The sequence below is a fragment of the Sitophilus oryzae genome, unplaced genomic scaffold (assembly GCF_002938485.1).
Source record: "Sitophilus oryzae breed Bouriz unplaced genomic scaffold, Soryzae_2.0 scaffold_494_pilon_pilon, whole genome shotgun sequence".
NCBI classification, from domain to species: domain Eukaryota; kingdom Metazoa; phylum Arthropoda; class Insecta; order Coleoptera; family Curculionidae; genus Sitophilus; species Sitophilus oryzae.
In genome coordinates this window covers 2,415,080-3,567,118 of record NW_022147078.1, presented here as the reverse complement: position 1 = coordinate 3,567,118, position 1,152,039 = coordinate 2,415,080, and the positions used below count along the sequence as shown (strand labels likewise).

General features: G+C 33.1%; 62 protein-coding genes, 5 long non-coding RNA genes, 2 other non-coding genes and 2 pseudogenes across 123 annotated transcripts in view; 39 read left to right on the top strand and 32 right to left on the bottom strand.

Annotated features, from left to right (window-relative positions):
* The first annotated feature begins 2,572 nt into the window (after positions 1-2,572).
* LOC115886715 (keratin-associated protein 10-7-like) lies at positions 2,573-6,608 on the top strand. The gene is made up of 4 exons (XM_030905986.1): positions 2,573-2,796; positions 4,580-4,750; positions 4,840-5,010; positions 5,088-6,608. The coding sequence occupies exons 1-4, from the start codon at positions 2,784-2,786 to the stop codon at positions 6,443-6,445; spliced, it is 1,713 nt and encodes a 570-aa protein (XP_030761846.1). The 5' UTR covers positions 2,573-2,783; the 3' UTR covers positions 6,446-6,608.
* A 485-nt stretch (positions 6,609-7,093) lies between these two features.
* On the bottom strand, positions 7,094-89,270 carry LOC115886713 (laminin subunit gamma-1-like). 2 transcript variants are annotated; one of them, XM_030905984.1, is made up of 18 exons: positions 88,971-89,270; positions 84,130-84,470; positions 74,961-75,225; positions 66,682-66,799; positions 65,738-65,921; positions 61,078-61,387; positions 35,323-35,688; positions 30,129-30,604; positions 28,624-28,852; positions 27,872-28,081; positions 24,965-25,267; positions 23,060-23,348; positions 21,468-21,664; positions 18,479-18,690; positions 17,582-17,796; positions 16,798-17,080; positions 12,091-12,804; positions 7,094-8,802 (listed from the first exon to the last, which is right to left on the bottom strand). In XM_030905984.1, the coding sequence occupies exons 2-18, from the start codon at positions 84,271-84,273 to the stop codon at positions 8,461-8,463; spliced, it is 4,857 nt and encodes a 1,618-aa protein (XP_030761844.1). In that variant the 5' UTR covers positions 84,274-84,470; positions 88,971-89,270; the 3' UTR covers positions 7,094-8,460. The 2 variants fall into 2 exon arrangements, with proteins under 2 accessions (XP_030761844.1, XP_030761845.1); XM_030905985.1 differs by lacking the exons at positions 61,078-61,387; positions 65,738-65,921; positions 66,682-66,799; ... (1 more) ...; positions 84,130-84,470; positions 88,971-89,270 and adding exons at positions 51,995-52,243; positions 58,622-58,771.
* A 10,716-nt stretch (positions 89,271-99,986) lies between these two features.
* LOC115886675 (transmembrane channel-like protein 2) lies at positions 99,987-128,886 on the top strand. Its single transcript, XM_030905929.1, has 17 exons — positions 99,987-100,082; positions 102,267-102,390; positions 107,326-107,500; positions 107,562-107,811; positions 107,869-108,057; positions 117,990-118,273; positions 118,401-118,592; positions 120,778-121,026; positions 121,086-121,155; positions 121,649-122,631; positions 122,693-122,796; positions 123,699-123,849; positions 123,948-124,127; positions 124,185-124,305; positions 124,358-124,595; positions 126,532-126,738; positions 128,665-128,886. Exons 1-17 carry the CDS (start codon positions 99,987-99,989, stop codon positions 128,883-128,885), a joined length of 3,834 nt encoding a protein of 1,277 aa, XP_030761789.1. The 3' UTR covers position 128,886.
* On the bottom strand, positions 108,145-113,509 carry LOC115886654 (pancreatic lipase-related protein 2-like). Its single transcript, XM_030905901.1, has 5 exons — positions 113,212-113,509; positions 109,898-110,046; positions 109,294-109,429; positions 109,008-109,121; positions 108,145-108,614 (listed from the first exon to the last, which is right to left on the bottom strand). Exons 1-5 carry the CDS (start codon positions 113,343-113,345, stop codon positions 108,170-108,172), a joined length of 978 nt encoding a protein of 325 aa, XP_030761761.1. The 5' UTR covers positions 113,346-113,509; the 3' UTR covers positions 108,145-108,169.
* A 9,600-nt stretch (positions 128,887-138,486) lies between the features above and the next one.
* On the bottom strand, positions 138,487-322,335 carry LOC115886539 (carboxyl-terminal PDZ ligand of neuronal nitric oxide synthase protein). 5 transcript variants are annotated; one of them, XM_030905759.1, is made up of 10 exons: positions 322,133-322,335; positions 253,418-253,894; positions 220,394-220,465; positions 220,126-220,218; positions 219,380-219,541; positions 192,234-192,402; positions 154,265-154,434; positions 150,515-150,729; positions 145,480-145,629; positions 138,487-139,104 (listed from the first exon to the last, which is right to left on the bottom strand). In XM_030905759.1, exons 2-9 carry the CDS (start codon positions 253,523-253,525, stop codon positions 145,557-145,559), a joined length of 1,062 nt encoding a protein of 353 aa, XP_030761619.1. In that variant the 5' UTR covers positions 253,526-253,894; positions 322,133-322,335; the 3' UTR covers positions 138,487-139,104; positions 145,480-145,556. The 5 variants fall into 5 exon arrangements, with proteins under 5 accessions (XP_030761619.1, XP_030761615.1, XP_030761617.1 ...); XM_030905755.1 differs by lacking the exons at positions 219,380-219,541; positions 220,126-220,218; positions 220,394-220,465; positions 253,418-253,894; positions 322,133-322,335 and adding exons at positions 197,935-198,530; positions 202,830-203,444; XM_030905757.1 differs by lacking the exons at positions 219,380-219,541; positions 220,126-220,218; positions 220,394-220,465; positions 253,418-253,894; positions 322,133-322,335 and adding exons at positions 197,935-198,491; positions 202,830-203,444.
* Positions 230,813-230,894, bottom strand: Trnas-gcu. Its single transcript has one exon. It is a non-coding gene; the product is annotated as a tRNA-Ser (tRNA).
* Positions 306,539-307,576, top strand: LOC115886674 (zinc finger MYM-type protein 1-like). The gene has a single exon (XM_030905927.1). The coding sequence runs from the start codon at positions 306,539-306,541 to the stop codon at positions 307,574-307,576; it is 1,038 nt and encodes a 345-aa protein (XP_030761787.1).
* A 35,756-nt stretch (positions 322,336-358,091) lies between the features above and the next one.
* LOC115886681 (UNC93-like protein) lies at positions 358,092-590,036 on the top strand. 6 transcript variants are annotated; one of them, XM_030905934.1, is made up of 11 exons: positions 455,522-455,811; positions 499,301-499,438; positions 552,925-553,071; positions 553,413-553,577; positions 564,481-564,677; positions 564,751-564,959; positions 565,132-565,339; positions 573,600-573,784; positions 575,881-576,126; positions 581,201-581,563; positions 589,643-590,036. In XM_030905934.1, exons 2-10 carry the CDS (start codon positions 499,301-499,303, stop codon positions 581,545-581,547), a joined length of 1,842 nt encoding a protein of 613 aa, XP_030761794.1. In that variant the 5' UTR covers positions 455,522-455,811; the 3' UTR covers positions 581,548-581,563; positions 589,643-590,036. The 6 variants fall into 6 exon arrangements, with proteins under 6 accessions (XP_030761796.1, XP_030761798.1, XP_030761794.1 ...); XM_030905936.1 differs by lacking the exons at positions 455,522-455,811; positions 499,301-499,438 and adding an exon at positions 358,092-358,231; XM_030905938.1 differs by lacking the exons at positions 455,522-455,811; positions 499,301-499,438 and adding an exon at positions 365,670-366,074.
* A 3,795-nt stretch (positions 590,037-593,831) lies between these two features.
* On the top strand, positions 593,832-598,394 carry LOC115886600 (NADH dehydrogenase [ubiquinone] 1 alpha subcomplex subunit 6-like). The gene is made up of 3 exons (XM_030905835.1): positions 593,832-593,999; positions 595,014-595,129; positions 598,221-598,394. The coding sequence occupies exons 1-3, from the start codon at positions 593,870-593,872 to the stop codon at positions 598,347-598,349; spliced, it is 375 nt and encodes a 124-aa protein (XP_030761695.1). The 5' UTR covers positions 593,832-593,869; the 3' UTR covers positions 598,350-598,394.
* A 3,842-nt stretch (positions 598,395-602,236) lies between these two features.
* LOC115886673 (peptidoglycan-recognition protein LE-like) lies at positions 602,237-607,300 on the top strand (the record flags this gene model as incomplete). The annotated part of the gene is made up of 3 exons (XM_030905926.1): positions 602,237-602,252; positions 602,734-602,760; positions 606,996-607,300. Coding segments are annotated over 3 exons (348 nt in total), but the record flags the coding sequence as incomplete, so codon positions are not given.
* Positions 607,301-609,687: 2,387 nt separating this feature from the next.
* On the top strand, positions 609,688-638,408 carry LOC115886716 (tyrosine-protein phosphatase non-receptor type 2). Of its 2 annotated transcripts, XM_030905989.1 has the most exons (9): positions 609,688-609,961; positions 610,476-610,654; positions 611,557-611,796; positions 616,163-616,388; positions 619,056-619,232; positions 621,256-621,471; positions 622,924-623,096; positions 623,849-623,962; positions 638,078-638,408. In XM_030905989.1, the coding sequence occupies exons 1-9, from the start codon at positions 609,878-609,880 to the stop codon at positions 638,100-638,102; spliced, it is 1,434 nt and encodes a 477-aa protein (XP_030761849.1). In that variant the 5' UTR covers positions 609,688-609,877; the 3' UTR covers positions 638,103-638,408. The 2 variants fall into 2 exon arrangements, with proteins under 2 accessions (XP_030761849.1, XP_030761847.1); XM_030905987.1 differs by lacking the exon at positions 638,078-638,408 and having other exon boundaries at positions 623,849-624,490.
* Positions 638,409-642,898: 4,490 nt separating this feature from the next.
* On the top strand, positions 642,899-651,955 carry LOC115886629. 3 transcript variants are annotated; one of them, XM_030905871.1, is made up of 2 exons: positions 642,899-643,249; positions 651,686-651,955. In XM_030905871.1, exons 1-2 carry the CDS (start codon positions 642,943-642,945, stop codon positions 651,901-651,903), a joined length of 525 nt encoding a protein of 174 aa, XP_030761731.1. In that variant the 5' UTR covers positions 642,899-642,942; the 3' UTR covers positions 651,904-651,955. The 3 variants fall into 3 exon arrangements, with proteins under 3 accessions (XP_030761731.1, XP_030761730.1, XP_030761732.1); XM_030905870.1 differs by having other exon boundaries at positions 651,683-651,955; XM_030905872.1 differs by having other exon boundaries at positions 651,804-651,924.
* A 49-nt stretch (positions 651,956-652,004) lies between these two features.
* Trnai-uau lies at positions 652,005-652,096 on the bottom strand. Its single transcript is given in 2 exon segments — positions 652,005-652,040; positions 652,059-652,096. It is a non-coding gene; the product is annotated as a tRNA-Ile (tRNA).
* A 231-nt stretch (positions 652,097-652,327) lies between these two features.
* LOC115886718 (TATA element modulatory factor) lies at positions 652,328-689,621 on the top strand. The gene is given in 18 exon segments (XM_030905991.1): positions 652,328-652,782; positions 652,841-653,218; positions 657,457-657,787; positions 659,982-660,102; positions 660,162-660,288; positions 660,506-660,672; positions 660,727-660,919; positions 661,903-662,113; positions 665,601-665,705; positions 665,798-665,945; positions 669,112-669,344; positions 669,518-669,862; positions 675,521-675,756; positions 677,785-677,977; positions 678,277-678,424; positions 684,478-684,579; positions 684,581-684,793; positions 688,889-689,621. Coding segments are annotated over 18 exon segments (3,726 nt in total). The 5' UTR covers positions 652,328-652,511; the 3' UTR covers positions 689,093-689,621.
* On the bottom strand, positions 689,420-690,676 carry LOC115886719 (uncharacterized Golgi apparatus membrane protein-like protein CG5021). Of its 2 annotated transcripts, none has more exons than XM_030905992.1 (4): positions 690,452-690,676; positions 690,155-690,389; positions 689,980-690,105; positions 689,420-689,920 (listed from the first exon to the last, which is right to left on the bottom strand). In XM_030905992.1, the coding sequence occupies exons 1-4, from the start codon at positions 690,529-690,531 to the stop codon at positions 689,717-689,719; spliced, it is 645 nt and encodes a 214-aa protein (XP_030761852.1). In that variant the 5' UTR covers positions 690,532-690,676; the 3' UTR covers positions 689,420-689,716. The 2 variants fall into 2 exon arrangements, with proteins under 2 accessions (XP_030761852.1, XP_030761853.1); XM_030905993.1 differs by having other exon boundaries at positions 689,980-690,093.
* Positions 690,677-691,220: 544 nt separating this feature from the next.
* LOC115886717 (transcription regulator complex subunit bur6) lies at positions 691,221-695,572 on the top strand. Its single transcript, XM_030905990.1, has 5 exons — positions 691,221-691,391; positions 691,452-691,524; positions 693,609-693,746; positions 694,931-695,071; positions 695,148-695,572. Exons 1-5 carry the CDS (start codon positions 691,350-691,352, stop codon positions 695,441-695,443), a joined length of 690 nt encoding a protein of 229 aa, XP_030761850.1. The 5' UTR covers positions 691,221-691,349; the 3' UTR covers positions 695,444-695,572.
* Positions 695,573-698,247: 2,675 nt separating this feature from the next.
* Positions 698,248-700,070, bottom strand: LOC115886655 (zinc finger protein OZF-like). The gene is made up of 7 exons (XM_030905902.1): positions 700,001-700,070; positions 699,774-699,897; positions 699,572-699,719; positions 699,435-699,512; positions 698,842-699,377; positions 698,594-698,785; positions 698,248-698,535 (listed from the first exon to the last, which is right to left on the bottom strand). Coding segments are annotated over exons 1-7 (1,248 nt in total). The 5' UTR covers positions 700,003-700,070; the 3' UTR covers positions 698,248-698,367.
* Positions 700,071-700,412: 342 nt separating this feature from the next.
* Positions 700,413-704,623, top strand: LOC115886604 (protein MMS22-like). The gene is made up of 2 exons (XM_030905840.1): positions 700,413-701,874; positions 702,904-704,623. Exons 1-2 carry the CDS (start codon positions 700,504-700,506, stop codon positions 704,536-704,538), a joined length of 3,006 nt encoding a protein of 1,001 aa, XP_030761700.1. The 5' UTR covers positions 700,413-700,503; the 3' UTR covers positions 704,539-704,623.
* A 1,033-nt stretch (positions 704,624-705,656) lies between these two features.
* Positions 705,657-721,980, bottom strand: LOC115886711. Of its 2 annotated transcripts, none has more exons than XM_030905980.1 (13): positions 721,738-721,980; positions 719,106-719,857; positions 717,821-719,043; positions 716,796-717,669; positions 715,867-716,290; positions 714,862-715,789; positions 713,591-713,838; positions 713,420-713,535; positions 711,068-711,406; positions 710,758-710,971; positions 708,974-709,087; positions 708,344-708,865; positions 705,657-707,991 (listed from the first exon to the last, which is right to left on the bottom strand). In XM_030905980.1, exons 2-13 carry the CDS (start codon positions 719,715-719,717, stop codon positions 707,909-707,911), a joined length of 5,697 nt encoding a protein of 1,898 aa, XP_030761840.1. In that variant the 5' UTR covers positions 719,718-719,857; positions 721,738-721,980; the 3' UTR covers positions 705,657-707,908. The 2 variants fall into 2 exon arrangements, with proteins under 2 accessions (XP_030761840.1, XP_030761841.1); XM_030905981.1 differs by having other exon boundaries at positions 711,074-711,406.
* A 295-nt stretch (positions 721,981-722,275) lies between these two features.
* On the top strand, positions 722,276-722,827 carry LOC115886571 (NADH dehydrogenase [ubiquinone] 1 alpha subcomplex subunit 5). Its single transcript, XM_030905803.1, has one exon. It carries the CDS (start codon positions 722,375-722,377, stop codon positions 722,744-722,746), a length of 372 nt encoding a protein of 123 aa, XP_030761663.1. The 5' UTR covers positions 722,276-722,374; the 3' UTR covers positions 722,747-722,827.
* A 793-nt stretch (positions 722,828-723,620) lies between these two features.
* LOC115886496 (GATOR complex protein Iml1) lies at positions 723,621-736,969 on the bottom strand. Of its 7 annotated transcripts, XM_030905671.1 has the most exons (24): positions 736,839-736,966; positions 736,629-736,775; positions 736,226-736,572; positions 735,761-736,170; positions 735,516-735,703; positions 735,163-735,359; positions 734,810-735,102; positions 734,549-734,754; positions 734,130-734,453; positions 733,754-733,882; positions 732,281-732,298; positions 730,930-731,344; positions 730,645-730,839; positions 728,294-728,483; positions 728,005-728,076; positions 726,800-726,870; positions 726,100-726,189; positions 725,843-726,041; positions 725,678-725,783; positions 725,364-725,567; positions 725,124-725,284; positions 724,901-725,066; positions 724,510-724,841; positions 723,621-724,441 (listed from the first exon to the last, which is right to left on the bottom strand). In XM_030905671.1, the coding sequence occupies exons 2-24, from the start codon at positions 736,669-736,671 to the stop codon at positions 724,250-724,252; spliced, it is 4,548 nt and encodes a 1,515-aa protein (XP_030761531.1). In that variant the 5' UTR covers positions 736,672-736,775; positions 736,839-736,966; the 3' UTR covers positions 723,621-724,249. The 7 variants fall into 7 exon arrangements, with proteins under 7 accessions (XP_030761531.1, XP_030761533.1, XP_030761530.1 ...); XM_030905673.1 differs by having other exon boundaries at positions 734,549-734,751; positions 736,629-736,969; XM_030905670.1 differs by having other exon boundaries at positions 736,629-736,968.
* Positions 736,970-737,127: 158 nt separating this feature from the next.
* Positions 737,128-742,175, top strand: LOC115886559 (importin-13). The gene is made up of 16 exons (XM_030905782.1): positions 737,128-737,412; positions 737,472-737,639; positions 737,698-737,850; positions 737,912-738,030; positions 738,083-738,220; positions 738,277-738,472; positions 738,525-738,737; positions 738,799-739,249; positions 739,306-739,487; positions 739,550-739,714; positions 740,573-740,752; positions 740,816-740,953; positions 741,286-741,517; positions 741,570-741,722; positions 741,785-741,959; positions 742,020-742,175. The coding sequence occupies exons 1-16, from the start codon at positions 737,260-737,262 to the stop codon at positions 742,111-742,113; spliced, it is 2,910 nt and encodes a 969-aa protein (XP_030761642.1). The 5' UTR covers positions 737,128-737,259; the 3' UTR covers positions 742,114-742,175.
* LOC115886561 (pre-mRNA-splicing factor ISY1 homolog) lies at positions 742,114-743,358 on the bottom strand. The gene is made up of 5 exons (XM_030905783.1): positions 743,222-743,358; positions 743,143-743,165; positions 742,567-743,084; positions 742,404-742,510; positions 742,114-742,349 (listed from the first exon to the last, which is right to left on the bottom strand). The coding sequence occupies exons 1-5, from the start codon at positions 743,222-743,224 to the stop codon at positions 742,194-742,196; spliced, it is 807 nt and encodes a 268-aa protein (XP_030761643.1). The 5' UTR covers positions 743,225-743,358; the 3' UTR covers positions 742,114-742,193.
* Positions 743,359-743,741: 383 nt separating this feature from the next.
* On the top strand, positions 743,742-746,446 carry LOC115886621 (nitric oxide-associated protein 1). The gene is made up of 5 exons (XM_030905863.1): positions 743,742-744,707; positions 744,763-745,240; positions 745,296-745,911; positions 745,971-746,191; positions 746,248-746,446. The coding sequence occupies exons 1-5, from the start codon at positions 744,063-744,065 to the stop codon at positions 746,424-746,426; spliced, it is 2,139 nt and encodes a 712-aa protein (XP_030761723.1). The 5' UTR covers positions 743,742-744,062; the 3' UTR covers positions 746,427-746,446.
* A 197-nt stretch (positions 746,447-746,643) lies between these two features.
* On the top strand, positions 746,644-750,505 carry LOC115886616 (calcium homeostasis endoplasmic reticulum protein). Of its 3 annotated transcripts, none has more exons than XM_030905857.1 (9): positions 746,644-746,781; positions 746,831-747,001; positions 747,055-747,466; positions 747,523-747,594; positions 747,654-748,491; positions 748,939-749,072; positions 749,134-749,511; positions 750,019-750,289; positions 750,360-750,505. In XM_030905857.1, the coding sequence occupies exons 1-9, from the start codon at positions 746,757-746,759 to the stop codon at positions 750,390-750,392; spliced, it is 2,334 nt and encodes a 777-aa protein (XP_030761717.1). In that variant the 5' UTR covers positions 746,644-746,756; the 3' UTR covers positions 750,393-750,505. The 3 variants fall into 3 exon arrangements, with proteins under 3 accessions (XP_030761717.1, XP_030761718.1, XP_030761716.1); XM_030905858.1 differs by having other exon boundaries at positions 750,019-750,293; XM_030905856.1 differs by having other exon boundaries at positions 750,019-750,298.
* Positions 750,506-751,336: 831 nt separating this feature from the next.
* Positions 751,337-758,260, bottom strand: LOC115886538 (transcription factor cwo). 8 transcript variants are annotated; one of them, XM_030905750.1, is made up of 7 exons: positions 757,872-758,257; positions 756,607-756,675; positions 756,066-756,513; positions 755,337-755,415; positions 753,852-754,057; positions 752,418-752,825; positions 751,337-752,152 (listed from the first exon to the last, which is right to left on the bottom strand). In XM_030905750.1, exons 5-7 carry the CDS (start codon positions 754,046-754,048, stop codon positions 751,762-751,764), a joined length of 996 nt encoding a protein of 331 aa, XP_030761610.1. In that variant the 5' UTR covers positions 754,049-754,057; positions 755,337-755,415; positions 756,066-756,513; positions 756,607-756,675; positions 757,872-758,257; the 3' UTR covers positions 751,337-751,761. The 8 variants fall into 8 exon arrangements, with proteins under 8 accessions (XP_030761610.1, XP_030761614.1, XP_030761606.1 ...); XM_030905754.1 differs by having other exon boundaries at positions 756,066-756,534; positions 757,872-757,944; XM_030905746.1 differs by lacking the exon at positions 755,337-755,415 and having other exon boundaries at positions 756,438-756,534; positions 757,872-758,260.
* Positions 758,261-764,498: 6,238 nt separating this feature from the next.
* On the bottom strand, positions 764,499-770,994 carry LOC115886527 (annotated as a pseudogene).
* A 22-nt stretch (positions 770,995-771,016) lies between these two features.
* On the top strand, positions 771,017-771,905 carry LOC115886528. The gene is made up of 3 exons (XR_004050906.1): positions 771,017-771,511; positions 771,577-771,693; positions 771,772-771,905. It is a non-coding gene; the product is annotated as an uncharacterized LOC115886528 (long non-coding RNA).
* Positions 771,906-772,170: 265 nt separating this feature from the next.
* LOC115886526 (U4/U6.U5 tri-snRNP-associated protein 1) lies at positions 772,171-774,983 on the bottom strand. The gene is made up of 5 exons (XM_030905730.1): positions 774,794-774,983; positions 773,648-774,724; positions 773,380-773,586; positions 773,140-773,324; positions 772,171-772,764 (listed from the first exon to the last, which is right to left on the bottom strand). The coding sequence occupies exons 1-5, from the start codon at positions 774,981-774,983 to the stop codon at positions 772,207-772,209; spliced, it is 2,217 nt and encodes a 738-aa protein (XP_030761590.1). The 3' UTR covers positions 772,171-772,206.
* A 389-nt stretch (positions 774,984-775,372) lies between these two features.
* Positions 775,373-777,584, top strand: LOC115886513 (anaphase-promoting complex subunit 7). The gene is made up of 7 exons (XM_030905703.1): positions 775,373-775,464; positions 775,518-776,216; positions 776,266-776,419; positions 776,468-776,651; positions 776,707-776,824; positions 776,884-777,199; positions 777,259-777,584. Exons 1-7 carry the CDS (start codon positions 775,396-775,398, stop codon positions 777,384-777,386), a joined length of 1,668 nt encoding a protein of 555 aa, XP_030761563.1. The 5' UTR covers positions 775,373-775,395; the 3' UTR covers positions 777,387-777,584.
* LOC115886512 (dynactin subunit 1) lies at positions 777,544-783,607 on the bottom strand. 3 transcript variants are annotated; one of them, XM_030905700.1, is made up of 16 exons: positions 783,354-783,598; positions 783,171-783,298; positions 783,071-783,097; positions 782,912-782,962; positions 782,601-782,781; positions 782,311-782,541; positions 781,709-782,254; positions 781,074-781,280; positions 780,155-780,652; positions 779,767-780,093; positions 779,427-779,667; positions 779,175-779,368; positions 778,703-779,111; positions 778,197-778,447; positions 777,903-778,136; positions 777,544-777,837 (listed from the first exon to the last, which is right to left on the bottom strand). In XM_030905700.1, the coding sequence occupies exons 1-16, from the start codon at positions 783,525-783,527 to the stop codon at positions 777,697-777,699; spliced, it is 3,840 nt and encodes a 1,279-aa protein (XP_030761560.1). In that variant the 5' UTR covers positions 783,528-783,598; the 3' UTR covers positions 777,544-777,696. The 3 variants fall into 3 exon arrangements, with proteins under 3 accessions (XP_030761560.1, XP_030761561.1, XP_030761562.1); XM_030905701.1 differs by lacking the exon at positions 782,912-782,962 and having other exon boundaries at positions 777,545-777,837; positions 783,354-783,607; XM_030905702.1 differs by lacking the exons at positions 782,912-782,962; positions 783,071-783,097 and having other exon boundaries at positions 777,546-777,837; positions 783,354-783,605.
* A 692-nt stretch (positions 783,608-784,299) lies between these two features.
* On the top strand, positions 784,300-804,555 carry LOC115886712 (dedicator of cytokinesis protein 1). 4 transcript variants are annotated; one of them, XM_030905982.1, is made up of 22 exons: positions 784,301-784,504; positions 784,842-785,110; positions 785,168-785,437; positions 785,493-785,723; positions 785,779-786,020; positions 786,077-786,194; positions 786,259-786,465; positions 788,620-789,064; positions 789,209-789,500; positions 790,733-791,053; positions 791,149-791,323; positions 794,123-794,236; positions 796,704-796,859; positions 796,976-797,848; positions 797,908-798,156; positions 798,319-798,655; positions 798,714-799,106; positions 799,162-799,424; positions 800,325-800,419; positions 801,640-801,871; positions 802,789-802,942; positions 803,028-804,555. In XM_030905982.1, exons 1-22 carry the CDS (start codon positions 784,459-784,461, stop codon positions 803,273-803,275), a joined length of 5,730 nt encoding a protein of 1,909 aa, XP_030761842.1. In that variant the 5' UTR covers positions 784,301-784,458; the 3' UTR covers positions 803,276-804,555. The 4 variants fall into 4 exon arrangements, 2 of the variants coding, with proteins under 2 accessions (XP_030761842.1, XP_030761843.1); XR_004050935.1 differs by lacking the exons at positions 802,789-802,942; positions 803,028-804,555 and adding an exon at positions 800,547-800,713 and having other exon boundaries at positions 784,300-784,504; positions 801,640-801,774; XR_004050934.1 differs by lacking the exon at positions 803,028-804,555 and having other exon boundaries at positions 801,640-801,955.
* An 865-nt stretch (positions 804,556-805,420) lies between these two features.
* Positions 805,421-813,460, bottom strand: LOC115886700 (C-terminal-binding protein). Of its 3 annotated transcripts, none has more exons than XM_030905964.1 (4): positions 813,175-813,460; positions 808,213-809,540; positions 806,903-807,072; positions 805,421-806,836 (listed from the first exon to the last, which is right to left on the bottom strand). In XM_030905964.1, exons 2-4 carry the CDS (start codon positions 809,309-809,311, stop codon positions 806,768-806,770), a joined length of 1,338 nt encoding a protein of 445 aa, XP_030761824.1. In that variant the 5' UTR covers positions 809,312-809,540; positions 813,175-813,460; the 3' UTR covers positions 805,421-806,767. The 3 variants fall into 3 exon arrangements, with proteins under 3 accessions (XP_030761824.1, XP_030761826.1, XP_030761825.1); XM_030905966.1 differs by having other exon boundaries at positions 808,219-809,540; XM_030905965.1 differs by lacking the exon at positions 813,175-813,460 and adding an exon at positions 811,424-811,555.
* A 313-nt stretch (positions 813,461-813,773) lies between these two features.
* LOC115886698 (WD repeat and HMG-box DNA-binding protein 1) lies at positions 813,774-827,627 on the top strand. 3 transcript variants are annotated; one of them, XM_030905959.1, is made up of 13 exons: positions 813,774-813,953; positions 814,009-814,252; positions 814,301-814,547; positions 814,599-814,880; positions 814,934-815,179; positions 815,236-815,524; positions 815,987-816,449; positions 816,501-816,758; positions 816,818-817,117; positions 817,182-817,244; positions 819,502-819,735; positions 819,791-819,886; positions 827,492-827,627. In XM_030905959.1, the coding sequence occupies exons 1-12, from the start codon at positions 813,877-813,879 to the stop codon at positions 819,884-819,886; spliced, it is 2,799 nt and encodes a 932-aa protein (XP_030761819.1). In that variant the 5' UTR covers positions 813,774-813,876; the 3' UTR covers positions 827,492-827,627. The 3 variants fall into 3 exon arrangements, with proteins under 3 accessions (XP_030761819.1, XP_030761822.1, XP_030761821.1); XM_030905962.1 differs by lacking the exon at positions 813,774-813,953 and having other exon boundaries at positions 814,098-814,238; XM_030905961.1 differs by lacking the exon at positions 813,774-813,953 and having other exon boundaries at positions 814,109-814,238; positions 814,291-814,547.
* LOC115886699 (mitochondrial enolase superfamily member 1-like) lies at positions 819,901-832,636 on the bottom strand. Its single transcript, XM_030905963.1, has 7 exons — positions 832,394-832,636; positions 827,516-827,734; positions 825,298-825,571; positions 824,969-825,126; positions 820,748-821,054; positions 820,484-820,665; positions 819,901-820,174 (listed from the first exon to the last, which is right to left on the bottom strand). The coding sequence occupies exons 1-7, from the start codon at positions 832,505-832,507 to the stop codon at positions 820,058-820,060; spliced, it is 1,371 nt and encodes a 456-aa protein (XP_030761823.1). The 5' UTR covers positions 832,508-832,636; the 3' UTR covers positions 819,901-820,057.
* A 1,741-nt stretch (positions 832,637-834,377) lies between these two features.
* LOC115886635 lies at positions 834,378-838,149 on the top strand. Its single transcript, XR_004050917.1, has 4 exons — positions 834,378-834,514; positions 835,294-835,425; positions 835,531-837,563; positions 837,986-838,149. It is a non-coding gene; the product is annotated as an uncharacterized LOC115886635 (long non-coding RNA).
* Positions 838,150-839,937: 1,788 nt separating this feature from the next.
* LOC115886630 (pre-mRNA-splicing factor CWC22 homolog) lies at positions 839,938-846,396 on the bottom strand. Of its 4 annotated transcripts, none has more exons than XM_030905875.1 (8): positions 845,098-846,396; positions 844,846-845,047; positions 843,623-843,831; positions 841,949-842,088; positions 841,729-841,897; positions 841,413-841,664; positions 840,139-840,297; positions 839,938-840,081 (listed from the first exon to the last, which is right to left on the bottom strand). In XM_030905875.1, the coding sequence occupies exons 1-8, from the start codon at positions 845,162-845,164 to the stop codon at positions 840,065-840,067; spliced, it is 1,215 nt and encodes a 404-aa protein (XP_030761735.1). In that variant the 5' UTR covers positions 845,165-846,396; the 3' UTR covers positions 839,938-840,064. The 4 variants fall into 4 exon arrangements, with proteins under 4 accessions (XP_030761735.1, XP_030761734.1, XP_030761737.1 ...); XM_030905874.1 differs by having other exon boundaries at positions 839,940-840,084; positions 845,098-846,395; XM_030905877.1 differs by lacking the exon at positions 841,949-842,088 and having other exon boundaries at positions 839,940-840,084; positions 841,729-841,797; positions 845,098-845,990.
* A 1,033-nt stretch (positions 846,397-847,429) lies between these two features.
* LOC115886592 lies at positions 847,430-849,098 on the bottom strand. Its single transcript, XM_030905829.1, has 4 exons — positions 848,773-849,098; positions 848,453-848,714; positions 848,186-848,300; positions 847,430-848,134 (listed from the first exon to the last, which is right to left on the bottom strand). The coding sequence occupies exons 1-4, from the start codon at positions 848,897-848,899 to the stop codon at positions 847,922-847,924; spliced, it is 717 nt and encodes a 238-aa protein (XP_030761689.1). The 5' UTR covers positions 848,900-849,098; the 3' UTR covers positions 847,430-847,921.
* Positions 849,099-849,198: 100 nt separating this feature from the next.
* Positions 849,199-853,771, top strand: LOC115886590 (histone H2A deubiquitinase MYSM1-like). Its single transcript, XM_030905827.1, has 11 exons — positions 849,199-849,502; positions 849,559-850,000; positions 850,055-850,429; positions 850,490-850,831; positions 850,888-851,044; positions 851,102-851,250; positions 851,300-851,452; positions 851,534-851,777; positions 851,835-852,048; positions 853,205-853,361; positions 853,416-853,771. The coding sequence occupies exons 1-11, from the start codon at positions 849,426-849,428 to the stop codon at positions 853,518-853,520; spliced, it is 2,415 nt and encodes an 804-aa protein (XP_030761687.1). The 5' UTR covers positions 849,199-849,425; the 3' UTR covers positions 853,521-853,771.
* Positions 853,772-854,051: 280 nt separating this feature from the next.
* LOC115886591 (putative cystathionine gamma-lyase 2) lies at positions 854,052-865,794 on the bottom strand. Its single transcript, XM_030905828.1, is given in 7 exon segments — positions 854,052-854,497; positions 854,649-854,823; positions 854,889-855,041; positions 859,565-859,709; positions 859,711-859,827; positions 862,256-862,546; positions 865,381-865,794. Coding segments are annotated over 7 exon segments (1,179 nt in total). The 5' UTR covers positions 865,537-865,794; the 3' UTR covers positions 854,052-854,355.
* Positions 865,795-869,531: 3,737 nt separating this feature from the next.
* On the top strand, positions 869,532-890,397 carry LOC115886589 (constitutive coactivator of PPAR-gamma-like protein 1 homolog). Of its 4 annotated transcripts, none has more exons than XM_030905825.1 (15): positions 869,532-869,877; positions 870,043-870,304; positions 870,358-870,644; positions 870,706-870,852; positions 870,915-871,088; positions 874,304-874,490; positions 874,583-874,686; positions 874,846-874,936; positions 877,506-877,676; positions 879,188-879,445; positions 879,554-879,830; positions 879,895-880,006; positions 882,240-882,875; positions 885,537-885,619; positions 886,947-890,397. In XM_030905825.1, the coding sequence occupies exons 2-15, from the start codon at positions 870,091-870,093 to the stop codon at positions 887,077-887,079; spliced, it is 2,874 nt and encodes a 957-aa protein (XP_030761685.1). In that variant the 5' UTR covers positions 869,532-869,877; positions 870,043-870,090; the 3' UTR covers positions 887,080-890,397. The 4 variants fall into 4 exon arrangements, with proteins under 4 accessions (XP_030761685.1, XP_030761684.1, XP_030761683.1 ...); XM_030905824.1 differs by having other exon boundaries at positions 877,482-877,676; XM_030905823.1 differs by having other exon boundaries at positions 877,479-877,676.
* A 14,493-nt stretch (positions 890,398-904,890) lies between these two features.
* LOC115886608 (protein glass-like) lies at positions 904,891-917,148 on the top strand. Of its 2 annotated transcripts, none has more exons than XM_030905847.1 (7): positions 904,891-905,040; positions 911,093-911,282; positions 913,605-913,744; positions 913,802-914,147; positions 914,204-914,438; positions 916,273-916,510; positions 916,603-917,148. In XM_030905847.1, exons 2-7 carry the CDS (start codon positions 911,199-911,201, stop codon positions 916,775-916,777), a joined length of 1,218 nt encoding a protein of 405 aa, XP_030761707.1. In that variant the 5' UTR covers positions 904,891-905,040; positions 911,093-911,198; the 3' UTR covers positions 916,778-917,148. The 2 variants fall into 2 exon arrangements, with proteins under 2 accessions (XP_030761707.1, XP_030761706.1); XM_030905846.1 differs by having other exon boundaries at positions 904,894-905,040; positions 914,198-914,438.
* On the bottom strand, positions 906,314-907,646 carry LOC115886609 (dynein regulatory complex protein 9-like). Its single transcript, XM_030905848.1, has one exon. It carries the CDS (start codon positions 907,599-907,601, stop codon positions 906,402-906,404), a length of 1,200 nt encoding a protein of 399 aa, XP_030761708.1. The 5' UTR covers positions 907,602-907,646; the 3' UTR covers positions 906,314-906,401.
* A 656-nt stretch (positions 917,149-917,804) lies between the features above and the next one.
* Positions 917,805-920,393, top strand: LOC115886607 (facilitated trehalose transporter Tret1-like). Its single transcript, XM_030905845.1, has 2 exons — positions 917,805-917,941; positions 919,065-920,393. The coding sequence occupies exons 1-2, from the start codon at positions 917,905-917,907 to the stop codon at positions 920,369-920,371; spliced, it is 1,344 nt and encodes a 447-aa protein (XP_030761705.1). The 5' UTR covers positions 917,805-917,904; the 3' UTR covers positions 920,372-920,393.
* A 2,331-nt stretch (positions 920,394-922,724) lies between these two features.
* On the top strand, positions 922,725-924,503 carry LOC115886615 (facilitated trehalose transporter Tret1-like). The gene is made up of 2 exons (XM_030905855.1): positions 922,725-922,866; positions 922,935-924,503. The coding sequence occupies exons 1-2, from the start codon at positions 922,767-922,769 to the stop codon at positions 924,263-924,265; spliced, it is 1,431 nt and encodes a 476-aa protein (XP_030761715.1). The 5' UTR covers positions 922,725-922,766; the 3' UTR covers positions 924,266-924,503.
* Positions 924,504-925,640: 1,137 nt separating this feature from the next.
* LOC115886583 (facilitated trehalose transporter Tret1-like) lies at positions 925,641-937,986 on the top strand. The gene is made up of 2 exons (XM_030905816.1): positions 925,641-925,959; positions 936,538-937,986. The coding sequence occupies exons 1-2, from the start codon at positions 925,797-925,799 to the stop codon at positions 937,899-937,901; spliced, it is 1,527 nt and encodes a 508-aa protein (XP_030761676.1). The 5' UTR covers positions 925,641-925,796; the 3' UTR covers positions 937,902-937,986.
* Positions 937,987-944,919: 6,933 nt separating this feature from the next.
* Positions 944,920-950,733, top strand: LOC115886578 (facilitated trehalose transporter Tret1-like). Of its 2 annotated transcripts, none has more exons than XM_030905809.1 (2): positions 944,920-945,148; positions 949,359-950,733. In XM_030905809.1, exons 1-2 carry the CDS (start codon positions 945,115-945,117, stop codon positions 950,678-950,680), a joined length of 1,356 nt encoding a protein of 451 aa, XP_030761669.1. In that variant the 5' UTR covers positions 944,920-945,114; the 3' UTR covers positions 950,681-950,733. The 2 variants fall into 2 exon arrangements, with proteins under 2 accessions (XP_030761669.1, XP_030761668.1); XM_030905808.1 differs by lacking the exon at positions 944,920-945,148 and adding an exon at positions 948,299-948,461.
* Positions 950,734-963,161: 12,428 nt separating this feature from the next.
* Positions 963,162-969,490, bottom strand: LOC115886492. Its single transcript, XM_030905666.1, has 4 exons — positions 969,179-969,490; positions 968,843-969,124; positions 964,678-965,215; positions 963,162-963,429 (listed from the first exon to the last, which is right to left on the bottom strand). Exons 1-4 carry the CDS (start codon positions 969,413-969,415, stop codon positions 963,194-963,196), a joined length of 1,293 nt encoding a protein of 430 aa, XP_030761526.1. The 5' UTR covers positions 969,416-969,490; the 3' UTR covers positions 963,162-963,193.
* Positions 969,491-969,782: 292 nt separating this feature from the next.
* On the bottom strand, positions 969,783-972,836 carry LOC115886672 (histone-lysine N-methyltransferase SMYD3-like). Its single transcript, XM_030905925.1, has 4 exons — positions 972,691-972,836; positions 971,590-971,980; positions 969,838-971,100; positions 969,783-969,788 (listed from the first exon to the last, which is right to left on the bottom strand). Exons 2-4 carry the CDS (start codon positions 971,938-971,940, stop codon positions 969,783-969,785), a joined length of 1,620 nt encoding a protein of 539 aa, XP_030761785.1. The 5' UTR covers positions 971,941-971,980; positions 972,691-972,836.
* An 809-nt stretch (positions 972,837-973,645) lies between these two features.
* On the top strand, positions 973,646-989,264 carry LOC115886491. The gene is made up of 9 exons (XM_030905665.1): positions 973,646-974,089; positions 975,887-976,292; positions 978,603-979,171; positions 980,510-980,765; positions 983,665-983,836; positions 985,941-986,115; positions 987,443-987,826; positions 988,797-989,003; positions 989,062-989,264. The coding sequence occupies exons 1-9, from the start codon at positions 973,780-973,782 to the stop codon at positions 989,238-989,240; spliced, it is 2,658 nt and encodes an 885-aa protein (XP_030761525.1). The 5' UTR covers positions 973,646-973,779; the 3' UTR covers positions 989,241-989,264.
* Positions 989,207-990,012, bottom strand: LOC115886494. Its single transcript, XM_030905668.1, has 3 exons — positions 989,918-990,012; positions 989,541-989,866; positions 989,207-989,482 (listed from the first exon to the last, which is right to left on the bottom strand). Exons 1-3 carry the CDS (start codon positions 989,955-989,957, stop codon positions 989,276-989,278), a joined length of 573 nt encoding a protein of 190 aa, XP_030761528.1. The 5' UTR covers positions 989,958-990,012; the 3' UTR covers positions 989,207-989,275.
* Positions 990,013-990,079: 67 nt separating this feature from the next.
* LOC115886495 (ER membrane protein complex subunit 6) lies at positions 990,080-990,586 on the top strand. Its single transcript, XM_030905669.1, has 2 exons — positions 990,080-990,298; positions 990,351-990,586. Exons 1-2 carry the CDS (start codon positions 990,181-990,183, stop codon positions 990,560-990,562), a joined length of 330 nt encoding a protein of 109 aa, XP_030761529.1. The 5' UTR covers positions 990,080-990,180; the 3' UTR covers positions 990,563-990,586.
* Positions 990,587-990,637: 51 nt separating this feature from the next.
* On the bottom strand, positions 990,638-991,740 carry LOC115886493 (TBC1 domain family member 7). Its single transcript, XM_030905667.1, has 3 exons — positions 991,013-991,740; positions 990,826-990,955; positions 990,638-990,772 (listed from the first exon to the last, which is right to left on the bottom strand). Exons 1-3 carry the CDS (start codon positions 991,669-991,671, stop codon positions 990,671-990,673), a joined length of 891 nt encoding a protein of 296 aa, XP_030761527.1. The 5' UTR covers positions 991,672-991,740; the 3' UTR covers positions 990,638-990,670.
* A 116-nt stretch (positions 991,741-991,856) lies between these two features.
* On the top strand, positions 991,857-1,009,857 carry LOC115886708 (PR domain zinc finger protein 10-like). Its single transcript, XM_030905976.1, has 14 exons — positions 991,857-992,139; positions 992,197-992,629; positions 992,679-992,984; positions 993,042-993,137; positions 993,201-993,365; positions 993,430-993,560; positions 995,881-996,227; positions 996,700-996,955; positions 997,620-998,205; positions 998,554-998,749; positions 1,002,121-1,002,362; positions 1,005,063-1,005,371; positions 1,008,263-1,008,416; positions 1,009,697-1,009,857. The coding sequence occupies exons 1-13, from the start codon at positions 992,017-992,019 to the stop codon at positions 1,008,280-1,008,282; spliced, it is 3,210 nt and encodes a 1,069-aa protein (XP_030761836.1). The 5' UTR covers positions 991,857-992,016; the 3' UTR covers positions 1,008,283-1,008,416; positions 1,009,697-1,009,857.
* LOC115886710 (probable rRNA-processing protein EBP2 homolog) lies at positions 1,008,447-1,009,679 on the bottom strand. The gene is made up of 4 exons (XM_030905979.1): positions 1,009,548-1,009,679; positions 1,009,404-1,009,487; positions 1,009,056-1,009,348; positions 1,008,447-1,008,995 (listed from the first exon to the last, which is right to left on the bottom strand). Exons 1-4 carry the CDS (start codon positions 1,009,590-1,009,592, stop codon positions 1,008,497-1,008,499), a joined length of 921 nt encoding a protein of 306 aa, XP_030761839.1. The 5' UTR covers positions 1,009,593-1,009,679; the 3' UTR covers positions 1,008,447-1,008,496.
* Positions 1,009,858-1,009,882: 25 nt separating the features above from the next.
* Positions 1,009,883-1,011,103, top strand: LOC115886671 (ribosome biogenesis protein BRX1 homolog). Its single transcript, XM_030905924.1, has 4 exons — positions 1,009,883-1,010,002; positions 1,010,057-1,010,333; positions 1,010,396-1,010,679; positions 1,010,756-1,011,103. Exons 1-4 carry the CDS (start codon positions 1,009,883-1,009,885, stop codon positions 1,011,101-1,011,103), a joined length of 1,029 nt encoding a protein of 342 aa, XP_030761784.1.
* Positions 1,011,104-1,011,143: 40 nt separating this feature from the next.
* LOC115886709 (CTL-like protein 1) lies at positions 1,011,144-1,017,958 on the bottom strand. The gene is made up of 10 exons (XM_030905978.1): positions 1,017,785-1,017,958; positions 1,017,348-1,017,724; positions 1,017,131-1,017,297; positions 1,016,841-1,017,079; positions 1,016,619-1,016,786; positions 1,016,412-1,016,550; positions 1,016,073-1,016,358; positions 1,015,683-1,015,845; positions 1,014,855-1,015,076; positions 1,011,144-1,012,709 (listed from the first exon to the last, which is right to left on the bottom strand). The coding sequence occupies exons 1-10, from the start codon at positions 1,017,890-1,017,892 to the stop codon at positions 1,012,575-1,012,577; spliced, it is 2,004 nt and encodes a 667-aa protein (XP_030761838.1). The 5' UTR covers positions 1,017,893-1,017,958; the 3' UTR covers positions 1,011,144-1,012,574.
* A 436-nt stretch (positions 1,017,959-1,018,394) lies between these two features.
* LOC115886669 lies at positions 1,018,395-1,019,437 on the top strand. Its single transcript, XR_004050925.1, has 3 exons — positions 1,018,395-1,018,478; positions 1,018,559-1,018,691; positions 1,019,255-1,019,437. It is a non-coding gene; the product is annotated as an uncharacterized LOC115886669 (long non-coding RNA).
* A 1,725-nt stretch (positions 1,019,438-1,021,162) lies between these two features.
* LOC115886582 lies at positions 1,021,163-1,021,680 on the bottom strand. The gene is made up of 2 exons (XR_004050911.1): positions 1,021,545-1,021,680; positions 1,021,163-1,021,386 (listed from the first exon to the last, which is right to left on the bottom strand). It is a non-coding gene; the product is annotated as an uncharacterized LOC115886582 (long non-coding RNA).
* Positions 1,021,681-1,021,876: 196 nt separating this feature from the next.
* LOC115886529 (peroxisomal targeting signal 1 receptor) lies at positions 1,021,877-1,031,334 on the top strand. 2 transcript variants are annotated; one of them, XM_030905732.1, is made up of 9 exons: positions 1,021,877-1,022,168; positions 1,022,221-1,022,354; positions 1,022,411-1,022,596; positions 1,022,650-1,022,940; positions 1,022,996-1,023,181; positions 1,027,776-1,027,966; positions 1,028,651-1,028,816; positions 1,028,876-1,029,033; positions 1,031,063-1,031,334. In XM_030905732.1, exons 1-9 carry the CDS (start codon positions 1,021,979-1,021,981, stop codon positions 1,031,265-1,031,267), a joined length of 1,707 nt encoding a protein of 568 aa, XP_030761592.1. In that variant the 5' UTR covers positions 1,021,877-1,021,978; the 3' UTR covers positions 1,031,268-1,031,334. The 2 variants fall into 2 exon arrangements, with proteins under 2 accessions (XP_030761592.1, XP_030761591.1); XM_030905731.1 differs by having other exon boundaries at positions 1,027,776-1,027,990.
* On the top strand, positions 1,025,206-1,027,463 carry LOC115886532. The gene is made up of 2 exons (XR_004050907.1): positions 1,025,206-1,025,299; positions 1,025,381-1,027,463. It is a non-coding gene; the product is annotated as an uncharacterized LOC115886532 (long non-coding RNA).
* A 46-nt stretch (positions 1,031,335-1,031,380) lies between the features above and the next one.
* LOC115886530 (ran-binding protein 3) lies at positions 1,031,381-1,035,667 on the bottom strand. The gene is made up of 5 exons (XM_030905733.1): positions 1,035,565-1,035,667; positions 1,035,392-1,035,463; positions 1,034,513-1,035,330; positions 1,031,863-1,031,958; positions 1,031,381-1,031,799 (listed from the first exon to the last, which is right to left on the bottom strand). Exons 1-5 carry the CDS (start codon positions 1,035,581-1,035,583, stop codon positions 1,031,689-1,031,691), a joined length of 1,116 nt encoding a protein of 371 aa, XP_030761593.1. The 5' UTR covers positions 1,035,584-1,035,667; the 3' UTR covers positions 1,031,381-1,031,688.
* A 110-nt stretch (positions 1,035,668-1,035,777) lies between these two features.
* LOC115886626 (A-kinase anchor protein 10, mitochondrial) lies at positions 1,035,778-1,037,978 on the top strand. The gene is made up of 2 exons (XM_030905868.1): positions 1,035,778-1,035,960; positions 1,036,053-1,037,978. The coding sequence occupies exons 1-2, from the start codon at positions 1,035,936-1,035,938 to the stop codon at positions 1,037,621-1,037,623; spliced, it is 1,596 nt and encodes a 531-aa protein (XP_030761728.1). The 5' UTR covers positions 1,035,778-1,035,935; the 3' UTR covers positions 1,037,624-1,037,978.
* A 2,949-nt stretch (positions 1,037,979-1,040,927) lies between these two features.
* Positions 1,040,928-1,049,003, top strand: LOC115886542. 4 transcript variants are annotated; one of them, XM_030905762.1, is made up of 8 exons: positions 1,040,928-1,041,331; positions 1,044,533-1,044,751; positions 1,045,279-1,045,523; positions 1,046,703-1,047,179; positions 1,047,265-1,047,534; positions 1,047,597-1,047,761; positions 1,047,814-1,047,976; positions 1,048,029-1,049,003. In XM_030905762.1, the coding sequence occupies exons 1-8, from the start codon at positions 1,041,292-1,041,294 to the stop codon at positions 1,048,064-1,048,066; spliced, it is 1,617 nt and encodes a 538-aa protein (XP_030761622.1). In that variant the 5' UTR covers positions 1,040,928-1,041,291; the 3' UTR covers positions 1,048,067-1,049,003. The 4 variants fall into 4 exon arrangements, with proteins under 4 accessions (XP_030761622.1, XP_030761621.1, XP_030761623.1 ...); XM_030905761.1 differs by having other exon boundaries at positions 1,040,929-1,041,331; positions 1,047,814-1,049,003; XM_030905763.1 differs by having other exon boundaries at positions 1,040,930-1,041,331; positions 1,044,533-1,044,637; positions 1,047,814-1,049,003.
* A 7-nt stretch (positions 1,049,004-1,049,010) lies between these two features.
* On the bottom strand, positions 1,049,011-1,058,065 carry LOC115886540 (integrator complex subunit 5). Its single transcript, XM_030905760.1, has 13 exons — positions 1,057,716-1,058,065; positions 1,057,466-1,057,658; positions 1,057,288-1,057,413; positions 1,057,002-1,057,237; positions 1,056,809-1,056,944; positions 1,056,666-1,056,745; positions 1,056,458-1,056,605; positions 1,054,937-1,055,092; positions 1,053,191-1,053,697; positions 1,050,709-1,050,914; positions 1,050,366-1,050,653; positions 1,049,846-1,050,157; positions 1,049,011-1,049,538 (listed from the first exon to the last, which is right to left on the bottom strand). The coding sequence occupies exons 1-13, from the start codon at positions 1,057,941-1,057,943 to the stop codon at positions 1,049,314-1,049,316; spliced, it is 2,841 nt and encodes a 946-aa protein (XP_030761620.1). The 5' UTR covers positions 1,057,944-1,058,065; the 3' UTR covers positions 1,049,011-1,049,313.
* Positions 1,058,066-1,058,157: 92 nt separating this feature from the next.
* On the bottom strand, positions 1,058,158-1,077,279 carry LOC115886631 (WD repeat-containing protein 78-like). 2 transcript variants are annotated; one of them, XM_030905878.1, is made up of 8 exons: positions 1,076,865-1,077,276; positions 1,074,780-1,074,998; positions 1,066,998-1,067,238; positions 1,064,462-1,064,736; positions 1,061,225-1,061,412; positions 1,059,754-1,059,981; positions 1,058,693-1,059,014; positions 1,058,158-1,058,632 (listed from the first exon to the last, which is right to left on the bottom strand). In XM_030905878.1, the coding sequence occupies exons 1-8, from the start codon at positions 1,077,175-1,077,177 to the stop codon at positions 1,058,220-1,058,222; spliced, it is 2,199 nt and encodes a 732-aa protein (XP_030761738.1). In that variant the 5' UTR covers positions 1,077,178-1,077,276; the 3' UTR covers positions 1,058,158-1,058,219. The 2 variants fall into 2 exon arrangements, with proteins under 2 accessions (XP_030761738.1, XP_030761739.1); XM_030905879.1 differs by lacking the exon at positions 1,059,754-1,059,981 and having other exon boundaries at positions 1,076,865-1,077,279.
* Positions 1,077,280-1,081,197: 3,918 nt separating this feature from the next.
* LOC115886511 (G-protein coupled receptor 143-like) lies at positions 1,081,198-1,103,091 on the top strand. Its single transcript, XM_030905699.1, has 6 exons — positions 1,081,198-1,081,525; positions 1,086,336-1,086,447; positions 1,086,779-1,086,873; positions 1,092,908-1,093,086; positions 1,100,822-1,101,149; positions 1,102,765-1,103,091. The coding sequence occupies exons 1-6, from the start codon at positions 1,081,376-1,081,378 to the stop codon at positions 1,102,990-1,102,992; spliced, it is 1,092 nt and encodes a 363-aa protein (XP_030761559.1). The 5' UTR covers positions 1,081,198-1,081,375; the 3' UTR covers positions 1,102,993-1,103,091.
* Positions 1,103,053-1,108,843, bottom strand: LOC115886510 (annotated as a pseudogene).
* A 10,145-nt stretch (positions 1,108,844-1,118,988) lies between these two features.
* LOC115886509 (somatostatin receptor type 2-like) lies at positions 1,118,989-1,131,336 on the bottom strand. Of its 2 annotated transcripts, none has more exons than XM_030905696.1 (4): positions 1,131,173-1,131,336; positions 1,123,184-1,124,108; positions 1,122,385-1,122,612; positions 1,118,989-1,119,512 (listed from the first exon to the last, which is right to left on the bottom strand). In XM_030905696.1, the coding sequence occupies exons 2-4, from the start codon at positions 1,124,059-1,124,061 to the stop codon at positions 1,119,317-1,119,319; spliced, it is 1,302 nt and encodes a 433-aa protein (XP_030761556.1). In that variant the 5' UTR covers positions 1,124,062-1,124,108; positions 1,131,173-1,131,336; the 3' UTR covers positions 1,118,989-1,119,316. The 2 variants fall into 2 exon arrangements, with proteins under 2 accessions (XP_030761556.1, XP_030761557.1); XM_030905697.1 differs by having other exon boundaries at positions 1,122,409-1,122,612; positions 1,131,173-1,131,335.
* A 9,720-nt stretch (positions 1,131,337-1,141,056) lies between these two features.
* Positions 1,141,057-1,146,910, top strand: LOC115886648. The gene is made up of 3 exons (XM_030905894.1): positions 1,141,057-1,141,394; positions 1,145,690-1,145,756; positions 1,145,891-1,146,910. The coding sequence occupies exons 2-3, from the start codon at positions 1,145,708-1,145,710 to the stop codon at positions 1,146,856-1,146,858; spliced, it is 1,017 nt and encodes a 338-aa protein (XP_030761754.1). The 5' UTR covers positions 1,141,057-1,141,394; positions 1,145,690-1,145,707; the 3' UTR covers positions 1,146,859-1,146,910.
* A 2,293-nt stretch (positions 1,146,911-1,149,203) lies between these two features.
* LOC115886693 overlaps positions 1,149,204-1,152,039 on the top strand; it is a 15,978-nt gene continuing 13,142 nt past the window's right edge. For both annotated transcript variants that reach the window (XM_030905955.1, XM_030905953.1), the window contains exon 1: positions 1,149,204-1,149,342. Coding sequence is in view for 1 of the 2 variants with exons in the window: in XM_030905953.1 (XP_030761813.1) it covers positions 1,149,286-1,149,342 (57 nt within the window). In the remaining variant the exon portion in view is untranslated. The remainder of the gene's footprint in view (positions 1,149,343-1,152,039) is intronic.

Below are 1,152,039 nucleotides of genomic sequence, written 5' to 3'. Positions count from 1 at the left end.
AACATATTTATTAATCCGTAGTATCTAACTAGCGTGACGTCATAAATCTCGCTCCGTGGCTGTTCTATTAGAGACGGAATTGCGTCAGCATGGCCGCAAGTTGCTAACCTAATAAAATTAACACTAGAAAAGCCCGCGGGAACTGTCAAATTCAAAGTTATTCGTTTCACAGACTATATATTACTACTCCCTGTACAATATCAGGAAATTGAATTTATATTAATTCTTTTTCTAAAAAGTTTTACTGTATAGTCCCTATACAGAGTGACTCTTAAATAAGTGCAAATATTTTCAGGGGTGGTATATTATTCGACCCCAGGAACACGTCTATGAGGTTTTTTCGCCAAAAAAAAAATGTTGAAAATCGTGCATTTTCTTTTAAATTTCCCTGTATACTTTTCGAATATATATTTCGATATTTCGAATATTTTTCAAACTTTTTAGAACTGCCTGTTCACCGCAAATTTTCCTATTATACAAGGACTATAGTTACAGCTTTATTCTATGGTTACGGTACTAAAAAAGATGCAAATACAGAAAAAAGCTGGTGACTCAAAATTTTTCCAAAAAAAATATATTTTTTTTAATTTTCAAACTTAAATAACTCGGTTATTTTGGACTTATTTGAAAAATGGTACGGAGAAAATATATGTTTCTTTTATCGAGATATACTAGTCCTGAAAATATTTGCACTTATTTAATACTCACCCTGTATATCTCTTTGCAATATTGCTTTTGTAATATACAAAGTCAGATATATCTATTTCATATCAGGTACTTGGTATGAGATAAAAGCTGATAAAGATTTTGCACACGATTCTACTGCAGGATAACAAAACAATTTGCACTCGTTGTTGTTATTCGCACCTTATTTCGACATGTACAGGGTGGCCAAAAAATATTTCAAAATTCTGAAACAGCTATTAAATTGAAGGATTTAAAGGACACGTCTGAAAAAGTGTAGTTTGAAATGTTGAAAAAGAAGTAAATATAAAAATTAAAGTTATTTACGTGCAACAAATCGTTTTTTACGTATAACTAATGGGGGTTTACAAGTAAAAATAGTTTTTTGGGTGTAACAAATCGTTTTTTACGTGTAATAAATAGGTCTTTACAATCAAAAAATAGTTTTTTACGTGTAACAAATCGTTTTTACGCATAATAAAATAATTTAATAAATAATTTTTTACAAGTAAAAAATAGTTTTTTGCGTGTAACAAATAGTTTATTATGTGTAGCAAATAGTTTATTAGACGTAAAAAAGCATTTTATTCGTAAAAATAGTTTTTTCCGTGTAACAAACAGTTTTATACACGTAAAATAAAAAAAATAATTAATAATTTGATTCCTTTTCACAAATTAATAAATTAATACACATCACGCGTCACTACGTATTTCTAACTCCCCCCCCCCCCCTTAAAAGTCCCTTAAAACTCACCCAGTATATCTGATAGCATCTTTTTAATTGAAAAAAAAAAATAAATTTCATTGTTTTGTTCTCTGTAAGAAAACAGTCTAGTTTTGGGAATTGCCCTGTATTTTAAATGCCGTATAGCATATTTTAGTAATTATTAAATTATTACAATAATTAAAACCCATCAATAACTTGTAACTTTATAATTGTGAGAGAGCTTCGGAATTTAAAATCTAAAAATTATCATATTTTCAAAATCTACTCAGATTTTAATCACTCATTTCTTGGATTTTTAATTAAATTTAAAATTTTTCTAGATGAATTTTATGACAGACCCTTGTGACAGACCTATTAAGAAAAATATACAGGGTGAGTCGTAAGTGCAAATATTTTCAGGGGTGGTAGATCTCGATAAAAGAAAAATTTTCTCTCAACTGTTTTTTAAATAAATCCAAAATAACCGACTTATTTTATTTTGAAAATTAAAAAAAATTATTTTTTGCCAAAATTTTGAGAACCGCTGGATCTTTTCTGGATTTTTCTTCTTGTAAATTTAATCTACTACCTATGTTGCCATATATTATGACAAATTATATTTTTTAACTAAAAACAAAAAAAAATCCCAAAAATTTCAAATTTCTTTTTACAAAAAAAATCTCTTAATCTGTTTCTGGGGTCGAAATATAGGTACCTACTACCCCTAAAAATATTTGCACTTATTTAAGACTCACCCTGTATACAGCGTTCCATTAAAAAACCTACAATTCCTGTATAAAAATATATTTGAACCAACCAGTATATTTATGACATTTATGAAAATATTTTTTTCGTTGCCCGCATATTTTGTAAAAAAATTATGCGAACATTTTGAATCTAATAAAACAAATTTCAGTAGGAATAATTACTTTGCAAAATAAACTAAACAAATCACACAATAATTTCACAAAAATTAACAATTTTCGAAAGAAAAATACGATTTCACTATTAAAACTTATTTTTTTATTAAAAATATTAGTATTAATTGGTACTAATCACGCAAAGTTACGTACTGTGGTTACGTACCAAATTGTACAATATTATATCTGTCGTATATCACTGCGTGACAATTTTATTCTATCGAAAATTCACGAACAATCTAGAAGGCCTATAGGTACTTCGTTTCACGTCACATTTTTTGCAAGCAGCGCTTGTTCTGGAACCTACTGCAGCGCTAGTAGTGCCGAGTGCAGTTCCGTACGCTCCAACTGCACACGGTACCACACCAACCGCCTTTCAGCTATTTAACTTTGAATTTCCTGCCGTTTGGAACAGAATACTGCGATTAGTGATCAATTGAACGAAGTGAACCGAAAATTAACGAAAAACTGCGATGTCTGATCAAGGTGAGTGTTTTCTTTGGTTGCATAAATGTTTATTTAAAATGATTTAAACGATTTGAATGGTATTCTTTGTAGATTGAGTTGCCTAAATACGTTTAATTAACAATAATAATTTATTTTTAAACTCTATATTATTAAATAAAATATTTTTTTCTGCTTTTCATATTCATTGTTTAAATTAAAACTTTTTTTCACGTGTAGGTACTCTCATGTGAGATTCTGACATTTCATGATATTGTTTAACATTATCTTATTTTGGTAAAATAACTTTTAAATATACATGTTTTTCCAAAAGTATGAAGAAAAATTACTTGTATGGCACTATATTTTTATGAATTTTTACAATTTTTTATTCATTTTTTCTATTTATGTTTTTGTACTTTTTATTTTTATTGCAAATTAATATAAAATATAAATTCAAAAATGATCATGTTAATTAAGTTACATTTTTTATAATTTACAAATTTTAAGTTTTACTTTTTATATGCAATATTTTTTACATTATACAGGGTGTCCCCGAAATAAGTGCAAGTATTTTAAGGGGTGTTAGATCTTGATAAAAGAAACATACCTATTTTCTCTTTATCGTTTTTCAAATAAGTCCAAAATAACGAAGTCATTTTACTTGGAAATTAAAAAAAAATTCTAAAATTTTGAGAACCACTTGAACTTTTCTGGATTTTCTTTCTTGTAAATTTAATCTAATACCTAAATTGCCATGTTATCAAGAAATTACGTTTTTAACTAAAAACTAAAAAAATATCCAAAAAATTTTGAAAAAATTTCGAATTTTAAATTTTTTTTTTTGCAAAAAAAACCTCAATGCGTGTTTCTGGGGTTGAACTATATACAGTTAAAATACTTGCACTTATTTATGGGACACCCTGTATATTTTTTATTTACAAAGAAAAAATATGCTTTCATTTATTTTATTGTGTTATTTTTTCTTTTATTTTTATCCTTCGTCAAATTTTAAACCAAATTTAATAATTAAAATATTGAATTTAAACAATAATATGTATAAATAAATAAGAATCTTAAATTTTAAAAATCAAAAATGTTTTCTCTCAAAGCGCAGAATTTTTATTTATTATCATTTTCTTGAAGATGGCTGAATTATGAGATTTTATTAACAGTTTTCTTAACTTTCGATAGGTATATATTTTCTAAATTTTATTTATTTTTCGGGGAACAATAAAAAATGATAAATCATTTCAAATCTTGATTTAAAACTAAAAATATATATTGGATCAATACCGATTTACATTGGAAAATCATTCAGAAAATTAAATATTAGAATAAAAAATAAATAAAGATCGTATCACTGACAATCCTGATAAATTTAATAAAATAAGTTAAAAGTTGCTCTATTTAGAAAATATTTTATCTGATATACTGCCATATTATAAAAAAACGGCATCATAGTAGCCTTTGAAATGACAGTCCATGATAATTTCTGTTGGATAGATCTGTGTTTGAAAACTTTAAATTTTTTCTAAGTAAAATAGTAATTTTAATACATTTTTGTGTCAATTATTATATATTGTGTAGGGTTGTGATATAAAAGGTCAGTCTGTGCCGATTTTTTCCCACTATACTACATTTTTATAATATATTTAAAAGAAATCAACAAAAAAAAAGAAAAAAAATATTTCTTAACTTAATTCCTAGTTTTTAAAATTTTCTTGCAACATATTTTTGCACCACAATTCAGAATTATATCTAAATACAAAATAAGTCTAGGTACAATAAAAAATAGATGTTATTTATCTCTTTGTCTTTTTAGAAGAAACTGTAGTTGCTTGCTGCGCAAAACCAGCACAAAAATGTTCTTGCTCTGACTGTAACTGCGCAGCTATTTCCGAATGCCAAACTACAGGAGAATGCTGTTGCAAAGAAGGCACTTGCTGCCCTGAGGGAGACTGCTGTAACGCTGAGGAAACTGACTCAGAAACAGGTACATATTATTTTAATCTTTATTCTGAATATAGAAACTCTTATAACATGTTCTTTAATAATAACTCTCTTTTTATTTATTCTTTTTAGATGAAAACTCTGCTGATTGTTGTTCAAAAACAATCAAGAAATGTTCTTGCTCAGATTGCAAATGTACACCTTCGTCTACATGCCAAGCAGATGGTGCATGTTGCTGTAAAGGAGGTGAATGTTGCCCCGAAGGTGACTGTTGTGCAACCAAAAAACCTTCCCCTAAGTCAGGTGAGTGTTATTCCTCTCATCCCTTTTTTTTACTATAAGATACAATCATATTTACTAATAGAATACATTTTTTACAGTAAAAGCAAGCTGTTGCAAGAAAACAAACAGTTGTTCTGCTAAGAAATGCTGTATTGTAGTAAACTGCTGTGCAAAGAAAGATTGCGTTCCCTCTAACAACTGTTGCAGTAAAAAGAACTGTTTCAGTACTGGAACATGCTGTGCCCCTACAGGATGCTCTGGAAACACCAATTGCTGCTCCAAAGGACAATGTTGTGATACTAGAAGCTGTTGTCAAAAAAGTAGATGCTGTAATACAAGTAACACTCCATGCTGCGGCAGAAGAAACAAAAACTGTTGTTCTACAAGAAGCTGTTGCAACAGAGGAGCTGTTGCTAGTATAATTTCCTGCAAGAACAGTTTCAATAATGCCGGAGGAAATTGCTGTGGATACCCATACCTTCCTACAGGTGGTAATTGCGGTTCTGGAAGAAACTATGTTAATCAAAATTGTTGCAACAATTTAAGAACATTCTCAAACAGAAATTGTTGCTCAGGAATTCAATCAAGTAATGTAAATCGATACAACTGTTGCAATATTGCTGCAAATTGTTGCACCGATAAAAATACGATTGGTGGTGGTTGTTGTAGTAACAAATCTGATATTGGAAGTAGCAACAAATGTTGCAATATTGTTACGAATTGTTGCAACAGTCAAGGAAAAGCTACTGAAACAGCTGGACCCAAGCCCAATTGTTGTATTGTTGTTAATTGTTGTACAGACAGTAACAAGGTTGATGAGGACTGTTGTAGTAACAAACCTGGCATTGCAAACACCAGAAAGTGTTGCAATATTGTTACAAACTGTTGCAATAGCCTAGAAAAAGAAACTGAAACAACTGGGACACAACCTAAATGTTGTATTATTGTGAATTGTTGTACTGGCGATAAGAAGATTGGTGCTAATTGTTGTAACAAATCAGACAATGAAGCAAGCAACACATGTTGCAATATTATTAAGAACTGTTGTAATAATGAAGAAAAAAATGCTGAAACACCTGGGGCAAAACCCAGTTGTTGTATTATTGTAAACTGTTGTACAGACAAAAACAAGCTTGGTGCTGACTGTTGCAATGACAAATCAGACACTGAAGAAATCAACAAATGTTGCAATATTGTTAAAAACTGTTGCAATAGTGATACAGAAACGCCTGAAGCGAAACCAAATTGCTGTATTATCATCAATTGTTGTAATGACAATAAAAACGTTGATGCTGAAGATGAAGGAAACTGCTGTGTTGATATAAATGGTTCCAAAACATGTTCTGGAAACAAAAAATGTTGCATTGTAGTAAACTGTTGCAAAAATAACCAGAATGACAGTGCTGAAGAAGAGAAATGTTGCGAAACTGAAGACGAATTCGAAATTCCTGATTAATAATTTTTATGTAATAATAGATATATTTAAATTTATATAATAATTTTAACTCATATTATTTCTTGTATTCTGGTATTATTATTATAATGTAATATTTTAAGTGCTATTATGGTGTTGGTAATATGTTTTATACAGTATAACAAATAAATAAGTAAAAAATGAAGTCTTTTTTTAGTATATTCAAATTTATTTTTTTCCTCTAAACATTATCAGCCTTTCTAATAATACAAAAAAAATCAATAGTAAAAATCCTTATTTCTAAATATATTTCTGACTATAAAAAATATGTTTAGGGATGATAGAAAAAAATGTGTTTAATGAAATTTTTGTAATTGCAACTTCAGAATAAACAGTTTTGTCAAAAATGTAATTTGGTTGCTATAAACAATAATAATAGAAAAAAAATTATCTCTTATTTTCATATTTGATATCTCAAAATAGAGCCAGAATTTTGATTCCATTTGCAGTGCTTCTGTAAATTCTGGAGTTTGAATATTGGAGTTTGCAATTATAAAAATAATTTTTTTGTTTAGTATCTCAAATTGAAGTTTTTGAAGCGTTCTTAAAATAAGAGAGACTTAAAATTAATAACATCATTAGTATGATGGCACATTTATGCTAAGTCACTTTTTGTCCACAGGGTGTTATTTCAATACATAGCCAATCTTCAAGGGGTGATTTTTTGAGTGATTTTAAAACGAAAAGTTTATATTTATAACATGTATACAGTGCCCCAGACAAATACATTTCTAGTTTTCCGTAAATATCTATTTTTTAATTTTATATCTTAGTCAACCTTGTTGTACGTGTAAAATGTGTTTTTTTTATACAAAAGATCTTTCTTACACGTCATTTTTTTTATACGTAAAACATAGTTCTTTTCGCGTAAAATATAGATTTTTACATGTATAAAATAATTTATTACGCCTAAAAAATAGTTCTCTACACGTAAAATATTGTTTTTAAACAAAAAAAAAATGTTTTTTACATGTAAAATAGTTCTTCACGTATAATATTGTTTTATAAACGTAAACACTTGTTTTTTACACGTCAGGTATACATTTTTACACGTAAAAAATAGTTCTTTACGCTTAACAAAAATTTCTACGCGTAAAAAACACAAATACGTCTAATAATCTCTTAGTCAATTTTGTGAATAGTATTGAAAGCGGATAATAAAACCTTGATTAGATTAAAGTTAAAATGGATTCCTGTAGAGCACTTTCTATATTAAACTAATGTACGTAATGTAATATTAAAATGACAAAAGGATTGTGCGCTACTGACTATTTTAACATTTAAGCAACTTAAAATTCAGCCTTTGCTCTTGATTTTTTATATATTGCTTCGTTGCCCAAAAAAAAAATAAAACCATTCTATTCCATATCCCAGGAACAACATAATAAAATATTAAAATTAACAAACTATTAAAAACTGTGCTGTTAATTTTTTCAATTTTAATAGTCTATTTTTGTCTTAGAAATGATTGTAAATTCAATTATTATTATTCTCTCAGGTCCCAAGAACAAGCAATGAAGAGGTTTTTATTTTTTATCTCATAAACGAAACAAGATAGAGAAAAATATTAAATTTAATAAAAATAAAAAAATAATTAAAAATATTAATAATTAAAAAAGGCAAAAAAGGTGCAAAATTTCTTCGTTAAAAACGTTGTTTAAATGCCTTCTAGCACGCCACTGGACTCATTTTTTATCTGATTAGGCTCCTTATTAACGTAAATAACTTAAATAACACCCTGTATATCAAAAATATCAATGTTTGGAGAATTTATTGATTAATCGATTTTTTTATTGAACTCATAATTATACAATATCGATATCATTGGAACCATCATACATCCCTAATATACAATAGAAAAACAAACAGTCTAATCTAAAACAATAAAAAAGTATAAAAAAGAAGTCTTTGGTAAAGCTAAAAATCAGACCTTAGTAAATTTAGAAGTATTTTTTCAAAAATTTTACAAAAAACTTATCACTTGTTGAATGTTTTTTTCACGGCTCCAACTCGACTCTCTTATAACACCCGTCGGGTAAAGAACTGACAATATGCTCTATATTGCTGACCTCGTGCCTCAGCGTTCTGATCTGATCCTTGTAGCTCTCGATGAGGTCGTTTTGGGACTTGTGCTCTTTTTGCAGCTCGGCCAGGCGTTCGTCCAGTTTGGCTTGGATCAGGTGGTACTCTGTGAGGTTGATTTCTTCTTCGAGTCGGTTCAGTTCCTCGTCGTCGATTTCCGGAGTGTTCTGGAGCTCGGAAATGATGCCTTCCACGTCGCTGAGCAGCTCGGAGACTCGGATTTGGGCTGAGTTTGCGTATTTTCCTGCGCGACCAACCTACAACGATAATGACAGTGACAGATTTTTTTTTGAAAATTTGGATTTTTACATAAAGACACCTGCTTCATAATTCTAGAATATTTTCAGCATTACAGTGTTGCCGCATCATTCAAAAAATGGTAGAGTCTTTCTTATTTTAAATGGAACACCCAGTATATTATTCCATTTTTGGAAACTACTTTCATATCTCATAATTTTTCTCTTATACTAACTTATACCTATCTCTAATAGTTTAAGAAAAAAGCATGTGTAAAATTGACAAATACACGATCGTGAATAAGCATTGATAAAATCATGAATTAAACATTTTTAAAGTTGAAATTTGGGTTATAAGTTACCAAAGTCGATATATTCGATCTGTCAGTGGCGGATACAGAGGGGGGGCCCATGGGGCCCGGGTAACATAAAACAATGGACAACGTCGCAACGCCAGCTGATGCCGAAAACGTACGCATTTTACTATCTTCACTCCTAAATTTAGGCAGCCAACAAAACATCCAGTTCGAATTCGTTCGTAAAAATTGCTCTACGGCGTTGCCAATGTGTTGTAGTTTTTCGAAATGTTTTACGAGGTGATTTCCAGATATTTTAGTGTTTTGTGGTATTGTTTTTAGTGATTTTATTGATAAACAATAAGACAATGGTGCCAACTTGCTTAATTTGCAAAAATAGGGACGATTTAAACCTAGAAGTTTCATTTCGAAGGTGAGTAATGCTATGTTACATCAGTGCGGTGCCGAAAGGTAAAATAGAGAAAAATCTTTGGAAATATGTATTAGTAAATCACACAGTTTTGGAATGTACCGTAATAAGTAATGAATTACATTAAGTTAGTTTCGTCACGTTTAGTTTTATTGAATATTTTGCTCATAATTTTTAATTATTAAAACCAAGTATACAAATACTAAGTATACAAATGCGATTAATTTGTTGAAAAGATATATAAAAAAATTAAAGATGCCACAATTACGAAAAATGTTCATAAGCGAAATACCATATGATCGAGAAAAAAAAACGGCGTCAGCGATGGCTATGAAATGAAGATCGCTGTCATTTTATATGTAAAATTATATGGGGAATGTCATCGATGTTCATTTCTAAGCCAACTGGAGGCCTTTTTTTCTATCATACTGATTGTTATTAGGATTTTTAGTTGTTAAAGATGATTTTTTAGTGTAAAATCAAAAATAGATTTATATAATGATTGAAAAAAGTTAAGAGAAAAGTACGTTGGATATTACATACTAAATACCGAATGATCGAAAAAAAAACGGTATCGAAGACTGCTGGGAATAACAATCGAATATAATTTTGGCGAGGTCTATTTCTAGATGTCATTTATTAAAAATTGGCATAAAGCTTGTGAAAAACTAATACTAATTATAGAAAAATTATAAAAGGATAGAACGTTTCCAGAAACACAAACCGATATCCAAAAAAAAAATTTCGAATTTATACTACACCATTTAAAAATCAAATACAACCTTAAGGCCTACTACTGCCAGTAAGTGCCATTAAAAAATAAACAAGACTAGGGGTCATGACATATCACCTCGCCAAAATGATCACTGATTGTCATTTTTTACGCCGTTTCTTTTTTCGATGGTATAATGTTTGTGGTAATAGAGCAATGTATTTTTTGTTTTGTTTATTAATGCTATAAAAAATTATATAGTTTAAAAGATGAATGCATCTTTGTTTGATATGTTTTATAAAGCATTACTTATTTTTTGTTTGGTAATTTCTAATGAAAAGTTAATTATTTATTCAGTACAAGGTCCCGATTATCCGCGAAGAAACTGTTCCAGAAATAAGTAGATATTTTAGAAATTTTCTTTTGTTTAACAAAGATCTTTATTATTGTTGCTATAGTCTATAAAATGAATAACTTTGAATTTTGACCGTTATTTTTTACCAAAATGGCAAATATATAATCCCTCTGTCCAAAAAGTTACTGATATTCTTTAAAATGAGTGCCTGAACGATTCAGATAGGTAACTCTTTTTATTTTCGTGAAATAGAAAAGGAAAATAATAAAACAAGTGATAGTTCTTCCTATTCTTGCAAAAATCAACGCGAAATGTCATAATTGACAAAAGTAAAATGTCATCAGCCTTTGACATTTCTAAATATCAGACCAATGCCGTCTCTAATAGAACAGCCTCGAGGCGAGATTTATGACGTCACGCTAGTTAGATACCACGGATTAATAAATATGTTAAACTACGCCCATGACACACTTTCTCAAGATCTCTGAACAGCGTTGCCATTCTCACGGGAATCCTGCATGACTGCGATCAGCCCGTCTTGTTCCCACTCGCATAGAGCAAGAAACGAATGTCTGATTCTGATCTTTTCCTTTTTATGAATGAAATGCCGGGTCTACTTTATTTAGATGTCATTGGATTTAACCAATGCTTATTCAAGATCATGTTTTTGTTAATTTTACACATGTTTTATTTTTTATCTCGAAAAATAAGGATAGGTATAGGTTAGTATAATATAAAAATTAGAGAGATCATTTTCAAAAATTTAATAATAACATACCGGGTGTTCCATTTAAAATCACAAAGATGTTACCACTTTTAGTATGAAGCGGCAACACTGTAATGCTGAAAATAATTTAGACGGATGGAGCAGGTGCCTTTATGCAAAAATCCAAATTTTCAAAAAAATCCTATCAGCGGTTCTCCATAAACGTCTAGCGTGTCATGGCCGTGAATCACCCTGTATATTAGCCCTGGTCACTTCATCTGCGTGATCTGTATTATTTTAATGCATGCGACAAAGATAAATATAAATGACCGGTTAACAGACAGAGACACAAAATAAACTGTGGCATACAATGTTGCCGGTTTTTACGTGTATAGAAAAAAATAACCTATTTTAAAAACTTTCATGTATACTACTGAAATGAATAAGATAATATATCTAAGCTAAATATAACCTATTACAGCTGTAGAAAAATGAGTAACTAATTGTGCAAAATAATGCTCCGACCCTAGATGCAATAACCTTTTTCATGAACGCCTACTTGTGCGGTTTGAAATTTTGATGCAAAATCCGGCAATACCGCATAGAAGAAATGTATCAAACCAACTTTTATCTCTTTTTAATACATTTGATTATCCATTAAGCTGTCTACATCACTGTCTTACACGTTAAAATTCAGACCAAGTAATTATTCAATAAGAAACAGACCTACTAAGCCTGATATTCTTGTAAATCATAGAGACATATTATTTTTTCTTAAGCCTAAATAAGATTTACAGTTATTTTGCTTACTTTTTCCTTGGCCTCGTTAAGCAAACTATCATTACTCCTAGCCTTATCCAGCAAATTCTTCAATTCACCCTCGCTATGCAACACCCTGTCATACATCAACCCAGCCTCCTCGCTAAGCCTGCTGGTATTCTTAAACAGATCCTCAGCCTCAGTCTTGATATTCTCAGCTTTTATAGAAGCATTTTCAGCCAATTCATCCGCTTGGTTCGCTTTCTCCAGAGCACGATCAGCATTGGACTGAGCATCCAACAAAGCATTTTGAGCATCGAAAGTTTTTCCTTCAGTTTCAAAAATAATTTCCTCGATGTCCGATATGGTTTTCAATGCTTCTTCCGCGCTTTCCTTTGATCTGTTGGTTTCACTGTCAAAGTCGCGTAACAGCTTGAAATTGCTTTCGGCTCTTTCAAGGATATCGTTCCACAGATCGATAGCTTTATCAGCTTGGCTTTGCGAAAGCTCTAAATCGTTGCGTAGGTCTTCTATTTCCTCCTGTTGTTCCACTGCGTTTTCGATGAGTTCGGCACTCCATTCGTTTTTGTCCGCAATAGACGATCTGAGGCGTTGAGTTCCGTCAAACAGTTCTCTGGTCTTGTTCTCCAATCTGTGGGCTTCGTTCTTCAGCTCGCTGGAACGATGTTTGAGCTGTTCGGTATCGATTTCCGGTACGATCAAGTTGTTGACGTCGTTGAGGAGAGCTAGAGCGGCATTTTTGACCTAAAAATCAGTAAAAAATTATAAAAAAATAATATACAGGGTGTTTCAAAACAAATGCGAAAAACTTCAGGGGGTGATTCCTTGTTCAAAATAAAGGGTAGTTTGCTTTATAAACGTTGAGTCAAAAGTCAACCATTAGGGAGATATCGCGGTACAAAGATGGCGGAAAAATAATGTTTTTATTTTTTATCTTGAAAACGAAAAGAGATAGACTAATGAAATTTTATGGAAGCATTACTGTTATGAAAACACACTTTCTGGTAATTTTTTCACTTTTTTAAAATGAGTGGAAGGGGTTGAAATAAACTACCCCTATCATTCTTGTTAATGAAATTTAAAGAAAAATCTTATCAAACACATGCAAAAAAAAAATAATTTTGATAGTTTAGTTTATTTAGAAACTTTTTTATCTCTTGTGTTTTTTTGATAAAACTCACCGATTTGAAATTAAAAAATAAAATGTAAAGCATTACATGTCAGGACAAAAAACATTTTTAGATAAAGAATCTAGTGGGCAGCTGTAATTTTTTTAGGAAAAAATCTAGTCGGCCGCTGTCACTTTTTAGGATGTTTCTATTATTGTTTTATTTGACATTACCCTACTACAATACGTTATTATCTAGATTATTATTATTATCATTATTATCACTAGATTCTTAATCTAAAAATATTTTTAGTCCTGACATGTAATGCTTTACATTTTATTTTTAATTTCAAATCGGTGAGTTTTATAAAAAAAATACAAGAGATAAAAAAGTTTGTAAACAAACTAAACTATCCAAATTAATTTTTTTGCATGTGTTTGATAAGATTTTTCTTTAAATTTCGTTAACAAGAATGATAGGGGTAGTTTATTTCAACCCCTTCCATTCATTTTAAAAAGGTGAACAAATTACCAGAAAGTGTGTTTTCATAACAGTAATGCTTCCATAAAATTTCATTAGTCTATCTCTTTTCGTTTTCAAGATAAAAAATAAGAACATTTTTTTTCCGCCATCTTTGTACCGCGATATCTCCCTAATGGTTGACTTTTGACCCAACGTTTATGAAGCAAACTACCCTTTATTTTGAACAAGGAATCACCCCCTGAAGTTTTTCGCATTTGTTTTGAAACACCCTGTATATGAAATGGAGCTAATAATATATATCAAAATGAAACGATACAAGCGATACCGATTAAACTTTTAGTTACGTCATCAAAGGCGCGATTTTTAAATTCATTGTTGCCAACCATGAACATATTCGGCGCGGGGCGAAATTGACTGGAATTTAAATTTTCCGCTGAGAATTCAGGTTATCCAATAAATAATTAATATCCAAATAACAACATTATTTTCTCTATTTTATATTTATGCGTCTCAAAAGTGGATCACCCCTCTAACTTTTTTATTTTTTCAGATAAAAAAAACGAGAATTGATATGTTAGTATATGACATAAATTAGGATCGATTGACGTATTCAATTGTTTCTGGTCACTTTCTGTCTCACCGGAAATGACCACAGCTTTCGATTTTATTATATATTATTTTACTTTATTCGATAGAAAATTACATTCTGAATAGAATGACATATCCTATGTCAACTTTTGACATTCTCGCGTAATAAAAAATCTTATTTTAAATCAAATTTTCGTTACGAACCATGGTTATAATTAAAAATAAACCTTATTCGAAAATGTCAAAAGATAACGTATGATTTGATCATTAATGTTTTAGAGTCTTATTTTCTATCAAATAAAGTAAAAAAATACCTAGGGTGCCATTTAAAAAATCAAAAGTTGTTGTCGTTTCCGGTAAAACAGGAAGTAACCGAAAACACCTCGTGCCAACCCTAGTCTGCACAGTTTGGAGAATAATTTTTGGGTCGAAACAACGTTGGATACCGACGTTGGCTAGAAGCCTAATTTAGTACAAACTGCAACGTTGTTTAAAATCCTAATTCACAGAAATACAAAACTAATATGGCGTCTAAGTCGCGTTTTATCCTAAATTGGGATAATTATAGTAAAAATATTATATTTATAATTTAGTTAGAGACATATGTCAGATGGCAGTGAAGGAAAACAAAACAAAAGTATTTAAGTGTGGAGGATGTTTGAAGATCATAATTATTGAAACACTTTAACCGACTCTGTAACTCGTTACCCAAGGTAAAAAGTTAAACGCAAACAACTTTATTGATAAATGTATTGTTTCTACTTTAAAAAATACTAATGGGCCTTGAAATTAAAGAAGTTTTAAAAATTTTCTTGAATTTTTTTTTTAGTAAAATGAGAATAATTTATTCGCATTCGAAAAAATTGTTTCCGCGTATTTTTTAGGGTCAAATATTTCAAGTTAATGTATTCAAAAAGCAGGAATTGCTATTTTAAGAACGAAACATTTTCTTATTTAACAACATGGCGGCTTTAACTTTGTTGTTTTGGAGATTAAGATGGAGTAGTTCGAGTAGTCGCATACTGGACTAATAAAGTCGCAGTTCGGCCTTAACAGGTAGTATACTAGTCGCAAGATTGCCTAATTTAGTCATTCTAGAGTCTAGCTTGTGCCGCCCTCTATAATCTAAATAAACGAGGAAGTGTCGGTAATATATGTCGATGTATATTTAAATTTAGTTTTATATGTACCTTTCTTATGTCCCATTTTAATTAAGTTTTTTTTTTATAAAAACAAAAACAGCACTGAACTGTCTGACTGAACAGAACAATGAATTGAAAATTTAAGATTTAAGGTTATGGTTCAATACAGTTGCAAAAAGGTAGTGACTCTACGTCCTACCAACGTAAGAATAAGGAAATCTAAACAACGTTGGAATTAGTAAAACAGACGACGTTTGCATAACGTTGGAATAGGTCCTGAAACTGACGTCGGAAAACTCTATATTATCCAACGTTGTAACTACGTTGTCCAAATCACCTAAAGATCACTTAAGCAAAAAAGGTTACAAGACAACGTTTATTCGACGTCGCAGAAGCTTCTACTTTGCTGTAGTACTAGTCCAACGTCGGTACAACGTTATAAAAACGTTTAAATTTATTTTAATACCCAAGGTAGGGAGCTAACTATTTTTTGTAACTAATCCAACGTTGTGTTTAGTAAATATGTGGTCGCAAGTCGTGAAAATGCTACTTGGGTTAGAAAATCCTCAAATCGTATTTTTAATCATATTTCAGTTTTTTTAAATGGAACGAGTGTGGCTCATTAGCATATAATTTGATACCACACACTTGGTATTTCGAATCAAATTTTCGTTACGAACCGCAAGTTATAATTTCAAATAAACCTTATGCGAAAATGTCAAAAGTTAACGTATGATTTGTCATTAAATTCAGAGTGTTATTTTCTATCAATTAAAGTAAAAAAATACCGAGGGTGCCATTTAAAAATCAAAAGTTGTTGTCCTTTCCGGTAAAACAGGAAGTAACCGAAAACAATTGAATACGTCAATCAATCCTAATTTATGTCATATACAAACATACCAAATCTCGTTTTTTTAACTGAAAAAATAAAACAGTTATAGGGGTGAGCCACTTTTGAGACGCACCCGGTATATTATTTCTATATTTTCTATTATATATATTACCCGGACTAAAATTATAATTTATTTCGTAAAGAACGACATATGCACAAACAGACGATCGGTCAGTCAATGTCAAAGACAAATATAATCAGATAGTCGAATGTCGCCGACGTGTCCTCAACAAAAATGAAGCGAATAATTTACTTATCCGCGAAGCTTATAAGATCTAAAGATAATTCCGAGGATAATTCCAATCGCAAGTTGCAAGTGCACGGATTACATGTGCACACGAACCACCTTAACACATCCAACGTCGCTAGAGTGTCGCGGGGAACAAAGGGTGCGGGCGGTAAAGGTTTGACCAATTAGATCTAATATTCCGATGAGCAGTGAACAAAGCCATCGGGCAACGCGGTAGAATAAATCTTTAAAAAAAATATTTGGTATATCACATAATCTATAAAAAAAACTTACCTCATATGATTCTTCGTTGACGTTTTCAGTCCAATCTTTGGTCCTGTTAAGCTTGGTTTCAGCACTCTGGACATCCGCTTGGAGTTTCCTGGTTTCCGTACTGACATTTTGTTGGATGGCGTGAACGTGCTTTACTTTTTCGTAGGCCTCGATTGATTTATTTTTCGCATCTTTGGCCTTCGCTGTTATACTTTCCGCTTCTTCGTCGAGAAGATCTGCCAAACTTCTGGCTTCTTGGGCTACGTTGGTCATTTTTTCCGAATGCTGACCAACAACTTTGGATCTAAACAGAGAAAAAAAAAAAATTACCAACACTCAACGATGAATGATCCTCCACCAAGACAATGCAAGTTCCCGCACGGCTCGAAAAACAATTGAGTTTTTAAAGCAAGAAAACATCGAATTGTTGAACTATCCTCCACATAGTCCCGACCTAAGTCCTAACGACTTATTACTTTTCTAAAAATTAAGAAAGAAGTGCGTGGTCGAAGGTTCCAGTCCCCAGAAGATGCAGTTATTAGAAGTTTGAAGGTACCAAAAAGCGAGTGGAATAACTGCTTTCAGAATTGGTTCCAACGGATGCAAAAATGCATTTATCTTCGCGGAGAATACATATCTACTGTTTTTTTTTTCTACCGTCTCAAAGACAAACAAATTTATTTATATTGTGTACCTACATTTATTTTCTACACTAAGCTTTGTCAATATTCTTTGGCTGACATGATAATGATAATAATTATTTTGAACACTCTGAATTATAAATAATTTAAATATGATTTGTTACCTCTCCCATGCTTCTTGGAGAGATTTTCTAGCTTGGGCTTCGAAAGTTTCTTCAACTTCATTTAGTCGATCTTCAACTTCAAGAAGGAAATCCTCAGCGTGATCCAGATTCATTTGAGTCTTCTTAGTTTTTTCGCTGGTCGTAAAAACATTTTCGTAAATTTCTTCCAGAGTTCTGGCGACGTCTTTTTCCCGTTCTCTCATATTCATAATTTCCTATAGGAAAAAAATCTTGTTAGAATAAATACATAACTACTGCAAATTTCTAAGAATATTATGACGCCATGAAAAATGTCACTAATTATTTTTATCATTCTACGTTGTAACAGCACTTTTGAGGATATTGCCCTGCATAAACCTTTCCAGAAATTTCTCGATTCACCAAGAATTCAAAAAATACCGCAATGACATCAACCGCTTCTTCGATCTTCTGTCAAAATTGTTGATCTAATACATCAAAAGTCACCTTTTTCAAAAACCTACTAGGTATGAGTTCAATGAGTCGCAATTTCTCGTTCACTGTGATTTTCATCTTAATTATTTGATATTAATACATCTGGCATTATGGTATTCTGTTATATTATCGACATTAGTACAAATTAATTGTTACTTTCTTATATTTTATTATAATATTATTTTATTATTTACTTTTCATATTTATTTCCATTTCTGCCAATATCTTCGGTTTGAAAAGATATATCGAGATTCGATTTTCGCTGACTTTTTAAGCCTAGTGTTACAGCAAAGTCTTTAGCCTTGGGAGCAAAAGAAAAACGTTAACACAACATTTGCTTTACTTTACTTAACATAATATAGTCTACCAACGACTAAGAGAAGAAATGACAGACACAACTGCCACTGTTACCCTCGTTGGACAGGCTATAGTTAGGCCTATTACCTGAAAGACACTGTTAGTTCCTGTGCCGTTTTTGACATTGTCATGAAACTCGTCGATCTCGTTTTCCATCTTTTCCAGTTCGTCGGGAAATTCCTCGTCAGATATCACAGTGGGTTGATGCTCAATTTCGTACAGAATCTCTTGCAGTCGTTGAAGCTTGTTGGTGTGATTTCTGTGAGCAGTTTGCACAAGATTGTAACAATCCGGACAATCTGTACAAAAGAAATCGTCATTTTAACCTAAATTCTTGTTATTAACAAACCATTAAGTTGAAAGAATCAATTACTATTTTTTCCATAGCAACTCTTAAAATTGCCTTATATCTATCAAAAATAGTAGATAAAATAGTACTTTACATATCCAAACTACTTCCATAAACTACATCCATTACTTTCAAGGGTAGATTAAATGATACTTTAACAGCGAGAATAGGTTAAAAAGTTTATTTCTTATCGCATGTTTTTTAATTGCTTCTATTTCTGAAAATGTTTGTATTCCTTTTCATAAGTTATTCGGGATTTAAATGGTAGTAGTTTGAATATGGCGTTTGTCGCCTCAGCCTGAATATCTGTTGGTAATTTACTTATTTCGTTTTGAGCCATTTCTAGATCCAATTCAATCAGCAATTGACACGAAAGAGAATCACAAAACATCCCTCTTTAGAACTTCGTCTGTCATGTTAAGAAGTGAAAGTAAATAATAAAGCGCCTCTCGTGTTTTAATTGAAATTTTTTGAGTGCGAACTCAAAAAATTTCAATTAATGCCTGTATACAGGGTGTTTCAAAACAAATGCGAAAAACTTCAGGGGGTGATCCATTGTTCAAAATAAAGGGTAGTTTGCTTCATAAACGTTGGGTCAAAAGTCAACCATTAGGGAGATATCGCGGTACAAAGATGGCGGAAAAATAATGTTTTTATTTTTTATCTTGAAAACGGAAAGAGATAGACTAATGAAATTTTATGGAAGCATTACTGTTATGAAAACACACTTTCTGGTAAGTTTTTCACTTTTTTAAATGAGTGGAAGGGGTTGAAATAAACTACCCCTATCATTCTTGTTAACGAAATTTAAAGAAAAATCTTATCAAACACATGCAAAAAAATAATTTGTATAGTTCAGTTTGTTTAGAAACTTTTTTATCTCTTTGTATTTTTTTGATAAAACTCACCGATTTGAAATTAAAAATAAAATGTAAAGCATTACATGTCAGGACAAAAAATATTTTCTGATCAAGAATCTAGTGGGCTGCTGTAATTTTTTAGGAAAAAATCTTGTCGGCCGCTGTTACTTTTTAGGATGTTCCTAATATTATTTTATTTGACATTACTCTACTGCAATACGTTATTATCTAGATGATTATTATTATCGTTATTATCACTAGATTCTTAATCTAAAAATGTTTTTTGTCCTGACATGTAATGCTTTACATTTTATTTTTTAATTTCAAATCGGTGAGTTTTATCAAAAAAATACACGAGATAAAAAAGTTCCTAAACAAACTAAACTATCCAAATTAATTTTTTTTGCATGTGTTTGATAATATTTTTCTTTAAATTTCGTTAACAAGAATGATAGGGGCAGTTTATTTCAACCCCTTCCACTCATTTTAAAAAAATGAAAAAAAATACCAGAAAGTGTGTTTTCATAACAGTAATGCTTCCATAAAATTTCATTAGTCTATCTCTTTTCGTTTTCAAGATAAAAAATAAAAACATTATTTTTCCGCCATTTTTGTACCGCGATATCTCCCTAATGGTTGACTTTTGACCCAACGTTTATAAAGCAAACTACCCTTTATTTTGAACAAGGAATCACCCCCTGAAGTTTTTCGCATTTGTTTTGAAACACCCTGTATATTTTTAATATATTTTTTAAATTTACATTTTTTTAATTGTAAAGTAATATATTACATTTAAATGGAATATATTACATAACAATTATATCAATTACAGGATTACAAGCTTGTTTTCTAACATTTTTTAAATAAAACGAATTATAAAATTTCAATATATTATGTATATTTGTCGTAGGTAGGTATGAAAAAAGTAAAATATAAAATGGACAAACGCTTACTTACATTGCAATAAAACTTCCACTTTTAGTTTTGCAATCCAAATGCAATATTTCTATTTCACAAATAAAAATATCCGACAACACTAAAATCACTGAAACTTCCGCGACAACGTTTTGGACCTGCATATAAACATTACGCTGTACTATTATGTGTTTGTTGTTGAAAAAATATAAAATATTTAATTATAACTTGTAAATTTTAATATTTTAACGTGAATTTAACTACTTTTGACAATAACTAACTTTTTGTTATCAAGAGGCATTTTAGACGGCAACTGACATATATGTCATAATATTTGAATCTTAAATATGTATGTAATATAATTTAAATTACTATAATGCAACTTTATACTAAGAAAACATTTATACATTCACAAAATACAACAAAGTCTAATAATATAGTTTGAAAACAATGAATATTGAATTAAAATTGAAAAAGTTAAGCGCGACCCCTTGTGCCAAAATTAGATGATTAAATTTTCGCAATTTTTACACCATTTGATGACCGGTGATGGCTCTAGTGTTTGTTCGGGCGGTTGGGCTTTTACTCCCGCTTATGGCCATTAAAGAAAAAGTTCTAAAGGGGGATGTTTTGTGAAGAGAATTAAAAAATATTGACGCAAAACTGACAACTAAAGAGACAGCTTTATTTATTTGTCAAATTACATAGAAACCAACGCCAATCCAGCACAATATTTTTTCTACTCGTAATAAATTCCTTGAAATAATAATTTCTGAATATTTTTTAAAACGTAACTCGCTATAGAAAAAAAATATTGTTTTATACACGACGATAAAATTGCATTATCGTCTCCCGAAAGTAATCCTTTCGGTAGACGATAAAATACCATTTTATCGTTTTGTATAAAAAATAACTATATGTTCAATTATTAAAAATCTTCTTTAATACATACCGATACAGCCCATTTTTCTGTTGTACTTATTCTCTTTGCATCTGTCACATTTTCTACCCTCGACGTTGTCCAAGCATGGACACTGTCCAGAAGCATCACACTGTAAGTCTTTGGACCCGATAATATCACATTCGCAATGCTTGCAACCTTCCAAAGAAAATCCGTACATCCTGGCCTCACAATGATCGCATCTAAGCCTAAAACATTTTAGTCAGTTGACTAATAAAATTTAAAATACACAACACAGTAGCTCTCCATACACGGAAGACCCGGTCTTCCGATGAAATCTTTGGGCACTTTGGGTTTGTGGGCAAGCCAAGGCTTTGGCAGGCGAAGCCTTTGGCGGACTAAGCCTGTCAGAGACCATGTCCTTTGAGACTTGGCATTTGAAATTAGATTTGTTAAAAAAAAAACAACGAAAGTTTCTCAGTGTAAATACGGCAGTTTTTATTACGATAATCATTTAGCTATACAGGGTGGTCCAAACTCTATTCCGGAAACTTCGGCAGTATATTCTGCAGATATAAATAAGTAAAAAAGTTCGTATAAATGTATGCCCTAAAATGCTTAGTTTCGGAGATACCGGGTGTAGAAGTTTCATTTTTATTTCGATTTTTTCCAAATAATTTCTGAAGTAACGTCAATATTTGGATGAAAATTGGTGTCTGGGAGTTTTTTGACATGAGAAATTTGATTTTAATGCCAATATGACTCCTACTGGTAGAGGGCGCCACCTACATATTTTTAACTGGTTTCAAGAGTAATAACTTTTCGTCCGTACCTGTATAGAACTACTGAGTAAAAAAATATACTTTTCGGACGTTTTTTATGTGAAAAAGGTCTCTTGGTAAAAATCGCTACGAGTAATGGTTTTCGAGATATTTGGAATAATAACTATCAATACATGTCATCATTGACATAAATAATTATACATGTTGACTAAATAGTTATTGGACTGAAATCATAAATTTGAAATGTTTCTGTGTCAAAAGTTCAACAGAAACTGTTTTATCATCATTTTTTGCAGAAAAATTTATGATTAATTTAAAAAAAATTAAAATTTTATTCTACAACATATCTATTAATCCGTAGTATCTAACTAGCGTGACGTCATAAATCTCGCTCCGTGGCTGTTCTATTAGAGACGGCATTGGTCTAATATTTAGAAATGTCAAAAGCTGATGACATTTTACTTTTGTCAATTATGATATTTCGTGTTGATTTTTGCAAGAAGAGGAAGAACTGTCACTTGTTTTATTATTTTCCTTTTCTATTTCACGAAAGTAAAAAGAGTTACCTACCTGATTCGTTCAGGCACACAATTTAAAGAATATCAGTAACTTTTTTGACAGAGGGATTTTATATTTGCCATGTTGGTAAAAAATAACGGACAAAATTCAAAGTTATTCATTTTATAGACTATAACATGACAACTTCCAAAAAATTTCGCGAAAAAACTCATAGACGTGTTTAAAAAAATTTGGCACTTATTTAAGACTCACCCTGTAAACTGCGAGCGAAAATTTAAATTTATTTATATTAAACACAAACAATTTTTAACATTTTAGTAAAAAATGGTTTAGTTCCCTTACCCTGTAACTCCAGGTCTACAAAAACACTGGCCAGTATGCAAGTTACAGGACTGATTGTAGGCTCCTACAGGGTCACAGTTACAATTCTGACAACCGTCAAAGCTGAGAATATTGAAGTAACCGTTTTCGCACTGATCACAGTTAACGCCAACTACGTGAGCTTTGCACTGGCAAGAACCCGTGCTCTGATCACATATCGGTTCACCAAGAAGATCGTGGGTGCCGGGAGGAAAGCACTGGCATTTCTTGCAATCGCCTTTGGGCAGTACCAGAGCATTACCATAGTAACCTGTCAAAGGAATAATATATAGATACCTCAGTTAATAGCATATTAGTTTATTAGGAGTAGAAATGAGGCACAAAAATTACATTTTTACTTCGAATAGAACATGCTATTTTTTTCAAACGTCACAAATGATTTTTTAAACAATTTCAAACATCGCAAACAACATAAAAAAATAGAAGTATTAGATTGTAAGTAATTATACCATTCTGGACACTCTATCTTCTTGGTCTGTTTTTTAATGCAGGCGAGAGAGATAAATATAAATGACCGGTTGACAGACAAGAAGACAAAATAAAAAGCGGCATACAATGTTGTAGGTTTTTACGTGTGTAGGAAAATGCGTGTGTAGAAAAAAATAAACTACATATTCTAAAAAATTTTATATATATTACTAAAATAAAGATAGTATATACTCGGTTTTTTTTTCTCAGGAAGACAGAAAAAAAGCATTTTTTTAAGTAAAAAAAAATTATAATATTCTTTAAGTTAACTATCTGTAGTAAAATGAGTAACTAATTATGAAAAATAAAGTCCCAATCTAAGGTGCAACATTTTTCGTAAACGCCTACTTGTGCGGTTTGAAATTTTGATGGAAAATCCGGCAATACGGCATTGAAGAAATGTATCAACCCAACTTTTATCTCTTTTTAATATATTTTATTTTCCATTAAGCTGTCGACATCACTGTCTTACACGTTAAAATCCAGACTACGCAGTTTACCAGATCGGTATAATAATAGAGATACAAACCAGAAAAAGCAGCCTTTTGCGCTGGTTAATTTGGTGATAATAATGACAGGTGTTTTTCAGGAATATTGTTCCGTATTAATAAAATTTTCATGCAGAACATAGAGAGAGAACAGAAAACCATAGCTAGATAACAAATGGAATACAGCCTAAGTAAAACACTTTTTTTTAGTAACTTATAGTCTAAGAGATAGCAACGTTTTCGAGAAAGTATTTTAAGACGTCTGGCTCTTTGATATATCTTTTACTATGCTCTCTGGAACAGCATGCGGCCCGTCTGGCTGCCGATACCCGTCGCGTTCACTACTGCGCATCGGAAGAAGATCCTATATTTTTTATTAATTTAGTCCTATAAATTCTAGTATTGAATATAAATCGAACATGTCTCCATAGCGCAGTGCGTAGAGTTTCCGACCACTAACCGAAGATTGAGAGTTCGAATCCGGGTCAGGCCAAAGACATTTTCATTTTATTTTCGTTTATATTCTGATAGTAAAGTATTAAATAATTCTGGTAATTAAAAAAAAACAAATATTTAATACTTTACTATCAGAATATAAACAAAAAAAATAAAAAATAAAAAAGTCTTTGCCTTGACCCGGATTCGAACTCTGAATCATCGGTTTGTTGTCGGAAACTCTACGCACTGCGCTATGGAGACATGTTCGATTTATATTCAATACTAGAATTTAAAGGGCTAATAAAAATATAGGATCTTGTTTCAATGCGCAGTAGGGAACGCAACGTTTACCGGCAGCCAGACGGGCCGCATGCTGTTCTAGAGAGCATAGTAAAAGATATATCACAGAGCCAGACGTCTTAAAATACTTGTTTTTCCGACGTTGCTAGCTCTCGTACTATTAGTACCTCACCTGGAAGACAAATTTCACATCTGGATCCTCCAGTATTATGGATACACCTTAAGCATTCTCCTGTGGTGGTATTACAGTTCCCTATAGCGTTCAAGTCGATGTTTTCACTACACTCGCACAACTGGCATGGGGTGGGGGGTCCAAAACGTCCTGTGGGATCGCCGAAGAATCCATCGGAGCAAATGTCACATCTGGGACCTGAGTATCCAGTGGGGCATTCCACGCACATGATCTCGTCGTCTCCTAGTTGGATACAAGCTCCTCCTTCTGGACAACCGCATGGAAGACAATCTTCCGATGTTCCTGGATAAATATATATGTATTGGTTTATATCAAATTTTCAAAAACTGTTGTGTCAAAACAAGTCAATGTATAGTATTTTCCCGGAATGTCTTTACAAAAGAAAAAACTTATTTATTATTGACCTTTTGAGAAAAATGCATTCTTTATATAAAATTTTCCCTGGTTCTAAAAAGGTTAATCCCGTTTATACTTTTCCAAGTTTCCATACCATAGTTGAATTTTTTCTAAATCCTAAAAATTAAAACGCGTTCCTATGATAATACCATATGTTCGAAAAAAAATGGCGTCCAGTTGGCTGGGAAATGACAATCGCTGACATTTCCTATATAATTTTACATATAAAATGACAGCGATCTTCATTTCATAGCCATCGCTGACGCCGTTTTTATTCGATCATACGGTACAATTTGGTTTTCAATCTTTGATAGATTGTTATTGATAGAATTTTAATTTAACGTTATATTTTTTACTGTTTCAAAATGTTAAAGAAGCACAAAATTTATTTAGTTTATTGCTTCGGAAAGGGTGATAATGATTATCGAAAAATGTGATAGTTTAACAACAGCAAAAATATGACGTTATAATCAAAATTAATAATATAATAACTGATAATAACCATCTATCTTTGAATAAGAAGACTAAGGAAGGAGCATAATGCTATCTATGTATTCATGCATGGTGGGCGGAAAAAGCTCTCTAGGGTGGGGATCCTTGACAGTTCTGTTTGACGATTCATTTGACACATTTGAATTTGATTTGAAATTTTGTGGATTTGTCAGTCTTTACGGAGCTTATTTTATGTTATTTATTATTTATTCTACTACTGATAGTTGTATAAAGGTAGTAAATCTAGATGGAAATTGTAGCAGAACTTAAATTAACAGTGACACTATCGCGATTGATCGAAAAAGATAGTTGGTTGTGTAGCGTGCCGTAGATCTCGGTAAAAATTGAGTGAAATAATGTAACAACTTTTCGCTAGTAAGTGACTATATAATATACATACGTGTAGTAAACCGATCATTTATGAAATTCACTTAAATTAACTAAATTATATATTTTCTTGCATTTTAGCATTTATTTACTACTTGTCAAAGATCAGATGTCAAAGAATTTTGATACGTTAATTTGACTTACCTGCTTCAGTAGCGTATCGGATGTTTGTGTTAATAAATACTTATTATAACTTATCTATTTTTATTAGAATTATATATTTTTATAACAATTTTAATAACTACCAACATTTATTCACAAAGTAAAATAAAATAACACATTATTGAGTCTACCCCACGTCTACCCTACATCATAGTTTTAAATTTTTTAAATAAAATTAGAACGGCACTGATAAACCGGAATTTAAGTCGGCCATATTTGAGGCCCATCGCGGTGTACCTAAGATTTTTGATATGCTCCTTCCTTAGTTTTCTTATTCAAAGCCATCTATCAAAGAATGAAATAGAAATTATATTACCATAGAAACGCCTTTTGATTTTTAGCACTTTTTTTAGGAACCATATTTTTTTTAATTCTGTCGAAAACCGTATGGAAATTTTTAAAATTACAAACAGGATTAACCATTTTAGAACAAGCAAAAATTTTGTTTTTGCAAAGCACTTTTCTCAAAACGTTGGTAATAAAAAAGTTGTTTTCCTCTTGTAAGGACAATGAGGGGACATACTGTAAATTAGTGAAAGAGTCCTTTGGTCTTGCAGTCTAATAAGTAATTTTGGTCTTGTCATGCAAGATCTTAACTTGGTTTGATCTGGATGTTTGGATCCTCGATCGGTATTGGTCTTGGTCTTACGTAAGTCTTGCATTGCTCTGTCTTGATCTTGCAGACCTACAGCTAATCATCTTAGTCTTGGTCTTGCCCTTCAATGCAAGACAAAGACCAAGACCGTAAGACAAGACTCAAGACTAATTTCGCTCATCACTATTGTATAGAATGTTCACCATTGTTCGACGTCACGTCATATATTGTCGAACAATTGTTCTCAATCACTTGCCAACCAGATGAAAAAGATTGGTGACGTCATTTCGTAAATTACCGCATATTCTTTTTAGTAATTGTCATTGTCATTTGGGGTTATAATTTTATTAACGGACATCGATCAATATCAAAATAAAATTTGATTGCTCTTGTAAAACAAAATTCAAATTTTTTTATTGCAAAAATGCCTCAAAGATTTAACCAAAATGAACAAAAACTCATTGCTAAGCTTATAATAAATAAATTATTTTTTTCGAGAAAGAAACGCTGGTAGAACACTCTTGCAAGTCCAAAAAAAGTCCAAAAGTCCAAAAGATTGGAATTAAAGGGATGAAGAGTTCAAGATGTTCGTTCTGATGAAGAGTTCAAGAAAAAATGAATAAATGCCGAAAAACAAAACTCGCTCAATCAATAATATAGGAACGTACTTAAAATTTTCTAAGCAATATGAACTGATCTCAGACGCACCCTAAATATTTGACAAATAATGATGACGTAAGGGTGCACGATGGCTGAACAGTCCCTATATTTGGATAGCTCATAATTACACATATTACACATGCCTATGGGTGAAAATAATAAATAATAATAAATAGCGAATAAAATATTCTTACCAGCTAAGGCGTTTCCGTAATATCCCCTTCTACAAAACTCGCAGTTTTCGCCGGTTGTGTTGTGCTGGCAGATACACCTTCCTGTCTCGGAATCACAGATGCTGGCATGGTTGTTACAATCACAGGGAATGCAGTTTGTGAACGGACCACCGTGAGCCGGTGAATGCCGATATCCCGGAGCACAAGACTCGCAAAACTGTCCAACATACCCTGAAAATCAGTCAAAGTCAACTCATATATCAAATTGTCAATATTTCAAATCCAATTTTTAATTTAGAAGAATGTAAAAAGTTACTGACACAACCACAATTTTTAATTCAAAGACTATTGTGACGCCGCTTTATAAATTAGTATAATACAGGGTTGTCCGAATTATATTCGGAAAACTTAGGCAGCTTATTCTATCGATTAAAATGGGTAAAAAAAGTTAATGTCCTAAAATGCTTCGTTTCGAAGATACAGGGTGTAGAAGTTTCATTTTAATTTCGATTTTTCCACATAATTGCTGAACTACTGTCTATATTTAAATGAAAATTGGTGGGTGTTTTTTTACGTGAGAAAATTGATTTTGTTGTCAATATGACTCCTATTTGGTGGCGCCACCTACATATTTTTTAACTAGTTTGAGGAGTAATAACTTTTTATCTGTACTTTTAGAGGAATGCTAAGTGAAAAAATATACATTTTTTCAGAAATACTCATAAATCCTATTTTTTCATAAATACTCATAAAAAATGCTACATAGACCTCACCGGTTGGACAGTCGCATAGTTCGATCCACAATGCTTGCTTTCCAGCAATTCCTCTCGATGCTGTTTCTAATTTAACATCGTCCAAGAAGCCCACGCCTCTCGGAGCGAAAGTTCCTTTAATTTTGATAGCAGTGAGGTTTGTAAGGAGGGAAATGAACGATCTAGAGGACATTCTAGGCTGCCAGCCGTAGTCTGGATGCTCGTGCAGCCTGAACTTGTAATTTTGGGTCTGCAAATGATTTAATAGTGTTATTTTTAATAATAATTAGTAGTAGTACTTTTAGTATCACCGTTGATTGAAAGAATTGGGAAAATACGCAATTTAATGGATGAATTCTTGACAAGGCTGATTTGATTTATCCTTACGTCTCAAGTGCTCTACGGTGGAGACACCAATCGTTCTGCGGTCAACGCATAAAACACTTATTTTCTCCAATTCGGCCAGCGAAGGCATATCGAAGACGGTGTGTATTTGAAAGCGACAGTGTTGCCATATTAAAATGCGCAATATCTGTAATACGTTTGACGAAAATATCTTTGGATGAAAAATCCGCGTTTATGTATTGAAAATTTGTTTGTGTTAAACATAAAACAAACAACATAAATAAAAATTCTTTTATATCTACTGAATATGTCGTGTGATCGAAAAAAGTGGTTTAGTTGGCTTAGAAATGACGATTATTGACATTTACCATAATATTTTCCATATGAAATAACAGCGATCTTCATTTCCAAGCCAACTCTGACGCCATTCTTTATTTAATCATATAATATTACATTAAATTGTTTAACGATAGAAAATCAGTATTATTAACGTACTGTACAAAAAATCCGTAAATCTACGGATTAATCTGGCAATCCTGTCTCCGGCAAACACTGACTCTGTCGACTGAAAGCAGAACTACTAAACTGGAAATAAAGTTGCGCATTTTTTTATTTCTTTAATCAACGGTATCACACTTTGAGCAAATTTTGGTTGAAATAAAAATTAGAGGATGTCTACTTTCTACTGTTTTATTATTTTGGGGATGGTTCCTCCAAGATGTCCATTTAAAGTTGATTTTCACTATACCTTCCGTATCAGCTACCTTCCTTTTACGTAAAATATTATATCAAGTAAACGAATATAGGACAACGCACACTATCCGTTCCGTTTCCCTTCCCTTTCATATCCTTTCCTTTCATACATTTTTTTGGCGAAAGGACTGAAGCGTATCGGAAACAGCGTTGTCAAATTCTTACATTTGTACCAGCTCTGTTAACATTTTGCAGATATTTATTTATTCTTTCACCTCTTAATTAAATCTATTACCTTTTTCAAAAGATACAAATTTTTAAAATAACACTTTCGTAATGATATAAATTCTCCAATAAAACGTATGGAACTGATACGGAACGGAAGCATATGTATATAGCGTGAATACAACCAAAAATACGGAACGGATATGGAATGGAAACGGAAGGTATAGTGAGAATCAACCTTTAAAGTGACAAATGCTACTTACCTCCATTGAAGGTATTCGATTATCCTGAGCAAAAATCGTGTTGGTTATTGAAGAATTCCCACCCTCCAATATAATATCCGTTGCAGTAGGAATAGGCCTACTATCGCCAACTCTCAAAGAAAAATCCAACAGCTGATTGTAGGAAGCTCTTTGGTCACCCAAGAACCTCTGTGGAGCCACGAAATAAATAGCCTCTTCCTCCTTAGCCTGGACACCAATACTTTGACTGATCCCTTCGTACTTCAACGGCACGTTTCTACCGTAAGGGTCCTCGGCTTTCCACTTTTCAGAACTTTTTGCGAAGGTACTTTCTAGGAGGTACTCGAAGTACCCCGGTGCTGATTTACATTGGGAAGAATGGCCGTAGCAAAAGCAAGGAGTGCATCCGAATTCGTTGTCGTAGTGAAGATTGAAGAAGCCAGGTTTGCAGTCTTGGCATTGTTTGCCTTCTACGTTGTCTTTACAAAAACAATAACCTGAAAAATGTATAAAGTTGTTATGAGTTTTCTTTGAATGTGGTTGATAATAATACAGCCAAAGAGTAGAAATTTGCTCCAACTACACATATGCTTTTTTCTCATTATTCTAATTGATGAACATTACTAATTGGATTATGATACTTGATTTTTGATCATTTCCTTATTACTTCTTATATATAAATAAAAAATAGTGCTGCTAAGAATCTCAATTTGGTCGCAAATGGCAGTGTCTCTGAAATAAGCAACTCTTTTGATTTTGTGGAACAAATTTATTTGAATTTTGCTCAGAGTAAGAGTACATGGAAGATACTTGAAAATCTAGTTCAAAACCTAGATCTAGATAAAGAACATTAAAAAGATTAAACCATACGTAATTTACGTATTTACGTATATACGTAATCAATGGTAATTTAGACAGTGTGCTCTGTTAACTGCTAGATCTAGGTACGTCGATGTACTGAAAGCGTTGAACATCATACTAATATCCAATTATACTACCTTATACAGAGTGTCCAAAAATTTATATTATACAGGGTTGTTCACCACATACGACACGGAGTATTGTAGCTAAACGATGAGATTTTTACAAATTGTAAGTTTTGGGTTCGATGAAGGACTATTAGAGGTACAATTTAAAAATAATTTTACAAGATACAGAGTGTCCCAAATAAGTAAAAAATATCAAAGTTGTATTTTTTTAAATGGAACACCCTGTATATTATTACATTTTTAGTTTCTACGATTAAAATAAAGGTAAATTTGATTAAGATTTATTATACTTACCGTTTTTGAAATATTTTCAATTTTGTGAAATTGCAGTAAAAATTTTAAGGCTTCATTTCTCCAAGGGTATCAAAATTTTTGATACTAAATATTTACTGAAGTTTATTTAGTGATCAGTTATTGTGTAGTAATAATAAAAATAATACTACCTTATACAGAGTGTCTAAAAATTTATTTTAAATAATTATTAGCTTCAAACGGCAATAACTTGTTTAATTTAAATGGAACACCCTGTATATTTTACTAGAATCAGATGCACAATTTAATTGTCTATCAAATTATATTAAACCATTTTTTACCTATCTCTTTAAGTTTCCGTAGAAAATGCATTTTCTTGTAATTTAGAACTTATTTATCAATATACCCATGGACTATTGACATTTTAGGTCATTTTTAAAGATGTACCAAATTTTTAAAGAGTACAGATACTAATATTGTCGATATAATTCGTTTATTTCATTAAAAAATAAAAAAAAAACTGTTTAAATATTTGTTAAAGAGGACCAATTAATATGATGCCGTATTCAAACTACATTAACTGACTGTTTGCGTTGATTAATAATAATTGCTCCAAATACTAAAAAACTGAATTTTGTATGGGCATTAGATAGTGTGATAAAAAGTAACACCTTAAAAATGATATTTCATTTTTTAATAAATGCTTATTTATAACAACAAAGACTTTAATTTGATAACTTATTATTATATTGATTTCTGACTCAAATCCACATTTATTTATAATAATTTATTAACGAACACAATTAAGTATGTAATTAGTTAGTATATGGGCGGAAATAATGGTGTTATATTTAATTAATGGTATACTCTTTTATAAAGATTTAAATAGTTTTCTTTTTGCATACAAATGGGTAGTGATGGGTTGTTATTTAACTATCTGTTATTTTATAACAATTATTTAGAAATAACATAACGCAACCGTTACTGCTTTTAAAAAATAACAGATATAAAATAACAACACGCAGAGATCGAGTGTTCGTGAAACGAAGTCAGCGCTCTGCACCGCCACGAAATTCGATGCTGCTCGAAGCAATTCCAAAAAACAACTAGTATGGATGGAAAACCTATTATTTCGACAACCATCGATACAGGCGGCGAGATACAACGGACAACGGAGTGGGGTATGCGCTACGGCGCGGCGCGTCGTGTTGGGCTGACAACAGCTTAAAAATAATAGGATATAAAAGAAGCAGCTTTTTTGAAACAGTTGCGGGCATAACGCCTGGCTGTCGAGATAACAGGAGTGGGAAAGGAGCGCTGCTGCATCGGTCGATTGTCGATGGAGGCTCGCAACGGGTTGGAGAATAACGCATCAGTTGTTTTAGCTATGTTGTTTTTTTACCTGTTACGAGCATAACAGAACGGCGTTCGAGATAATCGGAGGTTTGAAACAGGTTGGAGAATAACGCATCAGTTGTTTTAGATACATATTGTTTTTCAACCTGTTACGAGCATAACGGGCGGAGGTCGAGATATTATGGCGCTGTATGTTTCAATACTTTGTTATTAAGTTTCAATATTTAAGTATTTATTTATTCTGAAAAATTTTCAGAATAATATTTTAAGATTTTTTAAAAATGTATACAGGGTGTTTTGAAAAATCTGGTCATTGATTAATCACGATCCTGCTTAAAGCCCTTGACGTAAAAAGCTGATTTTTGGAAAACGGATTGACTTTAGGGTGTAGAGGTGCGATAAGAAGGGATTTTTCGAAACTCAAATTCTAAGGGGGTGAAACCACCCTCAAATATTAGAATATTTTTTATTTAAAAACTGGTGAGTTTTTCGAAAAAACTCTTAAACACGTATATTTTATTTTGTTGTTTTACATATTTTGAGATTTTTACAAAATATATACAGGGTGTTTCATAAAATATGACCACTGAGTAATCACTATTCTGCTTAAACTGCTTGACGTTTAAAGCTGATTTTTGGTAAACGGATTGACTGTGGGGTGTAGAGGTGCGATAAGGAGGGGTTTCTCGAATCTCAAATTCCAAGAGGGTGAAAACGCCCCTCAAATATTACAATATTTATTATTTAAAAAACGGTTAGTCTTTCGGGAAAACGATTGGACACGCATAATTTATTTTGTTTTTTTACATATTTTGAAATTTTTTAAAAAATAATACAGGGTGTTCCAAAAAGTTGAGTAATTGATTAACCACGATTCTGCTTAAACTGCTCGACGTTTAAAGCATATTTTTGGCAAATGTGAGAAAATTTTATCCAGTTTGTATGTTAATGGAAATTCTTGCTTTGCTTTATCATCACCATTACAAATTAATAATTCGATGCGAACGAAGTCGCGGGTACAACTTAACAAGTATAGCTAGAGACGTGAGAAATATAAAATAAGAGACGCCCCCCGATGCGCAGTGGACATCCCACAAATTTGCTTCAATCAGATTTTTCGTAGCGTAACTGCATCTCTCTTCCGCCGAATGCGTTCTCTCTCTATCGTGTGCGCGACCGGTGCTATCCCCAAGTCTCTTCCTATATTTGTCAAACTGTACATGCTAGTTTAAGTGTAAAATTAATTCGAACTCTAGTGTGTAGTTGGTTTACTTATGAAGAATATACTACACATTTTCTTATATTGCTATTTTTTGACCGCAAATGGTAAAATCATAACGAAGAGCTTCTCGCCCGTCGAGTGAGATGCACCCTGTACACTGCTACGCAATTCAGAATCTACGCGGATCGAGGGGTAGGGCGTAGGTAGATCGGAATTTATAGATATAGACGAGTGGCGGCATTTTGGCTTTTTTATATCGCAATTTGTAAACAGCGCTTATTTGTAAACAACCCCCGTTTTTAGAGAGGTATTTTAGATAACAATCGATATTTAGAAATGTTATGACACCCTGGAAATACTACCACCGAGCACGTCATTGTTGCAACTGCGTTAATACGCCTGGCGGTGACCGCCTCATATTCTTTCAGATATTTAGCAATAAAATAAAGAAACCTGTTATTTTTAAGCTGTTATTTTAAGCTGTTTTTTATAAATAACTATAACAGTTTCAACTGTTATCTAAAAATAACAGTTTTGCCCATCACTACTATTATCGTTTTGCTAAAAACGATAATATTACTAGTCTGTACTGTTCTTGTACATTTGTTGCTTTAAAAAAAATCTAAAATGTCAATATTCCATGGGTATAGTGATAAATGAGGTCTAAATTATTAGAAAATGCATTTTCTACGAAAACTTGAGGAGATGGGTAAAAAATTATATAATACAATTTGATAGACAATTACATTGTGCATCTGATTCACGTAAAATATATAGGGTGTTCCATTTAAAATAAACAAGTTATTGCCGTTTAAAGCTAGTAATTATTTAAAATAAATTTTTAGATACTCTGTATAAGATAGTATTTTGTTTATTATTGCAACACAATATCTGATCAATAAATAAACTTCAGTAAATATTTAGTATTAAAATCTTTGATACCCTTGGAGAAATGAAGCCTTAAAATTTTTACTGCAATTTCATAAAATTGAAAATATTTCAAAAACGGTAAGGTTTAAGTGTGATAAACCTTAATCAAATTTACCTTTATTTCAATCGTAGAACCTAAAAATAGAGTAACATATAGGGTGTTCCATTTAAAAAAATACAACTATAATATTTTTTACTTATTTGGGATACTCTGTGTCTTGTAAAAATATTTTTAAATTGTAGCTCTAATAGCCCTTCAACGAATCTAAAATTTACAATTTGTAAAAATTTAATGGTTTCGCTACAATACTCCGTGTCGTATGTGGTGAACAACTCTGTATATTATAATAATATAAAATGTTTCTTTTTTTATTAAAATGTTAAAAAAATATATTTAGAACGGAAGCGCGTCACTCTTTAAGAGTACTAGATACATTTTGAAATATAAAAGACAAACTGTGATTACCTGTAGATGGATCACATCGAGGAGTATTGTACGCTGATCCGGAAGGGTTACAATCACAAGACTTGCAACCTGATTTAGAGAAATCGTAGTGGTTGTCCGCGCATCTATCACATTTATCCCCAGTTACCCCAGGTTTGCACTGGCATTTCCCTTGAGAATTACACTGCTGGAACAACGAGCCAATCTTGTGACAATCGCATGCAGTGCAATATCCGTCTTCTCTCATGTAGTAGTTCGGACGGCATCGTTCACAGTTTGGTCCGTCTCTGTTGTCGGCGCAGTCCAGGCAGTGTCCACCGTGTCCAGATTCGTCGTAGAGTTTTTGGTCGAACATGCATCGGTTTGAGTAGCCGTTACAGTTGCATTCTGTAATAAAATAAAATAAAAATTATTTTTTTTCCTTTATTGTTTTTTAATTATTTTATATTTATTTTTTACATCTTTGTTTCTATACAGGGCGGTCCAAACTGGATTCCGTAACTTCGGTAGTCTATTCTGCAGATAAATATAAGCAAAACAGTTCTAATAAATGTGTGTCCTAAAATGCTTGTTTTCGGATATACAGGGTGTAGAATTTTCATTTTAATTTTGATTTTTTCCAAATAATTTCTGAAGTAACGTCAATATATGGGTGAAAATTGGTGTCTGGTAGTTTTTTTACATGAGAAATATTGATTTTGATGTCAATATGACTCCTATTTGCAGAGAGCGCCACCTACACATGTTTTAATTGTTTTAACGAGTACCTAATAACGTTTCGTCCGTACCTGTATAAAACTACTGAGTGAAAAATTATACATGTTTTACGCAAAATATATCACTTGGTTACTCAAGATATTTAGAATGGCAATATGGAGATGATTTCTGAAAATTCGACTTTTCAAGTGGAGAAAGATACGTCTAAATATTTTTCGATACCGTTTGATAGAGAGTTATCCCGTGGTCTAAAAGGAATTTTTAAGAATGTCAATTATAAACTTGTGTATAGTGCTAATAATAAATTACAACAATTATTAGATAATCCAAAAGATAAAACACCTCCACTGGAAAGGTCAGGTATTTATGAAATTTCTTGTAAAGATTGTAATCAGAAATATGTTGGGCAAACTAGAAGATCAATATTAACTAGATTTAAAGAACATTTAGCTCAGATAAGATATGGTAGACCGGATAAATCTTGCGTTGCGAACATATTGTTGATAAAGAACATTGTATAGATCTTAATAATTTAAAATTAATTAAACAAGTCTCAAATTACAGGCAATTAGATGCATATGAAAGCATCAGAATTAATAAATGTAAAGACAGTATGAACAGAGACAACGGTCCAATTCCTTTAAGTTCTTTGTTCCTGCTACTCTAGTGGCGGAAATCTAACTTTTACACTCAGTGGGCTCTGACTCGGTTGGCTAGATTTTGCCACGCCCACTCGGTGCCCACTGAGCGAGTATATAAACGCTCAACTTGTAGATTGTACTTTAGTCTATAATCATCTGCTGATGATGCTAACATGGTTAGCGAAACGCGCGTCCAGTGTAAAAGTAAAAGTGTTTTGGTGTATTGTGGTGATTTAGTGTTTTTATTTTGCAATGGAAATAGTCAATACATGTCATTATTGACAAAAAATAAACATGGTGTTGACTAGATAGTAGATATAATTATTTGACTGAAATGATTATTCATAAAATTTTCTTAGAAAAAATGATGATAAAACAGTTTCTGTTGAACTTTTGGTACAAAAACATTTCAAATTGATGATTTCACTTTAATAACTATTTAGTCAACGCATGTTTAATTTATGTTTTAGTTTTTTTTAGTTTTCAGGATAATTTCGATTCCAAATATCTCGAGAACCATTACTCGTAGCGATTTTTACCAAGAGACCTTTTTTGCGTAAAAGACGTCGTAAATGTATATTTTTTAACTCACTAGTTTTATACAAGTACGGACAAAAAGTTATTACTCTTCAAAGCAGTTAAAAAATATGTAGGTGGCGCCCTCTACAAGTAGAAGTCATATTGACATCAAAATCAAATTTCTCATGTCAAAAAACGACACCAATTTTCATCCAAATATTGACGTTATTTCAGAAATTGTTTGGAATAAATCCAAATAAAATTGAAACTTCTACACCCTGTATCTCCGAAACTAATCATTTTAGAACATCCATTTATACGAACTTTTTACTTATTTTTATCTGCAGGATATGCTGTCGAAGTTTCCGGAATACAGTTCGGACCACCCTGTATAATTATCAATATCATTATAAATGTTTATATTCATCAATAGCATAGATCATTATAACTAAAAAATAAAAAAAGAACAATAAAAATAACTGGCTTAGTTTTACATGAGATATCTCAAATTTTTGTACTGCGTTGCCAGACTTGACTTTTTTACATTTTGTGCAATTAATTTGGTCTAATACGTCGGGCAATAACGTAATATGTTGGGCAAACTAGAAGATCAATATCAACTAGATTTAAAGAACATTTAGCTCAGATAAGATATGGTAGACCGGATAAATCTTGTGTTGCCGAACATATTGTTGATAAAGAACATTGTATACCCAAGTAGCATTTTCACGACTTGCGACCACATGTTTACTAAACACAACGTTGGATTAGTTACAAAAAATAGTTAGCTCCCTACCTTAGGTATTAAAATAAATTTAAACGTTTTTATAACGTTGTGCCGACGTTGGACTAGTACTACAGCAAAGTAGAAGCTTCTGCGACGTCGAATAAACATTGTCTTGTAACCATTTATGCTTAAGTGATCTTTAGGTGATTCGGACAACGTAGTTACAACGTTGGACAATATAGAGTTTTCCGACGTCAGTTTCAGGACCTATTCCAACGTTATGCAAACGTCGCCTGTTTTACTACTTCCAACGTTGTTTAGATTTCCTTATTCTTACGTTGGCAGGACGTCGAGTCACTACCTTTTTGCAAGTGTATTGAACCATAACCTTAAATCTTAAATTTTCACTTCATTGTTCCGTTCAGTCAGACAGTTCAGTGCTGTTTTTGTTTTTATAAAAAAAACTTAATTAAAATGGGACATAAGAAAGGTACATATAAAACTAAATTTAAAAATACATCGACATATATTACCGATAGTTTATCCACTCCCTCGTTTATTTAGATTTTAGAGAGCGGCACAAGCTAGACTCTAGGATGACTAAATTAGGCAATCTTGCGACTAGTATACTACCTGTTACGGCCGAACTGCGACTTTATTAGTCCAGTATGCGACTACTCGAACTACTCCATCTTAATCTCCAAAACAACAAAATGAAAGCTGCCATGTTGTTAAATAAGAAAATGTTTCGTTCCTAAAATAGCAATTCCTGCTTTTTGAATACATTAACTTGAAATATTTGACCCGAAAAAACACGCGGAAACAATTTTTTCGACTGCGGATAAATTATTCTCATTTTACTAAAAAAAAAATTCAAGAAAATTTTTAAAACTTCTTTAATTTTAAAGCCCATTAGTATTTTTCAAAGTAGAAACAATACATTTATCAATAAAGTTGTTTGCGTTTAACTTTTTTGCCTTGGGTAACGAGTTACAGAGTCGGTTAAAGTGTTTCAATAATTATGATCTTCAAACATCCTCCACACTTAAATACTTTTGTTTTGTTTTCCTTCACTGCCATCTGACATATGTCTCTAACTAAATCATAAAAATAATATTTTTACTATAATTATCCCAATTTAGGATAAAACGCGACTTAGACGCCATATTAGTTTTATATTTCTGTGAATTAGGATTTTAAACAACGTTGCAGTTTGTACTAAATTAGGCTTCTAGCCAACGTCGGTATCCAACGTCGTTTCGACCCAAAAATGATTCTCCAAACTAGTGCAGACTAGGGTTGGCACGAGGTTGTGCCGACGTTGCGCCCCGACGTTTGGTCGCGTGACACAACGTTGTCCCGACGTCCAAATGCTGCTTGGGATAGATCTTAATAATTTAAAATTAATTAAACAAATCTCAAATTACAGGCAATTAGATGCATATGAAAGCATCAGAATTAATAAATGTAAAGATAGTATGAACAGAGACAACGGTCCAATTCCTTCAAGTTCTTTGTTCATACTACTCTAGTGGCGGAAATCTAACTGTTACGCTCAGTTGGCTCTGACTCGGTTGGCTAGATTTTGCCACGCCCACTCGGTGCCCACTGGGCAAGTATATAAACGCTCAACTTGTAGATTGTACTTTAGCTTATAATGATCTGCTGATGATGCTAACATGGTTAGCGAAACGCGCGTCCAGTGTAAAAGTAAAAGTGTTTTGGTGTATTGTGGTGATTTAGTGTTTTTATTTTGCTAATACGTCGTTACTCAATCTCTCTAATTTTTATCTATTTCCAAACGAAGATTCTCAAAACGGTCATCATTTATTACGTCATCATCCTCATAAAATCCGTAATTATTTCTTTATGTCGATAAATTCCCGCCCAGTTCGGCGCCATGCCATTTGCTTAACGACTAACTTCATTTCGATACCAGTTTGCCAATTAACTGTAAAGAGAAAATCGCCCGCTTGATTGTACTTTTTCCATATCTGTATTCTCTCGCCTTAATGGATTTTCTTAGATAGCCAAGCGCTCGTTATAACTCAATAGATTGACCCTATATGGACTTATTAATTTGTGTGTATTTTTTTGTTTAGCCAATAAGGGCGTACGATGATGTTAAAACCAAGAAGAAGAAAAAAGAAAGATAACATCGAAATAAAGTTTATAAATCGAGTTCAGTCTTTTGCTTTTGTCAAAAAAAAAACGCCTTTGAATTCGGCACATATACTGTTCTGAAGTATATTGTACTAAAGTGTATAAAAGATCTATGTATACAGGGTGTCCCAGAAATAAGTGCAAGTATTTTAACTGGTAGTATAGTTCAACCCCAGAAACACGCCTATGAGGTATTTTTCCCGAAATTTTTTGGAATTTTTTTTAGTTACAAAACATAATTTCTTGATAATATGACAACATAGGTATTAGATTAAATTTACAAGAAAGAAAATCCAGAAATCCAGAGATCCAGTTGTTCTCAAAATTTTAGCAAAAAATCTTTTTTTTGAGATTTTCAAAGTAAAATAACTCCGTTATTTTGAACTTATTTGAAAAACGATAAAGAGAATATTTCTGGGACACCCCGTATAATGTTACTCAAAATCTTTATTGTATTTCATGGTTGGTACCTATAATAGTAGAGGGAATTATGGTTTCACTCATTCACTTCTTCAACTTCATTCCCGTTAATAATGTTCCAAGGAAGTTATAGCTCTATTTATAGTTAGAGTAACCAAGACGATATAATCCTATATTAATTCATTAAGGAATAAAAATAATGATTTATCTCTCCAAAACAATTCTTTATGGATATTTCGCCACTGCACTGCAAGAAAATCTACAAAATAAAATAGTTATTTTTTGTAAACACTCCTGCGTTATGGTGCGTCCAAACCTGAGGAGTCGAGTGCGAGACAAGAGCGATGCAAGAGCAAGACGAGTGCGAGACGAGAGCAAGACATTTTCTATCCATTTTTTGACGCAAGCCTGTCACGAGACAAGCGAGTTGGATCGTAGTGAAAGGTGACCGGTTTGTGTTAACATGTCCGACTTTGATCGGCCGTCGAAAAACCGACAGGGAAGTCCGCAAAAAACGACAGGGAAGTCCGTCGAAAAACCGACAGGGGTCTCTTGCGAGACCCGTCCGCACTTAGCGAATTTCGAATGTCTCGCGCTCGTCTCGCACTCGACTCCTCAGGTCTGGACGCATAATTAAACCTAAACGGACACTGCTTGTCAGAAGTTATGTTTACAGTTATACAAATTTGCCTAACAAAGAAAAAAAATGCTTAACGTTTCGGAAAGTTTATCTCTTTCCGTCGTCGAAAGCAAAAAAAATACAAAGAATAAAGAAAAAAACTATTTAAAATATTTAAATTCAACTATTCTAGAACACTTTACTTTTTTAAAACAGATACGTCTACAAGAAACCGTTGACTTTCTGTTAAAATGACATTATATCATAAAAAAAATAAAAAAATACCCATAAAATAATAGATATAAAAAATATTAAATTAAATATTATAATATTAAATACCCATAAAGATTTTTTTTGGAGAGATGAATCCGAGACATACTGTTTGACCAGCGGATCTGTAGCTACGGAAGGAATGCGAGAAAAAAAAATCGATATTGCCACGTTTATCTATAAAATTGCAAAATTGCCAGACATGAACTATAAATTTAATATATTTTTATTATATATAATGTGTTTAGCATATATTCTGACGTATATTACTAAGGAATTTTAACGTAGTTCATATTGTTCGATATGTTTTATTTAATAACTTATTTCTTTCATTCTGTATAATCTGCCTATTATGAAAGTTGAAGATTTTCAACGATATCATTGGCAAACCGGCATCGCCGCGCATGGCCGCCTATTCATCGAACATGATTGGCGAGTACGTCACAGGATTTGTTACCACGCGGTTGCCATGGCTTTTACGCCTTTCCTATTCGCTTGCTTTATCCCCAACTTCACGGTCTCTTCTGAAAAGAGTAGGAATATTGAATACTATTGAAATATCCAGTGGCGGTGTCATTTTTTTGATCATTATTACTTTATTTCATTATTTTATACCGGTTATCCTAAACTTTATTCCTATATTTTTAGTATATTTGATAGTTAAGTTGTGTTTTATTGTTTTGTTATCTTGTTATAATGTTTTTCGTTCGTAGTTTTTAATTATTAATATCAAGTTTGATCGTATATTTGTGTTTTAAAACGAATAAATTTGTTAAGGGTAAGACGCTACATAGTCAGACAAGAGAAATAATAGCTAATTTATATAGGTAAGTTAATAATAACGTGGATGAAATCTCATTTGGTGTATTTCCTTGTGTTCATAATAGGGTTTGCGATGAAGAAGCTACAGAGAGTTCGCTTGAGTTGCCGCTTAAACGTAAACTTGAGCGGATATTTCTTTATACCGGAGTTAGCGTATCGGCTATAAAAAAATTCACACAGAAGATAAAAAAAAGGCTGAAAACTAACCCCGATAAAATGATATCCTCTCTGGAAAGAAACGACCACGTGAGACTGCTGTCGAAAAGCTCAACGACTTTTTCGAAGTGGTCAGGAATTTGATAAATAGATTTTATCTCGAATTCAAACTCGTCCCCACAATTAGAAAGCTTTTGCAAAAATTGCAGGAAGAATCGAATTTTCCTTTTGCAGGGAAACGCTTAGGGGGTTATTAAAATCAAATGAATTTTTTTGGCGTAAATGTTAAAATAACAGATAAATATTAATGGAGCGGCCCATTATATTGCAGAGAGAGATATAAATATATATACGCGAAATTCGAAAATATAGCCAAGTATTATCTATTTGGATGTAACATATGGGTAGACAATGACCTAACCTTTAAAAACTGCTGGCGGAGCGATACCATATCTGGTGTAATAGGCAATATCAGATCTACTGATGAGTAAAATTATGTTTTGTTTGCGCTTCCAAAGTTAACTATTTTCAAGATTTTTTTTTGCTGGAAATAGTTATATCTAAAATTATGTATTATAGAAAAAAATATAGTTAGTACAGATATATAAATAAATATACCTCAAGACTCAGTCTTGATCATCTGCTGATGGCAGACATGGTTAGCGAAACGTGGTCCAGTGTAAAATTAAAAGTGTTTTGGTGTATTGTACTGATTTAGTGTTTTATTTTGCTGTGTAACACCAAAGGTTCCAACCCCCAGCTGTAATTATTTCTTCTATTATATTAACAACACAATAATAAAATGATTCAAAATATTTAAGGGTGCTTTTAGCATAATATAAAAGCTTTTAGTGTTTATCTGCTAACTCAACAGTAACGATTCAAACAGCATAAAGTTTTTTGAAAAAAATTATTAATCTGAGTATTATATTTATGATACACATTATTTTCATATAACACCGTACGCCCATGCCTATTTTATGAATGAAATTGGGCGTGTTTTGTTTACAACTGCGTTCCCCTGCCGATACCCCGTAGCTACAGATCCGTTGGTCACACTATAGGTATAGACATTTTTTAATAATTATTAGTTTTTTTATATAATTATTATTATACAGCTTCTGGACTGACATAATAAGATTAATATTAATCAAGTTTGAGCATCGGATCATAAGCTATTAGCGTACGTTTTTTTTCTTAAACCACTTAAATCTATTGCAATAAGTTAAAATTTTTTACATTGCATCTATTATGAATTCCGTTCTTCTACCGGCTCTTAGATCTCTCGATATTCACTCGATATACCTGCATCTAATTGGGACAAATGTCACGTGTGGGCGCCCCCTCATTAAAAACCATAAATCGTGTCGTGAAATTGCGAAATAAATCACAACCGTTCGCAGGGGAATATAAAATAAGAAATTTACGGTCTTTGTCTCTAACTTTGGTTGTTAAATTCCCGTTTTGTTGTGTCTTGGTGTATAAAAGGTTCCCCAAGTCATTAACTTAAAAGTAAATAACTTTCTAATAATAATTTTAAAGTTTTATTGTAGTTTGATGGTTTTATGGCTCAGTATGGTTGGGAATTTTATCAATTAGATATAAATGCAAAATTATAAGCATTTATATTTTTGAGGATCGGACGTTTGAGGTCTAATATACAGGGTGTTTTAAGAAACATGTGCAATCTTTCGTGGGGAGATTCCCCATGTAAAATTAGTATTTATGTCAACATAGGTTCGATTCTGCTTTGTTTCGTAGTTACAGGAGGTTATTCTTATTTTTTTTCGATTTATTATTATTTTCTTCCAAGTGCTTTTAACAAGCTTTTAACGATTTGATTTGGTTAGAAATGCAACAGAAATTTTTTCGTCAAGTTTAAAGTGCTATATTTTTTCTTACTTTTAGCCCTATTTTCATGAATTTTTTTTGCAAACTGTATATAAATCTATCCATCAACTATCAATTTTAATTCATTAACTCACTTTTATATTAACTTCAGTATTTGGCTCTTTAAACAGGAAACAGCTTTTTATCTTAACTTTAAAACACCCTGTGCAGTAATTTCGTTAGTAACTTTTCCTAAAACTTCATTTTTCGATCAGAACCATGTCTCCTGAGCATTTTCTTTTTTGACTCATGTCAACACATGCCTTGGTTAATTTTTAAGAGCCAAATGAATGTGCCACCAACAGTGTGCTTTATTGATTTATTGATTTATCGATTTATCGATTTATTGATTTATGAATTTATGAATTTATGGATTTATGGATTTATCGATTTATTGATTTATTGATTTATCGATTTATCGATTTATGGATTTATTGAATAATGGATCTATTGATTTATTGATTTATTGATTAATCGACTTATCAATTTATTGATTTATTGATTTATTGATTTATCGATTTATTGAATTATGGATTTATTGATTAATCGATTTATTGATTTATCGATTTATCGATTTATCGATTTATCGATTTATCGATTTATCGATTTATCGATTTATCGATTTATTGATTTATTGATTTATTGAATTATTGAATTATTGATTTATTGATATATGGATCTATTGATTTATGGATCTATTATATACTATATTGAATAATGGATCTATTGATTTATTGATTTATTGATTTATTGATTTATTGATTTATTGATTTATCGATTTATTGAATTATGGATTTATTGATTAATCGATTTATGGATTTATTGATTTATCGATTTATCGATTTATCGATTTATTGATTTATTGATTTATTGATTTATTGATTTATTGATTTATTGATTTATTGATTTATTGATTTATTGATTTATTGATTTATTGATTTATTGAATTATTGAATTATTGATTTATTGATATATAGATCTATTGATTTATGGATCTATTATATACTATATTGAATAATGGATCTATTGATTTATTGATTTATTGATTTATCGATTTATGATTTATGGATTTATTGAATAATGGATCTATTGATTTATTGATATATTGATTTATTGATTTATCGATTTATTGAATTATGGATTTATTGAATTATGGATTTATTGATTAATCGATTTATCGATTTATGGATTTATGGATTTATTGATATATTGATTTATTGATTTATTGATTTATTGATTTATGGATTTATAATTTATGGATTTATTGAATAATGGATCTATTGATTTATTGATTTATTGATTAATCGACTTATCAATTTATTGATTTATTGATTTATTGATTTACTGATTTACTGATTTATTGATTTATCGATTTATTGAATTATGGATTTATTGAATTATGAATTTATTGATTAATCGATTTATTGATTTATTGATTTATTGATTTATTGATATATTGATATATTGATATATTGATATATTGATTTATTGATTTATCGATTTATCGATTTATCGATTTATGGATTTATTGAATAATGGATCTATTGATTTATTAATTTATTGATTAATCGACTTATCAATTTATTGATTTATTGATATATTGATATATTGATTTATTGATTTATTGATTTATTGATTTATTGATTTATTGATTTATTGATTTATTGATTTATTGATTTATTGATTTATTGATTTATTGATTTATTGATTTATCGATTTATTGAATTATGGATTTATTGAATTATGGATTTATGGATTTATTGATTTATCGATTTATTGAATTATGGATTTATTGATTAATCGATTTATTGATTTATTGATTTATTGATTTATTGATTTATCGATTTATTGATTTATCGATTTATGATTTATGGATTTATGGATTTATTGAATAATGGATCTATTGATTTATTAATTTATTGATTAATCGACTTATCAATTTATTGATTTATTGATTAACTGATTTATTGATTTATCGATTTATTGAATTATGGATTTATTGAATTATGGATTTATTGATTAATCGATTTATCGATTTATCGATTTATTGATTTATCGATTTATCGATTTATCGATATATGGATTTATTGAATAATGGATCTATTGATTTATTGATATATTGATTTATTGATTTATTGATTTATTGATTTATTGATTTATTGATTTATTGATTTATTGATTTATTGATTTATTGATTTATTGATTTATTGATTTATTGATTTATTGATTTATTGATTTATTGAGTTATTGAGTTATTGAGTTATTGATTTATTGATTTATTGATTTATTGATTTATTAATTTATTGATTTATTGATTTATTGATTTATTGATTTATTGATTTATTGATTTATTGATTTATTGATTTATTGATTTATTGATTTATTGATTTATTGATTTATTGATTTATCGATTTATCGAATTATTGAATTATGGATTTATGGATTTATTGATTTATTGATTAATCGATTTATCGATTTATCGATTTATCGATTTATCGATTTATGGATTTATGGATTTATTGATTTATTGATTTATTGATTTATGGATTTATCGATTTATTGTATTATTAATTTATTGATTCGTCTATACCTAGGTGTAATGATTTATTGATTGTGTTGTAGGCTGTAAATATATTGTGTTGTTTTCCCATTCTTCTTCAAAGACCAAGCGAATATTCGTAATTTCGGCCATCTTCAACAAGATCAATGATTTTTGCACAACCTTGGACACTAAGAACCATATTCAATCGTACACAACAATAATCACCAAGGTCAATAATAATCACCACCTCGTCATTATGAAGAATAGCATCAAAAAGTAACGATAATTGAAAAAATTGCAAAATGTTTGTGGTAAGACCATTTTGCTCTTAAAAATTACCCAAGGGATGGGTTGACATGAGACAAAAAACAAAATATTCAGGAGACATGGTTCCAACCGAAAAATAATGTTTTAGGAAAATTTGCTGGCGAAATTATTGCACAGGGTGTTTTAAAAATAGAAAAAAAATAATAATTATTCGATTAACTTATTATAATAAGTCAAATACTAAAATTAATAATAAACTGAGTTTACGAATTAAAGTTAATATATGTATATACAGTTTGCTAAAAAAAATCAAAGAAATAGGACTAAAAATAAAAAAATATAACATTTTAAACGTGACTTTGAAATTTTTCAGTTGCGTGTTTTTGCATCGAGTGTACAATTATTTTTTTTTTGAATTTGCTGTAGGTAGGAAGTAGGAACTGAACATCAGTGTTATAAATTTTATTAATATTTAATTATAAATTAGATTAAATAAATAATCATTTAATAATCTTAGCTTCATTTTAATTTTATTAATTGTATAGTCAATAAAATTGCGTTTATCTCATCGAGGAGATCAAAACCGAAAAAATCTTAAGAGACAACTTTTAATCGACATTAAACGGTCTACACAATTTTCCTAATAAAAGTCAGTGACGCACATGGTTTTTTTTTAGAAAAATAGTCCAGTGATAACCCATATGCGCGTCCCTGATGAATCTTTCGACACTTTTTTAATATTAAAATATGTAATGCTTATGGTAACTTTAACCCTCAAAATTTCATTCGAATTACTAAGGGCACTTTGAAGAAAATTATAATAAATCGAAAAAAAAATAAGATTTTAACAACCTGTAGCTACGAAACAAAGTAGAATCGGACCTCTATGTTGATATAAATCTTAAAATAAATAAATCTTATTATTACGTGAGGAATCTCCCCACGAAATAACGATTTTAAAGATTGTTTTAAAAAATTGCAGTCTGTAGAGAATACACGGTATAGTTTTTACCAAAGGCCGAAAATGGTAAAAATTACCTACCGGTTTTCAATTAAAATACTTCTCCAAGATTGATGCCGAGAAAAAAACTACCAGTTACCAAATATCGGCATCATTAGCGAAGATGGGCTTCAAAATTGGATAAGAAAATCTGAGGACAATGCTTTGCGCTACAATAATGGTACATAAAAACCTATAGCGTTAAGAATATGCGAAGACGTATTTATTTTCAAAAATCAACCTTTAGTTTGGTTTGGTTTGCACATCATCTCAACTACTCCATAATATTTTAATTTTAACTTTATTTATTAATAATGCCAATAAAAAGTAAAACAGATGGGATTATGTGTACAATCAATGATGCTTCTTGCGTATGTTCCATCTGAATAACGCCTAAATTATCTGCTATTTATGACATAATTTTGTCGAATATTATGTCATCATCGACGACATCTGAAGACATGGTTGCTTCTTGTACAACCCCTGGTATTTTAACAATACATAGTAAAAAAGAAGCAGTACAAAATGTCTATACCTCGGTAACGCATTCATCTCTTACAATTATTGTTCTCCTAATAAATGTATTGCCCATGCATCTGTATAAAGGTTAGTAATGTATAGCAATCGCTTTTTTGATTTTAAAGACATAATAACATACGAAAAAATTAAAAACAAATTAAAAAAAATCATACAGAATATTTAAAGTTTTTTGGTTTTACCTTATTAAGTAATTGTTATCAGGTAGTAATTATTATACTTGCCGAAACGTTAAGTATTTTTTTTGTCCGTTAGGCAAATTTGTTTATTAGTAAACCACTGCTGACAATATTAGTCTTCGTTGGATTAACGCCCACCAGTGTTTTACAAAAAAATAACTATTTTATTTTGTAGATTTTCTTAAAGTGGTCAAATACCCTGTAACGTTTTAAGTTCGTTACATGTCTTTCTTATATATAATATATGATGTCTGGCCTATCATCACCGGATTCCCTCTCGTTCAGGCCGGATAGTTTATTTGACGCGTAATTTTTACGTTCCCTAGTCGCCAACCCTGTTATCGTTCGACACAACCCTGTTATCGCTCTGAGGAGGCGCTGTCAACATCGCTTCTGTCAACTCTCTCCGTGCTTAACCTCACTTTGTTTTGACGCTCTGTTGTATCCCACCTTTTAGAAATGGTGATTATTTAAATCTTGCTGTATAATTTGAATCAGCTGCTATTTCGAGGCTACAGGTAAAGATGAGGTATTATCTTTTATAGATCCGATATTATTATTGAATATTTTTAGGGTAGAGTTACGGATGTCCCAACTTGTATTTGTATTTTGCTGGCACGGTGGCGTCCCTTTTCTTTTGTCCTCCAGAATGTCACATGGAAGAAAGGACAGGTTGTTTATTATTTATTGAGCCCTCGGAAGTATTTCGAGGTAGGTTTATTTTGTTTATTAGATCTTGTTTGGTTTTAAACAAGAGTTTCATATTTTTAGGGTCCAAGGTACGGACTGTGTCCAAGGTACGGGTAGTGTCTTATGTACGGACATTATCTTATGTACGGATGTCCTGTGGACGAGTGTCCCCAGTAAGAACGATTTTTTCTTACATATAAGTGCCACAGCGTGGATGTAGCTTGAGTCCCATGCTGCTTCGTTCCCAGCTGTAAGCTAGTTAGTTACGGCTGTACCAATTCATGGTGCCCTCATTCTGGCCCCTTTGGTTGTGTTGGATAGCTGAGTACAGAGATGCGAGACCACCTCACGCTGTTACTGTTTAAAGCAAGATTACATAAAGAACAGCTAAGTGTAGATTTAAGTTATAGTTTTGCATTTAACATTCAAAACATTTACAGTCTTAAACAATAACGTACATCTTAAATAATATCGTACAGACTATGATTAGTGGTTAGTTGTTAAGAACGTTCATGTCGATTTAATATTTAATATAAAAATTAATATTAAATATAATTTAGATCTTAGGTTTCATTGCATTGTGTCTTGTAATAGTATTACTTTTTTTATAGATATTATTATTGCACTCTAACATCATATAAAATATATCAAATTAATTAAAGTAATGCTACATTTCATACATTCTCTTAAACTTTACATGTCTTGTATTTTATCATAGTCGTTTTCATAGATATTTAGTACAACTCTTACCACCACTTTCTTTGACATATAACCACTATATATATTTACTAGAACTCTACAATGTCATGTACCAGCAAAGAACATCATGAGTAAATATAGTCATTAGTGTTAGGTAACATACAACTGTGTTTTCTTTCTCTGTACATGCCTGGCGCCCAATATCTATTTTTTTGTTTATTGTTCTTAATTAGTTTTCTTTCCAGTGAAATACCTTATCCACGACTGCTCTTCGATGAAAAGCTGCCGTTCGCAGTGGTAATGTTTTATAAAAACGCTACAACCCATAGAATTTTTTTGAAGAGAAGAAGCAGTACCTTTTATGACGAACCGCTACTGACATTCGGTTTGATTCAAATCTGAATTGAGGGCGTTCCGAATCTAATAGTACCGTAAATAGTACCAGTCTACATCAAAATGATATTCATATTTTAATATTCCATTAGGCACATCATGCCTTATACGTATGTATGAGATGAGTTTGCTTTCTGTATAGCTGTATTCTAATGAATACCGTGTTTGGTATTGATGGTTTTTATCGATAGATTCGGTACAAGACTTTGTTTATCGAAACTCCATCACTTCATCTTCGAATCAAAAATATGTTTATACAGGGTGAGTTTCCTACGATGTTCTCTATGGGTATCTCGGAAACTACTGGAGATAAAGAGTCGGTTAAATGGAGAAAGAATTGCAGTTTTGTGGGGTCATAAATATGCGTCTTTCAGATTTTTGAAAAACTTCATGGCTTACTAAATATTTCGAAAAAAAAAACAAATTTTGGCTATTTTAAAAATTGTCCCTAATTCCATTATAATCTATTTTAGACAAAAAGTTTTCAGATAAAAGTTGTAGATAATCACATCCTTAATGAGAATGTGTCTTCCGTTTTTTTTTTCTAAAGCATTTTTGACATATAACCATATTTTTTTTAAAGAAATCATAGTTGGCCATATATATAATAGCCCCTAACTATAATTTCACTTAGTTAGCCATGGAAACAAGTTCAATCGCCGTTGCTCTCAGAAATGTGAAACTGTCACATCCAAACTTTGTAAATTAAAATAAACAAAAATTGTAAATATGAATTTTTCAAATGAAAAAAAGCGTGTAGGATTATTGGTCCAACTTTTCTTGGCCATACAGTTTCGAAGATACGTTGACCGGTTAACGTTATTTAAGTTTTTAGAACCCCCCCCCCTAAAAGAAATGTTAAAAATTATTTATATCATAATTATGTAGATTCAGGGATAGAAAGAGGTGGACCAATTGCATGGGCCTCCTCGATCACCTGACCTATCCATTTTAGATTTTTTTATGCGGTATGGTTAACAACAAGATTTACAAAAGAACTTCGGAATTAAGAGAGGCACTCGAAGGGGCGGTACGGGAGAAGTTTAATTAAGTCGACCGGTCGTTCTGTGAGAATAGCTAGAAATTCAGTTTTAAAAAGATGCATTTATGCACTCTAAGCAATGGCGGATTTTTTGAACATTTTCTAAAATAACTTAAAGTGTATGTAGTGATATTTTTTTAAGTTTTAGTTTGTGTAATGTAAATTGTAAAGAGCCGTTTAATAATATATTTTATCTTTTTATAAGTTATAAATCATAACAAAATAAGAACACCATGTCAACAACAGTGAAATTAGTCAAAAAAAAAGAATTTGCTATAACTTAGTAATTAAAAAAAAACATGTAATAGCTTATATCGCTCCAATTTAATAGATAATAGATGGTAGTAAGAAGTTTCACTTCACATAGTGCACACACTATTTTTTTCATAAAAATACTTACGAGATCCAGAAAACCATGGAGTGATACCATCCCATTCCCTACCATTGCACTTTTTCACGCAGAAAAAATAAAACACCAGTACATAGTTCCATAAAATCACTTTCATGATTAAGCGAAAATAGTTCACAAACTCATTTTTCTTTGTTCTTCAAAGGTGCGCGGGTCTACGGCCTGTCATAAAAACTCTTTGATATGAGGCCTAGATTAAATAGGTTATTGCACAACGGCCTGCATATCCGCCGAAGAAGTCTAATGAAACTCAGAGCGTTAATTAATATGGATTGAAGTAATTTTCAAAAATTAATCTTTGTGTTTTGTATAGGTTATGTTTGTTAAAATACGAGGCATGATTTTTAAGTAAGTACCGTTTTGCGATTCCGCCACCGCAGCGCTACGGTCGGCGTTCCGCGCATGCGCGCTGGTTACCTACATCTCTTGTCTATGCACAGACGCCAGTTTAGTCTGATTCTTCATTGTATACGTTGTTTATTGAGTGTGTATGATGAATCGTGAGCCCCGCCGATTGTGAAGTACGGGCTGTCATACGATTTCTTAGTGCTAAAGGCGTAAAACCGATCGATATTCATCGTGAGATCTGTGAAGTTTACGGACAAAACATTATGAGTGATGGAATGGTAAGGAAATGGGTGAGAGCATTTAAAGAAGGCCGCACAAATGTGCATGATGAAGAACGGAATGGGCGTCCTTCGGTCGTTAATGAAGATTTGGTGCAGAAAGTGGACGAAAAGGTAAAAGAAAACAGACGCTTTACAATTTTATCATTGTGCGACTACTTTCCTCAATGTTCTCGTAGTGTTTTGTATCGTATTGTGACCGAGAACTTGAATTACCGGAAATTGTGTTCACGTTGGGTTCCGAAAATGTTGACGGATTTGCACAAAACCCAACGTTTAGACAGTGCATTGACTTTCCTTGAGCAGTACCACAATGAAGGTGAAGATTTTTTAGACAAAATTGTTACTGGTGACGAAACATGGGTGGCCTACGTCACACCAGAATCGAAACAACAGTCCATGGAATGGCGACATTCATCATCACCCAAAACAGTGAAGTTTAAGCAAACAATTTCTGCCCGGAAAATCATGTGCACAGTTTTTTGGGACAGAAAAGCAGTATTGCTAGTGGAATTTCTGCCTCGTAATGAGACAATCAATGCAGCATCTTATTGTGAAACATTGAACAATCTGCGCCGTGCAATCCAAAACAAAAGACTTGGCAAGTTGAGTAAGGGTATTGTTTTGCTGCATAAAATGCCCGTCCACATGTGGCTAATCGGACCAAAGATCTCATCAAATCTTTTAAATGGGAAACTCTAGATCATCCTCCATACAGCCCTGATCTGGCGCCCAGTGACTACCATTTATTCCTGCACTTGAAGAAACACCTGGGCGGTCAGCGTCTTCAAGACGATAACGAGGTCAAAACAGTTGTGATACAGTGGTTAACCAGTCAGGCGGCAGAATTTTATGAGGAGGGTATTGAAAAACTGGTGCCACGTGATGACAAGTGCCTCAATATTCACGGAAATTACGTAGAAAAGTAGATTAAGGTACAGGCTTTCATGTAAAAATAAAATGATTGCGATATCTTTGCACGTTTTTTTTTAATTCCAAAACGGTACTTACTTAAAAAACATGCCTCGTACATACGGTCAAAATTATGCAAAATTTAGGCAAAATGCGTAAAAATATTTTATGTTTTCTTATTATCGTATTAGATACGATTACTGGATTAACCATTGACATTGACTTTTTTTAACCAAACGTATACAAGCAAAAAATCAGTAAACAATTTCTTTATTTACAGTTTGATTTAACCACGGACTATAATTCCTTTGGCAGCATTTGAAGTTATTGAAGTAATTTCCAGGATCTTCATAATTTCATAACAACAGAAAATGAGTATTGAATAAATCAATTCTTCTATTTGTGCCTCTATTTATTCAATCCTTTTAGAAATTAAATAAATCGAAGTTGAATAACATAATAGTTATTAATGATACAAGTTTGATACGAACATCATATACACAAGTTTCATTAAAAAGTTCGTATCGAACGTGTATCATTCAAAATTTGATCTACAACGCGACACGAGGGACGATCCAAAGAGATTTGATTTAATTTAAAATATCAGAGATATCCTCATAAAAATTAAAATTCATAATTATCAGGTGTCCATATTAGTCGACGCCGTGGTAACCGTGCTTGTCGATTGTTTCCATTTTGACTTTGACAACTCAATTATTGATGTTCGATTTTGTGTTAAACGTTCAGTTTTAGCAAAAAGCAAAAAATAATATTAATATGGGTGATTCTGATTCTGAAAGAGTCCCTTCGGATACGAAGGCATTGCGCAAAACGTTGTCGATTCCCTACTTCCCGAAAAATCAAGACAAACGTACGAGCAAGCCTATGTAAAACTTGAAGATTGGTGTAAAAGGAAAGAAATCAAGAATAGTAGTAACGAAAAGGTTCTCCTGGCATATTTTGAACATCTTTCAAAACATAGGAAGGCTTGGGATATATTATTCCATGCTACGTTCAGTTATATCAGTGAAGAAAAATACAGATATTAGTAAGTACGTCCATTTAATTGCATTTCTAAAAAGAAAATCGGAAGGATTTCAGTCAAAAAAATCGAGAATTTTAAGAAAAGAAGACATAACTCGTTTTTTGTTGGAAGCCGATGATAGAACTTATTTCCTGACAAAAATTTCATTGATAGTGGGACTTGCGGGAGCCTGCCGGCGTATCTATTTGACAAATCTGCAGCTGCAAAATGTTAAAGATGAAGGACAATGCATTCATGTCATTATTCCATTTACGAAAACAAAGAAAACACGAGATTTTTTTTATAACGAAAGGGAATGTTGAAGGAATAAATATGGTGGAAATGGTTCGAAGATATATAGCTATGCGGCCAAGCAACGCAGAGCATACTCGATTTTTTGTGGCGTACAGAAATGGAAAATGTATTAAGCAACCCGTTGGCATTAATACTTCAGGGAAAATGCCGTATAAAATAGCATTCCTAAGTCTTCCAAATCCACAACAATACACCGGACATTGTTTCCGTAGATCGTCTGCGTCGTTGCTTGCAGATTCGGGAGTGGATTTATTAACTGTTAAAAGACATGGTGGTTGGCGCTCTAACACAGTGGCAGAGAGCTATACAGAAAATTCCAAAGAAAATAAGAAAAAAGTGTCATGGAATATTTTGGGTAACATTTCTGGCAAAGATGGGTCTTCAAAAAGTTCAAGCACTCAGGAAATAAATTTACTTTCTAAAAATTCAACTCACCTGTCATCGTCTGGAATTAATTTAACCAATTGTACTGATATTATAGTTAATGTTTACAATAAATAAACGTATTTAGGTACCTTTTTTGGCTTGTTTCTTATTTTAAAATTTGCGTGTTATTTGTCCATTATGGTTTTCATAATAGCACTAGTGCTATTATGAAAACCATAATGGACATCCAAATGACAATGTTAAATGTGCCATAATGAGACAGTGTCGTAGATTAAATTAATTAATAATTAGAGTATTTCTAGACTTTTTATCGCTCTGAACTATAAAATGTCTCTTGTCTCTCTCTCTCTAGTTCTTCTAGTCAATTTCACGCTCTCTTCATTGCAATCGCCTAGATTAGAATTTCTTATTTAATGACTTAACTGTACCTCCGGCCGTTAATGGCGAATGATAACAAGCGTAGTACCAGCTCTATGGGCAGTTCTGGTACCCACTTTCATATCATTAATCAGAATTACTGTCGAAAAAATTCACAGATGGTCTTTGTTCGTCTTTTTACTTTTAGTACTGTTAGTTTTTTACTTTTATTTTACCTGTCATATAATTAAAATCTCAGAAGATCTTCACAAGTGAGTATTTTGGACAGTCGATATTATGTTTTATGATATAGTGCCATTTAACTTATATTTATGAAATTTCTAAATGGTTTTGGGGTAAATTACCGCTGTTTGATTACTCTCTATTTTTATGTATATTCTAAAACTACGCCAATGATGTCAAATCTTGAAAAAATATTATACAGGGTGGTCAGAACTGTATTCCGGAAACTTCGGCAGCAGATTCTGCAGATAAAAATGTGTAAAAATTTTTGTATAAATGTATGTCCTAAAAAGCTTAGTTTCGGAGATACAGGGTGTAGAAGTTTCATTTTTATTTCGAATTTCTTCAAATAATTTCTGAAGTAACGTCAATATTTCGATGAAAATTTCACACCTCTACTTTTCAACCAATAACATGCTTTAATGTTGACTAGTTACCATGGCAACTGAAAAAATTTCCGGAAATTTTTTCGAGGCGCCACGAAACTTTAGTGGAAATTTTTTGACAGTTGAAAAGGTAAACATAAGATCTACAATCATAATGTGAATGAACTACAATGTCTATATATTGAAATATTACCCATTTGAGTTTTAGCAATATCTTGGCCAACTTAACAAATTGAAATTATTTTAAAATGTCATGTTGGATTAATATTTTTTTTTCAAATTTAGGTGTGAAATTTTCTTACCGAATACCACGCAAGCTTAAATTATTCCTGGAAATTTTCTTTTGGGGCACGAATATTTTGGGAAAATTATCCCTCGTCTTCGACTCGGGATAATTTTCAAAATATTCGTGCCCTCAAAAAAATTTCCGAAAATAATTTAAGCTCTTGTGATATTATAAGTGAAAATTATTAGTGTCTGGGAGTTTTTTGACATGAGAAATTTGATTTTTATGTCAATATTACTCCTGTTTGTAGGGGGCACCATCTACATATGTTTTAACTGTTTTGAAGAGTACGTAATAACTTTTCATCCGTAACTGTATAAAACTATAGAGTGAAAAAATATACATTTCCGTGACTTTTTACGTAAAAAATGTATCTTGGTAAAAATCGCTACGAGCAACACATTGAGTACATAGTTACTTGACTGAAATTAAGTAAATTTGGAAAAATTTTATTCTTTTTAAATTAATCATAAATTTTTTTGCAAAAAAAATGATGAGAAAATAGTTTCTGTTGAACTTTTGGCAGAAAAATATTTCAAATTTATGATTTCTGTCTAATAACTATTTAGACTAACCTATATTAGTTTGTGTTTATGTCAATGATGACAGGTATTGATAATTTCGATTCCAAATATCTCGAGAACCATTACTCGTAGCGATTTTTACCAAGAGGCCTTTTTTACGTAAAAAACGTCGTAAATCTATATTTTTTTACTCAGTAGTTTTATACAGGTGCGGACGAAAAGTTATTACTCTTCAAACCAGTTAAAAAATAAATAAGTGGCGCCCTCTACAAGTAGAAGTCATATTGACATCAAAATTGAATTTCTCATGTCAAAAAACTCCCTGACACCAATTTTCATCCAAATATTGACGTTACTACAGAAATTATTTGGAAAAAATCGAAATAAAAATGAACCTTCTACATCACCCTGTATTTTCGATACTAAGTATTTTAGGACATTTATACGAACTTTTTTACTTATTTTTATCTGTAGAATATGCTGCCGAAGTTTCCGAACCACCCTGTATTGCTTGGTAATTAAATCAGACTGTGACAATTTGTTTCCAATTTGCTTGTATGTCTTCGGTCAAAACCAATCTATGAATATGGTGAGTATACATATGTGTATGTTATATATTAACTTATTTCACTGAGCTAGATTTAGATACAGTGAATTTGAATAGAGGAAGTGCTGCAAATCTTTAAAAAATAATCTGCAAACGATCAAGGTGTGTTAAAACAAATTTACACTATACTTAGTACTACACTAGCACAGATAAAAAAATATGAGCTGATTTTTGAATGTTTATTTTTCATATTTATCCAAAATAAGCATAGATTTTATAAATTACCAGCATTTTGGTTGTTGCAAAACAAAACCTATACAAAAAAAAACAATTTTTCATTTTTAAATATCAATTCATCAATCCCAACTTATTAAAAATAAAAAATATTTACGGGGTGCGTTTCAAAAGTGGCTCACCCCCTATAACTTTTTTATTTTTTCAAATTAAAAAAAACGAGATTTGGAATGTTAGTATATGACATAAATTAGGATTGATTGACGAATTCAATTGTTTTTGACCACTTTCTGTGTCACCAAAAAATAATTACAACTTTTGATTTTTAAAAGACACCATTATCCCATTTGAAAAAATTGAGATATGATTAAAAATACGATTTGGGCATCTTTTAACCGGCCAGAACAAGACACGAGAAAACATTAAACGATTAAATCTATTTTTCCATGGCTCCTTAATTAAAAATATTACTGTTTTTAACACAGCCATCTAGGTTGAAATTTAAAATACGATTTTTATAAAGCGAAAATGTCGCAGAGTGTCATTTTCTATCGAATAAATTAAAAAAATACCGAGGGTGTCATTTCAAAATCAAAAGCTCTAGTCATTTCCGGTGAAACAGAAAGGGACGAAAAACAAATGAATACGTCAATCAATCCTAATGTAGGTCATATACTAACATAGCAAATCTCGTTTTTTTATCTGAAAAAATTAAAAAGTTATAGGGGTGACACTTTTGAGACGCACCCTATATAAAAACAAATAAATAAAAATCACTGATTCCATTCCGTTAGTTCCGGTACTTTAGTTCCAAACCAAACACAAATCACTCGTAACAAAAAAAATAGTACTTTTCGCGCGAAGTACTTTTTCAAATCGATCAGTACGGTACCTCAGGCGAATAAACGGACCAGTTGCGCTCGCGGGAAATCATATAGACTGACTCACTCACCTGGGAGTAGCGCGAGACGGTACCACAACCACCGCGGGTACCACTGAACGGCGGTTCCACACGGCGGGGATTTCGTCGTGGATTTAATAAGGTAATGGACCGCTATTAGGAAACACCCAGTAGAAATAAAGCTTACAGTATTTGTCTTGGGCGTGAGAAGTATACTGCGGTTACCTGTTGAATTAAGGGTTGTAAAAATAGTTCTGATATGAGTTTTATGATGGAGGGACCACTTGGTACAGATATAGAAGAGAAAGATAAGTACATTTTTTTAAATTCTTCTTTTAAATAAGTGTATGTAATTTAAGCGGTGTTAAATCAAAAGCAAATGAACCATTTATTATGAAATTATATTTATTTATGAAACTTCGGCAGCATATTCTGCACATAAGAACGAGTAAAAAAGTTCGTATAAATGTATGTCCTAAAATGCTTAGTTTCGGAGATACAGGGTGTTGAAGTATCATTTTTATTTCGAAATTGTTGTCGGAAAGTTTTTTGACATGAGAAATTTGATTTATATGTCAATATGACTCCTACTTGTAGAAAGCGCCACCTACATATTTTTATCTGTTTTGAGGAGTAATAACTTTTTGTCCGTACCCGTACAAAACTACTGACTAAAAAAATATATATTTATGACGTTTTTTACGTAAAATAGCTTTGTGGTAAAAATCGCTACGAGTAATGGTTCTCGAGATATTTGGAACCGAAATTATCAATACCTGTCATCATTGACATAAACACAAACTAATATAGGTTAGTCTGTGACATAAATTAAACATGTTTGACAAGTTATTAGACTGAAATCATAAATTTGAAATGTTTTAGTGGCAAAAATTCAATAGAAACTGTTTTATAATAATTTTTTCGAAGAAAAATTTATGATTAAAAAAATAAAAAGTTCCCAAAATTATTATTTCAATCAAATAATCTATAATGATATATAAAATCCTTAAGTGACTGACTCACTGATTAATCACGATCCTGCTCAAACCACTCAACGTAAGAAGCTCAATTTTGGCATACAGGTTGATTCTAGGGTGTAGAGGTTTGATAAGAAGGGATTTTTCGAAATTCCAGTTCCAAGGGGGTGAAACCACCCCTCAAGTTTTACAATATTTTTTATTTAAAAAGCGGTGAAGTTTCCGAAAATACGCTTGAACACGTATATTTTATTTTGTTTTTTACATATTTTAAGATTTTTTAAAAATGTATACAGGGTGTTTCGAAAAATCTGGTCATTGATTAATCACGATCCTGCTTAAAGCGCTTGACGTAAAAAGCTGATTTTTGGAAAACGGATTGACTTTAGGGTGTAGATGTTCGATAAGGAGGAGTTTCTCGAATCTCAAATTCCAAGAGGGTGAAAACGCCCCTCAAATATTACAATATTTGTTATTCAAAAAACGGTTAGTCTTTCGGGAAAACGCTTGGACACGCATAATTTATTTTGTTTTTTTACATATTTTGAAATTTTTTAAAAAATCATACAGGGTGTTCCAAAAAGTTGGGTAGGTAATTGAATAAGCACGATTCTGCTTAAACTGCTTGATGTAAAAAGCTTCTTTTTGGCAAACGGATTTTTCGAAAGTCAAATTCCAACGAACCTCTCAAATATTACCAAGTTATATAATAATATCGCCATATTGTTTTTTTCTCGTGCTGACATAAATGTGAGAAAATTTTATCCAGTTTGTATGTTAATGGAAATGCTTGCTTTGCTTTATCATCACCATTAAAAATGATTAATTCGACGCGAACAAAGTCGCGAGCACACGCTAGTAATATTTAATAAAATAATAATCGAATATCTTCCCCAGCTGTCTTTGACGTCGCTTTTTTTCCAGTCTACGGTACTTAATTTATTAAACAATTAAACGAATTTAAGAGGTTGCACAAGATATTTTTCCAAAATCAAAAAATGAGAAAGTAAGTATGGAGCGGAGCGCGAGTATTTTTTCAAAACAATAACCAATATGGTTTTTGAATAAATTAACCATTCGGGTACCATCTACGGTACGAAACAAAGGCACACGTCAATTAGGGCCGAGCCGCGGCCTGATTTACGATCGGTTTGGATACAGCGAGCAATTAGCCGCGGTACTGCCTCTCCTTTTACGGAAACCGCGCCGTCCCTGCACAATTTAAGGGCCTGGTACTACCAATACCCTTTTTGTATCGCTGTCTGATTTAGAAATACACACACCAAAAAAATCGAAAATAACAATGAATTTAGGTTTCTCTAAAATTTTAGAATTAATCTGAGCTTAAAACTTACGTTTACATTCGTGTGCGTTGTTAGCTGTTGCCCTGGCCCATGGAGCATCGTTATAAAATGGCAGACACTCCCCGCAGTCGGGTCCTGCAGTGTTGTGCTCGCACCGGCACACCCTAGATCTGGTACCGTTGGTGCCGGTACTGGCCACGCATTCCGTAGCGTGGCCGTTGCACTTGCACCGTGCACCAACTGAAACATCCGCTATGGCGTAGAAGTAGGATCTTAAGACTTGCTGGTCGCCGAACACTTCGTCACCGAAGGTGTTGATCCGGTCAAGGGTGATCATAATTTCCGTGGCTGTCACCCATTCCTGAAGAAAGAAACATATTTTTTGAATACTTTATTAAAGGTACCACCCATGATATAACAAGGGCGTAGATACTTTATTTTTCTGGGGGAGGTAGAGTAAGGGTTGTCCATAGACTTAAAATAAAATATAGACTACGCTATTTACATCTCAACGCGGTCAAACAATATTTTTTGTACACATGTTTACTTCTGGGTACAGTCGACCGAGCCTTTGTCATCCAGCCTATGTTGTCACGTCTTTAATATTATCAATATTTTTTTTTCTTGTTATACACATATATTGAGATATTAATACTACAGTTTAATAAAGTAGGTTTTAATATTCCAGAGATGTATTAAATAGTCCTTATACTACTAAATTATAAGTCGGATACTGTTTAAAAAGGATAAGTTCTTTACAATATGACAACACCGATTAGAGGCGAGGGAGCCTATTCATTCATTTATTACCTTGTAGTACGTGTCGCACGTGTGCGGTAAAGCTTTGTTGCCGCTATCTCCCCGGCTGTATTAACGCATTTTCTTAGCTTGTAGTGCTTAAGTGTTTATTTTATTGACTTTTTCTGTTCAAGAACTATAAAATATGGTTCGCCAGTGCCAAATTTGCAAGAAATTTGACTTAAATAATCCATTTAAGTCTTGAAACGACTTTTGACCGGTAGGCAACTCTCAATTTACCCATTGGGAGTCAGTGGCGTTGTTGTAGAAAGGCGCTTATTTAGATAATATTTTAGTAAAATGTAAAATCTGAATTTTTTCTCTTACATTACATTATTTACTTACTTACATTGTAACAAAATCATAATTATAACCCTGTTAATAATTAATAATGTTTTTATTAAAAATATATTCCGCTTTATTCTAAAATTATTTTACGGAGAGTTCAGGTGTACTTGAGAAACGAAAGACAGTGTTGTGTTTCTCAGCAGAGTCGTCAGGGAACGACCGTTACGACAGAGACAACCTATCTATCGCTCGTGTCGCACTCGTTATAACCTAAAACAATAACACAACAATAACAAGATATTGTCTGACCGCATGTTCCAGCTATTTATGAATGAGATGCTCAGTCTATATTTTATTTTAAGTCTATGGAGTTGTCAGACTTTAATTTAAAAAAAAATAGGACACAGGGGCGTCGCCGTCGGTGTTTGATTGAGATTTTGTAAAGGAGTGACCAGTAGGCAACATTTTTTTTTGGTAAAACTCGAAGCAATTCGAACTAGCCTGATTTTTTTGTAGATATAAACCACTACAAATCCAGAGTAGCTAAAATTTTGGTAAATCATTTATAGCAAATAGACAACATGGTGATTATTTAACAAAATTTAAATTGCAAAATAAAAACACTAAATCACCGCAATACACCAAAACACTTTTACTTTTACACTGGACGCGCGTTTCGCTAACCATGTTAGTATCATCAGCAGATGATTATAAACTAAAGTACAATCTACAAGTTGAGCGTTTATATACTCGCTCAGTGGGCACCGAGTGGGCGTGGCAAAATCTAGCCAACCGAGTCAGAGCCCACTGAGCGTAACAGTTAGATTTCCGCCACTAGAGTAGTAGGAACAAAGAACTTGAAGGAATTGGACCGTTGTCTCTGTTCATACTATCTTTACATTTATTAATTCTGACGCTTTCATATGTATCTAATTGCCTGTAATTTGAGACTTGTTTAATTAATTTTAAATTAGTAAGATCTATACAATGTTCTTTATCAACATTGTATAGATGTTATAAACTTATATAGAGTATGAAGAGAGACAACGGTCCAATTCCTTCAAGTTCTTTGTTCCTACTACTCTAGTGGCGGAAATCTAACTGTTACGCTCAGTGGGCTCTGACTCGGTTGGCTAGATTTTGCCACGCCCACTCGGTGCCCACTGAGCGAGTATATAAACGCTCAACTTGTAGATTGTACTTTAGTTTATAATCATCTGCTGATGATGCTAACATGGTTAGCAAAACGCGCGTCCAGTGTAAAAGTAAAAGTGTTTTGGTGCATTGTGGTGATTTAGTGTTTTTATTTTGCTGTGTAACACCAAAGGTTCCAACCCTCAACTGTAATCTTAAAATTTAAATTGTTTATACCAATATAAACATTATTAAAAAAAAACACAGAAAGGACAAATATATTTTTTAGTTTACCTAATAAAATAGAAATTTATTAATTTTTTATGTCGCTCTGGGGCGGGGGGGTTAATTACCCCCTCTATCCCTCCCCCATATCTACGCCCTTGTGATATAAGATGTAAAGGCTCTTTGTAGTACGAGTAGTATGTCATTTGTTTTACGATTTAAATATACAATAAATCATAAAAGTCTAGTTGACACGGTCAAAGTGTACCTGACAAGGTGGTAGACAAGTATCGTCCATAAAATATCGTTAGCCCTCGATAACGAAGCTTGCGACCCCAAAACTCAAGTTTTGGGGAAGATCGAACATTCCAGACGCTCTTTTGCTTCCATGAAAACCCTTTTCACCAGCCGAGATCTAAGCCTCGAACTGCGCATACGTATGCTGCGTTGCTACATCTTTCCAGTATTTCTCTACGGCTCTGAGAGTTGGACACTCAATCATACATTGGTAAACCGCATAAACGCTTTTGAGATGTACTTTTATCGTCTAAAGAGCTCCTATCAACGGCGAAGGAAAGGAAGTTACAGTACGTCGGTCACGTGATGAGGGGTGAACGATATGAGGTGATCAGACTGGTCATTGAAGGCAGGAGATCAGTGGGAAGAAGGAAAAACGCCTATCTGAAGGGTCGATTGAAAGGTTCAGAGGTGCGGTTTCACGCACCTTCATAGCGAGTTGGATCGCCAACCTCTGAAGTGAGACGGCGATCTAAAAAGACGAGGAAGCAGCAGAAGCCAACATAAGCGACATCAGGAACTTTGCAAAGAGCTGGAAGTGCTTTAAGAAAGAAAAAATTGCAAATGCAAAATTTGAAAAAAAAAGAGAAAAAGAATAAATGGCTTTTGCAAAGAAATAGTGAGAGGTATACAATACTCTAGGAGTATCGCAATGGGCTCAAGCCCTCCGAGTGAGGGATCAAACCAGGCCCTGCGCACTCTCCGTGAAACGTCAAACCACAAAATTAGTACGACTTCAAGACACCGTGCGCTAGTGTCGCCTGGTGGGGGACAGCGACAGCCAATAAGAATTTTTCTGTTTTATATGATTGGTAGTTGCTCAAAAGACGGGCGACCGTCTGAATTTTAAAATTTTTCAATCTATTCCAGGGCCATGTAAGTGAAATATTCAAAATGGTTCCAGCAAAAGTTTCCCAATTATGACGGGTGATGGCGCTGATCGTCAAGATTTTTGGACTGGGATTTTGCTTACCGACAATACAACGTGAGCTACGACCGGACCAGGACCAATCAGAATGATCAGTCTTTCTTGGACATTTGCCGCGGAAGTGTGTGTTAATTTCTGTTGTGATAAGTGTGGTTGTGTTTGCAGTTTGATTTTTCGGTTTTCCTTTATAAAGTTTAATGTTTTTATTGCTTTTGTTGATAAATATTGTTTATATTATAATGTAAAATGTCTGTATAATGTGTATGTATATTACTTAAGGTACTAATCTATATAACGAATTATTTTTTATTAAAATGTTGAATGGATAATATTATAGTATTATTTGATGATTTTTAATAAAATTTTTGTTTCATATTGGTTTTTGTATTATTGTTCTGTATCAGTCTTATTAGAAATATTATATACATATTGCTTTTTTCTAAACGTCAAAGAATTAATACTGTTTTTTTAGTTTTCTGTAAAATAAAAGTTATATTTTACAGAAAACTAAAAAAACAGTATTAATTCTTTCACGTTTGGTAAAAAAGCAATAATGCAATTCAATTTCAAATTTTAAATTCCCAGCACCTGGCGGGAAAAATGAAGATTTAGTACGTCTTCAAGTCACCGAGCGCTGTAAAACGCGTTCTCGATAAATGACGAGAGTTGCCAATCTAAATGTTGTTGGTCTGTGGATCAAACAGGATCGACAGGATCCCAAACTCCAGCAACCTAACCTAACCAAACTTAACAGAGATCCCGTCCACAGATCCCGTCTGGTTGGGATATTTGCGCTGTTCGCACTTTTCTTGAATATGAAAATGGATTCGGAAAAGTTAATTGATTTAGTACGCGAGCAGAAATATTTATGGGATCAGCAAAAAACGAAGGTTCTTATGGAAAGACGTACCTATCTTCTCAAAGATGTTAAAATTCACCAAATTAATTTCTTCTTTTTAAGTATCTTATTCACCTAAATTCAATAGGAGTGCTTTCGATGCTCAGACGGCAGATATATATATTGTAAAAATGTAGACTTACTTGTAATTCCGGACTGGTATCGAAATTGTAGGCCGACGGTCTGCCTTCCAGCGTTCCAAAAGCGACATTACCGCCGTGTAGCGGCGAAATGTCGGAGTATTCTGATGTGCAGAGTGCGCGGGTTTCTTCACCGCGTTTCGTGTGGGTCGAGTCTGGTAGTCCGTAAGTATCTCGACAGGTGGCGCTAGAAGAAAAACGCAGTACAGTAAACATAGGAAAAAGGCGGGAGATATTAAGATTTTTTTTTTAAAAAAAGACGTATCAATTTATATACAGGGTGGCGCCTCTGATACGACGCGGGGCTCCAAGTAGAACGACAGTTTTTGTATTGAAAGGAAATTTTGTGAGGATATATGTATAGGTTAATTATTTAGAGCATTTTTTAAAAATATACAGAGTTCTAGAGGGTGTCCCCCCTGAAAGGTCAGTTTCATGGGGAGAAGTATATGACTAAAATGTAAGATTTTTGACATATTTAGTATTTTCAAAACATGAAGAACAAATTTTAAATTTCAGAAAAAACTACCTAAACTGGTATTTACCCGGTGTAACCTAATATGTAGTTAAAAGAATCATTGTACTTTAAATCAGATTAAAACTTGACGCCAAAAGTTATACAGGGTGAGAGAAAATTAATATTGAACATTGACCACTTTTAAAAGCAAATTACTCTTTTATTTTAAATGGAACTCCCAGTATATTATTCCCTCTGATATTCATTGGAGAATTCAAGTCTGTTCAAATTAATATTAAGGTTGTCTACCCCTACATTCACCAAATTAACAGAACGCTTCAGAGCTGGATCCTGACTATAGTTTGATCTTTTTTATTGGGATATGTTCAAGACAGGTTTTGTTAGGTTCAGTTAGGTTTTGTTAATCTATAAAAATATATACAAGTAAATAATTTCCCATCTCCTGGTCTCATAGCATTGTGCGTCTTACCTGTAGTACTGATATGGTACCCATGGACCACCTTCGTAGGATTTCTTCGATAAATAAAAGCTTTCTGGTCGTGGAGACATAAACCATAACCTAACGTAGGTTATATCAAAAGCCTTTCCTGCAAAAAAAATCTTATAAGATATAATATATTCTTAAAATTAATTGAAAAATAATAACAAAATTCTCTGCCAAAGAAAGATAATATAAAATTTAAAAACTGGCAAATTCATTAAATAATTCTGTTTTACCTAGCAAAAGTTAAAATGAAGATATTAAAAAACTTTGTACGAAAAAAGTTACAGATTTAATTAGTTGGCTTTCGATGTAATAATCGATATTACAAAGTAATAAAACAACACCCTGTAAAATTGTATCGCCGTATAGAGAATTAACAAAATCGGAAATTTTCGAGCAATCGGAGTTTTTGAGCAATAAGGGTGGTTTTTTAAAATTGTACTACAACAAAATAATTAGACGCAAATTGTACTTATAAGAACATTCTCTATAAGTTCGCCTAATGATTTTTTTTATAAGTTTATTATTTCCGGACTTAGCGGCCGTTTCGCGAGCCCTTTGGGGTAGTTTTCAAAAAGTTTGTTTTACTTTTCCTCATTAATTTTTTTTGTAGCTTGATTATTTCTGGTGATAGCGTCCAGTTCATGAACAAATTGGGGTAGTTTTCAATGTTACTCTTTTTTCAGCAAATTCACCCTAGGAAACTCGTTCAAAATAAGAGTACACATACCTTTGCCTTATGAACTTTTTTTGTAACTTGACTATTTTTGGAGATACCGCCCATATCATGAACAAGTGGTGGTAGCTTTACAAATAAAAAAAAATCTTAATATTTATTCACTTGATGAATTCCATGTTTCGTTTTGAGGAAATAAATACATATCATAGGGAAGTTTGCATGTAATTTTAATATGAACACCTTTAAGTTGGTAAATTTGTAGAACTAAACAAAAATTATTATGAAACTACTCCAATTTGTTCATGAATGAAGCTACAAAAAAAATGAAGCTACAAAAAAAAAATCATGAGGAAAAGTTGCTTGTCCAATTACGCTAAAGGTTAAGGTTAGTTAGGTTAAGTTACGCTTAACTATAGAGAATGTTCTTATGTACAATTTGCGTCTAATTATTTTGTTGTAGTACAGTTTAAAAAAAACCATTCCTATTGCTCAAAGACCGCAATGGGAAAATTTACGATTTTGTTTATTTTACACTCAGAAGAAGTCGCTGACAAACTCTGAAAAATCAGCTTGCCCGTAATTTTTTTTAAATGAGAATTTTATTGGATTATAATATCATGGTCCTAGAGGTGTGTAGTTCGTGAACGAACTAGTTCCAATGAACTATTCCGACCCCGGAATGAAAGGAACTAGTTCCTGGTTTCTCAAAGAACTAGTTCCTCAGGACCTATTCCGGGATCGACACTGTGACCGATATAGAATAATATGCGACGGCGACGGATCGGCTAGCGCGCGTAGCCCAATGGTAGGCAGGAGTGGGGAGTGCCAGCCGTACGTTATCGGATCCGGACCTAGAGGAACTAAACTAAATAAAAGACTAGTTTACGTATTGTACGAATGGAGCGGGCCAGCGCGATCGATGCTAGGCAGGAGTGGGGAGTGCTAGCCGTATGCCGTATGTTATCGGATCCCGACCTAAAGGAACTAAATAAAAGACTAGTTTACGTATGGATCAGCCAGCGCGATTGGTGCTAGGCAGGCGTGGAAGTGCCAGCCGTATGTTATCGGATCCGGACATAGAGGAACTATTAAAAGACTAGTTCACGGGAATCTATTCAGTTGGCAGATCCGAGATATAATACAAGGCGACGACGATGGATTCGGCCTTGTCTATTGCCACAGCCGGCGCGGCGTAATTACCACAGAAATTTGTCGTGGATACTGTTTTTGATTTTTAGTTTGTTTTTTAAATATTTTATGGGAATGTTTCACTTTAGATCCCTAAAATTAAGAAATACCTTATAAAACGAAGTAGATATTCTGAACTTTTAAACAAAAACAAAAGCTTGAAGTGAGGAAAAATACAATTTTTCGTAAAATTTTTGTAATATTTGCTCCAATTGATTTGTGATATAGCTTTTTAAATTCTGATTTGAGTTTTGTTTTATTTTTTTTTATCTGCAATAAAACTTACCTATATGTTTTTAACATACACAATTACACGTCTCGTTATATCTCCGTACATTATAAAAATTATACAGATCATACTGTGCATTAGCAAACGAAACGCATTAGCAAACAAGGGGGATGTCAATGTTAGTCGGAAACTATTGTGAACTAAAGACTTAGTTCAAGGAACTATTCCTCTGGAGGAACTAGAATTAAGGAACTATACTCTGTTTTTTTTCTCAGGTAAGATTTCGACAGACGATGACAGAAGAAAAGCAGATGACGTCCCATACCAATCTATTTATTTTACTAAAAAAAGTTTCTAATAATTCTTAAGTTATCTATGGATGGGTTTAAATATAAATCCGTCGTGCGTCGTGTCTTGATGTTTTTAACCAGTTTTATTGGTTTATTTAAAAAATGACAGATCCTATTTCAATTTTATTGGTTTGACAGAACGATGAACGACAAACGGACGCCGATGCGTATGAACTCGCCTTTAGATTCTTGTCATTTTTGACGTTTGTCAAAGTCTTGCCAAATTATTAGGTTATAATTTTGTGTCAACTTTTGTTAAATACCCTGCGTTTTGGAAGATGATGCATTTTGATTCGTATTATTTCGCGTGTTTTGTGTCTTTTGAAGTCAAGTGGAGGAAAAATCGAGTGAAAATTAACTGTATACCCAGAGCACAGTTTATGGTTAATACTCGCCACGCAGAAAGTCTTATACACCAATGAAGTTGCCATCGATAAAGTTTTTATACCATTTCGTCGTAGATAAGTGCATCTCGTATAAGGTAGAAGGATCAAACTAAACACATACTAAAAACTGGAGTAGCTGTAAAATATCGACATCACACGATAGGCAAATAATGGATTTTAGTACTGCCGAAAAATAATGTCAAAAGGTACTGGTTTAAAAAAATTAAGATTAAAGTTAATTAATCAACCTTTAAGGTATAAAATTTGGTAGAAGTTATTATTAATAAAATAGTTTGTTTTATTTACCTATGCTGTTTTATTTATTCCTGTGGAATATTACAAATTTGTATTTGTACATAAGTTATATTGATAAATATAATCATAAATGCGGGTAGTTTCATAAAGCTTGAAAGTAAATAATAGTTCTTTTTTATATTTTTTTGGTATGTAGTGTCTTGTTCTTGTTTGATTTGTTTGTTTGAACACATACCGTTTTTATTAAATAAAATAACTCGATTACATTTTTCCAGGTTTATACAGTTTTTTTTCACAATATTTTGAATTGAAGTAATCACTTGTCATCTTGTCAATCAAATTTTAAATATTTCCTGCTATGCGTTCCAGTTGTACCAACTTATTTCTTTGTAAAATAAAATAAACTACTTTGAAATTAAAATGACAGACACATCTATCACTGTCAAGGATCTTCTCGTTAGACAGACTATAGTTCCTCCCAAGGAACTAGAATTCCCACCTCTACATGGTCCCATCTCAGACTTGGTGTTCTTCTAGGTCTCTTAATTCCTTGTGGGTACCACGCTGTCATTTTTGTTGTCTATCTGTCGTCCGTCCTTCTTGCCAGGTGACTTGCCCATTGCCACTTCTATTCTGTGGTCTGTTGTATCCACTCTATTCTTTTACGGTTTTTCTTGGTTATTCCCAGCATATTTCGTTCCATTGAGCGTTGTGCGACCTGCAGTTTCCCTATAATGTCCGTTTTAAGTGTCCAGGTTTCGCATGCATAGGTCATGACTGGTAGTACACATCGGTCCATTTAGCAAGTACTCCAAGCTAACTTAATTCTTTTGTTGATTTCTGTCGTGTTACGGCTTTGAATTTTTACTCCCAGCGCGCGTAAAGAAGTTTCACTTCTGAAAAACTCAAAAACTACCTTACAAATTTCCACTATTGTCAACAATTCTCAAACATGCTTACATCAAATTTCAATCGATTATAATTAGAAAACAACCATTATTATTAATCATAATCTGCAACTGAGACAACAATAATTCTCCCACGCATTCTCCGATGTCACTAACCAAAGACAACAAAAAAAGAGGAATATCTGGCCAGTCTGGTTCATCACGAGCGATAAATAGCCGTTGAACTTGTAACTTTATCTGTCGTCTGTTTGTTATCGAAACATTCTCGTCCCAAAGCCTGATAATTTCGGTAGCCGGTCGCCTACGCCTTGTCTGCGACCGATTTGTCGTCTTGTCTACATTAGAAAGCATCTAATAGACCTCCACTTTGCCTTTTTGCCTTAACCGAGTTATTTATAGCTTCCGGCAGGCTAAATCTGGCCACGGTTTTGCCAAAATCGTCGTTTAAACTAGTCAACCGCCAGGAAATGTGATTAGAGCTAACACTCTATACAGTTCGTCTGCTGGATCTGTGTCTATGAAAGGAATGCGGACAAAAAACATTTAAATAAACAGCAATATATTTTATACGTCGACTTGACGAGTACGTCTCCGCAAATCGCTCCGCCCACTCATTTTATTGGCTACTTGTAAATTTGTCGAATTTTTATTGATGGGACGCGTCCTCTAATTTTTTACGATAAACATCGAGAGAATATCGTTTCCCCTCTCACGGATACCCCGTAGCCGCAGAACGGATAGACGTACTGTACATGGTGGTCAAATAATATCAGCTCTAGCTCAAAAACCGTCAATAATAAAATTCAAAAATCAATAAATATCTTCTTCTTCAGGTGCCTGTTCTCAGCGAAGATTTGCGATAACTACAGCCAATTCTTCTCGTCTTTCTGCTGTTCTGATGAGTGTTTGAACATGCACTCCTGTCGATTTTACCTTTGATAATTAGGTGTAATGCCTTTGCCACACTATGATCCTCGCGCTGCTCATCGCCCTACTCCTCGTGCTACCGCAATGTTGTCCTCTCCGTCCACATTCTGCTCCGCTGGCGTAATTACTCGCAACGCTTATATGCCGCTCCTTTGACTCGCGCCCAAAAAACAGACAAAACAAGGAATGGTTTGCAGGACGAGGAGCATGATATGCAGCATGACGAGTAATGTCGCCACACTACGTTTCTGCCTCCTTTCCTTGTTACTTCCTATGCCACTCGACGAGTGTGTGGCAGGGCCATAATAACTGGTATTTGTCGCTCCTAAGAATAGGGCCAATCTACAGTGTGGTCAGAACTATACGAGCCCTAACAACTATATGTTGGGACAAGGTCTTTTTTGCAATAAAAAATAGTAATTTATTAAAACGACTCAATTTATTTTGTTTATTGTTCTAAATTCAAACATTACAATATGATCTAGACAATGTTACTATATTTTTATAACTTTGCAAACAAATCACTTTTGATAATAGCTTATTTTGCCAAAGTCAAGCCAAATTTGCTGACAACTATATATTGGGACAGCACAACAAGAAATTTGTTTAATACGGAGTTACATCACCTTTCGCCTTAACAACTGCCTGAACTCTTAATGGCATTGTATTTACCAAAGATTGGCACATTTGAGGAGAAAAATTATCCCAAATTTCCTGCAGTTTTGCCCGCAAATCAAAAATTGTTCGTTGAGGGTGGTTTCTTAAATATTGCTTCATTTTATGCCACACAGTTTCTATAACATTGAGGTCCGGACTACTTGCAGGATGGGATAGAACTTTTATATTATTATTTCCGAACCATTTTTTAGTTGATTTTGCTGAATAGCACGATGCTCCATCTTGTTGGAAAATATAGTCTTCGTTTGGAAACAATTCTTGAGCACTAGGCAAGAGTGAGGTCTCAAGTATATGTTGATATCTTTGGGCGTTAACAGTGCCATCTATAAATTTAATTTGCCCAAACCTCTTGCTGACATGCAACCCCAAACCATAATCCCCTTAGGAAATTTAACAACCCTCTTTAAGCAATCTTTATGAAAGGCTTCTGCTTTATTTCGTATTATTCGTTTTCGATGATCTCCAACGCAAACATCAAATTTAGACTCATCGCTAAATATGACCTTATTCCAATCATTTTGTGTCCACGATAATTTAGATTTTGCCCAATTGTAGCGATTTTTCTTCTGAATTTCTGTCAGTAGCGGTTTTTCTTTGGCCTAAATAAGAATTTGTATCAATAATCTTCAGGTAATTGATTATCCACACAAAATAAAGTTTACCTTGTAAAACCCCAGACCGCATTTATGAATATATTTTCGGCAACATTCTCTTGATACATTTAAACCAGTTACAGTATTCCATTTAACTGTTACTTCGCGAAGAGTACTTCTTCTCGCAGACTTGCAAATTTTTACTAAATTTCGTAAACCTCTTTGAGATACAACTTTTGGCCTTCCCGAACTTTTACCTCTAACGTCTACATTGTCATATTCGCCGTATTTTTTTATTATATTAAAGACCGTGGTTTTTCGAATACTTAAATCATCAGAAATTTTTCGAATTGTTTTTCCCGTACTGTATTGACGAATGATAATTTCGCGTAGTTTTTGATTTGTAGCTTTTCCACAGACCATTACTTTGAATTAAATAATTAACAAAATTGAAAATTAAAAAAATTAAAATTACTTACAGCAAATCTCACTACTCAAAGTATCGAGTCACTTACAAGCTGTCAATGCTGAAGTAAACAGTTTGCGACATTTGTGACGTTTATAGCAAAGCCGCCTATGATTATATTAATTATTTAAAAATACTTGTCCCAACATTTAGTTGTCAGCAAATTTGTCCTTTTATGAACAAAATCCGCTACTGTAAACATGGATTGATTTACAAATTCATAAAAATATTGTCAAGTTGTTTAGGCTATATGGCTATGTTTATATTTAAAAAATTAAACATATATTTTTCAGTCATTTTGAAAAACCAGGGCAATAATTCCAAAATATTACCTTATCCCAACATATAGTTGTTAGGGCTCGTAGTCCGGAAACTTCGGCAGCATATTCTGCGGATAAAAATAAGTAAAAAAGTTCGTATAAATGTCCTAAAATAAGTAGTCCTAATGTAAGTAGGAGTTTATAGCAATTAGTTAGCGATTTTTACCAAGGGACCTTTTTTACGTAAAAAAAACGGAAATGTATATTTTTTCACTCAGTAGTTTTATACAGGTACGGACGAAAAGTTATTACTCTTACAAAACAGTTAAAATACATGTAGGTGGCGCTCCCTACAAATAGGAGTCATAATGACATCAAAATTAAATTTCTCATGTCAAAAAACTCCCAGACATCAATTTTCATCCAAATATTGAGGTTGCCTCAGAAATTATTTGGAAAAAATCGTAATAAAAACGAAATTTCTACACTCTGTATCTCCAAAACTAATCATTTTAGGACATACATTTATACGAACATTTTTACTTATTTTAACTGCTGTATATGCTGCCGAAGTTTCCGGAATACAGTTCGGACCACCCTGTATATTGATTTCCTTTTCTTTATGCCTAGAAGCTTTCTTTCGTGGTCCATGCGATTACGGAGTCGTTTGACATAAGCTACGTCCAAGGTATCTTCAGTATCCGAGGAAATAACCACATTCCAAAGGCTTCGATCTTCCTCGTTGTAGTCACTTTCAGGGCCCAGGATTCCATTTCATATAATAGTACAAAATAAATGTAACACTTGATCATACGATATTAAATATATCTACATTATCTAAAGAAGAAAACATTCGACCAATGTGTACTGCCAGTCATGACTTCTGGACATTTAAAACGGACATTATAAGGAATCTGCAGGTCGCACAATGCTCAATGGAACGAAATATGCTGGGAATAACCAAGAGAGACCGTAAATGAATAGAGTGGATACGACAAAAGACCCAGGCAATAGATGTCATCCACAGAATCAAATCCCCCTAGTGGCAATGGGCAGGACACCTGGCAAAAAGGACGGACAATAGATAGACCACAAAAAATACAGTATAGTACACACGAAAAAATAGGCTACACCATAATCGGAAATGGTTGAATAAGCTGAAAATAATGATGTCCATGAACGGAAAAAATGTGCACTGGAAAAATAATACATATCTACTTTTATAGTCAAGTATTTTTAAAATGCAATATTTGTTTAGCGGTTTCAAAAATTTTCTTTCTGGCATTAATGTTCAAAAATTGATTACTTCTATCCATTACGTATTCATTAGAAAACAGGTATTTACCAAAGTTTAACGTCAAATTGACCTGGTTAGGCCACTGTATCTGCTCCAACATGGTCTCCGACTGCCACCACGTGGGACTGTCCACGTTGTGGAAGTCCGTAAGAAAACGGGCGTGATGTTGGCCAGGTCTGCACACTTCGCAGGACTTCCTGATACCGGTCACTCCGGTCTGGACGCAGTATTCCAGGTCGCCGGCCGCTCCGCAGGTGTTGGTAGCGTCCATTTCCACGTTGAAGGCGGCATTTTCGAATTCAGGAATGCATCTCTGGAAGAAAAAAAATTTAGAGAGATTATATTAAACCGAAAAAAAAAAGAAATCAAAATAAAAAGAAACTCCGATAAAATATATAAAAGGTATCACGCATGAATTACAGTAAATAAATAGTACTCTAAAAACAAACAGTAGTTTTAAATTTTGGTAAGTTTTAAAAGAATTTTTTATTTATTATGGATAACAGCAATAACGCTACTTCTAAGATCGTAATTAAACCTCCTGTTTCCTGTTCCTCCTCCACTTTAGTTTACCATTTTGTAAAAAAGGTAAACAAAGATAAATTTTAACTTTCGATGTGTCTGTTTCTAAATAAGAAGTATGTTTATCGAAAACTATCGAGTTTGTTTCATAATTTTTAGTGCGGTTTATTAAGGATGTACGATTTGCCACCGTTGTGTTTTTTTTTTTGGATTTTTGTTCTGTGCGAAATAAAATTGACCATCACCATGCCCTCACTTTGTGGTATTTCGAAGTAATTAAACAACGGACCGAAAGATCATTGCTTTCCGAATCCAAAAAATAGTTTGCCCGAGTTTGTTATTTCGGCGATACGCAGCTGAAACAAATTTATAAAAGACAATATACCACCAGAGAAAATTTTTAAAGCTTATTGACATTTTACAACTGGAGATTATACTTTTAATGGGCAATTAAAATATAAAACACTTCCGGCAGTAAGCCAAGTACTAGTAGATTTAATTATGAAAGCACATATAGATTATATACATTTTAGAAGTAAGTGAGGGGTTGCTGGATCTACGATGGAAAAATTTATATCAGTTTCAGGTCCTCAGAGTTCCATCTTGAGGCCCCTGTTATTTTTAATACATGCAGCTAATTTATCACTCTAACATAGTTATGTATGCTGATGATACGAATATTTCACATTTTTGATTCTTTTGATTTGAATTCAACTTGGCAAAAGGTAAATAAAGCTTTAGACCTAAAATATGCAACATTTTATTCACTAGATATTAATCCGGATAAAACTAAAACTTCTAAGCCTAATCATTATTAAATAAATGTTTTTTATTGTAAATATTGTGTTGTTTTACTAATTATTCTCAATAGAAATTAATTTAAGCTACTAGCTCTAGTTAGTCCTAAGTTTTGTTTTTTAATTTAAAACCAACACTTAGGTTTAACTAGAACTTGTAACTTAATAGTTGAAAGCTGATTATTACTTACTTACTTAAGTAAGTAATAATTCTAGTTAAACCTAATCTGATTATAAAAATGGAAAGAACTGCGATTGAAATAAAGGCGGTAATGATGTAGGTAATATAGGTTGTTCCTATTTTGTAAAAAATGTTCCTTATTCTATATTCTAAATATTATTAAACAAATCGCCATCAACAATGGATATAAGTGTTCCCTTATTGATAATATGCTAAAGAAAAAACAAAAGAAAATATTAATGAAAAATTTTATTCCGCTAATTCTAAAGACAATAACAATTATCGACTTTTAAACTACATTCCTAATTTAACTAACAAAATATCAAATAATCTCAATAAAATAGGATGTAAAAACTATTAACGTAAATAAAAGAAATTTAGATCAAATTTTATTAAATAATAAAGACAAAACTAATGTCAAAAAATAAGTCGGGTGTATATAGGGTGGATTGCAATGATTGTGATGCCGTGTACATAGGCCAAACAGGTAGAAATTTAGATATAAGGATTAAAGAACATGTAAAGTCTATTAATAATCTCCAGCATAGTTCTGGTCTTGCAACTCATTGTATAGTAAATAATCACAAAATTAATGAAAACTCAATTAAGTTACTACACAGAGAAACAAAAGGTAGACGCTTAAATTACATTGAACAGTTAGAAATACTAAAATCTGTTAAAAACGAAAATAATGTTAACGACCAACAAAAACACATTTTTTATTACCCCTATTGTAAACTCTCTGAACCCACCCCCCATAGCAAATATATATATATAGTTACAGTGTAGTTAGACGATTAGTTCTTAAAAAACTCTTGAAAAAGGCCTAACAAGCCGAAACATATATGTAGAGTTAAAGTTACTCTTATTAAAAGTTTTTTGAAACATCTAAAAGCGTGCTTTATTAAAATACTAATAATGTTCCTTATTCTAGTAGATGCAGCTAAAATACGGCCCCACAATAACATGGGAGTGAGCAATCTAAAATTTGTCTTTGGGTAACAGTAAAGCCCCAAGAAAATTTCAATAGACGACATCCAAAAAATGCCGAAAAATAGAATTTTTCTATGAACTACAGACACTGAAATGACAAACACTGCTGTCACTGTCAAATGGATCCTGTCGTTAACGATTATACTTGAGGCAATTAATATACACAAGTCTGGATTCTAGGTGTGGGTCGTTCCGACAATTATTATAAAAGACTGAAGTTGATATGGATTCGATAGGCTTTAATAAACGAAGTAGTTAAGAGGAAAAAATGCAAGACCAAGACGACGACTGCGTGCGTCTTGGTCTTGCAAATCTAACATGGACTAAAACATGGACACAAATGAGAGAACAAATATACAAGATAATTATTGTCGTGATCAAAAGCAGATAATGATGACACTAATACCACCGTCTAATAGACGGTGCTAATACTAGCCATTTGACATTTGTATCATATGCTACGCCTCTGGACGACGTGAGTAGAAATTCGCCTCAAACCAAATACCGTTTCCACTTTTATGTTACGTACTGCTGTATTGCCGATGGTGGTACTACCGCTGGCTGTCGGTACTTCTTAGGTTCAACATTCCCGCGCCATGCGGTCTGCCCCTTTAGGAGACATGGAAAAAAGTGCAACGAATGCAAACCCGTCTTGGCCAAATATGGAACTTCCACTTAGATCGCTAAAATTACGTAAATACCATATTTTTCATTCGATTTTTCATAAAGCAGCGATTGAATTGGTTTACGATATATTAGAATATGTCTGGCCTAAATATATCTAGGTATTTAGGTGTCGAAGTTTTTGTAAAAAATTAAACCAATAAATTCATAATCATGTCATCCAATGTCATAATCTTATTTCCATTGTGTAACAACGCTTGTTTTTTGCGTTTTTTTATTTTAAAAATTGTATTAATTAGTTTCATCGCCCGATTTTATATAGCCAAGGATGCAAGTGTGTTTAGTGAGAAGTTAATTTTAAGTTTGTGGCAATTATATTTCTATTTTTTTTTTCGTTGGACTTTCTATATATACAAATCAGTTTATAACGTTCTTCGACGTCTTCTGATTTCCAGTCTCCATTGGTCTCTGTCTGTCCAGAGGTTTTCGTCTATTCCTCTTGTTCTGATGTCCCCGTCTATTCCTTCTCTCCAACTCCGTCTAGGTCTCCCTCTCTTGCGTTTGCCCTGTGGTGTCCAATTGAGTACTTTTTTCGGGATTCTGATTCCATTCTTTGTACGTGCCCGTACCACCTGAGTTGGTTAATTTTGATGTCTTCTGATATTCGTTGTTTAACGCCCATGATGTTCTGAATTCTTTCATTTCTAACTCTATCCAGTTTCGATTTTCCGGCCGCGCGCCTCCAAAAGTCCATTTCTGTAGCTTCGAGTAACTTAATGTTTCTTTCTTTCAAACGCCATACTTCACTACCATAACTAATGATACTTTTAACTATGCTGTTATAAATTTTGTGTTAGTTTTCTTTTGATACGGCCTTATCCCATAAAATACTGTTGAGTTGTCTAATTGCTTGTCTTCCCTGGTTGTTTCTGCACTTAATTTCTTCATCAAGGCTACCATCGTTGGTAATGTGCATGCCAAGATATTTATATTTTTGGCAGTGTTTTATTTCTTGCTGTTGCTGTTCTAGGATTATGTTCTGTTGTTCGCCGCCGATACACATACATACCTCCAGCCCCCACTTGTTATACTCTTCAATTAGTTTGCGGATCATATATTCCAGGTCCTCGTAGTCTTGAGTCAGTATTATTTGATCATCAGCGAAACAAAGAGTGTAAAGTATCGAGTCGTTTAATGGTATCCCCATCTGTTCACACTTCCTTGTTCCAAATAGATTTTAAACAGTGTGGGCGATAGACAGCAGCCCTGTTTAAGACCTTTGTTTATGCTGAATCCCTTTGATACTGTTTGTCCTTTCTTTACTTGGCTAGTGTTGTTCTTATAAAGTTCTTGGACAGCCTTAATTAATGTTATGCTGATATTCGTTTTCTCGAGGGCTTCCCACAATTTAGACTGGGGTACACTATCATATGCTTTCTTGAGGTCTACGTAGAGGAGATATATTTCTTGCCATCTTTTTCTCAATTATCTGTGTTAGCGAAAATAAATGGTCGACCGTGGATCTACCAGCTCTAAATCCCGCTTGTTCTTCAGCCTCCATATCCCGGTAATCCTCCTCAATTCTCTTTTTGACCAATTTTCCATAGACCCTTGAAACAGAGCTCAGCACGGAGATCGTTGGACTTTCTAAATCTCGTAAAAATGGTCAGAAAGTGTTTGGTGTGTGGAAGTTCTAATATAAAGGTCCCCGAATTATCTTTTCTTAAGCAAGTAAAGTATTTAGTTGTTCTTTTATTTATATTCAACTACATGCATACTTTCTGGTTAGATTTACTAAGAATATTGATACTTATTGATACTTCGTACGGAGTGGCAAAATGTATTTTTTATATAATTTAGTTTTTGTGACAGTAAATATTCAATTTACTGTTCAAATATCTACATTTTATAAATTAATTTTTAAAATGTATGTTTTGCTTAAATTTGGCACGTGGGCGATAGGTCCTCGACAAGGATAGATAGAGTAGAAGCAACGCGTGTGCAACAAAAAAAGAAGATAAAGGGAAGTCGTTGATATGTTTGCGACAGTTTCCGTAGTGATTTACTTATCCACGTAAGTATGAGAGTATGAGAGAAACTCGAGTATGAGAGTTTTTTTGCGATTTTTTTTTAATTTGGAATTTTTTGAAAAAAAAATTTGGAAATGTTTTTAATTTTTAGTAAAAAAAAGACATAATTTCTTGATAATATGGCAACATAGGTAGTAGATTAAATTTACAAAAAAGAAAATCCAGAAAAGATCGAATCTCAAAATTTTAGGAAAAAATCATTTTTTTTGGAAATATTCAAAGTAAAATAACTCCGTTATTTTGGACTTATCTGAAAAACGGCAAAGAGAAAATATGTTTCTTTTATCGAAATCTATCAGCCCTGAAAATATTTGCACTTACGACCGATTATAGACTCACCCTGTATAGTTGTGTTGATCAATAACTATACAAGTCATGATAATCAAAATATACGTATATAAAAACATGATATACAATCAAAATATAGTTAATAATACCCTAGAAGCATGTAACATTCCACTTTGTTTGTACCATAAGTACTACTTGATAAGTACCGTATCGATCGAAAAACAAACGGCGTCAGAGTTGGCTTTAAATTGAAAATTTATATGGATATAAAAAAATGATGAATGAAACAAAATATAATTCATAGTCAATCGTCAAAGTGTCTTCAAATATTTACTTTTAACTTTCATTTCTCAGTTAATGAGCTTTGCTCTTGCGTTTCACACTTGAAGCGAGCATCCTCAACTATAAATACATCAGTTCTTTTTATTTTGAACAATTGCCACGCCCACAGGATGCATTTGAGACGGTAACCAAACAGTAGATTCGAGAAACTGGTTATTAAAGGGATTAAAATAAATCTGTACTAATATAGAAAATCCTTAAGTGACTGACATACTGATTAATCACGATCCTGCTCAAACCACTCAACGTAAGAAGCTCAATTTTGGCATACAGGTTGATTCTAGGGTGTAGAGGTTCGATAAGAAGGGATTTTTCGAAATTCCGGTTCCAGGAGGGTGAAACCACCCCTCAAATATTACAATATTTATTATTTAAAAAACGGTCAAGTTTTCGAAAAAACGCTTAAACACGTATATTTTATTTTGTTTTTTCTACATGGTTTAAGATTTTTAAAAAATGTATACAGGGTGTTTGGAAAAATCTGGTCATTGATTAATCACGATCCTGCTTAAACCGCTTGAAGTAAAAAGCTGATTTTTGGAAAACGGATTGACTTTAGGGTGTAGAGGTTTGATAAGAAGGGATTTTTCGAAACTCGAATTCTAAGGGGGTGAAACTATCCCTCAAATATTAAAATATATTTTTTTTAAAAACCGGTGAGTTTTTCGGAATAAACTCTTAAACATATAGTTTATTTTGTTGTTTTACATATTTTAAGATTTTTTATAAATTTATACCGGGTGTTTCAAAAAATATGACCATTGAGTAATCACGATTCTGCTTAAACTGGACTGTGGGGTGTAGAGGTTCGATAAGAAGGGGTTTCTCGAATCTCAAATTCCAAGAGGGTGAAAACGCCAAATATTACAATATTTATTATTTAAAAAACGGTTAGTCTTTCGGGAAAACGCTTGGACAAACATAATTTATTTGGTTTTTTACATATTTTGAATTTTTTTAAAAAATCATACAGGGTGTTCCAAAAAGTTATGTAATTTTTTAACCACGATTCTGCTTAAACTGCTTGACGTAAAAAACTTATTTTTGGCCAACGGATTTTTCGAAAGTCAAATTCCAACGAGATGAAACTATCCCTCAAATATTACCGAGTTATATAATAATATCGCCATATTGTTTTTTCTCATGCTGACATAAATGTGAGAAAATTTTATCCAGTTTGTATGTTAATGGAAATTCTTGTTTTGCTTTATCATCACCATTACAAATGATTAATTCGACGCGAACGAAGTCGCTGGTACACGCTAGTTTATTTATATTATATATTTTAAGAATTTTTAATTTGTATATTATATTTTTTTAGAATGAAGTCACAATTTTCTCAACATATTTATGTTATAAACGTATTACTGATTTATTTTATTCGTGTACACTCAAACGTGACATTTTGTTGGCTTCTGCTTAACATTTATTTTATAAATTAAATTAATATTTACACAAGATATTGTTAATGTTTATGAGAAGATATTTCTGTAATCGTTTGTTGTTACTCCATGCATTTTCGTAAATATTAAATAAAAACTTTTAAATAAGAAGCATTTTTCAGAGAATACGTTCAACAATTATTTGGATAATTATCATTTTCATTTTTTTACATTTATTCCAAAGATTGTAGATAAATATACGAGTATCGAAAAAAAAAACGATGTCAACGTGGCTGGGTATTGACTATCGATGATAATTTTGGCGCGGTCAATCTCTGTAGACGCCATTTACTAAAAATTGACATAAACTTGTGAAAATTTAACGCTGATTATAGAAAGATTAAAAAAGGATAGAACGTTTCCAGACAGACAAATCTACAGGGTGGTCCGAACTGTATTCCGGAAACTTCGTCAGCATATTCTGCAGATAAAAATAAGTAAAATAGTTCGTAAAGTCTGTTCAACGAAATCAGGGAAGATTCCAAAAACATCATCCAAAAAATTACAGAAAATACAATTTGCCTGTGAATTAAACTGACAGACACAACTGTCACTGTCAGGGATCTTCTTGTTGGACAGACATACATTTAATGTCCGAAAATGCTTAGTTTCAGAGATACAGAGTGCGAAAGTGTCATATTTATTTCGATTTTTTTCCAATCATTTCTGAAGTAACGTCAATGTTTGGATAAAAATTGTTGTCTGAGGGTTTTTTGACATGAGAAATTTGATTTTGATGGCAATATGACCCCTATTTGTAGGGGGCGCCACTTATATGTGTTTTAACTGTTATGAAGAGTAATAACTTTTCTCGTTCGTACCTGTATAAAACTACTGAGTGAAAAAATATACATCTCCGTGATTTTTAACGTAAAAAATGTCTCTTGGTAAAAATCGCTACGAACAACTGTTCTCAACATAATTATAATGGAAATAGTCCAATCAGGTCATTATTGACAAAAAAATAAACAAGCTGAGTAGACAGATATTTGACTGAACTGATAAATTAACTTATTATTATTTTTTAAATTAATCCTAAATTTTTCTTCGAAAAAATTATGATAAAACAGTTTCTGTTGAACTTTTGCCACAAAAACGATTTTTACCAAGAGATCTTTTTTTTACGTAAAAAACGTCTTAAATATATATTTTTTTACTCAGTAGTTTTATACAGGCACGCACGAAAAGTTATTACTCTTCAAACGCATTAAAAAACATGTAGGTAGCGTCCTCTACAAGTAGGAGTCATATTGACATCAAAATCAAATTTATCTTGTCAAAAAACTCCCAAACACCAATTTTCATCCAAATATTGATTTGGTTTTTTTTATTATTTGGAAAAATCGAAATAAAGATTAAACTTCTACACCCTGTATCTCCGACACTAATGCCCACTTGCACCGTTTGTATAAACTTTGTTTAAAGGCTAAACATTGATTAACTATACATATTTTATTGTAGTTAATCACTGTTTAGCCTTTAAACAAAGTTTATACAAACGGTGCAAGTGGGCATAAGCATTTTAGGACATACATTTATAAGAACCCTTTTACTTATTTGTATCTGCAAAATATGCTGCCGAAGTTTCCGGAATACAGTTCGGACCACCCTGTATTCATTTTTACTCAATATAAAAATAAATTACAATCTTCTTAAGGCCAACTGACTGCACTTGTACGGGCTAAGTAAATGACGTCTAGCCAAAATTATCATTGAATGTCATTCCCCAGACGTCTTTGACGCCGTTTTTCGATCGTATGATATTAGAATCGTTTTAACACTATGTTGATATTAAATTTTCTTTTTAAAATAAGTTATTCTATCGTAAATTTAATATTATCTTGTATTACCACGGTAAAATAACATTTCAGACAAGTTTAACAACTTATAGAACTTAATCTAATCAAAGTTTACAGAATTAAACATAATTAAACTTACCTGAGGCCTGTTAAAATCATCATAACATCGACTTTCCTTCTTCACACCAACCACAGGAGTGTGGTCGTATTCGTGTTGACACAGTACCAACGTCAATGTTATCGAAAACACTATAAACTCACTAACACACTTTAAACACTTCATTTTCAAGTCCTTCTTGGTCCTTAAATTCGATGACAGTCTTCTAATATTTTAATATTCTAGTAGTTTCTTAAAGTGCATGATGATTTGGAAAGTAACTCATAACTGGGAGTATCATTTATGTAACATTTCGCTTGTTTATATTTAGTTGTATTTTATGTAATCGTCCTCAAAAGAATCCAAATCACTTGATAAATGCTCTGAAAAGAAAAAAATAGTATAATAAATTGTACTGAAGCTGTGGTTGGTTCCTTGTGAAACATCGTTGAAATATTAGTATTTTAATAAAGCACGCTTTTAGATGTTTCAAAAAACTTTTAATAAGAGTAACTTTAACTCAACATATATGTTTCGGCTTGTTAGGCCTTTTTCAAGAGTTTTTTAAGAACTAATCGTCTAACTACACTGTAACTATATATATATTTACTATGGGGGTGGGTTCAGAGAGTTTACAATAGGGGTAATAAAATAGACCAGTCGTCTCGTACATAAATGCTCCCTCTTATAAATTATGTCAAATACTAGCTAAAACACTTCCTTCCATGATCAATTTTCAATCAAAATTTGCCATAAAAGAATTCTTTTGAGTTGCTAGATAATTTGAAAAATATTGAAGTTCCACATAATGCAACACTCGTTTCTTTCGATGTCAAAAGCCTGTTCACTTCTATCCCAACCCATGAATTGTCCTCTATTATTTATGAACTAATTGATAAATCTAATCTTAATATAATAGTAAAATCAGATTTAATAACAATAATTGAAACTTGTTAGAACAAAACTATATATATATATATAAAACCGATGGGTTCCCAATTTCACCGTTATTCGCAGAAATATTTATGGCAGATTTTGAAAAGAAGCTATTTAAAAACAAGAGTAGTTTAATATCAAAAATAAATTATTGGGCAAGATATGTAGATGACATTTTTTGTATTTGGTCAGGCACCGAGAGAAATTTAAACAGTTTTTTAACATTATTAAATTCAATTAACCCGAGAATACAATTTACAATTGAAAAAGGTATTAATACCATCAATTTTCTTGATGTTACAATTATAAAACAGTCTAATAGATTACAATTTGATAAGCATAGAAAACCCACTACCACAGACACTGTAATACATAGTCAATCACACCAATCCTAGCAAATCAAAATGTCACCCTTTCATAGTTTAATTCATAGATTAGTAATGTTTCCACTGACCCCAGAGAAATTTAAAAAAGAGTTAAATATTATTAAACAAATCGCCATCAACAATGGATATAAGTGTTATTGATAATATGCTAAAGAAAAAACAAAAGAAAATATTAATGAAAAATTTTTATTCCGCTAATTCTAAAGACAATAACAATTATCGACTCTTTTAAACTACATTCCTAATTTAACTAACAAAATATCAAATAATCTCAATAAAATAGGATGTAATTAACGTAAATAAAAGAAATTTAGGTCAAATTTTATTAAATAATAAAGACAAAACTAATGTCAAAAATAAGTCGGGTGTATATAGGGTGGATTGCAATGATTGTGATGCCGTGTACATAGGCCAAACAGGTAGAAATTTAGATATAAGGATTAAAGAACATGTAAAGTCTATTAATAATCTCCAGCATAGTTCTGGTCTTGCAACTCATTGTATAGTAAATAATCACAAAATTAATGAAAACTCAATTAAGTTACTACACAGAGAAACAAAAGGTAGACGCTTAAATTACATTGAACAGTTAGAAATACTAAAATCTGTTAAAAACGAAAATAATGTTAACGACCAACAAGGATTTCTAAACACATTTTTTATTACCCCTATTGTAAACTCTCTGAACCCACCCCCATAGTAAATATATATATAGTTACAGTGTAGTTAGACGATTAGTTCTTAAAAAACTCTTGAAAAAGGCCTAACAAGCCGAAACATATATGTTGAGTTAAAGTTACTCTTATTAAAAGTTTTTTGAAACATCTAAAAGCGTGCTTTATTAAAATACTAAAAAATAGTATATTAGAATTTTATGGCAAAGAGAAAAAGACTGTTTGTTGATACGACTGTGTTTGAAATTTTCGATTAGTGACATTTAATTAATGCTGATGGTTACGCTCTTTGAATTTGACACTTTATCTCAGTTTAATAATATTTTTTCGTACTTTTGTGCTTAGGCGTAAAAGTGCTTTACTCTTATGCTTTGGCCTTAAAATTACTTTTTCATATTGTCAATCACGGCGCAGAAATTAATGACGTTTGAAAAACAATGAAAATTGAGGGTTTTTTATATTAACCTTTGAATAAGAAGACTAAGGAAGGAGCATAATGCTATCCATGTATTCATGCATGGTGGGCGGAAAAAGCGCCATAAAAGCACTCTAGGGTGGGGATCCTTGACAGTTCTGTTTGACGATTCATTTGACACATTTGAATTTGATTTGAAATTTTGTGGATTTGTCAGTCTTTACGGAGCTTATTTTATGTTATTTATTATTTATTCTACTACTGATAGTTGTATAAAGGTAGTAAATCTAGATGGAAATTGTGGCAGAACTTAAATTAACGGTGACACTATCGCCATTTATCGAAAAAGATTCTAAAATAGTTGGTTGTATAGCGTGCGGTAGATCTCGGCAAAAATTGAGTGAAATAATGGAACAACTTTTCGCAGTAAGTGACTATATAATATACATACGTGTAGTAAACCGATCATTTATGAAATTCACTTAAAATTAACTAAATTATATATTTTTTTCTTGCATTTTAGCTTTTATTTATTACTTGTCAAAGATTAGATGTCAAAAGAATTTAGATACGTTAATTTGACTTACCTGCTTCAGTAGCGTATCGGATGTTTGTGTTAATAAATACTTATTATAATTTATCTATTTTTATTAGAATTATATATTTTTATAACAATTTTAATAACTACCAACATTTATTCACAAAGTAAAATAAAATAACACATTATTGAGTCTACCCCACGTCTACTCTACATCATAGTTTTACATTTTTTAAATAAAATTAGAACGGCACTGATAAACCGGAGTTTAAGTCGGGGATATTTGAGGCCCATCGCGATGCACCTAAGATTTTTGATATGCTCCTTCCTTAGTCTTCTTATTCAAAGATATTAACATTTTCAGTTTGACGTTTACTTAAATTATTTAGTTATACAGAGTAAACCAAAATTAAAGGCTAATATTAAAAAATTGAAGTGTGCTATCATTAATCAAATCGCGTTTTTAGATGAATAATATTATTATTGAGATATGTCATATACGGGATGTTTAAATAGCTACTTACAGCCCACTTGACATATTTCACTTTATTTTTTTTATCTTTTTACTAACTAAAAATTTAAAAAAATTAGGATATTTTTTAGCGTATAACCAACGATTTAGAAACTTTCTTATAATATAAAAATGTAGATTCTTATAGAGTCTTACAAAGTGGTATTTCTATATCGGAAGTTGGTATAAAAATATACAGGGTGACTCCAAAATAAGTGCAAATATTTTTAAGATTAAGGATACGATATTTTGCAAATATGGAAGCGCAGAAAAAATACACTGGTTCTCAAAATTTTAGAAATAAATCTGTTTATTTCTAATAAAAAAAATCGATTATTTTGCCTTTAAAAACGGCAAAGAGAAAATGTACCTTCACTAACCGGTACGAAAACCCGAGTTCAAAATACAAGAAAACATTTTCGTGTGTTTTAAACTTCGATATACCGTGTGCGTCTCAAAAGTGACCTATAACTTTTTAAATCTATTTTTCAGATAAAAAACGAGATTTGCTATGTTAATATATGACATAAATTAGGATTGATTGACGTATTACGTATTCCATTGTTTTTGGTCACTTCCTGTTTCACCGGAAATGACTACAACTTTTTATTTTTAAATAACGGCCTTGGTATTTTTTTACTTTATTCGATAGAAAATGACACTCTGAAGAGAATGACATGTCATATGCCAAATTTTAACATTTTCGCTTAAAAATTGTATTTTAAATTTCTGGCTGTGTTAAAAAAACTAATTTTTAATCAAGGAACCTTGAAAATATAGATTTGATCGTCTTATGTTTTTAGTGTCTTGTCCTGGCCGGTTAAAAGATACCAAAATCGTATTTTTAATCATATCCCAATTTTTTCAAATGGAAGGAGGGCAGTTCATTAGCATATTTGAAAAAAAAATACGAATAATTTGGTACCACGCACTTGGTATTTCGTGTTAAATTGTCGTTATGAACTGCACGTTACAATTTCAAATAAACTATATGCGAAAATATGTGTTAAAACAAAAGTTGACATATGTACGATATGTCATTATATTCAGAGTGTCATTTTCTATCGAATAAAGTAAAAAAATACTGAGGGTAGTTTAAAAATCAAAAACTGTAGTGATTTCCGGTGAAACAGGAAGTGACCAAAAACAATTGACTACGTCAATCAATTCTAATTTATGTCATATACTAACATACCAGATCACGTTTTTTTTATCTGAAAAAATAAAAAAGTTATAGGGGGTGAGCCACTTTTGAAACGCGCCCGGTATATTTTTTGTAAGTACCTTTTACCATTTACAAATTTTTACAAATTTACAACACCCAAAGAAAATTATTTAATTTTATCAAATTATTTAGATAATATCATTAATTATTAAAAATGATTTTTCAATTTTCACAACTTCACCACTTCACAACACTGACCTTTGCCACCCGGCTTCTCTTATCCACGACGCTTCCTTTTTTTGTTTCCCGTCTGGCTCTATTTTTGGCAAAGTACGTCCAAATCCAAGTTACCAACAACCACAAATGCCGCAACGAAAACAGTCCTAACACCGGCAACCGTTTCGAGTCTAGAGATCATACATCTAGAGATGCTCTTCGATGCCGCTGCATCGAAAAGACGGACGACAACGCGACGTTTCGACGACTCCACAGTGCACCATCATCGGGACGCCGCGGCGTGCACAACGTGAGATCCAGATGCAGCAACGCGATCTGAGACCGGAGACGATAATATCGCCGAGTTCTGGGGTACCACCGGAGAGTACGGCCGGCCACGAGATATCGATGCAGTGGTGGCGTTTCTAGTTATCGATATCTTTTATTTTTATTTTAACCAACTACAGCGTCAACGTTGAGTGACACACAAGAATCCGCCAAGTGTCATTAAATTAAGTGGTTTACTGATAACACTGGCCTGCACAAAAATATTTCAGCACTCGTGCCATTCCTACTGAAAAATGACGTCTTGACTCCAAATATAGCTCCGGCTTTCCTCTACCAAACGCCATTTTCGGGGGACATTTATTTACTTATTTTTGTCATCAATTTAGTGGCATTCGCAGTACGTAAAGTATCATGGACTTCAATCGTATCGTTTCACACCATCTAGTGGTTTTCACTATAGTACCCAAGCAGCATTTGGACGTCGGGACAACGTTGTGTCACGCGACCAAAGGTCGGGGCGCAACGTCGGCACAACCTCGTGCCAACCCTAGTTTGCACTAGTTTGGAGAATAATTTTTGGGTCGACGTTGGATACCGACGTTGGCTAGAAGCCTAATTTAGTACAAACTGCAACGTTGTTTAAAATCCTAATTCACAGAAATACAAAACTAATATGGCGTCTAAGTCGCGTTTTATCCTAAATTGGGATAATTATAGTAAAAATATTATTTTTATGATTTAGTTAGAGACATATGTCAGATGGCAGTGAAGGAAAACAAAACAAAAGTATTTAAGTGTGGAGGATGTTTGAAGATCATAATTATTGAAACACTTTAACCGACTCTGTAACTCGTTACCCAAGGTAAAAAGTTAAACGCAAACAACTTTATTGATAAATGTATTGTTTCTACTTTAAAAAATACTAATGGGCCTTGAAATTAAAGAAGTTTTAAAAATTTTCTTGAATTTTTTTTTTAGTAAAATGAGAATAATTTATTCGCATTCGAAAAAATTGTTTCCGCGTATTTTTTAGGGTCAAATATTTCAAGTTAATGTATTCAAAAAGCAGGAATTGCTATTTTAAGAACGAAACATTTTCTTATTTAACAACATGGCGGCTTTAACTTTGTTGTTTTGGAGATTAAGATGGAGTAGTTCGAGTAGTCGCATACTGGACTAATAAAGTCGCAGTTCGGCCTTAACAGGTAGTATACTAGTCGCAAGATTGCCTAATTTAGTCATTCTAGAGTCTAGCTTGTGCCGCCCTCTATAATCTAAATAAACGAGGAAGTGTCGGTAATATATGTCGATGTATATTTAAATTTAGTTTTATATGTACCTTTCTTATGTCCCATTTTAATTAAGTTTTTTTTTTATAAAAACAAAAACAGCACTGAACTGTCTGACTGAACAGAACAATGAATTGAAAATTTAAGATTTAAGGTTATGGTTCAATACAGTTGCAAAAAGGTAGTGACTCTACGTCCTACCAACGTAAGAATAAGGAAATCTAAACAACGTTGGAATTAGTAAAACAGACGACGTTTGCATAACGTTGGAATAGGTCCTGAAACTGACGTCGGAAAACTCTATATTATCCAACGTTGTAACTACGTTGTCCAAATCACCTAAAGATCACTTAAGCAAAAAAGGTTACAAGACAACGTTTATTCGACGTCGCAGAAGCTTCTACTTTGCTGTAGTACTAGTCCAACGTCGGCCCAACGTTATAAAAACGTTTAAATTTATTTTAATACCCAAGGTAGAGAGCTAACTATTTTTTGTAACTAATCCAACGTTGTGTTTAGTAAACATGTGGTCGCAAGTCGTGAAAATGCTACTTGGTATATAAATGATATTGTCGCGACCTAGCTTGGGGGTTGTTTGCTAGGATCGCTTATACCAGGTTCTCTTTTAATCAAAACAACCATTAGAAAAGAAATACATTTATTAAATAAAAGTGTACAGTGTGGATAAAAATATCAGAACAATTTCAGGAAATGCCAAAACTTAAGGATATGCTCAAAGGAGTACTTACAGGAACATCTTCAACGTCTTCGCTGTCTTCTTACTAACCATTTGAATAACTACCGATTAACTAGCTACTGATTAACTGACTGTCAACTGTAATGCAACTGACTAACCATTGGACTGACTAACTGCAACTAACTAACTGACCTCTGCTCTCTTCAGCATACTCTTTTTATATTTCCTATCCCTCGTGGTCATCGCTGGTTACGTCGATCAATAGTTTTCTATTTAATTCCATTCACCTGGCTATGATCATGAGGAAATCGAACTTATGTAACCTGCGTTTGATTATCGACCCGAGATTGTTTTATTTTAATTGTTCAATTTAATTCAATGTTATTTAGAAACATATCTGGGTCGATGTCATGCAGGAACCGATCTCTTGGGCCTACATCAAATTGGTTTACTAGAATTATATTTTACGAGAAAGAAGAAAACATTCGACCAATGTGTACTACTAGTCATGACCTATGCATGCGAAACCTAGACGCTTGAAAGGGACATTATAAGGTCGCACAACGCTCCTTGGAACGAAATATGCTAAAGACCATAAAAGAATAGAGTGGATACGACAAAGAGCCAGGTAATAAATGTGACCCATAGAATCAAATTCCTCAAGTAGCAATGAGCAGGACATCTGGCAAGAAGGACATACAACAGATGGACCACAAAAATTACAGCATGGTACCCACGAAGAATTAAGAGACCTAGAAAGAGACCAAATCTGAGATGGGAGCATGATATTAGGAAATTAGCAGGGATAACTTGCGTAGCCAACAATAGATAATAATCGGCCCAACTACAAAGAGAGTATCTAAATATGTGATGGACGCTACACCATAATTGGAAATGGTTGAATAAGCTGAAAATGATGATGATTAATGACGATAAAAGAAATGTCTTGTCGAAGCTTTATTATTTGAAGGTGACTTAAAAATATTTCATTCTGTCAACAGTGTTCAAGATTGTCTTTTAATCCAACGATTTTTGGATAAAATATCTTATTGGGGCAAACGAAATAGCTTACCTTTGAACACCAGAAAGTGTAATAAGATCACTGTCAATCTAAAAAGCAAGGTAATAATTATAGTTATTAATGATACAAGTTCGTTACGAACATCATAATGAAATGCGTGTAACGTTTGGTTTGGTTTTCTTTTTTGGTATCGTTTACATCGATAAATCGTTTAAATTTTTATAGGCCTTCGGGACAGACACTTTACTCTCGGTAATTAACCCCTTATAATTCTCTTCATACATAAATAACTATTTTTAGGGTTCCGTACCCAAAGGGTAAAAACGGGAACCCTATTACTAAGATTTCGCTGTCCGTCCGTCCGTCTGTCACAAAGGTCTATCTTATGAACTGTTATAGCTAGACAGTTGAAATTTTCACAGATAATGTATCTATGTTGCCGCTATAAGAACAAATACTAAAAACAGAATTAAATAAATGTTTATAAATAAAATAGTACTTTCACTAAACATTATCTTTTAAGTAAGAATTTTAGATAGAATCTTTCAAGTCCTCGGTGGCCGCGTGGTTAAAGCGTTAGGACTTTACGCTGCTATGACGTTGGACCCGTAGTAAGGCAGGTTCGAATCCTAGTCAAGGCGACTTTTTTTTAATCGTTTTTTTTTAATTTTTACATATTTTTACATATTTATTATTGATTAATACAATTTTTAGTAATGTGTTTCTTCATTTTTTTTTAATTACTTATACGCGCATTCAAAATTTCACCTAAATCGGAAAAAAGTTTATAATAATATAGTGTCTAATGTTGTATAGATAACGAAGGTACGGAACCCTTCGTGCGCGAGTCCGACTCGCACTTGACCAATTTTTAAAGATATGTTTTTGATTTATAATTTGGTCTATTAAATCTAAAAAATTTTGTTGATAAAAACATGTGATTTCGTCTAAAACAATGATGGCAAAATCGTATCGAATCTAGCGGCATTGTGGCATGTCTGAAATCGAGGCGTTCGGTATTGTACCGTTCGGTATTTTATAGTTGTCAAGCTTCCTGATTAGAGGAAGATAAGATCTACCACTACGTCTATGACTTTTATATCTGTCAACATCTGGATATCATCTTCCTCCCAGACTCGCCGAAATCTGACGGACCTTTTCGGGCCCTCGTTCCCCTAAAATACCAAGAAACGATTTGCCACTGGCGGTGGTCGTTTCATCGACATGGCATTTACGGGCCATAAACGATCGCCGGACCGTTGCAGGACCCGAGATAGCCATCGGCCTGCCATCTACACATCTAAATTAATCATTTTTAATTCGGTAATGGTGAGAGGAAATCAGGTTTTGGTTGGCTGTTGGTGCACCTGTTAAATTAATTTAGCCATGTTGCCAGAGTTTGGTTAATTCTGTACTACAAACATATTTTCTATCTATATTTACATAATTCTGTTAACTTTAGGAAATATTTTATATTTTTTTCCATAGCAACTGTTAAAATTGTCTCCCGAAATTAATTCATCTGATGATCCGGAACAATTAAGACCAACCGATTTGACAGCTAGTTTCAAATTGATAGTTTTCTTTAAAGTGTTTGTTCAATTTCCAGTTTTTCCTTTCAGGAGTAGTGATGAACGAAACTGATCTTGATCTTGCGGCTTGGTCTTGGTCTTGCACAGAAAACAAGACTAAAATTTAATTTGTGTAAAAAACTGGAGCTTTCTGGTTATTGCAGCCACTACTTCAATTGCGCCGATGTGTTTAGTTTGTCAAGCAAATTGGGTATTTTTTTGGAACAAAATATACAAAGAATATTCTGCCAAAACTATTCGTCATTTCGATACAACTAAATGATATCTTAAGACTACAATATAATTCTAGAATAGCCCGTAATAATATTTTCCTCTTAAACCTCTGTATTATGGGCAACAAAAAAATGACTTACGGTCATCGTAAACCCCTCTCTCGGACATACCATTAATAAAACACAACGTATTATACCTAGCAGGTAATATAGAATATATATCCGTACAAAGAGGTGCGGTTCATTATTTCAATCCCGCTAACGACATGCATGCCCCCCGTTTCCCATCCTTCCTTCTTTTTATTTTCATTTTCTATACGTTCTTCCTGTCCGGCGCTAAATAATTACCGCTAATTACTTTGCGACATGTCAGGATAATAGTTCTTAGCCGGGATTGCGACCAGTGTGCGGCTAGACTGGCCGAACAGGTGAGTGATTTTACTACTGTTTTTTTCTAAAACATAATTTATTGGAAACTTTATGTTCAAAAATACAGAATATAATAATAATTATTCTTTATTTTCAATTAGTTGTATGGGAGGGGTGAAATTAATCGCCTTCTAGATCTAGTGTGGCCCCCTTTTTAGGGTTCCGTACCCAAAGGGTAAATACGGGAACCTTATTACTAAGATTTCGCTGTCCGTCCGTCCGTCTGTCACAGAGGTCTATCTTCTGAACCGTTATAGCACAGATTATACAGATTATAATCTTTGTTTTTTCTTTATTGTTTTTCGTGGTTCCAATTTTCGGAATCGGCCACTTATGGCCTCTAAAATTGTGCACAGCGCCTGACCGGCACAGTTATTAGAGAGATATCGGAAAACCGAATAGCGTCATCCAGTATTTACGCGTACCTTATCATGGTTACGATATACCGCCTGACGTAATTTGCGGATCAATTACACCAAGCGCTCTTTCTAAACTTAGTTTTTAAATAACCTCTGATAACGTTTAAAAATTGCTTAAATGGGCATGTGCGGGTATTTGACAACCGGAGCCGGCCTGCGAGATCTTTTATTTTAGGTTATGTTTGAATTGTTTTGAATTATTGCTTTAGTTTTATTAGGTAATTTGATATTTAAGTAGCTGGGATTAGTTTTAATTAAATAAATATGGCCCAAAATATGGATTCCACCTCTTCCAATACTAAAGAACCTATAAAGAGTCTTAGGTTTACAGCAGATGACGACTTAGCCCTTCTAAGAGAATTCGTTGCTTGTTGCCCTAAACCCACCTGGCAGACTGGTTGAACAATAAAGCACTGGAAATAAGCACTTTAGCCCTTTAGTTTTAAAATACCTAGTAAACAAAACAATTTCAAAGCTTTAAATTCAAAGTTAGGTTAAGTTTAAATAGCGGACGCGACGCGATCAGGATTCTTTCCGATCCGATAACTATAAAATAAATGAAAATAGTTAATACCACCTCACGTAAAGGAAATAACACCTGGCCTTATTAACGTCCATGCACGCTATTCGGTTTAGCGATATCTCTCTATTACGCTGTTTATTGTTGTTTTACGCGAGTTTATTTTTGCGCACAGGAAATTTGACTCGTTTGCACATCGTCATAAAAAACAATTTTCGTACCACGAATTAGGGACAAGATTTTTATTTGTATACTTATAGGCTACCTAATCTGTGGTTATAGCTAGACAGTTGATATTTTTACAGATAATGTATCTATGTTGTCGCTATAAGAACAAATACTAAAAACAAAATTAAATAAATGTATATAAATAAAAAAGTACTTTCACTAAACATTTGTAGCGTTTTTTAAACAACTACCACTGCGAACGGCAGCTTTTCATCGGAGAGCAGTCGTGGATAAGGTATTTCACTGGAAAGAAAACTAATTAAGAACAATAAACAAAAAAATAGATATTGGGCGCCAGGCATGTACAGAGAAAGAAAACACAGTTGTATATTACTTAAAACTAATGACTATATTTATTCATGATGAATTCTGATGATAAATAGCATTGTACAATTTTAATAATTATTATAGTGGTTATTTGTTGAGTAAAACTATGTATGTAAATAATATTAAATATGTTCTATGAAAAGACTATGAAAAAATACAATGCGTGTAACGTTATAGAAAATATAAGAAAAGTAGCATTACTTTATTTAAATTGTTAAATTTTATGCGGTGTTAAATCTGATATGTTGCAACCTGTAGATTCTAGAATCTATGTCTCGTTATTCATCTGTTAATATAGCGCAATAATAATATCTATAGAAAGTAATACTATTACAAGGCGTAATATAATGAAACCTAAAATCTAAATCACATTGTAACTACTGAATCGACATAAATGTTCTTAATAATGTAACCACTAAATATAGTCTGTACGATATTATTTAAAATGTACGTTACTGTTTAAGACTGAAAATATAGAAAATCTAAAACATAAAAACTAGAACGTAAATCTACACTTAGCTGTTCTTTATGTAATCTTGCTTCAAACAGTAGCAGCGTGAGGTGGTTTCGCATCTCTGTACTCAGCCATCCAACATAACCAAAGGGGCCAGAATGAGACACCATAAATTGGTACAGCCGTAACTAACTAGCTTACAGCTGGGAACGAAGCAGCATGGGACTCAAGCTACATCCACGCTGTGGCACTTATATGTTAGAAAAAATCGTTCTTACTGGGGACACTCGTCCACAGGACATCCGTACATAAGATAATGTCCGTACATAAGACACTACCCGTACCTTGGACACAGTCCGTACCTTGGACACAGTCCGTACCTTGGACACAGTCCGTACCTTGGATACAGTCCGTACCTTGGACCCTCGAAATACTTCCGAGGGCTCAATAAACAATAAACAACCTGTCCTTTCTTCCATGTGACATTCTGGAGGACAAAAGAAAAGGGACGCCAACGTGCCAGCAAAATACAAATACAAGTTGGGACATCCGTAACTCTACCCTGTTGCTTTGAAATAGCAGCTGATTCAGATTATACAGCAAGATTTAAATAATCACCATTTCTAAAAGCTGGGATACAACAGAGCGTCAAAACAAAGTGAGGTTAAGCACGGAGACAGTTGACAGAAGCGATGTTGACAGCGCCTCCTCAGAGCAATAACAGGGTTGTGTCGAACGATAACAGGGTTGGCGACTAGGGAACGTAAAAATTACGCGTCAAATAAACTATCCGGCCTGAACGAGAGGGAATCCGGTGATGATAGGCCAGACATCATATATTATATATAAAAAAAACATGCAACGAACTAAAAACGTTACACATTATCTTTTAAGTAAGAATTTTACATAGAATCTTTCAAGTCCTCGGTGGCCGCGTGGTTAAAGCGTTAGGACTATACGCTGCTATGACGTTGGACCCGTAGTAAGGCAGGTTCGAACCCTAGTCAAGGCGACATTTTTTTCAATCGTCTTTTTTTAATTTTTACATATTTTTACATATTTATTTTAACTTTTTACATATTTATTATTGATTAATACAATTTTTCGTAACGTGTTTCTTCATTTTTTTTAAATTACTTATACGCGCATTCAAAATTTCAGCTAAATTGGAAAAAAAAGTTTATAATAATATAGTGACTAATGTTGTATAGATAATGAATGGTACGGAACCCTTCGTGCGCTAGTCCGACCCGCACTTGACTATTTTTTTGTGATATAACTCATCATACAGCCTCAAGATTTTGACAAAAGCCAGTATCTGAGACGGTTATGTGCGCATATTTGAAGTGAAACTTCTTCTTATTTCCATCTGTCTGTCTGTATGTCTGTCCGTCTGAGTATTCCATTTGGGTATCTCTATCCACGTGCCTAGTTTGGTTCCAATCGACCCAATCGCTCAACCGTAAATTGATAATTCTGTCATCCGGCCGGATAGCCCTGGCAGCTATGGTCATTAAACCAATATACTACTACTACTACTATGTAGTCTGCGGTTTGTTTTTGTTTTATTTTGTTTATTATTCATTATTTATAGTGATTTACAGTAATTTTATTAAATTATACTAATATTCTCGTTGATTATTGGTTTGAAATAAATATATATAAATGAGCTACATGCTTTACCTATGTAGACCGTTATTCAGAATCTATAAACCTATCGATGAAAATATGCATGAAATTTTACTTCTCCAACAAAATTAACACATTAACAGATTTTAACAGAAAGTCAACGGTTTCTTGTACACGTATCTGTTTTAAAAAAGTAAAGTGTTCTCGAATAGTTGAATTTAAATATTTTAAATAGTTTTTTTTTCTTTATTCTTTGTATTTTTATTGCTTCCGACGACGGAAAGAAATAAACTTTCCGAAACGTTAAGCATTTTTTTCTTTGTTAGGCAAATTTGTATAACTGTAAACATAACTTCTGACAAGCAGTATTTTCTTGCAGTGCAGTGGCGAAATACCCATAAAGGATTTTTTTGGAGAGATGAATCCGCCACATAGGTATAGACATTTTTTATCAAGTTTATTATAGTAATTGTCTTAGCAGCGGATGGCACATATTGTTACCCAGAGCGAGTTAAACTGATTTATAAAGTGGTAGATCTACCCCCAATGGGGTAGCTGTGGCAACACTGTCATCGTAACACTTTTCCTGACGCTAGCTCGTGTGTCATGGCCTTCAATTTTTACTCCTAACGCGCGTAAAGAAATTTCACTTCAATAAACATATTTCTTTAAATTTAAAAAATTAGTTTTAAGACATTCTGTATACTCAATCATTATTGATTTTTAAAATATTTGTTCACAAACTAGGGAGAGGTAAATCTGACAATGAGCAGAGATGATAGGTGTTAGGTAATAGCTTTTTGACTACCGTTCGAGACGCATTGATGCTATTTTGGAGTGTAAGTTTTGGTTATTGAGACAAAGAATGTTTTTTAAGGTAAATTAAAATAACTTTGTTGTTTGTTTCCTGATATATGTATATTTAACTTATAGTGTTAACTAAAGCATATATATTTTATTTTTCTGTTGTTCTGTGTTAAAGGTTTCCCGGATTTATTTCATCTGACTATACAATATTATATAACATGTGTTGTTGTATTTAATGGGTTCTATTTATGCTGTGAATAATTTCTAGTTTAAAATTAAATCTAAAGACAATCGTTTACTGTCCATTCGTGCCGATGTTTTTGGTTCAGTTTCGGCTTAGTATGGCAATAAAGGGTCTTGTTGACTGTTGAGTGTACTAATATTGTCCAACCGTGACTGCGCGAATATCTTAGCACACAAGTGAGCTGTCAAAACCAAATAGTAATTTAACATATCAACTATAGCTGAGTAGTTTCCCTAATCCAGGGGGACCTCAGTACCTGCAGGTGGGGACCTGCTAACTAACAAAACTTCCTCAATTATTTATGTTTTAAGTGTGTTAAACCTCAAACACTTGATATAAAGACAGTATTTGTGTTATTGTTATTAAAGTTCAGGTTGGATTCTTTGGAATAGTGATCAAGGTTTTCTCTGCCGTGCTCTTTTACTTGTGAATTCCAGGCAGAGTACGGTACTCCTTTCATTTTATTCAATAAAATAAGTAGAGCTATTTACAAATTTAGCGTTTGATTTACATAATCTATTCTCCTCAAATTTCTCAAATATTGCTTCTATCGAGCGTATCCAAGGTAAGCCACAATAAAAAATATTTTTAACACAACGGCAACGTACATGTAAATAGGTTCTTTTATTTTATTTAAACTGTTTGTTATACAGTTGGCCAAAATATTATCTCCTCAACATTGTTAAACTACCGTGGGTATGTTATACTACATTAGCTTTAATCTATCGAGTACATATAGGCTGAGATTTAGCTCACATACGAGTGGAACTTTGTATAAAAAGTTTTACCATATTAATCAAATTACATCCAATTTAGGAATTTCCCCGTATAAATATTTTTTTCTCTTTCTGTATATAGGTGACCGAATTTTAGCGGATTCTAAATATTCTCCTCGAAATAATATGGAGAAAAGTCCGGAATTATATTTGCCCACGAGTATTTTGAGGCTGGATTCTGGAAGATCCAGGAAGCTGTCAAGTGAATTTAAGAGGACACAGGTAAAATAACTTCTGACGTTCTTAAAGCGGCCCATACATTATCAAACAAATTGCGCAACGCAGGCTGTTGCCCAACGAGTTGCCAATGTATGATAGTGTTTGATGCGTTGCGCAATTGTTTGATGAGTTTCAAGAATATTTGAATTCTTTTGTGCAACAGGACTGTTTGCGCAACGCGTTGTGTAGTGTATGTGTATGTTGCGCAATATTTTAGTTCTTTCATTCAAATTCTTTGTTTTCTATTTCGTTTTTTGGTATCATCGACATCATCTAGGGTATACAGGGTGTTTCAAAACATATGCGAAAGGCTTCAGGGGGTGATTCCTTGTTCAAAATAAAGGGTAGTTTGCTTCATAAACGTTGGGTAAAAAGTCAACCATTAGGGAGATATCGCGGTACAAAAATGGCGGAAAAATATTGTTTTTATTTTTTATCTTGAAAACGAAAAGAAATAGACTAATGAAATTTTATGGAAGCATTTCTGTTATGAAAACACACTTTCAGGTAATTTTTTTATTTTTTTAAAATGAGTGGAAGGGGTTGAAATAAACTACCCCTATCATTGTTGTTAACGAAATTTAAAGAAAAATCTTAATTTGGATAGTTTAGTTTGTTTAGAAACTTTTTTACCTCTTGTTTTTTTTTGATAAAACTCACCGATTGGAAATTAAAAAATAAAATGTAAAGCATTACATGTCAGGACGAAAAACATTTTTAGATAAGAATCTAGTGATAATAACGATAATAATAATCATCTAGATAATAACGTATTGCAGTAGAGTAATGTCAAATAAAATAATATTAGGAACATCCTAAAAAGTAACAGCGGCCGACTATGTTTTATTTGACATTACCCTACTGCAATACGTTATTATCTAGATTATTATTATTATCATTATTATCACTAGATTCTTTATCAGAAAATGTTTTTTGTCCTGGCATGTAATGCTTTACATTTTATTTTTTAATTTCAAATCGGTGAGTTTTATCAAAAAAATACAAGAGATAAAAAAGTTCCTAAACAAACTAAACTATCCAAATTAATTTTTTTGCATGTGTTTGATAAGATTTTTCTTTAAATTTCGTTAACAAGAATGATAGGGGTAGTTTATTTCAACCCCTTCCACTCATTTTAAAAAAGTGAAAAAATCCATCTTTGTACCGCGATATCTCCCTAATCGGTTGACTTTTGACCCAACGTTTATAAAAGCAAACTACCCTTTATTTTGAACAAGGAATCACCCCCTGAAGTTTTTATTTGTTTTTAAACACCCTAGTATTTGCATAGTTGCATTATATATATATATATATATATATATATATATATATATATATATATATATATATATATATATATAGCATATATATATAGCATATATATATGAGTATATATATATATATATATATATATAAAAAATTTTGAAAATTTGGAATTTTTTGAAAAAAATTTTGGATTTTTTTTTAATATTAAGTTAAAAAACATAATTTCTTGATAATATGGCAACATAGGTAGTAGCTTAAATTTACATGAAAGAAAATCCAGCAAAGATCCAGTGGTTCTCAAAATTTTAGCAAAAAATGATTTTTTTTGGAAATTTTCAAAGTAAAATAACTCGGTTATTTTGGACTTATTTAAAAAACGGTAAAGAGAAAAAATGTTTCTTTTGACCAGATCTACCACCCCTTAAAATATTTGCACTCATTTCTGGGACACCCTGTATAATTAATTTATTTTTGTTTCCTAAGAAACGACGGTTAATCACGTGACTAAGAGTTTATTTGATATGAACTGTAGGTAATTAATAACAACCCCGCCAGCAGAACCTTTTAATAAAATCGCCATAAATTCCGGATCCAACATGGTTTTTCCGCGTGTTTAGTCTCGCGACGGAACAAAGAAAACTTGGAGGAATACACGGAGGGCGCGGCTCTAAGATGCGTGCCTAGAGTCGCTCTAGGGCCCTCTGATTAAATTATAACCCTTCATTAGCGCCCTGCCGTGATAAAACTAATATGTGTACAAGGTTAGTTTAGCTCTGACTCGTATCTTTTTCTCCGAATGTCTTCTCCAGTCGCATTCAACCCCTTTGACTGAGTAGTTTTCTATATTTTTCCGTTTTTAACTTGTTAAAACAGAATTTTATTTTTTAAGTAAGTATTTTTGTATTTGCTGAAAAAAAATAGAAAGAAGAAGTATCGCCACAACCTTCGGTTGATCGGCTGTCAGTGACGTTTGCCGAGAGTTTCCTCAAGACAGAAGTAGCCAAGATGCAACAGGAACAGATACAGCCCCCTGAAGCTGCTCCAGGTGAGTAAGATATACCGCCAAGTTGAACACAGCCGTACCATGTTTTTCTCCGCGCAATTCTCGGCACTTTTGACCACCCTGTAACTTCGTTGTGATTAAAGGAAGAATTTTAAGATTTACTAATCAAGAGGACATGCTATACGGGGTCCGGCAATAGTGCAAACGTAAGGCATGCGTAAAATATTTTAACATCTACAGGGTGATTCAAAAAAGTGTGAGTGGGTGTGGATGATTTCTTTAACACCCTGTATACATTTTTAAAAAATCTTAATAAACGTAAAAAACAAAATAAAATATACGTGTTTAAGCGTTTTTTCGGAAACTTGACCGTTTTTTAAATAAAAAATATTGTAATATTTGAGGGGTGGTTTCACCCTCTTGGAACTGGAATTTCGAAAAATCCCTTCTTATCGAACCTCTACACCCTAGAATCAACCTTTATGCCAAAATTGAGCATCTTACGTTGAGTGGTTTGAGCAGGATTAATCAGTATGTCAGTCATATGCCAAAAAAAATCCCATAGAGTGTAGTATAGATTTTTCCTCGTTATATACCGGGTGCGTCTCAAAATTGGCTCGCCCCTATAACGTTTTTATTTTTTCAGTATATGTAATATAATATGTAATATATGATATGCCAACATTTTCAAAATGTTGTAATTTCCAAAAAAATGGTATTTTAAATTTTATTCTAGAGTGCCATGGCTGTGTTAAACACACTAATTTTTAATCAAGGAGCCTTGGGAAAATAGATTTGATTGTCTAATGTTTTTCATGTCTTGTCCTGGCCGGTTAAAAGATGCCCAAATCGTATTTTTAATTATATCTTAATTTTTTCAAATGGAACAAAGGTGGTTCATTAGCATATTTAATTTGGAAAAATCATTTTTTTACGAATAATTTGGTACCACACACTTGGTATTTCGAGTCAAATTGATGTTATGAACTGCACGTTACAATAAACCATATGCGAAAATGTCAAAAGTTTGACATTTATGATATTCTGTTCAGAGTGTTATTTTCTATCAAATAAAGTAAAAAAATACCAAGGGTGTCGTTTAAAAATCAGAAGTTGTAGTCATTTCTGGTAAAACAGGAAGTGACCATAAACAATTGAATACGTCAATCAATCCGAATTTATGTCATATTTCGTTTTTTTATCTGGAAAAAATAAAAAAGTTATAACGCTGAGCCACTTTTAAGAAGCACCCTGTATGCTATTGTCTGTATGCAAGGCTAGAGGCAATTCAAAATAAGATCGCAGCGCCATAGCGGCGACAACTCGTACTAATCTATGAGTCATTCCGCATCATTCCGCCATTTATTTAATTGTTTTCTTGTGGTTTGCGTTGTGTGTTTGGTGTCTGTTTTCGAGTTTTTATAGTTGGTTTTGGACAATTTTGTGATTTGTGAACATTTTTTATTTGATAAATACTTCGGTTTTCATCATGCGATTAAGCATTTTGGAATATATGCGGTATTTGAACGGATCCACACATTCCAAATGCGTGAAGGGGAAAATGTCCTTAATGCAGGGCATTTAATTTTGGTTGGAAAAACCGAACTCACAAGCGACTGGATTAATGTTTATGGCTTGTGTTTACAATCCAGTGCCATTAATTCGGATCCACATGAAATTAAGGGAACTTTAACCACTGAGAATGCATTGTTCTTGTAAAGCCGGTAACAGTGGTAAATGCAAACAAGTTTCGGCCGTTCTTGTAAAATGTGTCAGGTAAAATCAACATTTTTAGTGTTATTTTTGAGTTTGATTGCTATTTATTTGTAATTTGTTTAGAGAGGATATTGAGAGTTTAGGAGATATATCTCCAACTGACATAAAATGTGTTTGGTCAACACAAAACGTAGATACCAAAGAGCGATATAAGCCTATTCCTGTAGATGAAATGCCCTGTTTTATAGGCAAGGTAAAACATTCCAATATTGAAACGGATGACGATGGAATTAGGACCTTTTTTTGCCAAAATCTGTCAAACTCTGCTATGTACATGTACATGCACAGAGTAGGAACTAGTTAATTAAATAAAAGATGTGTCTCTATATAATGGTAGTATTTATTTTTATGTAAATTGGTATAAAGTAAAAATATATTGTATGACTAAAAATAACATGCAAAAAAAATATATGTATATTATTTAAAAAAATATGCCGATTTTCTACATTAAAATTTTTTACAACGTCAATTTTGACAGATACGACGCCATCTTGATTTTTTTTAAATGGAAACCCCCACATATTTTAGCATGGTCCGGTAGACATATTTTAGCTAATTTCAAAAATATATAGTCGTATCTGTCAAAATTGACGTTGTAAAAATTTTAATGTAGAAATTCGGCATCCTCGCGAAAATTTACATTGAAATATCTTTTTACTATCTTAAAATAGAGAAGAGGAAAATTTTAAATTGGGTGAGACACTTAAAATGATTCTGGAACAATTCATTCTTAAATCCACTGTATATCCAAAACGGTAAGTGCAAAGTATACTAAACTATATATTTTTGAAATTAGCTAAAATATGTCTACCGGACCATTCTAAAATATGATGGGCTTTCCATTTAAAAAAAATCAAGATGGCGTCGTATCTGTCAAAATTGACGTTGTAAAAAATTTTAATGTAGAAAATCGGCATCCTCGTGAAAAATTACGTTAAAATATCTTTTTACTATCTTAAAATAGAAAAGAGGAAAATTTTAAATTGGGTGAGACACTTAAAATGATTCTGGAACAATTCATTTTTAAATCCACTGCATATCCAAAACGGTAAGAGCAAGGTATACTAAACTTTATATTTTTGAAATTAGCTAAAATATGTCTACCGGATCATGCTAAAATATGTGGGGGTTTCCATTTAAAAAAATCAAGATGGCGTCGTATCTGTCAAAATTGACGTTGTAAAAATTTTAATGTAGAAAATCGGCATCCTCGCGAAAAAATGACATTAAAATATCTTTTACTATCTTAAAATAGAAAAAGAGGAAAAATTTTAAATTGGGTGAGACACTTAAAATGATTCTGGAACAATTCATTTTTAAATCCACTGTATATCGAAAACGGTAAGAGCAAAGTATACTAAACTATATATTTTTGAAATTAGCTAAAATATGTCTACCGGATCATGCTAAAATATGTGGAGGTTTCCATTTAAAAAAATCAAGATGGCGTCGTATCTGTCAAAATTGACGTTGTAAAAAATTTTAATGTAGAAAATCGGCATCCTCGCGAAAAATGATGACATTAAAATATCTTTTTACTATCTTAAAATAGAAAAGAGGGAAAATTTTAAATTGGGTGAGACACTTAAAATGATTCTGAACAATTCATTTTTTAATCCACTGTATATCGAAAACGGTAAGAGCAAGGTATACTAAACTTTATATTTTGAAATTAGCTAAAATATGTCTACCGGATCATGCTAAAATATGTGGGGTTTCCATTTAAAAAATCAAGATGGCTCGTATCTGTCAAAATTGACGTTTTAAAAAATTTTGGTGTAGACAATCGGTATCCTCGCGAAAAATTACATTACAATATCTTTTTACTATCTTAAAATAGGAAAGCGGAAAATTTTAAATTGGGTGAGACACTTAAAATGATTCTGGAACAATTCATTTTTAAATCCACTGTATATCGAAAACGGTAAGTGCAAAGTATACTAAACTATATATTTTTGAAATTAGCTAAAATATGTCTACCGGACCATGCTAAAATATGTGGGGGTTTCCATTTAAAAAAAATCAAGATGGCGTCGTATCTGTCAAAATTGACGTTGTAAAAAATTTTGGTGTAGAGAATCGGCATCCTCGCGAAAAATTACATTAGAAAATCTTTCTACTATCTTTAAATACCAAACAGGAAAATTATAAATCGAGTGAGACACTTAAAATGATGTCCCTGTACATGCACAGAGTAGGAACTAGTTAATTAAATAAAAGATGTGCGTCTATATAATGGTAGTATTTATTTTTATGTAAATTGGTATAAAGTAAAAATATATTGTATGACTAAAAATAACATGCAAAAAAATATATGTATATTATTTAAAAAAATAAGTACCAAAACAGGTCAAAATATCACTGCCCAATAAATCGTTAATAATAATATAATAAGTTGTTAAAGCTCACATAATGTGTGAATTTTTGGGGTATTCACTTGCACTTCTGCATCCCTAAACTTTGGTTCCGTAGGTAGTGAAGAGCGTTTTCGAGCTGTTATCATATTTTCTCCAGCAACAGTATCTTCCTCGTCTTCTACATCTTGTTCACATTCCATACTGACTTCGGGTTCGGATTGGTTTTCTCTTTCTTCTACCAGCTGTGCGGATATCCCTGGATGATGGACCTGCCTCTGAGTCAAGCACAAGTGGCAGATTTTTTGTGGGGACAGCGGTTTTCTTTAAAATTCTGCGATTTTTTCTATCTAAAATAAACCTAACAAAACCCACCTTTATGAAAATAATCTTGGTCTGAAAAATGTAATGAGCACACTCGCATATGATCTGAAACTTCCTTTCCAATTTTCAATGCCTTAATCCAATTTTTTCTTCGATCCACCAGCTCTTTATTCCCAAGTTCGGTTTCCACAATACTTTCGACAATCCTTCCTTTGGAAACGATTCTCGGGGTTTTTCTTTGCCCAATAATTACACTTTGGCACACAGCAATAATGATTCATATTTATTTAATTTCAAACGAAAAGCACAACATAAAACACAAAGAATAAATGGGAAATAAGAGTCGTCAGCTTCGATTTCCAAACCTAAACAATGCAAATCAATAAAAGAAATGGCCCATATGATAGTTCGAAAATCCGGGCATAGAGGGCGTATCGCTTAGCATGAATAGCGTTTAGGACGATTGAATGCAAGAAGTAAAATGATCCCTAAATATTAAACCTAAAAAACGAGAGATTTTTAGAACCAACCGGATCAGACGACGAAGACTACTCAATCAGCGTCAACGCGATCATTCAACGCAGAGCTTCAACTAGAAGATCCAAAAAAAGAAACCGAAGAGCCAGCTCACCGTTTTCACCAGAAACGCCTGTACCAGAACGAAGAAGGTCTTCAGTCTTCACTACAAGCTCCGGAGAGTAAAAACATCAATCTCAGTGATCTTAACCATCATTGCTAAATATAATAATATCATTCCAGCACCGCAATCACTGTCGATGGCGACCAAATCAACGAAGTCACTCAAGACGAGATCTTCGAAAACATAAAGCTGCACAAGGAGGTTCTGAGTAACGTTAAGATGCAGCCTTGGAACATGCGCAAGAAATTGAAGCTGGTGCTACAAGCGAAGGCATACATTAAGAAACACGAGGGTCAGCTTCAAGAGAGACTAGCCCAGAGTCATTCGACCAGGGATATGCTGGCCAGATACAATATTGTCTTAATCAAAGTAGGGATTAACTAGAATATACAAAGATTATAATGCTGAGTTTTTTTTGTGTTTTAGAAGTGGCAAATTTGGAAAAGAGAGCTTACCAACATGTCCATGTGGTTTATACCATGGGAACTGAAGATAAAAGAGATAGAATCTCACTTTGGATCTGTGGTAGCATCGTATTTTATTTTTCTACGTTGGTTGTTTTGGGTCAACATTGTTATAGCAGTCGTGATCATCTCATTCGTTACTATACCCGAGGTAAGTCTATTGTGATTCATTGAATCTTTATTTTTATTTTAATCTTATAATAATAGAAAAAAACATTTATGTGTCTTATTTCTTTATTAATATGTAAGTAACACAACTAATTTTATGTCCAACTATCGTCGATGCTATTTACAGATGTCAGATACTGTCTGAATTCATTCCCAACCTCCAAATAATATATTCCTTCAGGAATACTTCTACTCGCTGCAATTCCCATTGGATAACTCTTCAATTTCTTCACGTTTTCTGAGAGATATTCATCCCAAGAATCGTAGGGATATGCATGAAATAGTTCCGGATTTTTCACCGAAGACGTCCAGTAATCCACTGCTCTTTGATGACTGCATATCCAGAAGGCGCATCCAGGTTGGTTTTCCCCTCCGTTCGGATAGTAGTCAACGTGTCCTGAGGGACTGACCATTCCAAGATGTCTGGCGTTGGTATGGATGACGTCTACAAATGTGGCGTCACTGGGGTCTATAACTTCGTCCAGGGATTCTGTGTGAGGCCATTCGTATAGAGGTGCCGCTGGATCCAAGCCTGTAATGCTGTATAAGTTTTATATGAGTGATTCCGCTCTGTTACTTTTTCTTTTTTTTTTGTTGTGATTTTTTTTAAATAATAAAAAATATTGTAATATTTGAGGGGTGGTTTCACCCTCTTGGAACTGGAATTTTAAAAAATCCCTTCTTATCGAACCTCTACACCCTAGAATCAACCTGTATACAAAATTGAGCTTCTTACGTTGAGTGGTTTGAGCAGGATCGTGATTAATCAGTATGTCAGTCACTTAAGGATTTTATATATTAGTATAAGATAATTAATTTATTTTTGTTTGCTAAAATGTTTTCGATAAAAGAAAGTATGTAAAGGTGGACAATGCTGTGCCGGTCAAGCTTAATCACGTGACTCAAAGTTTACTTGATTTTAACTATACTTACCGTCCTACAGTATCATTAGAATGTTCCCTAATTTTAAAGGCTGCGTAGGCTGATATTTGGGCTCCCATGCTGTGGCCTATGATATGTACATCTGACATGTTCGTACCTTTAAACCTGAAACCATATTATAATAAAGTTACGCACACAATCCATACCTCTAATTTTCTAAAATTATATTAATATTTCGTAATTTTAAAAACGTATCATTTTTCAACAGAAAAATATTGATTTTTTGTGTCAAAATTCTAATGCACAGCTACTAATAGACTTAAAAAGTTATACTCACTTTTTTAATGTCAAAATCATATTAGCTACCTGTTTAGCTACTACTGGGGTGTGTAGTCTAGCTTCAAAGTATATAACATGGGAGAGTGGTGCCCAATGGACTACAATCACGTTCCATAGTCTTGTATTAGCCATAGCTTAAAAACAAAATATTCTAAAAAATGTCTATACCTATGTGGAGGATTCATCTTTCCAAAAAAATCCTTTATGGGTATTTTGCCACGGCACTGCAAGAAAATCTACAAAATAAAATAATTATTTTTTGTAAACACTTTTGCGTTAAACCAAAACGGACGCTGCTTGTCAGAAGTTATGTTGACAGTAATACAAATTTGCCTAACAAAGAAAAAAAATGCTTAACGTTTCGGAAAGTTATCTCTTTCCGTCTTCTTTGCAGTGCAGTGGCGAAATACCCATAAAGGATTTTTTTGGAAAATATTCTACTTTCTAACTAACCCATCTAAAAGATATTAACAATTACAAAAACGAAAATATATAAAATATTACTTTATTATCATGGATTTGGGCATTAGATTGTTTTAACTTATCGGTTTCCATGACATTCATTTTTCTAACTCCTCTAGCGTTTCTAGATTATCACTTACCTTCTCTCATTTCCCTAACCCATAGAATATCCTTACCATGAGTCCATCCATGGATAAGTACCTTTGTTGGTAGTTCTGAATCAAATCTAGAACTCTCAATGGAAGTTTCATTGTTAATAATTATCTCATCGTCCACAGAAAGATCAGTACTAAAATTTACATTTTTATAAATAATATCCTTGTATATGAATTTTTAAAGTAGCTCAACCTAAGACGTTTATGTATGTAAAGCACCAGATGGCGGGGCGTATTTCACAGTCTTTTACTACAGAAAAATATTTTTTGTTACTCTGAATTTAGAAGCGGCCGATAAAAACAGAGAAAATAAAAATCGATAATTTTCGGACTGTGCCAATTGGTTACTAATCGACCAGATATTTTTTGTCTATTAGATATGCTATGAAAGCTGGTAATTATACAATTGGACCATTGTAAATACCCGACAAATTCCGCAAGGCCGACGAGGTCGATGTTTTTCACTGATAAGAAAAAAAATGTTTGTTTAGATAATTTTCGAGACATTTTTTCTTTCTGAATGCACATTTTAAAGTATTTTATATTCTTTGTCCGTTTGATTTATTACACTCGTCGCACGTGTCGAAGTTTTGTTTCTTGTAGTTTTAAAACATTTTCTTGTTTCTTTGTAGTTGTAATGTAAAATTAGATTAATTTATTAAGTTTGATTATAATGTTTAGTGTAGACTACCAGAAGTAATTTAGTAGTGTTTATATATTTTATTTTGAAGTTATGTAGTAGGTGAAGGGGTAATTTGCTTAATTTTTCTTTATGTTTGATTAATTAATAAGTTTGATAATTTGTTTAGTGTAGAATACAAGAAGTAGTTTGTGTAGTGTTCTTGTAAGAGATTATATTCATTTATTTTGTAGTTGAGTAGAAGGTGAAGGTATTTGGGTATTTTTTTCTTTTTGTTTTTCTTCTAATAATTGTAGTAGTGCTTTTAAATAGTGTGATAGATACATTATAATCTTCCTTCAACTTCGTTTAAAAGTTCGTTATCATATAATTTTGGTTTTCTGGTAGTTGAATATACGAAAAAAAATCTGATCAAATTTATTTTAAATTAAATTAATCTAGTCTTATTAATCAAATTAAACTAGTCAAATAATATTAATTGCAATCAATTATTAAAAAATATTAATTATTTTGGAAAATAACTTTTGAACTGGAGTATTATTGATAAAATTTAGCCAATTTTTTTTACCCAGTAGCCGTGTTTCAATATGATCTTATCATTTATCACTGTATAATAACTTTGTTGTGGCAGAAAAATATACCAGTTACTTTCAAAATATTATTTCTTTTCAAATGTCACAAAAGTATTAATTTTTGCTACGTGATTGACAATATAAAAGTCATTTTAACGCCTAGGCATAAAAGTAAAGCACTTTTACGCCGAAGCATAAAAGTATGAAAATATATTATTAAAATGACATAAGTCTCAAATTCAACGAGCCGTAACCATAGTTTCTCGATATATAATTACTCATGATACAAAGAAAACTTGAAAACAAGGTATGATCGATAGCGACTCCAATTTAGTTCAGTTTGCGCATATCGCCTGTGACGTCATATGCCATACAAAAAAATATCCTTATTGTTCAATTGCCACTAATAAAAAAAGACTTAAAATAGGGAAGAATTCGGACATAATCCCTAAAGTTATGTAAAATCATCGAGATTGACATTTGAAAAGTTATGACACATTATACACATTTATTATGTATCATCTGTTTGAAAATTTGAAATTGGCGTGTGGAGCTTGCCGACCAATAGTGCCGTTTATCACCTGTGACGTGGTGACCAACCTGCGCAATATCATACCTTGTTTTCTTTGTATCATGATAATTACTTACAAGGTATGAGTTTTAAATCTTTTATATTATTTGGAACGTTTGAAATTGTTTAAAAAATTATTTGTGGCGTTTGAAAAAATAGCATGTTTATTCGAGTAAAATGACTTTTTGTGCTTCGGCTGTATGTCAAACGTACAGTCTCGCCACGAAAAGTGCCATTTTTACTCCTAATAAAACAATATACTAGAAAGTTTTATGGTTTAACGGGCTTTGTGAGTTAAAACATAATGATATTTTCAGTTTCTATAATTCTTGATCGAAAATAAACGGCGTCAGTGATGGCTATGAAATGAAGACCGCTGTCATTTTATATGTAAATTTATATGGGAAATGTCGTCGATCGTCATTTCCCAGCCAACTGGACGCCGTTTTTTTTCATATGGTACAAAGTTAAAACAAATTTGACTCTGATCATGTTTTACGCTAAGAAATATTTATTTCGTGTAATAAAGATTTAAATGGTGTATTAAGTACATAATATTTATTTAAATGTCAAATAATATTATTGAAGCAAGTGCCAAGTTTTATTTTTAATTAAGAAAAAATTTAATCAAGAATGTATAAAAGTTTTGTTTAAAAAAAAAAATTATCGTAAATTCGTAAAACCTCAATTTAGAATAAAATGATCTAAGAATGAAATAAAATTTTATACCTCTGTGTCAAATCGAAATAAAGTAAGTGTATGTAACTTTTTTTAAATATTAATAATTACCAGTAATTAGCATTAATGTACCAACATATTGAAATAATAATTTCCTTGTTAATACGGTTTAGAATCCTTAAAATAACAGCAAAAATAATCGAAAATCAACAATGAAATAATAGTTTTGTTTAAATTTCTTAATCAGTTGAGCCCTATTATAGTTCGCAAAAATCCGAGGCTATATTATTACATTACTCTGAGGGAAATACCGCAAATAATCGATATTTTTGACTCCGCCCCTAATCACATGCTTCATTCCTTTAAAGCTTCACGATTTGTTCACCAGAGGCAGCACATTTTGTCGAGAGGTTGATCAACTTTAAGAATATATAAACAAGGATAATATATTAATGCGTATACAGGGTGAGTCTTAAATAAGTACAAATATTTTTAGGGGTAGTATATTTTGACCCCAGAAACACGTCTATGAAGTTTTTTTCCCGAAAAAAAATGTTTGGATTTTCTTTAAATTTTTAGTTAAAAACCATAATTTCTTGATACCTAATATGGCAACATAGGTAGTAGACTAAATTTACAAGAAAATAACCTCAGAAAATATCTAGTGGTTCTCAAAATTTAGACAAAAATTCATAGCAAAATAATTCGGTTATTTTGGAGTTATTTGAAAAACGGTAAAGAGAAAATATGTTTTTTTATCGAGATCTATCAGGCCTGGTAATATTTGCACTTATTTAAGACTCACCCAGCATAATGATTTTATTTTCCTGGAACTTACTAATGATACAGATGAAACGATATTTGATCTTCAGGAGGACTGACGTTGATCATTTCATTCAAATCTTTTATTGGGTAAAACACAGCATCACAATTCAATATAACACTTAAAATTATTAATCCATATAACAACATGTTTATAGTTTTTTTATTAATCCAATAATTATTATTTAATAGTTTGTTGCTACTGCAATAGTCAAATAATAATGAAGAAATGCTGACTTCATCAAAGCCAAATAAATCAATAGGTTATATTATTTATTATATTATGAGAACAATTGTATATTATTTGAAAACATATCTTATAACATCACTTACATAGAGTGTATCTAATATATTCTATTTAAATATTAATTTGTAGAAAAATATATTTAAAACCCAAGTATTTATTTTTTTATTTTAGTTTCTCAAGTGACTTGACAATGTTATAAAACCCGAGTGCCATACAAAATGTTATCCAACAGCTGAACTGTTTTATGTCCAATCTCTAAAGAATAATTGATTTAAAAGGATCTACCAGTTCTACTTTCATTGTTGCGAATTAATAAATTATCAGGGTGCGTTTATGTCACTATGCGACGTCATGTAGATAATGCCCACTTGCACCGTCTGTATAATCCTTGTTTAAAGGCTAAACAATGATTAACTATAATAAAATATTATATAGTAAACGCCACGAATGTTTGGGAGTGATTCATCGGTCGCTACCATGTGAACTACTCTTTTCAAGGTCACATAAAACTTAATTCCAGTGCCGTGGTGTTTCAAGTCATATAATAATCAATATATAATCTGTTGTAATTTGTTGTTTTAACTGTCAAAGTCTTGTCAAAACATATACTGTTTGACCAGCGGATCTGAAGCTACGGAAGGAATGCGAGAAAAAAAAATCGATATTGCCACGTTTATCTATAAAATAGCAAATTTGCCAGACATGAACTATAAATTTAATATATTTTTATTATATATAATGTGTTTAGCATATATTCTGACGTATATTACTAAGGAATTTTAACGTAGTTCATATTGTTCGATATGTTTTATTTAATATAACTTATTTCTTTCATTCTGTATAATCTGCTTATTATGACAGTTGAAGATTTTTCAACGATATCATTGGCAAACCGACATCGCCGCGCATGGCCGCCTATTCATCGAACATGATTGGCGAGAGTACGTCACAGGATTTGTTACCACGCGGTTGCCATGGCTTTTACGCCTTTCCTATTCGCTTGCTTTATCCCCAACTTCACGGTCTCTTCTGAAAAGAGTAGGAATATTGAATACTATTGAAATATCCAGTGGCGGTGTCATTTTTTTGATCATTATTACTTTATTCATTATTTTATACCGGTTATCCTAAACTTTATTCCTATATTTTTCGTATGACAGTTAAGTTGTGTTTGATTGTTTTGTTATCTTGTTATAATGTTTTTCGTTCGTAGTTTTTAATTATTAATATCAAGTTTGATCGTATATTTGTGTTTTAAAATGAATAAATTTGTTAAGAGTAAGACGCTACATAGTCAGACAAGAGAAATAATAGCTAATTTATATAGGTAAGTTAATAATAACGTGGATGAAATCTCATTTGGTTTGTTTCCTTGTGTTCATAATAGGGTTTGCGATGAAGAAGCTACAGAGAGTTCGCTTAAGTTGCCGCTTAAACGTAACTTGAGCGGATATTTCTTTATTCCGGAGTTAGCGTATCGGCTATAAAAAAATTCACACAGAAGATAAAAAAAAAGGTTGAAAACTAACCCCGATAAAATGATATCCAGCTCTGGAAAGAAACGACCACGTGAGATTGCTGTCGAAAAGCTCGACGACTTTTTCGAAGTGGTCAGGAATTTGATAAATAGATTTTATCTCGAATTCAAACTCGTCCCCACAATTAGCTTTTGCAAAAATTGCAGGAAGAATCGAATTTTCCTTTTGCAGGAAAACGCTTAGGGGGTTATTAAAATCAAATGAATTTTTTTGGCGTAAATGTCAAAATAACAGATAAATATTAATGGAGCGGCCCATTATATTACAGAGAGAGATATAAATATATACGCGAAATTTGAAAATATAGCCAAGTATTATCTATTTGGATGAAACATATGGGTAGACAATAACCTAACCTTTAAAAACTGCTGGCGGAGCGATACCATATCTGGTGTAATAGGCAATATTGGATCTACTGGTGAGGAAAATTATGTTTTGTTTGCGCTTCCAAAGTTAACTATTTTCACGATTTTTTTTTGCTGGAAATAGTTATGTCTAAAATTCTAAAATTATGTATTATAGAAAAAAATATAGTTAGTACAGATATATAAATAAATATACCTCAAGACTCAGTCTTGATCATCTGCTGATGGCAGACATGGTTAGCGAAACGTGCGTCCAGCGTAAAATTAAAAGTGTTTTGGCGTATTGTACTGATCTAGTGTTTTATTTTGCTGTGTAACACCAAAGGTTCCAACCCCCAGCTGTAATTATTTCTTCTATTATATTAACAACACAATAATAAAATGATTCAAAATATTTAAGGGAGCTTTAATAAAAGCTTTTAGTCTTTATCTGCTAACCCAACAGTAACGATTCAAACAGCCTAAAGTTTTTTGAAAAAAAATATTAATCTGAGCATTATATTTATGATACACATTATTTTCATATAACACCGTACGGCCATGCCTATTTTATGAATGAAATTGGGCGTGTTTTGTTTACGACTGCGTTCCCCTGCCGATACCCCATAGCTACAGATCCGTTGGTCACACTATATTTGGTTATAAATATAAAATGGAATGCCCCATTGGTCGCGCTGCAAGCACACCAATGGACTGACGCACAAAAACGAATCAATCAAAGAAACGCGATATAGTATCGTCTTTGTCAATCACCCTAACACATGTTAGAATAAGTAGGAGGAGCACAGGCAGGTGATTAGACCGGGCCTTTAAAAACCTACGTCTGCGGTAAAAATTTACGTTTTTAATGTAAAAATGATAGCGCGCGTGTCGATTATAACTTCATCAAGCGATGAATCACTCCCAAACATTTGTGGCGTTTACAATATACAGTTAATCATTGTTTAGCCTTTAAACGAAGTTCATACAAACGGTGCAAGTGGGCATAAATCGCGATTTTTTAACGATAAAATAGTGAATTATCAACCAGCAAGTCAGATTTTAAAGAAAAATGATTCAGGAAGACCATCCGCAAGTACTTGAGCCTACAACATCCTGGGCAATACACTGGCGCATTGTATGAGAAGATCATCCGCTACATTACTGGCAAATGCAGGAGTGAACATATGACAACGTTAAAAAGACACAGAGGATGGCGATCTGCAACGGTTGCGGAAGAATATATCCAAGAGTCCATCAACAATTAAATAGAGATTGCGAAAAAGATTCAAGGTGCTGTAAGTGTTCCAGAACGAGCCGTTGTAATGACAGCCTATTTCAAGCAGTGGAGGAACAGACGCGTGTGTTATTTATTTTATATGCATGTATACAGGGTGTTTCAAAACAAATGCGAAAAACTTCAGTGGGCGATTCCTTATTCAAAATAAAGGGTAGTTTGCTTCATAAACGTTGGGTCAAAAGTCAACCATTAATAAATGAATGAAAAATAATGTTTTTATTTTTTATCTTGAAAACGAAAAGAGATAGACTAATGAAATTTTATGGAAGCATTACTGTTATGAAAACACACTTTCAGGTATTTTTTTTACTTTTTTAAAATGAGTGGAAGGGGTTGAAATAAACTACCCCTATCATTCTTGTTAACGAAATTTAAAGAAAAATCTTATCAAACACATGCAAATGCTTTAATTTGGATAGTTTAGTTTGTTTAGAAACTTTTTTATCTCTTGTGTTTTTGATTGGAAATTAAAAAATAAAATTAAAGGATTAATTAAAAAAATTTTAGATTAAGAATCTAGTGATAATAACGATAATAAACATTTCTAGATAATAACGAATTGCATTATTTAGAGTAATTTCAACTCAAATAATATTAGGAACATCCTAAAAGTAACAGCGGGCCGACTATATTTTTTTCTTAAAAAATTACAGCAGCCCACTAGGATTCTTTATCAGAAAATGTTTTTTTGTCCTGGACATGTAACGTTTTACATTTTATTTTTAATTTTAAATCGGTGAGTTTTATCAAAAAATACAAGATATAAAAAGTTTCTAAACAAAACTAAACTATCCAAATTAATTTTTTTGCATGTATTTGATAAGATTTTTCTTTACCCCTCGTTAACAAGAATGATAGGGTAGTTTATTTCCAACCCCTTCCACCCATTTCCAGAAAAAGTGAAAAATTACCAGAAAGTGTGTTTTCATAACAGTAATGCTTCCATAAAATTTTATTAGCCTATCTCTTTTCGATTTCAAAATAAAAAATAAAAACCTTATTTTTCCGCCATCTTTGTACCGCAATATCTCCCTAATGATTGACTTTTGACCCAACGTTTATGAAGCAAACTACCCTTTATTTTGAATAAGGAATCACCCCCTGAAGTTTTTCGCATTTGTTTTGAAACACCCTGTATATGTGAGTAATGTCTGTATTAGCAGTGGCTGTCGGATAAAAGTACATACTTTTTTGTAATAAAATTATTTACAAAATACGTATTTTATATCTAGTATTTCAAATACCTTTTTAAAAGTATTTTTTTAATCTGGTTTGTATATCATGATTTTCGTTGTTTTGTAATGTCAATTTTTTCTATTTACATTATTTGCTTGAGTTAATTACAATTTTCTTTTCGCGACCTAGATAATAACAGCAGACCCAGAAGCTGTAAAAGAAAGAAAATATGTCCTTCCCGAAGAAAAGTACAACTCTACCAACTTCCTAACTCTGTGGGATTTTGAGGGAGTCTTCAAGTACTCTCCCTTATTCTACGGTTGGTACACGAACAGAGATTATAATGAATCTGCAGTCTCGAACAGCATTGATAAGAAAAGTTTCAGAGAACAGAGTGGTTACAGACTTCCTTTTGCTTATTTCGTCACTGGATTGGTCGTTTATGCTTACAGCTTCTTTGCCACATTAAGAAAGTAGGTGAATATGACAACTGACAACATAGAGCTTTAAAGCTTTAAGTTTTACCTGTAACTGTTTCTACTGCTTAAGCGCTTTTCGTAAGAGTTAAAACCATGAAGACCTACTAATGTGATATTTTAGGATGGCTGAGAATTCTAGGATGTCAAAACTATCCGAAAAAGATGACGAATGCATTTTTTCGTGGAAGCTGTTCACTGCATGGGATTACATGATTGGAAATGCTGAAACGGCTCATAACAGAGTAGCTTCAATAGTTACAGGCTTCAAAGAAGCTCTCCTCGAGGAAACTGAAAAGAAAAGAGAATCCAGAAAGTAAATTGATGACTTTTGACATATTATACCCAAAACATACATTTTTCTACGATCGTGCAAAAAGCAGCTATCTTTTTTTCACTATCTACTGTACAGGGTGGCGCTTCTCATATACGCAGCCGAAGCTCCAAGAAGAACAGTAGTTTATATCGAATTGAAATTTTACCAGCATATGTAGGTTTAGTTTATACATCAAAGTTGTGTTTTTTCTAATGGAACACCCTATATATTAATTGATTTTTAGATTCTAGGAAAAAAATAAAGGTGAGTTTTATTAAAGAAGCATATACCTAAAATCTAAGGATTTTGACATATTTCACATTTAGTAAAAATGAAGAGTAAATTTTAAATTTCGATAACAGCTACCTAAATTTTAGCAAAATAAAAACACTAAATCACCACAATACACCAAAACACTTTTACTTTTACACTGGACGCGCGTTTCGCTAACCATGTTAGCATCATCAGCAGATGATTATAAACTAAAGTACAATCTACAAGTTGAGCGTTTATATACTCGCCCAGTGGGCACCGAGTGGGCGTGGCAAAAACTAACCAACCGAGTCAGAGCCAACTGAGCGTAACAGTTAGATTTCCGCCACTAGAGTAGTAGGAACAAAGAACTTGAAGGAATTGGACCGTTGTCTCTGTTCATACTATCTTTACATTTATTAATTCTGATGCTTTCATATGCATCTAATTGCCTGTAATTTGAGACTTGTTTAATTAATTTTAAATTATTAAGACCTATAAAATGTTCTTTATCAACAATATGTTCGGCAACGCAAGATTTATCCGGTCTACCATATCTTATCTGAGCTAAATGTTCTTTAAATCTAGTTAATATTGATCTTCTTTTTTGCCCAACATATTTCTGATTACAATTTTTACAAGAAATTTCATAAATACCCGACCTTTCCAGTGGAGGTGTTTTGTCCTTTGAATTACCCAATAATTGTTGTAATTTATTACTAGCACTATACACAAGTTTATAATTGACATTCTTAAAAATTCTTTTTAGACCCCGGGATAACTCTCTATCAAACGGTATCGAAAAATATTTAGACGTATCTTTCTCCACTTGTAAAGTCGAATTTCGAAGATTGAAGAAAAATAGTTTTGTAATCGAGTTTTGTAATCACTGTCTAATATATCCTCATAAAAAAACAGACTTGATAAAATCAGGAGCATTAAAGTATTCTATTAATTGGTGAATACACACTGCATTCACCAACTAATAAAATCATATCAATAATTCTCTCTGGTGTAGGATAAGTTTGCATTTTCGGCAAATTTCTGAGAATTTTTTTTTGTTTTAACTGACACATAATGATAACTAGTTGTTAAAGGTGGACTAACTAGACAGCTATGTTGAAGTATCGTCGGACATATCCCAGCCACCTAGATTTTATCAAATAATAAAGATCTACTCAGATCATATTATGTAAATGAAAATATCTAGGAAAATGTTTGTTAGAGGGGTAGATAACTTTAATAGTATTTTGAAGAGACATAAATTCTCCATTAAATATCGGAATAATATACTGGGTGTTCCATTTAAAATAAAAGAATAACATGCTTTTAATGGTGACCAATGTTCAATATTAATTTTGTCTCACCCTGTATAATTTTTTGGATCAAGTTTTAATTTGATTTAAAGTAGGTACAATAGTTAATTTAACTACATATTAGGCTATACCGGGTAAATTCCAATTTAGGTAGCTTTTATTGTAATTTAAAAATTGTTCTTTATTTCTAGAAAATGTTAAATTTGTCTTTTATAAAACTCACCTTTATTTTTCTCCTAGAATCCGAAAATCAATTAATATATAGGGTGTTCTATTACAAAAAACCCAACTTTGATACCTACCTTTTTTTGTGGACAGCTCTCACTCCTCATCTACAACTTCCTCGCAACATTGTATTAAAAGTAACATTTTTTACACTAGTGCAAAAAACACTTTTTTAATAAAGAAACACTTTTTAATAAAGATTTAAATAAGACTTTCAAGTCGATCGTAGAAAAAATGCTGTGCGCAACATGTGCAAAAAGCATATTTGTTGCACTCAGCATGATTGCCAGACCAAAAGATCTCATGCGTCCGTCGTGCAACAAATATGTCCTTTTTGAACTAGTTACTCAAATAACTATTTTTATTAATCACAATCAGTTTTTTGATTTTAGTTGGAAAGTTATATGTTTTCGGATACTAGTCAACAGCCTAGTTGTCGGACTGTTATCATTTTCCGCCTTTGCTGTAGTTGTTGTGGTAAAAAGATCGACAGAAAAAGAAGCCAACAGTACTGTGTGGAGAAGAAACGAGATAACTGTAGTTATGTCATTGATAACTGTCTTTTTCCCGATGCTTTTCGAGATTCTGGGTTTTCTCGAGCAATATCACCCGAGAAAGCAACTAATGCTTCAACTAGCTAGGTATAGTATCTATGTTTCCATTAATTATACTATTAAAACATTAATGAAGTAATTTTCAGAATTATGGTATTGAACTTGCTTAATTTGTACTCCTTAATATTTGCATTGTTTTACAAAATAAGTGATATGGTAAGTTGAAAAAATTCTTAGTCTTCATTTCTTTGATATTACTGAGATATTTATTCATCCTTTGTTGAAGCAAATAACCCTTAATTTTAACAAGCAATCACTCAGAGTGTTCAGCGTTACGTCATTATTATTTGTCAAATATGTGTTTTATGGTGCGTCTGAGAACGGTTCATATTGTTCTAAAATTACTAAGCGAGTGAGTTCTATTTTTGTTAAATTCATGTAGGTATGTTAGGGTACAAACCCTAGATATATACTTACGTAGATACGTAAATCACTATAGAAACTGTAGCAAATATATCAATGACTTACATTTCGTTCATTTCTTTCTAATCGTATGGCGTTTATGCATTCACCTAAGTATATATGATCTAGGATTTCATTTGGTTGTCAATTGAAAGAGAGAGTTCGACAATATAATAATATGGCGTGACGTTGAATCGATCGCTAAACAAACAATACACGCTCTATAATTATTAGTAATTTATTTCAGAAGGAAGAATACCATGAAAATTTTAAAACCAACCCTGCCAAACCCACAACCACTGATGTAGCTCTGTATACATCATCATCACCATCATCTCTAACATCAACTGTGTCGTCTTTGACTGATAACAAAACCCTTGAAACATGTCTATGCACCGAACCCTTTTTTGCTGACATAACCTCAACAGTGATACCATCAAACCTCACAGATATAGCAGAAAACCTCATGCAAAGAGTTCTAACAACAGTCAGTCAATTTGCTCTAGAACATTTTAACTCCACACCTACAGAAACAGCTTCAACAGAATATTTCAACATTACTGAATTGAATATGTCAATATCAAATTCTACAATAATTGATAATGAAAAATATTTCAATTATTCAACTTACAGTTTGGATGATTTGAAAGAAAGTTTCGTAGATTACTTAACTTATATTTTGTCGCAGTTTAATTATTTTAATGTTACAGACCTAAATGGTTCAAATGTCACTTTATACAACTCTTTAAACATTAGTAATGAAACTTCATTTAATCAGAATTCAACTGAAAATTATGAATATTTCAAATCAACTGTTTTGCCTGTGTTTAACAACACCTGGCCCGAAGAAGAGGAACGATTTGAGACCGATCTTACTACAGTGTTCCAAGAAGTCAGTACGACGCTTGCTACATTCTATACTACAGAATCTGTCAGTACTACCTCAGCTGAAGAATACAACATTAACTTGGAAGAATCAGAGTACTGTATAAATTATTGCAATAAGTTGATGGAGTCTAAAAACGCGATTTTTAATAGTACCGAAACCAGTACTGCGGTTTCAGTTACTTTAGTTGATATGATAGAAGAAAAAGAGACTTTAAACTATACAACTAGAGCAAGGTTGCGTAGCCTGTGCTGGGAAACGATGTTCGGTCAGGAACTTATTAAATTGACTGTCATGGATTTGATAATGACGGTACTGTCAACGTTGGCGATGGATTTTTTTAGGTAAGCGTTATAGATTTGGAATATTGAAATTGTTGAAAATAATCGATAAAGGTATTTTTAGGGGTATATTTGTCAGAGTTATGAATAGATGTTGGTGTTGGGATCTCGAGAAAAAGTTTCCTCAGTATGGTGATTTTAAGGTTGCTGAAAATATTCTTCATCTAGGTATTAAACTAGTATATAAGCGATAATTAAACTTTTAGTTAGGTTAGGTTGGTTGCAGTTTAATTTTATAAAAAAAAATATGTAAAACTGGGCAAGGCTGTGCTGATTAATCTTAATCAGGTGACTAAAAGTTTATTTCGTATGATCTATATATGTTAAGTAATGTCTATACTTGTGTGGTGAATTTCGATTAATCGTTTTTTTCCTCTTCCTCTTCCTCTTCCTCTTCCTCTTCCTCTTCCTCTTCCTCTTCCTCTTCCTCTTCCTCTTCCTCTTCCTCTTCCTCTTCCTCTTCCTCTTCCTCTTCCTCTTCCTCTTCCTCTTCCTCTTCCTCTTCCTCTTCCTCTTCCTCTTCCTCTTCCTCTTCCTCTTCCTCTTCCTCTTCCTCCTCTTCCTCTTCCTCTTCCTCTTCCTCTTCCTCTTCCTCTTCCTCTTCCTCTTCCTCTTCCTCTTCCTCTTCCTCTTCCTCTTCCTCTTCCTCTTCCTCTTCCTCTTCCTCTTCCTCTTCCTCTTCCTCTTCCTCTTCCTCTTCCTCTTCCTCTTCCTCTTCCTCTTCCTCTTCCTCTTCCTCTTCCTCTTCCTCTTCCTCTTCCTCTTCCTCTTCCTCTTCCTCTTCCTCTTCCTCTTCCTCTTCCTCTTCCTCTTCCTCTTCCTCTTCCTCTTCCTCTTCCTCTTCCTCTTCCTCTTCCTCTTCCTCTTCCTCTTCCTCTTCCTCTTCCTCTTCCTCTTCCTCTTCCTCTTCCTCTTTCTCTTTCTCTTCCCTGCATAATATTATTAAGGGACTACATTATTAAAAGACTTCTCCAAAATACTTCTCTTCTATACTTATTAAAGTTGTTTTAATATTAAAGCATTCTAATAATTATTCTAAAACTTCAACAGATAGTTTTTTTTTATTTTAGTGAACAACCAGGGTATGGTTTGGTTAGGAATGTTTTTCTCTCCAGGATTAGTGGTACTTAATGTTGTTAAACTGTATATTATGATGTACCTTAGAGCCTGGGCAGTACTCACCTGTAATGTACCACACGAAGTAATTTTTAGGGCATCAAAGTAAGTCCCAAATTAATAATATTTTTTAAGGACCTTGAAAGACATTATAGTTGCTATTTTTGTAGTATTATTACCAAATTTTGTTTCTTATATTTTAGGTCAAATAATTTTTACTATGCTCTGCTCCTGCTGATGCTGTTCCTAAGCGTTCTTGCTGTGGGCTATGCTGTTGTCAAGGTGGAACCTTCATGGCATTGTGGCCCGTTTTCAGGTTACCACTTTATATTCCACATCTTTACCAAAACTATAAAAGATAACGTACCGCAGCAAGTATTCAAGTATAACTATTTTAAGTCCCTTTTAATTTCCAAAATTAATATAATTATTGTTTTTAGTGTCTTAGATTATTTTTCCTCGCCTGGAATTGTGATTCCTTTGCTTGTATTCTTGATAATGTTTATATATTATTTAATATCTCTTACTGGAGCTTTAAGAGAGGCAAATAACGACTTAAAGGTGATTTTTTGGACATTTTAGGCATTTTTTATGTAAATAATTTTAAATTTAGATTCAACTGAGAAGAGAGAGGACTGAAGAAAGACGAAAAATGTTCGAAATGGTGGATCGAAGGAGACGTTGTGGATCTGGAGAATCGAACGACCAGACTCCATTTTCCAAATGGAAGAAGTTAATAGGCAACTTGCCGAGTACTCGGAGTTGTGATGAAACGCCTAGGCAAGAGTCCGACGAGATTGTAGTCAGTCAAAAGGAAGAAGAGGTTGAGAAAGTTGAAAGCAAAAGTAGAGGTAAAGACCATATAGCGGAGTCAAAAAGATACGACTGGAGAATATGTACTCTAGAGAAAAAAGAAACACACTAGAACTGAAAAAAATGTTTCTATTGTTAATCTCTGACTATTTTTAATCATTTTCAGATTATTCAACTATTTCCAATTACGGTGTAGCCTCCCTCACATATTTAGATACTCCCTTTGTAGCCATTGTTGTCTATTGTTGGCTATGCGGGTCCAAGTTATCCCTGCTAATTAGCAGACCTAGCAGACCTGAGATGGGACCATGATATTAGGAAATTTCCTAATATCATGGTCCCATCTCAAGTTTGGTCTTCTTCTAGGTCTCTTAATTTCTGGTGGGTAACATGCTTAATTTTTGTGGTCCATGTTGTCCGTTCTTCTTGCCGAGTGTCCTGCCTATTGCCGCTTGAAGTATTTGATTCTGTGGATGACATCTATTACCTGTGTCTTTTGTCGTATCCACTCTATTCATTTACGGTCTCTCTTGGTTATTCCCAGCATATTTCCTTTCATTGAGCGTTGTACGATCTGCAGTTTCCTTATGATGTCCGTTTTAAGTATCCAGGTTTTGCATGCATATCACTGGTACCACATTGGTCGAATGTTTTCTTCTTTAGATAAAGTGGCATTCTGGATTTGAATATGATTGAGTTTCTTCCATATCCATGCCAACTTAATTCTTCTGTTGATTTCTGGTAGTAGAAATTCCAACCTGTGTATTAGTTATCCGAAATATCTGTATTCTTCTATTATTTCCCCGACTATATCTAATAAGGGATTATAATTATATACAGGGTGTTTCAAAACAGATGCGAAAAACTTTAGGGGGTGATTCCTTGTTCAAAATAAAGGGTAGTTTGCTTCATAAACGTTGGGTCAAAAGTCAACCATTAGGGAGATATCGCGGTACAAAGATGGCGGAAAAATAATGTTTTTATTTTTTATCTTGAAAACGAAAAGAGATAGACTAATGAAATTTTATGGAATCATTACTGTTATGAAAACACACTTTCAGGTAATTTTTTTTCTTTTTTAAAATGAGTGGATGGGGTTGAAATAAACTACCCCTATCATTCTTGTTAACGAAATTTATAGAAAAATCTTATCAAACACATGCAAATGCTTTAATTTGGATAGTTTAGTTTGTTTAGAAACTTTTACCTCTTGTGTTTTTTTTGATAAACCCACCAATTAAAATTAAAATAAAATGTAAAGCATTACATGTCAGGACAAAAACATTTTTAGATTAAGGATCTAGTGATAATAACGATAATAATAATCATCTAGAGAATAACGTATTGCAGTAGAGTAATGTCAAATAAAATAATATTAGAACATCCTAAAGTAACAGCGGCCGACAGATTTTTTCCTAAAAAAAAATTACAGCAGCCCACTAGACTTTTTTTATCAGAAAAATGTTTTTGTCCTGACATGTAATGCTTTTACATTTTATTTTTTAATTTCAAATCGGGTGAATTTTATCAAAAAAATACGAGAGATAAAAGTTTCTAAACAAAACTAAACTATCCAAATTAATTTTTTTGCATGTGTTTGATAAGATTTCTTAAATTCGTTAACAAGAATGATAGGGGTAGTTTATTTCAACCCCATCCACTCATTTTAAAAAAGTGAAAAATTACCAGAAAGCGTGTTTTCATAACAGTAATGCTTCCATAAAATTTTACTAGTTCATCTCTCTTTTCGTTTTCGATAAAAATAAAACATTATTTTTCCGCCATCTTTGTACCGCAATATCTCCCTAATGGTTGACTTTTGACCCAACGTTTATGAAGCAAACTACCCTTTATTTTGAACAAGGAATCACCCCCTGAAGTTTTTCGCATTTGTTTTGAAACACCTTGTATATTTTTCTTCTCTGATTTATAATAAAAATGATGAAGCTAAACCTAATACACAAATATTTTTAGTTTTCTTTACAAAGCTGATCAAGAAAGCACTGAGGAAATCTTCTACATCTGACGAAGAACAAGATGGTACTGATGTGGACCAACACGATTCTTTGCCATACGACACTAACAAAGATGAATCTACCAAAGAACAGAAATCGGGCATTGAGCGGCACACCTTAAAAAATATTGTTAGTAAAGCCTGGTTACGAAAAAATGACCATAAAGGTAGGAAGTATAATTTTATCCACAGTATATTTTATCCACAATAATTTAATAATGGGATTTTTATCCACTCATATGAAACGTTCAAAGTGATATTTATAGTGGGATAAAATTAAAAAAATGCGCAAAAATTGCTACAGAAATACCATCATCATAAATATTATCTTCTTGCAATTTCTGTGATTTCGTTTGGACCTTTGAATAAGAAGACTAAGGAAGGAGCATAATGCTATCCATGTATTCATGCATGGTGGGCGGAAAAGCCACCATAAAAGCTCTCTAGGGTGGGGATCCTTGACAGTTCTGTTTGACGATTCATTTGACACATTTGAATTTGATTTGGAAATTTTGTGGATTTGTCGTCTTACGAGCTTATTTTATGTTATTTTATTATTTATTCTACTACTGATAGTTGTATAAAGCAGTAAATCTAGATGGAAATTGTGGCAGAACTTAAATTAACACACTATCGATTTATCGAAAAGACTCTAAAATAGTCGGTTGTGTAGCGTGCGGTAGATCTCGGCAAAAAATTGAGTGAAATAATGGAATAACTTTTCGCTAGTAAGTGACTATATAATATACATACGTGTAGTAAACCGATCATTTATGAAATTCACTTTAAATTAACTAAATTATATTTTTCTTGCATTTTAGCTTTAATTTATTACTTGTCAAAAATTAGATGTCAAAGAATTTAGATATGTTAATTTGACTTACCTGCTTCAGTAGCGCGTATCGGATGTTTGTGTTAATAAATACTTATTATAACTTATCTATTTTTATTAGAATTATATATTTTTATAACAATTTTAATAACTACCAACATTTATTCACAACAAAATAAAACAACAAATGATTGAGTCTACCCCAATGTCTACCCTACATCATAATTTTACATTTTTTAAATAAAATTAGAACGACACTGATAAACCGGAATTTAAGTCGGCCATATTTGAGGCCCATCGCGGTGTACCTAAGATTTTTGATATGCTCCTTCCTTAGTCTTCTTATTCAAAGGTTTGGACCTTTGCAAATTCTTATTACACTAGCTCAGAATTTTACTTTTGTCAAGCGGTTTTTTGTATTAATAGTAAACAACTATTAATAGTAATAGCAAACAACAACATAGTTACCATAACAACAAACAACAAACGTAAACCGGGGTAACTTTGGTACGATACAAACAACACAAAAATTAGCCAAAATATGAAATCAAAATTCTAAACAGTACTTTAGTTATAGCAGTAACCCCGTCTACATTGTTCTTTTTATTTTACACGTAAATAACCGAAAAGAAGCATTTTGTACTAAAGAACACACAGCTATACAGGGTGTTAAAAAAATAGTTTATCTAACTTTGGTAGGTGATTATACAGATAAAAATAAAACAAAAAGTTCCTATGAGTATATGCCCTAAAATGCTTTCTGAAAAAGTTACAGCTCTCGAAAAGTTAAATAAAAACAATATATTTTGTTTATTTTTAAGAACATTGGTAAACAGTTTTTATTGAAATTTTGTACTCTTACGCACATTTTAATGCCAAAGCTAATGGCGATTGTGAAAAATTCCGTAACACACCTGAAAGGGAACTTTCCATTAGGGTAGATGATACTACTGATGGTACTTCTTTTAAGATACTGTAATTTCAATAAATCATATAAAAAGCTAGAACTTTTGCTAGCTCTTTGTTTAGTTCAAAATGGTGAACGGTTTGCAAGATATTTGCGTTTAAAGATTACTATGCATCGGTTTTAGCATTAATGAAATGATAAAATCGAAAGTAATTTTAAACAAATTAATCTCCTGATTTCGCTAATGCTAAAATCGATGCATTGAAATCTTTAAACGCAAATATCTTAAAAATCACCGCCAAAAATTCACATTGGGTTACCAAGGTTTTAACAATTTTTTTGTTGTTTTAATAGAAGAGAAGAAGCACCATGACGTCGAATTGAAGAACATACGAAGTAGCCAACAAGAGGATTTGGAAAATAAAAAATCGAAAATTACTACTCCTTCATCGTCATCTCCTAAAGAACCACCATCGGAAAAAAACGATTTTTTGAAGAGAATACTACAAGCAAAAAAGTCCGGAGTTTTTGATGATAAAATAACAAATCTACAGAAAACGATAAACCATCTTTGAAACAAAAAACTGTAAACCCCTCCAAGACCTCCATAGAAGAACATACATCCGCAAAGATAATAAAGATCGTCGAAGATATCGGTGAACAGAAAACAGACCGGAGAGACTCAGAGTCCTCAGTTTGGTCTGACAACATTCCTGTCATTACCATAAGCAAGACTCACAGTGACGAAAACATTTTAGAGAAAGAAGACACTTCTGTTAAGTCTAATAACAAACGTAAACCGTTAATTAAGAGAAAATTTGTATTTAAAGAAGAAAGGTTGCGAGAAACTGAAGACGATCCTGAAGAAAACAAGGAAATTGAAAGAAAAATTCTCTCGGTAGCACCCAAAATTAGGTGCGCCCTAAAAAAATCTTTAGCCATAGATGAAGATGTAATAATTCATTTTAGCGAAGACCTGAAAATTGCCGAAGAACAGAAGAATTTAATTTCCAATCTGGCCGAAGAGAAAGTATTAGAAGAAGACGTTGAATATCTCAAACAGGAAGAGATTGCTTCTCCTGATAAATCCACCTCTGAAGAGACTGAGATAAAGGATGATACGAGTGTGGATACTATTTTGAATTATCCGTTTAAAGCGGCAGATGCAAGTAACGATGACAGTGAAGCATACCAAGAAGAAACGGTTGAAGTTCAAGGCAGCGTTGAGAATGAGACAGACGCAAATTTTGGAGATAATGAAGAAAGCTTGGAAGAAGACAGTGAAAGGAGGTTAATTATTGCTTTGGCCAGTGGTAGTAGAAGTCAGTCAGAATCTAGTAGTTACTATAAAGAATAACTTAATTGTTAACAAAATTGTGTGCCCAAGTAGCATTTTCACGACTTGCGACCACATGTTTACTAAACACAACGTTGGATTAGTTACAAAAAATAGTTAGCTCCCTACCTTGGCTATTAAAATAAATTTAAACGTTTTTATAATGTTGTGCCGACGTTGACTAGTTCACAGCAAAGTAGAAGCTTCTGCGACGTCGAATAAACGTTGTCTTGTAACCTTTTAAGCTGATGACCTTAGGTGATTCGACAACGTAGTTACAACGTTGGACAATATAGAGTTTTCCGACGTCAGTTTCAGGACCTAACGTTATGCAAACGTCGTCTGTTTTACTAATTCCAACGTTGTTTAGATTTCCTTATTCTTACGTTGGTAGGACGCCGAGTCACTACCTTTTGCAACTGCATGAACCATAACCTTAAATCCCAAATTTTCACTTCATTGTTCTGTTCAGTCAGACAGTCTAGTGCTGTTTTTGTTTTATAAAAAAAAACTTAATTAAAATGGGACATAAGAAAGGTACATATAAAACTAAATTTAAATATACATCGACATATATTACCGATAGTTTATCCACTCCCTCGTTTATTTATATTATAGAGGGCGGCACAAGCTAGACTCTAGGATACTAAATTAGGTACCCAGACTAGTATACTACCTGTTACGAACTGCGACTTTATTATCCAGTATGCGACTACTCGAACTACTCCATCTTAATCTCCAAAACAACAAAGTGAAAGCCGCCATGTTGTTAAATAAGAAAATGTTTCGTTCCTAAAATAGCAATCTCGTTTTTTGAATACATTGAAATATTTGACCCCTAAAACACGCGCGGAAACAATTTTTTCGACTGCGAATAAATTATTCTCATTTTACTAAAAAATTCAAGAAAATTTTTAAATTTAATTTTAAGGCCCATTAGTATTTTTCAAAGTAGAAACAATACATTTATCAATAAAGTTGTTTGGTGTTTAACTTTTTGCCTTGGGTAACGAGTTACAGAGTCGGTTAAAGTGTTTCAATAATTATGATTTTCAAACATCCTCCACACTTAAATACTTTGTTTTGTTTTCCTTCACTGCCATCTGACATATGTCTCTAACTAAATCATAAAAATAATATTTTTAATTATCCCAATTTAGGATAAACGCGACTTAGACGCCATATTAGTTTTGTATTTCTGTGAATTAGGATTTTAAAACACGTTGCAGTTTGTACTAAATTAGGCTTCTAGCCAACGTCGGTATCCAACGTCGTTTCGACCCAAAAATTATTCTCCAAACTAGTGCAGACTAGGGTTGGCACGAGGTTGTGCCGACGTTGCGCCCCGACGTTTGGTCGCGTGACACAACGTTGTCCCGACGTCCAAATGCTGCTTGGGTGTGCACTATGTGCGCATATTTGGAGTGCAACTTCTTACTAACAGCTAGGAGTAAGAAAAGTAAGTAGTAGTAGAAAATAGAGAATTTGAAAGTAGCAGAAAAAGTAATATATTAAAAATATATAGGGTGGTCCAAATTGTATTCCGGAAACTTGGGGAGCAAATTCTGCAGATAAAAATAAGTAAAAGTAGAAGTTTAATTTATTATACGATTTATTTCCAATTAATTTCTGAAGTACCTAACGTCAATATTTGGATGAAAATTATTGGTGTCTGGGAGTTTTTTGACACGAGAAATTTGGGGATTTTGATGACAATGTGACTCCTATTTGTAAGATCTGTTTTACTTATTTTGAAAAGTAACAACTTTTCGTCCGTACCTGTATAAAACTACTGAGTGAAAAAATACACATTTCCTCGATTTTTCACGTAAAACATGTCTCTTAGTAAAAATGGCTACGAGCAACCGTTCTCAAGATATTTAGAATGGAAATAGTCAATACATGTCATTATTGACATTAAATAAACTTGTTGAGTAGATAGTTATTTGAATGAAATGATAAATTTGTGAACTTTTATTTTTTTACATTAATCATAATTTTTTTTCCCCCAAAAAAATTGACGAAAACAGTTTCTGTTGAATTTTTACCACAAAACACTTCAAATGTATGATTTCAGTCTAATAAGCATTGATAAATGAAACAAGTTTAGATTGGAAAGTGCCCATAAGGACAATGTAAACACTATTTGGCTCTATTCTTGCAACGGTCGCGACCCAAAACTTTTGAAAATTTCGGAGCGGTTCGAGACAAAAATATCGAAAACATAGATTTGGAAATTGCACTTCATATTATTGATTACTATCCCGATGACGTACACTAGCATTTAGTGAATGAGTGCATTCAATTAAAATCGTACTTACTCCTGTATAGTATATACGTATAGAGTTTATTATAAAAAGTTCTATAGTAATTCCTTGATATTTAATATATACAACTTTAAGAAATGCCAAACATTTTTTATAACAGTTACCTCCAAATGTTGTTCATCTTTCCATCCCTATCTACCATTGAAAAAAGGTTTGAGTTAATCTCCTCTAATGGAATAGTAGCGTAATGAACTCAACAATAATAATTATAGGCTGGCGTCCTTAGTGGGCGTGGGTGTTGGCCTTAATTGTCAGTCATTGTATTCAAGTCAGCAATTAGCTTTTAATAGAGTTATTGTGATGGGGATGCTAGATTGTTTCAATAAATTAGTGGGGACAGTTTTTGAAGCGACCAATAAAAACAGAGAAAATAAAAATCGATAATTTTCGGACTGTGCCAATTGGTTACTAATCGACCAGATACTTTTTGTCTATTAGATATGCTATAAAAGCTGGTAATTATTCAATTCGACCATCGTAAATACCCGACAAATTCCGCAAGGCCGACGAGGCCCATGCCACCGATAAGAAAAAACTTGTTTGTTTAGATAATTTTCGAGATATTTTTTTCTTTCTGAATGCACATTTTTAAAGTATTTATATTCTTTGTCATTGATCTATTATACTGGTCGCACGTATCGAAGTTCTGTTTCTTCTTAGTTTTAAAAAATGTTCTTATTTCATTGTAGTTGTTAGGTTGTAGTGTAAAATTAGATTAATTTTATTAAGTTTAATTATAATGTTTAGTGTAGAATACCTAGAATTAGTTTAGTAGTGTTTTTATAGTTTATTATTTTCTAGTTAAGTAGTAAGATGAATTGGAAGACAATTTAGTTATTTTTTCTTTTGTTGGTTAATTAGTAAGTTTGATCATTTTTTCAGTGTAAAGTACAAGAAGTAGTTGTGTAGTGTTTTTATATAAGAGATTATATTCGTTTATTTTGTAGATGAGTGGTGAAGGTATTTGGGTATTTTTCTTTTGTTTTTCTTTCTAATTAAAATTTATTACATGTGATAGATATAATTATATCTTCTTTTCAACTTGCTAAAGTGCTGACACTTTGGTTTTCTGGCAGTAGCATATACGAAAAAAAAATCTGATCAAATTTATTTTAAAATAAATTAATCGAGTCTTATTAATCAAAATAAATCTACTCAAATAATAATAATAGTTAGTTTCTAAATACTATACAGGGTGAGTTTCCTACGATGTTCGCTATGGGTATCGGAACTACTGGAGACAGAGAGTCTGTTAAATGGGGAAAGAACTGCAGTTTGTGGGTCTTAAATATGCACCTTTCGGATTTTCGGTGAAGTTCAAGGGCTTTCATTGATATTACGAAAAAAACAAATTTTGGCTATTTTAAAACTTGTCTCGAATTTAATATAATCTACCGTATGATCGAATAAAACGGCGTCAACGATGGCGAAATGAAGATCGTTGTCATTTTATATGTAAAATTATATGGAAAATATTATCGATCGTCATTTCATAGCCATCGCTGACGCCGTTTTTATTCGATCATACGGTATTTTAGACAAAATGTTTTCAGATAAAAGTTGTAGATAATCACATACCTAATGAGTTTGTGTTTTCTGTTTTTTTTTCTAAAGCCTGTCATTTTGGACATATATGACACAAACATCATGTTTTTTTTAAAATGGAAACCTAGTTAATATGACTTCATAAAGAACCCCGCCCTTGCTTTTCATAGGTATAATATGTTTTTTTCGAAAAATTACAAGTTATAGCCAATTCTTTTCTTTCTTGGCTAATTCCCACACCAATAATACCATGCCAATTGTCATCAAAATCTAAAAGTTTTATGTTTTCAAAAAATATCGTAAAATTGGTAAAGCACTTTAGAATAAAAATAATCTAAGAATGAAGTGATTCTTTTATAAACCTGCATTAAATCAAATTAAGATAGGTATATAACTTTTTTAAAATATTAATTAACAGCAATTAGCATTATCATAAATTATGTCAATGTACCAACATATCGAAATAATAATTTCTTTGTTAATACGGTTTAGAATTTTAAAATAACAGGCAAAAATAATCCACAATTTACAATAAAATAAAAGTTTCGTTTAAATTTCTTAATCAGCTGATCACTATTAAAGTTCGCAGAAACCCGGGGCTATATTATTACATTACTCTGAGGAAAATAACGAAAATAATCGATATTTTTTTAAATATACAAGGTACCGCAAAAAGTTAAATACCAAAGTTATACGGTTTTTAAATGTCTATTCTTCTTGTTCGTACCTTAGGACCAAGTCCTGTGTTTTCTTCAATGGTTCCCTAAGAACAGTTGAGATGATGAAGACCAGCTAAATGTCTATTAGGAGAGTAGTAATTTATATTTATATAGGTCAGTCATAGTTGTGGCACATCGTACTTATTTGTTTTTAACGTAATTCCCCTTGTAGAAGATTGTATCATTTCACCTCTTCCTTCAATTTTAAGCGATATAATGCTAATATTGTACCTAAATTCAACAATTTCCGAATTATGGTTAAGTTTTGATTTGACATGTTAAAATGAAAAATTTTGAAATTTCCATTCTCATTTTATACATCTATAAATCCTAATTTGAAAACATTTATGCCATTTGCGGAAAAAGTATCTACAGAATGGCATCGTTAAATGAAATCGAACATCGAAATTAATTAAACCGAATTGTTTAAGTGATATTTTCAAAAGCCAATAACTCGGAAACGGTTGGTTTGAAGTACATTGTGTGTATTTCTGATTTTGCTTAGGAATTGAAGAAAGAATTGAAATATGCAATAATATACAGGAGGTTCCGTTTAAAAAAAAATAAACTTTGATGTGCTACGTCTTTAAGGACCGACCCTGCATAGTTAAATTTATTGCTTGCTAATAGACATATAAAAAACCCTAAAAGTTTTTTATTTAACTTTTCCTGTACCTCATAGATTTATTCTAATAATCGACTGTTCCCATACATATCAGCGATTCTGTATAATAGATATAGATATAAAGAAAATAAAAAAATCTTTTTTAATTCATTTTATTCATTTTATGACACTTATTCGACATTTTTAGTCAGTCAGTCACTTATATTCATCTAATATTAAATAAACTTAAAAACGTAAAAAACAACATAAATATAAATATATTAGTATAATTGTTCTATAAAAAATAACTTAATCTAATTTTTCCGAACTTATATAATTGGCTTTAACTTAATTATTTTATCCAATCAATACTGACTTTGAATGATATAATTTATTTATCATACATATAACATTTTGAGAGTGTTTATTATATTGGTTCATATGTATATATTTTCTAATACTGATGTAATTTTTTATATTTTTTATATAATTAATAATATTTCTCTTGTTAAACTAGATCTAAATTTTATATGTCACTATAAACAACAGTTTCAACAATTAAAAATGTTATTAGATCTCTTAACACTGACATATTATTAACACAATATGGTAGAATACAGAATACAACAACAGTATTTAAAAAAATAGAATAGCCTTTTTCTGCTTGTGGAAGGTTTGTACTTGTAAAAAACTATTTTAAATAAATATACTGCGTGACATAAAATTGCAACACTCAGTATATGCTTAGCTTAAAACTAAAAAACAACATTTTTCGAATTTAAAGTATTTCAAGCAAAATTTTTCACGGTGTCGCAAATACGCGTTTTTATTACATACGAGGTGTTTCAAAAACATGTGCCATCTCGTGGGCAGATTCCTCACGTAAAATAAGATTTATTTTTCATATCAACATAGGTCCGATTCTGCTTTGTTTCGTAGCTACAGGGTGTTAAGTCTTAATATGTTTTCGATTTATTATAATTTCTATAAGTACTTTAGCGTTTCGAGTAAAATTTTGAGGAAAAAGTTACTATAAATTGACATATTTTAAAGATAAAAGTCTCGACATATTCACCAAGGACGTGCATATGGGTTTTCAATGGAATATATTTCTAAAAAAGCATGTACGCCACTGAGTCCTTTTTCTTGTTAGCAAAGAGAGTAAGAAGTAACGTCGATTAAAGCAGTCTGGTAAATACCAAGAGATTTTAATCATGTACAAAATTAACAAAATTGTCGATTTCGGCTTCCTTGATAAGATCAACGCATTTTATTAATTTGCCTTGATCCACGTCTAATAGCAACTTTTAAAAATTTAATATCATTAACTTGCAAAAAGTTTTAAATAATACTATTGATCCCTCATCAAAAATTTGAAAAAGTCTTTATAAACATGGGTATGGAAATGCATAATTTTAGAGCAGGATGTTAACTTTAAAATTAGTTTTTTTGTAATTATCTTTATTCTCAAAATTTCATTTGATCCACTAAAAGTCCTTGGAAGGAAATTATAATAAATCGAAAGATTAGTAAAATTTTACTACCCTGTAGCTACGAACAAAGAAGAATCGGACTTGTGTTGATATAAAAAATTATACGATCAGACGAACTTACCTGAAGTGAAGTTCGATCGTAATTATTAGCGAGGCGTCCAGTCCACCGTATTATCTTGATTTTTCATACGTAGTAACGTCCCTGCGTGCACAATTTTAAAGCTATAAGTTAAATTCCCTCCCGTTGCTAGTCTAGGCGGCGGCGCCGGGCCCCGGCATGGGGCAAGACGGAAGGGTGGGATATTACATTGACTGGACGCTCATACGATCGAACTTACCAGGTAAGTTCGTTTGACGTATAATTATATTCGCGTCCAGTCCGAATGTATTATCTTGATTTTTCATACGTAGATGTTTAAAGAACTGATGGTTGCAAATTAATGAATGCGGTGTAGAAAGCATTTTTTTCTGAGACATAAATAGCGAAAGTAAATATGTTTATTGAATGCAACCAAATGAAACCAATTTAACGGCAATCAATACATGATTGTCAAATTGTGACAATTTAAAGATATACATATATGCATACCAAGCAGAGTCCCATAAGATGACACTTCCATAAAGGATTCTGCCAAAATTGTTCAATTATACTTTATAAACTAGTTAACTCATCGTGTCGATAGAAATTCCTGTCTCAATGTAGAACTGCGTGGATAACTCACTCGACTATAGTGAGGTTTAACCGATATATATTTTTTAAGGGGTTTCTAACCCATTGCTTAATATTTAAAAATGCCTTACTTTTTTAAGCCACAATATTAGACAACATTTGGTTAGACTTTGGTAGTAGTAAGAAATTAAGAGTCTCAATAATTTATTTCCAAATGCGAATTACGTCGATGAATTAAATCAAAGTCATCATATAGATTAGATTTTTATCCATACATTGGTATGGAGATTGTGGGCATTGATATGCAGACTAACGACAGTCAGTGCCAGGGGCTTTGCCGCCGCCGCCTGTGACTAGCAACGGAGGGGAATTTAGCTTAGCTTTAAAAATTGTGCACGCAGGGACGTTACTACGTATGAAAAATCAAGATAATACATTCGACTGGACGCGAATATAATAAATCTTATTTTTACGTGAAGAATCTCCCACAAGAGATAGCACACGTTTTTTGAAGTACCTTTGCATGTACAAATTAGGTTTTGATTAAAAATACAATGAGCGTAATAATCCTGCAGCCAGATCCAGTGCTATTAATAAAATATATTATTTACATTTACTGGGTATTACAATTTCTATGTCATACAGTATACATCAAAAAGTAAGGATTTAAAATTATTATTATTAAACTAAACAGATGTAAAGTAATACAGGGTGTCCCAGAAATAAGTGCAAGTATTTTAACTGGTAGTATAGTTCAACCCCAGAAACACGCCTATGAAGATTTTTTCGCGAAAAAAAAATTGAAAAAGGTTTTTTTTTATTTTTTAGTTACAGAACATAATTTCTTGATAATATAACAACATAGGTAGTAGATTAAATTTACAAGAAAGAAAATCCAGAAAATATTCAGTGGTTCTCAAAATTTTAGCAAAAAATATTTTTTTTTGGAAATTTTCACTAGTAATACCAATTAGAGTCAAATTATTCATGAGCGAGAAAATGTCCGATTTAATTTGACCTCGTGTCGTATTCGGTAAGAAAAATTCCCCAACGTCTATTTTTGAAAATCAATAATTAAAATGTATTTTTTCGATTTTTGGTAGAATTCATTATTTGACAAATGACAACTAAGTGACACCCAAAAACCCCTAAAAACTATTTCAGTTTTGAAGCTGTCAAGCTGCACGTATTTTAAAAAAATGTTTCGCTTGGTTATGAAAGCAAAGAAAATATTCGCCAGAGATTAAGCAGTTGACACCCGCGAATACTAGGAAATCGAAGTCAAGCGTATGGAAGCAGTTTACAAGCTTTTATCTCAGCTTTGTAATTGAAATGTATCAAAATTATCACAAACAAATAAAACCAGACTCTCAAAAAGATATTCTGTCATTATAAACGTCAAAAAATTTCCAGCATAATTCGCTGTTGGGTGCCCACAAGGAAAAAATTTTCACTAAAATTTATCCGTTGCCATGATGATTTGTCAAAAAAACACGTTTTAATTAGTTAAAAATTACAGGTGTGGAAATTTCAAAGTAAAATAACTCTGTTATTTTAGACTTATTTAAAAAACGATAAAGAGTAAATATGTTTCTTTTGTCGAAATCTACTACCCCTTAAAGAACTTGCACTTATTTCTAGGACACCCTGTATAGATATGGACACATTGTACACCAATTTTTAAACATTATATACTTAAGTACTGATATGGCAGAAAATACATATTTATCTACAACGATTTCTCTATAACCTATGTACAACCAATAGAAAAACAATTGACATAATTATAATTGACGCGAATTCAATTATAAAATGTCACCAGTTTCTGTCATTTGCGACGACGAAGTCTGCCGAACAGCCTGCCCAGGGTGTTGCCTATTCGTCAGAAGGTCGTGACCTTGCCCAACTTGAGCCCTAGCAGTTTCCTTTGTTTTCTAGCGCTGAGTTTGGACAGCAGGTTCCTGGTACCTTCCAGAATTTTTCGTCGTCGTAGTCGCATGGATCGTTGTCCTGGCAGGATACGAATCCACTCTCGGGTCTGGATATGGATAGGGGTTCCAGAAGCTCGAACCAACGTTCCACTTTGGCAGCTGAGGATAACTGGAATACGGAAAAGTGTTTAGAAATATATAATCTTTCAGTAGTAAAGAAGAATTTCTGTGTACAGGGTGGCTCGAATTCGACGCTCATCATTGGGATTTCGGAAACCGTAAGAGATACATTAGGATCGGTTAAATGGAGGTAAAGTTGCGCAATTTGATGCTCAATGAAATGCCGTATTGCATTTTGAAAAAATCCGAATACTTCCGAATATATTCAAAAAAAAACCGGAATTTTTAATTTTATTTTCTATTGTTTCCTGGCTTTATTTGTTAAGATAACATAAAATAAAAAACACATTTTCATGGCCACTTTTTCTGCTCTGTAACTCTGTGTGATTAAATATCGACTCTGACGTTTCGGCTTCTGGCGACCATCATCAACTTATTTTTTTTAAATACGAATCTGATTTTTTTTCAATTTAATTAAATCCTTTCATCACTCTGAAAACACTATTTAATTTATATGAGACACACTATATATTTTTAACTCATTAAAAAGAATTTTAAATTACCTTTACAAAAATATAGCAAACTTGATATTTTGCTCGATTCCTCTTCGAGATATAGAGTTTATTAAAATTCGCCCACTTACAGCGCCGGCTGTAATGCAAAAAAATTCTAGCTGTGAGCAGCAATTAAAACAAAAATAATATTTGCAATGGGAGATGCAGAATTTTATAACAATTTAAACTATATTTAACGACATCAACACATTAAAACTAAATCTAATAACAATAACAATAAAAATTAATGGCAAACCAAGACATGAGATTTTGCTACAGGTGTTCAACATATCGACCATCTTCTGTTATGGATATGGACAGACGGGGCCGTTTTTGAACATTTCTTGCGGAATTTATTAATTCAGTGGGGGTCAAAGATAATCTCTCATAACCGCTAAGTACGTCTAATTTGTGTCTAGATTATACGGGCAATTTAAAAATAAGAACCTTTATTCTTCCGCAAAGATAAAAGTCCACTAAGGATAACAGGCACTAAGTCCGGCGGCCTCGGCGGCCAACGGCTGGGATCTTGGTTAGCTATTCAATTATTCTCAAAATTGGCTGCAAAAAGCTTGCTGATAATCAGCATTCTGAGGCATTGTGCATTCTTTTGCTGGAAAAATATATTTTCGAGTTTCATTAGGGGCATATATATCATCAATAAGGGATCCAAAGCCTATACTAGTTGAAAGCAACGAACCTTTAAAAATTCTGTATTTCGAAGGGGATTGTAACAAAATATCAAGTGTATGATATTTTTAGAAAGGTTATTTTAAGTTTTTTTCGCTTGATTAAAAATATAGAGGGTGTCCCAAATAAAAAATCAATTTTTTTGTTGATAAATCTTAAATTATTAATTTTAGAAAAAATATACTTAAACCATTAAATTCTACGTAAAAAGGTTCTTTAAAAATATTTTCACAAAAATACAAAATTTTCCATAGCAAAAAAATTACAACAATTTGTTAAAAATGCACAATTTTGAAAAACACCCTGTAACTCATTAACGGTAACAGATATCGATGTGCTGTTTTCATCATCATGTTTTTGATAAAAATTGAGCTCCAGAGACCAATATTAATTTTCGTCTATCTTCTACAGAGAAGGGTGTTTCCCTTTGAAAGGGGTCGAATTTGACCCACCTTGTACAGGGTGTCCTTTTTTGTAATTTGGTAATAAAATACAACCCACTTTTATGAAATAAAATCTATTCTAGAAAAATTACAGGCTAATTTACATATATTAATTACACTCAGTTCTGTTTTCTGATTTTATTTTAAATTTAATACAACATAAAAACTTGAGATAAAACTTTACAATAAACAAAAATACTGTACTAATATTGAATATAATTTAACTAAATATAACAATAAAATTAACAAAAAATACTAAATATAGGTACACAAATTGGAAACATAATTTTAGAGGTAAACTACAATTTTGTTTATCAATAAATATATACCCGGTGTTTCTCAAAAGTGGCTCAACACTATGAGTTTTATATTTTTTCTGATAAAGAAAATAAGATTTGGTACGAGTATATGACATAAATTTGGATTGATTGACGTATTCAATTGTTTACTTCCTGTTTCACCGGAAATGCCTACAATTTTTGATTTTTTAAATGGTACTCTCGGAATTTTTTTACGTTATTCGATAGAGAATGACACTCTGAATAGAATGACATATCATAACTTTTGACATTTTCGCTTGAAAAAATCGTATTTTAAATTTCAATCTAGCTGTGTTAAAAACAGTAATTTTTAATCAAGGAGCCTTGGAAAAATAGATTAGATAGTTCAGTGTTTTACGTGTATTGTCTTGGCCTGTTAAAAGATGCCCAAATCGTATTTTTAATCATATCTCAATATTTTCAAATGGAACGAGGGTGGCTCATTAGCATATTTGGAAAAAGAAGTTTGTTATGAATAATTTGGTACTACATACTTGGTATTTCGAGTCAAATTCTCGTTATGAACCGCATGTTACAATTTCAAATAAACCATATGCGAAAATGTCACAAGTTGACATATGATATGTCATTCTATTCAGAGTGTCATTTTCTATCGAATAAAGTAGAAATATACCGAGGGTTCTATTTAAAAATCAAAAGTTGTAGATAGTCATTTCCGGTGAAACAGGAAGGGACCAAAATAGTTGAATACGTCAATCAATCCTAATTTATGTGATATACTAACATACCAAATCTCGTTTTTTATCTGGAAAAATAAAAAAGTTATAGCGGTAGGCCACTTTTGAGTCGCACCCGGTATACACAAAGGGCAATTGTATATATGACATTAAAATACAGAGGATTGGTAGTAATAAAAAACGAATTTAAATAAACAGGCACAAGTACCACCCTGTATATATTTTAAGGTTATCAATAGTTATAATTTTAGACCACTGTGCTTTATATAAAAATATTTATCTTTAAACCGTTTTTACATTCAAAGAGATTTAATCTTATCAATATTACTACTCAATAAGAACTAATTTTTGTAAAACTAGATAAAGTTTGTAGTAATTATATACAAGTTTTCCCATCCGTTTCAAGCATTTTTCAGTCCACTCTATCTAATCACACTGTCACTTGGTAGTATGCCTGGCCCACATGGTCCTTTGAACTTGAGACATCAGTTCACTCCTGTTGGGCACTCGCTCACTAGCTGACCTCGAGATCCCTGGCCCATTGATCAATCTCAAATCCTCACTAATCCTTAAATTAGTTAGCAAATCCCTCTCTTCCTCACTGGTGTTCGACGGTACCGGCACAATCACTCTAACCCTTCCTTCTGAATCTGTCGTGGTTAAAGTACCTAGTTGCGATAAGGGTTTGATGAGATAGTCATCTTTTGATTGGGAATTATCTGACGTTTTGTTATTTTGATCCATTGGGCTTGAGTTAAACTGATATTGCGAGGAACTGGGAATAGATTGAAAGTTCTGACTGGTTTTTGTATTTTGATCTATAGGGTTTGAGTTAAATTGGTACTGTGAAGTACTAGGCATAGATTGAAGGTTTTGGTTTCCTTCTTGGGCTAAATTAATCGAAGAATGTCTTCGTTGGATTTGTGGAACAGTCAATCCAGAATAGTTTGACTTTTTTTCGAAACCTTGCTGAGTCTGGTTCAAATTCTGGTTCAAATCGAGTCCAGAGTAGTTCTGTGGAATCTGACGCGGTTCACTGTTTCTAGACGGACTGATCCTTTCAATATTCGGAGCGTATCTTGGTAGAGTCGCGTAAGAACTAGGAGAAAAGTTATTGCTCATCAAACCCTGGGGTCCATAATACCCTTGAGACATCAACGGCATAGTTTGTGGTAGATTCAGGTGGTACGGAGGCGATATCGGAGGGAATGCACCATAAGCTTGCAGCCTTTGAAGAATCTGGTTCTCGTAGGACGTATCTAAAGGTACAGGAGCTTGAGGATATGGAAAATTGAAAATATTCCCCGCCCCAGATGATCCTCCAGGGTTAAAAGTTGTTCTTAAAGGTGACTGGCAGGAAGTTGCTGTTCTGTTCTCCAGAATGCTTGGGTTTAAGCCCAGAGCCTGAAGCATCAAGTTGACGTCCATCTGGGATGTTTCTTGTGAATGGAGATCGTTCAGATGTTGAAGCTGGGAAGTTTATACAAAAAGGCATTAATTGTTTATTGAAAAATAGTGTATTAACAAGATTTTAGTCAGTATATTATTTCTGTTATCTGTTTTAAGGTTCGAAAGACACGAAAGAACAGATATTTTTTTTATTTTAGTAGTAGAAGATTAGAGAAACAATATACTGAAACATTGTTCAAAACTAAACAAAATTCAAGCAACAAGCTAAAGAGTGTTTTTTGGTAAAATTAATGTAAAAAAGAATCATGTTGAACTGCTCCATATACAGAGTGTCCCAATATTCCGTGGATATAGAACTTCAATTAACTTATTTTGATTAAAAAAAATACGTAATTGTTCTACCGGGTATTGCATCGTCGAGCGGGACATAGGAAATCCCATGTAAATTTTAATAGGGTCAATTATTGGCTTCCCTAATTATTTTAGAGAATAATTCGATTTAGGTTTATTGAAGAGCACCTAAAACCCACATTCAAAAGAATAACTTTAGATATTTTTGATTAGCCCGTTTACGAGTTATCGCCAATTTCTTAAAGTAAATGTTTGAGCAGGGATATTCGGACACAATATTATCGGGCCATTATTTCTTACGCGAAATTTAAATGCAGAATATTATTTGGAACTACTTGAAAATCATATTTTACCTGCTTTACATGAAGCCGCTAGGAAAAATCAGGAAGTTTGGTACCAAATGGATGGCTGCCCGGCACATAGTACCATGGCTGTTCGGGAATATTTAGACAATAGTTTTAGCGGAAACGTTATTGGCCTAAATCATACAGTAAATTGGCCAGCAAGGTCTCCTGATATTTCGCCAAAGGATTTCTTTCTCTGGGGCCATTTAAAAAACAGGACATACAAGGATAAAAAATACCCAAATCTAGACGAGTTAAAAAATGCTATTTCTGCCGAATGCAATAGAATTTCAGTTTACCAACTAGCGAATGTAAGAAGAGAATTTTATGATCGTCTGGGTTATTGTCTAGCAGTCGATGGAGGAATATTCGAACATCTTAAATCCTAAAGTTCTAACAATTCAATAGTACCTAAATTAATAAGTTATTGAATATTGTACTAATACTATAATTAACCTTGTAATTAATTGATTACTTTATTTTACTTTAATTCATATTAATTTATATTTATAAATACATCTTTAAGATTTCCGATGTAGGAATGAGTTTTCAATAATAATAAAGCACTAAATAGGTAAATTTCTGAAATGACAACTTCATTTGACAGTTATCTTTTACCTTGACTGGTGCTCATAAGTAAATACCGGGCCATAAGAAAGGAGAAATATTTAAAAAGAAATCGGCGATAACTCGTAAACGAGATGATAATCAAAAAGATCTAAAGTTATTCTTTTGAATGTGGGTTTTAGTGCTCTTCAATAAACCTAAATAGAATTATTCTCTAAAATAATTAGGGAAGCCAATAATTGACCCCCTTAAAATTTACATGGGATTTCCTATGTCCCGTCCGACGATGCAACACCCGGTATGTCCACGGAATATTGAAACTCCCTGTATATTTCGTAGGCCGGCCTAGGAAAAAAATTCCTAAAATTCTTTTCTCAAAAATCATGCGATGTGACGTTTTTTTTACAAGAGACAAAAAATGTAGAATATACTAGGAGGACTATTTTACGAAATATACAGATTCATTAATTTTACCAACAAAACATTAATAGTTTCTTTCAAAAGAGAAATAAAAATTAACATTAAATTGTTGACAGAATATACAATATATTTTTCACTCATTCAAGAACTAACTAACTACTTTTTTAATTAGAAATCATGTAAATTATTTACCTAGAGTATATTTTCGAAGAACAAAAATGCAACACCAACACACATCATCACTGTTAACAAAGCGCCAATGAGCAAGCGCACACTGTTTTAGACGCCCGGCAACGTTGGAAGCGCGGCGGCGCGTTAAACACGGCAACACTGTATTTATTTGCACATAAAAGAAGTAATTATTAGCGAATCTCAGAAATAAGTAAACAAAGAGGAGTATATTCGAAGAAAAAATAAACAGAATGGTATATAATATCAAATGAGACAAAATATAACAATAAAACTGCAAGCTACTGTCCGTAATACAAATTTGTTTGTCTATTTGTATGATTTTTCTGAGGTTGGTTCATTTAGGTTTACTTATTTCTTTGAGATCGATAAGCAACGAACAACAACAATAAGGTTATGTATTTATTTTGTTTATGTATTAGTTAAAAAGATGCTTACTTGAGGCATTGTCATTTGTGGTTGGCTGGACTGTTGGCCTGTTTTTTCGCCACCCTGTAGGTGAGCTACGAGGGCGGCTATGTGGTCCAAAAGTTCACGGTTGTGCACCAAAAGTTGGTGAGTTCTAGCTTGAGCCTCCATTCTAGCAGTCTGTAAATCAATTTATATTTTAATTTATGAATGTCTTTAATGCTAATATCCATATTTTTTTTTCCTTTTCTGGGGTAGGTATGAGGTTTTTTAATAGAATTGAAAGATGGAAACTTTTTTTATGCGACGTTTCGCTCCAACCATAGATAAAAGACTTATACTATTAAATAGATAGGCAACTTATAATACATTTCAATTTTATTATACAAGGGCGCCTCTGGTAGATGGAGGAAGAAATACTAATGGAAGAGAGGAGTGCGGGGAAGGGGGTTGTTTTAGTTAATTTAAAATAAATTTAGATTATAGATAAGAACACTTTGTGTGCTTTTAATTAGGTCGATCATATTATAAACGATAAATCAACTGAATTAAAAGCATACAAAGTGTTCTTATATGTCGGATATTAATTAAAAAATATATTAAAAATACTAGAAATAGTATATATTAAGTTGTTACAGTTATAATTTAATCTTTGGCGGTTTTCAGCAAATAGCAGGCAGTTTTACATAATTTTCCTCCCTTTGAAGTGAATTGGAAACGGCTAGGTATATAATTTTGGTGTAGGCAAGATTCCCAGTTTGTTTCCGTTTGGGACCTGAAATAATAAAAACAAATTAAATCAGATGTAATCATCTGCTGATCATGCTAATATAAAACGCGCGTCCTTAATTCCTTACATGCACCGTAAAAAAATTTAAATAACTGCTCTGCAAGTAGCATTTATTAGCAGTACTAATTTAAAAAATCTATAACTGTAAGTAGATATGTTTAATTTACTTACCATTGTATCCTTCGGAAACCAGGTGTACAACAATTAAACTCCATGATAAAAAATAATTAAAAGTTATTACAAAACACAAATTGTCCCACCATTTTTAAAAAACATTGTCTAAAACAGAATACTGGCAAAAAATCTGAAGGAATTTAATTTTACAATAATTCGACAAATCAAAACGAAATCAAACCGTAAAATCACAACAAAAGCTTCTGAGTGACAGTTAAAAATCAAATTTTATTATTGTCAGATATTGACATTTGCATTATTAATATTGACAGTTTTAATATTTTGCGCCTCTGCATCTTGGAGGAAAAACTATTTTTAATGAACTGTCATTTCCATTTAAGTTTCCCAGCCATGGCTCCAACATAGTAGGCTTTTCAGGCACTTTATTCTAAAAACTTGAAGTCGCCTTGCTAGCACCAGCCTGTCATACAGTCTGTCTTACAGACTGGTGACTTTGTTTTTATGCCACACGTTTCGCTCCAACATAGTGGGCTTTTTCAGGCACTTTATTCTAAAATCTTCAAGTCGCCTTGCTAGCACCAGGCTGTATGACAGACTGTATGACAGACTGTATGACAGACTGTATGACAGACTCTATGACAGACTGTATGACAGACTCTATGACAGACTATTTGACAGACTATATGACAGACTGTTTTTTTAGATTTAAGAGGTGAAGGGGGAAACCTGCAACAGGTACTCGCCTGGGAAAACCTAATATATGCCTGACGAGTTATGTGGGATTTTTACCTCACTAAAACCTAACCTACACCTCTGTCCTCTCTCCAGGAACGTTCTTTCCCCGGCGGCACTCTTTGTAAATACTACTATATGACAGACTGTATGACAGACTGTATGGCAGACTGTATGAAAGACTGTATGACAGACTGTATGACAGACTGTATGACAGACTGTATGACAGACTGTATGACAGACTATATGCAGACTGTATGACAGACTGTATGACAGACTGTATGACATACTATATGGCAGACTGTATGACAGACTGTATGACAGACTGTATGACAGACTCTATGACAGACTCTATGACAGGCTCTATGACACACTGACAACCGGGTGCTAGCAAGGCAACTTCAAGTTTTTAGAATAAAGTGCCTGAACAAGCCCACTATGCTGGAGCGAAACGTCCCATAAAAAAAGTTTCCATCTTTTAATTTATTAAAAAAAACCTCATGCACAAGAAAAGGAAAAATTATATATGGATATAATCTAAAGGTTTAAGAAAAAAGAAACAATTAAACTATTTAATGCTAATGTAATACTATATTTCATATCAATTAAACTTTTAGTTACTTAATCGATGACGCGATTTTTAAATTCATTGTTGCCAACCATGCACATATTCGGAGCCGGGCTGACTCACTGGAATTTAAATTTCGTGCTGGGGATTCAGGTGGTAGCTCTGCTGTGAAAAATGCCAAGTTGCCGCATTTATTTGTTTATTTCCTAACACTGACATTCGTTTTGACACTTTAGTTTTGTGTTACGAATGTTTGGCTTGGGTTGGTTAAATAAATAGTGTTGTGCTAGTTTAAGCTTGAAAATGTTTAATAGCAGACCTTGCAGTCGAACGTTGTTCTTTTTAGAACCTCTTTTAGTGCAAAGTGTATAACCAAAAACATCTAAATAAAGGGAGACAAAACAATTTAAATTTTATCGCGATCACGAACCGTGTTCCGCAAAAATCGATGATGACAGATTTACGCGGTATGTGATACAATACGGTTCGAGTTCCAAATGTTATTACTGTTATTAATGTTTTTTGGGTACCTAAAGAAACGTTAAACTAAATATTTGTATATATATATATATATAACTTTAATTAATATACATAAATTATGCCAGGATTAAACCTTTGAAATTATTTTTAGTTTTCTAATTAAATTATATTAGGGAAATTATAATGACAACTATAACGACATCGCTGCGGATTCATCTTTACTACGAAATTGTCGAAATATGTAGGCATTACGCTGACATTGATTGATTTGTTTTCATTCAACTTATATTTGACAGTGTGCGGTTGTGAGTTTTCTGCGGTAGTTGAAAGTTTTTGTAGCTTTTGAACAACTTTCTAATAATTATTAGTGTTTATTGCAAAGAAAACTATTTAAAGTAGTCTACGATGGTTCGCCAGTGCATAGTTTGTAAAAAGGTGGACTATTCTGACCCGGAATTGATATTTCGATGGTGTCATTACGTTTTTTTACCTTTAGCCATGCTTACAGTAGCGTATCTAGATACTTTTAGTTATAAGTAGATTATTACAAAAATACGTATATTTTCTTATTTGTTGGCGCTTTCGATTGTGAAATTAGAGTTACCCTCAGTTAGACCTCAGGCAAAACCAGTTATAATGGATAATTGAAAAAAAACATCACGTCACCGTCACACCACTGATAGAGTCAAATGACAGAAACATAGACGAAACTCAACCGTGTTGTCATATTTATGTACCCATAATAAATTGTCGAAACTACAACGACAAGCATGCTTAGCGGTGACTGGTGCCTTCCATTCCACGCCGTCAAAAGCTATGGAAACCCTACTCGACCTACCTCCTCTTCAAATTATTTTGGAAAGAGAGGTAAGATGGGCAACATATAGGTTTCTAAATATAGCACGAGGAAGCCAAGGAACAATCATGTTCATACAAAACCGGAGTAGACGAACTACAGTCGGATGAGATTCTGGGAATGGTTTCGGATCTCGCACCACCAGTCCAACTCTTGACGCGCACCTACAACGTCCTGTTTCCGAATAGGGACGAATGGGATAAGCCGGGAAACGGTTTATTACATGCGGAAATGCGGATCCAAAAACGAAAAAGGATCTGGCCCAGGAATTTACTGCAGCAGTCCAAAGACTGAGATCTACCACAGCCTTGGAAAACACACCACAATTTTCCAAGCTGAGCTATATGCTATTGAAACCTGTGTGCAACTGCTGGTAGAACAACAAAACATCGGGAAAACAATAGGCATATTTTCGGATAGTCAAGCCGCGCTGAAAACACTTGAGGCAACGAAAAGCACGTCTATGACGATTCTTCATTTTAAGAAACTACTCAATATATATGGATACCGGGACCTGTCGGCCTAGAGGGAAATGAACGTGCTGATTCCCTCGCCAAAATTGGTGCAGGCTCGCCATTCGTGGGCCCAGAACCAACACTTAGCGTTCCAAAAAATCTCGCAAGAAACAGGCTCTATGAATGGGTTAGGGGTGGGACGTTCCGGGACTGAAATGACAGTCCCGGAATGGAACATGCCAAGAAAATCCTAGCAGGACCATCCAAACATAGAACAGGAGAACTCCTAAAGGCCGGTAGGAATGGAGCGCGTACACTCACTGTAGTGTACACGGGCCACTGCCGGCTGAGATCTCACCTACAGAGGATGGGACTGGTGGAAGACGCCGAATGCCGACTCGTATGGAAGATGATGAAACAATGAAGCACGTTATGTGTACCTGCCCCGCTGGGGGCAGAACCAGATTTGAGATGTTTGGCAAACCCATGCTACACTTATCAGACCTAGGAGACATATCATCCTCGGACATAACGGCCTATGTTAAAAGGCTGGATCTTGAAAGTGAACTTTAACGCTCTTTGTATATTAGAGCTTGTAGAAACTGAGCCACAATAGGCCCTCGCGGCCGCACTCTTAGTCAATACAAATATGTACCCATCTCTTTTTAACTCTCATAAAAGTGTCAAACCATGTATGATTCTAAAAAATTGAGTTTTATGAATGGAGTGTTCTGTCTACTCATTTAGATATGTTTGTGTACAACATAGCCGTAAAAACTCATTGCAACTTTATTAGAATATTTTGAACACGAAAGCGATAGTAATGGCCGTTTATGTCCCTTAATTGTTGTTAAGGTGGTGAGTTTTGTGGATATAAATAATAACTGTTTATATACTTATAATTAATTTATTTTTGTTACCTAAAATATTTTGATTTAAAGAAAATATATAAAAGTCGGCAACGCTGTGCCGGTCAAGCTTAATGACGTAACTAAAAGTTTATTTGGTATGAACTATACTTTTGTTTTAGTGGTAGACGACATACTGACCTGTTCAGCTTGTAGCTGCTCCCTAGCCAGCTGCAACTGAGCCATGGCCGCCTGAGTCTGCTGTTTCTGCTGATCCAGTTGCTCTCTGAGCAACTGAAGTTCGTGGTGTGAAGACAGGGAGCACTTCCGGGAGGTGGCATAGTCGTACCGGTACTGCCCGTGTTCGAGTTATTGCCCAAGCCGTCGCTGTGAGGCGCCGCGTACGTTTCCGCCTGCTGGAAAATGGGAAAAATCGTGAAAAATTCGGAAAAACTCAAGCGTGTAATGTTTTGTTGGCGTGGGGCCAAATTAAAGAAATAAAGCTATACGAAATGAATCATATATAATTGGAAAATAAACAGGCGGCGGTAATTGGTTGATTGGTTCTATTCGAACTGTCGATAAAGGGTTTAATTGGAATTCTGGCAAGAATCGGGCAAAATAGAGATGTGCCAGTATATCGATATTTCGAAATATCGATACACGTCGTTTGAAGCTACTGACTGACTCTCTCCGACCTTATAGATAAATTATTGTGTCCCTCTTTCTTAGTTATAGCCTATCATTCAGTCTCAGAGCTTTGACATACATACATACTGCCATTACTTGCTGACGAGTATTTGACACGCATGTATACGCAAGGCGTTTTCTTTCATGAGCTTTTCTGTGATTGAAAAGCCCGATACGTGATGTTATCTCTCTTCCGCACTCCGGACATTCAAAAATCTCATTGCTTCGTTGCCTCTTTATTTTTTGGTTGTCGCTGTTAACTGAGTTTACGATTCTTCTCCATTGGGTTCTATTGTGAGCTGCTTCTTCACACTCATTCTGCAGTTAATCCCCTTTAAGTTTTCGTGGAAAATATCTTTGTACCTTTTGAGTTGTCCATCCGGCCTACCCTTATCGTCTATAAGCTCACCGTTAAGCAGAGATTTTGGTATGCGGTTTTCTTGGATTCTGCATACGTGACCAGCCCATCTTTGTCTCTGTTGCAACTTGTTTAACTTGTTTCTCCTGTCTTTTAATTTCCAGAATGCTCTTGAGGCGTTGCTAATTCTATGCTGAATAATTGCCGAGGTAATTGAATTCCGCCACATATTCCAATAGTTCTTCTCCGATTTTTATAGCGTTGTTGTGATCTTCCGGGGGAGTGCACCTGATTTTGGTTTTGTCGATGTTTAGCTTAAGGCCCAAACCCTCGTATGCCCAGGTACCTATATGTGTTCAACGTGTTTGCAACTAGAGCGCAGTCATCGGCGTATTGAAGTTCTGTGAATAGAGTATAGTAGGGTGAGATGGCCAACCGGTAGAGATGACCATCGGCTAAAACTCAAAAAACGCGTTTTCCGATGAAGCTGCTTGACATCAACTACAAAGAACATTATTGTATAAGCACAGTCAGTGTATTATAGCTTATACAGGGTGAGTTTCCTACGATGTTCTCTATGGGTATCTCGGAAACTACTGGAGATAGAGAGTCGGTTAAATAGGGAAAGAATTGCTAATTCTGAGTTTTGTGGGGTCACAAATATGCGCCTTTCAGATTTTTGAAAAAGTTCATGGCTTACTAGATATTCCGAAAAAAACAAATTTCGGCTATTTTAAAAATTGTCCCTAACTCCATTATAAGCTGTTTTAGACAAAAAGTTTTCAGATAAAAGTTATAGATAATCACATCCTTAATAAGATTGTGCCCTCCGTTTTCTTCTAAAGCCTGTCATTTTTGACATATGACACAAACATAGGTTTTTTTTAAATAGAAACCATAGTTGGCCATGACTTCATAAAAAGCGCCATTTTTTAAGCTTTTCAGCGATATAAGCTAAATTATGTTTTCTTCGAAAAATTATAGCCAATTCTTATAATTTTTAAACAACTTCACTTGGTTAGCCACGGAAACAAGTTTAATCGTCTTTGCTCTCGGAAATGTGAAGCTGTCACATCCTTCTTCTTTCTTCTTTCTCAGCCTGGTTCCATCCAGTGTTGGATATAGGCCTCTTCTAGGTTTTTCCATGCTTCGCGATCTCTAGCCAATCTTATCCATTGTCTTCCCGCCACTGCCCTGACGTCATCGACCCATCTCTTTTTTGGTCGGCCCACACTTCTTGTTGTTCCCCTAGGTCTCCATAGGATTATTTTTGGGGCCATCGATCTGGATCCTGTCTTGCCACATGTCCTATCCATTGCCACTTTAGACTTGCCACTCTTTTAACGACATCTATTAATTTTGTTTTTTGACGTATGTGGGTATTCCGTATTTTTTCCCTAATGGTGACTCCCAACATGATTCTTTCCATGGCTCTTTGTGCTACTCGTAGTTGTTCTGCTGTTTTCGAGTAATTGCCATAGTCTCTAAACCATACGTAAGCACAGGTAGAATGCAGCTGTGGTAAGCCTTTTTCTTTAGGTTCATGGGCACCTTTTTTATCCTTGAAAATATCGCCCCTACATCCTCTAGTACATCCTCGGTACATCCCCTACATCCTCGGTACATCCCCTACATCCTCTAGTACATCCTCGGTACATCCACTACATCCTCGGTACATCCACTACATCCTCGGTACATCCCCTGGAAATCCTCTCATGTGTACACCATAAATCCCCTAAGTGTTCACCCCTCGGGATGTGATTATCTACAACTTTTATCTGAAAACTTTTTGTCTAAAACAGCTTATAATGGAGTTAGGTACAATTTTTAAAATAGCCGAAATTTGTTTTTTTCGAAATATCTAGTAAGCCATGAACTTTTTCAAAAATCTGAAAGGCGCATATTTATGACCCCACAAAACTGCAATTCTTTCCCCATTTAACCGACTCTCTATCCCCAGTAGTTTCCGAGATACCCATAGAGAACATCGTAGGAAACTCACCCTGTATAATCGTGATATAAAAACACCCGAAAAATAAAAACATTTTATCTTCTTTATAAAATTATACAATGGATTTGACTTACCTTCGACTGTGAACGTATTGTTAGTGAATTTACCATATTTTTCAACTTATTAGGTGAATACAATGTTTACTAGATAATCTTAACCATCAGAAACAGTTAAAAATATGCGGTTAGTTCTGTTTTTCCCGTTTGCCATCTCTTCCTAGCATTTTGGGAGAGATGACCACGAAATAGCAGGGAGTGATAGCCATATATTGTTTACTTGATGATGAGGAGGATATGGAAGTCCAAAACGAGGAAGATAGTGATAGATACCTTTTCTGAAGTGGATGAACCAAACGTGTAGGTTGTGGAGAAAGCTACAACACCCGAAAAAGAAAGATTGGTTGCAGTGTATAAAATTGCTCTTTCTTTCTAAAGACTTGTCAAAATTGTGGTAAAAATGCTTTTAAAAAGAATCAAAATAAGTATTAAGAATTTTTTTTATTTCGTTTTCATAAAAAATTTATCTTTTCCAAGTTTTGCCATTTTACTTTGATTTATATTACATGGCGAACTCTCCCCTATTACATTGGACAACTAACTCCGTTGTGCGGGGACAGATGGCCACATGCAGCTTATTTTTATATCAACAATAATAATAAATAAATTATAAGTATTTGGATTGTAATCAGTTTCCAATAAGTTCGGATGATAATAATTAAGCTATGTTAAACAGATAAGTTATAAAGAACAATCTTCACAAAAAAAATAACAAGAGCCTTCTATTCAAAACAGTGGCCATCTCACCCGACTTTACCCTATCGATTTTAGAAGTATTGATATAAAAGCTGATTGGTCAAGTACTAACAATAAACCAATATTAAAACTAAACTTACCAATGGTAAATTTTTCCTGGAACTGGGTTGATTGTTGACAGGTGGCGGTGGTAGTACTCCCAAACGTGGAGAATTCGTCTTGTTCGTCTTAACGCTAGTGTCTAAATACGAGTCTTTTAAACTGGCTTCGTCCAAATTTAAGGAATTCCTATCGCTGTTAGTGTCTAGGTCTAGAAAGAAAAAACACATAAAATTAATAACAAATTGTCAACAAATTCAGAGAGTATCGGTAAATGTAGATTGCCGATTTTGATGATTTTTAAGCAATTTCTAGCTAAATTATTTGACTTTTCTAAATGACTTTCTAAATTAAAGTTTCCATCTGTCAATTATACGAGGTGAAACAAAATGTTGATATTGTGGTGAAAGTTTGAGACACCCTGTGGAATATGTTAACAAAGCAAGGAATTTAAAAATTATTTGATCATAATCTAAGTGTATCTTTTCGTGATAACGTACTCCACAGGGAGTTTCAAACTTTGACTAAAATATCAACATTTTGTTTTCCCTCGTATAATTTCCAGATGACAACTTCATTTTTAATTAAGAAAGAGATACTAAAAAGTCAAATAATTTAGCTACAAAATGTTTAAAAAATCATCAAAATCGGTCCACTAGAACACAATAAAAATACAAAACTTTAAAACGGATGAAAATTTTAAAGTGCCCGTTTTTCGTTCTGGTGAGTGTAGTATTAATATAATTAAATACAAATTAGCTCTAAAAAAGGACGAAAGGAAGAAAATTAAGAAAAAAAAGAGGAAAAATTCGCTAGACTATCAATCAGGGAAGTTACTGCAGTATAGTTATATGATTAGTTTTCCGCAAGTTCTCGAGCGGAAGTAACATAATTTTCCCGGCTAACTTCCGGAATCGGTGTAGGTGGAACATGATAAAATGCTTTCCGTGCGAATTTGTCGAATTTGTAAAAGAAAGTTGGAACAGGCACGTCTTTTTCAGTTTAAAATTAGATTAAACCCATTGTGAATTCACGCTAAACGTCTAAAATTTACATGAATTCAGAATGAGTTCAGATAGTAAGTTAGGAATGGGATGGAATTATTTGGTACATGTACTAGAATAAAATTACTCAATATTAAAGCGTGAAATATTTTAAAATATGAATTTTAATGTATGTAATTTAGGTTTGGTGCATACAGTTTTAAAAATTGCTAACGCCTGATTTACCAAACGATCTGGAATGACCGAGAGCAATCGATTTCGCAGTTACCCAAGCAACATTTGGACGTCGGGACAACGTTGTGTCACGCGACCAAACGTCGGGGCGCAACGTCGGCACAACCTCGTGCCAACCCTAGTCTGCACTAGTTTGGAGAATAATTTTTGGGTCGAAACGACGTTGGATACCGACGTTGGCTAGAAGCCTAATTTAGTACAAACTGCAACGTTGTTTAAAATCCTAATTCATAGAAATACAAAACTAATATGGCGTCTAAGTCGCGTTTTATCCTAAATTGGGATAATTATAGTAAAAATATTATTTTTATGATTTAGTTAGAGACATATGTCAGATGGCAGTGAAGGAAAACAAAACAAAAGTATTTAAGTGTGGAGGATGTTTGAAGATCATAATTATTGAAACACTTTAACCGACTCTGTAACTCGTTATCCAAGGCAAAAAAGTTAAACGCAAACAACTTTATTGATAAATGTATTGTTTCTACTTTGAAAAATACTAATGGGCCTTAAAATTAAAGAAGTTTTAAAAATTTTCTTGAATTTTTTTTAGTAAAATGAGAATAATTTATTCGCAGTCGAAAAAATTGTTTCCGCGTGTTTTTTAGGGTCAAATATTTCAAGTTAATGTATTCAAAAAGCAGGAATTGCTATTTTAGGAACGAAACATTTTCTTATTTAACAACATGGCGGCTTTCACTTTGTTGTTTTGGAGATTAAGATGGAGTAGTTCGAGTAGTCACATACTGGACTAATAAAGTCGCAGTTCGGCCTTAACAGGTAGTATACTAGTCGCAAGATTGCCTAATTTAGTCATCCTAGAGTCTAGCTTGTGCCGCCCTCTATAATCTAAATAAACGAGGGAGTGGATAAACTATCGGTAATATATGTCGATGTATATTTAAATTTAGTTTTATATGTACCTTTCTTATGTTCCATTTTAATTAAGTTTTTTTTATAAAAACAAAAACAGTTGCAAAAAGGTAGTGACTCGACGTCCTACCAACGTAAGAATAAGGAAATCTAAACAACGTTGGAATTAGTAAAACAGACGACGTTTGCATAACCTTGGAATAGGTCCTGAGACTGACGTCGGAAAACTCTATATTGTCCAACGTTGTAACTACGTTGTCCGAATCACCTAAAGATCACTTACGCAAAAATGGTTACAAGACAACGTTTATTCGACGTCGCAGAAGCTTCTACTTTGCTGTAGTACTAGTCCAACGTCGGCACAACGTTATAAAAACGTTTAAATTTATTTTAATACCTAAGGTAGGGAGCTAACTATTTTTTGTAACTAATCCAACGTTGTGTTCAGTAAACATGTGGTCGCAAGTCGTGAAAATGCTACTTGGGAGCTCTCCTATAGTCTTCAGACCGGTCCACTGTCTGATGTTTCCCGCCCATGACAGCTGTTTTCTACCTATTCCCCTCTTGCCTTCTGTTTTTCCTTCAAGTATGAGCTGCAGAATGTTGTATTTTTCATTTCGAACTATGTGTCCTAAGTAGGAGGTCTTCCGTTTTTTCCGTTTCCTCAGTAGCACAGCAATATTGATAAAATATTTTATTTACAGGTTAAACATTATTTTCAAAATCTTCATTTTTTTCTAAACAATTCTACAATACAGAAATTACAAGAAATGTTAAACACATATACCTGGGCACATATACCTGGCTCAAAGCCTCGTTTGAGCGTTAAGCTAAACATCGACAAAACTAAAATCTCGTGTACTCCCCCGGAAGAATCACAACAATGCTATATAAATCGAAGAAGAACTACTGGAATATGTAGCGGAATTCAAAAATTCAATAATTTTTATGCGTAGAAGACGTGCATCAAATTTCATAGAGACATCTATAACAACATCAGAGTTATAATAAAAAAAGTTTTTTTAGATAAATTTACCATACGCATAAAAATCTGTTTTTTTTTGTCATGAATGCAAATAAATTTTCTAAAATATCACCATGTCTCTTTGTCCTCATATAGCCGTCCCACTGTGCGCCGCTTGTCAGCTTTTCAAATTTATAATGAATTGCACCTAAGGAACTGTAAGAAGAAGATTAAACGAAGCAAATCTTATATAAAAAAGGCCTGCTTTGGGACCACAACTTAGTAGGTCTGTTGACTAGGTCCAAAAGCAAAGGCATGGTTTTAATGTTAATGTAAAAATTACGAAAAAATGTTAGCGTCAACAAAAATAAAGCTATTGAGATGAACCAAAAAACAGATTATCGAGAAAGGATGTACCTAGACGATGAAATGACTTTTAAATTCCTTGCTGTCTTAACATATTCCACAGGGTGTTTCAAATATAATTAATAATAATATATTCCACAGGGTGTCACCAAAATATCAACACTTTCTTTTCCCTCGTATAATTGACAGATAAAAACTTTCATTTTTAATTTAGAAAGAAATACCAGGGGCGGGAAAGTGAAATAGCAAAAGCGGTTCCACCGTTTCCACGGAAATTTCAAATAAAATAGTTCCTGTCTCAGGCGCTAGGTGGTAGTGCAATTAATTTTTAGGTTAAGAAGTTGCTACTAATTACTGCCAGATGGCGTTAAATCAATTTTTTTTTGTAGTTTCCATAGTTTCCAACGGCCATTGTCATACTATTGTCAAATTCTCAAAAAATATTGTCGTTGTCATAGCGCCAATCATAATATTATCATGCCCTAGACACTCAATGGTAATTTTATAGAACTACAAATTTAGTTTCTTCCGCATCGCCAGACGGCGCAAAAGACATTAAAGTACAGATTTCTGATTTATATATGAAGATGACATGTTAACTACTGTCTGTGGTCTAGATTTGTCTAGTTGACAAAATGTTGGTGATCCGTCAAGTTATTTTTAAATCATTATTTAAATAATTATTAATTCAAATATTCCTGATTTGTCGGAAAGTTCAGTGATTTCAGTGATTTGTGATTTTATTAGTTTGTGCATTCTTATATTTACAGTCGATCATCATTTTCATGTTAGCTGCTAAACTTTTTTTTATTAAAGTCATTTTGACATTTTAGAAATGATAAATTTATGAACCAAATAAAAAAAAGAGTTTAATCATAAATAAGTAAGTACATAGATGGTAATACATAGTATTTTTAGTAACAGTTAATTAGTAGTCTATAATATTTTACTATATTATAATTTAGTTGCTAAATCAAAAAAAAATAGGCGCTATGTGATCTATAGTTGGTGTTTAAAATGTATGTATTCATAATTTTAATTTTGTTATTAATGTTATACTTTGTCATATAATTAATGTCATATAATTAATGTTACACTTCAATGATCTAATAAAACATAAAATGGCAGTAAAAAAGTCTATATTTATTATTTTATATTTTACAAGGAATAATTTTGCGCTTGAATAACGTTACCGTTTTAATTAACGTCAAGAAGTAACGGAACGCTAAAATTATGTTATGCCAAAACTCTCCATTAGTTTCTTCCGGATCACCAGGTGGCTCTAAATGACGGACCCATTTGTTTTATATCAGTGTCCAATCTATCTCTAGTACGTGACATTAGTCTATGAATATTATCAAATAAATGATTATCAAAATGTTTTTCAAACTATACTACAATTTGTTATATGTGTTTTAATTAGACAATTCCTTTTGTTTGTGGCCCTAAAAATATAATGTAAGTCTTTTATTTTTGCCATCATTTAAGTACCTATTTATATTTACTCATTTACAAAACTTTGGGGCGTATTACGTTGGTCTTGTTTTATTATAATAAACGATGTTTAAATATTTGACTTATAAATAAAAACTTTATAATAAATAATATTTCACATGTTTGGCTTTAATTTTATTTAATAATTGTATAAATTATACTGTTAAATCTTATTTTTTACACGTCACAACGATACTTGTTATTAGTATTGTTGAATTTGTGTAAAAAATAAGATTTAATAATCAAATTTAATTATTTTAGAATAGAATTCAATAAATACGCTCATTTAAAAAGCCCGCGCATTTAAAACAAGCCCTACTCAATAGATGGCGCCACTTCTGTAGGACCATTTTTCAGTATGGCAGAGTCCATTCTTTTTCTAGCTAGGTATATTCTTTGAGAAATACTAAAAAGTCAAATAACTTAGGTACACATATTGCCTAAAAGATTATCAAAATCGGCCCACTAGAACAACATATATTAAACTTTAAAATATAATTTTTTTTTAATTTTTTTTTTTAATAATTAAAATATCGTTGCTCCTTATTTAATATAATCTTTAATCCTCCCTATAATAACTACACTTTTTATATTATCTTAATTTTAACTACTTCCATTTTATCTATGTAATGCAAAAAAGCTCGAACTATTTATATTTCATGACATTTAATCAGATGAGAATTTCAAAATTTGGCCATGACACCAGGGCTTTTAACGTGTCTTTATCGATAACATTTCCCAAATTGATTTGATCGTTTTTTTCGTAATAGTAAAGCTGTAAAAATCAATTCTCATCGCCGTTTTGCACTGCCCACAAAGACAAAATCTTGTGCCAACTACCATGATGCTTTTTAATAATAGATTTGGACCACATGGCATCCAGTACTCGTTCTCTGTCCACACGGTTAAATCAAAATAACAATACAAACATTTCTTATCTCTGAAATCACTTTTAAATTCATATTTTTTCTCTAATTTTTTTTAAATTTTATACCGGATGCGTCTCAAAAGCGGCTCACCCCCTAACTTTTTTATTTTTTCAGATAAAAAACGATATGTTCTATGTTCCACGAGCCAGATCAGCAAATCCAATTAAATTTATACTAAAAATTTAAACAATGTAAATAACAGAGCTATTGTGTTGTGGTCAGAAATCTAAGGCATTTTGTACAAATCAAATTGAATTGTAATGAAAACGATTATCAGCATATCAGCCTAGTTGTCAAAAATGGGGTTTTATTCAATCAAATAGAGAAGTAAACTTTATAATACCAATCCTTGACATAAATATTTTAAAACTTTATTTGTAAACATTGGAATACAAAGTAACATTAAAGGATAATATTAATTATATTATATTATATTAGATTCAGAAAATTGTAAAACCTTGTATGCCTACAGATGCTGTCTCTCCACTGCTTGAAATAGGCTCTGTCATTACAACGGCTCCTTCTGGAACACTTACAGCACCTTGAATCTTTTTCGCAATCTGTATTTTATTGTTGATGGACTCTTCGATATATCCTTCCGCAACCGTTGCAGAGCGCCATCCTCCGTGCCTTTTTAACGTTGTCATGTTCACTCCTGCATTTGGCAGTAATATAGCGGATGATCTTCTCATTCTTCAGGATGTTGTAGGCCCAAGTACTTGCGGAAGATCTTCCTGAATCTTTTTTCTTTAAAATCTGACTTGCTGGTTGATAATTCACTGTTTTATCCTTAAAAAGTTGCGATTTATCTAAATGACGTCTTAATGTCAGTGCTATTTATGATTTACAAAAAACAAAACGCAGATCTATATTGCAGAGTAACATAAACGCACCCTGATAACTCTATACCATAAATCTATACTACCATAAATCTATACTAATATATAAAATCCTTGAGTGACTGACATACTGATTAATCACGATCCTGCTCAAACCACTCAACGTAAGAAGCTCAATTTTGGCATACAGGTTGATTCTAGGGTGTAGAGGTTGGATAAGAAGGGATTTTTCGAAATTCCAGGTCCAAGAGGGTGAAAACACCCCTCAAATATTACAATATTTTTTATTTAAAAAACGGTCAAGTTTCCGAAAAAAACGCTTAAACACGTATATTTTATTTTGTTTTTTTACATATTTTAATAGGATTATATCAAATGACTTAATCACCATTAAATCTTGGTGCGATTCGAACCTCCTGAGTCTCAACATTTCTAAAACTAAGGCTTTGTCGTATAAAAACTCGTTGCAGCCTTTTGTACTTGACAACACCACCATTGACGTCGTAAAATCCGTAAAATTCTTAGGGCTTGTTGTGGACAATTCTCTGAAATGGAACATACATATCGAAGCTTTGTCGAAAAAATTGAGCTCTGCCTGTTTTGCATTAAGGTCTGTTTCTAAGGAGCTTAACTTGTCAGTGGCTAGAACTGTTTATTATGCACTTTTTGAGTCGCACCTCAGGTATGCCCTTCCATTCTGGGGTACGTGTTGTGCGGCTCAATTTGACTGCATTTTCAAGCTCCAGAAGAGAGCTGTTCGATATTCACTGGGACTAAACAGCAGAACTCATTGCCGGGGCTTTTTTAGAGAATTAAAAATATTGACTCTTCCTTCCTTATTTATATTTGAATCCGTTTGCCTAATACGTAAACATGTATCAGCTTTTCAAGAAAGGCCATCTCACACTTATCCACTCAGGAACGCGGAGCAAGATCTTTATCTACCTACCCCACGCTCAGAGTTAGTTAAAAGTTCAATATTATACAACTCGAAAAAAATGCACAATCACCTGCCATTTGAAATCAAATCCATAACATCATTTTTTCATTTCGCAAAGCATTGAACTCTTATTTACTAGACAAGGCTTTCTACGCCGTAAATGAATTATATTTGAATTGAAAATCGAATTTGATCTTGAAAACACTGGTCTAATGTTTGCTATTGCTATATTTACTAATGACATCGAAATTAATTTATTTAAAGGTCATTAATATTTTGCTATAAACTGGCTAAATATTTTTGAATATTATTTTAATTTTTTTTGTTCTTTGACATTGTAAACATTTATATATGTTTATTTTAACAATAAGACTGACAATATTATTTGTATAATGATTTGTATTATCTTTTGTTTGTTTGTTTGTGTACCTTGTTTTTTTTTACTTTGTTTGTTAGTGTACCTTTGTCCACAAATTGAAAAATTTTTTGACAATAAAGGCATTTATTTATTTATTTATATTTATTTATTTATAAGGTTTTTTAAAAATGTATACAGGGTGTTTCGAAAAATCTGGTCACTGATTAATCACGATCCTGCTTAAAGCGCTTGACGTAAAAAGCTGATTTTTGGAAAACAGATTGACTTCAGGGTGTAGAGGTTCGATAAGAGGGGATTTTTCGAAATTCGAATTCTAAGGGGGTGAAACTATCCCTCAAATATTAAAATATTTTTTATTTAAAAACCGGTGAGTTTTTCAGAAAAACTCTTAAACACGTATATTTTATTTTGTGGTTTTACATATTTTAAGGTTTTTTATAAATTTATACAGGGTGTTTCATAAAATATGACCATTGAGTAATCACGATTCTGCTTAAACTGCTTGACGTTTAAAGCTGATTTTGGCAAACGGATTGACTGTGGGGTGTAGAGGTTCGATGAGGAGGGGTTTCTCTAATCTCAAATTCCAAGAAGAAAACGCCCCTCAAATAGTACAATATTTGTTATTTAAAAAACGGTTAGTCTTTCAGGAAAACGCTTGGACACGTATAATATATTTTGTTTTTAACATATTTTTAAATTTTTTAAAAAATCATACAGGGTGTTCCAAAAAGTTGATTAATTGATTAACCACGATTCTGCTCCAGTTTGTATGTTAATGGAAATTATTGTTTTGCTTTATCATATCACCATTACAAATGATTAATTCGACGCGAACGAAGTCGCGGGTACATGCTAGTAACATATAAGTCACTTGAGAAAACTCTACTTATATGTAAGATAACATAACTATTATAAATCAGCACTCTCTCAAACAAACGTTATATTTTTTGTTTTATTTACCCCAAACCTTTCATATTGCTCTTTACTAGGTATGTATTTATTGAAAACTCCAGAGAAAACTGAAAATCTAAAAATATCCCTTTGTGGAAAATTCAATCCGAAAATATCCATTCAATAGGTCAAATCTTTACGTCTGCAATTTTCAAACGTATTTGAGGCACTATTTACATGAATTTTTCATGCGCTGACGAGGACGAAGTGCAAATACTCGTTGGCACGTCGATATCGTTGAATATTTGCACTTTGATACGAAATATTTTTAGAGAAAATCTTTATTCGGCATTCTTATGCCGATGAAAACGTTTGAGATTTCGGAAAACCGTTCGATTTTCGGAGAAAATTTTAATCTAAAAATAGAAGAAATATTTTCTATTGTATTCCATGAAGAAATACCAGGTTTATTTTTAAATATAAAAATGTAAGGGAGTAAAAATTGGTCAAGTGCGAGTAGGACCCGCGCACGAAGGGTTCCGTACCATTCATTATCTATACATCATTAGATACTATATTATTATAAACTTTTTTTCCGATTTAGCTGAAATTTTGAATGCGCGTATAAGTAATTTAAAAAAAAATGAAGAAACACATTACTAAAAATTGTATTAATCAATAATAAATATGTAAAAAGTAAAAATAAATATGTAAAAATATGTAAAAATTAAAAAAAAAACGATTAAAAAAAAGTCGCCTTGACTAGGATTCGTATCTGCCTTACTACGGCTCCAACCTCATAGCAGCGTACTACAGAGGACTTGAAAGATTCTATGTAAAATTCTTACTTAAAAGATAATGTTTAGTGAAAATACTTTTTTATTTATAAACATTTAATTAATTCTGTTTTTAGTATTTGTTCTTATAGCGGCAACATAGATACATTATCCGTAAAAATTTCAACTGTCTAGCTTAGAGGTGTTTAGTTCGTGAACGAACTAGTTCCAATGAACTATTCCGACCCCGGAATGAAAGGAACTAGTTCCTGGTTTTTCAAAAGACTAGTTCCTCAGGACCTATTCCGGGATCGAGACTGTGTCCGATATAGAATAATATGCGACGACGATGGATCGGCTAGCGCGCGTAGCCCGATTGTAGGCAGGAGTGGGGAGTGCCAGACGTACGTTATCGGATCCGGACCTAGAGGAACTAACACAAAACACATACACAAGAAGAAGTGCGAGCGCCTTGCTAAATATTGGAAAGTGAAATTGACGTTTAAATTTGACACTGTTGACAAGTCTACTGCTACTAGCGCCCCCAATTTCGCTTGTAGGAACTACGGACTAAATTGTAACGCATGGCGGGAAATTTAAAAAAATAAAAAAAATTATTTCTTCATTTATTTTTAATTATGACATACACAAAAACACAAAAAATACACCATTTTTTAAAAATATGTTTAATATCAATATCAAATATACAACAGAAATTAATTTCACCACAATAAATTAATAAAATTAAAAGAATAATGTTACAAGTAGATCAAGAGACAAAATTAATTATAACAAAACTGAAAAAAATGGCGTCATAGATGGCTTAGAAATAAAAGATATATCATAATTTTGAAAGTAAAATTATATGGGAAATGTCTTCGATCATCATTTTTAAGCCAACTGGACGATTATTTCAAACATACAAGCTGAGTTCGTTCATAGTGCTCTGAGAAATCTAGATAAACAAAGAATAATAAATTAAAAGTATTCCAGGGGAAAAGAGAGGAAAAACCTGTATCGTCTCTGATATCTGTCAGGGTATTGTTGAAAGTGTCATCTTTTTGCTCGAAGTTTTCAGGTCGATCAAAAAGATGACATTTACAACAATACTTTGCTGTAACTTTCACAAATATCAGAGAGAGTACATACAGGTATTGCCTCTCTTTTCCTCTGGGATGCTTTATATCTGTTGTTCTTTGTTTATCTATATTTCTCAGAGCATAATGCCGAACACGACTACAGTATATAATAATTTCAATATCCGAAGTGGAAAGAAAAAAGATCACCTTTCTGTTTTGTACTATGGTCCCTTTCTTCCGATGGCTCATCTCGTTGATATTTAGGAAGGATAAATAGGAAGGAAAATATAAAATTCAATTTGATTTGATGATCCTTTTCTGTCACCTAAAATCAGGAGAACGACAATGAGCATGTTAAGATGAAAAAAAAATTATCAACACTTACCTACACGTTAGTCCGAGGAGTTTTATTAAAAACCTATATATTTGCCTAAATAATTTATGTATTAAATTTGCAAAGCAAAATGCAGCGTGTAAACAAAAGAAATAAAATGGCGACAAGTCAACGTCAACGACCCGACAAGGAGAAAAGTGGTGTTCGAATAACAAATTATGGGTCACCAAAAATTGTTTTTGTCTCCTTTCAACGCACACTTTAGAAAGAAAAAGAGATGAACTGGAATACTGAAAGAACGTCAAGGCTTTATATGTCACTCTTGTCAATAATTTATCGGTAAGGAAGATTCCTAGAAAATCGCTTGTAGTCAAGTTTTCAACCATTGCCAGTTCTCCCATAAGAAGTGTCATCCACCTGGGAACTAAACTAAATAAAAGACTAGTTTACGTACCAACGGATCGGGCCAGCGCGATCGATGCTAGGCAGGAGTGGGGAGTGCCAGCCGTATGCCGTATGTTATCGGATCCGGACCTAAAGGAACTAAATAAAAGACTAGTTTACGTATGGATCAGCCAGCGCGATTGATGCTAGGCAGGCGTGGGGAGTGCGAGCCGTATGTTATCGGATCCGGACATAGAGGAACTATTAAAAGACTAGTTCACGGGAATCTATTCAGTCGGCAGATCCGAGATATAATACAAGGCGACGACGATGGATTCGGCCTTGTCTATTGCCGCAGCCGGCGCGGCGTAATTACCACAGAAAAATTGTCGTGGATACTGTTTTTGATTTTTAGTTTGTTTTTTAAGTATTTTATGGGAGTGTTTCACTTTAGGTCCCTAAAATTAAGAAATATCTTATAAAACGAAGTAGATATTCTGAATTTTTAGACAAAAACAAAAATCTTGAAGTGAGGAAAAATGCAATTTTTCGTAAAATTTTTGTAATATTTGCTCCAATTCATTAGTGATATAGTTTTTTAAATTTTGGTTTGAGTTTTTTTATCTCCGTACATTATAAAAATTATACAGATCATACTGTGAATAGTTCTGACTGACAACGAAACGCATTAGCAAGCAAGGGGGATGTCAATGTTAGGAATGGAACTATTGTGAACTAAAGACCTAGTTCAAGGAACTATTCCTCTGGAGGAACTAGAACAAAGGAACTAGTTCCTTCCAAGGAACTAGAATTCCCACCTCTAGTCTAGCTATAACGGTTCATAAGATAGACCTTTGTGACAGACGGACGGACGGACGGACAGTGAAGTCTTTAAGGATGATTCACGCTACACCGTAACGGGTCCGAGCCGTGCGTCGGTGAAAACACGGCCACAAATTGTCAAGTGGTCTTTACACATATACATTCATGCCAGGCCGAGCACGATCCGAGCTTCGCCGGAACTCGTCCGTGCCCCGTTCCAGAAATGTCGGCGTACCAAGCTTGACCAATCAGGTTGGTTAGCGTAGTTATTTGGAGGGTGTTAATTCATTGGTTTTTGTCAAAAACTCTAACGTGATTGGTCGGGCTTAATAGTTGCCTGCTGGGGCTCGACACAAATGGGAAGTCAGGCGACGAACAGAGATAATAGTTGTTAAATAATAGCTTAGAGACTACGATTCGAGACGCATTGATGTTATTTTTGGTTGTAGTATTTGAGTTTTGTAACAATGTTATTAAAGGTAAAGTAAATGTTTTCTCATTATTTAACTAATGTTAACTAAAGCATATATTTCATTTTTTCTGTTGCAATTATTATTTTATTCTGTCTTTAAGCTTTTCCTGATTTATTTCATCTGAGAATATATAAATAAAACATGTGTATGCATTTAATGGACTCTATTTATGCTGTAAATAAGACTCTATTTATGCTGTAAATAATTTCAGTTTAAAAGTAATCTATATAAAATCATTTACTGTCCAGTCGTGCCGATGTTTTTGGTTTAGTGTGACAATAAGGGCCTTGTTGAATGTACTAATATTTTTCGACCGTGACTGGGCGAATATCTTAGCTCGCAGAGGGCAACTAAAACAATACATGTAATATAAAGATATGTGCACCAAACATCTAACTTTAGCTTCGAGATCTGAAACCAGGGCCTGAGTACCAAAACGAAAACTCTTCAGTTTTGAATGATATAAATGTGGCATGTTTTGAATGTTTGAAACTACAAACCTTATTATGAGGACAGTTTTCCAGGACAGACAATTCCAGGCAGAGTACGGCACTCCATTCATTTCATTTAATAAAATAAGTCAGGCTATTTACAAATTTAGCGTTTAATTTACATGACCTATTCTCCTCCAATTTCCCAAAATATTGCTTCTGTCGAAACGCATCCGAGGTAATCACAATAGAAAAAAAATATTTAACACAACGTAGGTTCTTTTCTTTCATTTAAATTTCTTGTTATACAGTTGGTCAAAATATTACCTCTTCAACTTGATTGACAAACTTGGGTTGTTAGGTGTTCTTCAAATCGTAAAAGATAAGAGTGGGTACGACAAAAGACCTAGGTAATCGATGTCATCCACAGAATCAAATCCCACAAGTGGCAATTTCTCGGATCCGGTCCGTTCCCTCCACGTTGCGGAAAGCATGAATGTACTTTTCCTGGGGCCCCGACTGCAATTTGCAGTCATGATATAAACAAAGTACACTTTTTATCGTGTCTGTAGTAAGTATTATTTAATCTTACAGCAGTATTTGACGACAGGGTATGCGTAAAACTGGACAATGAAAGGATCTAATGAAGAAGATAGGTCCTTCATCTTTTCCTTTGAGCAGGTGTTGTTCTTTATTCATCAACTACAATTGGTACCAATTCCAATTGCGAGAACTTTGGCATTGTTCGTATTAAATTTTCGTGTGTCTATGGGGCTGTATTTTCTAATATAGTCGGGGGACTAATACGAACCCCGTTATCCACTCGGTGTTGCATAGACAGAAGGATCGGACGTGGCTCGGTGTCTACTTCACGGAACGTGCCCGGCTCGTGCACGGTCCGGTGTACTGTGAATCATTCTTTAGTAATAGGGTTCCCGTTTTTACCCTTTGGGTACGGAACCCTAAAAAAAGAATACAAAAAAAAATAAAAAATTGTGTGTCCACTATGTACGTATATTTGAAGTAAAACTTCATACTAACAGCTTTAATTGAAGGATTTGAAAGACATGTATGAAAAAAAACAAATTAAATTGATTCACTTTTACAAAATTTGTATTAAAATGTCCCTCTATATGTCTGAGGACTCCATTCGGGTACCCCTATCCACGTGCCGAGTTTGGTTCCAATCAATCCATAATTAAGAAAAATCCTGACGATTTCGTCTATTTAGAGGCATCGGTTCGAAACGTCGAGGGCGTCATCCTGTAGCCCGTCCCCAATTATGCCGAAATCGGCCCACATTTTCCTTCAATATCAAATCCATAGTCCCACCCTGATAAAGATGGAAACGAAACCGTGTGCACCGTCGCACAGTGCTTCGTCCCATGGACAAAAATCAAAAAATAAGTTAAAATTTACTAATATCTGAATATATAATTTTATACTTATAGCAATGTTCAACCATCCTGTATATTATTTTTCATAAACAGCGTTTTTGTTAGCAAATATTTTCACTAAAAATAAATTTTGCGATCATTATCTCATCAGTGAAAAGAATAACATTCATAGTAGTTCTGTATATTACGGAGTTAAACGGGTACGTACTTAATTGAAAGCTACTATGGATATTGTTAAACAAGGTATGTACTTTAAATTTATTTCTAAACAAGTTCGTGATTGTTTAGTTTTTATTTATTTTTTAAGATGATTCTTAAATGGGTATAAAAATTTTACGTTTTCAAACTTCAAAAAAGGCATTTAAAAAACATATCAAAACATATCGTATTTATTGAATATTTTTGTTGCCATATTCATACACTTTTAATTTTTGTATAGATCATCTGCGTCAGCTTGCGACGAACTTTATTTTATAATACTTTTCAGATGGAGTAAAATTGATAAGCAATGCCGATCTGGCTAATACTTGGCTTGATCATAAGGACAAAAACTCAAAATTATTTGTATTTCAAAAAATATGTTCTTATTAGATATTGATGAACCTTCCAGTCAAATGAGACACCACTTGTGCCTGAAAAAGTCCACTATGTTGGAGCGAAACGTCGCATAAAAAAAGTGTCCATCTTTCAATTTACTATAAAATCTCATACCCAAGAAAAGGAAAAAATAATATATGGATATGATCTATTAAAGAGGTAACTATTAACATCCGAACCCCTCATACCGACAAAATGAACAGTAACAACGCGAAAAAGTAACATAATATTAGAAAATGATGTACAGAAATATCTTATATGTGAGGATACTTCATCTACCTGTGATTTGGATACTATAAATTTGGAAGATTCTGTCAGCAGTGATTCTCCTGAATCAGAGTAGTTACGATCTATGCATTTTGTTGTCCTAATGTAAATTTATAGTATCTTAAGTTTTTTTTTAATTAAATATAACATTAATGTTTCTTTTTCATTAAAGAAAAATATTTTTATCTTATATTAGGCTTATATTGTAGGAATCATGTTCTAATGTTATTTCAATTCTTTTTTATCGCAGGAATTTATTTAATACTTACACCGTTTTCATACTATAACTTATTATTTGCTTAGAGGGAACACAGCTCCAACATTATTATTATTTATAAGATTTTTTTTCATAAACGTGGGACTAAGAACATCATCATTTAGTACAATGAGAGTACTCATCATTTGTGTCAAATAAACCTAGTTTGAATAAATTGCTTACAATAAAAGAGAAGTTTTGGATTTTTGTCCTCTAGAGCCATATGTTCGAAGCACTGTGCGTCGCTCACATAGCCTATACCCACCAAATTTGGTCGCGATCGGACGACATCACTTTTTGACGTTTCTTACACGTCAAAACTAACTGTCACAATGACACGTGTCGTACACGGTTAAAATGGTCTAGGTCCAATCTATCGACATAGCAAATTTTATTTAAATCGGACGATTTTTTCTTAGCAAGTTACTCCTTTATTTTTAATAGAACACCCAGTATATTATTCCAGTATTTCAATGAAGAATTCATACGTCTTCAAATTACTATAAAGGTTGCCTAACCCTTAGACAAAGATTTTCCCAGATATTTTCATTTTTATGATTTTGCGTCGGTAGATATCTTTATTATGTGATAAAATCTATGTGTCTGTGATACACCTTTTTTTATTTCAACAAAAATTAAAGGATTAATATACGCTTAAAACATGTTTTAATTATTACAGAATCGACACTAGATATAAATGTATAATTACGTAAAACGGGGTAACTTCGACAGCGGGGGTAACTTCGACATGTATATAATGCTTTTTTTCAGGTTTTTGTGCTCTGTATGCAAATGTTCTTACGCAGATTACACTGACAACAATGACTGGATTTGTTGCGTCTCTTGTTTAAAGTAGGTGTGCGGTATTTGCAACTGTGGGTCCAAGAACCCTCAATATGAATGCCCTTCGTGCAATTTATGTTCCATTTGTTTAATGCAGTACTCCGAGTACACAAATAGAAAGGCGTGGATCAACTTTGTCACCTGTGGTTTGTGGATATTGCAACGGTGGTTCCAAACAAGTGAGATACGGATGTCCTCCATGTTTCTACGATGATTAGAATTTCGTTCCTAGTGTTTGCTTTGTTTTTATGTTTTAAACTTGTTTTAAATGTTGTGTATTTATGTTTTTTACTTTGTTCAATGAGTTTTAGTTAAGTTTTTTAAGTACTGTTACTTCAGATTCAAAATGTGCTAGGTAGGTATAACAAAGCTTTTTTGTATTAATTATATGAAAGCAATTTATAGATGTAAGCTAAAAATTAACTACTTTGTTTATATGTACCGATACGTTTTAAGTGTCAATGACTTTATTAATTACTACGAACGTTAAACAGAAATAATATTTATTAATTCCCATCAATCGGACGCAGAGCTGGGCTCGTATTAGCGCACAGCCAAACTATTTATTTTGATTGCAAGTTTATTTCTATAAATCGATCGTCAATCATTATTAAATCAGTTGGAGCGGAGTTGGGTAGAAGCAGCCCGATCTATTTTTAGGCCAATCGACGGCTATCGACGTCATTACTTGTTATGGCCCGCAGAATTGAAAATATACGCCAAATAATGATGATATACAGTGGTTTTCAGCATTACTGTAACGACAATAATAAGTTTAAGAAATTTAGAGTGGTCAGTTTCGTTAGATAAAGGTAATATGCTTGTAAATTGTAGATTTTATGGGAGGGGAAAAAGTTAATAACTGCGATCTTATAGATCTATTGTGTCCCCCTTTCTTGAATTATAACACATCGTAGCAATTACAAGAAATGTTGAACACATATACCTAGGCATACGAGGCTTTGGGCCTTAATCTGATCATCGATAAAACTAAAATTATGTGCACTTCCCCGGAAGATCACAACAATGTTATATGGAAGCGAAACCTGGGTGCCGCACACCCTGTATACACCACACTCGCTAATATTAACGATAGTCTTTTATTGAACCTAACTGACCCCATTTATATTAAATATATTATATTTTTCTGCGACTCGTGACACAAATAAATGCGCGTCATCAAATCAAAAATTATGCCAAATTCCGAAATTCCTACGTTTCAAAGTTTCCGAGAAAAAATTTGGGGACAGACAACTTATTTTCTAAATGCGAAAAATAGATGGAATAACAAAATAAAATTGTCAAATTTATTATGTTATCACAGTTAAACTTTCTACTGAAAAAAAATATTAATATGTAATAGCATATAAAATGTTTTTTATATTATTTAAAAAGAGAGATTTACAAGAAACCCCCCTTTATTTTATTTCTGATTTATATCTGATTTGATTGGGCCTGTATTTGATTTGATTGTTACTGAAGTTAAAAACCACAATTTCTTGATAATATGGTAACATAGGTAGTAGATTAAATTTACAAGAAAGAAAACCCAAAAAAAGATCATGTGGTTCTCAAAATTTAAGCAAAAATTCTTTTTTTTTAAATTTTTAAAGTAAAATAACTCAGTTATTTTGGAGTTATGTGAAAAACGACATAAAGAAAATAGGTATATGTTTCTTTTATCGAGATCTACCAGCTCTGAAAATATTTGCATTTATTTAAGACTCACCCTTTATAAATAGTTATTTCCTATAGGAACCAGAGTATGATTTTTTATTTTATTTGAACTACTCTATATAGAGGAATGTCTTATAATACCAAACGCGTCAATCCGATAAATTAATTAGATTTATTTTTTCTGTAGAATCCCCAGTTGGGTCGACGGAAACTATAAATGAATCACTTCGGCCAAGATAAACACCATGATGAAGCTCTTAAATCGTGAGAAAATATCATAAGGAAGTTTCCGTCAAAAATAGGATTTTAATAATACACAAATTGAGCACAAATAAATCGAACAGACCTCTTATAGTTAGTTGTATATGTGTCAAGGGATTTATAAGTTAATACCAGAGAAATAGAAGGGATAGAGAATGAGCGTCAACATGCGCAGAAGGTCTAATCAAGTTGGGCGCCACATTCCAGGTCTTCGTGTCATTTTGTATATAGGTGGATATATATATATATATATATATATATATATATATATATATATATAAATCATAAATAGCACTGATATTAAGAAATAGTCCTAACCAGCAAGTCAGGTTTTAAAGAAAAATGATTCAGGAAAATCTTTATTAATAAAAAAATTACACGATTGCTGAAAATTGCTATGCTCTAAAAGTAAATGGATGGATTGTTTACAATTTTTGAATGGAAAAACAACCTTATCGAATTTTTCTTATGTGTTTTTGTATTTCTCGTTATGTGTTAAAAAGTTGAGTTTTAAAATTATCGCGATTATTGACGTTTTCTCGTTATAAAAAAATGACACCCTAACGATATCCTTATAATTCCATTTCAGATGCTCAGAAACATGTCTAATGATTTTATCTAGTTATCCCTTGAAAAAAAAGTCTTTTAAAAATATGCGGTTTGCGATCGCGATTTTACTTTACTTGATAGGGAAAGGCGTATCGGCAACGCCGCAACAGCACACCGTCGCGCGTCGCGTCGGTCGGTCGCATTTCTCTCACTCCCACTTAATAAGATCCCCATGCGATTTACTTCCACACATGTAAATGCCGACCCAAAAGTAACAGTTGCCAGCACGGTATATTCTTCTACTATTTCCAGTGTTTATTTATTAGAATGCCATTTCTGTCTACTAGTTCTTTGTACATTACTTTAGTTTTTGCTAAATTCATTTTGGGACCTACTTTATTGCTGGCTGTATTTAGTTCGTTAATTTATGCTTGTAGTTCTTCAGGACTATTGGCAATTAGGACTATGTCGTCAGCGAATCTTAGGTGGTTAAGATATTCCCCATCTATTTTTAATCCTTTGTTGGTCCAGTCCAGTTGACGGAAGATTTCTTCTAGTGTTGCTGTAAACAGCTTTGGGGATATCGCGTCTCCCTGTAGTACTCCTTTCTCAGTGGGGAACTCTGGGATTATTAACACATTACTGAATTTAGTATATTTATTTTAAAACTATACAAATGTTGTCATTCATTTATTAATCTTCTGATGTATTTGTAGTAATGCCACTGGTAGAAATTTTAAATCTTGCCTGGTAGCTATTGTATTAAGTGACCAGATTTTTGTCAAAAAAAAGTTCCAGTACGTTTCCATTAAAATCGAGGAAATATTAAAAAAAGCTGAGTGAGACCTAGGTGAACAACAAGAAGGGTGGGCCGACCAAAAAAGAGATGGATCGATAACGTCAGAACAGTGACAGGAAGACAATGGATAAGATTGGCTAGAAACCGCGACGCATAGAAAAACATAGAAGAGGCCTATCCAACACTGGATGGAACCAGGCTGAGAAAGAAGTCTAAAATTTATATTAAAAGTATTTTCATTTAATGCGAATATACATTTTTTCCCTCTACAGGCTGTAGTTTTTTTATAGTTTTTTTATTATGCTCTATGGACCAACTCGCTGTCACGTTCAAGATCAACGCAAAATTCCATCTAAATATAAAACGCAGCTTGTCGTTTTGGTGTGTATAACGGTACGGTGCACTTTTGAAGCCAGATTTAAATTAAGCGCGGGATTAATGATAGATGTCGCTTTGATAAACCGATGCACGCCATTTGAAAAACTCCATTTATCCCAAGCGGAAGATTTTTCCGCATATTATGCACATCGGTGCCAATGAAAATAAATAATTTTGGAGACGGATTTGTGAGTCTTTTGCTAGGTAAAATCTTTTCAATAATGTCACACTAAATAAGTTGATAAAGTATCTGCTTGGAACTTTCATTTTATTCAAATTTTGATCAGATGTATCACCAAATGTTTAGAGAATGTATCACCAAATGTTTAGTTAACCTAACCTAACTTAACTAAAACTAGTGATCAAAAAGACTGGTCTTGGTATTTTATCAGTCATAGATTATTTCTATCTTTAAAGTTTCATTTGTATTAAATTAAGTTAGTTTGCTGGGGGTTTGGGATCCTGTTTGATCCCTCACTCGGAAGTCTTGGGCTCATTGTGATACCCCTGTATTATTGTGCCAATCGTTCTTCTTTCTTCTCATTCTTTCTTTGCGTTAAAGCACTTCCAGCTCTTTGCAAAGTTCTCGATCCAAAAAACCGTTCCCTAAAGTTTTAAAGCGTCAGTTTTCCAGTCGCGGACAGAGTAGGCACAGCAAGTGCTCTATGGTTTCTTCTTCCTCTCCGCATTCTCTGCAGTAGTCGTCGTTGGAAATCTTCCATCTCACGAGGTTTACCTCCGTAGGACAGTTTCGAGTGATGACTCCTACAATCATGGGTATATATACTAGGTTCTTTTTGTGCTCTAGTAGTTGTTTTGTCCTTTTGCTATCTACCACTAATCACAGTCTTCGAGCTGTAGCGCAGTCCTCTCGGTGTTGCCACGTCTCTTGCTGCTTGGCCTTGATGGTAGTTCCTATGGCTTCCTGCATTGTGTTGATCATCACAAGAGGCGGGTCATCTGCCACGACCTCTCCCCGGGCCCCCTCTTTGGCGAGTCTGTCCGCTTCTTGGTTGCCCACCACATTGCTGTGGCCTGACACCTAGCACAGTGGTGGCCAGGTGGATGACACTTCTTATGGGAGAACTGGCAATGGTTGAAAACTTGACTACACGCGATTTTCTAGGAATCTTCCTTACCGATAAATTATTGACAAGAGTGACAGATAAAGCCTTGACGTTCTTTCAGTATTCCAGTTCATCTCTTTTTCTTTCTAAAGTGTGCGTTGAAAGGAGACAAAAACAATTTTTGATGACCCATAATTTGTTATTCGAACGCCACTTTTCTCCTTGTCGGGTCATTGACGTTGACTTGTCGACTTGTCGCCATTTTATTTCTTTTGTTTATACGCTGCATTTTGCTTTGCAAATTTAATACATAAATTATTTAGGCAAATATAGGTTTTTAATAAAACTCCTCGGACTAACGTGTAGGTAAGTGTTGATAATTTTTTTTCATCTTAACATGCTCATTGTCGTTCTCCTGATTTTAGGTGACAGAAAAGGATCATCAAATCAACTTGAATTTTATATTTTCCTTCCTATTTATCCTTCCTAAATATCAACGAGATGAGCCATCGGAAGAAAGGGACCATAGTACAAAACAGAAAGGTGATCTTTTTTCTTTCCACTTCGGATATTGAAATTATTATATAGTCGTGTTCGGCATTATGCTCTGAGAAATATAGGTAAACAAAGAACAACAGATATAAAACATCCCAGAGAAAAAGAGAGGCAATACCTGTATGTACTCTCTCTGATATTTGTGAAAGTTACAGCAAAGTATTGTTGTAAATGTCATCTTTTGATCGACCTGAAAACTTCAAGCAAAAGATGACACTTTCAACAATACCCTGACAGATATCAGAGACGATACAGGTTTTTCCTCTCTTTTCCCCTGGAATACTTTTAATTTATTATTCTTTGTTTATCTAGATTTCTCAGAGCACTATGAACGAACTCAGCTTGTATGTTTGAAATAATCGTCCAGTTGGCTTAAAAATGATGATCGAAGACATTTCCCATATAATTTTACTTTCAAAATTATGATAAATCTTTTATTTCTAAGCCATCTATGACGCCATTTTTTTCAGTTTTGTTATAATTAATTATGTCTCTTGATCTACTTGTAACATTATTTTTTTAATTTTATTAATTTATTGTGGTGAAATTAATTTCTGTTGTATATTTGATATTGATATTAAACATATTTTTAAAAAATGGTGTATTTTTGTGTTTTTGTGTATGTCATAATTAAAAATAAATGAAGAAATATTTTTTATTTTTAAACTTCCCGCCATGCGTGACAATTTAGTCCGTAGTTCCTACAAGCGAAATTGGGGGCGCTAGTAGCAGTAGACTTGTCAACAGTGTCAAATTTAAACGTCAATTTCACTTTCCAATATTTAGCAAGGCGCTCGCACTTCTTCTTGTGTATGTGTTTTGTGGTGGTGGCCCTGCCTTGACTCAGCCAGGACAGTGATCTCACTGATTGCATGGTGATGCTTTTTAAAGCGCCCAAGCTGTCAGAGTTGTTCAGAGTATATCACTATATCTCCTATTGGTTTATCAGCGATTTTTCCTCGTATACAACTGGCCGCTTCCTGTGTAACGTAAACCACACCTTGTAGAACATTACGGCCAACCGATAGCCTTAAAGATGCTTATACCTGTGCCTTCTGAAGCCACGGAAGCATCTGTGTAGACTGCTATCTCTTGACTAGGTTGCTTTCCCATTCTTCTCTTTTCGGGCTGCGAATCCTTATTTTTTTTTTGTATTAAATTATTATTTCTCTAAATAGTTTCTATATACAAAGTGCCTCTAATAAAAATCTATTAAAAAAGCGAAAGACTTGAAAGACCCTCCATGACCAAGACTACTTAATAAACTGCAAGACCGAGACCGAGACCAAGGGAGTCTTGGTCTTGCATTTGCTCAGTATTACCCTAAATCTACTGAGGTTATATACTAGAGCAAAACATTCACCTACGATGCAGTTGAGTGCAGTCAAGCATGATATTGTCCACCGAGGACGCCCGCAATGGTATATTTCATTATCGGTTTTGCCATATTGTGGAAATTTTCCTATTTGGATTGGTAAAGATGTGATTATTGTTTGATATAAAAAAAACTTCTCTAAATATGTACTTTGGTCTGCGATACCAGACTTCATTTTTTCACCTCTTTTGCATATGTTTCATATGATTATGTTCCTTAAGTCGTACATAGAGGACCACATTTTGTCTTCCAATATACGACTCACCGTACCTACACAACTTACATAGTAGATGCATCTCTTGTTTTGATGTTTTCGATTTTGTTTTTGTCCTTAGAGTAGTACAATTTTAATATTATATTGTTTGGCTATTCGCCTGATGTTTTCTGATGTTCCCTTTATACAGGGTGTCCCAGAAATGAGTGCAGATATTTTAAAGGGTGGTAGATCTGGTCAAAATAAACATATTTTCTCTTTACCATTTTTAAAATAAATTGAAAATAACCGAGTTATTTAACTTTGAAAATTTAAAAAAATAATCGCAACATTTTGAGAACCGCCGGCAGATATTGCCAACTACATCCAATTACCCGGATCAAGCCCGGATTTCAATTAATTCGACGCACTGTGTTGCCATATGGACAAGAAAGTATATGTTTACAAGTAAGTCATAAAATCACAACACCTGAGGAGTTTGCAGAGATGCATTACATTTTTAAGATTGTGATATTATTACATAAAATAAATTAAAAGTTAAATGTTTAAAAGTTAAATTAAAAAACTTACTCAACATTAAAAAAGATACTTATGACAGATCGATGTAACTGCGACAGTTCTCTTTTTCGATACACACTTAACTAAAATACACTTCATTGTGCTGCTTTACTTGTACGTGCTATTATAAAAACTGCTAAAATAACAGTCCCCATTTTTAACTTAACACATTATTTTCATATAGGCTTCATCATATTTGAACCACTGATTTACAAAACACCTTGAAAAGCACACATTACACATTACTTTGAATATCTTTCTGAATGAATAAATGTTGAGAATTATTGTCTCTTACCGCCACTTTACGAACTACTTTCAATCTAAGAAAATACATGTTTCACTCAACAATTTTAAATACGTATTTTGCTTTTTCGCTATTTTTTCGATGCATTTCGACAATTCCGTCAACGGCCCAACCATCGGCCAAGACAGCTACGCATCACTGGTTGATAACTGCTCACTGCTTCTTTGTGGCGCCGGTGTGTCGAGCTTGCGTCATGCGAGGTTGCCGTAGTTTCAACAATTTCAAATTCAAGACACTCGAAGCAATCAAATTCTTATTAAATTTTAAAAATAAAACAGAAAAACATGAAAGGAAACAAACAAAACACAAATGAATTGATTATTGATAAGGTCACAAAAAAGGAATTTCTAAAATGTTTATCGTAATTCAGAATTCAATATATCGAAAACAGCCCGACGTATAATCAATTCATTTTCGTTTTGTTTGTTTCCTTTCATGTTTATCTGTTTTATTTTTAAAATTTAATTCAAATTTGATTGCTTCGAATGTCTTGAATTTGAAATTGTTGTAACTACGGCAACGTTGCTTAACATCGTCGTCTGACGCAAGCCTGCCACGACGGCGCGGCTCAAAGGACCAGTTCACACGTGGCACTCTTGGCCGACGCGCGACGGTTGGGCTGTCAAAATACATCGAAAAAATAGCGAAAAAACAAAATACGTATTTAAAACTGTTGAGTGAAACATGTCTTAGATCGAAAGTAGTTCGTAAAGTGGCGATAAGAGACGGTATTCAAAGTAATGTGCGCTTTTCAAGGTGTTTTGTAAATCAGTGGTTCAAATAAAACAGAGAAACATGAAAGAAAACAAATATTGAATTCTAAATTACGATAAACATTTTAGGAATTTCTTTTTTGTGACCTGGTTGTGAATAATATGATGAATCATTTTCGTAAACGTCATAAACGTAATGTTTTAGTTAATTTTCGGTGGTTTTTGTTAAGTTTTCATTCAAAGGGTAAGTACTAAAATTAATTAATATGTTTTTTTTTCTATAATAATTATTAATAATGAGCACTGATAAAAATTTAACATTCCTAATTTCTGAGTAGAAATTTTTCTATGAATTTATAAATGTAGAACTATGTAGAATGTGGATAACATAGGAGGTTGCAACACTGCAAGGTTTAGATACACCGTAGAGAAATCTCAGGTGAATAAACAAGTGGCACTAAAAAGTTTTTTCAAATTTCCCGGAAAATGTCAAGAACATTTTTAAATTTTCAACATTTTTTTTCGCAAAAAAAACCTCATAGGCGTGTTTCTGGGGTTGAACTATACTACCAGTTAAAATATTTGCACTTATTTCTGGGACACCCTGTATATAGAATTGTGAAGAAAGAGAGAACATTAATATGTCTAACAACTTGCAATTACTTTAACTGCCTCATTTCATTCTCTTTATATCAATATTATAATAAAATATCAAACAATCTTTACATCATTTCACGTATAAAATAAAATAAATCACGAAAGTTGAAAAAAATATCAGAAGCAATAAATTTTCTTCAAAAATTCGTTTTAATATTAAATCAATTTATCAAAAAAATTGAGTCCACTTATCCCCTAATAAAACATAGATTAAACGGACGTAAAATATTGAATTTCCTGCGGTTTTTGAATATTTACACGAGCATAAAACCAATTAATCTGAGGCAGAACGTCCTAAATATAAACAGCGGCGTTAATAACTGGTCTCGCGATTAATATATTTATCCAGAAAAATTCGAATAACGATATTCGACATGTAAATTTACTCGAGAAAACCTATTTATGAAAAAAACTTAAGTTTTTTTAAATATTTGGAACTATTTTAGTGAAATACATTTATTTGTTTGATGAAAAAACTCTATATTGATTTAATTTTAGAATCTCCGAGTATATTTAGACGAGGTTTTAAAATATTTACACAAGAAATCATTTACATAAAAGACTTTTACTTAAATTTAACAGAGTTAAACATTATTTGTAAAATAAAATAATTGTATAGGGTGGTCAATTAATAGAAGATATTAGCTGGACCTTATATAAACTGACCGTCAAATTAAATACCACAGCGATTTTTTTACTCATTTTCAACGAGTTGTAACTTTGAAAAAAATGGACCAATTTTGTTGATTTTTTTATCATATTAAAAATCGTTTTTCGTAGATTGACCTGATTTTTCTAAATTTTGTATGAGATTTAGTTTTCTATGATATACAGGGTGTGAAAAAAAGGAATGTAATTTTTGTGTTGGTGCCATTTTGCTAAAAAACAAAATTTAACTAGAATTATAAGTTCTGGGTATAGCTAAGATTAATATCTCGGGACGTATTTGGAATTTTTACGATAACTTATCGGGAATAAAAGATAATCAATTTTTAACTTGTATTTTTTCTACCTTTTTTAAGAGATATAATAATAATAATAATAAATAATGATTTTTATTGTATAAAGAGTAATATTACAAATATACAATATTACACAATAATTGGTAGGAGTTTGGCGTTAGCCACTCTTCCACTCCACCATAAAATAAAAGTAAATGATTCTGCACTTAGAATTCGAATTATAAAAAAAATGCAAAAGAATAATTACAATAAAGAATATATTTTTTTTTAAACAGCTGATCATTAAAACGATTTTAAATTAATTTAATTAGTAGACAATAATGTATTATTTTTAATTAGCAAACAAACGATTTTTTATCTCAAATTTAAATCTTGAAAATGGTGAATCTTGTATATCTAGTATTGGGTTTAACAATAAAGATGCCTTTTAAAGTCACATAAATGAGGGTAAAGTAGAACAAACATTCATCCCTTATTATCAAAACTCTATTTGACAGAGTGGTACCAGTTGTGTACCCTAGGGATATATCAAAATAAACAACGCAGAAAAACCACGTAGGCATGCTTAACGAAATAAGTAAAATTAAATCATCCCCTCGCTAGAGGTTTTAAATTGAAAATTAAAAGTATTAAATATATGTTTTAAAATCAGAATCCAAATGTTCACGAGATGAATGTCTGAAAATGATAGAAATAGGATTATCTTTTTTTCAGTTCCTAGAGTTAAATAGAAATAGACAAATGAATGAAGAAATAAAGATTTCATTTCTAGGCGGTTTTTTTAAGGTAATCCTGTTACGATATCATTTGTATTAGTTAAGGTAGATTATGAATGTTTTTCAGCAAATTGGTAAAAGAGTAAGATTTACACGGAAGGGTTTAAAAATTACATTTGATTAATAAATAGGACATGCTGATGCCCTCTCGGGATAAGGACCAGAAACAAGGGTGAAAGAAGTCTAGGGATCTTTCGGGGAAGGAGCCCTTCGGCCAATTAAAAAGGTGCGAAATATGCATTTGGATGGGTATTCGAAGGTTCCTCAAACAGGGGCGTGCCGAAGATGTAGTAACGCCTTTCCGAGATAGTACCAGCATCAGTATTTTCATCTTCAAAATTAGTTCGGTACTGACTTTTAAATTAGACGGTCGAATTTACTCCGTGTAGATCTTATATTATCCAGTGGTCTTTTTAATTGTTTTTAGTAAGTTCTCTATCTAAAGATTTTCTCAAATAAATTCTCAAGTTAGGAAATTCTAAGCTATTCATGCTTACAGTATTTTAATTGTTGTTTTAAGACTTTCTGTTTGTTTTAAAGGCTTTAGTGAAATTTAGATGTCATTGCGTAAGTGATTATTTTGCAATTGTTCTTTTTATTAAATTCTAATTTAAACTAAATTGTTCAGTGAATATTTTTTTAACATATTAATTTTCTGCCAACGATAATTCCAAGAGAGATTTGAAAGTGTATGCTAATTGTAGATAATTTAAATTGGACTAGTAAGAAGAATATTTTGTATTTTTTTTAACTTTATTATCTCTGAGTTTTAATTTCAATTCTCTAATTGTCATTAATTATTTTTGATTCAATTTCTTTCTTTTTCATTAATTATAAATGTTTTGTTGTTAAATCTTTTTCTTTATTTTTTTATTTATTTATTTCTTTATATTAAATATAGTTAGGTGTTGTGAAAAATCGGCATTTTATTTCTTTATTTCACCTAATCGCTAAAATATTAAGTTATTTAAAAGAACACTGTGATAACCTATGAGTCCAAGACCGAAGAGGTTGATCTACCAGGGGATCAATGAAATCTTCGACAGGTTCTTGTTGTTGATGTATTGCTGATGGATGTTGACGTAATAAGGTAAGTGGCAATAGAGTTTATAGTAACTGAATTTAGAAAGAGCCCTTACCATAAAAGTGCGATGCCTTAATTTCGATCGTTAGCTGGTTATATTTTGTTTTTATATGTAAACGATAAACTATATTTACGCTCTGAAAAGTCGGTGTTCTCATTATCCAAGTTCTGCCTACCGCTCAATAAATTATTTTAATTATAATTAAATAAAGGCCACACTACCATGTTAACGGACAAATCTGGAAAGTTTTGTCACAAATTAAAAAGCTAGTGGCCTCTATGTAACTCATTCTGCATTAAGTAAACTTGTGTTTTATTGAATTTCAAATAAGAGAAAGGGCGTGGCACTGTACTGCTATTAAAAATGAGTTAGCTCGCCTTGAAGGAGTAAATGTTTCAAGAAAGACCATAGCAAGAAGACTCCATGAGAGAGGATTACATTTAAGGAGGCCTCTACGTGTCCCGAAGCTTAATTTACAGCACAAAATTACGCGACTACAATGGGCTGAGGAGATGAGAGCAAATGGACCTAATTGGAATTTCGTCATGTTTAGTAATGAAACAAGAATAGGCCTAGTGTCAGACTCGCGACGAACTTTGGTCTGGAAGACGAGCACGCTTGAATGCAGCTCAACCCCGTGTCCCGTTTCAAGGGGGAAGCATTATGGTATGGACAGGTATAATGCACGGAGCTCGAACTCCTCTTGTTTTTATTGATGACACAATGACAGGTGCCTCATATCTTAGAGACGTTTTAGAGCCTATTGTGCGTCCATTTCGATGGGCAGTGGGGGATGAATTTGTTTACATGGACGATAATGCTCCTCTCCATCGCACTTTAGCGGTTCGCGAATTTTTTGAGAAAGAGGGTATAAGAAAACTGTGGTGGCCAACGATGTCTCCAGATATGAATGTGATCGAGCATGCTTGGGACATGGTAAAACGCCATATTGCCAAAAGGAATGATCCCCCCGTACCTTAAATAAATTGAAAATTGCTGTGCGCGAAACATGGGAAGCCATTCCTCAACATCTTCTGAAGAATTTAATTTAGAGCATGCCACTCGTCTCACAGCTTGCATTGAGGCTCGAGGAGGCAATACATACTATTAGTTGTGAGAAATAATTAAAATTGTACTCAATATTTTCTGTTTAAAATGAAATTTGTTTTTCTTGATTTTCACTCATTAGGAAATAAAATTATAACAAAATAACAGCCTAGTTGTGCACTTAGATTTTTAATTTTATATTAGTTAGTCGTGTAGTAAGCCAATATGTCCAAAAATATAAAAAGAATCATATTGGGTTCAAAATAAAATAAAAATATCGTTATATGCAATCATTTTCGGCATGTGTATATGTACGCATCTTTCGATGCTGCGTAGATTTCTGCCTGAACAATGTTGGGGTAGGTGCCCATTTGTTTTGACTATTTAGTTTTAGCCTAAATACTCCTATCCCTCTTTCTGCTTTGATTTTGGAAGCCATTTATATGCGACGTTGCCAAGTATCTCAAAAAATCCCTAAATCATATTTTATTTTCGTTAAATGGTCGTAAATTCGCGTTAACGTAAACTTACTAAAAGATGGAAAACAATTTAAGAGACGATTGTAAGTGACGGCATCAGGCGGATCCGCGAGCAGTTTTATAGACGTTTTTCCTCGCAAACAAATCGTTAAATAGGATTTAATTGCCTTGTCGAAGTGGTGTAATCGCCGTTTTAACGAGTTTATATAAGAACATCTCGAAAAAGAATCATTTGAGACGAAATTACTCTAAATTTACGGCGTTTGTCAGAAAAAAATACATTATCAATTATAATACTTTTAAATAGAAAAAAATATTTTTTGTAACACTACATTAAAATAAACAGAAAAACAATATAAATTGACAAACTTTATTGTACAAAATTTTAAAGGTACCTTCTAAAGGTACCCAAGCCAGAGTCAGAAATTTCGTTAAGTTTGCGCATACCACCTGTGACGTCATACGCCATACAAAAAAATATCCATATTGTCCAATTGCCATTAATAAAAAAAGACCTAAAATAGGGAAGAATTAGGACATAACCCCAAAAGTTATGTTTTGACATCGAGCTTGACATTTGAAAAATTATTTTCACATTTTGACACAATCAAATTTCACAGATGACACAATCTGTTTGACAATTTGAAATTGGCGCGCAGAGCTTGCCGACCTATGGTGCCGTTTATCACCTGTGACGTAGTGACCAACCTGCGCAATATCATACCTTGTATTCTTTGTATCATGCCTGGCCAGAAGGACGGACAACAGATGGACCACAAAAATTACAGCATGGTACCCCACGAGGAATCAAATGACCTAGAAGAAGACCGAACTGGAAATGGGACCATGTAGAATGTAGAATGTTTAGGAGAGGAGTTAATCACCGCGACCTTAAGGTGCGTATTCATTATCCGCACGAACGAACGAACGAACGAACGAATGTTCGCTAGTGGTATGGACGGGGACCGCACGATAGAACCGCACGAGAAGACCGCACGCATTTCTTCATTCGCGCGCCAGTTCAAATCGTCAAGATATTGTTATAAACCTGTTTTTTTTGTTTATATACCGTCATTGAATTATCGCTAAGCAAGTTACTATGGAGCAGTGCATAAGGAGTCGGGCTAGGAAGCGAGAGACCGGAGTTCGAATCTCGGCCGGAACATCACTTTTATTTTTTTTTAAATACTGTTGTATTCTATAGTTTATTTTTGTAGTATAAGAAAAAGAACTATTTATTCTGTTATTTTTAATCTCCGTTATTAATATAAATTGATTGTTAGTACAATACCTCATTTAATATAAAATAATATTCTACTTTTTGAAATGTATCGGGCCCTAATTGTACCTAAAAGTAATATATTTTTAGTGATATACCATATTGTAAACTATTTAATATTTCAGTCGCTTAAAAGTTAATTTGCATTGAATAATTGCCTACCATTAAAGGAAATTTGAGCTATATAACCCTTGATGGGCATATTCTGGGTATGCAAATACTTCCTTTAAATTTTGGGTGTCGTTCAACCGATTTATTCTCAAAACCAGAAACATCTACATATAAAAAAAAAGCACCAGGTCACTAATTATAATAAACTTCACCCTTGGTATTACTTCCACTAATTATAATAAACTTCACCCTTGGAATTACTTCTATCACAATTACAATACGTTCATCTGCATTGGCATTTTCTACTTTTCGATGGGAAACAATAAACTTCCCAACATTTTTTAAATGATGTAACAATTCCTCTTGTGGTTACTTTTCCATAGATATCCTCATCTCTGTCCTCGTGAATTCAGAGGCAATAAAAATAAAAATTATTTACCATAAACATCGCAAACTAAAAACCTAATAAACAATTTTATACCGAATATAGAAATAAATTTAGTATTTTTACCTATTATCGTTCAAATCCATGTTAATATATAATTATTATTTTTAAATATATTTTTGGAACTGCTGGTTTTAGTAATTATTAAATTAAACGAACTAAAAAGTCTTAAAAATAAACAATTCTTAACCATAACCTCAAAAATGCAGATCTCCTGTCAACTTTCTTTATTTTTTATTTATTCTTCATTTTCCTAGTGACGTCACAGGTGGTATGCGCGAACTGAACGAAATTGGAGCCGCTATCGATCATACCGTGTATTCTTTGTACCATGACGTCTAAACGCCTTTGATGTACCGACTCGAAGCGGATGGTCGAGCGCACGAACGAACGAACGGCCGCATGCGTTCGGTCCCCGTCTAAATATACCGCACTTTCATTCGTTCGTTCGTTCGTTCGTTCGGATAATGAATACGCACCTTAAATCTGAAAGCGCACGCAGGCGAACGCCTTTGATGTACGGACTCGAAGCGGATGGTCGAGCGCACGACCGAACGAACGGCCGCATGCGTTCGGTCCCCGTCTAAATATACCGCACTTTCATTCGTTCGTTCGTTCGTTCGTTCGTTCGTGCGGATAATGAATACGCACCTTTAGAGATCTATTGTGTGTCCCCCTTTCTTGAGTTATAACAAGTTATACCTCATCCTACAGTCTCAGGGATTTAACAGAGGCCAGTATCTGAGACGGCTCCACAGAAGCCAGCTCTCCATCCTAGACATCAGCCGTACCAAAGTTCATGGCACGAATGGTCGTCGCACAGTGCTTCGAACATATGGCTCTAGAGGACAAAAATCCAAAACTTCTCTTTTATTGTAAGCAATTTATTCAAACTAGGTTTATTTGACACAAATGATGAGTACTCTCATTGTACTAAATGATGATGTTCTTAGTCCCACGTTTATGAAAAAAAAAATATTATAAATAATAATAATATTGGAGCTGTGTTCCATCTAAGCAAATAAAAGTTATAGTATGAAAACGGTGTAAGTATTAAATAAATTCCTGTGATAAAAAAGAATTGAAATAACATTAGAACATGATTCCTACAATATAAGCCTAATATAAGATAAAAATGTTTTTCTTTAATGAAAAAGAAACATTAATGTTATATTTAATTAAAAAAAAAATTAAGATACTATAAATTTACTTTAGGACAACAAAATGCATAGATCGTAACTACTCTGATTCAGGAGAATCACTGCTGACAGAATCTTCTAAATTTATAGTATCTAAATCACAGGTAGATGAAGTATCCTCACATATAAGATATTTCTGTACATCATTTTCTAATATGTTACTTTTTCGCGTTGTTACTGTTCATTTTGTCGGTATGAGGGGTTCGGATGTTAATAGTTACCTCTTTAATAGACCATATGCATATATTATTTTTTCCTTTTCTTGGGTATGAGATTTTATAATAAACTGAAAGATGGACACTTTTTTTATTCGACGTTTCGCTCCAACATAGTGGACTTTTTCAGGCACAAGTGGTGTCTCATTTGACTGGAAGGTTCATCAATATCTAATAAGAACATATTTTTTGAAATACTAATAATTTTGAGTTCTTGTCCTTATGATCAAGCCAAGTATAGCCAGATCGGCATTGCTTATCAATTTTACTCCATCTGAAAAGTATTATAAAATAAAGTTCGTCGCAAGCAGACGCAGGTGAACTATACAAAAATTAAAAGTGTATGAATATGGGAACAAAAATATTCAATAAATACGATATGTTTTGATATGTTTTTTTTAAATGCCTTTTTGAAGTTTGAAAACGTAAAATTTTTATACCCATTTAAGAATCATCTTAAAAAATAAATAAGAACTAAACAATCACGAACTTGTTTAGAAATAAATTTAAAGTACATACCTTGTTTAACAATATCCATAGTGGCTTTCAATTAAGTACATACCCGTTTAACTTCATAATATACAGAACTACTATGAATGTTATTCTTTTCACTGATGAGATAATGATCGCAAAATTTATTTTTAGTGAAAATATTTGCTAACAAAAACGCTGTTTATGAAAAATAATATACAGGATGGTTGAACATTGCTATAAGTATAAAATTATATATTCAGATATTAGTAAATTTTAACTTATTTTTTGATTTTTGTCCATGGGACGAAGCACTGTGCGTCGTCTCGGCGCACTCAGTGATAAGGTGTTCTGGTGTTTCCCCATTTTCCCCACAGAATCTGCATTCGCCGTTGCTTCTCAGCCTACTGAGGTGTTCGTTGAGGAGACAGTGTCCTGTTAGAAACCCCGTGACAATCCGAAGATTGTTTTTATTTAAATCAAGGAAAACCTTTGATTTTTGTCGCTCGTAAGTTCTGAGGAACTTTTTCGAGTGTCTTAGACCGTTGGAGGACACCCATTCCAAGTAATGGATGGAGTCTTCTTCCCGATTCTTCAGTTCCGTTTTCAGCTGGTTCCCGTTTGGAAAACAGAAAGATTTTGGTCTAGTTAGTTGAGTATTCGCTCCTTTTCTAGCTAGATCATTTGCTTTTTCATTACCTTCTATCCTTCTATCCCTCTGGGACCATGATATTAGGAAATTAGCGGGGATAACTTGTGCCCGCATAGCCAACAATAGACAACAATGGGCCCAACTACAAAGAAAGTATCTAATATGTGAGGAGACTAGAGGCTACACCATTGGAAATGGACGAATAAGTTGAAAATAATGATGATGAATGGTTAGTATATCTTTTATATATTTCCTGTAGGAAAAATATAATCTGGAGAAAAAATATACCTTGAATCTGAATAAAGTTTGAAATAACATAGGTAACATAGGTCTATACAAATCTCTTTCTTTTAATAGACTTTATCTGGAGGTATAACAAATTGCTTTTTGTTTTATGTTCACTATTTACTACTTTCAAGCAATAAACTTGTGCTGTTTATTTCGACGACAACCTAAGCTGAATCGCGACGCATTTTAAAAGAACACGCGTCGGCGTCGCAACCAATTTACCGTTTCACATGCCTTCGCGATTAACATGCCCGGCATAAATCGGCAAATTATTGCCGAGTTGTGTGCACTTGCAATGTTAAATGGATTATATAAACGCGTTGGCGAGCTCTTTTAATGGGAATGTATGTAAGGAGTTCGCGTAGAGACGTTAAAATGAGTTATGCATGCAGTTATTTTGTTGTGGAAGCAATAATATCACCAAAAATGCAGTTAGAAGCTTTGTTGCCACGAAACAACAAAAAGTTTAAATGAATGTGGATGGTTCAAACTTGCATTCTCTAAAGTTTTACTTATTTTTCTTCAGAGATGTAGAAGATATCTCATAAAAAGCATAATACAAGTTACAAGGTACATCTAAGCAAAGTATTTAAGATATCAGTTACAACATTCTTTTGAAAAAGGTATTTGAAATATTAGATATAAAATGCGTATTTTCTAAAAAAAAGTATTTTATTTTTATTGTTGCGGACCCGTGTGGACTCGACCTAACCTAACTATATGTCCCGCCCAATCCCGCCCCAGATGACCTTAACATCGCATTAAAGAATAGACACCGTAATGATTCATTTGAACGTTCGAGAAGAATCGAGTTCTACTGGAATGGAGTAGTACATACGAGAACATTCGAAACCTTCTCTATGCACCTAATGATTTATGGATTATTCGAGAAACTCTTTAGCTGTGGGTAATAAAATCCGACGGCCGGGGCCTGAGGAGGACAGAAATAAATACACGAGTACAGTTGACGCGCTAAATTCAAAATAAATTCTTTCTAGATAAATAGTTATAAATCGTTTGTAAATAGTTCTTTAAGTATTTTATCGTTATTGTTTTTATTAATTAGTGTTAAATAAATTGTGTTTAAATAAATTGTGACTTTCTATCCACACGGAACCCACGAAAAACGTAACATTATTAAAGTAAAATATTTTATAAAAGAAAATATTTATTTAGCTTGCAACAGAGGAATCAGAGTTTTCTAAAAACATCTAATAAGATTGGCTTTTTGTCTTTCTATTTACGTATTCCTCATTGTTGTTTAAGGTGTCCATTTTTTTTCTTTCATAACGATGAATTATTATAGGTTTTTCAGTCAGGACAAGATTTTTGACATGTTCTTTAAATGATTTTGGCAACCATTTCATTTTAAAGAAAGAAATGTGTGCTCTTGTTTAATCCCATTCATTAATACTAGGTAGATACAGAAGAATAAAAATTATGTTATTTTTTAAATCTTTATTTTGTTCTGTTTTAGGTTTAATGTGAATGTTAATAAAAAATGTTAAAGAATAAATACGGATTTTTTATTCATTTATGGATATTTCATCAAAGCTAATACGGATAATATATTTGGTCCATATTATGATTGAAAGGAAAAAATATGCAAAGGTAATAATTACTAAAAGTATTTTAGCAAACTAAGTACTTATAAAATATTAAGATACTAAAAAAATGTTAAAAGGCATTTCTATAGTAATATAATTTCGAATTCATTCTTTCATAGATGGTTATAATTAATCTTGATTAACGTCATATTTTTTCATTTTGTTAAGGTATCACATTTTTCGATAACTATTACCACCTTTTCCGTAGCATTGAACGAAATAAATTTTGTTCTTCATTGACATTTTAAAACAGCAACAAATATAATGTTTTTTCCATAACTGTTAAAATTGGCTTATATCTATCAAAAATAGTAGATAAAATAGTACTTCAACTGCAAGGGTAGATTAAATAATACTTTGACAGCGAGGATAGGTTAAAAACTTTATTTCTTCTCGCACGTTTTTAATTGCTTCCATTTTTGAAAATTTTTGTATTCCTTTTCATAAGTTATTCGGAATTTAAATGGAAGTAGTCTGGATATAGCGTTGTCGCCTCAGCCTGAATATCTGTTGGTAATTTACTCATTTCGTTTTGAGCCATTTCTGGCTCCAATTCAATCAGCAATCCACACGAAAGAGAATTAAAAAATATTGACTCAAAACTGCCAACTAAAGAGACAGCTTTATTAATTTGTCAAATTACATAGAAACCAACGCCAACTCGCTATGGAAAATTTTGAAAAGTATAAACGGCATTAACCATTTAAAACAAGCAAATTTTTTTATGAAAAATGCATTTTTTCATAACGTCTTTAATAAAAAAGTGTTTCCTCTTGTAAAGACAATCCGGGGACATACTGTACAATAATAAAATTCGCTAATAAACTATTTACAATATTTAATAAATGGCAACCAAGAATTTTTCTGTTTCTAACTGGTCAGTATATCTTGGGTATCTTAGTTTTGAACAGTAAAATTATATTGTCTAATTAAATTATTGTCTCAATGCAAATATAACAAAGTGCTATAGTATATTTCCAATAACATCTAGTGCCAAGCAAGGGACCTCGACTTAATTACAAATTATACGAATTTCTAAAATAACAGGATTACATAAGAATTCATAGGAAAACTTGAAATTTTGAATGAAAGTGTTTTATTAAAAGTCCATTTCACTAGTTGGAAAAACTAGCAAAATAAGCGTTCGGCATTTAACGTTTTATGTCAAACTGGCTAGGTATTTTTACACAAATGAAAAAGGAAATTAAAGATAAAGGATTACAGTATATCCGTATTGTAGCACATTTTTAGACAACTTCTTTATTTTTAAGATTTTGATGGTCAAACATCAACAAAATATTCCTTATGTTTGGACTAAATTTTCTCGAAAATAAAAAAATAATTTAAAGTTGCGTTACAATACGGAAATAGATTGAACTTTTGTGATTACAGTGATATATAATTTATATGGTTTTGTAACAAATTGCTCGCTATTTTATGGCAAATGGTGATGCTCTGCAAATCTTAATCAAAGCACGCGTGTTTGGAACTTTGGGTGTGGCTTCACATGACAAGATCGGGCTAAGTAGGCAGATTTCTGAAATAATATATATTTCTTTCGGCCACACACCCGTTTTCCCCGACCCCTGAGAGCGACCCTAACAATACAGCGTAATAGACTCTTAAGACTAAGAGTAATAGCTAGAGTAACACTAGAGTAATAGCTACCTACTTAGATAAAGAAATATAATATAAATAATTATTTCAGTTACCTTTTTTGGGCTTGTCACTGGCAACGTCGCTCAGCCGATCGCTGAGCAGGTCCTGCGTCACAGTGGTCTCCTGCTCGTCGTCCAGGTTATCCTCTGGAGCTCCGATGGATAGTTTATGGCACACTTCGAAGGCCTGGCCCACTGTCCTGACCACCCTTAAAGCTTGACTCTGCAATTAAGGAAAGTTTATTGAGTAACATTACTCAAATGAATTTTGAGATCGAAAAAGTCTGTGTATATCTCAAAAGTTGCTCAACTTCTTTATTTTTTGAGATAAAAAAACGAGGTTTGGTATGAGATGAAGTTAGTGCTGTATGTTCATTGGCGGTGGACAAACAAACAGAAGTATGTTCTAGTGTGCTGTGGACATACTGCTGTTTGTTTGTCATAGCTAGATGAAGAGTTTTTTTGTACTAAAACTTCTCTATTTTTTGAATAATACTACTTAAAATAATGAATGGAACTACGACTGGGGGCTATGTAGTTGGGGCTATGAGTTGGGGATACAGACCGTAGTAGCAGAAAATAAAGAGAAATTTCACGTCTAAAGGACAGTCAACAGTTTTTTTTTCAATTTTTTCAGATATCATCAAAACTAGATTTTTTACATGTACGTGTATCTACTATTTTTATGATTTTTTATCCATTTTTCAAGTATACTAGTTTTTCGGTAAGTTTCTTACAAAACGCGTGGCAGTTTTTCTTTGCCAAACTTCGAAAAAATGGATAAAATGCATCTAGAAAGTCAGCAGTCGTATTCAATTGTGTTTGGTCACTTGTATATGTCACTCTTTCAACGTAAATGACTACAACTTTCGATTTCTAAATGACACCCCCGGTATTTTTTAATTTTATTCGATAGAAAATACGACATACTGAATAGAAAATTTGACTCGAAATACCGAATTATTCGTAAAAAAATGCTTTGCCAAGTATGGTAATGCGCCATTTGAAAAAATTGAGATATGATTAAAAATACAATTCGGGTATTTTTTATCCGGCCAGAATTGGACACGAAAAACATTAGACGATCAAATCTATTTTTCCAAGGCTCCTTGATTAAACATAATTGTTTTTAACACAGCCACATTTAAATTTAAAATACAATTTTTTAAAGCGAAAATGTCAAAAGTTCACATATGATATGTCAATCTATTCAGAGTGTCATTTTCTGTAGAATATAGTAAGAAATACCGACGGTGCCATTTAAAAATCAAAAGTTGTAGTAATTTCTGATGAAATAGGAAGTGGCCGAAAAGAACTGAATACGTCAATCAATCCTAATTTATGTCATATACTAACATACCAAATTTCATTTTTTATCTAAAATGGGTGATCTAGAATCTTTATCTAAAATCTAGGGTGAGCCACTTTTGAGACGCACCCGGTATACTCTACAATGATAACTTTGTCACTTACATCCTAATATAATGCTGTATATGTGAAAATATATGCTTTTAATTCACATAAGTATAAAAAAGAGTTAATATAATTAACATAATACTTGCTAAATTAGTTCCAGAGCTCCGAAATAGTGAATATGAGCTTCAAAATATTTCTAGCCTGGATATAGAGATAAACCCTGGATGTATATTGAAACTATCATGATTCATTCGCTTTTGAACTCCAGCTTTGCGGAAATAGCGCAAACAATGCCGAAAATACGAAAACCGGATGCCGAGTTTAACAGCTTCAAGCTATCAGCAATTCTCGTATTGAATATCTGGAATGGGAAAATTATGCCTAACGCATATTTCCTTTTATTTCTAGAAACTATACCCGTTTCATTATAAATGTATGTAACTGACTTTCAATGAAATTTAGAATAACTTTATATGTGTTTGTAAGACCTGTGTACTCTGAAAAAAATATAAGTAATTTTACAAAAAAAAAATATTATAGTATTTTTAATAATAAACTTGTAAAAATAAGATATTTTTACATAATTTCACAAAAAATGTTACAATTTTTTTTATTACAACAGTTTATTAATAAATAATATTAAAATATATAATAATATTAAATTATTATACAAAACAATATTATTTTCATAATGAGTTTTGTGAGTTTAAAAATTAAATTTAAATCAGAAATACAATCTTATAGTAAAATTGCATCTGTCTAGACATATTCTAGACATATTCACATACTTGTGTAAATTTACAATAATATATTTAGTAAAAAATGATGCCACGTCACGTGACTTCTTGTAAAGCTGATGCGCATTCAGTACCGGGTAAACCGGGGCTACTTCGGACAGCACGGGTAAAATTCAGACAACGGGTCCTTGAAAGAGAAAAAAATTGAGGGGGGTAGCGAAATCATCAAATAAATCAATAGTTTGCGCACATAGCACGCCCACTTATGGCCTCTAAAATTGTGCACAGCGCCTGACCGGCACAGTTATTAGAGAGATATCGGAAAACCGAATAGCTTAATGCAGTATTCAGGGCCATGTAAGTGAAATATTAAAAATGGTTCCAGCAAAAGTTTCCCAATTATGACGGATGATGGCGCTGATCGTCAAAATTTTTGGACAGGGATTTTGCTTACCGACAATACGACGTGAGCTACGACCGGACAGGACCAATCAGAATGAATGATCAGTCTTTCTTGGACATTTGCCGCGGGAGTGTGTGTTAATTTCTGTTGTAATAAGTGTGGTTGTGTTTGCAGTTTGATTTTTGGGTTTTGATATTGTGTTAAAATTAATTTTGAAGTATTGTATCACCTGTTTTTATGTAATAGTACTTTTTTTAGTTCTATGATCTGATATGTTATGATTTGTTAATGTTTGTTTAACAATGTTATACCAAAGAGGTTATACTTAATATACTTATCAATTTGCATAGCCTAACTTTTTTATCAATATACTTTGTAGATTTTCAGATTATTTAATTCCTTTTTGTTTCCGTTTGTAATTTTATTTTTAAGACATATTATGTGATTGTTTCACATAATATGTTTTAAAAATAAAATTGCAAATAGCGAATAAAAATAATTAAAATAAAAAAGTGTATTTTACAATTCCCCCCGGCCCCGCACCCCTTTGGCTAACCTATAATGTCAGCTATGTCGAGAGATGGCGTTACGAAAATGGAACCGATTTATTACAAGGAACTTGGGCTTCTTTTTCGTTAGTATATTCTGTGGCAGTATTTACGCGTACCTTATCATGGTTACGATATGCGCGAGTCAATTTTTAACGCAACACCCGCTAATAACGTTACCGCCTGACGTAAATTGCGGATCAATTACAGCAAGCGCTCTTTCTAAATAACCTCTGATAACGTTTAAAAATTGTTTAAATGGGCACGTGCGGGTATTTAACAACTATATTATTATTTAATTATTACCGAAATTACCCCACCTATAGGGATAACTTCGGACACTTTTTTAAAAAATATATATATACGCTAGAAAAAGAAAAGTTTAACATTTTTTTTAGTTATACATAGGGGAAGGATGTAGTAACCCACACAAAAAATATTGGTTAAATTTGAACACACTTAGGTCAAGAAACTTACAAAAAACCCTCAAAAACTGTCCGAAGTTGCCCCGTTTTACGGTATTCATTGAAAAAGCAGTTAGGACGAAAGACGAAGAACAGTCCAGGAGAAAGTCTCTAAGCGTGGGTGATTAGTGTCTTTATATCTTAATTATGTTTATATGTAGTTTCTGTCTGTAAATATAAAGCCAGTCCTCCTAGAGAAAACAATCTCAATTTATTATAATTATTTTTATTTTAATTTTAGTAATTTTTTTAGGTAAAGAGATATGTTGATATATCAACATATCCCAAGTATTATTTATTCTTTCAGACTGTGTTTCGGAGGACAAATTTAATAGAGTACCGGAGTAGAGGACTCTATACATCCATAGTCTCTAAGTTGATAAGTTGACTGTTTTGATTAAATACCTTTTTCTTGCATGTTTTTTTTTATTCTGTATCTAATGTCAATTTTGTTTCTATTTTGATTAGGCTCAGAATTCCAGTAAGGTTTTTTTAAACAAGAAGAGATGGCAATGAGTATCTTACATACAAAGGTAAGTTCTGTTTTGTGACTTTTTATTAATCTTTTTACGTATTTCACCCCTTCTCGGTGGTGAATGTAAAAAAAATAAAATTGGTAGGTGGGTGGAATAAACACTGTTATTTTTTGTTATTATATTATAAAAAGTTTATTTATTTTTATGTATAAATAAATATGTTTATAAAACATTAAAATTTTTGCTTTTTTTTATAATTTCCTTTATAATAGTAGTATTCTTTCGTTCTGAAAGAAACTGCAAATTTTCACTTAAACTGATTTATTCCCTACACCACGTTCCCTTTACGTGGTATAGGGAATATAAATCAGTTTAAGTGAAAATTTTCAGTTTCAGAATGAAAGAATACTAGTAATAATGGCTAATTTAAATTTCCCGCCAGCCAGAATGTGCGATAATTAATGTCTTACGATACGTTTTATACCTATCTCTTTCTTTTTCATATAAAGCACACATAATAAAGAAAGATAGCAATAAAGACGTATGTCGTGTCATGGTCCTGCTAATTGGTTTCAAAATTGTTATTCTGAGTTGCGCTACGGGAACGCGATCCCACTCTTTACCATGAGATTTGTCAGTCTCTTTTTATTTGTTTGCCTATGGTAGACGTATCTGTTTTAAAAAACTAAAGTGTTTTCGAATAATTGAATTTAAATATTTTAAATAGTTTTTTTCTTTATTCTTTGTACTTTTTTGCTTCCGACGACGGAAAGAGATAAACTTAAGAAACGTTAAGCATTTTTTTGTTCGTTAGGCAAATTTGTATATCTGTAAACCTAATTTCTGAAAAGTAGTTTCCGTTTGGGATTAACGCAGAAGTGTTTACAAAAAACACCTGTTTTATTTTGTAGATTTTCTTGGAAAAAAGGCCTATTTTCTTGGACTATAAGTGCACTGTTTAGATTTACTTAGTAATCCAAAAAGTATATTATTATTTTATTATTATGAAGCCTTTTTTCAGATAACCTTAGTTTATTCAACCTGCATAACACTCTATTATTTTTTCAATCAACTTCTAAACAAAAATAAAATGTTTCAATATGTTTCGAATATTCCACATGATTAATGAGCATCGGCACGGGTCAAATTCCGAAAAATACGCCAGAAAAAAAACGGGAACAATGGTATAAAGTTGACGTTTTCGTATAAATCAATTGGCGTCTGTGTCCAGTGGCGTCACGCGGCTAACGGTACCGCAAGATTAATTAGACTTAATAGCGGGAAAAACATTGTAATGTGTCCGTTTCGCTCGATTTAAATATAATGCAGAGTATTAGAATTGACCGGAGTTCGTTCACATACAGAAAAGGTTCTATTTGTTAGTTAGACCTAACTGTTTAATCCATATCTGTACCCCAGAAAGAAAACTATACAGGGTGCTACAAATTCGGGGTACGAGCACTGGTTTTCCGGAAACCGTAATAGATACACAATTTGCCTTAACCATGTTCATATCTATTACGGTTACCGAAATAGCAATGCTCGTACCTCGAATGTGTAGCACCCTGTATATTTACTAATTTTTCTAAGAAAAAGACATTGAACTAATTAATTATTGCTATGCAATATTAATTTAATAATTAACTTTCAACCTTATTTTAAAACAGAGAATAAATATGTATAGTAAAAAAATCATCGTTTTCTTACCTACCTCCAAATCACGGTCCTCAAAACTAGGAGTCCTATTGACCCCATTCGTTACCACACTCAACCCCAACCCCGCCATACTCTTGATCCCTTTCCCCAACGTAAACTCCCCCTCCCCTTCAGAACTCTTCTTCCCCCCACCACTAATCATAGTTTTTAACCCCCACTTATTGAAACCATGCCCGTTTTTGGTCTTGGTCGCCTGACTCTCATCCTGCCTGTGATTGGTCACCGGCTTCTTCGCCTGAGTCTCTGACTCTGGTTTCTGATTGGTTGTTACATGTTGCGATATTTTCCTATGAATTGTTTCGTCTGGTTTATGATTAATGGTTGATTTCTTTGGTGTTTTCTTGAGGGTGACTGCTTCGGGTTCTTTGAAACTCAGTTTCTTTCTGGGCCTTTCAAGGGCCAGAGCGTCTGCGTCGCTGCGCCTGTTGACGCTCGGGCTGTCAACGCAGACTGTCGCTGGCCTGAGGCGACTGATTGGGATGAAAATTCCTTCTGGGTCTTCATCCAGGTCGTTTTCGTAGGAAGACACCCGGATTTCGATGGGGTACGAGCCTACGGAGGTTTGTCTTTGAAGAGGTGCGTTTTCGGAGCCTAGCAAGACAACGAGAAGGTTTCTTTACGTGTAATTGTTTGGATGGTACAAGAAAACACTGCAATACTGAATGTACAATAACATTAAAATGCATCTTAAAAGATTACATACCATTTATTTTTAATACATTAATGGTGGAAGTGTGTTTTGAATATGCAATCTATATACAATCTGGACATAGGAAATCCGATGTAAATTTTAAAAATGATGAATAAATTCCTTAAAACGAAGCAAATTGTTCATTTTGAATGATTTATACGAATTCGTTTTTGTATTATGTAGTATAACATTCGTCTCCTCATAAAAATAATACGATCCTGATTAAAATAACAAACATGCCACCTTCAAATTCAATGTTTTAATGTCAAATTGACTCTATTGTTGGCAAAAATATTTTTAAAAGAAATCATTTAAAAAAAAAATTAGTGGCATTATGGAGAAAACAGTCTACAAGCTGTAAAGAATTTATTTTCTGTGCATTTTCCAAATATGCCAGATCGAGATCAGTTATTGAATACTGTAAAAGGAAGATTAATATTGATGAGGATCATGGAGAAATAATAAATGAAAATGAATTAAATATTCTGTTACAAGTGGAATATGAAAACAAAGTAAGTACTAGAATACTTGTAGAAATAGTCGAAAAATTGAGTCAATTTGACATTAAAACATTGAATTTGAAGCATAATTCTAAGTCATTTAAATAATTATTCCGAACACCAAGAATTATTGGACGACGAATATTTAGTGTTTAATAAATACATTTTCTTACATTTTAATAATTTAATCTTTTGAAGCAGTTGGTTGCACTTATTTATTTGCAGTTGTTTACTTATCTACGAACTATATTTGATTTTTAAAAGGTTCTCGTATGTCTACAGTTTTGTAACTTTTCATAGAGAATATAACTGAGAATATTTTTGATGATCTCTGTAAAAGAAAACCATAATAGAGATTTGTCATATTGTTAGGAGTCATATTAGTAGATATACTATATAGTATAGAGTAGATTTGTCATATTGTTGTTGAGGTCTTTGATGGCGTCCACCTCAACTTTTACAGATTTCTCTGTAGATTTGTACTTTATTGCAGAATTTTCTGGACCACTGTATATTTTTGTACGCTAATATTATTAATTGCACTCTAATGTAACTCAAACTTGTTATATTTATTGTCATAACAAATATTTAGGTGCAGAAAAACGTCAAGTTAGTCCAGTCGATCAGAGAAAATTCAAGACTATACAGGGTGTTCCAAAGATGCATGAGGAACTTGATAGGGGAATCTATAGCTTTTATTATTGACATTTTGAAAAAAAAATCATGCTTCACAAAAAATTTTGCTTATTCTAAAATGGTTAATCCCGTTTATACTTTCCCCAAATTTCCATACCGTTTTGGAGAAAATTAAAAAAAATATAGGTAGTTGAATTTTTTCTAAACCCTAAAAATCAAAAGAGGTTTTTATGGTAATATAATTTCGTTTTCACTATTCGATAGATTTTTATTTGGTAGAATTTTAATTAACGTCATATTTTTTGCTGTTTTAAAATTTTAAAGAAGCACAAAATTTATTTAGTTCAATGCTACGGAAAGGGTTATCGGAAGAGGGTTATACGTTAAATAGTTATCGGAAAATGCGATACTTAACAGCAGCAAAATATATGACGTTAACCATCTATCAAAGATTAAAATATCAAATTAGATATCAAGATATCAAATTAATTCTCATAGACAAGCCCAAAAAAATGAAGGTAGAAGAAACTAAATACCGTCCAATCTGCCTGATTAACGCAACCGCCAAAGTATACGAAAATTTAATAAAGAATAGATTAATGGAAGAAATACAAAATAAAGGTGGGTTTAACCCTAACCAGTTTGGATTCATAAAAAAAGTCACAACAATAAGTGTAGTTGATCTTGTAACAACGACCGTCAAGGACAAACCCGAAAAATGGCATGCGCTGATACTAGTAGATGTGAGGAATGCATTTAATATGGCAGCATAGCCTATAATATTGTCAAAGTTAGCAAGAAGAAACATCAGCCCATATCTTATAAATATTATAATATATTTTACACAGCGTACTGTAAACTTGGATAAAGACCACCAAGAAGAGGTTGGGGGAGGCGTACCCCAGGGATCGGTTTTGGGTCCTACCCTTTGGAACATCCTTTACGATGGCGTAATAGAAATAAGGGTGCCTCAAGGAGTAAAAATAATCTGGCTGTATTAACCACAGCTGAAACCTCCGAAGGAATGATACGCAAAACCGAAGAGGCTTTACACTATATATACTTGTGGATGAATCAAAACCAGTTGGAAGTTGCGCCAGAGAAAACAACTGCTATTCTTCTAAACCGAAAGACAAAGATAGGTGGTATACAATTTAAAGTCGGTGGGAAGTATGCTAAACCAACTAATAATACAGTAAAATACCTCGGAATAACACTAGATAGAGGGCTAACTTACAGTCAACATGTAAAGGATGCTTGCGGAAAAGCCAACAGAACTGTCAAAGCTATATGTGGACTACTTTAAAAAAAGAAAAGTTCTTGCGGTATCAATGCAAAATTGAGGCACTAAAATTCCAACGGACGAAAAATATATTGCTTTCCACACAGAGAAAAATGGCCCTAAGGATCTGTTCAGCGTATCGTACGATATCAACAAATGCCGTATTGGTTATAGCTGGGCTGATCCCGCTGCATTTAGCAGCTGAGGAAAAGAGAGAGTTATATCTCAAAGCAGAGATTAACGATGAGATGAAAAACCATCAACGACGAGGTACCTATCAAAAATGGCAAGAGGAGTGGGATACATCCGAAAAGGGAAGGTGGACTAGAAAGTTAATACACAACAACGTGGAGGACTGGACAAGTAGGAAACACGGAGACGTGGACTATTCCATTACGCATGGAGTCTTCATGAACTTCTTGCACAGAATAAAGAAAATACCAAATGGCAACTGCATGTACTGCGACGAAATCGACGATGCCGAGCACACCTTGTTCTGTTGTCCGAGATGGGAAAACGGAAGGTCTGCCCTATTGTCGGATGTAGGAATGTTATCTTCGGACCTTCCCCTAGGAGATGCAAGACCTTGTCGTTGGTGGGGAAGCTCCTGGTCAGGTGCTGGGGGGAATCCCCCCTAGCATTTGGCTTGGTCTAAGAAGCATCTCACTCATCGTCTTGTCCCTGACTGTAGTGTCGTGGCCAGGGAATTGCACCAAGACATATAACGATGCCGGGCGGGGCTACGGACAGCCTCAACCTTGAGGCACCGGGGGCACCCCATTGTATTTTACCCCTTACTTCTACATGCGGGGCTCTGTAGAAGTGGACCGACTGTCCCTAGCGACTCATAGGAACACTATGAGATCTGGTAATAATAGTAATAAAAACATCACCGGTGAAGCTGTGGGGAAACCCCTAGCGACACTGGGAACAGTAACAATGAAAGTTCCAAGGGGCCAAACCCAAAGAGAACTACAGGAGAGGTGGCTGACACTTGCGTGAGACCATCCTCCGCAAGTGGCATACAAGCTACCACCTCCTCCAAGGGTCGGGAGCCTACCTCCTACCTCGAAACCCAACAGGCGACACAAGCTACCGTTTCGTCTACCCGGCCTGGGTCGTAGCTCCTCGACTGTGAGGGACACGGGTCTCCGTAGGAAGTCCTGGGACTTATTACTGTATGATGAGTTATAACTCAAGAAAGGGGGACACAATAGATCTCTAAGGTCGCAGAGATTAACCCCCCTCCCACTTATTCTAAATTCTAACTTCGGACACCTTGATTATGAAAATGACCAAAACTAGCGAAAAGTTGAAAAGGCAAGAAATGTGGAAGTATCCTAAAAATAAATAGAATAGAATAGATAAAAAAATAACATAGATAAGATATAAACCCCGAGATCACGTACGAACCCGAGGGGAGAGGAGGAGCTGACTCCTCGGAGGTGGACTTTTTTAGTGGGTAACAATTCGACTCCCACACTGTTTAGAGTTCGTCTCTATGATCGTCTCTCTCGAGATGGTGATGGGAACGAACACCACTCGATTATAAAAGGTTTTTTTACCACCCCCTCGTAATTAACCATTCAAGAACAAGCAAAAACTTTTATGAAGAATGCACTTTACTTAAATGTCAATATTAAAAAAGTTTTTCCTCTTCTAAAAACATACAGTATAAGAAAGAAGTGTTTTTTAAACTGGTGATTTTTGGATGAGTTTGTGTTGTGATAAGTGAGATTAAAGCAAAGAAACTCTCATTTTCCCACAAAGGCGTTTCTTACCGTCAGCATGATAACCATGATGGTTCTTATCCTTCTCCTGCGAATGCTTAAACAAATAATCCAAGGTACACTGAGTCATGCTCTTCGGCAAAGGCCTGTTATTCTGATTCTCGTCGGCTTTCCTGTTCTTCAAAGCATCACTCAACATCAAAAACTTGTTCCTGGCCCTGGTCAGCACGTCCTGATGTTGCTTTTTCTTCATTTCGACTTCAGCCAAGTCCAAACTGGAATGCCTTAGTTTGGACATTTTTAGCTGATTCCTTTTATTATTATTCATTGTTTAATTTAAAAAAAAAATCAGTCACATAACAACGTTATAATCACATGAAAACTATTTTTCCTAGAATTTTTTAGATTGTGATCGTGATAAATTGGAGATTTTTGCCAAAATTTTAATGAGACGCGTAGTGCGATTTATCACTCTACTGTCAGGCTTAAGTAACATTTTTCCCGATGGAGAATGAGCGTAAAAAAACACTAAATAACCGCGGTAAATCGTGTGGCTAATGAGGAAAATGGAAAAAAAGTCGAGAACCTCGGAAAATTCAGGTGGAGAGCGCTCGGGAAAGTCGGAGATCGCGAAAACGCGACGATTGAGACATTGAAACGATCGGAGTCGAGTTGGGAAACAAACGGGATCGGTGTGGATCGTCCGAATCGCGATTTGGTAGGGGAACGTCGATGAAAATAGAACAATTACGTCTTGCAGAGACTGTTTTCAGTCTTCGTTCACCGTTACGTCATCATTATTTGTCAAATATGAATTTTAGCGTGTGTCTGAGATCAGTTCATATTGTTTAGAACAATATTTTTTTTCGGAGAAAAATTTATGATTAATTTAAAAAGATAAAAAGTTCACAAATTAATCATTTCAGTCAAATAACTGTATCTACTCAACGTGATTATTTTTTGTCAATAATGACATGTACTGACTACTTCCGTTCTAAATATCTTAAAAACGGTTGCTCGTAGCAACTTTTACCAAGAGACATTTTTTACGTAAAAAATCACGGAAATGTATATTTTTTCTATCAGTAGTTTTATACAGGTACGGACGAAAAGTTATTACTCTTCAAAACAGTTAAAACACATGTAGGTGGCGCCCCCTACAAATAGGAGTTATATTGACATAAAAATCAAATTTCCCATGTCAAAAAACTTCCAGACACCAATTTTCATCCAAATATCGACGTTGCTTCAGAAATTATTTGGAAAACATCGAAATAAAAATGAAACTTCTAGACACTGTATCTCTGAAACTATGCATTTTAGGACATACATTTATACGAACTTTTTTACTTATTTTTATCTGCAAAATATGCTGCTGAAGTTTCCGGAATACAGTTCGGACCATCCTGTATACTTACGTGGATAAATCAATGCCATAAGTTTAGCATTAAAAAATATGTCTCCAACATCACGACATGCCATTTTCAAACCTTCTTTATTGCACTTACGAAACGTTCAATAGGTTTGTCTCCTCCGACGACCTTACTTTACGCATGCGCATTAAAAGTTGCGCGTATTTCCAAAATAATCACAATTTTATACGGTTTAGAAACTACAAATTATACATTGTTATATGGAAACCAACTTTTCATTGTCATCATATTGTCATAATCTTGTAATAATCATGTCATAATCTTATTTTCATTGTGTAACGACGCTTGTTCTTTGCGTTTTTTTCTCTAAAACACGCTTTTAGATGTATCAAATTCAATGAGATTAATATTATCTCTACATATATGTTTTGGCTTTTTAGGCCTTTTTCAAGAGTGTCTTAAAAGTTTTCTTCTGCAATTTTAAGAAACTAGACTTATATTAGACTAACATAAGCATGGACTGCATCTTGACAGAAATTGAAAAACATAAAACATGCACATGTATTATAAAGGGTATTGAGTAGCAAAATGAAAAGTCCAGCTCCATTTTTAAATTAAGCAAGTCGCAGATAGGTCCTCAAATCCGAAACGTCGCATTGAAAAATTAACCTTACTGTTTTGTAAAGTAGGAAAACAACCACCATTGTCTCTCATTTCCATTTATCTCTCATTACATTTATTCCAAAAAAAATTAGAACCTTAAACCCTTATTTCTTTTCCTTATAGAAAAAAATCAGTGTACCAATTACAAATGGGGTTCTAAAAATACCGTTTCAATTACCTAAACGCTCCGGTTTCCCCTATTGTTGAGTCTAATTATAGTTTATGCGGAGTGCGCCCGTGCAAAGATCTAACGTTTGTTTACGAAATTAATCTTTATCAAAATATTTTGGCGAAATTAAGAGATTTTAAACTTTTTTATTATTTCGGTACTAAAAATCGGTGATTTCTATCTTAGACCTTGAAGGGATTTTTGGTATTAATTATTATAAAAAAATAAAACTAACATCACCATCATTTGCAGCATATTCAACCATTTCCAATTATGGTGTAGCCTCCTGTCCCAAAATGTACCGTTTGTGTCCGGAAAGGGTCCATAGTTTCATAGTTGTCGATTTCCGAAAGAAATCAGCACATGTATTCTATTTCCTATGTTTTTCATTTTATTGATTTTATGGAAAGCACTGTTCATTAAAATGTTGTATCCTATGTTATAGGGCTTGTTTCTCTCTACAATTTCCTGTCTCATAATGTACCGTTTGTGTCCGGGAAGGGTTCATGGTTTCATAACTGTCGATTTTCGAAAGAAATCAGTAAATGTATATTATTTCGTATATTTTTCATTTTATTCATTTTATGGAAAGAACTGTTCATTAAAATGTTGTATCCTATGTTATAGGGCTTGTTTCTCTCTACAATTTCCTGTCTCACAATGTACCGTTTTGGGAAGGGTTCATGGTTTCATAGTTGGCGATTTTCGAAAGAAATCAATACAGTTATATTATTTCGTATATTTTTCATTTTATTCATTTTATGGAAAGCACTGTTCATTAAAATGTTGTAATCTATGTTATAGGGCTTGTTTCTCTCTACAATTTCCTGTCTCACAATGTACCGTTTGTGTCCGGGAAGGGTTCATGGTTTCATAACTGTCGATTTTCGAAAGAAATCAGTAAATGTATATTATTTCGTATATTTTTCATTTTATTCATTTTATGGAAAGAACTGTTCATTAAAATGTTGTATCCTATGTTATAGGGCTTGTTTCTCTCTACAATTTCCTGTCTCACAATGTACCGTTTTGGGAAGGGTTCATGGTTTCATAGTTGGCGATTTTCGAAAGAAATCAATACAGTTATATTATTTCGTATATTTTTCATTTTATTCATTTTATGGAAAGCACTGTTCATTAAAATGTTGTAATCTATGTTATAGGGCTTGTTTCTCTCTACAATTTCCTGTCTCACAATGTACCGTTTGTGTCCGGGAAGGGTTCATGGTTTCATAGTTGTCGATTTTCGAAAGAAATCAGTACATGCATATTATTTCGTATATTTTTCATTTTATGGAAAGCACTGTTCATTAAAATGTTGTAATCTATGTTATAGGGCTTGTTTCTCTCTACAATTTCCTGTCTCACAATGTACCGTTTGTGTCCGGGAAGGGTTCATGGTTTCACAGTTGTCGATTTTCGAAAGAAATCAGTACATTTATATTATTTCGTATATTTTTCATTTTATTCATTTTATGGAAAGCACTGTTCATTAAAATGTTGTAATCTATGTTATAGGGCTTGTTTCTCTCTACAATTTCCTGTCTCACAATGTACCGTTTGTGTCTGGAAAAGGTTCATAGTTTCATAGTTGTCGATTATCGCAAGAAATCAATACATTTATATTATTTTTCTGGTAGTAGAGATCCCGAGCTGTGTATTAATTGTCCCAAATATACATATATTATATTCTTCTACTATTTCCAGTGTTTATTAGAATATTTACTAATTCGTGGTACATTACTATTGTTTTTGCTAAATTCATTTCGAGATCTAATTTATTGCTGGTTGGGTAATAAAGCGCCTTTCGCGCGAATTCGTCATACATTCGAGTCCGTGTCCATTAAAATGGAAGAAATATTAAAAAACTTCTTCTAATTCCATCTAAAAATGAATCCATTTAGGATTCCAAAAGGAATATAAAAATACCTTCAGTGGTTGGGACAGAAAAATACTGCAGCAGTAGCAGTGAACGTCGATGAAATTGATCTCTTGTAAACTTATTATATGTGACATTAATGGTGTAAATAAATTACTAGACTAGTTAAATGGGAGTCATTTTTATTTTATATTATTTATACACTATAATATTACAAAGAATTCATTATACTGGTGAACTGAGACTAATAATTCTAAAACGAACTAACGCATTTCTAGGAATTGCATTAAAACAATTAGACTTAATTTCATCCGTGTACCATTAAATGAGTCCGCGAAATAAACGAATAAATAATTAGCAGTAATTATAAACATAATCTCTGAGAAAATATCTGTTCATTGAAAGGCTTAGGAGTTAATCACCTGTTGAAAATTCCGTTTGATCTGCCGTAATTGAAGTTGTAGCTAACTCTTTACGAACTAATACTAATAACATCTAATTCTAGATCAATATCAAGCGGTATTAAGACATAATTGTATGGTAGTGTAAGTGGAATAGCAAATAGCAAGCGAATACATGGAATAATATACATATAGTACCTCTAACATTTGAATTGGAACTAGTGGAACTAGTATTTCAGAGAATGTTGTTTTTAGAGCTTAGTAGATATATTTTCATTGCAGAATAGGTATATGCATATATAAGCAAAAAACTTGGATATAGTAGAAGAAATATAAAGAAATAGCAAAAAAGATATCAGAAAATAAATAAGCCTACTTAATATATAAACTCAGTCTATAATCATCTGCTGGTGATGCTAACTAGTAGTAGGAACTATCGAATGAATACTATCGAAACATTCAATAGTTGCAATTCATTCGAATAATTCGATAGCTAGTAAGAAAACATTCGTCGAAAACTATTCGAATAAAAATTATCGAATAGATGCGTCATCTGCCTTGAAATATTGTATTCTAGTAATTCGGCAGCAAAAACCATTCATTTATAAAATTCATTCATTTATTAAATTCATTTATTCGTCAGGATCGATTTTAATAAAATATAAACTGGATTTTAGTTGTCGTCCGGCGACGTAGGTTTCTTTCCGAGAAACCCGTCAGCGGTCGGTGGCAATGCTATAAAAGGAGCCGGCATCTTTGATTTTTTGCGGAGTCAAATAAAGATAAGGACACATTATTTTTTTTATTGAGGTGCTACTATTTACACAAAAAATATATTATGAAGGGCGCTGTTGCCATATATTCTTATTAGTTGGTATTAGCAAAGAATATTATTCTTTAGCATTAGTTAGTTAGAGATAGTATGTCTATATGTTTTGCATTTTTTTATTAATATTCTGTTGTTACACTGCAATAATACTTTTTATTTTGGATGTAGGAAAATGATTTTTAATCTTTTTAAGCAAAGACTAGTTTAATAAATAATAATAACAGTAATAATTTGTTATACCTATTAACAACAAAATTTACAATCATTTAATAATATAAACATTTTTTTAAGTAGTAGCAAAATATAAACAACAAATAGAAGTCAAAAGTATTTATATTAGATCCTATTTAAAAATAATATAGTCTCTAAATGGCAACGTTGATTTATTAAATAATAATAATTACAGAACTAATTTGTTATATTAACAACAAATTTTAAAATCATGAAATATAAACATTTATTAATTTTCTAAGCATGCAGTGTAATGGAAGGAAAATATAAATAAAAAATTTGAAATCAAAATTATTTATATTACTTTTTATTACTTTATATCTAAGCTTTATATTACTATTTAAAAATAATATTTACTTTTGCTGGCATTTACTTTAAAAAATAAATGAAATATTTCTTCGCAAAAAACTACATGTAAGAGAATTAGCATAAACAAAATACAAACATTGTTAACTTTTTTTTAAACTGGCACGTGTAAAACTTTCAATTTAATTTTCTCACCCCAAAATTTGAGTTCGATAACCATTTACTTAATCACATTACTTAGATATGATTATTAAGTTCAACTAATTCATATTATTAAAACATCTAAAATACAAATATGTATTTTTAAAATTAATTGTAAGTTCATTTCATCTCTCTTAAAAATTGCTACTTCTCAAAATTTCCCATTAAAAAAATGCAATCTAACCTAACCATAATATACCATATAAAATTAAATAATTGAAAGATCGGGCTACAGAAAATCACAGCAATTTTCGGAAAAATTTTGACCACTTCGCACACAATCGTCAATTAAAAAAAACTACTATTTTAGTATTTTAAATATTTTAATAAACGCAAAAATAGCACAGTATTTATACGGCGAAGTTATAAAAATTTGGAAGAACTACTAATGCACTGACGCATACAAAAATCAATCGAATACTAAATTTCATTTATCAAAAGCATTCGATAGTCGTGGCTCAACGATAACCATTTAGTCGCACGGCGAGGTTGTCACATATGCTTTAGTATACAAATGAATGAATGATTTTATTCGAATAAAACCATTCGATAGTTGAAATCATTCATTCAGTAACCATTCGATAGTCTAATTCATTCGATAGTTTCCATCGCTAATGCTAACATGGTTAGCGAAATGCGCGTCCAGTGTAAAAGTAGAAGTGTTTTGGTATATTGTGGTGATTTAGTGTTTTATTTTGCAATATCTTAACCATCTAGGATTCGCTGATGACATGGTCCTAATTGCCAACAGTCGCCGGTTTTTTACGTGTGTGGGAAAATGTGGTAGAAAAAAGGAAAATATTTTAAAAATTTTCATGTATACTTAACTGAAATGAAGATAAATATATTCTATTAGTGCTGTAGTAAAATGAGTAACTATTTGCGAAAAAATAAACATCCAACTCTAGATGCAACGTTTTTCATTAACGCCCTTTATCTCTATTAAACTTTTATCTCTTTTTAATATATATGATTTGTCATTAAGCTGTGTACATGTTAAAATCCAGACCACGTAGTTTCGAGGGCCAGATCGGTATATGTTTTACACAACAACAAAATAAAATTTCTTGTCTTTCATCACTGTGTAATTATTAATATTTAAATTGAAATTAACTTGATAATACCGGCACGTTGTATTTTAGAGATAAAATATTTGTTGGTAATTGTTAGCCAAGATAGGTATTTCAAATAAATTTCAGCGACATTCAAAACAGAAATTAATCTCTGCAAAATAATATATTCTATAGAAACTTTGGTGGAATTGATTATTGAAGACTTGAAGCTGGCTAAAATATTGAAGCATGTTATATTACTTATAAAAGTGTCATTTGCAGCATACGCTGGACAAAATTCCACACAAATGCATCAATTATTAGATTATTTCTATAAAATATTCGAATGTACATACATGAAAACGAAAAATTAAACATTTTCATTTCCTTTTAGCGTTTATAGCTGTTTTGGCATAGAATTATGAAAGCTAATAATATAATCATATGTGTCTAATGGGTATCTATTTGCTTTTGATGTTTGGTTATTTAGATTGGAGTATTTTAAATGTCTAGAAACTAAAATATACAGAATACAGAAATGTCTCTGTCATAACTAAAGTCATACAATTTGCTTGGTAAAGAAAATAAGGAAAAAATATTAATATAATACTCAATAATTAAAATATACAGGGTGTTCCACTATTCCGTAGACATAGAGCTCCTACATATTTTTGAAATCAAAATAAGTTCGTTAGACATTTACCTCTATATTAAGGTGCTTCGTTTGTCCGGCTAGAGGGTATCAAGCTCTAAAAAAATAAACTCATTTTTTCAGATATATTAAGAACCGTTATTCCGATATGAATGAGATTTTGGGTTTTGCTAAGCGCTTTAACATTTTACTTTCACAAAAATCACTAAAAAGTAGGGGAAGGCTAAAAACTAGTATTTTCCAAAGCAAGTAATTTCCAACCCAATCTACGACAGATTTTTTTATTCGTAAAACGGTTCTTCTGGTATTTACTACTTTTTTGCCTTTTGTAAAAAACGCCACCTTGCGTAGTTTTTTCAAAACTAACTTTCAAAAAATATAGTTTGTCACATCAAGCAGTGGAGGCGTATAAAATCTATTATGCTTTAATAATCTAGTTGGTGAAAGTATGGACCTTTATGTTAGTATCACAAATTATATACCGTGCTGGCAACTGTTACTTTTGGGTCGGCATTTACATGTGTGGAAGTAAATCGCACAGGGATCTTATTAAGTCGGAGCGAGAGAAATGCGACCGAACGACGCGACGCGTGCTATTGCGGCGTTGCCGATACGTCTTTCCCTATCAAGTAAAGTAAAATCACGATCGCAAACCGCTTATTTTTAAAAGACTTTTTTTTCAAGAGATAACTAGCATACCAATTTTCAGCAATCGTGTAATTTTTTTATTGATAAAGATTTTCACATACTGTCTACAAAGAAAATACAGCAAAAATATCAACAAACTTCTTGAAAAAACTACAATCATTAGCTTTGTTCGGGTTCTTGTTATTACCGATTCTGAACCGTCCTAGTACTATAATTCGTATGCGCAGAAGGAAATATGAAGACATTATTTCAATTGCGCATGCGCTGCAGAGTTCTAGGACAGTTCAGAATCGGCAATAACAAGAACCCGAAAAAAGCTTATTATTTCTAATAGATTTCCAGATATCGATTTTTGAATTCAGAGTTCTAATAGCGCGACCAGTATCGAACACCCACTCAATTCCACTTATTTTTACCCAAAATGCAAGTGTTTCTAGCTTGCACTTAAAAAAATTCAAGCTATAGGGAAAATTACAACGACTCGTTAATAAATAAACAAATTAAGTATCACGAGACGTAATTAAATCGTGAAGCTGAACGCATGACGTACACCCATAGATTTAGGAAGAACAGATATCACATTGTGCATTTTAACCCGATCAAACAATCGGAGGTTGACTACGTACTGTAAAAACCAACTGAGATAGAGAAGGCAACATTGCCACATCTTAAATTTGCGCCTATCTACTTAGTTTGATTTGCAGAAAAGGTGACTTTAAAACCTTCACCGGATATCAATAAATCTCAATTTCTTAATTAAATTAATAGTTTATTTTTAAAGAAGCATGCGTAATAATATGGTTATTAACCAGAGGATATATGCGTTACTATTAAAGGACATGTTTACTGTTTAATATGCTGAAGCGTCTAGAACTATTGGCAACGTCGCTGCTAGTCTTCCAGAATGAAAATGAGCCGTTCGTCCCACCACCCCTCGCGACGGCCTTTGCTCCGTTATAGCGTACTACGTTTAGCTTACGGTGTGTTTGAAGTCGGAATCAAGTCCGAAGTGAACTTTTCAGTATTTTTCAGTAGTTTTTGTTTTTGTTTAACGTACTTTTGAATCTGCGAATTTTCAATATGGTGTGACAGTGTCAAGTGTGTGGAAAAATAAGCTCAAATTACCCGAATTTGTCTTTTCACAGGTTGTGACGACTTTTTCTGTCATCACTCAAACAGAAAGAAAAAGGTATCCGTTGCTCAGGGTTAGAGGAGAGCTGGGTTCGTAGGTAAGGCTTGTGACCTGTGGTGACTTAATAATGTTGTTAAATAATAAAATAAAAGTAATAATGTATAGGCTGCAAAGATTCTAAAGTTGATGTTAAGTATTCAAATAGTAATGGTCAAAGACAGTAAAAAGGGCGCCACTTACTTTGAGTATGAAAAGGTAAAGTAAGAAACCAGTAAGAAAATTTGATCATGAAATAGCTAAAATAAAATAATCAACAGCAATAAGGGTCTATTATGTTCATCAAGAATAAAAGTCAGATATAACTATCCTACGTTGAACATTTATTTAAAGACGAACACAATTATCAATCAGTTTAAACCCAGTTTTAATTATCCCAATGAAATCGTTAGTTACTTTAAGTAAACTCAAATTTAGTTAAAGTTCTCTCCAGTATACTATACTACGTAATATATAAACAGGTGAAATTTATGTAAGTACCAATACGATGATGTTTCGAAACAAGTCGTGTACAATACCCTTCAAAAATGAATCCGTGTTAGCGATTCTCACATAAAAGATCATACTGAAGTAAAACGTACCGTTAAGGACAAAGCATGACTTATAATGTTAACTAAAAGGTAAATTTTGACTATAATATATGGAATAAATGACAACAATTCACAGAGATATTCAAAATATTATCTCAAAGTAAAAAAAATTTAGGGAATACCTTGTGTGTTGAACTTAGAACTTATCTGTATTTTTTTTTTAATTTATGACGTAGTGAACAGATAGGCAGGCAGTCTCCAGACTAACGGAAGTGGATGTAGACTCTTCGATAGTAGCAGGAGTCTTCGATATCAGTAGAATAAATGTAGAGTCATAAATACTGTCTCAAAAGTGGTTACTCATATGCCAATTACTTATACGTCAATTTCTTATACGCCAGTTACTCTATAAAAACTCTCAGAACAGTCACCGAATACCAAAAAAACCAACTTACGGTCTGAAAATCAGCTGTACACATTCCAAAAATATAGCCAAACTATATGCTGATCCAAACCGGTAATGCACAATCAAACATTATCAAAATAAATAAAAAGAAGCGGGAATAACTGAAATAAAATTTAGTTAGACACATGGCGATACAAAAATGGTAGATACACTTACTGTGATCTTATTCCAGGGAAAAGGCCAAAAAAAACACGAACTAGGCTCTGAACAGTATATTCTACAGGATTTCAAATATCCAATCTTTGGATACCCGTGCCTTTACTGTTAGGAAAAGTGTTTCAGAAAGCCCTTTTTCTCTGAAGATTCGTCGGACGCTGAACCACGCGTTTTACCGTTTAATGTGCTGAAACGTCTAAACGTATTCCAGAATGAAAATGAGCCGTCCGTCCCACCACCCCTCGCGACGGCCCTTGGTCCGTTATAGCGTACTACGTTTAGCTTACGGCGTGTTTGAAGTCGGAATCAAGTCCGAAGTGAACTTTTCAATGTTTTTCAGTAGTTTTTGTTTTTGTTTAACGTACTTTTGAATCTGCGAATTTTCAATATGGTGTGACAGTGTCAATGTGTGGAAAATAAGCTTAAAAAACCCGAATTTGTCTTTTCACAGGTAGGTACAAATTTCCGCCGTAATTGTACATAGGCGTCCCACAAGGGAGCCCTTTACAATTAAAATAATTCTAATTATATTTGTTGAATTTTGATCTATTAAAACAAGAACGTAGTAGCCGGTAATTGAATTATAATTCGTCTCAATTACTATCTAACTGTTGTAGATCATAACAAATTTGAATATAAACGTTGCATTTGAAACTTTATTATAAGCCAGAAAGTGACTTTTTTTTCCTTAAAATTGCGTCATATTTTGGTCATTATATACGATATTCTAAAGGAATTTTGCTCAACAAATAAACAAAGGTGTTTACCCGACCTTTTTTACATTTTACTGCTTTATTATATCTGCCCCTTCGGCGTTGTTTAGACAATTTTTTACCACCGTACAAATACCTCTTCCTAGAGTTATTTGTACGGTGTGTTTACCTTTTTTTTAGAATGGGACGAACTGTAAATAATTTTTAGGCTACTAGTTTTATACATACTTATATACAGAGTAACCCAGGCCTCCAAAAAAGCTTTTTACCTATTACGTTTTTGGTTTGTGATTTTTATTTCAATTTTTTACATAAGATGGAGGTCATTGTAACGCACATTTTCAAAATATTTTTGTCAACATACAGGGTGATTCAAACCGCAATACATATGCTTAATACAGTTCATGAAGATTGAGACATTTAACTAAAATTTGATTGTCTGATAAAACTACCTTTAAAAGTAATGGGTTTGTAAATAAACGTAAAATTCATTATTATGCGACAGAAATCCCATACTGTAGCACACAGATTTGATACTTTCAATGATAAATGCCTTCTATTGAGAGACTAAAAGGTAATTGCTTCGTATCAAAGCCATCATAATACAAGAAGAAGATCGAAAGTCAAATCTTGTCTTATATTTTCAAAAAAACACAATTTTCTCATTAAATATTGATTTTAGGTATAGGAAGTTATTAATAATACAAGATTAAACAACTATTACACAGTACTTCACAGGAAGCTATCGATTGCGAACTAACTAAATCGTTACTAATTACTAATTTTGGAAAGTTCTTTTTAAGATCAAAAAAGGTAAAACTAAAACCTAAACTATCATTTGAGATTAAACGGGAAGTTAAAATAAATAATGTTGCCTATTCTAAACAAGAAAAAATTATTTATAAGTTTTATAACATCTCTAATTAAATTTGGACGAAAAGAATATTTCTGTTTGCTGTAGGTAATTTTCTCAGGGAAAATACGTAAATAAAAATGACTTTTTAAGTCAAAAAAAGTCAAAAGACTGTCTTTTCGAAAAGGGACAGGTGGCAACCCTAGGTATTTCTGGAATGGAAATTTAATGGCAAATCTACAACTTTAGTTTAAAAATATGTTCCGGCCACCTATGTTTACAAAAATGTCTAAAATGTGCTTTACCATTGCCTCCATATTATGAAAAAAAAATTGAAAGTCACCAACCACAAACCTAATATAGAACTGTTTCAGAAACTTGAGTCACCCTGTAAATATTCAAAAGTAACTGAATGTTTATATAGAAGTAACTGAAAGTTTAAATTGAAAAACGACGTTGAAGCGATTTTCGAAAACTGTCTACTAACGTTTCAACATAAGTATATATGGGATATCAATTATATTATTATATTAGACCTTATAACAAAACTCATCTGACGAAAAAGTGTTAATGTAGTATATTAATATGGAGTAAAAATTTTACTAATGACTTTACTTTTACTTTACTAATTAAATTCCTTCCAAAAAACGATACGCCACTGGCCACTAGAACAATCCAAATGCGCCTAGTTGCCGGGTCGGAAATTTTAGACTTCTCTGTCTCTTCTATCCCCGTTTGACACATTGGAATGTTTGATACACTTCCAACGAGTATTTATGAATGAGATGTTCGGTCTATCTTTATAATGTGTTTGCGTACACCTTTCCCTAGAACTTTAAATACTGACAGAGGTATTGATTGGGTCGACCGGTCAACTGCGACAAATCTGCTATATCTCCTTCCACGTCTCTTAGCGATGTTTATAGCTTGTTCGGATTCTTGTTATTATCGATTCTGGACCGTCCTAGAACTGTGATGCCTATGCGCAGAAGGAAATATGAAGACATTATTTCATTTGCGCATGTGCTGCAGAGCTCTAGGACGGTTCAGAATCGGTAATAACAAGAACCCGAAAAAAGCTATTATTAGCGATCTTTCTATCTCCAATTTCTCGGTTTATTTCATACGTTTGGCAACGTGTTTACTGTCCTCTCTTTGTTCAGTACATTATAAACGTATTGTACTCTTCTTACTAACGGAAATCTCGACCCAAGACTAACCTTTGCCAGCCCTTAGTATTTGACAATAAGCTTCATAAAAAGCTTAAACAAATTAATAAATTTTAAATTAATTAACGTTCAAGTTTATTTTTGATTGGTGTCCTTTAACGGACAAACGAGGGACTTTTGTGTACAGGTAAATTATGTGCAATAAACTTATGTTGATTCAAAAAATACGTAGTTGTTCTATGGCCACGGAATATCGGAACTGCCTGTATGTTTTGTAGGCTTCCTTTGGAAAAATAAGTTCTCCACCTTTTTTTTCTCAAAACCTATGCGATGTGGCGTTTTTTACAATAGACCAAAAATCTAGCAAATACTAAAGGGATCGTTTCACGAAAAGAAAATCTGTCGTCTGTGGAGGTGAAAAATATTTATAGTAAAATTTATGTAAGGGTGAGGGTAGTTTTCACCCTTCCCGTACATTTTCTTGATTTTTGTAAAACCCAAATGTTAAAGCACTTAGCAAAACACAGGCAGCCAAAATCTCATTGAAATCAATATAACGGTTCTTAGAATATCTGAAAAAATGTGTTTATTTTTTTATTAATTTGAGACCCTCTAGCGGCCAAAAGAAGCACTTTCGTATAGAGGTAAATTGTGTCCAATAAACTTATTTCGATTCCAAAAATACGTACTAGTTCTATGTCCACGGAATATTGGGACACCCTGTGTACAAAAAATAATACAAACATTTATACGAATATTTGTTGTTATGAAAAACAAAGAAATGGTAATAGATTTATGGAAATGCATATGATCCGAATTCTTCGAAATTCTCAAATTCCGATACTTTCTGGCGTCAACTTAACCGGTATATAATCCCCCACTTTGACAGAAACAAATGCGTCTCCAAAATTACTCAAAATTATCGACCTTGCTATCGACCAGAGGAGAATGCGTGTTGTTGTGATGCCAACGCGGTTTCAGTAAATTGAATAATTCTCCTTATGTTTTCGCAGCGGTAAAAAGGTGTTGACAAATTCATCTTTTTACATAGTAAATTTGTCCGAAAATTTATCGACACGCTAATACATTCTTATAAAATGTTTTAACGTAGCTTGTGATAATGAGTAAATATGATTAAACGCCTTCGAAAAATGATAGCTAAATAATAACTTTTGGCAAGCAAATTTACGGGAATATTCAGAATTTCTAATATGATAAATGTCCTGGGGAATGTTTAGCTGGGAATCGATTTATAATACTCACATTTTGAAAATATATGTTTTTGTAATTTTTAATAATCACTCAAATACGACCTCTTAAAATAGCTTTCATCTTGACAGGCTTTATATAGAAACCCTCATCAATATGCACAAAGAAGCCAAAGCAAGGGTAATGATATATAAAACAACCCCAGAGTTCCCAACTGGCAAAGTAGTACAACAGGGAGACGCAATATCCCCAAAGTTGTTTACAGCAACACTAGAAGAAATCTTCCGTCAACTGTATTAGACTAACAAAGGATTAAAAATAGATGGAGAATATCTTAACCATCTTAGATTCGCTGATGACATAGCCCTAATTACCAATAGTCCTGAAGAACTACAAACATAAATTAATGAAAGTGGGTCTTAAAATGAATTTAGCATAAACTAAAGTAATGTAGAAGAATATATAAGAATATCTTACAAGAATATGGCAGAGCAGAGTGATAACAACACACACACAAAAAGAATTTGCTGCATACAATTTTCTTCTCGATATTTCTTTATGGAGTGGAATCCTGGACCATCAAAAAGCATCGGACAGGCGCATGATAGACAGCTTTGAATACCCTTGGACAGCTAGAAGAACTAATCTGTCAATAATTAATGAGCTCAAATAATAACATAAGCACCCGACTGTCGGCTATCTGTCTGAAACGTATCCTCGAGTACTTTGGACATGTTTCTCGAAGACCTGCCGACAACATGGAAAAAAATATTAAAGCTGGCGATGTCCAAGGAGAAAGGTGTAGAGGTCGGTCCCCAACAAGATGGATCGATCAACTAAGACAAACAACGGCCCCCTACACTCAGCTATCCATCGAGCTGAGGACAGATTAGCCTGGAAAGTCTTTTAAAACAAAAAGTATTAACAAACAAAACAAACACAACGCTTTATTGTACAAAAAGCCAAAACAGCTTCATCGACAAAGCAAAACAAAAAAGGACAAAAACAAATATACAAGTAAATAAGTAAAAATGTCATACAATACAAATCAACTAAAAAAAAATTACGTCATAAAATTACAAATAAAACATATATGGACATTGCAGAACACAGGCGTATCTAGAAAATTTTACAAAAGGAAAACTGTAAATGGATAAAATAATGTTATATATTATAAAATCAAGAGGTATAAAATATTAAATACTAGACCTTTAACCAGTGTGTGAGATGATCAAAATTTTAAAATTCAAAATTGTTCATGATTAAACATCAACAAAAAAGTCGTTTACCGCATATAGGGCTCTCTCCAGTAAGTATAATTTCAGAGCTTTGCGAAATGCGGGAAAGAATGAAAGTGACTTGATATTCGAAGGCAAATGATTGTACATTTTCTTGGCATTGTACAGTATTGAGCCCTTAACTAGTTCTGAGCTCGGGGTTGCAGATAAATATCGTGCTCCGCATTCCTAAGTGGATAGTTGTGAGAAGGCCTTTCCGGGCGACAACTAAAATCCAGTTAATATTTTATTATAATCGATCCTAACGAATAAATGAATTTCATAAATGAATGAATTTTATAAATGAATGATTTTTGCTGCCGAATTCCTAGAATACAATATTTCAAGGCAGATGACGCATCTATTCGATCATTTTTATTCGAATAGTTTTCAACGAATGTTTTTTTACTAGCTATCGAATTATTCGAATGAATGGCAACTATCGAATGTTTCGATAGTATTCATTCGATAGTTCCCACTACTAATCATAAATTATATACTTTTTCTTGCATTTTTGCTTTTATTTACTACCTACTTGTCAAAGATAATTATTAGGATACGTCAATTTGACTGGGATGTTTAAGTAGCGTACTTAGTATTTTTGTTGTTAAAAACGCTCAAATATCGTAACCTACCTTTTTGTTCGCTTTGAATACTGCACATTTGAACACATTCGACGCGCCATCTCGCGCTATGTAACTGAAAATCTTCAAGTCCTGGGAATCGTGAGATACGTAGAATATCCTATAAACCGGATGGTGAAGTAAGAGAGATTTTTCGTCATTCCAGTGCCGTCTCTGAAAAAAAAAAGAAATAAACATCAATAACACTAATTAAAAAGTATGATGTTTCTCTAAAGGTTGTAGACAAAGGGTGTATTCCGTTGCTTACCTTATGGTTATGGATTTATGTTCCGTTTCTATAACGGAACACGGTTCGTGAAAAATTCGGTTATAACTGTCACCAAACTAACCAGCGCGAGAAGGCTTGTTTCTCTGGTTTTGTTTATCAATCAATGTCATTTATGTGACAGAAATCAAGCAAATATTGGAGGTTCGAGTGAAATTCTCATTTAATTTCTAAAATTTGTAATAATATTTTGTATTTACATCCAAAAGCAATGGAGGTAGGCAGTAAAAGTATATAAATTTCATTAACTAAATAGAATGACTTTTAGGATCATTTAAACTTATCATGCAGCCATTGAGTGGTATTAATAAAAATTAGCACATACTTATATAGTAGATACTACTAGCACTAACATTTACTTTTCAGTAGATGCTGATGCTTAAAGCAAGTACTGAAATCTATATTAATAATCATGATGATAATGATGATAATGCAATGAAATAAGTTCAAAGAGTATTATTTCTTTCCTTACCTTTTTCTTTTTCCTTAACATTACTTTGACACCGTCTATAGAGACCTCTATCGTCACCTTTTTTTTCTTGATTCCTTTCGCTTTGAACTCGTACTGAAAGGAAAATAACAAACATAGTTATTTTGATACTGCTTTGAATCAAAAAACTTGAAAAAATAGCAGTAAAATAGGTTAAATAAACTTGGGTCTGTACTCCTAGACAGAATACTTTAAAATTAATTAATTTTTTATGCGGAAATTACAATTAGGATGGTTTTTATGTACTTACCCGTATTCTCCGCATGGCTGCGACAATTTCCACACGACTAGTCGGTCTGGGAACGTCCAGTGAACCGATAAACTGCAACAAAAGCAAAAATCTTCCTTTAATTTTCTTGTTCATACACAATAGATATAAAAAAAGCCAAAAAAAATATTAAATAACATTTCTTAATTTTCGTTTATAATTGTTCTAACAACTTAACATTATAAAAACATCTCTAGACCCTTAAATGTTCGAACTAAGGAACATAAAGATAAAAAAAAAAATAAATAAATAAAAAAAAATAAAAAAAACATAAAAAAAAACATAAAAACATAAACATATTATATATTTACAAATCTAAGATTTGTCAGCATTCATGAGACACAGGGCACAAAGTAGATTTTAACTACGCAAAAATTATAATGAAAGAAGCAATAGCCTCTAAAAAATGAAAGAGGCTTTTTTAAAACAATCTTATAAAAATAAATGCATTTGTAGATGTTAGTAATGTATGGCAATCGCTTCTTTGATTTTAAAGAACAAAAATAAACATATCATACGTAAACATTAAACACAAATTAAAAAATAATCATACAGAAAGTTTGAAGCTTTTTGGTTTTACCTTATTAGTAATTGTTATCAGGTAGTAATTGTTAATTTTGAAGTTTAACTTGATATAATGTCATTTTAACATTGATCATCTGGTCAGGTGCTGGGGGGAATCCCCCCTAGCACTTGGCTTGGTCTAAGAAGCATCTCACTCATCGCCTTGTCCCTGACTGTAGTGTCGTGGCCAGGGAATTGCACAAAGACATATAACGATACCGGGCGGGGCTACGGACAGCCTCAACCTTGGGGCATCGGGGGGCACCCCATTGTATTTTACCCTTTACTTCTACATGCGGGGCTCTGTAGAAGTGGACCGACTGTCCCTAGCGACTCATGGGAACACTATGAGATCTGGTAATAATAGTAATAAAAACATCACCGGTGAGCTGTGGGGAAACCCCTAGCGACACTGGGAACAGGAACAATGAAAGTTCCAAGGGGCCAAACCCAAAGAGAACTACAGGAGAGGTGGCTGACACTTGCGTGAGACCATCCTCCGCAAGTGGCATACAAGTTACCACCTCCTCCAAGGGTCGGGAGCCTACCTCCTACCTCTAAACCCAACAGGCGACACAAGCTACCGTTTCGTCTACCCGGCCTGGGTCGTAGCCCCTCGACTGTGAGGGACACGGGTCTCCGTAGGAAGTCCTGGGACTGTACGATGAGTTATAACTCAAGAAAGGGGGATACAATAGATCTCTAAGGTCGCAGAGATTAACCCCCCTCCCACTTATTCTAAATTCTAAGTTTAGTATAGAGCCTGTTTATTTTCTGGCAATTCAATTTATTGTTTCGGTATTCTTCTAAGCAGTTTCAGAGAAAAGATACACATTCAGTTTTTATTTTTAATCTTTTTTAATTTTTGAAAGAAATAGTTTGAAAGCCGAAAACTGACGTATATAATTTTTTGAAATTAAATTAATTTGCAAATTCATAACATAACAATGTCCGATTCTCATTTTCTAATAAAATTTCACATTTTCAAAATCACTCACATATTTTTCTCTTTATTTTTATCAAATCTTTAGGTTAGATTTTCATTTCTAGTTTTCATGTTTTTTTTCTGATTAGTTTTAACTGTAGATTATTATGGGAGGGAGAAATTTAATCACCGCGACATTATAGATTTAATGTGTCTCCCTTTCTTGAATTATAACTCATTATAGAGTCTCAGGACTGTGACAAAAGCCAGTATCTGAAACGATTTTACAGAAGAAAGTTCTCCATATCTGATATAAATAATAAAATTTCTTCGAATATGTTAGACCTTGGAGGATCGAGTTAGCGTTTTCGAGGACGGATACGTTTTAGTCATGATAGAACCATCGGATTCTTAAGAGTTGTCTAAGATGTCTCTGTTGCAATTTGTTTAATGCGTTAAGGTTTAGCGGTACTGCACGCATGTTTCGCTCCCATACAACATGGTGGGGATTATTATTGCTCAGTAACCTGCAAATTTCGTTTTTGTGTTCAAGTCATGGTTGTAGAAAACCCTGTCTTTTAATTTCCAGAACGCTCTTGAGGCGCTGCTAATCCTGTGTTAAATTTCAGAGTCGATATTGGCCTTTTCCGAAATCAAACTTCCGAGGTAATTAAATTCCGCCTACATATTCCAGTAGTTCGTCTCCGATTTTTATAGCATTGTTGTGATCTTCTAGGGAAACAATAGTATACATGAAACAATAGTGTCTATCTTGCAGACATTTTAAACCATTTATACTATACATTTTTTCTCTTTTTATTCCTATATCTGTAACAGACATCGCAGGCCTATAATAATTGTTGTAACCGTCTGTGACTATCTTTAACAAAGCTTCCAATAAAACAAAAAAAAACGCGAAAACCACAGGCGAATTCGAGCTGTCTTGATCCGATGCCGCCGGCATGGCACTTTGTTCGCTTTGTCTATTTCTAGGTAGCGTCTCGACGCTCACCGATGGCGTCACATCTATTTCGGCGGTGGCATCATGTGTTGGTGACGTCACTTGCGGCCTGGCACCGGTACAGCTCTTGTACAGGTGAAGCGTACCGAGCTCATAGACGTTATAGGTAATAGAACAATAGATCATACAACAAAATTCAGACTATTAGTGATGAGTATATAAGGCAAGGAAAAAATGCAGACAACGAAGACAATAATTTGAGCATTTAAATACATCATATTATACGAAAAAATACAAAAAATATGCGATTGAAGAGCAGACTTTCTAGATGCATTTCGTCCATTTTATCGGCTTTTGGCAAACAAAGAAAAACTGCCACGCTTTTTGCAAGAAACTTACCGAAAAATTAGTAGGTATACTTGAAAAATGGATAAAATATCATAAACATAGTACACCTACTAAAAAAATGTGAAAAATTTAGTTTTAATGATATCTGAAGAATTGAAAAAGAAACAGTTGGCTGTCCTTTAGATGTGAAATTTCTCTTTATTTTTCTGATACCACGACGGTCCGTATCGCTCACTACATAGTCCCCAGTTGTAGGTCCATTTTTAAAAACCAAACCAGTCCAAAACCTTTAGCTGGCAATGACAAAAAGTCCAAAACCTTTAGCTGGCAATGACATACAGCTGAAGCCATTCTTTGTTTAATCGTATACTTAGTATTAAATTAAATTGTTTAATGATATAAAATCGTAAAAAAATCCGTATTATTAACGCACTGTATCCAAAATCTGTAAATCTACGGATTAGTCAGTAATTCTGGCAACACTGTCTCCGGCAACCACTCACTCACTTAACTGAAATCGGAACTACGATACGGTATCAGCGCGCAGCGGCGCAGATCTAAACTAAATCTCGGAATTCTCGGACAGGGTGACGGTAACGCCATCTACATCTCGGACAGGTTTTGTGTCACGAAATTTCCCATCAGGTTTTTAGAATTAGAATTTAGAATGAGTGGGAGGGGGGTTAACCACTTCGACCTTACATTGTGTCCCCCTTTCTTGAATCATAACTCATCATACAGTCCCAGGGCTTTGACAAAAGCCAGTATCTGGGACGGTTCTATAGAGGGTAGTTCTCCATCTCCAATATCAGTCGTACCAAAATTCATGGCACGAATGGTTGTCGTCTCGGCGCACTCAGTGATGAGGTGTACTGGTGTTTCCCCATCTTCCCCACAGAATCTGCATTCGCCGTTTCCTCTTAGTTTCAATCTACTGAGGTGTCCATTGAGGAGACAGTGTCCTGTTAAAAACCCCGTGACAATCCGAAGATTGTTCTTACTCAGACCCAGGAAGGTCTGTGATTTTTCTTGATCATAAGCCCTCAGAAACTTCTTCGAGTGTCTTAGACCATTACAAGATTTCCATTCCAGGTTGCGGATGGAATCTTCCAAGTTCTTGAGTTCCGCCTTGAGTTGGTTCCCACTTGGAAAGCAGAACGGTTCTGGTCCAGTTAGTGGAGTGTTCGCTCCTTTCCTAGCTAGATTATTTGCTTTTTCATTGCCTTCTATCCCTTGGTGAGCAGGCACCCAGTGTAGGAGGACTTTGTTTTCTTTCCTAATTTATTCAGCTTCTCTATGCATTCTTTGACCAATTTCAAATCGATTGATACTGAGTTGATCGCCTTTAACGCTGCTTGACTATCAGATAAGATGGCTATTTCTTGTTTCCGATAGTTCCTATCTAAGATAAGTTGTACGCATCTCTCGATAGCGTAGATTTCTGCCTGTAGGATACTAGGGTAAGTGCCCATTGGTTCGGAGTAATTAGCTCTCGGCGCAAACACTCCGATCCCTGTTCCCGTATTGGTTTTGGAAGCATCAGTATACCAAGTTATGGTATGGTCTTTTAACTGCTGGGCAAGCGTTTCGCTCTTCCAATCCTTCTTATTGCTCAATACTACATTGACATGTTTGTCAAAGTTGTAGTTCTTGGCATATCGTCCACTGGGAGTTGCATGAGTTGTATTTCCTTTTTGAGGGTGTTCCAAGCCCCTGATCTGACAATTCTCCCAGTACTAATTCCGTTAGTGACCATTCTAATCATTGTCGCATTGGCATATCTACCAATGACAATGTGCAGTGGTGTTAGATCTAGAATGACCTCCATTGCTGCTGTTGGACAGGTTCTCATGGCTCCTGTGATGCAAACACATGCTAGTCTCTGGACTTTGCATAGGTTTCCATCAGGTTGCGCATCTTCTTATTTCTTCAATTAACTGTTCTACTTTTTTAGATTCTTACTCTATGTATTATAATCTCTATGGTTAACTAATTCTATTTTTAAAATGGCGTCGGAATATCGAAAACATATTTAGGCCAATCGTTTTTTTTTATTCGCTTTAATCCTTTTGGCAATTTTTCTGCATTAGCCGTATCAATAAATTAGCAAAATACAACCCACGCCACGTAGCGGTCGAAAAAATTACTAATCAAAATAACGTACTCACGTTAAAAACACATGGTTTTATTGTGATTGTTTGGAAGTCGAAAATAAATGTTTTCAAGGGGAATGGATTTATCCGAAATAAATGAAATCTAAATATAACGTTTATGTGTGAAATGCCCAAATATTACAGTTTTTGCAGGATTATAATTTAGTCTTCAATCTTGCAAGTCTTTATTTTTCTTCTTCTCTTTCTTATCTATTCCTCTTTCTCACTCTCTTTCGCATATTATTTCTCATGTTTTCTTTCCTTCGTCCCACGTTTACTTCTCTTTTATTCTCTTTCAGCATCTCTCCTTTTCTTAATTTTATTTTTAATTCTCTTCTTGTTTGTTATTATCTTTCACCATTTACTTTTTTGTCTCTCTAAGCTTCGCACATTTTTTTTTATGGTCTCTCTAAGCTTCAAACTTTACCTACTTCACATTCATAGTTATTTTATTGTTTTACATATTTTAAGATTTTTTAAAAATTTATACAGGGTGTTTCATAAAATATGACCATTGATTAATCACGCGATCCTGCTCAAACCACTCAACGTAAGAAGCTTAATTTTGGCATACAGGTTGATTCTGGACTGTAGAGGTTCGATAAGAAGGGATTTTTCAAAATTCCAGTTCCAAGAGGGTGAAACCACCCCTCAAATATTACAATATTTTTTTTTATTTAAAAAACGGTCAAGTTTCCGAAAAAACGCTTAAACACGTATATTTTATTTTGTTTTTTACATATTTTAAGATTTTTTAAAAATGTATACAGTGTTTCGAAAAATCTGGTCATTGATTAATCACGATCCTGCTTAAAGCGCTTGACGTAAAAAGTTGATTTTTGGAAAACGGATTGACTTTAGGGTGTACAGGGTGGGTCAAATTCGACGCTTTTAAATGGAAACATCCTTTTCTGTAGGAGATAGACGAAAACTAATATCGGTGTCTGGAGCTCAATTTTCATCGAAAACACGATGGTGAAAACCGCACATCAATATCTGTTACCGTTTCGGAGTTACTGGGTGTTTTTAAAAAATGTGCATTTTTAACAAATCACTGTAACTTTTTTACTATGAAAAATTTTGTATTTCTATGAAAACATTTCCAAAGCACCTTTTTACGTAGAATTTAATGGTTTAAGTATATATTTTTTTAAATTAATAATTTAAGAGTTATCAACAGACAAATTGATTTTTTATTTGGGACACCCTCTATATTTTAAATTAACTGAAAAGAATTTAAAATTACCTTTCCAAAAATATAGCACACTTAATATTTTGTTATAATCCCCTTCGAAATATAGAATTTTTAAAAGTTCCGCACTTTTAACTATAGTAGGCTTTGGACCTCTTATTGATGATATGCCCTTAATGGAACTCGAAAACATATTTTTCCAGCAAGACGACGCACCGCCTCTGAACGCTGAAGTTATCAGCAAATTTTTGCAGCCAATTTAAAGAATAATTGAATAGCCAACCAAGATCCCAGCCATTGGCCGTCGAGGCCGCCTGACTTAGTGCCCATGGATCTAATCTTATGGATATATTTGCTGAAGAATAAAGGTTCCTTATTCTTCCGTATAATCTAAACAAGAATTAGAAATACTTAGCAGTTATGAGAGGGTATCTTTCACCCCCACTGAGTTAATGAATTCCGCGAGAAATGTTCAAAAACTGCCCCGTCTGTCCATAACAGAAGACGGTTGATATGTCGAACAGCTGTAGCAAAATTTCATGTCTTGGTTTGCTATTTATTTTTGTTGTTATTAGATATAGTTTGAATGTGTTGATGTTGGTTAAATATATTTTAAATTGTTATAAAATTCTGCATCTCTCATAGCAAATATTATTTTCGTTTTAATTGATGCTCACATCTAGAATTTTTTTGCATTACAGCCGGTGCTGTTCAAAGCCTACTTATTAAAGCGGGCGAATTTTTATATACTCTATATCTCGAAGAGGAATCGAGCAAAATATCAAGTGTGTTATATTTTTGGAAAGGTTATTTTAAATTCTTTTCAATAAATTAAAAATATACAGGGTGTCCCATATAAAAAAGCAAATTTTCTGTTGATAATTCTTAAATTATTAATTAAAAAAAAAATATACTAAAACCATTAAATTCTACGTAAAAAGGTGCTTTAGAAATGTTTTCATAAAAATACAAAATTTTCCATAGCAAAAAAGTTACAGCGATTTGTTAAAAATGTATATTTTTGAAAAACACCCCGTAACTCCGAAACGGTAACAGATATCGATATGCGGTTTTCACCATCATGTTTTTGACAAAAATTGAGCTCCAGACACCGATATTAGTTTTTGTCTATCTCCTATAGAAAAGGGTGTTTCCATTTAAAAGCGTCGAATTTGACCCACCCTGTACAGGTTCGATAAGAAAGGATTTTTCGAAACTCGAATTCTAAGAGGGTGTAACCACCCCTCAAATATTAGAATATTTTTTATTTAAAAACCGTTTTTTGGAAAAACTTTTAAACACGTATATTTTATTTTGTTGTTTTACATATTTTAAGATTTTCTAAAAATGTATACAGGGTGTTTCATAAAATATGACCATTGAGTACCTAATCGCGATTCTGCTTGAACTGCTTGACGTTTAAAGCTGATTTTTGGCAAACGGATTGACTGTGGGGTGTAGAAATTCGATAAGGAGGGGTTTTTCGAATCTCAAATTCCAAGAGGGTGAAAACGGCTCTTTCGGCCTCAAATATTACAATATTTGTTATTTAAAAAACGATTAGTCTTTCGGGAAAACGCTTGGACACGCATAATTTATTTTATTTGTTACATTATTTGAAATTTTTTAAAAAATCATACAGGGTGTTCCGAAAAGTTGGGTAATTGATTAAGCACGATTCTGCTTGACGTAAAAAGCTTATTTTTGGCCAACGGATTTTTCGAAAGTCAAATTCCAACGAGATGAAACTACCCCTCAAATATTACCAAGTTATACAGGGTTGTTCACCACATACGACACGGAGTATTGTACCTAACCGATTAGATTTCTGCAAATTGTAAGTTTTGGGTTCGTTGAAGGACTATTAGAGGTACAATTTAAAAATATTTTTACAAGATACAGAGTGTTCCAAATAAATAAAAAATATCAAAGTTGTATTTTTTTAAATGGAACACACTGTATATTATTACATTTTTAGTTTCTACGATTAAAATAAAGGTAAATTTGATTAAGGTTTGTTACACTTAAACCTTACGGTTTTTGAAATATTTTCAATTTTGTGAAGGTTCAGTAAAAATTTTAAGGCTTCATTTCTCCAAGAGTATCAAAGTTTTTAATATTAAATATTTACTGAAGTTTATTTATTGGTCATTTATTGTGTTGCAATAATACAAATAATACTACCTCATACAGAGTGTCTAAAAATTTATTTTAAATAATTTCTAGCTTTAAACGGCAATAACTTGTTTAATTTAAATAGAACACCTTGTATATTTTATGAGAATCCGATGCACAATTTAATGGTCTATCAAATTGTATTATACCACTTTTTACCCATCTCTTCAAGTTTTCGTATAAAATGCATTTACTTATAACTTAGACCTCATTTATCAATATACCCATGGAATATTGACATTTTAGATTATTTTGAAAGAGTACAGATACTAATATTGTCAATATAGTTAAAAAATAGTTTAAATATTTGTTAAAGAGAATCTAATTAATATGATTCCAGTATTCAAACTAGATTAATTGACTGTTTTTGCGTTGATTAATAACACTACTTAATAATACTTGCTCCAAATACTAAAAAACTGAATTTTGAATGGATATTAGACAGTGTGGTAAAAACTAACTAATTTTATTTTATTTTTTCACGAATGCTTATTTATAACAACAGAGACGTTCATTTTCATAACTTATTATCATATTGATTTGTGATTCAAATCCACATTTATTTATAATAATTTATTAACGAACACAATTAAGTATGTAATTAATTAATATTTGGGCGGAAATAATGGTGGTATAATTAATTAATATATCAATTGTGATTTTCTTGGTTATAGGTTTCTTTATTCAAAATTAAATGATTTCTGGAAGTTTTTAAATCATTTATTTGCTGAAGTTTCGATTTTTTATGCAAATCTTTCTCAAGGCATCTAAAATATTTTATGATCTAAAATCATTTATCAATATTCCATGGGTATATTGATAAATGAGGTCTAAATTATAAGAAAATGCATTTTTTTACGAAAACTTGAAAGGATAGATAAAAATGGTATAATACAATTTAATAGACAATTAAATTGTGCATCTAATTCTCCTAAAATATACAGGGGGTTCCATTTAAATTAAACAAAAAGTTATTGCCGTTTAAAATTAGAAATTATTTAAAATAAATTTTTAGACACTCTGTATGAGGTAGTATTATTTTTATTATTGCAACACAATAACTGATTAATAAATAAACTTCAGCAAATATTTAGTATTAAAAACTTTGATACCCTTGGAGAAATGAAGCCTTAAAAATTTTACTGCAATTTCACAAAATTGAAAATATTTCGAAAACGGTAAAATTTAAGTGTGATAAACCTTAATCAAATTTACCTTTATTTTAATCGTAGTAACTAAAAATGTAATAATATACAGGGTGTTCCATTTAAAAAAAGACAACTTTGGTATGTTTTATTTATTTGGGACACTCTGTATCTTGTAAAATTATTTTTAAATTGTACCTCTAATAGTCCTGCAACGAACCCAAAACTTACAATTTGCAAAAATCGAATCGTTTAGCTACAATACTCCGTGTCGTATGTGGTAAACAACCCTGTATAATAATATCGCCATATTGTTTTTTCTCATGCTGACATAAATATGAGAAAATTTTATCTAGTTTGTATGTTAATAGAAATTATTCTTGCTTTGCGTTATCATCACCATTACAAATGATCAATTCGACGCGAACGAAGTCGCGGATACACCCTATTTAAAACCATATATTCGGGTCTACAGTTCCTTAAAGCTGTGAAAAAATCAAACTTCTAAGTTAACGTAAAAAAAGATACCACAGGCTATGCCGCAAAGAAACGTATATTTTCACACTCTCAAGGGAATCAAAAATTCTCGCAAAAATTATAGGTAATTTTCCATTGACCTAGATCTATGATATTTGGCAAGTAACACCATCTTATACTACAAGTATAGGAAAAAATCTGAAAACTATACATTTGTAATTAAATTATAGAAATATATGATTTATTTAAAGTACAAATTAATCATTGAGGTTAAGCAAAACTAATGTATGCATGGTCATAATTGTATGGGTGACCAAATGTTTTTGTAGATTTTTTTAAACTTTTACTTATTTTTATAGCAGACAAAAATCTGAAAGCCGTATATTCTTAAAATGGATTTGTGGGATATAATAGTCAACTTTTGTAATTAATTATAAGTAAAAAATAAAATAAAAAAGTGACGACGAGGATGGGATTCGAACCCACGCGGGCAGAGCCCATTGGATTAGCAGTCCAACGCCTTAACCACTCGGCCACCTCGTCCTTGAAATACGTTGCCGCATAAGGTATATTCTTTATTCAACGGGTCCCCGATTTAAAAAATTCTCCTGTGATAAGTAATGAGTAATTAAGATAAGAAATAGATATGTTAACTTTCAAAACGTTGTGTCATTAATAACTTGTAACTGATTATATTTTATTTTTAGTTTTAATGTAGGTAACCTTCATTAAAAATGAACTAAAAATTACATGTAGGGGAAGACTGAGTAAAATAATACATCCAACTAATAAAGTAAGTTAAATAGATGTTTTTTTGGTAATTATTGGGAAAACTGGAAATCGTCCGATTTTTACCAAAATTGGTATACACCCTATTTTGAGGTCGTAGATTACGAATCTTTTTTTCTTACCGTTTTTCAGAAAAACGAAAAAATATTTCAACATCGAATTTTTTTTATTTCGGCCCTATAAAGTAATAATTTCACTATATTTCCATTATATTATAGTTTATCTAAAAGCCACACTTGATTGAGGATAGAAAAATGTCCAAAATTTTACTGAAAAACACTTTTCTGAACAAAATAACAAAGAAAATTGAGACCAGATAGAAGTTTGACATTTCATATATATCCTTCTTTCTCTCTCCTATGTAATGGGAGAAACAAATATATTCTATAGACCTAATCTAGAAATTTAAAAATTTACAACGTTGCCATATCTTCTATTTTTTTCGGGTGATTAGGGATTTTAAATAAATTACCTATTATGAGATCTGGCAATAGTTAAATATACAACTGGACAAGTATAGCTAGAGACCAGAGAAATATAAAATAACACGCGACCGGTGCTATGCCCAAGTCTCCTATATTCAACTGTACCTACCTATATCCACAAAGTTACGCGGCAGAGTTTTGATTGCATTGGTTACAACTTCCATGCGGAGGGTGTTAATCTTTTGTTGTTATATTATATTATATTAAAAAAAGATTAACCCCCTCCGCAAAGAAGTTATATAAAAACTATTTATAACCACGAAATTGCACGAAAGAGTTTTGATAGCATTAGTTTCAACTTCCTTGTGGACGGGGTTAATCTTTTTTTGATATAATATAACAACAAAAGATTAACACCCTCCTCATGGAAGTTGTAATCAATACAATCAAAACTCTTTCGTGCAACTTCGTGGTTATAAATAGTAAGATCTCGTTGGTAAAATAACAGTTATGGGAAGGAGCCGTTCTTCTGGCGACTGCTTTTCGTGATCCCAGAATGAGCGAAAAAAACACGCTAAATTTAGGTTTAGCATTGGCAACGTTGCTTTAAATGCCAGAAACACATAACCCAACATTTTTAGATTGTTTACAAATTTATTTTAGCAAATTTTCCTCTATTATGCATAGAATTGGTTAAAAAAGTAACAGAAAATAGCAAAAACATCATTATTTATTGAATACCTAACAAAATGTGTGCTAGAAAACCTTAAAAATATGAGAAATTAAGAAAAATTCGATGTTGAAATAAAATTTCGTTTTTCGATTTTAAGAGATCGCTAGAAAAAAAGATTCAGATTCGTAATCTACGATCTCCAAATAGGGTGTATACCAATTTTGGTGAGAATCGGACGATTTCCAGTTTTCCCAATAATTACCTTTTTTTTGAGCGGGTGCCAGATATCACTAGCAATGTCATACACAATTTTATCAGTCATGTTCCACAGCCCGTAGACCATCAAGTGACGTAGAACAATACACTCTGAAAAAGTTGCAAGATATTGCAGATAATTTTGAACTTTTGTCATTGTAGACTCCTCCATTGATGTTTGTTACTTATAAAGTTATTATACAATTTTCTTTTGTTTACTACACTTTCCGGAAATCCCAAAAAAGGATCAAGAAAAAGCCACTCATGAATAATTGTTTTTTATTAAAATGTGATTAAACAAATACCTCAAACTTTCTTAGTTGCTTAAGACTCTAAGAAGAACTGTTACTCTAAGAATAAATCACAATAAGCTATTAATTAAGCTAATTAGTGAAAATATGAATAAGTTTGTAAAAATCTGAAAAAATTTGTGCAAAGGAATATTTGCCCGGTTTTTTTATTATCACAAAATATGACAAAATTCAAACAAGTTGCAAAATGTGATAGCTGTTGATTCTACGTTTTAAATGAACTTTGAATCATCAAAAAATATTGAATTTTAGGCAAGTTATTAAACAATTTGTCTTATCAATCAATGATACTCTTATGAAGCCTATCTCCGGAGCGTTAAGACTAGAAAAAATTCAGGGATCTTCGAGACGGAATATCTCAAAAACTACTAATTATACGTAAAAAATGATAAGAACCATTTTTGTAGGTAATTACCTAAGCTTCATTTTTTATTCCAAGAAAATTTTTGTAAATTGCATATTTTGGCAGATATTTCCGAAAAACTGATTTTTCCGCCATTTAGTGCCATTTTTTCGGCCGAGCACGGTGTTTTGGTTAGGTTGTAGTCATTTTCCCCTAAAACTACTCCCCAAAAGGTACGCAATCCGCCTCAAAAGTCAACGGCGACGAATTCGCCGAGACATTAACAATTATTTTTATTTTGTTTGTTTTAGAGAAGGTACCGTATGATCGAATAAAAACGGTGTCAGCGATGGCTATGAAATGAAGATCGCTGTCATTTTATATGTAAAATTATATTGGAAATGTCATCGATCGTCAATTCCAAGCCAGCTGGACGCCATTTTTTTTCGATCATACGGTATAATCTTACAATATATTATAAAATCTTATTATTAGAACGAGTATATTATTAGAACAATAGAAATAAACAACTGTATTTTATTATAGAACTTTCGGTGTTCTGTTACCTTAAAAGAAAACAAGAATGAATCACAACAAATAATTTTATTAAGATTCCATAAGATACTATAAAATTTTATGACATTCCAGCGGGCTTGGCACTTTGCCCTGCATTCCCCTATATTCTAATTACTTCGAGACAGATTATTTTACAGTTTCCTACATCACTTCGCTAAAGGTGCTTTGAAGCGTTAACACTTGGCATCTCATTAACTATGCATTGTGTTTCCTTCCACAGAACAATTAGACCAAGAATGGCGCCACCCAGGTAAAGAGAATTTTTATATAGTATAAGTCCTCTAGCTCTACATGTATCTCTACAGGGTGTTTCAAAAAACACGTGCCATCTCTCGTAAGGAGATTCCTCTCGTAAAAATAAGATTTATTTTTTATATTAACATAGGTCTGATTGTACTTTGTTTCCTAGCTACAGGGTGTTAAAATCTTAATATTTTTTCGATTTATTATGATATTCTTTCAAGTACTAAAGTTAGCGTTTCGAATGAAATTTTCAGGGTAAAGATTACTTAAAGAGCTACATAAGTATATGCTAAAAGTGTTGACATATTCACCAGTGACACGCATATGGGTTATCACTGGAATATTTTTCTAAAAAAAAAGTATGTACACCACTGATTTTTTTTATAGTGTTGGCAGTTTAATGCCGATTAAAATTTGTCTTGATATTTTGTCAATTTCGGCCTCCTTGATGAGATAAACGCAATTTTACTAATTGGTTTTGATCCAATAAGTCTAATAGCAACCTTTAAAAAAATAATATAATTAACTTGCAAAAGTTTTAGATAAGTACTCGTTAATTCGTCATCAAAAAATATAAAAAAAAGTTCCTATAAACATGGGTATGGACATGCATAATTTTAGAGTTACAGGAGGTTAAAACATTTTAAAATTAGGTTTTTTGTAATTATCTTAAATACCATTATTTTTTTTATTTGAAATTGCTGGGGGTTGGACTAATAGTAATAATAACTAATAGTAATAATATTTAATAATAAATTAGGAAAAATATATAATTTATTAATTTTATTTTACTTTTATTAATTGCGATTAATAAAATTGCGTTTATCTCATCAACGAGGCCGAATTCGACAAAATATCAAGAGATAGCTTTTAGTTGGCATTAAATGGCCTACACAATTTTGATACCAAAAGAAAAAAGTCAGTGGCGTACATGTTTTTATTTGACAAATAGTGCAGTGATACAAATAGTGAAATAATAACTGGGCGGCCCAGAACATGAAAATAAAAATGTCTGATTCGATTATCTCCGTAGAAAGGGAATCAAAATATTTAGGACTTATATTTGACTCGCAGTTGAGGTTTAGATCTCAAGTGAGTAAAGTGGTCAGGGCATCGTTCATCTCCTTAAGAAACCTATACAAAAACAAAGATTTTCTAAACTATAAATTAAAAAGCAATTATGTGAGGCTCTTGTATTATCACAGTCCAATTATTGTAATTTTGTTTACGGGCCTTGTCTCGATCAAAAATCTAAGAGACAGTTACAGAAAGTACAGAATTCATGTATTCGCTTAATATACGGATTAAGATCGAGATACCATGTTACATATAAACTAGATATGTTGAATTGGCTAAATATTGAAGACAGACAAAAGTTACATTTTGCATGTTTTTTACACAAAATTTTGTGGAATGGTTTTCCTGAGTATTTAACTAATAAACTTAAATTTCGATACTCTAACTATGCTATAAGGCAGTGTAATAATATGGAAATTCCCAAACATCGCACGGCGCTATATCAGCGTTCTTTCTCCTACCTAGCAACCAAGATGTACAATTCCAACTTGAATCTATACTCCCTTGATTTAAAGACGTTCACTTTCAAAACAAAATTAAAAACTTATATGTTGAGCGGATATAGAATTACACAATAATTTGATTTATTAATTTTTGTATCCTTTACGGAACAATTTTCATTTTTTGCTGTTTTTGCTTTAGCTTATTAAGTTGTTGATTTTTCTTTATCTAAAGTATATTGTTAATTTTCATTTTTCTTACTAATTCTTTTTTCTTTGAATGTTATTTTTTAAGAATGTATTATATTATTTACTTTTTTTATATGCTCGGTTAACTTAACAGCTCTGCTGAATTTCGCCGAGTAAAAAATAAAGACGTTATTTATTTATTTATTTATTTATAACCCATCTGCACGTCCCTGATGATATGTAGCACTTATAGTAACTTTTACCTTCAAAATTTTATTCGAATCACTAAAAGTACTTGGAAGAAAATTATAACAAATCGAAAGTTTATTAAGATTTTAACACCCTGTATCTATGAAACAAAGCAGAATTGGACCTATGATGATATGGAAAATAAATCTTATTTTTACGTGAAGAATCTCCCCACGGGAGATGGCACATGTTTTTTAAAGCACCCTGTGTAGATTTTTAACATTTTTAGGCCACCCGGTACAAAATTCACTTATATAGTCCCAATAAGTGGCTTTAGAATACCCACTGGCAATTTATGATTATGAAGAAATTTCATCACCGTTACTACACCACCACGTGAGTTCGCTCAATCTACGATATATCTTAAATATCGCGTAATATACATAAATTTTGCAAAATACCTCGAAGCGGCATAGAAAAACGAAAGGAAAATGCAATTCCGATGTTTTCCACTTGGTTTTCGCCTTTACTGCGTCCTTGGCGTTCTCAGCTTAATGAATCGTTTCTTGTTTTTATCAGGATCATAGATATTACGATATTTGAACAGCTGTAAAGAACAAACGAGGACACTACCACGTAATCAATTTCATTCTCCGTTTAGATTTTTTTGTCTGTAAAGTCACTTCTTTAAGAGTGCAAAGAGACAAAGGGCAAGAGAGAGAGGGAGAGAGTAAGAACCTCTCACCTTGTGGTGAGAAAAAGGAGAGAAAAAAGCTACGATGGAAAGCCGTCCAACACCGAGAGGCAAGCTGGGACGTATCACCAAACTTTGCCGCTATTGCTAGACAAGTGAAAATGGCAGTGCTGCCAAAGGAGTACCCAGGGGTTAAACCACAAAACACATACACAAGAAGAAGTGCGAGCTAAATATTGGAAAGTGAAATTGACGTTTAAATTTGACACTGTTGAAAGTCTACTGCTACTAGCGCCCCCAATATCGCTTGTAGGAACTACAGACTAGATTGTCACGCATCGCGGGAAGTTTAAAAAAAATAAAAAATTTTAATTCTTCATTTATTTTTAATTATGACATACATAAAAATACAAAAAATACACCATTTTTTAAAAATATGTTTAATATCAATATCAAATATACAACAGAAATTAATTTCACCACAATAAATTAATAAAATTAAAAGAATAATGTTACAAGTAGATCAAGAGACAAAATTAATTATAACAAAACTGAAAAAAATGGCGTAATAGATGGTTTAAAAATGAAGATATATATCATAATTTTGAAAGTAAAATTATATGGAATATGTCATCGATCATCATTTTTAAGCCAACTGGACGATTATTTCAAACACACAAGCTGGGTTCGTTCATAGTACTCTGAGAAATCTAGATAAACAAAGAATAATAAATTAAAAGTATTCCAGGGGAAAAGAGAGGAAAAACCTGTATCGTCTCTGATATCTGTCAGGGTATTGTTGAAAGTGTCATGATAAATAAAATACTAGTATTTTAATAAAGCACGCTTTTAGATGTTTCAAAAAACTTTTAATAAGAGTAACTTTAACTTAACATATATGTTTCGGCTTGTTAGGCCTTTTTCAAGAGTTTTTTAAGAACTAATCGTCTAACTACACTGTAACTATATATATTTACTATGGGGGTGGGTTCAGAGAGTTTACAATAGGGGTAATAAAAAATGTGTTTAGAAATCCTTGTTGGTCGTTAACATTATTTTCGTTTTTAACAGATTTTAGTATTTCTAACTGTTCAATGTAATTTAAGCGTCTACCTTTTGTTTCTCTGTGTAGTAACTTAATTGAGTTTTCATTAATTTTGTGATTATTTACTATACAATGAGTTGCAAGACCAAGTTTTTCTTTAAAGAAAAAACAAAAGAAAATATTAATGAAAAATTTTTATTCCGCTAATTCTAAAGACAATAACAATTATCGACTTTTAAACTACATTCCTAATTTAACTAACAAAATATCAAATAATCTCAATAAAATAGGATGTAAAACTATTAACATAAATAAAAGAAATTTAGGTCAAATTTTATTAAATAATAAAGACAAAACTAATGTCAAAAATAAGTCAGGTGTATATAGGATTGGATTGCAATGATTGTGATGCCGTGTACATAGGCCAAACAGGTAGAAATTTAGATATAAGGATTAAAGAACATGTAAAGTCTATTAATAATCTCAGCATAGTTCTGGTCTTGCAACTCATTGTATAGTAAATAATCACAAAATTAATGAAAACTCAATTAAGTTACTACACAGAGAAACAAAAGGTAGACAACTTAAATTACATTGAACAGTTAGAAATACTAAAATCTGTTAAAAACGAAAATAATGTTAACGACCAACAAGGATTTCTAAACACATTTTTTATTACCCCTATTGTAAACTCTCTGAACCCACCCCCATAGTAAATATATATAGTTACAGTGTAGTTAGACGATTAGTTCTTAAAAAACTCTTGAAAAAGGCCTAACAAGCCGAAACATATATGTTGAGTTAAAGTTACTCTTATTAAAAGTTTTTTGAAACATCTAAAAGCGTGCTTTATTAAAATACTAATATTTCAACGATGTTTCACAAGGAACCAACCACAGCTTCAGTACAATTTATAAATAAAATACGACAAACCAAATACCATGTTAAAGATACACAAATTTATTACTGTATGCATTATTATTTGGCCATCGTTTGTTATATTCAATTACAATTTAATATGTTTTGGCTTCCTGTCACTATGATACAACTCAGGCTTGTCTCGTAGCAGGCTTGCGTCAAAAAATGGATAGAAACTGTCTCGCTCTTGTCTTGCTTTTATCTTGTGCTCGGCTCGTCAGGTCTGGACGCACCATAATATATTTATAGGTCCATAAAACATAAAAAAATTTCTCCACACAAGCTATATCCTCAATTCTGGACCAAATAAAATGGTTAAATTCGTTTTGAAGGAATTTGTTTATAAATCTATTGTTGTCAACTATTTCAATCACTGCCAATGTAATAATTCTCATCGTAAAATATGAATATAATTTTATTAAAATAGTATTTTCATTTTTGTTTTGCTTTGCAACGGAAAAAGTTTCTGAGCCATCTGAGGTACTGTCATGCAAGGAAAAAGCAGACAATGATAAATCTGATGAGCTTGAATATATTTTAGATTGTTCAGTCTTCTTATGCTCTTTCTTTTCATACTCTTTTTTTGGTACATACATGTATCGTGTAGTTTTATCTGATGTTAACAATGATTACGTTCTATTGGCCCATTGCAGAGTCTCCCCCCCCCAACGACAGAACACGCGCACAACGAAATTTACCGATTGCGCATGCGTGTCAGCGTTCTACACGACCGGAATGGCCAATAATTCCCGCAATTCTAAATAATTCCTTCATAATTCCCACAATTCCTCTATAATACCCACAATTTCTTAGTAATTCCTAATATTTCCAATAATTCCTAGATTTCCTACAGATTTCTCAGTAATTCCTAACAATTCCCGAATGTGTACACCAGAATTCCTAGCGGTTTACCCCTCGGTCAAAACGAATGACAATGTCAGGAAATAAATAAATAAATGAGGCAATTTGACTGGCAGATAAAACGTTACGTGTAGACGGCGCTTTATAATATTATTCCCCATTATTTAATGGTCGGTTTTCTTACAGGCCGATAATTATTTGCAAGCCTGTGCAGATGTGAGTGTTTTTACGCCGAGCTTTGTTGCACAACGTCCGTTTAAGAGTAAATGAAACATTCTTTTTCTTCATCATTCATTTTATGACTAAGTTTCTGAACTATGTCGTACATATTTCCCATAAATACGTATAAGTATAAAAATAAATAAGGATAGTTTGTTGTTTAAAGATAATGTTACGATGATTGTGCCGTTTTCCGCTTAGATGAAATCAAATCGAGGTTAAAAATATTCAATTGCGAAATAGTATCGTAAAAACGGGTGTGTTTGATGAAAACAACAGCACGATAGTAGAGGAAAATAAAAAAAATCGTGAATTATATACCTCTTGAGTTACCCAAGATTTTTTTCAAGAAAAACACCGGCCACAAAGATATAAACATTAATTAAAATAGGACAGACTATACAGGGTGTCCCAGAAATAAGTGCAAGTATTTTGCACTTAGCATAGTTGCACCCCAGCACTGGTAGCATAGTTCAACCCCAGAAACACCCTTATGAGGTTATTTCGCGAAAAATTTTTTTTGAAAATTCGAAATTTTTTGAAAGACTTTTTTAGTTAAAAAACATAATTTCTTGATAATATGGCAACATAGGTATTAGATTAAATTTACAAGAAAGAAAATCCAAAAAAAAAACCAGTGGTTCTCAAAATTTTAGCAAATTTTTTTTTTGGAAATTTTTAAAGTAAAATAACTCCGTTATTTTGGACTTATTTGAAAAACGATAAAGAGAAAATATGTTTCTTTTAGCGAGCTTTCTACCACCCCTTAAAATACTTGCACTTATTTCTGGGACACCCTGTATAGGGTTCAGTCTCCAAGTTGAAAAAGATAGGACTGGAGAATGTAATGTTATCGACGCCTATGATCCTTATGATAGGCAGTCATTTTTCACGCCGTGCCTGCACCCCGTGTCCGCTGATGTTTTAGGAGTAGTAGGCTTTGGAAACAGTTGAATGTCAGAGGTTGTTGATTTCGGCCGAGAGAAGACATTGTTTGTCAAGCTAGTTATAATTATATTTTAAAATATCAATTTCTGTTAAATATATTAATCTCCCGATTACAGTAACGTAGATATCAGAAGAGGAAGAGGACCACAATAGATCTGAAAAGATCGCAGTGGTACAGGACATTAACTACCTCAAAAATCTAATCTACATACATTATTTACATTAAACTTACTAATTTGTTCAAATAGTTCATAAATAAAATCGAAAAAAAAAACGTTTTTCTGTGTAGAGTGTAGACCATCGTTAATCATTCTCTGTATAGGTTAGAATGAAAATTTTATTAACATAAAACTTATTTATAGACGTTTAGAGGCAAAACAAACGCACTGTATGCGTGTCTATTTTGTGTTTTAAGTCAAATTATCGACATAAATACTTCAACATATTATCCACCTTTTCAGCTGGTTGTTTACTATAGCTATAACTATAGATATACTTAGTAATTACAATATCGTAGATATATACAAGGCGATAAACGAAAAAATAAAATAATGTTATTTCGGCGAAAGTTTCAAACCACCTGTGGAATTGGTTTAAATTCGGGTTTAACAATGTAAGAAATCTAAAAACCGCTCATCAAGTTACTTTTAATTTCAATTCTCTCGGTAGTTGGTTTTTTTATTCATCTCAATAGTTTTTGTTAAAGATATTCGCTTTTAAAGGCGCACTCTCACGACTCGTCTACTTGGCGAGTACGCCAATTTTTGCGTACTTGGCAAGTATCCCCACCTGTCCTCACTTTGTAAACAACATTGGGTCATTTCAACAATTACGCCACCACAAACATTGTTTAAATTCTTGGCAAGTACACAGTGTAGTCGCATCCATGGATATCGGTCGTCCCGAAATTGTCGTTGCTAGTGATTCTTTTTTCTTTATAAGTTCTTTTACTGTACACTGCAATACTATTTCTATGTTCTTTATGTTTGGCCATCCATATGAAGGGCTCATTTTCGTATAAATCCAAAAATTCTAAATCAGCATCATTTGAAGACTACACGGGAAAAACCAGCTTTGTCCATTTTAATTGAAGCCGAGAAAAATGCAATTTAGTGCTTTTAAAGAAATATGTTATTTTCGGTTGAATAATTAGAAAAATATATATTATTACGAATTCCGAATTATTAATATTGTTAATTATCGCCATATTCTGAAATACCGAAATAAAAATGTCAAAATTCAAAACAAAACAGTGGAAAACCAGGGATGTCCAGTTAAAGGTTGTATACTTAAAACCTAAATCTAAACTATTATTTTTTGCTGTAGGAAGAAAATTAATATTTATGTAGGTTTTTATTAGAATACATAAATTTACTACATGTAATACTAATTGCAAGATACATGCTGGTTGCCCATGCGTAAGGGCATCTCTGGTTTATGTCATTTACGCGTGGACTACTCTGGTTTTTCCCTTGTACAGAAAAATACCCAGCTGTAATATGTTTGGGAATAAGCGTATTATTGCTTTCCTTTTTTTGAATGACGTTAACATTTGTCTATAAAATTGTATATCTCTATCTTAATTTCTATGAAAATGTGATATATCTGGTTTTTCACGTGTAGTCTTCATTTGTCCACTCCATTTATTGCTGTGGGAACAATTTAGGTATGTCGCCAATATTGAAGTTATTAATATAAATTTGATATTATATAATCTATTATTGTTTTAAAGTTTTAAATTATCCGCAATTAACTCGAAAAACGGTACGATTCGGAAATAAACGGGACATATACCAAACTATAACAGTACAATTATTTGCGCAGTCGTTCTTTTTGCGCCTCGGCAAGTATAGCCAAGGCTACACTTGGCAAGTGTACGAATAATTGTGATTCTTTGACTCGGGCTATGTTTACCGACAGAGAGTGGGAACGCGACGAGTGACCAATAAAACGGTTCTCACGACATGGCGAGTATATTCCAATAACAAATGTTTGTCAAGTACACGAATCGTGAGAATGCGCCTTTTGAAGAAAATTGTAACGATTTATAACAATTTTAGCATTAAAAGCATGTCTTTGCTTTTGGTTCTAATTAACACATAAAAATAGTGTTAATTATTTTTAAAATGTCACTGTTGAAAAATCATATTATTATTGTTTGTTACTAGCAGATATGGTTTTAGGTCCAGAAGTTGTATCGGCTATTGTTATTTAATTGAACATGGTAGAGATCAACTTCTGGACTTAAATCTCTACTAGAGTAATAAACAATAATAATATGATTTTTCAATAACAGTGATATTACAAAAACAATAAAACCACTTATTATATCAATGTGATGATGAGGATCTAAAACAAAGGATTGCCTTTAATACTAAATTGCTATAAATCATTACTGTTTTCATCATAGGTGAATATCTCCAATAAAAGAGACTATAAAATCAAATAATTTAGCTACACATTGCTTAAGAAATCATCAAAATCGGTGGACTAGGACAAAATATATTGAATTCGAAAAGGTGTCTTGTGTTTTTCATGCCAGTGTAGTATTATAGAGTCTCTCATCTGCTGAAATATCGATTTGTTGACTTAACTTTCTCATGACCTCATGCCACAGATATCATAATACGAATTTAATTACTAGAAATAGACTTGGCAATGAAAAATATCAACAATCCGGTGCTTCTGCACAAGCGACATAGCGGGAAGTCGTTTGCGACGAATTTATCGTTTTGGATAGTTGGTTTCTGTTTTTCTGTTGTTACATAAAAGTACCGTCGCTAATTAAAATGTCATAATAATTAATAGAAATAATATCTGGATATTAATAAGAACTTATGTGTTTGGAGATAAAAGCAATAATTGCATTATATTTCTTGATTTATGTTATAATGTTGTAATCAGTAAATATTATAAACGATCCCTGATTTCTTGTATTTTTAATAATACTTTTATTAAAGGCCCTGATTTTCTTTTATTTATTACTATCAATTTTTTATTTTCTTATATTTATTACTATCAAAACAAATTAATAATATCTGAGGATTATCAGGGCATTACATTTAAAAATAGTAAGCCAAATCTAGTCACACTTTTTTGAGCTACCTTCTACAAGTTAAAATGTTTATTGAAATTTATTCCTACCATCCTGTATTTCAATTATCATCCATTTTTTTACTGGGGCAACTATAGCAACTAATAGCATTTCAGGAATTTATCAGCAGGAAGCCGTATATTCTGAGAACATAAAGCCGTTGAGCCCATACAGCCTTACACTAAAATAAATGACTGCATTCGTCGTGAATGAATGCGGTTTTGACGTCATGATTGTGACCGTTGGCGATAAGAAATGACCAATATACACACACCGGTGGAATGCCGATGTAAATTTACGACACATTTGAATGCATTTTGTTTTGTTTTACTCCATTTCTGAGAATACCGTTCAGTAAAAAATCTTAAGCTCGTTTGAGACATTAAAGGGAGGTACCATATGATTTTTAATATAAGGTGTCTCTGTTGCAACTTGTTTAATGCATTCGTGTGTCGGCACTCAGGTTTAGCTTCGAAATAACATGGTGGGGATTATTATTGCTCGGTACACTGCAAGTTTCGTTTTTGTGCTCAAGTTATGATTGTAGGAAACCCTGTCTTTTAATTTACAGAATGCTCTTGAGGCGCTGCTAATGCTGTGCTGAATTTCAGAGTCGATATTGGCTTTACCGTCCTTACCGTCTTTACCGTTTACAGTCAAAACGCATCAAGTAAAATCTTGTGTCTAGACCATGTCTAGACGAAAAAACAGACGTTTTGCTTAAACTGAATTGAGATGGCTAATAGACCGTCTATAGAAAACTGAAGCGATCATACAGTCAAAGTAGATATTCCTTTAAAATTCGAATCTTATTAATGTAAATTTTATATTCCTTTTTAAGAGCATGTTATATCTACTAGGTATACCTTATCTATCTGGTTAATGTCAATATTTGACTTAATGTTTAATGTATTGGGATCTCAGCTATATCGTAAGACCTAAGTACTAAGTAGTCTTCCTGTATATTTTATTGTATATTTGTGGTCTGAAGATGCAAAAGTTTAAGAATTTATAAATATTGAACTTATAGTAAATATATTTAACCACTAAGTTCGTGTATTACCTCGATATAACATATTTTTATAATAAACAATATATAGTTATAGTACGTCCAAAGAATATTATAGTAGTAGTTAGTAATACCGTATGATCGAATAAAAACGGCGTCAGCGATGGCTATGAAATGACAATCGATGACATTTCCCATATAAATTTACATATAAAATGACAGCGATCTTCATTTCATAGCCATCGCTGAGGCCGTTTTTATTCGATCATACGGTATGTTACGCGTTAATTAGGTAATCGAAATAAGATGAAAATAAAGCCATATCTTGATGCGTAGCAAGACAATGGTATTATTTATCTATGACCAGTGATAGTCGAAGAACTAACGGAAAAATTAGTTAAACATGAGCTCACGATGATGGCGTCGGTAGATGAAGTGAAGGCAAAAGTGCCTTTCATGAATACAAAACGAAGGTGTAGCAGCTAACAGTGTTAGCTTTAAACAAATATTTGTTCTGTCTTATAAGATACAAGTAATAACTTTAATCAAGCACCCTACAACAAGTGTGGCATGTATAAAATTTTGAATTTTAACTTTTTTTTTAACAAAAACGACGTATATATTTTCAACATTGGAATGCCTACGTGACAATCAAAATCTTACAAATAAATTATGGTTTTAGTCTCCGTCAGAGTGTTTCATATTTTCATAACAAGATGTCAAAACAAATAAATTATATCACCACTATGTTGTCCTAAATTATTTTTCCTGGCTGTTGATTTTTTTGACTAATATTTTTGTAAAAAAACTGTATATTTATTTCATATATATATTCTGATTTATACCGGGTGCGTCTCAAAAGTGGCTTACCCCCTATAACTTCTTTATTTTTTCAGATAAAAAAACGAGATTTGGTATGTTAGTATATGACATAAATTAGGATTGATTGACGTATTCAATTGTTTTTGGTCACTTTCTGTTTCACCGGAAATGACTACAACTTTTGATTTTTAAATGGCACCCTCGGTATTTTTTTATTTTATTCCATAGAAATTGACATTCTGAATAGAATGCCATATCATATGTCAACTTTTGACATTCTCACTTAATAAAAAATCGTATTTTAATATTCAATCTAGAGTGCCATGGATATGTTAAAAACACTAATTCTTAATCAAGAAGCCTTGGAAAATATATTTGATCGTTTAATGTTTTTAGTGTCTTGTCCTGGCCAGTTAGAAGATGCTCAAATCGTATTTTTAATTTTATCTCAATTTTTTCAAATAGAACGAGGGTGGCTCATTAGCATATTTGGAAAAAGGATTTTTTACGAATAATTTGATGCCACACATTTGGTATTTCGAGTCAAATTTTCGTTACGAACCGCAAGTTATAATTTCAAATAAACCATATGCTAAAATGTCAAAAGTTGACATATGATATGTCATTCTATTCAGAGTATTATTTTCTATCGAATAAAGTAAAAAAAAATACCGAAGGTGCCATTTAAAGACCAAAAGTTATAGTTATTTCCGGTGAAACAGGAAGCGACCGAAAACAATTGAATAAGTAAATCAATCTTGATTTATGTCATATACTAATATACCAAATCTCGTTTTTTTAACTGAAAAATTAAGGAAGTTAGGACGCACCCGGTATATCTGTTAACGCATTGGCATCCAAAGATGGCCCGGAATCTAGAATAATTTAATTATGTTCCTTTCTACAAGGGTACTAAGTTCATCCACGCATTCCCAGACGAGTTTCGACGATATCTGTGCGCCAAGTACCGCCTGACAATCTGAGCATACATTAATGAGATTTCCTAAGTAAGCTCATAAATACATACTGTACTCAATGCACTGTAGAATGGGAAAGATTTCTATCTAGAATACGGTCGAGTATTTACTCAAAGAAAAGGATTAACCTGCTCTTGGTCTTTTCCTAAAAAAATCCAGCTCCTGTTCCGTCCACCGGTTTAAATATAAATTGATGTTATTACAATACCTCATTTAATATAAAATAATATTCTACTTTTTGAAATGTATTGGGCCCTAATTGTACCTAAAAGTAATATATTTTTACAGTGATATACCATATTGTAAACTATTTAATATTTCAGTCACTTAAAAAGTTAATTTGTATTGAATAATTGCCTACCATTAAAGGAAATTTAAGCTATAATCCATAATGGGCATATTCTGGGTATGCAAATACTTCCTCTAAATTTGGGTTGCGTTCAACCGATTTATTCTCAAAACCTTAAACATCTACATATAAAAAGAAGCACAGATCTGTATTGGAATTTTCTACTTTTTGATGGGAAACAATCAGCTTCCCAACATTTTTTAAATGATGTAACAATTCCTCTTGTGGTTACTTTTTCATAAATATCCTCATGTCAATTCAGAGACGATGAACATGAAAATTATTTACCATAAACATCGCAAACTTAAAACCTAATAAACAATTTTATACCGAATATAGAAATAAATTTAGTATTCTTACCTATTATCGTCCATATCCGTGTTAATAGATAATTAATATTTTGGATTTTTGTCTTTTATCTTTAAATATATTTTTGGAACTGCTGGTTTTAGTAATTATTAAATTAAACCTTTAATTAAACGAACCAAAAAGTCAGAAAAAATAAACAATTCTTAACCATAACCTTAAAAAATGCAGATCTCCTGTCAACTTTCTTTATTTTTTATTTACTCCTTATTTTCCTAGTGACGTCACAGGGGGTATGCGCGAACTGAACAAAATTTTAGCCGCTATCGATCATACCTTGTTTTCTTTGTACCATGACGCCAACCCAGCACAATATTTGTCTACTCGTTCTTGAAATAATAATTTCTGAATATTTTTTAAAATGTAACTCGCTATGGAAAAAATCTCTGAAAAAAGTCTCCCGAAATAAATTCATGTTATTGAATTCATCAATTAATCTTTTCCGGTCGACGATACAATACCATTTTATCGTCTTGTATAAAAAATAACTTTGAGTGCAGAAATGTTTAGCAAAAACAATGAGAAAATATAGTTTACATAAAATAATAGTTGAGTTAAACTATCCACATTTAAAAGTCATCGATGACTAAACAAACAACCGTATTTCTTGACAATGAAAAAGAAAAAATGCTATAAAAGAATTTAAAGGTCGTGCCTGGAGTATTACATAATGTCTATCTAATAAACGCTTACAAGCATTTTCATAAGGTCATTTACATTTTCTTTAAAGAAACTCTGCGAAGGAAATCTGATTAAGTATAATAACCCAGTTAGTTTAAGTCGTTTAAAGAAACTTTTCCTACTCGAAGTTTGTTTTTATATTAAAATTATGTAGAGTTGCTTGGTAGGGATTTGAGATTCGAAAAATCCGTTCTTATCGAACCTCTACACCCTAGAATCAATCTGTATGCCAAAATTGAGCTTCTTACGTTGAGTGGTTTGAGCAGGATCGTGATTAATCAGTATGTGAGTCATTTAAAGATTTTATATATTAGTATAGATAAAATGAGAGTATATCAAGTCTAAAAATTACAAAATTTTTATATTAATATTTGAGGGATAGTTTCACCCCCTTAGAATTCGAGTTTCGAAAAATCCCTCCTTATCGAACCTCTACACCCCACAGTCAATCAGTTTGCCAAAAATCAGCTTTAAACGTAGAGCAGTTTAAGCAGAATCGTGATTACTCAATGGTCATATTTTATGAAACACCCTGTATATATTTATAAAAAATCTTGAAATATGTAAAACAAGAAAATAAAATATACGTGTTTAAGAGTTTTTCCGAAAAACTTCCGAAAATTTTTTAAGTTTACAGTTTACAATAAAACTCCTTATAACGCACAAGACGGTTCTTACGAAGCATTCAATAGAAACAAAGTTTTAATAACGTAGTTTGTTATTACGTACTTCGTACTTCTGATATAAAGTACCAAATTTTCGAGTCGCGACCTCTGAAGATAATAACCCTTGAAACGCATTTTGATTTTTGGGAAAAATTCGACAATATTTCCATATTTTCTTATTTTTCTGTATATTTTTGATTTCAGATTTTAGAACAAACAATTTTTTTATAGAGAATGCAGTTTTCTCAAAACATTAATAGTAAAAAAGTTTTTCGTCTTGTAAAATCTAAACCTACTAAATCTCTAAAAAAACTAAAACTGGTCCCACTCTGTATAAAAAGCTAATACCATTATTTTCAAATAAAAATGTCACTATAACTTTCAATATTATTTCCTATACCACCGATTTCCAAATCTATGTTAGAGATTGGACATTTACCTAAGCTAATGTAACCATTATTTTTTCTCCTCAGGTAGATAATCTTTATGGCCAAGTCTTTTAATACAAGGCCGCCAGGTTTAAAATGTTTTCCCTATCCTAAGGCCAAGGTTTCCTCTGTTTTAAGAATATTTTTGTTGAAATTTGTATAAAACACGTTAAAAAAATATTTTTTTACAAATGTCACTAAAGTATTAATTTTTGCGACGTGACCGACAAATATAAAAGAAGTTCTTTTAACGCGCAGGCATAAAAGGAAAATACTTTTATCTACAACCGTTTAGTTATAACGTTTTTACATCACTATTTTTTTAGTATTTCAGTTACGTTATGAGATTCATAATACAACTAGTGGTGTTATCTATAACATAACTAGTTGCTATAATAATGAAAAACAACTACCTACGAACATCTAATAGTTATTTACAGTACAAGTGTATTTATGAACATGATTACAACAACGAGTGTGAACGATTAGAACAACGAACGACGAGGTTGTAGACCGAGTCGTTCTAATCACACGAGTGTTGTAATCATGTTTAAACGCCCGTGTCATGTACAACGTTTTATCTACAACCGAAAAATAAGAAAATGCTGTTTTAATTTTCGTTTATTAGTCGCCAACCTTTAACACCTTTAACTATGACATTTGTCACATTTTTTTAATTATAATTGTGACAGACAGACCTTAGACCTTTCAGTTAGACCTTCACTCAGGGGCTGGAAAGTGAAATAGCAAAAGCGGTTCCACCGTTTCCACGGAAATCTCAAATAAAATAATTCCAGCCCTAGCCACTAGGTGGTAGTGCAATTAATTTTTAGGTTAAGAAGTTGCTACTAGTTATTGCCAGATGGCGTTAAATCAGAATTTTTTTGTAGTTTCCATAGTTTCCAACGGCCATTGTCATGTTATTGTGAAATTCTCAAAAAATATTGTCGTTGTCATAGCACCAATCATAATATTATCAAATAAATGATTATCAAAATGTTTTTCAAACTATAATTTGTTATATGTGTTTTAATTAGACAATTCCTTTTGTTTGTGGCCCTAAAAATATAATGTAAGTCTTTTATTTTTGCTTTCATTTAAGTACCTATTTATTATATTTACTCCATTTACAAAACTTTGGGCGTATTACGTTGGTCTTGTTTTATTATAATAAACGATGTTTAAATATTTGACTTATAAATGAAAACTTTAAATAATAAATAATATTTCACATGTTTGGCTTTAATTTTATTTAATAACCGTATAAATTATACTGTTAGATCTTATATTTTACACATCACAACGATACTTGTTATTAGTATTGTTGAATTTGTGTAAAAAATAAGATTTAATAATCAAATTTAATTATTTTAGAGTAAAATTCAATAAATAAGCTCATTTAAAAAGCCCGCGCTTCGACCCATTTAAAACAAGCCCTACTCAATAGATGGCGTCACTTCTGTAGGACCATTTTTCAGTATGGCAGAGTCCGTTCTTTTTCTAGCTAGGTATATTCTTTGCCTTCACTATTATCATCGTCATCATCATCAGGAATTGTTTTGAAGAAGTGTAAAAAATGTGTTATTAATATTTATAATAATTAATAGTAGGAATTTTTATCAAAAATTAATATATTTAAATGTTCGTAGTTGTTTTTCATACTAGTTGTGTAATGAATCTCATAACGTCACTGAAATACTAAAAAAATAGTGATGTAAAAACGTTATAATTAAACGGTTGTAGATAAATATATACAGTGTGACCCACTCAAGACCGGACACCCTCCATAAAATCTGTGTTTATAGTCCGATTTTGATGATTTTTTTTTCAAATATAAAGTTTCAAAAAATGTACTTTAGGGCTCAATATCATGTTATTTCACAAAAAACAAGGCCTACTTAATAAAGTTTTTGTGGTGAAAAATTTGCAAAATCATATTAGCGATTTTTTTTCAAAAAATTTGAGTACACCCCTACATTCGGCATCCCCCAAAACAGTTCTGTACCAAATTTCGTTTAAAATTATTAATTATTAATAATTTTGCAGTTAAATTAAATAATTCCCTATTTTTGCCAATTTAACGATGAGTTTCAAGTAACCCTGAAAAAACAATCCACGACAACGAGTTTTATTACAAACAATGATAAAAATACTACAAGCAACACAGTAACCGATTAATAAGTTAAACATATTCAAATAATTCTAGTTGCTTCTACCAGCCCTCCATTCAGTTCAATACATTTGTCGCATCTTTTTCTTAGATTAACAGTTACATTCCTAAGCTGCTGTGGTGTAATATTTGCAGAAGCCTCTGTAATTATCTACGTAATTCATCTACAGATTGAGGTCTAGACTTGTAAACTTGTTGCTTAAGAAACCCCAAAGAAAGAAATCAAGGGGTATTAGGTCCGGGGATCTCGGTGGCCACTCAATTAGCGGGCTATTTCGACCTATCCACTTATTTTCAAAATTTTCATTTAACCATTCCCTGACAACTGCCGCGTTATGCACAGGTGATCCGTCCAATTGAAATTTTAAATTCAAACGGGTTTGGCATGGTAAATTATGTATTGCATCCCAAAAGTCATTAATCAGAAAATTCAAAAACGTTGGACTATTCAAATTTCTCTCAAAAAAATATGGACCAATGATTCTATCATCAAGTATGCCACACCACACATTTAATTTCTGAGAATACTGTCTTCTTGTATTGATCACCCATTCAGGGTTTTCGACTGCCCAGAATCGCGAATTTTGAGAGGATACTACTCCGTTTGTACTAAATGTTGCCTCATCACTAAATAAAATTTCTTTTAAGAAATTTCTATTATTTAAATACTCTGCTTGAGCCCATAAGCAGAATTCTAATCGTCTAACATCATCTCCGTTTTCCAAAGTGTGTAAAATCTTTGGTTTAAAGGGTTTAACTTTATTAGTTCGCAAACATCTCCTAATATTTTCCCTTGGTATATCCAAATCAACACTGGCGCCTCTAATGCTTGCACGAGGATTGTTACGAAAATATTCTAATATTTCCTCATTCCGCCTATTTATTCAATGTTCCGGCCTTCTGTTTTTTAGTAAGTATTTTGACACACAACCAGTTTCATTAAAAACTCTATTTATTCGTTGAACCGTGCTTCTACTTACTGCAGGTCTGTCGGGATGTCTGTTGTTAAATTCTCTGGCAGCTTCTCCTGCTTGAAGATAGTTATCACCCACTAAACGAATCATTTCAATTTTATCCCTAATATTTAATTGTTCCATAATGCAAATAATATTTCTTGATACAACACTTTTCTGCGTGCTATTAAATTAATATTCAATTCTACGCTGCAAGAATTGACAGCTAATAAAACCCATTGTTGTGGATTGTTTTTTTCAAGGGTTACGTTATAACTCATCGTTAAATTGGCAAAAATAGGGAATTATTTAATTTAACTGCAGAATTATTAATAATTAATATTTTTAAACGAAATTTGGTACAGAACTGTTTTGAGGGATGCCGAATGTAGGGGTGTACTCAAATTTTTTGAAAAAAAATCGCTAATATGATTTTGCAAATTTTTCACCACAAAAACTTTATTAAGTAGGCCTTGTTTTTTGTGAAATAACATGACATTGAGCCCTAAAGTACATTTTTTGAAACTTTATATTTGAAAAAAAAATCATCAAAATCGGACTATAAACACAGATTTTATGGAGGGTGCCCGGTCTTGAGTGGGTCACACTGTATATTAATTTTTGATACAAATTCCTACTACTAATTATTATAAATATTAATAATACATTTTTTACACTTCTTCAAAACAATTCCTGCTGCTGATGATGATGATAATGATAATAGCGAAGGTCTAACTGAAAGGTCTAAGGTCTGTCTTTCATAATTATAATTAAAAAAATGTGACAAATGTCATAGTTAAAGGTGTTAAAGGTGGGCGACTAATAAACGAAAATTAAAATAGCATTTTCTTATTTTTCGGTTGTAGATAAAACGTTGTACATGACACGGGCGTTTAAACTTGATTACAACACTCGTGTGATTAGAACGACTCGGTCTACAACCTCGTCGTTCTAACCGTTCACACTCGTTGTTGTAATCATGTTCATAAACACACTTGTACTGTAAATAACTATTACAAAAGTACGAAAATATATTATTAAACTGACATAAAATGTCAATTTCAACGAGCCTTTTTTTTACTTTTAAATCTTTTTATATTATTTGGTTGTTTTGCATCTTGGTTGCTAAACACAATTAAAAAATAAAGAAGAGCACAGGCAAAGTGAATGACGTCTAGGGTTTGACCTCGCCAAAATTCTCATCGATTGTCATTTCCCAGCTGTCTCTGACGCCGTTTTTTTCGATAGTATGGTATAAAGTAATGATGAATGAAAATAACGAACAAACAATATAAAACCTATTTCAAAAATTAAAAAGGGGTTGTTAAGTTACAAAATTAAAAAAAAAACTAATTACCTTAGCTTGAAAGGTGATCCCATGATGAAACGCCTCTTCCGGATGCAGCGGTATCCTTGTATCGTAATCGTCGTTCTGCACCAAGTCGTACTGTTTCTTCGAAGGCATCTTAACCCGAAGAAAAACTCACAAACCACTCACTAAACTATCTTACATCGTTCACTGATACCCACAAAGAACCAATCACAAACCACAAGTATTCCTCTTGAATTTTTTTCTCGGAGGTAGTACCAGAAGAACTATATATTCTTTGTCAATTATATGGTACTACCTATGCACTAAGACGACGAGCTTTTATCTCACGAACCCGCGATGTTGTGGTACCATCGATGGGTACGCCAGCCGAGGTAATATTATACGTGTAGTACGGTACGATCTAAGGGGTCCGGCGTTGTGCTCAGACCATTGTCCGTGCGGGCTTATCTACCTCGGAGGTGGTGGGGGCAGGTTGGGAGCCCCATGCGGCTCGTGGAACACCTGGAATGGAAGAAATAATAGGTTTTAGATTGTTTGTATCGTGGTGAGTGATTAAAACTTATGCATCTGTCGGTGGTACTGTCATAGTAGATTAGCATTAATAGATCAGATTTCTGCTAATATTGCTAAAACTTGGAAAATTCATAATAAAAATGTTCGTCATAGTTAATACTTTTATAGAACATTACTATAATAAAAAATATGCATTCTTTTGGAAACCCTTGTATTTATTTATCTACAGGGTGTTTCAAAAAACATGTGCCACCTCTCGTGAGGAGATTCCTCACGTAAAAATAAGATTTATTTTTTAAACATAGGTCCCATTCTTGATGGTAAAAGTAACTATAAATGCGTTAAAGCTAAAAATGTGTCGACATATTCGCCATCAGGAACGTACATATGGGTTATCACTGGAATATTTTTCTAAAAAAAGCATGTACGCCACTGACTTTTTTTTCTCTTGTTAGCGAAATAAGTAAGCAGTTTAATGCCGATTGAAAGTTGTCTCTTGATATTTTGTCGATTTTGGCCTCCTTGATGAGATAAACGCAATTTTATTAATTTGCCTCGATCCAAGTCTAATAGCAACTTTTTAAAAAATTTAATATCATTAACTTGCGAAAGTTTTAAATAAGTAATCATTGATTCCTCATCAAAAAACATGAAAAAAAGGTTTCCATAAATATGAGTATGGAAATGTTGTTGTTTTAGAGTTACAGGATGTTAAAACTTTTTAAAATTAGGTTTTTTGTAATTATCTTAAATACCATTATTTTTTTATTTGAAATTGGTGTGTGTTGGACTAATAACAATAATAACTAATAGTAATAATATTTAATAATAAATTAGGTAAAATATATCATTAATTAATATTTAATTTATTTTATTAATTGTAATTAATAAAATTGCGTTTATCTCATCAAGGAGGCCGAATTCGACAAAATATCAAGAGATAACTTTTAATTGGCATTAAACGGCCTACATAATTTTGATACCAAAAGAGGAAAATCAGTGGGGCACATGCTGTTTTTTAGAAAAATATTCCAGTGATAACCCATATGCACGTCCCTGATGAATTTATTGACACTTTTTTAGTATTAAAATATGTAACGCCTATAGTAATAATTTACCATCAAAATCTCATTCCAATCACTAAAAGTACTTGGAAGAAAATTATAATAAATCGAAAGATTATTAAGACTCTAACACCCTGTAGCTACGAAACAAAGCAGAATCGGACCTATGTTGATATGAAAAATAATTCTTATTTTTACGTGAGAAATCTCCCCGCGAGAGATAGCACGTGTTTTTTTTTAAATACCCTGTATAGTAAAGCTGGGTAGTATAAACAAAGGCCGTTCAACAAATTTGAAGAGGTAAGATTTTGGCCAACTGTATGAAAAACAATTTGAATGAAATAAAGGAACCTACGTTGTGTTAAAAATATTTTTTTAAACCAATATTAGAGAAATTTGTGGAGAATAAGAGGTTATGTAAATCAAATGCTAAATTTTTAAACAACCTTACTTATTTTACTAAATCAAAGGCAAGGAGTGTCGTACTAAGCCTGGAATTCACAAATAAAAGAGCACATCAGAGAAAACCTTGATCACTATTCCAAAGAATATGCTGTTCTGAAATTTGATCAAAGACAAATAATAATAATAATATAGAAACTGTCCTCATTTTTGTTAGTTTAATGGGTCCCCATCCGTAGGTACCAATGCCCTGGTTGGGGAACCTGAAGCTAAAGTTGAAGATTTGGTGCAAATATCTTTAGATTATAAGTTATTCTATTTCTTGTTTTTGTTTGCTCTGTTGCGAGCTAAGATATTCGCCCATTCACGGTCGAAAAGTATTAGTACCTTCAAAAAGGCCCTGATTCTCACACTGAACCACCATCATCGGCACGAATGGACAGTAAACGATTGTATTTAGATTACTTTTAAACTGAAATTATTCACAGCATAATCGATTCCATTAAATACATACACATTCTATAATTCTCAGATGAAATAAATAAGTGTAAAATCGTTATTTTTGGGGCTTACTCAATCGGGTCTCACAATGCAAATTCACCTCAAATATCTCTTTAGTTGGTCATTGGCAAGCACTCTCTCATTGTACATGAAAATAACAAAACAAACATTTACTGATCTGGATAAAATTGATAGTTAAATAGTAAGACTCACCCGGGGGTACTCCGCCACCTAGCCACTGACATCACTGACATTCTATTCAATATATCCCATTCCATATCTTCCATCTAATTCAAATATTATTCGGATTTATTGGTTAATAATCTTCAACAACTAGCTAGTGTCACCTGAAATAGTATAGGGGCTTCCCCCGGACGCAATTCTGCCGCTAAACAGATTCGCATCCCAATCGAATAAGCTGTTTGGGTGGCTCACCATCCCAACGCCGCATCGTCAATCGAGAAGACATTATGGAGACCTCAAACTCTCAAGACCAACTCGAAGGCAGGACGTCACAGAGGTTTTCTTACCGTGGTCAAACGACCCCGTTGGCTTACAGTCAAACGACTTGCAACTATATTAGTCAAAAGACTCGCAACCTCCATTTGTCAGCTCTGTGACAAAACACAACACTACACAGCCGGCCGGCCTATCAACGACTGACTGACCTGCCGCGCCCGTGCAAACTAAGCCTCCTCTTACATCACAATTTTACCTGATCACAAATATTTACATAGCTTGCCAATGAATCATACTGTTTTCTCCATAGACTTAAAATAAAATATAGACTGAGCATCTCATTCATAAATAGCTGGAACATGCGGTCAGACACTGTCTTGTTATTGTTGTGTTATTGTTTTAGGTTATAACGAGTGCGACACGAGCGATAGATAGGTTGTCTCTGTCGTAACGGTCGTTCCCTGACGACTCTGCCGAGAAACACAACACTGTCTTTCGTTTCTCAAGTACACCTGAACTCTCCGTATCATAGCCGGGTAATTTTTTTATTTTAATGAAGCTATAAGTAAATTAAAAATATATCGTATTTAAACGTTTTTATATTTTATTAAGATTTAGGACAGGTTTTTTACATAAAAGTTTAGAAAAAACGTCTTAGAGTCCGAAAAGGATAAACATAATAAAATACACGTTATAGAAGAAATTTTATAATCGAAATTACGTAATTTTTGAAATTAATAATAAATTATTAATTTTAGTCAAACATTTACAACCCCTAATATTAATCAAAACCGGATCTATTCCACAGATATAATAGAATCGGCGACAGGGAGAGAAAAAAAAATGATTGTTGTAATTTTTTTTCTAGTTAAGTGATGTCTTATTATGTAAATTAGAGAAAACATAAATCTGTTCCATTAAAGCAAGGAAGGTGATAGGAAGTGGATAAAATAAAAACTACATTTATTTAACTCGGTACTGTCTTTATTATACCGGGTGCGGCTCAAAAGTGGCTCATCCCCATAATTTTTTTATATTTTCAAATAAAAAAACAAGATTTAGTATGTTAGTATATGAAATAAATTAGGATTGATTGACGCATTCAATTGTTTTTGGTCACTTCCTGTGTCACCGGAAATGACTATAACTTTTAATTTTTAAACGGCACCCTCGGTATATTTCTACTTTATTCGATAGAAAATGACACTCTGAATAGAATGAAATATCATATGTCAACTTTTGACATTTTCGCATATGGTTTAATTGTAATTGTAACACGCGGTTCATAACGACAATTTGACTCGAAATACCAAGTGTGTGGTATCAATATATTCATAAAAAAATGCTTTTTCCAAATATGCTAATGAGTCACCCTTGTTCCATTTGAAAAATTGACATATGTATGATTTAAAATACGATTTGTACATCTTTTAACCGGCCTAGACAAGACACGAAACCCATTAGACGATCAAAACTATTTTTCCAAGGCTCCTTGATTAAACCTTAGTGTTTTTAACAACACCATGGCACCCTGGATTGAAATTTAAAATACGATTTGTTTTTAAGCGACAATGTCAAAAGTTGACATATGATATGCCATTCTATTCAGAGTATCATTTTTTATCGAATAAAGTAGCAATATACCGAAGGTGCCTTTAAAAATCAAAAGATGTAATCATTTCCGTGAAACAGGAAGATACCAAAAACAATTGAATACGTCAATAAATCCTAATTTATGTCATATACCTACTAACATACAAATCTGTTTTTTTTATCTGAAAAAATAAAAAAGTTATAGGGGCGAGCCACTTTTGAGACGACCCGGTATATTAAAAAATATTGCTTCATAATGTAATATCATTTTAAAATTCTTGTATGTTATTTTAGATTCTCAAGATAATTTTAGAATAAACCGGAATATATTTTTAATAAAAGCATTATTAATTATTAACAGGGTTATAATTATGATTTTGTTACAATGTAAGTAAGTAAATAATGTAATGTAAGAGAAAAAATTCAGATTTTACATTTTACTAAAATATTATCTAAATAAGCGCCTTTCTACAACAACGCCACTTACTCCTAATGGGTATATTGAGAGTTGCCTACCGGTCGAAAGTTGTTTCAAGACTTAAATGGATTATTTAAGTCAAATTTCTTGCAAATTTGGCACTGACGAACCATATTTTATAGTTCTTGAACAGAAAAAGTCAATAAAATAAACAATTAAAGACTACAAGCTAAGAAAATGCGTTAATACAGCCGGGGATATAGCGGCAACAAAGCTTTACCGCACACGTGCGACGCGTACTACAAGGTAATAAATGAATGAATAGGCTCCCTCGCTTCTAATCGGTGTTGTCATATTGTAAAGAACTTATCCTTTTTAAACAGTATCCGACTTATAATTTAGTAGTATAAGGACTATTTATACATCTCTGGAATATTAAAACCTACTTTATTAAACTGTAGTATTAATATCTCAATATATGTGTATAACAAGAAAAAAAATATTGATAATATTAAAGACGTGACAACATAGGCTGGATGAGGAAGGCTCGGTCGACTGTACCCAGAAGTAAACATGTGTACAAAAAAGGTTGTTTGTCCGCGTTGAGATGTAAATAGTGTAGTCTATATTTTATTTTAAGTCTATGGTTTTCTCTAATCGACTCTCAAATAGAGTGTTTTAGCATTACTAGATAAATAAATAGGGAGTTTCTGAAGGAAAGCATATTTTTTATTAGAATAGTGAATAAATAAAAGGATTATCATAACAAACTTATTTTCCAAGTTTTACATAAGGAAAATCTTTAGCCTAGAATATTACAACAGGAAAATAAGCTATATGCTTTAGTCAACACTAGTTAAATAACAAGAAAACATAATTTACTTTACCTTTAATAACATTCTTTGTCTCGCTAACCAAAACTTACAAACCAAAATAACATTAATGCGTCTCGAACGAAAGCTATTACCTAACACCTATCATCTCTGTTTATTTTCTGATTGCCCTCTATTTCTCTCTATTTTGTGTATAAATATTTTAAAAATCAATAATTATTTATATAACAGAGTGTCTTAATATTAAACTAAATCTTTTGAATTTAGAAAAATATGTTATGGTGGGTTCATACAGCCAAATAAAATAAAATAAGAATAAAATAAAATAAAATAAGAAAGTTGGTTATATGGGATACCGTACATGCGTTCATACAGCCAAATAAAATAACAAATAAAATAAGAAGTCTTTATCTTTTAACTTCTTGTTTTATTTTATGTGTTATTTTATTTTAAACGGCTTTGCGGACGCTTAATTCTAACCTACAAATATTTTCAGTTTGGATTTAATTTATTTTATAATTTCACATAAGTAAAATATATAATATAGTAGGCAACGAACAAATAAATATACTATAAATGGTAAAATTACTATAAACAATCGTAAAAGTTAACTTTTATCCAGCCTCATCGTACTGCGCATGAGCAAATATATATTTCTTATTTTATTTTATTTGACTGTATGAACGCACACAAATAAGAATTCCTTATTTCTTATTTTATTTTATTCTTATTTTATTTTATTTGGCTGTATGAACCCACCATTACACTTACTTATTTCTTCAAATTTCTTTCAACATAATTTTTCTTTCCTTCGCATCCTTAATGTTTATAATACCTAATTATACAGAGAATAGAAAATAGTTCCGTACGATTAAAGAAAAAAACAGTGTCAAATTGGCTCGGACACAACGATCGATATTAGGTTAATATTAAACAACATAATCATTGTTTTAAACAAATTTAAGATAAAAAACGCGAAATTTCTGCGTCATAGTTCAAAGAAAAAGAAACCACAACAATGTGCTCATCGTCTGCCTTTAAAACTAGTCAACCGTGAATTTTTTTGCGTTTCAACAACTTCAAATATTTGAATAAAATAAAGCACGTAATAGATTTACGGTAATCGATCACATCATTTTCTATTAAAACCTGTTTGGAAAAAAAAACAATAAAACTTACTAGTTTGTTGATATTTGCTATTAAGAATGAACCTTGAATGAATTAAGTAAACTTTTTTCATTATCTAAAAAATCACCATAAATTTTTATAAAAAATTTCACTAAGATTTATATTTTATTGAAATTTAATAAAGTCAATCTGAAAATATTTTAACTTTATTTGAAGCTTTCGTAATATGATTTCGAATCAATTTGGATTGATTCCATAATAGTTGACTTTTTATTCAGCACTGAGATTTAGGAGTGTATTTTATGTGGGTCGAAAACTCAATACCTACCTACTCCGAAACAATGATCACCTACCCCAGACTCTGGGCAAAAACACTTAGAAAATTCATCACAGAACTTCAATACGCTGATGACTGCGCTCTAGTTGCAAGCACAGTACAACAATTACAAGAAATGTTGAACACATACTTATACCTGGGCATACAAGGCTTTGGGCCTTAAGCATAGATTTAGTAAGAACAGATATCACATTGTGCATTTTAACCCGATCAAACAACCAGAGGTTGACTACGTACTGTAAAAACCAACTGAGATAAAGAAGGCGACATTGCCACATCTCAAATTTGCGCCTATCTACTTAGTTTGATTTGCAGAAAAGGTGACTTTAAAACCTTCACCGGATATCAATAAATCTCAATTAAATTAATAGTTTATCTTTAAAAAAGCATGCTTAATAATATGTTATTAACCAGAGGATCTATGCGTTACTATTAAAGGACATGTTTACTGTTTAATGTGCTGAAACGTCTAGAACTATTGGCAACGTCGCTGCTAGTCTTCCAGAATGAAATGAGCCGTCCGTCCCACCACCCCTCGCGACGGCCTTTGGTCTGTTATAGCGTACTACGTTTAGCTTACGGTGTGTTTGAAGTCGGAATCAAGGCCGAAGTGAACTTTTCAGTGGTTTTCAGTAGTTTTTGTTTTTGTTTAACGTACTTTTGAATCTGCGAATTTTCAATATGGTAGGACAGTGTCAAATGTGTGGAAACATAAGCTCAAATTACCCGAATTTGTCTTTTCACAGGTAGGTATTGTTTCCGCCGTAATCGTACATAGGCGTCCCACAAGGGAGCCTCTCAAAATTAAAATAATTTCTAATTATATTTATTGAATTTTGATCTATTAAAACAAGAACATAGTAGCCGGTAATTGAATTATAATTCGTCTCAATTACTACCTAACTGTTGTAGATCATAACAAATTTGAATATAAACGTTGCATTTGAAACATTTTTTTTAATTGCGTCATATTTTGGTCATTATATACGATATTCTAAAGGAATTTTGCTCAACAAATAAACAAAGGTGTTTACCCGACCTTTTTTACATTTTATTGCTTAATTATATCTTGTATCTGCCCCTTCGGGGCAAACGGAACGAAACTCATCTAACGAAAAAGTGTTAATGTAGTATATTAATATGGCGTAAAAATTTTACTAATTACTTTACTTTTACTTTACTAATTAAATTCGTTCCAAAAAACGATACGCCACTGGCTATTAGAACAATCCAAATGCGCCTAGTTGCCGGGGTCGGAAATTTTAGACTTCTCTATCTTTTCTGTCCTTGTCTGACACATTGGAATGTTTGATACACTACCAACGAGTATTTTTGAATGAGATGTTCGGTCTATCTTTATAATGTCTTTGGCCTTAAGCTGAACATTGACAAAACCAAAATCATGTGCACTCCTCCGGAAGATCACAACAATACAGGGCCTATTTTACCATAAGGCCCATAAGGCCCATAAGGCCCGGGCCTTGGGCCCGGTGGTCTGGGAGGCCCGTTAAAGGTCGTAAAATATTCAATTTCAAATGTAAATTTACATAGCAGAGAAAAAAAACAGTTACCTCTGATAAGGAAAATAGAATAAAATAAAATAAGCTTTAGATTGCTATAATTAATGCATTTTTTAAAATTATTCACTCAAAATGAGTTATTTGGGTCCTAAATGACCTAAATACAAAATATTTTCATGGTGTCTGTGTGTCTGTCTGTCTGTCTATCTGTCTGTCTGTCTGTCTGTCCGTCTGTCCGTCTGTAACACGATAAGTCAAAAACCGCTAAACCGATTTTAACCAAATTTGGCACAAAAATACTGTGGCACAGGAGAATCTGGCCATTAGTTTTTGGTGGTGGTGGGGGGTTGGTAAGGGGGTATGGGAGGGAGTTAAAAATTTTAAAAAATCGTAACTCCAAAAGTACAGTAGCTAGCGAAACGCGGTTTTCAATTTAAGATTAGGAATAATATTTGCAAGAAAATTTGTAATCAAACAACAATATAAAACAACAAAATCAGTCAAAGTCGCAGTTTTTGGGATATTCCGTGTCTCCGTAGTCTGTTTTTGAGAAAATCCGTGTGGAGAACTCCAAACTCCCATCGGACGCGACCCCAGGTTGCGGTTAGGGGAAATAACCGCGGACCAAAATTGGAAAAATTCTTTTACTTTGAAACTAAAAGAACTGCCTTCCAACTTTTTATTAACATATTTTAGTATGGGCGGCTATATACGTGCCTCCCGTTCATTATTTATTTTGTTGAATATAATAATGTTTATTTATTTTTTAAAATTATTAAAAAGATAAAAATAAAAATAATTGTTTTATTTTTTTAACCCAAACTAACAAGAGAATATTTGAATTTTATTGGAAGAGGGCCCGAATTTTTGCTTGGGCCTTAGGGCCCGACCAGATGAAAAATAGGCCCTGCAACAATGCTATAAAAATCGGAGAAGAACTGTTGGAATATGTAGCGGAATCTAATTACCTCGGCAGTTTGATTTCCAAAAAAGCCAATATAGACTCTGAAATTCAGCACAGGATTAGCAGCGCCTCAAGACCATTCTGGAAATTAAAAGACAGGGTTTTCTACAATCATGGCTTTCTACAAAAACGAAACTTGCAGTGTACCGAGCAATTATAATCCCCACCATGTCGTATGGGAGCGAAACCTGCGTGCCGTACCGCTAAACCTTAACGCATTAAATAAATTGCAACAGAGACACCTTAGACAACTCTTAAGAATCCGATGGTTCTGTCATGACTAAAACGTATCCGTCCTCGAAAACGCTAACTGCGAGAGTATTGGCGTCATGGTTACAAAATCCCGCTTAAGATGGGCTGGTCAGGTATGCAGAATGTAAGAAAACCGCATACCAAAATCTCTGCTTTACGGTGAGCTTGTAGACAGTAAGAGGAGGCCGAGTGGACAACTCAAAAGGTACAAGGACATTTTCCAAGAAACCTTAAAGAGGATTAACATGCAGAATGAGTGGGAGGCAGCTCACAATAGAACTCAATGGAGAAGAATTGTAAACTCAGCGACAACCAAAAAGTAAAGAAGCAGCAAAGCAATGTAAGGCAATAACATCTCGTATCGGGCTTTTCAGTCACATAAAAGCTCATGAAAGAAAACGCCTTGCGTGACTATCTTCTGATGCGTGTCAAATACTCGTCAGCGATTAATGGCAGTATGTATGTACCTACCCCAGCAGCCTTCAGGCAGAAATCTACGCTATCGAAACATGCGTACGACCTATACGGTTTAGGCTTTGATAGCAATTATGCGAAAAAAGAAATAGCCATCTTATTCGATAGTCAAATAGCAGTAAAAGCGATCAACTCAGTAATTATCAATTCGAAGTTGATCAAAGAATGCCTACAGAAGCTGAACAAATTACAAGAAGAAAATTAAGTCTTTTGAGTGTAACCTGTAATGAAAAATCAAACGATCTATAGCTAGAAAAGGAGAGAACACTTCAATAACTAGACCAGAACCGTTCTGCTTCCCAAGTGGAAATCAACTTAAAACGGTACTCAAAAACCTGAGAATCTCCCTCCGTAATCTGGAATGGCAATCCTCCAATGGTGCAAGACACTCGAAGGAATTTCTTAGAACTATACGACCGAGAAAAATCAAAGATCTTCCATGGTTTAATTAAGAATAATCTTCGGATTGTTACAGGGTTTTGAACAGGATATCTCCTCAATGAATACCTCAGTAAATTGAAGCTAAGAAACAACAGCGAATGCAAAGGGAGAAGGAGGTTACGTTCTGTAAAACCGTACTGGCGTTTGTCAAATCCCTGACAATGTACCTACGATGAGTTGTAACTCAAGAAAAGGGGACACAATGGATTTAGAAAACTGATTAAATTTACAATGTTTACAATACTACTTCATTATTATAAGGTATACCCTATTAAAAATCTCTTTTCCATTTAGAGCGGTATAACAAAACGCTTACTAAACCGAACTGACACTTGAATGTACAATTTAAATGCCTTAAACCCACGGGCATTCGTTACGCTGCTCGGGCGCTTTTCTTGCTCCTTTTTCTCATTTTTCCGGACTAGAAATAAACTAGTTTGTCGTGATTTTACCAACGAAAATCTGGAATAGCTCGGTTTGGTATTGATGCCCTCAAGATAGAGCTTCAGAGTAACAAAAACATAATTAGCAATAAATTAAGTCTGTCTTATTTGTGATGAGTTTATTTCTAGAAAAAGATCTGAGTGTTTGGTTTGGTTTGGTGATTTTTTAAGCAGTTTGTAGGTAAATTGACCTATTTGACTTTTTATTATCTTTTCTAAATCAAAAATGAAAGTTTCCATCTGCCAATTATACGAGGGAAAACAAAATATTGATATCTTGATGAAAGTTTGAAACACCCTGTGGAATATGTTAAGAAAGCAAGGAATATAAAAATCATTTTACCATCTCGATACGTATTTTTTCGACAGTTTGTTTTTTGATTCATCTCAATAGGCTTTATTTTTGGATCTCAATAGGCTTTATTGGAGATATTCGCTTTTAAATAAGATGCAGTAACGATTTTACCGTAATTTTAGCATTGATTTTGGGTCCTCATCACTCATCAGCACACTTATAAAGTAGAAGTTATTGTTTTTGTCATGTCAGTGTGATTGAAATGTCATATTATTACAGTTTATTGACATTTACTCTGGTAGAGATCATAGACAAACAAATAAAAAGAGACTGGCAAATTAAATGGCAAAGAGGGGGACAACGTTCCCGTAGCGCAACTCAGAACGCAAAATTTCGTTCTATTTATGTTGATCTGCGCATTGCGTCTATTGGGCCCATTATCTCATTCTAATATAACAAGAGAGAAAGAAGCAGCCATATAAAACGTAATTTCTAAATAGAAATTAGAACAATCGCCCCTTTCGTTTTCCTCATCATGACAACCAAGATGACAACATCATGACAATTCGTCATGTTTGTTAATTTTTCTTTTGGTGATTTACCTTTTTTTCTAAACGCTCCATTTTATTGGCTTATGAATATGGATAGGGAACAAATTCCTTTGTTCCATATAGGTATTTATATCTTGTTACTTATAATTTTAGGTTATACTATTTGTTATTTTATTTGCTGCAGGAGCCAGTATCATCTATTTTCTATATGTATTGGTTGTCCCCTTTCTCTGATAGATATGTTAAAGACACCCGGTAAAATAAAAATAAGTAGTTATATTTATCATCTTATTAAGATAAAAGTAGAAGTAGTAGTGTCAAAAATATTTCGAACCTCTCTTAACACAACAAATTAATACAATTAATTTTTTTCATTTTTTGGGTAGGTAGTTTATAGCTGGTTTATAGTAACCAGAAACTTTATTAACATACCTATTTTACTTTTGTTTTAGGATTAAAACTGGACTTGAAAATGGTTAACCATCATGATTCTCGTACAGTCTTCTTTGCTTGGATGTTCACTTTGTTATTGCAATTGGCAGTTTTTTTCGAAAATGAGATTTTTAATGCCCTTTAAAAAAATTGACCGATCGTTTCCTGCAACAGTCAGTTCTTCTGCATTTAAAATTGGTAGGTGGGTGGAATAAACACTGTTATTTTTTGTTATTATATTATAAAAAGTTTATTTATTTTTATGTATAAATAAATATGTTTATAAAACAGTACAATTTTTGGTTTTTTTCTAATTTGTTTTCGCTCGTATAATTAGATACGAGGAAAGATACGATAGATTTAATCGATGTCCGGACCGTCAAGACTTGGAGAGAAAATTCAGGGATCTTCGAGGCGGAATATCTCGAAAACTACTAATTCTATGTAAAAATGATAAGGATCATTTTTGTAGGTAATTATCTAGGCTTCATTTTTTGTTTCAAGAAAAAAATTGTAAATTGCGTATTTTGGCAGATATTTCTGAAAAACGGCCATTTTTTCAGCCATACGCCACGCCGCTCGGTGTTACCTTTTTTTTCCTCTAAAACTACTCCCCAAAAGGTACACAATCTGCTCGAAAAGTCCCGGTTGGCGAAATATGCCGTGGTTTCAACCTTCATTAACTGGACTAACAAATTCGTAAAACTCTTAAAAAAATAATTAAAATTGACAAATGTAAATCAGTAAAGTAACTGGTTCTATACTTTTTACTACTCTGCGGAACAAAAAGCCTCCAGCGTCAAATTCGCGTTCCCTTTCTGTCATTTTACTGGAGATTATACATATTAGATCGATTGCTCCTATTACTATGTTCATCTCCATTTTGCATAACGATTTAATAACAAACATATTCGCGATTCTGCTTTGACTTTCTCTTTCTAAGAATCGAACCGCTTCAGGCCTCGTCTCGTTTATCCGACATCTGTCATTGTTTTTCTATTTTTTAATTGGACAATTTTGCGACGATAATAGTTATATTGTTTGGCTGAAAATAGCTAAAAGATACTGTACATCGATGTTTGTAAAACATCAAACTATTCAAAATAGATGTTTCAAAAATAGCGATGTTTTTTATATCGATGATTTTATTTAAGCGTGGATTGTTGTATTTACTCAAGCGCTGCCGAATAACATAGAGGGAGAAACCTTGCACCCTGTTAAGTACCCCACTATAATACTAGGTGCGTCTCAAAAGTGGCCCACCCCTATAACTTTTTAATTTTTCAGATAAAAAACGAAATCTGGTATGTTAGTATATGACATAAATTAGGATTAGTCACTTCCTGTTTCACCGGAAATGACTACAACTTTTCATTTTTAAATGGTACCCTCGGTATTTGTTTACATTATTCGATAGAAAATGACACTCTCATTTTCGCTTAAAACAAAATCGTATTTTAAAATTCAATCTGGAGTGCCATGGCTGTGTTAAAAAGACTAATTTTTAATGAAGGAGCCTTGGCAAAATAGATTTAATCGTCTAGAGGTTTTAGTATCTTGTCCTGGCCGGCTAAAAGATGCCCAAATCGTATTTTTAATCATACCTCAATTTTTTCAAATGGAACGAGAGTGGCTCATTAGGATATTTGGAAAAAGCAATTTTTGCGAATAATTTGGTACCACACACTTGTTATTTCGAGTCAAATTTTCGTTATGAATCGCATATTGCAACTTCAAATAATCCATATTCGAAAATGTCAAAAGTTGAGATACGATATATCATTCTATTCAGAGTGTCATTTTCTATCGAATACCGAGGGTGCCATTTAAAAATAAAAAGTTGTAGTCATTTCCGGTGAAACAGGAAGTGACCGAAAATAATTGAATACGTCAATCAATCCTATTTTATGTCATATACTAACATACCAAATCTCGATTTTTTATCTGAAAAATAAAAAACTTATATAGGGGTGAGCCACTTTCGAGACGCACCCGGTATATAGACGGAGCTCTACGATATTTACTATCACTGAAATAAATCTAAACATATCTTTAGAAATATAACGCAATCTATAGATAAACTTAGAAATAACTCTTCGTGATTTTTTTAACTTGTTGTTTTCACAAGGTGTATTATACGCGTTATAACGACAGGTGATACTGCTGCAAGTTTCTATTTAGACTACCTTAGCAACTTTTTTATCGATATCCGATACCTGCACACCCGTTGCAATAGGAAAACGTGCTAAAGTTGAAGATTTTCGCTAAAAACAAGCGGATCTGGTCACGTTCGTGCAAGAAATACGATTCTGTTGTGACTAGCTAAATCTGCAAAATATGTTGGTCTTTACATTTTCTTGGAAACCTAACTACTTTACCTTTTTGAATTAACACATATGAATATTGCTTTCAGAGCTTGCAGAATTTCACTTTTTTATTCGTAGGAAAAAAATAATACAAACAGACAAATCTTAACAATTCACCATCATCACCATTTTCAGTTTATTCAACCATTTCCAATTGTGGTGTGCCTCCCTCACATATTTAGAGTCTCTCTTTGCAGTAGGGCCTATTGTTGGCTATGCCGGCCCAAGTTATCTCTGCTAATTTCCTAATATCATAGTCCTATCTCAAGTTTGGTCTTCCTCTAGGTCTCTTGATTCCTCGGGGATACCATGCTGTAATTTTTGTGGTCCTTGTTGTCCAATATTGTTGGCTGCATTTAGTTCGTTGACTTGTAGTTCTTTAGGACTATTGGCAATTAGAACTATGTCATCAACGAATCTAGTGGAGTGCGAGACGAGCGCGAGACATTCCAAATTCGCTAAGTGTGGACGTGTCTCGCAAGAGCCTCGCGAGCGGCTCGCGAGACAACCCCTCGGAGCCTTCTTGCTAATCCGTCCCCTGTCGGTTTTGTTAGAAATTCAATATTTAAAGATGCATATTTTACATTTTAAAAAGGAACCAATAAATGATCCTTTTGCACTCGGTCGGCGGACCTGATCTTAATTTCTTCTGGGAAAAAGTTTTATGGCCTCTTGGCAATAGCTTTAAGGGTTTCGCCAGATGCGTGTGTTAGAAAGTAGTTAGTTGTTGTCTAGCATTTATAAGAGGAACTGTATCTTTTCACTAGTTTAAAATAAATTTAAGTTTTACTCTATTTTCTCGTGTTTAATTCTAATCACTGCCCCTGCAACTCTTGTTTTTTTCAACAGGTTTTTCGACGGCCGAGATCAAAAAAAGCGTTCGACTGCGAGATATTAGCTCTGATATTAGTGCATATATTGAAATGGAGACTTGCACGGAAGAAGATCAGCTAAAATTAATCGATTTATATAAAGCAAAACCAATATTATGGAATTCAAAAGATAAAGAATATTAAAAAAAAACGATGCGTAGGTAGATATTTCACAATCGATTAATGAAACCTGGGAAGAATGTAAAAAAATATTTCTCTACTGACAACATACAGGAAGGATTATTATAGGAAGGAAGTTTAATTATTATTGAATTTTGTTACCTAGTAAATTAAATAGATTACAGTTGGGGGTTGGAACCTTTGGTGTTACACAGCAAAATAAAAACACTAAATCACCACAATACACCAAAACACTTTTACTTTTACACTGGACGCGCGTTTCGCTAACCATGTTAGCATCATCAGCAGATGATTATAAACTAAAGTACAATCTACAAGTTGAGCGTTTATATACACGCCCAGTGGGCACCGAGTGGGCGTGGCAAAATATAGCCAACCGAGTCAGAACCCACTGAGCAAAACAGTTAGATTTCCGCCACTAGAGTAGTAGGAACAAAGAACTTGAAGGAATTGGACCGTTGTCTCTGTTCATACTATCTTTACATTTATTAATTCTGATGCTTTCATATGCATCTAATTGCCTGTAATTTGAGAGTTGTTTAATTAATTTTAAATTATTAAGACCTATACAATGTTCTTTATCAACAATATGTTCGACAACGGAAGATTTATCCGGTCTACCATATCTTATCTGAGCTAAATGTTCTTTAAATCTAGTTAATATTGATCTTCTAGTTTCCTCAACATATTTCTGATTACAATCTTTACAAGAAATTTCATAAATACCCGACCTTTCCAGTGGAGGTGTTTTATTCTTTGGATTACCTAATAATTGTTGTAATTTATTATTAGCACTATACACAAGTTTATAATTGACATTCTTAAAAATTCCTTTTAGACCACGGGATAACTCTCTATCAAACGGTATCGAAAAATATTCAGACGTATCTTTCTCCACTTGAAAAGTCGAATTTTCAGAAATCATTAACCTATACCTACGTTTTCTAATTAATTGATCAACTCGTGAAGGAGAATATCCATTATACTCAGCTACATTCCTAATGTAATCTCTTTCTATTTCATATCTTTCGTTGGAAAGTGGGAAACTAAATAATCTATGAACTAAGAAATTTAAACTAGCCATTTTATGTTCAACACTATGATGTGATTCATTAGGAATATATCTGCGTGTGGTCGTATTTTTCCTATAGATATCAAATTCAGGCAATTATTAGTATTTCTAATAACTAATACATCTAGAAATGGTAATCTGTCGTTGTTCTCAATTTCATGCGTAAATTTAATGGAAGGAAAACGATTATTTAACTTAGAAATAAAATTATCTATGGTGTCTGAATGTGTGTCAAAAACAGCAAACATATCATCCACATACCTAAACCATACTCTTGGAAAATACTCAAACTGATTCTTAGCCTCCACTTCAAACCTGCTCATGAATAAATTAGCCAAAAATGGATTTTTGGTATCATCGACATCATCTAGGGTATATACGATAATAATTGACGCAATGGCAATTGAGGACATGATTGTTTCTCAAACAATGCACAACTTTTAATAAAAAGTTTGATCAAAATTTTACTAAGTGCATGGGTGAGGCTGCGCATCGCTTTGTTGCGCAACTTGTTTGATAGTGTATGGACCGCTGAATCAGTTGTGCAACGCAACGTTGCGCATCGCTTCGTTGCGCAATTTGTTTGATAATATATGGGCCGCTTAAATTAACGGAATATACCACGTGTAATTTTCAGAAAATATTGTTTCTACAGGACGAGTCTTAAATAAATGCAAATACTTTTAGGTGTGACATATTTCGATTCCAGAAACACATTTGATAATTCAACTTCTAATTTTTATAAAAATCGTCTATGAAAGAAACTGCCTTCTTTACTCCATGACAAACTGATTAGTACTGGGATAACGAGTAATGATCCTATTTAAAATAAGCGGGATATAAAGGGAAGGGGGATAGCAAACGGTGGGAGGATGTTGTATCTTTCGAGTCAGGATCGTGGGTAGGGTGGGGGGACAACCAGAGAATGAGGTTTGAGGGGTGGAAAGGGGTGTATCTGTATCTTGTGGTCTAGAACCGGCCTATTCCCCCGGGTGTATCTGTATCTTGTGCGCCAGAACCGGCCAATTCCCCCGGGTGTATCTGTATCTTGTGCGCCAGAACCGGCCAATTCCCACTACTATTAAATACCTACACAGGTTGAGCCAACGATAGAGTTCATTGTTTTATTTGTTCTCAAAATTACTAAAAAGTGTTTTAGATTTTAGAATTATTAAAAAAATACAAAAACTGTAGAGAAGGTTAAGGTACACATTTTGGAATTATTATAGAGTATACCAGATAGGGTTACGGATATATAACATGGTTTGTTAAATGTAATACCCTATTTTTTATTTTATTTTTAGATTCTGCGTAAAATTTGATAACTTTTTTTATGTATAATGCGAGGCATAATGTTATATACCGAAAACTAATAGTTTTTTTAATAATTCAATTTGCTTTAACAAAAAATGTTAGTTTTATCTATCTTTAATTTTAGATATGCAGGGTCTCCCAGAAATAAGTGCAAGTATTTTAACTGGTAGTAGTTTTTTTTAGTTTTTAGTTAAAAAACATAATTTCTTAGATTAAATTTACAAGAAAGAAAATTCTAGCAAAAAATAATTTTTTTGAAAATTTTCAAAGTAAAATAACTCCGTTATTTTGGACTTACTTGAAAAACGATAAGGTGTAAATATCTTTCTTTTATCAAAATCTAGCACCCCTTAAAATACTTGCATTCATTTCTGAGATACCCTGTATAATACAATATGCAAAAAAGTTACCGAATTATACGTAGAATCTAATAATAAAATAATAAATTGGGTTTTCCCATTAAAACATAATATTATATCCGTAACACTTTTTGAAGTACTCTGTATACTCTACAGTAATTTTCAAATGTGCTTTTTAACCTTTCCTATAACTTTTTTATTTAACATTTTGTTCTAAAAAACAAATTTTGTAAAATACGTCATGTCTCGAAACAAATGAAGCGTAAAAGGGAAACAAATCGACGATGAATAAAATACGACAAACCAAATATCATGTTAAAGATACAAAAATGTATTACTTATTAGCGATGGGAACTATCGAATGAATTAGACTATCGAATGGTTACTGAATGAATGATTTCAACTATCGAATGGTTTCATTCGAATAAAATCATTCATTCATTTGTATACTAAAGCATATGTGACAACCTCGCCGTGCGACTAAATGGTTATCGTTAAGCCACAACTATCGAATGCTTTTGATAAATGAAATTTAGTATTCGTTTGATTTTTGTCTGCGTCAGTGCATTATTAGTTCTTCGAAATTTTTATAACTTGCCTTCTAAATACTGTGCTATTTTTGCCTTTATTAAAATATTTAAAATACTAAAGTAGTAGTGTTTTTTTTTAATTGACGATTGTGTACGTGTGCAGGTGGTCAAAATTTTTCCGAAAATTTGTGTGATTTTCCGATCTTTCAATTATTTAATTTTATACGGTATATGGTCTATTTTTTTAATGGGAAATTTTGAGAAGTAACAATTTTTAAGAGAGACGAGGTAAACTTACAATTAATTTTAAAAATACATATGTATTTGTATTTTAGATATTTTAGTAATATGAATTAGTTGAACTTAATAATCATATTTAAGAAATGTGGTAATGTGGTTATAAGTAAATGGTTATCGAACTCAAATTTTGGGATGAGAAAATTAAATTGATTGATTAAAGTTTTACACGTGCCAATTTAAAAAAAAAGTTAACGATATTTGTATTTTGTCGGAGAAATATTTCATTTATTTTTTAAAGTAAATGCCAGTAAAAGCATATATTATTTTTAAATACTAATACAAAGTAATAAAAAGTAATACACATATATAATTTTGATTTCTAATTTTTTATTTATATTTTTCTTCTATTACACTGCATGCTTAGGAAATTAATAAATGTTTATATTTCATGATTTTAAAATTTGTTGTTAATATAACGAATTAGTTCTGTAATTATTATTATTTAATAAACCAACGTTGCCAAAAAATTTAGAGACTATATTACTTTTAAATAGGATCTAATATAAATAATTTTGACTTCTAATTTGTTGTTTATATTTTGCTACTACTTAAAAAAATGTTTATATTAAATGATTTTAAACTTTGGTGTTAATAGGTATAACAAATTATTACTGTTATTATTATTTATTAAACCAGTTTTGCTTAAAAACATTAAAAATCATTGTCCTATATCCAAAATAAAAAGTATTATTGCAGTATAACAACAGAATATTAATAAAAAACATGCAAAATATATAGTTATACTATCCCTAACTAATTATAATACCAAAGAATAATATTCTTTGCTAATACCAACTAATACGAATATACGGCAACAGCGCCGTTCATAATGTATTTTCTGTATAAATACTAGCACCTCAATAAAAAAAATAATGTGTCCTTATCTTTATCTGACTCAAAATCAAAGATGCCGGCTTTTTTTCATACCATTGCCACCGACCGCCGACCGCTGTCCGGTTTCTAGGAAAGAAACCTACGTCGCCGGGCGACAACTAAAATCCAGTTTATATTTTATTATAATCGATCCTGACGAATAAATGAATTTTACAAATGAATGAATTTTATAAATGAATGGTTTTTGCTGCCGAATTAATATATTTCAAGGCAGATGACGCATCTATTCGATATTTTTATTCGAATAGTTTTCGACGAATGTTTTCTTACTAGCTATCGAATTATTCGAATGAATTGCAACTATCGAATGTTTCGATAGTATTCATTCGATAGTTCCCACTACTATTACTTATGCGTTATTATTTGCTGCAGGTTTTTCATCGGATATGTTTACACAAACCGATCACCTTTCATTACGATCCAACTCGCTTGTCTCATGGCAGACTGGCGTCAAAAAATGGATAGAAAATGTCTTGCTCTCGTCTCGCTCTTGCCTCGCTCTTGTCCCGCTCTTGTCTTGCTCTCGTCTCGCACTCGACTCCTCAGGTCTGGACGCACCATTAGATGGTTAAACTATTCTCCATATTTACTTAAAAAAATTTTGGCCCAGTCCAGTTGACGGAAGATTTCTTCTAGTGTAGCTGTAAACAGCTTTGGGGATATTGCGTCTCCCTGCTGTACTCCTATGCCAGTTGGGAAATCTGGGCTTGTTTTATACAGGGTGTCCCAGAAATAAGTGCAAATATTTTAACTGGTAGTATATTTCAACCCCAGAAACCCGCCTATGAGGTTTTTTTTGCAAAAAAAAAAATGTTGAAAATTTAAAATTTTTCTTGACATTTTCCGGGAAATTTGAAAAAACTTTTTAGTGCCACTTGTTTATTCACCTGAGATTTCCCTACAGTGTATCTAAACTTTACAGTGTTGCAACCTCCTATGTTATCGACATTCTACATAGTTCGGCAGAACATAGTTCTACATTTATAAATTCATAGACAAATTTCTACTCAAAAAATTAGGAATGGTAAATTTAATCTTTTATCAGTGCTCATTATTAATAATTATAGAAAAATAAATCACATCAATTATTTTTATTACTTACCAACCAAACATTACGTTTATGACGTTTACGAAAATCTTTGTTATGCTGCAAAATAACTTTATTTTTGAATAAATTTAAAAAAAAATGATTCATATTATTCACAATCAGGTCACAAAAAAGAAATTCCTAAAATGTTTATCGTAATTTAGAATTCAATTCAAGAAATTTAGAAAACAGCCCAACGAATAATCGATTCATTTTTGTTTTGTTTGTTTTCTTTCATGTTTCTTTCAGTTTATTTGAACCATTGTTTTATTAAACACCTTGAAAAGCGCATATTACTTTGAATACCTTCTGAATGAATAAAGTTGAATTATTGTCTCTTATCGCCACTTTACGAACTATTTTCAATCTAAGAAAATACATGTTTCACTCAACAATTTTAAATAGGTATTTTGTTTTTTCGCTATTTTTCGATGTATTTCGACAATTCCATCGACAGCCTAACCGTCAGCCAAGAGCGCCGCGTGTGAACTGGTCCTTTGAGTCGCCGGACTCGCCGCGCCGTCGTGGCGGGCTTGCGTCAGACGACGATGTTAAGCAACGTTGCCGTAGTTACAACACTTTCAAATTCGAGACATTCGAAGCAATCAAATTCATATTAAATTTTAAAAATAAAAGAGAGAAACATGAAAGGAAACAAACAAAACAAAAATGAATTGATTATTCGTCGAGCTGTTTTCGATGTATTGAATTCTGAATTACGATAAACATTTTAGAAATTTCTTTTTTGTGACCTTATCAATAACCAATTCATTTGTGTTTTGTTTGTTTTCTTTCATGTTTTTCTGCTTTATTTTTAAAATTTAATAAGAATTTGATTTTTTCGAGTGTCTTGAATTTGAAATTGTTGAAACTACGGCAACCTCGCATGACGCAAGCTCGACACGGCGGCGCGACAAAGGAGCAGTTACCAGTGATGCACGGGTCACTTGGCCTACGCGACGGTTGGGCTGTTGATGGAAAATTTCTATGTATTTCGAACATAGAAAAAATATCGAAAAAACAAAATACGTATTTAAAATTGTTGAGTGAAACATGTATTTTCTTAGATTGAAAGTAGTTCGGAAAGTGGCGGTAAGAGACAATAATTCTCAACATTTCTTCATTCACAAAGGTATTCAAAGTAATGTGTGCTTTTCAAGGTGTTTTGTAAATCAGTGGTTCAAATTGTGATGAGGCCTATATGAAAATAATGTGTTAAAAATGGGGACTGTTATTTTAGTAGTTATTGTAATAACTACAGCATGTACAAGTAAAGCAGCACAGTGAAGTGTATTTTAATTAAGTGTATATCGAAAAAGAGAACTGTTACAGTTACATCGATCTGTCATAAGTATCTTTTTTAATGTTGGGTAAGTTTTTTAATTTAACTTTTTTAACACATTATTAAACATTTAACTTTTAATTTATTTTATCTAATAATATCACAATCTTAAAAATGTAATGCATCTCTGCAAACTCCTCAGGTGTTGTGATTTTATGATTTACTTTTAACATATACTTTCTTGTCCCTATGGCAACACAGTGCGTCGAATTAACTGAAATCCGGGTTTGATCCGGGTAATTGGATGTAATTGGCGATATCTGCCGGCGGTTCTCAAAATGTTGCGATTATTTTTTTAAATTTTCAAAGTTAAATAACTCGGTTATTTTCAATTTATTTTAAAAATGGTAAAGAGAAAATATGTTTATTTTGACCAGATCTACCACCCCTTAAAATATCTGCACTCATTTCTGGGACACCCTGTATATTATTTCTATAATTAGTCCATACGACAATTAAATTCCTAAAGCAATGTTTTATTACTAGAAGAAAATCAAATCTCTAAGTACTAAATTACAGTCTGACGAGTGTATTCTTTTAATTTTGTAGATATAAAGGAGCGCCTATTCGCCTACACGCACGGCTGTATCTCATTTTCTCCATTTAACTGTAAAGAGACACCGTCAAGATTGTGATCGTACAGGCTTATGGTTTCATCTGGGACGTATTACGACCGGATCCATGCAATAATCTTTTGACATTGTCCCATAATTGAAAACGTGAAGACTTGAAGACATCAGTGGCGCGTATAGGGTTGCTAGATTTTTATAGTTAAATTCCGGGAAGGAAAAAAACAAGCGAGAACAAAAAAATTCTCGAAAAACCAAGGTAGTGTATAGTGTATAAATACATAATTACCAAAACAACATAAATTAATTTGAATGTGGTAGACAAATATTCAGTATTAAAACTAAAAGAGTTTCGGACTTCTATTGTCTTTATTTATTTTCACGAAATAACTCAATCAGATTCACGATTGAGAAAGAGGAAGACTTCTGTCTACCGTTTCTGGATGTTCTTGTCAGTAGAAGCGATGGATCCATTAGCACTGCTATACATACTAAGGGCTGGCAAAGGTTAGTCTTGGGTCGAAATTTCCGTATGTAAGAACAGTACAATGCATTTATAATGTTCTGAACAAAGAGAGGACAGTAAACACGTTGCCAAACGTATTAAATAAACCGAGAAACTGTGCACATCGTTAAGAGACGTGGAAGGGGATATAGCAGATTTGTCGCAGTTGACCGGTCGACCCAATCAATACCTCTGTCAGTACTTAAAGTTCTAGGGAAAGGTGTACGTCATGCGTTCAGCTTCACGATTTAATTACGTCTCGTGATATTTGATTTGTTTATTTATTAACGAGTCGTTGTAATTTTCCCTATAGCTTGAATTCTTTTAAATGCAAGCTAGAAACACTTGCATTTTTGGTAAAAATAAGTGGAATTGAGTGGGTGTTGGATAGTGGTCGCGCTATTAGAACTCTGAATTCAAAAATCGATATCTCGAAATCTATTAGAAATAATAGATTGTAGTTTTTTCAAGAACTTTGTTAATATTTCTGCTGTATTTTCTTTGTAGACAGTATGTGAAAATCTTTATCAATAAAAAAAATACACGATTGCTGAAAATTGCTATGCTCTAAAAGTAAATAGATGGATTGTTTACATATATGCACTTACTTAAGACGTATATGCTGTTGCGGTTAGGTTAGGTTTTGTAGAACTATTTAAGATAAACATTTCCATTATCCATTATATATGTGTAACTCTAACGGTTTTTGCAGAGCACGCCAGACTAGTTCGCAAATAGCAGAATTTTTTCCTACTTACTTGAAACCTGCCACTTATATTTTGGACAATTTACACACTATCTGTATAAATAATGGCCTACGTGTTATTCCGATGTATAAGCTATATTATTGTAAAGTTTCATTAAAATCCATTCAGTCGTTTTTGCGTGAAGGAGTAACAAACATCAACTTTTGCATTTATAATATTAGTAAGAATAAAAAAAGTAAAGATTTCAGTTAACGTCTCCTTTTTGCTGCCAGGGCTAATCTGGACGGGGCCTACTTTGTTTACGCGGAATCCGAACCGCGGTCCTCGGCCATATCATGGTCAATGGTCTACCGACTTGCCAAGTATCTAAATCAACTCTTACTCACGAGATATCCGATCTCATCCGGCCTCGAACCGGCGCACAGTGTAACAAAATTGGGAAATGCGGGACATTAGCCCAAAAAACAAAAAAAATAATTCATCAAGTTTTTTTATATAGATGGATAAAGGCCATCCCTCTTAGTCGGGGAGTTATGGCGGGTTAAAGTTATGGTTCCCTTAATTTACCAAATCTGTACAAAAACTTCATACAATGAAATTTATTATTTTCAGAAGTTTCCTTGTGTTGCTCAATTCCAACAATTTTTTCCGTAAAGAGAGGTCTTTTACCAACAACAAACCTGAAAAAAATGTCCCAATTTTTTTCAAGTCTAGTTTCTACATGTTTATCATGACTTTCAAAAAAACGCTTACATTCGCGCAAGGTTATATTTACAAAATATCATAGAGTGAACCTTCTAGTATACTGTCACATAAAAATTTCATCCACCTAGATCCGAACCTGGAAGAAAAAAATAAATTTCTTCGGCAATAATTACGTTTTCCATTGATTTGAGGGTAGTTTTTATCCGTAATTTTTTGTGCTATAATTTCTTTATTGAAAAAGCTATACGCTTGCTATGAACATACTGAATGCTATTTTAGGGGCGAGGAACCATCCTCACATTGGGGTGGGGGACAGTTTACAACAATTCAGAAAATCTCAACATTGGAGAAAAATTACTCAAGAGAATATTTTTTCCAACCGGCAAAATTTTCTTCGATGTATTTAACACTCCACCCTCAATGCTGCATCATTGTCGGTGCCAAACTATTGAAGATATATTGCACAACTTATTGATATATTCAGATCCTCTACTTTCGCATATGCGATCAAAGCACTCTAAAAATAAAAAAGTAGACTTGTTTCCGGAAAGAGCTCTTGTATGGATAAAGAAGAAATTGAGAATGATTTTTAAGCATGTTTTATGTAAGTGCCTTATATATTATGTTATTTTGGAATAATATATACCCCACATAAATTATCGCATCACTTATTAATTTGGAAAACTGCAAAGTATTCTCAAATTCTCTTGGTTAACAATAATCTCAAAAGTTATTTGCATTAATAGCAACTTGTTAAGGAATGGAAAGTATATCGTAACTCAGGCAGACCTTAGATTTAAGTTTTTCACATAAAAATGTTTGAAGCGTTTCAAGAATAAATACTACGAAAAATATGTGTTGCGAAATTTTTTGTGAGGTGTGTATTATGGTTTCCTTTGTTGAAGTTGAATACGTTTTTTTCGCATATGATCATATTATTTAATACGGTTAAATGATATTTGCCACTTGTGTCGTTCTCTTTGAGTTTTGCAGTCTTATCTAATTTATCCCTGATTATTTGAATATTTAGGAATGTTGATTGAGTTTTGACATATTAGCGGGAGGTAAATGATTGTTCGACAGTAATTTGATAACGTTTTTGGTCCATAAGAGCTATAAACTCTTCGTAAATAAAAAAATATACCTGTAAAGTTCTTTTATAAAACTTCGTATTTTTTTTTGGCCTTCCATTACGCCTTTTTTTACTCTTTTCGCCCTGTAGCAAAAATTCCTAGTCGTATTATTTAATTTCTGTCAAAAAATTTCAGCAAGAATAGTGATAACTGAAGAAAAATGCCAATGTCCCACTATTTTAGTTTTCGTTACACTGTGCGGCGGCGTGAATGAGCCAGTGTGTGTCAATAGATTTTACACTTTTGTCTTTATTGGACAACAGCACGATACAGAGTTTCGAACCGGTCACCCGTCCATCCACTAGCATCGCCTTACGTCGCTTAACTTCGGTGTTCTAATGAGAACCGGTGTTTAGACGTAGCTAGGCCGTTGCCCTTAGTAAGAATAATGAGATCCTTTGATTTTCAGCCCTAAATTGGCAATTTGATTGCATAGTCGCGTGACAGTTTCTAAGATTGTGCACCCCAAAATATTGACCCAAGCACCGCCACTGGAAGATATTGACGGCGGCTAATTTTTAAGTTTTCCCGTGTCCTTTCAGATTTTTTGCGCGGCAGAGAGTTTCGTCTCTATTTAAAAACGAAACTTCTGGAGACTTTCCTTCTAGGTTTCTTTTTATTTCGATTTTTTCCAGGATTTTCTTTTTTAATTTAAACAGGAATACGACGACGTTTTCCAATTCTAGGGAAAATATTTTTCTTCGACTCTTTTTTTCTCGTGTTTTTCCGGGAGTCAGTTATTTTTCTGCTTTATTCAAATCCTTCTCGAGGTAGCATTTTTTATTTTCTATGTTGCATCGATTCTAAAGCAAGAGAGCAAGGTATTTTTTGAAAAATAAAATAAAAAATAATATCCGTGTAGGTATAGGAAATGAATAATTAAGAACACAGCGAGCTGTTCAGGAATATGCGACAGGGAATGTTTTATCTTCTTTTTAAAGACCTCTTTTAATTACAGTTGTTTACAGATATCTACTATAAATAATGTAGCGTTTTTTAAACAACTACCACTGCGAACGGCAGCTTTTCATCGGAGAGCAGTCGTGGATAAGGTATTTCACTGGAAAGAAAACTAATTAAGAACAATAAACAAAAAAATAGATATTGGGCGCCAAGCAATGACAGAGAAAGAAAACACAGTTGTATATTACTTAAAACTAATGACTATATTTATTCATGATGAATTCTGATGGTAAATAGCATTGTACAATTTTAATAATTATTATAGTGGTTATTTGTTGAGTAAAACTATGTATGTAAACAATATTAAATATGTTCTATGAAAAGACTATGAAAAAATACAATGCGTGTAACGTTATAGAAAATATAAGAAAAGTAGCATTACTTTATTTAAATTGTTAAATTTTATGCGGTGTTAAATCTGATGTGTTGCAACCTGTAGATTCTAGAATCTATGTCTCGTTATTCATCTGTTAATATAGCGCAATAATAATATCTATAGAAAGTAATACTATTACAAGGCGTAATATAATGAAACCTAAAATCTAAATCACATTGTAACTACTGAATCGACATAAATGTTCTTAATAATCTAACCACTAAATATAGTCTGTACGATATAATTTAAAATGTACGTTACTGTTTAAGACTGAAAATATAGAAAATCTAAAACATAAAAACCAGAACGTAAATCCACACTTAGCTGTTCTTTATGCAATCCTGCTTCAAACAGTAGCAGCGTGAGGTGGTCTCGCATCTCTGTACTCAGCCATCCAACACAACCAAAGGGGCCAGAATGAGACACCATAAATTGGTACAGCCGTAACTAACTAGCTTACAGCTGGGAACGAAGCAGCATGGGATTCAAGCTACATCCATGCTGTGGCACTTATATGTAAGAAAAAATCATTCTTACTGGGGACACTCGTCCACAGGACATCCGTGCATAAGATAATGTCCGTAAATAAGACACTACCCGTACCTTGGACACAGTCCGTACCTTGGACACAGTCCGTACCTTGGAGACAGTCCGTACCTTGGAAATAGTCCGTACCTTGGACCCTAAAAATATGAAACTCTTGTTTAAAACCAAACAAGGTCTAATAAACAAAATAAACCTACCTCGAAATACTTCCGAGGGCACAATAAATAATAAACAGCATGTCCTTTCTTCCATGTGACATTCTGGAGGACAAAAGAAAAGGGACGCCAACGTGCCAGCAAAACACAAATACAAGTTGGGACATCCGTAACTCTACCCTAAAAATATTCAATAATAATATCGAATCGATAAAAGGTAATAACTATCTTTACCTGTAGCCTCGAAATAGCAGCTGATTCAAATTATACAGCAAGACTTAAATAATCACCATTTCCAAAAGCTAGGATACAACAGAGCGTCAAAACAAAGTGAGGTTAAGCACGGAGACAGTTGACAGAAGCGATGTTGACAGCGCCTCCTCAGAGCAATAACAGGGTTGTGTCGAACGATAACAGGTTTGGCGACTAGGGAACGTAAAAGTTACGCGTCAAATAAACTATCCGGCCCGAACGAGAGGGAATCCGGTGATGATAGGCCCCCAGACATCATATATTATATATAAAAAAGACATGTAACGAACTAAAAACGTTACAATAATACCATAATTAACTTTAGTTTATTATAATTTAAATTTTCTTTTATCTCAAGGAACTAACAGAAAAGTCGTATCAGGAACACTTATCTCGTTTATACATATTTATTCTAACATAACTAGAACACTATTTTACAGCTGATTGTATCTAAAAGTCGGTTTTTTATCTTTTATCTATATTTTTATCCAATATTTACAGTTTTTTGACCTGATAATATACGAAATAATAAGGTCATCAGATTCATCTTTATTCTTTATAGTCTTAGGGGTTTCACCTCGGAATTCGAGATAACCGGCTATAAACTCGTATAAACCTTTATTTTAACATCCTAAAACATGTCTTAAAACCTACGTATGATAGGGTGTGCGCGACTTGTAGATAACTGAGGTCAAAGGTCAAACAATCGATTTTTTGCGCATTTTTTGCAAATATCTCGTTCCCTTTTCCATTTACGCTATTTGTATTTATTATAAATATTGTAGAGGATGAAATTCTCTACAACTTTTGTTTCAAAAATTTTTTTGTACCTCACACGGTTTTTGAGATACGGGCGGTGAGCGCGCAGTCTTTCATTATGTACGGTATCATTCAAGTTCAACCTGTAGTATTTACAAAAGCAATATGGTTCAGACATTGTTGTTGTATTTGATAGATATTCAGACTGTTCTAAAAATATAAAAGCCATGGAACAGCTAAGGAGAACTGCTGCATTTTCTCTACCCAAGAAAAATTCCTATCTAATCGAAATAATAAAGAAAAGCTTATTAATATGCTGATTGAAAAATTAAAAGCTGTTGATATCAAAACAAAACAGGCCACAAATGATGCAGATGTTCTAATTATTGAAACCGCTATTGAAGAATCGAAACATGGAAACACTGCAGTAATAATAGGAGAAGATATAGATTTGCTTGTCATCTTAATTGGGCTTACTCTATCCTACTACCTAACCTAACCAAATCGAGAAAAAAATTTCTTTAAAAAAGTTGGAAAAGGAAATGTAAAAACTGAAATATACTCTTCCAAAAGTTTTGATAAATATCCTCGTTTGAAAAAACATATTTTGTTTCTGCACGCAGTGAGTGGCTGTAACACGACTTCTGCGCTCTTCAAAAAAAAAAAAAACTTTTGCAAGAACACTTGAAAAACTTCCTGATTTCGATCAACTTGCTGCAGAATTTGAAGACGAAAACTGTCCGGTTCAAAGGTTATTTGAGAATGAAAAAAATGGAAATTTATAATGCTCCAAAATCTGAGAACAGCATCGATCATCTTTGTTATACACAATTCATCAAATCAACCAAACTGAATATACCTGTGCAATTAGCAAATCTTCCACCGTGCAGCAGCTCACCAAAATTTCAATCGTGTTTACTACCAAGTTCAGACTTGGTTAGGGCATGATTTAGAACCCCAGGACTGGGGTTGGATAATGCGTAATGGATTCCTGGGACCTACCACTACTATTCTACCTCCAGCTCCAGAAAATTTGCTGAACACAATATTCTGCAACTGCAAGAATGGTTGTGGTTCGCGATGTGGATGCAGGAAATTAGGGTTGCCGTGCTCTTTAGCTTGTGGCCAGTGTAATGGACAAACTTGTCTCAATGCTTCACCCTATCAGAGTGATGTCAATGAAGATGCTACATTTGACCCCGAAATCCTAGAAGACTTGGAGACAAATGTCGTTGAAGATGAAAATGAAGAAGAATTTGAAATTCCACAACGACCAGACGACGATGATGAAGAAGGAGAAGAAAACTAAAAATAGGAACATGGAGTTCTTTTTATTTTTATTCAATTTTTTAAATTCAACCATGAGAAATGTATGAAATCGTATTTTTAATAGGCATATAAATTAAAAATGTATTTCTTGTCTTTTTATTTACTTAAAACGTAATTAGTATAAATCTAACTATAATTAAAATGTAATTAAAGTATTTCTGTTAATAATTTTCTAATTGTACAAAGAATAGTAAGTGTTATTAAATGAAGATATACTTAATTTTTGAAAAAAAAATATTATATTCACTATAATCTTTTATGAAAAAATGTAAATTACTTATAATTATATATTTTTCAATAATTGACGGACTTTATACGGCGTGTTTTTGACCGAGACTACAGGTTGAACTTGTATATCACATACCACCTTGTATACTACTACAATGCTAGTTTTTAATCATAGCTATAGAAAAATATACATTTTCTCTCTATTATTCTATTACATTCATTTTCGAAATAACATTTTCACTAACTTCTACTTTCGTTCTACTGTACTATTAGCTCTCTTTTTGCAGTACCCTCGGGTACTATCATTTCATCTGACTATCTTCAGATGAAACGCTACAATTTTCTACAAGCTGTTTCGCCCGGGGCGGATGCGTAGAAATTCCATCAGATTGTGCGTCAAAACATTAAACGGACAGTACCACAATCGGTACCACTTGTGTCGTAATTGCATCCGAGCATCGGAGCATCGCACCATCTTTCCATCGAGCGAGAAGAATGCCGCTGGCTGGTGGTACTCTCCCGCATTAACCAACGAGTTTGAAGACTTAGAGAAATTATTTTTTTCCTGAGACGTGCATATGTTACGGTTAAAGTCCGATGTCCGGTTAATGTCGACATTAACAAGTTAATGTTTGGGTAAGGTTATGTTTTTGGTTGTTTTGTTTTGTGTTATTTTCTAGATTAATTGGGTAATGTCGACGTTAACTGGATATTGGACCTTAACCGTGTAACAGCCCATACAGCCACGGTACGTACTATGTACGTACCTGGTACGTAATGTTGGGCCGAACGTCAGGTCCCTGGTACGTACAAGTACGTACAGGTATGTACTATGTACGTACTAGAGACGTACACTTTCCAACGCTTTGTACGTCCCCGGTACGTCCCTGGGATGTGGTAAAGTACGTACTATGTACGCCGTACGTACATTCCAGGTACGTATATTTTATGTTTTGTTCCGGACCAAAACTGGATGTAAAATGATCGAAAGTACGTACAATGTACGTACTATGGACGTACATTTTTCAACGACGTATACGACCTAGGAATTTAATTAGAAATAATTCAATAGAAGTCAGCTTGGAAGTCAACTTGGAAGTCTTCAATGGAAGTCAACCCAACTCAGGTACAGGGTCATTCCTTATGTCTTGATACACCCGTGAGTCTGGCTTCGGTCCGACAACTAAACCCTTAGCGCACTCTGTCTTTTATTGGATGTTGATAGATATTTCATTTTTTTTATTCTCGAACTGCTTCTAACTAAAAAATGCAAAAAGAAAACTAAGTATTCAAATATCTAATTCTTGCTTCTGTTTTGAAAAAATTGAATGAGCCAATTCTCAATCATTCGAGGTCGTGACTGTGCTAGGTGAAATAGTCACATTAGATGTGACAGTGTCATGTAATTCATCTAATGATTCTCCACTTTGAGATACACAACATAAGTGATCTCGAGGGTTATCTGTTTCAGTTTCGCTAATGTTAAGATGTGGCAGAGAATCTTCGGACTGTAAATCAAGAACTGAAACATCTGATGTGCTATGTTGATCATTACAAGATTGAAGGAAAAATGCCTGATTAAATGAAGCAGGCTGTCTATTTTGATTAGGGTATGGAGCCTCTCTCTCTCTTGAAGAGCTCTTTCAAACCGTTTAATTTGAACATTTGCCCTTTTGTAATATTTGCTAGAAGTATCTTTGCGCCACATTATATTATTATAAACTTTAACTTACCTTGAAACAACGAGCAACAAGTTCTATCGTCTATTAAATTTTCGGGATTAAAATCTGAGACAACCTGTATACATATACATATAGGGTGAGTTTTAAATATGTGCAAATATTTTCAGGGCCGGTAGATCTCGATAAAAGAAACATATTCTCTCTGTACCGTTTTTCAAATAAGTCCAAAATTACCGAGTTATTTAAGTTTCAAAATTAAAAGAAAATGCCTTTTTTTTTGAAAAATTTTGAGAGCTACCGAATTTTTTCCCTGTAATTTGTTCCTATAATTTTAATCTGCTACCGCCACTGGAAGATATTGATGGCGGCATTTCATATTGAACGAACGGGACTGTCGTCATTCTAATTTAAAAACTTATTTTTAAGTTTTCTCGTGTCCTTTCAGATTTTCTTCGCAGCAGAGTTTCGTCCCTATTTAAAAACGAAACTTATTCCTTCTAGATTTCTTTTTATTTCGATTTTCTTTTTAAATTAAACAGGAATATGACGACGTTTTCCAATTCTAGCGAAAATATTTTTCTTCGACCCTTTTTCTTCTCGTGTTTTTTCCGGGAGTCAATTATTTTTCTCCTTTATTCAAATCCTTCTCCAGGAAGTTTTTATTTTCTATTTTGCATTTATTCTAGATAGTCTAGTAAATAAGGACACAAAAGACCAAAGTCTCGGCGTAATTCGCCGACCTTGACTTTTTATGCGAATTGTATACAGTTTCGGGAGTAGTTTTAGGGAATATATTGCAAGACCGTGTCACAAATTACCTATAACAGATGCGAAAGAACACCGAATTACGCGTTCAGGTTTCTGTGACCTTCAGAAAGAGTTCATAGACAATCCACATCAATGTATAGTTTGGGTTATTATTTATTTGGGTGAAAATAATCTGCACCAATATGTTATCGAGGCATATAATCTCACAGTAATTTAATAGATTGCTCGTTATATTATATCAGTTCGTAGGAGATTAGGAAAAAAAAGATATTTATAGTATAAAAAATTAATTTTTTTAACAAAATTTAATTAAAGATGTGACAAAATAATTACTTTTCTATTGGTTCTATCGGATTTTTTGGCTATATAAATCTTTATTTATAGAATGAGCCAATGCTCGATCATTCGAGGTTGTGACTGTGCTAGGTGAAATAGTCACATTAGATGTGACAGTGTCATGTAATTCATCTGATGATTCCCCACTTTGAGATACACAACATAAGTGATCTCGAGGGTTATCTGTTTCAGTTTCGCTAATGTTAAGATGTGGCAGAGAATCTTCGGACTGTAAATCAAGAACTGAAACATCTGATGTGCTATGTTGATCATTACAAGATTGAAGGAAAAATGCCTGATTAAATGAAGCAGGCTGTCTATTTTGATTAGGGTATGGAGCCTCTCTCTCTCTTGAAGAGCTCTTTCAAACCGTTTAATTTGAACATTTGCCCTTTTGTAATATTTGCTAGAAGTATCTTTGCGCCACATTATATTATTATAAACTTTAACTTACCTTGAAACAACGAGCAACAAAGGCAACGACAAAAAAACAAGCCGGAAGGCGAACAACCTACGGCCACCATGAGACCCACTCACACAACACAATCGAAAACTGAATCGGAAATCGGAGTAGGTGCGCACTCTGGTGCGCACTCAGTGTATTGTTGTTTTTATTTTTTAACGTTGATTAATAAAAGATGGAAATACACTGAGTGCGCATGTGCGCACCAGCTCTGCCAGTCACCGAAGATGCCATTAGAAAACGCCCGACTTCCGATTCCGACAAGACTGGAATGTGAACGAATAACTTAGCGGGAAATTTAAAAATAGGACTGCATAATTTTCCTGTTTTAGCAGCTTGATTGCATAATATATTGCATATTTTTAACCCATCAGATTTCTTCAAAGGCTGTCATGCATTATGATCATTGGATAATTTAGGAAATCATTTTTTATAGCGGTCGGGTTAGATTTATTAATAAAAGAAGTAGAGGTAGGTTAGAGTGACTTGAATTAACGTTAGCCTAGAAAAGATCCACTGATCCAGTCCATTCATTATTATTAGGTATATCTGACCAAAATAATCCAGTCATGATATGAAAATTAAATAACATTTTGTAATGCGTTGTCAAAAATTTTCAAGATACGTACGTAGTACGTACTCGCATGTACGTCCGTAGTGAAGTCCTACAATGTACGTAAATAGTACATACATGGGGCACGTACTATGTACGTACACTTTTGTACATACATAGTACGTCCCTAATTGGTCCCGGGACGTGCCGACGTAAAATGGACATAAAATGTACGTCCCTGGGACGAAGTGTGCTGTATGGGAGGGGGAAATTTTGAGGGTCGTCGGTTTGATGAAGTAAAAGACGATAGTTTAAGTTCCTCGTGTATTTCTTTCTCTGTTTTGTAACTCTTCGCTATAATGGCTAGAAAATTATATAAATGATTTGCTGAACTTAAATATATGGAGAAATCTTACCTAGCACCAAGTTAATTTATACAAGATAATAACTAATAAGATGTATGGTGAAATTTTAAACCACAGGCTGCCGCCGTCATTTGCAAAAGTTAAGAATAAATGTAGAAATAAATTTACTTAAATCGTAGGTATTTTTTATCCGCATACCAGATTTATTTAATAAAATGGGTATAAGCGGCGACATCTACAAGACGTGTGTTTGGACGCATTGAATGTTGATAAGGTTTACTACATTTACACTAAAATGTTCCCATGTAGTTCAGCAATTTAACAGCAAATAATCAATAACCTAATATATTTTGTTTTCAACCGTAACACATTTCAACCGTAACACATATACACTTTAAAATTTTAATGTACCTATTTTAAAGTTGTATACAGGGTGTTCCGAACTGTATTCCAGAAACTTTGCAGATAAAAATATGTAAAAAGTTCGTTTAAATGTATGTCCTAAAATGCTTAGTTTCGGAGATACAGGGTGTAGAAATTTCATTTTTATTTCGATTTTTTTCTAAGTAAAAATTGTACTCAAAATGGGGATGAAAATTGGTGTCTGGGAGTTCTTTGACATGAGAAATTTGATTTTGATATCAATATCAAATACTTGTTGAATACAAATATCTACTTGTAGAGGGGCCACCTACAGATTTTTTAACTGGTTTGAAGACTAATAACTTTTCGTTCGTACCTGTATAAAACTATTGAGTAGAAAAATTTACATTTACGACGGTTTTTACGCAAAAAAGGTCTCATGGTAAAAACAGCTACGAGTAATAGTTCTTGAGATATTTGGAAACGAAATTATCAATACCTGTCATCATTGACATAAACTAAATATGTTCACTAAATAGTTATTAGACTGAAATCAAAAATTTGAAATGTTTTTGTGCCAAAAGTTCAACAGAAACTGGTTTATCGTCATCTTTTTTTATTTAAAAAAAAATATTTCAGTCAAATAACAATCTAGTCAACATGTTTATTTTTAGTCAATAATGACATGTATTGACTATTTATATTCTAAATATCTTGAGAACGATTGCTCGTAGCGCTTTTTACCAAGACACATTTTTTACGTAAAAAATTACAGAAATGTATTTTTTTCCACTCAGTAGATTTATACAGGTACGCACGAAAAGTTATTACTCCTCAAAACAGTTAAAACACATGTAGGTGGTGCCCTCTACAAGTAGGAGTCGGATTGACATCAAAATCAAATTTCTCATGTCAAAAAACTCCCAGACACAAATTTTCATCCAAATATTGACGTTACTTCAGAAATTATTTGGAAAAAATCGAAATAAAAATTCTTCTACACCCTGTATCTCCGAATGTAAGCATTTTAGGACATACATGTATACAATTTTTTTACTTATTTTTATCTGCAGAATATGCAGATAAAGTTTCCGGAATACAGTTCGGACCACCCTGTATATTGTGTTCTAGTAGACTGGTGTTGATGATCTTTTAAGCAATTTGTAGTTAAATAATTTGACTTTTTAGTATTTCTTTCTAAATTAAAAACGAAAGTTTCCATCTGTCAATTATACGAAGGAACACAAAATATTGTTATTTTGGTGAAAGTTTGGAACACCCTGTGGAAAATGTGAAGAAAGCAAGGAATTTGAAAATAATTTTATCGTCTAGATGCATCTTTTCTCGATAGTTTATTTTTTGGTTCATCTCTATAGCTTCATTTTTTTTGGAGATATTCACTTTTGAAGAAGACAGTCAAATGGGGATAATGACCCTTCCAGCACAAATTTACTTAACTTAAACGTACTCCTTTACTTAAATACTGCTATTAATCCTGCCAAACTCAATATCTAGACCACTGACACGAACTTAATCGAAAATAACAGAAAAACAAGAGTCCAAAAAATTAATTTTCTCGCAAAGCCAAAGTACCTAAGCCTTCAAAGGTGTATATATTCCGAATGTGCATAAAATTTCCTACAAATACTGAAATTTTCATAAATTTATTACTATGGTTCTAAAGTCTTTGAAAATGTGAAATAAACAGCCAAAAGGACATTTTTTCGACTTTTTTCCATACTGAAAATATATAGTAGCAATTTTCGTCATGTCACCGATTTTATTAAAAATACTGTTACTTACTAATTAAAAGGTATAGAATAAGAAATTATAGGCCATTGTCGATCTTTCCAGAATATTAATTGATTTAGGGGCGTTTTAACCTTCATCAAAAATAGCTGAAAAACAAGGGTCCAAAAAATTAATTTTTTCACAAAGCCAAGGTACCTAAGCCTTCAACAATGTACATATTCTGAATCTGCATCAAATTCCCAACAAATGCTGAAATTCTCATAATTTTATGACTATGTTTACTATGTGTCTAAGATCTTTAAAAATATGTAAAAAATAATCAAAAATGGAAAAAATTTCAATATTTTTCCTTTTTTAAAACTACCTATCTGTCAGTATACTCTTTGGATCTGAGAGCTGGACACTGGATTCTCAGACCGAAAAGAGAATAGAAGCCTTTGAAATGTATGTGTACAGACAGATGCTGCGATTCTCATGGGTACAAACATAGACTTAAAATAAAATATAGACTACACTATTTACTTCTCAACGCGGACAAACAACCTTTTTTGTACACATGTATACTTCTGGGTACAGTCGACCGAGCCTTCCTCATCCAGCCTATGTTGTCACGTCTTTAATATTATCAATATTTTTTTCTTGTTATACACATATATTGAGATATTAATACTACAGTTTAATAAAGTAGGTTTTAATATTCCATAGATGTATTAAATAGTCCTTATACTACTAAATTATAAGTCGGATACTGTTTAAAAAGGATAAGTTCTTTACAATATGATAACACCGATTAGAGGCGAGGGAGCCTATTCATTCATTTATTACCTTGTAGTACGCGTGGCAAGTGTGCGGTAAAGCTTTGATGCCGCTATGTCCCCGGCTGTATTAACGCATTTTCTTAGTTTGTAGTCCTTAAGTGTTTATTTTATTGACTTTTTCTGTTCAAGAACTATAAAATATGGTTCGCCAGTGCCAAATTTGCAAGAAATTTGACTTAAATAATCCATTTAAGTCTTGAAACGACTTTCGACCGGTAGACAACTCTCAATTTGCCCATTGGGAGCCAGTGGCGTTGTTGTAGAAAGGCGCTTATTTAGATAATATTTTAGTAAAATGTAAAATCTGAATTTTTTCTCATTACATTATTTACTTACTTACATTGTAACAAAGTCATAATTATAACCCTGTTAATAATTAATAATGATTTTATTAAAAATATGGTTTATTCTAAAATTATCTTGAGCATATAAAATAACATACAAGAATTTTAAATTGATATTACATTATGAAACAATATTTTTTAATATACCGGGTCGTCTCAAAAGTGGCTCACCCCCTATAACTTTTTTATTTTTTCAGATAAAAAAAACAGATTTGTATGTTATAGGTATATGACATAAATTAGGATTTATTGATGTATTCAGTTGTTTTTGGTCTCTTCCTGTTTCACCGAAATGATTACATCTTTTTATTTTTAAAGGCAACCTCGGTATATTGCTACTTTATTCGATAAAAAATGACACTCTGAATAGAATGACATATCATATGTCAACTTTTGACATTGTCGCTGAAAAACAAATCGTATTTTAAATTTCAATCCAGGGTGCCATGGTGTTGTTAAAAACACTAAGTTTTAATCAAGGAGCCTTGGAAAAATAGTTTTGATCGTCTAATAGGTTTCGTGTCTTGTCTAAGTCGGTTAAAATATGTACAAATCGTATTTTTAATCATACATATGTCAATTTTTTCAAATGGAACAAGGGTGACTCATTAGCATATTTGGAAAAAGCATTTTTTTATGAATATATTGATACCACACACTTGGTATTTCGAGTCAAATTGTTGTTATGAACCGCGTGTTACAATTACAGATTAAACCATATGCGAAAATGTCAAAGTTGACATATGATATGTCATTCTATTCCGAGTGTCATTTTCTATCGAATAAAGTAGAAATATACCGAGGTGCCGTTTAAAATTAAATTATAGTCATTTCCGGTGAAACAGGAAGTGACCAAAAACAATTGAATGCGTCAATCAATCCTAATTTATTTCATATACTAACATACTAAATCTTGTTTTTTTTATTTGAAAATATAAAAAAATTATGGGGATGAGCCACTTTTGAGACGCACCCGGTATAATAAAGACAGTACCGAGTTATAAATGTAGTTTTTATTTTATCCACTTCCTATCACCTTCCTTGCTTTAATGGAACAGATTTATGTTTGCTCTAATTTACATAATAAGACATCACTTAACCAGAAAAAAAATTACAACAATCATATTTTTTTTCTCTCCCTGTTGCCGATTCTATTATATCTGTGGAATAGATCCTGTTTTGATTAATATTAGGGGTTGTAAATGTTTGACTAAAATTAATAATTTATTATTAATTTCAAAAATTACCTAATTTCGATTATAAAATTTCTTCTATAACGTGTATTTTATTATTTTTATCCTTTTTGGACTCTAAATTGTTTTTTCTAAACTTTTATTTAAAAAATCTTAATAAAATATAAAAAAGTTTAAATACGATATATTTTTAATTTAATTATAGCTTCATTAAAATAAAAAAATTACCCGGCTATGATACGGAGAGTTCAGGTGTACTTGAGAAACGAAAGACAGTGTTGTGTTTCTCGGCAGAGTCGTCAGGGAACGACCGTTACGACAGAGACAACCTATCTATCGCTCGTGTCGCACTCGTTATAACCTAAAACAATAACACAACAATAACAAGACAGTGTCTGACCGCATGTTCCAGCTATTTATGAATGAGATGCTCAGTCTATATTTTATTTTAAGTCTATGGGTACAAAGGATCACCAACGATGAAGTATTCCAGCGCATGCAGAAACAAAAAGAGATACTGAACACCATCAAGGAAAGGAAAATGCAATACCTGGATCATGTGATGAGAGGTGGTAGATACAAAATACTCCGTCTCATAATAGAGGGCAAAGTGCAGGGGAAAAGATCAGTAGGAAGACGCCAGAATTCATGGCTAAAAGATTTAAGGAGATGGTTTGAACGCTCGTCTGCGGAAATCTTCCGGGCTGCAGTTTCCAGAGCCACAATTGCCAGTTGGATCGCCAACCTTCGACAGGAGAGGGCGTGATAAGAAGAAGAATCTGTCAGAAGAGTAATACTGGTACTCCGTGCTAAGCACGATCTCTCTAAGTACGACCTCGCGGTTCGGTTCGTTCAACTCCGAGATAAAAACCGAGGTTGTTCTTTAAAAATGGTGGTCAAGGACGGTACCAGTCTGTCAAGAGCAGCGAAGAACCAGATCAGTTGGAACCACCGGCCGGCGGTCGGCACCAGCTTTCGATTTTATAGAATCGGCATTAGACATCTTAGAGCAGTCTGTTTGGTTTGGTAATCTCGACCATCACCATCATCGTCAAGGAAAAGTGTTTCAAGCTGTGGTTTTCTGCATCTGTCTGCAGCTCTTTGTGGTAGAGGTACCGTTATTTTTCCACCGCCTTGGCGCGGGTAATTATGGTTTCATTATGCCACCGGTTTTGGTTCGATTTTTTTTACGTCCCACTGATCTGCAGGCAGGCCGGTTAGGCCCGTTGATTACAGAGGAGTGTTTTGTGGCAAAAGATGGCCAAAAATATATTTTATTTCTTACTGAGTTAATATAAGCTTATATCGTCTTAGTTGCGTTAGCCATAGAGTCATAACTAGGGAATGCAATCCTGCACCAAAATCTCAATCCCGCAAACCTGCGGGATTAAAGCAATCAATCCCGCGGATCGGCAAAATTGCGGGACTGTAAACAATAGTCATACATTTGGTCCTAAATGGTACAAAAGGCATTGTACATTTTGCATGGGCCCACAATATATTTATATAGCGTGTATCTTAAACTAGCTGTACAGAAATTTGGACCGATGTATACAGGGTGCTCAAAAAATATATTTTATATTAGATAAACTTAAATTTTATTATAATTTATCTACCTATTTTATAAATAAAAATATTATTCTGGTGTTGAAGTTTTTTTTAACTTTTGTTAGTTATCTGCTTTTAGATACACTCTATATCAATAATTTTTTGGCATATATGTAGAATGTAGAAAGCTTTTTGTACCATTTAGGACCATACATATGACTAAAAATGCATATTTTTCGAAAAAACATAGTATTTTCGTTAATAACCTCGGGCAATTATTGTCAGAGGACTATATCAATATATTTGTCACGTACAAGGAATGTCAGATGAGAGGCTTTCAAAACAAATCCTCTACTGGACACCAGCGGAACGACGAAAAAGGGATAGTCCAGGCAAGAGCTGGAGAGAAGGAATAGACAAGGAGCTAAAAGAACGAAAGCTCGAACACGACCTCTGGCTAGTCAGGGAGAAATGGCGACTGTGCATCGGAAGACGTCGAAGAACGTTTTAAGCTGTTCTGCAGATGCTTAAAATTGTCTATCTACTATTCGCCATAGACAGAAAGTGAAAGTAAATGTTTTTTATGGTTAATGAGACGAGTAAAACCTTCTTCTGATTTATGCACCCCTGTAGCCTTGAACCCAGCGTAAAGTTATGTCGTATCTACTAGTTACGTAGTAATACGGAAATAAATAACGTTAATAAATAAAAATTTCAGAAATTGGAAGGAATGACAATGACAATAATTGCCTTTTTTGGGCAACTTTCCCGTTCGGTAAAATGTAGTTAGGGAAATCTTCGTATCGGTGATTTGCCTTTGTCCAATTTTTCTTCGACTATTTGGTTTCGGACAATTTTCGATTTATGGCCAGTTCAAGACCGAAATACACCTCTGTGCGTTGGTTACAGAGTTCACAGCTCGGTGGTACTGTGTATGGTGCAGCGAGCAGGTGAATCTGAAAAAACGGGTCTTGACATACGTACCAGAGTATACTTCTTCTGGTTCAGGTCTCCGAAAGAAGAGTTCATTAGACCTTTATGAGAATATTTATATTAAAAATGTACTCGCGAGCTATACATGGTATCTCTAGTAATAGATTAGAGAAAAATAAACATTTCACCATTTTTATCAAGAGTTATATAAACAAATAAATAATATAGTTAGACAACGAATGCTAACGTAATGCTGTTGATCATTTTTTATTAAAATACAAAAAACAATGATTCGATTACCAGTACCCAGAACTGATGACAAATGATTTATCCTCTCCAAACAAGGAAGAGAAAAAATAGTTTTATCTTTATTTTAAACTAATTCCCAACAAAGACTGAGTATTATTACTCAACAATAGCAAGCTTATTGTTAGTCACCATAATTACTTGTGGACAGCTGCAGCTTTTACTGTTACCAATTTCATATCGTTTCCGAACATATCTTTTCTACGTCATTTAATAAATAATCTCATTGTGGTATTTGTTTGGGTTCTTTGTTTTATAACCAGGTGTTTGCTATGATAGCAAAAATCTTTAAATCCATTTTTAGGGGTTTGATTAAACGTGACTCCATTCAATACAAAGATAAATATTGTCGCAATATTATACAATAAAATGCAGTACTTAATATTTATATATTTTTTGGATATTTTAAATAAAAATTTCATAGCCGTACAGGGTGATTCGAATTTGTTTTTGACTTAAACTTCATTCAGAACCTGGCGATCAGTGGAATAAATTAGTGGTTTCAATTAGCGCAGAAGCCTGTTCCATTAATTTGAATTGAATCATTCAAAACGTCAAAATTAATGGTAGGAATTTTTAATTAGTAGAAAAAGTTAGCAAATTTTTAGCTTTTCCGCTAATTATAGAGCGAGAAAAAATGTCCGGATTTAATTTGACCTCGTGTGGTATTCGGTAAGAAAATTCCACACCAAATTGTGTTTCAAATCAAATAATTACAATGTATTTTTCGATTTTTGGTCGAATTGATTATTTAGTGACTATGACAACTAAGTGACACCCAAACCTAAAAACTATTTCAGTTTTGAAGCTGTCAAGCAGCACGGCTTAAAATAAATGTTTTGCTTCAGTCATGAAAGCAAAGAAAATATTCGCCAGGAGATTAAGCAGTTGACACCCGCGAATACTAGGAAATCGAAGTCAAGCGTATGGAAGCAGTTGACAAACTTTCATCCCAACTTTGTAATTGAAATGTATCAAAATTATCATGTAAACAAATAAAAACCAGACTCTCAAAAAGATATTCTGTCATTATAAACGTCAAAAAATTTCCAGTATATTTTGCTGTTGGGTGCCCACAAGGAAAAAACGTTCACTAAAATTTATCCGTTGCCATGGTGTTTTGTCAAAAAACACGTTTTGATTGGTTAAAAATTACATGTGTGGAATTTTCCTATATATTTTGATTTTTATGATTTTGCGTCAGTAGATCTTTATTATTTGAGAAAATGTAGCTGGTTGTGTGATATACCTTTTGTTAATTTAACAAAAATTAAAGATTATAGAGCAAAATACTCAACGGTAATAAAAAGATCACCTTTAAATCATATTTTAATTATTGCAGAATTAAAACTAGATATAAATCTATAATTATGTGACTAAAATTAGCTAGATGAAATCATTACAGTTGAGGGTTGGAACCTTTGGTATTACACAGAAAAATAATAACACTAAATCACCACAATATATGCTAACATGGTTAGCTGAACGCGCGTCCAGTGTAAAAGTAAAAGTGTTTTGGTGTATTGTGGTGATTTAGTGTTTTTATTTAGATGAAATCAAATGCTCAAAATGCTTCCTTTCCTATTAACTGCATAAAATGATGTCTTTTCAAAAGATTTTTTTTCATTTTAAAAGGCATATGTAATAATATGAGTTCTACCTCGAAAAGCAGGTACTATAATTTCTCTCATGTTGTCGACAATAATACTTGGTCGAGTTTTGTAAACACTGTCTTTAACATATCCCCATAAAAAATCCAAACTAGATAAAATCAGGGGCATTTAAGTCTATTTCTATTAATTGGTGCATGCGGTGTGCAATATTACAACTAATAGAATCATATCGAATCTCTCTGATGAGGATAAGTTTGCATTTTCGGCATATTTCTTAGAATTTTTTTTTGTGTTTTAACCGACACAAAATAATAACTAGTTGTTAAAGTTGGACTAATTAGACAGCTATGTTGAAGTACCGTTAGACATATCAATCACAGCCAACTAGATCTACTCAGATCAAATCATGTAAATGAAAATATCTAGGAAAATCTTTGTTTGAGTGGTAGACAACCTTAATAGTATTTTGAAGAGACATGAATACTCCATTAAAAATCGGAATAATATACTGGGTGTTCCATTTAAAATAAAAGAGTAATATGCTTTTAAAGGTGACCAATGTTTAGCGATGGGAACTATCGAATGAATTAGACTATCGAATGGTTAATGAATGAATGATTTCAACTATCGAATGGTTTTATTCGAATAAAATCATTCATTCATTTGTATACTAAAGCATATGTGACAACCTCGCCGTGCGACTAAATGGTTATCGTTGAGCCACGACTATAGATGCTTTTGATAAATGAAATTTAGTATTCGTTTGATTTTTGTATGCGTCAGTGTATTATTAGTTCTTCCAAATTTTTATAACTTCGCCGTATAAATACTGTGCTATTTTTGCGTTTATTAAAATAGTTAAAATACTAAAATAGTAGTTATTTTTTAATTTTATTTATTGACGATTGTGTGCATGTGCAGATGGTCAAAATTTTTCCGAAAATTTGTGTGGTTTTCCGTAGTCTGATCTTTCAATTATTTAATTTTATATGGTATGTGGTCTATTTTTTAATGGGAAATTTTGAGAAGTAGCAATTTTTAAGAGAGATGAGATAAACTTACAATTAATTTTAAAAATACATATTTGTATTTTAGATGTTTTAATAATATGAATTAGTTGAACTTAATAATCATATTTAAGTAATGTGGTTGTATAATCATATTTAAGTAAATGGTTATCGAACTCAAACTATGGGGTGAGAAAATTAAAATGAAAGTTTTACACGTGCCAATTTAAAAAAAAAGTTAACGATGTTTATATTTTGTTTATGCTAATTCTTTTACATGTAGTTTTTTGCGAAGAAAAAATATTTCATTTATTTTTTAAAGTAAATGCCAGTAAAAGTAAATATAATTTTTAAATAGTAATATAAAGCACCTAATATAAATAATTTTGATTTCTAATTTTTTATTTATATTTTCCTTCCATTACACTGCATGCTTAGAAAATTAATAAATGTTTATATTTCATGATTTTAAAATGTGTTGTTAATATAACAAATTAGTTCTGTAATTATTATTATTTAATAAACCAACGTTGCCAAAAAATTTAGAGACTATATTATTTTTAAATAGGATCTAATATAAATAATTTTAACCTCTAATTTGTTGTTTATATTTTGCTACTACTTAAAAGAAAATATTTATATTAAATGATTTTAAATTTTGTTGTTAATAGGTATAATAAATTATTACTGTTATTATTATTTATTAAACCAGTCTTTGCTAAAAAACATTAAAAATAATTTTACTACATCCAAAATAACAAGTATTATTGCAGTGTAACAACAGAATATTAATAAAAAAATGCAGAATATATAGTATCTCTATATATTCCCTAATTAACTAAAGCCAAACAATAATATTCTTTGCTAATATCAACTAATACCAAAATATGGCAACAGCGCCTTTCATAATGTATTTTCTGTGTAAATACTAGCACCTCAATAAAAAAATAATGTGTCCTTATCTATATCTGACTCCGCAAAAAATCAAAGATGCCGGCTTCTTTCATAGCATTGCCACCGACCGCTGTCGGGTTTCTCGGAAAGAAACCTACGTCGCCGGGCGACAACTAAAATTCAGTTAATATTTTATTACAATCGATCCTGACGAATGAAGAATTTCATAAATGAATGAATTTTATAAATGAATGGTTTTTGCTACCGAATTACTAGAATACAATATTTCAAGGCAGATGACGGATCTATTCGATAATTTTTATTCGAATAGTTTTCAACGAATGTTTTCTTACTAACTATCGAATTATTCGAATGAATTGCAACTATCGAATGTTTCGATAGTATTCATTCGATAGTTCCCACTACTACCAATGTTCAATATTAATTTTGTCTCACCCTGTATAACTTTTTAGATCAAGTTTTAATTTGATTTAAAGTACAATAGTTAGTTTAACTACCTATTAGGCTATACCGGGTAAATTCAAATTTAAGCAGCTTTTATTGTAATTTAAAAATTGTTCTTTATTTCTAGAAAATGTTCAATATGTCAAAAACTTTACATTTTGGTCATATACTTCTCTTATAAAACTCATCTTTATTTTTCTTCCAGAATCCGAAAATCAATTAATATATAGGGTGTTCCATTACAAAAAACACAACTTTGATATGTAACTTTTTCTGGGGACACCCTGTAAAACTCTGAACTGAATTAACCTACATATTATGCTCACAAATTTTCATTTCAATATAAACTGTCGTTCTCATTGGAGCCTCCGCGGCGTATGAGAGGCACCACCCTGTATATTCTAAAAGATTACTATTTTTTCAAAACAGCTATAATATAGAGTATAGAGCATAGAAACATGTAGAACTTCTTACTACTACTGAATTCAAATGTATCGAATTATATATTGCATACCTTCTAACAATTTTTGCTGTTCCGATCGCTAGTCAATATACGTATCAAATTCTTTTGTCTCTATACAATTTACAGTCTGCAATAGTACGATTTCCGAAAAGTCTGGCCGATCTGTAAAGAAGCCGCACTAAAATAAGTATAGTCATAACAACGTCGAATAGAGATTAATAATCTACTTCAGAACATAAAAGATCATAAAATATTACACTTATTAATTAAACACTTTCAATATGATTGATAGCGAAAAATAATAATCGTTTGTTTAGACCGGGGTGAACGTCACAGAATCCGAAAAACCAACAGTTCGAATTCTATTTTTCGTGCCCACTACAAACGAGGGCGTCTATTTTGACTGACAGCAAAGTAAAGATCATGATATGTAAGAGAGAAAGCTGACGACAGTTGATTTGTTTAGTTTGGCACCGATTATTTCGTTTGAAACCTTTGAAAATCATTTTCGTGGTTTGTCCTTCGGTATTCTCCAATAAACAAGCGTGTAATTGAAGGTTTGAAAGGTGTAGAGTTCATGAAAATTAACAAGTTTATGTGTTTTTTGGTAGTTTGTCAGATGGTATACTTAGGGTGTATTCCGTTGCATGGTTTTATGTTCCGTTTCTATCGGTTTCCTGAAAGTTTTATTATTATGGAACACGGTTCCTGAAAAATTCGGTTTAACTGTCACCAAACTAACCAGCGCGAGAAGGCTGGTTTTTCTGGTTTCGTTTGTCAATCAATGTCATTTATGTGACAGAAATCAAGCAAATATTGGAAGTTCGAGGGAAATTCTCATTCAATTTCTAAAATTTGTAATAATATTTAGTATTTACGTTCAAAAGCAATGGGGGTAGGCAGTAAAGGTAAATAAATTTCATTAATTAAATAGAATGATTTTTTAGGACCATTTAAACTTATCATGCAGCCATTGTCTCTTAAACTCAGGAACATTTAAAGAAAACATGAAAAACAAGACAACAAGAATGTAATCGTGAATGTTTTGTAAGCTATAAAAATATAAATACTGAATAGATTTGTTTATTTATTATTGATCTCTTTTAATATTGGACCTGCAAATCTTCACTTGAGCTGTCTAACGAGTTTAACAGTTTATTATTAAAGTACTTTTCAATATTAAATTCAATTGAAAAGAAGAAGCAAACGTAAAAGCAGAGAATAGGTACATTAAAAATGCATAAAAGATAAATTTTATAATAGAGGTATTGAAATTTAGAAAACGTCAAAATTGACCAAACCGTTCTGTATCAAACCGATGTTTTTCAGGAACCGCCCTTTACCGTAGTTTACTGGTCTGGTTCGCCTGGTTTTGCAACAGAATACAGCCTAAATTGCACACATTAATATACTAGATTAAGAGGTTAAGTAATAAATACTTCGTATTTTTGCTCTCTCCCAGGGGCGGATCGTGAATTTGTGGGGCCCTGGGCTGAAACTACTTAGAGGCCTACCTAAGTGCTTAACTAATAGCCATGCCAAAAAACTGTTTCTATAATGATATATTATTATTATATATTCTTTATTGCACAAAAAAACATAAATGTTACTTAAATCTACGCAAGTATTAGTTGTACAAAAGGCGACCTTATTGCTGTGGTAGCAATCTCTTCCAGGCAACCTTTGGGTGAGAGAGAAACCGAAATAGTGATATTATAATAAGAATAAAAAAAAATAAAACAATTTTATTTATTTATTTATATTTATGAATTAGTAAAAGAAATTGATAGGTTGCAGTCACAGAAATTGACAGTTATTTGGTCATCACATTGCAAGTCTTTTGTTAGATCACAATTTATGGAAAGAAGTGATAAATTATTTAGTCGACGGTTTGACATTGTTGTCCTATATTTATTTTTTACATCTTGGAGAAGGAGCGTTCTGCTTCACAGCTAGTAATTGGCAGTGTTTAAAAAATCTTTAAAATGGTATAGCAGTTAGGGAACACGTCAATAAGTTTATTTTCATACATGAGCATAAAATGTCACTGCAAGAGGTGTAAGACTCTGGCTTAGATTGGAGTAAGTACGATTTTAATTGAATGCACTCATTCACTAAATGCTCGTCTACGTCATCGGGATAGTAATCGATAATATGACTAGCAATTTCTAAATCTATGTTTTTGATATTTTTGTCTTGCAAATCCATTAAAAATTTGAATTTTTTGCTATAAGTCTCATATAGACTTGGCTCCTTTTATTTAAATCCATAATCAGCTTATCCAACGCAACGTTTAACGTGTCTCTTTTAAATCTTTCTGCGCCGTATACTGAGAATTCACCTGTAGACTTATCTGAACATTTTGGAGTAATGCGTCTCTTGTTTATGTCATTGTAGTCTATTCCCACACTAGTACTTAATTTTTTAGCTTTCTCTTCGTATTCCTTTAGCTTTTGATCTGATTGGTGTCGTATGTTGTTCTAAAAGTCTTTTAATGACACAATTAACTTGTTGCCTTTACAAATGTCTAAACCAGGGCTCTGTATTTTTTTTATTAACTAAATGAAATCTCTCCAAAACTTCTTCCCAAAAGATAATCAAAATTGCAGCCTCGAGTTTCGCCATTTTATTGAATAAATTTCGTGCCTCTTTCCGGAAATCAAATTTCTCAACCTCATTTTCGGTGAAACTTATTATAATTATTTTTTAAGGCTTTGACAGCATCATAGTGGCAAGACCATCTGGTCTGGCTTAAACTTTTTAACGTGAATTTTAATTTTATTTCACGATTCAACAGTTCCCACCTATGGGTCTGTTGTTTTTAGCGGGGTCTGGGGGCCCCTTGTAACCTCGGGGCCCTGGGCTACAGCCCAAACAGCCCTTAGGTAGATCCGGCCCTGCTCTCTCCGACTTACTAGATTGGCATACCGATTCACTCCTATACATGTAAACGCCGACCTAAGGTTTCGTTTGCCAGCAGGGTATACAAAAATAAATCAACACTAAAAAATGTATTTGAGGAACATAAAAGTTTTTGATGCTTCATTATTAACCATTTTTTGGCAGATGCTTTAAAAATGTGTTGAACAGAGCTTTTAACTGAAGAATTGCAATGAAGATCTATATGAAATTAAATTATATTATTGTTGAGGTAGCTAAATACCTGTTCCAGTGCGACCTTTTCACCTTGAAAAAAAGATTGAGAGTGCACTATGTGCGCATATTTGAGGTAAAACCTCTTCTTACTTCCGTTTATCCATCTGTTCCTCTGTCACAAACATCGACAAAATGTAGCGGAATTTAATTACCTCGGCAGTTTGATTTCGGAAAAGGCCAATATCGATTCTGAAATTCAGCACAGGATTAGTAGCGCCTCAAGAGCATTCTGGCAATTAAAAGACTGGGTTTTCTACAATCATGACTTGAGCACAAAAACGAAACTTCAATGCATTAAACAAGATAAGTTGCAACAGAGACACCTTAGACAACTCTTAAGAATCCGGTGGTTCCATCATGTCTCAAACGTATCGGTCCTTGAAAAAGCTTATTGCCAGAGTATTGAAGTCATGGTTACAAAATCCTGCTTAAGATGGGCTGGTCACGTATGCAGAATGCAAGAAAACCGCATACCAAAATCTCTGCTTTACGGTGAGCTTGTAGACGGTAAGAAGAGGCCGGGTGGACAACTCAAAAGGTACAAGCGTTGATTGAAGGATATTTTCCACAAAAACTTAAAGGGGATCAGGATGTAGAATCAGTGGGAAGAAGCAGCGCACAACAGAACGCAAGAATAGTTGTAAACTAGAGAATAATTGTAAACCCAGTTAACAGCATCAACCAAAAAGAAAAGAGGCAACAAAATAATGAGATTTTTGAATGTCCGGAGTGCGGAAGAGAGATAACATCACGTGTCGGGCTTTTCAGTCATAGAAGAGCTCACGAAAGAAAAAGCCTTGCGTAACCATCTTCTGATACTTATCAAATACTCGTCAGCGAGTAATGACAGTAACGATGAAGCTTGTGATTGCAGAATGCAATCACAAGCCGTTTCGTCTGTCTTTTTATTGCTTTTAATCATAACCAAAATCAAACGAGTCCCAAATAATGAAGAATGCTTGATTTTAAAGGATTTCTCTCGTAAAAATTCACAATTCGAATGACGTAGTAGTAAAATATTTTAGTTGAAAAACATAGGTATAAAAAAGCTTATATGGTGCTTCTTTATTACCAACGTTTTTCATCTAAAATATTCTACTACTACATCATTAGAATTGCGAATTTTTATGAGAGAAATCCTTTAAAATCACAGCATTTAAAAAAGTTTCTACATAATGCATCAAAAAATATATTTCTATTTCAACTGTTGGCCTCCTTCGAAATGGTAAATTTATCTTAAAGCCTGTTTTTATTTTAAGAAAGGAAAGTTCTAAAAATAAAGCACTAAAAGATAATTCACCACAGACTATAATATACGCAAGGCTAAATACACAGGTACTTAACAACCTTAAAGATCGGTACTGAATTATGAAACATTACTCAGAGATGGCTTTCGGTAATTATTTTTATTGAATTTTGGCAATAGCAGGCATATAAATATATTTTGTTTGAAATAAAGTAGTTCCAAAGTAATTTCAACCAATAATTGGTCAAGTCACAAAACGTAGTTTTGAGAAATACGACTTTAATTTTTTTTTGGAGTTATTTCCTAATTATTCGGTTATTTTTAAACTTATGATTGTAATATTTGGTATATTATGAACAACTTATGTTGAACTGAAATGAAATATAAAACAGTTTTTTTTTAAATAAATTACCAATGGAATTACAAATACTAACATATTTTTGAGTCACTTAACATAATTAATATAATAAAAAAATATACTTACAGGACTTAACCAGTGGCGTGTTCACCATGGAAGCTAGGGAAGCACAGCTTCCCTAGTGTCGATTAGTCATATTATTGTTTTATACGTAATCATTAACACAAAATAATATTTCCTTTCTCTATTAATTTTTTTTATTTTCATTCGAGTTATCTTATTCGCTTTTCAAAATACCCATTATTTTCTTATGAATCTGAGCGTTCCGAGCGCGTTGAATCAATATACATCAATATGTATCAATATGCAACCAACTATGCAGTCACACGACCGCGGCCGATCGAAGACCGATCGTGGGGAATCGGGATACGCTACTATTATGCAGCTTACGGGGTTTAGCGTAATTTTGTATTAAAATCAGCTGGCTCCCCGCGTGTCTGAATAATTAGGTAGCAAAATAGTCAAAATACGGACATTTTTCGGTATTTTTTAATTTTGTAGTCACTAGTATAATGTTTAGCTTTCGTATTTTTAAATTGAATATAAAATAACAGTGTTTTGTGAGTGCTTTGTCGGCTTTCGTGTCGAAAAAAGAGGCTGAAATAGAAAAGGCCAAAGGACAGCGTGTAAGCAGCGGGTTTTCTAGATTATGTCGTCTTCCGCGCTTGACAATAATTCAAATGTTCCCTGTCCATCGGGATTGGTTTCGGTTTCTCCGGGTGCACAGTAGCAAATCGCATATATCGTAAGAGGAAAAACTTTTGGAAAAACAAAAATTGAGCATATGTTAGACAATCAACAAAAAATAGCGGTACAGACACATAAAGAAGAAGTAAAAAAAAATCGGGAGCCGCTTAAAAGAATGATAGATGTAGTTTGTTTTCTTGGTAAACATGATCTATCTTTTCGGGGTCATTGTGAATCTGGGAGCTCAACAAATAGAGGAAATTATGTGGATATGATTAGTTTTTTATCAAAATACGAGCCAGTTTTGAAACTTCATTTTGAAAATTCGACAAGGTTTAAAGGAACATCCAACTTAATTCAGAATAACCTTATTTTAAGTGTGGGAGAAGTTATGCTAAAGACAATTAAAAAAGAAATAAGTGAAGCATCATTTGTAGCTTTTATTTTGGATGAGACTACTGACATATCTAACACTAGTCAACTATCGAAAATCGTCCGCTATGTGACAAAACAAGGTCAAATAAAAGAAAGATTTCTTGGTTTTGTTGATGTCTCAATGCAAAGAACAGCTTTGGCTCTCAATGAGATCGTTTTATCAACTATTGCGGTTTAAAATTAGTAGGGCAAAGCTACGATGGAGCAGCAGTTATGGCAGGCCAATTAGGGGGTCTACAGGGCAAAGTTAAGGAAACTTACCAATCAGCCCTTTTTGTACATTGTATGGCACATAGATTAAATTTGGTGATGCAACAATCTCTCAATAAAATAAGACAATGCAAAATATTATTTCAAACCTTAAGCGGCCTCGCAGCATTTTTTTCCAAATCTTCGAAACGATCGACGGCATTGGACCAAGAAGTTCATAAAAGGTTACCAAGAGTAGCTCCTACTCGTTGGAGTTACAACGGCAGACTGGTAGAGACCGTTTTTGAATATCGACTACCCCTTATTGACTTTTTTCAAAAAATAATGGACAACAGGCAAGATTGGGATAATGAAACAGTGGTGTGCTCTACCGGTTATTTAAATATGTTACAACGAGAAGGTGATTTTAATTTTCTGTTACTTGTTTTTTCTCAAATATTTCCATTCTGCGATAATCTCTTTAGCGTTCTACAAACTAAAATGAGTGATATAAATTTTTGTATAAGAAAAATTCAGGAATTTAGGAGAATAGTTTCATCAAAAAGGGATCAATTTGATGAATTTTGGCAAAAATTCGAATATTTGGACATTTTAACTACAGAACCGGAAAGAAAAAGAACACGGACGGAAGATACCGTGAACGATAAGAAAATGGATCCAAAAACCCAAGCTCGTAAACTGTTCTACGAAATCATTGACAATATTTTGGCTCAGATAGACGACAGATTTAACAATTTTAAAAGCCTAAAATTTCTAGAACTCGTCAATTTCGAAGAAAATAATGCACTTTCAGAAGAAGCCTTTAATTCTTTACAACAAAATTATCCGAACTTTTTTGACTTTCCCGCGTTGTGTTCCGAGCTGTTTGTTTTATACAATACTTCAGAGGGTTTAAATAAACATAGTGTTAGTGAGTTATTAAAATCTATTAAAGAATGTGGACTACATCGTGCGTGTCCGGAAATCGTTAAGCTTTGTGAACTGTCACTTACCATACCCGCGACAAGTACATCAGCAGAACGTAGTTTTTCTACACTCTAGAGGATTAAAACTTTTATTAGAAACTCTACAGGACAAGAAAGACTGTCTGCTTTAGCAATGCTTTCCATTGAGCAAGAACTACTTCGGGAACTTTCTGAGGAACCAAATTTTTACAATAACGTTATAGATGAATTTGCAAAGCAAAACCGAAGATTGGAGTTGCGTTGCAAATAAGGTTAGTCTCAGTAGTAAATCATAAATTCGGATATTTTTTAAAGTTTTTTTTGTGTTTAAATATTATAAATTTATACGGAACAATATTATTTTCATTATTAATCTGTTAGGTAAAAAAAAAATATTAAAAAAAAAACTTGGAACTTGATATAAGACTTGTGTTTTAATAAAATACTAAAAGACTAATAAAATGAAGTTATTTTTAATCTTCTCATTCAATGTGTGATTAACTTTTACCTATGAAGCATCTTCTGTATCTAGTTCCAAAAAATAAATTTGATCAATCATCGAATTACTGCTGTCCAAAAAACAATCTTCTTTAGAAATATCTTCTTGCTCTTCTTCTTTCGGCATTTCTTCTTCTTTTTGCTCTTCCTCCTCGTATTCCTCTTCTTTTCCATGCTTCTCTTCAAATTGTTCTTCATTTAACTTTTTTTCGATAAAGTCAGGTACATGAAGTAGGTTAAGTACATCGGCAGGATAACTAAATGTACAAAGCAGCCTGCACAAGTAAAGTATTTTGCAGCCTGCACAAGTAAAGCCCAATCTTGCTTATGTTCCTCGGAAACTTATGAGGCCGTTCTTCTCTGAGTTCTGGAAGATTGCTCCGAAAAAGGTAATCGTGGGCGGCCGGCAGATGATGTGGATGGAAGGGCTTCATTTAACTCAAGGATAAAATCCTCCTTTAACCAGTCATATTTTTTTTTTAATAAATCTTTAAGCCGCGAAGTCGCCTGCCACCTTTTTTCAAAATTTATACAAAGGCGATTTATCTTTTTTTTCCATTGTACCTGATAGTTCTTGTTCATTATTCTGAAATTTTTGTCTTACAAAATTTGAAACATACCCGCTTTTCTCAACTTTATTGGCCTCTTGTAGCCATTTTTCCAAAAGATCTATTTTTTTCAATCGATACATAGCTGAAAAAAAATTATTTAAAAAAAAAGTTGCAGCTAGTAGCAGCCAATTTTTTCTTTGATATGTTAAAAAAATAAACAACAACTGAATAGGTACAAATACTTCACTAGAACGTCTAAATATAAATGCTAATAAGGAATAAAAATGAAAACCAAACAAAAATATATGCATGTGGTCTTCTTCGTTTGTATATCTGCTTGCATTCCACGTACAAAAAAAGTCCTACAGTGAGTCTAAAATATGTATTTTGGCCAAAAAATTAGCTTCTAGAAATCATAGTGCGACGTCATTAGTTGGTAAACTTCACCTACAAAGCGTGTGTTGTTTTCGTTTAGTGTTTTTTTCTTCAAAAAATAAAGAAAAAAAAGAGCGATTTTGAATCTTCCAAAGAATCTGGGACGTCCGAATTTTAGGATACAGACACAGACCTAGAAGAGCTAATGGAGGGTCAGACCGTAGGAGTTAAAATTAGTGGTATTCGATCAAAAAAGAAGAGCAGGGGAGTCGCTTTTCGCACAGACAGTTTGAAATCGATCAGAAGCTGCATTATTTGAGACTTGCGCATTAACACCAATTTGGAAGAAGTCACAAACATGTTGGGAAGACGCTCTGAGAACAAACCTTATTACGGATAAAAAATAGATATGTTGAGTAGATAGTTATCTGACTGAAATGATAAATTAAAGAACTTTTTATTTTTTTAAGTTAATCATAATTTTTTCTTCCAAAAAATAATGATAAAACAGTTTCTGTTGAAGTTTTGGCACAAAATCATTTCAAATTTATGATTTCAGTCTAATAACTATTTTTTAATCAACGTATTTAATTTATGTCAATGACGACAGGTATTGATAATTTCGATTCCAAAAATCTCGGGAACCATTACTCGTAGCGATTTTTGCCAAGAGACCTTTTTTACGTAAAAAACGTCGTAAATGTATATTTTTTTACTCAGTAGTTTTATACAGGTACGGACGAAAAGTTATTACTCTTCAAACCAGTTAAAAAATATGTAGGTGGCGCCCTCTACAATTAGGAGTCATATTGACATCAAAATCAAATTTCTCATGTCTAAAAACTCTCAGACAACAATTTTCATCTAAATATTGACGTTACTTCTGAAATTATTTGGAAAAAATCGAAATATAAATGAAATTTTAGGACACATTTAAGGAACTTTTTTACTTATTTTTTTCCTCAGAATATGTTGCCGAAGTTTCCGGAATACAGTTCGGACAACCCTGTATGTCTAAACAATCTCGATAATATGATTACAAAATAACTAATTATCAAAACTTATATATAAAAATATCGTGTTCGAATATTGATAATCTCTATTTTTAAATAATATCAAAACTCATAAGTTATTCAAAACATGTCCGACAATACATTTAAATTTTTTCGTGCTATTGGCGATGATCGATAAGCACTTAAAACTGTTGAGATAGGAAATCAAAATGGTAGGCAACCTCTGGCTACGAAAATAAATCCACAGTTTTATTTTCGAAAAATATTACCTCAACAGTTTTCAAATTCATCCAAATATCCCAATTTAATTGATTTATTTCACAGATATATGAATTTTATGTATAACTGGCGGATATCTGGATAATCCAGATTGAAATTTTTTAACAGGATTAAAAAATACCGTGTGTTATTCCAGATGAAAAAGGCCTATTTCTGTATGGCGCTGTTAAAAACGGAGCATCATTTTTAGAAACGTCTGGTTTAAAAATAGCGAGTGAAATAAAGCAGGGTAACGAGAATTTGAATTTTTTAAAGGTAATTAATTGGTTTAGAATAAGTAGCTTATAGTTATTAATGATACAAGTTTGATACGAACATCATAACGAAACGCCTGTAACGTTAGCCGAGTGGCTTAGTTACACAAGTTTCATTAAAAAGTTCGTATCGAACGTGTATCATTCAAAATTTAATCTACGACGCGGCACGAGGGACGATCCAAAGAGATTTGATTTAATTTAAAATATCAGAAATATCCTCATAAAAATTAAAATTCAAAATAATCAGGTGCCCATATTAGTCGACGCCGCGCCGTGGTAATCGTGCTTGTTGATTGTTTCCATTTTGACTTTGACAACACAATCATTGATGTTCAATTTTGTGTTAAACGTTCAGTTTTAGCAAAAAGCAAAAAATAATATTAATATGGGTGATTCTGATTCTGAAAGTGTCCCTTCGGATATTGAAGGCATTGCGCAAAACGTTGTCGTTTCCCTACTTCCCGAAAAATCAAGACAAACGTACGAGCAAGCCTATGTAAAACTTGGTGTAAAGGGAAAGGAATCAAGAAATGTAGTAACGAAAAGGTTCTCCTGGCATATTTTGAACATCTTTCAAAACCTAGGAAGGCTTCATCACTTTGGGTATATTATTCCGTGCTACGTTCAGTTATACCAGTGAAGAAAAATACAGACAAATACAGTAAGTACGTCCATTTAATTGCGTTTCTAAAAAGAAAATCGGAAGGATTTGGGTCAAAAAAATCGAGAATTTTAAGAAAAGAAGACATGACTCGTTTTTTGTTGGAAGCCGATGATAAAACTTATTTCCTGACAAAAGTTTTATTGATAGTGGGACTTGCGGGAGCCTGCCGGCGTGGCGTATCTAGTTGACAAATCTGCAGCTGCAAAATGTGAAAGATGAAAGACAATGCATTCATCTCATTATTCCATTTACGAAAACAAAGATATCACAAGATTTTTTTTATAACGAAAGGGATTGTTGAAGGAATAAATAATATGGTGGAAATGGTTCGAAGATATATAGCTATGCGGCCAAGCAACACAGAGCATACTCGATTTTTTGTGGGGTACAGAAATGGAAAATGTATTAAGCAACCCGTTGGCATTAATACTTTAGGGAAAATGCCATATAAAATAGCATTGTTCCTAAGTCTTCCAAATCCACAACAATACACCGGACATTGTTTCCGTAGATCGTCTGCGTCGTTGCTTGCAGATTCAGGAGTGGATTTAACTGTTAAAAGACGTGGTGGTTGGCGCTCTAACACAGTGGCAGAGAGCTATATAGAAAATTCCAAAGAAAATAAGAAAAAAGTGTCATGTAATATTTTAGTAACATTTCTGGCAATGATGGGTCTTTTATATATTTAAATACTCTACAATTTTTATAGAAAAAGGAAAAAGTATTTAGAAGACAGTCAGCGAGCAAGTCAGTGTCCGAAAAATGAAGTGGAAATAACGAGTTTAGGTTCGTCATCCATATCCTCGAAATCATGTATCGAAGGAACGTCCACTTCAGTTTTGAAAAGTAATAGTGCTACTAGTGGTAGCTTATCATGAATGGATACTACAGAAATAAATAACAGTACACCTGAAGCCCTTACAACAGAGGAATACTGTGAGAATAATGATCCTCCAGAAGAGCAGTCAACTGAAGTTCAGTTTCAGCATAAATTGAAGAGAATATTAGATTTTAATTTTCAAATGAGTGGTAAAATCAACAATACTTCCTATACGGCTTTTTTAACGAGTATGTGACCACCACCACCAAAGAATCCCAGCTTTCTTCTTTATTTTATTGTTCCTAGGTAAAAAAGAGCACTGTAAGAAGGAATTTTCTTATTTACCTCCTAGATTTCGGTAGGGTTCAGAGGTCCTATTTCGTCAAAGCAGGTGTCAATTTTTGAACCAAAGGTTGACATAGGTGACCCAAAGGTCGGTTACCGCACCTTATGCACTATATCGGTATTTTAAAGGTTGCCTTAGGCAACTCCGCCATTTTAGTACAATTTATCTTTTCGTGCGTTGTGGACGAATCGAATAAAATATCAAAAACCACAAAATACTGCGCATTTCGTTAAAAAACTGTATCTGTTAGGGTTAAAGCTAATTTTCCTGATAGATTTCGTATATTTTTCTCAAAATTAAAAAAAAAAGAAGTTAGGTTAACCAAGTAAACTATAATTTTAAAATTAAAACTAGGAAATAAAAAAGGGGTTTTGCCATATTTCGAAGTATCATGGTCACTTTCAACAGTAAACTTCGTTGATGAATTTCGATTGCCGATCTCAAAACTTTGCAAATTTGTCGAAGTTAAATTCACCTAGTTGTTTCTTAATAGAGCATAATATATTCCATTTCTAATTCATACATCATCAGCCATCACCAAGTTAATCGAAATCAATGATTTGGTTTCCCCATGGTTGAATATAGTAATATTTGACGACGAATATTTTTAACTCTAACCTCAAAATATCGCGAATCGGCATGAAAAACAACTTTTAGCACACGACATACTACGTCGCCTCAAACAACGTCGCCTTCGACGTTATCCGGCAACGTTGGGTTGCTCCTGGCGACGTTGTGATTACGTTGAACAATGTATGTCCTTGATTTAAGAATTCATCCAGTCTGAAGGCTCAGTGAAAAATTTGAACAGCCCCGTCTTCATTTTTTAGTTCATTTCACAATTACCACTCATATCTTTTTGTGCTTACTAGTTTTAAATTATAATTGATCTTAAACTTATTATTAAATATTAAAGTATAATTCATAAAGTACTTCATAATTATTAACTATAAACTTTAATAAACATACTTGGTAAATACATTGTAAAATTAAACAGAATGCCTAATTTAACCACTAATTAACAATAACTATTCGATTTCAGCTGACACCAAAAGGTCATTTACTTACCTATTGTAATGTATGCCTCATGTTCAAGTTACAGGAAATCCATTATTACGTTTCCTGTGAGACGATCTACATTGTTATGCGGAGCACACAGAATAGATTTTTTCGAAGCGTGTGCTTTTTACGTATGTATATTCAATTCGATTCGGGTGTTTATTATTTAAATGGTAAGTAGGTACGAAAGAAAAAAACAGCTATTATGCCGGTGTAAAAGGTTGAGCCTATCGACAAGGAAGCAATGTTGTTTGACAAAAGATGTTTTACCAAACGACCATGTAAAGAAATCTTTTTGAGAGCTTCAAAATTCATCAAAACCTTCAAAAATCATCAAAATTCATAGAAATGCAAATGTTATATTAAGCACAAATCAAAGTAATATTAAATTTATTCTATGAGATTTTTTATTTTTTCCATTATAAACTTAAAGCTACCTAAAATTTGAAATTTGAAATTTGTGACGCATCTAGAAGTACCTTAGAATTTTGATGATCTGTCAGTGAGTCAATATCGAAATTAAAGAAATTTGACAAGCGATAATTCATAAACTATGAGGTATATATATGTAATTACTATACCGGGTGTTGCATCGTCGAGCGGGACATAGGAAATCCCATGTAAATTTTAATGGGGTCAATTATTGACTTCCCTAATTATTTTAAAGAATAATTCTATTTAGGTTTATTGAAGAGCACTAAAACCCACATTAAAAAGAATAACTTTAGATATTTTTGATTAGCCCGTTTACGAGTTATCGCCGATTTCTTTTTAAATATTTCTCCTTTCTTATGGCCCTGTATTTACTTATGAGCACCAGTCAAGGTAAAGAGATAACTGTCAAATGAAGTTGTCATTTCAGCAATTTATCTATTTAGTGCTTTATTATTATTATTAAAAACTCATACCTACATCGAAAATATTAGCCATGAATTACACTACCGAAGAAAAGTATTGATGATTAAATGGTATTTTCAAGGAAATAGTTATCAAAAGTTGTCGGACATGTTTGCTGCTGTATCCGAATAGACCGATACCTGGAAAATCTACAATCGCAAGGAATATCCAGAGATTTGAGACCAAAGGTACCCTAATAAATAACTGCAGATGTGAAGCAAGGGAGGAACAAAGAGAAGATGCAAGAAATGATACCGACTTGGAAGTTTTATTGTGCGTGGAAGAGAACGATGGAAAGATCAGCACAAGGAAACTTGAGGATGAAATAGGAATGGATCACACTACAGCGTTTCGAATTTTGAAACGACATAAATACTATTCCTTCAAATATGAAAAGCAACATGAGCTACGAGATGCGGACGAAATACGGCGGCAGGCGTTTTGTTTTGATATGATGTAAAGAAAGGGAATATACTGATAGGGAATTTTTAAAAAACATATGTTTCACTGACGAATGCACGTTTACCTTAAATAATGAACCCAATGTTCAAAATTATCGATATTGGAACAAAGAAAACCAACACAGGTTTGTCGAAACAAGGACGCAATATCCACAGAAAGTAAATGTTCAGGCAGGGATATTCGGACACAATATTATCGGGCCATTATTTCTTACGCGAAATTTAAATACAGAATATTATTTAGAATTACTCGAAAATCATATTTTACCTGCTTTACATGATGCCGCTAGGGAAAATCAGGAAGTATGGTGCCAAATGGATGGCTGCCTGGCACATAGTACCCTGGCTGTTCGGGAATATTTAGGCAATAGTTTTAACGGAAACGTTATTGGCCTAAATCATACAGTAAATTGGCCAGCAAGGTCTCCTGATATTTCGACAAATGATTTCTTTCTCTGGGGCCATTTAAAAAACAGGATATACAAGGACAAAAACTGACGAGTTAAAAAATGCTATTTCTGCCGAATGCAATAGAATTTCAGTTTACCAACTAGCGAATGTAAGAAGAGAATTTTATGATCGCCTGGGTTATTGTCTAGCAGTCGATGGAGGTATATTTGAACAATTTAATAGTACCTAAATTAATAAGTTACTGAATACTGTAATAATACTATAATTAATTGTAATTGATTACTTTATTTTACTTTAATTCATATTAATTTGTATTTATAAATACATCTTTAAGATTTCCGATGTAGGAATGAGTTTTCAATAATAATAAAGTACTAAATAGGTAAATTTCTGAAATGACAACTTCATTTGACAGTTATCTTTTACCTTGACTGGTGCTCATAAGTAAATACAGGGCCATAAGAAAGGAGAACTATTTAAAAAGAAATCGGCGATACTCGTAAACGGGCTAATCAAAAATATCTAAAGTTATTCTTTTGAATGTGGGTTTTAGTGCTCTTCAATAAACCTAAATAGAATTATTCTCTAAAATAATTAGGGAAGCCAATAATTGCCCCATTAAAATTTACATGGGATTTCCTATGTCCCGTCCGACGATGCAACACCCGGTATATTTTGGTAACCTAGCCAGCTATAGTATGTCTCCATGTGTAGTAAAAATGAATATTCTTGCTTTATCGTATCCACAACAAAGTTATAGGGTGGTCAAAAGTGCCGCTAATACGAGTACATTCGAGAAAGGAGGGTACGGCTATGCTCGACTTGGCGAGGGTACTGCCGTGCCCCGAGATAAACGTAGAAGAGTTTTTCATTTTTTTTTCAGCTTTTTTCAAAATTGTTACCACAAAAATACGAATGTATGAAAGAAAGTACAAAAAAGATAAATAACCTAGATGTCTCTACAGAGTGTTTCAAAAAACAAGTGTCATCTCTCTTGGGGAGATACCTTATGAAAAAATAATATTTATTTTTTATATTAACATAGGTGTCCGAGTTTGCTTTGTTTCGTAGCTACAGGGGGTTAAAGTTAGTAGTGGGAACTATCGAATGAATACTATCGGAACATTCGATAGTTGCAATTCATTCGAATAATTGGATAGCTAGTAAGAAAACATTCGTTGAAAACTATTCGAATAAAAATTATTCAATAGATGCGTCATCTGCCTTGAAATATTGTATTCTAGTAATTCGGCAGCAAAGACCATTCGTTTATAAAATTCATTTATTCGTCAGGATCGATTATAGTTTGTTAAAGTCTTCATTCTTTTTCGATTTATTCTAGTTCTCTTCCAAGTGCTTTTAGCGGTTCGAATGAAATTTTGAAGGTGAAAGGTAAAAGTTATTGTAAGTTAAGTGCTCAATATGCAGCACTTAGCAATAAAATTTTTCAGCACTTTCAATGATTACCTATATGCACACCACTGATGAATTTATCGACACTTTTTAGCATTAAAATATGTCGCATTATAGTAACTTTTACCCCCAAAATTTCATTCGAACCGCTAAAAGCACTTGGAAAAAAATTATAATAAATAGAAAAAAAGAAATAAGACTTTAACACCCTTGTAGCTACGAAACAAAGCAGAATCGGACCTATGTTAATATGAAAAATAAATCTTATTTTTACGTGAGGAATCTTCTCACGAGTGATGTCACATGTTTTTTAAAACACCCTGTATATTCTCCGCACCGTATTTTTAAACAACCGGTATTTTTTCATATGACATACAGTCTTTGTTGTTTTGAGCTATTTTCGTTAAGACACAAGCTCCTTTCTTGAAAGTCGCCTTTTATTTATTTATTCTCTTGAAAGAAATCAAACAATGGATTTCTGCAAACAGGAGAAATGTTTGAAATTTTTACCAGATACATTGTATACCTATTAGAACAAGCTTTGTCTACCATATTTGTAATATTTAACATATCTGTAAATTATATCGATAGTTAAAATTTTGTAATAATAGTACTAAATATAATATAGACACAGCTTATTTAGTACCAGCTGTCTTGAGTAAAAAAAAATACTATTTTTCTTTAGGTACATATTTCAAAACTCCTTCCAAAAAAGAAAACGATAAGGAATACAAAGAAGCTTTGTTCTTTCCTGTAGTCCCACAGGAGCAATTCTAACAGAAGGATTGTTGGTCAGTCCCGTGGGGACAATTCGTCTTCGACAAGGATCTTTTGTTGGGATTAAACCAGAAAAAAAGGTTTGAAATAAAGGAAAAGTCGAAAATATGAAACAATAAGGACACTGTAAAGTCATAAATGAGGAATAAAAATAAGATAGTTGCTAATAATTCGTATTTTTTAGAGAAAATCCAATCCACAGATGCGTCGATACCGTTTTTTAGGAAGACGATAACGAAGCATTTACACGAACTTTTTTACTTTTTTTTATCTTCAAAATATACTGCCAAAGTTTCCCGAATACAATTCGGACCACCCTGTATATGTATGGAACGTCTTCTGCGATACTGTACATTAAATCTTTACTCGCTACCTTCGGTAACTCCTTCTGTGGCATATTTAAACTCGATTAACCTCAGATCAAATATAAAACCTGCTACGCGCCGCGGCACAATGCAAGTGCATTGCTCCTGCAACGACCTGCCTGACTACGATATATGGTCGAAAAACCAGTCGGGTTCAGCTCTCAATGGTAATGGGAGCAAAAGAAGACCCACCCACGTAGTATTTTCCTTCTATCATATGGGTGTAGTAACGGTTTTTGTTATTTTACGCACACTGGAAAAAATGAAACCACATATTTTTTAAAATTATTACTCGCAACCAAACCAAACACTTCTTCAGTATGTATCATCCCCTAGCATTCTTAACACGTATAACGCTTCTTCAGTACGATTTCAGCCGTAGTCAATATAGATAGTTTTAGTGTTAAAAATAATAATTTTAAAAAATATGTGGTCATCTTCTGACAAGTTTATATTAGTTTATTAATTGTAGTAAACATTATGTTGTGTGTGTTGTGAATATATTGTATGTAACTTTTGGATTATGTTCGACAATATTTTTTTTGATTTGACACTACACTGATGAAGGCTATAATGTTAGCCGAAACGTTTGTTTTTCCTTTAAAAACCAAATAAAGATATGTAATGAAAAACCAAATGAAAACTTAATCAGAGTTTTCCCGAACCTAAATCCCAAGAAAATAAAAAAAAATCAGAATATTTAGAAACAAAGTTCAAGAATATTAAATTTTCCAAGTATATACAGTACGTCGGCTGGATCTGTGTCTATGAAAGGAATGCGGACAAAAAAACATTTAAATAAACAGTAATATATTTTATACGTCGACTTGACCACTCATTTTATTGCCTATTGCACTCCGTCCACTCATTTTATTGCCTACTTGCAAATTTGTCGAATTTTTATTGATGGGACGCGTCGTCTAATTTTTTACGAAAAACATCGAGAGAATATCGTTTCCCCTCTCACAGATACCCCGTAGCTTCAGAACGAACAGACGTACTGTATATTCTTCCACTATTTCCAGTGCTGTTATTTATTAGAAGGCCTTTTTTCCACTAGTTCGTTATATATTATCATTTATAATATACCCCAATAAAATCGGTCCAAGACACCACATATATAAATACGTTATAATATATCTTTATATTCACTAATATTCTTTGTGAATTTGTTTAAAAAATGTGTATCTCACAGTAAATTTACTGATTCATTGTAAATTTACTATTGTACATTACTTTAGATGCTGTCTCTCCCATAGACTTAAAATAAAATATAGACTGAGCATCTCATTCATAAATAGCTGGAACATGCGGTCAGACACTGTCTTGTTATTATTGTGTTATTGTTTTAGGTTATAACGAGTGCGACACGAGCGATAGATAGGTTGTCTCTGTCATAACGGTCGTTCCCTGACGACTCTGCCGAGAAACACAACACTGTCTTTCGTTTCTCAAGTACACCTGAACTCTCCGTATCATAGCCGGGTAACTTTTTTATTTTAATGAAGCTATAATTAAATTAAAAATATATCGTATTTAATTATTTTATTAAGATTTAGGACAGGTTTTTGAATAAAAGTTTAGAAAAAAACGTCTTAGAGTCCAAAAAGGATAAAAATAATAAAATACACGTTATAGAAGAAATTTTATAATCGAAATTACGTAATTTTTGAAATTAATAATAAATTATTAATTTTAGTCAAACATTTACAACCCCTAATATTAATCAAAACAGGATCTATTTCACAGATATAATAGAATCGGCGACAGGGAGAGAAAAAAATATGATTTTGTAATTTTTTTTTCTGGTTAAGTGACGTCTTATTATGTAAATTAGAGAAAACATAAATCTGTTCCATTAAAGCAAGGAAGGTGATAGGAAGTAGATAATATGAAAACTACATTTATTTAACTCGGTACTGTCTTTATTATACCGGGTGCGTTCCAAAAGTGGCTCATCCTCATAATTTTTTTATATTTTCAAATAAAAAATTACATAAATTAGGATTGATTGACGCATTCAATTGTTTTTGGTCACTTCCTGTTTCACTGGAAATGAATATAACTTTTAATTTTTAAATGGCACCCTCGGTATATTTCTACTTTATTCGATAAAAAATGATAACAATTTAATTTTTAATAATAATATTGATTTCTGAATAGAATGACATAGCATAATATGTCAACTTTTGACATTTTCGCATATGGTTTAATTGTAATTGTAACACGCTGTTCATAACGACAATTTGACTCGAAATACCAAGTGTGTGGTATCAATATATTCATAAAAAAATGCTTTTTCCAAATATGCTAATGAGTCTCCCTTGTTCCATTTGAAAAAATTGACATATGTATGATTAAAACTACGATTTGTACATCTTTTAACCGGCCTAAACAAGACACGAAACCCATTAGACGATCAAAACTATTTTTCCAAGGCTCCTTGATTAAAACTTAGTGTTTTTAACAACACCATGGCACCCTAGATTGAAATTTAAAATACGATTTGTTTTTAAGCGACAATGTCAAAAGTTGACATATGATAGTCATTCTATTCAGAGTGTCATTTTTTATCGAATAAAGTAGCAATATACCGACGGTGCCTTTAAAAATCAAAAGATGTAATCATTTCGGTGAAACAGGAAGAGACCAAAAACAATTGAATACGTCAATAAATCCTAATTTATGTCATATACCTACTAACATACAATTTTTTTTTTGTATCTGAAAAAATAAAAAAGTTATAGGGGTGAGCCACTTTTGAGACGACCCGGTATCTTAAAAAATATTGTTTCATAATGTAATATCATTTTAAAATTCTTGTATGTTATTTTAGATTCTGAAGATAATTTTAGAATAAACCAGAATATATATTTAATAAAAACATTATTAATTATTAACAGGGTTATAATTATGATTTTGTTACAATGTAAGTAAGTCAATATTGTAATGTAAGAGAAAAAAATCAGATTTTACATTTTACTAAAACATTATCTAAATAAGCGCCTTTCTACAACAACGCCACTGACTCCTAATGGGTAAATTGAGAGTTGCCTACCGGTCGAAAGTCGTTTCAAGACTTAATTGGATTATTTAAGTCAAATTTCTTGCAAATTAGGTACTGGCGAACCATATTTTACAGTTCTTGAACAGAAAAAGTCAATAAAATAAACACTTAAGGACTACAAGCTAAGAAAATGCGTTAATACAGCCGGGGAGATAGCGGCAACAAAGCTTTACCGCACACGTGCAACACGTACTACAAGGTAATAAATGAATGAATAGGCTCCCTCGCCTCTAATCGGTGTTGTCATATTGTAAAGAACTTATCCTTTTTAAACAGTATCCGACTTATAATTTAGTAGTATAAGGACTATTTAATACATCTCTGGAATATTAAAACCTACTTTATTAAACTGTAGTATTAATATCTCAATATATGTGTATAACAAGAAAAAAAAATATTGATAATATTAAAGACGTGACAACATAGGCTGGATGAGGAAGGCTCGGTCGACTGTACCCAGAAGTAAACATGTGTACAAAAAAGGTTGTTTGTCCGCGTTGAGATGTAAATAGTGTAGTCTATATTTTATTTTAAGTCTATGGTCTCTCCCCTGAATTTTTATTGAGAACCCAGATCCCCAAAAATACTTACAAAAACAACCATTCGACCGTGTTTTGATAACCAAAATTTGTTTGATAGTCCAAGCTTGAAGTGGTTTGTTCAGTTCTCCACATAAGATCGATAATAAAGATAAAAGTGATTTATTTTTCCTTTTAGATATTTATTTGACGTTCGTTGATTTGCTTACACACATAAAATAAAGAATTTAAAAGTACGAATTCTAAGATATTTTTGCATCTTTTTTGAAATTTTTAATTAGAATCGGAATTAATAAATCCTAATTTGAAAATACAAAAATTTTTGGCTATTTTTTACACATTTCCAAAGGCCTTAGATATAATAGATAAAATCAAAGCCATATAATAATTATAAAAATTTCAGCATTTGTAGAAAATTTTATGTAGGTTCAGAATATGTACTTTTAAAAGCTTAGATATCTTGGTTTTGTGGAAAAAATCATTTTTTGGATCTTTGTTTTGAGCTATTTTTGATGACTGTTAAAACGTTATTACCATTACTGTTCTCGTAACACTACAACGGCCTATATTTCCTCATTATACGCGTTTGAATTAGTAAATAACAGCAGGTTTAACAAAATCCATAAATTGACGAAAATCGCCAATTTTCAATGACCATTTTTGGCTATTTTTGTACACAATTTCTAAGGCCTTAGAAACCACAGAATACCTTAATTAATTTGATACCCGACAACCCAAACAACACCCTGTATATTACAGAATCGAGTAGCACTCAAAACCACCGATGTAATAATTTAAAAATAGTTTTTCCCCTTTGAATAACAATGTTCGTTTTTTCGAAAACGAAAAATATTTCTTTACCTTATTCCTATACTTCAAGACTATGTATATCCTGTGCAGTGATGTCAGAAACAAAACCACAAAATCTATGATTGTTTTTTCGGTATTCTAGTGTTCTGTGTGACACTACCGATTCTGAGGTTAGAATAAACAAACGTGAATGTTTTTTCGAAACGTCAAAGACGCGGGAAAATGGACCGTACAGCCGCAGCGCCGAGACTGAAACTCTGCTGCTCCGTTCATCTCCTGCAAACTCCCAGAATCTGAGGCGGCGATGCTACATTTGAATCCGGCATATACGGTTCCTTTGTTATTCCTGCAGTGTACGTGGCGCCATCTATGTTCGGATTGTTCAGTCATATAATAAGAAAAGCAGCTAACATTGTTCTGATTCTCCTGCTGTTTTCCTGCCTTGTGGTACAGGTAGCTCTATCTACCTTCCGATTGTTGAATTATACAGGGTGGCGCACCTCAATCCTCTCGGTTGCAGTTTCAGAATCTAAGCCAGATAGGTATAGGATATAGTTTGAAAGAGCATTTAAATCTACCTCGAGTTATTTAAGAAAAATACATAGAATAGTATTTGAAATAACGAAGTTTTTATGTAAAATAAATATTTAAAATAAACCAGCAAATTATTAATTTTAAAAAAATTATACTTAAACCATTAAATTTTACGTAAAAAGGTGCTCTGGAAATGTTTTCATAAAAATACCAAATTTTCCATATGCGGTTTTCACCATCATGTTTTTGATAAAAATTGAGCTCCAGACACCGATATTAGTTTTTGTCTATCTCCTATAGAAAAGGGTGTTTCCATTTAAAAGCGTCGAATTTGACCCACCCTGTACAACTTTTGTATTATAGCATACATATTTAAATATCTCAAAAACCAAAGCATTTAAACATACTAAACCCTTATAATAAATGTCTTATTTTATGCCCAAGAATCCAAAATTGAAATAAAATACTGAGTGTTCCATAAGAAAAAAATATAACTTTGGTATGGATCTTAGTTCTGACACACCCTGTACAGTTCAAAATAATTTTAAATAATGTATATTGTCTTCCAATATATACCCATAAACTATTTTGTTTCTACATCTTTCACATACACAATACCGTGTATATTATTTTTTAATAGATGGAGAATTAAAAAATGAATATTTTTTGTATTTAGAGTATTTCAAAATGTTTAATGGTTTTGCAGATATTCGCGGTTAAATATTTCATATGGCATTTTCCACAGCAAAATAAAAACACTAAATCACCACAATACACCAAAACACTTTTACTTTTACACTGGACGCGCGTTTCGCTAACCATGTTAGCACCATCAGCAGATGATTATAAACTAAAGTACAATCTACAAGTTGAGCGTTTATATATTCGCCCAGTGGGTACCGAGTGGGCGTGGCAAAATCTAGCCAACCGAGTCAGAGCCAACTGAGCGTAACAGTTAGATTTCCGCCACTAGAGTAGTACGAACAAAGAACTTGAAGGAATTGGACCGTTGTCTCTGTTCATACTATCTTTACATTTATTAATTCTGATGCTTTCATATGCATCTAATTGCCTGTAATTTGAGACTTGTTTAATTAATTTTAAATTATTAAGATCTATACAATGGTCTTTATCAACAATATGTTCGGCAACGCAAGATTTATCCGGTCTACCATATCTTATCTGAGCTAAATGTTCTTTAAATCTGGTTAATATTGATCTTCTAGTTTGCCCAGCATATTTCTGATTACAATCTTTACAAGAAATTTCATAAATACCCGACCTTTCCAGTGGAGGTGTTTTATCCTTTGGATTACCTAATAATTGTAATTTATTATTAGCACTATACACAAGTTTATAATTGACATTCTTAAAAATTCCTTTTAGACCACGGGATAACTCTCTATCAAACGGTATCGAAAAATATTTAGACGTATCTTTCTCCACTTGAAAAGTCGAATTTTCAGAAATCATTATCCTATACCTACGCTTTCTAATTAATTTATCAACTAGTGAAGGAGAATATCCATTACACTCAGCTACATTCCTAATATAATCTCTTTCTATTTCATATCTTTCGTTGGAAAGTAGGAAACTAAGTAATCTATGAACTAACTAGTAGGCCATATGACATTAACTTTAAGAATGTCAATTATAAACTTGTGTATAGTGCTAATAATAAATTACAACAATTATTAGGTAATCCAAAGGATAAAACACCTTCACTGGAAAGGTCGGGTATTTATGAAATTTCTTGTAAAGATTGTAATCAGAAATATGTTGGGCAAACTAGAAGATCAATATTAACTAGATTTAAAGAACATTTAGCGCAGATAAGATATGGTAGACCGGATAAATCTTGCGTTGCCGAACATATTGTTGATAAAGAACATTGTATAGATCTTAATAATTTAAAATTAATTAAACAAGTCTCAAATTACAGGCAATTAGATGCATATGAAAGCATCAGAATTAATAAATGTAAAGATAGTATGAACTTCGGAGCTACAGATGCCCGACGCACTATTGCCAGACCCTGTATATTGTCGTGTCTATAACATTTGTAAGACACAGGCTTTAAAGCACTTTGCTCATCTCTTGCAAACACCCAGAATCTGGACAATACTACATTTTTTGACTCGGACACTAACAGTTCTTTTTTCATTCCTGCAGTACAAGTAGCGTCATCTCTATTCTGATTGTTCAATTACTTATAATAAGATAAACAGGTAACATTAATTTCCTGCTGGCTCCTGCGGTTCTTCTTACAAACCCTGTTTTTTTCTGCTGCAAATTTTGAATTGAATCTCAACAATAATATATTTCAAGCGGGTTTACACAGTCTTTTTAATCCTGAAATGAAAATGTCCGTTTTTCCTGCTGGCCAGTGTATATAGTTTCATCAATATGTAACAAATGACAGACTCACTTCTAAATAGGTTCTTAATCCTGCATAAAATCCTGCAACTTATCTGGTGCCATCTACATTCTCAACGTTCAACTATGAAACGAACGAAAAAGATTACATTGTTTTTAGTTCATGTGGTTTCAGTAAGGTGAAATAGATGACAGCAGCACAAAAGTTTTATACTTTTTTCCAAGAAAATATTTCTTCAAGAATTTTTGACTACACCTTTAAAAATCATTTTTACTCAATATAAAAATAAATTACAACCTTCTTAACCCTCAACTGGCGTGATGAATTTTCGTAACGCTTATGGCGTGCTGGGGTCCGACGGACCCCAATTTTTTTCAGTTAAAAATACATGATGAACAGATTTTATAAAAAGCTTGTTATTTTAACACTGTTTGCAATATATTCAAACTTGTGAACAAACAATTTCATTAATTTTCAACAAATTAATAAGAACGGACACAAAAATAAAGTAAAACGTATTTTTTAGGAATTTTTGATAACAGAAATATAACTTGGGTTAAAAAACCAATAGAAATTAAAAACATATATAATTTATGATTTTACCGTATTATTAAAGGTACAAACTAACTGAAATGCGAAGTTAAAGTAATAAACATAAATTATTTTCAACAAAACTGCAAACCTTGAATGTACATAACTTTTTCAAATACAGTTCATGCCAATACAGGATCTGCATTTGCCGCACATGGTGCACGATCCATTTGATTCATAAGATTTTTGTTTCTTGTCATTGCTTCGTTGACATATAATTAACATATACCACATCTCTTTCTTTTCTGGTATTTATTATTCAATTTTCTCTCTTCTATAAGTAAGAGATTCAGAATCGGAGTTAAGGTTACTCTTCGGAGAAAAATCAATGTCTCGATGATCTTCATCTCGCTTAACATCCTCAAACTCCAACGAAACTTTAGCCTCCGCTGCACAGTGGTTCCCCTTAATTAGCTGCGCGGTCATAACTGTTAGATATCTAGATATAACTTGACTGCACCTTTTTTAATAGAAATTGATAACAAATGCTAAATAAATGTATATAAAAAACTTAATGAAATATGTATTAAAAAAATTAGGCCCAGTTTCTCTGATTTGCATTTTAAGTTCTAACTATTCGGAAAGGTATACAGATTATGATTGCACATATGTACATGTTTTTTCATATTGAAGAGGTCAAATTTATTTTAAATGTTGAAAAAATAAAAGAGACAGTTGTTTCATTTTATAAATACAATTTTATTGTCAATTGATATACAGTGTGTCCACGAAATAAGCTGACACGAAGAGGAAAAAATAAGTTACTTTTATTTTAAGACATAAAGTCAATCTTTAACCACCCGGTATAAGATCCGGCGGCAATTCGCGGCAGCCAGTGGCAATTAATTTATATGCAATATACTTTAAGCAACAAGTATTTTCATGCCGTTTAAGAGGATTTGAAAGGGAAAGTAGTTAAAAGTCTTAAAAAGTGACAAGCAAAAATTTAAAAATACTATTTTTGTTGCCTTCAAATAAATTGCCATAAACTAATATTACTTAGGTTTAATTAAGTGCAAAAAAGAAAAAACAGTTCTTTTTACCTTCTTTTCGAACATCCACTACAGAAAAGGCAACAGCTTTTATCAATTTTAATAACATAAGTAATTAATTAGCGTTATCTGAAAACTGTTTATGTCAGCTTGATACCAATAGCAAAAATGTGACATTTCTAATAAAAAAAAGCGCTACACTAGGCTTACTTGATTTTATTCTTTATTATGTATCGTTTACAGGGGAATATAAGAAAAGTATTAGCAACAGTTTCATGCAAACATTTTAAAATTAATATTTCTAAGTAATGACCAATCTGGGAACCACTATGCGCTGGTAGGAACAATACTTGATAAAATCAAGTGCGCCTTTAACAGTTGCATATCGGTACCATAACTTAAAGGTAAATAGAGCGGCGAGGCCTAATTCTTAAACGTAAACATTTTACAGAGGTTTAAATATAGTGCTAGGGGTCCGCTAGACCCCACCACGCCAGTTGAGGGTTAAGGCCAACCGGCAGTATAAGTGCCATTAGAAAATATAGAAGAGTACAGGCCAAATAAATGACGTCTAGGGCTTGACCTCGCCAAAATTATTACCGATTGTCATTCCCAGCGGTCTTCAATGCCGTTTTTTTTTCGTTTGTATAGCATAAGAAAATAATATACAGGGTTGTTCACCACATACGACACGGAGTATTGTAGCTAAACGATTATATTTTTACAAATTTCAAGTTTTGGGTTCGATGAAGGACTATTAGAGGTATAATTTAAAAATAATTTTACAAGATACAGAGTGTCCCAAATAAGTAAAAAATATTAAAGTTGTATTTTTTTAAATGGAATACCCTGTATATTATTACATTTTTAGTTTCTACGATTAAAATAAAGGTAAATTTGATTAAGGTTTATTATACTTAAACCTTACCGTTTTTGAAATATTTTCAATTTTGAGAAATTGCAGTAAAAATTTTAAGGCTTCATTTCTCCAAGGGTATCAAAGTTTTTAGTACTAAATATTTACTGAAGTTTATTTACTGATCAGTTATTGTGTTGCAATAATAAAAATAATACTACCTTATACAGAGTGTCTAAAAATTTATTTTAAATAATTATTAGCTTCAAACGGCAATAACTTGTTTAATTTAAATGGAACACCCTGTATATTTTACGAGAATCAGATGCACAATTTAATTGTCTATCAAATTATATTATACCATTTTTTACCTATCTCTTTAAGTTTCCGTAGAAAATGCATTTTCTTGTAATTTAGAACTTATTTATCAATATACCCATGGACTATTGACATTTTAGATTATTTTTAAAGATATACCAAAGTTTTAAAGAGTACAGATACTAATATTGTCGATATAATTCGTTTATTTCATTAAAAAATAAAAAAAAAACTGTTTAAATATTTGTTAAAGAGGATCAATTAATATGATTCCAGTATTCAAACTACATTAACTGACTCTTTGCGTTGATTAATAATAATTGCTCCAAATACTAAAAAACTGAATTTTGTATGGGCATTAGACAGTGTGATAAAAAGTAACACCTTAAAAATGACATTTCATTTTTTAATAAATGCTTATTTATAACAACAGAGACTTTAATTTGATAACTTATTATTATATTGATTTCTGACTCAAATCCACATTTATTTATAATAATTTATTAACGAACACAATTAAGTATGTAATTAATTAGTATATGGGCGGAAATAATGGTGTTATATTTAATTAATGGTATACTCTTTTATAAAGATTTAAATAGTTTTCTTTTTGCATACAAATGGGCTAGTAATATTATCGTTTTGCTAAAAACGGTAATATTACTAGTCTGTACATTTTGTACATTTGTTGCTTTAAAAACAATCTAAAATGTCAATATTCCATGGATATATTGATAAATGAGGTCTAAATTATAAGAAAATGCATTTTCTACGAAAACTTGAAGGGATAGGTAAAAATATACCATTTTTTGGCGGTTGTTTGGCCAAATCATACAATTTGATAGACAATTTAATTGTGCATCTGATTCTCCTAAAATATACAGGACATTCCATTTAAATTAAAGGAGTTATTGCCGTTTGAAGCTAATAATTATTTAAAATAAATTTTTAGACACTCTGTATAAGGTAGTATTATTTTTATCATTGCAACACAATAACTGATCAATAAATAAACTTCATTAAATATTTAGTATTAAAAACATTGATACCATGGAGAAATGAAGCTTTAAAATTTTTACTGCAATTTCACAAAATTGAAAATATTTCAAAAACGGTAAGGTTTAAGTATAATAAACCTTAATCAAATTTACCTTTATTTTAATCGTAGAAACTAAAAATGTAATAATATACAGGGTGTTCCATTTAAAAAAATACAACTTTGATATTTTTTATTTATTTGGGACACTCTGTACCTTGTAAAAATATTTTTAAATTGTAGCTCTAATAGTCCTTCAACGAACCCCAAACTTACAATTTGCAAAAATCTCATCGTTTAGCTACAATACTCCGTGTCGTATGTGGTGAACAACCCTGTAGATTTAAACAAAGAAATATCAGATTATTTTTGTGGACTAAAATAATTCTTCTTCCCCCTAATAAACTATCAAAATGCGAAGGCCACCAGTAATAAGGAAGACTCGGTACCATAAATTAGCAAAGTTGGCGGTCAAAATGATTTAAAAAAGATCTCTTTAACTAATTGATACATTCGTATGGTTGTTTTCTCTCATCTTATAGATGCCACGGTAATTTGCCATCGAGTTGCGTGTTGCGTCATTTCTTTTATAAGCTTTTCACTTTTGGTCTGGGACATATGTTTAGTTTGAGCAAATATGTTATCCGTGTTCGTTGTAGATGACTGACGTTCAAGGCCAAGTTCTAGATTTACTAGGATTGTAAATCCTTAAGTTGATTAGGATTTTCGAAAACTAATATCTGTTTGTTTAATGTAATATGACAGTTTAATATATTCTAGAACTTGATAGAGATAGAGATCTCTCTGTTTCAGATAGAGATCTCTTGTAACAAGAGGGGTGAACAGTATGATAATTCGCTGGTTTTGGGAAATGCCCTCAACACGAACAGCAGAGGCTGAGATAGGTACCAAAATTGTAGATGTTAAAACAACGCAAGGAACTCCACGAGGTGAAGTGACCTTCTCCCTACTGTGGAGCTTGGTAGTGGACGAACAACTAGAAGAATTAACTCTAGTGGGAATAGAAATAGACTGCATAGGTTATGCAGATGACGTAGTCATGATTATTGTACGGGGGAAACATGAAAGAACCCTATGTGATATTATCTAAAGAGGACTTGGCATTAGTACAACCGCGGTAGTGCCATTCACCAGAAAGCGAAGACTGAAAAACATGAAAAGAATCCATCTAGATTGAAAGGAAATACTGCCATCACAGGAAGTGTAATATCTGGAAATAACCCTGGATAGTAAACTTCTCTGGAACAGACATATTAAGAACATTACCAGCAAAGCCACAAAGGCCCTAATGATATGCAGAAGACTGGCGGGAAATAGGTGGGGCTGTGCTCTTAACATTTTGCGCTGGATGTATACCATAATAGTAAGATCCATGAATACCTATGGAGCAGTTGCTTGGTACACAAAACTAGAGCAACGTACAGCAAGGCAAAACCTATGCAAAGTACAGAGACTGGCACGTATCTGTATCACAGGTGCCATGAGAACATGACCAACGGCAGCAATGGAGGTCATTCTAGACCTAACACCACTGAACATCGTCGTCGGTAGTTATGCCAATGCGACAATGGATAGAATAGTCATTGACGGAAACAGTACTGGGAGAATTTTTAGGTCAGTCAAAAAGAAACTTCCAATTTCACTTCTCCAACTCCCATCAGTGGATAACATACCAAGAATTTACAACTTTGAAAAACACCATAGATTATCATTCCTCAGCCGTCTCTGACGGCGTTTTTTTTTGATCATACGCTATTATTTCCTTGCGATACTTACTTATAATCCTTTATCCAACCTTGACTGATTTTTACTTAGCAACAGGATATCGAAAATTGCCAGTTCGAAAGCCTTGTTTTCCTCTTCACCAGAAAATTACCCAAACTGTGTTCGAAATGAAGAAATATCGATAAGCATGTCAAGTACTAATCAACCGGCAATTTTCATGTTAATTCCGCGTGTCTATTGTTTATATTAGGTAGTACCAGCCTATGGCTGTATATAGTACCAACGTAATTTTAATCAGGAACTGGCAAAGTGGAATAGTAAACAATTAATTAGTGCTTTTTTTGTTGGACACCAGCATCTAAATCCGGTAACGTTATAAAACAGACGCATTCGGTGTGAAAATGATAAACCAAAAATGAAAATTAATGGAATATATTCATTCTAATTCAGTTCATGGAGGCTATAGTGCACGGTCTCAAGAGTGTTGATACCTGATAATAAATAATGCCGCGTCCTTTTCTAATTCGAAGTTCAATAAAACACAAGTTTCGAGATGAGTTGCATAGAGGTCACTAGCTTTTTAATTTTAACACCCGGGTGGTCCGGGTTCAAATATATTAATAAAAGGGCGCCACGAGATTATACTCTATGAACTCGGCATAAAAGATGTTACTATTAAGTAGACTTCAACACTAACCTCGAACTGTTGAGTGCAACTACCATGAACTTCAAATGTTACTATAATTCGTTGAACTTAAGTGACTCTAACTATGAGACTAGACTGTAAAAAAATACTACTAAAAATGATTAAGCAATTTATTAAATATCAAAAGTTAATATATATAAAAAAAAATGAATGAAATGTAAAATGGAAGGTTGGAAAAGAAAATAGAAGTTAAATTAAATGGAATAATTAATAACTATGACGTCAAACCCCCTTATCTAACTTAACACTAGATACAGTTAGGGTGGTTTACATAAATCAAATCTAAACTAAACTAAAATTATACAGTCTTACTCTATTCGATTTATGTACTTGAAAATTTCTGAAACTTCCTCTGGTTGAGCTACGGTGTATAGCTAAGTGTAGCTACAGCTCGGTGTACTGTCACTGGAGCCCACGTATATCAGCAAATGTACAGATGAAAGGCAAGTTGTTGAGGTTTCAATTGGTGAACATAAAAACCCTAAATAATATTGGTTGTCTTAGAAAAGAGCCTCAATTATAGAACAAGGACTAGCACAACGTGTAGGAGTTAATAAAGGTAATAAAGAAGGACTAATCAAGTCTGAACTTTACCTCAACGAGGGTTTATGATGTCCAACGGGTACCTCTACACGGATAACAGGAACGGATGGAATTCTGGACTGTTCTGTGCTCTACGGTCTGGATCGGTCTTCTTGCTCTACAATTACGAACAACCAAATAAGACTTAAGAAAGATAACACTCAAATAAACTTTCTACGCCACGTGGGCGTGGAAAAGTCGAAAACCAGTCAACAATACGAATAAAAATCAGTTGAGCATTGACTTAGAATAGGCAGAAGAATGATAGCATACCTTGGAACTCTACTCGGGGACTTCTTGGGCATGTGGAATCGGAATATCGGTACGAAAATTTGGCTATTTTAATCCCATTGCGGAAATTGGTCGGCGGTCCATACAAATCAACAAAATCCAACCACGTTTCTGACCAAATGTGCTTCGGAAGCCTTAATCCTTCTTTACGAAGACCTGTTATTCGCCAACAGGGAATGCTTCACGAAACGGCAGCCAGTTCTTCACGACGATGTTCTTCAGTCGGGCGATACACAAGAAGTCACACAAGGGTACACTTCACAAGGGTATACTTCACAAAACCAGATTTCAACCGGAAATCTCCCTCCAGGATATAGATAGAGAACTATATATCTCGACTAGTCCAACTCACAAAAAGGCATAAATAAAAAACGATGTTCTAGAATATTTTCCACTGCCATATTTCGTATCGGGTCAATGAAAGAACTTAACTCAGAAATTCCCACAATTAAATGAACGAATTGCACACTGCGATCCACATCAAAAATAAACAATTTAACTACGAAATTTTATCTCATAATTATAAAATTTCAATAACCAAAACAAAGGATAAATAAATCCAAAAACATCTGATTTGATCTGACAGTGACAAGTGACGAACAAGTGATATTTATTGCTGGGCGGCCGTATCCAGTGACAATATTGTGTAACTGTAGCTGTATAATACCGCGGTGTATGGCGGGTTGCATAATTGTAAAATTTAAATAAAATAATATTAAACAATAAAATTATAGTAAACATGATGCAAAAATAATAGTTATTTGTGATAATTTATGATCTAGCACACAGAGGTCGTAGCGAGGAAATTTTGACTGTTACAATAAATAATTAAATAAAACTTTATTGTACAAAAAGCCAAAATAGCTTCATCGACAAAGCATTTAAAAAGCAAACAAAAGCACAAAAAATATACAAATAATAAAAAATATCATACAAAACAAATCATACAATTCAAAAAAAAATACGTCATTAAAATCACAAATAGAACATACATACATATCTACATTGTAGAAAACAAAAAAACGTATCAATAAAAATTTTAAAATTGTAAATGGTTATAATCACTTAATAGTAATCATAAAATATTAAATACTAGACTGTTAACCAGTGCGTGGGACGATCAAAATTTTAAAATTCACAATTGTTCAAGATTAAACATCAACAAAAAGTCGTTTACCGCATATGGGGCTATCTTCAGTAAGTATAATTTTAGAGCTTTGCGAAATGCGGAAAAGAATGAAAGTCACGTGACATTCAAAGGCAGATGATTGCACATTTTCTTGGCATTGTACAGTATTGAGCCTTTAACTAGTTCTGAGCATAGACAAATTAACAAAAGTTTAGTTTATTAACAAAAGCTTTTGTTAATTTGTCAATGGTTCTGAGCTCGGGGTTGGCAGATAAAGATCGTGCTCCACATTCCTAAATGGCTAGTCGTGAGGTTGCTTTTCAGCAATAGCAGATATGTGCTTGCGGATGAAGCAAACGGATTCAAAAATGAATAAAGGAAGAGTCAGTATTTTGAAATTTTTAAAGAAATTCTGGCAGCGAGTTCTACTGTTCAGTCCCAATAAATATCGAACTGCTCTCTTTTAAAGTTTGAAAATACGATCAAATTTTGTCGCGCAGCAAGTACTCCAGAATGGAAAAGCATAACGAAGATGCGTTGGTGCCAACAAATCCACGTGGTTTTCAGTAAAATTATCTGTTTCTTCACCTTCGCTCTGATTTAGTGCATTAGACTGGGGAAACTACCGGGGAATTACACTACTGGTTATCGGAGGAAAAATTCTTGCAATAATTATGTCAAACCGCCTGCACCCACATATAGAAAAAAACCTCCCAGAAATCGCAAACGGGTTTTCGCACCAACCGCGGCATCATCGATTCCATATTCTTCGTCCGCCAACTACAGAAAAAAGGAAAAGAGCAGCAGTGTAAACTTTATGTTGCATTCATCGACCTAACAAAAGCCTTCGACTCTGTGGACAGAGTACCCAACAAATTTCTTACAGTGCGTAAAAGCCCCTATAACAACAAGTCAAGAATGTCACATCATGGATGACTGAGCGATCACTTCCTAGCAAATACAAGAGTTAGGCAGGGATGTGTCTTAGCGCCTTTCCTATTCAACATATTCATGGCAGTGCTCTCCATTATAGTGGACAGCAAACTGCACTAAAGAGGATTGGGAGGTTTAACATAAAAAGACTCAGGGCAAAAACACGTACAAAATTCATCACAGAACTTCAATATGCTGATGACTGCGCTCTTAATTGCAAAAACGTTACAGAAATTACAAGAAATGTTGAACACATATACCTGGGCATACGAGGCTTTGGGTATTAAGGTGAACACCGATAAAACTAAAATCATGTGTACTCCCCTGGAAGATCACAACAATGCTATAAAAATCGGAGAAGAACTACTGGAATATGTAGCAGAATTCAATTACCTCGGCAGTTTGATTTCGAAAAAGGCCAATATCGACTCTGAAATTCAGCACAGCATTAGCAGCGCCTCAGAGCATTCTAGAAATTATAAGACACGGTTTTCTACAATCATGATTTGAGCACAAAAACGAAACTGAATTGTTCTCACAGCCAATTACTTCACAAAGACGCAATTCTGATAAAAATAAAAATTTGCAAAACGCGATCCGTTCATCAAATCCGATGTGTTTCCAGCTATTAATCAATTTATAAAAATAAAACTTAGGGAAGACTATAGTCCAGCTGTCCAGCTTATGTCCTATAATGCGTGGTCGATCGGATCGCGTGAGTCTGTACTCTGTAGCGACAAGGTCGGGCGCTGTTTGTATGTTGTGGGAAATTTGCCAAATTAAAAATAATATCTCATTTAATTTTGCCTGATCTTTTTTATGCGACGCTATTATTATAGCTCTTTGATCAACCATTGGCGTAGGCAAACAGGGCCCATCAAAAACATAAAAATTAAAAAAAAATGTGTGTGCACTACGTGCGCATATTTGAAGACTGGCACTTCTGGTATGGTATGGTATGGTAATGATGAGCTGCCTCCCTCACTGTGGCAGCTCTATGGCTCTGCTTCCTATGAAGGTGCAATTTGCCAGCGCATTAGTTTTGATTGCAGGCCGTCTGACTTTCGTCATGCTGCAATCAGTGATTTTAGTTCCTGAAATTAATCTAATTACATTTTAAGTAAGGATATCTGAAGTGTGTGCTTGTTTTGCATTTGTTAAATCGTGACTGTTAGTATCTGGACAACACAAACAAAGGTCTAGACTCTTCTCTCTCCCGCCCGCAGAGGAGCATTACACAAAATGGTGCGGATCGGATGGATGAGGATTGGTGTTGTGGTGTCAAGCCTAAATAAACAGAAAAGGATGTATTAGTTGAAGTTATAATTCTAGTTTGTTTTTGTCTATAAACGCGTTGATGAGATTAATGGTTTTTTAGCTTGGCGTTGTACAGTACTGTCTGCATACTGAATGGTGTAGTGTGGCCGTCTTTTATTAGTTTTGTGTATAGTTCTGTTTGAGGATAGGTTCTCAGGGGGCATGCCAAGAATATATGGTTTATATTTTCTATTTTTCCACACTCGCAAAGTGGGCTGTCAATTATTCCTATTCTATTCAGATGGACACTTCTTACTAACAGGTATTTGAAGAATTTGAAGGTTATGTTTGAAAAAGTGGCATATAATGCTGTTAAAAAATGTCTATACCTATGTGGCGGATAATTGTCAACAGTGGCTTACAAATAATGAAGAAATTTGCCTAACGGACAAAAAAATGCTTAACGTCTCGAAAAAATGCTTCGCAGGCAGAAAGATTTTTGTTCAAGGCGACACAGGCAAAAACGGATTTATGAGTATTTGCAATATGACAACAACGGTTGTCAAATTAAAAAATGCCATTATTTGTGACGGATGTTGCTCGTATTGTGGCTTTAATTGAGGATGGCCGAACTCAACCCAAGCAGCATTTGGACGTCGGGACAACGTTGTGTCACGCGACCAAACGTCGGGGCGCAACGCCGGCACAACCTCGTGCCAACCCTAGTTTGCACTAGTTTGGAGAATAATTTTTGGGTCGAGACGACGTTGGATACCGACGTTGGCTAGAAGCCTAATTTAGTACAAACTGCAACGTTGTTTAAAATCCTAATTCACAGAAATACAAAACTAATATGGCGTCTAAGTCGCGTTTTATCCTAAATTGGGATAATTATAGTAAAATATTATTTTTATGATTTAGTTAGAGACATATGTCAGATGGCAGTGAAGGAAAACAAAACAAAAGTATTTAAGTGTGGAGGATGTTCGAAGATCATAATTATTGAAACACTTTAACCGACTCTGTAACTCGTTACCCAAGGCAAAAAGTTAAACGCAAACAACTTTATCGATAAATGTATTGTTTCTACTTTGAGAAATACTAATGGGCCTTGAAATTAAAGAAGTTTTAAAAATTTTCTTGAATTTTTTTTTTTTTTTAGTAAAATGAGAATAATTTATTCGCAGTCGAAAAATTGTTTCCGCGTGTTTTTTAGGGTCAAATATTTCAAGTTAATGTATTCAAAAAGCAGGAATTGCTATTTTAGAAACGAAAGATTTTCTTATTTAACAACATGGCGGCTTTCACTTTGTTGTTTTGGAGATTAAGATGGAGTAGTTCGAGTAGTCGCATACTGGACTAATAAAGTCGCAGTTCGGCCTTAACAGGTAGTATACTAGTTGCAAGATTGCCTAATTTAGTCATCCTGGAGTCTAGCTTGTGCCGCCCTCTATAATCTAAATAAACGAGGAAGTGGATAAACTATCGGTAATATATGTCGATGTATATTTAAATTTAGTTTTAGATGTACCTTTCTTATGTCCCATTTTATTTAATTTTTTTTTTATAAAAACAAAAACAGCACTGAACTGTCTGACTGAACAGAACAATGAATTGAAAATTTAAGATTTAAGGTTATGGTTCAATACAGTTGCAAAAAGGTAGTGACTCGACGTCCTACCAACGTAAGAATAAGCAAATCTAAACAACGTTGCAATTAGTAAAACAGACGACGTTTGCATAACGTTGGAATAGGTACTGAAACTGACGTCGGAAAACTCTATATTGTCGTTGTAACTACGTTGTCCGAATCACCTAAAGATCACTTAAGCAAAAAAGATTACAAGGCAACGTTTATTCGACGTCGTAGAAGCTTCTACTTTGCTGTAGTACTAGTCCAACGTCGGCACAACGTTATAAAAACGTTTAAATTTATTTTAATACCCAAGGTAGGGAGCTAACTATTTTTTGTAACTAATCCAACGTTGTGTTTAGTAAACATGTGGTCGCAAGTCGTGGAAATGCTACTTGGGAACGTTATGTGTCGGATACCCTGGGCATACTTCGAACAACAGTCCAGAATGCCTGGAATCGGTATATGGAAACGGAAAATTTCACCAGTCGAGTGGGTTCCGAAAGAAAACGGAAGACAAATGCAATTGCCGACCGCTTTATTGTCCTGAATACTTTACGAAATCGTAGAACTACAGCGTTTCAGAATCAACATCTGCTACAAGCCGTGCGTAGAACTCAAGTCAGTGAGAGAACAATCCAATGAAGACCAAGACATCGTCGAGGACGTCTTCAGTTTGCGCGTTTACAAGTGAATTGGTTTGGTCGCGGTTTTGCTTGCAAAGCATTTTCCCGAGACGTTCGTTTTAAAGCAGCGTATTATCTCCAATACGAACAGAAATAATGTCGTGATTAAAAAAACAAAATGCTCACAAAAGATGAGGCTACAATGTGATTTGATTTAGCACTACTACAGCTGCTGCACCCTACAGGGTATCACAAAGTTCGAGCAAAAAACTTCGTCTTATTGTTGTACACTGTATATGCTGAGAATAAATTCGGAATAAAAATTTCTGACGTAGCATCCGTTAAGAAGGAATTAATCTACAATTTATAAAAATGTCATCAAAATCAGAAATTGGGACTAGTTTTTAGTGGCCGTTTTTTTTTTGGCCGGTGAGTGTATAGTCTGTCCAACGAGAAGATCCGTGACAGTGATAGATGTGTCTGTCATTTTAATTTCAAAGTAGTTTATTTTATTTTACAAAGAAATAAGTTGGTACAACTGGAACGCATAGCAGGAAATATTTAAAATTTGATTGACAAGATGACAAGTGATTACTTCAAAATATTGTGAAAAAACTGTATAAAACTGAAAAAATGTAATCGAGTTGTTTTATTTAATAAAAACGGTATGTGTTAATACAAAACAAACAAGAACAAGACACTACATACCAAAAAAATATAAAAATGAACTATTATTTACTTTCAAGCTTTATGAAACTACCCGCATTTTATGATTATATTTATCAATATAACTTATGTACAAATACAAATTTGTAATATTCCACAGGAATAAATAAAGCAACATAGGTAAATAAAACAAACTATTTTATTAATAATAACACCTACCAAATTTTATACCTTAAAGGTTGATTAATTAACTTTAATCTTAATTTTTTTAAACCAGTACCTTTTGACATTATTTTTCTGCAGTACTAAAATCCATTATTTACCTATCGTGTGATGTCGATATTGTACAGCTACTCCAGTTTTTAGTATGTGTTTTGTTTGATCCTTCTACCATATACGAGATGCACTTATATACGACGAAATGGTATACAAACTTTATCGATGGCAACTTCATTGGTGTATAAGACTTTCTGCCTGGGCAGCGAATATTAACCATAAACCGTGCTCTGGGTCTACAGTTAATTTTCACTCGATTTTTCCTCCACTTGACTTCAAAAGACACAAAACACACGTAATAATACAAAATGCATCATCTTCCAAAACGCTTTGACACAAAATTATAACCTATAATTTGGCAAGACTTTGACAAGCGTCAAAAATGACAAAAATCTAAAGGCGAGTTCATACGCATCGGCGTCCGTTTGTCGTTCATCGTTCCGTCAAACCAATAAAATTGAAATACGATCCGTCATTTTTTAAATAAACCAATAAAACTGGTTAAAAACAACAAGACACGACGCATGACGGATTTATATTTAAACCCATCCATAGATAACTTAAAAATTATTAGAAACTTTTTTTAGTAAAATAAATAGATTGGTATGGGACGTCATCTGCTTTTTTTCTGTCATCGTCTGTCGAAATCTTACCTGAGAAAAAAAAAACAGAGTATAGATATGCTTAAAAATACGATTCGGGCATCTTTTAACCGACCAGGACAAGACAAAAATATTAAACGATCAAATATATTTTTCCAATGCTCCTTGATTAAAATTACTGTTTTTAACATAGCCATGGCACTCTAGATTGAAATTTAAAATACGATTTTAAAGCAAAAATGTCAAAAGTTGGCGTTTATATGTCACTTTATTCAGATAGTGTCATTTTGTATAGAATAAAGTAAATAAATACCGAGGGTGCCGTTTAAAAATCAAAAGTTGTAGTCATTTCCGGTGAAACAGGAAGTGAACGAAAACGATTGAATACTTCAATCAATCCTAATTTATGTCGCATACTTACAAACCAAGTCTTGAATGACTTTTATTTGAAAGAATAAAAAAGTTAGAGGGGTGAGCCGTTTTTAAGAAACACCCGGTATAAATATTAAAGTAAATTGCAAATTATATTCAGATTTATCGAATCCCGTACCCAATTACGAGACGATTCGCACGCCCTTGTCCATACAATAGTATTAATTTTTTATTCGCAGTTTTGAATGAAAATCGTTCTGACCAATTATTTCAGCGTGTACATATTGTCACGGTACAACGAGGATATTCATTGACGGAAGTTGAAAAAGGAACTGGTATATCGGATGATATAATTACTCTTTTATTCTAACATTATTCCCAGTTGCAGAACATTAACTACCAATTTATTCTAATTTCGTCGGTAAACAGGAAAACGAAGATGATGTGACAACGTCGTAAACAGAAAATTAAGGGGAGACGATGAGTTGAATAATTTTTGATAAAATAAACCAATGTCAAAGTCAATTCAAAAAAATAAACAATATAGATGTACAGGGTGGGTCAAATTCGACGCTTTTAAATGGAAACACCCTTTGCTATAAGAGATAGACAAAAACTAATATCGGTGTCTGGAGCTTAATTTTTGTCAAAAACATGATGGTGAAAACCGCATATCGATATCTGTTACCGTTTCGGAATTACGGGGTGTTGTCCAAAAATATGCATTTTTAACAAATCGCTGTAACGTTTTTGCTATAGAAAATTTTGTATTTTTATGAAAACATTTCCAAAGCACCTTTTTACGTAGAATTTAATGGTTTAAGTATATTATTTTTAAAATTAATAATTTAAGAATTATCAACAGAAAATTTGATTTTTTATATGGGACACCCTGTATATTTTTAATTTATTGAAAATAATTTAAAATTACCTTTCCAAAAATGTAACACACTTGATATTTTGCTCGATTCCTCTTCGAGATTATAGAGCATATAAAAATTCGCCCGCTTTAAATAAGTAGGCTTTGAACGGCACCGGCTGTAATGCAAAAAAATTCTAGCTGTGAGCATCAATTAAAACGAAAATAATTTGCTAGGAGAGATGCAGGATTTTATAACAATTTAAAATATATTTAATCAACATTAACACATTTTAACTATTTATATCTAATAACAATAAAAATAAATAGGAAACCAAGACATGAGATTTTGCTACAGGTGTTCGACATATCGACCGTCTTCTGTTATGGACAGACGGGGCAGTTTTTGAACATTTCTCGCGGAATTCATTAACTCAGTGGGGGTGAAAGATACCCTCTCATAACTGCTAAGTATTTCTAATTCTTGTCTAGATTATACGGAAGAATAAGGAACCTTTATTCTTCCGCAAATATATCCATAGGATTAGATCCATGGGCACTAAGTCAGGCGGCCTCGACGGCCAACGGCTGGGATCTTGGTTAGCTATTCAATTATCCTTCAAATTGGCTGCAAAAATTTGTTTGTTTGTTGAAAAAAGCGTTCAGAGGCGGTACGTCGTCTTGCTAGAAAAATATGTTTTCGAGTTCCATTAAGGGCATATCATCAATAAGGGGTCCAAAGCCTACTGGTTAAAAGTGGTGAACTTTTAAAAATTCTGTATTTCCAAGAGGATTATAACAAAATATCAAGTGTGCTATATTTTTGGAAAGGTAATTTTAAATTCTTTTCAGTTAATTAAAAATATAGAGGGTGTCCCAAATAAAAAATCAATTTTTCTGTTGATAACTCTTAAATTATTAATTTTAAAAAAATTATACGTAAACCACTAAATTCTACGTAAAAAGGTGTTTTGGAAATGTTTTTATAGAAATACAAAATTTTCCATAGCAAAAAAGTTACAGCGATTTGTTAAAAATGCACATTTTTGAAAAACACCCCGTAACTCCGAAACGGTAACAGATATTGATATGTGGTTTCCACCATCATGTTTTTGATGAAAATCGAGCTCCAGACACCAATATTAGTTTTCGTCTATCTCCTATAGAAAAGGGTGCTTCCATTTAAAAGCGTCGAATTTGACCCACCCTGTACAGTACGTCTGTCTATTCTATAGCTACGGGGTATCCGTGAGAGGGGAAACGATATTCTCTCGATGTTTTTCGTAAAAAATTAGACGACGCGTCTCATCAATAAAAATTCGACAAATTTGCAAGTAGCTAATAAAATGAGTGGGCGGAGCGATTTGCGGTGACGTACTCGTCAAGTCGACGTATAAAATATATTGTTGTTTATTTAAATGTTTTTTGTCCGCATTCCTTTCATAGACACAGATCCAGCAGACGTACTGTAGGTTGTATCTCATCAAAAACATAGAATGTAAAAATGCCAAGTCTCGAAACACAATTCTTCCACTATAAAAAGCTGTGAGATCTCATGTAAAAGCAAGTCAGTTTAATTTATTTGGTTTCTCTTTAAGCACCAATTCAACAATTTTGTTAGAAATTGTTAGTATCAATATATTAGACATGTTTATTTCTGTAATAATTATAATGACTTGGCAATTGCACAGTACCATTATTTATAAAAAAATAATCTACCATCTCGATTAGGAAGTCTAAGTAGTGCCCTTAAAAATAAAGTTCTTTAATTAGAATAGGAAGAAAGAAAGAAAGAAATTGCTTTATTGTCATAAAAAATTTTACAATTTTGTTGACAAAGCTTAAAAAAAAAGAATATAAAAAACATACAAAACTTCACTTAACAATAGAAAAACATATAAAACTAACAGCAAACATACAAAACTAAAACAATACTTTATACAATTATAGAAATTGTACATTGTCAAAAATTTATTTAATTAAATATAAATAAAATATAAACATACATGTAAATAAACAACTGTATATAATGTCAATACTAAATTTAAATGGATAGAAAACAAAATCATTTCTAAATTTAGTGAATGTGTGTTAAATTTAGAACCCTAGATATTAATAAAAAAATCGTTAACCGCGTAAAAGGCTTTCTCCAGTAAGTATGATCTCAAGGCTCTGCGAAATGCAGGAAAGGATGAAATGGAATTAATTTCAGATGGCAGATGATAGTGCATTTTTTTTTGCATTGTACAATTGGGAACTCTTTACTAACTCAGAGTGAGGGGTTGGCAGATACATGTTATGCTCTGCGTTCCTAATTGGATAGCCATGAACTGGCTCTAGAGAAATACTCGATACGTGCTTGCGAACTAGGCAGACGGATTCGAGTATGAATAGGGAAGGAAGAGTTAATATTTTATATCTTCTAAACAAGTCCCGGCAGTGAGCACAACTGGTTAGCCTCAGTGAATATCGCACAGCTCTCTTTTGTAATTTGAAGATACGCTCAAATTGAGTCGCACAACACGCACCCCAGAATGGAAGTGCGTATCGGAGATGCGACTCATAAAGGGCATAATAGACTGTCCTAGATGTTGACAAATTAAGCACATTAGCAACTGATCTAAGTGCGAAACAGGCAGAACTTAATTTTTTAGCTAAAGCATCGATGTGCAAATCCCATTTTAAATAGTTGTCCACAACAAGGCCTAAAAATTTCACAGAATCAACGACGTCAATGGTGGTATTATCAAGTTGAAAAGGTAGCAACGTACTTTTATATGATAAGACTTTAGTTTTAGAGACGTTGAGACACAGATAATTAGAATCGCACCATGTTTTTATGTTGATTAAGTCACTGGAAATGGTTCTATGAAGTGCCGTGGTGTCCGGGCTGCTCCATGTGAAACAAGTATCATCCGCGAAGAGACAGATTTTACCACTGATGTCCAGACTAGCAATATCGTTGATAAACAACAGAAACAAAATAGGACCTAGCACTGAGCCCTGAGGTACTCCGCATTCTATTGGCTTGCAAGAAGACACAGTCTTATCAACCCTCACACGCTGGTTTCTGTTGTTAAGGTAGGACTTAAACCATTCAAGAGGCGTTCCCCTGATACCATAGTACTGCAATTTGTTAGTTAGGATGTTATGATTAACACAATCGAAAGCTTTCGAGAAATCACAGAAAATTGTTGCTGTAACGAGACGGTTGTTCAGACTGGAGTATACATTATTAAACAGCGAAAACATAGCGTCATTTGTACATTTGTTACTCAAGAACCCAAACTGAAAGGGGGTGAGTATTTTGTATTTTAGAAGAAATGATACAAGCCTCTTTTTAACCAGTCTCTCCATGATCTTCGATAACGTGGGAAGGAGTGCAATTGGACGATAGTTGGAAGCTTGCTCTTTATCACCTCCTTTATGCAAAGGAATAATTATCGCCGACTTAAGGCAATTTGGAAAAGCACCATCTTCAAATGACATATTAATTAAGGCTGAAAGATGGTTTAATGTACATTCCGGCATACTAGAGAACATTTTAAGAGTAAGTCCGTCAGTCCCTGCTGAAGATTTATTTTAATATCATTTAATGTATTGCGAAGCTCTGCCAACCCACAGGCGTAAGGAAGAAACTGTGCAAATTAACATTATAGTCAGAGAGAAATGATAGAGGATCCAGGGAGGGTGAGATAGTATTCACTATATTCTTCGCCACATTTACAAAGTAATTGTTTAGGTCCTCAGGTGAAGTTGAGGTTATGTTGGACGAAGAAACCTTACTCCTCAAGTCATTCACAATCGACCATGTTTCTTTGGCAATATTACCGGACTCAGTCAACCTCCTATTGTAATAGATGTCCTTGGCGGCTTTTATAGTCTTATGGTAAATTTTTCCTGTAAAGTTTCACGTACTCGTGAAAGAAGACACTATCCGAGAATTTTTTAGGTGAGATAAAGAGGCATGTTTTTTGCAGATGTACGTAGGCCCTTAATAGTCCAGGGTTTATGATGTTTAATTTTGACAGGCCTGAGAGGAAAGGCTTTGGATGCCAGACCAGATAATGTTTGTGTAAATCTGGAAACTTCAGTGTCTACATCACCAGAGATGACATGCCAATCTGTTGTTAGACAAAGCTGCTTAAAATTTATAAAGTTTTTTTCCGAAAAAATACGTCCTAATTTACGAAAAGTGTTTCTACTCTCGGATTTTATGGAAAATTTTGTTAATACTCCTTCATGATCAGAGAAGCCTGAGTTCAACACAGTACAGTCAACCAATTCTGGATCAAAGGATGACACGACATAGTCTATAGTACTAGAACAAGTTCTAGTGATTCTTGTTGGTGCATTAACATGCATTACTACACCAAAAGTCTCGAAGATAGACTGGAGAGATTCCCGAGCATCACACACACTGGAGAAGTCAATATTAAGGTCACCACACAAGATCAACCTGCTATTCACAGGCAGGGACTCTAGCAAACTCAGTAATTTCTGAAAGAACATATGCATATCTGCGTCAGGTGTTCTATAAATACAAACAATATAGAGGTCATAAGCAATGTGGTAGATGATTCAAACATTTTCTCGGCTAATAAGTGATCAAATTTTGTTATTGCCGTAAGGTTTTTGTTGGTAGACATTATCATAGTACCTCCATGAGATAAATTACTTCTATTAAATCTAGCTATTGTTGTGTAATTTTTCACAAACACGGGCTCATCGGTATTTAACCAATGTTCCGTTATGGCAATGATTTCAGGAAATTTGAGTTACCTGTTCAGTTACCTGTTCAGTTACCTGTAGCGGTTAGACAGTTAACTTTTGATCCACAAGGATATTTCGGGATTTTTTATTTTTCCCTTCCACTATAAGCACCAGTATTTATAATATACGAAATTCAAATAATTATTTTTTTGACAGAAGGAAATAAATTGTCTGATGGTTTGACACTTAATGTCAAAGGAAGCTAAATAGATAAAATCAAGAAAAAGTTACGCTTTAAAACTAAATCTAAAATAACTTAAAAACGATTTATTTTAGGTATAGGAACATGTATAACCAAAAAGTAACGAATTAAAAATCCTTTTCACTAGTGAAATAAAAAAGTGGGTTTCCATCTGAAAAAAATTATTTATGATAATTCTTTAATATAGACAGCTAGGGCCAATATTATATGACATTCGAACAATTTAATTTTTGAAATAGATAGCCACATATCTTCTCTTTATGTCACAGTGGCTGTGGTAATCACTAAATTTGTCTTTTAGGCTATACAGATTTTTTTGACAGACAGTTTTTTTTCTCCAAAAATGTTAATTTTTTTTCTCAAAAACGGTTAATGTTAGGTATAGAATGTTTGATATCAAAATTCATAAAATTTTACAAAGAATTTAGGTATGTAATAAAAAATGGAGGTAGTCATTTAAAATAAGAAAGTTGCTGTCATCTTCCGGTATTTCCGGAAGTGCCGCCATATTGAAAATATTTTTAGTCGATAGATCTCGTTGTGAAATAGTGATGTGCAAAAAATCTCCGATCTAGATATTGTAGTTCTCTAAAAACTTCTAATGCACGCCCAGCCTGGGACACCCTGTATATACCTTGACTTATTTAGCATTTAGGTTTTATTTGCATAGAGATAAAGAGTCTTGCCTGATGACGATGACGGCGTAAAAACATCACCTAACGTCTTGTGGGTGTTTGTTGTATTGTTTGTTAAATTAATTTATTTCCAATTAGTTGTAATAATTACAGTATTTAATAGATTTACGGGAAATAAGTATATATGCAATTTAACAAGAATTGTATTATTATTTTTTTACACATAAGGTAAAAAGTATCTGATTGTTCTATAAACCTTTGTGCTATTCTACCTGTAAAGTAAAGAAGTAAAGATTTCAAGTTAACGTTTCCTTTTTGCTGCTAGGGCTAATCTGGACGGGGTCTACTTGGTTTACGCGGAATCCGAACCGCGGTCCTAATCATGGTCAATGGCCTACAGACTTGGCAAGTGTCTAAATCGACTCACGAGATACCTGTCTAATTCTTACTCACGAGATACCCGATCTCATCCGGCCTCGAACCGGCGTGAATGAGCAGTGTGTGTCAATAGATTTTACACTTTTGCCTTTTTTTGGACAACAGCACGATACAGAGTTTCGAACCGGTCACCTGTTCATCAATTAGTATCGCCTTACGTCGCTTAACTTCGGTGTTCTAATGGGAACCGGTGCGGTGTTTCGACGTAGCTGGACCGTTGCCCTATTCCACCTGTAGAAAAATAAATATATAGTAATATCTTGAAAAAATACAAATCCCATCAAAAACATAGAATGTAAAAAAAAGCAAAGTCTCACAACACAATTCTTCCACTATAAAAAGTTGTAAGAGCTCATGTAAAACCAAGTCAGTTTATTTTATTTGGTTTCTCTTTAAGCACCTATTTAACAATTTTGTTATAAATTGTTAGTATCAATATTAGATATGTTTATTTCTGTAATAATTATAATGACTTGGCAATTGCATGATATGATATTCTAAAGGTGCGTATCGACTGCCCGCGGCAAACCCTCGAGCATTGGCTCAATAGATACCGAGTTGCCGCGCGAGCCACCTTGAACTGATGTTCGCTCGAATCTGCCGCGGTGCGAACCAATCTTTGTCTGTTTTTGCGTCAGCGATAAAGGAGGTTCAGTGAGTGCTTTCAGTGCAGTTGCGACGGTTCGTGGCGATTAATTTGGCTCGCGCTGCAGAACAAAACAAAATTTGTATATTCCACAACAGGCAGTGGCGCGTGCGCTGTTTTCGCAGTTTTAACCATGGGTGATGAAAAGTGCCGACTTCTAATTCAATTATATGGTGCTAGAGAATTACTCTGGAACAGCAAATATGCACACTACCATAACAAGTCGCTGAGGCAAGATGCATGAAACGATATAATCCTTGAGAGCTTCGCATAATGCGTCGCAAACATCTGGAATGATTCTTGAAATTGATTGTTTTGACACTCGAAAAAGGTATTGCAAGCTAATATATGAGTCTCCTGTGGCTAGAAACCTCAAAGTTATAGCTAATCTTTCACTAACTGGAATCGCATCTCGGAAGTTAGTGTCCATTTTCTTATCGTATGGCTCAATCAATATTTTTAACTGCGCAAAACCTTTGGTTGACATACTTGTGAAATTTTTTATTGTGTCATCAATGGCTTCATATCGCATATCGTCCATAAGTCTACTAATACCATACTGCATCCTATTACTATACATTTTCTTCATCCACAAACACACCTTTCGTTTCGGTTTTTTTAATGATGTGATGAATTACAATGAAAGCAGCTGCTGCTCTTGCACGGACGTCCATGGTGGCGGCAGGTGGATGACACTTCTTATGGGAGAACTGGCAATGGTTGAAAACTTGACTACAAGCGATTTTCTAGGAATCTTCCTTACCGATAAATTATTGACAAGAGTGACAGATAAAACCTTGACGTTCTTTCAGTATTCCAGTTCATCTCTATTTCCTTCTAAAGTGTGCGTTGAAAGGAGACAAAAACAATTTTTGGTGACCCATAATCTGTTATTCGAACACCACTTTTCTCCTTGTCGGATCGTTGACGTTGACTTGTCGCCATTTTATTTCTTTTGTTTACACGCTGCATTTTGCTTTGCAAATTTAATGCATAAATTATTTAGGCAAATATAGGTTTTTAATAAAACTCCTCGGACTAACGTGTAGGTAAGTGTTGATAATTTTTTTTTTCATCTTAACATGCTCATTGTCGTTCTCCTGATTTTAGATGACAGAAAAGGATCATCAAATCAAATTGAATTTTATATTTTCCTTCCTATTTATCCTTCCTAAATATCAACGAGATGAACCATCGGAAGAAAGGGACCATAGTATAAAACAGAAAGGTGATCTTTTTTCTTTCCACTTCGGATATTGAAATTATTATATACTGTAGTCATGTTCGGCATTATGCTCTGAGAAATTTAGATAAACAAAGAACAACAGATATAAAGCATCCCAGAGGAAAAGAGAGGCAATACCTGTATGTACTCTCTCTGATATTTGTGAAAGTTACAGCAAAGTATTGTTGTAAATGTCATCTTTTTGATCAACCTGAAAACTTCGAGCAAAAATATGACACTTTCAACAATACCCTGACAGATATCAGAGATGATACAGGTTTTTCCTCTCTTTTCCCCTGGAATACTTTTAATTTATTATTCTTTGTTTATCTAGATTTCCTGAGCACTATGAACGAACTCAGCTTGTATGTTTGAAATAATCGTCCAGTTGGCTTAAAAATGATGATCGAAGACATTTCCTATATAATTTTACTTTCAAAATTATGATATATCTTTTATTATGACGCCATTTTTTCAGTTTTGTTATAATTAATTTTGTCTCTTGATCTACTTCCTATTATTCTTTTAATTTTATTAATTTATTGTGGTGAAATTAATTTCTGTTGTATATTTGATATTGATATTAAACATATTTTTAAAAAATGGTGTATTTTTTGTGTTTTTGTGCATGTCATAATTAAAAATAAATGAAGAAATATTTTTTTTTTTTAAACTTCCCGCCATGCGTGACAATTTAGTCCGTAGTTCCTACAAGCGAAATTGGGGGCGCTAGTAGCAGTAGACTTGTCAACAGTGTCAAATTTAAACGTCAATTTCACTTTCCAATATTTAGCAAGGCGCTCGCACTTCTTCTTGTGTATGTGTTTTGTGGGTGGCAGTTTGTGAACAACTGCGCGAAAGTCTGGATCGATTGCCTTGCGAGGCCGCCGCGCACTACAAAATGAATGCCAAAAGTTTGGCAGCCGCGGTCAGTCGATACGCACCTTAATACTAATTAAAAAGCTTTATTTTTAAGGACACTGTTTAGATTTCTTTAGCAATCGAAATGGTAGATTATTTTTTTAAATTATGGTGCTGTGCAATTTAACAATTTATAACAAAATTGTTAAATATGTGCTTAAAGACAAACCAAATAAAAGAAACTGACTTGGTTTTCCATAATATTTCACAACTTTTTATAGTGGAAAAATGGTGTTGCGTCTTGGCATTTTTTACATTTTATGTTTTTGAGTGGAGGATCTCATTTCTTTTTTTAGGTTATCCTCCTATTTTTTCTAGGGTAATAAGTATATCATTCAAAATAATACTAAAGAAGTTTGATCCCTTAGGCTTTCTCTCGAGAAAATACAAATAGACACAAATGTAATAAAACTGACCATATAATATTGTCATTACAAATTATAGGCTAGAGTTAAATTGTCATCAATTAGCGTCCGATGTGAAAATTATTTAAAAGAAACCGCCAGTCAATTTGAATTAGTACCACAATTAGTACCGTTTGAAATGCTTAATATACAGTGATAAATGGTTTGAAAGACGGAAAAATATAAAAATATTGTTATAATTTTTAAAGAATATTTATACACTGATTCAAGTGAAATTGATACCTACTACCAACTACTTTTTTTATTTAAATCATTTTAACGACTTAAGCCATTTGGTTTTAAGTCATTTTCGAAAGCTGACTTAGGGTGTATTCCGTTGCTTACCTTGGTTAGGGTTTTATGTTCCGTTTCTATCGGTTTGCTAAAAGTTTTCTTATTACGGAACACGGTTCCTGAAAAATTCGGATATAATTATCACCAAACTAACTAGCGCAGCGCGAGAAGGCTGGTTTTTCTGGTTTTGTTTGTCAACATAGACCAACAAATAAAAAGAGACTGACAAATCCTATAGTAAAGAGTGGGACCGCGTTCCCGTAGCGCAACTTAGAATAACAATTTTGAAACCAATTAGCAGGACCATGGCAGGACGTACGTCGTTATTGCTATCTTTCTTTATTATGTGTGCTTTATATGAAAAACAAAGAGATAGGTATAAAACGTATCGTAAGACATTATCGCATATTCTGGCTGGCGGAAAATTTAAATTATCCTTTATTAGTAGTATTCTTTCATTCTGAAATTGAAAATTTTCACTTAAACTGATTTATTCCCTATACCACGTAAAGGGAACGTGGTGTAGGGAATAAATCAAAAAGTGAAACTTTGCAGTTTCTTTTCAGAACGAAAGAATACTACTATTATAAGGGATATTATAAAAAAGCAAAAATGTACTGTTTTATAAACATATTTATTTATACAAAAATAAATAAACTTTTTATAATATAATAACAAAAAATAACAGTGTTTATTCCACCCACCTACCAATTTTAAATGCAGAAGAACTGACTACTGCAGGAAACGATCGGCCAATTTTTTTAAAGGGCATTAAAAATCTCAATTTCGAAAAAACTGCCTAATTGCAATAACAAAGTGAATATCCAAGCAAAGAGGACTTTACGAGAATCATGATCCTGAACCATTTTCAAGTCCAGTTTTAATCCTAAAACAAAAGTAAAATAGGTATTTTAATAAAGTTTCTGGTTACTATAAACCAGCTATAAACTACCTACCCAAAAAATGAAAAAAATTAATTGTATTAATTTGTTCTGTTATGAGAGGTTCGAAATATTTTTGACACTACTACTTCTACTTTTGTCTTAATAAGATGATAAATATAACTACTTAGTTTTATTTTACCGGGTGTCTTTAACATAGGAATTTGTTCCCTATCCATATTCATAAGTCAATAAAATGGAGAGTTTAGAAAAAAAGGTAAATCACGAAAAGAAAAATTAACAAACATGACGAATTGTCATGATGTTGTCATCTTGGTTGTCATGATGACGAAAACGAAAGGCGATTGTTCTAATTTCTATTTAGAAATTACGTTTTATATGGCTGCTTCTTTCTCTCTTGTTTATATTAGAATAAGATAGTGGGCCCAATAGACGCAATGCGCAGATCAACATAAATAGAACGAAATTTTGCGTTCTGAGTTGCGCTACGGGAACGTTGTCCCTCTCTTTGCCATTTAATTTGCCAGTCTCTTTTTATTTGTTTGTCTATGTTTGTCAATCAATGTCATTTAGAGACAGAAATCAAGCAAATACTGGAAATTCGAGTGAAATTCTCATTTAATTTCTAAAATTTGTAATACTATCTTGTATTTACATCCAAAAGCAGTGGAGGTAGGCAGTAAAGGTAAATAAATTTCATTAACTAAATAGAATGACTTTTTAGGACCATTTAAACTTATAGTGCAGCCATTGTTTCTTAAATTCAGGAACATTTAAAGAAAACATGAGAAACAAGACAATAAGTAATCGTGAATGTTTTGTAAGCTATAAAAATATAAATATTGACTGGATTTGTTTATTTATTATTGATCTATTTTAATATTGAACATGCTTCAGCTGTCTAACGAGTTTAACAGTTCATTAATAAAGCACTTTTCAATATTAAACTCCATTGAAAAGAAGAAGCAAACGTAAAAGCAGACAATAGGTACATTAAAAATGCATAAAAGATAAATTTTACAATAGATGTATTGAAATTTAGAAAACGTCAACATTTGACGTTTCCAGTATTTTACCAAACCGTTCCGTATCAAAGCGATGTTTTTCAGGAACCGCTCTTTACCGTAGTTTACCGGTCTGGTTTGCCTGGTTTTGCAACGGAATACAGCCTAAATCTTTACAAAAATGACTTGACATGAAATAAAATGATTTAAGTCAGGGGCGGGAAAGTGAAATAGCAAAAGCGGTTCCACCGTTTCCACGGAAATTTCAAATAAAATAGTTCCAGCCTCAGGCGCTAATTCCTGTTGTTTGTGGCCCTAAAAATATAATGTAAGTCTTTTATGTTTGCCATCATTTAAGTACCTATTTATATTTACTCCATTTACAAAACTTTGGGCGTATTACGTTGGTCTTGTTTTATTATAATAAACGATGTTTAAATATTTGACTTATAAATAAAAACTTTAAATAATAAATAATATTAACACGTTTGGCTTTACTTTTATTTAATAATTGTATAAATTATACTGTTAAATTTAATTTTTTACACATCACAACGATACTTGTTATTAGTATTGTTGAATTTGTGTAAAAATATGATTTAATAATCAAATTTAATTATTTTAGAGTAAAATTCAATAAATACTCTCATTTAAAAAGCCCGCGCTTCGATCCATTTAAAACAAGCCCTACTCAATAGATGGCGCCACTTCTGTAGGACCATTTTTCAGTATGGCAGAGTCCATTCTTTTTCTAGCTAGGTATATTCTTTAATTTAAGTCAAAGACATAAGACTTAAATCCTTTGAACTTTATGTTGAATTTGACTTAAGATTTAAATAATTCTGATTCTAGAAATTACTTGAGACTTAAGACTTGTAGCAGCTGTAACCACTCCTTAATGGACATGTATTCGATGACATCTAACAGCCTCAAAATCTATGGAATTACATTAATCTAATCCAACAACAGCCTTGAAACTATGGAATTAACATTTTGCAGAATAATATTCTTAGACAGTTTACCTACAATATTTATTTAATCAAATAAAATTGTGGCTTTTGATATTTACCAACTTAAACATAATTTTCTATAATCCATCATCACATGTTTAAAATCCTTGCAATAATATTTTCACTGGAATTTTCTTGTACAAAACCTGACAAAATATTTGTTCTACCTGCACAATATTAAAATAAATAATTACTTACTATGACTAGACTTAGTTTTTTTTTTCATATTTTTGTGTAATTTAGTTGAGAAACACTTCTTATCTGTGGTGTATGTAGCCCTTGGCCTACTGCACATCCTTTTTGTTTTGTTTTAATTATTTTCAACAGTTTTCAAGTTTACACGTTGTTCAAACATGACTCTGGAAAATATCAATTGTTTTCCAAGCTGTAAATCTCTGTTTCATATCATAAATTAACGTGTTACGTATGAAAAAGTGATTTATTGTAGTTTGTGTCAAGTTTAAGTAAAATAAATTTTATTTTTGTTTTCTTTGGATTTAGAAAAAAAAAATTCTGTATTTTTTTAGTCAAATTGCTGAGAAAAACTGCTCAAAATATACTGTTCGAAATACAGATATTTATATCTTGAAAAATTCATTTATATCTACAAAAAAAATAAGGAGAACTGTATGTGTTATAATATCAAATATATCTTAGATCATCACAGAATCAAATATCACAGATGGTAAAGGGCAGAACAGCTGGCAAAAAGGACGAACATCAAACAACAAATGGATCACAAAAATTACAGAATGGTACCCACGAGAAATTAAGAGACTTAGAAGAAAACTAAATCTAATAGGCTGTATTTATAAAAAGAATCCGTACCTTTTGCTTTCAAAAAATGAAGCAATTCCTTCAAGGTATATGCATAAAGAAAAATGAAGGAAAATGTAAGTCTTCGATGGATTTGCTTTAAAATAAAAGGTCTTTTGTTTCTCGTATTTATAAAAAGAAGCATTTGCTTAAAAAATAAAGGTTTTACTTCTAAAAAAGGAATCGGTTCACAACAATTTTCTCACTCTTTTCAGTAGTTAGCCAACCATCAAACAGCTCGGAGTGTTTTTGTGTGTTAACATTTACCTAGTAATCTTTGGTTGTGTGGTTTCAGTGTTGTGTTTGCTATGGCTAATATAGTGCATTTACGTACAAGAAAATACTACAAACCAAGACATACGCCACGTGAATCAGATTTCAAAACGTTATTTAGATTTGAGGAGGAGAATGTGGTGTGGTTGGCGGACCACTTTCTTGGCGCGGATCTTGAAACACGTGGAGCAGCCCTATCACCTGTGCAGAAAATGAAAGTATTTCTGCGTTATTGTGCGCTGGATTCCAGAGCGAAATTGCTGAAGAATTGGGATGTGCGCAGCCCACAGTTCGTTCATAGTGCCCTGAGAAATCTAGATAAACAAAGAATAATAAATTAAAAGTATTCCAGGGGAAAAGAGAGGAAAAACCTGTATCGTCTCTGATATCTGTCAGGGTATTGTTGAAAGTGTCATCTTTTTGCTCGAAGTTTTCAGGTCGATCAAAAAGATGACATTTACAACAATACTTTGCTGTAACTTTCACAAATATCAGAGAGAGTACATACAGGTATTGCCTCTTTATTTTCCTCTGGGATGCTTTATATCTGTTGTTCCTTGTTTATCTATATTTCTCAGAGCATAATGCCGAACACGACTACAGTATATAATAATTTCAATATCCGAAGTGGAAAGAAAAAAGATCACCTTTCTGTTTTGTACTATGGTCCCTTTTTTCCGATGGCTCATCTCGTTGATATTTAGGAAGGATAAATAGGAAGGAAAATATAAAATTCAATTTGATTTGATGATCCCTTTCTGTCACCTAAAATCAGGAGAACGACAATGAGCATGTTAAGATGAAAAAAAAAATATCAACACTTACCTACACGTTAGTTCGAGGAGTTTTATTAAAAACCTATATTTGCCTAATTTATGTATTAAATTTGCAAAGCAAAATGCAGCGTGTAAACAAAAGATATAAAATGGCGACAAGTCAACGTCAACGACCCGACAAGGAAAAAAATGGTGTTCGAATAACAAATTATGAGTCACCAAAAATTGTTTTTGTCTCCTTTCAACGTACACTTTAGAAAGAAAAAGAGATGAACTGGAATACTGAAAGAACGTCAAGGCTTTATCTGTCACTCTTGTCAATAATTTATCGGTAAGGAAGATTCCTAGAAAATCGCTTGTAGTCAAGTTTTCAACCATTGCCAGTTCTCCCATAAGAAGTGTCATCCACCTGGATCAAAGTGTCTATGTTTTGTTCGTATATTTTGCGACAAGTTGTCGGTGCAGTGTGGCTGGCGTGTGCTGCCAACAGTAGGAGACCAGTGAAATCACACATGGTTAATAAAACTCATTTGCAATAACTAAACTTTTGACTTTGTTGTACTTTTGTTGCGTTGTGGACAATTTGTCTCAAGTTTGTCTTGTTAGAATTTCCCATTTTTTGTAGCAAGTTTGTCTTGTTTTTGTCTCAAATTCATGTTTACTTTTTGTTGCCTTGGTCTGGACCCGGCATAAGATGGGACCAGGGTATTTTTTTCGATGATATAGTATTATTTGATTGTGTTCCAACTGAAAAATACAGGATTTGGATTTACGAGATTTAAAAAACGATTAATTTAACTAGTAGTAACTAAGTGATTACAAGAAAATCTGTTGACTCTGATTATATTAGCATGTGGTTTATTAATTCTATGATGGCATTAATAAAATTGTTTGATCGATGATTACTGTTATTCAGATTTTTTGTATCACTCATTGCCACCCTGTTCCATCTATAATCTCCGGATAAATCTTAATCTTAATCACACCAAAAATTGGATTTATATGTTTTTGTGTAATGAATTTTAATATCTATAACTTGCAGATTGATTAAATTTCGTAGGATATTGTTTGATAATAGATAATCTATAGAGACAAAGAGATAATTTAGTAATGTTTTTGTCTTATAATTACAGTTGTAGTATTTTACTAAGAACGTATATTAGATTATCGATAAATTAAAATATCGATATTTTTTTCAAATAAAACCCACACACGCTGTTCATACCGGGTGTTGCATCGTCGAGCGGGACATAGGAAACCCCATGTAAATTTTAATGGGGTCAATTATTGGCTTCCCTAATTATTTTAGAGAATAATTCTATTTAGGTTTATTGAAGAGCACTAAAAATTCCACATTCAAAAGAATAACTTTAGATATTTTTGATTAGCCCGTTTACGAGTTATCGCCGATTTCTTTTTAAATATTTCCCTGTATTTACTTATGAGCACCAGTCAAGGTAAAAGATAACTGTCAAATGAAGTTGTCATTTCAAAAATTTATCTATTTAATGCTTTATTATTATTATTATTAAAAACTCATACCTACATCGAAAATATTAGCCATGGATTACACTACCGAAGAAAAAGTATTGATTAAATGGTATTATCAAGGAAATAGTTATCAAAAGGTGTCGGACATGTTTGCTGCTCTGTATCCGAATAGACCGATACCTGGAAAATCTACAATCGCAAGGAATATCCAGAGATTGGAGACCAAAGGTACCCAAATAAATAACTGCCGATGTGAAGCAAGGTAGGAACAAAGAGAAGATGCAAGAAATGATACCGACTTGGAAGTTTTATTGTGCGTGGAAGAGAGCGATGGAAAGATCAGCACAAGGAAACTTGAGGATGAAATAGGAATAGATCACACTACAGCGTTTCGAATTTTGAAACGACATAAATACTATTCCTTCAAATATGAAAATCACCAAGATCTACGAGATGGGGACGAAATACAGCGTTTTGTTTTGATATGATGAAAAGAGCAAACACGGATAGGGAATTTTTAAAAAACATATGTTTCACTGACGAATGCACGTTTACCTTAAATAATGAACCCAATGTTCAAAATTATCGATATTGGAACAAAGAAAACCAACACAGGTTTGTCGAAACAAGGACGCAATATCCACAGAAAGTAAATGTTTTGGCAGGGATATGTATTCGGACACAATATTATCGGGCCATTATTTCTTACGCGAAATTTAAATGTAGAATATTATTTGGAACTAGTCGAAAATCATATTTTACCTGCTTTACATGATACCGCTAGGGAAAATCAGGAAGTTTGGTACCAAATGGATGGCTGCCCGGCACATAGTACCCTGGCTGTTCGGGAATATTTAGACAATAGTTTTAACGGAAACGTTATTGGCCTAAATCATACAGTAAATTGGCCAGCAAGGGCTCCTGATATTTCGCCAAGAGAATTTAATGATCGCCTGGGTTATTGTCTAGCAGTCGATTTGAACATCTTCTTAAATCCTAAAGTTCTAACAATTTAATAGTAGGTACCTAAATTAATAAGTTATTGAATATTGTAATAATACTATAATTAACCTTGTAATTGATTACTTTATTTTACTTTAATTCATATTAATTTGTATTTATAAATACGTCTTTAAGATTCCTGATGTAGGAATGAGTTTTCAATAATAATAAAGCACTAAATAAGTAAATTTCTGAAATGACAACTTCATTTGACAGTTATCTTTTACCTTGACTGGTGCTCATAAGTAAATACAGGGCCATAAGAAAGGAGAAATATTTAAAAACAAATCGGCGATAACTCGTAAACGAGCTAATCAAAAATATCTAAAGTTATTCTTTTGAATGTGAGTTTTAGTGCTCTTCAATAAACCTAAATAGAATTATTCTCTAAAATAATTAAGGAAGCCAATAATTGACCCCATTAAAATTTACATCGGATTTCCTATGTCCCGTCCGACGATGCAACACCCGGTATAATAGCATTATATTCCTTCCTTAAACGTTTTGTGCAGATCATAATTAGCCATGCCTGCAGATGTTAAAACAACCTCAAGATAGAAGAAATGTCACAAATATTCTTTCAAAAACCTGTCGTGATGATTAAATGATTAAAAAAATGTTTAAAAAAGTATTATATCTATCAATATATAAATGAAATATTCTCTGAGACACTCTATATTGTACTCTACTGAATGAAAAATTAATAAAGATTGACAAAAAAATTGATTTTTTTTCATTAACGATAGCCTGGTATACTTTACAGATTTATTTCTTTTATATAGTTAGTTGAACATGTAGCTTGTGTGAATATACGCGAGTGATATGCCTTTATTTTGGAAATTGAAGTGTTTTTACAGAATTTTTCGGTAGTTCGGTGTTTGTGATGAGAAAAACTAGAAATAGTGGAAAAAATAGTGTGGTATTGATGATAGATTGGTTGCAGTTACTCGATAATGGTAAGCAAATCATTAATCTAAAATATTATTATTGTTGTTACTGTCTAAATCATTCCAAATCGTTTGGAAAAACAGTCATCCATACCACAATATTGGCAAAAAAACTTACTTCACAAGATGAGGTATAGTTTAAATAGTTAATCGACAGGGTGGGTCAAATTCGACGCTTTTAAATGGACACCCTTTTCTATAGGAGATAGATGAAAACTAATATCGGTGTTTGGAGCTCAATTTTCATCAAAAACATGATGGTGAAAACCGCACATCAATATCTGTTACCGTTTCGGAATTACGGGGTGTTTTTCAAAAATGTGCATTTTTAACAAATCGCTGTAACTTTTTTGCTATGGAAAATTTTGTATTTCTATAAAAACATTTCCAAAGCACCTTTTTACGTAGAATTTAATGGTTTAAGTAATTTTTTTTTAAATTAATACTTTAAGAGTTATCAACGGAAAAATTGATTTTTTATTTGGGACAGCCTCTATATTGTTAATTAACTGAAAAGAATTGAAAATTATCTTTCCAAAAATATAGCACACTTAATATTTTGTTATAATCCCCTTCGAAATACAGAATTTTTAAAAGTTCGCCACTTTTAACTAGTAGGCTTTGGACCCCTTATTGATGATATGCCCTTAATGGAACTCGAAAAGATATGTTTCCAGCAAGACGACGCACCGCCTCTGAACGCTGAAGTTATCAGCAAATTTTTGCAGCCAATTTCATCAATAATTGAATAGCTTATCAAGATCCCAGCCGTTGGCCGTCGAGGCCGCCTGACTTAGTACCCATGGATCTAATCCTGTGGATATATTTGCGGAAGAATAAAGGTTCCTTATTCTGCCGTATAATCTAGACAAGAATTAGAAATACTTAGCAGTTATGAGAGAGTATCTTTCACCCTCACTGAGTTAATGAATTCCGCGAGAAATGTTCAAAAACTGCCCCGTCTGTCCATAACAGAAAAAGGTCGATATGTCTGCAAAACACCTGTAGCAAAATCTCATGTCTTGGTTTGCTATTTATTTTTATTGTTATTAGATATAGTTTAAATGTGCTGTTGTTGGTTAAATATATTTCAAATTGTTATAAAATTCTGCATCTCTCATAGCAAATATTATTTTCGTTTTAATTGATGCACACAGCTAGAATTTTTTTGCATTACAGCCGGTGCCGTTCAAAGCCTACTTATTTAAAGCGGGCCGAAATAGCATCCTGTATATCTAGTACCACAGCCTATTCATGAGACAGCCTGTCGACTTACCATTATTTTCATGGCACCTGTTTGTGATGGAAAATTTAAGATTAATAAATATCCTCTTGTGTTTTATTATATTAGTCAAACGAGCCGTCAAAAAATACACTTCTAATTTGTTTATTTACCTTGCAAACTTCTGGACATTGCGAAAAATGTGAAAGTAAAAGTTTTTAGTTAGATTTAACATTAACAAACTGGTATACATATTTTTATATTTGTCAATAAAATAACACACTTACTTAATGTTTGTTTTGTATGTAAATATTTATATAAACAAACTATGCACAGAGTGTTTCAAAAAACATGTGCCATCTCTCGTGGGGAGATTCCTCACGTAAAAATAAGATTTAGTTTTCATTTCAACATAGGTCCGATTCTGCTTTGTTTTTTTTTTGTAATTACAGTGGCTTAAAGTCTTCATTTATTTTAATTTATTAAAATATTTCTCCAAATATTTCTCCATATTTTTTCAAAATATTTCTCCGCTTTAAGCGATTCGAATGAAATTTTGAGGGTAAAAGTTATTATAAGTGCAGCATGAGAGAAGGTACTTATACAGGGTGGTCCGAAATGTATTCCGAAAACTTCGGCAGCATATTCTGCAGATAAAATGCTTAGGAGGAGCTTAGTTGCTTAGTTCCGGAGATACAGGGTATAGAAATTTAATTTATATTTCGATTTTTTCCAAATAATTTCGTCAATATTTGGATGAAAATTGGTGTCTGGGAGTTTTTTGACATGAGAAATTTGATTTTGAAGTCAATATGACACCTATTTGCAGCGGGCGCCACCTATATGTGTTTTAACTGTTTGAAGAGTAATAACTTTTCGTCCGTACCTGTGTAAAGCTACTGAGTTAGAAAATATACATATTCGTTATTGTTTACGTAAAAAATGTCTCTTAGTAATTATAAGATATTTAGAATGGCAATAGTCAGAACATGTCATTATTGACAAAAAATAAACACGTTGAGTTGATGGTTATTTGACTGAAATAATAAATTTGGTAATTTTAAAAAATTATGATAAAACAGTTTCTGTTGAACTTTTGGCACAAAAACATTTCAAATTTATTATTTCAGTCTATTAACTATTTAGCCAATAAGTTTAATTTATGTCAATGATGACAGGCATTGATAATTTCGATTCCAAATACCTGGAGAACCACTACTCGTAATATTTTTACCAAGAGACATTTTTACGTAAAAAACATCATAAATGTATATTTTTTTACTAAGTAGTTTTATACGCAGGTACGGACGAAAGGTTATTATTCTTCAAACCAATTAAAAAATATGTAGGTGGCGCCCTCTACAAGTAAGAGTCATATTAACATCAAAATCAAATATGTCATGTCAAAAAACTCCCACACTCCAATTTTCATTCAAATATTGACGTTACTTCAGAAATTATTTGGGAAAAATCGAAATAAAAATGAAACTACTACACCCTGTATCTCCGAAACTAAGCATTTTAGGACATACATTTATGCCAACTTTTTTACTTATTTTTATGTGCAGAATATGCTGCTGAAGTTTCCGGAAAACAGTTTGGACAACCCTGTATAGGATAGGACTGAAGAATCTACCATCAGATCAAAAAAGGACCACAATTCGTCTGTAAAGATCGCTGTTTACTTAAAAAATTTAATCTGACCTAGGAGGTAAACAAATTTTTCATTAATGCAAAATTATGAATGATTTTTCCGCTATAAAATAATATTTTCTAGGTGGAGTAATTCTTTAATTATTACATATTGTCTAGTGTTGTTGTGTTATGTTATTAGAGATAAACTATAAACACCTAACTAGTTTATGATTAATTCAAACTGCGATTTTTCCTTTATACAGCGGGGTCTAAAAATTCCATTCATACTAGAAAAATCCAGTTTAATTGTGATTCAAACGAAATTTTCCACAAAACTGGAATCAATTCCGATATTCGGATGCTATCGTGTCTTTACTGATTAACTAATGATGAATTAGACCAAGGAAATGTAGCCTTGTATATTTGTTAATTTACTCCAGCAAAGTTTTAAATTCTTTCTCTATTTTCCCACGAATATTAGTAGATAGGTGTACAGGATGGGTCAAATTCTACGCTTTTAAAGGAAAACACCCTTTCCTATAGGAAATTGACGAAAACTAATATTGGTGTCTGGAGCTCAATTTTGATCAAAAACACGATGGTGAAAACCGCACATCGATATCTGTTACCGCTTATGAGTTACGGGGTGTTTTTCAAAAATGTGCATTTTTAACAAATCGCTGTAACATTTTTGCTATGGAATTTTTTTTTGAAAACGTGAGTTCCAAAGCACCTTTATAGTAGAATTTAATGGTTTAAGTATATTTTTTTTAGAATTAATAGTTTAAGAGTTATCGACAAAAAAATAATTTTTTATTTGGGACGCCCTGTATATTTTTAATTAAATGAAAATAACTTAAAATTACTTTTCCAAAAATATAGCGCACTTCATATTTTGTTATAATCTCCTTCGAAATACCGAATTTTTAAAAGTTCGCCACTTTTAACTAGTGCTTTGGACGCCTTATTGATGATCTGCCCCTATATAACGGCCTCAGAACGCTGAAGTTATCAGCAAATTTTTACAGCCAATTTTGAGAATAATTGAATAGTTGACCAAGACGAAGATACAAGCCGCTGGCCGTCGAGGCAGCCGGACTTATTGCTTCTGGATTTTTATCTTTGCGAAAGAATAAAGGTTCTTATTTTTTATTCAATTGCCTGTATAATCTAGTCAAAAATTAGAAATACTTAGCGGTTATGCGAGGGTATCTTTCACCCCCATTGAGTTAACGAATTCTGCGGGAAATGTTCATAAACGGTCCCATCTGTCCATAACAGAAGACGGTCGACATGACGAACACCTGTAGCATAATCTCATGTCTTGGTTTGCTATTAATTTTTATTGTTATTAGATATAGTTTAAATGTGTTGATGTTGTTAAATATAGTTTAAATTGTTATAAAATTTTAAATCTCTCATTGCAAATATTATTTTCGTTTTAATTGCTGCTCCCAGCTGTGGGCGAATTTTTAAAAACTCTATATCTCGAAGAGGAATCGAGCCAAATTTCAAGTATGTTATATTTTTGGAACGGTAATTTTATATTCTTTTCAATGAATTAAAAATGTACAGGGTGCCCCATATAAAAAATTAAAATTTCTGTTGATAATTCTTAAATTATTAATTTCAAAAAAATTATACATAAAACATTAAATTCCACGTAAAAAAGGTGCTTTGGAAATGTTTTCATAAAGATACAAAATTTTCCATAGCAAAAAAGCTACAGCGATTTGTTAAAAATGGACATTTTTAAAAAACACCCCGTAACTCTAAACGGTAACAGATATCGACGTGCGGTTTTCACCATCACGTTTTTGATAAAAATTGAGCTCCAGACACCGACATTAGTTTTCGTCTATCTCCTATAGAAAAAACTTCCAGTCCAGTTGACAGAGGATATTTTTCTAGTGTTGGTACTACTGGGCACCCCCCAGAGAAATCTTGAATTATGACTCTTGTCTATGTATTACTTTTTATTTGCTTGTGATGTATTAAAAATTACGTTTTCTAGTTTTTTTTAGTTAATATTATTTTGTTCTGTTCAAAAAATGTGTTAATTTTTATCATTACTCTTTCTTTGGCTTCTTTGTATATATTGGCGAGAGTTTCTATTTAAAGCTCGCCAATACCTTGTTTCGCTAGGGCTTCTATTATTACCTTAGGATATATCGATTCGAAAGCCTTTTCAAAATCTATAAAGGCTACGGCTAGTGGAAGTTCCTATTCTTTTGTTCGGCTGAGAGTTTCTCTTAATCGCAGATTATTACTTATTTATTTTTATTACATATATACAGGAATGTAATCTTTAAGCAGCAAAGGAAATGCGCGATTGAGTAATAATCCAATTAATCCCTTAGAAATAATGTTAATGCAAAAATAAATATAATTTATTAATTCATCCGTTTCACAAATCGAATGATTTTCATTTTATTTGAACAGGATTTAATAGACAAAGTCTGTGTTCGATGGGCGCCTTTAATACCTTAAATCCAGAACAATTATTTATTATTCTTGATGAGAATACATTCAAAATTATACGTATTTTATATTACAGTAAATAAATAGAGGACATATGTAAAAATATAATAAAACTTTATTATATTTGTTTTGTAGTTTTGATGAGATTTCATTTGAACATTACATGTAGTTTTTTTTGGTGTATCATTTTAGCAGCATCATCATTTGGGATAATAAAATAAAATAACACTTTTCTGAAATTAGGTCAAGAACTGACAGCTTAGTTAACTTATTATTTGTTTTGTTGCTTTAATTTAGCTTAGTGATGAGGCAAATGAAAGACCAAGACCAAGACTCGCTTGGTCTTGGCTTTGTTCTTGACAACACACTTAGAAGTTAATAATAATGTGTTTTATGAGCGGAATTCATGTATTTTTTGACAGTTGTTCGAAATTCAGGTCGCCATATTTATGTCGTGAATGACATTTAATGCGGTGTTGCCAGAGTATGTTGAAATTCCAAACCAAGATTATATACAAGAGCGGATAATACGCAATCAACAAAACACACTTATAGCGTGATTTGATTGCGTTGGTTTCAGTGTTTTTGGTTGGGTGGTTATTTTGGGGGTTGCTTTGGTTGGTTAGGTTGGATATTTGGGGGGTTGATTTGGTTGGTTTTTACTAATATATTTTTGTTTATTTTCTTGATATTGACTGATTTTCTTTATTTGTTTGTCATAAATGTATATAATAAACGTAGAGTTTTGGTTAAATAGGGAAATAAAACTACATAACAATGATCAAATTAATTAAAAACTAATACTACCGAAATTGCGTGTTATATAGCGGCAACACTGCCTAACCTTGTCAGAATTTGTCCGTGTCACCTGTCAAAATAAGCACGTTCTGTGGTTCATCTGTGGTTAAAATTCATCCGCACCGTCCAATATTACAAACTTTATTATTTAATATTTAAAAAATACGCGATAATCCGCAAATATTTTTATTGAAAACTACTTATTTAAACTGGTCTTTTTCGTCAGTATTTTTTTTTCTTTTCGATGCGCCGTTTTACGTCAGGGTACCCCAAAACCGGTATGGACGCCTCTGGTTGAAGTTGTTTGTAAATTAAAATAGGCATTTTGATGCATAGAAAACGTGTACCAAGTTGTATAAAGATCTCTATAATAACATCGGAGTTATGAAAAAGTTTTTTTTCGGAAAAATCTAGCACCCTGGATCTCAAAAGTTAAGACGTTTAGGACACACTTTTATATGAAGTTTTTGTCTTAGAATATGTCCAGAAATCACTTCCTTAAATATTAGCACGTCATTAAGGAGCACCCTGTATATTATATACCGAGTGTTTCTTAAAAGTGACTCACTCTTATAATTTTTTTATTTTTTCAGATAATAAAACGACATTTGGTATATTAGTATATGACATAAATCGAGATTGATTGACGTATTTAATCAATTCCGGTCACTTCCTGTTTCAGCGCAAATGACTACAACTTTTGATTTTTAAATGGTACCCCCTGATTGAATACGTCAATCAATCCCAATTTATGTAATATACTAACATACCAAGTCGGGTATTTTTATCTGAAAAAATAAAAAAGTTATAGGGGTGAGCCACTTTTAAGATACACCCTGTATAGATAATAGTACCGGAGACGCGTTTTCCTACCATTGTTAACATCATCGCCAATGTTAAAAGGTAATTTTTTTGACGTATTCTTCAAAAAAACCTATACAAATGCTCAAAAAACTACATCAACATAAAAATTGCCGTTATGCTTGGAGAGAACAATATGAGAAGCGCCACCCCGTATATTAAAAATATACATAAATCCTCTAATCATGGTAGTACCGCAGTTACTCTTTTACTAGTACCCGAACCCTGAATCTCAACAAAAACCTAATGCGAATAGTGCTTCTACTTTCAAACTGACTCATTTTCCCAACGCGAAAACGCGTCTAGAAGAAAACCTCCAACCTCGCGCCGCACTACAGCAGCACGAAAATCCTCTCTTATCAGTACCCGGTACCACAGCCTTTTATCTATCCGTCGGTTCTCAGCGGCGTCGTACCGACTTCGGCACACGCACCACGTGAACCCGACGAAAAGCGCCTCTTGCACGACCCAACACCACCACCACTCTCTCAGTTGTACCCGTGCAGCAGCCCAGGCAGTACGAAGGTACCAACGTTTAAAACGAACCCGCACACACACACACACTCAAACACAACTATCTCTCATCCATTCATTCGGTAGTACCAACGACGAAACGAACGAGAAGAGTACCGAGTCGAGCGCGATCAGTACTCTCGAACGCTAAAAACTGGGTCCCGAACGGGCTCTGGAAGCGAGGACGCGTTTCGGTGGTGCGCGGGAATCCCAGAGCGAGCCCTGCTGGGTGTCCTTGAAGGAGAAGTTCACCAAGTCCAAGTGTCCCGGTAGGAAAAAGTCATTGGCTAGGTGCTGAGACCATCGAGACTGGTTACTGAGTGGAATACCATCTTTTCATAGGTGAGTCTAGATTGTTGCTTGACCAAAACGCGAAGGATAAAAGAAACTGTATTTATTTTGATGTCTTTTTATACAGGGTGTCAAAAGATAGTGTGTCTTTGGGTGGGTGATTCTACAGATAAAAATAAAACAAAAAGTTCCTATGAACATATGCCTTAAAATGGTTTCTGAAGAAGTTACAGCCCTCCGAAGGGTAAATAAAAATAACATATTTTGTTTATTTTTAAAAAAAATTGTACACTGTTTTTCTTGAAGTTTGGTATTCATTTGGAATGGCGGTAGTGCAAAAATAGAGGAGACTTTTCATTAGGGTAGGAAGTACTACTGGTAGTATTATAGCCTTATAAATGCAGTAATTTTAACAAATAAGAATTAAAGGGCTAGGACTTTTTATGTAAAAAAGTTGCGGAGAACGGAAAACGGCGAGCAGTGTTCAAGATATTATTTTCTTTTAAACGTTCCGATCGATGTATCGATTTTAGTATTAGCGTAATCAGGAGTCTGGAGATTAATTTATTTAAAATTTCTTTACATTTTATCATTTCACTAAAACTAAAATCGATGCATCGTAATCTTTAAACGCAAATATCTCAGAAACCGTTCACCGTTTCGAACTAGACGAAGAGTACCTTTTTTACCAACTTACGCACCATTAAATCTTGGTGCGATTCTAATCTCCTATGCCTCAACCTCTCAAAAACTAAAGTTTTGTCATATAAAAGTACTATTTTATAACCTTTTGTACTTAATAACACCACTATTGACGTCGTGGAGTCTGTGAAATTCTTAGACAACTCGTTGTAGACAACTCGTTAAAATAGAACTTGCACATCGAAGCTTTCTCAAAGAAACTAAGCGCTGCCTGTTTTGCACTAAGATCAGTTTCTAAGGAACTTAACTTATCAACCTCTAAAATAGGCTATTATGCCCTGTTTGAGTCACGTCTTCGTTATGCCCTTCCATTCTGGGGTACTTGCTGCGCAACAAAACAAAATTACAAAATTTGATCGCATTTTCAAACTTCAAAAGAGAGCAGTTCGATATTTATTGGGACTCAACAGTACTACCAGAATTTCTTTAAAATTTCAAAATACTGACTCTTCCTTCTTTATTCATTTTTGAACCCGTTTGCTTAATCCGCAGGCACATATCTGCTATTTCCGAAAGGCCATCTCACAATTATCCACTTAGGAATACGGAGCACGATTTTTATCTGCCAACCCCGAGCTCAGAACTAGTTAAGGGCTCGCCAAAAAAATGTACTGCCTTCATCTGCCTTTGAATATCAAGTCGCTTTCATTCTTTCCCGCATTTCGCAAAGCTCTGAAATCATACTTACTGGAGAGAGCCCTATACAGGGTTGTTCACCACATACGAAAAAAAAAATATATAAAAAAATACGAAAAACATATATTTTATATATTTTTTATATTGGGGCCTAATAAAAAGATTTGATTTGATTTGATTTGATTTGATACGACACGGAGTATTGTAGCTAAACGAAAAAATTGAAAATATTTCAAAAACGGTAAGGTTTAAGTATAATAAACCAATCAAATTTACCTTTATTTTAATCGTAGAAACTAAAAATGTAATAATATACAGGGTGTTCCGTTTAAAAAAATACAACTTTGATATTTTTTATTTATTTGGGACACTCTGTATCTTGTAAAAATATTTTTAAATTGTAGCTCTAATAGTCCTTCAACGAACCCCAAACTTACAATTTGGAAAAATCTCATCGTTTAGCTACAATACTCCGTGTCGTATGTGGTGAACAACCCTGTATGCAGTAAACGATTTTTTTGTTGATGTTTAATCATGAACAATTTTGTATTTTAAAATTTTGATCATCTAACACACTCGTTTAAAGTCTACTATTTAATTTTATTTTATTTTATTTTTGAATTGTATGATTTGTATTGTATCATATTTTTTATTATTTGTATATTTTTTGTGCTTGTGTTTGTTTTGTAAATGCTGTGTCGACGAAGCTATTTTGGCTTTTTGTCCAATAAAGCGTTATTTATTATTACGTAAAAAAGTTCTAGCTTTTTAGGCCAATTGTTGAAATTACCCACTGTATCTATAAGGATAAAAGAAGTACCACCGGTAGTACCATCTACCCTAGTGGAAAGTACTTTTTCGGGGGTGTTTACGAAACTTTACACGATCGTCATTCGTTTGGGCATTAAAATGTGTGCAAGGGTACCAAAATTTCAGAAAAAACAGTTTACCATTGTTCTTAAAAATAAACAAAATATATGTTTTTTATTTAACCTTTCAAGGGCTGTAACTTCTTCAGCAACTAATTTGGCTGGGTTTATGTGCAGAATCACCCTTCCAAGATAGATACACAATTTTTTTGACACCCTGTATACAGTGCGTTGATAGTGTAAAGTACCAGCAAAATACAATTAAGATTAAAACACTTCAAATTATGAAATTTTGACACTTTTAAATGCTGAAAAGTTTTCAATACTGATCAATGAAAGGAGTCCCAGCTTTGCATACATAATTCTAGATGCTTGTTTGGCTAAACCATAAAGAATGATGAAAACTATATTTGTTTTAACAATCTGTTCATATAACAGTACACGGTGCGTTTATTTTAATGCAAAACATATATTTTTACATGGTAAACATTTAAAAATGTTTGTTTGTAAACGTTTTGTTCGAGTAGCTTGGACGCGGCTTAACAGTACGTTTATTTTAATAAAAAAAAAACAAAAAACATATATTTTTATTTGGTAAACCTTTTAGAGTCATTATTTACACAAGCTTTTGGTTGAGAATGGATGAATTGACAGTATAAAGCACAGCCAAAATGCAATTTATATTAAGAAAATTGAAAGAAATTTCAATTTCAATTCTTTGCAAAGTTCCCGATGTGACTTCTGCTGTTTCCTCTAGTCCCTCCAAAAAACCCTGCCCTAAAGTTTGGCACAGTGGCACACCACTATGGTTTCTTCTTCCTCTCCTTATTCTCTGCAGTAGTCGTTGTCGGAAATCTTCCATCTCACGAGGTTTACCTCCGTGAGGAAGTTTCCAGTAATTACACCTACAATTATGGGTACCTACTAGCACAGAATATCTAGCTACGCAACATAAAAATACTCGAAATGAAAGAGCTAAAATTGCACAAATAAAATACTAGATGGCGCGACAATATCATAATCAGAATATATTTGGAAATTTTCATTTTTCGGTTTTAGATCGACGGCACGTCGACGGCCTTGAAGCTCAGCTAGAAATGCACAGTTGCCAGATTCAAAAAGAGTTTAATTGGCATCCCATTCTTTTTCTGGTGTATAATGCAGTATGGGTTTCTTTCTATTCTTCTTTTCCTGTCAGATACACTTATATTAATTATTCCTTTGGCTATTAAAATAGTTTTAAGTATATTATTACAAAACATATACATTTTTAATATACACTACCTTATAATGTTAACTAAGAAAATACCTTTAATTACCTTTAAAATTAATAATATACAGGGCGATTGATAGTGATATTTATTAATGCTGGAACGTTAGTAATGAAATATAAGTTTAATAATAATGGAAATAATTTATTAAAATGCAGTACAAAAAATGTTAACTGACTAAAAATACTATAATAACAAATTTCTTCCGTTTGCCACGTTATTTATATAGACCTAGGTAGATTTTAAAAAGTGACACAGGTACAATTAATAATATATTAGTACGGCATAAAAGTTGCTGTCACGACATCGAACAATAAATTAAAATTCGTAAAATAAATTAAAATTATTAATTAAACAAATCTTTATAAATAAACGCAAGTATACCAAATTTGGGCCCAATCGAAATAGTATCATAATAGTGTACTATATTATGGTACCACTCGATATGCTTTAAGGTACCATAATATTGCAATGTCACCGAAGATCCGTAGTATACAAAATTTAAGAACAATCGAGCGCCATGAAATGGTATCGTAATATGGTACTATATTAAGGTACCACTTTATATACATCATAGTACCATCATATTACAATGTCACCGAAAATACGTAGTATCCCAAGTTTAAGCCCAATCGAACGCCATGTACGAACGCCATCTTCGAAGATTACGTAGTATACCAAGTTTAAGCCCTATTGCCGCCATGTACCTAATATTGCTATGTCATCAAATATGGTACTATAGAAGGTACCACTTTATATGCTTCATGGTACCATGATATTACAATGTCACTGAAGATATAGTATACCAAGTTTAAGCCCAATCGAACGCCATGTATCGTAATATAGTACTATATTATGGTATCACTTGATATGCTTCTGAAAAAAACGGCGTCCAGTTGGCTGGAGAAGGACGATCGATGACATTTCCCATATAAATTTACATATAAAATGACAGCGATATTCATTTCATAGCTATCGCTAACGCCGTTTTTTCCCGATTATACGATATGAACTTGGTATGAACACAATCGAACTTCAGGAAGTGGTAGAACTATAATAATAGTTCTGTAGAACAATACTTATTATATTGTCGCCGAATTACAATGAAAATTCAGGATTTAATTATACAATCAAACGTCAGGAAGTGATTGTAATTTAGCTCATAAGATTTAATTCCAACTAACATGGCAAACTGAAAAAAACAGCTCTGATCTATTTTAATATGTTTAAATGATGTAGCAAATTTGAAGGTAGGCTTTATCAGGAAGTATTACGATATGAATTACAAAATGGCAACACTGCACAAAATTCTTTTAAATTTTGTTTGTAGAAAACTGTTTTCTTTTAAATTTATTGCCCTCTATTATGTAGTAGCGAAACTACCACATCAAAATATCTGATTTGGAGACAGGCTTTTAAAGCCTGTCTCCTTTTGCTTCCTACAATTTTATACATGTAACGAGGCTTCTGTTGCGTAGCTAGATATTCTGTGCTACTAGGTTCTTTTTGTGCTCTAGTAGTTGTTTTTTCTTTTTGCTATCTACCACTGGCCACAGTCTTCGAGCTGTAGGGCAGTCCACACGGTGTTGCCACGTCTCTTGCTGCTTGACCTTGAATGTAGTTCTTATAGCTTCCTTCAGTGTGTTGATCGTCACAAATGGTGGATCATCTGCCACGATCTCTCCACTGGCCCCCTCTTTGGCAAGTGTGTCCGCTTCCTGGTTGCCCACCACATTGCTGTGGCCTGGCACCCAGCACAGAGTGACGCAGCCTTGACGCAACCAGGACAGTGCTTCTCGGCCGCAGTCCATCACAGTTTTCGATCTCATTGATTGCATGGTGATGCTTCTTAAAGCGCCCAAGCTGTCAGAGTATATCACGATATCTCCTATTGGTCTATCAGCGATTTTCGCTCGTAGGTATATAATTGTCCGCTTCTTTTATAGCGTAAATCTTTGCGTGTAGAACATTACAGCCATCCGATAGCCTTAAAGATCGTCTGATATCTAGTTTCTGTAGATACCTATACCTGTGCCTCCTGAAATCAAGGAAGCATCTGTGTACACTGCTATCTCTTGAGTGTTCTTTACTAAGTTGTTTTCTCATTCTTCTCTTGTCGTGATACGAATCCTTATCTTTCCTCCAAAATCATGTCTGGTGAGCATATAGTCCGTTTTCTGGTTAAGCAGATGGGGACTCGTATTCTCTATGATTTTCCCTATTATTGGCAAAATCCTCGAGTGACCGTAGTTTGTCTGGTTCCACAGATTGGAAAGAGTATGTTACTAAAGGGCTCATTTACAATTGTCGCTTATAATGAACTTTAAAAGCGATCCATCAGTGTAAATCCCGCTTTATAAAAACTTTATTTTTAATTTTAACCATAATTGATTTTTTTTCTTTCAAAACAATTATAAAAATGTAAATGTCTAATCTACAAAGATCAAAAAAAAATATAATTATAGAGAAAAAAAACCAATCGGGCTATCTGGTATTCCCACTATTAGCATAAAATAAACCGTCTTCTTGTTAATATACAGGGTGAGTCTTAAAGAAGTGCAAATATTTTCAGAGGATCTCAAAAAAAAAGAAACATATCTTTACCGTTTTTCAAATAAGACCAAAAAAATAATAGAAAAAATTATTTATTTTTAAAAAATTTAAGAGCAACTAAATATTTTCTGTATTTGCAACGATGATAATATCAGATATTAAGAAATTATATCTACCATGCGAAAATTTAAATGTAAAAGTTTTTTAAAATATAGAGGGAAATTTAAAAGAAAATGCACGATTTTCAACATTTTTTTTGCGAAAAAAACCTCATAGACGTGTTCCTGGGGTCGAAAATATTTGCACTTGCAAAGATCTATTTGTAATGGTCTTTGAGCAGATATTCTGAGATATAGATATACCCTTTGAATAAGAAGACTAAGGAAGGAGCATATCAAAAATCTAGGTACACCGCGATGGGCCTCAAATATGGCCCACTTAAATTCCGGTTTATCAGTGTCGTTCTAATTTTATTTAAAAAATGTAAAACTATGATGTAGGGTAGACGTGGGGTAGACTCAATAATTTGTTGTTTTATTTTACGTTGTCAATAAATGTTGGTAGTTATTAAAATTGTTATAAAAATATATAATTCTAATAAAAATAGATAAGTTATAATAAGTATTTATTAACACAAACATCCGATACGCTACTGAAGCAGGTAAGTCAAATTAACATATCTAAATTCTTTGACATTAAATCTTTGACAAGTAATAAATAAAAGCTAAAATGCAAGAAAAATATATAATTTAGTTAATTTAAGTGAATTTCATAAATGATCGGTTTACTACACGTATGTATATTATACCTATAGTCACTTACTAGCGAAAAGTTGTTCCATTATTTCACTCAATTTTTGCCGAGATCTACCGCACGCTACACAACCAACTATTTTAGAGTCTTTTTCGATAAATCCCGATAGTGTCACTGTTAATTTAAGTTCTGCCACAATTTCCATCTAGATTTACTACCTTTATACAACTATCAGTAGTAGAATAAATAATAAATAACATAAAATAAGCTCCGTAAAGACTGACAAATCCACAAAATTTCAAATCAAATTCAAATGTGTCAAATGAATCGTCAAACAGAACTGTCAAGGATCCCCACCCTAGAGAGCTTTTATGGTGGCTTTTCCGCCCACCATGCATGAATACATGGATAGGATTATGCTCCTTCCTTAGTCTTCTTATTCAAAGGATATACCATACATATAGCCATCAATAATCCTTGAACACTATGTGTTGAAGTACTTCAAGAGCTGTTGTGATATAATCAAAACACTTAGTTATACAAACTCTTAAGATATTACAATGTCGTAATTCTTGAAAGTAAAATTAGTTTTTTTTCTGGTATTTATTTAAACATAGGAAATATTCCATAGTTTGTGTATATTATCATACAGGATAAACAGGAACTCTACAGGATATTTCGTATCTACAGGGGGTTAAGTCTTCATTTATTTTTTATTTATTATAGTTTTCTTCTGAGTGCTTTTAGCGATTCGAATGAAATTTTTAGGGTTTAAGTTCATAGTAATGAGTGCTACGATTCACCAGGGCCGTGCATATGGGTTATCGCTGGAATATTTTTCTGAAATAAACATGTGCGCCACTGATTTTTTTCCTCATATTAGCAAAAGTGTGTAGGTCATTTAATGCCGATTAAAAGTTGTATTTTGATATATTGTCCATTTTGATATCCTCGATGTGAAACACCCTGTAATTGAAAAAAATTAAAAAACATACCAAATCAGCATATCATCATCACTGGAAAATTACTTTCATTTCACTTGTACTTGAAAACAAGAAAGAAAGACCACAAATTCGTAAATATTTATTCTCAAGGTAATATAATTTCACTATCATATTTTTTTTAATGTGCTTTTAATCATATTTTAACAATAATTTTATAGCATTTGACCATTCGTTTATTTTAAATCTATTTTATACAATTAATCGTTCGAAAAATTGAGAGTCTAATATTATATACCATACAATCGAAAAAAAAACGGCGTCAAAAACGGCCGGGGAATGACACTCGATGGTAATTTTGGCGAGATCAAGCCCTAGACGTCATTTACTTGGCCCCAGTGCTGGCAGAATTGAAGGATTTCCTTCAATATGAAGGATTTTACTGCCAAATTTCGTCGATTGAAGGGACGAAGGGTTTTTATCCAAAAAAAAACAATATAAAGATTTCTGGCAGTTTCGCACAATAAAAATTGTTAAAATATGTCGTAGGAGATTGATTTTCCTACATCTATTTTTTCACTTTAACGGTGTTTAATTAAGGATGCCTCAGTTTAAAGCAATATGTTGCTGTCAAAAAGTCCACAAATCGAAAGATTTTAACATTTAACAAAAAGTTAATAGATACAGTACGTCTGTCCGTTCTGTAGCTACGGGGTATCCGTGAGAGGGGAAACGATATTCTCTCCATGTTTTTCGTAAAAAATAGACGACGCATCCCATCAATAAAAATTCAACAAATTTGCAAGTAGCCAATAAAATGAGTGGGCGGAGCGATTTGCGGTGACGCACTCGTCAAATCGACGTATAAAATATATTGCTGTTTATTTAAATGTTTTTTGTCCGCATTCCTTTCATAGACACAGATCCAGCAGATGTACTGTACATTTTTATCTTTCAACAAGTCTTACAAAAGTTCTTGATTGAAAAGAAATAAATAGGTAAACGGAAAACATATCTACAGTTCGTCTGAACGATATGAAGGAATACGAAGGATTTTTAAGGTTCCGTTAAAGAAATTCGCTAGAAAATTTCTGGCAACACTGCTTGACCCTTAGTCTTCTTTATTTTTTGATGGGGTTTAGTGCCAGCTGGCCTTAAAGAAGGTTATAATTTATTTTTATATTTAGTAAAAATGATTTTTAAATGTTTAATTTAAAATTCCCGAAAAAATAATTTTTAGCCGACCATACCAACAGGTATGGTAGGCTATTAAGATCGGTAAGAAAAAAGTTTTTTTAATTTCACTCAAAATGAGTTATTTGAGTCATAAATTACCTAAATACAAAATATTTTCATTTTGTTTTCATTCTGTCCGTCTGTCTGTAGAATTTTAGAATTTAGAATGAGTGGGAGGGGGGTTAATCACTTCGACCTTACAGATCCATTGTCCCCCCTTTCTTGAATCATAACTCATCATACAGTCCCAGGGCTTTGATAAAAGCCAGTATCTGGGACGGTTTTATATAGGGTAGTTCTCCATCTCCAATATCAGTCGTACCAAAATTCATGGCACGAATGGTTGTCGTCTCGGCGCACTCAGTGATGAGGTGTACTGGTGTTTCACCATCTTCCCCACAGAATCTGCATTCGCCGTTTCTTCTTAGTTTCAATCTACTGAGGTGTTCATTGAGGAGACAGTGTCCTGTTAAAAACCCCTGACAATCCGAAGATTGTTCTTACTCAGACCTAGGAAGATCTGTGATTTTTATTGATCATAAGCCCTCAGAAACTTCTTCGAGTGTCCTAGACCATTGCAAGATTTCCATTCCAGGTTGCGGATGGAATCTTCCAAGTTCTTGAGTTCCTCCTTGAGTTGGTTACCACTTGGAAAGCAGAACGGTTCTGGTCCAGTTAGTGGAGTGTTCGCTCCTTTTCTACCTAGATTATTTGCTTTTTCATTGCCTTTTATCCCTTGGTGAGCAGGCACCCAGTGTAGGAGGACTTTGTTTTCTTTGCCTAATTTATTCAGCTTCTCTATGTATTCTTTGACCAATTTCGAATTGATTGAGACTGAGTTGATCGCCTTTAACGCTGCTTGACTATCAGATAAGATGGCTATTTCTTGTTTCCGATAGTTCCTATCTAAGATAAGTTGTACGCATCTCTCGATAGCGTAGATTTCTGCCTGTAGGATACTAGGGTAAGTGCCCATTGGTTCGGAGTAATTAGCTCTCGGCCCAAACACTCCGATCCCTGTTCCCGTATTGGTTTTGGAAGCATCAGTATACCAAGTTATGGTATGGTCTTTTAACTGCTGGGCAAGCGTTTCGCTCTTCCAATCCTTCTTATTGCTCAATACTACATTGACATGTTTGTCAAAGTTGTACGTTCTTGGCATATCGTCCACTGGGAGTTGCAGGAGTGGTATTTCCTTTTTGAGGGTGTTCCAAGCCCCTGATCTGACAATTCTCCAAGTACTAATTCCGTTAGTGACCATTCTAATCATTGTCGCATTGGCATATCTACTAATGACAATGTGCAGTGGTGTTAGATCTAGAATGACCTCCATTGCTGCTGTTGGACAGGTTCTCATGGCTCCTGTGATGCAAACACATGCTAGTCTCTGGACTTTGCATAGGTTTAGCCTTGCCGTCCGTTGCTCTAGTTTTGTGTACCAGGCAACTGCTCCATAAGTAATCATGGGTCTTACTATCATGGTATACATCCAGCGCAAAATGTTAGGGGAGCAGCCCCATCTATTTCCGGCCAGTCTTCTGCATATCATGAGAGCCTTTATGGCTTTGCTGGTAGTGTTCTTAATATGCCTGTTCCACAGTCATGGAACTGGAGCATGGAACTAGAGCAGTATTTAATCAGTATTAATGGTAGTGTTCTTAATATGCCGTCTGTCTGTAACACGATAACTCAAAAACCGCTAAACCGATTTTAACTAAATTTGGCACAAAAATACTGTGGCACCCGTGAAACTGGCCATTAATTTTTGGTGAGGATGGGGGGTTGGTAAGGGGTTATAGGAGGGGGTTAATAATTTAAAAGCTAGCGAAACGCGGTTTTCAATTTAAGATTAGGAATAATATTTACAACAAAATTTGTAATAACATCAAAATCAGTCAAAGTCGCAGTTTTTGAGATAATTGAAACTAAAAGAACTGCCTACCAACTTTTTTTATATATAAAAATAAATTCTATAAAGTTTAAGAAAAAATACATTCAAACCAAAATTTAATATAAATTCTATACGCTACATCATAATTTTTTTAACCTGTACATTTTCTAAAAAGAATGTAATTTGTTATTAGCGTTATTTTATATAAAGTTAATAATATTTAGGTTTTCGGTTGTTGGTACAGGCACATATATGTATACCAAAGTCCACCAATTCACCTTGACGTCACCAATCGTAATTGCAAAAGGTAATCATGGCTGGTTATAAACAGTCTTCCTCATATATGGTTGATATATTCCGATTTTATTGTTATACATACATATATATTCTGTTTTATTTTGGTTGGCTAAAAATGTTCGCTTTTGTTGGTGTTTCTTAAACCATAAGATATTAAAACACAATTATAATATTAAAAAGATTCTCCTAGTTTTATCCACAATAATTTCTTTCTGTGCCTTTTTTAGGGTTCCGTACCCAAAGGATAAAAACGGGAACCCCATTCCTAAGATTTCGCTGTCCGTCCGTTCGTCCGTCCGTCTGTCACAAAGGTCTATCTTATTAACCGTTATAGCTAGACAGTTGAAATTTTTACAGATAATGTATCTATGTTGCCGCTATAAGAACAAAAATACTAAAAACAGAATTAAATAAATGTTTATAAATAAAAAAGTACTTTCTCTAAACGTTATCTTTTAAGTAAGAATTTTACATAGAATCTTTCAAGTCCTCTGTAGTACGCTGCTATGAGGTTGGAGCCGTAGTAAGGCAGGTTCGAATCCTAGTCAAGGCGACTTTTTTTTAATAATTTTTTTTTAGTTTTTAGATATTTTTACATATTTATTTTTACTTTTTACATATTTATTATTGATTAATACAATTTTTAGTAATGTGTTTCTTCATTTTTTTTAAATTACTTTTACGCGCATTCAAAATTTCAGCTAAATCGGAAAAAAAGTTTATATTAATATAGTGTCTAATGTTGTATAGATAATGAATGGTACGGAACCCTTCGTGCGCGAGTCCGACTCGCACTTGGCCAATTTTTAAAGATATGTTTTTGATTTATATAATTTGGTCTATTAAATCTAAAAAATTTCGTTGATAAAAACATGTGATTTCGTCTAAAACAATGATGGCAAAATCGTATCGAATCTAGCGGCATTGTGGCATGTCTGAACCCGAGGCGTTCGGTATTGTACGAATACAAACAATACAATAGTTGTTTTGAAATTCCAGTTGGCGTAACATCAATTAGAAACAATACCAATATGTTAAACTTTTTTTTTTGTTTAATTCTCGGGTTCATATCCGTCGTGATTGGTTTTATACTGTCCTACGTATTTATATTAATATATGTACACATAAGGATCATAATATTCATTTGTTTATAATGATTATACGGTATGATCGAAAAAAAAACGACGTCAAAGATGGCTGGGGAATGGCAATCGGTGATAATTTCGTCGAGGTCAATCTCTCGACGTCATTTACTCATTTACTACACTTACTATAGAAAGATTAACAAAGGATAGAACGTTTTCAGATTCACAAATCTCTTACAAAATTTGTTTAAGCGAAAATGTCAAAAATTGACATACTATAAGTAGAGGTAGATGGCCGATTCTGCGCCAGTGGAGGTGGAGGAGGAGGAGGAGGAGGAGGAGGAGCAAATCAGCTAAGAACATGTAAAATAGGTTAATAAACAAGAATAAACAGGTTTGATCCGCTTTGAACAGCTTTTGAACTGCTTTGAACGGCTTTTTGGCGTAAAACAACAGACCTGTTCAGTTTTTGTTCAAACTCGTTCAAAGCAGTTCAAAAGCTGTTCAAAGCGGATCAAACCTGTTTATTCTTGTTTATTAACCTTTTTACATGTTCTTAGCTAATTTGCTCCTCCTCCTCCTCCTCCTCCTCCTCCACCTCCACTGGCGCAGAATCGGCCATCTACCTCTACTACTATATGTAATTTTATTCATAATTCGTTTTTCTGTCAAATAAAATAAAAAAATACCGAATGTACCATTTAAAAATCAAAAATTGTTGTCATTTCCGGTGAAACATGTCACCGAAACTAACTGAATACGTCGATCAATTCCGATTTATCTCATATACTAACATACCAAATCTCGTTTTTTTATCTGAAAAAATAAAGAAGTTATAGGACTGAGCCACTTTTGAAGAAGACCCGATATTGTCTAAGATCAAATCAGATTATAAACTTAAATTTACTTACTTAATTAACTTAAATTCCGGTTTATCAGTGTCGATCTAATTTTATTTAAAAAATGTAAAACTATGATGTAGGATAGACGTGGGGTAGACTCAATAATTTGTTGTTTTATTTTACGTTGTGAATAAATGTTGATAAGTTATTAAAATTGTTATAAAAATATATAATTCTAATAAAAATAGATAAGTTATAATAAGTATTTATTAACACAAACATCCGATACGCTACTGAAGCAGGTAAGTCAAATTAACGTATCTAAATTCTTTGACATCTAATCTTTGACAAGTAATAAATAAAAGCTAAAATGCAAGAAAAATATATAATTTAGTTAATTTAAGTGAATTTCATAAATGATCGGTTTACTACACGTATGTATATTATATAGTCACTTACTAGCGAAAAGTTGTTCCATTATTTCACTCAATTTTTGCCGAGATCTACCGCACGCTGCACAACCAACTATTTTAGAGTCTTTTTCGATAAATCGCGATAGTGTCACTGTTAATTTAAGTTCTGTCACAATTTCCATCTAGATTTACTACCTTTATACAACTATCAGTAGTAGAAAAAATAATAAATAACATAAAATAAGCTCCGTAAAGACTGACAAATCCACAAAATTTCAAATCAAATTCAAATGTGTCAAATGAATCGTCAAACAGAACTGTCAAGGATCCCCACCCTAGAGAGTTTTTATGGTGGCTTTTCCGCCCACCATGCATGAATACATGGATAGCATTATGCTCCTTCCTTAGTCTTCTTATTCAAAGGTTGCGTCAAAACAAATCATTTTTTGGTTACTCATCTATCTTTCATATAGGTCTATGAGTAGCACTATTATATTGTACAGGGTGTCCCAATATTCTGTGGACATAGAACTAAAAAATAAATACATTTTTTAAGATATTGTAAGAACCGTTATTCCGTTTTGAAAGAGAATTTGGGTGACTGTGTTTTGCTCAGTGCTTTGACATTCCATTTTCACAAAAATCAAGAAAAAGTACGGGAAGGGTGAAAACTATCTCCACCCCTACATAAATATTAGTATAGTAAACGCCAGGAATGTTTAGGGGTGATTCATCGGTCGCTACCATGTGAACTAATCTGTTCAAGGTCACATAAAACTTAATTCCAGTGCCGTGGTCTTTCAAGTCATATAATAATCAATATATAATCTGTTGTAATTTGTTGTTTTCACTGTCAAAGTCTTGTCAAAACATATATTTGGTAATAAATATAAAATGGAATGCCCCATTGGTCGCACTGCAAGCACACCAATGGATCAAACCAAACAAAAACGAATCAATCAAAGAAACGCGATATAGTATCGTCTTTGTCAATCACGCTAACAATTTAGAATAAGTAGGAGGAGCGCAGGCAGATGATTAGACCGGGCCTTTAAAAACCTACGTCTGCGGTAAAAATTTACGTTTTTAATGTAAAAATGATAGCGCGCGTGTCGATTCTAACTTCATCAAGCGATGAATCACTCCCAAACATTCGTGGCGTTTACTCTCTAAATATTTTCCAATTTTACCCACAACAGATTTTCTCTTCGTAAAATAGTCCCTCTAGTATTTACTATACATTTTTGGTCTTTTGTAAAAAACGCCACATCGCATAGTTTTTGAGAAAAACATTTTTGGAGAATTTTTCCAAAGCAGACCTACAAAATATACAGGAGGATACAGAGTTCGAATATTCCGTAGACATAGAAGAGGGCATCAATAAAAAATAAACCCCAACGTTAATTTTTAAAATTTATTGATTTTTTTGAGCTTTTCATAAAACTTATTCTCTAATATAATTTGTGAGACTAACATAGTCTCTTCTTCCACAATTACGTAAAACTATACAGAAAAATTTATCATAAGACTATAAGAGCCGCTAAGGACCTTTATTATAATAGGAGAATAGTCAATTCTGGTAATGTTGCTAAGGAAACATGGTCTATTGTGAATGAGTTGAGAAACAAAGCTTCTTCGTCTAGCAATATCTCTACCTCGCCTGAGAACCTTAACGATTACTTTGTAAATGTAGCGAAAAACTTAACTAATACCATATGTCCTCCTCATGATCCACTTTCTTATCTCTCTAATGATAATGTAAACTTACACAGTTTCTTTTTTTCGCCCGTAGTTCTTGAAGAGCTTCGGAGTACAATTAATACCATCAAAAATAAATCCTCTTCTGGGACCGACGGGCTAACTTTAAAAATGTTTTCGAATCTGCCAGAAAGCACTCTGAATCACCTAACAACTTTAATAAACATGTCGTTCCAAAATGGTGTTTTTCCAAAATGTCTTAAGACGGCAATAATCATTCCTCTGCACAAAGGAGGAGACAAAGATGAAGCTTCTAACTATCGCCCAATTGCACTCCTTCCAACGCTATCTAAGATCATAGAAAGGTTGGTTAAAAGAAGGCTGGTATCTTTTCTGTTTAAGTACGAAATACTTACTGAATATCAATTTGGATTTCTAAGCAACAAGTCCACAAATGACGCTATGTTTTCCCTCCTTAATAAAGTTTACTCCAGCCTAAACAACCATCATTCTACAGCAACAATTTTCTGTGATTTTTCTAAGGCGTTCGATTGTTAATCATAAGATCTTAATTAATAAACTGCAGCACTATGGGTTCAGGGGATCATCTCTCGGATAGTTTAAGTCGTATCTGAGCAACAGAAGTCAACTTGTGAGGGTGGATACCACGTTGTCTTCTAGAAAGCCAATAGAATGTGGAGTACCACAAGGCTCAGTACTAGGCCCTATTTTGTTTCTTCTTTTTATTAACGACATTGCTAACATAAACATCAGTGGCAAAATATGTCTTTTTGCGGACGACACTAGCTTCACTTGGAGCAACAAGAACATATCATAGGATTATATCAAATGACTTAATCACCATTAAATCTTGGTGCGATTCGAACCTCCTGAGTCTCAATATTTCTAAAACTAAGGCTTTGTCGTATAAAAACTCGTTGCAGCCTTTTGTACTTGACAACACCACCATTGACGTCGTAAAATCCGTAAAATTCTTAGGGCTTGTTGTGGACAATTCTCTGAAATGGGACATACATATCGAAGCTTTGTCGAAAAAATTGAGCTCTGCCTGTTTTGCATTAAGGTCTGTTTCTAAGGAGCTTAACTTGTCAGTGGCTAGAACTGTTTATTATGCACTTTTTGAGTCGCACCTCAGGTATGCCCTTCCATTCTGGGGTACGTGTTGTGCGGCTCAATTTGACCACATTTTCAAGCTCCAGAAGAGAGCTGTTCGATATTCACTGGGACCAAACAGCAGAACTCATTGCCGGGGCTTTTTAGAGAATTAAAATATTGACTCTTCCTTCCTTATTTATATTTGAATCCGTTTGCCTAATACGTAAACATGTATCAGCTTCTCAAGAAAGGCCATCTCACACTTATCCATTCAGGAACGCGGAGCAAGATCTTTATCTACCTACCCCACGCTCAGAGTTAGTTAAAAGTTCAATATTATACAACTCGAAAAAAATGCACAATCACCTGCCATTTGAAATCAAATCCATAACATCGTTTTTTTCATTTCGCAAAGCATTGAACTCTTATTTACTAGACAAGGCTTTCTACGCCGTAAATGAATTATATTTGAATTGAAAATCGAATTTGATCTTGAAAACACTGGTCTAATGTTTGCTATTGCTATATTTACTAATGACATCGAAATTAATTTATTTAGAGGTCATTGATATTTTGCTATAAACTGGCTAAATATTTTTTGAATATTATTTTAATTTTTTTTGTTCTTTGACATTGTAAACATTTATATATGTTTATTTTAACAATAAGACTGACAATATTATTTGTATAATGTTTTGTATTATCTTTTGTTTGTTTGTTTGTGTACCTTGTTTTTTTTTACTTTGTTTGTTAGTTTACCTTTGTCCACAAATTGAAAATTTTTTTGACAATAAAGGCATTTATTTATTTATTTATTTATTTATTTATTTAACATAAAATTCCATATTTTTTCGCCAACTAGATTATTAGAGCATAATAGATTTTATGCGCCGCCATAGCTTCATGCGACAAAAAATATTTTTTGCTCTAAAAGTATGCGCGATGGCGTAGACAAAAGAGACAAAAAATGTAGTTACTAGAAGAACCAGTTTACGAAAAAAAAGTCATCGTTGGAAAACTCGACAAAAAAGTCGTTGAGTTGGAAAATATTTATACTAAAATTTATGTAGGGGTGGGGGTAGTTTTCATCCTTCCTGGATTATTCTTTGTACTTTTACTTGATTTTTGTGACAGTAAAATGGTAAAGCACTTAGCAAAACAAACACATCCAAAGTTTCATTCAAATCGGAATAACGGTTCTGATCTTATCTTATCTTAAAAAATGTTATTATTTTTTAAAGTTTGATGCCCTCTAACTGACAAATGAAGCACTTTTGTATAGAAGTAAATTGTGTTCAATGGACTTGTTTTGATTCCAAAAATACGTAGTAGTTCTATGTTACCGGAATATTGGGACACCCTGTATACGAAAAAAATTAAAAATAACTATTCTAAAACAACAAACACATTTTTGGTTTATTTTTAACATCAATTACATATAAATTAAAACCACTCAAGTTATAAAAATAGATTTCTAAATAATACAGTATTATTTAGGAAATACCTATTTTAAGACAAGTATTCCACTTAACTTTAAGTACTTAAAGTTAAAATTTATTTTTGTCCAATTCAAACTAATTCAGTTAGAAGATGAAAAACTTCCTATGGCATTTTTCAGAGGAACTGGTGCTTAAATACAATGTAAAATGCGATAAATGCGCTTTGTTTTAATGATTTTTTTGCTCTTAACATAATCGTAAATATTATATTTTAGAAAGTTATAATATTTTTGCAACGAATAATTACTATTATTAGAGCCGGTGCAACAGTAAAAGTAATACAGATTTCTATTAATAGACGCGTTTTCTATTGTTCTAGACGTTTTCAATACAAGTTCATTATTAATAGTTTGATAATTTGATAAACGACACCACCTGTGGAAAAAGAAATGTCAAAAATGAACATTTTATAGTTATTTATGTATCAAAGGGATCACAGCTCGGGATCTCTACTACCAGAAATCAACCGATATGGAAGAAACTCAATCACATTTAAATCTAGAATGCCACTTTATCTAAAGAAGAAAACATTCGACCAATGTGTACTACCAGTTATGACCTATGCATGCAAAAGATCGACTCTTAAAGCGGACATTTATAAGGAAACTGCAGGTCGCACAACGCTCAATGGAACGAAATATGCTGAGAATAACCAAGAAAGACCGTAAAAGAATAGAGTGGATACAACAGACCACAGAATAGAAGTGGCAATGGGCAAGTCACCTGGCAAAAAGGACGAACAACAGATGGACCAAAAAAATTATATAGGTACCGGGTATTGCATCCTCGGACGGGACATAGGAAATCCCATGTAAATTTTAATGGGGTCAGTTATTGGCTTCCCTAATTATTTGAGAGAATAATTCTATTTAGGTTTATTGAAGAGCACTAAAACCCACATTCAAAAGAATAACGTTAGATATTTTTGATTAGCCCGTTTACGAGTTATCGCCGATTTCTTTTTAAATATTTCTCCTTTCTTATAGCCCTGTATTTACTAATGAGCACCAGTCAAGGTAAAAGGTAACTGTCAAATGAAGTTGTCATTTCAGAAATTTACCTATTTAGTGCTTTACACGTGTTTTATTATTATTGAAAACTCATTCCTACATCGAAAATCTTAAAGATGTATTTATAAATACATATTAATATGAATTAAAGTAAAATAAAGTAATCAATTACAAGGTTAATTATAGTATTATTACAATATTCAATAACTTATTAATTTAGGTACTATTAAATTGTTAGAACTTTAGGATTTAAGAAGATGTTCAAATATTCCTCCATCGACTGCTAGACAATAACCCAGGCGATCATAAAATTCTCTTCTTACATTCGCTAGTTGGTAAACTGAAATTCTATTGCATTCGGCAGAAATAGCATTTTTTAACTCGTCTAGATTTGGTTTTTTTTTATCCTTTTATATCCTGTTTTTTAAATGGCCCTAGAGAAAGAAATCATTTGGAGAAATATCAGGAGACCTTGCTGGCCAATTTACTGTATGATTTAGGCCAATAACGTTTCCGTTAAAACTATTGTCTAAATATTCCCGAACAGCCAGAGTACTATGGGCCGGGCAGCCATCCATTTGGTACCGAACTTCCTGATTTTCCCTAGCGGCATCATGTAAAGCAGGTAAAATATGATTTTCGAGTAGTTTCAAATAATATTCTGCATTTAAATTTCGCGTAAGAAATAATGGCCGGATAATATTGTGTCCGAATATCCCTGCCCAAACATTTACTTTCTGTGGATATTGCGTCCTTGTTTCGACAAACCTGTGTTGGTTTTCTTTGTTCCAATATCGATAATTTTGAACATTGGGTTCATTATTTAAGGTAAACGTGCATTCGTTAGTGAAACATATGTTTTTTAAAAATTCCCTATTGGTGTTTGCTCTTTCCATCATATCAAAACAATAAAACGCCTGCCGCCGTATTTCGTCCCCATCTCGTAACTCTTGGTGCTTTTCATATTTGAAGGAATAGTATTTATGTCGTTTCAAAATTCGAAACGCTGTAGTGTGATCTATTCCTATTTCATCCTCAAGTTTCCTTGTGCTGATCTTTCCATCGTTCTCTTCCACGCACAATACATAAATAATAAATAAATAAATAAATAAATGCCTTTATTGTCAAAAAATTTTTCAATTTATAGACAAAGGTAAACTAACAAACAAAGTAGAAAAAAAAACAAGGTACACAAACAAACAAACAAAAGATAATACAAAACAATATATAAATAATATTGTCAGTCTTATTGTTAAAATAAACATTTATAAATGTTTACAATGTCAAAGAACAAAAAATTTAAAATAATATTCAAAAATATTTAGCCAGTTTATAGCAAAATATCAATGACCTCTAAATAAATCAATTTCGATGTCATTAGTAAATATAGCAATAGCAAACATTAGACCAGTGTTTTCAAGATCAAATTCGATTTTCAATTCAAATATAATTCATTTACGGCGTAGAAAGCCTTGTCTAGTAAATAAGAGTTCAATGCTTTGCGAAATGAAAAAAATGATGTTATGGATTTGATTTCAAATGGCAGGTGATTGTGCATTTTTTTCGAGTTGTATAATATTGAACTTTTAACTAACTCTGAGCGTGGGGTAGGTAGATAAAGATCTTGCTCCGCGTTCCTGAGTGGATAAAATTAACTAATAAAAAACTTCCAAGTCGGTATCATTTCTTGCATCTTCTCTTTGTTCCTCCCGTGCTTCACATCTGCATTTATTTATTAGGGTACCTTTGGCCTCAAATCTCTGACTATTCCTTGCGATTGTAGATTTTCCAGGTATCGGTCTATTCGGATACAGAGCGGCAAACATGTCCGACACCTTTTGATAACTATTTCCTTGATAATACCATTTAATCCTCAATACTTTTTCTTCGGTAGTGTAATTCATGGCTAATAGTTTCGATGTAGGTATGAGTTTTTAATAATAATAATAAAGCACTAAATAGATAAATTGATGAAATGACAACTTCATTTGACAGTTATCTTTTACCTTGACTGGTGCTCATAAGTAAATACAGGGCCATAAGAAAGGAGAAATATTTAAAAAGAAATCGGCGATAACTCGTAAACGGGCTAATCAAAAATATCTAAAGTTATTCTTTTGAATGTGGGTTTTAGTGCTCTTCAATAAACCTAAATAGAATTATTCTCTCAAATAATTAGGGAAGCCAATAACTGACCCCATTAAAATTTCCATGGGATTTCCTATGTCCCACTCGACGATGCAACACCCGGTATAGCATGGTACTCACGAGGAATTAAGAGACCTAGAGAAAGACCAAACCTGAGATGGGACTCTGATATTAGGAAACTAGCAAGGATAACTTGGGCCCGCATAGCCAACAATAGACAACAATGGGCCCAACTACAAAGAGAGTAATGTTGAATTTATAAAATTATTTCTTCTTTAGATAAAGTGGCATTCGTCATTATTTGCCACATTTTATTCTGTAAACTTTATCATTATATTCTTTGCATTTCTTCTCGAACGAGACATCCTACCACCTGGTATCACACATTGGAAATCTGAGTGGAAAATTTTTATCTCGCCCAAATCGTTTATTGATGCTTTTATGTGTACATATCAGATACACCTGGAATTTTTTAATATTATTCTTTTGTATTATCTAAAAGACATTAATAAGCGTTTAATCGCGACAAGAAATTTTTCCAAAATTGGTTTAGATTTTTGTTTGGCATGTGATCAGACAAGGACTTATTTAAATTTAGTAAATAGAATCTAATAAATAGTGAAAAAAATGTCTAACACAAAAAAAAATATATTCAAATCTAAAATGCCACTTTATCTATGGAAGAAATAATTCGATCAATTTGTACTATGTCATGTACAGGGTGAGTCAACGATAGAGTAAAGTCCATTATCTCATTTGTTTCGAGGTTTAGAAAAAATTATTAAATATAAAAGTTATAGGGACGGTTAAGATACACATTTTAAAATTATTATAGAATATACAGAGTGCTTCATAAAAGTGTGGCGAATATAACATATGTTTTTTTTTTAAATTCAACACCCTATTTTTTATTTTTAGATTCTGCGTAAAATTCCATAACTTATTTATATATAGTATTATATACTTAAAATTAATAGTTTTCGTAATATTTAAATTTGTTTAAACAAACGTTAGATTGCAGTGTGGTAAAAAATTGTCAGTGATGCCATTGTTTCTGAAGTTGGACAACTAAAATTTGGTAGGAGAATTTTATAGAGATATAGAAAAAGACGTATTTATATGATACAGGGTGTTCAAAATATGTTTATGAATTTCAACTACTTAAAATTAAGAAATTTCAATTTTTTTAAATGGTACACCCTATATATTATCATTTTTTCTGTTAGATTTTACGAAACTCCTCAACTTTTATTAAGTATGTCATATACCTATTTTTAATAGTTTACGATTTATTCCAATTTTTTTCTATTTTTACCCATATTTTTAATACAATTACGCTATAACATCATAGTTACCATGACAAAACATTTATCAACATTTCATGTCTGTTAAGCAAGTTAAGAACAAAATTTGAATTTTAGTTTTGTTCTAATAAATATAAATGGTAGAGATAATAGTTACAGATTTTCCTGAAAATTAGTCAATGCGACTGATATTACACGAACAAGCCACGAAAAACATATTTTTTTTGGTTCAGTACTATATATTATACAGATTGTTAACGGGACGGTTACTTATTGGGGAACAGAATGGCAACATTGCCTACATTCCAAATGAGTACTAAGCTAAAGGTGCGTATTCATTATCCGCACGAACGAACGAACGAACGAACGAATGTTCGCTAGTGGTATGGACGGGGACCGCACGATAGGACCGCACGAGAAGACCGGAGGCATTTGTTGGCGAACGCCTTTGATGTACCGACTCGAAACGGATGGTCGATCGAACGAACGAACGAACGGCCGCATGCGTTCGGTCCCCGTCTAAATATACCGCACTTTCATTCGTTCGTTCGTTCGTTCGTTCGGATAATGAATACGCACCTTAAGCTGCCGACTCGTCCCGTCGCGTCGCGTCGTTCTCGACGAGCGGGCCGAGGTTGCCATATTTCAACCATAAAGCTTTTTAAGAACATTTCTATATCAGTAGTCCTCAACAATAAGGTAATCTAGTATTACCCTAATCTGTGGCTATTCGCCCCGACGGAAAATCCCCAAGTGTCATCTTTCATAATATAGAAATTCACCAAGAAATTCGCTACTGCGATTTTAGTTTATTTGAGTAAAGTTAATTGATTTTAACTAATAATAACAATTGTAACTAATTATTAAAGTACTTGTTAAAAATAAGCAATAAATATTTTGGTTTTGTCACGGTAACTGTGATGTTATAGCCTAATTGTATTAAAAATATGGGTAAAAATAGAAAAAAATTGGAATAAATCGCAAACTATTAAAAATAGGTATACAACATACTTAATAAAAGTTGAAGAGTTTTGTAAAATCTATCTGAAAAAATTATAATATATAGGGTGTACCATTTAAAAAATTTTAGATTTTTTAATTTTAAGTAGTTGTAATTCATAAATACATTTTGAACACCCTGTAGCATTTAACTAAAATATCTTTACATATATTTTTTTTTCATCTCTATAACACTCTTCTACCAAAATTTGGTAAAGAAAAAATGGCACTATGACTATAATATTATTTTTCCTAGATCATATAGGCATTGTAATACGAAAAATACTTAAAACATTATACTATTTTATAATGTCGTATATTTCTATTATTTTTTTTTTTGAAAAATCAGTGATATATAATTTTTTTTACGTAACATTCTATTAAGCTACGCAGTCGACATAATCACGACCAACTAAAGGTCGCAAGAACATCTTTTTGTACGCGATCGAACATTCAATTGTTTATTGATAAAGTCTATAATTAAATTGTCAATAACGTTGGGCATGGGTACGAGCTATATGGTCTAACGACTTGGTCTGGGTGGTCAGCCGCCTCTTATGGTCAACGAAATGGTACTGCTGCTCGAAATAGAATGGTTCTTAACGAGTCTCCAGTCTGTTTTAATGTTTGTCGTTTAAGAAACGCCTGTTTTATAAATAAATACCGATTAATACTTGGTTAAATATGTTTTTAATGATATACCGTGCCCTGGGGATAATTGGTACAATGATATTGTTTATAGCACACCTCCAAATAATATCGGTCAGTTAATAATAAGAAATATCGCATCAAAAACATAAGATGCAAAAAAAATTGGTCAAGTGCTAGTCGGACTCGCGCACGAAGGATTCCGTACCATTCATTATCTATACTCTATTTTTTTTCTCAGGTAAGATTTCGACAGACGATGACAGAAGAAAAGCAGATGACGTCCCATACCAATCTATTTATTTTACTAAAAAAAGTTTCTACTAATTTTTAAGTTAACTATGGATGAGTTTAAATATAAATTCGTCATGCGTCGTCACTTGTTGTTTTTAACCAGTTTTATTGGTTTATTTCAAAAATGACAGATCGTATTTCAATTTTATTGGTTTGACGGAACGATGAACGACAAACCGACGCCGATGCGTATGAACTCGCCTTTAGATTTTTGACGTTTGTCAAAGTCTTGCCTAATTATAGGTTATAATTTTGTGACAACTTTTGTCAAATACCCTGCGTTTTGGAAGATGATGTATTTTGATTCGTGTTATTACGTGTGTTTTGTGTCTTTTGAAGTCAAGTGGAGGAAAAATCGAGTGAAAATTAACTGTAGAACCCAGAGCACAGTTTATGGTTAATACTCGCTGCCCAGGCAGAAAGTCTTATACCTTATACAGATACACCAATAAAGTTACTAGCAATAAAGTTCGTATACCATCTCGTCGTAAATAATGGATTTTAGTATCTACTGCAGAAAAATAATGTCAAAAGGTACTGGTTTAAAAAAATTAAGATTAAAGTTAATTAATCAACCTGTGAGGTATAAAATTCGGTAAGTAAAATAACTCGATTACATTTTTTCAGTTTTATGCAGTTTTATTCACAATATTTTGAAGTTACTTGTCAGTCAAATTTTAAATACATATATTAATTTCCTGCTATGCGTTCCAGTTGTACCAACTTATTTCTTTGTAAAATAAAATAAACTACTTTGAAATTAAAATGACAGACACATATATCACTGTCAAGGATCTTCTCGTTGGACAGACTATATACAACATTAGACAATATATTATTATAAACGTTTTTTCCGATTTAGCTAAAATTTTGAATGCGCGTATAAGTAATTTAAAAAAAAATGAAGAAACACATTACTAAAAATTGTATTAATCAATAACAAATATGTAAAAAGTAAAAATAAATATGTAAAAATATGTAAAAATTAAAAATAAACGATTAAAAAAAGGCGCGAACCTGCCTTACTACTAGCGATGGGAACTATCGAATGAATTAGACTATCGAATGGTTAATGAATGAATGATTTCAACTATCGAATGGTTTTATTCGAATAAAATCATTCATTCATTTGTATACTAAAGCATATGTGACAACCTCGCCGTGCGACCAAATGGTTATCGTTGCGCCACGACTATCGAATGCTTTTGATAAATGAAATTTAGCATTCGTTTGATTTTTGTATGCGTCAGTGCATTATTAGTTCTTCCAAATTTTTATAACTTCGCCGTATAAATACTGTGCTATTTTTGCGTTTATTAAAATAGTTAAAATACTAAAATAGTAGTTATTTTTTAATTTTATTTATTGACGATTGTGTGCATGTGCAGGTCGTCAAAATTTTTCCGAAAATTTGTGTGGTTTTCCGTAGTCCGATCTTTCAATTATTTAATTTTATATGGTATATGGTCTATTTTTTAATGGGAAATTTTGAGAAGTAGCAATTTTTAAGAGAGATGAGATGAACTTACAATTAATTTAAAAAATAAATATTTGTATTTTAGATGTTTTAATAATATGAATTAGTTGAACTTAATAATCATATTTAAGTAATGTGGTTGTATAATCATATTTAAGTAGATGGTTATCGAACTCAAACTATGGGGTGAGAAAATTAAAACGAAAGTTTTACACGTGCCAATTAAAAAAAAAGTTAACGATGTTTGTATTTTGTTTATGCTAATTCTCTTACATGTAGTTTTTTGCGAAGAAATATTTCATTTATTTTTTAAAGTAAATGCCAGTAAAAGTAATATAATTAATTAATATAATTTTTAAATAGAGATATAAAGCACCTAATATAAATAATTTTGATTTCTAATTTTTTATTTATATTTTCGTTCCATTACACTGCATGCTTAGAAAATTAATAAATGTTTATATTTCATGATTTTAAAATTTGTTGTTAATATAACAAATTAGTTCTGTAATTATTATTATTTAACAAACCAACGTTGCCAAAAAATTTAAAGACTATATTATTTTTAAATAGGATCTAATATAAATAATTTTGACATCTAATTTGTTGTTTATATTTTGCTACTACTTAAAAAAATATTGATATTAAATCATTTTAAATTTTGTTGTTAATAGGTATAACAAATTATTACTGTTATTATTATTTATTAAACCAGTCTTTGCTTAAAAACATTAAAAATCACTTTCATGTTCTTACATCCAAAATAACAAGTATTATTGCAGTGTAACAACAGAATATTAATAAAAAAAAATGCAGAATATATAGACATACTATCCCTAACTAACTAAAGCCAAACAATAATATTCTTTGCTAATATCAACTAATGCCAAAATATGGCAACAGCGCCCTTCATAATGTATTTTCTGTGTAAATACTAGCACCTCAATAAAAAAAATAATGTGTCCTTATCTATATCTGACTCCGCAAAAAATCAAAGATGCCGGCTTCTTTCATAGCATTGCCACCGACTGCTGTCGGGTTTCTCGGAAAGAAACCTACGTCGCCGGGCGACAACTAAAATTCAGTTAATATTTTATTATAATCGATCCTGACGAATAAATGAATTTCATAAATGAATGAATTGTATAAATGAATGGTTTTTGCTGCCGAATTACTAGAATACAATATTTCAAGGCAGATGACGCATCTATTCGATAATTTTTATTGGAATAGTTTTCAACGAATGTTTTTTACTAACTATCGAATTATTCGAATGAATTGCAACTATCGAATGTTTCGATAGTATTCATTCGATAGTTCCCACTACTAGCTTTAACCACGCGGCCACCGAGGACTTGAAAGATTCTATGTAAAATTCTTACTTAAAAGATAATGTTTAGTGAAAGTAATTTTTATGTATAAACATTTATTTAATTCTGTTTTTAGTATTTGTTCTTATAGCGGTAACATAGATACATTATCTGTAAAAATTTCAACTGTCTAGCTATAATGCCGGTTCCACATTCTCGTCCGAATCCGCTCGCTGTGTCTCGCCGAGCTTCTCGGCCGAGAAATTCGTGCTCGGGTACGACCATCCACATTCTCGCTAAATTAGCGAATGTTTCAGTTGCAGTCGTGAACTCCCGGGAAATCCATCATTCGTGCGAGAACGCGAGAAGATGGCCGACGTTGCTGTTGCTGTTGCTACTGTAATTTAATTCTTTTTCATTATTCCACTCTATTTTGTTTATATCACAACACAACACAACCTCTGAACCCACCGAAATCTCGCGGTAATATGCATATTAATGCGAGAACCCGAGAACGTACACTATTGTGCTCGCTCATCCTCGGTATTCTCGCGAGCACCTTTGACTCGGGCCCAAAAAACCGACTTTCTGGTAAGTTAATTTTGTGTGGCGCCCTAAATATTGACTTTTCCAGTGTGTGTGCAGCTAGGGAATCTCTCCAGTCCATTTTTCATTCTTTTGGTGTACTCATGCATGTTGACTCACCAACTAGAATAACTAAAACTGGCTCTAGTACTATAGATTATGTCGTGTCGTCTTTTGACCCGGAATTCGTTGACTGTAGAGTCCTTCACTCAGGTTTCTCTGATCATGAGGCAGTATTGACAACGTTTTTGCCACAATCCAAATGCAAAAATACCTCGCGAAAATTGGGCCGTATTTTTTCGGATAAAAATTTTCTAAATTTTCACCACCTATGTCTAACAACTGAGTGGGTTGTCCTCTCGCCTGACGTCGATTTCGAATTTTCTAGATTTATAAATACCTTGTCTAATCTGGCGTGCAAGGCGTTTCCTCTTAGGCCTATCAAAAGTAAGCAAGGTATACCCTGGTCTACGACCGGCTTGCGTATATCTGCAAAGAACATGCGCTCATTATCTCACCTTAAACAATTTACAGACAGCGTTTTCTTTCATAATTGCGTGAAACTTTATAGAAGGGTTTATCGTAAGACTATAAAAGCTGCCAAGGAGATTTATTATAATGGGAGGCTAGACAAATCCGGTAATGTTACTAAAGAGACTTGGGCTATTGTAAATGACTTAAGGAATAAGACTGCTATCCATTATCCGTGCGAGATCTGGCACAATCTTTAATTCATCTGAAGATTTAAACACTTACTTTGTTAATGTGGCTAAAAATTTAGTAAACACCATAACTCCTTCCCATGATTCACTTTCATATCTCCCTAAAGCAAATGAGAATTTACACAGTTTCTTCTTCACGCCCGTAGCATTAGATGAGCTCCGTAGTACAATTAAAAGTATTAAAAATAAATTCTCATCTGGGACTGATGGGCTTACTCTCAAAATGTTCTCTGAACTTTCGGAATGCACATTAATCTATCTTACTACTTTAATTAATGAGTCATTCCAAAAAGGAGTTTTTCCAAACTGCCTTAAGACAGCAATAATTATTCCTCTGCATAAGGAGGAGATAAAGATCAAGCTTTCGAACTATCGCCCAATTGCTCTCCTGCCCACATTATCTAAGATCATTGAAAGATTGGTTAAAAAAAGGCTTCTATCTTTTCTCCTTAAATATAAAGTACTTTCTACCCATCAATTTGGATTTCTAAGTAACTAATGCTATGTTCGACCTTTTTAATAATGTATACTCTAGCCTGTGAATAACCATCACTCTACAGCTACAATTTTCTGTGATTTCTCTAAGGCTTTCGACTGTGTAAATCATAATATCTTAATTAACAAATTGCAATACTATGGATTCAGGGGAATGCCGCTCGAATGGCTTAAGTCGTATCTTGGCAACAGAAGGCAGCTTGTGAGGATTGATACGTCTATATCTTCTTGTAAGCCTATAGAATGTGGTGTCCATCAGGGTTCAGTACTTGGCCCTATTTTATTTCTGGTGCTTATCAACGACATTGCAAATCTAGGCATTAGCGGTAAAATCTGCCTCTTTGCGGACGATACTAGTTTCACTTGGAGCGGCCCAGATGTTACGGCACTATATAATACCAAAGATAATACTATATCCAGTGACTTACGCACCATTAAATCTTGGTGCGATTCTAATCTCCTATGCCTCAACCTTTCAAAAACTAAAGTTTTGTCATATAAAAGTACTATACAACCTTTTGTACTTAATAACACCACTATTGACGTCGTGGACTCTGTGAGATTCTTAGGACTTGTTAAAATGGAACTTGCACATCGAAGCCTTATCAAAGAAACTAAGCTCTGCCTGTTTTGCGCTAAGATCTGTTTCTAAGGAACTTAACTCATCAACCTCTAGAATGGTTTATTATGCCCTTTTTGAATCGCATCTTCGTTATGCCCTTCCATTCTGGGGTACTTGCTGCGCGACAAAATTTGATCGTATTTTCAAACTTCAAAAGAGAGCAGTTCGATACTTATTGGGACTAAACCGTAGAACTCACTGCCAGAATTTCTTTAAAAATTTCAAAATACTGACTCTTTCTTCCTTATTCATTTTTGAATCCGTTTGCTTAATCCGCAAGCACATATTCTCTATTCCGGAAAGGCCTTCTCACAACTATCCACTTAGGAATGCGGAGCACGATATTTATCTGCCACCCCTGAGCTCAGAACTAGTTAACGGCTCAATACTGTACAATGCCAAGAAAATGTACAATCATTTGCCTTCGAATATCAAGTCACTTTCATTCTTTCCCGCATTTCGCAAAGCTCTGAAATCATACTTACTGGAGAGAGCCCTATATGCGGTAAACGACTTTTTTGTTGATGTTTAATCATGAACAATTTTGAATTTTAAAATTTTGATCATCTCACACACTGGTTAAAGGTCTAGTATTTAATATTTAATATTTTATAACTCTTGATTTTATAATATATAACGTTAGTTTATCCATTTACAGTTTTCCTTTTGTAAAATTTTCTAGATACGCCTGTGTTCTGCAATGTCCATATATGTTTTATTTGTAATTTTATGACGTAATTTTTTTTTGAATTGATTTGTATTGTATGACATTTTTATTTGTTTATTTGTATATTTGTTTTTGTGCTTTTTTGTTTTGCTTTGTCGATGAAGCTGTTTTGGCTTTTTGTACAATAAAGCGTTTGTTTGTTTGTTTGTTTGTTTGACAAAGCGAGGTAAAGCGAACGGTCCCATCTACACACTCGTTCTCGGGCTTTCTCGCCGAGCAACAGCGAGAATGTGGAACCGGCATAACGGTTCATAAGATAGACCTTAACAGACGGACAGACGGACGGACGGACGGACAGCGAAGTCTTAGTAATAGGGTTCCCGTTTTTACCCTTTGGGTACGGAACCCTAAAAATTCTAAGCAGTAAAAATTTAAAAAAAATAAAATTATTAAAGATAGAAACCAAAACAATCAAAACTCATCTGTGCAACTTTGTGTCGACTGGATAGCCAGTTACCGGTAGCAGCTACAGTATATAATTTTAATAATCATTCATCACCATTTTCAGCTTATTCAACCATTTCCAATTATGCTGTAGTCTCACTCACATATTTAGAATTCTCTCTTTGTAGTTGGGCCCATTGTTGTCTACTCTTTGCTAAGTGGACCCAAGTTATCCCTGGACCGTCTGATGACGTCAAGTAATTCGACAGGTCCAAATTTTACAAAAAATGAAATCAACACATCTCAGCAGTTACAATAAAGAGTACAAAATGCATTCGAAAGTATAAGAAGATCTATTCAAAAGCTATAAATAAAATTGAACGAAAAATAAATTTGTGCAATTCCTTCAGACTGATTCAATTTTAAATGAATTTCGTGACTGTTCCGTTTTCTTTATTGTTTTATCATATTATTTAATTACGATTTTAAAATATTTGTTTTGCTTTATTTATCTGAACACAGAAGAAAGTAAAATTCATGCAAAACTTAATTTAAATATTCACAAAAACACAGCTTTTTAATTTGCACAATCATTATTATATGACAGTGAAATGACGACTACTAAATTTAATATAAGAATAATAAGTTATTTAGCAAAAAATTCATAAAAATGAGGTAGGTCAAATCATTTAATCAAATACAATAAATCTATTTTTAATTTTACGTTATGCTATTTGATTTTATCCCCACAGATTAAATAATAAAATACTGACTGATTTATGTAAAAATGTTTATATACAGCGTATAGTACTAATTTTCAACAATGTTGAATCGGGTTAATACATGGCAAGGTTATATTTGAAAGGCACTGGTAATAAAATTCGATTTTGCATGTACCTAGAATTTAGTTATTTGTACAGAATGTCCAGGTAATATCGGTGTCTTTATTTTATTAACCGATTTTATATACAGGGTACTTCGATTGATATTATATCTGAAAGTACGCTTAGGAGAAATCTGGAATAATTTTGAGATAGTAACAGTCAAAGATTATTACTAGATAATATAATCTAGATAGACTAAAACCATATCTTGATATGTTTTGACCCAACATATACAGGGTGAGTCAAAAAAATGTTAAATATAACAGTTATAAGGAAGGTCGAGATGCACATTTTAAAATTATTATTGAATATACAGGGTGCTTCAAAAAAATGTGGCGAATATAACATATGTTTTTTTTTAAATGCGACACCACCTTATGTTTTATTTTATTTTTAAATTCTGCGTAAAATTCTTTTTAAAAAAACTATATTTAGATTTATATTACATATAAAACTTTGTTATATGTAATCTTATACCGGGTGAGTCTCAAAAGTGGCTCACCCGAGGGCTCACCCGAGGGCTCACCCCTATAACTTTTTTATTTTATTAGTTAAAATAACGAGATTTGGTATGTTAGTTATATGACATAAATTAGGATTGATTGACGTATTCAACTGTTTTCGGTCACTTCTGGTTTCACCGGAAATGACTACGACTTTTGATTTTTAAATGACACCCACAGTATTTTTTTACTTTATTCGATAGAGAATGTCACTCTGAATAGAATGACATATCATATGTCAACTTTTGACATTTTCGCATATATGGTTTATTTGAAATTATAACTTGCGGTTCGTAACGAAAATTTGACTCGAAATACCAAGTGTGTGGTATCAAATTATTCGTAAAAAAAATGCTTTTTTCAAATATGCTAATGAGCCACCCTCGTTCCATTTGAAAAAATTGAGATATGATTAAAAATACGATTTGAGCATTTTCTAACTGACCAGGACAAGACACTAAAAACATTACACGAACAAATCTATTTTTCCAAGGCTCCTTGATGAAGAATTAGTGTTTTTAACATAGCCATGGCACTCTAGATTGAATTTTAAAATACAATTTTTTTTATTAAGCGAGAATGTCAAAAGTTGACATATGATATGTCATTCTATTCAGAATGTCATTTTCTATCGAATAAAGTAAAAATATACCGAGGGTGCCATTTAAAAATCAAAAGTTGTAGTCATTTCCGCTGAAACAGGAAGTGACCAAAAACAATTGAATACGTCAATCAATGCTAATTTATGTCATCTACTAACATACCAAATCTCGTTTTTTTTTATTTGAAAAAATAAAAAAGTTATAGGGGGTGAGCCACTTTTGAGACGTAGGTTCTACCCGGTATACCTAAAATTAATAGTTTTTGTAATATTTGAATTTGCTTGAACAAACGTTTTGTTTGAACAGTGTGGTAAAAAATTATCCGTGATGCCATTGTTTCTGAAGTTGGACAACTAAAATTTGGTAGGAGAGCTTTATAGAGATGAAGAAAAAGATATACGCAGATATATTTTAGTTAAATTCTAAGGGATATGCAAAATATATTTATGAATTTCAACTACGTAATTTTTTTCAGCTACAGGACGCCACCCTGTATAGTACTAACAAAGGGTTTATTATTGAAAAAGGGCGAATTTCTCAAATATCCTCATAAATAAAGAATGACCCCTGAGACTTACTTAATGTTCAATTAATATTACCTACCTGCTCAAAATTGTAGAGTAGCCGCATGTAAAGAAAAGACCAGACGCTTCCTCAATGATTTACTGGTAAGCTCCTCCTCGTCATTAAGCAGTGCCGGTAGAAACTATTATGCAATATCATTCAGTAACATTAGAATAAAAATACACAAACTCACACTCGTACATCAGCGAATCCTCCGATCGCAAGCATAGAACGGTCATGGGTTCCTCTTTAGATGCGGTAACTCTACCGCTCGCTAATAATTTTCAAGAATGGAGCAACAAGTGGTCAATATTTTGCTACTATTTTTAGTTGGACAAAATTGATGTTCGGTTATATCTCCATTGACAACCGAGCACATGGACAACTGTACACTTTCAGTCGTTTTTTATCGATGATACAGCGGGTGCTCTTTCCCATATTATTTATATCCAGAGTATTATTTACGTATTACATACACGCGTGGACATTGTAATGTGAGTTAAGTGATGTTATTTAGGTGATTTTCTGGAGAAATATACTTCAGAGATGTCGGTAAGAAATATTTTTTGCTGATTAAAAATAATGAAGATGAATTCAAGTATGGTCTGAATTTTCAAGAAGAATTTGTATTTATTTTTAACTTTTTAACTATAGCTGTAATTATTTATTGAACCATGGGTTATACATAGGGTTGCCAACCGTCCTCTATTCCAGAGGACAGTCTTCTTTTTGGTCTCACTGTCCTCTTTTCTCTCGCGTAGGTATTGAAAAAGTCCTCTTTTTACATACCAAAGTCAAAATCTAAAAAATATTCGTCTATCGCCATAATGCTTTAAAACTTTTTTTCGTGTCTTTCTCTCGTACCCCCACTCGTTTGTACAGAAAAGAAAATGAAGAAATATCTATGTATGTACAAGAAGTATTTGTGTTTTTTTGTTTCTGTATATATTTTTCGACGATCCTATAATCTAAGTACCATGTATTTATATTAACAGGAATTAATAAACTAAACTAAACTAAATTATGTACGGATTGAAACGGATAAGACGTCAGTAGTCATATTATACTCGTGTAAAAAGCCTATGGAAAAATGCGGGATTAGCAACAATAATGACAATAAACAGAAAATATATGTGGATAAGACGGATTTTGCTGTAGTTACTTAATTTTCAATGAAGTTTATATAGGAATAGGCGACTTTTGCTGCAGCTTGGAACTATGTTTATGTAGATTTCAGGGTCCACTATTAATATACCGGGTGCATCTCAAAAGGCGCTCACCCCTATAACTTCTTTATTTTTTCAGATAAAAAACGAGATTTGGTATGTTAGTATATGACATAAATTAGGATTGATTGACCTATTCAATCGTTTTCGGTCGCTTCCTGTTCCACCGGAAATGACTACAACTTTTCATTTTTACATGACGCCCTCAGTATATTTTTACTTTATTCGATAGAAAATGGCACACTGAAGAGAATGACATATCATATATCAACTTTTGACATTTTCGTATATGGTTTATTTGAAATTGTAAAATGCGGTTCACGTAATACCAAGTGTGTGGTAGCAAATTATTCGTAAAAAAATGATTTTCCAAATATGCTAATGAACCACCCTTGTTCCATTTGAAAAAATTAATATATATATACAGGTTTGTTCACCACATACGACACGGAGTATTGTGGCTAAACGATTAGATTTCTGCAAATTGTAAGTTTTGGGTTCGTTGAAGGACTATTAGAGTTACAATTTAAAAATATTTTTACAAGATACAGAGTGTCCTAAATAAGTAAAAAATATTATAGTTGTATTTTTTTAAATGGAACACCCTGTACATTATTCTATTTTTGGACTTTACGATTGAGATAAAGGTAAGTTTGATTAAGATTTATCACACTTAAAGTTTACCGTTTTTGAAATATTTTCAATTTTATGAAATTACAGTAAAATTTTTAAAGCTTCATTTCTCCAAGGGTATCAAAGTTTTTAAAACTGAATATTTACTGAAGATTATTTATTGATCAGATATTGTGTTGCACTAATAAAAATTTACTACCTTTTACAGAGGGTCCAAAAATTTATATTAAATAATTACTAGTTTTAAACGGCAATAACTTGTTTAATTTAAATGGAACACCCTGTATATTTTAGGTGAATCATATGTACAATTTAATTGTCTGTCAAATTATATTATACCATTTTTTGCCTATCTTTTCAAGTTTTCGTAGAAAATGCATTTTCTTATAATTTAGACCTGATTTATGACTATACATACCCATGGAATATTGACATTTCAGATTTTTTTAAAGCAACATAGCAACATATATGTACAAAATGTACAGGTGGTAAATATTGAAATCCCATTGGTATACAAAAACAACTATTTAAATCTTTGTAAAAGAGTATACCAATTAAATATACCACCATTATTTCCGACCAAAAATTAGTTAATTACATACTTTTAAATTGTTTTAATTAATAAAGTATTCTAAATAAATGTGGGTTTGGCTCAGAAATCAATATAATAAAATGATATGGAAATGAACGTCTCTATTTTTATAAATAAGCATTCGTCAAAAAATGAAATAAAATTTATAAGGTGTTACTTTTTACCACACTGTCTAATACACACACAAAATTCAGTTTTTTAGTATTTGGAGCAATTATTATTAATCGACGTAAACAGTCAATTAATGTCGTAGTTTGAATACTGAAATCATATTAATTGGTCCTCTTTAACAAAAAAAATAAACAGTTTGAGTTAATTTTCATTGAAATAAGGGAACTATATCGACAATATTAGTATCTGTACTCTTTGAAAATTTGTTACATCTTTAAAAATAATCGAAAATGTCAATATTCCACGGGTATAGTGGTAAATGAGGTCTACATTATAAGAAAATGCATTTTCTACGAAAACTTGAGGAGATGGGTAAAAAATGGTATAATACAATTTAATAGACAATTACCTTGTGCATCTGATTCACGTAAAATATATAGGGTGTTCCATTTAAATTAAAAAAGTTATTGCCGTTTAAAACTAGTAATTATTTAATATAAATTTTTGGACACTCTGTAAAAGGTAGTAAAATTTTTATTAGTGCAATACAATATCTGATCAATAAATAATCTTCAGTAAATATTCTGTTTTAAAAACTTTGATACCCTTGGAGAAATAAAGCCTTAAAATTTTTACTGTAATTTCATAAAATTGAAAATATTTCAAAAACGGTAAGGTTTAAGTATGATAAACCTTAATCAAATTTACCTTTATTTTAATCGTAGAATCTAAAAATACAATAATATACAGGGAGTTCCATTTAAAAAATACAACTATAATATTTTTTACATATTTGGGACATTCTGTATCTTGTAAAAATATTTTTAAATTGTAGCTCTAATAGTCCTTCAACGAACCCAAAACTTACAATTTGTAAAAATCTAATCGTTTAGCTACAATACTCCGTGTCGTATGTGGTGAACAACCCTGTATATGATTAAAAATACGATTTGAGCATCTTTTAACCGGTCAGGACAAGACACGAAAAAGATTAGACGAAGATTAGACTATTTTTCCAAGGCTCCTTGATTAAAAAATGATGTTTTTAACACAGCCATGGCACTCTAGTTTGAAATTTAAAATACAATTTTTTTAAGTTAAAATGTCACAAGTTAAGATTTGATACGTCATTTTATTCAGAGTGTCATTTCCTATGGAATAAAGTAAAAAAATACCGAGGGTGCCATTTAAAAATCAAAAGTTGTAGTTATTTTCGGTGAAACAGGAAGTGGCCAAACAAAATTATTATTTTTTTACTGAATATAAATATATATACATAGGTAAATTATTGATAAACATCGTAATTTTACAAATGCTGGTAAACATATTCATATCAATTACATAAATATATAATTTCAGATTTATAAAAATAAATTTATATGGTTTTTATTCTGTATTTAATTATATATCTGCGAATGTAATTAAAATTAATTATACATATATAAAAAACTCCCCATCGTGATCTTATACTAACTGGTACCAGAATCGTCTGGTATTTAGTGCCAATTTTATAAAGTATCAATATACAGAGTGTTTAATTTTCTCTGTCATTATAAGTTGTTATTATATAGGGTGAGTCTTGAATAAGTGCAAATATTTTTAGAGTAGTGTATTTCGATCCCAGTAAAATAACTTGATTATTTTGGACCTATTTGAAAATTTCATTAGTCCGAAAAGTAGAAAAATAAGCGTTCGGCATTTAACGTTTTATGTAAAATTGGCTATGGGATATTTAAGATGTCCTGATATTGCGGCAGCTTTATTGGCTTGTGCCCTTACTTCTTCTTCCAGGAATCCTGAGCTTGTAATTTTGCATCCGAGGTATTCGAATGACATTATCTGATCAATAGTTTTGTTTTTTATTACCAATTTGCACCGTAGAGGCTCCTTTGTAATGGTCATGCATTTGGTCTTATTTGTGGAAATTTGCATGTTAAATTTTTCTGCCCGTCTGTTAAAAGCTTGTAGCATTCTTTGGAGGTCGTCCTCTGACTCTGCAATAAGTACTGCGTCATCGGCATAGCATAATATGTTTACTTTATGCATCCCCATTTGATATCCTAATCCAGTATTCTTGACGGTTTTTATTACTTGATCCATGATTGTGTTGAATAACAGAGGGCTGAGACTGTCGCCTTGGCAAATACAAGTTGTAGTTCGAAGATGCTGCGTTAAGGTAAAATTTGTTCTTATTTGGGTTGTTGTGTTTGTGTTTAAGTCCTTGATAAGTTCTGTGAGATCTTTCGAGATATTACTGCTTTCCAAGATGGTGATGATGTCTTTTAGTTGGACTCTATCAAAGGCCTTTGTTAAATCTATAAAACATAGATAGGCTGGAGAGTTATATTCTAAGAATTTTTCAACTAGTTGCCTGAGTATGAATAGTGCATCGGTAGTTGATCGGTTTCTTCGGAATCCTTGTTGTTCCTCGCTTATTGGCACTATTGAGGAGGATTTCTGAAATATAATATATATTTCCTTCGGCCACACACCCGCTTCACCCGACCCCTGAGGACGACCTGAAAGTACAGCGTAATAGACTCTTAACAGCAAATATGTTTCTTTTATCGAGATCTACCAGCCCTGAAAATATTGGCACTTGTTTTAGACTCACCCTGTATATTATTCTCAGTCCGAGGGGAATATCTGTATATAATTTTCTGTTTATTTTTGGCTTTAATCGATCCAACTCGTGTCAAGGTAAGGCTAGATCGAACATTTATCGTATTCCCCCGCTGTAAAAGGTTAAATTCCACTTAGATTTTTTTTTGTCGATAATAATTAAAATTATAAAATTACAAAATTGGCTCGTAAATTATGTTTATCGTGTTTATACTCGGCGGCCTCTTCAAATTAATGCAAGGCTACCCTCATATGCTTGCATACACATGCCACGATAAAATTCTGTTAATTAGATTATTTTTGCATAATCTTGAGGTCTTTTTTCCTATATATCGTCTCATATACGTAGTAGTCTCCTTGTCGCTATGACATTATATCATAGGATTGAAAAAAGGCATCAAAGATCATAGAAACGTGATAAAACTTTCTCACATTTATGTCAGCATGAGAAAAAACAATATGGCGATATTATTATATAACTTGGTAATATATGAGAGGTAGTTTCATCTCGTTGGGCTTTGACTTTCGAATAATCCGTTTGCCAAAAATAAGTTTTGTACATCAAGCAGTTTAAGCAGAATCGAGGTTAAGAAATTACCCAACTTTTTGGAACACCTTGTATGATTTTTTAAAAAAATTTCAAAATATGTAAAAAAACCAAATAAATTATGCTTGTCCAAGCGTTTTCCCGAAAGACTTACCGTTTTTTAAATAACAAATATTGTAATATTTGAGGGGCGTTTTCACCCTCTTGGAATTTGAGATTCGAGAAACCCTTCCTTATCGAACCTTTACACCCCACAGTCAATCCGTTTACCAAAAATCAGCTTTAAACGTCAAGCAGTTTAAGCAGAATCGTGATTACTCAATGGTTAATTAGTTTTTTATGAAACACCCTGTATAAATTTATAAAAAATCTTAAAATATGTAAAACAACAAAATAAAATATACGTGTTTAAGAGTTTTTCCGAAAAACTCACCGGTTTTTAAATAGAACATATTTTAATATTTGAGGGATAGTTTCACCCCCTTAGAATTCGACTTTCGAAAAATCCCTTCTTATCGAACCTCTACACCCTAAAGTTAATCTGTTTTCCAAAAATCAGCTTTTTACGTCAAGCGCTTTAAGCAGGATCGTGATTTGACCAGATTTTTCGAAACGCACTGTATACATTTTTAAAAAATCTTAAAATATGTAAAAAAACAAAATAAAATATACGTGTTTAAGCGTTTTTTCGGAAACTTGGCCGTTTTTTAAATAAAAAATATTGTAATATTTGAGGGGTTTTTCTTGGAACTGGAATTTCGAAAAATCCCTTCTTATCGAACCTCTACACCTTAGAATCAACCTGTATGCCAATTATATATGATCATAATATGATCAATTTTCTATGCAATTTGCATAGAAAATGGTTATGACGACAATTAGTCCCTATATAACACACAGCGAACTCAGTGTCACTAATGCTCACCGGTCGAATATTCAACCGCTTCCTTTAACATAGCGCGCATAGAAATAAGCTTAGCAAACAAACTTGGTTATAAAACACTTCCACGCAACTGATTAATTGGTTAAATTAAAGTGGTCGATTTAGCGACCATCGACCTATAAAGGGTTAACAATCTTCGGATTGTCACGGGGTTTTTAACAGGACACTGTCTCCTCAGCGAACACCTCAGTAGATGCAGATTCTGTGGGGAAAATGGGGAAACACCAGAACGCCTCATCACTGAGTGCGCCGAGACGACAACCATTCGTGCCAAAAATTTTAGTACGACTGATACGGGAGATGGAGAACTAACCTCTGTAAAACCGTCTCAGATACTGGCTTTTGTTAAAGCGCTAAAACTGCATGATGAGTTATAACTCGTTATAGCTCAAGGAAGAATTCTACATTCTACTTACTTCGATAATATTGATTTATTTTACAATTTGTCATTATTTCTAATTAACCAAAACTAATTTTTAGTAAATATATTCTTAAGATATTGCGTACGTTTTCCTTTAACAACAGAATAGTTTAACTGTGAAACAGACCACTTTATCGCCCGACAGCCAATTCATAGTTTATCTCGTAACCTACCATTATATTTTAGTCATTAGGTCGATAACTTTTACATAACAACATTTCAACAATAACAACGTAAATTTTTATTTATATTTCAATTGCACTTTGTTTATACAGGCACATATTATACGGGTTTAATTTCTCTATAACTAAAAATACTTTTTTCTACGATCGTGCAAAAAGTACCTATTTTTACACTATCTACTGTATTAAAAGTCAAATTTTTTACACTAGTGCAAAAAGTTGACATTATTAATGTCGAGTTTAACTAAAGAGAATAAATTGGTAAATTTTCCTAAAAAATTATCAAATCCTGGAAGGTAAATCTGGCCACCAAGCAGCAACACTCCGGAAAGGGGCTTTAAGTGAAGAACAAGAAACCGAGACCTCCACGAGCAAAAATGAAAATAAAATTAAAAAGACTAATGGAAATGAAGTTGGTCTATCAATTACCTTAGTGAATTTTTCAAACTGCGACTTTAAAATTAAAACTAACTCAAAAAAATTGGCGCCGGAGCGGAGGCACGTATAGCCGCCCATACTAAAATATGTTAATACAAAGTTGGCAGGCAGTTCTTTTAGTTTCGAAGTAAAGGAATTTTTTCAATCTTGGTCCGCCACCAAGGGTCGCGTCCGATGGGAGTTTGGAGTTCTCCACACGGATTTTCACAAAAACTGCAACTTTGACTGATTTTGATGTTATTATAAATTTTGTTGCAAATATTATTCCTAATCTTAAATTGAAAACCGCGTTTCGCTACTGTAATTTTGGAATTACGATTTTTTAAAATTTTTAACCTCCTCCCATACCCCCTTACCAACCCCCCACCCCCACCAAAAACTAATGGCCTGATTCTCGGGTTGGTTAAAATCGGTTTAGCGGTTTTTGAATTATCGTGTTACAGTTACGTGTAGGAGTTAATAAAGGTAATAAAGAAGGACTAATCAAATCTGAACTTTACCTCAACGAGGGTTTATGATGTCCAACGGGTAACTCTACACACGGGCAACAGGAACGGATGGAATTCTGGACTGTTCTGTGCCGTACGGTCTGGATCGGTCTTCTTGCTCTACAATTACGAACAACCAAATAAGATTTAAGAAAGATAACACTCAACTAATCTTTCTACACCACGTGGGCGTGGAAAAGTCGAAAACCAGACAACAATATGAACAAAAATCAGTTGAGCATTGGCTTAGAATAGGCAGAAGAATTATAGCATACCTTGGAACTGTTCGGGGACTTCTTGGGCACGTGGAATCGGAATATCGGTCGGAAAATTTGGCTATTTAATCCCTTACGGAAATTGGTCGGTGGTCCATGTCAACTCAACAAAATCCAACCACGTCTCTGACCAAATGTGTTTCGGAAGCCTGAATCCTTCTTTACGAAGACCTGCTATTCACAAACAGGGAATGCTTCACGAAACGGCAGCCAGTTCTTCACGACGACACTCTTCAGCCGGGGAGTACACAAGAAGTAGAGATGGGCAAAAGTAACCGGTTTTTTGAATAACCGGTATTTTCCTCTAAAATAACCGGTTATTTAAAGGTAGTTTTTTTTCACCAGTTAACCTAATAACCTTGCATTACGTTGAATAACCTATAGCCGGTTATTCGAAGAAGCGAACGGCACGGATCTTCCAGATATTACGACGATAACGGGAGATCCCGCTCCCGCTCCCAAAACGAAAATATATGACATCAAACATTAAATGTCAAAATTAAATCAGGCATCAGGCGAACCCTGATGATAATAATCAAAACAACGGCCGAATGGCCCTGACAGGTCAGGCCGTAAAACAAAGTACTAATGGCATAGACTACTACTAGCCACCAGCTAGCCAAGTGATACGAACCTAACTTCAAATAGATTCTCTAAATTCTATATTTAAATTTTAACCGACTTTAACGGATTTTCAACGGTTCTTCAAAAGTTTTCCATGGTTTCGCCCAGTTTCACCCACGTTTCACCGTAAATATATTTTATGTGTACTTTGAAGTCTCTCTTGAAGCTTAGACTAAAGAATACAAAATTGAAGTTCAAGTAATGAATGAAGATAATCTTTCATTATCTATTCATTCAGTCGTTATCTATTCGTTCAACGTTAAGTAATTACTAGTTTTAATATTTAATATTATATCCATGTCTACTCAAAAAAGTGAGGTTAGCATTTTTATTTAAATTCATTTTGTACATATACATACTTACATTGCTACAATCTCTATTTAATCATGCGATTTAACTAAGTTTATTATCTAAATTTGAAGTAGACCTATGGAGTGTAGAGGTAAGTAAACCTATAGGAAAACTAAATATTTAGTTTTGCTAGGTTAGGTTATTTGAATAACCGGTTAATTTGTGTCGGTTAATTTTGTCAAGTTATTATTTTTTAAAGATAATTCCGGTTAACCTATAACCGGTTTTTTACCAATAACCGCCCATCTCTAACAAGAAGTGATGCAAGGATTCGATTTCCTTCACAAAATCAGATTTCAACCGGAAATCTCCCTCCAGGATATAGACAGAGAACTATATATCTTGACTAGACCAACTCACAAAAAGGCATAAATATAAAATGATGTACTAGAATATTTTTCGACAGCCATATTTCATATCCGGTCAATGAACGAACTAAACTCAGAAATCCCACAATTAAATGAACGAATTGCACACTGCGATCCACATCAAAAATAACCAATTTAACTACGAAATTTTATCTGATAATTATAAAATTTCAATAACCAAAACAAAGGATAAATAAATCCAAAAACATCTGATTTGATCTGACAGTGACAAGTGACGGACAAAAGTGATGATCAAAGATATAGAGAGATGGACAAAAAGCCTACTGCTGGGCCAGTGACAATGTGAAGCTGAAGCCAGTACAATATCGCGGTGTATGTTCGGTTGCATAATGGTAAAATACTAAATAAAATAATATTTAACAATAAAATTATAGTAAACATGATGCAAAAATAATAGTTATTTGCGATAATTTATGAGCTAGCACACAGAGGTCGTTGCGAGGAAATTTGACTGTTCCAATCTTATCCGATGGTCAAGGAGCCTTAAGAGCGATCAACTCAGTAACTATCAATTCGAAGTTGGTCAAAGGATGCACAAAGAAGCTGAACAAATTAGGCAAAGAAAACAAAGTCTTCCTACTCTAGATACCAGCCCACCAAGGGATAAAAGGTAATGAAAAAGCAAACTATATATTTGGCTAGAAAAGGAGGGATCACTACACTAATTGGACAAGAACAGCTCACTCAACACTCAAGAAAGTGAAAACCAACTTAAAGCAGAAATCAAGAAATTGGAAGACTCAGACAGTCTAAGATATTCAAAGAAATTTCTCAAGAACAATCTTCCGATTTTAACAGGACACTGTCTCTTCAATGAAAACCTTAGTAGATTAAAACTAAGAAACAACGGCGAATGCTGATTCTGGTGGAAAATAGGGAAACACCAAAACACCTCATCACTGAGAGCCTCGAGACGACAAACATTCATGTCCATAAACTTTTGTAGCAATGATTTCGGAGATGGAGAACTAACCGCTATAAAATAGTCTCAGATAGTGGCTTTTGTCAAAGCCCCGAGACTGTATGATGAGTTATAATTCAAAAAAGGGGGACTAAATTCCCCCATCTTATACAATCTACACAATCTACAACTAAAACAATGTTGCTTTTTCTGTCTGACCGTAGACTAAAAGTGTGATCATCGACCTCAAGCTCACATGTGCTTCTCATCTCTTCACCTTCGCATTCTCCAGGCAGGCGGCGTTTTGCAACGAAGAAAAACAAATATCGCGCCGACATTGAATCGCGAATAATCGCCTTAATCCAAAACAATCCGCACTCGTCCCCCCTCGTAGGATCGGGGTCAATCACTACCAGCCGACGTCGATAAATGGGTTCGGTCAAGGTCAGCGCCATATCCAAATAGAATCCGCTACTTAACAGATGATTAGACAAAGAAATTAAGCGTTTACTTTACTTTCATAATGTAGCAGCCTAAAATAATTTCTTACTTTTATGCTACATCTCTAGCTGAATTTAAGTAAAATAATGCCCATCCCTAATTCGTACCGCTGCAATTTTGGTAGTACCAAAGACATTATAAAGATAGACCGAACATCTCATTCATAAATACTCGTTGGTAGTGTATCAAACATTCCAATGTGTCAAACAAGGACAGAAGAGACAGAGAAGTCTAAAATTTCCGACCCCGGTAACTAGGCGCATTTGGGATTGTTCTAATGGCCAGTGGCGTATCGTTTTTTGGAACGAATTTGATTAGTAAAGTAAAAGTAAAGTAATTAGTAAAATTTTTAGCACTTTTTAAAACATTAACACTTTTTCGTCAGATGAGTTTTGTTATAAGGTCTAATATAATAATACAATTAATATCCCACATATACTTATGTTGAAACGTTAGTAGTTTTCGAAAATCACTCCAACGTCGATTTTCAATTTAAACTTTCAGTTACTTCTATATAAACTTTCAGTTACTTTTGAATATTTACAGGGTGACTCATGCTTCCGAAACAGTTCTATATTAGGTTTGTGGTTGGTGACTTTTCTTTCAATTTTTTTTCAGAATATGGGGGCATTTAGGCACATTTTAGACATTTTTGTAAACATAGGTGGCCGGAACATATTTTCAAACCGAAGTTGTAGATTTGCCATTAAATTTCCATTCCAGAAATACCTAGGGTTGCTACTTGTCCTTTTTTGAAAAGGACAGTCCTTTTTTGGAATAACTTGTCCTTTTGACTTTTTTTGACTTAAAAAGTCATTTTTATTTACGTATTTTCCTTGAGAAAATTACCTACAGCAAACAGAAATATTCTTTTCGCCCAAATTTAATTAGGAATGTTATAAAACTTAACTTATAAATAAATTTTTCTTGTTTAGAATAGGCAACATTATTTAGAACTTCCCATTTAATCTTAAATGATAGTTTAGGTTTTAGTTTTATCTTTTTTATCTTAAAAGAACTTTTCAAAATTAGTACCTAATTAGTAACGATTTAGTTAGTTCGCAATCGATAGCTTCCTGTGAAGTACTGTGTAATAGTTGTTTAATCTTGCATTATTAATAACTTCCTATACCTAAAATCAATATTTAATGAGAAAATTGTGTTTTTTTTTGAAAATATAAGACAAGATTTGACTTTCGGTCTTCTTCTTTTATTATGATGGCTCTGATACGAGGCAATTGCCTTTTAGTCTCGCAATAGAAGGCATTTATCATTAAAAGTATAAAATCTGTGTGCTACAGTATGGGATTTCTGTCGCATAATAATGAATACCTATTACGTTTATTTACAAATCCATTACTTTTAAAGGTAGCTTCATCAGATAATCAAATTTTAGTTAAATGTCCTAATCTTCATGAACTGTATTAAGCATATGTATTGCGGTTTGAATCACCCTGTATGTTGACAAAAATATTTTGAAAATGTTCGTTACAATGGCCCCCATCTTATGTAAAAAATTGAAATAAAAATCACAAACCAAAAACGTAATAGGTAAAAAGGTATAGCTCTCTATATAGGTATGTATAAAACTAGTAGCCTAAGAATTATTTACAGTTCGCCCCATTCTAAAAAAAGTTAAACACACTATACAAATAACTCTAGGAAGATGTATTTGTACGGTGGTAAAAAATTGTCTAAACAAGGCCGAAGGGGCAGATATAATAAAGCAATAAAATGTAAAATAGGTCGGGTAAACACCTTTGTTTATTTGTTGAGCAAAATCCTTTAGAATATCGTATATAATGACCAAAAGAGGACGCAATTTTAAGAAAAAAATGTCACTTTCTGGCTTATAATAAAGTTTCAAATGTAACGTTTATATTCAAATTTGTTATGATCTACAATAGTTAGGTAGTAATTGAGACGAATTATAATTCAATTACCGGCTTCTACGTTCTTGTTTTAATAGATCAAAATTCAACAAATATAATTAGAAATTATTTTAATTGTGAGAGGCTCCCTTGTGGGTCGCCTATGTACGATTACGGCGCGGCGGAAACAATACCTACCTGTGAAAAGATAAATTCGGGTAATTTAAGTTTATTTGTCCACACATTTGACACTGTCGTACCATATTGAAAATTCGCAGATTCAAAAGTACATTAAACAAAAACAAAAACTACTGAAAAACATTGAAAAGTTCACTTCGGACTTGATTCCGACTTCAAACACACCGTAAGCTAAACGTAGTACGCTATAACGGACCATGGGCCGTCGCGAGGGGTGGTGGGACGGACGGCTCATTTCATTCTGGAAGACTGGCAGCGACGTTGCCAGTAGTTCTAGACGTTTCAGCACATTAAACAGTAAACATGTCTTTTAATAGTAACGCATATATCCTCTGGTTAATAACATATTATTACGCATGCTTCTTTAAAAGTAAACTATTAATTTAATTAAGAAATTGAGATTTATTGATATCCGGTGAAGGTTTTGAAGTCACCTTTTCTGCAAATCAAACTAAGTAGATAGGCGCAAATTTGAGATGTGGCAATGTCGCCTTCTCTATCTCAGTTGATTTTTACAGTACGTAGTCAACCTCCGAATGTTTGATCGGGTTCAAATGCATAATGTGATATCTGTTCTTCCTAAATCTATGGGTAGTACCATGAATGCCGTTCGATGTGGTGGCGCAGGGTTGTCATTTATATTACTAGTTTAAATTATTCTTTAAATGTTATTGATATCTTTCCTGGATGTTGCATATTTTGAGCACAGTCTGGTGTGTGTTGATTTTTTGTTTTCAGGAGATAATCTCTGGTAGAATTTTAACGTTTTACTCGGATTTTTCGACACTTCCATTTCCACCACTGGTGAGAAGTCCCAGGGTGGTTTTCATCTTCCTATAAAAGTTTTTATACATCGTATATGGCGGAGAATAACCCTGCGAATGTGTCCCTTACCATCTTAAAGGGAAGAATTTGCATTTTGGGAGTAGATTTTGGGAGCAACTTTCGTTATGAAAACGAGAACGTTTTAGGAGGAGTTTGTTAAGTAGTTTTGAGCACAGCAGTAGTTTCTTTAAGCGCAGAAATTTCTTGGGCATTTTTTTTTAATGGTTCTGTGAAGGTTCCCTGTTGGAGGCTGGTGTGAAGCTCGGTGTGAACTGGCGAGTTTCCCCTTTTCCGCAAATTTCCAAGTTTTCTGACGGTTTGAAGCAGTTACGTAATGGATATGGGCCCAAGTACGATACGAAATCAACACTGATTGACTGCTTCCGAGCAAAAGCCAAGTACTCATTTATGTATTGTTGTAGAAACTTTCTGCTCTTTTTTTCTTAATTGTCGACGACCTTTTTATTGAAACCTTTTAATGAAACTTACACAACGATTACGTTTAGTAATTCATAATTGATAATTTTTTTAATAACTACATTTTTTATTCATTTTCAAACTGGAGTTTCAACCTATTTAATTATTAATAAATGTACATAGTTTTTAATTAAAAAAAGACAAAAAGAGACATTTGGTAATTGTTTATATTTTTAATAAAAAAAACATGATGTTTAATCCTATAATTCTTAAAACAAATCAAGTGATACCTAATACCTTATTTTGTTTTTTGTCTATGTTATACAAATGTTAAATAAAAATTAGGTACATATTAATACTAATTTAAGGTACAATAAACAAAGTACATTAATTTATCAGAATATTCTTGAATATTTGTTAGTTCATAGGTACCACATATACACTTCTTGAATTGATTTTTTTAGATTCATCAATTTTCATTGTTATATCGCTCAGTTTGTACCAAAACAAGTCATTTTTACTTCCAATTGCCGCAGATTTGGGCCATTTCGCAGCTGTAATATTCATTATTTCCAATTTGTAATATATTTCCTGGATTCAACTGATTCCCCCACTTTAAAATAATAAAATTTCCTATATTTAATTCAGCAGATGCAACGCCAGCTAGCTTAAACAGAAGTTTAAGCTGGCGTTGCGTTGGTTTCTGTTTGTCATTTCTACTAGGAAGATCTTTTTATTTTCTTTAAATTTTATTTTAGTTGTTTTCTTTTTTGTAAAGTTTTCATTGCCAGTTTGTGTTTTTTTCTCCTTTGTCTTCATTAATTCAATCCACTTATCATAGATAATGACTGATGGTAGATGTAGCCTCTTTCTTTTTAAAGATTAACATCTTCCCGGGCATCATCCTTAGGTTCACAATTATTTCTAGTCTTCTTTTCCTGCATGATTTGGTCCTGAATCATCTTTCTCTTAATTCTCATAATTTTTATTTTCATTGCATTCGTTCATATTTATTCCATTTAGTTCTATATCTATATTATTTTCTATATTCGTTTACTCATCTGAAGGAAAACTTGATGACGGTATAGGTTCAGATTGGTAATCTTGGCCGATAATTATTGTATTTAGGATATTATTATATTTAGGTCCTATTATTCAGCATTTATTAAAATATGAATGTTCTTCATATTATGTTGTCCGTCGTTTGCACTTACATTATAAAGCTAAATAATATGTGGCCACAACTGATTGATTGCACTATTTTTGGCCATAACCTGGCTACAAGTAGAACATAATTAAAATTTTATTACACCTTTTGTGGCCACAGAAATAATTCCTAAATATTAATTATTTAAATATAATAAATTAAGAAAATAGTTGCCAGATGTATAATATTTATAAAAATCTTGGAAAATTAAACCCCAATAGAGATTATTGTTAATAATTTGAGTTCTACTTACCCAGCTATCCTTAAGAAATGGGTTAAGAAAACAGCACCTAGTAAATATGTGGTACTACTTTTTGGTCTAACGGCCGACTTTTACACCAAATTTGAATATTTTCTATTGGATATGGCGCAGGATATATCCATTTAGAAAATTATAGATGCACGGTTGTCACAATGGCGCGAAAAAGCTTAATTTTTAAGATTTTTTAAAGAAGTGGCTACAACAGGGTCAATGGCCACAAATGGTGCGTCTACCCTAGTTCTTTATTTTATTTTACGATAACTTGTAGATATATGAATTTTTTATAAAAGAGCCAATTACGGCAAATTCAATTTCTTCACTTCCAACGACAGGTTTCTGCCTAATAGATTGTATATATAATTAATAAGAATAAGATTCCTAAGAAAATTCAAGCGTTTTCTTAGAAAAAAAATCATATTAAATTAATAATAACTACATGACGTAAGCAGGTGTATATTTTGTCTATGATCGCATTGAAACATTGTTTATAATTAACGATACTCGTTGTTTTGTTTTATTTAAACTAAACGTACAGATATAATAACAGATTAATATTAATAAAACAAATGGAGGTCAATGTCATCAGGTTTATTTTAGATTCACAAAATACCGAGCCTTTTGCTAAAAAATCGATAGAGTCGGAAAAGGATTATTAATTATTAATCAGAAAATTAATAATTAGTACAGAAGAAATAACTAACTACCTATGGGTTTGTTTGAGGATATTTACAAATTAATTTTTAACAACAAAACTGAAGGACATTATTTTTATCATCTATTACTGATAGACAGCCATTCTATAACTTAGGTCTACAGAGGGAATCAATCAGTAATAACAGCAGCTGATAACTTCTTATCTGTTCTAAAGTTTAATTTTGTGTTTTGTCGTATTGGCTTATTCAGAATGTCAAGGTTTTTCGAGATCAGTTTGACGTGTGTTCTAATTTTCCTTTTTTTAACTTATAAGCTTCATTCAGACCCTCGAAATTAGAGAAATAAATTAGCGGTTTCAATTAGCGTAGAAGTTTGTGGTAGGGGTCGAATATCAATTGCCCTGTATATATTTTGAAACACCCTGTATATTATCTAAATCGACATAGACGGCATATTTTGTCTTTAATTTTATTCTATCATGCGTACAGGCCATGCTCGTCCGTATACTCTTCATTCAGCTGATTCCTAAAGAATTAGAAAGTTTATATTCGTGCGACTGAAGTCTGTCTGTCTGTATTTTGGTCAATTTCAACTCGCGGCACGCTTGCAAATATAATCCAGCCAATCAGGAGGCTCTTAAGAAATTCTAATGGTACGCGCCAAAAAACATTGGCGTCCAAAGAAACAATGATGCTGAAACAGTTTATGGTTTTCTGTTCCGTTTCTATATTTTACATAGAATGTTTATTATTAGGGAACCAGAGATATAGAGATAGGAAGAATGAGCTTCAATCCAAAATGAATGCGCATCCAAAAATTTTCTTATAACATATTGACCTTTATGTTCACTAAAGCAGATCTTTACCTGCCAGCCCCGAGCTCAGAACTAGTTAAAGGCTCAATACTGTACAGGGTGGGCCAAATTCGACGCTTTTAAATGGAAACACCCTTTTCTATAGGAGATAGACGAAAACTAATATCGGTGTCTGGAGCTAAATTTTCATCAAAAACATGTTGGTGAAAACCGCACATCAATATCTGTTACCGTTTCGGAGTTACGGGGTGTTTTTCAAAAATGTGCATTTTTAACAAATCGCTGTAACTTTTTTGATATGGAAAATTTTGTATTTCTATGAAAACATTTCCAAAGCACCTTTTTACGTAGAATTTTACGGTTTAAGTATAATTTTTTAAAAATTAATAATTTAAGAGTTATCAACAGAAAAATTGATTTTTTATTTAGGACACCCTCTATATTTTTTATTATCTTAAAAGAATTTAAAATTACCTTTCCAAAAATATAGCACACTTGATATTTTGTTATAATCCCCTTCGAAATACAGAGTTTTTAAAAGTTCGCCACTTTTAACTAGTAGGCTTTGGACCCCTCATTGATGATATGCCCTTAATGGAACTCGAACATATTTTTCCAGCAAGACGACGAACCGCCTTTGAACGCTGAAGATATCAGCAAATTTTTGCAGCCAATTTCAAGAATAATTGAATAGCTAACCAAGATCCAAGCCGTTGGCCGTCGAGGCCGCCTGACTTAGTGCCCATGGATCTAATCCTGTGGATATATTTGCGGAAGAATAAAGGTCCCTTATTCTTCCGTATAATCTAGACAAGAATTACAAATACTTAGCAGTTATGAGAGGGTATCTTTCACCCCCACTGAATTCCGCGAGAAATGTTCAAAAACTGCACCGTCTGTCCATAAGAAAAGACGGTCGATATGTCGAACACCTGTCGCAAAAAATCATGTGTTGGTTTGTTATTTATTTTTATTGTTACGGGATATAGTTTATATGTGTTGATGTTGGTTAAATATATTTTAAATTGTTATAAAATTCTGCATCTCTCATAGCAAATATTATTTTCGGTTTAATTGATGCTGACAGCTAGAATTTTTTTGCATTACAGCCGGTGCCGTTCAAAGCCTACTTATTTAAAGCGGGCGAATTTTTATATACTCTATATCTCGAAGAATAATGGAGCAAAATATCAAGTGTGTTATATTTTTGGAAAGGTAATTTTATATCCTTTTCAATAAATTAAAAATATACAGGGTGTCCCATATAAAAAATCAAATTTTCTGTTGATAATTCTTAAATTATTAATTTTAAAAAAGTTATACTTAAACCATAAAATTCTACGTAAAAAGGTGCTTTGGAAATGTTTTCATAAAAATACAAAATTTTCTATAGCAAAAAAGTTACAGCGATTTGTAAAAAATGCATATTTTTGAAAAACACCCCGTCACTCCGAAACGGTAACAGATATTGATGTGCGGTTTTCACCATCATGTTTTTGATGAAAATTGAGCTCCAGACACCGATATTAGTTTTCGTCTATCTCCTATAGAAAAGGGCGTTTCCATTTAAAATCGTCGAATTTGACCCACCCTGTACAATCATCTGCCTTTGAATATCAAGTCGCTTTCATTCTTTCCCGCATTTCGTAAAGCTCTGAAACTTACTGGAGAGAGCCCTATATGCGGTAAACGACTTTTTTGTTGATGTTTAATCATGAACAATTTTGAATTTTAAGATTTTGATCATTCACACACTGGTTAAAAATCTAGTATTTAATATTTTATGACTCTTAAATGATTTTATCCATTTACAATTTTCCTATTGTAAAATTTTATTGATCCGCCTTTTTTTTGTACTCTGCAATGTCCATGTATCAATGTACTAATTTTAATGACGCAAATTTTTTCGAATTGTATGATTTGTATTGTATGATATTTTTATTATTTGCATATTTTTTTGTGCTTTTGTTTGTTTTGTAATTGCTTTGTCGATGAAGCTATTTTGGCTCTTTGTACAATAAAGCGTTATTTGTTTGTTTCTTGTTTTATAAGCAAAATATTAGGCTTTCTCTATTGCGAGGTCCCGAATAAAGTTTTAGATAGCAACATTGCTTTAAACTGAGTCATCCTTAATTAAACACCGCCAAAGTGAAAAAATAGATGTACAAAAAACAATAAATATTCCTACTACATAGTTTAACAATTTTTATTATGCAAAACTGCCGGAAACCTTCATATTATCATCTTTTTGGATGAAAATCTTTCAGACCTTCAATCAACCAAATTTGACTCTAAAATCCTTCATATTGAAGGAAATCTTTTAATTCTGGCAACACTGGTTTGAGTTATAACTTAAGAAAGGGAGACACAATAGATCTGTAAGGTCGCGGTGATTAACCCCTCTCATATACGTTCTATATCAAGATTCTACACCCCACGCCACTGACTTTATAATATGTAAATAAAATTCAGCTAATTATAACCTAATCCCCATTCATCATCTAATGAGGATTCCTTGAAAAGACAGACATATCTGTACTTAATTAGCTTAAAAAATACTTATTTGAAGTTTGAAGTATACTCAAGTCAAGAGAATTGTTACAATCCCATCTGGCGGAATTTTTCCATGGTTTTTTCTTGTCATTTCGATCAGCTGTATGAAATATGTCCCATATAAGTGTCATCAAACCATGCATGATGCAATATGTACCTGTAAATACGTGAATAAATTTAATATTGACCATACTCTATAGTTAAACACATATTTTATTTTAATTTATTTTAAATTTATGTATTATTTTAATCAGGCTTTATCTATAATTGTAAAATGATTTCATTGAATTATCTCAGTGATATTCATATAATAATTGTGTTATTTGAAATCCTTTATAGGTCTGAAGTTATACAGGGTGTTTGATAAATAAATACAAAAAATCAGGTCATGATCATAAAATTCAGTTAAGCATTTTTTTGTCAAAATTTAAAAATCGAAACTTATAACTTTACTAGTATGTACCAGCGACTTTGTTCGCGTCGAATTAATCATTTGTAATGGTGATGATAAAGCAAAGCAAGCATTTCCATTAACATACAAACTGGATAAAATTTTCTCACATTTATGTCAGCATGAGAAAAAACAATATGGCGATATTATTATATAACTTGGTAATATTTGAGGGGTAGTTTCATCTCGTTGGAATTTGACTTTGGAAAAATCCATTTGCCAAAAATAAGCTTTTTACGTCAAGCAGTTTAAGCAGAATCGTGGTTAAAAAATTACCCAACTTTTAGGAACACCCTGTATGATTTTTTAAAAAATTTCAAAATATGTAAAAGAAAACAAATAAATTGTGCTTGTCCAAGCGTTTTCCCGAAAGACTAACCGTTTTTTAAATAACAAATATTGTAATATTTGAGGGGCGTTTTCACCCTCTTGGAATTTGAGATTCGAGAACTTCGAAAGTAACATATAATAATTAGTAGGTTGACTAATATTTTTCGATCCCACTTCTGATGAATGTAGTAGGTATTTTCCAAATAAAACATTGCATTTCCTTCATAAGTTTTTTTATTCTGTCGCAGTACTCAGGATTACATAAAAGCGACCCGATATTCTCAATCGCCTGTTCTTAACTAATTCTATGGAGTGTAGTCTTCGCCCAAGCATTCTGATTACATAATATTTAGGAGCATTATCTGAGATACAGGGTGTCACAGAAAATAGTTAATGTTTACAATGAACAACGAATAAAATTCATTTAAGCATTTTTTTTTTGTCAAAATTTAAAAATCTAAACTTATAACTTATAAACATGCAGAATGTAAATAACGTAGGAGGTGACAACATTGCACATTCTCTGCAAGCACTATAAACAAATTTCCAGGAACTGAACAAGCGGCACTCAAAAATCATTGGCGTAACTACAGGAGTGTCCGGGGGTGCCGGGCACCCCACTGGTACTGCTGGGCACCCCCCAGAGAAATCCTGAATTATGACTCTTGCCTACGTATTAATTTTTATTTGCTTGTGATGCAGTAAAAATTACGTTTTCTAGTTTTGTTTAGTTAATATTATTTTGATGTGTTCAAAAAATGTGTTAATTTTTATTTTTTTTTAGAAAATTTGTAGGTATTTAAGTAATCTACGGGAACACGGTTTGATAACCAAGTCGATGAAATTTATTGATAGAGAAATTCATGTAAACGTTTTATTCAATAAATGTGTTTTTTTAAATTATTTTTAATTTTTAAGAAAACAAAGACCCCCCCAGACTCCCCATTCCCACCCCAGGCCCACCCCAGGGCCTGCCCCAGGCCCACCCCACTCAAATCTCTCAAAAAACACCCAGACACCAATTTTTATCCAAATATGGACGTTTTTTTTCACAACAAGGGGCCGTCCTCTGTTGGAAACACTGCGACCTGTGAGGCCTATTGTGTTTGTCCCCTTTCTATATCTGCACCCATTCTCCTATCCCTGTGCCCTGCACTAACTTATGCAGCTTGATAGGATGGGAGCATTGTTCCTCTGGTTCTAGCCTAGCTTTCCCAAATAAAAAGTATCGCTTGCGATCCAGAGCCTCGCAGTGACATATTATGTGCTCCGCTGTTTCAGGATCTTTATTGCAGAGTCTGCAGCAAACTTTGAATAAGAAGACTAAGGAAGGAGCATAATGCTATCCATGTATTCTTGCATGGTGGGCGGAAAAAGCTCTCTAGGGTGGGGATCCTTGACAGTTCTGTTTGACGATTCATTTGACACATTTGAATTTGATTTGAAATTTTGTGGATTTATCAGTCTTTACGGAGCTTATTTTATGTTACTTATTATTTATTCTACTACTGATAGTTGTATAAAGGTAGTAAATGTAGATGGAAATTGTGGCAGAACTTAAATTAACAGTGACACTATCGCGATTTATCGAAAAAGACTCGAAAATAGTTGGTTGTGTAGTGTGCGGTAGATCTCGGCAAAAATCGAGTGAAATAATGGAACAACTTTTCGCTAGTAAGTGACTATATAATATACATACGTGTAGTAAACCGATCATTTATAAAATTCACTTAAATTAACTAAATTATATATTTTCTTGCATTTTAAAAACTTTATTTACTACTTGTCAAAGATCAGATGTCAAAGAATTTTGATACGTTAATTTGACTTACCTGCTTCAGTAGCGTATCGGATGTTTGTGATAATAAATACTTATTATAACTTATCTATTTTTATTAGAATTATATATTTTTATAACAATTTTAATAACTACCAACATTTATTCACAACGTAAAATAAAATAACACATTATTGAGTCTACCCCACGTCTACCCTACATCATAGTTTTACATTTTTTAAATAAAATTAGAACGGCACTGATAAACCGGAATTTAAGTCGGCCATATTTGAGGTCCATCGCGGTTTACCTATGATTTTTGATATGCTCCTTCCTTAGTCTTCTTATTCAAAGGCAGCAAAGACTTCCTTGATACAGGTTGAGCTTGTTCAGGTAACACTTGACAGCCATATGTCCTGTCAAGAGGCCTGTTGTAATCCACAATTTATTCCTGCTAAGTATTAGCAGTTCTTTTGCGGTTTTAGAGCTAGGTCCTTGGATAAAAGCCTTGCTGTGCCTGTGCCCCTGTCTGTTTCTCCAGTGGACATTCTGCTTTTCCCTGATCCAGAGTTTTAAATATGGACGTTAGTTCAGAAATTACTTAAAAACTCCGAAATAAAAATGAAACATCTACATCTCATCATATCTCCAAAACGAAGCATTTTAGGAGATGATTTTATAAGAACTTTTTTACTTATTTTCATCTGCAGAATATGTTGTCATGATTTTCCGATTACAATTCGGATCACCCTGTATAATCAAAAAACCCTTTCTACCGGAGGTGTAAGGAAACACATCTTATTTATTCCAATGAATAATTTATACGATCTAAAAAATGGATAGCAGACGAAAAAAAAACTCATGGGTTTTCACCCGTTTCACTTGTTTCTGGGACACCCTGTATGATTACGTAGCATTTTTACTCAAGGCGCTCAATAAGTTTTGCACAAACCCGAAGAATTTATTTAAATTTCAGACTTTATCCAACCTTGGATATTTTTTCCATACGAAATTAATGAAATTCTATAAGAATGTCATCAAACTATGATGTAATTCGTGTAAATAAATACGCAGGGTACCCACCAGTCTATTCTTCATAAATAAAGATTTTTTCGTAAATGGTTTTAACGTCTTCATTTTTTTCTCTTGTTATTAAGTCATTAAAGTATGAAATTGATTTTAGAAAAAGACTATAAATAGGATTTTCTCATGAATAATTTATTTGAAAAACCCCAGTTTTAATTTTTAATGTTGCCGTGTAAATTTAAAAAATTACTTAATACAAAAAGGTGATATTTTTTCTTGTTCTAATAGATTATTCGGATGAAAAATTTAAAATGAATTTATTTACGGTTGTTTCGTTGTCTTTTCTGATGACCTTCCTCAATTTTGATGGAATTTTTATGCATAATAACAATGACAATATTTATTCTTAATATAAATATTGGTTTTACCCAATAGGCATCATTAGAAGATTAGACTTACATTACCTTATACAACAAACCGTTTGTCTATTTACAATACGATTTGACCACAGACTTAAATAATCATTTTTCAAGATTTGATAACATCATTGGCGTAGTTCCTTTCGTCTGTATTTCGTCAATTTGGTTAAAATCGGTTCAGCGGTTTTTGAGTTATCGTGTTACAGACGGCAGACAGACAGACAGACAGACAGACAGACAGACAGACGGACGGACGGACGGACGGACGGACGGACGGACGGACCCACGGACGGACGGACGGACGGACGGACGGACGGACGGACGGACGGACGGACAGACAGACAGACAGACAGACAGACAGACAGACAGACAGACAGACAGACAGACAGACAGACAGACTGACGGACGGACGGACGGACGGACGGACGGACGGACGGACGGACAGACGGACGGACGGACGGACGGACGGACGGACGGACGGACGGACGGACGGACGGACGGACGGACGGACGGACGGACTGACAGACAGACAGACAGACAGACAGACAGACAGACAGACAGACAGACAGACAGACAGACAGACAGACAGACAGACAGACACCATAAAAATATTTTGTATTTAGGTCATTTATGACCCAAATAACTCATTTTGAGTGAAATTAACAAAACCTTTTTTTTTGCCGATCCTAATAGCCTACCATACCTATTACCTACCATACCTATTACGTACCTAACGCTAACCATGTTAGCATTATCAGCAGATGATTAAAAACTAATTTTCTCTTGCGAGTTTTTAATCATCTGCTGATGATGCTAACATGGTTAGCGAAACGCGCGTCCAGTGCGAATGTAAAAGTGTTTTGGTGTATTGTGGTGATTTAGTGTTTTATTTTGCTGTGTAACACCAAAGGTCAACTGTAATGTTTGATATATTTATATACAGTCTGTTAAAAAAATCAAGAAAGTAGAGCCAAAAATAAAACAAATATAACATTTTAAACTTCACCAAAAAATGTTCCGTTTCGTTTTTTTTTTGCATCTGAGTTACTTGATGATACTTTTGATATTCTGAGTATAATATAAAATTATAAATAGGTTTCAAAATATTGCTTGAAAGTATCGTATATATGCGTATATTCAATTTTAATATATTTTTCAATTATTATCAGTATACGTACCTAATATAGGTACTAGTAAATATTGCAATCGTTTCCAAGAAGAAATAGAAGTGTCTATAGCAAAATTAGTTGTTATGCTATCTAGCTAAAACTGTTTGTCATGCCCTAGCCAACTCTTTCTCTCCAATCACGTTTACCTTTCGAGCAATATAATATACAGGATGGATAAAATATATTTCAAAACTTACTAAACCTATTTAAACAATCACGTCTTTAAAAATATTGAAAGTCTATAAAAAAAATTGTGTCTGCACTATATGCGCATATTTTCAGTGAAACTTCTTACTAACAGCCATTAAATTGGAGAATTTGAAGAATATGTTTGAAAAAGTAACATATAATGCTGTTTTAATATATAAATGTTATTTTCAATTTATTTCTGTAATCTGTATATTTTCTGTTGCTTCAATAGACTGCAAATTTTGTGGAGTACCACAGGGTTCGGAAAACTACATGTTACTTTTAAAAACTACATAAACTACATTACATGTAGTTAATGTAGTTTATGTAGAGGGTGTAGTTTATGTAACCTATGTATGTAACTTTCAAATATCAAAGGTTTGAGGTGAGGTTATAATAAGTTGAAGCCTTAAAAAACACACTGTATTTAAGAAAACAGAAGAAATATGGCTTTAAATATAATATTCACACATCATATTATTTTACCCAGTCAAGTTTATTATAATGCTTTTCTTAGCTTTAAATCAAAAAATGTTCTTTGGTGTTTGTGGGATGAAAAATTCTGATTTTCGAAGATTTCACTTTTTTTAGCAAATCATAGATATATTCACAGCAAAATAGTTTACCAAGAAATAAAACTACAGTTTCGTTATGAATTTAACTATGATTTTTTATGTCCATAATATGTTGCGGTTAAATGCTATTAAGCAATAATATTTTATGTAATGTATTTTTTATCTAAGTTTTTATTAACTTTTAAAACGTTTTCCATCATAATAAAAATGCTTTGAGATTTACCGGAAATGTTTATTTTTAATTTTCCCCATAAAAGTTACCTTTAATTAATGTACAGGGTGGTCAAAATGGATCTGTTTAAACAAAATAAAACACTAATTCACCACAATACATAAAAAAAAAAATCATCATCAGCAAATGATTAAAACTGTTTGAGCAAGGTGCCGCATATCTTGGCCTGCTCGGTCATGTTATTTGACATCTTTGGACTTTTTTAATGGGAAATTAAAAGACCTTATACAAGGGAAGAAGCATTGGAACGAGAGAATATTGGTTCTTAGTTTAAACGTCTTTGCTGAAAACTATTTCCGTAACTCGAAAAATACGTTTTTTTTAGTTTTGTTGAAGTGAAACTTGTTGGGAGTAAAAATGCGCGTTGGGAGTAAAAATTCAAGGCCGTGACACTCGACCTTGAATGACGGTCGTGAGACGGCCATGATGCGCGAGTCATGCGCGAGCTAGCGAGACGAAAAGTTATAGCGTGTATATAGTGTTATATACCGGGTGTTGCCTCGTCGGACGGAACATAGGAAATCCCATGTAAATTTTAATGGGGTCAATTATTGACTTCCCTAATTATTTTAGAGAATAATTCTATTTAGGTTTATTGAAGAGCACTAAAACCCACATTCAAAAGAATAACTTTAGATATTTTTGATTAGCTCGTTTACGAGTTATCGCCTATTTCTTTTTAAATATTTCTCCTTTCTTATAGCCCTGTATTTACTTATTAGCACGAGTCAAGGTAAAAGATAACTGTCAAATGAAGTTGTCGTTTCAGAAATTTACCTATTTAGTGCTTTATTATTATTGAAAATTCATTCCTACATCGGAAATCTTAAAGATGTGTTTATTAATACAAATTAATATGAATTAAAGTAAAATAAAGTAATCAATTACAAGGTTAATTATAGTATTATTACAATAACTTATTAATTTAGGTAGTATTAAATTGTTATAGAACTTTAGGATTTAAGAAGATGTTCAAATATTCCTCCATCGACTGCTAGACAATAACCCAGGCGATCATAAAATTCTCTTCTTGCATTCGCTAGTTGGTAAACTGAAATTCAATTGCATTCGGCAGAAATAGCATTTTTTAACTCGTCTAGATTTGGGTATTTTTTTATCCTTGTATCGTATTTTTTAAATGGCCCCGAGAGAAAGAAATCATTTGGCGAACTATCAGGAGACCTTCCTGGCCAATTTACTGTATGATTTAGGCCAATAACGTTTCCGTTAAAACTATTGTCTAAATATTCCCGAACAGCCAGGGTACTATGTGCCGGGCAGCCATCCATTTGGTACCAAACTTAAATACTAATAATTATTTTCTCCAACTTACATCTTTCGAATTGTATCACCCTGTACATAATTGTATCGTTAGCAACAATTCTCTTGGACAAGAATTTTCGAATCGCACGATAGGCTGCGCTGTTTTGTATTCGAATTCCTGTAGCCCGAAGGCGTGGTTTTTCGTTATACACAGTGACGAAAATACTCAAAAGGATTGCAAGAATTCTGTCTCGAACAATACAATGTAATCGTTCTTATGTCAACATTTGTTACAAGTGTTAAGTCTTTATCGTTCAGTGGTAAAATGAAATAGAGGTTGATGTTGGTGTAACAAAGCTGTCTGTTTTGTGAGATACTTTATACAGGGTGTACCAGAAATAAGTGCAAGTATTTTAAGGTAGATCGTCAAAATTATTTAGGATTATTTTTTGACAATTTAGCTCCATTTTTCTATCCCTTTGTGGGTCTGGCATCCAGAGTAGGAGCACTTTATTTTCTTTGCCTGATTGGTTCAGCTTCTCTATGCATTCTTTGGCCAACTTCGAATTAATGGTTACTGAGTTGATCGCTCTTAGACTGCTTAGACTATCGAATACAATTTCTTATCCGATTAAGGGTGGCTGCAACGACCTCCCGTAATCCAACAGGATCGTAATTAATAACGATCCTGCTCAAACCACTCAACGTAAGAAGCTCAATTTTGGCATACAGGTTGATTCTAGGGTGTAGAGGTTCGATAAGAAGGGATTTCTCGAAATTCCAGTTCCAAGAGGGTGAGACCACCCCTAAAATATTACAATATTTTTTATTTCGGTCAAGTTTCCGAAAAAACGCTTAAACACGTATATTTTATTTTGTTTTTTTACATATTTTAAGATTTTTTAAAAATGTATACAGGGTGTTTCGAAAAATCTGGTTATTGATTAATCACGATCCTGCTTAAAGCGCTTGACGTAAAACGCTGATTTTTGGCAAACGGATTGACTGTGGGGTGTAGAGGTTCGATAAGGAGGGGTTTCTCGAATCTCAAATTCCAAGGGGGCGAAAACGCCCCTCAAATATTACAATATTTGTTATTTAAAAAACGGTTAGTCCTTCGGGAAAACACTTGAACACGCATAATTTATTTTGTTTTTTACATATTTTGAAATTTTTTAAAAAATCATACAGGGAGTTCCAAAAAGTTGGGTAATTGATTAACGACGATTTTGCTTAAACTGCTTGAAGTAAAAAGGTTGTTTTTGGCAAACGGAAGTTATATAATAATATCGCAAAATAAAACACTAAATCACCACAATACACCAAAAACACTTTTACTTTTACACTGGACGCGCGTTTCGCTAACCATGTTAGCATCATCAGCAGATGATTATAAACTAAAGTACAATCTACAAGTTGAGCGTTTATATACTCGCCTAGTAGACACCGAGTGGGCGTGGTAAAATCTAGCCAACCGAGTTAGAGCCCACTGAACGTAACAGTTAGATATCCGCTACTAGAGTAGTAGGAACAAAGAACTTGAAGGAAAAAAGCATTTTTTTTTTATTTTTGCTGTTTTTGACACACATTCAGACACCATAGATAATTTTATTTCTAAGTTAAATAATCGTTTTTCTTCCATTAAATTTACGCATGAAATTGAGAACAACGACAGATTACCATTTCTAGATGTATTAGTTATTAGAAATACTAATAATTGCCTGGAATTTGATATCTATAGGAAAAATACCACCACACGTAGATATATTCCTAATGAATCACATCATAGTGTTGAACATAAAATGGCTAGTTTCTATTTCTTAGTTCATAGATTACTTAGTTTCCCACTTTCCAACGAAAGATATGAAATAGAAAGAGATTACATTAGGAATGTAGCTGAGTGTAATGGATATTCTCCTTCCCTAGTTGATAAGTTAATTAGAAAACGTAGGTATAGGTTAATGATTTCTGAAAATTCGACTTTTCAAGTGGAGAAAGATACGTCTAAATATTTTTCAATACCGTTTGATAGAGAGTTATCCCGTGGTCTAAAAGGAATTTTTTAGAATGTCAATTATAAACTTGTGTATAGTGCTAATAATAAATTACAACAATTATTAGGTAATCCAAAGGATAAAACACCTCCACTGGAAAGGTAGGGTATTTATGAAATTTCTTGTAAAGATTGTAATCAGAAATATGTTGGGTAAACTAGAAGATCAATATTAACTAGATTTAAAGAACATTTAGCTCAGATAAGATATGGTAGACCGGATAAATCTTGCGTTGCCGAACATATTGTTGATAAAGAACATTGTATAGATCTTAATAATTTAAAATTAATTAAACAAGTCTCAAATTACAGGCAATTAGATGCATATGAAACCATCAGAATTAATAAATGTAAAGATAGTATGAACAGAGACAACGGTCCAATTCCTTCAAGTTCTTTGTTCCTACTACTCTAGTAGCGGAAATCTAACTATTACGTTCAGTGGGCTCTGACTCAGTTGGCTAGATTTTACCACGCCCAGTCGGTGCCTACTGGGCAAGTATATAAACGCTCAACTTGTAGATTGTACTTTAGTTTATAATCATTTGCTGATGATGCTAACATGGTTAGCGAAACGCGCGTCCAGTGTAAAAGTAAAGTGTTTTGGTGTATTGTGGTGATTTATTGTTTTATTTTGCTGTGTAACACCAAAGGTTCCAACCCTCAACTGTAATAATATTATCGCCTTATTGTTTTTTCTCATGCTGACATAAAATGAGAAAATTTTATCCAGTTTGTATGTTAATGGAAAGTCTTGCTTTGCTTTATTGTCACTATCACAAATGATTAATTCGACACGAACGAAGTCGCGGGTATACTATATTATTGTATACTAGTATACTATATTATTGTAAGCTAGTATACTATATTTATTGTAAAAGTTAACCAAAAACAACGAAATGCAATACCAATCAAAGACGTTTTTTAAGGTCGAAACCTATTACTTCAGGCATATTATCGTGCCAACGATACGCGCAAATCTTGCAAAACTTTATTATATTCATAAACAGGCATCACCTGCTTATTAGTGCATAAAATTGGCAGGAAAAAATACCGTGCTTGGCTCTTTAGAGAGAAGTAAAAGTACTAAATCATTAGTAAAAGTACGTAGTCATTCGTGGCATAGGCTTTGATTTTATTTAGATACGTATATGCAAAAGAAGATATACGACCACCATTCTCTAACAACATTACTTACATCTCCAATTTTTTAATTATAAATTTGTGCAACTTTAATAAACAATAAATATACAAAGGGTGCTACAAAGATACGAACATGATTAAATTGAGGCAAAGTCGCGCTTTGGGATGTTCACCAAGATGGCATCAAAAAAGTTTTAAAAATTTTAAGGACTACTGAATTTTTTTTGGAAAAAACGGTTTTTTTTTTAAATCAATTCTATTTTTTCCTGTCGTTACGGTTTAGAAAATCAAAAAACTAATTGCACGTTCTCATAGTCACTTTATTAGGGCTATCTGATGGTATTTTTAGATTTTCAAATTATCTGATAATTTGTGAGATACAGAGGCCAACTTAATTTTTTTAAATACGGACCTGCATTTTTTATTTCAAATTTTGAAAGACTTCGGTCTCCTGAGTACAACGATATGCCACACTTGATACTTTTTTTTTGTTTTGGATACCTTAACAATAAAAAACTATTTAGTTGTTATTTAAAATGATTTCAAGTCCGGCTCTGGTTTTTTAATTTATTTTATCTGATTATATTCAGTACAAAAATATTGATCAGTGCTAATTAACATTGAATGAGGAAAATCATGTCAATTGAAAGATTCAAATAATTAATATCCAGGTCAGCAATTTAAAGATTATTATTTTTAACTTTTTTTATTCTGATTTTGAAATCCCAGTGTACGATCTAATAATATGCATAATAATAATCGTAGTTATTATAAATAAATCAAGTTCTACAAACTAGTTTCTAATGCTCTGCATGTTCGAAAGGGTTACCACCCTCCATAATGCACAAATTTGTTTTTCGTTCCGTCTTATTTATAGCTCTTTGAACAGATCTTCTTATACTTCCGAATGAAGTGTTGTTTTTTATTACTCGTTAATTGTTTTTGTACTCATAATGTTGAAATGTATTGATTTCAAATGTTCAAAACAATTTTTATTAATTTTCTTTATTCAATGTTAATTGCTGATGCGCTGATCAATATTGTTGTGCTGAATATAATCAGATTATATAAATTAAAAAACCAGAGTCGGATTTGAAATTATTTTAAATAACAATTAAATAGTTTTTTATTGTTTTACCCAAAAAAAAAGTATCAAGTGTGGCATATCATTGTACTCAGGAGACCGAGGTCTCTCAAAACCTAAAATAAAAAATACAGGTCCGTATTTAAAAAAATTAAGTTGACCTCTGTATCTCACAAATTGTCAGCTAATTTGAAGATCTAAAAACACTATCAGATAGCCCTAATAAAGTGGCTATGAGAATGTGCAATTAGTTTTTTGATTTTCTAAAAAGTAACGACAGAAAAAAATAAAAATGATTTTCAAAAGAATCCGTTTTTTCCAAAAAACTCTGCAATCCTTGAAATTTTTAAAACTTTTTTCATGGCATCTTGGTGAACAGCCCAAGGAGCAACTTTGACCAAATTTAACCATCTTGGTATCTATTACGGTTTCCGAGATACCAATGCTCATACCTCGAATTTGTAGCACCCTGTATAACTACAGCACGATAAAAAATTTCTTAATTTTTAAACTAAATATTTTAACATATTTTTTAAAACGATTTAATACGTTCTGCGATAAATCTGTATATAAAAAACAACAAATTTGAACAAAAAAAAACGTATGGGCGAGGCCAGCATCTAATTCCTGTACCAAATGCTAATTAGCAATTTTGCGGGTTTGGTTAGAAGCCTTCGGGCTGTTTAACAACTTCGTAGGCTGCAGAAAATGGACACCGGTCAAAAAATCGACCGTGTTTGATTTGGGAAGATGAGATCATATTTACTTCTCAAATGGAGACTGAACCAAAATAATAGCATCTCTTACTTGATATTTTAGTCTGTGGTATTTTTTCTTCATAGCAAAATACTAAAACGGGAAAATTTTTCAAGTTGTTTGTTCAAAACTGAGTGTCTTTGCTGTACAATATTATGCTAAAATCAATAATAATTATTGACTTTTGTTTAATATTTAAAATACATTTCTGTTAGTTTTGTTTTTAAAGCAATTAATATATTTGACGTAAGGGTCCGCCTTAAGCGGGGTTCACAGTGTAAATACCTCTTTAGAAGAATAATTTATTTTCTATATTATTACAGATAAAGTGAAAAAGTATTACAGGCAAGTGAAAAAATGCGTAAACATCTAGAAATAATAAGAAAAAACAGCAAATTGGTCGAAGGAATTTATCTTTATCATTTACTCTGATAAATGTTTAAATAAACTTTTCAAATTTCAATCCTTCATATTTTCTCAATGTCTCGACCGATTTTCAAAAACGAAGCGGGAAAGTATAGAGAATAAAAAGCCCTTTTCATTGCGGTACCACTTGACACCCCTTCCCATTTGAAAAAAGTTGGGGGATGACACCCCCGCTTAGAGGGTTGAAGATTTTGCAATCGTTTTTGGGTCAAAAGTTGCCCCGCTCACAAACAAAATTGACGTGTTTTTGGATTTTTTGAAAAAAAAAATACCCTGGCCGTTATGCCTTGCGGAACGTTTTCGATGGGCCACCCTGTACATTACTTTAGTTTTTGCTAAATTAATGTTGAGACCCACTTTATTGCTGGCTGTATTTAGTTGGTTAATTTGTGCTAAATATTGTAGAGTTCTTTCAGTTTAGTTTACTCTAAAATTGGTCATATTTAAAAAATCCCTCTGCATATAATGCGAACTGAAAAACGGATATAGTAATGAGATTATTTATTTTTCAACTGCAAATTACAAATCCATAAAACATTACGTAGAACACATTATGCAGATTTTTTCATATAATTACATGAATCTAAATTAATTAAAAAAATATAAGCCTTTGAATTATCAACAAAAGCGTCGATAATAATTTTAAATTTCTCACGATGTAACAGAAACGTAAACAATAGAAATGTTGCCTTTTGTTTACAATAACAACATTAATAATATTAATGATTAATATATTCTTTTGTATTATGCAAATGTTCTAATGTCGTTATTTATTTTATTTACCTAATGATAGTTATTGATTAAATTAAGAGTAAAATACAGGGTGAGTCATAAATAAGAGCAAATATTTTTTTAGGGGTAGTATATTTCGACCGCAGAAACATGATTACGAGGGTTTTTTCGCAAAAAAAAAATTAATTTTTTTCCAATTTTAGATTTTTTTTTAGTTTTTAGTTAAAAAAAAAACATAATTTCTTGATAATATGGCAACATAGGTAGTAGATTAAATTTACAAGAAAGAAAACCGAGAAGAAATCCAGTGGCTCTCAAAATTTTAGGAAAAAATATTTTTTTTGCAAATTTTCAAAGTAACATACCTCGGTTATTTTGGGCTTATTTGAAAAACGGTAGAGAGAAAATATGTTTCTTTTATCGAGATTTACCGGATTCGAAAAAAAAATTAACAAGAAAATCTATGACTAAAATCATAAAAATAAAAACTATCAATTTGTAGGAAATTACACGAGCTACAAATTAACCTCTATAGTTGAACAGTCTGGAACTCTCCATTTTTACGAGATTTTTGGGTTTTAAGGGCTTAAAGAAGTAGGTCCTTCCCAAGAAACATTTTTTGTTTTATAAGTGTGTTAGGAAACTTCCCAACACACCATATTATACAACATAAACGCATCTAGAATGGTTGTCGTGAGTTATTGGTAACCATTATATAACACTTATATGCCCTAAACGGTATCTTTTATAACTGTTCCTGTGGTAATCCTCAACACTCAAGGTGTGCAACCAAAGTCCTGAAAACTTTCTCAACACCTTTATATATCCTATCGAGTTACCGCTATAAAACTATATATAATAGTAATATAGTGGTGTTGAGAAGGTTCCCAAAGATTACCTCCATAGAAATATCGCGCATGCGCGTTTTTTGAAAATAAACTTGTTTCTTTCTGACTAACTACTTTAATATTTGCCTCTTTTTTTAAAATAAAAAGCAGATATGATCTTATTGCTCCAAGTTGTCCTACGCAGATAATCCAGACCAGACACAAGAGACAAAATGATGCCATCCCTGTCATAACCTACAAAAGCGTTTGCGTTATGCAAATGACTTTATAGAAATTACTAGCTTAATAAAATCTATTGTGCCTAGCCAAAGTACTAAATACATATGCGATATTAAATTTACCGTGTGAAAATCAATTTTACCTCCAAAAAACACATGCACCCCCAAAAGCAGAATTATGTAATAGATTTTTTTATAAACAAAAAAAATATGGTAGAATTTTTGTAATGAAAGTCAAATTTATTAATATAAATAATAGAACATACGACTTTTTTAATACATAGAAATAACTGGCAACTGGCCAAAATATAGTTTTGTACCATTTTCAAAGTTATCTTAGAAATACTCATTGCAGCCAAAAGTGAAGACATCAATAATAATGACGTCCATTATATTTAAAGTGCTATATATTACTGTAGTGTCTATAACATACTCATCAACCATTATATAAGTTTGGTGACTTAAAGTTGCGTAAATGAGGTTGGGTTATTTAAAACACCAATTTTAGTGTTTTATATAACTAAAGGTGATACAAATCAACATTATAAATGCCGGGGTGTTTATGGCTACTTTTAGTCACCCAGAAAACCTTTATGTAACCCGTGGTGTCGACTGTAGCGACTCCCTGCGAACGATGTTTGACATTACAGCAATTTGACAGAAAATGTACAGAAAACAAAACATAACCAAAAATTTAAATTGAAATAATACTGTTTTGGTTCAATTTGATCTATATTTAAAGTGGTAGGAGTTTGCAGAAAAGTCCTAGGGTCCTTTGGTACTTTGGTAGAACAGTTATGAATGAATTGACTATAGATAAAAGCTCTTTAAGTGCAGAATGTGTAATGTTAAAGCGCAAAGCTCATTCTCTCCTGTTCCTGATCGTTTTGGCAACTTTCTGTTGGAAATATCTCAGGTTGATCCTGATCTCTGCTTGTGGATGGTAAATTTGCATGTTGGCTTTCAATATTGGTAGATGTAGTTTGAATGAGGTTTGGATTATTCCTATTTTTTTAAAAATTCTGAAGAACCTTTCTTTTGAACGTAGATGTATTTTTGTGTTTTGTCCAGTTTATTTTTATATTATTCATTATAATACCGAATTGCTTTGCTTGCTAATATATTATTTGTTTTGATTATATTAAAAATTTGAGGTTATGTCATTAGGTTTGATATTCGCTAACTACAGGTTATATAAAGCATGCAAACATTTGAAAGGTGCAAAAAAACGATTTGAGGGAACAATTATATAACTTGTAGAATTATTGGTTACATAATGGTTCTTAATAACACCTTTAATTATATAGTGTATATCTTGCGTACCTTTATAACACCTAATACCAGAAGTTATATAAAAGAGATGTGAACACCTTTATAAAACCTTATTATGAAACCTTTAGTAACAAGAACCTCTAGTTTTATAAGGAAAGTGATAAACAACATCTCCAGGTTACTATTAGTGATAAGTAACCAACGCTACACTTATATAAATCAAAACACTGTAAGATATCAATGAGACATTTATTAAACCTTTATATAACTAACCTTGAGAATATATAACCTAAAGGAACTTAAAGTGTTACTTGGGTTCTTACGTTCTTACTCCTTACACGCAAGTCAAACTAAAAAAACGTAATATCTACGAAATAAAGAGATCTACAGAAAATTGACAGAGAACAAAAATATTGCAAAAAAAGGACCTTCAATTTTACTCTGTTGCATTTTTTACTTATTTTGCTTAGTTTTTGAGATATGTCAAAATTTTTTTTTTCATTATTTTCAACTTTTTTTTCAAATTTAGGCATTCTAAACCGCCCGAACTTGCAGAGCCCATTGTTAGGACCTAAATATATCCAACTGTACATGTATTATGTTTAGTTTTTATTTTTATGATTTTAGTCGTAGATTTTGTTGTTAATTTTTTTCCGAAATAATGAGGTGACCATATTATTTTTATCATAACTCCGCGAGTTTTTGAGTTACAAACTTTTTAAAAAAAGTATTTAAAAGGTCTTTTCAAACACTTTAAAAACGGTTATATTCATTTTCTTCGAAAAATATGTTCTTTTGTCATAATTTTACGGTAAAATGTTGCAATTTAGTTTTCGAAAAATAAAAAAATCACCTTTACAAAGTGAGAACTCGGCTATTATTAACAAAAAATGAGTCGATTCGTTATTCCAAAAGCTTCTTTTTTGCTTTACATGAGTCTTGCGATAAAACGCAAGGTTTTCGAGTTATTTATAAAAATTGGCAAAAAATATGCAGTTTTTAGATGAAAAATCAACATTTTCAATCGTAAAAACAGTTCTTAACATCAATATTAAAATCTCTGCAGCCTATATATTATCATTTTTTATTTTAATATTTAACAACATTAGAAAGTCACTGTGAGTCAGAAGCCTTACCTACGAACCCAGCTTTCCTCTAACCCTGAGCAACGAATTCTTTTTTCATTCTATTTGGGTAACGACAGAAAAGTCGTCACAATCTCTATTCACTGTTAAAATTTCACGTCAATCGGTGAAGGTCTTCAGAATTCGGACCCTAAAACCCTCGCTAACTGGCCTAATAGTATTTATTTTGCTGAAAAAAACTGGCAAATGAACAATATTCTTTCAAGTTAGATGTCGTGATAAATACAATTAAGGAAATTATTAATAACATAAAAAGTAATAAACTCTTTTGCAGAAGGTGTTGAACAGTTCTAAAGCAAAACAAAGACATTCGTTGGTTTGCATCACCACTTAAATTTTCTCAAGCTCCAAAGCTAATTAATTCCCATCAACTGGCACGATATTGTTTTTCTCAAAAATACAGTAACCCAAGCCAATTAAATCTAGCAAGAAGCAGTTTCAATTAAACCATTTTTTCAGGCATTATTATACTCTTTCAGATCTTATCTCTAAGGCTAAAAACAACAAAATTATTGACCATATGTTGTAACGAGAAAAAATCCTAGTACTAAAGTACCACCGGCTATCTATCGCCAGACGTTGACCTTTCTGTTGTCAAGACGATATCTGAGCACACTATAATAGTTGTAACAACCTCAAATGCGAGGTCTTCTTTGTTTTCATTTCTTCGACCTATAAAGGGGTCATTTGCAGCTTTTGTTTCTCTTTTCGTTGTTTACGTTTTGATTTTACTATTATTCTTCCTAGTTATCATACAGGGTAATTCCTTATACCTAAGAATATACCAATATATCGATAATTTTTGTGTCTACATTTCAGACAAATAATAAAGAAACAAACCTTACTGTACCGGGTGGGTCAAATTCGACGCTTTAAATGGAAACACCCTTTTCTATAGGAGATAGACGAAAACTTATATCGGTGTCTGGAGCTCAATTTTCATCAAAAACACGATGGTGAAAACCGCACATCAATATCTGTTACCGTTTCGGTTTGGTTTGGTTTGGGGTGTTTTTCAATAATGTGCATTTTTAACAAATCGCTGTAACTTTTTTGCTATGGAAAATTTTGTATTTCTATGAAAACATTTCCAAAGCACCTTTTTACGTAGAATTTAATAGTTTAAGTATAATTTTTTTAAAACTAATAATTTAAGAGTTATCAACAGAAAATTTGATTTTTTATTTGGGACACCCTCTATATTTTTAATTAACTGAAAAGAATTTAAAATTGCCTTTCCAAAAATGTAGCACACTTGATATTTTGTTATAATCCCCTTCGAAATACAGAATTTTTAAAAGTTCGCCACTTTTAACTAGTAGGCTTTGGACCCCTTATGGATGATATGCCCTTAATGGAACTCGAAAACATATTTTTCCAGCAAGACGACGCACCACCTCTGAACGCTGAATTTATCAGCAAATTTTTGCAGCCAATTTTAAGAATAATTGAATACCTAACTAACATCCCAGCCGTTGGCCGTCGAGGCCGCCTAACTTAGTGCCCATGGATCTAATCCTATGAATATATTTGCGGACAAATAAGGCTCCTTATTCTTCTGTATAATCTAGACAAGAATTAGAAATACTTAGCAGTTATGAGAGGGTATGTTTCACCCCCACTGAGTTAATGAATTCCGCGAGAAATGTTCAAAAACTGTCCCGTCTGTCCATAACAGAAGACGGTCGATATGTCGAACACCTGTAGCAAAATCTCATTTCGATAAGAGATATCGATAAAAAATATCATAAAGCTTTGAATTTTCACAGCGGATAAATTTTTTTGACGATATTCAAAATTTTTCGATAATTTTTGACTTTTTTGATATTTTAAACAGTTGCGCGGTAGTGCCCCCGCAAGTATGAAAAAAAAATCGCAAATTTTAAAATTATTGTCTTTAACAATACAAAAATGTTTCTCGTAGACCCTAAGTTCTAGGACTAGGGAACATTTTTGTATTGTCAAAAACAATTTTTCAACTAAAATGGGGGACATGGAAGGAGCCTCCACGATTGCAATAGTGTATCAAAATTAGTAAACAAAAAATACTATTGTTGGCGTCCCCTGGAAACGTCTTCTTTTAGACGGCCAATCCTTCCACCACCGGACCGAAGTGTACTGTCTCCAACATGAAAATAATCATCAATGGTTCTTCTCAGAACCGACCTGACGATGGCCTCCATAAATATAGAGGGTATTACGAATAGCAAACAGTAAGAATTATCCGATTTTTGCAGAATTAACCAAATGCGATGTTCTGTGTATTCAGGAGACACACGGGACCACACACAAAACAACCTAATATCCCTGGCATGCGATTGGCCATTGAACTACCTCATAACAAATATGGGAGTTACATCTTTATCAAACCTGACAAAGTAATTACATCAGTTGGGTCATCAAACACAAATAACATCGAAATATTAACAGTGGAATTGAAATTACACTGTCACTTCCGTCTACAAGCCCCGGCAGAAACCTTTATCTTTACACCACCATTGAATTTCGATTCTCAGAAGGTTAAATTCGTCTTGGGTGACTTTAATAGCCATAGCCCAGCCTGGGGATATACAGATTCCGACACGAACGGAAGCCTGGTCGAAGAATGGGCAGAATCATGTGATCTTACCCTTATACACGATAATAAACTTCCACATTCTTTCCACAGCCACACCTGGAAACGTGGATAATGTAACCCCGATATATGTTTCACTAGCCCAGCATTGGAGGGGCAGTGTATTAAAGCAGTATACCATCCCGTGCCTAAAACTCAGCACAAACCAATAGGAATTGACGTATACGCAGCCGTCAGATCACCAAATATTCCATTTAGGCGTCGGTTTAATTTCAAACATTTTGTGTCTTCATCCGTGAATTGGATTCAGCTATTAGTGAACTGGAGCCCATACCAAAGAACTACGAACGATTTATTGATCTAGTTAGGCTAGTCTCAAGTGATACCAATACCAAGATGTTGGCCTGAAGAATATATTCCTGGTCTTTCTAACGATTCTAGCTTGAACTGTTAACCAGGTAAAAAGCGGAACTCTTTGAGAAGGATCCTTTTTGAAGACACGCTAGAATGTGGCTCAGCCGTTAATGCAAGCTGTGAGTAAGCTGACAAATCCGGATGGATAGACAAGATGAAGCAAATTTGATATTTCATACTCACAGTAGTAATTCGGCACGTGGAATTTCCTAAAAAACTTGATGGCGACCCAATTGAAATGGCTCAAATCGGTAACATCAAACCTGACCAGATTCCCACCAGCTGCTGAAGAATGGAAAGCCCGAAAAGAGAACTAGAATACCAAGATTAGAGAGAGATCGAGCAAACGAGATTAACATCCTGGAGAATCCCTAAAGTTTAAAAGAACTCAATTACGCTTTTAAACAATATGAAAAACGGAAAGGCAGCAGGCGTAGACGATTTGTGTACCGAGCAGATTAAAAACTTCGGCCCAGCAACAAAAATGTGGGTTTTGAAATTTTTTCAAGAATGTACCGACAGCCACATCCCGAAATCTTGGCGAAAATCTAAAGTTGTAGCACTGCTGAAACCGGCTAAAGATCCAGGACTGGCCAGTAGCTACAGACCGATCTCCTGTTGTCATTTGAAGGGTTGTTTACGAGCGAATAGTTCTCAGACATTGTGGAGAAAATCGTAGAATCCAGAAACTTATTCCTCAGCAAGCGGGCTTTAGGCCGGGAAAATCATGCACTGGGCAGGTCTTGGCTCTTACAGAGCATATCGAGAGGGGACAGGAGAGGCTGATCACTGGAGTCGCTCTTGTCGATTTAACCGCCGCATATGATACCATCATTCATAAACACCTCCTTTGGGCAATATATGCTACAATTAAGGATTATAACCTGGTAAAGTGATCGAGACAATGATGCAGAACCGACGCTTTTGTGTCACTCTGAACAATAGTAAGAGCAGATGGAGAACTCAAAGGAATGGGCTGCCCCAAGGAAGCGTCCTGGCGCCAATGCTATTTAATATATATACCAACGATACTCAAAACATTTTATGCTGACGACCTGGCAATAGCTGTACAAGATACCAGCTTTCACAGCGTCGAACAAAAACTGGAAGGTGCACTTAACACAAGACCTGGCCAGTTACACGACCGGAACTCACTTAAACCCAACTTGCTGAAGAATAGGTTTCCGCTTTCTACCTACGCAATAGAGACGCTGCAGAAGCAATATCTTGTAAAGAGGTAGTTTGCTGGAGCATACAGACAAGCCGAAGTATCTCTGAGTGATACTAGACAGGACCTTGACATATAGGTACCACTGTCAGAAAACTCGCCAGAAAGTCAGCGCTAGAAATAACATTTTGAGAAGGCTAACTGGAAGCAAGTACATTCTTGCAAATCCATCTGTCTTAAAACCACTGCACGGGCTTTATGTTTTTCAACGGGAGAATATGCCTGTCCTGTATGGAATAGATCGAGCCATGCCAAACAAGTTGATGTTGCTTTAAATGAAACATGCCGAATAACAACAGGGTGTATGAAAGCAACAAGCTTATTTCAACTTTACAGAGCCTCCCGGTTTGCAGCTCCCTCACAGCTGCGCAAAGCGGCTGAACACACTGAAAAGTTTAAAGCGTTCGACGAGCGCCATCCGCTTTTTGGCGAGTTCCAAGGATCAAGCAGACTCCGATCTCTCTTTTTAAAAACTGTTCAAGAAGACCCACCGCTTGATTATCCTCTTAGAGAAGAAGATTCTGCAAACATCTTGATTGGGTCACGTGGAAGTGTTAAACCGCATCAGAACAGGAGTAGCGCCTGTTAAAACCAACAGGAAATTCCATGGGGACTTATCACGGATGAGTCATAATGTGAATGCGGCGAAATCTTGTATGGAGCATCTGCTGTCATGCATTAGATGCCCTCATGCATGTACCCTTGAAAATTTATGGAACGCCGATGAAAATAAAAGGATCGTCGCCCGGTACTGGGCTAAAGAATTTTAAATTATAATTGTACATTATGTACCTATATGGTCCGGATACGAAAAAGTAAAGTAAAGTAAGTCAACTAAAATTTGGTGTCCAGAACTAGAGATATAGTAAATCAAAACAGGTCCATACACAAATCATCTTGTACAAAAAATGACGTAATATTTTTTAACAACTATAGCTTCAAAATTCCAAGTATTCTGTCTCTCAACAGAAGATTGATGCTGAATGTTTATTAAAATGTTTTGACCTGTACAGGTCGTTGTACTTTTAACTCTGTCTTGCAAATTGTAAGAAACGCATGACTTGCTAAAAAGAACCAATTTGCCAAAAATAATGACTTTCAAATGTCAGCGGTGTTTTTAACTGAACATTTTTGTTATGCTTAAAGGAGCTTTGGAGATAATTAAACTTATATTTTGCATCTTTTTAAATAGTAAGACTAGGTTTCTTGAAGTAATGTCTGGGATGAACCGACAAAAAAATAATTTACTTTAAATTGAGTATAATGTAGTAAATCAATCCAAGAAATGGGATAGAATACGACTAAAAATAGGTAACAATGGTAACATGGTTTCTCAATGATGAGAAGTTCTGGTATTTTCCCCACAGAATCTGCATTCTCCCTTTGTTTCTTAGCTTCAATCTACTGAGTTGTTCATTGAGGAGTCAGGGTCCTGTTAAAAACCCCGTAACAATCCGAAGACTGTTCTTATTTAAATCAAAGGATATCTCTGATTATTTTCGGTCCTAAGTCTTCAGAGGTCTCAAAGGTTATAATAAAAATACCAAAACCAAACTAAAATCGTGTGTGTACTCCCCCGGAAGATCACAGCAATGCTATAAAAATCGAAGAACTATTGAAATATGTAGCGTAATCATTCAATTACCTCAGCAGTTTGATTTCGGAAAAGGCCAAAATCGACTCTGAAATTCAGCACAGGATTAGCAGCGCCTCAAGAGCATTCTGTAAATTAAAAGACAGGGTTTTCTACAATCATTACTTGAGCACAAAAACGAAACATGTAGTGTACCGAGCAATAATAATCCCCACCATGCTATATGGTTGCGAAACCTGGGTGCCGCACAGTGTAACGAAATCGGGACATTAGCCCAAAAAACAAAAAATTTAATTCATCAAGTTTTTTATATAAATGGATAAAGGACATCCCAGAGCCCCACGATGTGAGATATTTCTTGAGTTGACCTCTTAGTCGGGGAGTTATGGCGGGTTAAAGTTATGGTTTTCTTAATTTACCAAATCTGTACAAAAAATTTCATACAATGAAATTTATTATTTTCAGAAGTTTCCTTGTGTTGTTCAATTCCAACAAGTCTAGTTTCTACATGTTTATTATGACTTTCAAAAAAACGCTTACTTTCGCGCAAGGTTATATATACAAAATATCATAGAGTGAACCTTCTAGTATACTGTTACATATAAATTTCATCCACCTAGATCCGAACCTGGAAGAAAAAAATAAATTTCTTCGGCAATAATTACGTTTTCCATTGATTCGACCGTAGTTTTTATCCGTAATTTTTTGTGCTATAATTTCTTTATTGAAAAAACTATACGCTTGCTATGAACACACTGAATGCTATTTTAGGGGCGAGGAACCATCCTCACATTGGGGTGGGGGACAGTTTACAACAATTCAGAAAATCTCAACATTGGAGAAAAATTACTCAAGAGATGAAAATGATGAGAGAAATTACTCACTTTGATGTATTTAACACTCCACCCTCAATGCTGAATCATTGTTGGTGCCAAACTATTGAAGATATATTGCACAACTTATTGATATATTCAGATCCTCTACTTTCACATCTGCGACCAAAGCACTCTAAAAATAAAAAAGTAGACTTGTTTCCGGAAGCGAAAGAGCTCTTGTATATGGATGGAGAACTAATTACTCCGAACCAATGGGCACTTACCCTAGTATCCTACAGGCAGAAATCTACGCTATCGAGAGATGCGTACAACTTATCTTAGATAGGAACTATCGGAAACAAGAAATAGCCATCTTGTCTGATAGTCAAGCAGCGTTAAAGGCGATCAACTCAGTATCAATCAATTCGAAATTGGTCAAAGAATGCATAGAGAAGCTGAATAAATTAGGCAAAAAAACAAAGTCCTCCTACACTGGGTGCCTGCTCACCAAGGGATAGAAGGCAATGAAAAAGCAAATAATCTAGCTAGGAAAGGAGCGAACACTCCACTAACTGGACCAGAACCGTTCTGCTTTCCAAGTGGTAACCAACTCAAGGCGGAACTCAAGGACTTGGAAGATTCCATCCGCTACCTGGAATGGAAATCTTGCAATGGTCTAAGACACTCGAAGAAGTTTCTGAGGGCTTATGATCAAGAAAAATCACAGATCTTCCTGGGTCTGAGTAAGAACAATCTTCGGATTGTCACGGGGTTTTTAACAGGACACTGGCTACTCAATGAATACCTCAATGGATTGAAGCTAATGGTGCGTATCCAAACAGCGAATGCAGATTCTGTGGGGAAGATGGGGAAACACCAGTACACCTCATCACTGAGTGCGCCGAGACGACAACCATTCGTGCCATGAATTTTGGTACGACTGATATTGGAGATGGAGAACTACCCTCTATAAAACCGTCCCAGATACTGGCTTTTATCAAAGCCCTGGGACTGTATGATGAGTTATGATTCAAGAAAGGGGGACACAATGGATCTGTAAGGTCGAAGTGATTAACCCCCCTCCCACTCATTCTAAATTCTAAATTCTAAATATGGATGGAGAAGAAAGTGAGAATGATTTTTAAGCATGTTTTATGTAAGTGCCTTACATATTATGTTATTTTTGAATAATATACACCCCACATAAATTATCGCATCACTTATAAAACGAAATGGAGAAGAATTGTAAACTCAGTTCACAGCGACAATCAAAAAGTAAAAAGGCAACAAAGCAATGAGATTTTTGAATTTCCGGAGTGCGGTAGACTAATAACATCACGCATCGAGCTTTTCAGTCACAGAAAAGCTCATGAAAGAAAACGCCTTCCATAACCATCTTCTGGTGCATGTCAAATACTCGTCAGCGAGTAATAGCAGTATGTATGTATAATAAAAATAAAAAAAAAATCAAGAAACTTCAGTTCTTAATAGACTGACATAAGAGCTAAGCTCAAGTCTCATAGATACACTCTACAAACCAAGAGTTATCTACATTCTAAAGATTCGATTCAACGTTTACGTATTTCTCTGAATGTAAAAATGTGCTTTACAATTTTGTTTGGATGAATAAATAAATAATCAACGAAATAATTAAAGAAAAAAAACCGTAACAGGTTCTCTTGACTCATTTTCTATCACATGTTTACGTTTATATTCGAAAATACCTGTAAAATATGTCAAGACTGTCGAACGCTGGACCTTAAAATAGGAAAACAAGTTGTGAAACACCTGTTTTTCGGATTTTTATGAGACGATTTTGTCTAACGTTTGTTTACCAACAAGCTAGGCAGAGCAACGAACTTATAAATTAATGGATAAAATACCAATTTTAACCGATGGTCTTCTTCATTAAATTTAACCAACGCCAGATCTCTGTTTGAACTGGATTTTCTTCATTCGGTAATTTTCCATTGCGGTGACCAAAATAGATCTGTTTCATTGCGTCTGCTGGAGGCATTAAAACAAATCAGTTTTATTTCTAGCAATAATTACAGCAAATAAAAAAACAAATAAAATTGATTTTAATTAGTTTTTTTTCTATCATACTTGACACACATAGGTAATTATATTAGGTTATTTTTCCATCATTTTTTTTATTCTAAAGCCTTATTTAGAACCTCTTCATATAAGTTTACGATCATTCACAATAGGTATGTTCTCAGAAGAATCCCTGGCTAGTCAGCGCGTTTCTTATTGGTTCAAATGTGTCGAAACTAGACTAAAAATCAGGTTGCTACGCATTTTAACCAATGAGAAACGTGCTGACTGGTCAGGGATTCTTATGAGAACAGACCTAATGTATAAAAAATAAGAAGAAAATCTACAAAATAAAATATTTATTTTTAGCAGCAGTTAGGTTTACAGATATATGCAAATTTGCCTAACGAACAAAAAAATGCTTAACGTTTCGGAAAGTTTATCTCTTTCCGTCGTCGGAAGCAAAAAAAATACAAAGAATAAGGAAAAAAAACTATTTAAAATATTTAAATTCAACTATTCGAGAACACTTTACTTTTTAAAACAGATACGTCTACAAAAACCGTTAACGTTCTGTTAAAATGACATTATATCCAGTTAAACTTCATAATTAACAATTACTACCTGATAAAAATTACTTAATAAGGTAAAACCAAAAAGCCCCAAACTTTCTGTATGACTATTTTTAATTTTTACGTATGTTATGTTTATTTATGTTATGTTCTTTAAAATCAAAGAAGCGATTGCCATTACTAACATCTACAGATGCATGAGCAATATATTTATGTTTATTAGGTTGTATTAAAAAAGCCTTTTTTATTTTTCATTTAGAGGCTATCGCTTCTTTCATTATAATTTTAGCGTTATTAAAATTTATTCTGTGCCTTGTGTCTCATGAAGCTACTATCCTAACACTATCCTACTACATAAAGCTACTATCCTGACACACGATTTTTGCTTTTTTCTTTTTTTTTAATCAAAAAATAACCATTTTTAGTAGTAGTTTTAGTTAAATAAAAAATAATGGAGATTATGCACAAAATTTTAAAATATTTTAATTTAATTTTACTAGTTTTTGACACTTGATTTGACATGACAGCGACAGAAGGAAATGCAATGTTGCCAGTTCCATTGAATTTTCTTTTTATGTTTTTTATTTTTATTTTGAAAAATAGCCATTTTTAATAATAATTTTAAATAAAAAAATTGCACGAGACAGCAAAATATTTTGTTATATTGTTGGTGCTATTTGGAATCTGTTTCTCCAACAAATCAGAGATCATCACCTTTGTTTTATTTTGATTTAATAAACTAACCATTAATTCAATCTGCTCTAGGATATAAAAAAATATAAATAAATAAATAATAGTTTATTGTCTAACAGGAAATCCCAAATTAAAGACAATTGTGTACACTAAAAAATTCAGAACAAATCAACAATAAAAGTACAATGCAAAATATAACAAATCTATATGTAATCTTAAAAAAAATAACACCTAGTATAAGTTGAAAAGTGAAAGTAAAACTCTAATTCTAACGAACTACAATAAAAAATATAAAAAAATGCTAGGATTCTTCATTTGCCGGACCAAAACATTCCTGAATTGACGCAGCAAGTCGCCAAATATATCCACAGATGCCAGGCTCTCAACATCATTGAAATCAGTACAGGCCCGGTAGAGGGGTGCCTTATCCGCTAAACAAGTCCTGACGTTTGACAGGTAGAACGTGTTTTAATTTCTGGTACGGACGAACGGAGCTGTGAAAAGTTCAGCCGAGCTAATAGCGAAGCGCAGTCCGCATGACCGTTACAAAGTTTATAAAGGAAAGATAAAAGCTTTATTCGGGTTCTTGTTATTATCAATTCAGAACCGTCCTAAAACTCTGCAGCGCATGCGCAAATAAAATAATGTCTTCATATTTCCTTCTGCGCAAACGCATCACAGTTCTCGGACGGTTCAGAATCGGTAATAAGAGAAACCCGAAGTAAGCTAAAGTGTGAAGTCTACGAGTTTGCTCAATAGATAAAAGATCAAACCTTTGCAACAGCTGTAAGTGGTTATAACCACGCTCTGGGAAAACACCATCCAGTTTGAACGAGAGATATTTTAGGAATTTACGCTGAACATTTACTAATCTCCGTATATGGACCTGGTGAATTGATGACCCAATTTGAGAGGCATAATTGATTTTTGATTTCATAAGGCTCACGTATAATGCCGTTAGACATAATGGACTATTGAAATCTTCTGTGGATCTTAAGAGCGCCACGGGATACATCATCAATATGTATGTTAAAAGTCAGTTTCTTATCCAAGTTAACACCCAAGTCCTTAACATGCCAAGTCCTTAACAATTTTTCAGGATTGCGCTATTTATGGTATAGGCGTGGTCAAGTTCAATACGTTTCAGAGAATAGGACATTTTTTTACATTTAGAGGTGTTTAAAGCAAGTCGATTTTCCACGCACCAATTAGAGATAATATCAAGATCGGCCTGCAGACGGATGCAGTCATACACCGGACGACACTAAAAATCTTCAGATCATCTGCAAATAAAAGCGAACAGCTCTTTAATTGGGACACTATATCGTTTATGTATATTGAAAATATCGGTGGTGCCAAACAGCTGCCCTGCGGTGCACCACTAGTGGCTATAAAGGGACACGATCTGTGACCATTATATTCAACATATTGCTTGCGTTGATGTACATATGAGGAAAAGAACTTTATTAAATTAATTATTATCAAATCCCATTTGTGATATTTTCTCTGCCATAATCCCATGGTCCACCTTATCAAAGGCCTTCGAGAAGTCTGTGTAAACAGCATCAACCTGATAACCTTCATCGATAGAGTTATATGTATATTCAAGAAAGCATTTTAAATTGGTGACAGTTGATCGATGAGTTATTATAGTTTAACGGTACACTTAGGTATGTGTCTATTAAATTTTTTGCATAAATCACAAACAAATATGACGCATAACGTAGTAAAATTTCTAATATCTTATGTCTACGAGTACCTACTTATTAAGAATTAATTATGTTGTCATTAACAAATTACCCAGTTCTAAGTCTAATTTTAAATAACCAATCGCTTAGTACTTGTAACGAAAGTGTTTATTTACTATTATTGATCACAGGCTACTTAAGAGTAATTTTGCTATTATTTTTTAATAATAGAATGATTTAAAATTGATTTAAAGGAACAATAAATTATTTGAGTAATATAGACACATTTTTAAAATTATTAATAAATTATATGAAGCAAAATATAACCGTAATCTTCCGATATAGGGAACAATCAACATTGATTGAAATAGGTGGCAACACTGTACTAGAGGATTTTAGGATTAGTGATTGGTGCTGATGCTAATTTTTTTGGTTTTTCTTTGTCTTCCTGAAATTTATTTTTATTTTTTTTTGTTTTTAATTATTTTATTTTTTATGTTTTTAATTTATTTATTTTTTGTTTTATTTATTTTTTTCGTTTTTAATTTTTTATATATCCAAATAATATCATCTTATTTTCAATTTCAAAGTAAGTAATTTTCTCACAAATATTTTTCAAAATTTAATTACTATTAACAGACATGTTTATGTTTGAATAAATATGATTTTATATTTTTATAATACATGAAAAGTGTTATTTAGATAAGCATATACTATGTTGTTTTTCGTCTCTGATTTAGACAGAGTTATAAACGATTTTATAGGCCAATGTTGTAAAATAAAGTAGTAAAAAGATAGTAATAAATGTGACTGGTATATTTTACAATAGCATTATTTGCAAAAACGTATTTTTGATATTTTTAATATTGTGCAACTGATTTAAAAATTTAGTCAAAACAAACTCAGAGGTCATTAAGGAACTGATTTTATAATAATTAATTATTTAATAGCGTATGATAATATATATAAAAACAATCACAGCAGATCACAAGATTCTTTTACATCTTATTTTAATCATACTATCTTGCTGGTTTAACCCTAACTGTAAAAAAAAGTAACATATATGTGAGATTATGCAAAATATGTTATGGTTTTTAATTATAGATATAACATTTTTTTTATCGTTATACAGGCTGTCCTATAATTATATCATTATCTCATTAATTGATCTCAAACTTTCTTTATTCTTATTTGAATTGGAATATTAATTTCAATCACAACCAAAACTTTTAAACTATAAACTCAATTGATATATTTATGTGTACTTATCTTATTCAAATGCATGCTCAGAAGCAGTGGCGGATACAGAGGAGGGCCTTGGGACCCAGGACACCCCTGAAATCTAATATAAATTGAGTAAAATATTAGGCTTTTGAGTAAAAAATAGCGCCCTAAAGACCTCATTCTACATTATTTTGTATTTGGGCTCCCCCTAAAATAAATTCCTATATCCGCCCCTGCTCAGAAGTTTAACTTTCTCACTGCTTTAGTTTTTACATCAACATGGTCAGTCAAAAGATATTTGGCAAATATAACTTGTAGGTTTTGTCTTCTACAGCCCTAGCTTTTTCCATTTTTGAAATAGAAAGTGTGTGTTATTTTTCCAAAATACTTTTACGTAATACCTAGCTAATTTCCAAATTTTTCTGTAGGTACTATCATAGCTTTAATTTACTAACATTCCTGAACTTGTTGTTTTATAGTTTTATCTTATCTCTCAGCGCTTGGACGGGACACAACATATGGCATATTGGCACATTTTAGAACTTTTCTGGTACCTTTAGTATGTCGATCCCACTTCTGATGATGATAGTTATGCAATAAAATGCTTGGTGGCAAGTCCATTTCACTCTTAAGACCATGTGTTGACATGAGTCAAAAAAGAAAATATTCAGAAGACATGGTTCTGATCGAAAAATAATGTTTTAGGAAATGTTACTCTTAGGAAATTTTGCTTATTAACTCTGTATAATAAGCAAAATACTAAAGTTTATAAAAAACTGAGTGTATGAATGAAAGTTGATATACCGGGTGCGTCTCAAAAGTGGCTCACCTCTATAACTTTTTTATTTTTTCAGATAAAAAACAGATTTGGTATGTTAGTATATGACATAAATTAGGATTAAGTGATGTATTCAATATTATTTTTGGTCACTTCCTGTTTCACCGGAAATCATTACAACTTTTGATTTTTAAACAGCACACTCGGTATTTTTTTTTACTTTATTCGATAGAAAATGACATTCTGAATAGAATGACATATCATATGTCAACTTTTGACATTTTCGCTTAATAAAAAATCGTATTTTAAATTTCAAACTAGAGTGCCATGGCTGTCAGTGGCGGATTAAGACATATTTGCGCCATATAGGCTAATAAAAATTGGCGAGACCACCATTTTCAAATGGAACGAGGGTGGCTCATTGGCATATTTGGAAAAAGCATTTTTTTACGAATAACCCAAGTAGCATTTGGACGTTATCTAACGTCGGGTATACGTCGCGTTCAATAAACCCGACGTCGGGTACCAACGTCGGTTCGACCGCCTGACGACTCTTATTTGCACCTAAATGGGGAATACAGATTCGGGTCGCCTCGACGTCGGTATCTGACCTAATAGGGAATGTAATTCTACCAATTACCAACGTCATATTACGTTGGATTTTAGTCACTTAAAATTTGTCGCTAAGCACTTACGTTACGTTTGGTTTCATATTCGCTACCAAGAATACATAAAAACCTAACCAAACTACCTAATTACAAATGGATTCATAATCACTCCTCGAATATAACTATAAGTGCCTATCTAATTTCATGTTATAATAATTCTGAATCATTAATCCAGACATCAGTTTTGTCAACGGAAGTCACTTTTTGATATATCTGATTAAAATACTCCGGAAAACAACGAGCGCCTTCAAAATTAGGTAGATTTATGAAATAAAAATATCTATAAAAAGTTACTCGCAAAAAATATTTTTTAATTTTCTAGCTGGTTTAATCATAAAACTGTTCTGTGGTTCCCCCAAACTCAACCTTATCAATATTATTCTACTAGAAATCGAAATGTGAATATAAATTTTAAAAACAAAAACGATTTTAAAATGGCTGACAATCGGATACGTGTTAAGAATAGCGGATTTCTGTGTCCGATTTAATATGAACTACCAATATACCAATTCTCGTCTCACACGACCGAAGTCATCAAACCGGACGACCGGCAATAGTATTATGACGTATATAATTCCAACGTACGCCACGTAACCTCACTTTGCGTATCAGTGATTTGTGGATTTGTGCAACTATATTTTAACTATTATTTAAAATGGGCAGCCACTTTTTTAAGCCTAACCTCACATGTGGGAGGAGGATGGGGTCTGCTGGTTTCCTAAGCTAAAAAATGAAATTAAGATGCACCAGTCTAATGCAGTTATGAGTGGAGGCAAGACATCACTACTACTATTATTATTTTCCAAAAGCCTCGACCTCTTTCTGCAAAATGTAGATGAATGTCTAAATACCTTTTTAGTGTTTTTTTAGGCATAAGTTTGTTTACAAAAACTTTTTATTAGGTTATGTTCATGATGTTCATTAGGTCGCAAATGCTACTTAATGGGTTGTATTTCCGGACGTAAATAGAGATACGTAAATTAGGTTATAAATATGAACATAAAATACAACAAAATATAATTGGGCGTTACTTTGGGGATTATCAGTGAGACGTATCCTATTCGGACAACGGGTAGACGTCGGGCTAGTTCAAGTATATGTACGTCGTGCAAGCCAACGTGGGAACGACGTTGGGAAATTAATAAAAATGGTACGTTGTTATTTTGTACGTCGACAGATCGTTGGATTTACCGACTCGGATCCAACGACCTCGCTTTTAATAGGAAAGCGACGTCACAGGTCGTGTCACCAGCACCCGACCTAAATTTGCACAAGTCTGACGTCGCTTCAGGTCAGATTTAGTTCGAAGTCAGATTGATGCTACTTGGGAATTTGATACAACACAATTGGAATTTCGAGTCAAATTTTTGTTACGAACCGCAAGTTGTAATTTCAAATAAACCATATGCTGATAAAAATCAAAAGTTGTAGTTATTTCCGGTGAAACAGGAAGTGACCAAAAACAATTCAATCCTAAATTATGTCATATTCTAACATACCAACTCTCGTTTTTTTAACTGAAAAAATAAAAAAGTTATGTGGGGTGAGCCACTTTTGAGACTCACCCGGTATTTATATACAGTTCGCTAAAAAAATCACGAAAATCACACTTTAAACTTGACGAAAAAATGCTCCGTTGCGTTTTTATGCATCTGGGTGTAAAAAAGACAAAAATGTTTTTGACCAAAACAGTTTTTCTCTTTCTGTGTGCGTTCGGCCTTAAAATAAGTATCTGACATGTTGATGTTGGTCTGAATAAAACTGCATGAGGAAGAAAAATCTTGTTATTTCATGTAACACACTCTAGAAGGCACCACATGAAAGCTCTTCTTCCCTTTATACCACCTATATACCATAATTTTTATAACAATCGAAGAAAACACTATTAATAGGCAATGTGAAGTCAACAAATCCCTTAACGACGAAGAAAAATGTACCGATGGACCAATTTATATCTAAAATTTCAAATATTTTCAAAGATAAAACGGTTCAAGTCCAAAAAAGTATAAATAAACATTCTAAAAAATGACCACAGTTGTATTTTGAGTTACTTTAGTTTGCAATTATACAATTTAAAATATAATAAAGCATTGTGTCAAGTTTTCTTCTCCAGCTTGTTTTATTTTAATTAAGTAACATTAAAAAACTTTAACTCTCATTTTCTCTATAATTATCTTAAGTTTTCTACTAACCCTTTCCCCCCGCAGCGCGTTATTTTGAGTCGCGTTGTCGCGTCCTCGTCCAAAAAGATTTGGCAGCGGCGGCAATAACCAGTTCGATCCAAGCGGGCCGCGGATTTTCGAATCGTCCTCTCCTCCCGATAGTCGATTGTTTGCCCCGGCATCGCAGCGACAATATCCCGGCCGCGAGTCGCGTGTCATTCGACAGTTGTCTTTCGCGCGATCAACAAGTGTCACCGTCGCGTCACCCCCCGCAGGGTTCCAAGCCCCCCTTTGGTGCCACCCCGACCGCGACCCGTTGCGAGTAAAGGCCCCCTTTCATGCCGTTAGCGGGACGAGCTCGAAGGACCAAAGAACGCAAAGTCAAGTTCAGACCAGACCCCCTGTATTTTTGCGAAGGTGAGTCCAGTCTTGTTTACGTATCTGTCGGAAATAATCGGGTTTGGAGTTTGAAGAAATATTGTTCGGATTTTTAACGGTTAACGTGCGGTCTGGCATACCACTATACTGTTTTGTTATCTATAAGACAGTATAAATAAAGACAACTTCTTTTGTCGAGAACCTTTATTCATAAATTATTTAAAGGATAACAAAAATGTCGAAATACATTAAAATAAACACTAACATATCATAACAAATATATTTTTTCAAACGTCACAAAAGTATAATTTTTTGCGACGTGATTGACAATATCAAAAAGTCATTTTAACGCCTAGGCATAAAAGAAAAGCGCTTTTTTGCCTGGGCACAAAAGTACGAAAATATATTATTAAACTAAAATAAAGTGTCAAATTCGACAGGTGTAACCACAGTTTTTCGATATACAGAGTGTCCCAGAAATAAGTGCAAATATTTTAAGAGGTGGTAGATCTCGATAAAAGAAACATATTTTCTCTTTTTCGTATTTCAAATAAGTCCAAAATAACGGAGTTATTTTACTTTGAAAAGTTCCAAAAAAATTTTTTTTTCCTAAAATTTTGAGGATTTTCTTTTTTGTAAATTTAATCTAATACCTATGTTGCCATATTATCAAGAAATTATGTTTTTTAACTAAAAACTAACAAAATTTCCTAAATTTTTTGCGAAAAATTAGAATTTTCAAAATTTTATTTCGGAAAAAATACCTCATAGGCGTGTTTCTGGGGTTGAACTATATCTGGGACAGCCTGTGTAATTACTTACAAGCTATTACTTTTATTTTTTTATATTATTTGCAACGCTTGAAGAAAAAGTATGTTCTGTTCGGAGTAAAATTGACTTTTTGTGCGCCGCCACAAAAAATTTCATTTTTACTCCTAATAAAATAATATACTATTTTTCTTCAAACGTCACAAAAGTATTAATTTTTGGGAAGAAAATAACAACATATAAAAGTCATTTTAATGTCTTGGCATAAAAGTAAAGCACTTTTGTGCCTGTAAGCACAAAAACAAAGAAAATATACAATGTCTCCGAAAAATCTGTTCTAAAATGATTAATCCCGTTTATACTTTTCCAAATGTCCATACCAGAGAACTCAAACAAAGCTATAATCACAATCATTTACATCCTAACGCGGGACAAACAACCCTTTTTTTTTAGGCCACATGTTTACTTCTAAAGGTAGCCTTATACCTGGTTTCCTCAAACGCACGTCAGTCTTTTAATATTACTAATATTTTTCTGCTACAGATACAGACACACTGCAGCTTGAACAAAGTAGGTTCTAATATCCACAGGATGTACCACAGTCCTACCACCAACTACAAGCCTATACTGCTTGCACGGCGACAAGTTCCATAATATGATTAAATTAATTTTGGATTAGGAGGGGTTGAGGGAGCCCATCTCATTCATCTGGGCTGCCTGAAGTACGCCCAAATGCGCAAGCTTTGTTGCTGCTATATCTCCCCTGGTCTTCACAGTAGGCGAAGGTGGATGATAATGGCGAGACAAAACCTTCATTTCGGCCCTTCGGCACTTTATTACTTGAATTAAAGCAAAACCATCCTGTCGGACATACTTCAACACTGTAGGCTTTGAGCATACCATAAACAATTGAGGCAACATTTTAGAAATTCCAAGTTGAGTGCCCATTCGGTACGCAAGTAAACAAACTGAAACTAATTTTTGAGGAAGTTATTTTAAAATAAAACACAATGGTGGCGAATATGAATAGAGGTGCTAGCCTAGATCATTATATATCTAACTTATTATAGTGGTTGCCTAGTTTACACTCTTGCCTTTTTTTGAACTGACATACAATCACTTGATTTGAATAAATTTCCATAACATCACGGTGAGGTGGTGGAAATACAGCAACCAAAAGTACCATCAATTCCTCATCTTTGAAGAACCCTATAAATCTGCTCTTTGACATAATGGACCTATATACCATAATTTTTATAACAATCACAATAGGGAATGTGAAGTCAACAAATCCCTTTACGACGAAGAAAAATGTACCGATGAACCAATTTATATAAAAATTTCAAATATTTTCAAAGATAAAATGGTTCAAGTCCAAAAAAGTATAAATAAACATTCTTAAAAATGACCACAGTTGTATTTTGAGTTACTTTAGTTTGTAATTATACAATTTAAAATATAATAAAGCATTGTGTCAAGTTTTCTTCTCCAGCTTGTTTTATTTTAGTTAAGTAACATTAAAAAACTTTAACTCTCATTTCTCTCTATAATTATCTTAAGTTTTCTACTAACCCTTTCCCCCCGCGGCGCGTTATTTTGAGTCGCGCGTTGTCGCGTCCTCGTCCAAAAAGATTTGGCAGCGGCGGCAATAACCAGTTCGATCCAAGCGGGCCGCGGATTTTCGAATCGTCCTCTTCTCCCGATAGTCGATTGTTTGCCCCGGCATCGCAGCGACAATATCCCGGCCGCGAGTCGCGTGTCATTAGACGGTTGTCTTTCGCGCGATCAACAAGTGTCAGCGTCGCGTCGCCCCCCGCAGGGTTCCAAGCCCCCCTTTGGTGCCACCCCTACCGCGACCCGTTGCGAGTAAAGGCCCCCTTTCATGCCGTTAGCGGGACGAGCTCGAAGGACCAAAGAACGCAAAGTCAAGTTCAGACCAGACCCCCTGTATTTTTGCGAAGGTGAGTCCAGTCTTGTTTACGTATCTGTCGGAAATAATCGGGTTTGGAGTTTGAAGACACTATACTGTTTTGTTATCTATAAGACAGTATAAATAAAGACAACTTCTTTTGTCAAGAACATTTATTCATAAATTATTTAAAGGATAACAAAAATGTCGAAATACATTAAAATAAACACTAACATATCATAACAAATATATTTTTTTCAAACGTCACAAAAGTATTATTTTTTACGACGTGACTGACAATATCAAAAAGTCATTTTAACGCCTAGGCATAAAAGAAAAGCGCTTTTTTGCCTGAGCACAAAAGTACGAAAATATATTATTAAACTAAAATAAAGTGTCAAATTCGACAGGTGTAACCACAGTTTTTCGATATACAGAGTGTCCCAGAAATAAGTGCAAGTATTTTAAGAGGTGGTAGATCTCGATAAAAGAAACATATTTTCTCTTTATCGTATTTCAAATAAGTCCAAAATAACGGAGTTATTTTACTTTGAAAAGTTCCAAAAAAATTTTTTTTCCTAAAATTTTGAGGATTTTCTTTCTTGTAAATTTAATCTAATACCTATGTTGCCATATTATCAAGAAAGTATGTTTTTTAACTAAAAACTAACAAAATTTCCTAAATTTTTTGCGAAAAATTAGAATTTTCAAAATTTTATTTCGGAAAAAATACCTCATAGGCGTGTTTCTGGGGTTGAACTATACTACCAGTTAAAATTCTTGCACTTATTTCTGGGACACCCTGTGTAATTACTTACAAGCTACTACTTTTATTTTTTTATATTATTTGCAACGCTTGAAGAAAAAGTATGTTCTGTTCGGGGTAAAATTGACTTTTGTGCGCCGCCACAAAAATTTCATTACTCCCTAATAAAAATAATATACTATTTTTCTTCAAACGTCACAAAAGTATTAATTTTTGGGAAGAAAATAACAACATATAAAAGTCATTTTAATGTCTTGGCATAAAAGTAAAGCACTTTTGTGCCTGTAAGCACAAAAACAAAGAAAATATACAATGTCTCCGAAAGTCTGTTCTAAAATGGTTAATCCCGTTTATACTTTTCCAAATGTCCATACCGTTTTAGAGAAAATTAAGAAAAACATGACAATATGGTCGAATTTTTTCAAAGTCCTAAAAAACAAAAGGCGTTTCTTTAGTTATTATCATTTCGATTGCATTCTTTGATGGATGGTTAATATTAAAGTTGATTAACGTCATATTCTTTGCTGTTGTTAAAGTATCATATTTTCCGATAATTGTCATCACCCTTAATAGCATTGAACTAAATAAATTTTGTACTTGTATTTTAAAACAGCAAAAAGTGTTTATTAAAATTAGATGAATAACAATCTATCAAAAAATGAAAGTGAATTTATATTACCATAGAAACGCTTTTTGATTTTTAGAACTTCAACTATAAAAAATTCAATTAAATTTTCATGTTTTTTTTTTAATTTTCTGTAAAACGGTATGGAAATTTGGAAAACTTAAACGGGATTAACCATTTTAGAAGAAGCAAAAATTTTTATGAAGAATGCATTTTTCTCAAAATGTCAATAATAAAACGGTTTTCCTCTGGTAGAGAGAATCCGGGGACATGCTGTATTATTAAACTGACATAAAGTAGTGTCAAATTCAACGAGAGTGTAACCATAGTTTCTTGATATACAGGGTGTCCCAAAAATAAGTGCAAATATTTTAACTGGTAGTATATTTTGGCCTCAGAAACACGCCCATAAGGTATTTTTTGCAACAAAAAAAAATTGAAAATTTGGAATTCTTTAAAAAAAATTTTTATATATTTTGGATTTTTTTTTAATTTCAAGTTAAAAAACATAATTTCTTGATAATATGGCAACATAGGTAGGAGCTTAAATTTACATGAAATAAATTCCAGAAAAGATCTAGTGATTCTCAAAATTTTAGCAAAAAATGATTTTTTTGGAAATTTTCAAAGTAAAATAACTCGGTTATTTTGGACTTATTTGAAAAACGGTAAAGAGAAGAAATGTTTCTTTTGACCAGATCTACCACCCCTTAAAATATTTGCACTTATTTCTGGGACACCCTGTATAATTACTTATAAGGATTACTTTTATTTTTTTTTATATATTAGTTGCAAGAAAGGTTGCAATGTTTTAAATTTTTAAAAAAAATATTTGTGACGTGTAAAAAAAATAGCATGTTTTTTTCGAAGTAAAAATGACTTTTTGAACCTCGAAACGTACAGCTCCGCCACAAAAAGTGTAATTTTTACTCCTAATAAACAACAATACACTATTATGGAGGATTCATCAAAAATTTTATATAATCGTAAAAATTATATTGTTTGATATTTTCAACATTTTTATCACCGAATTACTGTAAACAACTTTAATGCTCGGTCTGTTGATCTTCACGTGATTTGTGATAAGTTTCGTTAATTGTTATGATTTAACAAATATTTTCCCACTATATATTTGTTTTAGTTTTATTAAATATACAGATATATATCAACTATAGAAAATTTGTGTGACTATTATCTCGTATAATGTCTGGAAAAGACAATTTCTAATAAATATTCTATAAGTGCAAATATTTTAACTGGTAATATAGTTCAACCACAGAAACACGCCTATGAGTTTTTTTTCGCGAAAAAAAAATTGAAAATTCTTTTGGAAATTTTTTTAGTTTTTAGTTAAAAAACATAATTTCTTGATAATATGGCAACATAGGTAGTAGATTAAATTTACAAGAAGGAAAATCCAGAAAAGATCCAGTGGTTCTCAAAATTTTAGCAAAAAATCCTTTTTTTTTAATTTTCAAAGTAAAATAACTCCGTTATTTTGGACTTACTCGAAAAACGATAAAGAGAAAATATATTTTTTTATCGAGATCTACCACCCTTTAAAATACTTGCACTTATTTCTGGGACACCCTGTATAATAATATCGCCATATTGTTTTTTTTTCATGCTGACATAAATGTAAGAAAATTTTATCCAATTTGGGTGTTAATGGAAATTCTTGCTTTGCTTTATTATCACCATTATAAATGATTAATTCGACACGAACGAAGTCGCGGGTACACGCTACACAGTGCTTCGAACATATGGCTCTAGAGGACAAAAATGCAAAACTTCTTTTTCATTGTAGGCAATTTATTCAAACTAGGTTTATTTGATACAAATGATGAATACTCTCGTTGTACTAAATGATGATGTTCTTAGTCCCACGTTTATGAAAAAAAATGTTATAAATAATAAAAATGTGGGAGCTCTGTTGCATCTAAGGAAATAATAATTTATAGTATGAAAACGGTGTAAGTATTAAATAAATCCCTGTGATAAAAAAGAATTGGAATAACATTAGAACATGATTCCTACAATATAAGCCAATATAAGATAAAAATGTTTTTCTTTAATGAAAAAGAAACATTAATGCTATATTTAATTAAAAAAAAACTCAAGATACTATAAATTTACTTTAGGACAACAAAATGCATAGATCGTAACTACTCTGATTCAGAAGAATCACTGCTGACAGAATCTTCCAAATTTATAGTATCCAAATCACAGGTAGATGAAATATCCGCACATATAAGATATTTCTGTACATCATTTTCAAATATGTTACTTTTTCGCGTTGTTACTGTTCTTTTTGTTGGTATGAGGGGTTCGGATGTTAATAGTTACCTCTTTAATAGACCATATCAATATATCATTTTTTCGTTTTCTTGGGTATGAGGTTTTATAATAAATTGAAAGATGGAAACTTTTTTATGCGACGTTTCGCTCCAAAATAGTGGGCTTTTTCAGGCACAAGTGGTGTCTCATTTGACTGGAAGGTTCATCAATATCTAATAAAGAACACATTTTTTGGAATACAAATAATTTTGATTCTTGTCCTTATGATCAAGCCAAGTATTAACCAGATCGGCATTGCTTATCAATTTGATTCCATCTGAAAAGTATTATAAAATAAAGTTCGTCGCAAGCAGACGCAGGTGAACTATACAAAAATTAAAAGTGTATGAATATGACAACAAAAATATTCAATAAATACGATATGTTTTGATATGTTTTTTAATGCCTTTTTGAAATTTGAAAACGTAAAATTTGTATACCCATTTAAGAATCATCTTAAAAAATAAATAAAAACTAAACAATCACGAACTTGTTTAGAAATAAATTTAAAGTACATACCTTGTTTAATAACAATATCCATAGTGGCTTTCAATTAAGTACGTACTAACTCGTTTACGTTTAACTCCATATACAGAACTACTATGAATGTTATTCTTTTCATTGATATAAGATAATGATCGCAAAATTTATTTTTAGTGAAAATATTTGCTAACAAAAAAACGGTGTTTATGAAAAATAATATACAGGATGGTTCAACATTGCTATAAGTATAAAATTGCATATTCAGATATTAGTAAATTTTAACTTTTTTTCCATTTTTGTCCATGGGACGAAGCACTGTGCGCTAGTGTAAAAATAAAGAAGTAAAAATCTAAAGTAAAAATTGCTCAGTATGATTTATCTTATTCAACATCAACAGAAAATTAGATATTATGTCAGATTATATAATTTACAGATCACATTATTTCTAAACTGTACGCAGAAAATTAATAGATTTGACGAAATTTAACGATGTTTTCCAAAATCGAAATTCAGATTTATGCCTTTTAGCACGTCTTTAAATAACATGAATCATTTTTTTTGCAAATGGTCGTCTAATTCTCGTTTTGGCAACGGTACAAACGGATTTAGTGCTTCGAAAATGACAAAGCTACAAAATATTTCAAACGGACATAAATATGGCGAGACACACATCATGTCTCAGACACCAAGACTGAGGAAGAATAATAGAAAATATTTTAATATAATATTGTTTCCTGTTTCACAATAAAAATATTTTAAAAAACGATTCATTTTAAAAACTGGAATTTATTTTATTTATCTTGATATATCGAAATTATAATTATATTAATGAACTAAATACAGCCATCAATAAAATGGGAGAATTACCTTTCCAAAAATATAACATACTTGATATTTTGCTCGATTCCTCTTCGAGATATAAGTATATAAAAATTCGCCCGGGCTTTAAATAAGTAGGCTTTGAACGGCACCGGCTGTAATACAAAAAAATTCTAGCTGTGAGCATCAATTAAAACGAAAATAATATTTGCTATGAGAGATGCAGAATTTTATAACAATTTAAAATATATTTAACCAACATCAGCACAGTTAAACTATATCTAATAACAATAAAAATAAATAGCAAACCAAGACATGAGATTTTGCTACAGGTGTTCGACATATCGACCCTCTTCTGTTATGGACAGACGGGGTAGTTTTTGAACATTTCTCGCGGAATTTATTAACTCAGTGGGGGTGAAAGATACCCTCTCTTAACTGCTAAGTATTTTTAATTCTTGTCTAGATTATACGGAAGAATAAGGAACCTTTATTCTTCCGCAAATATATCCATAGGATTAGATCCATGGGCACTAAGTCAGGAGGCCTCGAAAGCCAACGGCTGGGATCTTGGTTAGCTATTCAATTATTCTTGAAATTGGCTGCAAAAATTTGCAGATAACTTCAGCGTTCAGAGGCGGTGTGTCGTCTTGCTGGAAAAATATGTTTTCGAGTTCCATTAAGGGCAAATCATCAATAAGGGGTCCAAAGTTCCAAAGCCTACTAGTTGAAAGTGGCGAACTTTTAAAAATTCTGTATTTCGAAGGGGATTATAACAAAATTGTGCTATATTTTTGGAAAGATAATTTTAAATTCTTTTCAGTTAATTAAAAATATAGAGGGTGTCCCAAATAAAAAATCAATTTTTCTGTTGATAACTCTTAAATTATTAATTTTAAAAAAATTATACTTAAACCATTAAATTCTACGTAAAAAGGTGCTTTGGAAATGTTTGCATAGAAATGCAAAATTTTCCATAGCAAAAAAGTTACAGCGATTTGTTAAAAATGCACAGTTTTGAAAAACACCCCGTAACTCCGAAACGGTAACAGATATTGATGTGCGGTTTTCACCATCATGTTTTTGATGAAAATTGAGCTCCAGACACCGACATTAGTTTTCGTCTATCTCCTATAGAAAAGGATGTTTCCGTTTAAAAGCGTCGAATTTGACTCACCCTGTACAATGAACTAGTGGAAAGAAAATATATTTTAATAAATAATACAACACTAGAAATAGTAGAAGAATATATTTTGAGGCAACTAATACACAGCTCGGGATCTCTACTACCAGAAATCAACAGAAGAATTAAGTTAGCGTGGAAGAAACTCGATCATATTCAAATCTAGAACGCCACTCTATCTAAAGAAAAAAACATTTGACCAATGTGTACCACCAGTCATGACTTATGCATGCGAAACCTGGACACTCAAAACGGACATTATAAGAAAACTGATATATGCTGGGAATAACCAAGAAAGACCGTAAAAGAATAGAGTGGATAAGACAAAAGACCCAGGTAATGGATGTCATCTACAGAATCAAATCCCTGAAACGGCAATGGGCAGGACATCAAAAGATGCACTACAAAAATTACAGCACCACAAGAAATTAAGAGACCTAAAAGAAGACCAAACCTTAGACGGGACCAGGAAAGAAGGATTATTTAGGCCCGCATAGCCAACAAGATAACACTCAACTAATCTTTCTACACCACGTGGGCGTGGAAAAGTCGAAAACCAGACAACAATATGAACAAAAATCAGTTGAGCATTGACTTAGAATAGGCAGAAGAGTTCTTCATAGACTTCTTGGGCACGTGGAATCGGAATATCGGTCGGAAAAAGGCTATTTTAATCCCATTATGGAAACTGGTCGGTGGTCCATGTAAATCCCACAAAATACAATCACGTCTCTGACCAAATGTGTTCCGGAAGACTTAATCCTTCACTAGGAAGACCTGCTAATCACCAACAGGGAATGCTTCACGGAACGGCAGCCAGTTCTTCACGACGACACTCTTCAGCCGGGGAGTACACAAGAAGTGATGCATGGATTCGATTTTCTTCACAAAATCAGATTTCAACCGGAAATCTCCCTCCAGGATATAGATAGAGAACTACATATCTTGACTAGTCCAACTCACAAAAAGGCATAAATAAAAAATGATGTTTTCTCCTCAGCCATATTCCATATCCGGTCAATGAACGAACTAAACTTTAAGAAACTAAAAGAAATTAAGAGACCTAAAAGAAGAGCCTACACCATAACTGGAAATGGTTAAATAAGCTGAAAATGATGATAATAATTCCAAATAGGCATTACCCATATTAAAAAAAGCTGATTACAAAAACTGTATTATTGTGATGAATTTTTCACTAATGGTAGCGTGACCTTGACTAAAAAAAATGGTAGCTTAATATTTATTTAAATATTAATGAGCGGGGCACTTGGATATTGAGAGCAACGAATCTTCGTGGCGTTCTTGTAAATTATTACATTAAATTACCAAGATAAAACTTAATCAAAAATACGTAATAAGCCTCTCATCGTGGATCCTCCTGAAAGTTAGTAATCAACTTCTACTAGGACTTACCAACAATGTCTTAATCTGGTCAGCAGGAACTTGTGGACTTGTGGCTCTGTGCTGTCAATGCTTCGGTACTTCTCTCTTGCATAAACGATCGACGGACCCTTCTCAGTATTCTTTTAAATTTTAGGTTTAAGGTGTTGAAGTAGAAATAAAATGCTGATTTTACACAACACCTACTTTATTACAATACTAAGAAATTAAATAGCGAAAATAAAAGAAAGACAAAAAAATATAAATAACAACTATTTAAAAGTAAAAAGAAAATTAAGCGTTTAAAACAATGAACCTAAAATTATAATAAGATAATATCTAATTCAATCAGAAACTAACTTAGAGAAAGAAAATTAAAATAATTAAAATTTAAGAAAGAGAAAAAAAATAAGAAATCAAATTTAAATTAGGATTTAATTTAAAGAAAGAAATAAAATTTAGTAAACTGATAATCAAAAAATATATGTTAATAAAGAAACTTAGTATTTTAAATTTAAGAACTTCAGAAAATCAAAGACTATTAAAATAAAAAAAATATACCAAGAAATACTGAGATTCACCACGAAGCCGAACACGTCAAACTACTTAAAAAGACAGAAGTGAACTGATTTAGAAAATTATTTTTCTAACACTTGTTTCATCCAGGATAAGTGGGGTAAGTTTGTAGGCTCCACCCATGGTTTTGGTTCCTCGTATCATCATCAGGCACCCTTTTACCGGTACCCTCTGATTGGCCGAGGAGGTTCCAACCCCTAGTGTTTTAGGCTTAACTCACACCATATAACCTAGATGGCACCAGTAATGTTAACTTCAGCTATTAAATTCAATTATCATAAATATCTACGTAAATCTCATTACTTCCTGAATTTACCCTATCATTGTTTACTATATTTTTACCTAACACAAATTGAGGATTACTCTTAAAAAAAAAACCTACCAAATCACAATTCTAATTTATTTTCATTATATTTCAGTGTATTTATTTCTCATAATTTCGGACCTGCATAGGATAAAAAAAGGAGAGCAATCCTTCAGGATAACGTTACGTGAACCTTGTTAATTTAGTTATTTAACTTATTTATATCAAAACGTTTGGTTCGACCAGGGTGGGCTAGTCGTCGGTTTATCGAACATGTGGCATGGGACATGGATATTAAAATAGTTGGTGTCGCGTTGTATAGAGGCTTCTCTATAAGGGTCTGTTTATTTAGTCTGGCTAGAGCTTAGTTCTTACGACTTTGTTGATTTCTATTAAAGATTTCTTGGTTCCCATCCATTCTATAAGGCAATTCATTAATTTTATGATCGTGAGATTTAAGTCGAAAAGAAAAATATTTAGTTTTCCCCAGAGAAAAAGAAGGGTCCCTCAGACTAAACAGATTTTACGACTTTCCTAGAAAATTATCGTGTTAAGGGCGGAAACACGTGTAGACCCCCAAACAAGATAGGCTTATTTTCTTCGCTGTAAAATAAACTGTTACATTATTTATTACATTTTTTAGGATAGCTTCACGCTTCACGTTAGCTTTACACGTTTCACTTTAAACAATAATAAATCAAAGACCTAGATTCAAAATACGTATAAATATTTTTTTCTAGATTCTCCAAGGTAAACGATTATTTTTTTGAATGTTTGTTTCTGTGAGGTCTTTTGCTTTCGAAAATCAAGATCATGTTGCATCAGTGCTTATCAAAACAAGTCGGAAATGATACTAGGGATTCTATGGTTCTTATAAAAAAACTATTAAGTTAATACGACATTGGTTAAAAGGTTATAGCATTGTAAATATAAAGAGGTCTGTAGTTACGAAGCTAAATGGTCTTTTGCAAGATGCTCAAAATAGTATATGAATAATATAATTAAATAACAGAGTCCCTTGTCTGACGAGCTAATTCTATGAGCTCTTCTTCAGTGTGAAGTTAATGATTTTTGTGGTTTTACCGATGGTATCCGTAAAACCTTACGTCGACCTTATAGATCTATTGTATCCTCCTTTGTACTGTCTACCAACAGTCATGACCTATGCATACGAAACCTGGATACTTAAAACGGACATTATAAGAAACTGGAATATGTTGGAAATAAGTAAGAAAGGACCGTAAAAGAATAGAGTGGATACGAGAAAAGGCCCAAGTAATAGAGTAATAGATGTCGTCCACAGAATCAAATTCCTCAAATGGCAATGGGCAGGCCACCACAAAATAAACCACAAAAATTACAGCATGGTACCCACAAGAAATTAAGAGATCTAGAAGAAGACCATACCAGAAATAGGACCATGATATTAGGAAATTAGCGATTGTGATATTAGGAATTAGTGATTACTTGGGCTCGCATAGCCAACAATAGACAACAATGGGCCCAACTACAAAGAGACTACACCATAATTGGGAATGGTTGAATAAGCTGAAAATGATGATGATGATACTTCCAAATAGACATTACCCATAATAAAAAAAACAGATTACAAAAACTGCATTATTTATTATTGATATTTTTTTTTCGTTACCTACACATTTAAATCAATAACAAATCAAGGACCTAGATTCAAAATACGTATAAATATTTTTTCTAGATTTGCCAAGGTAAACGATTATTTTTTTCGAATGTTTGTTTTCATAAGGTTCTTGCTTTCGAAAATCATGATCGTGTTGCATCAGTGCTTATCAAAAAACAACACGGAGATGATACCAAGGATTACATAGTTCTTATAAAAAATATACAGATTGTGTCAATACGACATTGGTTAAAAAATGCTTCTTATGTGAAATTCTGATTATTATGTGAAATTACTTCCTGATTCCAAATCCAAATATCCCCCCGTTCTCTTCTACCACCTACCATTTTGGTGGGAGCCCCCGTCTTTAATAGAAAAATAAATTTTGGAACTTGCCTTTTAATGGGCGCAAATCTCATGAAAATCTTCAAAAGCTAAAATCGCATATAGATAGCTTTAAAGTTAAAACGTTTAAGCGCGGCAGTTAAGACGTGTATCTTCTCTTTTTTAACAGCTTTAAATAAATAGGAAATATTAACCACAACAGTGTTTCTTCCTTCATGATGATATGACAGAATACAAAAGACAAGTTGGTCTGCACATTTTACCTGCAACGTTTTGTTAACGCAAGCTAATCGTACAATAAGTAGTTGCGTGTGGACTGTGCTTAAAAAAGCTTTTCTAAAATTTTCTCATATCCCTGTTGCAAATTGCATGGAAATGGGGAAGTAAACGACTGCGACTGTATACAGGGTTGTTCACCACATACGACACGGAGTATTGTAGCTAAACGATTAGATTTTTACAAATTGTAAGTTTTGGATTCGTTGAAGGACTATTAGAGGTACAATTTAAAAATAATTTTACAAGATACAGAGTGTCCCAAATAAGTAAAAAATATTATAGTTTTATTTTTTAAATGGTTGTATTTTTAAAAATTTCCCTATTAAATTATCCTATTTTTAGATTCTACGGTTGAAATAAAGGTAAATTTCAATAAGGTTTATCACACTTAAACCTTACCGTTTTTGAAATATTTTCAATTTTGTGAAATTGCAGTAAAAAATTTAAGGCTTCTTTTCTCCAAGGGTATTAAAGGTTTTAATACTAAGTATTTACTAAATATTATTTATTGGTCAGATATTGTGTTGCAATAATAAAAATTATACCACCTTATACAGAGTGTCCAAAATTTATATTAAATAATTACTAGCTTTAAACGGCAATAACTTGTTTAATTTATATGAAACACCCTGTATATTTTACGTGAATCAGATGTACAGGGTGGGTCAAATTCGACGCTTTTAAATGGAAACACCCTTTTCTATAGGAGATAGACGAAAACTAATATCGGTGTCTGGAGCTCAATTTTCATCAAAAACATGATGGTGAAAACCGCACATCAATATCTGTTACCGTTTCGGAGTTACAGGGTGTTTTTCAAAAATGTACATTTTTAACAAATCGCTGTAACTTTTTTGCTATGGAAAATTTTGTATTTTTATGAAAACATTTCCAAAGCACCTTTTTACGTAGAATTTAATGGTTTAAGTATAATTTTTTTAAAATTAATAATTTAAGAGTTATCAACAGAAAAATTGATTTTTTATTTGTAACACCCTCTATATTTTTAATTAACTGAAAAGAATTTAAAATTACCTTTCCAACAATATAGCACACTTGATATTTTGTAATAATCCCCTTCGAAATATAGAATTATTAAAAGTTTGCCACTTTTAACTAGTAGGCTTTGGATCCCTTATTGATGATCTGCTTCTAATGGAACTCGAAAACATATTTTTGCAGTAAGACCACGCACCGCCTCTGAACGCTGAAGTTATCAGCAAATTTTTGCAGCCAAGTTCAAGAATAATTTAATAGCTAACCAAGATCCCAGCCGTTGGCCGTCGAGGCCGCCTGACTTAGTGCCCATGGATCTAATCCTATGGATATATTTGCGGAAAAATAAAGGTTCCTTATTCTTCCGTATAATCTAGACAAGAATTAGAAATACTTAGCAGTTATGAGAGGGTACCTTTCACCCCTACTGAGTTAATAAATTCCGCGAAATATGTTCAAAAACTGCCCCGTCTGTCCATAACAGAAGACGGTCGATATGTCGTAGCAAACACCTGTAACAAAATCTCATGTCTTGGTTTATTTTTATTGTTATTAGATATAGTTTAAATGTGCTGATGTTGGTTAAATATATATTTAAATTGTTATAAAATTCTGCATCTCTCATAGCAAATATTATTTTCGTTTTAATTGATGCTCACAGCTAGAATTTTTTTGCATTACAGCCGGTGCCGTTCAAAGCCTACTTATTTAAAGCGGGCGAATTTTTATATACTCTATATCTCGAAGACGAATCGAGCAAAATATCAAGTGTGTTATATTTTTGGAAAGGTAATTTTAAATTTTTTTCAATAAATTAAAAATATACAGGGTGTCCCATATAAAAAATCAAATTTTCTCTTGATAATTCTTAAATTATTAATTTTAAAAAAATTATACTTAAACCATTAAATTCTACGTAAAAAGGTGCCTTGGAAATGTTTTCATAAAAATACAAAATTTTCCATAGCAAAAAAGTTACAGCAATTTGTTAAAAATGCATATTTTTGAAAAACACCCCGTAACTCCGAAACGGTAACAGATATCGATATGAGGTTTTCACCATCATGTTTTTGACAAAAATTGAGCCCCAGACACCGATATTAGTTTTTGTCTATCTCCTATAGAAAAGGGTGTTTCCATTTAAAAGCGTCGAATTTGACCCACCCTGTACAATTTAATTGTCTATCAAATTGTATACCATTTTTTATCTATCTCTTCAAGTTTTCGTAGAAAATTTTCTTATAATTTAGACCTCATTTATTACTATACCCATGGAATATTGACATTTTAGATTTTTTAAAGCAACGCATGTACAAATTGTACAGCTGGTAAAAATAATAATATTGCAACCTTATTTGTTTACAAAAAGAAAACTATTAAATCTTTGTAAAAGAATATATCAATTATTACTAATTATTAATATACCACCATTATTTCCGCCCAAAAATTAGTTAATTACATACTTAATTGTTTTAATTAAAAAATTATTCTAAATAAAAATGGATTTGACTCAGAAATCAATAAAATAATAAGTTATGAAAATGAACATTTCTGTTGTTATAAATAAGCATTTGTCAAAAAATTAAATTTATAACGTGTTACCACACTGTCTAAAACACATACAAAATTCAATTTTTTAGTATTTGGAGCAATTATTATTAATCAACATAAACGGGTCGATAGACAATTAAATTGTGCATCTGATTACTTATACAGAGTGTTCCATTTAAATTAAATGACTTATTGCCGTGTAAAGCTAGTAATTATTTAATATAAATTTTTAGACACTATATGTATCTATCAATAGATAAACTTCAGTAAATATTTAGTATTAAAAACTTCGATGCTTATTTTAATTGTAGAATCTAAAAATAGAATAATATACAAAGTGTCCCATTTAAAAAAATACAACTATAATATTTTTTACTTATTTGGGACACTCTGTATCTTGTAAAAATATTTTTAAATTGTAGCTCTAATAGCCTTTCAACGAACCCAGAACTTACCATTTGTAAAAATCTAATCGTTTAGCTACAATACTCCGTGTCGTATGTGGTGAGCAACTCTGTAGATCTATTATGAAAATCAACTTCATCTCTCCGATTTCAGACGTACCAATGGTTGTGATCTAGGCGATGAGGTGTTCTGGTGTTTTCCTATTTTCCCCGCAGAATCTGCATTTGCTGTTGTTTCAATCTACTGAAGTTTTCATTAAGGAGGCAGTGTTCTGTTGAAAACCTTGTGAAATCCCTAGATTGTTTTTACTTAAACCACGGAAAATCTTTGATTTTTCTTGGTCTTAAGTCCTGAGAAATTTCCTCTAGCGTCTTAGACCGGGCACCTAGAGTAGGAGTACTTTATTTTCTTTGCCTAATTTGTTCAGCTTCTCTATGCATTCTTTGACCAACTGCGAATTCGATTGTTACTGAGTTAATCGCTCTTAAGATTCCTTGACTATCAGATAAGATAGCAATTTCTTGTTTCCGATAATTCCTATCCAAGATAATATTCCTCTTTACGTGGCTATGAAATAAGATTTCGTACAACAAAAACTGTGTGGTGTAGTACGACTGTTTTGGCATCAGTTGTCGTTATTGGTCCAGTGCCAAGTACCAGTATCTCGTCGCGAATATTTAACAAAAATAAAACGGTAATTAAACAAAAACGCGCATATTCGAAAACGTAGACGGACGAATTTACTTTAGGCCAAGGATTTCAGACTGTTGACCTCAATTCATATATTTTCTTCATTAGCGAAAAAAAAATATTATATATTTATTTTGCAAAAATTAATGAAATTATTTCTAAAACTCCTCTAGTCAATTAAAAATATACCGTATGATCGAAATAAAAACGGCGCCAAGTTAGCTTGGTAAAGACGATAAGTGCGATTTGCCATGCATAATCTAAATATGTAATTTATATAGTACTATACAACCTTTTGTACTTAATAACACCACTATTGACGTCGTGGACTCTGTGAAATTCTTAGGACTTGTAAACAACTCGTTAAAATGGGACTTGCACATCGAAGCTTTATCAAAGAAACTAAGCGCTGCCTGTTTTGCCCTAAGATCAGATTTGAAGGAATTTAACTTATCAACCTCTAGAATGGTCTATTATGCCCTTTTTGAGTCGCATCTTCGTTATGCTCTTCCATTCTGGGGTGACAAAATTTGATCGTATTTTCAAACTTCAAAAGAGAGCAGTTCGATATTTATTGGGACTGAACAGTAGAACTCACTGCCAGAATTTCTTTAAAAATTTCAAAATACTGACTCTTCCTCCTTTATTCATCTTTGAATCCGTTTGCTTAATCCCCAAGCACATATCTGCTATTCCCAAAAGTTATCTCACAACTATCCACTTAGGAATGCTTAGCACGATCTTTATCTGTCAACCCCGAGCTCAGAACTAATTAAAGTCTCAATACTGTACAATGCCAAAAAAATGTACAATCACCTGACTTTGGATATCAAGTCGCTTTCATTCTCTCCCGCATTTCACAAAGCTCTGAAATCATACTTACTGGAGAGAGCCCTATGTGCAGAGTAAACGACTTTTTTGTTGATGTTTAATCTTGAACAATTTTGAACGTTAAAATTTTGATCATCTCACACGCTGGTTAAAAATCTAGTATTTAATATTTTATAACTCGTAAATGACTATATCCATTTACAATAATTTTCCTATTGTAAAATTTTATTGATACGTCTTTTTTTGTGTTCTGCAATTTCCATGTATGTTCTATTTGTAATTTTAATGAGGAATTTTTTTTTGAATTGTATGATATTTTTTATTATTTGTATATTTTTTGTGATATTGTATGTTTTTTAAATGCTTTGTTGATGAAGCTATTTGGGCTTTTTGTACAATAAAGCGTTATTTATCAAAAAAATATAAGAAGTCTTGCAGATATTCTTCCAAATTTTTGCAGATATGTATACTATAGGTTCAAAGTACCAAATAGTGTCACCTTTGCTAAACCTCTCCGTATTTTACGAAAATAAATTATGTAGAAAGTTGAACAAATTTACGTAACCTCTTCGTTTTCTATTCATGATCTCAGTTATCGATTCCTGCAAAACGGATATTCGGAGGAGCATAAAACCGAGCCTGTACGTAAACGACTATACTATAAAACCGTCTAATTTACACCGATTCACAACGGTTAGAGTTAACAATAACAATGGGTTTGTGTGACAATATTAATCCTCGCTCCTTTATTAGTTTTAATTGGTTTTGATCGTTCGGACTCTATCTAAAATGGTAATTTTACCGCTTTCGACCGGTTTTGTGCACATCTGTTTCCAAAATGATTCACTGTTAGTGAGTTTTCTGATAAATGTAACAAGTAATACTTGGTTGAAGAAAAACTCTAATTAGGAGTATTGCAGAGAGAATGATTTTTTTATTTATTTGTTCCTTCCTGACAGATTCCTTCCTGCCACATAGTTGACTCTCGATTCGATAACAATTTATAAGAGTTGTTAAACAGGTGCTTCCATAGACATTAACTAAAATAACTGTCTTGGTTTTACATGAGATAGGAGTCATATTGACATCAAATTCAAATTTCTCATGTCAAAAAACTCCCAGGCACCAATTTTCATCCAAATATTCACGTTACCCAAGTAGCATTTTCACGACTTGCGACCACATGTTTACTAATCACAACGTTGGATTAGTTACAAAAAATAGTTAGCTCCCTACCTTGGGTATTAAAATAAATTTAAACGTTTTTATAACGTTGTGCCGACGTTGGACTAGTACTACAGCAAAGTAGGAAGCTTCTGCGACGTCGAATAAACGTTGTCTTGTAACCTTTTTTGCTTAAGTGATTTTTAGGTGATTCGGACAACGTAGTTACAACGTTGGACAATATAGAGTTTTCCGACGTCAGTTTCAGGGCCTATTCCAACGTTATGCAAACGTCGTCTGTTTTACTAATGCCAACGTTGTTTAGATTTCCTTATTCTTACGTTGGTAGGACGTCGAGTCACTACCTTTTTGCAACTGTATTGGACCATAACCTTAAATTTTAAATTTTCACTTCATTGTTCTGTTCAGTCAGACAGTTCAGTGCTGTTTTTGTTTTTATAAAAAAAACTTAATTAAAATGGGACATAAGAAAGGTACATATAAAACTAAATTTAAATATACATCGACATATATTACCGATAGTTTATCCACTCCCTGGTTTATTTATATTATAGAGGGCGGCACAAGCTAGACTCTAGGATGACTAAATTAGGCAATCTTGCGACTAGTATACTACCTGTTAAGGCCGAACTGCGACTTTATTAGTCCAGTATGCGGCTACTCGAACTACTCCATCTTAATCTCCAAAACAAGAAAGTGAAAGCCGCCATGTTGTTAAATAAGAAAATGTTTCGTTCCTAAAATAGCAATTCCTGCTTTTTGAATACATTAACTTGAAATATTTGACCCTAAAAAACACGCGGAAACAATTTTTTCGACTGCGAATAAATTATTCTCATTTTACTAAAAAAAAATTCAAGAAAATTTTTAAAACTACTTTAATTTTAAGGCCCATTAGTATTTTTCAAAGTAGAAATAATACATTTATCAATTAAGTTGTTTGCGTTTAACTTTTTTGTCTTGGGTAACGAGTTACAGAGTCGGTTAAAGTGTTTCAATAATTATGATCTTCAAACATCCTCCACACTTAAATACTTTTGTTTTGTTTTCCTTCACTGTCATCTGACATATGTCTCTAACTAAATCATAAAAACAATATTTTTACTATAATTATCCCAATTTAGGATAAAACGCGACTTAGACGCCATATTAGTTTTGTATTTCTGTAAATTAGGATTTTAAACAACGTTGCAGTTCGTACTAAATTAGGCTTCTAGCCAACGTCGGTATCCAACGTCGTTTCGACCCAAAAATGATTCTCCAAACTAGTGCAGACTAGGGTTGGCACGAGGTTGTGCCGACGTTGCGCCCCGACGTTTGGTCGCGTGACACAACGTTGTCCCGACGTCCAAATGCTGCTTGGGATTACACCCCATTACACTAAGATATGTACCGAAACAGACCTATTATTATTCTCTTGCGAAATTCAAACATGAATTAAATAAGATCTGTGACGTTATCAATACCGTTATATTATTTTCAAAAAAAAATACTAATAACGTAGGAGATTTTTGTATAACGCCTCGTTGACCTATAGAAATCGTGTTAGTACACTTCGCTTTTTTTACAGACCGACCGGTTTCCGCATAGTCCCAGTAATGAATCAGCAATAATCTTAAACAGCCATAGATTGTAAAAGAAAATATTTTAATTAATTCATGAATATGTTAAGTAATGTAAACAAGTGTGGTGGAAAGCGAGGTTAGTTGTAATAAGGGGAGTGTAAAGCCCCGTCTACACATAACGTTTTGCCTTCCAGTCAAAACGTATCAGCCTTGTGTGTAGACGGAAAAACGGTCCGTTTTACTTGAACTGAACTAAGACGAGGACGGAAGAATCTACAGAACTGACGAGATCATTTGTTCAAAGTGTTTGTTTATTTACAGTGAAGATATGTGGACTTCCAAGAGATTCGTTAAATAAAAAAGTATGGCGAAAAAATCTTAATATCTCTAATTCAAATTTCTTAAAATCTCTAATCATTAATTCAGAAATCTCCTAGTTACCATTTAATGCACATTTTCAATGAAAATTAGTGAAAATTTATTTTACAATAAGATATTTAAATATTTTGTGTTTTTTTTATCAAGAAATCGACAGAGCATACTTGTAAAAACCACAGCAAATGTCGATCATCATATTTTATTGCGGTTTTCATACCACAATTCCTCAGCGAGATTACTATTCTATGAAACGGTTGATTTAGTGAGACAGTCTCGTGTATTTGACATATTTAGTCTTGTTAATTAGTTTTGATTCAACAAACATCAAATGGACATTAGAATTTTTATGATAATTTTAGTCAGGTACCTAGTTAGTTATAAACAAGATCTAAATTTTAATGTAGATGTTTCAGTGGTAAGGAATTGTAATTGAACAAGCTGAGTATAGTTTACAAGAATTATTAAAAGACGTTTAATACATAACTTTTTTGAACCAGAAAGAATTAAATTAGATATTTTGAAGTGCTTTACAGATCTGTTATGGCCTTCTTATTTCTAAGTTACATTCTCCAGCCCTATCATTTCAAAAAAGTCTAAAAACTTGGAGCAGAACCCTCCATGTAGCTTTTTGCCAATATCTTGTCATCATCTAGTACAAAGAACCACACCTTTTCCAAGCTATCGTTCTGACAATCGTTCTGAAATCAATGTGTTCTGCAGTTTCTTCTTCTCATTGAATGATGGTTGGCATAGTTTCTTCCATCATTCCTATCAGTTTTAGTTGCCTATTGAGTTGCCAATGCCCTGTTGCAAGATCCACCACAACATTGCCAGTGTTTTGCCTTTGCTTATTAGATCTGCCGCAAGTTTTGTTCTACTATGAAGTGTAGAGATTGTATATTGTATAGGAAAGGAGAAGTAAATCACCTCGACCTTACAGGTGTATTGTGTTCCCCTTTCTTGAGCTATAGCTCATCATAGAATATCAAGGCTTTGACAAAAGCCAGTATCTGTGACGATTTTACAGAGGTTGGTTCTCCGATATCAATCGTACCAAAGTTTGATTTGGTTTGGTCTAAATACTCTAATTCATGTTCCTGCTTTGGTTTTGGAAGCATCATATATTAGCTATGGTACCACAAGTGTTTAGGAACGTTAAATAAAATATTGTCGAACATAACACATAATAAAATGTAAAATATTAGTTCTTTTGAAATGATTTCAAGAAATAGTAACAAACGTGAATACATATTCATTATTTTAGTAGCATTTGACTGACCTAACTCTTGACCACAGAGTAGGTATGTGCTATAAAGTAGGAAGTCGAATAAACCAAAGCCTTTTAAGTTCGTAAATTACATGTCACCAAACAAATTAAAGTTTTGCCAAGCTGTGCCAAGTTTTTTGTCGTCAACATTTTTTTAGTTAATGACGTCCTCAAAAACCGAATGAGTTTCAGAATGAAATGTATAAATTTAGATTTTTAGTAGAGATCAGGTGATGTCTATTATATGCCAAACTGTTCAATATTTACTGTGTATTATAAACAAGATTTTAAATAATATGAATTAAGCTTGAATTTAACAACAAACAACACAGTGTTTTATAAATTGATCTAAAATTATTTTATAATATTTTGATGTGAATCCAAGTAACAGTTATTTTTTCAATATTCCTACATTGTACCTGAAACAAATACACATTGAATATGATACTAATGGTAGCCTTGAATGAAATATGTTCCAAGACATTAAATAATCATAATAATATATTACGTATCATGTAAATATGTGTGGCTATATTGTTTCGATATCTAACAATAAAATAAAATTATATCGCCGATTCGAAAAAAAAATGAAATTCTCGTTTGTCGGAACTGAGCAGCAAGGTTACAGCATGAAAAAGTTAAACGGGTATTAAACTTTACTATTTTATGTTTATATAGTGGGGGTAGGATGAATATATTCTTATAAATTCTATTGAAGATCCACTTTATAGATCTTAAGATCTATAAATTGGGTTAAAAATCTTCTTCTTCTGCTTCTTGCGGTGCCGTGCCTGCCTTCAGGCGTTGGCGATCTCCATGACTATTTCGTTCTCTATCTTCTGCTGCATGAACCAGCCTCTCCACCCCAGACCGGTCCAGTTGCGTATATTTCTCAGCCATGACAGTTTCTTTCGACATACCCATCTTCAGGGTTGAAAATAACGACTTAAAAAGCATATTCTCCACTACTTTTTATTTGGGACCCCCTAAAATAAATTTCTGTATCCGCCCCTGAACTTTCCCCCTCCCATACAATCTACAATTATTGAAAGATTTTATTATTTTTAAAACGACGCGACAAAGTGGTAAAGTCATGATCGGCTAAATGATGACATAGAAATAAATGGAGCACTAAAAGGATCATCCTTTATTTATTTTGATTTATATTTTTACGTTTTTAGGGTTCCGTACCCAAAGGGTAAAAAACGGGAACCCTATTACTAATAAGACTTCGCTGTCCGTCAGTCCGTCTGTCACAAAGGTCTATCTTATGAACCGTTATAGCTAGACAGTTGAAATTTTTACAGATAATGTATGTATGTTGCCGCTATAAGAACAAATACTAAAAACAGAATTAAATAAATGTTTATAAATAAAAAGTACTTTCACTAAACATTATCTTTTAAGTAAGAATTTTACATAGAATCTTTCAAGTCCTCTGTAGTACGCTGCTATGAGGTTGGAGCCGTAGTAAGGCAGGTTCGAATCCTAGTCAAGGCGACTTTTTTTTAATCGTTTTTTTTTAATTTTTACATATTTTTACATATTTATTTTTACTTTTTACATATGTATTATTGATTAATACAATTTTTAGTAATGTGTTTCTTCATTTTTTTTAATTGCTTATACGCACATTCAAAATTTCAGCTAAATCGGGAAAAAAGTTTAAAATAATATAACCTAATGTTGTATAGATAATGAATGGTACGAAACCCTTCGTGCGCGAGTCCGACTCTCACGTCTCACGTAATTTTTATTCACTTTTCTGGCTTTATTTATAAAAAATGTTTGTCTGTTCTACCTACAGGGTGTTCCTTAATGACATGCTAATATTTAAGGAGGTGATTCTTGGACATATTCTAAGAAAAAAACTTCATACGAGGGGTAAACCGCAGAGGAATTATGATGTACCTACACTATGAAGGAATTCTACAGGAATTCCAAGGAATTACGAGGAATTCCAGGGAATTCCAATGATTTTCGTAAGAATTCCGATGAATTCCAAGGAATTCCTTAGGAATTTAGAAGAATTCCACAGGAATTAAGAGGAATTACAAGCAACTTTATAAAAAATTAGCGATAGTAAACCATGACTATTATAATAGGTAGTACTAAATTTAAAGAAAAACGTTTTGCAGGCGATTTTTTACTATCCGTTTTTCGTTTTCAAATCGCTTCCAAAATTTTCCAATATCAAATATCTACAGGTTAGATATTCTTTTAATTTAATATTGTACCCTCGATTATATATCTAAAATATATTCCAATAGTACGTCCGAACCACCCCCGAGAGATCTACTTATAACGTTCCCTGATTTCGCCATTTTAAAGAAACCCTCATAAGATTTTTTATTCAGTACTCAGAAAGTGTAAAGTTGATTTTTTCATTTCCTCGAAATAATACCTAGATATATACTATAGGGAAATTAATACAACTTTAGGCGCACTTCATCAATGACACCATGCGCAATCTTATGGAATTTACTGGTGATCGTATTATGACGTGCAACTGAAGTTTTATTAATTTCCTTTCCTATAGATACGAGTATAACTAGGTACCTATCATTTTCAAAAAATCCCGAGAAAATTTAATTTTAATAAGTAAGTTCCGACATATTTCCAGTATTTCCACCGCATGATCCCCTATTAGTCCCAAAATTTAACTCTAAAACGTAAATCTCGTAAAAGTACTTTTTATTGTTAGATCTAGTACTTATAGAGACATTAGACATTTATAAAAATCACCAGAAAATTCATTGCGGAACTGCGAAACCGAGGTGGCAACGCTGGTTCAGACTGAAAGAGTTCATACCAAGGAATTCCAAGGAAGACCTTGAATGATTGACCTTGACCTTGAAGACCAGAAATTCCGAGGAATTCCGAAGAAATTACGAGGAATTCTGAGGAATTATTTGAGTAAAAGGAATTACGGTGTACACTTTTCCCTCTGCGGTTTACCCCTCGACTTCATATGAATATACAGGGTGTCCCAGAAATAAGTGCAAGTGTTTTAAGGGCTGGTAGATCTCGCTAAAAGAAACATATTTTCTCTTTACCTTTTCTCAAATAAGTCCAAAATTACGGAGTTATTTTACTTTGAAAATTTAGAAAAAAATTATTTTTTGCTAAAATTTTGAGAACCACTCTGGATCTTTTCTGGATTTTCTTTCTTGTAAATTTAATCTAATATATATGTTGTAATATTATCAAGTAATTATATTTTTTAACTAAAAAAATTTCGAAAAAATTTTTCAAAAAATTTGGAATTTTCAAAAAAAAATTTCATGAAAAGAACCGGTGGCGTGTTTCTGGGGTTGAACTATACCACCAGTTAAAATACTTTGCACTTATTTCTGGGACATCCTGTATATCATATGTCCTAAATATCTTAACTTTTCAGATACAGGGTGGTAAAATTTTCTAATTTTTTTTCAAAATATCTCTAATGTTATATTTATTTGATACGCGTTTTCCATGCATTAAAATACATATTTTGATTAACAAAAAAAAATTATTATTTCTTAATTTCCTTCCAGCCGATGCAGAAATCATTTCCACACAACAATCACCGCATCAGGTTTTAGCGATTTCACCCAAAAATGAACTGATTTTAATTTTTTTAAGCCAAAAACTATGAGTCGGGCGAAAAAAATCAAGAGATAAAAAATGTTTAGAAATGAATGGAGATTTTAAAGATAATTTTTATTTTAAGAGAAGTCAGTGGCGTACCACTTTTTTCTCAAAAAATATTCAGTGTAAAACCCGTATGGATGGCACTGGTTGAAATATAAAAATTCTTTGTATACCAAAAAAGGTATTTTGATGCATAGAAGACCTGTATTAAATTTCATAAATATATCTATAATAAAACCAGAGTTATTGTGAAAAAAAGTTTTTTTTAGAAAAATTTACCACCCTGTATCTCAGAAATTAAGATGTTTAAGACATACATTCATGTGAAGTTTCTCTTTTAGAATATGACCAAGAATCGCCCCCTTAAATATTAGCATGTCATTAAGGAACAAACACCCTCTATAGTTGCTGATATTAGATTTTTAATCTGACATTATATCAAAAATCTCTCTATATCGATTTCCGATAGTGAAAAGTGAAATAAGGTTAATATTTTCGATTTCACGATGTCCTTGATCTTTTTTTCCGTTGGTACGTGCCCCTCATCAGTATTCTACCGGTACCACTGACCGTTCGTCGCCTCTACAAATTCGGAACGTCGAAACATCGAAAACGACATCGACGTTTCGTGTTAATTGTTCTCCAGTTCGTCACTTTATGGTTCCGTGAGCCGAATTCGACTCGTGTGTACAGAACGCTAATCGACCAAAGAAAATAATATACGAGGTTGACAGAAAGTTTCAATAAACACCATGATGTATATACCATGTGGTTCGTCAGAATACGGGACATAGGAAATCCCAGGTAAATCTTCAGAAGGTTAAATATTATCTCCCCAAATAATTGTAAAAATAATGCAAAATTGTATCACAATTGTTTGCAAAGGCATTGAAATTGATTTTAAATTCGAAGTTATTTGCAAAAATGGATTTCTAAGTAACTAAATTTCTAAGTAACAGTTGCACAAATTATGATATGTTCGACCTTTTTAATAATGTATACTCTAGCCTGAACAACCATCACTCTACAGCTACAATTTTCTGTGATTTCTCTAAGGCTTTCGACTGTGTAAATCATAATATCTTAATTAACAAATTGCAATACTATGAATTCAGGGGAATGCCGCTCGAATGGCTTAAGTCAAATCTTGGCAACAGAAGGCAGCTTGCATGTGAGGATTGATACGTCTATGTCTTCTTGCAAGCCTATGGAATGTCGTGTCTCTCAGGGTTCAATACTGGGTCCTCTATTTTGTTTCTAGTGTTTATCAACGATATTGCAAATCTAGACGTTAACGGTAAAATCTGCCTCTTTGCTGACGATACTAGTTTCACTTGGGACGGCCCAAATGTTACGGCACTATATAATACTATAATATCCAGTGACTTACGCACCATTAAATCTTGGTGTGATTCTAATCTCCTATGCCTCAACTTATCAAAAACTAAAGTTTTGTCATATAAAAGTACTATACAACATTTTGTACTTAATAACACCACTATTGACGTCGTGGATTCTGTGAAATTCTTAGGACTTGTTGTAAACAACTCGTTAAAATGGGACTTGCACATCGAAGCTTTATCAAAGAAACTAAGCGCTGCCTCTAAGGAACTTAACTTATCAACCTCTAGAATAGTCTATTATGCCCTTTTTGAGTCGCATCTTCGTTATGCTCTTCCATTCTGGGATACTTGCTGCGCGACAAAATTTGATCGAATTTTCAAACTTCAAAAGAGAGCAGTTCGATATTTATTGGGACTGAACAGTAGAACTCACTGCCAGAATTTCTTTAAAAATTTCAAAATACTCACTCTTCCTTCTGTATTCATCTTTGAATCCGTTTGCTTAATCCGCAAGCACATATCTGCTATTCCCGAAAGACCACCTCACAACTATCCGCTTAGGAGCACGATCTTTATCTGCCAACACCGAGCTCAGAACTAGTTTAAGACTCACTGTACAATGGCAAAAAAATGTACAATCATCTGCCTTTGGATATCAAGTCGCTTTCATTCTTTCGCGTATTTCACAAAGCTCTGAAGGATTCATTCTACTGGAGAGATCCAGATATGCGGTAAAGGACTTTTTTGTTGATATTTAATTTTGAACAATTTTGAATTTTAAAATTTTGATCATCTCACACACTGGTTAAAACTCTGGTATTTAATGATAACACTCAATTGATTATAACCATTTACAATTTTCCAATTGTATTGTTGTTTTTTTTTAGAAAATATGCGATAATAAAATTGTTTTGAGTGGTTTATTTAGATGCCTATACCATTGATAAAGAACATTGTATAGATCTTAATAATTTAAAATTAATTAAACAAGTCTCAAATTACAGGCAATTAGATGCATATGAAAGCATCAGAATTAATAAACGTAAAGATAGTATGAACAGAGACAACGGTCCAATTCCTTCAAGTTCTTTGTTCCTACTACTCTAGTTACGCTCAGTTGGCTAGATTTTGCCACGCCCACTCGGTGCCCACTGGGCGAGTATATAAATGCTCAACTTGTAGATTGTACTTTAGTTTATAATCATCTGCTGATGATGCTAACATGGTTAGCGAAACGCGCGTCCAGTGTAAAAGTAAAAGTGTTTTGGTGTATTGTGGTGATTTAGTGTTTTTATTTTGCACTTCAATTGAATTTTATATTAAAATAACAAAAATTTACTATGTTATACACCGGATTTTCTGTCCCGTGTTCCGATGTACCACATGGTATGTTAAAATAATATTTAAATATTTCTAAAAACAATTTTTTTGTTTTAGGTGAGTGTCCAAAACTAATGTCAACAGAAACTGAAAACCAGTAGAGTAAGTGAAAGTTTAAATATATCATTAACTTATATTTTTACAGATATAATTAGCATACTATCATTAGTAATTAGCAAATTTTCATTTTTGACATATTTCTTATTTAGCATTGTGAATAAATATATCGTTTAACGCAATGTATTACGAGCCTATTGTTAAATTATTAAATAAATACAGTTATGCACTATCGGTAACTGAAAATTAGTAAAAACAAACAATTTAGCAAATTTGCATTTCTATCTCCAATAGGTCAGTAGTCAACTTGACCTACTCTTGTAATGTTCCAGTTTGTGATGTTAAACGATTTTTGCAAATGTATTTCGATTCGTTTGGTTTGTTCTACATAGAATATTTAAGTAAAAATCTTAATTTTAATATTACTAAACAAGTTGCACAAAATTTATATCTAATACCACACAAGCGCGGTTATAGGGGTAATGGAGGTAATTACCCTCCATCCCTAGACCGATCACAAAAAAAAGTATTTTAATAAATTTTACATTAACTTAAACGTCAAATGAAAAAATCTCCTGAGAAAAAAAGCAAAACAAATGAGAACACACATTTGCCTCAATAGTAGAAGGGTTCCAATAAATAACTGCTTTCTACATACAGGGTGTCCCACTTAAAATGGATACAAGCCAATATCTTGATTATTTGTTGAGCGATCTTTTCCATTTTTGGTAGGAGACTGTATGGCTATAAGGCGTACATTTTGCCCAGGGTAAGAAATGCGATACCTCATAGACGTACGTTTTAATGGGGTTTGATATTTTTCGAGTCAAGAGTAAACTACCCTTAGGACAGTATTTATTTCAAATTTCATAAATTATATTGAATCCTTCTTACCTAAGATACTTAAGTTCTAATTTTGATAAATATTGATACAGGGTGTGTTACTAAAATAAGACATTTTTATTATTATTTTTTAAGTACTTCCGACGCCACTTTCATTTGTATTAGCACACTTAAAAAACATTTTTTTAAAGTAAACAAAATAAATTGAAGTATTTAGTTTTTTTGTATCGTATCTTACTTATTATGGAAGCTATCTGAAAACTTAATTCGATTATTAATTGATAATTGGTTATAGCTGGTTATTGATAAAAAAAACCTGTTGTTTATCCAGTGGCGTCGTAAGTACTTAAAAAATTAATAATAAAAATAAAAATGTCTTATTTTAATAACGCACCCTGAATCAATATTTATCAAAATTAGAACTTAAATATCTTAGGTAAGGAGGATTCAATATAATTTATCAGATTTGAAATAAATACTGTCCTAAGGGTAGTTTACTCTTGACTCGAAAAATATCTATGAGGTATCGCATTTCTTACCCTGGGCAAAATGTACGTTTTTTAGCCATACAGCCTCCTGCCAAAAATGAAAAAGATCGCTCAACAAACAATCAAGATATTGGCTTGTATCCATCTTAAGTGGGACACCCTGTATACATCGCAAGCTGCCTGGATAAACGTTAACGAACCTCGGCATAATAGAATTTTTCTATTTTTTTCTATTAGTACGTCACTGGAAACCAAACTTAGCAAATTTCGGTCCCAGTGATCGATCTACAAGATTTTTTATTATTTTTATCTCTTAACTTTATCTCAGCCACAACGAATCAAATTTCAGGCCATCTCGGTATACCTGTATCTTTTTTTGCTAATATCATTTTGTCATGAAATTGAATAGCAGTCCAATACGATTAATATTCATTATAAACCATTGTTCGATACATCAATAATATAATTTTATACACAGCGTCCTAATATTCTTCTTCTTCTTCTTTCTCAGCCTGGTTCCATCCAGTGTTGGATATAGGCCTCTTCTAGGTTTTTCCATGCTTCGCGATCTCTAGCCAATCTTATCTATTGTCTTCCCGCCACTGCCCTGACGTCATCGACCCATCTCTTTTTTGGTCGGCCCACACTTCTTGTTGTTCCCCTATGTCTCCATAGGATTGCTTTTTGGGGCCATCGGTCTGGATCCTGTCTTGCCACATGTCCTATCCATTGCCACTTCAGACTTGCCACTCTTTTAACGACATCTATTAATTTTGTTTTTTGACGTATGTGGGTATTCCGTATTTTTTCCCTAATGGTGACTCCCAACATGATTCTTTCCATGGCTCTTTGTGCTACTCGTAGTTGTTCTGCTGTTTTCAGTAATTTGCTGCCATAGTCTCTAAGCCATACGTAAGCCTGCCAATAGAAATACAGCTGTCGTAAGCCTTTTTCTTTAGGTTCATGGGCACCTTTTATCCTTGAAAATATCGCTCATATTTCCAAATGCTACCCACATGCCAAATGGATCCTGCGTTTGATCTCCGTATTTTGGTTTTCCTTGCCCAGCTCAGTTTTATGACCTAAATATATATAATGGTCTCGTTTTCAATAATAACGTTGTCACGGTAATGTTATGGATATTGTTGCTCATTATCTTGGTCTTCTTCAAGTTCATTTTAAGGCCAATTTTCTGGGATTGCTCATTTAGCTCATTTAGCATGCTGTTTAGTTCTTGAATGTCGGTGCTCAGCAAGACAATATCGTCTACCGAACCTCAGATGGCTAAGAGTGTACCATCGATCGTTTAGACCTCTATTTTCCCATTCTAATTTCTTGAAGACATTTTCCAGTGCCAGTGTAAATCACTTGGGAGAGATGGTATCTCCTTGTCTCACGCCCTTGCCGAGTAGTATATTTTTTCTGTTTTGAGGTCATCATCTAATTTAACTTGGAAGGTTGCACTATCATAGATATTTTTAATAATGGAATAATATCTGGAATCAATTCTCGCGTCACCTCCATTGCAGCTAGAAATGACCAGGTTTCGATGCTGTCAAAAGGCTTTTTGGTAGTCTACAAAGGCCAAATGTAGAGGTATATTGTATTCTGTTGTTTTTTAATGACTGTTTAATTGTTTGTTTAGCAAATTTCTGGTCCCAGTGATCGATCTACAATTTTTTATTGTTTATCTTGTCTTAACTTTATCTCTGGCTACAACGAATCAAATTTCAGACCATCTCGGCATATCTCGGTATACCTGTATCTTTTTTTGCTAATATCATTTTGTCATGAAATTGAATAGCAGTCCAATACGATTAATATTCATTATAAACCATTCTTCGATACATCAATAATATAATTTTATACACAGCGTCCAAATATTAATAATTCTTGTTAATACCAGATAAAACTTTAAAAAAGATTAAGATTGATTTTTGATTTTTTTTAATACTTTATTTATTTAGTGAATAGTGTTGGTGGGAGTAATTTTATACTGATCTATGTTTATTTTTAATTGGGTTTTTGGCTTTTCAAGACATTCCAACAAAGAGATATAGTTGTTTTTTAAAGATATCGGAAAATTAAAAAAACATTACTTATAATGTCTAGCACACATATTTTCTTAAAATTAACGAGTCTATTCGTAAAAATAGAATATACTTAAATTTTACAGATAAGAAAAATTGAACTATTTCATATAAGTACCGTAAGACCGAAAAAAAAAACGGCGTCAAAGACGGCTGGGGAATGACAATCGATGATAATTTTGGGGAGGTCAAGCTCTAGACGTCGTTATTTATTATAAATTGACATAAAACTTGTCAAAAACTAACACTAATAATTATAGAAAGATTAAAAAAGGATAGAACGTTTTCAGACACACAAATCTATATCCAAAAGAATATTTTTTTCCTGAGAATTTTAAAAACAAACTAATAAGTAATAATTGACGTCTAGGGCTTGACCTCCCCAAAATTATCATCGATTGTCATTCCCCAGCCGTCTTTAACACTGTTTTTTTTTTCATCATAATATGGTAGTTCCATTTGTCAATCTTTAAAATACTTCGACAATTTTTTTTCACCCGGTATTCGATTCTAATGAAGCAATCATCCTCCACTGATTTTCGGTAATAAGCAATCAGAAACCGTTAGAAATTTATTATAAATAATTTAACGAGACGTGAAGTTGATTTTTTTTCGGTAAATTATGTAACACAAAATATTTTGTTAATTCAAACGTGACTGACCTCAAAGAAGCAAATAACACGGGATATATTTCTTAAAATATTTTTGCAATTCCTAGACTAGTTTACTTAATATTAATTTTACTACTTTTATAATACTCAGTAGTCCCAGTTTGTTAATCTTATACTACGGTATAGTATAAGATTAAAATTACTGCCTTAAATAATTTGTATTCTAGCGAACTACGAAGACTAAAGTTAATCTAGTATTTGACCCAGATTTTGACCCAGACGGCTAGCTAGCTATACCAGGTATTCCTCAAAATTGGCTCACCCCCTATACCTTTTTTAATTTTTCAAATAACTAAACGAGATTTGGTATATTAGTGTAAATTCGCTTTATTTCTGGAGCTTACGTAACCGGTCTCACAATGCAAATTCACCTCAAATATCCATTTAGTTGGTCATTGGCAAGCACTCTCTCATTGTACATGAAAATAACAAAACAAACATTTTGATCTGGATAAAATTGATAGTTAAATAGTAAAACTCACCCGGCGGTACTCCTCCCCTTAGCCACTGACATCACTGACATTCTATTCAATATATCCTATTCCATATCTCCCATCTAATTCAAATATTCGGATCTATTGGTTAATCATCTTCAACAACTAGCTAGTGTCACCTGAAATAGTATAGGGGCTTCCCCCGGACGCAATCGAATAGGCTAATTGGCAAATACGTTTAAATAAAATATACTACGGCATCCCCATAAGAGCTATGAGAGGATTTACGTCCCAGTATTGAAGGAGGACAGAAAATCGAGTCATATGGTTTCAAGACTTAGGTTCATCCTACAACACAAGGATAGACTTATGCAGGAAATGCATTGAAATTCTAAATTCATCGTCGAGAAGACATGGGAGACCTCAAACTCTCAAGACCAACCTCGAAGGCAAGACGTCGCAAGAGGTTTTCTTCTCAATGGTCAAACGACCCGTTGCCTTACAGTCAAACTTTTTTCAAAAAAATTAAAATTTCTCGAGAATCTCTCGAAAATGTTCGTGTTTAGAGTTATAAAAAAGGTTGAAAACCCAGAAACCCTAAATCTAAGGATCCCAAAGATCTGAAAACTTCACAAAACGGCACAGATACGTCGAAACACCAGTTCCCGATAGATCAACACATTAAACATCGGTACCCGAAGTTAAGCGACGTTAGACAATGCGAGAATATAGATGCAGGGTGACCGTCTGGAAACTCTGTCGTTCCATAGCAAGACTGTAAAATCTGTTGACATAGACTGCTCATTCAAGCCAGTTCGAGGCAGGATGAGATCGGATATATCGTGTGTAAATCGCCAAGTCGCCAAAGAGGACAGCGGTTCGGATTCCGCGTAAGTCCGGTCCAGATAGCCCCAGCAAAAGGAGACGTTAACTTAAAATACTTTACTTTAATCCGTTTAACTCACTCATTATGCTTGGCTCGCTCTGTATGAAGATTTTATTCATTATGCACCTATTTAACAACAATACCGCTAATAAAATACCGCATTTATCGAAACGACAACAAACAAACGTTACTCACGTTACGTCAGTTGCGTGATTGAACCGGTTCGGCCGACGTGCAGAGAAAAATACGCGAAACAAACATAAGAAAACAAATTAATAATTTTCTCAATCCGCCCGATCCGTTTTGTTAGAGATGTTCTCGTTAAGAAAAAAAATCGATATAGGTACCACATCGGATCTAAATTTTTTTATTTGTCAATATATCGACCGAAATTATGTTTATTTTGATATACAGGGTGATGATAGGGTTTGATATACCCAATATTCCGTGGACATAGAACTATTACAAATTTTTGAAATCGAAATAAGTTCATTAAGCACAATTCACCTAAATACAAAAGTGCTTTCATCAAACTTTAAAATATAAACACATTTTTTTAGGTTATTTTAAAAACCGTAATTTCGATTTGGGGTGCTTATGTTTTTCTATGTGCTTTTGCATTTGACTTCATAAAAATCATGAAACAGTTCGTGATGAAAACTACCCCCACTCCTACATACATTTTAGTTTAATATATTTTCCGATTCCACCGATGACCGATTTTTTTTTGTCAATTGATCCTTCTAGTGTTTACAACATTTTTGTCTCTTGTAGAAAAACGCCAACGCGCCTACTTTTTAAGGAAAACAAACGTTTTTCCGAAGCTGACTTAAAAATTACGTTTCTTATAATAATCTAGTTGTCGAAAATATGGAATTTTATGTTCACAAATGATATTTGACAATGAGCTTCATTAATTTTAAATTAATTCACGTTCGGATTTATTTTTGATTGATGCCCTCTAACGGACACTTATAGAGGACACTTTTGTATAGAGCTTAATTGTGTGCAATTAACTGATTTTGACTAAAAAAATACGTATTTGTTCTACGTTCACGGAATATTGAAACTCCCTGTATATTTTGCAGAAAAAAAATGCTTTTTTCTAGGCCATTGATGTTCCTGGATATGTGGCCAAAGTATCTTAAATATGATTGATTTATTGATACGGTATATTGATTGATTTATTGATACGGTATTTGCAGCATCCGTCTATAACACCACATTTCAAAAACATCGATTTTACATCACATTACCAACTTAAGCATGGCAATAGGGAAAATTAAGGATCTCTTAGTGAATACCGAAATGAAATTATTTCTGATGATGACATAAAATTAAAATATCGATACTTCCAGAATCGATATTTTTAATGTCGATATTTCTTGACATCTCTATGCTGTGTTTGGAAAAATACAAAGGGAAAACGAGGTCCCGCCGAGCGCATTCAATGCAAATGCTGTGCGAAAAACAACGACGATCTGAATCATTACCGCCGATAAAGAAAACTTAAACAAAACGATTTACGTGATCCCACAGAACTGAATTAATTTAAACCATTGGCGTGCATAACGTCGTTCCCGGGGAGCCCAACAATCTTGCAATGAATATATTAACAATAATTGAAGACAAAAAATTTGTTTCTAATTGGCAAGAAAGGCAGCAAAGAAGACATCAGAACCTATATACAGATCAATAAGCCTACTACTAGTAACATACAAGATATTCACAAAAATAATAAACAACAGAATACAACTACAATTTATCTCTTAGTGAATACCTAATACAATTTACCAGAAAATTTCTAATCAATAAACTCTAAAACTGCATATTTTGATTTTTTTTTTCACTTTTCAAAGCTTTCAGATATATGAATTATTGAATTGAAAAAAATTACTCTCAGATAGATTTTTTTAGAAAATTTTATGCTCTACAAGAATATAATAATAATAATAGCTCTCGTATATAGCGTTTAACGCCTTGGGAGTAGCAAGGTACAGCTTGGCATACTAGAGCCGTTCGGTATACAAGGAAGGTAATGTGGCTAGCACTACGCTTCAACCGCCTATTATTACCTCAGGATTGTGAATCCCAAGTACACATTTAAAATGCCGGAACCGCACATGCGGCATTTGGCGATCTCCGATCAGGGCTTCGCCGATTTCCTATATGTGTGGATGGAGAAGTCGGAGTTCGGCGACTCGATCGGCGACGAGAACCAGCGCTCGTCTCTATGTTGTTGCTATCAGAGCCCGCATGTGTAGATGCACTTTTCTACGACGAAATGGTATACAAATTTTATCGATGGCAACTTCATTGGTGTATAAGACTTTCTGCCTAGGCAACGAGTATTAACCATAAACTGTGCTCTGGGTCTACAGTTAATTTTCACTCGATTTTTCCTCCACTTGACCCTCTACCTTGAGATTGGTAGACGAGAGTCTGTACCTCTACGCCACCGGGCACCTGCTCTACAAGAATCCACAATGTAAATTTTTTTATCGTTAACCGTTTCAAAGTTGTGGTACTTTTAATGGAAAAAATTTTTTTACGTGTTTTTTAAATGGAAAACTTTGAATGTTCACCGACCTGCCTTCCTGGGATATTTTTTCTCGGTTATTAGGTTCATTTTAACCCATAAATCCCATAGGTTAGTTTTTTTTGGTTTACCCTAGTGTACTACCAGTCATGACCTATGCATATGTATACCTGTATTCATTTAAAACTTCCCAATATGGCGGACTTCAGTATGGGAGGCTTAAAAAACGAAAATCTCTAGACTGGGATCGACTGTAGTTCAAATCGTTCAAATTGATAATCTGTGGTAAATCTAATTGAACTCTGACACTTGGCCTTTTTCTAAATATTTTCATTATTGTTTGAGTTTTTATTCACAAATTCTACTTGACTTTGTTCTTTTATTTAACCTGCAGCATGCAGTACTAATTATATAGTTATAAATAATCTTTTCACCGATCAAGAACTGAGGAATAGGCTGGAAGATATTCAAAATGTGTAAAACGCTTAAAAGCGTATTAGAAAACATTGACTCGTCCACAAATTCGTGAAAATAAATTAGTCCAGATGTTTGTAAAAAGGTCTCAAATAAATATATAGAGGAAAAAATATTTTGAGAAGTTTCCTCGTATCAGCAATTTTCAGGTTTGTTAATATATATATGATAATAAATAGATTAAAACTTATATTTCAGGAAACAGCGTACAGATTGTTGTAAATCAATTTTAAAATATAAAACAGATTTAAAAGTTGAGTTAGTAGAGAAGACCTAAATAAGGTAATGTTGGTAATGGGACCAAAGATCAAATAACACTTGAAATATTATAATATGTACAATAATTGTAAGCAGTTTTTATGAATCTGTTTGATATGTATTGCATTGTTTTTATATTTCCTGAAATATACATTTTTTTACTTTACAGGATACATAAAGAATAATAAAAATACAGTTACTCACTAAAAGCACTTAAGGGTTGTAATAGATGTAGTTAGAATATCAAACACCAAACCAAACCAAAAATTATGTTTTATTTTACTGGTATTCATCACATTTGAAAGGAAAGTAATTTCATAAATAAGCAGAAGGACATTGTATAGTACACTCTATATTAATAATTCTTTTTTATCCTATACTTGTTAGTTGACACATTACTTACTAAGTATAAAATTTAAATTCCAAACCTATAGTTGTGGTTGTGACATATTCTGATGTGTTTCTGGCTATTTAAAATAAGTTAATATTTAAACAGACATTTCTGGCTTTCCTGACAGGAGTGTGAACACAAATTTAATAAAGGTATAATGTGGATAATGTTCTGATTATTACAGTTTGCACGGATGTTTTTGTATGTTGTTATTTTTAATAAAGTATATTTAATGATTTTTTGAGTATTTCCTTTTTCAGAGGATTGTGTTCTAATCTTTATATATAAATTTTCATAAATTATATCTAAAAAATTTATTACCTTATAACTTTTTGCTAAAGACTTTGTAGTTGATACAGTTTAACAGTATATAAAAAAACTATTTAAATAAGATGTTTGAAAATATATAGCTGTTTTTGCACACACCAATTCAATTTGTGATTACCTGTACTGAAATAAAAACAAATTAAGAGAAATGAGGTGATCTATAAACTATAACATGAAACGCATCATCCTATGTCCATTCCATTAAACGACTATAATTATTCAATAATCTTGATAATTCTAGGAACTCTCAGATATCGTCAAAACATGAAAACAAAAATTCACTTCCTATAGTTCTTACGTTCCTTTAACTGAAATATAAGAAACAGGGGAGTTAATATTCTCACTGAGAAAGTTTATAAAATACCTTTAAGTAAAATCTTTTCGGATCTGCGGTAAAATACCTTTATTCCTATTAAATAATTTCAATTCTTAATCTATGTTTTTATTTATAAACCACCTAATAACCTAACTTTAACGTCAACTTGACAATCCTGAAAAATGTTATTGTTAACCAAAGACTAAATCAATTTCTGATGCGAGGAAACGACAATTTAGACTCTATAAGTCTTGCTCGAAAAAAATGTTACTTGGGACACCCTATATTATTTACAATCATAAGTTACCACATCTCTACACCTATAGTTAAAATAAAGGATCCTAAAAATCGCCGAATACACGTCACCATGATACATACACGCGACCCATGCGACCCGTTCAACTATGACCGTGAATATTATTTTATTATAGACGTTTCGGTAAATTGCATATCGCATCCATTCTCTCCATCGTGATTTTTTCGTGTGGCAGCATTAATAACATTTCTCGTCTTCCATTGTTTCCACGCTATGTATCAATAATACCCAGTAGTAAACAGTGCCAATAAAACCTTTTTTTTTCTTACCAGAATAGTCCCCACGTCGCGCATATTCAATCCGTTGTTTTACCAGTTTATCGCAAAACATTGTTCTCACGATTTGTGTTAATTGTTTTTTCCTGCTTGTCGGCGGACGCACTGCCGGACATTTTACCGCGATTTTTCCGACGCCAAGAAAAAAACACGCGGCGGTGTCCGAAACAATAAGGGTGACAGTGACAGTGAAGTTAGGTTAAGATCAGTGACAGAAGTATGGCGTCCAAGGACGTCAAAAAGCGGTTCTCGCTGCAGATTCCCGAGCCCTTGCAGCTGCACCAGAGGCAGAGGAGGATGTCAGTGAGGAGCTTTTACTGGGTCATGGTTAATCCTATGGTAAAGTTTAATATGTTATTAATACTGTCCCTAAAGAAACTACATACATAACAGGGTTATTTTTTTACTACGTTACAACTATACAGAGCTTTTATTTTAACTGGGAACGTACGGTTTACAGTACAGTGTTATTCTGTCATGTTCACTCTTAAAAGTCCATTCCACTAGGAAAATAAACTACATTAAAACTTTTATTTTTTTAATTATAAATTTGTTTATTAAAAAAGTTAGTATACAAAACAGTTATTTCAAAGATGCAAGCGTCTTGTTTTAACCGTTTTAAAAGAATCAATTATTTCGTCTATATTTAGATCCTGGGCTGTGTCTGCTTCAATACTGAGAAGTAAATAATAATTTGTTCTATCTTTTGTGCTAGTGCACCTCCGGTAATTATTAATTCTTCCTAATCTACTGAAAGATCGTTCTGCACCAGCACTGTTGGTGGCTATAGTGTAAAAAATCCTCAGTAATGCACATAAAGATGGACATGAAGACTCTAGGTCATTGGAAATTAAAAATGATAAATATTCGTCAGGTGCAAGTTTGTTGTCATCAGCATTAATTTCTTCTAATCAACTGCAAAAATGTTTATATTCCTCAACTAAAGAAGGTTTAACATCCGCTTGCTACAATATCTGTAGATCCATAAGACATTTTAAATTGACATCATTGACGTCCATATCCAATAAACAATTAAATTTTTGGCATATATTAAGGAAGTCTTCAAACTTATTCTCTAGGGTACCAGTTAAAATGTCTAAAGTACCATAAAACACTGATATCTTGAAATTATCTTCAGAATTTTGATGTAGGTAATCATTCTGGATTTCATCATGATTTTTTTTTTATTCTTCTTTGTCTTTTTGTGGAAAATGATGTTGACGTATTGCATTTATTTGCCAAAATAGTAGCCTGTTTTTTAAAATTTTCAAAATATGTTTCGCTTCTTCATGATTTGAGATCTTTAGTTACAGCAATAATCATATGAGCAGCTGTACATAAGTTGATATTAACCTTTTGCAAGTGATTGGACAATATATTAATTTTATTCAGCACTTCATTATAATCGATTATATTTCGGTCGGTGATTCCCCGAATTTATTGCCATTGCGACTGCTTCTTCTTTGGCGGCGCCGGCGCCGGAGCCGGCGCAACGTTATGTCTAGCCATTGTATTTTTATTTATAGACAATGGTCTAGAAGTAGCGTAGTTTCAAACCCACATGAAAACTTTCTTAACTTCTTTTTAATTAAAAAATTATTAAATATAAGTAAACATTAAAAAACAAAAATAAAATGTGAGAAATATATACGTCATTTTTTTATCCTGAAGAACTAAAAGCACGGTAAGGCCACCGTTTGTTTTTGCGTTAAATTTAGTTTTTTTATATTTTTGTTTCGGGGCGCCAGGGGCGCTAAGCGCCTTATACGACACGCCAGTGGTAATAGGCTAGAGTTACTAAAGATATAAGAAATATTTGACCATACAAATGATCATAGCATAAATTATATTATTTTTATTTCTACTTGCCATGGTTTATACTACTTTAAAAAGCTTATTGTGTCAATACTGTAATTTGATATAATTCCTTTAATCACAGATAACACATAAGCTGTAGGCGCCCTCTGTGTCATTAAGAGAGAACTGTCTCGTCGAAAATATGCTGTTCCGTAAGCAATGGCCATCTGGATTATGTTATCTGTGCTTTAATGCTGCTATTGAATTGAAACATTTTGATAAGTGTTGGTATTGTAATAATGCCATTAAAAATGGCTGTTATAGATTATATATTACAAGCTTTAATTTAACTTAAGCAATATTCATACCATGAAGTTCTAACATATCAATTTATACCTGTTCACGTTAAAAAAAACTACTTTTAATTCTAAAATTTTATCGTCACTTTATATAGAGCACAAATTACCTATAACAGATGCGAAAGAACACCGAATTACGCGTTCAGGTTTCTGTGACCTTCAGAAAGAGTTCATAGACAATCCGCATCAATGTATAGTTTGGGTTATTATTTGTTTGATTGAAAATAATCTGCACCAATATGTTATCGAGGCATACAAAAAGGTCCACAGACTTCGAGACATACGAAAAATCAAGTCCATTTAGCGTGTGTCGCAATTTTCACACCTTAAAAAATTACTTTTTTATAGCTATAGCTACAACTGCAGCGACTATGAAAAAAGCTGTGTGATTTTCATAGAAAATAAGGGCACCTGTAATTCATTTGAGAATGTTATAAATCGCTAAAAGAGGTTTCAAATCTCTTGGATTTCTATTAATATTAAATAAACTTTATTAAAAATTGAACCACAGCTCTTACCTTCAAATATAGCAAATAAATGCTCTAATTTCCATTTTTTCAGAAACTCCTTTAAATAATCCATATATCCTAAAATTTGTCCATAAAAAATGACAAATGCAACGATCACTAATTTGTTATACGATATGCGTTTAAAAAGCAAATTATGCAAAATTCCAAGTGGAAAATTCCAAGCAACAAAACCCGTGCGTACTATGATGTGCGACCTATGAAAGAGCCGACTGATTATATATACCGTCCTTCGTCATCGTCTTTGCGTGTCGTTATTATTTTTCATCAAAAGAGTATTTAGCTATTGGATAAATGGCCATGTTTGTTGAATGAAGTACTTCCTAGCGTATTTTTCTTATTATCTTAAAAGGAAGTAACTTGCACTTGGTTGAATGAAAATAGATTCAAGAGAAATTTTAGAATTTTTCAAGAGAACCAGTTTTCTTGAGTTAAGAGAGTTTTTCTTCAGGCAAAATATTTTCTTTTACGCTAAAATAAATTCTCTTGTCACTAATTTTTTTTTCAAGAACGATGACGACTTTAGTTCAAGTCTATCTTTTTTATCAGTGCTCTATTATAGATACAGGACAACACCGGTATCAGGTCTAAGGAGAGACCAAGTTAAAGAGGTGGAGAAAATGGAAACAGATCCTCCAGCCTCCACCTCACGGGTTCCTCAGCCGGAGGCAAGCTCCTCGACTGCGAAGGGTGACACGGAAGGATGTGTACCCTCGGAGGAAGAACTGTTGTCAGAGGAGGATGGGAAATAGCTGTCCCCTCTACAACAGGGGTATGATGGGTTATAGACTGTGTGATGACTCAAGGAAGGGGGGCACAATAGATCTTTAATGTCGCAGTAATTAACCCCCGCCCCTCTAAATTCTACATTCCCATTCCAGGTTACAGATGGAGTCTTTTAGTTTCTTCAGTTCCATTTTAAGTTGGTTTCCACTTGTAAAACAGAACAGTTCTGGTCCAGTTAGTGGAGTGTTCGCTCCTTCTAGCGTTCTTCGTGTTCTAGCTAGATCGTTTGCTTTTTCATTGCCTTCTATCCCTTGGTGGGCTTGCACCCGCAGAATAGGAGGACTTTATTTTCTTTGTTAATTTGTTCAACTACTCTGGGCATTCTTTGACCAACCTCGAAATGACAGTTACTGAGTTGATCGCTTTTAGTGTGCTTGACTATCGGATAAGATAAGGCTATTCCCTGTTTCCGATAGTTCCTATCGATGTATACTCTAGGAAATAAATTCAATTCAGACAGCAGAATTTAACATTTTGTTTTGAATATTGAATTCAATATGTTTCAGCTAATAATCAAAAAATAATATACTTCAAGTATAAAACATATAAATATGTTATGGTAGTATCAATGTACGTCACGTAAAATAACAAAATTAAACGAATTCATTGGATTTTCTCATCACTTGCCAAAAATTTAGCTATAATTGTACTTGTAAAGCAATGTTGTTTGAATCCAGACAAAATTTAAGCCTTCAAACACATTGTTTAATACCGACTATACGATCGAAATAGCACCGGCATCAGAGTTGGCTTCAAAATAACGATTATTGTCATTTTATATATAAATTTTTATGGTAAATGTCAGCGGTTATTAACTGTCAGTCTTACAGAGGCAATGTGACTGATTCAGTGATACCGAACGAATATTATGAACCTGATAACACACGTTTTCAATCAATTCGTATTTTCAGTAAAAGTGAAAGCTAGTGCTACTTTCGTTCATTTTGACTGAATACTGAATAATTCATTTTGTATTCATACAAAATGAATTGTGAGAATGTATTTTTTCGTTCAGTTTTCCAAGATTTGAGGAATATTTGAGAGACTTACAAAACTAATTCTTTCAATATAGTTCGAACAGGCCAGACGCACTTTTGCTTCCATGAAAGCCCTCTTCTCCAGCCGAGATCTAAGCCTCGAACTGCGCATACGTATGCTGCGTTGCTACATCTTTCCAGTATTTCTCTACGGCTCTGAGAGTTGGACACTCAATCATACATTGGTAAACCGCATAAACGCTTTTGAGATGTACTTGTATCGTGGTATGCTGCGTATATCCTGGATGGATTGAGTGACAAATGAGGAGGTACTTAGGCGGATGGGCAAAGATAAAGAGCTCCTATCAACAGTGAAGGAGAGGAAGTTGCATTACGTCGGTCTCATAATGAGGGGTGATCGATACGAGGTGCTCAGACTGGTCATTGAAGGCAAAATTGAGTGCAGGAGATCAGTGGGAAGAAGGCAAAACTCTGGATCGCCAACCTCCGAAGGGAGACGGCGGCGGCGACCTAAAAAGAAGAAGAAGAACACTTCTAGAAGTGCCTTAGAATTTTGATGACGGTGAGTGAGTCGCTGGCGAAGTTAAAGAAATGTTACTAAAAAAATTCATAATCCTTGAATTGTTGTCGGTGTTGTCGGTTTGAATATGAATATTCATATTCAAATAAAGTCAGAAGAGACGGCTTCGATTAATTCTAGTTTTCTACCTTTTTCTCGACAGGAAAGTCAGTTACCGGTAACGGTTAGACAACTTTTAATCCATAAGGATATTTCGAGATTTTTCATTTTTTTCTTTGTTTATAAGCTTAAAGCTACCTAAATTTCAAATGATACTAGATATTTTGGTAATCTAGGCAGCCATAGTATGTCCTCACGTGTAGTTAAAATTAATATTCTTGCTTTATCCACAACGAAGTTACAGGAAACTTAAAAATAGAAAATCTCCTAATCAAGATAAAATACCAAACGAGCTAATAAAAAACGCAGGCACGGCTATCATAGAGGAATACACAAAACTGTTTAACATTATATTACAACATAAGAAAATACCAGAAGAATGGAAACAAAGTATAACAATACCCATTTTTAAAAAGGGAGATAAAACAGACCCAGCAAACTATAGAGGAATAACATTACTGAGCACCTCGCTAAAACTTCTGACTAAGATCATTGCGGACAAAATCTCCTCAATAGTGCCAATAAGCGAGGAACAACAAGGATTCCGAAGAAACCGATCAACTACCGATGCACTATTCATACTCAGGCAACTAGTTGAAAAATCCTTAGAATATAACTCTCCAGCCTATCAATGTTTTATAGATTTAACAAAGGCCTTTGATAGAGTCCAACTAAAAGACATGATCACCATCTTGGAAAGCAGTAATGTCTCGAAAGAACTCACAGAACTTATCAAGGACTTAAGCACAAGTACAACAACCCAAATAAGAACAAACTTTACCTTAACGCAGCATCTTCGAACTACAAGTGGTATTCGCCAAGGCGACAGTCTCAGCCCTCTGTTATTCAACACAATCATGAATCAAGTAATAAAAACCGTCAAGAATACTGTATTAGGATATCGAATGGGAATGCATAAAGTAAACATATTATGCTATGCCGATGACGCAGTACTTATTGCAGAGTCAGAGGACGACCTCCAAAGAATGCTACAAGCTTTTAACAGACAGACAGAAAAACTTAACATGAAAATTTCCACAAATAAGGCCAAATGCATGACCATTACAAAGGAGCCTCTACGGTGCAAATTGATAATAAAAAACAAAACTATTGATCAGATAATGTCATTTGAATACCTCGGATGCAAAATTACAAGCTCAGAATTCCTGGAAGAAGAAGTAAGGAAACAAGCCAATAAAGCTGCCGCAATATCAGGACATCTTAAATATCCCATATGGAAAAACAAACATTTAAGTACAGAATGTAAGTCAAGTATATACAAAACCTGCATACGACCAGTGATGACATATGGTGCGGAAACCAGAGCTGAAACATCAGTAACAAAGAGAATCCTACGAACTACTGAAATGAAGACCTTAAGAATGATAACTGGATACACATTGAGGGACAGACGTGCCAAACAAACGACGTTGTCCGATGGATAAGGCAGAGAAGAAGAGAATGGAACCAGCATGTCAATAGAATGGGCCCCGACAGAATGGCCATAATAATTCGCAACAACGTACCCCATGGCAGAAGACCTACTGGACGGCCACCTAAACGTTGGCAATACAGTTGGCAGTCAACCTCGCAAGAGTTGCTTAGACGAGGAGGAAACCGGAACTAAACAGGCGATACGCCTTCTAAAAGAAGAAGAAGAAGAAGAAGAAGTTACAGGGTGGTCAAAAGTGCCGCTAATACCTTCGAGAGAAGGATGGTACGGCTGTGCTCGACTTGGCGATATGTAGACGGGTTAATAAATTTCAAATAAAAATGAAATTATATAAAGTCAGATTGTGTTTTAAAAGTGTCTAAAAATACTAACTGAAAATACAACCAAAACTAAGCAAATTTACTTATCCACGTAGGTTATAAAATTTAAACGATGTAATGAAAATAATTAAAGTACACAAATCAATAGGAAAGATGAAGGCAACCTGATGCTGTTTTTTTTTGGTCATTTGTAACATATCAGTGTCACATTATTTTTGATATATTTGTTATCTAAAGCGATATTTTATATATTATGTTGTAACATAGCGTTGTTATTGATCGTGTAATTTCTTTAAGATGAATTTCCACATACCACCTGAGACGAGAAAGAAGTACTCCCTGGAACTGTCCAGTTTGACGGACCTTTTCAAGCCTTTGCCGTTGGAAAGGAAGGCCTCGGTTCGCAGTTTCTACTGGAACATAGTGGACGATGCGGTAAATAGGCCTTGCAGAGCCCATTTTTCAGTTTGGCCGCTTATTTTTGCTCGATTTTTGACTTGCTTAGTCAAAGCTTGATTGTTTTGAGTATCTTTATTTTGCTCGGATTTTAGAATAGATGTAAGGCTTTTTGCAGAAAGAGAAAAAACAGGTATATGTTGTTTGTCATTTTGAAAATTATACAGGATGTTTCAAAAAACATGTGCCATCTCTCGTGGGTAGATTCTTCACGTAAAAATAAGATTTATTTTTCATATCAACATAGGTCCGATTCTGCTTTGTTTCGTGACTGTAGGGTGTTAATTTTTTTTTTTTTCGATTTATTATAATTTTCTTCCAAGTACTTCTAGCGATTCTAATGAAATTTTGAGGGTAAAAGTTACTATAATTGCGACATATTTTAATGCTAAAAAATTGTCGACGTATTCACCATGTGCATATAGGTTATCACTGGAATATTCTTGTGAGCGAAACAGAGTGTAAGCCGTTTAATGCGGATTAAAAATTGTCTCTTGATATTTTGTCGATTTCGGCCTCCTTGATGAGATAAACAGAATTTTACTAATTTGCCTTGATCCAAGTCTACAGCAACCTTTAAACAAATTTAATATAATTAACCTGCGAAAGTGCTAAATAAGTACTCATTGATTCCTCATCAAAAAATTTGAAAAAAGTTCCTATAAACATGGGTAATAGATAGTTTTAAAAAATTAGATAAAATATTTAATTTATTAATCTTATTTTTATTAATTGTGATTAATAAAATTGCATTTATCTCATCAAGGAGATCGAGATCGACAAAATATCAAGATACAACGTTTAATTAATTTCATTAAACGGCCTATACAATTTTGCTATCAAAAGAATCACAGTCAGTGGCGCACATATGTTTTTTTTTTCGAAAAATTTTCCAGTGATAACCCATATGTGTTAAAATATATGTAGCACTTCTAGTAACTTTACCTCAAAATCTCGAATTCGAATCACTTAAAGCAATTGAAAGAAAATTAAAATAAATCAAAATAACCAAGAATTTAACCTCTTGTAGATACGAAACAAATCAGAATCGAACTTATTAGTCAAAGAGCTGGCAACATAAAAAACCATGCCCCTTTCGCGTTGTCTGTCGGCATTTTAGCCACGAGAAAAATGTCTGTCAACAAGTTTACACGTTTCCTAATAATAAATAAAAGCTATTTGGCAATTATAACTCGTGTACCTTGTAATATTTTTAGTGTCAAAATTTCACCCTTTTGATTGGCCGCTCCCGCTTTAAGCCCCGAGAACGCGCTGGCAGACATGACTATTTCTCAATGGCTACACCAAAGGATACTTCACAAGAAAAATTAGCCATGTAACGATGATAAGGTTTTTTATACAGCCAGCTCTCCCTCTATATGTTGATATGAAAATTAAATCTTATTTTTATGTAAGGAATCTGCCCAGGAGAGATGGCACACGTTTTTTTAAACGCCCTGTATATTAGTACAGTGGCAAACTAAAAATAGAATAACTCCACTAAAAAAATTAAACCTCATTCTGAACCTCCCCATTAGTCATTTTCAATTATTAGTAGAAAAAAATAACAAAATTTTAGCTTTTCCACTAATTATACCTCAAAGTTTACGAGAGATGTCATTTTGGCTTTTTATTATCTTCCATCAAGAGAAATTGTGGTTAAAAATCAAAAGTTGATCGTTTTATATAAGCTCAATATTATAGACTTTCTCTATGGATACAACAGACTAACGCAAGTTGTGGCTAGGATGTTTTATTAATTTTAATTGTGTTTTTTAGACATTGTGAATGATCGTAATCTAAAAAGTAATTGAAACCACTAATATATTCCTCTAATTGCGAGGTTTTGAATGAATCTTAAGAGTTTTTTTAAGAAAAACATATAAATCTGTTTTTTCCTTGCATGAGTCCATCTCCAACATCGATCGTTGTTATTCAATTCATATTTTTTATAATGCAAATTCATTATTCAAAGGACGTCATACTGGATGCATTCGAATTCATATTTATGTTGCACGAATTGTATGTTATTTTTTTTCTCTCTGATATATGGAATATCGCTTTGGCCAGCATGAAACAATTAAGATTACAAATTATTACTTTGTTTTTTTTTGATAAAACATACAGGTATGTGTTTTTTAATGCCCGACACTAACCTTCAGGCTTTTTTATGTTTGGATTTAAATTAACAATGGACTAATTACTGAGAATTGCATTTTTTTTGTATTGTGTAAAATATATTTCGTTTTCAGGTATTAGTCCAGTAAATGAAGGTTGTAACCCCGGCCTAATTCGTCAACTGGGACTTTTCAGGGGGATTGTAGGTATACCTTTTAGGGTTTAGTTTTACTGAAAAAATTGTAACACCGTACTCGGTCAGTTTTGGCCAAAAAAAATTGCCCCAAATGGCCTAAAAATCAGTTTTTCGCAAATATCTTCAAAAATATACAATTTCCAATTTGTTTTTCTCGGAATAAGAAATGAAGCTTAGGTAATTACCTACAAAAATGACCCTTCTCATTTTTTACGTAGAATTAGTAGTTTTCGAGATATTCCGCCTCGAAAATCCCTGAAGTTTTAACGCTTCGGAGATATATTTCATTAGCGTATCATTGATTGATAGGACAAATTGTTCAATAACTCGGCTAAAATTTAATATTTTTAGATGATTCAAATTTCTTTTAAAAGGTAGAATCAACAGCTATTACATTTTGTAACTTGTTTGGATTTTGTCATATTTTATAGTAATAAAAAAACCGGGCAAACATTCCTTGACCCAAAAATTTTCAGATTTTTACAAACTTCTTCATATTTTTACTAACAACAGCTTATTTGTCAAGATTTTTTTTAACAGTTTAGAGCTTAGAGCCTTGTTAAGCAACTCAGAAAATTTGAAGTATTTGTTTAATCACATTTTAATAAAAAAAATATTCGTGAGTGGCTTTTTCCGGTTCTTGGGGATTTCCGGAGTGTATCGTAAACCAAAGAAAATTGCATAATAACTTTATAAGTAACAAGTCAGTGCGAGTGTCAGAAATCACAAGTATTTTCATATACAATAATTTTATAAGTCATGTTCTTTTGTAGTAGGTAATTTCGAACTTTTGCCAGTGATATTTCCAACTCCTCATTGATGTTTGTTACTTATAAAATTTTCATGCAATTTTCCTTTTTCCTTCCAAAAAGCGGAAAAGGCCACTCACGAATTTAAAACTTTTTTGAATTAAAACGTTGAAAACGTTTTTTATTAAAATGTCATTAAACAAATACTTCAAACTTTCTGAGTTGCTTAAAAAGACTCTAACAACAACTGTTAAAAGAAATCTTGAGAAATAAGCTATTATTAGTGAAAATATGAATAAGTTTGTAAAAATCAATCAATGATACGCTTATGAAATATATCTTAGGAACGTTAAGACGTGGAGAGAAAATTCAGGGATCTTCAAGGCAGAATACATATCTCAAAATCTACTAATTCTATGTAAAAATTGATAAAAATCATTTTTGTAAGCAATTACCTAAGTTTCATTTTTTTATTCCAAGAAATATTTGGTAAATTGCATATTTTGGCATACATTTGCAAAAAACTAATTTTTGGTACATTTGGAATCATTTTTTCGGCCAAAGCTGGCCGGGCACGGTGTTAAATTTTTCCTCTAAAACTACTCCCTAAAAGGTACACAATCCGCCTAATAAGATCGAGGAATTACGCCGAGACTTGGGTCTTTTCGTGTTCTTATTTACCGGACTATATCGAATAATTGGAATAAAGATAAAAATAAATCAAATTGTAGATTGTATGCGAGTGTCATTTTATATTTTTATTTCCATAACGATTTCGTTGTTGTACTTATAATCTAAAATCTAGCTACATTTTCGATAGAAAATTTTGAGAAAGCTGGTTCTTTAATATATCTTTTGCTATGCTCTCCTGAACAGAGTGCGGACCGTTTGGCTGCCGATGCCGGTAGACGTTGCATTCACTACTGCTCATCACAGCACATTAGTCCTGTTTTTTCAGGAACTAAGAAGGCTAGGACAAACCTATGTGTAACATATTTAAATGATGGGTTCTTGAGTTCCGTTTTAAGTCGGTTTCAGCTTGCGAAACATTGTAATCGATCATATTGGTAATGAACAGCATTTAATAAGATAATATTCTAAAGCATGTAGTTAGACATTTTTATATTGCTGTCGCATCTTTTAAAATAACTGAATTTCAACCTCCTAAACATTGAGGTTATAGGGTATAATTATCATATTTTATATCCTCATTAAAATTTTCATTTTTTATGACCATCCTACTAAAATAGATCATTAAAGTAATTATTTTTATATGCACCAGTAACAGAATATAAGTATCTATGACAGATGTTGTGGTTAAATTTTTATTATACTTTAATAAAACAGGGTACTATTCTCGGAATTCTAAAATTTAAAATAGTTACAGACAGAAAAATATTGGCAATATGCCTAATACATGGCAATATCCCGGAAAACTTCAATAACATATTGTTTTCCGAAAAGATGATATACTGGGTGGTTCCTAACATATTTCCAATTTGACAATATTTCCAAATGTGAACTAGGATCTTCATGAAAAGGCGGAATACACTATGAGACTACGACACATACAAATCTTTAGTTACATTTCTACAATAGTTTTTAATAGACTTAAATTTTGATGCGTAGTACCAAGTGGTACGGTTAATTGTATGAAATTTTTGTGACGGACGGATAATAAAATTGTTAGATATTTTCTCAAACGCTTTCAGTTAATCTAAATGCTAACTAGGATGCCTTAAATTATACCTTATTTAATAGTCGAGACAAAACAATTTGAATGGATAACAATATAAGCGATTTTTGTTGTAAATCTCATTGTTTTTAAAACAGGATAATGGTTACAAGTAATAAATTTTGAACGCATGTCAGAAAACTTAGGCTGTATTCCGTTGCAAAACCAGGCGAACCAGACCGGTAAATCACGGTAAACCTGAAAAACATCGGTTTGATACGGAACGGTTTGGTAAAATACTGGAAACGTCAAATGTTGACGTTTTCTAAGTTTCAATACCTTTATTATAAAATATAATCTTTTATGCATTTTTAATGTACCTATTCTCTGCTTTTACGTTTGCTTCTTCTTTTCAATGGAGTTTAATATTCAAAAGTACTTTATTAATAAACTGTTAAACTCGTTAGACAGCTCAAGTGAAGATTTGCAGGTCCAATATTAAAACAGATCAATAATAAATAAACAAATCTAATCAATATTTATATTTTTATAGCTTACAAAACATTCACGATTACTTGTTATCTTGTTTTTCATGTTTTCTTTAAATGTTCCTGACTTTAAGAAACAATGGCTGCATGATAAGTTTAAATGGTCCTAAAAAGTCATTCTATTTAGTTAATGAAATTTATTTACCTTTACTGCCTACCTCCATTGCTTTTGGATGTAAATACAAAATATTATTACAAATTTTAGAAATTAAATGAGAATTTCACTCGAACTTCCAATATTTGCTTGATTTCTGTCACATAAATGACATTGATTGACAAACAAAACCAGAAAAACCAGCCATCTCGCACTGGTTAGTTTGGTGACAGTTATAACCGAATTTTTCAGGAACCGTTTTCCGTAATAAGAAAACTTTCAGGAAACCGACCCGACAGAAACGGAACATAAAACCATAACCAAGGTAAGCAACGGAATACACCCTTAAGTGTTCTCTTGCGACGATATTAAGTGACGTTGCCGTTGTTACAACAATTTTAGATTCAAGACATTCGAAGCAATCAAATTCGTATTAAATTTTAACTATAAAACAGTGAAACACGAAAGGAACCAAACGAATGGTTGAATCCAAAGCAATCAAAACACGATTGTCGAGACAGTTGCCTAATTCAAAGGGTATGCGTATAGCATAATTGAAGGCTTTCCCTCTAATAAGGGGCTATAAGTTTTAAGTAAATGAAGAAAAACGATTTTCTACGGTTTGCGTATTGATAATCATATTCAAGTGGTACTAACATCAACTTTATTAATCCCCGGTTATAAAAAGTTGCACAACACAAATAATAATAAACCAGTATTAGAGATATATGTAATAAAATCTTGAGTCCCGGAAATAAGGGTTTATGTGAAATGTAACATAAACCCTTATTGCAGGCAACCAATTTAGATTGCAATTTTTTTTTCTGGATGCTTTTATTCAAATTAGAGGAACAAACTTCTACGCTAATTGAAACCAAGAACAGTTAACCTAATAGGACTGCTCATTCAGCCAAAAGTGTCCGCCAGGTGCATGCGAAAACTACTCGCTTTGTGACGTCATTGTAGTCCTTGTCATGGTTATTAATCCTTATCCGGCAACCAATAATACACACACGTGCATTATTAGTTGCCGAATGCAAAATGTTCATTATTTAGTTTATTTATTTAAACACCTTATATGTATGCAGCATAGAAAATTAACTGTATAAATCGTATTAAATACTCGGATAATGCATTTTTAAGAACAGCAGTTCCCAACATCACCTTTTGCAAGCATTCTTTTTAGAGTGCTTCCATATTTTGCTTTAAAATAATTAATAAACAAAAATATCGTAGGCACTTAGTAAGCACTTTGTCACAATCAACAACACGAAATGAACGTATTTATACACTCTGTAGCTCTAAAAACTTTAAAGACACCTTTTCCCCATTTAAAATTGACAAAATAATTAACTCAAAATTTCTCAGCTGTTATTTTTATAAGTTTACCATAGGCAACTAAAAATACATACTATCATGACAAGGATTACAATGACGTCACAACTGTCAGCTGAAGCGCGGGAAGAGGCGAACGTACGTCTTATGAGGATGAGCAATCCTATTGAAACCACTAATTTATTCTACTAATTGCGAGCTTCTGAATGAAGCTTAAATATCAATCAAAATTTCAATTATAATTAGTGAATTTATTAACAAATTTATATAAAAGATTAAAATTAACATTCCTAATTTTTTGTGTAGAAATTTAAAATTGACGTGAATTTATAAATGTGGAAATATGAAGAATGTGTATAACGCGGGAGGTGGCAACACTGCAAGGTTTAGATACATCGGCACCGTAGAGAAATCTCGGGTGATTAAACAAGTGGCACTAAAAAGTTTTTTAAATTTCCCGGAAAATATCAAGAAAAATTTAAAATTTTCAACATTTTTTAAGTGTGTTTCTAGGATCGAAATACCGGGTGCTTCTCAAAAGTGACTCACCCCTATAACTTTTTTATTTTTTCAGATAAAAAAACGGGGTTTGGTATGATAGTATATGACATAAATTAGGATTGATTGACGTATTCAACTGTTTTTAGTCACTTCCTGTTTCACCGGAAATGACTACAACTTTTGATTTTTTAATGGCACCCTAGGTATTTTTTAGTTTATTCGATAGAAAATGACATTCTGAATAGAATGACATATCATATGTCAACTTTTGACATTTTCGCTTAATAAAAAATCGTATTTTAAATTTCAATCCAGAGTGCCATAGCTATGTTAAAAACACTAATTTTTAATCAGCGAGCCTTGGAAAAATAGATTTGATAGTCTGATGTTTTTACTGTCTTGTCCTGACCGGTTAAAAGATGCCCAAATCGTATTTTAATCATATCTAAATTTTTTCAAATGGAACGAGGGTGGCTCATTAGCATATTTGGAAAAAGCATTTTTTTACGAATAATTTCATACCACACACTTGGTATTTCAGTCAAATTTTCGTTATGAACTGCCATGTTATAATTTCAAATAAACCATAGGCGCAAATGTCAAAAGTTGACATGCGATATGTCATTCTATTCAGATTGTCATTTTCTATCGAATAAAGTAAAAAAAATACCGAGGGTACCATTTAAAAATCAAAAATTGTAGTCATTTCCGGTGAAACAGGAAGTGACCGAAAACAATTGAATACGTCAATCAATCCTAATTTATGTCATATACTAAAATACCAAATCTCGTTTTTTTTTAACTGAAAAAGTAAAAAAGTTATAAGGGTTGTGAGACGACTTTTGATACGACCCGGTATATTACCAGTTAAAATATCTGCACTTATTTCTGAGACACCCTGTATAATAATTTGCATAAAATTAACAATAGAAATTTCCAAATTAAACGCATCTTCTATGTGTATGTAATAACTAATCGACTGTTTCCGCAAAACTAGAGAGATGAATTGCCGTCGGAACGTCAGCGTTCGGGAAATCTGGTGGCTTGAAAACGATTTCGATTGTTTTTAAATTTTTTTTCGTAATTTTTTACCTATTTTGTACGTACGATTTTATTATGCTCGATGGCAAGCGGAACAAAATGGCGACTCGACCACAGACAAGGTCGATTTACTCGCCGTAGATTCGCTTAAATACTACAGGAAGTCCGGTTCTGTGTTTTTCCGGACGATCTGCTCATCCCAAGAACACATTTCATTTAAAAAAAAAACAGTAAAAAACGGGAAAATTTTAGGAAGTGTTTCTAAAAATTGAGACGTTCTGTACAGAGTGGGTCAAATTCGACGCTTTTAAATGGAAGCACCCCTTCCTATAGGAGACAAAAACTAATATCGGTGTCTGTAGCTCAATTTTTGTCAAAAACATGATAGTGAAAACCGCATATCGATATCTGTTACCGTTTAGGAGTTACGGGGTGTTTTTTTCAAAAATATGCATTTTTAACATATCGCTTTAACTTTTTTTGCTATGGAAAATTTTGTATTTTTATTAAAACATTTCCAAAGCACCTTTACGTAAATTTAATGGTTTAAGCATAATTTTTTAAAATTAATAATTTAGAATTATTAACAGAAAATTTGATTTTTATATGGGACACACTGTATATATTTAATTTATTGAAAAGAATTTAAATTACCTTTCAAAAAATACAGACATACTTGATATTTTTGCTCGATTCTCTTCGAGATATAGGTATAGCAATAAAATCGCCCGCTTTAAATAAGTAGGCTTTGAACGACACCGGCCATGGAAAAAAATTCTATTGTGAGGCATCAATTAAAAGATGGATAACAATTTCCTATTAGACCTCCAGAATTTTATTACAATTTAAAATATATTTAACTAACATCAACACATTTTAAGCTATATCTATTAACCATAAAAATCCAAACACCAAAACTTCAAGACATGCTGATTTTTTCTTCAAGGTGTTCGACATAAATCGGCAGCGCTTCTGTTATGTGGACAGACAGGGGAGTTTTTGAACATTTCTCGCGGAATGGAAGTAACTCAGTAGGTTAAAAAATACCCTCTCAGATATGCTAACTGCGTCTTTAATTCCGTCTAGATTTATCTACGGAAGAATAAGGAACCTTTGTTCTTCCACCAAATATATCCATAAGGAAACCGTATAATCTGACATTCGTAAATATTATTGTTTATTAAATTTTTGTTTAGAAATTATAGGTCATCGTTCTGTCTGGTTGCATAATTGCGGAGATATTCTCAAACATTCGCTGGGCACTAAGTAGAGGCGGCCTCGATGGCCAACGACTAGGATCTTGGTTAACTATTCCGGTATTCTTGAAATTGGCTGCAAAAATTTTGCTGATGCTTCAGCGTTCAGAGGCGGTGCGTCGTCTTGCTGGAAAAATATGTTTTCGAGTTCCATTAAGGGCATATCATCAATAAAAGGTCCAAAGCCTACTAGTTAACTAAAGTGGCGAACTTTTAAAATTCTGTATTTCGAAGAGATTATAACTAAATATCAGAGGTAATATATGAATATTTTGGAAAGGTAATTAAAATTCTTTTCAGTTAAATAAAAATATAGAGATTATTTAAATAAAAAATGAATTTTCTGTTGATGTTTCTTAAATTATTTGCGTTTAAAAAATTCTTAAACCATTAAATTCTACGTAAAAAGATGCTTTAGGATAATGTTTTCATAGAAATACAAAATTTTCCATAGTAAAAAGATTACAACGATTATTTAAAAATGCACATTTTAGCTTAAAAAGAAAGTCGTAAACATTACTAATATTAATGTTTAATAAAGCTTTTGATTTATAAATAAAAGATCATCAAATAGGAAAGAAATAAATTTACTATTTGGGGTTTTTCACCGCCAATGTTTTTGATGAAGTAACACCTGTCCAGACCACGACTACCTCCTTTCATAGAAAAATTGTTTCGAAACAAAAAGCGTCGAGTGAAGCCTACGATTGTGGACCAGCCCCAGTTGTTTCTATAGGGTATCTTCTTCACCATCGAAATATTCAAATTTTGATACTGCCAGTCAGAGGTTCTGTTTTTGAAAAAATGCAGGGTGAAACGGATCGTGGCTATCTTGATCGGTTTCTAAGCTGGGGGGATTCTCAAATTTTAGTAGCTTTTTTGAAGGTGTTCGATAGTTTGTTTTATTTCAACAACAATGCAAAAATGAATTAAACATTCTAAAGGCACTTTTCTGTGTAGAATGCAGAGCGTAGTCGGACTTTTTCGGAAAAATATTTTTTTTTAGATATTAACTATATTAATGTTTTTTTTTTTAAATACAACCCCCTGTATATTTAAACTATATTTAATAACAATAAAAATAAATAGCAAACCAAGACATGAGATTTTCCTACAGGTGTTCGATATATCGACCGTCTTCTGTTATGGACAGACGGGAGTTTTTGAACATTTCTCGCGGAATTCATTAACTCAGTAGGGGTGAAAGATACCCTCTCATAACTGCTAAGTATTTCTAATTTTGTCTAGATTATACGGAAGAATAAGGAACCTTATCTTCCGCAAATATATCCATAGGATTAGATCCATGGGCAATTGTCAGGCGGCCTTTCACCTGTCAACTTTAAAATTCCAATTTATTTAAAGATATCGACTTTCCTCTTGGTAGGTCAGGCCGAGTATAGTCTATAAAACGAATAACTTTGAATTTTGACCGTTATTTTTTACCAACATAGCAAATATAAAATTTCTCTATCAAAAAAGTTACTGATATTTTTTAAATTGAGTGCCTGAACGAATCAGATAGGTGTGTCTTTTTACTTTCGTGAAATAGAAAAGGAAAATAATAAAACAAGTGACAGTTCTTCCTCTTCTTGCAAAAAAACAACACAAAATGTCATAATTGTCAAAAGTAAAATATCATCAGCTTTTGACATTTCTAAATATCAGACCAATTCCGTCTCTAATAGAACAGTATCGAAGCGAGATTTATGACGTCACGCTAGTTAGGTATTACGGATTAATAAACGGATTAATAAATATGTTGTAGAATACATGGAAAATTATTCCTCGTATTTTTGGTTTGTATTTTAAAAATGATATAAGTAGTTTACATAAAATATACATAATATACAGTTAATAAATACAATATTCAAATTTGTTATAGTAATAAATACTTTGGCAAATAAACTATGAATCATACAAATGCAGCAAATGTTTTACAATATACTGAAATGAATCGGTACCTTAAGATAATGGGTAAAACGTAAAATATATTTTTAAATTTTGGTTTTGAAAATCGATCTAATTTAACAAAACCATCTAAATATCTACTAACAGTGATGTATTATTATTTGAATTCACAAAAAATGTAATGCCCATATTTTGCAAGTATCCAATTTTCGAAAAAATTATATTTGCAAATAATACAATATCATGGAATAAAGGCGTCAGCGATGGTCTCCTAAAATAAAGATTGCTGTAATTTATACGGCTGTTCTATTAGAGACGGCATTGCGTCAGCATGGCCGCAAGTTGCTAACCTAATAAAATTAACACTAGAAAAGCCCGCGGGAACTGTCAAATTCAAAGTTATTCGTTTCACAGACTATATTAAAGGAAACAAGCGAATATCTAAAATCAAATAAAAATAAGTATGACAGAAACAAAAAGGACATATTTTAATACAAACTCAACAGGTTACTTCAATGGGGCTTATAAAAACACAAAGACTACATTAAATATTCAAACTGCTGCCCATTAATATCTAGAAGGAGTTGGCACCGTCTCTGCCGTGTATGTTGGTTACACTTTACAAAGGCACAACAAAACTATCTTGTAACTCTTCTAATGTTCTATTTGCATTTCGATAAATTTCGTTTTTCAGAGAGTCCCAGAGAAAGAAGTCCAAGGGAGTGATATCAGGTGACCTAGGTGGCTAGGATTAAACGATTTTCTGACCTTTTAAAAATGGCTGGTTTGGTTGCTCGCGCTCAAAATATAAATCAGCTGCCATTTGCTTATGTTTTTTAGACTCAATATAACATTCTAACATATTATATTTCTCAAAATTTTCAAATTTACTCATTTTTTTATCATTTAAAATACACACACTTCAATCTGTTGAAATGAAATGTCACGCATCCCATCAAAGGTATGTGCCGATCACCATGACAACCGTTTACTTTGTTACTCGGCGCGACCTACTACTAACTGGATATTTAAAAAAAAATTGAAATATTGAGGATAATAGTGAAAATAAATATAGAGTGTTATATATTTTCTAGAAGCCCATGCCAAGCCGAATCAGGAAATTTAAAAATATTCAGGGGGTTCTATTTAAAAAAACAGAAGTATAGTTAATATCTAAAAAAATATTTTTTCGAAAAAGTCTCGGATTCTGACACTGCATTCTACACAGGAATGTGCCTTTAGAATGTATAATTCATTTTTCGTAGTTGGCTGAAATAAACAAACTATGAACATCTTCAAAAAATTACAAATTTGAGAAACCCCCTGTAACTGAAACCGATCAAGATAACCACGATCCGTTTGCGGCATTGTGATTTTTTCAAAAAAAGAACCCGAGACTGCAGTATCAAAATCTGAATATTTTTTACGCTTTCCTAGATACCCTATAGAAACAATCAAAATGGTCCACCCTGTACAGGGTGGGTCAAATTCGACGCTTTTAAATAGAAACACACTTTTCTATAGGAACTGAGCGGAAACTAATATCGGTGTCTGGACTTCAACTTTCATCAAAACATGATGGTGAAAAGCAAATACATCAATATCTCTGTAGTTTCGGAGTTACGGGGTGTTTTTCAAAAATGTGCATTTTAACAAATCGCTGTAACTTAGGATATGGAAAATTTTGACATATCTATGAAAACATTTCCAAAAGCACCTTTTTACGTAGAATTTAATGGTTTAAGTATAATTTTTTAAAATTAATAATTTAAGAGTTATCAACAGAAAATTGATTTTTATTTGGGACACCCTCTATATTTTAATTAACTGAAAAGAATTTAAAATTACCTTTCAAAAATATAGCACACGTGATATTTGTTATAATTCTCTTCGTATGCTAGAATTTTTACAAAAGTTCGGCGTTTTTTTCTAGTACAGGCTTTGGACCCCTTATTGATGATATGCCTTTAAAACAGAGCGCTGTCGCCGCTGCACTTTACGTTACTGATGAGAGCAATAGCAATGCGAGGCGCAGTAGCTGCATGTAAACGACGCTCCGCCTCTGAACGCTGAAGTTATCAGCAAAATTTTGCAGCCAATTTCCAAGAATAATTGAAGAACTAACCATGATCCCAGCCGTTGGCCGTCGAGGCCGCCTGACTTAGTGCCCATGGATCTAATCTTATGGATATATTTGCGGGAGAATAAAGGTTCCATATTCTTTCGTATAATCTGAACAAAAATTAGAAATTCTTAAATAGCAGTTATGAGAGGATATCTTTCACCCCTACTGTGTTAATGAATTCCGCGAAAATGTTCAAAACTGCCCTGTCTGTCCATGACAGACTGTCGATAAGTCGGACACCTGTGCAAATCCTCAAGTCTTGGTTTGCTATTAATTTTTATTGTTATTAAATATAGTTTAAATGTGTTGATATGATGGTTAAATATAGTTTAAATTGTTATAAAAATTCTGCATCTCTCATAGCAAATATTATTTTCGTTTTAACTGATGCTCTGAGCTAAATTTTTGCATTACAGCCAGTTAACGTTCAAAGCCTACTTATTTAAAGCTGGCAAATTTTTATATATACTCTGTATCTCGAAGAGGAATCGAGTAAAATATCAAGTGGGTTATATTTTTGGAAAGGTAATTTTAAATTCTTTTCAATAAATTAAAAATATACAGGGTGTCCCATATAAAAAATCACATTTTCTGTTGATAATTCTTAAATTATTAATTTAAAAAAAATTATACTTAAACCATTAAATTCTACGTAAAAAGATTGCTTTGGAAATGTTTTCATAAAAATACAAAATTTTCTAAGCAAAAAGTTACAGCGTTTTGTTAGAAATGCACATTTTTTGAAAAACACCCGTAACTCGAAACGATAACAGATATCGATATGCGGTTTTCACCATCATGTTTTTGACAAAAATTGGGTTCCAGACACCGATATTAGTTTATGTCTATCTCCTATAGAAAAGGGTGTTTCCATTTAAAAGTGTCGAATTTGACCCACCCTGTACAAGTCGAAACAGCTAGAGGTTTGGTTTGGTTAGGAATCCGGAAGCTTTTTTATTTATCAATAAATTCACTCGCGGATTTGTTGCACTTTTCTGATGTTATTATATGCAAAATCGCTATCTTTTTTACAATTTGAAAAACTTGAACAATTTGTAATTTTGCAAAGATCACATCACTTCCTGAATGCATACCACTTCGAAATACTACCACCCCTCCCTGGGAATTATTTACCCCATCAATAAATAATACACTCATCAAATTAGACAAAAAAAGTACCCCTCCATCTTTAATCAAAACGTCATTTTACGGTCCTCATATTACACGGACCGGACGGTTCCAAATTCTCCCAGGCAGCAGGAAGCGCTGTATTACATAACAATATGTCTTATAAATATCGCTTACTTCTTACCACCAGCATTCTCTCTGCCGGACTTTTTGCTATTAAGGAATCACCTAAGAATAATCCCCAACCTACGTCCTTCCAAATGGGTGATATGTGCAGATTCACTAATTGTATTACAATGCCTAAACGAATTATCGCCAAAACATCCTCTAGCCGTTAAATCGTTTGACCTGCATCACTCCTCAATATCTAAAAGCTCAACTGTGGATCTAGTATGGCTTCCTAGCCGTGTGGGCATAAAAGGTAATGAAGATGCTGATAAGATTGTTAAGACTGCGGCGAACGATGGAGATTTTATACTACTTGGCATTTTTTATCCTTGAACTTAAATTTCTACATATGTCCACAATAAAAAGGGGAATTCAGGCGGAGTGGGAAATAACAGGAGATTCGAATAAACTATATAAATGTAAAGCCTAATTCTTCCAAGCTTTTGTAGCTCGGTGATTATCCAGAAATGAAGAAGTTATTTGGAATCGGCTCAGATTGGGTCTCCTTTTAAAGGTGCGTGGAGACTAACTGCTCTCTTTGTGACAACCAGTTAACAGTGCACCACCTCCTAATAGAATGTCCTTCCTTCATTAACTTAAGACAATCAGTTGGTCTGAACGGCGCGGCGCGGCGATCTGGCTTCCATATTTGACGCTAATAATCTACAGTCTTTGTTCCAATTTATTAGGGCATCTGGTTGATTGATTGATATAGTTTAATTTAACTTTAATTTGATCAATGCCGCTAAACGGCTTAGCAGCTGATGCGGCTTATATAAAATCCTTCCTTCCTTCCTTCCTTCCTTCCTTCCTTCCTTCCTTCCTTCCTTCCTTCCTTCCTTCCTTCCTTCCTTCCTTCCTTCCTTCCTTCCTTCCTTCCTTCCTTCCTTCCTTCCTTCCTCCTTCCTTCCTTCCTTCTTTTCCTTCCTTCCTTCCTTCCTTCCTTCCTTCCTTCCTTCCTTCCTTCCTTCCTTCCTTCCTTCCTTCCTTCTTCCTTCCTTCCTTCCTTCCTTCCTTCCTTCCTTCCTTCCTTCCTTCCTTCCTTCTCTTCCTTCCTTCCTTCCTTCCTTCCTTCCTTCCTTCCTTCCTTCCTTCATTCATTCCTTCATTATTCATTCATTCATTCATTCATTCATTCATTCATTTTCATTCATTCATTTCATTCCTCTTCCTTCCTTTCCTTCCTCCTTCCTTCTTCCTTCCTTCCTTCCTTCCTTCCTTCCTTCCTCCTTCCTTCCTTCCTTCCTTCTTCCTTCCTTCCTTCCTTCCTTCCTTCCTTCCTTCATTTTCATTCATTAAATTCATTCATTCCTTCATTCATTCATTCATTCATTCATTCATTCCTTCATTCATTCATTCATTCTTCATTCATCTTCATTCATTCATTTCATTTCATTCATTTATTCATTTCATTCATTCCTCATTCATTTCATTCATTTTCATTCATTCATTCATTCATTCGATTCATTTCATTCATTCCTTCCTTCATTCTATTCATTCATTCATTTCATTTCCTTCATTTCATTCATTTTCATTCATTCATTCCTTCATTCATTTTCCTTCATTTCATTTCATTCATTCCTTCCTTCATTCATTTTCATTTCATTCATTTCATTCATTTCCTTCCTTCCTTCCTTCCTTCCTTCCTTCCTTCCTTCCTTCATTTCTTCCTTTCCTTCATTCCTTCCTTCCTTTCCTTCCTTCCTTCCTTCCTTCCTTCCTTCCTTCCTTCATCCTTCCTTCATTCCTTCCTTCCTTCCTTTCTTCCTTCCTTCCTTCCTTCCTTCCTTCCTTCCTTCCTTCACCCTCAACTTTTCGAACCGATGCACAGTGGGGTATTTGACACTGACAGTTGATCGAAATTTTTTTATGTAGACCTTATATAAATTATTGCTATTTTCAATTAAATAAGGAGGAAATAATATGAACAAAATTAAGGATAATTCGTCGATTCTAAAAAAAGAAAGAAAAATCACTGTTCATTCATTCCTTCCTTCAGCGTTCCAGTATTCATATCCTTTCCTTCCTTCCTTCCTTCCTTCCATCCTTCCTTCCTTCCTTCCTTCCTTCCTTCCTTCCTTCCTTCTTTCCTTTGACACTGATAGTTGATCGAAATTTTTTTATGTAGACCTTATATAAATTATAGGAAATAATATGTATTAGTATATTGGCAAATTAGAGGAAACCAAGAATGTTTTTCTCATTTAATCAGCAAAATCGCAAAAAGTCGCAGTATTTTATTTTACTGTACGAAAGCCCAATGTTTACTAAGTAAAACGTATATAGACAATATGCTGAATTCTTCGAAATGCGCAACTAAATCTCTAAGTATAATAAAAATGTCACAAATTTAATCAAATTTTCTGAACGCCTAACTTTTAGTTGCAAAAAAAAGCATTAGTATAGAGAATATCAAAATAAATAATACGTTTTTGTAGAATACATACCTGCAGCTTGCTGAGCCATTTTCAATCAAAACGATAATATAAACGTAAAAAGAGCACAAGAACAACAACAATTTATAATTTTAAACATAAAATTTAGCCATTTACCTCTTATCTGTGAGAAGTAACAACTTTGACGTTTCGTTGAAACAATTTAACTTATCATTTATCTTTTTTTGGGAAATCTTAAACACATTTGCTTTTTCGAATTTCGATCACCTTTTTCATGCTAATACCCCACCGTGCGATGTCTCTAAATGGACGAAATCATCAGGATTTTCCTTAATTATGGCTCGATTAGAACCAAACTGGGCACATGGATAGAGGTACCAGAATGGAGTCCTCAGACAGACATTTTAATACAAATTTTTTGAAAGTTAATCAAATTATTTATTAATTTTCAATTTATTACTTTTTCAACATTCCAAACTACACTTTTTCAAATATTTCAATTTAATAGCTGTTAGTAAGAAGTTTCACACACAATTTTTTTTAATTCTCAACAGATATTATACGCTTATTTTAATTGTTGTTAAGGATCACCTGAATCTTTTTCTAAGAGAATATGATCTGCAGATTAACCAGTGACTTCACTAAGACTTTTTGACTAAGACATACTACATGAATACAATATTCTTAATTGCAATAAGCTAATTTTTATTATGTTTTGTTACTTCATTAACAAAATGCAAACAAAAACGACTTATGCATAAATGGAAAATACCTCTAAAAACATGTGTTTTGTTTGTTTAACAATACAAACATACAATGCGCTTCGGAGAAGGTACATATCCTGCTTGTTGTGTTCTTATATTTTACTAAATAATACTCCTAATAACTAACAAATTCAAAATAAAAAAATGAAAAGGTTTTTGTCCAGATTTTTAATGGTGTTTCTTTTGATTTGTTATATTTATCCTACCCGGCTTCTTAGAAACGCTTTTGTATGGTAATTCATCTTCGAGCAGACAGAAAAAAACGAAACATTTGTATTCGAATACAATTTGAACCGCGATGAGGTGTATAGGTATTCTTTTAGGCGCGAATGCGAGTCGTTCTACATTGCAACATTGCGTTGCAATTTCGATTGCAATCTGTAGTCGGAGGTATGGAATTATAGGCAAATAATTGCCGCAACAAAATATTATATTGTAATAGAAACACGTACATATACTTTCAGATAATTATATATCGCGTGGAAGTGAGTTTTATATGCCGGTGTTAGATCCTTTAAAAAACTTTTATCTTCGGTTTGGCAACAAATTAATGTTCTATCAAGGCTGTTTTATACTCTTTGAATAAGTAAAATTAGTCTTCAAACTTTTAGTTCTCTAGGAATCGTTCAAATTGTCTCAGGGCTTTGACGAAAGCCCGTAACTGAGACGGTTTATATTAGATCAAGCTTTTAACTTCCGCCCAATTGCACTCCTTCCAACGCTATCTAAGATCATAGAAAGGTTGGTTAAAAAAAGGCTGGTATTTTTTCTGTTTAAGTACAAAATACTAACTGAACATCAATTTGGATTTCGAAGCAACAAGTCCACAAATGACGCTATGTTTTCCCTCCTTAATAAAGTTTACTCCAGCCTAAATAACCGTCATTCTACAGCAACAATTTTCTGTGATTTTTCTAAGGCGTTCGACTGTGTAAATCATAAGATCCTAATTAATAAACTGCAGCACTATGGGTTCAGGGGAACATCTCTCGAATGGTTTACGTCGTATCTGAGCAACAGAAGTCGACTTGTGAAGGTGGATACCACGTTGTCACAAATTACCTATAACAGATGCGAAAGAAAGCGACTGCATCGGAAACCGCTCGGCAAACCCGACACGCCTATTGAGTGGTGTAAATACACCAGTCGTTTAGTCCGGAAACCTATGCTGTGTCGTATTCGCTTGCTGAAATGGTGCGTGGTTATATGTTTCTTTTTAAAAACGCGTGTAGGATTTTTGTTGAACTTTTGAACTGTTATTTCTAAGTTTTGGTAATTTGTATATCTTATTTAAAATGGGATGCAAATGTGTTTATTTATAAGGAAAAAAAAGATATTTATAGTATAAAAAATTAATTTATTTAACAAAATTTAATTAACAATGTGACAAAATAGTTACCTTTCTATTGGTTCTATCGGACTTTTTCGACTATATAAATCTTTATTTGTAAACTTTAATACATCAAATATTTTCAATCTAATAAATCATTTAATGATGATGTAAACAGAGAAATTGCTCACATGGGTGGTCAAATTTTATAGTTTTCATTATATCAAACAGCCTCTGAGAAATGTTTTCAACTCAAAATGCCTTTAATTATGTTTGACTACATCATTAAAAAGGGTCTTCAAATACATCAATGTGATATTTGTCTAAAATTTGCAAAAGAATCCGAATCTCTGGATAACTTGAAATTATTTACGCCTTTGATCATGAAAGTGGAAAAATTTGTTCATTTTATTTACAGGCTGGAAAAATTATTTATATTAAATTTTGATGAGTTTTGCACTGAAGAAAACATTCAGAGGCTGTTTGATATAATGAAAACTATAGAATTTGACCACCCATGTGAGAAATTTCCTCTTATTTACATCATTAAATTATTTATTAGATTGAAAATATTTTATGCATTAAAGTTTACAAAAAATAAAGATTTATATAGTCGAAAAAAGTCCGATAGAACTCTATTGGTTCTCTAATGTAACTATTTTGTCACATCTTTAATTAAATTGTGTTAAATAAATTATTTTTTTATACTATAAATATCTTTTTTTTTTCCTAATCTCCTACGAGCTGATATAATATGACGAGCAATCTATTAAATTACTGTGAGATTATACAGAAAAGTCCACAGACTTCGAGACATAGGAAAATCAAGTCCATTTAGCGTGTGTCCAAATTTTGACAAGTTTTCAAAAATGACAGTTTTGTTTAGACTGACGTTTAATTTCACCTGACTTATCGGTGAATGATTTCTTTTTATTGTTCATTCGAAATGGCATTAAGGCCCAATTGCAACAATGTTTTAAATTTTCCTTAAAGATAAGTAGAGCTTAGAATGAGCTGTATTTATATTTACTTTAATATTTACCTTAAATGAGGGAATTTGACTAATACAATTTTTGAATTTGAATTGTTTTTAATGATACTAACAATTTTAGTTCAATTTTTAATAAAATTTATTATAATATTAATTTATTTATAATATTAATAGAAATAGATTTATAATATTAATAGAAATCCAAGAGATTTGAAACCTCTTTTAGCGATTTATAACATTCTCAAATGAATTACAGGTGCCCTTATTTTCTATGAAAATCACACAGCTTTTTTCATAGTCGCTGCAGTTGCTATAGCTATAAAAAACTAATTTTTAAGGTGTGAAAATTGGCACAGACGCTAAATGGACTTGATTTTTCGTATGTCTCGAAGTCTGTGGACCTTTTTGTATGCCTCGATAACATATTGGTGCAGATTATTTTCACCCAAACAAATAATAACCCAAACTATACATTGATGCGGATTGTCTATGAACTCTTTCTGAAGGTCACAGAAACCTGAACGCGTAAATCGGTGTTCTTTCGCATCTGTTATAGGTAATTTGTGACGTTGTCTTCTAATAGAATGTGGAGTACCTCAAGGGTCAGTACTAGGCCCTATTTTGTTTCTTCTTTTTATTAACGACATTGCTAACATAAACATCAGTGGTTAAATATGTCTTTTTGCGGACGACACTAGCTTCACTTGGACGTCACGGCACTTCATAGGATTATATCAAATGACTTAATCGCCATTAAATCTTGGTGCGATTCGAAACTCCTGAGTCTCAACGTTTCTGAAACCAAAGCTTTGTCGTATAAAAACTCGCTGCCGCCTTTTGTACTTAACAACACCACCATTGACGTCGTAAAATCTGTAAAATTCTTAGGGCTTGTTGTAGACAATTCTCTAAAATGGGTCATACATATCGAAAAAATTAAGCTCTGCCTGTTTAGCATTAAGATCTGTTTCTAAGGAGCTTAACTTGTCAGTGGCTAGAACTATTTTTTATGTACTTTTTGAGTCGCACCTCAGATATGCCCTTCCATTCTGGGGTACATAACTTCTCAAGAAAGGTCATCTCACACTTATCCACTCACTATATTTTGATGATCGAATTTGATCTTGTAAACACTGGTCTAATGTTTGATATTACTATATTTACTATAAATATAGTAAATATTTTAGAATCTTTTTTTATTTTTTTATTCATTGACATTGTAAATATTTATAAATGTTTATTTTAAACAATAAGACTGACAATGTAATTTGTATACTTGTTTTGTATTCTCTTTTGTTTGTTTACTTTACCTTTGTCTACAAATTGTAAATTTTTTTGACAAGAAAGGGATTTATTTATTATTTAAGGTCTTTGTCCACCCGCTATGTGCCGTCCATCGTGTCTGCCATCGCTCTAGTACAATGCTCCTGGCCTCTTTCCGGAAGAAGGATTCGTTTTTATGTCTTTGGTTTCTTTCCTCGATCAGTACGCTGATCGGAGGTATCTTAGCAGGACACAGTACCGCTACTGTTGGACATAAGTGCAGTATGCCGATGCAACCCTAAATGCTAACTTCCTGTTTTTATTTTCTAGCATGTTTTCGTAATGTTTTTAGCGCATGGATCTGTCCCAGATTGGCTATCCCTACACTGTTCGGTTTTTATATGGTTCAAAATAAAAAAATATATAAATTGTAAAATTAGTAATTTTTTAATGGCTATAATGCGTTCTTTCAAAATCATCGAACAACTAAATCATTTCCATAGATCCAGTGACGTACCGTGGCTTTGAATTTTGAGACAAAAAACTGAAATAATAATTTGTCAAAAAAATCATATTACAGCTATATATTTTATTTTGCATAAAAATGTTAACTAATAAGTTAGAATAATTATAATTCTTCCATAACTAAGGGGTTTTTTAAAATAAAACGCTAAATTTAACTAAAGCTAAGTACAACACAAATCTTAAATACGTGGACTATTATAACAACAAATACATCGTAAAATACTATTTTGGTAGCATTCTGAACTAAAGTTAAACATTTTAGAAAATAATTTAAAAGAAAAATGTTAATTCAGTTAATATTAATTTTTGTATATTGCTCAGATTTATCTGGTTTTCTATCATATATTTCGAAAATTAGAGAATTACCTGAAGATTTTCATCTAAAAATTGGCATTGATAGTGGTGGTGGATCACTTAAAGTTTGTCTGAAAATGATCCCGAATATTTCAAGAAATATAAAAGTGCTGGAATTAATAAACTATTCATAATTGGCTTAGGACCAAAGTTGTCTGAATCTTATGCTAACATTAAAAGCCTCTTTGAGACGTTAGATCTGCAGTCCATATGTGGAATTAGGTGTTCCTATACTTTTGCCGCTGACTTTAAGCTTATTATGATTCTCCTTGGTCTTCAGTCAAATTCATCCACTCACACTTACCCATGGTGTGATGTAAATGTAAAGGAAATGGAAATTAAAGGATCATTCAGAACTATAAAAAGTATTATAGAAAATACAAATTTATGGCAACAATCTGGAGGAAATATAACAAAAGCCAAAGATTTTAGTAAGCGTTTTTGTTTCAAATATTTTTTTTGTATTTTTTAAACTGTTGTTCAATGAACCATATAAAAAAGGGCAATTATTTTTTAGAAAACTGTATAAACATACCTTTAATCATTGGCGACAAAGAAACACCTGTCTTAAAGTATATTCCCCCTCCTGAGCTTCACCTTTTGTTAGGTGTGGTTCAAAAACTATTTGATTGTCTTGAATTGGAGAATACCAATCAATGTGGAAACAGAATGGATAAAAAAAGCGGGATTGAAACTACATCATTATCGAAAATGTAACGGAAATAACGCCAGACAAATTTTAAAGAAAGTGGATATTTTGAAGACGATATCGCCCGGTAAAGAATCCTATTCAAAGTTTTTAGAAGCAAAAACCTAAACATCTTTTTTTTTAGGAATAAATATATTGCAGTGTTTTCTGCATTGAATCAAGTAGTTTCGAGTTGTTTTGGTCAAGCACTAAACAAACATTTTGAACATGACATCGAACAATTTAGATTGGAAATACTCAACTTAGGTATTAAGATAACTCCAAAATTCATGCAATTCTGCATCATGTGCCAGAGTTTATAAAAGCAAATCATAGAGCTCTAGGATTTTACTCGGAACAAGCATCTGCGAGCAGGTTTATTTTTCCTTTAAATTATTTTCTAAAAAGTTTAACTTGAATCCTCGTTCAGAATGCTACAAAAATAGTCTTTTACGATGTATTTGTTGTTATAATAGTCCACGTATTTAAGATTTGTGTTGTACTTAGCTTTAGATAAATTTAGCGATAAAACCACTTAGTTAGGGAAGAAATATAATTATTCTAACTTATTAGTTAACATTTTTTTGCAAAATAAAACATATAGCTGTAATATGATTTTTTTGACAAATTATTTGTCAGTTTTTGGTCTCAAAATTCAAAGTCACGGTACGTCACTGGAACTATGGAAATGATTTAGTTGTTCGATGATTTTGAAAGAACGCATTAGAGCCAGTAAAAAATTACTAATTTTACCATTTATGTATTTTTTATTTTGAATCATATAAAAACCGAACAGTGCGTAGAGTATGGTCGAATGAACTACCGAAGCCAGAGAAGTCTTTTTTCCGCACGAGGTTCACCAATATTGGAAGTGATTCTTGTCATGATGCCAGTCGTTTTATCCTTGATCTCTGTGATCCAAGTTACGGATAGAGTCTTTCAGGTTCTTAAGTTCTATTTTCAGTTGGTTTCCACTTAGGAAGCAGAACGGTTCTGGTCCAGTTTGTGGAATGTTTGCTTTTTTTCTAGCTAGACCATTTCATTTGTAGCTGGCACCCAGAGTCGGAGGACTTTATTTTCTTAGCCTAACTTGTTCAGCTTCTGTAGGCATTCTTTGACCAACTTTGAATTGATGGTTGCTGAATTAATCGCTTTTAATGCTGCTTGGCTATCAGATATCATTGTTTATAACGTTATTTCTGTTTCCCGATAGTTCTTATCTAAAATAAGTTGTACGCATCTTTCAATAGCTTAGATTTCTGCCTGACAGTTACTGCGATAGGTGCTCATTGGTATCTCTATCTCTGCTCCTGCCTTGGTTTTAACAGCATCGATATACCACGTTATGGTATGGTCTTTTACCTTCTGAGCAACGTTTCTCTTCTTCCAATCCTTTTTATTCCTCAATACTACAGTGAGGTGTTTCTGAAAATTGTGGATTCTTGGTATGTCATCTACTGGTAGTTGGAGAAGTGGAATGTTCCTTTTGAGGGTGTTCCAAGCGCCTAAAAAATGATGAAGAAAAATTAGAGGAAATCTATACTTATCACTTTGCTTGATTCCTCCAAGATAATAAATATAACTCACAAACGTAAATGAAAGAAGCAAGAAATACGTTTTTGTAGGTAATAGCTATCATATTGCAATAAATCCACACTTCACACACTTCTGTTTTTTTTTCTTAACTGTTTTATGTGATATTTTATAAACAAATTGTGGGTTGGGCAAGGCAGCTGTGCCAAGGACCATTACGCATTGAAGGGCATCAACCCCGATTCCAAAAATAACTCTAAATGAGGAACGCACAGTATAGAGAAAATCGCAAAAACGGCTAACTGTCCATCGAAGTTAAAAACGGGAGAGACGAAGAATCACTTACGCAAGAATAAGTTTAATACCTACGTAGTTTATCATCAGATAAAATACTCGTATGAGGAATGTATCATAATGACTGTATTTACATGTCGTATTTTGGTATTATACAGTGGTATTATACAGAGATACCTCACGTAAAAATAAGATTTATTTTTCATATAATCAACATAGGTCCGATTCTGCTTTGTTTCGTAGCTACAGGGTGTTATAAAGTCTTCATAATCTTTCGATTTATTATAATTTTCATCCAAGTACTTTTAGTGATTCGAATGAAATTTTTGGGGTAAAAGTTACTATAAGTGCTACATATTTTAATGCTTAAAAAGTGTCGATAAATTCACCACGGACGTGCATATGGGTTATCACTGGCACATTTTTCAAAAAGAAAATGGCGCACATTTTCTGGCTTTTTTCTTTTGATATCAAAATTGTGCAGGCCGTTTAATGCCAATTAAAAGTTATGTATATATAATCTCCCCACGAGAGAGGACACATGTTTGTTTTAAACACCCTGTATAAATAATTAAAAAACTTTTTAAAAGAATTTGGTTAAATTAGATTAATAATTTTCCAATAGCCACATTAATTCTCTCGGTTCTTACATATTTTTTAATTTTTATAATATAATCTTCCATTAAAAGTTATATCTATATCTTTGAAGCCATGCGTAAAAAAATATGTCGGAGTGCTCCATCACTGTCCTCGTTTTATAGCTCGCTTGACCGATTCACCGCGTACCGCTTCGCCGTTTTTTTTTTACTCTCTCGCACCGTCAATTCTTCTTTTCTTCTTCTGCTGCTTCGGCTGCCTCGTCTTCTTGTTCGTTTTGCTGCTATTTTTGGATCGGCGACGGCCGTCATGTCATACGAAAGCGAATTTTTTCAGAGATCAGAACAGACAACTGAGAAAGCTAGGGATGGTCATAATAATAAAATATATCGATATATAGGTACTTCTTCTAAAAACGGGCAGCAATTTTCGTGTATTTTTAAAATTAATATACAGTGTGGTCCGAACTGTATTCCGGAAACTTCAGCAGCATATTCTGCAGATAAAAATAAGTAAAAAAGTTCGTATAAATGTATGACCTAAAATGCTTAGTTTCGGAGATACAGGGTGTAGAAGTTTCATTATTATTTCGATTTTTTCCAAATAATTTCTGAAGTAACTTCAACATTTGGATGAAATTTGGTGTCTGGGAGTTTTTTGATATGAGAAATTCGATTTTGATGTCAATATGGCTCCTACTTGTAGAGGGCGCCACCTACATATTTTTAACTGGTTTGAAGAGTAATAACTTTTCGTCCGTACCTGTATAAAACTACTAATTAAAAAAATATACATTTACGACGTTTTTAACGTAAAAAAGATCTCTTAATAAAAATCGCTACGAGTAATAGTTCTCGAGATATTTGAAATCGAAATTATCAATACCTGTCATCACTGACATAAATTATGTTGACTAAATAGTTAATAGACGGAAATCATAAATTTGAAATGTTTTTGTGCCAAACCATCATCAATCATCATACTTTCGAAGGAAATTTTATGATTAATTTAAAAAAATAAAAATTTTCCAAATTTATCTTTTTAGTCAAGTAACTATACTCTGTTTTTTTTCTCAGGTAAGATTTCGACAGACGATGACAGAAAAGCAGATGACGTTCCATACCAATCTATTTATTTTCTAAAAAAAGTTTCTAATAATTTTTAAGTTATCTATGGATGGGTTTAAATATAAATCCGTCATGCGTCGTGTCTTGTTGTTTTTAACCAGTTTTATTGATTTATTTAAAAAATGACAGATCGTATTTCAATTTTATTGGTTTGACGGAACGATGAACGACAAACGGACGCCGATGCGTATGAACTCGCCTTTAGATTTTTGACGCTTGTCAAAGTCTTGTCAAATTAAAGGTTATAATTTTGTGTCAACTTTTGTCAAATACCCTGCGTTTTGGAAGATGATGCATTTTGATTCGTATTATTACGTGTGTTTTGTGTCTTTTGAAGTCAAGTGGAGGAAAAATCGAGTGAAAATTAACTGTAGACCCAGAGCACAGTTTATGGTTAATACTCGCTGCCCAGGCAGAAAGTCTTATACACCAATGAAGTTGCCATCGATTAAGTTTGTATACCATTTCGTCGTAGATAAGTGCATCTCGTATATGGTAGAAGGATCAAACTAAACACATACTAAAAACTGGAGTAGCTGTAAAATATCGACATCACACGATAGGTAAATAATAGATTTTAGTACTGCAGAAAAATAATGTCAAAAGGTACTGGTTTAAAAAAATTAAGATTAAAGTTAATTAATCAACCTTTAAGGTATAAAATTTGGTAGGTGTTATTATTAATAAAATAGTTTGTTTTATTTACCTATGTTGTTTTATTTATTCCTGTGGAATATTACAAATTTGTATTTGTATATAAGTTATATTGATAAATATAATCCTAAATGCGGGTAGTTTTATAAAGCTTGAAAGTAAATAATAGTTCTTTTTTATATTTTTTTTTTTTATGGAGTGTCTTGTTCTTGTTTGTTTTGTATTAACACATACCGTTTTTATTAAATAAAATAACTCGATTACATTTTTTCAGTTTTATAAGGTTTTATACAGTTTTTTTCACAATATTTTGAAGTAATCACTTGTCATCTTGTCAATCAAATTTTAAATATATCCTGCTATGCGTTCCAGTTGTACCAACTTATTTCTTTGTAAAATAAAATAAACTACTTTGAAATTACAATGACAGATACATCTATCACTGTCAAGGATCTTCTCGTTGGACAGACTATATCTACTCAACATGTTTATTTTTTGTCAATAATGACATGTATTGACTATTCCCATTCTAAATATCTCGAGAAGGGTTGCTCGTAACAATTTTTACCAAGAGACATTTTTTACGTAAAAAAATACGAAAATGTATATTTTTGCACTCAGCAGTTCTATACAGGTACGGACAAAAAGTTATTACTCTTCAAAACAGTTTAAACCCATGTAGGTGGCGCCCTCTACAAATAGGAGTCATAGTGACATCAAAATCAAATTTCTCATGTCAAAAAACTTCCAGACACCAATTTTCATCCAAATATTGACGTTAGTTCAGAAATTATTTGGAAAAAATCGAAATAAAAATGAAACTTCTAGACCCTGTATCTCCGAAACTAAGCATTTTAGGACATACATTTATACGAACGTTTTTACTTATTTTTATCTGCAGAATATGGTGCCGAAGTTTCCGAAATACAGTTCGAACCACCCTGTATATTGTACTTTATAATACAAGAAAATGTTAAGGTTGTCCCTTTTTCATGTTGGTCTGTGTATTTTTAGTAAAATTTTGTTCCAATATGTTTTGGCGTATATCGATATTTCGATATATCGATGTTGTCGACCATTCCTAGCAGCATCGAACGAGTAACCGTAAAATTCCTGATGGATTCGGTCGTTATTTTCCAGATATTTATAGATTTTCTTTGTATGGGAATCGAGAATAGTGTCGTATGTCTTTTATGCCCTTTAAGGATCGAGTTGGACCAACCGGAAATATACGCTTGGTACAGAGTGACCCACAAAAAGCATGCTACAAATGAGAAAAAGTATCTATTATTGAGTTATTAAAAATAGTTTTAATGAATAATTACTTCGTAGTGTTCGAAAAGAAAAAAGTTATTTACCGAGAGTTATAAAGAGTTCTACAGGGTGGTCCGAATTGTATTTGATAAACTTCGGTAGAGAGCATATTCTGCAGATAAAAATAAGTAAAAAAAATAATAATACGTACAATTCGGTATTTTTTTCTTGCATATCATATTACCTATATATAAAAAATAATAAATTTTGTAATAATTCAATTTGTTTAAAGAAATGTTAGATTTCGGTACGGTAAAAAGTGTCAGTGATGCAAAATTTGTAAATTCTATTAAAAAAATGATAATACATACGGTGTTCCATTTAAAAAATTTGAGATTATTTAATTTTAAATAGTCAAAATTCATAAATATATGTTGAACACACTGTAGCATGTAACTGAAATATCTTTACCTATATCTTTTTCTTCGTCCCTATAAAACTATCCTAACAAATTTTAGAACTCCAATTTCAGAAACAATAGTATGACTTGGTATGGCTGACAATTTTTTACAACACTGAAATCTAACATTTTTGTTTAATCAAATTGAAATATTACAAAAGCTATTAGATTTAGGGGTATACTGTTTTAGGTATAAACATTATACCTGGCATTATACATAAAAAAAGTTATAAAATTTTACGCAGAATCTAAAAATAAAAAAAAATTATGTTTTACATTTAGAAAACTATGTTATATCCGTAACACTATTTTGAACCACCCTGTATACTCTATAATAATTTTAAAATGTGTATCTTAACCTTCTCTACAGTTTTTCTATTTTTTTTAATAATTCTAAAACACTTTTTAATAATTCTCAAAACAAATAAAATAATGAACTTTATCGTTGGCTCACCCTGTATATTTAATTTACTAGGTAACAAGATTCAATAATAATTAATGTTCCTATAATAACCTCCTTCCTGTATGTTGCCAGTAGAGCAATAATTTTTTACATTTTTCCCAAGTTTTATTCACATACGAGTTCACATATCTTAACCATCACGCATCGTGTTTTTTTAATATTCTTTAACTTTTGGATTGCATAATATTGGTTTTTCTTTATATAAATCGATTAATTTCAGCTGATCTTCTTCCTGAAAGTCTCCATTTCAATATGCACTATAATATCAGAGATAATATCTCGCAGTCGAGCGAGCCTACCAAAAACACGTCCAGACTTGGCTGCGAGCTTTCTTTGATCTCTCTCTCTCTCTCTCTCTCGGCCGTTGAAAAACCGACAGGGAACGGATAGCAACGAGGCTCCGTGGGTTGTCTCGCGAGACGGTCGCGAGGCTCTTGCGAGACCCCTCCATCTTTTGAAAAACACCAAAACGCAAATTTGGAATGTCTCGCGCTCGTCTCGCACTCGACTCCTCAGGTCTGGACGCACCATTACGAGACCCGTGCACCCTTTGAAAAACACCGCAAATTTGGAATGTCTCGCGCTAGTCTCGCACTCGACTCCTCAGGTCTGGACGCACCATAAGAATAGGAACTAACTTCTGAAAAAAATGGAAATATGTATATGAAGTCAATTCTATTACACAGATTTTCCTGAAAAAATCATGTAATAACGAATTTTCGAAATACTGCAATCGGAATGTTAAAGTAATCGTAATAATATTTGTTTAAATGAATGGTATAAACGAAAAAATATGCGCTTGTGACTTGAAATCATTGTGACTTTCAAATGCGTGTCATGGTTTTCTGTTAATCATCATTAAGTCTAGCGAAAATATTTGTATTAACGTTAACAAGACAAGATATCATTCTTAAGCCAGAATACACATAATATTAAAATTCCTCGCCAGATTTTATTTAACTAAAACACAAAGATATTATTATTTATTTATTAAATTATGTATTATTTTTGGAGGAATTATATAAAATAATAACTTTTATCTTAATTCCTATTTCCTGTCAATAAAATACTCTGCATTAATCCGCCTACCTCTCATTTTTGCTGCTAAGGTTAATCTGGACGGGTTTAGGTGGAATCCGAACCTAGATCCTCGGCCATATAATTATCAATGACCTACCGACTTGGCGACTCTTACTCATGAGATATCCGATTTCATCCGGTCTCGAACCAGCGTCAATGAGCAATGCGTGTCAATAGATGTTGCACTTTTGCCATGGAACAACAGAACTACAAGGTTCCCAGACGATCACCCGTCCATCCACTCGCTTCGCCCAGCGTCGCTTTACTTCGGTGATTTATCGGGAACCGGTGTTTCGCCATAGCCGGATCCTTTCACCCATTTAAATATATTATTGGAACAACGTATATATTACAACGTACATATTATATAGTGGTCATCTAAAATTAGGGGATATACAGGGTGGTCCGAACGGTATTCCGGAAACTTCGATAGCATATTCTACAGGTAAAAATCAAGAACGGTAAACTAATAGGATTGCTCATCCTCATAAGACGTACGTTCGTCTCTTCCCGCGCTTCAGCTGACAGTTGTGACGTCATTGTAGCCCTTGTCAAAGTCTTCGTGGCCTTGTCATGATAGTGTGTATTATTAGTTGCCTATGGTAAACTTATAAAAATAACAGCTGAGAAGTTTTGAGTTAATTATTTTGTCAATTTTAAATGTGAAAAAGGTGTCTTTAAAGTTTTTAGAGCTATAGAGTGTATAAATACGTTCATTTTGTGTTGTGGATTGTGACAAAGTGCATACTAAGTACCCACGATTTTGTTTATTAATTATTTCAAAGCAAAATATGGAAGTACTCTAAAAAGAATGCTTGCAAACGGTGATGCTGGGAACTGCTGTTCTTAAAAATGCATTATCCGAGTATTTAATACCGTATGATCGAAAAAAACGGCGTCCAGTTGGCTGGGAAATGACGATCAATGACATTTCCCATATAAATTTACATATAAAATGACAGCGATCTTCATTTCATAGCCATCGTTGACGCCGTTTTTTCTCGATCATACGGTACGATTTATACAGTTAATTTTCTATACTGCATACATATAAGGTGTTTAAATAAATAAACTAAATAATGAACGTTTTGCATTCGGTAACCAATAATGCACGTGTGTGTATTATTGGTTGCCGGATAAGGACTAATAACCATGACAAGGGCTACAATGACGTCACAAAGCGAGTAGTTTTCGCATGCACCTGGCGGACACTTTTGGCTGAATGAGCAGTCCTATTAGGTTAACTGTTCTTGGGTAAAAATAAGTAAAAAACTTCGTGTAAATGTATGTCCTAAAGGCGCGTACACATCTGGCGAATTCATTCCACCGAATCCATTCGATGTTTTCGGCGTTCGATGGAAAATTTGCTCTGCCGTCCACATTACGGTGAACGAATTCGTTTGCTGTCATTCGTTCAGTTTCGCGGGTATTTCTGGCGCGCGAACTTTTGTTGCAGTGGTAAATATGGCGTCCCGGGCGCTCGATGAGGATATAATTATTGCAAGTGCATGGTATATTATTATTAGTGAGGCGGATTAAGGCGGATATTAAATCGCGACGACGCCGTTCGACACTAACTGGAAGCGTAAACACTAAACACAGCCAAACGAATTCGTTCTTCAATTTTCTTTTGATGTACCGCCCAGCGAGCGAACTCTCGCGAATGCAAACACATGCGTTCGCTGCCGTTTGTTGGGCCGTACACATTTACCGAAGGCGTTCGGTCGAATGGCTTCGGCCACATGCGTTCGCCAGATGTGTACGCGCCTAAAAATGCTCAGTTTCGGAGATACAGGGTGTAGAAGTTTCATTTTTATTTCGATTTTTTCCAAATAATTTATGAAGTAACGTCAATATAGAGGGTTGTTCACCACATACGACACGGAGTATTGTAGCTAAACGATTAGATTTTTACAAATTGTAAGTTTTGGGTTCCTTGAAGGACTATTAGAGCTACAATTTAAAAATATTTTTACAAGATACAGAGTGTCCCAAATAAATAAAAAATATCAAAGTTGTATTTTTTTAAATCGAACACCCTGTATATTATTTTATTTTTAGATTCTACCCTTAAAATAAAGGTAAATTTGATTAAGGTTCATCGTACTTAAACCTTACCGTTTTTGAAATATTTTCAATTTTATGAAATTCCAGTAAAAATTTTAAGGCTTCATTTCTCTAAGGGTATCAAAGTTTTTAATACTAAATATTTACTGAAGATTATTTATTGACCAGAGATTATGTTGCAATAATAAAAAATTTACTACCTTATACAGAGTGTCCAAAAATGTATATTAAATAATTACTAGCTTTAAACGGCAATAACGTGTTTAATTTAAATAGAACACCCTATATATTTTACGTGAATCAGATGCACAATGTAATTGTCTATCAAATTTTATTATACCATTTTTTACCTATCTCTTCAAGTTTTCGTAGAAAATGCATTTTCTTATAATTTAGACCTTATTTATCAATATACCCATGGAATATTGAAATTTCAGATTATTTTTAAAGATGTAACAAATTTTCAAAGAGTACATATACTAATATTGTCGATATAGTTTGCTTATATCGTAAAAAAATTAAAAAAACTGTTTAAATATTTTTTGTTAAAGGGGACCAATTAATATGATCCCAGTATTCAAACTACATTAATTGATTGTTTACGTTGATTAATAATAATTGCTCCAAATACTAAAAAACTGAATTTTGTGTGAGTATTAGACAGTGTGGTAAAAAGTAACGCCTTATAAATTTTATTTAATTTTTTGACGAATGCTTATTTATAAAAACAGAGACGTTTATTTTCATAATTTATTATTATATTGATTTCCGAGCCAAATCCACATTTATTTAGAATACTTTATTAATTAAAACAATTTAAAAGTATGTAATTAACTAATTTTTGGTCGGAAATAATGGTGGTATATTTAATTCGTATACTCTTTTATAAAGATTTAAACAGTTTTTTTGGTATATCAATAGGCTTGCAATATTTACCACTTGTACATTTTCTGCATATATGTTGCTTAAAAAAATCTGAAATGTAAATATTCCATGGGTATAGTGATAAATGAGGTCTAAATTATAAGAAAATGCATTTTCTACGAAAAGTTGCAGAGATAGGTAAAAAATGGTATAATAAAATTTGATAGACAATTAAATTGTGCATATGATTCACGTAAAATATACAGGGTGTTCCATTTAACTTAAACACGTTATTGCAGTTTAAAGCTAGTAATTACTTAATATAAATTTTTGGACACTCTGTATAAGGTAGTAAAATTTTTATTATTGCAACACAATATCTGATCAATAAATAATCTTCAGTAAATATTTAGTATTAAAAACTTTGATACCCTTAGAGAAATGAAGCCTTAAAATTTTTACTGGAATTTCATAAAATTGAAAATATTTCAAAAACGGTAAGGTTTAAGTACGATGAACCTTAATCAAATTTACCTTTATTTTAAGGGTAGAATCTAAAAATAAAATAATATACAGGGAGTTCGATTTAAAAAAATACAACTATAATATTTTTTACTTATTTGGGACACTCTGTATCTTGTAAAAAATTTTTAAATTGTAGCTCTAATAGTCCTTCAACGAACCCAAAACTTACAATTTGTAAAAATCTAATCGTTTAGCTACAATACTCCGTGTCGTATGTGGTGAACAACCTTGTATAGGGGTCATCCACACAGATAGTTTTATCGATTGAGGTTTTAATGGCTACTGCGACTCCGTTTCTTTTTCAATCTCAAGACTTATAGATATAGCAAACATGTTATATTTAAAATAAAATAGATAAGAGTACTAAATTGTTTCTGGCATCAGTCAAGGTTAAGGGTACCTTACGCTATCGTAAATCAAAATGTAAACTATGTGTACAGAGATCTGCGTTAGGTAATGTTTGTTCGTGTCGTTTTTCTTTCCCATTTTACGCGAAAAATATTTTTATTGTGTTTGCACGAACGCGAGTACCACTTTGATGAACGGGTACTTATTTAAATAAAAAATTATTTTATTATTTGATGTTTTAATTACGCGGTATTCTCGGTGGTTTTGTAATTAATTTCAGACGTAATGAGAGGAATATTCCTTGAGAGCGCAGTTGTAAAATTCTTGAATGATTTAACCGTCAATATAGAAGATAAAATATGATAAGTTTTATTATATAGTCAAGTAAACTGAAAATTTCCAAAAAAAAATTGTGGGTGCGTTATAGCTTATATCGCTGAAAAGCTTAAAAAATGGTGCTTTTTTGAAGTCATGGCCAACTATGGTCTCCATTTAATAAAACATATGTTTGTGTCGGTCACCAGGTCCTGGTAATATTGTAGCCGAATTGTTAAAGTGTGGAACCCAAAGACTGCGCTGGCGTCTGGCAGAGCTATTTAACCAGTGCTGCCTGCAAAGTAAACTACACCGAGAATGGCGAGTGGCTCATAAATAGTGTCCACATCTTTAAAAAGGAAATCGTAACGACCCACTTGTTATAGAGGCCTAAGCATTAACAGTTCGGGGTCAGCAGACTTTTTTGGAAAGGTACTACAGGGTGTTAGGCTCAGAGACGGTATTGGTGACAAAATCTCGGAAGACCAAAGCGGATTCACCGGGAAATCTTGCACAGATAACATCCTGCAGCAGTGATGGAAAAAGGTAGCAGTAGATCAAGAGTCCATCTAGCATTTATTGATTTGGAGAAAGCGTACGACTCTACTTAACCAGTGCTGCCTGCAAAGTAAACTACCCCGAGAATGGCGAGTGGCTCACATAGTGTCCATCTTTAAAAAGGGAAATCGTAACGACCCCGCTTGTTATAGAGGCCTAAACATTAACAGTTCGGTCAGCAGACTTTTTGGAAAGGTGCTACAGGGTAGGCTTAGGGACAGTATTGGTGACAAAATCTCGGAAGACCAAAGCGGATTCACACCGGGGAAATCTTGCACAGATAACCTTTTTCTCCTGCAGCAGGTGATGGAAAAAAGTAGATCAAGAAGTCCATCAAGTCCAAGTAGTAGTCCAAAGTAGATCAGAAGTCAGCAGTAGATCAAGAAGTCCATCTAGCATTTATTGATTTGGAGAAAGCGTACGACTCTATTCCCCGCAGCAAGATATGGGAAGTCTTGAATATCTTAGAAGTAGATAGACCTTTGCTTGAGATAATAATAGAGCTATATAAAGAAAATGAATCGTACGTTAAGATAGGACACAGGCTATCTAATCCAATTAACACCACAAAAGGGTTGCGACAAGGATGCAGCTTATCTCCTCTGATCTTCAACGCTTACGTCGAAGTAGCCCTTAGGGAATGGAAGACGAAATGTCAAGGTATGGGAATACCCATTGGGGACAACACACTATTTACCATGAACTTTGCAGACGATCACGTCGTGATTGCGCTGGACTCATACGATCTAGAGTTCATGACTAAGAGGCTTTATCAAGAATACAACAAATGGGGACTTCAGGTTAGTCTAAAGAAGACCGAATACTTAGCTGTCAATTCCAACGCTTGTTTTGAAGTCTTCATTAATGATAACGTCCAGATTCAACAAGTAGACAAATTTAAATACCTGGGTGCTACTATCAATAACGAGGGTTTGGGCAAAGAAGAAATACAAACCCGAATTCAGAAGAAAGTAAACAAGTTATTGGATGTCTTAACAGCCTCTGGTGGGACCGAAACTTATCTGCAACAACTAAAAAGAGACTTGGAAGAACATTGGTGGAGTCAGTTCTTTGCTATGGTTCAGAGCTATGGACTCTGAGTGCAGACGCGAAACGCAAAATCGAAGTTGTTGAAATGGACTACCTTAGAAGAAGCGCAGGTATATCAAGCCAATGGAAAAAAAGACAAACATCGAGGTCAGGCGTATCATGAATGCATCGGAGGAGACAGTACTGGATCGAATCGAAAAATCCAGCTTAAAATGGTTTGGACACGTTCTGCGTATGCCGGAGAACAGGTGGCCAAAAAGAGTTTTTCAATGGGCTCCCCAGGGCAGAAGAAAGAGAGGTAGACCTAGAAAATCCTGGAACGGAACGGTTACGGAAGCAATGGAAGCTTGTAACCTAGAAGCTGATGACGCTCTAAATCGAGATGTGTGGCGTAGGGTAACGGGAAGGCAGCAATAGGCTGTAGTTGGAAATGAGTATTAAATCGAGATGTGTGGCGTAGGGTAACAGGAAGGCAGCACAATAGGCTGTAGTTGGAAATGAGTATTAAATACTTAAACCCAAATCCCGTTTATATATATATATATATATATATATATATATATATATATATATATATATATATATATATATATATATATATATATATATATATATATATATATATATATATATATATATATATATATATGTTTGTGTCATATGCCAAAAATGACAGGCTTTAGAAGAAAAACGGAGGACACAATTCCATTAAGGACGTGATTATCTACAACTTTTATCTGAAAACTTTTTGTCTTAAATAGATTATAATAGAATTAGAGACGATTTTTGAAATAGCCGAAATTTGTTTTTTTTTCGAAATATCTAGTAAGCCATGAACTTTTTCAAAAATCTCAAAGGCGCATATTTATGACCCCACAAAACTGCAATTCTTTCCCCGTTTAACCGACTCTCTATCTCCAGTAGTTTCCAAGATACCCATCGTAGGAAACTCACCCTGTATAATTAATAAATTTTAAAGCGTCGTATTTTTTCTAATTAAGCTTGTTTGTTATTTATCAAAGACGAAAACAAAGGCCATAAATTGTTTATCTCATTTAAATACGGGCATTACCATTAAAATTAATTGTATTTTCGTATCCTCATATATTTTATCAGGAAGGTATTATTCAACGGATTCCACTTAATCCATTAATGCTAAGCAATTCTACAAATCGATGCAATTTAATGTAAATTAAACGTAAACTAAATAGATTTTATTATATTTGTATAAATATATAATAAATTTTACTGTATACGAAAATATAAAAAAGGATTTTAAACGTTGTAAAATGATTTAAGATTTCAAAGAACGAAAATCTGTGTAAATTTGAATTAAATTTCTAAAAACATTAAATTAATGCTAAAAATAAACTAAAACAGTCCAATCTTATTTTTTTTTATTTCTACAGTATGTTCCTGGATTGTTTTTACAAGAGGAGAAACATTTTTTTATTATTAACATTTTGAGAAAAATGCATTCTTCATAAAGAAATTTTTCTTGTTCTAAAATGGTTATCCCGTTTATATTTTTCCAAATGTCCATACCGTTTTAGAGAAAATTACAAAAAAAAACATGAAAATATGTTTGAATTTTTACTGAAAATAAGTCCTAAAAATCAAAAGACTATGGTAATATAATTTCGATTTCATTCTTTGATAGATGGTTATTATTAATTTTGATTGATGTTAACTTCAAATTAACACTTACTTATTATTTGACTAGATTAATTTGATTAATAAGACTCGATTAATTTAATTTGAAATAAATTTGATCAGATTTTTTTTTCGTATATTCTACTACCAGAAAACCAAAATTATATGATAATGCACTTTTCAACGAAGTTGAAGGAAGATATAGTGTATCTATCACAATACTTAATAGAATTACTAAAATTAGAAGAAAAACAAAAAGAAAAAATACCCAAATACCTTCACCTACTACTCATCTACAAAATAAACTAATATAATCTCTTATAAAAACACTACACAACTACTTCTTGTATTCTACACTGAAAAAAGTATCAAACTTACTAATTAATCAAACAAAAAGAAAAAATAACCAAATTATCCTTTCACCTACTACTTAACGACAAAATAATAAACTATTAAAACACTACTAAACTATTTGTGGTATTCTACACTAAACATTATAATTAAACTTAATAAAATTAATCTAATTTAACACTACAACCACTAAAAGGAAATCAGAACATTTTTTAAAACTAGAAGAAACAGAACTTCAATACGTGCGACCAGTATAATAGATCAAGCGGACAAAGAATATAAAATACTTTAAAAATGTGCATTCAGAAAGAAAAAATAGCTCGAAAATTATCTTAACAAACATTTTTTTTCTTATCAGTGAAAAGCATCGGCCTCGTGGCCTTGCGGAATTTGTCGGGTATTTACAATGGTCGAATTGTATAATTACCAGCTTTTATAGCATATCTAATAGAAGAAAAAGTATCTGGTCGATTAGTAACCAATTGGCACAGTCCGAAAATTATCGATTTTTATTTTCTCAGTTTTTATTGGTCGCTTCAAAATTCAGAGTAACAAAAAATATTTTTCTGTAGTAAAAGACCATGAAATACGCCCCGCCATCTGGTGCTTTACATCCATAAACGTCTTAGGTTGAGCTACTTTAAAAATTCATATACAAGGATATTAGATATTTTTCAGTAGCGAAATACCCTGTATAAAGAACTTATTATCTTAAAGAACGAATAGCAATGTAAGTTTTACTTTGATTTCTAAAAATACTAATGCTAAAAATAAACTAGACAATCTTGACAATTTAATTCTTTGGTTATATTTGGTTTGGTAACATTTACAATAATAGCACATGATGAAGATTACATATTTAAAAAACTACCATTGTTTTTTTTTAATAAAATTTAGTATTTAGTTTTATCAGTAAGCAAACAAAAATATTATAGCGTTATAAAATAGTTATTAAGTTTAAAAATCTTATACAGGGTGTCATTGAAGGTGTAAAAAAGGGGGTGTGTCTCAGGGGGTGATAGTACTCCTAAAAATAGTAAAAAAAGTTCCTATAAGTATAGGGCGGAAAATGCATATTAAGGGAGTTAGGGGCACTGAAAGGGTGAATTTAAAAAACGCTTGTTTTAAAATTGTAGGCTTAAAAAACGAGATAAAATTTCGAAAAAAAATTCTCTGCCATAAATTTTGACCCTAAATCAAATGGTGATACTGAAAAATTATTTGGAAAAGTGGAAAGGGTAGTTTTTGCAAGGATAGGGGCTTTTTTCGTGAATAACTTTTTTAGGTTATTTTTTTTGCAACGTGGGTTCATTTTTTGAAAACTACATACTTTTTCCTACAAAAAAAGATACTCTTGTTGCACATCGCCCAGAGCGATGGTTTTCGAGAAAATTGAAGACAAAGAGTTTGCTCTGATGGGTTGCTAACTGGTTAATCAACATAAACTTATGAAAGTTATGGCGGTTCATAAGTAACCAAGCAGTTATCAAATAATTAATTGAAAAATCAAAATTTCATGATTTTTAAAACATCTTATTGCTTTAAAAAACGAAATAATCCAATTACCAAAATTCCTTATTCAAATAATGCATTCCTTAATTCATTCATAGCAAATGTTCAAAGTGACCACCATTCATTTCAATGTAGACATCTGATCTTCTTCTCCACGATCTGCGTAGATACCCTGGTGATTATCCTGGGTGTTGTCAGGAATTTGGAACAATCAATAATGCGTTGCCATGCCCAGTAGCATTTGGACGTTATCTAACGTCGGGTATACGTCGCGTTCAATAAACCCGACGTTGGGTACCAACGTCGGTTCGACCACCTGACGACCCTGATTTGCACCTAAATGGGGAATACAGATTCGGGTCGCCTCGACGTCGGTATCTGACCTAATAGGGAATGTAATTCTACCAATTACCAATGTCATATTACGTTGGATTTTAGTTACTTAAAATTCGTCGCTAAGCACTTACCTACCTTAGGTTTGGTTTCATACTTGTTTCATATTCGCTACCAAGAATACATAAAAACCTAACCAAACAACCTAATTACAAATGGATTCATAATCACTCCTCGAATATAACTATAAGTGCCTATCTAATTTCATATTATAATAATTCTGAATCATTAATCCAGACATCAGTTTTGTCAACGGAAGTCACTTTTTTATATATCTGATTAAAATACTCCGGAAAACAACGAGCGCCTTCAAAATTAGTAGTAGTAGATTTATGAAATAAAAATATCTATAAAAAAGTAACTCGCAAATTTTTTTTTCAATTTTCTAGCTCGTTTAATCATAAAACTGTACTGTGGTTCACCCCAAACACAACCTTATCAATATTATTCTACTAGAAATCGAAATGTGAATATAAATTTTAAAAACAAAAAACGATTTTAAAATGGCTGACAATCGGATCTGTGAATCGGATACTTGTTAAGAATGGCGGATTTCTGTGTCCGACTTAATATGAAGTACCAATATACCAATTCCGACCGGGTCTCCAACATTAGTCGTCTCACACGACTGAAACCGGACGACCGGTAATCGTATTATGACGTATATAATTCCAACGTACGCCACGTAACCTCACTTTGCGTATCAGTGATTTGTGGATTTGTGCAACTATATATTAGTTTTTTGTTTTCTCCTTAAAAAAAATGGGCAGCCACTTTTTTAAGCCGAACCTCACATGTGGGAGGAGGATGGGGTCTGCTGATTTCCTAAGCTAAAAAATGAAATTAAGATGCACCAGTGTAATGCAGCATCTCTTCCGGATAAAAAGCATTTATGGGCGGAGGCAAGACATCACTACTACTATTATTATTTTGTAAAAGCCTCGAGCTCTTTCTGTAAAATGTAGATGAATGTCTAAATGCCTTTTTAGTGTTTTTTTAGGCGTAAATTAAGTATGTTTACTTTTGTAAAAACTTTTTATTAGGTTATATTCCTGATGTTCATTAGGTCGCAAATACTACTTAATGGGTTGTATTTACGGACGTAAATAGAGATACGTAAATTAGGTTATAAATATGAACATAAAATACAACAAAATATAATTGGACGTTACTTTAGGGATTATCAGTGAGACGTATCCTATTCGGACAACGGGGAGACGTCGGACTAGTTATATGTACGTCGTGCAAGCCAACGTGGGAACGACGTTGGGAAATTAATAAAAATGGTACGTTGTTATTTTGTACGTCGACAGATCGTTGGATTTACCGACTCGGATCCAACGACGTCGCTTTTAATAGGAAAGCGACGTCACAGGTCGTATCACCAGCACCCGACCTAAATTTGCACAAAGTCTGACGTCGCTTCAGGTCAGATTTAGTTCGAAGTCAGATAGATGCTACTTGGGTAGTTGCTTTTCAGTATTAATCGGCACTGAACAAACCAAATTTGTTTAAAACCAAAAAAGTTTATATCGTTTTTAAAGCAATAAGATGTTTTAAAAATCATGAAATTTTGATATTCCAATTAATTATTTAAGTTTTTACTTTCATAAGTTTAGGTTGATTAACCAGTTAGCAACCCATCAGAGCAATCTCTTTGCCTTCAATTTTCTCGAAAACCATCGCTCTGGGCGATGTGCAACAAGAGTACCTTTTTTGTAGGGAAAAGTATGTAGTTTTCAAAAAACGAACCCACGTTGCAAAAAAAATAACCTCAAAAAAGTTATTCACGAAATAACCCCCTGCCCTTGCAAAAACTATCCTTTCCGCTTTTCTAAATAATGTTTCAGTATCACCATTTGATTTAGGGTCAAAATTTATGGCAGAGAATTTTTTTTCGAAGTATTATCTCGTTTTTTAAACCTACAATTTCAAAACAAGCGTTTTTTAAATTCACTTATTACTTATAGGAACTTTTTTTACTATTTTTAGGAGTACTATCACCCCCCGATATTTTTTACACCATTTCAATGACACCCTGTATATGAGGGAGGCTACACCATGAGGATGATATGATATATTCTGTTATTTATGAAGATTTATGTTACATGTGCGTGATTTTTAAATAATTAATAAAACGGTATTCGAGGAAACATCGTCTTTAGATTGATATTTAAGCCAGGTTTAAACATTGTTAAATTATGTCATAATCCTAACATACACTGTTAATTAATTAATTATATATTAACAGATTTGTTGCACGTTTTAATGTAGTGTCTGATTTAATCCCTAAAAGAGATTTTTACAAATAAAAAATCGATTTTTTTTAATCCACAATTACGTCAGGTCATTGAAAAGTAATCGATTCAATCAAAGTAATCCACCACTACGTCACATGTATGCCTAAATTACTGGCAATTTAAAAGAAAATTCGAAATTTGAACAACAACAAAACTATTCAATTATTATTTAAAATAATTTCAAGTCTGACTCTGGTTTTTTAAATTATTTAATCTGATTATATTCATCGCAACAATATTGATCAGCGCTAATTAACATTGAATAAGGAAAATCCAGCCAATTGGAAGATTCAAATAAATAATATCCGGGTCAGCAATTTAAAGATATTATTTTTAACTTTTTTATTGTGAATTTGAAATCTCAGTGTGCGATCTAATAATATACATAATATTAATCGTAGCTATTATAAGTAAATCAACTTCTACAAACTAGTTTCTAATGCTCCACATGTTCGAAAGGGTTACCACCTTCCCTATTGCACAAATTTATTTTTCGTTCAATTTTACTTATAGCTCTTTGAACTTTCTTCTTATACTTTCGAATGCTTTTTGTACTCTTTATTGTAAATGTTGAGATATATTGATTTATCTTTTACAAATGACGTCAAGTAATGTCCCCCGCCCCTTGACAATAGCTAGGTCCAGGAAACTCGCTGGCTATTATACTGCTCTAGTTGTCTTTGACCATTCCCAATCCATCTTCCAGGGAAATGATTTGATTATTTATGTTCTATTATATTGAATATTTAAGTGTGGCATATAATTGTACTCAGAAGACCGAGTTCTTTCAAAACCTGAAATAAAAATGCAGGTCCGTATTTAAAAAAATTAAGTTGGCCTCTGTATCTCATAAATTATCAGCTAATTTGAATATCTAAAAATACTGTCAGCTCTAATAAAGTGGCTATGAGTATGTGCAATTAGTTTTTTGATTTTCTGAAAAGTAACGCCAGGAAAAAATAAACTTGATTTTCAAAAAAATCCGTTTTTTCCAAAAAAACTCGCAACTTAGCCCCAATTTCATGTTCGTATCTATTACCCAAGTAGCAATTGGACGTTATCTAACGTCGGGTATACGTCGCGTTCAATAAACCCGACGTCGGATACCAACGTCGGTTCGACCGCCTGACGACCCTTATTTGCACCTAAATGGGGAATACAGATTCGGGTCGCCTCGACGTTGGTATCTGACCAATAGGGAATGTAATCCTACCAATTACCAACGTCATGTTACGTTGGATTTTAGTTACTTAAAATTCGTCGCTAAGCACTTACGTTACGTTTGGTTTCATATTCACTACCAAGAATACATAAAAACCTAACCAAACTACCTAATTACAAATGGATTCATAATCAATCCTCGAATATAACTATAAGTGCCTATAATTTCATATTATAATAATTCTGAATCATCAATCCAGATATCAGTTTTGTCAACGGAAGTCACTTTTTTTATATATCTGATTAAAATACTCCGGAAAACAACGAGCGCCTTCAAAATTAGGTAGATTTATGAAATAAAAATATCTATAAAAAAGTAACTCGCAAAATATTTTTTTTAATTTTCTAGCTGGTTTAATCATAAAACTGTACTGTGGTTCCAACCAAACTCAACCTCATCAATATTATTCTACTAGAAATCGAAATGTGAATATAAATTTTAAAAACAAAGAACGATTTTAAAATGGCTGACAATCGGATACTTGTTAAGAATGGCGGATTTCTGTGTCCGACTTAATATGAACTACCAATATACCAATTCCGACCGGGTCTCCAACATTAGTCGTCTCACACGACCGAAGTCATTAAACCGGACGACCGGCAATCCTTATTAAGACGTATATAATTCCAACGTACGCCACGTAACCTCATTTTGCGTATCAGTGATTTGTGAATTTGTGCAACTATATTTTAGTTTTTGTTTTCTCCTTAAAAAAAATGGGCAGCCACTTTTTTAAGCCTAACCTCACATGTGGGAGGGGTCTGCTGGTTTCTTAAGCTAAAAAATGAAATTAAGATGCACCAGTGTAATGCAGCATCTCTTCCGGATAAAAAGCATTTATGGGTGGAGGCAAGACATCACTACTACTATTATTATTTTGCAAAAGCCTCGACCTCTTTCTGTAAAATGTAGATGAATGTCTAAATGCCTTTTTAATGTTTTTTTTAGGCATAATAAAAAAATTAAGTTTGTTTACAAAAACTTGTTATTAGGTTATGTTCATGATGTTTATTAGGTCGCAAATGCTACTTAATGGGTTGTATTTACGGACGTAAATAGAGATACGTAAATTAGGTTATAAATATGAACATAAAATACAACAAAATATAATTGGACATTAGTTTAGGGATTATCAGTGAGACGTATCCTATTGGGACAACGGGTAGACGTCGGGCTAGTTCAAGTATATGTACGTCGTGCAAGCCAACGTGGGAACGACGTTGGGAAATTAATAAAAATGGTACGTTGTTATTTTGTACGTGGACAGATCGTTGGATTTACCGACTCGGATCCAACGACGTCGCTTTTCATAGGAAAGCGACGTCACCGCTCGTATCACCAGCACCCGACCTAAATTTGCACAAAATCTGACGTCGCTTCAGGTCAGATTTAGTTCGAAGTCAGATAGATGCTACTTGGGTACGGTTACCGAGATACCAATGCTCGTACCTCGAATTTCTAGCACCCTGTATATTCTTCTACTATTTCCAGTATTGTATTATTTATTATAATGTCTTTTCTTTCCACTAGTTCGTTGTACATTACTTTAGTTTTTGCTAAATTCAATTTGAGACTCTGTATATCTATGAAAATTCCACACCTGTAATTTTTAACCAATCAAAACGTGTTTTTTGACGTTTATAATGACAGAATATCGTTCTGAGAGTCTGGTTTTTATTTGTTTACATGATAATTTTGATACCTTTCAATTACAAAGCTGAGATGAAAGTTTGTAAACTGCTTCCATACGCTTGACTTCGATTTCCTAGTATTCGCGGGTATCAACTGCTTAATCTCCTGGCGAATATTTTCTTTGCTTTCATGACCGAAGCGAAACATTTTTTTTAAGCCGTGCCGCTTGACAGCTTCAAAACGGAAATAGTTTTTAGGTTTGGGCCATAGATAAAAGAAAATAATCTTCTATTAAGATAGATATGAAACTTAATAGTAAAATTTTGGGTCAAAGCGCCCCTCAGTGTTCTTAGTAGAGACTACGTTTAACCCAGCGCCTTCGCCTTTTCTGCTGTAAATATTTTTTATTTTTATATTTGATTTCAAAGGATTTAGTTTTAAAGTTACACTGATATATTAGTATATCAGAGTAACTTTAATAAAACATAAGAATATATATATTTTACAGTTTATTAAATATAAATTTTGACTACAAGGTAGAAAGTAAATCACAATATTTGATAAAACTTATAAGTATACCATTTTTACAGTTAATAAATAATAAAACTATTTCTGACTAGGATATTTAAAATTTAGATATATAGAATATTAAAAAACATACCGGTATTTGCAGACGCAGGCCCTAATTCAATAAAAACCAAAATTTTTCCTGCGAAAATCGGGCTTTTTTCACAGAAAAGGTATTTTTTGATTTATCAACAATCATTGTCAAGTTGACAATATACAGGGTGTTTTCTAATTAGTCTAAAAAATTGTGGTGTGATTCCTCATGTGTTCTTAAAACAATTTTTATATAACCATTAGGTCTAAAGTACTTTTTCTGATCTACAGGGTGTTAAAAAATTAAAAAAAATCGATATTTTGCTTAAAATAAATGGTACACTACTGCTTTTTAAAGAAAATAAATGTTTTTTCTTGACTGGCCATCCTTTTTCAACAAAACTGATCTTTTAAGTTTTTCTTGTTCATCAAACGGTTGCCGAGAAAAAAATAAATATATACTTATTAAGAGCCCGCTTTAAGCCGTTTTCTAACGATTTTTTATTTTTTAGATTAATTAGAGAACACCCTGTATGCAACACAATGCCCATTGCCTGGAAACTTATATGGTGAAATTTTGATAAAATAATTTAGTACTCACTAAAAACACGGTATGTCGCTAGTGGTAGGAAAAATAATTTTTAGAGGTTACTAGTTTATTTGGTTGCCTGTGATATGCATATACAGGGTGTTCTCTAATTAATCTAGAAAATAAAAAAATCGTTAGAAAACGGCTTAAGGCGGGCTCTTAATAAGTATATTTATTTTTTTTTCGGCAACCGTTTGATGAACAAGGAAAACTCAAAAGATCAATTTTGTTGAAAAAGGATGGCCAGTCAAGAAAAAAAATATATTTTCTTTAAAAAAGCAGTAGTGTACTATTTATGTTAAGCAAAATATCGATTTTTTTTTAATTTTTAACACCCTGTAGATCAGAAAGGAAGTACTTTAGACCCAATGGTTATATAAAAATTATTTTAAGAACAGATGAGGAATCACACCACAATTTTTTAGACTAATTAGGAAACACCCTGTATATTGTCAACTTGACAATGATTGTTGATAAATCAAAAAATATCTTTTCTGTGAAAAAAGCCCGATTTTCGCAGGAAAAATTTTGGTTTTTATTGAATTTGGGCCTGCGTCTGCAAATACCCGGTATGTTGTTTAATATTCTGTCTATCTAAATTTTAAATATCATAGTCAGAAATAGTTTTATTATTTATTAACTGTAAAAATGGTATACTTATAGGTTTTATCAAATATTGTGATTTACTTTCTACCTTGTAGTCAAAATTTATATTTAATAAACTGTAAAATATATATATTCTTATGTTTTATTAAAATTACTCTGATATACTAATATATCAGTGTAGCTTTAAAACTAAATCCTTTGAAATCAAATATAAACATAAAAAATATTTACAGCAGAAAAGGCGAAGGCGCTGGGTTAAACGTAGTCTCTACTAAGAACACGGAGGGGCGCTTTGACCCAAAATTTTACTATTAAGTTTCATATCTATCTTAATAGAAGATTATTTTCTTTTATCTATGGGTTTGGGTGTCACTTAGTTGTCATAGTAACTAAATAATCAATTCGACCAAAAATCGAAAAATACATTTTAATTATTTGATTTTCAAACACAATTTGGTGTGGAATTTTCTTACCGAATACCACACGAGGTCAAATTAAATCCGGACATTTTTTCTCGCTCATGAATATTTTTAGAAATTTTTCAAAATATTCACGAGCTCGAAAAAGTTTCCGGAAATAATTTGACCTCTAGTGGTATTACTAGTGAAAATATTTTTGAAATGTGAACTACCATTGCACACATATTTTGTAAAAGGTTTGGAGTCCTTGAAAAACCCCCCAAATAATTTTTTTTTATGAATTTGCATGGGTAAACTTTGTAACATATTTAATTAAAAATACATCGCAAAAAAAATATATCTTTCAAAGTAATTGAATTCCGACAAAACCAATGGTTTTGAGCGGAGAGCAGAAGATATATATCAGGTGATATCGGGTGAGCGTAAATAACCTTTATCTTATTTGCAATCGATCCTTATCCTTGTTTATATCAATCTCCTTCGAATATCCACAAATCCAGAACAAACTCCAAACAGCAATAACGAAAAATCGTCCTAATCCACTACGTCACGTGTTTGCCAGCATAATTACACGCAAATTTATGGAAAAACAAATCTCTACGAGGTTTTACGAGCGTCCCTTCTAGCAAAAAAATAAATGTGTCACATCTCGGTGATGAGATTACAATGTTGCATTGTGTGGAAGCCTGCTCAAACAATAGATAAGACGCCGGCAAACAATTTACCTCATCAGAACTTATGATCTTGAAAAAAGTGTTACAAAACAAGACACAGCCGGCGGATCGGTCTCAGTTTCGGTCCTTCGCCGCTCTTGAATGATTGTCTTAGGTGGTTGCCGGAGTGCCGCTATCGTTTTCGGGTTTTTCTACTGGTTTTTGATAAATTCAGGTGTGTAAAAGTCGATGGGTGATAGTTATAGTTATAGTGATCGGTTCAAATCTAAAAAAAAAGGAAAAAAAGTTTTAGTGATTTTTTCTAATTTGTCATAACTTGTTATTGTATGAGGAACGTTTCTTTATTTTTAAGAAATTATTAATTTTATAAATGTCTCGGTATTATTTTGTTAATAGTTTTAAATTTCTTTAAATTTTAATACATTGTTGTACAGTATGTCCCCGGATTGTCTTTACAAGAGAAAATACTTTTTTTCCATAGCAACTGTTAAAATTGCCTTATACCTATCAAAAATAGATTAAATGATACTTTAACAGCGAGGATAGGTTAAAAACTTTATTTCTTCTCGCACGTTTTTTAATTGCTTCCATTTTTGAAAATTTTTGTATTCCTTTTCATAAGTTATTCGGGATTTAAATGGAAGTAGTTTGGATATGGCGTTTGTTGCCTCAGCCTGAATATCTGTTGGTAATTTACTTGTTTCGTTTTGAGCCATTTCTGACTCCAATTTAATCAGCAATCGACACCAAAGAAAATTGAAAAATATTTACTCAAAACTGACAACTAAAGAGACAGCTTTATTTATTTGTCAAATTACTTAGGAACCAACGCCAACCCAGCACAATATTTTTTTTTACTCGTAATAAATTCGTTGAAATAATAATTTCTGAATATTTTTCAAAACGTAACTCGCTATAGAAAAAAATATTGTTTTATACACGATACACGCATTATCGTCTTCCAAAATTAATTAGTCTTTTCGGTATAACTATTTTATTAAGGACATTTTGAAAAAAATACATTGTTCATAAAAATTTTTCCTTATTCTAAAATGGTTAATCCCGTTTATACGTTTTCAAATTTCCATACCGTTTTAGAGAAAATCAGAAATAACTTGAAAATATGGTTAAAATTTTAATTAACCATAAAAAAAATATTTGGTTCAATGCTACGGAAACAGTGATGACACTTATCAGAAATTGTGATACTTTAACAACTGCACAGAATATGCCGTTAATCAAAATTAATAATATCCATCTATCAAAGAGTGAAATCGAATTGGTATTACCATAAAGGTTGATTCTCACTATGCCTTCCGTTTCCATTCTATATTCATTCCATATCCGTTCAATACTTTTTATTGTAAAATTTATATTACGAAAGTATTATTTTAAAAATTTGTATCTTTTCAAAAAAGTAATAGATTTAATTAAGAGGTGAAAGAATGAATAAATATTAGCAAAATTTTAACAGAGCTGGTACAAATGTAAGAACTTGACAACGCGGTTTCCGATACGCTTCGGTCCGTCCGCCAAAAAAGCGTATGGAAGAAAAGGATATGGAACGGAAGGGAATCGGAACGGATAGTGTGCATTGTCCTTAAAACGCCTTTTGATTTTTAGGACTTATTTTCATGTTATTTTTTAATTTTTTTTAAAACGGTATGGAAATTTGGGAAAATATAAACGGGATTAACCATTTTGGAACAAGCAAAAATTTTATGAAGAATGCATTTTCCTCAAAATGTCAATAATAAAAAAAATCCTCTTTTAAAGACAATTCGGGGACATACTGTATGTTTTAAATTAATTTTCAATACAACAATTGTGATTTAGCTTCATTTAGAACCTCGAAATTGGTGGAATAAGTTAGTGGTTTCAAATTATATATACTAATATATCAAATCCTTAAGTGACTGACATACTGATTAATCACGATCCTGCTCAAACCACTCAACGTAAGAAGCTCAATTTTGGCATACAGGTTGATTCTAGGGTGTAGAGGTTCAATAAGAAGGGATTTTTCGAAATTCCAGTTCCAAGAGGGTGAAACCACCCCTCAAATATTTCAATATTTTTTATTTAAAAAACGGTCAAGTTTCCGAAAAAACGCTTAAACACGTATATTTTATTTTGTTTTTTTTTACATATTTTAAGATTTTTTTAAAAATGTATACAGGGTGTTTCGAAAAAGCTGGTCATTGATTAATCACGATCCTGCTTAAAGCGCTTGACGTAAAAAGCTGATTTTTGGAAAACAGATTGACTTTAGGGTGTAGAGGTTCGATAAGAAGGAATTTTCCGAAACTCGTATTCTAAGGGAGTTAAACTATCCCTCAAATATTAAAATATTTCTTATTTAAAAAACGGCTACGTTTTCGAAAAAATTCTTAAACAGGTATATTTTATTTTATTGTTTTACATATTTTAAGATTTCTTATAAATTTATACAGGGTGTTTCATAAAATATGACCATTGAGTAATCACGATTCTGCTTAAACTGCTTGACGTTTAAAACTGATTTTTGGCAAACGGATTGACTGTGGGTGATAAGTGAGGGGTTTCTCGAATCTCAAATTCCAAGAGGGTTTCTCTCGAATCTCATTATTCCATTTGTTATGTAAAAAACGGTTAGTCTTTCAGGAAAACGCTTGGACAAGCATAATTTATTGGTTTTTTACATATTTTGAAATTTTTAAAAATCATACAGGGTGTTCCAAAAGTTGGGTAATTTCTTAACCACGATTCTGCTTAAACTGCTTGACGTAACAAGCTTATTTTTGTCAAACGGATTTTTCGAAAGTCAAATTCCAACGAGATGAAACTACCCCTCAAATATTACCAAGTTATATAATAATATCGCCATATTGTTTTTTCTCATGCTGACATAAACGTGAGAAAATTTTATCCAGTTTGTATGTTAATGGAAATTCTTGCTTTGCTTTATCATCACCATTACAAATGATTAATTCGACGCGAACGAAGTCGCTGATGCACGGTATACTTTATAAAAATACAATTAAAATTAATATAACGTTCTAGCAAGAGCTTGCTGTAGTCAGTTGTATCCGTAGAGAAAGCCCGATAATTAGATTAATAACCAATAGACTTTTTATATCTAACCACAATTTCTGTTGGCGGATCAAAGGCCAAAACGACATTACTCGTTTTGCAGTATAAAGGCACCACTGCGACCACTGCGAGCGAAACTAAACTAAGCTAAGAATATAGAAAAAAACGGTAACAAAACGAAAATATGTTTCATCAGCCACTGGGAACGATTTTTTACTTAGGAGTCAGCTAAGTTAGCTGCGTTTTCGGTTTGTGTCTCTGCTATAATAGAATTAATCGCTGCGAAAAATTCGCTGGAACCTGTCACGAACTAAAACGAGCGAAACTAAACTACGATTTGAATCTTCGTTCATCTATTTTCGTTTAGTTTCGCTCAAGTGGCCCCTGATGCATTTAAAAGTATGGGAGCTGATTTTTACAAATCTTATCTTGGCTTGGCTTAGTTTAGTTTCGCTCGCAGTGGCCGCCCGCCTTAATTGGTGGACAAAAATAGTTTGTTAACTTTTTCTACTAACTGAAAATTACTACCACTAATTTTGACGTTCTGACTGCTTAATTTGTGATTAGAAGAACAAACTGGAAGATTTTGATCTGGATATTACGCCACTAGACCAAAAAAGCAAAAAAAAATCAATTCATGTGTCTCATCTAGGAATAAGATTTAATATTAAATATTATCTAATATTTTATTCTTTATTTCATTTTGTTATTTTTTTCTGTAATAATTTTAATTATTTTTTTTTGATTTACTACTTCTTACTACATATTAAAAAAAAACAGTTTTCTTAAAAGTTTTAAATCGTATTTATTAATTTGGTTTAACTTACTAGAAGGTTTAAAAAATCTTGCTGTTCTTATTGTGCTAGAAAATTCATCATCATTTTCAGCTTACTCAACCATTTCTATTTATGGTGTAGCCTCCTTCACATATAAATGATACTCTCTTTGTACTTGAGCCCATTGTTGTCTATTTTTGACTATGCGGGCCCAAGTTATCCCTACCAATTTCCTAATATCATCGTCCCATCTCAAATTCGGTCTTCCTCTAGGTCTTGATCCCTCATGGACACCATGCTGTAATTTTTGTGGTCAATCTGTTGTCCGTCCTTCTTGCCAGGTGTCTTACCCATTGCCACTTGAGGAATTTGATTCTGTGGATCACATCTCTATTACCGTCGTATCCACTCTATTCTTTTACGGTCTTTCTAGATTATACCCAGCATATTCCGTTCCATTGAACGTTGTGCGACTTGCAGTTTCCTTAATAATGTCCGTTTTAAGTAGACTAGAAAAATATTTCTTTCATTATTTCAATTAAATACTATTTCCAATAAGGCTAATTAAAAAAAAATAACATTTAAGTCACTTTGTGTGTCATTGAATGAGTTTAACAGCACCGGCAAGCAACTTTGACCCTAATTTCAAAGTAATTATATAATCGTTTACCTCAAGGTATTTGGAAAATCGTTTATATAATTTATTATTATTTTTAGCTTTCTTAACACCAAAAATAATGTTGCTAATTATGTTAAAATTTTCTGCAAATTTAATTTTGATTTGTTTTAGAATGTGAGATTATAATTTTATTCATTCGTATGAGGTCTTGTTTTTGTGACATGCCTAATAATATAAAAATGTCATGTGTGGGTAACACCTAGGTTTAAAAGTGAAGCACTTTTACGCCTAAGCATAAAGGCACGAAAATATATTATTAAACTGACACAAAGTGCCAAATTCAACGAGCGTAACCATACAAGGTATTAATTTTAAACCTTTTTATATTATTTGAAACGTTTAAAATTGCTTAAAAAATTATTTGTGACGTTTGAACAAAAAAAATAGCATGTTCTATTCGGAGAAATAATGACTTTTTATATCTCGCCTTAATGTCAGAGTTTTTTAACTTGCGTTTCATTCTCTTTAATATTTCCCACAATTTTATCGATGTGGTCGGTCTAGAAATATTTCCAATCTATTTGGCTACGATTTTATCGACGTGGTAAGACTAAAATAACCATTTTTATGTAAAAAATATTCAAAATTAGATTGGACGAATTAGAAATAAGAAAATTATTCATTGGCATTTGTCTGTTTCAGATCGAGGAGGGTGAAGACCGCGGCCCGGACATGACCGCGGGGTACGACAACAACAGTGCCGCCACCAACGGCACGCCAGGGAAGAAGAACGACGATGGCGTGTTCACATTGTCCGTCACGGGAGCCTACGAGAACGAAGGATACAAGGTAATGTTTCATTTACGATCGATTACCGAAGTTAAGCGACGCTAGTCAAGGCGAGCGTTTGGACGGATGTCCGTGTGAAATCCGTCATACTGTTATTCGTCGCATATTCTAAGGTCTAAATAATTAACCCTTAAAAATACTTGCATTTGATTCACGCTGTATAATTTATGTAATAAAATGTTTGTTTGAATATACGCTGTTTCGATCTGCGCGGTGTTTTCAGGGATCATAACCCCCGCGTACAACGAGGTACTCCTATATTTTAAAGCTAAATATTTTATTAAAAATTATTAAGTTAGAATTTCGTTACCATTAGGAATTAAAATTTGATTTACTTGCAGGGAGATGGAGGAGACAACCCCCCGATCAAACCGCCCAGGGAGCTCACAGACGAGGAGGCCTCCCAACAGGGCAAATTCAAAATGTCCACCAAAGAGAAGTGGCGAATCTTGAAAAACGTAACGGCGATAAGTTGCGCTTTCATGATCCAGTTCACAGCTTTCCAGGTATGATCATGCGATATTAATTTTAATAATAATCATGCAATATTAATATATAGTAAAGGAAACAAGTTTAGATTTGAATGCTCGGCTTGCCCAAGGATACTATAGAGATAAGGATAGTTCGATTCCTATCTTCCTGCACTGTCAGTTTTTTTACGTCATCTGATGACCGAGTTGACGTTGGCGCTAAAGATTTTAGACAGTGACAGTTATTTTTGCATTTGACGGACGAGCGCACAGTGCGTTGGAAGATAAATTTAGCGGGACAAAAGCGTTTGGTTAGAAATAAGCCTAAAAATGTGTACTGTAAGAATAAATAGTAGACATTCCAATTGATAGAAAAATGCATGAATATTCTTTGTACTTCGATACATTTTTATCAACCAAATTTGGTCGTTTTCTGCTCGGCAAGGCAGAGATCATACGAAAACAAAATATTTACAAGTGCTTATACATTTTATTCCTAAGCCAAATTATGTTGAAGATTGCCAAAGCTATGTACTTTTCTACTGTACGTATATTATTTGTTAAAATCCTTCGTGCCTTTGTTCTGCAGATATCAAACTTTCACTTTTTTTCAAATATCGATATATTGAATGATGTAGATCTTTTGAGTTACCAATAGTTACCAACACAGGTAGTTACAGTCACAAGGAGTTCAAGCTTAACAGGTGAATGCCCAAAAAGTTTAATTTCAATCGGATAGTATAAAAACAAAACAACTCCATCAAAAGGCACTGAGTCTTAGATACTTACTATATATAAATTTACAATTACCGAGCGTTAAAATTAAAATTAAAAAATATCTGTCTTAATTAATACTTTTAAAATAAAATATAATTTTTTAAAATTAAATATAGAGGGTGTCACAAGATTACAAAGTAATTAAAAAATAACTGCTAAAGAGTTTTTTGTAAGTATTTCACCTGATATCATAATTTTATGTATTTGGCAATAGTTTACAATACGGTTTTTTGTATCATGAACGAATAATATCATAGTTTTATTACCTTGTATTTATTTATTACTAAATTTAAGTTGTTAATAAATAAATAAATTTAACCATATTGTTCGGTATTTTATTACTATTCATTTTATAAATTTAATTTCGCGCATAATTTTTTTGTTCATAAGAAATGTTCGCCCGCTACGCCATTGCGCCTCGGGCAGGAAACTACGACTCCGAGTGTGACTTCGATATAGTCCGCCGCAGACTCAACTGGTCATTTTCTGTATCGCGATATCCGAAGAAATTAAATAGACTTTTTATCCACGAAAAAGTGCAAGAACGTGCAAGGAGCTGACTTGGAAATAAGGTAGGCGAACATCCGCAATAATTCTTTTTGTTAGTATCTCAATTAACTTTTAATTTACCTAAATTACTCTTCTTATTTTCTTAAACTAAATAAAACACCAGAACCAGCCCCAATGGATTTATTGTTTAAACCCATTTAAATATAATATAAAATAAAACATTAATTGGTCCTTCACATTCGGATTTTTAATTAAGATTATTTCTATAATTTCATATAAATTTGCAAAATTATTAATAAAATATATTTTTAAAGGACAAGGTCATTTAAAATTTGGTCAGTTCTTGATTTAAAGTACCTGAGCAACGCCGTACTACGCCTTATCCTTTTAATTTTTTTGCACGCTATACGCATTCTTCGCATTGTTTATCCCTTTCCGCACATACCTGTACTTGCCTATAATTTGCAGGTCAGTATTATATTGATTTATAATATAATTTAGTTTTTTAAATATTTTAATTCGCTTTTTTTAGTAAAAATTTTCTTATTAAAATAAATATGCCGCCTTCAAGTTCCGAAGTAGATAAATTAAAAAAGGCCAAAACCTTGCGAAATACGGAAATAAATCGTATTCGTGACACTTGGCAAATTGCTTCTGAAGCTCAAAAGGATACCAATATACAACCTGAATTTATTCAAAGATATCGCACAATTGATACAATTAGTGACGCATTTGCTAAGCAACATAATATAATTTGTTCCCTTCTTGAATCGGATGAGGAATTCGCAGTTGAGGATGAAATACGCAAAGAATTTGAAAGTAAATATTTTTCTACTAAGGCAATTTATTATAATATATTTGAAAAATCTCAGAGCGCTAGTCCATCTACGAGCCGTGATATAACGCATGATTTACCAAGACCGAAACTTCCGGAAATGAAATTGTCTGTTTTTTCGGGTGACTTAAAATCGTTTACATCTTTTTTAGAAGTATTTAATGCAATAATATATAATAATACTCATTTATCGCCGATCGAAAAGTTTTCTCATTTAATTAATTCCCTAGAGGGTGATCCAAAGAAACTGGTTGCTAGATTTCCATTAACTTCGTCAAATTTTGAATCTGCTTATCAAGCTCTAAAATCTCGCTATTCAAGTAAAAGACTACTAGCAACTTACCATTGGAATGAGATAGAAAATTCTACTCGTATTAACTCATCAGACTCCCCCGCATTAAGAACTCTTTTAGATACATTTAATGAAAATATCGCCGCTTTAAAAAATCTTAACTATCCAGTAGATTCTTGGAACTTTATTCTCGCAAACATGTTTTTAAAACGCTTACCGTCTTCAGTAGTTACCTCTTTTGAAACTCAATTTGGTTCTAATTCTGAAATGCCAGACTTTAATAACATTCTAGCTTATGTAGAAAAATGTTGTACCGCATATGAAACAATAACTTACAATGGAGATTTAAATTCTTCAGTTTCCGCTATATCTAACCCGCAAAATATTAAAAGTAAATGTCAACGCAATATTAATTCTACGCTACGCAATTCGCAACGTCATAATACTTCTTTTCATAAGAGCAACGCATTTTTTACTTCTTCTCCCGCTAACAAAAATAACTTGAAAAATTGCGCAATATGTAATTCAACCGCTCACGCTATATATACATGTCCTACATTACTTAATAAAACCCCAATCGAACGCTTTAATTTGGCTAAAGATAGAAAACTTTGTGTTAATTGTCTAAGCAATATACATAAGACATCAAACTGTAATTCGGAATCATCATGCCGTACTTGCAAACGCCGCCATCACACTTTATTTCATTTTTCGAATTCGTCGCCAATTACCGCTACACAAAATTCGCTCGACTCTAAGTCCGGCCCTGTTCCTACTTCTACATCTGATTTATCTAGTACGCCAAACGAAATTAGCCCTTCAGTGTGTATTTTCGGTGTCAAACGCGATATAAACAAACAAACCGAAATAAATATCGATACACTGCCGTTTTCCGATCTTTTGCCTACAATTCGCTTAAGATTTAGAGATGCTTTTGGAAATTACCAAATTATGCGTGCTGTATTAGATTCCGGCAGCGAAGCCTGTTATATTTCTCGTAAATGTGTAAATATATTAGGTTTATCAGTGCGTCCACAAATAATTGATATATTTGGTCTCGGTACCATGAAAACGCGAAGTGATAGTGGTATTGTACAAGGCGTAATTGTACCTTTAAATTCAGAGTCCCCTCAGCTAATTATAGAAGCTCTTGTTTTGGATCAAGTCTGTACATCGAATATGCCGGTATGTAATTTTAATATATCAGATTGGGAACATATAAAAAATATTAATCTTGCCGATCATTCATTTAATATTAGTCAGTCTGTCGATATGATACTGAACGCTTCGGTGTTTAATAAAATTTTACTTGATGGTAAAATTCCCGCGCTAAATTCTAATGTGCCAGATGCAATAAATACATTATTTGGATATATTTTGATGGGAGATATTTCTTCACGCTCGTCCTCATACTCTCTATCAAACTCTTTTTTTACTAAATTTAATTGTGAAAACGTAGAAAATGTAATTTCAAAGTTTTGGGCTCTTGAAGAAATAAATAATAAACAATTTTATTCGGACGATGATACTTATTGTGAAGATTATTATACAAAAACGACGTTTCGTTTAGATTCCGGTCGCTATGTTGTTTCGCTTCCATTTAAAAATAATATCGAGCCTTTTTTCGAAAATTCAAGATTACCCGCACTTCGCAGATTTCTTTCTTTAGAGAAAAAACTTAAAATAAACCCCGAATTAAAGGTTCAGTACAGTAATATAATTCAAGAATATATTGACAATGGACATTTAGAGTTAGCTGATCAGACTATCGATAATAATGAATATTTTATACCGCACCATTGCGTTTTTAATCCACACTCTGTAACAAGTCCAATTCGCATAGTTTTTGACGCGTCCTGTAAGGATTCTAATCATATATCTCTTAATGATTGTCTTCTGAAAGGACCTAAATTACAAAAGGACATTTCCGCTATTTTATTAAATTTTCGCTTATACGCTATCGCAATAACTGCTGATATTAAAGCTATGTATCGCCAGATCCAACTAAATCCTAAATTTTATAAATTCCAAAAAATATTTTGGCGCTTTTCCAGTGAGGAACCCGTACAAGAATATGTACTTAAAACTGTAACATTCGGAGTTAACTCATCACCCTTTCTTGCGTTACGTACTATTAATCAATTAGCAAATGACGAAAAGGAATTATTTCCTCACGCTTCAAAAATTCTTCTTTCTGATAATATTTTTGTGGATGATATTTGTACAGGGTGTAACACAGTGCAAGAAGCTACTAATCTTCAATATGAATTATCAAATTTATTGTTAAAAGGTGGATTTGAATTAAGAAAATGGTCTAGCAATAATAATGATTTTTTAAAGACTATTCCTGAACATCTTTTACTTAAGAATTGCATAAATTTTGATTTAGATTCTGCGTTAACTGTAAAAATTTTAGGACTTAAATGGAATCCAACTGAAGATAGTTTTTCTTATTCTGTTACGTCATTTAATGTAACTTGTACTAAACGTAATATGCTATCAGAACTCGCTCGCATATATGACCCTCTTGGTTTCTTAACCCCTGTTACGCTACTTTCAAAACTATTAATTCAAAACCTTTGGTCGCTTAAATTAAATTGGGATGATGTACCTCCGCCGCAAATAATTAAACGCTGGGAATTATATAAATCTCAGTTACCAGATTTGCTTAAAGTTCGCATACCTCGTTATCTTTTTTCTAATAGTTTCGAATTTATTGAATTATGCGGATTTTGTGATGGTTCTCAAGACGCTTATGCCGCCTGTATTTACGTGCGTCTTGTGTCACAATTTAATATAACTACATCGCTGTTATGTGCTAAATCAAAAGTCGCTCCGCTAAAACGCATTTCCATACCTAGGGTTGAACTTTGCGCTGCGTTACTTCTTACGCGTTTATTTTCATTTGTTCTTAAGACTTATTCGTCAAAAATTATATTCAAAAATATTTACGGTTTTACCGATTCTACTATTGTATTACAATGGCTTCAGTCCTCGCCACATCGTTTTAAACCCTTTGTCGCTAATCGAATTGCCGTAATACAAGAAGAATTACCCAATGTACATTGGTTACATGTATCTTCGAGTAATAACGCCGCCGATCCTGCAAGCAGAGGTATTTTTCCTTCTGACTTTGTCCAGTGTTCTACCTGGTGGACAGGACCCGATTTTCTTAAAAAACCTCAAAGCCAATGGCCTCTAAATCTTTTTCCTCTTACGCCTGATTTAAATCAAAACGACGAGGTAAATCGGGAAGAAAGAAAAATCACTCTGATATCGCGTAATAAAATTGATTTTTTTGATACAATAATAATGAAATATTCATCTCTTCCAAAATTACAACGTATAATGGCTTATATTCAAAAGTTTATTTATAATATAAAAAACCCTGAAGCGAAAAATACTTCAAATTTGAACGCGCATGATTTAAATAATGCTTTGTTAATTTTCATTAAGCATGTGCAGTATACACATTTTCATATAGAAATTGAAAATTATTCTAATAAAGTTTTAATGTCTAAACCTTTTCGAAAATTAGGAGCTTTTGTAGACGAACATGGATTTTTTAGAGTTGGGGGTAGACTCAAAAATTCTCTTTTAAATTACGAAAAGAAATATCCATTAATACTACCGCGCAACTCTCGTTTAACTGAATTAATTATAGAGCATATACATAAATCTAATTTGCATCCAGGGCTTTTAACTACTCAATATTTATTATCGCAAAATTTTTGGATATTATCCGCTCGTCGCGCAATCAAGCATGTTCTTTCTAAATGTATTTCATGTTTCCGCTCGAATCCCTCATCTCTTCAACCTCTTATGGGTAATCTACCGGCTACAAGAATTTCGCAAGTTAAACCTTTTTCTATTGTAGGAATTGATTTTGGAGGTCCGTTTTTAATTAAGACAAGTAAACTTCGCAACGCTAAGTTAGTTAAAAGTTATATATGTATTTTCGTATGTTTTACAACCAAGGCCATTCATATTGAGCTGGCATCTGATTTATCTACCGATAATTTTTTATGTGCATTGCGTAGATTCATAGCTCGTAGAGGCAGATGCAGTGAAATAATCTCAGATAATGGTACTAACTTTTCCGGAGCTAATAAGTATTTAAGAAAAATATTTCAAGAATCCGCTGGTAAAGAAAACATTAAATGGAGTTTTAACCCGCCATCCGCGTCTCATTTTGGAGGTTTATACGAGGCTGGAATAAAATCTGTTAAAACACATTTTTCCCGTGTAATTGGGTCACAATGTTTAACATATGAAGAAATGAATACTTTATTAATACAAATTGAATCTTTATTAAATTCACGCCCGCTTTGTCCGCAAAGTTCTGATCCGAATGATTACACAGTCCTCACTCCAGGTCACTTTTTAACGCTAGAACCGCTTTCTTGTATACCTGATCCTGATTTATCTCAAATTAAATTAAATAGGCTTGATAGATATCAGTTACTTTTACGCCTCCATCGAGATTTTTGGGTGCGATGGCACCGAGAATATTTAAACACGCTTCAACAGCGAACAAAATGGCTCATGCCAGGCCAGTCGCTTAGTCCAGGCAGTTTAGTTCTAATTAAAAATGAAAACGCTCCACCCATAACATGGAAAATAGGTCGCGTGAGAAAGGTATTCCCTGGAAAGGATAATATAGTACGGGTTGCTGAAGTACAGACATCCAAGGGCTCTATGTACGGCCACTTGTCAAATTATGTCCTTTACCAAATAAATAATATTTCTTAAATTAAATATAATTTAATTTTGTATATATTTTTTTTTCTCTCATTTTTTTCTATAAATTTTCATTCCGTTTTCATTAATACTTTTACATATAATTTTCATAATTTACCTCATTTTAATTTTTTTTATTATTGTTAAATTTTCATTTAACAAAAATGGGGGCAGTATATGTTCGGTATTTTATTACTATTCATTTTATAAATTTAATTTCGCGCATAATTTTTTGTTCATAAGAAATGTTCGCCCGCTACGCCATTGCGCCTCGGGCAGGAAACTACGACTCCGAGTGTGACTTCGATATAGTCCGCCGCAGACTCAACTGGTCATTTTCTGTATCGCGATATCCGAAGAAATTAAATAGACTTTTTATCCACGAAAAAGTGCAAGAACGTGCAAGGAGCTGACTTGGAAATAAGGTAGGCGAACATCCGCAATAATTCTTTTTGTTAGTATCTCAATTAACTTTTAATTTACCTAAATTACTCTTCTTATTTTCTTAAACTAAATAAAACACCAGAACCAGCCCCAATGGATTTACAACCCATTTAAATATAATATAAAATAAAACACATATAGTTGCTATATATTAGACCATTTGCTACGTTCTTAGATTTTAAGTCCCAAACATTGCTCTTGAGATTTTCTCCCGCTAGAATAACCATCCGCCGCACTGTGGAGCGCTGGTCAGCGCGTGACGTAGCATTCGATTTGACGCGATCGAACAGTCCTTTAGAATATATACAGTCCTTGGTCCTTATGGGCACTTTCCAATCTCAACTTGTTTCTTTTATCTGTGGGTAGTCAGTTGTACTTAGTTGTATCCATAACTGACATTTAAAAAAATCTGTTATATCATTTATAAATTTAATGTCTATTGTAAGTCAATGGTCGCATAATACTAAAGGAATTCAATTCATAGAAACCATCTCGATTAAGTTTTTTAATGATAATCTATTTTTAAAAGTTCTTAGTAGGATCCATTAAAAAGGGAATTTATTGGTATAGGTCTGTTAACCCTGGAACCTTGAGTTAATGGCTATTTTTAAATTACTTTTTGTTTTTATTAGAAACGATGGGTTTCCTTTTAATATTGATTATTTAATAAACACTAAATTATAGATAATTTGAAGAAAAACACGTTAATTATATTATTATTTCATTTATATGTGGCTAGAAACTCAAGTTTTAGCCGCATAATATGGGAAAAAATCGTTTATTTCTCGGAAATATTTGTTCTTCTTCAATATCCCCGCAAATCTTTATATACCCATAAATTCCAAATAAACCAATTGATATTAATTTAAATATGTTATTTCATATACGTATTAAATTCGTATTAAAATTAACTGTCAAGAATAGAAATGACACTGTTTTCCTAGTATTAACTTACGGTACCAAGTTTCAATTACTTGATACATTGGAAAATACTTACTTAAAACGTCTTTTGGGGCTATTGAAATAAAACATTTAATTTAACTGTCATTTTCTTTTAATGTTGAAAATAAAGTCGGAAATTCAAACCTTAGAAAAAATAGAATATATTTATTTTTACATCTAGTTAATCAGTTTGAAAAGAATCTTTGATACATTCGTGTTATCAATTAAAATTAAATTTGTTGTTTTCAAGGCTTATTCAGAACCTCGAAATTTGTGGAATAAATTAGTGGTTTCAATTATACTTTTTACTTAAAAGTTTAGTAATGATATATAGAGCAACCCTAAAGTTCCCAACTGGCAAATTAGTACGTCAGGGAGACGCTATATCCCCAAAGCTGCAACACTAGAAGAAATCTACCGTCAACTGGACTGGACCAAAAAGGATTCAAAATAGATGGAGAATATCTTAACCATCTAAGGTTTGCTGAAGACATAGTACAAATTAACTTTTGGCGCTATTCTTGCAACGGTCGCGACCCAAAGCTTTTGATAATTTCGGATCGATTTGGATTTTTTCGGAATTATGTCGCCAAATATTGTTTATTCAAATTTATTATTATTTTCTTTTACATTTATAATTAAATTACAGTGTGGTGCATACAAGAATACAAAAAAAAGGACATGTATGAAATAACTATGAAACATTGGAAACCGACGCGACGTTATGCCACGATCCACGATGGTTTTTGGAGTTCACAGTTTACAACACAGCTTTTTAAGTTTTTAATGCCACTTTTTCACAAATATTATCACGGGTTTGAGTAAATAAAATTTAAATTAAACTCACAAGATAGCAATAATTACTTTGAGAATGGACGCTTTAAACACTTTTCGGAATTTTTTCATTGAGGCCGGTTTAAATTTTAAAGATTCTATAATTTTTGCTGATTCTGACTTTGACAAGAGAAAATTATTTCAGATATTGTTTGCGGTTGTTCTTAGCAACCGCTATAGCAGCGCCAGATCGCGTACAACGGTCGCAACCCAAAACAATTATATATTTTGACGGGCTTTCCAATCTAAATTCATTTTCTTTATCTATATGGGCCAAAGTGACATTAGTCGCAAATTTTGAAGTACAATTAGTGGATAAAGTTAAAAGATTGTTAACGTTTTCCACTAATTAAAAATTACGACCACTAGTTTTAAAGTTCTGAATGGCTTACATTGAAATTAAAAGAACAAACTTCTACCACAGATTAAGTATACTATATGTATACAGATAAAAATCTTAATCCCTAATTAACGTGGTACGAAAATTGTTTTTTATGACGATGTGCAAACGAGTCAAATTTCCTGTGCGCATAAATAAACTCGCGTAAAATAACAATAGACAGCGTAATAGAGAGATAACGCTAAACCGAATAGCGTGCATGGACGTTAATAAGGCCAGGTGTTATTTCCTTTACGTGAGGTGGTATTAACTCTCTTCATTTATAGTTATCGGATCGGAAAGAATTCTGATCTCGTCGCGTCCGCTATTTAAACTTAACCTAACTTTGAATTTAAAACTTTGAAATTGTTTTGTTTACTAGATATTTTAAAACTAAAGGGCTAAAGTGCTTATTTCCAGTGCTTTATTGTTCAACGTCTGCCAGTGGGTTTAGAGCAACAAGCAACAAATAATTCTCTTAGAAGGGCTAAGTCGTCATCTGCTGTAGCCTCTTTATAGGTTCTTTAATATTGGAAGAGATGGAATCCATATTTTGGGCCATATTTATTTAATTAAAACTAATCCGGGCTACTTAAATATCAAATTACCTAAAAAAACTAAAGTAATAATTCAAAACAATTCAAACATAACCTAAAATAAAAGATCTCGCCGGCCGGCCCCGGTTGTCAAATACCCGCACATGCCCATGTAAGCAATTTTTAAACGTTATTTAGAAATAGCGCTTGGTGTAATTGATCGGCAAATTACGTCAGGCGGTAACGTTATTAGCGGGCGTTGCGTTAAAAATTGATTCGCGCATATAGTAACCATGATAAGGTACGCGTAAATACTGCATGACGCTATTCGGTTTTGCGATATCTCTCTAATAACTGTGCCGGTGAGGCGCTGTGCACAATTTTAGAGGCCATAAGTGGGCGTGCTACATACGCAAACTAGTCACCTAACTAGTGCCCGATTCCGAAAATCGGAACCACGAATAACAATAAAGAAAAAACAAAGATTATAATCTGTATAATCTGTGCTTCTACGCTAACTGAAACCACTAATTTATTCCACTAACTGCGAGGTTCACAATGAAGCTTTAAGCAGTTTGTACATCATAATATACGACTTTTTAGATGTTTCTGTCAACTTTATATCTATTTATATTGTTTTTTCTTTTCAGGGCACTGCGAATCTCCAATCTAGTATTAACGCCAAAGACGGTTTAGGTACCTTATCACTTAGTTCAATCTTCGCTGCCTTGGTAGTGAGCTGTATTTTCGTTCCCTCCTTCCTCATCAAGAGGCTCACAGTCAAATGGACGCTGTGCGTCTCCATGTTGTGCTACGCCCCCTATATAGCCTCTCAATTTTATCCTAGGTAAGATACAAAAATACAAACTATTATTTTACTATAAAACGAACGTAATATAAAAATATATTTTTCCTTGCAGATTTTACACGTTGATCCCATGTGGTATCATCGTGGGTATAGGCGCGGCGCCCATGTGGGCTTCAAAGGCCACCTATTTGACGCAAGTGGCGGGTGTCTACGCCAAATTGACAGACCAGCCGGTGGACGCCATCATCGTGCGGTTCTTCGGCTTCTTCTTCCTGGCCTGGCAGACCGCAGAACTGTGGGGAAACCTGATCTCTTCTCTTGGTAAGCAACATCATACTATTTAAAATCCTAGACACTATAAAATGGAGTCTAATGTCACAAATTCTGCTGCGGCCCGTATATGGGCGTTACATGCATGTCCTTGTATTCTTTAGTCATTGATTCAAACTATGAACTAACCACAGCTAACGTATTATTTCTATTTATTTTCTAGTACTTAGCAATCCTCACGGAACCGATTCTAGTCACGGCAACACTACCAACTACGACATGTGCGGCGCCAACTTCTGCGCATCGGTCGGCAACAGCGAGGAAGATACCGGCGTTGCCAACACCGAAATCTACGAGATCATGAGCATCTACTTGGCCTGCATCATGCTGGCAGTATTGTTAATCGTAGTCCTAGTTGATCCTCTGTCCAGGTACGATTCTTATAAGTCCATCTATGAGTCCGACGATGATGAAGATTAGTGCCAAAATGTCACTATTAATGATTGAAATCTACTTGTCTTTATTGACAAACAATAGAACACTATATCGGTTTTCATCGTCTTCCTAATTATTAATTAACTAATTCCAGTATTAATAAAAAAAAACAACAAAACACAGCGAAAACAAGGCCACCGTCGATTTTGCTAAAGGATTTCAACTTTTTCGATGCTTCGCGATGTGTCGCATTCCTGAACGAATTTTCGGTGACGTCACTTGATACCGCGCCCTATCGCGCAAGAATTTTATGCGTTTCGTTGTTTTGTCTCGTCACACACAACACAAAGAACGATAAAAATAAGAAATATTTGCTATACAGCGTGCGTAGAATATATGTACAGGGTGGTCCAGTAATAGAAGACGTCAGATATAAATCGGGAGCCGCTTATTAATCTTTGAACAAAAATATTAAGAAAAGAGTATAATGGGCTCCCATTTTTGACGGTTCTGTTTGACGTTTTATTTGACACATTAAGGGTGTATTCCGTTGCTTACCTTGGTTATGGTTGTATGTTCCGTTTCTATCGGTTTCCTGAAAGTTTTCTTATTACGGAACACGGTTCCGGAGAAATTCGGTTATAACTGTCACCAAAGTAACCAGCGCGAAAAAGCTGTTTTTTTCTGGTTTTGTTTGTCAATCAATGTCATTTATGTGACAGAAATCAAGCAAATATTGGAAGTTCGAGTGAAATTCTCATTTGATTTCTAAAATTTGTAATAATATTTTGTATTTACGTCCAAAAACAATGGAGGTAGGCAGTAAAGGTAAATAAATTTCATTAACTAAATAGAATGGCTTTTTAGAACCATTTAAACTTATCATGCAGCCATTGTTTCTTAAAGTCAGGAACGTTTAAAGTACACATGAAAAACAAGACAACAAGTAATCGTGAATGTTTTGTAAGCTATAAATATTAATTAGATTTGTTTATTTATTATTGATCTGTTTTAATATTGGACCTGCAAATCTTCACTTGAGCTGTCTAACGAGTTTAACAGTTTATAATTAAAGTACTTTTCAATATTAAACTCCATTGAAAAGAAGAAGCAAGAGAACATATTTTAGGCAAGTTAGAATAACAAAAAAAATAAAGTTTATTAACTGGTGAACCCAGAATCCTAAATCTGGCTGGGGGTTGGGGGTATTTCGCTACTGCGCAACCCATAACATTTGCAAAAAAATAAATCCAAAAAACATTCTTTAGGCAACTTGAAATTTGTTTATTCTTAAATTTTAGCATCTATTTAACCTAGAAATAAGTATGCCAGACTTTTAAAAGCTATACATTTTTAGTTATTCTAGCTTGCCTAAAATATGTTCTTTAAATATGTCGTCAGCTCTTAGGCTAAAAGAATAGTATTTTAGTTCTGACTGGAGAGACGAGATTAGCATATATTATAATTACTGAAACTTATTATTACGAGTAATAACATAAAACAGCACAAAAAGCGAACAATTAAATTGCATAACAATGACTAATTAGCATAAGCGAATGCATCTTCGATCACGATAATTGTGTGTAATGGATGCACTTGGCCGGCCTTGATGTAGGTACCACCGTTCTGCTACCGCTTATCAACTTGAAAAATTGTTACACGTGCTTATTGTGTACAGTCTACCATCCTTTGTATTTTGTTATTCTTGTATTTTGTCATTTTTCTTATCTAAGCTTTGGTATTTTCATAGATTCAATGAAAAGAATTGTTTCTAGTAAATATTATAAAACCACGATAATTCATGATGATTCTTGTCGAGTTTATTCCGAAATTTTCCAAATAATGCTGATTTTTTCTTCTTTTCGAGCATAGTGCAGCATGTACAGGGTGGTCGAAATTGGTCTGTTTTAACAGAGAAAACCTATTTCCTGACTAGATGGAGCAAGACCGACATAGATGTCATGGGCTCGATTTCTGAGACACGTTTAATGGCGTAAATCGCCTGTTGATATTTTCACTGCCAACTGAGATACCGAGTCTTTTTGAATTTTTTACCATTTGGAAAATTGCCTATAACTTTTGTATTTCGCGGAATAATAAAATTCCGTAAAAACGTTGTTAAGGCACTTTTTTATGCACAATCCAGTGGCGTAATCAGTTTTTTTTCTATACTTGCTCTTTTTGTCAGAAATAATAAAAAATATAATTTTTTAAATAGAAATCATAGTTGGCTATGAACTTAAAAAAATGCTGGCATTTCCGATATAACGATATAAAGTTATGTGTATTTATTTCTAAGAATGAGAGAAATATTAGGTTTTTTATATTTGTATCGAAGCGGGCCTTGATTTTAGTTGCCTAATTATTTTTTATCACAACCTGATAATCCATATTATGATAATATTTTATCACAATTTGATAATCCATATCATTTATCTGCATAATTAAAAATTGTTGAGAGGGTAAATCAACAATCTATATTAGTATTACCAATTACAATTAAAACGCCAGGGTTACAACTGGTACTATTAAATGTAGAATTTAGAGAGAATTGGATTGGAACAAGGAGCCCATATCTTGGTCTACTAGATCCTGTAATTTAACTCCTTTCGACTTTTTTATGGGGGAAATTTCACCACTGATGTTTATGTTAGCAATGTCGTTAATAAAAAGAAGAAACAAAATAGGGCCTAGTACTGAGCCTTGTGGTACTCCACATTCTATTGGCTTGCTAGAAGACAATGTGGTATCCACCCTCACAAGTTGACTTCTGTTGCTCAGATACGACTTAAACCATTCGAGAGATGTTCCCCTGAACCCATAGTGTTGCAGTTTATTAATTAGGATCTTATGATTTACACAGTCGAACGCCTTAGAAAAATTACAGAAAATTGTTGCTCTAGAATGATGGTTATTTAGGCTGGAGACTATCTAACCCTCTTCGTTTCTAAGCTACAAGATCTCTTCGAACAGCAGTAAGATACTCGGTATAATCTAGAACGTGTTGTACCTCCCTGTATGCGACAGTACGCCCATATTGGCGCCGGAACGGCCGCAACCATCGCCGGGTACCTTTCTCTGATCGTTCATCGAGGCCGCCATCTTGGAACCACCACGGATGCGAGGCTGAGGACAAGGCTGCTGCGATCTCGACCAAGAATTCGACACCTTTCTTTGATTTCATACGCATTATTACAATGGGTCCAACTACAAAGAGAGTATCTAAATATGTAAGGAACGCTACACCATAATTGGAAATGGTTGAATAAGCTGACAATGATGATGATATCGACAGGAACATTAAGATTTAGAAAAAGAAAAAAATTATTTTTAAGTATTTCGGCTTATTTGTCGCACCCTGTATATCGAAGCAACGGTACCGAAGACACCTTTACTGTTCGTTGCTGCTTTCTTCTGAAGAGAACGCGTCGCCGGTACACGCGGGGCAAAATAGAGGCCCCGGGCCGCGTGTTATTCAACGGGCTGTACGCATTTGCATACAGCCTTGCTATCCCGCTTTGGCTGCCGGCGCTAAATCGGCATTGTACGGAGGCACACTGTCGCGCAAACCGACCGACACCACAAGGAATTCTCGGCTTATCTGGTCGACACGATCTGATTGGCGAATGGAATATTTTGAGAGATCTGTATGGTTTTAACGTACGTTTCTTAATAAGCAAAGAAAGACAGTCAAAGCTGTAGTGGGTCTACTAACAGGGTATTGTAAGCTGAATAAGCAGCTGAAGCTTATGGGATTGATGTACAAAGCCAAGTGAAGGTTTTGTCCACAAAACACATACACAAGAAGAAGTGCGAGCGCCTTGCTAAATATTGGAAAGTGAAATTGACGTTTAAATTTGACACTGTTGACAAGTCTACTGCTACTAGCGCCCCCAATTTCGCTTGTAGGAACTACGGACTAAATTGTCACGCATGGCGGGAAGTTTAAAAAAATAAAAAATTTTATTTCTTCATTTATTTTTAATTATGACATACACAAAAACACAAAAAATACACCATTTTTTAAAAATATGTTTAATATCAATATCAAATATACAACAGAAATTAATTTCACCACAATAAATTAATAAAATTAAAAGAATAATGTTACAAGTAGATCAAGAGACAAAATTAATTATAACAAAACTGAAAAAAATGGCGTCATAGATGGCTTAGAAATAAAAGATATATCATAATTTTGAAAGTAAAATTATATGGGAAATGTCTTCGATCATCATTTTTAAGCCAACTGGACGATTATTTCAAACATACAAGCTGAGTTCGTTCATAGTGCTCTGAGAAATCTAGATAAACAAAGAATAATAAATTAAAAGTATTCCAGGGGAAAAGAGAGGAAAAACCTGTATCGTCTCTGATATCTGTCAGGGTATTGTTGAAAGTGTCATCTTTTTGCTCGAAGTTTTCAGGTCGATCAAAAAGATGACATTTACAACAATACTTTGCTGTAACTTTCACAAATATCAGAGAGAGTACATACAGGTATTGCCTCTCTTTTCCTCTGGGATGCTTTATATCTGTTGTTCTTTGTTTATCTATATTTCTCAGAGCATAATGCCGAACACGACTACAGTATATAATAATTTCAATATCCGAAGTGGAAAGAAAAAAGATCACCTTTCTGTTTTGTACTATGGTCCCTTTCTTCCGATGGCTCATCTCGTTGATATTTAGGAAGGATAAATAGGAAGGAAAATATAAAATTCAATTTGATTTGATGATCCTTTTCTGTCACCTAAAATCAGGAGAACGACAATGAGCATGTTAAGATGAAAAAAAAATTATCAACACTTACCTACACGTTAGTCCGAGGAGTTTTATTAAAAACCTATATATTTGCCTAAATAATTTATGTATTAAATTTGCAAAGCAAAATGCAGCGTGTAAACAAAAGAAATAAAATGGCGACAAGTCAACGTCAACGACCCGACAAGGAGAAAAGTGGTGTTCGAATAACAAATTATGGGTCACCAAAAATTGTTTTTGTCTCCTTTCAACGCACACTTTAGAAAGAAAAAGAGATGAACTGGAATACTGAAAGAACGTCAAGGTTTTATCTGTCACTCTTGTCAATAATTTATCGGTAAGGAAGATTCCTAGAAAATCGCTTGTAGTCAAGTTTTCAACCATTGCCAGTTCTCCCATAAGAAGTGTCATCCACCTGGTTTTGTCATTCTGAAGAAGAAACGACAGAACATGTTTTATGTAACCGCGACATCCTGGCAATTGTAAGGTTCTCTGTCCTAGGCAATGATACTTACTTACTTACTGCCATTACTCACTGACGAGTATTTGACACGCATCAGAAGATGGTTACGCAAGGCGTTTTCTTTCGTGAGCTTTTCTGCGACTAAAAAGACCGATACGTGATGTTATCTCCCTTCCGCACTCCGGACAAAAATCTCATTACTCTACATTTACTTTTTGGTTATCGTTTTTAACTGAGTTTACAATTCTTCTCCATAACGTTCTTTTGTGCGCTCCTTCCTCCCACTGATTTTGCATGCTTATCCCCTTTAAGTGTTCATGGAAAATATTCTTGTATCTTTTGAGTTGTCCACCCGGTTTCCTCTTACCGTCTACAAGCTCGCCATAAAGAAGAGATTTCGGTAGGCGGTGTTTCCGTTGCAACTTGTTTAATGCGTTCGTGTGCCGGCGGTACGGCACCCAGGTTTCGCTTCCATATACCATGGTGGGGTTTATTATTGCTCGGTACACTGCAAGTTTCATTCTTGTGCTCAACTCATGTTGGTAGAAAACCCTGTCTTTTAATTTCCAGAATGCTCTTGAGGCGCTTCTAATCCTGTGCTGAATTTCAGAGTCGATATTGGCCTTTTCCTAAACCAAACTGCCGAGGTAATTGAATTCCGCTACATATTCAATAGTTCTTCTCCGATTTTTATAGCATTGTTGTGATATTCCGGAAGAGTACACATGATTTTAATTTTATCGATGTTCAGCTTAAGGGACAAAGCCTCGTATGCCCAGGAATATGTGGTGAACATTTCTTATAATTGCTGTAACGTTTTTGCAATTAGAGCAACTACGAGGAATTAGGAGACCTAGAAGAAGCCAAACCTGAGATGGGACCATGATATTGGGAAATTAGCAGGGATAACTTGGGCCTGCATAGCTAACTATAAACAACAATGGGCCCAACTACAAAGAGGTTATCCAAATATCTGAGGGAGGCTACGCTAAGAATCGCTTTTAAATAATTTGTGCGATGCCTAGTCGCCATTGATTTCGTTCATTCCAGTCTCCGTCACGCAGATACCTTGAGCTCATCCATCCAGTTTGTCCTTGGTCTTCTCCGTTTCCTTTTTTTTGTGGAAACCAGTTTAGTACCTTCTGAGGCAGTCGCGTGTTGTCCATCCTTTCACATGTCCATACCACTTCAGTTGGTCACTCTCTATTTCCTCTACTATAGTTTTTTGTCTACCCATTTTGTCCCTGATTGTCTCGTTTCGTACAGATTGCTCTTGATTATCGCATCATAAATTCTTAGTTTTCTGTCTTTACCTATTTCGTTACCCCAGAGTATATTATTCAGACATTTTATTGCATTTCTTGCCTTGACTATTCTCGAGCTTATTTCGCTGTCGTCTTTCCCGGATTTATCGAAAGTAACGCCTAGGTATTTGTATTCGTTACATGTTTGTATGTATTCATTATCCAGTTTTATTGCTGTTTGATCCGATCCAATGCAGAGATATTAATTTTTTTTATATTCATCTCCAGTCCCCAAACTTGGTATTCCTCTTTAAGTTTTCGTGTCATATATTCTAAGTCATCTTTGTCTCCTGCACAAATAACCTGGTCGTCAGCGAACTGCAAAGTATATAAACAATAATCTTCAGTAATTGGTATGCCCAAATGCCCATGCCTCTACCCTTGCTTTTCCACTGCTTTAAAACTTGGTTAACGTATATTTTAAATAAAGTTGTTGACGGGCAACACCCTTGTCTTAATCCTTTTGATATTTTATCTTCAGTTTTTATTGAGGAACAAGAATGTTTATATATCTTTTGTATTGCTATTTAAAATATAACCTTAAACAGAAAAAATCTGGGCTCTTATGTTTAAAGGAATATATTTTTTGAAAACTGCGTCTATGTTACTAAACTAACATAAACAAGCTTAGCAAATTAATCCGGTACAATCCGCATCGGTTCGCACAAAACCGGTCTCGTTCTTCATCGAAAATATTTTAATTCTTTTCCCATATTTTATAATAAAACATTGCGAATGGTATTTCTATAGTAAAAAACATTTTATCTCTGAGTATTATGTACGTGTTCACGTAACAAGTAAAAGAACGTTTGCTGAACAATTATTATTTTCTAAATAAATTGCAGTTAAGCAGAGAGAATGCAAAAAAATACCGATATTATACGAGGCGATTGTAAAAAAAGAAAGTAAAGTAGTTTCTACAGAGGCTTATAATGGATCAAGCCAGTGTTGTCAGAAATTTTCGAGCGAATTTTTCCAACGGAGTCTTAAAAAACCTTCATACTCCTTTAACTTCACAAAAAAAATCGAGAACTTGTGAAAAATCACCGAATTTCGTGTAATTTACCTATTTTATAATTAGGAGAACATTTTTAAAAACTTATTTCTGGTAATTTTTGGACACCGATGTATTGAAATAAAGTTTTTGTCCACGACCACTTAATAATAAATCAATATTCTACTTCCTAGCTGAAGGAATATGGTGCCCGTATTTGTAATAGAGTGAAATATAACAGCTCATAACAGTAAATTATGATAAATCACACAAAACCGCCAACGTGACACTCACAACATCCCGATGAGCGGCGTGGATGATTTGACGTTTTTCTTATCCTTTCTTCTTCTTCTTCTTCTTCTTTCTTCTCTCTTCAAACTCTCCTTTTCAGGAGAGAGTTGCGTTGCCTAGGCTGCCAGGACCATTCTAGCAAAGTACTTTTCTGCTTTTCTTTTTTCTTTTTTTTTCTTTTTATTAATTTTGACGTTTAAAATTGTCAAATGATAAAAGAAAATAATCTTCTATTAAGATAGATATGAAACTTAATAGTAAAATTTTGGGTCAAAGCGCCCCTCCGTGTTCTTAGTAGAAACTACGTTTAACCCAGCGCCTTCGCCTTTTCTGCTGTAAATATTTTTTATGTTTATATTTGATTTCAAAGGATTTAGTTTTAAAGTTAAAAAAATCCTTTATTCTGTATTATATTTAATAGATTTTTCTTTTATTTTCAGATATGGAGAGAGGCAAAGAAGAAACAGCGCTCCCGAAATCAGCGGCATCCAGCTTCTCTCAGCTACGGCCTACCAACTGAAAAAACCCTACCAACAATTGCTCATACCCATCACGATATACATCGGTGTGGAGCAAGCCTTCATAAGTGCTGACTTCACACAATCTTACGTTTCCTGTGCCTTAGGTAAGTATTTAAGTATTTTTCTGTACGTTAAATAACTGTAAGGCACCACTTTATCGACATGGTTCAACTGTACATTGAGTGCACGAGTTTATATCGTCGTGGTAGGGCTATAATTTATTTGAGGCATAAGAGAATTAACCTAAGAAGTTTATAATTTACTTTTATACTGAGTAAAAATGATTTTTAAATGTGCGGTTTAAATTTCGAAAAAAAAACAATTTTTTTGAAAATAGATTTGTGTGTCTTGGAACGATCTATCCCTTTTTAATCTTTCTATAATAAGTGTTAATTTTTGGCAAGTTTTATGTCAATTTTTAGAAGACGACTTCTAGAGAATGACTCAAAATTATCATCGATTGTCTTTCCCCAGCCGTCTTTGACGTCGTTTTTTTTCGATTATACGGTATTACTACATGTATACTAGAATAGGAAGAAGTCATATACCGTATGAGCGAAAAAAACGGCGTCCAGTTTTCTTGGTAACATCGATGAGACATTCGCCATATAAATTTACATAAGTATAAAAAATGACAGCGATCTTCATTTCATAGCCATTGCTGGCGCCGTTTTTTTTTTCGATCATACGGTATAATCTCCAATTAATGAACAAAGCTTCTAATAATCCACGACCAAAGCATAATTAAACAATACTTTTCTTGGGATTTTAAAACATTTATTTACCATTAAAAATCAATAATATCTACACAAAAAATTTCCATATCTATTCCTAGAACTATTTTTCTTAAAAGGTAAAGGAAAAAGACGTTCATTTTTTATTAAGTACTGGATAATATCAAATTGTTTTGCCGTTTGCCGATAAAAATTTATGGCTATCATTCTAGTGTTTAATCGTTTGGAGGAGTTAAATAAAATATAGTCTCACGAAGGCGATAAAATCGTAACCTGGAAGGGTTAAAAATTCTAGTTCTACCACGTCGATATAGTATTGCAAATCCTGCTAAAACGTAAATAAACAAATTTACGTATGAAAATAAAGTAACCAAGTTATACGGAGCGTTCAACAATGATCAAAATAGCTGGCAGTACTTTTTTAGAGGATTTTAGGGTTAGTGTTTGGTCGTTATGGTAAAACAAATTAAATATAGTGTTCAACATGGAAACGAAATACTTATTATATTTATTTCTTACTGAATTTAAGTAATTTTGTACCATTTTAAAACGACACAAATATATTACATTTATTAATCTTCCGGTATATTTGTATTACCGCTGCTAATAGGAACTTTGTTGCCAGGATATTATTGTATTAAATGACCTGTTTATAAATTGACGGTTGTTGTCAATCGAGTTCAATTTTTTGTCAAAAAAAATACCTTTCGCACAAATTCGGCAAACGTTCGAGTATGTTTCCATTAAAATGGAGGAAATATTAAAAAAGCTGAAGAAGCACAACAAGCATTCTTCTTACAGTGCCATATTCTATACAGAGCGTCTGCCACCTCTCGCATGTAGTGTCATCCGTGTTTCACAAGTACACGGGAGCTACAGCTTATCGCCGAATCCGAACGGCACTATTTGAGAGGCTGTACAAGGCAAATATACTCAAGGTGGTTTGCCATTGCCTTTCTTGAGCTGGCGGCTCGCTGGTCGCTCTATTTAGATAAATAAATATTTTTAATTAAATAAATAAAGCCCCAGTACCATACCATCTGTCGCACCGCAGATCAACACACTACTGCTTGCGCTACGGCCGGCCACAACAAGCATTACTTCCCCCTAAAGCACACCTAAAGATTAATACCTTCAGTGGCTGGGGCAGAAAAATATTGTAGCAGGAGATGTCGATAAAACTGTTCTTTTGTAAATTTATTTTATGTGACATTAATGATGTAAATAAATTATTAAAGTAGTTAGATTAGTGTCCATTTTCATTTTATATTATTACTCAAAATCTCTATTGTATTTCATGGTTGTTACCTATAAATTGTATGACTATATTTATGGTTAGCGTAGTCAAGACCCAAGACGATATAAACTTATATTAATTCAGTAAGAAATAATATAATTTTATATCACAATTTTATGTATTATATTTTTGGTATTTTTGATATACTTATAATTAATTTGACTTTTAGGTGTCCAAAATGTCGGCTTCGTCATGATCTGCTTCGGCGTGGTCAACGCCATCTGCAGTTTGCTCTTCGGCAGCGTGATGAAGTACGTGGGTAGGGTGCCCATCATGATCCTGGGAGTATGTGTCCACGCAGGACTCCAAGTGTGGCTGCTCATCTGGAGACCGCATCCTGCCACACCACTCTCGTTCTTCATGGCCTCCGGTCTGTGGGGTGTCGGCGACGCTGTCTGGCAGACACAAGTCAACGGTAAGTCGCGCGTTTGAATTTTACGCATACGGTCGCTTTAGAAAATAAGAAAAAAATTATTCGAGCGTCTTATTCAAAAGACTGACTATTTGGGCGCGACCAACACTCATAACAAATTTTTAAGAAATACGTAGTTCGCAACACCGCACTTTTTTACTCTAGCTCTATGAATAAAAAGATTATGGAAGGAGTATAATGCTATCCATGTATTCACGCATGGTGGGCGGAAAAAGGACTCTAGGGTGAGGATCCTTGACAGTTCTGTTTGGCGATTCATGTGACACATTTGAATTTGATTTGTGGATTGACACATTTGAAATTTTGTGGATTTGTCAGTCTTTACGGAGCTTATTTTATGTTATTTATTATTTATTCTACTACTGATAGTTGTATAAAGGTAATAAATCTAGATGGAAATTGTGGCAGAACTTAAATTAACAGTGACACTATTGTGATTTATCGAAAAAGACTGTAAAATAGTTGATTGTGTACCATTGTGTACTACCAGTCATGGCCTATGCATGCCAAACCTGGACACTTAAAGCGAACATTATAAGGAAACTGCAGGTCGCAACGTTTTAATAAAGACTCATTATTATTATTATTATTGTGTAGAGTGCGGTAGATCTCGGTCAAAAATTGAGTGAAATAATGGAATAACTTTTCCCTAGTAAGTGACTATATGATATACATACAAGATTTTTGATATGCTCCTTCCTTAATCTTTTTATTCAAAGCTCTAGCTATATGCAGTCAAGAGACATTAGACGGACGTTTTTTGTTGCCTCGCCCTGTAGAACTAGGAAGGCGAGTCGCCGGCTTTCTGTTTCAACGTTCATTAGGTAACTGGTTGAAACCGGTTGATCTTTAGCTCGGGGCAAGGCTGTTGGGTCGCCAACCAACCAACTGGCTTTCCGCTAAACTAAAGACACATTATACGCATTCATACAGAATCCTGTTTATTATTTTATTTAAATTCATACAATATTCATAGATTCTCTATATAAACACGTATATATTTTTAGAAATACTTAGATTAACGTCATTTATTATTTCTCGTTAGTTATGAATGATTTTTTTTTAACGTGTGCAACAAGAAATGGAATAAAATATCTTCAAATGTATATCACTGAACTTGTGGAAGAAACTGAATCATATTCAAATCTAGAATTTTATCTTTTTTTTTTAAATTCATTTATCTAAAGAAGAAAACATTCGACCAATGTGTACTACCAGTCATGACCTATGCATGCAAAACCTGGACACTTAAAGCGGACATTATAAGGAAACTGCAGGTCGCACAACGCTCAGTGGAACGAAATAAGCTGAGAATAACCAAGAAAGACCGTAAAAGAATAGAGTGGATACGACTAAAGACTCAGGTAATGTCATCCACAGAATCACATCCCTTAAGTGGCAATCGACGGGACACCTGGCAAGAAGGACGGACAACAGATGGACCACAAAAATTACAGCATGGTACCCTTCATCTTCTTCTTCGGTTGGAGATTCAACTGGCTATGATGGTGCGTGAAACCACACCTCTGAAAATTTCGATCGATGTTCTTCCGAAGCAACGACGCAGATCCTTAAGCGAGGAGTTTTGCCTTCTTCCCACTGATCTCCTGCCCTAGATTTTGCCTTCGATGACCAGCCTGAGCACCTCGTATCGATCACCCCTCATGATGTGACCGACGTACTGTAACTTCCTTTCCTTCACTGTTGATAGGAGCTCTTTATCTTTGCCCATCCGCCTGAGTACCTCCTCATTTGTCACTCTATCCATCCAGGATATACGCAGCATACGACGATACAAGTACGTCTCAAAAGCGTTAATGCGGTTTTCCAATGTCTGATTGAGTGTCCAACTCTCAGAGCCGTAGAGAAATACTGGAAAGATGTAGCAACGCAGCATACGTATGCGCAGTTAGATCTCGGCTGGAGGAGAGGGTTTTCATGGAAGGAAAAGTACGCCTGGCCTGTTCGATCTTCGCTGTAATTTCAGTTTTGGAGTCGCAAGCGTCGTTAACTATGACTCCTAGATACTTTATGGACGATACTTGTTCTGAGATTCTGATACTTGACTGTCCTCAGAATTAACACCAAGGTGTTAATTCTGAGGACAGTCTTGTGTTTTAGAGAATATTATTAGTTTTGTATTTCTGTGAATTAGGATTTTAAACAACGTTGCAGTTTGTACTAAATTAGGCTTCTAGCCAACGTCGGTATCCAACGTCGTTTCGACCCAAAAATGATTCTCCAAACTAGTGCAGACTAGGGTTGGCACGAGGTTGTGCCGACGTTGCGCCCCGACGTTTGGTCGCGTAACACAACGTTGTCCCGACGTCCAAATGCTGCTTGGGTACCATCCTCAACGCTCTCTAGTGCCTCACGGAATACCGCCTCGGAGTAGATGTTGAAAAGGAGTGGGGATAATACACACCCCTGCCTGACGCCCTTCCTAATTGCTACTTCATCAGATGTTCCGCCATCCGCCCTGATCTCTGCAGTCTGGTTCCAGTATAACCGGGTGATAATGCGCAGGTCCCCCTCATCCACACCGGTGGTTCTAAGAATCTCGACAAGCCTTTGGTGCGACACACAGTCAAAGGCCTTTTTATAATCTATAAAGCAGGCATATATATCGACGTTCATGTCCCTGCATCGCTGTGTAATAACGTTCAGTGTAAAAAGTGCCTCGCGCGTGCCAACTCCAGTCGAGGAATTAAGAGACCTAGAGGAAGATCAAACATGAGATGGGACCATGATATTATGAAATTAGCAGGGATAACTTGGGCCCGCATAGCCAAAAGTAGACGACAGTGGGCCCAAAGAGTATCTAAATTTGTGAGGAAGGCTACACCATAATTGGAAATGGTTGAATAAGTTGAAAATGATGATGATGATGATATACAAATCTAACATATGCTCAAGTTAAAATTAATAACATTAAACCAAGTGTTTTCTTACGAGAGAACCAAGGAACAATCATGTTCATACAAAACCGACTAGTAGACGAACTACAATCGGATGAGATTCTGGGAATGGTCTCGGATCTTACACCACCAATCCAACTCTTGACGCGCACCTACAACGTCCTGTTTCCGAATAGGGACGAATGGGATAAGCCGAGAAACGGCTTATTACTTGCGGAAATGTGTTGGTACACGGACGGATCCACAAACGATAAAGGATCTGGCGCAGGAATTTACTGCAGCAGTCCAAAGACTGAGATCTACCACAGTCAATCTACAATTTTCCAAGCTGAGCTATATGCGATTGAAACCAGTGTGCAACAGCTGGTAGAACAGCAATACACCGGGAAAACAATAAGCATATTTTCGGATAGTCAAGCCGCGTTGCAAATCAAGCACTTGAGGCAACGAAAAGCACGTCCAGGACGATTCTTCGTTGTAAGAAGCTACTCAATATATTAGGAGATGAGAACAAAGTATCGCTAATATGAATACCGGGACATGTCGGCCTAGAGAGAAGTGAACGTGCTGATTCACTCGCCAAAACTGGTGCAGGCTCGCCATTCGTGGGCCCAGAACCGACACTTAGCGTACCAAAAAATCTCGCAAGAGACAGGCTCTGTGAATGGGTTAGGGGTGCGACGTTTCGGGATCGAATGGAACATGCCAAGACAATCCTAGCAGAGCCATCCAAACGTAGAACAGATGAACTCCTAAAGGCTGATAAGAACGGAGCGCGTACGCTTACTGCAGTATAAACGGACCACTGCCGGCTGAGATCACACCTACAGAGGATGGGACTGGTGGAAGACGCCGAATGCCGATTCTGTATGGAAGATGACGAAACAATGAAGCACGTTATGTGTACCTGCCCCGCTGGGGGCAGGACCAGGTTTGAGGTGTTTGGCAAACCCACGCTAGACCTATCAGACCTAGAAGACATATCACCCTCGGACATAACGGTCTATGTTAAAAGGCTGGGTCTTGAGGGTGAACTTTAATGCTCTTTTTCTATTAAAGAGCTTGTAGAAACTGAGCCACAATAGGCCCTCGCGGCCGCAGTGGAGGGTCCCACCTGGGACCCACTCTTAGTCAAATACAATACAATACAAAATACAAGTATTTTCTTTTTTTTTTCGTGTATCTATAACTTTTATAAAACACCAAGTAATTCCAATTTTAAATAATAAGTGCAATTACACTTGACATTCGTTCAGTTTTTTTATTAGCACGTTATTTTTTTCTAATAGCGGGTCTATAGATTTTATTAGCGCTGTTAATTTAGTAGCGCTTTGTTATCCGCTCATTAAAGCGGTACTAATGAACGTAATTTGCCGCAGAATCTTCCTTCGAATTAACGATCACGTAAGCGACCTGTCATTAGCGAGAAACAAAACGATTTATTATGACATTACGTTCTTGCATGAATTTCGTTTTCCGGCAAAAAAAATAAATTCGCAAGGATTCGATAACATACCGTGTATAAAAATTCGCCAAAAATAATTATGTATTTGCAAAACTGAACTTACTAATGAAGGTCGGTTCACACATATGTCAGTCATGGTTCAGTTCATTTGCCGTACCGTCTTAGTCTCGTTTAGTCAACATCTGTAATGATTATACATTCATTCTTTACGCTATATCTACTAGCACAAATTAACCAACTAAATACAGCCAGCAATAAACTAGGTCACAAAAATTCCTGACTAATACAGGAGTTAGGCAGGGATGTGTCTTCGCGCCTCTCCTATTCAACATATTCATGGCAGCGCTCTCCATTATAGTGGACAGCAAACTGCAGGAGAGAGGATTGGGCATTAGATACAGATATGACGGCGGTCTGTTCAACGTAAAAAGACTGAGGGCAAAAACACGTACAAAATTCATCACAGAACTTAAATACGCTGATGACTGCGCTCTAATTGCAAACACGTTACATTTTTTATACACGTTTTTTTTTACATTTTTTTATACACGTTTTATTTTTGATATGCTCCTTCCTTAATCTTTTTATTGAAAGAACCATACTGCTATGTAATCTATCTCTTTTTTTGGTTATCTCGTAAATTTACTAACCGATTATCATCTGCCATTTCCAGGTCTGTACGGCGCCCTCTTCAGGCGAAACAAAGAGGCCGCCTTCTCCAACTACCGTCTCTGGGAATCCGTAGGTTTCGTCGTGGCCTACGCCTACTCCACGCACCTCTGCGCGCGCATGAAGCTCTACGTCCAGCTGGCCATCCTCGTGTTCGGCTTCCTGCTCTACTGCGTGGTGGAGATCCACCACCTGCGCAAAGTCAAGAGGCAGAAGGCCAAGGAGAAGAAGGCGGCGGAACTGGCCGCCAGCAAGCAGGCGGCCGCGGCGGCCGCCATCGAGGCCGAACCGGAAACGACGGACGACGAGAAAGACGACATCGACGACGAGATCATCGTCACGCATTTGTAGACTACGTATTTATTAGGTATGTAGACTGGGTTGGGGCAAGAACAGTTAACCAAATAGGACTGCTCATTCAGCCGAAAGTGTCTGCCAGATGCATGCGAAAACTCCTCGCTTTGTGACGTCATTGTAGTCCTTGTCATGATAGTGTGTGTATTATTGGTTGCCGTATGCAAAACTTTCATTATTTGGTTTATTTATTTAAACACCTTATGTATGCAGTATAGAAAATTAACTGTATAAATCGTATTAAATACTTGGATAATGTATTTTTAAGAACAGCAGTTACCAGCATCCCATTTTGCAGACATTCCTTTTAGAGTACTTCCATATTTTGCTTAAAAATAATTAATAAACAATATCGTTGGCACTTAGTCATAATCCACAACACAAACTGAAAGTATTTTTATATACTCTATAGCTCTAAAAACTTTAAAAACACCTTTTTCACATTTAAAATCGACAAAATAATTAACTCAAAATGTCTCAGCTGTTATTTTATAACTTTACTATAGGCAACCAATAATACACACTATCATGACAAGGACTACAATGACGTCACAACTGTCAGTGAAGAGCGGAAATAGGCGAACGTACGAAAATACTTATGAGGATGAGCAATCCTATTAGTTTACTATAGTTATTGGGGTTGGGGGAGGTAGAATGATTTTATCGATGCGGTAAGACTAGTTTCCTAGTCTTATCGCATGGATAAAATCACATTTTAAATTTGTGGTGGAGACTTTATCGATGCTGTAGGACTAGTTTCCTAGTCTTACCGCATCGATAAAATCATATTTTAAATTTGTGGTGGAGACTTTATCGATGCGGTAGGACTATAAAAAGTCAGTGTATGCCGCAGAGATATAGAGGTAGGGAAAATGAGTATACGTGGGCAGAAATACCAATTATTAAGCTTTAAGCTTCATTCAGAACCTCGCAATTAGTGGAATAAATCAGTGGTTTCACTTATACTTTTTAGTTTACGATCATTCATAACCTTTAAAAAACACAATTAAAATTAATATAATTTCCTAGCACCAGCTTGCGTTAGTCAGTTGTATCCATAGAGAAAGCCTAACATTTAGCTTATAAAACAATGAACTTTTGATTTTTAACCACAATTTCTCTTGACGGAAGATAATCGAATGCCAGCATGACATTTTTCGCAAATTTTGAAGATAATTAGTGGAAAAGTTAAAAGTTTGATAACTTTTTCCACTAATTGAAAATGTCTACCACTAATTTTGACGTTCTGAATGCTTACATTGAAATTAAAAGAACAAGCTTATAAGCTTTAAGCTTCATTCGGAACCTCGCAATTAGTAGCTATAAATAAGTGGTTTTAATTAGCGTAGAAGTGTGTTCCTTCTCAATGTAAGCATTCAGGAAGTCTAAATTAGTGGTCATTTTCAATTAGTAGAAAAAGTTAACAAACTTTTGACTTTTCCACTAATTATACTTCAATGTTTGCGAGGAATGTCATTTTAACCTTTGATTATCATCCGCCAAGAGAAATTGTGGTTGGAAATCAAAAGTTGATTGCTTTATAAGCTAAATATTTGGCTTTCTCTATGCATACAACTGACAAACGCTACTAAGCGGTTGCTAGGATATTCTATTAATTTTAATTGTGTTTTTGACATTGTGAATGATCGTAAACTAAAAAGTATAAAGTGTAATTGAAACCACTAATTAATCCCACTTCTGAATGAAGTGGTCATCGTTCTCAGCTTGTTCAACCATTTCCAATTATGGTGTAGCCTCCCTCACATATTTAGATACTCTCTTTGTGCTTGGTCCCATTGTTGTCTATTGTTGGCTATGCGGGCCCATTTTATCCGTGCTAATTTCTTAATATCATGGTCCCATCTCAGGTTTGGTCTTCCTCTAGGTCTCTTAATTCCTCGTGAATACCATGCTGTAATTTTTGTGGTCCATCTGTTGTCAGTCCTTCTTGGAGTCAGTCCTATATAAGACCTGTCAACACATTTCTCCCGGTTTTTTCATAATATCTAATTCTTCTAAACAGGATTAGTGGTCATTCTGTTTACAAACGCCAACGGAAATTAATTTTCTATAAATTTCCGATTATTTTTAGAAATAATCTATTAAAAATTAGCATATTCATAAAGCAAAAGGTATTTCTGTTTAACACGCAAAATTACAAGATTCGCCGGCGCTGACTTAAACAAACAATAAATAAATAATAACCATTTTTTTCTTCCGTCCCAAACTGTTGTGTTTAATTCCTCGCTCAATTAACAACTAATTATAACATACGTAACCGGTCGCAACACCAAGGTCTCTCGGACCGCCTTAGTTTACGTAGGGGAGAGTGGACTTATGTGGAACACACTAGATACATCCAAAAATTGACAGAAAATACAATTTTCTGGTGATTTTAAATGACGGGTAATTCTAAAAAGGAACAATGTTCCACTGCAAGGTCTGCCAGTAAACATAGTTATTATTTATAGTACCCCTTATCTAGGTAAAATTAAGTGAAAATTCCATTATCTTATTTGCCATAGCAGTTGCGCCCCCTCGCGGTCATTCTACAAACTTGAAAATAATTTCCAGCCATTTCTCGTGGCTTCTTTAGTTATGAGCAATCGCAAAACATTTTCCAATGCACGTCAGTAATCATATCGACATTGACACTAAAGTCTATAAACCTGACTATATAAATGAAATTTTGGCAAAAATGTTTAAATTTGTTGTATAATTTAAGATACCGAGCAGCTCTTCACCTTACTTTGTAGAGCAAATGATTGTAACAGATATTTTATTTAGATTAAAGCTGCAAAAATTAGTTTAAACCGAATTTTATTATCGCTATGTTGGTCACATTGCGCTGTTTTCAGCAAGGTTGTTTATTATTTGACAATTATCCTAATGTCAGTCATTATTTTGTATAATATCGTGTTATTGTTGAATCTTTGTGAGTAATTCTCGTTTTTTGCCTATTTTAAAAAATTTACTTTTAAACACAAACAGTTCTTTTAAAATCTAAATTTTCGAGTTTTTGTATTGCATTTCTTGAAATTGTGTGTTGAAAATATACCAAAGCATTTAAACAGTTGAAGCAAAGAGCTTGTAGCTTCCCTGATAAATAGTTCAGTAATATTATGGCTCAAATTGCGATATATCCGACAAAATTCATAAAGTTTTCAAAATTGTTGGAAATAATCAAGACATCATATGTATTAATAAACTGAAAAGTTCCCACCCCTAAATAGTGTGCCTCATCCCCCAGGACATTGTTTCTATAGTCTATAAAATGAATAACTTTGAATTTTGACCGTTATTTTTTACCAACATCGCAAATATAAAAGCCCTCTATCCAAAAAGTTACTGATATTCTTTAAAATGAGTGCCTGAACGAGAATCAGATAGGTAACTCTTTTTACTTTCGTGAAATAGAAAAGGAAAATAATAAAACAGGTTACAGTTCTTCCTCTTCTTGCAAAAATCAACTCAAAATATCATAATTGACAAAAGTAAAATGTCATCAGCCTTTGAAATTTCTATATATCAGACCAATGCCGTCTCTAATAGAACAGCCTTGGAGCGAGATTTATGACGTCACGCTAGTTAGATACCACGGATTAATAAATATGTTGTAGAATACACGGAAAACATATTTCTTCCTCGTATTTTTGGTTTGTATTTTAAAAATAATATAGTTTACATGAAATATACATAATATACAGTTAATAAATACAATATATATACCTATTTATAGTAATAAATACTTTGGCAAATAAACTATGAACCATACAAATGCATCAAATGTTTTGCAATATACAAATAATGAATAATGAAGATAATGGGTAAAATGTAAAATATATTTTAGATTATGGGGTTTGAAAATCGATCTAATTCAACAAAAAACATTCAATATCTACTAATAGTGATGTATTATTATTTGCATTCACAAAAATTATAAAATATATGAAAATATAATAATAAAATTATAAAATATATTCATGAAAAATTATATTACAAATAATACAATATCATAGAAAAAAAGGCGTCAGTAAAATTATTCTAAAATTTTTGATTTTCTTCGGATTTAGGTTCGGGAAAAACGCTGATTAAGTTTTCATTTGGTTTTCCATTATTTTTTTGGTTTAAAAAAAAAGGTTATAGCTAACGTTTATAGCCTTCATCAGTTTTGTGTCATATGAATAGTGTCGAATATAATCCAAAAAATTTATTAATTTTTTTAATTATGTTTTCCATGCATTCTATAACATAATTAATCCGTAGTATCTAACTGGCGTGACGTCATAAGTCTCGCTCCGAGGCTGTTCTATTAGAGACGGCATTGCATCAGCATGGCCGCAAGTTGCTAACCTAATAAAAGTAACACTAGAAAAGCCCGCGGGAACTGTCAAATTCAAAGTTATTCGTTTCACAGACTATACCCCCATTTTGAGTTTTTTTAGATAATCTCGGCAACGGTGCAATTCTCGACAAATATACCTATATAGAAAATTGTTCTTCATAAAATTTTCTATGAAAAAGATAATCATACTTTTTTTCTAAAGTTAATAATAAAGTGGCAAATACGGTGCAAATATAAGGGTTGGTTATTACTAGCACTATCTGCAGTTCAATCTAATTTAAAGTTTAATGTTTAACGCTAACAGAAAGCAGTATCCACTAAATTATACTTAGAATTTTAATATACGTTCTTCTCTCACACTCCTCTACCCCTATAAAAAGGGAGTTTTGTACTTTTTTCCACTGTTTTTTATCACACTAGAGGTAAAGTATTTGATGCGTTTTTTTTAAAGTGGTATCGCCTGTAGGCCTAATCCACTCATTATCAAATGTTAAAGATGGGATTTTATTTAAAAGTTTAAAAGTGTGTCGTGCCAGTCGTGTAAAGCGGATATCTAGTTTGAGCAATACAATGAAAATTAATGTCAATGATGTTCAAGTTGACTCAACATTACTATTTCAAAGAATTATTTGCACCGTTCATTCTAGCCTGTAGTTAAAAAAGTGCTTTAGTTTCGAATTAGCTTCAGTACCTCTTTCTCTTTTCGATGCGAAAGGCCTAATGAGGAAAACTAATAAAGCAGCTTTATACCAGATTGTCAATAAAGTTCCAGAACGAGACCATATTTTTGAAAACAGCGAGTGTGTCATTGATGGAGGATATTTGCTTCGCCGCGTAATATACACACCTCTAGGGTGATGTGGAAATAATTACAAATCACCCTTTTTATAGGGGTAGAGGAGTGTGAGAGAAGAACGTATATTAAAATTCTAAGTATAATTTAGTGGTTACTGCTTTCTGTTGGCGTTAAACATTAAACTTTAAATTAGATTGAACTGCAGATAGGGCTAGTCATAACCAACCCTTATATTTGCGCCCTATTTGCCACTTTATTATTAACTTTAGAAAAAAAGTGTAATTATCTTTATCTAAGAACAATTTTCTATATAGGTATTTTTGTCGAGAATTGCACCGTTGCCGAGATTATCTAAAAAACTCAAAATGGGGCACACTATTTAGGACCTATTTTTTTTCCTCATACTTGTTATTACCACTTATGGCGTTGTAAGATGTACATCAATAAATAACTAAATAACCCATAATAGCGCTTAGAATAATCTTCATAATGGACTAGTTTTTGCCAATATGTAATAAATAAAATAAGCTATAAAACAAATAAATCAATTACTTACTAAAATATTAGTTATTAAATTAAAAATAAAACGTAAAAATCTTTAAAAATTATATAATAAATATATTGTTTGTCACTTTTAAATTAAGATTCATCTCATAAATCCATCACAATCTGGCAGCGCTGTCGCCATAGCTTGTCACTCAAAGTTGTTCACGTGCATCGGAAATTGTTTTTGCGATTACATATGTATTTTTTCCACAGACTCTACAGCTAATACTTTTTGAGATGCAGCCTATTCTTAGTGGAACACCCGCTACATAAAGTTTTGTTCCATTCTCCCCCTACATAATTTACATCTAGCGCCACCTAGACACCAAGGCTGTATCGCTTACGGTGTCAAGTGTCAGTGGTCATCGAACACTGCGGTAGTAACCAATATACCTATATGCTGAGCGACAAAAATTAACTTACACAGATATATCTTTTACTTGTTGAAAAAATCCTGCATTTTGTACCACTGACATGTGTGAAAAAGTGACATATAATGCTGTTTTAATATAAATTAATGTTATTTTCAATTAATTTCTGTAATCTGTACAGGGTGGGTCAAATTCGACGCTTTTAAATGGAAACGCCCTTTTCTATAGGAGATAGACAAAAACTAATATCGGTGTCTGGAGCTCAATTTTTGTCAAAAACATGATGTTGAAAACTGCATATCGATATCTGTTACGGTTTCGAAGTTACGGGGTGTTTTTCAAAATTATGCATTTTTAACAAATCGCTGTAACTTTTTTGCTATGGAAAATGTTGTATTTTTACGAAAACATTTCCAAACCACCTTTTTACGTAGAATTTAATGGTTTAAGTATATATTTTTTAAAATTAATAATATAAGAATTATCAACAGAAAATTTGATTTTTTATATGGGACACTCTGTATATTTTTAATTTATTGAAAATAATTTAAAATTACCTTTCCAAAAATATAACACACTTGATATTTTACTCGATTCCTCTTCGAGATATAGAGTATATAAAAATTCGCCAACTTTAAATAAGTAGGCTTTGAACGGCACCGGCTGTAATGTAAAGAAATTCTAGCTGTGAGCATCAATTAAAATAAAAATAATATTTGCTGAGAGATGCAGAGTTTTATAACAATTTAAAATATATTTAACCAACATCAACACATTTAAACTATACCTAATAACAATAAAAATAAATAGCAAACCAATACATGAGATTTTGCTACAGGTCGACATATCGACCGTCTTCTGTTATGGACAGACGGGGCAGTTTTTGAACATTTCTCGCGTAATTCATTAACTCAGTGGGGGTGAAAGATACCCTCTCATAACTGCTAAGTATTTCTAATTCTTGTCTAGATTATACGGAAGAATAAGGAACCTTTATTCTTCCGCAATTATATCCATAGTATTAGATCCATGGGCAATAAGTCAGGCGACCTCGACGGCCAACGGCTGGGATCTTGGTTAGCTCTTCAATTATTCTTGAAATTGGCTGCAAAAATTTGTTGATAACTTCAACGTTCAGAGGCGGCGCGTCGTCTTGCCTGAAAAATATGTTTTCGAGTTCCATTAAGGGCATATCATCAATAAGGGGTCCAAAGCCTACTAGTTAAAAGTGGCGAACTTTCAAAAATTCTGTATTTCGAAGGGGAATATAACAAAATATCAAGTGTGCTATATTTTTGGAAAGGTAATTTTAAATTCTTTTCGGTTAATTAAAAATATAGAGGGTGTCCCAAATAAAAAATCAATTTTTCTGTTGATAACTCTTAAATTATCAATTTTAAAAAAAATATACTTAAACCATTAAATTCTACGTAAAAAGGTGCATTGGAAATGTTTTCATAGAAATACAAAATTTTCCATAGTAAAAAAGTTACAACGATTTGTTAAAAATGCACATTTTTGAAAAACACCCCGTAACTCCGAAACGGTAACAGATATTGATGTGCGGTTTTCACCATCATGTTTTTGATGAAAATTGAGCTCCAGACAGCGATATTAGTTTTCGTCTATCTCTTATAACAAACCAAACCAAACCAAACCACCCTGTACATTTTCTGTTTCCTCAATAGCCTGCAAATTTTGTGGAACACCACTCAAAATACACACTTTTATGCAAATGCTTAATAATGTTAACTCTTAAATTTATTTAAGAAGAGAAAAAAATTTGGACCTAATCAACAATTCGTATTTATCTTTTTATAGTGGTTTACAGTAATATTGTTGAGCTACCCCGAATGGGGTAGCTCTGGCAACACTGCCGTTACCACTTTTCCTGACGCTAGCTCGTGCGTCACGGCCCTGAATTTTTACTCCAAACGCGCGTAAAGAAGTTTCACTCAAAATAGATTTTAAAAATATTGTTTTTTTGCATTATACCTTTCACATATTAATTCTGATTTTCTTTTGTTGTTCCAGGCATTCCATATGGATATTAGGATTCAGTAATAATTCGCTTGAGCTAAACGTAAGGTGGTGTCCTTTGTTGTCCCGGGGCCAGTGCATGCGCATGTCCAGTCCACACATCATCATCAAGATCGAGGCGTGACCTTAAAATAAAAACAAAAAACAGTATTTCTTTACACGATATAGGATCAGTTATATATTTTTTTCTTTTGTTGTATATATAAATAGTTATTAGCCGTTAGGGGGCAGTACCGTAGCCATTTTTTTTGTTGTTGTTTTTATCCTGCATGTTTCTGGATAGAAAAAAAACTGTAATCAAACATATAACATGTACGTCTGTCTGTGATGCTAAAATGAATTTATTTACAAGAAAAAAAGTGTAGAAAATAAAGAACGAAAACACCGAGACTTGCTTCTGTGCATTTCCATCCTAAAGTTCTGGGTTCAGTGCCATTTTTGATTCAGTGGCATCAGATTTACTAGCATAACCTAGAAAGGATGTTTTTGAAATATTTTTCGTACTTTTTCTCTAATAAAAACATACTCAGATGCAAAAAAAACTCAACGGAAAATTATTTCGTTGATTTTTTTAAAGTGTTCTATTTCTTTACTTTAAGCCTTATTTTCATGATTTTTTTAGCAAACTGTATATAAATTTATCAACTTTAAATCATAAACTCAGTTTTTTATAAACTTTAGTATTTGGCTTATTATACAGGGTTAATTAAAGGGTTCTTTTTTTACCATAACTTTAAAACATCCTTTGCAATAATTTCGTGAGTAACTTTTTTAAACTAATAAAACAGCCCCGGAGCGAGATTTATAAAAAATTATTAATTTTAAAAATTTATAGTTTACATGAAATATACATATAAATTTTGTGAATGCAAATAATAATACATCACTATTAGTAGATATCGAATGTTTTTTGTTAAATTAGATCGATTTTTAAACCCCAAAATTTAAAATATATTTTACATTTTACCCATTATCTTATGTACCTATTCATTATGTGTATATTGTAAAACATTTGCTGCATTTATATGGTTCATAGTTTATTTGCCAAAGTATTTATTACTATAAATAGGTATATATATTTATTAACTGTATGTATATTTCATGTAAACTGTAACATTTTTAAAATACAAACCAAAAATACGAGGAATAATTATGTTTTCCATGTATTCTACAACATTTTTATTGATCCGTAGTATCTAACTAGCGTGACGTCATAAATCTCGCTCCGAGGCTGTTCTATTAGAGACTGCATTGGTTTGATATTTAGAAATGCCAAAAGCTGATGACATTTTACTTTTGACAATTATGACATTTTGTGTTGATTTTTGCAAGAAGACTGTGACTTGTTTTATTATTTTCCTTTTCTATTTCACGAAAGTAAAAAGAGTTACCTATCTGATTCGTTCAGGCACTCATTTTAAAGAATATCAGTAACTTTTGTGACAGAGGGATTTTATATTTGCCGTATTGGTAAAAAATAACGGTCAAAATTCAAAGTTATTCATTTTATAGACTATAATGTCATATCGTTTTAAAGATAAGTTAAAAAACAACTCTTCGATTAACCCTGTATAATAAGTTAAATACTAAAATTAATAGTGAACTGTGTGTACGAATTAAAGTTGATATATTTATATACAGGTTGCTAAAAAAATCGAGAAAATAGGGCTAGAAATATAAAAATATAACATTTTAAACTTAACCAAAAATTTTTCCGTTGCGTTTTTTTTTGCATCTGAGTAGTAAGTAATAAAAATATTTCAAAAACATCTAAAAGACTTAAAAATGGGCGAAAAATTCTAATCATCGTCAATTTGTAGAGATTGGAGATCGATCTGAGGTCGGACGTTTCTGTTTGCTGACACCCCCCGTCATCAGAAACGTTTCTGAACACCTCCGTTATTGTTTAAAGCTATACATATATATATTTATAACTTGTTATATTTTATGATCTTGATTTAGTTAACTATGAGTATACATAATATTAATATATAATATGAGAATAAGTGATTGAAATGTTTGTACAGCAAAAGGCCTAATGTAAGTAGACTTTAGGTTTGTATATTTTAGGTGAACTACTCAGAATTGATACTGTAATTCTATTCAGTATTCCTCTTTAGTTATAGTTATACAGTAATAGAGTATTTTAAATTGTTAATGATGTCTTTTATTTCTTACTTCCTTTTCCCCATAAAGATATAGATCATACTAAAAAAACTTTTAGTCACGTGATTATAAGCTTGACCGGCACAGCGTTGCCAACTTTAACATATTCTCTTTTAATCAAAATATTTTAGGAAACAAAAATAAATTCATTATAAATATACCGGGTGTTGCATCGTCGGACGGGACATAGGAAATCCCATGTAAATTTTAATGGGGTCAATTATTGGCTTCCCTAATTATTTTAGAGAATATATCTATTAAGGTTTATTTTTAAAACCCACATTCAAAAGAATAACTTTAGATATTTTTGATTAGCTCGTTTACGAGTTATCGCCGATTTCTTTTTAAATATTTCTTCTTTCTTATGGCGCTGTATTTACTTAAGAGCACCAGTCAAGGTAAAAGATAACTGTCAAATGAAGTTGTCATTTCAGAAATTTACCTATTTAGTGCTTTATTATTATTGAAAACTCATTCCTACATCGGAAATCTTAAAGATGTATTTATAAATGCAAATTAATATGAATTAAAGTAAAATAAAGTAATCAATTACAAGGTTAATTATAGTATTATTACAATATTCAATAACTTATTAATTTAGGTACTATTAAATTGTTAGAACTTTAGGATTTAAGATGTTCAAATATTCCTCCATCGACTGTTAGACAATAACCCAGGCGATCATAAAATTCTTTTTTTACATTCGCTAGTTGGTAAAGTGAAATTCTATTGCATTCGGCAGAAATAGCATTTTTTAACTCGTCTAGATTTGGGTATTTTTTATCCTTGTATATCCTGTTTTTTAAATGGCTCCAGAGAAAGGAATCCATTTGGCGAAATATGAGAAGACCTTGCTGGCCAATTTACTGTATGATTTAGGCCAATAACGTCTCCGTTAAAACTATTGTCTAAATATTCCCGAACTGCCAAGGTACTATGTGCCGGGCAGCCATCTATTTGGTACCAAACTTCCTGATTTTGCCTAGCGCCATCATGTAAAGCAGATAAAATATGATTTTCGAGTAGTTCCAAATAATATTCTGCATTTAAATTTCGCGTAAGAAATACCCGATAATATTGTGTCCGAATGTCCCTGCCCAAACATTTACTTTCTGTGGATATTGCGTCCTTGTTTCGACAAACCTGTGTTGGTTTTCTTTGTTCCAATATCGATAATTTTGAACATTGGGTTCATTATTTAAGGTAAACGTGCATTCGTCAGTGAAACATATGTTTTTTAAAAATTCCCTATCCGTGTTTGCTCTTTCCATCATATCAAAACAAAACGCCTGCCGCCGTATTTCGTTCCCATCTCGTAGCTCTTGGTGCTTTTCATATTTGAAGGAATAGTATTGATGTCGTTTCAAAATTCGAAACGCTGTAGTGTGATCCATTCCTATTTCATCCTCAAGTTTCCTTGTGCTGATCTTTCCATCGTTCTCTTCCACGCACAATAAAACTTCCAAGTCGGTATCATTTCTTGCATCTTCTCTTTGTTCCTACCTTGCTTCACATCTGCAGTTATTTATTCGGGTACCTTTGGTCTCAAATCTCTGGATATTCCTTGCGATTGTAGATTTTCCAGGTATCGGTCTATTCAGATACAGAGCAGCAAACATGTCCGACACCTTTTGATAACTATTTCCTTGATAATACCATTTAATCATCAATACTTTTTCTTCGGTAGTGTAATTCATGGCTAATATTTTCGATGTAGGTATGAGTTTTTAATAATAATAATAAAGCACTAAATAGATAAATTTCTGAAATGACAACTTCATTTGACAGTTACCTTTTACCTTGACTGGTGCTCATAAGTAAATACAGGGCCATAAGAAGGGAAGCCAATAATTGACCCGATTAAAATTTGCATGGGATTTCCTATATCCCGCTCGACGATGAAACGCCCGGTATATCTTGGGTATCTTTATTTTGTACGGTAATGGTAGTGGTTGTCTATGAATATTATTTCTCTGAGATAAGATGGCGTACAAATTATATTTGTCAAAGTCTTTGGTCAAAGTTCATTAGTTTTCAAATAAACATTTGTCAAAAATGTCATCTAACGAAACTGCGAAAAAAATACTCAAAGAAGTAAGGCCCATACTTTCTTTACATCGCTACGAAGCCAGACGAAGAGTCATAAGTTTGTATAAAGCCTGGTACAGACAGATACCATATATTAGTACGTATGATTATATTTTATACATAATATAAACACAAAGCATATTATAAGAAAGAGTGTACTATATAGTACGAGAGAAAATAACGTCGGAAAACAAGTATTTTAAGACGTGACTCTTTGATATATCTTTTACTATGCTCTCTAGAACAGCATGCGGCCCGTCTGGCTGCCGGTAAACGTTGTGTTCCCTACTGAGCATTGAAAGAAGATCCTATATTTTTATTAGTCCTTTAAATTCTAGGATTGAATATAAATCGAACATGTTTCCATAGCGCAGTGCGTAGAGTTTCCGACCACGAACCGATGATTCAGAGTTCGAATCCGGGTCAGGGCAAAGACTTTTTTATTTTATTTTCGTTTATATTCTAATAGTAAAGTATTAAATATTTGTTTTTTTAAGTTACCAGAATTATTTAATACTTTACTATCAGAATATAATCGAAAATAAAATAAAAAAGTGTTTGCCCTGACCCGGGATTCGAACTCTAAATCCTCGGTCCGACACCTTTTGATAACTTATTTAGTTTTTTTATTACTTTTTTTTAATTTATTATTTTTATTTATTTAACTTTTTAGTCGGAAACTCTACGCACTGCGCTATGGAAACATGTTCGATTTATATTTAATAGTAGAATTTATAGACTAAATTAAAAACAAATATAGGATCTTCTTTCGATGCGCAGTAGTAGTGAACGCACCGGGTATCGGCAGCCAGACGGGCCGCATGCTGTTCCAGAGAGCATAGTAAAAGATATATCAAAGAGCCAGACGTCTTAAAATGCTTTCTCGAAAACTTGCTGGCTCTTAGACTATAAACACAAAGTATATTATAAGAAAGAGCATACTATACCTATACAAAAATATTCTACATACTCGTTTATAAGAATTCAAGTCTCAAATTCTTTCTGTAGTACCTAAGGAACTCTATTTTTAAAAAATAAAAATTAGGTAAAAATTGTACCTGTTTAAAAATTTTCTCTGCCGCGCACTATATTATTTTTTGTTAAATTTTAGTTCAGCATTTTGATGTAGAAATGACTGAGAAAATGTGTAAGGCAAAATTAAGAGAAGAGTTTACTAAATATGGCCATATTAATGATATAAGGATTATTGATATGCTGGTCATAAAGGTATAGTATAAGTTTGATATGTCCGTTTTTAGCCTAGATCATACCGGGTGTTGCATCGTCGAGCGGTACATAGGAAATCCCATGTAAATTTTAATGTGGTCAATTATTGGCTTCCCTAATTATTTTAGAGAATAATTCTATTTACCACCACCATTATTTTTTTTTTGAAGAGCACTAAAACACACATTCAAAAGAATAACTTTACTTCGTTCTTTTTAAATATCTCTCCTTTCTTATGGCCCTGTATTTACTTATGAGCACCATTCAAGGTAAAAGATAACTATCAAACGAAGTTGTCATTTCAGAAATTTGCCTATTTAGTGCTTTATTATTTTGGCTTCCACCTTGTTTTCTTTTGTCGTTGCCTGTGTTGCTCCTTGTTTCAAGGTAAGTTAAAGTGTATTATATATATATATAGACTATTTCACCTAGCACAGTCACAACCTCGAATGATTGAGAATCGGCTGATTCAATTTTTTCAAAACAGGCAAGAATTAGATATTTGAATACTTAGTTTTCTTTTTGTATTTTTTAGTTAGAAGCAGTTCGAGAATAAAAAAATAAAATATCTATCAACATCCAATAAAAGACAGAGTGCGCTAAGGGTGTATTTGCCGGACCGAAGCCAGACTCACGGGTGTATCAAGACATAAGGGATGACTCTGTACCTGAGTTTTTATATTAATAAATATTTTAAGCTGACTTCCATTGAATTATTTCTAATTAAATTCCTAGGTCGTATACGTCGTTGAAAAATGTACGTCCATAGACGTACATTGTAGGTCCATAGTACGTACATTGTACGTACTTTCGATCATTTTACGTCCAGTTTTGGTCCGGAACAAAACATAAAATGTACGTACCTGGAATGTACGTACATGCGACGTACATAGTACGTACTTTACCACATCCCAGGGACGTACGGGGACGTACATAGCGTTGGAAAATGTACGTCCCTAGTACGTACATAGTACGTACATGTACGTACTTGTGTAAGAACTCTATTTTTCTATGCTACGTTTTCTTTATCTGACGTAATAAAAAACAGACATTGCAAAAGCCGGAGCGCAATGGAATTTCGAATGTAAACAAAAACAAGCCCAAAATTCATGCTACCTGCACTTTTCAAAAAGGTTTCAGATAACATTCAATACAGTATCGCCGTCTAAAACAGTATTAGACAGCGTCAGAGAAAGAAGTGGTACGCGCTTATTAAATTAAAACTATTAAAGTTTCTGAGGTTTAATTAAGGTTTTGTGGTAGTTCTGAGTTCCATTGCCGTGCCGAATAAGAAGTTTAATTAAGGTGAGTTTATTTTATCTCACTGAGCAACTAGTTGGTTACTGTTTATTGTTTTTATTGAGATATATTATATTTCTGAATCTCAGATAAATTTTAAGATATTTGATTGAATATAAAGAAAAGATAATTTGCAGATGATAATATTGAAGTATTTCTTTATAGTGAGTTATTTATAATTTGGCTATGTGACTTTAACAGAAGATAAGAATATATTTGTGTATTAATATTATCAAATTAATCTTGATTGAATATTAAGAAAATATGATTTTCAGATGATAATATTGAAGTATTTCTTTACAGTGATTTATTTATATTCTGTCTAAGTGACTTTAATAGAAGATAAGAATATATTTCTGTATTTGTATTATCAAATTGAGCTTGAATGAATTATGTTTAGCTTTATTATTTTCTACAGTTAGCCTTTGGGGCGTAGTGACCCTGTGTAGCGTAGTTAGACTTGAAGAGTAGTTCGTCCTGTAGCGTATTAGCCTTGACAAGTAGTTAGTCCCGTAGCGTAATTAGACTTGAAGAGTAGTTAGCCCCGTAGTGTAGTTTGACTATTAACTTGTGTATTTTTTAGCCTGTGTGGCATTTTTTTAGCCTGTGTGGCACTTTGATAGCCTGTGTGGCATTTTTTTAGCCTGTGTGGCACTTTGATAGCCTGTGTGGCATTTTTTTAGCCTGTGTGGCATTTGATAGCTTGTGTGGCATGTTTTTTTTAATAGTCTGTGTGTCTAGCCTGTGTGGCATTTTATTATTTTATTTAAACTTGTATTTTTAAGTTGGATTATTGATAAATCATTCAAGTACCTGTTTAATTTTAAATTCACTTTATTTTAATAATAACTGGTAACATTGTTGCTCACACCATGTTTTTTTCTTTAATTGTAGGTAGGTCATCTCGGTAGCCATACAAGACTTTTGTTGCTATACAACATTTGTCCATTTGCAGCGCCCAGATCAAAGTTGGCTATTACCATTAGTAACGTACCATCTATTAGTATTATTTTTATTTTATATTATTAGTTGTATTTTATTATACAACATTTACGCCCTTTAAATTTGTTTTATGGTTTTTATTTTTAATTTGAGTTGACCGCTTGAAAAAAAAAATGTTTGGCCCGTACACTTGTACGTACCAGGGACCTGACGTTCGTCCCAACATTACGTAACAGGTACGTACATAGTACGTACCGTGGCTGTATTGGTAACACCTACTATCTCTGCTACGTCTATCTGGAGCATTCCTTGTTCGGCGAGAGCCGTATTAGAAATATTCTTTTCTTCCCCTCTGAACATCTGTTAACCCAACAAATGGCATTTTTTTATTTTTTTTTTTGGATGGAATGAAAATTACCGGGCAATCGTGATTTTACTACTGAACACAAAATTAACAAGAAAATAAATCGCAGCAGTCGTTTATTCTTTATTATCATGTTTATTTAAAACAAAAAGCTTTATCGTAAAATTGTATACCAATTTTTATCCTTGCAAGTAATTTAGTCAGAAATAAAGAGTGATTCCATATAAATTGGTTATGGCTCACAATTCTTCCACTATAAAAAGTTGTGAGACCCCATGTTAAACCAAGTCTAAAACAAAGTATTTTATTTAGTCCCTCTTTAAGCACCTATTCAACAATTTTCTTATAAATTGTTAGTATCAATATTAGTCATTTATATTTCTGTAATAATTATAATGACTTGGCAATTGCACAGCGCCCATAATTACTATCCATAAATACTGATAATCCAAAGATAAATCAAGATAATTTTTTATTAAATTTTAGGGACAAATGAACTTAAAAGAAGCCTCAGAGAAATGGGTTACCAGAAGAGGAATAGCCAAATATTTTGACGACCCGACACAATCCAAACCGTCAAGTTTCCTTGGAAAGTTTCTAGAAGGACATAACTAACTTATTTTATTATTAATATGGAATAAATATTACTTTTATTTTTGACTCTTAATTGCTTTCAACTACATCTTACAACAAAATGCTTTTTAAAGCAGCACATGTCTTACTCTTTGTCTATCTTCCAACACTGCTATCTAAGAAGAGTTGCATGTCAATGACCCCAAGGAATAATAATTGAACTTACCTTGGTCATTTTACAAATACATTCTCAAAGAAGCTATTTAGTTTCGTCCTTTGGTGACATCAAAAATCAGTTAAGGCTTTCTGGGGCCATCATCAAAAGTTATTTTATTAAATATGGGGAATAAATATATATAAAGAAATACCTAATACTTCTTCCCTTTATGAACCCTTTTCTACTTGATAGTTATATTTTACTAAAAGCAACATTTTAAACGCATACTTTTATTGATGTGAAAAAATACCAGGACAAAAAATCAAAATACAAATACAAACAAGTTACAATAGAGACCTACTGACACCTTTTCTTTTTCTCTAGAGCACAATACTCTGGACAATGTTGAATGGATCTCTTCAAACCTTCTTTAGAGGTTGAATGATCTGGCCTTGCTTTCGGAAAACTACTCTTAAGCTCAGCATTTTTATCCAAAATATTGATGTATATATTTATATTACATATATGTTATTCATTTTTTCGTTAATATGTTAATATAAGAATACTTATTATACAACAAAAATTAGCCAAATAAGAACTTTATTAATTCTTACTTCCAGGTAAACTCTCAGGTAGAACTTACCTGAATGACACTTCTCCAACATGATAGTAGGCCAGCTTCATAACAATTATTTGACATTTCGTTAAATCCCTTCAAAATTCTTGCGAATATTTTTTAAAATTTCACCTCTATTCCAAATTCCCGATACAAAATGACACCCCGAACACCGAGCGATGAAAAAATGAAGGCTGACAAGACCAGACTGGTTCATTTCAAGCACGCACCTGATCGCGTAGCTCCCCCGCCAGCCAGAAGGGAAATCTACCCCCACGGTCCGGTAAACAAACCGCCAGAAAACTACGAAAATCTCCTGCTTTTCTACCTCACCAAGCTGAAGAACTTGTTCTCGTCGCAAATTTCCGCCAAGTCTCGGGAAGGCAGCGTGGTCAACTCCAGACCACCCGTCCACGACCACAACTTGCGTAGTTTTCCACGACCTAGCTCAGCTGGTTATTCCAGACCGCCTGACGAAAATGACGTCCAAGCCAACGTGTACAAGGTAGTATCAGCGGCTATAGAGTACGGATTTGCCAACAATGTCTTGGAGAAGAAAGGCGATTGCTTCGTGCTGAAGAACCAAAGACCTCGATTGATCACTCGACAACCAACTCCATGTCCAAGATACTGCGAAAGATGCTGTAATATGCACAAATACATTAAGGGAAATCAACAAGATTGTGCTGCCAGATCTGCGTTCTTGGGCAGACAAGAAGGAAGAAACCCTCTTTGTGAGAAACAGCTTCGGACAATCCATGACAGGCGAATCGATAGGAACCGTTTTATGAAAGGAAGCCCAGGCCAAAAAGAAGGTTTAAAGAGACCCATTCAACACTGTCCAGAGTGTCGTGCTCTAGAGAAAAAGAAAAGGTGTCAGTAGCTCTCTATTGTGACTTGTTTGTGTTTGTATTTTGATTTCTTGTCCTGGTATTTTTTCACATCAATAAAAGTATGCGTTTAAAATCTTGGTTTTATTAAAATATAACTAGCACATATAAAAGAGATTATCGAGCTTTAAAATTGTTCTGATCATGAGTTTCTACTGAATCTAGAATATTCAGAGTGGTGAGCTCCAGAGTATACTTGCATGACCACAACTTGCGTGGCTTATTTTACAAGACTTCAATCAGCTGGTTTCTCCAGACCACCTGACGAAAATGAGTTTCAAGCCAACGTATACATGGCAGTATCAGCAACTATACAATAAGTATTTGCCAACAACGTCTTGGAGAAGAAAGATGATTACATTGTGCTGAAGAACCAAAGACCCCTATTGATCACTCGACAACCAACTCCATATCCAAGATACTGCGAAAGATGCTGTAATATGCGCAAATACATTAAGGGACATCAACAAGAATGTGCTCCCAGATCTGCGTTCTTGGGCAGACAAGAAGTAAGAAACCCTCTTTGTGAGAAACAGCTTCGGACAATCCATGACAGGCGAATCGATAGAAACAGTTTCATGAAAGGAAGCCCAGGCCAAAAAAAAGTTTGAAGAGACCCATTCAACACTGTCCAGAATGCCGTGCTCTAGAGAAAAAGAAAAGGTGTCAGTAGCTCTCTATTGCGAATTGTTTGTGTTTGTATTTTGATTTCTTGTCTTGGTATTTTTTCACATCAATAAAGTATGCGTTTAAAATCTTTCAGTAGGTGTCTTCGTAGTAGCTTTTTATTGTTTGTATTTGTATTTTGATTTCTTGTTCTGTTTCTTATCGTACTTTTAGGGTTTAAAATGTTGATTTTAATAAAATACATCTTTAGATTTAACCAGACACAGTTTTATTGGTACAAGTTTAAGTCTAGGTCTTGGAAACAATTTATTTCAATAAAATTCTCGATAACCGCATGATAAAAAACACTGTCACTTTTAGTCATATTGTATTAAATTTATCCTTAAAACACAAGGGATATCTTTTCGTAACCACTTGATGAATAACTTCTGTTTGCGGTTTTCTTTCAATTTTACATGTTCAATAACACTGCTAATCAAGTTTAGATTATTTCAAAGAACTTATTGTTAATAAATTTAGTAAATCCCCTTATATCAATTTTAAATCATAACTACATTCTATTAATTTATAATAAATATAGTCTGTCCAACGAGAAGATCCTTGACAGTGATAGATGTGTCTGTCATTTTAATTTCAAAGTAGTTTATTTTATTTTACAAAGAAATAAGTTGGTACAACTGGAACGCAGAGCAGGAAATATTTAAAATTTGATTGACAAGATGACAAGTGATTACTTCAAAATATTGTGAAAAAAACTGTATAAAACTGAAAAAATGTAATCGAGTTATTTTATTTAATAAAACGGTATGTGTTAATACAAAACAAACAAGAACAAGACACTACATACCAAAAAATATATAAAATGAACTATTATTTACTTTCAAGCTTTATGAAACTACCCGCATTTATGATTATATTTATCAATATAACTTATGTACAAATACAAATTTGTAATAATCCACAGGAATAAATAAAACAACATAGGTAAATAAAACAAACTATTTTATTAATAATAACACCTACCAAATTTTATACCTTAAAGGTTGATTAATTAACTTTAATCTTAATTTTTTTAAACCAGTACCTTTTGACATTATTTTTCTGCAGTACTAAAATCCATTATTTACCTATCGTGTGATATCGATATTTTACAGCTACTCCAGTTTTTAGTATGTGTTTAGTTTGATCCTTCTACCATATACAAGATGCACTTATCTACGACGAAATGGTATACAAACTTTATCGATAGCAACTTCATTGGTGTATAAGACTTTCTGCCCTGGCAGCGAGTATTAACCATAAACTGTGCTCTGGGTCTACAGTTAATTTTCACTCGATTTTTCCTCCACTTGACTTCAAAAGACACAAAACACACGTAATAATACGAATCAAAATGCATCATATTCCAAAACGCAGGGTATTTAACAAAAGTTGACACAAAATTATAACCTAGAATTTGGCAAGACTTTGACAAGCGTCAAAAATGACAAAAATCTAAAGGCGAGTTCATACGCATCGGCGTCCGTTTGTCGTTCATCGTTCCGTCAAACCAATAAAATTGAAATACGATCTGTCATTTTTTAAATAAACCAATAAAACTGGTTAAAAACAACAAGACACGACGCATGACGGATTTATATTTAAACCCATCCATAGATAACTTAAAAATTATTAGAAACTTTTTTTAGTAAAATAAATAGATTGGTATGGGACGTCATCTGCTTTTCTTCTGTCATCGTCTGTCGAAATCTTACCTGAGAAAAAAAAACAGAGTATAGCGGTAAATACAGGCAAAATACGCAATTTTAAATACCTCTAAACCATTTTGTAAAATTACAGTATTTTATGACACTATGCAAAAATACTAAATTTTTGAAAGTCGCTTAAAGATGCTGTTATGTAATTAGTGTGTCCCAATATTGGGACACAATATATGTCAAAATATTGGAACACAAAATGAAGAGAATTAAATTCCTCTAGATTTTCATCTCTAAGTAACAAACTTCTAAAACCTTTATTATATTTTCGTTCAACTAATATAATTCATACACCTACCTTTTGTTGCATGCGTCTCTTGTTAAAAAAGAAGAAATAAATTATTATTTCAATAATATTATTATATCAATATTAATATATATATTATTTTTCACCATACCCTCTCTCGTGTAAAATGAACCACAATCTGAACACCTTGAATCCGGCAATTTGAATTACTCTGCATGTACCCGGCGCCCTCAACATAGCTGGTCCACCCCGCCTTTTTGCCCACGGCACGCTACTGGTAAACACAGCCAGCAAATAAAAAAACTAAAGTAGCGTTTCTGTAGAGCGTGCATTAGAAGTTTCTACAGAACTACAATAACTACAATATCAAGATCGGTTTCACAACGAGATCTATCGATTATAAATAGTTTCAATATGGCGGCACTTCCGGAAATACCGGAGTTTGACAGCAACTTCCTTATTTTAAATGGGTACCCCCATTTTTTACTACACACTTAAATTCTCTGTAAAATTTTATGAATTCTGATATCAAATACTCTATACCTTACATTAACCGTTTTTGAGGAAAAAAAATTGCCTATTAAAAAAATCGGTATAGCCTAAACGACAAATTTAATGATTATCACAGCCACTGTGGCATAAAGAGAAGACATGTGGCTATCTATTTCAACAATTAAATTGTTCGAATGTCATATAATAATGGCGGTAGCTGTCATGGAATTGAGTGATTAAAAAATCATCAGGTCTAAAACTCAAAACTAGAGCAACGGACGGCAAGGCTAAACCTATGCAAACTCCAGAGACTAGCATGCGTTTGCATCACAGGAGCCATGAGAACCTGTCCAACAGCAGCAATGGAGGTCATTCTAGATCTAACACCACTGCACATTGTCATTGGTAGATATGCCAATGCGACAATGATTAGAATGGTCACTAACGGAATTAGTACTGGGAGAATTGTCAGATCAGGGGCTTGGAACACCCTCATAAAGGAAATACCACTCCTGCAACTCCCAGTGGACGATATGCCAAGAACGTACAACTTTGAGAAACATCTCAATGTAGTATTGAGCAATAAAAAGGATTGGAAGAGCGAAACGCTTGCCCAGCAGTTAAAAGACCATACCATAACTTGGTATACTGATGCTTCCAAAACCAATACGGGAATAGGGATCGGAGTGTTTGGGCCGAAAGCTAAATACTCCGAACCAATGGGCACTTACCCTAGTATCCTACAGGCAGAAATCTACGCTATCGAAAGATGCGTACAACTTATCTTCGATAGGAACTATCGGAAACAAGAAATAGCCATCTTGTCTGATAGTCAAGCAGCGTTAAAAACGATCAACTCAGTATCAATCAATTCGAAATTGGTCAAAGAATGCATAGAGAAGCTGAATAAATTGGGCAAAGAAAACAAAGTCCTCCTACTCTGGGTGCCTGCTCACCAAGGGATAGAAGGCAATGAAAATCCAAATAATCTAGCTAGGAAAGGAGCGAACACTCCACTAACTGGACCAGAACCGTTCTGCTTTCCAAGTGGTAACCAACTCAAGGCGGAACTCAAGAACTTGGAAGATTCCACCCGCAACCTGGAATGGAAATCTTGCAACGGTCTAAGACACTCGAAGAAGTTTCTGAGGGCTTATGATCAAGAAAAGTCACAGATCTTCCTGGGTTTAAGTAAGAACAATCTTCGGATTGTCACGGGGTTTTTGGGTTTTTAACAGGACACTGTCTCCTCAATGAACACCTCAGTAGATTGAAACTAAGAAGAAACGGCGAATGCAGATTCTGTGGGGAAGATGGGGAAACACCAGTACACCTCATCACTGAGTGCGCCGAGACGACAACCATTCGTGCCATGAATTTTGGTACGACTGATATTGGAGATGGAGAACTACCCTCTATAAAACCGTCCCAGATACTGGCTTTTGTCAAAGCCCTGGGACTGTATGATGAGTTATGACTCAAGAAAGGGGGACACAATGGATCTGTAAGGTCGCAGTGATTAACCCCCCTCCCACTCATTCTAAATTCTAAAAAAAAATCATCAGGTCAGACAATTTATTTCCATCTGTCAGAAAACGAATTATTTGAATTTCCTATACTATAAATACTGCCTGCTTAAGAATTTAAAAAATGTATGTATAAAAATATATCTCGTATTTTCGCTCTTTAGTGATATCTAATAGTTGATCTAATTAATAATTCCGTATGATCGAAAAAAAAACAACGCAAAGTTGGCTCGAAAATGATGCTGCTTTTTGAACAAAGCGTCACAATATGACATGGCCAAATCTATTGTTTTACATCACTTAACGTTTAAAGTCACAGGCTACTAGTTAAAATTAAAAAAAAATATACGCTTTAAAACTAAATCTTAAATAACTCGAAAACGATATATTTTAGGTATAGGAACATGTATAGTTAAAAAGTAACGAATTGAAAAGCCTTTTCACTAGTGAAATAAAAAAAGTGGGTTTCCATTTGAAAAAAATGATTTATGATAATTTTTTAATCGCTCAATTCTATGACAGCTGCGGCCATGATTATATGACATTCGAACAATTTAATTTTTGAAATAGATAGCCACATTTTTCCCCTTACGGCACAGTGGCTGTGGTAATCACTAAATTTGACATTTCGGCTATACACATATTTTTGACAGGCAGTTTTTTTTGTTCAAAAATTTTAAATATTTTTTTTCTCAAAAACGGTTAATGTTAGATATAGAGTATTTAATATCAGAATTCATAAAATTTTACAGAGAATTTAAGTACATAATAAAAAATAGGGGCACCCATTTAAAATAAGAAAGTTGCTGTCAACTTCCGGTATTTCCGGAAGTGCCGCCATATTGAAAATATTTTTAATCGATAGATCTCGTTGTGAAACTATGATGTGCAAAAAATCTCCGAGCTAGAGGTTGCCGCTCACTCGTCGGGCATGCATGAAATGCATTGCGTGCATGAATCCATGAAAATCTGGTCATGTTTGTTAGTTTAAATACTAACCAAATGAGATTTGGCAACATCTATTTGTCACAAATCTCAATATGTCAAAAATAGTTCTATAGTGCCTGGAATTTCTGCGTAATGATAGATATTTATCCTATACCGTTTTATTTTACAACAAAGACTTATTTGAGGGATTCATTTATAATAAAATGGTTGCAATATAATTCGCCATGTTTAAGGCAGAATTTTTGTATGGCCTATGGCCGCCATTATATGAAGCAAAATTAAAAACATCAAAATAAATTGTAAAATGTTATTTTTGAAAACTATTTTGTGATAAGATTCCCACATACACTAATAAACTGTTTAATTAAATTAAAAACAAGAATTTTTAAAATTTTATTTTATTTTATTGTTTAAATTTATTCGTAAACCTTAATCGAAATTAAAACGCTTTAATTTTTTGCCAAATACATACCTATAATCTACCAGTAAAATTTTCGGCGTAACAAAAATTGTCCCTACTTTTCAAACCCAATGATTTTTTATATTACATATTTGTTGTTCCTTCTGGCTCTACCCGCCATTTTCACCGTCGAGTAAAGTCTCCTTTTTAACAATCCACATTCTCCAGATTCATTTTACGACACGCTTAAAATATAATTTGCTCCTGATATTCTTCGGTAAAAAATAAAATACTCTTTTACCTCGCTAAATGATCAAATGTTTTTATTGTTCTGTTTCTTAGATGTGACCACGTAATACACAATAAAACTAGTTTTATAATAGTTATATAACGCTGTGTAAAATAGTTGCATAACAGTTGTATACGCTTTTTATAAAACTTCTATACTACTAAACGGTTGTATAAAAATGGGCCTTTTTTGGTTGTAAAGCTATCATATTACGGTCTTATAGCACGTTATACGAATTGAGGTATCCTATAAAAATGACCACATAGCTGTTTATACAGCCTTTATAAAATAAAATTTGCTACTTGGGCACGATTCTGCATAAACTGCTTGACGTAAAAAGCTTATTTTTGGCAAACGGATTTTTCGAAAGTCAAATTCCAACGAGATGAAACTACCCCTCAAATATTACCAAGTTATATCACCATATTGCTTTTTCTCATGCTGACATAAATGTGAGAAAACTTTATCCAGTTTATATGTTAATGGAAATTCTTGCTTGGCTTTATCATCACCATTACAAATGATTAATTCGACGCGAACGAAGTCGCTAGTACAGGCTAGTATAATATATATTTCCTTCGGACATACACCCGCTTTAACCGACTCTTCAAAGTGACCCGAACAGTACAGCGTAATAGACTTTTAAGACTCTCCCTGTAAAATTAAAAGAAAAGAAAATAAATAGACTTGTATATTAGTGTGTTTTGAATGAACGAATAACGGATAAATTCAATTTTAGGTCGTGGATTCTTTATCGAGGGAAGTCACACGCAAGGCTACAACAAATACTCTTTCGGCATCGCATTCATTGACTGCTTCCTGAACAACTTACCCCCACCCCAGTCGCTCAAAAAATGCAAAGATCTCATAGCTCACGGAGTGAAAATCGGAGCTATACGACCGGACTATGACCTCCTGGCCCACTCACAGTGCAGACCTTTTCTGAGTCCTGGTGAAAAACTAACGGAAGAAATTAAAACGTGGAAGAATTTCAATTCAGAAGTTAGTGTGCAGAAACCGGGGATTTCTTTCGAAGACGACTAGCTTCAAAACAAGACTAAGACTGAACCAGATCGGAATGGACCTAGGTCGACTCAGCCTTAAATGAGTACTTGGGATTCACAATCGTGAGGTAATAATAGGCGGTTGAAGCGTAGTGCTAACCACGTTACCTTCCTTGTATACCGAACGGCTCTAGTATGCCAAGCTGTACCTTGCTACTCCCAAGGCGTTGAACGCTATATACGGGAGCTATTATTATATACCTATGTTTTGTTAAGCACCTTAACATTTGACTTTCACAAAAATCAGGAAAAAGTACGGGAAGGGTGAAAAGTGCCGACCCCCACCCCCAAGAACAGTTAACCTAATAGGACTGCTCATTCAGCCGAAAGTGTCTGCCAGGTGCATGCAAAAACTCTTCGCTTTGTGACGTCATTGTAGTCCTTGTCATGACAGTGTGTGTATTATTGGTTGCCGTATGCAAAACATTCCTTGTTTAGTTTATTTATTTAAACACCTTATATGTATGCAGGATAGAAAATTAATAACTGTATAAATCGTATTAAAAAATATTCGCATAATGCATTTTTAAGAACAACAGTTCCCAGTATAACCTTTTGCAGGCATTCTTTTTAGAGCACTTACATATTTTGCTTTAAAATAATTAATAAACAATATCGTAGGCACTTAGTAAGCACTTAGTCACAATCCACAACACAAAATGAACGTATTTATAAACTCTATAGCTCTAAAAACTTTAAAAACACCTTTTTCGCATTTAAAATCGACAAAATAATTAACTCAAAATTTCTCAGCTGTTATTTTTATTCGTTTACCATAGGCAACCAATAATACACACTATCATGACAAGGACTACAATGACGTCACAACTGTCAGCTGAAGCGCGGGAAGAGACGAACGTACGTCTTATGAGGATGAGCAATCGTATTAGTTTACCGTTCTTGGAGCAAACGAAGTGAAACTTTTTTATAGAGTTAAATTGGGTCCAATGAACTTATTGCGATTCCAAAATTACGTAGTAGTTACGGAATATCGGGATTGGGACACCCATTGTATATGAAAATTCAAAAAATGTCTTCTTGCCGTATAAATTAAATATAACAATTGATGAAATTAATCATTTGGTGCAGGCGCCGAATTTGATTTTCACATTTATTAGAATTGTATGAATTTTCTATTGGACCAGCAAAAAACACTAAATCTATTACAGGGTGGTCCGTTTTTTAATAGCAGAACTTTAACAATCGTTACGCTTACTTTAAAAAGAAATGTTCATATCAAGTTAGGATCAAAAATAGTTTATTTTACCACCCTGTATTTGATTTCTATCAGAAAATGTATGTTTTTTAGAATTTGCATGAACTGGGGTTCAGAACTGTATTTATCAATAAATAAAACAACTGTCAAGCAGAGCATTGTATTATATTTTCCAGAGCCAATGGTTTTTAGGAAAACCGCTTTTCTAGGAGCCGATTATACTTCTCTAATTGACTGGACATATAATTATATATAAATCTATATAATATTTCTATTTTTTTGATACGTATGTATGTATAATATAGCGTGAGAAATCTTGCTGATATATCTATTTCAATATTTGTTTTTTTTATAATTACTTTTTCAATATTTTATAAAATAACTTTGGTACCTTTTTAAGAGATAAATATTTTCTTTTAAATATAAGAAGAATTATTATATTCTGTGAGCTATATTCATTTAAAAAAATGACAAAAAATAATTATATTACAACTAGTTTATAGTTCTAGCTATATAAAAATGCTCTATATTTAGGGTATATTGACTATAGTTTTGAGCCTATGGCTAGAATATTAGGCTTATGCTAGCTTGACATGACTGTTACAATATCAATTATTATTATTAACTATTAAGTGAACTTAGACTCTAATTATAGTAACTTTATGATCTGAAAGTACTAATCACATTTTTTATATTATTGTAATTTGTATTAGGTATATAATTAAAGATATTAAAAAATGCATATTTTTTATTCCTATAATGGCACTAGTTTTCGAATTTCAATATTTTTTTTTGATATTATATTTGTATTCCAGAGGCGTAGTTTCAAGGGTGTAAGACAGTGCTGATCCTCTCCTTATTATATTGAATTACTTTTGGGTAGTCAAACATTATAATAAAAAGTATTCAGAGGATTTTTCTAATATAATGCACAATAAATAAATAATTTACAGCATATTAGCGTGTAAAATATATCCTTTACAGAATGGACAGAACGCAACTAACAATAAAATCAAGGTGTATTGTTAGTTGTATAAACAACGTTTATATTTTTTTCATAAAATGTCTGTTGGCTACACTGATTCATATTTAGTAAAAATATGAATTTTACCATTTACCAAACTGATTTGATTTTTGACGTCTGTCATTGTCGCTCCTTGTTCAACTCACGGCACCAGAAAAATGTTAGTCGTTCTCTTTTTAAAAATGGTGTTTGAATGTTTCTCGGAAGCTTTGTTTAAGTTTCATTAATTTTGAGTGGCGTTGCGATGTTGGGAGAGTAAATTATCGAGTGAACTTGCACGTAAACGAGACAGTTTCATCAATTTCCAATCCAGAAACATGACTTCCGAACCGCTACCGAACAATATCGAAACCGAATACTTGGAACTGAACTCCGCCGATGACTGGCCGGCATTTTATCAGGTATACGTGCTTTCATTTAGCTTAATATTTTCCCAGAACACCGAATAATTGTTCTTTTGCATCCGCCAAACCCGTTTCCATACGGCTTAATTGTTCGATTCAAGAAAAATGTCCGACTTGACAATATAAACGGCAAAAACAAGGTATGATTCAGAAGCCTTGTAATTGAAAAAATCTTGGTGAAAAATGTCTCTATTGCATATTTTAACCAGTCCTCGATTCCTATCAAGTCTGTGCTAGATAACGATTCACGTTTCAAGTAGTTTAATTAAAAACTATTTGAAATATTTTATGAATCAGGATTTATTGCTTAAGTCGGACATTCACAATTAATTAAATCGGAATTAAATCATTTTTAATTGGAATTAAACGTTACCACCTTTTTTAACTGTACACTATTGTTATTAAAGGAATTACACAGTTGTAGAATTTGGTTTTTCCCACGTTATAAATAAATCCTCTCACCATTCATGAAATCCACGAACAGATTTATATTGTATTAATTATTTCTTAGAAAATTCGAGCCAAGAGCTTAAAATTAGGGGGACAGTGTACGGAAGCGTTGAAACCACAAAATAAAATCCTAAATAGATATAGAGATGTACATCCCTATGACCATAGTCGGATCAAACTTCAAAGAGGATCGACAGATTATATTAATGCCAATTTATGTAAGGTTGAGAAAGCTAATAGGTAAGAAACACACACATAAATATTCTTGTTGGTTAACTAAAAATGTTCTTAAGTTATGTCTACACATACCTAATACCTATAATTACTCACAAAGATTCAACAACAACACAATATTATACAAAATAATGACCGACAATAGGATAATAATTGTCAAATAATAAACGACAACCTTGCTGAAAACGGAGTAATGTGACCAACATAGCGATAATAAAATTCGGTTTAAACTAATTTTTGCAGCTTTAATCTAATAAGAGCTGCTCGGTATCTTAAATTATACAACAAATTTAAACATTTTTGCCAAAATAATATTTAGTCAGGTTTATAGACTTTAGTGTCAATGTCGACGTGCATCGAAAAATGTTTTGCGATTACAATATTAAAGATGCTGTAATATATCCATATTATTGACAGTTTTGTTGTAAAACTGAACGATTTCGCCAGTTCTCTAGACGGTCTTTGTTTCAATTCAGTTCAAGTAAAACGTCCGTTTTTTTCGTATACACCCAATATTTTACTTGATCCGTTTTGACTGAACAGCTCAAACTGACAGATAGAACGTTTTGTGTAGGTAAGACTTTAGAACGATTCTAAATTTAAATTATTTTGAAACACTTTTGAATATAAACCAGCAATAGCAAAGTTTATTGAATTTATTCAGTACACTTTGGTAATAGTAAACCTTTTCTTCTACATGTTTACACTAGAGATAATAATAATAATAATAATAATAAAGGACTTTATTTAGTAGAAAAGAAGAAATACATAAGTAATAAAAAAATCGATAACATTTTCCAACAATTAATGTATGTATATTGTAAACATTTTCTTGACAATATTAAATATTATTTGTAAATATAATTAAGTCAATAAAGGATTTATTATAATTATTATTAATATTTTAGGAAGTATATCCTGACCCAAGGTCCACTGTCAAATACCGTAAGTCATTTCTGGCTGATGGTGTGGGAGCAAGACAGCAAAGCCGTTCTAATGCTGAACAAACTGATCGAGAAGAAGGCGGAAAAATGCTCCCAGTATTGGCCCCCTTCTATCGGTGCCGTAATCAATTTTGCCGATGTAGGGCTCAGTTTAGAATATTTAGAACAACAAGACCATTCGTATTATTTAACCAGGGTATTGAGGTACGATTTTTAAACTACATATAATACAGGAGAACTTTGACAGTTCGGACACATATCAGAACAGCCACCCTGAATTAATAATAATAATAATAATAATAATTTATTCATGTCAAAAAATATTACAAAGAACAATTTACACGCGTCAATAAAATACAGAAAAAATAAACATTCAAACAATGCACTAAATAAAATCTTACTAGCTAAATACTTAGGTAGGACAATATAATGAATAATTGAAATCCATAAATTCATGATAAGTATAGAAACTGTTATTAAAAATTTTTTAATTTCTCTTTTAAAATCTTTCAAACGCATACTTTTAAAATGCTTTGGCAGAACATTGTATAGTTTTATGGCCCAATAGCCCGGTCCAGTCTGACACCTTCTCAGTCGCCAATATATGGGTGCAATGCACTCTCTATTCCTTGTATAGTCTGTCCAACGAGAAGATCCTTGACAGTGATAGATGTGTCTGTCATTTTAATTTCAAAGTAGTTTATTTTATTTTACAAAGAAATAAGTTGGTACAACTGGAACGCATAGCAGGATATATTTAAAATTTGATTGACAAGATGACAAGTGATTACTTCAAAATATTGTGAAAAAAACTGAATAAAAAAAATAAAATAAGAAAGTTGGTTATATGGGATACCGTACATGCGTTCATACAGCCAAATAAAATAACAAATAAAATAAGAAGTCTTTATCTTTTAACTTCTTGTTTTATTTTATGTGAAAACGGCTTTGCGCACACTTAATTCTAACCTACAAATATTTTCAGTTTGGATTTAATTTATTTTATAATTTCACGTAAGTAAAATGTATAATATAGTAGGCAACAAATAAATAAATATACTATAAATAGTAAAATTACTATAAACAATCGTAAAAGTTAACTTTTATCCAGCCTCATCGTACTGCGCATGAGCAAATATATATTTCTTATTTTATTTTATTTGACTGTATGAACGCACACAAATAAGAATTCCTTATTTCTTATTTTATTTTATTCTTATTTTATTTTATTTGGCTGTATGACCCACCATCAGAGCTTTTCGTTGCAAACGGAAAACCCGGGAAATACCGGGAGAGTGACCCCATGCAAGAATTGCGTAGGTTAAGTGGCTATGGAAAATTGAGAAATATGCAGTCATCGATACATCCGTCGACACTGGTCTTTAAACCACGCAATAAAGACAAAACTTTAGACAACCTACTTGCGAGTGCGTCAATATGAGCGCCCCATTGTAGTCGTGGCTCAAGATAAACTCCCAGAAATTTTACAGGGTCTCAAAAAATCATTCTGTTTGTTTTATCTTTATTCAAAAGTAATTTGTTAGCTTTAAACCAATCTTCTGCCACGTCCTGAGAAAACAAAGACGCTTCAATGGATGCTTTCAATGAAGAGCCTCGCACCAATATCGTCGTGTCGTCAGCAAAAAGAGTGTAGTTTGGTTCATTGTAGCACTGTGGTAGATCATTAAAAAAAATAAAAAAAAAGAATGGGGCCCAAAACAGATCCCTGGGGCACGCCAATACTTAGTTCGCGCTTTTCTGATATCGCCCCAGAATATTGTACTGTCTGATATCTGTCTTCCAAATAAGACTTTATCAGATTAATACTTCGTGTACAAAAATTGTAAGCTTTAAGTTTTTTCAACAAAATCTCCAAATCTAAACAGCCAAATGCCTTACTTAAATCGCAAAAAAGGACTGCGCAATACTGACGATGATGAAAAGAATCTAATATTTCTGAAATTAAATTAGGGATTGCTAGTCCTGTGTTCTTTTTCTCTCTGAATCCAAACTGCGATTCGTTAAAAAGGTTATTGTCTTCAAAGTAGTTTATTATCTGTTTGGCTAAACATTTCTCAAATACCTTGGAAATTATTGGGAGCAAGGATATAGGTCTATAGTTTTCCATCTCATCAGGATCATTTTTCTTATATATAGGTATATATACAGGGTGTTTCAAAACAAATGCGAAAAATTTTAGGGGGTAATTCCTTGTTCAAAATAAAAGGTAGTTTGCTTTTTAAACGTTGGGTCAAAAGTCAACCATTAGGGAGATATTGCGGTACAAAGATGGCGGAAAAATAATGTTTTTATTTTTTATCTTGAAAACGAAAAGAGATAGACTAATGAAATTTTATGGAAGCATTACTGTTATGAAAACACACTTTCAGGTAATTTTTTTACTTTTTAAAATGAGTGGAAGGGGTTGAAATAAACTATCCCTATCATTCTTGTTAACGAAATTTAAAGAAAAATCTTATCAAACACATGCTAATGCTTTAATTTGGATAGTTTAGTTTGTTTAGAAACTTTTTTACCTCTTGTGTTTTTTTGATAAAACTCACCGATTGGAAATTAAAAAATAAAATGTAAAGCATTACATGTCAGGACAAAAAACATTTTTATATTAAGCATCATAGATGATGCTAACATGGTTAGCGAAACGCGCGTCCAGTGTAAAAGTAAAAGTGTTTTGGTGTATTGTGGTGATTTAGTGTTTTTATTTTGCTGTGTAACACCAAAGGTTCCAACCCTCAACTGTAATCTATTAAGATGATGCTAACATGGTTAGCGAAACGCGCGTCCAGTGTAAAAGTAAAAGTGTTTTGGTGTATTGTGGTGATTTAGTGTTTTTATTTTACATGTACAGGGTGGGTCAAATTCGACGCTTTTAAAGGGAAACATACCCTGGTCTATAGAAGATAGACGAAAACTAATATTGTTGTTTGGAGATTAATTTTTATCAAAAACATGATGGTAAAAACCGCACATTGATATCTGTTACTGTTTCGGAGTTACAGGGTGTTTTCCAAAAATGTGCATTTTTAACAAATCACTGTAACTTTTTGCTATGGAAAATTTTGTATTTTTGTGAAAACATTTCCAAAGCCTTTTTTTACGTTATCAACAGCAAAAAATATTTTTTATTTGGGACACCCTGTATATTTTTAGTTAAGTGAAAAGAACTTAAAATTACCTTTCCAAAAATATAGCACACTTGATATGTTGTTATAGTCCCTTTCGAAATGCAGAATTTTTACAAGTTTGTCACTTTTAACTAGTAGGCTTGGAACCCCTTAATCATGATCTGCCCCTAATGGAACTCGAAAACATATTTTTCCAGCAAAACGAGGCACCGCCTCAGAACGCTGAAGTTAGCAAATTTTTGCGGCCAATTTCGAGAATAACTGAATAGCTAACCAAGATCTCAGCCGTTGGCCGTCGAGGCCGCCGGACTTGATGCCTGTTATCCTTAGTGGATTTTTATCTTTGCGGAAGAATAAAGGTTCTTATTTTAAAATTACCCGTATAATCTAGACAAGAATCAGAAATACTTAGCGGTTATACAAGTGTATCTTTTACCCCTACTGAGTTAATGAATTCCGCGAGAAATAATAAAAAACGGTCAGATATAGTTTAAATGTGTTGATTTTGTGAAATATAGTTTAAATTGTTATAAAAATCTCGAAGAGGAATCGAGCAAAATATCAAGTATGCTATATTTTTGGAAAGGTAATTTTAAATTGTTTTCAATGAATTAAAAATATACGGGTGTCCCATATAAAAAAATCAATTTTTCTGTTGATAATTCTTAAATTATTAATTTAAAAAAAATATATACTTCAACCATTAAATTCTACGTAAAAAGGTGCTTTGGAAATGTTTTCATAAAAATACAAAATTTTCTATAGCGAAAAAGTTACAGTGATTTGTTAAAAATACACATTTTTGAAAAGCACCCCGTAACTTCGAAACGGTAACAGATATTGATGTGCGGTTTTCACCATCATGTTTTTGATGAAAATTGAGCTCCAGACACCGATATTAGTTTTTGTCTTATCTCCTATAGAAAAGGGTGCTTCCATTTAAAAGCCTCGAATTTGACCCACCCTGTACATGGTTTGATTTTTTATTTGTTCTTGATAGATATGATTTTTTGGTTCTTGGTATGTCTGATTGTTTTATATCTGAAATATTAAATTTCGGAACAGCAAAAACTGGAATATTACTGATAGAACAGAAATGTAACATATCTTTCCATCTATTTCAATGCAATCCAATCTTGCATTTGTTCTGCAAGAGTCGTTTAGTACTATTTGTAGTACTACTGTACTACAAATAAAAGATATCTAACTGTCCACCGTCCAAGAAAAATGAGGACTTTCATTCGTTTGCCTTTAAATTTTGTTGGCATCCGGAAAAAAGAGGTAAAAATGTCATAGGTTGATAAGAGACGCCGAACTACTGGAGCGTCCGATTCGGCGTCGTGTCCGAATTAGTGAAGTTCTACTGTAATTTATTTTTTACAAATACTTATTAATATAAAATTTTGATGTTTTTTTCTCTATAGATTAACGGATATAGAAAGTGGAAAAAGTAGAGATATTCTGCAGTTTCACTATACGACGTGGCCGGATTTTGGGGTGCCGTGTTCGCCGACGAAATTTTTGGATTTTTTGAAGAAAGTCCGTAATGCCGGGGTGTTGGAAGAGGAAGTGGGGCCTCCCGTGGTGCACTGTTCGGCCGGTATCGGTCGGTCTGGAACGTTTTGCCTTGTAGATTCCTGTTTAGTTCTTGTAAGTATAAAAAACAACTTTTTTAATATACAGTATGTCCCCGGATTGTCTTTACAAGAAAAAATTATTGGCATTTTGAGGAAAATGCGTTCTTCATAAAAAATTTTTGCTTCTTCTAAAATGGTTAATCCCGTTTATGCTTTTTCAAATATCCATACGTTTTCGAGAAAATTTCAAAGAACTGAAAATGTAGTTGAATTTTTTATAAAATAAAAAACCAGAATAAAATGAAACTTCTACACTCTGTATCTCCGAAACGACGCGTTTTAGGACATAAATTTATACAAACTTTTTTACTTATTTTTATATGCAGAATACTCTGCCGAAGTTTTCTGAATACAATTCGGACCACCCTGTATAATTAAAAATTAATATTAATTTTTTACTATTATTTATGGAACAGTACACTGGCTAATTTTAAATGAGTAAAGCTAGATTTTCCTGCGTCCGTTATCCGTTAATACGGATGCGATGGTCCGACGGCGCTCTGATTGGTCATAGCGTTTTTGCCGCCACTTTTCATCCGTAAATAATATACTCCAGTTCGTTAACGGAGAAAGAGCATACGATAACGGACGTTTTGACACTTTTTTGACAAATTTAATCCAACTTAATAAAAATATAATAGTACCAGAGTTAGCACCGTCAGAAAAACGAGAATTTTAAGAACGCTGGTTCTTTAATATACCGTATGATCGAAAAGAAAACGACGTCCAGTTGGCTGGGAAATGACGATCGATGACATTTCCCATATAAATTTACATATAAAATGACAGCGATCTTCATTTTATAGCCATCGCTGACGCCGTTTTTATTCGATCATACGCTTTGAATAAGAAGACTAAGGAAGGAGCATAATGCTATCCATGTATTCATGCATGGTGGGCGGAAAAGCCACCATAAAAGCTCTCTAGGGTGGGGATCCTTGACAGTTCTGTTTGACGATTCATTTGACACATTTGAATTTGATTTGAAATTTTGTGGATTTGTCAGTCTTTACGGAGCTTATTTTATGTTATTTATTATTTATTCTACTACTGATAGTTGTATAAAGATAGTAAATCTAGATGGAAATTGTGACAGAACTTAAATTAACATTGACACTATCGCGATTTATCGAAAAAGGCTCTAAAATAGTTGGTTGTGCAGCGTGCGGTAGATCTCGGCAAAAATTGAGTGAAATAATGGAACAACTTTTCGCTAGTAAGTGGCTATATAATATACATACGTGTAGTAAACCGATCATTTATGAAATTCACTTAAATTAACTAAATTATATATTTTTCTTGCATTTTAGCTTTTATTTATTACTTGTCAAAGATTAGATGTCAAAGAATTTAGATACGTTAATTTGACTTACCTGCTTCAGTAGCGTATCGGATGTTTGTGTTAATAAATACTTATTATAACTTATCTATTTTTATTAGAATTATATATTTTTATAACAATTTTAATAACTACCAACATTTATTCACAGCGTAAAATAAAACAACAAATTATTCAGTCTACCCCACGTCTACCCTACATCATAGTTTTACATTTTTTAAATAAAATTAGAACGACACTGATAAACCGGAATTTAAGTCGGCCATATTTGAGGCCCATCACGGTGTACCTAAGATTTTTGATATGCTCCTTCCTTAGTCTTCTTATTCAAAGATCATACGGTATTATATTTTGCTGGCTGCCGGTAGACTACTGTGGTTCACTACTGCTCATCACATCTGTACAGGGTATCCCATTTCTCGTTTTTTAGTAGAGATATAATGATGCGATTTTCACATTAACTTGCTACTTTTTTATGAAACTAAATATGCTACACATAGGTTTGCCCTAGCCTCTTTCGTTCCTGAAATACAGGGCGAATTTGTGATGTGCAATAATGAACAGATGTTGAATACAGATATGATACGCAGTAGTGAACGCACCGTCTACCGGCAGCCACACGGCCGCACTCTGTTCAGGAGAGCATAGCAAAAGATTAACATCAATCTCTTGATTTTCATGCAGATTTCGATTGGTTAGAACATTACGCAGTTTTTAAATTTATTTTATTGCATTTTCATGCCTCCGTTTATCGGACATACATTGGTGTCATTTTAATTTCAATTTCCATAACGATTTCGCTGTTTTACTTATATTTTTGTTAAGGTTAGATTAAATTTGTTAAAAAAATGTCAAAACGTCCGTTACCGTACGATCTTTCTACGTTGACGGGCTGAAGTAAACAATTTACGGATGAAAAGTGCACCGTCGCCGGTCCATCGTTTCAATGAATGACGAATGCAGTAAAATCAAGCTTTAGTCATATTTTTAGAGTATAATTTTAATGACTCTGGTTGTCACATTTTGATTAATTGATGGTTAAAATCGGAGATAAACGTGTAAAAGGTCGTAATGTAAAAAACTTTTTTTTCGTGTAAAAAAAACGTTTTATGAAAAGCAAAAAATCTCTTTCGAAGTGTTAAAGCTCCTTTGAAAACCCTGTTTTTGTTTTTAATTATCGCTTCTATGAAGCTAACGTATTCTGTGTTTAACTTGTAACAAAAAATTCCACACTTGCCAATTATCAAATCTTAAAAAACACTGAAATGAAGTATAGCCAACCTTCTAAATCATGTTATTTTGTGCGAAAATTTCGTTTTCAATTGTAAAAATAACTTCCAGATCGAAAAATACGGCCTAAATTCCGTGAACGTGGAAGATGTGCTGCTGGAAATGCGAAAATATCGTACCGGGCTGATCCAGACGCACGAGCAGCTCCGGTTTTCGTATCAGGCGATCATCGAAGGTGCCAAGCAGTTACTTAATTCAAATAATTCGGACGACGAGTCCGAATCTAAGGTATGTGCCAAAAATGTGTTTTTTCCTTTATATTTTCACTTATTTAATTTAAAAGTTTTTTGATTTTATTTCTAGAAATAGTAAATATTGTATTGTTTAGTCCGTTCCATATTAGTCCCTCCTTATTCCCAAGATTTCCCTTTTGTTGTTAACCCGATTTTTTTAAGTTCATGTAAGTAAGAAGAAGAAAAAATAGTGTTGTATTTTCTTTAGTAGAAATCACTGACTCAATTTCAGCAAAAATGTTGCTTTCTGTAGTTGTCACGTCAAAAAACTCCTAGACACTAATTTTCATTCAAATATTGACGTTACTTCATAAATTATTTGGAAAAAATCGAAATAAAAATAAAACTTCTACACACTGTATTTAAAAATTAAGCATTTACATACATTTATACGAATTTTTTAATTACGAGGCATGTTTTTTAAGTAAGTACCGTTTTAGAATTAAAAAAAAACGTGCAAAGATATCGCAATAATTTTATTTTTACATGAAAGCCTGTACCTTAATCTACTTTTCTACATAATTTCCGTGAATATTGAGGCACTTGTCATAAAGTGGAACCAGTTTTCAATACCCTCCTCATAAAAATTCTGCCGCCTGACTGGTTAACCACTGTATCACAACTCTTTTGACTTCGTTATCGTCATTTGAAGACGCTGACCGCCCAGGTGTTTCTTCAAGTACAGGAATAAATGGTAGTCACTGGGCGCCAGATCAGAGCTGTATGGAGGATGATCTAGAGTTTTCCATTTAAAAGATTTGATGAGATCTTTTGGTCCGATTAATTACATGTGGACGGGCATTGTCATGCAGCAAAACAATACCCTTACTCAACTAACCAATGTCTTTTGTTTTGGATTGCACGGCGCAGATTGTTCAATATCTCACAATAAGAGGCTGCTGCATTGATTGTCTCATTGCGAGGCAAAACTTCACTAGCAATACTCTTTTCTGTCCCAAAAAACTGTGCACATGATTTTCCGGGCAGAAATTGTTTGCTTAAACTTCACTGTTCTGGGTGATGATGAATGTCGCCATTCCATGGACTGTTGTTTCGATTCTGGTGTGGCGTAGGCCACCCATGTTTCGTCACCAGTAACAATTTTGTCTAAAAATCTTCACCTTCATTGTGGTACTGCTCAAGGAAAGTCAATGCACTGCCTAAACGTTGGGTTTTGTGCAAATCCGTCAACATTTTCGGAACCCAACGTGAACACAATTTCCGGTAATTCAAGTTCTCGGTCACAATGCGATACAAAAACACTACGAGAACATTGAGGAAAGTAGTCGCACAATGATGAAATTGTAAAGCGTCTGTTTTCTTTCACCTTTTCGTCCACTTTCTACCAAATCTTCATTAACGACCGAAGGACGCCCACTCCGTTCTTCATCATGCACATTTGTGCGGCCATCTTTAAATGCTCTCACCCATTTCCTTACCATTCCATCACTCATAATGTTTTGTCCGTAAACTTCACAGATCTCACGATGAATATCGATTGGTTTTACGCCTTTAGCACTAAGAAATCGTATGACAGCCCGTACTTCACAATCGGCGGGGCTCACGATTGTCGGAGGCATCTTAAACACTCAATAAACAACGTATACAATGAAGAATCAGACTGTACTGGCGTCTGTGCATAGACAAGAGATGTAGGTAACCAGCGCGCATGCGCGGAACGCCGACCGTAGCGCTGCGGCGGCGGAATCGCAAAACGGTACTTACTTAAAAAACATGCCTCGTATTTTTATCTGCAGAATATGCTGCCGAAGTTTCTGGAATACAGTTCGGATCGCAAATTTTTCAAAATTCGGCCGATAAACTGATTTTCTAGCTATTTGTTTTAAAACGTCAAATTCGGCAGATGCCTGTAAGCAACAGGTTAAATTAAAAACAACAGACTAGAAAGTGGTTTTACTAAAGGAAAAAAATCTATTATTGTTTATATTCAATTGATTTAGTGTCGATTTGACATTTTCTGATCTGACTTGTGTCTCTGCGTTGCGTCAATTTTCCAGTCCAATCACATTAACGATAGCGGCGCGGGCGACTTGATAGAAGCCGCCGCCAGTTCGGACGAGGACGACGACGAGCCCCCTCCCCTGCCCCCGCCCAGGACTGACAGCTTGAAAGCCGTCCAGAACGGTCTGGCGGACAGGCCGCTGCCCACCATACCGCAGAGCGTTTCGGATTACGATTTGACGTACAAGGAGAACGGCGCAGACGCAGACGAGGTACGTACTACTGGAGTACTTTGAATACGTTTTGTCACAAGCCTATAGGTCATACCTAGTGATGTAAAATTTCCAGAAATATATTTTCGGAAATATTTCCTGAAACATTGGAAATATATGAAATATTTAAAAAAAAATAAGAAAAACTGAAATATTTATTTATAAAAGTCATAACAAAGCATCGCAAAACACAAAATGAGTTATTCTTCAAATTAAAAAATAAATTATTAAGGTTAAATTTGTACAAAAAGAATTATTTTTGACACACTAGTCAAGCAAGAGGCATATCTTCATCACTGTCATCAGCATCACACTCGCATGAATATAACTATAAACGCTAAAACTGCGTTCCGTGGCAGCCGAACATGCTGGCATCATCAAAATTCGTAGTGAAGCTACTTGTGATAATGAAGATGAAGAACACAGTCCTTTCCACCAGGAGACTGGGTTATCAAAACTACTTTTCCATATGAAGTTATTTCCAAATAACTTGCCACTTCTACAACAGTAATCTGCTATTTCCTCTATTATTTCTTGCTCCTTTATATTGAGTTTATTTTTTGATATATTAAGTATATATATGCATTCTATGGCAGAAAGATTTGGATTTCATCAAGTTCAGAACCTTGTGATTTTGGATTTAGTAATTCTGCAGCATAATGAATGGGTTTAATAGCAAATTTTTCTCTTTTGTCAACAAACTCCAACAATTCAGATTTTTCTTTGTCGTCAAGTGAGGACAATGCAAGATTATTCTGAATTGCCCTTCTAATATCACAAAATGCTTTTACAACAAAATGAATGTCGATCCCCTGAATGAAAAAAAATTTAAAATGAATGGGATTCCCCTGCGCTACGACCTACGAGCTCGGGACTTCTCCGTGGAAATGCGAGGTTGCAAATAAGGAGGTGAATCCTCAAACGCGATATATTCACCATATTATATGTTTGTAAAACTGTTCTATAGTAAGTTTAATGTTTATAGAGTTACAAAATATGAAAGATATATTAATAAACATCGGGTTTGAATATAAATTTCCAATATTCCCAATATTTCCGAGACACGTTTGGAAATTTCCAATATTTCCATTTCCATTTACAACAATAGTCATACCAAACAAACTTTTTGTCACACTTTAGTCAACAAGTTAGGTAACACTTGCACTTTTTATAAAAATAAGTGAAATTGAATTGGTGCTCGACGGTGGTCGCGCTATTAGAAATCTGAATTCAAAAATCGATATCTCGGAATTCATTAGAAATAATTGATTGTAGTTATTTTCAAAAACTTTCTTAATATTTCTGATATATTTTTTCACAAACAGTATGTGAAAATCTTTATAAGCCAGCACGGTATATTGCCGTTTTAGTTTTTTTTTTTGTGTATGTTCCTTGTATTAATTTTTCACTATGATAATGGTTTTGATAAAGTCAAAATTGTTACTATTTTAGATTCGCATCCCGAGTGGACCTCTGCCCGTTGTCCCAATCGATCTAGAGGAGGAATTGAGCAGCGAAGATTCCTTGGAAGAAGACGATGAAGACGACATGAACGAAGACAAGGGCTCTGTGGGTTCGGATAGTCCCAGCTCTATCGGGAACGACGACGCATCAATCACCACCAAGTTAGTTTTCCTTTTTTATTATTTTTTATTTGTTAATAACATATTTTTTGTTTGACAAGTTAGTACATATACAAATATTCTTTTTGATCTATTATTACTTTATTACACAAACAGATTTTAATTAAATGAAGTTATTAGCAAGTTTTCTAAATGAAAGCTGAGAAATGTAAATACTACAGAGCTTTAACTGTCTAATCTTCGAGACTTAACTTGCAGATTATCATGACTTAAGTCATGTTGATTTTAGAAATGGTTTAAGTCTTTTTAAAACTGACTTATTGCAGCTCTGTTGCAGTTACTGTTTTATTTTACTGTTAATAGAGAGATATGGCAACGATATGCGGTATTAACGGAGGCGTTATTTTGGCAACTATGACAGTTAAAGTGTCATAATAAGCGTTTGTGCGCTATTAACGTTACCGCATGCCGGTATTTAAGTGGAGAAGACGCCGTGCGGTAATTTGACAGTTTCGAAACGTTATTTTAGCAGTTGAGATACTGTATTTTTTATAAAAATTGAGATAAGTCTTTATTGGGTTAATTTTACATAGAATCTTGCAAGTCCTCGGTGCCCGCGTGGTTAAAGCGTTAGAACTTTACGCTGCTATGACGTTGGAGCCGTAGTGAGGCAGGTTCGAATCCTAGTCAAGGCGACTTTTTTTTAATCGTTTTTTTATTTTTAATGAATGGTACGGAACCCTTCGTGCGCGAGTCCGACATAACGCACTTGACCAATTTTTTTTTTGTTTCAGCGTGTCCGAGCTGCGCCATCGCCGCCGCATCGAGCGCAAGCAACAGATGGAGCAGCAGGTGCGCGACATGAAGCGCCGCCAGCAGGCCAACGAACAGTGGCAGCAACTGAAGAGGTCTCTATACTTTCCTTTAATGGTGGGCGGCGCCCTCCTCTTGGGGGGCGGCCTCGTCGCCTACTACTACCTTAAGCAATAGAAACAGCCGTCGCACGTCTAGCCAATAAGTCGAGTCGATCGAGTTACTACTTAATACGCGTGGCCGCGCGGTACCAACCATTATATTGGGCCGACTAAAGTCCCTAGAGTAGAGGCGGGAAATTTAAACAGGGTGTCTCGTATTTTGTGGATTGTCTCGCTTTCAAGGAGAGATACAAAGATGCTGATCATTAAAGAGACAAGCCTGTAAAGCGCTCGAAAATGGGACGCCCTGTACAGTGCTTTCATTTCGTTTTGTTCAGCTCTCAACTGACTATAACTTTTCCTGTTTTTAGAGATAGAACATGCAATAAAAATAAATTATGCGGTTTTTAGTCAAGTTTCATGGTTTATTTATATCATATACCGTGCTGGCAACTGTTACTTTTGGGTCGGAACTTACATGTGTGAAAGTAAATCGCATAGGGATCTTATTAAGTCGGAGTGAGAGAAATGCGACGGTGTGCTGTTGCGGCGTTGCCGGTACGCCTTTCCCTATGAGGTAAAGTAAAATCACGATCGCAAACCGCTTATTTTTAAACGACTTTTTGTTCGAAAAGATAACTAGTTATATGAGTTCTAATAGCGCCACTACTGTCGAACGCCAACTCAATTCCACTTATTTTTATCAAAGATGCAAGTGTTTCTAACTTGCACTTAAAAATTTTCAGGCTCTGGGGAAAATTACAAAGTCTCGTTAATAAGTAAACAAATAAAGTATCGCGAGACGTAATTAAATCGTGAAGCTGAACGCATGATGTACACCTTTTCCTAGAACTTTAGGTACTGACAGAGGTACTGATTGGGTTGACCAGTGGACTGCCACAAATCTGCTTATCCCCTTCCACGTCTCTTAGCAGTGTGCGCAGTTTCCCGGTTTATTTCGTGCGTTTGGCAACGTGTTTACTGTTCTCTCTTTGTGCAGTACATTATAAAGGCATTGTACTCTTCTTACATACGGAAATCTCGACCCAAGACTAACCTTTGCCAGCCCTTAGTATGTATATATTACACTATATCGCTAGTCAGGAATAGAAATTGAAGACAAATTTTTGAGATGGAGCTCTACAAAATCCACATAAGTCGGTCCTTTTCGTTTAACATCTTTGAACTACGCAAACGTGAGAAGTGCTTCTCGATTAGTTGATTTATTTCATACTAACCAATAGAAGTAGTTTTCAGAGTTTCTATCTACCACGTAAATCAATTTAGCGTCTGACTATCCGCGCCTTTACTTATAAATTTAAATTTAATCTCTGGTATATTTAAACAAAAACAAGAAACGGGTAGATATGATGAATATCTAAAATAACAGGTTGAAATAATGCCATTGCCAATAAAAAATAATATATTATACGTTATTAGTATTTAGAGTTTAAAATAGTGCAAAGAAATTTCTTTCTTTCGCTGCACTTTCCACTCATTGTGTAAATGCGGTACTAGCAACATATTTTTATAATACATTTGGATATAAACTATATTTATATTTAAACGGAACACAATATATATATCAAGTATCTTGGATAGCATATATTCTCTTTCTTTTTATCGGTTTTTATTGAAATTTTATAAAATATACATCATTGTTAATATGCTTATTGGTTTTAAGGTCATACTTTTACAACATTATATTACTTTTACAAAAACCATTGACAAGATAGGGCATGTGCGCTATATTTTTGAAATCAGAATGAAACATGATATGCCACTTCTATCATACAGGGGGTCCTATATAAATAATGAATAGTTTATATCAATAATTGTGACATTTGACAGCGTATGTCATTTATGCTAATACTGCCGTAATTTTAAAACTTGACTAAAAACCCTACAATTTATTTTTTTATTGAATGAAAGTGCAACAAAATGAAATGAAAGCATTATAGTGTTATTTTTTAAAAAATATGTAAAAATGTCGTTTTTATATATTGACCAATAACAGTGCTGTGTTAATCTAGGGACTTTGGTTTTGTCAGTAGTGACAAATTGCCAATATTTGACGGAGAGTGGGGAGGGGGTATATTAAGACGAATTTTATCACAGGACAAGAAAAAATGAACAAAACTAAAGAGTTTTAATGAGAAACAAAATTTTTCTTTTTTTTTCTTTGTGAAAGGAACAAAATTAATAACTAGTGCTAAATAATTGATGATTTTTTCAGAAATAGTATCTATATAATATTCATATTATTTCCATATGTAACATTTCTAAATACTATAACTTATTTTCTGAATCAATCATAAAATTATTTTTCTAATTTTTTTTAAAATGTTTTATTTTCAATCCCTAGAAATACCAAACAATATTATATGAAATCTTTATTATTCTCCGACTCTTTATTTTTGTGTTTTGTGTCTCGTTCTGCGAAATTAACGATTTTTTATGTACAAATTTCGTTAGTGCGAATTTTCAAAAGCGCGGTCCTTTTGAACTACCAGTCAGATTTTATTTTGTTTAAGTATGAATATACTTAATTTTTAGTATGAAGAAACAGTAATTTTTTTCTTTATATTCTGTATTAACAGTCTATGATCTATAGGGTGTACCCAGTAAATAATCTACTTTACCCGGAATCTTCTTAACAATTTTGTTTTTCTTTTTTTAATACGGTAACTAATTAGTATTTTGACTGATTTGGGACACCCTGTAGCTTTAATATATGACTTCAATTAATCTGTTTCAAAATAAGATTAAAAATTCGTTGTTTTGAAAATCTTTATTGACATTAAAATTTATTTATACCAACTCATACATTTTTCATTCGATCATAGCGCTGGTTATAATATATTTTTGCTATTCTCAAAGAGATTAATTTTATTCTATATTATTGTACAGTTGTGTAGTTATCGGCACCTTTTTAACGAGCAATTTTAGGGCGGTACAATCGACCTACTCGGCGATATACCGAGTGTTTCTCTTAATTTAAAAAAATAATTATTGCTAAATAATTGTGTGATAAATGTTCATCGCGTCATGGGACGTTTTTTTAATTATATATTTTTTCTTCATAGTTTATTTCCGGTTGAAGATTGATTAAATTTGTTTGTAGTTGTCAAATTATTAATATTATAATAATTATTGGTTAATTGTTATGAAACATTATCGATAGCTATAGTTACAGTTACGTTTTGTGCGGTAATAATTATTTGTCAAAGGGCGATGTTTGGTTCATTTGAACTACTCACATGTAATCCGTATATTGGTCGCATTTTGTTTCAAAATTAGTATTTTTGGTTAATAATAATTTATATCATGAGAATGTTGTTGGTTCATTTGAACTACTATAAGATAAATATTACTTATCGCGGTTAAAAAGTTAGATTCATTTGAACTACTCGTATTTAACTACTAACATTTATCGATTGCACACATTGCTTCGCCATTAATGTTTGTGTGGCGAGAGAAGGTTTATATAAAAAAAAATGTTCGGTTTATTTGAGCTACTCGTATGAAGAACAAAAATGTTAGTTTATTTGACCTCTTATGGATACCGTTATATTTTAATCGCATATCGTTAAATGCTTTTTACAATAGTTATATTATCAAAAAATAGATTCATGTGAACTACTCACATTAATAACATTATTTATCAAAATAACATATTGTTCCACCGTTAATGTTTTCAAAGCGAAAATATTTTTATATCAAAAGATGTTTGGGTTATTTGAACTACTCGTTTGGAAACCATATTGGTCGCATTTCGTTTCAAAATGAGTGTTTTGATGATGTTTGGTTCATTTGAACTACTCACATGTAATCCGTATATTGTCGCATTTTGTTTCAAAATTAGTATTTTTGGTTAATAATAATTTATATCATGAGAATGTTGTTGGTTCATTTGAACTACTATAAGATAAATATTACTTATCGCGGTTAAAAAGTTAGATTCATTTGAACTACTCGTATTTAACTACTAACATTTATCGATTGCACACATTGCTTCGCCATTAATGTTTGTGTGGCGAGAGAAGGTTTATATAAAAAAAATGTTCGGTTTATTTGAGCTACTCGTATGAAGAACAAAAATATTAGTTTATTTGACCTCCTATGGATACCGTTATATTTTAATCGCATGTCGTTAAATGCTTTTTACAATAGTTATATTATCAAAAAATAGATTCATGTGAACTACTCACATTAATAACATTATTTATCAAAATAACATATTGTTCCACCGTTAATGTTTTCAAAGCGAAAATATTTTTATATCAAAAGGTGTTTGGGTTATTTGAACTACTCGTTTGGAAACCATATTGGTCGCATTTCGTTTCAAAATGAGTGTTTTGATGATGTTTGGTTCATTTGAACTACTCACATGTAATCCATATATTGTCGCATTTTGTTTCAAAATTAGTATTTTTGGTTAATAATAATTTATATCATGAGAATGTTGTTGGTTCATTTGAACTACTATAAGATAAATATTACTTATCGCGGTTAAAAGTTTGATTCATTTGAACTACTCGTATTTAACTACTAACATTTATCGATTGCACACATTGCTTCGCCATTAATGTTTGTGTGGCGAGAGAAGGTTTATATAAAAAAAAATGTTCGGTTTATTTGAGCTACTCGTATGAAGAACAAAAATGTTAGTTTATTTGACCTCTTATGGATACCGTTATATTTTAATCGCATATCGTTAAATGCTTTTTACAATAGTTATATTATCAAAAAATAGATTCATGTGAACTACTCGCATTAATAACATTATTTATCAAAATAACATATTGTTCCGCCGTTAATGTTTTCAAAGCGAAAATATTTTTATCAAAAAATGTTTGGGTTATTTGAACTACTCGTTGTTTGAACTATTCGTTTCAAAATGAGTGTGTTATGATAATGATGTTTGGTTCATTTGAACTACTACAAATTTATTGATCGCGTTTAATTTCTACGTGAATGTATTAATGTTTAGTTGGTTTGAACTATTCGTATGGAATTTTTTAGTCGATTTTTCTTAAAATAAATTAACGTCAAAAAGTTTATTTGAACTACTCGTATTGGTAACGTTTATCGATTACACACATTGCTTCACAATTAACGCGTTTGTGGCGAGCTTTTATGTCTAAAAATATTTGGTTTATTTGAACTACTTGTATGAAGACAAGTTCGTGTAACCTCTTATGGATACCGTTATTTTTGAATCGCGTGTCGTTAATGATTTTTACGACAGTTAAAATTATTTATTTGATCTACTCGTTTGGAAAACAAAGTTATAGTTCTTTGTTCGCATCTTTCGTTTCGGGGTTAATGTTTTTGTGTCGAGAAAGTTGTGTATTCCAAAATGGTACTACGTCCTTCAACGTTAATTTGTGTTTCGCATCACAAAAACACGAACAATGAGAACCATGTTTGGTTTATTTGAACTACTCGTATAGATATCGTTGTGTTTTAATGACATGTTGCAACATTAATGTTTTTCTGACGAGGACAGTGTATTTCAAACATAGTTCCTGAATATTAGTTCATTTGTATTCGAAAATTCATTGTAAATATTATACATATATCAACCATATCAATGTTAAATGTAAAAAGTAGCTAAATATAGTATTTTTCATTCGTTTCGCTAGTTCCTTTCGCGTTCTGTTGATAAATTTTGAACCTCGAAATTTTACCTTTTTCACACAATACATTTGAACTAATGCGCAATTTTTATCGTGCATTTTCGCGGTAATAACAAAAAATATAAAAACAAATTCGGCCAACAATAATTATTAGGATTATTCTTCTACATGAATTCACCCCCTTTTAGTCATAAAACATAAAAATATATATTTTTGCAAAACTCATTATGTATTAAGGTTATGTAATATATACAGTTAGATGATTTAGATATATCTATGTCTTAATATAATATTAGATACTGGGAAGAAAGCATAATTGGTATTTTGGTAAAAGACTGAATTTTTTTTGAGATTTTTACATAATGTTAAATTGTGTGGCAGTCTCAATATTATTGAAGAAAGGAAAAAGTAAATGGATTGTAGCATTTTGTAACCAGAGTTGAATGTAAAAAACATTTTTTTATACTTATTGATGTTTATTTATTTAAAATATACAGGGTGTGGGCACAGATACAGTCGACAGAAAAACATTATAAAAATATGTCTTTCTGTGGATTGTTTAATCCCAAGTAGCATTTTCACGTCTTGAGACCAAATTTTTACTAAACACAACGTTGTATTAGTTACAAAAAATAGTTAGCTCCGTACCGCGGGTATTAAAATAAATGTAAACGTTGTTGTAACGTTGTGCCGACGTTGAACTAGTACTACAACAAAGTAAAAGCTTCTTTACGTCGAATAAACGTTGGCTTGTAACCTTTTTTGCTTAAGTGATCTTTAGGTGATTCGGACAACGTAGTTACAATGTTGGGCAATAAAGAGTTTTCCGACGTCACTTTCAGGACCTATGCCAACGTTATGCAAACGTCGTCTGTTTTACTAATTGCAACGTTGTTTAGATTTCTTTATTCTTACGTTGGTAGGACGTCGAGCCACTACCTTTTTGCAACTGTATTGAACCATAATCTTAAATTTTCACTTCATTGTTCTGTTCAGTCAGACAGTTCAGTGCTGTTTTTGTCTTTATAAAAAAAAACTTAATTAAAATGGGACATAAGAAAGGTACATATAAAACTAAATTTAAATATACATCGACATATTACCGATACTTTATCCACTCCCTCGTTTATTTAGAATATAGAAGGCGGCACAAGCTAGACTCTAGGATGACTAAATTAGGCAATCTTGCGACTAGTATACTACCTGTTAAGGCTGAACTGCGACTTTATTAGTCCAGGTATGCGACTACTCGAACTACTCCATCTTAATCTCCAAAACGACAAAGTGAAAGCCGCCATGTTGTTGAATAAGAAAATGTTTCGTTCCTAAAATAGCAATTCCTGCTTTTTGAATACATTAACTTGAAATTTGACCCTAAACAACACTATTTGACCCTAAACAACACAAATATTTGACCCTAAACAACACTATTCGACCCTAAACAACACAAATATTTGACCCTAAACAACACGCGGAAACAATTTTTTCGACTGCAAATAAATTATTCTCATTTTACTAAAAAAAAATTAAAGAAATTTTTTCAAACTTCTTTAATTTTAAGGCCCATCGGTATTTTTCAAAGTAGAACCAATATATTTATCAATAAAGTTGTTTGCGTTTAACTTTTTTGCCTTGGGTAACGAGTTAGGGAGTCGGTTAAAGTGTTTCAATAATTATGATCTTCAAACATCTTCCATACTTAAATACTTTTGTTTTGTTTTCCTTTACTGCCATCTGGCATATGTCTCTAACCAAATCATAAAAATAATATTTTTACTATAATTATCCCAATTTAGGATAAAACGCGACTTAGACGCCATATTATTATAGTTTTGTATTTCTGTGAAATAGGATTTTAAACAACGTTGCAGTTTGTACTAAATTAGGCTGCTAGCCAACGTCGATATCCAACGTCGTTTCGACCCAAAAATTATTCTCCAAACTAGTGCAGACTAGGGTTGGCACGAGGTTGTGCCGACGTTGCGCCACGACGTTTGGTCGCGTGACACAACGTTGTCCCGACGTCCAAATGCTGCTTGGGAAGCCCTGACCATCCTGTATACAGAAATTACAATGTCACCCTATTTATCACGCAACCCATCAATGATCATTTCGAAACTCAATACAGGGTGTTGTTTCGATTTAGTTTAAAAAAGAACAATATTTTTGGAGATTATTGAAAAAAGAAACAGTATAAGAGAACCCACGTTTTTTAGTTTAAGCAAGCATTCCTGTGCCTTTTTTAACACTTAAGGCAGAAAAACTGTATTTCTAGGTATTTTAGGTATAGACTTTAGTCCAAAAAAAACAGTGGCAATCTTGTTATATTTTTTTATATTTATGTTAGATAGATGTATTTAAAAGATAAAAAAGTTGAAAAAAAAAACACAGTTAAAAGACATAGTTTCAGTTACCTTTCAGAAAAAAATGTTGGCTTGGGCAAATACTGAAAACCATTCTAGAAATATCTGTCAGTAATTGTCCATGTCTAATATAAACCAAGACTCGTATAAGGTCAGTCTTAATAAATTTCGATTGCAAATTAATTACAATTTGTTTTTTTTTAGCAAACTTATATTTTTCTTTTTTTTTTTTAATTGGACTGACCTGCATATATTTCCTCCCACATATAAACAAAAAAACCGTATATAAACTTTATATCTGAATGTGAACTAGTATTACGACACTATGTGATTATTTACATAACTACATAAACCATTTAATTTTACTGCTATATATACATATTACGCATTTTTTTTAATAGACAATTTATATCGTTTGAAATAAATTATTTAAAAAAAATAACTACGCATATCTTTTGGTATTTATGGTGTTTTTCATTCATCACAATCCTGATGTGTGTCGAAGAGATAGGAATATTTTTTTGATTATATAACAAAAATAAATAGTCTTACAGCGAGCTTTTTAACTACAATAAAAATATATTTGAATCACCCTGTATATCAAATATTTTCAAAATATGTACGGCCGTTGTCCCCAACCTAATATTGAGTTTTTTTGGGTCATCTTTTATCTACTGTGTCCGCAAAAATGTCAACAAATTGTAGTATTTACATCCCTACTGTGGATAGATAAAGGAAGTATACAGGATGGCGCATCGTAGTAGTGTAGACGGCACAACAAATTGCATGTGACAATGATATTTGTCACATTAGTTTTGTATTGTTACCTGTTCAGTTTTAATTTAAATATAGATGCAGTTTTTCTTAAATTGCTTAAAATCGGCTGTCCAAAATTGTTCAATTTTTGCATATTTATTCAAGTCTTAAAAACCTATTGACGACTTAAGCTTGATTTTCACGGATCCGTTATCCGACGATACGATGATACGATATTAATTTTATTGGTTGAATTGAAAGACTTCGATTGGTTAGAAACGGTTAACCAATCGAAGCCATTAAATTCAACCAATAAAATTAATATCGTATCTAAACGAGGAAATTGCCATCCTATCCGATAGTCAAGCAGCACTTAACGCGATCAACTCAGTAACCATCAATTCGAAGTTGGTCAAAGAATGCCTAGAGAAGCTCAACAAATTAGGCAAAGAAAATAAAGTCCTCCGAAGGGATAGAAAGAAATGTGAAAAAGCAAATGATCTAGCTAGAAAAGCTGTTTTCCAAACGGGAACCAACTGAAAGCGGAACTGAAGGATCTGGAAGACTCCATCTGTAACTTGGAATGGGTGTTCTCCAACGGTCTAAGACACTCGAAAAAGTTCAAAGGTTTTCCTTGATTTAAGTGAAAAACAATCTTCGGATTGTCACGGGGTTTCTAACAGGACACTGTCTCCTCAACGAACACCTCAGTAGGCTGAAACTGAGAAACAACGGCGAATGCAGATTGTGTGGGGAAAATGGGGAAACACCAGAACACCTTATCGTGCGCCGATAAGTGCGAGTGCGCCGAGACGACGACCATTCGTGCCATGAACCTTGGTACGTCAGATGTCGAGGATGGAGAGCTGGCCTCTGTGGAGCCGTCTCAGATACTGGCTTTTGTTAAAGCCCTGAGACTGTATGATGAGTTATAACTCGTTATAACTCAAGAAAGGGGCACACACAATAGATCTATAAGGTCGCGGTGATTAACTCCCCTCCTAAACATTCTACATTCTAATATCGTATCATCGTATCGTCGGACAACGGATGTATGAAAATCAAGTTTTAGCTGTAAAATTAATAAGGGAGCCAATATTTGGACATTTCATAATTTGCATGGGGCATCTACATGCTATGTTTCCAACGACGATACACCACCCGGTATAATATAATTTATATCATACAGTGCTTAATATACGGGATCTCCCAGGCTAAGCGTGCATTAGAATTTTCTACAGAACTACAATAACTACAATATCAAGATCGGTTTCACAACGAAATCTATCGATTATAAATAGTTTCAATATGGCGGCACTTCCGGAAATACCGCAAGTTGACAGCAACTTTCTCATTTTAAATGGATACCCCCATTTTTATTACATATTTAGATTCCCTGTAAATCTAGAAATTTTTTGGGCGAAAAAAACTGCTTCTCAAAAATATTTGTATAATCTAAACGTCAAATTTAGTGATTACCACAACCACTGTGGCTTAAAGAGAAGACATGTGGCTATCTATTTCAAAAACTAAATTGTTCGAATGTCATACCGTGCTAGCAACTGTCACTTTTGGGTCGGTATTTACATGTGTGCAAGTAAATCGCATAGGGATCTTATTAAGTCGGAGTGAGAGAAATGCGACGGTGTGCTGTTGCGTTGTTGCCGGTACGCCTTTCCCTATCAAGTATAGTAAAATCACGATTTAAGATATTTTAAGACTTTTTTTCGAAAAGGTAACTAGATAAAATCATTAGATATGTTTCTGAGCATCTGAAATGGAATTATAAGGATATCGTAAGTGTGTCATTTTTGAAAAATGCAAGTGTTTCTAGCTTGCACTTAAAAAATTCAAGCTATAGGGAAAGTTACAATGACTCGTTAATAAATAAACAAATGGAGTATCACGAGACGCAATTAAATCGTGAAGCTGAACGCATGATATACACCTCTCCCTAGAACTTTAAGTACTGACAAAGGTACTGATTAACTGATTGGGTCAACCGGTCGACTGCGACAATTCTGCTATATCCCCTTCCACGTCTCTTAGCAATGTGCACAGTTTCTCGGTTTATTTCATACGTTTGGCAACGTGTTTACGGTTCCCTCTTTGTTCAGTACATTATAAAACATATTGTGCTCTTCTTACATACGGAAATCTCGACTCAAGACTAACCTTTGCCAGCCCTTAGTATTAAAGCCCGTAGCTGTCATGGAATTGAGCAATTAAAAATTATCATAAATCATTTTTTTTTCAAATGGAAACCCGCTTTTTTATTTCCCTAGTAAAAAGGTTTATCAATTCGTTACTTTTTGATTATACATGTTCCTATACCTAAAATAAATCGTTTTTAAGTTATTTAAGATTTAGTTTTAAAGCGTTACTTTTCTTGGTTTTATCTAGCTTCCGTTGACATTAAGTGTCAAAGATAATTTATTTCCTTCTGTCAAAAAACTAATTATTTGTATTCCGAATATTATAAATACTGCCTGGTAAAACTTTATAAAGTGTATTTATTAAAATATACAGTGTGACCCACTCAAGACCGGGCACCCTCCATAAAATCTGTGTTTATAGTCCGTTTTTGATGATTTTTTTTTCAAATATAAAGTTTCAAAAAATGTACTTTAGGGCTCAATGTTATGTTATTTCACAAAAAACAAGGCCTACTTAATAAAGTTTTTGTGGTGAAAAATTTGCAAAATCATATTAGCGATTTTTTTTCAAAAAATTTGAGTACACCCCTACATTCGGCATCCCCCAAAACAGTTCTGTACCAAATTTCGTTTAAAAATATTAATTATTAATAATTCTGCAGTTAAATTAAATAATTCCCTATTTTTGCCAATTTAACGATGAGTTATCACGTAACCCTTGAAAAAAACAATCCACAACAATGGGTTTTATTAGCTGTCAATTCTTGCAGCGTAGAATTGAATATTAATTTAATAGCACGCAGAAAAGTGTTGTATCAAGAAATATTATTTGCATTATGGAACAATTAAATATTAGGGATAAAATTGAAATTATTCGTTTAGTGGGTGATAACTATCTTCAAGCAGGAGAAGCTGCCAGAGAATTTAACAACAGACATCCCGACAGACCTGCAGTAAGTAGAAGCACGGTTCAACGAATAAATAGAGTTTTTAATGAAACTGGTTGTGTGTCAAAATACTTACTAAAAAACAGAAGGCCGGAACATCGAATAAATAGGCGGAATGAGGAAATATTAGAATATTTTCGTAACAATCCTCGTGCAAGCATTAGAGGCGCCAGTGTTGATTTGGATATACCAAGGGAAAATATTAGGAGATGTTTGCGAACTAATAAAGTTAAACCCTTTAAACCAAAGATTTTACACACTTTGGAAAACGGAGATGATGTTAGACGATTAGAATTCTGCTTATGGGCTCAAGCAGAGTATTTAAATAATAGAAATTTCTTAAAAGAAATTTTATTTAGTGATGAGGCAACATTTAGTACAAACGGAGTAGTATCCTCTCAAAATTCGCGATTCTGGGCAGTCGAAAACCCTGAATGGGTGATCAATACAAGAAGACAGTATTCTCAGAAATTAAATGTGTGGTGTGGCATACTTGATGATAGAATCATTGGTCCATATTTTTTTGAGAGAAATTTGAATAGTCCAACGTTTTTGAATTTTCTGATTAATGACTTTTGGGATGCAATACATAATTTACCATGCCAAACCCGTTTGAATTTAAAATTTCAATTGGACGGATCACCTGTGCATAACGCGGCAGTTGTCAGGGAATGGTTAAATGAAAATTTTGAAAATAAGTGGATAGGTCGAAATAGCCCCTGAATTGAGTGGCCTCCGAGATCCCCGGACCTAACACCCCTTGATTTCTTTCTTTGGGGTTTCTTAAAGCAACAAGTTTACAAGTCTAGACCTCAATCTGTAGATGAATTACGTATTAGAATTACAGAGGCTTCTGCAAATATTACACCACAGCAGCTTAGGAATGTAACTGTTAATCTAAGAAAAAGATGCGACAAATGTATTGAACTGAATGGAGGGCTGGTAGAAGCAACTAGAATTATTTGAATATGTTTAACTTATTATTCGGTTATTGTGTTGCTTGTAGTATTTTTATCATTGTTTGTAATAAAACTCGTTGTCGTGGATTGTTTTTTTCAAGGGTTACTTGATAACTCATCATTAAATTGGCAAAAATAGGGAATTATTTAATTTAACTGCAGAATTATTAATAATTAATATTTTTAAACGAAATTTGGTACAGAACTGTTTTGGGGGATGCCGAATGTAGGGGTGTACTCAAATTTTTTGAAAAAAAATCGCTAATATGATTTTAAAAATTTTTCACCACAAAAACTTTATTAAGTAGGCCTTGTTTTTTGTGAAATAACATGACATTGAGCCCTAAAGTACATTTTTTGAAACTTTATATTTAAAAAAAAAATCATCAAAATCGGACTATAAACACAGATTTTATGGAGGGTTTGAGTGGGTCACACTGTATATCGTATTTTAGTGATAGCTAATGGCAATATGACATGGCCAGGATATTTTTACATCGAGTGATGCCTAAAGTCATAAGCTACTGGGTAAAAAATAAAAAAATATACCCTTTAAAACTAAATCTTAAATAATTTAAAAACGATTTATTTTAGGTATAGGAACATGTATAACTAAAAAGTAACGAATTAAAAATCCTTTTCACTAGTGAAATAAAAAAGTGGGTTTCCATCTGAAAAAAATTATTTATGATAATTCTTTAATATAGACAGCTAGGGCCAATATTATATGACATTCGAACAATTTAATATTTGAAATAGATAGTTAGTAATCACTAAATGTGTCGTTTAGGCTATTCAGTTTTTTGACAGGCAGTTTTTTTCCTCCAAAAATTTTCTCAAAAACAGTTAATGTTAGGTATAGAGTGTTTAATATAAAATTTTACAGGTAATCTAAATATGTAATAAAAAAAATAGGGGTATCCATTTAAAATAAGAAAGTTGCTGTCAACTTTCGGTATTTCCGGAAGTGCCGCCATATTGAAAATATGTTTAATCGATAGATCTCGTTGTGAAACAGCGATGTACAAAAAAATCTCCGATCTAGATATTGTAGTTCTCTAGGAACTTCTAATGCACGCTCAGCCTGGGACATCCTGTATATAATTTCTGGGAATTGTTTATACAATGTCGGATTTTAAACTTTGCCGGTAATAGACACACAAAACATCAAAATTTCTTTGAAAACATCCACATCCCTATAATTCGTTCGGTTGTTACTCGCACACTATTTCTATCTCTTTTGCGCACATTAACCCCCCCTGGTTATACCGAGTGTTTTCTTGCAGGCCGAGAACCGCTCACCAAGACTGACATTTGAAATTTTTTTGGAGACGCCTGGACTATGACACGTTTCGACTAGTCGAGGACAAGTTCTACGGCTTGACATTTTAAGAACGGCAACAGCGGCAACAACCAAAACCCGATTCACAATCACACACACTGTAGGTTTATAAGCTCGATAGGTATGTCCAGAACAAATAAAAATATGATGACGTGAAGCGTAATGTTAACAGCAAAAAGTTAAAGATTTTTCGTTAAAAAATTTTAAGTTTCAGAGAGAGTTTTTTAGCCTTCAGATGTGGTCAATGTATTTCCTGGTTGTTTGGTTGTCCATTTCAATCAAGTAAGAGTTTGTATAGCTTTTCATGCATTCACAGCCATGGTACGTTAGACACTTATGGTAATAAGAGCTAGATAATTTGTATTTTTGCATAAATGCACCTGCTCCATCTGTCTAAATTATTTTCGACGTTACAGTGATGCCGCTTTATACTAAAAGTTGTAGCATTGTTATTTTAATTGAAACACCTAATCTAATTATTACATTTTTCGAAAGTACTTTCATATTTAATAATTTTTCTATTATACTAAACCTATATACAGGGTGTTTCAAAACAAATGCGAAAAACTTTAGGGGGTGATTCCTTGTTCAAAATAAAGGGTAGTTTGCTTCATAAACGTTGGGTCAAAAGTCAACCATTAGGGAGATATTGCGGTACAAAGATGGCGGAAAAATAATGTTTTAATTTTTTATCTTGAAAACGAAAAGAGATATACTAATAAAATTTTATGGAAGCATTACTGTTATGAAAACACACTTTCTGGTAATTTTTTCACTTTTTTAAAATGAGTGGAAGGGGTTGAAATAAACTACCCCTATCATTCTTGTTAACGAAATTTAAAGAAAAATCTTATCAAACACATGCAAAAAAAATAATTTGGATAGTTTAGTTTGTTTAGAAACTTTTTATCTCTTGTATTTTTTGATAAAACTCACCGATTTGAAATTAAAAAAATAAAATGTAAAGCATTACATGTCAGGACAAAAACATTTTCTGATAAAGAATCTAGTGGGCTGCTGTAATTTTTTAGGAAAAATCTAGTCGGCCGCTGTTACTTTTTAGGATGTTCCTAATATTATTTTATTTGACATTACTCTACTGCAATACGTTATTATCTAGATGATTATTATTATCGTTATTATCACTAGATTCTTAATCTAAAAATATTTTTTGTCCTGACATGTAATGCTTTACATTTAATTTTTTAATTTTCAATCGGTGAGTTTTATCAAAAAAACACAAGAGGTAAAACAGTTTCTAAACAAACTAAACTATCCAAATTAAAGCATTTGCATGTGTTTGATAAGATTTTTCTTTAAATTTCGTTAACAAGAATGATAGGGGTGGTTTATTTCAACCCCTTCCACTCATTTTAAAAAAGTAAAAAAATTACCAGAAACTGTGTTTTCATAACAGTAATGCTTCCATAAAATTTCATTAGTCTATCTCTTTTCGTTTTCAAGATAAAAAATAAAAACATTATTTTTCCGCCATCTTTGTACCGCGATATCTCCCTAATGGTTGACTTTTGACCCAACGTTTATAAAGCAAACTACCCTTTATTTTGAACAAGGAATCACCCCCTAAAGTTTTTCGCATTTGTTTTGAAACACCCTGTATATATACATATCTCTAACAGTTTTCAAGATAAAAAATAAAACATTTCATATAAAATTGATAAAAACATGATCTTGAATAAGCGTTGGTCAAATCATACATTCGGCATATTGAAAGCTGAAATTTCGTTTATAGGTTAAGGAAAGTCGACATGTTCGGTCTGTCCCAATCGGCGGATTGAATATCAAACAGGGAGATCAGAAAAAATAGTTATTTCCGTTTATTACAAAATCGTTCAAACTATTTTTAGTTTAGATTCAAACCTATGTATATTATTTTGAAAAATCGAAATCCAAATAAAATTGCTTTTCAACGATATAGCATCATCCTATACCTAAACCTTCTGGCTTCTTCAGTAAAGCCATTTAAAAGATAATAATTCTATTATCATTGTTTAGTTTAAAGAAAATCGTTACCACGACAAATATTCAAACTTTAAAAGTGTCAATTAGAGTTTACATGCTAAATTATAGTAAACGCCCACGAATGTTTGGGAGTGATTCATCGGTCGCTACCATGTGAACTAATCTGTTCAAGGTCACATAAAACTTAATTCCAGTGCCGTCGTGTTTCAAGTCATATAATAATCAATATATAATCTGTTGTAATTTGTTGTTTTAACTGTCAAAGTCTTGTCAAAACATATATTTGGTTATAAATATAAAATGGAATGCTCCATTGGTCGCATTGCAAGCACACCAATGGACTGACGCACAAAAACGAAGCAATCAAAGAAACACGATATAGTATTGTCTTTGTCAATCACGCTAACATTTTAGAATAAGTAGGAGGAGCGCAGGCAGATGATTAGACCGGGCCTTTAAAAACCTACGTCTGCGGTAAAAATTTACGTTTTTAATGTAAAAATTATAGCGTGCGTGTCGATTCTAACTTCAACAAGCGATGAATCACTCCCAAACATTCGTGGCGTTTACTATACTAAAATTGTCATGGTAACGAAATTCTTGTAATGAAACTATAATACTAGAATTATTCATTTTTAAATTGCTCTACTTAGGAGGTATAGGAATATGATATATCGTTGAAAAGCAATTTTATTAGTCTTTTGATTTTTTAAATAATATACATAGGGTTGAATTTAAAATAAAAGATTTGAGCAACTTTATAGCAAACGAAAATAAATAATTTTTTGTTCTCCCTGTGTAATATCCAATCAGTTGGTTTATACAAATCGAATATACCGACTTTCGTTTATTTTGTAATCCAAATTTCAACTTTTAAAACGTTCAATTCATGATTTTACCAATGCTTATTCAAGATCATGGTTTTGCCAATTTTACACATGTTTTATTATCTCAAAAAATGTTGAGATATGTATAGGTTATTATGAGATATAAAAGTAGTTTCGAAAAATGTAATAATATGCTAGGTGTCATTTAAAATAAGAAAGATGCTAGCACTGTTCAAATAATCCGGCAACGCTGTAACGCTGATAATATTTTAGATAGATGGAGCAGGTGCCTTTATGTAAAAATCCAATTTTTCAAAAAAAAAATGCTATCACCGGTTCTCCATGAATATCTAATGTGCCATCGCCGCGAATCACCCTATATATTTAATAGAATTTGCTTAATTTTAATATACAATTTGTTACATTATCATAATTCTAAAGAAGATTTATGTTTTATAGTACTATAACGAAACATTTTCCTACATATAGTTCTTTAAAATTTTAATAGAAAATTTTGTATTAACGTTTTTTTCTTTAAAGCAAATTTCAAGTATCTTATATAGAAATAAAAATACCGTATGTTCGAGAAAAAAACGGCGTCAAGTTGGCCTGGAAATGACGATCGGTGATCTTCATTTCTTCATGCCAACTCTGACACCGTTTTTTTTTCAGTATTATTGAATTTACTAGCATAAAGAATTATTTTTTGGTATTCTTTGTGACAAGAAGTAGTACACTCTTTATTATTTAGAAATGAGAAGTATTTGTTTAAAAACTGTTTAAAGATCTTCCAAATATTTTGACCACATCGCAAAATGTTTATTCTTGTTAATATTTATTAGTAAATTGTTAGTTTATTGTTGCTAAATCCAGAGTATTCCAGAAAAATGTTAGTTTTTTCACCTGTAGAATTATCAGAAAATCACAATCAAGTCGCTTAGGTAATTTTAGAATTAATTAATAATAATAATAATAATAGAAAATTGTAATATAAAACTACAGCCATGATTCGAATACCTCATCTCGTCCCAACAAATTGTAAATTAGTAATAATAAGGTGGTCGTATACCGGGTGTTTTGCAAAATAGTTCACCTCTATAACTTTTGTTTTTTTAGATTTAAAAAAAACGAAATTTGGTATGTTAGTATATGACATAAATCAAAGATTGATTGACGTATTCAATCAGTTTTAGTTACTTTCTGTTATACCGGAAATTACTACAACTTTTGATTTTAAAATGGTATCCTCGGTATTTTTTTTACTATATTTGATAGAAAATGACATTCTGAATGGAATGACATCTCATATGTCAATTTCTGACCGAAAGTAGTGTCTTAAATTTGAATCTAGAGTTCTAGGAGCATTGGAAAAGTAGAATTTATCGTCTAATGTTTTCGTGTCGGTTAAAATATGCCCAAATCGTATTTTTAATCATAACAAAATGTCAATAGTTGACGTATGAAATGTCATTCTATTCAGAATGACATTTTCTGCCAAATAAAGAAAAAAATACCGAAGGTGCCATTTAATAATGAAAAGTTGTAGTCATTTCCTGTGAAACAGGAAGTGACCGAACATAATTGAATACGTCAATCAGTCCTGATTTATGTTATTTACTAATATACCAAATCTCGTGTTTTTTTTTTGTCTAAAAAATTAACAAACTTATAGGGGTGAGCCGCTTATGTAAAACACCCGTTATAGCGCTAATTTTTTAGATAATTTTTGTAAAAGTATTTTTACGAAGTTAACGCGGTCTAAATAATGTCCTACTGTTTTATAAAATTGTTAATAATTATTGTATCTGAAAAAACGCTGAAAGAATTTCAATATTTAGGTTAATAATATTATTGTGGAAATAGGTATTATTTACTTAGATCATTTTTATTGAAATGAAACAATAAAAACACCATTAGTAAACCTGGTTGTTGCTGTCTTTTACAAAGGTAAAAAACGTTCAAAAAATTGACATGAGTCTATAGGTACCCTAACGTTATTATGGCAAATTCACAAATATATTTGCTTTTTGTATTTTACTTCAACTGGGTCTTTAGCGAAGATCTTTTGGAGAGTCCTCTGTTTGAACAAAGACCCGGTTCCAAATCTTTGGAGGAAATACGAAACGACTTAAAACTTCTAAGTCAAAAAGAACCGAATAACGAGGGTGTTAAAAATTGTGATACAGTTAAAGATAAAAACGGGCATTCGAATCTCGCCTATATTAGAAATGTTTTGTCGAAATTTCTCAGCACCTTGCAGAAATCGAATAAAAGGAGGAAAAAGTCTGCGAATGCTAAACAAAAACGTAAGTATAGTTGTTTATACAGGGTCGCTGTTATGTATGGAAACCATAGACTTAAAATAAAATATAGACTACACTATTTACATCTCAACGCGGACAAACATTCTTTTTTGTACACATGTTTACTTCTGGGTACAGTCGACCGAGCCTTCCTCGTCCAGCCTATGTTGTCACGTCTTTAATAGTATCAATATTTTTTTCTTGTTATACACATATATTGAGATATTAATACTACAGTTTAATAAAGTAGGTTTTAATATTCCATAGATGTAATAAATAGTCCTTATACTACTAAATTATAAGTCGGATACTGTTTAAAAAGGATAAGTTCTTTACAATATGACAACACCGATTAGAGACGAGGGAGCCTATTCATTCATTTATTACCTTGTAGTACGTGTCGCACGTGTGCGGTAAAGCTTTGTTGCCGCTATGTCCCCGGCTGTATTAACGCATTTTCTTAGCTTGTAGTCCTTAAGTGTTTATTTTATTGACATTTTCTGTTCAAGAACTATAAAATATGGTTCGCCAGTGCCAAATTTGCAAGAAATTTGACTTAAATAAGCCATTTAAGTGTTGAAACGACTTTTGACCGGTAGGCAACTCTCAATTTACCCATTAGGAGTCAGTGGCGTTGTTGTAGAAAGGCGCTTATTTAGATAATATTTTAGTAAAATGTAAAATCTGAATTTTTTCTCTTACATTACATTATTTACTTACTTACATTGTAACAAAATCATAATTATAACCCTGTTAATAATTAATAATGTTTTAATTAAAAATATATTCCGGTTTATTCTAAAATTATCTTCAGAATCTAAAATAACATACAAGAATTTTAAAATGATATTACATGATGAAACAATATTTTTTAATATACCGGGTGGTCTCAAAAGTGGCTCACCCCCTATAACTTTTTTATTTTTTCAGATAAAAAAACAGATTTGTATGTTAGTAGGTATATGACATAAATTAGGATTTATTGACGTATTCAATTGTTTTTGGTCTTTTCCTGTTTCACCGAAATGATTACATCTTTTGGTTTTTAAAGGCACCCTCGGTATATTGCTACTTTATTCGATAAAAAATGACACTCTGAATAGAATAACATATCATATGTCAACTTTTGACATTGTCGCTTAAAAACAAATCGTATTTTAAATTTCAATCCAGGGTGCCATAGTGTTGTTAAAAACACTAAGTTTTAATCAAGGAGCCTTGGAAAAATAGTTTTGATCGTCTAATGGGTTTCGTGTCTTTTCTAGGCCGGTTAAAAGATGTACAAATCGTATTTTTAATCATACATATATCAATTTTCTTAAATGGAATAAGGGTGACTCATTAGCATATTTGGAAAAAGCATTTTTTTATGATATATTGATACCACACGCTTGGTATTTCGGGTCAAATTGTCGTTATGAACCGCGTGTTACAATTACAATTAAACCATATGCGAAAATGTCAAAAGTTGACATATGATATGTCATTCTATCCAGAGTGTCATTTTCTATCGAATAAAGTAGAAATATACCGAGGGTGCCGTTTAAAAATTAAAAGTTATAGACATTTCCGGTGAAACAGGAAGTGACCAAAAACAATTGAATGCGCAATCAATCCTAATTTATGTCATATACTAACATACTAAATCCTGTTTTTTTATTTGAAAATATCTTACTAAAATAATGGGGTTGAGCCACTTTTGGGACGCACCCGGTATAATAAAGACAGTACCGAGTTAAATAAATGTAGTTTTCATTTTATCCCCTTCCTATCACCTTCCTTGCTTTAATGGAACAGATTTATGTTTTCTCTATTTTACATAATAAGACATCACTTAACCAGAAAAAAAATTACAACAATCATATTTTTTTTTCTCTCTCTGTCGCCGATTCTATTATATCTGTGGAATAGATCCTGTTTTCATTAATATTAGGGGTTGTAAATGTTTGACTAAAATAATAATTTATTATTAATTTCAAAAATTACGTAATTTCGATTATAAAATTTCTTCTATAACGTGTATTTTATTATTTTTATCCTTTTTGGACTCTAAGACGTTTTTCTAAACTTTTATTTAAAAACCTGTCCTAAATCTTAATAAAATATAAAAAGTTTAAATACGATATATTTTAATTTAATTATAGCTTCATTAAAATGAAAAAATTACCCAGCTGGCTATGATACGGAGAAGTTCAGGTGTACTTGAGACGAAAGACAGTGTTGTGTTTCTCGGCAGAGTCGTCAGGGAACGACCGTTACGACAGAGACAACCTATCTATCGCTCGTGTCGCACTCGTTATAACCTAAAAACAATAACAAAGACATTGTCTGACCGCATGTTCAGCTATTTATGAATGAGATGCTCAGTCTATATTTTATTTTAAGTCTATGATGGAAACGGTCGATTATATTAGGTAAACTATAGCAAGTATAGCAAAAAGTGAAATACAAAAAGTACAGGGTTTTTAAATGTCTATTAGCGATTAATAACTTTAAGTATACAGGCCAGGAAGTCGTGGCACATAAAAAAGTTTGATTTTTTTAAATAGAACCCCCTGTATATTAATGCATATTTAAATTCTTCCTTCAATTCTAAGCAAACATCGAAATACACACAATGTACCTCAAACCAACCGTTTCCGAGCTATTGACTTCTGAAAATATCACTTAAACAATTTGATTTAATTCATTTCGATGTGTTTGGTTTCGTTTAACGATGCCATTCTGCGGAAACTGTGATTACTTAATAATATTTGAGATTAGTTCTCAAATTAGCATTTACAGATGTATAAAATGAGATTATATCAAGTCTGGAAATTACAAAATTTATGTTTAACATTTCAATTCTTCAATTTATGTACATTGTGTATTACGATTATTGCTTAAAATTGAAGCAATTGAAATATGCAATAATATACAGTTCCATTTAAAAAAATGTGCCACAACTTTATGACCGACGATATTCTTAATATGCTAGAAAAATATTGCTTAATTCCGAATTATCCGAACTTGCAGACCGCGCTGCGAATATTTCTGACCATGCCAGTCACTTCTGTCGCATAATTTGTGCTTCTGTGTAGTGTTGGGAAAATTCGAATTAAATAATACGACTAATTCGATAGTAAATTAAAACTAACTAATTCGAATTATCTTTTTCGATATATCGAGATAAAAATTAGTAGTATTTTATATTATATCAGTGGTAACCGAATTACAAATGAACATAAAACATAACCTCTTATGGACAAATACGAATATTAGTAATTAGTATAGTACTATTAGTAGTATTCTTTCCTTCTGAACGAACTGAAAATTTTCACTTAAACTGATTTATAAACGGAATCGACAAAGAAAGTAACGATCCGATATAGAAAAATCTAGAAATCATTGTTATTTCCTATACCACGTAGGAATAAATCAGTTTAAGTGAAAATTTTCATTTCGTTCAGAACGAAAGAATACTACTATTATTTGGTTCATTTCCATCTCACCCAAATTTCACCGAATACCTGCCGAACACTAAAATTAGTTTTTTTCTTTTCTCTAAATAATTATTGATTGCAACTGATAAAATAAAAAGAAATATGGGTATACCGAAATATGAACCGCACGTAAACAAGGACATACTTATATCGTTTTAGAAGAAGCTTCTATTTTAGATATGAGCTTTTCAATAGGAATTGAAACAATCATAAACTCGGCACTTTTAAATTTTAAACTTTAAATTATGGTTTAATTTATTAAACGGCTTCGGCACAGTTAATAGAATACATTGAATAAAGAATATTTTTTTTTATTTTTTATTCGGTGATAGAATATAGGTATGGCAATGGTTCAGAATTTGTTTAAAATAGCCCCTAGACGAGCACTAGCTGGGACGAATTTATTTTTAGGTTAAATTTATAATACTACTAAATAATTCGAATTATTAATTCGATTGTGAAATATGAATTATTACTAATTATTCGATGGTGAAAATAATTCGATTATTCCCATCACTACTTCTGTGTCATGTGAGGTGATCGTTTAGCCACTTAAAATTCCATCAAAGACGGCGTATCAACGTAACAGGCGTAATGACCTTGGGAATAGCTTTAAGTATAAAGTATTGTAATTAGCCGAAACATTCATCTGTCAGAAATTTTATCTGTCAAATTCATCTGTCAAAAATTTCAGCCAATGGGAATTACTGGAAATCGATCAAAGGTCGTTACGCCAGCTCACGATACGCCGAATTAGGAATAAGTGGCTGCACCCCTGAGCGGTCAGTTTAGTAAACTTAAATTAATTAAAGATTTTATGCGTTCAACTATGACACAGGAGAGACTGACTGACTTGGGAATATTAAGTATAGAGTATGAAATAGCCGAAAAAAAATAACTTTAATAAGGTGATAGATGAAATGGCTTCTGTAAAGGCTAGAAAAGTCAAATTTTAAGCGCAATTTCGTGCAATGTTTTGTAGTAAGCAGGTATTTTCGTGATCTTCGCGGGGTTTTTGAGACTGCATAAGTACTAAATATGTTCTTTTGTTTCTGTTTTGTTTTTATTTATGTTTTAAGTAATATAATATAACGTTTGAAATATTTTTTCATATTTAATTTTTTTTTGGTGGGGGGGTGTCTACACATTTTTTGAATTGTGGGGGCGCCAAATTTTGTCTTTGCCCACGACCTATTTTACCGTAGATCCGCCACTGCAATAATATACAGGGGATTCTATTTAAAAAAATTTTGATTGACTCGCCAATAGACATTTAAAAACCGTATAATTTTTGTATTTAACTTTTTGCGGTACCTTGTATATTTTACCTAATAATCGACCGTTTCCGTACATAACAGCCACCCTGTATTTTGTATTTTATCCTTTGCATAGTTCTTTGCATGTTATAAAATTAATATCAAAGCCAGTGGCGTAGATAGACAAGCAAAGGCTCTGGTCTCTGGTGGGAAAAAATGAGGCCTTATGTCAAATGCTTATTAAGTAAAATCTTCATCAAAAGGACATGCATTTTTATATTTACAAAAAATAATCTTTTAAAAAAATTGCGAATATTAGACTTGTCTAATATAACCTTTGAATAAGAAGACTAAGGAAGGAGCATAATGCTATCCTAGGGTGGGGATCCTTGACAGTTCTGTTTGACGATTCATTTGACACATTTGAATTTGATGTGAAATTTTGTGGATTTGTCAGTCTTTACGGAGCTTATTTTATGTTATTTATTATTTATTCTACTACTGATAGTTGTATAAAGGTAGTAAATCTAGATGGAAATAAAAATTAATTAATTAAATTAACAGTGACACTATCGCGATTTATCGAAAAAGACTCTAAAATAGTTGGTTGTGTAGCGTACGGTTGATCTCGGCAAAAATCGAGTGAAATAATAGAACAACTTTTCGCTAGTAAGTGACTATAAATATACATACGTGTAGTAAACCGATCATTTATTAAATTCACTTAAATTAACTAATTATATATTTTTTCTTGCATTTTTTCTTTTATTTACTACTTGACAAAGATTAGATGTCAAAGAATTTAGATACGTCAATTTGATTTACCTGCTTCAGTAGCGTATCGGATGTTTGTGTTAATAAATAATTATTAAAACTTATCTATTTTTATTATAATAATATGTTTTTATAACAATTTTAATAACTACCAACCTTTATTCACAACGTAAAAAAAAAAAAAATATTGAGTCTACCCCACGTCTACCCTACATCATAGTTTTACATTTTTTAAATAAATTAGAACGGCACTGATAAACCGGAATTTAAGTCGGCCATACGGCCCATCGGTGGTGTAAAATTCCAAGACTTCCTTTTGATATGCTCCTTCTTTAGTCTTCTTATTCAAAGAATGCATAACATATCATTCAAAAAGATATGTTTCTTTTTCTTATTGTCCCAACTACTATACAATAAATTCAAGGGTCCCCTAACAGACTGATCTGGTCACTGAAACCGGTGTAGTCTGATTTTTAACGTGTAAGCTCTTGATTTCCTTTCATGCATCCGTTGGGTCCAAACGATACGTTGATACGATATTAATAAAATTAGAACGGCACTGATAAACCGGAATTTAAGTCGGCCATATTTGAGGCCCATCGCGGTGTACCTAAGATTTTTGATATGCTCCTTCCTTAGTCTTCTTATTCAAAGAATATAACATATCATTAAAATATGTTTCTTTTCTTATTGTCCTAACTACTATACAAAACAAGGGTCCCCAATATACCGATCTGGTCACTGAAACTGCGTGGTCTGGATTTTAACGTGTAAAGCTTGATTTTCATGCATCCGTTGTCCGACGATACGTTGATACGATATTAATTTTATTAGTAGAATTTAAAGACTTTGATTGGTTAGAAAATAACGCATTTTTTAAATTTATTGCATTTTCATGCCTCCATTTATCGGATATACCAGGGGCCGGAAAGTGAAATAGCAAAAGCGGTTCCACCGTTTCCACGAAAATTTCAAATAAAATAGTTCCAGCCTCGGACACTAGGTGGCAGTGCAATTAATTTTTAGGTTAAAAAGTTGCTACTAGTTATTGCCAGATGGCGTTCAATCAGATTCCTTTTGTAGTCGGCATAGTTTCCAACGGGCCATTACGTCAGTACTTTTGTCAAAATTCTCAAAAATATTGCTGTCATTACAGCCAATCATAATATCATCAAATTGATTATCAAAACGTTTTTCAAACTATAATTTGTTATATGTGTTTTATTAGATAATTATTTGAATCGAGACCTAAAAATATATGATAAGTCTATCCATTTTGCTATCATTTTAAGTACCTATTTATATTGACTCCAATTACAAAACTATGGAGTATTGCATTTCATCTTGTTTTATTATAATAGAAAACTATGTTTTAAATATTTGACTGATTAATTAAAATTTTAAATAATAAATAATATTTACACATGTTTGGCTTTAATTTTATTTAGCAAAATTGTATAAATTTTGCCGTTATACATCTTATTTTTCACAAATCGATAACGATGCTTATTAGTAGCATTATTTGAATTTGTGTAATAAAATAAGATTTTAATAATCAAATTTAATAATTTTAGAGTAAAAATTCAATAAATACGCTTCCATTTAAAAAGCCCGCCGTCTGATTCATTGCAAACAGGCTCTACTCATTACTAGATGGCGTAACCACTTCTGTAGGACCATTTTCTGCATGGCAGAGTCCATTCTTTTCTAGCTAGGTATATTCCTTTGGATATACGTTGGTCAGGGGTTATTTTATATTTTCGTTCTTACAACGATTTTGTTATTCACTTATATTTTTGCCATTGTTAGATTAAATTTGTCAAAAAAGTGTCAAAACGTCCGTTACCGTATGAACGGGTCCGTTGACTGGCTGAAGTAAAATATTTACGGATGGAAAGTGGCGCGAAAACGCTATGACCAATCAGAGCACCGTCGGACCAACGTACCAACGTATAACGGATGCATGAAAATCAAGCTGAAGACGTAGAGGTAAACAGTTTAAATGGAAAATTAAATGTATTAAAAAGAGATAAAAGTTACATTTTTTCTACGCGGTATTGTCGGATTTTGCATCAAAATTTCAAACCGCATTTCAAATAGATGTTGCGAAAAATGTTGCATCTAGGGTTGGAACTTTATTTTTCGTAATTAGTTACTCACTTTATTACAGCTGTAATAGATTCTTAAACAACTGTCTAACAAAAATGAGCATTATTGAATAGCTTATAGGGAAATTGGAACAACTTTCGTTACACGTCATCAATGACACCATGCGTCGTCTTATGGAGTTTGCTGGTTTATGATGTACAACGAAAGTTATTTTAATTTCCCTATAGATATTTCGTTTATTATTTTATTTCTCGTACGAACTCGTAATCGTAACGTAATCCAGTTATTTAGGCTTGTCGGAAGCGCTAAAGACTCATGAGTATTTCTATGCAAAAATCAACACGCTACGATAATTATTAACGAAATAACGGCAGGTTTAAAATTATTTATTTTGTTAAATCGGCGCGTCGCTGTCTCGCTTACCTACTGGGCTGCCCGCGGCCACGCGCTAAGGTCGTTGTGCAATCCGGACGCTCAATTGAAAACGTCAATTAATCCTAATTTATGTCATATACTAATATACCAAATCTCGTTTTCTTATCTTAAAAAAAAATAAAATAGTTATAGAAAGTTTCGACAGACGATATCAAAAAAATGACAGAAAATACAGATTACCTATAAATTAGGATAACAGACATAACTGTCATGAATTCTCTCGTTGAACAGACTATACATTGTCTCTTAAAATTTCTCTCTGAGTTTTTTTTTAGTTTTTTATGACATGAAAGACTGAAAAAATAGTTTTTAAATACTATTCTGCTTGTTCTCTTATTTTTTCATTCTAAAATCAACTATTTTTAATTAATTTTCGAAAGAAGAACCAAAACATAATGGAAAAAAAGACAATAAAGAAACAAATTGGCACAAATGGACTGAATGGTCACCTTGCAGTGTAACTTGTGGCAAAGGCCGCCTAATTCGTTGGAGACATTGCAGGTCAAACTGCAAAGAAGCTGAAACTGAAATGGAAGAAATGTCCTGCCAGTTACCCGAGTGTCCCAGGTCACTATTCGGTGTGATAAAACTAAATAAGTGAAATATTACTTAATTATACATCCTATTCTATTTAAATAAAACTATAAAAGGTCTATTTTTAATTTATTTAATCATATTAACAAGAAAAAAAAATAAAAAAGTTGCTCTAGGTGAGGCTCGAACTCACAACCCCGGCATCGCTCACGACTACTGTCTTATAAGTACCGTGCGCTAACCAATTGCGCCACTAGAGCTTGTTAAATTAGATCGTCAGTGCCATATATGAACAAAAACCTCGTACCAAATCGTTTTTGTTTTCTTTAAATTTTTTAACTCTTCTTGACATTATTACCTAATAATAACCAGGACATTGCTAACTCTAATTTTCACTCTACATAATGCAGAGAAATACACAGATTAGATAATTCACGTAATAATCTTATAACCTGGCAAAACATTTTTGAATTCTCGTCATCAGCTGATATCTGACACTTTTGACAGTTCCAATTGTGGAAGTGGTCGGAAATCTGAAATGAGACAACAAAACAAATAATTTTGACTAACATTTATCGAAATTAAGCAATTTCCGATTCCGAAATTGATGTTCGCGAGTGGTATCGCCAATTTCAGTCGTTACTAACCGAATATTTTACGAAATAATGTACGAAAATGAGTTGGTTTAATGCGGGAGCACTGGCAAACATTGCCAAATCAGCACTGAAGGAGGCCCAAAAGACCATCGATAAGGCTCTCGATATAAAGGAAGACGCGGAAAATATCGTGCCAACGAACACACCGATCGACACCAATCCCGACGACTTTTTCGGGACTTGGGGCATATCACAATCAGGCAATATAACAACAGATACACAGAAAGACCACTACAATGAAGCCTCCGAGCAAAATAAACTCGCAACTAGTATTTGGGGAAGTTTTACAGGTATTCAACCGTTGACAGTTTGATTATTTTATGTTAAAATATGTCTAAATTGTTGTAGGATCGTTTTTTGTTGACAATCAAAACACCAAAGACACTCAATCTCCTTCGATTGAAAGCCTAAATGAATCAATAGATTCGAACAATGAGAGGGATTTTAGTAAGAGTAAATTAGTTGTCCAGCACAGTGAGGAAGAACATTCCATGGAGGAAGATAATACTAAGTTAGATGAAGAAAAAGTCTTAGGTGTATTGTGTCCCTTGTCAGATAAGCAACTAGAACAAGAAAATAGTATTAATCGATTATCATATATTAGTACAGAGAGTGGTAAGAATAATTCAGAAAGTTTAGATGTACTTACAGGAAGTACAGAATGCACCACATCACCTGATTCTGATGTTACTTCGACTGGATTAAGTGTATCAAGTTCAGCACAAGGTAATTACTAGTCTAATAATTATACGGGTTATAATTAGTGTTGTAAAATGAGCTTGTGAATTTTTTTTGGGGAATGTCCTCCAAGAAACAGTAAGAATAAATGAGCAGATGTAGCAAGTAACTTTATGATTAACACAAAGAAATGAGGTGGGAAAATCAATCAGATAGTTTTTTAAGTTTTATCTGGTTTTATTTTGAATTTTCTCGTTTTTTTTCTTATTATTCTTTAGAAAAATCAGAATTTTAAGAACATTTGAAACAAAAGAAAGAAAAAAAAATGAAACTTCTATAGGGTGGCTCAAAAGAGCATGAGTGGATCGGGATGATTTGTTTAAATGGAACAACCTGTATATTATTGTATTTTTGGCTTCCTTTCAGATCTATTTATGTAGTTCTAAGACTAGTCCTGTAGTCCTAATATATTTTGATAGTTGCAGAGGTTAATAAATAAAAAATATACATTTTTCAACCTTTCAGCCGAATAAATAGAAAATATACATATTTCAGCCTTTGTTAAAAAATTATCACATAAATACAAAGAACTGTCCTAAAATCAAAACTATATTAGGTATTTACTTCAGATGGTGTATACTTACTTTGCTATAAATATCGTTATCTTGAATCACTCAGGGTGTTCAAAATTCTACGCCAAACTTTCTAAAATATAAAATATTTTTTTTTTGTTTTTTTTTAAATGGATCACACTGTATATTATTTTTTTAATAAATGGAGGGCTCAACTTTCGTTTAGCTGAAATCTGTTATATACACTATATCTTCCTTCAACTTCGTTGAAATGTGCGTTATCATATAATTTTGGTTTTCTGGTAGCAGAATATACGAAAAAAAAATCTGATCAAATTTATTTTAAATTAAATTAATCGAGTTTTATTAATCAAATTAATCTAGTCAAATAATAATATCTATGGGTATCTCGGAAACTACTGGAGATAGAGAGTCGGTTAAATGGGAAAAAAATTGCAGTTTTTTGGGGTCATAAATATGCGCCTTTCAGATTTTTCGCAGAAATTCAAGGCTTACTAGATATTTCGAAAAAGCAAATATTGGCTATTTTAAAACTTTGTCTCTAATTCCATTATAATCTACCGTATGATCGAATAAAAACGGCGTCAACGATGGCTATGAAATGAAGATCGCTGTCATTTTATATCTATGTAAAATTATATATGGGAAATATCATCGATCGTCATTTCATAGCCATCGCTGAAGCCGTTTTTATTCGATCATACGGTATTTTAGACAAAAAGTTTTCAGATAAAAGTTTGTAGATAATCACATACCTAATGAATTTCTGTTTTCTGTCTTTTTTCTAAAGCCTGTCATTTTTGACATATGACACAAACATTATGTTTTTTTTAAATGGAAACCATAGTTGGCCATGACTTCATAAAAAGCGCCATTTTTAAAGCTTTTCAGCGATATAGATATATGTTTTTTTCGAAAAATTACAAGTTATAGCCAATTCTTTTCTTTCTAGGCTAATTTTCATACCAATAATACCATGCCAATTAGTTGGCATCAAAAATGTAAAAAGTTTCATGTTTTCAAAAAAAATATCATAAAATTCGTAAAGCACTCAATTTAGAATAAAATAATCTAAGAATGAAATTATTCTTTTATAAACCTGCATTAAATCAAATTAAAATAGGTATGTAACTTTTTTTTAAATATTAATTAACAGCAATTAGCATTATCATAAATTATAAATAATGTACCAACATATCGAAATAATAATTTCTTTGTTAATGCGGTTTAGAATTCTTAAAATAACAGGCAAAATAATCCACAATTTACAATAAAATAAAAGTTTCGTTTAAATTTCTTAATATGCTGATCACTATTAAAGTTCGCAGAAACCCTGGCTATATTATTACATTACTCTGAAGAAAATAACGAAAATCGATATTTTTGACTCCGCCCCGAAAGGTTCACGATTTATCCTCCAGTTGGCAGCACAATTTGTCTAGTCGGTTGGGCAACTTTAAGAATAAATAAACAAGGATATAACTGATTTCAGCTAACTGATTTCCGCAGGAAAATTTGTGTTTTGCGTGGTTCACAGTAGCTTTTTAAAGACAGTTTTTTTTTTCTAATAACTGATTTCAGCTAAACGAAAGTTGACCCAAATGGAGAATTAAAAAATGAATATTTTCCGTAAACAATATAAAAAACAGCGAATATCTGAGAAACCGTTAAAATTTTGAAATAATCTAAATACAAAAAATGTTCATTTTTAATTCTCCATCTATTAAAAAAATAAGAAGAACTTTGAACATCCTGTATGATTTAAGATTATAGATAATACATCCTAGTCCTAGATCCTAGTACATACTTTAAGCTTGCACTTAAGCAAAATTCCGATTTTTTTTTATTCTAGGAGCTACATATGCCCGACGCACTATAGCCGGACCCTGTATATATAAACAATTTTAAATACTTTTATCTATATATGTAATTGGTATACAGGTTGTTAATTTGTTTATTACTCGCGGCAAGAGCTTTTTGGTTGAAATATGGCAACCTCGTCCCGCTTGTCGAGAGACGTCGCGACGGGACGAGTCGGCAGCTCAGCTTATGTCATTTGGAATGTAGGCAGTGTTGCCATTCTGTTCCCCAATAAGTAACCGTCCAGTTAACAATCTGTATATGTTTTTTTATTACTTGACTTGGGTTTTGACTGTTTTTTTTTACTATTTTTGTTGCTATTTTGGCTTAATGTCATTACATCACTAGTTATAATAATAATAAACATTCATATTTCTCTATAGGCAGTGTTGCCATTCTGTTCCCCAATAAGCAACCGTCCAGTTAACAATCTGTATATGTTTTTTTTATTACTTGACTTGGTTTTTGACTGTTTTTTTTTACTATTTTTGTTGCTATTTTGGCTTAATGTCATTACATCACTAGTTATAATAATAATAAACATTCATATTTCTCTATAGGCAGTGTTGCCATTCTGTTCCCCAATAAGCAACCGTCCAGTTAACAATCTGTATATGTTTTTTTATTACTTGACTTGGTTTTTGACTGTTTTTTTTTTACTATTTTTGTTGCTATTTTGGCTTAATGTCATTACATCACTAGTTATAATAATAATAAACATTCATATTTCTCTATAGGCAGTGTTGCCATTCTGTTCCCCAATAAGCAACCGTCCAGTTAACAATCTGTATATGTTTTTTTTATTACTTGACTTGGTTTTTGACTGTTTTTTTACTATTTTTTGTTGCTATTTTGGCTTAATGTCATTACATCACTAGTTATAATAATAATAATAAACATTCATATTTCTCTATAGGCAGTGTTGCCATTCTGTTCCCCAATAAGCAACCGTCCAGTTAACAATCTGTATATGTTTTTTATTACTTGACTTGGTTTTTGACTGTTTTTTTACTATTTTGTTGCTATTTTGGCTTAATGTCATTACATCACTAGTTATAATAATAATAAACATTCATATTTCTCTATAGGCAGTGTTGCCATTCTGTTCCCCAATAAGCAACCGTCCAGTTAACAATCTGTATATGTTTTTTTTATTACTTGACTTGGTTTTTGACTGTTTTTTTACTATTTTTGTTGCTATTTTGGCTTAATGTCATTACATCACTAGTTATAATAATAATAAACATTCATATTTCTCTATAGGCAGTGTTGCCATTCTGTTCCCCCAATAAGCAACCGTCCAGTTAACAATCTGTATATGTTTTTTTATTACTTGACTTGGTTTTTGACTGTTTTTTTTTTACTATTTTTGTTGCTATTTTGGCTTAATGTCATTACATCACTAGTTATAATAATAATAAACATTCATATTTCTCTATAGGCAGTGTTGCCATTCTGTTCCCCAATAAGCAACCGTCCAGTTAACAATCTGTATATGTTTTTTTATTACTTGACTTGGTTTTTGACTGTTTTTTTTTACTATTTTTTATGCTATTTTGGCTTAATGTCATTACATCACTAGTTATAATAATAATAAACATTCATATTTCTCTATAGGCAGTGTTGCCATTCTGTTCCCCAATAAGCAACCGTCCAGTTAACAATCTGTATATGTTTTTTATTACTTGACTTGGTTTTTGACTGTTTTTTTTTTAATATTTTTGTTGCTATTTTGGCTTAATGTCATTACATCACTAGTTATAATAATAATAAACATTCATATTTCTCTATAAATTAGACCATATAAAATCATTTTATACTGTTACTTTGAAGGTTCTAAACAAATATCGGAATCGGTCGAAGTACTGGGTGACAGTTTAGCTAGTCCAAGTTCGGTAGAAATAATCAGTTCAGACACCACGACAAGTGAAAAATGTTCCGAAGAAACTGACGAGTTTGTTTCCCCTGTTGATTCACCCTGTATCGATGTAAAAATATCGCCGGAAAGCGTAGAGATTATACCGGAAGACCAGGATGAAACCAGCATTGCCGAGGACACGATGTCGTATACTTCGATTTCCGAAAGTACATCGGCTACTGTTTTGGATACGGCCTTTAACATTCATTCGAAGCCTCAAAAAATGCTTAAAGATACGTACAACAGGTAAAGTAATAAATCTGTATGATATATAATTCAAATATAAAATTAATTTGCTGTCGTTTTTTGCACGTGATCTGTCAAAATTGTATATTCCTTTACTGGACAGACTATACAGGGTGGCGCACCTCATTCGCCTCGGTTGATTATACGAAAACGTGAGGTAATGTGCACAATTTAAAATTATTTTGAAATATACAGGCCGTTTCAGAACTAAGATCTATATCAAAGTTATACTTTTTCTTATTGAACACCCGGTATTTTATAACATTTTTGGATTCTTGGACCCAAAAAAGGCATTTATTATATGGGATAAATATGTTTAAAAACTATGGTTTCTGAGATATTTAAAGATATTTAAATATGCATGCTACAATAGAATAGATTATTAACACCCTGTACGTTACTTTTCAGAATTAATTCTTGTGCTGAGTTTAAAGGTAGAGAAATAAATTTTACTGAAAAATGTTATTGCTTCCTGAAATTTATACAGGGTTACCAAAAATTGCTGATATATTTTAAAGATTTATTTTACATAAAAACTTCGTTATTTCAAATACAACACCCTGTATTTCTTAAAATAGATCGAAGCAGATTCAAATGCTCTTTCAAACTATATTAGGGACTCCTATATCTATCTAGCTCAGATTTTGAATAAAAAGCGATTTTTCAATAAAACAAAACCCTAATATAGTTTGAAAGAGCATTTGAGTCTACTTCGATATATTTAAAAAAATACAGGGTGTTGTATTTGAAATAATGAAGTTTTTATTTAAAAAAAATATTTAAAATAGACCAACAATTTTTGAAACCCCTGTATATATTAAACGAAACAATCAAATTTTTCAGTAAAGTTTATTTCTTTGGCTTAAAAGTCAGCACAAGAATTAATTTTGAAAAACAATGTACAGAGTGTTGACAATCTTTTTTATTATAGCATGCATATTTATATTTCTTTAAATCTCAGAAACCAAAGCTTGTAAATATATTTAACCCTTATAATAAATGCCTTATTTTGTGTCCAAGGATCCAAATATGAAATAAAATACCGGGTGTTTCATAAGAAAAAATATAACTTTGGTGTGGATCCTAGTTCTGACATACCCTGTACATTTCAAAATAATTTTAAATTATGCACATTGCCATCCCACATATACCCATAGAATATGTTGTTTCTACATCTTTCCGTTTTCGTATAATCAACCGAGGCGAATGAGGTGAGCCACCCTGTATTTGTGTGAATTATTGCTTTTAGACTAGGAATGGACGATAATGGATTTTCTCTATCGATATGTTATCGTAATTCAACTATCGATAACTGATAGATATCGGTTTATAGATAACTCTCCATGTATCGATAATTTTGAAGTTACTTATTGCTCTTCGATATATCGATAATTTTATTATCGTTAGTTATCAATTTAACTGAAAAAAAAAACATTCCTAATCATAAGTAGGGATGGGCGATAATGGGTTTTACCTATCGATAAGTTATCGCAATTCATCTATCGATATATTTCATGTCGATATATTGACAATTAATAATGATAACTATCGAATTGCCAATAATTATTGCCAATGTTATATCGTCTATTGCCAATACAATATTTCGATATAACAATATAATTATCAAAATATCGAATTACCGATAGTTATCGATTTATCGATAAAACTATTGATGATAATTATCGATAGTTTCGCAAAATATCCCATCCCTAATAGTAAATATCTAGTATTATACAGGGTGGCCCATCGAAACCGTTCTGCAAGGCATAACGGGCAGGGTAATTTTTTTTCAGAAAATCCAAAAACACGTCAATTTTGTTTGTGAGGGGGACAATTTTGCCCCAAAAACGATTGCAAAATCTTCAACCCCTTCAGCGGGGGTGTCATCCCCCAACTTTTTTTCAAATGGATAGGGGGGTCAAGTGGCACCACAATGAAAAGAGCTTTCTATTCTCTATATTTCCAACATAATTTTTTGGATTTTGGATTTTTTGAAAAAAAAATATCCTGGCCGTTATGTCTTGCGGAACGTTTTCGATGGGCCACCCTGTATAGGAAAATATAAATACAAAAATATACTTACAAAATCAAATTTCGATATATCGATAATTTACAGTCGGCTATTGTTATTCGATTAGGTTAACTTTCGATAGTTATCGATATACAAATCGGAAAAATCCCATCTCTATTTTAGACCTGATTTTAATGAAACAATTGGAAGCGATACAGGAACTCTGAGTCCTGAGAGAAGCTTTAGTACTACCGAGGCAATTACTAGGGCTCCTAGTAGGAGTATGCATTTACCTTTGACTCAAGTATGTTTTAAAATGTCTTTATCTGATGACTTTATATGTCATTATTTTATGTTGTCTAGGTCAATCACAATCAAATGTTAATCGACACTCAGCCGCATTCGGTAAATAAACAAGACATACCAAAGATTTTAGAGAAAACAAACGTCATAGACATTCCACAGGATGAGGAAAATTTAAGGAGTTCAGGTAGAAATATTTTTTTGTTGTTACAAATGTTACAAATTATTTGTGTCTTTTATACAGTTCTTTGGTTTAAATAAATGTAAATATTTTTAACTGATAGCATATATCCACCCCAGAAGCACGCCTAAAAGGTTCTTTTTTTATCGCAAAAAAATATATTGAAAATTTGGATTTTTTCTTAAGATTTTTGTATCACATATTTATGAGACACCTCGTATAGGTTCGGAAAATCAACTGGACACTTCTACGGACGATGGATCGCAATCTGATAGAACTTTAATTGAGACACAAGAAAATCTTATGGATAGCAGTAGCGAAACAACAAGCACTACAACTGAAGCTAGCAGCAATTCTACGTATTTAAAGAAAATGATTGCTGATGCTATGGTAATTCGTACAAATTATATTTATTTTTCTATCATTTCTTTGTGATAATTTTAGGTTGAAAAATCTCCAGAATCGGCTAAAAACACTCCCGAAGCCGGTCCTGACTTTTCGGATAAGGCCAGTTCGCTGGACAGTGTTGCCACGTCGTCTCAAATCGAGGTAGTGCACAGGGAAAATTCTCCCATGAGTTCTGAAAAGTCGGATTTGGTTAAAATCGAATCGGATCACACCTCTTGCCACACTTCGTGTAAGTATTATCCGTTTTTTCTGTGTAATTTAATTAATAAAATTAAGAATATTCTAGCCCTGGTCGCTTATCTGCGTGGTCTGTATTTTAATCCGTGCGACAGAAATAAATATAAATGACCGGTTGACAGACAGAGAGACATAATAAAAAGCGGCATACAGTGTTGCCGGTTTTTACGTTTGTAGGAAAATGGGCGTCGAAAAAAATAATGTATACCTACTACTAAAATGAAAATAACATATCTATGCTAAATATAATCTACTACAGCTGTAGTAAAATGCTGTAACTAATTGTGAAAAATAAAGTTCCTAAACTCTAGATACAACATTTTTCGTAAACCCCTACTTGTGCGGTTTGAAATTTCCACGCAAAATCCGGCAATACCGCGTAAAAGAAACGTGTCAACCCAACTTTTATCTCTTTTTAATGCATTTGGTTTTCCATTAAGCTGTCGACGTCACTGTCTCGCATGTTAAAATGCAGACCACGCAGTTTCGATGACCAGATCGGTATAATAATACCGTATGATCGAAAAAAAAACGGCGTGAAAGACGGCTGGGGAATGACAATCCATAATAATTTTGACGAGGGCAATTGACATAAAACTTCTCAAAAATTAACACTAATTATTATTAAAGATTAAAAAAGGATAGAACGTTCCCAGACACATAAATCTATTACCAAAAGATTTTTTTTTCTTGAATTTAACTAAACTACACCATTTAAAAATCATTTTTCCACAATATAAAAATAAATTCCAACCTTCTTAAGGCCAAGTAGCAGTCATTAAAAAGTAAAGAAGAGTACAGGCTAAGTAAATGACGTCTAGGGCTTGACCTCTCCAAAATTATCATCGATTGTCATTCCCCAGCTGTCCGTGACGCCGTTTTTTTTTTCGATCGTTTGGTACTTTTAGAATTAAATAAGAAGATTACAATAATATGAGACTTTGATTTATGTGAACTACTTAACATTAAAAATAGGTGATGAACTGGAAACTACCACTTCTTCGGACATTGAAATAATTTCAAGTCCAAACGGTGATTCTAGCAGTACACAGAGCAGGCAAAGTCCAGCAAAAAAGAATTTACTGAAGGCCAAATCGGCCGAATCTGCCGTCGATTTGATTCACAAAATGGCGATCAAAAAGGTTAAAGGCCATAACCGGGAGTTATCTGAGGCTTCCAGCATCAGGTAGGACCGTCCATATATAAAATAATCTTTGAATAAGAAGACTAAGGAAGGAGCATATCAAAAATCTTAGGTCCACCGCGATGGCACTCAAATATGGCCGACTTAAATTCCGGTTTATCAGTGCCGTTCTAATTTTATTTAAAAAATGTAAAACTATGATGTAGGGTAGACGTGGGGTAGACTCAATAATTTTTATTTTTATTTTACGTTGTGAATAAATATTAAAATTGTTATAAAAACATATTATTATAATAAAAATAGATAAGTTTTAATAATTATTTATTAACACAAACATCCGATACGCTACTGAAGCAGGTAAGTCAAATTGACGTATCTAAATTCTTTGACATCTAATCTTTGACAAGTAGTAAATAAAAGCAAAAATGCAAGAAAAAATATATAATTAGTTAATTTAAGTGAGTTTCATAAATGATCGGTTTACTACACTTATGTATATTATATAGTCACTTACTAGCGAAAAGTTGTTCCATTATTTCACTCGATTTTTGCCGAGATCTACCGCACGCTACACAACCAACTATTTTAGAATCTTTTTCGATAAATCGCGATAGTGTCACTGTTAATTTAAGTTCTGCCACAATTTCCGTCTAGATTTACTACCTTTATACAACTATCAGTAGTAGAATAAATAATAAAATACATAAAATAAGCTCCGTAAAGACTGACAAATCCACAAAATTTCAAATCAAATTCAAATGTGTCAAATGAATCGTCAAACAAAACTGTCAAGGATCCCCACCCTAGAGTCCTTTTTCCGCCCACCATGCATGAATACACGGATAGTATTATGCTCCTTCCTTAGTCTTCTTATTCAAAGAAAATAATAAACCTATATACAGGGTGATCCATTGTTCAGAAAAAGCACCATATGTATTTTTTAAGCGATGCCAATTAAACTTTTAGTTACGTCATCGAGGGCGCGATTATTGAATTCATTGTTGCCAACTATGGCAACATATTCGGCGTCGGCCTGACTAACTGGAATTTAAATTTCCCGCTGTGGATTCAGGTGGTAGCTCTGCTGTAAAAAAATGTCAAATTGCCACATTTATATATTTATTTCCTGACATTGTCATTCGGTTTGACACTTTAGTTTTGAATTACGAGTTTTTGGTTTAAATGAATTGTGTTGTGATACTTTAAGCTTAAACCCAAGTAGCAAATTTTATTTTATAAAGGCTGTATAAACGCATATGTGATAATTTTTATAGGATACCTCAATTCATATAACGTGCTATAAGACCGTAATATGATAGCTTTACAACCAAAAAAGGCCCATTTTTATACAACCGTTTAGTAGTATAGAAGTTCTATAAAAAGGGTATACAACTCTTATGCAACTATTTTACACAGCGTTATATAACTATTATAAAACTAGTTTTATTGTGTATTACGTGGTCACATCTAAGAAACAGAACAATAAAAATATTTGATCATTTAGCGAGGTAAAAGAGTATTTTATTTTTTACCGAAGAATATTAGGAGCAAATTATATTTTAAGCGTGTCGTAAAATGAATCTAGAGGATGTGGATTGTTAAAAAGGAGACTACTCGACAATGAAAATGGCGGCTAGAGCTAGAAGGTACAAGAAATATGTAATATAAAAAATCATTAATAGGGTTTGAAAATTAGGGACAATTTTTGTTGCGCCGAAAATTTTACTGGTAGATTATAGGTATGTATTTGGCAAAAAATTTATTATTTATTATTATAAAAATTATTATTAAGCGCTTTCATTTCGATTAAGGTTTACGTATAAATTTAAACAATAAAATAAAATAAAATTTTCAAAAATTCTTGTTTTTAATTTAATTAAACACTTTATTACTGTATGTGGGAATCTTATCACAAAATAGTTCTCAAAAATAACATTTTACAATTTATTTTGATGTTTTTAATTTTGCTTCATATAATGGCGGCCATAGGCCAAACAAAAATTCTGCCTTAAACATGGCGAATTATAATGCAACCATTTTATTATAAATGAATCCCTTAAATAAGTCTTTGTTGTAAAATAAAACGGTATAGGATAAATATCTATCATTACGCAGAATTTCCAGGCACTATAGAACTATTTTGGACATATTGAGATTTGTGACAAATAGATGTTGCCAAATCTCATTTGATTAGTATTTAAACAAACAAACATGATCAGATTTTCATGGATTCATGCACGCAATGCATTTCATGCGTGCCCGACGAGTGAGCGGCAACCTAAGGACTTGGAAAAACAACAATAAAACAATACAAACATTACTACAGTAAAACTTTTACATCAACGTGGCAACAATGCTTTGAAGAAGCCAGATAACCTGAGAGATTTTGGCTTTTGGGAACCCAGGGAATTCTCGGGATTATTTGCCGTAATTTCCAGGAGTTTTTTCTTACGTGCTCTTTATAACTACCACTGCGTTTGTTAACTTTTTTCCAACTTTGTCCAGAATTCATAATAGCTGTGACTGATTATACTCGTACGTAGATATTACTTTTGCAACAACAACAATAACAAAATAAATAACTAGGTATACCATTTAATTTAAAATGAGGTTATGTTATACATTACCAGTTTTATAATGCAGATATTACAGCGAATTTATTTTGTTAAGCACAATTTTATCATATAGGGCTATATAACTGGTGTTGTATACAGCACTGTAGTTTAACGCAATAAAACATTCTGTCATACAACGTAATACAACTTTAATAAAACAAGTTTAAGTAACTATTATATGATCTTGTGACTACTAGTTATATGAATATTATAGAACTCTTACATGGTGGGTATAAGAGTCTAATAAAATAATATGTTTGTTATCATATAGCATTGTCTTATTAAGTGTTATATTATACTAAAAGAAATTATCGTTTAATGCGTTATAGGATACGTTGTAAAAACCACTAGAAAATAGTTTAATATGACAAATTTTATTAAAAAACAGAATGGTCGAAACCAAACGCTTAATAAAATCAAGCAGTCCTTAAGACAACGCTATTCGACTGTTATAAAATAATTTAATCCTTTCAGAATTTCTTTTTGCTACTTGGGAAATATTTACTAACAGAGCTTGCAATCGAACACTGTCCTCTTTAGAACTTCTTTAGTGCGAAGTGTACAAGATAGCTTAATAGCCGGAAAAACTCATCGCAATTTTATTAGAATATTTTGAACGGGAAAACGGTAGTAATGGCTCTTTATGTCCCTTAAGTGGTGTTAAGAAGGTGAGTTTTCTTGATGTAAATAATATCTGTTTATGTATTTATAATTAATTTATTTTTGTTTCCTAAAATATTTAGATTAAAAGAAAATATGTAAAAGCGGGCAACGCTGTGCCGGTCAAGCTTAATCACGTGACTAAAAGTTTATTTGGTATGATCTATATCTATTTGTGTTACCCTGTATATGTGGATTGTTCACTTATTATTCTTAATTTAAATAATAATAATATAAAAATATGACGTTTTTAGTGACGATTCTCATAATAACGTTGACATTGACAAACTTTTGAAAAGGGTATCTGAAATGACAGAAATTTTGGAATCGAGGGAATCGAAACTCATTGATATGAACAGGTAAATCTCTTAAAAAAATAAAAAATATAAGAAAAAGTAAAATAAAAATTAAAAAAAAAAGATTTATTTTGTTGAAATGGATTCTTCTTTAGGAGAAATGTTGAGCTTCAAGAGCAAAACAGTGACCTGAAGACGCAGCTGGACTGTGTCTTAACGCAGCAGCTCCAATCAGCCGATGTAACTCAAGTAACTGAGGAGTATACTCAAAGACTGTCAGCTTTAGAGAAGAAATTTCAACAGGTAGAATTACTGCTATAGTCTATAAAATGAATAACTTTGAATTTTGACCGTTATTTTTTACCAACAGGGCAAATATAAAATCCCTCTATCAAAAAAGTTACTGATATTCTTTAAATTGAGTGCCTGAACGAATCAGACAGGTAACTCTTTTTACTTTCGTGAAATAGAAAAGGAAAATAATAAAACAAGTGACAGTTCTTCCTCTTCTTGCAGAAATCAACACAATTGTCAAAAGTAAAATGTCATCAGCTTTTGACATTTCTAAATATCAGACCAATGCCGTCTCTAATAGAACAGCCTCGGAGCGAGATTTATGACGTCACGCTAGTGAGATACTACGGATTAATAAATATGTTGTAGAATACATGGAAAAAATAATAATTCTTCGTATTTTTGGTTTGTATTTTAAAAATGATACAGTACATGAAATATACATAATATACAGTTAATTAATACAATATATATACCTATTTATAGTAATAAATACTTTGGCAAATTAACTATGAACCATACAAATGCAGCAAATGTTTTACAATATACCTACAAATAATGAATAGGTACATAAGATAATGGGTAAAATGTAAAATATATTTTAAATTTTGGGGTTTGAAAATCGATATAATTTAACAAAAAAACATTCAATATCTACTAATAGTGATGTATTATTATTTGTATTCACAAAATGTATATGCATATTTTGCAAGTATCAATGTTCGAAATATTATATTTGCAAATAATACAATATCATAGAAAAAGGCGGCAGCGATGGCTATAATAAAGATCGCAGTCATTTTATATGTATAATTATTCTAAAATTTTTGATTTTCTTGGGATTTAGGTTCGGGAAAAACGCTGATTAAGTTTTCATTTGTTTTTTCATTATTTTTTTTTGGGTTAAAAAACGTGGTTTAAAAAAAAAAAAAAAACATCATAGCCTTTATCAGTGTTGTCATATGAATAAAAATAATGTCGAATATAATCCAAAAAATTACATATAAAATATTCACACCACACACCATAATGTTTACTGCAATTAATAAACTAATATAAACTTGTCAAAAGATGCCCACGTATTTTTTTAAATTATTATTCTTAACACTAAAACTATCTACATTAACTGTGGAGTACGATTTCAGTCATAGTAAGTAGTAGACATTGAATGTTGTTTGTTAAATTAGATCGATTTTCAAACTCCAAAATTTAAAATATATTTTACATTTTACCCATTATCTTATGTACCTATTCATTATTTGTATATTGTAAAACATTTGCTGCATTTGTATGGTTCATAGTTTATTTGCGAAAGTATTTATTACTATAAATAGGTATATATATATTGTATTTATTAACTGTATATTATGTATATTTCATGTAAACTATATCATTTTTAAAATACAAACCATAAATACGAGGAATTATTATGTTTTCCATGTATTCTACAACATATTTATTAATCCGTAGTATCTAACTAGCGTGACGTCATAAATCTCGCTCTGAGGCTGTTCTATTAGAGACGGCATTGCGTCAGCATGGCCGCAAGTTGCTAACCTAATAAAATTAACACTAGAAAAGCCCGCGGGAACTGTCAAATTCAAAGTTATTCGTTTCACAGACTATACTATCTTATACAGTGTGTCGTATTTTTTAAGATATACACACATAAAATAATATTTGAACCTTATCAACTTTTGTGCCGATCAATGTTTTGTTTATAAAACTAGTTTTTCAACTTTTGACAATTTGACAACATCGCAGTTGTTTATTTACAAGTTAGTACGAGTTACAAGCCTTGAAGTTTTTCTTTGTTTACATTTTTAAGTTTTATCTTACGTATATTTTTTGCGTGAAAAATATGTGCTTGGACATTGTGAGATATTTTACAAAAAAAAAACAAAATTAAAACAATCTTTAAAAAATAAATCCATATACAGGGTGTCTCAAAAAACATGTGCCATACAAGATTCCTCATATAAAAATAAGATTTATTTTTCATATCAACATAGGTCCGATTCTGCGTTGTTTCGCAGCTATAGGGTGTTAAAATCTTAATATTTTTTCGATTTATTATCATTTTCTTCCAAGTGTTTTTAGCGTTTTGAATTAAATTTTGAGGGTAAAAGTTGCTATAAATGCGACATATTTTAAAGTTACAAAAGTGTCGACATATCCACCAGGGACGTGCATATGGGTTATCACTGGAATATTTTTCTAAAAAAAGCATGTACGCCACAGACTTTTTTTTCTCTTGTTAGCGAAATATTGTAAGCAGTTTAATGCCGATTAAAAGTTGTCTCTTGGTAGTTTGTCGATTTTGGCCTCCTTGATGTGATAAACGGAATTTTATTTGCCTTGATCCAAGTCTAATAGCAACCTTTAAAAATTTTAATATCAATAACTTGCGAAAGTTTTAAATAAGCACGCATTGATTGCTCATCAAAAAATATGAAAAAAAGTTCCTATAAACATGGGTATGGAAATGCATAGTTTTAGAGTTACAGGATGTTAAAACTTTTTAAAATTAAATTTTTTGTAATTATTTTAAATACCATTATTTTTTTATTTGAAATTACTGTAGGTTGTTACTAAGAGTAATAATAACTAATAGTAATAATATTTAATAATAAATTAGGTAAAATATATAATATAGTATTAATTTTATTTTTATTTTAATTTTATTAATTGTGATATTGTGATTAATAAAATTGTGTTTATCTCATCAAGGAGGCCGAATTCGACAAAATGTCAAGAACTAACTCTTGGCATTAAACGGCACACACAATTTTGATATCAAAAGAATAAAAGTCAGTGGCGCACATGTTTTTTTTTTGAAAAATATTCCTGTGATAACCCATATGCACGTCCCTGGTTAATTTATCAACATTTTTTTAGCATTAAAATATGTAGCACTTATAGTAACTTTTAACCTCAAAACTTCATTCAAATTACTAAAAGTACTTGGAAGAAAACTATTATAAATCAACACCCTGTAGCTACGAAACAAAGCAGAATCGGACCTATGTTGATATGAAAAATAAATTTTAATTTTACGTGAGGAATCTCCCCACGAGAGATGGCACATGTTTTTTGAAACACCCCGTATAATCCACCTTTTTTGGAAAATTAATAGAATAAAATTCAAAAATGTATAATCTTGATATATTTTTAGGCAATCCGAGAAAAAGATACACTGAGAAAACAGTTAGATCAAGCCAAGTTAGACGTTGCCGCACGTATGAGCAAAAACGAAATGGAATCCGCCATTTCAGAAAAAGAAGACCTGATCAAAGAACTGAGACAAGAGGGCGAAAAATTATCGAAACAACAGTTGCAACACTGCAATATTATCAAAAAATTGCGCGCAAAGGAGAAAGAACACGAAGCAACCATTAAACATTTGAAGTAAGTGTCCGTTTGGTTATGACATTTATGTCAAAGAATAATTCAACAGTTTTCAAGCTGTTTAGAAAACTTTTTGATATTAATTCGTAGATATATTACAGGGTGTCGCATAAAAATGTGATAAAAATTAGCACAGTCCTTATTTAATATATTTTTTTATAATTTTTTTACAGGGAAACTAATGAGAATCTTTCTCTTGAAACCGACCGCTTAAAGAAATCCCTCTCCGCTAAAGAAGACGTGGAACGCACCCAAATCGAGGCCGTTCACAATTTAACGACGAAAAACAAAAAACTTGAGTCGGAAATGATGAAACTCAAAAGCCAACTCGATGATTTAACTCAGAAATACGATACGACCAAAAAATCGCTAGACGCGGCCAAGAAAGAACTGTCCGAAAAAAATAAAACTGCTTCGGAACTGCTGGCCAAACAGCAGCACTTGGAGAGCTTGGAAAATGAGAAGAAAATGACAGAGTCTCAGAACGAGGAAGTGATCAATCAGCTGGATGATCTGAGGTAAGGATGAGCGGCGTTGTGATTTTTAAATCGCACAGTTAACTGATACCGTGATTTTTGAAGTGAAACTTCTTTACGCGCGCTGGCAGTAAGGATTGATGTGACACGTGACAAGCTAGCATCAAGATACGCGTCACGAAAAGTGGTAACAATGATGGGTCTTTGGAGCGTCGCACAGTGCTTCGTCACATAAACAAAAATCGAAAAAAAAAAGTTAAAATTTACTAATATCTGAATATGTAATTTTATACTTATAGCAATGTTCAACCATCCTGTATATTATTTTTCATAAACAGCATTTTTTGTTAGCAAATATTTTCACTAAAAATAAATTTTGCGATCATTATCTTATATCAGTGAAAAGAATAACATTCATAGTAGTTCTGTATATGGAATTAAACGGTATAGTCTATAAAATGAATAACTTTGAATTTTGACCGTTATTTTTTACCAACATGTCAAATATAAAATCCCTCTGTCAAAAAAGTTACTGATATTCTTTAAATTGAGTGCCTGAACGAATCAGATAGGTAACTCTTTTTACTTTCATGAAATAGAAAAGGAAAATAATAAAACAAGTGACAGTTCTTCCTCTTCTTGCAAAAATCAACACGAAATGTCATAATTGACAAAAGTAAAATGTCATCAGCTTTTGACACTTCTAAATATTAGACTAATGCCGTCTCTAATAGAACAGCCACGGAGCGAGATTTATGACGTCACGCTAGTTAGATACTACTGATTAATAAATATGTTGTAGAATACATGGAAAACATAATTATTCCTCGTATTTTTGGTTTGTATTTTAAAAATGATATAGTTTACATGAAATATACATAATATACAGTTAATAAATACAATATAATATACTTAGATTAAGAAGATAATATATACCTATTTATAGTAATAAATACTTTGGCAAATAAACTATGAACCATACAAATGCAGCAAATGTTTTACAATATACAAATAATGTGGTACATAAGATAATGCGTAACATGTAAAATATATTTTAAATTTTGGGGTTTGAAAATCGATCTAATTTAACAAAAAACATTCAATATCTACTAATAGTGATGTATTATTATTTGCATTCACAACATTTATTTATATATTATAATGTTTACTGTAATTAATAAACAAATATAAACTTGTCAAAAGATGACCACATATTTTTTAAATTATTATTCTTAACACAAAAACTTTCTACACTGACTATGGAGTACGATTTCAGCCATATTTTAAAACATTTGCTGCATTTGTATGGTTCATAGTTTATTTGCCAAAGTATTTATTACTATAAATAGGTATATATTATTGTGTTTATTAACTCTATATTATGTATATTTCATGTAAACTATTTCATTTTTAAAATACAAACCAATAATACGAGGAATAATTATGTTTTCCATGTATTCTACAACATATTTATTAATCCGTAGTATCTAACTAGCGTGACGTCATAAATCTCGCTCTGAGGCTGTTCTATTAGAGACGGCATTGCGTCAGCATGGCCGCAAGTTGCTAACCTAATAAAATTAACACTAGAAAAGCCCGCGGGAACTGTCAAATTCAAAGTTATTCGTTTTACGGACTATACGTACTTAATTGAAAGCCACTATGGATATTGTTAAACAAGGTATGTACTTTAAATTTATTTCTAAAGAAGTTCGTGATTGTTTAGTTTTTATTTATTTTTTAAGATGATTCTTAAATGGGTATAAAAATTTTACGTTTTCAAACTTCAAAAAGGCATTTAAAAAAAAACATATCAAAACATATCGTATCTATTGAATATTTTTGTTGTCATATTCATACACTTTTAATTTTTGTATAGTTCACCTGCGTCTGCTTGCGACGAACTTTATTTTATACTTACTTCAAATGGAGTAAAATTGATACGAAATGCCGATCTGGTTAATACTTGGCTTGATCATAAGGACAAGAACTCAAAATTATTTGTATTTCAAAAAATGTGTTCTTTATTAGATATTGATGAACCTTCCAGTCAAATTTGACACCACTTGTGCCTGAAAAAGCCCACTATGTTGGAGCGAAACGTCGCATAAAAAAAGTTTCCATCTTTCTGCAAACAAAACCAAACTGCACAAAGGAGGAGACAAAGATGAAGCTTCTAACTATCGCCCAATTGCACTCCTTCCAACGCTATCTAAGATCATAGAAAGGTTGGTTAAGAGCAGGCTGGTATCTTTTCTGTTTAAGTACAAAATACTTACTGAATATCAATTTGGATTTCTGAGCAACAAGTCCACAAATGACGCTATGTTTTCCCTCCTTAATAAAGTTTACTCCAGCCTAAACAACCATCATTCTACAGCAACAATTTTCTGTGATTTTTCTAAGGCGTTCGATTGTGTAAATCATAAGATCCTAATTAATAAACTGCAGCACTATGGGTTCAGGGATCATCTCTCGAATGGTTTAAGTCGTATCTGAGCAACAGAATCAACTTGTGAGGGTGGATACCACGTTGTCTTCTAGCAAGCCAATAGAATGTGGAGTACCACAAGGCTCAGTACTAGGCCCTATTTTGTTTCTTCTTTTTATTAACGACATTGCTAACATAAACATCAGTGGCAAAATATGTCTTTTTGCGGACGACACTAGCTTCACTTGGAGCAACAAGGACATCGCGGCACTTCATAGGATTATATCAAATGACTTAATCACCATTAAATCTTGGTGCGATTCGAACCTCCTGAGTCTCAACATTTCTAAAACTAAGGCTTTGTCGTATAAAAACTCGTTGCAGCCTTTTGTACTTGACAACACCACCATTGACGTCGTAAAATCCGTAAAATTCTTAGGGCTTGTTGTGGACAATTCTCTGAAATGGGACATACATATCGAAGCTTTGTCGAAAAAATTGAGCTCTGCCTGTTTTGCATTAAGGTCTGTTTCTAAGGAGCTTAACTTGTCAGTGGCTAGAACTGTTTATTATGCACTTTTTGAGTCGCACCTCAGGTATGCCCTTCCATTCTGGGGTACGTGTTGTGCGGCTCAATTTGACCGCATTTTCAAGCTCCAGAAGAGAGCTGTTCGATATTCACTGGGACTAAACAGCAGAACTCATTGCCGGGGCTTTTTTAGAGAATTAAAAATATTGACTCTTCCTTCCTTATTTATATTTGAATCCGTTTGCCTAATACGTAAACATGTATCAGCTTCTCAAGAAAGGCCATCTCACACTTATCCACTCAGGAACGCGGAGCAAGATCTTTATCTACCTACCCCACGCTCAGAGTTAGTTAAAAGTTCAATATTATACAACTCGAAAAAAATGCACAATCACCTGCCATTTGAAACAAATCCATAACATAATTTTTTTCATTTCGCAAAGCACTGAACTCTTATTTACTAGACAAGGCTTTCTACGCCGTAAATGAATTATATTTGAATTGAAAATCGAATTTGATCTTGAAAACACTGGTCTAATGTTTGCTATTGCTATATTTACTAATAACATCGAAATTAATTTATTTAGAGGTCATTGATATTTTGCTATGAACTGGCTAAATATTTTTGAATATTATTTAAAATTGTTTGTTCTTTGACATTGTAAACATTTATAAATGTTTATTTTAACAATAAGACTGACAATATTATTTGTATAATGTTTTGTATTATCTTTTGTTTGTTTGTTTGTGTACCTTGTTTTTTTTTTACTTTGTTTGTTAGTTTACCTTTGTCCACAAATTGAAAAATTTTTTGACAATAAAGGCATTTATTTATTTCAATTTATTATAAAACCTCATACCCAAGAAAAGGAAAAAATAATATATGAATATGGTCTATTAAAGAGGTATGTAACTATTAACATCCGAACTCCTCATACCAGCAAAAAGAACAGTAACAACGCGAAAAAGTAACATATTAGAAAATGATGTACACAAATATCTTATATGTGAGGATACTTCATCTACCTGTGATTTGGATACTATAAATTTGGAAGATTCTGTCAGCAGTGATTCTTCTGAATCAGAGTAGTTACGATCTATGCATTTTGTTGTCCTAAAGTAAATTTATAGTATCTTAAGTTTTTTTTTATATAAATATAAAATTTTCTATTAACAACATTTTTATTATTTATAAGATTTTTTTTCATAAACGTGGGACTAAGAACATCCCCATTTAGTACAATGAGAGTACTCATAATTTGTGTCAAATAAACCTAGTTTGAATAAATTGCATACAATAAAAGAGACGTTTTGCATTTGTGTCCTCTAGAGCCATATGTTCGAAGCACTGTGCGTCGCAACTCAAGCCCTATGTGAGCTAGGGTGCTGAAGATCCCCATCTTTTCATGATATTTTGACGAAGTTTTGTTTTTGCAAACCCCATCATCAATGGTGAAAAAATCGTCCGGTTTAAATGAAATTTGGTGTATCGATAGATTGGACCAAGATCAACTTGACTGTGTGTCACGTGTCACTGTGACAGTTAGTTTTATGGAAAGCACTGTTCATTAAAATGTTGTATCCTATGTTATAGGGCTTGTTTCTCTCTACAATTTCCTGTCTCACAATGTACCGTTTGTGTCGGGGAAGGGATCATAGTTTCATAGTTGTCGATTTTCGAGAGAAATCAGTACATGTATATTATTTCGTATATTTTTTATTTTATTGATTTTATGGAAATCACTGTTCATTAAAATGTTGTATCCTATGTTATAGGGCTTGTTTCTCTCTACAATTTCCTGTCTCACAATGTACCGTTTGTGTCGGGGAACGGATCATAGTTTCATAGTTGTCGATTTTCGAAAGAAATCAGTACATGAATATAATTTCGTATATTTTTCATTTTACTGATTTTATGGAAAGCACTGTTCATTAAAATGTTGTATCCTATGTTACAGGGCTTGTTTCTCTCTACAATTTCCTGTCTCACAATGTACCGTTTGTGTCCGGGAACGTCAAAAGTTGATGTCGTCCGATCGCGACCAAACTTGGTGGGTAGGCTATGTGGGCGGCGGTGCACACGGCCCCACCCAGCAAAGTTGGATACGACGTTTCGATTTCATCTTTATCAGGGTGGGGCTAAGGATTTCACATTGAAGATAAATGTGTGTCGATTTCGGCATAATTGGGGACGGGCTACAGGTTGACGCCCTCGACGTTTCGAACCGATGTCTCTAAAACGAACGACATCATCAGGATTTTTCTTAATTATAGGTCGATTGGAACCAAATTCGGCACGTGGATAGAGGTACACAAAAAATGGTGTCCCCAGACAGACAGACAGACAGACGGAAGTACAGTACGTCTATCCGTTGTGTAGCTACGGGGCATCCGTAAGGGGGGAAACGATATTCTCTCGATGTTTAAAAAAATAGACGACGCGTCCCATCAATAAAAATTCGACAAATTTGCAAGTAGCCAATGAAATGAGTGGGCGGAGCGTTTTGCGGTGATTTACTCGTCAAGTCCACGTGGACTCTTTGCCGCTTCTATTTAGGTAGCGATTTATAAAATATATTGCTGTTTATTTAAATGTTTTTGTCCGCATTCATTTCGTAGACACAGATCCAGTAGGCGTACTTTAAGAAGGAGTTTCGCTTCAATTATGCGCAATTTTTTATTGATTTGATATCAATTATCAAATCACAGTTTCTTATATATCGCTCTTCGCTAATTTGAGGTATCAACTGCAAAAAACCGAGGAAGAGTACATGAAGAAGGAGCAGAATTTGAAGAAGGAAAACGGCGAGTTATTGAGGAAGTTAGAGGAGGCTGAAAGTCGTAATGAGGAGTTGTCACAGTCGATTTCTGAGGTCAGTAAACCGCTAATTAGGCAGTTGGAGAGTTTGCAGGCAACCCACCAAACTAAAGCGTCGAATTTCGACAAGGTTGAACAAGCACTAACACTGAAAATAAGTGAGTATTTTTTGTTTACATCGAACGTTTTTTTTTTCATTTAAAGTTCACAAAAATATAAGTTAGGTCCATTGAATAAAAAATTAAGGAAGGAGTGTAATGCTATCCATGTATTCATTCATTAAGGACGAAATCATGAACCCCCATTCTTAACAGTTTTCTTTGAATTTCAATTGGTATATTTGAATTTGATTTGAAATTTTGCGGATTTGTTATGCTTTCTCGAGTTTATTTGATGTTATTTCTTGTTTATTCTACAATTCTTGTTTATTCTTTATTCTTGTTTATTCTATCTTGGTTTGGTTTAGAGGTAGTAAATGTTGCCTCAGAAGTTAAATTAACATTGAAATTGGCCGCGCTAATTTTGTTGAGACTCCATGGCCTTTTTGTTCAATGGACCCAAGGTTATACAGGATGTCTCAGAAATAAGTGCAAATATGTTAACTGGTAGTATGTTTAGACCCTAGAAACACGCCTACGAGGTTTTTTTGTGAAAAAACAAATTATTGAAAATTCAAAATTTTTCTCGACATTTTCCGGGAAATTTTAAAAAACTTTTTAGTTTCGCTTGTTTATTCACCTGAGATTTCTATACGGTCGTGTATCTAAACCTTGCAGTGTTGCAAGCTCCTTTGTTATCCACATTCTACATAGTTCAATATTTATAAATTGACAGACAAATTTCTACATAAAAAATTAGAAATGTTAAATTTAATCTTTTATCAATGCTCATTACTTATAATTCTAGAATGTTAGTATTCTAATAGTTATTTATTAGTATATTCTATTAGCTATTTTTGGTACTTATTTCAATGAAAACTTAACAAAAACCACCGAATATTAACAAAAACATTACGTTTATGTCGTTTACAAGAATCTTTGTTATGCTGCAAAATAAATTTATTTTGGAATAAATTTAATAAAATAATGATTTATCTTATTATTCACAATCAGGTCAAAAAAAGAAATTCCTAAAATGTTTATCGTAATTCAGAATTCAATATATCGAAAACAGCCCAACGGATAATCAATTCAATTTTGTTGTGTTTGTTTCCTTTCATGTTTCCCTGTTTTATTTTTAAAATTTAATACGAATTTTATTGCTTCGAATGTCTTGAATTTGAAATTGTTGAAACTACGGCAACCTCGCCTAATATCGTTGCACGACGCAAGCTCGACACGGCGGCGCCGGCGCCTCAAAGAACAGAGAATCAGTTGACACGCGGCACTTTTGGCGGACGGGTGGCTGTCGATGGCATTCTTGAAATGCATCGAAAAGATAGCGAATAACAAAATATGTATTTAAAATTGTTGAGCGAGACATGTATTTTCTTAGATTAAAAGTAGTTCATAAAGGAGAGACAATAATTCTCAACATTTATTCATTCAGAAAGGTAGTCAAAGTAATGTGTGCTTTTCATGGTGTTTTGTAAATCATTGGTTCAAATTGTGATGAAGTCTGTATGAAAATAATGTGTTAGAAATGGGGACTGTTATTTTAGCAGGTATTATAATAGCATGGACAAGTAAAGCAGCACAGTGAAGTGTATTTTAGCATAAGTTTCTTTTTTTAACGTTGGGTAAGTTCTTTCTTTTAATTTATTTTGTGTAATAATATCACATTCTTAAAAATGTAATGCATCTCTGCAATCTCTGCCAAACTCCTCAGGTGGTGTGATTTTATGACTGATTTTTAAACAAATACTTTTTTGTCCATATGGCAACACAGGGCGCTGAATTACCTGAGATCCGAGCTTGATCCAGGTTGTATTGAATGTAGTTGGCGATATCTGCCGGCGCGGCGGTTCTCAAAATGTTGCTATTATTTTTTAAAATTTTCAAAGTTAAATAGTTCGGTTATTTTCAATTTACTTAAAAAATGGTAAAGAGCAAATATGTTTTTTTTGACCAGATCTACCAACCCTTAAAATACTTGCACTTATTGGTGGGCACCCTGTATACTGTAAATTTGGTTTATCTTCTATCTTTTGACTTACGTCTTACAATTATCCGATTAATCTATCTAAGGGGACTTGCAAACCAAACTCGAAAGCGCTACGTCTCTCGAGAGGTCAACCAAGCAAGAGTGCGTCAGTCTCAGGTCGAAACTCGCCGATCTAAAAGGTCAATTGAACACGACCAAACAAGAAATGGAGTTGAGCAAAATGGAACTTGCGAATACTAAGAGCGAAAATGAGATGTTACAAGAAGAATTGAGAAGGTATCGATTTTTTTTTTCGTTATAATTTCAGCGAAATAAGTAGACCAAGAGGACCTCAAAATGTTTATGATTATATTTTGCAATGTTGATTCACTTTACAGGGTGTTTATGTTAAATACCTCTATGTCTACTTTTTCTTTGGGAATTTCTATTCTCTGCTAAAACAGCACAATTTCAATACGACCTTAACATTTTTTGATGACGTTACGCCAAAGTGTGGAGTCCTTAGTATTTAAGAAACTATTGATTTTTTAAGGGTTCTAAATATCTGTTAATATTTTTGTTGTGTTTGAATCTAGTGAAAATAAGAAATTGGCCAAAGTTGTTAAGAAAAAGGAGGAAATCATTGAAGAGAAAGAGCGGGAAATCGAAAATTTGAAGACGCGATTGGTTGTTGAGAAGACACCCAGTGAAACGGATAAAAAAGCATCCAGTGTTAATTTACAGGTAATATATTTACATACTTTGTTTTATTTTACTTGAAAACAATTTGCAATGTTTTCAAAAAAAGTCGTTTATTATACAAGAGAATCAGAGAGTCGTTTATTATAAAGAGAAATTTATTATTGCGCTCACTACTGCGCATCACAAATTCGCCCTGTATTTCAGGAACTAAGGAGGCAAGGACAAACCTATGTGTGGCATATTTAGTTTCATAAAAAAGTAGCAAAGTAATGTGAAAATCGCATCATTGTATCTTTACTCATAAACGAGAAATCCCATAAAACACACGCAAATGAGATACTCGGTACAGATGTGATATGCAGTAGTGAACCGCAGAAGTCTACCGACAGCCAGACGGCTCGCATTTTGTTCAGGGGAGCATAGCAAAAGATATATTAAAGAACCAGCTTTCTTAAAATGGTCGTTCTCCCGACAGTCTTCTCTCTTGTACTATTATATTTTTATTAAGGTTAGATTAAATTTGTCAAAATCGTGTCAAAACGTCCATTATCGTACGATTTTTCTCCGTTTGAGGGGCTGGAGTAAAAAATTTACAGATGAAAAATGGCCCGAAAACGCTATGACCAATCAGAGCGCCGTCGGACTGTCGTATCAACGGATAACGGACGCATGAAAATCAAGATTAACACCCGAGACCACATACCACATTGTTACCATACCTCCAAACAGTGCTATGCCACATATTTTTTTTAACTTAGCTACTTGAAGAGATTTATATTTTTGATTATTTCCCTCATCGTGAAATTGACCAATCATTTCGGTTTGGTTTGGTTTGGCAACAGCTCATTTAAAAACATTGATTTACAACTCATATGTATGACTTAATAACGATTTTAATCGGTGAAAACCCCTGATTATATATATATAATATATAAAATCCTTAAGTGACTGACATACTGATTAATCACGATCCTGCTCAAACCACTCAACGTAAGAAGCTCAATTTTGGCATACAGGTTGATTCTAGGGTGTAGAGCTTCGATAAGAAGAGATTTTTCGAAATTCCAATTCCAAGAGGGTGAAACCATAAAATAATAAATACAAGAAGAAGTGTCAAGTCAATGTTAAATTATGGAAACAGCGTGGCTGCCTGGGTAACTAATTTTCAGATATGGCGGCTGGGACATTTGACATGACAATTTCAATTTTATGAAATTTATTTCCGTTTCCGGTTTTTAATGGCGCGCTGTTCAGGAGGTTTAAATGAGGGTTAATATACTTTTTACTCTTTCTAGTACTAAATAATACAACAAAATTACTCAAAAATATTTATTTGGAATTTAGAACAATGTAAATATGCAAATCAACACAATTAAAGAGCTATAAACCAATAAACTACTGTATCAATATCAAATATTTAAATAATATCAGAGATGCTGTGTTAAAGTGAATTAGTAAAGTAACAGTGCATTGACTTACAGAAACTTGAAGATACATAAATGTTTTCACAGCTTCACGGGCATAAAACTAAATAACTGGAAGCAGGAAAAAAAGGCAACCCGGAACCCACACAAAACCTGGAATCAAGAAAAAATATGTAAAAAAAACATAAATATAGGTACATAAGACTTTTTTGTGAATTAAATCAAACAGGACTTGAATGAAAATAAAATGAATAAAAAAATATGATACATATACATCTAATACCTCATTTGTATTTTAAAAATAATCTACATACATAGATTTATAGCATTATTGCTATGAAAATACATAATAGGTACCTATGTGATATGTAATTATTTATTTCTGTTCATCTTGTAGAAAATTAATGTAGGCTAATAATAGTTCAATAATCATAATTTACCTTGTATAACTTGCTTTCAATTGCTCAAAATCACCGATCAGTCTTTAAAGTAGAGATATGGGAAAAATCCTTGGCAAAGAATATCCCAAGATCCTTGGGTTTAAAGTTAAAAAAATAAAAACAGTTAATATATTACCTATTTTTACATATAATATGGCCCATACTACACGCAGAAACGTCGATTTTCATCATTTTCTTCATGTAATTAATATCATATATACTTTATTAAAGTGTTAACAAAGAACTTGATATCAAAAACATCTTTGTACTTATAAATTTCAGCCGAAATATCATCAGAAACAAACTTCAATCAAATCTAAACGGCAAAAAAATTAAAATGGCGCCCGACCTTGCCAGAGGCCTCGGGGCTGACGCTGATACACAGACAAAAGACAGAAGAACAGGACGCCGACGTGCATAAAAATGTTCCGTAGCAGAAATTGACAGAAATCATATAGAAATATTCAGATTTATGTTTAGGACAGTCTAGAAGGCCATGCTTTCTGCCTGGGTAGAACCGCGCCATAACTGTTTCCAATTTTCCGGTTTACTGTCACCCCCCTGGGTGAAACCACCCCTCAAATATTACAATATTTTTTATTTAAAAAACGGTCAAGTTTTCCGAAAAAACGCTTAAACACGTATATTTTATTTTGTTTTTTTACATATTTTAAGATTTTTTAAAAATGTATACAGGGTGTTTCGAAAAATCTGGTCGTTGATTAATCGCGATCCTGCTTAAAGCGCTTGACGTAAAAAGCTGATTTTTGGAAAACAGATTGACTTTAGGGTGTAGAGGTTCGATAAGAAGGGATTTTTCGAAACTCGAATTCTAAGGGGGTGAAACTATCCCTCAAATATTAAAATATTTTTTATTTTTAAAACCGGTGAGTTTTTCGGAAAAACTCTTAAACACGTATATTTTATTTTGTTGTTTTACATAATTTAAGTTTTTTTTTAAATTTATACAGGGTGTTTCATAAAACATGACTATTGAGTAATCACGATTCTGCTTAAACTGCTTGACGTTTAAAGCTGATTTTTGGCAAACGGATTGACTGCGGGGTGTAGAGGTTCGATAAGAAGGGGTTTCTCGAATCTCAAATTCCAAGAGGTAAAAACGCCCCTCATATATTACAATATTTGTTATTTATAAAACGGTTAGTCTTTCTGGAAAACGCTTGGACAAGCATAATTTATTTGTTTTTTTACATATTTTGAAATTTTTTAAAAAATCATACAGGGTGTTCCAAAAAGCTTATTTTAAAACTTAAGCTTTTTTAAACTGCTTGACGTAAAAAGCTTATTTTTGGCAAACGGATTTTTCGAAAGACAAATTCCAACGAGATGAAACTACCCCTCAAATATTATCAAGTCATATAATAATATCGCCATATTGTTTTTTCTCATGCTGACATAAATGTGAGAAAACTTTATCCAGTTTGTATGTTAATGGAAATTTTTGCTTTGTTTTATCATTACCATTACAAATGATTAATTCGACGTGAACGAAGTCGCTGGTACACGCTTTTTCTTATTGTTGTGGCTTTTACTCTTGAAAGCTAAACAAATCACCATTGTAATAAAGTTTATACAAAGTTCACTACACACAACAAACTATTAAAAATCGCTAAAATTGTCGCTGGTGACCAGGGTTGGCATGATTTAAATCAAGTGATTTTTTTAATTTTAATCGTGTGATTTAAATCAGAAAATTAATTTTATTGAAACTTTATAATAAATCAAAAAATAACTGTAAAAGTTATAAAAATCTATCCTAGAAAACTATCAAAAATATTTCTATAATATATATAAGTGACAAAAATTCGCTTTTCGAATACATATCATTCGGCAACTAGTGCCAGAACTAGGTTCTTCTGATATAGAGACTATATCTTCATTCCCGAAAATCTATAATCGTTGAAACGTTGGTATATTTCCAAATTCTTACCGACATTTTGATTTGCAGTAAGTACTTTACACTTTGACATTAGATAATACTATTTTCATTCTCGACTTAAGACTATTTCCGAACAATAGTGTATTGTTTTATTAAGAGTAGAAATTATACTTTTTTTGACGATGCTGTACATTTGAAGGACCATCGTAAAGCTATACAGGGTGGGTCAAATTCGACGCTTTTAAATGGAAACACCCTTTTCTATAGGAGATAGACAAAAACTAATATCGGTGTCTGGAGCTCAATTTTTGTCAGAAACATGATGGTGAAAACTGCATATCGATATCTGTTACCGTTTTGAATTACGGGGTGTTTTTCAAAAATATGCATTATTAACAAATCGCTGTAACTTCTTTGCTATGGAAAATTTTGTATTTTTATGAAAACATTTCCAAAGCACCTTTTACGTAGAATTTAATAGTATAAGTATATTTTTTTAAAATTAATAATTTAAGAATTATCAACAGAAAATTTGATTTTTATATGGGATACCCTCTATATTTTTACTTTATTGAAAAGAATTTAAAATTACTTTCCAAAATATAACACACTTCATATTGTGCTATCTCGATTCCTCTTCGAGATATAGAGTATATCAAAAAATTCGCCCGTTTTAAATAAGTAGGCTTTGAATGGCACCGGCTGTAATGCAAAAAAAATCTAGTTATGAGCATCAATTAAAACGAAAATAATATTTGCTATGAGAGATGCAGAATTTTATAACAATTTAAAATATATTTAACCAACATCAACACATTTTAAACTATATCTAATAACAATAAAAATAAATAGGCAAAACCAAGACATGATATTTGGCTACAGGTGTTCGACATATCGACCGTCTTCTGTTATGGATAGACGGGGCAGTTTTTGAACAATTCTCGCGGAATTCATTAACTCAGTGGGGGTGAAAAGATACCCTCTCATAACTGCTAAGTATTTCTAATTCTTGTTTATATTATATGGAAGAATAAGGAACCTTTATTATTCTTCCGCAAATATATCCATAGGATTAGATTCATGGGCAATAAGTCATGCGGCCTCGACGGCCAACGGCTGGGATCTTGGTTAGCTATTCAATTATTCTTGAAATTGGCTGCAAAAATTTGCTGATAACTTCAACGTTTAGAGGCGGTGCGTCGTCTTGCTGGAAAAATATGTTTTCGAGTTCCATTAAGGACATATCACCAATAAGGAGTCCAAAGCCTACTAGTTAAAAGTGACAAACTTTTAAAAATTCTGTATTTCGAAGGGGATTATAAGAAAATATCAAGTGTGCTATATTTTTGGAAAGGTAATTTTAAATTCTTTTCAGTTAATTAAAAATATAGAGGGTGTCCCAAATAAAAATCAATTATTCTGTTGATAACTTTTAAATTATTAATTTTAAAAAAATTATACATAAACCATTAAATTCTACGTAAAAAGTTGCTTTGGAAATGTTTTCATAAAAATACAAAATTTTCCATAGCAAAAAGTTACAACGATTTGTTAAAAATGCATATTTTGAAAAACGTAACTCCGAAACGGTTACAGATATAGATATGCGGTTTTCACCATCATGTTTTTTGATAAAAATTGAGCTCCAGACACCGATATTAGTTTTTGTCTATCTCCTATAGAAAAGGGTGTCTCCATTTAAAAGCGTCGAATTTGACCCACCCTGTACAATCGTAAGCTTTTCCGACGTTACAAGCGAGGCACAAAAAGTACATTTTTACTCGAATAAAACACTATTTTTTTAAAAAATATTACAAATAATTTTTTAATCAATTTCAAACATTGCAAATAATACAAACAGTAATCGAGAAACGATTTGTAAACTCGTTGAATTTGACACCTAATATCAGTTTAATAATATATTTTTGTACTTTTGTGCTTAGGTGTAACAGTGCTTTACTTTTATGCCTATAGCCGTTAAAATGACAAAAATCAATACTTTTGAGATGTTTGAATAATATTCCTTTTGATCTGAAGCGAGCGACTTTTTTGCGGAATATATTGGTGACCGATGTGGAAAAATGACACGCCCCGTAGAATTGTTAATGTTATCGGTATCGCTCAGAGTTATTAAGATTTAGCCATTTAGGATAGGACTTTAATTGGAAATAAGTCCTAGACATTTGGAAATAACGATTTAAATATTGTTTTGAATTAAAATCAAAAAATCCGATTTAAAATAAAAAAAATCTGATTTTTTGAAAAATCATGATTTTTTTCCAGCCCTGCTGGTGATATTTTTGAAAATCATGATTTTTTCCAACCCTGCAGGATAGCGGTCCGAAAGAGTATTTCGACAAGTTATTTGACAGCGCACAGTCTGGAAGCAACTCCCCCACTCTCAGTCTGGGCAAAGTCTCCGTGCCAGACTCCTCTGAGCAGCCAGCACTGGTCGCCAGGACCAATCCAGGACGAGCTGTTCGAGGCTAGCCACGCCCCCCACTACACCAACATGTTCGAACTGCAGATCCTACAATCTAATCTGAAACAGCGCGAAGGAGAACTGAAACAGCTCCAGTGGGAGCTAAACAGAAGAGAACATGAGAGGAGTTTGATGAACGACGAAATATGTAGTTTACACTTCAAGGTAAATTTGATCTTTTTTTGCATAACTTATTATTTTTAATATAGGCGGTTGAAGCGTAGTGCTAGCCACATTATCTTGCTTGTATACCGAACGGCTCTAGCATGGCAAGCTCTACCTTGCTACTCCCAAGGTAGTATTTTCCCCCCGGTAGCACTGGTGCCTCAAGTTGGAAACGTATTCCTCTTCCACGGACAGCTCCAGCCTTTTTACCGACCCCTGGTATTCCGTGTTGAAGTTTTCCTTAACGTAGTAAGGAATCTGTAAGTTTTGGGTGCGTCTCATTATCGGGTACTTCCTAGAGAAAGATTTAAAAGTCGTTATTTTTTCCTTATATACAGGGTGGTCCGGACTGTATTCCGGAAACTTCAGCACCGTATTCTGCAGATAAAAATAAGTAAAAAAGTTTGTATAAATGTGTGTCCTATAATGCTTAGTTTCGGAGATACAGATGCAGAAGTTTAATTTTTATTTCGATTTTTTCCATATAATTTCTGAAGTAACGTCAATATTTCAATGAAAATTGGTGTCTGGGGTTTTTTTGACATGAGAAAGGGCGCCACCTACATATTTTTAAACTGGTTTGAAGAGTAATGACTTTTTGTCCGTACCTGTATAAAACTAGTTAGTAAAAAAATATACATTTACGACATTTTCTACGTAAGAAAGGTCTCTTGGTAAAAATCGCTACGCGTAGTGGTTCTCGAGATATTTGGAGTCGAAATTATCCATACCTGTCATTACTGACATAAACTAAACATGTTGACTAAATAGTTATTAGATTTAAATCATAAATTTGAAATGTTTTTGTGCCAAAAGTTCAACAGAAACTGTTTTATCATATTTTTTTTCAAAGAAAAATTTATGATTAATTTAAAAAAATAAAAAGTTCCCAAATTTATTATTTCAGTCAAATTATCTACTCTACGCTTTGAATAAGAAGACTAAGGAAGGAGCATATCAAAAATCTTAGGTACACCGCGATGGGCCTCAAATATGGCCGACTTAAATTCCGGTTTATCAGTGTCGTTCTAATTTTATTTAAAAAATGTAAAACAATGATGTAGGATAGACGTGGGGTAGACTCAATAATTTGTTGTTTTATTTTACGTTGTGAATAAATGTTGGTCGTTATTAAAATTGTTATAAAAATATATAATTCTAATAAAAATAGATAAGTTATAATAAGTATTTATTAACACAAACATCCGATACGCTACTAAGCAGGTAAGTCAAATTGACGTATCTAAATTCTTTGACATCTAATCTTTGACAAGTAATAAATAAAAGCTAAAATGCAAGAAAAATATATAATTTAGTTAATTTAAGTGAATTTGATAAATGATCGGTTTACTACACGTATGTATATTATATAGTCACTTACTAGCGAAAAGTTGTTCCATTATTTCACTCAATTTTTGCCGAGATCTACCGCACGCTACACAACCAACTATTTTAGAGTCTTTTTCGATAAATCGCGATAGTGTCACTGTTAATTTAAGTTCTGCCCACAATTTCCATCTAGATTTACTACCTTTATACAACTATCAGTAGTAGAATAAATAATAAATAACATAAAATAAGCTCCATAAAGACTGACAAATCCACAAAATTTCAAATCAAATTCAAATGTGTCAAATGAATCGTCAAACAGAACTGTCAAGGATCCCCACTCTAGAGAGCTTTTATGGTGCCTTTTCCGCCCACCATGCATGAATACATGGATAGCATTATGCTCCTTCCTTAGTCTTCTTATTCAAAGACTCTACGCAACGTGTTTATTTTTTGTCAATAATGACATGTATTATACTTCCATTCTAATTATATTGAGAACGGTTGCTCGTAGCGATTTTTACCGAGAGACATTTATTACGTAAAAAATCACGGAGATGTATACTTTCTCACTCAGTAGTTTTATACAGGTACGGACGAAAAGTTATGACTCTTCAAAACAGTTAAAACACATGTAGGTGGCGCCCCCTACAAATAGGAGTCATATTAACATTAAAATCAAATTTCTCGTGTCAAAAAAATCCTAGACACCAATTTTCATCCAAATATTGACGTTACTTCAGAAATTATTTGGAAAAAATCGAAATAAAAATGAAAGTTCTACACCCTGTATCTCCGAAACTAAGCATTTTAGGACATACATTTATACAAACTTTTTTACTTATTTTTATCTGCAGAATATGCTGTCGAAGTTTCCGGAACACAGTTCGAAACACCCTATACACGTGTGGCAAAATTTCATTAGCAATAGGAGGTTTTCAATGCGATAAAAAAAATGGTAAGGCTGCAAAATACACTGCAGTACAACAGAGACGGAGAAAGTGTCTTTTCCCTACCATTGTATCGGGGAAGTGATCATAGAAGTGATACGACGAGAGAGGGGGCGACCCTCTGCGTGAGGGGGCGGGTCTTTAGACGCTTGTATGGGGGCTACCGGCTACTAATAGAATAGAATCGAAAAAATAGAAATAGGACAGACAGTGTTGTCATTCTTTAAATCAAAATTATGTTGGCTTATCCTAAATCCCGAATCTTCTAATCCCATTATCTTGCCTACTTAATGAAATATTAAATAAAGTACAAAACAATTTTAAGAATGTTTCCTCTAGGCACATAACAACTTCTTTCTAAAACAAAAAGTAACATGCAGAACTTTGAAATCGTTTCTAAAATAGCAAGTGCAATTCTATGAAATGGCAATACTGTACCATCTTCCAGTCGCCCCGACACCGGTCGGTCGGCGGCGGCGGTGACAAAGGAATTAGGCCGAAAAAACTTTATAAAGAAGTAGCCGAACAGGGTTGCCGGGTTTGTTAGATTTAATTCCATACGAGAACAAAATTATCTGTAGATCTTCAACAAAAATCAAAAGTACAGAAACAAAATAAAATATAATATTTAAGTCCAAAATTAGCATTCCTATGTGTCGTAATACTAGATCACTCAAATAAAATACAAATATAATAAATATAACAAGAATTAGAAATAGCTAGTTATATTATATTTAGTGCGAGATTCTGAATCATACGTTCTACTCGCCTGGGGTAGTTTTGTTTTAAGGTTCGACATTTCGTGGTTTAAAGGTTTGGCAATTTCAAGTCCACGCTTTTGATTGGAAAATTTTGAGGTTTTGATATGAGAATGGGATGGGACAGTGATTTCCCCCGTATGGTCTTGGGAGATAAACCGAGGCTCGCGTGGGCAGGGGCGCGTCCCTGCGTGACATTAGTGAAGTGGCAGGTAAACGGTGGTTAAATACAGCACAAAACAGGGAGACATGGAAAAGGATAGGAGAGACCTATATCAAGGAGTGGATGAATCCGGGTTGAGGAAAAGGTATATTATTTAATATTAAAAAATCTTTTCAAAAGATATCAACTTCTTCGGGCATTGTCGCCAATACCGCACCTAATATGAGTAATAAGGATTTGTAGGAATATCTTTGTAACTCTTTAACTAGACAGAACGATGACTTATGATTCCTAAACAAAACTTAAAAAACAAAAATAAAGTCAGATTATACAGATTACAACGCGGTAGTCGATTAATTTTTAGTCAAATATATATGTCAGATTTTTAAAAGTGCTTCTATTGTAAAGACTAAAGACGCAGTTGAACATATCGGTAGCTTACAGACGAAACCGGTAGACCTGGCAACTCTGTGATGGCGTTTTACGGGGGCGCGGGAAGGGAAATAAAATAATGGCGATAAAGGGCAGGTGGATGGGTATCATGGGTAGATGGGAGGCGGCGGAATTTCCAAAATTTGTTATCTTATTGGAGTTTGTCTAACTCGACAGTCGTAGTGGAAACGGGGAAGTTGTTGTCTATCTCTATTTAAGCTTAGACTTTTTATAGGCGTTTCATTCCAATGCCATGTAATTCCTACGCCTAGATATCCTATTACCGGACCTGTATACGGGAGCTATTATTATTTTTAATAAATATTTCAAAAATTCCCTGTATTACCGATCGGTGAATTCGTTGTGCTTTTCCCAGCATATTTGTTAATACTAAATCAATTTGAACACAAACTAATCATCTCTTATTGAAAGTAACAAAATGTTTTTATTTTTCCACTTTAAGATAGGGGAACTAGACAAACTAAAAGAAGACCATAAACAAATCTACGAAGAAATGTCCGGTTTGAAAAAGAAGCACGACACTTTGCTTCAACTTTTCGGCGAGAAAGTAGAAGAAAACGAAGAACTAAAGTTGGACTTGGAAGACGTTAAAGCGATGTACAAGAGCCAAATAGACGAATTGTTAAGGCAGCAGAAGAAAAACTAAGAGAAGAGTAATTTGTAAGGATTTTCCTGATATTTTTATAGAGATAAAAATTATCACTATAATATCTAATATTTTAATAAAGCGTAAAAACCAGTTTTAGTACGGTATGGAATAAGAGTTATTTATTCTTTTGCTGCTATACATTTTTAAAGCGTTTATAAGAATACTATATACAGGATGTCCCAGTATACTGAAAAATAGTCCCACATTAGGGATTTTCACTCTTTAAGAACCAACCTAACATGCAGAATTTTGAAATATATTTGGGTGTCACCCTGTATACAACTTGTGCACGACTTTGTAAGAGAAAAAAAAACGCTTTTTATATAGTCAAACTTGTTTATATTATACTTAATTATTTAAAACGATTTAATCTGTGATAAACAAAAAATATTATAAATGTCTTGTGCTTGTTTTTCTGGAGATGGTTCCATAGTTTAAATTATAATACAGCTATATTAGAATATTTGTATTTTTTGTGTAATATACTATTGTTCATGGCAAATAAACCAAATAAACAATACAACATTATTTTCCTTAGATTTATAACACATATAGTTTATAATTTATAGGGCATATATCACAATAAGTTACTAAATAAATACGAAAACTATTTTTTAATACTCAGACAGTGTTTGTCGGTTGACTATGGGGATTGGCAGGGGGCGCGTTCGACTGCCTCGATATAATATTGATAGCGTTACTCATAACTTGCTTCTTAAGAAACTCTGATGTCACTGTTCTCAAACTATCCTTGTTTCCCACTTTACATCTGATATATCCGTGTAAATTGGCTCCGTTTAGTGTTAAAGCTATTAAAACTAGCAACTGAAAGTAAATTTAAAGTTATAAATATACCAACAATATTTAATTTGTTTATAACATACCATCCATTTTATCTTAAGCCCAAATAAGTCAACAAGGAAGAAAATGCCCCATATGAATTCTGTAAGGACCAGTGCTGTCCAGAATATCCTGGATTCTCTCTCGTTAATGCGATTCTGTAAGTTTTCCTAAAGTAAATTCAACATGTCATTTATTCAAAGTGTTTTATATCCGTACCTTTCGGGATTCGTACACCCAATGAGACTTTCCATTGTCATCTACGTAGTTCCACCATCGTAGACCGACCATCAGCCTTCCTGTGATGTTTTTAACCGTCCAAAAGTCCATGGATAAAAGAATTACTATTGTTACGAAGCTGGTTATAAAACTATCGCTAAACCATCCGCAGAGCATAAATGCTACTATCGCGGCTGATCGAAATCCTACGTGGAAAAGGGTTACGTATGGGTGTCTGTAAATTTATGATAAAATTAGCGAATTAAGGACTAAATACGACAAAAAATGTTTTCTTACGTTAGGACTGCATTCGTTCCTTTACCACTTTGGAAATCTTCATCGCCAAAGGCGAGTGTATCATCTTCTACAAGAGCCATTCTCTGACAAAAGATTGTGCTCTATCCCGCTCTATATTTAATTAGATTATTTAAACGTTCCAAATATTTAAAGCAGCTCAAATAAGAGGACGAAAAATCAAATACGTGACATTTTTACAATCTGTCATTTATTTATTTTTGCTGTACTTGTTTTTTGTTGTTGTTGTCCTTTTCTAATAATTAACCATAGATTATAATCTAGACTCTCTTCTTTTGTTTATTTTTCTAGACTCTGACCAAATGACCTATAGAGTTCAAGCCATTTAAAAGGAAAGAAGAAAAAAATCTATGTCGAATCTGCGGTTGCCTATGTTTTGAGCCATAAATATAAAAAGAAGAAGAACTTCACGTGTATTCTGTGGTTAGAGTTCTTTTAAGACCTGAAATACGAAAAAGAAGAAGAATGCCTGTGGCGCCATTGTACGAGAAAATTTTGTACCAAAGTGTTTCCCGTACCAAAGAGTAGATAAGACAGTCTTATAGTCTTATCTACTCTTTGCCCTTACCACAAGAATAGATATCAACTAGAAGCCGTTTTTCTCCTTTGTCCCAATCATTTCATAATCTAAATATCATATAAAATACATATTTACAGATGTTATTTATATATGACGAGTCGAGGAAACACTGGCTTGTAAAGACTAGCAACTTAAGCCCCCTAAAATGACATTTTAAGAGATCGGAGTTTAAACATAACCCTACAAAATTGACTGTGAATGTGACACTTGTTCACAATAATACATTTATGGATTGTTATTCTATGCATCTTACATTTTTGTTCTGTGTATGCACTACTTACCAAAACAAATTGCACAAATATGCCATCAAAAAAGAAAAAATATAATGCTCGATTTCCAGCAGTAAGTTGAATTATGAATATATTTTTTACCAAAATATATTTTATTAAAACCGTTTTTAAGGGACGCATTAAAAAAATTATGCAAACTGATGAAGAAGTAGGGAAAGTGGCTCAAGCTGTACCTGTAATCATCTATATCCTTTTTTACTAAAAATTTTGATTTTTTTACGGTAAATACCTACTACTATGATACTCAATTGTCATTCACTTATAATTATGAATAGCAAGTAATAAATGCTACAGAATTATACTGTAGTAATATAATTAATATACCTAATTATTATTATAAATTAAATACAAAAGTGTGTCAATTTGTGAAGGGTGTATAAAGGGGTAATAATATTTGTTACATATTTAAGTAATTTATTTTATACAAACATTACAATTTAAAATCTATAAGTTTTACAATTGACGACATAAGTGGATAAAGATGTTGTGTCGCATTTTTAAAGTTTCGAGTAAATCGACAAAACACATCTAAAAATTATTGATGGTGTATGTGACATGATACCTTTATCACCTAGGATATTCTTTATGGTATTTATATTTGATATTTAGCGTCCATTGGAGGATAGATCTGTCAAAGGGATGTTGAAATACTGCTTTGAATAAGAAAACTAAGGAAGGAGCATAATGCTATCCATGTATTCATGCATGGGGGGCGGAAAAAGCACTCTAGGGTGGGGATCCTTGACAGTTCTGTTTGACAATTCATTTGACACATTTGAATTTTATTTGAAATTTTGTGGATTTGTCAGTCTTTACGGAGCTTATTTTATGTTATTTATTATTTATTCTACTAATGATAGTTGTATAAAGGTAGTAAATCTAGATGGAAATTATAGCAGAACTTAAATTAACAGTGACACTATCGTGATTTATCGAAAAAGACTCTAAAATAGTTGGTTGTGTAGCGTGCGGTAAATCTAGGCAAAAATTGAGTGAAATAATGGAACAACTTTTCGCTAGTAAGTGACTATATAATATACACATGTATATATATAATATATACACGTGTAGTAAACCAATCATTTATGAAATTCACTTAAATTAACTAAATTATATATTTTTCTTGCATTTTAGCTTTTATTTATTACTTGTCAAAGAATTTAGATACGTTAATTTGACTTACCTGCTTCAGTAGCGTATTGGATGTTTGTGTTAATAAATACTTATTATAACTTATCTATTTTTATTAGAATTATATATTTTATAACAATTTTAATAACTACCAACATTTATTCTACAACGTAAAATAAAACAACAAATTATTGAGTCTACCCCACGTCTACCCTACATCATAGTTTTACATTTTTTAAATAAAATTAGAACGACACTGATAAACCGGAATTTAAGTTGGCCCTATTTGAGGCCCATCGCGGTGTACCTAAGATTTTTGATATGCTCCTTCCTTAGTCTTCTTATTCAAAGAAATACTGAATAAAACTTATTTTTAAAAAAATGCGACATGACACCTTTATCAACTCATGTCTTCAATTATTCTTAGTTCACGAGAACAAGTATACCTATAAATGCATAAGCATATTATGTATGTGCATAAAATAATATACAATAAATTTATATGTCAACTAATTTTTGTTTCTTAAAAAATAAAAAACTAATAGTCTGTATAAAATAATGCTCTGTAATAGATCTCTATTTCATTCTAAGAATTATATGAGGGGTTCAGAAGTGAACTGAATCAAGTTCTAAAAGGCAATTATGGAGAAAATGAGAGTTAAAGTTTGTTAATGTTACTTAATTACAATAAAACATATTGGATAAACAGGCTATAGCTGCTAAATGCCAGAAGAATGACTTCATTCATTTCTCTACTGGAAAAAACAATATTCTATAAACGTATAAAGAGGATAATCTTAAAATGTACAAAATTGAACTTGATCCATTTTAATTCTGACCACTTCATATATTAAGACAAACTGAGTCGGACTAATAACTAAAATGCTAAATAATTATATGTATATTGTGTATCTACCACTTATGACTCAGAAACTCATGCAAGACCTAGAATTAAAGATATCTGAATTGAAATAACAAATACGTAAAATTTCATTTCAAAATTTCTATTCAAGATATCTGATATGCTTACACTAAAGTGTTATATTATTGAGTGAGTGAGCCTAATATTTTATTCTTAAGGATTTTAATGTATAAATCAGAAATATGTATTTAATATAATTTCCTTAACTATACATACCTAAGGCACTGGAGATGTTTATCGAATCCCTTTTGAAAAAATCTATGGACATCACACAAAGTAGAAATGCCAAAACTCTTACACCGTCTCATATGAAGCAGTGTATATTATCAGAAAGCCGGTTCGACTTTTTAAAAGGTAATTAAAATAAGTAGAAAACTAGGTTTACAGTTGAGGGTTGGAACCTTTGGTGTTACACAGCAAAACAAAAACACTAAATCACCACAATACACCAAAACATTTTTACTTTTACACTGGACGCGCGTTTCGCTAACCATGTTAGCATCATCAGCAGATGATTATAAACTAAAGTACAATCTACAAGTTGAGCGTTTATATACTCGCTCAGTGGGCACCGAGTGGGCGTGGTAAAATCTAGCCAACCGAGTCAGAGCCCACTGAGCGTAACAGTTAGATTTCCGCCACTAGAGTAGTAGGAACAAAGAACTTGAAGGAATTGGACCGTTGTCTCTGTTCATACTATCTTTACATTTATTAATTCTGATGCTTTCATATGCATCTAATTGCCTGAAATTTGAGACTTGTTTAATTAATTTTAAATAATTAAGATCTATACAATGTTTTTTATCAACAATATGTTCGGCAACGCAAGATTTATCCGGTCTACCATATCTTATCTGAGCTAAATGTTCTTTAAATCTAGTTAATATTGATCTTCTAGTTTACCCAACATATTTCTGATTACAATCTTTACAAGAAATTTCATAAATACCCGACCTTTCCAGTGGAGGTGTTTTATCCTTTGGATGACCTAATAATTGTTGTAATTTATTATTAGCACTAATTAATATTATTAGCACTTATATATAAGATAATACCAATAAATATGGTAGACCGGATAAATCTTGCGTTGCCGAACATATTGTTGATAAAGAACATTGTCTAGATCTTAATAATTTAAAATTAATTAAACAAATCTCAAATTACAGGCAATTAGATGCATATGAAAGCATCAGAATTAATAAATATAAAGATAGTATGAACAGAGACAACGGTCCAATTCCTTCAAGTTCTTTGTTCCTACTACTCTAGTGGCGGAAATCTGTTACGCTCAGTGGGCTCTGATTCGGTTGGCTAGATTTTGCCACGCCAACTCGGTGTCCACTGAGCGAGTATATAAACGCTCAACTTGTAGATTGTACTTTATAATCATCTGCTGATGATGCTAACATGGTTAGCGAAACGCGCGTCCAGTGTAAAAGTAAAAGTATTTTGGTGTACTGTGGTGATTTAGTGTTTTTATTTTGCTTAGAAAACTAGGATAAAATTACACCAATATTAATTTATGTGTATATTGATAGACTTGGTAAAAAGTGTTCCTGATGCGAGTATTCAAGAAGATAATGAAAATAATGCACTTGCCGAATCTAATATTAATTTTGGAGTTATTCCAGAAGAATCCAGACATTTAGAACTAGAACTGGTCCCCGATAGTGTTGCAAGTATGAAATATTGACAAGAGTTAACTGTAAGAATAGAAACATCATTTTGGGATTATTATAATTTTTTTGTTTTTAGCCACATCAGCTGCCAGTTATACAGAGCAAAGTACCCCATCCACACACAATAGACCCCCTGTAATCGCATATGGATCCAAGGCAAAGGAAGATATTGTAAAGTACAATTTTGCTGTAAATAGTTCAATTAGCGCAAATGTTGAACAACCTCAACTACATGTTAATGTAGCATCCCATTCCATTGAGCATAACGAATCTTCGTCATTAATTTCATCTATATCTCAAAGCTTAAGTAGTTTGAATAATACAGATGATGGTCTCTGTATTGATGAAGATTATGACAACTCAGATGTGTGACAATGAAGAATATTATGTTACTATGTATTATTTAATTTAGTATTTTTTTTTTTTGTTAAATTCCTCATATTTTCATAATGTATCAATTTTTTCTCTGACTTTTAAAATAAAAACAAATTTCAAAATGTGTATCAGCATTCCATAGGTAGTCTGTCCAACTAGTTAGAAGAATTTGAGAGATGCTACAAAACTAACTGTGATGTTTCCTCTCATTGGAGAGACTATAGTTTTCGAATAATTCAGATAAAAGAACTGATAAAAAATTTTCGTTTTATATTTTCATTTTGATTTTGGCACGCTGCCTCATAGTGCCTTGGAAAATCTCTTTACGTTTGAATGTATTTTTCATATAGTACAGTCAATCTGGTACCCCTTTAACTCCCATCAAATTACCTTTATTCTCATATTTTGCCAGTCGTAAGTGGTCCATTGGAAAAGTTTAAATTGGAAAATTTGTATCCGCCCACCCCACCGTTTTTGAGAAACCCCAAAAAAAATCGAATTCAATTTTTTGGCTGAACTTTGGTACCAACCGATTTTAAATCAGTTGGCACGATTCTAACAGCGTCCAAGTAAAACGTGCGCGATTTCAAAGTATACTTGGACAAAATACACTTTGACTCGTACTGCGCGCCTTACTTGGACGCTGTTTGGATCGTATTAACCGATTTTAAATCAGTTTGGTACGATCCAAGCAGCCAGTTTTAGTTATCTGTGCAAGCAGCGTCCAAGTGTATTTAATCCAAGTGCACTTGGACCGTGTCAACCAGGCTTTAACTATGACACAGATAAAATGAACTGGCTAAGGCAGAGTGTCTTGGCCAGGTTGCCAACCGAGGTTGCTTGCATGTTGCTTGCCCGTGCTTCATACCCGCGCGGTTTTAATTTTAACTGCACGGTTTAAACTGAACAAAATAACCGTGTTATTATAAGTGTATGGGGTCCTTTAAATATATCGATGTTTTCAAGGTGTTTGTGCAGATCAAACATCTCTATGTTGACGTTTATGCTTCGATTTTCGATAGAACTTTGTGGATAGAACAGCTGGGTTGCCAGATTGGGCGACTTATCGCAAATTGGGCTACTTTAAAAATCATTTTGGGACACATTTTATCCAGTGCCTTCTATTAAAAGATCAGCCTGCGGGCGGACTTTTGTTTACTTCATCAGCTGTACATACTTAGATATTGGGTTAGATTCCGTTTCATATTTTGTCGGTTGATTTTTGGTTTTAACTCTTTGATTTTTGGTATTATTTATTATTGTAGTGCAAAAAACTAATTATTTTGGTGTTGCTCCTAAAATATCATGTACAAACGAAAAGGGGTGTTTTTTGGCTAGTGCTAACTTAGCTTCTTGCATCTTGTCATAATAAATTTTCACAAAACCAGCAAAAGGATTTGTCAAGATATTATTAGAAAAAAAAATTAGGTAAAATTTTGACACCCTGTAGCTTGAAAACCAAACGTTTGCAGATCCATATGTTTATATGAAACTTAGTCATAAAATATGTCAAAGAGCCAAAGAATCACTCGCCCTTTCGTTTGTACATGATATTTAGAGTACGTTCCACTAAGCACTCATAACGTTCACGCTCAAAATCGCGATTTTTCCCGTTCCACTTGCTTGCGAGCATTACAATCATAAACTCAAGTGGAATGGGTTATGGAGCATTTTAAGCGTCAATCCTGTCAATATATGTAAATAGTAAATATATGAGTAAATAATACTCAAAATCACAGAAGAGAATTCAAAAAATCTGTCTCAAAAAAAAAAGAAATCAAAATGTCTTTGGCGACAGTTGGATATTTTGTGCATCGGAATGTGTCTGAAATTTCTTCAGCTAGTTCAGACGAATAGTGGAATGCAATTTTCCAAAATCGCGATCGTAAAAAGCGAAAACTTAGGTCACGTATTATTGGCTATGAGAATTCTATGAAAATTTTTATCGTAAGCCGGTAATCTTTTGTCAAAGTTTTAAAAATTGCGCCAAAATTCCTCAACGTCCACTTCGATCCTAATATTCAGATGGGTCGTTGTGAGCTCGGCGTGAGCGAAAATAATGACGTCATTAGTGACGTTTTCGCCGCGACCACAACGTTCGCGATCGTCATGTGGAACGACCGAAGGCATATTTTGAGCATTATGAGCGCTTAGTGGAACACACTCTTAGGAACACTGCATATTAATATAAATACTGTTCAATGATCATAATTAACTCACAATCTCACAATAAACCAGCCTACGTCAAGGATGGGTATTTATCAGCCAATTTTTTACGTTTTAAAATCTACGCCTAAAATAAAAAATATCAATAAAAGACAGATATAATGAAATATTTCTTTGCTACTCATCAACAGTTATCAGATTTAAGGAACATTACTGGATTTTAAACCTAGTTACGTTTTTATCAAACGTAAAAAACTTTTGTGAACATGAAAATCTATTAGTTTATTAGATTGTTATACGCCCATCCCTGACAACAAGCTCAAGAATTTTATAGGAATTTATATATGATAAGACCCGCATAAGGAGGATTCTGACTCTGTACCAGCATCTATAAACATTCAATACAGGTTGGATAACTCTATTACCAGGCCGGATAGTCCTAACAGCTTGTGCCTTTAAATTAATTGAAAAAATGTTATTTTCTTCTCGTTTCTTGTTTGGTTTTGCGGCCTAAGCTGCCAGGACTATACGGCCAGGTGATAGTCTCCTATCCTTTACTCCTTTCTCCTTTGCTTTTTCTTCAGTCTCATCTCTATAAAACGTTTATTAAAAATTATTAGATTTAAAATACAAAATACGTATATAGTTATGTATATTCCCAAATCAGTACTTTTAACAGACATACAAATTAAATACAAATAAAACTAGTATAATATTAAGAAATATTCTTAATTATTCAGCATAATATATTTTTTTTAGTATGTTTCCATTTTATCCTGATGATGATTATCCAAGTGACGGTCGAAATGGTGCTTGTATTTAAACGATTTCGTACAAAATATGCAGGAATAAAGCTTTAAATTGGAATGTACCTTCATATGTGTTTTTAAAGCAGACTCTTGATTGAAACACCTTTTGCAAATCTAAAAAACGCGTATTTCTGAAATACATCTGTAATAAAATAATTAATTAAAATTTTACCTCACAAATAAACGGCTTCTCTTCTGTATGAGTTAACAGGTGTTTCTTTTTACCGGCCGCGGAAGTGAAATTTTTTCCACATTCGTCGCAGGAAAACTTCTTAATGCCCTGTTTTTGTTCCTGGTGTCTGCGAATGTGCTTCTTCATTATTCTCGCACTGTACATACCGCCGCAGAGAGGGCAAGGATCTTTCTGAAATTTTTCCATTTTTAAATATTAATCTTAAATATTTCTGTACAAACATTTACCTTTCCGTGAATATCAATCTGGTGTATGTATAAGGAATTTTGGCTCTGGAACGTACGGCTACACACATCACACAAATAAGGCCGCTCCCCAGTATGAGCCTTCCTAATATGAACGTTTAGAGATTCCAACTGATAGAAACCTTCGTCGCAAGCGCTACACTTAAATCTCTTGTTATTTGTGTGTAGTATTTTGTGGCGGGAAAAATTACTCGGCGCATTGAACGTTTTCAAACATATATCGCATTGGTAAGGCCGTTCATTCGTATGGGTTCTTCTGTGGTACATCAGAACGTAACTTCTCGCAAACTTTTTCGGACAAATATCACAGGCGTACTTTTTTTCACCTGTATGGCTGGTCATATGCACCTTCAGGTGATCGTGCCTATTAAAAACTTTCTTACACTCCTCACACTCGAAAACAGTTCTCGGTTCTTCAGTTGTCTCGCTTTGATCTCCTTTTATAACTACGGTTATATTTTCTTCTTCGTCTAGTAATGCATAATCGTGATCGTATTGAGACTGTGTATCGTCATCATCTGAAAAATAAATTTGTCAGTATATTTATACAAATGTGATGTTGTTGTTATGCTGACCTGAATCGGTTTTTTCATTTTTAGTACTTGGGCTTAGTTGCAATGATTCGTGCGATTGTTCAAATGAATCTTCATCATCTGAAAATAAATTTGTCAGTATATTTATATAAATGTAATGTTATTACTGTTATGCTGACCCATTTCAGTTGTTTCAGTTTTAGTACTTAAACTTAGTTGCAACGTTTCGTGCGATTGTAAAATTAATTGTCGGAATTCATTAAATAGCTTTAGTTTGGCCAGACAATCTTCACATACTTCCTCAGGAAAAAGCTCATTTTCAGTGTCCTATAAATAATACATAGGGTGATATTAAAAATAGGGCGTTAAACCTTATTTTACCTTTATCGAAGAACAATTTATAATACATTGTAAAACGGTCAGATTGGGTATTATTTCCTCATGAATATTAACGTACTCCTTAGTGGTATCAGTTGTTAAACAAATCCTACATATTCCACTCATCCTATAAAATTGCAAAGAAAATTAGTATGACTTCCAGGAAATTAAGGCAGGAAAGTATTTTTCTCATTGATTTTTTCATGAATAAAAAAGTATACGCTACTTACATGGGCACAGAAACTGAAACTGCTCAGAAAGACTCAGAAAATCTGACAGAAAACAGAAATTCTATAAGTGAGGTTAGGGTAGTAATATTTTTTAGATTAGTGGCCACAGCTGCCAGGGCTATCCGAAGTGTGGATATTATTTATTATAAAAAAAAATTCTTCCCTTTTTTATTTTTGACCAAAGACCCTGGCAACTCATGCCCTACCACGTACTACATATCAGTTACAGCAAATTAGAATACGACTTCATATAATATAGACTTTTGTCAAAGAGTAGCTTTTGTTATGAAGTTTTAAAGTGTAGTAAAAAAAAGAAGACAAATAATAGTTCATTCTAGCCTAGCGGTCGAATAGTCCTGGCAGCTTAGGCCGTAAAAACCAATCAAGAAGATTATAACCTTACTCGTCTGCACCTATCTTCTTTATTTATATTGGACGCGGCAAACCATTTAAATTTTGTAGAAAATTCTTTAATCCCGAATCCCGAATTACAAATTGATACAATGTCCAGTATATGCCTGTTTGAAACTTGTTCCAAAAATCCAGAAGAACTTACTCGGCATTTTCACTATATTTACACCGGTTTAACGCCCCCCGAACTCGAAACAAATACTTATTTGTTAATAGGCCTACAACAGTATCACAAGATTTACCTTTTGGAAGATATTACGGACATAATCAGCTCTATTCGTTCAAGGTGGCACTGCATACAAGGAGTTGTTTTAAACGATAACATTGTAACCATTGATGTCTTATCGCAAAGGGAGTTTATTAACGAAGCCTTCAAAGCGATTATATACTCTCTTTTACTCTGCGATAATGGTAATAGAGATAAATATGTTGAGAGGATTATAAAAGACTTGAAAATACTATTCAACAGTATCGTTCCTGTTTCAAAACTGAGTCAACCGATTCTTGGTAAAATTACTTCATCGACCGGTGGTTTAAATTGTCCTTTCTACCAATATCTACATTCTTTTCTAGAGATGCTTTACTATATCACTTTACTGCATTATTTATGCGGAGTAACTGTGGAGAATACAGAGGTATTTTTGGAGAGTGTGATAAAGAATTTGTCAGTTATTGTGAAAAGCACCTTTAACAGAACTAATTATTTAACAACTATTAATATGTGTGAATGTGTAAAATTATTTACACTAACCGTTCAATTAATTGCTGAAAAGATGGACGTTACAGGCTCAATATTTTGGAGGGTGTTTAACAAAGTGCTTGAAACCGAACCTCCACTTTTTGCTTTGTATTTTTTAAAGCAAGTCTCGTTAATTCAGTGTTATAATTCTAAATTCGAAGATATTGGTTACAAATCCGATAGAATAAAGCCCAACTATACGTTTCTGGAATTTAAAATTAAAGAATTATTACTAGACACTGACTGTGATACCTTAGCTTGTGGTTTAAATATTATTGAACCTTTATTGTGCCGATTATGGCTGAAGGAAGGAAAGATCGAGATATTTCAAATCATTTGGGATTTCTACAGTAAAAGACTGAACATATCGAACAAGAGCTCGTGCAATATTTCACCGGTTCATTTAGTGGAGATCTTGGATTCGATTTTGTACGCGCCAAAAGATTGCAAGGAAGATTTTGAAATATTTCTGGGTTTGCTGGTTTACCATTTGAACGAATACCCTGTTCAGTGGACGAAAATGAGGGGAAGAATATATTCTCAGTTGGGGCCGAACAAAGTGAAGGACCTCTCCGAAATCGGTATAAGACATGTGGCATTGTTATACTTGGCTTTGAGTAGTATCAGTTTTGAAGAGCTTGAAAAGAAAATGTTGGCGTTTTTGGAGAATTTGCCACCGGAAAAGAAGTTTTCCTTGGTTGTTTGGAACATTCATTGTGCTATAGTAAGTTTTAGTATCTGTTAAAAAATGTTTTTTAAAATTATTTTTTCTATCAAGTTTTTTCTTAATTTAAAAAAAAAAGTACACAAATTTATATGCTTAAAGCCCTGTCTACACATAACGTTTTACCTGTCATGTAAGATGGATTAAAAATTAGTACACACACTAGATGTTTTATCTGTTTTTTTTTTAAAAATTATTAAAAAAATAATGATGTGACCATTTTATTTTTATCATAACAATAACTCCGCGAGTTTTTGAGCTACGAACTTTCTTAAAAAAATAAGCATTTAAAAAGTCTTTTCAATCACTTTAAAAACGGTCATATTTATTCTCTTCGAAAAATGTGTTCTTTCTCCATTATTTTACCGTAAAAGGTTGCAATTTAGTTTTTGAAAAATAAAAAATCACCTTTACAGAGTGATAACTCGGCTGTTATTACACCTACGGTAAACAGCAAACAATGAATCGTTTAGTTATTACAAAAGCTTCATTTTTGCTTTATGAGTTTTGCGATAAAACGCAAGGTTTTCGAGTTATTTATAAAAAATGGCTCTGTTTGATAAAAAATATATCTCTACCTATTCACTGTTAAAATTTCACGTCAATCGGTGCAGGTGTTCAGAATTCGGACCCTAAAACCCTCGCTTACTGGCCTATAATTCAATAATTGAATTAATTCGAGTAAATGTAAAATAAAATTCAAGTAAAACGCTCGTTTTTTTTTCGTCTACACCCATGGTTTTACTTGGTACGTTTTGACTGAACAATTTAAAACTGACAGATAAAACGTTAGGTGTAGACGGGCCTTTACAGTCAACAGAATAAAAAAAAGTGTTGAAAAAGTAATAAATTAAAAATTAATAAATAATTTGATTCACTTTCACAATTTTTTTTATTAATTTTACTCCCAGCCGCGTTAAGAAGTTTCACTGCAAAAAAACGGCGTAAAGTTGCCTTGGAATTTAAAAAATTTTCAAAAATCCTAAAAAACCTTAAGATGGCTTTTTTCACCGATTTCTTTTGTTGTAGATTTTGAAATACGTTCGAGACGGGCGATCGATTGAAAAAATATCCCCCACGATGGTATCCATGTTGCAAGAGGCGTCAAACAACCAGAAGACCTTTCATTTGATAAAGGAGTTCTTGAAGAATATGGAAGCGATCATCCAGAACAGCTCAAATATGAACCTCGGTCAAAACTTCTTAATCGGCTCCTGGCTGGGAAAGTACCAATCCGTTTGCTATCTGGCCGACCTAAATAAATCCCTGGACGTTGTCTTATCGATGCTGGAAAAATGCGGCGACGCCGACTGTTGGCCGCTCTATGAAAACAACTTTAAAGAGCACGTGTACGATAATCTGAAACAACTGAGTACCACCCATAACCCACCGGGAATTATCGGGAAAATCGCCGCCAAAGTCGCGCTGCTTAATCCGAGCCTTACCACCGATTCGTTCAATTTCTTCAGTACCGAAACGGTACCGCCGAAAATCTGTTCAAACTTTCTGGAAATTATTCTGGACAGTTATCCGGACCATTTTATTTTAACGCCGTTACAGGAAAACCAGATCGTGCAAAGCTGGGCGAGAATTTGTTTTTTAAGTGCTGTACCTCAAATAGAGTTATCTAAGAGAGTACTTAAACTCGACGTGTTCCCTGCTGAAATGAAGTGTCACCTAAATAACGCCCAAGACCCCATGGAAGCTTTCATAAACTACTTAGGTTCTCACTCAAAACAATCATATGAACAAACTAGTGAATTACTGACTTTATGCGGGTTTGCGCTGAATAATTTAGACAAATTACTGGCTCAGTACGTTCAGAAACCAGAAAGCGAAGATATTACTTTGAATATTTACCGATACGCATCGTTAACGTTCCTCAATTGCAGTAATTTGATTTATAACAGAAACAAACCGGTAACAATCTTAACGAAACTGGTAGAAGTCTTGTTGTTGCCCATGGATTTTATGACGGGTAAAAAAATTCCCCACCCGTTCGTTCTGAACGGTATTAAACACACTTGGACGGTATTTTTCAAGGCTTTTATAAATATAAGCAGCAATAACGATCCATATATCGACAGGTTATTGAAGGACATGGTCGTGAAGTATATGCCCTATTTCGCAACGTCGGATTCACCGATAGTGAACAGCTTAAAAGAACCGGATTGCGCTACTGTGATTTTGGAGAAACTGTATTTGGCTTATTTCAAACCTTCCACCAAAGAATCGGACGCGAATGTTATCAAAGCTCTGAAAATTATAGCGGATCTAATCAATAACAACGACCTATCCCTTCTACGAGTTATGGTTAAGAAAGTTCTGCCCGGTTTGTTCGAAGTGGTAATTTTCCACTCGCAAAGAAGCGTGGCGTTGGGGGTGATTAAAAACCTAACTTCCAGCCCGTTGTTTTTGCACGTGCGCGAAGTGTTTAAACAGGCAATTCTGGCGATTTCCGATAAGAATGTGGGGTTGAATACGATCAATTACTTCCAGTTGGTGACGACCCTGGCTAAATTCGCGCCCGGAGAGGTGAAGGAAATTATAGAAAGCATTAAAATTCAGGTGGTGAATGTGGAAAGGCTAAGGGGCGTGGGGTTCGATAAAACCCTAAGGACTCATTTGGAGAGGCTGGAAAATGTGCTAAAAAATAACACATGATGTTGTTTGTTATAGATATTAGATTTGTTCTAGATATTTTATACATAATATATTTTTTGTACTATTTAAATAAAAAAAAAAGTTTTTCAAAACAAGTTTTTTAATTTTGCATCTTAAGCCTCGTCTACACGTAAAGTTATACCTGTCAGTCTTGTTGATCAGTCAAAACATATCAACTAAAAAAAAATTAAAAGCAGTGATGCCACTTCGAAAAATCGGTAGATTTCGCCGAAAATTTGTTCAAACTTTCTGGAAATTATTCTGGACAGTTATCCCGATCATTTTATTTTAACGGCGTTACAGGAAAATCAGATCGTGCAAAGCTGGGCGAAAATGTGTTTTTAAGTGCTGTACCTCAGATAGAGTTATCTAAAAGAGTACTTAAACTCGACGTGTTCCCTGCTGAAATGAAGTTTCACCTAAATAACGCACAAGACCCCATGAAAGCTTTTATAAACTACTTAGGTTCTCACTCAAAACAATCATACGAGCAGACCAGTGATTTACTGACTATGCGGATTTGGGCTGAATAATTTAGACACATTGCTGGCTCAGTACGTTCAGAAACCAGAAAGCGAATTACTTTGAATATTTGCTGATACGCATCGTTAATGTTCCTCAATTGCAGTAATTTGATTTATAACAGAAACAAACCGGTAACAATCTTAACAAAACTGTTAGAAGTCTTGTTGTTGCCAATGGACTTTATGACGGGTAAAAAAATTCCCCACCCGTTCGTTCTGAACGGTATTAAACACACTTGGACGGTATTTTCAAGGCTTTTATAAGTATAAGCAGCAATAACGATCCATATATCGACAGGTTATTGAAGGACATGGTCGTGAAGTATATGCCCTATTTCGCAACGTCGGATTCACCGGTAATCAGGAAGTCACAGTAAGAGCGAAGGAGGCTATTTATTCGTATGATAAATTTAACGGCAGGGAGCATGCTATAACCGTGCGCTCGGCCCACTTTATGTCTGCCTGGTAAGCCAGGTGATCACTGTCTTTGTACGAAATAAAATATTTTTCTGCCAGTTTCGCCAAAAGTCGAAGAAATCTTGGATTTGTATGTATTTTTTGAACAGAGGAAATTTAAAGAAAACTCGTTTCAAGTAATTTTTAGACTTTATTTAATAATTGTACGCAAAACGTACCAACATCGATATTAATGTTTTATGTACAGCCTTGTTACATAATAAAATAGTTATATTTCATGTCGTTGACAATTTTATTCGGTTTCAGAGCCCTGCCGCCTCCTCGCCGCGCTTCTAATATGTATAGATTTACGTTTAATACTGACGGTAATCGAAATTTTTTTTCAATTTTTCCATTTTTTTCTCTTTTTATTAATAAAAATTTTGTACAAATGGGAGAGACCGAGGCCGGGGAGCTGAGAAACGCCTTACAAAAATAACAACAATCCTTACTGACGGTGGCGCGACCGCCGCAGTAACAATTCTTTTAAATTCTCAAATAAATTAATGAAAAAATATTTATATAAACATAACCAACACTGGATGTAGTACGTAATTATTACAAAAAATCAAATATCATAAATTAATGTGTACGTGTACCTCTATGTACAGTAAATAGCAAATATATATATTATCGAAATGTGTGTATATATACAGATGAGAGCTGAAAAAGGAAAAAAAACTTAAAAGTGATGCCTTCGATACGCCTACAAGTTAATTGATTATAACCGATTAATTCTTCTGTTTTAATAAACGTCTAAAAAACAAACTATACAAATTGGGCTACACGAAAAAAGAACAAGGAGACTCCTTAAACGCTAAATATACAACACGTAAAAAAATATCTAACCGATAAAATGCGAGATCACCCCTTAAATAATTTTGTACTTTTCGACCGACTCGCCGGCCGACAAACGGCTTCCACTAAATTTTATTTACAACGGCCACAGATTGGTTTGAGATTTCGCAACTTTCCATTTTTTTCCACTTTTTTGCCGTTCTTTCAGAGACCAGAATCGCACGAGACCAACGAAATGAATAGAAAAAAAATCCGGGGAGCTGCTTTTTTATACTACTTAAAATAATGTTCAAAATCAAACACTGAAAAACCGTTTTATTCGATACATAAAAAACATTACATTATTTTCAAAATTGTTGATTCCTTTTAAACTGTTTTATACCGTACGATCGAAAATAAAACAGCGTCCAGTTGACTTGGAAATGGACATTCACCATATAATTTTACATACAAAATGACAGCGATCTTCATTTCATAGTCACGTTGCCGCCGTTTTTTTTTCGATCATATGGTACTTATCTATAACCAGTTCAATTATCGTATTTCTTTCTACCTTAATCATTCAGACAATTTCTAAGTAATAAAAGTTTCCTTGAATAAGCGCATTCGCCATTTCGTCAAGAAAAAACAAACTTGATTTGAAAGTTAATGCAAAGATGTTCCATTTAAAATTATTTTTTTCAGTACTCTGGGTACATAGCTACAATACATTTATAATATCGTATGATTGAAAAAAAAAACCGGCGTCTAGTTGGCTGGGAAATGACGATCGATAACATTTTCCATATAAAATGACAGCGATCTTCGTTTCATAACCATCGCCGACGGCGTTTTTTCGATCATATTATAATCTTTCCAAAAGTATTTTTCTTGCAAAACCTCCAAAATTTGTTTATGTAATGCCATGTTGATTTAAAAAGTTTTTCTATCAAACACTATAGTCTGTCCAACAGGAGTTGTCTGTCATTTTAATTCACACGCAATTCATATTTATTCTCACTCATTTTTGGATGTCGTCTGTCGAATTCTCCCCCGGGTCGTTGGACAGACTATACCGAATCTTATAATAATACATTTTTCTCATTTAATTAATGAACCGTCAAAAAAAAAAGCCGTCACTCGAACATCGAATATAAAAACGCCGCTCCCCAAAAGAAAAACCAAAAAAAAACTTTACCTCTTACAGATATACAAATATATATATATATATATATATATAGAAAAAATCTAGAGCAACGAAACGTTATTTACACAGTGTACACTTTTTCTTTTATCTACATTTAAAAAAAACAGGATTTTCAAAATCTCTTTCAATAATAATCATAATATAATAAATTATATCGTCGTCACCGGGTAAATAATCCCATTCATTTCTCTCTCTCTCCGAATTATATCCGTCATCGTTACGCGAAAAAAATATATAAATCTCAAAAAAAAATAAAAAAAAAATATGAAAACAATATGTACAACGCTTAAGCCTAAATAATAATAATAATAAATTTATGCGCGTTAAAAACGTTCCTTTTTTTAGATTAATACTACTATTAACCTAGGTATTGGATTGCACTCGTGGTAGTTACGGTCCCGCCCATCTAGAGGGCACCGCCGCCGAAGGAGGGCGTGTCCAGGTCGGGAGGTGGAGATGGGTTTCGGCTCTGATACCGCGAATCGTCATCTGGAAGAAAAGGACGGAAATAAAAATTACCACTCATCGTACATAGGGTCTTTGTATTTTTATATCAACCAAATTTGAAAAATAATTAAAATTAATGAATGGAAAAAAACTCCCAGTCACCAATTTTCACCTAAATATTGACTGTTGTTACTTCAGAAATTATTCGGAAAAAAAATAAAACTTCTACACCCTGTATCTCCGAAACTAAGCATTTCAGGACATACATTTATACAAACTTTTTTACTTATTTTTATCTGCAGAATATGCTGTCGAAGTTTCCAAAATACAGTTCGGACCATCCTGTATATATTCAAAGAAATAAATAGGATATTTAATAAAAAAAAACACTCACCTATAGCCGATGTGAAACTGGTGAAATTATTATTCGGGTAGACTGGGTTATTGAAGGGCGGCACGTAGTTCACCTCCTCTGGCTCCGCCACCGGCGCAGCCCTATCCGCTCTATCCTCGTCGTCGTCGGGAGTGTAAAACAAGTGGGAGGAAGACTTCTCCGAACTCTCCTCCCTCTCATTCACGGGAGGTAGAGTCTCCTCCTCTTTGCCGCAATCGCTGGTCTCCATCTTTTCAACGCTGCCGCTCTCCTCCATCAACGCACTTTCTTCCTCCACCAGCGGCATTTCTTCGTCGGTTTTAACCTCTTCATCCTCGTGTTTTTCCTCGGTTGTTTCGTTGTCCATGTCGTCGGCAGGTGGCGTGCAAGTCCTGTCAGGAATATCCGACGGTTTCAGCAGGGTGGGAGACATGGAGGACTCGCAAAAACTGGTCGAAGAAAAGCCGGGATTCGTCAGAGTATGGGGAGAAGAGCGTTGCACGGGCTCCAAGTCGCAATTTAAAATAGCGTTCACGTCCAGAACTAGACAAAAAGAAATAAAAGATTAGTCTAAACGACTTAAAAAAAAATAAATAATATAATTTAAGGTATTCTGTCTTACATCGTAGACATTTTAAATGACAGGCGTACCTGGAGGTTTCCTAACATCGTCGTCGATAGATAGTCCAAAGGCTTTCTTCAGCCTTAAACTGGAAATTTCCCGTTGCCTCTCCAACTCGGTAGGTTCAGAATTAAATGCAGGAGCTAGAAGACGTAAAGACAAATTCAACATAAAGTTCAAACGACTTAAGTTTTAAGTCGTTTTCTTTCAAGTCGAGTCATTTTTGTAAAGACTTAAATAAATATAACGTTATTTAAGTCTTTTTTTTTACTTAAATCAAGCAAGTTAAGTCAGTAAAATACCTTAAAAATCAATATAATTACCCTCCAACTCAAGTCAACCAGAAATCAATTTAAATACCTATTTTTTAAATGATAATATTAATTTTCTTGTATTACCCATTAGGGCGATTTTTTTTATTATATATATTAATTTATTGTAGATAGAGATTAGAATAAAATATTATATAAACAACTATAATAAACAAAAAAAAAATAAACGCAACAATGACAAAAAAACATCAACAACTTAAATAAAATTAAATTTCGTGGTACTTTGTACAGGTTGTCCAATTGTTGTGTGTTTTACAGGGTTTCTCGTTTATAAGCAGCGCACAGTGGTTCCCCTTAATTAGCTGCGCGGTCATAACTGTTAGATATCTATATATAGCTTGACTGCACCTTTTTTAATAGAAATTTATAACAAATGCTAAATAAATGTATATAAAATGTAATATGTATTAAAAAAATTGGGCCCAATTTGTGTGATTTGCATTTTAAGTTCTAACTATTCGGAAAGGTATACAGATTGTGTTTACCTGTAGTAGTACATGTTTTTTCATATTGAAGAGGTCAAATTTATTTTAAATGTTGAATAAATAAAAGAGACAGTTGTTTCATTTTATAAACACAATTTTATTGTCAATTGATATACAGTGTGTCCACGAAATAAGCTGACACGAAGAGGAAAAAATAAGTTACTTTTATTTTAAGACAAAAAGTCAATCTTTAACCATCCGGTATAAGATCCGGCGGCAATTCGCGGCAGCCAGTGGCAATTAATTTATATGCAATATACTTTAAGTAACAAGTATTATCATGCCGTTTAAGAGAATTTGAAAGGGAAAGTAGTTAAAAGTCTTCAAGAGTGACAAGCAAAAATGTAAAAATACTATTTTTGTTGCCTTCAAATAAATTGCCATAAACTAATATTACTTAGGTATAATTAAGTGCAAAAAAGAAAAAACAGTTCTTTTTACCTTCTTTTCGAACGTCCATTACAGAAAAGGCAACAACTTTTATCAATTTTAATAAAATAAGTAATTAATTGGCGTTATCCGAAAACTGTTTATGTCAGCTTGATACCAGTAGCAAAAATGTGACATTTCTAATAAAAAAAGCGCTACACTAGGTTTACTTGATTTTATTATTAATTATGTATCGTTTACAGGGGAATATAAGAAAAGTATTAGCAACAGTTTCATGCAAACATTTTGAAATTAATATTTCTAAGTAATGACCTATCTGGGAACCACTGTGCAGCGGTACAAAGATACAGTTTTCACAGTTGCTACTTTTCTATATGAAACTTAAAATGGTAAACACCTATTTGATGCCGCTGTAAAAAATTACGACAAAAATATATGAAAAAAAGTAAAACGTTTGTAACGTAAAAGTAAATGCTTTTGTAAAATGCCTTGTCATTAAAAAATAAATCTTTTTTAATGACAAAATCTTTTCTAGAAAGACTTAAATCTTTAAATTAGACAGGACAATATTAGTTTTTTTTTTAATTTTACGGTAGAGAAACGTACCTTTGACGACCATTTCCGAAGTGGACATTTCGTCCCCGCTGGTAAAGGAAGTACTGCTACTGGAACTGCCCGACCTGGGTCTGGACATCGACTCCGGCTTAAACGACTCGGAAGAATTCGTGTCCTCCACACAGGCCGTTTCCGATTGGTCGTCCTGCTCGTCGCTTTTATCAGTGTTCAACTTCTTCCTCTGCCTGTACTCGGTAATGGACAACTACAAAAAAAACTCGTTAATTTCCCTCAAACTATAGCGTCAGCATTTTTTAAATAAAATACCAACACCCTGTACATAATTCCGTGCGAAATTTACCTTTACCTTTCGTTTGGTCGGCGTAGCTATTCCGCCGCTCTCGAAGCCGAGCATACTGAGCGTTTTCTCCACCGTGCCCACCAAGTGGTCGCTGTTGGCGAAGATCGAGTTCTCCCTGGACAGGCGGGGGTCCAGCAGGGTCCGGGGAGTGCGAGGGGTGCCCGGCGAGGGCTCGGCAGCCGAGGCTTGGGTCGCTTTGCCGAATTCCTGCTTCATTTGGGCGGCGCGTTCCTTCAATTCCGTGTCCGATTCCATGGCCTGGACGGGACTGTCGCCTTCAGCGCTGCTGTACACTATTTCCACGCCCCCCTCCTGGCTAGATCGAGGCGTATCAATCATCTGAAATAATTTAAAAAAAATAGAATATTATATACTGTTTTTTTTTTCTCAGGTAAACTTTCGACAGACGATGACAGATGGCGTCCATACCAATATATTGATTTAACTAAAAAAAGTTTCTAATATTTTTTAAGTTAACTACGGACGAGTTTTAATAATTTAATACGTCATGCGTCATCTCTTGTTGTTTTTAACCAGCTTTATCGGTTCATTTCAAAAATGACAGATCATATTTCAATATTATTGGTTTGACGCTTTGAATAAGAAGACTAAGGAAGGAGCATAATGCTATCCATGTATTCATGCATGGTGGGCGGAAAAAGCACTCTAGGGTGGGGATCCTTGACAGTTCTGTTTGACGATTCATTTGACACATTTGATTTGAAATTTTGTGGATTTGTCAGTCTTTACGGAGCTTATTTTATGTTATTTATTATTTATTCTACTACTGATAGTTGTATAAAGGTAGTAAATCTAGATGGAAATTGTGGCAGAACTTGAATTAACAGTGACACTATTGCGATTTATCGAAAAAGACTCTAAAATAGTCGGTTTGTGTAGCGTGCGGTAGATCTCGGCAAAAATTGAGTGAAATAATGGAACAACTTTTCGCTAGTAAGTGACCATATAATATACATATGTGTAGTAAACCGATCATTTATCAAATTCACTTAAATTAACTAATTATATATTTTTTCTTGCATTTTTGCTTTTATTTACTACTTGTAAAAGATTAGATGTCAAAGAATTTAGATACGTCAATTCAGTAGCGTATCGGATGTTTATGGTTATAAATAATTATTATAACTTATCCATTTTTATTAGAATTTTATATTTTTATAACAATTTTAATAACTACTAACATTTATTCACAACGTAAAATAAAAAAAAAATATCGAGTCTACCCTACATCATAGTTTTACATTTTTTAAATAAAATTAGAAAGGCACTGATAAACCGGAATTTAAGTCGGCCATATTTGAGGCCCATCGTGGTGGCCCTAAGATTTTTAATATGCTCCTTCCTTTTTTTCCTTAGTCTCCTTATTCAAAGGTTTGACGGAACGATGAACGACAAACGGACGCCGATGCGTATAAACTCGACTTAAGATTTTTGAGAGTTGTCAAACTCTTGCCAAATTATAGGTTATAATTTTGTGTCAAATTATGTCAAATCGAAATAATAAATATTTTCATTTTGTATTTTGGACTGTGTTATTACATGTATTTTGTGTTTTTTTAAAATAAAGTGGAGGAAAACTCGAAGGAAAATTAAGTGTTGACCCAGACCATAGTTTACAGTTAATATTCGGTGCCCATAGACCGCCAGAGAGTTGTATAAGCCACAAATAAAGTTTGTCTACCATCTTGTATATGGTACCAAAAACTGGAGTATCTGTAAATTAGCAGCACACGATAGGTAAATAATAAATTTTAGTACTGCAGAGAGATGTCAAAAAGTACTGGTTCACAAATTTAAAATTAAGTTAATTAACGAACTTTTAAAGTATAAAATTCAGTAAGTGTTATTATTAATAAAATATTTTGTTTTATTTATGTTGCCTTTTATTTATTCCTTTGAAATATTTTTTTTTTATATTTTTACAAAAGTTATATTGAAAATTGTAACAATGACCTATAAAAAAAAGCTATTTTGCCTCAGCTTGAAACACGGCTTGAAAACAGGAAATATTTTTTATATCTTTTTTTTTTGGTATGCGGTGTTTTTTAAAATACACCCTTGCTTGTTTTGTATTAACACATACTGTAATTGTTTTTAATAAAATAACTCGATTAGATTTTTTCAGTTTTATACAGTTTTTTTTTACAATATTTTGAAGGAGTCAGTCAAATTTTAAATATATTAATTTTCTGCTATGCGTTCCAATTATTGTACCAACTTATTTCTGTGTAAAATAAAATAAACTACTTTGAAAATAAAATGACAGACACATCTATCACTGTCAAGGACTTTGTCTTGACAGACTGTAGTTAATATTATGAAGAAACTTACTTTGGCAGGTTCGCTGCTCGTCGGTGTTGTCGGAGGTGAATTGTCATTAGATAGAGATTCTCTAGGTAGACGTCGTTTCTTTGGGGGCGCGACAGCTTCACTGATTGTTGGCGAATCTAAAAAAAACGTATATTAGTGTTATTTCGAAATAAAAACAACAAATAATCATACCTGGTCGATTGCTAGCGCCATCCGTGGACCGATCCTCGCTGATAGCCTGTCGCAGCCAGCGTTTCTTGGCGTTGCCGCCCCTCGTTTGGGGGGCGCTGTCGCAGAAGGAGGCCGCCTGCGCCAACGCGGCCAAGTTCTTGGTGTTCGATGCGTAAACGGAAGCCTCCTCGGCCGTGGCCGGGGGCGAGACGTAACTGACCGACTGCTGCAACGATTCCGGCGCTTTGTTCAGCCATTCGTTCATCAATCTGAAATACATACGACATGTTAGTGAAAACGCTGAACTACACTAAGAATTATTTTAAACTTCAAATTAAAATCGTGTATGGTAATCGCAAAACAATTTCCGATGCACGTCATGATCAACTTTCGAGTGACAAGCGATGGCGACAGCGCTGCCAGATTGTGATGGATTTATGAGATAAATCTTAATTTATAATTGACAAACAACATATTTATCATATAATTTTTTAAAGAGTTTAACGTTTTATTTTTAATTTAATAACTAATATTTTAGTGATTAATTGATTTATTTGTTTTATAGCTTATTTTACATATTGGCAAAAACTAGTTAATTATGAAGATTATTATAAGCGTTATTATGGGTTATATATTTATTGATGTACATCTTACAACGCCATAAGTGGGAATAACAAGTAAGAGGGTGCTATTAATGCACAAACTAATAATAAAAACTAACTTTGAAAGTGGTATAATATGCTTATCAATCAAACTTATTTTTCTGACTGCAGTCAAGGGTAATAAAAGACCTTTATTGTGACCTTTATTCTCGCGTTCTCGTTCAAAATAGTTTATTTACTTTATACAAACTCTTTGCTTCGACTGTTTAAATGATTTTTTTCAATACACAATTTCAAGAAACGCAATACAAAAACTCGAAAATTTAGTTCTTAAAAGAAGTGTTTGTGCTCAAAAGTGCAATTTTTATAAAAAGACTATGAAAATAGGCAAAAAAACGAGAATAACTCGCAAAGATTCAACAACACGATATTATAGAAAATAATGACTGACACTAGGATAATTGTCAAATAATAAAGGACAACATTGCTGAACACGGCGCAATGTGACCAACATAGCGATAATAAAATTCGTTTTAAACTAATTTTTGCAGCTTTAAACTAAATAAAATACCTGTTACAACTGTTTGCTCTATAAATATAGTATTATAGTCAGGTTTATAGACTTCTAGTGTCAATGTCAATATGATTGATCACGTGAATCGGACAAAGTTTTGCGATTTCAATACTCACCCTTTCTTCGTTTTCGGAAACTTAAATCCCGACTCCAGCGGCTCCACAGCGGCCTGCACCAACAAACAGGCTGACGACAGCTGCGGCGCCTCCGGAGAAGACTCGACGGAGGTGTTGTTCGAGTCGCCACCGTCCCCCACGGGCGACTTGCGCATCTGTTTGTCCGAGTCCCCATTGGAGAGGGCCAAGAGCAAATCCGCCGCCTTGTCCCCCGCATCGTCATCTTTAAAAGAAGGCCTGTGCAACGGTAGTCCCTCGTTCGGGGACAGCAAATTCTCGTCGCCGGAAGTGACGTAGGAATCGGTCGAATTCAGGCGACTCCTGCGCACTTGAGCGTTGGTGCTGGTCGTTCTCGCTCTTCCCCTACGCCGCCTACGTTTAATTTTCGGCTCCTGCTTGTCCTCTTCCTTCGCGTTCGGACCCGGCTCGGACTCGCGTCTGTGCGCCTGCTTCGCCTGGTGCTCCTGCTTCTTCTGGTCGGCCTTCTCCATCTGCTCGATGGCGCGCAGTATGGCTTCCAGTTTCCGTTCTTCCCTGCTCAGTTTCTTCGATTTGGCGCTCTGTTCCTTCGAGTCCGACTCCTTGGCGCCGTCCTCCTTGTCCGACTTGTAGTGGGAGGATCGCCTGGTGGCTATGGGCGTCGAGGCGGGACTTTTCTGTTTCTCCTCTTTAACAGTTTTTTCTTTTTTGATCTCGGTTTTAACGGGAGACGGTGGAGAGGGTTTAATCTCTTCGGTGACTTCGGGGGATTCGTCCGAGTCCTCCTCCTCGACTTTCGGCTCGATCTTGATCTCGATCTTCGGGACGGGCTCTTCTTTGATCTCAATCTTAACGTCCACGGCTTCTTCGATGTCCACTTTGATGTCTTTCGTGTCTTTGGCGTCGGGATCGGCTTTTATTTCGGGCGGAGGTGGCGAAGAAATAGCTGCTATAAAGAAATATTTAGATTAGTGTGCATTAAATATAAAAATTGCCGTACTAAAAAAGTTACGGCTAGATACTTACGTGGTGCAGGTTCTTGTGTAGCTTGCGGCGGAGACTCCTTCATCGACGAGGACCTGAGCAGCGGAGCCGGTGAAAATCCCGTCGACGCTGTGCGTCTTCCTCTTCTTTTACGCGTCGTCGTTTCCGCCGCGTTGGCATTGGCCGCGGGGGTACCAACTTCCCCGTTTCTCTTGATGGAGGTCTTGTTAACCGCGCACTGGTCGGGTCGTCCGCAGGCGCACGCAATCTGCGTGGTACCGACCGCCGCCAGGTCGTGAGATTCGTGCCTGATGGTCAGCTCGCTGTTCTTGTCCACCGTCGTCACGGCCACCACGTACAGGTGCAGCACTCCCTTCTCGATGCAGTGCCGCAGTTCGGCGTTCGGCCGGCAGGAGCGCCTGATAAAGCGCGCGCTGTTGCCGTAAGTTCTCGTATCCACGCAAACCTAATACAAAAAAAAATGTAAATAAACAAGGTGTTAAAATAATGGTATCTCAGATAATTACAACCTAATTTAAAAAAGTTTTAACATCCTGTAACACTAAAACTATGCATTTCCATTGCCATGTTTATAGGAACTTTTTTCATGGAATCAATGAGTACTTATTTAAAACTTTCGCAAGTTAATGACATTAAAAAAATTTAAAGGTTGCTATTAGACTTGGAACAAGGCAAACTAATAAAATTGCGTTTATCTTATCAAGGAGGCCGAAATCGACAAAATATCAAGACATAACTTTTAATCGGTATTAAACGGTTTATAAAAATAAAAAAAAATAATAAGAATTTAACACCGTGTAGCAACGAAACAAAGTAGAATCGGACCTATGTCGATATGAAAAATAAATATTATTTTTACGTGAGGGATCTCCCCACAAGAGAGGGCACGTTTTTTGAAACACCCTGTATATCATTAAAAATACGTTACTCGTGCTCGGCGCTTCGCTTACCTCTGTGTTGTCCTTGGGCGGCAGTTTGTAGAAGAAGAGGAAGGGACCGGGACGCTGCGTGTGCTGGCGAGTCGCCAGGGAACCCCCGGCGTGCCTGTGCTGCGTTGACAGCATGTACTTGCCTCTCAGCTCCACCACGGGCGTGTCGGGCGCCAGCTGGGCCGTGCTCACCAGGTACTTGATCTCGGTGAGCGGCTGCGTGTGCACTCGGCACTTGCACACCGACGAGTCGTACTGGGGACTCACCGGGTCCGCGTAGGCCCCGTTCACTCGGATACTGGAAATCCTCGCTCGCAATTCGGGCGAATAATGATTCGTCACCGCTTCCTCGTACTTTTCGATCCACTGTCTCAGCTGGGGCAGGTGGGCGGACCAAGCGTCCTGGTTCTCGTCGTCGCTGTGGGATGGCGCTGGCGGCGGAGCCTGTCGCGGAACCTTCGCCTTGCGCTTCACTATTTTCCGTTCTTTTCGCTTGGGTCTGCGGTGGACGGGCGCTTCCTTCAGCTCCCTGCGCGCGTTTCGCTGGGTCTCGGCCTTTTTGCGACTGGCCAAGGTCCTGCCCTTGGCCGCGACGTTGTTGTTTCGCGGCGGCTGCTCGTTATCGGTCGATTCCGAGTCGGTGTGATTCTCCTTCTGCCTCAGCGCGTCCTTGAGTTTGGCCTCTTTGCGGATTTTCGGTTCCAAGAGCTGCCTCTCCCTGATCCACTGCTGCTGGGCGAGTCGCGCCTTCTGCCGGTCGACGTGCTTGGAAGGGTCGCACATGTCGCACAGATATTCGTCGGGTATTACGCGGTTCTTGATTACGCACTGGACGTGCTGCCAGACCTTGCACCGATCGCATTCCACCATATAGCCGTCGTCGTGCAGGAATCCACTAAAAAACAAAGTTAATTACAATTCAATCATACACAATTAAATCAGGGTGCCGCCACTTTTCATCAAAACTTTTTTAAAGAAAAAAAATTTGATTTTTTAAAAAAAATCTTGATTTTTTTTAGCACCCTGAATTAAACAGTAATATTTACCAAATACATCTAGTGACGTAATCTCCGTAATGATCGTCGTTCTTCACGTCCTCCACCTCGGGCGCCGTGTCCGTCTCCTCCCCCTCGGTATCGTGCTTCCTGTCCGAACAATCCGATATGTCCGAGGCGGCGTCGTCGTCGGCACTGCCCGCGCTGCCCAACATCAAAGCGCTGTTCCCAGCCGACAAATTCAGGTTCGCGTGCGCTTGAGAAACCATCGGAGCCCCCTGCGGCGGCGGTCTTCTGCGCACTTGCGCCGGCAAAACCGGTCCCACCGACGACAGGCCGTTGATTTGAGGCGGCACGTTTTGCGAGGGCCTGCGAGGCGAATCCGCCGGCAACGTGGCGTTGTAATTGTGATCCAAAAGCACCGCTTGGCAGATCAGCGACAGCGCGTCCAGTCCCGACTTGTTCTGTTGATCCTCGCCGGCCTGAGCGGCGCTCGTTTCGCCCGACTGTTGTTTCTCCGGACACTTGAAGGCGTTGTCGTAGCGCGACGGCATAATTTCGTATCGGCTGGGCTGAGGCGGAGTACTGCTGGTACTGCTCAGAGTTTCAATGATCTGAGCGGCCAGAGCTTGGTTGAAAGTGAGCTGCTTCTCGTGCGGAGGCGGATTGTAGCTTCCTACAGGACCGGCGGCGGTACTCTGTGACCTAGGTGTCGTCTTCATCTTCGCGTACGGCATTTGCTTAACCTTCTGCGCTTGAACGGCGTGCTTGCCTATATAATTTGGCTTGACGGCGGGTTTCTGAGGTCGCTGAGGCGGGATAGTGCGCAATCCCGAGCCGGTTCTCTGTACCTGGCCCGGAACGTTCTTATTCTGAGGCGACAAAGTCTTCACGTTCGAGACGGGTTGAGTCTGTGGCGGTTTCTGAACGAAACTGTTAGGAGTGATCGGTTTGGCGGGTACGTTCTTCTGTGCAACAACATTAGTAGGTTTCATAGATTTATCGGGCAAAGTTTTGACCGAATTGACTCTGGACTTGATGATGTTGTTGATTTGTTTAGCAAAAAATTTGGCAGAGGCGCCGTTATTGCCTGTCAATTTCGGCCTGGCGGCGGGAAGGGGACGCGATCCTGAGGGTCCCACGGGGGCGTTCTTGTTCAGGATGACGTTAGTTTGCGAGGGACCGGGAATTTGTACGTTGCTCAGGATCTTCACCTTGTTCCTTTGACCGTTCACGGTGGTCGGTTTGTTGGAAAGAGGGACATTGTTGAGCACCTAAAACAACACATTTTATTAATTTTTATAGTCAGAAAATTAGTAGAAAAAAATATACTCACGTTTGCTGAAGAGAAATTGGCAGCTGTGAGCAGCTTGTGACTCTGGGGCATAGCCTCTGGCATTACCGGCTCCACGCATGTGTTCTTCACAAAAACATTATGGCCTCGGTTCTCCAACACTGCGGTCGTCAAAGGCGCGGCCTGCACGTTCGGCACCACCGGATTCCCATCAACCACAGTCTTCTCTGTTGAAGGCGTTGGAGCGCTGATAGCCTTCACTACAGTCACCGGAGTAGTCAAAGGTCCGCAATTCAGCACCGTTATAGTCGGAGGTTTTCCCCCAGCGTTCGTGGTCACAGTGAGCGGAGTCGAGTTGACCAGAGTGTAGTGGGGAGCGCTGGACACGACGGAAGTCACGCAGAGGCTCTTGACCACCGTCAGGGGTCCCGCCGAGTTCAAAACGGTAATCAGGGGACTATTCACCACCTTCTGAAGCACCTGGTTGTTGCCGGGAGGCAAGTGCTGGCCGGACACGACCAGTTTGGCTAGGGCGGCTTTGCTTGGAGGAGCTGGTTCCACCTTGGGTTCGACCAGGGCCACTACGTTGACGGGAGCGGGAGGCGCCGGCTGGCTTAGGACAGCCGCGCTGCTCGTGTCCACGCACACGCTCATGTCGGCACGGGGAGGCTTAGCTGCGGCCGCGGCGACGGCATTTTTTTCCTCGGCAGGATGAGATGTCGCGACGATGGCAGGAGCGCCGCCGCCGCCACCCCGTTCGCTCTCACTTTGGGACTCCAGGTCAGCGACGGAACCTAAAGAAAAATAACGGGTAAAAAAATTGTTATAACGTCGCAACCTCTGGCTTTCACACACAAATTTGGATAAAAATTTTAACAAAAGACAAAGCAGTGAAATGTATACCTTTAAGAAATAAAATAGTTAGGTTAAGTAAAGAAATATGTTACAATCTGATCAAGAAGTATGAATTTGAAGCAATATCAGTAAGAAGGTCAAAAGTATTTGTTCTAAAATTGGAGAAGACATTGATAAAATATATAAAAATTCGTTACATTAGTGGTAGTGAGGCTGGAAATATGAAATCTTTAATTACCACTTTACTCTGACTACCAGAAACTTTATCCCTTCGTAATGGATAAAATTGGTGTTGAAAAAAAATCTATTATACCTGACAAAAACATGAAATATTAAAATATAACTTTTTTGAGTCAAAAAAAATTATCCAGCGAAGGGATAAAATTGGAGATAGAAAATTGTATAAAAATTCTCTCAAGAGATCTAAAAAAATATTTACTTATGACTTTATTGAGCATTAATAACTTGCATCTCTACAGGGGGGCAAAATAGGGGAAGAAAAATTGTATGATAATTGTTACATCTGCTTCTACAAACATGCTTTATTAAAAATATCTTTATTGAACACTGGAAACAGTTTTTCTCAGACAAAGTCGAGGGCAAAAGCAAATGAAGTATAAGAGCAGCTATACGGGCCATTTATCTTTCTTTTAATTAAAATATTACAAAAATAAACTAGCTTAGTGAAGCTAGAAATGATCCATCTAGTCCAAATTTTAGCGTAGATATATGAGTCAATGTTTCATATATTTTGCATTAGAAACTAAGCTATTTTCCGCGAATGACTCCGCGCGTCTGGACAGATTTTTAACCCATTTTCGGAGAACGATCCCGCGGAAATCGCGCGAGCGCAAACTGCGGCATAAATTTCGACCGAGGTCGCGCAGGCGCCGCGCCGCGTGAGGCCCGTGAAAGGAGAACTTGCAACAAAATGCAATGCATTTGGTACACTTTCCTAGCCAGTAAAAATCAAACCGAGATGTTTTTTTCTTCTTTCATAATGGTCGTGGGCGTGCAAATTTGCCGCCGATTCGTCCCCTCGTCCATCTATTCTCCTAGACAAAAAACGGGCCGACGACATTAAAAAATGGCCAGACCCACTGGCATAATTACAGTCGTATTTATCCTACTGGCAGTATCAAGAGCTAATGAGCCCAGTTCAACGATTTAATGTGCTTATTCAAAACAACCACGAAATCGAGTATGTAAACGAATACGCTACATTTTTTTAAGCAAAAATGCGAGCTATTTGCTTTGATAATGTCGAACGAGGCTCATGAACACATCCGACCAACAATTGCGCTAATAAAATTACGCGGATTATATCGTTGAAATGCCACCAAATCTGTCAAAATCAATGTGGATGGTAAAACGACGAATTATTACCTAATATCGTACAGATAAGCAAACAAAAATAACTCTAGTTAGAAACAGTGGATGTTGTTCTTTAAAATAGAAGCAAGAATAAACGAATTTCGAGTTCTGCCATGCTACAAATAGCAAAGTTACTTGTTATTTTTAATATTAATCGCGATTCGCTTCCATATTCTCTTAATTGAAAGGTTTTTGACGTTCGCAAAGTTCATAAAAACGAGAGTATCGTCAAATTAAATTAAACATGCATTACAACAAATACGAAATAAACTTTTAATTATTTTTTAAGTGTAGCATAGGTCAAACATTTTTAATATAAAGTATTCTAGAACCTAGCCTTAAAAAGTGTATCGTTAACATATACACTTTCTAAGATAAATACATATTATTCAAAACTCGAAAATCTATGCTATTAAGCGTTTTGTAGCGAGAAAAATACACTTACCTTAAATTGAAATAAACGAAACCAAACTTCTCTAGAACCGATGTAAACAGAAACATTTTCCAGGTATAACAGCAGAGCATTACGTTTCCAATCGTTCCAATAAGTCCTAGCACTAATTACGATATATTTTCATCAAACCAACCGTAAAATACTATATAATTACACGATATTTTCCACAAATTTTAAAACACTTTTGAAAACAGACTTCTAAACTAAATATGGCAGCCATATTCTGGGCAAAACAAAGGAAATATAGCTATGAAACCCGATTCTTTAATCTTGAAACCGTTTCCGCTTCCTGGCTGGAAGTATGGAAGTTTGTCGCCAGATGGCAGCACATATTAACAATTTTAAAATAATCAAAAAAAGAAATTTTAGCCATGAATATTTAAGAAACAGCATTTTACCTGAATAAAACCGATTTTTCTCTATTTAGATTAGTACAAGTAATTATTCAAACTATATTTGTTTTAATATAGTCGTAAAAAATAATTCATTTATTTATAAATGTCAAACCGTTTGACACAAACGTCAAAAAAATCTGTCAACTGTCAGACATTATATAACCTATTTCTTACGTCAAATATTGCTTTAAAAAAATATATTTATTGTTAAATAATTAACAATACTTTAAAACATGTCCGGAGCCATAAAAAGAACGACCGGTTTAACGGGTCTCACAGTGGCAAAAAATCCACATCAAACCCTAGGTACTCTGTACGGTAAAATTCTAAGGACTCTGCAGAAGATGCCCGAATCTGCAGCTTACAGAAAACATACCGAGGCCATAATTAAGGAACGTTCCGATATACTAAAATCCACTCCTTCCATAGAAGAAGCCGAGAAGAAAATAAATTGCGGCCAAATCGAAGAGGTCATTGTTCAGGCCGAGAACGAACTGAGCTTGGCTCGAAGAATGATCACTTGGAAGCCCTGGGAGCCGCTTATTAAAACAGCACCTCCGACTCAATGGAACTGGCCCCCAGCACAGCAAGTCCCTCAACGTTAAGTAATTTATTGCGGGGTTTAGATATTATAAATTAGTTTTCTTCACAGTTGTATGTAAATAATAAAAATGTATGATATTTATTACCATTGTATCCATACAAAGAAATCCGATATATAAAAAATAATTATAGTCGTAAACATATAAAGCGGCAAAATAAAACACCAGGGATAAGAAATATTTATGCCCACTTGCACCGTTTGTATAAACTTTGTTTAAAGGCTAAACAGTGATTAACTATATATTTTATTATAGTTAATCACTGTTTAGCGTTTAAACAAAGTTTATACAAACGGTACAAGTGGGCGTTAATGTTTATTTATACAAATTTTATAAACCTAATGACTATTTCAAAGTAAAACACTAATTCACATCAATACGCTTAGAACACTGGACGTTTCGCTAACCATGTTAGCACCATCAGCAACCAAGATTGTAGAAACAACAACCTAAAAGATGTGTGTTAACACAGTGGGGTTGAAAAAACGGCGTCAAGATACCGTTAAATGCAGTTGAATAATTTCTTGCCAGTAAAATAATATGGTTTTTGTTCTCGAACGGCATTTCTAAGGTAACGTTGCTCCAATTTTTCGATAATAAGGTAAGTTTAAATTGATATATTTCATTTCTTCCCTTATTTTTGAACGTTACACCCTTATCTATATATAATATCATCCATAATAAAGGGTTACAGGACGTTCGTTGGAAAATCAATCACCGCAACCGGCTTTTCTCCACCTAACCTTAAATCAGAGTTCAAAAATATTACAAAATTATCAGAAATACAAGAGAAATACAAATATCAACAAAACGTTTAATAACTATATTGATAATTTCGAATTGAAAATACGTAAGCTGCGTAGAAATATGTGACGTTCAGCTGCGATAATGAATAAAGTAATTGAAAGCAATCATAAAGAAGCCAACAAACATGTTCTATTAAGCTAATAAAAGGCAAATATAGCACCAGTTAAGTTTTAAAAGGCATATAGTGCATTATTAAGGTGTATTATACCGTATGATCGAAAAAAAACAGCGTCCAGTTGTCTGGGAAATGACGATCGATGACATTTCCCATATAAATTTACATACAAAATTACTGAGATCTTCATTTCATAGCCGTCGCTGACGCCGTTCTTTTCCGATCGTACGGTATTTATTTCTGTTTATTATTATCGGTATTTATTTCTGTTTATTCCAGCTGGCCTCATTATAAAATAGAACATTTTGATCAACTAATTTAATAGTAATAACAAAGGTAAATAATACAGTGCGGTCGAAAAAACACGATTTTTAACATTTTTCTGTTTTTTTTTTTTTATTTAAATTGGCAGTCCTTATTCCTTGAAATACATCTTTTAGTGAGTCTTAATCATCTGCTGATAACATGGTTAGCAAAAATCGCGTCCAGTGCGAAAGTAAAAGTGTCTTGGCGTATTGTGGTGAATCAGTGTTTTATTTTCCTGTTGCAACACCAAAGGCTCCAACCTCTGACTGTAACAATGACTATTTAACAGAGGAGAGAGCAAAATCTCTGGCATCCCAGCTCTCTCTCCAAAAAGTTCTCAGTCGATCCTCCGCATTGTTGCAGAAGGCCTTAAAATCTTTGAGGCATTTAATTTGAAAATTGTTATCCACCCCTTGAATGGTACGCCATCTTCTGCTTACCATATGGTTCCAGCACCACAGGAAACCCATCTATATACAAGATAAATCAAATTAGATATATATCAGTGGCTTGAGCTTAAAAAAAAACGTTCCCTTACCTTGCGCGAGTTGTCATAATCAGCCTTATTCTTCCCCGAAACGTGCCTAGTAATGTAGGCTTCGTGCGGACTCGGAACCACGTCAGCGTGAACCGTATATCGGCTCTTCCTTTGAGCTCTTTCCTTCATACTATTTGTCCTGCTCCTGTTGGATTTGGACGCGGTGTTGGATATCAAAATAAAAATGGTTCCCGTGGCGTGAATGTACTGGTGCTCTCTGGACGTGGTCTGTCGATTAGGAGACTCCACCAAACATTTGATAAAACCGAATCTTTGGATGATGGCCTCTTGGAAGAGGAACATTCTATCTGTCCAACTGTCTTCACAGAAGTCTGAAAATTTAGACAAAAAAAAATAAAAAAAAACTATAAATTTTAGCTCAAAAGTTTACCTTTAAAAGGGTTGTCGTGTGGATCCAGGCAGGACACGTTCAAAGGTACAAAAATGGGACCTCTTAGAGGATCGGACTTGTGTGAATAAGGCAAGGCCAGGGGATCGTGAGGAATCGGTATCATGTGCAGGTAACAGCTTTGAGCCTTCCTGTGCCATCCAAAAAGCTAAAATAAAATAAAAAAAAACAATTAAAAAATACAGGAAAAAAATTATAAACTCACTAAATCGGCTATAATTGATCCGGAGGATGTGAGCCATTCCACCACCAATTCGTAGGCCTGGTCCGGTCGGAAGATCGTTTGATATTTGGCTTGGCCCCATTCGGCCCTGTCGCTCTTATTGTTCACGTCAGTCTCTAATCTCATTCGTTTGTACATTAAGGCTACAAATAAAAATTAAATTTTAACGCATAAAAATCAACTAAAACTAGAACAATATTATCTTGTTTATCATAGACTTACTGTCTGTATCAGCCTCTGGATAATCCAGGTCGATATCGTCGCACAGAAAGTGCGGCACGCCAGCTTCTCTATCCGTGGTCGATATGGGAATTTTTAAAGCCCCAGGCGAACTGGTCAGGCCCCAATTTAAAGCAGGCCTAACCTCAACCTCCAGAAAATCGTTTTCGAAGGACTCCAACTCACCGCTAGGTTGAAAAGAGTCATCTAAAAGAATTAGTATTAAATAATTTTTTTCTGAAATCAAATGTGGTAAATTATAGTTGTTTTTTATCCTATCAACTTTGAACATAAAAACGCACTGTATGTAGGTATACCTTTCTCTCCTGTAATGTAGAACAAATAAAATCCGTAGATCACCGATTTTGTGGGATCCCCCGATGCGTGCCTTATTAATTTGTCCCTGTGCAAACCCTGCAAAATCTTTCAAGAAAAAAAAACACGTTACTTAAATAATCTATAAGGTTATACTTCTAAAATACCTGCACTGCATTTTCAACGGTATTTATCCCTTCCATACGATTCATTAACCAACTCACGGCATCAGCCGTCACGAAAGTGTGATTCGGTAAACTCTGCGGCATATTCAGGAACGATAGACCGTGAATTTGGTGCTTGAAGGCTTCGATAATGTCACAGTTTGAGCTCTGTTGCTTCAGTGAAGGCAACCCGACGGAAACACTACAATATTAGTATTTTAAAAGGAGATTTAAACGCGCCCTTGTAAAATTAACATTACCTTTCATCAGTTGACGCTTCTGAAGACTCAGCTGGCTGGTCCTGGGAGCCCTGCGAGTGTCTGGCCCTCTCCAAAACCTTCGAGCCGGACCTAAGCAATATTTTATACTTTAGCGATTTAGTCATCACCAAATTACAAAGGAAAAAAGTTTCTATATGAGTAGCCTCTACCTAATTAGTCAAACGTATGATTTTTTTAATGCTCTAGTGCAAATGAAGAGGTTAATTTATACTAGACAAACGGTACGAAACAGAACGAAAAAAAAAACAAAAAAAAAATAGAAAAATACTCCTACCTAAAAGACGTAGCAACGAATCGCTCACTGGAGCGTGTCGCGGTATTCTGAAAGCAATGATTGACTAAAATTAAAAACCAGAACACCACTACGATACTACAGGAAAAATTATAGGTACAGAGTGGTCCAACCTTTCAGTAGCAGGACTTCAGAACAATCATTAGAAAATCTATCAAAGCGTTGCTACTGGAGAGTAGACCACCCACTGTATAAAACAAAATAAAACCAAAAAACACCAAAAATAAACACTAAAATTTACAGACCATCAATTAAAAGAGATCAGAACCATCATATATGCTCCCTTTTAATTGACGGCGAAAAAAAATCATGCTCGTGCTGCTCTACGATTTATGAAGCATCCCCAAAGCTCTAAAAAGGTAAAGAAATAAATATGGTGAGGCAAACCTTGGCCTGGGCCTGTCTGAGAGCCGGTTGCTGCCCAGTCGTTCTCTGAAAGGGGACCCCGAGCCGATGTTCTGAAAAGTTCAATGGTAAATTGGTGCGAAACGTGACAACAGTGTAAGGCAAAAAAGACCACAAGCACCGCGGAGGGGATCCCACAAGATGCGCTCCAAGTCGGAGGTCAAATATCGAAATCAAATGAAAAATTACTGGGATGAGAACGAGGAAAAATAACAAAGAATATCATATTTGACCTCGGAGTTGGATTTTCTGTAGATTGCATCTTTTTATTTCACCAACACTGAAAAGATATACTGCAAAACCTCAATTTACAAAAAGTATACTTTCGTAAATAAAAAAATACATGAAATAGAAAAAATAAATAAAAAATTTGATTATAAACAGAGGTTTTTCAGTACTCAAAAGCGAAAATTTTCTATAAAACAGATATTACAAAAATATAATAAACAAATATACATGCATTCCCAACAAAATAAGTATTGAAATTTTTAAATACAAATTATTAAAGATTTTTTTTGCAATTTTATATCTTTTGGTATTTGTAAAATTTATGAAAAAAAAAATTTAAGCTAGCATTTATGATTTTATTTTTTTCTAATAATTGTTTTTTATATCATAACCTGGATTATACAAGGTGATCCACATTTTAAAATTAACTTTTTAAATATTCTATTCTAAATACTATTAAGTCATAATAAAAAATGGTCCACCGCGTATACGAGAACGATATAAATATATCTTATATGATAGAGCAAAATGGTTTGTTAGCTTGTCTATTCATTAATATTTAATGCAAATATACACCCAAAGGAACAGGTGAAATAAACTGCACTGTATTAGTAACCGTCCCTGTTGACAAATAGAAGAAAAAACTTGTTAAGAGTAGACAAATAAACAAATCAAATTTGAACAAACCCTGAATGATTAAATGCTTGCAATTTCAACGAAAAATCCCTCCCATAGGACACGCCACCAGACTCTTTAACCACATAAAAAAGAACAGAGAACAAGAAGCAATATATTCCACCAAACCCGGCGTATAATAGGGAGCGGCCGAATTCACCTCCTCAATCACAGATGGCGCCCAAACACAAGCAGCACCTAAAATCCCCGAGGACTCGACATATAAACCCGCAGTTCCCCAACCAGCGCCCCCTGGCCGACCGATACCAATTGGCAAATTGTACCTGAGTGAAACTGCTTATACTGTTACGCCTGGGTTGGACTAACGTGGGCAACGTTTGCACGCTCAGCGACATCTACAACATGCGAGAGGAGGTGTTTTTGGTTTGACTGACTATGATTGATGATTTCACAGCTAGAACAACTCGTGCCAAATATAGTAAATCGGGTTACACAGATATACATAGGTACTTAAATGTTCGAAAAAAAGAATATAAAAAATAACAGACTCAGAAAATGTTATTTCTACATGCACGAAACGTTAATTAACGTAGACTCGATTCCTATACGAACCCTGGGTTTCTTGGAAGCGCTGTTCGATTTTCTCAATTTATTCACTGCCGTCTCAACGAATTTCAGAAAACCTTCGATCATCTGTTGGTGGTCGGTCTCTAAAGGTAAAGTGTAGATATCACAGTATTGAGCTCCGTCCACTATCTTCTTGGTTTCGGGACTGTTCAGCGGTAACAGATATACTCGAAATCTGCAACACATATTAAGGTAGGTTTTTGTTTCTACACTCCGATGCAAAAAAAACGCAACAGAGAAATTTTTGATCAAATTTAAAGTGTTATATTTTTGTTATTTTTAGCCCTATTTTCATGAATTTTTTAGCAAGTTGTATATAATTATATCACCTTTTATTCAAACACTCAGTTTTTTTATAAACTTTAGTATTTGGCATATTATACAGGGTTAATCGAGGTGTTGTTTTTTTACCCTAACTTTAAAACACCCTGTGCAATAATTTCGTGTGTAGATTTTCCTAAGATATAATTTTGCAGTCAGAACCATGTCTCCTGAGCATTTTGGTTTTTGGATCATGTCAATACATGCCTTGGTTAATTTTTAAGAGCGAAATGAGCTTGCCACTAACAATTTGTAATTTTTTCAGTTATCATTTCTTTTTTGAAGATATTTTTCAAAGTGACATGGCGGTTTTGGTGATTATTGTAAACTATATACTACTATGAACTGCCCATCACGTTCGACGTTTGGCACATATAGCACGCCCACTTACGGCCTGTAAAATTGTGCACAGCGCCTGACCGGCACAGTTATTAGAGAGATATCGGAAAACCGAATAGCGTCATGCAGTATTTACGCGTACCTTATCATGGTTACGATATGCGCGAGTCAATTTTTAACGCAACACCCGCTAATAACGTTACCGCCTGGCGTAATTTGCGGATCAATTACACCTAGCGCTATTTCTAAATAACGTTTAAATATTGCTTAAATGGGCATGTGCGGGTATTTGACAACCGGGGCCGGCCGGCGAGATCTTTTATTTTAGGTTATGTTTGAATCGTTTTGAATTATTACGTTAGTTTTATTAGGTAATTTGATATTTAAGTAGCTGGGATTAGTTTTAATTAAATAAATATGGCTCAAAATATGGATTCCACCTCTTCCAATATTAAAGAACCTATAAGAGGCTTAGGTTTAGAGCAGATGACGACGTAACCCTTCTAAGAGAATTTGTTGCTTGTTGCCCTAAACCCACTGGCAGACGTTGAACAATAAAGCACTGGAAATAAGCACTTTAGCCCTTTAGTTTTAAAATACCTAGTAAACAAAACAATTTCAAAAGTTTTAAATTCAAAGTTAGGTTAAGTTTAAATAGCGGACGCGACGCGAACAGAACTCTTTCCGATCCGATAACTATAAATGAAGAGAGTTATGCCCACTTGCACCGTTTGTATAAACTTTGTTTAAAGGCTAAACAGTGATTAACTATAATAAAAATATGTATAGTTAATCACTGTTTAGCCTTTAAACAAAGTTTATACAAACGGTGCAAGTGGGTATTAATACGCTAATACCACCTCACGTAAAGGAAATAACACCCGGCCTTATTAACGTCCATGCACGCTATTCGGTTTAGCGATATCTCTCTATTACGCTGTTTATTGTTATTTTACTCGAGTTTATTTTTGCGCACAGGAAATTTTACTCGTTTGCACATCGTCATAAAAAACAATTTTCGTACCACGAATTAGGGACAAGATTTTTATCTGTATATTTATAGGATACCTAATCTGTGGTAATAGCAGCCAAGGGCGGCAATACAAAATATTAGGGTATTTTTTACAATTTTTTTTTTCTTTTTAGTATACTTGAGCATTACAGATGTTTTATTTAATATCGTTTAATGATAATTAAAACCGGTTTATTGAAACCCGGACTGTATCGTTAGCCGTTAACGTTTTTTTTTTAAATTTAGTATACCATCTCGTCATATTACATTTAAAAAATTACATCAAAAAGTAATGATAATTAAAAAAATTGCAAATTGATCGTGATCAGTTCATTTCGCTCTTAAAAATTAACCAAGCATGTATTGACATGAATCAAAAAACAAAATGCTCAGGAGTCATGGTTCTGACCGTAAAATGATATGTTTGGAAAATTTACAGGCGAAATTATTGCACAGGGTGTTTTAAAGTTAGGATAAAAAAACAACCCCTCGATTAACCCTGTATAATATGCCAAATACTAAAGTTTATAAAAAGCTGAGTTTACAAATTAAAGTTGATGTAATAATATACAGCTTGTTAAAAAATTCATGAAAATAGGGCTAAAAATAACAAAAATATAAAACTTGTGTAGTCTCAACAACCGAAAGCAAATTAAAAGGTTACCTCCAATATTTTAAAGCATCCACCAGCACAAAATCTGTTGTATCTCCTCCCGTACAGACATAGTGATCCAGGTAGTTCCAGTTATAGTGCTCCAGTTTTTCGGTAGTAAATGTAGCGTACGATTCCTCGTAAGTGTAGTGATAGGGAGCGTGAAATCTGTACCTATACTCGTATTTAAAACCTGGATACGGATGCCTAAATATTAAAAAGAAAACCAGTTACAAGAATATTAATTTAAATTCCTTTCATGGTTACAAGAACTCTCTTAAATCCAACCAAAATTACCTAGGCCGGTATCTAGTAACGGAAATCGTGTTCCCGGACAAAGATATCTTGTGAAACAGCCTCCCAATAGACAAGTAATAAGTCTCGTCTTTATCACTCGGACTGCTCCTCATCAAATTCGACTTGGGCTGCGTGTGATGCTGCAAACTTCCCATCTTCTCCACTTTAACGCGCTCCATCAGGATCAGTTGGAAGCCCTGCGCCAATCGCTGCGATATCAGCTCCCGGAAGACCTCGTCGGTGGTGAGGGGCTTCTTGCAGGGACCTCTTTGCTGGGCAAAGTCCGCGTAGACGCTGTCGGGGACCAGGGTGTAGAGGGACTCCACGTAGTCGGTGTGCAGGGTCCGTTTGTCGGGGAAGTAGTCGGTGGTGATGGGCAGACATGCCGGGATGGTCAGCGATTTCCAGTCGACGCCTGGCAGAATAAGGGTACAGGTGTAAAATCGGAATTTGAAAAGGTTGGTGAATGATTTTAGTTAAGGTAAAAGCTGATCTTTATTTGAAGCATAGGTGAGCATGCTAAAATTACGACAGTGTATGGTGTTACAACGTGATTATCGTTAAAAATGTGTATAATATTGTGGATGGTTTATTTAAAACGATATTTCTGAAAATGTTGTTTTTTATATAAAAAAAATTAACATTACCAATAAATATATGTAGTTCTTTACTATACCGGTGTCTTATTTTTTCATGTGTTCTGTGTAGAAAAAAATGTAGAGACAAAACAGTTACACAATAGTATTTAAGCTAGAATTTGTTGTTTTGAAAACTTTATTTGAATGTATATCCTAAACATCTAACTTTTGAGATACAGGGTGGTAAAAAGATGTAAACATTTTTGTATTAGTGTTTTGTATTTCATTGGTTTGTTTGACAGTTAATTATTATTACAAACAGCAGCAGTGCACATAAGTTGTTAATTTTGTTATCATTAAATATACGCAAAATTATGAATGATTTTGTGTATAATACGAGGAATTCTAAAACTAAATGTATGTAATGGTATATTTTGTACACGTATATGGTTGCTATTAAAAAAATCACATCTACAAGCAAGGTAAAATGCAAAGCAATTAGAAAAAGTACGACCAGAAACGATATTTTTCGAGATTTTATCAAGTAAAAATAAATATTTCAACATACAAAAACTTTTCTGGCTGTATTTTTTATTCGAAAAGAAAAACTAGCTAAAAATCTATATACAGGACCAAAACAAAAGTCGTCTACGGCAGTTTACAATATACCCAAGCGAGATATAGCCAAGGACATCCTATGAAATCTACATAAAAAGTGTAATTAGGACTGCAATAATTTAAAAAAAAAATAATAAGAAATAAACGATTCAAACCTATAAGTACGTCATTGACTGCAGTCAGCGGCGTCCCGTCACGACCATGAAACAAAACATTTATTGAATGGAGGCGAATGGGTTAGGGCTCCAAGCTTTTAGGGGGGAAGGGGGTCCTCTTTTAACACGGGGGACCTTTTCATAAGAGGAACGTAAAAAATGCGACAGAGAGAAGCGTTGCAAGCTGCCTTCCATTCAGTGAGGACTTTGTAAATCGAGACGTTTTTCGCCAAAATCATGCCAAAAATCTTCCGAAAACACTGCCAATAATTGCCGATGGAATATAATTTTGAATTTGGAATTTGACGGACATAAAACTAATACGAACGAAATAGCAAAATGCCCTACACCTTTATAACAGTTTACAAAAGATTACTTTAGAAATAGTCACACAAAAAATCTGAATGTAAAGCAGCTATATTGATTATAGTGTGTTGTAAAAAAATCTGTGGTTTTCAATAACTCCGTAGGTGTGTTATAAAAACCACAATTCTTGTTGAATCTGTAAAAAAAACTAATGGTTCCATAATAATCCTGTAGCTATGCAGCACGAGCTCAAATATACAGGGTGTCAACTTCGGTGGCTGATTCTACAGATAATTTTATTTTATCTGTAGAATCGCCCATCAAAGTTATACACTATTATTTTGACACCTTGTATATTAAGGTCTTTAATACATATATTTATGGTATATTCATATATTCAAAATTGAATATGTGAATATAATACGATAATATCTTTATCAATTAGTTTATTTTCTATATTTATCAGTATTCTAGTTAATGGTAAGTGATTGTAATCTATACTTGTAGAACAAAGATTTGATTTAAAGTAATATAAAACAATATCAATGTAAAATATAAATATAGCTTTTTGGACAAAGAACTTGTTTTAAATGTTCTGAAAAAATAACGAAACTATATACTATAGGAATAAAAAATATAAAATATAATATACTAAAATCATAAATAAAAAAAAAACGGTGTAAATGTGTTACTTTTTGGTCCAGTAGGTAGGTTTTAGCTTTCCAATTGACTAAATATGTTGCATCACATTACAAGTACTCAATATCTATAGATACATACTTAATAAGCACTCAGTAAATTTGAAGTTTTTCAAAGCCATCGTATATTTGAAAACGACAATTATTTAGTGCAGTAATCTCAGAGAAATAAGTACGAAAAGAAATTGATATATCGACAAAAAATTTAGAACTCCTCTACGTTACCTTATTTCTCTGAGGCGGTGATACAAAAAAACAAAGAATTTCTAACTGATCGATCGCCAATACAAATAAAACTCTCCTGGTTTCGGTATGAAAAGCTAATCGAAATTTTAAATGAAATTAATTCCATGAACATAATCTTTAAAAAAAATGAAATAAAATTTCAAGCAAATAAAACACCAAAGATCGTATCTATTCCTGTGGCACCAAAAAGTGTGCCCGAGCGTGATACTAGGAAATGTTATACCTGTAGTCAGAGCTGGAGTCCATTCTTGCTCCCCAGTGGCGCCCCACAGCAGGGTCAGGCTCTTGGTAGAGTTTTTTGCAGTGGCGGAGGTGCTAGAACCACCGGTATGGCTCGGTCGCTTTTTGCAATCTATAGAGAAATAATAAAAACAACAATTATGACACAATACACGTAATAATTATTTTTTTTATTTACACCCATTTAAAATAAGAAAGTTGCTGTCAACTTCCGCTATTTCCGGAAGTGCCGCCATATTGAAAATATTTCTAATCGATAGATCTCGTTGTCACGACACACAACAAACTATTAAAAATCGCTAAAATTGTCGCTGGAACTTATAAAAAAACAGTAATAACAATAAATAAATAAACCTTACACTCTTGTAGAGCCGGCGTGACCACCAAACAATTAGAATTCTGCTGCTGTAACTCTGTGTCGTCTTCACCATCCCCGCCTTCCTTCTTGGAACCGTCCCATCCCCCGTTCTGGTCCTTCTGGCTCGGAACCGCTTGGTAGTGGTGCTGCTGGATCAGAACTCCCGTCGGTCCCTTGGGAAAGATGTGCGTCCAGCGCCTGCGGTTCGAGGTGAGCTTGATGGTGACGTGGGAGGGGTCGAACGGGTTGATTAGGGCTCGGGACTCGTAGGGCGGCGACCCTTCCGACCCCACCACCATGCGCATCGGCGGAGAAAACTCCTTGTCTAGAAATTATAAAAAAAAACCATTATAAAATTGTATAGAATAGTATACAGTTTTATATTAACTCTAATTTTTTTGGGGTTAAGTATTGCCGTACCTTCTGTATGGGGCGATATTATAGGATTCGCCACTGCGGACGGTATAGCGATGGGCTCGGAGCGTCGTTTAACGTCGGACTTGTGCTGGGACAGATCGGGATCGGACATCTTCCTGCGAGCCCCCCTGTTCAATTCCTGGGTGTCCAGCAAACTGCCCGAACTTCTTTTATACTTCCACGACGACACTTTCGACTGATGAACGCTACTAAAAATGAATTTAAAAAGAAAATCCTAAACAGACAACAAAGTTTTTATATTACTTGGTCTCTTGAACGTGTCGACTAGAGGGTGGAAACTGAAACACTTCCGCATCGTAAGCGTCATAGTCGAAGAACGTGTTTTGAATGCAGTCATCTTCGGTTATGAGTTCCCTCTTTACGGTTTCCTTGTTGGATTTTTTCATCTCTTCCTTCGATAGGGGAGGCGGCAGTTTAATCCTTGGTACGAAATTAGAATAAGGAATCTTCTTATTTGTTGAATAAAAAGACAAGTTGATCCAATGCGGCATGGAGTAATCGTCAGGTGCATTCAAATGGGTGTCTTTGTTATGAAACTGAAAAATGTTATGATATTTAGTATAGAGTTGTTCTACTTATTGTAAATGCTTGCTTACCTTTAGCAAAGGTACTGCATGTAAAGGTTGTTCCCCCACACAAACCAAGTCGCTTCCAACACCCCCATCGATAATTCTTTGTTTGGTAATATTCGTGAGTTCTCTGTCCACTTCAAATACGCCCACGCCTGGCGTTACCACCACGCTCAGCTGTCCTGTTCTGTCAAAACTTCGGTCCAAATAGTGTTTTTCAAATACTAAAAAATTTGCTTAAATGAAGGTTAGCTTAAGATGTTTTTCAACTGGGATAGAAAGTCAAAAAAAACTAAATAACACTTTTAGTGTTAGAATGGGTGTAAATATAGAAAAAGCTAATTAAAGTGTGGTAAAAGGAAATTTAAAGTACTTATTACCATTCAGAGACATGTTTAAAACTTCCAAGAAGTTCCCTTGAGCTGCAGTACTGTTTGAAGCAGCCGGTATAATTTGGTCAGGTTTATCATGATACTTCAGCACTCTGTTGAGGTAGTCTTGGAATATTTTGCGAAGCTGAACTAAAATATTACTCCAGTCGTCATATCTTTCATTCTGTACCGGTACCCTATATAAAAAAATCAAAAAAAGTTAAAAGTTTCTTTAAAATTGTTCTCTAACTTACCTATAGAAGTCTTCGTAATATCTCCCTTTATAATCCTTTTGTAGGCATTCCCTCATATGTTGAGGAAACTCTTCCAAACTGTTAGCTTCATAGAAAGTTCTAGAAAACAACACAATGGTAACTTCGTGATTACTACCGTTTCTTTTCCACTTCATAAACAGATCCGATAAAAATCCGTTCACAGCCTTTTCAAAATACAAATCACCGTAAATATCAAAATCCCACATCTCAGAGGACATCTGAAGGAATATGTAAACCATTGCTGTTGAGGATCTAAACACAATCTTTGTATCCTCGGTGATAACACCACAGGCAACTCTGTCGCCTTGAGACCACATCTCATAAACCTGACATCTTACTGCGCCTCCACAAAATTCTAACTTTTTATTTATATACACACAAGTATTTACCTAATAAAAAAAGGCTTAAGAAATTACATTAGTTATTATTGTTTCAAATGTGTACCAGACTATTTTTTAATCTCCACATTTCTGATCTGCCCATGTACTGGTCCTTGAAAGTGAGTTCGATGGAGTCTAACGCAACAGTACTGGGATTAACCAATTTAACAATGACATTTTTGTATGTTTGCAGGCCAAATGCGGAAGCGATACTTTGTTCAACGCTAATGGTCTTTGACTGACCTAGGTCATCTGTAAATGACTTGATTTGTAATAGAAGTCGGGGATGGTCTTCTTCAGCTTCGACTTTTTTCTGAGCCTCTTCTTCTGGCGGAGGCGGGTGATAAATTTCAACAATATCGTTTTTCTTTGCCTCCACATAATCTCTTTCGCTAATGAGTAGATCATCCTCTGTAAAAACAAGTATTAACTAAGAACTATAAACAAGTTTCTTTGTTTTAACTTGCCACTAAACGTTTTTTGATGAACAATCAGTCTGAATGATTTCATTGTCTTTATGACAAATTAGAGTTTTGGTATATCATTTATAGGTATAAGGCCATAAATAAAATCAGATACAGTTTTATCAAGACTTGGTCTATGTTTTTGAAGGACTAAAATATATATATTTCTAAATGACAACAATTCTAAAAAACAAACCATATATTTAGACACACCGAACTGTAGTTATTTGCTTGTAATTAATTATAAATAACATGTTTAATTCCTTAATCACAGAATAAAATTAAAAAATTAAAATTTTTGACTGTTTTTGACCAAAAATAAGATGACAAACTGTCAAGCAAAATTTCGGTTGTTGCTAGTCGTCCGCCAAACGGATAAATAAAATAAATTAATTGTCCGGTGTCATGTTTCAGGGCTGGACGTGTAGTAAAACTGTAACAACCCTGTCAGAAGATTGCTGGCTAAATGCTTAATATTTCAGATAAGAAGAAGAATATGACTGTTATGATGGGAATCAGCTGTTGAGCGGTTAGCGGCGGCTGTGCGATATGTCATCTTTCGTCTCTATGCTTTCATTTGCCTGAATAAAATATTAAAAATCAATGAAAGATCATAAATAAGTATTAAAATATTATGGAATACACTGTAGAAAATTTGGAACAGGCCGTAGCAATATTTTATAGGACGGAAGCCAATCAACAAGCCGATGCCCATCAATGGCTAACAAAAGCTCAAAACTCCTCAGAAGCTTGGTCATTTGTATGGGAGCTTTTAAGTCCCCAAAGGGTAAGTGAATTATTCAATATATAAACTTATATTTGGACTAAATCAGACATACGTTATAGAGCTTCCAAGTTCAATTTTTTGCTGCTACAACTTTACACACCAAATTAATGAAATATTGGAATGAAGTACCAGAAGACCACTATGAAAGTCTTAAAAAACGAATATTAGATGCCATTATTAGTTATGCCATGGGCCAAAAAATTGTTCTCAATCGACTTTGCATTGCTGTATGTGTTGACATATTCCTCTTTAATTTTCTTGAAGGAAATGAAATTTATTTTGTAGTTTTCTGCTTATGTAATACATACCATACCCACACATTGGCCCAATGCATTCGAAGAAATAGTTTCCAGTTTTCAGCCCCATAATTTACCAACCATTGAGTCTGAGAGAGTTATATGGATACTTTTGGAAATATTAACAGTTATTCCTGAAGAGGTATTTAATATTTTGGAAGAGTATTGTTACTTTATTTAATAGATTTTTTGGTTTTGTTTAGTTTCAAAGTACTACACTATCAGTTTCACAAAGAAATCGTGTTAAAGCTGTTTTACAGGAAGTATCTAAGGATATTTTGAAAGTGGTGGAGATGTGTTTGATGCCTATACCGTCAAAAGGGCAAGTTTTATAAAAATATGTTGTAAAAACTTTATAAACTTATGTTTTGTAGGTTTGATATGTCAAACTTAATTACATATTTACACGCAACTAAATGCGGTTCAGCATGGATGACACTGGGAGGTTTGGTTATCGATGAGTGCAGTTCAGTTTGCAATCTTTTAATTGACTTAATATGCTTTGTGTATTGGTAAGATTTGTTAAATTAATTTATCAAATAGTTTATTTATGTCAATTTCTTTATAGGAATAAGTTAGATCCAGAGTGCATTTCTGGCGAAGAGATGGAATTAATAGAAGTGGCAGTGGAAGCCGTAACAACCATAATCCAGCATCCCCACACCTCTATGTATAAGAACCACGTTATAAAATACACGGAAAATATATTGTACAAATTTGAGAAAATAATCGAGGCTGAGAGAAATGCCGAAGAACTGAACAAGGTGACTTTCAAAATTCTTATGAAGCCAAAATCAAAAATTAACATTTTCTTAGGATGTGGTAGCAAATTTGTATGGATTAATCATTGCTCTTGCCGATACACACTCGAAAATCTTTATTGACAACCTGAAATTGCCCAACCTTGAAGACCAGAGAATAAGTTTTGACCTATTCACGTCGATATTAAAATGTACGAACCTTAAAGGGAATTTTCCCGTAGATGAAAGTAGCAGTAATTTAACGTTTGGGTTTTGGTTTACACTTCAGGTACATGATTGTTTTAATTTCATTTTAGAAGTGCGTTGCCTATAGTGTATTGCGATTTTAGGACGATGTATTATCCCTAGAAACGGCCGATTCAACTCAACTTTTATTGATGATCAAGCCATTTTATCGAGACCTGATTTGTATTCTGCTGAAGAAGTCCATGCTGTCTTGGATGGACGACACCAGTTGGCCTCTGGACGACAGGGAAGTGTTTAGATGTTACAGGCAGGACGTGTCCGACACTTACATGTATTGCTACAACGTCCTAAATTTAGAAATGCTGGATATTTTAACAAGCAAACTAAACGAAGCGCTATGTAAAGAAACTGAAACGGGATTCGTACATTCGCCGGAATGGACCCAAATTGAGACCTGTTTACATGCTTTCTGTGCGATCGCGGAAAGCATAGAGATGGAGAATTTATACTTGCCCAAATTGATGATGACAATTAAAGAAATTCCGTATAGGGATCTCAATATTAAGGTCATGTCTACGGCTTTGGAAACAGTCGGTAATCTTACTTTAAAACCCTTCAAAATGCTAACATACATGACTGATATCTTGCAGGGGCTTATTCAGAATGGCTGACCGATCATCCAGATCAGTTAAACAACGTGATGCCTTTGGTAATATCGGCCCTAGGAACACCGGAAATATCAACCAGTTCCACCATGGCTTTGAAAGATATAACACACAGTTGCCAAAAGTTTTTATTGCCATATGTAGATCATATTTTACTGGCAACGCAGGTACACGCACGATAAATATGTTGTGCTCGAATTATTTTAATCGATTCTGCTTGTTTTTGAAGGCGGCGTTTCAGAGTGGAGCCTTCAAATTGGGAGAATGCAAAAGACTGATGTTTAGTATAGGTAAAGTGTTAAGTATTATGCCGGTGAATCGGATTATGGACTATTTAAATGTTACCCTGGCTCCCACTTTTGAGGAAATTCAAAATATTGTAGAACATGATCCAGTGAGTGCCTCAACATTGACCCAATCATAGTTTTAGAAATATTTTTTTTACAATGAAAAAAAATTAAAAAAATATTGTTCCCATGACATTACTTTTATTAAATATATATTACTTAAACCACCCACTGAATTTCAAGCATCTACAGGGTGGTCCGAACTGAATTCCGGAAACTTCGTCAGCATATACTGCAGATAAAAATTGAAATGTATGTCCAAAAATGCTCATGTTTATCTAGATTTTTTCTAAATAATTTATGAATTAACGTTAATATTTGAATGAAAATTGGTGTTTGGGAGTTTTTTGATGTGAGAAATTTGATTTTGATGTCAATATGACTCCTACTTGTAGAGGGCGCCACCTACATATTTTTTAACTGGTTTGAAGAGTAATAAGTTTTTGTCCGTGCCTGTATAAAATTAGTGAGTAAAAAAATATAAATTGAAGACATTTTTTACGTAAAAAAGATTTCATGGTAAAAATCGCTACAAGGAATGGTTCTCGAGATATTTGGAATCGAAATTATCAAGACCTATCATCATTGACATAAATTAAACATGTTGACTAATAGTTATTAAACTGAAATCATAAATTTGAAATGTTTTTGTGCCAAAAGTTCAAGAGAAACAGTTTTAGGACATACATTTTATATGAACATATTTTTATCTGGAGAATATGCTGCCGAAGTTTTCGGAATACAGTTCGGACCACCCTGTATATATGTATAATTTCAAGAAACTTGATTTTTTTGTTGTTTGTCCTTATATTTTTGATAAACACTTTTTGAATATATCCTTTTTTAAATATTTGGTAAAACAGTAAATTATGCCTTTTTAATTGATTTTCTCATAACAATTTTAGACTCCCAGCACAGCTTTGTGTCTCATGTCACGAATGAAAGTCCTATCTGCATTGTTTAATTCTCTGTACGTTGCATCCGAAACGAACATAGAACAGCCCGTTTTTTTAATCATGAAAAATACCATGCCCCTGTACAAAACGATGGCGGAGAAATATTGCAGAAATAACGAAGTTATTATGGTCAGTTTTTAAATAATGATGCTCTACAGTTGTTACGTTTCTTGCTATTTTTTTACATTTTAGGATCTGAGCGTTTTACTGAAATATGTAGTAACGACGTTGAAGGACGATTGCAAGCCCTTAATAGAGGACATTCTTCAGATTGTGGTGACAGTGTATGGAGAAAATCCTCAAGATCATGTTTTAGTTGTAGCCAAAACAGTACGTTTATTATTCAACTTTATACAGGGTGTTTAAAAAAAACATGTGTCATCTCTCGTGGAAAGATTCCTCACGTAAAAATAAGATTTATTTTTCATATCATCATAGGTCCGATTCTGCTTTGTTTCGTTGCTACAGGGTGTTAAAGTTTTAATATTTTATCGATTTATTATAATTTTTTTAAAAGTACTTTTAGCGTTTCGAATGAAATTTTGAGGGAAAAGTTTATTAAGATATGAAAAATTATTCTTATTTTTACGTGAGGAACGTCCCCACGAGAGATGGCGCATGTTTTTTTGAAACACCCTGTATACTTAGTACCAATTTTTTAGGTGCTGATATTATTTGGTAGAGAGGCGGAACTGCAAAATCTCAACAAACAATTAGTGCAAGAAATCTGTAACAGAACGTTACAAACCTGCGCCCAGTATAGTACCAATAACCAGTTATCAGAAATATCAGATCTTTTGGAAGGGTTCTACTCGTTTTTGTCCATACTTATTAAGAAAGTACCGCAACTGATATTTAATTCCGCCATAGACACTGCAGCGTTATTTCAGTGTGGTAAGTTCCGTGTACAGGCTGTCTTTCTTTATTAAATTAGGCCTTTTTACAGCGATATTGTGCTTGGTGTTGCCGGAAACGCAGACTCTGAAGGCGGTCTCGAGTTTCCTGGTGAATTTTATTAACCACAGCCGGGACGTGTCCCAAGGCGACATAATTCAAACTTACGGCGAAGGCTTAGTTATAAGGATACTTTTAAATTTAGGTTGGTCTGGAGTTTGTTCTCTACAAAAACATAATTTTTGATTAAATATTCGTTTATTTCAGGAAGTACTGCTCCTAGGGCTTCCCTAGACGTTCTCAGTGATATCATTCTAGTGTTAAATAAAAAGTACTGTGATAACCTCTATAGATGGCTGACCATGCTGTTGGCTCAAGAAAATTTTCCGACGGCCAGGATCACTTCCGAACAAAAGGAAGCTTTTATTAAAGTGGTTTTAAGGTGTGATATTTTTAGACACTGTAACATCACAAACAAAAAAACTAAGTATTTCTTTTACAGATCAAAGACCAACAAGAGGAAACTGAGCGATTCTGTGCTAGAATTCGCTCTGATATGTAGAGGGATATTAAAGCAAGGCAACAATTTACCATAGATTTAATTTTTTTTTTATTAATAATTTATGAACTGTGTAAATACAATTAAAAACGTTTTAACTTAAAAATATAATTTGCTTTATTGTTCCGAGGGTATTCCGTACTTTTCCATCAATTCTTGTTTCCTTCTCCTTAAAAGTGCTTGTTCGATGTCTTGTTGTGATGGCACTGGGACATGTGCAACGAATCTTTGTTGGGAACCATCAACAATTTCTTTTTCTTGCTCTTCGTCAGACTGAAAAAAAAAACAAATTAGTAAAATTGATAAATATAATAAACAAAAATATACATCATGGACTTTATAGATATTCTCTTCTTCGTATTCCTCTTCTGGGGTATCTGTTTCCATTGCTTGTTCTTTTTTAGATTTCCATTCGGCGTCCACCTTTTGCAGAGCTACAAAATTTAAACAAATTAAAATGGGTACAGATACCATTACTATTCCCTCTCACCTATCTTTTCAGCTTTGATTTCTAAAGGTATTAAAATGCCATCATCGTCATCCATATAACCATAGTAATCTGCATCAATATCTTTCATCAGTTCTGCCCGTGTTTTTCTGGGAGGTGGTGGAGGTTCTTGTTCGAACAATTCTCTTACACCTGGTAGTTCCTTTGCTGCTCCAAAGTATTTGTAGCCCCTGTTGCCTGGAACCTCTTTACCTTCATGGTCCAACATTCGAGGTCCTACCTTTTGATAGTCTGGTCCGCCCAATTCCTTAATTTGGTCCTCCCAATGTCGCTTTTCTCTTAACAGTTTGTTGATTTCGTCGTTCAAGTCACGAATTCGGAACTCGCCCAGGCCGGCGTTCTGAATCTGGGCCACCTTTTTCGCAATCTCTCTGATAATCTGCAGTCTCCATTTCTCGCAGGCATAGAGGCTTTTGCATTCCGATGCGAGATAGGGCCGTCGCTTTTTAACTTTTTCATTCTCTCCCAGTTGGGCAGCTCTCCAACGGGCCAGTGTAGTCCTAAAAGGTTTGAAGAAATTAAGATTCGTTAAATCATACCAAATTGTGCAAAACATACATAGCCTTCTCCGCATTTCGAGCCTAAAAAATAAGTATTGCATTAGAAATTGTAAAATTCGAATTGAAAAATATCATACCATATTTAATTAATTTCTGTAATATTTTAATTCAGTACTTTTTTTGTAAACAGGTACTTTATTTACATTTGATTTACAGGCCTAGGGTTACTGTTTGTTCGTCTCTCATTCTTGTTAAATAATAACAGGCATAATTTAACGACAAATTAATAACCACCGATTTAGTTGCCAGATAGCCCTGGCAGCTATATAGAGGGCCAATAATTCCACACCGACCACAGATTCCGTATTTATATCTGATCTGTGGATACTTAAAAAGATAACCACAGATCGGATAAAAAAATACCCATAGATTAGCAAATGTAACTATGCACAGATTAAATATCACAAACTTCACCTTAGATTAAAATCATTATTTATAAAGATTTAATCTAAGGTAAAGTTTGTAATATTTAATCTGTGCATAGTTACATTTGCTAATCTATGGGTATTTCTATTTCTTCTTCGTTTAATTTCTATTCGGACACTCATGATAGTAAACAAAAGTGAACAAAATATCCAAAATTTGTAAAGCAGAGGAAAAAAAAATTATATACCAACCTCACAAAATTCTGAATGTAAATAATAGTCTAAATAATTTTATAATTTTTTATTTGAATTAGTAAAACTAGTTAATTATCTACGTTCAATAATCATTATTTTAGTTTTTTACGATTATAATATTTGTTCATGTACCAAATTAGTTAACAGGCTTCAAACACTTTAAGAACACAACATAATTTAACAGTGTCCATATTCTAAAAATTTAACAGTCTTCTAGAGCTACATTTTTAGAATTTCTACGTCTTAGAAATTTTGGTATTTATTATATGGAATGTTTTGAAATAAATAACCAACTACTATGTTATTCCCGGTAATAAAATTTTTCAAGGCATGTCCTGCTTGTAGCCGTTTGAGATATTTCAGTATAAAACATATTGAAAAAGAAAACAATGTTAATGAAACTGCCGAGAAATTGAACCGATTGATAACGGAAATCAAAGAAAAAATCTTATATAACAGCGTAATTGAATCTAGATTGAAACAAGGATATGCAGCAAATTATACTTTTATGAGAAAAAGAAAACATTATGAAGAAAAAATGAATAGGGCTTTACAAACTATCCAACCACTTCCATTGTGTTTAAAATATTACACTGAAAATAAGAGTTTTGAAGATAATAACGAGAAAAAAGAATCGGAAGAAGAAGGTTTCAGAGAGAAATTCAATTCTAATTTTCCATTTATTTCAACTGAACAAGTAAATGAGCCAGAAATTAAAGAAAAATTAGAAACTTCTATTAAAAAGGAAGTTTTGGCTAGGAAACAATTATTAAATGCTGACTACAAGAACTGGATGACAAGCTATGATAATTATGAGTATGATTTGGTAGAAAGTCAAGAAATTAATGAATCTGACCAGGACATCAATTATGGCACTCCAGACCCAAGTTCCTCCATATCCAGATACCCATGTGGTGGTTGTGGGGCTCATCTCCATTGCAAAGTAAAATAATATTTGGCTGTGTTTATTATAGTAATTTTTTAACTTGTCCTTTTAGGATACCGCAATTCCAGGGTATGTTCCATCAGAAATATTCAAGAATTGTTTTAATCCACATGGTGCAGATGCCAAGTCAATTTTGTGTCAGAGGTGTTATTTTTTGAAAGTTTATAATATTGCTTTGCAAGTCAGAGTTTCGGTAGATGATTATCCTAAAATTTTATCGACAATTTCTGCAAATTCGTCTTTAATCATATTGATGGTTGACTTGACTGATTTCCCCTGTTCTATATGGCCAGGAATTGCCGATATTCTGGGATTAAAAGTTCCAATTGTAGTTGTTGGAAATAAAGTTGATTTACTTCCGGTGGATAGTAGCAAAACTTTAAACAGAATCAGACAGGTGCTGTATGACAATGTAAAGCTGTGTGGATTTGCCAGTGCTAATATCAAAAGTGTTGATTTAATATCAGCTAAAACTGGTTATGGAGTTGACAATCTTATTACATCATTATTGAGAGTATACAGGTATAAAGGTAAAAGGAAAATATATTTTTAAACTGTGGTAAACAATATTTATTTCAATTCTAGGAGATGTTTATTTAGTTGGATGCACAAACGTGGGCAAATCTAGTTTATTTAACTCTCTTTTGCAGTCTGACTTTTGTAAAATCCAAGCTGCCGATCTTATTCAACGAGCTACCACAAGTGTTTGGCCCGGAACAACTTTAAATTTACTAAAATTTCCCATAATGCGCATATCTGGTTTGCGTTCGCACTTAAGGCATGAGAGATTAGAGCAAAAGAAAGCTTTGGCTAAAATGGAAAAGAATTTGAAAAGAGATGGTGAAGTGGAGAAGCCGAATGTTTCATTGATGGAAAAAATTGAAAGGTCATTTACCAGGCCTGTCAAGGATTATTCCATTGTCGATGGCTTTTCTACGCAAGGCAATGCAAATGCTTCTGGAAAAGTTTCTCTGGGCATTAAGGAAAATCATCCGGATTATGTAACCAGTAAATGGTGCTTTGATACCCCTGGTGTGGTTCATCCCGACCAAATTATTCATATGTTAACAGTAGAAGAACTGTTACGAACTTTGCCCAAGGATGCCATTTATCCTGAAACATTTTGTGTAAAACCGGGAACTACATTATTCATTGGTGGACTAGCCAGGTTAGATTACGTACAAGGACCTAACTCTGTCAGGTAAAATTATTATATTTTTAAATTAATAATATACCTGTAGTTACTATTTAATGTTCAAGGTTAACAGTGTTTAGAACAGAACATTTACCAGTTACGATATGTAAAATGGACATGGCTGAAAACATTTACAATGAACTTTTAGGGACAGACCTATTTGCTGTTCCTATTAATGAAGGAGATCGGCTATCAAAATGGCCTGGTCTTTCGTTGGTCAAAACTTTTAGAATCCAAGGGAAAAATATCAAAGAATCGAGTTTTGATGTGGTTTTGTCCAGTGCCGGTTAGAATACAAAAATATATTATTGTTTAATTTAGTTAATTCCTGTATTTTAATAGGCTGGGTGGCAATCAACTGTGATTTAAAAGAATACGAATTCGCAGCTTGGACCCCAGAAAAAAGGGGTGTATACGTAAGAGATTGTATTTTACCAAAGGCAGTGACTTTACGAGGGGCAAGAATACGGGATAGTGTCGCCTATAGAAAACAGAATAATACCTTAAAAAATAACAAATAAATGACTGAAATAACATAAAATGGTTTTAATTCGTAGTAATTTGTGCTAACTGTGAATTTTTAGTTAAATCAAAACTAAAAATATCGCTTTTTTAAATTGCCATCCTCGGTATGCAACCCATAATACAATAATTAAAGATGACCTTAGATTAAATATAAATAAAGATGACAAACTGCTAGCGAGCACGCGCAAAAAGTTGCCAAGTGCCAAATATTTCAAAAAGATATAGGTTAGAGCTTCGATGTCAAAGTTTCAAGAATCTTTTGAATATAATTTTCATGAAAATATTAATTTTCGTTAATATTGTAAGGATAATGTTACTAAATTAAAATGGATGTTCCTGCGCCACCAGAAGGTAACATTTAAATGAAAAAGAGGTCCGAATTATAGCATTGTTTTTACAGATACTGAATTGAAAAACATAATAGACAAGCTTGCCCAGTTTGTGGCTAGAAATGGACCGGAATTTGAACAAATGACAAAAAATAAACAGAAAGGAAATCCCAAATTTCAATTTCTGTATGGTGGTGAACATTATGAATATTATCAATATAAAGTATCTACAGAACAAACAGGTGAGTGCAGATATCCATTTAATATAGTACCTATTGTAATATTTGTATGTTAGTCGTCAAACAGCAGCAGCAGCAATCAACTGCATCGTCGGAGACCACTAGTTGGAATACTCCACCTCCCAATATACCTAATATGCAGACCATTGAGATTGAGCACATAAATAAACAACAGGATGCCCTTCGCGAACAAATAAAACAGAGTGAGCAGAATTTAAATGCTCAGCATACAGTTCTCTTACAGCAACAGCAAGCTTCTGTTGAAGCAACAGTTGCTAAATGTGAATCTTCAGATCTCCAAAAGGATGCTGAGGATTGTGGGATTATCCTCACTGAACTCTATGGAATATTGCAACCGATTATTGATAATTGTACTAAAGATAGTATTAGTAATGGAAAGTCTTGGTTTCTTCAGCATGCAGATAGCAAGCATAAAGCGTATTGTATTGTGCAGTGCCTGTTGTATAAGTAAGAACAGATTTGTATAAAAATTTATTTTGTATTGTACATGTGGTTAATTGTAGGGTATTACAGTCTAGTACATTTCCCCAAAAGCTTCACGTAATTTATTTAGTTAATGACTTGTTACATCATAGGTAAGTTTTGATATAATCTAGTAATAGCCGTTATTTATAAGATATTTTCAATTGCTTAGTGCCAGAAAAAATGCAAACGATTTAAAGGAGGCTCTAGAAATAGTTGTTGTACCAATGTTCTGCAATGCAAGCATAGTAGCCAATGATGAACAGAAGTTAAAATTAGAAAAACTTCTTAAGTTATGGGAATCAAAAGTGAATTATTTAAAAGCGGAGACTTTGGAAAAGCTGCGTAATCCCATTCAGAGTTATCAACAATACCAATCAGACCAGATGGCCAAATATGCAACTGAAGTGGCCGCATTAGCGCAACAAACTAAGCTGACTTTTGAAGGGTACCAGTCACAACATCAGGCTTTCGTGTGTCACGCGATGCAACAAATTATGGATTTGCAACAGCAGAAACAAAATTTGGAGCAACAGCAGAAACAACAGCAGCAGCAGCAGCAGGCGGTGCCTGCTCCTCCACCTCCGCCTACCACAAACATTATTCCTCTCGAGACTATTCAGGCCACTTTACAGCAGACAATTCAGACGTTGACTCAATCTAATAGTACCAGCACTTCTAGTCTAAATCAAAACTCGCACACCTTTCCAATCGCGGTTGCCCAAAGCAACGGCGACAGTTTCGTTCCGATGAATACCAGCGTACCGCCGCCGAACCTGGCGTCGCAGCCGCCGCCGGCCAACGGGATGGACACTATGCCGTTCTCGCAGCCGCCGCCGGGTTATTTCCCGCCGCCTCCCCCGCCGCCGGCCATGATTCTTCCGGGACTTCCCGATTTCTCCAGGCCGCCGCCGGGATTCCCGCCAAAGCAGGACGTGTTTCTGGAGGAACTGATGCCGACCGCTCCTTATTTCGACCTGCCCGCTGGTCTTATGGTACCTTTAGTTAAGGTATCGATTCTTTGTTTATTTATTACCTGTTTTTTACTGTTAAATCTAAAAGTGGTATCTAATACAGGGTGGTCCGAATGAGGATTTCGAATTTGGGGAACTTCGGCAGCATATTCTAGCGATAAAAATAAGTAAAAACATGGTAAAAACGTTCGTATAAAAGTATGTAAAAAAATACTTCGTTTCTGGGATACAGAGAGACCTTTTTTACTTAAAAAATGGTAGAAATTATATTTACTCAGTAGTTTTAGACAGGTACGGACGAAAAGTTATTACTCTTCAAAACAGTTAAAACAAGGTTAAAACACATGTAGGTGGCGCCCCCTACAAATAAGAGTCGTATTGACACATTACGAACTTTTTTACTTATTTTTATCGTTAGAATAAGCCTCCGAAGTTTCCCGAATGCAATTCGGACCATCCTGAATACATATAAATGGTTTGTAGTTAGAAGATACCGAGTATAAACCGCTGGATCCCAAAGATATAAGACTGCCACCCCCTGCGCCCCCTAGCGAGCGACTGCTGGCAGCTGTTGACGCGTTTTACTCATTACCTAGTCACGAACGGCCCAGAGACAGGTATTAGTACCTACCTCGTAGCTCTATGTCTAGATTTTCTAATTCGTTGCGACTGTTACAGCGAGGGTTGGGAGAAACTGGGCCTGTACGAGTACTACAAGGCGAAGAACCTGGCGAAAAAGGAAAAGGACGACGCCATCGCCGCGGGGCTTCGACTGAAATCGCGTAGCCCGTCGCCGGTGGTACTGAAGGCGGAGAAGGAGAACACGCCGCCCAAGCGCCGGTACCGCAGCAAGTCGCCCACGCCACCGCCCGCGCCTCCGCCAGCCCGCAGGCGAGGCCGCCGGTCGCGCTCCAGGTCCAGGTCGCGGTCCAGGAGCAGGTCGAGGAGCCCGCGCAGGCGCCGCCAGAACAAGAGGCGCCAGAGCTACACCAGGTCGAGGTCGAGGTCGCCGCCGCCCAGGAAGTCGCTCTCGCCGCCCAATTCCGGGTTCGGAAGGTAAGTATTGTCAGGAGACAGAGCTGCAACAAGTCAGTTTTAAAAAGACTTAAGTCTAAGTCATTTCCAAAATCAAAATGATTTAAATTTTAAGTCTTTGATTTAAGTCATTTTTGTAAAGAATTAAATCAATATAACGTTATTTAAGTTTTTTTTTACTTAAGTCTCTTTTTTTTATTTAAATCATTATAATCTGCAAGTTAAGTCAGTAAAATGACTTAAATCATTATAATTTCCCTCAAGATAACCAGATGAAAGATGGTAAACACATATTTGATGCCGCTGTTAACAATTTTCGATAAAAATATTTAAAAAAAAGACTTAAATCTCATAAAAGACTTAAATGTTTTAAAAGATTAAGTCTTTGGTAAAATGACTTAAGTCATTAAAAAATATTTAAATCTTTTTTAATCACCCCTGTAGGTTGTATACAGGGTGGGAATTCCCAGTGTTTCACTAAACTTTTAGGAGAGGAATTTACAACTTTGCCCAAACTTTTTTTTGCAGCGGTTTGCCGTTCATGCGCAGCGATCCGCAAGAACTGGACGCCTCGAACAAGGGACACGAGATGCTGCGCAAGATGGGCTGGGGTGGCCGCGGCCTAGGCGCCAACGAGCAGGGCATAGACGCTCCCATCGCGGGAGGCGACGTGCGTGACCGCCAGGACCAGTTCAAGGGTGTCGGCTGCAACCTCAACGACCCCTACGAGAACTTCCGCAAGAACAAGGGCGCGGCCTTCATCACCAGGATGAAGGCGCGGGCGGAGGAGCGCGAGAAAGAAAGTAACGTTCGTCTATAGGCAATCGTCGGTAGGGCTTGCTTAATTATTGTTGCTTTGTCTGTTGCAGGACGAGGGGGCGCTGAAGACCCGTAAGCGCTGAGTACGTTTGCGAGGCGACGTGGGCAAAGAACGCGCGTTTGTATATAATTAATCAATTAAGTGAGCTGTATTTGCCTGTAAAATGGAATATTAAATAGATGATGGTTTTATAATGCCAGTGTTTGTTAATTTAACACATTTTATTCAAAGATTTAACAGCTAAGATTCCAGCAACTAAACCAAACTAAACATAAGTTCATTGGAGACGACCTCTATACAAAAGTGCTTCGTTTATCCGTTGGAGGGCGTTATTTATTTATTAGTTAAAATGACAGGCACAACTGTCATTATCAGAGATCCTCTCGTCGGACGAACTATATGATGTGCCATCCGTCCTTGTCAAAAATTGTAGTGTAAAATAAGTTTTTGAAAATTAATTATATGGAGTTAGAATTTATACAGGTATCTTATTATTATACAAGAGTGTTTAAAAAATCTCGGGATCCTCTATATACTTACTTATTCTTTGACACTGTCAAAAACTTACGCCAGATATAGTTCAGCATGAATTGTGACGTCGTTTTTGTTTGACATGGTACTTTGAAATAAAAGGTAAATCTTATTTGTTGTATAGAACTATTACGGTTTTTTTGTTGATTTAGTGTGGAATTTACGGAATTATTTTTTTGCAAATAAGTAATTTAGATTTGTATATACAGGGTGTCCCAGGCTGAGCGTGCATCAGAAATTTAGAGAATTACAATATCTAGATCGGAGATTTTTTGCACATCACTGTTTTACAAGGAGATCTATCGATATCGAGAACAACAGTGATGTGCAAAAAATCTCCTATCTAGATATTGTAGTTTTCTAGAAACTTCTAATGCACGCTCAGCCTAGGACACCCTGTATATGAATCAATGTAAAAAATAATTTAATTATTTCAAATTAAGTCGTCGGTGTATTATTTATCTGTTGAACGAAGTGAAATAAAATAACAGCAAATAATTTCATTATCAACATGTATTAATTTAAACAGTTCATAACACAACAATAATTTTAAAAACGATTTCTGTATAATTTTAGGTGAAATGTAGATTTTTTTTCTGTTGCAATACATTCCTTGGTAGGTTCAGAAATCGAGTTTTTGTGATTCATTTTAATCAGAAAATAGATAACTGTAAACTTCGCACTCTCATGTCGATTCCACGCACTCACACATCAAATATCACGAGGTAGTTCCGTTAGTTTGTGTCCTTTTTGATTTTGTTTTCTTTACACTTATATGGTATATAAGTCGGGCTCGGATTATATGATTACCTTCAGGTACTTATCTTCCTGCATTAATCCGGTACCGAATAAGCCACGCGCGTTTTATTTAAGCGAGATATCACATATCACACATTCTTTCCATCCACCAAACGCACCCGCTAGTGCCAGTTATTGTTGCATTCGTATTTATATCTGGGGGGCTTCGAATGGGACAGGAAACTGACGCTGATGGTGACGGGATGCAGTGCGGGCGCCGGCGTGGCGTCCAACAGGTCTCCGCCCCGCAGGAACGGCAAGACGGTCTTGTAGTCGATGGTTAGGGGCACGTAGTAGGATCCCTTGGCGTGCAGCGCAAACAGCGGCACCTCGAAGTTATCTCCGGTGAAAGGACTGGTCCGTAGATCGGAAAAGCGCCGAAGGGGAACCCCGTGGCGCGTCTGGGGAGCCCCCGTGGGCGATGCGCAGTCCGAAGAAGGTCGACTGCGTGGCCGGTCGTCGTCGGTCGAGCGACTGTTGGGGTCCGGCATCGGAGGGGGACTATGATCCGAGCTGAAAAGTACATACAGCTTAGTGGGTATAATCAAAAAGATAAATAAAAAAACATAATTTATTGATGTTATTTTTATTTTAATGTTATTAATTGTGATTAATAAAATGGCGTAATTAAAAAAGAGATACTAAGAAGTCAAATAATTTAGCTACATATTGATTAAAAAATCTTCAAAATCGGCCTACTAGAACCAAAAATATAAAACTTTAAAATGCATGAAAATTTTAAGGTACCGAGTGTAGATGCAACACACGGTTTAGTTACCTGTGACTGTCGAAAACAGCGGGCACCGGTGCCTCGTGCCTCTCATCCATCCTTTGCCTTTTCGGCACCTCGTGCGCGCTCGCATCCTGGCTGAAGCGCAGCTTTATGCTGTTTTTGTACTTGTAGGAGGCTCCGTTCTGTGGCTCCTGCGCCCTGGCCGTGGCCACCACGAACGCGTCGCTGCTGTTGCTGTTCTCCGGCTCCGTCTTGGGCACGGTGTAGTCGCAGGGCACAGGCCTGGGACTCGGAGGCGACCTGGGTATTGGCGCGGCTCCCGTGTGGGGTCCCTGGTCGCAGTGGGCCTGCAGATGGCTCAGAAGCCTCGCGCACACGGGCTCTCGCGGAAAGTGGCCCTCGATTTCTACCATGAACCGTATCGCTTCCGACATACATTCCTGGTAACCCAGCCTGAAAATGATTCAGATCGAATTAATATACCGGGTGCGTCTCAAAAGTGGCTCACCCCTATAACTTTTTTACTTTTTCAGTTAAAAAGACGAGATTTGGTATGTTAGTATATGACATAAATTAGGATTGATTGACGTGTTCAATTGTCTTCGGTCACTTCCTGTTTCACCGGAAATGACTACAACTTTTGATATTTAAATAGCACTCTCGGTATTTTTTTACTTTATTCGATAGAAAATAACACTCTAAATAGAATGACACACCATATGTCAACTTTTGACATTTTCGCATATGGTTTATTTGAAATTACATAATTTGCGGTTCGTAACGAAAATTTGACTCGAAATACCAAGTGTGTGGTATCAAATTATTCGTAAAAAAATGCTTTTTCCAAATATGCTAATGAGTTACCCTCGTTCCATTTGAAAAAAATGAGATATGATTGAAAATACGATTTGAGCATTTTCTAACTGGCCAGGACATAAGACACTAAAAACATTAGACGATCAAATCTATTTTTCCAAGGCTCCTTGATTAAGAATTCATGTTTATAACATAGCCATGGCACTCTAGATTGAATTTTAAATACGATTTTTTATTAAACGAGAATCTCACAAGTTGACGTATGATATGTCATTCTATTCAGAATGTCATTTTCTATCGAATAGAGTAAAAAAATACCGAGGGTGCCATTCAAAAATCAAAAGTTGTAGTCATTTCCGGTGAAACAGGAAGTGACCGAAGACAATCTGATACGTCAATCCATCCTAATTTATGTCATATACTAACATACTAAATCTCGTTTTTTTATCTGAAAAAATAAAAAAGTTATAGGGGTGAGCCACTTTTGAGACGCACATGGTACGTAACAGAAAACAATTATTAAGTTGTACCTGTATGACTGATAATAACTAAGAATTACAATTACAATACCTCTTTTTTGACATAGATAACATAAAAACTAATAGTATTCCATATTTGGTTACTTTCCTCTATTTCTATTTTAGTAAAAAAAGTAAATCTCACCTGTATTGTTCCGCAGGATCGACCCTCTCCTGATCTTGCAGGTGTTTCATGTGCTTGATGGCCATTTCGATTATTTCCGTTTTCTCTATGCGACCGCGCCCCTTCTTCAAGTACTCCGCTGGGATCAGTCTGCTGAGGTCCGCGAGACAGTTGTTCATCCTGTCCCTGCGTCGCTTCTCGATGATCCGATGCGACATCGGATCTTGCTAAGGGAGGGAAACGCTGATCAGTCAAGATTGTTACATAGAAGATGTTTGGGACAGAGGCTATTGATGCGGATTTTTAGTGTATAATTAAGTTTATAATTTTATAGTACCGTATGAATAAATTTAAACGACTTCACAGGAGGCCAAGATATATTTAATATTTTTTTTAAATTTTATATCCAGTTTTTTACAGAAAGTTTTTTAACCGTTGCATTTAACTAGGATTTCATAATATACAGGATGAGCCTTGAATAAGTGTAAATATTTTCAGGGGTGGTAGATCTCGATAAAAGAAACATATATTTTCTCTTTACAGATAAGTCGAAAATAACCGAGTTATTCAAGTTTGAAATTTCAAAATAAAAAAAGATTTATTTTTAAAAAAAAATTAGGCCACCGGATTTTTTCTGTATTTTCATCCCTTCCAAGCCTCCCTTTTAGTGCGGTAACCATATGGTAATATCAGAGATTAAAAAATACGCAGGAAAATTTAAAAGAAAAGGCACGATTTTCAACATCTTTTTTTGCGAAAAAAAATCATAGACATCGAAATATAGCACCCCTAGAAATATTTGCACTTATTTTAGACTTATCCTGTACACATCTCGTCAGCAAGCTGTCAACAATTTCAGGCTAAACTGAAATCATATATTTTGTAACAGTTATTAAGCAACTTCGAACTAGAAAACAAATGGAATATAAAAACTTGGAGATAGATATTTTTATTGTTGACTTAAATTTTTTTATTACTTTCTGTAAATTGAAATAAACAGTTACTGCAAATCTGTATACTATAGATAAAATCAATTTTAAGGGGATGGATCAAAGAATACAAACTGGTTATATCTAAGGGATGAAAAAGAAATGTTACGACTCTGACTCTTCTTGCGGCTCGAAGGCGACACAAAAACAATCACAAAGATAACGTGGAGATGGAAAGAAATATATAAATGCCACTTTTATATCTGTATTTAATATTGTATTACAAACATCTACAGGTTGAATTGACCAAACGTCGGTATTCTGATGACGGAGAGGGAACGACAACCGTACTTGCGTCTGATCTCGGCCCCACGACTCTATACTGTCTTTTAGGGCTGCACCTGGTCATGGCCCCACGCTTAAATCTCGGAAAGTCATGGACTGTGCAAATATACCGTGTGTAAATCAAATAAACAGTTTGTTGTTTTTTCATTAATTCTTACTTATATATGGCGTTACATACAATATATCGAGCCTAAAATATTTGGTATTCGGTTTTATATAGCATGCTACTTACCCTCGCCACTTTACTTTTCTTGAATGTCCCGTATTCACAATCATCTTCACTGCAAGTTGCAGTGGAAAAGTTTAAATTTCTGATAACAAAAAAGAGAAATGAGTACATTCTTCAAACAAGAACAGTTTATAGAATTAGTTTTATTATTTACCAACTGAAATTATACAAAAATTAATAAAAAAAAATCCTAATATCAATCCATTACAATCTGAACTACAGGGAACCTTTTCGTATGGGAATAATGTGGAGTTTCCAAGAAAATCAAATAAGATAATATACATATACCAAGGTTTAATTTTGAAAAACACACCTTACAATATATATTATGTTCTTATTACTAATTATACTATTGTATTGAGTCTCGTGGCTCGTGAAATCAGTTTAAATATATTTAAAAGAAAGATGACTTAATACTATATCAGTTTGTAACGGCAAATTGTTACACTAGAGTAACGAGAAATGAAGAAATTAATAATAAAAACATTTTAAATTTCAAAAGTAAACCTTTTATTTTCACTTTGAACGTAGATTTGTTTAATATTAAAGATTTTTGTTCTTCTAAGTTCATTTCTAAATGGCGGTCAATGGTTGTATGCAATCAACAATACATACGTAATAGCAGTTTATTTTTAAATTTACTTTTCCAGCAATTTCTATTTTATTAAAATAAAAAAAAATGTTCCCGTAAATTAAAAAAATTAACCTAGACAACATAATATAAAAACAAACCTTTGTCACATTTTAATTGTATGTGCCTTGGTGTTAAACTTTCTGTTTTACCAAAAATTAAGCACTTTATATGTATATTCTTAAATGATTTAACAATATCTAAGAATTAAACCTGAATCATTAGGCTTAAAACAATAAAATAAATTACTGGGAAAAAACACGACAGAGATAATATTTATCCTTCTAGATTTACTTTTATGTTATCAGTATTCTTATAGAGAAGCGTTGTCAAGTAGAAATTGGAAAAAGTAAACTCGTGTAAACGGGCGATAAGAAGGAAACAATTAAATCAACTATCTCTAATATTTTATCAGTTCAAAATTGCTGTGTGTAGCCTTTGAACCGACGATATACGATTTAATATGCAATTACCATGTAAATACGGAAAACCACATTTTTTCTGATACTGTAAGGGGCTTGCAAATGCGGCCGCCGAATAAGCTCTTTTCTAAAAAAAAGGAGAAAATACCTGCGAAAAATAAAGCCAAATAATGTTAGAATGCCGAATTTCCGGTGCGGAAATTGCGGGCAAGATACTTACGAATCGCAACATTGGTAAATTCCTCTAGGCGCGTCCTTCATTCTCAGAGCGTCTTCGTTTTGATTCAACCTGCGAAAAAACAGTTCCCAGGTTAAAGATTTTGTTTTAATTTAAGTGCACCTTAAATTATAATACAGGGTGGTCAGAATTGTATTCGGGAAACTTCGGCAGCATATTTTGCAGATCAGAATAAAGTAAAAAAGGCCATATAACTTTTTCTTAGAAGATTAATAATTTTTCGTCCTGAGACTTTTTTATTATTTTAAATTAATCATAATCTTTTTCTAGAAAGTTTTATGATGAAACAGTTTCTGTTGAACCTTTTGTAACAAAATCATTTCAATTTTGGCCTAATATAACTATCTAATCAGCATATGTTTAATTTATGTCAATGATGACATGTATTGATTATTTCGATTTCAATTACCTCGAAAACCGTTACTTATAGCGATTTTTACCAAGAGGCCCCTTTTACGTAAAAAATGGCGTAAATGGACGGTATGATGAAAAAAAAACGGCGTCTATTTGGCTTGGAAATGACGATCGATGACCTTCCCCAAAAAAATTACATTTTTTTTGGAGAAGTAGTTTTTTATACAGGCACTGACACCAAATTTGCATCCAAATATCGACGTTATTTCAAAAACTATTTGGAAAAAAACCAAAATAATAAAACCTTTCCCCCCTTATCTCCAAATCGGAAGATTTTAGGACATGGATTTATAGGAACATTTTTACTTGTTTTTATCTGAAGAACATGGTGCCGAAGTTTGGGTGGATTAAGATTGCTTATTGGTCATTAATTGATTAGCTCGTAATTTTTGCTAGTAAGGTACGACAAAGAACTAAAATCAAAGACATTGCGTAGTTATTAAAAAATAATACTTCTAGTACGTCGACCTTGAGGCGGACTTTTTTCGGATAAAACTCAAAACAATTTAAAATTATTATTATTCTGTACGATAGATAATTGCCGACAATACCGAGAAACGACCAACAAAACAAAAATTAAAAACTATTTTTTCGTATCGAACGATGTTATTAAAATATTTTGGACGTCGCGCGCTGCTGCTATAAATAGTGCGAAATCATTTCCAAACGTGATGATGGGTAAATAATGTTTATAGACGTCGCGTTTACGTCACTCACGAATTAAGTTTGTTATCTTTGCGATATGGTGACTTTCGCCGATCTAATGGAAATTTTTCGTTTTTGAAAATGCGATTTTCGCAGAGCGACGTTCCTTTTTACACGAACCCGCTTACCTTTCGTACTTGATGCGCTGGATGTTGGAGTTTTCCTCCCAGCATACGTGGGCCATGTTCATGATGATGGTCGTGTCGTTCCGAACGGTCCGGCTGAAATCCAACTTGTTTCGGTTCCGTTTCTCATAAGCGGAAATAACGATAACACATATAAGAGCCGGGTGTAGTTTGGGGAGCTGCGGGAAACGCGCCCTCGAAATGCGTTGGCTTTCTGTGTGTGGCAGCAGGAGTCGGCCGAGAACTGATGATAGCGCACGAGTAAACACGCCGCGGAGCACGTGAGAGTGTGGTTCGAGGCAGGACGGGCTTTTTTAGGCCGTCGCAGTCGCGCCAGCCTGCAGGCACGAGGCCTCTCCTTCTGTCGACCTGCGAGAGCGAGTCCTGCCAGCGCACGTGTGGACCGACCCATAATTGCTCTCACCATTTTCAAACGTTTCGAAATACAACGTGTTTCTTTCTTTCTTCTATTTGTTCTTACCCCGATAACCTTCTAGTTTTTATGATAATAGACCTGTCGCGTTGCTCTCTTTTTGCCCTTGTACGCGCCGTTTTCCAATGTTTTTTTAATACTTCTCGTTAGTTTTTAATTTGATTTGTCTTATTTTATTAATTTTATATTTCAATTTTAAACATTAAAATATACAGGGTGTCCCAGAAATAAGTGCAAGTATTTTAACTGGTACTATATATAGTTCTATATAACTATAGTTCAGATTTATTGATTTATTGATTTATTGATTTATCGATTTATCGATTTATCGATTTATCGATTTATCGATTTATCGATTTATCGATTTATCGATTTATTGATTTATTGATTTATTGATTTATCGATTTATGGATTTATTGATTAATCTATTTATTGATTTATTGATTTATCGATTTATCGATTTATCGATTTATCGATTTATCGATTTATGGATTCATTGATGTATTGATTTATCGATTTATCGATTTATCGATTTATTGATTTATCGATTTATTGATTTATCGATTTATCGATTTGATAAATGATTATAAGAAAGCCGATCCAATTCGTTTAAGGTCCCTGCAGTGGGAAAATCACTATTATTATTATATTATACCGATTTATTGATTTATTGATTTATTGATTTATTGATTTATTGATTTATCGATTTATGGATTTATTGATTAATCTATTTATTGATTTGTCGATTTATTCATTTTTCGATTTATTTATTTATCGATTTATTGATTTGTCGATTTATTGATTTATGGATTTATTGATTTATCGATTCGTTTTCGCTTTCGCCTTAGCCTTATTGCGTATTGCAACTTTTGGTTGATAGCTAAGAAAGCTGATCCAATTCGTTTGATAAAATCACTATTATTATTATAATATTCCGATTTATAGATTTATTGATTTATAGATTTATTGATTTATTGATTTATGGATTTATTGATTTATTGATTTATTGATTTATTGATTTATTGATTTATTGATTTATTGATTTATTGATTTATTGATTTATTGATTTATTGATTTATTGATTTATGGATTTATGGATTTATCGATTTATCGATTTATGGATTCATTGATTTATTGATTTATTGATGTATTGATTTATCGATTTATCGATTTATTGATTTATCGATTTGATAAATGATTATAAGAAAGCCGATCCAATTCGTTTGATAAGGTCCCTGCAGTGGGAAAATCACTATTATTATTATATTATACCGATTTATCGATTTATGGATTTATTGATTAATCTATTTATTGATTTGTCGATATATTCATTTTTCGATTTATTTATTACCTCGAAAAATACCTCCTCGCTCTTATGTGATCCTGATACAAATCCAAGATTTTTTCGACTTTTGGCGAAACTGGCAGAAAAATATTTTATTTCGTACAAATCAGAGACCTGCTACCAGGAGTACATAAGTGCGAGGAGGTATAGATGCTCCTGCTAAAATTCATCAACGAAAAATACCTCCTCGCTCTTATATGATCCTGATACAAATCCAAGATTTCTTCGACTTTTGGCGAAACTGGCAGAAAAATATTTTATTTCGTACAAATCAGAGACCTGCTACCAGGAGTACATAAGTGCGAGGAGGTATAGATGCTCCTGCTAAAATTCATCAACGAAAAACACCTCCTCGCTCTTATATATGATCCTGATACAAATCCAAGATTTCTTCGACTTTTGGCGAAACTGGCGAAAAAATATTTTATTTCGTACAAATCAGACACCTGCTACCAGGAGTACATAAGTGCGAGGAGGTATAGATGCTCCTGCTAAAATTTATCAACGAAAAATACCTCCTCGCTCTTATGTGATCCTGATACAAATCCAAGATTTCTTCGACTTTTGGCGAAACTGGCAGAAAAATATTTTATTTCGTACAAATCAGAGACCTGCTACCAGGAGTACATAAGTGCGAGGAGGTATAGATGCTCCTGCTAAAATTCATCAACAAAAATACCTCCTCGCTCTTATGTGATCCTGATACAAATCCAAGATTTCTTCGACTTTTGGCGAAACTGGCAGAAAAATATTTTATTTCGTACAAATCAGACACCTGCTACCAGGAGTACATAAGTGCGAGAAGGTATAGATGCTCCTGCTAAAATTTATCAACGAAAAATACCTCCTCGCTCTTATATGATCCTGATACAAATCCAAGATTTCTTCGACTTTTGGCGAAACTGGCAGAAAAATATTTTATTTCGTACAAATCAGAGACCTGCTACCAGGAGTACATAAGTGCGAGGAGGTATAGATGCTCCTGCTAAAATTCATCAACAAAAATACCTCCTCGCTCTTATGTGATCCTGATACAAATCCAAGATTTCTTCGACTTTTGGCGAAACTGGCAGAAAAATATTTTATTTCGTACAAATCAGAGACCTGCTACCAGGAGTACATAAGTGCGAGGAGGTATAGATGCTCCTGCTAAAATTCATCAACGAAAAATACCTCCTCGCTCTTATGTGATCCTGATACAAATCCAAGATTTCTTCGACTTTTGGCGAAACTGGCAGAAAAATATTTTATTTCGTACAAATCAGAGACCTGCTACCAGGAGTACATAAGTGCGAGGAGGTATAGATGCTCCTGCTAAATTCATCAACGAAAAATACCTCCTCGCTCTTATGTGATCCTGATACAAATCCAAGATTTCTTCGACTTTTGGCGAAACTGGCAGAAAAATATTTTATTTCGTACAAATCAGAGACCTGCTACCAGGAGTACATAAGTGCGAGGAGGTATAGATGCTCCTGCTAAAATTCATCAACGAAAAACACCTCCTCGCTCTTATGTGATCCTGATACAATTCCAAGATTTCTTCGACTTTTGGCGAAACGGGCAGAAAAATATTTTATTTCGTACAAATCAGAGACCTGCTACCAGGAGTACATAAGTGCGAGGAGGTATAGATGCTCCTGCTAAAATTCATCAACGAAAAACACCTCCTCGCTCTTATGTGATCCTGATACAAATCCAAGATTTCTTCGACTTTTGGCGAAACTGGCAGAAAAATATTTTATTTCGTACAAATCAGACACCTGCTACCAGGAGTACATAAGTGCGAGGAGGTATAGATGCTCCTGCTAAATTCATCAACGAAAAATACCTCCTCGCTCTTATGTGATCCTGATACAAATCCAAGATTTCTTCGACTTTTGGCGAAACTGGCAGAAAAATATTTTATTTCGTACAAATCAAAGACCTGCTACCAGGAGTACATAAGTGCGAGGAGGTATAGATGCTCCTGCTAAATTCATGATCGAAAAATACCTCCTCGCTCTTATGTGATCCTGATACAAACTTAAGATTTCTTCGACTTTTGGCGAAACTGGCAGAAAAATATTTTGTTTCGTACAAATCAGACACCTGCTACCAGGAGTACATAAGTGCGAGGAGGTATAGATGCTCCTGCTATATTCATTAACGAAAAATACCTCCTCGCTCTTATGTGATCCTGATACAAATCCAAGATTTCATCGACTTTTGGCGAAACTGGCAGAAAAATATTTTATTTCGTACAAATCAGAGACCTGCTACCAGGAGTACATAAGTGCGAGGAGGTATAGATGCGCCTGCTAAAATTCATCAACGAAAATTTCCTTCCCGCTCTTATGTGATCCTGATACAAATCCAAGATTTCTTCGACTTTTGGCGAAACTGGCAGAAAAATATTTTATTTCGTACAAATCAGAGACCTGCTACCAGGAGTACATAAGTGCGAGGAGGTATAGATGCTCCTGCTAAATTCATCAACGAAAAATACCTCCTCACTCTTATGTGATCCTGATACAAATCCAAGATTTCTTCGACTTTTGGCGAAACTGGCAGAAAAATATTTTATTTCGTACAAATCAGAGACCTGCTACCAGGAGTACATAAGTGCGAGGAGGTATAGATGCTCCTGCTAAATTCATCAACGAAAAATACCTCCTCGCTCTTATGTGATCCTGATACAAATCCAAGATTTCTTCGACTTTTGGCGAAACTGGCAGAAGAATATTTTATTTCGTAGAAATCCGAGACCTGCTACCAGGAGTACATAAGTGCGAGGAGGTATAGATGCTCCTGCTAAATTCATCAACGAAAAATACCTCCTCGCCCTTATGTGATCCTGATACAAATCCAAGATTTCTTCGACTTTTGGCGAAACTGACAAAAAAATATTTTATTTCGTACAAATCAAAGACCTGCTACCAGGAGTACATAAGTGCGAGGAGGTATAGATGCTCCTGCTAAATTCATCAACGAAAAATACCTCCTCACTCTTATGTGATCCTGATAGAAATCCAAGATTTCTTCGACATTTGGCGAAACTGGCAGAAAAATATTTTATTTCGTACAAATCAGAGACCTGCTACCAGGAGTACATAAGTGCGAGGAGGTATAGATGCGCCTGCTAAAATTCATCAACAAAAATTACCTCCTCGCTCTTATGTGATCCTGATACAAATCCAAGATTTCTTCGACTTTTGGCGAAACTGGCAGAAAAATATTTTATTTCGTAGAAATCAGAGACCTGCTACCAGGAGTACATAAGTGCGAGGAGGTATAGATGCTCCTGCTAAAATTTATCAACGAAAAATACCTCCTCGCTCTTATGCGATCCTGATACAAATCCAAGATTTCTTCGACTTTTGGCGAAACTGGCAGAAAAATATTTTATTTCGTACAAATCAGACACCTGCTACCAGGAGTACATAAGTGCGAGGAGGTATAGATGCTCCTGCTAAAATTTATCAACGAAAAATACCTCCTCGCTCTTATATGATCCTGATACAAATCCAAGATTTCTTCGACTTTTGGCGAAACTGGCAGAAAAATATTTTATTTCGTACAAATCAGAGACCTGCTACCAGGAGTACATAAGTGCGAGGAGGTATAGATGCTCCTGCTAAAATTCATAAACGAAAAATACCTCCTCGCTCTTATGTGATCCTGATACAAATCCAAGATTTCTTCGACTTTTGGCGAAACTGGCAGAAAAATATTTTATTTCGTACAAATCAGACACCTGCTACCAGGAGTACATAAGTGAGGAGGTATAGATCTTCTCCTGCTAAAATTTATCAACGAAAAATACCTCCTCGCTCTTATATGATCCTGATACAAATCCAAGATTTCTTCGACTTTTGGCGAAACTGGCAGAAAAATATTTTATTTCGTACAAATCAGAGACCTGCTACCAGGGGTACATAAGTGCGAGGAGGTATAGATGCTCCTGCTAAATTCATCAACGAAAAATACCTCCTCGCTCTTATGTGATCCTGATACAAATCCAAGATTTCTTCGACTTTTGGCGAAACTGGCAGAAAAATATTTTATTTCGTACAAATCAGAGACCTGCTACCAGGAGTACATAAGTGCGAGGAGGTATAGATGCTCCTGCTAAATTCATCAACGAAAAATACCTCCTCGCTCTTATGTGATCCTGATACAAATCCAAGATTTCTTCGACTTTTGGCGAATCTGGCAGAAAAATATTTTATTTCGTACAAATAAGAGACCTGCTACCAGGAGTACATAAGTGCGAGGAGGTATAGATGCTCCTGCTAAATTTATCAACGAAAAATACCTCTTCGCTCTTATGTGATCCTGATACAAATCCAAGATTTCTTCGACTTTTGGCGAAACTGGCAGAAAAATATTTTATTTCGTACAAATAAGAGACCTGCTACCAGGAGTACATAAGTGCGAGGAGGTATAGATGCTCCTGCTAAATTCATCATCGAAAAATACCTCCTCGCTCTTATGTGATCCTGATACAAATTCAAGATTTCTTCGACTTTTGGCGAATCTGGCAGAAAAATATTTTATTTCGTACAAATAAGAGACCTGCTACCAGGAGTACATAAGTGCGAGGAGGTATAGATGCTCCTGCTAAATTCATCAACGAAAAATACCTCCTCGCTCTTATGTGATCCTGATACATCCAAGACTATATACCTTTGTTCAAAATCGGAAAATGTTCGAGTTCTACCAGGAGGTAATTATATCTACTTTGATAAACAGTTTCAATAATTTAAAAAAACACCAATTATTTTGAATAAATTTATTTCTGAATAAGGAACGTTTAAAATAATTTAGACAAGAACATATATAATTCATACAATAAAATAAATGCACAATATAATAAATGATACATATTATTTCTATTTATATTCTGCTTAAATATTACATTACATTTATAAAATACCGTATGATCGAAAAGAAACGTCGTCCAGTTGGCTGGGAAATGGCGATCGATATTTCCCATATAAATCTACATATAAAATGACAGCGATCTTCATTTCATAGCCATCGCTGACGCCGTTTTTTCTTCGATCATACGATACTTATCTATAACCAGTTGAATTAGCGTACTTCTACCTTAATAATTCAGGCAATTTCTAAGTATTAAAAGTTTCCTTTAATAGGCGCATTCGCCATTTCGTCAAGAAAAAAAACTTGATTTGTAAGTTAATTCAAAGATCTTCCATTTAAAATTATTTTTCAGTACTCTGGATACATAGCTACAATATAAATATGATAAAAGTAATATTAAACAAATTAGGAATAAACTTAAGACTTACTATACATATATTATATATGACATAATAATATCTACTCTGGATACTTCTTGCTTGTGTCCTTCTGATTTAATGGATATATTTCTTAACTGCAGTGGTACCTAAAAATAATTTATACAAAGTAAATTAATTATCATCAAATTAAAAGATAGTATAATTAGTAAATGTAAAAAAAAATCTTACCATATTGCTATACCAGAGAAACCTCCACATCGGACAGCGCCCTACAGTAACCTTCGAAAAAATAAGCCGAACTTTTCGGAGTTCTTGTCCTTTGGGGGCTCTTGAAATCCACGTGGTACAGGCCAAATTTAACACTGAAAAATAAAAGAAAAAAAAATATATAAAAGAAATCAATTCAATCACAATAAAATGCTATATGCCTGAGGTCACAATAAAATGCTATATATCTTTGTTCAAAATCGGATAATTTTAGAGTTCTATCAGGAGGAAATTATAGCTACTCTTGTAAACAGTTATAATTTAAAGAAAAACAATTATTTTGAATAAATTTATTTCTGCATAAGGAACGTATAAAATAAACGATGGGGGACAGATATAATTCATACAATTAAATAAATGCACAATATAATAATTGATACATATTATTTCAATTTATATTGTGCTTAAATAATATATTACATTTTTATAAAATACCGTATGATCGAAAAAACCGGCGTCCAGTTGGCTGGGAAATGACGATCGATGATATTTCCGATATAAATTTACATATAAATTAAAACGATCTTCATTTCATAACCATCGCTGACGCCGTTTTTTTTTGACCATACGGTATTTATCTATAACCAGTTGAATTATCGTACTTCTACCTTAATAATTCAGACATTTTTAAAATTTCCTTGAATAGGCGCATTCGCCATTTCGTCAAGAAAAAAAAGTACTCTGGAACATTAGGGACAATAATTTATTTTATAATACTCTACTTTCCCTTTCTTAATACCGTATAAAACTGAAAAACTCACGTGTATCCAGCAGTCCACTCCATGTTATCCATGATACTCCACACGGTATACCTTTGCACGTTGCATCCGTCCTGCTCCACGGCCAGGAACAGAGCGTGCAGGTACTCCTGCAGAAACGTCACACGGTGCTGATCTTCAAGACTTCCTCCGGAATCCCCCACGCCGTTTTCCGTCACGTAAACCAACGGGTTCCCGTACTCTTCCTTGATCCAGTTCAGCAACTTCCTAAAGCCTTCGGGTGCCAACGTGGGATCGCGCAATTTCGGGTCCCTGACCAATCCGGTGCCTTTGTCCGCGGCGAAGGACACCTCTGAGAGGGGAAAATGTTTGGAATAGGCCATCCAGGTGTTGTAGTGGTTCAGGCCGAGGAAATCGGCGGATCTTTTGAGGGAATCTAACTCCAAGGGGGTAAAATCCGGTAGTCTGGACGTCGAGTAGTTTTGGCTTCGGCTGCGGGCGGCTATGGTGGATTTCATCACGTCCGGATAGTCTCCAGTGGCGGAGAATATGGGATGGGCGAACCAGCCGAACTGAAAGTTCCGAAAGTATTATACCGAGACGCACCCGGTATAACTTTTTATTTCTTCAGATAAAAAAACGAGATTTGGTATGTTAGTATGTGACATAAATCAGGATTGATTGACGTATTAAAGTGTTTTGATCACGTTATATCAAAAGTTGTAGTCATTTCCGGTGAAACAGGAAGTGATTAAAAACAACTGAATACGTCAATCAATCTAATTTATGTCATATACTAACATACCAAATTAAGTTTTTAACTGAAAAAATAAACAAGACCCACTTTTGAGACGCATACCCGGTATATATATAAAAAAATGGCGTCGAGTTGGAAAATCAAAGCCAACTCCGACGCCGTTTCTTTTCGTTAAACTTACCGACATTTGCATCTCCTATTCGCAGCATCCCGATCATCTGGCGTTTTGGCATCAGCCCATATGGAATCAATGGTAATGCCCACTTTACCTAAACAACAAACAATATAAAATAGCTGTATACAGAGTATTTTAAAAGAAATCATAAATTTTAAAAGAAATCATAAAAAAGCATCACTCTGTTGGTGTATTGCATATACAGGATGTAAAAAAACTGTGTACCACCAAACTAACTCAGTGAGTGATAAAGCAGATAAATATAAAAGACACAGATCCAGTAAAATATGTGTAAGAGTACGAAATTTCAAAGAAAATAGTTTATCAATGTTCTTAAAATAAACAGAAACATATTATGTTTATATACCTTTACTTAGGACATATTATGTAAATAAAAACTTTTGTTTTATTTTTATCTGCTAAAGTTTGGTACACTATTTTTTAGACCGATTTAAAAAATTTACAAGACTGACTCACCTCTCTGAGACTGCTTAAACTCGTCTTTGTATATTTTGTAGGCCTTGGCGTGGGCTATTAACACGTTTTTCCCACAAATGTAGCTGCCCACGCCTCTGGATACGATTCCCGGAGCTCCGTCTCCATTCTCGTAGGTATCCACGCAGATGCTGGCAGGCTCGTTTATGGTAATCCAGGTTTTTACCTTTTATTAACAGAAAAAAGTATTAACAGAAAAAGAGTCATGTACTTTAAATTGTGGTGATTCTTGACGGTGATGGTGAACTTGATGGTGATTCTAAAAAAAAGAGTGGTAACATTTTTCAAAAAAAACTTTTGAAAGGATATTAACAGATAAAAAAAAAAGTTTGAATCTCAAAAAAATGCACTTTAATGCATATGTTGGAGGCAGATGCCGAAAATTGGCAATTGACATATGGCGATTATAATTAAATATACCTACCTATATCCACAAAGTTACGCGGAAGAGTTTTGATTGCATTGGTTTCAACTTCTATGCGGAGGGTATTAATCTTTTGTTGTTATATTATACCAAAAAAAGATTAACCTCCTGGCAAGTTTAGTATGGACAAATCGCCATATGTCTAATTATTTTGGACGTTGGCCAAAATTCGGCATTTGCCTCCAACACATACAAGACGTGTATCAATTATTTAGGGTTCCGTACCCAAAGAGCAAAAACGGGAACCCTATTACTAAGACTTCACTGTCCGTCCGTCAGTCTGTCACAAAGGTCTATCTTATGAATCGTTATAGGTAGACAGTTGAAATTTTTACAGATAATCTATCTATGTTGCCGCTATAAGAACAAATACTAAAAACAGAATTAAATTAATGTTTATAAATAAAAAAGTACTTTCACTAAACATTATCTTTTAAGTAAGAATTTTACATAGAATCTTTCAAGTCCTCGGTGGCCGCGTGGTTAAAGCCTTAGGACTTTACGCTGCTATGACGATGGAGCCGTAGTAAGGCAGGTTCGAATCCTAGTCAAGGCGACTTTTTTTTAATCGTTTTTTTTTTAATTTTCACATATTTTTACATATTTATTTTTACTTTGTACAAATTTATTATTGATTAATACAATTTTTAGTAATGTGTCTTAATTTTTTTTTAATTACTTATAGGTACGCGTATTCAAAATTTCAGCTAAATCGGAAATGAATGGTACGGAAACGCACTTGACCAATTTTATAAAAATATCTATAACATCCAATCAGAGTTATTATAAAAAGAAATTATAAAACTTTACCACCCTGTATCTAAAAAGTTAAGATATTAAGGACCATTGAGGACATACATTCATATGGATTTTTTTTCTTAGGACTGATACAAGAATTTTGGGCAGACCAAGTCCACAGCCTGGATCTTCTGGTGTATGAGGGTCTATGGTAATATTCTAGGGAATACTTACTCGATCTCCGAAATTGCTGAACGCGACACGTGCAAAATCAGCAAACCTGTCGGGAATTATGGTATTTGTCCAGCCTCCTAAATCTTGAAGGGTTTGAGGCAGGTCCCAGTGATATAAAGTTACCTACAAAGGGTAGAAAAAAATACACAATAGATATAATAGGTTCAACAATATTATACAAGCTGGAAAAATGATTAAAGAGAATAATGACCTTTTGAATCTTTATGGAGCGTGTTCAAAACACTGAATCACAAAATTTTAATTGATTAATATTTGTATTCAATTATTAATCAATTTCTTTCTTAACAAAATATATTCTACAATTATTATGGATATTTCTTACCACTGGTTCGATTCCATTCTCCAGCAAAGCGTCAATCAAGCCGTTGTAATATTTAATTCCAGCAGCACTAATGTTCATGTTATAGCCATCGGGTAAGATTCTGGTCCAAGACAAAGAAAATCTAAAAGAAGTTAATCATAATAAACGTTTATTCAAAAATATCATTAATTTTTTACATTACCTGTAAAAATGAACGCTCATATTTTTCAGAATTTCAACGTCTTCTCGCCAGAGATGGTAGGAATCGCAAGCCACATCACCATTTGATCCGTCTTTAACCTTGCTGGGTTTGATATGGGTGTACCGATCCCATATGCTTTCCCCTTTGCCTAAAAATATTTTTGTACACATTAATAATCTTATTTACTTTAAGAAAATCATCATTTTGGTAAATAAAATAAAGAAAATTTTGAATGTAAGTAAAAGTATACTTGATTTTGATTAATTAAAGGTACTTACCATCACAGTTGTATCCGCCCTCAATTTGATATGCTGACACAGGAATTGCAAGCAAAGTACAAAATATCCCAGCAAAAAACACATACACAAATAATAACTTCATGTTTTAAATACCTTCCATTACATTTGATTTGTTTTATCAATAAGCTATTATCCTGTTTCCTACTTCATAAGTGAATACATTATTTATCTCCGGTTATAGGTCACGGCCTCTATAGGAGTGAGAGCATCACACAGGAGAGTATCTACAAAACAATAAACTTTCTTCATAGTCGTAGTCACTCATTTATAATATACCAACTACTAAATAAAACAAGCTAGCTTAACTAACGTTTAAGGTAATTTTTTTTTCAATAGGGTTAAAATTTAGCTTGCAATTTTTGAAACGGTAATGACCATGATTTGCATGATTTATTTTTAATATTGTGGAACCTTATAATAAACAGAAATAAATACTGTACGATCGGAAAAAAAACCGCGTCAGTGACGGCTATGAAATGAAGATCTCAGTCATTTTATACGTAAATCAAAGAATGATGTAAATTTATATGGGAAATGTTATCGATCGTCATTTCCCAGCCAACTGGTCGCCGTTTTTTTTTCGATCATACGATATAATACACCATAATAACAGATAATAATACACTATATGCCTTTTAAAACTTAACTGATGCTATGTTTACCTTTTATTAGCTTCATAGAACATGTTTGTTGGCTTCTTTACGATTGCTTTCAATAACTTTACCCATTATCGCTGCTGAACGTCGCATATTTCTACGCCGGTTACGCATTTTCAGTTCTAATTATCAATATAGTTATTAAACGTTTCTTGTTATCTGATATTTTTGTTATATTTTTGAACTCTGATTTAAGGTTAGGAGAAGAAAAGCCGGTTGTGGTGATTGATTTTCCAACGAACTTCCTGTAACGTTCAAAAATAAGGGAAGAAATGAAGAAATACATCAATTAAAGTTACCTTATTATCGAAAAATTGAAGCAACGTTACCTTAGATATGCCGTTCGAGAGCAAAAACCGACCACATCTGTGTTATTACGATTAATTTGCTTGATCAAAATGTTCTATTTCGTAATGGGGCAAACTGGAAACATGCTGGAACTTCCTATAAATAATTGGAAAAATTATTTTAAAAAAAGTAACAAAAAACATTCCCAAGTTTATAGCTCCTAGCATTTACGGGGTGAATTGCAAGCGTCGTCTCTCCGACTAGACGAATCTTAACAATCCCCCCCGTAAACGAAGGTACCTAGGAATGCGGAATTTCGTGGTAGAACTTGACCGGCGCCTCGGCATCAAGACTACCTTGACAGACATCGTACGCCTGCAGACAATTCTCTAACAACAACTCAAGAGGGCTAAATTATGGGCTGGCCAGTTCCCATAACGTCGCATTCCTCAAGCGCCAGAAAGTTAGGATTAGAGTCTACATCGCACGCCGCGTCTGCGAATCCCAATTGAAATTCTTTTGTTTTTTGTATAAGTACTTATTTTATGTCGGAAGCGAGCGGTGAGATATTAAGGCAATGACATATACCAAAGGTGTATTACTGGTTGCCTGTAGGTTAGAAATTTTAAATTTAATATTTGATTTTCTTGAAAATACTTATGAAAATATCAAAGAATTTAAAGAAAATTACTTCGCAACAATATTATATAACATTCTGTACGAAAATTAGTTATAAAATCAAGTTTAATGGGTATTTTTATGATAATAACGGCCAATTGCATTATTTTGACGGTTCGGTTTTAAATGGAATGTGTTCAAAGAAAAGTGAAAAATGCTCTGAATTCATTATATTTTCCTACTAAATTTGTCTCTCAAGTGTTTTAAACTCACCCAGAATGGAAATCTACACAGTACAAGGCACTGAAAGTGGAATAAGTGATTTGAAACATGTTGATATTGACCGTTTAAGAACACACTGATATATCTAAGAATTGAGACCATATTCATAGTTTTTAAGAAACTATAATAAATATGCCTATCAGGTATGGAATAAAGTGGTGTCTATTATTGTTTTGTCATTTCAGTAATAATATATGTAAATTCTTAGGTCGATGCTTCTACACATCTAATCAAATCAATACAAAAAGATACAAAAAAACTTATGGAGTCTTCTATTCAACCAAACATCAAATGCCAAGAATATTATTTCATCACCAGATAAAAGGTAATCAAATAAAAACATTAGTTCTAAATGAAAACACTTGTTACCATATACATTACTATTTATATTATTGATTTGTAGGGGAGAAACTAAATTTTAGCAACAATATATCTTAATATGAAACAATGAAACTTAATACTGTCCAAAAGCAGACCTGTATCGACTAAATATATGCTGTAAATATGACTTGTACCATATGATCGAGAAAAACGGCGTCCAGTTGGCTTGGGAATGACGATCGTTGACATCTGCCATATAAATTTACATATATTAATTAAAACATAAAATTACAGCAATCTTCATTTCATAGCCATCGATGACGCCGTTTTTTTTTTCGATACAAAACACTAGCTGTAGAAAGTCAAATTTATATTACTATATTTAGCTAGTGTGTAACACACTATTATATTGCATGACATAGACGCAAGTTCTTAATAAAGGATTTATTAATATGTATTGAACTCAATCAAGCTTTATTAATATACAGGACAAAAAAAAACGTTAAAAATAAAACACCTAACGCCTAGTTTTAGAGATGGAGGTGGCCTGCTGCTGCTTGCTGCCCGACAGCACCACGAACGCAGACTGGGTCTCCTTCTGCTTCGCCTGCAGCATGTTCAACGTACCCAATGGCGTATCCGTCGAGCTCATCTTCTTCATCAACTGTTCCTGCACGCCCTTCTTAATCCTTTTCTCTACCTTATTCTTCCCCGGACCTTTACCATGGAACTTATGAGACAAGTACCGAAAAGCCTCTTTGGAATTCAGTATATGGCCATCGTCATCGATATATTCGAGCTTTACGTTGGGTTTAAAACCGTCCTTTTCCCTGAAGTCCTGAATGGGGCCCGAGTAGCGCTCCCTGCCTCGGCCTCCGCCCCCGCCGCCTCGTTCGTTCTCTTCCGTGTAGTTCTTGTCCTCGATGGAGTAGTGCTGTGCCTGGAGATGGGCCAGTCTGGAGTTGCTGGGACGGCTGTCTTGTTCCTTGTCCAGGTAGCCCTTGCTCATGGCCAGTTTTAGTGCTGCGCCCACGCCGGTGCTGACATCGGGTTCTTCATCCAAGATTTGCACCTCCTGAAGAAAGTTGTTTTTTATTAACCACCACATTGTATTATTTTATTACAATATGATAAAAAAAAGCCGAGCGATGGCTATGAAATGAAGATCGCTGTCATTTTATATGTAAAATTATATGGGGAATGTCATCGATCGTCATTTCCAAGCCAACTGGATGTTTTTTTTTTCGGTAATACGATAATACTTAAACTGTGATATTGGCAGCATGATGTTAAATTTGAATTGTGAAAGTTTTTAAATATTTACTTTTTAATTACTCTAATAGTCTTTTAAATAAATATTCTGTTTGTATATTTTTTGTGTTTTTTAACTTGTTATATTTTTTTTCTTAATATTCTTACTACTAAAACCTTAGCAAAATAAATAATTTACCTGCGGAGCTATCCTACTAAGATCGATGCCCTCATTTTTGGGATCAACTGTATTCCAACCAGAACTTTCTATAATTTTACAATCATCGTCGCTCTTTTCGTCATCCTCCATTGCTTCTTTTTCAAAATCTATCATATCCTCATCCTCATCTCTGTTGCCAGATTTTCCATAAGTTGGTATATCACCTGAAACAAAAAAAATATTAATATTTTCCATTTAAAAAAAAACAATAAAATTTACCAAGAGTTCTGCAGAACTCGGCCGTGGAATTTAAGGTTATGTATCCAGACTCCGCGTTATCATCGTGAGGCTCTTCCTTCACTTCCAGCTTGATAATATCAGCTATAAGGTTCTCTTTCTGCTTAATTTTTCTGGCTTTGTGCAACGCCAGCTCCAGCAAATCATCTTTATCGTCTTCTAATTTTATGTCTGTCGGTATTTCCACATCTACAATTTTATTTTACCTTAATATTTAATAAAAAAAAAAACAGAAAATAAATAAACTTACTAGGGACATCATCAATACTGAAATCTGGTTTTTCTTCCGATTTCAATTTTTGCGAATGAAGCAACAAGTCATCAGCAGTTAACTTTCCCTTACTCCTTATCTTTCTCACTTTTTTTTTAGGTTTTTTGAACTTGGCTAATTCTTCTTCATTGAAATATTCCGATGCAAGCGTCAGATTCTTTTCAGCTATAGTCTCCAGTTTCTTCTTGGCCAATTTTTCTTTCACCGACTGTGCAATTGCTTGTTTTCTTTCAACTGCATTATCGTATCCAATTCTGAAACCGTCCCGTTTTTGACCGGATATTTCTTCATCGTATTTTGATAATAAAGATTTCTCTTTTGGATTCCCAAACTCATCAAATTCCTGATCTTCATAGGCATTGTAATGGATTTTTTTAGTTTTATTTTCTATGTTCTTTTTGTATTTTTCATTGTCAATCATATTAACATTGACCAAAACGTCGTCATCCTCTTCATCTAGCACTGCTTTATCCTTCAGAGTCAGTATAATATCTTTCTCTTCGGCAAAGGTATCGACATCATGCTCAATCAGCAAACCTTTTAAGTCCTTTTCTGAATATTGTTTACGTTTTCTCTCACGTTGTTCTTGTTCTATAACCTCGCCAATACCAAACTGTGCATCTAACTCTTCCAGCATCTTAGCCCTTTTTTCTGCCTCCTTCTTGGCATGATCGATTTTCCTGTTTTTATGAACCCAATTGCTGACATCGTCGTCACTATCGCTACCTTCACCCAACGCCTTTACCTTGCTGTATTTTGTTTGTAAATGTCTCTTTTCTCTATGTTCGGATAGTTTGGTTCGGATTTTTTCTCTCTTGGCTTTTTCAGCAAGATTTTCCGCCGGTTTGTGGTAGAATTCGCCCAGGTCGTCTTTCTTTTTACCGTCACTTTTGACATTCGAGTCTGAAGAACTCACTTCCAAAGGTTTAAGGCCCAGTTTGGCTCTGAGTTTATTGGTTTCTTCAATGGACAGGCTTTCTGAACCTTGGCCAGAAGATTCTCCCGGTTCATTTTGAACGGGCTCTGTAGTAGGTACGACTTCCACGACATCAGAATCTAATAAAGAAATGATGAGAAAGTTTGAAATTTGAAGATATTTATAAGGCTTGTTTATTTCGAACTTACCGTCGCTGTTATAGTCCGGTTTGCTGGTCCTCTCGCGTCTTTTGTCTCTGTGATGCCTGTGCTTGTGTTTGTGCCTTTTTTCGCGGTGACTTTCGTGCTCTTCATCGTTGGGGCTAGCATGACGCCGTTTCGATGGCCGTGATGATGATGAGTCCTTTTCCTTGTACTTGGATTTGCTACTGGAACCCATAACTTGTTTAGTTTAAAAGCTATGCGTGAGAGTAAAAAAGTGAAATAGAGAAACACACCTAATTTAAGAACAAAATAAATCCACAGTAAATTATTTTTCGAACAAATATGAAAACTTTTGCAACTATTGATCGCCAACAATCAACTTTATTTGACAACCGTCTGACAAATGAAGTGAGAAATCCAGAAATGTCAAATTACCACAGAATATTCTGTGACCATGACTTCCGTCCACATCAGTGTTACCAATTACGCCACATATCTCTTATCATTCCGGTGTATGACACCTATCGGTATTCCGTAGGGTACTGGCGGAGTCTCATCAAAATTTAAATCAGAATCTATGGCTTCAATATTGATTATTTTTAAAATTTAACCCATTTTAAAAAACATTTTATATTTTTATTATAATTATGGCAAATTTACTAAAGCATTTAAAAACTTTATACGAACAAGAATTATATTCAAATTTATCCCGAACAGTTAGTGTAATTTATTACTTTACTCTGATTTTACTGTAGCGACTTATTTTTAGTGTAATTTATTATTGACTGTAGCAGAACAAAAACCTGATTATCTCCCAATCTTAGTGAAGTTCCAAATCGTTGTCTATTATGCAGACTCGTTGTACAACACGCAGTTTTATTCTCAAGCCGACAACAATTACCGGCAGGCGTTACAAATCAAGAAAATCATCAATAACAAATCGAGGAACTCAAATAATAAAATAATAGAGAACCAGAAAGATATCTCCAGCGAAGTCGACATCAAATATAAAATACATTTGTGCTGTTTAGCTTTAAAGCAACGAAAAGCGGCTGCGGATATTTTACAAAGTATCCCCGCCAGACAGAGAACCCCAAAAATTAATATGGCACTAGGAAATATCTATAAAGAAGTAGGAATGGAAAGATCAGCTATAACCTGTTTTAAAGACGTTATAAGAGAGTGTCCTTTGGCGTTAGACGCGATAGAAACCTTACTGAAACTAGGAACAAGCGGTGTCGAAGTAAATTCACTTATTATGGTAGTTTCATCGGACTTACCGTGGCTGAGTTCCTGGATTAAGGCTCAAGCACAATTCCATGCACGTGAATATACAACAGCAATTCAGACATACAAATCAATGGACGTACATGGATTATTAAAAGATAACAGTTCTCTCTTAGTTAATATGGGCTATTGTTATCATTATATGCATGATGATTCTAAAGCTATTGCGATATTACAAAAAGTATACTGTAAAATATAATCTCTCTCATTTTTTAACATTTATTTTTAAGGCAATAAGACTTGATCCAAATTTAACATTCGGGAGAGCATTTCTTTCAACACTTTTAGCTGTATCAGGAAACAAAGAACATCAGTATACTTTAGAGAATTTAGCACCAAGCTCAGATGCACATTTGTGGTCAGTGGAGCAATGGATTATATTAGGTGGAAAATTCAATTATAAAATATTTGTTTTTAATTTTATTTTTTTAGGAAATTTAATGTATTTTCTAAAAAAATATGAAAAAGCTGTTTATTTTGCCCAGCAAGCCTGGTTAATGGAGAACAGTAAAAACATAGAGGCTTCTCTTTTAAAGGCAAACTCATTGGTGCAGCTTAAAAAGTACAGCGATGCCGCTATTCATGCTTCGGAAGCGATGCAAATATGTCCCTACCGGTGAGTTTATATTTTTTTTCCTTTAGAGCTTGGTTAAGATATTATTTATATTTAGTTTTGATTCATATAAATGCCTGGTGGAATGCTACATAAACATGAACCGTCTCAAAGAAGCCGAAACAGTCGCAATGACAGCTTGCAAGGAATTCAATTACACTCCTCAAGCATACTGTGTAGGTTAAAAAAATTCAAAACTATTTTCTCCTATATTTATTTTTAATTTTTTTAACAGTTACAAGCTCAATGCTTGTTGAAAGAATCTATGCCCAACGGAAAAAATATTAGAAGAATTCTGGAGAAAGCTGTTACACAGGACAAAGAGGGAACGTCAGAAGCCTTAAGCATGCTGGTGGAGTTCCTCGAAATGGAATTACAGCACGAGCATGCTGTAAAGATTCTGTTAAAAGCTTTGGAAACGCAAAAACCAACCTCAAAACACTATCAACTTCTTGGAGATTGTTATGTTTATTTGCAGAACACCGATGAAGCATTTAAGGCTTATACGACAGCATTGAAATTAGATCCTTACAATCAAAAAGCTTCAGATGGTAATAATAAGGTTTTGTGCTTTTATTTTTTTAATTTTAATTTTTTTTTTGTTATATAGGTTTGGGCAATATTGGGGGAAACACCTCAAATCCATCTTACAGTTCGAGAAAAATGGCAAATTCAGATAATGAAGGCGATGCAGAAAGTGATACGGACGTATGGCCGGGATCCAGTCCTAATTATTAAGGGAATTAACGTATACAGGGTGTGCCAAAGAATTTACAACAGAAGGAATTTCTTCATTATTGATATTGAAGAAAAATTTATGCAGAATTTCTTCAGCATATCCAGTAACAAAATTGCTGTAACCTTTTTAGCACGTCCTGTATATGTTCAGACTGATTAAGGTAAAAAAGACACAATTTTTTTTACGTATATAATGTAATGTAAAAAATAATATAACAAGTTAATTATAATTTAAATAATATAAATAAAGTTTTAAAGCTTAAAGATAGTATAATTTTTGTTTTAGTTAAATACAGCAAGCCGAATATGCTTAAGATAAAGTTTGTAAAATATTTTGTAAGTTTGCAAAGTCCAACTCCAAGTTTACAATGCCCGACTTTTCGTTGGGCTGTAGATGAGATTTGGGTATTTTAAGGAATCCAATATCCACAGCTTCAGTTTCTTTTATTGCCTAAAAAAAACAAGTTTCAATTTTTTTTGTAACTTTTTTTTACCTTAGAAAACATTATTTCTTACCTTAACCATTTCTTTAGTGGGAAACACGTTAAAATCTGCCTCAATTTTACCCCCGTATTTCCTCAAAACGGCCTCCTTAGCTACCCTAGTCTGAAACTCTTCAGCCCGTCTCTTTAAGTCGGTTATTTTATTTTGCTCTTCGGCAAAATGCCTCATCCAAGCTGCCTGACCGTTTCCCGGCTTCACCTTGTATACTGCAGGGAACGTTGGCTTGGCCAAAGTCATCAGTATTTCCTAGGAAAGAAAATATTTACCATAAAAAAACACCGTGGGTCCACCCTGTATATTTTGTACCTGTTTCAATGCGGCTCCTTCCTTGAACAAATTTTCAATGACCTCGTCCCGGGTGTTTTTGAACGAGGGCAGCGGTGCCAAACTGTCCAATTCTTCCTGGAGCTTCTGATTCTGGAGTTTGATTCTTTCGTTGCGTTCGTGGTTGAACAGTTTTTTCAAACTTTCGATCTCTTGCATCAGCAATGGAGAGTCTTTTACCACTGCGGGTAAACTGGGTCCAATAGAAGACTGTAGCGATGATAATTGAGACCCTAAAATAATAAAAAAGAAATAAAAACGAATGAAAAATAGAAAATTAATTTTGGTACATTTGAACTACTACTGAAAAAATCATCAAATATTCACAATTCTGACATATTTTGCACAGTTAGGCCATCTTGAAGGCTTGTTTCAGTCCTTTATATGCAAAAAAGGAAGATAAATGTGTCTTGGGAGTCGTCTTTGTTATAGAATATAAATGATAAAAGAAGATATATATTTTTTCTGAAAAAAATTGTCATATTTACCTGACAAACTCTTGGTCAACGAAGCTTCCAGCTGCACCTTCTTCGTCAGCATCTTCATTTTTTCCTTCATCTCCCCTTTTTCATTCTCCAGCGAATCAATATCTGTCTGCAGATGATCAAGAGTCTCTTCAAACTCCTTCTCTTTCTTCTTGTATTGATTGTGAGCTTCTTCAAGCTTTCTCTGTAGTTTTTCGATGGTCAGTTCATAATCCTTGTTGACATTTCCAAGTTTCTTCTCAGCTAACTCTTTTCTTATTGTCATTTCTGATAGTTGTTCTTGCTTTTCTTTTAACAGTTTTTTCAGATCTTTTATGTCCGATTCTCTGTTCTCCAGTTTGCTGGTTAGAGTTTTCGTTTGTTCCATTTCTTTCTTGACGGTTTCGGCTCTTACATTTATGGGGGGAGTTATCTATGAAAAATATTTTAGAATTCCTCTATGTAGACTTATTTCTATGAGTCGGAATAAACTTACCTGTTCTTTCTCGCCTGTAAATTGTAGTTCATTGTCTTGTAAGACTTTGGCAATTTTAGTAATGTCGGTGAGTAGGGAACTGAGTGAATTTTTGACGCTTTGTATAGGTCCAAGATCATCTTGTTCGTAAATTTTATCGCTAGCGTTCATGGCGATTTCTTTTAGTTTTTCTTCGGACAGTCCTTTTTCTGCTTCTAAAAGAACAAACAAAGATATTTATAAATATAACGTTGGTACATTTGAACTACTCACCTCCATTGGTGGACAATTCCTGTATCGAGGCTTTGGCTATTTCGTGGATCGTTTTCAACAACTTTGTCGTTTGCTGGAAGCAATTGTAAAGGGTTTCCTGTATGTCCTTGTCGAAACCCAAGTTTGTCACGCTCAAATCGGCAGGTAGACGTCTTTTTGCCTGCTTTAGTTGCTGTTGCAATTGCTCGGATACTTGAATTACGTGCTGAGCTAACAAACATATATCCCCGACAGTTCCACCCTAAAATCATCATTTAATTTCTCTCATACTTTATTAGACACTTTTGAACCATTTTAAAGGCTACGGGTAACTTTATAAGTACAAAAATATTCTACTTACTGCTGAAAGACACCTTATAACACTGGCATCGGTGGTAAATCCATCAATCCCACTCAGCAACAATTTTATATTGTCGGACATCAACTGATTCTGATTAACCCTACTCTCATTGGCCAGGAACAGCGGATACAGGGTCTTGAAATAATTGTAGCACTTCTCCAAGGCGTCCAGAGGGATATTTTCGTCCAGCTGATCCCTTTTGATTAAATCCACAAAACCGTCAACTATTTTCTCCTGAGCTGACATTTCCGGAAAGGTCGCGCCTACTTTTAACAGTACTTCCGGTTTGCACGAGTTTAGGGAATAGTAGTATTGATGTAAAATTCCCTGAGCGAAAGAAAAATATATTTAATTTATATTAAAAGATTTTTTCCTGATATTAAGTTACCTGAAGTGCGAAAATAAGATAAGTTATGCGACATCTGAAGGAAAATTGTTGTACAGAGTGTCCTTTAAGTACGGCAGCCTTGTCGATCTTGTCAACTGTCGGGAACTTGTCCTTAATTTGTCCCAACAGTATTTCCGATTTGTGAATGAGCCTGGGCACGAGCAACAGGACTAACACAGCGTCGTGATCACCGCCTCGGTTCATAAAAGAGTCGGGCATGTAAGAACTCAGATACTTGATGTGCTGTTGTAATTGCTGGACGTCCACTCTTCTCAGTTCTAGATCGATGGCTTTTGTGTGAGCTTTGGTCTCGGTGAACATCTTTTTGAAGTCAATGATTTCGGGCAGGGATTTGATCGGTTTGCTCGTTTCTTTTTCTAGCTGTTCTTGGAGGTTCAGGGATTGTTCTTGTAACTGTTGGACAAGGTTTCTGAATTTGCTTATGGTGGCTTCGCGATCCGCTATGGTTTCTAATGCCGCGTCTCTGTCACGCATTGCCTGGAAGTTATTTATTTATTTAGTCTTATTTAGTCGTGTATGTTGTGTCCTCTGTTTCAATATTTCAAAAACCTTTATATTCGAGATTATTAAAATCCAAACAAGAATTGTAAAATTATAAATCAACTTGAAAAATCCAGAAAATATCTCTGAAATATTTAAAACTTTTTTTTTAATTAGGTAAACAAAATAAAATTTCTTACTTCTCGAGTAGTCGGCATAAAATAAACATTTGTTTTAACACTAGACAAAAATATCTGAAAAGTCTTTTTGAGGAAAAATATTTTTTTGATTTTGGTTGATAAGAGTAAAAAAGAATCTCTAAAAAAATTTTTTTGCCACTTTTTTATTAGATAAATATAAATGATTAACTTCTCGACTTGTCATTATTTTATTTAAATAAAATATTGAAATTTCTTACTTCTCTTGTAGCTGCCATTGCCATGTCAAGTTCCTCCCTCAAATCAGCCTCCAGTTCGGCATTACTCTCCACCAACTGATCGTTCATGTCTTGCAAAGCCTCCAACTCAGCTACTTCTTCCTGTAGCTGAGTCACTTTCTCCTCCAAAGTCAGCTTTTGCTCGCCCAATATCACCACCATTTCTTCGGCACCCAAAGCTGCATCAACCTTTTTAGAAAAAAAAAAATAAAAAACATATAAATCGTTAAAATATATCACCCAGTACAAGCTTTTTTACATAACACGTTCATTAAAAATATTGAAAACCATCCAAGAAATCGCCAAAGTTTTTATACAAGAGCTGCTAAACCTATGAAGCTGAGCAGCATTGACAGAATTTTTTTTAGAAAACTATGCTGCCTATCTTTTAGAAAAGGTTTTAGTCTATATAAATTTTTATAGTAATTGTCTAAATCTTATACAGGGTGCCTATAAAAATGTGACAAACATTACATTAAAAAAACTACACAAAGTTGACTACTTCAAATGAAAATCTCCAAATTTTGTTCAAAAATAATGGCAACTTTGTACACATTTATTTAAACATAAAAAGAATCACTTTAGTGAACTATTTGTGTAAAAAAAACTATCTATACCTGTTCTTGTAAATCTGAAATTTGCTGTTCCATCGCCTCCACCCTGGAACTGAGTTTTTCCTTAGTTTTCCCCAGCTCAGTAATTTCTGATTTTTTCTGATCGATATCTTTGAGAAGCTTCTGGTATTCATGTTTGTCATGAGCCGACAGATCCCTGAGCCTGACCAGTGTTTCCCTGAGCCTAGCATTCTGTTGTTGAAGCTGCTTGAGTTCATAGGTCGAAATTCCTTGAGAATCAGTTGCTGCAGAGCTAGAGGAAGTCTTTTCCTCCATTTCAGTTTTCAGAATTTGTAGATCTAAAGTTACTTCATCTAATTTTTCTTTACAAGCTTCCAATTCCGCTTGTAACGACTCTGCTTTTTCTTCTGCCATTTCTTTGTCCAATGTTGCCATTTCTACAGCCTCAGCTAGGTCAGCTACCTCATCAGCATGTGTTTCTTTAGCTTCAATAGCTTCTTTTGCTTCTTGTTTGGCACGCTGTAACTCTCTTTGAAGGCTATTCTGCGCCTCCATAATTTTTGACTTAAATTCAATAAGTTGTTCCAACTAAAAAAAATATTTTTTCAGTGTCTGTCTCAATACTAAAAAAATCTATATCATACCTGTATTTTAAGCTTGTCATAATCTTTTAATCTTTCTTTGTCTTCCTGCCTACGTATTTTCAGAGTGTCAATTTTTTCATTCAGATCCCGAATTTGCTGACTTCTGTTCTCCAGTTCTTGCTGCAACTGAAGATGACTGATTTTCTCTTCAACTGAAGCGACAGGGGTTGGAGTGGTAGTTATTACAGCTCCTGGTGTGAATTGGGGTTTGAGATTTTCAACAAATCCAGTCTAACAAAAAATATCATAATTTAAGAGATAAAGACAATTGCCACAGTTAAAAAACTTACTTCAACAAACGAAGACCTTTTTTGCATTTGACTTGGGGGCTCATTATTGCCTTCGGTGGGTTTTTCAGTTGCTGGAGAGGCTAACTGAGTTCTGCTTCCACTCAGGCTTTGTCTACTTCCGGCAAGACTTTGCCTACTTCCGGCCAGTGATTGACGGCTGCTTGCCAATGACATTCTTGAGCTATTAAAGCCACAATTAATGTTGTCTTACAGACACATAATATTATAATATAAGCATCGGGGTTGATAAGAAAAAATCCTTTCAATCCTGATCAGCATTATACAATATCACATGATCTCTATAACAGTACCTTGACGCAGATAGAGACGTAAGCCCATCTTTAGGTGTTTTTCTCCGAACACTAGCCCAAGCAGCAATAATTACAGAAAATACATGTTTAGCAATGCATACAGAAGTGTATTATCTACACGCAACATTTTTATATAGAATAAGGAAACTCAGTACTTACGATGTGGGCTTAGGTTTAGTTGCTGTCCTTTGTGCGTTAAGAAAAAATGTTGGTAAAAGTATTTAGTAACATGCAGAAAATATGTTTTTTATTAACTTACGTGCTAATTCTTGATCTGGCGATTTTAGAAGCCGGCGGATCGGGTGTTTTGACTTGAATCGGCTTGCCATCATCATCCAGAGGCTGTATTTGAGGTTCCCTAACAAACATCCCATGATTTTCATCGCACTGTCGATAAAATAAGATATTTTACGCTATTTTACACTTTCTATTGTAAAGTTACTTTAAAATATTGGACTCCTTGAACATTCCCATCGTTCTTGCCTTTGGGCTCGTCTAAAATAAGCCCTATCCATTTTCCCGATGCAAAATTGGTTTTGCCGATAAAAGCTATCACTCCTTGGACTCCCTTGCTTGGCACATCGACTCTACGCCCTACTTTTATCACATCAGACATTATTTTTCTATAATTTTTAAAATAAAAACAAACTTATTTAATTTTTTATTGAATCACACTCAAATGTGTCAATGTCATTATCATGTCATCATTCAAAATTTTTTTAATTACCCTAGAGGCCTACGCTGCTAGAACCATCCGGCCTATTGTTAAGGTTATCCCACTTCCAACAGATTAGATGGCGGACATCATATATTAAGCGCTGGCTGAGTGCTGCAATGACAAATGGCCATATTAAAGAATAAGAAGAAGATCATATTTGACAGTTATTTTTTTATAATCTATGGTAAAATAGAGAGTTACAGAAATATCAGAATTCTTTTAACGGTAAAAATTAACTTATTCTGTTCTTTTTGCAGTTTTAAATGTGTGTAATTAATAATAAATTTAATTCAGTATTTTATAAAATATTTGTTTAACGTGAAGCAACAAGAAAAATAATCATACATTTATTAAAAAGTTAATGTTTATTAAAGTTTATTTTGTCGTAACGTTAACGTTGGATTAACAGTAGTTCGAAAAATTACAACAAATTTGAAAGGGATTTCTGCAAAGGAGAAGAGTAATTTGCATTGCATTAAGTAATTCTGAACCTAATTAAAAAACAGGTAATTACAGATTGCAGTTGGAAGAAATTGCAGTTTAAAATAAATGTAAAATATTTTTTACAGCAGAATATCTCTAATACTATACTTTTTTTTAATTGGTCAGTTTAGTTCTCTATCTTCCTCTCACACAAAGTGCTAAAAAGAGATGCCCTGTCAAGTGCAAGATTAATCATTTTGATGCATCTCCTTTGAAAGGAGTGGTAAAAAATGGTAAATACGATGGTGATGCTAGAAATAAGGTGTTTGTGGATTGTTATGTTTTCCCTTTAATAATTTGATAATGAATTTTATGTTTAACACTGGTTAATGTTCATCGGAATACAATGAACGGTTGGAATTGTGTGAACGAATTGGAGAGTTATGGTATAGGTAATTGACTATTTTAAGTTTTTTAAAAATAATCACCTCTCCTGGGTAGATTACTTTTAATTATCTAATTATTTCAATCAATTATCGTGGTTCTGGCTGCGGTTTTGAAAGCATCATTGCTAGATTTCTCATTTAATATAGTCCCCTCTATAACATTGTTTTATATTTTGAACAAAATAAATATTTAATCTACTCTCCTATTGTTTCAATACATACGTGAATATTATTTTAATTGATTCGTTCATTCGTAAGGTCACACGGCTTTAATGGACAATTAAGACTCCTATCATTGGTTCCAGTTAAAACTAAAGACTAATTTAACATGTATTTATTTTAGCTATATATAACTTCAATGATCCGGATGAAGCTAAATTAACTCTAACTGTTGGTGATTCTTTATGCATTTTACAAGAAGAAGCAGACTGGTATTATGGATATGTCACCAATCGACGAAACACATTGGGTATATTTCCCAAAAGCTATGTTCATATCAAAAAATGCGAAAGAATTGATCCTACAGGACCTGTTTTTAAAGATCCCCCCATTAGTCAAGAGATAACCTCGGTTTTAAGGGAATGGGGGGCTCACTGGAAGGCCTTATATATTGTAAAATATTTATTTATGTGGATTTTAGGTAATATTTTCAGTTTTTAATTTTTTTAGGCACATGATGAGAATTTTGAGAAAATGAAAACAAATATATACGATCTAATATTCTTAAGAAGTAAAATAGTGAGCGGGACTTTGCCAATAGATGAATTAAGGAGGCTTACGAGGGAGGCGGCTGAAGAAATCGATATGGGAAATAAACTACTCGGTTTAGATATGGTTGTAAGGGATAAAAACGGAAATCTTATTAATCCAGACAAAAGTAGTACATTACAGATGTTCTATCTTCATAAAACTGCTACAGAAAGGTTAAATAAAGCTAAGGTATGATACAAATAACCTTTTTTTATGCAGAAAAAATTAATCTATTATTTTACAGGAGAGTGTAAAGAATGCGCCACCAAAAACAGCAATCCAACAGTATTCAAACATATTTTTAGTGGCTGTAAGGAATTTTACGTTTAAAATGTCCGAAGATGCTGAACTTTTGATGGCCCTGTACGATGCCAAAGAGTACAAACCTATAACGGAAAGTTATGTAGTACGGTGGACTAAAGAGGGACTCATGAGTGATCTAGATCAAATGTATAACTTGAGGGTGATGTTTACAGTGAGTGCAGAATGAAAAAACTAAATACATATAAAGTAAGTGATATTTATTACAGGATTTGGGTAAAAAGGACTTGGAAAAAGAAAAAATCTTTCTTATTTGTCACGTGGTAAGGGTGGGATCGATGGATATAAAGGAAGTTGACCACAGAAGGAGTTCAATGAGCGTGACAAGTAAGAAAAACCCTTATGAGAACATGCGTAGGCCTTGTGGAGTAGCTGCAATGGATATAACGAATTATATTAATGGAAAATTGGATACAGACTTGGATCAGGAATTTTCAGTGCCTTTTGTTAGGTTAGTTTAGTTAGTTATTAAAAAAAATGTTTATTAATGGTAAATATTTGCTTCAGCTGTGAGAAAGATAATTTAGATCAAACCCTGAGGAAGATTATCAGCAAAGAAAAATTGGAGAACAAGAATCAAGCATTGTTTGTGAGCATGAAGCTTCTTAGAGGTGATTTAAAGCAGGTAAATATACATTTTTTTTGGTAAAAATTTAAGGAAATTTAATGGAAATGATTTTAAAAACCAGGTAAGGGATGAAAATCCGCACTTGGTGCTGGGAAATGTGTCTAGGGCTAGGAAAATGGGGTTTTCCGAGGTGATTTTGCCTGGAGACGTTAGGAACGACCTTTACCTGACTCTGCTCAACGGAGAGTTCACTAAAGGTAGTAAAACCAGTGATAAAAATGTGGAGGTTGTGGTGAAGGTTTGCAACGAAAAAGGACAACAAATACCGGTAAGCAAAGCTATAAATATTTTTTTAAGTAAACTGCAAATAATTTGGTTAATATTCGGATATTTTTATAACTTGGCATTTCAGAGGAATTTTAGAAAAAAAATCTTTTAGAAATAAAATGTTTTAATTTTTCAAAATATCTAACATTATTACATATAGGTACAGTGTAACATAGATTAAAAAATTCAGTGTAAATTTTTCTATTTGATATTTTAACATTTTTTTATACAGGGTGTTTCAAAACAAATGCGAAAAACTTTAGGGGGTGATACCTTGTTCAAAATAAAGGGTAGTTTGCTTTATAAACGTTGGGTCAAAAGTCAACCATTAGGGAGATTCGCGGTACAAAAATGGCGGAAAATTAATGTTTTTATTTTTTATCTTGAAAACGAAAAGAGATAGACTAATGAAATTTTATGGAAGCATTACTGTTATGAAAACACACTTTCTGGTAATTTTTCCACTTTTTTAAAATGAGTGGAAGGGGTTGAAATAAACTACCCCTATCATTCTTGTTAACGAAATTTAAAGAAAAATCTTATCAAACACATGCAAATGCTTTAATTTGGAAAGCTTAGTTTGTTTAGAAACTGTTTTACCTCTTGTGTTTTTTTGATAAAACTCATCGATTGGAAATTAAAAGATAAAATGTAAAGCATTACATGTCAGGACAAATAACATTTTTAGATTAAGAATCTAGTGATTATAACGATAATAATAATCATCTAGATAATAACGTATTGCAGTAGAGTAATGTCAAATAAAATAATATTAGGAACATCCTAAAAAATAACAGCGGCCGACTAGATTTTTTCCTAAAAAAATTACAGCAGCCCACTAGATTCTTTATCAGAAAATGTTTTTTGTCCTGACATGTAATGCTTTACATTTTATTTTTTAATTTCAAATCGGTGAGTTTTATCAAAAAAATACAAGAGATAAAAAAGTTTCTAAACAAACTAAACTATCCAAATTAATTTTTTTGCATGTGTTTGATAAGATTTTTCTTTAAATTTCGTTAACAAGAATTATAGGGGTAGTTTATTTCAACCCCTTCCACTCATTTTCAAAAGGTGAAAAAATTACCAAAACTGTGTTTTCATAACAGTAATGCTTCCATAAAATTTTATTAGTCTTCTTTTCGTTTTCAAGATAAAAAATAAAAACATTATTTTTCCGCCATCTTTGTACCGCAATATCTCCCTAATGGTTGACTTTTGACCCAACGTTTATGAAGCAAACTACCCTTTATTTTGAACAAGGAATCACCCCCTGAAGTTTTTCGCATTTGTTTTGAAACACCCTGTATACGGGATTATTCAAACTTAGTTATTTATCTTACCAAAGTTGTTCCTTATTAAATGAAATGCTATATATTTTTTAGATTAGTAGATTTGCCAAAAAATTCTCATTTCGAAGATAATATAATGTCATAATTTATACTGAGTAGTTTTTGAAGTATGGCCATATTTTTAAATTAATTTTTTATACAATTCACAAAATCTCACTAAAAATTGTGAATCTTAATATTAGCATCTTCTTTAGAATTAATCATACAAAAATAGGCCAAATATCTTGGTGTATACAGGGTGCGTCACAACTGGGTGTTGTATTTTTTTTTTTAGCTAATTCAACTGAAACATACATAAACACATTATTTATCAATTTTATATTCTTTTAAGCACTTTCCATATACAAAATCGGTGTTTTTTGGTTGTTTTTTTTTTGTTTTTAAAAGATAAACGTTATCAGCTAGACCAATACAATAAAACATATTTTTTTAATTAATTTCAAAGGAATATAATCTAAAAATTATATTTTAAAAACCAGTCCGTATAGATTATTATATGGTTATTGTATACTATAAATGGAGCAATTTTATAGCCACTGCACTAGTAAAAAAATATGGAATTTCATTTAAAATCCTTCAATTTTTTTGGTGGAAATAAATTTGACACATCTTGTTTTGTATTAATTTTAAAAATAAATTAAAATTCAAAACAAAAAATCTGTAATAAATCGAAAAAAAAAACGGCGTCATGTTAGCACAGAAATTACGATGGAGGACGTCTACCCATTAAATAAAAATCCTAAAGAAAATCAGCTTGACCGCCAAGGTATTTTAATATGGCTGTTTTTTTTTTAATTCTTCAGGAAGTTATAAGCCTAGGAGGTGGTGTTTCTGAATTGAGTGAATACAGATCAGTTATATACTACCACGAAGACAAACCACAATGGTTTGAAACGTTCAAAATAGCCCTAAGAATAGAAGAATTCAAATCGAGTCACCTAAAGTTCACTTTCAAGCATCGCTCAACGAACGAGGCCAAAGATAAAAACGAGAAACCTTTTGCCATGGCTTATTTGAAGCTGATGCAAGAAAATGGCGTGACATTGCCTGATGCCCAACACAGCCTGATCGTCTACAAAATCGACTACAAAAAGTTCGACGAAACAGGCTTGGATTACCTGAAATTACCCTGTTTTGTCACGGAGATCAAAGACGGGCAAAAAGTTCAGATTCCCGGTCTTACAGCGAACTTGAAGGATTGTTTTAATATTTCTATCAATATTTGTTCTACTAAGCTCACGCAAAACGGTAAGAAACTTTGTTTTCTTATATAGTTTTTGGGTTAAAACGGGTCACAGACGACGCTATTTACCGTACAGTCAAGTTGGATGGGACATTGACATATACCTTGAAGAGTATGCATTTATATTTTATATTTTATTACTTTTTTAGTAAATCTTTTGGGTCTATTGAATTGGACTACCCACAAAGAGACCGTGTCCAAATCTTTAGAGGATTTCATGCAAGTGGACAACAACGAGGTTGTGAAATTTCTCCAGGACATCTTGGACGCCCTATTTTGCATTCTGATGGACACTACAGAGAGCAGCCGGTACGACATCATGGTCTTTGAGTGTTTGCTGCGCATCATCAATTTGGTCACCACAGATTTCCAGTACTTGCACTTCGAGCCTGTGCTCGACGTGTACGTCAAAGAGAGTTTTAGCGCAACCCTGGCTTACAGGTAAGCATTAGAAACATATACACAGTGTCGTATAGGAAAATTTGTAATTTTGTCACCGATTTTTTTATGTATCTACATTATTACTTGATCTATGATCACTAAATTTTTGACCTAACCCTGTATATATACAGGGTGTTTCAAAACAAATGCGAAAAACTTCAGGGGGTGATTCCTTGTTCAAAATAAAGGGTAGTTTGCTTCATAAACGTTGGGTCAAAAGTCAACCATTAGGGAGATATTGCGGTACAAAAATGGCGGAAAATAATGTTTTTATTTTTTATCTTGAAAACGAAAAGAGATAGACTAATAAAATTTTATGGAAGCATTACTGTTATGAAAACACACTTTCTGGTAATTTTTTCACTTTTTTAAAATGAGTGGAAGGGGTTGAAATAAACTACCCCTATCATTCTTGTTAACGAAATTTAAAGAAAAATCTTATCAAACACATGCAAAAAAAATTAACTTTGATAGTTTAGTTTGTTTAGAAACTTTTTATCTCTTGTATTTTTTCATATAAAACTCACCGATTTGAAATTAAAAAATAAAATGTAAAGCATTACATGTCAGGACAAAAGCATTTTCTGATAAAGAATCTAGTGGGCTGCTGTAATTTTTTAGAAAAAAATCTAGTCGGCCGCTGTTACTTTTAGGATGTTCTAATATTATTTTATTTGACATTACTCTACTGCAATACGTTATTATCTAGATGATTATTATTATCGTTATTATCACTAGATTCTTAATCTAAAAATGTTTTTTGTCCTGACATGTAATGCTTTACATTTTATTTTTAATTTCCAATCGGTGAGTTTTATCAAAAAAACACAAGAGGTAAAAAAGTTTCTAAACAAACTAAACTATCCAAATTAAAGCATTTGCATGTGTTTGATAAGATTTTTCTTTAAATTTCGTTAACAAGATTGATAGGGGTAGTCTATTTCAACCCCTTCCACTCATTTTAAAAAAGTAAAAAAATTACCTGAAAGTGTGTTTTCATAACAGTAATGCTTCCATAAAATTTCATTAGTCTATCTCTTTTCGTTTTCAAGATAAAAAATAAAAACATTATTTTTCCGCCATCTTTGTACCGCGATATCTCCCTAATGGTTGACTTTTGACCCAACGTTTATAAAGCAAACTACCCTTTATTTTGAACAAGGAATCACCCCCTAAAGTTTTTCGCATTTGTTTTGAAACACCCTGTATACATATTTTAACTTATTTATTAGAAAGCTGATCATAATCCTGAAAATGGTGATCAACAAAACGGTGTCCAGTTGGAACAACGAAAAATTAATACTACAAACCATGAAAGGATTACAGTATATCATGAGATTCGTGGCGAGATCCAGGATTTTATTCCTGGAAGTCTACCAGGAAATCAACCCCGACGATGATTTTGTTCAGAGCATGAGAGAACTCTTGCACGACATCATCTACTTGATGTCCATGGAAGAGAAAGAATTCCTTTTGGACCAAGGAGCCTGTTTGAAGTACCTGCCCACCATCATCCCGGAAATCTTGCTTATTTTTGACAGATGCGAGTTCAGGTAAGACTTAAAATGACGTTTGAACTGTCATAAGTGACGTTAAAAAATTTCTAACCTCATTTTTTGACCATAAGTGATATTAATACGGTTTCTAGCAAATTGTTGTGCGAATTTTTGAACAACCTGCCCCAAGGAAGACTGACCAAGCAGAAAATGATGACCATCAACGATATAGTGCACAGCAAACTGTTCCAGTATCCTGAATGTAGGGAGGTTATGTTACCGATGATAACCAGGCAAGTTAAAGAGTTGATTGAGGCCAAAGATGAGGTAAGTGCTGAAAAAAAACTGTTTATGTGCTTTAAAATACCGTATGATTGAAAAAAAAACGGCGTCGAGTTGGCATTTTACATATAAAATTGTTTACATTGAAAGCCTACTCTGACCCCTTTTTTTCTCGATCGTATGGTGGTTTTTATGTTCAAATATTATTTGTTCTATGTTATTTTTGGGCTACTTACTGAGGATTATTGTATTAAATTTTTTTTATTTACAATCTATTTATTTTACTACATTTGTATATAATGAGTGTTGTAAAAACGTCATTTCAGTTCAAACCTTGTCTATGTCTAACAGCCAAAGTTTTTGTATTGACAATGACAGCAGCTGTCAGCGTCAAAAATTTGAAATTCCATTTTTCGTAGTTTTTACTGAGTCACACTGTATATACGTTATTTTTTTACCTCAGTAAGTAGTTATAGACAAGAAGCTTTCAAGCAGTGTAAATAGTGTCATTTATTTAATTTAATTTATAGTATATATGTGAATAGGCTCCATGATAATATTTTTGTAAATATTACAAGCTGACGAATTGCAACGTGATTTTTCTAAAAAACATGCAAACATTTATACTAAAAACATTGCACACAACATATACAGTGTGATCAGTTATGTGATAAGGTCTCACAGAAAACACAAAATATTTTTTTTTTCAGTTATTTTAAAAATTTTTCTCACAAAACAATTTTCTGTTTTTTTTATTGATCACACTGTATAAATACATTCTACATTAGCACCCATATCTTCATTTTCTACATATCTTTTTCACCAAGAAAAAAACATTTCTAGCCCAATACACTTTAATTCTGTCCTTACTGTAAACATTGTAAATAAACGCATGATTTTTCTCGTTGAATTTCAAGGTCGAAAACGGAAAAAAACTTGCACAGAGACACCTTGGCCACCGTTGATCAAAAAACTTAGGTATTTCATACCTTTTCTGTACTATTTTACTAGTTTTCATTTTTTAAGAGTCTTTTTATGCATTGAAAATGTAATTTTTGTTAATTTACTGAGTTATTTAGAGTAGTTTTTATAAATATTTAGTTAAAAAACGACATTTTCACGTACATTACCGGAATCTTGTTAACCAGAAGTGATACAGATTTTTTATTTACTTTTCTCTGGGCTATTTGAAAATATTATGACAATAAAAGTTTCATATTCCTCTTGTGATTTTTTCTAGTTAACAATAATAACACATTTTTATAAAAAAAAACAAATAATACTAATCATACAATTTTAAATAAACATTTTGATGTGTAAATTGACTCTTATAATTCCTGTAGAAAAAAAAAACAAAATTAGCACCACTTTTTGCAAATTCTTAAAGCACTTTTGATAGTTTGACTATTTTATTTTCTACAATCTAAAATTATTTCTTTAATTTACAACCTTTAACTTTTCCAATGCATGATAAATTCCAGGATATTTTTTTTGTTTAAATCTTCTGGAGCCTAATACTAGAAATTTAAACGTCATTTAAGTTTTCCTAGTTTTGACATTAATATGACAAGCAGTGTTAAAATAATTTATCTGAGGTCACAATATTTTGACACTTTGTGTCACCGTGTCATGATAGGGTAATTTAAATGACGTATGTAGGGTGTAATTTTTGACTAGCTTTTTGTCCAGTTTTGTTGGTAGTTGGGATTGGTAATAATGGTACAACAATATTCAAGTAGTTTTATATTTGAGGCGTTCAACAGTGCCTAGTCATTTTGACATTCAAAATAACACTAATGACAAAATAATCTTGTTTTTTTTACCTTGGGCAAACAGAGATTCATGTGTCTGTATTTTACAGATGACGTTGATGACATTATTGACTTTGTTTCAGTCAATATACAGTTGTTTTTGAGAGAGAATGTCAATGCCTGTCATTTTGATGTTTAACATTACTTTATTGGCATATTTTCAGTTTAATATTGTTGATAGTTAATTTAAATTTATTGTTAAAACAAATTCAACGAAAATAGAACGCATTATACTACTTAAATTTTTATTTGTTACTAAATATTGTTGTTACCGTCTTAGTAGAGGTTAGTTCTTCAGTAATATCCTTGTAATATTAAGCATAGTAGTTTACAGAAAAGAGAAGAATTTTGTGTGTGAAATATCAGCATTTGAGATAATAATTGTACGTTATTTATATGATTATCGACATATTACATTAATGAATGAAATTCATGATTAAAATTTCAGGTCTATAGTATTTATTTACAAAAAAACATTTTTTTGACGATTTGTGAGGTTTAATAGATAAAAATCTGAATTTTTTAGGTTAAGAATAGTTCGCATCTTGACATTTCCGGTTTAAACGGAAGTGGCTACGCTTAGCAAATGTCATTTTTGACAGAAAATTGAAAACAATTAAAGTACTGGTAAACTTAGGTTTAGAATTCTATTTTATATACAAAAAATTTCAGATTTTTAATTTTGAAAATTTGCATATTAGATCCAAAAAGGGATTTCATTTTCTGTTTGCATGGAGACATTTGTTATTAATAGTTAGTCAAGCTAGAATTCAGAGATATATGTCGATTATTGTACAAATGACAACAATTTCAAAACGCATGTGCATGTATTTATAACAAAAAAAATCTAGGTTCTGGGCATCTTGAGGCATATTTCCGTCAGAGTAGAATTACGTTATTTGTCAAAAAAACTTTTATTTTAATTATTTTTTGTCTACATTAACCGTACTAAACCTGGGCATATATAGAGGGTGTCCCAAACAATCTTTTTACCAGTAGTTTTGAGTATGTAGTGGTACAATGGGTCTTATAGGGTGTTGCGATGCGGCAAGATGGTCGGAGACAAAACAAATCCGTGGCCAAGGTCGCTCAGCTGCTTGGAACGTCCAAACATTGCGTCACTGAACACGTGGGATACTCAGAAGAGGTGATAAAAACGTATATAACCGCTGCAAATGTACAACAGTACGATGCGAAATGAACGTGATTCAACAGGCACACGTAGTCGCATTTTTATTTCGGTTTAGCTCTGGTTCGGTGTCATTGATGCAGGTCTATCTTATGAACCGTTATAGCTAGACAGTTGAAATTTTCACAGATAATGTATCTATGTTGTCGCTATAAGAACAAATACTAAAAACAGAATTAAATAAATGTTTATAAATAAAAAAGTACTTTCACTAAACATTATCTTTTAAGTAATAATTTTACGTAGATCTTTCAAGTTCTCGGTGGCCGCGTGGTTAAAGCGTTAGGACTTTACGCTGCTATGACGTTGGAGCCGTAGTGAGGCAGGTTCGAATCCTAGTCAAGGCGACTTTTTTTAATCGTTTTCTTTTTAATTTTTACATATTTATTATTGATTAATACAATTTTTTGTAATGTGTTTCTTCCTTTTTTTTAAATTACTTATACGCGCATTCAAAATTTCAGCTAAATCGGAGAAAAAGTTTATAATAATATAGTTGCTAATGTTGTATAGATAATGAATGGTACGGAACCCATCGTGCGCGAGTCCGACTCGCACTTGACCAATTTTTAGAAAGCTCATAACAAGATAAATAGAATAAAGATATACAGGGTATTCGATTTAAAAAAAAAATAAATAAAAATGCGATTTTTGTTGCTTGTTGAATTATTTTTAATTTCGATCATTTATAGAGAAAGGTATATCAACACAAACATATATGCATAAAATCATGGTGATGCTTTTAATTTTTGGGCACTAATCACGGCTTTGGACTATTGAGCGATAGAGATTTTTAGAGATATAGTTTTTATAGACACTATAGATCCACAGATTAGCTTTATTTATGGTATTTTTATTGCTTGAGATGACCACAAAAGTATAAAAAATCGAAATTTCTTTTTTAATTTAAAAAAAGTCATGGTTTATAGGGCTCGAACACACTGACGACCAGGTCGCACCGGCCAGGCCGCAGCTACCTCTAAAACCATTAAATCAAATGATATAGCGCACACTAACGTCCTGGCCGTCCCACGGTGGGGTATTAGCATGAAAAAGGTGATCGAAATTCGAAAAAGCAAATGTGTTTAAGATTTCCCAAAAAAAGATAAATGATAAGTTAAATCATCTCTGCCATGAATGGCGTTGCTATGGGCGTGTTTAGTTGCATTTATTTGTTTCAACGAAACGTCAAAGTTTCACAGATAAGAGGTATGGCTAAATTTTATGTTTAAAATTATAAATTGTTGTTGTTCTTGTGCTCTTTTTACGTTGATATTATTGTTTTGATTGAAAATGGCTCAGCAAGCTGCAGGTATGTATTCTACAAAAACGTATTGTTTATTTTGATATTCTCTATACTAACGATTTTTTTTGCAACTAAAAGTTAGGCGTTCAGAAAATTTGATTAAATTTGTGACATTTTTATTATACTTAGAGATTTAGTTACGCATTTCGAAGAATTCAGCATATTGTCTATATACGTTTTACTTAGTAAACATTGGGCTTTCATACAGTAAAATAAAATACTGCGACTTTTTGCGATTTTGCTGATAAAATGAGAAAAACATTCTTGGTTTCCTCTAATTTGCCAATCAGTGATATACTAATGCGAGGTGTAAACCGCGATGGCATTGTTGTGTACACAGCGATCGCATTAGTGCCATTAGCTGTATAGCACAATTTGACATTAGTAGCGACTTTAGTGGTATGGGCATTGCTCGCGGATCAGTCTTAGCATTAGTAGTATTAGTTGCGATATTACTACTGGCATTAGTGGCATTGACCGTGGAAACACTGGAACAGTGATTTTTCTTTCTTTGTTTAGAATCGACGAATTATCCTTTATTTTGTTCATATTATTTCCTCTTTAATTGAAAATAGCAATAATTTATATAAGGTCTACATAAAAAAATTTCGGTCAACTATCTGTGTCAAATACCCCACTGTGCGAGGCCAGGTCGTTGCGACCTGGTCGTCAGTGAGTTTGAGCCCTAAAGTCAAAGGAGACCAATTTCTAAGTGTTTTTTTTTCAAAAATATAAAAAATATACTTTTTCAATTTTTTTTTGATCATTTTTTTCAAAATTTTTTGTATTTTTGTGAACATCTTAAGTAAATTGCTCATATTTACTCTGGTTTCAAGGTAAGTTATTTTTTTCTGTCAGTTTAGGCTTTTTTATACTAGCTTTTGGCTTATTCTACCTTATTTTGTGTATATCGAAATTTGGTATATTTACCAAAAAAAAAAAAATTGACTAAAATCCATCATAAAAATAAGTTAGAATAACGTCATCTGTATATATTCGATCAAAGAAAAATTTTCAAACTATTCCAACACTCAATTCCTGTATCTATATCGTTCAATAGTCTTTTATTGTCTATGGGATTCCCAAGAATATGCTTTTTTGCACTGGCGAACTTTTTAGGTGGAGCTTTGCATCAAGATACTGAGTGACATGATGGAATTGCTCTTTCGCAAGGATATCGGATCTACTTTCAAGGACATTACGCAGATTATTAACACTGATTTGAGGACTATTATTCAGAGTCATATCAAAATGGACAGAGACCATCCACAAGCGGTAAGGATTGTTTAATAATTTATGGTTTAAAACGGGTCATAGACGACAGGTTTAATTTGTTTTGATTTCAATTAAACTTAAAGACACTTTTATTTAAATTATTCTGACATTTGCAGAGTCAGTTGGTTGCAGTAATGCTAGACGTGTTCAGACAAATGACTCCAGAACACTATTCGAACTACATCCAGAAATTCCTGACTAGTTTCGACGTCTTGGACTTCCTCATGGAAATCCTCGTAGTTTTCAAAGAACTGGTCAGCAATTCTGCCTTTCCCAGAGACTGGTGCGACATGGTACTGCTCCAGAACCATACCATCCTGAAATCTTTAAGATTCTTCTCTCACACCATCAGAGATTGTTTTTTCTCAAAATTTGAGCACGATGCCTGGAGTAATTTCTTCCATTGTGCCATAGCTTTCATGACCCAAGATGCCTTGCAATTGGAAAGATTTTCTTTTAACAAGCGAACGAGAATAGTGAACCAATACAGCGACATGCGTCGTGAAATGGGCTTCGAAATTCGGTCTATGTGGTTCAATTTGGGTCAGCACAAGGTTCATTTTGTACCGTCTTTAGTGGGACTGATCCTGGAAATGACCTTGATCCCTGAGCCTGAATTAAGGAAGGCTACCATTCCCATATTCTTCGACATGATGCAGTGTGAGTTTTACTCTTCTCGTCTTGAGGATGAGAGCTTTGGGGACACGAAACGTGATTCCAGTCATACTAAGGCGAATTTTGATGATTTCGAGAACGAGATGATCGTGAAGTTAGACGCGTTGTTTGAAGGTGGGCGTGGTGATGCCGATTATAGGCGTCTTTTTCACGATATCATGTTCAAACTTTGTGATCAGCACACTTCAATGAAGGAGGAAGGTGTGAAGTTTGTGCTGATTGTGTCAAGGTTGATGGAGAGTCTTTTGGAGTACAGGAATATACTGTCTGATGAGAATAAGGAGAATACCATGAGTTGTACCGTGAATTTGTTGGTATGTAATGCTTATATATTGATTTAAAGAATTTTTTACCTAAAAACAAAAATTTTTAGGATTTCTATTCGGAAATCAACAAAAAGGAGATGTATATTCGCTACATGAACAAACTCGTCGACTTGCACATAGAGTGTGAAAACTACACAGAAGCAGCCTTTGCTTTAGAACTCCACACGAAACTACTCAGATGGTCAGACGAATCTCTTCCATTACTTTTCAGCAAATTTGCCGTAAATGCCAAGACGCACAGGCAACTAAAGACGGCCCTGTATAATCAGATCATCGGAAACTTCAATAACGGAAAGGTTAGTACGGTTATAGACCTCTACAATCAATATATTGTATGTTGGCTTCAAGGTAATGATCTGGGAGACAGTGTCTAGTTGTTTCATGATCTAAGGTTTTAATTTACAACAAACAGGAGCATATTTTTGCGTGTTTTAAACTACTGGTTTTCTCTGTTGTAGATGTGGGAATATGCTATAGAAAAATGTAAGGAACTAGCACAGCAATATGAACAAGAAACCTTCGACTATGAAGAACTGAGTCAGCTTCATAATCAGCTGTCTAAATTCTATGATAACATCATGAAAGTAGCAAGACCGGAACCGGAGTATTTCAGGGTGGGGTACTTTGGCAGGGGATTCCCACAATTCCTCCAAAACAAAGTTTTTATATACAGGGGTAAAGAATACGAGAGACTGCAAGAATTCAACGGCAGAATCATGAACGAGTTTCCGAAAGCTCAGTTGCTGAATAAACTGACACCCCCTGGCGATGACATCAAGAATTCGGACAAACAATGTAAGTGTTCAGTGAATCCCCGAAAAATTCTACTTTAATTGCAATTTTTCTTTCGCAGACGTCCAGATCAATAAAGTGGACCCAGTGATGGAGGAAAAGAAGCAAAGATTTTCCGGTAAACCGGTGTGCGAGCAGATAGTCAAATTCTACAGGGTGAACAACATAAAAAAGTTCACGTTTTCGAGGCCTTTCAGTAGGAAGGACCCTTTCATAGAAACGGATAATGAGTTTGCCCACTTGTGGCTCGAAAGAACGGAGCTTGTGACGACATATCCGCTTCCTGGTATTCTCAGGTGGTTCCCGGTGGAAAGTATGACAGTTAAAGAGATTTCTCCATTGAGAAACGCCATAGAAACCTTGGAGAGTAAGAATAAAGTACTTGCGGGTTATGTTACTAGTTATAACAGGGATGAGAACATGCAGATCAATCCTTTGAGCATGACATTAAATGGTAAAATATACATTTATTTTCAACAAGATTTTTTTCAATAACTTTTTCTTTTCAGGTATATTAGACGCCGCAGTTATGGGAGGCGTCAAAAACTACGAAGACGTCTTTTTTCATCCTGACTACTTGGTGCACCATCCCGATGATGAAGTGCTTGTTAATAGACTGAAAGACCTGATTGCTGACCAGATTCCTCTGTTGGATCTGTGTGTACAGATTCACAAGCAGAAAGCGCCAGGAAACTTGCAACCGCTTCAGAAGAGATTGGAGGAGTGTTTTGAAGTGTTTAGAAGTGATGTTGAGAAGAAATACGGCAAAAGAGTAAGTTGAACAAATAATAGTTTTGTGTTAAAATAACGACATGTGATTTTTTGCCCTCAATTGACGTCAAATTGTGGTTTATGTTGGTTACAAGAAGTTAACGGAAATAAGTGTCTAGTTGTTGTATGGTCTACGGTTTTAAGTAAATAATGTTATAAGAGTTCATGTTTTTATGAAATTGTTTTTTTCTCTTTTTCATTTTTAAAAGTTTCAAAGATGATATAAGTTCTTGTAGCCCTATCGTAGAATTCTAGTTCATGTTGGCGTCAAGGAGTTAAAAAAGAGATGTGTCTAGTTGTTGTATAGTCTAAGAATCTCAGTACATATATAAATAATGTTATAATTTCACTCTTAAAAATCTATAGTCAGTTCTTGAAGTTAAAAGAAAGGAGTTTTTTGTGTCTTCAACTTACGTGAAACATGATTAATGTTGGCAACAAGAACTTAACGAAATTATACGTCTAGTTGTAGTATAGTTTAAGATTTTCAGTAAATAATGTTACTTTATTTATATAATAGGTAAAAATATCAAAGAAAAATCAGTTTATTTTGCTCTGAATTGGCTTCAACGATGATTAATGTTGGCTACAAGATATTGACGAAATTATGGGTCTAGTTGTTATATGATCTACGGCTCCGAATAAATAATGTTGTGATATTAGTTCCTTTACCCATTAGTTAAAAATATCCAGGAAGAAATTAAGATTTTGCCCTGCTGTGACATCAAATCTTTATTTATGTTGGCTTCAGGAATTTGATTTAAGAGAGTGTCTAATTAGTTTATGGTCTAACGTTATAACTAAATAATGATATTGAGTGTTATAGATTCTAGCTTAATATTTAGTGGTGCAGGATGTTTTATTACCAATTTTTATTATTTTTTACTTTTTTTTCTTATAGGATTGTGATGTAAAGTTACAAAACGACGTCCTAATGCGAAGACACCACAGCACGGCCAGTGATACTAGATTATCCGACGTCACCATAACCCCTGAGTAAGTTTTAATTATTTTTCTGTACGGACTGCACGATTTCGAAAAACATATTAACAAAATCTGAAGACAGAAATATCAGTAGGGTTATTTAGTAGAAAGAACACATGGTTTTTACTTCTTTTTTCAGAAGGAAACGACTTAGCAAGCTGACCCTAACCCATAACCGACAAGCGTCGTCTCTAGCTTAACACTATAGTTTAACCATTTTATTAAATTAGATTTATAACCTATTAATAACTAACGTCCGCACACTAACACAATCCAGGACGAACCTAGGGTTTTTCGTTCCCAACGGTAAATAGCACCAGATTTATCTGCATGCAGCATGCATATTTGGGTCGCTTTGGTTCATAACTTTGAATAAGAAGACTAAGGAGCATAATGCTATCCATGTATTCATGCATGGTGGGCGGAAAAAGCTCTCTAGGGTGGGGATCCTTGACAGTTCTGTTTGACGATTCATTTGACACATTTGAATTTGATTTGAAATTTTGTGGATTTGTCAGTCTTTACGGAGCTTATTTTATGTTATTTATTATTTATTCTACTACTGATATTTGTATAAAGGTAGTAAATCTAGATGGAAATTGTGGCAGAACTTAAATTAACAGTGACACTCGCGATTTATCGAAAAAGACTCTAAAATAGTTGGTTGTGTAGCGTGCGGTAGATCTCGGCAAAAATTGAGTGAAATAATGGAACAACTTTTCGCTAGTAAGTGACTATATAATATACATACGTGTAGTAAACTGATCATTTATGAAATTCACTTAAATTAACTAAATTATATAGTTTTCTTGCATTTTAGCTTTTATTTACTACTTGTCATAGAATTTTGATACGTTAATTTGACTTACCTGCTTCAGTAGCGTATCGGATGTTTGTGTTAATAATAACTTATTATAACTTATCTATTTTTATTAGAATTATATATTTTTTTAACAATTTTAATAACTACCAACATTTATTCACAACGTAAAATAAAATAACAAATTATTGAATCTACCCCACGTCTACCCTACATCATAGTTTTACATTTTTTAAATAAAATTAGAACGGCACTGAATAACCGGAATTTAAGTCGGCCATATTTGAGGCCCATCGCGGTGTACCTAAGATTTTTGATATGCTCCTTCCTTAGTCTTCTTATTCAAAGGTTCATAACATATTTTTTTTGTCTCGGGAAACATAACCTAAAACAAATTAATTTCTCTCTCTAGCCGATCGTCTCAACTGAACTACACCAAAAGCCTGATACTGTCGCCGTCGAAAAGTTTGACGGGAACGCCGGTGAGTCACAAGAAGTCGCACAAACTGTCGACGAAAAGGAGGCGGAGCAAGCCGGAACAATCGTTGTCGCCCTCTACCGGCAGTACTCAGTGGTACACGAACGACGACCCTGTCACGACGCCATCTGGCGTGGGCACTCCACCCATCGAACTAACGGAAGAAGTGAGTTTAAGGTTTTGATTCTTTCTTAACCTCAACAACAGCATGCGTTTTAGTTGTGAACACAGGTTAATGTAGATATTTTAGGTAATTATTTTATAGAAGATTTTTTTTATTTCTTTTGGCTGAGGTTTTGGTTTTTTTTTGGGATAAGTTTGATAGATTGGGTATACAGGGTCGCTTTTTTGTATGGAAACGGTCGATTATTAGGTAAAATATAGGAGGTACCGCAAAAAGTTAAATACCAAAGTTATAGGATTTTTCGAGGGGTGTCTCACTACTGGAATTACATGTACATTTTCTTGGCAGTCGCTGGCAGTCATTGGCAGTCTTACGGCAATCACCTATAATAATTACATGGCAGTCTTCTTGGCTGTGATTGGCAGTCGCTTGGTAGAAAGATGATATTTTGGCAGTACATGTACATTTTTTACCCAAGTGAGACACCCCTCGGGATTTTTAAATATCTATTAGTGAGTAATAAATTTAAGTATACAGGGTCGTTCATAAAGGCGTGACACATCATAGTATATTATTACATATTTCAATTCTAAGCAAAAATCGAAATACACACAATGTATCTCAAAGCAACCGTTTGTATTTCGATTTTTGCTTAGAATTAAAGGAAGAACCGAAATATGCAGTAATATACAGGGGATTCTATTTAAAAAAATGAAACTATGATGTGTCACGCCTTTATGAACGACCCTGTATACTTAAATTTATTACTCACTAATAGATATTTATAAACCCTATAACTTTTATATTTAACTTTTTGCGGTACCTCCTATATTTTACCTAATAATCGACCGTTTCCATACATAAGAGCGACCCTGTATAATTTGTACTAACAAAAAAAAATAAAAATATTTTAACGTGCCTACTTAATAGATATTTTGTAAACTTTTTTTTGTATTAAGTTACATCCGAAGCGCCCTCTACGTTCAGAAGTTGAAAGAGAAAAACGCCTGAGCAGGCCCTCTAGTGGACAGTTTTCTAGGCCCAACAGTGTTGTTTCTTTGCAAATTAGGACTACAAACAGCTCGGGCAACAGCAGCAATAGGGATTCAGTAGGTAGGTACCCAGTTTTGAACGGCTATGGAAAAAATCTTTACTTTTCGTGCGTAATAAAATAAAAATGAACAAAAATGTGTCATAGGTACTACAGACTCCAGCGTAAGCGAGGAAGATCAGATGGTACCACCGCCGGTTCCGGCAAAACAAAAAGACTCAGGAGTGGATTTTAGTCAGCTGACGATTAACGAAAACATGAGTTTTCTCCATAGTCGTACTACCTCGTTCACCAGGCAGTCGTACCGATTGATCGAAGCCGTCAATTTGGTGCGGGAAGTACCGCCGAGTCCGCCGCCTAAGCCTCCCAAAACCAAACAAAAAACCCTGCTCTAGCGTCGATTATTTTTTCGATAGAACTTTCGGTCTTTTTCAGTAGGTACCAGGGTTGAAACTATTTATTTTTTTTTACAACCCTGGTATGATATACACGTCCAAAAGCATTGAATAAAAAGACTAAGCAAGGATTATATCAACAGGCTTGAGATCATTCAAGCCTTCCCACAATGTCTGAAAGATTTATGCACTTTACATAAGAACAAACAAGAAAAAAATAGTATTGTGTCCTTCCTTGGTCTTTTCATATGCCTATAATTTGTTTATTGATATTAGTACAAGAATTTAGAACAAGTAAAAGAGATTTTCATGAGACTTTTAGTGCATTTAAACTTATAGATCTCTTTTATTTGTCAACTATGATAAGCAAACTAATCAAAAAAGTGTTTTCTGAAAGTAAATTTAGTGTATTAGCACAAAGAAACTTGAATAGTAATAACAAAATAATAAGTTAAACTGCGTGCCCTTAGCTGACGTCAAATTATGACTGAATGTTAGCTACAGGAAGTTGACTATATTATGTATCTAGTTGTTGTATGCTTTAAGGTTTTCAGTAATAGTATATATTTTTTTCGTTATTTTTATATATCTAAATGCCAACTATTTGTATGTTTTAATAATGAAATATTCATCAATTTTTTTGCCTTAAAAAACGGTTTACCCATTATTAAGCGAATTTGAAATCTTAGAGCATGGTATAACTAGACACTCCTTGTCATTATAATTCCGTAGGCAACATAAATCATCTAGGATGAATTGTTACAAATGCTACACTACTTTTACCAACAGAACTCTCTATAAGCTGTATTATATTTTATATCTTTACCCTTTTTTATATAGATTTTCTATTTTCACTTAAAACAGACTGTTTTTTAGATATATATGTCAAATTTTTAATAAAGGAGTTATTTATTTTATAGTATTAAGTAAATGTTAAATTTATTATTTTTTTTTGTATTAAATTAGGCGAAATACTCTTTGATAATAGGCGGTACCTAATAAAGATTTAAGGCACTACATAATACCAAAAAAAAACTTTTTTTTTCAAATAAACCTGTTTTTGTAATCTTTTCGCTGTTATATAACGTACAAAGCCTTCTTGATTAACTGTAAATTTTATATAGGTGCTTGTTGCTGTTATATGCATGCTTTTTCTAATGTTATTAAAACTAAATTGTTACCGCAAGTGCCATTTTCATAGTTGATAAGTTACAAAGCAATTTTGTATATTTTTGTATTAAGTTGTCGTGTTAACCAAAGAAGTATTTTAGTATTATATTGTTAATAAAAAAATATATACTTTTTTCTTAATTTGTGTTTCATGTATTTAGCTCCAAAAAAAGGTGAATCTCGAATTAAAGTTCAATGACTATAAAGAATACAAGGACACGTAACGCCTATATACGGGCTGGAGCAGAATTTGTGTCGTTAGAGGTCATTTTTGTGTTACCAGCGACAGTTTTAGCGATTTTTAATAGGTTGTTTTGTGTAGCGAACTTTGTATAAACTTTATTACAATGGTGATTTGTTCAGCTTTCAAGTTTCATAGGTAAATAAAGCGTTTTATTATTGAATTTTATATTATATGTACTTGATATGACGTCGATACTAGTTTTGTATCTTTTGTTAACTTTTTAATACTTTTTTTTTGTAATTACTTAATATACCACCTAAATAAGCAGCATACACCATAGGCGTAGTCAAAAAAAATTATCAAAAATATATCTCTTGCGTGTTATTGGTCCTTGTATTCTTTAGTCATAACATTTCCAAAAACTTTTTGGAGCCACTCAAGGTTTTTCTTCAATCATATTACAAATCAGCAGTTACGGCGTCCAGTTGGCTTGGAAATGACGATCGATGGCAGTCCGTGGACAGTACCAAACGGTACCCATATAAAATGACAGCGATCTTCACTTCTTAGCCTTCGCTGACGCCGTTTTTTTTGCTCATATTGTACTAGAATTTAATTTTGCTTGCGCAAATCAGATGGGTAAACAGAGGCGTACACGAAAAGAAAGAAAAAAAAGATTTTTTATTTTTATATAAGTCAATTTTACAGCTCTACGGTTTACAATCTGATTGATCTTAACCTAATATCCAGAGTAAAAAAGGATCTGTCCGTTTTTTATAATTCTCTCATAGTTTTTTTTTGTTTTGTTTATATTACTATTATATCGCTAAAATTAAAACCACAGCAGTTATTTTCATATATTTATTTTGAAAATTTTTGTGGAAGTCCATTAGCCCTAAACAACTGTCCGTTTGTGTGTCACTGTCAAAAACCTGGAGGGGGAAAGCCCGACTTCGCCATTTTTAATCAAATTTTTCTAGTTTTTGGCGCTCGTCGACGTGGGTTCGTTTTTTTTACAAAAATATACTGAGCGTAGCACACACTTCTCGACAGTCTAGGAATGTGATAGTATTACTAGGCTCCCCCCTCTTCGGGGCTTATTTTTTTCTGTTCAATTTAACTTGACGCTTCGCAAAAAGTCCTTCAATAATTATTTATGTACAGCGCAAGCATTTTATTTTGTCCCACATTATCGAAGCTTCACTTTTTTTTTATTTCCGCGGCTAATATACGGTTTTAGTTTTATAAGATAAAAATGAAAAATTTTCAACATTTAAAAGATATTATGGATGTGTTTCTGGGGTAGAAATATACTACTGGTTAAAACATTGCACTTATTTAGGATACCATGTATAGGGATCCATTTAAAAATAAAATTTAAAAAAGTTAAAATCTGTTAAATGTTGGACAAAATAAAACGCCAACTTTGTACCATTTTTTATATATATAATATATATAATTATTACACTCTAAGATCTTTAACACGTTTAGATTAAAGTATCGGGCTAGCTTTTTTTTTATCCATTCGTACAACGTGGCAGCTCATAACCTATAAATCACCGAACAGAGAAAACTTAAAAAAAAAAAAATGGAAAAACTGAACAACAAAAAAAAATCGAACGTTAATATCAGTAATACCAAAAAAATTTCCTATTTAAGTAAAAGAGAAGAGAAAAAATGAAAATAATGCACTATGTATCAGTGGTGTAGTAAATTAAAACTAAATGATTTACATTTATATACTATTTAATGCTGAACAATTTTATTTTTACTTTTTTTATTTGTTTTTTTTTGCGTTTTTTCCTTTGATTAAATGTACTACGCACTAAAAATAAAAGAGACCGGCGCGGAGACACGCGCGCGGGAAATACAAAACCAAGCACATTTTTACAGGATGAGAAAAAATTAGAGGGGGCCGTTTCGTCCCCCCCCGAGAACTAATAACAGAACCAGAACGAGCAGAAACCGAACAACTAAGTGTGTTTTGGGTTTGTGTGATGTGTGTGAAGATAGACTCGTCTCGATATGTATGCCGCCGCTGATGGCGGCCCAAACGAAAACATGACGACCATAACGATGACGTATGACGCGCGTGACGATGAATCTGAAGGCGGGGGCAGGGCGGCGCCTCCGCGACGTTAGTGCACCTCCGACGGCTCGGGCTTGGGCGGGTGGTGGTTGGCCGCGGCTTCGGGCGCGCTGATTGGCTGAAACAAAACATTAGTACGGCATATATAGGACGCGTAAAATAGTATGCGTCAAAGATTACTTACGAGGGCGTGCGGCGGCACGGCCACGGGCCCCACGGGAGGCGCCGGTTGAGGCGTGGGAGGCGCCGCGCTGGGCGTGACTGCGTGGGGAGCCTCGTGCGGCGTCGTCGAGTGCGCTTGCTGTACGGGCAGCGCGCTCTGGTAGTAACCGCCGTTAACTCCGGCCGGTGACACTGCAAAAGATACAACGATCACGGTATTATGAGTAATTGCACAACAATTTCCAATGCACGTGATCAACTTTGACTGACAAGCGGTGGCGACAGCGCTGCCAGATTGTGATAGATTTATGAGGTGAATCTTAATTTAAATTTGATAAACAAATTTTTTTATTATTATATTGATAAACAAGTTTTATTTTTAATTTAATAACTAATATTTTAGTGATTAATTGATTTATTTGTTTTATAGTTGATTTTACTTGTTACATATTGGCAAAAACTAGTTCATTATGAAGATTATTATAAGTGTTATTATGGGTTATTTATTTATTGATGTACATCTTACAACGCCGAACGTGGTAATAACAAGTAAGAGGGTGCTATTAATGCACAAACTAATAATCACAGAATTTAATAAAAACTAACTTTGAAAGTGGTATAATGTGCTTATCAATCAAACTTACTTTTCTGAATGCAGTCAAGGCTAATAAAGGACCTTTATCGTCACGTTCTCGTTCAAAATAGTAAAAAAAGGGAAGCCATAAGCTCTCTGCTTCGACTGTTTAAATACTTTGGCATATTTTCAACACATAATTTCAAGAAATGCAATAAAAAAACTCGAAAATTTAGTTCTTAAAAGAATTGTTTGTAATTTTCAAAAAAAGATTACGAAAATAGGCAAAAACACGAGAATTACTAACAAAGATTCAACAACAATACAATATTATACAAAATAATTACTGACACTAGGATAATTACTTGTCAAATAATAAAGGACAACATTGCTGAACACGGCGCAATGTCACCAACATAGCGATAATAAAATACGGTTCAAACGAATTTTTGCAGCTTTAATCTAAATAAAATATCTGTTACAAACATTTGCTCTATAAAGTAAAATGAAGAGCTGCTCGGTATTTTAAATTTGATTAATGACGTGCATCGGAAAATGTTTTGCGATTACAATAGGTGTTTTTTTATTATTGAATTATTATTTGATAAGTCATGCGACCACCTTCGAATAAAAATATTAAAGAATCATAGCATATCAAAAAACTTAAGTGGGGCGTTAAAACTAATTATGATAAAAAGATAAAAGACTTATTGATACACTCGTTGCTTATTCTTTTTCGTGGGTGGCCTGAGCATTACCTGTACCTTCGGGGTAGGAGCCTGGTCCCATGAAATACTCCTTGTTGACGCAGTTGCGCAGACACTCCGGGATGCGTCCCATGATGGCGCGCCTGATCTCGCTGGCCGCCATCTCTCGTAGCTCCGTGGCGCTGGCGTCGCTGTAGAAGGCTGCGTGCGGCGTGCAGAGCAGATTGGGCGCGTCCTTGAGCGGCCCGCTGAACACGTTGTAGGGCTCGTTCTCGTGCACGTCGAGAGCTGCCGCGCGGATTCGGCCCTGCTTGAGGGCCTGAGCGAGGGAATCGTCGTCGACGAGGCCGCCGCGCGCCGTGTTCACCAGGAAGGCGCCCGGCCGCATCTGCTTGATGGTGAACTCGTTGATGAGGTGGTGGTTGTGCTCGTTGAGCGTGCAATGCAACGACACACAGTCCGACTGGAACAGCAAGTCCTGCAGGGTGTAGACGCGCGTCAGGCCTAGACTCTTCTCTATGCCGTCGGGCAGGTAGGGGTCGTAGAAAATGACGTTGAAGCCGAATGCCTTGGCACGCAAGGCAACGGCCGAGCCGATGCGTCCAAGTCCCACGATACCCAATGTGTCGCCGCGTATGCGAGCGCATCCTTGCGCTGCCTCGCGCACCTGTTCAGGCCCCGTGAACTTCTTTCCCTCGCGCACCATGTTGGCCAGCCAGTAGGTGCGCCTGTAGAGGTTAAGGATGAGGCAGAGCGTGGTGTCGGCGACCTCCTCGACGCCGTATCCGGGCACGTTGCACACGGCGATGCCCAGCTCTCCCGCCGCCTTGACGTCGATGTTGTCGACGCCGCTGCCGATGCGCACGATGATGCGCAGCGTCTTGAACTTCTCCAGGTCCTCCTTGGTGAGGATGATGGTGTGCCACATGAGCGCGCCCACGGCCTCGTTCAGCACCTTTTCGTGGATCTCGCTGGTGCTCTGCGCGTCGCAGAAGGCCACCGTGGCCACGTCCTTGAGGATGGGCATCTCGATGGAGCAGTCGCGGCCGTCCAGCAGCGCCACGAGGGGGCGCGCCTGCATCGGGCCGTTGGAGATGGGTCCGCGCGGTTCGAACCTGGGCCGTTTCGCCATCATTTTACGCTTGTCCATTTATCGCGGGCGGTGGCGAGCACGCACTGCACTGCTCAGGCGGCGCTCGGCTGCCACGTCATAGAGCGAGGCACCCGCGATGCTGCGCGTTACCGTCGCGCCCCTACGCTACACAACCGCGACCTAGGTACGACCCTTTTTCTTCCTTCTTCACTGGATCCTTTTTTTCTATTTACGTTACGCTCCTGGAGGCACCATCGGCTTCATTGTCGCACATCAAGGCGCCGACCTGCAAAACGTAAAAGTTGTGTAAAGCCATTTTTTTTAATATAATTAAATAAACTACACTTAATGCTAAAATTAAACTATACCTTCCAGAATTGTATATTGAATAATATAATATTTATATAAAAAAATACTCAAGTACAAGTAGGTAAAACATTTTTTTTGATGATATATAAAGAGACTCTACACAGTATCCTAAATAAGAACAAACGCTACAGGCTTTTCATAAACTTAATTTTTCTGATTTTCAATATCCCTGAAATGTGCATTCTTATATGGGACGGCCGTGTATACATATAAGAGGTATAACAACTTTTTAGTATAGATAGTGCCATAATTCGTATCACCATCAAATGCAAAACGATAACAAAAAAAAACTTTTTTGTCTCTTATCTACAAAATCTTTTTAAATCGCGCTTTGCCGCTGTTTTTTTCTTCCCGAGGCTTTCTGGAACTCCGCCGCTAACTTTTTTAATTAAGTTTCCACGAAAAGCTCGTCGGTAGCGTCAAAGCTTTCGCTGTGTGTTGTCTCAACTTTCTCGCTCGTTCCACTTCGATATTCAACTTCGGTTAGTTATCTTCAACTTTTTACGAGGCAATTTATTTATTAATCACCTTATTTCTCTTTGCATAATCTTTATATAACAGAAAATTAGCGGAAAACACCGATTTGGGACATAAAAATTATTTATCAGAAAATAAAGTTGGTTATAATAATGTTCATTTATACAAGATGTCTCAGAAATAAGTGCAAGTATTTTAACTGGTACAAAAGTTCAACCCCAGAAACACGCCTATGAGTTTTTTTTGGCGAAAAAAAAAATTGAAAATTCGGAATTTTTTTGGATTTTTTTTATTATTTAATTAAAAAACATAATTTCTTGATAATATGACAACATAGGTAGTAGATCCAGAAAAGATCCAGTGGTTCTCAAAATTTGAGCAAAAAATCTTTTTTTTTTTGGAAATTTTCAAAGTAAAATAACTCCGTTATTTTTAACTTTTTTTTTGAAAAACGATAAAGAGAAAATATGTTTCTTTTATTGAGATCTACCACCCCTTAAAATACTTGCACTTATTTCTGGGACGCCCTGTCTAATTTCCGGGTTTTTTTTCGTCTGAAATTGTGGAGAAAAATACATCAAGTTTTGACTCATCCTGTATACAATACAGAGATGTTACAAAACTAGGTGTGCCAAAATACAATGTATTTTGGTTAGGTAAATAGAAAATTAAGTCTAAAAATTTGGATATTTTTCTAAAATCACCCATTATAGAATATTCAGTAAGTATGGCATTTCTGGAATGAAAATTTAATGACAAATCCACTAAAGTAAAAAAATATACAACTATCCATTTAGAAATACACAACTTAGATCGAAAATATGTTTAAATTATACTGTATATATAGATAAAAAAATTAAAATATACTTTTTGGGAACACTGGATCATCCTGTATAATACCTAGTCTTAATTTGAAACTATTGGGACACAATACATGCTTGTATTTCATTCAAAAGCAGGCAAAAACGCATTTTTTTAACGACAGTTTCAAGAAACGAGTTAAATAAAAAAAAGGATAAATAAATTAGATTACTTTTGTGATAAAATTAAGCGATTTAGTGCTGATTTGAATCGACTGGCACACAGAAACCTCGCATTAGTTGGTTATTTAATCCGAAATCATGGAAAAACTTTGCCGGGCGCGCTTCTCTCCAACTCCCCTCGAAAGTTTGCCGTACGTCGCGCAAACTTTTCGCCGAAAACTTTTGCCGACTAGCGGGCGGCAACTTTGCGGGCGAATCCAAACTTTTATAACAATAATTTTCCTCGGGGATAATTTCCCCCAGTCGCACGAACATTTTAATTGGATTCTCTTCAAATTACCGGCAAATAAAACTTTTAAGCTTTTTCTTCTCCGCTCTCTCCCGGCACAACTTCGAGGCTATCTCCAAACTCCGCCGCACCACTTCCTATTTACCAGATTTTTGTTTTTCTTTTGAAAAAAAAAATTGACACGCCAAAAAAATCTCGTTTAATTATGTCATAAAAATGTTGGTCGTGGCTAATGGTCCGCTAAACGTGCGAATAAAATAAATCAATCGTCCGATTTTTTTGCGTCGGGATTTATGAATAAATTTATTAAATAATTTAGACTAATAAATAATATCTGCCCATCCTAGTTAAATCAAAATATTCTCTGTTTAATTCAAACAGTTTTCAGTTATCAAATTAATTGGTGTTTATTGACAAATTAATTTATCGAAAAACATATAGGAATATCAGTAAAAATTGGCATGCACGTCGCAATGTTGCCACGGTTACTTTTTTTACCTTGACTTTTGATAGTGTCAAAGAAAATTTGTAATTTTGTCGCCGATTTTTCACATAAATTTTAGACACAATACATTTTCTTTTATGCATCTACATTATTACATTTTCTATGATCACTACACTCACAATCTGTAAACTAATATCTAAAGCCGCAAAACTTAAGCAACAATATCAATTTTTACCTCTCCAACGCAGTTTAACAGCAAAAGAGAATCGCCATGATCTTTTTCTTATTCAAAATAATTCAGAAAAGAGCAAATAAGTTGCTGATTCCAGCTAATTAGTGGTTTTGCTATTTTGTTGAAAAAATCTCATGACAATCAGCAACGTTTGCCATGACTACCAATATAAAGCTTTTTTTTATTGGCTAAGCAGAAACTAGAGCCACAATCAGTGAAAACTTTAAAGGAAACAGTAGTTCATCCAGAGAAATAATTTACTTTTCAGTGCAATAGTGAACTTTCAATGTTTCCTCTGATCTCTTTGAATGTATTCAATGGTGATAAGAGCTAATTTTACTGCATTTTTTCTGTTTAAAACCGGAAGATTATTTTATTTTGTTCGTCCGTCAGGCGGACTATTAGACACTCCAAAAAAAATATAAATAAAACATCAACACAACCTGTCAACTTACCTTAAATATTTCTGAAAAAAATAGTAAAATTAGAGGCAATTGGGGAATAAAAATAAACAAATTTTAATTATATTTTGCACGAAATTCAATAAATGCATAAAATAAGCGATTGATAAACACTAAAACAAGTTTTTTGGTAAAAAAATAATATGAAAAAGTTTTAAGATGTCAAAAATTTTGACATCATGGAAAAATACGATAAGTTGTCCATCAATGGATCAACAAAAAAGGAAAATTCTCGTATATTTTAATTAAAAAACTGGGTTTTCTTTGCGAGAACTGAATATTTACGTGCATAATATATTACATTAGAAAGCGCGTTATGTTTACATGCGCATTTTCCTGATTAAAAATGAAAACATCTGAAAATTTCCAGTTCGTAATGGATCGGCGAAACGTGCACATTTTTTGTTTACCCGTATGTTCGCCGATCAAGAGCCGGTAAAACAAATAGTGTTAAGCATTATTTATTATATCACTTGATCGTTCGCCTTTTACCTATCCGCCGTGCTAGAGAAAGCTTGCTTGTACGCGATACACGCAAGCCAATGCTCAAGGTGTTTAATAAGGCATGCATGCCGCTTACCAATCTTTTCTACTACACCATTTCCATCGTCTCACAGCCAAATTCGAGTTAAAACAAGGAAAAAAGCGTAAAACTTCTACTCACCATTAAACGAACTTGTCGTGGCGGCAGAAACAAAGAGCCACGCTGCTAGATTCCAGATAGGAGCTGACCAGCAGTCTTCTTATTTTGATTGCACATAAACACTTTCACTGGCGGCTCAATTCTTATCGCAGAAACGTCGACGATTGGCCTTTGTTGCGCTAATTGGGGTCCAATTGAAAAAAATACGGGCACTTTCGTAAATTTTTTGTAAAATTAACTTAGGGCTCACAACATCCCCACTTTGACGCATCAAAAATGGCGGACGCGCTCTGTAAATCGAGATTTTACATACCGTTGCTTCGCCCATCACCACTCATTTTCAACCTCGAACCTGTCTCCATCTACCCGACAATAGCCACACTTCATTTAAATTAAATTAATTAACAACATTTTAACAGCTTTTCATGCGAAATTAATGGTCAAAATATAAAACAAATGATTTAAAACTATTAATAATTAATTAATAGCGTCCCAAAATCTTTAAAAACTGCTTTAAAAATCAGTTTTGTCTCTGATTTTTGTATTTAAGATTTCGAAGAGGCCAACCCTGCCCAGTCGGTAAGTCAGAATCTGATTTAACCTATAAAAAAGTTTGTCATTTTTTGGCGGTTTTTCTGTTTGTAGGCTAAGTAAATTTAGGAATTTGTTTTAATTAAATAAAGTATTTTTATGCCTGGAATTTAGTAATTTTACGGATTAAAAATGTCAATTACTCACGAACCTTTGCGATATGCCCACGACGAAGGGCATACAGACGTCTGTTATTCTGAGGACGGCGAGTAAGTACCTATTCTCTCCTGTTGTATTTGTTAAATTTATATGAAACTATTTTAGAAACTTTATAACATGTGGATCTGACGGAGATATTCGTATATGGTCTATAAACGAAGGCGAAGATCCACATCATACTTGTATAGGAGAATGGGCTCTGAGTGTCCAACAGAAAAACGATAAGCTCTATGTAGCGACTGGAAGTAATGAAATTCAGATATTGACTCATCCCGAAGGTGAAAGAGACGGTGTACTTACCCGATCTACCGATCCTTTCAATCAGCTGGCTACATGTAAAAATAAAAATGTTAGAAACGAGTGCAGTTAAAATTATTTACTAAACAGTAAATTTCAGCTTATCGCCATAGCTAGTGAGGGTATGGAAGTGATAGTAATGGATCTGGACAGCAATTCAACTGTAGCAGCGTTTAAAGAACTACCTGGACCTTGCCTGAGTGTAGCATTATGCCCGAATGCAACTAAAGTGGCAGCTTCTTGTGGAAATGGCAGTCTTTATATTTGGGAACTTCAAACAAACAGTCTTTTAAAAGAGATATCCTGCTTTCCTAAAGTTAATAGTTTTGCCAATGCTAAGAATTTATGTAAGACATATATTAAAGTTGGATTTCAATTTTTAATGTGTTTATTTTTAGGTAGATTAGATTTTTATCCAATAGACGGAAAGTACTTAGCTTATCCAAAAAATAATTCTGTTATATTGCTGAACACTGACACATGGAATGAAGAGGTTTTAAATCATGAAAAAATATCTGCAGATTATTCGGTTCTTCAATTTTCATATTGTGGCAAATATTTAGCTGCAGCTTCTGTTGAAGGTGATTTTGCAATATGGAATGTTGCACAGAAAAGTATATTTACAACTAGTAAACATGAAAGCTCTAAACCTGTGTGTGGCCTCAATTGGAGTCCTAGAAGTAAGTACAGATTAAAAAGTTTTTTCTTTAATTTTAATTTATTAAAATTTTAGATAACGGTAAAATAGTTTACACAGATATCGAGGGTCAACTTAGTATCATGTCTAATTGTTCTAAAATGGAAATGGTCAGTGAAACCAATGAGCCTGAGATTGAGAATTTTACGGAAAACGAAGTGGATTTTGGTGATGTAAATTTTGATGATGCTGATGAAGATAATGAAAATGCAGTATCAGTTGAAAAATTAAAACAACAATATTTGGGAAGTCCGGAATCTGAGCTTAAAGCTCTCAGTGAAGGTGGTTTTAGTTTTTCCCCATTTTTTCTTAATTTTTCTGGTTAAATTTTGTTTTAGTGTCATCAAGGGCTCCAACTCCAAGACCTAGAACTCCAGAAGTACCGTTACAAGATCCGTTTATGCCATCTTCAACCCCAGAACATCTAGATCCCAGATATTTGTGTTACAATGAAGTCGGGGTGATAAAAAGTTATGGAAACAGTGCAGACAGTACCGAAATGGCATCAAAAACTATCGAAATAGAGTTCCACGATTCCACATTTCATAACAGCATAATGTTGCAGAATTATCAGGAATATACGATGGGTGCTGTAAGCAAAGGCGCCCTAGTTGTAGCCAATAACAAGTAAGAAAAACGTTAATTTTTTAAAATGCGAGGGATGGGTAGCTAAACAAATTATATTTTAAGAAACTTTTCAAATCTTATTTTAGAATATTTTTTTTATTTATTTTATGTTGAAATCAAAATCATAACGGTAACAATAGAAGAGAAATTGTTTTCTCTTATATTTTTTATTAGATTAATAATGTTTCCAGAATTTTTTTACTTTTTTTACGTGTAGTTTTCGTCTTTATGTAAAAAACGGGAAGATTGCGCAAATCCCAACCCTGTTGCATAATAAAAAGAAATCTGTAATGTCGATAAGTAGATTACTGTAATAACGATAAGTTAGGAACCTGTAATAGTCGGTAAATTAGGTAATGTTGAAGGAGAAAACTGTAATTGTTGGTAAAGAAGGAAATTACTTCTAATAAATTATTTTGCGGATAATTTGAATTATTTGACGGCATTTTGTTGTTTTTTTAGTCAAATTATGGTAATACCGATGCTCTCAGGCAACAAGGAGTGGAATTTAAAGGTCGAAGAGTACGAAGAAATAATTCTAGTCGCCTCCTCAGAAAACCTAGTTTGTTTCGCCACTTCCGGGTATATAATAAGGGTTTGCTCAGTCTACGGGACTCAGAGGGGAATAGTTTCCGTTCCGGGACCCTTAGTATCTATGTCGGCTTACAGAAATGTTCTTCTGGTAGCTTACCATTCGTCGGGCATTCGAAACAAGGACCAGTGCATCAATATCAAGCTGTTTGAGTTCAAAGGTACGCGAGTTGAGTGCCACGATCTCGGTTCAGCCCTGGGTCCCGAGTCTACGCTATTTTGGCTGGGTTTCTCCGATTCTGGAACGCCCGGTATGATGGATTCTTTGGGGATGTTGAGTTTGTACCCTCCGAAGTGTAATACTTGGATACCCTTCTGTGATACAACCAGACACGTGAGTTATTCTATTATTCTGTGATTTTTTTGTTGATTTAATGGTTTTTAGCGTAAAAGTCCGGCAGATGGGTTCTTTGTAACGTCAGTTTTCGAAACATATCAAGCTTTAGGTGGTATAAAATGCAAAGGTTCCGCTTATCCTGGGTTTATACCTAAACCCACTCTCTGTGAGTTGCCTTTGGAGCCTCCTTTTGCTGAAATTAGTACAGAAAAAACTCAAATGGAGATGAGCCTGTATACGTGGTCTAATCTGAAAGTAATGGACACTGACAAAAAATTCAAGGAGACTGCACTGAAGACTTTTGCCGTAAGTAATTTTTTTCGCTCATTTTTTATGATTTATTTATGTTTTTTTGGTTTGTATAGTTGGCATGCAAAAATGATCTCGACCAAAGAGCCTTGGAAGTGATAGAAATAATAGGAAACGCTCAAATACTGAATTTAGGCTTGAAATACGCTTCGAAATTGAACAAAAGGAGATTGGCAGAGAAATTGATGGAATTGGCTGGAAGTCTTCAAGCGGAAGAAAAAGCTGAAGAAGACTCAACACCGATAGTTGTAAATTCTGGCATCGAGAGGCAACAGAATATTGTAAAACCTCAAACGATTAATAGATTGAGTTTGTCAAAATTATCAGGAAAGAAACATAGAAAATTCAAAAATGAGGTGCGTAAATAGCTATTAAAATAATTAAAAAATTTATGGATTTTTTAAATTACTTAAATTTTAGTCTCAAGTGGAGGAAAGTCAACCAGATAACAGTGAAAACAACAGTTCTGTGGTGAATACTCAGGTAAGTCCATTTAAAAAAATACAATTTAGAAAATTGCAAAATAAACTGCGAGGCAATCGAAAAAAAAACGATGTTATGGTGATCTGTGACGAATATTATCATTCAAAGGCTACTATGACGCCTTTTTTTCAGTATTAAAATATTTCTGTTGTTTTTTCATCAACATGATTTTTTAGTGTAGATTGCTGTTTTTTGTGTAATCTTAGTGATAATCGAAAAAAAAAACAATGTTATGGTGACCTGTGACGAATATTATCATTCAAAGGCTATTATGACGCCGTTTTTTTTCAGTATTAAAATATTTCTGTTGTTTTTTCTTCGATATTATTTTTTAGTGTAGATTGCTGTTTTTTGTGTAATCTTAGTGATAATCGAAAAAAAAACGATGTTATGGTGAACAGAAATTGCAGAAATACATTTATTAAACAACAGAAATATTTTAATATTTCTGTTGTTTTTTCAACAACATGATTTTTTAGTGTAGATTGCTGTTTTTTGTGTAATCTTAGTAATAATCGAAAAAAAAATATGTTATGGTGACCTGTGACGAATATGATCATTCAAAGGCTATTATAACGCCGTTTTTTTTTTCAGTATTAAAATATTTCTGTTGTTTCTTCATCAACATGATTTTTTAGTATAGATTCTTGTTTTTTGTGTAATCTTAGTGATAATCGAATAAAAAACGATGTTATGGTGACCTGTGACGAATATTATCATTCAAAGGCTATTATGACGCCGTTTTTCAGTATTAAAATGTTTCAGTTCTTTTTCATCAACATGATTTTTTAGTGTAGATTGCTGTTTTTGTGCAATCTTAGTGATAATCGAAAAAAAACACGATGTTATGGTGACCTATGACGAATATTATCATTCAAAGGATATTATGACGCCGTTTTTTCCAGGTATTAAAATATTTCTGTTGTTTTTTCATCAACATGGTTTTTAGTGTAGATTGCTGTTTTTTGTGTAATCTTAGTGATAATCGAAAAAAAACGATGTTATGGTGACCTGTGACGAATATTATCATTCAAAGGCTATTATGACACCGTTTTTTTCAGTATTAAAATGTTTCAGTTCTTTTTCATCAACATGATTTTTTAGTGTAGATTGCTGTTTTTTGTGTAATCTTAGTGATAATCGAGAAAAAAAAACGATGTTATGGTGACCTGTGACGAATATTATCATTCAAAGGCTATTATGACACCGTTTTTTCAGTATTAAAATATTTCTGTTGTTTCTTCATCAACATGATTTTTTAGTATAGATTCTTGTTTTTTGTGTAATCTTAGTGATAATCGAATAAAAAACGATGTTATGGTGACCTGTGACGAATATTATCATTCAAAGGCTATTATGACGCCGTTTTTTTCAGTATTAAAATGTTTCAGTTCTTTTTTCATCAACATGATTTTTTAGTGTAGATTGCTGTTTTTTGTGCAATCTTAGTGATAATCGAAAAAAAACGATGTTATGGTGACCTGTGACGAATATTATCATTCAAAGGATATTATGACGCCGTTTTTTTCCCGGTATTAAAATATTTCTGTTGTTTTTTCATCAACATGGTTTTTTAGTGTAGATTGCTGTTTTTTGTGTAATCTTAGTGATAATCGAGAAAAAAAACGATGTTGTGGTGACCTGTGACGAATATTATCATTCAAAGGCTATTATGACACCGTTTTTTTCAGTATTAAAATGTTTCAGTTCTTTTTTCATCAACATGATTTTTTAGTGTAGATTGCTGTTTTTTGTGTAATCTTAGTGATAATCGAGAAAAAAAACGATGTTATGGTGACCTGTGACGAATATTATCATTCAAAGGCTATTATGACGCCGTTTTTTTTCCCGGTATTAAAATATTTCTGTTGTTTTTTCATCAACATGATTTTTTAGTGTAGATTGCTGTTTTTTGTGTAACCTTAGTGATAATCGAAAAAAAAACAATGTTATGGTGACCTCTGACGAATATTATCATTCAAAGGCTACTATGACGCCGTTTTTTCAGTATTAAAATATTTCTGGTGTTTTTTTATCAACATAATTGTTTAGTGTAGATTGCTGTTTTTTGTGCAATCTTAGTGATAATCGAGAAAGAAACGATGTTATGGTAACCTGTGACGAATATTATCATTCAAAGGCTACTATGACGCCGTTTTTTCAATTATATAATATTTCTGTTGTTTTTTCATCAATATGATTTTTAGTGTAGATTTCTGTTTCTTGGGATTAGTAATTAAATTTTATTTAATTTTAGGAATCATTGTTTAGTGAATCCGAATCCATTGTTGAATTGACGCCAAAAAATCCGTTTTTGAAGAGAGCAAATGCTGAATCAGCTCAGGATGATTCGCAGGATTCGGCATCGAAAAATCCTTTTGCAAAAAGACTGAAAAATGGTCAAACGAACAGTCCTTTGAGTTTGACAGATAAATTTGCCGGTTTAGAGGAAGAGACACCCGTTAATAGTAAAGCCCAACAAAATTCAGAGGTAGTTTTATTTCTTTATAGTTAATTTTATTTATTGTATTGATATTTTTTACTAGAATGGAGAAAAACGAAAATTATCTGACTCGGATACGCAAGAGAAACAAGTGGAAAAACAACGAAAACTTGACAAATTTATGTTCAGCAAAAGATAGGTAAAGAAAAATCATTTTTCTTTTAATTTATAGTTTATTTATTTAACAATACAATACATATGTAGCTTTAAATTGCGCAAATTATCAATTTTAATAACAAATAAAAATACAAAAATACATTGGAATGATTTGTTTGTTGTAATATAATGAAAATTTTATATTTTAACATGATCATTTTCTTGGATCGTGAAATATACCTTTGGCAAACATACTTTGCCATTCTGATCCATTTGGATATTCGTAGGCTGCTATCGATTCAGGTTTCATGGTTGTACTATATCCAGGTGCCTAAAAATAATCATTAATTAATTAAAAAAACTTGTTTTTTACGTGTAAAAAAACCTAATTTTCTATAAGGTAGATAATACTGTATGACCGAAAAACAAAACTGCGTCAAAGACTGCTGGAGAATGAAAATCGATGATAATTTTAATGAGGTCAAGCTCTAGACGTCATTAACTAACTTAATTGTCATAAAATTTGTCAAATCACTAATTATAGAAGGATTAAAAAAAGGATAGAATATTCACATAGAACACACAAATCTATAGCTGTCTTTGACGCAATTTTTTTTTGATCCTATCATATTTTCCTTACCGTGGGTGCTGTATAATGGGCGTTCTTTATTATACAGGGATTAACAAAATGTTCGTGTTGTTGATCGACGAATTCTACAACTCTACCTTCGCTGGTACCGCTTAGTGCCACGAAATCCCACATTTGGAGATGTTGAACCATCTCGCACAGTCCCACACCGCCGGCATGAGGACACACTTTAACTGAAAAAGGGAAATAATACGTCTCATGTACAGGGTGTTCCGAAAAGTTAGAAATTAATGGGGATTTTTTTATAGTACATACCTCCGAGTTTTTTCGCCATCAAATACACGCTGAGAATCTCATTAATTCCTCCTATTCTGGCTGAATCTATTTGACAGTACTCCAAGGCCTCAGCTTGAAGGAACTGCTTGAACAGTACTCTGTTACAGCACATCTCTCCAGTGGCCACGGCTATTCCGTAGGGTTTTAGAGCTTTGGCAATCTCCGCATGACCTAAAACGTCATCTGGACTCGTCGGTTCCTCGATCCAGAGCGGCTTGAAACGAGCCAAGTGCTTCATCCAGTCGATGGCTTCCTGTACTTCCCACACTTGGTTAGCGTCTACCATCTGAAAAATTAAAAAAAAAAATTAAGTGTAAAAAAATAAGTGGTATGGTGTCCCAGGCTGAGCGTGCATTAGAAGTTTCCAGAGAACTACAATATCTAGATCGGAGATTTTTTTGTTTCACAATGAGATCTATCGATTAAAACTATTTTCAATATGGCGGCACTTCCGGAAATACCGGAAGTTAACAGCAACTTTCTTATTTTAAATGGGTACCTTAATTTTTCATTACATACTTAAATTCTCTGTAAAATTTTATGAATTTTGATATCAAACACTCTATAACTAACATTAACCGTTTTTGAGAAAAAAAAATATTTCAAATTTTTGAAAAGAAAGTGAAAATGAAACCTATAGTCGACTACAGAAACGAAGAGAACGGTTAGCAACAGAAACACCTGAGCAACATGATGCCAGGTTAATAGCACAACGTGAGAGACAAAGACAGCTGGTAGAGTCAGAAACACCTGAGCGTCATGAGTCCAGGCTAGCATCACAACGTGACAGACAGAGAGAGTTGTTAGCGGCAGAAACACCTGAGCGTCATGAGTCTAGGCTGGCATCACAACGAGAGAGACAAAGAGAGTTGTTAGCGTCAGAAACACCTGAGCGTCATGAGTCTAGGCTAGCATCACAACGTGACAGACAGAGAGAGTTGTTAGCGTCAGAAGCACCTGAGCGTCATGAGTCCAGGCTAGCATCACAACGTGACAGACAGAGTTGTTAGCGGCAGAAACACCTGAGCGTCATGAGTCTAGGCTGGCATCACAACGAGAGAGACAAAGAGAGTTGTTAGCGTCAGAAACACCCGAGCGTCATGAGTCTAGAGCTAGCATCAGAACGCGACAGACAGAGAGTTGTTAGCGTCAGAAACACCTGAGCGTCATGAGTCTAGGCTAGCATCAGAACGCGACAGACAGAGAGAGTTGTTAGCGTCAGAAACACCTGAGCGTCATGAGTCTAGGCTAGCATCAGAACGCGACAGACAGAGAGAGTTGTTAGCGTCAGAAACACCTGAGCGTCATGAGTCTAGGCTAGCATCAGAACGCGACAGACAGAGAGAGTTGTTAGCGTCAGAAACACCTGAGCGTCATGAGTCTAGGCTAGCATCAGAACGCGACAGACAGAGAGAGTTGTTAGCGTCAGAAACACCTGAGCGTCATGAGTCTAGGCTAGCATCAGAACGCGACAGACAGAGAGAGTTGTTAGCGTCAGAAACACCTGAGCGTCATGAGTCTAGGCTAGCATCAGAACGCGACAGACAGAGAGAGTTGTTAGCGTCAGAAGCACCTGAGCGTCATGAGTCCAGGCTAGCATCACAACGTGACAGACAGAGTTGTTAGCGGCAGAAACACCTGAGCGTCATGAGTCTAGGCTGGCATCACAACGAGAGAGAGACAAAAGAGAGTTGTTAGCGTCAGAAACACCCGAGCGTCATGAGTCTAGGCTAGCATCAGAACGCGACAGACAGAGAGAGTTGTTAGCGTCAGAAACACCTGAGCGTCATGAGTCTAGGCTAGCATCAGAACGCGACAGACAGAGAGAGTTGTTAGCGTCAGAAACACCTGAGCGTCATGAGTCTAGGCTAGCATCAGAACGCGACAGACAGAGAGTTGTTAGCGTCAGAAACACCTGAGCGTCATGAGTCTAGGCTAGCATCAGAACGCGACAGACAGAGAGAGTTGTTAGCGTCAGAAACACCTGAGCGTCATGAGTCTAGGCTAGCATCAGAACGCGACAGACAGAGAGAGTTGTTAGCGTCAGAAGCACCTGAGCGTCATGAGTCCAGGCTAGCATCACAACGTGACAGACAGAGTTGTTAGCGGCAGAAACACCTGAGCGTCATGAGTCTAGGCTGGCATCACAACGAGAGAGACAAAGAGAGTTGTTAGCGTCAGAAACACCCGAGCGTCATGAGTCTAGGCTAGCATCAGAACGCGACAGACAGAGAGAGTTGTTAGCGTCAGAAACACCTGAGCGTCATGAGTCTAGGCTAGCATCAGAACGCGACAGACAGAGAGAGTTGTTAGCGTCAGAAACACCTGAGCGTCATGAGTCTAGGCTAGCATCAGAACGCGACAGACAGAGAGAGTTGTTAGCGTCAGAAACACCTGAGCGTCATGAGTCTAGGCTAGCATCAGAACGCCACAGACAGAGAGAGTTGTTAGCGTCAGAAACACCTGAGCGTCATGAGTCTAGGCTAGCATCAGAACGCGACAGACATAGAGAGTTGTTAGTGTCAGAAACACCTGTGCGTCAGATTGTAATAAATTATCAGGTAAAAAACCATGTAATAATGATGCACTAAATGAATTAAATAGAATGAGGAATATTCGGTAGGCATTTCCGTTAAATACTAAAAACTAGAAAATAAAAAATCGGTAAAAAAACTTTTAAGTTAAACGGTTTTATCTTATGTGCACTGAAAACTAGAAAATAATAATAACAATTAGGTATTTTGAACTTCTAGTTAGGCAGAATAGCTTTTAGGCATATTAGACTAAAATAAAAACGTGGGGCCCATTAACTATTGCTGTAATACTTTCTTCTATACTAAGTGTGGATTGCATCGATTTACTATAATCGTAACTGGAGATTTTGACAATAACCAGCCGTGGCGGCTTCACCAGCGAACGCCGAGCTCGTGATCTACCAAAGTATAAAGATATGCTTTGCCATAGGTAGGATTTCAGAGGGACCCCACGTTTTTATTTTAGTCTAATATGCCTAAAAGCTATTCTGCCTAGTACTAAAATATTTCTGAACTAGAAGTTCAAAATACCTAATTGTTATTATTATTTTCTAGTTTTCAGTGCACATACGATAAAACCGTTTAACTTAAAAGTTTTTTTACCGATTTTTTATTTTCAAATGGAAACCTACTTTTTTTTTATTTCACTAGCGGAAAGGTTTTTTAATTCGTTACTTGTTAATTATACATGTTCCTGTACCCAAAATAAATCGTTTTTAAGTTATTTAAGAATTAGTTTTAAAGCGTATTTTTTTCTTGATTTTATGTAGCTTCCTTTGACATTAAGTGTCAAACCATCAGTCAATTTATTTCCTTCACTCAAAAAACGAATTATTTGAATTTCGTATATTATAAATACTGCTGTTAAACTTTATAAAGGGAATTTATAAAAATACATCTGTATTTTAGTGATCTCTAATGATAATATGACATGGCCAGATATAGTTTTACATGGCTTGACGTTTAAAGTCATTAGGTTACTGGTTAAAAACCAGAAAAATATACGCTTTAAAACTAAATCCTAAATAACTTAAAAACGATTTATTTTAGGTATAGGAACATGTATAATCAAAAAGTAACGAATTAAAAAGCCTTTCCACTAGTGAAATAAAAAAAGTAGGTTTCCATTTGAAAAAAATGAATTATGATAATTTTTTAATCTCTCGATTCTATGACAGCTACGGCCAATATTATATGACATTCAAACAATTTAATTTTTGAAATAGATAGCCACATGTCTATTCTTTATGTCCCAGTGGCTGTAGTAATCACTAAATTTGACATTTAGGCTATACAAATTTTTTTGACAGGCAGTTTTTTTCCTCCAAAAATTTTAAATATTTTTTTTTCTCCAAAACGGTTAATGTTATTTATAGAGTGTTTGATATCAAAATTCATAAAATTTTACAGAGAATTTAAGTATGCAATAAAAAATTGGGGTACCCATTTAAAATAAGAAAGTTTCTGTCAACTTCCGGTGTCCCCGGAGGTGCCGGCATATTGAAAATATTTTTAATCGATAGATCACTGTGAAACAATGATGCGCAAAAAATCTCCGATCTAAATATTGTAGTTCTCTGGAAACTTCTAATGCACGCTCAGCCTGGGACACCCTGTACACGTAAAAAATAGATTTTTACACGTAAAAAACTGTAAACTGAATTACCAATGTTCTCTCATATCCGATGATGTTTCTGATTAACTCGCACCTTTTAATGTCATCTTCGAGATTTCTACCGACTTTTACTTTGAACACCGTGTATCCCAAGTCGATGTATTTCTGAGCAAGCTCTCTGATCTTTTCGTCTGGATATCCCAACCATCCTATTTAAAGGAAACATCTTTTAAAATACTATAAAGTAGTATGAAGCTTCTCTACATACTGTCTTTACCGTATATTTATCTTAAAGAAAAAAAACTTGAGGGATAGGATCCATTTCCCCGATCATATTGCCTTTAAAATAAAGACAATATGACAACAACCGATGGTCTCACCTGCTTGTGTGGTGTAACAAGGGTACCCGGTGCTCTGCAACGTTTTTATCCTTTGTTCTTTACCAACTTGACCCTGTTTTAAGAGGGACAAGGCTTCTTCTTTCGTGATCACGTTGGTGATGTACCTAAAATCGATCACGGAAAGCAGTACTTCGGGTTCGAGGTCGGCCAGTAGTCTCCAGACGGGTTTTTTGAGTAATTTGCCCCACAGATCCCATAGAGCGTTTATCAGAGCTGCTGTAGCCAAGTGGGTTACGCCTTTTTCTGGGCCAACCTGTATAATATGAGAAGGTTTGTAAGTTTTTTAAAAAGAAAATCCGGATTTTGTTTTAGCATTCCGTAGAATAAAGCCAAAGATCATGATGATATGGTAATTAATTATCGTATTATGATAATTAAAAATGATTTACGTAAATTTAAATCTACTTTTCATTGATTTTATTACGTAACCGTAATAAACGTACGAGATAAAGATAACACTTTCATGTGATAACCTCTCGAATCTTTGAGAAATAAACAAAAAACTTGGGAAATATGTTGTACGAACGGTGTAAAAATAATTCCAATTTTTAGAATTGACGAAGGTAAACAGATAAAAAATACGTTAAAAAATTTGCGCCTGGAGGCACGTACAGTCGCCCATACTAAAATATGTTAATAAAAAGTTGGTAGGCAGTTTTTTTAGTTTCAAAGTAAAGGAATTTTTCCATTTTTTTATCTCAGAAACTGGGACTTTGGCTGATTTTGATGTTATTACAAATTTTGTTGCAAATATTATTCCTAATCTTAAATTGAAAACCGCGTTTCGCTAGCAACTGTAATTTTGGAGTTACTATTTTTTAAAATTGTTAACCCCCTTACCAATCCCCCACCCCCACCAAAAACTAATAACCAGATTGCCATACATTACTAACATCTACAGATGCATGAGCAATACATTTATTTTTATTAGATTGTAAAATCTAGTTGTGCCTCTTTTATTTTTCTTTTAGAAAAATCGCTTCTTTCATTATAATTTTTTTCTATTATCATTTCAAAGTCTACTATGACGCCATTTTTTCTCGATCATACCATATTATTATAGATTCTTTTTGCTATTTATTCATACCATTTGTTATTTTATTATTATTATATTACCACAGATTAGGTATCCTATAAGTATACAGATAAAAATCTTGTCCCTAATTCGTGATACGAAAATTGTTTTTTATGACGATGTGCAAACGAGTCAAATTTCCTGTGCGCAAAAATAAACTGGCGTAAAATAACAATAAACAGTGTAATAGAGAGATATCGCTAAACCGAATAGCGTGCATGGACGTTAATATGCCCCCAGGTGTTATTTCCTTTACGTGAGGTGGTATTAACTCTTTTCATTTATAGTTATCGGATCGGAAAGAATTCTGATCGCGATGCGTCCGCTATTTAAACTTAACCTAACTTTGAATTTAAAACTTTGAAATTGTTTTGTTTACTAGGTATTTTAAAACTAAAGGGCTAAAGTGCTTGTTTCCAGTGCTTTATTGTTCAACGTCTGCCAGTAGGTTTAGGGCAACAAGCAACAAATTCTCTTAGAAGGGCTAAGTCGTCATCTGCTGTATACCTAAGACTCTTTATAGGTTCTTTAGTATTGGAAGAGGTGGAATCCATATTTTGGGCCATATTTATTTAATTAAAACTAATTCCAGCTACTTAAATATCAAATTACCTAATAAAACTAAAGCAATAATTCAAAACAATTCAAACATAACCTAAAATAAAAGATCTCGCCGGCCGGCTCCGGTTGTCAAATACCCGCACATGCCCATTTAGGCAATTTTTAAACGTTATCAGAGGTTTTTTAGAAAGAGCGCTTGGTGTAATTGATCCGCAAATTACGTCAGGCGGTAAGGTTATTAGCGGGCGTTGCGTTAAAAATTGACTGGCGCATATCGTAACCATGAAAAGGTACGCGTAAATACTGGATGACGCTATTCGGTTTTCCGATATCTCTCTAATAACGGTCAGGCGCTGTGCACAATTTTAGAGGCCATAAGTGGGCGTGCTATGTGCGCAAACTAGTCACCTAACTAGTGTCCGATTCCGAAAATTGGAACCACGAAAAACAATAAAGAAAAAACAAAGATTATAATCTGTGATATTATTTTACTATTATATAAAATTATTATATTACTTTACTCTGTGTGTGTTACAGGGTGAATCAAACCAAAAAACTTACCCATCTAATTTGACTCTCGCTGGTGACCGATCTCCAGAACTTGGCAAAGTCCTTGTAAATATCTGTGACCACCTGTCCGACCAGCAAATAACTCAAAGAATTGACAGCTTGAACTACGATTTCGGTGCCTCTGCCATTGGTGAAGGTGAGTCCGTGTCCTTGCAGTCCGGATTTCAGTGTGACAGTGACATAGGCACAAGAGTAGTCAGGATCGGTGTGCTACGGTGCAACGTAAATATATCTTTTTTATTAAATGGGCACTCCCTGTATATTAGAGGGTGTATACAGGGTGGTCCGAACTGTATTCCGGAAACTTCGGCCGCATGTTCTGTTGAAAAAAAAAGTTCGTATAAATGTATGTCCTAAAATGCTTAGTTTCGGAGATACAGGGTGTACAAATTTCATTTGTACTTCCATTTTTTCCAATTAATTTCTGAGCTAACGTCAATATTTGGATGAAAATTGGTGTCTTTGACATGAGAAATTTGATTTTGATGTCAATATGACTCCCATTTTTAGGTGGCGCCACCTACATGTGTTTTAACTGTTTTGAAGAGTAATAACTTTTTGTACCGTAATAAGTAATAACTTTCCGTACCTGTATAAAACTAGTAAGTAAAAAAATATACATTTCCGTGATTTTTTACGTAAAAAATGTCTCTTGGACAGAAATCGCTACGAGCAACCGTTCTTAAGATTTTTAGAATCGAAATAGTTAATACATGTCATTATTGACTAAAAAAGAGACCTTTTTTACGTAAAAAACGCCGTAAATGGATATTTTTGTACGTACTAGTTTTATACAGGTACAGACGAAAAGTTATTACTCTTCAAACTAGTTAAAAAATATGTAGGTGGCGCCCTCTGCAACCAGGAGTCATATTGACATCAAAATCAAATTTCTCACGTCAAAAAACTCCTAGACACCAATTTTCATCAAAATATTGACGTTACTTTAGAAATTATTTGGAAAAAATCGAAATAAAAATGAAACTTCTACACCCTGTATCTACGAAACCAAGCATTTTATACGAACTTTTTTACTTATTTTTATCTGCAGAATATGCTGCCGAAGTTTCCAGAATACGGCTCGTACCACCCTGTAGATAGCATCGGACATTTTTTTACTAAATGGTGAATGCGCAAAAAATTTTCAATTTTCTATAAAACTATTAAATAGAAAAAGCCTGTGAGATTTTCTGAAAAAATATTTGATTTTATATAGAAAAGGGTTTACAATAATACCAAAACGTTTTTAAAAAGAAATATTTATTGTATTTTTGTGGAAATATATTATTTTACTGCTGTGTTCTGAAAGTCAAGGTAATCTATTAGGGTTTTATATTACTCAGATAATAAATAGATACAGTATAATGTCCAGTTGGCTTGGAAATGAGGATCGATGACATTCCCCATATAAAATGACAGCGATCTTCATTTCATAGCCATCGCTGACGCAGTTTTTTTTTCGATTATATTGTATTATAATTCCCTAAATACATTTGAACAAAGTATAGTGTACAGCATGTTTTGAAGTGTAACTTTTTTACGCGCGCAGGGAGTAAAAATTCAAGGTCGTGACTCGTGACACACGAGCTAGCGAGACACAGCTTACGGCTTTGAAATACGTAGTGACGCGGCGTGAATCTGTGAGCAGTCCACGTGTTTATCAAAAATATTGATATTGTATTACCAATTTTGTGAAATTGAATCAACTTATTTGTTAATTATACAGGGTGGCGCCTCTCATACGCCGCGGAAGCTCCAAGGAGAACGGTAGTTTATATCGAATTGAAATTTTGGCAGCGTATGTAGGTTAACTGAAAGCATTTTATAAAAATATATGGAATTATACAGGGTGTCCCCAAAAAAAGTTACACATGAAAGTTGTGTTTTTTCTAACGGAACACCTTATATATTAATTGATTTTCGGATTCTAGGAAAAAAATAAAGGTGAGTTTTATTAAAGAAGCATATACCTAACATCTAAGGATTTTGACATATTTCACATTTTGTGAAAAGGTAGAGTAAATATTAAATTTCAATAACAGCTACCTAAATTTTAGATGACCTTGTATAGCTTGATATTTAATTACAGTAACCGTTGTATGTTAAACCAAATTGAAATTTGACCCGAAAAGTTATACAGGGTGAGACAAAATGAATATGGAACATTAGTCACTTTTAAAAGCAAGTTACTCCTGTATTTTAAATGGAACACCCAGTATATTTTTCCGGTGTTCAATGGGGAATTTTTATATCTTCAAAATATTATTAAGGTTGCCTACCCCTCACACAAAGATTTTTCCAGATATTTGAATTTTTACGATTTTGCGTCAGCAAATCTTAATTTTTTGAAAAAATCTAGGTGGCTGTGTGATATACCTTTTGTTAATTTAACAAAAATTAAAGGTTGTAGAGTAAAATACTCAAGAGTAATTAAAAGATAGACGTTTAAAACATATTTTAATTATTACAGAATTAAAACTGGATATAAAAATATAATTAATCAATAAAAATTAACTAGGTGTTCCATTACAAAAAACACAACTTTGATATGGAACTTTTTTTGGGGACACCCTGTAGATTTCTCTATATTTTTAAAAAGTGCTCTAAATTAACCTAGATATGCTCACAAAATTAAATTTCAATACAAACTGTCGTTCTCCTTAGAGCCTCCGCGGCGTATGAGAGGCGCCACCCTGTACAATACAGACGGAGAGACGGTAATTTTAATAAAAAAAAATTGTGAAAATTAATAAAATTATTTATTAATTTATTACTTTTTCAACGTTTCAAACTACACTTTTTCAAACATGGAAGTTCCACTTCAAATATATGCACACACAATTTAAAAAAAAAATAATATTAGATTGAAAAGATAGTTACAAAAGTTTCAAAATAAAAATTATGTAAATATTATATAAGGTTTATTTATTTTATTTTTAAGTATCTCATGAAATATTCTCAAATATTATTGTGAAATTTTTCCTTTATTAAATTCGTTTGATAAATTTTAAGTCTGTAAACACTTATGTTGGAATATTTTATTTTCATCATTTTAAAGACTTATCTATGTCGCCCAACCACACAATCTATTTACGTAAATGTAACCAATAGTAGTTTACATTTTGTTATTGTAATAATACATATGTACGATAAATTTAATTTTGAACATATTTTTCAAAATTCTTTAATTTTTATCAGTGTAAATATAATTTTTTAAACTTCGGCGTTTTTTCGATATAATACTTCAATATACAGGGTGAGTCTCAAATAAGTGCAAATATTTTTAAGGGTAGTATATATCCACCCCAAAAACACGATTATGAGTTTTTTCAGAGAAAAAAACAATAAAAATGTATGCCATGTTAACAAGAAATAAAGTTAAAAAACATTATTTCTTGTTAATATGGCAACTTAAGATAGAGATTAAATTTACAAGCAAGAAAATCCAAAAAAGATCCAGTGGTTCTCAAAATTTAAGCAAAAAAATATTTTTTTTTGGAAATTTTCAAAGTAAAATAACGCGGTTATTTTGGATTTATTTGAAAAACGGTAAAGAGAAAATGTGTTTCTTTTATCGAGATCTACCAGCCCTGAAAATATTGGCACTTAATTAAGATTCACCCTGTATACAGGGTGGTCCGAACTGTATTCCGGAAACTTCGGCAACATGTTCTGCCAATAGAAATAAGTAAAAAAGTTCATATAAATATACGTCCTAAAATGCTTAGTTTCGGAGATACGGGGTGTAGAAGTTTCATTTTTATTTCGATTTTTTCCAAATAATTTCTGAAGTATCGTCAATATTTCGATGAAAATTGGTGTCTGAGAGGTTTTTGACATGAGAAAATTGATTTCGATGTCAATAAGACTCCTACTTCTAGAGGGCGCCATCTACGTATTTTTTAACTGGTTTGGAGAGTAATAACTTTTCGTCCGTACCTGTATAAAACTAGCTAGTTAAAAAATATACATTTACGACGTTTTTCACGTAAAAAAGGTCTCTTGGTAAAAATCGCTACGAGTAGTGGTTCTTGAGATATTTGGAATCGAAGTTACCAATACCTGTCATCATTGACATAAATTAAACGTGTTGACTAATCAGTTATTAGACTAAAATCATAAATTTGAAATGTTTTTGTGCCAAAAGTTCAACAGAAACTGTTTTATCATCATTTTTTAGAAGAAAAATTAATGATATAAAAAGTTCCCAAATTTCTCATTTCAGTCAAACAACTATCTACTCAACATGTTTATTTTTAGTCAATAATGACATGTATTGACTATTTTAATTGTAAATATCATGAGAACGGTTGCTCGTAGCGATTTTTACCAAGAGACATTTTTTACGTAGAAAATCACGAAAATGTATATTTTTTCACTCAGTAATTTTATACAGGTACGGACAAAAAGTTATTACTCTTCAAAACAGTTAAAACACATGTAGGTGGCGCCCCCTACAAATAGGAGTCCTATTGACATCAAGATCAAATTTCTCATGTCAAAAAACTCCAGACACCAATTTTCATCCAAATATTGACCTTAGGTACTTCAGAAATTATTTGTAAAAAATCGAAATAAAAATGAAACGTCTACACCCTGTATCTCCGAAACTAAACATTTTAGGACAAGGATTTATATGAACTTTTTTACTTATTTTTCTCAGTTAAATATCCTGCCGAAGTTTCCGGAATACAGTTCGGACCACCCTGTATATTAAAATTATACATTTTTATAGAAATAAACATAGAACAATAAAATTGACTTTGTATTTTGTACAGGAAATTAAAGAAATAAGTCACAAAAAGACAAAATTAACTTTTAAGTTCTTACAAAAAATGGGTTTTAAAAATTAAAATTAATTTATCTTACCATGGCATCCGATCCATCTGATTGTAGTGACGTAGGAAACCTTACATCCTTGGCCTCTACCTTAACAACTTTCAGATTTTCTTCTGTTGTGCTGCAACTGTGTGGGCAACTCATTTTATTTTGAGTATATGAACTACTTGTACAACTATTTAGTTAGCAGTACCGGTTTGATATGGCTTCAAGTTATTTTTATATGCTGCTTGCAATGTTTTTATCTGTTACACATTTGTGTACACAGATTTAAAATAGTTGAGAGTTCTTTATCTCATTCTATATGTTCTAAAATAATACAGTATTATAATAACTGTTGGAATTATTATTATTGTTTAAAGTTATTATTAAATGCTCTGGTTATCTCTGTTTTCTTTGCGTGCTTTTTTTCATTTTCTTTAACAATCTTTAGATGGTTTATGAAATATGTTACAAGTAATTTTTTTTCTTACACATGATAATTGTGACACTTTTATTGTCATTGTCACTAATAATACAAGCAGGTGTTTATTTTTTCCAAAGATTTTTTCAGAAGGACTATTTTCTTTATTAAATAGGGCGTTTTTGAAAGAATTCTGTGGTAAATATTTATGTACAGGGTGGTCCACACAGATATAAAGACAGACCAGTTAATATACACTTATTTGTTTTCATCCTGTACATTTATTATGAACTTTCTTTGGAAATGAATCTTTTTGGGGAAAACCCTACTTATGAAACAACCCTGTATATTTTAATATAAAAAATATAAGCATATTTAAAACATATATTTATAATAATAACATAGAATAATATTTATAGGATGCAAATAATTTATTATCTATAATTTTCGTATTTCCATGGTTTTATTTCTTTTAACTTATACAAATATAAACAAAAAATCTTCCTATAATCCACATCATTAAACTTGGCCTTAACTTGTTCAGTATTTAGTTCAATTTCTTCCAAGTTTTGTAAGTTACGCTGTAAAGTTTCGGCTATTTTTTCTATCTACAAAAGACAGCTAGCTATTATTAAAAAATTAAGCAACTAAAACTATTCTTATACACGTATATCATAGTCTAGAAACAAGAAATATTATTATATGGCGTTGTTGACGATATTAACATTAAATAAATTGTCTTTTACACCATGCAGGACTAGAGCTACAGAATTTTTTTAAATTTCGCTTGAAATCTGATCTGATGCTTGCTGTAAATTTAATAAAACCACCTCAGTATCTTCTACTAATAATTTATACCTACAATATATAACTTTTGTTAGTGTATTCTGATATTTTTGTACGATAAATGAATGTTTACGTGTCCTGTATCAGTAAGAGCATTTTTCATTCCTTTCTTAATTCTAATTGAATTTAAATTCTCTATTTTTTCTTGTAAGAGTCTTAACTAAAAATTCAATATTATTAGGATGTAATAAACTAGACTGAAAACTTTTTCTTGTATCCTGAGCGTTGTGATATTAAAGGTTGGATGCTTTAGCTTCTAAACCAAAAACATTTCCGTTATCTCGAAGATTTAGTGCCTAAATATCAACGGTATTATCTACATCACGGATTTTTAAAGTGTTGGATTTCATTAAAATAGTTTTAAATTAAGTGGAAATTTTAAATTTTTTATTTACAAGTTAATATTGCTGTGCTTGTTTATTCTTGTTGTCTTTGTCTAATAATTAACCATAGATTATAATTTGTACTCTCTCCTTTTGTTTATTTTTTACAGGACAGATAACCTGTATGAGTTGAAGCCACTTAAAAAAGGAAAGAAGAAATAATTTTTCTTCTTAATGAGTTTCACGGCATAAGCTGCTAGGACTATACGATCGAAGATTTAATCTATGTCTAATCTGTGGGCGACTCTGCTTCGGACTATAAATATAAAAAGAAGAAGAACGCTACTTTCATTCTGTGGTTACAGTTTTTTTAGGACCCGAAAAACGAAAAAGAAGAACAATGATGGTGGCGCCGTTATGGAAAAGGTGAGAAAATTTTGAACTAAAGTGTTGTCAAGATGTTTTTGTTTTGTTATGTGGTTCTTTAGAATTTTTCTGATTTTTTAATAAAAAAGTGGTTTTTCTGTACACTATGTGAGTGTATTCGGTTCCTTAAGGCCTGATTAACCTCTTGAAAATGTAAGTACCCATTGTTTGCCTGTTTCTATAGATTTTTTCACTTGCAAGTATTTCAATTACATCATCATTCAAAGCTGATACATTTTTCTTATTTTCATAATTTTCTTATTCGAAAATCGAGTATATGGAAATATAGAGAATTTCCTTGAGGTCCCTATTGTATATTAAAAGTATAGTTACTTAGAATATTGCTCTATATTTAGAGATATTTGGTATTTTTTGAACCATTTTTTGTTGGTAGATGTAAAGATGTTTTTTGTTGAATTTTTTCCTAAATATGGTTTTTACGTGTTTATTCGTACAGGCAAACAAGTTTTCTACGTCTTTTTGAACGCTGGCTAGCAAACCTTTGGGTCGGCGTTTACATGTATAGGAGTGAGTCGTTATGGCAATCTAGTAAGTCGGAGTGACCAAAAATACGAAGTATTTTTTACATAACTACTTAATCTGACGTTAGATTCCATGCGCTTGGGAAAATACTCGCCTTCTGTCTTTATTCAGTACATCTTATTTTACTAAGTGTGTTGACCGTACTCTTCGTACACATGAAAACCGGTACGCAAGACCAGAAATGCCGACCCTTAGTATACTTAAAGGGCTCCATTCTCAGTATTTATATAATACTTTCAGATGAAAGAAAACAGTTTACACATCACCTTTTATACTAAACTTGTCCTTTAAAAAAAATATAACACTGTCGTCATATTTTAGTTAATAATTTTTCATCGTTTTGATATATATATATATATATAATGCTTTAATTATAATTTTCTTTTTAGGATCGTTATTAATAATACACACCAGCACATAAGGACCTCTCAAAAGAATTGACCTGGGTCACCCCTTGTATAATCCTGATGTTTAGCTACCATTTTGGTTTACGATATTGATCGTCTATTATCCAATTAACAGTAAGTTTAAAGTATTTTTTAAAAATAATTTGAATAAATTTATTCAATGTTTATTAGGAGACTGACATATATATAATGTAATAATTTTTATTTCTTTTTTTACAGATTTTGTACAACAAATCAACCGATGGATGCAGTTCCAGGGCAGTACATTTAATCTTTTGCTAAATATTACCGACAATGGCATCAGGACTTATAAGTATATCTAAAATTTCATTTCTATTGGGTAAATAAATGTATTTTTTACTGGTTTTTAATGTTCATCATGAGAATTCATCATTTTTAAATTCAATTAAGAAAAAAAATCCATTTGAGTTACATTTTTATGTTTCCTTATTATCATAACCAAATTCAGACAATCTATTTTAAATTTGTGCTAATTTTTAGCTCTTGGACACTTCTTTTTCTTTTTGGTAGAATAACATCTACTTAGTGTTTTTTTTGGTTTACTTTTATTTCTCTATAATAGCTTGACTCTCATCTCTTCTTGATTGTGGGAATAATATCATTTATCAGTCCTATAAATTATTTCTTTGCCTGTATTTCTATATGTCTTATTTGTTTGGTAAAATATACCATCTACTTAGAATTTTACTTCATGTTGTTTATGGTTAACTTTCATTTTTGTATAAAAACTTGACCCCCATATTTTCTTCCTTGTAGGCATAACATCATTCATTAACTATAGAATATTCCATTGAATGTATTTCTATAAGTTTTCAATTTGTATTATTTTTCTTATGGTGTCATTCTTCTAATACTTTTTTGCTTGTGCATACAGATTTTAGTTTTCATGGATTCATTTTCATGTAATTTTTTTCAGACCTTTTTCATGAATTGTTAAAATTTTAAAGATTCTGTTGGTTCGATTTGCGTGTATTTACATATAATTTAAATACATGATAACGCACTTAAAAATCTCATAAAATTTCCAATCCATTCCTGGCGCATTCGCCATTTATTCAAAAACCTGACTTCCACAGGATGATACTTCTAGCTTTTTAGCGTTCTTTCCAATACATTTTCTAAGTAACATCGACTCCAGAGCATCATAACTAGCCTCGAGACGAGGCTGCTTAGCTGGGATGGGAACTGACTGGTGAGGCTTAATCGTCGGCCAAGGGTTAAATCTGCTGAAGGGGGCGAACTTATATGCTCTGGAGGATTTTTCTTTATGCTGTTGATGTAAAATTTTTACTATATTTTTTAGAGGAGGCTAAGCATAATCACTGGTCTATTTTCCGGTTTTTATTGACCACATACTTCTTTATTTGTTTTTCTATTGTTTTTGACCAGCCTCTATTTTACTATTTTTGTCTCCCATATCTTCTCAATATGGAAATGACATCATTCATCAGTTCTATCATCTCTTTGATTAATTATATTTCTCTTCATATCATAGCCATCGCCGGCGCCGTTTTTTTTTCGATCATACGGTACTTATCTATAACCAGTTGAATTATCGTACTTCTACCTTAATAATTCAGGCAATTTCTAAGTATTAAAAGTTTCCTTTAATAGGCGCATTCGCCATTTCGTCAAGAAAAAAACGATAAACTTGATTTGCAAGTTAATAAGTCTTATATATTATGTATATAACTGTATAATTTTTTAGGTCATTCTTCTGAAACTTTTCTCAGTTTGTCTCTCCTTTTCATGCAATTTTTTCAGTTTCAATTACTTTGTCTCTCATATTAAATTCATTCTGTGAAATCCTCTATTGTTTTATGCATTTCTGAGTTATCAGTCATCATTTACTTGTATCATATTTTTTCTCTATTGTGTGTTTTTATTTCTTCTGTATTGATTGCATTGCTAAATCTCTTTTCTTTGTATTATTCTTTATATTACTGCTATTCTCCTTCTAAAAATTCTAGCTCTTTGATTTCTTTTCTACTGGTGCCTACATAGAACTGTTTTATTTTGGATTCATTTTCTTTTTATTCCGTTGCTAATAACTTTTAAAATTGAGTTTTTGAATGGGATATTGTACTGCTTTGGAACAAGGATTTTTTGGGACAGTAGCACATCACAATTCAATCACTATTCTTCAAGCTGCCATTAGAATACAAATTCAACATTCAACAGTGGATTGAGATGAAATTCATCATTGAAGAGCAAGTTTTAAACAATTTTAGGTAAATTATATACTAAAAGGTTTTTTGTTAATTGAATCTGTTTAAGAATGATTTCAAATAAAATATTTTGGCGCGCTGGTTACTATACACTAGGCAACTAAAAATACAAAAGAATTTGTATTATAATTTTTATATATAGGCAACTAAAAATACACTTACCTGTATATAGAGTTGCCTATAATTAAAATTATAATTTTTTATTTAGTTTTTGCCACTTTTTTAATTGTTATAATTAAAATATACACGTAACCATGTTTTTCCTGGTATTGCTATTAAAAAAGTTCTTTGTATTACGAAGATTTTGATATGTTTTATAATATTTCATGTACCCTATCAATTAGCTAGTTACTTAAAGTTATACAATAGTTTTTAATATAGTTTGTTACTAAATAAATTATTATATCTTTATATTTTTCTTATAGGACCAAGACTTTCCAGAAGGGTAGCCAGAAGATGTATTTACCTCAACATCAGTAGACATCAACAAATCCACCAACACCTTGGACTTCAATATATTTTTTTAAATTACTCTTGCTAATAGAGTATAGCATGTTAATATTGTTAATAAACAATAATTAATAATAAATGAGTTTTTTTGAACCAAAATATATATTAGAAATACTGTCCAATCTTGAACAAGAAGGTCATTTAATTATCAAATAAATAATAATATATTTTAATACTTAACTTGTTCTGGAATAGACAGTATTTTTTAGAAAAATAATACCTACATTTACCTCTTCGCCCTTATGTACTCCTGATACAAATCCGAGAAAATTCAGCTTTTAATAAAAATTGAACGAAAATTTTTAATCCTTGTCCAAAATCAGTGATTTCTATCAGGAACTCATAAGTCTGAAGAGGTAAGGAGTAAATTGAGAACCAAAATTTACCTCCTCGCTCTTATGTACTCCTGATACATATCGGAGAAAATTCAATTTTTGTCAAAGACCGCACAAAATTTTTTAAACCGGGTCAAAAATCGACGATTTTTATCAGGAACAAATAAGGGCGAAGAGGTAAGGAGCAAATTTAGTACCACATGTAAATAAAGCATCGAAAAACTATATTTCTGCTATCTCTAGCACTTCGACCTCGTTTCCAAACTTCAACCCTTAATATCTCGGAAACTATAAGGGTTAGAGAGGAACGGAACACGGCATTCGATAGGCATTTCAACCCTCTATAAGGGCGCAAAACGAGGGCGCGATCGGAGACCAAAAAATTTTCTCGGCAAAAATGAGGTAAGGGGTTTTTTTCTTCCTTCATTTTTACCGAAAATTTTTTTTTGTCTCCGATCGCGCCCTAGTTTTGCACCCTTATAGAGGGTTGAAAGGCGAATCGAATGCCGAGTTCCGTTCATCGGTATCTCTTATAGTTTAGCAGTTATGGCCGTTTTTCGAAAAAATCTAACTCGTTCGAACTCGTTGGTCGGGTACTCTATTTTTTGCTAGGTTGAAATTATTTTTGGCAGCTTTTTGTTAAAAGTGAGCAATCGTGAATTTTTATCAGGATCACATAAGAACGAGGAGGTATTTTTCGTTGATGAATTTTAGCAGGAGTATATCTATACCTCCTGGCCCTTATGTACTCCTGGTAGCAGGTGTCTGTTTTGTACGAAATAAAATATTTTTCTGCCAGTTTCGCCAAAAGTCGAAGAAATCTTGGATTTGTATCGGGATCACATAAGAGCAAGGAGGTATTTTTCGTTGATAAATTTTAGCAGGAGCATCTATACCTCCTCGCACTTATGTACTCCTGGTAGCAGGTGTCTGTTTTGTACGAAATAAAATATTTTTCTGCCAGTTTCGCCAAAAGTCGAAGAAATCTTGGATTTGTATCAGGATCACATAAGAGCGAGGAGGTATTTTCGTTGATAAATTTTAGCAGGAGCATCTATACCTCCTCGCACTTATGTACTCCTGGTAGCAGGTGTCTGTTTTGTACGAAATAAAATATTTTTCTGCCAGTTTCGCCAAAAGTCGAAGAAATCTTGGATTTGTATCAGGATCACATAAGAGCGAGGAGGTATTTTTCGTTGATAAATTTTAGCAGGAGCATCTATACCTCCTCGCACTTATGTACTCCTGGTAGCAGGTGTCTGTTTTGTACGAAATAAAATATTTTTCTGCCAGTTTCGCCAAAAGTCGAAGAAATCTTGGATTTGTATCAGGATCACATAAAAGCGAGGAGGTATTTTTCGATACCCGGAGTTACGTAGTTGCTCTTATGATTACCTCCTCGCTCTTATGTACTCCTGATACATATTCTTAATTTCTCAACCTCTAATAAAGATAGCATGACATTTTTTTAAACTCTTTGGGGGTAATAAAACTATTATTAATTTACTTATATATAACGTTTATTTTATTAAAAAAACTTTAATATTTTAACACATTTATCAAACTTAATTAATGCTTTTTATTGAAGATTATAATACATTAATATCACATTATTCTACTCAGGAAAAAAACATTTAATTCCAAGGCTTGTAGTTTCCATCAAGACTCCATTTTATCTACTAAAAACACAGAAAATTAATATCAAAAAATTAATAATTATCGCAAATCATTACCGTTATTACTGTCTGTATTTTCTGAGCCTGAACTATTCGATTTACTTCTTCTTTTGAACCAGCCATTTTTCTTTGATTCTGATGTCTCTGATCCAGAAGAAGCCTCGTCATCTTTTTCTCTCTTCTTTGTCTTCCTAGATTTCTTCATATTTTCTTTATCTATCAAACAGAATTTTAGTATACAGGGTGACAATTTGAAAACGAACAGTATTTAATATTACCTCTACCGATGATAGTAAAAAAATTTGGTGAGAAATACGTCAATTTACATATCAAGGGGGACAATTTTTGAGGCATTTGTTGTCGTGTTACTTTCAACCCTTTGACCCCCAGGGCACCTAACTCTAAAATTTTAAATAGCAACCCCTATTACTTTTACCATTTTTGTGTTCCTTGTAAAATTCTCAAAAAAATAAAATGCAGTTTATGTAGAATTCTATAAGAAACACAAAAATGGTAAAAGAAAAAGGGGTTGCTATTTAAAATTTTAGGGGTAGGTACCCTGGGGGTCAAGGGGTTGAAAGTAACACGACAACAAAAGCCTCAAAAATTGTCCCCCTTGATATGTAAATTGGCGTGTTTTGCCAAATTTTCATACTATCATCGGTAGAGGCAATATTAAATACTGTTCGTTTTCAAATTGTCACCCTGTATAGAAAAAATAACAATACAGGGTGGAGCCTCTCATACGGAGGCTTCAAGGAGAAAGCTTGTTTGTACCGAAATGAAATTTTGGGAGAAATTAATTTTATAAAAATATTTAGAGTCTTTTAACAACAGTCTTTTATCGAGATCTACCAACCCTGAAAATATTTCTGCTTAATTAAGACTCACCCTGTATAGTTCTTACGTCCCTAGATTTGTCTTTTTAATGATGCGTTTAACTTATTAATATTTTTTTAATATTAATTTTAGCCTAGATGTGAATGTAACTTTTTTAAGACTTTTTTTAGAAAAAGATATTTATTATTTGTATATTTTAATTGATTTATTTTTCCATTTTGAAGAAAGTTTTAGTACTAACGTCCAATCAAAAAAATAACAGTTAAATATTCAACTTCCTGATATTTTTGCATTTTTTTTTTGAAAATTATTAATATTAAGAACCTTCGCCATAATGTCAACATTACTTATTTGATAACAAAGATAATTTTTTTTAAAAAAATGCTCTAAATTAACCTACACTTACAAAATTTCATTTCAATACAAACTGTCATTCTCCTTGGTGCCTCCGAGTCATATAAAAGGCGCCACCCTGTAGTTAGCAGTGTTACCAGTATCACTTTCTGTATTTTCCGATGCAGAACTATTTAAATCTTCTTTAGAATTCTTTGATTTATTTTTTCTTCTCCCAAACCAACTTCTTTTCTTTGGCTCAGACTCAGAAGTGTCTGAGTCAGTAGATTCTTCATTTTTCTCTTTCTTCTTTTTAGATTTCTTTTTCTTTTCTTTATTTTTCTTGGATTTTTCTTCCTCGTCCGATTCACAGTCAGATTTTTTCTTATTTTTATCCGGACATTTTTTTGCTAGAAAAAAAATTATTTAAAATTTAATACCACCGAAAAAAAATCTAATTTTTTTTCAAATTACATTCGCAAATGCACTCAGTGGTGAACTGAAACGTTTTGTCGCATTTTTCCTCCTTCATCGGTGGAAGATCTGAAAAAGACACTTTCTTTTTATTGGAACAATCTAAAACGTCTACCACATGTCCTGCAGGTTGCTCGGCAGTTTTTTTAGTAAGAGTCAATTTTCTCCCCTAAAAAAACTATTTTAAATTTAACTCTGATTAAAAATAAAAAAAAATCACATTCGACGAAAACTCTACTGGAGGTAGTGGAAAAAATGCCGTAGGGTCTGCGGCTAATTTAGAACAATTAGGCAAGTTTACTTCAACAGGGTTTTGATGTTCGAGAGAGGAGCATATGTTGTTTAAATCTGCACGACACTCTGGAAAAATCATAGATAAATACGGGGGCAAAACAACAAAAAAAAAACGGCGTCAAGTTAAAATTTCCATTTCCAAGCTTACTCTGACGCCGTTTTTTTTTCGGTCGTGTGGTACAGGGCGAGCCAATGCTCGTAAAAAGCCCAAATCAGATTTTCTATTCGATATTTCTACTCAATTCAAATATATTTTTAATCTAAAGTTGGAGTTTATATGTATATTGTTTCCATTTAGTAGATTTGCAATAAATTTCAATTTAAGATACCTTAATGTCATTATACATATACTGTGTAGTTTATAAAAAATTACCATTTTTCAAAGATATTAAATGTGTTGTAATAATTTTGCAATTTTAAAATAAATTTTCTACACATTTTAAAGCTCACCCAGAAAAAAGCAAAATCTTTTTTATTTATTAATGAAATGATTTGCCACTGCAGGGACCTGGTGATTTTGCCGTTGTGGCGACCTGATGATTTTGCCACTGCTGGGACCTGGTGATTTTGCCACTGCGGGGACCTGGTGATTTTGCCACTGCAGGTACCTGGTGTTTTTGCCACTGCAGGGACCTGGTGATTTTGCCACTGCAAGAACCTGGTGATTTTGCCACTGCAGGGGCCTGGTAATTTTGCCACTGCGGGAACCTGGTAAATTTTGCAATGCGGGAACCTGGTAAATTTGTCACCGCGGGGACCATGTGATTTTGGCACTGCAGGGACCTGGTGATTTTGCCACTGCAGGTACCTGGTAATTTTGCCACTGCAGGGACCGGGTGAATTTGCCACTGCGGGGACCTTGTGATACTCCCACTGCAGGGGACCTGATGATTTTGCCACTGCAGGTACCTGATTATTTTGCCACTACAGGGGCCTGGTGATTTTGCCACTGCAGGTAACTGATGATTTTGCCACTGCAGGTACCTGGTAATTTTGCCAGTGCAAGGATCTGGTGGTTTTGCCACTGCAGGGACCTGGAGAATTTGCCACTGCGGGGACCTTGTGATATTGCCACTGCAGGGGCCTGGTAATTTTGCCACTGCAGGGACCTAGTGATTTTGCCACTGCGAGAACCTTGCAATTTTTCCACTGCGGGGACCTGGTAAATTTGTCACCGCGGGGACCTTGTGATTTTGGCACTGCAGGGACCTGGTGATTTTGCCACTGCAGGTACCTGATGAATTTGCCCCTGCAGGTACCTGGTAATTTTGCCACTGTAGGGACCTGGTGAATTTGCCACTGCGGGGACCTTGTGATACACCCACTGCAGGGGCCTGGTAATTTTGCCGCTGCAGGTACCTAGTGATTTTGCTACTGCAGGGACCTGGTGATTTTGTCACTGCAGGTACCTGATGATTTTGCCACTTTTTCATAATGTGTGCGTACCTGTTGCCAGTTTGTACAAAAAATATTAGAGTGTAAATCTTGAATAGAAAACCGGATTTTTAAAACCAATGATAAACAAAATATGTGTGAAATACTGGGTGATATTGTGATATTAATTTTAATAAAAAAATAAAATAGATACGGATTTACTTACTTGATATTGGAGTTGGTATTGAATAATTAGGGAGATCATCTGATGATGTAGATGTATCGTAGTGTAATTTAAGCGTATAGGGAGGCAAAGGCTGAAAAAAATTCGGAAAACTAGCATGATCCACGTTCCTTTGCGGCTCCATAGCCGTGGGAAAGTACGTATTGACCGGTAACTGCATCGTGTTGCTGTTTGTTCCGCATTTACACGAACTAAAAAAATATATAAAAAAAATAATTTTTATTATACAGGGTCCGGTAATAGTGAGTCGGGCATCTGTAGCTCCTAGAATAAAAAACTTGGCAATTTTGTTTAAGCGCAAACCTAAAGTATGTAGGAGGATATTTTTCAGGAAAATATTTTAACTTCTAAAAGTGCTCAAAAAAGTGTGAGTGGATAGGGATTATTTTTTTAAATGGAACACCCTGTATATTATTGCATTTTTGGCTTCCTTTCAGATCACTTTACATAATCCTAAGATATGAGTAAAAATACTTCTATACTAATTATTTTAAATTGATATGTACAACAGGAGGATGCGTGACAGTGACTGTTGTGTCATTATAATTCACAGGCAAATCGTATTCTATCTGTCGAAATTTTCCTTGATTTGTTACACACTATAGTCGAATTTTACAGATATCTTAAAAGTTTTCAATAGTAAGATCAAAGTTTACAGAATAATTCTATGTAATTCTGTCAACTTTGGTAAGACTCAAACAGAACAACAAAAAAATAACATCTAACATAATGAAAGTAAGAACTACAAACTACAATAATAATTATCATATGTATATAGTTTATGAAGCCACAGGCTTTCTATGGTAAAATTAAAAAAAGGAAGAACAAAAACTTCCAATGAAAAAAAACAAACTTTTCTGTATGGTCTTCAGATTAAACAGAACAAAAAATACTTTAATAATCTTCAGATTGATTACTGTCTCTTATCTTCAGGGAGTTAGTACCGTTACAGAATAGAAATAGCGCGCGCACACATATTACAGTTTTCACACTTATAGAATTTAAAGAAAATAGAAAGGAAGAAACCTCTAGAGCGAAAAAAAAACTGCTTTAAATATACAAAATTAATTTTGTACCTGTCTCAGATTTTTATACATTTTCTACTGAATATTCTACATTTTCTACATACACGTAGAAAATTAATTTTCTACGCGTCGTTACCCAACCCTGGTGGCAATCTATGTTTCCAATGGGGTAAAACTTACTTGTCTTGCTGAAAATGGGGCTGGCCAAAGCTAAAATGAACGCCTCCAGGAAAAAACTGCTTGTTCGCCTGAATAAACTGATGCTGGGGCGCAGTACTGTACTGAAACGGTCTCCCGTTAATGGATGTGTTTAAAATATCGCATATTCTCCTTTGTTGTTCTTGAGAAACGATCACGTTTTGTCCGTTCAACATTGTTGGAGCTAAAAATGAAAAAATACAATAAAAAAATATATTTATTCAAAATACTTACCGGAAGATTTAAACGATTCATCATAGCAATTGGTGTTGGTGGAATAGAATGGACGATTTTGATTCATGAGACGGGAATTTTTTTGAAAATGAAGGATTTTGATAAAATAAATAAATAAATGACACTGACGTCTGTCTTAATATCATTTTTATATTTACTAATTCGAATATTTGTACAAAAATAATTGATTTATTCATAAAATTGTCCCTTTTTTTTTTCGTCAAACACTTTCGTTTGATAATTAATATAATTTATGTACAGTATGTCCCCGTATTGTCTTTACCAGAGCACACAAACTTTTTGAGGAAAATGTATTCTTAATAAAAAAAATTGCTTTTTCTAAAATGGCTAATTTTTTCCAAATTTTCATACCGTTTTAGAGAAAAAAAAAAAAAATTAAAAAAATGTTAAACAAGAATAAAATTTATTTATTTCAATACTATGGAAAAGATGATTATAAATTTTCTGCTTCTTTGACATTTTAAAACAGCAAAAAGTATGACGTTAATCAAAATTAATAATAACAATCTATCAAAGAATAAAAACTAGGAACTAGATATTAACACAGAAACACGTTTTAATTTTTAGGACTTTAGAAAAAATTCAAGTATATTTTCATATTTTTATTATTTTTTCTAAAACGGTATGAAAATTTGGAAAAGTATAAATTTATTATCCATTTTAAAACAATCAAAAGCTTTATGAAGAAGGCATTTTCATCAAAAAGTTAATATTAAAAAAGTTTTTCCTCATATAAAGACAATCCAGGGCCATACTGTATATATCTACAGGGTCCGGCAATAGTGCGTCGGGCATCTGTAGCTCTATAATAAAAAAAACTTAGGAATTTTATTTAAGTTCAAACTTAAAGTATTTATTAGGATGTATTTCGAGAAAATAATTTAACTTCTACAGGGTGGCTCAAAAAAGCAAGAGTGAATCGGGATGATTTTTTTTTAAATGAAACACCTTGTATATTATTGCATTTTAGGCTTCCTTCCTGATTGCTATACATAGTCCTAAGATATTATTAAATATGTTTGGATAGTTTCAGAGATATTAATAAATAAATAAAAAAAATATTTTTTGCACCATTTTTTAAAAAATATATTAAAAATACAAGAAATGTCCTGAAATCAAAACTAGGTAGGTATTTACTACAGTTGGCCTGTACTTACTTTCCTGTAAATATCGTAATCTTAGACCATACAGGGTGTTCAAAATTATATGCTAAATTTTCTAATATAAAATAGTTTTTCTTGGTTTTTTTAAATTGCACACCCTGTATATTATTGCATTTTTAGCTTCCTTGGTAATCACTTTACATAATCCTAAAATATTATTAAATACGTTTTCAAAGTTTCAGAGATATTAATAAAACAAATAAAAAAAAAATTTTTTTCAGCCTTTTTTAAAAATATTATAAAAAATACAAGAAATGTCCTGAAATCAAAACTATATTAGGTATTTACTATAGCTGGTCTGTACTTACTTTCCTATAAATATCATAATTTTAGACCATACATGGTGGTCATAATTATATGCCAAATTTTCTAATATAAAATAGCTTTTCTTTGTTGTTTTTTTAAATTGAACACCCTGTAATTATTGCATTTTTGGCTTCCTTTCTAATCACTTTACATAATCTTAAAATATTATTAAATACGTTTTGATAGTTTCAGAGATATTAATAAATAAATTAAAAAATTTTTTTTTTCAGCCTTTTTTAAAAAAATTATTAAAAATACAAGAAATGTCCTGAAATCAAAACTATACTAGGTATTTACTCTAGTTGGTCTGTACTTAACTTTCCTATAAATATCGTAATATTAAATCATACAGGATGTTCAAAATTCTACGCCAAACTTTTAAACTAAAATATAAAATATTTTTCTTCGTTTTTTTTTTCAATGGAACACCCTGTATATTATTCCTTTGTTTAACGGAGGAGCCATAATATGGCTGTTTAAATGGTAAAATACCAAACAAAAATCATTAGGTAGCTTTGATAAAAAAATTACTGTTGAAAACCCCATATACATAATGTAATATAATATTAAGAATATCCGCCAAACCGTTAAAAATTTTGAAATAACTGTAAATGCAAAAAATGTTTATTTTTTAATTCTCCATCTAGTAAAGGAATAATATACAAAGTGTTCCATTTAAAAAAAAAGAAGAAAAACTATTTTATATTTTAGAAAGTTTGTCACATAATTTTGATCACCCTGTATTGGTTTAGAATTACGATATTTATAGCAAAGTAAGTACAGACCAAGTATAGTAAACACCTAGTATAGTGTTGACTTCAGGACATTTCTTGTATTTTTAATAATTTTTCTTAAAAATATTTTTTTTTAATTTTTATTTTATCTCTAAAACTATCAAAACATATCCAATAATATCTCTCCTAGGATTATATAAACTAATAAGAGAGAAAAACAAAAATACAATAATATACAGGATGTTCCATTTAAAAAAATAATCCCAATCCACACACAAATTTTTGAGCCATTTTATAGAAGTTAAAATATTTTCCTGAAATACATTCTAATACATAATTTAGTTATGCACTTCCTAAAAATTCCCAACCTTTTTATTACAAGAGCTACAGATGCTCGACGCATTATTGCCAAACCCCTGACCCTGTACAAGGAAATAACTGTATTCCCTGCTAATAAAAAGACACAAAAACTATTTTAAAACAGAACTAAATCACATACTGGTCTCACAAATACCCTAAAACATGATTTTGGCAAGGCTATTTCATTTAAAAGAAAAAAAAAAAAGACAATTTTACATCTATATAAAGCTACTTATCTAACTAATTCTGTTCGAACAGTTTCATCGACTTGACTTGTTCCTTCAGTTCAGCCAACTGTTCACCAGCCTTTTTTATATCGGGTTTCAAATCCTGATAGATACTTAACTCCTTCACCAAGCTGTCTTTTTCCTCTTTCAGTGCTTTTAACGTGTCAACATATTTCGATATGTTGGGTAAATCAAACTCTGGATTCTTTAGCCAGGGATATTTTTTCTGATAAAAAAAATAGATACAAAACTGAAACTATGTAAAACTGATACATACTTCAAATTTAATAAGTTCATTCTCATATTTCCTGGCTTTTTCTTCTAACTGTTGTACATCTTCGGAAGATAACTTCAAAATGCTGTTTACATTTTCTTTAGATTTATCAAGCTCACTAAAAAAAAATACTAGTAGAGTACTTTTGTTTATTTACACTTTTTGTAAACATTCTACTTTGTATAGTACATTTATCTTGTTTTTGTGAATAAACATATCACTGTATTATTATTAATTTCAGCATCAAACTGTTATAAAACCTTTACTGACCTTCTAACATATTTTATTTCTTTCGATAACGTATCATTAAGGTTGGTGTAATATCGGATACATATCTTTAACTTTGAAAGGTAGTTGTTGTGTTTCCTCAACTTCTCTGCTTGATTTAATGCAGCATTATCAGGGTTTAGGTACTTTGCTTCGTACTCGGAGACGAGCTTATCAATATTATCCACACAACCTCCTAGACCGGATATTCTAAGCTCATCGGTGAGCAATTTTAATTTCTTAAAAATCTCGTCCATTTTCGTATCTAGAAAAAGTTTTTACCTTATTATGTGTCGAGATAAAAGCAATACGGGTGTTGTTACTTTCTTCCCTGTAGAATTGAACTCTCTGCTTAATTAAAACCGTGTAATCTTGTAACTGTTGGGAGAGAACATTGCTGTTTTCTTTACTTTCCTGTTGAGATGCCGAATTCTCGTGCGAATGGCTCATTATTCTGTTTATAAACAAACTTTTAAACCTTTAACTTCGTAATTCGGCTCCTGTAGATGTGCATAACAAAGTTTATAACAAAAAAATCAAATAAAAGAGAACACAAATTTTTAAAAACAGAGAATGCTTCTTTCAATCATTTTTTTTTTAAACCAGTGCTACCAACTACGCCCATAGAAGTTATAAAATAGTCAGGGTTGGGCGCGTATAAATGACAATCCTTTTGATATTAAAATACACGTAAATAACAGTAAAAAAGGCTTAAAAAAATATATAATATAAAGGGACACATAAATGATGTTTCTTATATGCTTAACTCTATGATATTCATATTATTTTAATTATATTTTTCACCTTTATCATATATTTTTTATGTTTTTTTACGGCCGGATAGCACTGGCAGCTATGGCCTTAAAACCACTGATCATTTATATTTGACGTCAAATGTCAAAGTAATGTTTACTAATTTCTAAATTCTGAAAAATCTTAATTTTATGTTTTAATTAAATAATTTTTAAGCTTTCCGATGGCCGATGAAGATGAAATAGATATTTTAGGAGACTTTACTTTAGGCGCTTACTCTTCAGAAGGTGGCCAAAGCATGTAGGTTTCGAATTTGTCGTATAAACCACCTTAAAAATATGTCTGTTGAATTTCAGATTAGACAATGCCGAGTTAGTTTCTCAAAATTCGGATTTACTCAATTGCGACTACACGATACACCCTCAATGGTTGTTAGATAAGCCCAGCGCTAACCCAGATAACTGGTATACAACCACAGCCTCTGTGTCTACTGATACAGAGTCTAATAACGAACAAGATGCTTTGGGTCATATCTCGACAGAAAACTGCATCACGGATGAAAGTGGCTGGACTGAGAAAGAAAAAAGCTTGTTACACAGAGGCATCGAGATTTTTGGAAAGAGCAGCGTCAGGTTGTCTCAATTTGTAGGCTCTAAAACATCTTCAGAAGTGAAATATTACTTAAAAAATTATTTTTCTGAAAATCAAAGCTTGTACAGACATGAATCTGATAATAATACAGCAGTTACAGAGCTGCCTCAAGAGGAAATTGGCACAGAAGTCTTGCATTCTGATCAAGTAACAAAATACAGGAGATTTTATGTTCTAAATATAATTGTTTTTGAGTTTTAGATACCAGCAAGTATAGAGGAGGTTATTGCTGTTGTTAGTACAGGAAATGTTACAGCAAATCCATACAAAAAAGTGAGGAAAAAAAGTTCTAGTAGTTCTAGCGGTGCTTCTCAGGGAGCTACAGTATCATTCAGCGATATAAAGAACAGTAAATCTCCAGAAAAACGAAAATATTTGAAAAAAGTTCAGAAATTCAAGAGTTCCAAGTCACAAATCAATAAAAAAGCTGTTAAATTTAAAGTTAAATCGAAAAATCAGCAGGAAAGTAGGTTGATCTTGCCAAAAGTAGTTGAAAATGTTGAAACTAAAATTGTAAGGCCTGAAATAACAACTGGTAAAGGTTTATCGGTGCCAGTATGCGACGGTGAAGAAATTGTAAGTTTGACTAGTAAGTGAGACAGTGTAAATAATATATTTTTTAAATCAATTTTTAAGGTAAAAATTGAAAAAGTTGAAGATGATTCTAGTGATATTAGTATTGATATTGAAGATACAGAAGAAACCGACAATGCAGGACCTAATAAAATATCAATTATCAAACCTGAAACTAATGAAGTTAAAGAAAACGAAGAGAAAATTAGTGAGCATGAAAAAGATACTCAAAACACAATAAACATAAACGAAATGGATGAAGAGATTGCTAAACAATTAACCAGCTTAGAGCATCCAACTAGCGAAGTATTGCTAGATGAAAACGTACCTAGTGAGCTAGAAAAAGTGGCCAATTATGAATTTTTCGAAGGGAGAACTTCAAAAACACCAGAAAGATATTTAAAGGTATTGAATTTGAAGATTATACTGTTTTATCTTTAAAAAAGGTATTTTATTATTAGATTAGAAACCATATACTGAATAACTGGATAAATTCACGCCCAAAGTACGTATACAAGACGGCAATGCGTTTCGGTTTAAAAAATTGCGGAGACGTCACTTGTATCAGCAGAATTCACTATTTTTTAGAACAAATAGGAGCTATAAACTTTGGATGTGGTAAATACACACTAATTTATCTCATACATCAATTTTTAACCTTTTTTTCCCCCTAAGAACAAACGAAATACGAACGACCCTTGTACAGGGTGCTACAAATTTTCGCTCCTCAAAAAAGTCGGTCTGTAAGGAAACCAAAAGCTTTAGCATCGAGGGAGATTAGTGAATTGGGTCCTAGGCAAAGAATTAAGAAGAAATTCACGAATGTGAGTGAAAAAATAGTTTTTGAGGGGTTTTTATTGTGTTTTATTCTAGGATGGTGAAGGGGGATATACTATGGCTCACGGTGAGCAAGGGCAAGTTATAAATACGACTATAGTGAATGAGGAACCTGCAAAAGCGAAAACTTACCTAAAGAAACCTACGATAAGGTTGATTTATTGTAGGCCCTTCACTGTAGACAATCCGGTAAGTTTTTTTTATATTTCAGAATTTTTCAGAAGTTTAGGCGACCAGATATACATGCTAATATTTTTTTCTGTTAAATAGCAAAAATTCGGCGTTAAAATACGATTATCTACCTTACTTCTCATGGATTTTCACGCCCATACTTACTTGACCGAAGTTATGGGACTGGTAGGCGGTTCCTGGGATTCCCAGGGGAAAATTCTAACAATTTCCTGCTATGAACCCTGCAAAAACATAGCTTCTTCCTCAACGCACTGCGATATGTGTCCAATATCGCAAGCCAGAGCTGCAGAAAGCATTCACAATGCTAATTTGGATATTCTAGGTAAAAATCTTTGTTTAATAATCAAATCTCGGGCATTCTAATGTGATTTCTCTATAGGTTGGTTTCATTCGCATCCAACGTTTGCTCCAGAGCCTTCACAGCAGGATCTGGACACTCAGCAAATGGTTCAGCAATGGATAGGGCACAGCAAGCCGTGTATAGGGGTTATTTTGTCCCCCTTTAGTTCGAACGGAGCCCTAATTTCTTCGCCTTTTCGCTGTTTGGTGGTGGGTAAAAAGCCGAACTTTGAGGATCAATTGGTGCCTTTCAGGTGAGAAAAAAATGTGTATTTTGAGTTGCCTAGTTTTTCGGGAGCTACAGAATAATTATCTAATCATACAGAAGGGATAAGAGAATTTTTTTCGTAGACTAAATAGTGAGTTTATTTGTGATATTTTTTGACTGTAATTTTAATTCTTTATTTATGATATTGATCATTAATATCAGGGATGAACGTGTAAAAAAACCTTTATGTAAAAAACTGTTTTTTACGCGTAAAGAACATTTTTATTAAAGATCCTTTAAAAACTTTGTTTTCTGTTAATGACTGTTGTAAAAATTTAATTTATGTCTTTATATTTGGACTTTTTATTGATATTATTTCTTTTATTTTGATCTAAATCTAATTTTGATTTATATAAATCAAAATTTATGCGGATATAATTAAAAGTTTAGGTTTGGAAAGGAAGAGAAACATTTCTTTCTTTATTTATTTACATTTTTTACCTGTATTTTACATCAAACCGTAGAAAATACGTCAAAAAAGACACGACACTTAATCACTAATTAATACCGTATGATCGAAAAAAAAAACTGTCAGCGATGGCTATGAAGTGAAGATCGTTGTCATTTTATATGGGAAATGTCATCGATCGTCAGTTCCCAGCCAACTGGACGCCGTTTTATTTTCGATCATACGGTATATTTCCCGTTTTATCTCCTGTAATCACGTTTGTAAATTGTATTTTAAATCGTTTTTTTTTGAATTCGGTTTTACCATATTTAATCAAAAATTAGCTATAAAATAACAGGTATTTAAATAAATAATTTCACTCAGTGTACAAACGAATCTATCTTATTTGTCAAAAAAATTAGGACAAATTTACCATACGATCGAAAAAAAAACAGCGTCAAAGAAGGCTGGGGGAATGATAATCGATAATAATTTTGGCGAGGTCACGCCCTAGATATCATACACTTTTTAATTTTTCTATAATCATTAGTGTCAATATTTGATGAGTTTTATGTCAATTTTTAGTAATATGACGTCGAGAGATTGACCTCGCGAAAATTATCATCGATTGCCATTCCCAGCATTCTTTGACGCCGTTTTTTTTTCTCGATCATACGGTATTAGTGAATAGAAAAAATCTCTTATTTTGGACACTTGTATACGCCAATATTTAGTTTAAAAATTGTGTTTTTAGGCTCAAAGTTAGCGTAATACCTGACGAATTCAATAAGACAGAATTTTTTAATAAAATGAAACGGATCCTTCACACAGAAGAGGGACATCTCAAGGACAAAAAATTAGACTTTGACAAACCCTATTTTCAGGATTTGAACATAACTCATCTGGAAAAGGTAACTTGTTCCAGAAAAATAAGTAAACTTGGATGATTTCTCTCTATTTTTCAGTTTATCTCTAGTGTGAACATGCACTTGGCCAAATATAAATCGGCATCGGCGGAAAATGAAACAGACAGTCTCCTTCGAGGTATGAAAGATGTATTGACACAGTGATAATTTGTATTGACACAGTGATCGACACAGTGATAACAAACACTTTAAATAAAAATAAATATATAAAATATAAATACAGGAATAATATAATTAATCGTACTAATTTTTTTTTTATTAAATATCGTAGGTCCATACGATCGAAAAAAAAATCAAGTCATAGAAGGCTCGGGAACGACAACCGGTGATAATTTTGGCTAGGTCAAGCCCTATAGTCATCGTTTACTTGGCCCGTACTCTTCCGTATCTTTTAATGGCGCTTAGTACCTATTTTTTTATTTTACTCGTATAAAACTATTAGTTACACGTAAAAAACTATATTTACGCGTAAAAAACCATTTGTTACACGTAAAAAACTTTTTGTTACGCGTAAAAAACGTTTTGTTACGCGTAAAAAAAACTACACTTTTTCAGACGTCTTTCAAACCTTTCGATCAATTCAAATTGTCAATTTTTCATCTAGAGAGATTGACCTCGTCAAAATTATCATCGATCGTCATTTCCCAGCCTTCTTTGACGCCGTTTTTATTGTAAATTAAAGTTTTTATACAATATAAATTAATTAATGTTTGTTTTTTAAAGCAACCAAATTACTGGATATTTTATCACAATGTTTTTTTTTGTAATGAAAATAAATTCGTATAAAAATAATATGCGATGTTTTATTTTATTTTTATTTTCTCTGTTTTGGAAGACCTGAGTATGTTTAGGAATGCGATTAAAATTAGTTTTTATTTTAATTCAAAAAAAATACTGTAAAAAATTCCAAAAAAATACCATATCAGGGTTCGCGTAGCGTAGATTTTTTAAAAAAAAAATATTCGAGAAAAAAATCGGCTTATATTTTCTGGAAACCCAATTCCAAATCCGCAACCAGATCTTCGACGTCTTCGATACCAACAGACACCCTAATCAAGTTGTCTGTGATTCCCAGAACCACCCTGTGTTCCGGTGGAACAGACGCGTGCGTCATTATAGAACTAGAACAAAAAATAAGTTTTTTAAATACCTACACCGCATTATCGAAAAAAAAACGGCGTCGAGTATGCTTTGAAATGACTGCGATTCATTTCCAAGCCTACTCCGACGCCGTTTTTTTTTCTCTCTTAAGGTTAAATCAAATTTACTTACGGAATTTCTATGAGACTTTCGTATCCTCCTAAACTTTCGGCAGTGGTAAATATTTTTAGATTATTCAGAAAGGTTTTGGTCTCTGTGGAACCACCTTTAATGTAGAAGGAAAAGGTACCACTATGCCCCGAAGCCTGCTTCTTGAACAGATCGTGTTGTGGATGCGATTTTAGACCTATAAAGAAAAAAAAAACAGAAACAGTTTACATAGAGAAATAAAAAAATAAAAATGTTACTGACCTGGATGAAGTACTTTCTCCACTTTGGAGTGCTTCTCTAAGTACTTTGCTATGGTCAGACCGTTTATACTGTGCTGTCGCATCCTTAAGGCTAGTGTTTTGAGTCCCCTGTTGACTTGGTAGCAGTCAAACGGACTGGGTATGATTCCCATGGCTGTGTAGAAGGATAAAAATAATACACTTTAAAAAAAAATTAAGTTACTTTTGAGTGAATATAACATAATAAAGTTATACAGTTCGACTTCGTACATCCTGTATGTTCAGGTTAATTACACAATATACAGGGTATCCCAGAAATAAGTGCAAGTATTTTAACTGGGAGTATAGTTCAACCCCAGAAAAACGCCTAAGAGGTTTTTTCCGCGAAATTAATAATTGAAATTGATTAAGTCATTTTCATAACTTATTATTATGTTGATTTCTGATTCAAATCCACATTTAATAAGAATAATTTATTAACTAAACAATTAAGTATGTAATTAATTAGTATTTGAGCGAAAATATTGGTGGAATATTTAATTAATGGTATACTCTTTTATAAAGATTTAAATAGTTTTCTTTTTGCATATACAAATATCGTTTTGCTAAAAGCGATAATATTACTAGCCTGTACATTTTGTACATTTGTTGCTTTAAAAACAATCTAAAATGTCAATATTCCATGGGTATATATTGATAAATGAAGCCTAAATTATAAGAAAATGCATTTTCTACGAAAACTTGAAGGGATAGGTAAAAAGTGGTATAACACAATTCGATAGACAATTAAATTGTGCATCTGATTCTCCTAAAATATACAGAGCATTCCATTTAAATTAAACAAGTTATTGTCGTTTAAAGCTAGAAATTATTTAAAATAAATTTGTAGACACTCTGTATGAGGTAGTATTATTTTTATTATTGCAACACAATAACTGATCAATAAATAAACTTCAGTAAATATTTAGTATTAAAAACTTTGATACCCTCGGAGAAATGAAGCCTTACAAATTTTACTGCAATTTTACAAAATTGAAAATAATTCAAAAACGGTAAGGTTTAAGTGTAATAAACTTTAATCAAATTTACCTTTATTTTAATTGTAGAAACTAAAAATGTAATAATATACAGGGTTTTTAAAAAAATACAACTTTGATATTTTGTATTTATTTGGGACACTCTGTATCTTGTAAAAATATTTTTAAATTGTAGCTCTAATAGTCCTTCATCGAACCCAAAACTTACAATTTGTAAAAATCTCATCGTTTAGCTACAATACTCCGTGTCGTATGTGGTGAACAACCCTGTTTATTCTATGTTATCTGTGACATAAGCAACTATTATAAATATACAGGGTGTTCCTTAATGACACGTTAATATATAAGGTGATTCTTGGACCTATTCTCAGAAAAAAACCTTCATATGAATGTATGTCCTAAACAATCTTAACTTTTGATATACAGGGTGGTAACATTTTCTAAAAAAACATCTTCGGTGCATCAAAATGCGATGTACAGGGTGGCTCGAATTCGACGTTCATAATTGGGATTTCGGAAACCGTAAGAGATACAGGATCGGTTCAATGGAGGCAAAGTTGCGCAATTGCTCAATAAAATGCCGTATTGCATTTTTATTTTTTATTTTTTATTTTTTTTGCATAAAATATTCTGTACGAAACTTCGGCAAATATCAAAGTGACTACATATAGTGTTTTAAGAGTATAATGAAAGGATTTAATTAAATTGAAAAAAAAATCAGGTCCGTATTTAAAAAAATTAAGTTGATGATGGTCGCCAGAAGCCGAAACGTCAGAGTCAATATTTAATCACACAGAGTTACAGAGCAGAAAAAGTGACCGTGAAAATGTGTTTTTCATTTTAAGTTTTCTTAACAAATAAAGTCAGGAAACAATAGAAAACAAAATTGAAAATTCCGTTTTTTTTTCGAATATATTCGGAAGTATTCGGAATTTTTCAAAATGCAATACGGCATTTTATTGAGCATCGAATTGCGCAACTTTGCCTCCATTTAACCGATCCTGTATCTCTTACGGTTTCCGAAATCCCAATGATGAGCGTCGAATTCGAGCCACTGAGCCACCCTGTACAATTTTCTCTTATACAGACCGGACCACCGTAGTAGTAGCATAGGCAGAACCGGACGAATTAGCGTATACCCGTCCGCCGGATAAAAAGCAGGCGAAAAAAATGTGATAAAATAAAAATAGGTAGATATGTGATAAGAATGTTTCAGAATTTGTATTTATTCGTGTTTTAATAGCCAAAACGAATACGTAGATTCTCGCGACAGTTCTCGTGTAAAATTTATTTTTTAAGTAAAATAATGGATGTTTACGAAGTTCGCGAGAAAATTCAAATTGTAAAATGGTATTTCCAAAATAGGTCTTATCGGAATATACAAACAATTTTTCCATAAACTTTTGTAAACAGGCCAATTCCATCTTTACCTACTGTATAGTCTATAAAATGAATAACTTTGAATTTTGACCGTTATTTTTTACCAACATGGCAAATATAAAATACCTCTATCAATAAAGTTACTGATATTCTTTAAATTGAGTGACTGAACGAATCAGATAGGTAACTCTTTTTACTTTCGTGAAATAGAAAAGGAAAATTATAAAACAAGTCACAGTTCTACCTCTTCTTGCAAAAATCAACACGAAATGGCATAATTGTCAAAAGTCAAATGTCATCAGCTTTTGGCATTTCTAAATTTCAGACCAATGCCGTCTCTAATAGAACAGCCTCGGACGAGATTTATGACGTCACGCTAGTTAGATACTACGGATTAATAAATATGTTGTAGAATACATGGAAAATATAATTATTCCTCGTGTTTTTGATTTGTATTTTAAAAATGATATAGTTTACATGAAATATACATAATATACAGTTAATAAATACAATATATTATATACCTATTCATAGTAATAAATACTTTGGCAAATAAACTATGAACCATACAAATGCAGCAAATGTTTTACAATATACAAATAATGAATAGGTACATAACATAATGGGTAAAATGTAAAATATATTTTAAATTTTGGTTTCAAAATCGATTTAATTTAACAAAAAAACATTCAATATCTACTAATAGTGATGTATTATTATTTGCATTCACAAAATTTATTGAATTTAATATTTTGCAAGTATTAATGTTCGAAAAATTATATATTTGCAAATAATCAACATCATAGAAAAAAAGGCGTCAGAGATGGCTATGAAATAAAGATCGCTGTCATTTTATATGTCAAATTATTCTAAAATTTTTGATTTTCTTGGGATTTAGGTTCGGGGAAAACGCTTATTAAATTTTCATGTGGTTTTTCATTATTTTTGTTGGTTTAAAAGAAAAAAAAATCATATGACACAGCACTGATTAAGGCTATAATGTTAGCTGAAACGTTTTTTTTTAAACCAAAAAAATAATGAAAACCAAATGAAAACTTAATCAGCGTTTTTATTTATTAACTGTATATATATATTTTATATTAACTTATTTATATTAACTGTATATTATGTATGTTTCATGTAAACTATATCATTTTTAAAATACAAACCATAAATACGAGGAATAATTATGTTTTCCATACACAACAACATATTAATCTGTAGTATGTAACTAGCGTGACGTCATAAATCTCGTTCCGAGGCTGTTCTATTAGAGACGGCATTGCGTCAGCATGGCCGCAAGTTGCTAACCTAATAATTAACACTAGAAGCCCACGGGAACTGTCAAATTCAAAGTTATTCGTTTCACAGACTATATCAAGAGTTATTGATAATTTTGAAACACATGGGTGCGTGTTCCCACAAAAACACAAAAAGCCTGATGTGTTGATTAGTGAAGAACAGGAGTCAAAGCAAGTGTTCATTTGTGCTACCGCGGATCAAAATCCCACGTTTTCAAGTAATCAAATTGCTGAGGTGGTTGCCCTGCCCATTAATGCCCGTATTGTTCAAGAATATTTGAACAATACTTTTCCCAACCGTTTAATTAGTGGATATGGAACTATTTTGTGGCCCGCTAGAGCACCAGATCTTTCTCCCAATGATTTCTTTTTGTGGGGTTACGTAAAATCTAAAGTGTATGGTCATAATAGGGCTAATAATCTGGATGAACTTCAAGTAAAAATACGAGAGGCTTTCCAAACTATTAGCCCTAATATGTTAGCCAATGTCAGACGGGGATTTTACGACGTTCTGTCTAGCACAAGAAGGTGGTCTTTTGAACACTTATTGTTATAACTCTTTTTATTTAGAGTAATATTATATTTTTTTTGGGTTTAGAGAATTTATTTATTTTTAGTTTTGGCTTGTAAACACACTCAAATAATAAATATTTAAGTATTTTTATTTTAAATGTTACCTTAAGTGAAGGTAAACACTTAAAATGAAAATAATAAATACCCGGCACTCCTCGCGTCGTATTCCTAGTCTGTCACGAATGACCCGTCCAAGCACAATTGCAACTGCGTACTGCCTGACCAGCCGACTAGCCGGCAGTGAATCTCGAGTACGAACGCAAATCGGGTAAACGTAAATTCGTCCGGCAACTTGCTATGTTACTAGTAGCCTGGTCTTCTCTGTATACATACATATTGTAGTATTTTATAAAAAAAACTGGATCAAAACACTGAGTATAGTCTTGTATAGTGTCTAAAAGACTTACCATTTTGTAAATACTTTAATTTTTCGTATAAATCTTCGTTGGAAGTGACCAAAGCCCCCATAACTACGTCAGAGTGTCCGTTCATGTATTTTGTAAGAGAATAACTAACTATATCTGCGCCTAAATCTAGAGGCCTCATTAAATAGGGATGTAAGGAAGGTATTGTCCACTACCAGGATCAGATTGTGTTCTTTAGTGATTTCTGCCACAGCCTTAATGTCAAGCACCCTCATCATTGGGTTGGTGGGCATTTCAGTCCATACCTGAGCATCAAAAAAATACTTAGAGTTTTGTAAAACTTCTTGCGTACATAGCATCTTTAGATTCAACGAGTAAAATTTCCTGTGCGCAAAAATAAACTCGCGTAAAATAACAATAAACAGCGTAATAGAGAGATATCGCTAAACCGAATAGCGTGCACGGACGTTAATAAAGCCCCAGGTATTATTTCCTTTACGTGAGGTGGTATTAACTCTCTTCATATATAGTTATCGGATCGGAAGGAATTCTGTTCGCGTCGCGTCCGCTATTTAAACTTAACCTAACTTTGAATTTAAAACTTTGAAATTGTTTTGTTTACTAGGTACTTTAAAACCAAAGACATTATAAAGATAGACCGAACATCTCATTCATAAATACTCGTTGGAAGTGTCTCAAACATTCCAATGTGTCAAACAAGGACAGAAGAGACAGAGAAGTCTAAAATTTCCGACCCCGGCAACTAGGCGCATTTGGATTGTTGTAATGGCCAGTGGCGTATCGTTTTTGGAAGGAATTTAATTAGTAAAGTAATTAGTAAAATTTTAACTCAATATTAATATACTACATTAACACTTTTTCGTCAGTTGAGTTTTTTTATAAGGTCTAATATAATAATATAATTAATATCCCATATGTACTTATGTTGAAACGTTAGTAGGTAGTTTTCGAAAATCGCTCCAACGTCGATTTTCAATTTAAACTTTCAGTTACTTCTATATAAATTTTCAGTTACTTTTGAATATTTACAGGGTGACTCAAGTTTCTGAAACAGTTCTATATTAGGTTTGTGGTTGGTGACTTTTCTTTCAATTTTTTTTTCAGAATATGGAGGCAATGGTAAAGCACATTTTAGACATTTTTGTAAACATAGGTGGCCGGAACATATTTTCAAACTAAAGTTGTAGATTTGCCATTAAATTTCTATTGCAGAAATACCTAGGGTTGCCACCTGTCCTTTTGAAAAGGACAGTCCTTTTGGAATAACTTGTCCTTTTGACTTTTTTACTTAAAAGTCATTTTTATTTACGTATTTTCCCTGAGATAATTACCTACAGCAAACAGAAATATTCTTTTCGTCCAAATTTAATTAGAGATGTTATAAAACTTATAAATAAATTTTTCTTGTTTAGAATAGGCAACATTATTTAGAACTTCCCGTTTAATCTCAAATGATAGTTTAGGTTTTAGTTTTACCTTTTTTGATCTTAAAAAGAACTTTTCAAAATTAGTAATTAGTAACGATTTAGTTAGTTCGCAATCGATAGCTTCCTGTGAAGTACTGTGTAATAGTTGTTTAATCTTGTATTATTAATAACTTCCTATACCTAAAATCAATATTTAATGAGAAAATTGTGTTTTTTTGAAAATATAAGACGAGATTTGACTCTTTCGGTCTTCTTCTTGTATTATGATGGCTCTGATACGAGACAATTACCTTTTAGTCTCTCAATAGAAGGCATTTATCATTAAAAGTATCAAATCTGTGTGCTACAGTATGGGATTTCTGTCGCATAATAATGAATATTACGTTTATTTACAAACCCATTACTTTTAAAGGTAGCTTCATCAGACAATCAAATTTTAGTTAAATGTCCCAATCTTCATGAACTGAAATATTTTGAAAATGTGCGTTACAATGGCCCCCATCTTATGTAAAAAATTGAAATAAAAATCACAAACCAAAAAAACAAATAACTCTAGAAAGACGTATTTGTACGGTGGTAAAAAATTGTCTAAACAAGGCCGAAGGGGCAGATATAATAAAGCAGTAAAACGTAAAAAAGGTCGGGTAAACACCTTTGTTTATTTGTTGAGCAAAATTCCTTTAGAATATCGTATATAATGACCAAAATATGACGCAATTTTAAGAAAAAAAAATGTCAACAATAATGTCGAAAATATGTCAACTTATAATGTCGAAAATGTGTTGAAAAAATGTCGAAAAAAAAATCATAATGTTGAAAAAATTTCGAAAATATGTCAAATATATAATAATGTCAACAATGACGTCGAAAAACAATAAAGAAAAAACAAAGTTTATAATCTGTATAATCTGTGGTATTATACTATATCCGTATTGTAGCACATTTTTAAGATTTTGATGGTCAAACATCAACAAAATATTACCAATGTTTGGACTAAATTTTCTCGAAAATAAAGACATAATTTAAAATTCCGTTACTATACGGAAATAGATTGAAGTTTTGTGATAACAGTGATATATAATTTATATGGTTTTGTAACAAATTGGCTCGCTATTTTATGGCAAATGCTGAAGCTCTGCAAACCTTAATCAAGCCTTAATCAGAGCACGTGTGTTTAGCTCAGTGATGTGAAAATCGTATCTTTTTATTTCCACCCATTTTCGTGTGTTTTGTTGGGGACAAAACACAAGAAAATGGGACACCCTGTACGTATATAGGTACATACCAATTTTGTGTTGGGTTTGATGACACTCTTCAGACTACTTAAATCGGTAAAATCAAACACCGAAATCTCGATACCATATGACTGAGTCATCTTGTGGAATATCCTACTGGTACCACCATATACGTCATCGCCCATGATGATGTGGTCTCCGGATTTTAGCATCCCCAACACTGTAACGCCTGCACCCAACCCTGACGCGAATGCCAGTCCGTACTTGCCGTTGTCCAGCTTGGCAAGAACGTTTTCAAGGACGTCTCGCGTGGGATTCCCCGATCTACTGTACTCGTATTGCTAAAAAATGGACAAATAATAGTCAGATATCAGATAGAAGCGAATCTCCCAATATTTTTTAGGGAATATACGTTAAATAGGAAGAGTATATTTTAACGCTATACAGGGCGATTCAAAAAATATAAAAAGAACAGTAGAAAATATGATATGGAGTTTTTTCGGAACACTTTGGATCACTCTGTATATGTTTATCTTTTAATCGTTATCCTCCCACATATGTTCTGATTTTTAGTTGTTTATTCTAGCTATAAATTTCACGAAAAAGATTAAATGATCATGAACCCAGCACAAGGTTAAAAATAATTTTTATAACATTTTATACAGTTTTCTTGCAAGTCATTTATAGCATTCAATTACACAATAAAGTTAATCCTTATATCTACAGATATAGTTTATGGTATGTATTTATTTTTAGTGTTGTATGGCGGACGACTATACAGGGCGAGGCTTAAATAATTAAAAAAATTTCGCGATTTTTTTTAAATTTGTAATTTTTTGAAAAAGAAAAATATTTTATCTGTAATAAAGTAGGTACTTGCTTAAATAAGGTAGGTACTTAAGTAGATAACTACTTAATTACATTTCTTACATACACATTCATACTAAAAATCTATGCGTGTCAATGATTTCTGTTATGAGATAAAAGATAAAATTGATATGATTTTGAAAAATAAGTACTTAAATTGAAGTATATATTTGATTAGTTTATGTGATTGCATCTATCATAATTCCTGAATAAATATTGTTATCATCCAAAATAATATAACTACAACTTGTTTCTTTCTTGAAAAGAAACTTAATATAATTTTTTCTGGAGATCATCTCTCGAATGCTTTAAGTCGTATCTGAGCAACAGAAGTCAACTTGTGAGGGTGGATACCACGTTGTCTTTTAGCAAGCCAATAGAATGTGGAGTACCACAAGGCTCAGTACTAGGCCCTATTTTGTTTCTTCTTTTTATTAACGACATTGCTAACATAAACATCAGTGGCAAAATATGTCTTTTTGCGGACGACACTAGCTTCACTTGGAGCAACAAGGACATCACGGCACTTCATAGAATTATATCAAATGACTTAATCACCATTAAATCTTGGTGCGATTCGAACCTCCTGAGTCTCAACATTTCTAAAACTAAAGCTTTGTCGTATCAAAACTCTTGTTTGCAGCCTTTTGTGCTTATCAACACCACCACTGACGTCGTAAAATCTGTAAAATTCTTAGGGCTTGTTGTGGACAATTCTCTGAAATGGGACATACATATCGAAGCTTTGTCGAAAAAATTGAGCTCTGCCTGTTTTGCATTCAGGTCTGTTTCTAAGGAGCTTAACTTGTCAGTGGCTAGAACTGTTTATTATGCACTTTTTGAGTCGCACCTCAGGTATGCCCTTCCATTCTGGGGTACGTGTTGTGCGACTCAATTTGACCGCATTTTCAAGCTCTAGGAAGAGATATTCACTGGGACTAAACAGCACAACTCATTGCCGGGACTTTTTTAAAGAATTAGAAATATTGACTCTTCCTTCCTTATTTATATTTGAATCGGTTTGCCTAATACGTAAACATGTATCAGCTTCTCAAGAAAGGCCATCTCACACTCATCCACTCAGGAACGCGGAGCAAGATCTTTATCTACCTACCCCACGCTCAGAGTTAGTTAAAAGTTCAATATTATACAACTCGAAAAAAATGCACAATCACCTGCCATTTGAAATCAAATCCATAACATCATTTTTTTCATTTCGCCAAGCATTGAACTTTTATTTACAAGGCTTTCTACGCCGTAATGAATTATATTTTGAAAATCGAATTTGATTTTGTAAACACTGGTCTAATGTTTGCTATCGCTATATTTACTAATGACATCGAAATGAATTTATTTAGAGGTCATTGATGTTTTACTATAAACTAGCTAAATATTTTTGAATATTATTTTTATTTTTTTGTTCTTTGACATTGTAAACATTTATAAATGTTTATTTTAACAATAAGACTGACAATATTATTTGTATAATGTTTTGTATTATCTTTTGTTTGTTTGTTTGTGTACCTTGTTTTTTTACTTTGTTTGTTAGTTTACCTTTGTCTACAAATTGAAAAATTTTTTGACAATAAAGGCATTTATTTATTTATTTATAGTATAGTTCAACCTCAGAAACACGCCTATGAGGTTTTTTCGCGAAAAAAACATTTGAGAATTCGAAATTCTTTGAAAAATTTTTTGGAAATTTATTAATTTTTAGTTAAAAAACATAATGTCTTGATAATATGGCAACATAGGTATCAGATTAAATTTATAAGATTGAAAATCCAGAAAAGATCAAGTGGTTCTCAAAATTTTAGCAAAAAATTATTTTTTTTTGGAAATTTTCACAGTAAAATAACTCCGTTATTTTGGACTGATTTGAAAAACGATAAAGAGAAAATATGTTTCTTTTATCGAGATCTACCACCTCTTAAAATACTTGCACTTATTTCTAGGACACCCTGTATAGGTGCGGAAATACATAGTTTTAAATTTACGAGATGTTAAAACTTTTAAAAAATAAATATTAAAAACTATTTTTTAAAGGAATTTGCTGTTGGCAGCACTAAACATCATTGTTATAAATGTTAATAAAACTTAATAATAAATCAGATTAAATAAATAACTTATTAATTTAATTTTTATTTTATTTTTATCAATTGTTTGCGTTTATCTGATCAAGGGGATCGAAATAATCGACAAAATATCAAGATACAACTTTTAATTGGCATTAATCGGCCTACACAGTGTTGCTCAAAGGAGAAAAAGTCACTGGCGCACATTTTGTGTATAATTTCTAGGGACTTACTTTTGGATTTGCAGGCCCGTGTTGCTTGTAAGTTGAAGACGTTACAATGGGCGTTACAACAGCCATTGAGTCCCATTTTTCTGGCTCCTGATCGTGGTGGATAGCCGCTGTAGCGAATCCCCTGGGAAACGGTCTAAATCCATTTTGTTCAGTCATAGTTTTTTCACTTCTGTACTCTGTATATCTTCAAAATTAGAATAAAATCAAATAATCGGAACCAACAGCGAATGACTATGCACAAAACCGCTCGCAAAGCAGTTATATTTGAATATTACAAGTTGTTTTTTCCTATCTTTTCCAAAAATTAAGAAATTTAAACACAAACCCGATTGTCTGAAAATGACTGTGCAAAAATGAACCGAGAATACTCGCAAATAATTTATATACAACACAGATAAGCTTGTCTTGGTTGGGTTTTATCATTTACAACGGGCTATTTATGGAAAATAATAAGCTCGAGCTTTATATACAGGGTGGCGCCTCTCATAAGCCGCGGAGACTCCAAGGAGAACGACAGTTTTTATTGAAATGAAATTTTGTTAACATATTAATTAATTAATTCAGAGGTTAATTCAGAGCACTTTTTAAAAATATAGAGATTTCTACAGGGTGTGCTCAAAAAAACTTTTTTGTAACGGAACACCCTATATATTAATCGATTTTCGGATTCTGGGAGAAAAATAAAGGTAAGTTTTATAAGAGAAGTATGTGACTAAAATGTAAGGTTTTTGAAATATTTAACATTTTCTAGAAATAAAGAATAATATTGAAATTACAATAAAAGCTACCTAAATTGGAATTTACCCGGTACAGCCTAATACGTAGTTAAATTAACTATTGTACTTTAAATCAAATTAAAACTTGATCCAAAAAGTTATACAGGGTGAGACAAAATTAATATTGAACATTGGTTACCTTTAAAAGCATGTTACTCTTTTATTTTAAATGGAACACCCAGTATATTATTCCGATATTCAATGGAGAATTCATATCTCTTCAAAATACTATTAAGGTTGCATGCCTACCCCTCAAACAAAGATTTTCCTAGATATTTTCATTTACATATGATTTGATCTGAGTAGATTTATTATTTGATAAAATCTAGGTTGCTGTGATATGGTCTGACGTTACTTCAACATAGCTGTCTAATTAGTCCAACTTTAACAACTAGTTATCATTTTGTGTCAGTTAAAACAAAAAAAATTCTCAGAAATTTACCGATTTTTTTCAAATAATAATGATTTACTGACGCAAAATCATAAAAACTAAAATATCTGTGAAAATCTTTGTCTGAGGGGTAGGCAACCTTAATAGTATTTTGAAGATATATAAATTCCCCATTGAACACAGGAAAATATACTGGGTGTTCCATTTAAAATAAAGGAGTAACTTGCTTTTAAAAGTGACTAATGTTCCATATTGATTTTGTCTCACCCTGTATAACTTTTCGGGTGAAATTTCAATTTGGTTTAACACACAATGGTTACTGTAACTAAATATCAGGCTATACAAGGTCAACTAAAATTTAGGTAGCTGTTATCGAAATTTATTATTTACTCTTCATTTTCACAAAATGTGAAATATGTCAAAATCCTTATATTTTAGGTATACGACTCTTTAATAAAACTCACCTTTATTTTTTCCCTAGAATCCAAAAATCAATTAATATATAGGGTGTTCCATTAGAAAAAACACAACTTTGATGTGTAACTTTTTTTGGGGACACCCTGTATAATTCTATATATTTTTATAAAATGCTTTCAGTTAACCTACATATGCTGCCAAAATTTCATTTCGATTTCGATATAAAGTACCGTTCTCCTTGCAGCTTCCGCGGCGTATGAGAGGCGCCACCCTGTACAGGGTGAACCAAAAACGGCGTCAACGAATAAGGCAAGGGAATGACAGTCGATGTTATCAGACTGTAAACGTGTATCACTCTGTATGGTGACTGTAATTTACGTTCTTTAGAGATCTTTCCCAAGCATTTAATTGAATTTAAGTGCCTATTAAGTGGTTAAAACCGATAATTTCCAAGAAAAGGCCAAAGAGTATGCTCAAGTTTAGTTCAAATATCACGCTAATTGTTTTGTTAAAGTTTAACACATCTTGAGGCCAATATTTCCATGTTTTTAGCAAAGAAATAATCGGACTTATGATAATGACACCAATTATTAAGATTATTACAATAATATACGCATAAACAAGTATCTATAGACACGTTATTTTATAAAATTGAAAGCTACGACGTCATTTAAGGGCGAAAAAGGTGAAAAATTGACTGACAACAACCCTGAAAATTTTGAGAACCACAGTAAAATTAATATGAATAATTATGAGTTGTTGCCAAGTCGCCTAAAAAAGCTATAAGTCCTAATGGAAAATTATATAACAGCAAACCAATGACAAATCCAAAAGACGAATCAATAGATCAAGGTTTTTAAAGATTTTCAGATTTACTTACATATAAAATCTGTTGTGGGTCTTTTCGGGAGTTGTAGAATTATTATTCTGCACTCAGATTGAGTATAACTTAACTTGTATTAAAATAAAATTAACAATAAGAGTATAACCCTCTCAGGGTAACTACCTGACAATGTTGATCACTGTGTTAAAAACTAACTCTATACCTAACAATTTATATTGGAAGACCAGCATTAGGCTACTATACTTGTTAATTCTCAAAATTCCAATGCCATAAAGAAAGCAGACATCCATGTCTCGTATAATGAATTTGCAGGCAAGTAACAAGGAAATCACTATAAGGCATTAGAGAGTTCAGTAACGATGTTATTTACCCTATAATTAAACAGCCTAATGGTTATGCTTAATTTGCTTTCCCTAGCTATTAAAATTGGCAATAACTTAATGCCCCTAAATATTTTAAGAACTACGATACATGAGCGTAGCATTAGGGGTAAAATATAGGTCAAAAATAGCGAAGATACTGTAATTTTTTAGTTCTCTTTTTATTAAAAGTCTTCTACAATAACCCTGTGTGCATTTTCTACAAATTCTATCTTCTTTTTTGTCCCAAAGTGACGCTGAAAAATATATATCTTGGCTTCAAACGTATTGACAAAATATCGTGTCTATTTAGTACATAGTCTAAGCTTTCTACCGGTCAATAACACCCTAATTTACACAAAACGACAATATACCGATAGCGTTATTTAATTCAAATTAAAATATCAGTGCTCTCTATTCATTGATTACAAATTCCTCTTTCCCAGATTTTAATTCATTATTTTTATCTCTTAATTTTTGCAAATACCAAATCAAACCAGTTTAAACAAAATTGTTTACGTATCTCATTAAAAATATATATAAAATCATTATCTGATAAATTTACGTTAAAGTATTTTGCTTTAATGACAGTGACCCACAAGAAATAAAAATATATTTTTGTTATAAAAATTGGGGGTGGCTTTTTTTAATTAAAAATAAAAAAACTACCAAAACTATTTAGTAACTATATTTAAAAAACAAATATACCTATTTCAAAAAAATTGGCATTTTTTTCTGATGAAATTTTAAGAAAATAAAAAAGATTTATTAAGCACAATCAGAGGTTAGTTCAAAAAACCTGATAATATATTATCACAAATCAAGTTCTTACCTTGATGGATTTACGGATAAAGGTAGACCTGTGAGGTAAACTGACACCTTGATTTACACCTTTTTACACCGACTGATCTGATATGATTTCAAATACACGTGCGCGCAGCCATTAGTTCAATAACCATACACGTATGTTGCGTAATATCATCTTATAATTAGTTAAAATAAATCATTATAGTTCTAGATCGCTGACAGAATCATCCGTCAATTAGTTTTAATATAATAATATCACTCAGTTACCTTTCTATTCCGATATTTCCGATTTATTTCCAATTTTAACGAAATTTTTTTAGAAATATGACAACAAGGTAATTTTTAATTAAATTAACAAAACTATCCCTGCTAAGTTCTCGTATAATTAGATACGGCGACTATCCCATTGTGTGTAAATCAATTTTCCAATATTTACACTCATCTAAAATGAAAAATAAAGCAAATAAAACCCTCCTCATTACCTAGCACAATTTCCAGTTTGAATTTCCCGCCGGAAAATTTGAAATGGCACTTTGACGTTTTTGAAAGCGTCCGGTTGTCATGCGCCACAAATGACTACTGTTTCCGGAAAACATTGGCTTCTTGTCTTGTAGAGGATGTATTTATGGATTTTTGCACCTAAATACTAGTTATTTTTGTTGAATTATTAAGTTTAATTTATAGAATTAAGGATCGGTTTTGTGCGGACGGCCCGTGTTGTTGAAAATTTCAGCCAGATTAAGCGAAACATCGAGAAAAGCGTCTTATTATTTCCAACCGGTACTTTGCCAAACATGGATTCTTGAAGGCGTCTGGTTAGATGTGACGGCACGTAGATTCACGAAAAACAAGGAAAATATGCCGTATAATTCGGAAAAAACGGTCGGGGACGCTCTGTAAGCTGTAAGTGTATTATTTTTTGCTCAGTTACTTTTTAAATACACTCCTTTGATTACAATCACAAAGCACCGCCATTATAGAAAGCGCAAAATGCCAATAAAAAATGTTTCTTCGTTTTTTCTGCCCAAGTAACCTGATTTTTTATCGACCCGATTCTTCAACCTGTAGGAAAATATGTCCAGTTGAATCTTGTGAAGTACTAAAACCGAATCAACAATGGGAGTGCAAGATCTGCAGACTTTTCTAGCCAGCCCCCTTTTGAAGGGCGGTTCTGTCTCGGTGGATCTCCTAAAAATCGCTAAAAACGTGAGTCAAAGGCAGCAACCCCACAACACCAACAGAAAGATCAGACCCTTGGGAGGAAACAAGTTAAAACTCATTGTCGATGCTGAGAATTGTTTGGATAGATTGTACGGTGGATACTTTTCGGGTAAGACATTTAATTTACGTTTTAAAGCTTATATAAACGAGATATGGTTTTAGATTGGGCTTGCGGAGGGCAATGGAACCGTATGGTTCAGTTCTTGTCATTGTTATGTGGTGCTCTAGACCGTGGTAACATAGAAATAGCTGTTGTTTTTAACGGAACCATAGAACAGTGTCGTATGGAGGAATGGAAGGTTGAACAAGCTAATATAAGACAGAAAGTTGGTATGGTGTTGAAACATATAAATACTAAGGCTACACCACCTCCAAAAGTATGGTGGACACCTCCAATTTATTTGAGAGCAGCCCTAAGAATGGCTCTGAGGCATTTAGGCATAACTGTGGTACGTTTTGGAGTTATTAATAGGAAATTTTGTATTTGTATCATTCTTTTTGTTTATTAAGATGTGTACCATGGATGATCATCATCAGGAAGTTATAGCTTACTGCCGCGAGTACGGTTTCCATGGTTTATTAGCCGATGATGCAGAATATGCGGCTTTTGACCCTCCAAGATATTTTTCATCGCAGAATCTAAAGTTAACATACAAAGTGAGTAACAATTAAGGTTTTTGAATAAACAAATACTTAAAAATGGGGTTAATTTCTTGCAGAGTTCAATAGAAACGAAGGAATACATGTTGAGTGTGTTGACAAAGTCTATAAACGTTACACAGGAACAAATTTGCATAATGGCTGCTTTGTTGGGTAATTTTTTGCTGCCAGAGAGTGAGCTTCAAGATTTTTATAAGAAGATTGATCTGGTTAAGAGGGAAAGAGATGAAAATGTAAGTACCTGCTTTTTTTGTTTTATTGGATATTTTTAGGTTTAAGTTAATAAAGTTTTGCTGTTTGGTGGCGGTTTGGCTATTAAAACAAAAATAAATTAATTGTAAATATCGTTATTATTTACATCGACAAAACTCACCTTTTTAACAGCACTTAAGGGACGTAAAGGGCCATTACTACCACTTTTCCGTTCAAAATATTATAATAAGGTTGGGATGAGTTTTTTGCAACGTCTATGGAGGTATCTTGTATACTTTGCACTAAAAGGGGTTCTAAAAAGAACAATGTTTGACTGCAAGGTCTGCTATAGTCTATAAAATGAATAACTTTGAATTTTGACCGTTATTTCTTACCAACACGGCAAATATAAAATCCCTCTATCAAAAAAGTTACTGCTATTCGTTAAATTGAGTGCCTGAACGAATCAGATAGGTAACTCTTTTTACTTTCGTGAAATAGAAAAGGAAAATAATAAAACCAGTGACAGTTCTTCCTCTTCTTCCAAAAATCAACACGAAATGTCATAATTGTCAAAAGTAAAATGTCATCAGCTTTTGACATTTCTAAATATCAGACCAATGCCGTCTGTAATAGAACAGCCTCGGAGCGAGATTTATGACGTCACGGTAGTTAGATACTACGGATTAATAAATATGTTGTAGAATACATGGAAAACCAAACCAAACAGCACTTAAGGGACGTAAAGGGCCATTACTACCACTTTTCCGTTCAAAATATTATAATAAGGTTGGGATGAGTTTTTCGCAACGTCTATGAAGGTATCTTGTATACTTTGCACTAAAAGGGGTTCTAAAAAGAACAATGTTCGACTGCAAGGTCTGCTATAGTCTATAAAATGTATAACTTTGAATTTTGACCGTTATTTCTTACCAACACGGCAAATATAAAATCCCTCTGTCAAAAAAGTTACTGCTATTATTTAAATTGAGTGCCTGAACGAATCAGATAGGTTACTCTTTTTATTTTCGTGAAATAGAAAAGGAAAATAATAAAACCAGTGACAGTTCTTCCTCTCGTGACAAGTAAAATGTCATCAGCTTTTGACATTTCTAAATATCAGACCAATGCCGTCTCTAATAGAACAGCCACGGAGCGAGATTTATGACGTCACGGTGGTTAGATACTACGGATTAATAAATATGTTGTAGAATACATGGAAAACATAACTATTCCTCGTATTTTTGGTTTGTATTTTAAAATCAAAGTTTGTTTTTCAAATTATTGTCTTCGTCTCGCAAAACAGCTACATTGGCACCTGAAAACAGAGTAGTTATTGGGACTAATAAGACGATAATAGAATATTTTAGTTTACCATATTTCGCTTTGAGTCTTACATGTACTGGGCAATCTTCTTTAAATGTCCAAGACTGTCGAATTTTTTTCCCACCGCCCTTAAACTTCTTTCCACCGTGATTACATGCATATAGAAGTTGATAATAAATCAAATAGCTTTCTACTGGTCTCACAATTTTACTGCTTGCAATCATACGGGCATCTCGTTTCCAAAATGTTGTGTACAGTACATCTGCTGGATCTGTGTCCATGAAAGGAATGCGGACAAAAAACATTTAAACAAACAGCAATATATTTTATACGTCGATTTGACGAGTGCGTCACCGCAAATCGCTCCGCCCACTCATTTTATTGGCTACTTGCAAATTTCTTGAATTTTTATTGATGGGACGCGTCGTCTATTTTTTTACGGAAAACATCGAGAGAATATCGTTTCCCCTCTCACGGATACCCCGTAGCTACAGAACGGACAGACGTACTGTACGTATTTTCACCAAGTTCCTCAATCGCTTTCTTTGCGTCAGCGAATGAGCTGAACCTATCCCCAATTTTCAGCATGCTAATTTCAGTCATGAAAAATAATTAACCAAAAAGGGCAACGGAAAACGGAACACAAATTGATTAACGGCATTTTAGTACGCGACCGTTCGACGGCATTTTAACGAAAGCATTAAAAAGCCGTCAGGTGCGTCGCATCAACGACGTCATATCTATTAACGGCATTTCAGTAGGCTACCGTTTAACGGCAGTTTAAGTACAGCGAAAAATATTGAAGCATGACAAAACATGTTGTTCAAGTTATTTTTGATTTTTTCTATGCTCTAATTTAAGCCATTCTTAAAAGCCAAGAACGTACAACTTTGACAAACATGTCAATGTAGTATTGAGCAAGAAGAAGAATTGGAAGAGCGAAACGCTTGCCCAGCAGTTAAAAGAGCATACCATAACTTGGTATACTGATGCTTCCAAAACCAATACGGGAACAGGGATCGGAATGTTTGGGCCGAGAGCTAATTACTCCGAACCAATGGGCACTTACCCTAGTATCCTACAGGCAGAAATCTACGCTATCGAGAGATGCGTACAACTTATCTTAGATAGGAACTATCGGAAACAAGAAATAGCCATCTTATCGATAGTCAAGCAGCGTTAAAGGCGATCAACTCAGTATCAATCAATTCGAAATTGGTCAAAGAATGCATAGAGAAGCTGAATAAATTAGGCAAAGAAAACAAAGTCCTCCTACACTGGGTGCCTGCTCACCAAGGGATAGAAGGCAATGAAAAAGCAAATAATCTAGCTAGGAAAGCAGCGAACACTCCACTAACTGAACCAGAACCGTTCTGCTTTCCAAGTGGTAACCAACTCAAGGCGGAACTCAAGAACTTGGAAGATTCCATCCGCAACCTGGAATGGAAATTTTCCAATGGTCTAAGACACTCGAAGAAGTTTCTGAGGGCTTATGATCAAGAAAAATCACAGATCTTCCTGGGTCTGAGTAAGAACAATCTTCGGATTGTCACGGGGTTTTTAACAGGACACTGTCTCCTCAATGAACATCTCAGTAGATTGAAACTAAGAAGAAACGGCGAATGCAGATTCTGTGGGGAAGATGGTGAAACACCAGTACACCTCATCACTGAGTGCGCCGAGACGACAACCATTCGTGCCATGAACTTTGGTACGACTGATATTGGAGATGGAGAACTACCCTCTATAAAACCGTCCCAGATACTGGCTTTTGTCAAAGCCCTGGGACTGTATGATGAGTTATGATTCAAGAAAGGGGGACACAATAGATCTGTAAGGTCGAAGTGATTAACCCCCCTCCCACTCATTCTAAATTCTAAAATTCTAATGCTCTAATTTACCACACATATTTTTACATTTTTCTATACAGGGTGCGTCAGATAATCTAAAAACTTTGGCCGACTTTGTGAGAGGTCTCCCAGCCCCCTCCAACATGGACGCCCTAGTTATCGCGGTTTTTGGTTCTCTGGAAGATAAACGGGCGTCCAGATTTAGACAGTCGGTTCAGTACTACCTGAATGGCACGGCGAGCGGATTTTTGAAGTACTGCGCTCCAGGTACTTATTTTTTTTCTTCAATCCAACGAAAATAGAATAATAAATATTTTTTTATATTTTTAAGTGTATAATTTTTTTTATTATTATTTAAGTCAAACCTAGACAGAAGCAGGCCTCACAAAAAGAACCGAATTCCCCAAAGGAAGAACCCGAGTTGGACGAGTCCGGATTTGCTTCGGAAACGTCAGAACAACAGGTGCGTGTTGGTCAATTTTTTGTGGTCGTTTGAAAAAAAAAACGGTGTCATGGTAGCCATGTTTTTTTTTATTTTCAAAGGCTACTGCGACGCTTTTTTTATTAAACGGCACAAGGGGTGTAGTTTTGTTTATATTTTTATGTGTTGTTTTTTTTATAGCGTGAAACTCTTCAAAATTACCACTTACTGACGTCCAATAGCGTTCTTTCATCGGAGTTTGCGGAGATGGATAGTTTATTGAAATCTGCAGGTAAAAATATAAATTATTTATTATTTTATTTATTTTTATACTAACACACATAAAATGAGCAAAATATTACAGCTGAATCCATGTATAGTTTCTCTGGCGGGAAAATATATTATTTCGACAGACAGCGTCCAAAAAATGACAGAAAAACAAAAAGTTTTTGATATAAATTTTGACAAGAGAACAACTGTCAGTGTCAGATATTCTTTGGCTGGGTGAACTATACTGTAAAAAACATATTTTCCATTTATTATGTTTGTTTTACTATTATAGGTAAAATTTTCTATTAGTCATAATTTGTTAACACCCTGTAGAGTTGCTATTGTGACTTGTTTATTTTATAATGTATGTTGTGTTTAACAGGAAAATCAAAGACCAAAAATACCATTAATATATTTTTTATTATAAAATTTTTTAAAAAGGTTTTGAAAAAAGGCGTTCACTTTCGTGATTTTATTCGTTCAATTTATTGAATAAAAATATTAAGGGAAGAGTCATGACAAAAGAGACGTCATAGTAACCACGTTGAAACTCATTTTTAGGGTTCCGTATCCAAAGGGTAAAAACGGGAATCCTATTACTATAGTCTATAAAATGAATAACTTTGGATTTTGACCGTTATTTTTTACCAACATGGCAAATATAAAATCCCTCTATCAAAAAAGTTACTGATATTCTTTAAGTATTCTTTAAATTGAGTGCCTGAACGAATCAGATAGGTAACTCTTTTTACTTACGTGAAATAGAAAAGGAAAATAATAAAACAAGTGACAGTTCTTCCTCTTCTTGCAAAAATCAACACGAAATGGCATAATTGTCAAAAGTAAAATGTCATCAGCTTTTGACATTTCTAAATATCAGACCAATGCCGTCTGTAATAGAACAGCCTCGGAGCGAGATTTATGACGTCACGCTAATTAGATACGGATTAATAAATATGTTGTAGAATACATGGAAAACATAATTATTCCTCGTATTTTTAGGTTTGTATTTTAAAAATGATATAGTTTACATGAAATATACATAATATACAGTTAATAAATATAATATATACCTATTTATAGTAATAAATACTTTGGCAAATAAACTATGAACCATACAAATGCAGCAAATGTTTTACAATATACATATAATGAATAGGTACATAAGATAATGTGTAAATGTAAAATATATTTTAAATTTTGGGGCTTGAAAATCGATCTAATTTAACAAAAAACATTCAATATATACTAATAGTGATGTATTATTATTTGCATTCACAAAATTTATATGTACATATATTTTGCAAGTATCATTAAAAATTATATTTGCAAATAATACAATATCATAGAAAAAAATGCGTCAGCGATGGCTGTGAAATAAAGATCGTTGTCATTTTATAATGTAAAATTATTCTAAAATTTTTGATTTTCTTGGGATATAGGTTCGCGAAAAACGCTGATTAAGTTTTTATTAGGTTTTTCATTATTTTTTTGGTTTAAAAAAAATTTTCGGCTAACATTATAGCCTTCATCAGTGTTGTGTCATATAAAAATATAGTGTCGAATATAATCCAAAAAATTGCATATAAAATATTCACACCAAACCAAACCACATAATGTTTATTGCAATTAATAAACTAATATAAACTTGTCAAAAGATGACCACATATTTTTTTAAAATTATTATTCTTAACACTAAAACTATCTACATTGACTATGGAGTACGATTTCAGCCATAGTCAAATATAAGGAACAATTATGTTAGCGTGACGTCATAAATCTCGCTCCGAGGCTGTTCTATTAGAGACGGCATTGTCGCAAGTTCAGCATGGTCGCAAGTTGCTAACCTAATAAAATTAACACTAGAAAAGCCCGTGGGAACTGTCAAATTCAAAGTTATTCGTTTCACAGACTATAAGACTATATCTTAATCTTATAGCTAGACAGTTGAAATTTTCACAGATGATGTATCTATGTTGCCGCTATAAGAACAAATACTAAAAACAGAATTAAATAAATGTTTATAAATAACATTTATAAGTTATTTATAAACTTTTAAGTAAGAATTTTACATAGAATCTTTCAAGTCCTCGGTGGCAGCGTGGTTAAAGCGTTACGACTTTACGCTGCTATGACGTTGGAGCCGTAGGTAGTAAGGCAGGTTCGAATCCTAGTCAAGGCGTCATTTTTTTAATCGTTTTTTTTAATTTTTACATATTTTTACACATTTATTTTTACTTTTTTCATATTTATTATTGATTCATACAATTTTTAGTAATGTGTTTCTTCATTTTTTTTAAATTACTTATACGCGCATTCAAAATTTCAGCTTAATCGGCAAAAAAAGTTTATAATAATATAGTATCCAACGTTGTATAGATAATGAATGGTACGGAACTTGACCAATTTTTTGATATACTCCTTCTTTAGTGTTTCTATTCGACAAAACTTACTAACATCTACGTTAGACTATCTAATTGGACTATTATAATCTCTACTAACACCAGTTGCGATACAGTGTCAGTACCACAATGTGACTTTGTGTCTTTGCTTTTGTTTACAAGAAGAAACCTTGGTGGCCTCTATTTTAGATGAATCGCCAACGGACACGTCCAGATTTAACGGCGTCTCGAATGGGGGCGGGTCCTCTTCTACCACGTCCTCGAGCGTCGCCTCCGCGGCCCCCAAGACCAACGCTCAGCTGGCTGGTGCTGCGGTCAAGTCGGCCAAATCGACAACATCCGAACATACCACAAAAAGTCGTAAGTATTGAGCGAAAAATGCGGGTCTAGTTGCTTGAAATGGTCTAATATGTTTTGTAATTTGTGCCTTGTTATGTAGTTTAAAAAAAAAACAGAAATTTTAAACAGGAAGTGTTATGTTGGTTACATTACTTCAGCTGAAAAAACTTCTCTATTTGTTAGATGGTCTAAGGCTATAAATAAAGACAGCATATTTTTTATTTTTAAATAGTTCTAGAAGTGTCTAAATATCTTTGTTACAAGAAAAGTTTAAAGTAATTGACTTGAACTTAAAGCAAAATCATTTATTTTGTATACCGTGTACCGTTTGTGTCCAGGAAGGGTTCATATTTTCATAGTTGTCGATTTTCGAAAGAAATCAGTACATTTATTTTATTTCGTATATTTTTCATTTTATTAATTTCATGCAAAGCACTGTTCATTAAAATGTTGTATCCTATGTTATAGGGCTTGTTTCTCTCTACAATTTCCTGTCTCACAATGTATCGTTTGTGTCCAGGAAGGGTTCATAGTTCTAGAAGTGTCTAAATATCTTTGTTACAAGAAAAGTTTAAAGTAATTGACTTGAACTTAAAGCAAAATCATTTATTTTGTATGCCGTGTACCGTTTGTGTCCAGGAAGGGTTCATATTTTCATAGTTGTCGATTTTCGAAAGAAATCAGTACATTTATTTTATTTCGTATATTTTTCATTTTATTAATTTCATGCAAAGCACTGTTCATTAAAATGTTGTATCCTATGTTATAGGGCTTGTTTCTCTCTACAATTTCCTGTCTCACAATGTACCGTTTGTGTCCAGGAAGGGTTCATAGTTCTAGAAGTGTCTAAATATCTTTGTTACAAGAAAAGTTTAAAGTAATTGACTTGAACTTAAAGCAAAATAATTTATTTTGTATACCGCTAAGAAAAAGTGTCTAGTTATCTCATAGTCTAAGGTGTATTTTAATTGTTTTCGCTGAAGATATTCAAAAACTGCTTTAAATTGATTTTAAAGTCACCGAATTTAATAAAATTATAGTAGATTTGTTTTTAAATAGTCTTAAGAAGTTTTTTTAAACGCTTTTGTGGAAAAAAATCATTGTTAATGTTGATTACATTATTACCATTAAGAGGACGTGTCTAGCGGTCTAATAATCTAAGGTGTATTTCAATTGTTTTTGCTGAGAAATTTCAAAAATTACTTGGAATTTCGGTTTTAAGTAATTCAGATTAATAAAACGACAGTAGATTTGTTTTAAATAGTCTAGGAAGTTGCTTTCGTTAAAAAAATGGACTTTAGGGAAGAAAAATCATTATTTATGTTGGTTACATTATTACCACTAAGAAACCGTGTCTAGTGATCTAATGATCTAAGTTTATTTAGATATTTTCTCTGAAAAAGTTCAAAAAACTACTTCAAATCGATTTAAAGTAATTCAAATTAATTTAAAGACTTATTTTATAGTGTTTTATCTATTTTGAAAGTACAAAACCTTATAATTTATATACAAAATTGTATTTTAACACTTAGCTAGCGTCAATATAGTTACTCCCACCGTCTCTCCCGATGTTCTACGCACTGCCTCGCTACGCCACCAAAAGGGTCTGATGGCGCCCACAATCCTGCACGTGCTGAGCACCCAGGAGGTGCGATTGCCCTGCCTGATGGAGGACGAGGGCAACAGGGAGTTCCCACCAATCTATGACGTGTACCTAACCCTTAGACAGAGAGTTTATGCGGTTTTGTTCAATTTGCACCATCTAAGATACGTTCACTTGAAAAAGAAAGGTTTGTGTAAGATTTTTATACACATATTTAAGGGAAATATTAAAAAAGAAATTATAAGTATTTTGCTTTTATATGTATATAAGCCTTAACTTATATTTTTTTTACTAGAAAATGGTGACGTAGCCGAAGATGCACCCCATCCAGACGTCATAGTCAAAGAATGGGTCTACAGTCGTTCCAATCCTTTCCAGCGTCCAGAGGAAGTTAAAGCTGAACCTTTACCGTGGGCAGTACCGACCCTACAGCGTCTCTGGTTCGGTCCCGCCCTAGATGATAAGCGCAGGCGCATGAGGGCCTTCCTGTCCTGTCTCAGCTCGGACACACCCCTCATTCTGAACACCGCCTATGTCCCGCAGCATATGCTCATCATGGCGTGCGTTTTGAGGTAGAAAAAATTGAGTTTTTAACCTGTATAAGTGTGGTTATGAGCCTTTGGGGATTGGTTTTAGGTATATTATGTCTCAGGACAAGCCGATTATGAGGAGGAATGAGTTGGATGCGTTCTTGTGTCAGGCTTTTAACCCGAACTTGATGAACGTGCAGCATTTGCAAGAATTGACGGTAAGCGCATGTCTAGTAATTTATTTTTTGTATCAGTGGACAGTTTAAGTTGTGACGTCACGTTTTCTGAGTGAGTAAATTTAAGTTCTCTTTAGTTATTGTTTATGTTGGTTACATTATTACCGCTAAGAAGTCCGTGTCTAGTTATATAATGGTCTAAGGTGTATTTTAGTTGTTTTTGCTGAAAATAATCAAAAAACTGTTCGAAATTGATTTTGAAGTCATTCAAATTCGTAAAAAAGACAGGATATTTGTTTTTAACTAGTCTAGGAAATTTTTTAAATACTTCTGATAAAAAATAACAAAACATTGACTTAAAGTTAACTAAAATCATTTATGTTGGTTACATTTTTACTGCTAAAAAGACCGTGTCTAGTTATTTACTAGTCTAAGGTGTACTTTAATTGTTCTGGCTAATAATGTTCAAAAACTGCTTGAAGTTGATTTTTAACGTTTTTAAAGGCTTTCATTAAAAAATACAAATAGTTTGACTTAATATGAAGCAAAACTATTATTTATGTTGGTTACATTATTACCGCCAAGAAGATGCGTCTAGTTATCTAATAGTCTAAGGTGAATTTAAATTATTTTCGCTGAAGATATTCAAGAACTGCATTAAATTGATTTTGAAGTCACTGAAATGAATAAAAATCAGTAGATTTAAGTGGAAAAATGCAAAGAAATTGACTTAAATTGAAGCAAAATTACTATTTATGTTGGTTAAATTATTACCGCTATGAAAACGTGTCTCGTTATCTAATACTCTAAGGTTTATTTTAATTGTTTTTGCCGATAATGTTCAAGAACTGCTTGAAATTGATCTGGAGGTCATTCAGGTTAATAAAAAGACTAGATTTGTTTTTAAATGGTTTAAAATATTTTTAAAGGCTTTCATTAAAATATACAAATAACTTGACTTAAAATGTAGCATAATATTATTATTTATGTTGGTTACATTATTACCGCTAATACATGTGTCTAGCTGTGTAATAGTCTAAGGTGAATTTAAATTATAATTATTTTTGCTGAATATATTCAAAAATAGTCCAAAATGTTTTTTAAAGGCTTTCATAATATTATTATTTATGTTGATTACATTATTACCGCTAAGATCTGTCTAGTTCTCTAATAGTCTAAGGTGAATTTAAATTGTTTTTGCTGAAGATATTCAAAAAACTGCTTTAAATTGATTTTGAAGTCACTGAAGTGAATAAAAATCAGTAGATTTGCTTTAAACACTTGTGGAAAAATGCAAAGAAATTGACTTAAATTGAAGCAAAATTACTATTTATGTTGGTTACATTATTACCGCTATGAAAACGTGTCTAGTTATCTAATACTCTAAGGTTTATTTTAATTGTTTTTGCCGATAATGTTCAAGAACTGCTTGAAATTGATCTGGAGGTCATTTAGGTTAATAAAAAGACTAGATTTGTTTTTAAATGGTTTAAAATATTTTTAAAGGCTTTCATTAAAATATACAAATAACTTGACTTAAAATGTAGCATAATATTATTATTTATGTTGGTTACATTATTACCGATAAGAACATGTGTCTAGCTGTGTAATAGTCTAAGGTGAATTTAAATTATAATTATTTTTGCTGAATATATTCAAAAATAGTCCAAAATGTTTTTTAAAGGCTTTCATAATATTATTATTTATGTTGATTACATTATTACCGCTAAGATCTGTCTAGTTCTCTAATAGTCTAAGGTGAATTTAAATTGTTTTTGGTGAAGATATTCAAAAAACTGCTTTAAATTGATTTTGAAGTCACTGAAATTAATACAAATCAGTAGATTTGCTTTTAAACCGTCTTTTTTTAAACGCTTTTGTGGAAAAAATACAAATTGGCTTAAAATGAAGCAAAATTATTTATGTTGGTTACATTATTACCACTAAGAAGTCGTGTCTAGTTATCTAATACTCTAAGGTTTATTTTAATTGTTTTTGCCGAAAAAAGTTCAAGAACTGTTTGAAATTGATCTGGAGGTCATTCAGATTAATAAAAAGACTTGAAGCTTATTAGAAATAGACTTGAAGAAGTTTTACTGATTTTATTTCTTCCATTTTCTGTAAAGTAAACGAACCTAAGTAAAGTTTGAAAAAAAAATCTGTCCTGATGAAAAAAATATCATTGAATTAAATGAATGATTTTTATTGTTTCAAAAAATGAACTGAATAACTCAAAACTCTAAAACATAAAAAAAAAACTTATATTCTTTTGTAGCTGAATGCGGTGTCCAGCAGAGGCGTCCAACTGGCCGCTCTGTTTATGAAGGGCGTCGACATGGCCATCCTAGCCAACGACGCTTGCGGCGCTCCCCTACCCTGGCTCATGTGCTGTCCCTGGCTCTACTTCGACGGCAAACTTTTCCACTACACCCTGGCCCGCGCCTCGCACGCCAAAAACATCCTCGAAGTGTGCGACAACTACATCGACCGCGTGGTCAAAGTCGAACGCATGCGCAAAGCCATCCTCGAAGGCCTCGAAGCCAAGTTTGCTAAAATCCCTCCGCCTCAATTCGCAGGAGGACCGATGTTTCGACCCGGAACCGTTCCCCCTCATCACTATTTGCCCGCGTTGCAATTGCAATCCGGCCGGCCTGCGCCAGGTCTGAGAGGCAGGCCGATCCCTTCGAGGGGAGGCCAACTTCAGGTGGCCGGAGTGGTCGTGGGGTCCTGGGGAGCTAATTATGGCTACCAGGGCAACGCCAGGCAGAATCAGATATTGCCCGCGGGTATGACGGTGCCTAGGGCGAGGGGAAGGGGATTTAATCCGGGTAGCGGAGGGTACGGGAGGGGGAGAGGTCCGCAGAAGCCGGGACAGCCTACTTTTCCGGTGGGCAACAGGAAGAATCATCAGGTAGGTTGAGGCTTTTTTTAGTTTTGTTTTTTATGTATTTTTGGGATGTAAGATTTTAGATAAAGTCTGTACAATTATCATGGAACGTTACGTCATATATTGTTTAATTTTCACGTGAAAACAAGGTCGATGTATCCATGCATGGTAGACGTAGGTATTTGACACAATTCTTTACCGAGCTTATTTTATGTTATTTATTATTTATTGTAAAACTGGTAGTTGTTTAGAGGTAGTGAATCTAGAAGGATTTTTTTGTGCTAGAACTTAAAATTAACAGTGACACTATTGCGATTTACCGAAAAAGACTGTAAAATATTTGTGTAGCGTGCGGTAGATCTCGGTCAAAAATCGAGGGAAAGAATGGAATAACTTTTCACTAGTAAGTGACTATAATATACGGGGTGTCCCATTAAGAATAGCTCTCGGCTGTATCTCGGAAAGTATTAGCCGTAGTGCTTACGGAAAAAAATATTTATAACGAAAGGGGCCATGGGAAATTGCTGGAAATTATTTTCAAGTTTGTAAAACGGTCGCTAGGTGGCGCAACTGCTATGGAAAATAGGAAAATAGATTTTTTACAGAATTTTGCCTAGATAATGGGTACTATAAATAATAGCTTCATAATCTTCAGCAAATTTTGGATTTTTTTTGTTAGAACCATTTTTCCATATCTGCTAAAATAAAGTGGTGGGGGAAGGTTAGATCTGTCTTTATTTAAATGTCAATAACTCCGGACTGGATCATCAGAATCCAACAAACGAGGGCTCGTTTAAAAGAGCGTTTCTTACTCTATATTATACCATAATAATAATAATAATAATAAGGAACGTAGACGCTAGGGGGCGCTGTCTTACAATTTAACAAACATTGCGCGTTTTTTTTCAAAAAAATTAAATGCAATAGTATATGTAATTTTAGCTGATAGTAAAGAGTAGTAAAAGCTTAAAAAGTCAGCGAAACCGCATCTTGATATCTTCTTTCAAACCGAAGATATTAGCAAAATTATAATAAATACCAAAAAATAAGCCCTTAATTACCTTATTTTTACAATACAGTATCAGTAGCCCTCTTGATTAGGCCCATTCTAACAAAAAAATAAGATAGAAACAGTTAGTTTATTTTAAAATCAACGAAATACCAGAATACCATAATACCAGATGTATTAATATCTAATAATTAAGATATTAATAATAGTGAACAAGAAACGATGATTCAGTGAAGTCATGGTAGGCTTTGGAAAAAAGTTGCTTTTCGCGTAATAGTATAAACGTCAAATTTTATTAGATCAACATTTTGATAGTTTTAGCAGCGTTTTTTATCTTTTAAATGCTTTTTCAAAATGCCTGTATTATTTGTAGCAGTTGAAGTTGTTGGCATTTTGAAAAAGCAATCAAAAGATAAAAAACGCTGCTAAGACTATCAAAATGTTGATCTAATAACAATTTGACGTTTATACTATTAGGTCAAAAGCAACTGTTTTCCAAAGCCTACCATGACTTCACTGAATCATCGTTTCTTGTTCACTATTATTAATATCTTAATTATTAGATATTAATACATCTGATATTATGATATTCTGGTATATCGTCGATTTTAAAATAAACTAACTGTTTCTATCTTATTTTTAGGTTAGAATGAGCATAATCAAGAGGGCTACTGATGCCGTGTTGCAAAAGTAAGATAATTAAGGGCTTATTTTTTGGTATTTATTATAATTTTTCTAATATCTTCGGTTTGAAAGAAGATATCAAGATGCGGTTTTCGCTGACTTTAAGCTTTTACTACTCTTTACTATCAGCTAAAATTACATATACTATTGCATTTAATTTTTTTGAAAAAACGCGCAATGTTTGTTAAATTGTAAGACAGCGCCCCCTAGCGTCTACGCACAAAAGCTTATTATTATTGTTTATATGGTACAATATGGAGTAAGAAACGTTCTTTTAAACGAGCCCTCGCTTGTTGGATTCCGATCATCCAGTCCAGAGTTATTAATATTCAAATAAAAACAGATCTAACGCAATTTTGGCAGATAGGGGAAAATGGCTCTAACAAAAAATATTCAAAATCTATTGAAGATTGTGAAGCTGTTACTTATAGTACACCTTATCTAGGCAAAATTGTGTAAAAACTCCATTTTCTTATTTTTCGTTGCAGTTGCGCCCCCTAGCGGTCGTTCTACAAACTTAAAAAATAATTTCCAGCAATTTTCCATAGCCTCTTTAGTTATTACGGTTAATACTTTCCGAGATACAGCCGAGAGCTATTCTTAGTGGGACACCCTGTACACACGTGTAGTAAACCGATCATTTATGAAATTCACTTAAGATTAACTAATTCTAAATTTTTTCTTGCTTTTTTGTTTAAACCTAAACGATGACGTAACGTTGTACGATTGTGGTACAGACTATACAAATAATATACAGGGTAAATCTTTTAGTAATGTGAATTTTCCTTATTTCTTATTAGTTGTTTTACTAATATAAATTTAAGTTGTTTAGTATATTTGTTTATGTTATATAATTATGGTGCATGTTTTAAATTATTGTAGTTTTAGATTAAAATCTTATATTGGGAATGGGGAATGCACACAAACGAAAATTTTGATGGGTCTTGACTCACATTCTCTCCCGTGTTAATATCTGCTTCTGTTTCTTGTAGGCAGGCAAAAAGCGCAGCACTAACAAACCTAACAAGGAAAAGCAGTCGAAGGGGCTCGCTTTAACTGTTAAAACCGAAGTTGGGTACGTAATTTTAGAGAAAGAAATGCTTTAAAAAATATCGTCAAAACACTTTGCTCTGATCACGCCAAAACATCTAACAGCTTCGCTTCTTACACACATTTCTAAAGTTATTAACGTTTTTATCTTACATTTTTTCTTCTAAACATGTTTTTTATGGTATTGCACAAGTGCATCAATAATATCAATAACTCTAGTCATAATAAATATAAATATTGTAACTATACAGGGTGTTTCAAAAAATATGTGCCATTTCTCGCTAAGAGATTCCTCATGTAAAAATAAGATTTCTTTTTCATATCAACATAGTCAGATTCTTCTTTGTTTCGTAGCTACAGGGTGTTAGAATAGAATTAGAATAAGTGGGAGGGAGGTTAATCTCTGCGACCTTAGAGATCTATTGTGTCCCCCTTTCTTGACTTATAACTCATCATACAGTCCCAGGACTTCCTACGGAGACCCGTGTCCCTCACAGTCGAGGAGCTACGACCCAGGCCGGGTAGACGAAACGGTAGCTTGTGTCGCCTGTTGGGTTTAGAGGTAGGAGGTAGGCTCCCGCCCCTTGGAGGAGGTGGTAGCTTGTATGCCACTTGCGGAGGATGGTCTCACGCAAGTGTCAGCCACCTCTCCTGTAGTTCTCTTTGGGTTTGGCTCCTTGGAACATTCATTGTTACTGTTCCCAGTGTCGCTAGGGGGTTCCCCCACAGCTTCACCGGTGATGTTTTTATTACTATTATTATCAGATCTCATAGTGTTCCTATGAGTCGCTAGGGACAGTCGGTCCACTTCTACAGAGCCCCGCATGTAGAAGTAAGGGGTAAAATACAATGGGGTGCCCCAAGGTTGAGGCTGTCCGTAGCCCCGCCCGGTATCGTTATATGTCTTGGTGCAATTCCCTGGCCACGACACTACAGTCAGGGACAAGTCGATGAGTGAGATGCTTCTTAGACCAAGCCAAGTGCTAGAGGGGATTCCCCCCAGCACCTGACCAGGAGCTTCCCCACCAACGACAAGGTCTTGCATCTCTTAGGGGAAGTACAGGGTGTTACAGTCTTGGCATTTTTTTATTTAATATCATTAACTTGCAAAAGTTTTTAATATTATAGTAACTTTTACCCTCAAAATTTCTTACAAATAACTAAAGGTACTTGGAAGAAAATTATAATAAATCGAGAAATTACTAATACTTTAACGCCCTGTAGCTACAAAACAAAGCAGAATCGGACCTATGTAGAAATGAAAAATAAATCTTATTTTTACGTGAGGAATCTCCCCACCCTGTATAATGTTGTATTCTAGAAAAAAGTTGATGTTTCTTTTTCCTTCACAGAGACGTTCTAGTCAGTGACGTGCTGACGGAACCGAACAGGGATTCCCCCAGCCCGGAAAAAACAGAAGACTGCAAACGCTCACAAGATCACCAGGGTCAAGGGGACGCACCTCCGGGACCCGTCGAGATCTAAGTGCATCCCCCAACCCCCTCGTACGCCCCTGAGGTCCCCTTTTTGGACATGATTCCAAAAAAGGCCTCTATTTTCCCCATTCATCCCCCTTCTGATGACAACTACCTTCCACGACGCTGAAAATCGTGATCGCGCATCAAAGGACTATGTTTTTGGTGTTTTTGCTCACATATACAGGGTCGGACGATATTAAAAAAAGCGTCGTAAGGAATGAATTAAAAAGAAAATGAAATAAGAGTAAAAGATTATTGGTCAACCTCTTTCTCTCTCTCTTTATATACGACTGATCATTTTCGAGAAAAAAAAGAGCATATTGTATATTTTTATATATTTGTTACAAACTGTTATAATTATATATCGACTGATAAGGAAGAAAAATAAGGATGAAGTAACGATGAAGTAAGATCGTCCGCAACTATGACGATTGGGCAGCCACTGTGATCATATTTATGGTATTTATATAATATTAGATCTGTGTTTTTGGATTGGAGCGGTTTTGAGATTGGTTCGGAATCGCTATGGTTCGCATAATATGTTATAGACGTAGACACAAGCAAACACTCTTTGTTCAGATGATCTCCCTGGACCGTACATTTCGTAAATATATAAACCGAAAATATAAGAACAAAAAACAGAAATTTTACGCTTTAACTTGTCGCGTCCGGTTCAGATTTTAAGGTTATAATCTTGTTTTTTTTAATCTGTATTAATTGAACTTGGGTAATGAACTTTTTATAATGATTTGCATACCTAGCCATCAAATTTAAATAGGTTTTTGTTCCAAATGTGTGAACATAGGATTTCTGATACAATATTGTACCTATGTTCCTTCTGTTTTAATGATTTGCCTACATATATTTATATATCCTATGTTCTCATTGAGAACATAGGTTTTAACAATTCCTAATGTTCTTCATTGAGAACATAGGATGTAATAATTTCATTGTTCTTTGTTGAGAACATTAGGATCCAGCTATTCCTGTGTTCTCATTTCAAAACAGGATACAATAATTCCTAAGTTCTTCACTGAGAACATAGGATATAATATCACCTATATTCTCATTGAGAACATAGGAATTGTTATACAAATTCTGTGTTCATAATGAGAACATAGGATGTAATAAGTTCATTGTTCTTTGTTTAGAACATTAGGATTCAGCTATTCCTGTGTTCTCATTTCAAAACACAGGATACAATAATTTCTAAGTTCTTCACTGAGAACATAGGATACAATATCTCCTATATTTTCATTGAGAACATAGGAATTGTTATATAAATTCTGTGTTCATAATGAGAACATAGGATATAATAATACCTTTGTTCTCATTGAGAACATGGGAATTGTTGTACACGTGCATTTTTAGTGAGAATATAGGATTTAATATGCAATAATATTTTGCCTATGTTCATTCAAATATCACGTCTAAAAATGACGATATAATATAAATGAAGTTATTTAGAACATAGGGTTTGTCATATATTTGATTAATATTTTCCTATATTTACTACAATCATATGTTCATTATACATTTCTATGGATATCTGAATCTTTTGGCGTATAATTTTCTATAAAATTTCTCAAGTTTTTTTTAAAACCGGTCGCGATAAAAATACGAATTGAATCAGAATAGATGCATCTAATTGATCTTTTTATTTTTTCCAACTATCACAAGGTGTATTATTTTTAACTTCAACCAAATTTATACACTTTGAAGAATAAAGAATGGCATTTTAAACACTTTGATAAGTCTATTTTGATTGTTCGTAATATTTATGTTAAATTATCTCTAAAAAAACAACGCATCTTACAAGAAACATAAAAACATGAAACTTTTTTCGATAGAGAAAAGATAATATAAAATCTTTAAATTTATCGACCGCCCTCTGAAAATAAAACTCTAGGGAATTCCCCCAAAACTGCGCTGTTGCTCATAGGGAGACAATATTTACAAAAAAAAGCGCGCCACTTTATAAGACATAACCTATTATACATAAACATAATATAACAAATTATTAACGTTTTAAAAAAGGAAAAACAAATCAAGAAATATGAGTGAATCTCCTCTCTATTAACTGATTTTTCTAAACAGTATGTGCATACAAAATAATGTATATTCTCTTTGTCTTGGTACCTTAATACAAAATGAACCAAAAAGGCATTTTTTACACAGTACGAATCTGCATTCTTACAAAAAAAAGTGCTGTATAGTCGTGAATATATTTGTTACTCGTTACTTTGACAGATGTCTATGAATGTCATTGAATCACACGTCAACATAACCGAAAAAATATCAGAAATGGGATATTCGAGACTATACAGAGTCTTTGTTTGGTTCAGTCAGGTAGCCCGAAGAATTTAATTATTCAAATTTAGCCAAAATAATAATAAAAAATAAACAAATGTTCTAGTATTTAGCAGCATCGTCTCCTTTTAATGGACACAATATTATTGTTCTTAGTAATTGTTGGTAAAACATAAAAAAAGTATTGCTTCTCAATATTATTGTTATTTACTCCTATATTATTATAATTATTGTATAATTCCTCTCTTTTTTATATAATTTTTTTTTCGCGCTTGGTAATAATCGTTAGAAACTGTGCTTTTTACTTGTTTCAATAAAAGGCTTAATTGTTTTTTTAGACCGCTCAGTATATATTGTAATAACAAGCATAAAAATTTTAATATATTTTCCCCTGTTACATTTTGCCCCCCTCCCTGATATGTATGAATTGTGTTTTTTTATTAATTAATTATATTAAAGTCTTTATTAAATAGTAGCGGTCTTGAATATAATTTAATTGCAATTAATTAAAAAATAGTAACCTTTTATCTAACGCTTATAAATAAATAAACGAAATGTATTTAGAAAATATTTCAGCATAAATTAACTACTAGTAGAAATATAAATTGAATTTTTTTGCGAGATGTTTTTAAAAAGTGAGAAAAAATCACGAAAAATGATGTTTTTCTCGAATTATATTAAATGTATATTGGCTCTGTGGGTAAAGGGCATCCATATTATTATTATTATCGTTAGAAATAGAAAAAAAACTACCCCCAAAGCGGGGTTTTATTATGCAACAAAAAGTAAAACATGTTCACTCACTTCTTTCCTTGTAATCGCCAGATTTTTCAAAACATAACCATTCAACTGTTCGACGAATACTATTTTTTTGGAATTTTTCGATTATAAAGGGCTATAAATGTTAATCCATTTCGATGAAGGTATAATATTGAATTTTACAAAAATCCGGTTGGACTCTAGGTGGTGCAGTTGAAGGAGTTTGTTTGATATCTAATATACTATTGAACCATTTTTAAAGTGTGTTTTATTTATTTCGTACCTTCAAATCCTTTTAATCCTAATTTAAATCTTGCTTTTCAAAGTTTAAGTTAAAAAAATTGTGAGTTAGGCAACCAGTAAAACACTCAAAACGAATTTAATTTTGGCGCAATTTCTCGTATATATTTCCTGTAAAATTCAGTTGTGTCAGAGCAATAAGTAAGAAAAAACAATTAATATAATCAACTTTATTAGATAATATACCAGGAAATAGAAAAATTGTCTATACCTGTGGCAAATTCATTTTTCAAAAAAATTCCTATATGTTTTGCCTAACGAACAAAAAAATGCTTAATGTTTCGAAAAGTTTATCTCCTTCCCTCGTCGGAAGCAAAAAAAATTCAAAGAATAAAGAAAAAAAACTATTTAAAATATTTAAATTCAACTATTCGAGAATAATATATAATATTCGAAATAGCCATAGAGAATTTTTTGGACAGGAAATAGGGTTGTCTCTTCCTACCATTCCCTTAAAACTAATACCATTTCAGATCAAAGTAAGACATATCCTAAAAGAATATAAATTTTTACATACAACAAGTAAAGTTTCAGTTGTTTCAAACTATCGCTAATAGTTTTTTAAACGAGAAATATAAGGAACTCGTACTTCCTAGCCATATTTATGAGAAAAGTTTTGGCTATTTAATATATTATTGAATAATTTAAAGTGTGTTTTATTTCTCTTTTTGTATCCAGCGAGTCTTCTTTATTCTATTTTAAATACTACATTTTTAAAACTTATTAAAAGCACAAAAATATTTTTGACATAGGCAACCAGTAAAACACGTATTTAATTTTTTAGCGCCAAAAAATTTTTAAAATAATTTCATTTACCAAGTTTATTTAGGTTTACATATTGAATATCGTTTATAGTTATTTATTTTTTGGTAAAAGGTTTGTGTTTTCTGTAGGTTACTAATATCAAAATTAGTTAAAGAAATTTTATTGTTTATATATGTTTTGTTGTTCAATTTATATCTCTAATCTTTTCTTCTTTGATTGAATAGATTTCTAATCAGTCTTTCACATCGTGGGATACGGAAAATAAATCAAACATTTCCCGGTTATCTTTTATTCGGCTACCTGTAATACAAAATCCGAAAAGTAAACACAGGTGGTCGTAGGGGATAAATAAGTGTTTCTGTTGCAGGAAAGATCAAATGCATTAGGTCGAAAAACTGGATTATAGAGCCTCTAAAATAAACATAACAAATTTATTCAGTGGCCACACGTGTCTAGAAAGGGCGCAAAGCAAAATTAACTTTTTGTTTGCTGTTTTTTATTATTTATTTTTTAATTACTAATTTTTTTATTAGCACTCTATTTTATAACTAAAGTTTTGTATGATTTAAACTTCCTATTTATTTGTCTTTTCTGGTTGTTGTGTTAGTGTTATTGTTATTTTTTAGCACACTGTCTAATACACATTCAAAAATCAGTTTTTTAGTATTTCGAACAATTATTATTAATCAACGTAAACAGACATTTAATGTAGTTTGAATACTGGGATCATATTAATTGGCCCCCTTTAACAAATAATAATTAAACAGTTTTTTATTTATTTTTTAATGAAATAAGCAAACTATATCGACAATATTAGTATCTCTACTCTTTGAAAATTTGTTACATCTTTAAAAATAATGTAAAATGTCAATATTCCATGGGTATAGTGATAAATGAGGTCTAATTTATAAGAAAATGAATTTTCTACGAAAACTTGAAGAGATATAGGTAAAAAATGGTATAATACAATTTGATAGACAATTAAATTGTGTCTCTGATTCTCGTAAAATATACAGGATGTTCCATTTAAATTAAACAAGTTATTGCCGTTTAAAGCTGTAGTAACTATACAGGGTTGTTCACCACATACGACGCGGAGTATTGTAGCTAAACGATTAGATTTTTACAAATTGTGAGTTTGGGGTTCGTTGAAGGACTATTAGAGCTACAATTTAAAAATATTTTTACAAGATACAGAGTGTCCCAAATAAATAAAAAATATCAAAGTTGTATTTTTTTAAATGGAACACCCTGTATATTATTACATTTTTAGTTTCTACGATTAAAATAAAGGTAAATTTGATTAAGGTTTATTATACTTAAACCTTACCGTTTTTGAAATATTTTCAATTTTGTGAAATTGCAGTCAAAATTTTAAGGCTTCATTTCTGCCAGGGTATCAAAGTTTTTAATACTAAATATTTACTGAAGTTTATTTATCGATCAGTTATTGTGCTGCAATAATAAAAATTGTACTACCTTATACAGAGTGTCCAAAATTTTATTTTAAATAATTAATATCTTTAAACGGCAATAACTTGTTTAATTTAAATGGAACACCCTGTATGTTTTATGAGAATCAGATACACAATTTAATTATCTATCAAATTGTATTATACCATTTTTACCTATCTCTTCAAGTTTCCGTAGAAAATGCATTTTCTTGTAATTTAAAACTCATTTATCAATATACCCATGGAATACTGACATTTTAGATTATTTTTAAAGATGTACCAAATTTTTAAAGAGTACAGATACTAATATTGTCGATATAGTTTGTTTGTTTCATTAAAAATTAAAAAGAAACTGTTTAAATATTTGTTAAAGAGGACCAATTAATATGATTCCAGTATTCAAACTCGATTAATTGACTGTTTGCGTTGATTAATAATAATTACTCCAAATAGTAAAAAACTGAATTTTGTATGTGTATTAGACAGCGTGGTAAAAAGTAACACCTTAAAAATGATATTTCATTTTTTGACAAATGCTTATTTATAACAACAGAGATATTCATTTTCATAACTTATTATTATATTGATTTCTGATTCAAATCCACATTTATTTAGAATAATTTATTAACGAACATAATTAAGTATGTAATTAATTAGTATTTGAGCGGAAATAATAGTGGTATATTTAATTAATGGTATACTCTTTTATAAAGATTTAAATAGTTTTCTTTTTGCATACAAATGGGCTAGTAATATTTTCATTTTGCTAAAAACGATAATATTACTAGCCTGTACATTTTGTACCTTTGTTGCTTTAAAAACAATCTAAACTGTCAATATTCCATGGGTATATTGATAAATGAGGTCTAAATTATAAAAAAATGCATTTTATACGAAAACTTGAAGGGATAGGTAAAAAGTGGCGTAATACAATTTGATAGACAATTAAATTGTGCATCTGATTCTCCTTAAATATATAGGGCGTTCCATTTAAATTAAACAAGTTATTGCCGTTTAAAGCTAGAAATAATTTTAAATAAATTTTTAGACACTCTGTATGAGGTAGTATTACTTTTATTATTACAACCCAATAACTGATCAATAAATAGACTTCAGTAAATATTTAGTATTAAAAACTTTGATACCTTTGGTGAAATAAAGCCTTAAAATTTTGACTGCAATTTCACAAAATTGAAAATATTTCAAAAACGGTAAGGTTTAAGTGTGATAAACCTTAATCAAATTTACCTTTATTTCAATCATAGAATCTAAATATAGAACAATATATAGGGTGTTCCTAATAAATACAACTATAATATTATTTCCTTACTCCAATAGTCCTTCAACGAACCCAAAACCTACAATTTGTATAAATCTAATCGTTTATAGCTACAATACTCCGTGTCGTATGTGGTGAACAACCCTGTATATACTTTTGATGCGTGTAATATTCCATTTTATTGTATTCTAGTTGTGAAAGTACCGTCTGCGTCAAGATACTTCCGATATTAATTAGTAAACATGGCGGAAGCCACTCAAAAACCTCCACTGCAAAGTTCAGGCGAAGCCCTCCAAGGCAGAATCGATAATTAAACCTTCGAAGGGCTCGGGGTAAGAAAACGTTATGCCTACTAGCAGAAGCTAGAGGAGGGTGTATTTATTTATATCTACATAATTGAGTATTGAGAAATAGAGGAAATATTGTGTTAAATAAATACTATTTCATTTTTGTTTAAATATGATTCTTTAGGGTGGCTGCAACGACGACCCGTAATCCTGGTGTTAAAACCTTGGTTTTTATATATAAAAACCAGCTGTTATGTTTTAACAGCAGGATTACGGGACGTCGTTGCAGCCACCCTTAGAAGTACATTTAAGGTTCTCCTAAAATTATAAATTTCAATTTATTTATTTTCTTTAACTGGAAATGTTTTACCTGGATCTTCTGTCGTATCCACTCTATTCTTTTATCTCTTTTGGTTATTCCCAGCATATTTCGTATATAGCTTTCAATATTTTTTACCAGTGCTATAAAGTACCTACATAAAATTTTATATATTTCCTGTAAAATTTAGTTATTTCAGAGAATCGTTAACGTTTTTAACAGTAAATAAGAAAAATCGTACTATATATCTTCAACTTTAGACAATATAAATAATGAAAATAGGGTTGTCTCTCTAGGGCACTTCCCGAAAACTAATGACACTACAGATCAAAGCAAGACATATTCTAATTATCCAATAAAATTGTCATTTGAAAAAAAAATTGCAGGTAAGCGGATTTTTTCAGAGTTTGTCAGTGACTGTCTCTGAGTGTAAAATAAACGAAATGGGAAATTTTCCCCTTGCGGTTTTTGAGCAATAGATTAGTATTATCTTCAAATTGTTTTGTAATACTAAATACATAATAATTAAGAGACACCTTGTGTACATTATTATTTTCACGCCCGAGAATTTACCAAAAGCTACAGGGATCCCCATCAAACATCGAGGTTTCGATGTTTAATTTTCTCAAGAGGCTTTTTCACCGAAACTATAACCATAAGCTTTCAGGGAGATTGATATCCAACAGATATAATCTTCTCTATAACTGGTGCATCATGCCGTGTAGCCACCGCTTGGCGCGTGTCGCACATCCGCCTATCTGCCTAATCTGTGGTAATCAAATACGCGAGGCAGCGGAGCCGCAAAGTGGCCCCCAGATCTGTCATTAAAACGACAATCGCTCGGCAAATTTAATTTGTCAAAAAGATGAAGCCGCCTCAATCGTTTCCTTCGCCTCGCCATTTTTCCGTCTATTTATAGACAGTAATAATAGTTTAATACTCCAAGTAATTGCCAAGTGGGTGCTTGTCAATCTTTTTATCCGGTTTTCGCAAAAAAATGTCATACTATTATTGCTCCGCTACAAAGTAATGTTAAACTTTTGATCAAAAAATGATGCTCAGAGATTTAAAATAGTTATTTGTGTAACTAGTGCAAAAAGGACAATTTGTCGCACGACGCATGAGTTTTCCAGTGCAATCATGCTGAGTGCAACAAATACCCAAGCAGCATTTGGACGTCGGGACAACGTTGTGTCACGCGACCAAACGTCGGGGCGCAACGTGGGCACAACCTCGTGCCAACCCTAGTCTGCACTAGTTTGGAGAATAATTTTTGGGTCGAAACAACGTTGGATACCGACGTTGGCTAGAAGCCTAATTTAGTACAAACTGCAACGTTGTTTAAAATCCTAATTCACAGAAATACAAAACTAATATGGCGTCTAAGTCGCGTTTTATCCTAAATTGGGATAATTATAGTAAAATATTATTTTTATGATTTAGTTAGAGACATATGTCAGATGGCAGTGAAGGAAAACAAAACAAAAGTATTTAAGTGTGGAGGATGTTTGAAGATCAGAATTATTGATATACTTTAACCGACTCTGTAACTCGTTACCCAAGGCAAAAAAGTTAAAACAACTTTATTGTTAAATGTATTGTTTCTACTTTGAAAAATACTAATGGGCCTTAAAATTAAAGAAGTTTTAAAAATTTTCTTGAATTTTTTTTTTTTTAGTAAAATGAGAATAATTTATTCGCAGTCGAAAAAATTGTTTCCGCGTGTTTTTTAGGATCAAATATTTCAAGTTAATGTATTCAAAAAGCAGGAATTGCTATTTTAGGAACGAAACATTTTCTTATTTAACAACATGGCGGCTTTCATACTTTGTTGTTTTGGAGATTAAGATGGAGTAGTTCGAGTAGTCGCATACTGGACTAATAAAGTCGCAGTTCGGCCTTAACAGGTAGTATACTCGTCGCAAGATTGCCTAATTTAGTCATCCTAGAGTCTAGCTTGTGCCGCACTCTATAATCTAAATAAACGAGGGAGTGGATAAATTATCGGTAATATATGTCGATGTATATTTAAATTTAGTTTTATATGTACCTTTCTTATGTCCCATTTTAATTAAGTTTTTTTATAAAAACAAAAACAGCACTGTCTGACTGAACAGAAAAAAACTGAACTGTCTGACTGAACAGAACAATGAAGTGAAAATTTAAGATTTAAGGTTATGGTTCAATACAGTTGCAAAAAGGTAGTGACTCGACGTCCTACCAACGTAAGAATAAGGAAATCTAAACAACGTTGGAATTAGTAAAACAAACGACGTTTGCATAACGTTGGAATAGGTCCTGAAACTGACGTCGGAAAACTATATATTGTCCAACGTTGTAACTACGTTGTCCGAATCACCTAAAGATCACTTAAGTAAAAAAGGTTAGAAGACAACGTTTATTCGACGTCGCAGAAGCTTCTACTTTGCTGTAGTACTAGTCCAACGTCGGCACAACGTTATAAAAACGTTTAAATTTATTTTAATACCGAAGGTAGGGAGCTAACTATTTTTTGTAACTAATCCAACGTTGTGTTTAGTAAACATGTGGTCGCAAGTCGTGAAAATGCTACTTGGGTATGCTTTTTGCACATGTTGCACACAACATTTTTTCTACGATCGAATCGAAATTCTTATTTAAATGTTTATTAAAAAGTTTTTACAGTAATTCACAAAATAATATTATCGATCCTATGGTTAATAATCGAGTATGTATGCCTATAGCGGTTGATTTTTCTTTTTCTTTTTTTTTAATGAAGAAGAGTTAACTGATACGAGTACATCCATTCGGATGTGCGTGGTATCAAATGTCCGACATAATACGGTCCAAACTTAGTGCCTATAGTTTTATTTTTTTCGGAATTCCCTACGTCTGCCACCTGACTGCCACGGTAAAGTTCGTTCATGCGGACGTCCTCTTCGAAGAGCAGCGTCCCCCGGGTCACTGAAACCAAGTTTGTAACAAGAAAAATTAAAAAAACTAAAGATTTTCTCATTAACAACAAAAATATTTAAAATAGTAAAGGATATGTCTACTCTTGTTGCTAGAAAAATCAATTTAACTGATCTTGAAGTTCTATAGCTTCAGAACAATTGTATCTCTATGTAGCTTTATTGTTCTTTGAAGATTCCTGCCTTTTTCTTCTATAGTCTGTCCAAATAGAGGATAGAGATGATAGCGACAGTTGTGTCTGTCTGTCTGTCATTTTAATTAACAGGTAAATTGGATCTTGTCATTTTTTTTATGTTCTCTGACGAAATATTTCCTGACACGTTGGGCAGACTTTAAACATTTATTATACCTATTCTGGAATCTGGACGCGTTGTCAGTTCTTGTATGAACACGCCAATAAGCCATTTCTGAATCACAAAAAATGGTGGTTCTTTCTTAATCTCTGGGTGGTTCTTTCATATATTTCAGAAAATGTTTATTAAATTCAGATATAATATTACAACACTGGATGTTCGACACAAGAATTTTTTTCAAAAAAAATCCAGGGATATAAATAATTAATAAACAGTTTTCAAAAAAACCCACTTTTGTTTTAATTATTCCTGATTGACCATTATCATCATCCCACAATAAATATAACATTAATTTTACTCAAACAACCCTCTGTAAGCTTCACCCTTAAGAATAAAAGCCGCCCATCCCTCCTGGCCCTGCATATCGTATCACACCCCTCCCTTACATTTCCAAGCTCTGTTATTGGTCGAAATTAAACGTTAGGGTGCCTAAACTCCTCCCACCTATTGACTTTCCTGAAGGGCTGAAAGACCGCAAGGGACTCATGGTTACAATGAATATCCAGCAATTTGATGTAGGAGTCGATTTAATTTTTATACGTATTTTTTTAGCAAATAAGATTTATTAATTTGTTTACTTTATCGGTTAAAAATTAGATAGAATAAAGTGGTCTGAGACTAGAGTTATCTAATACTAGAGGGAGTCTCTAGCTTAAATAAGTACCGTATGATCGAAAAAAAAACGGCGTCCAGTTGGGTGGGAAATGACGATCGATAATATTTCTCATATAAATTTATATTTAAAATTAGCGTGTGCCCGCGGCTCCGTTCGCGTCGAATTAATCATTTGTAATGGTGATGATAAAGCAAAGCAAGAATTTCCATTAACATACAAACTGGATTTGCGAAAAATTTTGGAATGGGTAAAAAAATTATATAGAAAACTTGGTAATATTTGAGGGGTAGTTTCATCTCGTTGAAATTTGACTTTCGAAAAATCCGTTTGCCAAAAATAAGCTTTTACGTCAAGTAGTTTAAGCAGAATCGTAATTAATCAGTTACTCAACTTTTTGGAACACCCTGTATGATTTTTTAAAAAAAATTCAAAATATGTAAAAAACCAAAATAAATTATGCGTGTCCAAGCGTTTTCCCGGAAGACTAACCGTTTTTTAAATAACAAATATTGTAATATTTGAGGGGCGTTTTCACTCTCTTGGAATTTGAGATTTGAGATACCCCTCCTTATCGAACCCCTACACCCCACAGTCCATCCGTTTGCCAAAAATCAGCTTTAAACGTCAAGCAGTTTAAGCAGAATCGTGATTATTCGCAATGGTCATATTTTATGAAACACCCTGTGTAAATTTTTAAAAAATCTTAAAATATGTAAAACAACAAAATAAAATATGCGTGTTTAAGAATTTTCCGAAAAACTCACCGGTATTTAAATAAAAAATATTCTAATAATTTAGGGGTGGTTTCACCCCCTTAGAATTCGAGTTTCGAAAAATCCCTTCTCATCGAACCTCTACACCCTAAATTCAATCCGTTTTCCAAAAATCAGCTTTTTACGTCAAGCGCTTTAAGTAGGATCGTGATCAATCAATGACCAGATTTTTCGAAACACCCTGTATACATTTTTAAAAAATCATAAAATATGTAAAAGAACAAAATAAAATATAGTTGTGTTTAAGCGTTTTTTCGGAAACTTGACCGATTTTTAAATTTGAGGGGTGATTTCACCCCCTTGGAACTGGAATTTCGAAAAATCCCTTCATATCGAAGCTGTACACCCTAGAATCAACCTGTATGCCAAAATTGAGCTTCTTACGATGAGTGGTTTGAGCAGGATCGTGATTAATCTGTGAGTCAGTCACTTAAGGATTTTATATATTAGTATAAAATTGATTATAATGGTATAGGATTCTTACAAAAAGAAACATTAAAAAAACTTGAAATTTGAAAAAAAAGAGCGTATAGGTAGGTTCATTGTCCATATTTCCCACCCTTTAACGTGCACTTCCTAAAAAATAAAAAAGGCCGATGTGTCGGAGAGTATTGGCTTTCATCTCGTCCACCTACCCTGCTACGTACAGAAATAATAATAGTATCTTGTTTCCCGTATGGCGTTCCATCTCTCTCAGTTGATTTTTCATTCAACTTAACCAAACCAAAGGGTATCGCTTTTCATCTGCATAAAGGCATATTTTTTTTTGGTCGTCGTGTTACAACAAAAATCGTAAATGATATTATGTTTTCTATCTTCGCTAAATAAATGAGACGCCCAGTTGCAAAACCCGCCTTATACATCTTTTGAAAAAATGGCCTAATGACATATATTAATAGCATATTAATAGTGGACCCTCAAATCTACATAAACATAGTCCTAAACTGCAGCAAAAGTCACCTATATTCCTGTATAAAATTCACTACAAATTACGTTACTGCAGCAAAATCCGTCTTATCCACTTATTGTTTTTTGCAATCAAATTGAAAGCCAAATATCTTGCTGTAGCAAAACTCGCAATATGCATCGTACTGCAACAAAACCAGCCCTATCCGAATTATTTTTGTGTTTTTTCTCTTTGAAAATTAAATATTAATTTGCCAAAAAAAATTACAAGATATGTTTTATGCGAGGGTTGTAAGAACAAAAACTGTAAAGGCTTACAAGAAAGCATCTTAAGGCATATGTTTATAGGACCTTTTTTTATAGCAACCGTTAAAATTGCCTCATATCTATCAAAAAGGGTAGATTAAATAGATACTTTAACAGCGAGGATAGGTTAAAAACTTTATTTCTTCTCGAATGTTTTTTAATCGCTTCCATTTTTGAAAATTTTGTATTCCTTTTCATAAGTTATTCGGGATTTAAATGGAAGTAGTTTGGATATGGCGTTTGTCGCCTCAGCCTGAATATCTGTTGCTAATTTACTTATTTCGTTTTGAGCCATTTGGCTCCAATTCAATCAGCAATCGACGCGAAAGAGAATTAAAAAATATTGACTCAAAACTGACAACTAAAGAGACAGCTTTATTTATTTGTCAAATTACACAGAAACCAACGCCAACCCAGCACAATATTTTTTCTACTCGTGATGAATTCCTTGAAATAATAATTTATGAATATTTTTTAAAACGTAACTTGCTATGGAAAAAAATATTGTTTTATACACGACGATAAAATTGCATTACCGTCTCCCGAAATTAATTCATTAAATTAATTCTCCCGAATTAATCTTTTCCCGGTCGACGATAAAATGCCATTTTATCGTCTTGTATAAAAAATAACTATTATCTGTATCTAGTATCAACTCACTGAATTTTGATGCTGCACTATTTTTTTACAACGTGTATAACTAAAATTAATTTTAATAGAAAGATATTTGAGAAAAAATAATTGACCCCAGTCGCCAAAAGACATAACACAAAATGTATTATGTGTTTTTCTGAAATTAATTATATTTGAATAAACAATATTATGTGGATCTAAAACAAATATTAGCTAATTGGAGGCCCAGCATGGGTATTTAATAAGGGTGGGTGATATTCGGCCACCTGAAATCACCATATCCCGCAATGCTTCAAGAGCCAGCACAGGCGTTAAAAATACGAGGGTATTTTAAAAATATCTCTCTTTATTTCACTAGTCTGGGAGTCTAAGGTTTAACGGTAAGTTCGTTTTCATTATATGCCTATATCTATGGGTCTATTTCCTATTAAGCCTCTTAATGTCTTCTTGTAAGCCTATAGAATTCAAGGCGGAACTCAAGAACTTGGAAGATTCTATCCGCAACCTGGAATGGAAATCTTGCAATGGTCTAAGACACTCGAAGAAGTTTCTGAGGGCTTATGATCAAGAAAAATCACAGATCTTCCTGGGTCTGAGTAAGAACAATCTTCGGATTGTCACGGGGTTTTTAACAGGACACTGTCTACCTCAGTAGATTGAAACTAAGAAGAAACGGCGAATGCAGATTCTGTGGGGAAGATGGGGAAACACCAGTACACCTCATCACTGAGTGCGCCGAGACGACAACCATTCGTGCCATGAATTTTGGTACGACTGATATTGGAGATGGAGAACTACCCTCTATAAAACCTGATACTGGCTTTTGTCAAAGCCCTGGGACTGTATGATGAGTTATGATTCAAGAAAGGGGGACACAATGCATCTGTAAGGTCGAAGTGATTAACCCCCCTCCCACTCATTCTAAATTCTAAATTCTAAAAAGCCTATAGAATGTGGTGTCCCTCAGGGTTCAGTACTTGACCCTATTAAGTTTCTGGTGTTTATCAACGACATTGCAAATCTAGACGGTGAAATCTGCCTCTTTGCGGACGATACTAGTTTCACTTGGAGCGGCCCAGATGTTGCGGCACTATTAAGTCTTGGTGCGATTCTAATCTGCTATGCCTCAACCTATCGAAAACTAAAGTTTTGTCATATAAACGTACTATACAACCTTTTGTACTTAACAACACTACTATTGACGTCGTGGACTCTGTGAAATTCTCAGGACTTCTTGTAGACAACTCGTTAAAATGGAACTTTCACATTGAAGCTCTATCAAAGAAACTAAGCGCTGCCTGTTTTGTGCTAAGATCAGTTTCTAAGGAACTTAACTTCTCAACCTCTAGAATAGCCTATTATGCCCTTTTTGAGTCACATCTTCGTTATGCCCTTCCATTCTGGGGTACTTGCTGCGCAACAAAATTTGATCGAGTTTCAGACTTCGATACTTATTGGGACTGAACAGTAGAACTCACTGCCAGAATTTCTTTAAAAATTTGAAAATACTGACTCTTCCTTCTTTATTCATTTTTGAATCCGTTTGATTAATCTGCAACCACATATCTGCTATTCCCGAAAGGCCATCTCATAACTATCCACATAGGAATGCAGAGCACGATCTTTATCTGCCAACCCCGAGCTCAGAACTACTTAAAGGTTCAATATTGTACAATGCCAAAAAAATGTACAATCATCTGCCTTTGAATATCAAGTCGCTTTCATTCTTTCCCGCATTTCGCAAAGCTCTAAAATCATACCTACTGGAGAGAGCCCTATATGCGGTAAACGACTTTTTTGTTGATGTTTAATTATGCACAATTTTGAATTTTAAAACTTTGATCATCTCACACACTGGTCAAAGGTCAAGTATTTAATATTTTATAACTCTAAAATTATATCTATTTACTGCGTACTGTTCTAAAATTGTCCATGTATATTCTTTTTGTAATTTTAAAGACTTAAATTTTTTTGAATTGTATTATTTGTCCTGTGTATTTTTTGTTGTTTGTATTTTTTTTGTGATTTTGTTGTTTGTGAGTGCTTTGTCGATGAAGCTGTTTTGGCTTTTTGCACAATAAAGCGTTGTTTGTTTGTTTGTTTGTTAAGCTTGATTTTATCTTCCATCAGGGAGAATTGATATGTTTTTAATAGTTGGTGAATGCAGTGTGCATTCACCAATTATTAATAGAATCCTAAATGCTCCTGATTTTATCTAGTCTGTTTTTTATGGGGATATGTTAAAGACAGTGTTTACAAAACTCGACCAACTATTGTCGACAACATGAGAGAATTTATTGTAGCTGCTTTTCGAGGTATAGAACTCCACATATGCCTTTTAAAATGAAAAGATCATTTTGATGAGACAATCATTTTATACAGTTAACAAGAAAGGAAGTATTTTGAGCATTTGATTTCATTGAGCTAATTTTTGTCACATAATTATAGGTTTATATCTATTTTTATTTCTGTAATAATTAAAATATGTTGTAAACGTGTATCTTTTTATTACCCTTGAGTATTTTACTCGACAATCTTTAATTTTTGTTAAATTAACAAAAGGTACCTTTATCACACAGTCATTCTAGATTTTTTCAAATAATAAAGATCTATACTGACGCAAAATCATAAAAATTAATATATCTAGGAAAATCTTTGTCTGAGGGGTAGATAACCTTAATAATATTTTGAAATTACCTTATTGCATTTTTAAAAAGAAAAGCTTCCAGATATCAGGCAAAGAAATCAAATGTATTTACAAAACTGGAAATAGAACGCTTTTGAAAGAAGCCGATGACAAAGAATTCCTGTTAGCTAAAGTTGCCTTAATCGTTGGAGTATTTGGAGCATGTAGGAGGAAAAAAGTCACGTTTTTGACCGTAGATGCCATTAAAGATTGTCAGCCATTTATTAGTGTGAAGATTCCGAATAAAAAAAATCATTTTCCAAGTGTTTACGATTACTGAGGGACCAATAGATGGTATCAATTTCTTACATGTATTTCGTAAGTACGCAAAACTTCGACCACTCAAGCGATTTTTCTTGACGTATCGAAAAATTCAATGCTGTACCCTGCCAGATGGAATCAATATAATTGGGGTTATGCCAAAAAAGATAGCGGAATTTCTTGGATTCTCCAACGCCATTGAATACACTGGTCATTGTTCCCGGCGCAGATCTGCAACAATGCTGGCAGATTCAGGAGCGGACATATTAGTTTTAAAGCGACATGGAGGTTGGCGATCAAGCTCGGTTGCTGAAGGTTACATTGAAAATTCAATTGAACAGAAACCCGAAATAGTAAAAAGAATCACGAGACAGAAAGATACGCCAAATAAGAAATTAAAAGCAGTTCACGTAGAAGCAGAAACTACCAGCATTGTCAGTACAAGAAATTTACTTATTCCGACTCGTATAACTTGCATTTCTCTTAGAGACGAAAAGTTGGATGCCTCTTATATTCAGTTTAATAATTTAAATAATCGTACCTTTAAGATTTATAATAAATAAATATTTTTATTGTTTCTAACGTCGAAACGCTTTCACAAAAAAGTATTTTCTTTTTTCCATGCAGTTCTTTTGGACGCTCCCCGGTACGGCCAGCTCATTGACGAAGGATGAGCCTAATGAAGTGACGTTCCCTCCGCGGCAGAATGACATTCGACACCCCTCTGGGAGGGGATGGGGGCGGCCACTCTTGCCACCCCCCATCAGGGTCATTTTCGCTGTCCCGCGATGCCACTTAAAACACAGTAAAGTTTTGCGCCCTCACTTGTGAGGGCTCGCAGAGACCACGCGTGTACGGGGTGAGTTTTGAAACGTCGTGAGGGATGATTGATAGTGAGGTGAAATCGGGGAGGTTTTGAGCATCTTAGTTTAAAAAGTTTCGCGGTTTCTTTTTATTGTGAGTTGTGATGGAGTGCTATCGGTGATTAAGGATTTATGTGAAGAAAAAGGTAATTATTTCTGAGTTTTTTATAATTATTTATTAATATCTTAAATTCTAATATTTTGTTTTTTATTTCATTAAATTTACTGAAATTATATCCATTATTGTTAGACATCCAACTAGTGATGTAAAAATTCTAAGTAATCGTTACTAAGTAACAGTTACTTTACGAGGACTCGAAGTAACGTTTACCATTTGAATTTAGGACTCGTTACTCGTTACTAAACTAATTTGTTACTTTTGCGCCGGCAGTAATCGTAATCCCTGGAAATGCACGAACCGAGGACTCGAAACTCGATACTGAAATATTCCTTACTTCCTGCTTCTGTATCTGCCTCTCTTTCTCCTCCTGAATCCTTTTGTACTCCAGAAGTCGTCAATCTCCGCCTGGCGAGCGTTGTACTTATCCTCCAGAAACCTCCTATCGTCCTTGATCTTATCTAGATTGGTGGAGAGTTTGATGATGTCCCCGTCCAGCTTGTCGAAATCCTCGTCGTACTGCTTCATCCAGAACTGGATACCGTCCAAGCAGTCGTTCTTGCTCTCCTCGAGGTATCGATTCTGGGTCTCAATTTTCTTTTTGGTGTTCTTTATGAAGGAAGAATGAATATCTTCCTTTTCCTGGCACTTTATTTGGTTTTGCTCACGCCTGGCTACTTCCCACTGCACGAAGAACGCCACCTCTCTTTGCCCGTACAAGTAAATGTCCTCAGATTCAAACCTAAGCTTCTGTATGTTTGAATTTGTGTCTTTTATAGTTTTTGTGTTATTTAGTCGTTCTTCTTCACAGTGTGTTTTGATGTCATCGATAATTTTCTCTTGGTTTTCTTCGTCTTGTAGCAACTGGTCTTCTTCCTGTTTCATACGCTTCAACACGTTGACGCAAGTCGAAATTTTGTCTAGAGTACCAAACTTGGTGAATTCTCTACAAGCGTCTCGAATAATGCCGTAAAACAGAGCGATATCCTTCGCCAGTTTGTTGAAATTACTGTTCGTACAACCGATACGGATTTGAGCGTGGTCCTCCTGGCCCATATACCGATCTTCCAGGCTCTGGTAGTAAGTGAATTGTGAAAAATCCAGTCCACGGTCGTTTTGGATGTTGATGCTGCGCAAAATGCTTAATTCGTCCATGCATTATGATAGTGCGCAGGTTATTACACCTCTTATTAGGATAGGGACAGCGTCGTTAGTTTTGATGTTATCTAATAATATTATTATGTCACTTACGATTAAATGGTTGTTTTATTATATTAATACACTTTTTTAAAAGTTCTACAGATTTATTTTGAAATACTATCAACAAAATAGTATTTTAACAATCTAGAGAATCAATTTACACTACTTATAACACTTCAACCCGAATCTTTACTTTTTCTTAGACTTTTTATCTTTATCCTTCCCCTTTCCTTTTCCTCTCTTCTTCTTCCTGTAAGGTCCCAACCTCTTCCTCACCATCACTCCTCTCCACCAGGCCTGTATCTTCAGCCCCGCATCGTACTCCTTCTGTACCTGTCTGTCTTTCTCCTCCTGAATCCTTTTGTACTCCAAGAAGTCGTCAATCTCCGCCTGGCGAGCGTTGTACTTATCCTCCAGAAACCTCCTATCGTCCTTGATCTTATCTAGATTGGTGGAGAGTTTGATGATGTCCCCGTCCAGCTTGTCGAAATCCTCGTCGTACTGCTTCATCCAGAACTGGATACCGTCCAAGCAGTCGTTCTTGCTCTCTTCGAGGTACCTAACGAATTCGGCGTGGCATCGATTCTCGGTCTCCATTCTCTCTTTGGTGTTCTTTATGAAGGAAGAATGAGTATCTTCTTTTTCCTGGCACTTCATTTGATTTTGTTCACGCCTGGCTGCTTCCCACTGCACGAAGAACGCCACCTCTCTTTGCCCGTACAAGTAAATGTCCTCAGATTCAAACCTAAGTTTCTGTATGTTTGAATTTGTGTCTTCTATAGTTTTTGTGTTATTAAGTCGTTCTTCTTCACAGTGCGTTTTGATGTCATCGATAATCTTCTCTTGGTTTTCTTCGTCTTGTAGCAACTGGTCTTCTTCCTGTTTCATACGTTTCAATATGTGGACGCAAGTCGAAATTTTGTCTAGAGTACCAAACTTGTTGAATTCTTTACAAGCGTCTCGAATGATGCCGTAAAACAGAGCGATATCCTTGGCCAGTTTGTCGAAATTACTGTTCGCACAACCGATACGGATTTGTGCGTGGTCCTCCTGGCCCATGTACCGATCTTCCATGCTCTGGTAGTAAGTGAATTGTGAAAAATCCGGTCCAGGGTCGTTTTGGATGTTGATGCTGCGCAAAATGCTTAATTCGTCCATGCATTCTGATAGCGCGCAGGTTATTAGACCTCTTAGAAGGACGGAAACGGCGTTGGTTTTGCTTTTTTCGCTGGCGAGGGTGTTTAGAGACTGGGACATGACCGAACGGCTTTCGCTCTTGCTACGCATTTCTCTTTCTTTATCGACATCTTCGTATTGGTCCTCCTCATCTTCTTCTTCCTCTTGTTCATCTTCATTCTCGTCTTCGTCCACGTCGTCTTCGTATCGCATGGTGGGACGGGAATCGTTGAGTTTTATTACAATAATGACAGATAAACGTCTTAAGACAATACCTATATGTCATTTAGGAAACTTTGTTTCGTACTCTATCCAGCCTTGATGTTCGTGCTGATTAGTAGTGGGAACTATCGAATGAATACTATCGAAACATTCGATAGTTGGAATTCATTCGAATAATTCGATAGCTAGTAAAAAAACATTCGTTGAAAACTATTCGAATAAAAATTATCGAATAGATGCGTCATCTGCCTTGAAATATTGTATTCTAGTAATTCGGCAGCAAAAACCATTCATTTATAAAATTCATTCATTATGAAATTCATTTATTCGTAAGGATCGATTATAATAAAATATTAACTGGATTTTAGTTGTCGCCCGGCGACGCAGGTTTCTTTCCGAGAAACCCGACAGCGGTCGGTGGCAATGCTATGAAAGAAGCCGGCATCTTTGATTTTTTCCGGAGTCATATAAAGATAAGGACACATTATTTTTTTATTGAGGTGCTAGTATTTACACAGAAAATACATTATGAAGGGCGCTGTTGCCATATATTGGTATTAGTTGATATTATTATTATTGTTTGGCTTTAGTTAGTTAGGGATAGTATGTCTATATATTTTGCATTTTTTTGTTATTAATATTCTGTTGTTACACTGCAATAATACTTGTTATTTTGGATGTAGGAAAATGATTTTTAATGTTTTTAAGCAAAGACTGGTTTAATAAAAATAATAATAACAGTAATAATTTGTTATACCTATTAACAACAAAATTTAAAATAATTTAATATAAACATATTTTTTACGTAGTAGCAAAATATAAACAACAAATTAGATGTCAAAATTATTTATATTAGATCCTATTTAAAAATAATATAGTCTTTAAATTTTTTGTGCGGCAACGTTGGTTTATTAAATAATAATAATTACAGAACTAATTTGTTATATTAACAACAAACTTTAAAATCATGAAATATAAACATTTATTAATTTTCTAAGCATGCAGTGTAATGGAAGGAAAATATAAATAAAAATTAGAAATCAAAATTATTTATATTAGGTACTTTATATTACTATTTAAAAATAATATTTACTTTTACTGGCATTTACTTTAAAAAAAATGAAATATTTCTTCAAAAAAACTACATGTAAGAGAATTAGCATAAACAAAATACAAACATCGTTAACTTTTTTTTTAAATTGGCACGTGTAAAACTTTCAATTTAATTTTCTCACCCCATAGTTTGAGTTCGATTACCCCCCATTTACTTAACCACATTACTTAAATATGATTATTAAGTTCAACTAATTCATATTATTTAAACATCTAAAATACAAATATGTATTTTTAGAATTAATTCTAAGTTCACATCATCTCTCTTAAAAATTGCTACTTCTCAAAATTTCCCATTAAAAAATAGACCATATAAACCATATAAAATAAAATAATTGAAAGATCGGGCTACGGAAAATCACACAAATTTTCGGAAAAATTTTGACACCTGCACACGCACACAAGCGTCAATTAAAAAAGACTACTATTTTAGTATTTTAAATATTTTAATAAACCCAAAATTGGGCACAGTATTTATAAGGTGAAGTTATAAAAATTTGGAAGAACTAATAATGCACTGACGCACACAAAAATCAAACGAATACTCTGACTAAATTTCATTTATCAAAAGCATTCGATAGTCCTGGCTCAACGATAACCATTTAGTTGCACGGCGAGGTTGTCACATATGCTTTAGTATACAAATGAATGAATGATTTTATTCGAATAAAACCATTCGATAGTTGAAATCATTCATTCAGTAACCATTCGATAGTCTAATTTATTCGATAGTTCCCATCGCTAGTGCTGATATACTTATCGTGTCTGATATACTTCTACCGCCATCAGTAATTTTCTTTTGTTATTCTCCGTTAACCCCCATGTTTTCGCCCTAAATAACAGATTGGTCTTGACTATCGCATCATAAATCCTTAGTTTTCTGTCTTTACCTATTTCGTTACTCCAGAGTATATTATTCAGACATTTTATTGCATTTCTGGCCTTGACTATTCTCGAGATTATTTCGTTGTCGTCTTTCCCGGATTTATCGGAAGTAACCCCTAGGTATTTGTATTCGTTACATGTTTGTATATATTCATTATCCAGTTTTATTGCTGTTTGATCCGATCCAACGCAGAGATATTTAGTTTTTGTGATATTCATCTCCAGTCCCCAAACTTAATATTCCTCTTAAAGTGTTCATGTCATATATGTCAGTCATTTTTGACTCCTGCACAAATAACCTGATCGTCAGCGAACTCGCTGTGTCATTTAATCTGGTTAATTTAAGACATTCTTACAGCTTGGTGATAGGGACGTTATCGTAAGCTTTATGGAGATCGACAAACATTAGGTGTACATCTTCATTTATTGCTATTTTCTTTTCTATGAGTAGTTTCAAACAGAATAAGTTATTAGTGCAGTATCTCCTAGCTCTAAAACCTAGCTCTAAAGATACACCCTGTATATTCCGAAAAATACAATTATTACCCAAAAAAAGACACGTAGTTCAAACCAGTAAACTACATCGCAACCTACAAATTTTTGGAATTTATGTATGCAATATAAAAATAAACCCATTCAATGTCATACAAACCTGGGTATATTTCCATATTGATGATTGAATATGTTTAAGGGAAACAACCTTCCCCTCTCCCTTATTCTTGCAGCTTTCTCCAATAGGAAACCCTACAGGGGCGGCGTTTATCGTCATACTACCCCTCATTTTCCCCAAAACGTTGCCGTGGCAACGGGAAGAAAACATGGCCGCAATATTTACCCCCAAATACCGGGGGATAAATTTGAATTTTTAATTATTTTTTGGTCATGTATACAAGTTTTGTGTTAGAGTATTTTTTATTTAAATTTAGTTTATTTTTAAACATATACATTTGTACAGAGTGGTCCTAAAAATAAAGACGTAACAGCATCATACAATAGAAAATATCAATTTTCTTTTTAATTTTCCTAATTGAGATGCATTGAAAATACGGGCACTGTATTTTTCGATCAATTAGTCACTTTTTTGCTTTAAGCTATTTGAGTATATTATCAAAAATAGAGTGGTGGGGGAAGGTCAAACATTTTTACTTTCAAATGCTGATATCTCTTGTTTGGATGAACCGATTTTGGTCAACTTGGTGTCATAAAAAAGTGCTTAAATTGTACTTTAATGACTTATATGATATCGTATTGTAACGGAATTTTAAATAGTATAATCCTTTATCTTTAATTTCCTTCTTTATTTGTGTAAAAATACTTGAAAGTGAAATGAACTCTTAATTGTTATGACTTTTATATCCAAGCATATTCTGTAGCCGTGAAGTCTATTTTAAATTAATATTAATAAGAATATACAAAAATTAAGGTATTTAGACGATTTTTTTAGAGAAATAGACAGATATAAAAGTAACTTTTGATTTTCACAGGGGGTTTTACTGGTACACCTGGATTTTCTTCTTCCTTCCTGTTGATTTTCCCCCCATTTCTGCGCAAGATTGGTCCAGCTTCGCAGCTTCTGGCTCCCCCGCAACTATGGATACCAGCTACGTGCCGAACAACCCCCAGTTTGGTCTTCAGTTTGAGTGTAACTGGACTGGACCGGGAGGAATACAACAGGTACGTAGTAAAAAACGTTTTGTATGTTTCTATATTGTTATCATTGTTACCAGACAATGTTTCTTATTTCTAATTTTTTTTTACAATTTTTAACTACTATTAAAAATTGTCCATAAACAAGGTTTGAAGAATTCGACTTTTTTATTAAAGTAAAGCATTTAGGGGTTTTAGAATAAAAGTATATAATATATATTATATAATATAATAAAGTATTTCTAAAAGTATATAAAATTTCCTATAAATTCCGAAATTTTCATGTTTTTTTCACTATTTTTGCTCTTTTTGTAGTGTTTTGAAAAAGCGTATGCCAAAAAATGGAAAGATTCAGGGATTGAAAAATTAGGGTTGATTAAATCTACTTTTTGACAAAATCGAAGACTTTTAAGGCCTTATAATTTGATATATTCTAAAAGTAGATAAAATTTCCTACAAATCCTGAAATTTTCATAATTTAATCACTACATTTACCATTATTGCGAGCGTCTTGAAAAAGCGTATGCCAAAAAATTGAAAGATTCAGGGATAGAAAAATAAGGGTTGAGTAAATCTACTTTTTGACAAAATCGAAGACTTTTAAGGGTTTTTAATTTTATATATTCTAAAAGCAGAAAAAATTTCCTACAAATTCTGAAATTTTCATAATTTTATCACTACATTTACCATTATTGTGAGCGTTTTGAAAAAGCGTACGCCAAAAAATGGAGAGATTCAGGGATAGAAAAATAAGGGTTGATTAAATCTACTTTTTGACAAAATCGAAGACTTTTAAGGGTTTTTAATTTTATATATTCTAAAAGTAGATAAAATTTCCTAAAAATTCTGAAATTTTCATAATTTTATCACTACATTTACCATTATTGTGAGCGTTTTGAAAAAGCGTACGCCAAAAAATGGAAAGATTCATTGATAGAAAAATAAGGGTTGATTAAATCTACTTTTTGACAAAATCGAAGACTTTTAAGGGTTTTTAATTTTATATATTCTAAAAGTAGATAAAATTTCCTACAAATTCTGAAATTTTCATAATTTTATCACTACATTTACCATTATTGTGAGCGTTTTGAAAAAGCGTACGCCAAAAAATGGAAAGATTCAGGGATAGAAAAATAAGGGTTGATTAAATCTACTTTTTGACAAAATCGAAGACTTTTAAGGGTTTTTAATTTTATATATTCTAAAAGTAGATAAAATTTCCTACAAATTCTGAAATTTTCATAATTTTATCACTACATTTACCATTATTGTGAGCGTTTTGAAAAGCGTACGCCAAAAATGGAAAGATTCAGGGATAGAAAAATAAGGGTTGATTAAATCTACTTTTTGACAAAATCGAAGACTTTTAAGGGTTTTTAATTTTATATATTCTAAAAGTAGATAAAATTTCCTACAAATTCTGAAATTTTCATAATTTTATCACTACATTTACCATTATTGTGAGCGTTTTGAAAAAGCGTACGCCAAAAAATGGAAAGATTCAGGGTTAGAAAAATAAGGGTTGATTAAATCTACTTTTTGACAAAATCGAAGACTTATAAGTGTTCACAATTTTACATATTCTAAAAGTAGATAAAATTTTCTACAAATCCTGAAATTTTCATAATTTTATCCCTACATTTACCATTATTGTGAGCGCGTCTTTAAAAAGCTAAAATAAATAGTCAAAAAAGGCTAATTTCTAGAATTTTTCCATACATATAGTCATGCAAATTAGAAATTTTGGCAAATAAGTGACCGATTTTGAGAAAACTACTATTGTTAACTAGCTGAAAGGTGTTTTTTAAGAAAATATAGGCCTTAAAAAAATTACTAAGTGTTAACGCTCTTTTAAAATTGTTCAAAAACAAAAAAGTGTTGAAAAAATTGACTTTTATTATTCAATTAAAGAATGTAAGCCTTAAAGATACATCTATTTAAGACGTACATAATATTTCCTATAAATCATGACATTTTCATAGTCTTATCTCACTCTGTTCCCTATTTTTGTAAGCGCTTTAAAAAGCCGTCAAAAATAGCCAAAATTGAGCAATTTATGGGCTTCTTTGCATACTTTTATTCACAAAAAGTGGTGATTTTGTTCTGTTTTATATTAACTAGAATGTATATATAATTGAAAAATATTCCTTTTTGTCTTGACAAGTACTGTACGAAATGTAGGTGAACTTTTATCTATTACTAACAATTCTTTTAAAACAAGGGTTCATTGAAAATCCAGTTTTAAATACTTTTTCAGTTTTTAGTTTGGTTTTTTTTGCTTTAAAAAGTCTGCAAATTTGAAGACTATTTCTAATAATTTTGTTTTAATTATATTATTATTTCCCAAAGGTCAACAACTACCCAGACGACTTATCATCTTGCTGGAGCGACGACATGGGTTCATTCTCCCTACCACTGGACTTAGAACCACTCCCCAGCCTCTTCAACATCTCCCCCTGCGGGACAGCTCCCTCCAACACAGCCTACAAGTAAAATTCCCCATTTTACAGCCCACTTTAACCTCTAAAACTTGTATTTTTGTGTAGAGCAGAACCTGGAGGATACCAAACACAAAATCCTCTCTTGTTCAGAGACCAGAAACAACCAGGGTCTGATGTTGCTGATGTATTGCTGTCCTTGAAGCATGCGGTGGTTCATCCTGGTCAAAGCCCCAACGAGAAGTTCGAGAATCAACAGCATCTGTACCATCCCCAGATGTTGTTGTCGCCTGGGGGGTATTCAACTGGTGGAGGGTTGTGTGACCAGAACTTTGGGATGGCTCAGCAAGCTCCGATTTTTCCAAGCATGTCAGTGAATGTTTCGATGAATATGACTATGCATAGTTACCACCATCCGAATGCAGGATATACTTCGGATATTTCCTGTCCTCAGGTAACTAAACTAACTTGTTGTTAATAATAAATAATATTAAAAAAATCTAGGTACAGTGGAACACGCAGACCCCATCTCAGTCGTCTTACCAAGGGCAGGGTCTTCTAAGTCCTTCTTACGGTGGAACATACTCTTTTACTGCTGACTTTCGACCTCCTCAGGATGTGCCATTGCTGACGACCAGTGCAAGCTATAAACCGATGCCGATGACGTTTATACCACCGAAACGTCGGTCCAGTTCAAGCCTATTGGACGACGATGGACAAAAACCTAACGTATGTCGAATTTGTGGTAAGTTTTCATTTATATAGGAGCTATAACGGTTTTATCTTATGTGCACTGAAAACTAGAAAATAATAATAACAATTAGGTATTTTGAACTTCTAGTTCAGAAATATTTTAGTACTAGGCAGAATAGCTTTTAGGCATATTAGACTAAAATAAAAACGTGGGGCCCCTCTGAAATCTTACCTATGGCAAAGCATATCTTTATACTTTGGTAGATCATGAGCTCGGCGTTCGCTGGTGAAGCCGCGACGGCTGGTTATTGATTGTCAAAATCTCCAGTTACGATTATAGTAAGTCGATGCAATCCACACTTAGTATAGGAGAAAGTATTACAGCAATAGTTAATGGGCCCCACATTTTTATTTTAGTCTAATATGCCTAAAAGTTATTCTGCCTAGTACTAAAATATTTCTGAACTAGAAGTTCAAAATACCTAATTGTTATTATTATTTTCTAGTTTTCAGTGCACATAAGATAAAACCGTTTAACTTAAAAGTTTTTTTACCGATTTTTTATTTTCTAGTTTTTAGTATTTAACGGAAATGCCTACCGAATATTCCTCATTCTATTTAATTCATTTAGTGCATCATTATTACATGGTTTTTTACCTGATAATTTATTACAATCTGACGTTCAGGGGTTTCTGACGCTAACAACTCTCTCTGTCTGTCGCGTTCTGATGCTAGCCTAGACTCATGACGCTCAGGTGTTTCTGACGCTAACAACTCTCTTTGTCTCTCTCGTTGTGATGCCAGCCTAGACTCATGACGCTCAGGTGTTTCTGCCGCTAACAACTCTCTCTGTCTGTCACGTTGTGATGCTAGCCTGGACTCATGACGCTCAGCTGTTTCTGACTCTACCAGCTGCCTTTGTCTCTCACGTTGTGCTATTAACCTGGCATCATGTTGCTCAGGTGTTTCTGTTGCTAACCGTTCTCTTCGTTTCTGTAGTCGACTGTAGGTTTCATTTTCACTTTCTTTTGCACGTTTCGTTCTATACTTTTCTTTCGCCTTTTCGAGCCTTCCTTTTCGTTGTGTAGCAGTTTCGTTTTTATTTTTCTTTGTTTTTTTATTTATGTCGAAGTATTCCGAGAGAGACTTTCCAAAAAGTGAGAGAGAAGAATTTGAAAATCGTTTGTATTTATGTATGGAACAAAACGGCTGTCATTTTGGGCAATTATTAAAATAAATTATCATTTTAAATTTCTTTCAAATTGTCACACCTACATTTCTTGTCACTAACCAGTAATTAAGTTGAAGTCTGTATGACCATCGTTTAGCAATTTCAATTAGCTTTCCAAAGAAGTGTCACAAGTGGGGTATCGTTCGGTGACCTGTGTTCCATGAATGCCGACAAATCTTATATTTTCTTTTTTTTCTGCAGGGTGTTTCAAAAAACACGTACTATCTCTAGTGGGGAGATTCCTCACGTAAAAATAAGATTTATTTTTCATATCAACATAGGTCCGATTCTGCTTTGTTTCGTAGCTACAAGGTGTTAAAGTCGAAAATAGTTTTTCGATTCATTATAATTTTCTTCCAAGTGCTTTCAGCGTTTCGAATGAAATTTCGACATATTCACCAGGGAGGTGCAATGGAGTATTTTTCTAAAAAAAGCATGTACGTCACTGACTTTTTTTCTCTTGTTAGCGAAATAGTGTAACCAGTTTAATGCCGATTAAAAATTGTCCTTTGATAATTTATCGATTTCGGCCTCATGAATGAGATAAACGCAATTTTATTAATTTGCCTTGATCTAAATCTAATTAACATCTTTAAAAAAATTTAATATCATTTTTTTTGTTTTTTGAAACACCTTATATGTGTTGTTTTTTCAGGAAAAAGTTATGCAAGACCCAGCACATTGAAGACTCACCTAAGGACCCACAGCGGCGAAAAACCGTTCAGGTGTACGGATTGCAATAAGTCCTTTTCGCAAGCTGCCAACTTGACAGCTCACGTCCGAACCCATTCCGGTGAAAAACCGTTCAGGTGTCCTGTTTGTGATCGTAGGTTTTCACAAAGTTCGTCGGTCACGACGCATATGAGAACGCATTCAGGGGAACGACCTTATAGGTAAGAGTTATTATCAGACTTGCCGTACGACTTGATTTATCGTCTATGACCCGCTTTAAGTAAAAAAATATATTTTTGTGTATTTTTTGCAGGTGTAGACTATGCAAGAAGGCTTTTTCGGATAGCAGTACCCTAACCAAACATTTGAGGATACATAGTGGAGAAAAACCGTACGAATGTAAACTATGTTTGTTAAGGTTTAGTCAGAGTGGTAATTTAAACAGGCACATGAGGGTCCATGGTAGTACTAACGGTTTGCCTCCATGACACATGTTTTTTAATTATCCTGTATAAATTTTGAGATATTTTTTGAAGGTGTTGCAACGAAAAAACAATGTACCATCGACTGAAACTTTGAAAAATCTAACTGAAATTAAGAATTTCTATTTTTTGTATAGTTATTTAAAAAAGTACTATAAGTAGCAATCTGTGATTTAAAGTTATACTGTTGTTCGTCTGGAAAAAGCCTGCCATGACGCCTTTTTCATTCGATCACACGGTATATATGTATATAAAAATAAGTTCGAAAAAAAAAACGGCGTTAAAGACAGCTGGGGAAAGGCAATCCATGATAATTTTGACATTTACTAAAAATTGACGTAAAACTTGTCAAAAATTAACACTAATTAACATCTAGGGCTCGGCCTCGCCAAAATTATCATTGATTGTCATTCCCTAAGCTAAAATGTTATATACAGTATTATTTTAATTTTTCATCTAATCTTGTAAAAATACTAATTCAAAAATAATTTTATGATGTTTTTGCAGGTGAAACAAGAATTAATTTTCTAGGACAAATAACAGACAAATATTTAACTAACAAATGATGTTGTTATGTATTTATTTATTAAAACATGTTTTTCTATTTTTTTGTATATAGGGTGTTGAAAAAAAGACGGCAATTCAGATCCTTAAAAAATCTATTCGCTGTAAAATCAACAGGGTTCCAACGACGATGCCACCATCCTGTATACCGTATTTAATATTCCTGTATATTTAATAATAAAAAAAATAAGATTGAGTTAAACCAAAAAAAAAATGATATTTGTATAATAAAAAAATCAGTAATCTAGTCAAATTTTTGTACAAAATTATTATTGAATAAAAGAAATATAGAAAAATAAATGATATAACAAAAGAACACCTCTCTAGGAAGTTGTTTTATTTAAATTTTTGGACTAACAAAAATCTTTTAGTAGACTTATATTGTAATTGTATGAAATTATAACGGTGATAAACTTTTCTTAATCCTGTAACGATTAACCTGATAAGATTTGGTACAGCTAAGGAGAATCAACTTTTTATTAGTTTTTGTTAAAATTTCGGGAAATATTTGTGGAGGATAGCAAGTAGCGTCCTTTTTTTTATGTTTTCTCTCTAAAGTGACAAAAACCATGATTCCGAAAGGACAATATTTAGCTACTTTGGCAGGTATGTTAGATTCATACGGTTTCTTTGCATTGTTACTTGTTCAGTTTCAATTAAAAAATAGATGCAGTCTTTCTTAAATTAGTTAAAATCGGCTACTTCAAAATTGTTCAAATTTGGCACATGTATTGATTATATGTAGACCTTTAAAAAACCTAAGCACGCCTTTGCTGTAAAATCAACAAGGAAACCAATATTTACACAATTCAAAATTTGCATGGGATTTCCTATGTTTCCAACTACCATGCACCACCCAATACAAAATCGCACACACAACACTGCTGTTTTTTTTATTTAAAATATCTTTTACTCTAAATTTTTCTCTCTTTAATATTAACCAAATATTTTTTTGATTATTATCTATATCTTTTTCTCTTGCAATATATGTATACAACAGTGTAAACAATATATTTCTAAGGTTATATTAGAACAATTAATTGATCTAAATTTTAATCTAACAAATTTACTACTTATCTATATCTTATTTATATCGATCTAAAGATTTGTTATACAATTATATATGGGATGATATTTTTACGTGATCAAGATAAAGAATTTTCTATATTTTTTACTTAGCAAGCTTTGTTAATTGTTTTAATAAACTTTCTAACAAATAATTTAATAAATTATAGTTTTTGATAGATATTATTACGTTTTAAAATTAATCATACTTTTTATTAGTTTATGTATACAGTTAATCTAGGTTTGTAATCATAATCACTTATATTTTTGTGTCATATACACAATTATTTCCCTTGACATTATTTAGATATAAAAAAATCGTTTTTATCTGCTATCTTTTCAGTGCATAAAAATCCGAGCAAACAATATTCTAAAACAATACAACAAATAAAACAGAATTAAAAATTATAGTGTTAATATTTTATAAATAAAAGCTAATTAACTTTTTAAAATATTATTATTTTTTTAATTAACTTCTGAAAATTTGTTTCTAAGTTTTCTCATTAAAATCCGAGTTAAAATCACTATTCGCAGTTGATTCTCAGTAATTCGATAGAGATACTATATTAATGCATTCATAATTATTTCTTATGTTAAAACCTTGTTCAGATCTTTTTGCGATACCTTGTATACAAACTAACTTACTATCTTTATTTTTTTTTAGTGTCTCTGGGTGGATTTTCAGCTGGTACCATGCTCGGCTGGACCTCACCAGCATTCGAACACTTGAAACCAACCGAGGCAAACACTACCTCCTCAAACACTACCCTTTTCGAAGTGTCACTATCGCAAGAATCAGCAATATGCGCCATGCTATCCGTTGGAGCGCTAGCATTCGGTATACCATCGGGAAAATTAGCTGACAAGCTAGGAAGAAAGCCAGTTTTACAGCTACTCTCCATCTTATACACTCTGGCTTGGGTTATATCAGCTCTAGCTTGGGACGCAGCTACCCTGATCGTAGCCAGGTTCGTAGGAGGCCTAGCCGTAGGTGGAGCATGCGCAGTTTGTCCTATGTACATCGGAGAAATAGCTGATAACCGAAACAGAGGAATCTTAGGGTCATTTTTCAGTAATTTCCTCGGTTTGGGGGTACTCTACACCAGTATCATTGGTTCTTTTACTGGCTGGCTCGGCTTGAACGTAGGACTGGGAATTTTTTCAGTTTTATTTGGACTAACTTTGATCTGTATACCTGAAACGCCAGTTTTTCTGATCGGGATGGATAAACTAGAAGAAGCAAAGAAGTCTTTGATGTTTTTGAAAGGCGATGTTGCAGTTGCATCAGAAGAATTGACATCGTTGCAAAGAAACCAGCCAGAAACTCAAAACTCAGTGACTCTAGCAGAGTTTTTCAAGGAGAAGAGTTACAGATCAAGCCTGATAGCTGGTCTAGGAATTTTTATCTTGCAACAAACCTGTGGTATTAATCCTGTAGTTTTTTATAGCGTTCCCATCTTTAGAGAAGCAGGAATATCTCTACCACCTTCTTCAATCTCTATAATGATAAATTCTATAGCTCTAGCAACAGGAATTGGTGTTGTATTCCTGATTGAGAAAAAAGGAAGAAAGTATTTCTTGCTTTTATCTGCGTGGTCGATGTTTTTAGGAGCTGTAGGTCTAGGACTCTTTTTCCATTTGAAATCAGAGCAAGTAAATATTACTGGAATATTCCAGACTATTCCAGTATTAAGTGCAGTGCTCATTCTTTCTGGATTTGCTCTAGGGTTCGGTCCCATTCCCTGGGTACTTATCAGTGAGTTGTACTCTGTGGAAGTACGAGGAATAGCTAGTGGAGTGAACACATCAGTGAATTGGACTACCTGCGTCTTGATCACGTCTACCTTCCCGATTTTGCTGAAGTATATCGGGAATTATTTGACGTTTTACATGTACGGGGTGTTTAATTTTGCGAGCGTACTGTTTATTTGGTTTTTAGTGCCGGAGACAAAGACTGGTCTTAGGAAATAGATGATCTTTTATAACAAATACTTTTTATAAATAACATTTTAAAATTTATTACTTTTGTTTATAGTATTCCTTGCTTTTTATACCGGGTGCGTCTCAAAAGTGGCTCACCCCTATAACTTTTTTATCTTTTTAGATAAAAAAAACGAGATTTGGTATGTTAGTAAATTACAAAAATTAGGATCGATTGACGTATTCAATTGTTTTCGATTACTTCCTGTTTCACCGGAAGTACTTTCAACTTTTGGTTTTTAAATGACACCCTCGGCATTTTTTTACTTTATTTGATAGAAAAAGACACTCTGAATAGAATGACATTTCATATGTCAACTTTTGACATTTTCGCATATGGTTTATTTGAAATTGTAAACATGCGGTTCATAACAACAATTTGACTCGAAATACCAACTGTGTGGTATCAAATTATTCGTAAAAAAATGCATTTTCCAAATATGCTAATGAGCTACCCTCGTTCCATTTGAAAAAAATGAGATATGATTAAAAATACGATTTGGGCATCTTTTAAACGGCCAGGGCAAGACAAGAAAAACATTAGACGCTCAAATCTATTTTTCCAAGGCTCCTTGAGATAGACAAAAACTAATATCGGTGTCTGGAGCTCAATTTTTGTTAAAAACATGACAGTGAAAACCGCATATCGATATCTGTTACCGTTTCGGAGTTACGGGGTGTTTTTCAAAAATATGCATTTTTAACAAATCGCTGTAACTTTTTTGCTATGGAAAATGTTGTATTTTTATGAAAACATTTCCAAAGCACCGTTTTACGTAGAATTTAATGGTTTAAGTATATTTTTTTAAAATTAATAATTTAAGAATTATCAACAGAGAATTTAATTTTTTATATGGGACACCCTGTATATTTTTAATTTATTGAAAAGAATTTAAAATTATCGTTCTAAAAATTATAACACACTTGCTATTTTGCTCGATTCCTCTTCGAGATATAGAGTATATAAAAATTCACCCGCTTTAAATAAGTAGGCTTTGAACGGCACCGGCTGTAATGCAAAAAAAATTTAGCTGTGAGCATCAATTAAAACGAAAATAATATTTGCTATGAGAGATGCAGAATTTTATAACAATTTAAAATATATTTAACCAACATCAACACATTTAAACTATATCTAATAACAATAAAAATAAATAGCAAACCAAGACATGAGATTTTGCTACAGGTGTTCGACATATCGACCGTCTTCTGTTATGGACAGACGGGGCAGTTTTTGAACATTTCTCGCGGAATTGATTAACTCAGTGGGGGTGAAAGATACCCTCTCATAACTGCTAAGTACTTCTAATCCTTGTCTAGATTATAGGGAAGAATAAGGAACCTTTATTCTTCCGCAAATATATCCATAGGATTAGATCCGTGGGCACTAAGTCAGGCGGCCTCGACGGCCAACGGCTGGGATCTTGGTTAGTTATCAATTATTCTTGAAATTGGCTGCAAAAATTTGCTGATAACGTCAGCGTTCAGAGGCGGTGCGTCGTCTTGCTGGAAAAATATGTTTTCGTGTTCCATTAAGGGCAAATCATCAATAAGGGGTCCAAAGCCTACTAGTTAAAAGTGGCGAACTTTTAAAAATTCTGTATTTCGAAGGGGATTATAACATAATATCAAGTGTGCTATATTTTTGGATAGGTAATTTTAAATTCTTTTCAGTTAATTAAAAATATAGGTGGTGTCCCAAATAAAAAATCAATTTTTCAGTTGATAACTCTTGAATTATTAATTTTAAAAAAATTATACTTAAACCATTAAATTCTACGTAAAAAGGTGCTTTGGAAATGTTTTCATAGAAATACAAAATTTTCCATAGCAAAAAAGTTACAGCGATTTGTTAAAAATGCACATGTTTGAAAAACACCCCGTAATTCTGAAACGGTAACAGATATTGATGTGCGGTTTTCACCATAATGTTTTTGGTGAAAATTGAGCTCCAGACACCGATATTAGTTTTCGTCTATCTCCTATAGAAAAGGGTGTTTCCATTTAAAAGCGTCGACGAAAAGCGTGGTGACCCACCCTGTACCTATGATCTGGGACTTTTTCAGAACAGCCTGAATCATCCTGTATATTCTTTTTATTTGTTTTATATTCATCATATTTGTTTTGATGCTATTCGAAATACAAATATACAATTCCACTGCATTTATTTTTTTTATTTTCTGTTATGAATGTAATACAAGACAAAAATCAAAAACAAACAAGTCACCTGTGTGAAGTGTGCAATGTAGGTTAATCAATATTTATTGGGGGTATCAATCGATATAAACAACTAATTGATTGGTTGTTTAAAGAAATGGAGTACATTCATTTTATGTTTGAATATTAAGCTGCAGTAACATTCCAAAGATATTCTTAAGACACTGGTATGTCGAGCAACACAGATGAAAGTGAGGTAATTATGTTGAATGAAAATGAAATTAAGAACTCTAGTAGCAAAGTCAAACAGTATCTTGCAGCTTTAACAGGTGAGCATATATAAATTTATTTTATTTTTACTCTTTTATTTAGAAAAAATATCTTATTCTCCTTTCAGTATCATTTGGTGCATTCGCCGTAGGCACAGTACTATCATGGACTTCCGTGGCACTACCCTACGTCACAAACAACCAACAAAACTCAGCCCAAGACTTCCCTACCTTCAAAATCACCCACGAAGAGGAAGCTTTGGTAGGAGCACTACTCACTGTCGGTGCTCTGGTATCAGCAATCCCATCAGGATGTCTTGCAGACAAAGTAGGAAGAAAAAAAGCCATCCTGATCACTATGGTACCTCTTTTAGTAAACTGGGGTCTGATATCATACGTCAGCAACACCTGGCTGCTTCTTTTAGCAAGGTTTATTGCTGGAATGGGCGTGGGAGGATATTGCGTTGTTGCACCAATGTACCTTGCTGAAATAGCCGATGCATCCTGTAGAGGAACCTTTGGTTCTTTCTTCCAACTTTTTATATGTGCAGGAATACTTTTTACGTGCCTTCTAGGACCGATAACAACTTGGACGTCTTTATCCTTAATTCTAGCTGTAGTTCCTGGGATATTTATTTGTATTTTTCTTTTCCAACCTGAAAGTCCATTGTATTTGATCAAAAAAGAAAGAATATCTGATGCAGAAGTCACTTTAAGGTACCTTCGTGGTCCTAGATATCAAGTCAAAAAAGAATTGATGGTTTTACAGAAAGATATTGAAGATTCCTGCCAGAAATCTAGATCTTTGAAAGATATTTTAACAACAAAGAGGTACAAGAAGTCTCTGATAGCTGTACTGGGTGTTTTGCTGTTTCAGCAATTCAGTGGAATAAATGCTTTGATTTTCTATACAGTTCCGATCTTCCAAGCTTCAGGCAGTACCTTATCACCCACTTTAGCAGCTATTACAGTTAACATAGTTCAAGTTCTAGCTACTTATGTTTCTAGTTTGATCGTAGAGCGCGCTGGAAGAAAGTTATATTTATTTATATCAGCCGCAGGTATGTTTTTGTGTTTGGTAACTCTAGCAACCTTTTTTTATGTTAAATCTTTTAATAGCGAGATATCTCAAGGTTTAGGGCTGGTTCCTATCATAAGTATGGTTGTTTTTATGGCTTCTTACTCCATAGGATTCGGTCCCATACCCTGGATGCTCCTGGGAGAGCTGTTTGCTCCAGAAATCAAGGCTGTGGCAACTGGAGTTGCTATTTTAGCCAACTGGATTTTTGCTTTTTTAGTGACATTCTTTTTTCCGATTTTAAATCTCAAACTAGGCACTCACGTGACTTTTTATGTGTTTTCCTGCTTCATGTTGGTAGCTCTGGTTTTTATAAGGTACGTTATTCCAGAAAGTAAAGGGAAATCTTTGATGGAAATACAGAAAATGCTGGAAAATTGACGGTATTATTGATAAATACTCTGGTTAAGACTGATTTTTTTTAAATTTTTGATTTTTCTTTAAAATATGTGTGCATGTTTTTTCAACAAAAGGAAATTGAAATTATGATCAAGACCAGGTGCCTGGGCAAGGTCAGTGCAAAATATTATTTAATTATAACATATATGGTACGTAATAAATTTTTTATGTTATTAGAAATAAGTGAACTGTATTAAAAATGTTGAACATGACCAGCAAAATGGAAATAAAAGTATTTATTATGTATAGTTGCATTATTTTTTATTTTAAGCTAAATAGTAGGTGGTAAATAAAGTACATAACATCAAAAATATGGTTATAAATAAAAATAACTGTTTGCTCGTACCTATGTATGTATATGAAATATTTAAAAAGTTATCATATAAGATTTAAAGTTTAACTTTAACCTTGAATAACTTTTAAACGAGTCGATTACATGAAAAATCATATCAGACCTTTTTTGCAGACCGTTCAATTTTCTATAAAAATATATATTGGTTTTTACAATACGATAATTTGTTAGAATGCAATAAAATTTAAAAAAAAATTCCCCTTGTTATTTAAATGAAAAATAGCTGAAATCGAATGAATTTTGAAGAATGATGAATTTTTTCATCATCGTGAACGACATTTTTACAGTAATTAAAAGAAAAACAAATTTTTTTTTGTGCACCCTAATATACAGTGTGTCAAATAAAATAAATTCGATAAAAAATAAATAGAAGCGTTTTCGAAAAAATCTTAAGACACGTCGATTAGTATTTTTAATGGCGCGTTTTTTTCTATAAAGACTTTTTATACAGGGTGTCTCATATAGCAGCCGACCAATACAAGCTTTCTTATTTTAAATACAACACCCTGTATATTATTCGATTTTTGGATTCTTCGTAAAATTCTAGACATATTTCATGTACAATATCCTATACCTATCTTTAACTGTTTCTGAAATATTAAATGCAATTACAAAAAAAAAAACAACTTTGATATGTAACTTTTTTGAGGGACACCCTGTAGAACTCTCTATATTTTTAAAAAGTGCTCTGAATTAACCTACATATGCTCACAAAATTTCATTTCCATACAAACTGTCGTTCTCCTTGGAGCCTCGGCGGCGTATGAGAGGCGCCACCACAGGCCACCCTGTACATATCAGTGGTACTATCGTTTAAATTTCTTTAACTGCATATCCGAAAAATAAGCCCAATAAATCTTATACTTATTGAGTAGCATAAATCACAATTTAAGTACCGTTTATTAAATATAATTGCGATATATTTTGTCGAAAAATTAAATAAAAAAAAGCGCAAATGAAATCAATGCGATAACCAGGCACCTCTTGAGAATACCCTCCAAAATTATAAGATAAAATTATTATTATCCTGCGACTGTTTCTCATTCGGGCTGTTGCCATTTATCCTGCAAGAAGTTACTCGATCAAATTCCTGCCAAAAAAACAGGATTTAAGAGCTCTGCTACAAAGGTCCCGCAGTTAGCATCAGTGGTAGCCATTATCATGGCCGAACAAAGGCAGAATTACAAGTACGAATCAGTAGCGGGGCAGGAGGGAGGAGATGTTGAAAAGTACAGAGTGCACGACGAAGAGGTGCAAGTGACAGTCATGCAGCAGCAAAAACCGTCCACCAGCAGGACTTTTCAGTACATTGCAGCGTGCACAGGTTAATATACTTTTTATTTTTGTGATGTTCGATGTAGATGTGTACAAAAAACCGGTAAAAATGTGTATAAGTATCAGTTTTTTGCTTAAAAATAGTGTTTTTTTCTCTAAAAAAGATATATATTTTTTGTACCCTGTGTATTTTTAAAAAGGTAGGTTTCTAAAAAAACATAATTTCTTGATTTTTTCATTTAAAAAAATGTATATTTTATTTAAAAAACTTCCAAAACTTATATTTTTAGATAGAACTTAAGAGTGACAAAATTTTGAACTAATTTTGGTTTTTATCTTAGGTACTTATTTGACAATTTTGTTCACATGATAAAAGCTCTTTTAATTTTACCAATTTATACAGGGTGAACCAGTGTACCAAGATAATCTCAATCAAACTCAATCGTTTTATATTTTTAGTGCATGTAATAATTTTTTTAGATGGAATATGAGAGTCTCAAAATTTTTAACTATACAGGATGAGTCTGAAATAAGTGCAAATATTTTTAGGGGCGGTATTTCGACCCCAGAAACACGTCAATGAGTTTTTTCCGCGAAAAAAAATTGAAATTTGGAATTTTTTGAGTTATTTGAAAAACGACAAAGAGAAAATACGTTTCATTTATCGAGATCTACCAGCTCCGAAATTATTTGCACTTATTTAAGACTCAACCTGTATATTAATTTTGGATTTCACTACTTAGTTGCTATTTTTGAACGTAACAATAATTCTTTTAATATTACCTATCTACAGGGTAACCAAAAGATCCATGTCAGAAGTCTTATTTGAGATTTTTACTATTAAAAAATATATTGTCATATATATACAGGGCGATTCAAATAAGCTTGTACACTAAAATTATAGCCTTTTAATGGGTTTTTGAAATACAACTATTTTTAGACTAAATTTTCTGCACTTTTTTTTCAAAATTCTACAATAACAAATTACTTCAAAACTAGTTATATTAAAATACGTTATATTACAGGGTGTTTCAAAAAACACCCTGTACATATTGTTTCGAAGCTACAGGGAGTTAAACTCTTAATTTTTTCCGATATAAAAAATAAATCTTATTTTTACGTGGGGAATCTGCCCACGAAAGATAGCACATATTTTTTGAAACATATTTATACAGGCTGTTTCAAAACTAGATGTATTTTCTTCGCTATTACAAATGGAACACCCTGTACATTATGACATTATACGTTTTTGTCTATATTCTATTAAAATAAATAATTTTTCAAACCTAAATCGGTGTCTATTTTAAATCTCATGATTTTTTTTTGTTTTTACTTATTCTTTTTATTATTTCTTTGTTTTCAGAGTGGTTTCGAAAATTTTATTCAGAATTCTACCACAAATTTTCAATACTTTTTCTTATAAAATACAATATAACAATTTAATTAGGTATTTTAATTCCGTTTTAAATTTTTTGAAAAATAAAAGTAATGATGAAGCTATTTTTTGGATGTTTTTCAGGCTATTAGTCGGGATATTTTTAGAGTTATAGACTGTTTACGGGTTGCTAAAGAAAACATACATTTTCGATAATTTTAAATACTTTATTATAGTAAAATTATTTGTATTGTTACGTTTTTCGTCGGTTCCGTGTGGATAGAAAGTCACAATTTATTTAAACACTATTTATTTAACACTAATTAACAAAAATAATAACGATAAAAGACTTATAGAACTATTTACAAACGATTTATAACTAAGAATTTATTTTGAATTTTAGCGCGTCAACTGTATATTTATAACTGCCCCCTGTAGGCCACGGCCGCCGGCTTTTATACCGGCAGGTAAAGAACTCTAGAATTGTCCATAGATCGTTAGGTGCGTAGAGAAGGTTTTCGAATGTTCTCGTATGTACTCGTCCATTCCAGTGGGACTCGATTCTTCTCGAACGAATGAATCATGCGGTGTCTATGCGATGTTAAGGTCATCCGAGGGCGGGCCATATTGTGAGGTTAGGTCGAGACCACACCGGCCCGCAACACTGCCCCCTTCTTAGGCACATGCTCGTCCCGAGATGTATACGGTGAATGAAGGTATTTGCAAAGCTGGCCCCTGGTACATTGCGAAGTCTGGTAGAAGTAGCAGTCTACAGTTTTCTCTCCCGATCTCAGCTTTGGGTTGTGGCAGCAAACGAGGATCTCGATTCCCGTAAATCTGAACAAGACTTCAATCATGTTCCGGATTGTACGCCAACTCAAACCATCGAGTCCACACGCCAGCTTCGGAATGGCTAATCGTGCAATGTTGTTGTTTAGCAGGGCTTCTCTCAGTTCAATCAGGGTCTTCCATAGATTGAGATAAGTCGGCTTACTCGGGGACCATTCCTTGGTGACCAGGTAGAAGATGTGCCTTGCTTGACCATGTGCATTGTCGGTTAGCCTCAAGACGCTTCCAACCTCTGGATCCTGTCGGCGTAGTTCTCCGACACGCCCAAACTTCTCATTGAACGTCGCAGCGATTCCTCTGGACATCCGCAAATCTCGAGCCACACAATGAGCGAGCGAATAATCAGGAGGCACGGAAAAGAGGTCTCGTTGATCTTCTTTGGTTACACCATAGCGAGCCTTCTCACTGCTGTTGTATCGGGCCATGAAATCGTCAAAGGACATCTCCGAATCAGGGGGATCAAAGCTGCAGGTTCTCACGGTCCCAGCACGATCTTCTATTTCGCCTTGGTAGGGGCTCAAACGGTTGAAATGGACTACCCTCGGTTTTCCTTTTGGCAATTTTCTGATACGGTATACGACGTCATTAATTCTATCCATGACTTCGTATGGCCCTTCCCACGAGGATTGTAGCTTCGGAGATAACCCACGACGTCTCTGCGGGTTATATAGCCACACCAACTTCCCTGGTTGGTATCCTCCATGCTCAGCTTGAATGTCGTAGTGTTCCTTCATTCGGTCACTAGCACTTTGAATATTTAGGCGGACTCTCTGATGAATGTCGTCCATCCTTTGACGTAGTGTGTGGACATAATCTTCTCCGGCGACTTCTTCTCCCGGTCGGCAACCAAATTTCAGATCACAGGGTAGGCGCACTTCCCGTCCCATAACGATGCTGGCTGGAGTTTGCCCTGTAGATTCTTGGACGGATGAACGGTAGGCCAACAGGAACAGGTGAAGAAATTTGTCCCAGTCTCTTTGGTGGTCAGAGACTACTTTGGCCAGATAACGGTTGATAGTTCTGTTCATGCGTTCAACCATCCCATCGGATTGTGGATGTAGAGCAGTCGTCCTGGTCTTGCGGATGTTCAGGACTTCACAGACGCCTTGGAACAGATTGGACTCAAAGTTTCTTCCCTGATCTGAATGAAGCTCCATGGGAACACCAAACCTGCAGATCCATTCTTTAACAAGGGCATCAGCAATCGTGGACGCTTCTTGATTTGGCAACGCGTAGGCCTCGACCCATTTGCTGAAGTAATCCATTACTACCACAATGTATTTGTTGCCATCGTTCGTCTCCGGGAAAGGACCAGCCACGTCGATCGCTATTCGTTCGAAGGGACTACCAACATTGTACTGGCGCATAGGGGCTTTACCACGCTTTTGTGGCCCATTAATGGCTGCGCAAATGTCACATTTCTTACACCAGGCCCTCACATCTTCTTTGCAGTTCACCCAGTAGAACCGTTCACGCAGCTTGCCAAGTGTCTTGGTAACACAAGATGTCCTCCGCTGGTTCCATTGTGAACTTCCTCCAAGACTTCTGGGACCCTCTTCTTTGGAATGACGATCTGTCTTCTCTCTTCTTGTCCCTCCGGTCTCTCGATCACACGGCGAAGTAGTCCGTTATCTATTACCAAGGAATTCCACTGGGCCCAGTACGACTTTACGTTCGGCGAATATCTGCAAACTTCTTCCCACGTTGGTCTTTGGCCTGTGTTTTTCCAGTTAATTACTAAACCTAATTCTGGGTCACTGGTTTGGTCATTTGCAAGATCTTCGGGTTGCCAACTATCATTAACCACAGTTGTTCTTAGAGTTTCACTTTTTCTCTTCTGCTCGGGAACAATGCTTACAGTCCTTAGCGCAAGGTCTTCTGGAAAGTGCGTCGGCATTTTCGATGGATTGCCCCAGCTCGATGTTCTGTGTCGAAGTCAAATTCTTGTAATCGTTCAATCCATCTAGCTACCTGCCCTTCAGGATTCTTAAACTGCAACAGCCATTTCAAAGCAGCATGGTCTGTTCTTAACAAGAACTTTCTTCCATAGAGATACTTGTAGAAGTGTTCCACTGCTTTAACTACTGCTAGTAATTCTCGTCTGGTTACACAGTAGTTCCTTTCCGGTTTTGACAAGGTCTTACTAAAATAACCAATGACTTTTTCTTGACCATCCTGGATCTGAGACAGAACAGCGCCTAATGCAACATTGCTAGCGTCGGTATCCAATATAAAGTTTCCGTTGCCAAGAGGGTAGCTAAGTATGGGCGCACTAGTCAGGGGCCTTCTTCAATTTTCGGAATGCCTCGTCAGAATCTGAATCCCAAGAGAAACGCCTCTCGCCTTCGGTAAGTCTGGTCAATGGTTTTGCGATGGTGGCGAAACCCTGTACATAACGTCGATAGTATGTGCATAGTCCCAAAAAGCTTCGTAGTTCATGTTTATCTTTAGGTATCGGCCACTCTACCACTGTCTTGGTCTTCTGTGGATCTACCGCAACTCCTTGGGAGGAGACTACATGGCCCAAGTAGTGTACCTTTTCTTGACACAGATGACATTTCTTGGGGCTAAGTTTCAAACCAGAACTCCCTAGTCGCTTGAAAACTTCTTCCAAATTCTTCAGATGATGGTCAAAGGGATTTCCCAACCACTATGATGTCATCCAGGTACACTAAACAGGTAGTCCAGGATAGTCCCTTTAACACAGACTCCATTAGTCTCTCAAAGGTAGCTGGCGCGTTGCACAATCCAAAAGGCATGACGGTAAATTGCCACAGTCCGGAGCCCACCGAGAACGCTGTCTTCTCTCTGTCTTTCGGCGCCATGTCGACTTGCCAATATCCACTCTTCAGATCTAACGTAGAGAATATCGTTGACCCCGCCAGCCTGTCTAGAGTATCGTCTATCCTCGGCAGGGGATAGCTATCCTTCTTGGTAACATTATTAAGTTGCCGATAATCAACACAGAACCTGGTGGTACCGTCTTTCTTCTTTACTAGTACTACCGGCGATGTCCACGGGCTGTTAGATGGTTCGATGACACCCTCTTCTTTCATTTCTCGAAGGATTTTGTCAGCTTCTTCACGTTTGGCGAGCGGCAGTCTACTCGGATTTTGTTTGATTGGTCGTGCATCTCCGGTGTCAATTTTATGTTGTACTAAATTGGTACGACCTCTATGTCCTGCTTCTCCTTTATCAAACACATCTTGATACTTGATTATCAGGTTTCTCAATTTTCTACTATCTTCGGGAAATAATCCCTTAACGTTTACTAACTCCTTAACCATTTTGTCCGGAATTTTTGAAATCGAAACTTTGGAGGCTTCCACGCTTCGAATGACTGAGGAGGCCGAACAACAGTACCCTAACAGGGTTCCCTTCTTCAAGGATACAGAATGATAATTCGTGTTCATTACTCTTACCGGTACAGACTTCTTCGCTCGTAGCAGGGGTTTTCCAACAGCGACCCCTCGTCCTATTTCGCTGTCATGGTTCCTTGGCTCCAACAGAATAATACTCCCATTATTCGTTTTACCTTCCAGGCGACCATCCAAAAATATCTCACAGCGCTCAGGGATCGAAACATCTTCTGCTACTACCACGCGAAGCGTCTCCTCACATTTTCGATGTAGAACCACTTCTTCTTCATTTATTTTCAAAATTTCTTGTTTGAGGTTTAGTTCAAAACCTCTAGTGGTCACGATGTCCATTCCGAGAATAAGTTCATCTTCGATGTCTGCTACTAACACTCGATGATTAAAACAGGTGCTTCCGATAACAAAATTAAGATCTACCTCTCCATGGATGAGAGCGCAGCTTCCTGTAGCTGTACGTAGTCGCCATTGTGTTGTTTTAATCCTTTTTGATGTTTTAAGGATATCCGGCCTGATGATCGTTTTGGTCGCACCCGTATCCAACAGCATGGTCCGTAACTCTCCATCCACGAAACTAGCCACAAAAATGCTGTTGAACTTGTGTTGTAGCGATGCGACTTGAACAGTTTTCGTTGGAACCTGTTGGGTACTGCTCCATATGTGTCCCTTTGATTCGACACTTGGCGAAACCGAGTCCACGTCTTTTTCTTGACAGTGACTTCTTACGTGTCCTGCCTGGCCGCAATTCCAGCAACAAGTCGGTCCTTTCTTGCCCATGTACTCCTCCATGACTTTCCGTACAATGCTTTCCACGGATTTGTCGGAACATTGGTTGACCGCCCGTACTCTCACTAGAGACCGAGAACTGTTTCGCGGCCTCAAATTCTAGGGCACGTGCTAAAGCATCCACCAAGCGCGTTGGGTGGGCTAGAAGAAGCGCTTGCCTTGTCTCCCTGTCACGTAAGCCATCGGAGAATGTCTGTACTGCCAACCGCTCCATAACATTCTCGGGCGTAGCAGGATACGCAAGGCGAACCAGGCGGGCTACGTCGGCTTCAAACTCCTGCAGAGACTCATTTGACTTTTGAATGCGATTTTTTAGCTGGGAATGATAGACATGTTCCAAATGAGCTTGGCCGTACCTCATTTCTAAATGTCGTACCAATTGCTGATAATCTCCCTGTTCCGATGGTGACAATGTCTGCAGGATATCAGTCGCATCTCCTCGCAATGCGACAGTCAAAGCGGTAGCCTTTTCAGCGATTGTCCATCCATTCGCTCTCGCAGCGGCCTCAAACTGGCAAAAATAATTGGCCCAAGCGGTTTTTCCGTCAAACTGTGGAGGCTTAATAACTGACTTTGAGATATACTTATTTTCGACTAGTTTCGGTGCCTCCGATGTTTCTTGACATTTTGGTGAATTGGCCTTTTCTATTTCTTTGTTTTAAAATTTCGATTTTTCTGTTAACATCGTCCTCAATCTGTGCTATTTTGTCTTGTGTATCTATTATCTTTTCTTCTAATTCCCTGGAGTTTTCTGTTATCTTGTTGTATAAACTTTGTTCTAAATTCAATATTTTATTATTGAAGCTGGCCTGTATGTCTTTAGAATTTTCTGCGATCTTATCTTCTAAATTAACTTCCAAGTCAGTTATTTTACTATTCAAATTGTTCAAGTTGTCGTCTAATTTTTGAGAATTCTCTGTCATTTTATCATTCAAACTGTCTTCTAATTTTTGTAAGGACGAGTCAAGGTCACCTTCCAGCTCAAAGCAAAATGTGTCAGGATCCTCACCTTCCTTAATCAAAACGTCTCTCAGTCTGGTTTGCAAAATACTTTTCTTTCCATCTGTCTCGCTCTCTCTCTTCCAATATGGATTTCAGTTCGGACACTTTCAAGTCTTTCAACAATTTCTTCGGAGCCATTGTTAGTTTTTTATTTTTCTTATCACACACGCCACATCTGACACCAATTGTTACGTTTTTCGTCGGTTCCGTGTGGATAGAAAGTCACAATTTATTTAAACACTATTTATTTAACACTAATTAACAAAAATAATAACGATAAAAGACTTATAGAACTATTTACAAACGATTTATAACTAAGAATTTATTTTGAATTTTAGCGCGTCAACTGTATATTTATAACTGCCCCCTGTAGGCCACGGCCGCCGGCTTTTATACCGGCAGGTAAAGAACTCTAGAATTGTCCATAGATCGTTAGGTGCGTAGAGAAGGTTTTCGAATGTTCTCGTATGTACTCGTCCATTCCAGTGGGACTCGATTCTTCTCGAACGAATGAATCATGCGGTGTCTATGCGATGTTAAGGTCATCCGAGGGCGGGCCATATTGTGAGGTTAGGTCGAGACCACACCGGCCCGCAACAGTATTAAAATCTCCTGATGCTTATTACACATATTCCAAGAAATATATAATATTCTTTTAATAAATAAAAAGCTATAGAAACTTTATACAGGATGATTAACATAGATTTGATATGTTAAAAGCACATGTCTGACATTAATAATATTATTAAATATCTTAGTCCACAGGTATTATGTCAATTTTTAGTAAGTCACATCTAGGGCTTGACCTCGCCAAAATTATCATGGATTGTCATTCCCCAGCCGTCTTTGACGCCGTTTTTTTTCGATCATACAGTACATTACAACAAAATTAAACATAAATGCATGAAAATGATAAAATAAACAAACAATTATTTACTATTTTTATAAGCGACGCCTAGCTTGAATGAAATCTCAACTAATTATACATAATTATCACGGAAATTGTGTATTTTTACTAAATATTTTCATTCAAAATTAATTCTAATTTATGTATCTACGCCTTTGCAACTTCTACACACAGCTTTTCTTTTTTTTTCAAAGTTGACAGATTTTTTTTACTTTTTTTAAAGTTAACCAGATATTCTCAATATTAAATAATACCACCTGTTTATATTTATAAATCTGTTAAATAATGAGCACGTGTTTGCGATTTTTTATTGTTATTTAATAGTTATAAAAAATAAAAAAAATCCTTCTTTAGATACAGGAATACGCCCCCATATTGGTTTGCTCTTGATAATGTACTGAATAAAAATGTTTAATTTTAAATTCTAACGATCTAAATATTGTAATTGTAGAAAATAGAAATTAGTGGTAGTAATTTTAAATTAGTAGAAAGAATATGTATTTTAAATAAGGCATATATACAGTGTGGCCCATTATTACGATACTTATAATATAAAAAAAAATCGAAAAATCGAATAGAAAAAAAATCTATTTTTTTTTCGCACTTATTCCGTTACACCCTGTATATTGTTCACAGGTCTGGATTAGAATTTAAGTATACCTACATAAACAAAGTTTAATATACTGTAATGACTCTTTATTACGGTATCTCAAAGGAACCCTAAACGCGCATGGGAGTGCTATCAATGAATTAGGAAATTGTTAAATAATTTTCTATTATTATCAAATATAATAGCATCTTTTGTATGTACAGGGGGTCCCATTTTCGCGTGTGCATCGTTGTATCTCTACTCATAATCGAGAAACCCTGTAAAACACACGAAAATTGGACACCCTGTACACTCTATTTAGTTATTTATAGAATTTCACCGATTTAGGAATTCTGTTAGATAAATACAAAATGTTCGAAAAAAAAACGGCGTCAGCGAAGGCTATGAAATGAAGATCGCTGTCATTTTATAATAAACTAAAATTATATGGGGACTGTCATCGATCGTCATTTCCCAGCCAACTGGACGCCGTTTTTTTCGATCATACAGTATTTTATTTTGACTTAATTTAAAAAAAAATATAGTTTATTATAAATCACGTACTTTTACCTAGAACCAAACAATACCTAATAAAAATGATGCATGAATCGCCTGCGACCTTCCTAGATACAATTTATTTACAATATCTTCTTTATATGTCCACTGCAAATTTTTTTATAAGTATGGCACATTATACCGGAATGTACTACGTGTCCCAAACATTTCATTAACACTGTAGAGGTCGAATGATTTTTTTCAATTTGTCATAACTCTTCAAACTGAATGTCAAATAATTATTTTGCATATCTATACAGGGTGGTCCGAACTGTATACCGGAAACTTCGGCAGCATATTCTGCAGATAAAAATAAGTAAAAAAGTTCGTATAAATGTACGCCCTAAAATGCTTAGTTTCGGAGATACAGGGTGTAGAAGTTTCATTTTTAGAAAGAAATACATCAAAAATATATTAAAATCTAACATTTCTAATGAGTATTTAAATAGTTTATATAAACATTAAAATAAACTGTACGCCAATAAATAAACAAAAAGATTGCACAATATCGTGACAACTAAATGTTCGGACACTTTAAAAAATAACTGTTCTAATATGGCGTTACATCGGCATGAACTTTTGCAACCACTGCAAGCCTGTTTGGCATTGTTTTTATTAATGATTGACATACGCCAGAGTAAGAATTTTGCCATAATTCACTTAAAATCATCGTCAAATGGGCAACGGTTTCTTGGGGATCGTGGCACAATTTTTGTTTTGTTTTATTTTGACCTTGATGTTCATGTCCCTAAACCATTTTTTAGTAGTTTCATCTGTATGGCATGCCCCGCCATCCTGTTGAAATATAAAATTACTGTCCTGGTCTTTACCAGAACAATTGGTTACATCGTACCTTTGTCCTTCCCACTTGACACAAGAATATTTTTCAAAATTTTTTGACCCATCAATTATGCCTTCTACCACCTCATACTTTTCTGTGTCTATTTTGGACATACTCCTTCAAATCATAATGCCTTGAGGAAATTTCACTGTCCTAAACTTTATCAAATAGACACACTCTAGCGGTGTTAATTATATCGATATTAAGGTGGCTCATGTGCACATGTAATTCGTGCACTTGCCATTTGCGTCGGATTGGGAAATAATTAGATATTTTACGGAATACAGTTCGCACAACCCCCCTACAACATTAATATATTTTTTAATATAACTTTTTTATTCTTTTACAGCGAATCTAGCTGGATTCACATGCGGTATCACCCTCGGATGGACCTCTCCAGTACTACCCAAACTTGAAACCCTCCAAGACAACCCCCTTGGAGCCATCGTCTCCGCTGACGACTCAGGATGGATCGGATCCTTGCTACCCCTTGGAGCAGCACTCGGTCCTTTCCTTGCCGGAGCCTTGTCAGACAAAATCGGCAGGAAACGAACACTACTCTATGGAAACCTGCCTTTCATAGTTGGATTAGTGTTGAACATCATGGCCACTAGTGTAAACTACTTTTTGTTATCCAGATTCCTGTGTGGTATTGCTGTGGGTCTTACTTTCACGGTTTTGCCGATGTATGTTGGTGAAATCGCTGAAGACGAAATCAGAGGTGCCCTGGGAACACTTCTTCAACTCTTTACAACACTGGGGTTGCTGTTTTCTTTTGGCGTTGGACCTTATACAACTTTTACAACCTTCAACGTAGCTTGTCTTGTGGTTCCTGTCGTATTCTTAGTAACATTCTTCCTGTTTATCCCGGAAAGTCCGTATTTTCTACTCCAAGCGGGAAACGAAGATGAGGCAGAAGCAGCTTTGATGAAACTTCGTAGTACCACAGAGGTTCAGGACGTTAAAAGAGAACTAGATGATATGAAGAGTTCTGTAGCTGATGCTCTAGCCAACAAAAGTTCTTTTGGTGATATCTTCAAAAATAAAGGTCTTACCAGGGCATATATTCTGGCAAACGGTTTGTTGGTATTTCAACAGGTTTCTGGTATCAATATAGTTCTCTTCTTTGCTCAGTCCATTTTCCAGGATGCTGGTGTAGCTCTGGCTCCCGAAATCTGCACTATAGCTATCGGTACGGTGCAAGTTGTAGCTAGTGGAGCTTCAAGTGTGCTGATAGATAGATCAGGCAAAAGATTCCTTCTGATGTTGTCAGCCCTGGGTATGGCAGTTTCCCAAATGGTTTTAGCATATTTCTTCCATCTAAAAGACGACAAAGGTGAAGATGTAACTTCATTGTCTTGGTTACCGATCTGTTGTCTCGTAGGCTACATTATAACGTACTGTCTAGGTTTTGGACCGATCCCTTGGGCTGTCATGGGAGAGATGTTCCCAGCCAACGTCAAGTCTGTAGCCTCCACGGCTACAGCAGCCACTTGTTGGTTCTTTGGGTTCTTGATAACGAAATATTTCGGGATTGTGGCAGCTTTAATAGGGAAGTCTGGCAGTTTTGGGGTTTTTGGTGTGTGTTGCGTGGTAGGTTTCGTGTTTGTTTATAAGTTCTTGCCGGAGACTTCTGGAAAGAGTTTGCAAGAGATCCAGGATATACTCAACGGGAGGAGTACAACGAAAGATGTGGAAGAAGAGAAGAATTAAGTACAAAAAAAATGAGGGAAGGAGTACCGCTTAGATATTTGTTATTATTTATTTTGTTTTAATATATTGATATAAGAGAAAAAAAGGTATTTTCATTTTAATAAAGTAGAATTGAGATACATAATTGAGGACAACTTTTTTGCATTTTGATCTAAAATGGAATACATGTTTGATGATAAGATAATGCTGTTCATAACAATGTCAAAGTGTTTTTTTATCTGTGCTCAAGTTCATATATTACACCTTTTTATTCAAGAAATGATACTTTACTAAAATGTTATTTACGTCATAATATATATACAGAGTGTTTAACACTTGTTGTTAGTTGATTTGAAGCACATGTTTCACAAAGTGTAGTTTGAGATATTGAAAAAGTAATAAACTAAAACAATATTTTTTTACGCGTAAAAAATTGTTTTTACCTGTAGCAAATAGTTTTGTACGTGTAGCAAATAATTTTTACGTGTAAAAATTATTTTCTTACGTGTAACAAATAGTTTTATACGCGTAAAAATAGTTTTTTATAATTTTATAATATCTTTCCGATTTTGTATAATAAGTTTAAATAGGCTTGAAAAATTCGACAAATCAATGAGACATAAGTAAAAACACGACATACGATTAAGCATTTTTAAATATTTATAAAAATTATATAATTTTTATTATTTTTCACAATACCGTGAACAGAAATATTTTAAATACAATGCTTCCAATGGTACTCGGAATTTTATATGCCCAACTACCGGAAAATAACGTGTATGAACAAATAAAAACAATGTCAGAGTAGGTCTAGAAATATCATTTTAAATGGTATAGTGGCATTATAGGTTTGAATATGATTGAGTTTCTTCCATATAGGTACTCCAAACTAACTTAATTCTTCTGTTGATTTATTATAGTACATCATTTTAGTGAATATCTTGTTCGTTACTGGTTTCTTATTATTTATTCTTTCCCATATAATCTATACATTGTCTTGCTGGAACAACCATCTGAGTGGCATTTCTTCATCAGCATGAGGCAGCATATTATTCTCCAATATGTCTTTATACAAAAAACGGTCCATTATCCCATCAATTTTAACAAGAGGACCAACACCTGAGCGAGAAAAACACCCTCATACCATTATACTCCCACCCCCATGTTTTACTGTGGGCATCTGGTACTTATGGCTGTACCGTGTACCTTTTGGTCTTCGGACATAACGTCTCCCGTCACTACCAAACAGTTGAAACTTGCTTTCGTCGCTAAACAGTTCAGTATTCCATTTCTGATAAGACCAGGTGAGATGATCTTGAGCAAATTTAAAGCGGGCCATCCTATTTTTCTTGATATTAGTGGTTTCTTCACCGCAACTCTTCCAAAAAGTCCCATGTCATCCAACCTTCTTCTCACCGTGTGTGCAGACACCGATATTCCCCTTTCACCCATTTCTCGAGAAATGTCTGTGGATGTTTTTCTTGGATCTCCCATTGATATTCTCTTCATTACCTTCATTGTCCTGTTGCACAACTTTCTTGGTCTTCCTGACTTAAAAGCTGTTGAAACGTTCCCTGTTTTATTAAATTTACGAACTATTTTCGAAACGGTGCCTTTTAAAATGTTTAAATTTTGACTTATTTGAATTTGTTTATAACCGCTCTTGTATAATTCAACTATTTTATTTTTTAAATCCATAGAGAAATATTTAGACTTAGGCATGATGTTTATATTTATCTGAAGCAAATCGTACCGTTTATCAGCTTAAACTAAATAATTTTAATGTATTTATTTATGGTTTCCATACTTTTGGCCACAAGAAATCTATTGTTCTCCTACAAAAACTGCTAAACAGATTTTTTTCGCTGTGTAATTTTTGGAATACTTTTATTTGCTGATAAGCTGTTCATTTATATTCCTGAGAGTTTAAGCATAGCAATATTTTCTGTGATATTTCAAAAAGTAAAAAGTTTCCATACTTTTGGCCACCACTGTATATAAAAATTGTCTCCACATATTTTTTCTGTCTACAAAGCGTTGAGAAACAAATTCTGAGATCTATGAAAAATATATTTCCCGCAAATTTGATAAAAACAGGCGTCAATTATTCGATACCTAATCGTATAATGTAGTAAAAATTATCTAATAAATGCCGAATAACTATCGAATTCTCTAAAAGAATTAGGTAGAGGTATCTCGAGTGGATATTTAATACGATCATCTTCAATTTATCATGTTTCGAGTGCATCGGGTAACATGCTGGTGACGCTATTAAGTAAGGAAACGTCCTAATGTATTCTTTATCACGTATTAATTGGATGGCAGTGATAACATACCTGGGAATAATTTACAGTAGATTTTTAATTGAGTGTGTATAGTATTATTGATATACCCAGAAAAAATGTACCTATAGGCTTTAATTTTACAATTGACTACCAAAAGATAGATAATTTATATTATAATTTCTTTACATTTCATCGATTCGCTAATCCTGACCTTTAAACGCAAATATCTTGAACCCTGAAGTTAGATACACTATTTTTTTGGATACCCTGTATATCTGAAACAGCTGAAGATAGGTATAGGACACTGAAGTACATGAAAAACGTCTGGAATTATCTGAAGAATACAAAAATGGAATAATATGCTGGATGTTGCATTTAAAATAATAAAATTGGTATTGGCTACTGTTACTTGGCACACCCTGTATAAAAAGTTTGTGTTGAAAAAAATGCGCAACTAAAAATACTAATCGACCTGTGCGAGCGTTTTTTCTAGAAGGCTCTCATTGATTTGTTATTAAATTTATTCCGTTTAATTGATACACACTGTATATTATTGATTTGATATATTGAAATCACTGTAAATTGTGATGAGAAAATCAAATAATTTTGTCACATCATTCTCCAATCAGAGTTTACGACAAAACTGACAATAAAGACACTTCATTTGATTGGGGATTAAAGAAATTAAATAAAAGTCATATCTATGTACCGAGACACATATTTAAAAAAATTAAAAAAATGTTATTAAACAAAAAAAAATGGCAAACAATTCTACATTTTTCTGCAATGTGAAGTAGACAAACGGTAATCTTAAAGATAAATAAACAACTTGAAATACATACACTTAATTGAGTTGTGATATTACATAAAATATATAGTATATAATATAGTATATAATATAGTATATAATGTGTAATATGTAATAAAATCAGATTTAATTGATTTTGTAAAAGAGATTTTTTGACAAAATGGTGAAGGAAAAATTAAAATAAAAGCAACATATTTCAAAAATCCAAAAAAAATCGGAAAAAAATAGAAAAATTTAAACATGCATATATTTTAAAATTATAAATCACCTTAGGTAGAATAACCTATATTTTTAGCGAAAAATAAAATAATATGAACAAAGATACAAGATTTGGATTGAATTTCTTTTCAGTAATCAAATATTTAAGAAAAAAAGGAAGTAAATAACATAAAAAAATAAAAAACGTTATAAAACGAAAAAAAAGAACGGCAAACAGTTATTCTACATTTTTTTGCAATGTGAAGTAGATAAACGTTGTTCTGTGTAATCTTCAAGATAAATAAACAACTTGAAATACATACACTTAATTGACTTGTGAGATTACATAGTAAATATATGTTTAAAACCTTTTATTTACTATCTATAATGTGTAATATGTAATAAAATCAGATTTAATTGATTTTGTAAAATAGATTTTTTGACAAAATGGTGAAGGAAAAATTAAAATTAAAGCAACATATTTCAAAAATCCAAAAAAAATCGGAAAAAAATAGAAAAATTTAAACATGCATATATTTTAAAATTATAAATCACCTTAGGTAGAAGAACCTATATTTTTAGCAAAAAATAAAATAATATGAACAAAGATACAAGATTTGGATTGAATTTCTTTTCAGTACTCAAATATTTAAGAAGAAAAGGAAGTAAATAACATAAAAAAATTAAAAAAAAACGTTATAAAACGATAAAAAAAAGAATGACAAACAATTCTATACATTTTTCTGCAATGTGAAGTAGATAAACGCTGTTATGTGTAATCTTATAGATAAATAAACAACTTGAAATACATACACTTAATTGATTTGTGATATTACATAGTAAAGCTATGTTTAAAAGCTTTTATTTACTACCTATAATGTGTAATATGTAAGAAAATTAGATTTAATTGATTTTGTAAAATAGATTTTTTGACAAAATGGTGAAGGAAAAATTAAAATAAAACCAGCATATTTCAAAAATCCAAAAAAAAATCGGAAAAAAATAGAAATATTTAAACATGCATATATTTTAAAATTATAAATCACCTTAGGTAGAATAACCTATATTTTTAGCGAAAAATAAAATAATATAAACAAAGATACAAGATTTGGATTGAATTTCTTTTCAGTACTCAAATATTTAAGAAGAAAAGAAAGTAAATAACATAAAAAAATAAAAAAAAAACGTTATAAAACGATAAAAAAAAGAATGACAAACAATTCTATACATTTTTCTGCAATGTGAAGTAGATAAACGCTGTTATGTGTAATCTTATAGATAAATAAACAACTTGAAATACATACACTTAATTGATTTGTGATATTACATAGTAAAGCTATGTTTAAAAGCTTTTATTTACTACCTATAATGTATAATATCCTGTAATATGTAACGAAATCAGAATTAATTGATTTTTTAAAATAGTTTTTTTTTGACAAAATGGTGAAGGAAAAATTAAAATAAAAACAAATTTTTTTTCAAAAACCCCAAAAAATTCAGAAAAAAATGGGAAAATTTAAATATAGATATATTTTAAAACTATAAAACACCTTAGGTAGAATAACTTTTATTTTTTAGCAAAAAAATAAACTAATATGAACAAAGATACAAGATTTGGATTGAATTAGATTGAAAAAAAAACGTTATTCTACGTTCTTTTGCAATTTGAAGTAGATAAACGCTGTTATGTGTAATCTTAAAGATAAATAAACAACTTGAAATACATACATTTAATTGACTTGTGATATTACATAGTAAATCTATATTTAAGAGCTTTTATTTACTACCTATAATATAATGTATAATATCCTGTAATAAGTAACAAAATCGGAATTAATTGATTTTGTAAAATAGTTTTTTTTTGACAAAATGGCGAAGGAAAAATTAAAATAAAAGCAAAATTTTTTTTAAAAACACCAAAAAATTCAGAAAAAAATAGGAAATTTTAAACATTGATATATTTTAAAATTTTAAATCACCTTAGGTAGAATAACTTTTATTTTTAGCAAAAAAAAATAAAATAATATGAACCAAAATACAAGATTTAGATTGAATTTCTTTTGAGTACTCAAATATTTAAGAAAAAAGGTAGTAAACAGCATGGTACTTGATTAAATCAATATGCATTGTGCAATTTGATGATTAAGTAATAATAATAATAATAATTTGGCTCCTCTGAGATGTTTATCCAAGATTTCTAGATTAAATTAAACAAATAAATCAGTTAATTGCAATCATTGTTGTCATTTATTATAAATAAACTATTCTACAACTAATTGTTTACCAAAGATTAGGAATAGAAATCACTAAAAGAAAAAATATGAGTGATTACAGGAAAGAAATCTAGTTAAGTACAAATTAGAGTATGATTTATTACATATTATACAGGGTGTTTATTTGAAAGTTAATTTTATTTAATATAGGCAAATTATTTTTTATTTATTTTTGAGTTTTTTGAATGATTCCAGTCAATTGACACTTTTTTATCGATGGGCAAAAAAAAGTTTTTTTAATTTCACTCAAAATGAGTTATTTAGACCTAAATACAAAATATTTTCATGATGTCTGTCTGTCTGTCTGTCTGTCTGTCTGTCCGTCTCGTACATGACTCACAAAAACCGTATTGTAAACTATTGCCAAATACATAAAATTATGATATCAAAAAACTCTTTAACAGTTTTTTTTTAAATTAATTTGTAATCTTGTGACATCCTCTATAATTTATTTAAAAAAAATATATTTTATTTTGAAAATAATAAATAAGATAGATATTTTAATTTTAATTTTAACACTCGGTAATTGTAAATTCATATATAGTAAGTATCTAAGACGATTTTTTAAACTCAGTGCCTTTTGATGGAGTTGTTTCGTTTTTATACTATCCGATTGAAATGAATCTTTTTTGGCATTCACCTGTTAAGCTTGAACTCCCTGTGACTGTGACTACCTGTGTTGGTAACTATTGGTAACTCAAAAGATCTACATCATTCAATATATTGATATTTGAAAAAAAAGTGAAAGTTTGATATCTGCAGAACAAAGGCACGAAGGATTTTAACAAATAATATACGTACAGTAGAAAAGTACATACCTTTGGCAATCTTCAACATAATTTGGCTTTCTAATAAAATGTATAAGCACTTGTAAATATTTTGTTTTCCTATGATCTCTGCCTTGCTGAGCAGAAAACGACAAAATTTGGTTGATAAAAATGTATCGACATACAAAGAATATTCATGCATTTTTGTATCAATTGGAATGTCTACTATTTATTCCAATCAGTACACATTTTTTGGCTTATTACTAACCAAACGTTTTTGTCCCGCTAAATTTATCTTCCAACGCACTGTGCGCTCGTCCGTCAAATGCAAAAATAACTGTCACTGTCTAAAATCTTTAGCGCCAACTTCAACTCGGTCAGTAGATGACGTAAAAAAACTGACAGTGCAGGAAGATAGGAATCGAACTATCCTTATCCTCCCGGCGCCAATTTTTTTTTAAATAACGCTTCAAACATTGTTAAAACAGATTATAGGATATGACGGTTTTGCAACATATATTTTCAAAAACAATCTTAACAAACGTAAAGAAATATTATTTAACAAATTACCTATAGAGAGTTAGTTATTAGCAACAAGATATGATCGATACTATATGATTTATTGTAAATTTCCATAAAAATTTGGCAATTAAAGATAAAACAGACAATACATGAATATAAAATACGAAATCTTCAGCTATATAGCTTGATATCGATTCGCATTTCAATAATTCGTTTCGTCAATGATCTGGAGTGTTGTTGAGGACCCTCTTCACAATGATAAGATTGCAATATAATCGACCAATTTATACTAATGTTTAGTAGGTATCATTCGCCCAGTCAATATTTTCTAATCCCTAGCAGCTCAAGATCTACCTCAATAATATTGAAACCAGGAAAAACATGTTCGAATATTCGGTACTCAGTATTCTAGTTGGTAAGGAACATTTTTTATTCTATAAATTTTTGAGTGTAGTCATTTTTGTAATTTTTATTTCGAGTTCTTAGTACTGATTTAGGGTCAACTTTCGTTTAGCTGAAATCAGTTATTAGAAAAAAAAATTCTTTAAAAAGCTACTGTAAACCACGGAAAACACAAATTTTCCTGCGGAAATGCGTGATTTCCAAATTTCGAATAACTGAAATCTGCTATAAAAAAAACATTTTGCGTTTTACTTTTAATATTTTTCTGAACATATAAAATTACAGTTGAGGGTTGGAATCTTTGGTGTTACACAGCAAAATAAAAACACTAAATCACCACAATACACCAAAACACTTTTACTTTTACGCGCGTTTCGCTAACCATGTTAGCATCATCAGCAGATGATTATAAACTTAGTTTATAATCATCTGCATCCAGTGTAAAAGTAAAAGTGTTTTGGTGTATTGTGGTGATTTAGTGTTTTTATTTTGCAACATATAAACACAAAAATTTTCCTGCGGAAATAAGCTGTCTTCATTTTCTTAAGATATTTATTAGACTTTAGAATAGCTGAAATCAGTTATATAAAAAATAAATATATTTTTGCCTTTTAGAAGCGTTTACAAACTCAGGAAAATAAAAAATTTCCTGCGGAAATGCTTGATTTTCATTTTCCATTTGTTCCTTATTATATTATCGGGTCTTGTAAAGTATAAGTACCCACGAATTTAGCTTTTTTTTTAGCAGAAAGTTCTATGCTTATAGAACAGTTTAAAAGCAAAAAAAAATCCTTGGATGAAGCACTTTTGAACCCAAAAAAATAATTTAAAAGTGTCTAAAATGCTAACCAATCTAATAATAAATCTAATAATATTTTTACAAAATCACAGGTAATTATTAAAATATAAAAACCACAGCTTAGCACCCTCCACAAAGAAAAGCTAACCAAAGCAACCCAAATGCTAACCAATCTAATATTTTTGCAAAATCACAGTTAATTATTAAAATATAAAAGAAAACTGCATGATCCAATGATTTTTGTTTTGAATCAGCCCTATTTACGTAAAGCTTTAATAAAAAACAAGAATAAGTTCAACATTCCGAGGTACTTATAGGGTTTACAAGAACCTATATTATCTATTCTACAAGAATTGTTAATCCTCCGAAAGATGTTTTACTCCATCCAGCACCCCTATTCACTCCTGGGTCCCGTAAGGTTCTAAACTGAAAAATCTATGAAAAACAAAGTGCACAAAATGACATTGACACATTTTCGCAGGATTTGTTTTGTATTTGTTTGCTCGTAAAGGCTTGTATAAAACAAATATAAGTTCATTTTTCATGTAACTGATTTCGGCTATTGTAAAATCAAAGCATTTTTTTATATAAAATAAAAATAAAAAAATCCCGCAGACACTTTTTTGTGTATTTATGTTAAGAAAAATGTCTAAAACACACCGCCAAGGCTAGTTTTGATGTAACAGATTTCGGCTATACTAAAGTCCGAAAAATGAAAATGACGCATTTCCGCAGGAAAATTTTTGTATATTTGTACTCCTAACGCCTTCTAGAACCTTTGAATAAAAAGTCTAGAACGCATATACAGGGTGTTTCAAAACAAATGCGAAAAACTTTAGGGGGTGATTCCTTGTTCAAAATAAAGGGTAGTTTGCTTTATAAACGTTGGGTCAAAAGTCAACCATTAGGGAGATATCGCGGTACAAAGGTGGCGGAAAAATAATGTTTTTATTTTTTATCTTGAAAACGAAAAGAGATAGACTAATGAAATTTTATAGAAGCATTGCTGTTATGAAAACACACTTTCAGGTAATTTTTTTACTTTTTTAAAATAAGTGGAAGGGGTTGAAATAAACTACCCGTATCATTCTTGTTAACGAAATTTAAAGAAAAATCTTATCAAACACATGCAAATGTTTTAATTTGGATAGTTTAGTTTGTTTAGAAACTTTTTTACCTCTTGTGTTTTTTTGATAAAACTCACCGATTGGAAATTAAAAAATAAAATGTAAAGCATTACATGTCAGGACAAAAAACATTTTTAGATTAAGAATCTAGTGATAATAACGATAATAATAATCATCTAGATAATAACGTATTGCAGTAGAGTAATGGTCAAATAAAATAATATTAGGAACATCCTAAAAAGTAACAGTGGCCGACTAGATTTTTTCCTAAAAAAATTACAGCAGCCCACTAGTCCTAGGAGGAGTTTTTATGAATATGGAATTAGTTTGTAGATACATTTGTTGGCATTATTTTTTATTATTTTAATGGGTTATATATTTCGGTTAGGTGGGTTTATACCCGGGTAAATCGAAACTTAGTTTTTCGCAATAAATTCAAAACACCCTGTGGAAAAAATGGGACGGGCATTTTGGATAAAAAAAACACTTTCCTGTAATCTTAGGTATATTCCTAACATTTCATTTTTTGAATTATCCTATTATCTCTTCTTTTATGAGCTGCACATTTTAAATTAAAGTAGTCATATTTTTACGAACTTGAACCCTATTCGTGTGAACCCTTGTTATTGGCTAGATTTTTTAAATTTATCTGACTATTCTTTTTTTCTAGTATAGCTCAATGCAAAACTTGTCAGATTGACACGGGATTTTTGATAAATATAAGTACTAATATTAATTTTTATACTTCATATTCGTTGATAGACATAATTGAGATATTTGCAAAAAAATTCTATTGTTTACTAGAAAATTCAATATCTACGTTTTTAAATGCGTTAGAAAATTTGTAAATATGATCTATAGGCACACTTCTATTGGGATTTTATTTTGATTTGTTACACTGGAATAACAAAATATTTGACACAAATAAAATTAAAACTCAAGTAAAGATTGGAAACACACTGTATATCCAATTCGTCCAACTTATTGTTTACAATTTTAAAATTATTGTATCTATCAATAGTTCGTTGAATATTAATATACATCAGGAATTATATTAAATTTTAATTATTGTTATTACTTCGAGATCGTCTTTTACACTAAGGAAAAACCCTCTGTCTCAATTATTATAACTATATGTTGTAATAATAACCAATCACTATCTCTTAAAGGAAATATATAAAATATAAACAATTTTATTACGTATATATCAAAGTAAAGAATTCTCCAATTTAGTTTGTGTGGTGTGTTCTAACGAATATATTGATTGGCTAAAAAATAAATAAATTTTCTCTAACTTAAAAAAAAATTGTATAAAATATTATAAACTTTTTAGTTAAATTTTACTATTATAATGCAAGTGATATTTAGTTTGGAGTATTCAGTATTTAGCGTAATTACTGGTAATGTTGTTATTACTTTTTTTATTCATCATCATTATCATTTACAATATGGTGTAGTCTCCCTCACATATTTAGATAGTCTCTTTGTAGTTGAGCCATTGTTTTTTATTTTTGGCTGTGCGGGCCCAAGTTATCCCTGTTTATTTTTTTCCAACGCACAAGTCACAGAACAGCTATCTAGCAACTACCGCACCAGATCGTTCCTTGTGGCAAGTGAAAAAATGCGTATACTAGAAATAATAAGAAAAAACAGCAAATTGGTCGAATGAATTTACCCTTATCATTTACTCTGATAAATGTTTAAATAAACTTTTCAAATTTCAATCCTTCATATTTTCTCAACGACTTGACCGATTTTCAAAAACAAAATTGACGTGTTTTTGAATTTTCTGAAAAAAAAATTACCCTGGCCGTTATGCCAAGGTTATGCCTTGCGGAACGTTTTCGATGGGCCACACTGTATAGTATGATCGAAAAAAAAACGGTGTCAAAGACTGCGGGAGATGACAATGGATGGGAATTTTGGCGAGACTAATTTCTAGGTGCGTGTTTCGTTTTTTTTTCGATCGTATGGTATTACTCATCAAATCACTGACAAAGAGTTTGATAATTATTTTTTTAATTAAAATACTCAAAATATTTATCACTTTAATTAAACAATGAATAATGACGATCAGGACAGTAAGTTCCTCTCAGATTACAACATTTTTAGATAAAGACAAGGCTCGAAAGGTCAAAATTGTAATATTTGTTTGTACTGTAGATTATTCATTGAATTAATTGAATTTATTAATTTTAAATTAACACTTTTACTGTTAAATAACGAGAATGAATTGGATAAATACTTTTTTTATCTTATCTTTTATAAAATATTAACACATTTTCTCTTATTTCCAGCCACCGTCCTAGGCTTCATTGCTGGCTGTAATTTGACCTGGACCTCTCCAGAATTCGGCTACCTCAACTCAACAGACACCGGGCCATTCAATGGCACCCTCACAGACGCACAAACGTCATGGATATCCGGCGTTATGTCCTTGGGAGCCGCATTGGGTCCTTTCATTTTCGGCTACCTTGCCGAAAAAATCGGAAGAAAATGGACCATCTTGACTGTATCCATGCCGTTCGTTATTAGTTCGGTACTATGCGCTTTTTCCAGAGTTGTAGAAGAATTCTACGTGGCCAGATTCATTACTGGGATTTCCATTGGTGGTACCTTCACCATTTTACCTATGTACGTCGGCGAAATGTCGCTAGACGAACACAGAGGTGTTCTGGGATCTGTCATGAACGTATTTCTTTGTTTCGGATTGCTTTTCACATACGTTGTGGGAGCTTTAGTTTCTAAAGTGCTGATATTTAACTTAATCCTTGCATCACTCACCATAGCATTTTTCGTTCTGTTCTTGTTCATGGGAGTGGAGACTCCCCATTACTATGTGATGAAAAACAAGCATGATCTTGCCAAAGGGGCTCTGTTGAGAATTCGGAAACAAAGCGATCAGGAAACAGAAAAGGAACTGGATCATATAAGAACAATAATTGAGGGAGAGGAACAGGGGAACTTACTGGATATTTTCAGGAACAAAGGTTCGGTGAAAGCGTTTATTATTGGTAGTGGATTGGTGTTCTTTCAGCAAGCTTCCGGAATAAACGCGGTGCTCTTTTTCGCACAAAACATCTTCCAAGACGCCGGAAGCACTCTGAAAGCAAACTACTGTTCTATGATCATCGGTGCCGTTCAGTTTGGTACCAGTTTCATCACTCCACTAGTTTCGAATCTTTTCGGACGAAAAACACTGTTGATCCTTTCAGGAGTGGGTATGTGTCTTTCCGAGTCAGTCCTGGGAATCTACGACATCCTGAAAGACAGTGATGCTGACAAAGTCAGCTCATTATCGTTCCTACCCATTATTTCCCTGGTACTTTACATCATAACCTACAACGTAGGGTACGGTCCTCTACCCTGGGCAATAGTGGCAGAGATTTTCCCATCCAGCATCAGATCGGCAGCTGGTTCTTTGGTTACTTTCATTTGCTGGATTACGAGTTTCTTTATAACAAAGTGGTTCAAGGAGTTGTCCCAGGATTTGGGACAAGGGCAATGTTTCTTAGGGTTCGCTGTGTTTTCTCTGGTGGCTGCTGCGTTTGTACAGTTCTTTGTTATAGAAACTAAGGGCAAGACGCTGAAAGAAATTCAAGATGATCTTAACAATTGATTTGAGGGAGTGGATGTGAAGCATAAAATACTCTGTTGGGACGTCGTGAGATTCAAAAGAAAAATGTACAAAAAGTAGTTAAAGGTTTTAACTTTACAATGCTGTGATTTTAGAGTAATAATGTAATCTTTTTTTTAATACTGTACGTGCCTTGGTAATGTAAATATAAAATAAGATCAAAAAACAGTAATTAAAAGATATTTTTTTTTGACTCTAACTGTTTTATTGTTGTTGTTAAATGTTATAAAGATGAAATATGATCTAGAAAATATGCTCTGTTAAAAACTAAATTCATTAATATGTAGAATTTTCGGAAATTTTATAAAATAAACAAAATCTGTGAGATATTGTATATCATTGCAGTATTTTGACATGTAAAACCATTCTTGTCAATTTTGGTTACAAAGAGTATTATTGTTAAATTTGTTTAAATATTATATACAGGGTTGTTCACCACATACGACACGGAGTATTGTAGCTAAACGATGAGATTTTTACAAATTGTAAGTTTTGGGTTCGATGAAGGACTATTAGAGGTACAATTTAAAAATAATTTTACAAGATACAAAGTGTCCCAAATAAGTAAAAAATATCAAAGTTGTATTTTTTTAAATGGAACACCCTGTATATTATTACATTTTTAGTTTCTACGATTAAAATAAAGGTAAATTTGATTAAGATTTATTATACTTAAACCTTACCGTTTTTGAAATATTTTCAATTTTGTGAAATTGCAGTAAAAATTTTAAGGCTTCATTTCTCCAAGGGTATCAAAGTTTTTAATACTAAATATTTACTGAAGTTTATTTACTGATCAGTTATTGTGTTGCAATAATAAAAATAATACTACCTTATACAGATTGTCTAAAAATTTATTTTAAATAATTATTAGCTTCAAACGGCAATAACTTGTTTAATTTAAATGGAACACCCTGTATATTTTACGAGAATCAGATGCACAATTTAATTGTCTATCAAATTATATTATACCATTTTTTACCTATCTCTTTAAGTTTCCGTAGAAAATGCATTTTCTTGTAATTTAGAACTTATTTATCAATATACCCATGGACTATTGACATTTCAGATTATTTTTAAAGATGTACCAAATTTTTAAAGAGTACAGATACTAATATTGTCGATATAATTCGTTTATTTCATTAAAAAATAAAAAAAACTGTTTAAATATTTGTTAAAGAGGATCAATTAATATGATTCCAGCTGTGATTCCAGTATTCAAACTACATTAACTGACTGTTTGCGTTGATTAATAATAATTGCTCCAAATACTAAAAAACTGGATTTTGTATGGGCATTAGACAGTGTGATAAAAAGTAACACCTTAAAAATGATATTTCATTTTTTAATAAATGCTTATTTATAACAACAGAGACTTTAATTTGATAACTTATTATTATATTGATTTCGGACTCAAATCCACATTTATTTATAATAATTTATTAACGAACACAATTAAGTATGTAATTAATTAGTATATGGGCGGAAATAATGGTCATATATTTAATTAATGGTATACCTACTCTTTTATAAAGATTTAAATAGTTTTCTTTTTGCATACAAATGGGCTAGTAATATTATCGTTTTGCTAAAAACGATAATATTACTAGTCTGTACATTTTGTACATTTGTTGCTTTAAAAACAATCTAAAATGTCAATATTCCATGGATATATTGATAAATGAGGTCTAAATTATAAGAAAATGCATTTTCTATGAAAACTTGAAGGGATAGGTAAAAAATGGTATAATACAATTTGATAGACAATTTAATTGTGCATCTGATTCTCCTAAATATACAGGGCATTCTATTTAAATTAAAGAAGTTATTGCCGTTTGAAGCTAATAATTATTTAAAATAAATTTTTAGACACTCTGTATAAGGTAGTATTATTTTTATTATTGCAACATAATAACTGATCAATAAATAAACTTCATTAAATATTTAGTATTAAAAACATTGATACCCTTGAGAAATGAAGCTTTAAAATTTTACTGCAATTTCACAAAATTGAAAATATTTCAAAAACGGTAAGGTTTAAGTATAATAAACCTTAATCAAATTTACCTTTATTTTAATCGTAGAAACTAAAAATGTAATAATATACAGGGTGTTCCATTTAAAAAAATACAACTTTGATATTTTTTATTTATTTGGGACACTCTGTATCTTGTAAAAATATTTTTAAATTGTAGCTCTAATAGTCCTTCAACGAACCCCAAACTTACAATTTGTAAAAATCTCATCGTTTAGCTACAATACTCCGTGTCGTATGTGGTGAACAACCTTGTATAGTTTGCTAAAAAAGTATTTTTTATTATATTTACGCAATTTTCCAAAAAGATTTTCGCAATAGAAAAATACAATTTTTGTTTTTGTTATTAATAAATTGTTTTAAATATTATTTATTGTTTCTATAATTTCCTTTTACCTTAGTTAAATATACCGTATGATCGAATAAAAACGGCGTCAGCCATGGCTATGAAATGAAGATCGTTGTCATTTTATATGTAAATTTATATAGGAAATGCCATCGATCGTCATTTCCAAGCCAACTGGACGCCGTTTTTATTCGATCATACTGTATTATCATAGGTAACATATATATAGTCTATGTTATATAGCAGGAAAAAAAAACGGCGTCAGCGATGGCTATGTAATGAAGATTATGATACGGGGAATGTCATCGATGTGTTCCTTTTCAAGCCAACTAGACGCCGTTTTTTTTCGATTATACGGTATATAGCACGTGCTAAACATAAAACTATCATACGATGGAAATAAAGTGGCATCGGAAATAAATTGGAACAATGTCACCGATTGTCATTTTTCACGCCAACTGGACGCCGTTTTTTTTTCGATCATACGGTAGTAAATATCGTATGATCGAAAAAAAAACAGCGTCCACGATGGTTATAAAATGAAGATTGCTGTCATTTTATATGTAAAATTATATGGGAAATGTCATCGATCGTCATTTCCAAGCCAACTGGACGCCGTTTTTTTTCGATCATACGGTATCCACACGAAATTAATATACTGTACTTAATACTTACCTTTTGTAATAGAATTACTTTTTAACTCTAAAATTTAAAATTCTTGACGAAATGATGAACGGAAAAAATATTTTGTGTTCTAAAAATATATATTTTATTTTTTGCATACTCTGCGCACAGATTACAGATTAAATTTTTGGACAAATAAAAAAGAACATTTAAAACACTACAACTTACTATGAATTACCTACGTGTTAACATTCTCCAGTGAAGGAAGTAACTTACAGATCATAACTAGCCATGACAAGACAAGAGGAAAACAAAATCCAGTGGTAAAGAAATGTCAGATGTCGGTTAAGACCGGCTAAGGCAATTTAGTTAAATAATTTTTTATAATATATTTCTCTTAATTGAGGATGTAACCTTTGTTTTCAAGCCAATAGGCGTTCGATAAGTTAATAAAGCCATGGACTCATTAGTGTACGGAGTGTTGATTTATTGAATAAAAAATTCGAGCGGTGTCTACCGGACTACTGTGTGCATGACGATTGTGTAAGTGTTTTTTTTTATTACTTTTTGTATATTGTATTAAAATTAAGTTAGGTATGTACTAATTTACCATAAATACATATTAGAAAATGTTTATTGATGGCCAATAACAATTTTTTCCAAATAGTTGATGTTAGCACCATAAATGCATGCTTAAATATCTAGCCAAAGCTATTACAAATCTAATGATCGAAAAAAGGTTGCTCAACCAAAAAATACCAAGAAAACTAACACTTTGGGTGAATATTGAAAGATACTGTAGTATGCGAAACAACAGCTGAAGAGAAGGGACTAAAAATGAGAAATCTTTGCCCTATGTGCTCTTACAAAATAAAAAGAAACCTTGAGTATCTCTGTACAGTTTGTAAAAAAACCATTTGGCTACAGTGCTCAAGAAAAATATGTTTAAATTGCTGCGAGTAGATATAAAAATATTTGAGAATATTACTTTTTTATGTTTACGACGTATTTTTTTAAATGTTTGGACTAAATTTTCTCGAAAATAAAGACATGATTTAAAATTCCGTTACAATACGGAAATAGATTGAAATTTTGTGATTATAGTGATATATAATTTATATTGTTTTGTAACAAATTGCTCGCTATTTTATGGTATATGCTGAAGCTCTCCAAACCTTAATCAAAGCACGTGTGTTTGGAATTTTCTGAAATCTATACTAATATACAGGGTTGTTCACCACATACGACACGGAGTATTGTAGCTAAACGATTAGATTTTTACAAATTGTAAGTTTGGGGTTCGTTGAAGGACTATTAGAGCTACAATTTAAAAATATTTTTACAAGATACAGAGTGTCCCAAATAAATAAAAAATATCAAAGTTGTATTTTTTTAAATGGAACACCCTGTATATTATTACATTTTTAGTTTCTACGATTAAAATAAAGGTAAATTTGATTACGATTTATTATACTTAAACCTTACCGTTTTTGAAATATTTTCAATTTTGTGAAATTGCAGTAAAAATTTTAAAGCTTCATTTCTCCAAGGGTATCAAAGTTTTTAATACTAAATATTTAATGAAGTTTATTTATTGATCAGTTATTGTGTTGCAATAATAAAAATAATACTACCTTATACAGAGTGTCTAAAAATTTATTTTAAATAATTATTAGCTTCAAACGGCAATAACTTCTTTAATTTAAATGGAATGCCCTGTACATTTTAGGAGAATCAGATGCACAATTAAATTGTCTATCAAATTGTATTATACCATTTTTTACCTATCCCTTCAAGTTTTCGTAGAAAATGCATTTTCTTATAATTTAGACCTCATTTATCAATATATCCATGGAATATTGACATTTTAGATTGTTTTTAAAGCAACAAATGTACAAAATGTACAGGCTAGTAATATTATCGTTTTTAGCAAAACGATAATATTACTAACCCATTATATATGCAAAAAGAAAACGATTTAAATCTTTATAAAAGTATACCATTAATTAAATATAACACCATTATTTCCGCCCATATACTAATTAATTACATACTTAATTGTGTTCGTTAATAAATTATTATAAATAAATGTGGATTTGAGTCAGAAATCAATATAATAATAAGTTATCAAATTAAAGTCTCTGTTGTTATAAATAAGCATTTATTAAAAAATGAAATATAATTTTTAAGGTATTACTTTTTATCACACTGTCTAATGCCCGTACAAAATTCAGTTTTTTAGTATTTGGAGCAATTATTATTAATCAACGCAAACAGTCAGTTAATGTAGTTTGAATACTGGAATCATATTAATTGGTCCTCTTTAACAAATATTTAAACAGTTTTTTTATTTTTTAATGAAATAAACGAATTATATCGACAATATTAGTATCTGTACTCTTTAAAAATTTGGTACATCTTTAAAAATAATCTAAAGTGTCAATAGTCCATGGGTATATTGATAAATAAGTTCTAAATTACAAGAAAATGCATTTTCTACGGAAACTTAAAGAGATAGGTAAAAAATGGTATAATATAATTTGATAGACAATTAAATTGTGCACCTGATTCTCGTAAAATATACAGGGTGTTCCATATAAATTAAACAAGTTATTGCCGTTTGAAGCTAATAATTATTTAAAATAAATTTTTAGACACTCTGTATAAGGTAGTATTATTTTTATTATTGCAACACAATAACTGATCAGTAAATAAACTACAGTAAATATTTATTATTAAAAACTTTGATACCCTTGGAGAAATGAAGCCTTAAAATTTTTACTGCAATTTCACAAAATTGAAAATATTTCAAAAACGGTAAGGTTTAAGTATAATAAATCGTAATCAAATTTACCTTTATTTTAATCGTAGAAACTAAAAATGTAATAATATACAGGGTGTTCCATTTAAAAAATACAACTTTGATATTTTTTACTTATTTGGGACACTCTGTATCTTGTAAAATTATTTTTAAATTGTACCTCTAATAGTCCTTCATCGAACCCAAAACTTACAACTTGTAAAAATCTCATCGTTTAGCTACAATACTCCGTGTCGTATGTGGTGAACAACCCTGTATAAAATCCTTAAGTGACTGACATACTTATTAATTACGATCCTGCTCAAACCACTCAACGTAAGAAGCTCAATTTTGGCATACAGGTTGATTCTAGGGTGTAGAGGTTCGATTAGAAGGGATTTTTCGAAATTCCAGTTCCAAGAGGGTGAAACCACCCCTCAAATATTACAATATTTTTTATTTAAAAAACGGTCAAGTTTCCGAAAAAACGCTTAAACACGTATATTTTATTTTGTTTTTTTACATATTTTAAGATTTTTTAAAAATGTATACAGGGTGTTTCGAAAAATCTGGTCATTGATTAATCACGATCCTGCCTAAAGCGCTTGACGTAAAAAGCTTATTTTTGGCAAACGGATTTTTCGAAAGTCAAATTCCAAAGAGATGAAACTACCCCTCAAATATTACCAAGTGATATAATAATATCGCCATATTGTTTTTTCTCATGCTGACATAAATGTGAGAAAATTTTATCCAATTTGTATGTTAATGGAAATTCTTGCTTTGCTTTATCATCACCATTACAAATGATTAATTCGACGCGAACGAAGTCGCGGGTACACGCTAGTATAATATATATTTGCTTCGGCCACACACCCGTTTTACCCGTAATACACTCTTAAGGGTTAATTTTAATAATTGTAATGTTATAAACATTACAAAAAGCAAGTTATAGAGTCAGAATTCACCTAAATAAATTAGTAAAACATGGTGTATCTGTGACAGAGTACATTCTGCTATTCGACTCGCCCTGTACAGACTGGTTTTTCGAATTCCCACAGACACAGGTAGGTATTTTGGTCGGGTCCCCTTCACAAAACACCCGACAATACCCTCGGTGATCTCGGGCGCCAGCTGTGTCTCAGTCAAAGCCGAAAATATACCTAGAAATAACCCCCGAAATCGTTTCTCTTTTGCTTTTCAAAAGAATTCCCAGAATCGATCCATTAGCGTCTGCAGAATTCACACCAAAGGGACGGAATGGCGTATACAAAGCCATTTTTAACAGTTAGAATATTTTAAAAAGTGAATCCGATAGAAAAAAACTAGAGTATCTAATAAAAAGAGCAACAAGAAAGTAATTAATAAATTTATGCTCGAAACAAATGAGATAATGGGCTTTACTCTATCGTTGACTCACCCTGTATATACGTATTATATTATATTCTCAGATTTTATACATTTTTATATAGACGTAGAAAATTAATTTTCTACGCGTCGTTACCCAACCCTGGCCACTCTGTATATCCCAAAAAATGCCACTGATGTTGAGGTGGGGATCCATTTCGTAGGTAACTACTGGCTGTGATACGATTCACAAAATCACATATCACACCAGAAGTTCCTTCAAGTCAGATTCCCAATATTCTTCTCCTCCAACATATTTCTGTGTTCTCAAATTCTAGTTCTAGTTGTTCACGCCATGTAGATCAGTCGAAATCATAGTGCTTTGCTGAACTAGCTTTATGACGTACAACATACTCATACAACTAGATCACCAAAGAACAATAAGATTCGAATTGCTGTCTAATCCTCTTCACTAAAAAAAATCAGTATCTTATTGTAATTAAATTAATATGGACAAGAAATAACAATTTCCAGCAATTTCTCATTATAAATATTTTTTTCCGTAGGCTCTGTGGCTAATACTTTCCGAGATACAGCCGAGAGCTATTCTTAGTGGGACACCCTGTACAAAAAATAGAATATTCCTATTTTCAATATTCATCTATTAAGGTAGTACTTCATGAATAGTACTACAACTGAGCTACCTGTAAAAAGCTCTAATTCCAAACTTTTTAAATGAATTTTCCGATGTTTTGGTTTGGTAGTTTACTATGGATTTCTAAGTAAAATAATAATCAAATAAATAGGTATTTCTAGTGCGTTTTAAAAGACAGTACCACCAAGGTAACATATTCTGAAGAGTACCAACACTAAATAATGTACAACCTTTAAAAAATTGGTACTTTAACTGCGTCATTTAATATTTACCGCGTTTTTTGTACACTCCGGTTCAAAACGCGAATCCATTACTTGGATTTGTAACTTTGCATGGTAGTACCAACACAAGAATAAGATACTACCTGTAAAAAATTAACACTACTCCAGTTTTAAATGCGTTTTTGTTGCTTACCTCGTTTTTCTATACTCCTGGGTAAAATAATAGACCTCTACACCTACCTTCTAATGTATTTTTAAAGGTACCAACTTGATGAGTAGTACTACATTAAAAAAACTGATAATTTAACGATTTTAAACGACATTTTAATGGTTACCACGTTTTCTAGGCATTTCTGAAAAAAATAAAATATTCCAGCAGGTACTTCTACTATATTCGCGGAGGTACTACCTTGATGCGTGATACAATATGTAAAAAAATGTTCCAAATGAGTTTTTAGATAGTTTACAAAGTTCTACAAACTTCTGAGAAAAGTACGAGTGTAATAGGTAGATATTTTTAGCTTATTTTAACGATAGTACGACCATTGTACTGCCGTGGTTGGTACCAATATTAAATAAAATACTGTCTTTGAATAATATAAATCCTAGAACTATTTTAAATGTATTTTTAATATTTACCGCGTTTTTTATGCACTTCAGTAAGTACTTCTTGTGAATATTCGAAAGTCTATCTTTTTGGGTAGTACTGTGCTTAAGAAATTGACATAAACGCTGTTTTAAATATGTTCTGAGTTGATTTTCACCTTTTCTATAAAATTCTGAAGTAAAATTGGAGTTTAATATATACTTATAACGTATTTTTAAAGGTACTAGCTTGTTAGGTAGTACTACATGTAAAGAACTAACAATCTGACTATTTTAAAGTGTTTTTTAATGTTTACCACGATTTCTATACACTTCTGAGTAAAATATTCGCGTCCAGGAGGTACTTGTACTGTATTTTCGAAGACGCTACCTTGCCAGGTAGTACCACGCTTTGAAACCGTCACTCTTAACCACTTTAAACGCGTTTTTCGATGCTTACCCCGTTATCTAGTTCAAAAGAGCTCTATGGGTAGTACTACAAGTGAAAAACTAAAAATATGTCTATTTTAAAGTGTTTTTAATGCTTACCAAGACTTCTATGCACTTCTGAGTAAAATCTACGCGTCTAGCAGGTACTTCTGGTGTATTTTCGATGACGCTATCTTGCTAGGTGGTACCACGCTCAAAACCGTCACTTTAAACACGTTTTTCGATACCTGCTTTGTTTCTACACACTTTTAACCGGTTCCAGAGGCTTCTATGGGGACTTCTGGCTTCTGTTTGAAGATAGTACCACCGCTGTAGGCGAGTGTTCGATCTAGTCACGGGGTGCAGTGTTTGAAATCGCGTAACTGAAGACGGAACACAGGCCGGCAGCGCGTGGTAGGTCGATGATGGTGTCTTCGGTACGGGCAGCACGCAAATGGGCCCTCCACATAGTACCGCGCACCGACGGCATTCCAAAGAGGTTGCGCGCGCATGCCTGCCGGCCCCAGGTAGCTGCCGAAGAGGTTGCGGTAGGTCCAAGAAGGCCGTTTTCGATCGTTTTTGTAGCTGGGAGAAGCCAAAATAACGAATATACCATACCGTGGTTGGAAAAAAAGGTTTTAGGGGATAGTCATTTTTATAATGTAATAGGATATACAGGGTGGTCCGAACTGTATTCCGGAAACTTCGGCAGCATATTCTGCAGATAAAAATAAGTAAAAGAGTTCGTATAAATATATGTCGTAAATTGCTTAGTTTCGGAGATACAGGGTGTAGAAGTTTCATTTTTATTTCGATTTTTTCCAAATAATTTCTGAAGTAACGTCAATGTTTGGATGAAAATTGGTGTCTGGGAGTTTTTTGACATGGGAAATTTGATTTTGATAAAGTATACAGGGTTGATAAAGCATACAGGGTGTTCCGTTTTAATTAAACAAGTTATTGCCGTTTAAAGCTAGTAATTATTTAATATAAATTTTTAGACCCTCTGTATAAGGTAGTATTATTTTTATTATTGCAACCCAATATCTGATTAATAAACAAACTTCAGTAAATATTTGGCATTAAAAACTTTCATACCCTTGGAGAAATGAAGCCTTAAAATTTTTATTACAATTTCACAAAATTGTATACCGGGTGTTGCATCGTCGGACGGGACATAGGAAATCCCATGTAAATTTTAATGGGGTCAATTATTGGCTCCCCGAATTATTTTAGAGAATAATTCTATTTAGGTTTATTGAAGAGCACTAAAACCCACATTCAAAAGAATAACATTAGATATTTTTGATTAGCTCGTTTACGAGTTATCGCCGATTTCTTTTTAAATATTTCTCCTTTCTTATGGCCCTGTATTTACTTATGAGCACCAGTCAAGGTAAAAGATAACTGTCAAATGAAGTTGTCATTTCAGAAATTTATTTATTTAGTGCTTTACATGTGCTTTATTATTATTGAAAACTCATTCCTACATCGGAAATCTTAAAGATGTATTTATAAATACAAATTAATATGAATTAAAGTAAAATAAAGTAATCAATTACAAGGTTAATTACAGGATTATTACAATATTCAATAACTTATTAATTGAGGTATCTACTATTAAATTGTTAGAACTTTAGGATTTAAGAAGATGTTCAAATATTCCTCCATCGACTGCTAGACAATAACCCAGGCGATCATAAAATTCTCTTCTTACATTCGCTAGTTGGTAAACTGAAATTCTATTGCATTCGGCAGAAATAGCATTTGTTAACTCGTCTAGATTTGGGTATTTTTTATCCTTATATATCCTGTTTTTTAAATGGCCCCAGAGAAAGAAATCATTTGGCGAAATATCAGGAGACCTTGCTGGCCAATTTACTGTATGATTTAGGCCAATAACGTTTCCGTTAAAACTATTGTCTAAATATTCCGGAACAGTCAGGGTACTATGTGCCGGGCAGCCATCCATTTGGTACCAAACTTCCTGATTTTCCCTAGCGGCATCATGTAAAGCATCAGGTAAAATATGATTTTCGAGTAGTTCCAAATAATATTCTGCATTTAAATTTCGCGTAAGAAATAATGGACCGATAATATTGTGTCCGAATATCCCTGCCCAAACATTTACTTTCTGTGGATATTGCGTCCTTGTTTCGACAACCCTGTGTTGGTTTTCTTTGTTCCAATATCGATAATTTTGAACATTGGGTTCATTATTTAAGGTAAACGTGCATTCGTCAGTGAAACATATGTTTTTTAAAAATTCCCTATCCGTGTTTGCTCTTTCCATCATATCAAAACAAAACGCCTGCCGCCGTATTTCGTCCCCATCTCGTAGCTCTTGGTGCTTTTCATATTTGAAGGAATAGTATTTATATCGTTTGAAAATTCGAAACGCTGTAGTGTGATCTATTCCTATCTCATCCTCAAGTTTTCTTCTGCTGATCTTTCCATCGTTCTCTTCTACGCACAAAACTTCCAAGTCTTTTCTTGCATCTTCTCTTTGTTCCTGCCTTGCTTCACATCTGCAGTTATTTATTAGGGTAGGTACCTTTGGTCTCAAATCTCTGGATATTCCTTGCGATTGTAGATTTTCCAGGTATCGGTCTATTCGGATACAGAGCAGCAAACATGCCCGACAACTTTTGATAACTATTTCCTTGATAATACCATTTAATCATCAATACTTTTTCTTCGGTAGTGTAATTCATGGCTAATATTTTCGATGTAGGTATGAGTTTTTAATAATAATAATAAAGCACTAAATAGATAAATTTCTGAAATGACAACTTCATTTGACAGTTTTACAGACATCTTTTACCTTGACTGGTGCTCATAAGTAAATACAGGGCCATAAGAAAGGAGAAATATTTAAAAAGAAATCGGTGATAACTCGTAAACGGGCTAATCAAAAATATCTAAAGTTATTCTTTTGAAATGTGGGTTTTAGTGCTCTTCAATAAACCTAAATAGAATTATTCTCTAAAATAATTAGGGAAGCCAATAATTGACCCCATTAAAATTTACATGGTATTTCCTATGTTCCGCTCGACGATGCAACACAACAAGGTATATATTTCAATTACGATCCGGAATTTGACAGTGTCTTTTTAAACACCCTGTATAAAATATGTTGGCAGTATAAATGCACGTTTTTTTAATATACAGGATGATTTAACAATACAATTTCTAGTCGAGTAAAATCTAACACCCCTTTAAATAATTGCAGTTCTTTAAGAGATATCCAAGAGTATACAGTGTTAGTCATAGTTAGATGTAATTTCATGTAAAACACACTGTATTTTTGATATTATAAATCCACAACGATTTTAACCAAACTTGTGTCATATGTTTCTTTTTTTTTGTAATAGTATATCCACTATAAGAAAAAAATAATAAAAATAATAAAACCACAACCTTTGATAATTAGTTTCTTTATTTTTATAAAAATTAGTACTCTTGGTAACAGCACCGACAATTTTTAGGATCACAGTGACAGTTTTCATCCATTATCAATCTTTTTTCTTCGGGCATTACAGAACTGGATTCTATTTTTTCTCCGGGAATCACAGAACTTGCCTCAGGCTTGGCCGTTATTTCTTCTGTGGATTTTATCGATTTTTCCTTCTCGATTTCTGGAGCTAATATGGGTAATACTTGTGATGCATCAGCAACACGTTCTAGAACTATCAATTATAATTGCTTCATTATTTTTATTAATACTAGTAAAGACTATACAGGGTTGTTCACCACATACGACACGGAGTATTGTAGCTAAACGATGAGATTTTTTCAAATTGTAAGTTTTGGGTTCGTTGAAGGACTATTAGAGCTACAATTTAGAAATAATTTTACAAGATACAGAGTGTCCCAAATAAGTAAAAAATATCAAAGTTGTATTTTTTTAAATGGAACACCCTGTATATTATTAAATTTCTAGTTTCTACGATTAAAATAAAGGTAAATTTGATTAAGGTTTATTATATTTAAACCTTACCGTTTTTGAAATATTTTCAATTTTGTGAAATTGCAGTAAAAATTTTAAGGCTTCATTTCTCCAAGGGTATCAAAGTTTTTAACACTAAATATTTACTGAAGTTTATTTATTGTTCAGTTATTGTGTTGCAATAATAAAAATAATACTACCTTATACAGAGTGTCTAAAATTTATTTTAAATAATTATTAGCTTCAAACGGCAAAAACTTGTTTAATTTAAATGGAACACCCTGTATATTTTACGAGAATCAGATGCACAATTAAATTGTCTATCAAATTATGTTATACCATTTTTTACCTATCTCTTTAAGTTTCCGTAGAAAATGCATTTTCTTGTAATTTAGAACTTATTTATCAATATACACATGGAATATTGACATTTTAGATTATTTTTAAAGATGTACCAAATTTTTAAAGAGTACAGATACTAATATTGTCGATATAATTTGTTTATTTCATTAAAAAATAAAAAAAACTGTTTAAATATTTGTTAAAGAGGATCAATTAATATGATTCCAGTATTCAAACTACATTAACTGACTGTTTGCGTTGATTAATAATAATTGCTCCAAATACTAAAAAACTGAATTTTGTATGGGTATTAGACAGTGTGATAAAAAGTAACACCTTAAAGATGATATTTCATTTTTTAATAAATGTTTATTTATAACCACAGAGACTTTAATTTTGATAACTTATTATTATATTTATTATATTATACTCAAATCCACATTTATTTAGAATAATTTATTAACGAACACACAATTAAGTATGTAATTAATTAGTATATGGGCGGAAATAATGGTGTTATATATAATTAATGGTATACTCTTTTATAAAGATTTAAATAGTTTTCTTTTTGCATACAAATGGGCTAGTACTATTATCGTTTTGCGAAAAACGATAATATTACTCGAACTTGTAGCACCCTGTATACCTTTTATTTCTAACATAGAATTAGTCATCTCAACAATGGCAGGATTCTCGTTACAATCACACTTCTCCTTGTCACATTCACAAGGTGGTATTTGATTGGTCCTCCACATAGAATAAACTCCATCTTCTTTCTTCTGTTCGACCACATTAACGAACTCGATACTTTTGGCGTCTTCCTTGGACAGTAAAATCAAGTCTTCCAGATCTGTCGGTTCTTCTGGAATCTTTTCTGGTGGTTCGTCCTTTACCTTGAAAGACGACGATTTTCTCGGTTGTTGTTGTTTGAGGTTCGGGATCATGTCAGACTTTCTGGACGCCTTTCTGGATGGCTTTCTGGATGCTCTTGAAGCTCTAGAACTCCTGGAGGAACCGCTTTTTAAGGAGCCTCTAGACTTGCGTTCGGATCTGGACTCTGCAGGTACGGTTGGTGTCCAATTGTCCAGATCTTTGATTTGTTTTTCCGAGTCCATTACTGCAGGATCTTGTTCGTATTCACCGGAGATATAGTGGCAAAATCTGCACCTTTTTTCTATCATTAACTGTAAACAAGTTACTTTATACAGGGTGGCCCATCGAAAACGTTCCGCAAGGCATAACGGCCAGGGTAATTTTTTTTTCAGAAAATTCAAAAACACGTCGATTTTGTTTGTGAGGGGGACAACTTTTGCCACAAAAATGATTGCAAAAACTTCAACCCTCTAAGCGGGGGTGTCATCCCCCATTTTTTTCAAATGGGCAGGGGGTTCAAGTGGTACCGCAATGAAAAGGGCTTTCTATTCTCTATACTTTCCCGCTTCGTTTTTGAAAATCGGTCGAGTCATTGAGAAAATATGAAGGATTGAAATTTGAAAAGTTTATTTAAACATTTATCAGAGTAAATGATAAGGATAAATTCCTTCGACCAATTTGCTGTTTTTTCTTGTTATTCCTAGATGTTTACGCATTTTTTCACTTGCCACAAGGCTGAACGATCAGGTGCGGTAGTTGCTAGATAGCTGTTCTGTGACTTGTGCGTTGAACTTCTTCTCAATATCGTTAAACTTTTTAACAATTATGGTGTACTCACTTGCAGAAAAAGTGGAAATAATCGAACTTTTTTAAAAATAATGAATGTGGCAATCGGGTTGCGTAGATATTCAATGAATGCCATCCTGACAAACACCTTTATGGCAAAATTGTTCGCGAGTTAGTAGCAAAATTTCGCGAAACTGGTTCCGTTATGAATAAAAAAAGGCAGAGGGAAAATCCTGTAGTAAATGACGCTATGGAGGTATTCGTATTGGGCCAAGTTGCCATGGATACAAGAAAAAAATACAAGTTGCCGCTGAGTACAAGAAAATTAGCCAGTGAAACCGGCGTGAATCGTACAAGTGTCCAAAGGATATTAAAAAACCGCAAGTTCCAACTGTACAAAATTCAGTTAGTACAAGAACACAACGAAGACGATTTTGATCGTCGCTTGCAATTTTGTGAAACTATGAGTGAACGAGTGGCGAATGATAATAATTTCCTATTTAATATGTGTTTTTTGAATATTACTTTCTTTTTGAACGGTGTAGTTAATCGGTACAACTGTCGGTACTGAGCTGAGGACAACCCTAGCATGGGCGTCGGACAGGGGGGACAAGAGACCCCTGGACATTGAAACAGTAAAAATAAAAGCTATCTTTTTACATCTGTAAAATAATCATTATTATGAAACTTTGGTAATTATTGGGAAAACTGGAAATCGTCAGATTTTCACCAAAATTGGTATACACCCTATTTTAAGGTCGTAGATTACGAATCTGAACTTTTTTCTTGGCGGTCTCTTACCGTTTTTCAGAAAAACGGAAAATTATTTCAACATCGAATTTTTTTTAATTTCTCATATTTTTAAGGTTTTCTAGCACATATTTTGTTAGGTATTCAATAAACAATGATGTTATTGCTATTTTCTGTTACTTTTTTAACCAATTCTATGCATAATAGAGGAAAATTTGCTAAAATAAATTTGTAAACAATCTGAAAATGTTGGGTTATGTGTTTCTGGCATTTAAAGCAACGTTGCCAATGCTAACTCTAAATTTAGCGTGATTTTTTCGCTCTTTCTGGGATTACGAAAGGCGGTCGCCAGAAGAACGGCTCCTTCCCATAATTGCTATTTTACCAACGAGAACTGACTATTTATAACCACGAAGTTGCACGAAAGAGATTCGATTGCATTGCTTACAACTTCCATGCGGAGGGTGTTAATCTTTTGTTGTTATATTATATCAAAAAAGATTAACCTCCTCCGCAAAAAGTTAAAACCAATGCAATCAAAATACCTCGTGCAACTTCGTGATTAAAAAATCTTTATATAACTTCTTTGCGGAGGGGTTAATCTTTTTTTGATATAATATAACAACAAAAGATTAACACCCTCCACATGAAGTTGTAACCAATGCAATCAAAACTCTTTCGTGCAACTTCGTGTTATAAATAATATAATATAACAAAAAAAAAGATTAACCCCCTCCACATAGAAGTTGAAACCAATGCAATCAAAACTCTTCCGCGTAACTTTGTGGATATAGGTAGGTAGGTATATTTAATTATTTGTCGATCTCATAATAGGAAATTTATTTAAAATCCCTAATCACCCGAAAAATAGAAGATATGGCAACGTTGTAAATTTTCTAATTTCTACATTAGGTTTAGAATATATTTGTCTCTCTCATTACATAGGAAAGAGAAAGAAGGATATATCAAATGTCAAACTTCCGTCTGGTCTCAATTTTCTTTGTTATTTTGTTAAGAAAAGTGTTTTTCAATAAAATTTTGGACATTTTTCTATCCCCAATCAAGTGCAGCTTTTAGATAAACTATAATATAACGGAAATATACTGAAATTATTACTTTATAGGGCCGAAATAAAGAAAAATTCAATGTTGAAATAATTTTCCGTTTTTCTGAAAAACGGTAAGAGACCGCCAAGAAACAAGTTCAGATTCGTAATCTACGACCTCAAAATAGTGTGTATACCAATTTTGGTGAAAATCGGACGATTTCCCAATAATTAACGGAATTTTTAGGTGTTACCTGTAAAATAATAAAAAATGTATTTCAATTTTTTATTCATTTTTACCTTGCCCCCCCCCCTAAACTTCATTCTTCCGGCGCCCATGAACCCTAGGGTTTTCCACGAGGTGCACACAAAAAACCCTTAGAAATTGAACGTGTGGTCTGGTATTTTTGGAAATTCTACTGTAGGTCAGTTTAACGATATTGCGAAGAACTTCAACGCACAAGTCACAGAACAGTTCAGCCTTGTGGCAAGTGAAAAAATGCGTAAATATCTAGAAATAATAACAGAAAACAGCAAATTGGTCGAAGAAATTTATCCTTATCATTTACTCTGATAAATGTTTAAATAAACTGTTCAAATTTCAATCCTTCATATTTTCTCAACGACTCGACCGATTTTCAAAAACGAAGCGGGGAAATATAGAGAAACACCCAAACCGCTTAGAGAGTTGAAGATTTTGTAAAAAATTTTGGGGCAAAAGTTGTCCCCCTCACAAACAAAATTGACGTGTCTTTGGATTTTTTGAAAAAAACAACACCCTGGCCGTTATGCCTAGCGGAAAGTTTTCGATGGGCCACCCTGTATAGAGTGATTCACGGCGATGGCACGTTAGACGTTTATAGAGAGATTTTTTTTTGAAAATTTGAACTTTTACAAAAAGGCTTCTGCTCCAAGTGGTAGTATCTTTCTTTTTTCAAATGGAACACCCGGTATATTATTACATTTCTTATTATATTCTTTATTTTATTTATATTATTACATACTTTCAAATCTCATAATTTGTCTATTATACTAACCTATACCCATCTCTAACATTTTTTTGAGATAATAAATAAAACATAATATATGTAAAATTGACAAAAACATGATCTTGAATAAGCATTGGTAAAATGATGAATTGAACATTTTAAAAGGTGAAATTTGGGTTATAAGTTAACGAAACTCTGTATATTCAATCTATCTAAATCAACTCACTGTTGAGAGTACTCATCAGAGAGAGCCAAAAAATTATTTATTTCCGTTTGTTATAAAATTGCCGAAATCCTTGTTATTTTAAATGGTTTTCCATGTCTAATGCTTCCTTTACTGTAAAATAATTGTAGAGAAAATACTTTACTTTAGTTTCGTGTAATTTCTTCTTTTGTAATTCTTCCAATATGTCCCACCATACACTTTTTTTCGCTACCAATTTACCTAGTTCGTTCTCGCTTTCTTTCTTTTTGTTTTTCTTCCTTGTTGTTTTTTTATCCTTTTCAATTTTTGTTTCTGCAGTTTTTTCATTAATCCTTTCAATGACGCTGCATTTTATCGGTTCTAAGTTCCTTTCAATCACACTCCTCCAAAACTGCACGCACTTTTCAGTTTCTTCTTTAGTTAAAGAATTCTCAAATGAAATCGTCTAAAAAATCTCATTTTTTTGTACGAGATTCTAACAAAATAAACTGTTCCCCACCTTATACAATGATTCTCCTGATGACACTTTATCCAGATCAACCTCAGAAGACTCGGAAGCGCTATGGAACTGCGGATCTTTCAAAACTGTCAAGTTTTCGTCATCGAGTTGATAGATTCTATCGCCTTTTTTTCGGACTTTGAGTAGACTCGAGTGTTTTTCGGTGGGTGGTGGTTGTTCCGGAGTACTGTCATCTGTTAAATTGGAACTTCTTAGTTGAGTCTCTGGTTCGTTCATTTTAAAATGTTTTATAATAGAGACAGTTTAGTGTAATTGTCACCAAAGTCCTTTTATTCTTGTGTCAAAATTTGATATTTTGTGTTAAAAGTCATAGATAATAGTTATTTTTTATACAAGACGATAATGCAGTTTTATCACAATATTTTTTCCATAGCGAGTTACGTTTTAAAAAATATTCAGAAATTATTATTTCAAGGAATAATTCATTACGAGTTAATAGTAGATTATTTTCTTTTATCTATGGCTTTCAATCAATCTAATCAATCAACTTTCATTTCATCAGCTTCTAATCAAATGACATTAAAATGATTTAAATCAAAAAAACTGTTAAGCTTTCTGTGAGGCTTTCAGCTCTGAAGATGAGTTATAACTGAAGAAAAGAAGACACAATAGATATAAATATAATAAGACAAACTAACATAAAATTCAAGAATTTTATTACCAGGCATTTTAAGCAGATCACAAAATATTCTCTTAATATTAACATCAACTTTAGTTGGTTCACCGCTGGACAGAGCTCTAACTTTCTTAGTCACGGTCTTCAGCAACCCACTAGCATCTCCCGAGGGACTTTCCAGAGCCTTCTGGACCGTCTCCACCAACTTGAGGTACTGCTCAGTGTTTCCTGGGTTCAAGCAATCGAAAATTGGCCAATTATTCTCGCAAGCGTCGCACTTACAGTTGAAATGGAAGTTTTGCCACAGCTGGTGGGTGCGTACCACCTTGGGAAACTCCGCAAAATTGTAGTTCCGGTACGTTAAAGAACACGATTCACCTTTTTTGATATCTTTCGCAGCCCTGAGTACAAGAGACGATCCAAAAAACGATGTAGTAAGATTGGCATAACAATCATGTTTCAAAAGACTGGCAAAAGGGTATAAAGCATCTCCCATAACATGAAACTCGGTGTTTACAGACGATTTCTTGGTTTTCTCCACTGAAATTTTCGAAGAACTCGTACTAAGGTACTGATGGAACAGTAATTCCTTCAATCTTTCCTCGCTTAGTCCGGTTTTGGTAAAAAAATCAGAGTATTTCTTCAAAAAATACGTGTAGATACATGCCTCGTTTGCAGCTTCAAAAAACTCCCTTACTGTCCGCTTCTCCTTGTTTGTTTCTATCTCTTGCACTTCCTCAAACCTATCTGAACGATATACCGTACCATCAAACTGAGTACCGTTTGAAGCACTCTCTTTAACACCTCTTAGAACGGTTTTAACGCTTATTTGTTCAATGAAATCGTATTGGCAAAGATCACACTCACTGTAATGGTACTCTTCGAAGGCTCTGGACTGACATTCTTCGCTACAATATAGTGCGGTACGACATTTTTGACATGGGATGAGGTTGTAGCACAGTTCAAGGCATTCGTGGCAATGTAGGTACTTTTGGGAAGGTCCAATACCAACTGCAACCACGTAGGGTTGTTCTATAGCGATTATTTCACCTGCTGGTATGTCTTTGATGGCAACCACCTGTTTTCCTGACTCTGAATTTGATTGGATTTCTATGGAGTCGGATGCGCAGGGTATTTTAGGGTTGATGTTGGGAATATTGGGGAGATTTTCATGGTATTTTTGGGTTTCTTGGTTGGGGAGGTTGTGTTCAGCTTGTGCTTTACGATCTTCGAGTTTTCCAATCATTTCTGCGGGATAATTGTTTTCTTTTGCTCTCTGAATGTCCTAAAAAAAGATAAAAATATATTCAATATCAATCTTTCTGTTTGAGATTTTTAATCCAATTTTTTTAAGAAAATATTCAGACAGTATCTGTTTGTCTGTCAGTCTGTCTGTAACACGATAACTCAAAAACCGCTAAACCGATTTTAACCAAATTTGGCACAAAAATACTGTGGCACCCGAGAATCTGGCCATTAGTTTTTGGTGGGGGTGGTAAGGGGGTATGGGAGGGGGTTAAAAATTTTTAAAAATCGTAACTCCGAAATTACAGTAGCTAGCGAAACGCGGTTTTCAATTTAAGATTAGGAATAATATTTGCAACAAAATTTGTAATAACATCAAAATCAGTCAAAGTCGCAGTTTTTGAGATAAATTAACAATTAATTTTTTTAAATAAAATGCTCTATATTTTTTTCTGTACTGAGAAATTATTAGTATTAATTAAAAATAACGGTAAAGGTAAAATAACGGTAAAAAAAGGTATACACTTACCCTCAAACATTCCTTGTAGTACCCTCTCTCGAAAAGCACCTCAGATCTTCCCCCATAAGCCAACCCGAGGTACTCGCTACCAGGTTCAGCATTGGCGATGCTTTCGGTGAAAGCCAGAATAGCTTTTTGGTACTTTTTCTGCCTGAGCATCTTGGCACCTTCCTCTCTTAGCTTCAGAGAGGTGTCGTTGCATTTGGAGATCTTTCCCCCAGCCTCTATGTCTTTGAAAGGAGCTGGGCAATGCTTGTTTGACAGTTCCTCAAGCATTCCGATGATTTTCAGGTCGGATTTGAGCGAGAGCAATTGCTCGCTGGTGATTTGGGGGTCTTCGATCTCTCCGGGAGACAGCATTTTTGGAGATTATGGATGTTCGAGGTTTTTTGTGTAATCACTACAAAAAAAATTGTGGGTAAAATCGCTAAGAAAAATTATATAAATAAATTCAGTGAACTTTTGAGGCATCTCGTTGAAAATAACTGATGGTAATCCCTTTTTTAGTCATATATTCAGTTAAACTATTGGTAGTTTTTTAAAAAAAGTTGATTTAGGTGATGCACAAATGGGAGATATCTGGATATTCATAATTTGCTTCATACAAGCCAATTTTTTAAAAACAAAATTACATTTTTATAAAAACTATTAATATACCGGGTGTTTCTCAAAAGTGCCTCACGAAAAAATAAAAAATTATAGAGGTGAGCCGCTTTAATAAAAAAATAAATCGGAGATATATTCATAATTTGCATCACACAAGCCAAATTTTTAACAACAAAATTTAAATTTTCGCTTTATTAAAAATATTTAATTAAATATATGAGCTCTATATAGACGAATGAGCTAATAATTAGCTACTTTTACAAATTTTATCGTATTACATATTAAAAATTAAAAAAAAAAACAGTTATTTCGCGTAAACAGCAATTTCGAAGCAATGCAAATCTAAAAATACAAAAACTATCATCGTTTCAATGAGATCACTAACTTAAAATAACCAATCACATTTAGAACACACATTTTTCGCAAAATTTTCCAAAACACTCAAACTCTTCACTAAATTCTCTTCAAAAACCCCAATATTAAATTTTTCTGACACTAACATACCTGTTAAATCAGTGTTTTTTTCCCATAACGCAATACTATTAGAGTTACAACAAAACTAAGAAAAATATGGAGCAGATGAGATGGATGCCTGTGGATTTTTGGACCGGATCCAAAAACCGATTCAAATTTTAAGCGGTGTTTATTCCAGGCTAATCTACTTAGTGTAGGAGAGAAAAAAAAGATATTTGTAGTGATTTCCCGTGCTAAAATAGGATAAAAATAGATTTTTAATGAAAAGAAGCGGGTTATATGTGGCCTAGTTCTTAATTTCTACAATTTCATCCTGGTAGTTGCACAACGTTATAAATAAAACTGCCTAAATTTAGAGTCAAGTGTTTATGAAGTTTGTAGGATCTTATTTGAATGTAGCAAAGAAAAAATTACTAGTTTTTAATTAGCGAAACTCAACCTAACGTCATTTGATTGGTACAACACAGGACATAGGAAATCCCATGTAAATTTTATAATAATAATAATAATTATATGCAAAAGTTGTATTAGACAATCCGTTTTCCAAAAATCAGCTTTTGACGTCAAGCACTTTAAGCCGGATCGTGATCAATCAATGACCAAATTTTTCGAAACATCCTGTAGGTACACATTTTTAAAAAATCTTAAAATATGTAAAAAAAAGAAAATAAAATATACGTGTTTAAGCGTTTTTTTCGGAAATTTGACCGTTTTTTAAATAAAAAATATTGTAATATTTGAGGGGTGGTTTCACCCTCTTGGAACTGGAATTTCGAAAAATCCCCTCTTATCGAACCTCTACACCCTAGAATCAACCTGTATGCCAAAATTGAGCTTCATACGTTGAGTGGTTTGAGCAGGATCGCGATTAATCAGTGAGTCAGTCGCTTAAGGATTTTTTATATTAGTATCTTTTTAGTATGGATTAGTTTCCAAAACTCTCCCGATTTCTACTATAGATTTCAGAACTTTCAAACTCACCATTTGACACAGAAAATGTCAAAATCAACGGAATAGGTACAATACCTTATTTTTAAACGCCAGGTTTAGAAAAACTCTCGATCCTCATGAGAAATTTTCAAAATTCCAAGCAAGAGGGTGATAAATTTTCTATAAAAAATGGGGAGTGAGGTTTTTACATTCGATTTGGACAGGAGTGAGTACTACAATCGTCGTAAGGAGTTGATCAAAGACGTGAAAGTGCCCAAAATGTCCGAAGTGGAGAGCAACTTGGGCGTTCAAGCCTCCAAAGTGATCCTGGCTCAATGTGAATGCGCTCTTCGCAGTGATTTCGGACTCAACAACCCTCTAAAAGGACCTTTGGGTGATTTGTGGGTGTCTCCTAGTGATTTGCTCATAGGGAAATTAGCGCTGAAGCCACCGTTCACACCGAAATGTCTGCAGGCTTTAACTCACCAAGGAATTATAGGTTTGTGTTCGAAAAATTCGAAAAAAAATATATAAAATATCATTAGGGAAACTAAACAATTTCTTATAATTTTTATTATGTATAATATTTTTTTTTAGAACTAGATATTAATCGCATTCAAATTCACGATAAACATGGAATTTTTACATGAAAAGAACTATATTTTGCTATTCTCAAAGATATTTAAACTCAGTTTAAATACACACACCGGAAAAGTCTAGGGATATTACAATTTTATCCCTCCATCGTCGATAATTTTATTATTTGCATTTCTGATATAACAAAATTAAAATAAACAAATAGTTTACAGGACGTATTGGAAATAAAAATGTGAAATTTACCGAATTTTTCAAATTTACCTTGATTTTTATTGAACTCAAAAAAATACACACATTTTTTTTTATTCTAAACTGTGAATTAAAAAAAAAGATAAAACCATTTTTACTTAATAAAGGGTATGACCTCCTCTACTGTTCATTACAGGCCTACATCGTCTCTCCATGCTCCTGATCAGGTTGTCGATCTCTTCTTGAGGTACAGCCTGCCACGCTGCATTCACGGCCTGAACCAGATCCCTACGAGTTTCACGAGGCATACCCATTCTCAAAATTCTTCTTTGGACCGCGTCCCATACGTGCTCGATGGGGTTGAGGTCAGGAGATTGTGCCGGCCAGGGTAAGATGTTTAATTGATGAGCATTGATAAACTCACTTACCACTCTGGCTGTATGAGGCCGTGCATTGTCATGCATGAGAATGAAGTTTCTCCCAAATTCATTGGCATATGGTAACACGACAGGCTCAAGAATTAAATCACGATATGTGATTCCTGTTAGAAACCTTTCAAGAAAAACGAGATCGGTTTTTCGGCGTAACTTGACTCCTCCCCAGACCATAACTGTTCCACCTTGATAAGGGTGTACTTCCTGAACATGATCCAACCGAATAAGATTTCCCGGTTCTCTTCATACCCTAAGCCTTCTCGAATCCGGATGAATTCCAAAGCGTGACTCCGTGAAGAGAACATTGGCCCATTGTTCATTCGACCACTGAACATGATCTTGAGCCCACAAATATCGTACCTGTCGATTTCCTCTCGTTAAGGGTTGAGCTCTCCAGGGGCGTCTGCTTCTTAAGTTGACCTATCTTAATCTATTGCGAACAGTGTCAGGACTAACGGTTACGTTCTGTGTTTCCTGGAGAATTAAACTAAGCTCTGGTGCTGTAAGAGTCGGTCGGCGTCGAGCATTTAATTGTAAAAAATGATCTTGCTGAGGGGTAGTAATGCGATGTCGCCCTGTGTGCCTTTCAGCAACATCACCACTTTCACGGTAGCGTGCACTTAATCGCGATATTACACTTTGCGTTGTATTTAATGCTCTAGCTACGTCGATTTGGCGCATTCCAGCTTCAAGCATACTCATGGCCCTTAGCATTTCGTCTCTGTTAAGATATCTACGCTCCATAATGTCGTTTAATACTAAACAGAGTTATTTGAATGAATTCTGGTCAGTTATCATAAAAACATAGCCAATACAGGTTAAATTCGAACAATTTATGCTAGGTGCTTTTTATACATTTGACAAAAAATGCACAAACACTTCTGCAAATATCCCAAATTTAGAAATAACTAGTGTGACTACTTCGTTTCAATCGAAGTAGAAATAGGCCTACAAATATGTGGATGTTTATTCAAAACATTTATTTTTAACTTTAATAAAATAATATCCCTAGATTTTTCCGGTGTGTGTATTTAGAGTTTAAATATCTTTGGCTATTCTACACAACTTCTTTCCAGAAATTGGGCTTGAATTGGAAAAGAAGTTTGTCCAAGACATGGAGGAGGACAAACAGCAAATCTTAGAGAAGATGCGATTAAAGCTTTTAGCTGGTGCAGAGGAGAAACTCAAAGCCGACCTCAAAGACGTCGAAATAAGGGAGAGACTGCTTTGCCAAGTGGAAATGGAGAAACGCAAGCTCGAATTTGATGCTCTCCTCAAGTACGAACTGGATCGCCTGGAGGCAACGATGAGGAAGCAACAAGAGGAGGCGATCAAGGAAAACGCAAAGAAAATGAAGGAGAAGTGGCAAGGGCGCTTGCAGGAAGAGACCGAGCAAGTTGTCAAAAGAATTACAGCGGAGTTCTTGCGGAAGCTCGACCAACAGGAAGAGGCATTGACTGAACTCTTCGAAATGGAGTTGAGGTAGTTTCAGTTTTACTGAAGCAGTCTTTACCTGAATGAATAATTAACGCGAGAACAAAGTTTCCAGTAAAACTGATCGGTAATATCGGTATATTCATACAGGGTGGCTCCCCTCTTTCGCCTCGGTTGATTATACAACCGAGAATACAACTTGAACACGGAAAGATGTAGAAAAAAAATTTTTTGTTGGTATATGTAGCGAGTCAATATGCATAACTTAACACCCTCTATTTTATTTCTTTTTTTAAACGGTTTTATTTAGCTCGACCCGTACGGTATTTTTATTTATTTGTTTGTTTATTTGGGTCAAAATTAGAAATTGAAATTTAAGTACCTTCCTGTTGTCAGATTGATCTGAAATTTGGTACACACCTTTAGTTCCGATGACAATACAATATAGTAATATCAATAACATTGTAAATCTAAGATGGCCGCCGGTACAAAATGGCGGATTTCATATTTTCCACAACCCCCCTCAATATGGGTATCAAATGAAAGGGCTACACTAATAGAATACTGTGATTATGACAAAATTTAAAATCCAAGATGGACGTCGTTACAAAATGGCGTATTAGGTGAGGGCATGAGTAGTCGTGTCCAGAACAGTTGTGTCCAAGATTGTGTGACGTTAGAAGGACAGATAAAAAAAATAGGTGATTAGATGTACCTACGCAGTTAGCGGTAGCTTTACCACCCAAGTAATAGGTTAAAACGTGCTGAGGACTGTATGGCATTACGATGGCTAAAAATGTAATGTCGCAAGCGTTTTCCCCTCAAGATTGGGCGCTTCTTGTTGTATATTATAGCCTTGCCCCTCTACTGGACCTCTGGGGGGGTCGACCGTTAAAATATCCATTACTCGTGGGAACTTCAAAACCCAAGTGATGAGTTTGCAACAGACAAAGCGTTAAGGGTATACCCCACTAATCAGCAAATAAACAATCACAACGCTGCTGTTTTAAATCTGTTCCGGAATAAGGGATCTCGAATTTATACCATTAAAGCACAGGACCAACTAATTGACGCCACACGAAATACAGATAATTTAAATTTAGCAAATATAATACCAACAGATATAAATAAGACTGGAGGCTTACCATCAGTACTTGAAATATTTGTAGGAGCAAAAGTAATGTTGCGGTCCAACATTGACGTTACAAAAGGATTGGTAAATGGTGCTATAGGCCACATTACAGAAATTGTTTGGCCTCAGTTCCGTCGCACCCAAATGTACGAAACAGATGTACCATCAGTTTGGATTGACTTTGGCAGAGACGGCATACACGTTATACACCCGAAAGCCATACAGTTTCCAGCAAAATTCAATTATGGTACGGCTGAAAGAAGGATGTTACCCTTAATTTTGTCATGGGCATCCACCGTCCATAAAATGCAGGGCAGCACAGTCGACCATGCAGTAGTGTATTTGGGCTCAAATTGTTTGAGGAAGGGCAAGCATACGTGGCTCTAAGTCGAGTCAAGTCTCTGGAAGGGCTATGTATTGAGGAATTAGATTGTAATAAATTATCAGGTAAAAAACCATGTAATAATGAGGCACTAAATGAATTAAATAGAATGAGGAATATTCGGTAGGCATTTCCGTTAAATACTAAAAACTAGAAAATAAAAAATCGGTAAAAAAACTTTTAAGTTAAACGGTTTTATCTTATGTGCACTGAAAACTAGAAAATAATAATAACAATTAGGTATTTTGAACTTCTAGTTCAGAAATATTTTAGTACTAGGCAGAATAGCTTTTAGGCATATTAGACTAAAATAAAAACGTGGGGCCCCTCTGAAATCCTACCTATGGCAAAGCATATCTTTATACTTTGGTAGATCATGAGCTCGGCGTTCGCTGGTGAAGCCGCCACGGCTGGTTATTGATTGTCAAAATCTCCAGTTACGATTATAGTAAGTCGATGCAATCCACACTTAGTATAGAAGAAAGTATTACAGCAATAGTTAGTGGGCCCCACGTTTTTATTTTAGTCTAATATGCCTAAAAGCTATTCTGCCTAGTACTAAAATATTTAGTACTAGGCAGAGTTAGATATTAATATCTCCCTAGGTCGACGCAGCCTTAAATGAGTATGTACTTGGGAGTCACTTGTACTTGGGAGTCACAATCCTGAGATAATAATAGGCGGTTGAAGCGTAGTGCTAGCCCCATTACCTTCTTGTATACCGAACGGCTCTAGTATGGCAAGCTGTACCTTGCTACTCCAAGGCGTTAAACTCTATATACGGAAACTATTATTATTATATAATATTACCCTGTATACAAAATGTTTCTATTTTTCTTTGTAGGAAACAAGAAGCTTTACGAGACTTCGACGCGAAGATGGCCAAAACCAAAACCCAAAAAGCCTTGCGCAATCTCAAGCATAACATGGAGTGCACCAACTTGGTTGACTTGATGTACATGTTGTGCACGGAGCGACAAAGGTGCTGCGACCAAAAACAGCACATCGAAGCCTACTACAAAAACCAGATCGAAAAACTCCACAGAGAAGTTAAAGTTCGAGACGATCAAATAGTGTCGTTGAATATCGTTTCTAAACAAAAATCAGAGCACATCAACATGAGGGAGAAATGCTTGTTGGAGATCATCAGGCATTTCCAGAAATTCATCAACTTTGCCCTGCGTTCGGCACCGACTCAGGCCGAGTTTTTGCTGTCCGTGGAGAAAATGCTGGTGTTCGAACTGACCGATGCCGTAGCTAAGACGGACCTGCGTCTACCAAAGCCTGATAAAATGATTTTGCCATGGTTTGAACCGACAGTTGAAGAAGAGACGGTTTCTTCCTTGGAAATCAACGATTACCATCAGTGTATGAATGAACTGAACCCGTCTGTAGCAAAAGGTTCTGTTTTGGGTAAGATACTTACTTTTTTTTAAATTTAGTATCCTTCACATAGGGAAAAAAGTCGCCTATGGACTTGGTGCATTTTCCGCCGGTGCTGCCACCATCGGAGAATATCGTAAACAACCGTCATGTACCGGGTGGCCAACTAAGAATGGACGCCGGCTGTATCTCAGAAACTACTTATCGTATAACTTTGGAAAAAAAATTCTAATAAGTAAATCGACCAAGAGAAATCGCTGGAATATATTTTCAAGTTCGAAAAATGTCCGCTAGGGGGCGTTTCTCTAAGAGCCAATCAGAAAACAGGATTTTTCTCAAAAATATGCAGGTGAACAGGTATTTTAAATATTATCAGTGTAATCATCGAGAAATTTGTAATTTTTTTGATATAGAGTATTTTGCTCTATCTCATAAAATAAGGTGGTGGGGGAAGGTTAAATTTGCTTTTATTAAAATAAGGATAACTTTGGTTTAGGTTACGCGATTTAAACAAACTAGGGCTCGTTTAAAAGAGGTTTTCTTCCTTAATGATCTCCAGCATCAATTTTGTTTCCACAATGTTCTTCGTGGTAGCTAGAGGGCGCTGTTTGACATCATAACAGATATTGCGCTTTTGCGTGAAAAAATTTCATGGCATTTTCGAACTTGGCAATCATTTCCAGCGATTTCTCTTGGTCGATTTACTTTTTAGAATTTTTTTCCCAAAGTTATAGGATAAGTAGTTGCTGAGATACAGCCGGCGTCCATTCTTAGTTGGCCACCCGGTACTCAACGCGTTTATTTTTTGTCAATAATGACATGTAGCTATTGACTATTTCCTAAACTACTCTAAATATCTCGAGAACGGTTGCTCGTAGCCATTTTTACCAAGAGATATTTTTTACGTATAAATCACGGAAATGTAAATTTTTTCACCCAGTAGTTTTATACAGGTACGGACGAAAAGTTATTACTCTTAAAACAATTAAAACACATGTATATTGACATCAAAATCAAATTTCTCATTTCAAAAAACTCCCCGACACCAATTTTCATCCAAATATTGACGTTACTTCAGAAATTATTTGGAAAAAATCGAAATAAAAATGAAACTTCTACACCCTGTATCTCCGAAACTAAGCATTTTAGAACATACATTTATACGAACTTTTTTACTTATTTTTATCTGCAGAATAGGCTGCCGAAGTTTCCGGAATACAGTTCGGACCAACCTGTATATAATCTAAATCCTATCTATAGTTTGTCCAACGAGTCGGGGAAAATTTTGACAGACGACATTCAAAGAATGACAGACTTTTTGGCCATTTATAACGAGTATTATGACAGATGAATTAATGATTTTTTCAGGTGAACACGATGTGCTTCCTTCCATTTACTTCAAAAACAAACTGTACGTGCGCGAAGACTTCCGCGACATGCTCTCAGCAGGCGTTGAGATTCGTCCTAGCGGCGATCTATGGAACAAAGACGTCGAAATTCTGATCGACAACTGGAAGAAATTATCTCAAGAGGAGCTACCCAAGGAAAAATCACCTGCCAGCTCAAAATCCTCCTTTTCTGGAGACATTATCTCGTCGAACAGCACAACCTCGTCCATGTTGCAGTTAGAATTTGTGTTTAATACCGTGTTATCGAAAAAAAAACGGCGTCAAAGACGGCTGAGCAGTGACAATCGATGATATTTTTGGCGAGGTTTGGCGATTTGTTTTATGTGTTCTGTCTTATTGAATTTAAAAAGGATGTCATGCATGAGTTGAAGTTGGCGCTAAAGATTTTAGACAGTGACAGTTATTTTTGCATTTGACGGACGAGCGCACAGTGCGTTGGAAGATAAATTTAGCGGGACAAAAGCGTTTGGTTAGAAATAAGCCAAAAAATGTGTACTGATAAGAATAAATAGTAGACATTCCAATTGATACAAAAATGCAAGAATATTCTTTGTATTTCGATACATTTTTATCAATCAAATTTGGTCGTTTTCTGCTCAGCAAGGCAGAGATCATACGAAAACAAAATATTTACAAGTGCTTATACATTTTATTAGAAAGCCAAATTATGTTGAAGATCGCCAAAGGTATGTACTTTTCTACTGTACGTATATTATTTGTTAAAATCCTTCGTGCCTTTGTTCTGCAGATATCAAACTTTCACTTTTTTTTCAAATATCGATGTATTGAATGATGTAGATCTTTTGAGTTACCAATAGTTACCAACACAGGTAGTCACAGTCACAGTGAGTTCAAGCTTAACAGGTGAATGCCCAAAAAGATTCATTTCAATCGGATAGTATAAAAACAAAACAACTCCATCAAAAGGCACTGAGTTTAAAAAATTGTCTTAGATACTTACTATATATGAATTTACAATTACCGAGTGTTAAAATTAAAATTAAAATATCTATCTTATTTATTATTTTCAAAATAAAATATATTTTTTAAAATAAATTATAGAGGGTCTCACAAGATTACAAATTAATTAAAAAAAAACTGCTAAAGAGTTTTTTGATATCATAATTTTATGTATTTGGCAATAGTTTACAATACGGTTTTTGCGTGTCATTTACGAATAATATCATAGTTTTATTATCTTGTATTTATTCCCAAGTAGCATTTTCACGACTTGCGACCACATGTTTACTAATCACAACGTTCGATTAGTTACAAAAAATAGTTAGCTCCCTACCTTGGGTATTAAAATAAATTTAAACGTTTTTATAACGTTGTGCCGACGTTGGACTAGTACTACAGCAAAGTAGGAAGCTTCTGCGACGTCGAATAAACGTTGTCTTGTAACCTTTTTTGCTTAAGTGATCTTTAGGTGATTCGGACAACGTAGTTACAACGTTGGACAATATAGAGTTTTCCGACGTCAGTTTCAGGACCTATTCTAACGTTATGCAAACGTCGTATGTTTTACTAATTCCAACGTTGTTTAGATTTCCTTATTCTTACGTTGGTAGGACGTCGAGTCACTACCTTTTTGCAACTGTATTGAACCATAACCTTAAATTTTAAATTTTCACTTCATTGTTCTGTTCAGTCAGACAGTTCAGTGCTGTTTTTGTTTTTATAAAAAAAACTTAATTAAAATGGGACATAAGAAAGGTACATATAAAACTAAATTTAAATATACATCGACATATATTACCGATAGTTTATCCACTCCCTCGTTTATTTATATTATAGAGGGCGGCACAAGCTAGACTCTAGGATGACTAAATTAGGCAATCTTGCGACTAGTATACTACCTGTTAAGGTCGAACTGCGACTTTATTAGTCCAGTATGCGACTACTCGAACTACTCCATCTTAATCTCCAAAACAACAAAGTGAAAGCCGCCATGTTGTTAAATAAGAAAATGTTTCGTTCCTAAAATAGCAATTCCTGCTTTTTGAATACATTAACTTGAAATATTTGACCCTAAAAACCACGCGGAAACAATTTTTTCGACTGCGAATAAATTATTCTCATTTTACTAAAAAAAAAAAATTCCAGAAAATTTTTAAAACTTCTTTAATTTTAAGGCCCATTAGTATTTTTCAAAGTAGAAACAATACATTTATCAATAAAGTTGTTTGCGTTTAACTTTTTTGCCTTGGGTAACGAGTTACAGAGTCGGTTAAAGTGTTTCAATAATTATGATCTTCAAACATCCTCCACACTTAAATACTTTTGTTTTGTTTTCCTTCACTGCCATCTGACATATGTCTCTAACTAAATCATAAAAGTAATATTTTTACTATAATTATCCTAATTTAGGATAAAACGCGACTTAGACGCCATATTAGTTGTGTATTTCTGTGAATTAGGATTTTAAACAACGTTGCAGTTTGTACTAAATTAGGCTTCTAGCCAACGTCGGTATCCAACGTCGTTTCGACCCAAAAATTATTCTCCAAACTAGTGCAGACTAGGGTTGGCACGAGGTTGTGCCGACGTTGCGCCCCGACGTTTGGTCGCGTGACACAACGTTGTCCCGACGTCCAAATGCTGCTTGGGTTTATTAATAAATTAAGTTGTTAATAAATAAATAAATTTAACCATATAGTTGCTATATATTAGACCATTTGCTAAGTCCCAAACATTGCTCTTGAGATTTTGTCCCGCTAGAATAACCATCCGCCGCACTGTGGAGCGCTGGTCAGCGCGTGACGTAGCATTCCACGGCGACTACGACAGCGGCGATTTGACGCGATCGAACAGTCCTTTAGAATATATACAGTCCTTGCCAGAAACCTTCATTTATATCGTCTTCTTTTTGGATAAAAATCAGTCAGCATTTCAATCGAGAAAATTTTACTGTAAAATCCTTCAACACTGGCAACACTGCGTTACCAAGTAAGCGCCGTTAAAAAATAGAGAAAAATACGGGTCAAGTAATGACTCTAGGGCTTGACCTCGCCAAAATTATCATCGATTTTCATTCCCAGCCTTCTTTGGCGCCGTTTTTTTTTCGATGGTACGGTATAAACAGGATTGTTATTGAATTTGATGATATTTTAGACGTAAATGCAAACAGTCGCAAGTGACATTTAGGGAGGAGTTCGGCAGGGGGAGTAGAAGCAGCAAACAGGAAGATACTGATTCGCACAAAGAAATGTCAGCAAAGAAAGCGCGGAGGAAAAGTTCCATCAAACCTTTCACGGTTTTGTCTGAAGAAGAGTTGATAGAACCGGTAAGGAGGTTTCTATTAAGGCATTCTATTTTGTTTGTTTTTTTTTTAATTTTTTTTCTTTTTTTTTTTTTTTTTTTTTTTTTTTTTTTTTGTTTTTATTATTTTTGTTTTTGTTTTTTTTTTCGATTTAGTATAAGTTAGTTAGTGTAAGAAAAACGCGGCGCGTTTACATGATCCATTCTGTGTCTGAATTAAGGCGACGCACAGTGTAACGAAATCGGGAAATGCGGGACATTAGCCCAAAAAACAAAAAAATTAATTCATCAAGTTTTTTATATAGATGGATAAAGGACATCCCAGAGCCCCACCATGTGAGATATTTCATGAGTTGACCTCTCAGTCGGGGAGTTATGGCGGGTTAAAGTTATGGTTTCCTTAATTTAGCAAATCTGTACAAAAATTTCATACAATGAAATTTATTATTTTCAGAAGTTTCCTTGTGTTGTTCAATTCCAACAATTTTTTCCGTAAAGAGAGGTCTTTTACCAACAACAAACCTGAACAAAATGTCCCAATTTTTTTCAAGTCTAGTTTCTACATGTTTATTATGACTTTCAAAAAAACGCTTACATTCGCGCAAGGTTATATATACAAAATATCATAGAGTGAACCTTCTAGTATACTGTTACATATAAATTTCATCCACCTAGATCCGAACCTGGAAGAAAAAAATAAATTTCTTCGGCAATAATTACGTTTTCCATTGATTCGACCGTAGTTTTTATCCGTAATTTTTTCTGCTATAATTTCTTTATTGAAAAAACTATACACTTGTTATGAACATACTGAATGCTATTTTAGGGGCGAGGAACCATCCTCACATTGGGGTGGGGGACAGTTTAAACAATTCAGAAAATCTCAACATTGGAGAAAAATTACTCAAGAGAATATTTTTTCAAACCGGCAAAATTTTCTTCGATGTATTTAACACTCCACCCTCAATGCTGCATCATTGTTGGTGCCAAACTATTGAAGATATATTGCACAACTTATTGATATATTCAGATCCTCTACTTTCACATCTGCGACCAAAGCACTCTAAAAATAAAAAAGTAGACTTGTTTCCGGAAGCGAAACAGCTCTTGTATATGGATGGAGAAGAAATTGAGAATGATTTTTAAGCATGTTCTATGTAAGTGCCTTACATATTATGTTATTTTGGAATAATATACACCCACATAAATTATCGCATCACTTATTAATTTGGAAAACTGCAAAGTATTCTTAAATTCTCTTGGTTAACAATAATCTCAAAAGTTATTTGCATTAATAGCAACTTGTTAAGGAATCGAAAGTATATTATAACTCAGGCAGACCTTAGATTTAAGTTTTTCACATAAAAATGTTCGAAGCGTTTCAAGAATAAATACTACGAAAAATATAAGTGTTGCGAAATTTTTTGGGAGGTGTGTATTATGGTTTCCTTTGTTGAAGTTGAATACGTTTTTTTCGCATATTATCATATTATTTAATACTGTTAAATGATATTTGCCACTTGTGTCGTTCTCTTTGAGTTTTGCAGTCTTATCAAATTTATCCCTGATTATTTGAGTATTTAGTAATGTTGATTGAGTTTTGACATATTAGCGGGAGATAAATGATTGTTCGACAGTAATTTGATAACGTTTTTAGTCCATAAGAGCTAAAAACTCTTCGTAAATAAAAAAATATACCTGTAAAGTGCTTTTATAAAACTTCGTATTTTTTTGACCTTCCATTACGCCTTTTTTTATTATTTTCGCCCTGTAGCAAAAATTCCTAGTCGTATTATTTAATTTCTGTCAAAAAATGTCAGCAAGAATAGTGATAACTGAAGAAAAATGCCAATGACCCACTATTTTAGTTTTCGTTACACTGTGCGCCGGCGTATCTGTATCTAATGCCTAAACCTCTTTCCTGCAGTTTGCTGTCCATTATAATGGAGAGCGCTGCCATGAATACGGAAATAGTACGGAAATTTCAACGATATGGCAAGCACTGATAAAACGCACCAATCGTTGCGTTAATCAAAATAAATAAAGTCAGCGGAAGTCCGAATTTTTTTTAATTTCCATACTGAATCATTGTCTACAACTTTGAAAGAAAGATATAATTATTGTAATAGGTTCCAACAGAGTCGACCAAAATTCTTGCTGCGCGCGATTCTCTCGAATTGGCAATCAGTAGACGTAGTGCGGGACAGGAGGATCTAGAAAAAGGTATTAACAGAGATGGAGATATATATCGTGATCGTGATGAAGAGGTTATAATAATACCATCCGCCAGGGAAAGTCAAACAGGTAAACGATAAATTTCCCAAGCAGCATTTGGACTTCGGGACAACGTTGTGTCACGCGACCAAACGTCGGGGCGCAACGTCGGCACAACCTCGTGCCAACCCTAGTCTGCACTAGTTTGGAGAATAATTTTTGGGTCGAAACGACGTTGGATACCGACGTTGGCTAGAAGCCTAATTTAGTACAAACTGCAACGTTGTTTAAAATCCTAGTTCACAGAAATACAAAACTAATATGGCGTCTAAGTAGCGTTTTATCCTAAATTGGGATAATTATAGTAAAAATATTAATTTTATGATTTAGTTAGAGACATATATGTCAGATGGCAGTGAAGGAAAACAAAACAAAAGTATTTAAGTGTGGAGGATGTTTGAAGATAATTATTGAAACACTTTAACCGACTCTGTAACTCGTTACCCAAGGCAGAAAAGTTAAACGCAAACAACTTTATTGATAAATGTATTGTTTCTACTTTGAAAAATACTAATGGGCCTTAAAATTAAAGAAGTTTTAAAAAAAATTTTAAATTTTTTTTTTAGTAAAATGAGAATAATTTATTCGCAGTCGAAAAAATTGTTTCCGCGTGTTTTTTAGGGTCAAATATTTCAAGTTAATGTATTCAAAAAGCAGGAATGGCTATTTTAGGAACGAAACATTTTCTTATTCAACAACATGGCGGCTTTCATTTTGTTGTTTTGGAGATTAAGATGAAGTAGTTCGAGTAGTCGCATACTGGACTAATAAAGTCGCAGTTCGGCCTTAACAGGTAGTACACTAGTCGCAAGATTGCCTAATTTAGTCATCCTAGAGTCTAGCTTGCGCCGCCCTCTATAATCTAAATAAACGAGGGAGTGGATAAACTATCGGTAATATATGTCGATGTATATTTAAATTTAGTTTTATATGTATCTTTCTAATGTCCCATTTTAATTAAGTTTTTTTTTATAAAAACAAAAACAGCACTGAGCTGTCTGACTGAACAGAACAATGAAGTAAAAATTTAAGATTTAAGGTTACGGTTCAATACAGTTGCAAAAAAGTAGTGACTCGACGTCCTACCAACGTAAGAATAAGGAAATCTAAACAACGTTGGAATTAGTAAAACAGACCTACGTTTGCATAACGTTGGAATAGGTCCTGAAATTGACGTCGGAAAACTCTATATTGTCCAACGTTGTAACTACATTGTCCGAATCACTTAAAGATCACTTAAGCAAAAAAGTGACAAAGTAGACAATTTCTCTGTATTTAAAAGTTTTCTTTAATAAGCGCATTCGCCATTTCGTCAAGAAAGTTTCTCTAGTCTTTTTTTATATTTTTTTTTATCAAGATACTTCTAGAGAATTGGCCGTCGAAACCAGAGACTCGATACTGCTTAGAAAAATATCGCTGGCCAGGAAACCTTCAACGGAATTCTCACCGTCTCCGATCGATTCCATCGAACTGCTCAAAGAAAAGGAGGAGGTGAGATCGCGAGGTTCCCGAAGAGAGTCCTTGGACGCGGCTAGCGAGAAAAAGGAGTTCATGGAGTTCGTCAACGACAAATGCGAAGTGAGGTCGAAATCTTCCAAGCTGGTGTTGGCGAGAAACTCGCTCGAATTGATGAGGGAGTCCTTGATGAAGATTCAAAAAGAATACTCGCCGCCCTGTCTTAGGAAGGAACAGGGCACGGACCGGAGTTCTGTGAACGCGCAAACCTACACGTCACACACAGGTATCTACAGTTTACGTCAAAATAATGACAGTTAGTCACACATGTTAGTAGGCGGAGCTTAACAACATTTCCAAACAACTATATTGAACTATTTAGGTAAATGCAGAGGTAAAAGTCCATAATAAACAATTTTATGATTTGATTTCTTCCATTTTCGGCAAATTTCCGCACTCGCGATTTCATTAGTGAGCTTGCGTCTCATTATTTTCATGCTCTTATTATCCTCGATAGTTTTAATAATTATATACCGGGTGTTCCATTTAAAATAAAAGAGTATTTTGCTTTTGAAAGTGACCAATGTTCAATATTAATTTTGTCTCACACTATATAACTTTTTGGGTTAAATTTTAAATTGATTTAAAGTACAATGGTTATTTTAACTATCATATTAGGCTATACAGGGTAAATTCTAATTTGCGTAGCTTTTATTGAAATTTAAAATTGGTTCTTCATTTTTAGAAAATGCTAAATATGTCAAAAACCTTACATTTTAGTCATATGCTTCTCTAATCGAAAATCTATTACAAAAAAAAAACAACTATGATATGTAACTTTTTTTGGGGACACCCTGCAGTACTCTGTATATTTTTAAAAAAATGCACTATCCATAAAATTTCATTTCAATACAAGCTGTCGTTTTCTCTCTGTATATATTTTACGACATTTTTCTACGACATACGGTATAGTATGATCGAAAAAAAAACGGCGTTCAGTTGGCTTGGAAATGAACACATTGACGACATTCCCCATACAATTTTACATATAAAATAACAGCGATCTTCATGTCATAGCTACCGCCGACGCCGTTTTTTTTTCGGTCATACTGTAGGTACTTATCTATAACCAGTTGAATTATCGTACTTCTACCTTAATAGTTCAGGCAATTTTTAAGTTTTAAAAGTTTCCTTTAATAGGCGCATTCGCCATTTCGTCATTAAAAAAATAAGTTTTTTGTCTTGAATATTTTCAGGTAGTTGTTGTACCCAATGCAAAAAAAGCGTTTCCGATAGAAAAGGCTCGCTGAACGGTTCAACTAGTACCTCGAACCACAAAGCAATTAATGTTCCTCGTAGAGATCAAAATATGTCTTCAGTGTCATTCCAAGAACGTCCGACGATTATAAAGACCTCCCAACAAAAAGTACCAGATAGAAAGAAGAAACTAGTTAAAAAACGAAGTACCTACATGTTTTAAATATAACAGATTACTGTTTATTAAGCTCAAAATCTTTTTAGGAAAAGCCCCAAAACAGAAAACTAAAGTGCCGTGTAGACTTGAGGTAGTGGGTGACAAAAAGGCCGTTGAAGGTGACCAAACGCAACAGGAATTTACAGCAGCTCGTATACATTCACTCATAAACTTAATGAAAGACCATCCGAATTTGTTACAACTCTTTACTGCCGGTCGCAGGTGAAATATACAATCTTAAAAAACGAATAACAACTAAAATTATTTGGGCGGTAACCCCATTTTCTCCCTGATCAAAAACTCTGGCAGTTTTTTTCCTTTCCAGAACTTTGGGAGTATTTGCTTATGTAACTCGTCCAGTTTGTTTTGGACGTAATCCTCAGCAGAAAATGACTCTGCTACTTTGCATTGTTGAATCAGTTTGTCTTGAAATAGTTTTTCTTTTTTATATTCCCTTTTTTGTCTCAGCTATAAAAAAAAATAATCAATTTACAAAACATACAGTATTATATAACTAAGACAGTACTTTAGCCCTTTCGAATTTCAACTTTTTTCTCAGTTTTTTCAGTTTGTGTTTCTTCATTTTCTTCCTTCGAACCACGATCATTCTTACGGCTTCTTTCGGAGTATTGTTTTCAGTAGGAGGGCTAATTATTTCCTTATCATTATCTGGATCTACTAGAGGGGGCGCCCAGGCTAGGCCGTTGGGTAGTTCGAATATAGTTTTGTTCCCCGTTGGGGGCTTTATTTCATCGTTTTGCCTGTAGATCCATGAATTTGTAAAGGGAATTGTTGTGGCAACTATATTGTGTTGCTGGGTGTTTAGGAATCGTTTTCCTACATTTACTGTGTCTGTAATAAAACTAGATGTATTTTTATGATGGGTAAGTATTTTATACGTACTTTTTATCGTAGAAAATCTTAAAATACGATTTAAGAACATTTTGAGTTTTTCTAGGTTACAAATTGTTTCTTCTTCTTGAAGAATACTCACTGGATTTAGCTACATTGTGACAGAAAAACTGGCTGCAGTGTTCTGACAGCTGACGCCAGAAAACTAATCGACGAAGAAGAATTGCAAATTAACCAAACTTGTAAACGTCAAAATAAAATTTTTATTTTATTCGAAAATTGTTTATTAGATTATTGTAATAATTATCGAAAAAATGTCTGCAAAATCCAAACAAGATGCTATTGCTTACAGCGAGGGCGCAATAAGAAACAATTTATCTATCGTGGAGTACTGTAGAACCTCCATGGCAGCCCTATCTGGCTGTACTGCAGGTCTGTTTTTACCTTAATATGTATTAATCTTTTTTATATTCTGTATTTTTAGGTTTACTGGGCCTCACGAGTTTACACGGTGCCTTCTTTTACATTTTCGCATTGATTAGTTTATGGTTAATGATTCTGTTTAAAGCAGGTTTCTCAAATTGGGACAAATACTTTATTTCTCGGAAAGCATTGTTAACAAATGGATTTTTTGGTCAATTGTTTACATATATACTGTGCTGGACATTTATTTATGGCATGGTACACGTCTATTAGTTTATTTTAAGTATTTAAACCATATTATAATTAAGGTACATATATTAAAAATATTTAAAAATAATAATTATAATAATAAATGAGTTCAGTCAGTTAAAAATAATAAGTTTAGTTAGTTTTTGGTTTATCTTGCACAGTAAGAGGGCTACCGTGGTGTTGCCATTTGTCTATAGATTTATTTATGATGCTGTCTGTTGTATCTTCGGGAATCTAAAATTCCAACCTAATTAGTTTGTTAATAAAATATTTAGAAACAAGCTTACATTTTTTATGTTGTCAATTACAGCCTGGATATCTGTTGTCTTCATAATTTTATGTCTCAATGTCGTAAGTATAATGGGTACAAGAAATGCCAAAATTTTATACGATCCTCCACAAGTTTTATCCCATATCCTACATACAAAGTTAATTTATTAACCGTTAAAATGAGCTAAAACTTAATAAAATTACCTCGCAAGACAGTTTTCATTTAATATTCCCGCAAACCAACAATTAAACCACTTTTTTAAAGGTATACTCTCTAGTAAATTATTTTGAACAAGGTATCTATACAAGTCTGGGTCCTCTTTTTCGATTAAATTATGTGTACATTCGATTAATTTTGGAATTTCTTCTTGATGTTTTGAGATTTTATCGTAAATTTTTATTCCGATCCAATAAAGATCTACATCGTCTTCAATAACGTATAATAAATATTCAATGATTGCTGTAAAGCTTTCTGCATCGGAATTTTGTTCTAAATTGATATTAAAAGTGAGTTTCCTCGTTTGAATTAACCACATATAAAGAAATATTTGCTGTTTAGGAGTTTTTTCATTGAAATTTTTTATAACATGTAATGTATGGTATAGATCGTCGTATTCTTGTTTTCTTTGTTCCATTACGAACTTGTGGCACTTTATGTGCATAGGAATAATGCCCAGTAAGAGTTTCCAAACGAGAGCCCTGTATATGTGGGGCACGGTAAATCTCAGGCAAAATTGTTTCAGTTTCACTTGGTCTATGGGTTTTTCTTTCAGTAACATTTCGATGGATTTCTTCTCTTCCACACTTTTAAAACCGACTTTTTCGTAATAAACGGAACGAAAATTTCGTTCGTCAGTGCCCATTATCCGTAAGAAATCCGTAAATTTTTCTTTTCGAGGTTAAAATGTTTATATCGATATTTTTTCTGCAACATATCGATGTTTCTTCCCATCTCTAGTAAATTTGTTGGTGTCCCTGGGTTTCAAAATTGTAATGTTGGTACTCCTGATTCTGATTTATTTGACATTTTTCATTTGTCAACTGTGTTGTCAACAAATGAAGATTTTTTTCAGTTATGACGGCAAAATGAAGGCTAGTTTTTCGTAAATAAAGATTTTAAACTTTAAATGCCTTATGTAAATATTAAATAATATATCGAGAAATTCTCACATTATTTTACGAATTGAATTGTCCGTATAAAAGCAAATATGGATATAGTTAACGATTCCATTGAAGACCCAAACCAAATTCAGGACTTGAGATCAGCTAACTGTGACGACTGGTCTAATGATGAGGGCCCTAATAACAATTCAACTTTACTTTACATTGCTGTACGTATAGCATTGCTACCATTGAAAATTAGGTCTTTTAATAATATTTTCTTTAAGGTGGAATACATTGAAAAACAGAAATCCACAAACATCATCGAAACTTCTTCTCAGGCGACCCAAGATACTTTTACGGACTTTGTGACCCCGCAAGTAAGTCCCTTGGACCCGAACATGAGCTGTACAGCTCAATATAGTCCCGTACCAGTTCAATATGAAGAAAATCCTGACAACCAAATCAGTCCGATTGTTATTCAACAGTTTATTACTGAGGAGAGTGACACAGGCCAGGATTTTTCTACTAGCAATACTTTGGACAGTATTTCAAGCGAAATACCGGCAGTTTTGTGCAATAATGAATTAAGAGAGACTGAAAATCAATATTTTGAAATGGTTCAGGATGACACGATCAATATTTGTAATGATGGAGGGCTAGAACTTGTACCTGAGGCTGAACAAGGGGTTGAGTTATTAATTACTGACCATACTACAGGTAACAACTACTTTTAGATGTATTATGGTTTATTAATTTATTTTTTAAGGCATTTCCTATAGTGTAAACTCTCAACAACTGATGGTTGAGCATTGTCTAGAGGATAATCAAAATTTTTTGGAAACCATTGCACCCGAACCATTGTTAGAGTCTGATTTGCTTGAGCTTGATGAAAATACTGAGCTAAATAATAGCTCAGAGATTCCGAATATAGTGACATCTTTAAATGAAGAAACTATGAATACTTTGATACAATGTTTGTCGAATAAAACTATAGAAATTAATGACGCAAACCCTTGTAAGATCAATACCAGGAGTAGTAATCAAAATAAAGTTAACCCTGAAGAGGAATTATGTAAGTTGCATAGAGAAATGAATAAAAAAGGGTGTTTAGTGAGTGTTTTATTTTTAGTGTCGTGTGTTTATAGTATAATGGATAAACCGGTATTGTCCAGAGCTAGGGCATCTTTACCTGAATCATATTTATGTATCAACAGGGTCAATGAAGGTATTACAGTTGTTTTAAGTTATAAAGAACAGTAATTTTAATCATTTTTTTAACAAATTACAGAAAATGGTGTTTTTGCTAAGAAACTGATACCGAAAAAAACCCAGTTTGGACCTCTGGAAGGTTCCTTATTCCCTGTTAGTGAGTGTGTGAATAATAAAGATAAAAACCTTTGGTTTCATATATCAATCAACGGGAATGAGTATGTGGTTGATGTTACTGATGAAAGTATGTGAATTTTACTTATTAATTTGCTTAAATTTTGTATTTGTAACGCTTTTTTGTTATTCAGGTTTATCAAATTGGATGATTTTCGTTCGTAAAGCTGAAACTTTCGATGAACATAACCTAATTTTAACACAGGATGGAAACGGACTGTACTTTACGACAATTAGACATGTCAAGCCCAAGGAAGAATTAAAGGTAAGAATAATATACACTCGGATGCGAAAAAAAAGCAACCGAGAAATTTTTGGTCAAATTTTTATATTTTTGTTATTTTTAGTTCTATTTTTATGAATTTTTTAGCAAGCTGTATATAATTATATCAACTTTAATTTGTAAACTCAGGTTTTTATAAACTTTAGTATTTGGTATATTATACAGGGTTAATCGAGGTGTTGTTTTTTACGTTAACTTTAAAACATCCTGTGCAATAACTGCGTGTGTAAATTTTCCTAAAATATAATTTTACGGTCAGAACCATGTCTCTTCAGCATTTTGTTTTTTGGATCATGTCAATACATGTCTTGTTTAGAGCGAAATGAACTTACCAGCAATAATTTGCAATTTTTTCATTTCAATTTGAAGTGATTTTTCAATATGACAAAGCGGTTTTGGTGATTATTGTGGGGAAACTCTATTTCACTGACCAGTATAATTTACTGACCAGCTTATATACGTTACTACTATCTAAATACGTACAACTACCACCTTAATTTTGCTACTAGCACCCAAAAATTGACTACTACCACCTTAGTTTTGCTACTACCATCCAAAAATAAACTACTACCACTTTAATTTTGCTACTACCACCCAAAAATAAACTACTACCGCCTTAATTTTGCTACTACCACCCAAAAATAGTGTACTACCACTTTAATTTTGCTACTATCACCCAAAAATAAATTACTACCCCCTTAATTTTGCTACTACCACCCAAAAATAAACTACAACCACCTTAATTTTGCTACTACCACGTTAACTTTGCTACTACCACCCAAAAATATATTACTACCACCTTAATTTTGCTACTACCACCCAAAAATAAACTACAACCACCTTAATTTTGCTACTACCACGTTAACTTTGCTACTACCACCCAAAAATATATTACTACCACCTTAATTTTGCTACTACCACCCAAAAATAATTACTACCACCTTAATTTTGCTACTACCACTAGGGTTCCCAACCGTCCCGGTTTAGCCGGGATTAACCAGGAATTAGAAAGTTTGTCCCGGCGAAAGTTTTGCCTTGGCCGGGACCTGGAAACTAAAAAAATGTGTACTACACACATAATATATTTTATTTTCTAATATTTAATGTCTTGCTTCAATTATTTAAAAGCTTAAAAATAATTGTCCCGGAATCGCCGATGCTCAAGTTGGGAACCCTAACTACCACCCAAAAATAAACTACTGCCACCTTAATTTTGCTACTACCACCCAAAAATAGGCTACTACCACTTTAATTTTGCTACTATCACCCAAAAATATATTACTACCACTTTAATTTTGCTACTACCAAAATATTTAATATATCTAATTATACCCAAAAATAAACTACCACTGTAATTTTATTTAAATCTACGAAAATGTATTATTTCATACTTGAGTGGTTAAATTGCTAGAAATATTGATTTATTTACTTACTTAAAATAAAACTTGTAATAAAATTATGTATAGCATTTATTATTTTAATAATCTTCGACACAACATAACAGTCAAAAACAACATGTACAAATTATTACTATATAAATGTTATAGGTGGTAGTAATTTAATTTTGGGTGGTAGTAGCAAAGTTAAGGTGGCAGTAGTCTATTTTAGGGTGGTAGTAGCAAAATTAAAGTGGTAGTAGCCTATTTTAGGGTGGTAGTAGAAAAATTAAGGTGGTTGTTGTTTATTTTTGGGTGGTAGTAGCAAAATTAAGGCGGTATTACTTTCAACTAATCTCAAAAAGGAAATTTTAAATTTGGCCAGTAATATAGGCACCCCCCATTATTGTGAACTATATAGTACTATAAACTACTTATCATGTTTGACGTTTGGGAAATGCTCGGCAGGAGGGTAAGAGGTCGGGAAGCGGTACCAGCTTCATTAAATAAACTTCGGTTGGTTCTTAAAGAAGAATGGGAAAACATAACGCAATATGATATAATATGCAGCCTCAATGACAGTATGAACGGACATATACAGGGCGTTATAGCAGCCAGGAGAGGCAATACAAAGTATTAGGGCATCGTTTATAATTTTTTTTCTGTTTGTATACTTGAGTATTACAGATGTTTCTTTGAAATTGTGCCAAATTATTAGTATCTATCTTGCAATAAATTTGAGAATCATCTGCATATTGCTGCAATTTAGAAAACTGTAATTCCTTATCCATATCAGCTACATATAACGAAAATAAAAGTGGCGTATTTGACAAATGCACGTCGCGATGTTGCCAAGGCTACTTTTTTTCCGTTTGACTATTGAATTTGAAATAAAAAAAAATCAAATAAAACATTTTTTTTTCTAGTTTCACTACAGTCACAGCTACGCCCAACAATTCAATTTGGAACTTCTGAAACCCGTAATAAAGGATACCTGGCCGTGTTTCGAGTGTTCTGCGAAGTTCCCGACTTCGGAAGAACTGCAGAAACACCTAGACGTTCACGATGAAGAGGGAGACGAAAACACGAGACCCAAGAGGAGGTACAGGAGAAGAATGATGGTGTTAAGGAAGTCCCAGAGCGATATAGTCGAATGTAACATGTGCCAGGAACCGTTTGGCTCCACTGTCAGTTTCAGTACTTTGAAGAACCACTTGTCCAGGAAGCACAAGTTCAGCGGCGTGAAGATTGGCGATTATTTTTCGATTTTTCCGTAAGTTTTTGCGTTGCTCCTTTTGTGTTATTCGCCTAGATCATATACTAAGGGCTGGCAAAGATTAGTCTTGGGCGTTTAAGCATTTTTTCGGAAACTTGACCGTTTTTTAAATAAAAAATATTGTAATATTTGAGGGGTGGTTTCACCCCCTTGGAACTGGAATTTCGAAAAATCCTTTCTTATTGAACCTCTACACCCTAGAATCAACTTGTATGCCAAAATTGAGCCTCTTACGTTGAGTGGTTTGAGCAGGATCGTGATTAATCAGTGAGTCAAGGATTTTATATATTAGTATAGATTAATTTTATACCTGTTCTCAGATTTTATACATTTTCTACGCACTTTTCTACATACACGTAGAAAATTAATTTTCTACGCGTCGTTACCCAACCCTGGCATGAATGAATAACCCTGTAATTGTTGCTAATTTTTTGCCATCCCTGTATAACTACAAAAAAAAAATTTCCAGGAATTATGCTTGTAATTACTGCGACATGAGGTTCAGAAGGGAGATCCTGCTGAACATCCATCGGCTGGAGCACGATCCCGAGTTGTCTGTGGATCAGATGAACCACGTGTGCCCGCAGTGTTTGCGGAAATTTCCTACTCGGAAGCAGCTAGTGTTGCACGTCACTACGCACGCCCTGCCCAAGAAAGTGACCAATGAGGAGAGCGTGAAATGTAACGTGTGCTACAAGTCGTTTGCCAGGAAGGAAAGTTTGCAAGTAAGTGTATGGATTCAATTTGTTTTTTCTTCAATTCAATCATTGCTTTATTGTTATAAGATTTCTCTTATTTGCCAAGCTGTGGAAGGTAATAAATCAACATAAAACAAATATACGAAACTTAAAATAAAATGAAAAATATACGAAATAATATACATAGACAACTATGAAACTATGATCCCTTCCTGGACACAAACGGTACTTTGTGAGACAGGAAATTGTAGAGAGAAACAAGCCCTATAACATAGGATACAACATTTTAATGAACAGTGCTTTACATAAAATCAGTAAAATAAAAAATATACGAAATAAAATAAATGTACTGATTTCTTTCGAAAATGGACATCTATGAAACTATGAACCCTTCCTGGACACAAACGGTACATTGTGAGACAGAAAATTGTAGAGAGAAACAAGCCCTATAACATAGGATACAACATTTTAATGAACAGTGCTTTGATACATTTTAATGAACACTATCAAAAAACTAAAATACTTCAATATTATGACAAAGCCACGATTTCAATATTATTTTAATGCGATCAACATGACTGCGGCGTGAAATACATACTGATAATTTCTGATTTTTGCCGTCGAAGCGCTGCGGTCGAAATTTTTAAAATCAACTGAAACGCACCAAGTCTCTATGTTTATTATTTTTTAGAAACATATGTTGGTTCACGGATCCGAAGAGACCAAACCCCTGAAATGCGACAAGTGCGAAAAACGTTTTTTAACTCGCTCGGCCCTAACAAGCCACGCAAAGAACCACCTCACGGACAGGAAAAACTTCCAGTGCCCCATTTGCAACGAGAGCTTCTACCAGGTGATGAAGCTGAAGCTCCACATCCCCAAACACGCTCAAGACAACCAGTACACCTGTCCCTACTGCAAGAAAACCTTCAGGAAGTACAGCATCATCCGGAAGCACATCAGGACGTTCCACAGGGAACCTAAGTTTCATTGCGAACATTGCACCAAAATGTACTCAAGTCTCGAGCATTTGAAGAAGCACATGCTGAAACATTCGGATCACAAGGAGTTTTTGTGCGCGGACTGTGGCAAGCAGTTCAAGAGGAAGGATAAGTTGGTGGAGCATATCAGGAACAAGCATCCTGTGGGTAAGAAAAGTGTTGGGGGTGAAGTGCCCATTCCGAAAAAGAAGAGATCGACAGTTAAATACGAACCAGGCGATTACGAGAGGTATATTTACAAGTGTCACTCGTGCCGTGTGGGGTTCAAAAGACGTGGTAAGTTTAATGATTTTTTTTCCTTAAAATTAATTAGTTAATTAAAAAAAATATTAGTAAAATTCTAGACGTTTTTTTACACGGTGTATATGGTGGTCAGCCATTCTCCGTATCTCTCTCTCTATCTCTATATCTCTGCATAAAGGTCAGAAAATTTATCCAGGTACAATTTTTTTAAAATCTTAGACCATGAAACAACTAGACACTTATTTCCGTGGAGCAACGTGTAGCCAACATAAACCATTGACTGACGTCAAATATCTAGGCGAAAATAGATTCTTATTAGTATAAAATATATCCTTGTGATGATTTTCAAAATTTTAACTAATTTTTTTACTATTTTTTAAGGGATGTTAGTGAACCATCTCGCAAAAAAACATCCCGAAGTGAACCCGGACACTGTTCCCGAGCTGAGCTTGCCCATTTTGCAAACGACCAAGGATTACTACTGCCAGTACTGCGAAAAAATCTACAAGAGTAGTTCTAAGAGGAAAATCCACATTTTGAAGTGTCATCCTGGTGCTGAGCTTCCTGTAAACGTTAGGTAACGTATCTAGACCTTTTTTACGCTCTTAAAATTGTGAATAGAATTTTTTTATTAATATATCTTAGACCATATTACGACTAGACACATTTTTAGTCATAATATAGCGTTTCTGACGTCACATAATGGCAAGAAGTGTTAAAATAGATGACTGTTATCACTGTTATCTCACTGTAGATAAGTTACTTATAGAAAAAAGAAATGTTTCATATAAATACAAATTATGTTTTATATATTAGACCATAATAAGAACTAGATACTTTTATTTATTCAAATATTGTAGACACCATATATTATTGATTGACGTCACATCAGGGCTAAAAGAGATTCTTATTACATCCTAAGGAAAAGTAAAAAACTGACGGAAAAGTATGGTTTCATATAAATAGCTTTTTATATCTTAGACCATAATACATAAATATAACAACTAGACTCTTTTTTATTCGAATGTTGTAGCCACATTATTTTTGACGTCACATCAGGGCTAAATTAGATTCTTACTATGTCCTCATGAAACATAAAACATTTATGGAGAAGTTTAGATTGATTAATTGAAATATATTTCATATCTTAGACCATAGAGCAACTAGATATTTTTATTTATTCAAATATTGTAGCCACCATATATTATTGATTGACGTCACATCAGGGCTAAATTAGATTCTTATTATGTCCTCATGAAAGATAAAACATTTATGGAGAAGTTTAGATTGATTAATTGAAATATATTTTATATCTTAGATCATAGAGCAACTAGATACTTTTATTTATTCAAATATTGTAGCCACCATATATTATTGATTGACATCACATCAGGGCTAAATTAGATTCTTATTATGTCCTCATGAAAGATAAAACATTTATGGAGAAGTTTAGATTGATTAATTGAAATATATTTTATATCTTAGACCATAGAGCAACTAGATACTTTTATTTATTCAAATATTGTAGCCACCATATATTATTGATTGACGTCACATCAGGGCTAAATTAGATTCTTATTATGTCCTCATGAAAGATAAAACATTTATGGAGAAGTTTAGATTGATTAATTGAAATATATTTTATATCTTAGACCATAGAGCAACTAGATACGTTTATTTATTCAAATGTTCTAGCCACCATATATTATTGATTGACGTCACATCAGGGCTAAATTAGATTCTTATTATGTCCTCATGAAAGATAAAACATTTATGGAGAAGTTTAGATTGATTAATTGAAATATATTTTATATCTTAGACCATAGAGCAACTAGATACTTTTATTTATTCAAATATTGTAGCCACCATATATTATTGATTGACGTCACATCAGGGCTAAATTAGATTCTTACTATGTCCTCGTGAAAGATAAAACATTTATGGAGAAGTTTAGATTGATTAATTGAAATATATTTTATATCTTAGACCATAGAGCAACTAGATACTTTTATTTATTCAAATATTGTAGCCACCATATATTATTGATTGACGTCACATCAGGGCTAAATTAAATTCTTACTATGTCCTCGTGAGAGATAAAACATTTAAAGAGAAGTTTAGATTGATTAATTGAAATATATTTCATATCTTAGACCATAGAGCAACTAGATATTTTTATTTATTCAAATATTGTATCCACTATTGAGATTCTTATTATATCCTGATGAAAAGTATAAAACTCACAGAAAAGCATGGTTTCATATAAATTTAAAGCAATTTTTTATACCTTAGACCATAATAACAACTAGATACTTTTATTTATTCAAATATTGTAGCCAACATCTATTATTGATTGACGTTACGTCAGGGCTAAAAGAGATTCTTATTATATCCTAATGAAAAGTATAAAACTCACAGAAAAGCATGGTTTCATATAAATTTAAAGCAATTTTTTATACCTTAGACCATAATAACAACTAGATACTTTTATTTATTCAAATATTGTAGCCAACATCTATTATTGATTGACGTTACGTCAGGGCTAAAAGAGATTCTTATTATATCCTGATGAAAAGTATAAAACTCACAGAAAAGCATGGTTTCATATAAATTTAAAGCAATTTTTCATACCTTAGATCATAATAACAACTAGATACTTTTATTTATTCAAATATTGTAGTCAACATCTATTATTGATTGACGTCACGTCAGGACTAAAAGATATTCTTATTATATCCTGATGAAAAGTATAACTCTGACAGAAAAATATGGTTTCATATAAATAGAAATTTTTTATATCTTAGACCATATAACAACTAGACACTTTTTTTAATCCGAATATTGTAGCCACATTATGCTATTGCTTGACGTCACATCAGGGCTAAATTAGATTCTTACTATGTCCTCATGAAAGATAAAACATTTATGGAGAAGTTTAGATTGATTAATTGAAATATATTTCATATCTTAGACCATAGAGCAACTAGATATTTTTATTTATTCAAATATTGTAGCCGCTATTGATTGACGTCACGTCAGGGCTAAAAGAGATTCTTATTATATCCTGATGAAAAGTATAAAACTCACAGAAAAGCATGGTTTCATATAAATTTAAAGCAATTTTTCATGCCTTAGATCATAATAACAACTAGATACTTTTATTTATTCAAATATTATAGTCAACATCTATTATTGATTGACGTCACGTCAGGGCTAAAAGATATTCTTATTATATCCTGATGAAAAGTAAAACTCTGACAGAAAAATATGGTTTCATATAAATAGCAGTTTTTTATATCTTAGACCATATAACAACTAGACACTTTTTTTAATCCGAATATTGTAGCCACATTATGCTATTGCTTGACGTCACATCCGGGCTAAATTAGATTCTTACTATGTCGTCATGAAAGATAAAACATTTATGGAGAAGTTTAGATTGATTAATTGAAATATATTTCATATCTTAGACCATAGAGCAACTAGATATTTTTATTTATTCAAATATTCTAGCCGCTATTGATTGATGTCACGTCAGTGCTAAAAGAGATTCTTATTATATCCTGATGAAAAGTATAAAACTCACAGAAAAGCATGGTTTCATATAAATTTAAAGTAATTTTTCATACCTTAGACCATGTAACAAAGGGACATTTTTTTATCCGGATATTGTAGCCAACATTATACTATTGCTTGACGTCACATCAGGGTTGGTTGTAGATTTTTACTATGTCCTGATGAAACATAAAACATTTATGGAAAAGTTTAGATTGATATTAATTAAAATATATTTCATATCTTAGACCATAGAACAACTAGATTCTTTTTTACTCACTGATGTCTTGTAGCTATCATGAATTATTACTATTTGCGTTACTTCAGGGCTAATTTTTTTGGTAAATATCTAGTAGAATATAGTAATAAACAATGATTAATTATTTTTTTCAGAAAACCGAAAGATGAAAATGAGGAGACAAAAACAGAGGAAACATCCGCGACACAGGCAACGTCCTTCTCCCTTACGGTGGGCAGTGTCCCCAGGATACCTAAGAACTGTCGGTGGTGTCACAAACAGTACGCCAGCAAGGCAAAATTGATACAGCACGCCAAGAAGGAACATCCAGACAAATCTGTCAAAGAACTGATGCGATCCCTAAAAGTGGCCAAACCTAAAGATACTACAGCTCAACGTAAGTATTAATTTGGATTTTTAGGGTTCCGTACCCAAAGGGTAAAAACGGGAACCCTATTACTAAGACTTCGTTGTCCGTCCGTCCGTCCGTCTGTCACAAAGGTCCAAGAACAGTTAACCTAATAGGACTGCTCATTCAGCCAAAAGTGTCCGCCAGGTGACGTCATTGTAGTCCTCCCTAACTCGCTTTGTGACGTCATTGTAGTCCTTGTCATGGTAATTAGTCTTTATCCGGCAACCAATAATACACACGTGCATTATTAGTTGCCGAATGCAAAACGTTCATTATTTAGTTTATTTATTTAAACACCTTATATGTATGCAGTATAGAAAACTAATTGTATAAATCGTATTAAATACTCGGATAATGCATTTTTAAGAACAGCAGTTCCCAACATCACTTTTTGCAAGCATTCTTTTTAGAGTACTTCTATATTTTGCTTTAAAATAATTAATAAACAATATTGTAGGCACTTAGTAAGCACTTTATCACAATCCACAACACAAAATGAACGTATTGATACACTCTATAGCTCTAAAAACTTTAAATTAAAGACACCCTTTTCACATTTAAAATTGACAAAATAATTAACTGAAAATTTCTCAGCTGTTATTTTTATACTTAGACAAGGAAAGAGAGGGGACAGCTAACACGCATATTCTCCCGTGATCGGTTAGTGAGGCCAAAATTCGATCGGCGGCCATACTTTGGTGACAAGATTTCGCGGTGACATCGAGAGAATTTTTATGTTTTTTGTGACAACTGTTGTGTTTTAAATTTATAAACTGTGTTGTTTAGTATGGTGAGATGTTCAGCGTATGGCTGCAAAGGCCGAAGCGAGAAAAAAGTGGCTGGAATTACATTTCACAGATAAAAATCGATACACAACTTTTGTTATGTGGTCATAAAATGTACATTTTTTCTTTATAGCAGTAAAAATATGTAAAATGCTTTTAATATGTTTTGTACCACATCCAAACCAAACTATTTTTAATAATTCCAAGTGGTATTTTCAATATCCTTTATTATAATTAATGTTTGAAACTATAAATAATGCTACTCAGCATGGATTTCTCCAGTGGCGTAGGGAATTATAATCAGAGAAATACAATTTCTGCAATAAACATTTTTTTATATATTTTACATGTAAAAAAATGTATAAAGTATTGTTATCAAATATGTAAAATAATTGTAAACTATAAAAAAAATTAAAAATTCTAGTGATAAAAAATCTATATGTATAGTTAAATTTACCTGCCAAGATTTGCTGGGGGTGGACAAACTTGTGGTGGGCTACTTGTTACTACATATATTTTTTTAAATATTCTTTCAAAAAATTGGCTAATTTAGGTGTATAATAATAGTCTCAGTGAGTAATTAATAAAAATTTAAAAATAAATAAAATAACACAAAGCTTCTAGAATTGTTTATTTTTTTGTGGAAAATTAGGATATTCTTATGATTGAAGGTAACAAACATTAAAAATTACATTATTCATTGAATCCGCACGCAAGTGTGAAGGGGAATGGCTAGATTCATTATTATACCGTATGGTCGAAAAAAAACGATGCCCAGTTGGCTTGTAAATGACGATCGACGACATTCCCCATATAATTTTACATATAAAATGACAGCGATCTTCATTTCATAGCTATCGCTGACGCCGTCTTTTTTCGATGTCGTTTTGTATAGTTTTTATGTCATTTTATATGTAGAATTATATGGGGAATATCATCGATCGTAATTTACAAGCCAACTGGACGTCGCTTTTTTTCGATTATACGGTATAATAATGAATCTAGCCAATTCCCTGCACACTTGCTTACGGATTCAATGAATAATGCAATTTTTAATATTCATTTGTGAAATTGTCATTTCCAAACAAACAAGACGCCGTTTTTTTCGGTCATACAGTATATATGTATATACACGTTTAAAACATATGTTATTACATTATTTTTTATTTAATTATACATTATACACACGTTAATAAATAAATAATTGTCTTGAAAATCAGTCCACTGTGACTGTTAAATAAATTTTGCATTATCGACTTAGATATTCTAATATTATAAAGGTGAGACTATAAAATACAAAATTGTATATGCATTACTCAAAAATGAACGATATATTAGTTTACGTTTTAATAAATATTTTTTATCGTTTAGGTACAAGCTAATTTCTGATGCTACGCCATTGGAGAATTTCGCGTGGTTACAAGTGGCTTCACTTTCAGCTGCCGTGTTACCTGTCCCCTCTCTTTCCTTGTCTAAGTTTTTATAAGTTTACCATAGGCAACTAAAAATACACACTATCATGACAAGGACTACAATGACGTCACAACTGTCAGCTGAAGCGCGGGAAGGGGCGAACGTACGTCTTATGAGGATGAGCAATCCTATTAGTTTACCGTTTTTGACAAAGGTCTATCTTATGAACCGTTATAGCTAGACAGTTGAAATTTTTACAGATGATGTATCTATGTTGCCGCTATAAGAACAAATACTAAAAACAGAATTAAATAAATGTTTATAAATAGAAAAGTACTTTTACTAAACATTATCTTTTAAGTAAGAATTTTACGTAGAATCTTGATGTTGTATAGATAATGAATGGTACGGAACCTTGGGGCGCGAGTCCGACTCGCACTTGACCAAACGGTGTATTTTTTGATCACACGGTATATTTTTCTTGCAGTTACTGATGATAACGTGACACTGCTAGAAAAATCCAAAGAAATCTTAGCCCAAAGTAAGGAGTATGTTAACGTAGAAAACGTCGATGTAAAAGATTTCGCTTCGACAGAGTTAACTGTCACTGATGACATATGTCTAACCAGGACGGCCAACTTAACTACCGACGGTACCATTACGGTACCGCTGGATTGTCTACACACTAGTGACATGGAAACATTCGGGCAACTGTCGATCGAAGACGGTATTTTGGATAGAAGTGACTTAAGTCACAGTTCCCACCTTTATCATTTGTTAGAAGCGACCAATAACGGTAAGTGAAATTGTACAGGGTGTCCCACTAAGAATAGCTCTCGGCTGTATCTCGGACAGTATTAGTCGCAGACTAATGAGACCATGAGAAATTGCTGGAAATTATTGTCAAGTTTGTAGGACGGCCGCTAGAGGGCGTAACTGTTATGGAAAATAACAAAATGGAATTTTTAAGAAATTTCGCCTAGATACGATATACTATAAATAATAGCTTCATAATCTTCAGTAAATTTTGGATCTTTTTTTACTGTAAAAATATACAATTTTGATGGTGTTAAGGTTGGGAATTAAGAAATCTTCAAGTCTAACGAAGTTTAAACCATTTAAGCTGATTTATTTTAATAAACATTGTTTACGCGATAACAAATAATATTTTACAGCCCTTCTTTTAATTTCTAAAAATCGGTATTACCCAGAAACTGTTTCGTATCCACGGGCATTACAAGTAAAAATCATTTTGCCAAAATATACCGTGCCTTTAATGCAGTTTAGTTTGAATCTGAATCTATTTCTAATAAAATTATTTTACTTCTTACTTTAATCAGACTAGAAGAAAAAAGCTTTACCGAACTTTGGTCTCAGATTAATTTGACTAAAAAAAGCAACTGTTAAAGTAGTGATTCTATAAATTTTATCGCCACATTCGGCCACGTTTGTTAAAAATTTAAAATAAAAGATAAACAGTTTGGAAAAAAATGAAAACTACGTTCTTCATTTTTGCGGATGCCAATGAATTCATTTAATATATAATATATATAAATATCATTATACAGGGTGTTTCAAAACAAATGCGAAAAACTTTAGGGGGTGATTCCTTGTTCAAAATAAAGGGTAGTTTGCTTTATAAACGTTGGGTCAAAAGTCAACCATTAGGGAGATATCGCGGTACAAAAATGTCGGAAAAATAATGTTTTTATTTTTTATCTTGAAAACGAAAAGAGATAGACTAATGAAATTTTATGGAAGCATTACTGTTATGAAAACACACTTTCAGGTAATTTTTTTACTTTTTTAAAATGAGTGGAAGGGGTTGAAATAAACTACCCCTATCATTCTTGTTAACGAAATTTAAAGAAAAATCTTATCAAATACATGCAAAAAAATTAATTTGGATAGTTTAGTTTGTTTAGAAACTTTTTTATCTCTTGTATTTTTTTGATAAAACTCACCGATTTGAAATTAAAAAATAAAATGTAAAGCATTACATGTCAGGACAAAAAACTTTTTAGATTAAGAATCTAGTGATAATAACGATAATAATAATCATCTAGATAATAACGTATTGCAGTAGAGTAATGTCAAATAAAATAATATTAGGAACATCCTAAAAAGTAACAGCGGCTGACTAGATTTTTTCCTAAAAAAATTACAGCAGCCCACTACATTCTTTATCAGAAAATGTTTTTTGTCCTGACATGTAATGCTTTACATTTTATTTCTTAATTTCAAATCGGTGAGTTTTATCAAAAAAATACAAGAGATAAAAAAGTTTCTAAACAAACTAAACTATCCAAATTAATTTTTTTGCATGTATTTGATAAGATTTTTCTTTAAATTTCGTTAACAAGAATGATAGGGGTAGTTTATTTCAACCCCTTCACTCATTTTAAAAAAGTGAAAAAATTACCAGAAAGTGTGTTTTCATAACAGTAATGCTTCCATAAAATTTTATTAGTCTATCTCTTTTCGTTTTCAAGATAAAAAATAAAAACATTATCTTTGTACCGCAATATCTCCCTAATGGTTGACTTTTGACCAAACGTTTATGAAGCAAACTACCCTTTATTTTGAACAAGGAATCACCCCCTGAAGTTTTTCGCATTTGTTTTGAAACACCCTGTATAATATATAATATTATATTATTATAATATAAAATTATATAAATATCATTATATTGTATAAGATTTAAATGTTATAAATTATAATAATTTGAACCACAGTGTTAACTAAACTGAGCATCAATTGAAGCGTAAAGTGCAAATTTTTGCATTAAGTTTAACTTCTTGTATTTTTTAAACTTTTGTAGGAATTTTGAATTTGCCAGCCAGATTCTAAAACATTATTTTATCGACTATCGAACCGTTCTTTGTAGTTTTTTTCAATTATTTTTCAGGGCCCATAATACAGGGTAAAACAAAAATGCGCACATTTTTAACAAAATTTTAAGTGAGCCTCATTTTGTGGAGGGATGGAGGAGATCCATCCATTTTTTGTGGGTAGTTTGAAGGAGGTGTTTTATACCTCGGGACGTTTAAGAGTTTTTTTGGCTATCGCTCTCCATTGCGATGTTTTCCATATTCTTATGATTGTCGGTAGAGTTTTAATACTAATAATTTTATCTTATTGTGAAATGAAGATATTCAGTGCATTTTAATGTATAATTAAATAAAGCAAACAAATAATTTTATAAAACTAAAAAATGTTACAGTTATACAGGGCGTTAAAAATTTATCTAGCTGGTATATTTAAATTATATGAACAGGTTTTATTATGTATCTTGGCATAACAAAAGAAGCATTTAACACTTTTTCATTAACGATACACTATAATCACTTAGTATAATCATTAGTTAATACGCATAATACTCAAAAATACAATATATTAATATCATAATGAGATAAATTTATTAGAATTAAAACCTTACCGAATATCATAAAAAAGGAAAACATCGCAATGGAGAGCGATATCCCAAAAAAAAACTCAAAAACGTCCCGAGGTATAAAACAGCTCTTTTAAAATACCCACAAATAATGGAAATCCTCCATCCCCCACCAATAATTAAATAAACTGCAAAGAACGGTTCGACAGTCGATAAAAAAAGCGTTTCAGAATCTGGCTAGCTTTTATAAAAATTTTATTTAATCATTTATCTGATTATAACTATTTTTTAAGGATTATTACCGCCACCCTGACAGATTACAAAACTTGAAGCATAGTTAAAAATCGTTATTATTCGTTATAGAGCAAATCAAAAGCTCTACTCTGTGATATTATGAATTTCTTTTAAGTTTATACATACGTACATAAAACAGGATTGTCAGGATATGTAAGTAAAATACTTTGTATACTATTAAGTAATAAAAATACGTTTATTAAAGTTTCAAATAATTCTTAAACAAAAAAATATTATTTCCTTTTAGTTTTGTTTTTTATCCTCCTATTTTTCCCTGGTCTGCTGTTCTTCATTTGACCTTTACCCTTCTTCCCTTTGCTAGGACCCTTTGAAGGTTTCCTGTACTCACTTATATCCGCAGCACTGTCTTTTGTGTTCAGCTTCATGCCCTTTTTCTTACCACCAAACCCGAACTTCTTATTTTTCTGTCTCCGTTTCTCTAAAGATTTTCTAGAAATTGCTTTGCTATTGGTGTTCTTTTTGGAATCTAAGAAGTCCAAGTCCTTTGAAACACCCTTTTTGTACTTTTTAACTTGGTCCAACATTTCTTTTTTCTCTTGCATTCGTTGTAGTTTTGTCTGAATCTGTAGCATTTTTCCTTCTTTCCTTTGTTGTCTTAGTTGTTTGACTCTTTCACTTCTTTGTTGTTGTTGTTGCTTGTGCATTAGGTGTTCCCTGATTTTTTGCATGTGCTCATCAGTTTTAGCCATTTCAGCAAAGTAATCCTCTGGTCTATAATTAGAAAAAAATACTGTTTAAAAGTCCTAGATTAATAATATAGAAATAATTTACCTTCTAGTAGGTAATCCCAATTTTGTAAGCTTGGGAATAGCTTCTAAAATTGTTGCCTGTGCCTGACGATGAAAGCACATCTCTCGTTTGAAATCATTCAACACTGGATCTTCGGTGGGTGAAAATTGTGGCAACTTCTTGTTATTCTTCAACTGGTTTTCACGTTTATGTTCGTGGGCTAACATTTGGGCTGCTAACTCAGGTGCTAGTGGTGCCTGATCGTTTACACTATCCAGTCTTTCTAGCCAAGTTAAATTTAGTTTTATTTCGTCCAATTTATGTTTTAGTCCTTGCTGAAAAATTGTGCATCAATTTCGGGTGCTTAGATAACGAAATTACGCAACTTACCACATTGTTTATGAATGATTTGGGTGCTTCGTGTACAGTATTGAGTCCTGGTTTCAGTTTTCCTTCCGCAAAAGCCTCTTGTAGCTAGAAATAAAGATATAAGTTATTGTTTCTTTATCTTGTTATAGGAAAAAGGGAACCTACTTCCTTATCGCTATCACTTAGTTCCGAATCGCTTGAATATTCCATATTTATTAATAATTAAATAATAATACAAAATAAAACCACGGTGTTTTTAAATATTGACAGTTTTGTGAGGTTATATTTGAAAACTCTTCTTTTTTATTTTCTAGGCCTTAAAAAATCGTTACCATAGAAGACCTAACTCCACTAATCTATAGCGATGATTTAGATGTTTTACTGCATTTTTCTGGTTGCCCTCTGTGGTTGCCCTGGTTGGAAGAAGCACGTGGATTTTTTGATTTCGGCTCTGCGTTTGTTTTTCGCACGTGAACTTCTGAACGATTTTTATTTAGAAAATGACTAAGTTAATGAAAAAAACTGTTAAAAGAAAACACACAGCACTAGAGGAAGTGGCTGAAAAGTCTCCAGAACCTTTACCAGCCGTTAGAAACTCTGAAGAGCCTATTCAGAAAAAGGTATGGTAAACATTAGCTTTTCTTTACTTGAATAATTTCTCAAGTAATTTTTAGAGGAAATGGACCAACAAGCAGCGAGTGTTGGTCTTTGCGTCTAGAGGTATAAATCATCGCGATAGGCATTTGATGGAGGACATAAAGAAAATGATGCCCCACCATAAACCTGAATCGAAAATGGAACGATCCAAAACTCTAAGCGTTGTAAATGAGCTTTGTGAAATGAAAAATTGTAACAAAGCCATCATGTTTGAAGGCAGGAAAAAGCAAGACTTGTACATGTGGCTTTCAAATGTGCCTAATGGACCTAGTGCAAAATTTTTAGTTGAAAATGGTATGCAAATAAATATAACTTAATTTGAGGTGTAGCTATGTAATGTATTGTTTTTTCCTTAGTTTCTACGATGGCCGAATTAAAACTTACTGGAAATTGTTTGAGAGGTTCAAGACCTTTGCTGAGTTTTGACAAAAACTTCCAGAATGAACCCCAATATAGTTTATTGAAGGAATTATTAACACAAATTTTTGGTGTTCCAAAACATCATCCAAAAAGTCAGCCTTTCTTCGATCATGTCTATACCTTTACGATTTTAGACCATAGGATTTGGTTTAGGAACTTCCAAATCTTATCTGAGGATGGTGCAGTGGCAGAAATCGGTCCTAGATTTGTACTAAACCCTGTAAGTTTGTAGTATGCTCACAAAATTTCATTTCAATAAAAACTGTCTTAATCTTGAACTCAAGGAATATTTTTAGGTAAAAATATTCTCTGGTAGTTTTTCTGGACAAGCTCTGTGGGAAAACCCTCATTATTTGAGTCCGGCAAGGTACAGGCATCAAGTACGACTCCAAGCAAAGAACAAGTATTTAGACAGAGTTCAGCAAAAAACTAATGCAGAAATCAACAAGCCCGATGGTTCAACAAAGCCAAAAATACCCTTGGAGGACATTTTTAAAGGAGACCCAGTAGAAAAAGCCGAAGAATTGAATAAAGAACAGGAACTAGAAAAGACCAAGGAGAAAAAAATGGCGAAAAAGAAGAAAGTTTTGAAGAAAGGAGGTACAAAAGTTTTGGTATCTAAAGCTAAGAAAGTTAAGAAGTAATAAGGGTGTTTTGTATATAATAAAAGATGTGATATTTTAAGTGTGATAGGTTTTTATTTAAATTGAATTACAAAGGAGTTTAAATAACTTATAAATATATTCGAAAATTACTGACTAAAAATACATATAAATAATTAGCAAAAATACATAAACATTCCTATATTACTGAGAATAAATAAATCAACAGCACCGATATTTTTTATGGATTTGTTACTTGAGGCACTTACTACTTTTTTATAAATAATATAGAATTTTCTACATATACATGCTACACCGAATACTAAGGGTATTCTTGTAAAATATTAAGAAATATAAACACCATACTATCGAAATAAAACGGCGTCGTAGCGGCCTGAGAAATGACAATGGCTGAAAATTTCTGCGCCTGTAAACTTTCTACTTTTTAAAAACCATTAAAAATATTTTTGTTTTTCACCATTTTCTATTTTAGTATTTTTTTCTTTAGAGAAATTATAATTAATTGTCATTTCAAAGGTCACCGTGGCGCCGTTTTTTTTTTGGGACTGTTAATATATGCGGGCGTATACTGATACTGAGATTCGTTTTTTGTAAATATCTTTAAAAAAATACAACAAATGGCAGTTTTCACATTTTAAAAGCTCAGACTTATATGATACAATTTTATATATATGTGCGTAAATACATAATATTTTTTTATAAGTACCGTATGATCGAAAAGAAAACGGCGTCAGCGATGGCTATGAAATAATGTTGCTGTCGTTTTAGGTGTATTTGTCCCATATAAATTTTTATATGGGACATGTCATCATTTCCCAGCTAACTGGACGCCGGTTTTTTTTCGATCATACGGCATTTTATAAATGAAATGTAATATTTAAGTAGAATATTACAGTAATTATATTGTATCTATGTACCCAGAGTACTGAAAAAATAATTTTAAATGGAATATCTTTGTATTAACTTGCAAATCAGGTTTTTTTCTTGACGAAATGGCGAATGCGCCTATTAAAGGAAACTTTTAATACTTGGAAATTGCCTGAATTATTAAGGTAGAAGTATGATAGATAATTCAACCGTTATAGATAAGTACCGTATGATCGAAAAAAGAAACGGCGTCAGCGATGGCCATGAAATGAAGATCGCTGTCATTTTATATGGCAAATGTCATCGATCGTCATTTCCTAGCCAACTTGACGCCGGTTTTTTTTTCGATCATACGGAATATATCTCTATAAATTGTACTTTTACACAGCATAATAATATTAGAGTATGTGCGTTATTTTATAATAGTTTAAACATGAATTTCTCAGCCTCTTAGAGTATATTTTACAATAATTATAATAACATCAATGATAATAATTAATAATAAATGCAAAAACGTGTCTAAAATGCGAGAAGAATAAAAAAATCATGACAAATACAGTGAGGGAATATCTATGCCATGAATAGCCTCGTTTTTTGTGCTTATTTAGCTGAAAAAAAAACTTATTTAACTCATTGGTTCGGTTTCTGTGCTTTGACGTTGCGTATTTCCGTTGTTTGTCACGCCCAAATTCTGCATCTGGATGCCATCTGGAGCGTCTCCGCTCTGGCACATGCAGAGGTACACTGTATCGAGTACCATCTGGAAATATTATTAATTTATTGTATACTCTCCAAAAAATCTTATATGGGTACTTGGCCACCGCAAGAAAATCTACAAAATAAAATAGCTATTTTTTGTAAACACTTCTACGTAGAGGTGTGTAGTTCGTGAACGAATTAGTTCCAATGAACTATTCCGACCCCGGAATGAAAGGAACTAGTTCCTGGTTTCTCAAAGGACTAGTTCCTCAGGACCTATTCCGGGATCGAGACTGTGTCCGATATAGAATAATATGCGACGGCGACGGATCGGCTAACGCGCGTAGCCCGATGGTAGGCAGGAGTGGGGAGTGCTAGACGTACGTTATCGGATCCGGACCTAGAGGAACTAAATAAAAGACTAGTTTACGTACGAACGGATCGGGCCAGCGCGATCGATGCTAGGCAGGAGTAGGGAGTTCCAGCCGTATGCCGTATGTTATCGGATCCGGACCTAAAGGAACTAGAGGAACTAAATAAAAGACTAGTTTACGTACGAACGGATCGGGCCAGCGCGATCGATGCTAGGCAGGAGTAGGGAGTTCGATCCGTATGCCGTATGTTATCGGATCCGGACCTAAAGGAACTAGAGGAACTAAATAAAAGACTAGTTTACGTATGGATCAGCCAGCGCGATTGATGCTAGGCAGGCGTGGGGAGTGCCAGCCGTATGTTATCGGATCCGGATATAGAGGAACTATAAAAAGACTAGTTCACGGGTATCTATTCAGTCGGCAGATCCGAGATATAATACAAGGCGACGACGATGGATTCGGTCTTGTCTATTGCCACAGAAAATTGTCGTGGATACTGTTTTTGATTTTTAGTTTGTTTTTTAAATATTTTATGGGAATGTTTCACTTTAGGTCCCTAAAATTAAGAAATATCTTATAAAACGAAGTAGATATTCTGAATTTTTAGACAAAAACAAAAAGCTTGAAGTGAGGAAAAATGCAATTTTTCGTAAAATTTTTGTAATATTTGCTACAATTGATTTGTGATATAGTTTTTTAAATTCTGATTTGAGTTTTTTTTTAATTTTTTTTTTATCTGCAATATCATACTGTGAATAGTTCTGACTGACAACGAAACGCATTAGCAAGCAAGGGGGATGTCAATGTTAGTCGGGAACTATTGTGAACTAAAGACCTAGTTCAAGGAACTATTCCTCTGGAGGAACTAGTTCCTCCCAAGGAACTAGAATTCCCACCTCTACTTCTACGTTCATCCAAACGGAAACTACTTGTCAACAGTTAAGTTTACAGATATACAAATTTGCCTAACAAACAAAAAAATGCTTAACGTTTCGGTAAGTTTATCTCTTTCCGTCGTCGGAAGCAAAAAAAAATACTAAGAATAAAGAAAAAAAAACTATTTAAAATATTTAAATTCAACTATTCGCGAACACTTTAGTTTTTTAAAACAGATACGCCTACAAGAAACCGTTGACGTTGTTAAAATGACATTATATCAAGTTAAACTTCAAAATTAACAATTAATACCTCATCACAATTACTTAATAAGGTAAAACCAAAAGGCCCCAAACTTTCTGTATGATTATTTTTAAATTTTGCGTATGTTATGTTTATTTATGTTATGTTCTTTAAAATCAAAGAAGCGATTGCCATACATTACTAACATCTATAGATGCATGAGCAATACATTTATTTTTATTAAATTGTATTAAAAAAGTCTCTTTTATTTTTCTTTTAGAAGCTTTCATTATAATTTTGGCGTTATTAAAATTTTTTCTGTGTCCTGTGTCCCATGGATGCTGACAAATCTTAGATCTGTAAAAATCTCCCTTTCTTAAATAATCAGTAAAAACCGTGATAAATTAAGTAAAATTTATCACGTTCACATAAAAATATAAATTCTAATATAAATTATACATATTATTATTATTATTTATTATAATTTTTTTTGTTTGTTCGTTAGGCAAATTTGTATATCTGTAAAACTAACTGCTGATAAGTAGTTTTCGTTTGGATTAACGCAGAAGTGTTTACAAAAAATAACTATTTTATTTTGTTGATTTTCTTGCAGTGGCGAAATACCCATATAGGATTTTTTGGAGAGAGGCATTCGCTACATAGGTATAGACATTTTTTGTATAAATAATATTATTAAATAATACTATACATACCTCATACAATGAAAGTACGCAGTGGGCCACGAAGAAGGCAAATATGCACACCAACAAGGTCGGGGCCGCGTAAAACGTCAGTTCTGGATTTCTACGGAAGATGGCGAGTCCCACGCACCCTGTCACGGCTGTCACGAAGCATTTGCCCAGAAACAGGATGAAATCGCCCAGAGAATTGATGGTGGCCACTTGCAGAGCGTGGGAGGTCAGTACTTCAAAAGCCTAAACAAATACAAAACAAACAATAACTAATTTAAATATATTCAGTACATTTCGGCCAAAAATGTACCGTATGATCGAAAAAACCGGCGTCCAATTGGCTGGGAAATGATGATCGATGACAATTTCCATATAAAATGACAGCAATATTTATTTCACAGCCATCGCTGACGCCGTTTTTTTTTCGATCATACAGTACTTATCTATAGTACTGTATGATCGATATGTACCTGATCGATATGTACCAGTTGTATTATAGTACTTCTACATTAATAACTCAGGCAATTTCTAAATATTAAAATGTTCATTTAATAGGCGCATTCGCCATTTCGTCAAGAAGAAAGTTAACACAAAGATGTTTTAAAATTATTTATATGTATATGTATGTTATTAAAATAAAAAAAACGGTGTCATGGTAGGCTTTGAAATGAAAATGTTTCATAATTTCTGTCTGGACAACTCCTATGACATTTATTTAAAAAATATAAAGACTTCTAGAGGTCAATCCAGTAAAAATTATGAAAGATTGATATTTCAAAAGAGACACTATGATGCTTTTTTTTGTTGATAGTAATATTCAAAACGCTCCAATTCTTTTTTAAAACTTACCGTTCCTGCCGCTTTACAAAAATTCGACCCATCAATGGCTATAACAGTGTAAGCGTTGTGGTTCAAATATCTGATAAATTTTTCCAGGCAGTAAAAACAGCAAATGCAGCCTCTCAGGGCGCACGCGGCACACTCGCTACCTTTTTCTTTATTCCTTGTGAACCTAGAAACGTAATTTTAATAAATTATTTTTTTTATCAACCTTATTTAGTAAAAATATTAGACCGTAAGATGACTAAATGTTCCTTTTTATTGTATATCATGTAGCCAACATGAATAAGCGAGTGACGTCACGTCAGGTCAATTCATAGAACATTACTTTAACAACAATGATTAGTGAGAACTTAGTTTTATACATTTAATCATTATATTTTCAGTTATATAACGTACCTTTCATGTAAATATGTTAATATGAGACGCGGAATCTTGAAAAGTGTGATTATAAGTGAACCCAAGGCGACTGAACCCAGATGGTACTTGATTAACTTGCCCATAGAGTAGCAAACATGATCATTGTTCTTGTATTTATGCCTGTAAAACCAGTGGGCCACTGAGCCAGCAATCACCATTTGCTGACAGGCCATAATAAACTCCGACGTCCATATCAGCCCTATGAAATACACCCACCACATACTTTTCACCCAGGAATCATCGTTGTATATGATCATTTTAAATTCTGTAAAATATATAGTTTTAAATATGGATTTATTAAGTTTTTGGGGTACTTACGGTTAAGTTTGTCTATGATCGAATTGTTTTTCAAGGCGGAATTCGTCGAGGGGGTTGTCAGTAATGCTGAGCCCTGTCCTGTGACTCTTACTCCGGATATTACATCAGTTCCCGGGTAGTTTGCGGTGGCAAGACATAACTTATTAAAAAAAGAAGTGTTTTTAATATTTTTTTTTTTTTTTGAGAAAATTGTTGAGGTGAACTTACCACAACGAATATCCAGAACATAAAGAAAAGAACAAGAACTATAAAGGTTAAAAAAGGTTGGAAAAACAGTCCTGGTAAATGCATAATGCATTTTGAAGTTTCCTTGAAAAGGTTTGCCAAGAAATCTACTTGTTTTCTCATAAAAATAATTATTATTAATATTATAACCTAAAATATACCATAGTAAAATTATTGTTAATAAAATATCGGTCTTCTACTCACTGTTATAACGGTAGCAATAATAGCATACCAACGAAAAGCTACTTCATTTCGTACAGACTCCAGCAATAAACTATATCTTTCGTTTTGCTCAGTTTTATCTAGATTATGCTTAATATCATAGTAAGTATACCACAAATATGCTGTTCCTCCTATACTCGCTATAGCAAATCCGATCATTATGAAATACGAGATTATGTGTGCCAGGCAATGTAATATTGTGATGGTTAGCAAGGATATTACTACAAAAAAACGTTATTAGAAATTATATTTGTTTATATTTTAGTACGTACAAAGGGAAAGCACTGCCAGCCCTAATATTTCCTTCCATGTATGATACAGGTCGCTTAGTATCTGTTCTAAAGTATCCCATCCATTGAGCAAGTCATAAAAATTCCTCAAGATCGACTCAGTGACTTCTTTTATAGGTTTTGGGATACAACGGTGTAAAACAGGCTTTCTGAAAAGTATTTTTAAAGAACTGTAGGCTTAGAAAGTTGCTAAAAATACCCTTCATAAACTGGTAAAACGGGGCAAGGTCCTAAAGGGGCTAATAAAACTGCTTTATCTATACTTCTGTCATTGAGGGACTCATAATTAAATCCGTATTTGCATAGATCCACACCAGATTTGTGATAATCGTAAAGCTCTTGTACTGTTGTTAAAGTCCTTGTTGGGCATTCTTTAACGCATATTTTGAGGGATTCTTTCAAGTCCTTTACATCGTAGAAGAGAAGGTAAGGTTTATCGGATGTATCAAGGCCTGAAAGTGTGAAATTTCCCATGACTTTGTTGTGTTTTGTGCCGCAAGTATTGCCAAATGAGTCATAGCCATTTATAATTCTGATCGGGTTTCCGTATACGAACGAGAATGCGGCGATTATCACCTACAAAGTAATTAGGAATTAATTAGATATTAAAACAAAGAGAAAACCGTAACGCCTTACCATCAAAAACCAGAATAAAATGAAGAGAATCAGCCAGAATACGTCGGTACAAGTTCTCTCCTCATTTTCCTCCTCCTGATCTTTTTCTTTCGAGTCGCAACAGCCCATGTTTATAAACAAAACTCTTTAAATCATTTCATTCAACTATCGGATCGGAATGTTTGGATTTTTCAGTTTGACAGACGCATTAAAAATTAATTAACCTACGAAAATTATATTCAAGTCTACATAAAATTATCGCTTTTATTAAAGAAATTTTGAACGAAATTAATATTTGAGTGTTTAGAATTTATTCCAGTTTATGAATAATGTCGAAAAAGCGTCGTTTTCAGCTTAAAATTGATTTAAAATCTTGGAATTTTTAAAGTGCCCGCCTAAAATTAAAATGATTACAGCGCAATCTGGTGGAGAAACTCGCGAACTAAAATTTCTTCTTTTTTGTTTTTTTGGGCTCAAAGTCACACACTCCTCTTATAATTTTTTGGGCCTAAGTTGCCTAGGCTATGCAGCCTACTTCTCCAGAAATTCAAAAGATGGCCGGATGACTCTTTCAATTATCTGCCACTTTCAATTTTTAAAAAGTAGAGGAGAATTTTTTTGTCAACTTAACCTTACATTTTTCGATCGTCATTTGTTTTTTTGACTATTCCATGGCCTTTTCGATTTTATTTTAATTATTTTCTGTTAAAAATAGGTAATGATTTAAGTATTTGCTACTCCGAAGAAAAATGTTAAGTATCCAAATAAATCTGTAAATTCCTATTTTTCTTTTAGAAACTCGGTCTGGTAAGATGTCACGAAGTCTACGAAGACATATTTTATCTGTTAACTGATAGTACTGATAGTAGCAACTGTAACATGTAACATCGTATTATACAAGAGCACTGGATATTAAGAATTCAAGAAGGTTTGTAAGTTGTTCTGTTGATGTATGTATCGATATGGGTTGCAGTAGATATACAGAACGAAGTTATAGTTTTGGAAATCAAAGAATAAAAGCGTTGTTACACTTTTGTTAAGACTCGATTACTTTATTTCTAAGTGTGTGTGTTATTAATAAAAGCTCGATATCACTTTCTTACTGCAAATTTATATAAACTACATGCGAGCAGCTGTAGTGCACATTCGTTCCATACAAGCTGTATTGATTTAAGAAAAAAAGTACAGAATATTTCATTTGAAATAGAAAAAAACATCTAGTTTTCACTCACCCCGTATATACCAAGCAGTCTATTTTAGTAAGAGTCGGAGTGAAAATTTCATATAGAAACACTGATATAGTGTTTTTTTCAGTCAATTGTTTACCCTGTAGTTCCTTATATTAAAATACCTACCTGTCTTGTAACTTTAACATACCTTTTATTTTTGTAAATAAAGCTAATAATCATTGTTATTTATTTCTTATAAGATTGAAACAGCCTTAAAATAAGTGTAATATTATTTCTTTAAAGTCTTTATTTTTCTTTTCAGGTCACTTTGAAATCTGAAGAATTCCACTACCTACCTGTTTGAAGATCCATGGCAATATACCTGTTGATTTTTATTTTATAATAAATGCTTTGATATATTTGTAGTAGTTATTAATATTAGTTAATTTCGTACACTTAATATTGTAGCCATATAATAGCATATTAATAAATAAATAATAATTTCTACCAGTGTTTTATTTACATATTTCTGACTAACATTTTTAATATAATCTATAATAAAATTATTTAAATACATGTCATTAATATGCCGAAATATTTTTGAGAGATTAAAAATAGTTCTTATTGAGAAATTATAGCCAAATCTTTTACAATCGTAGCAACAAATTGCTCATTTTTGGTGACCGTTTTAAAATTTTTAAACACCTGTCAAAATATTTGGACATGGTGGGGAATATCGGCCAACGAGCTCGAAGAGTTAGATTAATTATTAAAAAAATTAATTACTCAAGAACTAATTAGCGCGTCGAAAAACTAATTACGGCATTCGATAGAGAATTAAATTCTCTATCTGATAGGAAAGTTTGGTGCCATTTGGGCATATTTTATTTTTCTGCCGAAAAATTTTCTAAGTGTATACCCTTTGCTCATTTTTGGCCAAAAAATTAAAGTATGCCCAAACGGCCTGTAATTTTGCATAGAGATAGAGCTTGAAATTCTCTATCGATAGAGCCTAACCCCGCTCTGATAGCTCTATTAGTTTTTGAGTTATTCAGGGTCAAAGTTTGAAAACGAGGTCAAACATCTAGAGATCGCTTTTTCCGACAAATTTAATGCGATTTTAAAAGTGATCAAAAATTTTCGGATTGACAAAATTTTTACTCTTCTCTTGAACGAAACTGGCACACACAAAATAAAAATTAATAAGTTTGAAAGCAAATTTAAATAGTTTAATTTAAGGGAATATATTTGTATTACTGGTTGTCAGAAATCGACACACACGTTTAAATTTTCTTATTGGAGTTTGCTGTTTTTAAGATCGTAATATTTTTATGTATACTTTCAGGTATATATTTTTTGAAATAAACTAGTATAAATAAAACACTTTTATATATTTTTAGGTATTTATTAATAACAACTTTAATACAATTTTTATTTTTGTTTCTGAGAAAGATCAGCATAAGTTTTCCTGTGGGCACTTATAGAGAGAATTAACAATTTAACGAAGACAATATCAGTATTTTATTTTTATTTATTTATTCATTTTATATAGGTATAATAGTACAATTGCCTAATAGATTAGTACATAACATTATAATAAATAATATATAAAAATGAACAATAGAATTAGATAATTACATCACAATTAAATCATCTCATTATACCGATGATCGAAAAAAAAACGGCGTCAGCGATGGCTATGAAATAAAAATCGCTGTCATTTTATATGGGAAATATCATCGATCGTCATTTCCCAGCCAACTGGACGCCGGTTTTTTCGATCTTAGCATTAACTTACAAATTGTTTATCGTTGAATGCGCCTATTAAAGAAAACTTTTAATAATTAGAAATTGCCTGAATTATTAAGCTAGAAGTATGATAATTCAACTGGTTATACATAGATATGATAAAAAAACGGCGTCAGCGATGGCTATGAAATGAATATTGCTGTCATTTTATATGTAAATTTATATGGAAAATGTCATTGATTGTCATTTCCTAGCCAACTGGACGCCGTTTTTTTTCGATCATACGGTATTAGACATATCAGGAATTACATTCCTCATTACAAATACTGAGCATATAAGTGAATAGAGAGGGGCTTTCACTGTCAACACAAAAAATACTAGCACACATTCTTAACATAATCTTAGGAACCCTAAATTCAATGCTATCATCGCAAGCTGTGCAATCTGCGTGTTTTAAATCATTAGAAATGTTATATACAAAGATTATAAAACATTATATTATTATAGCAAGAACAGTTATGGCATCTTGGACAATATGGTGTGATAGTCGGTCTTTTCTTTGAATAGTCTTTACTCGGATCTTCTTCGTAGGTCTTCTCTTATCCATTTTTGGGGAAGGTAAGGCATAGCGATTCAAGTCCGAGACATTCATTAGTTGACTGCAGGTTGATTCAGACCCATATTATATCATATATGCTTTGTCACCTGTAAAAATAAAGTATTTAGTTAATAGAAATTCAACTATCACCCAGTTATAATAGAGTAAAACAACATTTAAACGCTTATGTATTTCATCTGATCAATTCAACAAAACAACCCGGTTTTTTTAATAAATTTTATCAAAAAAATAATTCACTCCATACCTAAAGCAGCGTCGATTTGTTCTCTGCATAGAGAAGGCTAATTTTGTACATGTAATCATACCCTGTGTGTATTATTTCTTATATTTTTAATCAAGTAATCAATGAAAAAATTAAAAAAAAAACAAATGACAATCGATAAATGTAGGGTTAACTTCACAAAAAATTCTGCTCTACTTTTTTAAAAGGAGAATGTGGCAAAAAATTGAGAGAGTCATCAGACTGTTAAATTTCCAGAGCAGTTGACTGCATAGCTTAGGCAGCTTAGACCGGATAAAAATCAGAAGAAGATTGGGTGACTCTACGCGCACAAACCAAAAAAGAAGATCCAAGAAGTGTCAAAATTTACATGTCAAATATTTGTACTAGAATGACGTGAATGTTTATGGTAGTTATTGTTAAATTTCTAGAGAATTAAGAGCAAAAAATCACTTAACATGGCCTTTAGAGCACTCACAGAAGGAGAGTGTGGCGACGTAAACCCTCTGAGTAAATTGTCATCGCACGTAACACGCGACTATGCCTTTTCTGATAATACTTCGCAAGTGCTGCCCAGCACATCGGATCAACTGGTCGAACAATTTTTACAAGAGACCAGAGCAATGCCACAAAGTTTCAGAATGGGAGGTAAAATAAGTAACATTATATAAGGATTTAAATTACATGATTCTGGTTCTAGATTTGATGAGGGAGATGCACGAAATCGAGTCTCAAAGGTCAGCCTTACCACCAATACCAGCCTCGACAGTCAAAGATCAGCTGCACAACGATGCCTGGGCTCAACAGTATCTTCAGGATGGCAGGATATTTCATGTCAGTATTAATAAAAGTAATATTTCAGGAAATAGATTACGTATGTCATTATTTAGGAAACAAACTATGAAGATATCTGGAACCAGATTTCAGCACACGACCAAGAGCATAATTTTAAGTTATTTGAGAATGCTTGGACTGCTGAAGCTCTACATTTAGATAATGCAGCATTTAGGGAGGTACAAGAAGATACAAAGGACATAAATAATCAAACAGAAGATAATAAATTTGTCTACTCCAAGGTAACATATTAATTTCAGTGACTAATCTTTAAAGAGCTTTTTTTATTGTCTAGTTTATGAAATTTATGCAAAATGTTGAAGAGCCGAGTCCAATAAACATAAATGACGGAAAATTAACAGAAAGAGAGGCCCAAGCTTGGACAAATGAATTCTTACACAACACAGAAACAACTGCCATAGACGAAATTTGGGCTAATGAGTTTGCCAAAACTGAAAACGAAGAAATTAAAGCTTCTTCTTGGGACAAACTGCAAGAGGACTTTGAAAATGTGACGAGTTTCGATGATAACGCCTTGAATCCTTGGCTAGAAGACTTTAGTTCTACTTATAACATTCCACAAAAGGTAAAAATATGGTTCAAATCAATGTTATTCTCAATAATAAGCTTTTTTATTAAAGGAATACGAATTTAGTGAGGAAAATCCTATGCTAAATTTACCAAACCCCATAGAAAAAGGAAAGGAATTGTTAGAATCAGGGGATTTTCCTAGCGCTGTTCTCTGTTTTGAAGCGGCTGTAAAGCAACAGCCTGAGAATCCTGAGGCTTGGTTACTGTTAGGAACAACCCAGGCTGAAAATGAACAGGTATATTTTGTTTATCATGTTGTAATTACATGAAAATTGTTTACATTTTTATTTCATGCCAACATACAGTAAGATTTTCTAATTTTACTCAAAAAGTTTTCCAGACTTTTACACCTGCCTGTGATTTGGGAAATTAAAAAATATATATCTGACTTGTAATATTTGACTTTCTTCAGAAATATTAATTATACAGAAGCGTCCCAAATTTTGTGACCTTAGGTTACATATTTTGATTAAATACACTCACTTGTATACTGAAAGAAATGTCTAGAATTTTATTGAAAAAAAAAATTAAGACACTACACTGAGCAAAAAAGATTTTTTTATATAGCTGGTAATTTATTGAGACTTTATTTTTTTACTAAATTTGGTAACTACATAATATTAAAAACAAAATGAGGGGATAAAAGAGGAAAAATTAAACAGGGATAGGCTTGGAAGAGTATGTCCTCTTTAGATGTTTTCATGTAAAAAAAAGATAAAAAATGTTAGAAAAATAAATATAGGAAGATATAGAACATTTCTCTTCCTTTGTAATCTATGTATACTTTCAATAATTTTGGCAGCAAATTTTGATTTCTACATAAAATAATGCGAAAAAGTATTTTTTTGCCTTTTATAAAACATTTTTTACGCGTAAAAAAACTCGTTTTTGTTTACAGTACGGCTTTTCGCACGTTCATCCCTGATATTAACCATCAAAAAACCAAAATTTTACAAGCCTTGTTTTTATATAATGTAAAAAAATAGTTTTTTTACGTCAAGGTTTTGTACAAGCCTATCCTTGTCACTTTCCTCTCTACCTAATAAGGTAGAGAGAAGTATAGTCTGCCCAGCGAGGGGACACATTAGAGTGACAGTTACGTCACAGACTAACCTAAACAGATGCGACAAACAATGCAAATGTGAAAATTACATTTTGGCGAATGCGCCAGGCAAATTTTTCCGTTAGATTTGTCATGTAGGCGAATTTTACAGCGGACCAGCAAAGTAACCTCCATTCGTCAAGCCACGCCTACTTTGTGTAGAAAATAGAGAGGGAATTTTGTAGTTCGGAATCAAATAGAGATGATTCTAATTTCATTAGTTTTTTTTCAATTTTTGATACATTCACAATCTATAGCTATACCTACTAATATATCAAATTCTTAAGTGACTGTCTCACTGATTAATCACGATCCTGCTCAAACCACTCAACGTACGAAGCTCAATTTTGGCATACAGGTTGATTCTAGGGTGTAGAGGTTCGATAAGAAGAGATTTTTCGAAATTCCAGTTCCAAGGGGGTGAAACCATCCCTCAAATATTACAATATTTTTTATTTAAAAAACGATCAAGTTTCCGAAAAAACGCTTAAACACGTATATTTTATTTTGTTTTTTTACATAATTTAAGATTTTTTAAAAATGTATACAGGGTGTTTCGAAAAATCTGGTCATTGATTAATCACGATCCTGCTTAAAGCGCTTCACGTAAAAAGCTGATTTTTGGAAAACGGATTGACTTTAGGGTGTGGAGGTTCGATAAGAAGGGATTTTTCGAAACTCGAATTCTAAGGGGGTGAAACCAACCCTCAAATATTAGAATATTTTTTATTTAAAAACCGATGAGTTTTTCGGAAAATCTCTTAAAAACGTATATTTTATTTTGTTGTTTTACATATTTTAAGATTTTTTTAAAATTTATACAATGTGTTTCATAAAATATGATCATTGAGTAATCACGATTCTGCTTAAACTGCTTGACGTTTAAAGCAGATGATTTTTGGCAAACGGATTGACTGTGGGGTGTAGAGATTCGATAACGAGGGGTTTCTCGATTCCAAGAGGGTGAAAATGCCCCTCAAATATTACAATATTTGTTATTTAAAATACGGTGAGTCTTTCGGGAAAACGCTTGGACACGCATAATTTATTTTGTTTTTTACATATTTTGATTTTTTTTTTTAAATCATACAGGGTGTTCCATTTATTTTTAAAAAAGCTGTAAATATTTAATAGCAATCAAAATACGGATTGCGTTGGTTTCACTCTTTTTGGTGGGGTTAGATTGATTATTTGGTGGAGTTAGTTGCGTTGGTTAAGTTGGTTATTTGGTGGTGTTGATTGCATTGGATAGGTTTGCTATTTAGTGGGGTTGGTTTGGTTTTTACTAATTTACATTTTATGGTTATTTGGTGGTGTTGATTGCATTGGATAGGTTTGCTATTTAGTGGGGTTGGTTTGGTTTTTACTAATTTACATTTGTTTAGCGTTGGTTAGTCTCTGGGGTAAGTTGACATTTTTATTTTCGGAGCCGGCATCTGTGCTTCCGAATTGTGGAACCCGGCGCCGGCAGCGGAGTCACTTCCTATATATATATACTTACAGGGTGGTCTGGGTCACAATTTCTTTCTTCATAGTCTAAATACATTTGTAAAACATAAATAAGAGATAAAATTTGTTGACACACCCGACCTCCGTTTTCCGTTTATTATAGGCGCTCTGTGCTCTCAGCTCCATTGGAACGAACTATAATTATTATAATTATCCCTAAATTTCATCTCCCAAAAAGGGCAAAAGTCGGTACAAACATTCCGTAAAAATTGGTTCTGGGAGTTTAATATTTTGCACAAAGGTAAATTCATCCCCTAGAGAGGTGAAATTAGTGGTGGAAATTTATATTTAAATTTGTAAAAATCTCGTCCTAAGAATATACAATAATTTTATTATTAATAATTTCAAAAGGTTTCTTAAGTAACGCAATGACTATATGAGGGGCGACTATGAAAATTCATCCCCGAGGAGGGTAAAATTAGGGCTGAACAATTATAAAGCAAAACATAAAATAAAAACCTGTTCATTCAAAACATTACACAATAAAGGTTTCTCTAGGGATTCAATAAAAAAATTCATCCCTTAAAATAAGGGAAAAATGATTGCAAATATTCGTTAATATTTGGTATAAAAGTATGATATTTCGGTGTAGCATACTTACGAAGCGTTTTCTCGAAACTCATTTCCTAAAGGGGTAAAATTAAGGGCAAAATTTTATGAAAATTCGTTACTACTATGTGGTTTAGAAGTACATAATATTTATGAATTAAAATTTGGCCAAATATGCTTAAGTATAATTGGGAAGCAATAGTATAGAGTAGAAGAAACGATTTTTGAAAATTCATCATCTCGGGGATGATAGGGGTGAAAGTTGGCATGAAAATTTATTACTACCTGGCATAGAAGTATAATATTTTTACAAAGTATATGTAGTTAATAAGTCGATTATTTGATCGAACTGTATGTGTATTTAAATTCACTTTTTTCGTATTAGAAAATCTAGGTATTTTCGGAAAAAACACCCACAGTTTTTGATATAATTTAGTCCTAGAAAATCTAAAAAATGTATCTTCTTCAGTTTATAGTGAAATGTTTTCTCATCCATTGAAAGCACACTTTTTTAAAAGCATTTTAAATAAAATCAAAACAAGAAACTTAAACTGAATAGCTGAATTAACTAAAACAATACTAAGAACACCGTGAACTAACTAAATGTAAACCAACAAAACCCAACAGAAAATTAAAATCGGAAACAGCTAATAATAATGATGTATGTAATATCCATGTGAAACAACTGAAGAAACTGACTTAAAAATCCTCTGAAAACCTTCAATATTCCCATCTTAGATTCCCATATCCTTTTTCTAGGACACTGTTGCCAATTCTACTTACCAATTTGTATAAACTATATCGGTATCACGGCACATGCAAACAATATGCCGTGTCTGTATCATAAAAGTACCTATTTGCTATATAAAAGATCAGCTGCTAAATTTTAAATCAATTTAAAATATCAAATAAAATTATAGTAGTGCATAAAACTATTAACAAGCAGGATATAAAAATAATTAAAGATAATTTAAGCTGGCTAATAGTAGATAGACTTTAGATTAATATTTGAAATTAACAGCTGGAAGTACAGCTAAATACAAACGGCAAGCTGACAACAAAGATCCTATTCTTTAAGAATTGTATATTTCTGATATTTTATATAATTTTTAATTTTAAAGAAATCGTCATTTTCTTTATACATATGTATTGATCTTAACCGATTGTTAAAATTTGTAAATTTCTCATACTTTACAAATAAATATTAGCTGATATTTCCTAACATCATGTAATAGTTATTTATTATTATCCAGGAGAAAGCGCTAATACAAGTACATATAACATTTAATTCTCACATAAAAAAAGTTCAAGCTGGCAATCTCGCTTTGACTTTATAATCGTGCGGCGGCTGCGACGGCCAGACGAGACGGCGCGGTGTATCAAAGGCAAGGTTAAAGGCGAGAAAGAACGAAAGAAATGGAAGCTTAGGGAAGGGGGGAGTGCGGGAACGATTTGAAGTGACCACGGCTGTTTGTTTGGCCGAATATTTTGCCTTCATCGACGGTATCGCCGCTCTGTCGTCGCACTTCCGAACATAGGTCTTTTTGAACACAAAATTTCCCATAAGGTGTCGCATCTGTTTAAGTTAGTTTGTGGTTACGTCTATCATTTTAATACAAATGCCAATGATTTATAAACATTATTAATACAAGATTAAAATCTTTTTCAAGGACCCCAACGCTATAGCGGCATTGAACAAGTGCCTCCAGCTGGATCCCACAAATCTGACAGCTCTGATGTCGGCCGCGGTCAGCTACACCAACGAGAGCTACTACAACCAGGCCTGCTCCATGCTGCTCAACTGGCTCAAACACAACCCCAAATACCAGGACCTGGTGCCCAAGGATCTCAACCTTTCACGGCTAGTTACAAGCTTGTTGGTTTCGTAAGTCGCTTGAGGTGTCGGGCCCCTGTATATACACGCTTAACGTGACGCCTTTTTTTCCACAGCTTCATTGTGTATTAACCGAAATCGTTTAGTGTATCAATATAGTCTCATTAATCATAACAGGGTTGGGTAACAAGAAAATTAATTTTCTACGCGTATGTAGAAAAGTGCGTAGAAAATGTATAAAATCTGAAAACAGGTACAAAACTGATTTTGTATATTTAAAGCCGTTTTTTTTTCACTTTAGAGGGTTTCTTCCTTTCTATTTTTTGGAAGTTAAAAAAAATGGGGGATGACACCCCCGCTTAGAGGGTTGAAGATTTTGCAATGAAAGAATGACGATGGAAGTTAATAGTTAAGCTTTTTTTGACATACTGTATACTATCAAGTTGTTAAATAATAAGTAACAATTAGAGATATCGTTATTAGTTTATTTCTCGTACTAATCGTTGTGATTGAAGTATCTGAAATAAATATAAACCTCCAAAAAAGGCTTGCAATATACAAAGCTAATTTTCTACGTCTGGACATGTAAAAAATGTAGAAAATTAATTTTCTACGTGTCGAAAATATAAAATTTTCTACCTACCCAACCCTGAATATAAACCTAATGTAGAATTTTTATCAAGCTTGAAAGTTATTTTTTTCTCTATACAGGGCTAACCAAAAGTTACTGCAAGACTTGTATCTGAAAGCTGCTCAAAGAAATCCGCAGAATATAGACTATGAGGTACAGTGTGGACTCGGAGTCCTTTGTAATCTTACTGGAGAATATGACAAGGCGGCTGACTGTTTTAGGAGTGCCTTATCTGTTAGGCCGGACGTAATAACAATTTTCAAACAAAATTTAATTATGGATTATTAATTATTTAATTTTTTCAGGACGCAAGACTTTGGAATAGACTGGGTGCTACCTTGGCCAACGGTTCCAAATCTGAGGAGGCCGTGGAGGCCTATTATCATGCTCTACATTTGGTGCCGGGGTTTATAAGAGCCAGATACAACGTAGGGATTACATGTATAAATTTGAGGGCTTACAAGTAAGGAAATTAATAAAATAATAATACTGAAAGAGAAAAATGACGTAAAACTAACAAAAGATTGTCTTAAAATGCCTACCGCGACGTTTTTTTTCTTCTTTAACGTATGAATATAAAAAAAACTATGTATAGACTATGTGCGAATATTTGAAGGAAAACTTCTTACCAACAGCTATTAAATTGACGGATTTGAAGGACATGTTTGAAAAAGTGTAGTTTGAAATGTTGAAAAAGTAATAAAAAAATATTTTTTTTTACGTGTAATAAATAGTTTTTTTAGTATTTTTTACGGGTAATAAGTAGTTTTTTACGCGTACAAAATAGTTTTTTACTCGTAAAAATAGTTTTTTACCTGTAACAAATAGTTTTTTACGTGGAACAGATAGTTTTTTACGTATGTCAAATAGTTTTTTATGTGTAACAGATAGTTTTATATGCGTAAAAATAGTTTTCAAACGTAAAAAATGTTTTTTACGTGAACAAATAGTTTTTTATGCGTTATAAATAGTTTTTTCGTGTGACAAATAGTTTTTTACGTACGTCAAATAGTTTTTTACGTGTAACTGATAGTTTTATATGCGTAAAAATAGTTTTTAAGCGTAAAAACCAATGTTTTTTTATGGGTACAAATAGTTTTTTTACTTGTATCAAATAGTTTTTTACGCGTTATAAATAGTTAGGCGTAAAAAATGTTGTTTTACGTGTACAAATAGTTTTTTTACTTGTATCAAATAGTTTTTTAGGCGTTATAAATAGTTTTTTCGTGTGACAAATAGTTTTTTACGTATGTCAAATAAGTTTTACGTGTAACAGATAGTTTTATATGCGTAAAAATAGTTTTTAAGCGTAAAAACCAATGTTTTTTTATGGGTACAAATAGTTTTTTTACTTGTATCAAATAGTTTTTTACGCGTTATAAATAGTTAAGCGTAAAAAATGTTGTTTTACGTGTACAAATAGTTTTTTTACTTGTATCAAATAGTTTTTTAGGCGTTATAAATAGTTTTTCGTGTGACAGATAGTTTTTTACGTATGTCAAATAAGTTTTTTACGTGTAACAGATAGTTTTATATGCGTAAAAATAGTTTTTAAGCGTAAAAAATGTTTTTTACGTGTACAAATAGTTTTTTACTTGTATCAAATAGTTTTTTACGCGTTATAAATAGTTTTTAGGCGTAAAAATTGTTGTTTGACGTGTACAAATAGTTTTTTACTTGTGTCAAATAGTTTTTTACACGTTATAAATAGTTTTTAGGCGTAAAAATAGTATTTTGTGTGTAACAAATAGTTTTATACGCGCAAAAAAATTAACAAATACTTTTACACGCGTGAAAAACACTTACGGGCAAAAAATAGTATTTTACGCGCAAAAATAGTTTTTACGTGTACCAAATAATTTTTTACCTAGTTTTATATGTGTAACAAAAAGTTCTATACGCGTAAAAATATTTTTTTAGGCGTATCAAATAGTTTTTTACATTTAACAAATATTTTGATAAGCGTAAAAAACAATTTTTTACGCGTAGAAATAGTTTTTTACGTGTAACAAATAGTTTTTTTATATTTAACAAATATTTTTACAAGCGTGAAAAACACTTTTAGGGGCAAAACATATTTTTTACGCGGAAAAAATAGTTTTTACGTGTAACAAATAGTTCTATACGCGTAAAAATATTTTTTTACGCATGTCAATTTTTTATATTTAATAAATATTTTTATACGCGTAAAAAATATTTTTTACGCGTAAAAATAGTTTTTTACGTGTAACAAATAGTTCTATAGGCGGAAAATCGTTTTTTACGCGTATTAAATAGTTTTTTACATTTAACAAATATTTTTATAATATGCGTAAAAAACAATTTTTTACGCGTATTAAATATTTTAGGCGTAAAAAACAGTTTTTAGTCTCGCTAGTTCGTGTGTCACGGCCTTGAATTTTTACTCCCAGCGGTCGTAGAGAACTTTCACTTCAAAAAATATCTTTTATTCAATGATTTCCAGTGATAGATGTCAAAAATTTTCGTTACAGAGAAGCGGTGGAACATTTTTTGACAGCCCTAAACCAACAGGCCCGAGGCAAAGACGTCCTAAATTCGGGTGCCATATCGCAAATGTCGGATACCATATGGTCCACCCTGACCATGTGCACATCCCTGATGGACAGACGCGACTTAACGCCGTTAGTCAAGAATAAAAATCTGCAAGAGCTCAACAAGATCTTTAACATCGATTAGAAAGAAACGTTATATCTATACGGTATCGTCGAGAAAGAAAAAAAACGACGTCATAGTAACCTTTTTGGGAAAAAAAATCGTTTCAAAGGTTACCGTGACGGTGTTTTTTTTTCTCTCGGTTATATACTAATAGGGATTAGGAATGGTACTGTAAATATAGTTTTCTATTTTTTTTTTCAAGAAATATATTTTGTTTTTTTTTCGAGAGGAATTCTAGAAACTGCTAATGTTACACAATGTTTTTTTTTTCTTTAAATATAATAAGTTTCAACAACAGAAAAAAAATGTTTAAGTATAAAGCTGAATTTTGTAATAATCATTGGAATAAAAAATATACAAGTAAAGATTAGTTTTTTTCTTTTTCTCTAAATTAAGAAAGTAAAAATAAGACTTATCTACAGATCAGTATGGATGAAATTTTTCACTGTCCCGACGAGTCTGGTTCGATTTTTTTCCGTTTTTGGATCGCTATTTCTTTTTCTAACCTTAATTGTAACCGAGAATATAACTGTCTAGAGTCCTCTATACTAGACTGAAAAAAATAAAACAGTTTATAATAGGAAAAATAAAACTTACGTGAAAAATAATCAAGTACCATTATGAGAAAGACCTTGATTTCGCCGTTGGAGTCCAAGGCAGTTAGTCTAATACTTTTTTCGTTGGCTTTGTCCACAGTCATTTCAGCCCATATCTATAAAATATTCAATTATACAGGGTGGGTCAAATTCGACGCTTTTAAATGGAAACACCCTTTTCTATAGGAGATAGAGAAAAACTAATATCAGTGTCCGGAGCTCAATTTTTGTCAAAACCATGATGGTGAAGATAAGGATAGTTTGATTCCTATCTTCCTGCACTGTCAGTTTTTTTACGTCATCTACTGACCGAGTTGAAGTTGGCGCTAAAGATTTTAGACAGTGACAGTTATTTTTGCATTTGACGGACGAGCGCACAGTGCGTTGGAAGATAAATTTAGCGGGACAAAAGCGTTTGGTTAGAAATGAGCCAAAAAATGTGTACTGATAAGAATAAATAGTAGACATTCCAATTGGTACAAAAATGCATGAATATTCTTTGTATTTCGATACATTTTTATCAACCAAATTTGGTCGTTTTCTGCTCAGCAAGGCAGAGATCATAGGAAAACAAAATATTTACAAGTGCTTATACATTTTATTAGAAAGCCAAATTATGTTGAAGATTGCCAAAAGTATGTACTTTTCTACTGTACGTATATTATTTGTTAAAATCCTTCGTGCCTTTGTTCTGCAGATATCAAACTTTCACCTTTTTTTCAAATATCGATATATTGAATGATGTAGATCTTTTGAGTTACCAATAGTTACCAACGCAGGTAGTCACAGTCACAGGGAGTTCAAGCTTAACAGGTGAATGCCCAAAAAGATTCATTTCAATCAGATAGTATAAAAACAAAACAACTCCATCAAAAGGCACTGAGTTTAAAAAATTGTCTTAATAAACTATATACTTACTATATATGAATTTACAATTACCGAGTGTTAAAATTAAAATTAAAATATCTATTTTACTAATTATTTTCAAAATAAAATATATTTTTTTAAAATAAATTATAGAGGGTGTCACAAGATTACAAATTAATTAAAAAAAAACTGCTAAAGAGTTTTTTGATATCATAATTTTATGTATTTGGCAATAGTTTACCAATACGGTTTTTGTGTGTCATGTACGAATAATATCATAGTTTTATTATCTTGTATTTATTTATTAATAAATTAAGTTGTTAATAAATAAATAAATTTAACCATATAGTTGCTATATATTAGACCATTTGCTACGTTCTTAGATTTTAAGTCCCAAACATTGCTCTTGAGATTTTGTCCCGCTAGAATACCCATCCGCCGCACTGTGGAGCACTGGTCAGCGCGTGACGTAGCATTCGACGGCGACTACGACAGCGGCGATTTGACGCGATCGAACAGTCCTTTAGAATATATACAGTCCTTGGGTGAAAACCGCATATCGATATCTGTTACCGTTTCGGAGGTGCTTTGGAAATGTTTTCATAGAAATACAAAATTTTCCATAGCAAAAAAGTTACGGCGATTTGTTAAAAATGCACATTTTTGAAAAACACCCTGTAACTCCTAAACAGTAACAGATATTGATGTGCGGTTTTCATCATCAGGTTTTTGATGAAAATTGAGCTCCAGACACCGATATTAGTTTTACTATATATAGAAAAGGGGGTTTCCATTTAAAAGCGTCGAATTTGACTCACCCTGTACAGGGAAAAAATAAACGTACATGGTGGCGCCTCTCATATGCGGCGGAGGCTCCAAGGAGAACGACGTTTGTCTTGAAATGAAATTTTGGGAGCATATGTAGGTCAATTTAAATCATTTTTTAAAAATATACAAAGTAATTCAAGGTGTCCCCTAAAAGAGTTACATATCGAGATTGTGTTTTTTTTTAATAGAACACCCTGTATATTAATTGATTTTCGGATACTAGGAAAAAAATAAAGGTGAGTTTCATTAGAGAAGCATATGTCTATAATGTACCAGTTTGCGACATATTTAACATTTTCTAAAAATGAAGAACAAGTTTTAAATTTCAATAAAAGCTACCTAAATTGTAATTTACCCAGTATAGCCTAATATGTAGTTAAAATAACTATTGCACCTTAAATCAAATTAAAATTTGACCCGAAAAGTTATACAGGATGAGACAAAATTAATGTTAAACATGGTCACTTTTAAAAGCAAGTTACCCAGTTATTTTAAATGGAACACCCAGTATATTATTCCGATATTCAACCGAGAATTCATGCCTCTTCAAAATACTATTAAGGTTGCCTACCTCTTAGACAAATATTTTCCTAGATATTATCGTTTTTATGATTTGATGTCACTAGATCTTTATAATTTGATGAAATCTAGGTGGCTGTGATATTCGTAACATTTTGTCATGCACTGTGCATTCATCAAGAATATTTTGATATGAAGAGACATGAATTCCCCATTAAATACCGGAATAATATACTGGGTGTTCCATTGAAAATAAGAGAATCTTACTTTTAAAATCGACCTACATATGTTCAACATTAATTTTGTCTCACTCTGTATAACTTTTTGGGTCTTAGAACTCTCAAGTATTTTTAAAAACTGCTTCAAATCAATCTATTAAATACATACACTCAATAAATTTTATTTCAATACAAACACCCTGTACAGAGAAAAAATAAAATACTAAAAACAACTTACTTTTGTGTTTAAAATCACTCGCAAACTGCCAGCAGTCCTGAACACAATACGGCTTCCTATTTGGCCATCGTCCATTTCAAAGTCGTTTAACCTGAGAGTTCCCCTGCCCCGTTCCTGCCAATTGCTTGTCGCTTTATCGAAAGAAAACAGCTTACATGACACACTCAGAATGTTGGTTTCATCCTCTTCACCAGTTTTTACTTCAACTTCGTCGTATTTCCTTTTATTGGCTCTGGATTCTTCATATTCCCTAGCCGATTCAGTGAGGGACTTCACCTCTTTGTCCTTTGACGTATCTGCCTTCACTTCGTTCTTAATTGCTGTACTAAATAACATATCACTAGTGTTAGAACCCGTACCGTTCGAATGAAGACTTGTTGAAGGAGTGGGATCAGAAACTGTCTCAGACCCTATAACCCTGTCATGTAGATTTTGTCCAAAGACAAAACTGGGTGTTGGTAGTGAACTGGCGATGGTACTACTACTGATTGGATTGGATTCGCAAGCTGTTGATTTTTGTGAATCTGTTTTGATTAAAGGTACAAATTTTACCTCCCCGTTTGTTTGGTTCTTATCACTATTATCACTTTTATTTTCTTCAGTAGGCTTGCTAAAGGGATTGAACGAGCTCTGTTTTAAAACAGGTTTACTCGACGCCTGAGGAGATGAATTTACAAACAACTGAGATGGTTTTAAGAAAACTTTTCCTAATCTATTGTGATCGGATGCAAAAGGGTTGCTGTTTGAAGTTTTTATTACGACCGCTGGACTGCACATTCTGTATTCCTTTTCCTGGTCCACGTTATTAATTAAATTATCTAAAAATCAATTAAGGATATTAAAATTTAACGTCGAGTTAATCCTTAGACAAAAACAAACCTTGTTTGCTGCTACACTCTTCCGATGGACCATCCACCTTCATCGTTACGGATTGTATCGAATTGTTATCTTCTACAATTAAAAAAATGTGTAAGGATTAGGATTTTACTATGATTATTAAGTAAAACCAAGTAATTTGAGCAAAATCAAATTAAAAATACACAAATACCTACTCGACTCGACGTCCGCCATTTCCGTAACTAATTCTTCTTAAATAAATAGTGGCGTTAAGAAAACTCATACATATAAGCTTATCTTAGAGACTGGATTGGCTGTTTCCTGGGACATTGATCCTTTTGACAGAAAAAGAAGAAAAAGATACAAGCTTATCTGTGGTATGTTAGTACAGTAATCTATGGTCATTTGTTTAATTTGTTGCCAACTTCATAATTATTGACGTTATCAATTGTCAAATAATTTAGTAAAAAGAAAAATGTTATTCTAATTGAAAAAGTATTATAACAGTTGATTTTATTAAAAAATAGATTTATATATCCATAGAAATAAGTGTAAATCCAACAAACTACAATCTTTATCATGTACAATGCTAAAGTTTTGGAAGAAAACAGGTATTTAAAACTGTGCATAATTGGGCTATGTTGTCATTTTTAGAATACCTAATTATAATATTACGGTATATTTACGCACGATTTTTCTCTAGGTCACTGTTCCAACAACACCCAACGAACTCATAGCCAGGCTGAATATAATACACAACCGGATACAATTTCTAGAGCTGATTTTTTAACAAACGTACCCTTACCTTTGCTTGAAGATGAGGGGCTCTACGACATTGACGAATTCGAAGCAACGAGGGAGAGATCTAGACTGTCAAAGTCTTTGGACGATATTCTATCAGATAAAAGCGCACTCAGTTATTTTATACAGTACATGGACGTAAGAAATGCCTCATGTTACATCCTTTGTTACCTGGACATTGAAATTTTTAAGTCGGAGTTACAAACCAGCACAGATGAGTTAAAAAACCAGAACAATTCACCCCTTCCTAATGTTTCTGAGCATGACAGTCTCTCAGTGAGTACAGACTGTGATTCCTACACAGGAGACTCAAGTAGTTTATGTGAATGTGATTCCAAAACACTTTGTGATGTAAACAATGGCAATTGTGTTAAAATTAAGTTGAGCCAAGCCAGTGATAAGCTTACTGAACTTGCTCTAGTTATTTTTAAGAAATATATTGCTCTGGAATCCAAATTAAACATAGATTGTTCAGAGGAAATGCGAAAAGAGATAATGGAGAATATTTGTAGCTCAGAAAAGGTGTTTTCAGGACAGTGTTTCGATTCTGTTCAAGTTTATTTGTTTGATCTGATGAAAAACGAGTACTTTGGTGCTTTTGTAGAAAGCGATTTTTTCTCAAAGCATCAAATAGATGTTTTGACCAGTGGAAATGTAGTTTTAGATGATTTACTCTATAATGAAACCGCTCTCTTTTATTTTATGGAATTTTTGGAACAGGAGAACAAAAGTGGACTTTTAGAATTCTGGATAGCTGCTACGAATTTACAGCAACAGTTACACAACCAGAAGGAATTCTTTGATCCTGTTGAAGCTCAAAACGATGCTGTGGTTCTATATGACAAATACTTCTCTTTACAAGCTCATTGTCCTCTGGGGTTCAGTGACAAGGTCCGTTTTGCCGTAGAACAGAATATTTGCGGTGAGAACGGGTTAGTTATAGATTGCTACCATTTACCTTTAAAAATCGTTGAACAAGTTCTAGAAAAGAACTACCTAAAGCCTTTCCTAGCTTCCCAGTTGTTTTACAAATATCTTTCAGAGCTAATTAACACTGTACAGGCCTCGGGGTATGCGACAAGCCTAGAACACAAAAGGTACTCCCAATCTGATTGTAGTAGTGAGAAAAGCTTTAGTACCAGTACGTTTTTGGCACTGGAAATACCGTATGAAAAGAAAAAGCAGCCCAGTACTAATATGAGCATCGATACAAGGGAATTGTATGATCCAGATACACTGTGGAAACGAAAGAAATCTCATAGACTGTCCTTGGGTAGGGTAACAGACTTGGGGAAGTACGTGGCTGATATTGAGCCAGAACCTGATAACAAAACGTTTCAGTTGAAGAATATGGTGAAGAAATTCGTAAGTTTGGATGAGGAAGAGAGAAGGAAAGAGGAAATGGCCTGGCAAGTTGCTGAAATGATTGTTAAAGATATTACTAATGTTACTTTGAATGACAACAATGTATAGGAGAGATGAAGTGGTTTAAATGACTCTATTTGGGAACTTGTTTGTCTTTTTCTAGTACAAACAAATTTTGCACAAAAAAAATAAATAAAGATGTTTTTTAATGTTTGATTTAGTTACATGTAAGAGGCCATAAAGAAAACAGTTTTTTTTAAATTGCACTAGTCAAAAAAAGTATACGCCCCTATATATTTTGAAAAAATAAATTTTGCAAGTAAAATTAACAGAATCATTGTGACAAAGAGTACATCTGTATATATTGTATCTAACTTTATCTATATATTTTTCTATTATTAGAGTGTAGGTTATTTATAACTGTGTGATTATTTATAAAAATAAAACACAAAATACACTAATACATATTCTGTTTTTTTTCTACATTAGTAATACATAAATTAGATCCAAAAAATGCAAAGTTTTATTTAGTTTCTACTAAAGAACCTATTCAACAATTTCCTTTTAAATTGTTAGTATCAATATCAGACATATTTATTTCTGTAATAATTATAATAACTTGGCAATTGCAGGGCACCATAAACAATGCACTTAAGAACAAAATATTTTAATTAGTGGAATATATCATCATATCGTGCAATTGCCAAGTCATTTATAATTTTTACAGAAATAAAGATGTACAGGGTGGTCGAAATTGGTCTGTTTTGACAGAGAAAACCTGTTTCCTCGAAAAATCTTATCAAACACATGCAAATGCTTTAATTTGGATAGTTTAGTTTGTTTAGAAACTTTTTTACCTCTTGTGCTTTTTTGATAAAACTCACCGATTGGAAATTAAAAAATAAAATGTAAAGCATTACATGTTAGGACTAAAAACATTTTTAGATTAAGAATCTAGTGATAATAACGATAATAATAATCATCTAGAATCTAGATAATAACGTATTGCAGTAGAGTAATGTCAAATAAAATAATATTAGGAACATCCTAAAAAGTAACAGCGGCCGACTAGATTTTTTCCTAAAAAAATTACAGCAGCCCACTAGATTCTTTATCAGAAAATGTTTTTTGTCCTGACATGTAATGCTTTACATTTTATTTTTTAATTTCAAATCGGTGAGTTTTATCAAAAAATACAAGAGATAAAAAAGTTTCTAAACAAACTAAACTATCCAAATTAATTTTTTGCATGTGTTTTGATAAGATTTTTCTTTAAATTTCGTTAACAAGAATGATAGGGGTAGTTTATTTCGACCCCTTCCACTCATTTTAAAAAAGTGAAAAAATTACCAGAAACTGTGTTTTCATAACAGTAATGCTTCCATAAAATTTTATTAGTCTATCTCTTTTCGTTTTCAAGATAAAAAATAAAAACATTATTTTTCCGCCATCTTTGTACCGCAATATCTCCCTAATGGTTGACTTTTGACCCAACGTTTATGAAGCAAACTACCCTTTATTTTGAACAAGGAATCAGCCCCTGAAGTTTTTCGCATTTGTTTTGAAACACCTTGTATATAAGGGAAGAACCATTGGGACGACAGAAGGAATTGCAGAAGGCTACTAGGCAAGCTTTTGGACTTATTATACCAGTTCGCCTAATAAATCGTTGTAACTCTGTGCGCAAAAGATGTTAATTCTGTTTTCTTCAACAAGGAGATGCTCAATTTGAACATCTTTGATTTTTAAGAGAACTATATTCGTCACTCAAAAAATACGTTTTTTTAGGTTTGTTCTTTGTTTATTGTATCAATTTCAGTTGTAATTACTAATACTACTAATAATAGAATGTTAATTTACCTTTTCAAAAGTCTTTAATTACGCAGGTAAATAATAATAAAGAATATTAAATTGTGATAAAAAATAATTAGGCAAATAGGTCAACTCAAAATCAAAGCCCGCTTCGAAAGAAAGATAAAAACCCTAATATTTCTCTCATTCTTAGAAATAGATACACATAACTTTATATCGTTGGAAAGGGTTAAACGCCAGCATTTTTTTCAACTACGATTTCCATTTAAAAATTTATATTTCTTATTATTTCTGACAAAAAGAGCAAGCATAGAAAAAAAACTGACTACGCCACTGGATCGTGCTTAAAAAAGTGCCTTAAGAATGTTTTTACAGAATTTTATTATTCCGCGAAATAAAAAAGTTATGGGCAATTTTCAAAATGGTAAAAAATTCAAAAAGGCCCCGTATCTGTGTTGGCAGTGAAAATATCAACAGGCGGTTTACGCCATTGAACGTATCTCAGAAATTGAGCCCATGACATCTATGTCGGTTTCGCTCTATCTAGTCAGGAAATAGAGGGTTTCTCTGTTAAAACCTTTGAATAAGAAGACTAAGGAAGGAGAATATCAAAAATCTTAGGTACACCGCGATGGGCCTCAAATATGGCCGACTTAAATTCCGGTTTATCAGTGCCGTTCTAATTTTATTTAAAAAATGTAAAACTATGATGTAGGGTAGACGTGGGGTAGACTCAATAATTTGTTATTTTATTTTACGTTGTGAATAAATGTTGGTAGTTATTAAAATTGTTATAAAAATATATAATTCTAATAAAAATAGATAAGTTATAATAAGTATTTATTAACACAAACATCCGATACGCTACTGAAGCAGGTAAGTCAAATTAACGTATCAAAATTCTTTGATATCTGATCTTTGACAAGTAGTAAATAAAAGCTAAAATGCAAGAAAATATATAATTTAGTTAATTTAAGTGAATTTCATAAATGATCGGTTTACTACACGTATGTATATTATATAGTCACTTACTAGCGAAAAGTTGTTCCATTATTTCACTCGATTTTTGCAGAGATCTTCCGCACGCTACACAACCAACTATTTTAGAGTCTTTTTTGATAAATCGCGATAGTGTCACTGTTAATTTAAGTTCTGCCACAATTTCCATTTAGATTTACTACCTTTATACAACTATCAGTAGTAGAATCAATAATAAATAACATAAAATCAGCTCCTTAAAGACTGACAAATCCACAAAATTTCAAATCAAATTCAAATGTGTCAAATGAATCGTCAAACAGAACTGTCAAGGATCCCCACCCTAGAGTGCTTTTTCCGCCCACCATGCATGAATACATGGATAGCATTATGCTCCTTCCTTAGTCTTCTTATTCAAAGGTTAAAACAGACTAATTTCGTCCACCCTGTACACTCAGATTCAAACAAAAACGCAATGGAAATTTTTTTCACCAAGTTTTAAGTATTATAATTTTTTACTTTTAGTCCTATTTTCGTGAATTTTTTAATAAATCTATCAACTTAAATTCATAAACTCAGTTTTTTATAAACTTTAATTGAAGGGTTGTTTTTTACCCTAACTTTAAAACACCCTGTGCAATAATTTCGAGAGAGAATTTTCCTGAAGCATTATTTTTCTGTTAGTTTATAGAAAATTGTTGAATAGTTGCTTAAAGAGAGACTAAACAAAATAAACTGACTTGGTTTTACATGAGATTCATGGAAGAATTGCATTGCAAGACTTGGTATTTTTTTTGGATGGGATTTTGAGTTAAATGCAGCTTTTTCGTAGTCTTACATCAAAACGTCGCATTTTAAAAACGTCTATAAACGAACTGAGAAGTACTGGGATATTGGAGCTAATTTTAGAACTAACTTGTTATTACGTAAAGTAATAAAAATAGGTGGAAAGCCTCTAGCTAAGTTATGTTTACTGGCATTTGAAAATGTACTCCGGCGGCTGGGTGGTAGATCAAAATGAAGAGGGTGAGTTGACGCTTTTTTTTACCCTTTTTTACACTGTCAATTCATTGTTTACTTTATTTTTTGTCGTTCCAAATAATATGGCTTTTCTCCGAAGATTTTTCGTATCATTTAGTGAAAAATCTCTTAAGATTTTTAGGGTCTGTCTACACCTAAAGTTTTACCTGTCCATTCAAATCGTATCAAGTAAACCTTGTGTGTAGACATTTTTACATGTTTTGTGTAAAAGGTTTTTTGTGTTAGGTAGGATTTGTCATTTCCTCATTTCCTTTTTTCACCATAATATTCTTTGGCTGAAAAGTTTTTTGTCTGACTCGGTATCTCATAAGTATGTTACTCCATCCAAAGATAGTCTATTTCTATATTCTATAGGCATTTCTTCCTTTAGTAAAAGTATCTGGATCATATAACTCCCTTGTATCTATGTTCATATTTTTTTGTGTGCTGTTTTCTCTGCTCATAGGGTATCTCTAATGCCAAAAAAGTACCAGTAAAAAGTTTTTCTCACTACTACAGTCCTACCGTGAGTATACCTTTGTGTTCTAAACTTTTAGCACACCCTGAGACCTATACCACAGTTTAAAGAATATAAATATATCAGTTGACCCACTCTTCGCCTGCATCAAAATTCCTCCCGCCGGTCTTGTAGACTTGGGTTAGTCTACATCCGTTGCTCGACGTGTACACAGCGTTCCAAGTTTATTTTAGTTTTGTTTTCGGTCCGACGCATAGGGTGAACCAAAAATAGTGTTTTAGTTGTTTTGTTCGAATTGTGAATAAAATGTCTACTAGAAATATTTGTGCAGTGGATGGTTGTGAAAGTAGAATGACAGACAATATATCGTTCTTTAGGTGCCCAAAAGATTAAGGAAGGTATGTGTTTATATAGTATAGGATATTAAGTATATAATAATTAAAGTATTAGACATATTAAGTATAGTCTATAAAATGAATAACTTTGAATTTTGACCGTTATTTTTTACCAATATGGCAAATATAAAATCCCTCTGTCAAAAAAGTTACTGATATTCTTTAAATTGAGTACCTGAACGAATCAGATAGGTAACTCTTTTTACTTTCGTGAAATAGAAAAGGAAAATAAGAAAACAAGTGACAGTTCTTCAATACCTTCTTGCAAAAATCAACCCGAAATGTCATAATTGCCAAAAGTAAAATGTCATCAGCGTTTGACATTTCTAAATATCAAACCAATGCCGTCTCTAATAGAACAGCCACGGAGCGAGATTTATGACGTCACGCTAATTAGATACTAAGGATTAATAAATATGTTGTAAAATACATGGAAAACATAATTATTCCTCGTATTTTTGGTTTGTATTTTAAAAATGATATAGTTTACATGAAATATATATAATATACAGTTAATAAATACAATATATATACCTCTTTATAGTAATAAATACTTTGGCAAATAAATTATAAACCATACAAATGCAGCAAATGTTTTACAATATACAAATAATGAATAGGTACGTAAGATAATGGGTAAAATGTAAAATATATTTTAAATTTTGGTGTTTGAAAATCGATCTAATTTAACAAAAAACATTCAATATCTACTAATAGTGATGTATTATTATTTGCATTCACAAAATTTATATGTATATTTTGCAAGTATCAATGTTCGAAAAATTATATTTGCAAATAATACAATATCATAGAAAAAAGGCGTCAGCGATGGCTATAAAATAAAGATCGCTGTCATTTTATATGTAAAATTATTCTAAAATTTTTGATTTTCTTGGGATTTAGGTTAGGATGGAGTACGATTTCAGCCATAGTCAATGTAGATAGTTAGTGTTAAGAATAATAATTTTAAAAAATAAACAAAATATTAAAAATAAACAAAAACAATAAATAATAATGAATTAATATTATTAAAAAAGTTATTAACTGTATATTATGTATATTTCATGTAAACTATATCAGTTTTAATACGAACCTAAAAAATACGAGGGAAATTTTTTCCATGTATTTTATAACATATTTATTAATCCGTAGTATTTAACTAGCGTGACGTCATAAATCTCACTCCGGGGCTGTTCTATTAGAGACGGCATTGCGTCAGCATGGCCGCAAGTTGCTAACCTAATAAAATTAACACTAGAAAAGCGCGCGGGAACTGTCAAATTCAAAGTTATTCGTTTCACAGACTATATATTATAATTATGGAAACCTAACTATCAATAAATTGTTTTAAAAATATACATATAAATTAAGACACGATTTTACTCGAAATATGCACAAAATATTTACTTTTAACAATTAGTTCATTATTTTAGAGTAGTAGTAGATACTTTACTAATATGTTTTGGATTTTGCAGTATTTACCGGTTTGCAAAGTGCATATTAAATTATTTTTTAAGATATTTGCATTTTTTTAAATAGCATATTTTACTTTTTAGATGTTTGTATTTAACTTTAACTACCTACCTGGAAAGTCCAAATTTTATCGTCAGGTAAATAAAAATACGTGCATACAACTTGTTCTACTATTGACACGTTTTTCAGAGTTTTTACTAAATTTTATGTAACAGTAAATATAACAATTGACGAGCACATGGGAAACACGATGAGTATCCAGAAATGGGGGGGATAAATGTTCAGGTAACCGTTTTTTTTTTAATTCAAATTACACATGGACTTTTATATCCGAGTTTATATCGTTTCAAAAAAAGTACTTGGATACAACTTGTCTTGCCAATGTCAATTGTAGGATACCACAGATATGCTGTTAATCAATAAAACTAGTACTATATTTTTATTTTTCTACTTGCTACATTAAAATTCCTTAGTATTTTTAGTTGATCCCTCGTATACGGCCAGCGTTCTGACTGATAATAGCACTTCCGCTGCACCCGGTAAACGTACAAATTTTTTGTCACCTCGAAGGGTCACGGGCCGCCTTTAAAGTCAAAATAACAATAGAATTCCTTAGAGTGGACCAACTGGTATGTATTCTTTAAACTGTGCCTATACAGGGTGAGCCAACTATAGAGTAACGCTCTTTATCTTAGAGTATTACAAAAAACTGTTGTGTTAGTTTTAAGTCCTTATTAAAACGATATAAGTAAAAATAGGTGCTATAGAGTGTACAAAATAAATTTATGAATTTCCACTAAGAAAAAAATTTCTTAAAATTTCAAAACAATCATAAAAATGTTTCTTTTTAAACACTTTTAGCTGTTGTTCAATCGCAGAAGGCTAAAACCGACAGAAACCACTCTTTTAGCAAAAAACTCTGGTACGAATTGTACAGCTCTAAGCCCAGCTCTAGTGGTTGTCAAGGTATCGGAAACTCATCTGTGGTGTTTAAGTGTTTAGGTTCCCCCCGTAGATACAGGGGGGAATCCCATCATATATCTGTAGTTTTTCCAGAACCCAGTGCGAGTGGTAGTCAAGGTATCAAAAATCTCATCTGTGGTTTTTTCAGTTTTCTTGGTTCACCCCGTAGATACAGAGGGGAATACCATCATACATCTGTGGCGTTCCCAGAGAAAAAAGTCTGTGTTTTTGTTGTTGTCGTTGGTTGTTTTCTTAAATGCAGAGATATAGAGATATTCGCGGTTAGAAAAGATAATATTTAAATAATTTTTATTTTAGAAATACAACGAGCCATTAAACTTAAACAAATTAGAAGCTATCAACTCTGTTATTATTACTTATTGTTCTCCCCCTGTAGACCTACCTGTACTAACTCTATATCTCTGAATGCCAATACAATTCATGTCTGCCATAAGACTAGTATAAAGTCAGACCAATATTATTTGATATGACAATACATATTCTGTTGTTTACTGTTTAATCCCAGAGAAATAAGTATACATAGAGTTGTTTTTAGACCATCTCTACATTTACTTATCTTTCTGAGAGTAATATACTTAAACGAAAAAAAATATAAAATAAAGAGTTTATCCCATACATTCTAGCCAGGTTTATCGACATAGACGTAGATGAAAATTCGGAAAATCAAGAATATTCTTCTTGGAATGTATTGCCTGACTTATTGTTGGAAGAAATATTCTCCTACCTGTCAATCAGGGAAAGGTACTACGCCAGCTTAGTGTGTAGGAGTTGGTACAGAGCATTTCATCTACCTTACGTTTGGAAACAGTTTATTTTGGAAGACAGTACTCTTACAAGGAGCAAATTCAATTACTACCTTGGATGGCAGGTAGTTCTTTGATAATTTACTTATTTGTCATCAGAAAAAAATCTTTAAAATAGCTACAGGGTGGTCCATAAGTGCCAGAGGGTCCGATATCGTCGTTGTTGACGAAGATACGAAAAAAAAAGTTTTCCCATACAGGAAGTTAGCATAAAATTCTCCATATAGTATATTATTTTTATTTGAAGGACTACGCGGTGTTGCCATGCATTTTCTAATTTGGTTAAAAAAAACTGTATCGGAAAAATGGGTAAAACCTACAGTGAATTCAGTTTTATTAATACTTAGGTAGGTTTTTTAAACGTCAAAAAGATAACTGAATAAATCCTTGAAGGCAAACTCATTATTTTACACAAATTTTTTTGGGATACCTAAACAACACCCTATATATTATTCTCCTTTAAATGCAGAATTAAAAAACGAACATTTTTTGGATTTAAAGTGTTCCTAAGTTTTTAACGGTTTAGCAGATATTTACGGCATTATATTACATATGGCTCTTTCAATAATAAAATATAAGGCAAAAACATGAGGTGGCTTTTCATAAAAAATTACCGTTGAAAAAGAAAATTAAGAACACTTAAAATACAAAAAATGTTTATTTTTTAATTCCACATCTGAAAGAAATAATATACAGAAATAATATATATTTAAAAAAAAGATATAGCATAATAAATATTGCAATAGTGGTTACGCCATAAAAAATACTCTGTATAAGATAATGAGAGATTTCCTTCACGGATTTGTTCTGTTATTTTTGGTGTTTAAGAAAAAATATAGCCAAGTATTAATAAACTTAAATTCACTCCAGGTTTTTACCACTTTTCGGATATACCTTTTTAATCAAAGTTTTAGTAAATAAGAAATATCATGGCAACCCCGCACAGTACTTCAAACAAAAATAGTGTACTATATGCAGAATTTTATGCTGAATGCAAATCTGTACATTTTGAAAAAACTTACAACTTTACCATTACTTCTTTTTTGAAACTCCCTGTATACAACAAGTTATTTTTAGGATATGATCCTTTATAAACCATTCAACATTTATATAAAAAAAAATTTTGGCATATCTGTGTCAACAACGACGATTTTGAACTTTCTCGCACTAATGGACCATCTTGTATATAACTCCATATAATAGTAATAAAAATAATATTTTTTCTTTTATCCTGTATTATACAGTACGTCCTAGACCACCTGAGAACCTCCCTGTGCCTCTCCAGTATAGGCAAACACATAAAAACCCTAATAATCAAACCAATGTTCAGTTTTACCAACCTCTACGACTTTGTCAACATCCTATCTTGGTACACCGAGCAACAAGAACAAAAAGACAACATTGTACTGGGAATAGGTGGCAACGTGCGCCACCTCAAGTTCACGTTCCCTTGCAACATGACCACTGAAGAAGATGACGAAAGAATCAGGCTTTTTGGCACAGGCGGCAAACTATTGGCTGCACTGAAGAGACTGATGGGTAACTTGAAGAAAATGGAGTCACTAGAGTTGGTGGATTTGATGTTGGAACCTAACGAGGCTCAGTTTTTGTTGGACGAAGTATGTCAAATGTGTCAGATGAGTATGAAGAAACTGAGGCTGGTTAATACGACGAAAGTACCGTATCAGATACTTCATGTTGGTGTATTTTTGAACCTTTTTGTAAGTTTAGTTATAGAGCCATCATTTGATTTATTTATAAAAATAACAGAACAATAATAAAATAGACTATTCTAACCCTCTCTAGGAACTGCATATTAGTCCACAAAATATCGGCAACGACTTGGCAGAAATGCTGGGATTCACACACTTGAAACATCTACATCTAGTCCAGAACCGATACACCATAGATGAGGGTTTTATCAAGCCGGTATGTCAAAGGATTTGGAAGAAAGTCAGGACTACCAATCCACGACTCAACGTACATCTGGAGGTGGAAAGCAAGAAGTACAGATCTGTGGTATGGCAAGAAGGGGCACCTGTCAGGAGTATTGTTTATAATTCACCATTGATTGGGGTAAATTATATAGCTAAATATTTATAAAAAATATCATTTTGGGTAACTGAGTATAATTTTAGGTTAAAGCAGACATACTTCTCAACACAATAGACGTTTTTAGAGAAGATCTACGAATATATGGACATTTAAATGTACCAGAGTTTGAAGTTTCAAAACTGTTTGATTCTAGGAACGATGAAAGTTATTTTATGTTGGTCAGAACTTGTACTTATCTCTCAACCCTGGTAGGTGTAGTCTTTTATTAATTATACCAATAAAAAAATTATTTAATTTCAGATAATAACTGAAAGAATTTCAACATCGACAGTTCTACTGTTGGCGTATACAGGGCGAAATCTAAAATGGTTCCACGTAAGAGGCACCGACGTGATCGAGCAATGCGATTGGCCCAAAGGTGTCGAATGGACTGATGACTTCTACGCATGGCTTGAACTGAACAGTCAGTCCTACGAATCAGTAGAGAAAGAAATCTCACAAATCCTAGGTTACAGGTGGAAATTTTTGTCTGACGACGAGTTTCTCAACTTAGAGGTGGACCTACACGATTATTGAGAGTGGAAAATTGCCCTAAAGGTTCTCAAATACGTCGAAATTTTGACATATATATCGTCTGTATTTATTCTCATGTGAAATGACAATACAGGATGTATAATATTTCATTAATTTGACAAGCTTCGCATTGTTGAAGCATTTTAAAGGCTAAATTTAGTCCTTTATATAGAGAAATAACTAATAGTTTACTTAAAAAAGACATAAAACGCTTGAATATAAAAAAATGAACGGTAAATGTGTCTTTTAAGGCTATAAAATGATCTTGAAACCCAAAATGACTCTTCGGGTGTCTTCGGCAACGCGACATTGACAAATAATAACACTATAATTTGTAAATCTCACGGTAACGAAGACACCCGAATGGTACGATCATTTCACGAACCTAAAACACACGATTACCACAGGAATGATTACCTCCCTAAACGTCAAACATATATCAACAATACCTACTATAAATACAACGCGAGATAAACGATGTTGCTAAACTAATAACTCACTAAAAAACTGATTAAAAATTATGCAGTTAATAGTTATTTCAATTTTTTTGTCGTATAAACTTAACTACATAATTTGAATTTTAGATATTATTATTCTTTTTAACATTTCCTTAAAATAGGGCTACAATACTCTTCAAAACAAAGAGTTCTTAGACAGAATTGGCAACGCTGTATTGGATGTTTGCACGGAATAAAAATGTGAACAGAGTTCCTCTATGCTTGTATCAAGTCCTCTAATTATGAGAGAGTGTATAATAATGAACATTTTTGACAGTAAAACTGTCAAAAAAAAGAATGACGTACGGGGGTGTATTGAAATGGACTTTATCAAAGTATGATGAGACTGATATTAAGAAAGTTAATAATTATTAAATATAGTTATTATAATTATATTATTATTTTTATTTTTTACAATAAACGTGAATATTTACAAAAAAAAACGTATTTTATTTTTATTAAAAAATAAATATTATAAAAACAACTGTTTCCATTCATTGTGTGAACCTAACGTATTAACGAGGAAAAAAAATGGCGTCATAGTAGTCTTTTTCCAATAAATATCAGATTTTTGACAGGTGTCTCTATTAATTTTTATAAAATAACACATATAGAAGCCGACCTGACAAAAATTATCATCGATTCTCGTTTCAAAGGCCACTATGACACCGATTTTTTTTTCGACCGTAATAATAATTAACTGAATTTTTCAAATTAATAACAACAAACCTTATTCTTGTCTTGGTATATTGATGAACATCTGTGCGTAAATAGGACCCACAGATTCAATGTTTCTCTGCATGATGATTCTTAAGGTGTTGATGTACCTTTCCGGAGGTCTTGCAGTGATTGGATCTCTCCAGTGAATCCCGTTTTGATCACAGTTGAATAAAGCAGGTGAAGGTATGTGATCTCTCATGTAACACCAAATACAGTCCCTTAGTATATCCACTATCTGAAGAAAGATCCAAGATAAACATTTTTAACAACATAACCTCAAAAAAGCTTTGTTCAAATTAAAAATACTACTATACTTCTTGCCCTGATGTGATGATCATAATTTATGTTGGCTACAACATACACATACATACTTTGTATAAAAATAGTTATTAAATAAACAAGAAGAAATTATATAAAATAAACCTGAGGCAACAATAATGAATTATGTTAAAAATACGCATCTATGTGGTTCATAGTCTTATATAATATAAGGTTAAAAATTAAAAAACACCAAAATATTATGATTTTTGTGTAAATCTCACCTCGCAGCATCTTAAGGACGGCAGGACGTCCCTGACTGAACTCAGTGGCGGCGGCAAAAGCTGCCCTAACGCCATGACATCCAAAACTTTAACTGTCATTTCCGTCAACTCGTTGTAGTGCTTGTTTCCGTCAGTTTTGGCTTGATCTCCCATACTTTTCCATTGGTGGATTAGAGTAGCTGTCAGAGCTCTGATCAGCACCGAACAGTAGCACAGAGCTGGCCTGTTGACAGCCACAAAACTCAGAAGATCCCACAGGAGAGGTGTGTTGGTGAACATACGTTTTATAAAGAGATCCCTCTCGATGGTAACCTAAAATTTGGATTTTTCTTTATATGTGACTCGATATGTTGGCTACAGAACGACGACGAATTTTGGTATCTATGTGTTTTATGCTCTAAGGATTGTATAATTCGATTATAATGTAAAATTAAAAATAGCACATCTGAATAAAATATAACATTACAAAATATATACAGGGTGTGTTTTTTTGAATAAATAGTGAATATAATGTAAAAACCTTAGAAAATTCTTCCTCAGGCCATGGTAGACCATTATACATGACGTCCGGACTGACAAACTGAACCAGTAATAAAGAAAGAAGCGTCATACTGTCCAGCGAAATTTCAGAGTACTTATTCTCTTCCTGTAGGGCACAGCACGCTTTCAAAACGTTTATCAACTCAGTAGTGTTAAAAGCAATTACGTCTGCACTTATTGTGTCTTGATTTGTGGCTTTTCTTTTACCTTTTCCTATAATACCTCCATTAAAGACGGTAGAATGCTTGGTTAGGGGTATAGTCTTGTTCTAAAAGCAAATTTTGTGAATATAACTCTTCTATAGTTCTTCTCATGAGACTTACGATTTTTTTGTTTTGTTTTAGAAGCATTTTTTCATTGTCATCGTGCACCGAATGATTTTTCGCACCAAATAACACGTTGTCATTTTTAAATAAGGCCCTTTCAAGGAGTTCCCTAAGGGCCAAAACTTTAGCCACTTTTGAATAAATACACAACCTTTTCAGTATATTACAGGATTTTTTAAAACCCCTAAATTTCGTAGAAGTTCCTAAAAAAATATATTTTCACTTATTATGTAATAATAAACTATGTTGGCTACAGAGAATCGACTAAAGTTTGTGTGTCTAGGTGGTATAATATGGTCTTTTTTGTTAAATATAGAACTTTTTCCCTGGTTTTATTAGCGAAAGAAAATTAAATTGTATTATTTTGCCCTGAAGTGACGTAAAATTATAATCGTGTTGGTTACAAGTAAGTGTCTATGTGTTACATGGTCTAATGATTTCGTAATAAAACCGAGTTTATTTTCATTTTTTTCAAACCTAAAAATTCTATTGGTGTTTACAAAGCAACAATGAAAGTATGAATTCATATCTCAACAAAAAAAAATAATAATAAAAAACAAACAGTTAAAAAGAAATAAGCGTTGGATAAATGAAGAAAAATGTATTTCATTGTTTTTATTTGTTATTAAAAAATTAAATTACTTTGCCCTAAAGTGACGTAAAATAATGATTATGTTGGTTACAAGTACGAGACGATTACAGCAAGTGTCTATGTGTTAAATGGTCTATGGTATATATTTAAAAAGTGAGCTTATATTATTTTATTTTCTAAAAATTCTGTTGGTGTTTTATTAAACAAATAGCGCAACAATTGCAACAAAAAAATATAATTAAAATAAAAAAAAAACAATTTTGAAGAAATAGGGAACAGCAAAGTAAAAGAAAAAAAAATAAATAAAGAGAAAAATTAAACCTCTTTATCCTAAAGTGACGTAAAATTATAACTGTGTTGGTTACAGTACAACGATTACAGAAAGTGTCTATGTATTTTATGGTCTAAAGGTTTTTTTTTTATAAAAAGAGAACTTATACTGTATCATCGAAAAAAAAATGGAAAAAGAAAAAAAAAAAGAAAAAGAAAAAAAAATAAATAAAGAGAAAAAAGAGTGAAAATTAAATTTCTTTGCCCTAAAGTGACGTAAAATGATAACTGTGATGGTTACTGTACAACGATTATACCGTATGATCGAAAAAAAAAACGGCGTCCAGTTGGCTGGGAAATGAACATCGATGACATTTCCCATATAAATTTACATATAAAATGACAGCGATCTTCATTCCATAGCCATTGCTGACGCCGTTTTTTCTCGATCATACGCTAGAAAGTGTCTATGTATTTTATGGTCTAATGTTTTTTTTTATAAAAAACAGAACTTATACTGTGTCATCGAAAAAAAAATGGCTGGGGAATGATAATCGATGATAATTTTAGCGAGGTCAATCTCTAGATGTCATTTACTAAAAATTGACGGAAAACTTGTCAAAATTAACACCAATTATACGACTATATTGTATAATTAACGCTATTTATACAGGGTGTCCCAGAAATAAGTGCAATAAGGCGTGTTTCTGGGGTTGAACTATACTACCAGTTAAAATATCTGCACTTATTTCTGGGACACCCTGTATATTAAAAATAACGAAGAGTACGGCCCAAGTAATGACGTCTAGAGCTTGACTTAGCCAAAATTATTATCGATTGCTATTCCCAGCCGTCTTAGACGCCCCCTTTTTTTGAATCGTATGGTATTGTTTTTTTCTAAAAATTCTGTTGGTGTTTACAGTACGATTACAGTTAAGTGTCTATGTGCTACATGGTCTAATGTTTTTATAATAAAACAGCGCTCATTTTCATTTTCTTTTCTAAAAATTCTGTTAGTGTTTATAAACAAAGATTGCAACAATTAAAAAAACGTCGAACCTTTTTTTTCAGAGTATAAAGACTTCCATTAAACAGTTCATAAGAAAGAAGAGAAAAGGAAAAAAAAAAATAAAACAAAAAGAAAAAAAAGTAAAAGGCCCAAGTAATGACGTCTAGAGCTTGAACTACTCAAAATTACCATTGATTGTCATTCCCAGCCGTCTTTGACGCCGTTTTTTTTCGATCGTATGGTATTGTTTTTTTTTTCTAAAAATTCTGTTGGTGTTTACAGTACAACGATTACAGTTAAGTGTCTATGTGCTACATGGTCTAATGTTTTTATAATAAAACAGCGCTTATTTTCATTTTCTTTTCTAAAAATTCTGTTAGTGTTTATAAACAAAGATTGCAACAATTAAAAAAATGTCGAACCTTTTTTTCAGAGTATAAAGACTTCCATTAAACAGTTCATAAGAAAGAAGAGAAAAGGAAAAAAAAAAAAAAAAAAAAAAAAAAAAAAAAAAAAAAAAAAAAAAAAAAAAAAAAAAAAAAAAAAAAAAAAGAAAAAAAAAAAAAATAAAAGGAAAAAAAAATAAAAAAAAAACAGAAAAAACTTACCTTCATCCCTACAGCAGGCAAAAAAATAATTCACAGCAGACTGAGTCAAATTCAAAATCACCCTTATCGGCGGACTATACGACGAACCAACTGAAGGAATCTGCGTCTTATCCAGAATATCCGCCACGATATGCATGTGATGCACCTCGCTCGAGAACACCGACGTCAAATGAATAAAATTCTCTCTGATCGCCCTCGACACAATCCTGGCCTTCAAAATCGCAACCGTCTCGCTCTCTTCCCATTCCAGCAACATCAGCAAATTTTTCCACATCTGAGACAAGTCCAAAGTCTCCTCGTTCGACAGGGAAAATTGCTGAATGTGCCGGCTCAGAATCTGCTCCAAAACCACGGAGAAATGGCCCCCTTTTTCGCTGTACGGGGGCACGGTTTTGTCAACCAACTCGTTGCAGAGGATTTTAAAAACTAGGGCTAACTGTTCGGGGGTCGTGGCGAATTCCAGGAGAAATGTAACCGATCTGATCAGTATCGAAGGGTTGATATAACCTAAAAATATGTTTAAATAAATAAATAAATAAAAGCCTTCATTGTCAAAAAATGTTTCAATTTGTAGACAAAGGTAAACTAACAAACAAAGTAAAAAAAAAAACAAGGTACACAAACAAACAAACAAACAAAAGATAATACAAAACATTATACAAATAATATTGTCAGTCTTATTGTTAAAATAAACATTTATAAATGTTTACAATGTCAAAGAATAAAACAATTAAAATAATATTCAAAAATATTTAGCCAGTTTATAGCAAAATATCGATGACCTCTAAATAAATTAATTTCGATGTCATTAGTAAATATAGCAATATAGTCTGTGAAACGAATAACTCTGAATTTGACGGTTCCCGCGGGCTTTTCTAGTGTTAATTTTATTAGGTTAGCAACTTGCGGCCATGTTGTTGATTCTAAAATGTCAATATTCCATGGGTATAATATTGATAAATAAGTTCTAAATTACAAGAAAATGCATTTTCTACGGAAACTTGAAGAGATAGGTAAAAAAATGGTATAGTACAATTTGATAGACACTTAAATTGTGCATCTGGTTTTCATAAAATATACAGGGTGTTCCATTTAAATTAAACAAGTTATGGCCGTTTAAAGCTAGTAATTATTTAAAATAAAATTTTAGACACTCTGTATAAGGTAGTATAATTTTTATTATTGCAACACAATAATTGATCAATAAATAAACTTCAGTAAATATTTAGTATTAAAAACTTTGATACCCTTGGAGAAATGAAGCCTTAAAATTTTGACTCCAATTTCACAAAATTGAAAATATTTCAAAAACGGTAAGATTAAAGTGCGGTAAACCTTAATCAAATCTACCTTTATTTTAATCGTAGAAACTAAAAATGTAATAATATACAGGGTGTTCCATTTAAAAAAATACAACTTTGATATTTTTTATTTATTTGGGACACTCTATATCTTGTAAAAATATTTTTAAATTGTAGCTCTAATAGTCCTTCAACGAACCCAAAACTTATAATTTGTAAAAATCTAATCGTTTAGCTACAATACTCCGTGTCGTATGTGGTGAACAACCCTGTATATGTATAAGAACTGAGAAGGGTAGGTCAAATCTGTGTGTAGAATCGTTAGTTTCATAAAAAAAGGACTACACTTATGTAACAACCACATCTTTGTACATTTTTACTCATAAACGAGACACGCAAAAAAAACACACAAAAGTGAGACATCCTGTACAATAAGAGAAATTACCTAAACACAAAACGAGACGACTGGCGACCTCAGAAACAATCTTATTCTGGCTCAAAAGCATGTTGTTCAACTCCTGTATATCTTTAGAGCAGGAATTCAGGACTTCTACAGGGTGTCCGTTTCGTACAGACTCGTCAATTTCTTGAAGAATATTTTCTGAAAAAAACAACAATTATTGTAAAATAAGAGTTATATTTATTTTTACTTAAGAGTAACCAGGCTTTATTACTTAAAAATAATTAAATTGTATTATTTTGCCCTGAAGTGACGTGAAATTTTAATAATGTTGGTTACAGGATAGTAATTATAAAAAGGGTCTATGTGTCTTATGGTCTAACGTTTTCTATAATAAACGGAGGATATTTTTCGACTGTTTTCTAAAATTTTGTTGGTGTTTATAAACGAATATTACAAGAATTTTAAAGTATGTCGTAATCCTATCTCAACCAAAAAGAAAAAATAAATAAAATAAAAAACAGTTTAAAAGAAGAAATAAAAAAATAAGATAGAATAGAGATAATAAAATACAGATATGCCACTGAAACACCTTTTTTTTTAATTTACAATATCTCTGAGTCCTGATCTAATTTCATTCCAACTATATACATTGGTTTTTACCTAAGAGTTCTCTGATTTTATTAGTTAAAAAGAATTAAACTGTTTTATTATGCCCTGAAGTGACGTAAAATTATAATAGTGTTGGTGACAGGACCACGAATATAAGAACGGTCTATGTGTTTTATGGTCTAACGTTTTTATAATAAACAGAGGATATTTTTCGACTGTTTTCTAAAATTTTGTTGGTGTTTATAAACAAATATTACAAGAATTTTAAAGTATGTCGTAATCCTATCTCAACCAAAAAGAAAAAATAAATTAAATAAAAAACAGTTTAAAAGAAATAGGAAAAGAGCTAAAGAAAAGATAGAATAAAGAAAAAAAATACAGATATGCCACTGAAACACATTTTTTTTAATTCATAATAATCTCTGTGTCCTGACATGATTTCATTCCAAATATATACATTGTTTTTACCTAAGAGCTCTCTAGTTTTATTAGTTTAAAAAAATGAAAATTGTATTATTTTGCCCTGAAGTGACGTAAAATTTTAATAGTGTTGGTTACAAAATTTTAATTATAAAAAGGGTCTATGCGTTTTATGGTCTAACGTTTTTATAATAAACAGAGGGACATTTTCATTATTTTTTTTCTAAAAATTCTGTCGTCTTGTATTCTGTCCCTGTATAAAACTACGGAGTGAAAAAATATAAATTTCCGCCATTTATTACGTCAAAAAGGTTCAAACCAATATAATCAATAGATGTAAATCATTGACAAAAGATAAATATGTTGACTAGATAATTATTAAACTGATATCATAAATTTTAAAATGTTTTGTGCCAAAAGTTCAGCAGAAACTGTTTTTTTATAGAAACGTTTATAATTAAAAAAATAAAATGCTTATGTTATACATATTATAAATATTAAATCAAATAAAATTAGCGTTAAATTTATTTTTACCTAACAATTCCAAAGCTTTTTCCCTAATTTCTGTCTTGATAACGTCATTACAGCCTTTTAATTTAGTTAGTTGTGTACAATTAAGAATTAATCCTATAATTTGTACACCTTCAGTCTCACATCGAAGTATTAACGATATTATATGGTCCTAAAAGCATAATCCCTATAAATTACAAGTAAAACTACCAAAAAAAAAAATAAAGCAAACCTCTAATGCTTCAGGAGTTCCAAAATATTTTATCCATTCTTCAATAAAGTGGTATAACTTTCCAATAACATCCACTGTCACTGCATTTATACAAAATATCAATAGAAAACAATTTTATTTCACTATATTTTTAAAATACTTACACAAATTCTTTGTTTCACTACATATAGAAGTTAACAAAGTATTTGATAAATCTGTTAATTGTAAAATATACGGTACAGTAGCTTTTTTTTGTAATCTACTCAAATCAGAATCATCAAAAGTTTCTCTTAAACTCCACTAAAAAAAAACACATTCAAATATAACCTTACTAAAAATTCAAATTCAAATATTTACCTGAAAAAGTTCAACAATAGCTTCTCTGATGTCTTGGGCATGACTTCCAGCTAAATGCCCCAAAATTCCAACAACTGATCGAAGTTTTGGTGAATTTCTTACTTGATCAAATGATCGATTTTGTGAAAAATCCTTCAAACCCACTGATAAAACCCTTGTGATTACAGTATTGGGAAAACAGCTCCCGACGTGAGCCACAACCCAGTCAAAGTATGGGGAGTGTTTAACTGAAGTGTCTACAATATGTGTAACAAGTTTTCATGATCACTCAGTATATTTAACTTACCTAACAATGCACTAATACAAGATTCGGTGTCTGAATGTATTAAGCTTGATAAACACTTTGTATTTATATCGACCAAAGTTCTTGTAGCTCTGCAGGCCATCCATAGTTGTAGTGTCTCATTTAAACCTGAAAAAACTTGTTAAAAACACTACTTAATCAAGTATTTTAATGTAAGTACTTGAAGAAACATGAGCTCTTCCCGAATACTTAGTTGAAATTTCACCAAGAAGTTCCAAAGACCATGTACAGATAGTTGGGGCCCAAGCTATTGAATTTTCTGATATTAATGATACTAAAGTAAGGTGAATCTCTGAAATAACTAACTCATCAGTTTCAGGTAGATTTGGTAGTTTCCCGGTCTTGATTTCAGTCTAAGAAAAGCCATAATAACATAATAAAAAGTTTAAAAAAAGTGGTGTTACAAATACCTCTATTCCTTGTATATAATTGGCTGAAGCTGTATCAAATACTTTACAGAAATAATTAAAAACAGCTCCTCTACAAGCTGGTAGTTTTCTTAAGAGTAATAAAGCAGTTTTGGTTAGTTCTACTGTTTTGATTTTGCTGGATTTGGATGTTCCTGTTATAAATACGTTTAACTCGTTTAAAAGGTTTTGTTGCGGTAGATTACGCACTACCGCTGTTTGGGATAACATTTCTATTGCTGATATTATGAGAAAATGTTTATTAAACCATTTAAAAAGCACTAATAAATGAAAATTACTGAATTCGGTAAACAGAAAAAGTTTGGTTAAAGCAGACCACAGATAGATATTCTGTGGGCGGACTGTCAGAGAAATAGGAATGGCTAGCACGGATCGATAGTTTTTAATATCGATATTATTTTTTTCCTAAATAAATATTAAAAAATCAAAATATAATCCTTTTATTTCTATTAATACAACAATAAATAACTGTAAAAACTTATAAATCTAAGATTTGTGTTTATCATCTACTGAACCAGTAGTACCTGATTTTCTAAGTTTCTTTAGTTTGTCAACTAAATCAGGATGGGTGGTCAAACTTTTCTGCAAAGCTTCGAAAAGTAAATTCTCCTGGAAAAACGCAGGAAAAGGCATGTCTTCCAGAGAAAAAACATGGACATTGCCTTCAACATCTCCCACAACCAAACATCTACCGCTCCTAGTAAACTGAACGATGGTATTTCTGGAATTTGACGGTGATTGAGTTTCTGATTGGGGCTTCCACACTTTTCTTTGGAAGTCCCACAGTAGAATGGTTTTGCCATAGACTGTAGCCAGAATTGTAGAATGTGTTGGACTCCAATCCATCGCTTGTACTGAGAGCATGCTGACAAATAGTTCGTGTAAAGGTTCTGATATTCCTGAAATGATTTTGTCATAAGAATGAGAATTTTATAAAAAGTAAAAACTGTTTCTAGTACCTTCTGCCCATATCCTTAGATGCCAATCATCGCCACAACTGGCATAGATCTTGTCAGTAAACGGGGAATACTTCAGTTCATTGATTGGCCCATCGTGGGTAAGAAACAGATCTAAATGCTGGTTCAAATAGTTCGTGGAGCATTTGTGAACCACTCCCTCGTTGGTACCCACTAGATAGATGTTCGGATCGACTGGATGCCATCTTATGAACCTGGCACCGGCGTATCTGGATACTGGGATGCTCAGATTGGAGCACTTCCTCATCGAGTTGTAGCCTTTTAGCTTGCCATCGGCTTTGGCCACTCTCATCATTTGCTGGGTCTGTAACAAAATATACCGGGTGTTGCATCGTCGAGCCGGACATCCGGAAAATCCCATGTAAATTTTAATGGGGTCAATTATTGGCTTCCCTAATTATTTTAGAGAATAATTCTATTTAGGTTTATTGAAGAGCACCTAAACCCACATTCAAAAGAATAACTTTAGATATTTTTGATTAGCCCGTTTACGAGTTATCGCCGATTTCTTTTTAAATATTTCTCCTTTCTTATGGCCCTGTATTTACTTATGAGCACCAGTCAAGGTAAAAGATAACTGTCAAATGAAGTTGTCAATTCAGAAATTTACCTATTTAGTGCTTTATTATTATTGAAAACTCATTCCTACATCGGAAATCTTAAAGATGTATTTATAAATACAAATTAATATGAATTAAAGTAAAATATAGTAATCAATTACAAGGTTAATTATAGTATTATTACAATATTCAATAACTTATTAATTTAGGTACTATTAAATGACAACTTCATTTGACAGGTATCTTTTACCTTGACAAGACCTTGATTGGTGCTCATAAGTAAATACAGGGCCATAAAAAAGGAGAAATATTTAAAAAGAAATCGGCGATAACTCGTAAACGGGCTAATCAAAAATATCTAAAGTTATTCTTTTGAATGTGGGTTTTAGTGCTCTTCAATAAACCTAAATAGAATTATTCTCTAAAATTGAGTTCCAAATTTGCATGGGATCTATTACGTTTCCAACGGTATACAGTCTATACCTGCAATTCTAGAGTGTTCTCTACGGTGTAGAAAATGACTCTACCGTCATCAGAAGATGCACAAACTTGTTCCTTTTCTCTGGATTCATCAAAGCTAATTCTCCAGACCACACACCAAACCGCTTCGAAAGATGGCGTGTTTTCTGATACGATTTGTAGTTCCCTGTTTGAAACGTTAATCACTATAACGTGTCCGTTGTAAAAACCTACAGCCAGAAGATTAGGGTTCTGAAACAAATACAGGGTGGTGCCGAAATAAAATTATAGCTAATGTACGGTGTCTGTGAAAAAAAGTGTGAATAGGTAATGGCGGTAGAGAGAATAAGCATTGAAGTTGAGTATATAGGGGGTCATCTGAAAGTAATAGAGCGATTATAAATTTCTTGACGGCCATCTTTAGTAATAAGTCTTAAACATACAGAGTGGTGCCTCTCATACGCCGATATATCGAAATGAACTTTTGGCAGCATATGTAGGTTAACTGAAAGCATTTTATAAAAATATACAGAATTATACAGGGTGTACCCAAAAAAAGTTACACATCAAAGTTGTGTTTTTTCTAATGGAACACCCTATATATTAATTGATTTTCGGATTCTAAGAAAAAAATAAAGGTGAGTTTTATTAAAGAAGCATATACCTAAATTCTAAGGATTTTGACATATTTCACATTTTGTAAAAATGAAGAGTAAATTTTAAATTTCGATAACAGCTACCTAAATTTTTTTAAACCTTCTATAGCCTGATATTTAATTACAGTAACCATTGTATGTTAAACCAAATTGAAACATGACCCGAAAAGTTATACAGGGTGAGACAAAATTAATATGGAACATTAGTCACTTTTAAAAGCAAGTTACTCCTTTATTTTAAATGGAACACCCAGTATATTATTCCGGTGTTCAATGAGGAATTTCTATATCTTCAAAATATTATTAAGGTTGCCTACCCCTCAGACAAAGATTTTCCTAGATATTTTAATTTTTATGATTTAGCGTCAGCATTTTCGGCAAGTTTCTCAGATTTTTTTTTGTTTTAACTGACACAAAATGATAACTAGCTGTTAAAGTTGGACTAATTAGACAGCTATGTTGAAATAATGTCAGACCATATCACAGCTACCTAGATTTTATCAAATAATAAAAATCTACTCAGATCGAATCATGTAAATGAAAATATCTAGGAAAATCTTTGTTTGAGGGGTAGACAACCTTAAGAGTACATGAATTCTCCATTGAATATCGGAATAATATACTGGGTGTTCCATTTAAAATAAAAAAGTCAAATACTTTTGAAGGTGCCAATGTTTAATATTAATTTTGTCTTAATCTGTATAACTTTTTTGATCAAGTTTTAATTTGATTTGAAGTAATAGTTAATTTAATTACATATTAAGTCATACAAGTTAAATTCCAATTTAGGTAGCTTTTATTGTAATGGTAACTTTGTATATTGTACAGGGTGTACTTACCCTCTTTGAGAAACTCAGTGTGGTGACTGGATCGGCAAACTCGTAGACTCTTTCTGGTTGTACCGGGTTTTTTATGTTCCATACCATCACCATACCAGTACAAATGTCAGCAAAGTAGAATTTGCCATATCCTACAGCTAAGAGGTCTTCATGGGTCGGATTCCACTCCAAACATGTAACACATCTTCCTAGAATCATTTTGTTTCGAAGTATAGTTACATTTCGATATCCAAAAATATGTTTAATTAAAATATTTATATAGGTAAAGACTGTTCAGCCATTGTCCAACGTTACGTCATCATTATTTGTCAAATATGAGTTTTAGACAGAGTCTTCCAGGTCTCGCTGTCACTTCCCCTCTTTAATTGGCATCTGTTTGTTTTGTTTTTTTTTTCGTTTGTGTTGTTATCTAGTTAAAATTTATTATTATCTCAATTATTCTAAACACTAATTCAAAAAGGCTTGTTGTATATTGTCATAGTCATTCTAAGAAAGCTAATACGCCGGGAAAAATGATTAGTTTCCATGTGTAAGTTTATACAACATAATCGTGTTTACAGATGATCCAAAACTGTTTATTTTTAGTTTTCCTAAAGGCGATTTGTAAAAATCGTGATTGTAATTGGGAATGGTCAAAAATAAGTGTATGATGTGGCCATTTAAAGAGGATGTTTTATTACGTGTGGAGGAAGAAGATACTTGGAATCAATGTTCGTGCTTCTGTAAAACAGTGCACTCTTATAGTGTCCATGAAAGCACAAGTTCAAGTGTACCAGAAATATATCAAATAAGATTGGTCCTTACTTGACAAGAAGATTATTTGGAGGAAAAGAAAACATAAGATAGGGTATTTTAATCGAACAGCGAAAACTGTTATGGGGCATATATTAATTTGTATCTGTTCCACAAATCACTGAGAAAAATCATATAATATTCATAATTGTTAACGAGATGATATTTAAAAAGTGTTAAAAATGAGACTATTAGTCATGAAGCTTACAATGTTACTTTGTTTCAATATTACACTTTTATTCTTGTAAAACCTATGATGAAGTTCAAAAGCATTTTGCAATGGCCTTAAATTGTGAGCCAGGATTTATAGCAAAGGTATTTGATGCAATGAAACTTAATCAGTACCTTCCAGTATGTATTTTAGTAAGGGGATTGTCAATCCCATGTTTTTAAATAGATAAAATACAAGCCAAAGTTGACAATATTACAGTTGAGAAAAAACTATTTTATCTTAAAAAAATTTTCTTAAAATTCTGAGATCATATAATCTAATTTTCTTAATAATAAATTAGGTATATGTATGTTGTACATACAGAATTTTGTTATGGACAAATAAGGATCGACAAGCTTCTTTTGTGCAAAAAATAAATGATTTTTTCTAGTATTAAGACAAACCATAATGTGTTTTACAAACTTACCGGTAACAGTTTTTTTTATAATAAAATATTTAGGAATTATTTGGGTTGTTTATCAATATATTAATGACTTGAATATTGACAAATTGAATTTATATCAAAATAATTTTACGAAATATAAAATTGATGTTCTATTACAAGATTGAGTTTTTATTGTCGACAAAAACCAGGATAAATACTAATAATAATACCCTTAATAAAATCAATGATGTTTATGTATTATGAAAATATTTGTTAGAGGACATGTTATGTAACAGTTTTTGTAACACAATTTGAAGGGACGAATAAAAAAAAATAAAACAAAAACATATTTTTTCTAGGTTTATATTAAAAATACAAGGTAGGTAATCATCAAAAATAATTATGAACCAAATGTTTTTTATGAATATACAACTTGAACAAAAAGTTGTTTAGAACAATTTTTATCAAATTTGCAAAAATTTTAAATTGAAACGCGTAATTCAATACAAGTAAACATGAAATATTGTAAATACTTATTTAATATCACTTCGAGTGTTTAACGACGAAAAGGTCATCTGTCCGTAGCGTCTTTTGTCAGAATATTCGTATATTTAGCGTATTATATACCAATATTGTACGCAGTTTTGAAACTGATAATTAAATAAATCATATTAATGTTAACTAACCATAATAAATGATAGAATTTCACTAAATTTAAATTGCCCCCCGTAGGGTTGAAAACAGCAAATTGATATTTGATTACTTATAGATTACCACCTATATACAAAATGACACGAAGACCTGGAATATGGCGCCCAGCTTGATTAGACCTTCTGCGCATGTTGACGCTCATTCTCTATCCCTTCTATTTCTCTGGTTTTAGAGTGTGTCTGAGATTAGTTCATATTATTTAGAAAACCTTGGATAAGTAAATCACTATGTCGCAAACATATCAACGATGACTTCCATTTATCTTCTTTTTTTGTTGCACACGCGGTACTTCTACTCTATCTATCCTTGTCGAGGACCCATCGTTCACGCGCCAAATTTGAATATTAATTTTAAAAATTTAATTTGTAAAATGCTTATATCTGAACAATAAATTGAATGTTTACTATCACAAAAATTAAATTATATAAAAAATACATTTAGCCACTCCGTACGAATATCAAAATTCTTAGGAAATCTAATCAGAAAGTATGCATGCGGTTTAATATAAATAAAAAAAACTGAATATTTTACTTGCCTATGAAAAAATAATTCGGGGACCTTTATCTGCCTTTATATTAGAACTTCCACACACCAAACAGTTTCTAGTCATTTTTACGAGTATTTAGAAAGTCCAACGAAAAAAAAAATAGAAATATAATTGCACAAACATAAATTTACTTCTCACTGAACACACATGCATCCTTGGCTATATAAAAGCGGTCGAAAAAGTAATTAATACAATTTTTAAATTAAAAAATGCAAAAAACAAGCGTCTTTACACAATGGAAATACGATTATGACATATGATTATGACAATATAATGACAATGAAAAGTTGGTGTCCATAACAATGTATAATTTGTACTTTCTAAACCGTATAAAATTGTGATTATTTTGGAAATACGTGCAACTTTTAATACGCATGGCTCAAAGTAAGGTCCTCGAGAAAGACAAACCTATTGAATGTTAAATAAATGCAATAAAGAAGGTTTGAAAATGGCATGTGGTGATGTTGGAGACATATTTTTTAATGCTAAACATGTGGCGTTGATTTATCCACGTAAGTATATATGATCTAGGCATTCTATAGATGTCATATTCATATTGTTTTAGAAAAAAGGGTCCAGCAAGAATCGTACCTGTGGTAGAAGAATTGGCGAATGTCCACAACAAATTCAACCTATACTTGTACTCGATATCCTCTCGAAAATCATCTGGATCAGACAGACCTCTAAACCGTTTCTGTTGCTCGTTGTAGCAATTGTTCGCGAGCAACCTCTCTATTACGCAGACTGCCTCTTGAAATCTCGGGTTCTTCATCAGTCTGAGCAACTGTTTCTCTTCAGTTGACATTCGGAAACTGTCAACAGAACCTGTGGTTTCTTTGAGATCAACATTAAAGTCGAATTCTTCACTGAAATTCAGGGAGATGGTTGATTGTGGAATGTTCGTCACAAAATTATCTGGGCACTTTAAGGTTGATTCTCACTATACCTTCCGTTTCCATTCTATATGCGTTCCGTATTCTTTATTGTATTGACGCTTTACGTAAGCTTCCGTTCCGTATCAGGTTCATACTTTTTAGGGTTCCGTACCCAAAGGGTAAAAACGGGTAGATTTAATTAAGAGGTGAAAAAATATATAGATATCAGCAAAATGTTAACAGAGCTGGTACAGCAAAATAAAACACTAAATCACCACAATACACCAAAACACTTTTACTTTTACACTGGACGCGCGTTTCGCTAACCATGTTAGCATCACTAGCAGATAATTATAAACTAAAAAACACGTTTATATACTTGCTCTGTGGGCACAGAGTGGGCGTGGCAAGATAATAAGGGAAATAGGGTTGTTATATTAGATAAAAAAGACTATTACGATAAGGTTAACAACTTAATCGATAATGGTTCTTACATAAATTTGAAAAAGAATCCTTTGTCTAAGATGGTAACAGATGTTAAAAAAACTTTAAAAGAATGTAACAACCTTATTGATTTTTCTTTAAAGAGAAAATTGCAAGTATCCAATCCCTCATTACCAAAATTGTATGCGTTGCCAAAAATTCATAAACCGGACAAGTCTATGCGCCCAATTGTTTCGGCTGTAGGTTCTCCTTACTTATAATTTGGCAAAATGGTTATCAAGGGAGTTCGAAAATTTACCTAATCATGAACCTTCTTTCTCAGTTAAAAATAATATTGAATTCATTAACAAAATTAAAAATATAACATTGCATGAAGGTGAAATTTTGGTCTCCTTTGATGTATCTTCGTTGTTCCCAAGTGTTCCAATTCCACATACTTTAGGCTACTTGAAGGAACTACTGAACGCAAATGGTCTCGACAACAAAACTGTGATTGAATATATTGAGCTTACATCGTTATGTATGAAACAAAATTGTTTTCAATTTAATAACAACTTTTTTGAACAGCGGGAAGGTACAGCAATGGGTAATCCATTGTCTCCATTTTTGGCTAATTTATTCATGAGCAGGTTTGAAGTGGAGGTTAAGAATCAGTTTGAGTATTTTCCAAGAGTATGGTTTAGGTATGTGGATGATATTTTTTGACACACATTCAGACACCATAGATAATTTTATTTCTAAGTTAAATAATCGTTTTCCTTCCATTAAATTTACACATGAAATTGAGAACAACGACAGATTACTATTTCTAGATATATTAGTTATTAGAAATACTAATAATTGCCTGGAATTTGATATCTGTAGGAAAAATACCACTGCACGCAGATATATTCCTAATGAATCATATCATAGTATTGAACATAAAATGGCTAGTTTAAATTTCTTAGTTCATAGATTACTTAGTTTTCCACTTTCCAACGAAAGATATGAAATAGAAAGAGATTACATTAGGAATGTAGCTGAGTGTAATGGATATTCTCCTTCACTAGTTGATAAAATAATTAGAAAACGTAGGTATAGGTCAATGATTTCTGAAAATTCGACTTTTCAAGTGGAGAAAGATACGTCTAAATATTTTTCGATACCGTTTGATAGAGAGTTATCCCGTGGTCTAAAAGGAATTTTTAAGAATGTCAATTATAAACTTGTGTATAGAGCTAATAATAAGTTACAACAATTATTAGGTAATCCAAAGGATAAAACACCTCTACTGGAAAGGTCGGGTATTTATGAAATTTCTTTTAAAGATTGTAATCAGAAATATGTTGGGCAAACTAGAAGGTCAATATTAACTAAATTTAAAGAACATTTAGCTCAGATAAGATATGGTAGACCGGATAAATCTTGCGTTGCCGAACATATTGTTGATAAAGAACATTGTATAGATCTTAATAACTTGAAATTAATTAAACAAGTCTCAAATTACAGGCAATTAGATGCATATGAAAGCATCAGAATTAATAAATGTAAAGATAGTATGAACAGAGACAACGGTCCAATTCCTTCAAGTGTTTTGTTCCTACTACTCTAGTGGGTTCTGACTCGGTTGCGTAAAAGTGTTTTGGTGTATTGTGGTGATTTAGTGTTTTATTTTGCTGTGTAACACCAAAGGTTCCAACCCTCAACTGTAAAGAGCTGGTACAAGTGTAAGAACTTGAAAACGCTGTTTCCGATACGAAGGTAAGGATATGGAACGGAAGGGAGCTGATATGGAAGGTACCTATAGTGAGAATCACCTTTAATCATACCTCTTGTCAGAATCTTCTGATTCATCTGATACAGCGTTGACGTTGTCGTGGTAAGTGTCGTACATCTCCCAGTTGGAAGCGAAAGCATGCCTGTCATGTGTCTTCACTACTTCTGCCAGTGTATTTCTCGATTTCTTCAGTATTTGGACTGTTTGGGCTTCAGCATTGACGACCTTCCTGTTTCTGCCTTTGCCTTCTGTCAGAAATTCGTATTCTTTGTTTTTCTCGTCAACCAGAATACCTATAGATCATAAAAGTAATCGTTTAAGGGTTAGTTTTCTACGATGTTCTCTATGGGTGTCTCGGAAACTACAGGAGATAGAGAGACTCGGTTAAATGGGGAAAGAATTGCGGGGCTCAACTTTCGTTTAGCTGAAATCTGTTATATAAAAAATGACTTTACATATGCGTTCTAGAAGGCGTTAGGAGTACAAATATACAAAAATTTTCCTGCGGAAATGCGTCATTTTCATTTTTCGGACTTTAGTATAGCCGAAATCTCTTACATCAAAACTAGTCTTCGGGGTGTGTTTTAGACATTTTTCTAAACATAAAAACACAAAAAAGTGCCTTAGGAAATTTTTTATTTTTATTTTACATAAAAAAATGCTTTGACTTTAGAATAGCCGAAATCAGTTAGGGGAGATCGGGGCAAGTTGACGAAGTAAAATACAAAAGGCTCCAAAACACGAACTAACGGGTTAAAAAAAAGATTCCATTTCATCTGTTAGTACATTTATTCAGGTACATGATAAAACATAAAAAACAAAATAAAAGTGTACTCTTGAAAAAATAAAAGAAAAAAAACAAAAAGTGCATTTTCGTCAACTTGCCCCAGTACGGGGTAAGATGACGAGCCTATAGGGGCAAGATGACGATTATAAGCAGGTATATGTGCCATCTTTTTCATAGACTGTGCACGACTCGTGCCACCAACTCTCGGAGGCTCAATATAGGATTCCTGGCAGCCAGGACAAAAAATGTCATTAGTTTTCTTCTTCTTTCCTACCTGCTTTTCACGATTTTCTTGAAATACATTTCTTTTGACTTTGACAGCATCAACCTTCCTTCTTTTAATTTCTTTTAAGTTTTTTTCATTGTTTTTCCTTTCCTGTTCTTCTTTGTTGGGTGTTGAGGTGATGACAGAATCCCTTTGTTTAATTCTTTTGGTAGTTTTTATGAGACGTGTATATTTGGGAAAGGGTTTCATTTCAAGTAGCGTTACTCGACTATCAACATTAGAGACTGTTTGACTGGAGCTGGATGAACTTATAGTACCAATGTGCTTTATTGTTTTTTGCAGATTTTTTTTTGTTGTAGGCCTGTGGTCCAGGAAGGGATTCATTGACCTTGCCGGCTGATTTTTTTTGGAACGCAATGGGGGTACAGCATCTGGTGTTTCATAGTTTGTATTCTTTGCAGAATCCATTTTATTCAATCCTGAGGGGCCTGGGAGAATTAAATTAACAAGCTTTTCTGCTTCTAATTAACAATGCTCTAATACTCAGGTCAATGAGGTAAGTCAAAAACTGAGCTTCCTGAGCATCAGAAAACGTTCTTCTGAATCTCCCACCACTAAGAGGAATTGGTTCGTTGTTATTTTGCTTTTTTATATAACGTCTTAATGTTGCTTCCGGGATTCCATGCTCAATTCAGGCAGCTTTAACTGACTTATGGTCGTGCAAAATAGAGTGCAACGCGGCAATTAGCACGTCTTCTGACCAAGAGCGTCTATCTGTACGGTATTTATAAGTTCTCACCATCTAAAAACATCAAAAAATGAATTTAACTCATTTTATACACAGTGGGGCAAGTTGACGAATTCGTCATTTTGCCTCCGTCAACTTGCCCCAGGAAACATTTTTTAGGAAACAGCAAAAATTAAACTATTAATTAAGTGACATTAGGTTGTATCTTACCTACTAATATTTAAAATGTTCACAATAATCAAGATTAACTATGAAAGGGGCTTCTATTTTTCTTTAAACCTGCGAAATTGCTTATTTTCTGGAGCTGGATGTTTACATCTAACAGGTGTGAAAAGCGGTTATGATTTTTTAAACCCCATTCAAAAATGATAGCTCCATCTATGTGTAACCCGACGTATTATACACCTAAAGGAATTTATAGAAAAATAAATGGGATTTTTAGGATGTACAGTTTTCTTTAAATTGGTACTTCGTCATCTTGCCCCGTTCGTCATCATGCCCCGACCTCCCCTACATGGCAAATGAACTTATATTTGTTTTATACGAGCCTTTACGAGCAAAGAAATACAAAAAAATTCCTGCGGAACTGTGTCAATGTCATTTTGTGCACTTTGTTTTTCATAGATTTTTCAGTTTAGAAGCTTACGGGACCCGGGATCGAATAGGGGTGCTGGGTGGGGTAAAAAATCTTTCGGAGGAATAACAATTCTGATAGAATAGATAATAAAGGTTCTTGTAAAGTATAAGTACCTCGGAATATTGCACTTATTCTTGTTTTTTTTTATTAAAGCTTTACGTAAATAGGGCTGATTCAAAACAAAAAATCATTGGATCATGCAGTTTTCTTTTATATTTTAATAATTAACTGTGATTTTGCAAAAATATTATTAGATTGGTTAGGATTTGGGTTGCTTTGGTTAGCTTTTCTTTGTGGAGAGTGTTAAGCTGTGGTTTTTATATTTTAATAATTAACTGTGATTTTGTAAAAATATTATTAGATTTATTATTAGATTGGTTAGCATTTTAGACACTCTTAAATGATTTTTTTTTGGTTCAACAGTGATAAAAAGATAATTTTTTATGTATTTATGCTTACAAAAATGGAAAATGAAAAGCAAGCATTTTATTTTCCTGAGTTTGTAAACGCTTCTAAAAGGCAAAAATATATTTATTTTTTATATAACTGATTTCAGCTATTCTAAAGTCTAATAAATTTCCTTAGAAAATGAAAACAGCTTATTTCTGCAGGAAAATTTTTGTGTTTATATGTTCAGAAAAATATTAAAAATAAAACGCAAAATGTATTTTTTTATAGCAGATTTCAGTCATTCTAAAGTGCGAAATTTGGAAATTTTGTGTTTTCCGTGGTTCAAAGTAGCTTTTTAAAGACAATTTTTTTTCTAATAACTATTTTCAGCTAAACGAAAGTTGACCCTAAATATGTTTTGTCCGACCACTGGCATATTCACCATAGGACTCATATCAGAGATGGATGGAAACTAAAATCTGTAAAACCGTTTCAAATACTGTTTTTTTTTTCAAAACCCTTAGACTGGCTGATGAGTTATAACCGAAGAAAGATAGACACAATAGATCTGTAAGGGCTCGAACACACTGACGACCAGGTCGCACCGGCCAGGCCGCACCTACCTCTAAAACCATTAAATCAAATGAAATAGCGCACACTAACGTCCTGGCCGTCCGTTAGTCGTTGCGACCAGAAAACTGCACGGAAATATTATTATTTTCTGCCGATTGCTGCCGGTTTTCTTCCAAATTAATAATTTTTCAGATAAAATCCCTCAAATTCAAGGCACAATATTTTATTTTCTATAAGATATAGTGTTTTAGTGTAGTTTTTGCACACGTGCAGAAAATCCAAAGAAATAGTATACAGACTGGATCAAAGGCAAACTTAAATCTAATCCCTTTTTTTATCAAGGGTCGATTCTAGTAAAAACTCAAAACATTTTTATATGACATACCTGCTCTATTTATGGTTGGTATGATACCTGCTATTATACCTTTGAGTTTCGATGTTAAACAATAAAAAATAATAATATTTAAAGTTTTTCTACAACCACTTGTTTTTTTTTATTAAATTAGTTTTTTGAGTTGTATTGTAGTCATGTACAAGGAGGACAACTGTATTTTAAATATTATATTTAATTTAACGTTTTTCAAACAGGGTTCATTAGACTATATTTCTGCTAGGTACATTATTTTGAAAAAAAAATTAAGAAAGTAACTTAAACATTCATAAAAATAGATGTAATTACTCTTGTAGATTCTTCGTTATATTGTAAACATTGAAATAACTGGAAGTTAAACTTTCTACCTGCTTATATTTAGAGCCATGTCTGACTATCTTTTTTTACGATGGCCCTAATATGTTTACTTCTAAAGTCGATAAGAGCCATCAGTCCATATCAGTAGAAAAAAGAAACAGAATATCTCCCTTTTTGTCGGTCGCGCGCAAGGACTGTATACCTATTAGAGATGAGCAAAACTGCGATTTTCCAATCGCAGTTGAAACTGCGATTGTGATTTATAAATCGCTGCGACTGTAACCTGCGATTGCGATTTGGATATTTTTAAATTGGTACGCTGTAAACTGGGAAGCTCAATCCCAAAATTTCTAATAAAAAACAGAATAAATAGCGGAATAATTTTTTTTTTAATAAAAACTTACAAAGAAACTGTTGGGTGTTTCGATGCTATGTGCCTTTTAAAATTTGTAGTGCGTGTTTTTATGATATTTTTGCTGCACACATATTGCACTTAAAATTTTCATCAATTACCTACCAAAAAATCCACAGATAAATTAGTTTCCTTTTTTAAACATTTTGTTTAGAACAGACCGAATAAATTTAAAAGGGAAATTAAAAATACATAAAATGTTCAAAATATTCGAATGTGCTTTTAGACAGTAGGTATACTAACGAAAAATTTATTATAAAAAAGGTTGCCGCCAACCTTAATTCAGATAACTAGAAAAAAAAACTGTTTATTTTATCTTGTTTTCTTTTAAAAACATTTTCTTTATATGTAACTCAAAAGAAGCCGATGCTGACGGCTTTGATACGGCCCGTCCAGTGCAAGTGCAAACTTTCGAACTTTTAGATAAATAAAAGGACAATATCACATTTTATTTATTATATTTGAAATTTCTCTAAAATGAAAAAACTGATTGTAAAGCATGTATTTAAATTAACATAGCAGCCGATCCACAACTGTTAGTATATTCAGAAAATTATATTATATTATGGATTGTTATAAAAATGTTTATAATAATATAATATATAACAAAATATAATAAAAAAAAGGGCTGTTTTTTTCCGTGCTCTATATCTTCTAGTAAATAAAGTATAAAAATAGATAATTTTTTATAATTTGAATCCAGAACTGTCCTTATGAATCATTCTACCTGAATCATTACCTGGGAGCAACTGTAACTATAATTAGTCATAACCGAAAACGAGAATTTTTTAACCTTCTCAATCCATAATTATATTATAAATCTAAAACTATTATCAAAATTTAAAACTAATAAATTATATATATATTATGCGGTATATAAACATCTATAAGCCTATTTTCCAACGCTTCATAAAAATTACGGGGCCCTGATTGCGAATGTGATTTTGCGATCTAGTTTAGGCCGATGTGTTGGGAGCTGCGAACGAAAATCGCAATCGCCGCTCTTCGTTGGCGGGCCCACTCCCGATGCCGCGCCGGTGCCAACGAAAATCGCAATCGCAATGCTGGGATGAGCTGCGATTTTCGTTCAGCTCCTCGTTCGCCTGTCCACTGCCGTGTTGAAGACACTCGGCCGCCACTGCCGCCGCCGGCCGGGGCGTACGGGAATCGCAATATTGCGATTTTCATTCGCAGCTCATCGTTCGGCTTCTCAGTGCCGTGTCGATGCAACGCCGCTGCGAATGAAAATCGCAATGCTGTGATTTTCGTTCGCAGCTCTTCGTTCGCGTGCCCACTGCGATTGCAAATCGCAACTGGTGTAATATTGGTTGCCTAAAAATCCAAAATCGGCAGATATATGTTTCAATCGCAAGTCGCAGTTTGCTATGGAAAGGAATCACAGGTTGCGATTGCGAATTTACAATCGCTGCGATTAAATCGCAGTTTGCGATTTTCTGCTCATCTCTAATACCTATATTCTAAGGACTGTTCGATCGCGTCACATCGCCGCTGTCGTAGTCGCCGTGGAATGCTACGTCACGCGCTGACCAGCGCTCCACAGTGCGGCGGATGGTTATTCTAGCGGGACAAAACCTCAAGAGCAATGTTTGGGACTTAAAATCTAAGAACGTAGCAAATGGTCTAATATATAGCAACTATATGGTTAAATTTATTTATTTATTAACAAATTAATTTATTAATAAATAAATACAAGATAATAAAACTATGATATTATTCGTACATGACACACAAAAACCGTATTGTAAACTATTGTCAAATACATAAAATTATGATATCAAAAAACTCTTTAGCAGTTTTTTTTTAATTAATTTGTAATCTTGTGACACCCTCTATAATTTATTTTAAAAAATATATTTTATTTTGAAAATAATAAATAAGATAGATATTTTAATTTTAATTTTAACACTCGGTAATTGTAAATTCATATATAGTAAGTATCTAAGACAATTTTTTAAACTCAGTGCCTTTTGATGGAGTTGTTTCGTTTTAATAATATCCGCTTGAAATGAATCTTTTTGGGCATTCACCTGTTAAGCTTGAACTCCCTGTGACTGTGACTACCTGTGTTGGTAACTATTGGTAACTCAAAAGATCTACATCATTCAATACATCGATATTTGAAAAAAAAGTGAAAGTTTGATATCTGTAGAACAAAGGCCCGAAGGATTTTAACAAATAATATACGTACAGTAGAAAAGTACATACCTTTGGCGATCTTCAACATAATTTGGCTTTCTAATAAAATGTATAAGCACTTGTAAATATTATGTTTTCGTATGATCTCTGCCTTGCTGAGCAGAAAACGACCAAATTTGGTTGATAAAAATGTATCGAAATACAAAGAATATTCTTGCATTTTTGTATCAATTGGAATGTCTACTATTTATTCTTATCAGTACACAATTTTTGGCTCATTTCTAACCAAACGCTTTTGTCCCGCTAAATTTATCTTCCAACGCACTGTGCGCTCGTCCGTCAAATGCAAAAATAACTGTCACTGTCTAAAATCTTTAGCGCCAACTGCAACTCATGCATGACCATCCTTTTTAAATTCAATAAGACAGAACACATAAAACAAATCGCTTTGTTTTTGAATGTTAGTAATTTAAAATTCTAAATATTTACTAATAACAAGCTTAACATTAACTTTATAATCAAGAAAAAAACTAGCCGTAAATTGAAAATGTCATAATCACATTTTCTTGAAATGCACAGTAATTATTGGGACTTGGAGCTGCAGCTTCAATCGTAGAATGCATGAATAACTGAATAGTTGCAGAGCTTAAAGCAACCTGTTTAATAGCCTCAATAATTGTTAGTCGTTAAGAAAGATAAATCGGTGAAAGTTCATAAAACGTGACCACCCAAAAAAAAGAAAAAAGAAAAGCAGAAAAGTACTTTGCCAGAATGGTCCTGGCAGTCTAGGCAACGTAACTCTTTCCTGAAAAGGAGAGTTTAAGAAGAAAGAAGAAGAAGAACTCGGTCAGTAGATGACGGAAAAAAACTGACAGTGCAGGAAGATAGGAATCGAACTATCCTTATCTCTATATAGTATCCTTGGGTCGCGCGTACACAATGCTTTTTGTTTGTTGTGAATAGCAACTTCGCTTTTTAGTTAACTCGGATATTTTAACATTTCTGAAACAATATTTTCTAATTGGTAAAACGTAAAAAATCGTTAGATTCGACAACTCTGTTGAAACTGGTCATCGTTCATCTGGCCGCAGCTAAAAACGCAATACATCCGGCCAGCCGACGGCCAGGTCGTTGCGACCTGGTCGTCAGTAAGTTCGAGCCTTAAGGTTGTAGTGATTAATCCCCCTTCTAGAACTAATAAATATTTGTGTTATACCTTCTTCTGAATCCTTCACCGCTGTGCAACTCGGCATATCCAAAATCATGAAAGTGTCAGTTTCGCTGAGCACCAGACTGACGTGTGCAGGCGTTCTTTGCATTTTATCCGATAAGCTGACGCTGGATGGAAAAACATCAGACTCTGTTCTTGTACTGGGCTGGCCTGTGCTCTCTGTCAAATCTGCTTGGGCCAGCTGTTCCAGAAAGCCATAAGTACCTGCGGTGGAGTTTTGATTGTTTTATCGATAACGTTGTAGTAACGGTTAGGCTGGGGTTATATTATTTCATCAGAATTCGTGTGTATACAGGCTGCTGTCCCAAGGAAAAACACAGTATACGATAAAAATGTTTTTGTGCGAAATTATAAGAGTAAATAAAGTTGCTTTGTTATACCGATCACATTTAAGATACTTGCTTTTTTAGTCTGTATCTTCCTTATTTTGCTGTAAATCTAAATTTATACGATTATTGCAAGAGATAAACTTTACAGAAAAATGATATTCCTTCTTTAAATGTATACAGGGGTATCAAAAATTGCTAGTCTATTTTAAATATTTATTTACCTAAAATAGTTTAATAAGTAAGTATTCATTACAGTTGAGGGTTGGAACCTTTGGTGTTACACAGCCAAATAAAAACACTAAATCACCACAATACACCAAAACACTTTTACTTTTACACTGGACGCGCGTTTCGCTAACCACACGCAGATATATTCCTAATGAATTACATCATAGTGTTGAACATAAAATGGCTAGTTTAAATTTCTTAGTTCATAGATTACTTAGTTTCCCACTTTCCAACGAAAGATATGAAATAGAAAGAGATTACATTAGGAATGTAGCTGAGTGTAATGGATATTCCCCTTCGCTAGTTGATAAATTAATTAGAAAATGTAGGTATAGGTTAATGATTTCTGAAAATTCGACTTTTCAAGTGGAGAAAGATACGTCTAAATATTTTTCGATACCGTTTGATAGAGAGTTATCCCGTGGTCTAAAAGGAATTTTTAAGAATGTCAATTATAAACTTGTGTATAGTGCTAATAATAAATTACAACAATTATTAGGTAATCCAAAAGATAAAACACCTCCACTGGAAAGGTCGGGTATTTATGAAATTTCTTGTAAAGATTGTAATCAGAAATATGTTGGGCAAACTAGAAGATCAATATTAACTAGATTTAAAGAACATTTAGCTCAGATAAGATATGGTAGACCGGATAAATCTTGCGTTGCCGAACATATTGTTGATAATGAACATTGTATAGATCTTAATAATTTACAATTAATTAAACAAGTCTCAAATTACAGGCAATTAGATGCATATGAAAGCATCAGAATTAATAAATGTAAAGATAGTATAAACAGAGTCAACGGTCCAATTCCTTCAAGTTCTTTGTTCCTACTACTCTAACTGTTACGCTCAGTTGGCTCTGACTCGGTTGGCTAGATTTTGCCACGCCCACTCGGTGCCCACTGGGCGAGTATATAAACGCTCAACTTGTAGATTGTACTTTAGTTTATAATCATCTGCTGATGATGCTAACATGGTTAGCGAAACGCGCGTCCAGTGTAAAAGTAAAAGTGTTTTGGTGTATTGTGGTGATTTAGTGTTTTTATTAAGTAACTATTCATTATTTCATCAAGGAAAATAAAGCAGTATCTGCTGGCGGAACGAATAGATATGGTACTAGTGATATTATTTTGTGAGGAAAATTGCTTCTTGGCCTCAAGGGCTTATAATAATGAAATAAAATACCGGGTGTTCCATAAGAAAAAATATAACTTTGGTATGGATCTTAGTTCACCCTGTATATTTAAAAATAATTTTAAATTGTGCACATTACCTCCCCACATATACCCATAAAATATTTTGTTTCTACACCTTACCGTTTCCGTATAATCAACCGAGGCGAATGAGGTGCGCCACCCTGTATAATAAATTAAATATATACTTATACGAACTTTTTTACTTATTTTTATCTGCAGAATATACAGTTCGGAGCACCATGTATTCTAAATCTACATAAAATTTCCTACAAATAATGCTGAAAAAACAAATAAAATATGATGCGTCTAACCGTGAAAAATGCTGCCTTGAAAGGTGGTTCCCGTTTGCATTTCGGTTTTAAATCTAAGAGAAGTCTTCGTTGTGTCCGATGGCAAGGTCACCACGGTACCGCTTGCTTTCCCTGATAAAGAACTCTCATCATAAACCGTGATTTGCCGTTCCTTTCCCATGCTGTAGATGTTGGGATTGAGGTGTCTGGGTGTTACGTTCTTCCCCTCGTAAATCACGTTCACCGCCACTGATTTGCTACGTAAAATCGTCTTGGGTCTGATCGTAGGCAATGGTTTTCTGGTCAGCTGAAACGTGTCCTTTGTTTCTGTCATGTTTTAGCCTTGTTTTTGGGTGATTACTTCAAATATTGTTGTGTTTTTAGAGCTTTAGCTTTAGCTTTAGAGCTAAAAGTATGGCACTAAGTTTCTGACAATGACATAACCGAGTTGTGGACATATCATAGGTTGTGGATCTGCTCAGGACATACCGGGTGGTGCATATTCGTTGGAAACATACCGGGTGTTGCATCGTTGAGCGGGACATAGGAAATCCCATGTAAATTTTAATTGGGTCAATTATTGGCTTCCCTAATTATTTTAGAGAATAATTCTATTTAGGTTTATTGAAGAGCACTAAAACCCACATTAAAAAGAATAACTTTAGATATTTTTGATTAGCCCGTTTACGAGTTATCGCCGATTTCTTTTTAAATATTTCTCCTTTCTTATGGCCCTGTATTTACTTATGAGCACCAGTCAAGGTAAAAGATAACTGTCAAATGAAGTTGTCATTTCAGAAATTTATCTATTTAGTGCTTTATTATTATTATTATTAAAAACTCATACCTACATCGAAAATATTAGCCGTGAATTACACTACCGAAGAAAAAGTTTTGATGATTAAATGGTATTATCAAGGAAAGTGTTATCGAAAGGTGTCGGACATGTTTGCTGCTCTGTATCCGAATAGACCGATACCTGGAAAATCTACAATCGCAAGGAATGTCCAGAGATTTGAGACCAAAGGTACCCTAATAAATAACTGCAGATGTGAAGCAAGGCAGGAACAAAGAGAAAATGGAAGAAATGATACCGACTTGGAGGTTTTATTGTACGTGGTATATTTTTCTTGCATTTTAGCTTTTATTTATTACTTGTCAAAGATTAGATATATGGATTAGATGTCAAAGAATTTAGATACGTTAATTTGACTTACCTGCTTCAGTAGCGTATCGGATGTTTGTGTTAATAAATACTTATTATAACCTATTATAACTTATCTATTTTTATTAGAATTATATGTTTTTATAACAATTTTAATAACTTCCAACATTTATTCACAACGTAAAATAAAACAACAAATTATTGAGTCTACCCCACGTCTACCCTACATCATAGTTTTACATTTTTTAAATAAAATTAGAACGGCACTGATAAACTGGAATTTAAGTCGGCCATATTTGAGGCCCATCGCGGTGTACCTAAGATTTTTGATATGTTCCTTCCTTAGTCTTCTTATTCCAAGGTATGTAATATATTATTTATTTAAACATAAATATATCATGACAAACTGTCAATAATAATACTTTTTTTTCTAATTAAATTAAATAGGTTCAAAAATTGTTTGAACAAGAACAAAAACATTAGAAGAACAAACAAAATCCGAAAATAGGTTGTTCCTGCTCGGTATTTGCTTTAAATCACACACACATACATGTTTTATCGCATTTCTACATTTGTTATCTTCTGTACTCTCTTCTTACTTTCATTTTTTCACCATAGGCGTCTCGTTGGGGACTTTTGTACGCCACTTTTAATACTAAAAACAGTGTCTCAGTTCAAGAAGCACCTCCAAGTCACTTGTAAGAATAATCCCTGGATTCTTAGTGTTTTTTACAGGACACTTCACTAATTGACAACGACAAGACAGAAACATTCATGTTTTACGACAAAATTGCGACAAATCCAATACATTTCTGCAATATTTTTGTCTCATTTTTGTTCTGTTTCAAAATTTGGAGACTTTTGACTGTCCCGTCTCCAGTCGGTAAAGATCAAAGTGTCTATGTTTTGTTCGTATATTTTAAAAGTTGTACTTTTGTTCTTGCAGTGTGGACAAGTCGTCTCAAGTTTGTCTTGACAGAATTCCCCTTTTTTTGTCGCAAGTTTGTCTTGTTTTTGTCTCAAAATCATGTTTACTTTATCTAATATCTAATAATCTAATAATCATGTTTTCAAAATCGTGTAATCTTTAGTACGACTGATATCGGAGATGGAGAATTAACCTCTGCAAAACCGTCTCAGATACTGGCTTTCGTCAAACCCCTGAGACTGTATGATGAGTTGTAAATAACTCTAGAAAGGGGGACACAATACGTTCTATGTTTTTGATAGGATTTATTTTATACTTTTATTGGCTTATTTTATTCTTTCTTTTTCTTGAGTGATATTGTGCTTTTTTAGGGTTCCGTACCCAAAGGGTAAAAACGGGAAGACTTCGCTATCCGTCCGTCCGTCTGCCACAAAGATCTATCTTATGAACCGTTATAGCTAGACAGTTGAAATTTTTACAGATAATGTATCTAGATACACACACCGGAAAAGTCTAGGGATATTACAATTTTATCCAGCCATCATCAGTAATTTTATTATTTGCATTTCTGATATAATAAAATTAAAATAAACAAATAGTTTACAGGACGTATTGGAAATAAAAATGCGAAATTTACCGAATTTTTCAAATTTACCTTGATTTTTATTCAAACTCAAAAATATACACACATTTTTTTTTTATTCTAAACTGTGAATTAAAAAAAAGAAGATAAAACCATTTTTACTTAATAAAGGGTATGACCCCCTCTACTGTTCATTACAGCCCTACATCGTCTCTCCATGCTCCTGATCGGGTTGTCGATCTCTTCTTGAGGTACAGCCTGCCACGCTGCATTCACGGCCCGAACCAGATCCCTACCAGTTTCACGAAGCATACCCATTCTCAAAATTCTTCTTTGGACCGCGTCCCATACGTGCTCGATGGGGTTGAGGTCAGGAGATTGTCAGGCCAGGGTAAGATGTTTAATTGATGAGCATTGATAAACTCACTTACCACTCTGGCTGTACGAGGCCGTGCATTGTCATGCATGAGAATGAAGTTTCTCCCAAAATCATTGGCATATGGTAACACGACAGGCTCAAGAATTAAATCACGATATGTGATTCCTGTTAGAAACCTTTCAAGAAAAACGAGATCGGTTTTTCGGCCTAATTGGACTGCTCCCCAGACCATAACTGTTCCACCTTGATAAGGGTGCACTTCCTGAACATGATCCAACCGAATAAGATTTCCCGGTTCTCTCCATACCCTAAGCCTTCTCGAATCCGGATGTAATCCAAAGCGTGACTCATCCGTGAAGAGAACATTGGCCCAATGTTCATTCGACCACTGAACATGATCTTGAGCCCACAAATATCGTACCTCTCGATTTCCTCTCGTTAAGGGTTGAGCTCTCCAGGGGCGTCTGCTTCTTAAGTTGACCTCTCTTAATCTATTGCGAACAGTGTCAGGACTAACGGTTACATTATGTGTTTCCTGGAGAATTAAACTAAGTTCTGGTGCTGTAAGAGTCGGTCCGCGTCGAGCATTTAATTGTATAAAATGATCTTGCTGAGGGGTAGTAATGCGATGTCGCCCTGTGTGCCTTTCAGCAACATCACCACTTTCATGGTAGCGTGCACTTAATCGCGATATTACACTTTGCGTTGTATTTAATGCTCTAGCTACGTCGATTTTACACATTCCAGCTTCGAGCATACCCATGGCCCTTAGCATTTCGTCTCTGTTAACATGTCTACGCCCCATATCGTCGTTTAATACTAAACAGAGTTATTTGAATGAATTCTGGCCAGTTATCATAAAAACATAGCCAGTACAGGTTAAATTTGAACAATTGATGCTAGGTGCTTTTTATACATTTGACAAAAAATGCACAAACACTTCTGCAAATATCCCAAATTTAGAAATAACTAGTGTGACTACTTCGTTTCAATCGAAGTAGAAAGAATCGACCTACAAATATGTGGTTGTTTATTCAAATCATTTATTTTTAACTTTAGTGAAATGATATCCCTAGATTTTTCCGGTGTGTGTATGTTGCCGCTAGAAGAACAAATACTAAAAACAGAATTAAATAAATGTTTATAAATAAAAAAGTACTTTCACTAAACATTATCTTTTAAGTAAGAATTCGTGCGCGAGTCCGACTCGTACTTGACCAATTTTTGGTAATTTGGTCTGTTTAATATAATAAAATTACGCTACGCCTCTGGATATACTTAATCTTTAAGCCTGTATCGTATTCCACTATCAGTTGCCTTAAGAGACCTCAGTGCTGTGGCTTAACTCTTGTTTTATAAAAAAAATGGTTTTTAAGCAGATTTCAGTACAGCAACATGATCGTATCGTGTGGTCTGTTGGAGGTTTCTCCAAGTTTTACACTTTGCTGGTGAATATAGTTAGGAAAATCGCGTAGTTATGTCTGACCCAACTATTCAGACATTTTGTTGTCATCATGGCAACGCAACAAATGTTGCGCTGACTGTTATGAGGACATTCGATACAGATACATATAATATTGTGTGTTTGTGTTCATCGGCTTTAGGAGTTTTAGGAGCTGTATATCAAGTGAGTTTATTCAGTTTTTAGTCACACAATCACTCTATTAAGGTAGATTCTCATGAGTCGATTTTAGTTGATCAACTTAAGTTGATCAACCAAAATGAAAATAAATATTTGGTAACACACAAAAATAAAAGTTTATTTGGTAGAGGAATTTGAAATGATTGCAAACGTGGTTGTTCAAGCAGGTATCAGTTATTTGCGAATTTTTAATCAAAGAAATAGGAGATATTCTCGAAAAAACTTGTATATTTGTAAATGTTCTTTTTTTTATAAAATTGACATTATCAAATTACCGAAACATATCATGAGGAAATTTATTGTCCACAATCCATGTTCGAATGCATATAAATCACGAGTTAGTTAATTCTGGAAAGTTGGTCCTCGTACATCACCCAGTTTATATCAATTTTTGGACAGCCATTTTATGTAAATATACGTTGAAAAATAAAAAATATAGACGATTAATATGGAAATTCTCTGGATTTACACAAAAGCTCACGTTTGGATAAAACAAGCCAATTGCAATAAAAGGTTTTTGATATAAAATATATGGTTTATTTTAATTTATCTGGATAATTTATACAGGGTCGTTTTTATGTATGGAAACAGTCGATTTTTAGGTAAAATATAGGAGGTACCGCAAAAAGTTAAATATAAAAGTTATAGGGTTTATAAATATCTATTAGCGGGTAATAAATTTAAGTATACTGGGTCGGTCATGAAGTCGTGGCACATCAAAGTTTCATTTTTTTAAATGGAACCCCCTGTATATTATTGCATATTTCGGTTCTTCCTTCGATTTTAAGCAAAAGTCGAAATACACACAATGTACCTCATACCAACCGTTTCCGAGTTATTGACTTTTGAAAATATCACTTAAACAATTTGATTTAATTAAATTCGATATGTTCAGTTTTATTTAACGATGCCAAGCTAATACAAAATGCTCCAAATTGGTCCAAAAAAATATGATGTAGGTTACAATTATTAGCCTTTTTTCTTCATAACTACGAAGTTTCATGTACCTTCTAGATACTAATTTTCTCGGATATAGTAAGAGATCACCAAGACTTCTCCTGTCAAGTAAAATAGAACAGCATCCTGAGGGTCCAAAACTTATTATAGATTAAATTATTCTATTTTTTATCCATTTGCTAAATCCATCTTAAATATATTATCCATCTTATCTAGAAGCTTTAGGATGATTTTTAGTCTCTTTTTCTTGCGTATTAAATTCTTGTAACTAAGTTCCAATTATCATCTAAGTATAATATTTTTACCACAGCTAATTACCGATATTTCTAAATTATAGAACATTTAAAAATATAACTAAAATTAAATGGTTGTAAGTGAACAACTGCTTACATCTAATGCGAAAAGAGCGCTCAGTCTTTTAGATGTTTTGGTGTTACCCTTAATCAAGGGTGTTACTTTCATTAATATCAACTACATAAAATATACAGATGTATTTACTTTATTTTTTTTTAATTTTTTTTCTCATGGAAATGAATGTAAATCTGTTGAATTTAAGTAATACTTATTGGTAACTAGTTCTGAAAAAAGGATTAATTATAGTAAAAACGAAATGCTAATTCTATTGTATAGGGCTGAAAATAAAATCCTGTATATTTTTTAATGTGTTTAAACAACCTTTTTTTGATTTTTTAAACTTTACAAAGAATAGAGTATTAAATTAATATGCTATTGAAGACAAAATAATATAATTAAATTTTTTACAACCCATTTTTTATTTTTTACTGCCAATTTAAGTACACACTGTATACATAATTCAATTTTCTGAATTCCAAACATTACTAATACACTTAGAGTCAATATTGGCCCTTTCCGAAATCAAACTGCCGAGGTAATTGAATTCCACCACATATTCCAATAATACTTCTCCGATTTTTATAGCATTGTTGTGATCTTTCGGGGGAGTGCACATGATTTTAGTTTTGTCGATGTTTAGCTTAAGGCCCAAAGCCTCGTATGCCCAGGTATATGTATGTATTCAACATTTCTTGTAATTGTTGTACCGTGTCTGCAACTAGAGCGCAGTCGTCAGCGTATTGAAGTTCTGTGATAAATTTTGTACGTGTTTTTGCCCTGAGTCTTTTTATGTTGAACAGACCGCCGTCATATCTGTATCTAATGCCCAATCCTCTCTCCTGCAGTTTGCTGTCCACTATAATGGAGAGCGCTGCCATTAATATGTTGAATAGGAGAGGCGCTAAGACACATCCCTGCCTAACTCCTGTATTTGTTAGGAATGGGTCGCTCAGTGATCCATGATGTGACACTCTTGACATGTTGTTATTATGGAGGCTTTTACACACTGTAAGAAATTTGTTCGGTACTCCGAACTTTTTCATAATTGCCCAAAGCGCATCTCTGTTCACAGAGTCGAAGGCTTTTGTTAGATCGATGAATGCAACATAAAGTTTAGACTGCTGTTATTTTACTTTTTCCTGTAGTTGATGGATGGAAAATATGGAATCGACGGTGTCGCGGTTGGTACGAAAACCCGTTTGCGATTTTGGAAGGATTTTATCTATACAGGGTTGTTCACCACATACGACACGGAGTATTGTAGCTAAACGATGAGATTTTTACAAATTGTAAGTTTGGGGTTCGTTGAAGGACTATTAGAGTTACAATTTAAAAATATTTTTACAAGATACAGAGTGTCCCAAATAAATAAAAAATATCAAAGTTGTATTTTTTTAAATGGAACACCCTGTATATTATTACATTTTTAGTTTCTACGATTAAAATAAAGGTAAATTTGATTAAGGTTTATTATACTTAAACATTACGTTTTTGAAATATTTTCAATTTTGTGAAATTGCAGTAAAAATTTTAAAGCTTTATTTCTCCAAGGGTATCAATGTTTTTAATACTAAATATTTAATGAAGTTTATTTATTGATCAGTTATTGTGTTGCAATAATAAAAATAATACTACTTTATAGAGAGTGTCTAAAAATTTACTTTAAATAATTATTAACTTCAAACGGCAACAACTTCTTTAATTTAAATAGAATGCCCTGTATATTTTAGGAGAATCAGATGCACAATTAAATTGTCTATCAAATTGCATTATACCATTTTTTACCTATCCCTTCAAGTTTTAGTAGAAAATGCATTTTCTTATAATTTAGACCTCATTTATCAATATATCCATGGAATATTGACATTTTAGATTGTTTTTAAAGCAACAAATGTACAAAATGTACAGACTAGTAATATTATCGTTTTTAGCAAAACGATAATATTACTAGCCCATTTGTATGCAAAAGAAAACTATTTAAATCTTTATAAAAGAGTATACCATTAATTAAATATAACACCATTATTTGCGCCCATATACTAATTAATTACATACTTAATTGTGTTCGTTATTAAATTATTATAAATAAATGTGGATTTGAGTCAGAAATCAATATAATAATAAGTTATCAAATTAAAGTCTCTGTAGTTATAAATAAGCATTTATTAAAAAATGAAATATCATTTTTAAGGTGTTACTTTTTATCACACTGTCTAATGCCCATACAAAATTCAGTTTTTTAGTATTTGGAGCAATTATTATTAATCAACGCAAACAGTCAGTTAATGTAGTTTGAATACTGAAATCATATTAATTGGTCCTCTTTAACAAATATTTAAACAGTTTTTTTTTATTTTTTAATAAAATAAACAAATTATATCGACAATATTAGTATCTGTACTCTTTAAAAATGTGGTACATCTTTAAAAATAATCTAAAATGTCAATAGTCCATGGGTATATTGATAAATAAGTTCTAAATTACAAGAAAATGTATTTTCCACAGAAACTTAAAGAGATAGGTAAAAAATGGTATAATATAATTTGATAGACAATTAAATTGTGCATCTGATTCTCGTAAAATATACAGGGTGTTCCATTTAAATAAAACAAGTTATTGCCGTTTGAAGCTAATAATTATTTAAAATAAATTTTTAGACACTCTGTATAAGGTAGTATTATTTTTATAATTGCAACACAATAACTGATCAGTAAATAAACTTCAGTAAATATTTAGTTTTAAAAACTTTGATACCCTTGGAGAAATGAAGCCTTAAAATTTTTACAGCAATTTCACAAAATTGAAAATATTTCAAAAACGGTAAGTTTTAAGTATAATAAATCTTATCAAATTTACCTTTATTTTAATCGTAGAAACTAAAATGTAATAATATATAGGGTGTTCCATTTAAAAAAATACAACTTTGATATTTTTTACTTATTTGGGACACTCTGTATCTTGTAAAATTATTTTTAAATTGTACCTCTAATAGTCCTTCATCGAACCCAAAACTTACAATTTGTAAAAATCTCATCGTTTAGCTACAATACTCCGTGTCGTATGTGGTGAACAACCCTGTATATGGGTGCAGGCGGTTTGACATTATTTTTGCAAGAATTTTTCCGTCGATAGCCAATAGCGAAATTCCCCGGTAATTCCCCTTCCTTTGTTGATACAACACTATCACAGTTTCGGCAGAATGGCATCGTTAAATCAAACCAAACACATCGAAATTAATTAAATCGAATTTTCTAAGTGATATTTTCAAAAGTCAATAACTCGGAAACGGTTGCTTTGAAGTACATTGTGTATATTTCGACTTTTACTTAGAACTGAAGGAAGAATTGAAATATGTAATAATATACAGGGGGTTCTATTTAAAAAAAAATGAAACTTGAATGTGCCACGACTTTAAGAACGGCCCTGTATACGTAAATTAAGCCTCTAATGATTTAAAATGATGCTATTCTTTTCTGTTTCATAGATTTTACCCAGGAAACAGTTCACCAACAGTCACAGATGGTTCTCATTCCCAGCAGAAAGGGGTAGGAAAATTATAATATGGCTGGCTGTAGCGGATCTTCTAGCTGCTTTAGGTTTGCTAATAATAATAATAAATAACAATAACGATTCATATACATATATAACAATTCAATTCACATATATACAATACAATAATAACAATTTCAATTATACAATACAATAATAACAATTTATTCACATATATAACAATACAATAATAACAATTCATATACAGGATGTCCTAATATTCCATGGACATAGAACTACTCCGTATTTTTTATTATAAAAGTGCTTCGTTTGTTCGATGTAGTAGGTTTATGTCAATGAAATATTTGGCCACTCTGTATATATTATTCCTTTGATTTAAGGGACGATATTTTTCTATTGATTTTGGTTTGGATTTAGGTGTTTTTATACGTTCAATGATTTGGATCACCAACAAAAACATCATGCCGGCCATCAATGACGACTCCAGCGTATTCTTCTGTTCAATATCGTCAGTAAGTTTATTTAATATATATTTTTTTGATTCGTCCTGTATATATTTGATACTATTAAAAAAATTAGGCGATAAACATAAAAATTGTATGCTTATAATCTGAATTTCTTTGTCTTTCTGTAATCTGAACCTTATTTGACATTTAATAGTTATTTTTTATACAAGACGATAATGCAATTTTATGTTCGTGTATAAAACAATATTTTTTCCATAGCGAGTTACGTTTTGAAAAATATTCAGAAATTATTATTTCAAGGAATTTATTACTAGTAGAAAAAATATTGTGCTGGGTTGGCGTTGGTTTCTATGTAATTTGACAGATAGATAAAGCAGTCTCTTTTGTTGTCAGTTTTGAGTCAATATTTTTTAATTCTCTTTCGTGTCGATTGCTGATTGAACTGGAGTCAGAAATGGCTCAAAACGAAATAAGTAAATTACTAGCGATGGGAACTATCGAATGAATTAGACTATCGAATGGTTAATGAATGAATGATTTCAACTATCGAATGGTTTTATTCGAATAAAATCATTCATTCATTTGTAAACTAAAGCATATATGACAACCTCGCCGTGCGACTAAATGGTTATCGTTGAGCCACGATTATCGAATGCTTTTGATAAATGAAATTTAGTATTCGTTTGAATTTTGTATGCGTCAGTGCATTATTGGTTCTTCCAAATTTTTATAACTTCGCCGTATAAATACTGTGCTATTTTTGCGTTTATTAAAATTGTTAAAATACTAAAATAGTAGTTATTTTTTAATTTTATTTATTGACGATTGTGTGCATGTGCAGGTGGTCAAAATTTTTCCGATAATTTGTGTGGTTTTCCGTAGACCGATCTTTCAATTATTTCATTTTATATGGTATATGGTCTATTTTTTAATGGGAAATTTTGAGAAGTAGCAATTTTTAAGAGAGATGAGATGAACTTAAAATTAATTTTAAAAATACATATTTGTATTTTAGATGTTTTAATAATACGTATGAATTAGTTGGAACTTAATAATTATATTTAAGTAATGTGGTTAAATAAATGGTTATCGAACTCAAACTATGGGGTGAGAAAATTAAAATGAAAATTTTACACGTGCCAATTTAAAAAAAAAGTTAACGATGTTTGTATTTTGTTTATGCTAATTCTCGTAGTTTTTTGCGAAGAAATATTTCATTTATTTTTTAAAGTAAATGCCAGTAAAAGTAAATATAATTTTTAAATAGTAATATAAAGCACCTAATATAAATAATTTTGATTTCTAATTTTTTATTTATATTTTCCTTCCTTTATACCGCTTGCTTAGAAAATTCATAAATGTTTATATTTCATGATTTTAAAATTTATTGTTAATATAACAAATTAGTTCTGTAATTATTATTATTTAATAAACCAACGTTGCCAAAAAAATTAGAGACTATATTATTTTTAAATAGGATCTAATATAAATAATTTTGACATCTAATTTGTTGTTTATATTTTGCTACTACTTAAAAAAATATTTATATTAAATGATTTTAAATTTTGTTGTTAATAGGTATAACAAATTATTACTGTTATTATTATTTATTAAACCAGTCTTTGCTTAAAAACATTAAAAATAATTTTCCTACATCCAAAATAACAAGTATTATTGCAGTGTAACAACAGAATATTAATAAAAAATGCAGAATATATAGACATACTATCCCTAACTAACTAAAGCCAAACAATAATATTCTTTGCTAATATCAACTAATACAAAAATATGGCAACAGCGCCCTTCATAATGATTTTCTGTGTAAATACTAGCACCTCAATCAAAAAAAAATAATGTGTCCTTATCTATATATGACTCCGCAAAAAATCAAAGATGCCGGCTTCTTTTCATAGCATTGCCACCGACCGCTTTCTCGGAAAAAAACCTACGTCGCCGGGCGACAACTAAAATTCAGTTGATATTTTATTATAATCGATCCTGACGAATAAATGAATTTCATAAATGAATGAATTTTATAAATGAATGGTTTTTGCTGCCGAATTACTAGAATACAATATTTCAAGGCAGATGACGGCTCTATTCGATAATTTTTATTCGAATAGTTTTCAACGAATGTTTTCTTACTAACTATCGAATTATTCGAATGAATTGCAACTATCGAATGTTTCGATAGTATTCATTCGATAGTTCCCACTACTATAAATTACCAACAGATATTCAGGCTGAGGCGACAAACGCCATATCCAAAATACTTCCATTTAAATCCCGACTTAGACCAGGGTCGATAATTTTTGAAACCAAAAAAAATTGTAGTAGAACGAAACCCATTAAAAAAGGTAGATAATACAGCAATAATGAAAGGAAAAATAAATTACGGTCGATTTGAGTTTGGGAAGTAGGAGGGGGCGAGTTTTTAAGGGTAAAAATCGGTTTATCTCGATTTTCGGCGAAACTACGGAGTCCTATGGGAAAAAGTTAAATGGCAAAGTTGTAGACAATGTAAAGATCTACAACTTTTGTATTTACACTTTTTTCACATAACCTCAAAATTTATGTGAAAAATTCAAATAACCAAGTTTTTGGTTTTTTATTTTTATCTTTTACAAAAAATTTTTTTTTTCCATGAAATTTGGTGAAAACTTACCTTTTTATATACCAAACATACTGTAATTTTTTTGATTTAAAATATTTATATTTTTACCTTATTTTAATTTAATAGTAAAAAACCACCCTAATTTTCAATTGAAAATTCACGTGTCAAAATATTCGCTTTTTTAAAAAAGTCGGTGGGCTTTTTGTTCGTTGAAATCTCTATTTTCTGATAGTGCAAAAAAATATACCTTGCTATGGTAAATGTTCTCAGAAAATGCAAAAAACTCGAATCCTAATTTTTTTTTAATCATTATGTTCCACTTTAAGCTTTTTTATTAAAATTAACACTTTATCTCTCTCGGTATCCCGAAATTGAAAAATCAGTTACTGTGATAACAGTACCAGCAGCTGGTTCAACTAAAAGTGGAGAACGTAGTCGTAGAAAAACATTAGACAATATTCCAGAGTTTCATTATCAGAACAATACGAAAATACCATTTTTACAAGAAAAATTTTTATCTAACGAGAAAAACAAGGACAAAATTATAAAAACGTTAATGGAAACATTACAATCGCAAGGATTTTCTTGTAAACAAGCAGAAGAAGATGCTGATGCTGATATAATTAAGACCTCGATTGAAATTGCCAAAGATACAAATAAAACTGTCATTGTTGTGGGTCAAGATATTGATCTTTTGGTCCTTTTGAATCAACTAAATTCGAATAATCATGATATTTATTTTCTCAAGTCAGGTTTTGGAAATGTGAAAGATCAATTTTTTACGTCTAATATTTTTAAATACGAATCTTCCAAAAATATCGTTGCATTTCCGCATTGTTTTTCAGGTTGCGATACAACATCTGGATTTGCCGGAAAAGGAAAGAAAACTATTGTAAATTCATTATTAGACGCTAAAAATTTGCCGCATTTGGCCAATATTTTTTATCAAAAAGATGCAAACAAACAAGATACCGTGAAAAATGGATTAAAATTAAGTGTAGAAAGGATAATATAACACTGAATCAATTAAGATATCAAAAATATCAATTGGCAAAAATTAAATCATCTTTTCTATTAGCAAATCTTCCACCCACAGAAGGTGCAGCAGAACAATATTGTTACAGGGCATATTATCAGCTTCAAACTTGGCTGGGTAACGAACTGTCAGCAACAGATTGGGGCTGGAAGCATCATCAACGTAGCATTATGCCCAAATTTACAGATAAGGAATTAATTCCGGAAATATTGCTCAAAAGTATTTGCTGCAGCTGTGAAACTGGATGTAACAATTTAAAATGTGGCTGCCAAAAACATGGTTTAAAATGCACAAATTTATGCTCAAATTGTCATGGCTCTGAAAAATGCTCTAATGTGAAAAAAAAAGCCTACGAGGAACTTACTATCAGAAAATAGAGATTTCAACGAACAAAAAGCCCACCGACTTTTTTAAAAAAGCGGATATTTTGACACGTGAATTTTCAATTGAAAATTAGGGTGGTTTTTTACTATTAATTTAAAATAAGGTAAAAAAATAAATATTTTAAATCAAAAAAATTACAGTATGTTTGGTATATAAAAAGGTAAGTTTTCACCAAATTCCATGGAAAAAAAAAATTTTGTAAAAGATAAAAATAAAAAACCAAAAACTTGGTTATTTGAATTTTTCACATAAATTTTGAGGTTACATGAAAAAAGTGTAAATACAAAAGTTGTAGATCTTTTCATTACCTACAACTTTGCCATTTAACTTTTTTCCATAGGACTCGTAGTTTCGCCGAAAATCGAGATAAACCGATTTTTACCCTTAAAAACTCACCCCCTCCTACTTCCCAAACTCAAATCGACCGTAATTTATTTTTCCTTTCATTGTTGCTGTATTATCTACCTTTTTTAATGGGTTTCATTCTACTATAATTCTTTTTGGGTTTTTACCTTTTTTAACGGCTTTAGCACTGGTCTAAATAACTTATGAAAAGGAATACAAAAATTTTCAAAAATGGAAGCAATTAAAAAACGTGCGGGAAGAAATAAAGTTCTTAACCTATTCTCGCTGTTAAAGTATCATCAAAGAATATACCTAGCTAGAAAAAGAATGGACTCTACCATACTGAAAAATGGTCCTACAGAAGTGGCGCCATCTATTGAGTAGGGCTTGTTTTAAACGGATCGAAGCGCGGGCTTTTTAAATGAGCGTATTTATTGAATTTTGCTCTAAAATAATTAAATTTGATTATTAAATATTATTTTTTACACAAATTCAACAATACTAATAACAAGTATCGTTGGGACGTGTAAAAAATAAGATTTAACAGTATAATTTATACAATTATTAAATAAAATTAAAGCCAAACATGTGAACTATTATTTATTATAAAGTTTTTATTTATAAGTCAAATATTTAAACATCGTTTATTATAAGAAAACAAAACCGACGTAATACGTTTTGTAAATGGAGTAAATATAAATAGGTACTTAAATGATGGCAAAAATAAAAGACTTACATTATATTTTTAGGGCCACAAACAAAAGGAATTGTCTAATAAAAACACATATAACAAATTATAGTTTGAAAAACGTTTTGATAATCATTTTTGATGATTGGCGCTATGACAACGACAATATTTTTTGAGAATTTGACAATAGTATGACAATGACCGTTGGAAACTATGGAAACTACAAAAAAATCTGATTGAACGCCATCTGGCAATAACTAGTAGCAATTTCTTAACCTAAAAATTAATTGCACTACCACCTAGCGCCCGAGGCTGGAACTATTTTATTTGAAATTGCCGTGGAAACGGTGGAACCGCTTTTGCTATTTCACTTTCCGGCCCCTGAGTATCATTTAATCTACCCTTGGGGTTATAGTACTATTTTATCTACTATTTTTGATAGATATAAGGCAATTTTAACAGTTGCTATGGAAAAAATAATATTTATTTACTTGAAATAATTCAAACAAAAGAAACACAACGCTTAGATAAAACCAAACTGGAAGAGATTCGTAAATATTCCTTTCAAATCATTTTGACAAATCTACCCTGCTTAAAATCCAAATTTCTCTTATCTTTTACGGTTTTTTTCCAACCCCAACAAAGATATAAATTAAATTTAAATTTCAGGCCAATTTTGCTAAATTCCCCTTATCTCACTTTTGTGTTCTTTTTGTTTATTTTGCAGCTTATTTGAAGTCATTCTCATGATGAATACAAGACTGGGGGAAGGGACTTTTAAATGGCATCGTTTAAATTAAACAATAAAATTTAAAGGATAGGGGAGCAAAAAATAAGTCAATTTTATTTCCTTTAAAAAATCATTGTTTGTTTTCTTTTGAGTTGGTGTTATGAGTACAGGGAATACAGGGAAGAAGTCTGAGAGCTATGTCTGAGAGATAATAACAGAAAATAATTTTTTATTCTAAATAATCTCAAATTTAATTTTTTTGAAGCAGCCTGTATGTTCCAGGCTCTCATCCAGTATTTCTACACATCCACCTGTATATGGACCCTGTGCTATGCGATCGATATGCGCCTAATACTGGCACAGAAGGAATGTAAACTTAGATACTATCATATGGCTGCCTGGATTATACCAGCGTTGCTCACATCGTCAGGATTATGTCTGCTCTACTATCCAGACGCTGAGTGAGTCAATTTTTAACATTTTAAGTACAATAATACTTTAAAAGTCCTCTTCTAAAACAGGAAAGTTTAATTTTAAATGAAAAAATAACAATAAACTGAAAACAAACCTTATAGATGAGTTTCCTACGATCGATGTTCTCTATGGGTTTCTCGGAAACTACTGGAGATAGAGAGTCGGTTAAATGGGGAAAGAATTGCAGTTTTGTGGGGTCATAAATATGCGCCTTTTAGGTTTTTGAAAAAGTTTATGGCTTACTATAGATATTTCGAAAAAAAAAACAAATTTCGGCTATTTTAAAAATTGTCCCTAATTCCATTATAATCTATTTTAGACAAAAAGTTTTCAGATAAAAGTTGTAGATAATCACATACCTAATGAGTTTGTGTTCTTCGATTTTTTCTAAAGCCTGTCATTTTTGACATATGACCCAAACATATGTTATTTTAAACGGAAACCATAGTTGGCCATCACTTCATGTTTTTTTTTTCGAAAAATTACTGAGTTGTAGTCAATTCTTATCTTTCTTGACTAATTTCATTTAGTTGGCATGGTATCCTTATTCTGTTATGATTTATAACATAAAAAGACAGAATATTTTTATTAAAACGGTCCTTTACAATTTGCGTTACAGAGACTAAAAATTAATTAAAAAACTAATATTATACAGGGTTTACTTTTTACAACTATTCATATACTTAAGCTATTTTAGCAAATGTTCAAAAAACCGCCATCGTTTCGAGTACATAAAATGCATCTTTTAAAACTGAACTTTTTAACCTTGTTGTTAACCACACCATTTTTTTTTACTACCTTAGTTCGTATTGATACCTACCACCAGGCGGATGAAACTGCCATTTGAATTTTGGAAACATGGCGGAGTTTTTGCCAGTAGAGGTATAGATGGCGCTGCGTAGAAATTTCATCTAAAGTCCCTAGATATACATCTAGTCCCTAGATATTCATCTAATTTCATCATGATTTTATCAAGTCATCCACAGAGTATAGTTTAATTAACAATTCGTTTGATTCTCTGTGGAGTAATTGGAGTAGTTGGAGTAGTTGAAAAATATAAATATTTATATAAAATGTTGATAATTTAACAGTGATGTGCTTTGTTACCCTATGAATAAACATTGATATGAAGTTGCTTTCGCCAGAAACAATTATAATTAAATAATTTAATAAAAATTTAATTTCTAAGTGACCCGGATCAGTTAGATCAGTAAAATAAATTGAAAAATAAACGTCATTCCATATCTGGCAATGTCTGTCAGTTTCTGTGAAGTGGAAGTGAATTGTGATTTGTTTTTATGGGAATATTTACGGATTTTTGCGAATTTAGAGTATTTTGGACGATAGGATTGTGAAATTTAAAAGCCAAGTAGTTTCATATATAAGATTAATTAATCCCTGTGATAATTTTTATGAAATTTCTCATAATCAAAACAAATTCTTTCAACAAAATGGCTGTCTCAGAAATTTGGAAGATCATTAATTTTAAAGTTTTATTTAAGTGTATTTATATCGAATCAAGAATTTGTATAACATATTAAAAGCTTAATTTTAAAGGTTGTGCAGTAATTTATGTAAGTGTACGCTTTTAGATAAATATTAAATATACAAATTTGCAAAGACAAACAAGTAATTTTAAAAAGATCATTTATTTATTTAAACGAGTATAATCATTAATCATTAGGTTGAAAATATATTTGTATTTACTTATTTATATATTTTCTATACCCTTGTATTATTTATAAGCCCTATATGTCCTGTTTTATTTGAAAAAAAAATGCTTCGAGTCATCGAGAATAGATTTAATAACAATTTTGTCCCTTGGCTTTGTGTATTATATAATGTGAATTGTAAGATGTTTCTATTTGAATAGGTCATTAAAGTTGAGATTAAAGTTATACCAAATTATATTCACGGTAACTATATGTCTTTTATATAATGAATTATTTATTTATAATTTATAACCTTTTTTATAATTACTTATAAGTGATTGTATAAATTCTGATAACTTTTATATGAGAGGTCGAAAGTAAGAGTGGGATAAAATTTTGTTCAAAGCAAAAGTGGGTTTAAATTTTCTCTAAGAGCAAAAATAGCATATACATCACAACTTTGGGCAAAAGTGAATCGAATATTAATCAGCGCAAAAATGGTTCGACAAAATATTCAGGGCAAAAAAGCTATAAAATATTAACCCGTTTTGCGCTAAGAAAATAATACGTAGATTCGATAGACGATAAGAAAATGGTTCTTTTACCTCTGCGCGCTGCCGTATTTATGTACTTATATCGAAGGACGTTTTTATAATACTATTGAGTATTGAGTGCTGTTTCACATGGAGCGGACGTGCGGACCATCGTGGACCATTGTGTGTATTTTTAAGAATTGATGGAGTACTTTCACCTGTAGATCGCCCATTGGTTGAACAAGTACCATGAGTATTGAATGTATGAATACACACACTTTCACATAGGCGCGGATGATCCGTCGAAGCAAGGGATCGACGGATGGCTGTTGGACGAAATCATACGGGCGGACCATCCGCGCCCATGTCAAAATACTCATACAAGCTCATAGTACCTCTTCAATAAACGGACGGTCGGCGCGGACGCCGGACGGCCCGCTCCATGAAACGGCACAACAGGGACGATCAGCGCGGACAGTTTGAGCGAATGCTCCGCTCCGTGTAAAACTGCACTTCATACTAAATTTTATTTCGTGTTTTTGCACCTATTTTAGTGTGTTGTTTATCTTTCTTGTCTATGGTGTTGTTCAGTATGGCAAAGCATTCTAAGCAGAGCTGCAAGCTCACAGAAAAACTTAAGTCTTTTTGACTTAAATCATTTTAGTGACATAAGTCATTTGATTTTAAGTCGATAAATCAAATGACTTAAGTCATTTCATTTATTTCGAAAGATGACTTAAAAATACTTAAATCTTTTTTTTTAACGACTTAAGTTATTTTTAAAAAGATTTAAATCTTTTAAAAGATACAATATGACCGAAAAAGAACGGCGTCAGCGATGACTATGAAATGAAGTTCGCTGTCATTTTATATGTAAAATTATATGGGGAATGTCATTGATGTTTATTTCCAAGCCAACTGGATGCCGTTTTTTATCATACGGTATATACCTATTGATATAGTAATTATTTATATTTTTTTGCTTCTATATATTTAGCACTGCTGTACTGCTGTTTATATAATTTTTTTGTGTTTCACACACATTTTTATACCTATAAGATAATGAGTTTGATATTACAAAACACAGTATTTTAGTTATAGGAAAATATAAAAGCCTAACGGCTCGGAAATTTTCAAAAGTGAAGAATATAATTATACAAAAATTATTTCCATTGTCTAGATGTGCACTTCCGAATATAACTTGTTTAGTTTATATCTGGTCGGCACCTTTTGACTTCGGCACGCGCTTTGATATCACACACGCCGCCGATGCCATTTGAAGAAAAATATATTTCATAGAAAAATTAAATTACTCCCCTTTCACAATTCGTTTTTAGATCTTCCAAAGTAACTTATATCAAAAATTCAAGTTTTTCCCAAAACTTCGTATTTGAAGGCCTATTTTCTTGGACTATATTAAACATATTATGTCAATAAAAGTTAGAAAATATTCATACCGAACTAATTTTTTGCAATAACTCGTGGCTACATGCATATATAATATTTTTATACTTTTTATGGGGCGATCAACGCCCCCCACCCCCACCTTACCCCAGCTACAACGTTGTAAAAATCAATTCATAGAACTGATTTTATGCCCTTAACAATTTAAATACACTAAAAAGAAAAAAAAATCTTTAAAATTTTTATTATGAACTTTATAACGTCATTACATAATTTTTATATTATATAAAAGCTTGTAGCGAGATTTGAGTGTACAGTTGTACGACAACTTTATCTTGTAATTCCTTTTCTAGTGGTGGATCATAAGACAAACTTTCAAAATGAGACAGGGTAGACACAGGTTTTAGATTGTCATGTATATTGTATATACTTAAAAGTAAAGTTGTCGTACCAGATTTTTATGAGTGCAATTGTACACTCAAATCTCGCGACAAGATTTAATATAATATTAAAATTATGTAATGACGTTATAAAGTTCATAATAAAATTTTAAAGAAAAAAGTTTTTTTTCTTTTTTGTGTATTTAAATAAAAGCTTGTTTTTAAAAAGTTCTTTTCTTAAAATTTATTTTTTACTTTTTAGTTATGCTGGTTTTTCTTAAATAACTTTCTATGGGCATCCTAATAATATGTATATCGATTTTTTCATTAACAAAGGAGAACTTAAAAAAACGACAGCTGTCAAATTTGACAGTTCAAATGTGAGACAAATAAAACGAAAAACCGACTATGGGGTAGGGGGGCATCCAATATATCGATTTTTATCAAAATCGGACAACTTTGAAATTTTTGGACAGCTGTCAATTCTGACAGCCTGAATTTTTTTTCTTCTTTCATTTTAGCCCATGGCCATCCTATATATATATATATATATATATATATATATATATATATATATATATATATATATATATATATATATATATATATATATATATATATATATGTATATATATATTATGTCGATTTTTATCAAAAATCGGTTCACTTCGAAAATTTTGACATGTCATTAAACTGTCATTTTTTTTCAAGATAGCCGCCCACATATTTTTTTTTCATATGTATATACCCACAATATACCTATATTATAATAGAATTTTAAAAAATCAAAACCTCAAAAATGGCGCCATTTTGGCCGCCATTTTAACAGCTATCAAAATTCTGGTCATGCCTTGTAAAAAATGTATAATTTCCTACAATCAAAGGAAGTGGTTCTAATTTAGCTTACAAGATTTGCCCCGAACAAACATACATACAAAGCAAGTTAAATAAAAGCTTATAAAAGTTGATTTTACACTACTTGTTGCATATGGTTGCAAATGTTATTTTTTGTATAGAAAACTAGAGGAACATGAATAAACTGACTGGCAAATACGTAAACAGATTTTTTTTATCTAATAGTAAATTAACGATTTTTCTTCGGACAAAAAGGAATATTTTTTAATCTTAGAGTAAAAGTGGCATATAATTATAACCCATTTTTTCTTTTTGTCATTTATATAATGAACCGCTTTTTTATTCTCTGAAAAACTTTTTTATACCGTTTTTAAGTGAGAGTAAAATTTTAACCCACTTTTGCTATCAGCCTCTCATATATACTTGTATAGTGTTGAATGTGTTATATGTAATTTTATTAACAATGTTATAATAAAATAATCAAGTTACAAATTTTTCGTGTTTTATTCTAATTTCAGGGACAATTTCAACCTAGATTATTAATTTATTTGTATCAAAATACATTATTTTTATTTTGTAAAATGTTTTGTTACAAATAAGTTCATAATCTAGATTGAAATTACCAAATATTAAGTAAAAAACTTATGAACTGGCAGTAAAGGTCCATTTAAAAATATGGCGCGAACTTTTAGTTCTGCCAGTAGCCCGCTTGGATCGCGTCGAGCGCGTGTTTCCAGGCTTTACCATAGGAGTTTTCATTTCTTTCAGTTAGTTATTCTATGCCTACCACTCTATTGATGCGCAAGGTATCTCAATTTAACTTTTCTAAAAAACGTATTGTAAAGTAACGTTCACCGGTCAACGTATCCTCGAAAATGTATGACCAAGAAAAGTTGAACTAATAATCCTACACGCTTTTCTTCATATAAAAAATTAATATTTACAATTTTTGTTTATTTTAATTTCCAAAGTTTGGATGTGACCGTTTCACATTACTCAGAGCAAAGGCGATTGAACTTGTTCCCATGGCTACCCAAGCAGCATTTGGACGTCGGGACAACGTTGTGTCACGCGACCAAACGTCGGGGCGCAACGTCGGCACAACCTCGTGCCAACCCTAGTCTGCACTAGTTTGGAGAATAATTTTTGGGTCGAAACGACGTTGGATACGGACGTTGGCTAGAAGCCTAATTTAGTACAAACTGCAACGTTGTTTAAAATCCTAATTCACAGAAATACAAAACTAATATGGCGTCTAAGTCGCGTTTTATCCTAAATTGGGATAATTATAGTAAAAATATTATATTTATAATTTAGTTAGAGACATATGTCAGATGGCAGTGAAGGAAAACAAAACAAAAGTATTTAAGTGTGGAGGATGTTTGAAGATCATAATTATTGAAACACTTTAACCGACTCTGTAACTCGTTACCCAAGGTAAAAAGTTAAACGCAAACAACTTTATTGATAAATGTATTGTTTCTACTTTAAAAAATACTAATGGGCCTTGAAATTAAAGAAGTTTTAAAAATTTTCTTGAATTTTTTTTTTAGTAAAATGAGAATAATTTATTCGCATTCGAAAAAATTGTTTCCGCGTATTTTTTAGGGTCAAATATTTCAAGTTAATGTATTCAAAAAGCAGGAATTGCTATTTTAAGAACGAAACATTTTCTTATTTAACAACATGGCGGCTTTAACTTTGTTGTTTTGGAGATTAAGATGGAGTAGTTCGAGTAGTCGCATACTGGACTAATAAAGTCGCAGTTCGGCCTTAACAGGTAGTATACTAGTCGCAAGATTGCCTAATTTAGTCATTCTAGAGTCTAGCTTGTGCCGCCCTCTATAATCTAAATAAACGAGGAAGTGTCGGTAATATATGTCGATGTATATTTAAATTTAGTTTTATATGTACCTTTCTTATGTCCCATTTTAATTAAGTTTTTTTTTTATAAAAACAAAAACAGCACTGAACTGTCTGACTGAACAGAACAATGAATTGAAAATTTAAGATTTAAGGTTATGGTTCAATACAGTTGCAAAAAGGTAGTGACTCTACGTCCTACCAACGTAAGAATAAGGAAATCTAAACAACGTTGGAATTAGTAAAACAGACGACGTTTGCATAACGTTGGAATAGGTCCTGAAACTGACGTCGGAAAACTCTATATTATCCAACGTTGTAACTACGTTGTCCAAATCACCTAAAGATCACTTAAGCAAAAAAGGTTACAAGACAACATTTATTCGACGTCGCAGAAGCTTCTACTTTGCTGTAGTACTAGTCCAACATCGGCACAACGTTATAAAAACGTTTAAATTTATTTTAATACCCAAGGTAGGGAGCTAACTATTTTTTGTAACTAATCCAACGTTGTGTTTAGTAAACATGTGGTCGCAAGTCGTGAAAATGCTACTTGGGTAACTAAGTAAAATTGTTTAAAAATGATAAGAAATTTTTCAAAATAAAAAACATATTACAGCTTATATCACCGAAAAGCTTAAAAAATGGCGCTTTTTATGAAGTCATGGCCAACTATGGTTTCTATTTAAAAAAACATATGTTTGTGCCGTATGTCAAAAATGACAGGCTTTAGAAAAAGAACGGAGGACGCAGTCTCATTAAGGATAGGATTATCTACGACTTTTATCTGAAAACTTTTTTTCTGAAATAGATTATAATGGAATTAGGGACAATTTTTAAAATAGCCGAAATTTGTTTTTTTCGGAATATCTAGTAAGCCGTTAACCTTAAAAAAAAAACAGAAATGCGCATGTTTATGACCCCACAAAGCTGCAATTCTTTCCCCATTTAACCGACTCTCTATCTCCAGTAGTTTTCGAGATACCCACAGAGAACATCGTAGGAAACTCACTCTGTATGTTACCTTTTTTTCAGTTGCCATGCTATACTAAGCTTCGAGACCATCTTGTTTCGTTTTGTGCCAAACTACATAGCTACGTACCTTCCAATATTCGTGGTAATGATAGCCAACCCTATTTTATACCATAATTCCATGGGAGATATGAAAAGAATCATTACCAGTGCTTCTGGACAGCTTACTAGCAGGGAAAGATCAATTTTGGATGCAATAAGTCTCAAATTTTCTGTGATTATGGGAGTTTTCTACCTTTGCTGGATACCAAATTTAGTCAATGGGTTGTTGGTATGGGTTTTATGGTTTGAATTGCCCAGCGATGTTCTGATAGTTGTATGGAACATCATGGTAAGACCTTAAAATACACACACCGGTAAAGTCTAGGGATATTACAATTTTATCCAGCCATCGTCAGTAATTTTATTATTTGCATTTCTGATATAATAAAATTAAAATAAACAAATAATTTACAGGACGTATTGGAAATAAAAGTGCGAAATTTACCGAATTTTTCAAATTTACCTTGATTTTTATTGAACTCAAAAAAATACACACTTTTTTTTTATTTTAAACTGTGAATTAAAAGAAAAAAAGATAAAAGCATTTTTACTTAATAAAGGGTATAGCCTTCTCTACTGTTCATTACAGCCCTACATCGTCTCTCCATGCTCCTGATCAGGTTGTCGATCTCTTCTTGAGGTACAGCCTGCCACGCTGCATTCACGGCCCGAACCAGATCCCTACGAGTTTCACGAGGCATACCCATTCTCAAAATTCTTCTTTGGACCGCGTCCCATACATGCTCGATGGGGTTCAGGTCAGGAGATTGTGCCGGCCAGGGTAAGATGTTTAATTGATGAGCATTGATAAACTCACTTACCACTCTGGCTGTATGAGGCCGTGCATTGTCATGCATGAGAATGAAGTTTCTCCCAAAATCATTGGCATATAGTAACACGACAGGCTCAAGAATTAAATCACGATATGTGATTCCTGTTAGAAACCTTTCAAGAAAAACGAGATCGGTTTTTCGGCCTAACTGGACTCCTCCCCAGACCATAACTGTTCCACCTTGATAAGGGTGCACTTTCTGAACATGATCCAACCGAATAAGATTTCCCGGTTCTCTCCATACCCTAAGCCTTCTCGAATCCGGATGAATTCCAAAGCGTGACTCATCCGTGAAGAGAACATTGGTCCATTGTTCATTCGACCACTGAACATGATCTTGAGCCCACAAATATCGTACCTCTCGATTTCCTCTCGTTAAGGGTTGAGCTCTCCAGGGGCGTCTGCTTCTTAAGTTGACCTCTCTTAATCTATTGCGAACAGTGTTAGGATTAACGGTTACATTATGTGTTTCCTGGAGAATTAAACTAAGCTCTGGTGCTGTAAGAGTCGGTCGGTATCGAGCATTTAATTGTAAAAAATTATCTTGCTGAGGGTTAGTAATGCGATGTCACCTTTTGTGCCTTTCAGCAACATCACCACTTTCACGGTAGCGTGCACTTAATCGCGATATTACACTTTGCGTTGTATTTAATGCTCTAGCTACGTCGATTTGGCGCATTCCAGCTTCAAGCATACCCATGGTCTTTAGCATTTCGTCTCTGTTAAGATGTCTACGCTCCATAATGTCGTTTAATACTAAACAGAGTTATTTGAATGAATTCTGGCCAGTTATCACAAAAACATAGCCAGTACAGGTTAAATTGGAACAATTGACGCTAGGTGCTTTATATACATTTGACAAAAAATGCACAAACACTTCTGCAAATATCCCAAATTTAGAAATAACTAGTGTGACTACTTCGTTTCAATCGAAGTAGAAAGAATCGGCCTACAAATATGTGGTTGTTGATTCAAAACATTTATTTTTAACTTTAATAAAATGATATCCCTGGATTTTTCCGGTGTGTGTATTAAAAAAGTTTCTGCAGTCACTTTAAATTATTTTTTGCAGGCTTTTACAAACCCTCTACAAGCCTTTTTCAACTCCCTGGTGTACAGGAGGTGGTACTCTGGATCAGAGAGGGTTATCCTGCCCTGGAGGTACTACGATGAGGCGGAGTACACTCCGAGAAATTCGCAGCTAACTAGGTCGTCCAAGGATTCGGGCAGGGATGAGGGTTATCCATTGCTTCCGGGTGGGCCATTGAAGAGCATCAACGGATACCAAAGTCTTCCATAGTCTATTTTTTTTGTCTAGGTCTATTTATTTAATTTATTTTTTATTATAGTCCAATTTTTCTTTGTGTACATAAATTTTATAATTTAATAAATATGTTTTTATTTAAAATTTTGTAATTTTTATTAAAAAAATATACATTTCCTTAAATAAACATGATCAGTTTAACAGATTGAGAGCATCAGACGAGGCCTGGGATTTTTTTGAAGATCCACTACTCTCCCTGTGAAGAATGGCATTGACATCCTTGTTGGCAGCACACGTACTCCTTGTTGGCAGCACACGTACTTGAGGAAGCTCTTCTTAAAGTTGTCACTCAAAAGGGCGTAATCGGATTGACAGCCGGATTCAAGTAAGTCAAGCAAGAGGCCAATATAACCAGGATTATAGTCCTGAAATTGATCATTTTTAAGAAATGTATAGTCCGTCTAGAAAGTATCCGGGAAAAAGGAAGCAAAATTACAATTATCGATATATATTTTTAGGACTTCTTTCTTAAGCCGGTTTTCAATCAACTATATTTGACAGATTGTCATGCGATTTTGGTCATAGCCTACTATCGGCACAACCTACGTGTTATCTTGGAGTGTTACAAAATACAAAAATATAAAATTCCGGATACTTTCTAGACGGACTATACAGGGTTGTTCACCACATACGACACGGAGTATTGTGGCTAAACGATGATATATATATGTCCCAAATAAATTAAAAAAATATCAAAGTTGTATTTTTTTAAATGGAACACCCGGTATATTATTACATTTTTAGTTTCTACGATTAAAATAAAGGTAAATTTGATTAAGGTTTATTATACTTAAACCTTACCGTTTTTGAAATATTTTCAATTTTGTGAAATTGCAGTAAAAATTTTAAAGCTTCATTTCTCCAAGGGTATCAATGTTTTTAATACTAAATATTTAATGAAGTTTATTTATTGATCAGTTATTGTGTTGCAATAATAAAAATAATACTACCTTATACAGAGTGTCTAAAAATTTATTTTAAATAATTATTAAACTGCCGTTTGGGATTATATGGTCTAAAAATTATAGTAGTAGGCTAGGAAACAAAAACAGGTAACTTAGTTACGTCAAAATATCAAAGCGATTAAGATCAGTTTTTATGCATCCGAATTTAGGGCGTTTTCTTAAAAAAATGCCGTCATAAGTTTTTAAACGTGTTTATGTAACATTATCCTTCATCAATATAATTTTTACGAATTTTTTGGATAATTATACATAGGTAGATCTAAGATTAAAATGTCCAAAAGTCGGACAATCAATAATTTTATTAAAATTTCTAGGAATTTTGTGCCGCCATATTGCTTTTAACAGAAAACGGCCGAATTTCTCGACGATTACAATAGCAATATTTAAAATACCTGTTCACCTGCATGTTTTTGAGAAAAACCCTGTTTTCTGATTGGCTATCAGAGAAACGCCCCAGCGGACATTTTTTGAACATGAAAATAATTTCCAGCGATTTCTTTTGGTCGATTTACTTATTATAATTTTTTTTCGAAAGTTATACGATAAGTAGTTTCTGAGATACAGCCGGCGTCCATTCTTAGTTGGCCACCCGGTACGTGGCACCCTCTACAAAGGAAGAAGTAGGAGTCACATTGACATCAAAATCAAATTTATGATGTCAAAAAACTCTCAGACAGCAATTTTTATACAAATATTGACGTTATTTCAGAAATTATTTGGGAAAAGTCGAAATAAAAATGAAACTTCAACTACGAACTTTTCTACTCATTTTATCTGCAGAATATGCTGCCGAAGTTTCCGGAATACAGGTCGGACCACATGGGCGCCGGAAGAATGAAATTTAGGGGGGGCAAGGTAAAAATGAATAAAAAATTGACATTTTTGGTAATTATTGGGAAAACTGGAAATCGTCCGATGTTCACCAAAATTGGTATACACCCTATTTTGAAGTCGTAGATTACGAATCTGAACTTTTTTCTTGGCGGTCTCTTACCGTTTTTCAGAAAAATGGAAAATAATTTCAATATCGAATTTTTCTTAATTTCTCATATTTTTAGGTTTTTCTAGCACATATTTTGTTAGGTATTCAATAATCAATAATGTTTTTGCTATTTTCTGTTATTTTTAACCAATTCTATACATAATAGAGGAAAATTTGCTAAAATAAATTTGTAAACAATCTGAAAATGTTAGGTTATAGCTTTGTTCGGGTTCTTGTTATTACCGATTCTGAACCGTCCAAGAACTCTGCAGCGCATGCGCAAATGAAATAATGTCTTCATATTTTCTTCTGCGCATACGCATCACAGTTCTAGGACGGTTCAGAATCGGTAATAAGAAAACCCGAAGTAAGCTTACATGTTTCTGGCATTTAAAGCAACGCTGCCAATGCTAAACCTAAATTTAGCGTGTTTTTTCGCTCATTCTCGAATTACGAAAGGCGGTCGCCAGAAGAACGGCTCCTTCCCATAAGTGATATTTTACCAACGAGATCTGACTATTTATACCCACGAAGTTGCACAAAGAGTTTTGATTGCATTGGTTACAACTTCCATGCAGAGGGTGTTAATCTTTTGTTGTTATATTATATCAAAAAAGATTAACCCCTCCGCAAAGTTAAAACCAATGCAATCAAAACTCTTTCCACGTAATTTTGTGGATATAGGTGTATATTTAATTATTGTCGATCTCATAATAGGTAATTTATTTAAAATCCCTAATCACCCGAAAAAATAGAAGATATGGCAACGTTGTAAATTTTCAAATTTCTAGATTAGGTCTAGAATATATTTGTCTCTCTTATTACATAGGATAGAGAAAGAAGGATATATCAAATGTCAAACTTCCATCTGGTCTCAATTTTCTTTGCAATTTTGTAGTATCTGTGCTATTTTGTTAAGAAAAGTGTTTTTCAGTAAAATGTTGGACATTTTTCTATCCCCAATCAAGTGTGGCTTTTAGATAAACTTTTAGATAATATAATGAAAACATAGTGAAATTATTACTTTATAGGGCCGAAATAAAGAAAAATTCAATGTTGAAATAATTTTCCGTTTTTCTGAAAAACGGTAAGAAACCGCCAAGAAAAAAGTAGATACGTAATCTACGACCTCAAAATAGTGTGTATACCAATTTTGGTGAAAATCGGACGATTTCCAGTTTTCCCAATAATTACCACATTTTTTATTATTTTACAGCTAACACCTAAAAATTTCATAATAATAATTATTTTTTTACAGATGGATGTAATGATGGAAGATAGCTTTTATTTTTATTGTTTCAGTGATCCAGGGGGGGGGCAAATGCCCCCTCTTGCCCCCCCTGTCCGGCGCCCATGTCGGACCACCCTGTATATTGATATTTCAGAAGATTTCTTACGTATCTGTAGTAACTGAAAGAATCGAAGTCCACTGATTTATCCAATACGGCAACCAACAAATCACATAGACAATCACAACGGTCAGAACCAAATTAGTAACCGTCTTGTGACCTTTCTTCTTCTCTTCAGACCTATTTTTGGACCCTACAGTCTTCAGTTTCTTGATGATAACTTGACAGTAGAAGAACAGAATCAAGCATAACGGTATAGCAAAACTGAAAATGAAAGTGTAGATGAGGAACAAAGTTGGAGCGGGTATCAATGATGAGTCAAGGCTCTCGGTTGAATTCGTGGTCAAAGTATTGTTCTCGTCTGTGCCAAACCAGTTTATTACACAGGAGGTGGTCTTGTTGTCGGCCGACACTACTGCCTGAGCGTTCTCTACGATCGGGACCATCAGTAATAGACTGCAGAACCAAGCGAAAAACGCTACGATCTTTGATATCATCGGTGTACGCCATTTTGGTGAAGAAATCGGATGGCATACTGCTATATACCTGTCGGCGCTCATAATACATAGTAAAATCGGACTGATATACTGGTTAATGTTCGCGATGATCATATAAGTCTTACAAAGGTACTGTCCAAAGATCCATTGACCTTTTAGTAAGGTGACAATAAGAAAAGGTATTCCAATGAGGGAAAACACATCGGCTACGGCTAGATTGACTATATACATATTAGTGACTGTCTGCATTTTGGAGAAACGGAGCACCACGTAGATGACCAGGGTGTTCCCAACCAAGCCCACCAAGCAGACCACTGTGTAGAAGATGATTTGGATGATGTTCATGAACCTTGGAAAGCTGGTCTGGTAATATTCTTCGGAGTCTGTGTAGTCGAAGTGATCCGTGACGTTGTCTAGAAGGTCCATTATGGGTGATGTGAAGAGAATGGGGTATAGATTGAAGAGATTATCTGAAAAGATTGAAGAAAAAACATGTTAAAAGGATAGGTATAAGTTTGCCTAACGTGTGCTGCCAATTGCGGAAAATATGGCGGAGTTATCCGCCATCTTTTCAATAGTTATTATGGTTACAAACAGTTATTATGATACAAGGCATGGAAAACATTAGACGATCAAATCTATTTTTCCCAGGACTCCTTGATTAAAGTTTTGTTTTTAAAAGAGCTATGACACTCAATATTGAAATTTTAAAAGATTTTTTTAAGCTAAAATGCCAAAAGGTGACATATGATATGTCATTCTATTCAGAGTGTCATTTTTTATCGAACAAAGTAGAAAAATGCCGAGGTTGCCGTTTAAAAATCAAAAGTTGTCGTCATTTTCGGTGAAACCGGAAGTGACCGAAAAAAATTGAAAACGTTAATCAATCCTAATTTAGGTCATATACTAACACACCAAATCTCGTTTTTTATCTGAAAAAATAAAAAAAAGTTATAGGGGTAAGCCACTTTTGAGACACACCCAGTATATGATTTTTCGTGTAAAAAATAAAGTGTTCTTGAATAATTCTAATTAGATATTTTAAATAATTTTTTCCATTGGCGAAAAACTCAATATTATTTTTAAGAAATAATAAAAATAATTATGCTTTTTTTATAATACACTAATAAATAATTAACTAAGGCTAATGTGATCAGTAACATTTTGCAATGAAAATTAAATAATCACTTGAAAAATAATTCCATATTCATGCGAGACCACTCTGTAATAACGCCAAAATCAGAGTAATACGCCGAACGTGATCCGCCGTGTCTGCTGGGTCCAAAGTCCACACACCAGTAATACACTGGGAAACACGTGCGTGAAGCGGCTTTTGATACCTGCCGCCGACACAAGTGACGGAACTTATATTTTATTCTGTAAACTTTGCCTTAGGACAGTATTTATTTCAAATCTGATAAATTATATTGAATCCTCCTTACCTAAGATACTTAAGTTCTAATTTTGATAAATATTGATACAGGGCGTGTCATTAAAATAAGACATTTTTATTTTGATTATATTTTTTTTTAAGTACTTACGACGCCACTGGATAAACAACTGGTTTATTATCAATAACCAATTATTATAACCAATTATCAATTAATAATCGTTTTTTTATGGTGGTTTGGTCGAAGATGTTGACTTTTAGTTTGTTATAGTTTTATAAATCTTTGTTGAGAGCATATTTTTCAAAGTTAATAGTGATTGTTTTAAATACCTACTACTTGGATTTTTTAAAAATATTCCTCAATGAAATGAATAAAAATCATATTTCAAGTTTAACGGCAGTTTAAGTACAGCCTTAAAAAAATGGACTTACCTGATACAGTTTATTCAGTACAGAAAGTAACAATTTCTATAAAAGATATTTATGAAAGGTTTTGAAAAAAACAAATTAAATTTATATGCGAAAGAGAGAACAACGATTTGTTACATTATAAAGCTTCTTATTTTCTTAAAGTAATTTATTTATGTAAATGCATAATATATTGTAGTTTTGAAAAGATAAGACAAACTTTGAGGAACTGTTTTGGTTTTGGATGATAAATTTAGATGGAAATAATTTAGTAAACTAATATTTTTATTTAATCTTAATTATAACATGCAGTAATCGTAATCTTCAAATAATAATTGGTTGGCAATATTCTTTTAAATAAACTATGCCATTTAATGTCAGCTACAAGGTGTCCCACTAAGAACAGTTCGGAAACAAACGGAAAAAAATATTTATTACTAAAGAGGCCATAAGAAATTGCTGGAAATTATTTGTAAGAATTTTTAGTACCGCCGCTAGATGGTGCAACAGCTATGCCAAATAAGAAAATGAAATTTGGTGGGGAAAGTGGTGGAGAAAGGCTATAAATCTGTTTTTACTTAAATGTTAAAAACTCCCGACTGGTTGATCGGAATCCAACAAACAAGGTCTCGTTTAAAAGAGCATTTCTTGCACTATACTATACCGTATAAACAATATAAATAAGCATTTAACAGTAGACGCTAGGGGGCCAATGGTATTTTATCGTCTTGTATAAAAAATAACTATATTTTTATAACACGCGGTATTGCAAGCCCTCTTGATTAAGGTCATTCTAATAAAAATTAAAATGGAACCGCTAAATTTATTCTAGTATCGATAATATAGCAGAATACCATAATGCCAGATGTATTAATATCTAATAATTAAGATGCCTCAAAGAAGCCATGGTAGGCTTTGCAAAAAAGTTACTGTCGAAGTAATAGTTTACACCAGGGGGGTGACAGTGAAATAGGAAAATTGGAAACAGTCACTAGTGTCATTCCTGTCATCTCCTGAAGACAAGTATGGCTGCCTAGACATAGACAGCAATGTTTCTGTCTAACTATTGTCTAACTTCACAGTTTAGAATTGACAGATTTCACTTCAGAGACAACTTCAGATTTGTTCTAGAACAAATGGAACAAATTTCGACGCCATTTTAATTTTCTCCGTGTAGTTTTGTTTTGTAAATTCAATTTGATATTTCGGCAGAAATTTATAAATATAAAGGTAATAAAGCATATAAAATATATGTTACATGAAAAATCCTGGAGAAAAAGACGTTTCTGCAGTACTAGGTATGTCCAGGGTTCGGAAAACTACATGTTACTTTTAAAAACTACATAAACTACATTACATGTAGTTAATGTAGTTTATGTAGAGGGTGTAGTTTATGTAACCTATGTATGTAACTTTCAAATATTAAAGGTTTGAGGTGAGGTTATAATAAGTTGAAGCTTTAAAAATACATAATGTATTTAAGAAAACAGAAGAAATATGGCTTCAAATATAATATTTACATCATATTATCTCTATTACACCTCACACAAAGGAAAATTATTTATAATATCAATACATAGTTTATTAACGTAGTTTTCATGTAGTTAATGAACGGGAAAAGACGTAGTTTTAGAAGAAAATCTACACGTAGTTAATCAGGTAAATTACGTCTTAATTAACTACTTCCGAACCCTGGGTATGTCCCATGAATATTAAAAATACGTAGTAAATAAACACTATTTCTGTATTTTTTAGATGATTTTTGTATAAGGCTCCCGTTTTCATGTTCCTGCCCCCGTTTCCTGTCCCTGATGGCTGTGAATACGTGTATGTATTTATAAATTACTGTAAGTCATGCTTATACTTTACTAATTTACGTTAAAATTGCATATAATTAAGTAATTGCTGTAGAAATCATTCAATTCTTTATTTTTTATTTAGTCACGTTGTCTCATATTTCAAATAAATATGTTTGAATAAAATTTTGTTTTGTTTTATTTATGATAAGAAAGAGTATAAAATACATTTAAACTTGAAAAGGGCCCGCCATTGAATAACCGGAAACGGAAATAAAAATAAAGCCATCATGTCAACCTGTCAATTGGAAAATTAGTTCACCAGACGACAACGAAGGCTTTCGGTGGCGTATCGTGTTTCCACGATTTAACACAGAGTTGACACTTCTTTCTAGTTAATTATTTTATGGTTTACACATGGTTTACACGTCAAAGTATTATTAAAAAATGACAATGAGCTATAGTCTATACAGTAAAACATCATTGATAATTTTAAAATCTGTTTATTTTTATACATTTAACCAATAGATATACACTTATTACATGAATCCTAACAGTAGCTTTGAATTATCATCCCATAAATCTGAATTTTACATGTATCGATATACCATAAATCTACATATTTGCATATAAATTATTATATTTTTTTGATGAGTAACAATGTATTACTGGTTACCTAAGATCGTGCTTCTATATTTCGCGGTATTTCGTCTACTTTAAAATATAACAGTACGTTCTAAGGGGTTTTGGGAGTTATAATGACAAAATTATACTGTTTGCTGACGTGTTATGAATATACAGAAAAGTGATTTGTTTTGACACAGTAATTAAACTTTTTACGTTAATATCACAGGTAGTAACAAAAAAGAAACATACATATTTACATATTTATTTTTGAAATATTTAATTTATTATTTTTTATATATTATGTCTTCTTGTTTAATTTAATTTTATTGTTATTTTTTTATCGTGATATGTCAGGGTATTTTAGTCACTTTATTTTTTTTCAGCTTAATTAAACAAGAAGAGTTTACTAGTCCATGAAATTTTATGGGCTCACTGTATAAAATTTCATGGACAATTTGATCCTAATTTGATTTTTTTACCCTGTGCTCATGACCTAAATATTATAAAACAATTAAAAAATATTTACAATAATTTTAAGTAGTTATTTTTGTATAAAAAGAATTATAGAGGGCAAAGGTTCTGTGACAATAATTGCCCGAGGTTATTAACACCCTTATAATTCCCATGGTACATAGAAAATTTTATTTCTTACTGAATTTAGTATATTTTGTCTCATATTTTTTCTTATTTTATTTTGTTCAGAATTACAAATATTTGTATTTGTTTTTGAATTAATCAATTAAATATACCTTTAATAAAATTTAACTCTATGTTTATATTGCCTGCTTATCTTAATCTGATCTTTGAGAACTTTATTTATATTTTGGCATACGCCTGGTATTATTTTTGAAATGCTTTCCTTGGAAACTTTGAACAAATAACCCAAACTGGTATGTGAGTCTCTAGTTGCAAAGAATCTTAATGTTATGGCCAATATTTATAGCGATGGGAACTATCGAATGAATTAGACTATCGAATGGTTACTGAATGAATGATTTCAACTATCGAATGGTTTTATTCGAATAAAATCATTCATTCATTTGTATACTAAATAAAGCATATGTGACAACCTCGCCGTGCGACTAAATGGTTATCGTTGCGCCACGACTATCGAATGCTTTTGATAAATGAAATTTAGTATTCGTTTGATTTTTGTGTGCGTCAGTGCATTATCAGTTCTTCCAAATTTTTATAACTTCGCCTTGTAAATACTATCCTATTTTTGCGTTTATTAAAATATTTAAAGTACTAAAATAGTAGTTTTTTTTAAATGACGATTGTGTGCGAAGTGGTCAAAATTTTTCCAAAAATTTGTGTGATTTTCCGTAGCCCGATCTTTAAATTATTTAATTTTATATGGTATATTATGGTTAGGTTAGATTGCATTTTTTTAAAGGGAAATTTTGAGAAGTAGCAATTTTTAACAGAGATGAGATGAACTTACAATTAATTTTAAAAATACATATTTGTATTTTAGATGATTTAATAATATGAATTAGTTGAACTTAATAATCATATTTAAGTAATGTGGTTAAGTAAATTGTTGTCGAACTCAAATTTTGGTTTGGTTGGTGAGAAAATTAAATTGAAAGTTTTACACGTGTCAATTTAAGAAAAAAAGTTAACAATGTTTGTATTTTGTTTATGCTAATTCTCTTACATGTAGTTTTTTGCGAAGAAATATTTCATTTATGTTTTAAAGTAAATGCCAGCAAAAGTAAATATTATTTTTAAATAATAATATAAAGTAATAAAAAGTAATATAAATAATTTTGATTTCTAATTTTTTATTTATATTTTCCTTCCATTACACTGCATGCTTAGAAAATTAATAAATGTTTATATTTCATGATTTTAAAATTTGTTGTTAATATAACAAATTAGTTCTGTAATTATTATTATTTAATAAACCAACGTTGCCATTTAGAGACTATATTATTTTTAAATAGGATCTAATATAAATACTTTTGACTTCTATTTGTTGTTTATATTTTGCTACTACTTAAAACAAATGTTTATATTATTAAATTGTAAATTTTGTTGTTAATAGGTATAACAAATTATTACTGTTATTATTATTTATTAAACCAGTCTTTGCTTAAAAACATTAAAAATCATTTTCCTACATCCAGAATAAAAAGTATTATTGCAGTGTAACAACAGAATATTAATAAAAAAATGCAAAACATATAGACATACTATCCCTAACTAACTAATGCTAAAGAATAATATTCTTTGCTAATACCAACTAATACGAATATATGGCAACAGCGCCCTTCATAATATATTTTCTGTGTAAATACTAGCACCTCAATAAAAAAAATAATGTGTCCTTATCTTTATTTGACTCCGCAAAAAATCAAAGATGCCGGCTTGTTTCATAGCATTGCCACCGACCCCTGTCGGGTTTCTAGGAAAGAAACCTACGTCGCCGGACGACAACTAAAATCCAGTTTATATTTTATTAAAATCGATCCTCACGAATAAATAAATTTGATAAATGAATGAATTTTATAAATGAATGAATTTTACAAATGAATGGTTTTTGCTGCCGAATTACTAGAATACAATATTTCAAGGCAGATGACGCATCTATTCGATAATTTTTATTCGAATAGTTTTCGACGAATGTTTTCTTACTAGCTATCGAATTATTCGAATGAATTGCAACTATCGAATGTTTCGATAGTATTCATTTGATAGTTCCCACTACTAGTTATAACCCTTTTTATATAAGTACTTATCCAATTCAGTAAGAAATAAAATTCCTTTTTGTTTATAAAAACTTACAAAAATTACATTTTAAAGAAAAATACTTTGGCTTTAGAGAAAATCATAAATAACAACTCTTTATTTCCTTACATAATAGATTTCCTAGCTATATATTATAACTTTATTTTGTCCATTGTGTATAGAACAATAGAGGGGGTTTGCAAGAAACCGGGCCTTTTGTTTCCACGGCCTGCCTTGCTTTTGAAATATTATCCCTGAATTTATCTGGGAAACGTAATTCTTCAAAAACCGTTTTATTTGAAGATGAAGAATAGAAATTTTGTTGGATCGAGTTTTGCTATAATAATATATTGTATAGGTTAGTGTGGTTCTGGATAAATCTTTATTTTCTTAGAAAAATTAAGTAAAACTTTGTAAAGAAACTTTTTTAATAAGAAAAAGCTTATAGTTTTTCAAATTTATATACAGGATGTTCCACTTTTTAGTAGCCCAGTAAGTTTTTTAATACCTAATATGGGATACCATTTAGTTTATATATTGTTATATAAAAATGTATTGTAAATCAAAATTTTTATATTTTTATCAGGCATACAGTTGCACATAATTTAATAATTGTTTTCTTTTCTCGAGTTACAAATGACGTTCTCTATTTTTGGATCGCCCTGTATATTAAACTTTGTTTTAATATTACGAGAATTTCGCATATTATAAAAAAATGTATTTTTTCTTTCTAAAATAAACCAGTTTTGATCCAGAATCCTGCTACTAAAAGGTAGAGCACCCTGTATATAGTAAGTAAATAAATAAAAAATATAAACACAAATTTAATTTTATAGCACCCTGTATAACTTTCTTAAAAATACAAGTTTAATCTTAATGTAACCAACATTAGCAATATAAATGGGTTAATCTAAAATTATACCGGGTGCGTCTCAAAAGTGGCCCACCTTTATTTTTTCAGATAAAAAAAACGCGATTTGGTATGTTATTATGACATAAATTAGGATTGATTGACGTATTCAATTGTTTTCGGTCACTTCCTGTTTCACCGGAAATGACTACAACTTTTGATTTTGAAATGGCACCATCGCACAGTGCTTCGTCCCATGGACAAAAATCAAAAAATAAGTTGAAATTTACTAATATCTGAATATATAATTTTATACTTATAGCAATGTTCAACCATCCTGTATATTATTTTTCATAAACAGCGTTTTTGTTAGCAAATATTTTCACTAAAAATAAATTTTGCGATCATTATCTCATCAGTGAAAAGAATAACATTCATAGTAGTTCTGTATATTATGGAGTTAAACGGGTACGTACTTAATTGAAAGCCACTATGGATATTGTTAAATAAGGTATGTACTTTAAATTTATTTCTAAACAAGTTCGTGATTGTTTAGTTTTTATTTATTTTTAAGATGATTCTTAAATGGATATAAAAATTTTACGTTTTCAAACATCAAAAGGCATAAAAAAAACATATCAAAACATATCGTATTTATTGAATATTTTTGTTGCCATATTCATACACTTTTAATTTTTGTATAGTTCACCTGCGTCTGCTTGCGACGAACTTTATTTTATAATACTTTTCAGATGGAGTAAAATTGATAAGCAATGTCGATCTGGCTAATACTTGGCTTGATCATAAGGACAAGAACTCAAAATTATTTGTATTTCAAAAAATATGTTCTTATTAGATATTGATGAACCTTCCAGTCAAACGAGACACCACTTGTGCCTGAAAAAGTCCACTATGTTGGAGCGAAACGTCGCATAAAAAAAGTGTCCATCTTTCAATTTATTATAAAATCTCATACCCAAGAAAAGGAAAAAATAATATATGGATATGGTCTATTAAAGATGTAACTATTAACATCCGAACCCCTCATACCGACAAAATGAACAGTAACAGCGCGAAAAAGTAACATATTAGAAAATGAAGTACAGAAATATCTTATATGTGAGGATACTTCATCTACCTGTGATTTGGATACTATAAATTTGGAAGATTCTGTCAGCAGTGATTCTCCTGAATCAGAGTAGTTACGATCTATGCATTTTGTTGTCCTAAAGTAAATTTATAATATCTTAAGTTTTTTTTTAATTAAATATAACATTAATGTTTCTTTTTCATTAAAGAAAAACATTTTTATCTTATATTAGGCTTACATTGTAGGAATCATGTTCTAATGTTATTTCAATTCTTTTTTATCACAGGAATTTATTTAATACTTACACCGTTTTCATACTATAACTTATTATTTTCTGAGATGGAACACAGCTCCAACATTATTATTATTTATAAGATTTTTTTTTCATAAACGTGGGACTAAGAACATCATCATTTAGTACAATGAGCGTACTCATCATTTGTGTCAAATAAACCTAGTTTGAATAAATTGCTTACAATAAAAGAGAAGTTTTGGATTTTTGTCCTCTAGAGCCATATGTTCGAAGCACTGTGCATCGGTATTTTTTTACTTTATTCGATAGAAAATGACACTCTGAATAAAATGACATATTATATGCCAACTTTTGGCATTTTCGTATATGGTTTATTTGGAATTGTATCACGCGGTTCATAACGACAATTTGACACGAAATACCAAGTGTTTGGTACCAAATTATTCATAAAAAATGCTTTTTCCAAATATGCGAATGAGCCACCCTTGTTCCATTTGAAAAAATTGAGATATGTTCAAAATACGAGTTGGGCATCTTTTAACAGGCCACAACAAAGCACGAAAAACATTAGACGATGAAATCTATTTTTCCAAGGCTCCTTGATTAAAAATTAGTGTTTTTAACACATCCATGGCCCTCTAGATTTAGATTGCAATTTAAAATACGATTTTTTAAGCGTGCATGTCAAAAGTTGACATATAATATGTTATTCTATTCAGAGTGTCATTTTGTATAGAATAATGTAAAAATATGCCGAGGCAGTGCCTTCTTTTAAAAGATCGGCCTGGGGGCGGACTTTTGTTTACTTCATCAGCTGTACATACTTAGATATTGGGTTAGATTCCGTTTCATATTTTGTCGGTTGATTTTTGGTTTTAACTCTTTGATTTTTGGTATTATTTATTATTGTAGTACAAAAAACTAATTATTTTGGTGTTTAAGTGACATAAACTACCAGATATATGGTCACTCTCGGTTTCGCATAAAAAAATAGAAAAATTGAAAAATTACACGTTGTGTAAAGTGATTTAACCTAAAAGTGCCCACACATTTTTTACGTATCGTGATTTTTATGTGTGTTTTTTAAGACTCTAACAATTCATCAATAAAGCTTAAGTGGAGTGTGTTTTTCGTGCTATGCCTCATCTTTGTTGTGTTCCTGGTGGAAAGGATAGTTATACTAGGCAGCCTAAAGTGTCCGGAAGAGCAAGAAAAGTGGGTACGAGTTATAAATCAAGAGAATTCTATTGAAAGTATCTTTAATAAATTTAAAAATAATATTCTCCCATGATAGTATTAATGAAAACTGGACAATTATGTTTATTTTGTTCATATTGTGGAATCTCCACTCCAAGTGTTGTTGGTTCAGCTTCGATAGATTCAAACACGTAAGTAGGTATTATGATCTAGGGAAAAATAAAGAATATGTGTATTAAAGATCATGAAAAAGATTATTATTTTGAGTTCAAATTTTAAAAAAGATTTTTGTAAAGACAAGACTGATACAGTTTAAAAGAAGAATGTGTTTTTGTTTGATAATATATAATGTATGTCAAGCACAACATATATTTGTTCAGTAATTTTTAATGAATAGTGTTGATTATTTATAATACCAAATTAATATCAAATATTTAAGTGATGGCTGAATACAATATGAATAAAATAACAATAAAATTGGTATATTTGCATAATACAAAATTAAGTTTTAAGAATAAAGGTGTTACTAAAAATACTAAGAAATTCATATTTCTTTGTTTTAATTGGTCTAATGTTATTTACATTTTACGTAAGAATTATACCGTATTATCGAAAGAAATCGGCGTCTAGTTGGCTTGGAAATTAACATTGATGACATTCCCTAAATAACTGTACACATAAAATAATTAACTAGAATTTTACAATCTTGGAAAATTTGATATTCTTGAACCTTGTTTCTAAATATTCTAAATTTTTTGATTTTCTTGGGATTTAGGTTCGGGAAAAACGCTGATTAAGTTTTCATTTGGTTTTTAATTATTTTTATTTGGTTTAAAAAAAAAACGTTTCGGCTAACATTATAGCCTTCAACAGTGTTGTGTCATATGAAAAAAATAGTGTCGAATATAATCCAAAAAATTACATATAAAATATTCACACCACGCACATAATGTTTACTGCGTACTCCATAGTCAATGTAGAAAATTTTAGTGTTAAGAATAATAATTTAAAAAAATATGTGGTCATCTTTTGATAAGTTTATATTAGTTTATTAATTGCAGTAAACATTATGAGGTGTGAATTATATTGTATATGTAATTTTTTGGATTATATTCGACACTATTTTTCTCATATGACACAACACTGATGAAAGCTATAGTTAGCCGAAACGTTTTTTTTACATATAAAATGCCAGCGATCTTCATTTCATAGCCATCGCTGACGCCTTTTTTAGATAATATTGTATTATTTGTAAATATAAATTTTCGAACATTGATACTTGCAAAATATACATATAAATTTTGTAAATGCAAATAATAATACATCACTATTAGTAGATATTGAATGTTTTTTGTTAAATTAAATCGATTTTCAAACCCCAAAATTTAAAATATATTTACATTTTATCCATTATCTTATGTACCTATACATTATTTGTACATTGTAAAACATTTGCTGCTGCATTTGTATGGTTCATAGTTTATTTGCCAAAGTATTTATTACTATAAATAGGTATATATGTTGTAGTTATTAACAGTATATTATGTATATTTCATGTAAACTATATCATTTTTAAAATACAAACCAAAAATCTGAGGAATAATTATGTTTTCCATGTATTCTACAACATATTTATTAATCCGTTATATCTAACTAGCGTGACGTCATAATACTCGCCCGTAGGCTAATCTTTTAATAGAAGGCACTGGCCGAGGGTGCCATTTAACTATCAAAAGTTGTAGTCATTTCCGGTGAAACAGGAAGTGACCTAAACAATTGAATACGTCAATCAATCCTAATTTATGTCATACACTAACATACCAAATCTCGTTTTTTTTATCTGAAAAAATCAAAAAAAGTATAGGGGTGAGCCACTTTTAAGACGCACCCGGTATACACTGAAAAAAAAGTGTTCAAACCAATCTACACTGAGAAAACTTCACTGGCAATGTTTATTTTTCATAAAAAGTCAGTTAAATAAACCAAGGTCTGTAAAAATAAAAGAGTATTATTTAACTCCAAAATTAGCTTCAAACATCAAGCAATTCGCGGTAGAACTGCATTACCAACTTAGAATTTTTGATACACCGAAAAACAGTGTCCGTACCGGTGTACACTACAAGAACTCCTCATCGTTTCTGAAGTAGACCCACTCATACACGATTATAAGCTTGTCGGTTGCGATTGGTTGTTGGGCGCTGTCCCGTTTTTTAACTCTTTGCTCTCCCCCGCCGTGTTGATGGTCATCCTGCTGGTCAGCGTCATGGCTGATGTGGAAGGGTCGTTTTTGACCAGGGGTCCCACGTCACACTCGTCTTCATCGTTGTGGCACGTGGAGGTGTTTCTAGTTGATCTGTATCTGAAAATTTTAAAGAATTCTGTGTTAAAACGTGTAAATAAATAAATAAAAAATGCCTTTATTGTCAAAAAAATTTATAATTTGTAGACAAAGATAGAGTAAACAAACAAAGGAGAATACAAAACAAGTAAACAAATTAGATTGTCGGTCTTATTGTATAAAATAAACATTTATAAATGTTTACAATGTCAAAGAATAAAAAAATAAAAATAAGATTCAAAAATATTTTCTATATTTTAGCAAATATTAGACCAGTGATTACAAGATCAAATTCGATCATCAAAATATAAGTCATTTTGTCTAGTAAATAAGATTTCAATGCTTTGCGAAATGAAAAAAATGATGTTATGGATTTGATTTCAAATGGCAGGTGATTGTGCATTTTTTTCGAGTTGTATAATATTGAACTTTTAACTAATTCTGAGCGTGGGGTAGGTAGATAAAGATCTTGCTCCGCGTTCCTGAGTGGATAAGTGTGAGATGGCCTTTCTTGAGAAGCTGATACATGCTTACGTATTAGGCAAACGGATTCAAATATAAATAAGGAAGGAAGAGTTAATATTGTTGCGGACCGGTGTGGACTCGACCTAACCTAACTATATAGCCCGCCCTCGGGCTATATAGTTAGGTTATTCGAATTCGAAGATTCGAGAAGAAACGAGTTCCACTGGAATGGAGTAGTACATACGAGAACAATCGAAACCTTCTCTATGCACTTAACGATCTATGGACTATTCTAGAGTTCTTTTAGCTGTAGGTATAAAAGCCGGCGGCTGTGCCTAGAGAGGGCAGTTATAAATCGACGAGTGGCAGTTGACGCGCTAAAATTCAAAATATATTCTTAGTTATAAGTCGTTTGTAAATAGTTCTATAAGTCTTTTATCGTTATTGTTTTTGTTAATTAGTGTTAAATAAATAGTGTTTAAATAAATTGTGACTTTCTATCCACACGGAACCGACGAAAAACGTAACAATATTTTTAATTTTGTTAAAACTGTTTGATGCTTAACCAGAATTATTTTTAAGAGTCTATTACCACAGATTATACAGATTATAAACTTTGTTTTTTCTTTATTGTTTTTCGTGGTTCGAATTTTCGAATTTCGTCTTAGAGTCCATTTCACTATACAGGGTTGTTCACCACATACGACACGGAGTATTGTGGCTAAACGATGAGATTTTTACAAATTGTAAGTTTGGGGTTCGTTGAAGGACTATTAGAGCTACAATTTAAAAATATTTTTACAAGATACAGAGTGTCCCAAATAAATAAAAAATATCAAAGTTGTATTTTTTTTAAATGGAACACCCTGTATATTATTACATTTTTAGTTTCTACGATTAAAATAAAGGTAAATTTGATTAAGGTTTATTATACTTAAACCTTACCGTTTTTGAAATATTTACAATTTTGTGAAATTGCAGTAAAAATTTTAAAGCTTCATTTCTCCAAGGGTATCAATGTTTTTAATACTAAATATTTAATGAAGTATATTTAATAATTAATGTAATAATTATTAGCTTCAAACGGCAATAACTTCTTTAATTTAAATGGAATGCCCTGTATATTTTAGGAGAATCAGATGCACAATTAAATTGTCTATCAAATTGTATTATACCATTTTTTACCTATCCCTTCAAGTTTTCGTAGAAAATGCATTTTCTTTTAATTTAGACCTCATTTATCAATATATCCATGGAATACTGACATTTTAGATTGTTTTTAAAGCAACAAATGTACAAAATGTACAGACTAGTAATATTATCGTTTTTAGCGAAACGATGATATTACTAGCCCATTTGTATGCAAAAAGAAAACTATTTAAATCTTTATAAAAGAGTATACCATTAATTAAATATAACACCATTATTTCCGCCCATAATTAAGTATGTCATTAATTAGTAAATTAATGACATACTTAATTGTGTTCGTTAATAAATTATTATAAATAAATGTGGATTTGAGTCAGAAATCAATATAATAATAAGTTATCAAATTAAAGTCTCTGTTGTAATAAATTCGAAACGCTGTAGTGTGATCTATTCCTATTTCATCCTCAAGTTTCCTTGTGCTGATCTTTCCATCGTTCTCTTCTACGCACAATAAAACTTCCAAGTCGGTATCATTTCTTGCATCTTCTCTTTGTTCCTGCCTTGCTTCACATCTGCAGTTATTTATTAGGGTACCTTTGGTCTTAAAGCTCTGGATATTCCTTGCGATTGTAGATTTTCCAGGTATCGGTCTATTCGGATACAGAGCAGTAAAAATGTCCGACACCTTTTGGTAACTATTTCCTTGATAATATCATTTAATCATCAATACTTTTTCTTCGGTAGTGTAATTCATGGCTAATATTTTCGATGTAGGTATGAGTTTTTAATAATAATAACAAAGCACTAAATAGATAAATTTACCTTGACTGGTGCTCATAAATAAATACAGGTCCATAAGAAAGGAGAAATATTTAAAAAGAAATCGGCCATAACTCGTAAACGAGCTAATCAAAAATATCTAAAGTTATTCTTTTGAATGTGGGTTTTAGTGCTCTTCAATAAACCTAAATAGAATTATTCTCTAAAATAATTAGGGAAGCCAATAATTGACCCAATTAAAATTTACATGGGATTTTCTATGTCCCGCTCGACGATGCAACACCTGATATATTATATTTCAGAAATCTGCTTAATGTAATATAACGTTAAATACCGAACGCTTATTTTTGCTACTTTTACGGACTATAGTGAAATGGACTCTTAAGACGGTTCAAGGGATATTTTTGCTTTTCTTTAAATGTGGTATGTAATAAAATAGTATAAGAAATAAACATCATCTTGAAAGTGTTACTTTTGTTAGTAGGTTAGTAATGATTACCGTTTCTCAATCTGTTGAACTGACCTATCAGACGAGGCCTTGGATTTTTTGGGGAACACACTATTCTCCAGGTGAAGAGTGGCATTGACATCCTTGTTGGCGGCGCACGTGCAAGCCTTGAGGAAGCTCTTCTTAAAGTTGTCACTCAAGAATGCGTAAAGTATCGGGTTAACAGCTGAGTTCGAGTAACTTAAACATGAGGCCAGTATATGCAGGGTTACAGTAAACCTGAAATATTGTTCAATTTTTAAGAAAAAAAGTGTTTGTTACAAAGAAATAAATAAAAGGTGGCGTGCACACATCAAAGACATCAAAACTAACTTGTCTTGCTTCTACTCGTTATTTTGAACAAGAAAGAGATAATGATGAGCCTCTTTTGCTATTAACTTGCAATAGAGATGTAAAAACTGATATTGTTGCTTAACTTTTGCGACTTTTATTGAAAAGCCATGACGTATATGCCAACATTTATTGATTTCCCTATACAGGGTGGTCCGAACTGTATTCCGGAAACTTCGGCAGCATATTCTGCAGATAAAAATGAGTAAAAAAGTTCGTATAAATGTATGTCCTAAAATGTTTAGTTTCCGAGATACAGGGTGTAGAAGTTTTATTTTTATTTTTATTTTCTCCAAATAATTTCTGAAGTAACGTCAATATTTTGATGAAAATTTGTGTCTGGAAGTTTTTTAATATGAGAATTATCAATATGACTCCTTTATCTGTAGACTATGCTGGTGAAGTTTCCGGAATACAGTTCGGACCACCCTGTATATTGATATTTCAGAAGATTTCTTACGTATATGGTGTAGCTGAAGGTATTGCAGCTGAGGTCAACTGCGTTATCCAATACGGCAACCAACAAATCACGTAGACAGTCACAACGGTTAGAACCAAGTTAGTAACCTTCCTGTGACTTTTCTTCTTCTCCTTGGACTTGTTTTTAGGCCCTACAGTCTTCAGTTTCTTGATAACTTGACAGTAGAAGAACAGAATCAAGCATAACGGTATAGCAAAACTGAAAATGAAAGTGTAGATGAGGAACAAAGTTGGAGCGGGTATCAATGATGAATCGAGGCTCTCGGTTGAATTCGTGGTCAAAGTATTGTTCTCGTCTGTGACAAACCAGTTTATTACACAGGAGGTGGTCTTGTTGTCGTCCGACACTACTGCCTGAGCGTTCTCTACGATCGGGACCATCAGTAATAGACTGCAGAACCAAGCGAAGAACGCTACGATCTTTGATATCATCGGTGTACGCCATTTTGGTGAAGAAATCGGATGGCATACTGCTATATACCTGTCGGCGCTCATGATACATAGTAGAATCGAGCTGGTAAACTGGTTGATGCTCGTGGTGATCATGTAAGCCTTACAAACGTAATGCCCAAAGATCCATTGACCATTCAGAATGGTGGTAATAAGAAAAGGTATCCCAATGAGGAAAAACTCATCGGCTATGGCCAGATTAACAATGTACATGTTAGTGACTGTCTGCATCTTGGAGAAGCGGAGCACCACGTAAATGACGAGGGTGTTTCCGACCAAGCCCACCACGCAGACCACCACGAAGAGGATGGTTTGGATGGCATTCATCACCCATGAAAAGCTGCTCTCTTGAATTTCCTCGGAGTCTGTGTCGTTGAAGTGCCGGGTGAGATTGCCCAGAGCGTCCATGGTGGGTGATGATTTGAAGAGATTGGAGCATGGAGTGAAGAGGTTATCTGAAAAGATTGAAGAAAAAAACGTGTTAGAAACATACAGTATTGGCCAAAGGTGGATGAACCAATACCAATAATTGCGAAGAAAATCAGATTTGAGGTGTTAAATATCAAAATTATTTTATGTACCTTTGTATGTTAAAAGTTTAATACATTTTCACCAAAATACTACAAACAAATATAAATTCTTCTGTTAGTCTTATCATTTATAGATAAGAATAATTGGCAAATATTGCTTTTTTCTCTTGGACAAAAATAGATGAACCAAATATTTTTAAAAATTGTTAGTTTCATTTGTTCTGCTTTTATGAACAATTGCGATTTAAAAACATTTGAGCTCTTGTGATATATCATGCCACGTGGAATTAACTTGTCTGCAGATCTTAAGTTGCGAGTAGTGAATGCCTTTAAGGATGGTTTGGAGCAATCGGAAATCGCTAAGCAATTACGCCTTGGAAAATCAGCGGTACATTATATTTTAAAGAGATATAATGAGAGAGGAGATGTCTCTATAAAAAGAAAACCAGGACGACCTAAAAAAGTTGGTCCCAATATGATAAAAGCCATAAAACGAATTTCTTCACAAGATCCATTTTTCCGTCAACGAAGATAAAAGCAAAACTTGAAAAAATGGGCTATCCACCAGTGAGTACAAGGACGATCCGACGTAAATTAGTTGACCAGAAGTTGTTTTCCCGAAGACCCGCCAAGAAACCACTGCTATCAAAAAAAAATTTGAAGGCCCGATTAGCATTTGCCAAGGAATATCAAAACTGGACTGTGGCACAATGGAAAAAAGTTTGTTTTAGTGATGAATCAAAGTTTAATTTGGTGTCATCAGATGGAATTCAACATGTAAGAAGACCTCCCAACACACGATTGCTACCAAAGTACACGCGACCCACTGTAAAACATGGTGGGGGCTCAATCGTGGTATGGGGGTGTTTTTCTGGGTATGGGATGGGAAATGTTTTTTGTCCTGACATGTAATGCTTTACATTTTATTTTTTAATTTCCAATCGGTGAGTATTATCAAAAAAACACAAGAGGTAAAAAAGTTTCTAAACAAACTAAACTATTCAAATTAAAGCATTTGCATGTGTTTGATAAGATTTTTCTTTAAATTTCGTTAACAAGAATGATAAGGGTAGTTTATTTCAACCCCTTCCACTCATTTTAAAAAATAAAAAAATTACCTGAAAGTGTGTTTTCATAACAGTAATGCTTCCATAAAATTTCATTAGTCTATCTCTTTTCGTTTTCAAGATAAAAAATAAAAACATTATTTTTCCGCCATCTTTGTACCGCGATATCTCCCTAATGGTTGACTTTTGACCCAACGTATATGAAGCAAACTACCCTTTATTTTGAACAAGGAATCACCCCCTGAAGTTTTTCGCATTTGTTTTGAAACACCCTGTATAAAACTTTAAAATACATGAAAATATTATTATAGAATAACTAACTAAAAAAAAAGGCAAAAATATGTACACTTTGTGAATTTGAAATTAACATGAATATCGCGCATCTCCTGTTGCAATCTAACTCTAAAATAGTATGCAAATAAAAACAACTTAGGAGAAGATGTTTTCGGGAATTCTGCAGGAATTTAATATACTTAAAATTCCATTTGGTATACACCGTACTTTGCAAGTTCCTGCAACAAAAAGGGCTTGAACGCAGAAATTGCGAAGGGAATGTTTTAATAACCAGAGCTAAAACATATTTTATTCAGCGTTGCCCGATTTAATGCTAAGTAGCAAGATGGAGATTTTATTTAGGAATATGGGCCAGTAAGCCTTCTTTAAAAAGCATATAGAATCCCAAAATTATGTATTTATTTTTTCTTGTACCGGGTGTTTTTCAAATGTGGCTCACACATATAACTTTCTTATTTTGCTAGTTAAAAAATACAAGATTTGGTATTTGTGTATATGTCATAAATCAGGACTGATTGACGTATTCAATTAGTTTCCTGTTTCACCGGAAATGACTACAACTTTTGATTTTTACCCTCGGTATTGTTTTACTTTATTTAGTAGAAGAATTCATTCTGAAAAAAATGACATATATCGTTGTGAAAATGCCAACCTAAAGTATGTTGTATTTCAGGAAACTATTTTAACTTCTATAGGGTGAGTGGATTGGGATGATTTTTGATGAACACCCTGTATATTATATGCATTTTTGGCATCCTTTCCCAGATCACTTTATATATTTTTTTTTGGTAAACTCTGTCTCTAATAGTTTCTGAAAAATAAAATTATTTTTTTTAAAAAGGTCCGATTAAATTTATATCTCCGAAACTAAAGTTCCAAGAAAAGTCGTAACATATCTACAAATTCATTTACCCACTAGTAGATATAAAAAGCATTTTTGGTAAACTCTGTCTCTAATACTTTCTGAAAAATAAAATTATTTTTTTTTAAAAAGGTCCGATTAAATTTATATCTCCGAAACTAAAGTTCCAAGAAAAGTCGTAATATATCTATAAATTCATTTACCTACTAGTAGATATAAAAAGCATTTTTAGTAAACTCTGTCTCTAATAGTTTCTGAAAAATAAAATTATTTTTTTTTTAAAAGGTGCGATTAAATTTATATCTCCGAAACTAAAGTTCCAAGAAAAGTCGTAATATATCTACAAATTCATTTACCTACTAGTAGATATAAAAAGCATTTTTGGTAAACTCTGTCTCTAATAGTTTCTGAAAAATAAAATTAATTTTTTTTAAAAAGGTCCGATTAAATTTATATCTCCGAAACTAAAGTTCCAAGAAAAGTCGTAATATATCTACAAATTCATTTATCCACTAGTAGTTATAAAAAGCATTTTTGGTAAACTCTGTCTCTAATAGTTTCTGAAAAATAAAATTAATTTTTTTTAAAAGGTCCGATTAAATTTATATCTCCGAAACTAAAGTTCCAAGAAAAGTCGTAATATAGTATCTACAAATTCATTTACCCACTAGTAGATATAAAAAGCATTTTTGGTAAACTCTGTCTCTAATAGTTTCTGAAAAATAAAATTATTTTTTTTTAAAAAGGTCCGATTAAATTTATATCTCCGAAACTAAAGTTCCAAGAAAATTCGTAATATATCTACAAATTCATTTACCCGCTAGTAGTTAAGGTATGACTAAATAAAATATATTTAGATAGTTTCAGAGATATTAATAAAAAAATAAACAATATATATTTTTCAGCCTTTTTCAAAAAATTATTAAATATACAAGAACTGTCCTGAAATCAAAACTATGTTATTTTATTCTTACTTTGCTATAAATATGGTAATCGTAAATCATACAGGATGTCCAAAATTCCACGCGAAACTTTCTAAAATACAAAATAATTTTTCTTCGGTTTTTTAAATGGAACACCTTGTATAACATTTTTTCGATAAATGGAGAATTAAAAATGAATATTTTTTCTATTTAGAGTATTTCAAAATTTTTAACTGTTTCGCAGATATTCGTTTTATATTTCATATGGCATTTTTCACAGTAACTTTTGTTGAAAGAGCCATGTGAAATAATACTGCGCGTATCTGCAAAACCATTAAAAATTTTGAAATACTTTAAATATAAAAAATGTTCATTTTTTAACTCTCTATCTAATAAAATATAAGATACAGGGTGTTCCATTAAAAAAAATCAAAGAAAAATTATTTTATATTTTAGAAAGTTTGGCGTAGAATTTTGAACACCCTGTATGCTTCAAGATTACGATATTTATAGCAAAGTAAGCACGGACTATCTAAAGACATACTTAATATAATTTTGATTTCAGGACAGTTCTTGTATTTTTAATATTTTTTTTAAGGAAGTTTGAAAAATATATATATTTTTTTAATTTATTAATATCTCTCAAATTATCGAAACATATTTAATAATATCTTAGGATTATGTAAAGTAAACTGAAAGGAACCCCAAAATACTATACAGGGTGTTCCATTTCAAAAAAAATCATCCCAATCCACTCACACTTTTTTTTTCCTGAAATATATCACCGTACATTCTTCAAGTTTTTTAATCTATGAGCTATATACATAATATGCCCGACTCACTATTGCCGAACCCTGTATATCTAAAATATCATCAGAGATATTTCGAAAAAAAAGGTTTTTTAAGAAACTTTTACCACCCTATATCTCAAAAATTAAGATGTTTAGGACATAGATCCTTATGAAGCTTTTTTTTAGAATTGGCCCAAGAATCACCCCCTTAAATATAAGCATGCCATTAAGGAACACACTGTATATTGCCTATCTTTGTTTTGTATGGTTAATAATGTCCTACAGTAAATTCAACCCCAAGATGCACCAAACGTAAACAGAGACATGAGGCAAGCACGTGAACAGGAACGCTGTATTAATATAACCAGGACCGCACTAAGGTCGGATATTTCAAATCATAAAATTGTTATGTATATTTTTATGATTTTTTAATATTGTTTATATTTTATGATGGAAATTTATATTATATAAATAGGTAATTATTGGGAAAACTGGAAATCGTCCTATTTTCACCAAAATTGGTATACACCCTTTTTTGAGGTCGTAGATTACGAATCTGATCAAACCTAACCAACCAGAGGTCTCTTACTGTTTTTCAGAAAAATGGAAAATAATTTCAACATTGAATTTTTCTTTATTTCAGCCCTATAAAGTAATAATTTCACTATATTTTTATTATATCATAGTTTATCTAAAAGCCACACTTGATTGAGGATTGAAAAATGTCCAAAATTTTACTGAAAAACACTTTTCTTAACAAAATAACTAAGAAAATTGAGACCAGATGGAAGTTTGACATTTCATATTCTTCTTCTCTCTCTCTCCTATGTAATGAGAGAGACAAATATTTCAATTTTTTCGGGTGATTTTAAATAAATTACCTATTATGAGATTTGACAATAGTTAAATATACCTATATCCACAAAGTTACGCGGAAGAATTTTAATTACATTGCTTTCACCTTCTATGCTTAGGGGGTTGATATTTTTATGCTATATTATATTAAAAAAAGATTAAACCCCTTCGCAAAGAAGTTATATAAATAATATTTATAAGCACGAAGTTGCATGAAAGAGTTTTGATTGCATTGGTTTCAACTTCTTTGCGGAGGGTTTAATCTTTTTTTTATATAATATAACAAAAAAGATTAACACCCTCCGCATAGAAGTTGTGGCAAACCAAACAAAAATGACCTAACCAAACCAAACAAAAATCTTTCGTGCCACTTCGTGGTTATAAATAGTCAGATTTCGTTAGTAAAATAGCAGATATGGGAGGGAGCCGTTCCTCAGGCAACCGCCTTTCGTAATCCCAGAATGAGCGAAAAAAACACACTAAATTTACGTTCAGCATTGGCGACGTTGCTTTAAATGCCAGAAACACATAACCCAACATTTTTAGATTGTTTACAAATTTATTTTAGCAAATTTTCCTCTATTATGCATAGAATTGGTTAAAAAAGTAACAGAAAATAGCAAAAACCTTATTGTTTATTGAATACCTAACAAAATATGTGCGAGAAAACCTTAAAAATATCAGAAATTAAGTAAAATTCTATGTTGAAACTATTTTCCGTTTTTCTGAAAAACGGTAAGAGACCGCCAGGAAAAATGTTCAGATTCGTAATCTACGATCTCAAAATAGGGTGTATACCAATTTTGGTGAAAATCGGACGCGATTTCCAGTTTTCTCAATAATTACCTTTAATTATTATCAAACTACATATATAATTAGATGTAGAAATAAAGTGATGGGAAGGGGACGGGAATATTAAAATATTACGTTACTCTTTGGCACGACCGATTTCAACAAATTTGGTGTTTTTTAAAAGGGCTTAATTTGTCCTTTAAAATAATTATCTTTTTATTTGGTACTACTGATTTTTTTATTTCCATTATTGACAGCAATATCTGAATATCGGTATAAATAGGTATCTGTTTCTAAAATACTATTTGTAAAAAATGCAGTGATGTAAACGTTTTTACATCATTTAAAAGACCAATTGCATTATAACATAATTTAATACATTTTAGTTGACAAAAAAAGCACTTAGTTTTAACTTGCTTTCGTAGCCTGCTGTATTATTCGTTTTAAAGTATAACGACATTTTTTTGAAAAACTAGTCAAATAAAAACTTCTATTTTTAAACATAACATTTATTAACATTAGATTTACAAAATTTATAATTTTATTAACATTTACAAAATAATAATTTTATATAAAATATATAACTTTTGACATTTTGTAGTAGGTACGTGTGTACTAAATTGTAAAAATATTTTATGCAAACATAAATAATTATTTCTCTATTTGTAACTTGTAACTTGTACGAAGTGATCAACAATTATTATTGAAATAGTTGACCGTTCTGATTTTACTCGCTTGGTTGGGAATAAATTTAAAAAGCATTTTTATTTTATCAAAGAGTATTCCTTAACGCGCTATGCAAGCCGACCCTGTAAAAAATCTCAACCGCCTACCTCAACGGCTCTATGGCTGGCCGGCCAATCAGGGTAGATTTCGCCGCTGGCTCTCGCCTGACACGTGCTGATCACGCACTGTGCATTTGTTTATATTGGTGCATTTTGAATTTGAATACAGTTTAAATACAAAATATTTTCATGGTCTCTGTCTGTCTGTCTGTCTGTAACACGATAACTCAAAAATCGCTAAACCGATTTTAACCAAATTTGGCACAAAAATACTGTGGCACCCGAGAATCTGGCCATTAGTTTTTGGTGGGGGTGAGGGGTTGGTAAGGGGGTATGGGAGGGGGTTAAAAATTTAAAAAAATCGTAACTCCAAAATTACAGTAGCTAGCGAAACGCGGTTTTCAATTTAAGATTAGGAATAATATTTGCAACAAAATTTGTAATAACATCGAAATCAGTCAAAGTCGCAGTTTTTTAGATAAAAGAAAAATTGGAAAAATCCCTTTACTTTGAAACTAAAAGAAGTGCCTACAAACTTTTTATTAAACTTTAATATAATCACTAAATAACTATTGATTACTAGAAAATATATTTGTACTAATTATTATGTTATTACTTACATATAAAGCACAATTTTTAAAACAATACAACTACTAACAGGGAGATATATTCATTGAAACCCGATTGTTTGCATAAATTAAGAACCATTTTTACGCCGAAATCTTGCCGGACTGCATTTTCTGCATCGTTGCAGATATAAACTGATTTTTAAAGGTTTTTGCCGGAGAGAAAGTATTTTGCATATATTAAGTGTTCGCATTTTCTGCGGTACTTAGGCTCTTATATACATATTATGTATGGTTTTTAATGATATCCTCTGCAAAACGTTGGATAATACCGTACGATCGAAAGAAAACGGCGTCTAAGACGGCTAGGGAATGACAATAATATACAGGGTGTTCCACTGTATATTATTATACATATATATGTATCGACAGTCATTTACAAGCCAACTGGACGCCGTTTTTTTTTCGAGCATACGGTATAATAATGAATCTAGCCAATCCCCTTCACACTTGCCTACGGATTCAATAAATAATGTAATTTTACGCAAATGTAATTTTACCTAATTTTCCGCAAAAAAATAAACAATTATTCTAGCAGCTTTGTATTATTTTATTTATTTATTTTTAAATTTTTATTAATTTCTCAATGAAACTATTATTATACACCTAAACTAGCAAATTTTTTGAAAGGATATTTAAAAAAATATTGTAACAAGTAGCCCATCCCAAGTTTGTCCACCCCTAGCAAATCTTGGCAGGTAAATTTAAATTTTATGTAACAGTTATACATATAGATTTTTTATAACCAAAATTTTTCATGTTTTTTTTATAGTTTACAATTATTATTTTACATATTTGATAACAATACTATATACATTTTTTTACATGTAAAATATATAAAAAATGTTTATTGCAGAAATTGTATTTCTCTGATTATAATACCCTACGCCACTGAAGAAATCCTGTCTGAGTAGCATTATTCAAGTTTCAAACATTAATTATAAAATAAGATATTGAAAATACTACTTGGAATTAATGGTGTCACCTCGAAATCTTGTCACCAAAGTATGGCCGCCGACCAAATTTTGGCCTCAAAAATTTTTCACTGGAGAATATGCATGTTAGCTGTCCCCTCTCTTTCCTAAACGGGTAAGAACGGGAACCCTATTTAAGGATGATTCACGTTACACCGTGACGGGCCGGAGCCGTGCGACGGTGAAGGCACGGCCAAACATTGTCAAATGTTATTTATACTTATACATTCATGCTAAGCCGAGCACGGTCCGAGCTTCGCCGGAACGCGTCCGTGCCCCGTCCAAGAAATGTTGGTGTACATTTTTCCTCGGATCCGCTACGTTCCGGCCCCGTTGCGGCTAAATACTACGTTCGTCTACGGGCCTATAGCGACTGTTTTCTAGCAGTGTTGCCGCACCCAACTTTTAGCGCGTACCACATTATAAACTAAAAATGTACCACTTTGGTACAATTTTTTAAAGCACAACAAAATACATCTGCAAATGACTTTAACCGGTTTGGTCGTTGTGAATTTCTTCATAAATTTCTACATAAAAAACTTCCTGGAAAAGACAAAAATCGAGACGAAAAACATGAAATAGAAATTCAGAAAACCCAATTATAAGTATGTATAGGTTGAAGAAATGTAAGTAATTCTAATACTACACACGATACTTGGAAAACTTAAATTTTATTAAAAAAAACGCAAATATAGAAGCATGTCAGAAGCAGCAAATTTTTAAGTTTTTTCTTCGGGTTATTTAATATAAGCAACCCTATAGACATTACAACGTTTATAATACGTCGTTAATTAATGCGGATTGTCTCCGAATGGTATCGGTAAGCGCGTTTAATGCAATATCAACGACGATAATTATTAAATATCTATTCATTTTCGGTGCGCGTGGGAAATAATTATTGTACCGAATCATCCTGGATTTGAAAATGTAGTACCACTGTACCAAATAGAATTAAAAGTATCAAATTTGGCACTGCGGCAACACTGTTTTTTAGAATATAATCGGCACGGACAGAAGTGTCTAGTCCTAGCCGTCAACTATTAAGCTTGACCAATCAGGTTGGTTAGCGTGGTTATTTGGAGTGTGTTAATTCATTTGTGTTTGTCAAAAACTCTAACGTGATTGATCGGGCTTAACAGTTGCCTGCTAGGGCTAGACACAAGTGGCACGGACATGATCCCCGTTGTCCACTCGGTGTTGCATATATTGAAGGCCCGGACGTGGCTCGGTGTCTACTTTACGGAACGTGCCCGGCTCGGGTACGGTCCGGTGTACCGTGAATCATCCTTAAGACTTTGCTGTCAGTCCGTCCGTCTGTCACTAAGGTCTATCTTATGAACCGTTATACCTAGACAGTTGAAATTTTTACAGTTAATGTATCTATGTTGCCGCTATAAGAACAAATACTAAAAACAGAATTAAATAAATGTTTATAAATAAAAAAGTACTTTTACTAAATATTATCTTTTAAGTAAGAATTTTACATAGAAGTCCTCGGTGGCCACGTGGTTAAAGCATTAGGACTTTACGCTGCTATTACGTTGGAGCTGTAGTAAGGCAGGTTCGAATCCTAGTCAAGGCGACTTTTTTTAATCGTTTTTTTTTAATTTTTACATATTTATTATTGATTAATACAATTTTTAGTAATGTGTTTCTTCATTTTTTTTTAAATTACTTATACGCGCATACGGAAGTCAAAAACGCAATAATATACAGGGTGTTCCATTTAAAAAAAATCATCCCAATCCACACACACTTTTTTTTTGAACCACCCTGTAGAAGTTAAAATATTTTCCTGAAACACATCCTAGTACATACCTAGGATCTAGGAACCTAGCTCCTAGGAGCTACAAATGTCCGACGCACTTTTTTCCCGAACCCTGTATTTATAAATGTCAAATATTGGGATATTTTTACGGCCGCATTTTATTTTAATCGACAAAACGTCGATCGAGTTTCATTCTTGTCGATAATTTACAGGAAAAAGCATAAATTTTCGCGACAGTTTTAGGTTTTTATGACACCTGGTTTTTATCGCCCATAGCTATTAAATTTTAACGGGCTCACCCGATTTATTTCTGCTGTAGCCATTAAAGTACAGCTATTGTCTGACGGGTTTTACTATAGACATGTATAAAAGATAGACTAAAACCATATACAGGGTGTCCCAATATTATACAGGGAGGCGCACCTCATTCGAAAAAAGTGTAGGAACAAAATATTTTATGGGTATATGTTGAGAGGCAATGTTTATAATTTAATATTACTTTGAAATGTACAGGATGTGTCAGAACTATTATCCATACCCAAGTAGCATTTGGACGTTATCTAACGTCGGGTATACGTCGCGTTCTATAAACACGACGTCGGGTACCAACGTCGGTTCGACCGCCTGACGACCCTTATTTGCACCTAAATGGGGAATACAGATTCGGGTCGCCTCGACGTCGGTATCTGACCTAATAGGGAATGTAATTCTACCAATTACCAACGTCATATTACGTTGGATTTTAGTTACTTAAAATTCGTCGCTAAGTACTTACGTTACGTTTGGCTTCATATTCGCTACCAAGAATACATAAAAACCTAACCAAACTACCTAATTACAAATGGATTCATAATCGCCCCTCGAATATAACTATAAGTGCCTACCTAATTTCATATTATAATAATTCTGAATCATTAATCCAGACATCAGTTTTGTCAACGGAAGTCACTTTTTTTATATATCTGATTAAAATACTCCGGAAAACAACGAGCGCCTTCAAAATTAGGTAGATTTATGAAATAAAAATATCTATAAAAAGTAACTCATAAAATATTTTTTTATTTTCTAGCTGGTTTAATCATAAAAACTGTACTGTGGTTCCCCCCAAACTCAACCTTATCAATATTATTCTACTAGAAATCGGAATGTGAATATAAATTTTAAAAACATAAAACGATTTTAAAATGGCTGACAATCGGATACTTGTTAAGAATGGCGGATTCCTGTGTCCGACTTAATATGTAAAAACAAAATAAAAACAAGCCAAACTACCAAACCAAACCAAACTACCAGTATCCCAATTCCGACCGGGTCTCCAATATTAGTCGTCTCACATGACCGAAGTCATCAAACCGGACGACCGGCAATCGTATTATGACGTATATAATTCCAACGTACGCCACGTAACCTCACTTTGCGTATCACTGATTTGTGATTTGTTGTGCAACTATATTTTAGTTTTTGTTTTCTCCTTAAAAAAAGGGCAGCCACTTTTTTAAGATAGTATATATTTTAAAAGAATTGGAACCTAACCTCACATGTCGGAGGAGGATGGGGTCTGCTGGTAAATCCTAAGCTAAAAATGAAATTAAGATGCACCAGTGTAATGTAGCATCTCTTCCGGATAAAAGCATTTACGGGTGGAGGCAAGACATCACTACTACTATTATTATTTTTATTTATTAGCTTTCTGTAAAATGTAGATGAATGTCTAAATGCCTTTTTAGTGTTTTTTTAGGCATAAGAAAAAAATTAAGTTTGTTTACAAAAACTGTTTATTAGGTTATGTTCATGATGTTCATTAGGCCCTTTGAATAAGAAGACTAAGGAAGGAGCATAATGCTATCCATGTATTCATGCATGGTGGGCGGAAAAGCCACCATAAAAGCTCTCTAGGGTGGGGATCCTTAACAATTCTGTTTGACGATTCATTTGACACATTTGAATTTGATTTGAAATGTTGTGATTTGTCAGCCTTTACGGAGCTTATTTTATGTTATTTTATTTATTCTACTACTGATAGTTGTATAAAGGTAGTAAATCTAGATGGAAATTGTGGCAGAACTTAAATTAACAACAGTGACACTATCGTGATTTATCGAAAAAAGACTCTAAAAATAGTTGGTTGTGTAGCGTGCGGTAGATCTCGGCAAAAATTGAGTGAAATAATGAACAACTTTTCGCTAGTAAGTGACTATATAATATACATACGTGTAGTAAACCGATCATTTATGAAATTCACTTAAATTAACTAAATTATATATTTTTCTTGCATTTTAGCTTATTTATTACTTGTCAAAGATTAGATGCCAAAGAATTTAGGGGATACATTAATTTGACTTACTACCTGCTTCAGTAGCGTATCGGATGTTTGTGTTAATAAATACTTATTATAACTTATCTATTTTTTATTAGAATTATATATTTTTATAACAATTTAATAACTACCAACATTTATTCACAACGTAAAATAAAACAACAAATTATTGAGTCTACCCCACGTCTACCCTACATCATAGTTTTACATTTTTTAAATAAAATTAGAACGACACTGATAAACCGGAATTTAAGTCGGCCATATTTGAGGCCCATCGCGGTGTACCTAAGATTTTTGATATGCTCCTTCCTTAGTCTTCTTATTCAAAGATTAGGCCGCAAATGCTACTTAATGGGTTGTATTTACGGACGTAAACAGAGATACGTAAATTAGGTTATAAATATGAACATAAAATACAACAAAATATAATTGGACGTTACTTTAGGGATTATCAGTGGGACGTATCCTATTCGGACAACGGGTAGACGTCGGGCTAGTTCAAGTATATGTACGTCGTGCAAGCCAACGTGGGAACGACGTTGGGAAATTAATAAAAATGGTACGTTGTTATTTTGTACGTCTACAGATGGTTGGATTTACGACGTCACCGGTCGTTTCACCAGCACCCGACCTAAATTTGCACAAAGTCTGACGTCGCTTCAGGTCAGATCTAGTTCGAAGTCAGATAGATGCTACTTGGGTACCAAAGTTATATTTTTTCTTATGGAACACCCGGTATTTTATTTCATTTTTGGATTCTTGGACATAAAATAAGGCATTTATTATAAGGGTTTAATATGTTTAAATGCTTTGGTTTTTGAGATATTGAAAGATATGATGCTATAATAAAACAGTTTGTCAACACCCTGTACATTACTTTTCAGAGTTAATTTTTGTGCCGACTTTGAAGCCAGAGAAAAAAATATTACTAAAAAATTGTATTGCTTTCTTAAATGTATACAGGGGCATAAAAAATTGCTGGTCTGTTTTAAAGATTTATTTTACATAAAAACTTCGTTATTTCAAATACAACACTAAATAAAAATAGGAATGTATTTTTTAAAATAAATCGAAGCAGACTTTATATGTTCTTTCACACTATATTAAGGTTTCCTATACCTATCTGGCTCACATTTAGAATAAAATAGCAATCAATATGGCTGGTGTTGCCATGGCAATTTGCTACTGACAGTTAGTAGCTATTTTAATATTTCGATAGTTGCAGAGATATTATTATATACTGTAGAATATGCATAGATAAAACGAATAAAAGAAGAGTATATTTACTTAAGATGTTAATTAAAAAACCTCAGTTGTACGATATTTGCAACATAACAGACTCTGGATGGATTTTACGGGTATAAAATGCTCCAATGGGAAATGAAAGAGTCCTGTGTTTGCCCTTAAAGGGTCTCATATATCAGGGCCGCTGTACAGGCCATCGGTCATTCTAATGCCGGCCTGTCCAGGAAAAACCACGGCTTTTGTCCACGGTTGAGATTTATCAGGGACATAACAAGGGACCAAGGAAAATAACAACAAAATTGGACATTAACCGAGTTACTACGAGGGTTGTCTGGAAAGTTAAAACGAAAATCCACCAGATCACACTTATTTTGGTTAATTTATTATTATTGGTTTTTTATCTCTGCAACTATCGAAATATTTAATTTATAATTTTTTTTTACCTATATCTTAGGATTATGTAAAGTGATCTGAAAGGAAGCCAAAAATGCAATAATGTACAGGGTGTTTCACTTAGACGCACTTTTGCCAGACCCTGTATATTCATCCTTCAAATAAATACACACACCGGAAAAGTCTAGGGATATTACAATTTTATCCAGCCATCGTCAGTAATTTTATTATTTGCATTTCTGATATAATAAAATTAAAATAAACAAATAGTTTACAGGACGTATTGAATTTTTCAAATTTACCTTGATTTTTATTGAACTCAAAAAAATACACACATTTTTTTTAAATTCTAAACAGTGAATTAAAAAAAAAAAGATAAAACCATTTTTACTTAATAAAGGGTATGGCCTCCTCTACTGTTCACTACAGCCCTACATTGTCTCTCCATGCTCCTGATTAGGTTGTCGATCTCTTCTAGAGGTACAGCCTGCCACGCTGCATTCACGCCCGAACCAGATCCCTAAAAGTTTCACGAGGCATACCCATTCTCAAAATTCTTTTTTGGACCGCGTCCGATACGTGGTCGATGGGGTTGAGGTCAGGAAGTTGTTGCCGGGCGGGGTAAGATGTTTAATTGATGAGCATTGAAGATAAACTCACTTACCACTTTGGCTGTATGAGGCCGTGCATTGTTATGCATGAGAATGAAGTTTCTCCCAAAATCATTGGCATATTGGTAACACGACAGGCTCAAGAATTAAATCACGATATTTGATTCCTGTTAGAAACCTTTCAAGAAAACCGAGATCGGTTTTTCGGCCTAACTGGACCCCTCCCCAGACCATAACTGTGATAAGGGTGCACTTCCTGAACATGATCCAACCCAATAAGATTTCCCGGTTCTCTCCATACCCTAAGCCTTCTAAAATCCGGATGAATTCCAAAACATGACTCATCCGTGAAGAGAACATTGGTCCATTGTTCATTCGACCACTAAACATGATCTTGAACCCACAAATATCGTACTTCTCGATTTCCTCTCGTTAACGGTTGAGCTCTCCAGGGACGTCTGCTTCTTAAGTTCTGACCTCTCTTAATCTATAGCGAACAGTGTCAGGACTAACGGTTACATTATGTGTTTCCTGGAGAATTAAACTAAGCTCTCCTGCTGTAAGAGTCGGTTCGGCGTCGAGCCATTAATTGTAAAAAATGATCTTGCTGAGGGGTAGTTATGCGATGTCGCCCTGTGCGCCTTTCAGCAACATCACCACTTCCACGGTAGCGTGCACTTAATCGCGATATTACACTTTTCGTTGTATTTAATGCTCTAGCTAAGTCGATTTGGCGCATTCCAGGCTTCGAGCATACCCATTGCCCTTAGCGTTTTCGTCTCTCCTTAGCGTTATGTCTACGCTCCATAACATCGTTTAATAACACCATACTTATTTATTATATATATAAAAAAAAAAAAAAATATTCATTAAAAAAACATAAGCCAGTACAGGTTAAATTCGAACATTTGATGCTAGGTGCTTTTTATACATTTGACAAAAAATGCACAAACACTTCTGCAAATATCCAAATTTAGGAAAAACTAGTTGTTAGAAATACTTCGTTTCAGTCGAAGTAGAAAAAATCGGCCTACAAATATGTGGTTGTTTATTCAAAACGTTTATTTTTAACTTTAATAAAATGATATCTCTAGATTTTTCCGGTGTGTGTAGTTACATTCTTGAATTCATATACAGGGTGTTTCAAAACAAATGCGAAAAACTTTAGGCGGTGATTCCTTGTTCAAAATAAAGGGTAGTTTGCTTTATAAACGTTGGGTCAAAAGTCAACCATTAGGGAGATATCGCGGTACAAAGATGGGCGAAAAATAATGTTTTTACTTTTTATCTTGAAAACGAAAAGAGATAGACTAATGAAATTTTACGGAAGCATTTCTGTTATGAAAACACACTTTTCAGTAATTTTTTTTACTTTTTTAAAATGAGTGGAAATGGGTTTGAAATAAACTACCCTATCATTCTTGTTAACGAAATTTAAAGAAAAATCTTATTCAAACACATGCAAATGCTTTAATTTGGATAGGTTAGTTTGTTTAGAAAAACTTTTTTACCTCTTTTTGTGTTTTTGATTAAACTCACCAATTGGAAATTTAAAAAATAAAATGTAAAGCATTACATGTCAGGACAAAAACATTTTTATTTTTTTTTAGATTAAGAATCTTAGTGATAATAACGATAATAATAATCCTCTAGATAATAACGTATTGCAGTTAGATTTAATGTCAAATAAAATAATATTAGGAACATCCTAAAATGTAACAGCGGCCGACTAGATTTGTTTCCTAAAAAAAATTTTACAGCAGCCCACTAGATTCTTTATCAGAAAATGTTTGTTGTCCTGACATGTAATGCTTAAACATTTTATTTTTTAATTTCAAATTCAAAAAAAAAAATTTTTATCAAAAAAATACAAAGAGATAAAAAAGTTTCTAAACAAACTAAACTATCCAATTATTAAATTTTTAGCATGTGTTTGATAAGATTTTTCTTTAAATTTCTGTTTAACAAAGAATGATAGGGGTAGTTTATTTCAACCCCTTCCAACTCATTTTTAAAAAAGGTGAAAAAATCTCCAGAAAGTGTGTTTTCATTAACAGTAATGCTTTCATAAAATTTTATAGTCTATTCTCTTTTTCGTTTTCCAAGATAAAAAATAAAAATATTATTTTTTCCGCCCCAAATTTTTTTTTTTTTTTTTTTTTTCCCTTTTTTGATACCCGAATATTTCCCTAATGGTTGACTTTTGACCCAACGTTTATGAAGCAAACTACCCTTTATTATGAACAAGGAATCACCCCCTGAAGTTTTTCGCATTCGTTTTGAAACACCCTGTATAAATGTCTTAGAAAAAGACACTTGATTTTTTTTATAAATCGTAAAATTTTATAAATCATTTTCCAATTTTTTTTCTGAAAATTTTACTGAGATTGCCTAAAATTTTATTCAACAAAAAGAGTCAAAAACTAGTCCATTCAATCTCAAGCAATGCACTTCCTATCGAACAGTACTTCATATTTGTTTATTCTGGTACTAATTGGTACATTACTAACACTGTTTTTATTTACTGTAACCTTCTTTGACCGTTGATTGTTAACTTTACTTAAACCTTATCAATCTTTCGAGGAAGACTCTGAATAACATTGCTCCTACTAGTTTGATTCCGTGAACCTATCTTGTCGTGTTATTGTTGCCATAAAAATGTAAAAGTTCGAGAAATTCACTTACATAAATTGGCCAATTGCGCTAATAGATAAGCATAGTTGCACGCGTATCTTGTCTACAAACGAAACATCATCAAAATTAAAGTGCATCAATTTTTTGCAAATAATTTCAAAGTTTAGCCACAAGAAAATGTGAGAAAAGCCCAAGTTTGAATTGATTTAAGCATATACAGATATATAATACAGCTTTTGAGTTTTTTTTAGGACTCTCAGTGATTTATAAGAAGGTAAGACTGATTTCTACATTTAAATTCCCTTTGTTTATTTATTCAAGACGATAAAATGGTATTTATTAATTTTCGTGGGTATGGACGATAATGCAATTTTTATCGTCGTGTATATAAAACAATATCTTTTTTCAACAATAGCGAGTAACGTTTTAAAAAATATTTTTTTTTTTTTTTTTAGAATCGTGAAGATTTTGAAAGAGACGGCACGTAGAAAGAAAAAAATATTGTGCTGGGTTGGGCGTTGGTTTCTATGTAATTTTTTTTTAAAATTCATAAAATTTTGTAGATAATTTCAGTTTCAGTCAATTATATTATTTTTTTAATTCTTCTTTTCGTGCCAGAAATGGCTCAGAACGAAATAAGTAAATTACCAACAGATATTCAGGCTGAGGCGACAAACGCCATATCCAAACTACTTCACTTTAAAGTGCTATTTTATCTACTATTTTTGATAGATATAAGGCAATTTTAACAGTTACTATGGAAAAAAAATATTTTTAATACATAAAATTTTCTACAGACTGAAGATAAATAAGAATATAGATTAACCTACAGGGTGATATGTGCCTACATAGATTTTTATTAAAGATTTTTTTTACAAAAATACGGAATACTTATTTGCTTTAATATACAGTGTGATTTAAATTTATTTTTATACACCAATATCAGATTTATAGAAGAAACAACTGTAAATTGCTTACCTTAAGTGGATTTGGCATAAAAAAACACTCTTCTAAAAATACCATAATATTATAAAAATTACTGAGTATACCTAATATACATATTTTTCAAACCTTATCCAACCAAATTACTTTATATTGATTGGTATATACAGAGTGAGCCAAAACTAGAACTTATATTCAACTGTTTAGGGATATCATTTTATTAAAGTTAAAAATAAATGTTTTGAATAAACAACCACATATTTGTAGGCCGATTCTTTCTACTTCGATTGAAACGAAGTAGTCACACTAGTTATTTTCAAATTTGGGAATTGCAGAAAGTGTTGTGCATTTTTTTCCAAATGTAATTAAAAAGCACCTAGCATCAATTGTTCGAAATTAACCTGTACTGGCTATGTTTTTTATGAATAAACTGGCCAGAATTCATTCAAATAACCCTGTTTAGTATTAAACGACATTATGGAAAGCGTAGACATCTTAACAAAGACGAAATGCTAAGGGCCATGGGTATGTTTGAAGCTGGAATGCGCCAAATCGCCGTAGCTAGAGCATTAAATACAAAGCAAAGTGTAATATCGCGATTAAATGCACGCTACCATGAAAGTGGTGATGTTGCTTAAAGGCACACAGGGCGACATCGCATTACTACCCTCAGCAAGATCATTTTTTACAATTAAATGGCTCGACGCCGACCGACTCTTACAGCACCAGAGCTTAGTTTAATTCTTAAGGAAACACATAATGTAACCTTTAGTCCTGACACTGTTTGCAATAATGAAGAGAGGTCAACTTAAGAAGCAGACGCCCCTTGAGAGCTCAACCCTTAACGAGGAAATCGGAGAGGTAGGATATTTGTGGGGTCAAGATCATGTTCAGTGGTCGAATGAACAATGGGCCAATGTTCTCTTCACGGATGAGACACGCTTTGGAATTCATCCGGATTCGAGAAGGCTTAGGGTATGGAGAGAAACCGGGAAATCTTATTCGGTTGGATCCTGGTTGGATCATGTTCAGGTATTGCACCCTTATCAAGGTGTAACAGTTATGGTCTGGGGAGGGGTCCAGTTAGGCCGAAAAACCGATCTCCTTTTTCTTGAAAGGTTTCTAACAGGAATCACACATATCGTGATTTAATTCTTGAGTCTATTGTGTTACTATATGCCAATGATTTTGGGAGAAACTTCATGCTCATTTGCATGACAATGCACGGCTTCATACAGCCAGAGTGGTAAGTGAGTTTATCAATTCTCATCATTTAAACATCTTACCCTGGCGGGCACAATTCTTCCTGACCTCAACCCCATTGAGCACGTATGGGACGCAGTCCAAAGAAGAATTTTGAGAATGGGTATGCCTCGTGAAACTCGTAGGGATCTGGTTCGGGCCGTGAATGCAGCGTGGCAGGCTGTACCTCAAGAAGAGATCGAAAACCTGATCAGGAGCATGGAGAGACGATGTAGGGCTGTAATGAACAGTAGAGGAGGCTGTACCCTTTATTAAGTAAAAATGGTTTTATCTTTTTTTTTAATTCACAGTTTAGAATAAAAGAAAAATGTGTGTATTTTTTTGAATTCAATAAAAATCAAGGTAAATTTGAAGAATTCGGTAAATTTCGCATTTTTATTTCCAATACGTCCTGTAAACCATTTGTTTATTTTAATTTTATTATATCAGAAATGCAAATAATAAAATTACTGACGATGGCTGGATAAAATTGTAATATCCCTAGACTTTTCCGGTGTGTGTATATTATGTTTGTGTATAGAGTTTTTATAACAAAAATTAATTATACAGGGTGAGTCTCAAATAAGTGCAAATATTTTCAGGGCTGGTAGATCTCGATAAAAGAAACATATTTTCCCTTTACCGTTTCTCAAATCAAACCAAAATAACCAATTAATTTTACTTTCAAAATTTCCAAAAAAAAATAACTTTTTGTAAAAAAATTTGAGAATCACTGGATCTTTTCTGGATTTTATTTCTTGTAAATTTAATCTACTACCTATGTACAGGGTATCCCACTAAGATAGCTCTCGGCTGTATCTCGGAAAGTATTAACCGTAGTTGCTGCGGAAAAAAAAATATTTGTAACTAAAGAGGCTATGGGAAATTGCTGGACATTATTTTCAAGTTTGTAGAACGACCGCTAGGGGGCGCAACTCCAACAAAAAGTAAGAAAATGGAGTTTTTACACAATTTTGCCTAGATAAGGTGTACTATGAGTAACAGCTTCATAATCTTCAGTAAATTTTGAATATTTTTTGTTAGAGCCATTTTCCCCTATCTGCCAAAATAAAGTGGTGGGGGAAGGTTAGATCTGTTTTTATTTGAATATTAATAACTCTGGACTGGATGATCGGAATCCAACAAGCGAGGGCTCGTTTAAAAGAGCGTTTCTTACGCTCTATTGCACCATATAAACAATAATAATAAGCTTTTGAACGTAGACGCTAGGGGGCGTTGTTTTACAATTTAACAAACATTGTGCGTTTTTTCAAAAAAATTAAATGCAATAGTATATGTAATTTTAGCTGATAGTAAAGAGTAGTAAAAGCTTAAAAAGTCAGCGAAAACCGCATCTTGATATCTTCTTTCCAAACCGAAGATGTGTAAGGAATTATAATAAATACCCAAAAGCAATAAGACCTTTAATTATCTTATTTTTGTACGGGTTATCAGTAGCCCTCTTGATTATACCCATTTCTAACCTAAAAATAAAGATGAAACAGTTGGTCATTTTAAAATCGATATACCAAGGCTATAAATCGACAGATACCGCAATATCTAATAATAAGATATTAATAATAGGAACAAAACGATGATTCAGTTGAAGTCATGGTAGGCTTTGGAAAAAAGTTGCTTTTGACATAATAGTATAAATGTCAAATTTTTATTAGATCAACATTTTGATAGTTTTAGCAACGTTTTTTATCTTTTGATTGCTTTTTCAAAATGCCAACACAACTTCAACTACTTCAAATAATAAAGGCATTTTGAAAAAGCATTTAAAAGATAAAAATGTTGATCTAATAACAATTTGACGTTTATACTATTACGCGAAAAGCAACTTTTTTCCAAAGCCTACCATGACTCCACTGAATCATCGTTTCTTGTTCACTATTATTAATATCTTAATTATTAGATATTAATACATCTGTGGTATTATGCCATTCTGGTATTTCGTCGATTTTAAAATAAACTAACTGTTTCTATCTTATTTTTAGGTTAGAATGGGCATACTCAAGAGAGCTACTGATACCGTGTTGTAAAATTAAGGTAATTAAGGGCTTATTTTTTGGTATTTATTATAATTTTGCTAATATCTTCGGTTTGAAAGAAGATATCAAGATGCGGTTTTCGCTGACTTTTTACCATATTATCAACAAATTATATTTTTTAACTAAAATCTTAAAAAAACTGCAAAATTAATTTCTTTTTGCGGAAAAAAAGTTATAATCGTGTTTCTGGGGTCGAAATATACTACCACTAAAATATTTGCACTTATTTAAGACTCACCCTATATAGTAATTAGTGCCCGAATAGAAAACATAATATAGAATTTTTAATTTAATTATTTTTTTTGTAATTTTTTTATCTTTTTTTTGTCAGATATCGTTGGAACATAACATGGATCACAACATAACTACACATCACCATGACATGACTAGAGTACCGGGTAAGTCAAAACTAAATGTATTATTTAACTACTTCTGAAGGTCCTGTATTATTCTTATTACAAATTATTTAGTAAACGGTAAATACTTTTTATCTTCAATATAATAATATTTCTCGTCTCTCTCTTTTTTTTAGATTTTGACACAACGGATTTTGGCCTAGAAAACTCCACACCCTATCCACTGTATGCAGACGAGTACGCTACTATTTTTAACCCACTGTACATCATACACATAATGTGGCTTCTTGTATCTATAATTGTGATTTCCCTAGACATCTACCTAATAGTTGTAATCAAAAAATTCAAAACCCTTGAAAACGCGAGATCTTACAAGTACCTTCTTGTCTATGCCATATCGCACTTGTGCTACATGCTGTTGTCAGATTGTATAAGCATGTTTCTTCGCATGATATCACAGGGTTTGTCAACTACAGGCACATGCCTCGTTTCAAGCATTGATTATGCTTGTATTGAAATGGTTTCCTATTCTCTAACTTTCATGGCAATTGACTGGTATGCCTTTCATTATTATAAGTGGTTCCATGACAAGTATTTGAAGGTTTTTAATCATGGGATTTTAATAGCTTTTTTGATACTCCTTCTTAAGACCTTCGTAGTTTTTATAACTTGTTTTGTGAATGAATCACATATAGAAGAGATGGAAGAAGGTTTTTATTTTCTCGACTATTTCAGGTTAATTTCATTTTTTGTCTGTTTCATCACAATTATGGCGATATTTCTTATTTGGAAGCGTAAAAACACTAGTAATATTGCCAAAAAGTACGATTATTCTATAGTAGTTCCTTGGACATATTTCTTGATGTCATTACCACTTAATTTATACGAAGTAGTCCATCTTTTCGTGGAATATGAACACTATAATGGTCATTATATTACCTTCCTGATGTCACTGGCTATTTTGTCATATTTTGGTGTGATTGTAGTAGTGTTCTTGCTAGGGAAACACGACAAGCACTTCAAAATGGCGTACTTGAAGTGCTGCAAGAGAAGATATAAAAACAATAATTTTCAGGATGAAGTTTCGGATGACGGTAGTGAGGAAAACGGAGTGACTTATAACGGACATATCGTTAGTTTATAGTTTTAGTTATGTTTAATTATATTTTAGATTTAATAAATTGTTTTAAAATATTTGTCATTATTTTTTTTGCTAGATGTATTATTATCAGATTTTTTCACATACGAACCAAAATGGAATAAAGAATATATTTTATTTTCAGTATCGATGTTAGATGTCTACAAAAATTATCGTTTTTACATTTTTCCTTTTTGTTTGCTTGAGTCTTTTTTTATGGTACCTTTTTTAGGGTTAATATTAAGAACATCACAAAAAGTGAATTAGGCATGTATTCATTCTTTAAATAGTCAGTTGCAATCTTGAAATCGTTAAAAATTTCTTAGAAAAAAGAACTTTCTGTTTTTCTGAAAATTGCAAAATTTTCACAAGTAGTACCACTAGAGGTCAAATTATTTCCGGAAATTTTTTCGAGCTCATGAATATTTTAAAAATTAATAATTTAATAATAAAAATAATAATTAATTTAATTATTTTATTAATTTTATTAATAATAATGCGCCAAATCGACGTAGCTAGAACATTAAATGCAACGCAAAGTGTAATATCGCGATTAAGTGCACGCTACCGTGAAAGTGTTGATGTTGCTGAAAGGCACACAGGGCGACATCGCATTCTACCCCTCAGCAAGATCATTTTTTACAATTAAATGCTCGACGCCGACCGACTCTTACAGCACCAGAGCTAAGTTTAATTCTCCAGGAAACACATAATGTAACCGTTAGTCCTGACACTGTTCGCAATAGATTAAGAGAGGTCAACTTAAGAAGCAGACGCCCCTGGAGAGCTCAACCCTTAACGAGAGGAAATCGAGAGGTACGATATTTGTGGGCTCAAGATCATGTTTAGTGGTCGAATGAACAATGGACCAATGTTCTCTTCACGGATGAGTCACGCTTTGGAATTCATCTGGATTCGAGAAAGCTTAGGGTATGGAGAGAACCGGGAAATCTTATTCGGTTGGATCATGTTCAGGAAGTGCACCCTTATCAAGGTGGAACAGTTATGGTCTGGGGAGGAGTTCAGTTAGGCCGAAAAACCGATCTCGTTTTTTTTGAAAGGTTTCTAAGGAATCACATATAGTGATTTAATTCTTGAGCCTGTCGTGTTACCATATGCCAATGATTTTGGGAGAAACTTCATTCTCATTCATGACAATGCACGGCCTCATACAACCAGAGTGGTAAGTGAGTTTATCAATGCTCATCAATTAAACATCTTACCCTGGCCGGCCCAATCTCCTGACCTCAACCCCATCGAGCACGTATGGGACGCGGTCCAAAGAAGAATTTTGAGAATGGGCATCCCTCGTGAAACTCGTAGGGATCTGGTTCGGGCTGTGAATGCAGCGTGGCAGGCTGTACCTCAAGAAGAGATCGACAACCTGATCAGGAGCATGGAGAGACGATGTAGGGCTGTAATGAACAGTAGAGGAGGCTATACCCTTTATTAAGTAAACATGGTTTTATCTTTTTTTTAATTCACAGTTTAGAATAAAAAAAAATGTGTGTATTTTGAGTTCAAATAAAAATCAAGGTAAATTTGAAAAATTCGGTAAATTTCGCATTTTTATTTCCAATATGTCCTGTAAACTATTTGCTTATTTTAATTTTATTATATCAGAAATGCAAATAATAAAATTACTGACGATGGGTGGATAAAATTGTAATATCCCTAGACTTTTCCGGTGTGTGTATTTCAGTTTTGAAGCTGTAAAGCGGCACGGCTTAAAAAAATGTTTCGCTTCGGTCATGAAAGCAAAGAAAATATTCGCCGGGAGATTAAGCAGTTGACACCAGCGAATACTGGGAAATCGAAGTCAAGCGTATGGAAGCAGTTTACAAACTTTCATCTCAGTTTTGTAATTGAAATGTATCAAAATTATCATGTAAACAGATAAAAACCAGACTCTCAAAAAGATATTCTGTCATTATAAACGTCAAAAAATTACCAGTATAATTCGCTGTTGGGTGCCACAAGGAAAAAAATTTTCACTAAAATTTATCCGTTGCCATGGTGGTTTGCCAAAAAAACACGTTTTGATTTAAAATTACAGGTATGGAATTTTCAGATCAATTTTTTCTTCTCAAAATTTTATTGGGATTGCTAAACATTTTATCTAACAAAAAATTGTCAAAAATTAGTCCATTAGATCTCGAACAATGCCCTTAAAATCTAAAAACATACACCACTTCATATTTGTTTATGCAAATACTATTTTGCACATTATTAATACTATTTTTATTTATTATAACCTCTTTTGATCGTTGTTAAGTTCAAAACCTTATCAATCTTTCGACGAAGTATCTGAATAAATAATATTGTTACATGTTTCATTTAATTTCTTTGGACTTGTTTTGTGCTATTATTATCGTCAAAATGTAAAAGTTTGGGTGATTTGCCCAAACAAATTCGTGAATTGCATTAATATATATGAGCCAGTTGGTTGCATATTTTGTCTATAAACTATGTTCATTGACTTATAAGAAGGTAAAACGATGATTTACACTAATAATTTTATGTTATTTAGTTATCTTTTAGAGGGTATTTTATAAAATTAGTTTTTGCTTTTAAAAAAAATTGAATTCTGTATACATGACTAAAATAATTAAATAAAATACTGAATGTGGAGAGACTGAAGAGAGAAACTCGTATGGGATATGTGTATATCTACAGGGTGATATACAGGTTCTTATTTTCAAAATATGTGTATAATTGTTTTCTTTTAATATACAGTGTGATTTAAACTTATTTTTACATTAAAGTACGGCTTATTCAAGGTATACTTTTTACTTAAGAGAATTTGAGATAAAATTTCTGTTGTAAAAATACAATAGTATTAAGAATTACACTGGGCAATTTTTGAAAATCAACCATTTTTAGATGAAGATTAACGAATTTATACCTCCAATCCAAGAATCATATACTTCTTCAAAGCTAATGGTAACTGCCGATGGACACATATGTCCAGTTCAAGAGGACCTAGTCCAGAATAGTTTTCTAATTATAATTCGGTTTTAATATATCCTTTTGATAATAATAATGATATTTTTGATAATTTGAGTACCTCCCAATCCAAGAATCATACTTCTTCAGCTAATGGTAACTGCCGATGGACATGTTATGTTATCCAGTTCAAGAGGACCCAGTCCAGGGACAGTTTTTCTCATTTATAATTCGGTTTTAATATATTCTTTGATGATAATAATGTTATTTGATAATGAATTTATACCCTCCAATCCAGGAATCAGTCATTCTTCAGCTAATGGTAAACTGCCGATGGACATATGCCATCCAGTTAAGAGTGACCTAGTCCAGAATAGTTTTCTAATTATAATTCGGTTTTAATATATCCTTTTACACACACGATATTTGATAATGAATTTATACCCCTCCAATCCAAGAATCATACTTCTTTAGCTAATGGTAAACTGCCGATGGATATATGCCATCCAGTTCGGAAGGACCCAGTCCAGGATGTTTTCATTATAATTCGGTTTTAATATATCTTTGATAATAATAATGATATTTGATAATGAATTTTATACCGTCCAATCCAAAAATCATACTTCTTCAGCTAATGGTAAACTGCCGATGGACATATACCATCCAGTTTAAGAGGAACTAGTCCAGGACAGTTTTCTCATTATAATTCGGTTTTAATATAGTTCTTTTTGATGATAATAATGTTATTTGATAATGAATTTATACCCTCCAATCCAAGAATCATACTTCTTCAGCTAATGATAAACTGCCGATGGACATATGCCATTCAGTTCAAGAGGACCTAGTCCAGAATAGTTTTCTAATTATAATCCGGTTTTAAGGTCCTTTTGATAATAATAATGATATTTGATAATGAATTTATACCCTCCAATCCAAGAATTGCTACTTCTTTAGCTAATGGTAAACTGCCGATGCAATATATGCCATCCAGTTCAAGAGGACCCAGTTCAGAACAGTTTTCTCATTATAATTCGGTTTTAATATATTCTTTTGATAATAATAATGATATTTGATAATGAATTTATATCGTCCAATACATGAATCATACTTCTTTCAGCTAATGGTAAACTACCGATGGACATATGCCATCCAGTTCAAGAGGACCCAGTCCAGGACAGTTTTCTCATTATAATTGGTTTTAATATATTCTTTTGATAATAATAATGATATTTTGAGAATGAATTTATACCCTCCAATCCAAGAATCATACTTCTTTCTTTCAGTTAATGGTAAACTGCCGATGGACATATATGCCATCCAGTTCAAGTAGACCCAGTCCAGGACAGTTTCTCATTATATTTCTGTTTTAATATATTCTTTGATGATAATCATGTTATTTGATAATGAATTTATACTGTCCAATCCAAGAATCATACTGTGCTAATGGTAAATTGCCGATGGACATATGCCATCCAGTCCAAGAGTGACCCAGTCCAGGATAGTTTTCTTCATTATAACTGGTTTTTAATATATTCTTTTGATAATAATAATGATATTTGATAATGAATTTATATCGTCCAATACAAGAAATCACTTCTCCAGCTTAATGGTAAACTGCCGATGGACATATGCCATCCAGTTCAAGAGACCCAGTCCAGCCAGTTTTCTCATTATAATTCGGTTTTAATATATTCTTTGATGATAATAATGTTATTTGATAATGAATTTATACCTCCAATCCAAGAATCATACTTTTCAGCTAATGGTAAACTGCCGATGGACATATGCCATCCAGTTCAAGAGTGCCCAGTCCAGAATAAGCTTAATTATAATTCGGTTTTACATATCCTTTGATAATAAATTATATTTGATAATGAATTTATACCCCTCCAATCCAAGAATCATACTTCTTCAGCTAATGGTAAACTGCCGATGGACATATGCCATCCAGTTCAAGAGGACCCAGTCCAGGACAGTTTTCATTATAAATTCGGTTTTAATATATTCTTTGATGATAATAATGTTAAGTCGGATAATGAATTTATACCCTCCAATCCAAGAATCATACTTCTTCAGCTAATGGTAAACTGCCGATGGACATATGCCATCCAGTTCAAGAGGACCCAGTCCAGATTTTCTTTCATTATAATTTGTTTCTTAATATATTCTTTTTGATGATAATCGTTATTTGATAATGAATTTATACCGTCCAAGCACGTAACTGAACGAAGTGGCTACTGA

What these genes read in the sequence shown, in the direction of transcription:
- LOC115886621 (XM_030905863.1), top strand. Translation starts at nt 744,063, where the DNA reads ATGTTATTCCCGGTAATAAAATTTTTCAAGGCATGTCCTGCTTGTAGC. An exon ending in CAAGGACCTAACTCTGTCAG is followed by an intron (nt 745,912 to 745,970) that starts GTAAAATTATTA and finishes TTAATGTTCAAG; the next exon opens with GTTAACAGTGTTTAGAACAG. An exon ending in TGTGGTTTTGTCCAGTGCCG is followed by an intron (nt 746,192 to 746,247) that starts GTTAGAATACAA and finishes GTATTTTAATAG; the next exon opens with GCTGGGTGGCAATCAACTGT.
- LOC115886539 (XM_030905755.1), bottom strand. Translation starts at nt 203,106, where the DNA reads ATGAATAATAATAAAAGGAATCAGCTAAAAATGTCCAAACTAAGGCAT. An exon ending in CCAGGAAAAATTTACCATTG is followed by an intron (nt 150,730 to 154,264) that starts GTAAGTTTAGTT and finishes CCCATTTTCCAG; the next exon opens with CAGGCGGAAACGTACGCGGC. An exon ending in AGCAGCTACAAGCTGAACAG is followed by an intron (nt 145,630 to 150,514) that starts GTCAGTATGTCG and finishes ATTGATTTACAG; the next exon opens with ACTGCTAGAATGGAGGCTCA.
- LOC115886496 (XM_030905670.1), bottom strand. Translation starts at nt 736,671, where the DNA reads ATGAAATCATTCAGACTGATTGTTCATCAAAAAACGTTTAGTG. An exon ending in CACGCCGGCTCTACAAGAGT is followed by an intron (nt 733,883 to 734,129) that starts GTAAGGTTTATT and finishes ATTTCTCTATAG; the next exon opens with ATTGCAAAAAGCGACCGAGC. An exon ending in CCGTTGAAAATGCAGTGCAG is followed by an intron (nt 725,784 to 725,842) that starts GTATTTTAGAAG and finishes TTTTCTTGAAAG; the next exon opens with ATTTTGCAGGGTTTGCACAG.
- LOC115886583 (XM_030905816.1), top strand. Translation starts at nt 925,797, where the DNA reads ATGGCCGAACAAAGGCAGAATTACAAGTACGAATCAGTAGCGGGGCAG. An exon ending in GTACATTGCAGCGTGCACAG is followed by an intron (nt 925,960 to 936,537) that starts GTTAATATACTT and finishes ATTCTTTTACAG; the next exon opens with CGAATCTAGCTGGATTCACA.
- LOC115886492 (XM_030905666.1), bottom strand. Translation starts at nt 969,415, where the DNA reads ATGAACGAACCAGAGACTCAACTAAGAAGTTCCAATTTAACAGATGAC. An exon ending in AGAAATTACACGAAACTAAA is followed by an intron (nt 965,216 to 968,842) that starts GTAAAGTATTTT and finishes ACTTGTTTACAG; the next exon opens with TTAATGATAGAAAAAAGGTG. An exon ending in TTCTATGTTAGAAATAAAAG is followed by an intron (nt 963,430 to 964,677) that starts GTATACAGGGTG and finishes TATAATTGATAG; the next exon opens with TTCTAGAACGTGTTGCTGAT.
- LOC115886630 (XM_030905874.1), bottom strand. Translation starts at nt 845,164, where the DNA reads ATGAATCAAAATCGTCCATTCTATTCCACCAACACCAATTGCTATGAT. An exon ending in AAATACAGAAAGTGATACTG is followed by an intron (nt 840,298 to 841,412) that starts GTAACACTGCTA and finishes TCTGTTTGATAG; the next exon opens with ATAAAGAAAATATGAAGAAA. An exon ending in AAATACAGACAGTAATAACG is followed by an intron (nt 840,085 to 840,138) that starts GTAATGATTTGC and finishes CTGTGTTTTTAG; the next exon opens with TAGATAAAATGGAGTCTTGA.
- LOC115886675 (XM_030905929.1), top strand. Translation starts at nt 99,987, where the DNA reads ATGGAGAAAAGTCCGGAATTATATTTGCCCACGAGTATTTTGAGGCTG. An exon ending in TTCACTACAAGCTCCGGAGA is followed by an intron (nt 107,501 to 107,561) that starts GTAAAAACATCA and finishes ATATCATTCCAG; the next exon opens with CACCGCAATCACTGTCGATG. An exon ending in GTACCGCAGCAAGTATTCAA is followed by an intron (nt 124,128 to 124,184) that starts GTATAACTATTT and finishes TATTGTTTTTAG; the next exon opens with TGTCTTAGATTATTTTTCCT.
- LOC115886538 (XM_030905746.1), bottom strand. Translation starts at nt 757,933, where the DNA reads ATGAACATGGCCCACGTATGCTGGGAGGAAAACTCCAACATCCAGCGC. An exon ending in CAGCGCATCAAGTACGAAAG is followed by an intron (nt 756,676 to 757,871) that starts GTAAGCGGGTTC and finishes GTTTTTTCGCAG; the next exon opens with GTTGAATCAAAACGAAGACG. An exon ending in ATTTACCAATGTTGCGATTC is followed by an intron (nt 756,535 to 756,606) that starts GTAAGTATCTTG and finishes TATTTTTCGCAG; the next exon opens with GTATTTTCTCCTTTTTTTTA.
- LOC115886674 (XM_030905927.1), top strand. Translation starts at nt 306,539, where the DNA reads ATGGCAGGCCAATTAGGGGGTCTACAGGGCAAAGTTAAGGAAACTTAC.
- LOC115886681 (XM_030905934.1), top strand. Translation starts at nt 499,301, where the DNA reads ATGAATTTCCACATACCACCTGAGACGAGAAAGAAGTACTCCCTGGAA. An exon ending in ACGAGAACGAAGGATACAAG is followed by an intron (nt 553,072 to 553,412) that starts GTAATGTTTCAT and finishes ATTTACTTGCAG; the next exon opens with GGAGATGGAGGAGACAACCC. An exon ending in TTACGTTTCCTGTGCCTTAG is followed by an intron (nt 573,785 to 575,880) that starts GTAAGTATTTAA and finishes TTTGACTTTTAG; the next exon opens with GTGTCCAAAATGTCGGCTTC.
- LOC115886698 (XM_030905959.1), top strand. Translation starts at nt 813,877, where the DNA reads ATGTCAATTACTCACGAACCTTTGCGATATGCCCACGACGAAGGGCAT. An exon ending in TGCCAATGCTAAGAATTTAT is followed by an intron (nt 814,548 to 814,598) that starts GTAAGACATATA and finishes GTTTATTTTTAG; the next exon opens with GTAGATTAGATTTTTATCCA. An exon ending in GTTCTGTGGTGAATACTCAG is followed by an intron (nt 817,245 to 819,501) that starts GTAAGTCCATTT and finishes ATTTAATTTTAG; the next exon opens with GAATCATTGTTTAGTGAATC.
- LOC115886578 (XM_030905808.1), top strand. Translation starts at nt 948,413, where the DNA reads ATGCAAGTGATATTTAGTTTGGAGTATTCAGTATTTAGCGTAATTACT. An exon ending in AGTATTTAGCGTAATTACTG is followed by an intron (nt 948,462 to 949,358) that starts GTAATGTTGTTA and finishes TCTTATTTCCAG; the next exon opens with CCACCGTCCTAGGCTTCATT.
- LOC115886559 (XM_030905782.1), top strand. Translation starts at nt 737,260, where the DNA reads ATGGAATACACTGTAGAAAATTTGGAACAGGCCGTAGCAATATTTTAT. An exon ending in AGCTTTTAAGTCCCCAAAGG is followed by an intron (nt 737,413 to 737,471) that starts GTAAGTGAATTA and finishes CATACGTTATAG; the next exon opens with AGCTTCCAAGTTCAATTTTT. An exon ending in AAGGATACTTTTAAATTTAG is followed by an intron (nt 741,723 to 741,784) that starts GTTGGTCTGGAG and finishes CGTTTATTTCAG; the next exon opens with GAAGTACTGCTCCTAGGGCT.
- LOC115886513 (XM_030905703.1), top strand. Translation starts at nt 775,396, where the DNA reads ATGGCAAATTTACTAAAGCATTTAAAAACTTTATACGAACAAGAATTA. An exon ending in ATTCAAATTTATCCCGAACA is followed by an intron (nt 775,465 to 775,517) that starts GTTAGTGTAATT and finishes ACTTATTTTTAG; the next exon opens with TGTAATTTATTATTGACTGT. An exon ending in ATGCAAATATGTCCCTACCG is followed by an intron (nt 776,652 to 776,706) that starts GTGAGTTTATAT and finishes ATTTATATTTAG; the next exon opens with TTTTGATTCATATAAATGCC.
- LOC115886571 (XM_030905803.1), top strand. Translation starts at nt 722,375, where the DNA reads ATGTCCGGAGCCATAAAAAGAACGACCGGTTTAACGGGTCTCACAGTG.
- LOC115886616 (XM_030905856.1), top strand. Translation starts at nt 746,757, where the DNA reads ATGGATGTTCCTGCGCCACCAGAAG. An exon ending in TTATGGTACCTTTAGTTAAG is followed by an intron (nt 748,492 to 748,938) that starts GTATCGATTCTT and finishes AATGGTTTGTAG; the next exon opens with TTAGAAGATACCGAGTATAA. An exon ending in CCCAATTCCGGGTTCGGAAG is followed by an intron (nt 749,512 to 750,018) that starts GTAAGTATTGTC and finishes TTTTTTTTGCAG; the next exon opens with CGGTTTGCCGTTCATGCGCA.
- LOC115886711 (XM_030905980.1), bottom strand. Translation starts at nt 719,717, where the DNA reads ATGAGCGTGTGCGTGGACACGAGCAGCGCGGCTGTCCTAAGCCAGCCG. An exon ending in CCAATTTCTCTTCAGCAAAC is followed by an intron (nt 719,044 to 719,105) that starts GTGAGTATATTT and finishes GTGTTGTTTTAG; the next exon opens with GTGCTCAACAATGTCCCTCT. An exon ending in TACGTCACTAGATGTATTTG is followed by an intron (nt 717,670 to 717,820) that starts GTAAATATTACT and finishes TTTGTTTTTTAG; the next exon opens with TGGATTCCTGCACGACGACG.
- LOC115886615 (XM_030905855.1), top strand. Translation starts at nt 922,767, where the DNA reads ATGTCGAGCAACACAGATGAAAGTGAGGTAATTATGTTGAATGAAAAT. An exon ending in GTATCTTGCAGCTTTAACAG is followed by an intron (nt 922,867 to 922,934) that starts GTGAGCATATAT and finishes TTCTCCTTTCAG; the next exon opens with TATCATTTGGTGCATTCGCC.
- LOC115886600 (XM_030905835.1), top strand. Translation starts at nt 593,870, where the DNA reads ATGTCATCTAACGAAACTGCGAAAAAAATACTCAAAGAAGTAAGGCCC. An exon ending in CAGACAGATACCATATATTA is followed by an intron (nt 594,000 to 595,013) that starts GTACGTATGATT and finishes GTTAAATTTTAG; the next exon opens with TTCAGCATTTTGATGTAGAA. An exon ending in TTGATATGCTGGTCATAAAG is followed by an intron (nt 595,130 to 598,220) that starts GTATAGTATAAG and finishes ATTAAATTTTAG; the next exon opens with GGACAAATGAACTTAAAAGA.
- LOC115886592 (XM_030905829.1), bottom strand. Translation starts at nt 848,899, where the DNA reads ATGAGCCATTCGCACGAGAATTCGGCATCTCAACAGGAAAGTAAAGAA. An exon ending in TCAATTCTACAGGGAAGAAA is followed by an intron (nt 848,715 to 848,772) that starts GTAACAACACCC and finishes AACTTTTTCTAG; the next exon opens with ATACGAAAATGGACGAGATT. An exon ending in GAAATAAAATATGTTAGAAG is followed by an intron (nt 848,301 to 848,452) that starts GTCAGTAAAGGT and finishes ATTTTTTTTTAG; the next exon opens with TGAGCTTGATAAATCTAAAG.
- LOC115886493 (XM_030905667.1), bottom strand. Translation starts at nt 991,671, where the DNA reads ATGGGCACTGACGAACGAAATTTTCGTTCCGTTTATTACGAAAAAGTC. An exon ending in AATGAAAACTGTCTTGCGAG is followed by an intron (nt 990,956 to 991,012) that starts GTAATTTTATTA and finishes CTTTGTATGTAG; the next exon opens with GATATGGGATAAAACTTGTG. An exon ending in TAATTGACAACATAAAAAAT is followed by an intron (nt 990,773 to 990,825) that starts GTAAGCTTGTTT and finishes TTGGAATTTTAG; the next exon opens with ATTCCCGAAGATACAACAGA.
- LOC115886716 (XM_030905987.1), top strand. Translation starts at nt 609,878, where the DNA reads ATGACTTCCGAACCGCTACCGAACAATATCGAAACCGAATACTTGGAA. An exon ending in ACGACGAGTCCGAATCTAAG is followed by an intron (nt 619,233 to 621,255) that starts GTATGTGCCAAA and finishes TCAATTTTCCAG; the next exon opens with TCCAATCACATTAACGATAG. An exon ending in ACGGCGCAGACGCAGACGAG is followed by an intron (nt 621,472 to 622,923) that starts GTACGTACTACT and finishes TTACTATTTTAG; the next exon opens with ATTCGCATCCCGAGTGGACC.
- LOC115886608 (XM_030905846.1), top strand. Translation starts at nt 911,199, where the DNA reads ATGGATACCAGCTACGTGCCGAACAACCCCCAGTTTGGTCTTCAGTTT. An exon ending in CGGATATTTCCTGTCCTCAG is followed by an intron (nt 914,148 to 914,197) that starts GTAACTAAACTA and finishes AAAAAAATCTAG; the next exon opens with GTACAGTGGAACACGCAGAC. An exon ending in TCAGGGGAACGACCTTATAG is followed by an intron (nt 916,511 to 916,602) that starts GTAAGAGTTATT and finishes TATTTTTTGCAG; the next exon opens with GTGTAGACTATGCAAGAAGG.
- LOC115886671 (XM_030905924.1), top strand. Translation starts at nt 1,009,883, where the DNA reads ATGACTAAGTTAATGAAAAAAACTGTTAAAAGAAAACACACAGCACTA. An exon ending in AAGAGCCTATTCAGAAAAAG is followed by an intron (nt 1,010,003 to 1,010,056) that starts GTATGGTAAACA and finishes AGTAATTTTTAG; the next exon opens with AGGAAATGGACCAACAAGCA. An exon ending in AAAATTTTTAGTTGAAAATG is followed by an intron (nt 1,010,334 to 1,010,395) that starts GTATGCAAATAA and finishes TTTTTTCCTTAG; the next exon opens with TTTCTACGATGGCCGAATTA.
- LOC115886655 (XM_030905902.1), bottom strand. An exon ending in AAATGAAAAAACCGATTCAG is followed by an intron (nt 699,378 to 699,434) that starts GTCAGCATAACA and finishes TTTATTTTTCAG; the next exon opens with ATGATGACGATACACAGTCT. An exon ending in AGAAGCCGTTTATTTGTGAG is followed by an intron (nt 698,536 to 698,593) that starts GTAAAATTTTAA and finishes CGCGTTTTTTAG; the next exon opens with ATTTGCAAAAGGTGTTTCAA.
- LOC115886717 (XM_030905990.1), top strand. Translation starts at nt 691,350, where the DNA reads ATGCCATCAAAAAAGAAAAAATATAATGCTCGATTTCCAGCA. An exon ending in ATAATGCTCGATTTCCAGCA is followed by an intron (nt 691,392 to 691,451) that starts GTAAGTTGAATT and finishes ACCGTTTTTAAG; the next exon opens with GGACGCATTAAAAAAATTAT. An exon ending in CCGGTTCGACTTTTTAAAAG is followed by an intron (nt 693,747 to 694,930) that starts GTAATTAAAATA and finishes GTATATTGATAG; the next exon opens with ACTTGGTAAAAAGTGTTCCT.
- LOC115886540 (XM_030905760.1), bottom strand. Translation starts at nt 1,057,943, where the DNA reads ATGTTATCCCAAACAGCGGTAGTGCGTAATCTACCGCAACAAAACCTT. An exon ending in TAGTGAAACAAAGAATTTGT is followed by an intron (nt 1,056,746 to 1,056,808) that starts GTAAGTATTTTA and finishes GTATAAATGCAG; the next exon opens with TGACAGTGGATGTTATTGGA. An exon ending in TGCCTGCTGTAGGGATGAAG is followed by an intron (nt 1,050,915 to 1,053,190) that starts GTAAGTTTTTTC and finishes ATATTTTTTTAG; the next exon opens with GAACTTCTACGAAATTTAGG.
- LOC115886530 (XM_030905733.1), bottom strand. An exon ending in GAGTGATTTTAAACACAAAA is followed by an intron (nt 1,031,959 to 1,034,512) that starts GTAAGTTGTTTT and finishes AATATTTTATAG; the next exon opens with ATATGGGCTGAAATGACTGT. An exon ending in TCAAGGTCTTTCTCATAATG is followed by an intron (nt 1,031,800 to 1,031,862) that starts GTACTTGATTAT and finishes TATTTTTTTCAG; the next exon opens with TCTAGTATAGAGGACTCTAG.
- LOC115886609 (XM_030905848.1), bottom strand. Translation starts at nt 907,601, where the DNA reads ATGCGATACGAAGACGACGTGGACGAAGACGAGAATGAAGATGAACAA.
- LOC115886708 (XM_030905976.1), top strand. Translation starts at nt 992,017, where the DNA reads ATGGATATAGTTAACGATTCCATTGAAGACCCAAACCAAATTCAGGAC. An exon ending in TAACCCTGAAGAGGAATTAT is followed by an intron (nt 992,985 to 993,041) that starts GTAAGTTGCATA and finishes TTTTATTTTTAG; the next exon opens with TGTCGTGTGTTTATAGTATA. An exon ending in GTTAGAAGCGACCAATAACG is followed by an intron (nt 1,005,372 to 1,008,262) that starts GTAAGTGAAATT and finishes CTATTTTTTAAG; the next exon opens with GATTATTACCGCCACCCTGA.
- LOC115886495 (XM_030905669.1), top strand. Translation starts at nt 990,181, where the DNA reads ATGTCTGCAAAATCCAAACAAGATGCTATTGCTTACAGCGAGGGCGCA. An exon ending in CCTATCTGGCTGTACTGCAG is followed by an intron (nt 990,299 to 990,350) that starts GTCTGTTTTTAC and finishes CTGTATTTTTAG; the next exon opens with GTTTACTGGGCCTCACGAGT.
- LOC115886529 (XM_030905731.1), top strand. Translation starts at nt 1,021,979, where the DNA reads ATGGCCTTTAGAGCACTCACAGAAGGAGAGTGTGGCGACGTAAACCCT. An exon ending in CCCAGGCTGAAAATGAACAG is followed by an intron (nt 1,023,182 to 1,027,775) that starts GTATATTTTGTT and finishes ATCTTTTTCAAG; the next exon opens with GACCCCAACGCTATAGCGGC. An exon ending in ATAAATTTGAGGGCTTACAA is followed by an intron (nt 1,029,034 to 1,031,062) that starts GTAAGGAAATTA and finishes TTTTCGTTACAG; the next exon opens with AGAAGCGGTGGAACATTTTT.
- LOC115886604 (XM_030905840.1), top strand. Translation starts at nt 700,504, where the DNA reads ATGTCCAGTATATGCCTGTTTGAAACTTGTTCCAAAAATCCAGAAGAA. An exon ending in GGAACATTCATTGTGCTATA is followed by an intron (nt 701,875 to 702,903) that starts GTAAGTTTTAGT and finishes CTTTTGTTGTAG; the next exon opens with ATTTTGAAATACGTTCGAGA.
- LOC115886699 (XM_030905963.1), bottom strand. Translation starts at nt 832,507, where the DNA reads ATGAGTTGCCCACACAGTTGCAGCACAACAGAAGAAAATCTGAAAGTT. An exon ending in CAGATGGATCGGATGCCATG is followed by an intron (nt 827,735 to 832,393) that starts GTAAGATAAATT and finishes GTTGCACCGTAG; the next exon opens with CACACCGATCCTGACTACTC. An exon ending in GCGAGAGTCAAATTAGATGG is followed by an intron (nt 825,572 to 827,515) that starts GTAAGTTTTTTG and finishes CATATTATACAG; the next exon opens with GTTGGCCCAGAAAAAGGCGT.
- LOC115886709 (XM_030905978.1), bottom strand. Translation starts at nt 1,017,892, where the DNA reads ATGGGCTGTTGCGACTCGAAAGAAAAAGATCAGGAGGAGGAAAATGAG. An exon ending in TGTTCTGGATATTCGTTGTG is followed by an intron (nt 1,016,551 to 1,016,618) that starts GTAAGTTCACCT and finishes TTTTTTAATAAG; the next exon opens with TTATGTCTTGCCACCGCAAA. An exon ending in GCGTACTTTCATTGTATGAG is followed by an intron (nt 1,012,710 to 1,014,854) that starts GTATGTATAGTA and finishes TAATATTTCCAG; the next exon opens with ATGGTACTCGATACAGTGTA.
- LOC115886607 (XM_030905845.1), top strand. Translation starts at nt 917,905, where the DNA reads ATGATTCCGAAAGGACAATATTTAGCTACTTTGGCAG. An exon ending in ATATTTAGCTACTTTGGCAG is followed by an intron (nt 917,942 to 919,064) that starts GTATGTTAGATT and finishes ATTTTTTTTTAG; the next exon opens with TGTCTCTGGGTGGATTTTCA.
- LOC115886654 (XM_030905901.1), bottom strand. Translation starts at nt 113,345, where the DNA reads ATGTTGTTATATGGATTAATAATTTTAAGTGTTATATTGAATTGTGAT. An exon ending in GGTTAGGGAAATGAGAGAAG is followed by an intron (nt 109,430 to 109,897) that starts GTAAGTGATAAT and finishes TTTGTTTTTAAG; the next exon opens with CTATGGCTAATACAAGACTA. An exon ending in TCTAATGATACTGTAGGACG is followed by an intron (nt 108,615 to 109,007) that starts GTAAGTATAGTT and finishes AAACTTATACAG; the next exon opens with CATTACAGGCTTGGATCCAG.
- LOC115886590 (XM_030905827.1), top strand. Translation starts at nt 849,426, where the DNA reads ATGGCCGATGAAGATGAAATAGATATTTTAGGAGACTTTACTTTAGGC. An exon ending in TATGCGACGGTGAAGAAATT is followed by an intron (nt 850,430 to 850,489) that starts GTAAGTTTGACT and finishes TCAATTTTTAAG; the next exon opens with GTAAAAATTGAAAAAGTTGA. An exon ending in AGCTATAAACTTTGGATGTG is followed by an intron (nt 851,045 to 851,101) that starts GTAAATACACAC and finishes TTTCCCCCTAAG; the next exon opens with AACAAACGAAATACGAACGA.
- LOC115886526 (XM_030905730.1), bottom strand. Translation starts at nt 774,983, where the DNA reads ATGGGTTCCAGTAGCAAATCCAAGTACAAGGAAAAGGACTCATCATCA. An exon ending in ACCGGACTATAACAGCGACG is followed by an intron (nt 774,725 to 774,793) that starts GTAAGTTCGAAA and finishes TTTCTTTATTAG; the next exon opens with ATTCTGATGTCGTGGAAGTC. An exon ending in CAGTATTGATGATGTCCCTA is followed by an intron (nt 773,587 to 773,647) that starts GTAAGTTTATTT and finishes ATAAAATTGTAG; the next exon opens with ATGTGGAAATACCGACAGAC.
- LOC115886710 (XM_030905979.1), bottom strand. Translation starts at nt 1,009,592, where the DNA reads ATGGAATATTCAAGCGATTCGGAACTAAGTGATAGCGATAAGGAA. An exon ending in TAAGTGATAGCGATAAGGAA is followed by an intron (nt 1,009,488 to 1,009,547) that starts GTAGGTTCCCTT and finishes CTTTATTTCTAG; the next exon opens with CTACAAGAGGCTTTTGCGGA. An exon ending in AATCATTCATAAACAATGTG is followed by an intron (nt 1,009,349 to 1,009,403) that starts GTAAGTTGCGTA and finishes ACAATTTTTCAG; the next exon opens with CAAGGACTAAAACATAAATT.
- LOC115886494 (XM_030905668.1), bottom strand. Translation starts at nt 989,957, where the DNA reads ATGTTCTTAAATCGTATTTTAAGATTTTCTACGATAAAAA. An exon ending in AAGATTTTCTACGATAAAAA is followed by an intron (nt 989,867 to 989,917) that starts GTACGTATAAAA and finishes GTTTTATTACAG; the next exon opens with ACACAGTAAATGTAGGAAAA. An exon ending in TGAAATTCGAAAGGGCTAAA is followed by an intron (nt 989,483 to 989,540) that starts GTACTGTCTTAG and finishes TTTTTTTTATAG; the next exon opens with CTGAGACAAAAAAGGGAATA.
- LOC115886719 (XM_030905992.1), bottom strand. Translation starts at nt 690,531, where the DNA reads ATGGCTCTTGTAGAAGATGATACACTCGCCTTTGGCGATGAAGATTTC. An exon ending in GGAACGAATGCAGTCCTAAC is followed by an intron (nt 690,390 to 690,451) that starts GTAAGAAAACAT and finishes ATAAATTTACAG; the next exon opens with ACACCCATACGTAACCCTTT. An exon ending in GGCTTAAGATAAAATGGATG is followed by an intron (nt 689,921 to 689,979) that starts GTATGTTATAAA and finishes ATTTACTTTCAG; the next exon opens with TTGCTAGTTTTAATAGCTTT.
- LOC115886561 (XM_030905783.1), bottom strand. An exon ending in AATCAAAGCTGAAAAGATAG is followed by an intron (nt 742,511 to 742,566) that starts GTGAGAGGGAAT and finishes TAAATTTTGTAG; the next exon opens with CTCTGCAAAAGGTGGACGCC. An exon ending in ATATCTATAAAGTCCATGAT is followed by an intron (nt 742,350 to 742,403) that starts GTATATTTTTGT and finishes TTTTTTTTTCAG; the next exon opens with TCTGACGAAGAGCAAGAAAA.
- LOC115886672 (XM_030905925.1), bottom strand. Translation starts at nt 971,940, where the DNA reads ATGCTGTCTCCCGGAGAGATCGAAGACCCCCAAATCACCAGCGAGCAA. An exon ending in ACTACAAGGAATGTTTGAGG is followed by an intron (nt 971,101 to 971,589) that starts GTAAGTGTATAC and finishes ATCTTTTTTTAG; the next exon opens with GACATTCAGAGAGCAAAAGA.
- LOC115886509 (XM_030905696.1), bottom strand. Translation starts at nt 1,124,061, where the DNA reads ATGGACGCTCTGGGCAATCTCACCCGGCACTTCAACGACACAGACTCC. An exon ending in CCTTCAGCTACACCATATAC is followed by an intron (nt 1,122,613 to 1,123,183) that starts GTAAGAAATCTT and finishes ACAATATTTCAG; the next exon opens with GTTTACTGTAACCCTGCATA. An exon ending in GTTCAACAGATTGAGAAACG is followed by an intron (nt 1,119,513 to 1,122,384) that starts GTAATCATTACT and finishes TAAAATTTTCAG; the next exon opens with ATACAGATCAACTAGAAACA.
- LOC115886589 (XM_030905823.1), top strand. Translation starts at nt 870,091, where the DNA reads ATGGGAGTGCAAGATCTGCAGACTTTTCTAGCCAGCCCCCTTTTGAAG. An exon ending in GGCATTTAGGCATAACTGTG is followed by an intron (nt 870,645 to 870,705) that starts GTACGTTTTGGA and finishes TTGTTTATTAAG; the next exon opens with ATGTGTACCATGGATGATCA. An exon ending in AGAGGGAAAGAGATGAAAAT is followed by an intron (nt 871,089 to 874,303) that starts GTAAGTACCTGC and finishes TTTTCTATACAG; the next exon opens with GGTGCGTCAGATAATCTAAA.
- LOC115886712 (XM_030905982.1), top strand. Translation starts at nt 784,459, where the DNA reads ATGAACGGTTGGAATTGTGTGAACGAATTGGAGAGTTATGGTATAG. An exon ending in ACTTGAGGGTGATGTTTACA is followed by an intron (nt 785,724 to 785,778) that starts GTGAGTGCAGAA and finishes TATTTATTACAG; the next exon opens with GATTTGGGTAAAAAGGACTT. An exon ending in AGAAGAAATACGGCAAAAGA is followed by an intron (nt 799,425 to 800,324) that starts GTAAGTTGAACA and finishes TTTTTCTTATAG; the next exon opens with GATTGTGATGTAAAGTTACA.
- LOC115886511 (XM_030905699.1), top strand. Translation starts at nt 1,081,376, where the DNA reads ATGTCTGACCCAACTATTCAGACATTTTGTTGTCATCATGGCAACGCA. An exon ending in GGATCTTCTAGCTGCTTTAG is followed by an intron (nt 1,086,448 to 1,086,778) that starts GTTTGCTAATAA and finishes GTTTGGATTTAG; the next exon opens with GTGTTTTTATACGTTCAATG. An exon ending in CTCTACTATCCAGACGCTGA is followed by an intron (nt 1,093,087 to 1,100,821) that starts GTGAGTCAATTT and finishes CCTTTTTTTCAG; the next exon opens with TTGCCATGCTATACTAAGCT.
- LOC115886648 (XM_030905894.1), top strand. Translation starts at nt 1,145,708, where the DNA reads ATGGATCACAACATAACTACACATCACCATGACATGACTAGAGTACCG. An exon ending in TGACATGACTAGAGTACCGG is followed by an intron (nt 1,145,757 to 1,145,890) that starts GTAAGTCAAAAC and finishes TCTTTTTTTTAG; the next exon opens with ATTTTGACACAACGGATTTT.
- LOC115886491 (XM_030905665.1), top strand. Translation starts at nt 973,780, where the DNA reads ATGGGGAGTGAGGTTTTTACATTCGATTTGGACAGGAGTGAGTACTAC. An exon ending in AGCAAAAGGTTCTGTTTTGG is followed by an intron (nt 979,172 to 980,509) that starts GTAAGATACTTA and finishes TGATTTTTTCAG; the next exon opens with GTGAACACGATGTGCTTCCT. An exon ending in CGCCAGGGAAAGTCAAACAG is followed by an intron (nt 986,116 to 987,442) that starts GTAAACGATAAA and finishes TTTTTTATCAAG; the next exon opens with ATACTTCTAGAGAATTGGCC.
- LOC115886631 (XM_030905878.1), bottom strand. Translation starts at nt 1,077,177, where the DNA reads ATGACAGAAACAAAGGACACGTTTCAGCTGACCAGAAAACCATTGCCT. An exon ending in AGAACACTCTAGAATTGCAG is followed by an intron (nt 1,059,015 to 1,059,753) that starts GTATAGACTGTA and finishes ATTTTGTTACAG; the next exon opens with ACCCAGCAAATGATGAGAGT. An exon ending in TCTAAGGATATGGGCAGAAG is followed by an intron (nt 1,058,633 to 1,058,692) that starts GTACTAGAAACA and finishes AAATCATTTCAG; the next exon opens with GAATATCAGAACCTTTACAC.
- LOC115886626 (XM_030905868.1), top strand. Translation starts at nt 1,035,936, where the DNA reads ATGCTAAAGTTTTGGAAGAAAACAG. An exon ending in AAAGTTTTGGAAGAAAACAG is followed by an intron (nt 1,035,961 to 1,036,052) that starts GTATTTAAAACT and finishes ATTTTTCTCTAG; the next exon opens with GTCACTGTTCCAACAACACC.
- LOC115886512 (XM_030905700.1), bottom strand. Translation starts at nt 783,527, where the DNA reads ATGTCTGATGTGATAAAAGTAGGGCGTAGAGTCGATGTGCCAAGCAAG. An exon ending in ACGTCTCTATCTGCGTCAAG is followed by an intron (nt 782,782 to 782,911) that starts GTACTGTTATAG and finishes TGGCTTTAATAG; the next exon opens with CTCAAGAATGTCATTGGCAA. An exon ending in TTTCAGATTTACAAGAACAG is followed by an intron (nt 781,281 to 781,708) that starts GTATAGATAGTT and finishes TTTTCTAAAAAG; the next exon opens with GTTGATGCAGCTTTGGGTGC.
- LOC115886542 (XM_030905761.1), top strand. Translation starts at nt 1,041,292, where the DNA reads ATGTACTCCGGCGGCTGGGTGGTAGATCAAAATGAAGAGG. An exon ending in ATTACTACCTTGGATGGCAG is followed by an intron (nt 1,045,524 to 1,046,702) that starts GTAGTTCTTTGA and finishes TGTATTATACAG; the next exon opens with TACGTCCTAGACCACCTGAG. An exon ending in ATAATTCACCATTGATTGGG is followed by an intron (nt 1,047,535 to 1,047,596) that starts GTAAATTATATA and finishes GTATAATTTTAG; the next exon opens with GTTAAAGCAGACATACTTCT.
- LOC115886700 (XM_030905964.1), bottom strand. Translation starts at nt 809,311, where the DNA reads ATGGACAAGCGTAAAATGATGGCGAAACGGCCCAGGTTCGAACCGCGC. An exon ending in CTCCTACCCCGAAGGTACAG is followed by an intron (nt 807,073 to 808,212) that starts GTAATGCTCAGG and finishes TATCTTTTGCAG; the next exon opens with TGTCACCGGCCGGAGTTAAC. An exon ending in CCGTGCCGCCGCACGCCCTC is followed by an intron (nt 806,837 to 806,902) that starts GTAAGTAATCTT and finishes GTTTTGTTTCAG; the next exon opens with CCAATCAGCGCGCCCGAAGC.
- LOC115886629 (XM_030905870.1), top strand. Translation starts at nt 642,943, where the DNA reads ATGGCAAATTCACAAATATATTTGCTTTTTGTATTTTACTTCAACTGG. An exon ending in TGCGAATGCTAAACAAAAAC is followed by an intron (nt 643,250 to 651,682) that starts GTAAGTATAGTT and finishes AATTTTCGAAAG; the next exon opens with AAGAACCAAAACATAATGGA.
- LOC115886715 (XM_030905986.1), top strand. An exon ending in GGAAACTGACTCAGAAACAG is followed by an intron (nt 4,751 to 4,839) that starts GTACATATTATT and finishes TATTCTTTTTAG; the next exon opens with ATGAAAACTCTGCTGATTGT. An exon ending in AAAACCTTCCCCTAAGTCAG is followed by an intron (nt 5,011 to 5,087) that starts GTGAGTGTTATT and finishes CATTTTTTACAG; the next exon opens with TAAAAGCAAGCTGTTGCAAG.
- LOC115886713 (XM_030905984.1), bottom strand. Translation starts at nt 84,273, where the DNA reads ATGAAGTGTTTAAAGTGTGTTAGTGAGTTTATAGTGTTTTCGATAACA. An exon ending in TTACGGAAACGCCTTAGCTG is followed by an intron (nt 25,268 to 27,871) that starts GTAAGAATATTT and finishes ATATTTATCCAG; the next exon opens with GAACATCGGAAGATTGTCTT. An exon ending in TTAACGAGGCCAAGGAAAAA is followed by an intron (nt 8,803 to 12,090) that starts GTAAGCAAAATA and finishes TTATCGTTGTAG; the next exon opens with GTTGGTCGCGCAGGAAAATA.